The sequence below is a fragment of the Acomys russatus genome, chromosome 10 (genome assembly GCF_903995435.1).
Source record: "Acomys russatus chromosome 10, mAcoRus1.1, whole genome shotgun sequence".
NCBI classification, from domain to species: domain Eukaryota; kingdom Metazoa; phylum Chordata; class Mammalia; order Rodentia; family Muridae; genus Acomys; species Acomys russatus.
Window position 1 is genome coordinate 8216780 of NC_067146.1, and position 1054050 is coordinate 9270829.

The window sequence follows — 1054050 nt, forward strand, 5'->3', positions numbered from 1 at the left end:
GAATCATACTATTAACCAGGTACTTACAAAACCTATAATAGGGCTGGAGAGAAGGCTCAGTGGTTAAGAGCACTGACTGCTTTTCCAGAGGTCATGAGTTCAATTCCCAACAACCACATGGTGGCTCACAACCATCTATGATATGATCTGATACTCTTCTGGCCTGCAAGTGTATATGCAGGCAGAGCATTGTATACACAATAATAAATAAATAAATCTTTTTTAAAAAACCTATAATACATGTAAGTTGGTGTATAAATGTGCACATATAGTTTAAATGAAAAGTTCCCATCTGGGTTAACAATATTCCTTCTAAGAGCCATAGACCATCTAATAAAAACCTCAGCAGCACACATGAAAAGCTCTCTTTCAAGTTGTTACTCAGGGTTACCCAAGAGATCCCTAAACATTAGAGTCTGTTGCTGTGCTCTTGGTTACTCCCAGAGGAAGATGAAAGTCTTTATTGCGACAGACATAATGTACTTCTGACAGGGCCGAGAAGCTCCTGAGCTGAAACTTACCTGAAAGCCTTTTCCCCCAGGACAAGCTGTCATGGTACTAGGAGGTACTATGCAAGCTTCCAAAGAAGAGAAACAGACAACAGTCCCTCCCAGCTATGATTCCTATGAACTACAAAAACCACCAGCATGCTGCCATGATCTTATGGGTGTAGTACTTGTACACATATCTTGGCAGTAACCAACAGATATCTAATTGGACTTGAGACCCTCTCAACAAGAAGGGAATCATCTCTGGTACTGGAAACCTAGTACCAAGGGTCAGTGAAGTCATGGATCTTGGAAAAGAACCCACAACCGCCACTTTATTAAACCAGCACAATCCCTAACTGCACTCTAAATTTTTGTCCTTATACCTGCAGCCTTTACCCCTCATCAGATAGCGAGCACTACATAAAACCTCAATCAAACAAAATGCAGAGCTGCGGAGCCCAGTCCCAGGGCTACATCTACAAAACACTCCCATATCTACAGCTCGGGGAACATCAGGGGCGGGAAGAATGGGGTGGGAAGATTGTAAGAACCACAGAACCAGGGAGTTTGCCTGAGATTGTGTCTCCTAGGAATGTCAGATGCCACACCCCAAAAAGTCTCATCAACATGACTTCCTAAACAAGAGCTGAACAAGGATGACACCATGCTAACCCAAAATGGATTGTGGGAAGTTCACAAAGCCTGGGTCCTACACAAAGAGCTGCAGGCAGCCAAGAAATACTGAGAATAGGAGAACTCCTCAAAGAAGAGTACACCAATTGGCTATCAATACTGCAGTGTGAGCCTGAAAAGATGCATACAATTAACATTATGTGGGGAGCCAAGACCATAGCCGGCAAGCATCTTGGACCTTGGCATAACACATCGAGTGGGCCTGGGGCAGGCTGCCTTGTGACCTCTTCCCCTCCCTCAAGGTACTCTCCAGCTTTTCTCAGTGTTCCCGGAATTACAGAGGCCTTCAGAGGACGAGCAGAACAAAGTCTATAGATAACATCTTGTGGTTCCAGATGCCTAACAATTCCACCTAGCCCCAGAACCACAGGGGCCCTCGCCCTGCCAAACTTCCTGACTTCCTGATATCTTGTGAAAACCGCCCACCTGGATCACCCCACTTAGTCTCCTGCTTCAATGGTACATAATTGCCTGTGCGAAAATAAACTTTGGTCAGCTTGATCAGACTCCTTGACTTGCTGTCCGTTCTTCGCGTCTCTTGTCCCCCATTCTCTCCCTAGGGGTCCAATGGTCCCAGTTGATTGTCCGGCAGGTCCAGACAACATTTTATAGACTGAACAGGATATACTTATGTATTTAGGAATATACACACACATATATGTATGTTACAACAAGTAACAAAAAAAGAGGCTATGAATTTGAAAGAGAGTAAGGAGGAGCATATGAGAGGATTTGACAGGGAGGGAACTGAAGAAGGAAATGATGTCAGGATATTATAATCTCAAAATATAACTTGAAAGCACACACACACACACACACACACACACACCGAGGGTTGGAGCAACGGCACAGATGTTGAGAGTGGTGCTGCTTTTCCAGACGACTCAAGTTTGGTTACCAGCACCCATGTCAGCAGTTCACAAATCCCAATGCCAAGAGATTTTATGGCTCGGGCATCTGTTTCAAATTCACATTCTCTCCCTGTCCCTGCCCCTGCCCCTGTCCCTCACCTTCTCCCTCTGCCTCCCCCTCCCCTCCCCCTCCCCTCTCCCTCCCCTCCCCCTCTTCCCCTCTTCCTCTCTCTTTCCCTCTCCCTCCTCTCCTCACCCCTTCCTCTTTCTCCCTCTCTCCCTCTCACACACACAATTTAAAATGAAATAAAATTTAAAAACACACACGCAATGATATAGACGAACTAACAAACATAATATTGAAGGTACAAAGAAGCAAAAGAAAATGCATTTTATGATTCCATTATTATGTAAATGAACTAAAAGCAAGTAAATAAAAGTGCAAAACTAGTCTCCAGTGCAGGGAGGTCAGAATAATAGAGGATGTGAGTAAACTGAAAAGGGACATAAAAGTTTCTGAAATGTTTCCTGAAAGTGTTTCCTGACCCAAGTACTGGTTCTCTATCATTTTTCACATTCACTGACTGGTACATTGATTTTTAAAACTTGTAAAATACAGTGTGTGTGTGTGTGTGTGTGTGTGTGTGTGTGTGTGTGTGTGTGTGTGTGTGTGTATTCATGTACACATGCCACAGCATGCAAATTGATATGGAAAGACATCTTTTAGGGGTCAGTTCTTTCCTTCCTTCACAAGGGTCCTGAGGATGGAGCTTGGCAGTGAGTGACTTTATTCACTGAGCCACTTCTCTCCATCCCAGACAGTACCTTTATGATGTTTATATTTAAAATGTTTAAAGTCTGAAAAATCTATTTCAATCATTTATTCATTCATTCAATGTAACATTATATACCAGAATATGTAAAATGCTGATGAACTGGAGATAAATTTGTTACCCGTGGCTCCTGACCACAAAAGTCAAAGTGTAGATGAGGTAACTCTATGTAACTGAAGCCAGGCATAGTGGTACATGCCTTTAATCCCAGCATTTGGAGGCAGGGGTAGGTGGACCTCTGTGAGTTCAAGGCCAACCTCGTCTATATAGAGAGCTTCAGTACAGCCGGGACTACATAGAGAGACTCCGTTTCAAACAACAACAATAATAACAACAACAAAACCTTTTATGCAACTTTTACCAATATACTTGAGGAAACAGCTTAAAGGGGGGAGTTGTTCGTTTGAGCTCGCAGTTTCAGTGTTTTCAGTCTGTAGCTGACCTAAGATGAGGCTGAGCATCATCATGGTTACAGAGTATGTGGAAGAGAAGTTTGTATACTTCAGAATATATAGGAAGGAGAGAGAGAGAGAGAGAGAGAGAGAGAGAGAGAGAGAGAGAGAGAGAGAGAGAGAGAGAGGTTTCTTCTGAGACTAAAGCAAGCTCTTAAATGTGAGCCCCTGTGGAATCAGGGACAAGCTCCAGACTCAAATCAAACAGTTGTACCAAACAGGCATTCTCATTTAAGAAGTGTGGAATGGAACCTAGCAAGGATGGTCAAGTCAAAGCAAAATGTAAACCCAGCAAGGAAATACCAAACCTTGAAGCTCCATGTCTGGCATCTAGGACTCATGATGGAATCATCTGGGCTTCAATAGCCTTGGGTAGCCTTGCCTCTCTGTCCACATGTCTGGCATCTAGGGCTCATGATGGGATCATCTGGGCTTCCATAGCCTTGGGTAGCCTTGCCTCTCTGTTCACATGCCTGGCATCTAGGGCTCATGATGGGATCATCTGGGCTTCCATAGCCTTGGGTAGCCTTGCCTCTCTGTTCACATGTCTGGCATCTAGGGCTCATGATGGGATCATCTGGGCTTCCATAGCCTTGGGTAGCCTTGCCTCTCTGTTCACATGTCTGGCATCTAGGGCTCATGATGGGATCATCTGGGCTTCCATAGCCTTGGGTAGCCTTGCCTCTCTGTCCAAATGTCTGGCATCTAGGGCTCATGATGGGATCATCTGGGCTTCCATAGCCTTGGGTAGCCTTGCCTCTCTGTCCACATGTCTGGCATCTAGGGCTCATGATCGGATCATCTGGGCTTCCATAGCCTTGGGTAGCCTTGCCTCTCTGTTCACATGTCTGGCATCTAGGGCTCATGATGGAATCATCTGGGCTTCCATAGCCTTGGGTAGCCTTGCCTCTCTGTTCACATGTCTGGCATCTAGGGCTCATGATGGGATCATCTGGGCTTCCATAGCCTTGGGTAGCCTTGCCTCTCTGTCCACATGTCTGGCATCTAGGGCTCATGATGGGATCATCTGGGCTTCCATAGCCTTGGGTAGCCTTGCCTCTCTGTTCACATGTCTGGCATCTAGGGCTCATGATGGGATCATCTGGGCTTCCATAGCCTTGGGTAGCCTTGCCTCTCTGTTCACATGTCTGGCATCTAGGGCTCATGATGGGATCATCTGGGCTTCCATAGCCTTGGGTAGCCTTGCCTCTCTGTCCCCGATACTTGTAGTACAGATTGCTTCTCTCTTTTGTCGGCTCCAGCCATGCCTGTAGCCTTCCTTGGTGTGTGTCCTACTGTCCTAGCATCTCCAACATCCTGGGAGTGCCACTTTAATTTACTCTTCATTTCTGCAGCATCATGCAATGACCGTTCAGTGCCTCCTTGCAGGGAGCATGCCCCTGTCAACCACTGTCCTGCCTTAGTGACGTTCTGGTTGTAAGCCTACATGATCCTCTTCACTTTCCCAGCTGTCATACTTTCAAAAGTGTACCATACAGAGAGATGATAACGCCAAGCTCTGCTGTAGCTCAAGATGTAGTATGTTTGTCTTCCGTCAAAACTGCACAGAGCGCTGTGTACAGTGGTGGCTGAACCGGAGAAAACACTTCCCTAGGTAGTTGTTTTTGAGCAGAAAATTCCTTTTGGTAGCATTTTCAGTTTAGGCCCTCTTATTTCAAATAATTTGGTATTTTCATAAGTTGGAGACTTAAGTGAGTGAGGTCTTACCCTCAGAGCATATTGGTCTTGTCCCAAGGGAGAGTATTAGGTTTCTTATGTAGTTAATCCCTTTATCAAGTACAGCTGTTTCACCCACCTTGTCTCTGTATTAAACACTTACTCATGCTTTCTTTGAAAAAAAAAAAAAACTACATTTTTCATGTCATTCATTAAGATAGTAAGCAGTGAGCTCTTAGAAGACCAGAGGGAAGGAACTAAGATATACCCTAAATAGTATCCTGTCTTGAAATTACACACACACACACACACACACACTCACAAACACACACACACACGCATGGACACACGCACGCACACGCACACACTCAAAGTCTCAGGACACAGGCAGAATGCAACCAGAATCCTTGCCAGAATGGACTCTAGCCCAGTCCCTTATAGCATTCTAGAATCCTTATTTTTTTTTGAATCCCCATGACCTGGGCCTCTACTTTCATTTCTTTCTTCATTTTGGTCTTCTAAGCACCCATCAGCATGTTCTACTCATTTCTGTTTATAATGTTTTGGGTTCTTTATGCCATGCCTTCTAATTCTCCCACATTCCATTTGCAAAGCGGTTCCAAAGGTCTAAGACCACATGGGCATTCATCTCACTAATTTTATGGGTTAGTTGCTCTGTTGTTGCTATGACAAGATATCTGACAAAAAAAAAAAAAGCAACTTAAAGGAGGGTGTTTGTTTGTTTGTTTGTTTTGCTCACAGTTTTAAAAACATTTTATTTTATAGGTATTGATATTTTGCCTGCATGTTATATCTGCGCGTCACATACATACTCGGTGCCCTTGGCCAGAAAAAGTTATCAAATTCCCTGGGAAGGAGTCACAGATGATTTGTGAGTGCTAGGAATCAAATCTGGGTCCTTTGAAAGAGAAGCCAGCCAGTGCTCTTAACCATTCAGCCAGCCAGCCAGCCACCATGACTCACAGTTTAAGACAGGGTGTGGTTTCCTATAGCAGAAATGGCATGGTGAGAGGAGTATGAGGCAGCTGGCCACATGTCCACAATGAGGAAGAAGCGAGCAGGAAGGAAGCAAAGCCAGGCTTCCTCCAGCAGAACTCTAGACTTCTAAACTTATTTAAGGTATGGTGGGATAGGGAGGAAGAGTAAAAATCTTTCAGGGTTTTCCCAAAAGAGAGGATGTGATAGGTAGTGCCTTTTACAGAAAGGCCTGTAAGGCAGATAGATCATGTGTATGCTGGTGTTGAGGGACTCAGGAAAATGTTAGGAAAAAGCTCAACTTTAATTTGGAGCATGAAGGAGATTGCATCAATAATCCCTGACACCCATCTACCCCCTCGCAGTCATATATGAAATGATGGAAGTCACAGTCACCAATGGTCAATGTTAAGGACAATAAGAGGAAGTGATGGGTATGGAATTTTAAAGAACAAAATCAATAGTCACGGGACTTTTCCATTTTTACAAAGGAAACTGAAAAGGGAAATAGAAAGGGCAGAGTCTTGGACTTAGAAACAGGAGCGAGAGAACACCAGAAGGCACTGAGAGACTTGGGAGAAGGGTTGGTAAAATCATCGGGCTCTCGTGAGACTTTCATTAATCCAGCTTCGATCTGAGCAGTTTAGGAAGCTGATTGAAGGCTTTAAGAAGCAGAGTAAGCGACAGTGGCTAAAACACACTTTCATAACTGGTCAAACTACTGAGAGACTGTGGAGTGCTCAGCCAACCTACAAAAACTCACCCCCACCTAGGAAAGCTCAGGGAACATGGTGGAAGAAGGGGCAGAAAGACCGTAAAAACCAGGGTCTGGGGAGAACTGAGAAAAAACAGTGTCCTCTAAACATGACAGGATTGTTGCTCTCATGAACTCCTAGCAGCGATGGTTCCCTACAAAGGACTGGCCGCCACAAGAGCAAGGCAGCCAATTCCAGCACGGGTGGAGGAGGGGCACAAGAGCCCTCACCTCTAGCTGAAGAGCTACCAATAGCTGATGGCTGCTGGGGAGGGACAGCCATTTTTCTTTAGGTGTGTGTGGTCCCTGGTAGGTTGATGGTGCCCAGTGGAAGGCCCCATAACCACGTGTATCTCGATGGCATTAATGTGACTCAGTGGCTTACATTGTATGAAGTTGGAAGTGGAACAGGTGAATCATACAGGAAGAGTTGGAGGAGGGGGAAAGTATGATCGAAATACCTTGTACACATGTGTGAAATTCTAAACAAATTTAAAACATTTTAAGGTAGACTAAGTATATACATTATTATCTAATGAGATTTGGCATTAAAATGAAGAAGAAGAAAATTAGATTTTCTTTTTCATTTTTCTCTTTCTTTCTTTTCATGCCCCTCCTGCCATCCCCCTCACCTTCGAGTTTTTGTTGTTTGGTTTTTTGATTGGCTGTTTGGATCTTTAGCGTGATTGCAGCCAAGAGAAGGAAGAGTTTACAGATAGTTTTGTTGGCCTGAAGTCTCTGAACCAATAAGGTGAGGAGGAACAGAGCAGTCTCCAGCATGAGCTAATGAATAGGCTTCCATTCTTCAAAGTGTGGCCACAGACTTGGAGGCCTGGCATACCTAGAAGCTTATTGGAAACATATAACCTTGTGTTTCACCTTAGAACCAGAATCAGCATTTGAACAAGAGTCAAGGTCATCGATATGTAGAGTGAAACTTGGCTAGGTCAGGACAGAACTGTGGAGGAAGATCCAGAGCATATGCAGGCACTCAAGTTTCTCCTTTTTTTATTAGCTTAAGCCTCTTTTGATTTTTATCTGAGACTCAGTAAGAGATGATTAAAAAATCCTTCAAAGCTGGACATAGTGGCGCATGCCTGTAATCCCAGCACTTGGGGAGACAGGCAGGTGGTTCTCTGTGAGTTTGAGGCCAGCCTGGTCTACAAAATGAGTCCAGGATAGCCAGGGCTACACAGAGAAACCCTGACTCAAGAAAAACAAAAACAAAAACCAAACCAAACCCAAACAACAAGAACAAACAAACAAACAAACAAAAAGAATGAAAGAAAGGAAGAAAGAAAATCCTTTGAGTGCTCCCAAATTTGCGGGAGGGGTGTATGGAAAGTAAAGATTTGTTTGATGTGAAATCTAGTCAAATCAGAGAAAAGGCTCAAAGCCCAGCCTTCCTCTAGGCAGAATTCTCCAAGAGGTGATGAGAATATTGTCATTGCTCAGATATCAAACATAGATGTCTTCTTTATTTGGTTGGAAGGGGGTCTGATATTTCTGGTCTTGTTTTTGTTGTTCAGTGAATTGTTAAAGTCTCCCAGGTGACTCTTTCGTGTAGCCAGGCTCCAAAACTAAGAGATAAGCAAAGCGATGCTTTTTCACCCTTGGAATTTCAATGACAGCTGACAACGGTTCCACTCCCTAAAGATTTGGATTTAATCAGGCTGAGATGACACTTTAAAGATGACCTACCAATGTCACTAATCCCAGCTTTTAAAGTACCTCCTCCCTTCCTTCTTCAACAGGTTGTCAGCTTTAGAGTCAAATCACCCCGGGGAAACTTTGAGGCTGGCAATGTTCAAGCACGCCAGTCAGAAACACCCATACCATGACTGGAGAGATGGCTCAGTGGTTAAGAGCACTGGCTGCTCTACCAGAGGTCCCAGCTTCAATGCCTAGCACCCACATGGTGGCTCGCAACCTCTGAAAACCCAGTTCCAGATCTGATGCCCTTTTCTGCCTCCGAGGATACCAGGAACATGCATGTTGCACAGATATCCATGCAGGAAAAATAAACCTAATCAGGCCAGCACTGAAGTAGTGAAGGGAAGCCCTTCCCCCCTTTTCTTTCAGCTGAAGACTCCTGGTGCTTGTTACCCTGAGCCTCTTGGTGTTTGCTTTTATTCAGGAGCAATAGAAATACCATATGGTGATCGCTATGTACAGAGGCCAGGACTTCTGTATTCTGTACTTGTACAGTATGTGCGCACCTTGTCCACACAGCAAGGCTGGTCTTTGATGTGATGAACTAACAGCCCCATTCTCCACTTCTCCCTGTGCAATATCAGTACCACTGCTCAGAACTGTGCCACTTCATGTCCAACCGCGTCAGCAGTAATAGCACAGGCTGGGAGGCAAATTAGGAAATAAACAAACAGTCTGAAGTTTTCCTCAGGATTCACAACACACTTGCCAGCGCTTTTCCCAACTTCTGACTCAGAGACCTTATCGGAATCCTGCCGGGTGCTTTCTCTAGGTGCTGCTTTGAGGCAAGCTTCAGACTTTCTGAACTACAATTACAGTGTGTGGTCCTGAACTCGGCATTTTCAATAAGCACCCCGGGTAGCGCTAATGCATTCTGAAATCGGAAACCTCTGTCTTTAAGAGAAGAATAGAAATAAGAGCCGAGGTGAAAAGAATACCTTTTATCAGTTAGATCCCATATTTACTGAGCTCTTTCAGCTGGCAAAATGCCAACACAAGGACTGATGTGCTAGGCGTCTCTGTAAATGTTTTCTTTTTCTTTTTCTTTTTTTCTTTTTCTTTCTTTTTTTTTTTTTTTTTTTTTTTGGTTTTTCAAGACAGGGTCTCTCTGTGTATCCCTGGCTGTCCTGGACTCACTTTGTAGACCAAGCTGGCCTCGAACTCACAGCGATCCACCTGCCTCTGCCTCCCTAGTGCTGGCATTAAAGGCATATGCCACCATGGCCAGCTTGTAAATGTTGTTTTTATTTCTCCAGATGAGGGGATGAGATGAGAGTCTTTCCCAATTTTTTCTGAACTCTCCCTGGCTGGTTCAACTCAGCTGTCCCAAACTTCTCCAAGCTGACTGATTTAAACTGGCTTCTCTTGGTTTCTGGCTGCTCTGCTTGGCCTCAAACTAATTCTATCAATATACTTTAATTGTCTGGCTCCTTCTCATTCTCTGTCTTATTTTGTCTTCTCCTGTGCCTCACTTGTTCTCTCTGCAACCTGTCTCTGTAAAACTGTCTTAGTCAAAAACCAACCAACCAAAAACTCTGTTCAAAAAAACTCTCTCCTCTCTCTCTCTCTCTCTCTCTCTCTCTCTCTCTCTCTCTCTCTCTCACTCTCTCTCTCTCTCCCCTTGTGCTGCTCTTAAGTAGCCTCTTTTCTGTCTTGTTCTCATGTGAGTTGGGCATCTCCTACCTCTGACTCATTCTTTCAAATCTTTCTCTGGTTCATCACTTTGTCTGCTCCTCAATTAGGCATCACTTTAAAACACGGCTCCTTCTTTCTATAAACTAACCTTACCATCATTGTTTGGGATTAAAGGTTTACACCAGGGGCATGTCTATATTCCAGCCAGGTCAGACTATAATCCAGGACATCTTTATTCTAGCTAGACCACATAGACCTAGACATAGAAGGCTTCTGGATGTGATCCCTTACCAGAACAGCCGCGTTGTTAGATTAAAATTGCCCTACACGCCTCCACAAAAATCCTAACATAAACTAATGCACTCGCGATGGTAGTCGTTTCTATAACAACTACTAAGACAGGCCTACCTGTCCCTATGGTTAGCCAGTTCAAGCCAAGGTTCAAATGCAAAACTTGTGGGTTCAGTATTTCCTAGAAGTTGGTTTACACTTTACAGGAATTTCTGCATTCACTCAGTTTCAGGAGAGTTGTTTGAGATCCTAGAATACTCTAATGAAGCTGGGTGGTGGTGGTGCACGCCTTTAATCCTAGCACTCAGGAGGCAGGGTCAGGCGGATGGCTGTGAGTTCGAGGCCAGCCTGGTTTACAAAGAGAGTCCAGGACAGTCAAGACTACACTAGAGAAACCCTGTCTACGAATAAAAAAAGAAGAATACTTTAATGAATAGTCACAGGTTTGTAATTCCAGCACATACAGCTACTTCGTTGAATCCCACATTTCAACCTTTCCTACACTGATAATGGGCAGAATTGGGACTTCATTTCCCAGAAGGCCGCGCAGCATTAGATCACGCGAGGCTTCGTGGAAACTTGCTTGCTTTTTCACGCCTGCCGTAAAGGCGCGCGGTTTGCTGGGACATGTAGTCTGAACAGCCCTTGGACGCCCCCGCAGATGAATGGGGCTGGGGATGACTGAGAACTACAGCTCCTGGGCTGGCCGCGTAGGTTGCAGCTGCGGAGGAAGAGTGGACCAAGAGGGTTTCTCGGGGAGGGAACAACGGGCGGTGGTGATGTTCAGTGCGGGTTTTCTAGGATAGCGGTCTGGAAGGGCGCCTCTTCTGCGAGCTGGCTCCCCGTGCCCCACACCGGCCATGCGCCCGGCCTTCGCGGTGGGCCTGGTGTTCGCAGGCTGTTGTAGTAATGTGATCTTCCTAGAGCTGCTGGCCCGGTGAGTGACCCTCTGGGGCCCCGCCCGGTGCTCCAGGGGCTGGTCCGGGACTGCTCTCCCTGGCCGTCACCCTATCCCGCTGCACAGGATACCCGCACAGTCAGCTACTCCGCTGCCCGGGCACTGCTCCATCCCATACCATCCAGGTGACAGGGACACCCAGGGTGCTGCTGTCGTCACCTCAGTGTCCCATTTTGAGTTTGAAACCTGGAGACTTTTTCACATGACTGACCGTAGGTCTTAAGTAGCTGGTGGCAGAGGCAGTTGCTCGACCTAGCTACTCTCTCCCTACTCCTCTTCCAACTCCAGCACTTTTCTGAGTCCGGTTAAAGAATGACACGTGTCTATCTGGAGCAAAACTTTCTCACTTGCAAACCCGTCCTGTTTTGTACACGTCGTAAAGAAGGTTTCGTTTGTATGCGTTGACATGTTCTGGAAAGCATTTGTTTTTTGATTGGTTGTAAAGATGGTTGTGAAGACTTTACCCAAAATCCCATGTGAGTTATGAGGAGCAGGTAACTGCTGACCTGTCACCATGGTCCCTGAGCATTTAACACATTACAGCCTCTTACTGAGAAGCGTGCAGTTTGAAGTATAACGTGAGAAAGGCTAGGACAAAGGGGACAGGGTTTGTGGCGGTGCCTTACAAAATAGTGGGTAATAATGTGCAGTGTTCAGTGGGCAGAAGTTAGGAGACAGGGGGCAGAGTGGGAGGACTTACCAGCTCAAGTTAGTAATTTCAGGACTGGCTCCATTATCCTCTGGCAATATAGCCTTTTCCAAGTACTTGACTTCTCCGGGCCTCCGCCTTCAAGCAGTTCAGTAATATCTCAGTACAGTAATAACTAACTACACGTTTCTAAATCTATATACTGTATCCATTGACTATATGAACCCTTGATTAAGAGATACATAGTTTCACGAAAAGTGAACCAGATGCAGAGTTGCATGGGCTTTTCACTACCTGTAAGTGACAGCAGTAAATGGAGTCTAAGATGTCTGTCTAAGCTCCTAGCCCGAGTTCAAACAGTTCCCTTTCTGTTTTGAACTTGGGCAATCCGTAGTGAGATGTCTGGTAGAAATGTATTCCATTTGATGCTGTTGGCTTCAGTCCTTCTGACGTAAGCAGTTTACTTGTGGTCAGCTCCGTATGGTTTATTTTTGCTGTAAGGGCATGCAGAGTGTTGATGAAGAGCCGTTGTCTGGAGGGTAGTTAGAAACATGAAAATGAAAGTTTCTGGATGTAAGCTTGCTACACTTGAAAGGAAGGAGACTTTGCAATTCAATATGTTTTCTATTATTTCAAATAAAAAGGTGATATAGTCAGGCCAGCTATAGAAACAAAGTCAGATAATTGCACTGAATATGCCATTAAATTAAATGACACCTGTGTGCACTAGCTTATGAGCTCTTGGTTAAAGCACTTGGTTTCAGCCATCAATGAGGTGGGTAGTAACTCCTTCATCCCCGTGGATTTTGAAGGGGTGCGTGAGATACACGAGAAAGCCCACCGCACACTGGTGGCTCGCTGCCCGGTCTCCCTTACAATGTTGTTTCAATACAGGCATGCTTTGGTTTTTTGTGATGGTACAGAAAAGTTATGGATACACTTCTCTTTATAAAGTCTTTTCATTCCTTATAGGAACTTTTATTTAGAATTTTTATTAGGATCCATTTGTAAATGAACCCAAATTCCTTATTTAAACTTTTTTTGTAAATCTGGATTTTCTGAGGTGGTAAGGAAGTGGGCTTGTTACTGCAATGTACAGTACATTAGAGTGATGGCAATTTTGTCCTGATTTACTTAAGCAAACTACAGCTTCTATTGTAGAGCAATGAAATCTGACCTGTGTAGGCCAGATGGTCTTTAAAGTTCCTTCCAGATATGATCTTGGAATTTGTGGCTTCAATCTTGAGGAGCTGCCATAAAAAGCTCATTATAAAGCAGAAACTGTGCTTTTAAAATGGCCTCCTAGGTGTCACTCTAAATACAAAGGCTTAAATGACTTGTTGAAAGAAGAGAGTGTGAGAGACTTCCCCAGCTGGAAAACAAAATCGGTGTCTTCTTGCTGAGTTTTGTAGACCTATAATTGGGACCAGTGATAAAATACACAAGCCCTGAACAGTATTACGCAGTAATAAGTGAGATATCGACTCCCCTCTTTGTTTTTTTTTGTTTTTTTTTGTTTTTTAATTTTCGAGCAGGGACTTGCTTTGTAGACTAGGCTGGCCTTGAACTCAGAGATCTGCCTGCCTCTGCCTCTGCCTCTGCCTCTGCCTCTGCCTCTGCCTCCCAAGTGCTGGATTACAGGCGTGTGCCACCACTGAGCCTGGCTTTGAATCCCCTTTTAAGGTGCTTATGGTCAACCTCGAAAACATGTGACATATGTGTGCTTTATATTTGTGCTATAAATACATACACACACAGAGCTAAGGAAGCAGGCAAGACATTGTGTGTCTTTCAGATAACAATCTGAAGGACCTTTCCCTTTTATTTTTCCATCAAGAACATGATGTTGACTTGAAGAAATTTTTACGTTCAGGAAAGAAAGGAAGGAGATGTAAGTGTCTGCCCAGTTCATGCTCTTGAACATTGTGCTTTTTTTTTTTATTTGTTTGTTTGTTTTAAAGATTGAAATTTGGGTTTTTGCCAAAGAAAATCCCAAGTAAGAGAAGGTGTCTGCAGTAAATGGTTATCAGTCTTAAGGCATAAAATTTAAGAAAAGGAAAGATTCATGGAAAACATTTCGAGTTTTTATTTTGAAGCTTTAAACTGAATTGTTCCAGTTAAAAGAGCCTTTCCCACCGAGCTGGGCCAGCAGTGTGTCTCTAAAATGCTTTCTGCATTAGCTTACATGAGTGTTGATCGTAGGACCATAGGGATGCACAGGGAGCCTCACACATCCTGTGGAAGGACAAAAAGTAGGATAGAATTGTCAGAGGACCCGGTGGGAGGGGAGAACGGGAAAGTGGTTCCTGGTGGGACTCTTTTGGGGATACCCTAAAATTAGATGGTGGTGATGGCCGTTCATCTAAAGCCTGGTTTGATGGCCATGATACACAAACCCTGCTCATTCACCATGAAGTCTGCCTACCACAGTCCCACGGGGCCTCCGGGTCCTTAGCCATGAAATGTGGATAAATAAAGGGAAAATAGCAAAGATCATATGAAGGTTACGATTGTAAACTTTTAAAATCTTTTGCACACATGCTAATATTCTAGGGCATATCTGCTTCAAGCGAGGCTCTCCACCCTCACTGACTTGCTTGAGTGACAGCCAGAATCTGTCCCAAGAGTGGGAGTGCACAGGTGAAAGGGACAGGGTCCACAGTCCACGCTCTGAACATTTCACGGTGACGCTGTGGTTTTGCTGCCCGTAGCTCATGCTTGGCTCCTGAGTGCCATTTTCTTTGTCTCGAGGGCAGAGATCCAGGTCATGCCCTCTGGGAGCTCTTTCTCACTGAGCAAAGTAGCTTCCCTGTAGCCACTCTGTAAGAGCCTTGGCCCAAGCTTTTAGTAGGAAAACGGAAGGGGAAGTCAGAGAAGTGCTGGTACTCCAGCGTGCTGCTTGCCACTTGATGCGTGTTTTCTTATTGATGGCAACAACATACAGTTTTCGTTTTATAAAGGGAAAAGGCTGCCCAGTGTGGGTGTTTAGAAGGATAACCATTGGGCTGAGATGGCTCCTCACTGGTTAAAGTGCTGCACAAAGGTGAGGGCCAGAGTGCAGATCCCAGAACTCACATAAAATGCCTGTCATTCTGGCCTGGAAAGGCACAGACAGGTGATCCCAGAGCAAGCTGCCATCTCTGTGAGTTCTGGCCTTGACTGAGAGATCCTGCCTCAGTGAGGTAGAAGAACCATTAAGGATGATTCTGGACGTCAACCTGGGCACCTCAGGCGTAGACATGAGCATGTACACAAGTGCACCCCCCCCACACGCAAACATTTCTATGCACACATACACAGAAAATACATGTGCATGTGTGCATGTAGTTACACACACACACACACACACACACACACACACACTCACACTCACATGGGAAAAGACAGCTGTCATTAGGTTGAAGACCCTTCAGGGTGGAGGAACCCAGCTGGTCATCATCCTAGGTCTAGCTGCTTTTTTGGTATGTAGCCAATAGACCTGTGTCAAGAGCTTACACAGCAGTAACCCAGCAGGATAAGCACTCACTTGCCTCCCATTTTAAATAAATTGGATTAGAAGTTAATTAACTTCCACATGACACAGTAAGTGACAGAGGTGCTCTTTCTTGTCAGTAGGAAATGGTGTGGAGCACCATTGTTCTCAGCTCTGTGCCACAATAAAGACACAACACACGCACACTCTTGCTTGCAGAAGTGCAGGCATGCCCTTTCCTATTAGGATCCAGTGGGGGAAGCTGAGGTCCCACCCCAGGACAGTGAAATCAATTCTGGGAGGGTGAACATCTCCAGGAACATGGGCATCTTCGTTCGTTCGTTCGTTCATTCTTTCATTCATTCATTCATTCATTCATTCATTCATTCACAGCACTGGAGATTGCACTCAGTGCTCTGTGTAACACTAGGCAATCATTGTGCAGTGCCACTGAGCCGTGTCCCTAGCCCCTCTGCTGGCTTTAATGAGGTTCTTGAATGAGATGAATGCGTTACACAGTTGTCCGTGGATCCCTACAAAGTTCAGCCTTGTCCCTTGAACTAAGTAACCCTCAAAGACAAATTGCTGAACTGCATCTAAAGGAATGGGTTTCAAGGAACCTTCCTAGGCAGCTTTAAGTACAGCGCTGGTCTGTTTCAGTTGGCATGCCTCGCTCTGCTAGAATGGTGTGTTCCTTGCCTAATACTATGCATGAGGAGTGTGTTTAAAGGTTTGCACTGGGAATATAGCTCAGTGCTGGAGTGCTTTCCTTGTGTTCTGGCTGGTTTTATGTTAACTTGATACAAGCTAGAGTCATTCATTAGAAAGGAGGGAGCCTTAGTTGAGAAAATGCCTCTATAAAATTGGCCTGTAGGAGAGCCTGTAGGGCATTTTCTTTCTTTCTTTTTTATTGTAAATTTAATTTTCAATTTTCTTTTATTATTTATTATTCACTTTACATCTGGTCATAGCCTCTCCCTCCTCTCCTCCCAGTCTCACCCACCCTCCCTGTTTCCCCCTCACCCCTCCTCTACTCCTCAGAAAAGGGGAACCCCTCCCCTTATTCACATAGCCCAGCATATCAAGTTGCATCAGAACTGAGTGCATCCTCTTCCTCTGTGGCCTGGGGAGGTAGCCCTACCAGGGGAAAGTGATCAAAAGCAGGCAACAGCATCCATGTCCGAGTCAGCCCCCGCTCCCTTTAGTAGGGGACCTATATGAGGACCAAGCTGCGTCTCAGTTACATCTATGTAGAGGTCCTGGGACCAGGTAGGCGATTTCCTTAATTAATGATTGGTAGGGAGGGCCCAGCCCATTGTGGGTGGGACCACCCCTGGGCTGGTGGTCCTGGATTTTATAAAGAAACAGGCTGAGCAAGCTCTGGGGAACAAGCCAGTAAACAGCACCCCTCCATGGCTTCTGGATGGGCTCCTGCCTCCAGGTTCCTGCCCTGTCTTCCTTCAGTGACAAACAGTGATGTGGAAGTGTAAACCAAACAGACCCTTTCCTCCCAAGTTGTTTGGCTGTGGTGTTTCATCACAGCAATAGTGACCGCAACTAGGACACCCAGCATGTTCAAGGCCCCAGTGCTAGATTTATATAACTTGCCAGCAGTGTTTAGTATTCATAGCACCAGTAGAGAATGGAGTTGGCTTTAATAAATAGTACTGTATTAATGTATAACTGCTTTAAAAAGCCTCTGTTCAGGGGTGTCAGGTGGGTATCTTTGGTTAAGATGAAAAGACATGGGCTGGGTGTGGTGGCATATGCCTTTAATCCCAGCACTTGGGAGGCAGAGGCAGGTGTATCTCTGTGAGTTCGAGGCCAGCCTAGTGTACAAAGAGAGTCCAGGACAGCCAAGGCTACACAGAGAAACCCTGTCTTGAAAAACCAAAAAAGAAAAAAAGTTGAAAAGACAGTCTCTGAAGCTGGTTAATACTTGTCTTAGGGGGGAGTTTGGGATGCTCACTTGGTTGGAAGGTGGTTCAAGAAAACTGTCAACATCTCACATGATTGATTTTCAGAGCGCCTCAAGAGGAATGTCAGAAACACTTTCCACGTTGTGGCATATTTTCCTAATAGTGACTGTGAAGAACTCCCAGCTCTTCCATAGAGCACTGAAGGGGATCTGGGGAATTGCAGGCATATCTCTCGACTGTGCGATGTGCCGAGGCACCACGACACGGGCTGTGGAAAACTGCTACAGCATATTCCTCAGTCATTTTTATTGTCCCAGCCCCAGAACCCACTTTTGATAGTTTTTCTTAATCATCCCTGCATAGATACGCAGTTATGTTGATTTATGTGCAGATATGTATCTGTGCCCTATTAAAACAACAAACCTCTTTCCCGTCCCAAGAACTCCTTTCCACTCCCTGGGGACAGTCTAAAGCCACATCTGTATCATCACCTGATGAGTAACTCCTGGCCACGAGAGTCCCAGCCTGCTTCTGTCCTTGACTAGAGACTTTTGGGTAATGGGGCACATATGCAAGTTTACTAGGAAATTTCCTGCAGCTTACTAGGAAAGCCATCTCATGGTTTTTTTGTTTATATTTCATGTGCATTGGTGTTTTGCCTGCATGTATGTCTGTATGAGGGTTTTGGATCCCCTGAAACTGGAGTTACAGACAACTGTGAGCCGCCATGTGGGTGTTGGGAATTGAACTCAGGTCCTCTGGAAGAGCCACCAGTGCCCTTAAGCACTGAGTCATCTCTCCAGCCCTCAGCATCTCATGTTTTAGCAATGAACAAATCCCCATGCAGCCTGCTCCTCTAGGGAGGCATGGCAGTAGAGTTTGGCATTTCCTGTGATGCACAGTGTCAAAGTGTGAGAGCCAGGATGAGGAAAGACAGGGGGCTGCAGAAGTCTGCCCACTCTAGTATTCTGGTGCCAAAATGTAACAAACAGGTGGTAGTGCCTTTTGTCCGAGTTTGTGCCTCATTTTCTCTCTCTCTGTTACTCCCTGCACAGGCAACATCCAGGATGCGGGAACATCGTGACGTTTGCACAGTTCTTATTTATTGCTGTGGAAGGCTTCCTTTTTGAAGCTGACTTGGGAAGGAAGCCACCAGCTATCCCAATTAGGTATGGCCCATTGCAGTCTTGTTGAACCCTAAAAAGTGGCCCCTGCACAGAAGTGTGAGTGCATGCTTCTTGAGCTTAGGTTATGAGTAACAATGGAATCATTAGTTTTATGAATGACATTGTTACACTCTAGAAACCTATTTTTAGAGTAAAATTCCTGCCCGTGACATTTAAAATAACCGTGACGGAGCTAAGTGTGCGTGTGTATATTACAGGGTCAGAAGGACTACATGACCACGGATTTCTAACAGTCAAGGTGTCTGTCCTTTGTGTCGGGGAATTGTTGGTTATGCTAAGTGTGGGACTGTCAAGTATCTTGAAAATAATTGGCTTTTGGAAGTGAAGCAATGGGTATACAGCATGGCAGCTCACTAAATGGCACTGAATTGTTTGCTCAAAAATGGTTAATTTTACATTCTGCTAATTTCACTTCAATTAAAAGAGAATGATTGACAAGCTAAGAAAAAAACGTTAATGCCAGACCTCCACGCATCAGTCCAGGTTTGGCCTAAGTATCTTCACAGGGCCACATATGCTCGCTCTCCTATGCGAGAGCCACGGGTGTCCTCCCAGCAGCGGGCGGTCAGTAGAGTGGTGGCACTTAGCTTCTCTGGGAGGGACACTGCCATGTGACTCCCGCTCGTCCTTGTTCTCCTGTCCTCCTTTGCAGCTTGCTGAATTTTATTAATGTTGTACCTTAAGTGTTTACTAATGTAATCCTAAATATTTTAATTTCCTTTCCATTGGGTTTAGTATCTGCATAAACTTTCTGTTCCTGAAGGCCAGCATTTACATTATAGTGGAAATCCGACCATCATATATATGTATATATATAATTTATTTATTTTTGTTTTATGTACATTGCCTGCATGTATGTTTGTAGGTATCAGATCTTGGAATTACAGAGGAGTTACAGATGGTTGTGAGCGGCCATGTGGGTGTTGGTAATTGAACCCTGGTTCTCTGGAAGAGCAGTCAGCACTCTTAAACACTGAGCCATCTCTCAGCCCCATTTTTTTTTTTTTTTTTTTTAAAACTCCTTTGGGTCTTTCCATTCCCCCATCTGCTTTCATGGATCAGGGTATGTGGTGGTGGCATAAGGTATGTAATAGTAGCACCCTTGCTAGCTAACCCCACTTGTCTCCTTCCCCTGTCTGTTCAGCCTTTACATCTTTTTTTTTTTTTTAAGGCAGGGTCCTCTCGTTATGTAACTCTAGCTCTTCTGGAGCTCACACTGTAGACTATGCTGGCCTCAAAACTCATAGAGAGCCACCTACCCCTGCCTCCTGAGTGCTGGGATTAATGGTGTGCACCAACATGCCCAGCCTACCTCTACCAATTTATTATTGCTGCCTGTCCCTCTTATTGCCATTATGTCCCCTTAAAGTGATTATTTTATTTTTTGTATGTTACTCAACAATCAAATTTATGCTTAGGTCCTTAATCCCCACAATTTCTAGGTTGTTCTATGTAAGTAGCCACATGAAGAATTAAACTAACTATGCAGAAAGACCTTGATACATTCTGTTTCCCAATGGTGTCCCATCATGAGGGCATCTTGTCATGAGGACATTTGGCAAGAAGCCTTGTTAAGTGACTAACAGCTAGAAGTTGTGAGGCAGCCAACACTGGTGGTCTCGCATGCCTGCCGCACTCATCTCTATGTTAGCTGTCAGGGTCCTCAGGCGGTTAGTGCAGGCGTGGCTGTGTGTTTAGTGCAGGCGTGGCTGTGTGTTAGTTTAGTGCAGGCGTGGCTGTGTGTTAGTTTAGTGCAGGCGTGGCTGTGTGTTAGTTTAGTGCAGGCATGGCTGTGTGTTAGTTTAGTGCAGGCGTGGCTGTGTGTTAGTTTAGTGCAGGCATGGCTGTGTGTTAGTTTAGTGCAGGCGTGGCTGTGTGTTAGTTTAGTGCAGGCGTGGCTGTGTGTTAGTGCAGGCGTGGCTGTGTGTTAGTTTAGTGCAGGCGTGGCTGTGTGTTAGTTTAGTGCAGGCGTGGCTGTGTGTTAGTGCAGGCGTGGCTGTGTGTTAGTGCGTGTGTGGCTGTGTGTTAGTGCAGGCGTGGCTGTGTGTTAGTGCAGGCGTGGCTGTGTGTTAGTGCAGGCGTGGCTGTGTGTTAGTGCGTGTGTGGCTGTGTGTTAGTGCAGGCGTGGCTGTGTGTTAGTGCAGGCGTGGCTGTGTGTTAGTGCGTGTGTGGCTATGCAGACCTGGGATGCTCCATATCTAACCAGCAACAACAGAGAAGATAACATGGAGCCCAGTGTTGTTTCATCCTTCAGATGTGTTTATGCAGAGCTGTTCAGAAACCTGTGCCCACGGGTTAAGATGTTATGAATATAGAACCACTGATTACTTTTGCACTAGATTGTCTAGGCATTTGCTTAAAGTTTTAAAAATTACTTTTTAATGAATCATGAAATTGCTGATATTTAATCCTTTTAATCTGCAAAAACACAGCAAGTTAATACAACTATTGAAAAATATCTTGAGTATTTCCTAGATGAGCATGAGAACATACAAATATAAAAAACTTAATCAATTTACTTGAATTTACTTATCCATAGTATCCATTTACTTATTTGTATGTCCATTTACTTGTTTATATGTATATGTATCCCTTTATTTTCTAAGTCATGATTATGGACTTTTTAAGTAGACGGAGTCTCCTTTCTCTTCAGTTGGTCTTAGGCTTGGCCTGGATCCTTCTGTTTGCCCACTTTGTGTGGCGTTGGGACGCAACCAGGGCCTCATCCGTGCTAGGCAAGGAACTCTTGACAATTGAGCTCCATCTCTAACCTCTAGGATTAAAAATTATTTTTGTCATAATTTTAAGATCTATGAATTCTCAAGTGATGAAGACTCTGGCTGGGTGTGGCGGTGCACACCTGTAATTGCAGCACTTAGGAGGCAGAGGCAGGTGGATCTCTGAGAGTCAGAGTTCTAGACCATCCAGGCCTACACAGAGACCTTGTCTTAAAGAAAAGACTCCAAATTTAAGTATAAATCTATCCAAATCAAGGCTTGTCTTCACTATTTTAGAGTTAAGAGTGTAGAATAATATTCACAGTGGCTAGGCTGACTGTGAGGTTGACTTAGCAAATCTTTGGAATCTGTGTTTTTCAAACTTAAGAAAAAATTATATAGACATATATAGGACACATTTAAGGTAGTCCTTCCCTAGAGGCCTAGGAAAAGTACCTCCAAAGAACTAAAACAGTAAAAAGGATGATCTACCTATTCACTTAAACTCTGTTGCTATTGGCTAGGCAGCATTTGTAAAGCCTAGTTCTAAGTCCTTTGAAAAATATTCCACTGTCTCCTTAAGCATATCCAATAATTGAGACTTCCTCATGCTAGTCTGCCTTTGAAGTATTTGTATATGTACTTGACTCCATGTGATAATGGTTCTCTATCAGAGTTTCTTGAAAAGGTGGATTTGCGCGACGCTGTCCTCTCTCGCTGCAGGCACTACGCCATCATGGTGACCATGTTCTTCACTGTGAGCGTGGTAAACAACTACGCCCTGAACCTGAACATCGCCATGCCCCTGCACATGATATTCAGATCCGTAAGTGCTGCCTGCTCACGCGCGACCTCAGAACAGCACGGGCAAGTGTGCAGTCCAAGCATAGAGCAGAAGTGAAAGTCTTACTGAAATTCAAGTCGAGGGCATGAAAGATAGGTTTGCATTGAGTCTTTAAAGAAGGATGGCTTTCATCTGCGATATTAGATAGAGAGAGAGACTCGAGAAAGTAGAAAAAGAATGGTTTGCTCTTGCTTATCTCAGCTCTAATGTATGACTAATAAATATCAAATGAAGAATCCTCTGGGAAATAGACTTACTTTGTTTCCTTCATTGAGCTGATGCTGAGCTCATACTTGCTTCTGAAGTTTTTTGTTTTGTTAGTTAGTTGGTTTTCCCCTCACCCCTTGCCTTGAAGTGTTTTGCTTTGTAGTTCTGGCTGGCTTGGAACTCTCCATCCTGCCTCAGCCTCCTGAGTCCTGGGATTACACCACACCTGGCAGGACAGTGGTTGATGAAGGGGGTTTCTCTCAATGTAATAACACATTTTCCTCATTACTTTATGGATGATGAGCGCTCTATGTAGTTGGTGTATAAATAAGAGCAGAGTGTTCCCAGAGGAGCAGGAAAGCTATCAAGGGACATGTAGGCAGAGTTGCAGCAGACCGCAAAATGGATGATGATAGAATGGCATTATTTGTTGCCCGAGATTTTTGTGAGCTTAAGTGTCCTGTTCCTACAGGGATTTGCATGAGACAACTAGAATTATTGAGGTGACCTTCAAAGCACTGACACATAGCACTTCCCATAAACTCTTGTTGGTTGACTGACACCTCTCTAGAGAAGAGAGAGATCCCTGTGTGACTTCTTCCATTAAGAATGGAGGTGGGGAAAGCTCACTGGTCATTTTATACATTAGATAGATAGAAATTTGACAGAAGTAGGTCTAAAGTACCATCTAGCCCTATTAGCCCGGGCTTTGCTATGACTCATTAATGAGAATTGATCATTTTTATCCACATTGTATCTTGCAATGAATTTATTATGTTACACAACAGATTTTTGGCCTCTATTTTTGTCTTAGTGATTGTTTATTCTTCATCTCATGTTTCCCTTTTCTGTTTTCCTACCCGTTGAGAATCATGATGTTTTCTTCTGGCACAATAAAACCATCTACCCTTGTCTTCTTTTACAGGGCTCTCTGATTGCCAACATGATTCTAGGAATTATCATTTTGAAGAAAAGGTAACAGCACAACTTCACAGTCTGTCTGTGGAAGTGCTATCCCAGGCCACCTCTGTGGGCTGCTCGCCTTCCCTTTTCTCACAGTGGTGGTAGGGTTCTCTTGGCCTTCAGCCTTCTCCTGAGTTCTTTCACTAAGAATCATGGGTAATAATGACTTTCCAAAGGCAGCTGACCAGGTCAGAGGTTCTCCCCATGCCTTCCTGTGGGGCCAAACAACTCTTGTTATCACTGGATCTTCAGTGCTTTGCCAACTGATAAAATCAGCTGAGACAGAACTTCACTGTGCAGTATGGTCATTGTTGGCTACAGATGATGCTACGTGTGAACTTACATTTCCTGAGTGAAATAAGATAGAATATTTTCTCACCTTTACAAGTTACATTTTAAACACCGAGTAACCATGTGTGGCAAGTGGTGTCCATATTGGAGCATCTCCAGGGAGTGGCACGGCAGGTCTGGTTGTTTATTTTTATTCTTGGCATTCCTGGGGCTAGATCCCAAGGCCCCACACATGCTGCAAAGACTCTTATTAACCTGCATATTCACCACACATAAGGTGCTCGTCAGTGTAATGAACTGGGGAGTAATTTTATATGCTAAGAGAATTCACAGTAAAGGCTCAGCAGACATGAAGAAGCAGCAGAAGGCACGGACTTGTTCTTTGTGACCCTGCCAGTGGTGTGGTCTAGGACTGAGCAGGGAAATGGCCCAAACAGCCTGGGGTGCTTTTTCAAAGTACTCTCAGTCTGAGGTTCTGCCAAGGAGAAAGGACATTAGGGAGAGACAGTGGGTGTGCTGCAAGACTTCTCAGGGGAAGGTCACCTATGTTGTTAAAACTAAAATTGTGCAGGTGACACCATGTTTTCAGTTGTCCACTTCCTTCTCTTAGTATTAGGGCTCTCAGGGCTAGGGAAGACTCTGCCTATTCAGGGAGGAAACCTAGAGGGTTTGTTTTTGTTTTTGAGATTGTTTTCTGAGGCAGAGTTTCATTTTGTAGCCCTGGCTAGTCTGGAACTTAGGTATGTAGACCAGGCTAGCCTTGAACCCATAGATATCCACCTCTGCCTCCCAAGTGCTGGGATCAGAGGTGTCCACCACCACACCCACCTGCTTGGCTAGAGCCTGTAGTTCTTAAGTAATAAGGGCTGTATCAAAACAAGGGCAAGTGTGCCACTTGAAAGGCTGGTATGTCCTTTGTGTCCAGAGGCCATGGAGTCCCCAGGTAAGTACTGTTGTGTGTGAGTTCTTCTCAGTCCACTTTGCTTCATGCACACATAGTTCATGGCCAGGTTTTTTGTTTTTTGGTTTTTGGTTTTTTTTTAATATTAATATGAAGACTATACTTGTCGATAGCTAGAATTCACCTCGGAACAGCTTTGATTTGGGTATGTATGCATGCATGTATGTATGAAGAATCATAGTCTACTGGGACAGCCTCACGCTGTTGGGGGCTCTTCTCAGCATCTGTTTCTCTTAAGAGTTTATTTGGAATCTGTTATCCACAGAACAGGGATTCCTCTAACTTCTCTATATTTATTCATTCTTCCCTCCCTCCCTCTCTCCCTCCTTCCCTCTCTCCCACCTTCCCTCCCTCCCTCCCTCCTTCATTCCCTCCTTCTCTCACTTCCTGATCCTGAGGAATAAACCGAGAGCCTCTGTCCATGCTAGGAAGATGTCCTGCCACCACGCTCTGTTCCAAGCTTATCTTCTCATTTTCTTGAGCACAGCCCTTTGGAGAATTAAAAGACCACAGTTGTATTATTCTTAACCATTATTTTGGCTTAATTTTTAAACTGCTTCAATTTGATGCTTCTAGACTGAACTTTTGATATATTAATATAGTTTTGTTGGCATATGTTAACCATATACGTTATGCTAATTTCACTATATATATAGTATATTTTGATTATGTCCATCTCCATACCCTCTTGTCCGTCTCCCACTCCTGCTGAGCCTTCCTCTTCCCAGTTGGCCCCCCTCCTCCTTTCTTACCCCACTTCTCTAGTGGGCCTTCCCTGCCCCTCTCAGCGCCTTAGCCACTCAGGTCAGCCTTGATGTGGTATCATAACCAACAGATACAATGTTTTTGGGCAGAAAAGAGATGAGGATTCGTTCTGTAGCTTAATTCCTTTACGTCCTTCCTGGGGCTTTTTCCCTGATTACCAAGATTCCAAGGGGGTCATAATGATACAGTTTTAGTTACTGTGGAATGTCACTGTTATGCTGCCCTCTGCAAACTTTATATTCCTCCCTTTATCCAGCATTGCCAACAGTTTACAAAATCACTTAAGTTATTCCGGTTGTTTTTAAGAAGTACCTCCCCGGGAGAATGGCCACTGTTTCCCAAATTTTGACTCTTGTACCTGATGATCTCTCATTCCTCTTGAATAGTGTGTGTTAAGGCACAATTCTGGGCTCTTAGGACTGGAAAGGCCACAGACACTGGTGAAGACTGGCAGGCCACATTGCCTTCTAGAGAGCAGAATGCAGTGTCACTTCACATCTAGTGTATGTCTGTTTTCTGGTTTTGTTTTCTTTTTCACTTTCTGATAAAACAGTCTACTGGTCAGCAAACTGTTGAAGGCAACTACGGGAGAGCGGTCCCGCTGATACTGTAGAGCCTTGCACTTGAGTTGCATACTGATCAGCGGTAAATCCCGTTAAATGCCATCCCCTTCTCTAACATGATCTTGGCCTTATTTTTCAGATACAGCATGTTCAAGTATGCCTCCATTGCCCTGGTGTCTGCAGGAATATTTATTTGCACTTTCATGTCAGCAAAGCAGGTGGTAAGAATCGGCTTTAAATCATTTCTCTTCACTGCTTGTCATGGGGCTGCACTGTCAGGCAGCTGTTAATAACGGGAAGGAATTAGGGTGCCTGTGTAGTACAAAGACCCAACTCTGAGAGGAGACTGGGGGCAACATAAGCATGCCCCTTACACCTCAGCATGCCGTTTGCAGTTCTGGTCCCTGTACCGAGTATATTTTCTTCTTTCCTAGACTTTCCAGTCTGGCTTGAGTGAGAAGGATGGATTCCAGGCATTTGCATGGTGGTTACTAGGCAAGTACAGTATTTACGAAAAGCTAATTACATCTGCACTTATGTTTGCTGAGTTTTCTCCTGCGGGACATGTTTCTTGGCAAGAAGCTTAGGCTAAACTAATTATGCCAAGAAGGAGAGTGGCACCTGGGACCAATAGTGTCTCTGAACCTCAGTGTTCAAAAAGTTCAAAGAGGCCAGTGTTCACATTTTTGCCACCGCGTCCTTCATGGGTCGATGCTTCCCATGGTTGTCACTGGCAGAGAGAGAGAAGTCTGTCACTGTGTTCCGGAGCACTGTGTGGGCGGCACCTGCAGCTTCTTTGCTGCTCCACTGAGAAGGGGGGCGCCTTAGAGCTCATGACTCTACAGTTCCTGGGACACATTCCTAACTCTTGGGCTCATTTTCTTCTTAAGCTAAACTGCTCCATATGGCAGTGTTCCCAAATCCACTCTCGTGAGAATTTTTAAAAATACAAGTATCTCTGTGTGGAATTAATTACACAGCTCCTGCAGGGCCTTGTCCTCACAGGGATTTGGGGAGGATTCTCCAGTGTTTGCAATAGTAACAGGCGTAGACTAACACTGATGGGGAAGAAAGGAACAGGGAAGAGTGCGTCCTCCTCATCTGGGCTTTGGGCTTTAATCACCCTTCAGTGCTGTTCTTCACAGCAGAGATCTCCTCTGCATTATTAGGAAAATACTTACCCAATGGGAAAGTGCTGAAAGCATATGAACATACAGTTCACAGGGAAAGCTAATGTCCAGCAATTGTATACCTTCACAATGTAGTAATAAAAAACCCAAAGTGCAATAACTTTTAATTTCTGACTTACTGTATTGGCAAGATGGTAAATGACGCTGTCGCTGCTGTGAGCATACAGTAACATGGCCATTTCCATAAAAGCCACCAGCAGAGTAAATCGATTGCCTTTCTCAAAATATATTGTGTATTGAGTTTTTTAAAGGTCTTAAAGTTTTTTTTTTTAACGTTTGCCTCAGCAGTTCCATTTATATAGAATTATCCTAAGGAAGTAATTAACATTTTAAGTATTTGTGTATATTGATTTCAGCGAAATAACCAGAAATCTAACTGGTCTCATTGCAAGAAATTGAAGTGTCATACAACCACGATAGGGCGATGCGTACAACCTGAACCACACACTGAAAACACGTGAACACACAGGGGGCGTATAGGAGAAGCCCAGAAGAGCCTCTTGAGAAAAACAAGCTATAACAGTGTGTGGACAGTCATGTGGGGATGGGACACCAGAAAGCGTTAGATGAGAGCTTTGTGGTTTTAAAATCTGTATGTTGTATAGTTTATGATAGTTACAGAACTATAAACAATACTGTCACCTTAAGAAAATATGTGACAGACATCTTGTAACCCGACCGTTGTTTTTTAGGTATTGGGGCACTGACCTTTGCCCTGCTGATGTCGGCAAGGATGGGCATATTCCAAGAGACTCTATACAAACAGTTTGGGAAACACTCCAAGGAGGCACTATTTTATAATGTAAGCAACTTCTTGAACTCTGGGAAGGTGAAAATTTACAATTTATGATGTGTTATGCTGAATGAAATCCTAGTGTAAACAACAGAGTGTATTTTTATTAATAACTAGCTTTTAGATAGACGGCTGAACTACTTTAGGCAGGAGCGTAAGGTGCACTGTGAGTAACAGTTATCCATATGAGATGACATGTAAGGGACAGGGAGCCAAGGCCCACAAAGTTCCTATCAGTAAAATTATCAAAACCAATAGGAAAGTCCCAAAGCTGCTACAGGGCAGGACTGTGAGTGTCAGTGTGCAGCTTAGGGGTGGGGACTCAGGGCCTGAGGTCCTCAAAGGGGCTCTCCTCACGTGATGGTTTACTTCATCTGAGCTTATTCATTGTAAGGGATCACCTGACACTCCTATAGCTCTCCTCCTCCCCTCCTTAACTGCTGTTGAAATCTGCCCAGAGAACTGCCCCCCAAGGCCAGGGTGAGGTAGTTGCCCCCATGCTTAGTTAATCCGAACAGCTACTTGACACATTCACGTGGAGCTAGAGTTTGTGCTAGGAATTTTTAAAAGGTTAGCATTTTATTAGCTCTGTCACTGAGAGCAATGCCAGGCATAGTGACAGCTCAGCAAGGGTCACCATGACTTGACTCACCTCGTACTGCTGTTGTGAGGAAGGCACCTTCTGTGTCCTCTTCTTCTTTGGCCTCTTCTCATCATTTGTTTTTTCCCTTGTTCTCAGATTATATGCAAATTTCTTTTTATTCTAGTTTTCAAAGTCTCTGAGATCTGTGTGGTCCTTGTGATTTTCAAATCCAGTATGTAGCAAGTCCTTTTGGGCAAAATGACTATGAGCTGTGGTCCCCTGTCCCCTTGTTGAAGGGAGGACCTACTCCTTCGCCTGCCTTTCTCCTTGGTGACCATCAGACTCCATAAGATGCATTGCCAGTGATGCCAAGGGCTCAGAGGCGCTAGATACCTTACTCTAGAGGAGTTTCCCACTTACCAGACAGCTTGAGTCACGTAACGCTGCCTGACGGTCCTGCAGTGCGTTTGCATTTACGTTGTGTGACCCGTTTCTGCCCACAGCATGCCCTTCCCCTTCCTGGCTTCATCTTCTTGGCCTCGGATATTTATGACCATGTCGTTCTGTTCAATAAGTCTGGTAAGTCTGGGGTTACGTGGCGGCTTTACCTGCCAGTTTCTGAGGCAAAGCCTCTCTCTTGCCTTTGACTCAACTGCAGCGCTATCTCCTGTTCATCTCAAGTGACCCTTTGCACACCCGTGTGTCCGGATGGTGCTGTGAACCAGCAGTTGCAGCAGCAAGAGCTTTTACAAGCGCCTGTTCCCTATAAATAAGAATGTCCTCAGGCCGTCTCCTTTCCTTCGGAACCTGTGTTTGCATTTGAAGTCATCTAATGGTAACTGTGTTGGGAGCACAAGCAAGTAGTCCCAGCACTCAGCTGGGACCAGAGCCCTGTGAAGCTGAGCTGCATGCAGCCTGGCTGTCGCTGTGTTTCTCCTCTGCCATGAAAGGCAGAGCTGCTCAGATCCGAGCTGCCTAGGCGCCAAGTGAGACACAGCAAAATGATGCAGAGCTTGTTTCCTAGCTACAGATTAAATAAACAAGTTAATTACAAACAAAACTTAAAAGAAAAGAACGTGAACCATCTCTATGAAGGAGAGCTGTGGCTTTTTAGAGTAACTGCTTGGTACAGTGATGGTAGATGGCCAGTCGCCTGGGAAGACCTCACATGCACAAGCTAATCCTCTAACAAAGTTACACAGATAGGTGAACACATAAGAAAAGCCTTAAGAATCAAGGCTCTGTGTTGTACACAGTACAGGTAGTAAATGCATCCTGTGTTGTGTTGTGACTGTCATTTGGCCTAAAACTGTGTTATAAAAGTAGATAGTATGTAAGAGAGTCCACAAGGCTGTGGATTACAAAGTATTTCTCATTGTCAATACCGTAGTTTGTGAAGATCCCGAGAGCTCTCACAGTGCTCTGACCCTGTGGTTAGCGTGTACTGGAGTCAAGGCGAGTGAAGAGATGGTTTTAAGGGAAACAGTCCACTGTCCCTGAGCCTGTTTCGCCTGTATAACCTTGTTCAAAAGATGAAGGTGTACATGTTGATGCTGACATGATCGTGTCCTCTCCTCACCTCTGCAGAACTCTATCAAGTTCCAGTCATTGGTGTGGCCGTGCCCATCATGTGGCTCTACCTCCTCATGAGTGTTGTGACTCAGTATCCTTTAGAGTCCTCTTTTCCGTGTCCTTGTGTTGTTTTGGCAGAGGAATGTGAGGTTGGGTTCTGTCTTGATGTCTCCGATGGTAAGCTGGAGATGGGTAGACCGCTCACAAAGCCCTTTGTAGCAGGGAAAGAAGTAGTGATGGTGCCACAGATCAGGGAGGAAGAGGTAGTGATGGTACCACAGGTCAGGGAGGAAGAGGTAGTGATGGTGCCACAGGTCAGGGAGGAAGAGGAAGTTTGCAGAAGCAGCAGAACTCACAGGTTGGTTTAGAGCTGGCTGTGTCATCAGATAAAATGCTCAGAGATTTCTCCCAGGGTTCCTGGTGTCCTAGGAAATAGTTTATTATTCTTAGCTATTATAAGTTGCTGCAAAGTTCTGAAACAAACTTCGAATTAAGACTAATTTAAAAGTAATTATATTATAGAAGGACCTTACCATCATAAGAGTCACGAATGTCTTTAAAATATTGAAACAGACTGAGGCTGACTGCCTCTTCTGAAATCACTGTGTAGATTTGCCATACAGAACTCCATTTGAAGGGGAGAATGGATGTCCTGGGGACAAGAAAGGATGAGGTGAGTGTCACTCTGGCCTTCATTATAAACTGTAGTGACAATTCATAATGACGGGCTTTTAGAGGTGGCAGGCCAGAGCCCTTCGGGACGCTCTGCTAAGGAGGGTCCTCAGGATTGCCCTATTTTCTCCGCACATCAGGTTGAAGCCAGGAATCGCACCTAAAGTTTCTCTCTAGTTTACAGAGAACAGCCTTAACCTCTCCTCCAGATACGTGTGCATCCGGGGTGTGTTCATCCTGACGACAGAGTGCACGTCCCTCACGGTCACCCTGGTTGTGACTCTGCGCAAGTTTGTGAGCCTCATCTTCTCCATATTGTACTTCCAGAACCAGTTCACGCTGTGGCACTGGCTGGGCACCTCGCTGGTCTTCATTGGGACCTTACTGTACACAGAGGTGTGGAAAACCCTGGGGACCACGAAAAGTCAGCTGCCCAAGGACCACAAGAAAGACTGAGGTCTGCCGGGACAGACAGACAGACAGACCAGGGTTCTGTGAGAGAGGCCTCTGCTGCAGGTCTGGCAGTCATTTCACTTTGCCTGAGGCCAAATTACCACAGTATTGAACCAGACAGGTTCCAGAGCGCCCTCTGGAGGACAGGACGCATCTACTTTCATGACTACCAAGACAGCGTTTGTAGATTCCTTGTAGGCATCCCTGAGCTAGAATAAACAAAACAGCAAGTCTACCAGGAAGTCTATCAGATAACCTCTGCATTGCTTTTTGTTTGTTTGCCAGCACATCAGAACCACACTTGTTGAATTCCAAGTCCTCAGAGCTACTAGTTTTCTACCTGTGGTGTTAGGCAAGACCATGCCCTTTTTGCTGTGATAGCCATCGCCCTGCTGTGGCTATGTACCTTTTTCCTCCCATCACCTCCACACTTCAACACTTGGCAACATATCCAATGTTCCAGGTGCGATGAGGCACTGAACGACCCCATGGACATGTGAAAAATCAGAGCCCAGGAAAGATAAGGCTGGACTCCTTCCCGTGTGTTGAGAAAGAAGTAGCTGTCCCCATGAGCACAGTCCTGGTGATACGTGAGCGGGATGCTGTGATGCTGGAGTGGACAGGTGGATCCCACCTCCCACAGCTCACTTTATGTGTTTGAGCAATGCAAGGATCACATGCTTCTTTTACCTGCTGCTTTCTTTAGTTAGAGAGCAACCCTTAGTGCTCATGGCACATTACAGGGTTAGAAGTAGATTGAGAAGAGGGACACCTTTCCACCCATCTCCTAGGAGAGGCCCCTTAGCCTGTTACGGAGATGGAGATGGAAGTGTGGCCCAGTACAGCTCTCACTCTCAGCATCCTGAGAGATGGTAGCCCCTGTACCGTCGGCCACACACTCATGTGGGTTTCAGATGTGTGTCTGAGAGGCTTTAAGTTCTAGAAGATACCTCTTCGGGCCACTCTGAGAGTCATCAACTGTCAAGTCAGCGATGGGCATAAATCAGGTCAGACCCAGCTACCACAGGGTGGAGTTTTGTTTCCCACAGGTATCCATCCGACTGCTCTCTGTGTGTGCATGGGAGGTTGCATGCTTACTTACAGAAGAATGCCTGCCTTTTCTCTGCGGGTCACTCTGATGGTCCAAGTCTTCCTCTCATGGATAATCTAGAGAAAGAGTAACCCTGTCAGACAGCATGTGAGGATTGTGTGTGACCCCACTGGACTGTAGGTGATTGAAGAGCGACGTCCATGGCATTTTTTCCCCCTCTTTTCTTCACTTAGTGCCAGACCTTCATTACCCTCGCCTCGCTCTCTGCTCCTCTACAAATAGATAAACCCACCATTTCTCTCACCTATAGACAGCAGCCTAACATCCTGTCACTATGTGCAGACTGTGCTCTTAAACCGAGACGTGGCTCTCCGTGTCTCCTTGGCTCAGGTGTAGTTCTTTATTGCACTGTCTGAAGATACCCTTTGGGGGTTCTGAACAGCAGCAGCAAAGAGAAGTTTTCTAATCCTTTGGGTCCCGTGGGAAGGCAGTTAAAGCTGCCGTGCTTTTTGTTATATTAAATGCAGGTGCAGTTTTTTCACCCAAGTTCCATTGTTTGCAGACTAATTCGTTGTACTGGCCATTGACAACTCCCCTGTTCTGGTCATGGTCTGTTCTCAAAGATGCTAAATTCACAGGCCCAAAAGCTGCTTAGCTAATTTGAAATATGTGGGGTTGCTCGGACCAATGTTGCTATAAATACCAAGTGTTAAATGTCCCCTTAAAAAGACAGCAATAAAAAGTACTTTTCCTTCCTGTTTAACAGAAGAATCTGTCCCTAGGGGTTCAGGAGGCTTCGTTCTGATTACTCTTAACAGGCTATAACCGTCAGTTACCTAGTACTTCCTTTTTTATGTTGGGAGAAGTACTCCGCAGTTTGTAGTTATGTGAGACTGGCTGATACAGACAGCATCTGCTTGGCCCTGTTAGGGGTTCAGAGTATGTATGCCTTAGTGTGAGTGCTTTGCCAGCTTTAGTAAAGGATGTGCAGGATCAGGTACAGCACTCACACAGCAAAGTGTGCACCTGCAGGAACAGGCTCACGCACACGCGTGCCCCAGCCCACTTCTCCCATACCCTAGATGTAAAAAATGTATCTAACAGACACTAGTTACAATTTTGTAAATTTGCTAAAGTCCTTGTTTTAATTTTCATTGTATATCTCATTGCACGTGGTCCTGTGGTTGGACATTTCCACACAGTTGCGTGCACCCTTACCCCCTCCCCTTGCTGTCAGCCTGTTAGGCCCTGTCCTTCCTATGGACAGTTTTGCTTCTCCCTTCAGATCACATGTACATCTGTGATGCATGTCTACACAAATCCCAGAACTACCAACGAGAGAGCACAGAAGCTCTTTGTCTGCCCTATACTAGCTCAATTCGCTTAGTAGATTATCTCCAGGTACATCCATAAAATCATTCTTTAAAAGAGTCATTCCTCAAGCTGGGCGTGGTGGCGCACGCCTTTAATCCCGCACTTGGGAGGAAGAGGCAGGTGGATCGATGTGAGTTCTAGGCCAGCCTGGTCTACAAAGTGAGTCCAGGACAGCCAAGGCTACACAAAGAAACTCTGTCTCAGAAAAACAAACAAACAAAAAAACTACAACAAAAATGAGTTATTCCTCATTGTTCATTTTTTTCATGTGGATTGTAAAGGTTTTAAAAGGGCAGATAAGGCATTTTATCAGAAAACGCAGAGAAGTGTCTACTCAAATCATTCTTCTTTTAGCGTCAGTGCACGTCGCTTGTCTCAAAATACAGCTTCAGACACGTCAAACGCTGCTGTTGTAAGAACCAAAAAGCAAAGGACCAGGAAATGTAGTCTATCTGTGTGCCCAGTAACGCCAGGTGACAGGAGAGCGTGGCAGATGCTTGGGTTATATTTCATATCTGCATATCCTTTAACCAACATATTCTCTCTCTCTCTCTCTCTCTCTCTCTCTCTCTCTCTCTCTCTCTCTCTCTCTCTCTCTCTCTCTCCCTCTCTCTCTCCCTCCCTTCCTCCCTCCCACTCTCTCTGGTTTTTCAAGATAGGGTTTCTCTATGTTAGACCAGGCTGGCCTTGAACTCCCAGTGATCCCCCTACCTCTGCCTCCCAAGTGCTGGGATTAAAGGCGTACGCCACCACGCCCAGCCCAACATTCTCTTTTTATAAATGCGATCTTTATCACTTTTTTTAGAAATCTATTTTCAATTTTTGAACTTTTTTTTTTCCTTACAGTGGCGAGAATCAAACCTAAGGCCCTGTACATATTGTGGGTTCTTTAATTTTCTTTTCACTCTCCTGAAACAGCCAATAATACTCTAGATAGGGTGACAGTTCAGCAGCTGGTGGCTTGCTTTTGTGTGTCTCCTGCTCCCTTCCTCCTGGGTAGCTGACCGAAGCATAGCACTGCAGCTCTGCCAGGCTGTGATGTGCCGCCTGCAGCCCCTCTTCTGAGGGTTCGAAACCTGTGGTCATTTTCTGGGCACCTTTTCCTCCCTTCTGGGGTCGGCTTTTGTCCTTTGCACCTTCATTCTTAACTCTACCTCACTTCCTTACTGCGCCTGCATCCCCTTGCGCTGTATTTTACAAAGCAAACCTTTCGTCCCCACTCACACCTCTGTTCTTTGGGGTATCCTGGTATTTTTTAGGAGTTTTATTGGACATTTATATGTCTAGCATGTCTTGTTGAGTGATTCTGTAAGCATTGCTAGGGAGAGTGTGGAGCAGAAGGGAGCATGTGGCAGGGTGCTTACCGGGAGGGTGGGCGTGGAAGCTTTGTCTGAACTGTCTGCATAGTCTCTGTCCAGCTCAGCCCAGGAGCAGAGAGCCCCTGCTGTCTGTACCCTCTAGTTTGGTTCTTTTTAGCCTAGAGACAGGGAAGTGTGGAGTCAGGAATACTTGAAAACCAGTGAATGAGCTGTGGGTGGTGGACATGGTATCAGTGAGCCAGTTTGAGTGAACCTGAGCAAATAGTGTCCCGTGTTAAAGATCCAAAACCAAGATCCCCTCTTTGGCCAGTAGTAGATAGAATTAGGAGGAACTCCTGTTAGATAAATAAGGTGTTTTGGTCTCAGTGGCTTTTTGCTGAAAGCTGACCGACTCAGTGGCAGTTCATCGAGAGAACTGCCACTATAGATGAAACATCCTCATTATTACTATCGGTTGGTGTGGTATTTGGAAATGCGTATGAATAATATTTAAGTACAATATTTGAGTCTTGGAATATATTTGCTATTACCAGAGCTGGGATGAGAGACTGACCCCTCTCAACTTTATAGTATATTCCCCTTTTCTAGCAATTTCCTCACTGTAGACATTCCAGGAATGGAAGGGGCCAGGGAGCATGCATGATTCATTTCTGAACTGCCAGCTCCTGGCGTCATGTCTGACATGCATTATATGAGAGAACAAATGCTTGCCAAGGCCTCCTCCTCCCTCTTCATATTGCTTCTTCACAGTTATTCCCAATTCTCATTGGCTGGTTGGCAAGAGAGCCAAGGAAGGGCGACCCCAAACAAGAAAAGGGGCGGGGAGTGGTTATTGGGAGACGTCTGTAGAATGCTACCCAGCGTTTTGCTGTCTTGATGTCTGGTGGGAGGGAAGAGGGAAGAGACTTGTGTGCATATTACCAGGTGTAGTTGACGTTTGGGAAGAAACTCACCAGGTCATTAGAGCACCCCAAGGGCTTTTGAAGTGGCTGCCTGGTGGCCTGCTGCACTCCCATTTCACAGCACCCGCAGTCAGCGTTACCAGCTGCCGCCTGCAGAGCAGTGTCTGTTTGTCTACTCTGAGTAACCTCTGCCAGCTCTGCTACAGAAGTCACCACCAAGAGGCACACAGCAAAAGGCCTGGTCTGCACTCAAACAAAGAAGGCCTGTATTTGCAGGGGAAACTGAAATGATGCCTTCCACAGATTGAGTTGTTTTTCATCGTTTCTAGTGGAAGGTAGACTCCTCAAGCAAAGTGGGAGGCAGCGGTTATTCCCCCTCAACACGAGAAAGCCTTTGTGCCTCGCTCACAAGTGCAAGCATTTCTGTGCTCTCTGCTTTCTTTCCAGAGAATGGCTTCAGCTTCCCAAAAAGAATGATTTGAAAAGTTACAAAATTATGATTTTATTCATTCAGACTCTGAGCGCTTCTTTGAGTATTACATTTTAAGAACAAAGATCAGAGAAGGAGGGAGCCTGTAGCAGCCGTGTGTGTAGAACAGCCTGAAGACATTAGTGAGTATTCATACTTTGAGCTGTGTAAATATCAGACATCACTCCCAGCCTTATGAGATATTTGAGCAGTTAAGGAGGAAAGGGAGGTTCTTTGAATAAAGCGTTTTGCCAAACTGAATGTGGTTTTTTTTTTTTTTTTTTTTTAACCGTCACTTCTTCTAAAGAGCCATTTTTCACCTCTGAAAAAACTCATCAGACATCTGGATTTTATCTTTAATTTGCCATCATTGTTTCTTAATAAAAGTGATAAGACCCTGCAGGTGCGCCCAATCACCATTGCCTTCAGGGGCTTGTGTGTGGTTCCAAGAGCTTCTCTTGTTTTCACCTTGTATGAGGTGGTGGTGGGATGGCTTCCTGATGCCTTGCAGCTGGATCAGTGTGAGGCCCCTTCCCAGGCTACTGCCTGCTCCAGCTTCACAGATCTCAGGTAGCTTGGCCTCCCTTGGGAGTTGTAGAAGACTGCGGCAGTGCGTGCATGAGTCTCTAATATATTGGCTTCTGTAATACTCAGTGTGATCAGCCCCCTTTCTCTATAGACTACAGTACTTAACTACAGATCCTAACACACAAGTCACACGTGCTCCACGCAGGTTGTCTGTTGGTAGTCATGCTTTGCAGTAACACGCATGTACAAACAAAAACAGATGCAAGGTGGTACAGGGACTGAAGAGTTAAATCCCTCCTTTAAGGGCTGTGACAGTTGTGTGTTTTCAAGCAGAGCTGGGTGTTGTAAGGAGTCCCAAGCCTGCAGTTTTGAGCTGAAATGGCCTCTGAACTCTGCGCGCTGAAGCCACACAGACGTAAGGCACATTGAACTCTAGAATGTTCCCACCCGCCTGCCTGAGAAGAGACACCTCTCAAGATGGTAAATTGTGCTTTTGTCCCAGTCTTGAGCAGCCTGGGTGTTTTCATGAGCAGAATACTCCTCTGCACAATGCCCTGTGGCTCTGACACCAGCAACAAAACACAGATGAACACAGGACAGCAGCTCGCTGCCCCAGATGTCCAGCACCTAGGTAGACATCATGAAGATCCATTCCCTTCATCCCCCTTCCTACACGGAACATTCAATCACCTATCAAAAACCAGTGCATATCACAGAGTTTTCTGTTCATGTTGAAAAATACCTCTTTTCCCAGGAAAAACAAACATGTGGGTATGCACGGTTTGTCAACAGCCAAAGCTTTTAGTGATGTTCTTTATCTGCAAATTAATATAGTCATCTCATCAGTAACATGAAGTTATTTTAATGTCTGATTGTTTCTTAATCAGCACTTCAAAGATCCAGCATGTGGCTCTGTTACCACACATGACTGCAGTGCAGACTCGTCCTGAATCCAAATAAGCTGATGACGATCACTAGAATGAGAGCGAGTGATGTGGATTGCACAAACTCACAACCCTGGGGGTTTCCCAGAATCGCTAACATTTGATTCGTATTATTATAGAAAACAATTCTCATGGAAAACCAGTACCTGAGGTACGGAAGAACTGCCTAAGTTACCTCAGCGGCTCGTTGTTGGGTTCTGAGCTGTCAGCCCCCAGTGCTGTGCTCTAAGCACCATACTCTGCCACCTCTAAAGCCCAGCACTGAGTCCTGTCTAGCTCTGCTTGCTGGGTTAGCTCTCCGTATGCCAAACACTGCCAGTGAGCCTTGGCCTTGTGGTTTTAGCATTTTTGTTTGCCTGTGATTCATGTTCTGGTCTCTCAGAGCTGGTCCCCTGTTGTCCAGTACACACAGAAAATAAAAGCTCAGAAATCTGGTCACAATACAGGACTGGTTCCTTGGTGTTCACACCAGAAGTGTCCCTGTTTTCCCTAGTGCTCGAGCACATCACTTCAGCCAACGCTGTCAGATGTTTAGCAGAACATAATTAAATCGTGGCTTCACCAATGATGTGCTTAGGTCTCTGTGCTTTGCAGAATGTTTAATGTATGTGTTAACTGTTCTTTTCATTTCTCCCAGTTCTGTTCTAGAAGGCATTTTAATTAGGTTATCTCATCTACCTGGCTAAGTGCCATCCCCGAATTATACTTTGATAACAAATCTTCAGCCATTCTACAAGGATCATTACGAGAGTTTTCACTTTTCATGGCTCGGAATCCTTGCACTGACGAAGTGTAATGCATTATCTACTAGGTTGCTGCATACCTTCCATATAAATGAGAATTAGTGTTAGAGTGTTGCTCAGTCCTAGCTCTGGAAAATATTTGCCTCTGCGGATGCATTTGCATATGCAGTTCTGTCTGGAAATGAAAACTGTCCCTTTTGTAGAAACTGTATTGGGATTATGTTGAGCTGCATGGAACAGGAACCCAGTTCAGTCCCTTAACCTAATAGTACTTCACAAAGATGGCATACTTACTAGCTGGTTTTGTGTTAACTTGACACAAGCTAGTGTCATTGGAGAGGAAGGATCCTCAGTTGAGGAAATGCCTCCATGAGATCCAGCCATAAGGCATTTTTTTTTTTCAATTAATGGGAGGGCCCAGCCCGTTGTGAGTGGTACCTCATTTCTATAAGAAAGCAGGCTGAGCAAAGTTAGGGGGAGCGAGCCAGTAAGCAGCACCCCTCCATGGCCTCTGCATCAGCTCCTGCCTTCAGGTTCCTGCCTGAGTTCCTATCCTGACTTCCTTCAGTGATGAACAGGAATGTGGAAGTGTAAGCGGAATAAATCCTTTCCTCCCCAGCTTCTTTACGGTCATGGTGTTTCATCACAAGAGCAGGTATCCTAACTAAGAAGGGCAGGTTGTGGCTGGTACAACCACCCAGGAAGTTGTTGAAGAAAACACAGAAGTTCCTGTAAAATAGCACATCAGCAGAAGGTGTATTACAAACACCAGAGAGCCAGTGCATGGCTTCTGCTTTGTTCTGCTAACCAGCTCTTAGGAGTACCTATCTGTTTCCATTTCTTTCCCTGTTTCTGTGATAAAATACAACGCAGGGGAGAGAAGGTTTATGTTCGCTCGTAGTTGCAGGTCACAGTCCCTGTCATAGCAGAGAAGTCACAGCAGAAGGAGCTTGAGGAAGCTGATTACATCTTATCTACAGTCAGGAAGAGAGCAAGGAATGTGTGTTGCTTTCTCCACTTCAGCAATCCAGGACTCCCAGCCAGGGAATGGTGCCACCCACAGTGGGCAGGTCTACCCACCTCAGAACAACCAAGATAATCTCCCACAGGCTTATGGGTGATTCTAGATTCTGTTAAAAGTGATAACAATTGCCATTACATTTTCAGAGGAATTTATACAAGACTTCTGCTGGCAACGATGGGAAATGCAGATTCCAAGAATCCCAAGCTCTCTGATCTAGGAAGAGATTAGACAGAGAAAAAAGGTGGAATTCCCCCATGGTGATAAAACTGCACCCTTCATCACTGTAGATAACCCCCACTTGACCTTTGGACCAAACAATTAGTTAGCAACAGCATGCTTCTGATTAATATGCCACTGCTATGGCTTGGCTATATCCCCCAAAGGTTTACACATTGGGATTTTGTTCCTTGGTGTGGCAGCATTAAGGTAGTAGGCTATAGTTTGGATGAGAAGTGTTCCCTCCAAAGGCTTGCACTGAAGGCTTTGTCCCCCAACGTGATGTTCAAAGGTAGAGATTTGGGGGGTGGTTGTTTGGAAAATAAAGGACCCTGACCTAACCAATGGACCTAACACAATGATAGACTCATAATCTGATGGTTTTATTAGAAAATAATGGCCACTAGAAAGTGTGACCTAGTTTGGAAGAAGTCAGTCACTGAGAGATACCTTCAAAATCTCCCCCACTGCGTTCTAGCCACCATGAAGTCAGTGGCTCTGTTTCACTGTGCTTCCTGCACACTGGTGTTTACCTCCACTCAGTCACAGTGATGGGAGCCAGCAACCTGGCACCAAGACCTCTGAAAACAGGCACCAAGTAAGTGTTTCTTCCTCTAAACCAGTGGTTCTTAACTTGTGGGTCACACCCCTTTGGGGGGTAGAATGACCCTTTCATAAAGGTCACATATCAGATCTATCTTGAATATCAGATATTTACATTACTATTTATAACAGTAGCAAAATTACAGTTATGAAGTAGCAACGAAAATAATTTTATGGTTGAGGATCACCACAACATGAACTGTATTAAAGGGTTTCAGAGTAGGAAGGTTGAGAACCACTGTTCTAAAATAAAAAAAGTGTTTTATTGTAGTGACAGAGTCACTAATGTGCTGGACCTTAAAAACTAGGGCCAAATGACAAAATGTTAGCTCACAGCGAGAGTCACGCTCAGAAAGGAACAAGCTCAAGAGAAGCTTTTCATAAAAAGAGCAAGTGCGGATCCTGAATCAGGCAGTCTTTGCCTCCCGCCATGTGATTGCTTTTGCATGTGCCTGGTTGCTTTTCCATTTCCCCACAACACCGTGACAGAATCAGGGCACCCTGCCAGTCCATGTGTGCTGTACTCAAACCTTTAGAACTATGAGCCACAAAGGGGGTTTCTCCCCCTCGCGAATGCCTGCTGGCCCTCCTGCAAAGGAACATACTGTCATCTCCCCAAAGCTCCTGGCTCACCATATCCATGCTCAGTTTGATATCTTCTAACCTAAAGTCCCCCAAATTAAAAGTAAACTGCACTTCTATGAAGTAGGGGAAGAGGTTGTAGAAATAAAATCAATTTCCTAAGCTTATAAGCTAATAGTTTCTAAAGTGTGATGGGTCAACTATGGAGCTCTGAGTCCTCACTTTAAGCAGCTCGCCATGAGGCCACCATTCATGCTTATGATGCCCTTACTCCATTCATTTTATGTTTTCATTCCAGCTAACTCTTCACGGGTCTTGATCTTGTGGAATGACCCAACCCTTCACCCATGAAGATCCTGACCCTGGTCCTGTGGTGTAGCAGAGGAGGAGTCTTTGGTAGCGTTTGGCTCTCGAGGTGAGAGTACCATAAAGCACCCTGAGGAATACCTCTAGCTGCAAATATTCCTATCCTCCTGGGGCAACAGGAAACCAGCTTTGCCTTGAGTGCTGCCTCAGTTTCCCCAGCAGCTACCATCATCCCCCACGCTCTGTTGCTTCAGCGTTGTAAGAAAGCAAATGTAACTGAAGGGAATCTCAGTTCTCTCCTCAAAGGCCTCAACTGAACCTCTGTTCCATGCTATGGCTCACCCCACAACTGTTGTTCCTCTCGGAATGAAAACTTTGAGCTGAGAAGGATGCAGGCAACCAGGGCTTAGCAGTTTGCCCGGATCCTTTTTCTTTAGCCGACATATGGTGAGTTTCAGATGTCCATTACTGGCTTAATATGACTTGAATGGCATAAGGAGATTTAGCCTACCTCCATCTGCCTATGATGTCTTCCTTAGACATTAACACATGCAAATGCCACACACGTACATTTGCAGTGTTTTTGCTGCAAATTTCAAAAGCTAATTTTTTTTTCTTTCTCTTTTGAAGGCTCCCCAGACTCTCCCATTCACCACCACCCCCTTGGTAAATGTGTTAAATCTAGGAAAAGATGTTATCAAAAGGATAAAAACAGGTGGGAAAGAAAGCGATGAAAACACCCTGACAGTTCACATCTGTTTTGCAGCTGTGAGAGCTGTTGTTGGAATCGTTACCTCCCTTACCAAGATAATTAATTCTCTTTTTTAAAAAAATAGAAAGCACGTCTCCTTCCTTCAATCAGTGTCAACAGCCAATTACACCCCTTCATCACCCAAAGTGTAATAACACAAATGCTATCAAGGAAGAAAACAGTTGGACTGACAAGATTAGCAATTCACTTCTTCTTAATCTTGTAATCACATGGTATGCAGCAGTTTATAATATTATATACCCAAATTTGCTAGGAAAGCCTTCTATACAGGCGCCATGCAAGTCTCCCTCGGCTTCCTCTGTACTTGGTGCAGAAGAGCACGTCTTCTTGTAGATGAGGTAAGACCACCACCTCCTCGTAGTGTTTCCCCTCTTCCATTACCCTCTGCAGAAGGTTGTTCATTAGGTAAAGAGTCATACCCAGGAGAATATAGAACTGCAGGTGGCTTTTAGGGGTAACGGAAAAATTAAAGGCAGCTGATGTTGACAGAAGGTTTGTCACCATCGATAAGATTATCACATTGCTGTCATCTGCTGGAAAACAAAAGGCTTCTCGTCGTTATGAGGGTCAGACATTTGTTATGCCATTTGGAACTTGTCCCTAAAGTCTTTGGGAAGCCCAGCTATCTTCTTGGTACGCAAAAATCACACTCCTCACCCTAGGAGTGACTTTGGTGGGTATGAGTCTTAGGTTATGACAGAAATAATACTTGTAAGTGACAGGGAAAACCTAATTGAAAAAACAAAACTAGACCCCATTCTGCCAGGATGATGATACTGTCACACTTTGCCCTGGCTCCTCATCTCCTTTGGGTGGTGATGGGGAAGCTGAGTAATGTTATGTTCAAAAGACTCTAAATTTCTTCCCATTCTTGATTACTGGGGTACTTTGGAACCTGGTAACCCTGCAGCTCTAGTGACTCCTCCTGGACACATGTTTTCTCCCTGGATATGTTACTCATAGGCTTTCCCAGTGTCCAAAATTTTTTACCTTAAAAATTAAAAAGGGCTTGAAGTGGGAAAGTTAAAGCCAAACAAATTGATTTCATTGAAGAACAGGGTGGGAAGGCAGAGGTAGAGGCAGGTTCATTACAGTGTCCAGTGGAACAGTATAGGGTAGACATTGTTCCCCTGCTGTGGGGTGGAAGGAGGAATGGGGGCTTGGTTCAGAACTTTCCAATGGTCCACCTGATGTGAGAGTCACTTTCCAAGAGGCATCACCATTACCATCCCCAAGGAGGAGATGGTACAGCCATACCCTCTGTGACACATGGGCACATCAGGCACCCTGGCCTTTGACGCTGCATCCATGCCCATTTCTTGACTTGAAACCTGAAGAATTTCTGCTCTCTGGGTAGTCATGGGACCTCCAGCCAATATTAGAAGATCTCCAAGAATGCAACAATCATACTATCATTTTAAGCCTGCTGTTGAGAAACATGGAAAACATTTGCAGCTTGCCAAGACATTATCATTTTTCCTAGGGTATCTCTAGGAACCTGTCAAGGGAAATAATAATTGGATATTTCCTCAAGGCAGGAGGACTTGAGACCTTCTGGGTGCACATCTCAAGAAGGCATGATGATGGGGTTCCACAGTGTGGTGGTTTAAATAGAAATGGCCCCCACAGAATCATGTGTGTGAATGATTGGCCCACAGGAAGTGGCACTATTAGGAGGTATGGCCTTGTTAAAGGAAGTGTGACTGTTGGGGCGGGCTTTGAAGTCTCCTATGCTCAGTCTACACCCAGTGTAGACAGTTTCCTTCTTCTGGCTGTGGATCAAGATGTAGAACTTGCAGCTCCTTCTCCAGCACCATGTCTGCCTCATACCACCATGTTTCCCGCCATGATGATAATGGACCTCTGAAATTGTAAGCTAGACCCAATTAAATGCTTTTCTTTATATGAGTTGTAATGGTTATGGTGTCTCTTCACAGCAATAAAACCCTAACTAAGACACATAGTGACCACAACTGGAGTCACCAACAGAGAAAGATCACAATATTTCCTAATTAAAAAAATGTCCCCAAAGCATCCTCAAGGGTCCTAAATGTCGCCATGTCTGATAATTTATGGAAGACAGCAGCACTAAATGCAATGCTTGATAATCTCCCACCAAGAGTGAATGAAAATGTGTCTATTGTACAGTAAACAGAATGCCACATGCCCCTGTGGATGCTGCATGCTGAGGCCACGAATACACTTCACTGTGACAGCACACAGGAATTCAAAGTGCTGGGAGAAAATATGTTATGTGCCTCAGTCACTTCTGATGCCCAGAATGCCCTTGAGGCTGATGCCAACCTTCTGCTTCACAAACAGGAAGACGTGATGATAATAAAAATTCAGAGTACGTGATCAAGTTAACTGTTACTAAGAATGGGCTGTGAAGAGTGAGAATTGTTCCTAGTTTTAAAAGCTCTGCAAGACAGCAAGACTCCAGGACTAGGCAGAGAAGGGGCATGGCCAGGGTGGGCGGTGTCTAGCTCACATGCCAAATAGCAACATCCAGGTTCAGTGAAAGCCTGTTTCAAAAAATTAGGTGGAGAACGATTAAGGAGAATACCTGAAATCAACTTTTGTCCTCCACATGCACATGTACACACACACACATACACACACACACACACACACACACACACACACACACGGGTGTGGGTGTGCAGAATTGCTATTTTTAAGTATGCTATCCTAATTAATTGATTGATTTTTAGAGATTATTAAGCCAAAAAATAATATCAAGATGAAAACATCTAGTGCTGATTTTGTAGCACGTGCAGTCTGCTGTAGCAATTCTACTTACTGGTGATCCCACTACCTAGAGGAGGCTAGTTAAAAAATATTTGTGTATTTCTTTCTGGCTTATTTCGCCCACTATAAGGATTCTGTGAAATCTTCATTATAAATGTTTGTGTTGATCAGATTTCTTCCTTAGAAAATATTCCTAGAAGTGGATGCCTTGGTCCACTGGGTATGAAAATTTTTAGATATCTAAAGACATGAGGCCAACATTTTGTGAATCTATCCATCACATAATTAACTGTCAATGATTTACCGGGCAAAGCTACTATATGCAAAGTGTTGGGCAGGAGGAACGTCTTGGCCAATAAAATCAGCAGAGCCCCCCTGATCTCACAGAATATATCACTGAGACCCTCAATCTGAGAACAAGAATTTCTGCAAACTCAGAGCTAAATTTCATGCAGAACTGAGACTTTTGGGTGAGGAACGGGGAAGAACGCTGTGCCTCTCAGATTGCTTGTGCACACACTCCTCACAGACAAATGGTGAAATGCAGCAGCTGTCAGAGCGCTCATGAACTATGCATTAGGTTCAATTCGTTAAGGCCATAGAGGGATAGTAGAAACCGAATTGACTCCAAATGGTTCTCAAAGGGAGGAACAGCAAACAATTATTTCATTCCCCAATTTAAAAATGAAAAGGAATGATTCACATGCCAAAGGCTGTTTATTTTTCAAGCAAGTTATCTAGGGGAAAAACACATTAGACATGGGACAATTAGGAGAAGGAAGAGCCTCCTGAGGATTCCTGGTACAATGTGGTGGGTTGAGCTGACATGGGTGGGTCTCCTTCCTCTTGGAAAGTCTTGTGAGAAGTGCACCAAGGGAGCGAGGAGGAAGACAGGGCACAGAGTGAGGACTGCACAGTCTTATATGGTGCCCATGGAGCCTCATCATCCAATGTCTCTACAGAACTCTTAAAACCAACAAAGGAATAATCATTCATTTTTAAGAAGTATAAAAATGGCATGATGGCATGGGAGCAGGAGAGCTGTCCCTGCCCTGAGGACACGGGAGCAGGAGAGCTGGCCCTGCCATGATGACGTGGGAGTGAGAGAGCGGGCCCTGCCCTGAGAACAAGGGAGTGGCTCTGATCCAGGGCTCTGAGTGAATCTCACCCCAACATCTACCCCATGTATGACCTGCTAGAATACATGAAGGGGCCAGATCTGCAGATTCAAAGATAAAGAATCTCCTTGACACCCAGCAATGATGGGATATCCGACAGCAGTCCCAGGGGGGATCCGGTAATGATAGTGTAGGCCTCAAACCAGACCCATGCCGCATAGCAATGAACATCTGAAAGTAAACATATGTGGACAAAAGGCTGTACTGCGTGATACACTACAGCTTCTGTGACAAGATTTTTTGTCTGTTTCTTTTATTTTACTGAGGGGAGGAGAGGGATTTTGGTGCATGACGTGTGAATCACAGACATTTAATAAAAGTTACCCAAAAAAGGCATGAACAATATTTCACAAGAAGTATGTCACAGAATGAAAAACACCCAGTGGTCAAAAACCATAAAAGGATACTTGGTGTCATTAATAACAGGGGGTTGTGTCCAGAGTTTGGGTGATATACTGTATCTCACATGCATATTGTCTGAAACTGGAAAGCCAGACACACGAAGTATGGACAAGGATTGTGTCTATAAAAGCCGTTTGCAATCTGATAGTGCTGAGTTGGAAAATAATCTGACACTTCGAGACAGAAAACTAGTTTTGACCCTAAATTCCCACATGTAAGACTGTTAATAACAGCTGCTTATTTTGATTCTATTCTCTCTCTCTCTCTCTCTCTCTCTCTCTCTCTCTCTCTCTCTCTCTCTCTCTCTCTCTCTCTCTCTCTCTCTCATGTGTGTGTGTGTGTGTGTGTGTGTGTGTGTGTGTGTGTGTGTGTATACAGGTGCCTATGAAGACCAAAACATTGTCAGACTCCCTTGGAGCTGGCATTACCAGTGGTTATGAGCCACCTCACATAGGTGCTGGGAACTGAACCCCAGACCTCTGCAAGAATAGTTTGTGACCTTAACTGCTGAGCCATCTCTCCAGACCCAAGCTGATAGTTTGGAAGAAAACAAAGTTGGAAAGACCACAACATTAACAAGAGCATGAGAAAAACAAAACAAGACACCCAGGAAGGCAATGAGCTAACTATAATTTCTTTCAGCTATCAACAAAGATGAACACCAAAATCTTAATACTGAGTGTGAAAATGGAGTCTCAGAAACAAAACAAAACAAAATGATGGCGTTTTTCTGAAGCTTGAACCTTGATCACGTCAAGCAGTGCATCTCTGACGGCTCTGTGGAAACTCAGCTGTGGCTGCCTCCACCGCCATGGGCTTACAGGCTCAGGAGGAGAAATGCAATTTAAAGAGCAAGACTGAAAATAAGTGGGAGGTGATGAAAAGTGGTCTGGAGACAATGAGACAGGGGAAGCTATAAGGTGGGATGGAGGTTGGGTCTCTAGACAGGTTATAAATAAAATGACCAGAGAAGTTGAGAGGTCTGAGGTCTGAGCAAAGCCTGAGAAGGGAGCAAGCCCCATGGTTGTCTGGACAAGAGTGTCCTTAGAGAGCTACAAGTGTGTAGACTTGATTTCACATTCAATTGGTCAGCCCTGTAGAATGAAGTAAGCCACCTTAGCCACCCGAGGTTAGCTTTAGCTTTCCCGTCCTGGTTTCCTTTCCCGCTCATTTCCAAGCCCCGTTTTATACTGGCAGGGTCTTTAAGGATCTTTTCCTAGCTAAAGCAAGTATAGTTATTCTTGAGTGTTTTGTTGGTTTTCTTTTCCTTTTTCTCTCTTTCTCCTCATCTCTTTTTAGAAAACTAAGTGTGGGAGTACACATCCGTGATCCTAGCACTTGGATGTTTTTATGTGTATGAATGTTCTGCTTGCACGTGTGCACCACATTCGTGCCTGGTTCCCTGCAGAGGTCAGAAAAGTGCATTGGATTCCCCAGAACCAGAGTTAAGGATAGATATGTGCTACCATGTGGGCGCTCGGAGCTGGACCTGTGTTCTCTGCCAGAGGAACAAGTACTCTTACCACCGAGGCATTTCTCCAGCCTCGCTTTTTTTTTTTTAAAGGGTTTTGTAAAACAAAACAAAACAAAAAAAACCACATAGCTGGACATGGTGCTGCACATCTGTATTCCCAATATTCATGAGGCAGAGTCAGGTACATCTCTGAGTGGGCTACACAGAGAAACCCTGTCTCAAAAAACAAAAACGAGCAGAGATTTGAGGTTGGCGAGCCCTTGGAGATTGGCTTTTATTGTTTTTCCTGTGATGGACCTCTGCTGTTGACCAATCAGAGAAAGAGTAAGGTTGCAGCAGGCTAGGGAGCTGTGAGCGTGTCCTACTTTGTAGCTTACCCAGTGGATCCAGCTGTAGTTGCCTCCTGAGACTTGCTGAGGTCTACTCCTACCCTCATGCCCACCTCTCTGGTCCTCCTCCCGTTGTCCTACCGTGTGCTCTCCTGTTTTCTGTGAGGTTTGATTGCAGTCCTGCCCAGAGACTATCCCTGGGTCTAGTCTCCCTGGGGTACCTGGGCCTGCTGCCCGCAGGGGCTTTGCAGGCTCTTCAGGGGCGCATGACAGGACCCAGAATGGAGGCTTCCTAGGAGATGCCAAGGGCTGAAGCTACTGAGAGTCTGGAGGCTTGAGTCAGAGGTCCTTAGAGGAATATCAGGAGGGAGCAGAGGGACTCTCCCTGCTTGCACGGGGAGGCAAGGAGACAGGGGAGTGGCTCACTGACAGGCCAAAGCCAAGGAGGAGACAAGGCGGGACAGCTCTCCGATTAGCAAGCCCTTTCTTTTTTTTTTTTTTTTTTTTTTTTTTTTTTTTAAAAATTTTTTATTAATTTATTCTTGTTACATCTCAATGGTTATCCCATCCCTTGGATCCTCCCATTCTTCCCTCCCTCCCCATTTTCCCCTTATTCCCCTCCCCTATGACTGTTCCTGAGGGGAATTTCCTCCCCCTGTATATGCTCATAGGGTATCAAGTCTCTTCTTGGTATCCTAGCAAGCCCTTTCACAGGAAGCCCTGAGAAGGTGCGCATGCCTGGTGAGGAGATGCTGAACCTTGCGCTAAGTTATTCCATATTGTGTAAAACGGTGGCTTTCCACATTGACTACCCCCGAAAGACTCTGTTTATAAGCAGCTTTGTACACTATCGAGAATGGAAGGTGATTGGACAACATCTGTTGACCCCATCCACATGGCACAGACAGACAAAGGATTATCCTGTGAGTAGGAATGGTACTACTCTACAAGTTATCCTGGGGGGTTGGGGCTGGAGGGGCATGTGGGCATATTAAAGGGCGTCAGGAGAGTCAGGCCCAAGAACTTACTGGGCATCCCAGGCTAAGGAAAGTGTGTAACTCCGTCATCTGACCCCACAGAGAAGTAAACATGTAGCAATTGGATGGGGACAGTCCTCACTTATCTGTCTCCTCACCACCCAGCATGGATCAAGGACTGACTGACTGACTGACTGACTGACTGACTGACTGACTGGCTGGCGAAGGAACCCTGACTCTCCCTGAGGCTTCAGGCTGTCTGTCTCCACCGTTGACTCAGCCTACTCAAGCCGCCATCGCTCATCCTCCTGCTTTCCCATCTGGCACTGCCAGCCATCACTCAGCCTGTGCCTTTGTCTGGACCATCTTCCCCTTTGGCCTCTGTAGCTGGTCTCAGCTTTGCAGCTTCACTCTCTAACCTGTGACCCACACAGTGTCCTGACTCACAGCCACCTTTTCTCCAACTTCTCCTGTTCTGTTTCGTTCATTATCAGAGACGCGTGTCCCTGATGATTTCCCAGCTTTGGCCTCTCAGGCCTGTTGGAAACTCTAAAATGCTTGCATCTTCAACCCTTTACAGCCATCCCATAATCTACACGCATACATATGTTGAGGTACATTTACTGTGTGATATGTAATGTATCATCTGAAAGTGATGAAGACTGGAATAAGAGAGCCTGTGTTTATCTCAGACAGGACTGTCAAGGAAAACAATTATTTGGCAAATTGCTGCTGTTGAAAATTCTGTACCTGTATTTGTTAATAAAATGTGGCGTTGTGTGTGTGTGTGTGGGGGGAAGACAGGGTCTCCTGTATTCCACTGGCCTCTAACTTACTATCCACCTGCCTCTGCTCCCCAAGTCTGGGATCACAGGTGTGATCTATCAGCCCTGGTTTATATTATGCTGGGGGTCGAATTTAGGGCTGTATGCGTGCCAGCCAAGCATTCTATCAGCTGCATCCCCGTCCTATAGTTACTCTTTAGGGAACTGAGTAGCCCAAGAAAAATCTGTATTTTGTAAATCTCACAGATCAGGAGTTTTACTGATTTATAACTACTGCAATTTCAGAGAAAATAGATTAGATAGCTATACCTAAGTTCAATGACCCAGTAAATATAAAATTTAAATATTCTACTGTGGCAATTGAGAATTTTTTGGCTTGACAATCGGCAGGAAGCACTGTGTCTTCTAGGAGTTGAGGCATTAGAAGCATGCATTAGGATAATAGAGTTTTCAAGAGAACCTTATAAACTAGGGTGAAAATTAGATTTGGGGCTTTAGTGGCCGGGATTCTAATTTAACATGCTGTGGAATTCACCTCATCAAATGGCTAAACTAATCTCTCATGCCAACAACCGCCCGGGCTAATGAAAAGCAAAAACAACAACAACAACAAAAAAAAACGAAAGCTGTTTGCATGTTAATACTTAAGAGAAAATATACAAACTGCAGGCCTCGCTCCTTCCCACGTGTAAGATGCATGTGACCCTGATGGGACCACTCAGATTTGATGGGGGCATTCTAATTAGTGGGTCGCATTGCTGTCTTGTTTCGTAGCTCCATTTAACAAGGCAGCTGCGTGCACCGTGGAAGCAGCGGGCCCACAGACTCTGTGTGACGCTGAGCTGGTTACAGAGTGGGTGTCCTTCGGGTGCCGATTTCATCACCTCTCTATACAGCTCTCTGTGCTGGCAATATGGCTGGGGACTGGGCTATTTTCATTAGTCACAAACTTCAGGAAAGAGTTTTCACCTATGAACACTTAAAAAAGAAAAAGCATCAAAAAAGGCAGCATGCTGTGCACATTCACAAATTCACAGGCAGTGTCCCAGCCATCCTGTCACGAGACCTCTTTGTTAAGTGGTGTGGTGTCTAAGGGGTCTGGCACAGTTTAGGGGAGGAGGGCAATTCCCTGGGAGGCCTGTTACCTTGGTCCCTGCAGTGGGCTTTGCCTGGGCCCTGTGCTGTGAGACCATCAGACCAGAGCTTTCTATGAGTTGCTGCTGTTCTCTGTTTCAGCCAAGGCCTGGTCTTTCAAGTCTTCCTATTTTCCACGCAGGTTTTGGTCTGTTTCACTGGGGAAATAATATGTACTTGTAAACATGTAACAAATGTTTGTTAGGTACAGATCTGTGTGTCCTCAATGGTTTTCCTTGCTTTATTCTTATTCTTTTTCATGTAAACATAAATTTTTAATTTTAAGGGCGATTTTTTTCCTTTTAAGATTTAAATGTCCTAATGCAATTATTTAAAAATATGGATCTCTGTGAGTTCGAGGTCAGCCTGGTCTACAAAGCAAGTCCAGGAAAGCCAAGGCTACACAGAGAGACCCTGTCTCAAAAAACAACAACAAATTACTAATTTTGATTTTGGGGAGTTAATGCTTATCCATCATTTGGAAGTTTTTCTACACTGTGGTATTTTATTTTTTTTATTGAGTATTTCTACTTATTTCTTGGTTTGCATTTTTTTCAACTCTCAACTATCTTATTTATTCAAAGTTTTGTCCTTGTGAAAATTGTTTATTTTGTCACGTGTGAACATAATATGGCTTCATATGAGCCATGAGAAATGATATAAAGTCTTCTTTATATGTTTCAAGAGTGGGAGCTGGAGATATGGCTCAGAGGTTAAGAGCACTGACTGCTCTTCCAGAGTTCAATTCCCAGCAGCCACATGGTCTATAATGAGATCTGATGCCCTCTTCTGGCATGCAGGTTTACATGCAGACAGAGTACTGTATACACTAAAATAAATCTTTAAAAACATGTTTCAAGAGTGAAATGGAACCCTTGTTAGTAATTTTGCTGGGACAACTGGATTACCTGGGACAGCTCAAACAAAGCAGGATCACTCAACCCACAAGTGGGTATCTGGGTCTTTCCCATCCTTGGCATCCCCAGGCTCTGAGCGTGTAGAAGATTTCCACATCTTTCTTATAAGTTATTTCAAAGATTTCAGACATCACTTCCCAAGTACAATTATAATAATAGCCAATGACAATTTATTACCTGGCAGGTGTTTTTTGTGCACAATTCTGGGAGGAATGTGGTATAAGTTTCTCTGAAGGTAGACGTAGCTTCTTCCAAAACTGAGACAGATTGGCTATTCCCAGTCTGCCCTCCTGTATGTCTGAGTTTCTACATACACAAAACCCAGTGGTCTTGCAGCTAGAGACATGGTTCCATGAATAAGGACCTGGGTTCAGACACCACCATCATCCATGTAAAAGCCAGGGGTGGCATGACCCTATATCCCACCACCTGGGGGAGGTAGAGACAGGAGGATCTCTGCCCTGTGGACCTCATGTTCAGTGAGAGACACTGAAAACTAAGGTGGAAGAAGATCAAGAGAGGCCTCGATGTCAACATCTGGCCTCCAGATGCACTCATGCCGATGAATTTAAGGTTGCCCTCAACAGCATGGTGTCTCAGGAGGGTACACTCACAGAAGGGACACCTGGCCATGGTCTTTCGGCAGTCCTACATGATTGGTGGAATAAAACATGTCTGTTTATAAGAACAGGATTTGGGCAGGCTGTTAGGGGCTTTGACTCTGCTCCTGATAGAGGAATGGAGTCTCCTGCTATGTGGAGTTTCCTGGCCCCCTTTTCATCATTATGGAGACCTGAGAAAAAATGCTAATGAAAGAAGCAGCTCTGGTAAGGTTTTGTAGTTCTGAAACTATGCACCACATTTAGCTTAGGCGTTTCCTTAGCTCATCCATGCCTGGACCTTCACTGGGCAACTACAAGCCTCATGGGCTGCCAGGATCCGCTTGCCTGCTCGTACAGAGCTCAGCTGCCTCTGAGGGACAGCTGGTTCCTTAGGATATTTAGCCACCCCATATTTTATCAAGTCTAAGACCTTATAATATGTACCATCATTTTCTATTCCACCAAGAAAGAAAAACAGCGCCGTCAGTCCAACCATGGAATGCTATCAGTTTTAAAGTGTGCCCTGATTTTACAGATATTAAAATGTGACAAACGCGTCTCCCAGAATCAGCAGGGAAATACTTTATTGTTCCTTTCCACTTCATATCACTTGATTATTAATTCTCTTTCAAGACCCAGCCACAGAGTGTTGGGACTTGAAGCTGGAGGCCTGCCATTGTTTAAGCTGAATCATTATACATGCCTGGTTCTAGCAAAAGAAATACCCATCAATGGCCATGGCTCCGCCTAACAACTGAGGAAACAAAGAGCCAGGGGGACTATCCACATCGAACTTGGCTGGTGCGGGATTGGAACTCGGGAGTTCTGACAGCAGGTTCACACAGCAAGGCATCGCAATGCATCATTGCATACTCAGATACAGCCTTCCCAATAAGGGCTTTGGTGGGGGTAGGAGTACCATGATGTCTATATTATACCGTCTACACTTGAGAGGACACAGTAAGACATGGCTTTGTTTGAATCGTATGGAATGTGGTGCACACACTCATCTGGTGCCTCCTTTAGGATTGCTGGGGGAGGGGGAGGGTGGCTCAAGCCATTCTCAAGGATGGCACTGTTGCTTCTTCAGCCACCTTCTGACTTTTACTTAAGGTCATCTGAAGCTGTCAGTGGGACCTTACTTCCTTCTTTGCTTAAACTGAATTTGCCTATGTAGGTACCATTAGACCTTCCTGGAAGACGGCATGGAAGGACATTCATTCATCCACACATCTTTATAAACTTTGAAAACTCAATGCTTTCTAGAAATCAGAATGCTTTGAAAACTCAATGCTTTCTAGAGTCACAGGGCAGCACGGGAACTTTTGTCCAACCTGGTTTTCCACCGAATACAGAGGCATAGCAGAAAGAAATAGGAAGCAATGTGTTTAAACTTGTCACTTGTCTATCAGGCTAGAGCGGGGAATTTGAGTGGACTTCTTCAGCTATATAGACATAGTTTCTGAAATGCCTTTGTTCCCTCACTCTCTGCTCTGGTTGCAGACAATGGAGTCTGTGGAGCTAGCTCAGTATTCAAGTGCTTTCCAAAAAACAATGAGGACCCATGTCAGGATCCCAGGTACCATGTAAAATTCCAGGCACATGCCTGCGATCTCAGCACTGGGGAGGTGGGACAGGAGGGCATGCTGGCCGGCTGGTACAGCGGAATTGATGAGACTCTGATTCAGAAAGTATGGTGGAAGCCAGACATGATGGTGCACACTGTTAGTCCCAGTGTTAGGGAGGCAGAGGCAAGTGGATCTCTGTATTTGAAGCTAGCCTGATCTATAAAGCAAGTTCCAGGACAGCCAGAGTTATGTAGAGAAACCCTGTCACAGAAAAATAAAAATAAAATAAAAACGGTAATGGAGAGCCCCTGAAGAGGACACCTGACATCAACGTCTGCCCTCTGCATGCATTCACACAGACACACACACACAAACACACACACACACACACACACACACACACACACACACACAATAGTTTTCAGAGAATTGACAATGAAAAAGCAAAACAATCAGTATTGTAGTAAACACTGAAACTACTGAAAAATTCAGAAAGGAATAAAGTAGTTCAAATCTTTAATATAAAGCAATATTAATATAAAAACAGGTCTTAAAGGCTTATTTGGAAAAATAGTTTAAGTCTATAAGGTTTTTTCCTGGTCCCGTGTATCAAACCCAGTGCCTTGAGCATCATAAGCAAGCATCCTACCACTCCACTATGTCCCCAGCGCCTTGAGCATCATAAGCAAGCATCCTACCACTCCACTATGTCCCCAGCACCTTCAGCATCATCAGCAAGCATCCTACCACTCCACTATGTCCCCAGCGCCTTCAGCATCATCAGCAAGCATCCTACCACTCCACTATGTCCCCAGCGCCTTCAGCATCATCAGCAAGCATCCTACCACTCCACTATGTCCCCAGCACCTTCAGCATCATCAGCAAGCATCCTACCACTCCACTATGTCCCCAGTGCCTTCAGCATCATAAGCAAGCATCCTACCACTCCACTATGTCCCCAGCGCCTTGAGCATCATAAGCAAGCATCCTACCACTCCACTATGTCCCCAGTGCCTTGAGCATCATAAGCAAGCATCCTACCACTCCACTATGTCCCCAGCGCCTTCAGCATCATCAGCAAGCATCCTACCACTCCACTATGTCCCCAGCTCTTGCTTATTTTGAAACAGGATCTCTGTGTGATACAGACTGGCGCTGAAGTTGTTGTGTAGTCCAGGCTAGCCTCAATTCCACAATCATCCTTTAATCAGCTTCCCAAGTGATAAGATTACAGGCGTACGCCACCATGTCATACAGAGCCTGTAATTCCTAACTGAATGCATAGTGTCATATGACAGCTAGCAGGGTAGTGAGAATATACCCTCTAAATGACTGTAAGTGAAAGGAGCAATGTGTACAGCAAAAGACAAACTAATTATTGAAATGGAAAAAAAAAACTAACAAACAAACCATCAACAAAACAAAAATGCAGTCCCAGCAATCTCAAACCCATCTGAAAATATACAGCAATATGATAGAAATTGGACTAGATTTGTATTAAAATCAAATAAAAAGCAGTGTTGTTCCGCGATTGAAGTAAAAGGCAGACTTGGGTTTGGTTAAAAAAAAAAAAAAGAAAAAAAGAAAGAAAAAAGAAAACCAGGCAAATCAAAATTAAATTGCAATCAAAGACTTAGATTAAAAGGAGAGGTAAATCCAGCAAAGAAAAGAGTGCACAGGTGGTGCCGTTATCAAAGGGAGGTTCAAAGCTAAACCATCCCATAGAACAAGGAACAAAAGGGCCCTTTGATACTAAAACAAGATGAAATCTATGAACTCATAACAATAGCTCTGAGCATTTATGGGCTGATTAACAGAACATCAAAATTGATATAACAAAAAGTATTTTATACATGAGAAAAAAGAGACAGAAACATAATTATAATGTAGCACTAAATACTGTTATCATGTACACTAGAACAAATTGATAAAAAAGGAAGTATCTGGCCATTTAAATAGCACAATTAATAAAGCTTAATTGGAGAAGAAGCAATATTTTACATACTAGATTTTTTCCACTGATATTTTTTCAAATTTTTAAAGAAATAGCACATAAAATTGATAAATATTTTAAAGTGTAAGCTTTTTTTTTTGTTTTTTTTTTTTGTTTTGTTTTTGGTTTTTTGTTTTTGTTTTGGAGACAGGGTTTGTGTGTGTAGCCCTGGCTGTCCTGGACTCACTTTGTAGACCAGGCTGGCCTCGAACTCACAGTGATCCACCAGCTTCTGCCTCCCAGAGTGTTGGGAATAAAGTCGTGTGCCACCACACCCGGCTATGTGAGCTATTTTTAAAAGCATTTTCATTCACTCATAATATACCAAAAAAAAATTCTGAAAGTCACGGCAGGGACCCAAAGAGTGAAACTATAGTGACCTTTCTGGTGTTGGACATTTCAGTTAGTGGCCATTGATCTCATGCTGCTATTTACAGTTAGAGTAGTTACACATTAAGTTTCTCCATCAGACCTGTCACATTCGAGTGCTCAACAGCGCCTCTAAGCAAATGGCTGTATCATGAACAACATGGACATCTCCACACATTGTACCACAGAAAGCTTTCTTGGACACTAAGTATTGCTTTCAGGAATCAGAATTCATGAACATACCAGAGCAAACACCACATAAGAACACAGCTATAAAAACCCACTTAAAGAAGTAGATACAGAAAAATAACAATGGATTGGTATAATAATGGATGCATAGATAAAGCAAATGGGGACCACATAATTAGTATTTTATAGACTAGTTCATGAAAACTATAAGACAGATCTAAGTGGCAAAAACTAATAAAAAATAAGTATATAAAAATAGTAAGCCTAGGGGCTGGAGAGATGGTTCAGTGGTTTAAGAGCACTGGCTGCTCTCCCAGAGGACCTGGCTTCAATTCCTAGCACCCCATGGTGACCCACAACCATTTGTAACTCCAGTTCCAGGGGATCTGATGCCCCCTTCTGGCTTCTGCAGGTACTGCATGCACATGAGGCACAGCTATACATGCACATACTCACACACATTTAAAAAAAATAGTAAGACTATTTAGTAAGATAAACATATTTCCAAATAACAAAATAATTTTGTTAATAATATACTTGATGTTAATGAGGGTGTGGTGAGGCAACAGCTCACATAATACTGAAGGAAAAATATCTTAAAACTCTGACAAAATCATTTTAGAGAGCCCCTTCTAAACTCCAGAGAAGTGACTCCCAAACTTGACTGCATACTGAAACCACTCTGGAGACTTAGAAAATGAGTCTCTGTCCCCAGACACCTTGATCTAATTGGCTTGAGATGGAGTCTGGGCACTGGTGTTTTTCATGTTATGGAAAATCTGATACACAGGCCAGGTTGAGCACCACTGAGCCAGAGGCACTGCTTTAGGGACAGAGGCAACATGTTGGAGGGCACGGCATGGAGAATGGGGCCTTCACAGCCTAGATTCCCATCCTCAGCTCTACCAGACAGCAGGGTCACCAGTAGCCAATACCTCCACTTAGGGGGACCTCTCATCAGGGAAAGGTGACTACGTGAGTGTCAAGACAGAAGACAGCTGAGACGGACCCCAGGCCAGGGAGCAGTTGGCTTATTATGTAGTTTTATGAAGAGAACTAAAGTTCTCTTAAAAAGAGGTTGATACAATCGACCTGTAACGGCAGAAATGATGGGGCTATGGGAACAGTCTGGCAAACAGGATCTATTGAAGACTGAGTTCTTGCAGGAGCCAGATGACCTCCTAATGTTTTGATGAGCACAGCTTCCGGGAAGCTAGATTTGATTCAGGATGAAAAGCTAGGGAGGGAGAAACCTCAAATGGACCGCAACTGTTCTAAATGGGCTGGGAATGAGGCTAAGCTTCCTTCACTTTAGGCTTCAAGCGTGTGGTGTGAGGTCATCCTACTTAACCACAGGCTATGATCAGACATGCTGGAAATCCAATTCCCAAAGCACAAGTGTCAGGGGATGGAACCAACCGAGACGTGCTAAGATGGAGAAGGTTCCCGTCTTCATGAAGAGACTGATGCTGTCAGCACTCTCCCTTTGGCCTGGGCGAAAATGGCTGTAATACCATCTAAAGTCATTAAGTTTTGCAACAGCAAGAACTCCAGGGCTGGTCAGGGGTGCACCCTGAGGAACCAGAGTAAGCAGCTGTGATTACTGTGTAGTTTCCTCAAGGGATCTGGGAACAGTTGTTTTGGGCAAGGCAGGCAGGCAAGTAAGGGAAAAGACCAGCATTGGCCAATTTGCCAATTATATAATGGAACTGTCACTCCTTCAGTCAGCATCTGACTAATTACAGGAAGATGAATACCAGAAGGAGTGCTTACAATATGAACTTATGGATCTTACAGTTAGCACTGACAGTGCCTTAAAAAAAAATACAATGTCTAACATCTTCCCAGCACCCCAGGAAGAGGTAGGTCCCCTTATTATCTCATTATCATGATGGGTGAGATGAGGAGAGGCAGCTCATTACTGCTTCCCTCATGGCTGCTCCCAACATTGTGGAGAAAGTTCAGTAGTGAAAGGCTGGCTTTTCACAAGACCTCTCATGGTAATGAACTCATCCATGGGTCAGTAAATTTGATGGACTATCAGGAAGTGATAGACATTTAGTGGGTGGGAACCAGTAGAAAGGATTAGGTCCTTGGAGGAATATTCTTGAAGACTATATCCTGCCCCTGGGCCTTGCCTTTCTCTCTCTTTGCTTGCTGGTGACCTTGAGGCAAACAACTCCCTTTGTCCTAAGCTCCCGAAGCCACAGAATTCTGTCTTGCCTCAGTGTAGCCAGAGACCCCTGGTATGAAATGGGAACCAAAATAAGTCCTTCGTCCTCTAAGCTGTTTGTGTTGGGGGTTTTGTCACTGTGGTGGATAGCTGACTAACACAGACTTCAATCTGCTCTGGTTCAGAAGCAATGGAAGATGGAAGAAAGGAAGCAATATCAGATCACCTTAAAGCTGAAAGAAGACTATTGGCAGGGCTAATGTTTTAAGATGGGAATGTTATCCTACTTGGGATGGCAGAGGCAGGCAGATTGCTGAGTTGAAGGCCAGCCTGGTGTACAGCCAAGGTTACACAAAGAAACCAGGTCATGAAAAACTAAAAAAGAAGAAGAAAGAAAAACTAAAGAGGAAGAGAGAGAGAGAGAGAGAGAGAGAGAGAGAGAGAGAGAGAGAGAGAAGACAAAGAAGGAGGAGGAGGGGGAAGAGGAAGAGGAGGAGGAAGAGGGAGGAGGAGGGGGAGGAGGAGGAGGAGGAGGAGGAATAGGAGGAGGAAAAGCAGGAGGAGGAGGAGGAGAAGAAGAAATATTATGCAAGAGACTTGATCCCACTGACCATCAGTGCACAGAGAAGAGACCAGAAGTATATGTTTCAACATTTTCACAGTGAGGATACCCTTATGGATACATATTAACTGAAGGTCAGCTTTCCGCACTCAACAGTATTTTTCTGTAAATACCATGGAGTGAAATAACAAGGATAATGAAAGTTGTTTAAAGCTATTTCTAATAACAAGTACATAATTAGTCTGGAAAGAGTGAATAAGAATTATGATATTTTTTTTATTCCTTAGTGGTACTAAAAAGCTCCCCCAAATTCTTTTTGAATAATTCTTTTTGTGAGATGCAGTTGGTATCATGTTGGTCACAAGTTAAATAGTTCTCTATCATGTTTTCACAATTAGAATAAAAAACATTAATATTTTGAGTGCTTCACCATAGTCCTGGAAATCTGAACCATACAATTCCAGTTAGATAAACCCAAAGAACCCACTGTGCATAAAATGAAAAATGTAGGAGCTTTTGGTATCTTAGCTCTCAGAACAGGAAATAGCTGGGAAAATCAGTTATGGGAAAAAGAAAATTCAAATGACTTTTTTTTCAAAGTTAAGAATAATGTTGAAAACAAAACTAATAAAAGATGCTCTTCAGAGAATCATACCATACATTGATGGAAAAATGTAGAGTCTTTTCTTGGTCATGAGTTGGTTACACGAGAAACAGCTGAGATCCTTGGCTAGGTAAGACGGAAGGACTGGACTGTGTTAGAACAAGGTTTCCACTTTTAAGTTCACATCAGAGTCCATGGCACTGATCTAATTGCAAAGATCAGAGCTCTCGGTGCTGGTCTATCTGCGACCATGTGGGATCGGGGGAAGGGTGGGTTTGGTGTTGGAACCCGGGTAGTTTGTTGTAAATGCAGAATATTTTCCCTGCTGGGAAACTGTTTTTTCCTGCATCATAGCTGACAGTACAGGAAATGCTGTAAAACATCAAGAGAAAAGGTGGTATATGCAGTTAGTCTCTTGGCACACAAAGAAAATCACTTTAGAATTCCTTCACTTCAAACGAGTGGTGGTAAACACTATCCTAGAATGAGGTAGGAGGCTGGCCATGGAATGCACACAGTTGGACAAGATCAGCTCTGTAGACCTGCCCAGTGACCAGAAGTGTTTTAGGGAGGAGAAGGCAATACTGGGGGTTAATTTAGGGCATCATGTATGTGAGGCAAGGGAATCTACCACAGTTTTTTAAAAATTCTTTTAAGATTTATCCATTTATTTATTTTTATTTTTACTTTTTGTTTTTTCAAGACAGGGTTTCTCTGTGCAGCCCAGGCTGTCTTAGAACTCACTCTGTAGATTAGGCTGGCCTCGAACTCACAGAGCTCTGCCGAGGTCTGCCTGCCTCTGCCTCTAGAGTGCTGAGATTAAAGGTGTATGGCCACCACTGCCCTGCTCAAGATTTATTTTGAACTATTTCCTACTGACAAAACCAGGGAAAGGAGAGTGGCTGCCTTCAGTGGACCTGCTGGTGTCCTCACCACCAGAATCCAATAGAAGTTCCAATCCAATGATGACACAGATGGCTCTGGCTAAACTAATGTATCACAAGAGAAGACCAGCGTCATGGATGTGGGAAAGGGATAGGTAGGGGGAGAGAGGTGAGGAGAAAGCAGCCAGCCTGCCTGCTCTTTCCTTCTTGGGTGGACTCAGAGCTGAAGATGTCTACTTTTGTTTAGCAGTGCCTGCCTTAGCCTTTCCTTTCTTCAGGTAACATCACCTACTTACGCTCTCCTCATGGCCGAGGCAAACTGTGACCTCTATCTTCTTTTGAGAGCCTCTGGTCACTCTTATGAGCAGGAGTTCAGTAAGGGCATTCTCCATCTGTCCCCAGGCAGAACACCTCCTAGGGCTGTCTGTGGTTCCTTCCTTCCTATCCTCCAGGTTCTAGAAAATTCTGCCAGCCTAATCATCCTTGTATCAATGACTCAGAAAGCACCCCTTCCCACCTTGGTGTTGGGGCTTTCCCATTTTTACCTGCAGCCTTTCAGTTTCTCCTCAGTGCTCAAGGGTTTTACTCAGTGTTACTCATGAACACAGCCGCCCGGCCTGGAGTCGGGGAGTGCAATGGCGTGGACAAGACATCCACATGTGTGTTAAGGAGCAGGAAAGGGAGTGAAAAGGAGGCATTGGACCAGATCCTTCAACACTAAATCCATCAGAAACACCCCATCCTTTCCTACACAGGAGGCTGGACAGCAATTTGAAACCCTTGTGCTCCCCTTCTTTTTACAAGAGGGGGCTGCCCTAGGGTGCCTTCAGAGGGCATGCATCCTAGCCCAGACCCCAGGAACAAGCACTGTGGCCTCTATTCTGAGCTGCTAAGTGACCATGGATGAACTTCCAAGCATTCCAAACTTTGTTTCTCGTCTATAACAGTGGGACCCTTTGACTCAAAGCAGCCAATCACTGGGAAGGATCAGCGCAGTGGGCAACACAATTATGGCAGTGTGTATAGTACTTAGGTAGAACAGTACGTACCCTTTATGGTCCAGTCGCCTTCGCTGCCACCTGTTGTCGATCCTGGGCATGAAGAAACCCCACCCTCTGGAAGCTGAAAAGGAACTTCTCTGGACCATAGACAAGTTTGATATAATGTAGAAGAATTATAGGGATCCTTGCTATGGAAAAAATGAAAATGGTTTTGAGATTCCAAACTCCTAATGGCCATAAAATTTACTCCCATGACTTTATGGGTTACTTTTATTGAGTAAGGTTGATACATCCACTGACCTAGTTCTAAACAGTATCTGCAGCTGGTGGCCTAGCTTAATGTATACCTAAGCACTGTACATAACAGCAACAACTCCTCATCCATGTACAGCCATGATGCAGGACCTACAAAGAGTAGCACATGGCACAACTGCAAGCCTTAAACAAGATGAGTGAGCACATATCCTATGTCTAGTTTAGAAACAAGTACAATTTGTGTATTTGTGTGTGTGTGCACGCATATGCATGTGTGTGCACATGCATGTTCACATGAGTATGTGAGTGTGAGAAATAAAGTTTTGCTTTTATATAATATCTGATCCACAGTGTTTTGTTATAGCAGCCTCATTAGGCTAAGACATTATCAGTTCTGTGAATTATCTCAATACACAGTGAAATAATTGGCACTATAGGAAGTACAGTTTTTAGGATTTTGATATATGTATCTGTGATGGTTAATGAAATTGCCTGGAAAGATGGAACTTCAGTTGAGGAAGTGTCTCCATCAGATTGGCCTGTGGCATGTCTGTCTGTCGGGGCATTTTCTTGATTAATGATTAATGTAGGAAGGCCCTGTCCACTGAGGGTGGGGCCATCCCCAGGCCAATAGGCCTGAGTTGTAAAAGGAAGCAAGGGAGCAAGGCAGGGGAGCAAGTCTGTAAGCAGCATCCCTCCATGGCCTCTGCATCAGCAGCACCCCTCCAAGGTTGTGAAAATGTTTCTTAACAAAATCTAAACCCTCTTACAGTCCCCGGCCCCCCTTGTCCCCACTCTGCTTTAAAAATAATTAATTAAAAGAGATTTTGCTAACTCACCAAGCAGGAAGTACTCTGTTACTTGAAAGTGCTTTCCAATTACAAGCTAGATTGAACACCATTCCTCTTATGTATTTATTAGTCCCAAGTCCATTTCCTTTGTAAACACTGTATAACTTTTGCTCATTTATTCATTAAGGACTTTAGTGTTTTTCAAATCACTTTGTGTGAACTCTTTATTAATATTACATGTTCATAAGTAATCAAAACATTTCTGCCTCTTCACCTATATTTTTTCCTATCTCCAACAACATGTTAGTAACATTCAAATTCACTTTTATTGCATGTGAGAGCGAGCATGCATGAGCTACAGAGCATAAGTGGAAGTCAGAAGACAACTTCGTGGAGTTGGTTTCATGTCCCACCTTTCTGTGGGGTCCGGGGATTGAACTCATACCATCAGCCTTGTACAACAAGTGCTTTGCCTGCTAAGCCATCTTGCCAGCCCTTAGTGATATTTTTAAAAAAATTTTAAAACCTTCTGTGTGTTTGTGTGTGTGAGAGTATTCATGCATGCACGTGTGTGCATGCACATGTGGAGGCCAGAGGTTAACGTTGACACTGGATTTCTTTTCAAATTTATTTATTAATTATCATTTTTTAAATTTTATTTATTTTATTTATTTTTAGATAGGGTCTCACTACACTTATTCAGCAAGACTGCCTGGAGAGCGAGCCCCAGGGACTCTCCCGTGCGTGTGTTCTCAGTTGTGGGATTACAGGTGTGTGCTGCTGTGTCCAGTTTCAGGTGCTGGGGCCCCAAATTCATGTTCTCACACTTGCGTTGCAAGCATGTTACCCATCAAGTCACCTCACCAGCTCGCTCTAAATAAAAATGGAAGAAACCTGTTGTGTGCTGCTTCTTGACGTATTAGAACACTGGGACCCGGAAATGGCCTTTGAAATGCCAGCCATCAGTCAATAACGCACTAGTCAGAGACGTTGGTTGCAAAGTACAGGTGCTGATCTGGCTCACTTCGATATTAAAGAGAAGGATAGTGACCAGTTATCAGGTGACCTCATAATCAGGACAGGGACAAGGCAAGCCAGGGGTCAAGGTCACAGCTGAGTCATAGCAGCAGGAGCCTAGAAGACTGTCACTCTCTGCCCTACCAGTGAGGACGCTGGCAGCATTGCCAGGTTCTTGTTTCAGTTGCTGCTGGAGTAGGTGTCTCTACCTGCTCTGCTTTATTGTGTCCCTCCCTCCCTCCCTCCCTTCCCTCCCTCCCTCCCTTCCCTCCCTCCCTTCCCTTCCCTTCCCACCCTCCCTCCCACGGTGCCATGTGCTCTCTACAAGGTGTGTTCCTCACACGTCACAGTGACAGCTGCACAGTTTCAGAATTTTCCCACAGCTTACCAGATGAAAACCACGACTTTCACAAACCTGCAGAAAAATAGCTGTTCAGCCCAACTAACCTGGGGTCGGGGTATTGTTTGAAGTGAGCTGTAAAGTAATCTTCACACAACTCAAAATTTCCTGGCACGCCATCTATTGTTGTAAAGTACTGTTGGCCACTGACAGTAGGTATTGGTACTGGACCCCTAAAAACAGAAAGTGCTGTCACTATACAGACATGCAAAATCTAAAGGCTGACCATTGTAGCTACAGATCGACGAATGACAATAGAATCTATTGGGAATCACGCACTTCACAGAGGTTGCCTTGGATGGTGGCGTTATCACAGCCTAACAGGGATTGTTAGGAGCATTCCTTATGTATTACATCACTGATATTGACAAATTACCTCCCTTGAGAATTGTGGGTATTCCATTATAACCCTAGTCCATTTAGGTCGAACCACATAGCAATATTATCAATTGCTAGAAACATTTAAATGAGCATTTCCCTATTTTGTTTATAATCTAATTCTTTGACATGGGCCCCGAGTAAAGCATTTCTAAAAATTCTAGTATTATTCTCTGAACTAAATGCCAGTTATGAAATAGCACTTATCATCTATTCATATATGCAGGATATATATGCTGCTCCCTCGGATTTTCTTGAAAAAAGAAAAAGAAAAAAAAGAACAGTAACGATGAATAAACCCTCCTTGTTCACCTCAGCCTTGCTAGAGATGCTAAGCATATAACAACCAAATGCACAGAAACGCACACCCGCTCAGAGCATCCACCTGCCTGTGGCAGTCCACTTGGAGCTCATACTTAAAACTGCTTAGGCCCTCTGACCGTGGGTTTGAAGATGCGCGGTATCAGTGCTCACGTAGGCCTTAGCTCCAGATGTAGTGGGGTACACTATCTTCTAGCCACCACCCACCCTAGCCTCCACCAGAACTTTCCATAGATCTCACAACCTTGTATTTTGAATTGGACCAAAGACAACCTAATATGGAGAAAATAATACTCTCTTTGATGTTATACAAATAAACAAGGTTTTACTATCATAAATACTGACTGAGGATTCCCAACGTACATCACAGACAATAGAGGCAACACTGAAGGAGCTTCAAACGGCTTTTAGGATTCAGCTTCCTGGGTCTTCACATTTGTAACTTTTCTAAAAACATTTTGAATGCTCTATTTGAGGTTTGGTCATTGATCTTAGCAATTTTCTAAAACTTGGGACTTTCCCCATTTCATTATTCAAATATTCTACACTTGATTTCAGCCGAAAGGCCAAGACATGGTCATTACTCAGATATTCTAAAAGGTCACATAGAAAGGAGGATTCAGAACACTGAAGCCCATGACATTAATGAGAAAATAACAAGAAATATTATATAACCATCCCATGATCTGATTAGTTCTTTTGATTAAAATTGATTAAATAGGATAAGTATGTCTTTTCATATAGAGTAATTAATAGAACGATAACTGTTACAGCCAATAATGTCTATGATGCTATCACTATGTGACAGGCACTAAGTCAAATATTTTATACCTAAGACCAAAAATTCATGCAGTAATAAAGATAGCATGGTCCTCATGCTTCTGGGATTTATGGACTACTGTGGAAAGGAGACAGTGAACAAATGACCCCACAAATAATTACTATTGTTTGGACAATGGTGACAGACAAGTACTGGGAACGCAACAGGATGTAATTAACCTTCAGTCATGAGCAGGCTTGGCAAAGGCAGAAACTTGGATTCAAACACTACTAGAAATGTTATTTTGTTTACTGTAGAAATATATAGGGATGATAGGACAAAAAGTAGATTATTGACTCTATTTTATATATTGATGTAAAATATGTTTAATTTTGAAAATATATTGGTATAGAATTTAAATTTAAGATTACTCATAACACATATTATCTATATTTCTACTCAATATGAGGTATTTTACCCATATAACTTAATTATAATACAACGTTTACTTTCAATATTTTAAAGGTGCTATTGCAGGCTGTTTAGGATAATTAAGTAATACAGGTTAATTGTTAGTTGGTCAACTCATGGCCTTGTCAAACACTAGTCTATTTTTACATCCTGGGTTTAACAGATAGATATGATTCTATAGGTAGATATGGTAAAATAGTTAAGATCTTCAAAAACCTAACAGACCTACAGCATATGGCATTTAAAGATGCTTTTATTATTTTAAGGATTCTTTGACAATAGACAGGTTAACTCCTGACAATACCTAGTCTACTTCAAAAAAGATGATGAGCATCAAAGAACCTCCTTGTGGAGACGGCTTTGAGTGTGGCAAACAAGCCACTGGGCAAAAATGCCCTCATTTTTGCCACAGACAGAATACTTCTGGAATGGACAAGCTTTTGGATACAGGTGAAATTGATGGCCGAACTCTACCAAGGCAGGGTAAGCAAGTCCTCAATAGTTCCTGCTTCACAAATATGTCTGTCAGATATACTGGGCCAGAAGGCTGACGATGATGCTCCAATGTGATAGAGGGGGAGTTCTGGGTGACTGTTCAGGCAGCAAATTGTCTCTGTCATTTTTTCACTTTGGAAGCTGCTAACTTGTACTTCCTGTTCACTCAGGTATTAATTTTTTTCCTTCTCAAGTCTCTGATGGGGTTGAAGACCAGATAGTTTAGTTTTACAATTAAACTTAGTAGCTTAAGAGTTAAGAAGATACTTTTAGTTCTATATAGATGCTTTTAGGTTGATAGATATGAGCTTTAATAGCTATTGATCTAGGTTCAGAACTTTAGACTCACCAAAATAGAATAGATATGTTCTTCAAGGTTGCCAAATACCTTTTGACTAGATGTTATCTTTGTAAGTCTTACCTCTTGGTTTTTGTAATTTTCACAATTGTTCTTACTGTATATTATTTTTAAAATGGCCTTTTTATTTAGACAGAAAGGGGGAATTGTTGGAGGTTGGTCTGATATACTTTGACACTAATTACTGCTTGCTGTCTCTATACCCCAAAGTTGCTATGTAACCTTGCCTAAGGAACTTCCTGTTTGACTGATAAAGGGCCATCACACCTGGGCAGGGCAAATGGCATGGGCGTGGCTAAGGTTCTGGGGCTTCAGGAGACAGAGAATCTTGGGAAAGAGGAGGAGGAGAAGAGAGGAAAGAGGAGGCTGCATGGGTTAAGTGGAGGAGAAGCACATGGCCGGCATGGATGGAGGGTTTGGCCCAGGTGAAGAACATTAGCAAGTATTTGGGATTATGCATGGGAGATAGCTCCATAGAAATTATTAGAAGCAGATGGCATGGGATTGCGCAGGGTATAGGATAGGATAGATATGACCTGCCCTAATTTGGGAAGTAGTTTAGGGGATTAATGTCTGCCCTGCCCCAGGTTAATTAAGACTATTTGAAAATATAACAGGTGTTCATGTTTTGATTGATTGTTAGCAGGTTAGAAAATACTTCTGTAATAATAATTATAGGCCTGATGATAAACATTATTAGTCCATACTGATAAATTAACTGTAACAGTTTTCACTCAGTAAAAACCATCACTTTCTAGCAGCTATAGGCATAGTTTGCCCCTTAATACAATATATAAATGACGATCTACAACTTTCAGACAGCTTTTCCATTTCGGTGCAGAGATCTCTGCTTATATTGATGATTGAGGGTTCGTTTTGTATGTGTTGACAGTGGAACATCAATCTGAGATGGCTCAGGCATCAACCAAGGTGACAAATGACTACCTTTGAAACAGGACTGTGTGATCCCGGGGTGTCTTCCCCATGAGTGCCTGCCGGGCTGTCTCATGCTGTCTATTGAAAGACTCTTTTTCCTAGGCAAGATACATAATACAAAGATTAATGTGAAAAAGATATCAGATGATCAAAATAGCTATAATCATTTTCTCCTTATTAGAGGTTTCCAAATACATGCAGGGAAAGAATGGGGCAGGGAAGAAAGGTATAGATAAATCAATTGATATCTAATCATTTTTTCCTTATTACAGGTTTCCAAAGACATGAGGGGAAGGGGGGTTGTGCAGGGCAGCAAGGTATAAATTAAACAGTTAATATTTATTTAGTGTAAAGATAAACAAATTTTATAAATAAGCCAAATACTTTGCAGACATTAAAATTTAATATGGAAATTTTATTTGACAAATAATAATGTTAAGGTCTTTAACTTATAATTTAACTTATTGTTTATTTATTCAGAGACAGGGTCTCACGTATCTTAGCCTGATCTCGAACTCATTACACAAACAAAGAGGACCTTAAATTTCTGATCCTCCTTCCATCTTTCAATGCTGGGATTATAGACTTGTGCCTGGTTCCTACAAGTGCTAGGGATCAGAGGCAGAGCCTTCTGCATGCTAGGCCAGCACTCTGCCAACTAAGCTACATCCAAGCCCATAATATGACAGCTTTTTAATAATATTTCACAGTCACGCGTTTTATGCTTGTTTGAAACAAGGTCTTGCTGTCTGATCCTGGCTGGCCTGGAGCTCACTGTATGGACCAGGTCTCAATGACACCTCTGACCTGCCACCGCCTCTGCCTCCCTAAGTGCTATGGAAACAGACATGTGCTCTCACGCATGCCAGGCCCTGTATTCCTTTTTACCATCTCTCGTATGAGAATATAGACTTCTGAAGGGCACATGGCAGAGTTGACTTTTGTCTTTTCACATGAAGCAATTGATTGAACAAACATACTTCACTGCAATTAATTATGGTCTGGAAATAGTAAAAATTGAGAGTTCTTTTTTCTGCATTTCACCTTCATCATTATCACTATAAATACTTAGGGAACACTGGGTGGCAAACCAGGAATGTAAAAGGCGCCCCCTTTTTTTTTTTTCATTGAAAAGCTTCGTGATTTTGGCAAAAAGGAACCTGGAAAAACATAGGGCTAAGAGAGAGAAGAAAAAGCAAACACACTATTTTTCATTTCGTTGGTTTGGTTTTTTGAGACAGGGTTTCTCTGTGTAGCCTTGGCTGTCCTGGACTCACTTTGTAGACCAGGCTGGCCTCGAACTTACAGAGATCCACCTGCATCTGCCTCCCGAGTGCTGGGATTAAAGGCGTGCACCACCACATCTGGCCATACACACTGTTTTATAACCACTACAGATGTTGATATCAGATCCTCTGATGGAATGCTGACCTGTTTAGCAACTGTTCAGATGCTGAGTCACCCACGTTAAGCTCCAAGATATAGCATTCTTACTTTACTAAGCAAGACTTAGCAAGTGCTGATTTGTTCCGCATAGAAGACTACTATTTAGGCAGAGGTGTGTTCTAGCATGTACTTTAACAGCAAGTGCATTTGGAGCACATTAATTACTCTTGCAATGACTTGATCTGAAATAAGCCTAGGTGCTTTGATTTCCCACTTCATGACCAGACTGTAGGTTAGCTTCCACTTAAACTGCAGAGGTGATAGCTCCACACAAGCACACCAGGGTACGAGCCACAGTCAGTCAGGGTATGTTTGAATGTTTTGTGGGAAATTTTTTATTAAGATTTATTTTTTGAGAATGACACTGATGTGATTATTTTTGTTTGTTTGTTTGTTTGTTTTGAGACAGGGTCTTTCTGTGTAGCCTTGGCTGTCCTGGACTCGTGTTGTAGACCAGGCCGGCCTCGAACTCACAGCGATCCATCTGCCTCTGCCTCCCGAGTGCTGGGTTTAAAGGCGTGCGCCCCTAACATCCGGCCTATTTTTATTTATTTTTTATTATGAGCACATGATATAGGAATGGCTCTGCTCCATACTAATGTCAGAACTGTCATGTTTCAGCATCTCTGCAAGAGAAGGCACATCCCTGAGTCCAGATATCCCTTGGGTCACTACGTCACTGCTGTATGCCCTGCACACAGCACAAAGCCGAGGCTCAATGACTGTGCAGCAGAATGGATATTTCCCTTCTAAACACTGCCTGGAATGGAACTTGCTGTCAACTGCTCCTATCTTGAAAAAAATAAAAATGAGGCTAAGTGTTTGAGTTTGACATTATCTTTAGAGCCCATCTCATCAGAGTTTTTATGAGCTCACCGGACACAGGTTCTCAGATGGATGGACACTTCTTTACCAAGACCATTTTCTCCTTCCTCTTTCTCTGGCCGTGTGGTCTGTGTCTCTTGGAGACGGGAGGAGAAGAACATGTGTGTTTGAGAGGGCTAAAGAACCCGCAACAAGAGGGGAAAGGAAGAAGCCTCATTCACACGGCCACTGAGAAAAATCTCTAAGTAACTCCCAAAATGCATCTGATAGCTTCACACTGAAATAGAATAGCCACACACCAGCAAAATCTGTGACTGTTTTGCTCCTAGAATTGTTTATTAACTATTTATGTTTTAAATTATTACTGTCACATACGTGCACGCCATGGGAAGGGGTAGGGTATGCCACAGTGCATGCGTGGAAGTTGGTGGACTTTGTGTAATTGGTTCTCTTTCCACATTTTTATTTGTAAGGTTTTTTCTCATATATTTTGATCATATTCTTGGTTTGTTTGTTTGTTTGTTTGTTTTTCAGGACAGGGTTTCTCTGTGTAGCCCTGGCTGTCCTGGACTCACTTTTTAGACCAGGCTGGCCTCGAACTCACAGCGATCCACCTGCCTCTGCCTCCCAAGTGCTGGGATTAAAGGCTGCGCCACCACCGCCCAGCTTTTGATCATATTCTTTAGCCTCCTCCAACTTCTCCCATCTCCCTACCTATCCAACTTTATGGTTTTTATCTCTTTTTCTCTTAAAACACCACAAGAAATGAAAATCAAAACAAACAAAACAATAACAACACACAAAAATACAAGAACACAAAAGGGAGCACATAAAAAACATGAAGCCGGGTGTGGTGGCACATGCCTTTAGTCCCAGCACTAGGGTGGCAGAGGTAGACAGATCTGTGAGTTCTAGGCCAGCCTGGTCTACAAAGCTAGTCCAGGATAGCCAGGACTACACAGAGAAACCCTGACTCAAAAACCAAAACAAAACCAACCAAACAAAAATCATGGAGCTCATTTTCTGCTGGCCAGTTACTCATGGGCGTGGGGCTGCCCTAGGGTGTGGTCGATACACCTAGTGATGCTCTGCTGGAGAAAATGGATTTTCCCGTTCCCAGCAGGTGTCAATTACAAATAGCTTCTTGCTTAGTAGCGGGACTTTGGGTCCACCTCCCCTTCTCTGTTCTGGGGTTTTGTCTAATTTGAACCTGTGCAGGTCTTGTGTGTGCTGTCACAGTGTCTGTGAATTCATATATGTGCCCGGCCTGTTGTGTCTGGAAGACTGTTTCTTTGTTGTCACCCACCACCTCTGGTTCTTACAAATTTTCAGCCTTCTCTGCTACACAGATGCCGAGCCTTGAGGACATCTTTAGGACTGAATGACCTAAAGTCTCTCATTTTCTGCATGTTGTCCAGTTTGGGCCTCTGTGTTCCCATCTCCTGCAAGAGGAAGCGTCTCTGGCAAGAGCTCTCTCCTTCTGTATCTCTAAGAGTTCCAGAGACTCGACTTTGGTCACCAGGCTTGTGTAGCACATGCCCTTACTGCCCTTAGCCGCTGAGCCTTCTTGCTGGCTCCTTTTTTTGTTATTATTCAGTGTCATGTGACTTCCTTATTCTCTTGCTCTGAATCAGTCTATGCTCAAACATTTACTGCTATGATTTCTCTTATGCTCCTTCTGTCATTTTGATACTTTGATGCTTGATTTAAACTATGTCATAACTGGCAAGATAACTCTTCCCAGTGATATGTCAACAGGGTTTCACTTTTGTATTTCTGTCGAGGTGCTGGGGATAAAATCTCAGACACACATCCAGGCAGTGCTCAATTCCTGAGCTATCTGCTCCCCACTCCAAGTCCCAAATAAACTTTGGATCTCCCACAGCCTCCGTATAAAAATACACAGCAACCATAACTTCCTACCTAACTCATACAAGCAACTCTAATAATACTCAGTGGGACACACACACCAAGGACACGCGGAAGGAGGAGACGGACCTGTTAGGAAGAAAAAAGGCTTCATGGGAGGGGTGAGGGATTCGCAGAGGAAGCGGGAGGGTGGAAACTATTAAAAGTCATCATTTGCTTATATAAAACTGTCAAAGAATAAAAAAAAAAACTAGGGGCTGAATAGCAAGCCATATAAAAAAAACATATAAAAATTTACAAGAAAACAAGGAGCCAAAATATCCCCTCAAGCCCACAGCTGAAACACGGGAGGGGTGTCCCCACTCTAGCAGTGGGTGAGGATGGGCCCCCGCCATAAGCTAAAGGAACTGAATCAACTAAAAATTTGAAACTGACTCATTGGAGTTCTTTCCGAAGACAGCTCCCACGTTGTTTTAGTTATATTTTGTTGCTGACATAAAACACCATGACAAATGAAAGGATTTACTTGGGGCTATGGTTCCAGAGGCTTCGGGTCCATGTGATGAGGACAGCCTGACAGCAGGTGGCAGATACTTGGTAGGAGCTGGACCTGAGAGCTGGGGTGGGAGGGATCACATCTTAAACAACAGACAGGAAGGTTAGGGAGACAGACTCCTCCTACCCACAGAGTGATCCAGGGATCTAGCTGAGGACCAGACACTCAGATGCCTGCAGATGTATGGGGGACATCTCATATGTCAAGCCATCACACACACCAAGAGAAGCCGAGGAGACTGGAATGAAAATCTAATAGGACAGAGTCAACAGAGAAATAAGAAAAGGCCAGACTAAGATGGAGCTCACACAGTGGACACTGCCAGGAGAGCTCAGGAGGGGAAGTGCCATATAGTTTAGAGTTGTTTGAAGGAACCGCAGTCACTTCATAAACTCTGAGAAAATTAATCTCATGCAAATGGGCAACAGAAAGTATTCAGTCGAGTTTCATATGCAGTTATCCTGAGGAAAAATAAAGGTGAACACCACCTCTTAGACAGAGCTTCCATAAAAAACAGATAAAATCTGTAGTCTTCTGTTTCAAAGATATAAGTAAAAGACACAAGGCATTAAAAACCAAATAAATTATAACTAAAAGCCCACAAATGAGGTTACAGAACTCAGAAATTAACTAGAAATTCAAAAGAAAAGATTAATACAGAAACAACTAAATCAGAAGAAATACAAGAATGAAAAAAAAAAAGAGAGAGAAATAATGGCTTAAGAGAACTAGAAAATGGGGCGGGGGGACCCTGAAAATCCAAAAGAAAGAAAGAGGCCAAAGGGTTCAGGAGAAATGGACAAATATTTCAGATGTGGAGCATCAACATACAAACGCTAAGCACATGTGAAAGAAATAAGCAAGAAAAAGTCTAATTCCAATACAATGCCTAAGAGTGAGAACTCAGGAAGTTGCTTCCATAGCTCTTTCCGCTACAGAGTAAATTCAGACAACAACCGGATACTGAGCTGTGTCTAAGAAGAGTCAAGTTTATGCGTACTTCAGAGCTAATACAAGAGAATACAGGCTGACAGTGTGTTGCTGTCATGCCACCTTCAGTGACGTAGAGGGACACGGAAATACCCACCCTAGCTGAGTAGACTCTGGGACTTGACAGGGCCTGGAGAGTGAGCATCTTCGAGGGCGAGGCTCGCGGTGGGCTGACCACCCTCCAGTGAAAAACCACACATCTAAGAATTTATGGATGGCATAAACTGTACTTGAATGGGGTTTGAAGAATAAACAAAGGATTCAAAATTAGTTGGGTAGGGAAGGAGGGACGAATCAGGGAGGACTGGAGAGAAGGGTGAATATGAAAGTCTCAAAGAAATAATTAAAAATGAGAGAGAGGGAAAAAGAAAATGACATTTAAAAACCATGTTTCAGTTTTCCTAACAGGGACTGGTGGTATTAGCATTTTTATTCAGGGCCTGTTCTCGTGATGTGGGATAAAGCAGAAGAGTAATTTAACGGGCTATAATAATCCTATCATCGCCTAGGTCTTTGAGAAGCCTTTGGGATGGATTCTCAGTGTGGAAGAAAGATAAAGGTGTAATAGAAAAAGCAAAGCTCACGAGGCTCTGAATTTTAATTAGAAATATCAGGTTGAACTCACAGAATAGTTTATCTGGCCATAGAAAGGGACCCGAGGGCAGAGAATACAGCTCAGTGGTAGAAGCTTGCCTACCATGAGTGAACAAGGCCCTGGGCTTGGTTCCTAGTGTCTTTTCCCCTAAAAAGAGTCTCAGAAGCAATGATCACCCAATAGCGATGGCACTTCTAGTGAGCACAACGTTTGGTGATCTATGACCTCTCACTTAAGGAAACTAAGACTGCTTAGTGAAAAAACAGCTCTGAGTTATCTTCCTTACTTTTTTTTGTCACTGTAACAGGATTCCCTGACAAAGGCAACCTAAGGAAGAAAGGGTCTATCAGGGGTTATAGGTCCAGAGGGAAAGATACGGCCGAGGGCAGAGGCAGAGAAGGTGTGGTGGAGTGAGTAGAGGCTGGCTGGTCACAACGTATCCACACTCGGGAGGCAGGCCGTGAAAGGAAGTGAAGTCAGACTGTAAATATAAACCTTGATGCTTGCACCAGTGACCTACTCGGTTTTACCACAACTTTCCCAAACAGTGCCACCAGATGAGGACCAAATGTTCACACAGCCTACGGGGAAGGACCATTCCACATTCAAATCATATCAGGTCTGGGCCAGGTAAAATACAGACGCATGAACGAGCTCGCTACGCCAAATGGCAAGATAGCGTTCAAAGACTCCATCTCCAAGAGGCCAGCCAGAAGCGATCCTCAACGACCAAAGGTGAAATTATTTGAATTTGGCATTAAAAATGCAAGAAGTCAGTCTCTTTCAAATATGCTTAAGTCAAAATATGTTCACTTACATTACTGTACACAGTTCATTGCATATTTAACACTTTATATGTTTGGATTTCCAGTGTAGGGCCACTGTGACCGAGGCGATGTGCATGTCTCTTTTCTATTGAGTATATGTTCAGAAACGTCATCGCTGAGGCATAAGGCATGTGTATATTCAGCGTTAGTAAGCATCCCCAATTGCTGTCTAAATACATTGTTTAACCTCTCACCAGTTATTGTGTAAGATTTTTCACTGTCATGTGTCAAAAGTCTGCCTTATACTTTTGGCACTTTTATTCTTGTAAGCATCTCAATATGATTATAACCTGCATTGCCTCACGGTTATATGTAGCTGTCATATCACTGGTCACCTGTTTTGTTTTGTTTTTGCAAAGGTTTCCTGTGTGTTATATGTTCTGCCCTTAGTAACCTGTAAGAGTTCTTTATATAGTGTGGATACAAATATTCTGTCACTTATACCTTGTAAATGTCTCTGTGTGGTTTGTCTTTAAAATTTTTTAATGCCCAGCAACCAACCACATGGTGGCTCACAACCATCTCTAATGTGATCTGATGCCCTCTTCTGCAGATAAAGCACTCATATACAATAAATAAAGAAAGAAATCTTTAAAATTTTAATGACACTTACTAACAGAGGTTTCTTATTTTATTTTATTTTATTTACATTTATTTATTTAGCATGTATGCATGCATGCCTCAGGGGACATGTGGACCTCAGAGAACAACTTTCAGGAGTCAGTTCTCCCCTTCCACCATATGGGTCTCAGGTATTGAACTCAGGTCCTCAGGCTTAGTGGCGGGGCCATGTCCCCTGCCCAGAAGTTATTAATTTTAATGTAACTCAGTGTCTCCAAATTTCTTTGTAGTTAGCATTGTTTGTATTCATATTTTAAGAACTATTCACCATGTCATGATTTTAGAAATCTCTCTTAATGTTATTTTTTTTAAGTGTTGTTTTGCCTTTCACATTTATGTAGGTTACGCCTGTGGTGGTTTGAATAGCTGGACCCACGGGAGTGGCAGTATTAGGAGGTGTGGCCTTGTTGGAGGAAGTGTGTCACTGTGGGGGCGGTATTAGGAGGTGTGGCCTTGTTGGAGGAAGTGTGTCACTGTGGGGGCAGTATTAGGAGGTGTGGCCTTGTTGGAGGAAGTGTGTCACTGTGGGGGCGGTATTAGGAGGTGTGGCCTTGTTGGAGGAAGTGTGTCACTGTGGGGGCAGTATTAGGAGGTGTGGCCTTGTTGGAGGAAGTGTGTCACTGTGGGGGCGGTATTAGGAGGTGTGGCCTTGTTGGAGGAAGTGTGTCACTGTGGGGGCAGTATTAGGAGGTGTGGCCTTGTTGGAGGAAGTGTGTCACTGTGGGGGCAGTATTAGGAGGTGTGGCCCTGTTGGAGGAAGTGTGTCACTGTGGGGGCGGGCTTTGAGGTTTGCAATACTCTAGCTCTGCTCAGTGGGGAATCAGAGCCTCTTCCTGGCTGCCTGCTGAAGCAGTCTCCCCCTGGCTGCCTTCGTAGAACTCTTGGCTCCTCCAGCCCCATGTCTGCCTGCACACTGCCATGCTGCCTGCTATGATGATAACGGACTAAACTTCTAAACTGTAAACCAGCCCTAATTAAATGTTTGCCTTTTTAAAGAGTTGCCTTGGTCATGGTGTTTCTTCACAGCAATAGAACCCTAAGGCAACACCATATATATAAGGCATATATGCAAGACCATATATACAGGACCATATATAAAACAATACCATGTACAAAGTGTTGTATATGGTATAAGACTGGGTTAAATTTAATCCATTTGTAAGCAGTGAATTCTATCAAAGCCCTCATCTTCCTGCTCCTCAGCGCCACCTTCTTCATGCAGAAGATTTTCTCTGTCATGGTGCCAGCATTTCTATACAAATATTAAAATCAATTTATAAGGCTTCACAAAGAATTGTGGGAATTTTTGACTGGCCTGAATCATATCTCTAGATTTGAAGAGACCTGGCATGTGCACAGTGTCATTTCCTGGTACCTTAGTGGCCATGACTTGAGAAAAGCTACCTTAAAGGTATAAAAGGTTTCGAACAGATCATACTGTCAGACCCTATGGAAATAAACCATGAATACACAAACTGTGAATGCACACTTGCGGGCAAAGTCTGCAAGTCAGTGGTATGTATTCCAGATTATGTGAATCTTCGATGATGAACTGCGGTGTCTCGGAACGCAGCTCCTCAACAACCGCCCGCCCCACCCCTTCAACCTCAGTCCTGGTGAACTCTCCATCCGTTCCCATCCCTCCCCACTTGAGGTTCCCAGCGGGCCCTGCTGCCCTCACCTCTTCCTCACATGCTTCAACTGAGACTAAGAGGGGCCAAGCCTGGCAGGCACATGATGCCACACCTAAGCTCACAAACTCCTCCTAAGGGCCCCACTGACTATCCCTTCACATCCATCTGGGAACTGCAAAGGAGGCCACAGCCCATAAAGATCCTGCCCTGGCTGGGCCTAGACTGGAGGGCAGAGGTAAATGAACTACTTCCGGCATCTAGGCTTCCTCACCAGTCTCACCTGCGTGGTGAGCTTTTTTAAAGAGGATGTTAACTAGTTGTGGGGAGGGAAGAGAAGGAGGGACAGTAGAAGTCTGAGGACCTTCTACTCCCTTGGTCCCCTCCCTCCCCTCCCCTCCCTGAGGCTACCATCACCCCCAGCTCCCATGTCCCTTGTAACTAGAAAAAGCCCAGCCCACCTCCTCTTCCCTTCCCCAGCCTCCTGGGTGTAAATAGATTGTTATGATTTTTTTTCTTAACGCAAACGCCATTCAGACCATCCAACCTGCCCTCCCCTCTCAGCTGTACTCCCCTCTGCCCGCTGTCCCCAAGGCTTCCTCCTTCTCCCCATCCTGGAAGGAGGCAAACAGGGAGAGGCCCCGGTTCATGGCCACAGTAAGCTTTGCTTGTGGACAGACCTCTGTTCAATAAATTACTGTCTTGAAACCCTTAAAAAAAAATATATATATATATATATATATATATATACACATACATATATATATACATATATATATATATATATATATATATATACATATATATATATATATATGTATATATATATTGTCGTGCAGCATAAACTCACTGTGAAGTGGGGCAGACCCGGCTGTCAGGGCACAGGCTCAGCATGAACTAATAAGGGTGTCCGTGGTGTTGGGGCATGGTGCTTTAAAGCCCGGATGGTGGGCTGGAAAGATGGCTCAGAGGTTAAGGGCACTGACTGTTCTTCCAGAGGTCATGAGTTCAATTCCCAGCAACCACACGATGGCTCACAGTCATCTAAAATGTGATCTGGTGCCCTCTTCTGGCCTGCAGGTGTACGTGCAGGCAGAACACTGTGTACCTAATAATAAATAAATAAATCTTAAAAAAAAAAAAAAAAAAAAAAAAAAGCCTGGATGGTGATGCTACAGAGGGAGATTTAAGAACTTATGTTTGAGAGCCTCAGCTTTTAGAAGCAGCATGCCGTACCTTTCAAGAAAGCCAGGGTGTCAAGGGCAGATGAAGAAACTGTACACTGACCTTAAGGGTCTGAATGTCTCAGGGCCAGAATGGCAGAGGACAATGGGCACTTCATGTTACGCTGGCCTTACCTGTTCATTTCTACCTAGTATCTGAATGGCAAGGTCACGAGGCTACCCAAGACTTAGGTGGGAACAAAGAAGACCCACTTGCCAGCAGGAGAGAACGTGGGGCATACCAGAACTAGTGGCTTGCAAAGGAAGCCAGGAATTTACAAGAAGAACAGCTCCACAGGTACCATATGATCTGTAAACCTCTGGTCCCTTGGAAATCTCCCAGCATGCCAGATGCCTTTGGATTCTTAATCCAAAAATGGAGCACCGTCTCCATTTCTAATGGCTGGTGTTTGGTTTCTCATAAATCCTGGTGACTGGGGGGCGGGGTTTAATTCTAGATTTGATCTGCTTACATGACCTCCCTGCCCTCAAGCACCATGGCACCAGGTCATGTTACTTATAGATGCTTAGGGGCCCATGCACATGCCATCATCTGGAGCCCCTGCGATGAGGGCTGTGGCATTTAGTTAAGGCCTAAGAAGCATGGCCAAGGAGTCAGGCAGGCTCACGGTGTTCTTTCACCTTCAGCGGCGAGAATGGAAGAACTACAGGAACGTTTGTGGGAATGTGGGAGAGGACATTGAAGTGAGTGGGCGGGAGGCAGAGGGGGACCACGGAGTCCCCTCACCACTGACCTTGGTTCTGAGTTTGGAATGTGATGTGATAACTTGCTTTGAACAGGCTGGCCTTAAGTTGGCAGCTACAAGTTGGGTATTGTCTGAGTTCGGGTTTTATTGCTGTGGAGAGACAGGATGACCATAGCAACTCTTAAAGGAAACCATTTAGTTGGGGCTGGCTTACAGTTCGAAGGCTCGGTCCCTTATAGTCATACGGAAAAGCATAGCAGTGTGCGGGCCCCTGTGGTGCTGGAGAAGGAGCCGAGAGAGTTCTACATCCGGCTCAGCCAGCAAGAGGAGACTGTGTGCCACACTGGGTGTGGCTTGAGTATAGGAGGCCTCAAAGCCCACCCCAACAGTGACATAGTTCCTCCAACAAGGCCACACCTCCTGGTAGTACCACTTCCTACAGGCCAAGCATTCAAACACATGAGTCTATGGGGCCATTCCTATTCAGACCATCACAGGTATATTCTGCGACTGTATTCCCAGATCATCACATAAAAAGTATTACTTATGAAAATGAGCACAATCTACTCTGACCACAGGCCCTATTGTGATTTGACACTCCTACATGGTACCCAAAAACCTAACAGAAAGTTCAATTTCAGAGACAGTAACTATGCCTAGAGATGGGGTGGGGAGAGAAAAATATCTTGTCTTCAGCTCATAGATGTGAGAGAATAGATTAGAAAAACTTAATAATCTCCAAATTCTAAACCTTTTCCTCCTTTTTTTTTTTTTTCTCTTTTAAAGGACAGCGTTTCACTGTATAGTCCAGGCTGGCCTCAAAGTCACAGAGATCCACCTGTCCCTGATTCCTGAGTGCTGAGATTAAAAGCGTGCGCCATAGCACTTGGACCCAAAACCATTTTTCTCTGGGACAGAGTAAGGTTATACCATTACTTACCCCAGCCCCCTGCCCTTACCACTGGTGACTTTTTGGTTGAAAGTTTGGCCCATAATTTAGTAAAGTAGTTTCTGTCTGTTGAATCCAAGAATTTAATCATACTGGATTTGCTAGGAAAGTCTTCGGACTTCAGGTAAGATGTCTTAATATCTGGTGAAGAAAAGATATATTTGTAAATAAAATATACAACAGAGTAAGTTTCTTGATGCGACAGCAATGTTTTATATTTTATTTCCCCAAACACAAGAAACTGTGTACTTACACTTTGTGCAGTTCAACTTGAAAATAAATAAGATGCATCTTACAGTGATGATAAAATTAATACATATAAAAATTAATACAATGAAAACATTAATGCATCCAGGAGATACAAACCCTGTGGAAGGTATAATTAGTATCCAGTCAGCACAGATTTGGTATTAGCATTAATGTAAAACCTGTAAAAGTGGTGTTTAATATTTGAAGTTACCCTTATAATTACATTCCATTTGATAAGTCTTCCAAAAGGCTAGAAAAAAAATTAAAACATGCAAACTAAGAAGCTTCAAAGTTCAATGGAACAGGAATTGTTCGTGACAATATTGAGCCTTTCATTTAAGTCATTAGAAAATCCAAAGACAGAGGATAAACATTTCTTGTCCTGCTCATGCAGATGGGTCCTGAATTTGCAGGCCTTTAAGATATATATGGAACCAGCTGGGCCTGGCGGTGCACACCTGAAATCCCAGCACTCAAGGAGGCAGAGGCAGGCGATCGCTGTGAGTTCGAGGCCAGCCTGGTCTACAAAGCAAGTCCAGGGCAGCTAAGGCTGCACAGAGAAACCCTGTCTCGAAAGCAAACAACAAACAAACAAAAAATGTGTGGAAGCCATCAAGCATTTCAGGAACATTGCTTATAAAATGCTAAAATAAGTAACTCCTTTAGTTAATATGCTTGATTGAGCAGATGTGGGAAACTACCCCTCACCCAAAGATGAAAGGAAACATCAATGTACAACAGAAATATGTACACACACACACACACACACACACACACACACACACACACACACCTCTAGGTGAAAGTGAGAAGTCAGAAGTGGGAATAGATGCCATGAAGTCAGAGGTTCCAGGGCTAAGCTGAACCCCTGACCTAGATGGAAGGGAAGGTCTCTGAGCTTGGAAGAAGAGGCCTGGGCTCTGATATGGTGGTGAGAAGCTGCAAAGGAGCATCTAGACCTCAGCCCACAGACAGAAGACCCTTACAGGCAGAGCCTCCCCTGGCCTGAGGACAGAAACACCTGTAATGCCACGAGGCCTTGAGGCTGGTGTTTTGAGTGATGATTTGGCATGCACAAAGCCTTGGGTGTGATCTCCAGCTCTTGCCTGCTGGGCATGTGACGCTCATCCTCAGCTAAAAGAGAAGGTAAGGTCAGGCTGGGCTACTTGAGATGTCGTCTTGAGGAAAGAGATTAGAGGAGAAGAAGATGGGAGGAGGAGAGGAGAGGAGTGAGCACTCTCCTTCTGTGCTATGTGCTGGGACTAAACACGACAGCCTCAATCCAATAAAGAAAGCAAAGGCTGTGGCTAAGTGATCCCGGCGGAGCACCTGTCCTGAGAGCAGAGAGTGACTCGCGGGTGCTGTAGATGGTTGGGGCGGACCCCCCGGGAATTTCAGGTAAGGAAGAATCTCAAGAGGAACATTACAGTAACCACACTTATGCGGACCAAGAGGAGCTGTGTATGGTAATATTCTGTGCTCAGTCTTCTAGATATTGTTCATGGGATCCATATTTATGGAGTGCCTACCATATATAGTGGACATAGTTTTGCATGTTGTAGAGAAAGCAATGAATGGAAACTCCTTAACCTGTGGGGTTAAAGCTGGAGACAGGCACATAAGACATTTTATAATGTTAGATAGCAAATGCAATGTAGTCAGATAAAGGACAGAAAGAGATGGCCTGGAGGTCAAAAGAGATCCTCTGGGAGAGGGTGGGTCAGGGAATGAAAAGGACATTCTCTTTAAGGTGGAGAGATTGTCAGAAGTTTAAAGATATAAAGAAAGAAAACATTCAAATATCATGAGGGGTACGTGATGAACTCTAGACAGGGAAATCAGCTCTATACAAGAGCCAGAAACATGGTTAACCTGAATTAACTAGCAGTAAGATGTCATTGCTTGGGCAGATGGGAACAGACCCAGAGACCCACAGTGGGACATGTGCAGAGAGCAAAGGTGCTTGGAACCCTCAATTCTAAACGGGTTTCCATCAAACCCTTCCCTCGGGGCTCAGGGAACTCTGAGGAAGAGGGAGTGAAAAGATGGCATGGAGGACACTAAGAAAGCAAGGCCTTCTAGACACAGCAGGCCTGATGCACACATGGACTCACAGAGGCTGTGGCAGCCTGCCCAGAGCCTGCTCAGACCTGGGTCTCATGAGGTCCCAGTGCTGAGAGGGGAAGTGGTCCCGGTGCCCATGCCTAGCCCAGAAGCTATCTCAAATTGATAACCACTTTCAAAGGAAAACTTAGTTTTCTCCCAGTAGTCCTGCCCCATGCCCCATGACCAACACAAATAAACTCAGTGATCTGTTTTTTTTTTTAAACTTTTGCTTATACATTATATTATATAGTTTCCAATTGTGTGCTTTTGCAGGAGTTCTGTGTGTAGAAATGTGTGTTGGCACCTATATGTTTCTCTTGTGTTTTCTCTTTGGCTCTTCTTTCCGTTTTGTCTTATTTTGATTTGTTTTTATTTTGCCTTATTATTTTTTTAGTTGCCCATTTGTTCTCTAATGAGAGAAAGAAAGAAAGGGTGGAGATTTGGGTGGGTGGAGAGGCTGGGAGGATTTGGGAAAAGAAACCAGAATCAGACTATCTTTTATGAAAAAAAAATCTTTTTCAATTAAAAACTAACAACAACAGAATTTACTTCTAAGGCTGGAGAAATAGCTCAGTCAGTGTCTGCTACAGATGCATGAAAACCTGAGTTTGGTTCCTTAGTGCCCGGATAAAAGTCTGCTCTGGCAGTGATGCCGATGCTGGGTGTCGGGGTACATAGGCAGGGGGATTCCCGGTGCTTGCAGGACACCAGTCAACTTAGGCCTCTACATGCACACACATACACACACACACACACACGCATGCACACACACACACACACTCTTCAGCAGCACCCTCCTCCCAAAATTCACTGTAGCTAAGAATGAAGCGCAATGCAGGAGGTACACCCATGCTTCTTTTTTTTTTAACTTCATAAAACGCTTGTCCTGTTGATTGGAACATTATGGAAAAGACCAGACGATTCTAAACAAATTGAATAAAATAAAAATTGTGTAAATGCTCCATATTTTCATTATCTTGTCATCCACTGACTAATAAAAAGTTCCGTGCTGGGAATGAGTTACTTCTGGACTTTTATCAGTGAGATCTCATAGATCTCCAAACCTTGCAGGCTATTTCTCTTGCCTCCTAGAACTTAGCTGTAAGACCTATTGCTAAAGACTTCCATGAACGTAAGTCACAGGACAAGGAGAAATGGAGCTGGCACTGACCTAGAAGCTTCATTGCTACCGGCCAGCTTTCATAGTGTTGGAACATAGTACCAAAGGAGAGAAACAATCACCAATCAGCTGTGAACCCGAGAGCTGCAGTAATGAGTGGCCTAGCAAGAAATGCCTCCTGATACGACAGTGGCGCAAATGTCATGGGAGCAACCAGACACTTTCTGGCTGGATTTAAGGCCTGCTCCTTAAGATGGAACCCGTACTTGCCACTGTTACCGGGACCTGTGGCTAGGCAGATCACAAGTCAGGGCAGAGCCTATGGTTTTCCTAAGTGGATCTAGTAGTAAGAAGAATCCAGGTGGTTTATCACCATTAGATTAGCACATCCCTCAAACCTCAGCAAAGAAGCTTCTTTTTGCAGTTGATGGTGATTAACACAGAGACCCAAAACCAGTCAAGATGCAGAGAATAAGAGATTGTGTGATCCCTAGTCCTAAATGGGACATCTATATCACACTCACTCTCTCTCTCCCCAAGGCTCAGGGACCATTGTGGAAGAGGGAGGTGGAAAGATTTTAAGAGCAAAAAAAAAAAAAAAAAAAAAAAAAAAAAAAAAAAAAAAAAGATTTTAAGAGCCAGGGACAGGGGATGACTGAAAGAAACACAGTGTTTTTCCAAGAGAGCAGATGCACATATGAATTCACAGCACCTGTGACAGAGTGCACAGCTCAAGAAATCCAGGAAGGAAGTGAAGATGGCCATCAAGTCCCTCGCCCAAGCTGAGGAGCTATGGCAAATGGCAGATGCTAGGAGCGGGAAAGTTTGTTTTCTTTTTGACTGTGGCCCCTGGTTGGTTGGCTAGCAGATGGTCACATGCCCAAGAGTATACAGGCAGCGCAAACAAGAACACATGAGTTGTGTGGTTATGGATGAGAGCGTGGATTTGGAAGAGTTAGGGGAAGGAGGTGAATATGATCAAAGTACAAGGTATGAGATTTTCAAGGAACTAATAAAATATATTTTTTTAAAAACTGGAGACCATAGTCACTGAAATAACTGCTATATAGAAGATCATGTATCACAGGTATACATTTATATATTTTCCTATCTACTGGATCTTTTCTATAAAAACATGTTATATATATAAGCTAATTCAAATACAGTTTCAGCTAGGTGTGGTGGCGCACGCCTTTAATCCCAGCACTCGGGAGGCAAAGGCAGGTGGATCTTTGTGAGTTCCAGGTCAGCCTGGTCTACAAAGTGACTCCAGAACAGCCTACACAAGGCTACACAGAGAAACCCTGTTTTGAAAAACAAGCAACAACAACAACAAAAGTCAAATATGGGTTTCATACGGTTTCTTTTTTTCTATCTTTCTAAGACATAAGCCATCTGTACTATGGTATTAACACAGCCACGCTCAATCTGACACCATGGTGCAGCTGTAACTCCGACAGTTTAAGGCCTTGTTAGCTAGCAGCATAACATGTGAGGCACAAACAATGTGTTTATATTATTCAAACTACATTAGAATGCCGCCACTTTAGTGACTTGAACTCCTGTAATAAAGAGATTCATATCATTAAAAATATTTTCTTCTAATGTCTTAATACATCAGAAGACAAAGATCTTCCTGGGGGGGACCATGTTGCAGTGCACTGCCTTAAACTTCCTGAGTGTCATCGTAAGTCAAAGTATGTAAATTTAGGTGTACCTTGAGGCAGAGCTTAAGAAGCATGCAAACTACTTTAGAGTCCATGAAAGACACACGCTCTTCATTATATAGGCCAATTAAATTTATTTAAATGCCTACAGTGAAGCGTAAATGAGTTTAATAAAGCACGGCAGATTTTAAAGTTGCTTTGTGGATAGCATCATTACCAGACGCAGGAGGATGCAAGAGGGTATGGAACTGGGATACAGTTCCAACTTATCTGTAACGACTTACCCATTGTACTCAGACGCGTGCCTTTGAAGTCAAATGACTTAAATGTATTTTAATGGAATAAGCATAGAATCTAACCAGCAATGGAGACAACGTACCTGGGAACAAACCACGTATGCATATTTAATATTGTATCATGCGGGCTACACAGGATATTTTGCACAGGAAAGGAGAAAATAATCTATGTCAAGGATGTGGCAGCACAGACAAACGTCCAGGTCAGTAAGCACTAATTAAATTGCCATGTGGGGACCGGGCTGTGAATAATATGGAAAGCGAAGGCCACATTTTAATAACAAGGTTTCTATGGTAGTAAGATTACATGTGTAGCATATCCATATGGGCACTCCCATATGGCTGATCATTTTTTGATAGGAAACCCTGTGACTATTTAAATAAAAAATTGAAAAGGAATTGTATTCCAACTAGTTTTACTCTCTTTGAAGAAAACAGTCTCTGAGAAATGGATGACTTGGAGAATAGGCTCCAGTTTTCAGAAAAAAAAAAAAAATTCTTAGCACCCAATGACTTCAAAAGTATTCATTTTTCCTCCCACACAGAAAAAGGCTCTAAAAACATGCAGTTTCCTTTTAACTAAGAGTAGTTTATCTCTGCCATGATTATTAATGCATATACACAAGTAAATTCTTACAACTCCTTACAATATGCATAGAAATATACATCATGAAATATACAACCATGAAAATGACTTAAGACAAATTAAAACACAAAAAAACGTGCTATAGAATGTAAAATATTTATTTCTAATAGAATGGTTACACAATTTGTGATGGAAAAATGAAGAAAAACATTGGGTTCATTAGGGAGTAGTTTCACAAAACTAAAATAGCAAAAGAAGCTATTTTTCCAAGACAGAATTGCATCTCAAAAGTGTGTTTGTGTTCTAAGAAAGGAATAATAGCAAGCGGAAAAACCATTTCATATAATACCCATGATAATTTTCCATGGCAAAATAAGATACTATGTAGAAAGCTATCTCATAAATCCAAGGAAATAGAGTAATAATGTTCATGTTTCTATGGCAAAATGAATACATTTGCTAAACTATTCAAACAGCGAGATGCTCCGTTCTTCAGTGTCCAATCAAGGGAATAACCAGCTTCTTAAACAGAAACAGATTCCACACCAGGAAAAAGGAGATGTAGGTGAAAGCATATGCACACACAGAGGAAGTGAAGTTCAAAACCCCTTCTTTCTTCCAGACGTCTTTGCATTCTGTAATGTCTTCAGTGGAGCTCAACTAACAAACCGGCATTCAGACACCGAGTCCAGAATGTTCCAATTAAAAACGCCCGATAATGCCAGGACTTCTTACAAAATGAGTAACTATATCATAAAGTTGTTGATTGATGCTTTAAAGGAAATAAAATACAGAGAGGGAGCAAATGCCAAGAATGAAATTGGTTTATAAAGATCTGCTTTATATGGGAAAATTTAAGACTAGGAGCTAGCAGTGACAGGCAGGAGGCGGGACAGAAACCTACAGGGAGCTTTAGCACAGGCCTAAAGTGTCCTCTCCTTATACAAGTGTGTTTGAATAAATATTTCTGGTGCACCACACTGCCACGGCTGAAAGGGAGTCTCTTGTTGCTAACTTCCCTTGACTGAAGAGACCATCACTCCTCAGCCTCCTGAGGAGCGGAGACCTAAGTTCACGCTGTTGCACTGGCCACACTTAGCCTACGAACAACGTTGTTTTAGGCCCTTTGTCATTGGTCCCTTTCACCATCCAGCAAAGGCTTTTCTGCCTTCCTCCACTTAGGTTTGTTCTTGGAAGCTGAGGGTTGATAGATTGAGGAGGAAAAGCCACCACAAAGAGAAACGAAGCATTTCCTCACCAGACACGCAATGGTAATGAGACAGCATGCTCTCTACACAGTAAAATATATTTGATCTCTACCAACAATGAGGTTACAATAAAGAGAACAGCTAGCATTCATTGAGCATGTTTTATGTGCCAGCTGTTAGCCTAAGCGTTTGATGTGTGTGGCGCAAGGAAATTCTCCATTGGCTCAGATTTGACACCCCTCCTTGTCTTCTGCCTACTGAGGAAGCCCACTATTTTAGGAATATTATGCTGAGCTGCCATTTCTTTTTAATATTATTCTAACTTCATTTAAGCTCCTTAATTTAGTTAAGCCTGAGGTCACAAAGGGATTTTCAGAGAAGGCGATTTCATATAGCAAACACCTCCACCTAGATTAAATGGGACACACTGTCCTATTCTAAGTTCATGATCAAATGTAGTGCTTTTCATGCTAGTGCTAACAAATGCTCATCTTGGTACTTTCCGTGTGGCAGACACTGTCCTGGGTGCTTTATAGTATACCCCTGACTAGATTGGAGTGCGCCTCAAATTTCCAGGGATCATTTTGGCATTCAGGATTATTTGTAATTGAGACTTTCTAAGGTTACCATCATTGGCCGGCCTTCAGCTTTTGCTTCTCATGCCTTAAGACTGGATGTCTACTCGGCCGACAGTACGTTCCATCAACACACAGAAAGAGGGGCAGGCATTCGCTCTCTTCTCTGGATGTCTGGTCAGCACAAGAAACTTATTACCAGACTTGGTCTTTCAAACCCTACCACGCATGTAAACTTGTCTATGGACATACGGCGCTCAATCCATATCAACACCTCAGTGACCTCAAGTGGAGTTTGGAGGCTCCTTTATTGTCAGAGCATTGTTTGTTGGGTTGTCACAGAGCTGAGGGCAGGGAGTTGGCTAATTACTTAGTGGTAGAGCATCACTACTGGCCAAGATGTATTTTATAAGCTTTATATAAGCGCTTATAGCTGTGTATATTGACATATGGGTATATTCAGGCTGAGGCCAAACAATAACAAAAAACTTAACTGCCAATATGCCAGACTCTGCTCTTGGAGAAGAATTCAGTCTAAGCTGAGGCTAGCCTATCCAGCCAACATAAAGGCAAACAGGGAAAGCAGGAGACCTGGCAAGTAGGCCCTGGGAACAGGACAAGGCTGAGGTCCAGAAGGCACAGAGCACAGCTTTTCAAACTGTAGAGTGCAAACTACATTGTGAAATTGATTTAATAGGCTACAGTCTGAATTTAGAAAATTTAAACTCAGCACCATAGAAAATATGAGTGCATCCCCTATGAAGGATGTCTACCAATATTTTATTCCCTTTATGTGGCTGTGTTTACTGGGCTGTGATACTATGGAATACACTTCTTCTACCTATGGAGCTTGCTCAAAAATATATTTTAAGCCAGTGAGCTAATGAATAGTAAGACCATTCTATTTTCTACTTCAAAACCATTCTACTGAGTGAAAAAGGCAGCTGGATTCTTTACAACCAACAAGTAGGCCAGTTGTTGTAAGTGGATCATAAATCATAGAGAAGCTTAGATTCTCTTCACTCTATGAAGTCACCCAGCATATGGAGGCTTTTTTGTAAGGTGATGCATCTAATGTACGGGGAAGGCCATTCTGTTTTTCTGCAAGCCATCTCCAACTCTTAGAAAGTCCTTTAGTACGTCAAATTGAAATAGACTAAATAGATATGGCAGCTCTTCAAAGTATGTGTGTGTGTGTGCGCATGCGCGCGTGTGTGCACACACATGCACAGGCACACATGCATTAAATGTTTCTCTTTTCAGAATAAACATGAGCTCATTGCAGAAAATTTAGAAAATTCCAAAAACATAAATGAGAGAAAAAAATTGTCACAATCTAGCACTCTAGAGCTACCATGAGAGACGTATTCACTGTTCCTCCTTAATCCTTTCTCCCTCATGTGTAATGAACACTGTCTTCTCAGCAAACGTTCTACATGATTCTAAGGGCAACATGAGGCAGACAGCCCTAGCAGATGGTTGAACTGTAAGTGTATTTCAAAAATTCCATTGCATAGAGTATTTTTTACCTTCATTGTAAAATTTGATATGAACATTCTTGTGTACATTTCCTCATGATAATCCTTGGATCTAAACGATCAGATTACAGGTCTGTAATCCATAACTCTGACAGAGGGCGGGAAACTCTTCTCCAGAAAAGGACTGCCTGTTTACTTCCTCACTGACGGCATAGACACTTCACCTGAATAGATCGCAACCTGTTTTATATGGCCCAACTTGGCATCAAAAACATCTGTTCTGTTTTACCTTATAACAAGGTTAAATTGTCCCTGACGTATTTATTGGGCATTTTTACTTTCTCCTTTGTGAATTGCTTGGTCATACCATCTCTATCCTTTGGGGGCTTGGCTCTTTCTCAGAAAACTGGGAATAGGGCTTCCTCAAGACCCAGCTATGCCACTCCTGGGAATATACCCAGAAAATGCTCCACCACACAACAAGGACATATGCTCAACCATGTTCATAGCAGCCTTATTCATAATAGGCAGAACCTGGAAACAGCCTAAATGTCCCTCAGTTGAAGAATGGATAAAGAAACTGTGGTACATTTACACTATGGAATACTACTCAGCTATTAAAAACAAGGAAATCCCAAAATTTGTGAACACATGGATGAAACTAGAAATGATCCTACTGAGTGAGTTAACCCAGAAGCAGAAAGACTCACATGGTATATACTCACTTATAATTGGGCACTAGCCCAAAAGGCATGTCCCATGAAAGTGTTCACTTATCAGGAGATTGGTATAGATGTGAGGACATTCTACTAAGACTCTAGGTAAGAAAAATATAAGAGATGGGGAAATAGAAGGACCCAGAGGGTCCGAGAAACCTACAAGAAGAACATCTTGACAGGCGGATTGGGGCCCGGGGGGGGGGGTCTGCTCAAACTATTGCACTAACGAAGGACAATACAAGTAGTAAACATCGAATCCCTAGTCTGATCTACCCAATGAACAGGACATTCTCCACAGTTATGTGGAGAGTGGGGACTGACCCTGACATGCACTCTGGTGCCCCAATTTGACCATCTCCTCTTGGTGGGGAGGCCTGATGGCACTCAAAGAAAGAATAAGCAGGCTACCAAGATGAGACTTGATAGCCTATGACCACATAGTGGGAAAGGAGGTCCCCCTCGGTCTTAGACCTAGGGGAGGAGGGGAATAGGGTAAAAGCAGGAGGGAGGGAGGAATGGGAGGATACAAGAGATGGGATAACAATTGAGTTGTAATCTGAATAAATTAATAAAATCAAAATTTTAAAAATTAACTTAAAAAAAAAAAAAGAATGAAAATGACTGGTGTGCTGGGCATTGTGGTGCACACCTTTAATCCAACACTCAGGAGGCAGAGACAGGTACAGCTCTGTGAGTCCAAAGCCAACCTGGTCTACATAGTAAGTTCCAGTACAACCAGGACTTCATAGTGAGACCCTTTCAAAAATAAAAGAGGAGGGGCAACTCTTTGCTTGCTGTCTTTCATAACCCACTCTCTCCACAGCCAAGCTAAATACCACCTGGATTCGACCTTCCCTGATACCGGTTCTGTCTTCTGGGCTCTTACCTAGCCCTGTCCTGACTCCCTCCATGATGTACCAGGCATTCTGTTTCTAGTATTCTTTCTTAACTTTATCCCTCAAGTACTCATCTAAGCACCCCGCCCTCCCTCCCTGTTACAAGCCGAGGCTTCCCAGGCTCCTTCTCATGTCATGATAGGCCTATAGTTCACTTGGCATCTACGTCCTTTTAGGAGGTACTGGCTGCTCCTGCCTAGGTTTAAGCAACAGGAAGCATCCTGCCCCCCACCTCGCCCCCTCAGTCCATCACTGACCACCCCCCAATCCATTGCTGACCAATTCTGTAGCCTTGAAGGCTGAGCCCTGAGGGAGGAGCTTCTCTTTGAAGTGTTTCCTGGCCCAGCCCCCACAGGCTGAATTCTGCCATTCCTTAGCATTCAGTGAGTGCCCTTACTACAGTCTAGAAAGGTAAATGAACCAGGTCCCTTAACTGTGGGGTGCCAAACACAGCTCAGTGTACTTTGGGACCTCCAGGTACCCTAATTACATGGTGTAGTAATGGACCTTTTGCCGGAGAGTTCTTTGAAGTGTCAGCATCATCTCCCTATGTACCTGGTGACCTAAATTACTGTCTGGCACACAGAATATGCTCAATAAAGGCTTAGTTGATAATGCATTTATTTTAATAAACATGAATTACCTTTAAAAATCATCCCATACCTTTTTATCTTGGAGAATGCAGATAAATTAGAAGCTAGATAGTAATATTACATAGTTATGAGAGCAGTCTTACAAGCTGAGAGGCCCCCTTACATCCCTGATTCTAGAAATATCAATGTCTTCTATTGCACTTGAAATAACATTTGTATTTATACAGGCTTGTGGGCATACGTCTTTGTATAAATTAGGGCGCAGGCTCTAGTCCTTGGTTACATATTAGAATACGAGATATCAAATACAGTTTCCATACATTCCTGTACACAGTGAGTACTCAGCGATTATCAAGAGCGAAATCGTGGGCTGATTGTCCTGACTGAAATTGTCCTCCTTTCGGGAAACACAGTCTCCACATAGAGCAGTGGATTATGGGTAGTGGTAACCATGCCCAGGCCAGAGCTGTTCTTCTAAATCAATGTTTGATCTAAGAGAAACTTGGCCTTTCCTTGGATTTTCTTTTTAATCTCAGGATTAAGGATGATTTAGATTAATCTCTTTATAGCAAGGGTGACAGATGCCACCAGGTGCAACTTGAGAGTTGCTTGTGTCCATGTCCCTGCTCTGTAGAGAGAATGGCATATTACCGTGTGTAGTTAAGAAGAATGGGGCCAACACGGAGAATGGTGGTGAGACTCTTGCTTAGCCCAGAAGATGACAAGACCCCTGGTGATGTTCAACAGCTGGCATCTTGTCTCTCTGAGGTCCTGCTGCCCCCTTGTCCTTCCCGTGGTTTGGTTGTGTGAGGTGTACACACACTTCCATCTAGTAGATTTCCATAGGATGGCTCTGGCTGTGCCTTAGTCGCTGACAGAATAATAGGGATAAAGAAATGAAAAACCAGCTCCTCTTAATTCCCCCCCACCCCCCCCCACACACACACATTCTTTTAAATGATTCAACCAGATGCTTTGGCATAATGAAGGCACGGACCGTGAGATTCCTAAGAAGGAAGGTAACTCATTCTGAAATGCACAGATGAAAGGATGGTCCATGACACGTGCCAACTCCAGCCTCTCGTGCTTGGCTTGGCTTGTAGAGCTCCATCCTCACAAATGAACAGAAGGCTGGGAATCTTTAAAAGCGGCAAGAGTTTCTTTTGCTGCTGGCCCCTCCAATAGCACAGAAAGCGCGAAGAAATGTTCTATCAGCCATTAAGTCCTATTGAACACAAGGACCCCCTTGATGACACCAGCAGTCTGAGTTGTTGGCTGTCTCCCCTGCCACCCATGCTGCTGCCACAGGGGGTACCGAGGTACAACTACTTCTGGGAGCCCCCCTCCCCCCGCAAAGCCAGGTGCTGACTGGTGGCTGCACCTTTGGTCTCCTGTGACAGCATAGCTTCTCAGGAGCCAAGGCTCACACTTTGATGCTCTGGCTGCCCCTGGCTCGCAGTCTTCCTGTCCGGCTACCCTGCTCCTCCTCTGACACCTGATTTTGGGGAGCAGCAGGGCTTCTGTCCGGGGCTACACTCTCATTTTTTTTAGTTCGTTTTTCTTTGGATTGCTGCTTAGATACAAGTATGGTGTGCCTCTGGGCATAGCCTTGTCTGATCTCACTGGTGTCTTTATGGGCTTGTGTCTCTTTGGCCCGCAGCTGGCTAGGGGCCGCAATCTCCTGCGCTGAGGGCTTCCCCACAACCTCTTTCTTCTGAGACCTTCCCCTCTTTTGAGCCTGTTCCCTCCCCACAGGAGCGGAAACCTCGCGTTCTGACTTGTCAGGGTCCTGACCCTCTCGGGCTGGCTGATCCTTACTGAGGGCAGTTTCGTTTTCTTGAGCTAACCCTTCAGACGTTTCTCCATTTTGGGACTCACCGACGGACTGCGCCACATCCTTCGAGATGAGATTAGCCTGTGTCTTCTTTCTGGAATTGTGTGCTTTGCCCTTTTTCTCCTCCTGATTCTGGGGCTCTGCTGGCACTGGTTCAGTGTGGCTCACAGGGGACCCGGAGTCAAGCGGGTCTGACGCATTCCTAGGAGCTGGTTTGCTATGGGATTCTGTCTGGGGAGTTGTCTGAGACTTTCCAATTGGCATCTTTTTCGGGTATGGTGACCCTTTAGCTGTCTCTCTTTGTTTGAGGTTTTTTTTCCTAGCTTCCTTCTGCCTAGTGGGCTCCTGGCTGTGGGGCGAGGTCTGCAGATCTGAAGTCTTCTTCCTGGAGGCACCGCCTACTTTGGGAGTTTTCCTTTCCTTTGCAGGCTTTGAAGCAGGCCTTGCCCCTGTGTTCTGGGGAAGCTGAGGTTCCGTGGGCAGAGCAGTAATTTGTGGGAGCCGGACTATGGGTGCCTCCTGTTCCTGGGGTGGGTTAGGGGTTTGTTCTTGGATCGGGGGGCTAATAAGTGGAAGCTTCACCTCGCTCCCTTTCTCAGCCTGGGCTTGCTGTGGGCTGTGGGCCGAGTCGGGGCTCGGGTTTGAGGGTGGTTTGGCTTGAGGAGGGCTGATCAGGGGAAGTTTGCTGGGGTCTCCGTTCTCAGTTGGGAGAGACCTGGGAGAGGGAGTCGGGGTCTGATCTGAGCTTGTCCCCAAAGCCTCTTCCCGGCTAGGAGAGAGAAGCTTGGGTGTGGGTCTCCTGCTCTGGAGAGGAGCCAGGGTTTGAGGCTGAGGCAACCTGGTAGGAGCCAGCCGGCTTCTAGGAAGCAAGGCCACCGGCTGTTCCTTGACCTGAGCAAGTTTGGAGTTTGTGGATGGGTCTTGCGGGGGTGGAATTTCTGGGTAAGGAGTACTGGCTCGGACAACTGCTGCTTTGGGGGTTCCCTCCCTTGGAGGTGGTTGAGAGCCCCCAACAGACTTCTCTACCTCGGGGTGAGAAGAGTCTTCCGGAAGACTGGGGGCGGAACTATTGGGTGCAGTGTTGGCTGACTCAATTCCCTCATCTTGTACTCTCTGAGGACTGAGGGAAGCTGGGTTCGGTCCCTGTGAAGGTTCAGATAGCGGTGGGTTGCCAGAGGCTACTTTGGTCTCTCCGGATTCCTTGTCCTGGTCTAGCTGAGGGCGGAGCGGGGGAACAGGAGCAGGATGCTGGGGCGGCTCTGGAGGTGCAATAGTAGAAGACTGTTCTGCTTTGAGCGTAGGTGGCCCGGGCTTGTCTTCAGAGCCATCCATCTCAGTGGTTAGTTTTGGAGGAAGATGGGCTGGCTGACCATCCTCTTCCTCGGCCTTTGGTGGTATGTCTTGGGCCTGCTGAGGAATACCAAGTGTTGAAGAACTGACCTGCTGAGGTAGATCCAGGTGGCTACTAAAGGAAGGCTCTTTCTTAGGGTGTTCTCCATCCTCAGTCAACTCTTGGTTCTGTGGGAGAGCAGGGTTCTGATTGCCCGGGGCCTTTGCATGAGTCTGCACGTCCAGGAAAGCCTCTGGGTTTTGGCCATCTGCTTGTAGTCTTGCCAAGCGCCTGGGGGAGGGGACCAGGTGGGCTGGGACTCCAGAGATGGTTTTCTTGCTAGAAGGGGCTCCTGCTTTAATATAAAGAGAAGTTAGCTACAAATGCTCTTCCTTGCTGGAAACTAACAACAACAACAACAAAAAAAACACCCTCGGTTCCCTTTGATGGTGCACATGGACCTTTAAAAGAAGAAAAGCACACGGAGAACTTTCCTTCTCCTTAGGGAAACTAAGAAGATACATTTCTCTAATTTGATAGAAGTTAAGACCCTTTTTGGTGAACTAAAAAGATGAACTTTAAGTGGATAAGCATCTAGATGTTTACTCAAAATCAAGTTTGGCTCTGTGGATGGCGAGGGGAAGTTTCTAGATGAATGAGCTCGATTTCGCGGTTTAGTGGTTAAGAAATAACCTGTGGGTGGTGGAGGAGCCCTGTCTGTTTCCTGACACCCTCGAGGCTCACAGTCCAGCAGGAACCCAGTAGGGCAAGGAAGGAAGGCTGGCATGGGTTCAAAGACATCAGAAGGTACCAGGGTCTGCTCCCGAAGATGAGGGGTCCAGGCCATTGTCCTCGCTTACCATCACCCCAGATTTCCATGGCTATAGAAATGGCTCGCAGGGGCCACTGGCAATACTGACACTGCAGAGAGGGACAGCTTCCTCCATTCACACTTTCTCCGAGTGGCTCATTCTGCACTTGCTCACAAAGGACAGACACCTTGATGTAGTTCGGGTGGCCTAAATACCATCGTAACCCAGCCCAGGGCACATAGCTCTGAAGTGTGCAGTGGTCAGGGGCAACACATCAGTCTGAGCTCAGTGTGGGACAGACCTTGGTGACCCCAGAGTGGTCCATCTCCAGCAGCAAACCTATCCCTGACCACCGCCCCTCCCTCCACGGATGATGGACGGGTTTGTGCTACTTCAGGTTCACAGTGAGCCTTCTAGTCTGGTCCTCTTTTGTATCCAGTCAAACTAGATGGCTCCCGAGAGTGGGACGGGGCAAGTGGGCCCAGTAGAAAGCCTCCCTCAGGGTAGAGTTTCTGATGGTGCCCTCTGTTCATGATTACCTTTATCACAGATATAAACCAAAACACAATTTAGACAAGAAGCAGGGTGAAACAGTGAAGCCAAGCAGGCAGATTTGCAGAGAACAGAACGTAAATCAGTTACCGGGGCGTGGGACCTGGTGCTTACTGAGCAGTTTCTGCATTAGGGAACTGAAGGCTTTGAAAATAGGTGGCAGGAACGGAGGAACGGTCACACAACACTCAGAATGCAGCCAGTGGCGCTGAAGTTCACGCTTAACGTGATTAAAATGGGAAACTTGGGCTGGCAAGATGGCTTAGTAGTTAAAGCTCTTGCTGCCAAGATTGATGACCTGAGTTTGACCCCTGCAACCTACATACATGGTGGAAGAGACAATCAATTCCCACAAGTTGTCCATTGGTCTTCACACACACACACACACACACACACACACACACACACACACACACACACACACACACTGATCGCACACACACATGCACACACACATACACACACACTGATCTTCACACACACACACACGCACACACATACACACACGTAAACAAATTCTAAAACTTTCTAAAAAATAAAAATGGCAAGTTCTATATGCTTACATGGTACATGCAATACAATCTAAAAAGAAAAGTATAAGAACAGTGCAGCAGTGCTGAAGGTCCTCTCCTTTAGTTTTATTGTCAGACACACAGGGTTCCCTTTATCTACCCTGATGATTTAACAATTCATGAAATTTAGCTAAATGATACCATGCCCTTTACTAGAAGGTAAAAGTGCCGGTTTATGGGCTGGCAAATTGGTCCATTTTCCCTTTATCATTAATCAGAATTAGGAAAACTATCATTTCATTTCATAACCTTTATGGCAAGAACTCAGGCGGCTCACTAGTTCTACTTCCTGAGAGCTTCCCTGGAGGCAGTGGCAGACCAGGACATGGGCTCTACAGCAGTGGTTCTCAGCCTGTGGGGTGCGACCCTTCCACCAAATGACTTTCACAGGGGTCGCCCAGGACCGTCAAAACAACACAGGTATTTACATTATGACTCATAACAGTAGCAAGATTACAGTTATGAAGTAGCAATGGAAATAATTTTATGTTTGGGGGTCACCCCAGCACCAAGAACCATATTAAAGGATCACCACATTAAGAAGATCGAGAACCACTGATCTATGGAGATGGAGGGTGAACCACACCCTTACACCGAGGTGCTAATCAAGCGCGTTTCTTCTTACTTCACAGAGTCTAGATTGTTAACTTCATGTTTTAGAAACAAATCTTTCCTACATTACTATGGGGAAAACAGGACCGTGCCATACTTAATTGGTGTGCACAAAGTCAATGGCACATCCAAGCTTGCAGGAGCGGATCATCCCCACATACCTAAAGTTATTTCTGCATGCGTTCAGTGAACGTTCGGCTAACCCACCCCGGTGAAGGCTCGGACCTCTGGGTGTAGGTTGGTGGGCGCTGACCTCAGGAAAGGCAGCTCTTGGGCATCCTTCCATCATTCTGTCTCATCCTCACTGTCACATGGCCGTTGCCACCACGTCCCCAGTGACACATGAGCAGCACGTGATCACTGGGGATGAAGCTGTATATGTTGTTACCTCAAATATTTGGGAATTGTCTGCAGATCGCACTGAAACAGGATTATCTCTTTTGGAAAGATGATGCTCCTGAGGTAAGATTTTGTTTGAACTGAGGCTCAGCACACTGACACTCTTAATCCAGCCGTGAAAAGCCTCTGCTCTTCAAGCCAGACTTAATGCACCACAGTATCATGTGTGGTCTTTAAAATTTCTTTTAAAGAAAAAGATGATTTTCTAAATTCATCTCTCTATTTGAACTAACGATTACTAGTTAGATTTAGGACAGAAAAGTAAGACTTTAGCTACCCACCCAGTTATCTAACTGTTCAGAGTAACCTCTCATAGAGTCGTAAACATTCATTTCGCTTTCTTCCCTTTCACATCTTAATTGGTTTTTAAAATTATGATCTATCATACACATCACATATATATCATAGAAAATAAGATCAGAATAGCTCAGCTCAGAGCAGAGGCAGAGAGGCAGGTCCCAGCTGGGTCCTGTCCAGGATGACACATCTGCTGAGGCTGGCGCCTTCTTGGGGCGTCTTACATTTTCAAGGGGAGGCAATTATGTCTGTGCGCTATGATGATTACTACTTTTGTCAATTTGACACAAAACCTAGACTTTCCTGGGAAGAGAGTCTCCGTGAAGAACTGAGCTGAGGGCATGTCTGTGGGGGGACTGCATGTTAACTGTGTGAGAACCCACTGTGGGCGGTCACATTCCCTAGGCAGGGCATTCTGAACTGCATAAGAACAAAGAAATCAAGCTTAGCATTAGCATGCAAGTGGGCACGCATACATTTATCGTGCTTTGCTTTCGACTCTGGATGTGACCTGGCTTCCCCATAGTGATGAACTGTCACTTGAAACCCTTTTACCCTGATTTGCCTTTTTGTCAGGGCATTTTACTGTAGAAGCAGAAATGAAACTAGAACAGGCCCCATTCATCTGTACTGAACCCATAACCAGGTGATCCTCACCCTTGACAAAGACTTTACAGTCCTGGAGTTGACAGAAGCCACTGGCTTGACTCCTTGGGCCACTAGAGATGCTTTAAAAGCTTACTAATAAGGACTATAATCATTAGAATTTCAAATGTACTCACTTGAATGCTGTCTCATCTCTACAATGCCACTGAAGTGGAAGTTTATCTTTAATTATCAACTGAAAAAATAACTCCCTCTGCAAATTAACTGTAAACAGGAGATAAGGTTTTGCTTTAAGAAAACACATTCTTTTTCAGAATATTAAACCTCTCAGAAGAGTAAGGTTCTGTTGAGGAGCTAGATCTGCTGATTGATTGGAACACATCCTGTCTATTTTTGAAGCTAGAATTTCATTAGTCAATAACTAGGTGCCTCAGTTTTGATTAGCAAATGTTTCTGAAAGTTATAACATTTTTTATAAAGTCTATAATTTATACATTTCATTAAATCAGATAGGTCTAACCTAATTATTTCAAATAAGTAAGATTTTATTACACACTTTAAAGTAGGAGTCTATTTTTCTGTACACACATTATCTTGCCTATTGACTTGCCAACCAGTCACTGCACACTGTAGTTGGTATCCTGATCACTGGAGAGGTAAGAAGAGCTAAAGAAGGTAGTGATGGGGTCTACGGGCTGTGTGCCAAGCCTTGCTCATTGCCTCTCTGTTCAGAAGTACCACAGAGAAACACACGTTTCTCATTTACCCAGGGGACTAATCAGTGTTTGTCCAAATCCACAAGAGGCTGATATGAGAGCCAGCACACCAATTTATTAATTTACACTGGGGGATGGGGCAGGTTCAGGGACTACGACAGTGTGTTCTCACGTAAGATACAGGCCCCACAGGGACCAGGTCCACCTAGGGGACCAAATTAAAGATCACAAGGTTGCTTGAATAGCAAAGAATTAAAGCAAAGGGAGCCATATTTCCTCAAGAGAAAGCTCCATGGAGGTCCAAGCCTCACTAGGTATACTGTACTGCAGCCTATTTTGATAGACAAGCTTTCTTCAAGTATCTTCTAGGAGGCATGTCATAATCTTAGCTATTTTAACATTTAAGTCCCATGCGTGTGTGCAACAGGACAGTCAGCTGGCATCTGTGGCTTTACTGGTACTGCACTGACCTCAGCCCAAAATACAAGGAGTACCTGACCTTGTGGAAGAATGCGCAACATTTCCAACGGCACCGTGGGCTTGAGTGGTTGAGCTCTGTCAAAGTCATGGCCTGGCCTCCCTTGTCAGCCTATAGGAACATCAGCAGGCAAGCAGAATCTTATTTGGACCACCAAGAAGCCACAAGGCTTCCACAAAGCAGCAACAATCTTAATATTTTGTAAATGTGTGTGTGTATGTGTGTGTGTGTGTGTGTGTGTGTGTGTGTGTGTGTGTGTGTGTGACTGGAGTTCAGTCCACAGAGGGGCCTTTGGAAAAGATTTTCATTGTGGTAGTAAACATGAACGTTAGCATTTTCACCACTGTTAAGGTACTGCCCAGTGCATGAAGTCCGTTGACTCTGTTGTGCAATCATCGTCGCTGTCCATCTCCGGAACTCATTTCACCTTCTGAAAACTTAAACTCTACCCGTTAAACAGTAGCACTCCATTCCCTGCTTAGCCACGGATCAACAGGCTTCTGCTTCCCGACTCTCCTAATTTCACTGCCCCAAGTACCTCACAGAAGTGTAACTGTACAGCATCTGCTCTGACCAGCTTAGTTTACTCACCACCCTGTCTTCAAGGCTCATGTCAGACTGTGTGCCAGAGTGCCCTTCCTTTTTAAAATGAAGTAACATCAAAGACTGTACATGACACCTTCCTTATCCACCATCCATAACTGGACCCCATGGTTGTTCCAACTTTTGATTAATGTGAATGGAACGGCTATAAATAGGGTGTCTTTCACTATTTCCTACAGATGTTGCTTTTGATGGCTTAGGGTATTTATCCAGAAGTGAAACAACTGGATGTCATGAAGGTTGTCTTTTTTCTTTCTTTCTTTTCTTTTCTTTCTTTCCTTTCTTTCTTTCTTTTTTTTTCTTTTTTTCTTTTTTTTTTTTCTTTTTTAGTAATTTACATACCATTTTCTATAGCAGCTACACCATTTTATATGGGTCTTGGCACATAGTTCTAATTTTTCCAGACACTTTTTAGTTAGTAGCTTTACAAGTGGGTGTGAGGCAAATTTGAGGGGCGTGCTATTCAAATCCATCTCAAAATAGTCAAGTCCCAAAATTCTCGGCTTAGAATTCTTAGATTTCAAGTCAGCGCTCTCACACGACCCTCCACATTTGCTGCTCAGGGCCCATGACGCAGGAGGGGCATGCGGTATCTATTCTTGAGGACGAGAAACTGAAGGCCAGAAGAGCTAAGCAGCTTGGCCAAGTGAGCTGCAGGGCTAGCCCCACCCCCACCCCCACCCCAGCTGTGTGTTCCAGCCAGTGAGCTTCCCACTGTTCTCCGCAGTATATCACTTTCAGGATTGGCAGTTCAAGGAAAAAGAGTAAGAAAACTCTCACACTAAAATTCTTGGACTAAATATATACCTGATAGGCACGCTATTCTAGTCCCATAAGGGAATAGGCTTCTGGAAGGCTGAGTTCTAAACCATGAGGCCAACTCTTATCTATTGTCTACTTCCAAGGCACTGTCCAACGTGTGGCTGGGGTGAGGGGGTAGGGGAGTGACCTGCTACAGACATGGAGACAAGCATAGTTACAGATACAAAGGGCTGAGTCATATACCTACCTACCCCAGGAAAAAATGTAGGAATTAAATACTGTGAGCCAGTGTCAGCCCAGTTAGTGAATGCCCAAGTAACAATAGAGCTGCCTTATTTTTCCAAGGAAAATAAACGTGGTACTAAGGACACAGGACAGTACCTAGAGCTGGAGCCAAATCTTTAGCAGCGGCCTCAGTCAATCCCAGGTAATCTCTGATGAGTCCACTTAGCTTTTGGTAGGCAACATCCAGATCATCTACAATAAACAACAGAGCATTTAATGTGCTAGAATCATGTCAAAACAGTCACCATTCAATGGTGAGTGAACTGATTTGGTCACCACACTTCACTTTATTACTTTTGTGGTACGTACACTTCTAAGAGCATCCAAGCGAAATTTCCCTCTCCTCTAATCTCCAGCCCTCAAGTGTGGCCAGAGCCTATGGAGGCAGAGAGAGCTCATGCCTATGAATACTTTACATCATACACAGAAGGCACATGCAGTATGGCTGAGGTTACTAATGTAAGGGAGATTATCCAAGTGGCTCACTGGGATCATGTCCCCAGAATAGACTTGTCTAGTCGGTGACAGCACAGAAGTCAGAGATTCAAAGCACAGAGAGGATCTGACGTGCTCTTTGCTGTCTGGCAGATGGTCAGCACCATATAGATAAAACAGAGACCAGAGGGACTCCGCATAGCTTTCTAGGGGTAGCCAGCCAGGAGCGAGAGCTCGGGCCCACATCTCAGGAACTGCATTCTGCCAGCCACACAATTCCTTGGGAGCTAAGTTTCCCCCTAGAGCCTTCAGATGAGATCTCGATTCAGCTGCCACCTTAATCTCAGCACTGACTTCAAGCCCTGTTATGCTGACCTAACCTGCTGAGCAGGCTCCAGGTTAAACACTAGCTGTGAGCACATGTATGCAGCAGTTTAAAGCTAATATAGATACGTAATATGTTAACACAATTTAGAAGCTTGAGAAAATGACTAAATGAAGCATATAAAACAGTCATTTCCATAATAGTTAAATACCAGCAATATCATATGACTTAATGTCCCCATTTTTACCCAGTATCTCACCAAAAGGCTATCAAGAGCTTATTTCATCTATTCGTCTATGTATCTATGTGCCTATGTACCTATGTATGTATGTATGTATGTATCACTTATTTATTTATTTAAAATTTATGTATTTTGAGACAGAGTGTCACTTGTAACCCTGGCTGACTTGGAACTCTCTATGTAAACCAGGCAGGCCCCCAAATCATGGCAATCTGCCTGCCTGAACCTCCTGAGTGCTGGGACAATAAGACCATGCACCACCATGTCCCCCCCTCCCTTTCGCTTACTGCATTTATTTCTTTGTTGGAGGGGATGCACGTGGCAGTCAGAGAACAAGGTATAGAAGTCAGTTCTCACTGGGTGGTGGTGGTGGGGGGGGGGGGGTCACACCTTTAATCCCTTGGGAGGCAGAGGAGGTGAATCTCTGAGTATGAGGCTAGGCTGGTCTTCAGAGTGAGTTTCAGAACTGCCAGGGATACAGAGAGAAACCCTGTATCAGAAGATGATGATAAAGGAGAAAGAGGAGAAGGAGGAAAAAGAGGAGGAGGAGGAAGGAGGGGGGGGGGCAGGATTGCCAGGGATACAGAGAGAAACTTTGTATCAGAAGAAGAAGATGATGATGGAGGAGGAGGAGGAAAAAGAGGAGGAGGAGGAGGGGTCAGATGGGGAAGAGGGAGAAGGGGAATGGGAGAAAGAAGTCAGTTCTCTCCTTCCACCATATGAGTTCAGCAGATTGCACTCACATTGTCAGGCTTGGCTGCAGGCCCTTTACCTATTGAGCCATCTTACCACTCCAAGCTGTCTCTGCATCCACACAGAGTATTTATCATTCCTTCATGGATATATGAAGCAGCATAATCAAAACCATATACAAAGGTCCACATTTCAAAAATTTTCAAAAATCTTTCTCTTTCTGGCTTCTGCTTTAAATTAGTGGCCATTTTTATATTCTATTTGATACAATTTTCATTGGTACAATTGTTCCTATTTATGGAACATCATATGGTTTCAATACATAAATATATTATATTTATGCTCAAGTTTGGTAAACTATCACATCCTTCATCTCAAACATCCATTACTTCTTTGTGATGATAAAATATGAAAATATCTAGGTAAAAAAGTGACACGCTTTATTCTAAGGTGGTTTTTGGAAACATTTTACTCAGATAATTTCAAATTCCAATATTTTCAGTAGCTGTGATTCTTTGTAGAGGTGAGTTATGATAAAAATTACCTGAGCTTCATATGCCTTTAAAAGTTTAAATATATATAATTCAGAAGGGATGTTGTCATCTTTGTTCTCACAGTGTCCCCAGGGGAAGGAATCTGTGTGGGCACATTTTATACCAACTCGATTAGTCCCAACCTCATGGACTAATACAGCTAGATCATGCTATGGAAACAGGGGAAACTGGATCCCACAGGTGCTTACCATGTCCTGCTGCTCTTTCCAGCTTTTAATTACAACAAACATGTCTGTTTCCTAAGAGTTTTCTTTCCATGACATAAACTGGAAATGCAGTGATTGTATACGTCAAACATGAAACCATATTTAAAAAAAAAAAATAAAACTCGGCTGGGCATTACTGACCTGCATTGATTACTGCATCGAAATAGCCTGGAAATTTCTGATTAATTTTAACATAAAGGTCCACCCTAGAGACGGCAAACTCAATTTCTGCGCGACTAAACAGTCCCTTTCTCCGCAAGTATCCTTCATATTTTTCCTTGTCCATAGGCACCACCAAGATATATCGAGGCTCAAAATAGGAATACTTCAAGCTTCTTACACCCTAGGTATTGAAAAGGAACGTCAGAAACAACTACCCACTTCAGACATCACTGTAGTGCATAGTATCACACTCAAGAACATATTTTATCTGTAGAATCAGTTGCTGCTTTCCTATAAATATTTCAAGACTGGATTACTTTTATTTCTTCATCAAATATTAAATTATCATGGGAACCATTACAATTCATTCCACCTGGTTTTTCTTAAATTAGTCGTTCTAATGACTATGGCTGTTAGAAAGAGAAAATTGCTGGGTAGAAAATAGGGATATTCACAGAGTGCTGCCATTTTATTATCGAAATGTAATTCAATTCCATATTTCAATAGGCACCCTTGAAGCACTTAGAGATCTTCCCAGGGGGGAAAGGGCTCCCATGGTATCCCTCTGTCATCCATCACCTTGGCACCATAGGACAAAGAAAGATGTATAATATTTAGCACCATGATCAGACTACTACATTACAGACACGGTCCTCGAGCTTAGGGGATTTGGAGATGGTATTGCCAAACATAAGTGGGCGTTGTCCCAAACACGTAAAACACGCCTTCTTTGTAGCAGCTAGACCCTGCTACCACCGTGCTGGGCTGAGTTCACGCATCTATGTCACCTGTCACTTCTCTGGGTCTTGTGTCCTGCTAAGTTTTGTTTCCTGGCAGTAATTAGACCCTCCTGCCACCGCCACAGCTGACACTGCTGTTGGACCATCAAAGCCATCTTGCTTTTACGGTTTGGCAAAGTACCGGACTCTACCATCCAGGGTCCAGAGCTTCTGCCTCCAACATATCCTCCCTTCATAGATGCAAAATTTAAAGACTTGTAGTAATTGCCCCCAAGTCATTGTGGTTGCACATTTTGCACCCTCCATCGAAAAGGTGGCAGAACAAGGCCAGCATAAGATGCTAGCCAGGTGCCCACAGGGTGAAGAGATGTGGATGATAGCCTGGAAGGTTGTAATGTGAGTTCTGTGGTCCTAAGGGCTCTTCACACATCCTCAGCCTCCCTGGGCATACGCTTCCTCCTAGGGCAAGTGGAAGAGTTGTTTAAAGTGGGTTGTAAAGCCTCTCCATCTTCTCAGTTCTGGTACCTTCAGTTTAACTCAAGTTCAAGATCTTTGCTTTAACGATTCAGTGGCAAGAAATACAGGCTGCTTTTAAAGCAATTTCTGCAAGAGCCGGTGACAAGGGCATTCTGGGAAAAGACACCTCAGCTGGGGAAAAGCAGGGAAAATAAAATAGTTTATAGACTTAACCTCTTGGAAATTAGGAGAATAAGGTCCCAGGAAGAAGAAAAAAGGGGAGAAAGGGGGAAACAGGAGCCTGACAACGGTGGATGCAACGAGATGGAGCTTGGGGGCACTCAAACATGCATTAGGTTTTTGTTTGTTTGTTTGTTTTTGTTTTGGTTTTTTTTTATTCTCTCTGTCCAAGGCAGACATTTTTCTAACTGATCTTTAAAAAAAAAAAATTTGAAAAAGGACTAAAGAAGATACAGAACCAATCAACTGCAGAAAGATAAGAAAAGATAATGATGCAGAAAGTTAAAGAGCTGAAGGAAGAGTGCCAGTTCAAGCAAAGCTGGGGAACAAGCACCCCAAAGGGCTCTGTGGCCTTACAAAGAGAAATGAAGCAAGCATTCAATCAACAGGAAATGACGGCCTTGTCAAGTTTTGCTTTACATTTCTTTTGATTAAATTTGTTTTGTCTGACTATACGTTTTATTGCTTAGTAAAAATAATTTTAAAAAATTAACCGTCACTAAAGACCTGTTTTATTTAGTTAATGTTCTTTAAACAAGTGGGTAGGAAATTGATGGGTTTCTTCTGGCTCACAATTTTGGAAAAAAATGTCTGTACATTCTAATTTGAGAGAGTTGTTTGGGGGTAGTTTGGATATAAGGGAAAGCCAAAACTCTGAAATCTGCAAGTCTAACTTGCCAGAAGTATAAACACATTGCATCCAGTGAACACCCAGAGCCAGGTGACAGTGCCACCCACACAGCTCTGCGGAGAATGAAGGAACAGGGTTGACCATGCAGGTTGACACACTCCTGAGGGGACAGGGAGTCAGTTGTGCCTGTACCCACTTCACAGAAACAGAGACAAGCTGTGATAACAAAGGGGAACTTTAGGGAGGGAATAAGACACGATACCTCTTGAATGGAGCTGTCATCTAAATCTTAACTTTTACAGGTCTTACTTCCCCCACAGTGACAATAAACTTAACACTTCCGGCTTTTGTAGCATTTCTCTTGTGCTTAGCAATATTTTATCCAGATATTATAGCCCCAACTTCAGACATACACACACACACACACACACACACACACACACACACACACAGAGACACATGTACGCGCACACAGGCATGTACGCATATATGCATGCACATGCTCATGAGTAAAAAATACTTACTTCTATTTCCATATGAATGCAGCTCGCTAATCCGTCTCTTGCAATACCTTCTACAGTGTCCCTATTTAATCCATAATTGTGATTACCATAATTAAACGTTAGAATAAATTTCCCCTGGAATTAGAAAAATACAAAGATTTGCACATCCAGTTGTAATATAATGATAGAAACCACTTGATGTCTCACTTTCATCTAATTCCATAAAGCTAAAAAACTGTTACTAAGTACAGAAGTGACCCAGTGGTAACGGGATGATGGACCAATACTAACCTCTGATGGGGGGTCATTCAGAATTCTACCTGATGAAAATAAGGTTTATCAAAATAGTCTACTGACAAAATGTTTGAGGAGGGTTATGGATGAAGCTTCTGTTAGGCCAGGCCATGGTGCTTGCTTACCTATTTCCTGCCAAGTTCACATCACAAGCTTTTATTATGGAGGGAGTAAAGTTAGTGGCTTACCCTGTCCCTTGCAGCTATGCCTGCATCCCAGGCCCCCAGACAAGGGTCCCAATCCTAAATCCCTTGCATTTCAAGATAAGCCATGAGGAATGAATGGGTAATCCTGAGGGCTGTGGGCATCCTAAAAGCTTGAAAAAGATAGACCCAGCCTGGTTTTCCCTTTTAAAGATGACCTTTCATTGAAACTGCCTCAAATGTTACTCAACAGAGTTGTTGCCTGCCCTATAGTTATTTAAATACAAAGACCACCCTCCTTGTATATTTTGGAGGCTCATTTCCAGTGACAGTTGTATTCCCTTATAAGAAGAAAAGAAAAAAAGAAAAGAAAATGTAAGTTAAAAAAATACAATCCTCAAATTTGACTTTTTCTTTGACAATGTATTCATCAAACCATTAGGACTAACCTATGCTGGGAAGCTAATAACAGTAAAAGGAATAAAAGATGTGGTTGACCTTGGCAAATGTGCCTTCTGAAATGCATGACTTTAAAATAAACAATGTGGAGGAGTGCATTCAGCCCCAGCAAATGGCAGGAGCATCATTAGAAACAGCAAACAGTTAGGAGTCTAATACTGCATCATTAACAGCAGCAGCAGCAACTCCAGAGCCTCTTGCTACCCTCCTGGCTCAGATGGTCTGGAGACGTGTGTAGATGACAGACTGGCTATCTGCCAGAGGAGCGGTTTTACACAGGAGACACAGGGTGCCTTTTGAGGTTGCCTGGGTTTCTAGAGACTACAGGTGCTGGGGGGTGATAAGGAAATTTGTTACAATCCAAGTTAAAAACCCAACAACACATGCCTTTAATTTTTTATTCTTTCAATGTCACAATCTCTTTGTTCTTTTTTAAAAAGTTGATTATTTTCCATGTGTATGTATGTACTTAACTATGTTCACCCATGAATGTCCACAATGTGGCTATGGCTCACACCTTTCGCGCTTTAGCTTATTTACCATGTATGATGGTTGCGTTCATATGTTGACTTGGAGAGTGATTGGGGTGAGATTAACATTGAAACTGGTGAACTTGGAAGAGGCAGACTGCTCTGGAATGTGGGTGGGGCTGTGTCTGATCTCTTGAAGACTTGTATAGAACAGAAAGGTGAGCCTTTGGGCCGCGCCTTCACTGCTGGATGGATCTCCTAAGTCTCCGGCCCACTCACCTACATAGCAGGTTCCAGCTGGTTAATCCCCACACCCACGTGATACTTCTACTAAACCAATCTCTCTCTCTCTCTCTCTCTCTCTCTCTCTCTCTCTCTCTCTCTCTCTCTCCATATATGTATGTGTATGTACATGTGTATGTATGTATGTTTGTATATGCCTATATGTGTATGCATATATACACATATGTAATAAAAGAGAGAGATTATACAAACACACACACATCCTATTTCCTAGTTCTGTTTCTCTAGACAGCTCTAATACTGCGCCCTGTCTCCAAAATGTAAACATATCTGAATTATTTTTCAGATATATGTTTATTTGCTTCCTCCATGGACCTCATAAACATTTTCTGGAAGCATGCATGATTGGAAGAGACCTTGCATGGTGCATATAATATGAAAGAGACCCTATTCGTATGATTTGTTAAGCATCGAGATGATGCTGTTCCCCATCTCTGGCCAGTCGCACTCCTAGTGCATGTGGGTTTCCTCATAAATAGCAATGGTCACACAGCAGAAGCCCTGGTGGCTTCATTTCCACAGGAGAGGGAGTGCCTCTATAGGAAAATGACTAAGTGCAGTTCCTATATAAAAGGCTGGTGTCTGTCTGCAGATGTACCGGGGAGCAATCTGCTGGTCGGAGGAAGCGATGGCTGAAAAGACATGTGGACATGGGAGAGGGTGGAGGTCTATCAGCTTTATCTATCACAGTGGTTAGGTGGGACTGCTCACAGCAGGTGTGTGTGGGCAGATGGGCAACACTGTCTTTTGAGAGAGCCAGGCTGTCTATGCAGGTGGTGTGTTGAGGAGTGTTCTATGTGCAGAAGGCTGAGAGTGTGGGGCACGACCAGGAGACTGACAATGTGTCATGAATTTATGACTTTCTAGGCTTAGCTCTCTTTGTGAAGCAGTGCCACGCTCTAAAGAAAAGGAGATCAGAGGTGAAACTCAGGTTGATGAAAATTCCATCAGAGTAATACATGTTGGCAGAGACAGGAAAAATGAGCACTTCTCACATACATGGGATTTCTATGGAGCATTAAACTGTAAAGCCAAATACAGCCTAGAAGTGCAGTGATTTCTTAGACTGGGGACTGGAACAGACTAACTTGATTATAGACCTGATCAGCCATGAACATCAGGGAGCAGGTAGTGTGTGTGCAGAATAGATCAGCCAAACTCCCAGAGGAAACGCCCCGCTCTAACCACAGAAATTAACACCCACAATGGGATCCAGGCAGCTTCCAGCCTAGGGTTCGGAAAAAAACGTTCTTAGTACATTAAAGACACACTTCAAATCTCTTTTTAAAGGCTGTTAGAATATAAACTTCCATACAACTCTTAGTAAACCAAGAAGACCTGTCAAGATGCAGCCCTAAGAGAAAGGCTTATGATGACCAAGATGCTTGTTTGACAAGGTAATGAGGAGAGCTGCCTGGGAGTGTGGGACTTGCTCACTTGCTCACTTGCATTTCTCAAGATGAGCCCCGAGAACTCGCATCATAGTGGAGTTGACTGTCCAAAATGAAGCTAATGTAATTGCACAGCCAACGCTTAACTGGCCCATGGTTATGTACATGGGAGGGTTAAGCCACGTCCATTTTTTGGGGGGTGAAAACAGAGAAAGAAGAAGGGCAAAGAGAAAAGAGGGGTGAGGAGATGAGGTCCTCCTGGGCGCATGCGGACCAATCATGGCACAAAGAAAGACTGGTCCTTCCCCGGGTGCTCAGTGAGTCTTATAAGAGGACAAAGTGGGGTGTGCTACATCTGATGATAAGGAGGCCTATGATGCAGGCAGAGCTAAGACCCATCTGAAGAAAAGGGCACATGTTTTCTAGGAGCTGTGGTCATCAGAGATGCTCTTTCAGGGTAACGAAGTTGGGGCAGGTATGTGATGCATTTAGTGTGTACTTAGAACTGGAAAAGCACATTCAGGTTGTGAGGAATCCCTGCCAGATGAGGGAAAGAAGAAACCGTGTTTAAGAAAATGCATTTGAAGCTAAAGGATTGTATGCCACCACGGGTACCGAGCTCATCAGCGTTGGGGGAACACTTTCAAATCGAACAAACTTAGAAAGAGCACAACATTTAATATTTACCTTTTAAGAAATCACTGTTTCCTTACATTTCTGACAAAGAATGTGTACTTCTTATATATAAATTTAAAAAAAACATGGAACAGCCTTACCATGCTCAACATTTCATCAAAAATTTCTTGGGAGATAAAGTGATAATCAACTCGATCCCCTTCACCAAAGTAAGGCGGTCTTGTGGTGTGGCAGGCCCTAAAGTCATAGAAACAGAGAGCTCAGTCTATTTTCATGAACTTGAAAGTCACAACAGAAATGCTTTCGTTGTGAAAAAAATGTCTAAAAGCTGAAAGTGACCCACAGATCATAAATCACAAAGTAATGGAATTGTGAAAACAGTGTGCTTTTGAAGTGTTAGTTTATCACTATAACCTATGAGTATTATACAAATTCTGGTTCATCAATACCCAATTTTTACTTTCGTTATTTATCGCTTCCTGAATCACACCCTCTGCCACCCCATAATGACAGTTTAAGAAATACAACAACATCGATTGCTCACCCAGCTGCATTCACACCTTCTCTGACCTATGAGCATTTTCTGTCGGCCCCTCTCCCCTCTCTCCACATGGCCACTTGCTTGTAACCTTCCCAGTGCTTCTCCTAACCTCCTCTGCCTCAGCTTACACCACCTGCATTCCCAGGGCTCATCTCTTCCTCTACTTGAGGACAGAGTGCCTCATTCTCTCTGGACTATGGCTTTGTCCTAGAACTCTGCATGAGCCTCTGTGAACACGTGGTTCTAGTCTAAATAAAATCTTAACAACTGAGGCCTTATCTATCCACTAGGTTGAGATATCATCCCTAATGGTATGTGTGCACATATGTGTGCATGAGTGTATACACACACACACACACACACACACACACACACACACACTTCTTCCAGTCTTCCCAGCACAATATATAACTGGAAGACCTTTGTCCTCTACTTTGTCGTTGCGTTCCCAACACCTGGCACATAGCAAGCTTACACTAAAATTACTGTAACATTAAAAGAAAATAAAAAGGGTGAAGTGGCACAGCTGCAAAGCCCACCATTACACAGGTGACTATGAAAGTGACCTTCCAAGGCCACAAAGTTCTCCACTCCCCAAGATTCTAGATCTCATATCCTTCTGCCTTCCAAGTATGAAGTTCTGAGAACTGAATTTTAGATGATCTAATAGTTCTAAGATAGGAGAGGAAAACTGCTAGATGCTTGACATGCTAACTCATTTACACACACAAAATAAAGCCACAGAAAGGGCATTATTTCTTATTCTTTTGTTTTGTTTTGGTTTGGTTTGGTTTGGTTTTTTGAGACAGGGTTTCTCTGTGTAGACCAGGCTGGCCTTGAACTCACAGAGCTCCACCTGCCTCTGCCTTCCAACTGCTGAGATTACAGGCATGCACCACCACACCTGGCCATTATTTCTTATTTTACAGACGATGAACCGAGCACAGCAATTATACGTGGAACTAAGCAGCCATGCCAGGATGAGACCAGTCAGCTCTGTGTAACAACACATTAATTAGGAGGTGGAAAGCCAAGCCTCAAAAGCCTCCACATTACAAAGTCAAAAGCACGGATATTTAAAATTCATATGGCTGCTCCATTTCTATTATAATCAAGAATTAACTGTATCAGGAAATTTCCAGGTCTCAATGTTGCATTTACACAGTACACGCCAGAAAGAGATCATATTCAAAACATGGTGGCATCTGTCTTGTTGTTGGTACGCACTGGCATTTCTCCCTGTGCCTGGGCAGAGACCTAAGACCCTTTGCCTATTGGTGTCCCTGACAGTCAGGGAGATAAATCTGTGGCCTGGCATCCATGGCTGCACTCCCTCAGCAGCAGCTTTACACGCTACATTAAGTTTACATTTCCCAACAAAGGGACTGAGTGGCAGGGAGTTTTTGAAGAATTTCTAAAAAAAAAAGAGAGAGACTAAACAAAGAAGCAATTTGAAGCATGTGAGCAGGTAAACAAAGAGATGGCTCCAGTGATGTGGAGAACGGGGACGGCAGAGCTAAGATGACCTGTGGGCTTCTCAGTCTGTCACTCAATTTCTACATATAGAGCCTTCACTGTGTTTGTGCGGCCTGAATATGAACATCTGAAAAGAAAGCATGCGGCAGCAAAAGCGATGTGGCACCAAGCAGCACCAAATTTAACTTAAATGGGTTTCTTTGGGCCATCCCCTCCAGCATCTGCCACCTCCTGTGCATGCATGTTTCTATGAAATGACTTCATTGGTTGCTAATTAATTTACTAGTGAAATCAGGGTACATGGTTAAGTCATGGCTTGAAATGAGAGCCGTTCATTGTTAGTTTCACTTTACCACAAAAGGACTAGACTAGAGACTAACTAGCGACTGCACCTCTGGTTATAAAGGACTAAGGGGGCCTTGACATCTCAGAGAGGGCTGTCATCAAAGCTGCTAACAAGCCATGCCTGTGGAAAAGGACATCATTGGTAAGGAAAGGAATTTGGATGGCCACCCCCAATAATGGCATCCTAAAGTATCAAGGGCAAGGTGACAGGATAAAAAGATGTCTAAGAGGAAAGAGTAAGCAGGGAGTTGAGGAAGTAGGTTGTCTCGGGGTGACTCAGAAGCCGAGATTCAGGACCTCAGTTCTGGACTAGTGTGCCTCAGGAAACCAGGAGCAGGACAGCAAGTCCAGTGCTAATATTCAGGCAGAGGTTACCTGTGAGCACATGATTTAAGCATGTGGTAACATGCTATACCGTTATGATCTCTCACAGTGTGTAGCCATGAAAGCCCAGGTGTCCCAAAGCCTCTGGTAGGTTAATAGCATTGGTTTGTGTACCCAGTGCAAATATGTATCAAGAAACTGCTGGGCACCACTGAGTCTGGTTCACAATCCCTGTGAGCATGAAGGATTCCATGAAGCCAGCAGTATGCTCACGTTCTGATGAATACACACTGTCTAGCTCATGGCAGCATCGCCTGCCCCACTTTATCATAACTAGTCTTCTTATTGTCCTTCCCTAAGCCTTGATCCAAACTGCCTGCGTGGTACCTTTCTTACAGCCCAGCTGCAAACGTTTGGCTCCCCGCTTAGACACTCATGGTGATCAGACACCTGTCGGTCTTCCTAGCCTTGTCTTATGTCCGCCCACTCTCCTACTTCAAGCTTATCCTTCAGAGTTGTCAGTGTGCCTTCCCTCTTAACGACATGTGTCTGTGCCTCCCTAGGACAGTGTCTCCATCAAGCCCCACAGCCCACTCTGCTGTTATGGCCTCTTTGCTTTCCTGGTAACAGAACCCAGTGAGCTGTCCCATTACCCAGCATTTCCTACACAAGCCTCACTCAACATTCATTGCTTTACGAGGCCAGAAGGACGGGGCCCATATTTATTCATCTCAGCTTTATCATCAGCACATGGACCATGGTCATCTGGCCTCTGAAGATGTTCGTTGGTTTATCTTTAGTTTTAATCAGGAAGGGGCTTTGTATAATGGCAACTATCTTAGCTTTCTTAATGGATGAAAACTCTAGCAACCTTATGCCCTTCTTTGTAACCCAAGGACATGGTCTTCGATCCAGACCTTGGTGCAGTTCTTAGAATGACTTGCCACTAAACAAGCCTGGCTCTCTGCCTCCACAAAGATTCTGAGGAACAGTGGGTGGACCCACTTCCGAGCCCCTGACATGAGGGTGAGGGTGATAGGAGCAGTTGGTAGCATTTTGATACTTAGCAGCAGCTCCGGTCAGAAGAGAACTGCAGTGGCAGCACCAGCTGTACAGGCATGAAGCTCATCCTGACGTGCTTGTCACCTCACTTTGGCACACAGATGTGAGATAGCCCATGATTTAAGGCAGGGCTTCTTTACCAGATTAGGCACTGCACAAAGGAAAGGACCTCAGCAGTCTTTCCTTCCCTGTATCATCAGGGACTAGAACACAGGAGGAACTCAGTATTTGCCAAATGAATGAATTTGTCCATCTATTTCTCCACAAATCCATCAAGAAAGCCATTTATGCTTCCTGCCACTGTCTTTTCAACTCAATTTGCATACATGGCCATTAACTTACTGTCCATTTGTTCAGTCAGCCATTCATTTAATAAATATTTATTGCACATGTATTAAGCACCTGGTCATATGTTAGACACTGAGAGCTCATTGGTGAACAAGGCTGACATGGCCACTCCTCTCTCTGGGCTTAGACATGCCAGGAAAAAAAGACACTGGGTGAACCATCAAGTCAGGATGGGTAGGCATTTCAACAAGGGGCAGATGGAACTGGGTAGGAATGGGTGACTTAGCCACAACCGAGGAGCAGATTGGATTAGCAATCTTGATGTAGGTCAACAAACATTTCCAGAAGCGTATCAGACCAAGCACACGTTGGCAAGAGCCTATCACTCAAAAATAAAAAGGACCAGGGTGCCAACTATTGCCAGATGCCACCACAGACACGACAGGAATAAGAGAAAGCCCTGGTCTGCTAGGAGGCTTTGGTTTCCTAAAAGGTTCCAAATGTGGACCCTGGCACAATGGCAGTGTGTACCCCCATTCCTAGTCTGACCTTCCACTCCCTGTGCTCAGCTTATCTTTGGAAGCAGACTGGGTGTCCCCATGTGAACATAATGGCACACAGAGCTCTTTAATGCTAGCGTTAACTTTTAGCTTATTTTGTAATTTTGTGGTATTTATATTCTATAGTATTTGTGTCTAGAAATGTCCAAATGTGTGATGTAATTTTAAGTATCTAAATAAATGGGCCCTTTACATTGTTTGAACACATACAACTTCAGGAAGCGACATTTTCTAGAACAGCATTAGAAACTAATTTTTCTTACTGGCCTACACAGCTTTGTAGTTACATCTTCAACTCACTGGCAGACACCACTAATTTCAAAGTATTTCCTATGCCACATGTAAAGACAAAGAGGAAACAGGTCAGGTGATCATAGTTCAATTCTAAATGTGATTTCCAGAAACTTCTAAAACACTTGTAAGTCCAGTGGGCTGGTTTTTTCTGATGGCCTTGTGTGTGTCCATTTTTTGTTTGTTTGTTTGTTTTCTTTTTGTTTGATTTCCCCCTCTATTTTAATACAGGAAAACCTTGAGCCACCAGCCGGTGTTCCAGGCCCAGCTGGGGGAAGTCTGTCTCTGGAAGACAGGAAAGAGTAACAGCTGTGTGACCTGCACTGTCACATTGTTTGTGTTGGATGTCAATTCCCTGGGGGAAGCTCATTACAACTCCAGGCACAAGATTCACAAGCAGAACTCCCTTTACCAATCTACTCCCCCACCCACCCTACTCCCGATCTACCCCTGCTCTCCAAACCACCCCGCTCCCTCAGCCACCCCTGCTTCCTCACCCATGCCTGCTCACCCACCCACCCACCCCACTGCTCTCCCAGCCACCCTGCTCCCCAGCCACCCATGCCTGCTCCCCCACCTACCACACTCCCCTAGCCACTCTGCTTCCCACCCACTCCTGCTCTCTCACCCATGCCACCGCTCTCCCACTGGCCCTGCTCCCCCACCCATGCCTGCTCCCCCACCCACCCCACTACTCTCCCACTGACCCTGCTCCCCGACACTCCATTCCCCTGAGGTTATACATGCAGTAAGGACTGCTGAGGGCCCAGTGAGGGGGCTGGAAGTGGTGCAGTGAGCTAGAGGGTCCCAGTTTTTGTGAGTCATCCCCAGGCTGAGATGAATTTTGCTGATATAGCTGCCTCAGTCATCCATGTTCCTGTAAGTAACCCCAAGAAGCTCATTGGTTAAATAAGGGGGCCTCAGGTGGCATTATTATATTGGTCTGCACAGAGTCTATCTAGAATGAGTAGACATTTGGTCCCCTGTCCCCAGAAAAAAGGTGTCACGCAAGAGCAAGGTAGTAGAAGGAAACTACCTGCAAACACCATTGTGCTCAAAAGAATAAGCAGGCTACCAAGATGAGACTTGATAGCCTATGACCATATAGTGTGGAAGGAAGTCCTCCTTGGTCTTAGACCTAGGGGAGGGGAATAGGGTGAAAGCAGCCGGGAGGGAGAAACGGGGGGATACAAGTGATGGGATAACAATTTAGTTGTAATCTGAATAAATTAATTAAATAAAAAAAAATCAGTATTTTCAAATCTTGGAGAATTACTTGAGTTGGCACTACATTAGCTCTTAAACATCTGAAGAATTAAAAATAAAACCAGTGTAGATTAAAGTACAATAAATGGCAAAGATAAGTTAGGAAGACCAGGTAATCATATCACTCCAATTGTAGCAATAAATGGCCTTCAAGGACACACTGCAGTGGCCGGGACCTTCTGAGGACTTGTCATCTACCTAACAGTCTCTTTACTTACCACTCCAAGTTTTGAAATGTAACTTACTTAAATTGCTGCATCTGTGTAAGTATCTGCTTAAAGCAAACAAGATTCGCAATATCCGAGACCTTTATCAAAAGAAATCACTGATATCCCCAACAAGGACAGACATACATGCCAACAGGCAGACTTACCCATATCTGAAGTAAGTACTGAACTGTCTGCAGAGGCGGTGGGCGAGTTCTCGTTTCCCGCAAGCTGTAGGACCAGTTAGTATCAGCATGGGATAAGGGGCGTCCAGACTAGGCAGAGTGCTGCAATGAGATCCAGCAGAGGTGTCTTGCGTTAGCTACCTGCACACGGTACAGCTTCTGCATCACGGCCATAACTGATGAGCACGTGCTGAGTGTAGGCAAGTGGAAGGATGGGCTCCACTTTCCAGAAACAAATTATAATACACCAAAACCAGCACTTGGGGCTGGAGAATCAGACCAGCGGTTAATTTCACTTGCTGTTCTTGCAAGAAGACCCAGGTTCAGTTTCCAGCACCGCCACATCTAACAGCTCACAACTAACATTCAGGCACACATGCATATACAACATAAAATAAAATGTAACCTTCAAAAATATAACATTCAAAGGATAGATAATAAAATAAAAAATACACATTTACCTCAATTTACTTTACCAAGTTTTTGTAAAGGAAGAACATGCCAGGCACTGCTCTGCAAGTTCTACACACCCATCATGTAATTGCCACAGAGGCCAAGGAGGCTGTTTCTATCATCCCTCATTTAACACAGGCTGGAGAAAAGAAAGGCGTTCTTGCTCAGAGGAAAGGAAGGGCTGGGACACGACCCCAGACTGGAAGGCTAGAACAAAGGATAAAATCATTGCCTGGCACAGTGGCACACTCCTTTAATCAGCACATGGGAGACAGAGGAAGGAAGATGCCTGTGAACTGAAGGCCAGCTTGGTCTACACAGCAAGTCCCAGGCCAGCCATAGTTACATAAAGAGACTCTATTTCTAAAAAGTAAAAAAAGACACCAAAGAACCTCCTTATGGAGATGGATTCAAATGTGGCAAACACGCCACTGGGCAAAATGTCCTCATTTCTACCACAGACAGAATTCTGCCTAAAAAATGGGCAAGCTTGGATGCAGGCAGAGTCAATAGCCAAACTCTGCCAAGACAGGGTAAGCAAATCCTCAATAGTTCCTGCCTCACAAATATGTCTGTCAGAAATATTGGGCCAGAAGGCTGAAGAAGATGCTCCAATGTTATAGAGAGTTTTTGGGTGACTATTCAGGTAGAAAACTGTCTCGGTCACCTTTTCATTTGGAAAGCTACTAACATGCACTCCCAGTAGACGCAGATAATCAAGTTTACTCCTTCTCAAGTCTCTGATGGAGTTGAAGACCAGGTAGCTTAGTTTTACAATGAAGCTTAATTGTTTAGGGGTTAAGATGTTTTTAGGTCTAGATAGGTGTTCTAAGTTAATAATGACAATATGTGGTGGAGATTGATTTACATTCAGAAATTTAGAAGCACCAAGATAGGAAAGATGCTTTCTTCAAGGCTGTCAAATACAAATAGCCAAAACACTAAGAATGGAACATTTAAATAATCCCTGATTGTGTCATGGTTCTTGCCATAAGTAATCTATTGTGTGTGTGTATATGTGTGTGTGTGTGTGTGTGTGTGTGTGTGTAATAATTTAAAAGTATATGTACAAAAATAAAATAATTTTTTAAAAAGTAAAAAAGAATGAAATTATTAACACAGAGTCCTGCATCATATACTGAGCCTATATGTTCATGAAACATACTATAGAAACAGAATAAAATAAAATGTTTGATTCCATAGCTGAGGTATGGATTCAGTGAAAGTTCTACAAAAACTAGGAAACCAGTGGTTTTTAATCTCTGTGGCTATGCATAAAAATGGGGAAAGCTTGGGGACAATGCCCAAGGAAACACACAGAACAGAAGAGATGAAGTGTCTCTGGGAAAGCACAGACTGCCTGGTACTGGAGCCTGTGCAGGAAAAGGAAGCAGTGGGCGCCATCTAACTGATCTGAGGACAGGAGGCCTCCAGCAGCCCTAGGTACCTACGGAAGTAGACAGGCTGAAACTCATGGGTGCTCACAGCATCTTTATTAGTGATACCCCAAACTGGAATCAGCCTAGATACCCTTTCACATGTGAATGGTTAGACTATTGCTGATACACCTATACCCTGGAATGCTACTTAGCAATGAGAAAAGAATTCAACCACATGGATGAATTTCCAGGAAGGTATCCTGCGTGGGGTGGAAGGATGCTAGTTTTGGAAAGTTGCACTGGGCAATCCATGGACATCATATTCTTGAAGTTACAATATTATGACATGGGGCGGAATCCATGGATGACAGAGATGAGAGAAGATGAAGATGGGAGGGAAAGAGGAGTTACAGCTACCTAAAGGCACCACAGGGACACTTGCGATGAAGCTGTTAAGTCTTAAGTGTGATGCTCTGGTGACTGACCCCTATGGAAGCTGCACAGAACCAGATAGAACTGAACACACAGGAGCAGCTGAGGGGCTAGAGAAAGCTGGCAGCTCAGAAGGCCTCCAAGCCAGTCTCCTAGATTTGGTACCCAACTGACAGCTGCACAGGGCACCATCATTGTGGTGCACTGTGCCCATCCTCAGCATCGAGACATGATTGGCTTCTGTCCTTGCTTGTCTGGCGGCCAGGCGTGACCAAGAGATATGTGTTTATCAGGCACTGCTACTGACATCTCTGACATATGTTCTGACACAACATGCCCCAAAGCCTCAAAAAACTGGCAACATTACAAATCAGAGAAGAGACCTTCTTCCAAGTCAAATGTGCGTTTCCTGATGTACCCAAAGGAAGGATAACTCATCTCACCCGCAGGGCTCTCAGAAACATGCAAGCCCATCAGTGTCGACATGGTTACATTACATGTAATAGCATTTGCTCACAGTTAAGAAAAGGTTTGCAATGGACGGTGGTTTGGATTGAGAATGAAAAGCTATCATGTGGATGAGGCACATCTTTGGGTGCATCCTTGAGGGGTCTTCCAGAGAGGGCTAAGTGAAGGAAACATGGCCCTAGCTCGACGCCAGTGTGTGTGGTACTGCACTGGTTACGTCTGTCACTGTGGTGAAATAGCATGATCGGAAGCAGCTAATGGAAGAGTTTACTTTGGGCTCTTGGTTCTGGAAAAGGATTCCACAATGGCAAGGGAGGGACCGCAGCAAGCAGCCAGAGAAGGGAAGTCAGAGGTCACATCTGCAACTGAAAACCCAAAGCAGAGAGAACAGACTAGAAGCCGGGCAGAGCTAGGAGCCCACATAGCCCTCCCCCAGTGATGAGCTTCCTCCAACAAGGCTGCACCTCCTAAAGGTTCCATACCCTCCCCACAACAGCACCATCAGCTGAGGACCAGGTATTCAAATATGTGCACCTAGGGAGGATGTTTCTCATTCAAACCCCCACTGGGACCATCTGACAGGCTGGCATCCAGGACTGATTGGATGGGGAAAAGAGACAGCCAATTGAGAACCTGCATTCTCACCCCCACATCCCAATGTGCCCAGATATAAAAGAGCCTCCTCTGCCAGGTGAGAGTTGTTCCTACCTCCATTCTGTACTGCACTGATGGACCCCATTCTCTCAAACAATAAGAAAAACATCCATCCCTCCACTCCTAAATTGCTTTCTGTCAAGTACATCATCAAAGCAATGAGAAAAGTAACTAATGTGTTCATAAATGATCAAAAAATTTTGTTAATGAGCTAAAGGTTTGTGTTTCAATCCCAGGGCAGAAAAGTTAACAATTTTTATTTTAGAATTCAAATTCACTGTTATTTGGCTCAAGCTAAATAGAGTACAAGGGACACGATGAAAGAGTTAAAGTGAAACAAATCACCATAATGTCTGGGAAAGCCAACAAAGGGTGAACAAACAGCACATTCAAGTAGTTAATAAGAAGCCATGATTGAAGATGTGGCCCTTACTTCCAAGAAGGCAAGAAAGCAGCTTCAATTTTTTTCTTTACTATTTTATGTATACAAGTGTTTTGCCTGAATGTAGTCTGTATACTACATATGTGTCTGGTGATTTTGGGGAAAAGAAGAAAATGTCAGATCTCCTGACACTCCCCTGCAGTTGGAGGTGCAGACAGTTGTGAGCAGACATGTGGGTGCTGGGACTTGAACCCTGGCCCTGTAGAAGGACATCACATGCTCTAAAGCACTGACCCATCTCTTCAGCCCTGAGGAAGCAGCTTCTACAGGGAAAGAGTGAGTGGCAGAAGAGAGGTGCAGGGAACACAACCACACTGTCTTTACCTCGAGTCCTACCTGCAGGGTCCTAATAAATACCTGTCGAAGATCCTCTGTGGCTGCGACATGCTGTTGACAACATGGGTCATGTGATCTTGGACAGCGATCTCTTCAGAGGGGGGGTCATACTTATTCACGGCACAGACCTTTTCCAGAATTAGAAAAGAAAAAGAAAGACGTTGGTTTCTCAAAAGAGCACGAGGATTGGGCGGTCCTTAATGAAACCCCTAGATATGCTAGCAGGCTGGCAAGGGGAGCCACTTGTTCTCAGTCCTTGGTCAACTCTAACTTTCCTGAAGTCCCATTAAGGACAGCTACTGGAAAAAGCTCAGTGCAGTCTTTGGATCCTTTTTCTTTATATTCTCTGGTTTGGGAGGAGCTAGAGAAAAAAGTCAAAACAGTCTCTGAAGTACACGGTTAATTTTTAATACAATAAGCAATTCAACTGCTAGTATAAGAAGAAGGAATATAATGTGTGGTCAATAGTCCACGTAGCTGATACCACAGAACCATTCTCTGGGCCCCTCTTGCCTAGAACTGTTCCCACCCCCTCACATCCTCCCAGACTCACTCCACATTACCCTGGACTTCTATAACCAAGGATACAGGCCTTTTCCTTGGTATAGATGCTTCTCTCTTTACAGTCCTCCCAGATACATTATCCCTTAACTTACTAGTGACTTTCATTTTAACTCTACTTGCCAAATGTTAAAAAGAGGCTTCGTACAGCTGGGAGTGTGGAAACATCTGGAACTATTTTTAGTCTGGGCTGCAGAAAGGCATTTAAAGGATGGAGTATGTGCCCATATATATACCTTCCTTCATTCCTATCTCAAATTGGATCCGGTATAAGAAACCCCTCATTAGCAGCAATTCCTGCCACAGCTGTGGGAGGGAGCGAGGCAGGGGCTGGCTAGCACTCAAAGCTCATTGCTGTGGAAATATGTGGCCCTTACAGATCGTTGTAAAGAGCAAAATTAAAGAAACTACAATCTTAGAGTAGTGATTTAAGCACTGTTTGATTATATGGAATGCCATTGTTAATTTCCAAAACAACAGAAATTCAGACACGCTAACAGCCACAGCTGGGCTTGGGCAGCAGAGAGGCACCTGTGCTCCTCACTGCCAGACCTCCACTGTACCCACGGAACACCTGCATTGCATGTGCTCATGCCCAGCTTTACTTAGGGTTCGACTGACAAATCATAGGACAAGGAAATTGCTCCTAAATAAAGAATTAATTTGCATACTCCTATGCATCTCACTGATTGGTTACACTCGTCCTGCTGCTGAGATTTTTGAACATATTAACTGGAAAACACATGAAGCAACATGATTACATACCTTTTCTTCCACTTTAATCTTCTGCTGATCTAATTCTGTCAGTCGCAGCAGCATAAATATTACGAAGTGCCAGTATTCAGATTTGTCCTATTTAAAACCACAAGAGGACTAGTCAATGGCTTTCCTCTTTCCCAGGTCAGCAAACACCAACCCTTCATTCTCAAGGGCCTTTCTATTCTACCTGGGCCTTTCAAGACCTGCTGTCATGACCCTGTCTCCCTGTGCATGCGCACTTGCACACACCTCCCCCCCCCCCACACACACACACCACACGGGGCTCTGTGTTTCCATGTTCACTAGCCTCCTTAAATTAACAACCAAGATGCAGATTATGTCCGGTAGTTTGTAAAGCTCCTCAAATGTGCGGATGTCACTAATCTCTGTGAGATGAGCAGGATGGCAGAGTTATCCTCCCGTGTAAAGAGGCTGAGCCCCACAGAGGTGGGCAGCCCATCCAAGACTCCAAACCCTTCCCTTCTAATGCCAAGTGGTTTCATTACTGAAAATAATGACATTTGTCTATTTCTTATGACTTCATTATGGGTTTATTATTTATTGTGTTCTTTTGTATTAGTCGGGATCATTCATTATGACCTTCTCTCACACTAATAAAATGGCACTTGCTTATGAACAAATTCCTCTTTACTCCGTGACAACTGTTAGGATTGCCTGACTTTAAATTGGTAACTGAAGGTTTTGCTTTTGTTTTTGTTTAAATAAGATGCTTCACCTCTTTGAATAGGAAGACACATAGAGGAGGAGGATGCCTTTCATAGATGGGAATGCATGCGAAGCAAATACATAGTAAGAGCTTTACTTAGGGTCCCAACACAGGTACAGGAAATGGAATGCTAATTACCCTGATTGGACCATTCCTCGTGGTATACAGGAGTGAACAACCACACTGCACCCCAAAACCTGTACAGTTGTTATTCACAAACGGAAGCATTTTAAGGCTTCCCTTGCATACTTCAAATTGTAAGTGTTGTGAGAGTTGGTTTATAAGTGAATTCACCTGCATGCAAGGTTTTGGGATGGCTTTTTGTGCCCATGCAGAACACTCTGCAAGTGGTGGAGTCTGGGGGGTGTGGCCACTCCAGACCTTGCTCCTTACTTCCTCGGGGATGCCTTTGCATGCCATTGTCCCCTATCTGCTTTTATTTTTCAATATTTCCCTTTTATTTCTGATTTGATGTTTTCACTTGTCTAGACATACTCATCAAGTTATAAATAAGATGGACACAACAGAAGCTTACATAGCCAGGACTCTGTGGAGACAAAGGGGGAGAATCCGGGTAGGAAAGCTGAAGAAAGCCTAGATGGACGATAGTGAGAGAGGGGCAAGAGGGGCGTAGGCAATGGAGGAAGAGAGACCTGGACAACTGTCCCTGATCCTTAGCTGTCAACCCCTAGGCTTACAAACCCCTAGGGACCATGTCATTTTAGTCTGTAGTTATTTTATAGCCGTGCCAAGTCCATGGCTCTATCCAGAAAATTGCTTCAGGCGTCCACTCTAACACTGCCTTTCCTCTCTTACAAAATAGAAAGTACATTCTGCCTGGACCTCTGGGCTCTTTATTCTCTGATAGGAAAGAAACCTGCTTAACAATCTTACTTCTCTGTTGTAATGTTTAGCTCCACCCACCATCTGACTTAAAGGATCAAGAAGAGCAGATGAGCGACTTTCAATTGCAGGCTTTAGTGGGACTGGGGCAGTTGGCAGCTTATTATGACACTCTTCCCCAAAACAAGTTGTGTGAGGTGTTAGCTGTCATGACTGGCTTCAGAGAGGTGGGGGAGGGGCTGTATTCACATTCTTGATGCCCCCAAGTGGAGGCTGAAGCAGAATTCCAAGACTGGTCCTTGTTCCCGTCCTCTACCTTCCCCTGAGGGCAATAAACGCTCACCTGAATTGGATTCTTGAGTAGATTGAGAACTCGAAGGATAGGAAGATTTTCAATGTATTCTATTTCGCTCAGCTCCTCAATCTATTAGATCAAAAAATAAACCCATGATCAACAGACAGCGAGCAAAGACAATAGGGAGCACAATATAGGAGATTGGCGACTTTAAATGTAATTTGTTTTGAACAAGCCCTGTTGAATATCCAGCTTTTTGATGAGAATTGCTACAAAGCCATTACAGAGCACAGGGATTACCACAGAACTGGAGTAGATGTGAGCACGCAGGGCCTTGTTTTCTGGGCTGGAGAATGGTAATCTCCTCATCCATGCTGATTTTAAATAGAAATAAAAATAGCCTGTAAAGTAAGAGAAACAGAGTAGCCAGCCTGTTCTAGCCCCCCTGGCTCTGGCTTCCCTCCTCAAGCCAGTTTCTTCTTCCTTGCTGTATCTGTGACTGGCTAGGCCTTCTCCCTGTTAGGAGATATATAACTCTATGATTTTCCCATAAGAAATACTTGACAGTGGAAATTGTGTGGTTTGTTTATTTTCAGGTCCCTATGTACCCCTCGCTGGCCTCGAACTTACAGAGATTCTCCTGGTTCTGCCTCCCAAGTACTGGAACTAAAGGTGTGTGCCACCACTCTGGCTATATGGCATTATTTGTGATGAGTCTTCACTGCTCCACCTGCTGATTAAGAACTTCCATGTGTAGGTTCTAGTTTACAATTTGAAAAAATGGAAATGATTTCCCAGATGAATTTGTGCCTTGATTTGGCCTGGGTTACACTGGTCCTACATTCTTAAAGGCAAAAAGGCTTACTTAAATTTACTACAATAAACAGTTACACTCTTAATGTAGAGACAGATAGTAGACTTCATAATAAATTAGTGTTTCTCGCAGCATTCCGCATGCCTCATAAAAGCACTCTACCAACAGGTTCACAGGTAATTTCTGAGTTATGCTAACACAAGGGGCACCAACATGCAAATTATCCCAAAACTAAGTCAGGGGAGACACACATGACACTTTCAAGGAATGCCATTTCAATAACGTAATGAGAAAGGCAAACTCTAAAATTACAACACATGTCGCCCCCTTATCTTGCTCCAAAATTAATCCATTTGGACCGAGAGAATCAGACATTGCTAAAAGGCCAGTTCCCGCTGGAGTCACGTAGCCACAGATAGGGTTCCCCAAAAAGTCTTTAAAAGAGCCTGAGAGCTCCTCCTCGTGGTCACCGGCATTTTGTATGGCTGGTTGACCCCTGCATGCAGACTATTTCTGCAGAATAAATGCTCTTTGTTTTTACATACTATTTGAGTCTGGGGTCTTCCCTCAGTGATTCTCCAACTCTTACAGAGTAGTGACAAGCCATTTTATAAGTTTTTTCTGTATAGGATGATGAGATTATCCTTTAGACTTCCCTGTGGACTGTCTATCAGGAAAAAACAAATCGGTTGTTTTTCTATTGTTTTTCAGGAAGGTAGAGGGTAAACTTGGTGTGTATTCTTCAGTCAGAACTTTTGAGCAATAGACTTGATTTCTGCTTAGTGCACAGCTCTTGTTCTTGCACTTAATACAATGAATACATTAATACTTTTAAAAGGCCTGGCCATACGCACCAGCATATGAGACTGGAAATGGTACCTTCTTTCCAATGGGTAATCTGATGAGTCACATGTACCCAGCTTCCCTACTCCAGGAGACTTGTATTAAACAGATCATCAGAAAGGTGAAAATTATAATCAGGCTAACTCTTGGTAAAAACATTGCTAATTTTCTAAGAACTTTATCCATCATTGTGTGATTAAGTGAGTCATAACACTGTCCTTTGGTAGAAACACAATGCACTCATTTTAGAAAATAGCGACATGAATATAATCAACATTCATCAAAGATCTTGATATGTTCCAAATACCATGACTAGAATAATGATGCTCTGTACAAGATGTCCTCTGAGATCAACAAGCCTTTTGTGAATCACACACAGATAGCTTTCTCCTCACTCCTTCTAGTGTCTGGCAAGGACAAAAATAGGAGACCAGCATGGGGTGGGCTTCCTGGCAAGCTAGTAACATCAACACTGCTGGTTGCTGTGCACAGTGTGCCCCTCTCCTCACAGCCTCATGTCACAGCGGATGCTATCCCACAGCTCCCCACAGGACCACAGACCCAAAACTGTATGCAGCAGCCTTTTATAGCAGGTATAGTGATGACAGCACCCGGAAACAACTAAAAGTGAAATACTGACAAAAAAGTTACATTGTTTCCAGCACTTCAGCTCACTAATGCTGTCAGACCCTGGTAGCCACCTCTAACCCCAAGAAGTCCACTAATTTTTTTTTTCTGTTTTTGCCATTTACTTCTTGACCATATTCTCTAAGCAAGCATCACTACCTAGGCTTTTAAAAAATGATATGCATGGTTTGTGTGTATGTATGTGTGTGTGTGTGTGTGTGTATGTGTGTGTGTGTATGTGTGTGGGTGTGGGTGGGTGTGTGGGTGGGTGTGCCCACGCATGCTCTCATCCTTAGCAAACTATTTGGTACAATGATTTAAAATATTTCCCACTGCTATATACATAAGAATCTGTGCAGAAAAACAACATTTCAAATGGGGGGATAGATAAACTAGATGAGGATAATGACAAATGTATTACTGAAATAAAAATCACCAGATGAAGCAATGAGGCATATTTTTTAAAGTGAGCTGCAATTCAGCAAGAAAAGTATTATCGGTACTTTTTTAGCATAGGAAATATGAATTATATCTTTATTTCAACTATAACATAAGCTAAGTTATGGATTAAGAGGTGAAGTTAGCTGAGTGTGATGACACATGACCTGAATCCCACCCTCAATAGGTGGAGGCACACAGATCTCTGTGAGTTCAAGACCAGCTTGGTCTACCCCGTGAGTTTCAGGCCAGCTAGTGCTGTATAGTGAGACCCTATCTAAAAACAAAACAAAACAAAAAAGAACAAAAAGAAAAACAATAGTGGAAGAGCTGGAGAGACAGCACAGTGATTAAAAGCACGGGCTGCTCTTCTGGGAAACCAGGATTCAACTCCCAGCACCCACACGGCAGCTCGCAAGCATCTGTAGATAGAGTCCCAGGAGACAGGACTTCCTCTTCAGTCTCAACGACGTTGCATGCATATGGTGAACATATACGCAGAGGAGAAGTGTCCACATACATAAAAACAAATGAATAAATGATGAGAGTGCAATATGGAAGCTGCCCACTCTTAAAATTGTTTTTAAAAAACAGTGAATTTTTTTAAAAGTTGAAGGTAATAACAACACAGGAAAATAGTGTAGGTGAGCATCTATCAGATCCAGAATGGAAAAAGAATTTTTCGAAAAGATAAAAGTAATTAAGAAATATACTACAGAAAATGCGGACACATTCTATACATTATTTTAAATGTATAGCTAAACTACCTTACATATAATAAGAAGCAAACTGCAATTGCCATAAAGAGAATGGACTGGTAATTTTTAAAAATGAAATAAAATTTAACAAAAATGTTTAACCTCATTGACATTCAACAAAATTTATATAAAACACCAGTTTTCACTACCAGACTGACAATTTTTTTTTAATGATCCTATTGACAAATGAACAGTCAGATAGGCCTACAATAAGTTATCCTAACTTCATAGCTGTGGTGGGAGGAGAAAGCATGGATGTTCAAAAAAGAAATCAATAAGCTTTATGGCACCCATTCCCAGTAATGGCATTTCCAAAAATCCATCATAAGGAAATAATAAAAAATGCATGTAACGATAGATTTATGGGAGAGAATATATACTTCAACATTATTTTAACAGCAAGTTGTAAACACAACAAATTTCAATAAGTAAATAATTCAATAAATCCTGACATATCCATTAATAGATTACCTTATGCTATTAAATCAGATTTTTGAAATGCTGGGACAATTTGTTTTCTATATGGGAATTCAATATCTATGGCACACTACCTACCCCGCAAATCCTAGTTAGATTAAAGACTAAATAATGGAAAAAAATTTCAAAACTAGAAACTATAAAAAAAAAAGCATGAAAATATTTTAAAAATTAAGATAAGGAAGATTTATTAAAACACAAAAAAATCAGAAATGACAAGAGATCACAGTTAAAAATAACTCCCAGGCCCCTGTCCCCTCCCCAGACACACAGCACACACATACATGAGCCTTGCAGGCTCCATGACAACCCCAAACCTGGAGGCCCACCAGGAGCTAATTCTTTCTGCTCTGAAGATGAAGCAAAAATGAAGGGCTGACGAGCCTGGGATTCCTTTGAAGGATCTAGGGAACCTTCCTCGCCTTCTCAGCTTCTGGTAAAGCCAGACAGCCTTGATGCAAAGCAACAGATACCCAACCTCTATGTCTGCTTCCTGGCGGCCTAGAGAGATGAGTCAACAGTTACAAGCACTGGCTGCTCTTTCAGAGGACATGAGTTCCATTCCCAGCTTCTCACATGGAGGCTTGAAACCATCCTAACTCCAGTTCCAGAGGTTCTGATGTCCTTGTCCGGCCTCTGGGAGCACCAAGCATACACATGGTACATAGACATACTTGTACCCACAGACATAAAATAAACTAATAATTAAAAAAAAAAACCTCAAAAACAAAAAACCACTGGCTGTCAGGCCACTCTAATTCCATGATGGCCTCATCTTGAGATTATCAACTTCATTTGTAGATGGATATAACCTTTTATAAACAAGGTTACATCCATAGTTTCTGGAGACCGGTGGGGCTTGGGCATATCCTGGGTGGGGGATGTCACAGTTAACCCCTTCTACCTCACAGAATTGGCTTCCAAGAGAAGTTGCTCCACAGCCACACTCACTTCTACCTGAGACAAGAGACATAGTGCAGGTCCCTGCACACCAGCTACACCCAAGTGGGATCCTGGCACTGAAACATTTAAGGAAAGTGAACATCCTGCCTCAGCGTGGTGCTGGTTAGTACCACTATCATCTAGTCACCTGTGTCATCTGAGAGAGACCCACTCCTCATCCACTACCTCTATTTCTGCCCCAGAGGGTTCTCTGGAATCTTCCTGCTTTCTTTACTACCTCTGCCTTACTGAAGACCATGTAGGTCTTCAGTAAAGCACCTGTGCTGCCCCCCCCTTTTCCCTGTCTTTACTCAGGAAGGAAACAGCTGAGCATCTGCCTGATATGTGGTCTTCCCAGACTTGCACTGCACCTCGAACACCACACACTCTTCAGAGGGGAGGGGCTGAGAGCTCTAGAGAGTCATGTTCTCATCCAGCAATCTTCTGAAGTGCCAATCATAAACCAAGCATTGCACGATTGGAACAAACAAACTCCACAAGGTCAAGGAGCTAACATCCTAGAGCGGTGTCTCTCACCCTCCCTAATGCTACCACCTCTCCTATAGTCCCTCACGCTGTGCTGACCCCAACCATAAAAATTATTTTCACTGCTACTCAATAACTGTAATTTTGCTACTGTTATAAATAGTAATGTAAGTATCCTTGTTTTCTGATGGCCTTTGGTGACCCCCATGAAAGAGTCATTCAACCCCCAAATGGGTTGTGATACACAGGTGGAGAACCACTGTCCTAGAGGGAAGGAAAATAACTCTTTAAGGTAGAAAAGTATAAAGCATGACATGATATAATCTGCAGCAGTAAGCAGCGTGGAGGATAAAGACAGCAGGGAGAGCTGCTGGAGAGGCCAGATCTACAGAGCCCCTGCGGTAGACAGGAAGAAAATGATGACACTTCTGCCTTCCAAATCCCTAACCAGACAGCACGTGGCCCCATGCTCACCCCTAGGCATACTGGTCTCTGCCCTGAGTTATGTGGACTGACCGTAACAGATTTTCCATCCTACCCTGATGGCCTCGTGATCTCAGTCAAGACCTTGACGTCTATAGCAGGCTTATTTCAACTCTGTGGAGTGGTCCAACAAGAAATAGGGCAAGTTTGCTGCTACAGAGTGGGCTATGTATGGGCTATGACTAAATGGAAAGTTATATTGGTCTTGAAAGCTCAAGAAGTCCTGGAGAAACAACGAAGCAGCTTAAGAACCAAGGCTGGAAGTGAGGACCATTAGACTCTGCAGAGAACCAGGGGTCATTTCCGTATCTTTAGGACTGGATACGCTCAGGCCACCTAGCTGTGGCTGGCCCTTCTGGATGCAGAGACCATAAGCTTCCAAGGAGGCATCCTTCTTGTTCGTATCCAATGGCAGGAGTGGAATAGAGACTGACTGTACTAGTGATGTGATCGTGACAACATCGCCAATAGCTCCACCTGGGCTGCCTCTGCTTCTGTGTTGGCCCCTAAATAACCCAGGAGCACCCCAAGATCATATCCCAACCATTCCTCAAATCTAATGATTGGAAATCAAGAGACAGATCAAGTCCACTTAGCAGTCAATTCCCCACAAATTCTCTTGGTTCATTCAAGATGAGCAGAAGTACGAAACCAGGATCCAAGAAGGTTCAGGTAATGTCCTTTCACTGCTGGCCTGAGACGTTGAAAAGAGCGCATCGCTGAACAATAAGAAGCATGAAATCCTTCACATCGGAACACACAGAGGAAGGGCATTCAGGCTATCCTGATGAGAGCTAATAGGCTGTGGCCAGACAGTGGGGTAGGATGCCCCCGCCCCTTCAGAGGTCTAGGGGAGGGAAAAAGGGAGAAGATGGAGGGAGGGTGGGAACAGGAAGATAAGAGTGAGGGGATAACAATTGGGATGTAATGTGAATAAATTATAATAAAATATACATTAAAACAAAATCTGAGGTATAAACCAGGCACAGTGGTGTACACCTTTAATCCCAGAGGCATACAGACCTATGAGTTTGAGGCCAGTTTGGTCTACAAAGCAAATTCCAGAACAGCCAGGGCTACATAGACAAACCCTGTGTTGAAAGACAACAGCGCTGCACCCTAGTCTCTCCCCTACACACACACACACACACACACACACACACACACACACACATCTCTGGGTATTAGCACCAAGATTCAGAAATAGCCTGAGTCACCCCTGACGAATGTCCCGTTGCTGGGAGGGAACGGGAAGGTCATAGTAGAATTGAAAGTTTGGGTCAGTGTTTAAGTGTTAGCCATGGCTTGGAATGTCCCAGGGGGCGCAGAGTGGCTGCTGGCGGAGGCATCCCTAAGCAGCAGACAGGGAGTGCTGGAGAAGGGCAGACATTTCTATGTGTATACACAGGTGCGACACTGATGAAATTGCTACCAAGAAAACAGTATTTCTAACATCAAATGTAATTGTAGAGGAAGCAGCATACCTACGCTGTGCTCCCTTTACAAACACATTTTCCATCCCTGGATCAGAGAGATATCAGGTATCCTGGAGAAACGCTTTACGGGCCCTTCAGATGGGTTCAACTAACCCAACATGCCCAGCAGGCAGCCAGGGAATCACCTTACTGTCAAAGGCTGATTTGCCAAAGATGTCCTCTATAGGGCATGTGGCCACTTTTTTACAAAATGGAGTCTCTAACAGTTGACAATTACAACCTCCTTTCTTCATCTGAACACGCCTCCTTTTTCTTTCAGCTTTTTCCAACGCAGTTTAGAAAGTGACTTGAAAAGCCAGAGAGTTAGAAACTATGTGCGAGGTGGTTCTGGACTCTCCATCTGGCTAAGGAAGGAAGATACGCTCCAACTGCAACACAGCTTCCCAGCGTCAAAAGTCCAGGACAGAACAAGAGAGTAACAAGGACTTTTTGAAAAACACTGTTAACTCTGGGTAGTGGCATAAATCGATCTTCGGCTACATTGCTCTCCCTGGCTTCTAACTGAAGCTTTGTACTCTTTTTAACGGAGAGTCCCACAAGCCTCTTCCAACAACGGTCATTTTTCTCTGAGTGTAGACAAGAGGAGATATCAGCTAGGGATTTTCTCTTGCCTCTTCTTGCTCGGACACTTCAAAACTCCCGATGCTCTCTATCTAAAGATAGTGTTGCACGACCACGAGTTCAGAAATCCACACATGCCCGCGCACGCGCACACACACACACACACACACGTACACATGCCCGCGCACGCGCACACACACACACACACGCACACACGTACACATGCCCGCGCACGCGCACACACACACACACACACACGTACACATGCCCGCGCACGCGCACACACACACACACACACACACACACACACACACGTACACATGCCCGCGCACGCGCACACACGTACACATGCCCGCGCACGCGCGCACACACACACACACGTACACATGCCCGCGCACGCGCACACACACACACACGAAGATGGTCTGGATCTTTAAAACAATATATCAAGAATCATCAAATGTTTGAAGCTTGCTAGACCAGCATCCCTAAGAGGCCATTTCATGTACCATGCTTGAGAAAGCCAATACAGGGTCTCTGTGCCAAGCCTGCAGGGTGCCGGCTTCCTGAAGCCACTGCAGCCATGCCCTGTGGTGCCTACCTTGTTGTCTTCCAGGGTGATCACTTCCAGGAGGTCATGGTTCTCCAAGCCCTGGAGGCTACTGATCTGATTGTGAGACAGATCTAGGTTCTGCAAGGTGTTCAGCTCCTCCAGGCCTGTGATGCTCTTGATCTGGTTGTTGCTCTAAAATGGATAAAATACAGTTTGTGTTTTAAAACAATGTGTAAGAAAACTTGTAGTGGCAAATCCCCACATTTGGACACGGGCCCTAAATTCTTTAAACACAAATAAACAAATAAGCTGTTCTTGCCCTGCCCAGTTCCATCATTCACCTATCTGAATGTCTACACAGATAGCCAAGAAAATCCTAGTTTTTCTACCTGAAAGGTCAGAATATAGTGTTTTCATTTAGTATTTTAATATTTTCATCTTTAGAATAAACTTTTAAGTTAGTAGAAAAGCCAAACACTACTATAAGCTTTGATCAATGCACGCTATGATATTGGTTCTTTGATTTTTTTCAAATTACTTCATTTATTGTTTTGAGATTATAATTCATATTATTTCCCCTTCCTCTTTCTTCCCCCCTCCCAAAGCCCTCCCATAAGCCCCTCCTTTCTCTCTTTCAAGTTTATGCCTCTTTTTTTCCATTAATTTTTACCACAAACATACTGCCTGGGAAGGGAATCTCAGCAAAAGATTGATGAGACGGTTTGCCTGTGGGCGTGTACGAGATGGATTGTATTGATTATGCCGATTGAGGTAGCAAACGCCATCCACTGTGGGTACCAGCATCCCCTAGGCAAAAGATCTGTAGAGAGGGAGCTGCGCACTCCTATGCATGCACTATTTCAGAGCTGACTTCTGTGAGTCTCGTTAGACGTGCTTCCTCCATCCCTGCTGTGGGGGCCTGCGGCTCAGAACTGTGAGATGAAGAAACACCCCCTCCGTCGGGTTGCTTTGTCACAGTTGTTTACCAGTGGAGGTAGAAAAGACACTTACACACCTGAAACCTAAACATCTGTACAGCCTCATTTGGTTTCTAAAGACATGACCGGCATGCATTCTTTTAGCACCATTACAGTAAGCCGGGACTGTACACACACTGTTTCCAAAAACATTCTAACGTGACGTCGGTGGTGGTGGTGGACTTGGTAGAGCCCAGCTATCTCTGTGCTTATGCAGAACCTCCTCTTTAACCTGGGCTGGCCTATAATCACCTCCCTTACCCAAAGGCATCTGACAGAAGTGTGTCGGTTCTAATTCTAACACATGGGAAGACCAAGTCACTTCTGCCTTCAGGTCCCAGGAGCTCTAGATAGCATGTGAGGAGTCTAGCCATTCTGCTGTGGAGAAGCCATCTGGACAGCTGAAACCACATGGGGAAACACCCTGAGACTAAATCGGGAGACCACCTAGCCATCAAAGCACCTTCAGTAACTCGCACACGGGCACTTCTCAGACAGTGAGAACAGGAGGCGCATTCCCATGCTCAAGTGGTTGCCCACTTTCTCAGTCTCCATACCTCCACAGCAATAACAGTGATAACAGTAACTTTAATTTTTGAATATTGTCCAACACTCTTTATTCCTTGGCTCCTTCACCTTAAGGAACAGGAAAAGGTCACAATAAAATGTAACTTTTGGTTTGAGTCAAAAGTTTTCATAAATAATCATTTTAAATTTTAGTTAATATTATATTTTTCCTATCCTTAAAACATTCATGCCATGCCGGGTGTGGTGACGCAGAGGCACATGGATCTCTGTAAGCTCAAGGCCAGCCTGTCTACATAGCGAGTTCCAGAACCACCAGAACTACATAGAAAGACCCCATATCAAAAAAAAAAACCTTCAAAATTTTCAATATGAAAATAAGAACTGAAAATTTATATTACTGTATTCCCTTTAATCTGAATATTTTTACTAGTAAACGTTTATTGGCACTCTGAATAGCAAGAGCTCATTTTCATCCTATTTTTCATAAAATTTCATTTCAAGAATGAGCCAGATTTGTGCTCACTGGCATAATTCTCTAGCTCCTTAAAATATCATAATAGAATGTTAATAATCTATAAAGGTAGACCCATGAGGGTTTATTACACTATTCTTTTTACCTTTATATGTTTGAAAAATAGTAATAAAATCAAAAAAAGACTCATAACCTTATTCACCAACGTGAAATCAAATTTTCCTATTCAAAGTTCAGAAAAGTTATAAGAAGTGAAAAGTAATAGGAAAGAGACCATGCTGAGCTCACCACCACATCCATATCAATTTAATGTATTGAAATGAGGGCTCAATCTCCCATTCAAACACTGCCCACATATCACATTTATATACAGTACACTTTCCCCAAAGGACTGTGAAGCATTTTCTGTATCTAGACAGATGTAATATTCTTCATGTCTCTGATGGCTTTCAAAGTTGTAGGTGATCTGAGCAGAGCGAGGCATAGAAAAGTTTAATTAGGCAGCCTATGGTCATAAGAGAGAGAGACTGCGAGAAGTGGAGAATCACAGAATGTCTGATTAAAAGCCAGGCAGGCAGGGCCTTTGTCCAGCACTGAGAACCCATAGGCTCACTCCTGGGCATAGACATGAAGTTTCGGCATACAGTTCCCCCAGCCTCGCAGTGAACAGCAGAAAATCCACTTTTAGAGAATAGCTCTTTGAAGTAAATTAAATAGCGAAACATTCCTCATCTACCAGTGTGTCAGGAAGAGCCAATTGGCTTTTACTTTGCCAAAGCAAAGTTTAAAGTCTGCAATGCATTGCCACTGTGTTCTAATAAGGATGGGATGGCCACTGGCAAACTGGGAGGTTCCTGAGACAGCATTTACAGGTCCCACAGAAGTGGAAGGCCAACTATTAGCAGGTGGCTTATTCTTCTTAGTATGCTGTAAACTGAATTCTTGTCAATAGCTACATCAAATGATGAGTTTGATTCCACGACTTTAAAAATAAAGTCAAGAAAAACTAATGGAGCAAATGTGTGCCATTTTTGGTTGTACATTTTATTCAATTGTCAAAAGACAATTTTCCAATTCTCAAAATCTCAGTGAAAATGAGAAATAGTATTCTCTGTATTTTCTAGTCCACCTTGGGTGCAGGGACTGGAACAACCTATGCCATTTATTGGCAGAAAAAACAACAACAAACAGTAAACATGGCTACTGGCAGTGAGGGTTATGTAGTTAATGAAACAGAATGAAAGTGCAATGTGCTGATTTTAATAATAATTGTCATTCCTTAAACACACATGTCATTCCACTCACATTCTATTTAAAGCTGATAGGAATGTCAGTACAGACCCCACATGTGAAAGAGCCTGGGGTAGAGGCTCCCAGCTGCCATCAGGTGGCAGAGGCAAGAAGTTGAAGGCCAGCCTGGCCCACCTAGCAAGTTCCAACCAAAACCCCAAATGACAAAATACAGCGCACACACACACACACACATGCACGCACACACGCATGCACACGTGCGCACACAGGTATGAACAAGGAGGTAAAGAAGAAGGTAAATTTTTCAGAAACTTCAAAATGGTGAGCAAAATAACAATAGCTCTTTGGAGTGTTGTAATTTTCCAACGTGATTTATTTTTTGTGATTTATTTATTTTATAACTTAAAGTTTTTAAATCTAATTTATTAGATCCGCCTTCATTCATATTTTTGCTAACATGCCTAAGCTGGCAGAAAATATAAACCCTCGGGTGAATTATGAAACCTTCCTATGCTTGCCTGCCCTCTGCCCTCATGAACGCCATGGAAGGTTAGGAGAGTCTTTAGGTAGTATTTTGAGCTTTATGAGGAAGAAAACTCACACAGACCCAAACATTGGTGATCTATGGCTAAGTAAAGAATGTGTGTGTGTGTGTGTGTGTGTGTGTGTGTGTGTGTAAAGATGTGCACATGAGGCTGAATAAAGAAAGAGTGTGTGTGTGTGTAAGAATGTGTACATGAGGCTGAATAAAAAGTGTATGTGTGTGTAAAGATGTGCACATGAGGCTGAATAAAGAGAGAGAGTGTGTGTGTGCGTGTGTATGTAAGGATGTGCACATGAGGCCAAATAAAGAGTGTGTGGTGTGTAAAGGATGTGCACATGAGGCTGCAGAGATGGTCCAGCAGTTAAGAACACTGGCTACTATTCCAGGTTCGATTCCCAGCACCTACATGATGGCTCACAGCTGTCTAACTCCAGTTCCAGGGGATCCTACACACTCTTCTAGCCTCCTTGGGCACCAGGCATGGAAGTAGTACACAGACATTTGTGCAGGCAAAACATCCACATACGTAAAATAAAAAATAATTTTTAAATTAAAAAATGTAAACATAATCCAATATGTGATTTAATAGTTTAACAGTTTATGAGAGAGATATAAACATTAGTAAGATACAAGCCTCCATGAAATGCTCCCTGCCCACCCTCTGATGGGTGTAATAAGGGTCAACAGAGCCACTGAGGGCTGGTAGGGAAGAGAAAAGAAAGAAAGAAAAATCCTGTATATAAGCAACATTAGCACTCTCTCACACACACTAGTCACCCATACTGCTAATTTATAAACATTACATAAACCCTTGGGACTCTTGGAACTTGTTAGCAAACAGTCTCCATTTTCATTTGAGTTTTGATCTTGTGACATGTCACAGGGCTTAAAAAGCTGCTTTCTTTGGGATGCAGAATGACTCTTTCTGACTGGAACTATGTGTTTATTCTCAGCATGACTTACAACTCCTAGAGCAGGAGACTCGCGTGCATTTGTATAGATGGGCTGCCTGAGCTCAGTGCCTAGGAATCCTCTTGTGGTCCATCTGCATCCAATAAAGTGTGAGCAGCAACAAACATGCTTACTATGCCCAAACATTATTTTCACCAATAAAATATATATTAAGAACTACTTGCTAAAATATACCTTTTTTCCATGGACTTCAACTGGAAGCTGGACTTTAACAACAACAGAAATAACAAAAACCCTACATATGCACATGGAAACTAAACAACTCTCTACTTAATGACAATTGGGTCAGGGAAAAAAGGAAGAAATTAAAATTAAAGACTTCCTAAAATTCAATGAAAATGAAGGAACAACATACCCAAATTTATAGGACACATGGAAAACAGTGCTAAGAGGAAAATTCATAGTACTAAGTGCCTTCATAAAGAAACTGGAAACATCTCATATAGGCAACTTAACTGACACATCTGGAAGCTCTAGGAAAAAAAGAAGTAGAAACACTCAAAAGGAGTAGATGTTTGGAAATAACCAAACTCAGGGCTAAAATCAATAAATTAGAAACAAAGAGAACAATTCAAAGAATCACCAAAACCAAGATCTGGTTCTTTGAGAAAATCAACAAGATAGACAAACCATTAGCTGAACTAACTAAAAGGCAGAGAGACACTATCTGAATCAACAAAATCAGAAATGAAAAGAGAAACATAACAACAGACACTGAAGGAACACAAAGAATCATGAGGTCCTACTTCAAAGGCTTGTATGCCACAACATTTGAAAATCTAAGGAAATGGACAACTTTCTTGATCCAAACAAATTATATAGTCCTATTTCTCCTACAGAAACAGAAGCAGTCATTAATAGTCTCCCAACCAAAAAAGCCCAGGGCCAGGTGGTTTCAGTGCAGAATTCTATCAAACCTTCAAAGAAGAGCTAATACCAATACTCTTCAAGCTACTCCACAAGATAGAAAAGGATGGAACATTACCAAACTCCTTCTATGAGGCCACAGTCACTTTGATACCTAAACCTCACAAAGACCCAACCAAGAAAGAAAATTTCAGACCAATTTCTCTTATGAACATTAATGCAAAATTACTCAAATGAAATACTCACAACCTGAATCCAAGAACACATCAAACACATCATTCACCATGACCAAGTAGGCTTCATCCCAGGCATGCAGGAATGGGTCAATATACACAAATCCATCAATGCAATCCACCATATAAACAAACTGAAAGAAAGAAACCACATGATCATCTCCTTAGATACCAAAAAAGCATTCAACAAAATCCAACATTCATTCATGTTTAAAGTCTAGGAAAGATCAGGAATACAAGGCACATAATAAAAGCTATATACAGCAAGGTAATAGCCAACATCAAATTAAATGGAGAGAAACTCAAGGAAATTCCACTAAAATCAGGGACCAGACAAAGCTGTCCACTTTCTCCGTAAGACCTTAATATAGTTCTTGAAGTTCTAGTTAGAGCAAGAAGACAACAAAAGGAAATCAAGGGGATACAAATGGGAAAGAAGGAAGTCAAATTATTCCCTATTCACAGATGATATGATAGTGTACATAAGCAACCTCCAAAATTCCACCAGAGAACTCCTACAACTGATAAACACCTTCAGCAAAGTGGCTGGATACAAAATTAACTAAAAAAAAAAAAATCAGCAGCCTTGTGGTATACAAATGACAAACATGCTGAGAAAGAAATTACGGAAACTACACCCTTCACGATAGCCACACGCTATAAGGTATCTAGGAATAACTCTAACCAAGCAAATGAAAGACTTGTTTGAAAAAAACTTCAAATCTCTGAAGAAGGAGATTGAAGACATCAGAAGATGGAAAGATCTCCCTTGTTCTTGGATAGGAAGAGTTAACACAATAAAAATGGCCATCTGACCAAAGGCAATTTACAGATTCAATGCAATCCCTATTAAAATACCTATACACTTTTTAAAAGACATTGAAAAATCAATTCTCAATTTCATATGGAAAAACAAATAACCCAGAATAGTTAAAGCAATCTTATACAATAAGAGATCCTCTGGAGGAATCTCCATTCCAGATCTCAAACTGTACTATAGAGCAACAGTAATTAAAACAGCACGGTACTGGCACAGCAACAGGCTAGTTGACCAATGGAATCAAATTGAAGACCCAGAAATAAACCTACACACATTTGGACACTTGATTTTTGACAAAAAAAAAAAAAAACCCAAACCAAAATAAAACAAACAACAACAAACACCCACCAAATCTATTCAGTGGGAAAAGGATAGCATCTTCAACAAATGGTGCTGGTCTAATTGGATGTCTACATGTGGAAAGATGCAAGTAGACCCATATTTATCACCATGCACAAAACTCAAGTCCAAGTGGATTAAAGACCTCAATATAAAACAACACACACTAAATCTGTTAGAAGAAAAATTGGGGAAGAGCCTGGAACACATTGGCACAGGAGACAACTTCCTGAATAGAACTCCAACAGCGCAGACTCTAAGGTCAACAACTAATAAATGGGACCTCATGAAGCTGAGAAGCTTCTGTAAGGCAGGAGACACTGTCAACAGAACAAAGCGACAGCCTACAGACTGGGAAAAAATCTTCACCAACCCTACATCTGAAAAAGGGCTAATATCCAAAATATATAAAGAACTCAAGAAATGAAACACCACCAAACCAAATAACCCAATTAAGAAATGGGGCTCAGAATTAAAAAGAGAATTCTCAACAGAGGAACATTGAATGGCTGAGAAACACTTAAAGAAATGCTCAACATCCTTAGTCATCAGAGAAATGCAAATCAAAACAACTCTGAGATTCCATCTTACATCCATCAGAATGGCTAAGACCAAAAACTCAAATGGATAGTGCAGGCTGGTGAGGCTGTGGAGAAAGGGGAACACTCCTTCATTGCTGGTGGGAGTGCAAACTTGTACAACCACTTTGGAAATCTATCTGGCCCTTTCTCAGAAAACTGGGAATAGGGCTACCTCAAGATCCAGGTTTTCCGTTCCTTGGAATATACCCAGAAGATACTTCACCATGCAACAAGGACATATGCTCAACCATGTTCATAGCAACCTTATTCATAATAGCCAGAATCTGGAAACAGCCTAAGTGTCCCTCAGTCAAAGAATGGATAAAGAAACTGTAGTACATTTACACTATGGAATACTACTTAGCTATTAAAGACAAGGAAATCCTGAAATTTGTAGGCAAATGGACGGAATTAGAAATGATCATACTGAGTGAGTTAACCCAGACTCAGAAAGATTCACGTGGTATATACTCACTTATAATTGGACACTCGCTCAAAAGGGATGTCCCATGAACGTCTTCCCTTACCAGGAGATTGGGATAGAAGCGAGGACATCCTATTGGGACTCTAGGTGAGAGAAGTATGGGAGAATGGGGAAATAGAAGGACCCAGAAGGTCCTAGAAACCTACAAGAAGAACATCATGACAGATGGATCTGGACCAAGGGGCGTCTACTTAAACTACTGCACCAACCAAGGACAATACATGCAATAAACATTGAACCCCTACTCAGATCTAGCCAATGGACAGTTGTGTGGAGACCTGGGACTGACTCTGACATGAATTCTGGTGCCCCATATTTGACCACTTCCCCTTGGCGGGGAGGCCTGGTGGCACTCAGAGAAAGGTAAGTAGGTTACCAAGATGAGACCTGATAGTCTGTGACCATATGGTGGGGGAGGAGGTCTTCTTCTGTCACAGACCTAGGGGAGGGAAATAGGGTGAAAGATGGAGGGAGAGAGGAACGGGAGGATACAAGTGATGAGATAACAATTGAGATGTAATCTGAATAAATTAATAAAAATTAAATATATATATTTATATATCTTCTTTCACACTATAGGAACTTGTCTAATTTTTTTTATTTGGATACCAAATTTGAAACTGACTTTACTTGAACATGGACTATTGATCACACACACATACACACACACACACACACACACACACACACACACACACATGAGAGGGGGGGGCAGGCTTGCATATTGGATACCATAAGGAGCAAAGAAAGTTTCTAAGTAGTCACAATTCATACACTTCTTAAACAATATGCATTACTTCTACAAAGAATGACACCATGTTGGACTCACCAAACAAAGCACTTTGATGGGTAATGTGCCTAAGCCGTTAATTATCGTGATCTTGTTGCCAGCCAGACTAAGGTGGGTCAGGCTGATACAGTTCTCTAGCCCACTGATTTCTTCTATCTCGTTGTCTGTGTACAATGACTACGTTTAAGGAAAATTTTATTCAAAGTCTTTGGAAACGTTTCTTAATTATACATAACATATTATAAACAATTATATATAATATATACTATACATGGTTATTACATATATGATATAATATATAATCAGTATATTGGTGCTGAGCCAAGGAGCTAGCTGAGCAAGTAACCGGGGTTCATTTCCCTAGGACCCATATGGTGGATGGAGAGAACCAATTTCTAAAAATGCTCCTCTGACCTTTACAAAAGTACCTTGGCAAATATACACACATGTGTGCATGCGCACACACAAAATAAAATCAGTGTTATAAATTATCACTAGAAAAATCAGACAAGAGTTTAAATAAAGGAACATTATTTGCCCCATATGAGATGAGCTCTAAATCTTGATGTGTTTTTCACATAGGATAAAACATCAATTCTATAAAACGTTGAAGACATAGATAGCATTTGTTTACACATGTGACTCATTTAATACTATGGAAGGAAACAGCAGTTTGGAGCTGCTTCCTGGGCGGTCCCTCTCTTGATTAGTTAATGATCTCCTTGAGCAACTCATGTGGCTCCCCAAAGGCAGGAATTTGGAAGACAGAGTCATCCTACAGAAGCAATGTGACAGGGCTTTATCATCTTGTAGATGTCCTCAAGAGCAAATGGGAAGACCGACACTCTCTCATAGAGGGGAGCAGCCCTTTCTTCCCATTCGTATTGGCTTCATTCAAATGGGGAAAGCTGGAAGTCTGCTCTAATAAAACCACTTGTTTCTGTTCTCATCAATCACAGTTTAAGTTTTCCCTGTGTCCCAGGTTTGCAGTCAGCCCAAACTGCAATTCCAAAGCCAAGTGTTCTACTCAGCCTTTTCTGGCCTCAAACTGCCTGACTAGTTCCCAGGGATAAATACCACTGCTCCGTCGGAGACCAGCTTTCCCTCCCAGGTAGCCTGTAACACCACCATTTTCTCATGTTCTTCACAGCATCTAATTTAATCACCAAGACCTGGCATTATTGCTTTAAAACATGTCTTTAATTCTTCTTTGTATCCACTGCCAGCTTAGCTCACCTTTAGCATCATTGGGTTCCTTTAATATCCATTATGTTCTCTCTCAAGTCTCTTTCATGCTAAAGTCAGGTTAATTGTTTCAAAATGTTGATTGGATACCCTGCTTAATTTTTTTTAATTCTCATAGAGGGAACAGAAGTGGTGAGTTACTGGTTAAGAATGTGTACTGCTTTTGCAGATGACCTGAGTTTGGATGCCAGCACCCACTTTAGGCAGTTCACAATTATCTGAAACTTCAGCACCAGGAAATCTGATGCCCTTTTCAAGCCTCCAAGGGTATCTGTACTCCTGTGCACATACCCACACACATACATACATATACACAAATAATTTTTAATTGAAAGAATAAATTCTAAACTCTTAACCGCCTTACACAACCCTCCACCATGAGATTTTCGCATTTGTATTACATTTGTAACAAGTTGGTATGAGGCTAGGAGTTAAGTCATAGGGAAAAATGAATAAAAATTGAGGGTAAAACTGGAGCAATAATGGCACAACTATTATGGGGGCAACCAACTGTCTCTGCATTCAAGGCACAGGAGAGAACTCATACCTGATTAAAAACCGATGACTGGAGAGGGTCCCAAGGAAACTTAACTCTTGTTGCTTAGCTAAATTGGCACAGAATCAAACTTCTTTCAAATATTTACATTTATGTCTATAAAAAAATGAACTTTCAGTCTTAGTAAGAGAAGTTCTTTTGCAGTGAATTATTGTGAACACAGAGACTCATGGATGTTCAAGGTGATGAAAATAAGTGATGGTTGAGACCTCAGCCCTAAAAGGGACATTTAAGGCACCCCTCTATGACGTAGTAAGCACCATGGAAGAAGCAGTAGAAATAATGTGAGAGTTGAGAGATAGGGAGAAGGGCTACAAAAAGCTGCCTTCTGGTCATAACACAGCCATTACAATGACAATCTCATAGTAGCTGCTTTAGCCTGCACTGAGCTGCATAAGACTGCCCTTGTCATAAGGGAGACTAAACAACAGACACTGAATCAATAGGTCCTACTTCAAAAGCCTATATGCCACAAAATTTGAAAATCTAAAAGAAATGGACAATTTTCTTGATAGATTCCACTTGCCAAAGTTGAATCAAGATCAGGTAAACCAATTAAATAGTCCTAGTTCTCCTATAGAAATAGAAGCAGTCATCAAAAGTCTCCCAATCAAAATAGAAAACAAACAAACAAACAAACAAACAAACAAGCCCAGGACCAGATGGTTTCAGCAAGAATTCAGCAAAAATCTTAAAGGATGAGCTAATACCTATACTCTTCAAACTACTCCACAAAATAGAAATGGAAAGACATTACTGAATTCATTCTATGAGGCCACAGTCCTTGATATCTAAACCTCACAAAGACCCAACAAAGAAGAGAACTTCACACCAATTTCTCTTATGAACATGTTGCAAAAATACTCAATAAAATACTCACAAACCAAATCCAAGAACACATCAAAGACATCATTCACCATGACCAAGTAGGCTTCATCCCAGGCATGCAGGGATGGCTCAATATACGGAAATCCATCAACGTAATCCACCATATAAACAAACTGAAAGAATAAAAACACATGATCATCTCCTTAGATGCCGAAAAAGCATCTGACAAAATCCAAAACCCATTCATGTTTAAAGTCTTGGAGAGATCAGAAATACAAGGCACATACCTAAACATAATAAAGGCTATAGACAGCAAGCCAATAGCCAACATCAAATTAAATGGAGAGAAACTCAAGGAAATTCCACTAAAATCAGGGACCAGACAAAGCTGTCCACTTTCTTCATATCTCTTCAATATAGTAGTTGAAGTTCTAGTTAGAGCAATAAGACAACAAAAGGAATCAAGGGGATACAAATGGGAAAGAAGGAAGTCAAATATCCCCTATTCACAGATGATATGATAGTGTACATAAGCAACCCCCCCCCCCCAAATTCCACCAGAGAACTCCTACAACTGATAAACACCTTCAGCAAAGTGGCTGGATACAAAATTAACTCAAAAAAGTCAGTAGCCCTCCTGTATACAAATGACAAACATGCTGAGAAAGAAAATAGAGAAACCCCACCCTTCACAATAGCCACAAATAATATAAAGTATCAGTGTAATTCCAACCAAGTGAAAGACTTGTATGAAAAAAACTTCAAGTCTCTGAAGAGAGAAATTGAAGACGATATCAGAAGATGGAAAGATCTCCCTTGTTCTTGGATAGGAAGAGTTAACACTGTAAAAATGGCCATCTTACCAAAGGCAATTTACAGATTCAATGCAATCAAAATACCTATACAATTTTTAAAGACCTTGAAAGATCAGTTCTCAGCTTCATATGGAAAAACAAAAAAACACAAAATAGCTAAAACAATCCTGCACAATAAAAGATCCTCCAGAGGAATCTCCATCCCTGATCTCAAGCTGTATTATACAGCAAGAGTAATTAAAACAGCATGGTACTGGCATAGAAATAGGCTGGTTATGAATAGAATCAAACTGAAGATGCAGAAATAAATCCACATACCTATGGAGACTTGTTTTTTGACAAAGAAGCCAAATCCATACAAATGGTGGTGTTCTAACTGGATGGTTACACGTAAAAAAAAAAAATACAAGTAGATCCATATTTATCACCATGCACAAGACTCAAGTCCAAGTGTATTGAAGACCTCAACATAAAACCAGATACACTAAGTCTATTAGAAGAAGTGGGGAAGAGCCTTGAATTCATTGGCACAGGAGACAACTTCCTGAACAGAACACCAACAGCGCAGGCTGTAAGGTCAACAATTAATAAATGGGACCTCATGAAACTGAAACTCTTCTGTAAGGCAAAGGACACTGTCAACAGAACAAAATGACATCCTATTGAATGGGAAAATATCTCCACCAATCCTTCATCTGACAAAGGGCTAATATCCAAAATATATAAAGAACTCAAGAAGTTAAACACCACCAAACCAAATAACCTAATTAAGAAATGGGGTTCAGAGCTAAAAAGAGAATTCTCAACAGAGGAATATTGAATGGCTGAGAAACACTTAAAGAAATGCACCATGTCCTTAGTCATCAGAGAAATGCAAATCAAAATAACTCTGAGATTCCATCTTACACCCATCAGAATGGCTAAGATAAAAAACTCAAGTGATAGCACATGCTGGCTAGGATGTGGAGAAAGGGAAACACTCTTTCATTGTTGGTAGGAGTGCAAACTTTTACAACCACTTTGGAAATCAATCTACTGCTTTCTCAGAAAATTGAGAATAATGTTACCTCAAGACCCAGCTAATGTACATCTTGACATATACCCAAAAGATGCTCCACAACACAAGGACATTTGCTCAACTATGTCATAGTAGCCTTATTCATAATAGCCAGAATCTGAAAACAACCTAGAGGTCCCTCAATTGAAGAATGGATAAAGAAACTATGGAATACACAATGGAATACTACTCAGCTATTAAAAACAAGGAAATCTTGATATTTGCAGGCATATGGATAGAACTAGAAATGATCATCCCAAGAGAGATAACCTAGACCCAGAAAGATATACATGGTATATACTCACTTATAAGTGGATATTAGCCCAACATGGATGTCCTCTGAGAGTCTTCACTCAGCAGGGGATCAGGACAGATGCTGGGAGTCACTCTTGGACTCCAGGTGAGAATGGTATGGAAGCATAGGGAGACATAAGGACCCAGAGGGTCCAGAAGCCTCACAAGGAGACCATCAAGGCTGAGGGATCTGGACCCAGGGGGTGCTGCACAAACTGCTGTACCAACCAAGGACAATGCACGCAGTAAACCTAGCCTCCGTATCCAGATTTAGCCAATGGACAGGTCATTCTCCGTAGTTGTGAGAAAAGTGGGGACTTCCTGTGACATGAACTCTGGTGCCCCCGATTTGACCGCTTCCCCTTGGTGGGGAGGCCTGGTGGCACTCAGAGAATAGAGAAGCAGGCTCTCCTGATGAGACCTGACAGGATGTGATCATATGTGGGGGAGGGGGTCCCCTTCTGTCAGAGGTCTAGGGGAGGGGAATAGGGCAAAAGAGGAGGGAGATGGGAAGGTGGGAGTGAGGGGATAACAATCAGGATGTAATCTGAATAAGTTATTTTTAAAAGAAAAGAAAAAAAGACTGCCCTGTAACAGTCAAGATGAAGAAGGTGATCATGGGACCCTATTCCATCTCTTAAACTACTAGATACTGATATACTTTGGGGACTGGTCATTCTTTTCAGTGAGTTGTATAGCCACTGGTGAGCCATCAGGCTCTAAGGGATAATTTAAACCCATGGTCACACAGCCCTTGTTAAACTCCATAAATCACAAAACAAAACAAAAAGGCATAAATGTAGAGAGGGGGCCTGTGGGGAAGAGAGGGTATGACAGGGTAGGATGAAGATGAGACAAGAGGGGGCAAGGATAAGAACAGCCAAAATACATCATATGCATGCGGAAATTGTCAAAGATCAAGTTTAATTGTTTTTAAAAGGGTATGAATGAGCTATTCTTCAAATTATAAGGCACTAATATCATCACTAAATTACAATCTCAGGATGCCAAGGAATCACATCCTCTATACTCTTAGCATGGAAATGGATATGTCAAGGCTGGAAGGAATAAAAAATAGAGCTGGAAAATCAAAACAACTCTGAGATTCCATCTTACACCCATCAGAATGGCTAAGATCAAAAACTCAAGCGACACCACATGCTGGCGAGGATGCGGGGAGAGAGGAACACTCCTTCATTGCTGGTGGGAATGCAAACTAGTACAGCCACTTTGGAAATCTATCTGGTGCTATCTCAGAAAAAATGGGAATAGGGCTTCCTCAAGACCCAGCTATTCCACTCCTTGGAATATACCCAGAAGATGCTCCAGCACACAACAAGAGAATTTGCTCAACCATGTTCATAGCAGCCTTATTCATAATAGCCAGAACATGGAAACAGCCTAAGTGTTCCTCAGTAGAAGAGTGGATAAAGAAACTGTGGTACATATACACTATGGAATACTACTCAGCTATTAAAAACAAGGAGTTCCCGAAATTTGTGGATAAATGGATTGAGCTAGAAATGATCATAATGAGTGAGTTAACCCAGAAGCAGAAAGAATCAAATGGTATACACTCACTTATATCTGCATACTAGCCCAAGGGGCATGTCCCACGAAAGCCTTCACTTACCAGGAAACTGGGACAGAGGGGAAGGCATCCTATTGGGACTCTAAATGAGATACGCATGGGCGAATAGCAAAATAAAAGGATACAGAGGGTCCTAGAAATCTACAAGTAGAACAATATGATAGGCAGATTTGGGCCCAGGGGTCCTGCTCAAACTAAGGCACCAGCCAGGGACAATACAGGAGGTAAACTTTAAACCCCTTCCCAGATCTAGCCAATGGTCAGAATATTCTCCACAGTTGAGTGGAGAGTGTGATATGACTTTCTCACGTACTATGGTGCCTCACATTTGACCATGTCCCCTGGAGGGGGAGACCTGGTGGCACTCAGAGGAAGGACAGCAGGTAGCCAAGAAGAGACTTGATACCCTATGAGAATATATGGGGGAGGTAATCCCCCTCAGGAACAGTCATAGGGGAGGGGAATAATGGGAAAATAGGGGGGGGAGGAATGGGAGGATACAAGGGATGGGATAAACATTGAGATGTAACAAGAATAAATTAATAAAAAAAAGTAGAGCTGGACTAGGGAAAGAGATAAATAAAAAAATAACTGGATGAAGATATGTTACCAAATGTAGCAGAAGTTTCTAGGTTTCCCTTTTTTGGTTCCACATTCCACCCATAGGCAGAAACAATTTTGTTGTGGTCAATATGCCATTTCAACTCTCCTCTGAACAAGGTCTCTGCCAGAACAGCCATACAAACAGATATTTACTCACAAACTCTATCTTTCAGAACCTTTGGGCTGCCTAAACAATGATTTTGGAAATAGAACAAAGGCCAGCTCTTTGTAGATATGGACTATCATGAAAGATGAAGATGATATATAGGAAGTAAGAGATTAAATCAGCTCTTACAGCTGTGCATGAAATATCTATGCCGCAAGCAATCTTTGGCAACGAAAATTCAGCCATGAAAACTTCAAATAGACATCTGCTCAGTGTCAGAGAGAGCAAAGTATCTAAGCTCTGTGTCAGAACATCAGTGTCCTGGAAGCTCTATTCCCACCAAGAGGAAGATGCTTCAAATACCAGCAGAGTACACTGGACACACTGGGCAACTGCCAGAAGCAGCCTCCTGGAAGCAGGCAAGGCTGAGGAGCTGGGAGACAGGAATCCTAACAGTGATGGTGAAGTCAGGGACCAGAGTTTGTTTCCGAGACCTCAGAGGCTGCCTCAGCTCCTTGGTGTCTCCAGCTTCCTCTTTACTGGCTTTTGCTTTTTAAACGTGAACTGGGAGGAAAGAACAGAGGAGAAATGCAGGCACCTTACTGCAATCACAGCCCAGGCTCCAGCAGATCCCATTCTGGTTGCAAAGAGGAAGGAGTTTAACCAGCACCCCTGTTGAGAACAGTGCTCAATTCCTACCATTTCCTCCCTCCTCCAAATCCTCACACACACACACACACACACACACACACACACACACACACACACACACACACACCTTGACACTGAAGGACTTTTGGGTACCACCATAGGCTAGGCTCGCAGGTAAAGGATATTATACTGGCTTGCACTTGTGTAGATTCCACACCTTTGCCTTCAGTCAACCAAGCACATGATGAAAACACTTGATGCAAAAAGCATACAAGTGCACCAAAGTCATATAGACTCTCCCCTTGTCATTACTCCCTAACAATATGGCGGAACAACCTTTGAGTTAGCACCTGACTCGCTATGTACAACATCTAACTTGTTATATACATTGAGTATCCTTGGCTGGAGCATCTGAGGAGTCCTGCAACGCGTTCCCAGGAATGACCACATCCTCCACCTTGCCACCCTGCTTCCTCCCCCGGTTCACTCCAACAGTCACATTGTGTGTCACTGCCAGTGGTAATTCCAGTCAGAACCCATGCCTGGGTTGGGAGGAGCTCTGAGTTCCCAGTTAGCCATACCTTCCCAGCTAGAGCGCCTGCGGCTATCTCATCTCCCATTATCTTATTTTAAGACCCTTCGCAGAGTGTACTTTGCCCTTCCTCCTAACGGTATTAGTTAATGTTCTCTCTGTGGTCTCGAGAGTTGCTGATAAGAAGGAGTACAATCTGATAAGTCACTGAACTCTCCCGGTGAATTAGCCAACTGGAGTAATCCTCTTCGGTGTGTTACAGCATTAAAGAAGGGCTATCAGGAGAGAGGCTCCAAGAACTCAGAAGCATCACCATGTTGCTCTCCAGTTCTGAAGTTTTACCATTTTTGTGAGTAAATCATTTACAGTGGAATTTTTGATTGTTATGGAAGCCAAGTGAAGGAACCCTGTGGCAGTTAAGCACAACTTTAGAGCCGAGGTCTAGGGAACCCAACAATATATTTTTACACTTCGGCAGTGCTGTCAGAAGTTCATAAACGTTTGACATGAATTATTCACCAGTTCAGCATTCGCTCTTATTCATTTGTCTACAGTCATAAAATATGGTTTGGGGTGTACGGAAAACAGTTACTGAGAAATAATGCCAAAATCCATCACGGTTCTCTTAGTGGAGAGAACTGTGGTGATGACTTTAATCACAACCAGTCCTATTAGGATCTCTGTCACCTTACCAGTGAAAAATGGTCTTTGCCACCAGAGTGAGCCTCGAGGAGCAAGGAAATATGCATACAGCTTAAGTAGCAGCGCTGTAAAAGTAGTAATTGCTCAATGGATTGCAACGTGGGCAAACCAATAGGATCCAGGAGAGTGACCTCAGGCCAGCTGTTTACCAGGCAGCTCCAGCAAGGTGTTGACCTTCCCTGGGTCGCTGGCTCCTTTTCCATAAAATACATAGAACATTGATTAGTGCTGGATGGCCTCTAAAATCTTGCCTAGAGGTTAAGTTCTACAAATCGTGTTTTTAATTTATCAGCAACCAGTCAATGCTTGTAAGGTAAAGATTAAACTGCATCTTTACTTGATAATAAATACATTTACCTTACCTTGACTAAGTTTCTCACCCTGTAATTTAGGATGATTATCAATTAATCATCAATTATCTACACAGGGAGGGGCAAAACAATCTAATATGACAAAATGAAAAATTGACACCTTATAGTTATCAGTGTAGTGCAAGATAATATAACCTATAATCACTTTATATTACAAGCATAATTGGTTTAAACTATTTTCAATGACTCAATTAAGAATTTCCAGGGTTTGAGGCTTAAGAGATGGCTCAGCAGTTAAGAATATGTACTGCTCTCCGCAGAGGACCTGAGTTGGTTCCCAGCACCCACACTGGGCAACTCACAACTGCCTGTGACTCCAGTGCCAGGGGATCCAACGCTGTCTTCTAGTCTCCGTGGACATTGCACACATGTGATGCACAAATGGAAAAGCCAATGCACTCATTCCCACGCACACACAAATAAAAATAAATTAAAAGGAATCTAGTTTTTAATTCTTCAGTAGAATAGACTATTAAGCTTAGTTTTACTTTTAAAAATATAAGGGTGCTGGGATTTTGGCTTTGTTGTAAAAAAAAAAAGTAGCCTAATATATGTAAGAGAATGAGTCTGGTTCTAAAGCGAGTATGCGCGCGTGCACGCACACACACACACACACACACACACACACACACACACTCACACCTCCTGTTCCGAACTTTGTTATCTGCCTCTCAGAAATATCTGCCTCTCAGGAATACTACACTGAGTTTCCTTTTTCCCTTTTATACCTAGATTGTATTTATTTTATTAAGATTCATCTCGGGAGAATAGAGAGATGGCTCGTTGGTTAAGAGAACTTGTTGCTCTTGCAGAGGACCTAGGTTCAGTTCCTGGCACCCACATGGAGGCTCACAACCATCTGCTGTTCTAACTCCAGGGGCTCTGCCCCCCTCTTCTGACCTCAACAGGCACTATGTATGCACACCATGCACATACACACAGGCAGAATATTCACAAACATAAAGTAAGGTCTAAACAATTGAAAGTATTTATCTCTGTTGAAACCCATTGGTATATTTCATCCACTTTCACTACTGTCACATTTGCTATTACCTGACAGTAGCATAATTTATTTACATCTTCTCTCATTGATGAACAGTTGGTATGCTTTCATTTTTACTATTGCAGCCAACAGCACAATAAGCACGTTCTGCAAGCCTCTGGGCACACATGTGATAAACTCTGCCGAAGCCAGAGTTACCAGGTCATAGTGAGTGTGGACACTCACCCTTATAAGAGAACTTAAAGCTGTTGTCACAGAGTGGCTGAACCAATTTCATGAGCGCAAAGAAGTTACAAAGAGATCCCCTCGATCTGCGTGCTTCCCAGCAGCTGGCATTTTAGATTCGTGTGCTTGAAATCCTTTTGGCGAGAATGCACTCAGAGAAATCTCTTTATTTCTAGCATCCTGAGTTGTGTTGTGAAAGAGTACTGGGTTTGGGAGCTGGAAAGACGACTAAAGGCACCTGTCACCAAGTCTGATGACCTGAGTTGGATCCCTGAAATCCAATGGTGGAAAGAGAGAACTAATTACAAAAGGTTGTCCTCTGACCTCTGCATGGACATTGTACCACATGCACCACAACATGCATACATACAAAATAAGTTATAACATGTAATAAAAAAGTTTAAAGAGTGCTGGATTTCATTCAATTTTACATATCACTTGAGCTTCTTTAGGGAAAAAAAGGTTTGTTTCCCCAAATCTGTTAATGTTAATTGTATTCATACAATTTCTAATATTAAACTATTTGTAATTTTATTTCATTAATAGCTCAAGAAGGGCAGTTTGTCTTGCCTATTAGTAGCTGTAGGTTTTCAAACACAGGAAAGGACGCCATGGTATACTCATATGCCCGTTCCCGTTAGTCTTGATATAATAATTATTTCTCTTTATATGTCAGTGATAAGACTCAACAGCTGTGCCAGATGTCAACGTTAAAAAAAAGAAAACCTGATTTCTTCCTTTAGGATATCACTATATTATTTCATATTCACATAGTTCTAATGTTTTACTTTTGTACACGTAAAGCTACATTGATTTTTTTTTTTTTAAATGAAAACCCTCATGATAGAAATGTTTGAGTCTACAGAGTGTGAGAGTTGTTTTCTTTGGCAATCCTGTGCTGCACACTGAAGATAGCATTCCACATGGAAAGTTCTCTAACTCTACACTGTTCTATGGGTACCCCGAGGCAGAGGTAGGGCCTCTGGTGCCGAGTCTCTGCTGACAGGCAGGGTTCTAGGGTTCAGACAGCTTTTGAGTTGTAATGTGCACTCAAATTGTCTAGACACTTAGTTCCAATAGGCCTTGGGCACAGCCCAAGGATTTGGATTTCAAGAAAGTTCCAGGTTGTGCCATCCTGGTCCCTCTGGGCAGCACTCTGGCATAACCAAAGATGAGTAGATTTCTGAGCTAGGTGGCTTCCGAGTTCTTCCCGCGCCCCCCCCCCCCCCCCCCCCCCCCCCCCGCCTCTCTCCCTCTGAACATTCAGTACACATGACGGTCAAGCATGAAGCCAAGGTCCAATAGGAAGGTGTTGCTTAACATGTGTGCCTCTGGTTTGCTAAGGAAACATTTTGTTTAAATCATTATCTGATGTATGTATTGGAGTTATTGTGAGCACCATCTAGCTGTTTGCTCACTGCTTATTTTCATCTACAAGTTCAAAATGGAGTGGGGCTCTGTACTAGCCTTCCACATATGAGTCAATTCCTTCTCTACAAAGTACATTTCCAAGCTCACCACCCCTGCAGTCTCAGACTCATTACACACAAGCTGCTGCCTCCGCCCTGGAATGAGGCACTCAGGGGCAATCAACTCATGCTCCACCTCCACCCCACCCCCACCTAACTCTCAAGAGGGGAGGAAGATACTTTCTGAGCAACAGAAGGCATTGCTCTCTTATTACCCAGAGAACATCAGTCCCTGGTGTAAAGAAGACTCAAGCTCATTAGATTCACAGACCTTCAGTTAACTCTTTTAGGCTCCACAAGTTGAGGTTGGCATTGTTTGCATGGGAGCCTGACTCATGAAATATATATATATATATATATATATATATATATATATATATATAATTAAAACATATCTGAATATACTCCTAGGGCTGGAGATACAGGTCTACATTAGAACACTTAACCAAACATGTGTGAGGTCTCCAGTTTGATCCCAACACATAGATAGATGGACACATAGAACATACTAGAATGCCTTGTTTTATTTAAAAGCAAAAATATGAATTCTTCTGTAGAATAACTACTAATTTTCCTCATGAGAAAGTTAGCCTTTCAGATTCTGAATTTATATAAAATAAGCCAAAGGGTCAAGTAAATTTGAAGAAGCATGCTCATTAAACAGGCCTTCCTTAGCCCTAGAATCAAGAACAAGTTTACACTCATGTTGAGGACCACCTTTCTTGGCTTGCGGGAGTTAGAAGCCCATAGCAAGCTTTAGCCTGGAGCGTTGATCCTTGATAAACAAATATCATTCCTTGTTTTATGACTATCGGTTGTTAGTTACATGAGACACACACTTCAGGGAAATCACTTATCGTGCCTTTCTATGTACCCTCGAACACCCTCTTCGATGGGGCTAGTCACCATAGTAACCCCTTCACGCATTCAAAGGATACTGTCCAAAATCAGTTGAGTGAGACTGTTGTATGCTGACAGGTCCCCCATTTCAGAAATCAGGTTGGAGGAAAAATCCACTTTCTGGTGACAAAAAGAGACTACGTTACATGTTGTTTCCTTTCAAGCTCACTGCAGTGTTTAATAACAGATGAGTTTCTGGGTATGGACTTAAAATTGACAGCTAGAGGTGCACTATAGTCAGGCCAGGTTCCCTTTCTCTCTCTCTTTGTCTTTTCTAAACAGGACCCCATTGTCACCACCTGAAGAAAGAACTGAGGAGGAAAGTCTTCATGGCCCACGAGGATAGATCCACAACCCGAGGTTTCATTTCCTTGCTGTCCCTCCCTCCCCTCCCCCTCAGGGTCTCACTCACTACAGAGCCCTGGCTGGCCTGAAAATTCAGAGATCTGCCTGCCTCTGCCTCTCACATGCTGGGATTACAGGCTCTCGCAGCTCTGTTGGGTTAGCTAAGACGATGCATTGAACCCACCAGAAAGCTTTAGCATTCCCTCTCAGGATGCACAGGATCCCTAGGGTTCAAAGACCTCATCGAGGCAGCTCAGCACGTGGTGAGCACCTCTCTGAAAGACCGGCTATGAATTCTCCAAGAAGTTAGAGCCCTAAAGATGGAGTACATGGTTTGTTTTCTTGGTTTGTGAGGTCTTCTGGAGAGGGGATTGGGTGATGAGAAGAAACTCCTAGAATAACTTCTGAGGGCAGGGGCAGGCTGCTCCTGCGACTGACCTCCTTGCTCTGCAAAGCAGAGAGGGCAGAAGAGCACACTCTAAGCAAATGCAGCTCTTGATAGGCTTGAGACCACACAGGCCCCTGATGAGTATAGGCAGAGAGAGACAGAGACACAGACACAGAGACACTGAGAGATATAGAGACAGAGAGACAGACAGAGACAGAGAGACAGAAAGAGACAAGAGAGACAGAGAGCTGAGAGAGACAGAGACAGAGAGAGACAGAGAGACAGAGATAGACAGGAGACAGACAGAGAGCTAAGAGAGAGAGATGGAGACAGAGAGAGACAAGAGACAGAGGGGGGGAGGGAGGGAGAAGGAAAGGGAGAGAGACTTGATCAAGTAGAATGACTGGAAACTATAGAAGAGACCAAGGTGTTTCGATCTCAGTCTAGAGAATGCCAAGTTCTTGATTTCAAATAGATTTTCATTTTGGTTCAAGCCTAAGCAGAAAAAATTGGATCTAAGTCAACTAGGTTTATAAACAAAATAAATATATAATAAAAGGTAAAAGTTGTTGTTCATTCATTCCTTAAAATAATGTTTATGGTTGAATACTTGAGTCCAATAGAAGGAAGCTCATCCCATGTTCTAGGGCAATGGTTCTCAAATTGATTAGATTATTAGGGTCATCTGGGGACCATTTAACAAGTCCCAAGCCCAGGCCTTTCCTTGAGCCACTTAAATCAGAATCTCTGGCAATTGGATCCACACCTTAATAAGTCTCCAAGCTCCCCCACGTGATTCCAGGGGTGAAAGGTCTAGGAGCCAGCATTCTTGTGACCTCTCATAGCACAGCCTAGGCATCAGCCTCCCTAATAGCCAGCTGGACTAGGAAGCTCAGGCTTAGGCACTCCTCTTGCCTAACTTCCGGCTAGAATCTTACTTTGCCAAGAACCCCAGGTGGCCTAGGTGGCCTTGGGAGCAAGAGAAATGATACTCCACACTCAGCAAGCTGTTCCCCAAACCACAAATCATTCACACGCGTTTCATTCCTGCTTTCACAGAATGAGCTTAAAAACAAATGCGAAGAGCGGGGCAGAGGGCTCCGGCCTCTGTCAGGGGCACTGGTCGGGTGTTCAGCACTGTTAAACTCTGTTGAAAATCATATTCATGTCAATCATAAGCTCATAAAATTCTTACTGTAAGTATTCCTTCTGATGGTTGTTTTCTATAAGTAAGAAAAGATGTAGGGGACAGGACAATATGGCCCCCTAACTGGCAGCTCTTAGATTCTCTCTTGATGTCTTGGCCACCTTGAGCAAAAGAAATGTTAGCCAGCCAGCCAGCCAGCCAGCCAGCTTACCCCAGTGCCAGCACCAGCCATTTTGAACATCCCATAGAAGCCTTGCAAAAACTATCTAATAATCACAGCTGATGGCTCCAGTTCCTGAAGGCGCAGCCTCTGTCAGGGCAGGGCAGATTCACTTTTACACGAGACTTTTTTTTTTTTTTTTTTTTTCACGACTCTAGGAGGCCTTGCAATCATTTCCACCAAGGTCAGAAGGGGCTCACTTCCCTGAGAGACTGTTCTAACTGGTGGGAAAGCACTGGTGCAAATACAACCTTTCATTTCCATGCAAGGTGAACTGTGATTGGTCCAACACAACTCCTGTTGTTATATAAGCAAGCTGTTCTGTTTCCAGGAGTAAGTTGGCTGAGGGACCTTTTTTCCTATGCTGGCTCCCTTAGTTGTACAGCAGTAGGTCCGAAGAAGGCTTCTCTGGGGTGACTGGTGACATGAAGGAAGCAGCAACAGGGACAGCAGAGCAGCAGTGACAGTAGAAGCATCAAAGTGACAGCAGCAACAACAGTTGCACAGCTAACAAGCCAAGTTACAAAAGGTGGCCGGGCATCTGGCCCCTCGATGGCTGATGAAGAGGCAGCTGGGCAGTTTGAGAGATTGGCCAGAGCAGGAATAGGGCGACTAGCGAGACTAGAGGGGACAGTGTGCAGAGGCTGGAGGAGCATGGAAGGCTGTGCAAGCCAGAGACTGGAAACTGATGACTACTGTCACAGAAGAGTTCCAGAGTCAGCTGCTGCATGCCTTGGAACTCTAGCCATTATCAAAGGCTGAGAGAATTCCTGCTATCCAGGCCTCACCGGAAGCTGCGGTGATAGCTACTACCAAAGGCTATCTGTGGAGGAGGTCTGACTTACTCCCAGGCTACACAACAGCCTATACAGGCTTGCGGGAGCTCTAACACAGAGGTGCCGCCTGCTGCTGTGCCCATCAAACACTAAGGGGAACAAAGCTGCCAGACACCAGCACTGAGAGAGCATGCATCACTGACCCTGATTACTATCTGGGCAGAGCCAGCTGATAAGTAATAAAAAGCATTATTTTCTTTAAAAGCCACAGTTGGATAAGGAAGAGGACAAAAGTTTGCACAATAGAACTGTGCTCGTATAACAAAAGAAAGGCAAGAGCCATTACTCCTTAAATAAGGGCAAAGGATCAACATGTGGAGGCCTGAACCCCCAGCATTCAGGAGAGTGGGGCCAGAAGGGCAGGAGTTTGAGACCAGATTGAGCTGCACAACAAGACCTACCTCCCACAACCAAATAAATAATAATCAATGAAAATATTTTAGTCTAAGAAGATAAAATAGCTGGGCAGTGGTGGCTCGTGTCTTTAATCCCAGGACTTGGGAGGCAGAGGCAGGCAGATCTCTGTGAGTTCGAGGCCAGCCTAGTCTACAGAGAGAGTTCCTGGATAACCAGGACAGTTACACAGAGAAACCCTGTCCTGAAAAAAGAAAAAAAGAAAAAGAAGAGGAGGAAGAGGAAGAGGAGGAGGAAGAGGAAGAGGAGGGAAGAGGAAGAGGAGGAAGAGGAAGAAAAATGTGACCGAGAGAACAGAAGGAATAAGGTTTCACAAAGCTCTCTCAGGGACTGCGCGCTGACGGGGCATTTCTTAGCAAAGCCAGTGACACAGACAGTTGTCTGTATTCAGTTCAGGTACTCACACTGTCAGTCTGCATCTTCTCTCTGACTTCTCCCATTAGTTCTCTCTAGATTGTTTAAGCACTATGGCAGCCACTTACCCTATGTGATCAGCGTATTGCTAAGTATACCTTGAGATTTTTGGGTGGTATGAAATTGAAGAAGGTAGTCAGCTTGTTCTGAGAAGCGTTTAGTTCCAGAAGATATGGCATGCTGCTCACACAGGACAAATCTGGGGACAAAAAAAAGGTAACTCAATAAGATATCAGAAAAAGTCATTCAGTGCGCTAGATCAGAACATCTTTTTTTTTTTTTCTTTTCTTTCCTTTTTTTTTTTTTTTTTTTTTTTTTCCTGATAGGATCTCATTGTACAGGCCTGGCTGGCCTGGAACTCACTATGTAGACCAGGCTGGCCGAGAACTTAGAGAGATCTGCCTGCCTCTGCCTCCCGAGTGCATGCACTAGCACACTTGGCCTGTATCAGAATAATTTTTAATTATGCTGGTTGCAAGCCCATCCCAAATATTCCAGCTGAGTCGAATTCATAAAAATCAAGAATGTGACATAGTTTTTAAAGTGTAGAACAGACAAAATCAGGCACGTTCAGGGTATAGGAGAAGGGTGGGTAGATGAGGAGAAGCGGGGGCGGGTGGTAGAAGAACCACAAAAACATACTTTGTTCTAACACGTCATAACAGTATCCACACACTAAGATTTGACTTAAGGAATCATTTTTTTTTAAAGATGTGTAAGACCATCTATGAGCCAATCATCTCTCTCTCTTCCCTAGGCCCTATTCTTCTTCCAACTCCTCTATTTCTAGGATGTCCAAGCAACCAATGGCTGAGGGCCCTTGCATGTCCCCACTCAATTTCCCACAATCTGCTAACCCCTAAGGGCTTGAGATATTACCAGACTTTCAGGAAAGGATGAGAAACTATAAAGCCTTAGACAATCCTCCTGATAATTAGCTCCTAAATGACTGAATTAGGTCTTTTCAGAAGATTGGAAATGCCACGATTAGGGAACGCTCTGCTGCGAATTCAATTTTGTTTTAGTTGGATTTAATCCTCAATCTCATTAATTATTTGAGGTGATTTAGATTGTTGCTTGTTATTGGGCTTTGCTCTGGATTGGTTCAAAGTTACATCTGAGTTCTGCATTTCATGCCAAGTGATCTGCCCAGACTTGATGCTGAGTAGAACACTGTGCTAACAGAGGGCACATGTGGAATTATACATGGACTGTGGCTGGGACACAGCATTCGCCATTCCTTGTTGCAGCAGAGGCACTTTTGGCACTAGAATGAAAGAATCCACAGTTAGGGTTCCAGCCGTGTCAGTACACGAGACAGCTGTGCAGACCACAGGCAAGGCCACACCAAGCTGCAAAGACACCGCAGAGTAGAAGGGGGTGGCACGCCGGCTTTGTCTTGGGCAAGGTTGGCAGGCAGTGTGAGATGGCTTTGCCGTCGTGCATTTTGTGGCGGTCTGAGTGAGGAACATTCCCCATAGTCTCTGGCATTTGAATGATTGCTCTCCAGATGACAGCTGTCTGGGTAGAAGCTGTAGGAAGTGTGTCACCCTATGTGAGGTTCCAGGTGTGAGCTGCCCATTCTCCTCCTCCAGCTGCTGTCGCTATGCCTGCTGCCTGTTGCCATTATAGACGCTAACCATTTGGAACCGGAAGCCCACACAAACTCTTTCTTTTATAAGTTGCCTTGGTCATAGGACTTTATCACAGGAACAGAGAAGGAATTAATATGCCTGGTCAAGGGTCTCTGAAGCTGGAAAAGTCCCACCAACTTCAACTTCAGTTCTCTGAATTAAACCATACCCTAGCTGCAAACATCTTGGAGGTAATATGCTGGGCTATTAACATTTTAATAGGTATCAGTGGGCCAGTCACGTACGGCTGCCTGTGAGATGAAACTGATGGAGAAGTCACGTGGTCACCAGTTTGTACCCATTGCCCCATCTATAACCTGCCCATTCTGCGTATAGCTGCACATCGTGGACAGTGGTCTCAAATGTATTAGTGTTCACAGAGGCCCTGAGATCGTGCTGGGGTTCATCTTTAATGCCAGTCACATGGATATCTGTTTTAGAGTGGAAGAATCAGCTAATATTTAGACAGATACAACGAGATGGTAACTACATTTCATACTCTCTACATAGCTGTGACAGAAATGGTCCCTGGGTTGCTAACTTCTTTTGTAGTCCCTCCTTGGTGCAGTAACCTTTTTGTCCACCAGATGGCAAGAGTACCTTGTGTCTACACCAAGGGTTCTGGGCCAGCAGCATCAGCCTCACCCATGCTCACTGCAAATGTAAATTCTCAGCCTTTACCCCTGTTCTACTGAGTCAGAAACTCCGAGGGTGGACCTCAGCAATCTGTGTGCTAAGACAGTTGAAAGTTGAAATGTGGTCTACCTCAGGACACTCCCTGTAAGTCTGACATCCCCCAAAGAAAAACGTCCTGCCAGCCCGACACACGTGGCAGACTCTTAGACTCCTGATGGAGATCCAATGAGGAGTGGTCATCCTGCAGAGGGGAGTGCCTTGAGTGGCGGGATATGAAGCTACGTCTCTTGCTGTTGGCATTAAGCACATCAGAGCCTCCAGGAGGCTGTGGTTTCTTACTCAGTAAAGGAGGAGTCAGCCTTGGAGATCTGGGGTGAACACAGCAAGCATAATCAGCCTTTAGGTGTGGGGTGGGCAGACCGTTCCTGTCAGTAACAGGTAAAATGTCTTCCTAATGGTTGGGGTCATAGCACAATCTGGGATTTTCTTTAAAGTAACATGGGGGGAAAGAGACAGGGAGGGTCACATAGAAGAAGACTGGCTCTCAGCTATTACTGCTGAGCCTCAAGATTCATTCCAGAATTTTCTCTGCTCATGTACTTGTTTGCACTTTCCTAAAGTGGGATTATAAAAAATAGAAAAAACAATGTGACGGTCTCTCAAACAGTGGTATTTGAAATAGAATACCATGCTGTTCTGCACTTTAGGCTTGGACTTTAATTACTAGAGTCAAATGAGCAGAATAAAAAAAAAAAATGAAACCATTATCAGCAGCATTAAGGCTTTCTTTAAGGCAGGTGAAAGAAAAAAGCAGAAAGAGACTTAGTGGAGAAAACAGGTCAGAAATAAGTAGTTGCTTGTTTCTCTAGAAGTCTAAAGAAAAAAATGTATACCGTTAACATGAAATAAGATCAGAAAATTAGAAACAAGGGCCAGGCTTTGAGGAGAGTGCAACAGTTGTAGGGCTACATTCATCGTGAAGAAGGAAGTTATAGGGACAGACACCAACACTTGCAGACGGTGTGCTCAAAAGGACCAATGGACACACACAGAGATCCGATGGGAGGACTCTGCAAAGCCCTGGGACTCAAACAAAAGTGGGAGGAGCTAGCTAGGATGAAAATACAAATGGAGAAGCAAAACTAAAAGTCCACGGGAGGGTGGAGAAAGCTAATTCGTCTGAGCTAGTAACTGGTTGAAGAAATGAGTACCATCTGTCCTTGGAGAGAGGTGGACCAGGGAGAGAGGGGAGATGGGGATTGACTTTGGGGAAGGGGACTGGGGTCAGGATATGATGTGTGAGAGAAGAATTAAAAAATAAACAGAAGAGGGCTTCACCAAACATTCTGCAAGTGCTGAAGGGGTGACAAGCCAGGATGCACCTCAACTGGTCCAAACACTGACGACCTAACTTCTCTCTACTCCTGGACCACTGCGCTCTCTCTATCTATCTACCCTGGCCCCATTCTCACTTTCTCCATGGAAAACAATGAATCAATATGTAAATTGATCTACGAATCACTTATATCAAACTCGGTGTTATTAAACCACATTAAATTCTGTGTGTGGCCTGTACATCTTTGCAGTAGTTCAGTGATCAGTCTACTCAGCTGCCAGTCACGTACCTTCGATCTTGTTTGCCGAAAGATTCAGCTTCTGTAGGTGAACGTAGTTACGCAGAATGCTGATGTTGATTAAGTCACTGTGCTGAGAGGAAGAAAAGGGGGTAAGGCTTTAATGTGGCTTTCACTGTGTTTGTGGGAGCCTGCCAGCAACACCTAGAAACAACACTGATGGAAAGGATAGGAGTAAGAGAATAAAATCTAAGGCCAGGACTAATGGAATCTACAGATCACACACAAAAAAGGATTCCTTCCAAGGAAATACTAGTTGGCCAGGCACGGTGGGATATGCTTTTAGTCAAGGCAGAGGCAAGAGGATCTCTGTGAGTCTGAGGCCAGCCCAGGCTACCCAGGAAGACCCTCTCTCCAAAGGAAGAAGAAAAACAAAGAAAGCAGTTATTATTAGCCTAATAAATTAGTGTTATCAGCAAGAACAAGACACATGAGAAGATAGGTGACAGCGGGGTTCAAGGGAACCTCTAGAGCAGAGTTTGAAATAAAATTTACGGCAATAAAGACCACACCTTCATTTAACCAGAGAAAAGCAAATGCTGGGAGTCACATGAAGTTTTAAGGAGACATCATAGTCATGAGGAGCATTAACTACACACACTGCAAAGAGAATCATGGAGTGCTGTGTGGCCAAGCCTGCATGGCAGAGCATCCTAGGGGGCTGCAGTATCTGACTCTACTCAGTCTCTGTCCAAATTTCAGGCCAGAAAACGGTACTCAAAGAAGGTTCCAGTGGAGTCAGGAGGGAATTTGATCCCATGGGATGAAGACTTATACTAGTGGCATGTGTCATTTTGTCACAGGCAGCAAAAAGAGCCAAAGGTAACTAATACACAGTTGCTTGAAAGCAAGTTCTCGTGTAGGGGAGCAGTGGTTGTTTCAAGTGACAAATCAGCATTGAGTGCCTACTGTGTACATCATTGTGTGTGGTGAGAAAACAAGGAGGGCTCAATTGTGCCTTTAAGAAGGTAGGGCTTTGGCAGGAGAGACAGTATGTACACAAGTAATTAGAGAAAGTCGTATAATAATAATAATAATAATAATAATAATAATAATAATAATAATAATAATAATATTATTATTATTATTATTATTATTATTATTATTATTATTATTATACTATATTATGATATTATATATATATATCATATATATATACGAGCTAGTAAAGGGCCATGCTTGATTTCAGGTGTTGTCCTCACTTGCCTTTCGCCTTAGATATTGAAGCAGCATCTCTCACTGAGTCTGGAGCACATTTCATCTAGACGAGGCCGCTATAGCAGCATGGACTGGACCCAAACTCCAGCCTGCACACTTATACCGTAAGCTCTTTACCCACTGCCATCTCCCCAGCCCCTTGGTTTGTTGTTTGATGGGTTGGTTGGTTTTGTTTTATTGGGGTTTTTTTGGGGGGATGGTTTTTTGTTTTTTGTTTTTTGTTTTTTGTTTTTTTGTTTTTTGTAATGGAAGCTAAAAGAGTTAAATTATTTTTCTAGGACTCTGAGAAACAGCAGAGATGCTAAGCTGTGGGTGGTCAGCTCTTATATCCCCTCACGGTCAAAGCGGAGCCAAGACTCCACGCTACTCACGGACTAGGGTTGAAATCTTGAAAACTGATGGATAACAATAGATTTTGTTTTGCTTTAATGATAGGTATCTTTATGAAAATAAAAGATATCACAAAGCTACTTATGTCTTGACATACTTCAAAGGAAAATCAATAGCAGAATACTTGGCTCCCTGGGACTCAGATAGAGTTTAGCTGGGCTTTGGCCAATCAGAATGAAACTTCTTACAGAGTTTTTGATTGGTTTTACAGATCCAGATTCTATCTCCTGAAGAAAGCATTGATTACTATAATATAGACTATTTAGGATGAAAGAGAGTGTAAAGAGACTAAAAACAAAAGAACGTGGGGAGCTGATACTGGCATGGCCAAGGCTCTCTGAAATCTAACATTTACACACACATCTCCCATCACTAATTTCCACCAAACACGAGGCCCTGAGGTTTGCCACCACTACATGAGTAACAAAGAAAACAAATATGGTCTGGCCATGTTGCCAGCCTACAATCGTCGTGTCGTACTCACTGGTAAATTTAGGTTGAGGTAGACCTGCTCCGTCCCAGGGCCTGACCGCCCCAGCTCACTGAGTGCTCCAGCCACCATATCCTCTCTCAGGTTCCCATCAAACTCCTCCTGCAGAAAGCCAAGGGTAGACAAAGAACTTGCATTAGAAAGGTCGCTGTCCACCTTGCCCTATCCAGCTCCCAGAGAAAACGCTGTGGGGAGACCAGCACACACTATGTATGGTTAAGTAAATGCCACTGCCTTTCTAGGTGCCACTTACATGTGGTGTTCGATGCTGAGAGAACATAGGGGTCATAGGAACATCAGTTTTAGTGGCCCTGGGTAAGAGCTCTGTTATCAACCTGCTGATACTTCTGACAGCCCTGGGGTAGCATTCTTATCTCCAATTTACAGATGAAGTAACTAAAGCTTAGAGGTTATCTTGCTTGAGATGACATGACAGGATGTCTGTGCTTCTGCACTGGGCTGCTTGCCCACACCTCAAGAGATGGTTACATCACATGAAGGCAGTGACGTCTTGAAATCTGGTATTCTTGCTGATCAAATCAAGTCCTCAGCCCACTCTGTAGGAGCTGGTTTTGTCAGATTCATCTACTTTATGAGTTGATTTAATGGATGGCCGACACTTCCGGGAGAAGTCTTGCCCTTGGTCTACAGCCAATGGATGGGCATGGCATTTTCCCAGTGACGACGGACAGAAGAGACAAAATACCAGTCTACATTGCACATGCACTGCCCTGAACTGTACAATGGCCGGCACGGACACTGACATCAGCATGACGGCAGCAGACAGTCATCATGGCAGCTGCACTGACATAAAGTACTTAACCATGATGAACAAGCATGTTAACTTGGATGGGGAAATATCTGTTCTTTAGTTCTCTATTAACCTGGGAGCCAAGAATGATATTTGGGTTGTTAGTCCTGAGGACCTGCGTTTGTGGATTCACGTTGCTCTAAGAGTTTCTCCCCAGGGAATGCTGCAAGCATGGAGAGGGAGTATGTCTTTTGTAGTCAGGCAGGCTCAGTTTGAACCCCACCTCTGCCATGTGACTTTGGGGGGGGGGCAGGTGGTGGTAAAGCTTTCTCCTAGCCTCATTTCTCCACCTATAAATAGAAAGTGTGTTTTCCTTTAAAGGCGTTCCAGACATGCCATCCCTCCAAAGCAAGCTGCGCTTGGTGTATTGATTGTTTTGAGCTAAAGGTACTTGAAAACCCAGAAAATGCAATGAGAGACTTTCTCTGAACTGCTTTTATCTACAGAGAGGCAGCTCCTTCAAAAGCAACTCGATTGTTATAAATCCCTTCCCCAGGAGTTTCATCAACTGGAGGAGATTGACCCTTGTCACGGGAGCAAAGAGGCTGACACCACAGTGAGGTGGGCTTTGTCACAGCCTCTCATATCTCCCATCTGTCCTAAGAGCCTGTGTATCTCTCCATAAAAGCATTTGCCCCCCACCCCTTTAAGTGGCCTACATTCCCTCTCCCCTTCCCCTGTTAACATAGTGTGTAAGCTCTCAAAGCCCACACACAATTTTTTTTTTTTCCAGATCAGCAGGTGGAGGCACTTCCAGGCTTGAGAACAAGAACACACATGGTAGGAGGAGAAAGCAAATTCCTACAAGTTGCCCTCTGACCTCCACATGTGTGGCACACACATGAATAAATATTTATAATAGATTTTTTTAACCATTTATTTATTTTATGTGTATGAGTGTTTTGCCTGCACATATGTATATGCATCCAGTGCCAGAGGAGGACAGAGGTGGGTGCTGGGACCCCTGGAACTGGAGTTATGGATGGTTGCGAGCCACCAATTGAGTGCTGGGAATGAAAGCAGGATCCTCTGCAAGAGCCAATAAGTCCCCATCAGTGCTGAGTCATCTCTCCAGACCCTGTAATTGTTCATTTGTTTCATTTTATCTGTATGGGTGTTTATTCTGCATGTATGTCTGTGTGCCTCAGAAAAGGGCTGTTCTGGGCTTCCACAGATGGAATTGTGAGCCGTAATGCAGGTGCAAGGAATCAAACCTGGGTCCTCTAGAAGAGCAGCCAATCGTCTTAAGCACTGAGCCATCTCTCCAGCCCCCACCCTGTTTGGTACTGGAACTATGCAGTGCTAGTTAGAGTGTGGCTATTGGAGGAGACTCCACAACCAGTAATTTACTAAGCCAGATAAACCCTGACAACAATCTAGACACGTCTGTCTTTGTCCCCACAGATAAGGGTAGTCTTCGCCCCTCAACAAGGATACTTCTGTTTGCAACTGATGGAGACCACCAAAAGCAAAAACAAAACCCTGTTTAAAAAAAAAAAAAAAAAAAAAAAAAAAAAAAAAAAAAAAAAAGCTTTTCCTACGATAGTCCTGAGGCATGTGATATTAAAAACTAATACGCTCATATTGTTAGTTTGTGTTAATCTAACCATCGCCACTTATTTCATAGGCCCAGCTATGAAAGCTAGAAGACTAGGAAGATCGTCATTTTTCTCCTATCCCTTCTTTTTAATATTTTAAGGAGAATGAAAAATAATGTATAGGGAGCTCTTGGCACAGTGCCTGGAAGACAGAAAATGCTTCAATAAGTGTGCTGGAGTCCAATGTCCCATGCTTGCCACACTGCTCACACGTGGGGAAAGCATTCATGCCTGTACAGGAAGTGCCAGTGTCTTATGTAAAACCTTGGCGGTCAGGCATGGAGAAGATGCCGCCTTCCTCCCAAATTTCCCACCTAGAGCTCTACAGGTCCCCTCTCCATTTCCTCACTTCTTCAGCAAGGCCTGTTTGTCACCATGGCTGTGGACATTGGGATGGATACAGTTGCTTCATTCCTTCAGATCCCCAAGGCAAGGAAGGTTCCACCCAGCAAACCCCTACTTGCCTTTGAGGTTCCTGCAGGAGGCGTCATACCTTCCTCAGATAGACAAACAGAACGACAATTTCTCGAGCCTCTTCACATTTGTCCCATTAGCAGCATAAGCCACTTGGGGAGTTCCTTGCCCTGGCTGAGTGGGATCAGACAGCTATCACGTGGCTCTTTTACTCCCACATCTCTGGACTGGTTCTGGTTTCTGGTTTCTTTCTCAGACTCTTCTTCACCTGCATGTCAGTGAAGTATCTGTTTTCCTAAGCTGCTGTTCCTGGTCCCTCTCCCCTCCCCTCCTTGGGCCTCCCTTCCCTTCCTTTCTTCCTGGCCTATTTCATTAACCCAGTGCTATGAAATCCATAGCTCCCGCCTCTGTGATCCCTCTTCCCTGATTTCCAATCATATGATTCTTAAACCAATTCCTTCATATCTGTCCTCTCTTCCCATGGCAGTGAACTAATCATCCCACCAATGACAATGACGTGATCATTCTACCATCCCAGGTGTCTGACACTTGATTAGTGATGATCTCATATGCTTTATCGTTAACTCACTGTCTGTCCTGAGCACTACCTTAGTCCAGAGTCTTCCTGCTCTCCTGTAGATATTGCTAGAATATATACTTTCCTCTCATCTAAACTTACCTGATCATCAGAGAACTGTGCTTAAGCTACCAAGTGTCCATGCCCAGCACAGAGTCCTTTACAACAGAGCCCTACCTCCACCACTTTCTCTGTTCTTACTTGTAACTCCTGAGCGAAGCTGTTCCCACCTCTGTCTATGATGCTTCAGGTGCTAACTGCTGTGACTTACTCACATCTTTCTGAGAGCATGGACCATGCTGTCTTTAATCATATTTTTATCTTCCATCTTAGGTGCTGCTATCATCTAGTGCCTCTGTAACTTCTGAGAGCCCTACTCCATCAATGAGGTATAATGTTGAAAATCTTAAAGTAGTCTCTCACTAAATCTGAAACCTGTAACCATCCCAATGAATAGGCATTATGACTCACAGGTACTGGCAAAGGGAGGTTTTCATGCATCAAGTCTTGGGTCAAGACATGGTGAAAGAGTGCTTCCTATTAAAGCAATCACTCCATAAATATTTGTTTAATAAGGCTAAAACCACTTAACAAGCTACAGGTTAAAACAATCAAAGACATCCGAACTATTATTTTTGTGTCAGGACTATATTTAGTCCAAGTACTTAATTTTTTATTAATTTTTTTATTTCTATGTATGTTTATGTGCACGTGCACATACCATAGCACACGTGTGGAGGTCATAGGTCAACTCTGGGGCATCAAGTCTCTTCTTTCACGATGTGGGTCAAGGGGATTGAACTCAGGTCATCGAGCTTGGCAGCAAGTATCTCTACCTGGAACGCCATCTCACTGGCCCTATGCTAAGCATGGTACATACAGAATACCATTTAATGATCTTATGAGATGGGGGGTGGGGGGTGAGTTCTAGACAAGCTAAACAACTTATTCAAAATCTTGGTACTAACAAAAGGCTAACCCAGGTCTCAACCACAAGCCTCCCATCCCAAAAGCAGTGCTCCAGCTACTCCCAGCTGCTTCCCTTAAGCTCATTAGGGCTTCTGGAACTTGAAGTCAGCTGCACTGCTGGTGATGGCCACTGCATTATTACTCACAATCAGGGTAAGATGGGGAGGCAACCACTCAACACGAACACGTATTTCTTTATAACTTTTCCGTTTATTCCACATTTTAAAACTTACGCAATACCATGAGAAGCCAAAGTCAGCATCGAGCCGTTGAATGTAACTAGAAAGTCAGAAAGGAGTAGCCAGGTGAATGGAGCCCTTCTAAGGCTCGTTAATGGCAGGCTGAAGACAGATTAACGATGGCCCTAATGAACCCATAGCTAAGGAGCCTGTGCTAATTAGAATCATAATGTATGCTGGTGGCTCATTGGTGAATTCCTCTGGGGTGGAAGGTGGTAGAAACCACACAAACATTTCAAAGGAGCACAAACACCGCTACAGTTTGTGGTAGTCACTGCTGAAGGCAGCAGAATTAACCAACAAAGGAGAATAAAATAAATTATGGCTTTCTTTGTTTAAGTTTGTTTATTACTGTTGATGTTCTTGTTGTAGTTTTAAGGCAGGGTCTCACTGTGTGGTTCTATCAACAACGTTTCCAGCTAATCAGGAACTGGCAGTATAGACCAGGATGACCTCTAACTCATGACAATCTTCCCATTCCTGCCTTCCGGTGCTCAGAGTGTAGGTAAGAAACCCGTTGCCAGCACACTTCTATGGCCAACTTCAAGCAGAATTAGAATGTAACCAGCCCATGAAGAAATAAGTGGAAAAGAGAAGACAAAAAGAGGGATGGGGGGGGGATATTCAAAATGAACAAAAGGGCATTGCAGACAAGAGCCCAAGGAAAGAAAGAAAAGAACTGGAGTAACAGAAGGTTTGAGGGGAAAGAATAAGAAATAAGACAAGTCAGGAAAGGAGTGTGTGCAAGAAAACGGGAATAATGAGAGACACGTGTTTGAGATCAGGGAGAAAGTGGCCAGAAAGCGACTATAGCCGTGAGAAGTTAAAGCGATTTATATGCTGAAGGAAAAGAAAGCGGGTCCAATATAAAGGCAAGAATTGAAGTCAAGGACAATATTGATTCTGAGTAGCTAAAACAAAGAGAAAAGCCTAACTGTGTATGAGAGGGAAGCAAATCAATTTACGATTTTGAGGAAGAACAATTATTAGAAGCCAATAGAAAGAAGCAATGGAATGCAAAGCGAAAAGGAGGAAGAGGATAAGAAAGGACAGTGGAGTGTGTGGGAACTTGGGCAAGTGGTAAAGAGAAGTAGAATTAAGTGGCTTGAAAATGGTCTGGAGAAAAGTAGCCAAGAGGTGGGAGTGTTGGGAAGGCCCTCCTGATGGAGGGTGACCGCCCACGGCTTCCTTCTTGACCAGAAAGTGTGGGGGTGCTTAAATGCACATGTACCCCCTAACAGGCGGAAGATCTCATAGGAAACTTCCCTGTAAGGCTCTCAGTGTCATCACGGTGGCAATGGCAGTTACTACAGTTCTCATTCGCTTGTCTTTGGAGTGTGTCTACTTTGTGAGGCTTAAGGCTACAGGATTTGGTTTTCATAAAATCACGCTAGCTTAAAACCATGCTTTGCAATGCTGCAAGAAGAAAGTTTTATAAAACTGTAAAGAGAACTACTGAAATTTAAGTTATTTTGTCTTCAGCAGAGCATTTTGGATTATTTAAAAGAAAAAATTTTTTTCATCCTGGAACAAGGAGGACAATGAATGGCCCACAACTAAGAATAGTATAGAAGTACTTGAGTTTAGAGAGACATGCTAGGGATATCAAAGACAGACTCTTGTCTATTCATACCAAGGTAGTAATTCTGTCAAGGTGTAATCTTGAAAGCATTAAACCCATAACCTCCATACAAATACACAGATTATTTTTCATATAACAGTAACAGCGTGTAATCTGACATAAGAAAGCACAAAAAGGAAGTAGATATTTGAAGGGTTTGCCCTCCCCCGCCACCCTAGACAGGAGATAAAGAATGGCAGAAATAGGGGTGCAAAAGTAAGCAGGAAAAGAAATCCCTGGCCATCTGGGAAAGGGGGTGCGGATCCTAAAGGAGTGGGCTAAGCCCTAGGCGGCTGGAATGCAGAAGCGAGCTGCCACCGAGGCAGCCAAGCTGGGCAGCTGAGGGAGCCCGGGACTGGGGAGAGGGTTGTGGGGAGGCACACCTCCAAATTCAGCATTTCGGAATCCTCGGACTCTTCGGATTCCCCTTCGCCCTCCTCTTCTGCATTCGCTTCCACCTCTGCTTCCTGAGTGCGGTGGATGAGCTGGTGGAGGAGGTAGGAGGAGGCGCTTCTGAAAGTCCCTTTCGCTCTCCGCCCCATGGGAAAAGAAGGCCATCCTTCCTTACGGTCTTTTTCTGTGAGCGTCAGTATCGCCCGGGCTACTAAGCGAGAGGTGCCTAAGCGCCGCAAAGGGACCGCTGTCCATCTCGAGGGAGCGTTCTCCTGGTTCGCCATCTTGTTTATACGCGTTGCCTCGGAGACTGACGTCCTGGCCCGCGATGCTGCAAAGAACTCTGGGTGCTGTAGTCCCAACCTTCCGGCCCAGCTCAGTCTGTCAGGGTCTGTGGGTGGTGTTAGTTTTTGCAGTCCTTTCTCTGCTGCTTCCTTTACTTTCCTCTTTATGTTCAGTCGCTAGTTTTATTCGTTTTTGCTTGTATTATTTTAAATCTCTTTTCTCCACCTCTTTTCCTTTTCTTCCCCTGTGTGCCTTTCTTAGAACTTGTTCATCCCGTACTTGATAATATTGACACAAGCATCCCCAGTGTGGCTTCATCTGCACCACCGAACTTTGAAAGGGTTTGGCATGCCTAATTCTGTCGCTTGGAAATTTAACACTATGCAGAGCGCAGTGGGAGGAGATGAGAGTGTGACGTAGATGATTTAGAAACTACCAACGGGCTTTGGAGCGCTCATTGGCGTTTAATTTACATAACCTGTCCCACTCTAAGTCTGGTCCTTGGGGGAGAACCAACTAGCATATGAGACAGGAGGGCCTGATTGAGGACAGGAGTGGAAGAAAGGGAAAGAGATGGGGAGAGAAGGAAAGAGCGAATCAGACTGACAGTGTATCTGAAGGCCTCTGAAGAGCTGTTAGTATTCCGTAAATAACTGTATTAGTCAAGTGATCTATATTGGTAATTATTTTCATCCTGTTGGATAGTTCTCTTTTCAGTTGTATAAAGGGTCCTTGCGGGATTACAAAACATGGTTTTATGCTAGTGTGGTTTGATGACACCCAAATCCTACAGCCTTAAGCTCTACAAAGTAGACAGTCCATAGGAAAGCAGAATGAGTGATGCCGTAGTGACTGTCATTGCCATGGCGATGACAGCTGAGATCCTTACAGGGAAGTTGTCCCCATCCTCTGGCCTTACAGGGCCTTTTCTCCACGCTTCAGTGACAGCAGTTACAACTACAAAATGATCCTGTCAATGGCTGTCAGGGGAGAAGGAGAAAAACTCCTTATGGACACCATCCACTGACTATTATCTTTCTTAGTGCTTGAGGGACCATTAAAACTGACATAAAGCTTTCAGAATTACTTTCCTTCATTATCTTGCTGCTCATAGCTGGAGAAGGCGCAATGAAAGCAGCGCTGCTAAGCTCTCCTTGTATCTTATTTCTTTTCTTAGTAGGTACAGATTCTGACAAGGGATTTCCCTCCAACTCCATTGCCTTAGGGTCCGGTCTCAGCTAAGTAGGAAGACTAGACTGTTGCTTTCCCCTTGCAGAAATTAGAAAAATGTAAACCCTATCTATCTTTTCAATAACTTAATCAGCATTTGCAGCAGAGGGAACTTTGCCGATGGCAAGCTACTGAGAAAAGTGTTTTATGGTAGAGTTAGGATCTGTCAAAGAATACTTTCAAAACGTGAAAAGCATGTGTGTCACACAAACGCTAGAGTGAAACACACAGGAAAGAGACTATTCAAGTCAGTGAGAGGATGCTAAAGACGGCAGCCATATGCAGATTCCATACTCCAATGGAAATGTCTCAATAAGGAATAATTTTACCCTTGTTCAGGAGCGTGAACACAGAGACAGGAAGTCCACTTGACTTTCTAACTCAGGTGGTGACTATGCCTTTTGCCCATTGGCTGGCATCTGACTTCAGGGTCTCAAGACTGGATAGTTTTAAAAGAATCAGGGCAAGAGAAATGCAGGGGAAAGGAGATCAATGACTTTAATCTGAGAATGTAATCTTTGTGTAAACAAAGGTTTTACTGGGTGGGGGCAATCACAACATTTACATAAAAGTCTTACAGAGTGGGAAAGATTTTATATATATATATATATATATATATATATATATATATATATATATATATATATATATATATATATCTGAATTCCTTGTCCTAAAACCAAGTTTTATAGATGCATAGCTCTTGATAGAAAAGATTCATATTTTATATTTTTTCAAAGACAGCATAATAACCATGTGGCATGTAATATGCTATATGTTTGCTCTCCTCATTTTCACGGCTACCTTTATCTTCACTTGGTAGATGGGGCCACCGGGGCTCGAGAGAGTTCAACAACTGTCCTAAAACAAGATAAGCCTCACCAAAAGACTCATTATTTTAAGAAGTACTAGTCAGGGTTCTTCAGTGTGAGTGATGAGTCTGCTCAGAGAATCCCTCCTTCTCGTGACCTCAGAACATATCAGACTCAGAAAGAACCAACACGTTGATCTGAAAAGCAACTCTTTACAGAACTAAGTGATGGCCGTCCAGAAGCAGAGACTTCCCTCAGACTGAATTTGGATGGTTTGATGCTTGGATTGGGTCTTGCCAAGTTGAAATTATACTAACCGGTGCCTTGTTTTGGAATTCCACACATCAAAATAGAAAGTTTTGTTCTTATAAAGTAAGTTGTTTTGCCGGGTCTCCTGGTTGGTTTTTGTCAAATTGACATGAACCTAGACATTTCTGGGTAGAGAGACTCTTAATTAAGAAAATGCCTCTGTAAGATTGGCCCACAGGCAAGTCTGGGGGACATTGTCTTGATTGATAATTGATGTGGGAGAGCCCATTCCATTGTGGGGGGCAGGTGGGGGTGGGGTGTTGCCCTCCCTGGGCAAGCAGTCCTGAATTGCTTATGCAAGCTTAGCTAGCCAGTAAGCAACTTTCCTCTGCGGCCTCTGCTTCGGTTCCTGTCTCCTGGTTCCTTGCCTTGAGATCCTGCCCTGACTTCTCTCAGTGATGGAGTGTGACTTGAAAGGTATGAGCTGAAATAAAACCCTTTTCTCCCCAGCTTGCTTTTGGTTATTGTGTTTTATCACACCAATAGTAGCCCTAAGATACCAGGTAAGGAGAACAACATTAAGCAGTGGCTAGGACGGAAGAAAAGGGGGCGCTTTGTTGAAACTCTTCTGTTATTTTAAAATGCCAGCCATTGTGCCCATGTAGCCAGAGCTTCCTGTAAACCAGGACTGTAAGAGATTAGAGGTACGTGTGTGTGCCTGCCTGCGTGTATACAGATGCCATATCCTTCTTTATTGGAAAATGGTAAAACAGGTGTGAGGGGTTGGCACCACAATTGTTGTAACTCTCTCAAGGAGGCACCCGGGACAGGAAGCTTTGGTAGAGAACCCAGTTCCCCTGAGGTTGGAAAGAGCTTGCTGATCCTGGCCTTGGCTGCTTGCTGGCTTTCCCTCGGTGCTATTCTCCTATTCGAGCTGCCCCCTGGGTTTTCTAAGCACAGTTGGTGTCTCCCTCTGTCTGGAGCCAGCACTCTGAAGTAAAACTTTATCTTGTTAAAATTGAAGAGAAGGCAAGGTGGGGCCTCTGCTGCCTAAAACTGGAAAAGGAGTCAGCCCTGGAGTGTGAGCCTGGAGCAAAGCAAAAGGTATGTATCTCTGCACACCACTCCCCCCCACCCCCACACCCATTTTGTATTGGGAGAAATGGTACTTCCTGAGCTGTTGAGATTGGAACACTCAAGGTATTTGTGTGTGGTGTGGAGAGGTTGTTATGGTGGCTTTTAATTTTTGTCTAGCATTTATTTTATTTTATTTTGAAATTTTATACATGAATATTGTGTTTACATTCTATCTACCCTCTCTTTTCCTTCTCCAGTTCCTCCCATGTTCTCCCTACTTCTTTTCAAATTCATGACTTCCTCTCCTTTAATTATTTTCTTGTTTTACATACACACCTCTCCATATAAACACAACACATAATGTGGATGGGGACATTTCACAAGGCCCACTCCTAGATTAAGTGCTATAGGTAATCAGTGGCTGACGAAAGATGAGCTCCCTAGGGTGGTTTGAATGAAAATATTCCCCATAGACTCTGGCATTTGACTGCTTGGACCCCAGTCAGTGGTCCTGTTTGGTAGGGTTAAGAGGTGTGGCCTTGATGCAGAAAGTGAACGACTGGGTGTGGACTTTGAGCTTTTAAAAGACGGTTGTCATTTGCTCTCTGTCTCTTGATTGTGTTTCAAGATGGGAGCCCTCCACTGTTCCAGCACTATGCCTGGTGCTTGCTGCCGTGGTGGCACTGGGCTCAGAGCTTGGCCATGTCATTTACACTGGCCAACAGAACTGCAGTAAATGTGGCACCAGCAGAGACTTGCTTGGCCATAAGGCTGCCATTTCCTCCTGCTTCTGGAGACTATGCAGTTATCATGTGGAAAAAGCTTGAGATAGTTACTGGATAGCAAGAAATACTGGTCCCAATATTCCCTTGTAGTCATAGCCACTGGCCTTCCATCAACAGATACATCCGTGTGGCCAGTGTAGACCATCTGGTGCCAGAGGACTCGCCAGCTGATTCAGATTTGTGAATCAAAATGACCCAAAAGAACTTTCCAGACAATTCAAAGAATTGTGAAATACATGTGTTGTAAGCAACTGAGCTTTGGGGTTTTGAAAGGAAATAGAAAGTACCTTGTACAAAGAGAGCTACTATCCCTTCCAGCAGACCGAAGTTAAAACCATTATTTCCTGAGTCCCATTGAAGTGACTAATTCCATATTAGTCTTCCATGCAGTTAGCAACCAGGCGTCCCCACAGGTCTGCCCTCAGGGACCCAGCAGCAGCAGTTTACGTCATCATCCACTGCCAGGTATACCAGGTGTGGAGCATAAAAGGCCCCAGCCACCCCAGATCTCTCTACCCCTACCCTGTACTCTGTCTTGTTCATTCTTTCTCTCATAGTCCCTGTCTTGTTCTCCCCCTCTCTCTCCCTTCCTCTCTATCTCTGTCCCTCCCTCTGTCCTCCTTCTCTCTTCCTGTCTTGTTCATTCTCTCTGTCCCTCTCTCTGCCTCTCTGTCTCTCATGTCCCAACTCTAAGACTGCCTTTCGCTCCCCCCCACCACCACACACACCTCTGATAAGCCTCTTATACTAGATCTGTTGCATGGTGTAATTTAGTGACACACATTGGTAAGAGCCCATCAAAGGTACTCCCTCCCCCTGCTGCTTTACCCTAACAGATACTATAGGTGTTATCTTCCTTAATAAATTAGTCTCTGCTGATATAAACTCCGAAAAGAAGCTGTAGATATTCTCAAGTGAATGAATTGGTAGTTGTGGTTGTTCATAAAAAAACAGAACAGGTAATATTGTATCACACACACACACACACAAGATATAGATAGGAAATGCATTACTAGGTAAAATAAGAAATTAGCTCATGAAGTTATGAAGCACTTGGAGTGTCTGAAAGCCTGGAGACCAGGATTGCTGATGATGTAAGTTCAAGGACAGGGACAAATTGAGATCCCAGCTCAAGTAGGCAGGAAGAGAATTTCCCTCCTACTCAGGCCTTTTGCCCCATCCAGGTCTTCAGTTGTTGAACAAGCCCTTATGTTGAAGAAGACAGTCTGCATTGCACAGCCGACAACCTGTAACTTCATCTTATCCCTAAACAGCCTTACAGGAGAACACAGAAAAAAAAAAAATTGACAAATATTTGTTCACCCCATGGCCCAGCCAAACCATAAATACAACTATTCTAGCAAGTGAAACTCAGAATAATTTTCTGAATAAATGACAGAATCTACAAAAGGGAAAGAACCTGACATCATCACTCAGCATCACTAAGCAGCCTCCATACCCGCCTACCGGTTAGGCTCTCAGATGATTTGTTTGGACACTACCATTTCATGTGCCACACTTCAGATAATACACCTGCCTTCCTTTAGGTCTATGAAGATGCAAACCGCTATAAATATCAAAAACTCTAGGACTGAATCACTTACTGTTATGACCAAAGTACCTGGGAGAAAGAACTTAAAGGAGGAACTGTATATTTTGGTGCATGCTTTTGGAGGGTTCAATCCCTGGTTGTTGGCCCTGTGCACTTGGTGGCAGGAATGTTACGGCAGCGAGAGTGTGTGGTAGAGGAGGGCTTGTAACTTCGTGGCCAAAAGGAGAAAGAGAGTGAGGGACAGGAGGGGGCCAGGAACAAGAGAACCTAAAAACGCCTATCCTTAGTAATCTACCTTATCACCAGAGCATCCCCAAATCTTACCAGTATTTCAGGACCAAGCATTCCAAGCATGAGCAGGGAGAGGGTGGGGCATTTAATATTCATACCATAAGAAAGACACACATAGAACTAATAAACAATAAAAACCAAGCTTAGGCTGGGGAGGCCTTAAGACTACTTACTGTTCTACCTGAGGATGCAAGTTCAGTTCTCAGGACCCATGCTGGAGAGCTCATAGCTGCCTTTTAACTCCAGCTCCAGGGATTCAACGCCCTCTTCTGGCTTCCACAAGCAACTGAATGGCACACTCTCAGATACATACACATAAATAAATACGGGTCATAAAAAACCATACTTGCATGGAAAAGTACAACAGATTGCAGGCAGCCTAGAATTTCTTTCCGCTTCAAATTACACATTAGAACTTCAAAAAGAAAATGGATGGCATGGAGAGAAACATGACCCTGAGCTGTGCCGTAGGGTCCTTGGTGAGTCCTAGGACATCACACTGTCAGCATACATTTTTCTAGAGAACAAAAGTCCACAGGCATCAGAATAGGACAGAAGCCTGGCCTTGGCTCTTTGCTGCTCTTAGATACCCAAGTGGGAAAATTTGTGTTTGAATTATTTATCTGATTTACAAAGAGCTTTGCAGACATAAAAAGCTCTGTGTATGCAAAATATTTTCTGTTATAAATAACTAGAGGCTTAGGGAAGTTTTCAAAGTTCATTAATTATTGAGCTTGCCTCCAGCATCTCTCCTTGGCATGGCTTGATTTTTTTTGTTGTTGTTCCTGACCAAATAAAGGTGCTCAGGAGTGTCCATCGTGGCTGAACCTATTCAGGAAGTAATTTGTGACCTCTTCAAAAGTCTGAATAAAAATCATTTTGGAGAAATTGGATTTTACCTCTTTCTATACTAAGTAGCTCTTCACAACATGCTTTCCTAAAATGTGGGATTTATTATTTGAGCATCTTTAAGTGTGCACTTCAGTGGCATGCACGCATTTGCTCAGCTGGGCCACCACCAGTTCCCTCCACCTCCTGAACTCTCATCTTCCCAAGCGGAAGCTCAAGACAAACCAATTGCCTTCCCTCTGCTTTCCATCCCTAGAGACTGAGTTAATGTGGTGGACTCACTAAAAAGACACTCCTCTGTGTGCATCTGTGAGGGGTTATCCCCCCTGAGAGTAACTGAGCTGGGAAGACCCATCCTAAACACCAGTACTCCCATTCTATGTGTTGGCATCCTGGGCTGAATAAAAAGGAGAAAGAGCTAAGCACAGCCATTAATCTCTCTCTGCTTCCTGTGTGTGCATGCAATGTGACCAGATGCCTCATAGCAAGGAGCACTGAGCTCACATTCTCAACCATGAGCACCAAGCAGAGAGCATGAACTAGAAGCGGTGTGAGGCTTAAGTCTCAAAGCCCAGCCCTAGTGACATGCTTCTTCCAGTAAGGCAGGAGTGCTCAGTCTTCTCCAAAGAGTATTACCAAATGGGGACTGAGCCTTTAAGGAATATTTCTTACTACAACTACCACAAATTACTTCTACTTTTTTTTTTTTTTTTTTTTTTTTTTTTTGCAAACAGTGCTGTAACAGAAAACTGATGCTATGAACATGGGTTTGCCAAGACCTCTTCAAGGTCCTGCTTCTAATGCTTTAGAGCATAAACTCAGAAGCACAATTGGTAGACTACATGTAATTACATGTATGCATATATATGTATATACATGTTACATGCACATATAACTGGGGGAGAGGTGAGCACACCCCTTAGGAGACACATGGTGGCAAATACTTACTCCCATTCATTTCAACATCCTCTTTGATGTACGGAAGTGTTTAGTTTGATGTTTGGTTTGTCCTTCTTGCCTTTTGTTGTCTGGGTTTTGTATCAATTTGAAAAATCATTGCCAAGAACAATGGGTTTTTTGTTTGATTGTTTGTTTGTGTCACGTCTTATGTATAATTAAATCAATTATGGATTGATTTTTATATTTGGTGTGAGAGAGAGGCCCAGTTTTATTCTCCTGTGTGTGGACATTCCAAAGTTGCCAGCATCATTTATTGAAAAGATACGGAAGCTTTTAAAGCAATACTTGCCAGCAACCTCAGTCCTGACCTTTCCTCCTTAGTAGTCAAATTCTCTATAGAATTCCTAGTGAGCTTAATGTTTCCTGCTGGGCCCTGCTGATAGGAATGGAAGTGAAGATAAACACATTGTTTGGAAGGAGCCCGTGGAAGTAATTAGTCCAAAGAGATATTCACCTTGGTACTTGACATCCTGTTTTGAAGTTGCTGGTTTAGTGGCTAGGAGTCACTTCTTTTCCTTTTTTCTTCTTCTTCCTATTCCCCCTCTTCCTCTTATCCTTCTACATTTATTTGATTACTTATTTGTTACTTATTTGTGTGTGTGTGTGTGTGTGTGTGTGTGTGTACGTGATTGTGTATGTGTGCTCATGACTGTGTGTGTGTACATGCATGTGTGTCTCCTGTGGCACAAGTATGGAGGTCAGAGGAATTTGTGTGATTCTGCTCTCTGGTTCTACATATAGGTCCCAGGGACCAAATTCAGTGGTAGGTGTCTTCACCTACTGGGCCATCCCACCATTCCATTTTTTATTTCTTTATCCTTTCTTTTTTTCCTCTTCTATCCCTTTCTGTCTCTTGTTTTTACTTCTTTGCATGGGGGAGGAAATACCAATGGAGAACTGAGGGAATAGGGAATGCTAATGTTTTTCTTTTTTTTGTAGTACCGAGTCGCAGAGGACCATTTTCATGCAAGTATCTAATGTGTTTCCTTGTAAAGACTAAGATTTTTTTTTTTAATTTTTAATTATTTTTTTTATTAATTTATTCTTGTTACATCTCAATGTTTATCCCATCCCTTGTATCCTCCCATTCCTCCCCCCCCCCCATTTTCCCATTATTCCCCTCCCCTATGACTGTTCCTGAGGGGGATTACGTCCCCCTATATATTCTCATAGGGTATCAAGTCTCTTCTTGGCTACTTGCTGTCCTTCCTCTGAGTGCCACCAGGTCTCCCCCTCCAGGGGACATGGTCAAATGTGAGGCACCAGAGTATGTGAGAAAGTCGTATCACACTCTCCACTCAACTGTGGAGAATATTCTGACCATTGGCTAGATCTGGGAAGGGGTTTAAAGTTTACCTCCTGTATTGTCCTTGGCTGGTGCCTTAGTTTGAGCGGGACCCCTGGGCCCAAATCTGCCTATCATATTGTTCTACTTGTAAAGACTAAGATTTAAAAGGGAAAACAAAATGAAAGAGTGATGAGCCACTGGTGATCACTGATCAAGTACTTATTAAAAGTAAGATTTTATACTATCAGAGATCTAATGCAACTAAAAATGACACATGGGCTTCCTGAAAGTTAAGCATCAGGCTAGAGTGCAGCTTCCAAGTACAGCATTTACCCAGCCTGCCCTAGGCCTGGTTCAGGTTTTAATCACTGTTTATATAACACTTAGGCACAGAAATATGTTTACAATGTGGGCATAAGAGGCAAACCTATGGCTGGATTACATTATAAACATACCAGAACGTGGGAGTTTCTGTGGCCACCACGGCCAGCACCGTAAAAGTCTTAGAGTGGCAAGAAGGTAATTCCTTTCAACACAGCTAAGTAGCCAGTGCTGGTTCAAACCTTGGGAGTCTGACCCCAGGTTGTTTGTTTTAGGCATATTTTAAGCACAGCACAATTTGGTGAAAAATTTCTTGGTGATAATTAACTCAATCCTGTGTGTACAATAAAACCACATCAAAACTCTTTCTAAAGTGCATGTGACATCTTCCATACAGATGGGTTCCATAGATTGACAAGCTCACAATAAAGGTCTAGGGGAGGATCCAGTGTGGTCTCAGCCACACAGATAGAGCAAAGGTCCCCAGACCATTAACCACATCCTCTCCCAGCTTTCTGGTAGGGGTGGGTAGGCTCACAGGATATGCATCTCTCTGTTTGAGGGGACGGTCTGTGTGTTCAACATTCCTGGTTCCCCTAATAAGTAGAAGAACCTCTGTACATCCCACACCAGAAATCTCAGGGAAAGATTTCATCAATCTGGGACTGTCTAACCGTTTCCTTTACTCTTTTGCTCCTTTAGTCATCTTCTCAAAGAGCCCATGTCAGCACCTAGTTCATTTCTCTCCTGACTAATTGGTTAAACCCCATTCATGGTTCCTGCCTCAGTTATTGATTGATATGACTAAGTCAGGCTCACAAAATTTGAATTAAATTATGGTATAAGCCAATTACCCAATAATTGGTAAGTATTTTATAGTGAGAATTTTGGTTTCTTTAAGAACCCAGTTATGTTATATGAATATGCCTTTGTTTTAATCCCAGGTGTAAGATATGAGGCTGCTTCAGTTTGTCCACAGCCATTAACTATGATTGTATCGTGCTCTAGAAGGGGAGTGAGTTTTGCCAGCTGCAAAGAGTTTAATTCTGGAGACTTTGGAGAGGGTATAAATGGGAGAGCCCCAAGAGGGCCTATGATGGCTGCTGGTCCCTGCTGTTACATTAGCTGGATTGCTGGTTTGCTGTTGCTGGATTGCTGGATTATGATGACAAAGATTGGACTTTCTCCTAGGAACCTGATGCAGCTGATCAGCAGGAAGTAGTCTAAAGAGGTCTACTTCCCCATTTTCCCTTCTAACCTTCTTTCTCTCCAACTGGTGTTGGGCGGTTGAACAGGGTTAGAATAGAACGGGTGTAGGAAGGGTGGTAGATATAAGAGCCCAATAAAACAGCTTTAAAAATCATGCCTACCACATCCAGGACTTCACATCGTAGGGCGCCTCCTGATAAGAGTCCTAATAGATACCTGTAGGCAGAATTGCAACATCTGCCATGCCTAGCAGCTCCCTTCATTGTGGATTCAGTCCTACGATATAGGTGGCTTTGACCATCGTAGACAACACCAGCTATCAAAATCTGCATGACTGAGTTCAGACTTCAGATGGTATATTAGTCACTCTTGCTGAAGTCATCACATGCCTGACAAAAGCAGCTTAAGAGAGGAGGAGGAACTCATCCTGGCTCACCGTTTGAGGATTTCCAGGCAACAGAATGGCAGTAGAAGTGTCCATGGTGCAGGGATGTGCAGGGCAGCTCTAACCACCTCAGTAAATGTTCGCTGAAAACTCCCTCACAGGCACATTCAAAGCTGTAGCTCCTTTTTAAACAAACACACAAAAAGATTCATCTTTATACTTCTTAGTGTGCAGGTGTTTTTACCTGCATGTATGTCTGTGACCTACATGTGTACAGTTCTTGTGGAGGTGAGAAGAGGGATCAGCTCTCCTGGGACTGGAGTCACAGATGTTTGTGAGTCACCTTGTGGATGCTTGGCACTGAACCCAGGTCCCTTGTGAGAGTGGCCCAAGCTCTTAGCCACTCAGCCATCTCTCCAGCTCTAGGATGTAGCTCCCTAAGGCTCTTGGCATTTCTGATCCAATCAAGCTGACAACCAGAATTAACCATCGTAAGTGGAAATAATCTCTATCGTGGGGTATTTTGTAAGCCTAACCTCTTCCAAAGTTACGTGAGTAATTCTTAATCCTTTGACCTCTCAAAAATTATTCACTCTCTTAAAAAAACAATAGATATGAATCATAGTTTAAAATATAGAGATCATATCCCTGACCAATCAGCTCCTGCTTACTCAAATAATGACTTAAAGGAAAAGAGACGACTTCTGAATTTGATTCATACCCACCCATATGACCATTTTTCAGAGAAGCTGCCACATCGTCTTAGATAAATCCTAAACAATATTTTATATTTTCATTATGCTTGTTTTTTTTAAAAAATGAAAGTAGAAAAGACAAAGTATTTTTCACTGCGGCAATAAAGCTGCACAGGCAGAGAATTAGATGTCAAAGGCTCTAGGAGTAGCCACATTATTTAGCTGATGAATTAATGGAGGCTCATGGAGAGGAGGTAGGGTTTTAAGTTAAAGCTGCATAACAATTAGGTTTTAGTGTCATTAAAATTCCACTTTCAGCTGCTGCTAATTTTCTTTTGGCCACAAAAGACATTAGTTTTCCTGAGTAAAGAGGAAAGGAGACCTGTACTGTTTCACAACTGTACCCACCCAGACGGCTGCTGTTACAGTGAAGAGGTTGGCATCTGAGCTGCCTAGACAGGAAAAGACGTGCAGAAAGTGAAGATGGGGGAAAAGACAAGCGTGCACTGTGATGTGCAGGCTGTCATCCGGGCAGCGTGAGCTAACTCAGCAATGCCCTTCCCAGGGCTAAGACGAGATAAGAGGCAGCCAGAAGGAGAACCTGGGGGAGTTGGTGTGTGCCAACAAAGCTGTGGAGAGGTGGGTAGAGGCAAGAGGATAAAAAAATAAAAGGCCAGCCTGGGCTACATAGGGATACCATGGGCTACATAGTGATACCATGTTTCAAAAAGCAAGCGAACGACAAAACAAAACCAGAAGCACAACGGAGACCTCTGTTTCCACTGCCACAGGCATAGTGCCCTGGACCCAGCATGAGCACGGAATGGGTCAGACATCATTAAGAAAAGGAGCCTGAACTTTAAAAAGGAAGATTATTGGTGTCATGTGAAGCTAAAGCCAAGTCCACTTGGCTCCACATGACAGCATGGATATGGCCTTTAGGGCATTATTGACACATTAATTACATTGGGAACTTCCTTGGGGACTAACAGGCATTGTAGTTTACTGTTCTATTGCTGCATTGAACACCATGGCCAAAGCCAGGCATGGTGGTGCACACCTGTAATCCCAGCACTCCAGAGGCAGCACCAGGTAGATCTTCATGAGTTCGAGGCCAACTTGGTTTACAAAGCAAGTCCAGGACAGCCAAGGCTACACAGAGAAACTCTGTCTCAAAAAAACCAAAACAAAAAAACCCCTCAAAAACCAAAACCAAAAAGCACTATAACTAAGAGCTACTTGGGGAGGAAAGAGTTTGCTTTTATGTACAGGTTACAGTTCATTGAGGAAGCCACAGTTGGAACTCAAGGCAGAAATTTGACATAAAAACCAAAGGATGCTACTTACTGGCTGCTGTTAGGCTTACATTCAGCTACCTTTCTTATATTCCTTAAGCCCACTTGCCTAGGAATGGTACCACCCACAGTGGGCTGGGCCCTCCTACATCAGTTAGCAGTCAAGAAATTGGCTACAGGACAATATGATGGAGACATTTATCCAACTGAGAGTTCTTCCCCCCCAGGGTGGGTCATGTTGACAACCATAATAAGTTTCACAAATTAATACCTCTATATAGGCAATATACCTTGTTATATTGTGTGTTTTAAGCTGATGACATTTGAGCAGACCACAGAACCAGATGGTCATTATAAAAGCTGGACCCCTGAAGCAGGTCTGAGAGCTCAGCATGGATTTTCTGACCTTCTTCAAAGCAGGTCATAAGACCCTCATCAGAGAGCGTCAGGTTCTTTCTCCATACTGGGAGGAAAGGAGCATCAAGCAAGATGCCAAGAAGAATCTAAACGTGGCTTGCCACCTCTCCTTTAGTTTGTTAGGATTAGGCATTACTTTTCTCTAAGGCTTTGCACTCTCCATCAAACATAGGCTATATAATACTTGGTGCATTAGACAGTTTGCTGTCACTGTAACAAAATACCTGAGGAAAAACCTATTTGCATCAGTTTCACAGGGGTTTTATAGTTCATGGTTAGCTAGACCCACTACTTAAAGCCTGAGGCAGAACAGTCTTGTGTGCAGGCCAGAAGTTGACACTGGGTGTCTTCCACTGTTGCTCCAACCCATGCCCACCATTTATGTGGGCGTAAGGAATTCTAACTCAGGACCATTCCTTCCCCCAGATAAGGCTTCATTCAAAATGAAGGGTCTCACTATAATGCCCTGGCTTGCATGGAACTCACTATGTGGGCCAGGCTAGCCTCAAACTCATGTAGATCCATCCACTTGCCTTTGCCTCCCAGGTAACTGGGGTTAAAGGCCTGTACCACCATGCCCAGCTCAAAAAAAATACCACATTATGTCACAGTGCTGGTGTGGAGATGAGAGGGCAACCTGCAGGAAGGAGTAAGTTCTGTCCTCTCACTATGTGGGGTTTCCAGGGGTCGGACAAATCCATGTTGTCAGGCCCAGCAACAAGCAGGCTCAGCTGCTGAGTTATCTCACCAGCCCAGGCTTCCATTCTTCGTCACACAGAGCTTGAGAGCATAGAGAGGAGTGAAAGAAAAGATGTCTCTCTTCTCTTATGAGGCACAGAACTTGGGTTTTCAGCACAACCATGGTGGGATGTCCTACCACCACCTGCACCATCCTCACCCCCACCCCATCTCCCAAACAAATGCTGGTTGGTGTCACCAGGACTATCCACTCAGTTACTGCCTAATTACAGCTAATAAAGACAGCCACTGAATATAGTGTGTTGTTAAGCAGGCCCATTGATTTATTAATGGGAGGCAAAGCTCCTGAGCATTTTAAATGAGCAATGGACAAAGGAATCAGAACTGTGATTGTCTTGGCTGTGGTTCTGATATCAACCATCCAATACCCAAATCCCTGAAGGTAAAGAGATTTTTGCAGCACAAGGAAGGTGTGGGAATATGGACTCAGGACATGGCCACCACTTCTAAAACTCAAAAGTTGTTAGAAAACGAGACGAAGCTTGTCCTCCTGAAAAATAGAAAATGGAAGCAAGCTCAAAGCACAGGAGTTAAGGAGAGGGCTGTCAGCAGAGGCTGGGGTGAAGGGATGACTCCACCAGAGCATGGCAGCCCCTTGAAAATAAAACATGGGTCATACATAGCCTAGTCCTTTCTAGCCCCCTCATGGCTTCTCAAGGAAGCTCTGCTAATTTTGCACCCAACCCTTAAAGTCAAGAGTAAATGGACATCTGGTGACCCCATCACAGCAGTGAAAGAGGTCACATTTAGTTGGGAACTGTGTACCATCCTACTCTGTAATTTTTATACTGAATGGAATCTTCCTGACATTTCCCCTGGGAAGACAAAATCAACAAGGTGAGGTGCTATAGGCTAACCCATGGTCTAGCAAGAGGGGCCAAACTGAGTCTAGGTGGGCAAGTGTGGCCATGCCATGTGCTGGATGCTGAGAGAGAAGCCATGGAAAGCAGAGGAGGCCATGTCTAGGTAGATAGCAGTATTGAACCCAACAGTTCATATCTTAGCCTATTGGGTCAAATGGAATCCTGGGGTGAGAAAGAGTATGCCAGGGTTTTGTTTTTGGAGACTCTCATTTGCTCTCTGGGTTCCTTAAGCTTCCTTCCTGCAGAACTTGTGGAAAATGACTCATTCTATTAGTTTTCTTTGTGTACTCTGTTTTATGGTTTTCAATATGAAACATGGCCCCTAGAAGATTCGTCCATGGAAGGTTTGGTCCACAGATGGTGGCACTATTCTAGGAAACTGAAGAATCTTTAAAAGCCTAACTAGAGAAAGTAGGTCCCTGGCCACATATGCTTGGTGGCTGTATTTTGTCTATTACTTTTTTTTTTTTTTTTTTTTTTTTTTTTGGTGTACCATCTGTCTATTATCTATCATCTATTTGTACATTTATCTATCTATCTTCTCTCATCTATCTATCTGTCTGTCTATATATCTTCTATCAAAATATCCAGGGGCTAGAAAGATGGCTCAGTGGTGGTTAAGAGCTCTGGCTACTCTTTCAGAGGACCTGGCTTTAATTCCTAGCACCCATGTGGCAGCTCACATCCATATGTAACTCCAGTCTCAGAGGAGCCAATGCTCTTTCTGGCTTCTGCAGGCACCACACATGCACGAGGAACACAGACATACATGTAAGCAAAATACCCATTCATATATACATACATGCACACATATTGAGTGCTGTGGTGGCACATGCCTTTAATCTGAGCACTCAGGAGACAGAGGCAAGTGGATCCCTATGACTTCAAGGCCAGTCTGTTTGATATAGTAGTTTCCAGGTCAGCCAAAGCTACATAGTGTCGCCCTGTCTCAGGTCAGCCAAAGCTACATAGTGTCGCCCTGTCTCAGGTCAGCCAAAGCTACATAGTGTCGCCCTGTCTCAGGTCAGCCAAAGCTACATAGTGTCGTCCTGTCTCAGGTCAGCCAAAAGCTACATAGTGTCGCCCTGTCTCAGGTCAGCCAAAGCTACATAGTGTCGCCCTGTCTCAGGTCAGCCAAAGCTACATAGTGTCGCCCTGTCTCAGGTCAGCCAAAGCTACATAGTGTCGCCTGTCTCAGGTCAGCCAAAGCTACATAGTGTCGCCCTGTCTCAGGTCAGCCAAAGCTACATAGTGTCGCCCTGTCTCAGGTCAGCCAAAGCTACATAGTGTCGCCCTGTCTCAGGTCAGCCAAAGCTACATAGTGTCGCCCTGTCTCAGGTCAGCCAAAGCTACACAGTGTCGCCCTGTCTCAGGTCAGCCAAAGCTACATAGTGTCGCCCTGTCTCAAACCAAAACCATCTATATTATCTACTTATCTATCTAAGTCACCATCTTACCACATTACCTAAATAACCAATCTAACCCCCTTCCTGTCCACCACAGGAATGTGCCCTGCCATCGTGGTATTCTACCTCACCATGGGTCCAGGGACGATGAACTGAATTCTCTAAAACTGTTAGCCCCAACAGCAACCTTCCTCCTTTAAGATACGCCAGGTATTTGTCACTGCCGTGAAAAGTTTGCCCCTTTTCTGAACTGTAAGTTATTTAATGTGCTTCCCCGAAAACAACTGCTAGCCCACAGTGACACATACAGAGGGCCTGAGGGACCTCTCAGGAACGACGCCTGGGATTTGCTGAGTTCTTTACATACTTTTTGTCTCCTCATAGCCATAAGGCAGAAATTACTGTCCTCATTTTGCAGATGAGACAGAGTTGAGGAAGGTTCGGTGACTTCTACCCAGCACAAATACTACTTGGTGGTACAGGAAAAGATACAAACCCAAGTCTTTTGGTACCAAAGCCCATTGTCTTTCTCTTCATTCCGAGCCTACAAAAGCCACTGACATTTCTTAAGAGTTAAAAAAAAAAAAAAAAAAAAAAAAAGCAGAGAAATGATTAGCTTAACAAATAGAATTAAAATACTAGTCATGAGACGCCCATGTGGACACACACACCCCAGCATTTGATGACTTCATTTCTGTGCCCCCTTCCCTCCAACCCCTTTCTCCCAACAGAAGCTCAACTCCCTTTAGCGTCCAAGATTTTCAGTGGCCCCCACCAGTTTTTGTCCTTTGGCTGATGCCAGCCAATCCAAGGGTGCTACTCCTTGCTGGTGATTGGTTTAAGATGGTCATGGGGCAGCGGTTTGGCCACTCGATAGGTATGCTGGCAAGTATCTAGGAGCAACTTCCCTGTTCTTTTTAAAAGAAAGGTTCACAAGGAGAGCTGGACGATGGCGTCTTGCATGGCACCTCTACCTACTCCTCTTAGCACTGCTGTTGGTCTTTGAGCCTTCTGAGGGCCAAGACAGGTTGACACACGAAGATGGTATGGTGAACACTTGCAACTTATCTGGACCATGGACATGCTGTTGAGCTTTCCTATGTAAAGCCCTGGGGCTACACATCACTACACTTCCTGCCATATACCCTCTCTGCCTCTCTATAGTGTGTGAATGTATGAATTCATGAGCCTGTGTTTACATGTGGATGTCACAGAAAGACATCAGGTGTTTTGCTATGACCCTCCACCTTCTTTCTTTGGGTCAGGATTCTCTCAGTGAGCCTGGACCTAGGTTGGTGCCCAGCAAGTAGACCCACTTCATTGTCCTCTCTCCAACACTACAGCACTGGGGTTCCAGGCGTTCCTGTCATCAAACCCTCTTTTTTGTGTGTGTAGGTGCTGGGATTTGAACTCAGATCCTTGCGCTTGCACATCAAGGACATTTACCCAGTGAGCAGTCTCTCTAGCCCTCAATTGTTCTTAAAGCTCTTGGATACTAAACTCTCCCCACGTATTTGCTGTGCACTTCATCTTGTCTTCTCTGAAGCAGGGTGGTGATTATGTGATCTCCCGCCATCTGTGCTTCCTGGCTTAGAGAGTTTTGAATTTTGTCATGGAAACTCAGTAGAAATTATACTATAATTTCAGGCCTGGAGGGTTTCATTGGTGTGTGTGTGTGTGTGTGTGTGTGTGTGTGTGTGTGTGTGTGTGTGTGTGCGTGTGTGTGTGTTCTTTCCTCAAAGGCACATTTCCTCCCTCTGGTTTAGGAATGTAGCTTCTAAGCTCCTCAAAATCACCAGCCTTCTTGGTCACAGGATGGATTTAGGATCCACAGGAGGCAGCACAGGATTCTGAAAATGGCTGCCTTTATTCAGGCCAAGGGCTGGCTTGGGTCTTTCATCATTTGCCTTGGTGGTAACTGCCTTTGGATGTTTCCAGTGGCTAAATGGTTATTTAAGCTATTTTGCCTTTCTTTTTCCAACTCGGAGACAGTTAATCACTTCCTATTCGTCTCTCATTTGTAATCTAGAGAGCTTTCTCTGTGAAATGCAGAGTGATTTTGAAGGAGCCACAGGAAACTTCTCTCCCCCTGTTTCTTTCTGAGATCAAATGAGTATCTGTCAACAAAGCCCAGTCATCCTGTGCTCAGGCTCTCTAGTGTGAAAATGAGATAATGCTGGTCTCAGACTTCTCAGGGTCTCTTCATGGGTCTGTGGGATGCAACCTGCCTGCACTTCTTCTCCCCAATTTGGCCCCTTTCAGTGTCTTCCCCAATTCCCCTCTTTCAAGTACCAATAAATTTCTCCACGGTCTGTACTCTTTGTGGCATTTAATCCCTTTACAAGGTACCTCAGATTTGTGTCATTCAATTCGTCATAAGCTGTCCAGTGCCTGCTATAGTCAAGGGTGTGTGATGGTGATGATGATGGTGAGAAAGATGGCACAAGATGGAGATGTGAGCATAAGTCATGTGTGGGCCTACGTGTGTGCACTCTCATAAGGAGGCTAACTACTTTAGAGAAGAGGTAAGTGGGCTACATCTTCAACCAGCTGAGGTAAAAAAAAAGAGCCTGGATCAGAAGAAGACAAAGTAGCAGTTGCCACCCCCTTACCCAGGCTGTGGATCGTGACCAGCTCTCATTTTTATAATTAATAATAAGAGATAAGGCAATAAGATAAAAGATGCCAGGCAGCAGATATTATATTATATGAGGTTTAGTAAACGAGCATGGGGGAGAATGGAAGTGGGGAGGGGGACCCCAGAGAGAAAGAGAGAGAGAGAGAAGGACAGAGACAGAGAAAGAGAGTAAGGAGGTAAGAGGGTAAGAGGGGGAGAGGTGAGTCTGTCCTTTTATATCCTGGGCAGGGCCATGCCCCTATGGCAGGTAGGCAATGGCATCACAGGTAGGCAGACTAAAACAGAATTCTAACACTCATAACTCCAGTATCTTTCCTCTCCTCTCCTTTCCTTTAATTTCATGCTTTACTATACTGCAGATCAAACTGAGGACCTCACACATGACAGGTTCATGCTCCAGCCCAACTGCCTTAATTACTTTTCTATCAGCCTAGGCAATTTACAGAAAGGGGAGATTATTTGAGATTATGGTTCCAGAGAGAGAAGAGTCCGTGACCATCATGGTAGGGAGCATGGAAGCAGGCAGGCAGGCATGGTGCAGGAGCAGTAGCTGAGAGCTCATGTTTAAATCCACAAGCAGGAAGCAGAGAGCACACAGAGAACGGCATGAATTTCTTGAACCGTCAAAGCCCGCTCCAGTGACACACCTCCTCCAGCAAGGCCACACCTCCTAATCCTTCCCAAACTTTTCCACCACCTGGGCACTGAGCATCAACTATATGACCCTATGGAGGTCATTCTCGTTCAAACCACCGCCAGTAGCTGACTTCACTTCGCCTCTCTTGTGCTCTATTTTTGCTTCTTCCTTTTTTTTTTTCCCCCCTGAATCATTCTTTTCTGCAGTGACCTTGAACTCCATGAATAACAGGACTGATTAAAAACATCTCTATGACGAGAACCATAGAGAACTCATGGAACAGTGCACCTCACAGGACAGATCGCGATGATATCCCTCCCTAAAGGAGTCACTCATCATGGCAAGATGGCCCTGGAGAAGGGTCCATCTCATGGGTACCACATTGCCACTTTCGAGGGATGACAATGAAAACAACTCCTTTGAAGAAAATAAACAAAGGCAAAATGCCCCACTTTCTAACAACCCGACCCTGACTATTTAGAGCCTGACCCAGTGACTTGTGATGACTTGTGATAAACAATCAGACAATTAGAGTCTAATTTCTAAGGACCCATGGTGCCTCACCCCAAATGACCAGTTTCAGACAAGACAAATGATATTATAAAGTTTACTACCCAACAAGATACAATCCACCTCATATCTATTCAAATATGATCCCTCACAATTGGCCTAGGAGCAAATTAACTGACATAAAAAGGACCCCCATTCTCTCTCAGGAGAGTGATTATCTCCGTGAATTCGCTTACTACGTTCCTGCCCAGTGTCTATTCTTTATTAAACATTTTATATCAATTCTGGTCTAGTAACTGCTATTACCCCAATGCCTGGAGCTCCTCACTCTGAGCACGATGTTCATTGGAATCCTTCACAGAAGCAGGATGGGAGATGCCCGCCACTTCAACCCGACCCCGGTGGCCTGCGCCGTCAGCTACGCAGACCTCAGCTTCCGCCTTTGTTTCCCTTTTACAGAACAGCTCAAAGACCCCATCATCTTCTGGAAGCCGCATGATGGGTGCTGAGCCCTCTATCTGCGCGTCCAGATCCGGTCACATTCGCGCAACCTCCTTTCTCTGATTCATGAGTCATTCTTTGCTCAGACAAACTCCGTTAAGTTGATTTTGCTGAAAACTTTTATTAGAAGTAAAGCATCACCCTTTTTGAAAGTGAGGCTGAACATATAAATAACGTGGTGTCCTCGAAGTTTGCAGCACGCTGCCTGACTCCGCGGGTTACTATTACGGGAGATTAGGGTGCCCTCTTCAGGGACTTCGTATCCTTAATAAAATAATTTAAGGGTGGACTCAAAAGGAAGCCCCAGGAAACACTCTGTAGCAAACAAACAAACAAACAACAGACAACAACAACAAAACAAAACAGGGCAGGCAAGCGGTAATCTCAGCAGCTTCTTGGAGGAGGAGGATGGAGTCGGTAAAGGTAGAGAAAGCACACGGCCAGTTATCTGAGGTGAGGCAGCATGGCGGTCATTCATGTGATGGGCCATCAGGTACAGGGGGGAAGGGAGCTTCAGAAAAAGGGAAAGAAAGTACCGGGGTGAGGGGAGGGCAGGGGGAGAATCATACTTAGGCTCTGGCCAGCACCCAAAAGAAAAATACAAAAAAGAAGAAAAAGGAAAAAGTTAAGGAGACCCAACAGAACCTCATGGCAGTTCATAGGGACTAGCCTAGGAGCGGGGAATTCTGGGAAGGAAAAGCACATTATCTCATTAGAGGGCTGATTGCTCCCTGGCTTTCTTCAGCATGCCTTACGTTTGCAGGCCTTCCTGAGGAGGGGCCCCTTGGCCAGATGACTGACTGGCCCAACTGGATCAGCTCTTAGGGGAAGAGACGATGGCACCTAGAGGCAGATTCTAGACTTTTAGCGGGGAGACAACAGTGGTCCCTCAAGGGGCCTTCCATGCTGTTGTAACACAGGGCTAAAGTGGCCTGCTGTATAGTAGCTGGCTACCCAAAATGTGGTTAATATGACTGACATACGCTCTAAGGGTAAAATGCACTCTGGGCTTTAAAGACAATACCAAAGAGGAAGAGAGGGAAAAAAAAAAAAAAAAAAAAAAAAAAAAAAAAAAAAAGGAAAATGCTTCAATAATTTAAAGCTATTGAAACAATAAGTTTGTATATATTAAGCTAAATAAGGTTATAGTTGCAGATAATTTCCAGTTTCTTTTTTGAACCTTTTGAATGGGGCTATTAGACCATTTCAAGTTGCACATGGCTCCCATTTCATTTCATTGGATTGCACTGAGGAGGTGGGCAGTTGTGGTGACAGACCATTCTTGTGGTATTTATTCACAGCTGTTTGGCCTAACAAGTTTCAGTGACAAGGGGTCACAGAGGATTCACCCGTACCTGGCTTCATGAACACTTAACCAGTTGTGGTGGGGTCTGAGTTACCGATGGTCCAGGGCCCACCATTGCTTCATGTAGCCAAGGCTCCCCCTACGCTGCTTTGAAGAAGGCCTTCTGGAGCTAAAAGCCAGTAAGGTCCACAGGAGGCCGCAGCTTGGTCTGGTCTCCGGATGCATCAATTAAGAATGCTTTGATAGCCCAGCTTCCTCTCTGGCCCAGAGCTCACACTCACCAGCTAATTAACGCTCCAAAGAAAGAGAGCTGCAACTCAGAGCCAGCCTTCCCTCTCTGCTTCCGCTGGGGGAGAGCGGCTCAGAGGGTCACCTGCTGGAGATCCAGCTTTTATTTCTTGGTTCAGGCTTTTCAAGACAAACAGCACTTTTTGCATAATTTCATCCTTCCAAAGTGAGAGACAGACAGCTCGTTAAAAGCCAGAAGTCTTTTTTTTTTTTTTTTTTTTTTTTTGGCAAGTGACTAGGCCTTTTCTTTGCTAATAGTGATGGGAGGAAAACAGGGTGTCTTTGAGCTCAGTGGGGGATTTTCCTCTTGCCTTACATGCACTGTACCTTGGGGAAAGAGGCGGGTTAAGGCTCTGGGAAGTTACACAGACCTTCCACTGAGTCAGTGGCCTCTGTATATTATGATTTAAAAATGAGGTGCCCAGCAACAGATAGGAAATGAAAAGGTTTATTGTAGAAGCAAGGGAGAACAGGAAATAGAAAAGGGGCACCCCAGGGGGACAGGGAGAAAGACAGAGAGACAGACAAAGGGACAAACAGACACAGAGAGCAAGAGAGCAAGAAGGTAAGAGAGAGAAAGAAGAGATGGGATTGTCCTTTTATATACTTGGCAGGGGCACACTCCTGGTGGTGGGTGGGCTGTGATGATGTCATAGGTTGCTAGGCAGCCTGGATGCAGGCTTGTGAAGCCACTTATATGGTAACTCTTCTGGGTTCTATTTTAGTCTGGTTTTTTTTTTTTTTTTCTCATGTATTACATCCCAATCACTGTTTCTCTTCCCTCCCCCTCCCCACAGCCTCATCCTCACCTCCTCTTTCATCTAGATCCCCTCAACCTTTGCCTCCCCTCAGAAAGGAGCAGGCCACTCAGGGACATCAACCAAACATGTCATAACAAGCTACAGTAAGACCAGGCACATACTGTAAGGGCAAAATGAATGCCATATTGTATCTGTAATGTATATTCTACAATTAATGCTGTGGTCTGTGAGAACTTGTCCTCCAGGTAACTTCACTGCTTCCTGTGTTCTGGGAAAGACCAAGCACTGCCATAAACTAGACCTGCCAGCAGTCTCTAGAAACTCCACAGGAGCAATTAGATACAATTAACTCCCAATGTTCCTCTGAGATTAAAAAAAAAGCCCTCCAGATCCAGCCTCCACCCAACCTGCCTGAGGACCTACATTCCTGTGACCCCAACCCCTAACTACAATTTTTCCTTATAAACCCTTGAAGCTCCGGTATCATTCTCTTATCCTGCTGCGTCAGGAAGGATGGTGATTCAAAGCTCTGAGCCCGTAAAACAGGACCCTGTGTATATTGCATCGGTATCGAGTCCTGGTGGTCTTCTTGGGGGTCTTGCAATCTGGGTAATCTCGGCATAACCATACCATCATATCAAGGCCGGACAAAGCATCCCAGTGGGAGGAAAAGGGTCTCACAAGTAGGCAAAAGAGTCCGAGACAGCCCCTGCTCCCAGTGTTAGGATTCCCACAAGAACACCAAGCTACTCAGCCATAATGTATGTACAGATGACCTGGGTCAGACGCCTACAGCTCTCTGGTCTCTGCAAGTTCCCATGAGTCCCGCACAGCACAGCTGATTCTGTGAGGCATGTTCTCCTGATGTGTCCTGACCCCTCTGGTTCCTCTAATCCTGCCCCTCCCTCCTCCACGGGACTCCCTGAGCTCCACCTCCTGTTTGGCTGTGGGGCTCTGCATCTGCTCCCATCATTGCTGATGAAGTCTCTTTGATGATGATTCTGCTAGGCTTTGGTCCCAGCACACTCTGCAGGCAGGGCAATCTGTAGATCAAAGGTTTTGTGCCTGGGTTGGTGTCCCAGTCCCTCCACTTGAGGCTTCCTGGTTACAGGAGATGGCCAGTTCAGGCCCTGTGTGGCCCCTGGGTTCCTGTTTCATGAATTTGAAGAATGAAATTCACAGACAGTAAAAGATGGGTTCCGAGAGAAGAGCTGTTATAAACCTGTGACGGGAGATTAAAAGTAAGAAAACAGAGGGCTCCTGTGTAGTCCAAATGGAGCCCTAGAAGTGGAATTCTGTTGAACTGCTTGGCCTTCTATAGGGTACTATACAAAATGAGTGACACATATGCCGGGGGATGAGCTGGTCCATCCAGTTCCCCAACCAGCAGGTGTAGGTGCTCTCAATTTTGGTCACATCCTTGCATTCAGCTTCCAGGTGCGTGGTGGTGGTGGCAGGGTGGAGGTGTCCTCCTCTGGGGTGGTTGGTGTTGACAAGACCAGGAACCAGAGACCTCTGGCAAGCCTGGCCTTCTACTAAGTCATAGCCAGAGACATCTTATTTGGGCTTAAAGTTCTCTGTTATCTCTGGCTTTCAGTGAAGAGCTGCAGACAGCGTCAGGGACATTGCTAGCTTTTAGCCAAGGAAACACTGTAAACAGTGTTTTAAGGCCCACTATCCTAAAACTATCTGAGCAGTTTCTGCCTCCTATTCCCCTCAGCAGTATTTGAAATGATCAATGGAAAAACCACACATTTGAATAGCCTGAGTCATACAGGTCAGCAGAGCATCTCTTCCCCTTTGACACCTCAAAGTCAGCATATGCAAAGGACCTCCTTGGGATCCCTCATGTGCCCTCCTCATTAAAGCTAATCATGCACAGGCTCTCCCAGTCTCCAAAGCTCAGAATACTGCACTAAAGCTGGCTTCCCCATCTCTTACTCCTTGCTTGAAAACTTTTGCTGAGGCATGTCAACAGAAAAAGCACAGCTCTTACTGTAAAGGGAAGAAGAGGAGCCATGGGGGTGAGCATGGCCCAGGAACAGACTTGGGTTATCCCAGAGTCCATGGTCCATGGTGGAAGCAGTTTCATAGTTGACCCAGCCTGCTGGGGTTCAACTAACGCTCGGGAGGAGAATTCTCCTGTATAGGGACAGAACTCAAGACACGAAGAAGGGGAGCAAGTCTTTGATCAAGCTCTCAAGTTTTATTTTTCAGGTAGAAGGTTTTATAGACATGGGGGGCATAGGTATTTGCATAAGCAAGGGTTGCTATGGATACCTAACTCTGGGATGCTCCAGTAGGTGTCTACCTTTACAGCTGCTATAACCACAGAAGATGGAGAAATTCCAGAGAGAAAGGGAAGTTGTAAAAGATCTGGTTAGTCAGGAAAAAGTTCCCGAAAGTGCTGCTCGCAGGCAGCTGGCCTTTAATCTGATCTTACCAGTAGTCTTACTGGAAAAGCTAGTTTATAGCTAGAAAGGAGTAGCTCGGGGGTCTTAGAATGACCATCTCCCACAATAAACCATAACAGGTGTCTAACTGCTGAACCACGACAGAGTCAGCTGGTTTCTGGTAAACGACAGACTGCTGGAGAAATAGGAACCTAGGCTCTGACAAGATGGAAGAACATTGGCCATATAGCCCGTCCCCAACACATAGTTTTATAGAATAAAGAAAGTCATACATCAAGGGAAGTTTAAAGTATATTGGTGGGTACATCAGAGAGGTGGTTACAGCAAGGTCAGGGAGGGGCTGTTCTATAGGCCTAAGATGCTATCTGATGGCGCTTTTAGCTTTGGGTTGGTGGAAGCTAGTGGTCTGCTAAGTTAATAGGTCCCAAAAGGTTTTTATGTACTAGTCACAGGATATTAGTCCTGACACAGAGGTGGCCAAGGAACTCATTCCCAGCTGAAGCTAGCCTCAGTTAAGGCAGTTAGCCTCTGGGCGTGTGGCATTCCTCCTTCTCCATCTCACTGCAGCTTTAATCAGCCAATCAGTATTTGCAGGCACAGCTTCTTTCCAGAAACTTTCACTCAGCGTCAGTGTGTGTCTCCCCCTCTTGGCATCCCCCCCCCCTTCTCTAACCTGCTGTGGTTTTCCTAATTCAGACTTCCTTTGCTGGTTTGTTTTTTTTACCAGATTTAGGGGGTCACAGCCTCTGCCTCAACAAACTAGGTTTGGTTGCCTGTTCTCAATGACCCAATTAAAAGAGTCAAATTGACAGAGAAGAGAAAAACCAGAAGATTTAATCACTGTGGCCACACTGGGAAGAGAGACAAAGAGGCTCAGTGAAACATCCCAACCTTGCAAGACCTTCTTCTCTTTGGGGTCCCAACATGAGGGTAGGGTTTGAATAAAAAGCAAGAGCTATGCATAAGAAAACAGTTCAGCAAGGTGAGGTCTCCTGGCAACAGTTCGGTGGAGCTTTCATAATAACAGGACAAAAAGAGGTCGTAAATCCAGTCATCTTTCATGTGCATTACTCAGACTGTCAGGTGGATGTGCTGGGGGTTGGTCAGATACTTGCAGTCCAGATGAGTGCATTCTCACATGCACCAAATGATGCTGTCTAAACCTTGCTCCCCAGTGTTCTCTGATTGGCTAAATAAAGTTGCTGACAGCTAGTTACTGGGCAGAACAGAGGTAGGCAGAGTTTCAGTTCCCAGGCTGGGGGTCTCAGGGAGGGACTACACAAGCCAAATAAGAGAGGAGTGTGGGGGACATGGCCTGATGGAGCAGACCCAGTCCAGACTCTGAGGCTTAAACATATGTACAAAAGCCTAGGCCAATATAGCCAGGCATGTTCCCTGACCTGCTCATAAACAATATCTCGTTTATTCTATTCTTAGTTCTGCCATGTGGGTGGCCAGCTCTGTTCAGTTTTATAGTCCGTCTTCTTCAGAATCCCAGAACAAATCTCCACCTCTGACTATCTCCCAGAACCATCTCCTCCCTCTTTCTCTGCCCCCCCGTCCGTCTCTCTCTCTCTCTCTCTCTCTCTCTCTCTCTCTCTCTCTCTCTCTCTCTCTCTCTCTCTCTCTCTCTCTCTCTGTCTCTCTCTCTCTCTCTCTCTCTACACACACACACACACACACACACACACACACACACCTCCTTATGTCATGCCTTAGCTAACAGGACATTAGCTTCTTGTTGACAGGTGATGTTTCCATACAGACACAAGCGATTCCTTCTACATAGGTGGATGGCTCCTCCCTGCCTCAGATGCTGGCTGGAGACATTCATAGTCTTTGGACTAGTGGAACCTGGAAAGATTAAAAGACCAAGAGAATTATGGGGCGTGGGAAAGGAAAAGGTTACTCTTGCTAGGTGAGTAGTGAGAATTTCAGCATAATTAACATTTGCTTTGAGGATCGATGATATAGAGGTAATTTCTTTGCTATATAGATATTTAATGTTAAAAAAGCAATGACTCAGGCATAAGACCTGGGGTATATGACCTTGAGCAGGGCCTCATGCTTTGCTCAGGCATTTTCTGGGAATCTTAAGACTTATTATGTTTGTTTACGTGACCTCCCCTCTTGCAAGAGTGATCCAGAGCTTTCTACCTTGCTGATTGTAACCCTGTCAGATATCCTCAAAAACCAGCATGTGATGCCACTGAAGTTCCTTAGCAACACTTCAAAGATAATAGCTTCAAACCAAGCCTGATTTTACATATGGCTTTCTGAAGACAATGAGTGAGGCTCTGTCTTGAGCAACCCACAGCCTTGTTGCACTCAAAGGTCTCTTACTTTCTTCCCCAGGGCCTCTTTCCTCTTTTTAACCTTTGTGCTTAAAATGTATTAAAAACGGCTTTTGAGAAACCAATTCTACTCCACATGGGCTTAGTCTGATATTCTTTTCTGCATCTGGTTTTACGTGAGTTGGGGGTCCCTAAAAGATAAGGGGCTTCCTCCAGTTGCTGTGGAATATGCGAGTCTAGCTCCACCCTGCCTGTGGCTGACAGGGCTGGTGCTGCCTTCCATCCGTGTCCTTCCTGAGGGCATAGATTTCTGAAATCCTTCCCTAACAGTCAGACTGTAGCTTATAACAGACATGCATGACTTTTCAGGTCTGCACCAGGATGGTGCAGGGCCATGTTCCTTCTGAAGGGTCTAGACAGGGATGTGGCTTCTAAACAAAGACATGGCATGTTTCCTTGATGCTCTCTCTCTCTCTCTCTCTCTCTCTCTCTCTCTCTCTCTCTCTCTCTCTCGTGTGTGTGTGTCTATCTGTCTGTCTTCACAGTTTCTCTTATGGCAGAGGAAATGGTTAATGTAGAAACTCATGACTGGCAAAAGTGCAGAGAAAAAGTGTTTGTGAACTACTCAGCCATAAATGGTCCATCTATATCACATTGCCTTCCTCCAAGGCACAGGAAATACTGGTGATTCTATAGATGCAAGGAGAAAGACCACTGATCCAAATCATGGCCAGATTAATCAGAGTAAGCTCTGCATGTATGTGTGTGTGTGCGCGCGCGTGCGTGCGCGAGTGTGAGTGTGTGTGTGTGCGCAGGTGTGTGTGTATGTGTGTGTGTGTTTGTACACCTGCTGTCTCTCCCCAAAGGTGATGTTCAAGAAGCCAGCACTGGCCATGGGTAAGATAAGGGTTTTTGTAGTTCAGGACTAGGGGTTTCGAGGCAGAGGCAGGGCAAACAGGCAAAGAAGCAGCTCGTAAGTATAGCAAGTTGGTCATAACAACCTCTTGAAACAAAGACATGATTATAAGGTGGTCATAACAAGGTGATCATAAAACAAGGTGGCCATAATAATCATTTGAAACAAAACCATGGTTGTTATTTCCTGGAACAGGCAATACAGAACCATTTGTAGTTAAGGTTACAGGTGGGGCCTAGCCCAATCCGTGAGAAACAGATTTAATCATAAACACGAATGAACCCAGTTTGTCTTTACTATAAGATGGCTTTCAGTGCTAAGATAGAGGCAGACTGGTTTATCAATATCTCTGAAATAATGTAGACTGGAAAAATTGTGCTAAGTAGGTGCTACAGCACATAGCTATGGCCCCAGCCTCTCCCTGGGGGAATGCGGTGAATCGCAGGTAGATATCAGGGACAAGGTATCAGAGGGGACTGGAGTGAAACAGTATCTTCTGGACATGGCAGCATCAGTGAACTTATAGAAGGTTCTGGCAGCCTGTATACAACCTCTGCAAGATCAAGCCAGTCAGTGTTTCAGCATAGGAGATGGGGTAGGGGTGGGGCCCCTGGGAAACTATTAACAGTTTCTGTCTGCTAATGGAGGAATCAAGATTTTTTTCAGAGTTGTGGCCCCTGGTAGGTCCACCTATACAGTGGCCATGAGTATCTGAGCAGCACAAATTGGACTCAGTATGGTATTTAAAAAAAAAAAAAGAGAGAGACTTGAAATTGGGAGAAGAAGGTAAGTGAGCAGTGGGGATAAACTTGGGAGGAGTGAGGTCTAAATATGATTGAAATACATAGTAGGCATGTATGACATTGTCAAAGAATTAGAAAATATATATTTAAAAAATTAACAAATAGCTGGTGCAGGTATGCAACGTTCGAAAGATGAGGTCCTCAAGGCATTCTGAGGAGGATGATTGTGTTCCAGAGCTACACAGAAATGTTCACACAACACCCCTACACACACACACACACACACACACACACACACACACACACACAAGAGCGGCCTGATTGGGAGGAAATACTTAGCGCAATGTATTAGAAATACCCAAGCCGAGATCTTCCAAGATGGTATCAATAGCACAGTGTCTGATCCATGGAACAGCAGTGACTGCACAGCCACCAAAGGACCACACTGAAAGCTCCAAAACACAGTGCTGGTGTTTCCCAGAAAGAAGGAAATCCTGCCATATGGATCATCCATGCCCTCCCATTGCAGGACCATGGAACCATGCTCCAGTGAGCTCTCCGGGACCCCCTGCCGCCACTGTTGCCACTACCACTGCTTTTCAAGTTGTGGCCTTGCAGAGCAGTGCAAGCCAAGGATATGGTGTTTGAGGAGGTGGTGCTGGAGTCCAGCCTGAGTGAGGCCTGCACCGTCCACACCACAGGCCTCATGGACCTCCTCTCAAAGGCCGGGGCCATGCTCAGTGCTGAAAGCTGGATCGTGCAGAGGTGGAATACTAGGGGCAGCACTGGGGAGGGGGGCACATGATGGAGTCAGAGACTCGGGAGGCACGAATCAAGAGAGCCACAAGTTCCCCTGGACAAGAAGCTGAGCTGGGCCAACATCAATGGTTTAGGTAAGCAACTCAATGAAGACTTTGAGGGGCTTCCACTTGCCACCTGCTGGATGGCCCACAAGATCCAGTACCCACAGGAGTAGGAGGACATCCAGGCCTTGATGGCCAGCAACTGGCAAACTGAATGGGAGCAGGAGAGCTGGCCCTGAGGGCACGGGAGCAGGTGAGCCAGCCCTGGGGAGATGGGAGCCGGAGAGCTGACCTTGCCCTAAGGACACAGGAATGGGAGAGCTGACTCCACCCTGAGGACATGGGAACAGGAAAGCCAGCCCTGACCTGATGAAATGGGAGTGGGTGAGCTGGCTCTGGCCTGAGGACAAGGGAGCAGACCCTGATCCAGGCCTCTGAGTCGACCTCACCCCAACATCTACCCCACGTGTGACCTGCTATAATACAAGAAGGGGCTGGACCTGCAGATTTAAAGATTAAGAATCTCCTTGACACACAGCAACAAAGGGATATCCGACAGCAGTCCCAGTGAGGATCTGGTAATGATAGTGCAGGCCTCAAACCAGACCCATGCCTCGTAGCAATGAACATTTGAAAGTAAACATATGTGGACAAAAGGCTATACTGCATGATACACTACAGCTTCTGTGACAAGATTTTTGGTTGTTTGTTTGTTTTATTTTACTGGGGGGAGGTTGCAAGGGTAGAGGGTGGACATGAGGGCATGGGGAAAGGAGAGGGATTTTGGTGCATAACTTGTAAATCGTAGACATTCAATAAAAGCAAAAAAAAATTTAACAAATATATTAAGCTTATGTCATTATATTTATGTAGCAGGGGTGCCTTCATAAATGAATGGGGAAATGCATGGGTTATGTAAATGTTTGTAGACTACTGTGTAGCTATGACTTGGGACAAGAATGTGATCTGAGGGTAATAAACTGAGATTTCAGGTGGCTTTCGTGCTTCTGCTTCTTCCTCAGAGGATGCCATGGTTGGGAGAAGTATGCTCTCATCCACACTGCTACAATATCCAGTCTCCAAATCAAACCATGTTCCGATGAGTTAGTTACAAAGTGACGGACAAAGGCAAAGTAAAGAAGGAAGGGTTCATTCAGCTCTGTGTGAGGTTAGGATCCATTCACGGCTGGGAAGGCAGGCAGCAGGAGGCAGCTGGTCTTGGTGTATCTGCAGTCAGGTGCAGAGGGTGATGGATGCTACTTTTGATCAGCTCTCTTTCTTCTTTTCATCCTACCCTAGACTGCAGCTCATAGAAAACTGCAGCTCATGTTCAGGGTGGGTCTTCCCGTCACAATTAACCCAGTCTAGAAACTCCCCCACAGACTGCCCAGAGGTGTGTTTCCATGGTGATTGTCAGTCCCATCAGCTGACCTTCCTTAAAATGGTGTCCTGAGTACCAAGGGGTTATCTTTTCAGTATACAAATGTTAGGATATGCAGTTGAACCCATAGCACCATGCTTTTGGCCAAGCCCAAATGCTGTGCACTTCTGAAAATATCCCTGACCCTTCCTGCATATTCCACATTTATTGAACATAATGTCTGTTGCTCCCCATACACCTGTGACTTCATAAATGCCTCCACATTTCATAACAGAAAATGCAAACCAGCACCTAGAAGCAGCTGCTTTGCTAAACAGCATTGTCTAGGACCTGCAAGGTAGCTGAAGCAGAATCAAAGCCCAGCATAACAGCTCTGCTTGCATTTTATGTCTGCTTTGGCTAAAGGTACAAAGATAAATTGTAGTCCTTAATCTCTCCCCTTAAGTAACTTTGAATTCCAGGAAAACCTCCCAGAACATACTCCCTCCACTTTCAGATGAGGACAATTACCCAGGAAAGTGAGACTGCACCCTCGCAATTAGCAGTGCCAAGATTTATTGGGTTATGGTTGGGGCAGAGTGTATTGGATAGAGTGGAGTTGAGACAACATTGGATCAATTATATGCAGGACTCCACCTTGGCCTGGACTACTTGGTTATGCACACCTCTTCCCTGTGTTTTAACCCAAACCTCATCCCAGGACCCAGAAGACCTGGGATGTAGGGAGGATGTCATCAGATTGCTTTATTTGGTTCTTTCTCCAATGCATGCATATTGGTTTTTTGTTTTTTGTTTTTTGTTTTTGTTTTTGTTTTTGCCATCATTCATTTCTTCATCTGTCATATCGAGATGAATGGCTAAGTTTGGCTCATTTTAGTGGTGCCTTGGTTCAGATATTTGTGATGCTTACACTGCTGTCTGAGGGAATGCTGACCTTCCCCCCTGGAGGCCTCTGATGGTCACAGCCAGTGTCCCCTCTCTCTTGGAGGGCACAGGACAGGAAGCATCACTGCTTGCTTCATCATGAGTTCTCCTTGGCCCTAGAAGCTGCTGTGTGTACGTGGCCACTCTCTGCCATGACTCTCGTCCCAAGAGCTAGCACTCCATTCTAAAAGACAGCCCTGTGGACTCCTTGATGTCTGACTGCTGAACGAAGCGAAGCACCTCCCTTGCTCCCACAAAAGGGCTGGGTTTGTTCCAGCCGTCCCATGCCTGTCAACACCTTCTCCGCGGACAGCAGTTTAATCTGATATTTGAGATGCAGCTCCCGATTTCATCTCACAGCCTGCTCAGCTACTTTGTGGTTTTGATTAGGAGATAGTGGCCCGCGTGCAAGAACTAGGTCAGGTCACACCATTTAATAAAGCTATCACGGCCCGACGTGAGCGCGACACACAAAAAGGGAGCAGGGGCACACAGCTCTACTCTTTGTGGCAGGAAACCAGGCAGTGTGCAACTTGGGTAGAGACCTTTTTGATGTCACGGGGTGAGGGATTAAGTCATAATTATGTAGATCTAAATTGCCTTCCAGCGAGGCCACTGGCGGTTCTTCATTAGCATTACAGCAGGTCTAATTCCAGTGCAGACTGATCATCCTTCAGCGGCCTGACACCAGCCTGCAGAGTCCGCTCGGAATTAAGCAGGGACCTGGGCTGTAAGAACATCAGGTGCTGTCTTTCCAGGTTTGCCTCAGTCATGTGTTGGTGAATGTGTATGAAGCCTCTCTCTCTCCACAGTGACTGCTCCCATGCATCTGATAACAGTCCTGGAATCTGACACTCCGGCAGTTGTTGAAAAGTTAGAGAAAAGCTATCCATTGAGTATTGAAAAGATAGAAAAGTTGTTTTTCAACCCTGGCCACTCAGTACCTTCTGAGATGGCCTCAGGGCTGTTCCATACTTTCCGAGAAAAACCACACCCTCATACCTGTCCCGAACACCTGACAGCACATGATGTCCCGAGCTGAGCTCTTGCTCCTTCAGGGATAAAATAACTAGTAGCCAATCATTTTAAAGGTCAGCTAACTAATCATGTTTGTACTAAGTTCTGCCTCTATAAGAGGATAAAAGACCCAAGCTTTGCTTATTCGAGGTCTCCAGCTCAATAGAGCTTGGTAGACCCCATCGCGATGGATCAATAAAGCATCCCTTGCTGTTTGCATCGGACTGGACTCTCGTGTCTCACTGAGCTCTGGGAAGCAGGACCTAGCACCCCCAGGTCTTACAGTATTTTAAGGAATGCAGAGACAACTCAGATTTTCTTTCTTCGAAACATTTATGACTGAGCTAGCCAACTGATAATCACCACAAAGCTAGACTGCAAATAACCCTTCAAATGCCCATAACATTTCAGCAGATCTCTCCAGGAAGGGCTGAGGTAATGAACAGGTGGGTGGGTGGGTGGAGGCTTATGGATCAAGAATACTGGTCTGGTAGCTAGGCTGTTTCTGTCTCATATAGGTGTGAAGGATACCCAGTTGATGGGTAAGAAACCTGGGGGTTTTGTTGACTCTTGTTTTGGGTCACTCAAATGTTTGTGAGTTGGGAGAATCTATGAGCCAAAAGCAACCCCTGTGGAGACTGTTTTTCCCAAATAGCTTAACTTTAGGGCACTGCAAAGTGGCCTAAGGAACAAGGAAACTTGCAGTTGTCCAAGAGGGAGGGCCCTCGCACCCACCTTCTAGGGTTACTTGCATTTTTCTATCCACATCAAGGAGTCTTCAGTTGGTTTTATTATTAATTAATTAATTTATTAATTTAGGTTTTTTGAGACAGCATTTTCCTGTGTAGCCCTGGCTGTCTTGGGCTCACTTTGTAGACCAGGCTGATCTCGAACTCACAAAGATCCAACTGCCTCTGCCTCCCAAGTGTTGGGATTACAAGCTTGCACCACCACACCTGGCTTCACTTGGTTTTTAAACTGAACAGTGTTTAGCTCCCAACAGAAACCCTAAGATGGCGGAGATGGGGGCATAGTCTAAGCCAGCAGGACCCTAACCTAAGTGAGCTCTGAGGCTGAGAAAGAATGCACCCCAGGTCCTGCCAGCAGAGCCACAGACCCTCATTCCTGTGAGCCAGGCACTGAAGCTTCTTTCTCCTTGGGATTTCATGATGCTAAGCTGTAATTTGCTGCAACTCTCCTATTTTTATGTCATCACTGACTGCTGTTTACAGCTTCTTTCTTTAATTTTGAGACTGAGGTCCTCCTGGGTTGCTTGGGTGGGCCTGCAGCTATCTCTGGACTCAGCTGACGTCCTTGTCTCAGTCTGCTGAGTGATGGGATTATAGGCACGTACCACTGCACCTGGCTTACCTTTCATATTTTTTTTTAACCTTTATGTATCTATTTCACAATCCAGACTACTTTAGATTCTACTGGAAAACAGATGGTAGAGGCGGTCTCAAACTGTGAGTAACTTTCAAAGCGGAGGCATCTCTATCAAAAAGTTCCTCAAAGCACCAGAGAAGAAAACCACAGCCATTGTCTCCAGTCAACCCTGCCGCATCTATCTTCAGTGGAAACCTCCATGTGACAAGTATGGAAGTGCTTTAAAATGGTGCTTATTCCTTTGTGAGCCTCTCAGAGGGCGTGGAATTGTTCCTTGCATTAAAACACGGTTAGCAGAGTGGCAGTGTTTTCCTATTTTATTCTATCCTTTGATAGTCTAGAGGTCAGTCCCCCCCTCCCTCTTAGCATGTATTGTTTATGGTTTCTGAATAACCACTCACACTAAGCTCTGGCTGCTTCAGAACCAACAAACATGGCGTCCAGGAGCTAGCCAGCTTCGGAGGGGCAGGAGCTAATTGTAGACGGCGTGGGCTAGCTGAGCGGCTCTCCTGATGTTCTCTGGTGGGGCATGTCTGGAGCTGCGGGGCGGGGGTGGCAGTGGGGGGGGAACCACTTCTCTGGCTGTGGGAAGGAGTCTTCTGTCAGTTCCTTGCTGGTTCCTGGCAGGAGGCCAGTCCCTGTCCTTTCTCTGTTAGGTTTACTTGAGTGTCCTATGATTTGGTGCTGGCTTCCCCAAGGAGGGCGAACTGGGAGGCAGCAAGCAGTGACCATGACGACTGTGATGACCAGTTCTGGTCCTGCTCATCACCTCTGTCACATTCCAGGAGAATGGAGCTGTGGGCTGCCAGCAATGAAAGGCAAAGGCTGTTTAAACCCCATTGTAAGGTCTTATCTTTTAAACAAGTTCTGTCTTGTCACTGATATACACTTGATGAAGTGTCATTCTTGTGCTTAATTCTGTAGACATGGTTTTCTTTCTTCCTGGAACCTATTTACATCAGCTGATTACATTAAAAATCTTTCCTTCTATTCCTATTATTGTCTGTGATATGTGTGTAAGTGACTGAGTATGCATGTAACTTTGGGGGTGGTCCGTTCTCTTCTTCCACTGTGGTTCCTAGGGTCAAACTTAGATGATCAGGCCTGTACAGCAATGTGGCAGATTTTAGTGCATGCACATTGCACATTACCATGATCTGTCTCCAGAATAGTTTACAGCCCTAAAAAGAAATCCAAGCAAGCCCAGCCATTAAAACAACAACAACAACAACAACAACAACAAGCTGGATAATGAAAATGATGCACCCAGAAGGTCTAACTGATGTCATAGCTGTTTCTCAAGTAGCTTTTCCAGATACAGTCTGTAAGCCCAGCACTCCTTGCCCCAACAGAGATCTTTGCTCAGTTAACCAAGTGAAGAGTCATTTCCTGAAGTCTCTGAGCCAACCAATCTGGTGTCTGTTCCAGGCTTGTACATTGGTGTACACTTTGAGCCCCAGAGCTTTGTACCTTTCTGCCTGTGTTCCAGGTCATCCAGAGGAGTAGAGTCACCAGTTGGATCTGTGCGCAGCACGCCCAGTTCGGTACGTGAACACAGCCTTCCAGATCTTCAGCTGTGCGTTGGAGCTTTTCAAAGCTCCCTGTGAACATTTCTTCCCAAAAGCTTCCTTCTTAATGTTTGACCAAGCTGGTGTTGGTCCCACCGGCTTCCACGGTCTCTGACGGCTGCTGTGTTAAAACATTCTATTGGTTATTTTTGACCCCAAAAGTCGAATGAAGTTAAGTAACATTTTTGCGAGTGGGGCTTTTGCAGGGAGCTGTAAGACAGGTCACTGCAGTGACAATTCTAGAAATTGTACATTTTGAGGAGCTTTAAACACCCATTGCCTTTCCAGTGAGTATAAACCAACTTAATTTCTCAGTCAAAAAAGTCAAAATACACAATTTTCTTCTCTGTTTCTCTGTGTCTCTCTGTCTCCCTCTCTCTCTCCTTCTCTCTCTCTCTCTCTGTCTCTCTCTCTGTCTCTCTGTGTGGGTGTGTATGAGTGTGTGTGCCTGGTTCATCTGTGTTTGTACATCTAGAGACCAATGCTAAGTGTCTTCCTCTCTCATTCTCCACCTCTTTAAAATATTTTTATTGTTATGTGTGTATGTGTGTATGGACATGAACAAATGCACTGTCATCCTTCTATGGAGAGGTGAGATGTATCGCTATCCTACTCTTTTTCAGCCTTTAGAGTATAGCCAAAGTGATGCTGTGATAATTTAAAGGCTAGTCTTTGTAAGATATTATAAGGGCTTCCATTGTGATTGGGTTTCTTAAGAGCTGTCATGTAGAAATCCAATTCCTCCCTGGAATATGCTGGAGAGATCATTTGGAGATGGCATGGGACAACACACACACGCACGCACGCGCGCGCGCGCGCGCGCGCGCGCGAGAGAGAGAGAGAGAGAGAGAGAGAGAGAGAGAGAGAGAGAGAGAGAGAGAGAGAGAATTCAGCTAGTTACCTTGATACTAGTACCCACCAAAGTGCTACGTTTGTGAGAAAAAAACACCTTGGGTGCTCTAGACCATGTGCTAGCTCAGTATCATTATGTGACTCCAACAGGTGTCACATGGGGCAGAAGGATCACCCTGTTGTGTCTTGTTAAATTTCTGACCATCAGAATCAAGGGATATAATAACTGTTTTAAGACACAATGTCTTGAATTATCCAGAGATCCTGACTGAAACAGGGAGCCTTTTTATGAGAGTAAGCCCTAGTCATGAGCAAGGACTCAGAGGCAGACACTCTTCTCTGCAATTATATCTAGATGGGACCTCTTACAGCCATATAATATATGTACATTTATGGCTGTTGTAGAGTATTTATTAAACTCATGAGGGCTATTCTATGACCTGACTAGACCCCCAATAATAGAGACAGAACCCTATTGGTTTATTTAAACAGCTTTAACGCAGTAACTGGGCAGGTACAATTTAAACTAACTTTCTAGGCTAGTCTGTCTACCTCCCAGCGGCATTCCCCAAGTCACTTGCCAATACATTCCTGTCTGGGCGGGATCTGCTCCATCAGGCCACATCTTCTTTTTCCATTCCTTCCTTTTTCTCTCGCTCACGTCTTCCAGCCTCATGGTTCCTCCCTTAGACCCCAAGCCCAGGCAGGAAGTTCTGTCTGTTTCTTTTCTGCCCAATAACTGGCTGTCAGTAACTTTATTTAACCAATCAGAGAATATTGGAGAGCAAAGTTTACACAACAATCTTTGGTGTATCTGGACACCAACCAGGTCTTAGGGGCCAGAATTTAGCATTTGAATACACAGCACCACCAGACATAGCACCCCAACACATGGTCCTCTAAAGGACTAGCCTTGTGCTTACACCCAAACTGGAGCCTCTCTTGTCTTCTTTGTGGACAGCAAATCTTGTATGTAGGACCAGGTGAATTTCTGGGTCATAGATGGGCAATAGCCTAAGATTCATAAGTGCACACTACCAAATCATATTCTACAAGGATGCTTCTCAGTAGTGCAGGCTACCATCAGGTACAGCAGTACCCGACCTCACAGACTATATTACCTCTCTGCATGACCTCGGATTGCTCATCTTCATGTCCACTGTGCATGGCAGAGTGTCTGGACAAAAATAAGAATCATAATAAATGTTATTTGAAAGAATACATCCCATGGAGCCTGGCTAAATCTTTTCCTCCTGCTCAGAGGCTTCTCCAGGCTCTCTGCATCTTTTGTTAGCTGTTCATCAGGTGCCTCGGATCTGTTCTCTACCTGCCCTCTCACCCCCCATACTGCTTCTCTCCCTTCTGTGTAGCTTCCTAGCTCATGGATGACACCTCACACAGTCACTCTATCTAGATACATAGTGTGGTGGTTTGAGTGAGAATGCCCCCCATAGGCTCATGTGTTTGAACACTTGGTCTCCAGTTGGTGGCACTGTTTGTGGAGGTCATAGAACTTTTAGGACTGGGAGCTGTTGGAGGTTGGTCTGATGTATTTTGATGCTAATTGCTGCTTGCTGTCTCTGTGTCCCACCTTGTACCTTGCCTAAGAGCCTAACCTGTTTGACCAATAAATGGCCATCACACCTGGGCAGGTAAATGGAATAGGTGTGGCTAAGGTTCCCGAGTTTGGGGGGAAGAGAAAGAATCTGGAAAAAGAAGGGACTAGAGGAGAAAAGATGAAGAAGACCACTGTGGTTTAGGCAGGAAGAAGCACATGGCCAGCGTGGATAGCGATTTGGCCCAGAGGAGGAGTATTAGCAACTATTTGGGATTGTGGATGGGAGGTAGCTGGATAGAAATTATTAGAAGCAGATGGCATGGGATTGGGGCAGGTACCTACCCCAATATGTGAAATAGTTTGTGGGATTAATATCTGGCCTGCCCCAGGTTAACTAAGGCTATTTTTAAAACATAACAGGTGTCTGTGTCTTGATTGATTGCTAGCAGGTTAGAAAATATTGCCATAATAATAATTATAGGCCTAATAATAAACATTATTAGGCCATACTGATAAATTAACCACCACAGGGAGCCTTGCTGGAGGACATACATCACTGAAGGGGTGAGCTCTGAGAGTTTATAGCTGCACCCGACTTGCAGTTGGCTCTCTTTGCTTTCTGTGTGTGGCTTAGAGGTGATCTCTTAGCTTCCTGCTCCAGCCACCTGCTGTCATGCCCTGTCTGCCATTATAGACTCTGGAACCATAAGTCTCTTTTCATCATGGTAATTTATCACAGCAACAGAAAATCGAGCGAACACACTAGGACACTTTCCTTGCTCTTTGGCCACATTTGCCTACTCCCCTTCCCTTACCCAACTGGTGATTACATCCTGGCTATTTGGTCTCCCTCCCACCCACAAATCATTCTCAGCACAGTTATTGGCAATCTACCATGTGCCAGTGATTGATCTAAGAGTTCAGGATACAGAGAAGAAAGGAAAAGGCCCTGCCCCCACAGTTATGTTACAGAGTGTGTCAGATGGTGGCGACTGTGCAGATCTTGTCTGCTGGACTTGGGATCTGAGGATCTAAAAGAATGGGACAGACTACAATCTAATGCTGTAGACAGTCTTATTTCAGGTTCCATGTAACAAAGAAAGCAATGATCCAAGAAGGTTGTTTGAGTTCAGAAAAATATGTAAATAAACACCAGTAAGCACATACTAAATACTAACAGAGCAGCCCTTTTCCAGAACTTTCTCAGGACAGAACAATTTTAACACAATTTTCTGGCACATACTATAGATTATATCTGGGAAACCATGAAGGCAAGGCAGAAGGCCATATCCAGATTTGGGGTACACTGACTAGATTGAGTTCTATAGCTTTGATCTGACATCCAACAAGAATAAACATCTTATAAATTGAATGTAAATGTTTGTTGCAAGAGGCATGAAATCAAATCTAAGAACCATGAAAGGGACAAAATGCACCTGAGGTAAAAATGCCCTCTGCTTTTTTTCTTGGAGCCTCTCTCACAGTTCCTGTAAGGCACTGTTCACCGTGGCTCATTCTTTTGCCTGTGTTCCGACAGATGGTAATAAAGCTGTGGGGGAAAAATAAAAAGGTCTAAGATTTAAATAGGTTTTAATAGGTGGCCAAATAAGGACTCATTTAGAAAGGGTGAAACCCAAGTAGAGACCAAAGATGGTGAAAGAGTGATCGTGTTTTAAGATATGTCCTAAATGTGTCCACTTTTCTCCTCTTCTGTGCCATGGCCTCCGGTTAGCCCTATAATCTCTCTCTAGTCTTCTTGATACCCACTTTGCATTTCAATATGCATTCTCCTTCCCAGGTCATATTTCTAAGTTAAAAATTTCATACTTTGCTCTTGCAATCACTTAGTGGTTACCCCACATTCCCCAGACAAAATTCAAATTCATTAGGTATTATCACCTACAAGCCCCAGTGTCTGTCTGCAACCTTATATCTTCCAAGTATCCAAGGACCCCAGTTTAGAACTCAACAAGAGCAAAACCCCAAAACTTTATCAAGTCTGTTTTTTTTTCCTCATTTCACAAAGAAAATAGCGAGCCAACATTTTGTTATTTAAGTTTGAGATGTACTTTACAAAACCTGGTTCCCTTTAAAAGAGCCATCCACTCAGAAAGGGCAGGTCTTTGACAGGTGGGTTGCATTCAAATCAGGAAGCGGAGAGCTAATCATGCAGATGAGCAGCAGTTGTATCTTAACGAAGATGGAATGGCTATGAATTATTAATAAGCTGGTGTCCTGTCCTGGCTGTTAATAGAGCAAGTTAGGTGGACCCCAAGGCATGTCATGGAGAGTGCAAAGCTCAGCAGCACTCGTGCCAAGGGAACCTGTCTGCAGGAGAGGGACTCACATTCGCGTTATCTGAACTGGTTCTGAGAACTCTTGGTCAGCTTTGGTGGGGGTGGGGAGGGGTGGGGGTGTGGGAGCACAGTGGGCCGGAGGAGCATCAGGCCGCTGAGACAAAGCACAACATTGCTTCTGGAGGAACCTGTCCTTGTCCTCATGCCGTGAGACAGGCCGAGACCACATCCTACAGCCTACTTTGCAAATCTGGTTTCCAAGGGCACACAGAGGGGTCAGTGCAAAGGAGTGTCCGGAACCAGGAAGGTAACGATTAGTAGACTGCCCATTTTGGAGGACCTGCTGCTATAGAGGAACTATAGGGTGAAATACTAATGAGAGGAGGCCCACCAGACCAAGCTGGTAGCTCCCTGAGAGAAGACTTCAGAGTGCCTTCCAGAACTCTCACTGCTGGAGTGGGTTCTGGGAGTTTCTCCAGGATTGACAGCTAACAAATTAGAACAGAACCACAAGGTTGGTAAGATGGATTATGAGGGAGTGTGAAGTGTGTTTAAGATATGGAGTTGCCGGGTAAGATTTTACGGTCTTTCTTTCTTTTTTTTTTTTTTTTTTTTTTTTTTTTTTTCTTTTTCCCTTTTTGGAATGAATTCAATGTTTGAAATGATGGAGTTGCACTCCGACTAGAAGCTGGGTCTGATCCTGCTGCCAGAATACCTTTTTGTTTGTTTTGGAGTGAGTGTTCTAATAGCGTGACGGTCAGTGAGTGGGAACAGACTGGGGACGTCCCAAGCTTACAGAGCATGTTGAAAGGCGTCCTGTGTATTTGCTTGCTGATATGGATGGCTCACTTTCTAGCTTACTGGCTGCTGGTGAAGTTGCCGAGAGAAGACATCTCTCCTGCCTCTCCTCGTTACGGTGCTCAGCCAGCTGAAGATGCAGCAGTTCCATAGGGTGGTCCTTCCTAGAGGCTTGGGCTATGGAGCGAATAAGATGCTTACTTTTCTTCTGAACTCTGAGAGGGGCAGGGACAGTGCTCTTCCATCTTGAGCATCTGCTGGGCAGGGTCTGTGTGCATCTAGAAACAACAGAAGTGAAAAAATAAAAGAGTGTACTGACAGTTAATATAAGTGCAATCCCTAACAATGTCTACCGTGCCTGTGCAGACACTTACCTGCTGAATCACAAATGAGGCAGTGACAACCTTCTCGGGGCCAAAAAGCCTACCGTCTGGAACTGTCTTCCTACAGCTGGCTGAGTTAGCAGCCCTTTGGCATGTTCCTTCTTATTTAAAAGGGAGACAGTTAAGCTCTTGTTTAAAGTGCAGTAACATTTACTTCCCCTGGGACATCAGAGAAGTAAGGAAGTCGAGCCAGTTGGGGAGGAGAGTAGAAAACCGGAAGATGGAGCTTTCTACCAGCACTCCCATAGTTGATGAATGAGAACTGGGTTTCCAGAGGATAAAATCTCAGTTCTGAGGAGTAGTATTGCATGGTGAAAAATGGAGACATGCAATACAAAAGGAGGCTGGTTCTGCCAGATTAGAACGTAGGAGCTGAGATGTATGGCCTCTTGTTGGAGCCTTCTGGCTTCAGCGGCGATTACTTATTATATATAGCAAGTTTTAAAAATTACATATTGGATTTTTTTTTATAGATTTCTATGAATAATGCAAAATTCTGACCTCCAACTTATATATGCTTACAAACACTAACGGAGCTAAAAATAAACAAGGAGGCAGAGGAAGAAAAGATGTCTGAATCAAGGAGATCCAGCATGGGTGTTGGTGATGGTTAACTGAGTAGGCTAAGAGAGGCCTGCATCGCCGATAACCTTTGTTTCTGGTCCATCTGAGGATGAGCACTAACCAGTTCATCACACAGAGAAGATTTCCCTGGCCATTTCCGGAGGGCACCGCCCAATCGGTTGCAAGCTCTTATAGAATAAAAAAGGGCAGCAAAGGTAAATGGTCTAATCTGAGCCAGCCATCTTCTCCTGCCCTTAAGCAATGAGCTCCTAGTGTTTTTGTATCCAGGGCTTACATCAAAGCCTGCCACCCTTGCCTGGGAGACGCATCATTAACTCCTTTAGTTCTCAGGTGTTCACATTTGACCCAGTTCCTGTAAGAAAATATCAATCTTTCATTTTAAAAAAATGCATGTTTTTTTTTTTTCTTTAGTGTAAGCTGACCTGGAAGTCACTTTTGTGATGTCCCTCTGTTTTGGCCTCCTGATTGCTCTGATTACAAGCATTAGCCACAATGCTTGGTTTTTGTTCTTATTCGACTATTCGCCTTTCTGCTTCCCAATGGGGCAAGATGACCTTTTGCCCTTGGGATTGAACTTCTCAGCCACCAGAACTGTGAGAAACACATTTTTTAAAAACAACAACAACAACAGCTGATTCTATGTGAATTTCAGACTGTGCACCTCAATCCCATTCATCTCTCCTTACTTCTATAACCACCCTCCGAACTTGCAATCTCTCCCCCCAAAAGGAAAAAACAAACAAACAAACAAGACATTAAAATAGAACAAAACAAAAAATGTCTTGCTGTGGAAGATGCAGTGTGTCACACAGTATACTCTGTTGCCCAAACAGCTTGCAAATGTTCGTTGCGGTGAGTCACTGGTCTGGTTTGAGGCCTCTGGTTTCTACTACACTTTTAATACTGGATCTTCAATGGGGATAGCCTACTGTTGCCCTGGAGGAATACAGTCTTGCTCCTTATGCATTGTCTGGTTTCTAGGACTCTGTTATAGAAGCGTAGAACAAACCAAGATAGTGGCTTTCTCTCTGGATAAGTTTGCACAAGTTCCTTCTACTGAGCCCTTATACTTAGGAATGGTTCTTCTGCTGGTCCCTAGACACTTGTCCCAGCCATCTCCTGTGGTAACATGACACCATAGGCAGAGACTGTCTGGCCATCAGGCACAGAGGTACTGAAGATGAGAGGCTGTTTCCATGGAAGGAGAACACAGAAGAGACTGCCCTCACCTCATATTCAGCAGCATGAGACAATGACTCTCTGGGTGTCCAGTTTGTCCACAGTTAGGCTGATCCATGGAGCAGTTTTTCTCAGTGGTTAGAAACCATAATCCAGAGTTGGAGTCGTCTGCCATGCCAAATCTTCTCAGAGACCTTGGGGATCACTGCTAGGATGTAGGATTTTCTGTCTTAATTAGTTTAAATATATTTAATCCCATATTCAGCAGATCTCTGACAAGCTTGAGGGTCAGCATATCTGTGCTCAATCCTTGTTTGTCTTCAGCTATCTGCTCTAAATTACATCTTACAAATATAAAACAGAATGTTATAATCTATAATCTGCAGATAAGTGCTAGAGGACCACCTCTGTCTAATTTTAGTACACCTGAATGGCTTGTTTTTAGCTACATATTGGCTGATTATTTTAGAAAACACCTGTGATTAACTGAACTAGTACCTAGCAAAACCATAAGCTTTAATTATCCTAAACACTTTGCGATAGTAGCTTTTTAAAAGGAATAGAACTTCACATAGCATTTTAAAGGATTATATAGGCACAATACCTTAAAAGAGTTGGTACATAGAATGCTGTAATCAAAATATAACCTTAATTTTGTATCAATATACAAAGATTTGAACAACCAAAAACCATCTACCCCACCTAGGGAATGAGGCATCATTCTCATGGAATTGTTTCATTAACTATCAGGCAATTGATTCACTGATATAGCTGACCAAAAACTGCATCAGTTATTAGTACAACTTTAAATATATCTGAATATCAAAGCAAAACTTTTAATCATAGATACAGTCATTGATGAAATGGCATTCTTGCTGATTTTTCCACATTTCGTCATTAAGACTGGACAGCAAAAGCTAGCTCAAAGGACAGAGGTTGCCCTTGGTGCTGAGCAAGGCAACTGAATATGGTTGGCAGCCTTCAATAGAGAGGCTTGAGTCTCCCACAACCAAGCTGGCTGCCGGCCATGTGACTTCCCATAGCCAAGATGGCAGAGAGGTCACAGCCCCACCCTTTTTATCACTGAATCTACATGGCCGCCAGCCACATGGTGTTAGAGGCCATGATGGGCAATTTAAAAACATAGGCATATTCAGAAAATAAAGCCAAACACATTCCTAAAGGCAGCGATTTCTACCTTTTTGTGAATGAAGATAGAACATAATAACCATAAATTTAGAAGACAAAACCCAAATTTTAACAGTGAAAAAAACTGAATAGCTCTAAAATTAATATTTCTTAACTTAAAAGTATCTTTTAGAATTACCCATTTCCAAAGTCTGCAATACAGCAGTCTGTTAACTTGAACTAACCTTTATAACAAGCAGAGAGCTCATCAGGACCAAGAGGCTCTAAAATTGTTGGCATATACCATGTGGCTATCTCAAGACGGTGGAGTCACATGGCAGGCTACAGATCATGTGGTCCACATGGCTGCTATTTGAAAACATCCGTGTTACAAACACACATACACACATCTATGTTCTAAACAAACATTTGAACTTAAATTTTAAACATCATACCCAATAAGCAAATTATAAATCTTTAGATAAGAATTCACAGTATAATTTTAAGCTGTATTGCCAGGAGGTGCAGCTTTAATACCTCAGTCAAGAAATATTGTTTTAGGGGCTGGAGAGATGGCTCAGTGGTTAAGAGCACTGCCTGCTCTTCCAAAGGACCCGGGTTCAATTCCCAGCACCCACATGGCAGCTCACAACTGTCTGTAACTCCAAGATCTGACACTTTCACACCAATGCACATAGATTAAACCTAAATAAAATATTAAAAAAAAAAAGAAATATTGTTTTACATCTTAATTGTATAAGTCTAGTTTTAAATACTGGACAAAAATTACATTAAAAAACCTTAATTTAAAAGTACCTTTAGAGACCTGTTGGCTTATGCCACTTGCTGCTTAGAATGTCTCCAACTCTGACTTACAAGTTTAAGTTAACCTTTTTTTTTTTATTAATTTATTCTTGTTACATCTCAATGTTTATCCCATCCCTTGTATCCTCCCATTTCTCCCCCCCCACCCCCATTTTCCCATTATTCCCCTCCCCTATGACTGTTCCTGAGGGGGATTACGTCCCCCTGTATATTCTCATAGGGTATCAAGTCTCTTCTTGGCTACTTGCTGTCCTTCCTCTGAGTGCCACCAGATCTCCCCCTCCAGGGGACATGGTCAAATGTGAGGCACCAGAGTACGTGAGAAAGTCGTATCACACTCTCCACTCAACTGTGGAGAATATTCTGACCATTGGCTAGATCTGGGTAGGGGTTTAAAGTTTACCTCCTGTATTGTCCTTGGCTGGTGCCTTAGTTTGAGCGGGACCCCTGGGCCCAAACCTGCCTATCATATTGTTCTACTTGTAGATTTCTAGGACCCTCTGTATCCTTTTATTTTGCTATTCTCCCATGCGTCTCTCATTTAGAGTCCCAATAGGATGCCTTCCCCTCTGTCCCAGTTTCCTGGTAAGTGAAGGCGTTCGTGGAACATGCCCCTTGGGCTAGTATGCAGATATAAGTGAGTATATACCATTTGATTCTTTCTGCTTCTGGGTTAACTCACTCATTATGATCATTTCTAGCTCAATCCATTTATCCACAAATTTCGGGAATTCCTTGTTTTTAATAGCTGAGTAGTATCCCATAGTGTATATGTACCACAGTTTCTTTATCCACTCTTCTACTGAGGGACACTTAGGCTGTTTCCATGTTCTGGCTATTATGAATAAGGCTGCTATGAACATGGTTGAGCAAATTTTCTTGTTGTGTGCTGGAGCATCTTCTGGGTATATTCCAAGGAGTGGGATAGCTGGGTCTTGAGGAAGCCCTATTCCCATTTTTCTGAGATAGCACCAGATAGATTTCCAAAGTGGCTGTACTAGTTTGCATTCCCACCAGCAATGAAGGAGTGTTCCTCTCTCCCCACATCCTCGCCAGCATGTGGTGTCACTTGAGTTTTTGATCTTAGCCATTCTGATGGGTGTAAGATGGAAAGTTAACCTTTTTGTTATAGATGTTGAAGATTCTTTTTTGTTAACCCTCTTCAATAACCAGTAATTTATAAGCAAGGTGTACAGAACAAAATAAATTTATACATTTAAATCAAACATATAGTGGCCACATACATTAATACATTTTAAATAGACAAAACTTTCACTAGATATAACTTCAAGGGAAAAGTACTTTGTCACCTATTGAACCCAATTGATACAGCCAAGAGCTGGGGCTTTCCAGCGGTGTCCTGGATTAGGAGTCCACTCTACCATACTTGGGTGGGGGCAGGCTTTCAACCAAACTGCAATCTAGAAAAAGCTTTCATGGAGGCCAAACAGCAGCTGCCTCAAAAGCCCTCCAGTTCCTGTGTCATGCTGGTGCTTTGTTCAGCGCAAGTGGTGGGACATTTTAAAAGACAAGTAGGGAACAGGCAGACCTTAGCAATCCAGTTTCCTCCCCTCTCCTATCACTGTGCACTCAAGCAATAGAGAGCTCAAGCAGGTGGGGAGCAGAGCGGGCTGCTGCTTGCTTGAAGGCTCAGGCATTTCTAAACAGCAAGAAACCGATAGCCCCCATGTTCGTGGTGGGGGTCTCCCAGAGGGCCTTCCATGCTTGGGAAAGTCCTCTCTACCAAGGACTCAGCAGCAGCCAAGTATTCAAGCAGGAAGTGGGAGACATTAGGCTCAAGCTGCCATGTTTGAGACCTGGCCCATTTCTAGAACTGAGACGGTTACAAGCAAGACGGAAACACAAAATGATCACACACAGAAATGTATCAGTACGGCAAGAGAAAAGAACCAAAATTCAGAACGGTGACTCTCCTGAGAGTCAGTGAGCTCCATCATGTTCTGCCAGACACCAAGCTCAAAGCAGCCTATCCTGTAACCAGGCTCTGCCTGAATCAGAAAACCAAACCTGGTCTGGAATTCCTACAAAAGATTCTTAGTCACAAGAGTCACACAAAGACAAGAAAAGGGAAACAAAGCACAAACCAACAAAATCAGACTTCCTGATGCACATAGGTAGTGAGACATTGGCACCTGCCACACTGTGGGAGTGACCCGCTTTGTCTCCTAAACTTGAGGTTTGTCGGTCTTGTCCTCCGTCCGTCAGTCTCAATCAACACTACAAACACAAAATCTCAATCAACACTGTACACACACACAACAGGTGTCAGACACACTAACATGTTCAACTCGCTGATTTGAGAGGAAATGAAAGTACCTAATTGGTTCCTCCACCCAGGAGAGCATTCAGCAGCTGGATCCTGTAATAAACAGATGTGAGGCTCTAAGTCCTCCTGATGGGGACTGAAGTCCCTCTGATGAGGCTCTAAGGCCTCCCTGATGGGATCTGGAATGTCTTCGAGACTTTTGCAGGCATGACTATACAGCTCGTCCACTAAGTCACTTCTGGCGGCCGCAGATACTGAAGTCCCGGGATGCCTGAGAACACAGAGCCACGGCACAGGCACACATAGACAGACAGTGCACTTACACAGACACACACTTACCGGCCGGTGTAGAACCTTCGGTTTGGGGTCCTTGGGTGGGTGGGGTGTCTGGGGGATCCCAGACAAGCCCCCAAATGTAATACCGAGATTGCCCAGATCGCGAGATCCCCCTAAAAGACCACCAGGACTCGATACCGATGCAGTATACACAGGGTCCTGTATTAGGGGCTCGAGCCTTGGGTCGCAATCCTTTCTGATGTAGCAGGACAGGAGAGTAACACTGGAGCTTTAAGGGTAATGGGTTTATAAGGGGAAAAAACATCAGCAGGGGTTGTGGGTCACAGGAATGTTGGCGTTTAGGCAGGTTGGGTCCAGGAGGCTGAATCTCCAGGGAACTTGTTTTATCTCAATGGATCATTGGGAGTTAGTTGTATCTAATCGCTCCAGTGGAGCTTCTGCATACTGCTGGCAGGTCTAGTTTATGGCAGTACATGGTCATTCCCGGAACGCAGGAGGAAGTGAGGTCACCTGGAGGACAATTTCTCACAACATTCACAGACCATGGCATTAGTTGCAGAATATACATTACATATAGAAAATGGATTAATTTTGTCCTTACACTATCAATCAATAAAAATGCAGACACCTGTTATATTTTAAAATAGCCTTGGTTCACCTGGGGCAGGGCAGATATTAATCTCCTAAACTATCTCCCATATCTTCCTGCCCCAATCCCATGCCATCTGCTTCTAATAATTTCTATCAAGCCACCTCCCATCCCTTTGCTGAAAGTATCTAACAGGTTGAAAGCAAACTTAAACAAAACAAATATATACCATAAATATTGGGAGTAACATGTGGCTGTTGCTAGGTGACATCTGGATTGCATTTTTACTGCCATCTGGGTTAATAAAATCATTTTTTCCTTATAAAATGCGGTGTAAAATCTTTATAGAAAGGGATTTCTTATTTCTTCCCACTCCTGTGCTTTCTGTGCTGTTCAATAAAGACAGAGCAAAGCTCTTTGCTAGGGACAGACACCAGACACATAGCAGACAGGCCATAGACCATGACAGAGGACCCAAGGAGAAAAGTGGAGAATTTAACAATGGGCTGGATCTTTGTCTAATCTACTTCAAGAGGAAGACTCTTTGTTTCTTACTGTGATGCTGACCTGGAGTTTGAACCTAAGGCTTGTCCCCTTCTCCTGACACCATCTGAAGGTTGCTGGGGGATTGCTCTTGAAATCCAAGTGTTCCTTAACAAGCTTCTGTTCTCAGGACAGAAAAAGGGAGGGGCAAGCAGAGTTTCCCTTCATTCGGAGAACTTCTTTCGGAAGGCTATTTTTATGAAGAGTTTAGGCCAACAGGAAGGACCCTTGACTTCCCCTCAGGAGAAAGGAAAAGAGGTATCATCAGCAAAGGAGAAAAGAGCTGGCCAGTGAAGAGTGGTGGGTTTCCCACGCTGAGGAAGCAGACAGGAAGCTGTGGAAGCCATGTCCTTCCACCTGGGCCTGGCTCAAGGAAGCCATGTCCTTCCACCTGGGCCTGGCTCAAGGCTCATGGAGGGGCCTGTGGAGGCTGGACCCTGGGGCTCTGAGGTTGCAGATGACCCCGGGGGACGCTAGAGAGGACTTCCAGCTTCAGAGGACAGGAGTAGGAGGCACTGATGACATTGTCTTCACACACTTGGGTGTTGCTCTAACAGAAAGGACAGGAAGCCTCCCACCATGAGGAGGAAACCACAGCGACCCTGCTTGGCCTTCTGCTGACAATACGAAGAGGGAGCTCAGAGCTCAACACAGACCTGATTTGGGAGTAATTAAAAACACAAAGAAAGAGAGACCCTGTCTCAAAAAACCAAAACCAAAACCAAAAACAGAACCCACAAAAGAACGTGGAATTTTCCCATGCTGATTTCACAGAGCGATTTAAGAACTTGTCAGCAATAAGATCAGACTTTGCTCAGCAAAGATGGGACAAATTCCATGCCCAGGCAGAAGGCCTGGTCCCTCCAGGGAAGTGAAGCCATGAGAGCTAATGAGATGCATAGAAATACAATGGCTGGTAATGAGATACAAACTCTCATTAACAAATTAAAGGAAACAGGTAGCTACCTAAGGTAGCTGTCCTGACTGGAGGAAGGGTGGGGTGAAACAGTCACATAACAAAAATTAGGACATTCTGTGGGTCTGGCCTGGTCTATCTCTTCCAGGTCGCTGGCAGCTCCAGGCATGAAATCACATCAGGTGTCTAAGGCCTTCAGCCTTTCTAACAGGAAGTGGCTGTACTCTTGAGCCAAGGGTACAAAAGAGTAAGTTTTCTCAGTTGTGTCCATGGCTCTTCAAAGAAATAAACATGGTAGTAATAATACTGTTTGTTAGATACACACACACACACACACACACACACACACACACACACACACACACACTATATATTTATTCCATGTCCGGCTGTGAACATTTCAAATGCTTTGTACAGCATTGTTATTGTACCATCCCATGTCACAGATAAAGGAAACTGAGAACTAGGAGCAATACCAAGCCCCTTGTACAAGGTGGCCACGGACATACTACCCCAACTCTATCCCAGTAAGAGTGAACGTTCTAAGGTTACAGAGTCTGAGGATCCCTATTTAAAGAAGGTTTTCTGGCCTTTGCCATCTTGTTCTCCAGAGCAGGCATCTCTGGCCTCCTTCTGCGAGGTGCCTTCCATGTGCCTGGAGGTTTGCGGCTTCCATATTTCTGAAGATGCAGGAATACAGCAAGGAAGTAGAGCAAGAGAACTTCAGTTGAGCCATGCTCCCTTGTCCAACATGTCTTAGATAGGGTAACCAGCTACAACCCGGAGTATTATCTCCTCAAGTTCAAGTTGTGGAAATTGTTTATTGGGCTCACTTACAGAGCATGGCTGGGTAAGATTCCTAACAGGAGGTGTCTCCAAAGCAGCTGCAGCACTGGAAAGTCTTGGCCTGGCAGGAATGAATGAGGACTCCCCGACAACTGCATTGAGGGACACCTCCCCCTTCAGTTAATGCCCACACACTCTGTGCTCTACCTGGTAACGTTCTGCTTCAGTCCGCCTACTTGTGATTGCTTACCTGTCATGGGGGCGTGGCCCTGCCCAGGGCCATATAAAAGAATAGACCCTCCTTGTGGTCTCCCTCTACTCCTTCTTCCTCTTCATCTTCCTCTCTCTTCTTCTTCCTCTTCCTGTCTGTGTAGCTGTCTCTCTCTGGGGTACACCTCCCTCCTTCCTCTCCCTCCCATCCCCCACCCCCATGCTCATTTAATAAACCCCTCTACAACATAATATCTGCCACCTGGTACCTTATTATCTTATTACCTTATTATACCTTATCTTATTATCTATCTTACTGTCTTAATTATTAATCATACAACTGCCATCTCCAAAGACCACGAGGCCACGTGCAATTAGGGCAGAATTACACACAGTGCCCAGAGGCATAGGAAGGAGTGGCTGACTCTCCAGGGATGGTCTAATGACCTTCCACCCGCTTCCTTCTGAGGGACCCTCAACAATCAACAGACTCGGTCACAAGAGTCTCTTGCTGCTGTGATGAAGATGCACCCGCTCACCCCGAGGCTGGTACCCTACACCATCTCTGCAGAAACAGGACAGAACAAAACCCCAAACTGTTCTGCTCACTCTCTTTTTTAACAAGGAGTTTCATGCTTCATAAGACTTGAATACATGTGCATATTCCTGTGAGCCTTTTGGTACAGAGGCCACAGACAAGGAGCCCTTCATGAGTAGAAGGAGAAGGTTGTTGTTTGTTTGTGTTTTTTTTCTCCCCTGTACAGGCTAAAGTGACATTCTAAGCTATGATAGGCCAGATTCCAGAACCATGGTCACCACTGCCTTTGGATGGAATGTGGGTCATTTTCAACAGCCATTTCAGCCTCTGGTCCTTTCAAGGTTTGTGTTTCGTAGATAATTTATCTATCTATCTATCTATCTATTTATTTATTTATTTGTTTGTTTGTTTAGTAGATGTTATGCCCCATGTTATTCATAGACCATTAGGCCCCAAAACAGGCAGAGATGGGGAAAGGGCTTCTCAAATTAAGCTCAGTAGTGCCTCACTCTGGGGACCGTAGAGATGACAGAGGAGCTAAAAGAGATTTCCAGAGAATATCACAGGAGCTCACAGTGGTGAAGTACTCCTTTGCCCCACTAGAGGGAGTATTGGCTCAGAACGAGAAGGTGAGAGGGGCTCCCAGCTTGAACCTTGGTGCCAAGCAGAGCAAGGCCACACACTGGGTCTCAGGCACAGCCCTTGATCTAAGCCTCTGTGTTCTTGGTGAAGTGAGGATGACAGTGTCTCTCACAGGGTCATTGTAGAGATTTAATGATTTAACACACACCAGACACATTACGTGTTCCAGAAATGGTGTCTCCCATAATGCGCTAACAATCAGTCACAAAATAAAACAATAGCAGGAGCCAGCTTGAAATGGTTTCCTGCTTTCTCACAGTAAATAAATCCTTGTGAAAAAAGCTTGGTTTTCCTGCATGGAGTCCTGGAATATCCATGCAGTCAGCAGGAATCTGCGGCCACCTTCTACAAAGGATCATGGATAATGAGAGCTCCACTTACCTACATGTGCCCAGTTCCACCTTTTTTTTCCAGTTGTGTATGCACACACAAGCTATATATACATTTACAAACTCATTTGTGGTTTTTTACAGGTCATTGGATTTGTGAGATCCCAGGGACTCCTGCTCCAGCTGTGCAAATGCCCGGGCAGTATTTTCCGTCACAGATGTGTCTTTGTCCAGGTACGTCCCAACAACCCCTCAGGTCACATGCATTTCTTTCTCCTCACGCCTCATTCTGTTCACAGGAGTTCTTTCTGCTGTTTGCACCTTAGTTCACTTTCAGAGAGATTTCTCCTCGCTCAGCTCCGGTGACTCCCGCATCTCATCACACTCTTGGTAATTAGCTCCATCTCATTACCCCAGCCTGGCTGGAATAGGCTTGTTTGTTTCCAGGTGTAAACCTATGTGGTGCATCTCTCTACACCTCCTCAAAATTCCAGGCCAGCCTTCTGCCGCAGTGAAGGCAGGACAACTACTTCCAGCTGCCTACAGTTCATTACCACGTCTGTGTCAGGAAAAGAGCTCCATTGTATCCCACATCTGGCCGCATGCTTATTAATTATGTACTTCTTATAACAACTGTGTCTAATTAGGACAGAGTTGAGATCTCTGTGGAGCCTAACGATTCTTTACGTTTTCCTGTTCATGGTACCTCATTACCTTCCCTCCACATTATGCCCAATTTGTTTTACATCCATGCCACATTAAAACAATTGCTCTCAAGTGTGCATTACAATGCACTGCGCCTTTCAAGCCAGACTTCCTTGACCAGAACACTACTTGTCTCCGTACCCTGTGGGAGGCTAGCTGTTTTTCCACTTGCCCAGGATGGAGTGAATCAAACTTGGACTTGCTGATCCTGGGGCTGCACTCTGGTCTGCTTCATTCTTTGTCAGCCTGTTTCTGTGTCCTGGTCCTGGGGATGTAGTCACTGCCACGTCTCAGAGAAAGGGTCTGGTCCATTCATAGAGCCTGTGAGGCTGGGATTCATTTCTTCCATCAGGAGTTGGTGAGGCATGGGCTGCCAGGTTGTGCTGGCGAGTGAAGGTACAAGGAAAGGGATACTTCTGAGCTTCTGGAACTTCAAACAGCTTAGCTCTGGGTAGCAGAAGTCAGGAGTCAGCCTCCAGTTCTATGTAATGGCTTCCTGACCGAAAGGTTAGTGTTAGAGAATTGAGGGGGAAGAGTGGACTTAGCAAAACCAAGATCACAGAGAAAACACCAGACCACACCAGACCATACCGCAAGAGCTGTTTTGGTTGTCCATATAACCTGAGTTGTGACAGGCAATCATATGCAGAGACCACATGTCACCTGAGTTGTGACAGGCAGGCACAAGCAGAGAGCCCATGTCACCTGAGCTGTAACAGGGAGTCATATGCAGAGATCCTGTGTCACCTCAACTGTTACAGGCAATCATATGCACAGACGCCGTGTCACCTCAACTGTTACAGGCAGTCCTATCTTCCTGCCTGCCTGAATACCTCAGTATTAAGAAATACAGATACAACTTGAAAGTAAGCGAGATCGGGGTTTGGTTGCCAGGTTTCCTCCTCGGTGCTGAGGCCTTCCTTCCCACCTTATTTGAAACATACAGTAATGACAATTAGGCTCAGAAAACACTCAGGCAAGAGTGCAGTCCTGGAGAGGGTGTGGGACTTGTGTGAGTGAAGTCTCCCCAGGGAGGGTCCCACCAGAGTCTGGTGTGGAAAACTCATGAATAACATTGTCTTTGGGAGCTTGGAAAGCATTTGAGGGCAAGAAGCTGTGTAAATGATCCTTGTCTAATCTCCAGGATGTTATCAGCTGCCAGAGGAAGAAGGTTCTAGTTGGACAATGAGATAATAGACCCCATTGTAAAGCAGAAATAAAGACAAAATTCTGTGATGTGCTGGACGCCTTGGGAGAACTGAATACAACAGGTTATTTAAATTAGTGCTTAGCGGGTGAAGCAGGGTCTGGAGTCCTTTTTTTTTTTTTTTTTTTTTTTTTTTTTTTTTTTTTGGTTTTTTGAGACAGGGTTTCTCTGTGTAGCCTTGGCCATCCTGGACTCACTTTGTAGACCAGGCTGGCCTCAAACTCACAGCGATCCGCCTGCCTCTGCCTCTCGAGTGCTGGGATTAACGGCGTGCGCCACCACGCCCGGCTCCAGGGTCTGAAGTCTTGACGCGACTTGTCAGAACATATCAAAGACCAGCCTGTTAAATTGATTTTTTTGAAGGAATTTATTCCATGGGTGGCTATGTTGGAAGGGAGTCCTCTACTGGTTTCTTCACTGGGTACAGACAGGAAAGAGTATCTATGGTGTGGAGCTGTGCTGAGGACAAAACGGGACAAGTCAGGTACTGTAAACGACAGTGGTAAGAGACACTCCCTGGGAATGGCTCCAGCATGTTGAGTTACTCTCTAGCAGGCTGGGTGGCAACCTCAGCTCTCCTTCATGGTTATGCTGTCTCAGGACCCTTCCTGACCCAGGAGGTGCTAGCCTAGGGAGCTGTGACTGAGGAGATGCTAGCCTAGGGAGCTGTGACAGGGCTGGGCTGTAGACAGAGAAGTCCTCGTGCAGGGGGCTGGCTCCAGGATACGGTGCACATCCAAGTTTATGGATGCATTCTGGTTTTACTTTTTATTTTTTTAAGGATTTTGTTTTATGTATGTGTTTGTGTGCCTGTATGTGTGCATACAGATAGTGGTGAGCCCCCGGGCACTCCAAAGTAGCAGCAAGTTTTCTTAGCCATTGAACTCCACACTTCGCATTAAAAAGGAAATAGTTTCCTCTTTTGTTAAGGTGTATTATTCCTTCTGTCATTAGCAATTGCTTTGAAATATTTATTGTGTATATTAATTGTACATGGAACTGTTACATAAAGACTTTTATGCACACACACAAATACACACACACGCACACACACACGCACACACACGCACACACACGCACACACACGCACGCACACACACGCGCACACACACACACATGTATACATACCTATACCCTGAGCGCATTTTCCCCAGAACCCTTTACCCTTCCATTTTACCTCTGTACCCTCCAGTTAGTATCTTTTGTTCCTTGGGACAATTTTGTTTCTATTCCTATGTCATATATACATACATGATTTTATATAGCTATATAAGATCTAGAAACTACACACATAAAATCTGTATAATGACAACATTAGCTGACATGCCAACAAAAGGCTGAGACTGACCGACGCTGCTCACTACGATCACCTCCCTAGCTGCAGCCGTTTTTCTGCAGATGACAACTTTGTCCTTTGACGTGAGAAGACATGCCACCTGGCATCTGCTGCATAGCTCCTTTACCCGTTTCTCTGCTGTTGGGTACCAGGGCTGGCTGCATACTTAGCTGTTATGAACAATGCTGCAGTAAACACTGCTGTGCAAGAACGTGCGTGCGTGCGTGCATGCGTGCGTGTGTGTTAAACGCCTGGGTGTGCTGCAGCTGGGTCTATCTTCACTTCCTCAAACTTTTAATTTTCTGAGAATTTTATAAACGAGCATACTGTATTTGTATCATCTTCCCCCTCCCCCCTTCTGGAATCCATATCCTCCTCTTCTGTACCCACTATTGTTACATATGCACCCTAAGAGTCTATTTAGTTCTGTCTGTTCGCCTGTACGTGTCATTAGAGATGACTACTTGTGACCGATAACCTACAGGGAGCTCGTCCCTGGAGAAGACTGAGTCCCCTCTTAGCAGCCATTGACTGCTTGCAGTTCTTTATCAGGGGTAAGGCCTTGTGACATTTTCCTCACCCACACGGGCATGTCAGCTGCCGCTGCCATTATGTGTGTCTTGGCAGGTAGCCATATTTTGAGTTCATGGGGATGGCACCCCTCTTCTGCAGCAGCCACTCTGCTCCCTCTTCTGTGATGTTCCCCAAGCCTTAGACAGCTGGCTCAGCTGGGGTCAGGCAACTCACGGTCACATTACCTGCGTCTATGCCGCAGCCTCCGCCAGCTTCAAAGAGAAGGCTCTTCCATGGGGGGTGAGCTACATTTGCAAAAGCTACATTTGCAGCTCCTAGGTGTGGAGACGAGGTGCAGGGCCAGGGACCAGGGGCAGACACACCGATCCATTTTAACTATTTTGAAGAGCCTTCATACCGATCTCACAGTGGATGGGCAGCGTATAAAGGTTTTCTTCAGTCCACATCCTCACCAACATTTCTGTTATTTGTTTAGTAAATATTTCTGTTTCCTGTTTGGATGGGCCTGTAGAAGAGGAGCCAGGGCCTGGCTATGTGGACCAGCCACGGGTCTATCTCACTCGCCCCACCTTGAAGAGAAAACAGTGAGCTTTGCTTTCACGGATCTCCTGCTGGGGTTTATTAGTAATTTTTTGGTTTTACCCACAGCAGCACATGGTGGCTCTTGTGGCTGTGTGTTTGGCTGGGCTCTCCATAAATACTCTAGTACTTTCTAGTAATGATTGTGAATAACAAAGGATCCTTCTCACAAAACATCCCTGAAGTAGGGTCACACCCCGTAGAAAGCTTCAGTGTCCCCCCCCCCCCCAGTGGTGTCAGGTTCTGAGGTGGCTATGCTATCCATTGTATCCACTCAACCAGCTACTGCATGTGTCACTGGCTCTGACCTTTTGGAGAACAAATACCAATGAGTTACTTGTGTTTGTGCTGGAATGCCTTGGACAAAGGCTCCTAGGACCCTTTGCTGTGTAGAAGGGGCATTTCTGGTCTGCTACTGTTGTAGCAAAGCGGGGATCCATATTCTCACACACGCTCTCTGCAGCAGCTCCTGGGCCTGGATACTGCCGGCTCTCACTGATGCCGCTGTTCTGCTCAATCCAAGTTTCCTGTTCCTTTTGCACCCAGGAAACCATCCTGAACACTTAGAACAGGTAGGGAGGAAAGACGGCAAAGACCTAAGCTAGGAGGCCACAGTCACTATGAAGAAGCATCTAAACAAAATCATCTCAATGACTCCAGAAGCTTCCGGCCTCTCCTGCCACCCTTGCTTCTTTGGTAGCCTCCCAAGAACCTCGTTTGAGGTCGTGTTCTTCTCCACATTGTCCCGTGTGCATTCAATTTCTTCCCTGCTGGAATTCTAAACCACACAGTTGTGTAGCCCTCCTTCCTCTCAGAAGGCACTGGAAGGCCCTCCTGCAGCTGCCTGTTGGCTCCTTGCCCCACTGCCCACCTGGTTTCCAGCTCAGCTTTGGGTGTGAACTTGATGGGTTTCAAGTCCAGTTCCCAAGCGTTATACAAGACAGGTGTCCTCTGTCTCTCTCTGGCCCAAGGGTAGCAGCACTTGGGCTCTTGGGAAACACACGAGAAAAACAACATACAACATATAAGCTTCTCAAAACAGTTTTTAATTTCTGAGTATTCCCATCCAGACCAAAGAGGTGTGAAAATCCCCCACTCCCCAGCCCCACCGGGTCTAAGAGTGACTTTGAATGACCAACCCTTCTGGCTTTTCTTCCCATGTGTGTTCAAGAGGTGTTCTTGTTGGTATACAGTCCCCTCCTTTGACCTATGAACCTAGTAAGAAGATGTGGGGGCCTGAGGCAGTGGCAAAACCCATAAAGCCAGGAGCACTGTAGGCACCCATATCAGAAAAGGGCAATTCTAAAAGGCTTAGCAGCCAGCAGGGGTGGTGGTGCATCCCTTTAATCCCAAGGGGTTCTCTGAGTTCAAGGCCAGCCTGGTCTCCAGAGTGAGTTCAGGACAGCCAGAACCACACAGAGAAAACCTGTCTTAAAAAACAAAAGGATGAAAACAGACAAAGAGGCTTCACTGGTAGCAGCACAGGAAAAATGTCCCATCTTCCTTGCTTTCAGTTGAGCAGAACTGAACTGTATTGCTTTACATTAAATATCTGTATTGTTTTATTCCTCTCAGAATTTTTCAGTAGTTTCAATGTTTATTATAGTACTAATTGCGTTGCTTAATCATTGTCAAATTCTTTTTAAACTATTTTTACTTTTGTGTGTCTGTCTTTGTACCTGGTATGTGCATGTGTGTGTGTGTTGGTTTTGGTCAGTGTTTTATCACAGCAACAGCAACCGAGTAGGATGGGACTCGCCTGTGAGGAATTACTTAAGTTGTATTAATTGAGGTGGGAAGGTCCACTCTGAATGTGGGGGAACTACTCAATGGGCTGAGGTTCTGGACTGCATAGAAAAGAGAAAGCAAACTGAACACTGGATCCATCGCTCACTGCTTCCTGAACACAGTGCAGTGTGAGCAGCTGACTCAGGTTCCTGCCTCATGGCTGCCCTTCCTGAGCTGCCTTTGGAGGGTGTTTTGTCACTAAGTCACACATGTCACCAGTGTGCATGGTAACATGGGGCGGGGGGTGGGGGCGCCCCTCACAGTTTACCCTCAACGAAGTCTAAGTGATGGGGACGTTCTCCAACAGGCGGATCACCTTTCACCCTTCCGGTTGTAGCACTAGTTTGATGACTTGACTTTATGTGCATGAGCAGTTCTGCCTGCATGTACGTCTGTGCACCACATGCATGCGGTAACTCGTGAACCAGAAGAGGGCTTCAGGTCCGCGGGAACTGAAGCTGCAGAGGGTTGTGAGCCTCCATGTGCGGGTGCTGAGAACTGAACCCTGGTCCTCTGGAAGGACAGCCAGTGCTCCTAACTGCTGAGCCATGCCTCCAGCAAAACACAAAGGTGGTAAGACCACCCAGCAGCCTGTGTACATGCTACAGCGTAAAACCATCCCGGGGTCAGGATGAAGGGCTGCTTCCTCCCTGGCCTTGAGGAGACCTGGCTTTTGGTAGAGAAGCTGGCTGAGAAGCACTTATTTGATTTTGGCAATGGAGACAAGGGATGTGCAAACACTGACTTCACCAAACTATAAACTGACAAGGTTAAGAGAACAAAAACCCTGCTTATGCCATAGACAGTATTAAGTAGTTTCAGGATGGTCCTAAAACTTAGGTAGCAGTGAGCGATCTTACATTTCTTTCTCAGAGTCCAGCAATTTGCCATGCCCTCCTTCCTGTCCCACCCTCATCCTTTGGGAATAGGGTGCACTAAAATAGTTGTCAGGTAAAACACTCCGTACTGCAAACTTCCTTAGCGTTCATATAGAAAAGCAAAACTAACGAGAAAACAATTCTTCTAACCCACTGAGCATCAGTGCAGACGCGAGCCCCTCCCCACACCCACTGTGGCGCACCCCCTCACACGGTGGTTATTTTCTTGTCCTTGGTGGCTTGCTTGATGGCAGCCTGCTCACAGATGATCTCCTTGAGTCTCTGCAGCCTGGTGTTCTGGGTGGTCTGGTCCCCGACGCCGGTCTGGCTGCGGTGCAGCAGGGTCAGGGCGTGGATGTACTCCAGCTCCGTGTACTTCACGCCCTGGTCCACCACCAGGTTCAGGAGCTCATCGGCTGTGTTATACAGCATCTCGTAGTACTGCCTGGGGAAGCAAGACAGGACAGCGTTCAGTGTCTCCTCCATCAGCATGGCAGGCTGTTTGCACATTCTCTCATCTGTCTGTTAATATGTTTACTTATTTCACAAGCGGCTACCGATTACCTGGGAGGCAAGTTCTGTCTCACTCAAGCTCCTCCTCAGTCACTCACTGGAGACTCTGGGAAGCATAGGACTTTCTTCTCCTCGAATGGGCTAATAATGTTGCCTGCTTCTTAAGGTTGTTAGAAGAATTAATTGATTCATATAAAGCACTTAGAATGCCGTGCTTGGTAAAGATGAACTCTTACCGAGGTAACAGTACTGGCAACACAATAACAGCAGTAGTAGCTTTGTGTGCCCAGCCCATTAGTAAAGGCTAACAGAAGAGGCACCCTGGAGTGGGTCAACACCTTCCTTTCTTCCTGCAGTGAAAGCTGGGCTAGAAGCAAGCAGGTGGGCTAAAGAGACACAGGCAGCAAAGCAACCCTACATATTAGGACTGCTGGCTCAGGAACCCACATTCCTGAACTCAGGGTCTTGAGGTTATTTCTTTTTCATCAGAAATATCTTGGGGAAAGAAAAAAAAAACCTAAAAACTCCTCAAAACCTGTAGCTGGGCTGGTGGTGCATGCCTTTAATCCCAGGACTCAGGGAGGCAGGGGCAGGCGGATCTCTGTGAGTTCAAGGCCAGCCTGGTCTGCAAAGTCCAGGACAGGCAAGGTTACATAGGGAAACCCTGTTTCGAAACAACCAACCAACCAACCAAACCAAAACCAAACCAACCAACCAAACAACCCACCACACTTCATATTGTATGGGAGAAGGAGGCCATCTTTGGGTAAGGGTATGTATTTTAAGAGCTCTATAATTGCTGGTTCAGTGGGGATGGGGTCGGCAAGAGCCCTGGTGTCTCCACTGGCCTGCCTTTCTAACTGACAAGAACAGGAGAACTTGAGCAGCACCAAGAAGGCACATGAATGAACCTGCTGGGTTCAGATGGGCAACTGGCTGTCCCAGGAACACGCTGTTTGGCACTGTCGTGGACGGAGTTCTCTGAAGATTAGTTTTCTGTTGTGCTTTCAAATGAAGACTTACTTGAGCCTCATGAGACCTGCTATGGTATGGCTGCGAAGTGTTCCTACAGGTTCATGTATCTGAACATTTTTGTTGTCTTGAAAAAAGTAAATCCCAAATATTCCATTTTACCAGTAAAAACTCAGGAGCCAGATGCTGGGGGTGAAAACCTACTAGCTCAGAGAGGCAGAGAAAGTACCCAACTGACCTTCCTACTTAGGTCATGTCCCAGAGGGAAAACCAAAAAGCCCAAAGCCAACAAAAGCCCAAAACCCAAAGCTTGCTAGCTCAGCTGAAAGCCGAAAGCCTCAGAGCCAAAGAGGTCAAGAGCTCAGGGGCCCCTTTCTTCTCCACGCTGTCCCTCCTTTCTACTTAATCCTTGTCAGCTTCTTGCTCCACCTCTTGACCTAGGGTTAACTTTATTAAATCCTGTGTGCAGAAAGCTCTTGGATTTAAGGTGTCTACTAGAGCTGAGCCACACCTTAGTCACCTGTTTCCAACAAACAGAAAGTTCTTGGATTAAAGGTGTGTGTTAGGTCTGAACCGCACCAAACAAAAGACAGGGCTTTACAGTTCACCATCTCAGGGTTCACGATGGGATCAAATATCCTGCAGCACATTTTTACCCCAGTTGTTGGCACTGTTTTGGTAGGCCGTGGAGAGCCTGACTGCAGGACACTAGTGGTGGATCTCTGAGGGCCACAGGCTGCCTCTGCATTTCCCAACACCCTTTGCTTCCCAATCCATGAAGACGTGAGAGGCGGCAGCTGTAAGGTCTCCTAGCCCTCAGTGAACAGCCTTGCCTTCCCCACTATGACAGACTGCATCCCTTTCACCACGAAAAAAGTAATGAACACATCTTTAGACATTTAGAATGAACTGGGCAAGCATACCCTTGGATGTGGACAGAAGTACCTCTGATGGAAGAGGATAAAGACACTTGGAGGATTCTGGGAAAACAGTGTCATGAGTAATCAGAAAAACCCTTTTGAGGTTGTGTGGTTAGCATAAAGTCCATGAGCTTTATATTATATTGCTCAGTGTATACGCTGTCATTAAAAACATCTTAGTGGAAAGAAACCATGCTGTAGGAAGATACATCATAGTGTCCCACAGCATCATATACTCTGTGACACTCATCAGCTTCCTCCCTGTCACTTGACACCTATGCTATATAGCTCTGTTTACCTTAGATGCACAGGCGCGAGAGAAAGCTTGTCTGCTTAGGAAACTTCCTGGAACTACCCAATTGACATATTGCTGAAGAAGAGGACATGTGCACATTTAGACCTATCAGTTGGAGCAAGAACTTGGGGCTCTTTGAGACCTGGACCTTCTAGCCTGGACACTGCCCAAACCTCAGAGTGTTTCATGCAGAACCACTTGGGGGTCAGGAAGAGTATGGAGTAGGGGAGCCCCAAACCCCGGCACTGGAGCTGTCGGAGGTTCCACGCCAGGGTCTTTGGGAGCAGACTAGCTACTAAGCCACTCCCGTCTCCAGGACACCCAGGACCTAGAAGCAGCAGCTACTACAGAGGTGGTAAATGGTCTATGATACTTTTCACTGAGATTAAGCAAAAAGAATTGGATTTCTTTGCATTATGATATTGATATTTTCATCATTTATCTTAAAAAGCAACAGTGAGCCCATCAGCCCAGATGAAATTGGATTTCTTTTGAAAAGTCTGATGAATGGTTTCCAGGGAGACTGGCTGGTTTTCTACAGAGACTGCTGTTCCACGCTGGGAGTAAACAAGACAAAGATGCCTGGAACTCTAGTCCTGGCCCTTCTGATGTGATGAGTGACAAAGGGCACACCATTTAAGTGCTTAATGTTTCAATATCCTCTGTGCGTTGATGACCTTTATAAGTCCCAGCATGACACTCTGAAGGCAACAGAGAGACTAGAGGAGTTCTAAGAGCCTCAGATGAGCAGTGCACCAGAATTGCAAAGCTGAGTTATTAAACAAAATTGACAGGTAACTGATGGCATATTTTCTATAGTTAGGGGAAAATTCCCCTATAACCATGATGATATATTAGATCATAAAGAAACATAAATATTTAAAGACAGAATGAAATTCATTTATCTTTCAGAAGCTACCTTACCCAGTAGCGAAGACTAATAAATGGTCAGAACAGTTGACGTGGATGTGGAAAGGTGCTACAAGATGCCCTAAAGAGAAAGCAGGAAAATGCCCCAAACTATGCAATTAAAATGAGCCTCTGTGATAAATAAAACCATGTAACCCAACAGGGATAAATAATTGATGGGTATGTACTAAGACTCCAGGAAAACAAAAGCATGATTTTTATCATCAAGCATTAAAACAGCAGCCATAGCTTCCATGGTACCCCAGCTTACAGCAGACGGCACTGTACGTTGCTGCCTGTGTTGCATTAGTGAACATACATGTGCTTTACATGTTTTCCAGCTCGAGACATAGGGGGAGTCCCTTAACTAGGACTTCTTAACATTTAGAGGCCAGCTGCTAGCTGTGGACTGAAAAGCACCAAAGGAGTTTGACATCATCCTGGTGACTGGAACATTCTATGACCAAGTGTGTGCCTTCCCATGGTTCCTCTTGCCCTTTGCTGTGTGTCTTTTGGTAGCATTTCCCGAAGTCTCATGAGTAGACAAGGTGTATTAGTGACTTTTTTGATTTTGTAATAAAACATTATGATGCAAAGTGACTTGTGGAGGAAGACTTTATTTTGGCATGAGGTTCTGGAGTGAAGTCACACTACATTTCAGTGCAAGCAGTCAGGCACATGTGTAGATACAAATTGCTTGAACCTTCTGCTTTTAGCATTAGGACCTTCTGAAGAGCTCTAGTCTATACCTGTCCCCCTGTCACTCTGGCATGCTTAGTTCATGTCTCCATCATGACTGAGGCTACTGCAAATGGTTTGGGGTTTCATGCAGGGAAAGCAAGGGAAGAACGCCATCTCTTCCACCCACAGCAATTTTCCTGTGTCTATGGCCCTTGCCAGCAGGGCTATGTACAGGTGACAGACAGTAAGGCCCTGCTGGAGGCTGCCTAAATTCCTGGGTGTGCCTTTACCACCTGCTTGTTTTGCTTGGTGAGATTCAGAGTCCAAGATTCATTTCTAAATAACTTTTAAACAGTTACCCTGGATATCTGGAGACATTAGTGCCAGTATCCCCAGTCCAAATTCTCTCTATAAAATAACATAGTATTTGCATAAAACTTTTACAGTCCTCCTGTGCATTTTAATATTTTATTTTTAGACAGGCTGTCACTGTGTAGCCATGGCAGGCTTAGAACGCACTCTGTAGAGCAGGCTGGCCTTGAACTCACAGAGATCTGACTGCCTCTGCCTCCCGGGTGCTGGCATTAAAGGCGTGCGCCACCATGCCTGATTCTTCTATACATTTAAAAATCCTGTCTAAGGTTTGTATAATACACAGCACAATTTGAACACACTGCAAACAGTGCTGTGGGAATAATGATAACAACAAGGCCTGCGTGGATTTTTTTTCTGAATACTTTTGATCTTTAATACTAGAGAGCAGAATCTATGGATAAGAACCTGTGCATAAATATGGCTAACGTACACAGCTATGTGTTTGGAACTGTGTTTATGGTAGTAATATTAGCAATGTTTAACTTGTAGATACATCTGTGTATTCAACCTTCTGTGTGGAAGCAATTCAGCTGGGGAACATGATTGGCCTCAGGTCTCTAAAGGATTTTTGTTGTTGTTCTGTTTTGCTTTTTGTTTTTTCAAGACAGGGTTTCTCTATGTAACAGCCCTGGTGGTCCTGGAACTCACTCTGTAGACCAGTCTGGCCTCGAACTCACAGAGATCTGCCTGCCTCTGCCTTTCAGATTGCTGGGATTAAAGGTGTGCACCACCACCTCCAGGCTCTCTAAAGGATTTTAAGACCTATACTTCCTCCCAAGCTAAGGTAACAGAGAGTGAAAGTCTACAAAGCCAGAGGGCTAACTGCAGAGAGTGTCTGCAAAGCTAATTACATTTGGCCATGCTTTTACAGAACTGACTAACATTCTCAGACTCTCACTGCTCTGGCTGAGGTGGAGGGGGCCTGCACTGTGGGGCTTCACTCTTTGTTTAGACACACCTCACATTACAGCTGTGAATGGCTCTCTGTGGATCTGGAACTCGGGGCTCCAAATGTAAATGTTACCATTTACCTCAGGAGTTTTTCATTTTGTTACCTACTTTATTTTTCCCCTGTTTGTCTTTCCAAGGTGGTAATGGATGACTTAAGCATTATTTTTAAAAGTTGGTTGCCTGTCTGATTTATTACTTCCTTGAGGAGAGGAATACTCATGTATTTTCAGCATGGTGTTTTAGAAAGGGGAATTCTCATACATTGTTGGTGGGGACGGAAATTAGTACAGCCATTATGGAAGACAGTAGATACAGTTTTAAAAACACATTCTCATATGCCCCAGAAGTCCCACTGGGATTCTATATCCAAAGGAAATAAAGTCATTGCATCAAAGAGATACTTGCATGTCCTTCTTTATGGGAGCAGTTTTCTCAATAGCCAAGATACATAATTGATTACAGTGTGTACCACTGAATGCACGAATAAGGAAAATATGGCCTATGTACCTAACAGGCTATTACACAAGGAAGAATAAGGTCCAGGCATGAGAAGCTGGCTTGAGTCTAACAGTGTTGCCTGGAGCTCTCCAGATTATACTTAGGTGAGGATGGTAAGGTGGCTCAGTAGGTAAAAAGGTGCTTGCTGCCAACCCTGGTGACCTGAGTTGAACTCCTGGGACCCATGTGGTGGAAAGAAAGAACTGGCTTCTACCAGTTGTCCTTTGACGGCCACATGCACACACGGCTCAGTGTGTGTGTGTGTACAGGTTGGATGATGCTTTTCTAAAATGTTTAGACCCAGAAATGTTTTCCTCAGGTGATTTCAGTTTGGGTACATACTAGTGAGATATCCTTGTGGTGGGACTTAAATCTAAATTAACAAGCTCCCCATGCATTTGCTACGGTAGGAACATGCCTATCATAACGTTAATAAGCTGTGAGGCCTGAGGGTCTCTCCAAAGGCTCCTGTGAAGGAGGCTTTGTCCTCAAGATGGCAGCACTGGAAGTGGCGGGCTCTTTAAGAGCATGAATCTAGTGGCAGGTTCTTGGGTGCCTGGTGGTGCTGCCTTGGAAACAGAGTCATTACAAAAGCCAGGGCCTGGCCTCCAAGCTGTTCTTGTTTTCTACATGAAGGATTACCATTGCCATCTGCTGTGAGTGATGGAATCCGGCAGTCCTCACCAGCGATGAGAGAACATGGGCACAGTGTATCTGAACTTGTAAAAGGAAGCTCTTGTCCTCAATAGTAACTTGCCTCAAGTATTTCATTATAGTAACAAGAAGCTGGCTTTTACATGACCTTGTGTAGAACACAATTTTGTGCAATATTTTCGTGAGGGTGACAATTGACTGCAACTCCGTGTACAATGTCAGAGGTGGAATTTTCCACTTGTGGCACTGGTTTAGTACAACAAAGACTTTGGAGTTTAGACCAAAGGCTTCAGGTTTTGGATTTCAAATTGGGGATGTTTAAGCTGCCACTAGAGTATTTCAGGCCCTTTAATAAAAGATCCAGTATAAAGGGCGGCCAAATGATCATGTGAAACACTGAATTCTTGTTTTCTCTGCTTCCACAATGGTTCATATAATAATAAATATGGAGACAGGACTAAAGAAGAGAAAGGAATTGATCCGCAAACCACACAATCCTCCTATAAATAACCAAGAAGGGCCCCCTACAGCAGGGAGACTCACTCAACAGCTAAGGAGAGGTTCTGGCTGTCTTGCATGCCATCTTAGCTGGACAGATGCTGCCACCTCCCTGGACACTTGCCTCCTGTGTGAAAGCCTGAGAGGCTCTAGCAGGTAATCTTTAAGCACTGGCGGCAGTTTGGGGTTTTACACTGGCACAAAGTCCCCTGACTGGGTCCTTTCACAGCATGTAGCGTACATCAGGGTCACTGATGCTAAGTGTTGCCCAGCAATATCAGGCAAGCTCATGTGCAGCTGATCTGCAAACACTCCAAACAAGTGTAATCTTAGCCTAGATTCTTTCCAGACCAATAATAAAGCAGATGATAATCCTGTGTATCAGAAGGAGAAATTAGTGTATTAGAATATAATATAATTGTTCTTATTTATCTTCTCCCTCAAAGAGCTTAGAGTTTATTACAGACATGATTGAAAATTTTAATTTGAAATGCAGCAAAGATATTTCCATTTCAGGAATGAGAAAAGGTAAGGAGAAGCTAAATAACTCCAGGCACCTAATGGCAGGTTTACATGAGCATTTTATGCTGGGATGGTTTTTAATACTGGCAGCAGATTACTCTGTGTTTTGTGTTGGGCAGGTGCTGCAGAATGGGTTTTAGAAAAGACTTTCCTGTATTCTCTCAGCTCATGACAGTACATAATCATTCCATAGGTAGGTGCAGTTTGGAAATGTTTTAAGGCTTTGTGTTTTTTGGTAGCTCATTTACTCACATTTTCTTTCTTTCTTTCTTTCTTTCTTTCTTTCTTTCTTTCTTTTCTTTCTTTTCTTTCTTTCTTTCTTTCCTTTGTCTTTCTTTCTTTCTTTCTTTCTTTCTTTCTTTCTTTCCACCCAATTCATCAATATTTCAATGACTGGAGATTTAGCTCAGTGGTAGAGTACTTACTTCCTGAAGTGTGAGACCTTGCAGTCTAGAGCTGGGGGAGGGGACAAAGGGACAAGCAGCTATTTATCAGCATTATTCTGGGACCTACTATACTTTCACAATTCTGGGGAGTCTCTCCTGGAGACTTTGGGAGTTCTGGCCAGCTGTGCTCACTCCTCTCAGGAGTGCATCTCATGTCAGCACTTCTGATGGGCACTGCAGCCAGAGCCTGGCTTTCTCTTCAGAAAATGCAGGTGCCTAAAACAAAGGAATTCCACTGAAGAGTCCATCTATCCCGGGACTGCTGAGATGATGGCAGCAGAGATGGTGGCAGGCGTCCTTGTTATAGTCACTGAGATGGGACGGGAATGCCTCCCCATACTCTTAGCTGGCAACTTTGTCCTCGCTCCACTTTTGGAATATATTCTAAAATTATAAGTATCTAGGGTTGAAATTCCCACTCCAACAACTTAAGGAGTCATAGGACATTCTCCACTACGTCAGATAATTTTTTAAATTAAAGTTCCTTTCTACAACGGTGCTAGTGGACAATCTGTATTTTAAATTCAGTACAATTAAAACTGTGTCTCTTTGGTCTAGCACTGTCTTTGGCCAGAGGCTGTTTGTATGAATAATTATTTACTACATTAAGAAGTCAGCTCAAGTCCCTCGCCCATTCTGAAGGTTTTAATAAATATTGATCAGGACCATTTTTGTTTGCACTTGCCAAAGCAATTCTGATGGATTCATCGTCTGATGTTATCAAATAATGAAATATGAAAGAGTGAATAGAATTAGCCTCTTGTTCTGTGATTTTTTATTTAGGGCCTTCATTTTACTTTCATAATTGTGTTTGTCTCATACTTCTGTAAATGTTCTTTTGATTATCAAAAGGTGAGCCTGGGTTAAGGAGAGCTATGCTGTGCTGAAGAGCAGTTTAGAGTCTTTTCAATTAAAATAGTTTATCGGATAGCACTTTGGAAGAGTTTTCAATTAAAAAAAATTATCTACTATCACAGGTTGAAAAAAGGCACACAGCATTTTGCCCTCTGGCAGTCACAAAGCTACAGATTGCTTACTAATTAGTAAGAAAATCTTAAATTGCATATTATTTATATTTCATAGACTAGAAATCTGGAGGCAACTGCTTGTGTAAGCTGAAAAATAATTCCGAGGCCCTACGCTTTCATCTTTAAGAACAGCAACGGAAGCACCAACTTTTCAGAGTGCTGCTTCGAAGGGAGCACTGGCCTTGCTACCAATGCTGACAAGTCCAGCAATGCTACAAGTGACAACATCACATGGAAGGCATCCCCCTTGGCTTCAAGAAACTTCTTTTATTTGCTCCTTAAAAATAACTTCTGGTCTAGGCCTAGGTCAGAGGTATTTATGGCATAAGTCAAATATTTAAATCTGAAGCCAAAACAAGCTAACTAAGGCTTGGCAGTCTACTTGTTGGCCTGGGCCACTCCTCAAGTATTGATACTTGGAAAATGATGTAAGAGTGAGAGGAATATGTATTGCAAAATACAATGCGGTGAGGGGATAACATGGCAGGCCCATGCCAAGGTGTGTCCCTGAGTAATTACATCATGTAACAGACCTGGTATAAAGAGGTTTATTGGGGAGGAGAGAGAAGTGAGGGCCTGGGAAAGGGGTAGAGGCAGACAAGTGTGAGTGGAGAACAGCTATGGGGAATGCTGAGGGGGTGGGGGCAGGAAGGGGAGGCGGAGGGAAAGAAGAAAGGAAGGAGGGAAAAGCTGCTGGGTGCCTGGTGAGTCCTTTTATACCCAGCACACACCTGCAACACACACGTGCAGCACACACGTGCAGCACACACGTGCAGCACACACCTGCAGCACACACCTGCAGCACACACCTGTTGCCGCTGGCAGCAGTGGCAGGTCATGATGTAAGCAATTGCTAGGTCCCTGAGGGTTGGCCAGCAGAATTGTCCGTACACTAACAACATGGACGTGAGATAAAACCAGGATTGGTGCCAAGTAATGATTAATGTTAAGGATGGCATGGAAAAGTGAATGGGTTAATGAGCTTATGGTTTCTGCATCTGTCCACTCTTATATCCATCCGTCCATCTGTCCATCTACCTACCTATCTATTGTAGTGCTGGGTATTGAACACAGAGCCTCACATGCACTCTAGACAAGGACTCTACTGCTGAGTTATATATACCAACCTTGGATTCTGCATTTATAATGTGGAGATTCTGTCTACCTGGAAATGCCTTGGAAGAAAGATCTGCAGAATCGCATGGGGTCTTATGTCTTTGCTCAGAAACCACTGTTATTAGGACTGATGCTGAAGAGACCAAGGTAATGGCTTGATTACAGCAGATGACAGTTTTGCCATTCCATTCTACGTCATAACTGTCAAGACAGGCAGAGTAGGGTGACAGGATGGTTTGCTACACCCTGTTATCACTCACTGCTACTCAGCATTTGTTGGACTCTCACATGACACCCAGCCTTTCGTTTCTATTTAGAAATCTGAACACTTGTCAAAAAATGCTGGGGGATTTCTCCACTTTGTTGAAACAAAGACCACGTATTTCGTGATTAAAAGGTCTCTATTAAAAAAAAAAAGATTGGCAGCTGGGTGTGGTGGCATATACCTGTAATTGCCCACTTGGGAGGTAGAGGCAGGAGGACTGGTAGTTCTGACTTTCATGAGACTATCTAAAACACACACACACACACACACACACACACAAACACACACGAGTAGGGTGGGAGTTGCTAGAGGAAACCGAGCCCCCCCGCCAAAATCACGATTATTTGAGAAATGTAAGCATATGCAAATAAGCAGGTCCCAATAGCAAACACTTGAGGTGTATTAACTAAACGCTCAGGTTATTTATGAGGAGAGAAAACCTAAATAAGCCAAAGCTACAAAATGGGCCACCTGAGAGCCAAGGACACGTGACTCCGGATGGATGTCAATTAGGAAAGTAATGGCGTAGGGAGGAGGGAGTTAATGGAAGTATGTACAATATCCAGCAGGGCTTAATTAAAGACCCAACGACTCTGACAATGTGATGGATAGCTGTGGGAACTGTGGATTGGGTGGGTGAAAAGACCACTGCGGGTGATACATATTTGGCTGTCAGCAAACTGTTTGATACACTAAGACTAAAACTTGTAACTAGCAAACTGCATTTATTCTGAATGGCTACCCCTGACAGGCCACAGGCAGAAAGCCCAACAAAGGGTAATGATAAATGCAAGTGAACAGCTCCAGAGAAGGAAGCATCTAGCGAATACTAAGGACACGGGCTTTACAACTGATCTCACTTAATGCCTTAATTAGTGTGCAGGAAGATGAGCGAGCAGTGGAAAGGGCAAATGTTAGTGAAGTGGGCAGGGCTGCTAACAGCAACAAAGAAGAAGCAATAACATAATGGACTCTAGAGAATTTGGACTGAATGGTAACAGAAGGAGGCCCACCTTAGAAAGGCGCACAGCACCGTGGCAGGGGGAATGCTAGCCTCCTGCTTTGAACTGAAGTGAGTGCAGCCCTGGGCGCTGGAGGCTACGGCTGGTAGGGAAGCCAGGGCTATGGAAACAAGGACCAGGTTTAGGGTAGAGAAGCGATGGCAATCCTTTCTTTTATGCATTGCGTAGCTCTGTTTCATTCTGTACCATAAGCCAAGTGAGAGAAGCTCAGGAAGGAACATGAAATGGGAACAGAGGGCCAAAGGATTGGGGGAATCAATTAAAAGTGACGTAGTTCAGCTTTTGTTCCAACGCCAGCCTACAGGTAAGGGAGGTTCCTCTACCCTGCCTCATTAGCATCAATATATATTAATACATATCTTTACATCTTTTGGTGTATGTGCATATAGACCTAGAGACCTGGTGTAGTGTGTTGGGTAAAGGTTACCAGTAGCCTGGGCTTGTCTGACTTTGGACAATTTGTTAATCTTTCTGTATGTTTTCTTCTTCTCAGGAAGAGAAACAGTAACATGGGCTGAAATGACTAAGAGCGTGGGCTGGACAGTCAGGTTGCACAAGCATTTATGTAGAAATAAGAGTACAGTGCTCCCCATCAGTCCTCACTGGAGTACACAGGAGGTGTGCCGAGCAAAGGAGGGAAAAGAAGCTGGCCAGGAAGCCGGGGCCAGATGTGAGGGACCTGAGGGTCATACAAAGGACTTTTCTGGGAAGGGGAGACAGGATATGAGGAGGCAAACTTAAGGTCTGATAATCTTTTAGCTGGCCTACATTTAAAATAGTTATGACCTGTAACTATCAGAACTCAATAAAAGAATATATTTTAACACTTCTACACAGAAAGGAAAAAAAATCTCGCCACAAAAGGCTAAACATTTCACCTTATAAAGAACTCACAAACCTACAACTTATCATTAGTTTTCTGATTTATTTTCAAAATTAAGCTTTTTTTATTGAAACAAACTTGAAAATAATTTAAAATGTAAAGAAAATAAGCATTAATAATCCATACTCAAAAACTATTTTGGGGGGGGGTATTAATTATCTGAGTTTTCTGACTTTTCTATGGGTGAAACTGGCCAGCTTCAGGTTACATGGCCCAGGAAGTTGGGGGTCAAGCCTGTAGTAGAGAAGATGGGGGACTCAGAAGAAAGAAGAGGCCTCTTCAGCTGCAGCATGGGTGGGGCTCCTAAGAGGAGGAGCCTCAGATTGTTGATGACATAGTTTCTCTCTGTCAATCAGATCACCCCAACCCTCTGTATGCTTCCTCACAACTCTAAGCCCTCAAACTTAAGAGCTCAACAAAACCAGTCTCCAAAAAAGAGAAGGTGCTAGCACCTCCACAGAGAGTGATAGACAGGGCCACTGTCCTCAGTACCTTTCATTAGATAAGCACTGGCCTGTATCTAGTCAGGATGGATGGGTGAAGGACCAGCCCATTGCGTGTGGTGCCATCCCATGCCTGGTGGTCTTTGGTTCTGTAAGAAAGCAGCCTGAAAGATGCTCCACCATACAACAAGGACATTTGCTCAACTATGTTCATAGAAGCTTTATTCATAATAGCCAGAATCTGGAAACAATCTAGATGTCCATCAACTGAAGAATGGATAAAGAAATTGTGGTACATTTACACAATGGAATACTACTCAGCTATTTAAAAAAAAAAAAAAAAGGAAATCTTGAAATTCGCAGGCAAATGGATGGAGCTAGAAAAGATCATCCTGAGTGAGGTAACCCAGAAACACACATGGTATATACTCACTCATAAGCAGATATTAGCCACATAATACAGGATAACCAAACTACAATACAGAGACTGATGCACCAACCAAGGACCATGTATGATATGATGTGGACCTAGACTCTCTGCTCAGATATAGTAGCCCAGTCTCCTTGTGGGTTCCAACTTTGATCACTTTCCCGTGACAGGACAGCCTTGTCAGGCCACAGTAGAGGTTACAGGTAGTACAGATGAGACTTGATAGGCTGAGGACTAGGGGAGGGAGGGAGGAAAGGATCAGGAGAGGATGAAGGCGGGGGATACAATCGGGATGTGAAGAATTCGAACTGCAGAACAAGCATGTAACTTATATTGCTAATCCCACTACATGGGAATAGCTCTGAGACATGAATATCAATGCATAGACAATGCTTCTTGTTGGCTACAGAATCCCTGTGAATTACTATTAGATGCCATTCTTCATATGGCATGAATGAAGATTTATAGATGTCTTTTTTCTGCTCATACAAAGAGCAGAGAACCAGCCTTAATTGTTCAATGCATCACGCACACCTTATACATTCATAACTTTATGACTGTATAATGCTTGTGAGAAATTATATGTTTTCTGAACAAAAGAACCGCACACTGATGCTAGATCAGACCTGACAGGATTCATTCCTCTCAGCATGCTGGACACTGACATCCTGCATCCATTTTGTTCCAGCACCAAGTGCTTCAGTTGCTGTTCCTTATCAGAACAGGACAGTTCCCAGGGCAGCTTTGAAGAAAGCTTTCAATCCCAATTGGTCCAGCATTTCAGACTGTCCCACACAGGACTCTAATTAAGCCTGGAGTTTCTCAACATTTAGAAACTGGACCATAAATGCTATTCCTAGCTTGTTTAACCATCTCCCCAATTTTATTTGGACTCACCCCAAATCAGCCAGAAGAAACCTGAAGAGAATGATGCCCCATTTCCCTTAATAGGGGTTGGGTAGGTTTTTGGTTGCTTTCTTGGGTGATAGATGTTTATTTTCATTGGAAGTTGGTTATAAATCATTATTGGTCTTATTTAGAGAGAAAACAAGGTTGGACTCAGAGATGTCTCTCTTTTCCTTTATCTTTCATTCTTAGGTTTGGAGGTAGGGGTTGAAAACAAAGAAGGGGGGAATACAGGAATATATAGGGATGATAGGACAAAAAGCCGATTAGTTAACCTACTCCTCAACTTAATGTCTTAATTGTTACAAGGTTATTTTAAATTCACTGGTATAGATTTTTGTATATAGATGCAAAACAAGTTTAATTTTAGATACATTGGTATAGAATTCAAATTTAAGATTATTCTTCACACACACACACTCTCTCTCTCTCTCTCTATATATATATATATATTTCTACTCTAATATGCAGTATTGTATTCATACAACTCAATTGTAATATAAGATTTACTTCCAACACTTTGAAAGTGCTATTGCAGGCTGTTTAGGATAAATAAAATACACAAATTAATTGTTAGTTGATTAAATCATGGTCATAACAATTACTAGTCTATTTTTATCAAAAGAATATACATCCTAGGTGTAACAGATAGATATGATTCTATAGAAAGATAAGGTAAAATAGTTAGATAAACTTCAGAGACATACAGAATATGGCATTTAAAGATACTTTTATTAGTTTAAAGATTCACTGACAATGAGACAGGTTAGCTCCTGGTAACACCCACCCTACCTCAAAGATGATGATGAACATCAAAGAACCTCCTTATGGAGATAGCTTCAAAATCCAGCCACTGGGCAAAATTTCCTCATTTCTATCACAGACAGAATTCTGTCTAAAAATGGGCAAGCTTGGATGCAGAGGTGATAGTCAAACTCTGCCAAGACAGGGTAAGCAAGTCCTCAATAGTTCCTGCCTCACAAATATGTCTGTCAGATATACTGGGGCAGCAGGCTGAAGATGACGCTCCAACGTTATAATGTTGGAGATCTGGGTGACTGCTCAGGCAGCAAACTCTCCCTGTCATCTTCTCATTTGGGAAGCCGCTAACCTGCACTCTCTGTATACTCAGATAATTAATTTTATTCCTTCTCAAGTCTCTGATGGGGTTGAAGACCAGATAGTTTAGTGCAACAATTAAGCTTAGTAGTTTAGGGGATAAGATGTCTTTAGGTCTAGTTAGATGTTTTAAGTTAGTAGAGATGAGATATGACAGATATTGATTTATATTCAGAATTTTAGATGCACCAAGATAGGAAAGATGTTTTCTTCAAGGTTGCCAAATACAAATAGCCAAAACACTATGAATGTAACATTTATATAATTCTTGATTGTTTCATGGTTCTTCTTGCTGTAGGTAGTTTATTGCATATATGTATAATAATATAAATGGATATGTAAAAATAAAAAATATTTAATAATAATAATAATAATAATAATAATAATAATAATAATAATAATAATGTAAGGAGCCATCCTCCATGGCTTCTGCAACAGCTCCTGCCTCCAAGTCCCTGCGCTGTTTGAGTTCCTTTCCTGACTTTTTTCAAAGATGAACAATCATGTGGAAGCATAAGAAAACAAACCCTTTTCTCTCTAAGTTGCTCTGATTACGGTGTTTCAGCACAGCAATAGTAACTCTAACCGAGACACCTCCCAGCTCTCTACCAAATCTCAGGCAACTCGTGCAAGTCCTGGCAACTGAGGAATGTTTTCACAGCAAAAGTGCATACTGGAGGCTTGGGGTAGAATTTCAATCTGGATAGGGTATCTGGAGGGAAGCAAAATATAGCAGGGTAAGATTTTTTCACAGGAAAGTACATTTTAAGGGTCACAGGGGGATGGGGTAACTCTTTGAGGAACAGAATGACAATTTAAAGTAAAAGGCTCTTTCTACATGAAAAGATGAATACCAGGATCTTTCACAGACTCTCTTAAGTCTATAACTAAAGAAACGAGCCTTTGATACAGGAAACCTAATAGCATTTCAGTCCTCCTACAGAGGAGGCAACTGTGAGGAAGTCTGCACAAACTGTATGCCTCTACTTACTCGCTAATGCTAGCCTGTAGATCTAGGACTCACCCTATTTGTTTTCAAAGACTACAAGTAGTTTTAGAACAAACCCTTATTTTCTTTAAGAAATGACTTACTATTTGTGAAGAGCAAACTAGGCGTGGAACTTCATACAAGAAATAACATTTTGATTAGTGTGAAAAAATAATGTGGTAACAAGGCCGGTGAGGGGGCTGAGGAGAGGCCAGCACAGGGTTCCACGGCTGTCTGCCCAGATTCCCCTCTGATTCTGGCACACTCTGATCCAGGAGGGAAGCTGATGTGTGGCCTGCCCACCACAATGTGATGTCAAGAGATCACTGGTGTCTGGAAGGAAAGCGAGGGACAAAAGCAAGGAGGCAACACAAAGGCTGGGCAGCTGCTCAGAATAGCAGAAAGGACACAAGTGCATGTGGAGAGCTCTTGAGTGTTTAGCTCTGCTTTATTTCCCCTGGGAACCAATGCTAATGAAGGAAGGAAGCACAGGTGGGGAAATGGAGAAAGGCTTGCTCCATGCCTGAAGAGGGCCAGCAGCAGGGCTTGAGTGCTGTGCACTGTATGTGGATGCACACAGAACAAACAGAAGGGCACAGAGCAAAACAGAAAAGGCCTGGCTGGTTTGGGATGCCCAGGAGGGGACAAGAGGAAGCTTCCGGGGGTGATTTGGTGTTTAGTATTTTATCAGAGGGCATTCATATCCTCAGATATAATCAAGCTGAGTACCTCAGATTTGTGCATTCTACTCAAGCATGTTATATCTATAAAAACACATCCCCAGGGGCTGGGTTATAGCTTAGTAGTAGAACACCTGCTTAGTGTACAGGCAAAGGATTCAATCCTTAGTGCCAAAAAGCAACAACAACTGACCAACACCACAGACATAAAATCCTCCACGACAGCAAAACACAATGCCAAGCATGGTTACACAGGCCTCTAATCTCAGCACGTGGGAAGATGGCGGCAGAAGAAATAGGAATTCCAGGTCGTCCTTGGCTACACTGCAAGTTCAAGGCCAGCCTGAGTTATATCAGGAAGCCTTACCTCAAACAAAATAAAACAACACAACCCATCCCTATCCTCAGCCCCCCAAACCCCACAATCAAGCAAAACAAACACATAGGGCTGGGGTACGACTCAGGGTTAGAATGCTTGTCGATCACACATAAGACCTTCATCTGTCTATAACTCTGCAAAATCTATAGTAAGAATAAACCCCACATTAGCTTCTTACTCCCGGTGCTCTACCCACCCCCTCACATAAACAACAAAAACCAGAGAGGAGAGAGAAAGGCCAGGTGTTGGGGTGGGTGCCTGGACACATGTTTTGACTCAGTTTCATCCTGTAACTTTAAGAAATGCTAATATTTTGAACTTTGAAAGAGCGGTGCTAATTGTAAGAAGGTGGCTGTGAAAGACTACTTACGGCGTGATTCCATTGCCATGATATGTCCAGAGGAGACAGAATGTAATTAGTGGTTGCCAGGGGTAGGGCTTGCAGAGGAATGAGGAGTGATTGCTAATGGATTCAGGGTTTCTTTGTGGGGCAATGAAAATATTCTAAAATTAGCCAGTTATACAACTCTAGCCACACTAAAATCTAGTGAATTACATACTTTAAAAGGGTTAATATCTATGGCATGTAAATTATTACTCAATAAAGCTATTACAAAAATGCAAATTTTATGAACTACAACCCTTACTTAAGTACACAGAAGACATTAGTCCACAGCCAATACTGCTGCGGGCATTTACCCATTAATCAGGACACTGGCTGCAGTTCAGCGTTTTCCTTTGGTAATTGCAGCGAAGATCTCCCAAACTGACAGATGTGGAAACACTTTCCCTAAGTGCCCCTGAAATGCACGAAAGCCATTTCTCCGGACTCCACACTTTTGTAGGTTAAGTGACTGGTAGCCTTTTGCACTATTCTCAAGAAAACTTTATAGTAACAAATAATGGCTTACCCTTACTAGAAAAATGGGTGTGAACTGAGACAGTTCTGTGTGATAATTACAGAGTAATAGAAACATAATTGAGCCAAAGATTCACTAATGATTGCCTTAATGTTCATTATTATGAAGGACATTAATTAAGGGGAGCAATTAGCATCTGACAATTATTCCTGCTGTATTCTTTACAGGTGCACCTGACTTAGCAGAGGCTCATAAGGGCCAACTACCTGCCAAAGGGCACCTGGTAAAACCAGCACGGGGATTGAATTCTCTTTTTTTCTTTCTTTCTTTCTTTTCTTTCAGATTTATTTATTTATTGTGTATACAATGCTCTGCCTGCATGTACACCTACGTGCCAGAAGAGGGCACCAGATCTCATTATAGATGGTTGTGAGCCACCATGTGGTTCCTGGGAATTGAACTGAGGACCTCTGGAAAAGCAGTCAGTGCTCTTAACCTCTGAGACATCTCACCAGCCCCTGAATTCTCTTTTTCAAGACTGAATTTTGATTACTTCACAACATGCTAGCCTCACTACACAGAACATTCTACAGAAACTCCTGAGATGGCCCACGGGGAACAAGAATCAGCGTAAGAGGCCAACTGCTATCAGGAGGACCTCTGTGGGAGGCTCTAAGGTGCTGTGGGATGTGCACACCGATCAAGGATGTAATAAGGATGTTGGCTGGCCACTACCGTCTGAGTGTGGTGCTACTGTTTTTCCACAGAGACACATCTTGTAGTTACCTGCCCTTTTGCACAGATGACTGTGGATCCTTACAGCCAGGACAAACAGTCTTTATGGTGGAGTTGAGACTGTAGAAGAAGGTGGCGGGCAGGGCTGCCTGAGACTCAGAGGTTATAGATGCAAAAAGCTAAACATCCCATGTCTTTGTTTGCATGTATGTGTATGCATCATGTGCATGCCAGTGCCTGCAGAGGCCGGAAGAGGACACAGAACTCCCTGGAACTGAAATTAGAGGTGGTTGTGAGCTGTTTGGTGGTGCTGGGGACTGAACCCAGGCCTTCAGAAGAGGCTCTTAACTGCTGAGCCATCATCTCTCCAGTACTGATGATACAGATTTTTAATGAAAATGTTTGCTGATTCCTGAAAGGAAAGAAGTCATTCAAAAGGTAACAACTTTGGATGTCTGAGCTAGTTTTTCTCAAATACAACTGAAGGACAGAGCTGAACAGCTTGTCTCATTTCCTTTACACTTGCAGCCTTCACAGCTGGCCTCTCAGTTTCTAATGCTTTAAGAAAATATATAGGATTTTATCACGTACTACCTTGGTCAGTTGTGTGGTGTGCTATATGTCATGGTCCATGACTGGATGTATGTAGCCTCCTGGTTACCTCCATGTCATACACATGTTGCTCTCATGACCTTCATGTCAGGGGGAAACACTACAGAGGAAGAAGGTGGAGACAGGGCTCCTGGAGCAAACACTGACACACTCATTTTAGCCTCTTTTCCATTGTGCTCCACCCAGTGGCAGGATGAGTTAGTTAAGGTTATCCACGGGCCAGAACAGAGTTAGGGTTGCTGGTTACACGACAAGATCAGGCTCCGCTGTAATTAGAGCAGCATGGCACACCACCACGATGGAAGTAAGGTGAGACAGGAAGTGGGGCAGAGGCAAGAAGAAACCTCCGCTGTGCCCTTCAGTGGTATCACTCTAGCTGTGTCCTGCCTCCTCGCTTCCCACTTCTCAAACAAAACAAAACAAAACAAAAAAACCCCATAATTCTCACCTACTCAAAACCACAGCACCATTCACCAAAGCTTTTACAGTTTCAAGTCAAAGAACATGCACATTTAAGGTGATGCGGGGTGACAGCACATGTCTCTTACAGGTCAGCAGCAGACAGTTATGCCGTGACCATCCTAAAGTATGTGTCCGAACGTACCCTCATTTCAGACATTTCTGTTGGGAGTCTGGTTTACTGGTTTACATTTCTAATGGTTTCAGAGAGGAACATCTCAAATGTGATGTAACAAACATTAGTTTGTGACCCAAATGTTTCTGCAAAGCATTTCTCAAGCTGGGTATGTGAGTGTTTGTAAACCATTTGGGCAGGATGCCTGCGGGGGATGTGCTCGGGAACAGTCGCTTGAGGGGAGACTCTGAGCAAGTGCAGCCTGTATGTCCTGAAGATCATGCCTGTCCATTCTTTCACATTCCATGTGTCAACACAGTGGGACATTCCTGATGTGTTTCTGCCAGTCCTTGCCCCACTAATTGGTGACTGTGATCTTGCTGCTCAATGCCATTATGCCTCAGTTTCCATTTCTGGAAAGCTAAGTGGATTAGGTTACAGTCGATGACATCTAAAACGGCTGTACTCTACTGGAGGGCAGGAGAAGGAAGAAGGAGCAGTATTATTAATATTACTTTCGTGTTCCAGGAAATGCAATTTATGCAGGGAGCGATGAAGAGATGAGGCCCTGGGTCACACAGCTCATCAGTGCGAGGCTGGACTTTAGTCTGCCTCTCCTGAGGCTGAAGTCTGTACTCTCCCATTACAGCACACTGGCTCACAACCATTTATCTGCTTCCCGGGAGTCCTCGGGGCCTCTGTGCTAAACGACAGTGCCCGGGCTGCAGACAGCCCCCATTTGTTATTTGTTCTTTTACTCTGTTTTTCTAGTATGCATTGTGTTATTCGGTTGGTGCATGCACACGCGCACGTGTGCGCGCGCCCACACATACACACACACACACACATACACACACACACACACACACACACACACACACACACACGGCTTTGATAAGAGCATAGAGCACAGAGTGTGCTGGGAAATGTGGGTGATGCAGCTTTATTTCAGGGCCTATTCAATTGGATGTAATGGCAGCTTCATTGTAATAAAAAGCTTTATTGTGCTTTGTAATGAAGACACAAAGCACTTAGTGGAAATCACAGTCTTTTAAACTAATCTGCTTTCGACTCTATTGCAGAGATGCAGATACAGGGGAATTCAAAAGTGCTTTCTACAAAATGATTCACCCAGAATAGCAGCATCTGTGAGTGGGTACCCAAGGCTTGCCCAGGCGTTCTCATCTTCTTTCAGGGCTGGGCTGGGTGCTTATCTGTTCTCTTTTCCCACCATGTTTACGGCAGGTGCGCTCCGATCTGTCTGTTTTAGTCCACTTGTGAGGATGGACAGACTTCTCAGAAAACGCCACCATGCATCCCACTCTGATATACTATTCTGCCATCTAGTATGTAGATGCACACATGCACACACACACACTCATGCACATACACACATGCACACGCACTCGTGCATGCCCACAGACGCTGGCTCAAGGGAGAAAGGGGGATGAGGATTTTAAAGCCTTTAAGTAAAGACTGTAGCTGTTGTTGGACTACACACAGATACAGAGTAATTAAAAAGCTCTTCAAAGAATAGAATAAGTCCATTAAATCCAGTTAAATAATTTTTCAGAAATATCACAAGAGAGACTTCTTGCTGTTTCCTTCCCTCACAATGACTAGAGGAGGAATAGCTCATTTTCCAAATGGAACTTTATGGAGTTTTCAATAAGCCCCCTCAGCACTTATCTAAATCTTTAATTAGTTCTATAATATACTGATGATATCAAGCCTAATTAAATTTATATAGATAAGGCGCAATGAAATTCTAACCAAGTGAGCTGGAAAGCATATATTAAACAGTAAATTTAATGGTTCAAGCTGATAACTACAATTTTATATCAAAAAATTAAATTCAATTTACATGTTGTATTCAAATTGATTTTGAGTGTGCAAATTATTGGGAAAAATCTCTAAAATACATCAGTAAAATTGCTAATCTAGCCTATTTAAATATCAGTTATTAATGACTGCATTTTCAAATAAGCCACACACATTTGCATTTTTACTGTATATAATAAAAAATTATCTAAACCTTATGGTATTTCGTTAAAAACATTCAGTGATTTTTTTCTGACCATGAATAAATTAGAGTTGAAAAATGACCATTGGATCTAAGGAAGAGTCAACATCCAGCAAGTAAAGATGACATACATCTTTGCTGACTGAAGCAGCTTATGTTGTCCTCACAGACAGCAATTACAATGGTGAAATTCTCGCTTAGGGCCAACTGGGATGAAAGCATCCACAAACGCCTGATGACATAACCGTAGGAGACGTAGACACATGCAAGCTGGGTGGCATTTACTGTCAGGCTGGGGAGGGGAAAGAAAACAGGTGTTCTGCTTTCACAGACGGTAATGGCTCACAGCAGCTTATTCCATTGCCTTGAACAGGTCAGCAAAGGGTGAGCCTCCTGTAGTCTATGGTGAGTAACTACTCAATTAAAGGGCCAACCAGATGGACCACGTAATTTGATCAATAATGGTACTGTGCTGAGTCAGTTCCATATGGAATTGCCTGCATCTTAGAAGCATTAGCCCTAAACATGCTTACGTCTTTGCTTGGTTGACATATACAAATATTGACAATATTATAAGTGAGTTCCACTGGCCCCAGAATAGCTACCGTTTAGTAACAATGTGTGCTCTGATGACTGCCTTTATTGTAAAGCGCTTTCCCCAAGACACACATTTGTCACTCTTAGATTCCAACTTATCTTTGAAATGATGATTACTTTATTAAATAGGTCGTGTGCAAGGATTATGGGTGATGCAAGTGATATGCAAATGACTTCGGAGAACAGAAAAACAAAGTGGTTAATCATTTCAGAGGAGAGTAAGGATTTCCAGGTGTGTAAAGGGTGGCGGTTTAAGAATAAGCCATTGGACTGGGTAGAACAAAGGCATTGAGGTTGGACTGTAAGTCACAGGAACAGGACTATGGGATCAGTCGCAACAGGAGTTTCCAGGATAAATAATGAGAGGAAAAAACCGTCTGTGCAAAAAGTGCAGAAAGTATGGGGTGGGGACAGCATAAACATGTTACCCTAAGATTGAGCCAAAAAGTTAGTTGAAGAGACACGGGGATAATTATCCTAACTATCTCATTCACAAGACGGCCGAAGGGAAGAGAATGAAAGCATGCAGCTCAGCTGAGCACGGATGCTCTATTCTGGACACGATGGAGCAGTGAGGCAAACATATGCTTGTAGCACACTCCATCAGGCCAGCTTTCTTTTCTTTTTTTGGTTTTTTGAGACAAGGTTTCTCTGTGTCTTTCTCTGTGTCGCCTTGGCTGTCCTGGACTGACTTTGTAAACCAGGCTGGCCTCGAACTTACAGCGATCCGCCTGCCTCTGCCTCCCGGGTGCTGGGATTAAAGGCGTGTGCCACCGCCGCCTGGCCAGGCCAGCCTTCTTACATGCACTCTGGGATGGCATTCAGGTCCCTATGCTTGCAAGGTAAGCACTTTAATCCATTAGAGCATCTGCCTAGCCCCGTCTTCCTGTCTGTTATTTAGGCCTTCCGTTGTACACTCTTAACTTTTATTTCTCATTATCTGGATATTTGTCTAGACCAGAAGCAAGCAAAAAGGTGTAAAAATAGAAAGGTGGGTAGCTCTTACCACGCCCTTTACCAGCAGAATGAGGCCAGAGCACGGTAGGTTGGATTTATAGTATACTAGCACATGTCTTTATAACGCTCAATGCTTTTAGTCTATTGGCCGAGGAAGAGCTCCTAGTTACTGTGGAGGAGCAGCCACAGATGGGGACTGACCTGTCTGTGCTCCATCTGCAGGGCATGGAGCACAGCAGAGAAACACAAGGCAGGACATGCAAGAACACCATCAAGGGTAAGTGTGAGCTACACGACTTGGAAAGGGATGCCAAGTCAGGCGCTCAGAGGAAACAAAAGTGACGTTACTGACGGCTTCTCAAAGACATTAACCTAGCACGTAACTTAGTGTGGCACCTGAAGGAAATTTAAAGGATTTAAAACAAACTAGAGAGGCCAATAGCTTCCAATATCTGACTAAACACAGGGGTTCTCAAAGAGAAGGCAGGTAAATAGAGGTGCCCAGAGATCCATGCAGCATTTGGGGAGATAGTTCTATTCTGCAGTGCTTAGCACATCCTGGAACTAATAAAAGATTAAAGCTTTTAGTATGTTCACTAGCTCTTTCTACGGGAGAAGTCCCGGCTCCAGTTTATTAGATTGCATGTTAAAACCCTAAGTCTGTCCTGTGGAAGCTGAGCAGGGCCAGTCCGCCTAATCTCTGCCTATGCCCTCCTCGGCCAGGTGAGCTAATCCCACTCCAGTCAATACTGGAACTCCTTAGCTGGCACTGCTCTGCCTCAGGAGATGGATGTCTGCTCCATTGCGTGGCTACGGCAGGGAGGTAAGGGAGACCCAACGGCACTGAGTCCCCTTCCCACCTGCGCCTTTTGAAGGCCATTTCTTCTTCCTGTTCTGGGCATTCTGAGAGGAGTTCCCTTGCCTCCGAATCAGAGGAAACCTGAGCCTCCTTGTTCTGCTTCGGCACCGAAGCTTCTCATCTGAAGACATGTAGTAACGAAACCGGGAAGCCGAGTCACGGGACCAGGACTGCTCTGGAGGAGGGCTGGGAACAATCCACGGCAGTTGTGCCCAAATGTCAGTGGCAACACTCATAAAGCCGCAGTTGCCTGAGCCACGGGGCTGATGCTCAGCCTCATGGCCTCGGAGGGGTGACAAAGGCAGAAATCGACACCAGGCCCTCATCTCTACTGAATTTGTGAATAACTAAGACGTTCTGTGGGTCTCTGCCAGGAGAAAATGCTAAAGAATCAATGATTATTGAATTATCATCTTACAACATATTTTATCCGCCATCTCACATCTTTTGATCATCTGGTTTCTTTTTATAATTCAAAGTGCTTCAGTGAAGAAATAAAGTTGCCCTGATCTCCTTCTGGGAGGAAGCCATCCCACAGAAGAGCCTTCAGCGGGGCTCTGCAGGATCCCGCTCAGGGCACACAGCGAGAGCAGCCTGCTCTTTGATTGAGAAACATGCGCAGAAGCACGGGTATCTTCTCCTTTTGGTCTTTATCCTTGTTGCTTTTCATCTGTCTTCTTGTTGCTATATTCATGCTTCAATGAGAGTTAAATTCTTTTGCCTTGCCCCTAATTTGACTCACTTTCCAATGATATCAGCCTTCTATAAAAATACAAAAACTAGGAAACCAAGAGTTAGTTATCCCCCTGCACATTACAGTAGGAAGGAAACCGGGCAGGGAATCACCTCTTCTTTGTATATGCACTGCTTTCTTAAATTAAAAAAAAAAAAAATTTTTACGAGTGTTTTCCTGCATGTATTGTCTGTGCACTGTTTCTGCAGTGCTCACAGTGGCCAGAAGAGGGGGCCATATCCCCTGAAATTTGAGCTACAGACTGTTGTTTGCCACTATATGGGTGCTAAGAATTAGAACCTGAGTCCTCTGCAAGAGCACTCATGCTCTTAAACATGAAGCCTTCTCGGCAGCCCACTGCACTGCTTTCTATTGCAACTTTAAACCTCACAATTTGCCTAGAGAATAAATAAAGTCCCATCAAGCTACGGAAAAGGAAAATACAATATTAAAAGCTTAAGAAACTTCTGGTGGTTATGTAGCTACTATCACATGCAGGGTCCAACCACAAGCATTGTGTAAACAAAACAAGAATCCATGTTTATGACATCTATATAGTATGCAAAATTGATAGATTACAGAATGAGATGAAGGATCCTTTAGCATTCTTCTAATAACAGTAATATAGATGATTTCCCAAAGAAAAAAATTCACTTGGAAGCTCTGAGGATCCTGAGTTGACACATTAACCTGTATTTTAAGGGAGAATTTCTAAACACAGACTCTGGGCACTGGCTCTGTCCTTTTCATTCTGAGTTAGTTCTGTAACTGAATACAAGAATAAGACAGATCTGTTGGCATGGACACTAATAAGCTACTCAGCATGAGATCAGCAGATAACATGTGTAGACATGTAATATAGTCACACCGGGACAGACAGTGCTGTTCCCAGGGCCTTCACACCAGATCCAGTCCACTGTGACTGGCTTTGAGGAACCATTTTTAGCTTCCAGATAGGGTGGGGTGTGTAGTGAGAATTTTAATTTCTTTAAAAAAAAAAAAAATCCCAGTTATGTTATGTTAACATGTTTTTGTTTTAATCTCAGGTGTGGGACATGGGGCTACTTCAGACTGTCCACAGCTGCTGACTATGATTTGTCTCGTGCTCCAGGAGGGGTGTGATTTTGCCACCAGCTACAAATAGTTTCTGTGAGCATGTGATGTTTGGAATTCTGGGAACTTTTGAGAGGGGATAAATCCCAGAGCCCCAGGAAGGACCAGAGGTGCCCTGAGGAGAGGCTGCTGCTCCCCCTGATGATGTTGTGGCTGTTGCTGCTGTTGGCTGGTTGAAGTTTGGTGCGGTTGGTTGTGGTTTGTCAAGTAGTTGTGGGCAAAAAGACGAGAAGAAGGAATTGAATATCCTGAAGGCAAGGAACCCGACGCCCCTGATCAGCAGGAAGTAGTCTAAAGAGGTCCATGTCCCTTCTCCCCTCTAATCTTCTTTCTTGTCTACCTAGTGTTGGGAGGTTGGAAGGGACTGGGATGGAGAAGGGTGGTAAATATAGGAACACAATAAAGTAGCCAAAAAGAAGTACACCTACAGGGGTGTGCATGTGATAAAATGTTGACCAGTGAACGGTCACAAGAAATCTGCTGAGGGACTAGTAGAAAATAATTCTTTGTTGGCAAAACTAAAACACAGAAAAGAAATCCTCTTCTGTGAGTTGTTTGGTTTGGTCTTTGGTGATACTTGGGCATCCAGCAGCTAACTCAGACCACAGAGGCAGCTGCTGTGGCAGGGAGGCCAGTTACCCAGAAGGAGGAAGAGGAGAGAGATGGCATGAACCTGCTTCCTTAATGACATCAATGGGACAGTGCACTAGCAGACTTTCAAACCAGCCTATCTTGGGACTTCACATTATAGGAGAGGGAAATATATACTTTTGAAATGCACATTTTATTCAGGTGTGGTTGCACATAGCTGTAGGTGCAGGGCCCTCAAGACTGAAGTAGGCTAAAGCTTCACCTGCAATTCAGTGCCAGAGTGTACGGAGGCTGAGGACAGCCTGGACAGCACAGGGAGACCTCCCCAAGCCAAGGTTTCAAGTCAGGGCTTCTGTTACATGCACTCAAAGAACTCTACCAGGGGCTGGAGAGATGCAGAGGACTCGGATTTGATTCCTGGCACCCACATTACAATCACTTGTAATTCCAGTCCCAGAGGATCTGGTGCCTTCTCCTGGCCTCGAGAGCTCTCTACACACAGTGCACAGACACACATGCAGGCAAATCACATTCACATAAAAAAAAAAAAAGAAATCAATGTAAAGAGAGCATCCTAGTAGATGAGAAAGATCCGGCATGGCCACGACACTGAGCCCCTTTGGTATTTCATGCATTAAGTGTGAAGACGCTATTCTTTGAAATTTAAGTTAACTGCCCAAACCTTTTGGCAGGCTTACCTGTCCTAAGTTTAAGGTGAGGCTACCACTGAGCCCAACCCTTCTCCCTCACTCTCCTGCCCATCCTCTCAGCTTCCCAGGCTTTTCATTTCTCACGTTCTCTCTACATTTCCCTTTTGCTGCATGAAGGTGAGCATGGCATACTGTCCTACAAGCACAGCAGGGTCTGCCATGCTTTGTCTGCATAAGGATTCACGAGGAACGAGAGGCTGGATGGCACTGTGTACACGTTCACTGGTTAGTGCTGGCAAGGTACAGGGCAAACACCGCATTCCTTCAGCGCTAGGCACAGTCCTCAAACCACTCAAAGCCAGTCATTCCAAAAATTAATTTTGTATGAATCAAATAGTTTTTTTCCCTTTGAACATTTCCTATCTTTTTCTTACATTACTTATATTTATGACATCTTGTTTTTAGCCCCTTAGTAATCTTATCTATTTTCTTGAGTCTTTCCCTCCCACGGGAGCTGTACCTTTCTTTTCCAACTTGGGCTGGTTTATCTCTGAGCTGCTCCGTGGCCCTGCTTTCACTGTTGGTTGGAGTGGGATGGAGGGTTTTCTCACTGCTAGCTCCTCCACCCCAGTTTCGGTTTGCTTCCTTGCTTTGCTTGGATATAGCTTTGAATCTTAGACCCTTGGAGAAGAATATGAGATGTTCCTTGGCTTGCCACAGTTGGGGAAGAGCCTGTTCTGGCTCAGAATAGGCTGATGCGCTGGACAGGCGCAGGCTCACACGGTTCCTCTGAGCGGGAAGACTGCTGCCATCTCCTGGCACTTAGCACTTTTCAATCACAGCTCTGATGCTACCTGATCTTTTTTGGGGCCTTTGGTGGTTTCCTTTACTTCTGGCATTCTGAAAATTCATGAGGCCGGTTTTCTTTTCACAGCTCTAAGCAACAGGCTTAGGAAGGCATTTTTACCAGTTCTTCAGGAATTTCACCTTCCTCTCACTTTCTGTTTGCCTTTACTGGGTCTCCAAATTGTTGGCTCCTGGGCCTCGAAGCACAGGGAAGGTTCATGTGCCTAAAAAGTCTCAGAATCTGCTTGGGAGAGTGATGTGAACGGTCTAACAGGTAGAATTCTTTGGGAGAACAGATGGGATCTCAACTGTCTGGCCATTTTTCCTCCATCCTGGAGTGCTGGCCTCCCTGTCAGAAGTCTAGATGTGCTCTATGTATTTCCTAACATTGATCTTTCAAAGTAATATTTTCTAATATTTGGGAAGAAAAAAAGCAGTGTTAGTTTTCCACTGATCCTTCTATTCTTAGTTTTTTCCCACTTTCACTGTTTTTTGTGTGTGTGTGTGTGTGTGTGTGTGTGACTATTTATAATCAGTCTTGAACTTTCTTACAGTTCCTCCTTTGCTCCATCATTAATAGTGTCCCATGTTCTTCTGCTCTTCCAGAGTTCTGTGTATTTCTCTGGCTCAATGGTAAACCAGTTCCTATTTGTTTTCACTTGTGGATTCATAATTTTTTGGTTCTCTGTGGGGTCTACCATATCACACCCACCATTAATTTAGACCTCATAGGCATGGTTAAAAGTGTCATGTGAGACCCTGTCACATAACACATACCCTATCTCCTTCCTCTAATCCCTCTTTCTCTCCTAGACAGTGTCTCACTACATTGCCCTGGCTGTCCTAGAATTCACTGTGGACCACGCTGGTCTTGAACTTGCAGGGATCTACCTACCAGTGCCTCCCGAGTTTTAGGATTAAAGGTGTATGCTAACATGCCAGTTATCACATAGCTCCCAATTGGCACTAACTTTCCCAATTAGTGGTCAAGGAGGACATATCACTGCTTACCTGTACACACTGGGAGGAGGAGGCTATTGCAGCTATACAGAATAGCTTTTCATTCCAGAAACCAATAAAGGGACTGTTGAGGTCTGTTATGGTAACTCCTAAACGTGCAGGATTTTATAACTTTCTAGGTGCCATCTCACTGAGAGCTACCAGCCTGTAAAGGTAGGGAGGGGACTACCACAGTCCCTCCACCAGAATGCTGGTGAGCACAGGCTAGACTGGTCCCAGATGCATCATTTCTTGGAAAGTGACAATGAACAGAGCCAGGAGAGGGTGTCAGATGGCTCTGAGGCTGGCAGGGTGACAACATGTGCACCCTGATGTGGCATGGAGAGCTGCCAGTCAGTCCCATCAGCAGCAGAAAGATGGAGGCAGGGACAACAGCTCATATGTGATGGTGATGACAGCAGCAAACAGTGCGATCAGGCTGGAAGCCATAGATTCTGAGAAACAGCCACAGGACATTGACAGCAGCTGCAGCCACGGGAGAAAGTGCTGACAGACACAGGCAACACACACCTAATGCCTGGATGTAATAAAGCAAAACTGCTTTTCATACATAGGATATTGCTTTCTTGGTGATATGGTTATCAGGGAAGACTTCAGCAAGTTTAAAGATACTCTGTCAAGAAGCTGTTTTCTGATTTCAAAGCCAGAAGACCGTATAAAAAGCCTTTGTTCCCATCTCTGTATCGCCAATCCCCAATCTTATCTCTTAGAGAGTTAACCTGTTTCTAGGAAAGTCAGTGATTGTGATCGTACCAGGATACTTTGCTCTTTGTTGTCATCAGGGGACAACAAAGAGTCATAGTCCATATTTCCAGAGAACTGTGGTTACCGGGGGAATCACACACGGAGCAGTTTATGTCGTGCCTATAAACCTACTATCGACTTGTTAAAGCTGAGAGACACATGAAACACACAACACATGAAAACACACAGCACAAATCACTGCGAAAGCAAACAGTGGCATTTGGTCACACTTCTTTAGCTGTCTGAGCTTGATGGATCTATTGAGACAGGGGAGAATGCCTTCATTTGCAGACAGGCTTCCCTGGCCTATTGTGAGGTGGTCTTCCAGCTTCGAGGGGCTGCCCATCAGACCAGGGACAGCTGCCTCACTCCCCAAGCACAAACAAGGCACTCTTCCCTCAGCTGTAAGTTGCTCTGTCCTGATTAGCCCCACGACTAATATTTGATAATAGTACCAACCTTACCAGGGTTACCGGAAAGATCCCCTCATTTCCAGACTCTTCCTTGCCTCAACAACTTGCGTTCGTGCCCCTGCACTCCTGACGCACTGCAGGGTGGGAGTGGGACGGGCAGTTCTTTACCACTCTCCATGTCTATTTTGTTTATTCTCCCCAGGGAAATAGCTTTACTGAGATAAACTTCTCCTAACACACAACTCCCCATCTCAAGTGTCCAGTTCATCAGAGGTTTCCATATTTAAAGGATGTGGATTCATCACCACAGTCAACTTCACAGCATTTTTATTTTCTTAAGAAGACATCCGGTACCCTTAAGCTGTCACCATCCTGCCCCCATTTCCCAACCAACCCTATGAAAACACTAGTTTATTTTCTGTCCCTTACATTTTTTTTTTAACCTAATTCTGGTCTTTTTATAATTGGAGACACGCAGTCTTTAAAAATTCATTTACAATAATAGTTCAGAATTTCTTTGTGCACATACAGAATCCATTAGAGCTTCCGTCTTGGCACACCATTCTATTGTGATGTGTGGCTATATCATCTATGAACTTCTACTTCGCCATGGATGGACACATGGCTTGTTCTCACACTTTGGTGACTGTGAAGAATGCAGCCTAAGTGTTTGTACAGATGTTTATGTGTGGAAATACGCTTTCACTTCTCTTGCGTGCACACCTGGCAGTGAATCTTGTAAGCTGTATTTTATCCACTTTATTCCTAGGATTCTACACTGTTCACATTACTGCTGTCTGTGTGCTCACATTACTGTGGATAAACAGGGAACATACATTCTTCTTTCTAACTCCAAGAATGAAGTGAATTTTATATACCTTCAATAGACAGTTATATCAGCTGAATGACTGGTCCCTAGCTGACCTGTCCTACCTACTGCAAACAAGTGATTTATCCAAGAATTGCCTCAGAAGCTGAAATAATTGATATAACTTGGTTTTACTTTGTTCTTTTTATTAGGTAAATTTGTGTTAAGAGTCTCTTAATGGTAGACTGTTCCCAAGATCTAAAAGCCTGAGAACAGGCTAGTTCAACAGGCTCTACAAATGAGGGAGAAACCTAATGTACAGCCAGTGTGGGGTTAAAAAGAACACAGTTTATTTAATGAGGTTATATTATTTGTTCACAGAAAATGATTACCCAATAGATCTGGGCACAACTTTCCCTTAGTGTAGTTAAAAAACAAAACAAAACAAAACAAAAAAAACCACCGTGAGTATCCCATGGCCATGAGATCTGCTTCCCTCTAGTCCCACCTATATCATCCGAAAGACTATTGAAGGGGCCTCAGGACCCTCTTGCATCTATATATTAGATTGACCAACACAGACTAATCTTTTGTGGCAGTCAGAAGGTGTCCAGATTAGACCTGACAGATTTTGCAAATAAACCTTAGCTCTTCTTTGAACTGATCAGAGACATACAGACTGTTTGACTATCCTGGCATTTAGGGGACATTCCTACATTATGATCATGAACTCTGGGGCCCAGGATGAGAACCTGCTCACCACTCACTCAGGGAAGAAACGGTCATTGGAGACAGGGGACTAGTGCCAGGCTAGCACCTGACAAGTTAGTGACCACACCCATGTTCCCATGGGCAACAACTTCAGAAGGAGCCATTTTCTATCTCTTCTCAAGGTTTGACTTTATTCTCCTGAAAAGAGTTCTTTCCTATGATCTTTTACCCTCATATAATCCCAGTTTTTATATTTATTTTGACTTATAGTTTAGTAGAATTTAGACAGTAACAATTGTGCTACAGTTTTAGTGCTAATTTCCTTAAGAGAAACAAACAAACAGACTGGTACAGGCAGAGCAGGTATTTATAGCTGAGAAAGAACAGGGCCACACTGTCATCAACCATTAGCTAACAAAACTAACACTCTGTCTACATTTGCTTAGTAACTAGGACAGGGCTATGTGTAGAGAGCAAATAGAAGTCACAGTTATCACCATGCAGGAGTTTCCGGTTGTATGGAAGCAAACTAGTCTAGTACTAGGGAAGGCTCACGTGATGGTTGGTAGTTACCATGACATTCTTAGAAACTTGTGCTTGCCTAATCTCCATTTTCAGTCACTGAGGAGACACACCTCTGGGTGTGTCTTTGAAGGCATTCCTCCAAGGAGGGAAGAACCACCTGCTGAGGGCTGGACTGAATAACTGAGGCTTTCTCTGGGGACCTGATACATAGGGAAGGAACACAGCTCTTGTCTCTAAAACCAGGAATATGCATGGCAGAACTGGTGATCCTCCTCCTTTTCCTCCTCCTCCTTTTCTTCTTCTCTTAATAAGCTTGCTTGGCATAGGATGGCTTACACAAGACCTCCCAATCCCAAACTTATCTATCTCCTTACCTTTCTGATGTGGTTCTCTCTGTCAGAACTCTGTCATTAATCAATGACCTGATAGTCCAGGTCACCATTCTATGCACTGGGGTCTCAGCCTGAGTAAGAGGGGAAAAATGAGCTAGTGGCTGCACCAGTTTGCACCCCATCAACAGTGAATAAACACTCCTTTTTCCCACATCCATGCCAGTCTCTACTATCATCTAGTTCTTTGATCTTGGCCATTTTGAGAGGGATAAGATAAAATTTCCAAGTGCTTTTAATTTGTATTTTCTTGATGGCTAAAAATATTGAACATCATTTTAAATCTCTCTCAACTATTTGTCTTTCTTCTTTTGACAACTCTATGTTTAGGTCCATGCCTTATTTTAGAATTGGGATGTTCATTTTCTTGGTGTTCAGCTTTTTGAGTTCTTTGTATACTGTAGATACTAATCCTCTGTCAGATATATGGCTGGTAAAGATCTTTTTCTCTTTCTGTAGTTTGCCTCTTTACTTGAAGATTTTTAGTTGCATGTGGCTCCATTTATCAATTGTTGGTCCTAGTGCCTGTGCTACCAGGGTCCTATTCAGAAAGTCTTTGTCACGCCTGTATGCTGGCCCATATAGAGTTCACACTTCCTCTTCTATCAGATTCTTATGTCAAGGTCCTTGATTCATTTGGAGTTGAGTCTTTTGCAGGTGGAGAGATAAAGATCTAGCTTCATTCTTCTGTTTGTACCTATACAGTTTGACTTTCACCATTTGTTGAAGATGTTGTCTTTTCACCAGTGTGTATTTTTGAGTTCTTTGTCAAAAACCAGGTGGTTGTAGGTGGTGGACTTATAACTGAGTCCTCAATTCTAGCACATTGAACAAAAAGTTTATGTTGGCACCACTCTGTTTTTATTATTACAGCTCTGTAGTGTGACTTAAAATCAGGGATGATGGATGGTACTTCTAGAAGTTCTTTTATTTTTCAGAGTTGTTTGGCTATCTCGTGATTTTTATGTTTCTAAATGGAATTTAAGATTATTTTTCCAACTTCATGGTGGGAATAACTCACACTAGAGTTCCCCTGCCACAACAAGACAAACAATCCACAGTGACGAGGGATAAACTGGAGGGGTGGAGAGATGACTCAGCAGTTAGGAGCACTGGCAGCTCCCCACACTCACATGGCTGCTTGGAACCATCAATCACTTCAGTTCTAGGGTATCTGGTGCCCTCTTCTGGCCTTTTCAGGTACCAGGCATGCATGTGGTACACAAACCGTGTGCAGGTAAAACACCCCCTCACACACATCACTAAGTAAATAAGTATATATATATATATATATATATATTAAAAAAGACAAACTGTTCCTAAGTTTTAAAAGCAGGTTGCACATTAGAAAAAGGTGCCCTAGAAGAAAGAGAAATACCAACTTACTCTCCTGGAATAAACTGAGCACAAAATAAATGCAGAAATACTGGGGAAACAAGGTGTTTTGGTGGAGAAGGGGAAAGAAAAGGAGGAGGAAAGGAGACTGGGGAGGAGAAGGGGGAGGGGATCTACCACTGCACTTTCATAACTCAGGAAAAGTGTTAAATTAATTCACATTCATGGTAACCTTCATCTTCTCATGAGGGATACAACACAGGAAACTATTATTTCTGGTAATTTAAGTATATGTCATTAGTCAAAATGTCAGAGGACAAAAATAAATAACTGAATGAAAAAGGTTTTTCCTTTTCTTTCACAGAAATCATCATGAACACTTTATATGTGTATGGGCCCCTCAAACACTCACTTGTCATACTCAGGGTTAATTTTATGTTTCTTGGAATGGACTGAATCTGAAACAATACAATAGGGCATGCTACAATTGACCAGCTCTTGATTTTCTTTCTTTCTTTCTTTCTTTCTTTTTTTTTTTTCCTTTTTTTCCCCCCAACTCTTGATTTTCTTACAGGTCTAGTGTTAGGAAGGCAGATAAAAAATCCCCAAATTACACAGTAAATTCCACTTAACAGCATTAGGAGAAAGCTTTCCTCGCAATGCATAACATGCACAGATGGGCTTTGCTGTGTGTGTATGTAACAGTCAAAGTCTCAGCTGTAGAGAAGGGGTTACTGAAAGGGTCCTGGGAAACTCACATTTCCAACTTTGCCTCTGCCTATTTTATCCTCCTTTTTCAATCTTAACTTCCAAAGCACAGCTCAAGACATGCTTCTTTAACATGTCCCTGAATTATTTCAATCCACTCTGCATAATGTCTTCAGCAATCTCTCTCTAATACAAATGAGTCTCTATAATGATTGTTGTGAAGTGTCTGTCTTTGAGACTTCACAAACTCAGTCCATACATCGATGTCATTTCCTGATTAAGCTGTATCCAGGCAGTAAGTAAACTGCTACTGGGTGGAGCTTCGTTTCCCCCTACTGCGTATACTACTAGTATCGGTCCCTGACTTTATTTTTGGAGCATGTTCTATGAGATCCAGGTTAGACTAATTAGACCTCCACGTCAGATGTGGGCAGGAATTAGGACAGTCCCAACACAGCGCACATCCCTCCCGTCTCTAGCAACTTGCTCTGTGGTGGACACACAGAGGAAAAGTCTTTCTGTGAGATTTGCTCTATCTCTTTAAAAGACAGAAGGAAACTAGGTGAAGTTCCGGGTATGCATATTACATGCATTTCAGTTACTATTTTGCTACCACGGGCAGACAGGCCATGAGGTACAGCTAAGTAGATTCAAATAAATGCAAGAGCTGCAGGAAGAAAAGGACTCTAGCTGATACAGTTAGACTCCTGGGATAAAAGCGAGTCTAAAACTAACTATTTCTTGTAAGTCTCTGTTTCCTGATTCAGTACATACTTTTTTCCTTTTGGTTTAAGGGACTTTGACTGAAAGAGTCTTGATAAAGACATTGGGTAGGTCTAATGATATCGGGCTGAGCTAAGGGCATTTAACCTGGAGCTCATCCAAAGACAAACTCTAATGAGCCATGCATCCCACCGTCATGCCTTCATTTAATCCTGTCCCACGTCGAGCCTAGGGAGCTCTGCGACTTGCTCTGTAATGGTAGAAGTGAGTCTGTGCAAGAAGTGGGTCCAAGCCTGATAAAGGCCTTGTCGCTTCTATTTCATGCTTTCAATGTCCCACGTTGTCATGTGTGTGATACCCTCACAGAGAAGTGACAGGGAAAGCTACATGGAGAACGGGGCATTGGGAGACAGCGTAAAGGGAGTGAGGCCCCAGTGGTCCTGGACCGCTGCTGAGCCTGGCTTCAGCTAGCCCTAGCAAGTCAGCGAACATGTGACGCAAGCCGCTCCAGGGTTTTCTAGCCCCACTGCTATCAGACTACAGCCATCTGAGGGACTAAGGCTGTCCTCAGAAGAATCTTAGGGTTGAGCCTCAGTGGCTGCTATTTCAAAGGAATGAATATTGGTGGCTGTTTTAGGTACCGAGTAATGAGGTAGTTTAGTACACAGAAATAGATGGCAGGAATAAATGTGTGGATTGAGTAATTAACTTTTGGTTGGATAGTCAACATGTATGGGTGCAATTCAGTCAAATCTGCTCTTTAAAAAAAAAAAAAAAAGAATCTGTTTTGATCTGGTGCTGGGTGGAGGCAAGCATTGGGTGAAGCATAGGGAGTCTTGTGGGAAAGTGGAGGGAAAGATAGAAGGACCTGGAGGGCACAGGAGCTCCACAAGAAGACTAACAGAACCAACTAACCAGGGCCCAGAGGGGCTTGCGGAGACGGAGGCACCAACCAAGGACCATGCATGGACTGGACCTAGGCCTCCTACACAGATGGAGCTGACGGGCAGCTCAGGCTGCATGGGGTCCCCTAGCAAGGGGAGCGGGGACTGTCTCTGACATGGACTCTCTTGCCTGCTTTTTGATTCACCTCTCCCTGGCAGGGCTGTCTCAGCAGGCCACAGGGGAAGCTATGAGACTTGATGTGCTGGGGTGGGTTGGTAGGGGGAGCCCCTCTTTTCTGAGGAGTAGGGGATGGTTGATAGGAGGAAGGAGGAGGGAGGGCGGGGCTGGGAGCAGGATATGGTTGGGATGTAAAGTGACTACATAAGGAGAGAGAGAGAGAGAGAGAGAGAGAGAGAGAGAGAGAGAGAGAGAGAGAGAGAGAGAGAGAGAATTCTTGATAGTTATTTATAAGGGTTTTATCTAATTGACCAAGATAAAGGAGAGGGACAGGACCAGAGCTTTAGTGGCAATCCATGATATGGGACACTTGGCCTTTTCTGCACATGTACATATATGTGACACAGTCAAGGCCCTCAGTTAGAGGCCAGGAATTTTTCAAAGGGCACTGGGCAACTCATAGTTCTGGGAAGTGAGCAAGAATAAATCAAGCAAGTAGCAGCTAGAATCATGGTTCAAGATGCTTCTCCAGAGCTGGTTCCTAGAGACAGCACTGCTGCTGAAGACACAAGGTGCCATGACTTGCAGAGCTGGATGCTGACATCCCACAGACATGGCTGCTACCACCCACCAGGTAACCAAGAGTTGCTCTTGCTACTACACTGTCTCCAGTGGTTCTCCATTGCCGTGGGCCCTAAGGCCCCAGCTCCCTCACCAGGTGCAATCAATTAGTCTAGACTGGTCTCCATATAGGGGCCAGGCCGTGATTCCTGGGTCTTTATGAGGGAAGGCAAATGTTGCCTCCTTCAAAACTCAGGCACTAAGGAACTCTCTAAATAGATTTAGAAACTATGTAGCCAAAGCATGACAACTGTCAATCATATGTAGCATTTTTCTTTTTGAAAAGACCTGGTTTTTTTAATTGACATAACAAAGAACCCTAGCTCCTAAATGATTCTTCCGGGATTGCTCTGGGTGACAGCCTCACTCTCTTCAGCCTGCCTGGCCCACTTTCCTCCCTGACTTGGACACTGCCTAAGCCTGCAGCAGTCTCAGGTCTCACATCTTTTCACGTCCCATTTGATCCATCAAAGATGGTAGTCACTTCAAGATTTAGGTGTTGTGTTAAAATCCTTTCTCAACTTTTTGAATGTGTTTTGTTTACCCTTGCATTAGATATTTGTCTTCCCGCAGGGACAAATACATGACAAGGCAATTTAACGAGGGTTTTGTTTGGCTCACAGATTGCGGGTATGGTTCATCACAGTGGGGAAGCCATGGCGACAGAAGTGTGAGATGGCAGTGCCCATGGTTTCCCCTTCTGCCGCCTATATTCAGAGTGACTCTTGCCACCCCAGTTAAACCTCTTTTGAGATGATGTCTCAGACACTTCTGCAGGCTTCTATCCAAGGCAACTCTAAAACATGTCAAGTTCACGATCAATAGTCACCATCACACCCTGCCATCCCCCTAAACGATATCTCCTCCCAGTCTCTCTTGGGGAGGAGAAAAGGCCTCCCTTCTGCACCAGGAACACCCCATGGCTACGGTTTTAACAGAGTCAGTAAAAGCACCAGGGCCGTGGTCTATCTTCTTGAAATAATACTGTATGTCACTGTAAGCCATATAATATGACCGAGCTGTGGGGAGACCTACCAGTGAATCACGGTCCTGTCATCTACTGCTAGTGAAGAGCCTGTGCTACTCTTTCAGAGACGTGATTTTCCCACTAGTGAGCAGTAAGTACTAGCCCCTTAGCACACTAGGTCAGTGTGGGCTTCACTGAGATAAAAACACGTGTAGCTGCACAGGTAGGTCATCTCACACAACCAATGTGCTCAATCCATACCATCACCAATAGTGGCGCAGTAACAAACCCATACCAGATACTTACCTAAAGCAATCTTTTGTTACTATGGAGGCTTACAGGAAACTTGAAATGCTACAGTAGAGGTACAGGGTTATTCTACAAGGTAGTGTGAAGGGAAGAGGATAAGGTCAGATACTGCTTATCCCAGGGTAGCATGCTGATTGTCTACTGACAGGATACGGTGCACTCTCCTCAGTGATACAACTATCTCCATGTGGTTGTGTCCTTCCTTGATGACAGAGAGGGTCTTCAACATTAAATGGAAAATACCATACACTCCAGTTACCACAGCATGGAAAAGGCACCACAGTCCCAGTCAGCATGATTCTGTTTTCATGTTTGGTTCTGAACATAAATAACGATTCACTCTCTTCCCTCTCCCCCGCCACCCCCATCTCTCTCTCTCTGTCTCTCTCTCTCCCTTCTCCCGCTCTCTCTCTCCCTCCCTCTCTCCTTCTACCCCACTTTTCTCTCTCTCTCCTTTCCTCTTCTCTTCTCTTCTCTTTTCTCTCTTTCTCCCTCCTCTTCTCTCTCTCTGGGGTATCTCTTCCCCCTTTCCTTTTCTCCTCATGCTCATTTAATAAAACTCCTTGATAACATAATAAAAAAAACAATGATTCAAAGAAAGAGATTAGCATTAGAAAAGGAAGAATATCATTTCAAGTAAGGGGAGGCGTGGTCAAGGAGATAAGGCAAACCTCTGAAGTGAGGACTTAGCAATCATTGCTCAGGAACAGACAGGACAGATTAGACAGAACAGGAAAGCATAGCATTAAGCTTCATTGAGAAGATATGTGAATATGTATAGTTCGTATTTTTAGGGGGTGGCCAGCTTTAGTGCAAGCAGCGGGACGCCACCATGTGCTGATGCATCATATTGGTTATTGTGAACTCCCCATTACTCATCGGCCTGGGTGGGGCCCCTATTAACAGCTAGCAGAAGGAATCTCTCTCTTTGTCCAGGTGAGCAGAGGCTTGTATTTTCCAGGCTGATCTGTATGGGTCCTGCTGGAAGAAAGGTGCCTGAAGAAAGAAGCTATTTCTTGGGAAACTGTTCCTTTTCATTTTAAAAGGTGGAGGAGCGAGTCTTGGCTGTGGCTTAAGAGCCTGATATTTCAGCACCTGCCTCTGGTGAGGAGCCTTAAACTCCTGAGAACCAATTCACCCCTCTGCAAGGCCATAGAAAATATGGAGGCTCATTAGGGGAGCTGGCCAATAGCTGCTAGCCAATAGCTGCAGAGCTTTTAACTAAGGCAATCAGCTCCCTGGCAGACATATGCTTCTCTTGTTCAAATGCCATTTATGTGTCATTATCATTTCAATACTTATGTCCCTGGAGAACTAAGAAACCAAGAAATGAGGGGAAAAAAAGTCCAGATTTTTGAAAAATAAAAAAAATTTTCCTATACCCTATAATTAAAGTTAACAAAAGAAAACAGACAGACTGCCACATCCACAGAGCAGAGAGAAGCCAAGGCTTCAAATGACTGATTTACCACAGCAAGTAATTACTTTATGTTTTTCACAAACATTTGAAACCTATTATTACTTTCACAGCAGCACACATCAACAGAAGACTGTCACCTAAGGGAGAAATGAGGAACTGGGCTGTAATTAATTTCTGGTCGAATATATCATGAAGCCTTTAATGTTGTCAATAAAAGGCTCTAGCCACTAAAAATCCCTAGCCTCTCCCTCCTCCTCCATCCCCAATACCTCTAAAATATTTAATCAGCTTCTCTGGGAAGCGGATGGCCTAAAGGAGCCTGAGACATAGTGCTCAGCTCTGCTGAAAAGTTGGGGCCATTGATCCCTCCTTCCAACTCTGAGTGTCAAGAGAGAAGTCAATCAAGGGCTGGCTTCTCCTAGCCCCGCTTGGTTTTGTTTTGTTTTGTTTTGTTTTTCCGCATTTCACTCCATCTGCAACAGAGGAAAATAGAAGGCGCAGTTCTTTGGAGGAATCTGAACATGCAGATGCCAGGCAACAGAAATCATTACAGCAGCAACCAAAGCCTGTGTCTTTAAAGGTTAGACTACAAAGTTTAAGAGTGCCTCGGGGAAAAGTGCAATGGCTCATCTGAATAAAGCCTTTCCATCAACTGGAAAAGCACAGCGCAGCAGATGAAGAGCTCCGGCGCATGTGACATTTATGCTTTTTGAGTACCCACATGTTTATTTTGTCAATTACTGTTTGGAGCCTACTAAGGCCTTTATAGGTCATATGCAGGCAGTAGCTGGCTTCTGTCATATCTGTCTTGCTCATCTGCTGGTATGGTGAGCAAATGCTACAAGCATGATTTGGAGTATGGAGAGAAACAGGACTGCCTGACTTCTTTCCTCATTCGTTTGTTCATCGGTTCACACGTGCATTAGCTGGAGGGCCAGTGGGGAGGTGCACCCCTCTAGATCTCCAGCTTCTTTACGGAAACAGACTGGAGTGGGCCGCTTCCCTTTGATGACCTCTTTTTTTTTTTTGGTTTTTTGAGACAGGGTTTCTCTGTGTAGCCTTGGCCATCCTGGACTTGCTTTGTAGACCAGGCTGGCCTCGAACTCACAGCAATCCACCTGCCTCTGCCTCCCGAGTGCTAGGATTAAAGGTGTGAGCCACCATGAGAACTGGAGGTGGAAGCAGAGTGCCAGTGCCCTGGTCCCATCTCTGGCACGGTATCACATGACTTCTGACCTTCTAGTCAAAATCACTTTACGGGTGGGAAAACATCAGCCAAATGAGTGGAGACCACTCGCTACAATCCGTATAATGATTGAGGCTAAATTTGCTGTGGTGCCTTTGGGAACCACTTATTAAGATGCTTGTTGTCCTAGAAGTGCATGTAGAAAGCATTTGGGAGAAACCTAGCGTCTGTCAGGAAAATGGACGCCCAAGAGCTGGGTCTAATTTGTGCTATGGCCCTGGGGCATGGTCTAGGGCTGTAAGCAAGTGCTACTCCATGATAGGCGTTTGGGAAGACAATATAAAAAGGCTGAACAAAACTACCCCTGCCATACAGACCAAGGTTTTAAATAATTTTCTTTCTGCAGAACTCTCTTTAAACTCTTGAAGAAAGCTATTTAAAATTACCAGTGTAATTTCTATCTGCATTCTAAATTCTTTGCCTTATACCCACAGATAAATGTAGCTCTCTTCCCTCATCAAAAAGTTTCTTCTTGTAGCAGATGGAGACCAATATAGCAAGCCATAATTGGGCAAACTGCAAAGAACAAATGACTTGGGGGGGGGGTTGGTGCTCAGCCCTGGTTGACATATCTGCATCACAACTGCAACACTTAAGGCTCAAGGAACATCAAGGAAGAGGGGCAGAAAGATGTAAGGGCCAGAGGACCAGCATGTCTGCTAGGAGGCTGTCTTCTGTACAGGACAGGGAGGCTGTACCCTTAACACAGCAACAATGTGGAGCCTAAATAAGACCTGAGCACCAGATAATGTGTGATGTGGATGGGGGAAATATCATAAGGGCAATTAGTGACTATTAAGATAGGTAGAGTTAGTCTTCCCCAGAGACGAGCCCCATAATTGGGTACCTAACACCAATCTAACATGTAACAAATTAATGAAAAATATAGAGGCTGGAGAGATGGCTCAGAGGTTAAAAGCACTGTCTGCTCTTCCAGAGGTCCTGAGTTCAAGTCCCAGCAACCACATGGTGGCTCCCAACCATCTATACTGGGATCTGATGCACTCTTCTGGCGTGCAGGTGTACATGCAGACAGAGCCCTCATATGTACATAAAAAAAAAAAATCTTAAAAAAAGAAAAACATGTAGCTAGTAGAACTCCACAGAAATAAATAGGGAAAAACATAAGTAGGAAAAGTAAAGAATATATTCATGTGCTAAGAATATAATTGAAAAAAATGATGCTATGTAAAACAGAGATCTGATATTAATCAAAATAATAGCCTTAACTTCACATGGGTAAGAACATATAGAAATCCAGTGATCTAGGTGTGATCCTATATCCATTATCTATAGGCCAGGAATGTATTTAACTTCTTAAACATTCCCTTTTAAGCCTATAAGATGTTACAATAATAGCGATATGCGGAATTTCAAAGAGCCAGTGTGGAGAAAGCATTTACTACAGTGCATGTACCAAGCTCAGCTGTATAACAGCAACTAATGATAAGCACCCTCACTACCACAGTAGTGTACCTTCATTATCATACGTGAAAGTAACAAATTTTAGCCTCAAGGATTATTTACACCAAATCTACTTGTCCTTTAGGAGCTGCCCTTGTTTTAGAGAAAAAAGTTAATTCCCATAGGTCCATAAGGCTAGGTATAAAAATTATTTCTTGGCAATCTATTTGCATTAACCGATGGATGTTCTCTGAAACACATGTAAATTCATGCATACTAGACATATTTTCAAGCCCAGAGCATGTTTATAAATGCTTTCAATTTTTGAGCCTATTACAAAGAATAGAAAATAAACAATCTACACCATAAACTGTAGACACCCAGAAACTAAAACTAAATACAATCCTAGTGACTAGCCACAAGAACTCTATGATTATGTGGGGAGGGAAACTCAGAAAAGGCTGGATTACAGAGAGATAGAATGATTTGGACAAACATATTAGAGGAGATTTGAGTGCAAAGGTAATTTGTTTGCCATGGCCATGTGGCTTCTTTCTAGTATGTGGGTTTGGTCTTTCCAGATCAGGAAAAGGGGGAAAAGGAATGCATAGGGTATTTCCCACACATATAGAGTGCATGCGTGTGTGTGTGTGTGTGTGTGTGAGAGAGAGAGAAAGAGGGTGGGGTGGGGTGGGGAGGGAGAGAGGGAGGAAGAAAGAGGAAAGAGAGAAGAGAGAGAAACAGAGACAGACAGAGACAGAGAGAGGGAGACAAAGAGAAAGAGAGAGACAGAAACAGAGAGAGAGAACAACCTTGGGCCTTATTCCTCAGGTGTCATCCAACTTCTTTTTGAGACAAATGGCGCTTCCTAAGGAAGTGAGGCCGCATTTAGCCTCAGGAACCTGTCTTCATTTCCCAAGTGTGGACCACCACATGCAGCTATTTTTATATTGGTTCTGGGGACTGAACTCAGGTGCTCCAGCCTCAGTCACTTTACAGGTTGGGCTGTCTGTGTTTCTGAATTTCAAACTTGTTAATTTTAACACTATATTTTTATTTATAAACAAGGAAGGAGGCAGCTTCCAGCTTCCAGTTTTTTCAGTAAGACTGCTCCTGGGCTTTATTACTAGAACAGTGTAACCCAGTCCTTTCCAGGAAGAAAAACAGCCTCACTGGGAGAGCTAACTTAATTTCTTTTCTTTCCTTTCTTTCTTTTTTGGTTTTCCAAGACAGGGTTTCTCTGTGTAGCCTTGGCTGTCCTGGACTCACTTTGTAGACCAGGCTGGCCTCGAACTCACAGCGATCTGCCTGCCTCTGCCTCCTGAGCGCTGAGATTAAAGGCGTGCGCCACTACCGCCCGGCTAACTTAATTTCTTAAGCAGGAGACTACAGAGGCACTGAAGAAAATATAAATGGTACAATGTGATGAGAGATCTTGGACAAGTTATTTCTAGTTTCTGTTCATAGGGATCTTCACTGCATAATAGCACCTGCCATCTACACTAACCTCCGAACAATAGCATTTCCAGCAAATAAACCAGTGGAAAGACTGTCACTGTCTGCCAGGAATCTTGAGGAACCTCAGACTATAAACTGACTATTTATAATCATGACAAGAACTGATAATTTAATGAAATCTTATTTAATCAAGGCCGTCACACATGACGCATGTCTACAAGAACCCAAACATTAATTACAGACAGGCGGGTTTCTGGGAAGATTATGAGTGCTCATTGGTTTCAGGAGCTCTGTGGAGGATATGCGGGCTGGTAAGGCATGCTCACGTGCATTCAAAAAGCTCCAATTAAACCATTAATTAGAGACCAATTAGTTGATACAATGTATGAAATCTACTTTAAGTATAATAAACTTAGAGGCAGGACCAGAAGAAAATGACATAGGCAGAGATGGGTAGCAAAGTCAATAAGAAGGTTAAACTCAAAAAGAGTAACACTATTTAAAAATAATTTTTTTTTTCCGAGACAGGGTTTCTCTGTGTAGCCTTGGCAGTCCTGGACTTGCATTGTAGACCAGGCTGGCCTTGAACTCACGGGGATCCGCCTGCCTCTGCCTCCCAAGTGCTGGGATTAAAGGTGTGCGCCACCGCCTATTTAAATATTCTTATAGAAAGTCCTTAAGAAAACATGCTCAGAAATCAAATTATACACATTTTTGTTTTATTACTGAATTTTATTAATGGTACTTTTTTTCTTTATACTAGGCAGTAAATGCTATAAAACTCATCATTTACCAGTTTTTCCTGGCTGCTAGGTTAGCTTTTTCTTTTTTTTTTTTAAATCACTTCTCAACTTCTCAAAACTTTTAGAGGTCATCATTATTAAAAAAAAAAAAATTTTTTTTTTTTTTTTTGGCAGAAGACTAGCCTCTCTTATTTGACCACAAATCCAAATGACTGCTGGTCAAATGAAACACTAAAGGGAAACTTGCAAAAGAAGCTGGAATTGAAAAGGTGTGAATGATGCAGGATAAATCTGGTAACAGAAAATTCCTAGTGAAAAGCATGCAGAGAATATTTTGTTTCTTACTCAGAACTAAAGTCTCTCATCTGGCCAAGCAAAGAGAACAGTGTGCAAGATGAGGCAGTGAGTGTTTTCAGCCCAGTTACAGCCGGCTCCTTCAGAAGCACAGCTCTTGTGGTCTGGCCTGATGGCTGTGGGTGTTTCCAGTAGGTGGCAGCATGTCATCGCTAATTCTCTAGCAAGCTATGTATTCCCTGGTCACTCCACAGAAGAACACTTATAACCTTCCTGCAAAGAACCCCCACAACAATGTCCCTCTGCACTAAGCCTGTCCAAATAAGAGTACATAACAGTGCCTGTGGGAGGAATTCAACCTTCTCAGGCATGCCAGAGATCATTCCTGGGCTTAGCAAAGCACAAAGGTCAAGGATAAAGCTTAGCATGTTTAGTTTCTGAGCTGGGCTCCTTCTGTAACCTTGAGGAAGAATCTGGGTAGGTGAGCTCACAGGGGGATGTGGGTGACTTAAAAAGAGATGAGGCTTTCATTCACTGGGAAGAAGGACGTTCTGCCCACTGATGGGGAGAGGAACATTTCTATGCAGGTGGCAGCTCTGTTAGCTTTTATGCGTCATTCTCTTCCTGTCCTTGTCCTATGGACCCTTCCTCTCCTACCCTGTCCTGGGGGTCCCTCTTCCCATGCCCTTCACTGACAGGCCTTCGTCAGAGGACTATTCCCTTCTCTAAGAGCTCTGGATGGCTCCATGTTGACGCTTCCCCAGGTCTGTTGGTTTAATTCCACCCTTTCTGTTTAGATCCTAGCTGTGTCTTAGACATTTCTTCTCCAAAGTCCCACAGGCATCTTATGAACATCCTCACATGGATGCCCCTTCCCACCTCAAGGCCAGCCCTCCCACTGTGTCTTATCTTACTTGCTGAGGCTGTGGCTACATGTTCCAGGCTCACCCCTTAACTCCCTTTTCTCTGCCTTCACCATCCAACTCTTTCTTAACTCGAGCTACTTTTTAAACTCCGTCACACTTCCCGTATCTGTTTTCATTCCTGTCAGCGCAGAGCTGATTCATGATCTATACAGCACACCTTCAGCAATTGGAAAGTTCCAATTGAGGGCATTTATCTAGTGTAGCTCCTGGGATTACTGCCTGTTCTATTGGGGGTAGACAAGGCAGGAACAGGCAGATATAAAATAGGTATATGATAACAAGGAATAGATTAGGGGAGGGGAAATGATGAGGGTTATGAGAGTTATAGGCAAACAATGTCATCCCTAGCTTACGCAAAGGGTCTCACTCCCCTTAAGTCTCATCTTTCACTGTCCCTCAGTTTCTGCTTGAATGGCTCTTCCCTCCAACTCTGGATAATTCCACTTAGTATTAAAATTAAGCATCACTTCCCTATAAATTCTTCCTTGATTGTTCACATCTCAGAATGATTAGGGAAATGTGAAAACTCATATGATATTTCCTTGACAAAGTTCTCTATTAATGTGAGTATGAAACTTGAGCTACTCATTTTCCATGACAAATCATTTGGGACTTTTAAAGCTTTAAAGCTCAACATTAAAAAAAAAAAAAAACTCACTGCAATATAATTCAGCTACCATACAATTTCCATATTTGAAGTATAGAGTTCAAGATCATTTAATATATTCAGAGTTGTACAGCCATCTGCAAATCTATTTCAGAACGTGTTAGTCATTCCCAAAAGAAACCCTGAACCCACACCTTCATTTCCTCTCAACCTCCATACTGTAAGTAACTGCTGGCACTGTAGATTTGCCTATTTTGGATATTTCACCAAGAATCACATTCAATGTAGTCATTCATTACCAGATTCTTTAATTGAGCCACATGTTCAAAGGTTCATAATGTGTTATGTTTCATTTTATGGCCAAAACCATCTATTATATAGACTCACATCTCACTCATCCATTAGTTAATTATAAATAGAACTGCTATAAAGTTTGGGTAGAAATATTTGAGAATTTTTCATTTCTCTTGGGTAGAATTACTGCATCATACGATAAGTCTATTTTTAACTTTTGAAGGAAGGATAAACTGTTTTTTAAGGCTACTGTACATTTTATTTTCCATTAGCACAAATGAAGGTTCTAATCTCTCTATATTTTCTTGTCAACACTTAAATTATTTTTAGTTTATGTATATGGGTGTTTGCCTGCATGTGTCTGCACCTTGAGTGTGCATTGCCTATAGAGGCCAAAAGAGGGCACTGGGTCTCCTGGAACTAGAATTACAAATGGTTGTGCGCCATTATGTAGATTCTGGGAATTAAATATGGGTCTTCTGAAGAGCAGCCAAATAATGAGCTCCTTCACATTGTGGGGGAAGGGGGCTGTGCAATTCTATTGTGGTTTTGATTTTCATTCCTTAAATAAATCATTCATTTGTAGATCTTCATGGCATAAATCTTTGACAACATTTTTTTACTTATTAAAATTTTTATTATAATTTATTCACATTTCATCCCAATTGTAATCCCTTCACTCCCTCCCTCTTCTGCCCTGTTCTCCTCCCCTAGACCTCTGACTGGTGAGGTCCTCCTCCCCCACTGTTGGACCACAGGCTATCAGGTCTCATCTGGATAGCCTGCAGACTATTTTTAAAAATAGTTTTGCATCACAAGATGTTGAAAAGTTAGTACAAAGTTCTCAAGTAACTTACATTAATTATCCTCACTAATAACATCTTATATTAGTATGGCACATTTATCACAACTAATGAACCAGTATTAATTAATATACCATCATTACTACAACCCAACTTTATCCAGCCTTCATTCATTTTTACTGCATGCTCTTTCTATTTCACGACTCTATCCAGGATAGGAGAGACATTTAGTTGTCATATTTCTTGGGTTCCTAATGGCTGAGATAGCTTCACCAACTGTTTTTTGTTTGTTTGTTTGTTTTTGTTTTTTTTTTTTGAGACAGTGTTTCTCTTGTAGTCCTGGCTGTCCTAGCCTCACTTTGTAGACCAGGCTGGCCATGAACTCATGGAGATCCACCTGCCTCTGCCTCCTGAGTGCTGGGATTAACACGCCTGGCTTTATCGCCAACTTCTTTGTTTGTTTGTTTGTTTGTTTGTTTTGTTTGTTTGGAATGGCTTTGACACTATGGAGGAATGTTAGTCAGTTATCTTATAACTACCCTTGCAAAGAATCTTTTCTTTCTTGGGATTTGAATGTATTACAGGCTTAGGGAAAAACCACAGAAGTAAAGTGTCAATTTCATCACATGAGACTAACGCCATATATTGAGAGCATGATTCATGAATGTTGCTGTTGACCTGGATAAATAAGATGCTACCATTTTGACCTTTTCCACATCATAGTATAGACATTCTGGTTGCATTTTTGTTTGCTCTATTCATATCTAAGGCTGGTACAAAATAAGAGAAAGCTGTTTCACTTGAGGCTGGCTGCTATTTTAGACAAGTTCATAGGGAGGATGGGGAACTACAGATCAAGGTCAAGATGGTTCCCAAGCTCTCTCTAGGCCAGACTGTCCTACACTCTATATTTCTTACTCAAGTCCCTCCTTTCCCCAGTCCTATCTACAAGAGGCATACCCAACTGATTGTATCAGACTCAAACTCTCGTATCCCCTGCCCCCAAACTCAACTAGTTTTACCCATAGTCTGTTTCATTATGATGAAAACTCGTTGACTTGCTCAGAAGAAAACAGTTGGTCACTAGTTCCTCCTGTGAGCTTGATTGTTACAATCTAGCCCAAGCTGACTTCTTCTGGTTTCCCCAGGACTGACTGGTCTGGATCACCACTGTTCCCCAGAGAATGACTGCTGCTGTTTTTTTTTTAATTATTAATTTATTCATATTACATCTCAATTGTTATCCCATCCCTTGTATCCTCCCATTCCTCCCTCCCTCCCATTTTCCCCTTATTTCCCTCCCCTATGACTGTGACTGAGGGGGACCTCTTCCCCCTGTATATGCTCATAGGGTATCAAGTCTCTTCTTGGTAGCCTGCTGTCCTTCCTCTGAGTGCCACCAGGCCTCCCCATCAAGGGGACGTGGTCAAATATGGGGCACCAGAGTTCGTATGAAAGTCAGACCCCACCCCACTCCCCACTCAAATGTGAAGAATGGACTGCTGCTGTTTTGTAATGGAGCCTTTGACACCTCCTCCCCCCCAGTCCTCTGATGTCATCAGGGTAGACAGGAGGACTCAGACTGTGGTACACTTCTCCCTCCAATGTTAGTGGTGTTCTACTTCCTTCTGAATAAAAGTCAATGTCCTACAACGACCTAGAAGATCTCAGCTACTCTGAATACATTTATGATTTTACCTTTTCCTCTTGTTCTGTCCATACTCATCTTTCTACTGCTGTCATAGTCACATATGCTCCTCTTTCTGGATCTTCTTCCTTAGAATCCCCCTTTCTGGTCTGGTCTTTCCCTAGATATACTAATAGCTTGTTCCTACTTTTCCTATTGATGCCCCCTCCCACTTAAATATTATAATCTCATTAAAGATTCTCATGAAGACTGAAATTATACTCTGTCTCTCTTAGTTTTCATTTTTAAGCTTAGTTTTTCATTGTAGCATGTCTGAAAAACTGACATACTTTGCATTGTACCTACTAGTTTGTATTTTGCCTCACAACAAGGCGAGTTCATAAGAACTGACATACTTTACATTTTATTTATCTATTAGTGTGCACTCTGCCTCATAACAATGCAAGTTCCTACAGGGCAGGGCCCAGAGAGGACACACTTCCAAAAAGAATATCTGCTCATTGACCATAGGAATAGTAGTATAAGAAATGTTCTATTCTCCATTTTAGGATTGGTCTCCTTGACATTTCCTGAACTTCAGCTTTCATTTCCTTATCTTTGAGGTTTAAATGAACACATTTGTCTAAAGAAATGGAAAATGGGGGCTGGGGAGGGGGCGGCAAAGAGCCATAGCTGTTAATGAGGAGAGTGAGAAGCAGAGCAGTATGGGAAAGAAGAATTTGACAGGCTTAGCGGCTACACTAAAGTCAGCACTTGAGTTTCAATGAGTTCCAGAGCAGTCTGGTTTATATAGCAGGTTCCAGGCCAGCCATTGCTATATAGTGAGACCATGTCTCAAAAACAAAACAAAACAGAACAAAACAAAACAAAACAAAACAAAAAACCCAAGCACAAAAACCCAAACAACACTTCACCCCATCAAAAGAAAACAAAACAAAATCCCCCAACCCAATCAAATATTCTACCCGCAGCAAAAAGAAGACTTGAGAAAGAGAAGAAGAATTGGGAAAAAACACTCTGGGATATTCTTTTTGAATAATGCCTTTGCCTCAACTACAAAGACTGCTAGCTAATCCTATCATAGCCCCATTACACTTGTGCTGTCCTCTCCTCCTACTGCACGGAATCCATGCTGGCTTTGGTGACTTATTTCTGTAAATGAATATGGCAGCTCAAGTTTAGGTGAGCTATGATGGGCGGAACCACAGACACGCACACTTAGAGAGCACAAACTGTTCCAGTTAATGTGCTGAGCTTTTCTTGGGCAGAGGCTCTTCTTGCTTCTGAAAACAGTGGGCTTTAAGTGCTCACTAGCACAGGGACAGAGCTCTCAGTGATCCTGGTAATGCTCAGGCTCTCTTGGTTCTCTCTGCTCACCTAATCTACGCCTGCAGAGATAACAGTGCAGCGTGTATAAAGATAGATAGCCATGGGCTGCGGAGATGGCTCAGTGGTTAAGAGCACTGATTACTCTTCCAGAGGTCCTGAGTTCAATTCCCACAACCACATGGTGGCTCACAACCATCTATAATGTGGTCTAATGTCCTCTTCTGGCCTGCAGGTGTACATGCAGACAGAGCACTGTATACATAATAAATAAAAACATTAAAAAAAAAAAAAAAAGACAGACAGTCATGCCCTGGGCAGGAGAATCAACAGAAGCAGAAAGAATCCTTCCACATCCCTTAACTCTTTAGTACAGAAAGGTGCTGGCCAGGAACGCAGTGGCAGTAAAAAAAAAAAAAAAAAAAAAAAACTACAAGTGCTGTACAACTTCTTGTTAAGTCAGTTTTCTGACACATGGCGACTGGTGATTAATTACTTGTTAGAAGATAATATTTCTACAGAGCTTCACTGCAAACACCGATGCACTGTCCATGCCTGATTAGACGTTGCTTAGGAGCGCTACGGTACACTACAGCAGCCTGGTAGTTCTGGCTGTGGTGGCATTTCTTTTACACAGCTTCAAATTTGGTAGAATTGATAGAGACCATTTCAAAAACCTAACCCCCAACCTCAAAAGGGAGGGAGAAAAATAAGGTTATAAAATAAATCCACATGAAAGCAAGAGCAAATGAGAAAGAAAGAGACCAGGGACTATTGTTTCGTATCTGCTTCACAACATTGTTTCTTTCTTCTTTATTTTTTTCTTTTTCAAAAAAGGGTTTCTCTATGTAGCCTTGGCTGTCCTAGACTCGCTTTGTAGACCAGGCTGGCCTCGAACTCACAGCGATCGGCCTGCCTCTGCCTCCAGAGTGCTGGGATTAAAGGCGTGAGGCATCATGCCCAGCTACAACACTGTTTCTTATGAGCAGATAGAAAATAGACTATACTTTGCTGACTAAAACTTTCAGGGCAGAGAGCCTAACTGGTCATTTTGCAAACTCTTCACCAGCCTTGATTTGGCAGCTCCTCAGTTTCTCACCGTCTACTGATCCTTTACTCTGTTCTAAGCACTGAGGAAACAGCGTGAAGCTCCCCGTTTAGTAAGGAGAGATGGTGTCTGAACCCAGACCTGGAGCCCAGAATCCTCCAATGCTCTATGTTCACACCAGCGTGCACAACCCACTACAGAATAGGGGTACCATCACACACACTCTCCCCGGTGGTCAGAGTCACCTTTTACCTATTCCTTGGCTGTAATTCAGAAATCCAGCTGTGAAAGGCATGATTGAGTGGTCGTCCAATTATGTCCTGTAGAAACCACTCACTGGAACATGGCCCACTGATGCCAGTCTCAGTGTTCCCTGTCAGAGCTTCATGAAGCAGACACTGTTTTTTCAGCATGTACTTGGGCCCCATACTGTCTGCCAAGAACTGTGTTAATTTACTTATTTCAGCTAAATAAAAAAAATCATTTAAAAAAGGATGATTGAATTTAGGAATTATAGTCCTCAGAGAATTAGTAATGGCTCTTTGTGTCCCTCAGGCCTCCATGTTCTTAACTTCCCCCGTCAATGCTATTATGGATAGACTAATTCAATAATGAGATCATTTCCCCTAAGAGCGGCCAAATAAATGCGGCATTCAGTCACACCTGCTTTCCTAATCTGAACAAGGAAGCCCTCCTTGTTCCAAATTTATCCTAAAACATGGAATTTAATGAACAGCCGCCCACCCCCATGCACACACTTCCTGAGAACAGTAGAAAAATATAGGGGAAGAGAGAAGGGCAGAAAAGCAAAGGGGTAGCAAGACAACAGACCAGAGAAGAAAAGTTTAAAAGGAATATATGTGGGCCACTTTCAAACTGAAGACCCCAGCACAGATGTCTTAATCATAGCCAAAGTCACATGGTACTGTCTCTTAAATACTCAAAACCTGTTTCATTGATACCAGAACTTCTGAGGAATCTAAAAGTCAAATGTAAAGAAACAGAAGTAACAAATAGGAAGAAACATTTTGGCTACTACAAACAAGTGTTTTCCTGGCTAAAAAGGCATTTAGCGATGGAGTTTGTGGACTAATTCTCCTAAGTGTAAGTAACAGAGCATGGGGCGGGGGGCATGGGAGTTGCCAACCTACTGTGTCCACGTTCTACAAAACAGTTTGAACTGTCAGTAAAGCATCAAGGGTTTGATTATTTAATATACAACATGGAGACCAAATGGAGTAAAATAAAATTAACCTTGCCATTTAAAAAATTGTCTTAAAAAATTAAGACTAGAGATGAGGGCTGGAGACGATGGCTCAGTGGTTAAAAGTACTGACTGCTCTCTCAGAGTTCCTGAGTTCAATTCCCAGCTGCCATATGGTGGTTCACAACCATCTGTAATGTAATCTAATGCCCTCTTCTGGTGTGCAGGAGTACATGCAGGCAGAGCACTGTATACATTAAAAAAAAAAAATTGAGATGAGCAGCCAGGTGTCACTACTCATGCCTTTAATCCCAGCAGAGGCAGGTGGATCTCTGTGAGTTCAAGGCCTACAAAGTAAGTCTAGGACAGCCAAGGCTATTACACAGAGAAACTTTGACTCAAAAAAACTAAAAAGAACCTGGCATGCCTTTAATCCCAGCACTTCGGAGGCAGAGGCAGGCTGATCTCTGTGAATTCAAGGCCAGCCTCGTCTACAAAGTGAGTCCAGGACAGCCAGGGCTACGCAGAGAAAGCCTGTCTCGAAAAACATGAAAAAAAAAAATCAAGATGAGCAAACCTTGAGAAGGAAAAGGGCAAGGACTCCCCTCCCAGCAGGGAGAATTTGGACCGGTTTCAACTGGGTCAAAGCAGAAGCAGTGTCAGGCTGGGCACCTGTAAAGGTGAGCTCAGTACTTGTTTACCACAAGAGAAACAAAATGCAAAAATGCTGACATCCAAAGGGATTAGGAAATAAATTTCCATTAATTTATGCCATGGATTTGTTCACTTATTGAAAGTAAAACTTTCTACAAGTATTAGTATCTGAAAAATCATGTTTTCAAAGATTATTATTGATGTGGCAAATGCAATGAGTACATTTTGAATTACATTAACATAGTTTCAACTTTGTAAAAGGAGAAAATCATTCCCATATAGACGCAGGAAAAATCAAATAAATACAGCATACACTCCAGAAGGTAGACCATGTATCTAGACCACTGTCTCTAGGCTAAAGGTTCACCATCCTATATATTTTGTGAAATGTGCATATATTACTCTTTTATAAAAACAACAACAACAACAACAACAACAACAACAACAACAACAACAAGACACCAAGGCTTTACAGCATGAAGAACTGAATTTTGAGGCAAGTGACACAGCTCAGCTGGAAAAGATACTTGTCACCAAGACTGATGACCTGAGTTCAATCTCAGAACGTATGTGGTGGAAGGAGAGAACCGCAAGTTGTCCTCTGATCTATCTTCACACACACTCTACAGGAGGCACTTCCCTACCCTTGCTACAAAATAAATAAATGTAAAAAATCCTAAAAAACCCCAAACAAGTTAGACAATGGGCAAACACCTTCTTGAGGGATGTTCAACTTTGAGTAGAGATTTATGGGATTACTGTTTCTGTCACTTAGGAACACTGCCTTCCTTTCTTCTTGTCATGTATACGTGTGTGTAGGAATGCATATGAGTATGCTTGTTTGCATGTGTGTGTGCTCACATGTGGAAGCCTGAGGTTGATGTCAGACACCCTCCTCTGTCACTTCTCTACCTTACTCAGTGAGGCATGTCTCCTGATAAAACCCAGGCCTCCTCTGGGGAGTCTCTCTTCCTCCCAAGGCTGGCATCACAAGGGAGCCACCACACCCACTCACATGGCATCTACATGGAATCTGAGAGTTTGAGCTCTGATCCTTTTGCTTGCATCACATCAACGTTTACTGCTGAATTATATCTATCTATCTATCTATCTATCTATCTATCTATCTATCTATCTTTTTAAAATAGGTATTTTTAATTAAGAGTAGCTTATTGCAGGCAATGAGCTTCGGTATAAGCTAGGCCAACATCCCTTTATACCTTGCAAAGTCCAAGTCCGCCTCCCGTGACATGGTGATGTTGGTCAGGTTCTGCTGGAGTATGAAAATGTTCCTACACATCTTCTTGATGCCAGACTCACTGATGCGCCGGAAGTACTGGGCCCCATTGATGAGGATGCAGGAGATGAGGTGCCCCAGACCTGAGGGATCAGCACAGCAGAGTACGGAGAAAAGAAAAAATATGTTAATGGCTTCTGCCTTAAACTTATAGGTAGGATAACTCTTTTTCATCCTCCACAGGTTTGAATGACGCAAGAAAATATGTGTGCCATTTGTAAGCGCTAAGCTTACAGTAACTTTAGAATACTTCTACACTGTTTTCAAAGTTGCAAATGGCAAAATTTATTCAGAACCCAGCATTTCCATACTTACCTAAGGCCACCATCCTTAGGGCTTCAAGAACAAGCCAGGGTGCTATAAGCTATAAACATATAAAGGAAATCCTACTGTAAGTGCAGATATTTGGAGAAAGGAAAAGAACACATATATACACAGTGGTATCTTCTCCTACTTATGAAACAGGAGGATATACATTTTGCTCTGAACATGATTGAAAGCCTAAATATGTAAAAACAAGTCAGTCTTGAGTTGATCGTTATGAACAGTAATGCTAATATTTAGCTTTCTATGTATTAGCCATCTTCCAGTAGCTTGCTCAGATAACTAACACAAAGGGAAAGGGGAAGAAAACTTGTCATGTGTCCTCTAGGAAACATGGAGTTGTTCCTTCAAACGTAAGAACAAAGTTGTCCCGCATCCATGTGAATCTCTAAGAAAGGTGCTACTGCAGACATCGAGGGAGTGGGCCCTGTTCAGAAGGAATGCCCATAAGTGTTACCGTGGCAACATCACCCAGTGTGTTCACAGTGATGAACAAGGATGTTAAGAGCAAGATTCTTGCCATGAGAATTAATGTGTGGACTGAGCACATCCTAAGGTCAGAGACAGTTTCCTGAAGTGGGTGAATGAAACAATCAGAAGAAATAGGGAGCCAAAGAGACGGCCACCTGGGTTCATCTAAAGCACCAGCCTGTGGCGCCCAGAGAAGCAAACTTTGTGAAGGAGCCTAAGCTGCTGGAGTTCATTCCATATGAATTCATGGCCTAGTGTACAAAAAGAAATAAAGGACCCAGACTGTAAAGAAAACCAAAACATAGCAACAACAATAATGCTAAAATTTACACTTCAACATTGGTAACTAAAAAAAATTAATCAATAAAATATGGGCTCCTGGCAACAGCGATGATAAATCCCAGCACTGACAATAGGGTGCGTGTGTAACATAGTAACAGATAGAAACAGAAAATGGACTGTGAGTACACCATGGAACTCACAGGAGACAGCTACAGCTATTTCTGCAGTCCTGTAAATAGTTTGTTCTTATATTTTTGTGTTGCTCCTCACATATTCCAGGCTGGCCGCAAACTCTAACCCTCCTCCCTCCATCTGTCAAAAGCTGGGATTACAGACTTGTGCTACCATGCTGGGCAGGTTTATATAGGATGGGATTGACTCAGGGCTTTCGTGTGCACTAGGCCAAATGCTATACCAACCGAGCTAAACTTCCAGGCCTTAAGGACTACCTGATAGTCTATAGAATCTGGCAGTGTGTTAGCTGAGGACATCAACAAACTAGAAGAATTCCTTTTGTCTTGTTGGTTGTGACTCTAGCTTTTAACAGCCGAGCCATCTTTCTGGCCCCAGGACTCCTTCTGGATAGCCCTTCTTGGGCTAAGGAATGATCGCTCAATACAACATAAAGTAGTTATAGATAACTACCTTTTAAAGGTGCATTTAATTTTAAATGTTTCCTCAGATTGTCCCCTTTTTGCAAAGTTGGCCTCCAGCAGGATATTTTCCTCAGAACTCAAGAACCACCACAGGTCTGGGGTCTGAGTTCCTTCATGGCAGCTAGGCTCAGAGCAGCAAACAGTGCATGGCTCAGGTTCAATGGCTTTCTCTAGCTTCACAATGGCTTCTTCCTTCACTGAGATCAAAGTAGAGGAGGCCAAGGCCAAGGTATTCTCCCTCCACGCTCCCCCCACCCCCAAGACCACAGACTTGTAGCGAAAAAAGACATTTGGGCCCAAAGGAAAACAACAACAACAACAACACAACATAGACCAGATATGTAAGCTAGAAAAATCTTCCCAGGTTAAGGTCTGGTCTGTCATGGTACAATATGGTATGATAAAATGTAGAGATGAGGGTGTATGGGTCTTATTTTTAGGGATAAAAATATTAATAACTTAAAGTATCATTAAATAAATTCAGGCACATGAATAAGACCACTGTGGAGGTGCAGGGCTTGGAGGAGCCACAGTAGGAACAAAGAAAGCTCTGTGTTGTAAGAGAGCAGTGGCAGAGGCTCAGATGGCCACAGTGGCTTGAAGCTGAAGATGACTTAAGTCCAGTGTGACAAGGCTAGCCAGTGACTTATGTCATAATTACTTACGTTTTTTGGGTACAATCTCCTTACAGCATATTTCCACTCTCATAGCTCTATTTTAAGAATTTTACCATAACACAGGATTTCACCTATTCTGGGGCAAGGACTACAAAACTGCTGTACAACAGCATGCTCATAAAGCCAGCAATGGCCATGTACCGGCATCTTGTCATCTGCAGCTCATCACAGTCTTTAGACAATGCGCCTTCTCAACTGTCCTCCTCTGTGTGAAGACACTGATAACGCGTAATATGCAGGCCCAGGCTTTGAAAAACAAAGCAAAGCAGAAGGGATATAATTTGAAAGCCTACAGGGACAATTTGGAGGACTGTGTACCAGAGGATTTGTGTTAAGGGCCTGGTTCTTGTGGGTGTTCTCAGGAGGAGGTGGACATTGAGGACTGAGGCCTAGTGGGGGCACGGTGACATGTTGGTCTCTTGACTCAGCACTCTGCCACAAGACCACAGCTCTGCCATTAGCTCCTGCCCCTGCTCTATGGCCTCCTCACATCCCATAACCACCTAAAAGCAACGGAACCTCTTGATCACGAACAGGACAATAAACTTTTTCTCTTCATACCTTAGTTATTTTGGGCACTGGATTCTGTGGTAGAATTCAGAATTCTATTTGGCTGGCACCATATTTTTTAAAAGTTTGAAGGCAAATATCTCTAGGTAATACTGGCTCCCACAGCCCTCATAATGGAGGCAGCTGCCCTAAGTTAGTGCAGAGCAAGGAGTCTGCTTACTTCCGAGGGAAATGCATTCTGGGAGAGAGACTCCCTCTGCCAGGTACTAGGTGACCAGAGGAAGGTTTTTCAGGGTTCCTCCCTCACTGTCTGAATAGGTATGAACCTTTTCTTTTTCTTTCCTTCCTTTCTTCCTTTAAACAAGCTTCTTTCAAGTTATTTTGTGGCCCACTCTGCACATGTGCCCAAGTCTCAGTGGCAACCATGTCAAGGCAGGCAGAGGAGACAAAAATCTCCCTCTCAGCCAGGGGCAGGTGGCAGTCACTGTCCACACATACATGAAGCCAGGTGTAGCGGTTCTAATGCAGACGTACCAGTGAGCATCGCTTCCTTACAAGTTCTGAGCATTTATAATACCGGAAGTCACGGCCATCTGCACCCTTCTTCCCTCCCGGGCCCCTGCACATGAGAGGTAGGCTCTGACCTTCAAAGATGTGCTGGAGCTTGTGCTGCTGGAGGCTGGCGCCCATGGCCTCTTCCATGGCACTGATGTCTTTGTTGAGCTTGACCACCAGAGGGTCATAGTCCATGCTTTCCACATTGGCAACGATGGCATAGTTCCCCTCCTTTGCCAGAGGGATGAGATAGTGGAAACAATGAACTCTGGAAGAGAGAGGGAAGCGGGGGAGCAGTTAAAATGAGATTTCCTCTATGAAGGCATGGACCTGCTTAGGAGAGAGCACCCAAGTATCTGAAGCAGCCATGTGTAGCTTTGCACATCTTAACCTATACCCCCGGCCTCCGACAGTTTTTTCTTAACCAAAATACCATCGTAGTTATAGAGCTGAGGGATATGAAGCAAGCAGGTATCTATGAGATTTGCTCATTTAATACATACACTCTTGGTAAGAAACAGATGATTTCCGAACTTCTTCCCATGCCAAGATTGTGTGCACAGTTAAGAGAGAGGCTGGGTCCCCTTGGTGGGAAGGCCTGATGGCACTCAAAGAAAGAATAAGCAGGCCACCAAGATGAGACTTGATAGCCTATGACCATACAGAGGAGGAGTAGGTCCCCCTCGGTCATAGACCTAGGGGAGGGGAATATGGTGAAAGCGGGAGGGATGGAGGAACGGGAGGATACAAGTGATGGGATAACAATTGAGTTGTAATCTGAATAAATTAATTTAAAAAACGAGGGAGGCTGGGGCATCTTTCAAGGGATGCTGTTATGGAGACCATGAGAGGCTGAGTTTCCACCTTCTATGCTATGCTATCATGGGATAGCACTGGTTTTTGTTTCCCAGTTTTGACACTTACTAGCTCTGTGACTTTAGGCAAGATACTGGAATCTTTCTATGCCTCAGTTTCCATTGAAAAAGGCAAACGTGTGTCAAAGGGCCATGCGGAGCACAAAACAAGGAGCCTGATATGAAGGAAGTGCACAGTAAGAACCGACAACTGTCTCTAGTGTAGTAGCCACTGCTAGTTTATTACATGAATAAGTCACTTATTGAAGGTGTATAAAGCTGCTAGAAACTATGCTAGAACCTGGAAGGTTAAGGCACTTTGTAGCATTAAAGACTCCACAGATTAATGTGGCAGAATAATAGTAAGACTGTCCAAAAGAATGGTCAGGAGAGATTGTTCAGTGGCTAGGAGCACTGTTGGCTCCTACAGAGGACCTAGGCTCAGTTTCCAGCATCTACGTGCTGGCTCACAACCATCCATAACTACAGTTTCTCATTTTCAGCCTGACTGGATTTGGAATCACCTAGGAGACACACCTCTGGGTAGGGCTTTGTGGGTATTTCCAGGGAAGTTTAACGGAGAAGGTGTTACCATTCCATGTACTTGTATTCCAGGCTGAATAAAAGGCGGGGGAACGGGGCAGGAAGAGGGAAGCCACTGGGTACCACTATTCCTCTCTCTCACTACGTTTCCTGGCAGCAGATGCCATGTGGCCAGCAACCTCATGCTCTTGCCACCATGTCTTCCTGCCCTCATGGGCTGTATCCACTCAAACTGTGATTGGAAGTAATCCATTTCCCCCCTTAAGCTGCTCCTAGCTTTATTAAACATAAATCTTCATATATCGTGTGTAATTACTCAGAAGTAGGCTTTGCTGAGTCAGAGGCTGAGGGTACTTCCTATTTTGGAAGAAAATCGCTACCATGTTACTGTGCCAGTCAGTGTGCCAGTTAAAAAGAATTTGTTTTCCATCACGTAGATGCATTACAGTTTCTCATAGTGGTTTCAATTTTCTTTTTTCTAAGCAGTAACAATGTTGGACTTTTTCATGTAGTGAACTGGAAGCTATTTTGGCTTCATTGACCAGCCAGCAAGATCCAAGGACCAGCCTATCTTTACTGTCTGTCCCCGGTGCTGGGGTCACAGGCGCTCGTAGCCACAGCTGACATTTTATCTTGCATGCGTTCTGGGATTCAGAGTCAGGCTCTCCTGTGATGCTTATACAAGTGCTCCTACCACAGAGCAATATGCCCAGCCTCAAACATTATCTTTGGTATTTTTTCATATAAGAAAATACAAATATAAAATGTGTAGTTAAATTTCACTGATTTTTAGCTTATCTTCACAGCTATTAGTTAATTAGTAACACTACCAATAAAAAGCCCAATCTGACGTTCCTGAGTTAATTGGCAAAGAGAACAGTTTTGATCAAGATGCACCTAAAGGTTCTGATCCTAGTCTCTCTACAGTGTGATCTTCCTGGTGTGTGAAACATGACCCACCTGGGAGCAGGAATCTGGGCTAGGGCAACTGATCACTACTTTGCAGAAATGAAAGAGAATGAAGTAGAATTACTTGAAATACAAGCATCTATACTAAAGTATCTTTAAATTAGTTATGGCAGCATATAGTCACATGCAGAGGAAGACTACACTGAAAGGCATGAAGTTGTACATGGACAATGGCTCTGAGCAAAAATGAGAGGTTCCTTTTGCTCCATGCAGTTGACACGAGAGAGGCATGACATGAGCTTAGGGACATGGGCTGAAGAACGTCACCCTGAGTTTTAGAGGCTATCTAAGAATGTCACCCTGAGTTGTAGAGGTCATCTAAGTGGTGTGGGTTTTACGCAGGTGTAGGGATCCTTAAGAGAACTTTTCAGGTTAATTAAAAATTAAAAAGTAATAATTGTGTGTGTGTCCATATGCATATGAATGCAGATGCCTGAAGCAGCCAGATGTCAAGAACTTTTAGTTGCTTGATACGGGTGCTGGGAACTGAACCTGGGTCCTCTGTCCGCACTATTAATTAATAGACGTCTCTCCATCCACAAGGGAATTTTAAGCAGTAAAATGATGAAATGAAATATTAGCTTTGGCACAAAGAAAGAGTAGACTGATGACAAGAACCTGGAGAGAAGTCAAAGAGTTGGCTAAAGATTCTGACTACTGGCGCTGAATCTTCATGAGGTTCTACAGCCGAGGACGGAGGGGAGAGACACCCACTGCTTATGGTATTATCTTCCCTTTCCCAAATGATCAGAAAAAATTGTCACTAGGGAGTATCAAATTCAAATAAAGTTTTATTTTTCCCTGGGTTCTGGTGTGCTGTTGCTGACCTTCGCCTGACTTTGGCATTAAGGTTTTCTGCAAACACTGCTGATTGCACAGCAGGATGGTTGATTTTCGGAAAGTGCACACTTAGGATCCCAACGGTGACAGGCAGTTGCTGCTGAACCCACTTAGAGCCCTCCTGATGGTAAGGGAAATCAGCTGATAAAGGTGACATTCTTGGCACTGTGGGCTCAAATGGCAACTTAATTTTCTTTTTCTAAAGTTCAAATGTGAAAAAAAAATGCAACAATTTTTAATGGTCTCACCATGTCTTTTATCTCTTGGGGGGCGGGGGTGACATCTGCCTTCTGTCTCAAACAGGAAAGATACTGCTTGGTGGTTAAATGTGACCTACAATGACATGGGTACAATGGCAAATGTTCTTTGGATGGGTTCTTCAACACAGAGCCTGAAGGATTTGAGAACTTTTTTTCCCTTTTTGCTGTGAATTTTAATGGTGTTAAGGAAAAATATGGGCCATGGATATAACGATATTTTGGGGAATAAGATAAAGTCTGGCATTTGAAGTTGTTCTGGGCTTTTCCTGGTGGAACCCGTTAATATGTTTCACGTGGCTTTAGTTTTTTCTTTAGTTATTATTGCAGTGTTTTCATGACTAAAAGTGCTGGAGAGTATCTTTCCACCATGCCAATCCTGGACATTATAATTTTCTTTTATAACAGGGTGGGGTTAAAATGAGCATCTGTGACTTATCAGAATAAGGATGCGGCTGGCCACACGCCCTCTGTGGTGGTTAGAATGAGCAATGTCCCACACAGCCTTGCCTATTCGAATACTTGGTTCCCAGTTAGTGGTGGCATTAGGGAAGGCTTTGGGGGGTAGAGCCTTGCTGGAGGGAACCTGTTACTGGGGGCAGGACTTGAGTTTATAGCCTCCCCTCCTCTTTTCTCTTCCTGTTTCCTATGCGTTGATGAAATGTGATCTCCTTGTCTCCTGCTCCTGTGGCCATGCCTTGTCACCGTGATAGACTAGAACTGTAAGCTAAAATGAACTTTCTCCCTTAAGTTGTTTTGGTCATGGCACTTTATCGCAGCACCAGAGAAGTGATCAATACATCTTCGGTACTTGCAGATGCATGTGGTTGACTTACAAGTGGGCCAGAATGTGAAAATGCAGTTTATAGACCAACTCATTTGCCTTCAAGAACACAAGTTTTGTTTAGGAGAATAGATCTTATTTTTATCTGGGTTTGGATTAAAGCTAGATCATTCTTAGGGAGAAATCATACAGGCATCAGGACTGGTTTGATTACCGGGGCCATTTACAAGAACAACCAGCAGAGGAGCGAGCGGCCTCTTTTCTAGCCTTGCACCCTGGGTCCCCATAGCACCTGGCAACTGCTTCCCTCCTGGTACTAATACCCTGCAATGTGATGATTAGCACAACGTCAGTTTTGTTTATTTTGTATCCTCACCGATGCTCCCTCTGCCTCATTGGCAATGTTACGGGACAGAAGAGGGTGTCCATATTTACCATCTCAGCCATACATGGAGGAATGTACTAGTTTTGTAAACCATACATTAAGAATAAAGACAAAGTGGAAGCATATTAATATGAAAATAAACTGAATATTGGAACCAGGTTATATGAAGAAATAAAAAAAATTTGGAAAACTGTTTGGTGTTCCCAAAGCAAAGGAAAAATAATTCTGTATCCAGAGCAGTAAAACTCAGGCTGAAATTATTCTTTCCTGTTTTTCAATTAATACTGAAGGAGGCATGGAAGTGAATATTACAATTGTGTGATTTCTTATCAAGTTGACAAAACATGTTTGGCGTTGTAAGAACAGTATTGGTACAAAGTACAAACAATAAAGAGGACAGGACAAAGGTTAAGGATTTCAAAGATCTTACTTAAACGTGCTGGAAACATCCCACCTGGAATTAACTACACACAAGTCAGTGATTCTGAATGTAGAGCATGTCTTGAGATTGCACAATCAATAGCACAAATTCCAGGAGTTGTGAGAGTAATTAATTTTCTGTTCTCTTGTTTTGCTTTGCAACCCAGGGTAACAGCTGCCTCAGAATATTACTGGTTTTTTTTTCCCTTGCTTTCTTTCTTTCTTTCTTCTCTGTCCACTGCATTTATCTATTCATAGAAAATGCCTGCTTATTTCATTATCAGCTTGAAAATAAATAGAAAACAAATCTAAAAATTATCGTAAAACAAATCAGAAAACACATAGCGAGATGCTTTATTTTGGGACAAGTTAATGTAAGAGATAAGCTCACAGATAATGCTGAGAACAACAGATCCCAATCCTGCAGGCCACTTCCTTTGTTCCGCTCTCAGGGTGCAAACAAGCCACAGAGAAGCCGTGCACGGGGGAGATGAAGAACGCCAAAAGCAGGCGGCATCAAAAGCAAGTGACATTAACACGCCTCAAAGCCATCCAAGTTTTAACTGGAATCTAAATACATTCCCAAGTCTTAACTATGAACCAAACTCATGTTGATACTTTTAAAACATAGGTATTATAGAAACTTCAAGTGAACAGATTATGTAATCAATTTAATTTAATCAATTTCAATTTAAACAATTTAATATTGTTCTAAAAACCACAGAAGGAAATGTACTGCCACCACACAGGCTTGATAATCCTGGGTATAGGCTTCCTGAAACCTCTAACCCATATCCCTGACCTTTCTACTCCTTCAGCCTGTCCTGTTTCAGTTAGATGACAACAGGCACTTGGATGGCTCCTGTCACTCTGCCACATGTCCTGTCTAAACATCGCCTTTTCCTAGTTAGCTCATATGCCCTGTATTTTCCAGTGTCCATTTGCCACATGTAGCTACTGAGCACATGGAGTGTACTCACCGTGATGAACTCCAAAAATAAAGTATGAAGATGCCAAGGCTTACCACAGAAAATGAAGTCATTTGTTATTTCTGTGTTACCCTTGAGTCAACACAATAATATATTATTAACATGTATTATACAATATAATTATATAATACATTATATATATGTATATATATATGGTTAAAATATAATTCATTTTACCTACTTTCCTCTATATTTTCCAATATAACTACTGTTTATGAGTATCCTTGTAAAAATACTTGGGATCAAAGTTTTTGAATTTCAGAATACATGCACAGATTTACTGGCTGAGCATCTGAAATGTTCTCAATTCTGAAGAGTAACTTCAGGTTTAATCCAGAAAATCCAGTAATTTCTGGATTAAGGGTGCTAAACCTGTATGAGCAACTTTATATGATCTGCGTGGCTATCATTTGCAGTTCATGCTATCTAAACAATAACATGAGCATGTTGTTATTTATTTGTGTGAGCACACTAATGAGCTAACAAGTGTGGAGGTCAGAGAACAACGCTTGGGAATCAGTTCTCTCATTCCACCATGGGTTCTGAGGACTGGACTCAGGTCATCCGACTTGGTAGCAAGTGCCTCAACTCTCTGAGCCATCGCTGGCCTCTCATTATGTTATTTGATTGCTTTAGCTATGATTATCTGAAAGTCTCTTTTTTGCCTTATCCGTGACTGGCTGGCTGTGCCGTTAGAGGTGCAGGGACCCGCAATATTTTGCTCATTGCTGTATCCCAATGTGTAAAGCACTGCCTGGTACAAAGAAGACACCTGCTAATTGCTCAGCTAATGAGTAGACAAAAGAAGATGTTCTGGTTCTTCCTCTGTTTCCAACTATACTATAAGCATCTGCCTGGACCGTGTCTTCCTGCTGCCAGGGAAGGGACAAGGCATCCCTGAAATCCTTCTGTTGCATCATTCTTCCTAATCTCCTCATTTGGGCTTTTAGATTCTTGAGGGGGCTTTGTGCTTCTTGGATATAACTTCCTTTCTGACTTGCAAAAATGTCAATGATGATAGAGTCCACACATTTTGCCTAATTTTGTGACAGACATGGTACAAATTATTCAAGATTTCCTTCATAACATCTAAGGTAGGTACTTCTCTTTTCATTTTAAGAGGAAACAGGCCCTTTGTAAAAATAACCAGCTAGCTGACCTTCAGATCACCCACATAGTTGGTGTGCACCTACAAATCCAGGTTGTATCACAGGCCACACCTCCCTTGAGTCACCACACTCACAGTCCAGCTTATGCTAACATCCTTTGAGAACACTGAACACTGCTAAACATCACGGTCACCACAAGAAACAGACAGCAACAAACGTAAAAACTGAAAATGAAGGTGTCACTCTACGGCCCCCAGGGACAGCAGGTTTGTTACAGGGGCACTGACATCACAATTTCCTGTGCTTAGTTGGCTTGTACCTCACTTCCAGATGCAGGACGAGCAGGCAGCGGTCAGCCATGTCCTGGAAAGACTTGGCAAGTTCACTCAGTGTCTGCATGATCTGTTCAGACACGGGGGGAAGGTCCATGTTCACGTGGCTCTCTAGAGCAGGAGAAAGCACTGGAAGAAGAGAAGACAGGAGCAATCGTTTCATTAGATACCTGCAGGTTTCCCCGAATGTATATTATTTATTCATCTTGTGTTTTTCACTACTTTGGCAGCATTAGAAATCTAAGATCTGTTAGACTCTGTTTTTATTTTAAAATTTAGTTTACTTATTTTTATTGCTGTAGGTGTATGCTGTGAGTGAGTATGAATATACGTGTTTCTTTCATCATGGGTTTTGGGGATCAAACTGAGGTTGTCAGGGCTGCACAGAAAGCACCACTACCTATGAGGCAGCTCATGAGTCCTAATGTGTTCTTCCTTGGTCTCCCATGGTTTGTTTGTTTGTTTGTTTGAGACAGGGTTTCTCTGTGTAGCCTGGATTCTTTGTAGACCAGGCTGGGATGGAACTCAGAGAACCACCTGCCTCAGCCTTTGAGTGCTGGGACTAAAGGTGTGTGCCACCACTGCTTGGCCTTCCCATGCATTTTTCAAGTGGCTGTTCAGCTTGTGGCTGCACACTCACAGCAATGATTGAGAAGGGAAAATCAGCCCCTCTGAGCCAGCTGATTCCACATCTGAAATGCCTGAGCCGACCAAACCCCTGGATCTGTATCAAATGACTTCAAGAATTTCAGTGGCACCAATTCTCCTCAACTCTGAGTCACTCTCAGGCATGTCAGAAGTAAGCACTGAAGAGACGCCCCCACCCCCGCTTTGGCTTCTCTGAAGTCTTTTCTTTTCCAGGATAAAGTTCTCCCATTCTTTAATCACTTCAAATGACTGGACTGAGTTGCTTCATATTTCTCAAGCTCTACTGACAGAGATATTCCATCTGATCTAGATCACTCCTGAAATGCAAGTCTCAGAATAAATATTACAGACTAACTTGTCTACAGGGAGTGAGCACTTGGGTTGTTCAGAGTCTGTGGCACATGTACCGAAGCCTAACAGCTGGGGGGAGAGACAGAGGGCTGTAAGCTTCTTCACATGTAAGACAATCACGGGCCCTAACGGGCTTCTTAGGATACTGGCATAGCTATTTTCTCTAACTTTCCAAAGAACTTCATATCTTAATACAGAGATACCTGTGCATCTATATTCACTACTGTAGTTGCAAAATCCAGGAGATAAATCAATCTAATGTCTACCAATGGGTGAAGAGATAATGAAAATGTGCTTAACTACCCAATAGAATGTGAGTGACATGAAGAGAAGAAGAAGAAGGAGAAGAAGAAGAAGAAGAAGAAGAAGAAGAAGAAGAAGAAGAAGAAGAAGAAGAAGAAGAAGAAGAAGAAGGGGAGGAGAACAGGACGGCTAGGGTAGGAGTTGAGGGTAGATAAGGGGTTATGGGGAAGGACAACACTAAAGTCCTTTGAAAATACCTTATAGAAACCTACTAATAAAGAAGCTTACAAACACACACACACACACACACACACACACACACACACACACACACACGTTTAAATGGAGTTAGCTTAGAACAAGGAGAAATGCTTCCTTCAGATACTATAGGCTACAAAATAAAAAGCCCAGTGCCAGGTATTGTTTATATCTTTTTGATTTGTTGGTCAATAGGGTCTCATACACACTCCCAAGGCTACTGTCATTGCTCTCACTTACCCTCCAGGTGGTAAGACCCTATTGCTGAAAACACTGTATACTTGAGTTATGGCCATGGAAAAATCAAGATGACAATGATCTGGGTGTTTCATCCCCACTGGCTAGTGTTCATAGTGCTGGAAAGTTCTATGCATGCTATGAGACAAGAGAAGTCATCAACAGTCTCACCCAGTGAACCTTGTAAGCTATCATAATGACTGGTCTGGCAAGATACATGCAACAGTGTAATAATGGCTGGGATATTGGGGGAGAGGAAACAAATTACTTTCTGCTTGGACACACAACTGGCTGATATGCAGGAGTCTGTGGAGTGCTCAGTTCTAAATGTCAGCATGGTTTTGCTTCTCTGTCTGAAAATCCTTCTCTCTGACAGAGGAGTTTGGTCTTCCAGAAGATGGGTTCTTGGACTTGCAGCCTGCCACAGGACCTGATCTTCAGTCTCTTCAAATAGACACCACTAACTCTAGAAACAGGTATCAACAACCGTCCAAACAGTGTCTAAATAGGACACCCATATCATATCCTTATCTATAAAGGCTTAAAGATCACTGAGGAAGAGGGCATGGAAGACTTAAGGGGAAGCAGATGTCTGCAGTGGAACTGTGTTTGCTAGACATGGCAGCACAGCTGCACACGTATACACAAGACTTGTACAGCCTCAAGTCAGCCAAAAATTCTAGAATGGATGGGGGAGGTGCTCATGAAGGTCCACCTCTACGGAAGAGCTGTTGGCATCTCGTGGCTGTTGGGGGAGGGAAAAATCAGCTTCTTTGGGTATGTGGGCTCTGAACTCACCCTGGGAGGTAGCCCTGTGCCTAGCAGTACAGGCAGTACTAAATGGACTAAGGGTATTGAAAACCTTAAAAAGAAGGAAAGTACAAGTGAAGTTTGGAGGGAAAAGTGGTGCTGGGGATAAGAGAAGAGATGGAGAGAAGATTCCATCTGAACAAGTTATATACATATGTGAGTATTGAATAAAGTATTAAAACATTTAAATAGATACTGTAGGAAAATACTGAACAGCTGAAGTGGGAGTGTTTATTTAACCTGGCTTCTTGGAGATCATCAACAATAATTTGGTTACACTAGGTAAGACTTCTTTTAGCTCTCTGGACTCTCAACTGCTGTCTGTACTTGTGTCCTGTCTCTAGCATGTAACAAAGACCAAACCTCTTCAAATAACTCTGCCTTAGTCTATTGTGTAAAGTAGCGACAACTGTGTCATATAATGGTAGATGGGTTGACATAGGAAAAATACAATATTAGCACATGGCACTTTCTCCATAGTCATATAAATCAGAAACATTAACAGTTGTTACTCCTTAGTCTTTTATTTGTCCAAGTTAAATATTAATAACTGTAGCTAGAAACAATCCCATCTATCTCAAGGCTCGGTTTCTAGTCATCTATACAGTTTTGCTTCTTTGTCAGAGAAGTCTTTTCTCTGCTCGAGGGGAGGGCATGGATCATTTGCAAGAAGGAACCGGTGATATCACTAACTTACTTCGTAGGGTAGGAGTCAACACTGGCCAAGGAAGCTCTATTCTGATTATGGTTTTTCCTGTTCTAGCAAGTGAGGGCCAGACATATGATCCAGGTTAAAGATTCTTTTGGATCCATACTCTAAGAAATTAAAATACTAGGGCATGAGCATAAACAAGTGAATGTTATTTAAGGGGACTGACCTGTAAGGAGGAGTAGAATATAGTGGTGTAGATTTAAAATTCTAATAATCCATAAACTATCCTAGCTATTCACAAACTCAATCTTTTGGAGAGTGGACATAAAACACTGCGTTTCCTCACAAATGATAATATTATTCATGTTGTTTTTATGGCAAGGCAGCATTGCTGCCATCATAATGTTTTATGTGGCAGGCTAGATGAAAGCGACTTTAAGTAACATTATTATGATATTTCAAAGCACTTTAAGGCTTTTTAAGGCTTTGAATTCCTTTCCTATGTGACACAAACTCTGGTCCATAAAACTATCTATATTCATCAATGAGAAGAGGGAGAGAATACTCTGACATTGTATTCATGTCTCAAGCCCCCAAATATCATAACTGACCAAATATTATCAAAAGCATTTTGGATATAATCCATTAAAAAGCTAGAAATTTTCCTTTTTTATTATACAAACAAAAAATTTCACCATGTGAAAACTGACCACTTCCAAACTATGAAAAACAAGCAAACAAAATAAATTTTTTAAAAAGCCCCCAAAACAAAACCAAATAAGCAAATGGCAGGTTCAGCTACCAAGTAAAGCTCGCAGTGGCCGTGGTAGGCACAGTGTGGAATAACGGAGACATTTTGCCTGACTGTAAGGTATAGCAAAACTATGGCATGAAATTAAAGTAACATGATCACTTATGCCCAGAGCTTTCCTGAAATGCTTGCTTGTAAATTCCTGAGGGCTCCTTGAAGTTTACGAAGCTTTCTGAAATAAGAAGCAATATATTGAGCAAAGAAATGCTGAGCATGGTGAAACCAGCACACAACAATTAACTGGCTCTTAAATGTCAAGTGACAGTGTTGATAGATTCTGTTTATAGGTAGGAAATGAGCTTACTGGACACACACATACATACCTATAACACACACACGCATACCCAAATACTCCCATACCACGAAGACAAACACCCCCGCCCCCACATCCACTTACCCTACATCCCTACACCTACACCAACCATTCTCACCCATCTACACACACACACACACACACACACACACACACACACACACACGCCCTTCTAGAGACTGCTATTGTATCTGTTAGCGGCTGCCCCTCAGTCGGCCACGGCCCCATGTGTACTGAACTTTTAAACCGTTCGTAATCTCTCACCTCTTTAAGACATGCACTCTGAACAGCTGCTCTAACCCTGGGAAAGGTTGATTTCGGATCATTCATAATGTGACCGCTAGAGATAGCATGCATCCTTTAAGACTCCTAGCTCACCCTCATGCTGAGGTAACTGGAGCTTTCTCTGTCAACAAGAGGAAGATGAACCTGTGCTCTCACACAGAAACAGCATTTTTGCTGAGACAATGAATGGGGCAACTTCTCCCATCTTAACTCTAGCATATGAAATGCACACTATTTGCAGACCTAGGGTTGTAGAAAAAAGTGGCCTTGTGTCATAGTCTGGTAGACCTTCAAGCAGAGTTTTGTGAAGCCCCTCAGATACTAATGATTATTCTGGTAAAAGAAGAGGCTGAGGCTGGTATCACTCCTGTCTCCCCTACTCCCCCTTTTCCTGACTTGGGAAGGAAAAGACAAGGATGGAGTAAGGTCTTCCTGTTTATCCACTGGCCAGTGCTAACACTGCTGGCTTCAGACTTCCTGCTCTACCAGGGAAACTAACACCCCTTACAGGCCTGGAAATGACGAGCGTGAGACTTTGCTGTGAGCAAGGCCTGTGTCTAGTTCCTGAAATGGTACCACCCTAACATGGCAACAGCTCACAAGCTTTTCTTCTTTCAGCCTCCTCCTTCGCTTGCTCATTTGGGATAGACCTACTACTCAGCTTCAGCTCTGAAATGCCCCCTCTTTCCCTTTGAAGGCCCTCAGCATGGATGACAGAGCTGACACCTTGAGTCACCCTTTCACCAGAAAGTACAACTCCCTTGAGCACTCTTTTGTGCTAACTGCTTTAAGGCCCTCTTCAACCCTGGGTTAGTTTTACAACCCACTGACAGGAAAACAAAAGAAAAACTGAAGAGCAGATCATTGCCAGTGCAAAGTTCTCAATTCTCATCTCAAAAAAGTTTCTGTAAGGCCTTACTGAGAAGTGGAGCTGGTGTGCAACTAGAAGCTTTGCCCTTCTAGACTAGTCCATGGTGCTGGAAGGTACTCTGTGTGCTGCGGCAGAAGACAGGGAAGGCATCGCTAGCGCCCAGCCACAAAGCCTGAACCCACAGCAATGGCCTGCCTGCAGTACACTAGTACTGGCGCAGCAGCAACACGGGCATATGGCAGTAATCAACCACTTTTGTTGTTGTTGTTGTTGTTGTTGGGGTTGGGTTTTTTGTTTGTTTGTTTGTTTCCTGAGACAGGGTTTCTCTGTATAGCCCTGAGTGTCCTGGACTCGCATTGTAGACCAGGCTGGGCTCAAACTCACAGCGATCTGCCTGCCTCTGCCTCTCTGAGACAACCACCTTTTTATTGGATTGAGGCCCACTTCATGAGATGGAATCCATACCTCACACTGCTAACATGGCCAAGAACCTGAGACTAGATAGGTCATGAGTGTAGAAGAAAACCTAATGCTGTTATTCTGCAAAATGAAATGAAACAAAATGACCTCTAATGACATAATGCTATACTGAACAACCACTGCCTCACTCAGCCCTCACTAGGGAAGCGTCTCCTTGCTGTGAATGGAAACTAACACAGACACCTATAACTGGACAGTAGTTAGAAGAGTGAGTGACCTTGGAGCACTCAGAGAGAACATAGAGTTGGGCGGGTAGGGGGGTGGGAATGATAAGGGAGGAGATGGGGGAGAGGGAAAAGATTCTGTCTGTCTATCTATCTATCTATCTATCTATCTATCTATCTATCTATCTATCTATCTATCTCCCCACACCACTTTCAGTCCTTTAGTCAGTCAGCTAGCCCTTCTCAGTACCTTCCACACTCACGCCACTGTCCTCCAGCCCTTAGAAGCCTTTCATAAGATCTGTTTCCTGACGAGCATTTGAGAGAACCCTCAACAGTTGCTTTCTCTACAGTCCTGCCTCCCACTAACTCCATAGTGTGCCAGATCTCATTTCTACTTTCACTACTTTATTAAACATTTTTCTGATACTGATCTATAAAATTCAAATTTCCAAGTGTTTTTCCGGTAATAATGCTGTATGAACTTTCTGCCACATAGAGCGCCACTGGCTATCTGCTTCTAGAAATGACATCTGCGTTGGCTGATACTGCATCGTCTCCTGAACGCTTGTCAGCCTATCTCGTGTTCCCATTGTCACATCTTCTTCCTTCAGCCTACCTAGGACTGCTAGGGTTGCCTGGGATCTTTTTTGCTTGAGCAGTGCCTCTTACTTTCACAGAGTGTGAGTGAGCTCACGCATGTTTGACACTTACACTGTTTATGAGTTCATAAATTCATGGCTTTAAAACTTTACTTCATTAACTCTTTACAAAAACCTTTCTACCTGTGTACATCCCAAAGGCATCTCAAAACTGAATATGTTATTATTCCTTGTAAAATTTATTTAAATTACCTTCTTACCAGTCATATCTAAACTATATAACCTTTGACTTTTTCTTTTCCACTAAAGGCCAATTTTGCTTATTCTAGTTAGCAAACATTTTCCTTGATATTTACTTTCTCTTTTTTACATCAAGTGCTACTTCCTTGGTTTAGACTCCTTGCCCATGCATCTTCTAACTGATGTCTCTGGCTCTTGCTTGACCTTTCAAGTCTAACAAACATAAGGTGGATAGAGCTAATTACCCAAAGCTCAGGCATAGTTCAGTATACCATTTTCCAGAGCTTGTGTGACCAAGCCAGGTTCCCAGGGCTGCCTTCTTTTCAGTGCTGGAGATCAAGCCTGGGCACATGCTCCACCGCTAAGCTGCACCACTGGCTCTCTATGATTTATCTCTCCAAAACATGCCAGCTTTTCTCAAATGCACTCCATTTTCTCTTCTTCTTTGCTCATCCCTTCCCCAACGCTTACCTTTTCACCTCTACGCTTTAAAGCAAATCTCTTCATTCTATCCTGAGGTTTTATCATTTAATACTTGTGATGGTTTTTATAGCTTTTTCAAAAACAGCTATTCATTCTAGGGCAGGGTCAGTGACTTGTCTCTCTCTCTCTCTCTCTCTCTCTCTTTTTTTCTACATTCAATTCTAGGAGAGCAGCGATCATACCCCATTCATTGATGGTTTATTATCAGTTTGTTTCTCAACCAGATCACTAATTCCTTCTGGGCAAGAATCATAGTTTCCACAACAGAAGCCAGGAAAATAACTGGAGGCATTATATAATTCAATAATGCTCTTTTAGTTAAATTGAACTAGTGATTTTAATTGACTGGCATTACACAACAGAGAATGCACGATCAGAAGAAGAAAGACCAACTCACCATTTACTACTCTATCTCAGTTTTCTGGGTACAGGACAGGGTGAGAGGAGGGATGGGGAAGTTGTTTCTGGGCTGTTCAGGGACCTTACAGAAATAAAATTTACTACAATTCTAGTTAATTCCAACAGCTCATGTACTTTCCCTCTAGTCAGTGTTGCCTTGTGGAGCCTTTTTATTTTTTGCAACTAGTCAGTCCACCTTGTTACAACAGAGATTTGGGCCCCTTTTTTTTCTTACGGATATAAAATCCTTGGCATGTCAAATACCCTGCATCTCTCAAGGAAAACCAACACACTAACTGTCATGGAGAAGCAATCAGTTGAGGGCATTAGGATGTCTCAAATGGTTTCACAGCCCAATATTAACCAGACTGAAATCTGTTTAGGTCTTAAAATTAGTCAAAATTGGACTCATTCACACCCAGAAGAGCATCTGTTTTCAAGGATGCAGCTGCTACACTTTCAATGGCAACTTACTGTGACTTCTCTAATTGATTCATATGAGGATGTCCTTGTACATCTGCAATATTATCTAAAATTGTTACGATATTAGCTTAGGCTGCTATCAGCTGTCAGGGAGGTGATAAATTGAAAAAGGAGAGATAGTTATCATGGCAGGAAAAGAAAGGTTAACTCTGTAAATTCAAATCTTTCACAGGATAGAAAAAGACACTGAAGAGTGGTCTCAGGAGGCTTCGCATTGGGAGCATTTTAGGAGATCACATTTTGGTGGAGTAATTATTTCTGAATCCTATTCTTATGTGTATAGAGATGACAGCTACCACATAATGATCTCTGCACTCACCTGAGATCAAATTACTTAATTTCCAATCTTCAGTTTTCCTATTTAGAAAATTGTGGCAATTACATCTTCCTTGCTCTGAGAATAATATGTTATTAGGCCTTGTAAATAATTTTGAGGTACTTTGATGGTGTTACCAGGTTGATCACTTTAGAGAAAAATAAAAATAGGAATGATGACAAGGTGTGTGAAACTGAGAAGTCACGGAGCACAGAGTCAGTGACGATAGTGACAGCAGTCCCTCCATCTTTCTTTCCTGTCCTCAAATGCCTGTGTAACACACTACTATTGAGCCCAGCACTGACAGGGGATGTTAAAATGTCAGCTATTCACAGCTCCACATTAGACTTCATTGCAGCTAGCTCCATCCCCTGTCTTTATAATGTCTGTACCACTGTCCATATTTTTGATCCACGCCCTTGGAATACTTGCAAACACATTCAAGCTTATCTTCCTCCACTCCAATGCTTTGGACGCTGTAGGCATTTTATAACTACTAGACGATCTGGCTGTTTACAAAACTTCTTGGTCTTTGAAATATGCAGGTGGTCTTCACTGGATCAGGTGTCTCTTACCATGTTACCTTCAACTTTTATTAAGAAAAAGTTACTTTTTATTCTAAATCTAAATGGACATTTCTTGGCAATATATCTTTTATGCATGTGTGTACATGTTTGTGCTTGCACGGAGGTCAGAGAACCACCTTGGATGTCCTTGTCAGGAACACGGTCTACCTGTGGGTTTTCTCATTGGCTGGGAGCTTACTCATTACTGCTTGGCTAGTGAGCCCCAAAGCTCCTCCTAGCTCCTCCCCTGGAGAACTTAATGGCTTAACGTTTTTATGTGGGTTTTGGGGACCAAATTCTGTTTTTCATGCTTGTGAGGCGAGTGCTTTCCTGACAACTGTCACCCAGTCCTCTTAATAACTTCTGTATTACTCTTTCATGATACACATTTTTCTCCCACATCTCTGTATACTTTCCTAACAGACTTCAGCTTCTGCTGCTATTATCAACTCATTTATCTTTAATTGATTAATTATTTACTTTTTTCTTTCTTTACATTTTAAAGATAAGGTCTTGATAAGCAGCCCTAGGTGGTTGGCCTATGTAGACTGGCTGAACTCAACTTGCAGCAGTCTTCTTGCCTGTCTTTCGAGTGCTTGGATTACAGCTATGCAGCACTGATCCTGGCTCATTTTGTTCATTTATTTAGTTATTCCTTCCCTCACCCTCCAAATAACCTACTCTCTAGATTTTTGGTGTTTCTTTTTCTTCTTGAGACAGGATGAAGGTGTTTGACTTTGGCCTGACGATGGCCCTGAGCTGATCTCCCTGCTTCTGCACTGCAAGCTCTCGGCTAACAGACATGCACCGGCACACTAGGCTTGAGGAAGCTAGTTTTGAATTCTGCTGTTAGATTCTCAATAAGAGAACTAAGACATATGTCTGGTGAATTCTCTTCATTTTACCACCTATTCAAAATAAAACGTTCATTTTCTGCAAATAATAACTAGCAACTCAATTGATTAACCTAGTCAAATCAATTGATCCCAAAACCAATGTATGGACTGTTGTGTTCTTTAACCAACAGAATTCTGACTTTGAAAGATTATCCACCTGCGACATCCCTAGGACATGATTTTCTATGTGACACTAAGTGCACTAACCCTTTCTTCCTGGCATGATTCACAGTATACAGCGTCTGCTTACATCCAGCCAACGGCTAGTATTACTTGCTGAATCTTACCTTCAAGTTAAGGACAAACCACAGAGTTTCATATCCACTAAAAAAAAAAAAAAAAACAAAAAAAAAAACCAAACAGACAAAATCCAAAACCAACAGCCACAAAATCCTGCCACCAGCAAAACAACAACAACAACAACAACCCCCACAAAACCCCTAAATCAAAACTGTATCTTTACAATGCTTTTAATTTCACATCTTTCCCACTGGTCTGGCTCACCCTTCTGTTTCAGGGAGGGAAAATGAAGTTCCAGGAGTGGGGGCATCTGGATGAAGAATTACTCCACACAGAAAGAACAAAGGGGACTCACGAGAGGCCTTCTGAAGAGTGAAGCAAGAATAAGAGCCAAGTTAAAAATGAATCCTGTTCCCCTAGGCTACCATGGGGTAAGAGGCCAACTCTGAGTCCACCGTACACACCGTACACAGCAGAGTTCTGGAGGGAGGAGGCTGCATTCAGCACTCATAAAATACCACTTGATGGTTACAAGTCTGAGCAAGCTCTGGCCCTGGAGCGGTTAGCTTCAGGGTGCTATCTGCATACAGTGCAAACCAGTGTGGACACATGATGTTTATAGCATGTGATTGGCAGTGCAGACCTCAGCCTCTTTCAGCCCTGGGGAAAAACATTCAGATTGATTTTTCCCCTTTATTCTATAAAGGGGAATAATAATCTTCCTGAAGGCTTGGCTGGGAAAAAAAAAAAAAAAAGAAAGAAAGAAACCAAGAAAACCTCATAATCTACTAAAAAGGCATGTGGTATGGCCAATTTAGCTCCTTGCAGATATGAAAGAGAACTGGGGGCGGGGCAGTTATGTGTTGAATGCACAACTGTGGAGCAGAGTTAAACCTACGACTGCATAAAACTCTGAGTCACAGAGCATCTTAAAGTGTCAGGTGGAAAAGAGGTAGGCTTAAGTTTTAAGATAATTTTTGAGGCAAAAACATTAGACGGCAGAGAGAAATATTTGCTTCTGTTTAACAGGATGCTGTTAGTGGGGATTGGGAGAATGGAAGTGCCTTTTTCAGCTTACAGTGCGCAAGTGACATTCCATCACTGAGGGAAGGCAGGGCAGGAACCTGGAGGCAGGAACTGATGGAGAAGTGCTGCTTACTGGCTTGTTCCTCGGGGCCTGCTCAGCCTGCCTTCTTATACATCACAGGCCCACCTCCCAGGGTTGACACCATCTGCAATGGGCTGGGTCTTCACATAGTAATCATTAAGGAAGAAAATGCCCCACACCTTGCCTATAGGGCAAGGTAGTGAAGGCATCTTCTCAATTAAGATCCCCTCTTCCATGCCTAGGTTTGCGTCAACTTGGTAAAACCTAAACAGGACAAATGTCTGTCAAACATATGGATAAAATCTGAGATTGGAATGAAAGATGTTGCTTTCTGCCACTAACAGGAACACCATATGTAGGAGTCAAGACCGAGCATTTTTCTTCTTGAAACCAGTAACCATATATCAGTCAACGTTTACTCAGTCTACTGCTGGGGATATCTGATCAAGTAACTCCTGGCACTGACATACTGGGGAGTTGATCAGCTTACTATATTGTAAAATTTCCCTATGTTTTATTATATGGACATTTCCTCTCTATTGGAATTATTCTACTTTCCTCCTTTTATTGCATACAGAGTCTTTCTCACATAACACATCTTGATTATGGCTCCCTCTTCTTCTATTTCTTCCAGTTCCTGTCTGACTCCTCTCCCATCAGATCCACCCACTTTTTGTCTCTCATTAGAAAACAGGATTAATGGAGGGCCAATGGTACAATAGATAAAGCGTCTGACTACAGAACAGAAGAAAACAAGACATACAGCCTATCCTAAGAGTGCTTTGTTTACCTAGTGAGACTCCCTTGGGGGAAAACTGAATTTTCATTTGCAAGTGGTTATGAATTGGAGATAGTTTCTAGGTCAGGGATGGGGCGTGTGTCCACTTCTTTCAGCTCTAGGACCCCATGTGGTCCTAGGATGCATGCTGTCTCAGCCTCTGTGAGTTCATATGTGTGTCAGTCCTACTGTGTTTGGAAGGCCTTGTTTCTTGGTGTCCTCTATCCATCCAGCTTTCTGCCTCCTCTTCCACGGAGTTCCATGAGCTCTAAGGAGAGGGATTCGATCAAGACATCCCATTTGGGTCTGGTGTTCTAGGGTCCCTAATTATCTGAATAATCTCTGGCTGTGGGTCTCTGAATTAGTTCCTCTACTGTATAATCAGAGGAGGAAACTTCTCTGACTATAGCTGAGCAAAGACAGGTCTAAGAGTATAGTAGAATGTCATTTATTGCTACTTTGAGAAATGTATTTGTTTATTTTTAAGGACAGTTGTACTTAGTTTCACACTAGGTCATCAGCTCATCTAGTCTCAGGTTCTTGGTCAACCAAGGCAAGCAGTGTTGGGTATGTGGGTTCCATCCTGTGGAGTGTGGCCTGATGTCACATGAGAAACCGGCTGGTTCCTCCCACAAGTTTTGTGCCTCAGCTGCACTAGGATACGTGCAGGCAGGACGCCACTGTAGATCAAAGGGCTAAACTGAATTCTTAAAGCTTATCACATCTTCTTAAGAGCCTTAGGGCATGATTAATTCAGTGTGCAAATTAGAACATCAGGCTCATTTGCAAATGGTGAAGCAGAAAACAACAGTAAATATTATTACGTATACACAGACCAGCTGGCAAACACTACAAATGGGCACAGAATGAAGTAAGTCACCTGATAGCCCACCGTGAGTCCTCCTCAACCGCATGCTTTACCGTTGGCCTTTTCTATGAGTCTCTTTCCATGCCACTATATAACTCATAAATTGGGCATGAAATAAGAAGTAATCATTACTTTCTTGATTGGAGGTGGAAACAATTTCATTTTTATCTTTGTGCCTTCAGTAACTAGCATGGTTCCTGGAACAAGAATGTATCAAGTACACGGAATGAGAAGATGTCCTCATAAAGACCCGAGTTCAAATTTTCATACTTTTACACACTATTTGGATCACCTTCTCTATAACAGCTTAAGAAAATAATTTTCTTTATTGTTGAGAAGTTCAAGTATATGTATAATGCAATAGCAGGTTCTTCGCCTGCAAGAAAAGGATCATTATCCTCACAGGATTCTAATGATTAAATAAGAAAATTTATAAAAGATGGGAACACTGGTGCACAGCACTGGTCATGACCAGTAGTATTCCTGTCACTAACATTATTATTTACCTATCAAAGACACGGTGGGTGGATAGATGCCCTCTAGAGTTATATGTACATTGGAACATTTGGCCAGCTTTACATTTCATGCTAAAACCAGAGAATGAGTGTAACTGCAGGGAGCAGCTAGCAGAAGCCTAGAAACTTGGTCCTTAGATGCCCTTTTAACATCAGGACAATGTAGTTACCTGGTTTATGTAAGACAGCATTGTCCCTGCAATAAGACACATAGACGTCACTGTGACTAGCTATATACACGGCAGTCTCTCTACTGCATATAAGAAGCCAGGAATACAGAAAGAATTAACCCGCTGACACAGAGCAGAGCTTGCAGGCATTAATCTTGCTATTATTTTTCAGTGAGGACAAGTATGGCTACCACTCTCGCATGTGGTAAAGATTACAGCCGCACACTCCCTTCTCTCTCTCATGTGCCAGATATGCTGGCCATACACATATGGACTAATGCCTTCTGAAAGTCAATACTATATGACCATACTTCTGCCCATGTATGTTAGGAACACATGAATATTGTTCACCTATTCGTTGCCATATCATCCCTACAATAACTCACAGTTCATGTACGTGTTTCCATCAACTTTCTTAAAAACAAATATTATCAATCTGTCTATATCTTTCATGAAGGAGTTGTTCATCAGCTGATTTAAGTAATTACAAATAGTCCCCAGGGTCGGGAGAGAGGCCTCAATGGTTAAGTGACTGCTCTTCAAGAGGACAAAGATTCCCAGCATCTACATGGTGGTTCACAACCATTTTCAAGTCCACTTCTAGGGGATATGATGTCCTCTCCTGGCCTCCACAGGCACCAGGCATATAAGTGGTGCAGAGATATACATGCAGGCCAAACACTCGTAGACATATAATAATAATAATAAAAAAAAACCTCTGTGTTTTGAGATAGGGCTTCTCTATGTAAATCCTGGCTGTACTGAAACTCACTATGTAAATCAGTCTCGCCCCAAACTCAGAGATTTACCTGCCTCTGCTTCCCAAGTGCTGGGATCAAAGTTTTACCATCACTGGCAAAACAAAACAAAACAAAACAAAAAAAAAAACCCTCCAAAAAAACCCCAAATTAATATTAAAAAGATACTGTTTCAAAATTTAACTAATTTTATCACACAACATATGTATTTTTTCTTTGTTACTTCCTTCCTTCCTTTTTTTTTTTTTTTTTTTTAACACCAGGTCTTTAATCCACAAAGATCCTCCTGCTTCTGTCTCCCAAATTCTAAGGTTAAAGTTGTGCACTACCATCCTCTGCATATGTTCTTACATTTAGTTATGAACAAACAGTTTTTGGGCAGTATTTTCGGAATGACCCAGAAAGCAGTAGTTAAATTCTGATTTCAAGGACTTACTACAACCTTGGACAAAAGAGTTAAACTTATGAATGAGGATGATGATTTTTCCAGTCATTAAAAAGATTCAGTGAGATCTGAAAACACGGCAGCACTTACAACAATGAGGAGTGCATTAGTGACTGCTCAGTAAATGTAGTAGTTGCTGTTAAGCCTCCTGATAGGTACCCAGGAGCCTGAGGTTTCTAGATCCATCTCTAGTAAAACCTCCGAGGGCTGGGGGCTTAGCTGCTCACAAGGGTGGCGGCCAGGGAAAAGCTGATACAGAGAAGTTGTAAGATATTTGTACTGTATAAAACCATAACCATTTGAACTTAATCCCAAAACTCTAAGAACAGTGTGGAATTCCGGCGATGTTTAAATCAAACAGAGACATGTAGGGAGAAGGAACTAACAGTGGCAGAGCTGAATCCTCTTCCCATCTGTAGGAAGGAAGGGCAGCTTTCCTGCAGTTGACAAGTCAGTAGTGGAAAAAGATTTTCAGCAAGTATGAAGCACATGGCTTTAAGGTGAGCAAGGCGACACCTGATGGCATCCTAGTAGGACGTGGGTTACCTGTTTCGCATTTTGTTTTGAAGAACATTAACCCTGAGGAAAGCAGTTCCCCTCATAGAGACAAGAGTGTCTGCGTCTTTTAAACAAAACAGTATTTTAGACACTCAGCCTTACTCAAGCAGGACCCAGCAGGCCATGTGCCCATCCCTATTCTGAGCCAGCATTTATTTCATGACCACAGCTTCTTCTCTTCTGCCAAAGTCACACCGAGGAGATGGGGAAAGGTGTAGCATGGATGAGACCGTGTGGTACAGGTAAGGGTGCTGTAGCACACGAATCTAAATAGCCATTATGGATACCGGGGCAATTTTAACCCTGAAGTGACAGACAGAAATTGGGTTTTCTGTTATCTCACGTGCACGTAAAGACAGTGATAAGTCATGTATTCTATAGAGGTTTTAAAAAGCTGAATCGAGTTATCAGGGAGATGCTTTTTTTAATATACACTGTCACAGGAGTCTTGGTCTTGCTTTCTCTGTGCTTATGTGTGCACATGCATATGTACATGCACTTGGAGGCCAAAAGTCAATGTCAGGGATCTCTTTGGGTCACTTTTCCCCTTAGTTTTTGAGAGTCTCTCATCGAACCTGACACGTACCATTTGGCCAGCCTGGTTGGCCAGAGAGCTTCAGGGATCCACTTGCCTCTAACGTCCCTCTCTTCCAGTCATGTACATGCCAACTTCACTTATTTGTTTATTTCTATGTGGGTGCTGGGGAATCTAAAATCAGTCCCGATGCTTGTGTGACAGGTACTTTATGAACTGAGCCATATTCCTGGCTCCAGCTCTGCTGGAAGCATGTTTCCCACCATATCGCCCGAGACTGAATATACTGTGGAAAGGGAAGTGGGGAGACAGCCTTACACATTTGTTTGCTGACAACATGGCATCATCCCCAGCTACTCTCCTGGAAGCACAGGGATATGTTCTAACCTCTTGCCAGTAGGGTTCCGGATTTGGGTTCTGCCAATGAGACGGCTCCCTGAGCATGTGGAAGGCACAAGGAAAAGGAAAGCAGCGCTCTCTTCTTGCAGGCCTAAGAAGAGAAGCTTCGGCAGCTGGCAGGGAAGAGCCTGCAGCAGCTTCCACTGCACACAGCTGCTTCCTCACTCTAGGTAGGCGGAACCCTGGACTGCAGTTCCTGATTTCCTGAAAGATGACATCTATTTTCCTGGCTTTTCGCTTCCTTCCAACTGTTTTCTAAGCTCTCTCAGCAATTTTTAAAATGTCTAATTTTTTTCTTGCTTGAAATAGCTAAACTGCTTTCTGTGTTTTTCACCGTGTCTTGATGAATGAAGATAACCTTCTACTTGAAGATATTTGTGAACTATTGCAAAATTTGGAACAGGAAAGAGTGGGATGAAGGGTCCCCGAGACCTTCAGGGCTGCCAATGATAGTAAAGTGCCTGCTGAGCACACACAAAACCTGGGGTTTGCTCTGCAGTACCACATAAGGCAGGCATGGTGGCACTCGCCTGTAATCCAGCGCTTGGGACACTGGAGCAGGAAGATCAGAAGTTAAGGTTCTCTTTGGCTACATGGTAAGTTTAAGGTCAGCTTGGGATATATGAAATCTTGTCTCAAAGGAAAAATAAAAGATTCTTTGGCCTTCCCTTTTATACAGTGCTAGGCTGGGGTCTCCATTCCATATGCCTCATGGCTCCTCGCCTTTACCAGGAAGACACAAAACAACTGTTTAATCAAGGTAAGGTCTGGAAATAGAATTCTGATGACAACAAACAATACAAACAAATCAAGCATTTCCAAGCCACAGACCTTGAAAAGGAAGATTCTGGACACTAGCAAGTAGGTTTCTACTGTGCTTTTCTTGTTGTCAGCAGAAGTGTCACAGGCTGGTGGGGAGAGGCAGAACATAAAGAGTATTTATGGGATCTGTTTTCTTCTTTTCCATCATTGTTTTAGTTACATAATCTCCTTTTTCTACATATTTTATTTATACAATCTCTACCTTTTCTGTATCTACCTAATACAAATTATGAGTTATTCTTATTGTCAATAATACTTTGAAGCATTTCTTTGCAAAAGAGATTCAGCCTTCCCTTAAGAAAAGTATTCTACAGAGACACTTCTGCTTCCTAGTTTTTTTTTTTTTTAGAAGATTGTGCCCAAAGTTTCCATATTATTTCTAAATATACACTAAGCTGAAGATGCAGATGTGACAGGCAGCTAGCCTGATGCCACACCTCAACTGTGGGGTGAAGATGCAGATGTGACAGGCAGCTAGCCTGATGCCACACCTCAACTGTGGGGTGAAGATGCAGATGTGACAGGCAGCTAGCCTGATGCCACACCTCAACTGTGGGGTGAAGATGCAGATGTGACAGGCAGCTAGCCTGATGCCATACCTCAACTGTGGGGTAAAGATGCAGATGTGACAGGCAGCTAGCCTGATGCCACACCTCAACTGTGGGGTGAAGATGCAGATGTGATAGGTAGCTAGCCTGATGCCACACCTCAACTGTGGGGTGAAGATGCAGATGTGACAGGCAGCTAGCCTGATGCCACACCTCAACTGTGGGGTGAAGATGCAGATGTGACAGGCAGCTAGCCTGATGCCACACCTCAACTGTGGGGTAAAGATGCAGATGTGACAGGCAGCTAGCCTGATGCCACACCTCAACTGTGGGGTGAAGATGCAGATGTGACAGGCAGCTGGCCTGATGCCACACCTCAACTGTGGGGTGAAGATGCAGATGTGACAGGCAGCTAGCCTGATGCCACACCTCAACTGTGGGGTGAAGATGCAGATGTGACAGGCAGCTAGCCTGATGCCACACCTCAACTGTGGGGTGAAGATGCAGATGTGACAGGCAGCTAGCCTGATGCCACACCTCTACTGTGGGGTGAAGATGCAGATGTGACAGGCAGCTAGCCTGATGCCACACCTCAACTGTGGGGTGAAGATGCAGATGTGACAGGCAGCTAGCCTGATGCCACACCTCAACTGTGGGGTGAAGATGCAGATGTGACAGGCAGCTAGCCTGATGCCACACCTCAACTGTGGGGTGAAGATGCAGATGTGACAGGCAGCTAGCCTGATGCCACACCTCAACTGTGGGGTAAAGATGCAGATGTGACAGGCAGCTAGCCTGATGCCACACCTCAACTGTGGGGTGAAGATGCAGATGTGACAGGCAGCTAGCCTGATGCCACACCTCAACTGTGGGGTGAAGATGCAGATGTGACAGGCAGCTGGCCTGATGCCATACCTCTACTGTGGGGTGAAGATGCAGATGTGACAGGCAGCTAGCCTGATGCCACACCTCTACTGTGGGGTGAAGATGCAGATGTGACAGGCAGCTAGCCTGATGCCACACCTCAACTGTGGGGTGAAGATGCAGATGTGACAGGCAGCTAGCCTGATGCCACACCTCTACTGTGGACACTGCCATCAGCATGAGCAGGTGCGGGTGCAGCTTTAATACGATGGTTTCTTTGTCTTTAGATATGTGCCCAGAACTGAGGTGCTGGATCGAATACACGAAAGTTATATTTTAGATTTCTGGGGAAGCAACATACTGTCTGAATAGATTAAGACATATTTCTGTCTCTGTCACTCCCTCTCTTTGTCCATGCAGGGTTTGTTCAGTCATAAGGCAGGACATCATGTCTTCTGAGGCAACATGGGTGGAGCTGGAGGATGTCGTGCTAAGTGAAATAAGCCAGATACAGAAAAGCCACACGCTTTTTCTCATACACAGAAGCTAAAAATGTCAATGTGAAAGTCAAACAGCGGCTACCAGGAGGGCGAGAAGGGGCTGAGGCAGGCTGGACAGTAGCATCAAGTGCTCATGTCACAGGGAAGAGACTATAGTTCACAACGGCCTATTTTATATTTTATCAAGATCTAGAAGAGGCCAGAGAGAAGTGCCAAGAAGAAATAAAAGAGAAGGAAGGTGCTACTCTGACTGGAGGTATGCGCTTGCATAGGTGTGTTCAAGTGTCATATGGTACCCTACAGATATGTATGAGTGGTATATGTCAATCCCAAACTAATCCTCAACTAAGCATACTTAAGGTTACCCTCTCAGACTGCATATAATATCTCTGTAAAGGTTTCTACACAACATTGAATGCAGCTTTGGTGAAACTGCTTGTCCTTGAGGACACAAGGGATGCTGCAGCTGCCGGGGTCCATGGTTTACACACCAGCCTTACACAGCAACTGGGCTAAACACCTGGCATTAAGGATGAATCACTTACTGAGGCAGACAAACTTAGCCATGCTCATTCATCAGAAAACTCCCCTTTAAGGAGTGAATACTGGGTGAGCATCCCTTCCCAGACACTTGGGACCAGACGTACCTTTGCTTTTAGATCTTTAGGGATTCTGGAACATTTGCTTAGATTTGACTGGCTTGACAGCCTTCTGAAAAATCAGAAATGCTCCAAAGTCATGAACTGCTGGACTCTCAGGCTGCCCGTCATTTTGAATTTTTAGGAGTGCTAAGGAGCAGTGATGCTGACCCTGCATTCACAGTCTCACAGCATCCTCTGCTGGGGGACTAAGCAGAACTTAGTTTTCAGAGCAAGAATGAGGCGATGTTTGTAAAAGGCATATGAGCTGAACTGAAAAAACATGGCTGCACGCTGGCCCTGGCCCTTCCTTGTACGTCCTTATAAGCGCCTTGTAAATTTCCTGTAAGTCCCATCTGTGTCTTTCAGTGGCGTGGGCACCAGTGATGCTGTGTTCTGTGAACTAGGCTAGCTCTGGCTACCACCACCAGTTCTTCTGCATACAGCAATCATACTGGCTGCAGGGATTAAAGTCTAATTGTGCTCAGCAGTTTATATTCTCAGAATTCTTCAGTATTTGCCAAAAGACCAGGATACCTGCTATAAATTAGTACTGTGCTATCTTTTACATAATCTACAATTTTCAACTTTAGTGAATTTTCTTAACACTCTCAACTCCATTTAAAGTCACCTTTAAAAAAGCTAGGTGTCATCGAACAATACATCCCTCAGAAGTGTTTCTTGCCACAACCTGTCCTGATCTTTCATTCAATGAACACTCCCCTTTCTACAGAAGACAGAAGAGAAGGTTTTGCTGTGTATTCGTACCACATGCTGGTGGCCTCTCCATGCTCTGCTCTGTGTCTGGAGGTAGCTACACACTGCATCTTCCTGTCCTCATCAGACAAGATGGCTGTTAGCTACTCTGAGCTTCGCTCTCCTAACATTGTACCCATGTCTCACAGCACATTGTATGTGCATGCTCTGCCCTCAACTATGGGAACACATCTTTTCTCCCTCAGGTTTCAGTCAAATTGTCATATTTGTTCCCACCAGAGTTTTCTCTAGATGGTATCTAAGCAGTGTGCCATTTAACATAAGGACCGTGGAAGAAGAAGGAATAGGACTGAATTCTGCAAGTAGCTCTTAATATTTTAATGGCTGTGTGTCCCAACTTAGTTATTTCACCGCTCAGTACCACACTTCCTCTGTATTTGAAAACAATGATAACTGCAGAATCTATGTAATGAGTTCTTATGAAGATAATATGTACATGGTATGTTCATGTGCACAGATGTGTATCATAGCGTATCTGCGATTGCCATTTGATCACTTCTAATTCAAATATTTGAAATCTGAAATCCTGGACAATTCCACACCTTTCCTAATATGACTGCAGCAACAGCTCTGGTGCTCTAAAGGTATTATAAAACATTACCTTCAAGTTATGTGCATACCATGTATAGAAAACATACATAAAATCTGTGTGTAGATTTGGGCCCCATCTTCAACTTCTGTATATACAAATATTGTAAAATCTGAAAAAAACTGAAGAAAGCCCCAAATCCAAATTGATTCTATTTTCACACCTTTAGATAAGGGCTACCTAATTTCCACTGTGTCTTCTTAAAGTCACTTAGCACCTTCTCGTCCCTCTCTCCATGCCCTCCCCTTCCTTCTTTTCTTCCCTTTTATATGCTGGGGATTGAACCAGGGCCTCAAGCATGCTATGCAAGTATCCTGTCGTCGAACTGTACCTCCTGTCCTGACAGTAGTCAGTATTTTGTAGTATGCTTCAGGTTTGACATAGACCCTCCCACCTCACATCATGAATTAGAAGTATTCCTCAGTAGCTCTAGGGATTTGCTCCACAGATCTCTTCTACCAACACCAACATCTGTGGGCATTCCAGTCCAGCATATAAAATGGTGTTCTATTTGTGCTGGGCTCAGTCATATCTTCCCATACAGTTCACATCATTTCTAGGCTATTTACAACTCTCGATACAGCGTAAGTCCTCTGCAAATAGTTGTTATACCTTATTTTTAAGGAAATATTGGCAATGAAAATGTCTGTACATGTTCAGTGCAGTTGTGGTTTTTAAAAACTTTTTATTTATTTTTTGTGAATTTCATGTTATGCACTCCAATCCTACTCATTTTCCTGTTGCTCTGTTTTACTTATTTATTTTTATTGAATGCTTTTGATCTGGGATGGGTTGATATGCAAGGAAATGGAGGACTAATATTATTGTTTTAGTAGCACAAAGCAGAGATGGTCTTAACTATTTTCTTCATTAATGCATCAGTTTTAGCGTTTTGTTCAAAAATTATCCCTTTGCAATTTATTCTTTAGCAATCTTACTAGTAAAATCCTTCCAAATTACCATTGCATTACATCTCTCTTATGTCTTAAGTCTTTCAGTTCCTGACAGTGTCTTTTGCTCACCTCTTTACTGTCACTGCTTGTTAGTTCCCTATATGAATACATGAAGTACTCTGAATACATTTTTTTCATAGCCTTTTAAAATTTTTACTTGATTTCTGCTTTACAATATAATGTCATATTATCTCTTTACATTTACTATTTACTATAAAATTTATTATAAAATTTACTATTTAAATGTCAAGACCCAGATCAGAGGTCACCTTTTTCAGTAGGGCTTGCCTGATATGTACATTCCCGAAAGACCCATAGTTCATAAATCTCCATCATGTGGAGTGCTCTCTCCATATCTGCCAACATTCGAATGCAACTACATTCATGCTGTCTTTTCAGGACTTACTAGCCCTATAAGCAGAGACTGCGTCTTGCTGGCTCCTGTGTCTGTGTCCTAGTGCATAGATGGCACTGCTGTTATAATGAACACATACACAAATGTCTATGAAAAGAGTATCTTCACTGATGGCTCCAGAAGGCAATGCTCCACCAATGTAGACTAACTTCTCTGGGGTGAGTTCCAGAAAAAGTAATTTATGAGTCGTTGTCTATGCACGTGACTGCAGTGACCGTCAGCTGATCATGTCTATGGCATGGAAACAGCTGGCACAGCCAGAAGAGCACAACAGAGGAGTCAGGTGAAAGGTAAATGCCTCCCTCCAAGGAACACCAATTTTAGCCCTCCCCTCATTATCCGCGACTCAAAAAACGGACAACATAGCCTTTTAAAAACTCCTACACATATAGGGAACATCTATACGTGTTTGCATTTTCAGTACCTAAGAGGTGCTTATGGAAATAGAAACATGTAGAGAGCATCCCTTTGCAACTACCACACCGTTTCCAAATGCACTCATCTCCAGGAACAAGGATGACATCGCCACAAAACCAGAAATCGTAAGCACAGTGGATGGACCACATGTCTACAGTGAGGGGTGCAGAGACAGTGGAGAGCACAGAGCAGGAGGAGGAGGAAAGTCAAGCAAGGCAAGCTCCCATTGCCAGCGCCATGACTACCAGATCACAGGCACCTCTCGTGCTTTTCAGGGTTAACATCTGAAATATGGAAATAGAAATGCTAGCTTTCTAATTAATTAGTTCAGCAGCTTGTATATGACTACTCCACGGTGTGAATGTGCAGGGGTGGGTGGGTTTGGCTAGGCTGCACCAAGAAGTCGAGAAGAAAATTAGAAATGGACCCAGTCACTTCATGGCTTCCTGGGCACCCTTGGATTGGTGGATTTGAGGAAGAAAAAAGGAATGCCCAGTGAAGCTCGGAAAGTGATACAAACTCATTTGTGATGAGATGTGATAAGCAGGCCTGACCATGGTCCCATCAGCTCAGTAAACACTAAGGACAGAGCTGGTACAGACTGCCACCAGTGATAAAGGGCCGGCTAAACACTCGATTAGTTTTTCATTTTGTGAATTAATGTCCTTCATGGAGCATACACACCAACCTGTAATGAATTGTCTTCTTTAGCTGCCTGGGGATACCCCTCACTGACTCTGCTGCAGGATATAAATTTCACTTGGAAATTAGCACTTTTAGGAAGCCCATCATTCCTTTAAAAGAGGGTCATTTTCTGTTATTCTCTGCAAATATCTTGTTTTAAGAAAATCTACTGTTTTCTTATAAGTTATATGTCTAGTGTATTTTACAGAAGAGGAAAAAAAGAAGCAAAATAATCCTTCATTGAAATCCATCCATCCATCCACCCATCTATCCATCCATCCATCCATCCATCCATCCATCCACCCATCTATCCATCCATCCATCCATCCATCCATCCATCCATCCATCCATCCACCCATCCATCCACCCATCCATCCTAGATAAGGGCCCAAGTAAACTTGGAATAAAAATTATATTCCCACCTCCTCAGCTGACAGGTCAGCTGAGTATGGGGGTACACACTTGTAACCCCCTCGCTCAGAGAAGAGGTAGGAGAATCCTACAATTTGAAGGCCAGCTTGATGTACAAGGAGGATTCCAGGCTAACTAGGGTTGCACAGCCATACTCTATCTTAGAAAAGCAAAGCATCAGAACCAAACCAATTGAACACCACTGAAGACCCATTTGTTAGTCTCCCATAACACAGGAAAGGCAGTCTCCTCCTAGCTGAGCTTACATATTACCTGGCATGATTAGGCGCTTCCCCATCTGCTGAGATCCTCTATGCCTTCTCTACTCTGCAGAATTACAGTTAAGCTCAGGCCTGTACACATAACAATGTTTTAGTGTCTTCAGTCTAATACCCCTGCACCTTAGAAAGAATCGTGCAGTTATATTTGGATCCTCTTCTTAACCTTTAGCAAGGTTTTCTTGAGTCCTTTATCTGGAAGCAGTGCTTAATGATGCAGAAGTCATCTGTCAATCATTTCAAGGTCTGCAGAAACCCATCAGAAGAAAAAGAAGAAGAAGAAGAAGAAGAAGAAGAAGAAGAAGAGGAGGAGGAGGAGGAGGAGGAGGAGGAGGAGGAGGAGGAGGAGGAGGAGAAGAAATAGCAGCAGCAGCAGGTTCTGAGGAAGATGGGTAGGAAAGCTGACTCCTCTACTGGGGACAGTTCACTAAGCCATCAATGATCTTACACTGCAAAAGCCAGACTGGACAAGCTCGGCTGAAAAGCCAGGAAGACAAATGTGGTTGGTTCTTCAATTTTATCTGGCTCTTAAAAATGTAAAAGGTTCTAAGTCTGGTATGAAGACCTAGACAGGGAGGCAGTAGGGCTCCATTCCATGACCGGTTCCTTTGCTCACTTTTCTAAGAGGGTTTGGAATTCATTTTCTTCCCCAAAGATTTATGTACTGCCTATTTTCCTAAGAACTTGAAGTTCTTTCTCATATATCATATCTTATTAGCTGTGCAGATTTTAATTAAAAATATCTCACAGGGGCATACATACATAATAAAAACATTCTCATAAAACATAAGACAAGTTTCTGTTTCTATACTTAACATTCTTAATGTCTATTCCTTCGATGTGAACTACCCTGTTCTTCTCAATAGAATAGTCAGTATTTCCTAAGGTAACTACTAAAAAAAAAAAAAAAAAAAAAAAAAAAAAAAAAAAAAAAAAATCTCAGTATTGATTTAACTCACACCTATGCAGATAGTAGCTTGGAATGGCTGTAAAGCCTCAAGTGACAGGACTGTTTCTAGTGTTCCCATGAACCCCACATTGTAGTGTCCGCCATGAATCACCTGCTCTGTGATCAGTTTTGGGTACAGAGCAGGATGAATAACAAAACCAAGAATAAAGGAAGGGGTATTGTCTTCAATGTCCCTCCAGGGGAGTTCTCGCTGTCATTTTTGACATTGTAATGCCATGCATTTAAGAAGACACTCATTTCTCTCCGCTCTGCGTTACCCCACAGCCCTGGTCCTTACATCTACTGTGCTGTCACGTTACCTGCACTTTGCTGCACTTGCTTGTCAGAAACGTCCCTGGTGATGACATTTCTTTTGCCCTTGGACGATCTCCAGCTTATAGAGAAGTTCAGTTCCTGAGGGTTAAAGAATGTGCTGCTGCATTGTGATATACACACATATTTTTTTTTACTTCAATACATCACAACAGTTCCTAAGTGAAGCTGATGGTTTCGGTGTAGGTAGGTTAGCCTTTCTCAAACAGTCAGTATGTGCTCTGAAATATGCTAATAACACTCATACTTTTTTCTTAATTCCCAAATAAAGTTTCAAGTTCTGAATACTTTAAGTGTGGTTGCTTTCCTCTAACCCCTCACTAAAGTAGGAGCCCCTCAAGTACCACCCTGTAAAACCTGCCTCGGGAGTATGAGGAGCCACAGCTGCAGCGAGGGGTTGCCAAGGCCAGCTTGCCAAGCGGAAGAGCCTTGAAAGGCGGCATGGGCTGCAGTGCCAACTGTCCGTGGGATCTCCCTGTTGTCGCAGTGCCTGCCACCCCTGTGAGGCAGAGGCATCCCTGTACGTAGAGCATGGGAAAACATACTGAAACCGTCTTCATATCACAGCACATCTGTTCTAAGAGGCTGAATGGGAGATGCCAGGGGAACATTAACCCAGAATTTTCTAACTTGAGTGCAATCAAAATCTCAGCCATAGTACAGAATTAATGTAGCCCTTGGCATTTTAAATACATATTATAATTAAGTGACACCCATCTGTAGAATATGAGAGTGCATTTTTATTGAGGATTTCAAATGATATAATCTGTTTCTGAGAAGCATAAATGACGTGGTTCATGTTTCCAGAAGCCTCAAGGGCATTATATAGACGTGGCATAAGTGCTTGTAGTGATGCTCAGTCTTGCTCACATGTAAATGGCTGACTTGTCTGATACAAACTGTTTGTGTGAGATCAAGGGTGTCAGAAAATAAGAGCATGGTCCTTTACATGTGTGGGTTGGGTCTTCGAGGACACCACTGGAGGACTAAGGGAACAGAGGGTCACAGCAGCAATGTCTGCTATGACTATTGCCAGATAGGGACTGCGGTCCTCTCTGAATGAATTTAGCCCAGTCTCAGGTGAAGCAGTCAGGGGCAGGCTGCACAGCTTGTTTGGACAGGAAGGCTTCAGGCTCCTGTAGCATTTCTCAGGAAACAGGGCTGCACTACCAAGGAGAGGGTAAATATACGGCTTTGCATTTAGAGTGGCCACTTATTGGGTCCTTGCTGTGATAGTTCCACATACTCTCAAGGACACAAGGCCCTAGATAGGCAGGGGGCCTCAGGGTTGACTCCTGGCTGTAGCATCACCTAGAGGAAGAGTACAGGCCACCGGGCTTACCTGCTGTTTAGGCCCTGCCTGCCCCACTCTTGGCCTTCATTTCCTCCACTGAGGAAGGAATAAGGGCACCCATCCCTTACCATGCAGGCTGCTGGAAGGCTCACACAAGGTGACACAGCCTGTCTTGCCCTTGCTGCTGTTCAGGAAATGCCAGTTACAATGGCGGTCAAAACTCTAGGCTGGGAGAAGGCTGCCCTAGGTTCCAGCCCTGGCTCTGGGACGTACTATCTCATCTGTTAGAAAAGGTGTTTTTATCTTTGAAGGATATTTTTGCTTTTTGGAAAAATGGAGAAAGAATATTTACTGCCATGCTTCCTCCTCCTGCTGTGACAAGTGTTTATGTTCTTAGTGTCTTATCTCCGTACTGTGGCGGGGATCTGAAGTGTCACATGGCTCTTCCTACCCTAAGTAGGTGCCAGATGCCCTAGAGCAAATGCCCATCAATGCCTTGTCACATTACACAGCCTGTGGCCTCCTGCTTCATCTTCAAAGCCAGCAGCGTGGAGCCTCTCTCATGGTGCGCTCCACTGTCCTGCTCTCATCTTCTGCTTGTGAGGACACTGGACTCACTTGCATAATCTGGGATAATCTTCCTTTTTGAAGGTGAGCTCATGAGCAACTTTAATTCCTCTTTGCCTACCAGATTCCTAGGTTTTGGGGATTTGGGCACAGGCATCTTTGATGACTGATTTGTTCCTTGATGTTTTGTGTACCGAGGGGTCATCCAACCATACGCTCTTCCCAGATAGAAAAATTCTTCTTTCATGTACCCACACACATGGGGTCCTGGCAGTACCCTCCTGAGACCTGCTATGCTCTGTCTGTTAGCCTGGCCTCTCTTGCCTTCAGGCTGAGGAGTGCTCTCTGTGAGGGTTCTAGAATCTCTTTCCTATAGCTCAGCCTTGGGTTTACATGGCATACCAGTTCTCTGTGACTCTGCATGCCTGAAGATATCTGATCTTCTCACATGCAGAATTGGTATGACTGGACACATAATCCTATCTATTGACCCTGGTTGTCTGCCCATATTTAAGAGGGGCTAAGCAAAGTACCAAGTCTACAGAGGCAGGGTTGCTGGGCTATAGTCAGCCTTGTTGGTGACCTAGCAGGTATCTTTTTATTTTTAAAATTACCGTTTTAGTGTTGATGACATTTTTCCAGTGGGTAAGGCTACTTGCCACTAAACTTGGGTGACTTAGGTCAAGTCCCCAAACCCACAGGGTAGCAGGACCTCCACATATGTGACAGGATATATGAACAGATGTGCACCCGCAGACCCAGACAGGCAGACAGACAGATTAAACAGTTTTAAATTAGCACACACATAAGGGGTTCAGGTGGCCTTTTTATACATATTTTTGTTTTTGCAGGGCCTCCTCCGCATTCCCATTCATTGCCCTTCTGTCCACTCCTGCTGGCCCCCATCATCCCCCTGCCTCAGCTCCTCTCCATGTCACATGCATTCTGCTCCCTCTTTCCCTCCTCTTTCCAGGCAGCTTTCCCTGTTCTTTATTTTTGTTTTCTCTTTCCCTGTTCTTGTGGCAGGTATCTTTCCCTGGAGAACTACTTAACATTAGTGCCCTTGGCTGCGCTGTCTTCTTTGGGGGTGTTTAGATTCTCTTAGTCTCTTGCCTGAGGTCATATACTCAGATGCTAGGTTATAAGTGAATAAAAGGAGGTCTGCCCAGTCATCAGTGTAAACTTTGCCTAATTCCAGCTTCTTAGTCAATGGGATTTCTACTTTATCACTTTTAGAGACTAAATCTTGTGTGCGTGTGCATGTGTATGTTTGTGTACATATGGGCATGCTATAGGAAAGAGAATTCATTTAGATTGGCTTATACAGTATATGCACTGCTTAGTGTGACTGTGCCATAGGCAGAGACTATGATAGCTGCTCTGATCATGATGCTGGATGCCTCACATTCAGGTTCATGTTGGAAGGCTGAGAACACTGGGTTCCGATGTCAACAAAGAATGACGTCAGCAGCAGCCACAGGGTAGATGGACTCGCCTTCTCTTCTGGAAGGCAGACTTGCAAAAGCCTAACTTATGCCCTCGCTCACTGAGTAGATGCACTGGCTAGCCAGCAAGCCTGAGGAATTCCCTGCCTGCACAGCACTGCAATCACAGGCTTGTACTGCCATGCTTGGCTTTTTACCTGGATGCTGAGAATTGTACTCAGGCCCTCATGTTTGCACAAGTATCTGACTAACTCAATCACCCTGCTGTGTGTCTTCTGCTATGGCTTTTGTATAAATAATGGCACAGCTAGGTGAAATGGGGAGAAATCTGAGGTACGTATCTCCTAAAGACATCTTCTTTTAGCCTTCTCTTTATGTCTTCTTTCAGTATAATGAGTTATGCCACTACCCTGGGATTTGCTTTTTAGAGAACTTCTGGAATGTTACAGATGTAGTGCTCACTGAGTGTATATTTGTAACAAAGTTGATGCTGAAGAAAAAACTGTGTAAGGAAAGACAAACCAAAGTGGAAGGCAAGAGGGAACATCTTCAGGAAATACAATCCCCAAAGGAAAAGCAGAAATATAATCAAATATATTGTACCAAATAATGAAGCTGAATGACTAAAGTGGGAACTTAAAGCTAATCGTACTGTTCAGTCCTAGGAGGAACTTAACAGAGATAAAGGGGTAGCTAGAAAAGCGCCTTCCTATGCTGCAGTCGCTATTGTTACTCTTCCTATGTGACGAGAACAAAGTAATGGTGGATTCTGAGAGAAGCACAAAAAGGTCCATTGGGAGCCAAGTCTGCAAACGGAAGCAAGAGCACACAGTGGGCCAGTTCTGATGCGGTAACGTCATAAGCGGTTTATTGCAGACAGTGACATTCATAGTGACCTTGTTAACATCAAGATCCCCACCGATGCTAGTAGGTCCCATGGAATACACTCAGGTTGGCCCTCCGTGCTGCCTGAGGCCATTGGTTTACAATATAAGTGGATGTGAAGTGCTGGGGAGGAAGAGAAATATCTGGAACAATCTGGCAACAGTAGCTTGTTTGGCAGGTAGCTCCCATGTCTATTTCTATTCATAAAGCAGGAAAACGAATGGAATAAAATGCAGGTAATTGGTCCTTAAATAATCCTAGCTAAAAATCTACCTTGCACTACTCTTGTTTCCAGGCTTTCCAAACACATGCAATGGATATACTTCTCAACTCTTTAGGTGTTCTGAGCAGTCTGCTGAAGCCAGCAAATGCTCCTGAGAACACTTCTGCTGTTCCATGATGTATGTGAAGCCTTCGGAGAAGGTTAGCATATACAGGAAAATCATGCAAGTAGAGGTCACAGAAAATACCTTGTTAACATTTGGGATTCTTGACATCTTAATCTAAAATCCAGAATACCTTGAACTCTTGAGACCCATATAAGAAAATGCTAATTTAGTTTAAGTTATGTTTTACCACCAGGAATTAACTAAAGACTACAATTATTTAAAATTAAGGACTTGAAAGCTATGGTAGATGATTTAAGTTAATGCATATTTATTTGAAAATGTCTAGAATGTATAGTGTTACTGGCCTGTTAGTATTCAGCCTGTCCTCTTCAATCTGTTCAGGGTCACTCAGACTTTTAACAGTACATAAAATTGTTCTGCTATTTAAAATAAAAGTTAAAAAAAAAAGAGAGAGCTAATTAGAAAAGAGCCCTATGAACAGTCCTTCCAATAAGACATGCTACAAGTTAACATCTAGTGAAGAAAGCACGGAGACCTTTGGCTTCAGGGAAATACCACAATGCTGAAACCACTGAATTCTAGATCAAGTATATGGAGACCAGTTAGAGCACAGCACCAAGAAACCCTAAAAAGAAGTGTCATTTTAATCATCCATTTTACTCTCCTTAATCTTCACACTGGGAGAAAAAAAACAAGTGTACTGTACTATCAGTTCAAAAACGTATTTCTTTTTATAAAAATAAGGAAATGTCAGAGCTGTCACACAGAGAAACCCTGCCATGAAAAACAAAAAACAAAACAAAGGAAATGAAGAGAAAGCACATTTTTTATGTGGGTCTGACTGACTATATCTTAGTGGAGTAGAACATACACAGTCACAATTCTTTACAGCATCCTGCTAGGAAACAGTGTTTCCCTGTCTCTTGACTCTCCCGAGGCCTGGTGGCTGAAGTCAGGGTGGACAAATCCCAGAACTTGGGCTCAGGGATCCAAGCTTCTACCTTTGCCTTCATGGAATTTTCCTAAGTTTTTCCTCCTTTGCAGCAGCTGAGGAATGGATCTGTTTTCCTGGATGAGGGAACCCCCAGCTGGGGTACCAGCTGGACCTAGCTGTCTAAGGATCTTTGGAGATGAAGAGTGGCTGGCAGCTCACTGAACTCTGGTAAATATTTGCTTCACAGACAAACAACCAAAACCCTGGGTTTCTATACAGTCCAAGGACATTTCTTTGTTAGTGTTGGCCATGCCATGCCTCACTCTGCAATGGCTACATGCAGAAAGGATGCCTACTACTTCTGCTTTCCTGTGGATTCATCCTTTCCTCCCTGTCCTCTTCCACTCACTGAAGTTATTTTCTAATGATGTCGTATTTTCTGAGACAATTCCCAGAGCTCATGTAATCAAATCCCCAAACAATACAAGCATCAGAAGCAATGGCAGTGCTGGGCATGATAAAGCAGACCCTCAGGACCTCTATACCCAGTGCTCAGGAGGAAGAGGATCTCTGTGAGTTCAAGGCCAGTCTATAGAGTGAGCTCCAGGACAGCCAGGGCTATGTAGAGAGATCCTTCCTGGGGGGGGGGGGGGGGAAGAAAGAAAAGAATGGTAGTGCTGTCCTTAGCAGCTCTGAAGTCCTTTTACTACATAGTCTAACAAAAGTGATTTTGGAATTCAAATCACTAGTATGTATAGATTTAGTCATTTACAATTTATGCATATTTATTATGTCATGAATAAATTCCCTTAATATAATGTAAAAAGAAATCAGTCTCAGACAAACTAAAGATGGGACAAATGCAGTTCTTAAATATTTTTCCAATCATGGGAGCTTTAAATCACACTAGCCAATAGCTCAAGGCATGAAAAAAGTCAGGGTAAGCAAGGATCATATTAAGGATTTTAGATAAAAATCCATATTTCAGGTAATACTTTTGACTCATGTAAGTTCTTGGCCAATTTTCAGATAGTTGATTAGGCTGTTATTACAGGGCAGATACTTAACAGATTCACAGACAGCCCTGCTATGCTCTCCCCTTTAAGGCATTTTTGTGAAAGCGAATTTAGTAAAAACTAGAGATCCAACATTGCAAATACTCCTGTACCTAAGGTTCAGGGAACATTGTGAAAAAGGGCACAGAAAGGCTGTAAGAGCCGGAGATTAGGAGTTTGCAATGATAGTGTGTCTTCTAGAAGCCTCAGAAGCTACACACATAAACTTGACCACACAATGTTGAGAAGAACACAAATGACACTAGTGATCATCCCGAACTGGACAGAGAAAAGCCCGCAAGGCCTCAACCCTACACAAAGAACAGAAAGGAAAGCTGCGAGCAGTGACCTAGCTTTCTGCAGGGGCATCACATCAATTGGCTGTTCAGGACCCTGGAAACATATGTAGACTCAACAGGTTATATATAGGAATATATATTTATAAAATATGTATGCATACAATAATAATTAGTGGAAAAAGAAGTCATGAGCTTGAAGGAGAGAAAGGAGGGGTACATAGGAAGGTTTGGAGGGAGGAAGGTAAGAGAAAAATGAAATAACTGTATTATACTCTCAAAGCCAGCCAGTCAGTCAGCCAAAGAATCAACCAAAGAAACAAACAACTAAATATCCAATAGAAAATAGACAGTTTTCCAAAATGCTGAAAAAGAACACAACAACAACAACAACAACAGGTAAAGGATGTCATGGTTAGCCTACCATTGTGGAATCTTTATTTTTTTCTCTCTCAAGACACTTTATTAACAGCACTTGATATATGGCCCAAATGAAGATCCTATGCCATTTCTAATATTGAAATAAGCAATATAATTTTTGTTTTAGTTTTCAAAAGCATATATAAATAAATAATATCATGTTTTCTTCTTATGATCCAATGTGTTGTTTCACATATTCTTAGGGGCTGTACGGTCCATACTGATAATAGAACAGGAAGCTTAAATTTTAATTGTAAACGTTGAATTTCTTAGAATTGAAAAAAAAAAAAAGGAATTATTCAGGAGCTTTTATTTTAATTTTTACTACTAGAGGAAACAAGAAATAATTATTCGTTTGCAGAGGACAGATGTTAGGAGGAGGAGGAGGAGGAGGAGGAATACCCCCTGATGTTAGTTGAATGTGTGCCTATGCAAACTCCACTAATTATGAACCAAGTAACTGATGCTATAGGCTACAGGTCAGGAAAGCTGCATGGAACATATAGACATGGGGATATATAAACACTATTATTTAGTATATATGAAAAAAAAAAAAACCCTTGATGTTAAAGGCTCAGCGCTCTAGAGCAACCAGAGGCTCTGGAAATAGATGGCCTATTATTTTCTTGTTAAAGAATACAGCAGCTTGTTCAGTTCCATATGATTTCATAGACTGAAGGTAAAGGTTACAGAGGAGTTATGAGAACTAGGGGTTGACCATCAAGCTCCACTTATTATGCTTATGAATAAATACAACCTGCCCTTGCCCGACTGAGTTCCCAGGCCACATAGAATTTGGAAAGTTGTTAAAGTTAAGAGCTCAAAGGCTAATTTTAAATGCAATACATCAAAGTTCCCTTGACGGTGAAGTCAAATCAGCAAGCAGAATGGCTCAGCCGTCAGTGGGGAGGATAAGAGACACAGAGCAGGACACAGACTGGGGCGCTTCTCATCAACACACTGTGGGCACACACTGGCCGTGCTGTGGGAAAGTCAGAGCTAAAACGAGCTCTGGAGGAGAAAAGCTTAGGCAGGAACCAGAAGCCAGACATCACTGTCCACTGAGTTCACTGTTGGCTAGGTGCTGGAACAGGTGTCGTGCATACATTAGCTGGCTAGATCCTTCAAGCAATCCTACCAGGGCTTTAAAATGTAAATGACACTTTCAGCAATTTTAGGGACTTTGTCCAGGTCATCTGTTGGGCTATGCTGGTACCCGAATGCAAGTCCATGGCTGCGCTGGGTCAGCGAGAGAACATCAGAGCGTGGTGCTTAGGAAAATGTTGTGCAAGTGAGAGCAGTTGGGAGGAGGTGGTTCTGGCCAATTGTGACACTTGTGGTAGCCATCTGTCTGTGAGTGACCCATGCTCTGCTTTCCAGAGAGGCTGACACAGTGACATATGCAGAACTCTCAGGCGGGCGTTTCTCTAGCACATTTCCAAGACTTCCATGAGAATGTAAAAGGCTGTTGGCCTGAGCGAATGTGTTAATTGGGGTTGTGGTGCCTTTCACCAAATGCTATATAATGGTAGAATTTTAGCTGCACCTCCTTCCGGAAACACACTAGAAGGAAGCTCTAAGCACTTCCTGCCTCTGAATATAGTTTGAGCAAGTATTTTTCTTATAAAGACAAGTCCCAAAGTTCTTATTATTGTAGGAGGGGAGACTACAAAGTCTTTTTATTTTGTTTATAAAATATATAAAACTTGAAATTAAAATATGGATTTTCTTTTTCTCAGTTTTTTTTTTTTTTTTTTTTTTTTTTTGAGAGCATTTCACTGTACGGATATACCTGCCACCAAACAATTCTATTTTTTCTCTCTTATAAATGTGAGAGACTATCTTGCAGGCCCAGGAGACAGCTCCCAGGGGAGGAAGATATGGCCATTATATTCTGACTCACTGTACTGGGGCTCATACTAGACAAGAAGGGATTTAGCTTGAACTAGAAAGAGCCCAGGACAAAATTCTGACTAGAAGACAAACACCTAAAAGTATGTGTTCCAGGTCTGGCTCAGAGTTAGGTAACATATATGGCTGCTTTAAAAACAACCCTCCCAGAACCATCGGTGGTATAATTTCAGAGTGAAGCCAGCTGATGTTCTCAGTAATGAGGTAGGCATGGAGGAGATGGTGTCGGAACTGGCATCCCTTCCTGGTTGTCAGGCTAATGACTTTATCATCTTCCTTTCGGGAATTTTCTCATCTGGAGACAGTCTGTTTATAGTGAGATCCACTTACGTTGCTTATCGCTACCACGTGAGGCTCCATAATATAGTGATTCTGATAATACCTCCCTTGCCGTGTCTTCTATGCACACCAGACTGCAATGCCTTATTCCTTACCCCCCACACACCGCAGCAAGGGAGGGATGTGGGGGTCCAAAGAGGTGCAGACTATGCACTCACTGGAAAATAAAGAGGATAAAAAAGAAGAGGGGGAAAACCCCAACTGCAATTAAAATGCAGCAGTCCTTCACTGTATGTCCCAATGCGAGTTAATACAGACACTTCCAATAACTTTAATCTCTAAGTGGTGATTGTTGGGAAAAAAAAGAAATCAAGTTTGCGTTTTTTTTTTTTTTTTAAAGACAAGAGGAAAGAAAATGACTTGTCATATCTGGCTGGTTTAGAAATATAAAATCCAATTCTGAAGAAGCAGAGATAAGGAAAGTGCAGTGGAAGAGCCATCAGCTTAGCAAACACTAAATAATGAACAATGCAGAGGCTGTCCGGTGTGATAAAATGCTCTATTAGAGGGACTGTTTTTAAATGAGTGATAATTGTGGCACATCCACAGTGAAAGGTTATTGAATTTTTATCTGCAGAAGAAGCTTTGGACAGATTTGCTAGAAAAGTCACCTACAAATAGCACCTTCTTTAGATGAATTTGTCCAAAGGGGCCTTTCTGGCGTGTAGCATCTTTCTGACATTTGCAGGTTTTTGCTTTTCTCAAGGATCAGATCAGATAGTCTGGGTTTCTATGAGGCACTTGGGTTTTTCATCAGCTTTATAGAAAAGTCCCCATTATTCTTCTTTTCATAAAAATTGAATTAAGTTGTTAGGTAAAAACTCAGTCAAATCCGCTCAGAATTCAACAACCAGAGTTTAAAGACGTTAGTATCCAGCATTAATCGCTATTAACAAGCAACACAGTGCCTTGGAGATTCACACCTGACATCTTCCTTTTCTTCACTTGAACATGGAGGTCTTCTACATTTTCTGCATAATTTATAACATAAATTATACTGTTGGATTTAAGACAATAAAAGGAACTTTCCTTGAACACATGATAAAGTCTTTCAAATCAGGTCCTTTGGGGGCGGGGCCAACCATAGCAGGGGATACCAAGGCCGCTTTCTCCCATTCTTTTTTCTTTTTTCTTTTTTTAATTTACTTTTTAAAATTAATTCATTCATATTACATCTCAATAGTTATCCCATCCCTTGTATCCTCCCATTCCTCCCTCCCTCCCGCTTTCCCCCTACTCCCCTCCCCTATGACTGTGATTGAGGGGGACCTCCTCCCCCTGTATATGCTCATAGGGTATCAAGTCTCTTCTTAGTAGCCTGCTATCCTTCCTCTGAGTGCCACCGGGCCTCCCCATCCAGGAGACGTGGTCAAATATGGGCACCAGAGTTTGTGTGAAAGTCAGACCCCACTCTCCACTCAACTGTGGAGAATGTCCTGTCCATTGGCTAGATCTGGGTAGAGGTTCAAAGTTTACTGCACGTATTGTCCTTGGCTGGTGCCATAGTCTGAGCAGAACCCCTGGACCCAGATCCGCCCATCATAATGTTCTTCTTGTAGGTTTCTAGGACCCTCTGGATCCTTCCATTTCCCCACTCTCTCATACTGCTCTCACCTAGAGTCCCAATAGGATGTCCTCCCCTCTGTTCCACTTTCCTGATAAGTAAAGATTTTCTTCCTTTTAGAGTACATGACACCATCCAGGCAGGCCACAGACACAGCACAGTTTGGCCCTGTTTGTTTATGTGGGAAACCGAGGCAAGCTGGTCTGGGTTCTGAGTACCCTTATCACAGGACATCCTGTTACACTTTGAAAACAGATTTAGTCTAGATGTCATCATGTTTTTTTTTCCCTTTTGACCTTGAGCAAATGGCCAAATTTCTGTGCTCCCTGATCATACTTTGTTAAACTAAAAGAATAAAGGCTGGCCTGTCAAATACAGCTTGAGGCAGGGATGTGCAGCTAAGAATTAATGTCTATAAAGGTCCTTGAGACTATGAAGTGCACTCTAACTGCGGAGTGCCACCAACGTCATCGTGCTGTCCTTTGGGCTGTTACATACACACACATTCACACACACACACCTCTCTGGCAGTCTAGGAAAGCTTTCTGTGCGTCCTATCGATGAATATATAAGCTTTCTGAAACACATCCTGTTTAAATTTAGGATATTTTTCTAAATTCATTCCTATCTAGTGATAGAGCTTTCTTGAATGAAGCCACTAATCCTCCCTGACTCTATTTCTGGAATTCCCTGTAAAGATTCTTCTCTCTTCACCCACCACATTTTCTAGCACAGTTGAACTTTGTGTTAAAGGTGAAAAAGTTAAAAGGCATTCCTTTCTCTAGTGGAGTTCATTACATTACGAATTCAACTGGTTCTTGGGCTTATCTCAAGTTTCAAAGCACCTAAGTCATTGATAGGAGCCAAGATGTAAGAGTGCGACGAGTGCCTTTAAGTTGTCTTTTGCTGTTCCTCACTGTAACATTTGGCAGCCAAATTGGTCCCTTTACATTTATTGTTTAAACTGTCCTACCACAGTAGCCATCCCTCCTCCTTATTCTGCGGGGTGGTAGCTCAGCCCCAGAGAATTCACATCTTCTCCTTAGGCTGGCCCTGCAATTTCAGCTTGCCATCTTAGAATTCTTTTATTTTCCAACTTCTGCCTCCCATCTTTGTCAGAGATTTTCATTTATATTTATTCTTCCTGTTCCCATTTTATAGTTTTGTTTACAGACACAATCATTCAGCTGGAAGCTCCCAGCCACCACACTTAAGCATCCATGATATTATCATATTTTAATAAAGTATTTCCCTTATGGATACAAATGTTGGCAGTTTCAAAGAAATAGCCACATAATTCTTTATGGGCAGATACTTAGAACTTCGTAATTACATTGGAACGCCCACAGCACTAGGCTCCTCTAGCTCTGCAATTGATAACTGTCTCCTTACACAGTGGGAGGAGGTTCTGCTCCCCAATCAGTACTTGGCGTAAGACAAAGAGCATTACAAAACACCATCAGACGATGACAAGGAACTGGCTTAGGTATTCAGAACAAAGAGGAGGAGATGGACACATTCTAGACATTAATTACAAAGAAGATGTGTTGAGAGAGGGAAAAGTAAACATAATTTGGGAGCCACTCATAGTAGGAATGTCTCAGAAAGGGAGAAGCCCATATGCATCAGCATTTAGGATTGCTCAAAACAAAAAGAAACATGGGGATCCCCAGGCTCCCCCTGAGGCTTGATATTAATCCACAGTCATAGCACATATCAATGAGAAGTGGACAGGAGCCCAGGCAGTTGGCACTCTTTATGACATCCAGGGAAAGCATCATCTGCATTCCTGATATCATCAGTCAGTGTCCTCAGAACCAACACTGTGACCACAGCAGCATCCATACTGTGCCTTTCTTGTATGTTTCAATGAGTTTATAAGAACCTGCACAGTGCAATTAATGAGAAAAAAACCAAACATTTTCAGTTCATGTTTTTGTCTCAACAAACATGATTAGTTCTGAAGTTGGGTATAACACGGCAGTGCATTTGGATGCTATTTTAATGAAAGAAAAACTTATACAGAAGTGTAAGCAATGTTGATCAGAAAAGCCCCAAACAAGCTCAGTGGTGGTCAGTGGGTGGGAAACTTATGAAGGAAATATGCCACCAATGGTAACTTAATTTTCTTAGTAAACAGCATGACCATGAAATTAAACAATGACTCTGAAAAGTATCACCAATAAAATAAGAATGATAGGAATGGAGACATAAATGAATTCATTTGTGAAAATGACAGCTACTAGCACCAGAAAATGATGAAGGGACTAGAAAATCTACAAACAGAAAGACGATTAAAGAGATTAAACACACCGGGGCATGCTCAGGCAGACTGAGGCGGGATGTCCGATAACCGTGTACAAATATTTGAATCTTGTAAATACTGAAGCTGGAAGGGAATCACCACACAGACAGTTCTAATTAAAAAGAGTCAGATGCAATTAGAACAAGGAGAATGCTGGCTTAATGGTTTAACAAAAGCAGAGCTGAAATGGGACAATATCCCATGGGACACGTTTATTCTCATTTGTGCCACAGCAGAAGAATAGCTGGGAGATTTGCATCTCATTTTTGCTTACCACCAGGGCACAAAAAGACCAAGATGGTGAGTTCTTGCATGAAAGAATCCAAATTCCACTTTAGAGAGTGTTGAGGCATACAGTAGGCAACATCTGAACGTGTCCTTGTATGCCACACAGCCATGTGGACATACAGGTGTCGTTAGCCACCTGCACTATTTCTATCTACACTTTCAAAGACATAGTTGGCTGGTAACGGATTCTATATTCATTCAATAGGTTTGGCAACTACAGTCTTTCATGTTAAGAGAAGTCTTCCTGTTCTCATTTAGTACCTTCAGAAGTATAAAAAGAACAGTTTAATTTTTAACCATTTTAGGCAACAGTCAGGCTAATAACTGCTAAGTCAAAGTAATTCACTGTGCTGACTCTTGTTATACAGGCAAGTATCTTATCTCTGGCTGGTGCTCCTGTCTGCAACGTGAGATCATGTAAACACCATGCTTCTGAGAAGAGAACCCGCAAACTTCCTGCAAAATGTTTCTTATATACATGGACCTATAGAAATGGAGGAAGAAATGTTATGGAGCGCTAGGTCAGTGGTTCTCAACCTTGATTAGTGGCTATTAAAAAACAGATGCGAGATTCAAGATGGCGGCACTGACCATACACTGTCTGATTGGCAGGATGGTGGACACTGAACCCTGGGTCTTTCTGTGGACTGGTGGGGTGGTCTGAGGTCAGAGCCACCTCTTTTCCTGGATTCTCCCCTGGCCCAGCAGATCTAGATGTTGGCACTTTACCTCCCATGGTTCAGTCCCAGATACAGAGTTGAAGTAAGTTAACTCAGACCCAGAGAGATACACATGGTATATATACTCACTTATATTAGATACTAGACCAACACGGATGTCCTTTGAGAGTCTTTGTTCAGCAGGGGATTGGGACAGATGCTGGGACTCGCTATTGGGATTCCAGGTGAGAGGGGTATGGAAGAATGGGGAGATAGAAGGGCCCAGAGGTTCCAGGAACCCTACAAGAACACCATCAAGGTTGGTGGATGTGGACCCAGGGGTCCTGCACAAACTGCTGTACCAACCAAGGACAATGCATACAGTAAACCTAGATCCCCATCCAGATCTAGCCAATGGACAGCTCATTCTCCATGGCTGTGGGGAGAGCATGGACTGGCTCTGACATGAAGTCTGGTGCCCCTTATTTGACCACTTCTCCTTGGTGGGGATGCCTGGTAGCACTCAGAGGAAGGGGAAGCAGGCTATCCAGATGAGACCTGATAGGCTGTGATCATAAGGAGGGGGTTGGAGGTCCCTTTTCTTTTACAGGTCTTTGAAAATAGAAGTCTAAAAACATGAACTTTTCTTTTTAATTTCATAAAGGTTGACTTAGGAGCTCTATGACGGATCGCCTATGATGGACTCTTTGATGACTGTGAGATAAAAATGAAGAATAAAAAAGAGTCAGAAGGGTAACTTAGATCTTAAGAAAGCAGAGGAAATGTGAGCCATTTTATATTGGCTGACTCTAACATAACAAACAAACAACAACTGAATAGTGAAATAATTAGATTACACGAGAAGTCACCTGGAGTTGTACCAAATTTTCATGAATAATAATAAAAAAGTCCCTGTAACAGTGGGACATTGTTGCCTGATGTTGATGTGAAAGACAGAAGCCACTAAACAAATCACAGTACTATAGAACCGAACTGTGAGGCCGAGAAGCTGGTTCATGGAAAAATGTCCACGAGCATCTTCGCAATGAGAGGATTCCTATGAGAAATATGTCTGATAAACTCACGTGCTGTTGCAGCCTGGTCAGTACATTAAAACCCTATAGAGTTAGGGTATAGAGGCATCCTTAAGGTGCTCGACCATGACATTCCCTGAGATTATGTGATCACTCACCCCTTCCCTGTTAGCATCTATAAACATTAACAGAAAAGCAAGTTTAGAAAATGCAGGGACCAAAACATACGTACATCTCTGCTGGGGAGCATACGTGACTTGAGGGCTGAACAGTTCAAAGAGCAGTCCAGGCAGTTGGACATTTGAGTGAGCAGAGGGCATGCATAGCATTCTTTAGTGGGTGGCATGAGGAGCCCCCACAACGCTCAACAGAATGAACCCACGATGAAGTAGTAGAGAGAGGAAATTACATGTTAACTTAAATAGCCATACATGCTAGTAGCTAGTGTGGCACAGTACAGTATCTAGAATATATTACATAGCATATCAAGACAGAGTATCTCATTGGATAATGCTTGTAACACAAAAACAAAGGCGACACATTGCTATTGATGCAACTCAGATGAATTTCAAAAGAGACATATGCAGTAATCCAGTGTACCTAAGGCATAGAAATTTTATTAAGGCGTAAGAAGAAAATGATGATCAAAACTAATCAACTGACGATGACCTTGAACTTCTGACCCTCCTGCCTCTACCTTCTGAATTTGGGGATTACAGGTCAGTGTTACAATCCCTGTTTTATGGGGTGCTGGGGGTTGAATCTGTTTTTTTTTTTTTTTTTTTTTTTGTGCATGCTAGGCACATACTCTACTGAACGAACTGTATTTCTAGCCTTTTAGATGTATTTTAAAGAGAAAATATTGAGTACTGAATTTTTGAAAGGAACATACACAGGAATAAGGGACTAAGCATATAGCCTTAGGTAGCATAGTGCAGTATACAACTGAGGAGGTTCTAGAACCTTAGTCCTAGAGATCTGAATAAAATCAAGGATGGAATTCAGGGCCTCTGTGAGAAAGCAATCTGGGTAGAACATGCCCTGGAGTCTTCTTCACTTCTGTGTGTTCTACACTTTTAAACGAATACATGCATATGGAGAAAGAAACTCATGCATTCGCAGTCAGCTGACTTCCAACAACGATGGTGAGCCCACTGCAGAAAGGGGGCTTTTCAGCAAACGGTGTGGAGAAACGCACAGCGGCACACAGAAGACTGACACTAACCACTCATCTCCCATCAGCCCCAAGGCAAACTCTAATATGAAAGACGTAACTGAAAGAAAGATATGGAATTGTCAGAAGAAAACAGAAGAAATGCTTCAGAACATCAGGACAGACAGGGACCTCTGGAAAAGACCCCAGAGGACAGGAAAACAAGCCAAAAACTGGGATTGCATAGAACTTGACCTAAAAAGCATCTGCAAAGCCAATAACTAATAGAGTGGGCAGACAACATATGGAATGAGACAAACTACACATCCAATAAGGGGTGTATACAACATACCTAAATAGATAGTTTTTCCAAGAAAACATACCAGTGGCTAACAGGTACATGAAAAACGTAAAAAATCTCAAGTCATCAAGGCAACGCAAAGCAAACCACAGGGAGACAGATATCCCATCAGTCCAGAAAAGTGGCTGTCACCAAAAGCATGAAAGCTAGCAAATGCTGGCAACGAAATGGAAAAGGGAAGGAAGCTTTACAAACTACCAAGGACACTGGAAATTAGTAAAACTATTTTGAAAAACAGCAGAGAATATCTTCACAAAATTAAAACTAAAACTAGCAAATAACTTGGTGGGCAGAGGCCCAGACACAGTGAGGTTACTAAGTTAAAGAGACGTCTTCATGCCTGCGTTCACAGAATGTCCTAAATATCCACCAGCTGATGAGTGAACAAGAGAACCACACACACGCAAGCACTCACACCATACCTGTGAAACACTATTTAGACATTTAAAAGTTGCCATTGGCAACCCTGTGGCTGATGTTGGAGATCAGCACACAGAGTGAAACAAGCCAGGCACAGAAAGAGAACATCATGCTTCTCACACGTCTGGATCTAACGAGGCTGAGCTTACAGATGCTTAGAGCACAATGCTGATTACTAGAGACAGTGACCGATGGTGGGAAACACACACAAACGTCAGCCCCGAATACCCGGCTCAGCAGTCCTTGCTCAGTCTCCTGTGGTAGGTCACCCCAACTCACATGATGGAAGAAGAGAGATGACTGCTGTCGGGTGTCCTCAGACCTCTCACACATGTAGTGCCACACTCATGGGTGCAGACACACAACACACGCACACAAACACAGGGGACAGAAGAAGATGTAGGATGCCCTGGAGCTGGAGTTACAGGAAGATGGATGTGAGCTGCTTGATCTGGGTGCTGGGAACCAAAGTCAGGTCCTCTGCCTGAGAAGTGAGCTAGCTCTCTGAATTAATGAGCTATGTTTCTATTCCCCAGCTGCAGGAATCTTGAGGGGAACAGGAGGAGTGAAGGTTGGGGGAGAACGACCTCAGGAGACAGCAACTAAGGACTGCAGAAGCCCAGAAGCAAAAGCAATGTTCTCTGCAGTCAGCATCTAGAAAAGGGGAGGAGACCCCTTCGCATGGAAAGGAGACAGAGTGACAGGAAAATATTAAAGGAAATAGGAAAAAAATTACCCTTGGAAATGCCACTCACTCTTATCTCCTGAACAGTGTGTGACCAAGCACACTTTGCCACCAATAGGTGATACTTTGCTCAGGAGGCCATGCTGTGTTTCAGGTGGGTGAGGATCCTGCTGTCCTTGACTGAAGACACGTTTACTAGGAAAAGGGCTTTATGCCAGCTGTCTCTAGTCCACTATGGCTGTAATATAAGTTTGATGCATCATCACATACACCATAGCAAATAGTTACTAGTGTGTAGTACAAGAAATGAGCCTTATCTTTCCCCATCTTGCTAGGCATCATCTTCATGTTATCTAGTGACTTGGTCTGGAGGGACTCAAGATGTTGTAATCCTTTGCGCCACTGTTCAAAACAGTAATAAAGAGCTGTCCTTTACTACTGTTGCAGAGTCACATGGCATGGACCATTAACAGAATATTCTTTGCTCAAATGACAAACATCAGTGGGCAGGCATCCTCTTTGGGAAATCACAGAGCTGGCAAGTGGGGGGTGAACGGGGCTGGCTGTTAGCAAGATACACCAGGCTTGCTTGGAGCTTTGTTTGAGCAGAGACATCAGAAGTAGCGATTACAGTTCACTTGGGTTTTGGACTGATTTAAAAATGCTGACAGATAGTTAAATCACTCACTGAGTGGAATAATCACTCTGAGAGGAACCGAGAGTGTGCAACTTGTATTGTAAAATGGAACTGAGTACGCAAGACACAGCACTAATGGGCGTAGCAGAAGATATCTTTGTCAGAATACCAGAGATGATTAAAGACATGAATTAGACATCGTCTCCACTGGGTACTCTCAGTGACATGAACACAACAGCTAAATTGAGCAATTACAAAGTTAAGTGTAACTCAGAGAGCATCTTTTTCCTTTAGAAAACAGTTGGTGCCAAGTTAGCTTAGCCTGTCTGAATCACTCAGCAGCTAGCTTTAGAGGTTACAAACTGTTGAGTCGTGTGAAATCCTTTTGAGAATGGACAGACTACAAATGTGGCATGTTGTGCCACTTGAAATAAAAAATGTATTATAAAATGTTAGATAGAATCTATACATATATAATATACATAGATATACACTCCTCCGATATATGCCACCAAAACATCACTGAAGAATAAACCTGCATTCACAGGAGCTAAAAGAAAGCAGGAAAAGAGGCACCTGGTCCCTTTTCAGAGCTATGTGCAGTTATCAAAGAAAAAATTAGCACTAGCTTTTCAGAGAGAGAGGAAGAACAGAGTGGGTTTGGGAGAGAAAGGGGATGATTTCAGTGGCTGCTTGTGACAGAACTGTGATTGTGGAATTGTAAATCTCGAGTGGCCTTTCACAGACAGCTCTTTATGCAGACTGCTCAAAGTAATACCATGCCCAAACTACCCCTAACTGGCACAATTTCTATCTGTGCAGACTTCTGAGAAAGAACATGTGTAATTTTATAGTTAGACAAGAAATATTTTAAATAAAAGTATAAGTAAAAAGTAGTAAAAACTTTCAAGAAAAAGTTAAAGCACACACGACTCTTACCAGTGCACTGCCTCTATTGTCCCCGCCCCCTCGTGCTCTGCACCAGCTGAGGGGATGGGAAGTGATCAGTCCCAGAGAGCACAAGCGATGAGTCTTCAACGGATAGCACAGACTCTGGCTGGGGCCTGTGCTTCAAGGAACAATTTACCTCCGTGAATTTCATCCACTCCTTTCCATCTCTAGGCGGCAATTGTGCTTACTTGAAAAATAATAACTTCTCAAAGGACACTGATAATAAATAAGTGGTCCCAAAGTTTACAGTCATGATAAACACGGCCATTTCCTCCTAAGCATCATTGATTGCCAGCCCTAATACGACAAAGACGATCTCACTGCTCTTTTCCTGAGCTTGCTTTTCCTTATTCTGTCCTATCCCTCAACTCACACATCTAGACTTGCTTTCTTCTTTATCCACACTAATTTTCCTCAGTCTGTACTTTACATCATGCATACACTTTCATTGCTACTTTTAGAAAGGCATTTATTAGTGGCAGTAGTGAAGGCCCAGCACTTGCTGCTCTTCAGAGAGGCCGGGTTCTGTTTTTAGTACCTCCATAGGGGCTCATAGCCACCTATAAGCCAGTTCCAGGGGACTCCATACCTTCTTTGGCCTCTACAGGCACTGGTGTCTGTCTTTCTGTCTCTGTCTCTCTCTCTCTCTCTCTCTCACATATACACACACACATACACAGAGACACAGAGAAAGAGACAGAGAGACAGAGAGAGAGAATAAATATACACAAATACAGGAAAAACACATACACATAAATCTTTATAAAATGCATTTAATCTATAGTAATTAAAGTTTATATGCCTTACAGTTTTCTAATTGTTTTTATTTGAAGCATTGGCCCTTGATATAAAAAGCATTCTCATTTTCATTTTATGCCCTAATTCTTAATATCCTAAAGATCTCTAACTGTTATCTCTCAGCTTTCTCCTTTTTTCTGAATAATTGTCATCCTTATTATATCTATTTTCTATTTCAATCACTTCTATTATTCTCTTTTTAGGTATTTTTTTTTTTTTTAAGCTTTTATCTAGTTAGAGAAAGAATGTAGCCATGCACTCAGGCTCTAAGAGACATTTCTGGAAGGAAGACAAAAGGAACTGCTTTCTGTTCTTGAGACCAGGATTTCCATCTTACACAGTGTAATCCTCAGATTTGGTGTGAAGGCTGTGACACGAGCCTTTTCTGGTTGCCTGTACCCCACAGAGGGAAGCTGAGATGAGTTCTCCCTGAGAACCTCAAAGTAAGAGAGATGCAAGAGAACAAAATTCAAACATGGCTCTGACGATCAGCTCCATTAGGTGACAGACATACCTAACACACACGCATGTTCCAAAGGGAAACCCTCAGACTAGCTCTGCAACCACTCAGCAGTTGCCACCCTCCTAGGCACTTACTCTGGGATGCAGAGAGGTTGGAGAAGGCTGACTTCGTTCGTCCTGCCAGCCATTCAAGGCTTTCATGCATGTTGGCCAAGGCTTTGAGGTCACTGACATCACGGAGGATATCTTGTGGAGGAATGAGCTTGTCACCAAGGTTTCCGATCAGAACTTCAGACTCTTTGCCAAAGGCTGCCCTGAAAAACAAGCGGAACACACCCCGCTTACTTCCTGGTAAAGACGGGGACAGGCTTCACCCACCCATTTAAAAGAATCTGAAGAAAATAAAGCCCTAATTTAGGTTGTGAAGGAGAATCTAGGAGTAGGAACCAAGGTAGAGATCCTTTAACTCACTGGGTTTCCTAAAGCCCACTGTCTTCAAAATGCTCTGGGGGGTGTAGGACAGGCCAGGAAGCTAACTCTGGCGACCACATGGCCCAGACACAGCAGGGATGAACATTTCACAGAATTTTGCAGGGTGGGGACAGGGGGCTGGGGTAGGGGAGAAGGGAAGAGAATAAGGGAAAGAGGAAGAGAATGAGACAAGGAGGGGAGAGACTGCTAAAATGAGAAGAGATCACTAGGACCGATGTCATACATGATGGATTAGCAGAGCTGACACCAGAGGAGGCTGAAAGAGGTGCCTGGTGAACAGGTGTGAAGCCTTAGTCTGTTGCTTGCTAAAGATGAGTTACTGAAATTCCCTGTGTGAAGCATCTCATGGTAATGGCACTGACCTTTTCTGAAGTAAAGTGAGGACTGGGTAAGATAATTTTGAAAATTTTTTCATTGAGAGGGTACCAATAACCACAAAACAGAATATTAACAAGTGGCCATCCCCAGTTTCACCACCAGCAACTCACAGTGAATTGTGTTTCCTCTATCCCCTGCCACCCCTCCCCTGGAATATTTATGCACATAACACAATGCTTGGGATCTAACAGAAACTATCAATATTTAGTTATTACTTTTCTTATGGCCATTGGGAAGGCTAGTTATTTATAATTAACTCAAGGGATGTGCTGACAAATGTACTTACATCAGTAAGAGTGAGCAGTGGGGACTAAGTCTCAAGGGAGAGAATCACCAATGGAACCTTCTAGCACTATAGTTACTATAGAGGTAAATTACTATGACAGAAATCACTGTTCTACCTAATGCACCTACTCCAGTCCTACCTGGTAAGAGGCTTTTCTCATTGTTGTGGTTGAAAATGTGCCAGATGTCAGTTTGTGACACAAACAACGTCACTAAAATTCCCCGTCCCTCTTGCAAAAGTGGTACTGAATACAACGTAGTATGAAATCAGAACTGCATAGGGACAGCTCTCTGGGGGGATCATGGTGGACAAGGACCACTTTTGTCTACTCCCTTTCTGGCATGCAAGCATAGCAGCTGAGCTACAGTGGCTCTCCTCAAACACCAGGAAACCCTGAGAGAGGAAGTTACTGCTGAGAATGATGCAACCTAAAGATAACTTGGTGTGCACATACTTGTGACACCACAGGGGCCACACTGTTGCCCTGGACAACACGCTTCTGGCCTTCATGTCAGATAAGAAAATGAAGGCTGTATTGTTTAGGCTGCTGTTATTTCTACTTTGTTAGTATTTTTGACTGACACAATCATTTAATTGGCAGAAGTGAGGTCATCCTCAGAAAACTTCCTCTGAATTTGGCTGTCTGTAAAATCTAGTTACTGGGAAAAGCTAAACTAAGTTTCCTTCTTGATGTGAGACCAGAAAACATCAATAATATCTTCCCTTGGGCCAGGCTCCAAATATCTACTTTTTTTAATATGTCCTTATAAATCAACTTTTCCAGCCCCTTAATCACCTTTGATAGATATAAACCAAAAAATGTCTCTGAGCTGGTGGTTACAAAGCAACAGGGAAGCAAAGAGCTTTGAAAGCCAGGCTTGGAGGCATTTTTATGCATGCAGGTCTAACTCTGGGTGGAATGTGACAATCAAGACAAGTGTATTTATGCACAAGTCTAATCCATGTGTGCAGGTCTGTGGGCCCCAGGCATGTCTGAGTGTGCTCCTAGCTCTGCATGCTGGTCCTCTTCCCTCTGGATTACTGACATTTGCTTAACCTCCTCAGACAGGCGAGCAATAGACTTGGAAAAACACAAACTGCCTCATGTTGAATACATAGTAGACATCTCATTTGACAGGAATCCATAATCACCCCCTAACAACCTGGAAGACACAGAGAAACCATGACATGGAAAATGACTGATTGACAGCTATAACCATTTCACACATAAAACCATTCCTTTGAGGATTTGTGTATGTGTGAAAGAGCCTGGCAGAAGATTTTTTTTTTTTTTGAGACAAGGTTTCTCTGTGTAGCCTTGGCAGTCCTGGACTCACTTTGTAGACCAGGTTGGCCTCGAACTCACAGTGATCCGCCTGCCTCTGCCTCCCGAGTGCTGGGATTAAAGGCGTGTGCCACCACGCCCGGCTTCAGAAGATTTTTTTTTAATGTTATAATAAATAACCTCAGCAAGATAACTAAAGTTGCCCAAATGCAGATTTATGTTCTAAACTCTCTAATTTAGTAAATTACACTGTATCAACACTATGGAGTCATTAGAAATTATTCAGTAGAGAACTCTTAATATCACAGATAATGTTTGGTGTAGCTTTTTTTAGTGATGATATGCAGTTGGCTCAAATACACTATTACTACACTGTACACACCATATAACCCACTCTGTAAGATAGAAACAAAATAAACATATATATATATATTATATATATATATATATATATATATATATATATATATATATTTTATATATATATATGAGTCTAAAGGACACTGAGTATTAATTTGCCAAAAGGTCTGCTAGGGGACTTGAACAGTCTTTTGAGCTTCTCTGTATCTTCCATACTTTCTTCAGCAAACATGAGAAGACATTTAAGTTGGCGCGCTAGGAATTCCAGGAAGGGAACAGGAGGACACCGGAGCCACAGACACTAGAATGAAATTAGGAGGATGGTGGTTAGCTTGTGGCTGGCTTCAAATTGTGGCTCCAGCTTGCTAAAGATGCAGCTAATGTTCCTGAAAATATCTCACCACCACAATGATGGCTACCAACAACTGGATGAGAATTACTGCCTTGTTCTAGACCTGAACTGTTACAGTATTCATCTTCTTCTTATTTTAAAAGCACATCCATAGGCAACAGAATAATTATGTTGAACAGTGAGGTAACAGGTATTTGGTAGTAACAGGTCCTTCTTACTGCCCATAGATGACAGGATATAAAGCCAGAGACAGAAGGCAGAACTCACAGCTCCTGCGTTTAAAGAACTGGTCCTCTGGGAAGGGCCCCCTTCCTAGCCAGCTTGCCAACAAGCTCACACAGCCTATGAAACTGAAGAGCCGTGTTAAGCCTCTTGAGTTTAAATTTTACCATACCTTTTTTTTTTTTTTTTAATCTCCAAAGACCTTGATCTGACAAGGATTCATTTAAGAGAATTTTGCCAAGAGTGTTAAATCTGTTTAACTTAATTTTGCCACACAATTATAATCTTTAAAGAAGTCTATCTGACAAGAATTCATTTCAAAGAATTTTGCAAAGGATGCACAAAATTGTCTCCATTTAGAATTTGAATAATTCTGTTATCTACTGAAAGAAAGAGGGGAAAAAAATCTACATTTCAGCAGGCTGCATGGAATTATGAAAGAAACATCACAAGTGATTTCAAAAGTGATTGATTTGAGGATCTGGGTGGTATGAGGTGTGACACACACCCATTCTACCTCTTTCCCTGGGCCTATTCCCTCTCGTCTTTGACTGATGTTTCCCAGTGCTGAGTTCAGCTTGGAGGTAACAGCCTGCAGATCGCGGGGCATGCTGCCTGAAGGGCAAGCACCCCTGTGTCAAAAATAAAAACAGGGAAGGGCAAAGACCCATGCCAGTGGCTATACTGATAGACAGAGTCCTTCCTTCCTGGCCCTGGCAGTGCCAGGTTCACATGTAACGGGCACCTGGGCTATAGGGTTGACTTCCTTGCCTGAAAGTTTTCTACCGGTCCCTCTGTCAGGTCTACTCAGTTACAGTATCTTGGTTACCAATGCCGCTGACCAAGAATGAAACAGTGCACACTCTTGGCCATCCTTTCTCCAGCCACACACTCAGCCGCTCAGATGGAGCTGGCAAGATAGAACAGTGAAGATGGCCTGGGCAGAATACAGCCCTTACCAGTTGGGAAACTACTTACATGTTGGTGCTCTAGAATAATTGACCCAAAGACCAACCCAATTGTATTTCTTAATAACAAAGAAAGATGTGTGGGGATTCAGACTGAAAAGTAGAAAGAATCCCTTGCCCCATTAGTAGGTACTACTCATGGAATTTCTGTTCTTCCCTCCTCAGCTTCAGGCTAAGGCAGCCTGGTGGTACCCAGGAAGGAGGGCTTCTGATGGAAGATACAACAGTGGCTGCATTTAACTGGAAGGAGAGCTTGCACTGGGCTGCTTTGAACTCCTCGCATGACTGAACCAACAGGCAGAGAAAGGGGTTACCTAGATGCATAGAAGGAGTCACCTAATTTTCCAGGGAGAAAGTAAGTAGCTTCAAGGCAATCAGATGGGCAGGAACACGTTGGACCCATAGGGACTGCTCTCAGCAATTTCATGTAGACAGTAAACAGCATGCTAAAGTCATGGTACCCAAACAAAGGTAGGATCATTAGGAATTCATGTCTTTAAGGAACAAAGCTAGAAAAAGACCGGAGAGATCTCTGCCAGCTGAGGCACCAGCAATGGGCAACATGGAGCAGGTGGCTGCAGTATGCGATCCTCACCTCTGTGTCTTGTTATGAGGACACAAAGACAATTCGTGGCAACCTGTCACGCCAAGCCAGGAAGCAACTAATGTTCGTTTGTGCTTCTACTTCATCTGTTATTTTATTAATGTTGAATATATTACAAGGGTTGAATTTCCCCACATACTTGCAAAATTTGCTACTTCATGATTTTTGTTTGTTTGTTTGTTTGTTTGAATGCATGTAGCAGAGGACTGTGAAGAACTCATACTTGAATGATGACTCAAGAGAATTTGAGTCTCTCCTGTAGAGGGGAAAAGGAGAGACTGGCTTTAAATAATGATTGGTTATTTTGTATTGAGTAGAAGCATGACTTAAGATGTGAGTATAAGATAGGAAAACTTAAGAATGAGTATCAGAGGGTGGATCTTTCCAAGATCTGTCATTCGTATCTTCCCCCTTTTTGGGAAGGAATGAATCTTTGCTGTTCTACACTGGAGGAATGGAAGGCAACCCTTGCTTGAGTTCGCAAGACTCCCAGGTTCTGAAATCAGAGGCCTTGGTAGAAAACTGAAAGGCAAAGAAAAAGGAGAAGCCGTGCCTCTGGCTTGCAGTAGCCAATCCTTTGCCTTGTAGCCATGGTTGCCTCTCCTCCGTGGATCTCTCTGCCCTACTGTGCCTAGCTGCCTTGAGATCTACCAACACATGCCCTGCTCTGGCATTTCAGCTATCAGGTGGTGTGGAGGCAATGGATTCCTGTTATTACTGTGGCTAACAGTAACATCTCCTGTGTGTTCTCAGATCCTCATTAACCCGGGGAACAAATTCCTGTATTGTGGGATAAGTATGTGAAGTGGGTTTCCCAAGTGCACTTTGATTTACGTAAGAGTCCATTCTGATGCCTGCATTAATGCTACTGAGAATTAGATTCTTTGGCAAGGTGACTGGGTGGTTCTGTTGTGTAGGTGAAAAACTGAAACATGCTAATACAAACTATTAGAAATCACCAAAGAATTATCTGGAAAAGCTTAAAATGATGAAAGTTACAGGAGGCTGGTCACTTGTCTAGATTCCTAAAACTACTGACTGGTTCTTTTATTTTTTCCCCCAGGTATATAAACTATCTATTAACAGCAAAGGCCCAGAGACTCATTTCTTCTTGGATACACCCAGAGTATGGCCCTGGCTGTCAGTGGTTTTGGTGTGCTGATCTCGGACACGAAGGCCCCTAAAGTGGCGCAGACCTCAATGGGCTCTGATCTTCTTCAGCTGCTCCAGGTCCTCACACAGCTTGCTGTCTACAACTCTGGCCAGGACCTGGCTGTACTTTCCATCCCTCACATCCTTCTCCCTGTTCAAGAACCAGTCTGGGATTTTGTACTGTTGTGGATTCTGCATGATGGTGACCACATGCTTCACTTCATCCTCCGAGTTGTCCAACGCTCTTGGTGCGGTCAGCGTCTGCTTTCCTCAACAGCACATGAGCAAATCTCCACCCCATACCCTTGATGGCAGTGATGGCGAAGGCTATTTTATGCTGCCCATCGCCCGTCAATGTTGGTGTTGAGGACTCGCAAAATGTGCTGGAACTTCTTGGGTATCACTAGAGTCACGGAGGCAGCATGAGCACCGGTGTGTAGGCCTCCTGTGGAAGCTACTGACTGGTTCTTACAAGATGTGACAATGACACCTCCGTTTCAGCACTTCTGTTCTTTACAACTGCTCAGTCCTTAGCCTTTTCAAACTTCTAATTTGTCCTTGTCAGAAATGATGAAGATACAATATTACTAATGGTTCTTTAATCAAGTTTTCAAAAATTGTTTTTCTAAAATCATCTTGCCAAACCCTCATAAATAGAAAGGAATACAAAATTTTCCATTACCTTGATTACAATACTATTTTTTCCAGGTCTATCTTTTAACAATTTTTATGCATGTGTGTTTCCTGATATCTGATCATTTAAGGAGCTAGCTTTTATTTTTAGCAAGTAATTACTCTTCTCTAGATGTCTGTCTCTTCTTTCAATGGGCATGATCATTTTCTATTTGCTTTCTTCACTCATTGTTCTTCTTCCACTTAAAAAAAAAATCACAGTAAGGGCTGAGGATATGGCTAAGCTGGTAAAGGGCTTGCTGAGTGAGCCTGAGGACCTCCAGCATCCATAGAAAGATGGTGGGTAGAGCAATACATGTCTGCATACCCAGTGATGCGGAGGCTCATACAGGGGGATCCCAGAGACTTGCTGGCCAGACAGTGTAACGGGACTGGCAAGTTTTGTGAGGCCTTGCCTCCAAAAATAAGTTAGAGAGCAATTAGGGAAGACACTGGATATCAACTCATGGCTTCTGCATATACATATACCTGGTCTTTCTGTCTCTGCCACTGTTTCTCTCTGCATATCTGCTCCTGTCACCTTAAAATATCTCTCCTCTCTCTCTCTCTCTCTCTCTCTCTCTCTCTCTCTCTCTCTTCTCTCTCTCTCTCTCTCTCTCTCCACTCACTCAAAATACTTTTCACTGGCTAGATGAGGCTATGCAGTGTACAGAGACTGAACTGTGATGGGGTAAGCAAGGCCTTGGTGTGTTAAGATTAAGTCACTAGTGGGATAATGGCATCCACAGCTTCTTTCCCTTGCATTTTGCTAGAAACTGAGAAATGAATAATCATTTTACTACATTTTTTCCAGTTACAGAAATAACAGGGTTTCTGGGATTCTACTCACTCAGAGGAAATAGGCAGAAATTCACCATGGTTGCAGCAAAGGCCTGGAGGGTAGGGATGCCGACTTGTCCCTTTGTGCCATTAAGTCCACTTGTTTATTGGACACAAAGCACTAGACTTAGTGATTTATGATATCTGTTCATTTTAAATTCCACATTTAGCCCACCTTCTTTAAGTAGCTAAGAATTTACTTTTCATCTCTACGGATTTCCTCATTTTGGAGATTCATGTATAATGTCTACTCATATCCAGAGTTACTATTTTTTTCATTTTTGCATATTTACAGAATTCATCCATATTCAAGGATATGGCAGTACTTTAATATTTTCACATTAGTCAATAAGAATACATTATCTGATCTATCACTTCATCTATTCAGTGCGTGAATATGTGGGTAGTTTCAAACTTTAATTATGGTGCTGCTAAAAGGATTGTGCACACAATCTCATTAATTAATTAATATATTAGGTAGACTCTTGCCATGTAGCTGAGGCTGGCCTCGTCCCAAGAGTCAACTCAAGCTGTGATGCCCGAGAGAAGGAAAGCGAGGAAGTAGCCATTCCAGCCTAGCATGTAGTGATCTTATCTAGACGACAAGTATGCACATCTCTGTGTGTACAGATATGTGTGTACATTTATTTGCACTATATATGTATACGAGTATCTATGCATATATCTCTTAATCAATAATTATAGAGTATACCGCCACAATAGGGAGGAGTATATATTTATTACAATAATACCTTAAAGAACTATGCTGACACATAACATTCTGGGCCATTATAACAAGTATAATAGATGTAAAAGAACCGAATTCATTTCACAGGGCAGCATCTGACCATAACAGAATCATACTACAAATCAGTAACAAAATGTATCTGGGATATCGCTGCATATTTGAAATGTAAGGACCATGCTTCTAAGCAGTCTCAGCTCACAAAGGAAATCACCAGGCAAAGAGAAAATACTTTGAACTGAATGATAAGAAAAATGCAATATGTCAACATTTGTGGGACACAGCTAAAGCAGAACTTACAGAGGAACATAAAACTGCAAATGCTTACATCAGAAAGGAAAAATAAACCAGGACCAGCGGGGCCAGCTTTCTCCCATAGGTGCTATCTTACAGCACATACAAAGAGTAAGCTAACCCAGATTTAGCAGAAAGCAAAGTGGTTTTAGGTCTACATAGATGTTTTAAGTTGATAGAGATGAGATATGATATATTGATTTATATTCAGAATGTTAGACTCACCAAAATAGGAAAGATGCTTTCTTCAAGGTTGTCAAATACAAATAGCCAAAACACTATGAATGTAACATTTATACAATTCCTGATTGTTTCATGGTTCTTCTTGCTGCACATAGTTTATTGTATATATATGTAATAATATAAATGCATATATAAAAAGAAAAAATAATTAAAAAGTTACAGAAATGAAAAACCTAATCAGTAAAGTTAATAAAACAACATAAAAGATTCTTTGTAAAAACTGGTAAAATAAAAAACTTCAGAGCTCCATAAACTGATACAAATAGGGTTTGATATTAGTGTCCAGAGTTAAATCACACTCACTGTCTATATATCTAAGGAAAGTGTTACTGGAACACAGCTGCTCTCACTAGCTGTGTGTTGTGTGCTATGGCTGCATTCATACTACAACGGCAGAGTAAATCAGACAAAAATGAATCTATATGGCTCACCAAGCCAGAAATGTTAATATGCTTGCTTTTCCTGAAATAAATGGACAGCTTTTGCTCTAAATAAATTGATGAATAAGAAAATAAGGAGACATATACTACTAATATCAGAAATTAAGTGGGGATTATTACCACAGGTCCTATAGACACTAGAGGGACACATGGGAATCTTCGGGTCTGTCCAGGTCCTTGATTCAGTAATTTTGATCAAAGAAATGAATACATTCCTTGAAATGTTTAATTTACAAAAAGGATTCAGAAATAATAAGATCTATAAATATATACACATACACACATATTGAGGAGACCAAAATAGTAACTAAAGGTCTCAAAAGGAAAAAAGAACAGATGGCGCGTCATGACAGAATCTTATCAAGCATTTGAAGAAAAACACTAGTTTTATGTAAATTCTTACAGAAAAAAAAAAACCCATAAAATTCTGACAAGAAAGTAAAACAATGAGAGCTCCTGGTAATTTCATATACTGTTATATATGTACTGATCCTAAGATCCAATCACTTTTCTTTTATGTGATTATTCAAAAGAAAAAGGTATATGAAGCCAGAGATATTTTTTTATAAGAATTAATGAGCAAGACAGCGTCATTAATAGAAGTTTAATTATAAGAGACCGAGACTGGACACAACTCAAATGCCTGTTAATAGAAGAGTGTGGGAAAACGATCCTATAGCCATCCAACAGAATACAACTCAACCATAAACATAAAGTACTAATGAGAAAAGTTGTTACTACTCTAGAGGAGGAGAAACCTGGGCGAACGGAGCTGCGGTGGACTGGTGTCATGGAATGGCCAGCCTTATTCAGAGCCTCAGATCATTTAGACTCTGAGTTAGGAAGGTCACATGAGTGAGGTTCTCAGGAGGGAAAGCAGTATATAATAATCACAAGGACAAGCCACACAAGACTGTCTTGTTTTCTTGGAGTGTTCTCACAAGCATTCAGAATTCTCCGCACGTGATTCTGTAACTGGACCATGTTCTGACAATGACATGGAAGAAGCTCAAGCCAGTTGGATGAGAGAAACAAGTGACATGAAAAAAGTGTGCTCAGTATGCATCTATTAATATGAAAGAAAAGGCAAAAGTAATCTGTGGTGAAGGTATCGGAACTGTGGATACCTACAACGAGGAAAGGGACCAAGACTTGTTCTTGGAGTAATCAGTGAGTTTAACATACTCATTGGAGTATAGGGTGTGTGTGTGTGTGTGTGTGTGTGTGTGTGTGTGTGTGTGTGAGAAAACTCATCAAATTGAACACATAGGTCTGCTGCATTTAACTGTACATATTTCAGTAAAAACATAAAAGAAGACAGTCCTGGTAATAATATAATGGACTTTAACAGATGCTTGCCTACAACACAGAGAGTGTATGAGTGAGAGAGCGGGGAAGGCGAGAGAGGGAAGGGCGGCAGAGAACATGTTCTTTACAGAAGAATCTCAGTGACGCTTCAGACACAATTTATCGATGGCTGTAGAAACTATTGGTGAATGGTTGTTAGGAAAGACGAAAACTTCAAGGTCTTGAAGTTTCACCTAAGTAATAACCAAAGGAAGTAAGAACATCTTTTCAAAGTGTGACCTGCCAGTCATCACCTTGACCAAATGGCTGCCAGACACAGCCCAGCCGGCCTTCAGGTGAGGTGACTCAACAGGAAGCCTAAACTACCATCTGTGGTGGTCCTGACCGAATGGCTCATGTAGGAGACAGTCACAAAGCAACTGTTAGATAAATCCAGACCTCTATTTGACCTGTGCCCTGGATTCCCATCCCAGTAGTCTAAAGCGTGAATGAGAGGAGATGATGGGACTGTGGCAGGTTAGCGGAAAGGGAGTGTGTGAATCTTGACTGGGTCATGGATTTTAAATGACAGAGGTGACACTTTGGAGGATGAGTACTGAAGTATGACTATAGACCCGAGATTTTCAACCTGGGGATTCTGACCCTTTTAGGGGTTGAATGACCCTTTCGCAGGGGCTGCCTATGACCATTGGAAAACACAGATAATTACATTATGATTCATAACAGTAGAAAAATGCAGTTATGAAGTTATTTTTTTAACCAATTTTTTTTAAAATTTTTATTATTAATTTATTCTTGTTACATCTCAATGGTTATCCCATCCCTTGTGTCCTCCCATTCTTCCCTCCCTCCCCTTTTCCCCTTATTTCCCTCCCCTATGTCTGTGACTGAGGGGGATTTCCTCCCCCTGTATATGCTCATAGGGTATCAAGTCTCTTCTTGGTAACCTGCTGTCCTTCCTCTGAGTGCCACCAGGTCTCCCCCTCCAGGGGACATGGTCAAATGTGAGGCACCAGAGTACGTGAGAAAGTCATATCCCACTCTCCACTCCACTGTGGAGACTGTTCTGACCGTTGGCTAGATCTGGGTAGGGGTTTAAAGTTTACCGCCTGTATTGTCCTTGGCTGGTGCCTTAGTTTGAGCGGGATCCCTGGGCCCAAATCTGCCTATCGTAATGTTCTACTTGTAGGTTTCTAGGACCCTCTGGATCCTTCTACTTTGCCATTCTCCCATGCTTCTCTCATCTAGAGTCCTCCCCTCTGTCCCAGTTTCCTGGTAAGTGAAGGCTTTTGTGGGACACGCCCCTTGGGCTAGTATGCAGATATAAGTGAGTATATACCATTTGATTCTTTCTGCTTCTGGGCTAACTCACTCATTATGATCATTTTTAGCTCAATCCATTTATCCACAAATTTCGGGAATTCCTTGTTTTTAATAGCTGAGTAGTATTCCATAGTGTATATGTACCACAGTTTCTTTATCCATTCTTCTACTGAGGGACACTTAGGCTGTTTCCATGATCTGGCTATTATGAAGTTATATGAAAATAGTTTTAGGGTTTTGGGGTCAAAATCACAACATGAAAAACTGTAGCAAAGGGTCGCAGTATTAGAAAGGTTGAGCACCACTGATGTAGACTGTATGTTCGAATGAAAGATGCCCATGCAAAGATGCTCATGCCCTAACTCCAGGGACTAGGACTATGGTGCTTGAAATACAAACAATGTGCTGGTTATTTTCTGTCAACCTAACATAACCAAAGGTCACCTGGGCAGAGGGTCCTCCTATGGAGAAAATGCCTCTAAGAGACTACAAATCTCTGGGGGGTGCAGGGGTTACTGATTAATGGTTGATGTGAGGTGGCCAGGCCCTCTGTGGGTAGCGCACCTCTGGGCAAGTGGTATTGGGAGATACAAAGAAGTGGGCTGAACAAGCCTTAGGGAGCAAGCTGGCAAGCAGCGCTCCTCTGCTTTAGTTCCTGCCTCCAGGTTGCTTGAGTTCCTGCCCTGACTTTCCTCAGTGATGGACTTATCTTTGATGTTCTAAGAAAATAGACACTCTCATCCAAATCGCTTTGGTCATGGTGTTTATCTTAGCTTTGAAAAGCAAACTAGGACAAATAAATTTACAGATGAGATTAGGAAGGCTGAAGACCATGAGAGGAGAGACTATTGTGTATTATGTGACACACGAAGCCTAAGCACGCGGTCCTCAGAAGAGAGCCTTTCCTGGCTGTGCTCAGAGATGTGTTTCCATCAGGGGTTCCCATTGATCTTTGGTTTTGTTGTCAAAGAGCAACAACCAAAGAAAGTTGAAGATCAAAGGAAACCCTAAGAGGCACGACAGGACACAGAAGGCAATTGCTATGTTGTCAAATGTGTCTCCTCTACCCTACCCCAGAGAGCTGTGGGGTACAGCAGCCTCGTTTGTCTACGATTGTAAACAGAGTGCTGAACCTCTAGAAATGAAGCTTTTATACAAAGTACAATACGTATATACATGAGGAGAAGTTAATGTCCTGAGCTGAAAATCTCAACATTACTAAAGTAAACAGAATCCTCGCATGTAATTTATGCCCTTCTCTTTTCAGACCCAGAGATAAAACAAAACACCCGGAAGATACAATCAGGATGTAATCTGAATAAACATAAACAAAACAAACAAAAAAAACCCACCCGTAAATGGTGCCTAGGACCCTTGGGGGCGGAGTCAAGGACACAGACTCCAGGAGTCATGCAAGAGGCAAAAGCAGATTCCTTTATTGCAGAAATAGTGCACACCTTTATACCCTCCTCCTACTGCCCCATTGGCTCTGCTCTCAAACTGAGAGCTGCTGCTGTGGCTCCTCCTCCTTCGTTCCCCATCATGATGTCACCAGACCCTGGGCAGTCAATCTCTGGGCATGTCTGGGCATTTCTGGGTAGGTCTCAGGCGGACTCTACATGAAGGCCCCCTTCTGCGCATGCCTGTTGCCAGGCAGGCCTTATTCCTGCTCAAGGCAGGTCTATTTCCTCCTACTGGGGTGGTCGTGGTAAATGTGGGTAATGTTTTTACATTATCCATAATCCATCATGGCATGCATGCACAGTTTTTCCCTCAGTTTTCTTTCTGTCCTTGTATAGCATGTTGAAACGGTTTATGTGCTGTGTTCTCACTCAATAGTTCTCTGAACAGAGAAACTATTGTACACAACTGGGAAAGAAAAAAGGCCAGGGTCACTAGGCTCTGGGGTAAATGTTGAGACATCAAAGTGCAAGCAATGCTGTGCTAACGGCAGCCTCATCACCACGTGGGCTTGCTATCCAGGACACAAAAGCGTCATCTTTTATGGAGTGAGTTGGCAGCAAAACACTTAGTTCAAAGAGCTGGTTCCCAATTAGAGACTGAGATTTTAATTACAGGTCAAGGTAGGTAACTTTGTGATAAGTTCAAGTGAGTTATTATGGGAGATACACGATGTTAAAAATCCCTATTCCTATTTGACTCAGCCCTGCAGAATTTCTATGCAAGGAATTCTGTAAAAGTTCTCTGTAATTAGTTTTATTTTAAGCTGCTATTTTCTTCCCCAGCGGTGCGACTTTTGTTCTTTGGCCTATATTACTAACAATATATGCAATAGATTAAAGAGTTACTTTTAAAATTCCTGGTTAATTTCCAATTTTATTTTTGGAAGCAGGGTCTCATTATGTAACCCCGGATGGCCAGGAGCACCCCATGTGGATAATGCTGGTCTTAAACCTGTGGCACCCCTCTATATATAAGTGCTGGGACTACAAAAGTAGCCACCTGGCCACATTTCCCATTCTAAGTGTAAAGCTTCAGTGTAGACTGTTATGTCAGCAGGGGTTTGCACTGTATCATTGAAGACCCCTCCAGTTCCCACTCTCTGGATGTCATTGTTTATATAACAAGTAATGGATGAAGACAGAAATCTGAGTTTTCAATAAACCTTTAACAACTACTGGGTAGTCAGTTTAATGAGTGTCACTCAGCCAACAAGGCGGAAGCAGTGATCACACTAAGGATTCGGGTCAGAAACACACACCTTTGTCATCAGTGTAGAATCCGGATTTGTTCTTGGAACTGGATGGTTTCAGAACCTGTTGTAGGTTGTTTCTGCTTTTTGTGAAAGTGTTGAACTGGAGACTTCAATGGAATATGATAATTATCCAGGAATCAACCAAGGGTTTAGAAGATGAGGTGCCTGTATAGAGAATATCTTTCTGCTGCATAGAATAAGTGCTGCATCTTTATAAAGTATGTGCTGTAATGTAAACACACTAAAACTGGAGCCCTAGGTAGTAAAGAGTGTTCAAAATGGGACAAACACCAACACATACAGCTTCTTACTTCTGTGACGTGCGCTCTAGTAATAATATACTACACATGGAAAACACAGAAAATACTAAACCTTCTAGAGTTTTTGTTTGTCTGTTTGTTTTGTTTTCCAGAGACAGGGTTTCTCTGTGTAGCCTTGGCTGTTCTGGACTCGCTTTGTAGACCAGACTGGCCTCGAACTCATAGCGATCCCCCTGCCTCTGCCTCCCGAGTGCTGGGATTAAAGGGGCGCGCCACCACACCGGCTCTAGAGTTTTCTTTGTAAAGAAGTTTTCAAAAATTATATCACATATTTAAGAGATTAGACACAACTATTATCTCACAATTGTATAATACTAGAGAGCTCTATAATCTATGCTTGTATTAAAAGTCCCCAGCACAGTAGAGTATTATCAAGGATAGCACCATAGTGCACATCGGATTCGTCAGCTCCATCTGAGTATCTGATACCTCACATTGTTTAAGTGTGTATTTTTGTTTTTTCTTCTTCTTTTGAGTCAGAGGTCAAACTTACTATGTAGCCAACCCTCCTACCTCTACCTCCTGAGTGACAAAGTCATAAGCACGTACCACCATGCTCAGTTCTCCTGTGCATTTTATCAACAGAGCTATACTGCAGGCCCTGTATTAGTGTTTTTAATTCCCCTTTAACTGTCCTTTCTCATGTCCCTGCTCCTCTCTGATACACTAGATTAAATGAATAAATACATATATCTACAATCAGTGGATTGTGGGCACACATATTGTTTGACATATGGATGGAAGGATTTGAAGAGAGGGCAGGATCCCAGGCTCATCTCAGGGTTAACTTCAATTCTTCTATATCTCTTTTTTTGGTACTAGCAGTAAAGTACATAAATGGACGCATGGGGAAACTGAAAACTTTAATGAAAAAAGACTCTGGTTGCAATAAGCAAAAATCTATCACCAGTGTCTAAAAATCTATCTTTATTGTACTGGTTCAACTTGCAGTACAAGTGGATTCACGAGTTCTCTTATTTTGGGACAGGATGATTTTTAAACACTCTTTTCTAAGTCCAATCAAGCCTGGACTCCGTGTTTTCTTCATGGATGAGAAACAACACTAGGCATAAGCAGTGGACTCCATCTTGCCTCTTTAGTTACAGGAACCTTCATGTCACATGGGTTTGCTGTGTGTCACTCATTCATCCAGCATCAGTTTCCCACCAATAACATGCTGTAAGCTTCAGAGCTTTGTCAGTACAGAATTAAAGCAATCCATGATTGCTTACTGTGAACTGAGCATAATCTAGCCTGGCTTTCAACTACAGCAAATGCTGCTGCTGTAGCGCTGCACACCCTCCTCTGCGGATTCCACTGTATTGACAGATCTGATTGCCCCCCTCTGGTTCTCATACAGTTTCCTTTGGAAGAACTGAAGTCTTTCTGTAGCAGAGACACTTAAATATTGATTGGGAGCCAGGATAATGAAGGGCCCAGTATTCTGAGCAACAGTCAGAATAGAGGGAGAGATGGGATAAGGAAGGCAGGGAAAGACACAGAGGGACGGGAACATCTGTGGCTATGTGAGATTACAGAGAAATAGGATGCAGCCGTAAGACTGGGAGAAAATGAAAGTCAAGTAAGATGAAGAGTTTTTTCAGCAATAAAAGAATATTAGAGTGAGTGTATTTGTGGAGAATCAGTGAACTGGCAGTAAATAGTAATAGTAATTCAGAATGTACAGGAAAATATTTAAACAGGTAAAAAATATTACCATAAAGTAATAATAACCATGGCCAAATAACCTATCCTAATGCGCACTGGGCCTCTTGTCCCACTCTTCCCAGTTTCAGTTTTGTGTTCCAAACAAAACAAAACAAACAACAACAACAACAACAAAACAAAAAACACACAAAAAAAACCTCATACCCAATTGCTTAAACCATATTTCTCCAGATTCTTCCAGTGAATTTTTATCACTAAACAATCTGTTCAAACAGCTAATGCTGGTGTAATGACTTTAGACATTTGATTCTGACCTGGTTGGGTCCTCGTTACATTTGCTTCTTTCCCTAATGTCTTCGAGTTTTGTGCTTTGTGTGTTTACAGCATTTCTCCTTTGACAACAGCACACACCACACTGGAATCTATACACCACCCATGTCTGTGATGGCTCTTCACTTCTCACACCCGTGACCTTGACGCCCTGTGATGACTGCTCACTGCTCATGTCTGTGACTCCCGGTCTGCTCACACCTGTGGTGCCTGACTGTCTGCTCACTGCTCATGTCTGTGACTTCCTGTCTGCTCATACCTGTGGTGCCTGACTGTCTGCTCACTGCTCATGTCTGTGACTTCCTGTCTGCTCACACCTGTGGTGCCTGACTGTCTGCTCACTGCTCATGTCTGTGACTTCCTGTCTGCTCACACCTGTGGTGCCTGACTGTCTGCTCACTGCTCATGTCTGTGACTCCCGGTCTGCTCACTTATTAACATCTGTGATGCCCTGACTGAGCTTTTAGCCCAAGTAAAAAGTGGGAGGCTTATGAGAGAGGAGAGGACCCAAGGAGGAGATACTTGAAAAGGGGTGTTGAGGCCTGAATTGAATCTAGAAAGATGAGCTGGTCAGGCACAGGAGGGAAAAAAGGACAGTGGGGTGATTAGAGACCATGCCAAGATGGAAAGCTGGGGAGGACCAACAAGGAGGGTTGAAAGAATATGGCACACTAGGAACCTAAAAAAGTCTAGTAGGAAAAGAAAAGGGTATGCAGGCAAGTAGTCTTTTATCTCCTGTCAGTCTCATCGCTGGGCCCTTGCCTGACTCACTTGCTCAGGCTCCATCACAGCGTCCTACCCACCATTATGACCAACACAGACTATAGAAGAAAGTTATATTTTAAAATCTGTTACTAAGACTTCAAATGGGACAAAGAGAATTGTGTTAAATTAACATCTAAATGGAATTTATTAATTCCCCCTGAAATTAAATAAAAACACAGTAAATAAAACAATGAATTAGACTTTTAAAGTGATATTAGTGAAATTATAAATCTCAAATAATTGTCTAGAAAGACTAACATTTTACAACCTGTATGGGACATTGTATTTTATTTTTCATTTACCATCAGTTTTTTTTTTTTTTTTTTTTTTTTTTTTTTTTTTTTTTTTTTTTTGCTAATTGGCATTTTAAAATAAGAATAAAGCATTGAATTCAATCATCTTGAACACTGATATGTTTATAGCTGAGTTTCTGGTTAATGGCCTGTCTCTTTTGTTTAATTTTGAGACTTAAGTCCACTTTTCACCCTGACTTGTTTGACCATGTCTCACATCTATCCATGGACTTCATTGTATTTAATTGAGGGATGAAATTTTTTTAGCAAAGCATTTTCTACCCTTGCATTTACTTAATATATTCATGAATCTGATTCATCTTTCCTTTGCTAATTGCATTTTAAAAGTCATATTAAGCATCCAGAGATAGTGAGATAAGAGTCTGCATTCTGCAGAACAATTTGTTGCGATAGCTGAGTCCTCCCCACTGAACCATCTCTTTGCTCCTTCAGATTTATCCAGAGATTTCCCCAGCAGCTGCAGCTCACTGAGACCTTTCAACAGCCGTTGACTACACTATGTTGGGCCTTTTTAAATTTCAAGTGCAACTTCTCAGAAAATTGTTAATCCTCTGCTTTATTCTTATTGTTTCTCTATCTGAATAGATTTCTAGTCTTGCTAGGTTTCTACTTCTTTCAGAATTGTCTAGCCTGAGCCACGTGAGAAACTAATTAGGCATGAGAGAGAACCAAAGGAAAAACCAAACCAAACCAAAGCAGACCTGCTAATGGCAGGCAGGGCTGAGGGCCAGAACTCGCTCTGGCCTGTGAAGTGTTTCCCCAGTTGGTCGCCCTCCCCAGCTTTCTAACGTGTGCTTTTTATTTGAAGAAAGGCTGGCTTTCCCAGTTTTAAAAGTCAGTTTCATTCATGTAACATTTATTAAGGATATACTGTGAGCTTGGAGGATGCCACAGGAGGAAGACAAAGGTGCCAACCTGCTCTGTTTTTGTTGTGACTCTTTAAATTAAACAATAGTATAGAACTAAACTGAATAAAAACAGGAATCATTATAATCAACCACTGGGCACTGAAATAATATTTTCCTGCTACTTAATCATCTTGCCTCCAAAATGTCATACCACAATTTTAAAAAAAGAAAAGGAAAGGAAAGGAAAGCGCTGGCAGCGAATGTGCTAGTCACCTGATCCTGCAGATGAAGTGTGGAAGGTTAGCATCTAGACGATTCAGTTAATAAAAATACAAAAGGGATGTCTCTCCTTAAGTCTCATGCCTACTCAGAACTGTACCACCCTCTATCTCATATTCAAGCAATTAATTAAAATATTTTTGCATTTTATCTTCTTTGTATCTTCCTTCTCCTCCCAACAATGATTATTTCTATTTTCTTTTCTTTGAATAGACAGGTTACTAAGAGGAAAATAAGGGAAACACTTAAAAATAGTACTGGGTTTCATCACTGTTCTTTCCACACACATCTACATACTGTTTAACATATGCCATTGGAATGGAGAGAACCCACATAGATGGGTTATATTAAATAAGACTCAATATTGAAAATTAGGGTCAAAGTGGCATCATGACACATGTTTGTGATGACTGCAAAAAATCCATCAGTCAAGATTATGATAATAAATGAAAATGAGGGACTACACCAAAAGTCTCAAAATGTATATTCTTGATCCATTTTTATCCTGACTGACCACAGTGGGGTAGATCTGGGGCCAGACTACCTAGGTTTAGATTCCAGCTCTGTCACTTAATGGCTGTGTATATGAAGAAGTTTCCTTCTCAGTTTCCTCATTTGTTGAACGGGACTGAGAACAATTAGAGGCACACAATGCTGCCGTATACTTGTAGTCACTGACAATTCTTACTGTTTTCATTATATTAGTGGTCTGGAGAACTAGTTTTTATCATGTATTACCAGCCTGCTATAATTCAAGACTAATCTGTACGTTTTGCACTTATCGTTTGACTTCTAACATTTGACGACTCAGACCCTGGTCTGTCAATCACACTGAAGTTTTCAGAGCTGATCGAGAGACATGACTCTTACTCTGTAAGATTCAAGGGCAATACCCGAAAAGAGCAGCAGGTCTTGAGGGTCTGCTCATCTCCCTAACTCCTAGACAACCCAGACCTTTTACTTCCTTCAACATCTTCCTTCTTCTGTTAATTACAGCCCTAAAGCCGACTCTTTATCAGTGGATAGATAGCTATTATTTCAAAGGAGACACACACACACACACACACACACACACACACACACACACACACTATATATATATATATATAATGACAGGTACAAAGACAATGGGCCAGAGAGCCTGCTTTTAGCTTCTTTGACAACAAAAGGGTATTAACTTTTTTTTCCCTATTAAAGCCCTAGCTTGACCTAGTTCTTTTTCTCCTTCTATTCAGAGCTAAACTAGGAAATAATACATCTTATTTTTTTTTTAAGTTAAAAAAACAAGAATAGAAAAAGGCCTCATTTAGTAATGAAGAGAGCATAGCCTTTATTCAATGCAAAGGGCACTGGATTCTACATTCATCTGTTCGCCAAATAGTCTTCTGAGCTTTAAAGACTAATTATAGGTGGAGAGTGGCTTTCAAATCTTTTTGGCTCATGCAGTGCTATGTAATACTTTAATGTGCTAAACCAGCCCCTCTGTCAGCTGCTACCAGAGAAGGGTCTCCTACTTGGTTTCAATGTCTAATCTAGATAAAGAATGTGACAGGTTAAAAAGAAAAGAATCATATCCAAACAAAACAGACCTGAGAAAGGTTCCTCTCATAATGGAGTTAATGTAATTTGCTTTTGAACTATGTCCACATGCAACAACATGGACAAGTCTCTCAGGTATAAAGTTCAACAAAATAAAGCAGACGCTATGACAAGATTTATGAAAAACTAAGCTATGACGGCAGTGTTGGATTGGGGCTCATTTTGACGTAGATCTTTGGAGATTAACAGGAGAATTTGATATCAAAATATCATTGATATGTGAGCAAATCATATATATTTCACTGGAACAAAAAAATGAGAGAATATTTGTATGATTAGCCAGTCCTCTGAGTTTAATATGAAAAAGTCTGACTGAACGCTCACAGCAAAAGTAAAGAAAGCTGGATCCTTAAGCCTTTCTAAAGCCACGGCTGGCCAGAGAGAGAGGCTGCTTTCCTGGTTCAGCATTCTACTTTCTAGAATAGAACAGTTTCTCTTTCTCACTGTGCTATGGAAGATAACTAATATAGCTGATTAACAATCATTTGCAAGCATATATTACAATGACGTTCTTATATAAAAATAAATTGAGGAACAAGGAAAAGACATGTGATCATTTGAAGCAACCTAAAATATCGGCCAAAGGAAATTATCATCCAGAGACGGCTTGCAATTCAACCACTGAGGTTAATATGGTTACAGGAGGACGTGTAATGGGAAGGAATGTGCCGACTCAGACCACTGGAGAATGCAGAAAAGTGATGATCTGACAGTAATTCTGTGACAGAATGGCACCTTGGGGCTTGATTTCTGTATTAAGGGCAGTTGATCATATCTGCTTAAGCTCTAATCAATCCTTCGATCATTCATTATCTCTTGTGAGGGGAGATAAGAGGATATTTTATACTACTAACTTAAGTCATAACATAATCTCAGTTGAGGAAGTTTAGGTTACAGGAGAATAAAATTAAAAATTAAGATTTTTTTCTAGCTACTGAGGAGCCACTACATCGAAGTTTTCAAGGAAAACTTCTGTGACTTTTGTGTAGGCAAGCATTCTCACACAAAATCCCCTATCCATACAATAAACTGTACGTATAACTATAGGTAATTTCTTCAGTGAGAGACTGAACTGAGTGAGCAAAAAGGCAACCTGTCAAGTGGGAGAAGTAGTTTATCTGCAACAAAGGAGTAACAACCTGTTATACTCCTACAAATCACCAGGAAAACCCTCACAGAAAATATAATTAAAATTAAGAAACATGTTTAAAAAACACACCATTAAGGCCAATAAATATGTAAAAACACACGGGAAATTGCTCAGAATCATCTGAGAGAAATGCATACTAAATGATTCAAGTTACCTCAGCAAACATATAGCACGGCTGCTAGCAACAGATGGAAGATATCCAGCCCTGATAACACACACAGGCGAACAGGAACTCCGATAGACCATTGCGAGGATGGAAACTTCTAGGCCTACTTTCTTTTTTTTATTCTTTCTAAGACATTTGATTTTGAGTTCTGTGTATGGCTGTGTTCTGTGTGGGGGGAAATGTGAGTGTAGGTGCCTGAAGAAGCCAGAAGAAGGCGTCAGACTCTCTGGAACTGGAGTTGTGGGAGCTGGGAACAAAAACTTGGGTACTCCGCAGAATCAATCTGTGCTCTTAATGGTTGAGCCATGTCCCCAACTCCTTAAGAATACTTTAGAAAACTATAACCCTCAAAACTGAACTCTCAGAGTGCCCAGTAGACGTGTATAGACATCTCACCCCAACACTTTAGTGTCCTACTACTTTTCAATTTTATATATATATATATATATATATATATAAGCTAATATCAGGAAAATTTATCTACTTTAAGTGAAAATGAGTCCCGTATGGTATAAATACAGTTAACTTTATGAACAATAAACACTTACCATCTGTAGGAGTTACTTTCTGTTGCTGTGATAAAATATCATGACCAAAAGCGAACCATGGAAGGAATCACTTGTTCTGGCTATGGTTATAGAGGGAGAATTCACACTGGCAGGGGAGGGGAGCAGCAGGTGCTGAGAGAGCACATCTTCAACCACAAACATGAGGCAGAGAGCATGAACTGGTTGTGGGGAAAGGCTGTGAGCGCTTAAACCCTGCTCCCAGCGTGTACCTCCTAAACCTCCCCAAACGATGCCACCAACTGGGGACCAAGTATTCAAATATCTGAGTATATGGGGGATGTTCTCATTCAAGCCATCACATTATCTTCAGTTTCAGTCTACATTCTGGCAGACAGAGATGAGCCTATTGTTTGATTGTAAATTGAACGTGAAGACAATGGACATCGATGTTTAAAAATCATTGAGTCTTATTTTTGGTCTTTGCGTCTTCCTTGTTTTTCCTTTTTGACTCTGGGTCTCATAAGATCGGAGAAGCTTGGGATTCACTATGCACTGCATGGCAAATGAATTCTTGACCTTTTTGCCTCTATCTCCTGAGTGCTGGGTTTCAGCTGGGTCTCACAACCCAACTCTTAGTCTTTACTTTCTAAAAGTGCTTTTATTTTATTGTACCACCTATTTCTTCACTTGGATAAACAAAAGACAATATGAACCTAATTCTAATGTGATAAAATACTGTTGTCATCATTTACCTACGTACATACTTGTACAGTTATTTACGTAAAAACAGGGTTGCAAGCTAGACGTAGTAAAAAAAAAAATGCATCTTTATCAGATTCCATGGCTTAAGTAAACAAACTGTAAAATATAAATGTTGAGTGATAAAGTTAAAAGAGAGACCTTACTTTTGTCAAAACAAGCAGAAAACAGTAGAGATAATACAGTCTGTGTGAATGAACATGGAAGTTCTAGAACATGCTTGGAATGCTGTGGCACAGACATACTTTATCTTACTATCAGTTTTTCAAAGTACTGGGTCAGTAAAGTGTAGAAGGAACATTTACTTGCCTGTTTCAGTTATTGTCTTGGAGGCTTACTGCCTCTGTCTGCTAACCTAGTCCTAGTAGCTTCTAGCTTCCGTACAATCTAATCTAGGCCTAGAATGTTTTCAGCCTCTGAGACTTAACTGCTTGATAAGCTAACCCTTACTCGTTCTTACTGAGCTCTGGGTTCAGCTCAGCTGTTCCGGCTCAAACTCCTCTCCCAGCTGACTTATTCACTCTGGCCTCTCTCTTGGCCCCTGAATGGCTCTGCTTAGCCTCAAACTTATCTCCAGCAATCTGTTCTAATCTTCTGGCTCCTTCTCATTCTCTGGGTCATTCTGTCTTCACCTGTGTCTACCTTGTTCTCTCTTCAACCTCTCTCTGTAAAACTGCCTTCTCTCTCTCTCTGCATTGCCCCTTAAGTAGCTTCCCTTTCCTGTCTCATTGGGTATAACCTATTCTGTCACATCTTCTCTGATTTGTCACTTTCTTTTTCTGCCACTCAATTAGACATTACTTTCTAACATTGGTGCTTCCTTCTACCAAACCAACTTTACCTTCATTGTTTGGGATTATAGGCGTGTACCACCACACCTAGACCTGAGCTCTACTTTACCTGACACTGGCTCTATACCAGGCTGGCCTCTGTCTCCTGGATTAAAGGCATGTTTGTATTCCAGGAGGATCACACAGACCTGGAAGGTCTATGGATGTGATCTCTTGCTAGAGCAGCCATGTTCTGAATTAAAATTACTCTACAGTAAAGCTTTGCTGAACAAATGATTGTACCGTGCCTGTATAATCAGAGACCTCTTAGCCCAACTTGGCAATGCTTCTGATTGGATTCCCAAGTTTTTCTGGCTGATTTTGGGTCCCAAAGCATCTTTGCATGAGAAAGGAGGTAGTGGTGGAGGATAACAACAGATTTTTCAAGTTCAAGCAATTGCTGTTTGAATCACCGTTTCACTCGAGAAAGGCTCTGCTGAACATATGGGGTTTTCCTCCCTCTGTCTGACATAGCTTAGAAAGTAGGCGGTTACCTTATGAAGTCTTCCTCCTCCTCCCTCTTAGGCCTCAGCTGTTTGGGCTGAGCCATGTTAGTCCAATTTGGCAGTGATTTCAAGAGTCTGCTGATATCATCATCTTTTGCCCAAGAGGCGCTGATGACAAGTTTCTCTTCTGACTGGACAATGCCCCTGCAAACGGCCATGAAGAAATAGACATGTTAGCATTATTTACAGTGGATGGTTTCATCCTTTGCCGCATAAGAAGATGTTATACCTATCTCTCCTAGTGCAGGCCATCACCTGTGTGGGAGCAGCGCTATCCATTCATGGGTTACCTTGCTGGGGAATGCCACTCCCACATTTCATTCTCAGCCTCCAACTTGTTGAGCAATCAGCAGCTGTTAATACTGATTGTGCATCTTAGAATTGTCAATAACTTATGATGGATGCAGTGCATGGGGAAGTCTGAGTAGGACTTTTCAAGAAATGCTAAAAAAAATAGTAAGTAGGACAAAAATAGTTTGTAAATGCTATTTAACTGACAAAGCAGCCTGAAAGGTGACTTAAGTGTTACAATTGACTGTTCTCTGACTTTTTAGTTTATGCTACCAATTAGTTCTATTTGAAGGTAGTTTTTGTTGATGGACACCCCTCTACTAAAAGCAAGCCTGACATCATAAAGAAAGCCTGTGCTCCAAATGTCAGTCATGGAGAACCTTTGATTCTAGCTAACTCCACTGGGCTTCAGCTAGTGACCTAGATGACAAGCATCTAGTCCTTTAATAGGGCCCCATGGGTTCACTATTAACAACTGCCCTTACTAGAATGTACCTGAAAAGTCACCTTAAGTGTTCAATTTCAACTTAATTAAGAAAACCTCTTTCTACTCAACATTTCTGCCACCACTGCTGATTTTAAGGGTCTAAAAATTCTCATCAGCAGTATTTTCAGACAGAAGTGACATTTACTTATGGAATGTTAATGAACTGGACACTCTTCTGATGATGACCAAGTCTCCAGGCTCTGAAGGCGTCTCATACCATGGGTAAGAATATCTTTTGGTGTGAGGATTCACAGTGAGATACATCAGACATTTTCAAGTAAATATAAATGGTGCATATGTATATATGAAAAGTGCCTTGACCCAATAGACAAGACAAGATAATGCCTACAAAGCTTGACTCATTGAAGTCTGACCAAACGTAGCATGGTTTCATATTGCAACAACATTGCCCTGGTTCTTTTTAAATAAGCTGGAATAGGAAAACTATGGGTGATTGCTGGAAGTTTTCTAGCTCACTTCAAGCAAATGTTTTCTGATAGAAACTGGTCAGAGATATGAACATACGACACCGGAGTTCTTCCCCTCATTCTCTCTTGTTACTCCTACAGGTGCCCCTTATCTTTGTCTCTCTGTTTAGTTCCTTGCATTTATAATCTTATACTTGAAATTCTAATAGCATGATACCACCTCAGGTTCATAGCATCCCATTGTAGGCAAGCCCTTAGTGTTCTTTGGCAATCTGAAATATGTGTCTCTGATCAGTGTCCTCTCCCCATTTAACTTAAAACATTTGTCTTGTAGATCATCCTTGTTTGCCTCCACATCCTTTCTATCTGACAGAGAACAGAGGGCACATATTACACTTTTAAAAAGATTCTCTCTTCAACAGATATGTTCAAATACATTTCATATTTATTTGTTTCCAATTATCCTTCTACCTTAGTCTCTGAGAATCCCACATTATCCTTGCTCTTTCACGTATTTCTCTTCACAATACATTTGCCTGGTTTCTGTTAGTTTTCTAAATAATGATTAAATGATTTTATTCCCTGCCGCTGAATTCCTCTCTTCCAAAGCTCTTCTCTCTTCTTTAAAAACATCCCACAAAATGATCATCCTGAGAATTCAAGTTTCCTGGCTGCAGTCATGGATGGAACCATTCCTTGTATAACTTCTGTATAGATGGAGCCTCCAAATCTGTTCTTGCAGGTGTTGAAGTGTCATCTCTTTCTTTTATGCCTCTACCTGTGTTCTGATGCCTCTATGGTCCTCTCAGTGTCAGCCTTTACTTGTTCCCATGGCTTTTAATTCTTTCTCATTCAGGGAACATGGAGAATTATCTTCCTTTTGAGTTTGACTACCAATCAGAAATACTTTTAAAGCTAAAGACTTTCCTGCATTTTGTATATCTGAGGAGAAGGAAAAGGGCTTCCCAAACCGACCCACTGTCTTTTTGACAGGTAGTTAAAATTTAGTCTTAAGCCAACTGCATCAATGGTTCTGCAACCAGAGTGCCAATGATGCTGACCAACCCTATAGACACATCTTAAGCTTAAGGCTCTTGGACTGTTCTGAAGCTTGTAATGTTTTAATTTCCCCTCTCGTTTCTACATCTGTTTTTTCTTTTCACATAATTTCCTCATGGGTTTATTCTTGTCTCCAGAACCCATTTGGGAGCCAATATGATAGCTCCTTTCCTGTGCCCACACCTTACATGTTGAGTTCCACAGGCCTACACATTTCTCACTTGGGCTATTTTGTTTTCTGTCTAGACTGATGCCTCCTCTATTCACACCTCCAGGGAAGCATCACTTCTCACTCTTATTCCTGTAGTTGAAAGGTTAACTAGAGAACTCTTAAAGCACAGTTTTACCCATATCCCCAAATCCAACATCCAATATCAAAAGGAATTCAGTCATTTCCATTTCTCTCTTTCCCATTAGACATCTATTATCCTCTAGTCTAGGCGTCCTAAAATTCAGCCAGGAATATAGTCTTCTTAATCACCAGCAGTGCCCACATCCTGTCCATTCTACCTCTTTAATATCTTATGAATAGTCATTTCCTGTCCAGATTCATTGCCATTAATCGACATTTAAGCCCCAATCATTTTTTCATGTGGACTTGGCAGTGACTTGGTAACTGGGCTTCTTGCCTGGAGTTACAAGACCATCAGTTGTGCTTATCATGCCAGAGGACTCATCTCTATAAACTAAAATACAAGCTAGGCCCTTCCTCAGAATGCTGTAAGAACAGGACCAGACTGCAATGTGTGAGCATCTGCCTCCTCAGTGACACCTCTTTTTATCCCTGATCATGCCTCTGGGCCATTCCCGATGCAGGATGGCTCTAAAGTGGGTGTTAGGGTTCAAATCTGGGACAAATGGCTGAGACACCTAGTAACATATCAAAGCAGACACTGGTTGCCAGGTTCTTCCTGCATCTCTCAGTGCCTACCTGTTCCAGCCCTCCTGGCTAGCATACCCTGCCCCCAGCCTAAACTTCTCTAGCCCAGGGGCTGGGCTGTTCTTCCCTGTATCATCCAACCATTTTGGTTACCAGCTTTCTTTGTACCTTTGGGCTTCCTGGCTGCTGAGCAGGGTTTCCTGGCTCTTCCCTCCCCTTCTCTCCCACACGGCACAGCTCAGCCTGGTCATATCCATTCCAGACTCTCCCTGTCCCTGCCTCTGGCTATGTCCTCCCACATATCTAAATCAAACTTTCCCTTTCACCCTTCCTAGGAGCACTCATGCTCCTTTCCTTTCTTTTTGCTGTTCATTCAGTGGAATGTATTGTTTCCCTTTCTCTAAGCAGTCACATATTCTTTGTATGTCTTTTACCCATCAGAGCTTACTTTGGGTTCTCTCTTGCTATTGATGTGTGTTTCTTCTTGTATCTTCTCTCCCTATGCTAGAAACTTCCGGCCTTGACTGCACACTAGACTCACTTAGGGGAGCTCTTAAAAACAAACAAACAAACAAACAAACAAACAAACCTACCTCAACTACATGCCCAGGCCATACCTAACACTAAACAAATCAGAATGTGGGTCAGGGAGTAGCCTGGAGGGTGTAATCTGAAAATTTCTCAGGTGATCCAAACTGTATGCCTCTCTTCTCACTACTGCCTTTTTTCCTTCTCTATTTTTTAAAAAGCAAAGTAGGATCACAAATTGGCTAAACACTCTGAGGACAGTGCTTTTGAGTTTTGATCTTAGTACTGAGCATGACACCTGATATTTGGAAGGTAATTAAAAACTGAACATGAACTAAAAATAAGCCTTTTTGCAGTAGTCTAGATAGCATATTAATCTGAGGCCATTTTAACTGGTTCCCTGCCCCTGGGCTGAACAACTCAGACTAGTTACTAAGTCAGCTTGTATTCTGCCAAACCACAGAATTATTCTATGCCTCTCTAAGTTCACACAGAACTTGCAGATAACAAATACAGGTGTCTCCCTCTAAAAACTCAACTGAAGAAAAGTCCTCACTCAGAAAACAAATGAGCCACAGAACAACTGTTGGCAAGCCTTGCCCTGCACTCCGCTTCCTTCTAGGTGGTCTATTGTGTGGAAAGCCTCCTCAAAACCTTGCTTTCTTTTTGAGGAGCTCGTTGACTGTGACAGCATATAATACTTTATCTTCTTGGAAAGACACAAAGCAAAAAAGCCTTTGCTTTTATACGGATCGCCTAGCACTCAGTTGGCATTTCATTTTATATGAGGTTGGCAGTGTATGGCCTGTGGCTCCCACCTGCTCACCAGTTTGGTTTTTTATATCCTAGAAACCATTTAAGGGCTGCCACTTTTAAATGGTTTCTTTAAAAAAAAAAAAAAACCCTAAAGAATAATATTTTGTAATGTGGGCAAATTATATATAACATACTTTCACTGTCACACCCAGAAGAAATCTTGGCAGAGGGCTTAGTTTCCTTTAAGCCACATTGCAGGTCAAATGCTTTGTGGAGTTGGAAGCCAGTGCTAAAGTCACTTTTCCAATTCATAAATCCTAAGGCAAAGATAGTGTGTGCAAGGTTTCAGGAAAGTGACTACAGCTGTACCTGTGAGATATGGAAGGGTGTGGCTACAATCTTCTATTTTGGTATTTCATGGAGAAAAAACCAAAACAAAACAAAAACAAAATGTTATCTAAGATGTTCATTGGGTTAATGGTGCCCAGACTGTTTACTTAGGCCTCTTAAAAACACTACTATGCTTAAAAAGTTCAATATTATGTTACTATCTGGTATCATTGTATTATGGAATGGTAACCATAATTAATCAAAATGTTAACATATACTGCTCTCAATAAGCAGTATATTAATTCATATTGGAATAAAGATAAAGCCAAAAAGCAATTTTAAATACCCTAACCCGAAATACTGACATCCTGTAGGAAATAGTCATTCTAAAGGAATTTTCTTTCAAATGGCAACTATCTTTATTAGTTTTTTATTTTGTAATGAAAAAGATCAAGTGGGTGATAAAATTCCAGAAGATGTCAAAACAGCCTCAAAAAAGAACCCCAGAATCCCCAACAATTATTCTGGAAGAAGAATGGGGTTAATCATTCCAACCAGAACCATAATCTACCAATTAATTCACAGCCCGATGGGCAACAAACAGAGCCATCTGTTTAACTATTTGTACCCTTTCCCAGAGGGAAAAGGGAAATAGGTGTGCCTCTTGAAACAGGTGATGGGTTGCCAGGAGAAGAGGCTGCCCTCGAGACATGGCTGAGTGGGTTTCATTCAGAGAACATCTGCTGATGTCAACTGGCGTCCTTACTGGAGCATTTGGGACAAGCAAGTGTGTACGGTCCCTAGACACAGCTGGGGTGCTGAGGCTTCTATTAGGTAAACAACCAGGGGCAGGTGGGCTAATTGGACTCAACTGTTTTGTGACAGCTAGGATATGATGCTGACTCTCCCACACAGAATCTTTCAGATACTTCAAAAACTGGAATCCAAGTTAGACAAATGAACCAAGGACAAGGCTGGATCAAATGAAGCTGGTGTTCGGCCAGTTTACAGACTAGGAATGATTGAGTGTGCATCAAACCAAACTAGAGTGCAACACCCAGCAACTGAGTGATAATGGTACTTAGGGATGCAGAAGAAAACCAAACAAAACCAACACTTCTACAATTTGGCTATTGATAGATTATGGTAGAGTGGGAGTCATTGTTATCACTTGTGCATCCACTGCTGAGTCTGCTATGCTCCAGTGGACAGCACTAAATCCATGGTAACACAGGCTCAGTGGGTCACCAAACAAATAAACATGAACGTGAGTGAGGGGTTTTCAGGGTTTATGTTGGGGAGTGGATAGGGGTGGGGGAGGGAGGGGTAAAGTGATCACTGTACACTACAAATGTGTGAAAATGTCAAAGAATAAATACAATTAACTGAAAGAGAAGGAAGAAAGTGTAGAGGAATTTTAATTCAGAACATGGCTGCTCTGGCAAGAGATCATATCCAAAGGCCTTCTATGTCTGTGTGTCCTGTTGGACCCTGGCCCACAATGTTGGACCCTGGGGGTCCAATTTGGGAAGGGGGTTGCCGCAAGAGACCACTCAAGTCACACCAGCTGAGAGGTACAGGTATAGGTAAAACTTATTACTGACACGTCAAAGGCCCCAATTGTTGATGTGTCAGGGTCCCTCAGCACTCGGGAGGCGAAGGACCCCGAGTAGCTGTTACAGGCTAGTTTTAAAGGCAAAAACCACAAAGCAGGTGGGGTTGCTTATCACTGGAAACCATATGGACATTAGGACATCTGGCCTGAGGGAACCTCTTGTGAGGACATCTGATATCTGCAAATTTGCATGTAACTATTCTGGGAATTAGGGTGGAACTCTTGAGGTTAGCAGTTCTCAGAACTGGGAGAAGCCTCTGGGGTCAGAAGTTTAGGTTCTCAGGCCACTGGGCAAGCAAGGCTGGACAAGCAAACAAGCATCTTACATTTTATAATTTTACAGTTTCTCAGTCACAGCTGGAATATGTCAGACATTCCTTTAATCCCATGCAGATCTCTCAGTTCAAGGCCAGCCTGGTACAAGAGCAAGTTTCAGGTAAAGAAAAGCTTAGGTCCAGGTGTGGTGGTACATGCCTTTAACCCCAGCACTCAGGAGACAGAGGCATGCAGATCTCTGAGTTCTAGCCAGTGGTTCTGTTGAGAGTGAGTTGAGAGGCAGTGCAGTGGAGTTGAGTTCGTGGCATTTCAGTTCACGGAATTCAGAGGCAGTTTTTATGGGGACTTTCACAGAGAGAGGTTGAAGAAAAAACAAGCCAGACACAGGAGAAGACAGAATGAGTCAGAGAATGAGGAGGAGCCAGAAGATTAGAACAGATTGCTAGAGTTAGTATGAGGCCATGCAGAGCAATTCAGTGAGAAACTATGAGAAACTAAGAGAAGCCAGTGTGAATCAGTCAGCTTGAAGAGGAGTTTGAGCTAGCCAGAGTTCAGAAAGAACTAAAAAGAGTGAGCTCATTTAGCAGTAAGTCTCAGAGGCTGAAAGCATTCTAGGCCTAGGTTAGATTGTATGGATACCAGAAGCTTCCAGGACTAGGCCTAAGTTACCAGACAGAGTCAGTAAGCCTCCAAGACAACAACTTCTGGCGAGTAAAAGTTACTTTTAAAGGAAACTGAGGAAAAGGGAGAAGGGGGAGGAGGGAGATGAAAAGGAGGAAGATAGTAATTATAATAGTAATCATAATAAAGTTTGACCACAATTCTTAGGAAAAGAAATAGAAATACTACTAAGTCTCTAGGTTGGCCATAGAAGTGTAGGTGGGCGTGTCTTAGTTAAAGTTACTATTGCTATTATGGACATCATGACTAGAAACAACTTGGCGAGGGAAGGGTTTATTTCACTTACAGTTCCATATAACAGTCCACCATCAAAAGCTGTGAGAGCAGGAACCTGGAGGCAGGGGTGATGCAGAGGCCACAGAGGGGTGCTGCTTACTGGCACGCTCCACATGGCTTGCTCAGTCTACTTTCTTATAGTCCCCAGGACAATCAGCCTGGTGGTGGTACCACCTACAATGGACTGGGCCCTCCCATATTGGTCACTAATTAAGAAAACACCCTACAGGTTAGCTTAGAGCTGGCTATTACAAGAGCATTTTCTCAAGTGAGGCTCCCTCCTCTCTGATAACTCCAGCTTGTGCCAAGTCAACATAAAACGAGCCAACACAGGGTGGATATTTCTTCCCAGGAGACACAACCTAAGAAGCATGTGGTGTCATTGGATACAGTCAATGGAAACAGTCAAGAGGACCGTAGAGAAGGAGGACTTGAATCTGAGGGTTTGCAAAGGTAGTAACTCTTGGAGATAATTTAATAATAATCTTCAAATAGGTAAGTTTGCATAATACTGTTCATAACTGACTGACTTTTTAAGAAAGAGAATTATATTGTAGCATAGGGAATGGAGCAAAAATTAATGTGAAATGTGCTTCAACTGTCAGTATTCAGGTTTTTCCTTTGGTAAGCAAATTTAAATACATTCTATGTTTGAATATTCTTATATGTTTATGGAAAAACAGGTCAGGTAGCTCTCTTTTAAACTTTCCATGTCTTCTTATTGCACTTAGGACAAAATCCAAATCTCTGGTTTTAAAATTCTTTACCAAGAGCTTTTAATCCTGGTATACCTGAAAATACCTGAAAACCACTGAAGCGTATTTCTCAGGCTCACAGGCAGAGAAGCCCGGGACCTAGCTGCTGTCTGACCTCTTTCCCTTAGTGTGTCTACACAGCAGCTGTGTCTGTGCCTATGTGGGGAGCCATGCCAAATTCTGCCATGTCAGAAATCCTGTGCTTAGGCTGTATGTTGTGACCTTCGAGTTGCTGACCTTTTTGCCTCACGAGGTCTTGTGTTCTAGGCTATCCTTGGGCTATTTACCTTTGAAAGAAGTAGGGAAGTCCCAACTTGGAACCATCCAGAGGATCAAAGAAGTTCTTACAGGGAACTACTCAGAGAACTAGGAAGTTCTACAGGGAGCGATTTAGGCTGTTGTATTCTTGCCCGGGGGCTAGGGTGAGTGCAATTAGAATAAATCCCATTGACCTTGCCCTATATATGTTCCTGCTAGTCAGCAATAAAGTGAATCTTGATCAGAAATTTCCTGACTTGATTTGTTATTTCTCGCGTCTCTGTATCCTACTTTCAAATCCCACTCCGTCTTTCAGGTGAACCCTGATTTGATTTTTCCAGCGGGCTGGGACCCGACATGCCTAGAATGCTCCTCCCCACTCTGCAGCACTCCCTCCTAATCTTCACAGCCTCTGTGATGGCTTCCTGCTCCTCTGCTAGGAAAACCTGCTTTTACAACTTAGACCCTTCTGTTAGAGGAGCCTACTTTTCTTCTTTGTCACTTGATCATTATCTGTCTCCTTGCATTAGAACAGAGCAACCATGACTGCAAGAGCTTGCCTAATAGATTCATTTCTCTCAGCAAACCCCTGGATATCTAATTTTTATATTATAAACTGACAAATTATAATTGTACACATTCACAGAGCGCAAAGTGATACTATGACTTAGGAATATAACAGGAAGCAAACTAACATACCCATCATCAAGGACACATCATTTTTCTGTGGAGAACATTTGAAACTTCGTTTTAGTGACTCTGAGCTATAATTACTTACTAGACTCCCCACACTGTGCAGTGCATTCCAATGAGGGTGGGAAGCCTTACCCTTCATCTAACTGAGGCTTTGTACCACTTACCATCATTACTCCAACTTCTCCAACCACCTGGTAAGAACCATTCCACCCTCTTCTCACAGGCGTGAGGAAATGTCTCTGTATCTGGCTTATTGTACTTAGCAAAGTATTTGTCTATTCCATCTGTGTTGTTGTAAGTGACAACATGTCTTTTTAAAAAGCTCAATAGAAACCCCTTGTGGATCTGCGGCACACTTTTTCCCCCATTCATCTGTTGATGGACACTTGGGCTGAGTCCATGACTTGGCTATGTAAACAGTGTTTTAGTGAATAAGAGACTGCAAACATCTTGGAAACACACTGACTTTAATTTGGGGAGTAAACATTCAGAAGTAGGATTGTCAGGTGCCACATTATTTGTAGCTTTTTGAGGAGCCCTGGTTTTTTGTTGTTGTTGTTGTTTGTTTTGGTTTTTGAGACAGGGTCTCTACATAGCCTTAGCTGTCCTGGACTCACTTTGTAGACCAGGCTGGTCTCAAACTTACAGTGATCCACCTACTTCTGCCTCCCAAGTGCTGGGATTAAAGGCGCGCACCACTACGCCCGATTTGAGGAGCCCTGTTTTATGGCACCATAAGTTACACTCCCAGCAACAGTGTATGGGTGATCTCTTTTCTCTACATCCCCATTAGCAGCTACTTTTGGTCATTTTGGCAACAGCCTTAGTGAGAGCTGTGCGGAAGTATTTCGTTATTTTAAAATTTGCATTTATTAAATAATTAGTGATGTGGAGGTTTTCTAAAAATATCTGTTGGCCATTTATACATCTTTTGAGAAATTTATACATTTTGAGAAATTCCTATTCAGGCCTTTAGTTTTTAGTTTCTGTTTTTGTTTTGTTGTTAGTGATATAGAATTCAACTCTAGAGCCTTAAACAAGCTAAGTATGTACTCAAGTATACCCTCACATTCTCCATCCATTGCTAATAAGATTTGTTTCCTACTAACTACTAATCAAATGTATGGTTTGGAAGTATTTTCTCCCAAGTGTAGGCTGTCTCTTCAGTCCTTTATTCCTTTGTAAATGTCTTCTCATTTGTCTGTTTTTGCTCTCATTTTCCCTACTTTGGAGGTCAAATCTGAACACCCTTTGCTACAGCAATGCCATGGAACTGTGCTGTGCACTCTCTCTGAAGTCTCGTGTCTCACATGAAGGCTTAGCCACCTGCACTTCATTTCTGTATATGGTGTGAGATGCTGTGTACCGCCTCTGATATGTAGACTTGTTAAATCCTTATGAATTCTTGGCACTTCTGTCAGAACTCAATTAACTGTACACACATGAGTACATTTCTGGTCTCTCAATTCTATTCGTCTGGTCAGTGAGTCTGTTTTTATGTCAGCATTGTGGTGTTTTAATTACTATCACTTTGTAGCATAGATTGAGATCAGGTAGTGTGCAATGCTTCCAGTTTTGTTCTTTTAGCTCATGACTGTCTTGGCTATTTCGGGTTTTACTTTTATAGTTCCACATGAATTTGTGGCTTAAAAATATTTCTATAAAAACATATAGTAGGGACTGGGACTATATATACAAAAATATATAGTAGCACTCACATATGGCTGTGCATATTTGTGAACCCAAGACAGGGGAACTGAGAAAGGTGGACTCCAGGTGCTTGCTGGCTAATCAGGTTAGCCAAAATGGTGAGCTTCAGGTGCAGAGAGACCCTGTCTGCAGGCAATAGGTAGAGAATAACAGATGAAGATATGGACATCGTAGTCTACATGCATGTGCATGAGTGCACGAATCCACACGCTCATCTGCTGTACCAAATACTGTGCACGCACGCACGCACACACACACACACCTGCAGATGAAGATATGGACATCGTATTCCACATGCATGAGCATGAGTGCACAAATCCACACACTCATCTGCTGTACCAAATATTGTGCACGTACACACACACACACGCATGCATGCACACACACACATGCACTGGGATTTTGAAAGGCATTGCATTGAATCTGTACATTACTTTGGGTAGCATGGCCATTTTTCCAGTTGCACAATATGAATTGTTCCACAAACAGAGGTTATTACTCCAGCTATTTGTGCCTTCTTCCATTTCTTTTATTCACATTATCACATTTATCATGTTCAGCTCATAGGTTTTTCATTTCCTTGGTTACATTTATTCCTAAGTATTCTTTGTAGTCTTTGTAAATGGACTGCCTCCTGATTTACTTTCATTATGCTCATTCTGAGTGTATTAAGTGTGACTGACTCCTGTCCTCTGCGACCTCACTGCGCCCTCTGCGACCTCACTGCGCCCTCTGCGACCTCACTGCATCCTCTGCGACCTCACTGCGTCCTCTGCGACCTCACTGCGTCCTCTGCGACCTCACTGCATCCTCTGCGACCTCACTGCGTCCTCTGCGACCTCACTGTGTCCTCTGCGACCTCATTGTGTCCTCTGCGATCTCACTGCGTCCTCTGTGATCTCACTGCGTCCTCTGCGACCTCACTGCGTCCTCTGTGACCTCACTGTGTCCTCTGCGACCTCACTGTGTCCTCTGTGACCTCACTGCATCCTCTGCGACCTCACTGCGTCCTCACTGTGTCCTCTGCGACCTCACTGTGTCCTCTGCGACCTCACTGTGTCCTCTGCGACCTCACTGTGTCCTCTGCGACCTCACTGTGTCCTCTGCGACCTCACTGTGTCCTCTGCGATCTCACTGTGTCCTCTGCGACCTCACTGTGTTCTCTGCGACCTCACTGTGTCCTCTGAAATCTCACTGTATTCTTTTATTAGTCCTGGCAGTTGGTATTAGTAGAATCTTTAGGTTCTAACATCTATCAGTGTCACTGATCATGTCATTAGCAAAGAACAAAAATCTTATTCCTTTCTTTTCTTTCTTTCTTTTGCTTATTTGCCTAGCATCCTGTCCTGCCCAGATCCTTGAGGAAAGGGTTTTAATTTTCACCATTGTATACCATATTAACTGTGAATTTACTATATGTGGCTTTAACTGTGTTAAAGTGTATTCCTCCACTGCACAGCTGCTTTGTTTTCTAAAAGAAAGGACACTGACTTTTGTCAATCATTTTCTTTGAGTCTAATGAGATGGCCATACAGCTTTTGTCCTCCACTCTGTTAATGTGATGCATCACATTTATTGATCTGTGGATGCTGATGTGTCTCTGCATCCCAGGGATAAATCCCACTCCATCATGGGGGATGCTCCTTTTAATGTGCTGTTGAATTGGATTTGCTAGTACTCTGTTGAGAAATCTTGTATCTGTTTGTTAAGAAGGTTGTCCTGCAGTTTTCTTTTCATATAATGCCCTTGCCTGGCTTTGGTACTAGGGTCTCAATAACTGCTGAATAAATAAGGTAACAGATTGAATATGGAATGATGCATTTGCAATATAAATACCACAGGCACAACAGAAGGCATAAAAATATTTTTCCTGTGACATCAGTGAGTATCAACGATGACATTAATGAATATAACAATAAACAAATATGTGAACACAGTCATCACAGTCTAGGCACTTTTCTATTCTTGTGTATGTGCAAGTACGTATGCATGTGAGTGTGGTATGGAATGTGTATGTGTGTTTGAGTGCAGTGTGTATGTATGTGTGAGTGTGAATGTATGTAAGTGTGAGCTTGGTATGTATGTGAGTGTAATGTGTGTCTGTGATATGTATGTGCAAGTGTGGTATGTGTTTGTATGCATGAGTATATATATGCACATATGTATATGTACAAATGCATGTCTGTGTGTGTGTGTGGTATGTGCTATGGTATACATGTGTGAGTGTGGAACGGTTGTATGTATGTGATACATATATGCGGGTGTTGTGTATGTATGTATGTCTCTCTGTGTATGTGGTACGTATGTATGCATGTATGCACGTCTTTGTGAATGTGGTATGTGCATGTGAGAGCGTGGTGTTTGTGTGTGGATGTGTATGTATGGAGTGTTTACCGTGGTATGTGCACAGTTTTGCTCGTGAGGGTGCATGCCTGGGTGTGCACTGATGGAGGCCTGCTCTGTCACTCTCCACTATATTTCTTAGAGACAAGGTTTTTACTGAGCCTGGACAAAGGCCACCTGCAAGACCCAGAGCGCTTCCTATCTCTGCTCCTGTCTTCCCCAGGCCTGGGTTTACAGATATATTTGTGGTCATGCCTGAGGTTTTACTTGGATGTTGGGTCCTCATGGAAGCCTTTATCCCAGAATATCAAGCACTTTTGCTCACTGAGTCATCTCTCCAGCCATGCTCCTTGATGATACAACACTCCTGTGTGGCAGATGGGTTCATCACTTTCATCTGGTAGATGAAACCCCTGGGCATGGAGGTTAGAGAACCTGACCTTCCGCTGCTGGTTTTCTGGAGCCTGGCCTGCTTAGGGCTGTGTCGCTCCTCTAAGCCTCCTCAAAGGTTTCTACGTTTTCCATTACTTCTTTAATTCCATTGCTTCTTATTTGGGCTTTCAAGTCACACAGAGTTCGCTTCTAATGCATGCACTACGACTTCTCCACTCTGTGCCCTTCGCCACATTATTAATCTTTCCAAACCTGTTTTTTCATGGGTAAGGTAAGGAGAATCCAATTTAATAGAATCGTTGTGAGTGACTAGATAAGCTAATGACTTATACAGTCCTTTGCACTGTGACTATGCACTTTACTGAGTATTTGTTTCCACTGAATCTACGTCTTATTACTGTGAATCAAGGTTACTGCAATAGGCTCCTACCTGATCACAGGAGGCCAAGCTAGGCAGAAGAAATGAAGTTTGCTGCTTCCTACTGAATTTACAAGACATATGGTTAGGGGGAAACACCTGTAACATCTGCTTGGGTCAAGAGAGCAGCTGGCATGGACAGTGAAGTGAAGGCATCCATCTAACCAATAACCATGGGTACTCAGGCTATGAAGATATGTTATGCTAGTTCCTAAAGATAATTATGTGCAAAAAGTCACGGTAACTTCCTTCTAGAAGCTGAGAGTTCAGACAGGGATTTCTAACCAGGAACACACATGACAACCACTTTTAAAAGTACAGTTGCCAAGGCCTAATGCTCAGTGGACCTAGTATGGGAAATCTAATGTATTACAATTTCCCCTAATAATGCTGGTGTGAATCTACAGTTGAAGAATAATGTCATGAAAAGAAAAACATACATATATCAATACATGGTCAAATCACACACAGAAATGTCAGTTGCCAAGGGGATGACTTGAGAAGCACCTTAAAAATGCTCACCTGATTCATGCTTTATGTGAAGCAGATAGAACATTTTTTATACCATTCAGTTGATATTTATAGTTAATAAAACTGTGTGTTATGGTTTAAATGATAAAAGCCCCCCATAGGTTCATGTATTCTAATACTTGGTCCCCTGTTGGTGGAACTGTTTATGAAGGATTAGGAGGCGTGCCCTTGTTGAAAGAGGTATGTCACTGAGGTGGCTTTAAAACATTCGTGTCATTCTCAATGTGCCTTCTCTGCCTCCTGCTTGGTGATTGAGATGGGAGACACCAGTTGCTCCTGCCACCGTGCCATTGTTCCAATACCACGGACTCTAATAATCTGGAATTGTAAGCATAATTATTAAATGAGCTCTTTTATAAGTTACTTTGTCATGGTATTTTATCATAGAAACAGCAAAGTAACTTAACACTGAGTGTCAGTGCTGAGTGAGCCAGGAAGGTGGAGAGAAACCGCCTTCATTGTCACATGAGAGTTGGAGCTCAGTAGGCTTTTGCAGAAGGTTCCTCTTGCTCATGACTTCACTTGCCCAATGTTCAAGGCCAGCTCAAGTCTATTCTCAATCCGACATATTATGCAGGGATACGGAAGCACTTCCAGTGTCTGAAGGCATTCATAAATGTCCAGTTTCTGCTATTTCACACAATGGGGCTGGAGAGACCTTCCATAGCTCCACGTGGCTCATGTTGTCCACCTCACCCCATACCAGTCATATGGTACTCTGACACACAATGGGGGAATTGCACAACTTTCTTTCCCGTCCCTGCACACATCCTGTCCTTGTTATGATTTCCCCATGCATCCATGCATCCGTTCTTCCCATGCAGTTTCACAGATGCTTCATCATTCCTCCCACAAACATGCCAAGGGGCCAACAAGCTGTCATCCCTGAACTGGACCTGCTTTTTTGTCTTCACACTTTAACCACGGGTGCCCCCTTAGCACTCTGGCATGCTGGGGATCCAGTCCAGGCTCTTGGTACATGAGCCAAAGCCTACAGAAGTTCCACTGAGCCTCCTCCTTAGCTTGCACGTGTGTTACGCTGCGGGCATCTTCACACTGAAGCATGAGTTCTAGCTCCTTTAGCAAGGCATAGGGAACCCGGGAAAGTGAGCCCCAGAGTATGCTGTGCTTACTGTCAACGGAGCCTCTAAGTGTATAGCAGAGGTTTTATTTCTCTTTTCTACTAGGTCCAACATTATGACTGTGTGTGTGTGCGCGCGCGCGTGCGTATTATACCAGCCACTGGAGAAACTAATGAACGGATGCTAAATTAGAATGAAGTGAAACTGGAAAAAACTGTGACTTCCAAGCATTAACCGATTCTTTCGGGACAGATGGAACTGCTGGTTGACTCTCGGGGCAAAGAGGACAAGCCTGGGAAGAGAAGCATTGGGCTTGGAGGTAGCAGAGTAATAGACAGACTGCCAGATTGGGAACACGGTATGTTTCAGAACTCAAAACTGAGTTTCCTTGAAGCTCCGAAGGGTGTGACTAATTAAGGAAACTGCTCTTAGTCCTCATTTCCCTTTCAGGGGAACATCTGTATCCCGAGCATGTGCCATGACATCACTCCGCGGCAGTCTTTCTCTCCTGAGCCCTGTGCTCACACAGGCAAGATGCCCCTGACCTTTCCCCAGATCTTTAAGCCCACAGCTCTGCTCAGGTTCTCCTGGCAGACTCAGGAGGCAAACTGACTCTCAGCAGAGGGCGTAGTGAGCTTAGGGGTTTGACAGCTTCCCTGAGAGATCTGCTGAGAACCACGTGGGAGAAAGGCAGGCTGCAACGCTTCCCGTTTCCTCCTCCTGCCCTCCCTAGTGTTATATCATTTTGGATCATTTGAATTGTACATGGCTTTCTATTTAAGTCAGTCATTTGCTGGCAGCAAAACTAGAACATTTCCTGTTTTTCCTCTCACTGTAATCAGGATTTGGTTGTCCAAATTAGGACTGCCCTAATTACTCCTCAGCAGGTGCCAATCCGGAGGGGGAGCCGGGGGGAGGGTAGCAGACTGGAAGAGAGGAAGTAAGGACGCTTTGCATCTTCAGAGTCATGCAAGAAGAAAACACATTTTCCTCAAACCTGAAAAACCTCATTAAGTCACAGAAACACTCTCCATGGGGTTGTGTGTGGAGAATGTACACACATGACCGTGTATTGCTACAAACAAGCATAAAGATGGGTTTCTACTTATTTGTCTTCAAAAGTTTACAGATTTGCTTTTTACAGCCAGAGATGAATTCAAGTTAGACCTATAATTCAGCAGCCAGGAACATCACTCCCAGATAATCTGGCACTGGGAAACAAGGAGTAGACACCATTTTGGAGACTTTGCTGTTTTCTCTCTCTCTCTCTCTCTCTCTCCTCCTTTGCCCTCTTCTTCTTCTTCTCTCCTCTTCCCCCCTTTCTCTCTCTCTCTCTCTCTCTCTCTCTCTCTCTCTCTCTCTCTCTCTCTCTCTCTCTCTCTCTCTCTCTCTCTCACACACACACACACCAACCAGCACATTGGCTTACTAGGTACAATACTTTTTGCCAAGTCTGATCACCTGATGCATTAGTGATGGTTCCCATTGCTGTGATGAAACACCATGATCAAAAATAAGTTGGGGAGAAAAGGGTTCATTCAGCTTACACGGCCACATCATAACTGAAGGGAGTCAGGACAGGAACTCCAACAGGGCAGGAGCCTGGAGGCAGGAGTGCTGCAGAGGCCATGGAGGGATGAGGCTTACTGCCCTGTTTTCCATGGCTTGCTCAGCCTGCTTTCTTATAGAACTCAGAACCACCAGCCCAGGAATGCCCCACCCACAATTGGCTGGGCCCTCCTCTACCAATCACTAATTAAGAAAATGCCCTACAGGCTTGCCCACAGCCCCATCTTATGAAGACATTTTCTTAATTGAGGTTCCCCACTCTCAGATGACTTTAGCTTGTGTCAAGTTGACATAAAACTAGCCAGCACACTGGAGTTCCAGCCTGGGAACCCACACAGTGGAAGAAAAGGCCTGCCTCTCACAAGTTGTCCTGTGACCTTGGTATGAGTACCATGATATGTACACATGTGCATACTTCATCCCACATATTTAATAAATATAATATATAGTAGACAGTAAATACAGGTATCCTGGGAAATGTAAATGCAGAGAAAGGATTTGATTCCTATCCATAAAAGAGTTCACAGTAAATAAAACTATTCTCATTTCTGCCTAAAACCAACCACTATGCCTATGTACGAGATCACACCCTTACCTATCTGCCCACAACATGACTTCAGAGTGTTCCTCTGTTTCATATACCAACAATCCTCTCTCTCTCCCAAATGGTTTTCAAATATAGATAGACATGTATTCCTCTTTGGAAGTGACACACCAAGTGTAACAAACCTCCATGTGACCTCAGCTCTCTACCTACTCCCATATTCCTGTTCCCCTCTGTAATGGCACTAACTGTAAACAAATCCTTAGCTTATATTTATAAATTCTCCACCTATGTTTTCCTTTGTCATCAAGCCATTCTGGTTTGCAACCTAATGTCCTTGGGATGGTCACTACTGACCCGCCAAGTCAAAGACCCCACTCGGTCCATGCTCTGATCAGATCCAGCAGCAGCAGCTCACCCTGTTTACCTCTGTGCATCCCTTTGCTTGGTTTCTACAGTACATTGAAAAAGTTTCCTGTTTTACTGATTGTTGCTTCTCAGTCCCCTTTGACAGTTACTCCCATGTTGCAGACTTCTTAGGTCCACATGTTAGTCATCTGTGACATGGCTATCTGTACTTATCCCAAGGAGGTTTCATCAAGGACCACAGCTTCGCATACCACGCGCTGATGGCTGAGAAGCAGCTCCCTCTAGGCCGGAGCCCTCCTCTGCTGATGAGCACATCCAACTGCTGCCTCTAGGCACCCACGGGAATGTCTACCAGATGCTTCGAATTTGGGTCCCTGTCTACTTGCCCCTGGATCTGCAATATTCTTTTCCTTGGTGGGAATTTATTCAGAATTTAAAAGATGGGAGGACTGTGGTAACAAGCAAAATACTATCCACACTGGGTCTGCACACACTATCTTGGGAAGATGTCCAAGGGGGATCTGCATCGAAAGGGTTAGCCTTAGTGGTGCACAGTGGCACAAGGCTATAATTCCAATACTTTGGAGGCTGAAGCCAGAGGAGCTTGAGTTTGTGGCTTCTGCCATCCAGAAGGTCAGGATGAGAAGCACCCACAAGAAAAATGTTTCTGAAAGAGCGGATGCTGGTGAACATGGGCCATCATGGGCAGAGCTAAAGGCATCCGCCACTGCTACTTCCAAAGCCACAGCCAAGTGATCTCAATGCGTGTCACTTGGCTAAAAACAGGTGTAAAACTTTAGCTTTTTTGGAATACCTCTTTTTTAAGAAAGGCAAGTTGGGGCAGGGAGGCTGTGTGGTGTCTGAGGTCATATAATGTGTAGATACAAAGCTGGCATTCATACTGGCTTATAGTGTCTGCTCCTGAGCCAAAGCAAGGCTCTCAGCTAGAAACACTGTGTAACACATACACATTCACCTAGCAAGGTTGGCCCAACAGGCACCCGTAACATTTCAACTTAAGCTGTTCAACTCAATGTTTTCCTATGAAGAAACTAAACGGAAGAGAGGCGTGGTACTTAAAGGAATAGCTCAGAATTTCTGATGACAGAATGAGGATTCAAAAATATCTCAATAGACCCAGATGAGGAGTTAAAAATAACATTACATTCAATGGGTGAGTGTGAGATCTTGAATCTATGTTTAAAAAGTTATCACAGTTGAAAAGAGAAAGATGCTCTCACTCTTGTTTCTCCTAAGCCCTTCCCTGCCCTCTCCAGCCATCAGTGGCCTGGCATTACAAAGTTTACCTCCTCAGTATGTCCTCAACTGTCCCATCCCCTCCATTTTCCCCAGCTCATCCCTGACAAGCACTCTCCCACCCCACTTCCTTCTTTCTCTCCAGTCCATCCACACAAGAGGCAGAAGAGCCTCCACAGAACAGCCCTGTGCACCTGGAGCTCCCCTTCACTGGCTCCTTACTGGCTAACTGTAAGCCGGGCATTCCAGAGCCTGTGTTGGCAGCCCTAGTCTCCCCCACACTCATCCACTTGCTCTTCCCTTTCTACATCTCCCAACTTTGCACGTTGCCACAGTTCCATCTTACCCTTCTTAAGCTTCTCTGTCTCAATGTCCTCATTGCTCACAACCCAGTTCACGTGCTTCCTCATTAGTAATGGAGTCCTATGGCATGGCCTTCCCTGTTTTACCGTATTCCCTCGCACAACTTGATGCTGTGGGTTGATGCATTCTGTTTCTTAGTCACATGCTACTTTCTCTTCTTTTCCTAGACTGTAAGGTTCCTTAAAGGTAGAGTCTGTGACTGGTTAACTCTTTCTAAACACACACTGGGACTGGGATGATTGAGACACAAAGGATGCCAGAAACTGGAAATGTCCAGTCCAGGGGAGGGCACAACATTAAAACAAACAAACAAACAAACAAAGAAACAAACTCCACAATGATCCATCATAACTATCTATCTTCACAAATATGCAAGATGTTCATATGCAAGAAATAAAACTGATTTTACCCTAATAAAAAGGAGTGGACTCTGACTTTGTGTTCTCAAAAGGAATTGTGGGAGCCTGGTCTCATGATGTTTCTCTGCTTCTTGGTTCATGATACAAGTTTCTGGCTTCACTGGGCACTCCTGCTTTGATAAAAGATCCTACAAGTGGACTTTTTCACTGTGTAGGTTAACTGTCCAAATTATTTTATTATAGTAACCCAAACCTGACTAATACATAATGACTTCCAATCACTTCACACAATGAGAGGAAATGATGAATAGTGTTAAGCTCTAGGGACTTAAAACTTTCTGTCAAAAAAAAAAAAAATATATATATATATATATATATATATATATTGGCTTTTTGAGACAGGGTCTCTCTGTGTAGCCTTGGCTATCCTAGACTCACTTTGTAGGCCACGCTGGCCTTGAACTCACAGAGATCCACCTGCCTTTGTCTCTGGAGTGCTGGGATTAAAGGTGTGTGCCACCATGCCCAGCCTGTCAAAATAATTTAAGCAACCATAGTATAATAATACCTATCAGCAGAATTTAGACTCTAGAACCAATTACCTTATTATAAGTTATTTATTATAGTTCAGTTATAAATAGTATTCATTAACATTATTATTGGTGAGAAATTTTTTTGTGCCGATAATCAGATTTATGCGTATTTAAAAAAAATCTTTAAATTTAATAGTGGTTCCATATAAATATAAGCTACATCACACTGCTATTAAAATCTTATTTTAAAGTATTTTCATTGTTTAAAATTGAAGTTTTAATGTTTAAAATGTTTTTAAATTCTCATTTGTAGATGACACATTGGTATAACCACTTTAGAAGTTATTTTGTAAAATCTGAAAATTTTTGGCCCTTGGGATGGACCAGAAACTCCAACTTCAAACAAATATGTTAGGTCGGTGGCTTCAGCAATTTGTGTACTCACTAAAATAATTTGTAAAACTATAGTCTCATCTCTACATATTAAAGCTGATATATAGTTGTTTTTGGTATGAGTGTAAATACTTGTAAAAGTCAGGCCTTTTGACATATAAATAAGTTTGTAAAAAAAAAAAAATCACTATTTAAAATGTTTCCAAAGGCTAGGAACAGAAATATCACATGTTCTCTTTTAGATGCAGAATCTTTATACTTCAAATCCTGAAGTAGAGTGTGAGAAAGTGGTTACATGAGTTGGGGGGTTAGGGGGTGGGAAAGGGGGTGTTGGATCTAGGACATAATCTCTATTAAATGCATGTAGTTAAGCACTGGCTGCTGCTGGTGGTGCATGTCTTTAATCCCAGCATTCGGGAGGCAGAGGCAGGTGGATCTCTGAGTTTGACACCAGCCTGGTCTACAGAATGAGTTACAAGACAGCCAAGGCTACACAGAGAAACCCTGTCTTGAAAAACCAAACCAAACCAAACCAACACCAACTCCCAAAAATTGCTTAGTAGATTTTAAATGTTCACATCACACACATTAAAAATGTATATGAGGTGACAAATATATCAATTAGATTGATTTAACCATTACATTTTTAAACATTGAAACACCTCATTGTTTCCTAAGTAGATTCAATGACTACTTTTCAAGTAAAAATAAAAAATGTTCTTAATGGAATCTGAATCTCACAGAGATTTGAAATCTTCCACTGGATATTTATAAATATAATAAAAGCTCTTCTTATGGACTTTTTCTTTTTTCCTTTGAATACCATTTATATTTTATTTATTCACTAAGTTTTATTGTAATGGAGTATATTTTTATGCTTGAAACATTTCCTTATTAGATTGTAATTTTTGGAAAAGCAAAAATTTTAATATTTTTGAATTACCATGATAATTATTTGGTCTGTAACTGAACAAAAATATTACTAGTATGATTTTAATCTAATATATTGACTTTTTTGTGAATACAAAAAGTGAGTATTGTTGGGAGTACAACTCAATGGGATTAGGGCTTTGAAAAATTCAATTGAGCTATGAGACAATGGCTAAATAATACTTCCTGTTGGAATGAAGTAGGTTTGCATTCATGTGACTGGCATCACTTTTTCAGATTACTGCTTTACAACTTTGCATCTTGACTCACGTAGAGCTACTCTCAGAATAGCTAAACGTCCAAATCTTGTTTTCTCAGCTCCCTTGTTCATCAGTGTCCTCACTCTTCCTAGACAACACTGTCTCCTACTGCTTCCTACGAGGCAATCTTCATTGTCCCCTGCAGATAGCAGGCCACTATGGTAGTGTGCCCTGTCCTTCATCTCGATGCCTTTAGGATTCTCTCTGCTTCCAGGAATTTCATCTGTCTAGCATATGTGTCACCATCTGTAAACTCTTTCCTGTCTGTCATCACCTTTCTCTGTGTTTTCACACAGGTTCTGACTATGCACTGTCCCTTCCTATCCTTAATTATATATCACATATACTTTAGTATTTTACTGAACATTCTTTTTCTTGCCCAAGAAGCCATAATTTGTTCCTATTATTAGTTTTCTATTTGAAGTGCTATGTTCTTGCCATGAGCTTGAGATGATTTGTTGAACCCAGAAAAAAGAAATCCGAGGTCTAACTAACAGGTTTCAAGCTTGTAACACTGTTTTCCCCTCTTCAACTCATACTAAAAACAGGAGTGATTTTCCTTTTCTGACAGTAGATATGCTTCAGATCAATGTCAGTAGGAAATTGTTTGTAAGGATGAGAAATGCTTTATATAATAGAATATTAGGAGTTTCAAATCACTCTATTATGAAGATCTTTTCACCAAGTGGACTAATCAAGACCTGAGGTTTCTGAGGAGGAGGTGTCTGAGGAAGGCATATCTTCCAATTCACACGCAAAGCTGACAGCTGAGCTGAGCCATTATGGCCATCTTAGGGGTCTCTGCCCCTTTGTTCCTTTCATTCCCTTTGTCAGGGTGACTGTGTAAGGACCTATGGGAGGAAGGCAGTGTGGCCTGGCCACGCCCAGGCACTGCCCTGGGCCAGCATCTCCATCAGCGCTCTACCTGTAGGCTGTGGAGCAGGTGTCCCTGTACTCCTGCAGCTTCACGCACACCATGCTGAGGAACTGGTCCGAGTACGCACTGAGGTCATGCATCAGGTTCATGAGGTCCTGCACTGTCTTCTCCACAATGATTGTGCTCTGGAAAGAAAGAAAAGAGCACACGGAAACCCATGAGATTCTGTTTAAAAATAATGTACAGGAGAAGGACACCTGAAAGGATATGAAGCTTAAGGCACTGGACCTTCCTGTATGATGTGTCACCCAAAAATAGACTAAAATCAACAGCCAAATAAATTTCTCACAGTGAGCAAGCTGGTCTTTCAAAGACCTGAAAGACATTTCCCCAGGAATGGCACGGGATAGGGATTTTCAAAACTTCATGGCATGTACAGCTGTCTCTATATGTGTTTTATTTACTTATTTTGAATGGTGCTGGGGATGGAAACCAGGACTTTGTACTCCATCCCTGAGCTACATCCCCATTTCTTGCTTTTTTTGAGACTGGGTTTTGCTATGTATCTATGTGGGCCTTGTGCTCATGATACAGGCCACAATGGCTTAAATTCACCATCCCCCTGCCTTCATTTCCCACATGCTGGGACTACAGCCTTCCATCACCACTGCCGGAACCTCCATGGGTTTTAAGAAATAGCATTCATAGTGAATGGAAGCCTTTTTTTTTTTTTATCACCTTCAGGGTTCTATTTAGAGAGTAAAGACCTACTACAGGCAGTGGAAAAAAAAAAAAGGCTTCCATGCTTTATTTTAGATTTCAAAACTATCACTGTATTAAGAACAACAGGTAACATTTGGCTCTTATCTTTCGGCCTGCAGGGTGTTTGCAGCATTTGTCGTAGAACTTGAAAGTCACATGACACTCATGATTATCATGAATGTTTATAGCGTTCTTTAACTACAGAGTATAGCACTAAACACTGCACTTGCTTTAATTTAGTTAACCCTTTCAGGACCCCTATAATTACTGTGAGAGAGAAGAGGAATTAACAGGCTGAGAAAGTAACAAAACTGCAAGGGCTCCAGGCTCTGCTTCAACACTGGCCCCGAGCGCTGTCTACAGCCCACTGTGTTTCTCGTTTATTTCTGTCACTATAACAAATCCAAAGAGATGACCAACTTTCAGAGATAAAGGTTACTTTGGCTCACAGTTTGGAGGTTTTGATCCATAACTGATTGGCTGGGCTGTTTTTGGCTCGTACTGAGGCCATGATGGTGGAATCACATGGTAAAACTAAACTGCTCAAAGCATGGCTGAGTCTAAGAAAAGAGAATATTGCTGGGCTCTCCAGTGCCCAGTCTCCACGACTGGAGAGTGTCCTGAAGCCTGCTCACTCTAACCTGCTCTTAGAGCTTCTGCAGCCTGCCAATAGCTCTTCTCAGAGACGGTGCCTTCAACACATGGGTTCTTTAGGGCAACTACTGAGCCAGATGGTGACACTGTCATCAGCATTGGTGAAGAAGGGCTCATGTAGGTGATGACTTTAAAACTGAACTAAAGAACTCCCAAAGAGAAAAATAATAAAACCATCTTAAAACTAGCGTACTTTGCAACTAGTTAGTGCTACTTATGAAAAGAGGAGCATTCAACAGACTCTAACTCTTTGACTAAGACAAGAATGAGTTGTTTAAACCTTTATTTCATGACTCTGAAAAAAAGAGGAGAATTACACTGAAGTAAATATCAATTGCATGGCTAGCCGCCTGGAATCCTTTGGTCAATAAGAGTTTGTCATATATTTATTTAAATAAAATTATACAGGTTACAGCAGACTTAACCATAAGAGTAAAAATTAAAAAAAAAATTTTTTACAGTCTCACGGTGATCAAGAAAAAAAAAATCAAAGGCATTTTATTATGCTTAAAGATGCACTGTAGAGACATAGCTTTAGATAAATTCTTCCCAGAAAATAAAAAGATCAGATAAAAGTACATACAATGGAGGATTAGGCTGAATTATGAGTTACAGTTGCATGCTTATTTGAGATGTGCCTACTACGCCTTCCCCTCCCCTTCTCACTCCTACTGAAATAATTAGAAGGTGAGAAGAAAGGAACATTGTATTATGTAAGGCAAACCTCACAGGAAACCAAATTACAGTCTCTATAGAATCCTCACAAGTTCAACTTCCTTTTCTGTATTGATTTTGAGATTAAAGCGTGGCAACTTCACCCTGATCTATAATCCCATTCCTCTGTATTTGTGTGTGACTGACAGAAATTGATTCCTCCCGGCTACATGTCCCCACGTTAAGCATCTAAAATCCTCATCCCAATTCAGAACACAGGATGTGCTACAAAATGTGGACAGCAATTAATAAAGCGGAGTGGAGCTCAGCAATCCTCACAAAGCCGGCTTCAATTCTAAAGCCCTGCAAGATGAGCACGAGGAGATTACTCTGATCATTAGGAGAAAGGGCCTGGTTCTGTCCTCAATTACACGACTGATAATCAGCTCTCGGGTAGCTTGGGTAGCCCCTTCCTTTATTATGACTCAATTTAGTCCACTAATAACAAGGATAATTTGATTGCTCCTTTCTTGGTCCACATGAGTCATGTATTCAATCTGTGCACTGGTACTTTGACACTGGCTGAATTCGTAGTGAGTAACTGTTCTCGAGCATTTTCAGGTATGGCTGGCCTTCCCAACTGGGTTCCGAGCTTCTCAGAAGCGACTGACATGCCCCTTTTCTTTTTGTTCATCTTGCGTCCTTCCTTCTTTCCACTTCCTCATCAGATGTCAGGATCTTCACACACAGGAAATGTAAAAAACTTCTCACTGAAGGTCACACTGGCAAAGGATGTGAGAAACAGGCACCTGTGTTTTGCAATCTTTTTGGGGGGAGGAAGGTTTGTTCTGCATCTACTGTAGCGCTTTTGGGTAATAAGAATGGAATTGACAGCGTTTGGAGGAGAAAGGATGACTGAATAGTCTCTGGAGGTCGAGGCTTTGGAGGTGAGCAGGAAGTACCAGCAGGGACTGACGAGAAAGGCACAATTTAATTCCAGGGGCTGTGCTCAACACGGCACCTACGGGATACTATATGATTACATACAATCTCCCAGCTATTTGGTTGGTTTACCTTGTCGCCACAGCACCATAGATAATCAATCACTACATTCTCTTCAAGGAAAATGAGACTGCACTTTGCAAAATGATGGGGATTTTTATGGGAAACAGGTCTTCCTTTTTCAAGAAGTTACAACCATTTCCAAATCAGTGGCTCTGACAGATAAATGCTGGAAATATTAAATTTCAACAAGGTCAATCCTAGTTTTATTTATTTGATTTCTTTACCATCGCCACTGATTCACTGGTGCATTGTTAATTTAGAAATTTGCAAATGCAAGTATAAGGACTTCATAATAAGTAAAGGTGATTTTATTCATTATAGTTTCCATTAAACAAATATGAAATGATTTATATTTGTTTAGGAACAGCTAAGTTCACAGTTCTTACAACTTATTAGCAGGTAATAAAGTCTGAGCATGACAAAAAAAATAAGGGGAAAAAATCCCAAGACAGCTAATGCAAAGAAAAACTGCTATGAAAAATAAATAACTAAAGTTTATTACAGGGAAACAAGAGCACTCCAAAGTGCAAGTGGGTACATGTGAACCAACAATTTGGTTCTGCATTGAAAATTCATTTATGTCGAGCTAAGGTATAACTTAATAGTAGTTACTATTGCCCAGTGTAAGGGTGGTCTTAGAGTTGATCCTCATCACTGTATACAGATAAACAAATAAACTTTATGTGAAGTGGATGTAAAAGTGTTTTTGTATTGACCCCAAGTGTGAAGGTGTGTGCTGTCTGTCCACTGGAAACAGAGAGGGAGTGTGACGTTTGTCTGCTAGAAAGGGAATTGTCTCTTGCAGGGGTATAGTGCTGCCAGTTGATAAACATCCTGGTATGGACTCTGAGAGGAGATAAATATGAACCCCCAAACAGAGGCTTGGCTTTTTGGCGTTTGTATCACTTCATCTTGCCTAGCTGTTCATTGTTTCATTTTAAGATGCTCTTAAGAGAGAAACATTCCAGAGAATGCTTTGAGGTTCCAGGTTCTGGCTGCTGCAGTTACAGTCACTTTTGCTGAATTTCTGGTTTGCTATATAATGGCTTTTCTGGAATCCTGACAAAGAAGAGTGGAATTACTCCAAGGAACTGAGTCTTAAAAAGGGCTACCTCATTGGAAGGGAGGTAGGACCATTAAAGAACTCCCAGATAAAGGGAAGGAAAGGGTCTTCTGGGTGCTGGGTAAGCAAATGCACACACGTTCTTTGTGATTAAGGTGACTGCCCTTTACAGTGTGAACGCTAAGAGAATAGGAAAGAGTTTTAAGTTACATTGGATCATGTCTTTCATCACCTTCAAACTCTTTAGTGGGCCAGGCATATGTTCTTCAGGTAAACTCATGAGGCCATTCACAGCACGGCTTCCATTTTTCATCTCCAGCCTCCTATCCTTTCCGCCTTAGATCTCTAAGGCTCAGCTGTGTCAGACGCCTTTCAATCCTCCATGACAAGTTCAGGGACTCATTTTTACCTATAATGCCCTGTCTCCTGTCCTATTTACCTGCAAAACATTTTCTTATCTTTTTAATCTCAGCGGGAACAACTCATCTGCCTACACTAGGGTGATCTTCTTGTTAAAAACACCCAGAACATTTTATATTTGTTTTTTTTTAATAACATTTCCAAGCTTTTAATTGCTTTCCCAATGGTCCATAATATTTCTGCAAAGAGAGAAAATATATAAGCTCTCTGACACATGGAAGGCACTCAGTAAGTACTCCTTAATCACAGTCTATATTATGATCCCTTCAGCACCTCACTCAGAAAGACAAGTAGGTCACTGAAGATGTACTCTGGAGTTTGTTTCTCAGTAAGAACACCTTCTATCCACAGCAAAACCAGAAAATGACCAAAAACTTCCTTCAAAGAGAATAAAAAGTAAAACTACAAAACATATAATGAGATGCTGTAGAGCAAGGCGAGGTGAAGAGCTAAAAAGTAACGGATTAGCAGTACACTTGAACAGTCCTGGGGATGCACATCACAGAGAAAATGCTGGATGTGACTGGGCAGTTCCAGAGGAATGTTTGCCATCTGATTCCATAGGTGAGAAGTCAGTAGCCATACTGTTAGGATGGAAGCTATTTGTGCTAGAGGTGTGTGTGTGTGTGTGTGTGTGTGTGGTAATTGAAAAAGGAATCTGCTTGGTGGCACATGAGCAGATGTTAAACTTCAGTTTTAAATTACTATATCCACTCACTGCATAAACAAACAGGTAATCCTTTAGAAAGTTCTAAGATTGGTTCCCCCCTTTCTCTGGGTCCTGTTTTAATGGTTTTATATTTTTAAATGTGAAGATACAGCAGAATTACTGAAACTATTACTGCTGACCACCAGAAAAGAGCTGTTTGGAGATGCTCAGAAGGAAATCTAACTAATTCATTATGTAGACAAGTATCTTTTCTATGTGTAATACTCGGCTAACTGTAGAAGGGACAAGGCTCCCCAAAACACAGGATTCCTGCCCACTAACAATTCTGAATGACAAATAAGCTCATTGAAAAACAGCAGAGGTATAGAAAAAGAAAGACTTAATGGTACTGGGGCAGATGGCTGGAGAGTGGTAAGAAAGAGGGATTTGCAAGTGAACCGAGTCCCAAACTACCAATAGTGTCTATAGGCTGAACAACAGTACAAGCAAAGACTTTCAGGTTAGAGAAACAGAGTGAATATGAGCTAAAGTGAGACTCAAGGGGCCTGAGTGGTCCTTTGTGGTGGGGAGGAGGGAAAGAGGTAGAGTGGAGGTGTCACGGGAATAGGCTGAGAGGCAGTCAGATGCCAAATCTTTGATGAAAAAGCATACATGTATATAGGACTGACCATTTTGAAAATCTCTTTTCCAGCAAGAAGATGCAGCAAATGAATCCAGTTTGCCATCACTAACCAGTGATGACCTGCTTCAAACTTAGGAAGTGGGCTTCAAAAGCCTCACTTTTCAGAAACTTGAGGGTATTTGTAGTGTAGTCAAAGAGAAACATTCCCAAGTGCCTTCATCAGGTCAAAGAATTAAGCAGGATTTACAATTGCCTTACACAAGAAAAAAAAAAAAATCAAAATTTGGAGAAGCAGACAAATACGAGATTCCTTTAGAAGTGATATAAAGTAGTTGCACAGCTTATTTGCTCATTAAGACCTTGGAAAATGAGACAGTGACTCAGGTCCAATGACCTGAGTTTGATTCTCAGAATGTGCAGGGTGGAAGGAAAGAATAGACTCCATAGGTTATCCTCTGAGCTCCACACGCATTTCACGCATCTGTGTGGCACTCCCCCATACACTCAAAAAAATAAACATAAGATTTGTATTTGGAAATATATGACATAAATTATCAATCATTATGTGCAAGCCTTTTGGCTAAGGGATCACTTATGTCGAACAAAGTCTACCTCAAGTGTCTTGTAAGCCCAGATGGCTGTTTATTGTGTGGTCTTTTTATAATTCGAAGCAAAAGAAAGTAGTAGGGAGGGAAAAGAAAAGTCTACAACAGCCGTGCCATGTTGGCCTGTGAGATCCTATGGAGACTTTCCTTGCTAAGTAAGTATGAAGTAATCAGGAGCTATTTGTTACATCTTCCATATCAGTGAAATGGTATAGGCAGGTTATCAATCCCCCTTGATATGTAAAGACACCAGGAAGCAGAAAGAAATCAATCAAGAGCTGAGTATTAGTCCCTGTAAGAATACCCTATCTCTCTCTCTTCCCCATTTAGATCAGGATGGCCCCCAGTGATAGCACAGCCCAAGGACATCAACATGGCTTCGGGTGGCAACACAGACACTGGATATTTGCATGGCCTTCAATGGTAAAACCCGTAATGAAATCACAGACTCTGGTTGCAGTAGGACCACTGGCCCAGAAAGGCCTGGACATCATCATGGCCTCAGATGACAGTGCAGGACACTTGCATCAGCCTGGTCCTCACTGCAGTTGCATCCTCTTGCATCTCCAGTTCTGTCTCTCTCCACAGTGCACATACCACTCCTTTATTCTATCTTTCCCATCCCTCCATCACACTTCTGAGATGATCAAAACATCAGAAAGAGTAAGTTATCAACCTGAAAAACCAATGAAGAAGTTGAGAATACTGTGAGGTTCACAGTACTTGGAGAGATTCAGTCTAACACCACACCGCAGAAACTAGTTCAAGAGCCTGAGCAACATCAGCACATTTTGTGCTGATTACTAAGCAGAGTTTCCGTTTCTCCAAACAACTTAATCAACAACCAGTGGGATCCTGGAAGCATGGACCTTCAACACCAGGAGCCAAGAGTCTATTCGTGGATAGCTGAAGTCTTCCTTTTCTTACTTTCTCCAAACCCTGGCCTTTTAATTCAGCAGGAACGTATACCTAGGATGAAAAGACAGACTAGAAGGGCACAGGACTAAAACATCTTCCTCAAATTGGGCCTTAGCATAACTCCCATGCCCTGCTACCAACATTACCATAACATTTTCTAACACTACCCTTCCCGTTCCTGAGAACACTGAACACTGCAAATATCTCAGTCAAGATCCTAACAGATTGTGAGAAAGTAGAACAGTCATTAGCTTTCCTATTTTATAGCAAATCTAACACACAGAGCCGTTTACAGGAGGATGCATAACACTTGGAGAGTTTGCAGAGGGTGCTGGAACACCAAGCTGTCACCAGAGGTACTGGGACATGGTTTTGTTTTACATTTCTTAATTCTCAAGCCACACCGACTAGACTCTGTCACGTGGCAAAGCACCTGTAATCACAGGAGCCTGTTTCCTGGGGTAGCAATATTACTCAAACATTTTATGTGATTATTTTGTCCTTTTAAAGATTGCACATCCTCAACACTCAGACTCAAGAATTTAGAGTAGACCTTTCACTCTTCTTGTGTTAGCAGAGGTGCAGTACTCAGTGGGAGGTTGCAGTGACTTACAACGGGACACGATTCATTAGGGAAGAGTTGCAAATATATAAATCAACATGTCAGAGGAAGAAGACGGGATGGACCCAATGGGAGATGCATACTACCTACATATTTGTTCCACTCTGTGCAGGCTCACCTGCCTTTGGTGGCTCACACCATATAACAATCAATTATGCTGACAAGTTTCATGACAAATCCTTTCAGCCTGGGTTACTTAGGCACCTCTCTGAGGTGAGATCCCAAGCCCTCTGAGGAGGAGAAGGAGCGGGAAGCTTGGCTTCCTGTAAAAATGGAACATATGGACCTGTTCAGGGGAGGGAGCATGGGAGCGAGCGTGCAATCATCCGCACACACAAAAGGAAATTTGTTCAAGGGTAGACTACAACCCAGATTCACTTCATAATAGGAGTGAAAACATCTGAGAGCTAATGACTTCGAAAATTGCTTCTCGTTAAAAAAAAAAAAAAAAAAAAAAATCTGGCAGTTGCAACCCCAGCATTCTAGGTCATTCTAGGAACAAACTTACCTATTCTACATGACCTTTCCATGTTGGACAAGTCAGAATGTGTTGCAGGCCCCCTTCCCATAAACCCCCAAACTGAAAGACTAGCCAACATGGCTCCCAACATGTTTTTCCTGTTGCCTGATTTTGTTCCTTTCTTCGTTTACAAGGCAAGATGACATCTCTAGCCCGCCCACCATAACATAAGCTTAGGTTCCAGGTCACCTTCTAAGTTTCAGGCCCATGTCATTTATGCTTTACTTTCTTAGGTTTTAGCCACTGAAGTGCATTATTTGTGAGGAAATGGACCAAAAGTGAGCTCAGAAATCCCCACGATGCATTCCAATGAACTAAACTCCAGGGCATCCTGCCAAAGCTAGTGTGAAAAGAACAGTAATAGAACCGCCTACACACTGCCCAGGGAGGCATATTTCCTACCATGAATAAGAATAGCAAGTAGCTAAAATCCAGAATATTGAAGCTTTGAAGTACTTCCTTCTAAGACAGTCTTCACACAGGAGCCACCTACACCCCTGGGAAAGACATAGCCAATACTTAGAATGCACAATTCTTTCTAGGCAGTGAGAAAAAGGTAGATGAGCAGAGATTTCACTTTCTATTTTATTAGGTAAAGACAGTGTCTAAGGTCTTGAAACAACATAAAACATAACAAATCTATATCACTGTTTCTAAAGGTGTGAATGTTTTAATGCCTCAAATAGGAAGAGTAATTGTGCCTTAGGAAGTAAACTTTAAATCAATCTCTCCCTCTCTCTCCTCTCATCCCCTCTTTTCCCCTCCCCCAGTTCACTTACTCTCTGTGGCTCAGCCATTGGATTGAAAGGCCTAGATCGGTGACCTGGCCTTTGGAGACATCACTCTTAGGCATGAGGTATTAGGCATTAGTAATATAGAAAACTCGGCAGGTACAAGGTCTGAAGACATGCCCAAGGACGAAGTTCAAATATTGTTTGTGTTTTCAGCTATGGGTAGGACTTTAAGTTCTTGCTATTAGCCCACCATGATGCTGAACTAGGGTTCTATAATTCTGTTGCTTCTCACTAGACTGTAGTGAGATTCATACAATTTCAAAAGTAGGAGAAGTAAAATGCACAAAGACTCAGCTGTCGTTATTTTGTCTTTGGTTTGCTAAGTACAAATATTTTAAAAATACAAAATTAGCACAAAACTCAAATGAAATTGTTCAGCAGCCTTTTACTGTGGGGGACTTTGGAGGAGGCACTCCGAGAACATGCACATATAATTTGGAAAGAAAATTCTAATGATTCATAAAATTACCATGGTTCCCATGTAGCTGAAAACAATAGAACCCACAGCAAAATATAGACTGAGCATTCAAATCATTATAATGGTTTTTCATTTTTTCTTTTAAACTCTCTGCTCCTGTTATCACTTGAATTATTTTTTAAATGAAAAGTAGAATGCCCTTGCTGCCCATTTTCTTCTTTTATTGTTTCTATTTTATTCTAAGAATGAGGGTAAAATTAAGAGCCTAGATCACTGGAGATTTCCAGATGGTCAGACAAATGAGCACTCTGGCTCCTGGGCTGCTTTCTCACAGACACAGCCACCCATCTTGCACTCTGTCTCCATGGCATTTGTTCAAAGCACATTTGATTTAGCATAAGTACCTTAAATTTGTGACAACTGAATTTCTTCCTTTAGTAAAAATGAAAATTGATTTAATTGCTGAAATCAGACTGGGAATTTTCTAAGTAGTTTGAAAAAAAAAAAAACGTTCCTTTTGGGCTTAGAGTGTAGCTCAGAGGTTGCCTGGTGAACAGAAGGTTCTGAGTTCAACTCATAGACAGAGAAAGCAGGGGGAGGAGGCTCTGGGGATAAAATCTGGTTTATTTCACATACACACACACACACATTTGAAAGAAAAGACTAATGTTCATATTATAGATTTTAATTTTTATGAGGTATTCTGAAATGTCACTGTTTTTATTCTCATCTGCCTCCCTTGCTAAGGATTACATCCTATTTATTTCACTTTCCTTTCCACTAGCTCCCAGTAGCTAGTATTCTGTACACACATTTCATAATATTGTCCTTGACTCTTACTGCACAGTAAGCTGGTGGACAGGAGAACAACTGCCAAGTATTTATTTATTCATGTTATTTGAGACAAAGTCTCACTATGTAGTCCAGGCTGGCCTTGAACTCAAGATCTTATATCCTAGGTTTCCTAGTGCTGAGACACTACGTGTGAGCTATCACACTCAGCTTACAACTACTTATTTCATTAAATAAATATGCACTTATTGCTTTCTGCACTGTTGGAATTTTTCTAGGTGTTTCAAAAAGTAACTTACGCCTTGTAATAACGGTATGAGGTCAAGACAACGATCTCTATATGGATAATGAACTGAGACGCAAAAGATTCAGCAAGCAGCCCAAGGTGAGAACTAGTAAGTGTGGGCCAGAGTCAAAGTCAGTTAGTTACTCACTCTGCCTCCAATGCCCTTGCTCTTTACTACTGCAAGGAAAAGAATATGAATCATTTGGTAGAAGTGATGGGAGGCAGATGCAGAGAAATGGATGACCGGTTCATTGGGGATGAAGAGGAAGGAGAGGCCAATGAGGACATGGACATTCAGAGCCAAAATCTGGGCCTAATGCTTACCAGGGTTGAGGGCCAAGGAAGCATAAGGTAGCTAGGGCTACCTTGCGATGAGAATTTTGGCATCTTGAACTGGGGTGGCTGAAGCTCACGAGCAACTGCTAGGAGCAGAGAGAAGCATGGCTGGCTGTGTGCTGACAGCCATCTGATAGTGGGCTCTCCTGGAGTCGGGAGAGTCCTAACTCGAATTTGGTGCATTTTAAGCAGCCAATGTGACATCGCTGACCTTAGCGCTGGTGAAAAATGCACAGCAACACGTGGTGTAGCGACTGGTTGGAAGCCCTGAGAGACGCAGCTTAACTCATGAGCAGGAGTATTAGTGCACTCTAGCAGAATAACTGAAACCCGATTAATTATTATTATTGCTCTTGATGCTAGTGATTTCTTTTTCATTAATTGCTTTATTTATTAATCATCTCACAAAATTTCTGAGAATTTTAGGCTCAGCACATAGAAGCCCAAGAGTCTGACTCAAGTACCTATATTACTTACTTTCCTCCTTGCTATAGCCAAACAACAGATAAGAAGCAGCCTGAAGGAGGAGAGGCTTATCTCCGCTCAGGGATTGAAGGGGCAAAGTTGACAGGGTGAGGAGAGCATACTGCTTGCTACCGTCTCAGTGGATCAGGAATTCCACAGAGATGAGAGAGTCCTATGCTCACTGTTTCTTTCACTTCTTTCCTTTTTATCCAACCAAGGACCACAGTCCAGGGCATGGTGCTGTAGACATTCTTCAGCCCTTTGTTAATTCCCTGGGGTAACATCTTCACACATGGCCCAAAGCTACACCTTACTAACAATCTAGGTTTTCTTTTTCATTTAAAAAAGTTTTAAGTAGAGCATGAGTACGCCATCTCCTCCCTTCTCTTTCCTCCTTTAATCTTGTCCATGTCTCTCCCTTAGCATTTCTTAGTCCAAAAAGTAAACACTGAAAATTACTCCTCACCATCACAGAGAGCAGACTTAGAGATAGTTCATAAAACATCATATTTAAACTGAGTCCAAATGAAAAACTACGTAAACGAAAAAGTATGACTGGGAAATTTAATGAAGGCAATTTATGCAAAAATATGGACATAGTGCTTAGAAAACTTTCATGGAAAGCTCCGAGATAGACTAAAGTAAAACATGAAAGGTACCTAGTGACATTAAGGGTGGACAGTCTGCCAAACTTATTCAGGTTCCTCAAGTTCCCCAAGTCAAGCCTGTAGGGATGTTATGCAAGACCAGCCTGCTTCTAGGTTGCCTTAGCAACCTCTGAAGTCATTACCTGCCACTGGCCATGAGGGGAGCAGGATAAAAGCCCTGCCAGCCATCCCACATGCCCTGTATTCCTCGTTCTCTCTATTGCTCTCATACAGCTTTCTGCCTCTGTTTTTCTCCTCTTCTCTCTCTTCTCTCTCTCTCTCTCTCTCCTCTCTTTCTCTTTCCTACTATGCTCTCCCACTGTTTATTTCTCTCTCTGTATTTTTCTCTCCACCCTCTTGGCTCACTCAAGCCCTAACGCTTCTCCCCTTCCCTTCCCCCAGATAAGCCTCTTTGCACCATATCTGTTGCATGGCATCTCTCTGCATTTATATATTACAACAAAGCCCAGGGTCTAGCACCAGGATGACCAGGACAGATTGTAGTACTTGGTGGATTTTCTTGACACCTGTTTCATGAGGTCTGAGTATCACCTGAGTACAAAGAGACATGGAGAGGTATGTGTCAGGAGGGAAATCTTAATGGAGAAGATTTTGCCCATTTTGCTTTTTTGTTGCTTAAGATTTCATTTGAAAATTAGTCCACCAAGAAAGACACATTAAAATTTTTTTGACGTCCAGTTCTTTCTGTAGTTTTTTACTGAGTACAGTGCAATGTAGAATTACGTAATAAGTACTTATCAAATAAATGTTGGACCAAAAGAATAGGGAAAGGTCCATTTCATTACTCTAAACTGCCAAATAAATGGGCTGTTTTGTTAATTGACACCTGAACATATAATTATAACTGGCAACTCTACAAGCAGAGAGCCTTAGGTGGAAAGCCAGCCAGCTTCCAGACCTCCAAAGTTGGTTAGTACAGTCCTCACTTTGGTATCTGCACAGTGGGTGCACAGCAGAGCCTCAGCTTGAGGGAATGCTAGGAGAGACTGGGGACCTTTGGGTTTCACTAAGCACAGAGCCTCTGTTTCTCAGATGCCTCACACTCAAGCATAGGCATTCTCTGCGATAGCATGGATGCAAAGAAACAGAATAGTCATGTCTAAAGAAAAACCTCTGCTAAACACTTTTTCTAGAAGAAATTCCTAGTATCTTAGTGTTTCTTAAGCATCCACCCCCCCCCCACCCAGGGAAACCCTGTGCTGAGGAGACGTAAGAATAGAGGAACGAGACAGTTGTGTGTGCTTTCAACATCCTTATTTTTGTGGTCCTGGACCTAAGGTCTCAGTCACGCTAGCCAGGTGGTCTATGAGCTGTGCTCCTGCCTGCTCATTTACTTGTTCTTTTTCACTTTTCAGCCAGGCTCCCTCAATGGAACCCAGGCTGGCCTGTAACTTGTGATCCTTCTGCCATAGCCTTCCAAAATACATGAATTATTTTCCTATGCTACTATACCCACTAGGAGGCTAACTTTTTTTTTTTTTTTTTTTTAAGTCAGAATTCTTTGGCTGTCCTGGACTCATTTTGTAGATCAGGCTGGCCTCGACCTCACGGTGGCAATCCACCTGCCTCTGCCTCCATGAGTGCTGGGATTAAAGGCATGTGCCACCATGCCCAGCTGCAACTAACTTCTATTAAGTGCCTCTTCTGCACCAGGAGATGGAGTATGTGCTTAGCTGAGTCAGGGCCATATACTTCTGGTCATTTGATCCTTACATACGTCAACTTAATGATGAAGCCAGGGAGCTCCTGAATGGCTAAATTCAGTGTCCAAAGGAATGTATCTGGCCAGCAGAGGAGCCTGTAGCAGCCCTCAGGTTTTGGCAAACTTTGCTCTTTTTGCTGTCAGATTGTATCTGAAATTACCAAATATCAGGCAAAACCCAGATCTGAATAGACAAGACAATGTAATTTTAGTCAACTAGAAGATGAAAGATGTAATTATATCCAAGATTCACTGTGGCTTGGTGTGCTTTAGACAGTACTGCAGGCACTAGGCGAGTTGTTAGGGAACACCATTACAAAGGCTGCATTTCTCAAGTATGAGCAGGAAGGAAAATGGAGGAAAGTCTCACATGCTCCTCTTCAGCATCTGTTGAGGTAGGGATGGTAGGGCCTTCTGAGTAAGGGCACAGGTAGCAGGAAATAGATATGCACAGAGGGGATTAATTTGCTGCCAGGTAAAAAGGACTCTGAATATGTGTGTGTGTGTGTGTGTGTGTGTAAATAAAATTTCTCCCCAAAGCCCACTCAAGTAACATTAAGAAAGTTATTGTTTTTCCAAGACACAAGCAGATATGAATAGGAATAAGGAAACAAAGGACATTGGATTTGGGAAGCTGAAAAGCAGATTAGTGGGCATGTCACTAACAGACTTAAGAAAATGGAATCCTGGAAGAATAGCAGGGGAAGATTAGAAGCAAGCTGATTTCTCCATGAAGTTCCTGACAGCTCCAGGCACACGTGGCTATAGTGGAGCAAGGACCACATGAAGGTCGGTTTATGCAGGAATCACATCCCAGATCCTCTTATGCAAGGGAATGTCTCTCCTCTGTGCCAGCAAAACTGTGAAGCTTTCTTCTCTGGAGACAATATATACCTCTGTGCTGGGACACAGCATGAGGGACGACAGGACACGGGAGAAAAGTGCACAGAAGATGCTAAAATCCCAGCCTCCCTCAACCTCTTCCCATTGTTTTCCTGGATGCTGGCTCCCAGACCTCCGATGTCCAGAAAACCGAGCAGAGCACCACTGTGGAGTCAGCTATGAAGGAGAGACCAAAGACATGAACACTGGAGGCATCCGGAACAAAGAGCCCAGCCAGATCTTCATGGGTCTATGACCTCAGCCCCAACCTACAAAGTGCAATCAGGAGGGTGAAGAGAAGCCAGAGCAATTCTGTTCTTATTCTGAAGCACAGAAAGCACCTTCTGGAATCAAGCACTGCATAGAAGCATTACTTCTCCAATCCCTTGGCAATTTGGGTACTAAACTTATAAAAAAACAAAACAAAACACTCTCGAATACTTACAAATTTAAAGGAAAGCCATAGCCAGGTTTGGTGGTGCACACCTTTAATCCCAGCACTTGGGAGTTAGAGGCAGGTGGATCTCTTTGAGTCTGAGGCCAGCCTGTTCTATAAAGCAAGTCCAGGACAACAAAGGCTACACAGAGAAACCCTGTCTTGAAAAACAAAACACTGAGATTCCATCTTACACCCATCAGAATGGCTAAGATCAAAAACTCAAGCGACACCACATGCTGGCGAGGATGTGGGGAGAGAGGAACACTCCTTCATTGCTGGTGGGAATGCAAACTAGTACAGCCACTTTGGAAATCTATCTGGTGCTATCTCAGAAAAATGGGAATAGGGCTTCCTCAAGACCCAGCTATTCCACTCCTTGGAATATACCCAGAAGATGCTCCAGCACACAACAAGAAAATTTGCTCAACCATGTTCATAGCAGCCTTATTCATAATAGCCAGAACATGGAAACAGCCTAAGTGTCCATCAGTAGAAGAATGGATAAAGAAACTGTGGTACATATACACTATGGAATACTACTCAGCTATTAAAAACAAGTAATTCCCGAAATTTGTGGATAAATGGATTGAGCTAGAAATGATCATAATGAGTGAGTTAACCCAGAAGCAGAAAGAATCAAATGGTATATACTCACTTATATCTGCATACTAGCCCAAGGGGCATGTCACACGAAAGAAAGCCTTCACTTACCAGGAAACTGGGACAGAGAGGAGGACATCCTATTGGGACTCTTGATGAGAGAAGCAAGGGAGGATAGCAAAGTAGAAGGATCCAGAGGGTCCTAGAAACCTACAAGTAGAACATTATGATAGGCAGATTTGGGCCCAGGGGTCCCGCTCAAACTAAGGCACCAGCCAAGGACAATACAGGCGGTAAACTTTAAACCCCTACCCAGATCTAGCCAATGGTCAGAACAGTCTCCATAGTTGAGTGGAGAGTGGGATATGACTTTCTCCCGTACTCTGGTGCCTCACATTTGACCATGTCCCCTGGAGGAGGAGACCTGATGGCACTCAGAGGAAGGACTGCAGGTTACCAAGAAGAGACTTGATACCCTATGAGCATATATAGGGGGAGGTAATCCCCCTCAGGAACAGTCATAGGGGAGGGGAATAAAGGGAAAATGGGAGGGAGGGAAGAATGGGAGGATACAAGGGATGGGATAACCATTGAGATGTAACAAGAATAAATTAATTAAAAAAAAAAAAGTTAAGACCTAGAAATAACAGTACCTGGCTAGCTGTTACTTGTAGAAACGTTTCCTTAGAATCTGCATTGAGAGTAACAGAAGGTCGGCTTGGAACATCATGCTTTACAGATATTTTACAATAGAGGACTCCTTGGCAGTTAGCCTAGTCTCGGATAGCACACCTGTTGGTCTGGGACTATAAGTAGATTAAGTTCTTTCTTTAGAGAACATTTACTCAAGCTATGTTGCTATGACCATCTTGTAAACACATTGGCTTTAGCCGGTGGAAATTTGTGATTGAACTTTCGCTGGTATTGTTTAAAAAAAATAACGATCAGGTTATGCTGATCATTGCTTGAAAACTGATTGATTTTTGTTGTATGCTTTGTTGTAGGTTACAGAACTTTTTGTATTTCCTTGTTACTCTGTTGATTTTTGATTGCCCTAGTAATTGTAAAAGATGGGGGAAAATTCATGATGTAATCTGTAATGAAAAAAATTGAATTTCATTTCAATAAAAGACTGGGGTTGGCCCAAGGAGAAGGAGAAAACAAGTAACAGACATGAGAGAGAGCTAGAGTGTGATGGGGAACAGAGAGAGAGAGAGAGAGGGAGAGAGAGGGAGAGAGAGATAGAGAGATGGGGAACAGAAAGAAGAAAAAGATGAGCAGCAGCAAGCAAGGAGATATTAGATAGAAAGACAGCAAGCAAGTAAGTGAACAAGGAGCAAGGAGTCAGACAGACAGCAAGCGAGACAGAGACCGAGACAGAGAGCTAGAAGAAAAGTTCTCCAGGGCTTTAACACCTTCAGCTTGTACCACAAAAAACAAAAACAAAAAAACAAAAACAAACAACAACAAAACAACAACAAAAAAAAAAAAAAAGAAAAACTATAAAATGATATAAACATCCCTTAGAATCATATAGTAGATCACAGACAGACAGACAGACAGACAGACAGACACACACACACACACACACACACACACACACACACGCACACATACACACGTACAGTAGGACACAAGGAAGAATTTCCCTTCAGTGAAATCAATCACGCATCTGCTCAGCACTGCACCGATCCACTCATCTTGATTTCATATGCCCATTCACATGTGTGAGGCTCCACATATAACATAAGAAAGTGAGGAGCTTTCCCACTGCTATCACACAGGTCACACTATCTATGCATTTATGTCAATATGGCAATATAGTCCCCTGACAAATAACTGTCCTAACTGCTCCAAAAGGCTTGTATATGTGTGTGAGAGACACTGCATCTCCTTCCTCACTCCAGTGAAAACCAATGAAGCTCCTGGTGCTCCAGGAAAGGAAGGACACCTTCCTTCCTTTGGTGTAGAACAATCTTCCAGCCAGGTCTCTGGGAGCGGAAGTGGATCTGGGTCGACCCTCAGCACAGAGGGAGTCATGGGCGGTAAGCTATGAAGGAACTGAAAGGATGGGAATGGCACCATTACTGAACATTTACTGGGGGACGACTGTCATTTTAGGAATGACAGTTTAAAAAATATGGCAATTGAATTTACTGAATTAATCGTGAAGAAGGTCTTGCCATTGTAAATGTATAAGCAGAAAGCTGAGGTAAAGAAAGGTTAGGTAATGTGCTCGTGGTTACACAGCTAGTAAGTGGCAGGGTCAGGACTTGGACCCAGTGGTCTGGATCCTATGCTCACTGGCACAGTCAGTCATAATGGAGCCCTGGAGCCTGGCCATGCACAGCCTAAGGAGAGTGATCTTCCATAGCCTGCACAGTGCTGCGCATCAGATATGGAGGTGTGTGATTGCAACTGCACATTATATGGTACGTGTACACATACCATATGGCAACTGTGCACTATACGGTATGTGTACCTCAAAATGTCACACTGGATTGAAGACAAAGGCTGTGGTTGAGTTTGGCTGGCCCACTGGAGAAACTGCAGTGCAACTAACACCAGATGTTTCAAATCAACCAAACAGACTTGCAAATGACCCTCTTAGCAAAAACTATGATGGGCAGAATGTGCTTTGTAGAGAGCCTTACATTTCTTTCTTTATTAGACACTGCAGAGTCCTGTAAAGCTGAGCTTCATTGTAAGGACCGAGGCACTGCTTGGGAGTACCAATTAGCTTGACTGTGGTAATCATTGCACAAAGTGTACGAATCACAAAGCTGTATACTTTATCCATATACAATCTGTGTGTAGTTTTTTATTTGTAAATTACTCTTCAATAAAGATTAACAGAGGGGAGAGCCTTCAAATCTTCAGAGAATAGAAGCTCTCAGATCTAGAGATGAATAAAAATGAGTTATACTTTGGAATGGGAAAATCAGATAAAAAATTAATAGGAGGGTACCGTCAGAGCTGAGAGGCAGTGGACAAAGTGCGGTGTCTCCATTAAACCAGCACTGTGCAGCTTGCATTTCTGAGCACCCCTCACTAGTGACAAGACATCTGTCTCACCAGCATGGCCTCCCTGCCAGCATCATCTCGGCCATCTTTTTTCACATGCAACAGCTGTACAGAAGAGCATACTCCTGTTCATATTCTTTACTCATCTGCCCCTCATCATCTTATCCCATCTGCACTTTCAGGTTTTCTTTATCCGGAACAGCCAGTCCGAAGGCACAAGTTATGTTATACATAGAACAATCTGGCACCATTCAGTGACAAAGTGAGGCTGCGTTGGCAGAGGCGAGCATCTGCATCCATTTCAATGGTTGCAAATTGTTATGCAAGTACTTTCATGAGTTTATACAGCTATTAATTCTTAATTCTTTGAGTACTAGATACCAATAGATTCTTATTGCGTTCAGTTTCTAAATTACCAATGTACACTTCTTAAAATATTGTGCATGACATGGAAGTCTATCTTGATCCAGAATGACCCTGAAAATATTTGTCCCATATCTGGTACACATGCTTTGCTTAGGAGCTCTATCTCTTATTTCACAATTACAGATAGTTATGACAGATTGCTCTGTTTCCTAACTTGAGAGCATGGCATCTTAAAGAGAGAAGGGCATGGTTTGGCAATGTACTGCTTACCAAAATACAACAAACGGACAGCTAGGAAATTCTTAAAAACTAATAGTTACTGGAAAAGTTTGGAGGCTGCTAATGATGTAATGATTCCTGTCAAGTTTTATAAATTAATGAGAACCTGTGAAGCCTTCTGGCCCAGGAGAGGGAGGATAGAAGAGTAAGAACAACACAGGCTCAGAGAAGAGATGGACACTAGGTTCTGATGGACTACTTGTGATGACATTCATATAAATGTATAGTTTCCTTCTACTGAAAATGGATGAGACAGGCTAGCCCTGGGGGTGATGCACAAAGTACACAAAGGCAAGAGATAAAAAGGCCATCCTAATAAACAGTCACTGAAATCATCACCTTGCACATTACAAGCGAAGTCGCCGACTCTAATCAGCCTTCAGAACCGCTGAACAGATAACTACCTGGTCATGCTACTTTGTACTATTTCATCACAGCCACAAAGCTGCTAGAAATGATATCAGAGAGGCAGCCAGCAATCATCCAAGTATTCCCCCATGATGCCAATGGGGTAAGTCCTCGGCATGGAGAGAACACAGCCAGAGTCAAAATGAGAAAATGACACACATTATTACTACTGGTGTCACTCTCACCAGACCTAAGGAGAAAACAATAGCTTAAGGGCACCCAACTACCCTTTCTTTCTTTCTTTCTTTTTTGAAATTTGCATGCTCATATAACTGTTTGGTCAATATATAACAGTAAACTGTGGATTGCTTCAACTGTCTGCCACTATCATAGTGCAGAAAAGCTGGGAGTTTATCCAGATAGCAAAGCTATTTCAGACTAGATGGGCTCCTCTAACACAGCCTTTATTTTCTTGGCAAAAAATGTTTAAATGAAATGAATATACAAACTGCAAAACAATTATCTGTGTTGCCAAATTGTTCAGACTCATGGATCATTGAAACTCCTGGGAGACTCTCAGCATGACAACTGTCGCTTTAGATGTCACATTTCAAATGCTTTCACTCATGTATCTTTGCCCTGCTAGAATGTTGGCATTACCACACATTAATAAGATGTAAGAGAATTGGTAAAAGCTTTCTCCAATGCCTATATCAGTTTTAAAAAAGAAAAGTGCATAAGACTGAGGCTGTTTCCCAGAAGTAGAGCACTTGCCTGGCATGTGTGAGACACTAGGTTTATTCTCCACTGTCACAGGAGCGCGCGCGTGCGCGCGCTCACACACACACACACACACACACACACACACACACTTCACATGCTTACATACATAAATTTAAAGGGCAACCTTGACTTCTTGTACATATCCTTAAAAACCTTAGAAACAAGCCATGCATGATTTTCACAGCTGGAAGCAAGGAGTGAACTTAACTAAAGGGCATCCTTTTTGCTGCAATTAGTACCTCTGCTAGTCAATCAATCAACGCAAGAACTAAAGCGCCCTGGGAATAAAGCCCTTCTTAATGAACTTTTTTTTTTTAAAACATTGACGTAAAAGCCTGAAGCACACACCCAGTTTGGTATATGCTGTGTGTGTGCAGGAACATTTACAAAGCTATATGCGTAACCAACTGTGACCATACACCTTGTCTTATGGACTGTGATCACCAGAAAATGAACTTGACCTAGTACAGAACTGAAGAAGAATCCGTGGCATCCCCAACTGTGCCCCTTTGCCTTCTTTCCCTTGACTTGCATGGCACCTGCCCTTGATGTTGTTAAGGCTGTGGACTTTGGATCACAAGGCAGCTTTTGTGCACCCATGCTTGAGAACTGCTATACTGGGTGGGGGCAGCTGATGGAGAATTACTGTGATTCACCATGGGTGGAAGAGGAGTCTCAGTAGTGAGAGGTGAGGGACATAAAGCCAGGGATGCTCACAATCTAAGTGAACAGAGAATAGTAGAATTTGTCTGAGTTACTACGGGCCCCCTCTTCATATTAATAACATGCAAACCAATGCATAGAGCTAGATCATGAAACCCTGTATCCCAACTTTGAAAGTTTCAAATATTGTCTGGGTGCAGTGGTGTAATACCTATAACGTCAGCAGGTGAGGACATAAGACTGCAAGTCTGAGGCTAGGCTGGACTATGTAGCTAGTTCACAGCAGGTCCAAGCTGTAGCATGAGACTCAACAACAAATAACAAATAAATAAAATATCTTGCATAGGGTATTACAATGTCATGGTCCTAATCTAAACAATGAATTCTTTTTGTGAGAAAACTGCAAGTCAAGAGAAAAACAGCCACAGCTACTTAGTACTTCCAGGCCTTGGCTCTCCATACTGAATTCTTACCTATTTAATCTCCACCAGTTCACTGACACTGATGTGATGTTCCTTGGTATAAAACCCAAAACAGTAGTCATTAAGGCAGATCCTGACATATTTGCCCAAATACAGCAGTTTGCATGCCTCCTTTTCCCCTCTCACAAACTGTAAAATGAACTCATCCCAGAATCACAGGTCAGAGTTTTCCATTGTGAAATGGCTCTTTGTAGGATCAGGGAATCCTGGCTCCCTTTCTTGGAACTTGTGGTTTGGTGATCTCTCATGCTTTGTTGGGGTGACTGTATAGAATGGAGAAATGCTGTGGAAAATGAAGCTTAGAATGAGAAAGCAAGCTGTCCGACATTAGCCAGTCTGTGCAGCCAGATGTTCCCCCCAGCACAGCAACTCTGAGCCATATTTCTGAAACGCAGTCAACAGCTTAGAGTTGGGATCCTCTCAAGGACACATGGGCTTTTGCCTATAAGCTTTAAATGTTTCACAAAACAAAACATGCTGACAGTGCTCTGCTACTTCATAATTTTACCCTCCAAAATCAGCACTGTAGAGTTGAAGATGGGAGAGATTGCCAGGTTTTGACCTTTTCAAACAACAAATGGCAATACCATAATTTAATAGAGAAATTCCAGATTGATCATAAGGAGTTTTCTGGATTGCATTATGGCTCTCGGCTAGAACACTGAACAACTATTAACTGTACAGCTCTTCTTCATTTTATAGCTACTGGATATTGATGACTAATTGTATTTAAAACTTCCAGAGTAATTTTCATCCAGCATCTTATTTTACTTCACCACTGTCTTGTACACTGAAAACATAAGAAGAAGTCATTACTTTCCAACTCCTGAAAGAGATGAGCCCCTCCCGTTAGGTCATTTGCTCTAGACGGATTTTGTGATTTTACTCTCTTAAAAAACAAACCGACCGCTCCAACTTTCTTAACTGATCAAGGATGCTGAGAAAGCTGCTCACCATCCTTTGCCTCCATTCCCTTCCTGTGCTAATGACTCCAAGCCACCACCCCGTGAATAAGTCCATTTAGGTCTCCTAGCACCAGCTGCAAGGAGGAAATTGAAATCAATGGAAAGCCAGGCACTGCAGCAGTTCCAGTGTGGGTACCAGCATCTAAGAGATGCTCATCCATTAACCAAACAGCAGCACTTCCAAGCCCAGTGGGACCAGTGGCTCCCTGCTGAAAAGCAGAAATTAACTCTGCAAGGAGATAATTCATCTTCAGATGGCTGCCATATTGAGAAAAGCTCCGAGTGAGATGGTAGGAAGAGAGGGAGCAAAGCTCCCAACAACACAGCCACACATAAAATAGGAGCTTCTCAGAAGTCAGGTGACTGCAGACTGATGCTCTTCCGCAGCACCTCTGGGGCAGTAGGAGCTGTGGTGCCGTTTGCTTCTCACAGTTGCATGGGAAAATGACTCAGTGGCTGCAGGTTTAACTCAGTTAAGAAAGGAGGAGCGAGGGGTGAAAGGCGAGAGAGGAATCAAGTAAGTACCCAGAGGCTGCCAGGGATGCAACAAAGATCTGCAGGAGTAGAAGGGGTTCACAGGTGAAATGCATCACGGGGTTGAAGAACAAGCTAGAAGATGTCAGTTCGTGTCACACAAAGGGTCTTAATCACACAAGTTTGGATTCAGATGGTGGCAGTATAAAGAAGCTTTCTGACACTAGTGATGGCGTACTAGTCAACACTTCCCAGCACCTCACAGGACCCTCCAGGAGCTCCAAATGAGGAATTCTAAAAGGCTTTCAGGTGCCCTCCTCAGAGCCATTGTCTGCTTAGTGCCAGTAGAGTAACACAACCACGCAGGTTGTGTCACTTAATTCCTGCACAGTGTTTCTGGTTTTAAGTGAGAATCTAAAAGGTTGCTTGAATTAAAAGCCAGCAAGAAGCCCAAAGATGCAGAATGGGAGCAGCTTTGAGAATTTCCTGAATTGACCATTGTCTTCCATATTTTTAGTCATTTTTATAGGCGTCAATGATATCTAAGAAGTACCACTGGGGAAAAGACAACGGCACATGAAGAAGGCGCCTGTTCATTCAGACTTCCTGAGGGCCTACTACATGTAGTCTGTCACTAGAAGCTACACAGGAAGTGAAAAAAGTCTCACTACAGTCACGGGATTCAGAGTAACTGAGAAGCAAATGAACAATTACAAAAGAGGTGATATTACACTCTCAGTAAAAGCCAACACCAGAAATGAGGCCCAGGCCGCGTGCCTATGTGCTGCACAGTGTAATAATGTGCTCTTACAACTTGCTAAAACAGCATGCAGACACTTATTTTGTAACCACACCAATTACTTAAATATATATATGTGTGTATAAAATATAAGGTAAATATATAAATTTACACACACATATATGAAAAACATGTGTATACAAACACACACACACACACACACACACACACACACACACACACTCTTCCATATGTATTCATTAATCCCCATACTGGTGCTCTAAGGGTCAATGTGGTATTTTTCCATCTCCTAGATATGGAAATTATAGTTCAAGGGAGTTGAGTTTCCTGTGAAAGGTCACGTATACAGGGGCAATTCTAGAAACTGGTTCTATATCTAATTTAAAGGCCTATGTCTCCTTGGCAGCCTGGGTTATTTTTGTTTGTTTGTTTGTTTGTTTGTATTTTTTGTTTTTGGTTTTTGGAGACAGGGTTTCTCTGTGTAGCTTTGGCTGTCCTGTCTTGGACTCCCTTTGTAGACCAGGCTGGTCTTGAACTCACAATGATCCGCCTGCCTCTACCTCCAGAGTGCCGGGATTAAAGGCGTGTGCCACCATGCCCGGCCCTGGGTTAGTTTCTTAAAGTTAATATTCAGGTAGGATTTTACCTTACAAAATGCTTTTACACATTTCAAGCATTTAATCTTTCTCACAGTTCTTTTTTTTTTTTTTATTAATTTATTCTTGTTACATCTCAATGGTAATCCCATCCCTTGTATCCTCCCATTCTTTCCTCCCTCCCATTTTTTTCTCACCGTTCTTGAGATAAAGATCACAGATTACAGGTAAGAAAACCCAGGCTCAGAGCTAAAGGAGAGACCTTCTTATATGGTTAAAAGTGATAGTGCCAACAGCTTGCTGCCAGGTACCACATTTAAATCAACACTTCTCTCCACTTCAGTCACACAGACTAATACCTGTGAATAATTATTACAGTTTGATCATAATTTTTCCCTTTTTTGAGTTGAAAGGAGAGCTAACTACTTTGGGCAGTAGATGGAATGTGGGGATGGACCACTTTCTCACCAATAACTGTTTCTACCCCAGTCCCAAAGGAGAGGGTTCAGGGCACGCTTTCTTTAAGGGTTGGTTTGTCATCCTCTCCTATGGTAACAGTGTGATTACACCATAGCTTGGGCACGTGGGGGCAGAAGATGAATGAATGCAGTCTGATCCCTCAAATGAAAGCCACACATTGCCAGGTGAAGTGCTGCTGCTGCTTTGAGAACTGAGGTGAAGCATGGTGATTCTGTAAGTGCAGCACATATGGCGAGCACGCTGCAGGCTTGACTTCCAAATCTTATTAGAAGAATCTCCTAGGGTGCCTGCTGTAGTGCAGAACAGCTGAAAATTGCAGGTGGAGCTAAGTTGGTTTTCTGGTTGAACCTACTAGATTGTTCCAGGAAGGCTGTATCAAATGCCTAGGGCAGGCCATGCACAAGAAACTGCCCAATCTTTTCTGCTGCTAGGAACTCTCTGGCAGTGCTTTTGGGAGAGAAAAAGCCTGATCTGATACTTAGGGCAGTCCTGTGCTACTATTTCCTCGAGCAAGAAAGACATGGCATGGGTAAGAGAATCCTAAGCAGTGTGGGTAATGTACTACTCAAATCTCTAGCTGGAAGTCTAGATCAGAAAGGCATCTTCTTTCTTTAATTAATGCCAAAAGGCAAATTCTCCTTCTTCTTTTAATTGGTTTCTAGGGAATAAAGGAAGGGAACAGCGAGGGGGGGGGCATACACCTAAGTAGAAGAAATGGCTGTGAGGGGCTATTTGAAGGTAGAGATGGGGTGGGAGTTTAGGGAGCTCCACAGTTTAAAGTGCCTCGGGGTCCCATACAGCCTTTCAATTTTGCTGATGGCTGCACTTGTGTTTTAAAAATAAAATATCTGCTGAATGGATTAAAGGAGTAAATTCAATTCCCGAGGCTCCGATTACCTTTCTTTCTGCCAGTTTTTATCAGCCATGATCAGGAAGAACGTCAGATGTGATGCAAACTTCTTTCCTCTTAAACGCCTTTCGGCTTCACAGCGTGTGAAACACAGAATTAGCACACCCACCCCGCACACCCCTTTGTGTAGATGCCTTGTAACAGTTGAGCCCAGTTGAAGAGAACACTAAATCCAAACACCTAGGTGTCTGAGGGCCAAGTGGAAGGGGCAGGAATATGAGCAGTGGACACAATGCTCTCCTTTGGACAGCACTGGCCTCCATGAGTACCCAGAGTCGGCCTCCGCAGCCTTAGCATTGCCTCTTCCTGAGAAACAGAAAGCTGGGCATTTAAGTAGACAGTTCACAGGGGGACATTTCTTGGAGCCATTAGTTTGTAAGCTGTGGTACTGGTTCTCTGATGAGGTAGTCCCCCTGCCCCCCACTCCTGGTTAAGGCTAGATTCTCCATGTACCTCAGTTTCTTAAAAGTAAAATGACCTACTTCTGGGAAAACAAAAGGAAGCATAGCCAAGTAGCTTGAGCTCACCAGAGCCTGTGACTAGTTAGAACCCTGCTCATGCGACATTCCCGCAGAAGATGTGCCCGGAACACGCTGCTCAGCTAACACTGACTTGCTGTGCTTCTTGTGTTTAACTTGGCCACAAGAAGTGGCGATTGCCTGTAAAACAAGACCATTGTGCCATGGGAATAGAAAAGTACCAACTAAGGGTGATGCGCTGCATCAGCATGCCTGGAGACTGGCACGGGGTGGGGTTAGGCATACCTAAACCCAGAGCTGAGCAACTCAGATAATAGGGCCAGGTGAAAATTTTTTTTTCTTTGTAAAATAATAGTGTTTATAGGCAAAACGAGGGATGAAATCTTGAAAGCGAGATGATGGGGGAGACAGCGGCAGATGACAGCAGAGCCCAGCTAGTTAAAAGAAACAGGTGTTCCAGCTGGTGACTAAGCACCTAGTTACCTCTGTGTCAAACTAACAAATGGTGGTTTACAGAAGCCTGAAGTGGCCTTGATGTCTATGCCATGGCCAACTGTACCTTAACTCTTACTTTCCCACCATAGGCTAGAACCATGCACTAGATTTTGAACATTAGGGCAAAATGATATCTAATTGGCTATATGTAGCTTCCAGTAACTAAACCCAGCTCATTTCCACCAAGCCTTCAAGGAATACTTAAGAGAAGAGACATTCAATTGTCTGTAGTTTATTGTGTTGTTGTTGTTTTTTTTTTTAAATACATTATTTGTTAAGAGCCACTGGCAGAATGCTCAGTAAGCTCTCTATGAACAAACTGCAGCAAGCCTGTACCCAAAGAGGTAGAAGATGCTGCCTTTTTCTTTGTACCTCAGTTTCTGTCACAAAGCCATTATATGATATCATAGATGACATATTAATTTTCTTTTAGGGTTAATAGACTGAGTAGTCTATATGTCTTAATTATTTTGAAGTAAAATGTATGACGGGTGACAATCCATGATGTCAAGGGGTTAAAAGCTTGTTCAACGGATTCTTGTAAACTTAAAGGAATATTCCTAAGGGCTAAAGTCCTCAGAAAGACAGGTACTGAAACTGCATTGATAATACTGAATAAAGACATATATTACTCACTAAACTTAATCAAATCAGAAAGCTGATTCAACCACAGCAAGTGACGAGATCAGGATTAAACATTATTCCAAGAAGCGTAAGAACAAACGGGTGAAACCTATGAGAAACAGGTGTTCTTCACTTGGATCCAAAACTACTGAATTTTTCAAATCATTACCATAAAAATGAGAAAAATCAATAGGAATTAGAAATTTGGCCAGGTTCTTATAAAAAAAAAAATTATAACAACCAAAAAATTTGAACTAGATTCCTTATAGTACGGGTGTTAACATCATGACCTATGGGAAAATCAAAGGAACCAGAATTATGTTTTGAAAATTATGTCTCCCTATGATTATATACGGGGGGAGGAGGTCCCCTCAGTCACAGTCATAGGGGAGGGGAATAGGGTGAAAATAGGAGGGAGGGAGGAATGGGAGGATAGAAGGGATGGGATAACCATTGAGATGTAATGTGAATGAATTAATAAATAATTTTAAAAAGTGAAAAAAAGAATTGCACATTGCAAAAAAAAAAAAAAAAAAAAAAAAAAAAAAAAAAAAGGAAAAGAAAAGAAAATTATGTCTTGTGCTTAAAAAAAAAAAAATCTTTCAACAGAGTCTGCAATGTTTAAATCACACTTAGCTGAGTCATGGTGACCATATATAAGCCCATACTTGATTGACTTCCTTTCTGACATCTCAAGTTGCTTTTCCCTTCTCCTCCTTTACCTCCTATGCCGGCTCCTTTTCTCCTGAGAAGGCTTCCACCAATGAGCCTACCCTTGGCCTCTTCCTCCTCTTCACTCACACCTTGGTTCAGAAAACCTTAGAATGGCACGTCCTGAGAGGTATCCTCTCAGCACCAGCCCCAAGTAAGTCACCTATCCCCAAGCACTGCCCTCAGCACCTGTCTTCCTGTTTGCTGTATTCTCTGCACCTAGAACTATGGACCAAATAGAAGCAATGGCTCCAGACTGTTTGCTGAGAAAGGCTAAACATCCATGCATGGCAAGACTGTCGCTGTGCGCTGAAGTCTAGGTGCCTCACTGGAGAGAGACACTGACACCATCCAGGAAAGAATAACCAGGATCAGGAGAATTCTAGGACTTTCCTCATTGGAGGGAGGGTTGAATTAGTTACATCTAGCCCAAAAGAAGAAGAAAGTTACAGGGACTCGTAGTAATCTGGCAGAAAAGAAGGCCGGCTTGCTTCGTAGACATTCCAGATGGCAAAACAGGAAGGGACAGGATTGCAGACTCTGCTTCACCTGTAAGGGTTTATTTGTTGTTATGGTTTTTTTTTTTTTCCTTGCTTACCGTTTGAAGGAGAAGGCAGGTTTCCTCCAGAGGATGTCCAGCAGAGCTGCTGGGAGCCATGTGAGATGGTCTGACATGAGCACAGGGCAGGGAGAGTAACAGGAGAAGCTCTGAGCTCAGTCCCAAGCACAATATAATTTTATAAGTCAGCAAATAATGTATGCACTACTTTCTAAAGACATCCTTGGAACATTTGGTCTGCAATCTCTTATGGAAGAATATTTCGTTTGAGAAATAGTATTTACTGTATCTCCTTTTGTTATGTGCTGCTGCAAAGAGCCCATTGCATGTGGAAATAATGCTTTCCCAAACTTAGTTTGACCTTGGAACCAGTTTTCACATAGTGCCTATTAACAACCTCCAGGACTGGAGCTCACGAAATACATTCCGTGAAAGGTTAGCCTATACTGTGAGAAAAACATTCTTTTTTTTCCTTAGAATGCCCTAAAGTGCAAAATTGCTAAGAATTCTATTTCTGCATTCTGGTCAGTCACAAAGCTTGAGGCTGAAGGCATGGAAGAACACAGTATCCATAAATGAGTTTACATTTTCTGCAATTTCATCAAAACAAATAATCTATATATCACAGGGACTGGCAATGTTTTGTTGGGTTAAAAGAACACAGGCAGCTCAAAGAATTGACATTATGCTGAAAAAATAGTTCCTGAATATATTTATATTAAGAGTTTTTTCTCTGAACACTATGCCCATGAATAACTCACATATACTTAGTTGCAAGATATTGAAAACATTAATATTTAATGCACCGAAGTGCTTCAGGATGAACAGTCATAGTATATAGTTAAAGGCAACAAAAAGGAAGAGAAGGGTGGGATTTTTTGAAAAAGAAACAATTTTCCTTTGTTTAGGTTGTATTAATTTGGTAAGAATGGAAAAATTGGTCTGATTTATTCAGTCAATAAATACTTAAGTATCTGTGTTTGGCATCAGAGATGCAATGCGGGCTGAACAAAGACAGCTCTCTGCCTTCAGGAAGCACATAACTTGTGGGAGAAGGCAGAGGAAAAACCCACTATAATAAACCTAACAATAAACAGTGGTGTGTGTGGATGTGTCCTATTACTTCATAAGGGTGCAATCTTGGACTTTTAAGGCTTTAATGAGTCATTTAGCAAATGCATGCATCATTAAAAATTATATAATGTAATTATACAATTATATACTTTAATAAAAGTTACAGTGATAGTCGAAGGTACTACTTCCCAGTTATTTTATATTTTCTATATGCTCTGAGGCTCACTTATGCCTATTGTAGCTATATGGGGGAATTTCCACATAATGCTCTGCTACTGTGAGGTCCTAAGATAGCACATCACGTTAGCAACATAAAACTGGCCATGTAGGAAGGATATAGCATGGGAGTATCGGCAAACACTCAAAGTCAGGGCTGATATCAGTCCCCTCTCCCACTAGTTCTCTCCTAGAAAATTGGTTGCTATTGGTTGCCAGGACACAAATGAATATGAACTACATTCAAATCTCAAGATTATGGTATAGGAAGAAACCTCCAAATATAAGGTGGAAGCACCAAACACAGCTCACTGGCTTCAGAGAGGCTTTCGGATACCAAAAGCACCTTTGCTTTTGTTTAAAACACACCTTTGCTCACCAACATGTACTGAGTGGCCTATCATTAGCAAGGCTCTGAGACAGAGGCAGATTTGGATTAGAAACCACCTCAGATTTCAGAACATTTACAGTCTCACTGGGAAGCTAAGAGTGTCAAGATAAGAAGGAAATAAAATGAGCAAACTGTCACTTTTAAAAGCTGGTATTATTAAAATAAGAGCAAGCATCTTGCTGAGATGTGCTTGTGGCTAGAGCCTGACAGTTGAACGACAGAATGAAGGGTATTTCAGGTTGGTGGGAAGAGTTGTGGAAGAGCAAGGGGTCAACAAGTAGACATGTACGCCTTCAGGACGATGGCAGACCAATCAGAAGGCCTCCACTAGGTGAGATGCCCAGCCACTTTTCAGGTGCCGCCATTACCCACAGTTCTTCCTCATGGACAGGTTAGCACATAGGCTCCATGGTGTTACAGTTAGTACAAAACTGAGTGTACCATATTCCTGGTAAGTTCAAACACTTGGGAAGGCTTAGATGGAAGAGAGCAATAAACACTCACCATTACACCAACTATAAGGGCTGAAGTTAGGGCTATTTTAGTTGTAGGGTCTCCCCTGGGTTCTTCCTGAAACTATGCTCTCCAGCAGTGACCCAGAGTACTCCCCTTTGTTGGCAACACAGTGCTAAGGTTTCCAACTAGAAGCACATTCATATGGCTATTTCCAGGTGTAGCCTAACTTCCAGTGTAGGGTTCTCTCTGAGCTTGTGGCGGCCCTGTTCCCAATCCATAAGTTCCAAGATACTCTGGCACAATTTTGAGGAGTCTTAAGTGAAGCCTAACTCTGTCCTCTTCAGAGAATACTACTAACAGTCCTGGGCAAAAGGCTGTGTTCATGAAGTTCCTCAGGGTGGATGAAGACTTACCTATTGCACTGCAATACAGGAGACAAAAGCAGCACTATAGCAACAGGGTTTGTTACAGCAAACCTTGCAGATGAATGTAAAACCGATGATGCTTATTTAAGATCATGTTACAATATTTAAGCCATAGCTTGATACCCAGATTCTTGCCATTGTGTTTGTTAATAAGCTGCCATCCTCAGGCCAATATGGCTTGCTGCCTATTTTTGTAAACCTGTTTTAATTTGCTAGGACACAGATGGACAACTGAATTTAATTACGTACGGTCTATGCTATTTTCCTGCTACAAGAGCAAACCTGAGCAAACAGATGATCATCAGCTGCTGGTGGGTTGTATCCTGATAAACTCAGTGTGAGTAAAGAAATGCATTTATCACTTCACCTGATGCCCAGCTGAGCTTAGCAGCACAGCACTATGGACTTTAGGTACTCACACTCACCAATGCACGGTAGCCTAAGATCCTAGATGCACACGTGCCTGCCTTACCGAGATGTGTGGGGTGTATGTGCTGGACCAGGAAAGAACAAGATTCTCCTTACTAAATGAGTATCACTTTTGTACCATCATAAATTCAAGAACTGGCCAATCAAACCACTTCAGTTGAAAACTGTCTAAAGAGACAAGGCAGGTTGTTATGGTTCACAAAGTCAGAGCAGTTTGTTGATGTGTGCAATATACCACTTTGTCTTTGTTTAATGGATCTATAGTTTTAGGAATAAAAGTATGGAGTCTTTCTGCCTAGGTAGGGTAACTGTTTATTGGCCAGGAGACAGAGAGAGAGAAAGAGAGGGGGGAGGAGGGAGCTGGCGAGGGAGGGAGGGAAGGAGGGAGGGAGGGAGGGAGAGAGAGTGTGTGTGCCTTAAAGGCATGGTGTCAAGTATGGGATGCATGTTATAAACATGGGGCTAACTAAGGGTGATCAGGTACTTCAATACCTTCAGATTAGCCTATGATTTCTACTGTTAGCATTTTCTGGGTTTCCAAGAAACTGAAGAAAAGTAACTTAGTTTAAAGACAGAACTAAATATTTAAAAGACTGAATGAAAGTCCAAGGTAATGAAGCAAGCAACTGACACAGATAGAAATGGATTTTATGAAATTCCAGTCTCAGCTTGCTTCTTGGATTGCCTAGTCTCAAATTTCTTTTCACTTCATCTCCTATTTCTTTGCTAGATTAAAGACCAAATTTATAGATATTAATGTGATTTCACCTTTTTGGAGGTATAAATGAAAGACTTCCTCTATGGGTATGTGCAGTGGTATGGTGCGCATGGGTGTAGAACCAGGAGGAGATGGTAGTTATCACAGAGTCACTGACAAGCTTGTTGGTTTATTATAGAGAACCAATGCTGGCCTTTTCACCAGTCAACCAGAAACACTTCATTCCCCAACCTTCCAAAATAAAAAATAAAAATGAATTAAAGAATATGCTACCAGTTCCCTGACAGTACCACATCAGAGTCAAGTGACTGTCTTGTGCTAATGACATGATGGTAAGAGGAACCTATGGTTTGTTAATACAATAGGTTTCCTTTAGCCCACTGTATGCAATATGAAGTGTGGGGCTCAATGGATGAAGTTATCAAATGACAGCAAGAAAGATGCAGCCAGCTCAGTGAGGGGGGTCTCTATGGCTAGGTGTTGAGTGGTTCTATAATTCCAAGGGGGAAGTCTGGAGTGGGAGGAGCTATAAGCTGCAGAGTGACACATATGAAGTATTTTTGTCATGGAACCACACGTCAATATTTTTTATTTCCAAGAGAATTAGAAAGCAGGCAGTTTTGCTGGGTTCAGTCTAACGCGTATACCTCTTCAGTCAGGATGAGGGTAAAGGCTGTATTTTGAACCTGGCTTTCTCTTTTCAAGCTGGCCCACACAGGATTCTCATGCAGTTCAACTCTACAGAATGTTCCCAGTAGTCCATTTGTTATAAGACAGACTAGGAACAGGATGTTCATGGACCACACCAACTGTAGCTACTATGCTAAAAAGTCATAAAGCATATGTCTACCTAGTTAGAGTTTGCCGTCATATCATCTCTCTAAATAGGTACCAAGATTTATTCATTTCAAAGACAGAGAAATCCACAACAGCAGAACTGAAATTCATATGATATAGAGACTACTTACACATCTCAATTGCTAATATCAAGATATACATTTGGGGGAATGGTTAATCTAAATGAAAGTGGTCTGAAAAAGCCACATGGAAGCTGACTACTTTGTAAGCCCATTTAACAAATGTTAAAGAGTTCAAAAGAATATATTCAGGGTGGCATGGGATTATTAAACAGAAGTCCCACTGCCATGTATGGGACCCTTCTGTGTGCATTGTTAGTCAGGGAGGCCTCTTGGTTATCCAACAGTACTAGCTGATAAGAATACTTTTGTTGGAAGATACAGAGAAATCAAGCTAGGGCTGATCCTTGCCAGGGTCTTATCCTTGCCAGATTTCATAATGCTGAAGGTGCTATGCACTCTGCTAAGGGAGAAAAGGAACCAGAACACTGTGGAAGAGGAGGCAAGAAAGAAACCTAAGAGCCAGGAGACAGGAAGAAGGCCTATGGCATTATCTGGCCACTGTGGCCATGATCTCACAGTTAATGCAGTTGTCTGCACTAGGCATGCAGAAGCCTGGGCCAGTGGATCTGGAAGGGACTCACAGGACCATTACCCACCCCACTGACTACTGGCTACTGGTAGATTCTGGAGGACAGGCTATCATTATCTTTACTTGTGTGCCTACAAGTGACCCCATCAGGCTCCAGTGGACAGTTCCAAAGCCATGGTAATACAGATGATCCTCATTAAACTCAGTGGGTCACAAGACAAATCAAAAAGACATGAATGTGAAAGGGGGATTTGTAAGGAAGAATTGGAGGCTGATGGGGATGAGAGAGAGATATGAGAGGGTGAAACTGAGAATAACTAGAATGTATTATACATAAAGAATTTTCAAAGACGATAATTTTTAAAAGTTATATAAACCAGGCAGTGGTGGCACATGTCTTTAATCCCAGCACTTGGGAGGCAGAGGCAGATAGATCTCTTTGAGTCTGAAGCCAGCCTGGTTTACAGAGTGAGTTCCAGGGCAGCCATGGCTACATAGAGAAACCCTGTCTTGAAGAAGCAATAATGATAATAAATTTATATAAAAGATATGTTTGGATTTTCAGGTATGAGTTAGGTCTTATCAACAAATGAATCTATTTTATAGGAACAAAATCTACTCCAAAGTAGAAAAGAACTGTGGATTTCATGGAGGCAAGTAAGTATTTTTGAGACGACTTTAGGAAACTTAAAATTACATAATAAAAAAAAATAAAAAAAAAAAAAAAGGAATTGGCTCTGAAGTCTATTTTGTTTGGTTATGAGAACTGAGTTGTATCTGAGGAAAAAATGTGACATGGGTGAGGGTGTGAGGCAGAAGCTGAGCAGTAAGGACCATGCATTCAAGCTAGTCAGAGTGGAAGAGGCAGCCAGGTAAAGCTGAACGTACAGAAGGGCATGCTTTGAGGTTGTTCCTGGATTCAAGGAGGATATGAAGGTGGCAAAGTGAGCAGTTTTCTTGGTCCCATGGTAGGTCCTGGTGTTCTCTCTACAGCCAGGTGGTGACTATGAGGCTCCACTACAGAGTATTCTTCACATCTACAATGGACAGAATGCTTCTATTTTCTATTCTAGTTACCTTTCCTGTTGCTGTGATAAGCTACACTGGCAAACAAGCAATTTAAAATACCTAGGAGTAACGCTAACCAAGCAAGTGAAAGACTTGTTTGAAAAAAACTTTAAGTCCCTAAAGAAAGAGATTGAAGGTGACTTGAGAAGATGGAGGGATCTCCCTTGTTCGTGGATTGGGAGAATCAACATAGTAAAAATGGCCATTTTACCAAAAGCAATTTACAGATTCAATGCAATCCCTATCAAAATACCTACACAATTTTTTAAAGACATTGAAAGGTCAATTCTCAACTTTATATGGAAAAACAAAAAACCCAGAATAGCTAAAACAATCTTATGCAATAAAAGATCCTCAGGAGGAATCTCCATACCTGATCTCAAGCTGTACTATAGAGCAACAGTAATTAAAACAGCATGGTACTGGCACAGCAATAGGCTGGTTGATCAATGGAATTGAATTGAAGACCCACATATGAATCCACACACATATAGTCACCTGATTTTTGACAAAGAAGCCAAATCTATTCAATGGAAAAAGGATAGCATCTTCAACAAATGGTGCGGTCTAACTGGATTTCTACATGTAGAAAAATGCAATTGGACCCATACTTGTCACCATGCACAAAGCTCAAGTCCAAATGGATTAAAGACCTCAATATAAAACCAGAGACACTAAATCAGTTAGAAGAAAAAGTGGGGAAGAGCCTGGAACACATTGGCACAGGAGACAACTTCCTGAACAGAACGCCAACAGCCTAGGCCTTAAGGACAACAGTTAATAAATGGGATCTCATGAGGATGAGAAGCTTCTGTAAGGCAGAAGACACTGTCAAAAGAACAAAGTGACAGCCTACAGACTGGGAAATAATCTTCACCAACCCTGCATCTGACAAAGGTCTAATATCCAAACTTTATAAAGAACTCAAGGAATTAAACGCCACCAAACCAAATAACCCAATTGAGAAATGGGGCTCAGAATTAAACAGAGAATTCTCAACAGAGGAATATCAAATGGCTGAGAAACACTTAAAGAAATGCTCAACATCTCTAGTCATCAGAGAAATGCAAATCAAAACAACTTTGAGATTCCATCTTACACCCATCAGAATGGCTAAAATCAAACATTCACGTGACAACACATACTGGCAAGGATGTGGAGAGAGAGGAACACTCCTTCATTGCTGGTGGGAATGCAAACTAGTACAGCCACTTTGGAAATCTATCTGGTGCTATCTCAGAAAAATGGGAATAGGGCTTCCTCAAGACCCAGCTATTCCACTCCTTGGAATATACCCAGAAGATGCTCCAGCACACAAGAAAATTTGCTCAACCATGTTCATAGCAGCCTTATTCATAATAGCCAGAACATGGAAACAGCCTAAGTGTCCCGCAGTAGAAGAATGGATAAAGAAACTGTGGTACATATACACTATGGAATACTACTCAGCTATTAAAAACAAGGAATTCCCAAAATTTGTGGACAAATGGATTGAACTAGAAATGATCATAATGAGTGAGCTAACCCAGAAGCAGAGAGACTCAAATGGTATATACTCACTTATAACTGGACACTAGCCCAAGGGGCAGCTCTCATGAAAATCTGCACCTACCAGGAAAGTGGGATAGAGGTGAGAACATCCTATTGAGACTCTAGGTGAGAAAAATATAGGGGATAGGGAAGTAGGTGGATCCAGAGGGTCCTAGAAACCTACAAGAGGAACATTATGATGGGTGGATCTGAGCCCAGGGGTTCTGCTTGATCAAAGGCACCAACCAAGGACAAAATGTGCAGCCATCATCAAACCCCTACCCAGATCTAACCAAGGGACAGAACATTCTCCACAGTTAAGTGGAGACTGGGGACTGACTTCCACAGGATCTCTGGTGTCCCATATTTGGCCATGTCCCTTTGTTGGGGAGGCCCAATGGCACTCGGAGGAAGGATAGCAGACTACCAAGAAGAGACTTGATACCCTAGCACCATATTCAGGGGGAGGAGGTCCCCCTTGTTCACAGTCATAGGGAAGGGGGATTGGGGTGAAAGTGGGAGGGAGGGAGGAATGGGAGGATGTATGGGATGGGATAGAAAATGAAATGTAATATGAATTATTTTATATTTCAATAAAAATGTGTTAAAAAACAAAAAGATACACTGGCAAAAGCAACCCAACAGAAAGGAGTCTATTCTGGCTTATATTTTCTAGGGATCATTTCACTATGGTGAGAGAGTCATGGCTTCAGGCAGGGAAGGCATAGCAGCAAAGCAGTAAGCCCCAGGTCACATTGCTTCCACAGTCAGAAAACAGAGTGACCAAGGAGTGAGGCTGGACTAGAAAGTCTCAAGGCTCGATGCCAGTGGCCAACTTCTCTCAGGGAGACTGCTGGAGATATTCAACACCGAAGCCATCAACTTTCCCACCCACATGCTGACAGTCCAGTCTCCTAAGTGAAATTCTAGTCCTCTGTGGATGGTTATGTCATGGCAATAGATGATCTAAGATTTTGCAACCCAAATTGTGTATAATTGTTTTGTTTTTCAGAGCCATTAGGCATTGGATTTTGATGTAACAATTTAAATGGATTATGATAAAGCCCACTCTTTCTACTTCTTATTTCAACATTTTCTCTGCTTTGAAAAAATTCTATTTTATCAAACCAACACATGGGCCCACACAGAGCTGCTATGGTTTGGAAACATATTGAATGTATCTTCCAAAAAGTTATGAACTATAAGCTTGAACTCAATACAGCTACAGTAAAAGAGAGTGGCATCTTTTAGGAGGTAGGAGCCAGTGTTAAGTACTTAGGTTATAGGAGGTATCTCTCCTATAATAGACGAATGGAGTTCTGCTGGGATCTAGTTAATTCCAATATGAACAGACTGATATAAAATGTGGCAAGCAAGCCTGACTTCCCGAGTCTCTCTTTTTCTGCCTTATTCTGTGACCACATCAACACATGCTTTTGCTATTCTGATGCCATCTACCACGAGGCCTTCATCAGAGGCCAAGTAGATGGGGCTGCCCAATCTTGGACTTACAGACCCTAAAACTGTGAGTCAAGTAAACCTCTCTATAAACTATTTTGTTACAACAACAGAAAACAGACTAATGTACATGCATGCCAACATTTTTCTAGTATGAATGCATATCTTAATAAGTGATCATAAAGGAAACATTGGATAGAAACCAAAATCTGAAAAAAGAAATAAAATTTTCTACTGTCCTAAGTACTTCCCTGCTGTACCTGTCTGTCTTCCCTCCCACTAAGGTAACCCCTGAAATAACCTTCTTCTATCTTTTATCACATAAAATATGCATCTTTAAACGCCATACTGTAAGTTGGCATATTATAAATGAGACCATGAATTCCACATACGTTGTGTCTTGCTTTGGTGAACAGTATGCATGGCCGTGGAGTCTGATGGTATTACGCCTACAACCTCAGCATTCATTACACCTGAGGAAAAAGGATCATGAATTCTAGGCCAGCCTACATTAGCTCAGCAGGAGCCCATCTAATGAATTAACAACAAAAATACTTATTAAGTCAGTCCACATCTGTATAACATGTCACTTGTTTATTCATTTTCCTCACTGCACAGGAGTCCCCTCTGGGTATATATGACAGTATATCTGTTGTCCTTGATGAGCTAGGCTGCTACGTCTTTCTCAAGGCCTCTGCCTCGACTAGTACATGCTCCTACCTTTCTAGATTCATTAAATCGTCTCTCTCATAAAATCATTTTTGAATTACCTTCAAAGCATAACATACTCCCAGGGTGTCTGTGTGACAGTACATCATGATGGATATAATACTGATTTGTTAATATGCCTTCTCCACTCTGAAAAACAATAATGTTGAAGTCAGGATTCACTCTTCATCTCTGTTGCTGTAGTGCCTTACACTGCACTGTTTTATGTATGCATACACGATACATGTTGGCTTAAGTGCAGAGGATTATAACTTACAAATAAGGGACAGGGAAGGGACAGAGGAGAGGACATAGCATGTGGATTTGATTAAAACATACTATATACATGTATGGAATTCTCAAATAATAAGTAAAAATATGTTTTAAAAATCCAAATATTTCTGAGGTTAATAAAAAAAAAAAAAACGCTTAAGCTCTCAAAGAAACAAAGTTCATGTGATGTACAGAAACAGGCATATTGAAAAGGTAGATCTAGTATATTGGTCTGAGGTTCAGAAAGCCCACATTCCCACAAAGCACTTAACACTATCGGATTTGGTTATTGGCACAAGTGTCCATGACTGACACCCCAAAGCTTAGAGACACCCCCAAATGAGTGCCAGCTTCGTCTTCTCCACTGACCACCAGCTCAATGACCATTTTCTATTAGCGGCAGACAGACAGACAAATGCTGAATAAGCCTGCCAAGGAAAATGCAGGGACAAATTTATTAAGAGCTTGCGTTTTCACCAGAGCACAATCTTCAAAGCAGCATGCTGCACTGTCATTATCTCATTACAGTAATTTCAACACTTGCTCCTGTTAACTTATTAAAAAACATTTTAAATCATTCTCTTTATTGCAGGCACAACAAACTATCTCATTACCCAAATACGGATCGTTGCCAAATGATATGGCGAGGGACGTGATGGAAGAATGGCACAGGAGGAGGAGGAGGAGGAGGAGGAGGAGGAGGAGGAGGAGGAGGAGGAGGAGGAGGAGGAGGAGGAGGAGGAGGAGGAGGAGGAAGTCAGAGTTCAGAGGGCGGCGAGCCCAGGACTACACAGAACGATGGGCCAACACTTGCCAAAAAACAAGCGGTTTCCAAAACGCTGGCACAGGTACTTCTGAAGAGGGTTAAGACATTATTCTTATCCACATCCTCCAAGTCCTCCAGAAGACAGGGATGATTTATTATCGATTCATCACGACCTACTCGTTCTATACATGTGCCAAGCATTATAAAAAGTCCTAGGTGAATACTTTGGATGGAAACTCTTAAATTAAAACACAAATAAATCATTTTCAACACACTGTCTAAAGCCGGGGTTGGCAAAACCCAACCTGTCACCGCATCCACCTGTTTTGCATTAAAAAAAAAAATTTTTTTTTTGTAAATAAAGTTTTACTAGCTCATAGTTAAATGTATTCATTTGCACATTCTGTGCTTGCTTTTATTCTATAATGGGTCAGCCGTCCCCAAACAGACGGCAAAATCACATATTTACTGTCCGTCACGTTGTAGAAGAAGTGCTCTTAGCTCTGATCTAGTCTTGCTACTGGATTCGTGGACCAGACACGGCAACACTGTCAGAGCACTTGTCTCAAAAGGAAGAGCAGAATGACTCACCTAGACTGAAGGGATCAAAATAAACACATTAAGAAGACACTGCCCTCTATGATGCACAAGATAATTAAAAATTTAACAGCACTGATCCAAAGGGTACAGTCCTAAAGATAAAGCTAATTTTCCACCCACCAAAAAGTGTGGGCTTATTACCAGATCATAGTTTACTGTTAGACAATAGAGGACAGGGTTCTTTGAACAGGAAACAAAGAGGTAGTGGCGAAGCGAGAAATTGCCTATTGCTAGGTAGAGGAGAGGAGAGAGTCCTTACATCAGACAGTCTTCACCTCAGAGAAGATAGGTGCAATCTCATCAACTCAGGTATATTATCTTTCCATAAAGAACTATTACTATTGGAAGCTGATTTAGGCCTTGTATCACTTCCCCTAGTATAAAAACAAGTAACTAAGAAACGGATTTGCTAATTTCAGTTAAGTCCATTTGCTTGCCATATTCATTTAAATACTCCATTTTCTTTATAACAGGAAAGTGCTTCTCCAATAAGGCAATGGGTTATGACTTGCTCCTTGAAAACAAACATGCTACAAATTCCACTTTAAATCTCAATGCTATCATGTGCTATGTGTGTTTCATTTGTAACAGGCAATCTGCTATCATTTGGGGCTTCCTTTAGCCAATGCTATAAAAACCTAACAGAGATGATCATCGTTTCTTCTTAAGAGTTGCACAGCCTGCTCTGCCACTGTGTTTACGTTTGACATCTTTACAATTTCTGTTTTTGAGTTGGTTAAGTCTGACCACATCTGAGTTGAATACCCCCAAAGAGACAAGAACAACAAATATAGGAAGGATAAAAATCAGTTTTAGATCTTCCATTCCAACCAATGGACAGAAGGTTAGACTTGTGAAAGCACACACCAGAACTGGAAAAACAGCTTTGTGAGCTAGTGAAAATGATGCCACGCAATAATTCGACACACAAAGTTATTTCTACTCTGATAACAGCTATCACTTGCTCAGACAATGCCATTTTCCAACCCCAAACTCACCCTGCTATGGGCTACAGGACTCAGCCTGTAAGAAGTATATTTAGAAAAAAGTGCTTTCAGACTGGACAGTTTTTGATTTCAGACACGTGAATCAAGCTCTGTCTTAGCAAATTTATACCTTTTATAGTCTTATTCTTCTGATTAAATCTGACAAAGAAGAAAGATGGCTGCTATTTATGATCTTCTCCTGGGATGTCACAGGCAGGAGTGCACCTGGAACAGCACTGTTGTGTGGAGACAAAATGCTGAGGCTCAGAGAATTGAAGCACACTGCTCCATGCCATGCCACATAGGAGCAGCTGGTCCCTAAACACATTCCCAGAGGGCAGATGCTCTTCCATCCTTTCAGCGGTCTGCATTTCCCAAGTCTCCTCTGCACACAGTAGGCATTCGGAAATTGTTTACTTGATGTTCTGCAAAGCTCTGAATTTTGGTCTCAGAGTTTTTTATTTTTTCCTATTGTAGCATGCCTGTTCATGTTTAACAATGAATTAATCTCTCTTTTATCTTTCAAAAGAATCAGAAGTCACATTTCAAATTATGCTTTTACACAGGTATAATTAAATCTTTAAAAGGTGGGATGGCAAAGAAATTAGAGGCTAGAGTGTAACAGACATTTTATAACCTGCAGATGCCAACAGCAGGCAGCTCCCACCCTCTTCCACCCCCGTCCCCCACAGTATAACGACAATTATATTTCAGGGTGAATAATATAATTATCTAAATGAAACCAGAAGAAAAATGCATACAACATAAAAGGATTAGCCGCTCGAGGACTTGTGGTTGGGGGAGGCAAGAGGATGGATCCAGGCTGACAATTTCATAAAGTAGCCATCAATTATTTAAATCATTGTGACTTTTCAGACAGCATTCTGGACAGCAAGGAATATAAAAAAAACAAAACACTGTAGAAATTTGAAAACCATAAATTAGGAAAGAGATGCTTGTTATTTGGTTTTGGAGTGAAACGTGCTCTGCCTAGAGAAAGGATCAAAAGGCAAAGTCATTCAACAAGGGGGGGTAGCTAAAGATGCTTCTTCTCTGGAAGTTTAACAGAACCAAATCCCATTCTTACAGTAAAAGTCCCAGTGCTATTAAAATCCATGCTAAGTAAAACACTCAACCAACTAACATTTTAAAATAACACCCCAAGTAGAATGCACAGAGAACTGAGTCAGAAGGCTTTGTCTCATGTATATGCTTGAGGTCACAATTCTGCCTGTCTGATCTATTATATTTCTACCATAGAAGTAAATCTGCCTAGGACTCTAAGTCCAGCTCTTAAAAAAAAAAAAAGAAGAAACAATTAAAATATTCCTCCCCCCTCTTTTTTTTTTTTTTTCCTATTGCTTGACACATCTGCATTTGCTAAGCTGGCTGTAGAAAAATTGATTGTTTCTTCACAGGCACAACGTCTGCTTTGGCTAATACTCATGAGGTAAATCCAATCAATAGTTTCACCAGCCAATTAGCTTAGTTTCCACCTAGATTTAACTAGTTGAGCAAGAATAAAAATAGCTCTCAAGCCAGTCACTTATCATGATTTTTGAGAAACAATTAGATTTTCCACTGAAAAGCAGGTATTATAAATACATAACTAATCATATAAATATTTAAAAATGCATTTAAGCAAGTATACGAGCTTTATATTCACACATACATGACTAAAAATAATAATGCAGGGACTCATTAAAAAAATCTCAACAACTAAATAATGATTTTATAAATTACAACTCATCTTTCAAAATTTGTTCAAGAAAAATAAAATCTTTACTTAATTACATTCTATATACCAAATCTTCTGATAGCTTCTGCTAATGAATTTCCTGTCTCATTGGTAAAAATAAGCTTTCTGTGCTTACTTTGCCTCCTGCCATTACTGCCACTCTAACTGGCTAGTTCCTTTCAAAATGGTACATACACGATATTATGCATTTGCCATACATACCAAAATTTACAAAACAAAGATTAACACCAGTGCATGTAAGGTTTGTACATGGGGATGAAAACCTGACAGAGATTTGAGTGCAGTATATATTCCAGGAAATCAATTTGTTGAGTTTGTTTGGCCAATTACAGTAACCAATCAAAGGGATGACCTCAAACACTGAGCCTGGGCTCACCTAGCTCAGGCGGATGTGAGGTCACTGCTTAGTGCCTCAGTCTAGAGCAAAACAAAACATTCACAGGAGAGTCTCTTGCTCAGGGCAGTAATGACTAGGTTCCCACATCGCTGCCTCTGCAACACCACATCTCTGCTTTTCACAGTATCTGTGGATGGCAAGCTGGGTTATTCTTTAAAAGGCTACCTTTAAAGAACCTTCTTGAGTGCGTGTATTCCCCCAAGCCTTTCATGCTTCCCTGTCAGTCATCAACAGGAAGCCGGTTTGCTTAAAGTCCAAGATGGCCTCTGGTGTGCTGTGTCTGTTTAACCTTGTTTCCCATTGTCCCTCCACTGCTGAACTCCATTCAGTGTGTCCTTTCACATCACTGAAGCTCTGCATCTGTGTTTGGGGCACTTTCTCCTCCATGCTCTCTATATTTGTGTATCCAGCCACACTGCAGGCTCCTTCTTAGCCAAGATTTCTCTTGATTCCTAAAGCTCCCGTGCCTCTCTTACCCTGTACAGCACCTGGCTTCTGGACACTGCAGTTGGTGTCCATTACAAATCGTCTTCTACTCTTCCTGGATTTGTGAGTGTGACAGATTCAGATCCCATAACTAATAGACTCCCTCCTAAAGTCCTCAGAAGAGGAAGTCTAGCTCTGCACTTATATCCTCTACTCATTTTGTTACACGACATGCAGGGACGAGACCCTAAGTTTGGCACAGAGCAAGGGTTTAATAAACAGCAGCATTTAATTTCAATAGCACTGTAACACAAAAGAATTATTCAATCGAGCCCTGTCACTCTTGTCACAGGCAGTGTACCATTTCCCCCCAGCCCCGTGTAGATGCTCACACCAAGATTAACTGCAGAGAAGTTGAGCATTGCAGGAGCCTTGAAAAGCATGAAGAAAAACAGCTGCTTTCTGTGAATGGTTAATCTTTAAAGGCTACTTAACTTCCGGGCTGAGAGAGCCTTGTTTCTTTCGCTTCACTTTCTCCCTAGAACATCTCTTAAGCCAGAGTGGCAACACACAGACAGGGCAAAAATTACTTAGGATAAGAACCTCGAAAATTCTCTAAGTACAGCAGTTCTCTGCCTATACTCATCTGGCTTCTACCAGTAATCTGGCTGGATCAGCAATTCCCGCCTAAGAATGATAACTATCATTTGCTTGGGCTGTCGAGCCAGCCTTTCTCTCTTCTTGGTGTCTTTCCGTGAGATACTCTTTCCCTTCTCTAACATTTAAGGAAAAGAAATAAATCTGAAGATGCCTTTGTTAGCACATAAAGCCAAATATATTTCAGGCAAAGGCAGCCCTCTAAAGATCTGAGTGACAGAGCGTTAATGTAGCTCCGTCCCTGTCAGCACATCTGTCATAAGTCATTACCTTCTCTCCTGCTCATCCACCAAGGAGTGGGCCGAGGGAAGATCAGAATGGACAGCAGCCACTCAATGTTTCAAAATATTTATCTCAAATGTGGCCTGATGCGTGGAACAGTCTAGGTGACAAACTAAGCTGGCCATCAGCACACTACCATTACTCATGATAGAAAGTTAATTCAGAGTCCCAAGTTAAAGCCCAGGGCTTAGCCCTATATTGATGTCATTTTAAGCAGCCCTGTGCTCAGCAAGAAAAGGAGGTAAACAAGTTCGCTAGCTGCAATTACTTCCTGTTCAGACTCCCTCATGACAAAACCTTCTAGCTTTCTGTTGTTAACTTTTATTTTTAAATGACCCTATAACTTATGAAATTGGTCTCAAAAAATGAGATAATTAAGGATCCCTATGAAACGCATATAGGGATAACTATACTTTTTTTGCAGTAAATAAAAGCAAAAAATAACACTGATGTTTATTTCTAGCCCCCTTGTATTACTATCTATACTCTATAGAAGACCTATTAATCAAAAACTTCACTAAGAAGTCCAGACAAAAATCTATTCTTTTATCCTTCAGAGATGAGACCAAACCTTCAAGACTTTCATAAATATTGAAGTTGCTAATATAGTGTGATTGGTTTGCCTGTATATAAAAACTATTTCTCACTCATGTCACAGACCTTCCTCATTAATGCTGATCAAAACAAGTTCCTTTATCACATAATATCGATAAAGGCTCTACTTGCAAATTAATCTGAGCTGCTCAATTTCATGTTCCATGTTAACACTTAAAAGGAAATTTTTGATTAGTCCTTCTAACAACTGAATGCTCCAAAGAAAGCAATGATGCTCTCACTCACTGTGTTGCCTACGCATTCCCGCTTAAAAACGCTGTGAGTGGCACCATGTCAACAGTGAATGGCTCACGATGTATTTCTAGAATAGGTGAAGAGAAATTTGAATGTGAAGGCTCACGATGTATTTCTAGAATAGGTGAAGAGAAATTTGAATGTGAAGGCTCACCTATGCTACGAAACCAATATGGCAGAGCGATAATGGCAGAATTTTGGCTCGGGAGAACGTGGGTGTCCAGGAGACATGTTTCTAGCTTTTTGGTGTTTAAAACATTTTCATGAATTATTCAAAAAGTAGTTTCTTAATTATCAAGTTCTCATGTTGATAGTTTAATTATGTATGAGAAAACAAAACAAAACAAAACAACCCACTGGGAAGGGCTAGTGATCTGTTTGCATGGAAACGCCCCCAGCTGGAGGTGGGGTTCTAGGAGGCTGTGGGACCTTTCTGACTTGGAGCCCTGCTGATAGACATAGGGCTGCAGGGGCAAACTTTGAGGGTGAGAGGTGGGCCGGGTGTCTAGTCCTGCTGTTTTCGGATTGCCAACACTATATGACCAGCTGCTCACTGTGCCTTCGTCACCATGATGGACTCTCAAGTCACAAGTCAAATTACATCCTTCTACCTCAAGGTGCTTCCTTCCGGCATTTAGTATTTAGAACTAAGCCAGCAATAGGACCATCAGTTTAGAGAAAGCACAAGTGAATTAAACAATGCAACCAGAACACAAGTCTCCATTAGTAACAAAAGGTTTGAGTACACTGGCAGAGAACAGGTGAGTGTTTGAAGCTTTGCTGACAATCCAAAGACAAGAAGATAAAAAAGTACTTCCTGGTACTCTGACTCTCTGGATAAAGTCTAAAATACCTACAAATAGCTGCTTAACTGTGGGTCCTACTTGTGGAAAGGCCAATCAGCACTGCTAGTGAATAAATAAAATATTAGGAACAAAATTAAAAGAAAACAAAAACTGTAAGTGGTGAGTGTTTAAGTACACTAAAGATTAAGATTGGATTCCAAAATGCTTTTTTTTTCTTTACAGTGTGGGCATTTGAACTTTCTCTAAGAGCTTGGGGGTGGGGGACCAATTGATCAGGTCTCTTTTCAACTTAATGATTTTCATGATGACTTCCAGCAGCCCTTAAATGGCACTAATCTATTTACACTAATAAAGCTGAATCTATTCTGTACCAGAGAGTGGAACAGTAGAACAGCAACAACTGGCTGGGATGCAAATGCCACTCAAAGGCAACATTCTTCATTTTACTTAATTTGATCTGATGAAAACAATATGCTGCTACTCACAGATCCTTGGGAAAACATAAAAAAGTTACTGGAAGCACTTTGGCCTACCAGGGAAGATAATAAGTTTGGGCATCAGTGTAATTATCTCCAGCAAATAATTACACTGTGGGCAGCTGTGTCCAGTATGGCTTGACTGGGATTCCTGCAGTCACTCACCTATCAATAACTTTCATTTGCAACCCTGTTGACTCCTACAGTTCAGACCATCCCAGACCGTTGCTTTACCAGCAATACTTGCACGCTGATTCCCACGGCGAGGTAGAGGAGTGAGCTATGTGCCTCCCAGCCCACATCTTCTCCATGGAACTTCAGAATGCGACCTAACTTAGAAGAAGGTTCCTGACAGATGAAATTAAAGCTTGGGATAAAAACATACAAGATTAGTGTGGGCTGTAAACCTACTAAAAGTGTCCTTATGAGAGCCAGACAAATGACAAACAGAGGCATGGAAAAGCCTATGTTAAGGAGGCAGAGACTAGAGTTTTGCTTCTAGAGCAAGAACAGCAGTAACCTCCAGAAAGAGTCACCTCTAGAGCACTGGAAGAGTTGCAGCTTCTGGCCTCTAGAACAGTGACAGAGTAAATTAAAGTTTTACAATATCTACAGTGACCAGAGGCCTGGGGATAGCTTGCAGGAGTCACTTTGCTCATTAGGTTTCTAGAGATTGAACTCTGGCTTTCACGCCTGGGAGCAGTGTTCTATGCTGAGACCCAGTCACATGTGGTATGAGGAAGGAGGTGGGGTATGCTCTACAGTCATTATTGACCTTAGCCATTATCAAGTTCCTAGGCCAAAATAGAATTTCTATATTGCTTGAAAAGAAATAGGTATAGAGAGGCTAAATAATTTGGTCATTGAAAAAAAGCTATTAAATGATATGGCTGAAATTCATTTGCATGTGATTCCAAAGCTTATGTATAAAGCTTGGTCCTCAATATAAGGGTGAACACCCTGTTAAAGACTAGATTAATGCCTCTGCAATGACTTTAGGTTCTCCCTCTCAGGGAAATAACTGATTCTAAGCAGCAGCAGTCTTCAGAGAAGTGGTTCCAGTTCTGGCTAAATGCTGAGATCATGCAGGCATCTTTCAGGGAGTCCCTCGCTCCTGGCCAACTGATGGAGTGTGGGCAGTGGTGCTTTTAGGAAGCTTCCTGGGTGACATTAATGGGTCACATTCCTGAGAATCACTTCTCGAGGCTGGCAGGTGGGCGTGGGAAGTGTGGCTGGCTGAGGAGGAGGTGAGAGTTTGCTGTTTGCAGGCAGACTGTAGCTATTTCACTTCTCAGAAGTGACTCTGGCAAATGCTGGGGCACTGAGGAAACATGTAATATGCTTTAAACGTTTCAAGACAGTGTATGCTGTTACTCACACAGCTTATGTTTGCTCAGTCAGTGACAGAGAATCTGAGCCTGAGGCTGAGCAGGAGTAGCTGCCTCTGTCTCATATTGTCCTTCCTGAGCGAGAAAACGTGGGCTCCTATCTTGGGAAAGCACTCTGCAAAATTCTGAAATGTGCTAGACTAGGAAATAGCTCCCGCCACTGTGGCAAACATTGTTTTGTTTTTGTTTTTTTTTTTTTTCAATGTCTGGATCAGCAAGAAACAATGTAGACTACTTCTTTGCTGAGACTACAGTTGCTCACCACAAAGCTAAGCACACATAGCTTTAGGTCCTGGAACTCCTTACCCTGCTGGCCTGATGGCACTACAAGAGTGCTTCTTCCACTTTAGATTACATTGAAATCATGTGCAGGGCTATTTCAACAAAGGCATGAAGCTCAGGAATCTAATTCTCACAAGTTCCCTGGTGATGGCAACACTCCAGGCTATGGGTCATATTTTGAGCTGCACTAGTCTAGGGCATTGCTTTAAACACAGATACACAGTCATGGCAGATGGCGACGCCATACTAGTACAGGCTTAGTCAGAGGTCTGATGCTCTGGTCTAGAGATAGCTCTCCAGCTAGCAATAATGAAGAAACTTTATATGGACCACTGACCAGATGGCTGCCCATTCAGCAGTTTCATAGGCAAGGAATAAAAAACACAAAATACTGATACTATCAGTTAAAACAGACAAGCATAGAAACATCAAAGAATATGTCGATTACCAAACAACAGTATATAAGAGAATCAAAATTAAGCCAGAGTTTAATCTCTTTCCTCATGTCTACATACTGAACATCTCTGGACCACTTCAACGTTCACCTCAAATGAATGAGCTCCTAAGCCCATGTCCAGAATGCCAACCATGAAGCTTCAAAACCATAATTCATAACAGGGATTAGGGCATCCTCAGATACGTCCTTAGTTTAACTTGATTCAACAAGCTTAGAGATGCAAGAGTTGAGGCCAGTTTTGCAGAAAAAAATAGTGGCAACTTCTTAGAAGGCTGGAGAGTCAAACTGAGCCTGCCCTTACCTCGGAATATCAGAGGCAAAAGAACTGTAACATCCTAGTTTAGCAATGTGTAGGTTTTGAAATCTAAGATCAGGAATTCTGTACCATGAAGGGAAAAAGTAGCCACATAAGTCCTTGTAGTGAGGAAAGCATCATTTGCACACACTCATTCATTGATCCACGTATTAAATGTTGAATACCGGGCCAGCAGATGACTTGGGTTTGTTTGGGCTTGAGGACTCACATGGTGGGAGGGGAGAACCAACTTTGGCACGCTGTCCTCTGACCTCCACACATGCACCATGGCCCACATGTGTACAGACATTCCCACAAACGACTAAAAATGTAAGAATACTTGTAAATATTATTAAATATTCTAGCTATTCTAGGTCTATTCTGGACCTAGAGATTCAGGAGAGAACCAATGGTAACAAGCATCCAGGCTCTCTGTCTGTTGCAAATGCTTTATGGCTGAGGCAGATGTTCTTTTCCTTCGCTCTCTGGGAGGCAGTACCAGACAGTAACAACCTGGAGCAATGCTTCTCTAACGACGACGACAGCCCAGCACCCCACAATCTGTTGTGAATGTATACTTTCATGAATACAATAAAAGTGAGTTACTAGAGAAAGAAATTCAAAATCCAGAAATACAGAGGATGTAAGTCCCAATTTAGTAGATTTACAGACTGTCAAAGTGTTAAGCTGTCTAGATGTCTATTCTCAGATCTGTGTCTGGGGGCACAGAGGTAGCTGGGGAGCTTGCAGACAACCATAATCCTCAGACTGTGGTCTGCAAACTGTTGTGAAACACAGGGCTCAGGACTAGACTTCCTGGCTGTGAACTCGTCTTCCCTTTGCTAGCCAGAAGACTCGGGGCAGGTACTTTAGTACCACTGTTTTCAGTTTCTTTGGCATGAGACCATCAAAGAAGATCCTGTCGTACAATCAAAGCAACATAAGCCAGTACACATGAAGCACCTGCTAGAGCACCTGGCTCCTAGGCACTGCTCACATGCTGTTATCATTACTGATACTACCTCGGTCATTACTTCTCCTTCTGCTGTGTACCCATAAAGTGGAGCTTGTTCTTTTCCTTCCTACTAACTCCTTTTCTTCACTCCATGGAATCTACCACAGAAAGTAGAGTCACCAATGCAAGTACATGCCAACACCCCAGACCTGTCTCCTCATGACACGATGCTTGGGCTGCTCAGATGCCACAGTGGAAGGGCAAAGACACACCTGTGGGTCTCCTCACAGAGCACCATGCATTTCACCTGCCCATCAGCAACTGGATGAAAGCAGCACCGAGACAGCTGTCCCTCCTTGTCCCTGAAAAACCCAACTGTGTGGATGACAAAGGACCCAGGTGCTGCCTCAGGGGAGCACATGCTCTGTTCTTATCTATGATCCGAGAGCAGCACAGCAGAGGGACCACGCCATGCTTCCTGTAACTGAGCACTATCCCCACCTGCGTCTCTCACCTATTGCTCCCTTGCTAATATGTCTTATATTCTCAGTTAATATGTCTAAGACCTACTTACTGTGTTTTCTCAGATTAGCCACCTACAATAAGCTGGAAATAAAAATATCAAGTAGACATGGTGCTATCTTCAAAAAACAGAAAGTTTAGCATGAGAAATCATATTAAAAGATAATTTATAATTGTTATAAAGAAAGAGAAATTTTCAGGATAGAAAACTCTTATCTTGGAGAACAGCAGACAGGCTTAATAACCATACCCTTTAGCACTTCGCATCTTTGAAACCACACAATTCTGATGTACGCAGAAGATACGGCTATGGCCATAGAACAAAGCAGGTATTTTAGCGGTGAGCAGACTTGGAAGCTAATAGCTGGAACGCCTTTGGTCTTAAGATTTACTCACTTATGTGTAATTACGTCTTGACGAGGTGGACAAGAGAACAGGTGAAGTGGAGTTCATACCTGTATCAGGCTGCAGTAACTGATTTAAAGGACAAAGGACACAGCTACTAATAAAAAATGGTGAGTGGCATATTTGAGAGTGATCTGACAGGTGCATCATGGACTTCCTAGAAGTGACATTATGCTGGCAGTGTGCCTCGCCCAATAGGGGCCAGATATGGCCATGGAGTTACGGGTTTCAACGTGTGCTTGTGACTTAAGCTCAGTGATCATGTTTAATAAAGTGAGTCTTTAGTTCGCAGATTGACTTGTAGCATAGTGTGCTCTCTCTCATCCTGTCCATAAAGCCTACATGATAAAGCTGCTCTCTTTATTACATAGCGTGGCATTTCAGGATAACAGACACTGGACGAGTTCCTGATAGAAAAGAGACTCATGGTCAGACAAAATCATAAAGCTTAACGAGCTTCTGTCACTGTTTCTCATTTTTCCCCATTTTGGGTTTAGTGACTATGTTCATCTAGCGACCCATCTACTCATATGTGCAGTTGGTAACATATGTGTGTACTTCCGCTGCCAATATGTGCTAGGCTCTTGGAAACTTCCCTCCTAGTAGAAAATGGTAGGAGACAAGTTAGCAAAAGTGGGATCTGTGATAACTTCCAAGTTATCTGTGGTAACCTTTAAGATATCCGGGATAAATGTTAAGAAAGAACTCCTAGCCCCTGTGCCTGCAGCACTCTAGAAAGCAGGCCCAAGGGCATGAGAATGGGTGAGCTGGCCCTGCCCCTCATCTGGGCAGTGGGAAAGCTGGCCCTGAGAGTGTAAAAGTGGGAAAGTTGGCCCGGCCCCTCTCCTGGCCAGTAGGAGAGATGGCCTTAAGGGAATGAGAGTGGGTGAGGTGGCGCTGTGCCTTGTTTGGGCAGCACGGTACAGCTGGCCTGGGTGGCATAGGTGTGACCACTGGAGAGCTGGCCCAGCCCCGAGCTGGGGCAGTGTTAGAGATATGGCCCTGGTGGCATGGGTGTGACCATTGGAGAGCCGGCCCAGCACCGAGCTGGGGCAGTGTTAGAGATATGGCCCTGGTGGCATAGGTGCAGGAGCACTGACCCCCATGCTATGATTTCTAGAGAACCTGTTCAGGCTCTTGCTGGTTGCCACAAGCAGGAGAGCTGGTCCCACCCCTCTCCTGGTCAAAGAGGGAGAAATTGGCCCTAGTGGCATGGAAGAACGAGAGTTGGTGGGACAAACAATACAGCCATTGTCCAGGCCCAGATCTAGGGCTCTGAGTTGGCCCACCCCAACATTTACTCCACCTATGAACTGCTGGAGCACATGAAGGGGCTGGTCCTACAGACCCAACGTTGGAGCATCTCCTTGACACCGGACAACAACAGGGTATCTGAGAGGAGCTATGGCGAGGATCCAGTATTGCTAGCGTAGCAAAAGCCAGAGGCCTTGAACCACACAATAACTCATCACAATGAGCATTTACAAGTAAAGCTGTTGGCTAAAAGGGTATACTGTGTGACACACCCCAGCTTCCACAGTGAGATTTTTCTCTTTTTTTGTTGTTTTTCTTTTTCTTTTTCTTTTGGGAGGGGGGGTCTGCAAAGGCAGAAGGCAGATGTGGAGGAACAGGGAGATGAGTGGAATTGGAATGCATTATGTGAAATTCACAAAGAAAAAACCAGAAGTTTAAAAAAAGGGAAGGAAAAAATCCAGTGTTGGGCTTGGGAGTGCAGCTCAGTGGTGGACTGTTGGCCTTGCATATGCAAAGTCTGGAGTTCAATTTGAGGTAGAAACAAACAAGCAAGCAAGCAAACAGCAAATACTGAAGTAATGGTCAAAGGAAAAGTTTTTGGTATTGTTGTTATTATTATTACTTTCTTGATCCTGATATAAAGTGCTCCATTCAGGTAATTCAAATAAAGGCAGATTAATGAAGAGATAACTTATAGAAGCATGGTCAGTGTTGACAGAAGGAATTAGGGATGTTGAGGAAACAAAGACTAGGAAAAGCAGAAAGCTGAAGACAAGGAATGAGGAGAAGAAACTGTTGTCAGGGCCCAGAGAGCTAGAGCTACAGCTACTGAGGAAGCTTCATCATCCAAAAGAGGGGAAGGAAAAATCTAGCCTTTCTTCTCTAACCTCCTGGCTCCTGCTGGTAGTCGCTCCCAGTACAGCCCACTTGGCAAGATGGCCTTCGTGGCCCTCCTTAGTTCATAGAGGTTGGCCTCAGCATTGAAAATACATGGGGAAGGAGAAGGGAAGAATGAGAAAAATCAGGACAAGGGACTTGGATAGGTAGCACTTTGAAATAACGTCCAGTTGACAGGAGACTTTCATTAAAATTCAGGTCTCATCAGAGGAACAGCAATCCAGAAGGGAGAGTGAATGCTGAACACACAGCTGCGGCGCCCCGTCACTGCACTCCTCACTGCATGTCTAACACAGCATGAACACACAGCTGCGGCGCCCCGTCACTGCACTCCTCACTGCATGTCTAACACAGCATGAACACACAGCTGCGGCATCCCGTCACTGCGCTCCTCACTGCATGTCTAACACAGCATGAACACACAGCTGCGGCGCCCCGTCACTGCACGTCTAACACAGCATGAACACACAGCTGCGGCGCCCCGTCACTGCACTCCTCACTGCATGTCTAACACAGCATGAACACACAGCTGCGGCACCCCGTCACTGCACTCCACACAAACAACTTCTCATGATGCTTCCAGTTCATCTTTCTGATATCACAGAGTTTGCTCACAGACACCCCCCTGAGAAAGTTCTAGCATGTCTCTTAATTCTAATGCATACTTTCCTTAGTCAGGTAGCACAGCCAACGAGACTAGGGAAGCAAGTATTACCTCTTCACGTGGAAGAATTCAAGCCTTCTACACCCTGAGTCCCTCATACTGTGTGACTTATGGAACAATGTGTTGTGTTCACTGTTCTTTTCCTGAGACAACAACACAACAGGCTGGTCTCAAAGTCACACAGATTCACCTGACTCTGGTGTGAATCTACCACAACTCAAGGTGTGAGCTGCCACACCCACTTACTGTTCTTTTTTTAATCAAAACTAACGTAACTGTCAAAGTATATACCCGTAACTCGAACTCATGATTTTTTCCTTTCCTATTTATTATCTCATCATAAGCAAAGATGTATAGCACAGGCCTATGAAATGAAAGTATCTACTGTCATATAATTTCCATTGCCCAGAAACCATATATTCAAGTAAAACATTTAATATTAACAAGATCGTTACTTGAATTAAATAATCTGACTTTTAACACCAGTTTACTAGTTTAAATTCTCTGAGCTAGTCTAGTTATTTATACAAACTACCTAAGAAATGGCTCAGAGAACTGACTTCCCGCTGGTAATTGACGTTACATAAGATACCTAATTTCCTTCCTGCTAATCCTTCCTACTCTGGGATGCATTCACCAGTGGAAAAACAATTCTTTCAAGGACAAACTCTAGACAAACAGTAAAGAGTTGCCTGAATGACAATGAGACTAACCATCTCCCACAGTCAAACTTTTTTTAATTCCCTTCATGATCTTCGGAATTTCCATTATCCAAAGTATATCAGACCTAAATTTCCCTAGTGTCTATTTAATTTATTTCTTTTTGTTTTGTCCCTGTTGAATATGAAACCAGATGGTAATTCTTCTTCTTTCTAAAGTTATGACTCTTGCCAAGTCATAAATGATGATTAAAAACAGTACTTTAGGGGCTTGGAGAGACAGTTCACTGGTTAAGTTCACTAGCTGGTCTTCAGGAGGACCTCTGTTTGATGCACAACACCCATATCATATAGCTTGCATTTGTTTTAAGAGATCCAACACCCTCTCCTGGCTTCTGCAGGCACCAGGCACACAAGTGACACACAGATGTGCACATATGAAAAATACACTTTAAAAAGTTAGGAAAGGATTTTGGTACTCCTTATTACCTGTAGAAGAGGCCTCTGCACCCCCAGAACCTTCATGGTGTCGGCATTAGCAAGGATCTTCAAAGGGTCAGATGTTTTGGTGACTCCTTCAATCTCCTTGTTGATCTCAGCCAAGACCTGATTAAGGAAGATGTTTTTGATATAAATGGTGAGGAACTCTCGAAGAGAGCACTGTTTGGCAGGGCCAAGTCCAAGGGCATGTTCAATCTCCTGAATAAATCTGGAAGACAAACAGGGTAAAAAAGGTGGTTAAATAGATTAGAAAAACATAAATATGTCACCACACACATCAGTATCTGTGGGTTCAGGCTGTTTCCATGGAGACAGCAAGGTCATCATTTCATCTCAATACAAGCCTTAATTTTTTAAAGGATGAGTTATTTCACTAATTAAATGAAATAGAATGGAATAGAAAAGCATGGCTTCTTCTGTGTGGGGCATGACAAAATACTTTGGTTAATTCTCAAAAGAAACTAGACTATAGGAGTCAAAGGAAAAGTATGATAAACAGAAAACAAAATTATAGGACAAATTAAAGAATGTACCCACAAGTTCTACACACTGCTCATTGGAGTTGCTTATATCTAGTGTGGGGGCGTGAGAGTATCTTTCATTTACAATGACTCTGAGTGTGCTGGCTAAGAAAAGGGAAGAACAGGGATGGAAGACAAAGGAGATTTTCACCTTTATTTTTAATGTTTTATTTCCCTTATTCAAGCATTTAAAGTATATATGCCAGAATGTTAACAGCTGTCCTAACTCACAGATGAATATATATTATTGTTTGCACTTTTCTATAGCGGCAGCCTTGCTTTCAATGGTTTAATACATACAAATTTAATTTACTATAGTTCAGTTAAATAACATCAGCCCCGACCACACAGCTTACATCTTAGAGAATCACAGTACAGTTAGCACCATGCAGTCGGTGTAACCACATAAAGCCAAACTAAGATGCTGCCCCTTCAGAAGCAGAGCACGAACAGCTGCTGTGCGCTGTGGTCACGGAACAATCACTTCTTTCCAGTCTATTGCAAATGGTTATTGTTCGCCATCTATTCAGGTCTTGTACAGATGATGTGGTTGTTTTCTCCTTGTCACCAAGTGAAAAGGCCATGTGGCATTTTATAAAAAGCAGATAGTCCAAATAGTTGGCTAATACAGATAGAATATAGGAACAAAACCACATGAGATGATACCGGAAGTGGAATAGAAAAGAATATAAAACATGTTATAGAAGAAACACATGACCATGACAATTTTGACACTGCCATTTCAGAAACACATGCAACCAAAATAAAACTTCTCAGTATAAACTCAAAAATTGGTTGTGATAGGAGGGAGGGCAAGGATAAAGAGTGATGGGTCATCATAACAAGTCATGCTGGGAACTCCTGGAGGTGTTTTATAGCTGTGGGAAAAATAAAGATAAACTGCTCACAATTGACTAAAGTGGAGAAGCACAAAAGTTTGCCAAGCACGGAAAAGATACACATGCGGATCCACAAAGTACTCGGTATGACGCCAGAAGCACCATTCAAGTACAGTTTGATATTTTTAAATCACTTTATTCGTATTTCCAAGGTTCCAGTTACTAAATACATTTTAGACTGTAGTTTCCTTGCTTTTCATTTCTACATATGTTTAAAACTGGCAGTAAGAGCTTTTAATGTTTTGACAGAACTCTCTAGAAGACACAAACTAATTAAGAATAGCTTGCATTGTTTTCCTACATGGTCATTTTTACAGTTCCACAATGTTATGCAAAGCAAGGGCTGCTTGTAATGTTTGCTAAGAAGAGAGGGGAAAAAGAGTCAAGAAAAGAAGAAGAAATAGCTAGAAAAGCACATTCTAACTTGTATCACAAATGCTGTCTAGAAACAATATGAAAAACCCAAAGTCCTTAGTTGAAAAGTGGTCAAAGCCAGGAGTAATTTAGAATTAAAAAAAAAAAAAAAAAATGCAATGTTCAGTAAACATAGGGAAAAAAAATCTCAAGTTCATCATAAGACAAAGGCAAAATAAAGTACGTTGGCATTCCAATCTCTGAACCTATGTAACTGGCCAAATTCCCAAGGTTTGAGAGCATAGTGTGTTAGTGTGAGTGTGGGGAAGGAGACAGACTAACATAAGGAAAGGCAGCACAGTATGCAGAGAGCAGGTTGTGGTATTATCGAAAACTACACATGGATTTCTTTTTCACTCAGAAACACCACTTTTGGGAAATATTCCCAAAAGCTAAGGACAGGAAATAACCTTAAAGTTGATCAATTAGGTAAAATGAAGGAACTGTGGCACACCACACACTGGAATATTGTGTACCACTCTCTGCCCTCCAAATGAGCAAGTTTTGGATTCACAGATATGAAAAGTTCCCCGCTCACAAGGGTAAGTTAAAAGAAGTGATAATGTATACTTGGTAGCGTGTAAGAACTATATATTCTCATTGTATACTTTAGCACGGAGTCTCACAAAATCCCAACACATAGCTGGAGGAGATGGGATGGAGCTGAAGTTTGAGACTAGGAATGAGAATTTTCAATGGTTACTTTAAAAAACCTTTTTTTGATTCTTGCCCCTGGCGGGTTGCCTTACCAGGCTACAGAGGAAGAGGTAGTCCTGATGAGACTTGGTAGGCTGGGGCCAGTTCGTAGGGGAGAAGAGTCCTGTCCCCACCCTCGTACCTCCTCCCCCTTCCCTCCCCACCCCCCCTCCCTGCCCCCCCCATCTCTCTCTGAAGACTAAGGGAGGGGAATAGGAGGGAGGAGGGAGGGAAGGTGGGATCTGGAGGAGAGGAGGGATGGGGATGAGGGTGGGGCTACAATTGAGGTGTAAAGTGAATAAATTTTAAAAAATAAATTTCAAATTTAAAAATATTTATTACAAACTGAAGAATTAGCTACCTAGATTAAAATTAAATTAGAAAATTTAAAAATTGCCTACATATATCACAGACTAAACTTTGAAAATTAGTTTCTAATTAGACCACATTTAAATTTTAATTGTTTAAATTTTTCGCTTAACCTATAATTTACTCAATAAATGATCATACTAAAGATAATCCTAAATATTATGCTACTCCATTGATTGTGCTCAACCCTCCCAGCTCTCTTTCTCTACCCACCTATGTGTATATGTGTGTGCACGTTATAATGCTAGGAAGTAAATAATGGAAACAGTGACCCAAAGAATTCAGGGGAAAAATGAGAAATTGAAAAAAGTAACAATAAGACTTCTTACCTGATTTCAACAGAGAAAAGAAAGAGAAGATCTTGTGAATTTTAAAAGAGATGGTGAGTGGAAAAAGCAGGTAAAGTGAGAGATAAAAACAGTTAGCTATAGCTATAATTTTAAGACCTCACAATTCCGTATTGTCCCTCTGACCCCTTCTGACTCTGTGGGACTTGTAGAGGAACCCCACCAGGGCATTCTGGTCCTCTCAGGCAGCCTCCAAAGGAAACTGTTGCTGCTCATCTGCAAAGGAGCAGATGAGAAAAGCTCCTTTTATCAGAATCCCATTCATTTTCTCTGGAGGGACTAGAAAAATGTTTCTTGCATTTTCTTTTCAAAATCTTATTAACTGTACAAACAATCTTTTTACTAGTCGGCCTGTTCTCAGAAATCTTAAATTATCCATGTTTTCTTTCTCTCGTAATGTAATTGTCCTTGGTGTCCCTAAACCATGAGATGGCTTCAAGCAGCTCTGGCAGGGGCCCCCATCACTTTCAGGGATCCATCAGTCTTGAGTACAACCACTCCTTCCCTACAGCACACACATCCGTCTCCAATGCCACATCCAGGTGGATGCGGCCATTCTTAACTCGGGGGAACCCACTCAACATGTTTCCAATCTGCTCTCAGAGCTTTAGGGCAGAAAGCATGAAACATGGGAGAAGGAAAGAAAAATTAAGACTACTCCAGACCCTTCTGTAGTCAGAAAATGAGAGGAACGGTAGCTACCAGGGTTGGGGGTGGCAGTGGGGACATTTTCATCAGAGAATACCACGTTCAGTCAGACATGAGAAATAAACTCAGGAGCTCTACCATACAAGCTGGAGAACAAAGTTAATACTTGGTATACAATGAAGCACGCAATAAGATTTTAAGTATTTTTAACACAAAATAAACATGTGAAAGGTAATAGCATGTGTTTAGTTTGGGTTGGCCATTCTATATCATGTTATATACCTTAACATTCATACATTTAAAAAATTAAAAATATGCAAAGACATGGGCAAGCTGTGCTTGTTTTGGCAAGACTGACATGGAGAGGCACTGCTTCTACATGCGGTGAGTGCTGGCTAAGTGTGGCAGCTGCTCTAACAGTAATGTTCCTGCTGTGCGAGTGTGAGTGAGCACGGAGATTCTCTAGCAGGACACACTACTAATTACATCAAGATTCTGAATGTGTCAGAAACAAACAAACCAACCAACCAACCAACCAACAAACAAACCCAGGGATGCCCGAAAGCCTCCATGAAGCCGGCAGTGTGAAATGCCCCCTATGTGCCTACATATACAGAGTAGACTCTTGGGAGAAGTATACTGAACAAGATACAGAAAAAGGAACATATCTTTTGATCTCAACCCATGGTTTTTGAAAGTAGGATTCAATTTGCTTGACAGACAGTGTTCTCCCACCAAAAGTTTGGATTAGAGGTCCCAATGAACCATTAAAAATCAGAAGAAAGTTCATCTCTCATCCCCACCACTCCAGTGTCAACTGGTTCCTCTTTGAGAAAGGGCATTCATTAAGTCAGTTCTCGCTCTGCCTTCCTTTTGGGCAATATGGCCGTTCACACAAGCTTCCTCTCCCCTCTCACAGAGAATCATAAACTCATACTGTCATGTTAATGAACACATTATTAAATCAAACATTAATCCAGGTTTTATTATAGATACCCCAGAGTGAACATCTTCTTTCTACTGCTGGTGAACTACTCCAACAAGTACAAATATTTTAAAATTTTTAAAAGATTTATCCATTTATTTATTTATTATGTATACAGTACTCTGTCTGCACATACACCTGCAGGCCAGAAGAGGGCATCAGATCACATTATGGATGGTTGTGAGCCACCATGTGGTTTTTGGGAATTGAACTCAGGACCTCTGGAGGAGCAGTCAGCACTCTTAACCTCTAAGCCATCTCTCTAGCCCCAAGTACAAATATTTTAAGTAGCTTCTGATATTTTTTGTGGGCAAGTTTATATTTTATTTCCTGTTCCCTTTGCCCCCAAATTCCCATAACACATTGCCTGTTTTGCTTGTTTGTTTTTCCTACCCATAATCATTTTTAAAATGGTCTGTTGAATGTGAGGCAAGAGGGAGAGAGAGGTACAGAGGAGAATCATCAAAAAGTCCAGTCTTTGCGACAAGGCTCCTCCTCAGCTCTAGGGGAGTAACGAAACACTGAGTATTGGATATTGTCAAGAAATTACCAGGAGGAATGAAACCACTTCACTTCAGAGTTAAGCCACAACAGATGGGACCCTGCGGAAGGGCTGTTAGCTAATCTCTGGATGTGCTGTCACACTGGGGGTTGCCCAGACCTTCCAACGATAAGCAGGCAAACACAAGCAACAGGTGCATCTGTGCATGGGAAAGGAGACAGCGAGAAGCAAAGGAAAGTATCTACATAATGCTGTGTGTGGAGTATCTAATTACAGGGTTTTGAAGACTGTTCTCCAAATAAGCCTCCTCAGCAGAGGGTGTAAAGCAGGGTAAACCGTAAAGCAAAGGATGAGCCACATGACTAATTTTCACTGCAAGTTTAAAACATGAGTCTTATCCCCTAAGTCTAGTGTTGATAGTTGTGCATTTGTAAATATTAAACTGGATATTTTCATTTCATATTATTATTGAGGAGGACTTGAAAAGTCTCTGCATTCATACTTTTTAACATATTTTTTAAATGAGGGTTTCTTGTAGCAAGTTATTTGTTCTCTGGAATATACAAATGAGCATTCACTACCTACATTTCAACCATCATTTTTGAATTTTTTTTATCTTGATGTGGTTCCTATCCAGGGACTTTGTAAACTAACTAAAATTTTAATCAATCATCCCAAGCCCCTTGCTAAGCCTAGACTCCTTGTCACAAATTGTATTTTATTGAAAAGCATCATTGTTTTCATCTCAACCAAAGAACTGTGGCAGGTACCAGCTAGACATAGCATCAAACGCACAGCATCTATACCTACTACAGGCATGCAACGAGAACAGCAAACTTTATTTATCTCAATGAAAAATAGCTGCTTGAAGTAGACTTTTATTAGGATAAGGTGTATTCAAAATCCCAACTGTGCTTCATTTGTATGGGAAAAAGAAATCAACCTAGAACCCAAATAGAGTCAAGGACTCTATTCCCAGACACGAGCTCGTCCTTGCACAAAGAGCTGAGAGCAGTTAGTTATACAACACAGCCACATGGGACTGTGGAATCTAATCCAACTAAGGCTGTGAGAAGTGCTGGAAACAATTTGGTCTGCACAAAAAGGGCACACAGCACACACGGCCTCCTTATGACATGTCTGTATGCACTTGATAGCTCTCACATTGACATTTAAGGCAAAGCAAAGTGCAAGACAATTTGGGCAAAGGAGTGATGAAGGCTCAGACGTGATGAAGGCTCAGGCGTGATGAAGGCTCAGCAGAACTGGTACTTGTATTATCTGAGTCAAAGAAGATTTACAAGGGACTCATTCAGAAACAGCAGCAACAGGCATATTTAAGGCCATAAATCAGTGAAACATGAAAACTGAAGAAAAATCCATAAAGGTTAATGCACACTGGAGCACATTTGCCTCTTAATTCATGGGAGTGAGCCACTGGCACACTGGGGAGAGGCTCTCCCTCAATAGTCTGTAATTGCTCATGCTGAGGCTAACTATGAGCTGTGCCTTTTGTATATAAAGATTTTCTGGGGGAAAAGTACAAAATAAGCTCATCATTGCAGAGACCAATCGTGTCCTCGGCTTGTGCCCCTAGGAGACAATTTGCTGAACTAATGAAATCAGAAGGGGTTTGGGTGCTCTTATTTGTGATGAGTGAGAGTCAAGCCAGAGACTTGAGGAGAAACGAGGCAACAATCATCAAGTAACGAGAGAAAAGAGTGTTACCTATGAAATTTGGACTCTGCAGGCTTACAAACAAATTTAACTTTCAAAAGTCTTGCCATGAGTGTATTGCAAATGATTTGAGACTGTTTAAGTGCTCCCTCCAGACTGAAAAGCACTTTAGGAAAAATGAAGTAAGCCTCTTTAAAATGACAGCTGTTAAAACTTTTAAGCATATAATTTAGAAATTGAAGAGAGACTTAAACTCTAGCCCTTAAAATAAAACAATCTTTCTTTAACCCCTCAAGATACAAATAAATAAGCCAATAATATGGGCTATTGAACCAAGCTCAAAGGCAAGATGGTAATCTCTCTATTCTGATAGGGTTGAATTTTGTTTTATTGCTTCAACATACTTTACTTAAGTTAAATACCTTCTTATGTTATTATATAAAAGATAAAGCTGTCAAAAATTTCCACGAAGAATCTAGCAGAAGCAGCCGACCACGTGGCCTGGAAACGTGAGTGCATCAGAGCTAATGCACTCTCTTTTGGTGCTGGAACTCAGTGGCCTTCAGACACAGTAACACAAAACACAGGGAAACATGGCCAACTTTGTACCTGTTGCTACATCAGTAGGAGCAGTATTAGTAACTGTTCGTAGGGCAGAGCTCTTACCATATCTGGCTCAAAGAGCTTTATAAGGACTTTTCAATATAAATGTCAAAGGCATCCTAGGAAGACTGAACTATTATTATTTTTTAAAGATTTATTTATTTATTATTATGTATACAGTGTTCTGCCTGTGTGTACACCTGTAGGCCAGAAGAGGGGCATCAGATCACATTACAGATGGTTGTGAACCACCATGTGGTTGCTGGGAATTGAACTCAGGACCTTTGGAAGAGCAGGCAGCACTCTTAACCACTGAGCCATCTCTCCAGCCGACTGAACTATTATTGTCTCCATTTTCACAGGATGGCATTGAGGTACCACACACGGGTAGTGATGTGTGTAGTCACTGTGCTTTGGGTCACAACGTCCTTAGGAAGATGTCCTGCAGAGAAGAACAGCAGGATGGCATCACACACTTAGGTAGTTTCTCAAGATCAAGCCGGGGGTAAGTGATAGGGCTAGAACTGGCCCTAGACAGTGTGGTTCCAGAGACCACTCTGGACTTAAGTCTCTTCTGACACACTCCTGTAATTCTCAGACACTCAGCCCTAGGGTCAGGATACCTGAGGTGGGTTATCTGTAGACACAGGTACACACTGAAGTCTAAAGTGTGTGATAAGGAGTGGAGAGAAAAGATTATATGATTATATATAGTGTCCCTGTAAGAATATTTTAATAAACCGAGAATAAATATTTATGTTAAAATATAGTAAATCTTATCTTCAGCTTAAACTGTTGGTCCCTGACCACCTGTTAGGTCCTTTCAGCTGGATCTCCTCCTGATAACTCAAACTATGCCTCACCTAGAAGAACTCTTTGCAGCTGAGTTCCCATTGCTTTTGCAGTTCTCTCCTACGATCTCCATATTGATACCTTTATTAACACAATCACCCTGGGTCGAGCTTAAAAATCATCTATCACTTTCTCCTAGCCTTCCTATTTATGCAAGAAACTTTCTGTTCAGTGTTCACATGTGTTTGTTTGCTCACCACTTTATTTGGGCAGTATATATGGAATGTGTATATTATGCTACCCCTGGCTCTAGGGGCTAAAGCAAGCCCAGTGCTAAAGCAGGCTCCCTCTGCCTCACTCACACAGTATTTGGCATGGATGGTACTAGCTCAACTAGTTCAAGGGTGGAGCTCAGGCAGACATTCCTGTTCCTCCATTACTAAGACTCATAACTTAATTCCGGTCCTTGTTAAATGAGATGATGCAGAGAGATGGTAAGAAGTTGGTATAATCTCACTTATTTCCCTGGCTTACCTGATACAATCTCCTATGTGATTTTTCTATTTTTCTGAACCTTGCTTCCTTCAGTTTGTCATCCTAATTTCACGAAAGGACAGAATATAAAGGCACTTACAAGTTTGTAATGTGTCCTGCTTTCCCTTGTCCCCAGGTCACTGCACAGGCATGCCTGTTTACCTGAGCACTGTCCCTCGGCCATTTCATGAGCTGCATGCCCACAGCTAAAAGCTTCGGTGTCACGCCTCCATTGTGCCTGTGCTGACTGTCCTGTTCCTATGCCAGCACACACTGCACTCCATCTACACAGCACTCTGGGTGAGGAGACCTCACCCTACTGGTCAGGTGACATTCTGTATTTGCTGTAGGTAGTTTGGTACTTATAGGTAAGTATACCCACGCAAGAGTAAGCCTAGTGCTTTTTCTCATGGACTGTCCCCTGGCCTCTAAGTTACTTGACCTCAGTGGTACAACACCTAATTAATTACTTTATAGTACTCCACATTTTTCTACCTGTTATCTTCTCTCTGGTAACATAATAAGCTCCTTCTGTGCAGTAACTGTATTTTATGTATCTCTGAATCATGCCGGAAACATAAATTAATTAAGCAGTGCATGGTTAATAAATATTCTAATAGATAATACTACTGAATTATTATTACAGCTTATTTAGTCTTAGTTATTAAGGGCTGTGACTTTTACAAGTGGTCACTATGCTTGGGTTATTTTACTGTTTTCTTTTACAGATTACAATGGTTAGATAAACACGATGCTAAGAGAACTGAGGTGGTGTGAGAGAGTAAAATAGAAGACGCATGCATTATGTTAAATGTATCAAGCTGAGGCACTTAGAGACAAATTATCAGTATATGAAAATCGAGTCTTGCTCGCTCATGTGAAGCTCAGTGAATTTGGCCTGACCTAAGCACCACTCAGGTATCAGTAATAGAAATCAATATTGGAAATAATAGTGGAAATTTATCATGTATTAAAAAAAAGATGCGTGCACCTGCTGCAACAAAGCTGTTGCACATATGAACTCATAGCTGTAACTGAATGCGCAAGACGTGCATAAGATCAAACCATCCAAAATTCTATCATGGATGGGGCACGAGTAAATGAAGTACTACCCTGAGTTCCTCATGGAGCTGCCAGTAATTGATGGGTGACGGTGGGGGAGAGGCAGCTTTCATCACGGATGTGTCCCCTGAGAGACTGCCCATCCCAGTGGCCGGCTCTACACTCATGTGCACACTGGCAGCACTAAGTGTCTATAGCCGGTGGTAAAGAAAGACGCACATGAGGTTGGGAAGGAGAAGTGGTGGGCAGCAATGGGAACAGCTGAAGGGAGGGACTAGGGGCTGGATCTGGCCAAAGGACATTACCTGTATGCTTGAAATTCTCAAACAATTTAAAACTAAAAAAGAAAACCTTTTTCTGGATGAGACTGACAGTCTACTTGGTTCTCTTTCAGTGTTTCTAAACAGGATGGATTTTATTGTGCATCGTAAATGAATGCCTTGGAAGGCTCAACTTGAATTATCTCTAACGAGCCTATTTGGCAGCTAACCTTGTTCCATGATCTTAGCTTAGATTATGTTTTACCCATTCTACGTTTACTATTACTTGATTAACTACCAACCTTAATGCGCAGCAATCTAAGAAAAAAGTACCTGCAAAATGATGTGTTATCCTCAGCAAACAATTATGAGATGAGCCCCAGACACACAGCATTGATTGAATCCTGAGTCTTAAGCTCTTCTACCTTTCTTTGTCTTGTTTTATTTGAATATTTGGTTATTTCAGCTCAGCCACGATCATCCTCTCATTCCACTGTACCACGTTCACTTTTCCAGGGCGATATGCTTTTAATGAGGCATCAGGCAAAAATTCTCACAAACCCGTCATTCTACAGTGTATAAAGTCCTTCTCATACTTACTCCAGGTACTCCCGTTCTACTTGGAAAAAAAGCATTTTCCAGAATCACTTTTAACCATGCACTATTCTCTCAGGGTTTCAACACAACACAAGGAGCCTGTACAGCACTTATCTAGGATTAAAAGTGAAGTAACCTGAGTGTTTCTAAGGTGTCTTATTCAGTGTTCCATCCTTTCCCCTTCCAGAGGCATTAGCAAGCCCTTGCTTTTTTTAAAATTTAATTTATTCAAATTACAATTAAATTGTTATCCCATCACTTGTGTCCACCCGTTCTTCCGTCCATCCCACCCCCACTCTATTCCCCTCCCCTAGGTCTATGTCAGAGGGGATCTCCTGTGCCACTATATGGTCATAGGCTATCAAGTCTCATCCTTGCAAGCCCTTGTTTTACAGTTTCATGAATGTGTCTATTACTAGCCAGGAACCAAGAACTTTTACTACTCCTTTAGGACCATTTCCTTCAAGTTCTCCTTAGTAAGTCAGATTTTAAAATTCTGCTCACAAAACCAAGGTGTAGAAAAGAGCAAATTATCCCCGCCTTTATATAGTCAGAAAGAAGAGGGCCCCCTGCCTGCCTGAGGATCTGCAGGTAGATATGTACCTATAAACAGCATTTCCAAAAAAAAAAAAAAAAAAAAACCAAACAAAAAATAAAAACAAAACACCCACAAGATCTTATAAAAGAATATTGATGGCCATATTATCGATTCCCACAGAATCAACAATGTCCCATATTATATGGCGATATCTACTAAAGCACAGAACAGATGACACAGCTGTGCAACAGTTATTGTCTATAACAAAATGATTCTGCTCAGTGTCTTACACTTTTGGGCGGAGTGTTGCTGCTAACTGGAACTGAATTTATATGAGACAGCAAAGTCTATAGAGATTGCTTTGACAAAAAAAAAAAAAAAAAAAATTAAAGTCACTTGATTTCATCTGTTTTCAAAGGAATGAGGAAAATTTAAGCACTATCAACATTTATCTTGATTTAAAAAGTTACTTGGTCTCATGTGAAATTTGTGAAATAATTTCTAGTAATTATATGGACAACGAGTCTGCCTTTGATACAGTTTACTTATAAACATAATAATAAACATAGAAGTTCACTTTTTCAGGTGAACAATGAAAAATTATGGCCACGGGCATGATAGACATAAGCTTGAAACAGTTCTGCATTTACTATCCATGCAGTCAGCTTGCCGATATCCCACTCATGCTTGTTAACACCACGAAGTGTTTCTATGCCAGTGCTCACAAACATGCTTTTTTTTTGAAAACTGATACAATAAACTGGTTTGTGCAAGAAGTAGCTGATATATCTTCTTTATTTTTAAAATATATTCAGTGGTATCCATTTTACTAATTTAGAACAATTCTTGGCAATAACCACTCACAGTAGATTCTGGTAGTATAAATAACTGCAATCTTGATGGCAAATTTCCCTAAGACATAACTAAGTAACTGAACTATTACTTGCTGATTATGACTACACTGTATTCCAGGAGATAGAGATGCCAGGTCCTGCAAGGCATGCAGAAATGATTATCTTCCATACACACAGTGTATACCAGTGCTTATTGTAGACTTTTACATAATTCAATTCATTCTGCTTTGGGGCTATTTTGACATTGACAATTATTTCCATTTTACACAATACAACCTGCAGTTCATATAAGCAACTTGTTGGACTTCACATGGCTATCCATCTTTAAGATTCTTGTCTTGAACCCAGCTCAGCTTCTTTTTTCCTTACCACACCCTAAAAACGCAGAAATACAGAGAAATATAATGCTTGGTCTCTGATACAGACATTCTGGAAAAATCCTCCAACAGTAGGAAACATGAAATATTATTTTTTTTATAACCAAGTTATAGATATTTGATCATATTAGATATTTTTGTTTGCACTACTAAATCTTTGGTGATCAATGCATACATTTTGTTGGGACAGGGGGCAAGATATGTACATAAAAGGCACAGTGTGTCAAGATTGGGCAGTCCTGGAATCAAGTTTTACACCAAAGATTCAAGAACATGAACATCATGACATGAGCGACACACACAGGCCCAGAAGGTGTGAGAGCTGTGGCCAACACTGAGAATAGACATTCCAGCTTCTTTAGGCCAAGCCCGGAAGTCCAGTGTTACGTTTTCCAATGGCAAAAGTGAAAGAGTAATTAGTATGTGGATATCTCTTTATCCTGGTCAAGCATTTCCCCTAATAGCACAATTACCCTGCTAATGAGATTAAATTTGGTTTAACTAGAGGATTAGTTTACTGCAGAGCCCCCATGGATTCTGGTTCCCACAGGATCCATAGCTCTGTTGATGCACCCACCTTGCATGCATTTAGTATTGAAAGCCAGACGTAAGAACTGGGCCTGCACAGTAGTGGAGAAACACAAGGGCTTTTGTTTATATTGAAAAAGAGCCTATTTAGTCAATCTGAATCTTCCTAATACCCAGTGAAATATTTATTAATGAGCATCAGCACAGCAAGCCAGGGAGTCTTATTTGCATTAATTTCAACCATAAATAATTGAAGGTAGATTTCATTCCTTAAGTTGGAGTTTCAGGAAAATCCTCAGCATGCTGAATGAAAGAGGCCATTAGTGAGATGAAATGTATTAGAAGCTGGGGGTGGCAGATGATTTCGCTCAGTCTTAGACTATGTGCAGCATTTCTCAATTATACATAATTCATTACCCTGCTCTGTTCACCTCAGTAGAGGCGGCAGAACGAGACACTGGCGGTTTTTCCTCATTTCTCCAGGTCAGGGTTGTAAGGAGCCTGTGGCAGGCAATGCCATTCATCAGGTGGGGCCAAAAATTGGTTGTGAGATTTGAGTGCACTGTTACCCATGTGTTTACTGTGCTTACTGTGAGGCATGACCAGATGCCACAATGCAGACAGGAAACCTGCTCCTTGAGAGCTCAGGCTAAAAGTGTGCTGAACTAAAACAGTTAAAATCAAATCAAATCGAAGGGTTATAGACAATTTGGGGGTGAGAGAGAACAGGGGAGTCAGAGCAAGGAGACTTGGATGGGAAAGGAAATAGTAGAGGGTATTACAGCTATCAAGGACAAATTGCCATGTGCTAATTATGCATGATATAATTTTAATAATCATATACTTTTATTTCACACACATATGGCAGTGTGCTGGAGTCTGAAACTTTTTTTACTATAGGATGTAATGAAGGGAAAATGTCCCCACCTCACTGACCACAGAGAAAAGAACTAAGAATCACACAGGGGAGGTGCAGTGGTGAGGCCTGCTCTGTAATTCATGTGCGCAGGTCATGGCTGTTCTGAACACCAGGTTCTTTGAGGGAAAGATGTGGGTGTGATCCACTACTCTGTTTCCCACTGGGCCTAGCACCGTGCATCAGCAGATGCTCACTGTAAGTCTTCTGCATAAAGGGAAAAGTTATGCCAGCTCTGAAAATGGTCATGGTGAAAGCAAATAAATAGAGTTAGGCTTAGATAGACATATGAGGAGAAAAAATGTTTTTATTTGTTGCTGGGTGGTGCTTTTGATCATGATAATGAGATCTAACTTCATTTGTGCAGGCTCTAATTAATTCAGATTTCTAACTTTATATGTTCTGAATGCATCCAGAAATTTAAAACAATAGTGCTGCTGAAACAGATTTGTGCCTCTTATTAGCTGGTTTGCAGTAATGTAGAAGTGGTATAGGCTTATTGATTATTCATAAAGAGGAACTACAATGTGCCCACCCAACAAGAGAGCAGTAAGGGGGAGGGAGTGAATAACAGCTTAGTCACAGCCAATAAGAAGAGAATCATTTCCCCAACGTTCTCATGCTTCTTAGGAGCTCCTCACTCCCCTTGGGCATCTCAGGAATAAACAGCATTGTTAAGAAGGCGGTGAGGAGTGGGAGGAGGCCTGGCTGCCTCCATGCCCTCAAACCACCTTAGCCACCACGCCATGTGCCCTTCATTTGCCCTCGCCACGCGAAAGTGTCTGCTATGTGTCATGTAGGCTGTGATTCCTGGCCAGTTGCCATGCAACAATCCTTTCACTCAGCTAGAAAAAGATAGGCTTAATCAACTTCAATAGTATGCCTGAGCCATTTTCTTCCCATGATAATTTATAGAGATTAAAATGCTGGAAGGGAACAAAAGCAGAAGATGATCTTAACATTTTTATATGTTGCTCTTAGATGTGTGAAGCTACGCACGGCTGATGCTTTGTGCTATTGTTATTAGTGAACAGAAGACTCTTGCCTGCAATGTCCTAATGCTGGGAGAAGCTATAATTAGGTGTTACACTCCTAGTTACTTGAGTCGGCTAAACTTTGAAAGCAATGAACACGGGACTTTTACAAAATGTTTCCATGAATGAACTTCCTTTTGGCTACTAAAAGATTGTTACCTAAGACTGTTTGGATTTTGGAAACAACAGAAAGAAAACTTTATTATCAGAGGCCTGAAAAGTCAGTGCAAGGTAGCTGGGAGTGGTGGCGCACACCTGTAATCCCCGCACTCAGGAGGCAGAGGTAGGCAGATTACTGTGAGTTCTGGTCAGCCTGGTCTACACACTGAGACCAGGACAGCCAAGGGCCACACAAAGAAAACCTGTCTCGAAAAACAAAAATCAAAGTAAAGCAAAACAAAAAAGGTTCGTACAGGAACGCAGTGCTAATGTGATGGCAACAGAAGGGCCATCACTAAAATAAAACAGGAACAGGAACACCTGTACTCCTGTGACTGCAAATCTTCCATTGGGAGCATCATAACAAACAAACAAATAATCAAAAACTATCAGTGACTATTCTAGGTCTTGGTATAGAGAAGAGGCTCTTTCCTTTTGGCCAATTAATTTTCTGGAAGCTACAGTCATAAATATGCAAAAGGAAACAAGATCGCATGGAGGGCTGTTTGTTACACAGCACTTGCTCTCAAATAAACTGACCACATGCAAATGTAACTAATTTAAGTATGATTTGAGAGAATCCAAAAGGGATGACACCTAGGTCATACAAATAATATTAATATTTCAATTTTTAAAAAATCTTTGAATCCTTTTCACTACTTAAATTAATGCTGCCAACAGCCTACACTGTTACTGCAGGATTTTCATTTGGCAGGAAGGGTTCAATAGTAAGTGTAAACTTAAAGAGGCAGCAAGGAAAACTGGATGGGTGGGTAAAAAAGTACAGTGTAAAACACTACCACTAGTTGATTTGGGAAGTTACTGGTAAAGTAATTTGTATTTTGATCTGTTATTTTGAACTCAAGTTTCATTTCAGTGGTCTCTTTATCATCAGGCCAGTGAGGAGACAACAGAGTCACCTCCACACAAATGCTGCCTCCTGAACTATCTGCAGTTCCTTTATGTATGGTTTTTTTGCTGTTGTTTTTTGTTTTGTTTTTTTTACCAGATCTCCACCAATGTCACTGCACAGAGGCTTCTATTTCTAGTACACATTGCTCTCAAAATCTCTCCTGCCCCACTCTACCTCTGGTTTTAATGGCTTCCACCTATGATCTGGACCCAATATTTCCCCACATTTCAGTAGTTGTCCCTTTGCTTGTTTTTTCATGAGTATCTGCAACTTTTTTTCTTCACCCTGGACCTTTTCTTAATGGTTCTGCTGATTCCGAGCATATTTCATTTCAGTGACGTTTGAGAACACCTATATGTTATCTATATGAAACCAGTGATGTAGGAACCGACCAGGGTCAATATAAATACAGTGAGACATTCAGCCTGTGATTTACCCATGAGAATATGTCCCAGGAAACACAAACACAGCTTCCCCCGTCAGAATCGGTGCCTGGCTGCCTTTTGTGATGCCACTGTTTAGCTATTCTGTGTGTACCTATATGACCCAGTCTTTTAAAATATGTATTTATTTTACATAGCATAATGCTACTTTCACAAGGCAAACACTTTGCCTGGGGCTTCAACAAAAGAGAGGACAGCTCGAGGAGTTCTAGCTGCACCGTGCTTACCATTTCTAGCAATTGTCATGGGTTCGGACACCAGCATCTGATGTTCACCCTATGTACAAGAGTGGATCTTAACATCCACAGATGACTATACCTGTCTCTCAAATGCTCACAGCTTCAAGCTTATTGTCTGCAGTCTGCATTAATCTCTGTCTTTCCCTAGCTTTCACAGACCAAGGAATGCAATTATGTGTTTATACCTCATCTTTCACTGTCCTCTGCTATTTCTCATGTAGCCATCTCTTTCCAGTGTATTTTTCATTTCTTTGGATACAGGAATTACATTTTTATTTTATTTTTTTATTTCCCATGGCTCTCAACACAATTTACCCCTCATATTAAGAAGTACAAGGCAAGATCTTTTGGGTGATGTAGTGTACAAAAGACAGCATAGGGCTTAGGGTCAGACAGGCCCAGGGCCTTCAGACCTACAGATAGTTAACTATGGAACTTTCCTGACCAGGCACCAGATCTACAAATGGGGAAATAATACGTGCCTTAAGGGATTATTATAAGGTTGTCAATGATGTATGTGTGGTGACACTGCCTTGTATTCATGAAATGCATATGTGTGTCTCACCGCGGTAATTGTTACATTATGTAATACTTGTGAAAAATTAATTTCGTTCATTTGTAAATCTGCCAATTCAGTTAATAGTAGTCTATCTATAATGGAAAAGTAACGGCTAGAAGTAGTTTGTCTCCTCAGGAAAGAATTCCTTCAAGAACAAGCAGTGGCTTAGTTTACAATGGTGGGTCTCTGGAGTGCTCTGTTTATGGGTTATTTGTGGCTTACAATAGTTTTTGTGCTTACTATCACTTGTAATCACAGAGCACTGGGGAGTATTACCAGGCAGAGGAAGCTGCTGGAACATGGACAAGGCAGGGTACTCAAGTCTGCTGGTTGTTTTACCCAGACAATCTCAAGACTCACTATCAGCAGTTTCTTAAGACCCTTAGAGAAGGGCTGGCATGAAAAATACCTCCTGAATTATCTGTCTCTTCAAGCTGCTTTCTTGTTCTCCACTGCAGCTGTCACAATCTGACACCATTTATAAGAGCTGGCTAGGTTACTTTCTATTTGCCTCAGTGGAAAGTAAACCCCGAGAGGGCAGCTGTTCAGCCAATTTCCAGCTATATATCTAGAACGTAGGAAATTGCCTGGCACACTGCAGGGGCACTGTAGAGTCTCTCTAGTTCTCTCCATGAGCTCCGAGGGCAAGAAACTCCAGGACATGACAAGGAGCGATAGAATGGTCCCTGAGCCCATTACTGAATCCATAGGCACTATGTGTCTACTAGTTAGCTGTCAGATAGATCCAGCCACAGCTGTTTGAAGGAGAAAGAAAGCTCATAACAAGCTACACTTCCAAAACCTTATATTTGGTCACCCATGTGACCCCAGATCTTTAGTGATATCTGGAAATAAAGCAGAATATGTGAAAGGAAAGAAGAGGTAGCTATGCAGCATGACCTTGTCACCGTTCCTTAATTCCTTAACTGTCTCACAGTTATGCTAGAGAAGAGATACTTCTTGCACAAAATAGCTTTAGTGTCCCCCCTGAGTTATCAGCAGTAGCACATTCTAGCATGTTCAAATCCTTCAGCTCTCAATCTGTCCCTCTGCAAAAAGTAACATATGCTCACAATAAATCTTTAGAATGGCTCTATTAATAGAGTGGCTGGGGTGACAGCTTTATAAATGGGTCCCATCTTTATGCAAACTGTGCTTTATTAGATTGCATTATAATGATTTGTAATAAGAATACAGAAATGAATTCTGAGAGCAGGAACTCCAAACGTTCTTAAGCTGGTCTGAGGATTCAAAGCCCATGTTTTCTCTGTGAAGGGCGATGAATTCCAGGAAGAGCAGGCAACATCATACTGGTTTGTTATACTGCATGCTTCTTTGCCTGTTTCCCCCCAGTAAGATGATAACATTCTAATAACTGGCTTTGTGTCTGTCAATCCAATTATATCCTATTTGGGATATGGTGACACGCTATTAAACCAGCAGACAGATGGCAGGGTCTCATTACCCTTTGACTGAATAATTAGTTTCCTAGGCACATAACTAGGGAAAGAGTCTGTGTATAAAGTCAGGTTACTTCCACAAGAAACCAAAGTCCAAGATCACTAAACATAATCTTGTTAACCCAGTGTTGGGGCAGCGCCATGCCTCCACAGAGGTATGCAGTTCATCCTTCACTCTACAGAGAATATGGCCCTGTCCACTGTCCCCCCAGCAGCCTTGGGTGGTAGGTAGTTTTCTGGCCATGGTTCACCACTGTCCTTTTCTCCACTGGTCTGATTGCTATGCATTCCAGGAAAAACACAAAATTAACTAGAGATTCAAGTGATGTTACTTTGTGAAACTAAAACAATTCCCTCTTTAGATATAATATCATTAAGAAATGAAACTAATAAAATATTCACTAAAATAAGCTACCTATAGAGAAAGTTGAAATGGAATTTAACTAAAATCTCTTAAACCTAGATACTTGGATATTAAAACATAATCATTATAAGTTTTAGTAATAAAGTTATCATGTAAGACTTACAATTTGGAAAAGAAGCAACAGATGTCATCCATAGTTGCCGATCTGTCTACTGTAACCATCAGCACAAAGCAGGTGTTTTTAAAAAGTTGTTGATGATGGTAAGAGTTGAAAATGGAATATATGATGTAGTTGGGAAGATTACTTGTAAAAGCCAAGACGGTTAACAGAGCCACATTTCTACTCCTACATTCTCCTTCTTTAGCTGTCATTGAGAGTTCATTACCGTGGGCATATTCTAGCTAAATACTTGGCATTTCATACAGGCTATAACTTCTACAACGAGGCAAACAATGTATAATGCCATAGAGTGTGGCTTGGCAACTGGAAGACATATATGCCAATGTGAGCGCACTACTTATAATGGCAGCCTGGGCCTCAGTTTACTTGTAAGATACTTTTGAACATAGCTTCACATACCATGGTTCAATATGGGATGCTGGCGTAATTTGAACTTTTTCCCATCAGCTTTCCTAGTTGGTAAGAATAATTCCCTTGAGGCTGTAAAGGGGAGCTGAATCACCACTGTTATCTTATTATGAATATTCATTCCCAAAGGCCAGAATGACTAATAAATTCCCAGCTGCAGGGAACAGGGGGTCAACATACTAAAAGAGCACTAAAAGCAGAGAGCCATTAGTGTGCTGAACCACTAAAGCAGACAACTTTATAGCCCTTTAATGACGATTACATTTTCATGGCTGTGGTTAGAGGGAAAAGCACACCCATTAACCATTGTTCTCTGTCTAAGTATCTTTATTCCATATTCATTGAAGATAATAGTTTATTCAACAATGGTTATATATGGACTTGTGTGTGAAATACCTAATTTTTTAAAAATGGAGTTCTTTGAAACTGGTCTTTTTGGTCTGACATTTAAGAAAGCATATGCAGTGAATAGCTGAGCCATTGAAACACAGTGATTAGGTAGGGAGGTGTCCACTCTGGGATCAAAGAGTGCAGCTATGAAGAGAAAGTGAGTGGGAGCCCTAGGCTGAGACGCTGGGGCTCATATCAGCAGCCTGGATAGTTTCCAAGAAACTGACAGAAAGGAGGAAAGGGTGCCAGGGCTGAAAGAATTGTGGTCTAAAATAACTGAGCTGAAGAAACCACCTTTCAGGTACTGACTGTAAAATGGCCTGGCTTAGTAAGTTCAAAATCAAGAAAAGGTGATTTTGGGATTTCAGAATGGAAATTCAGCTAATGTGTCAGAGCGGCAGGCTTTGCTCCAGGCTCAGAGGGAGCAGTTTCCCTGCTACTGTGAGTACCGTGAACATGGAGCTGGACCACCACAGGCACGCTGAAATATTCAGCATTTACACTGGGAAAGAGACGCCGAAGATGTGACTGGATTTAGACAGCAAAGATGGAAAGACCACCTTAATTACTTAAGTCTCCTCAATGCATATGTTATGATTTCTTTAAAGACATATTTTTTTTCCATCTAGGGGTCAAAATGTTAAAAAACTCATGGAGAATTAAAAGTTGACCGTTGAAGTAAAAAGAAAAAGATTAGATACATGGGGAGGCTTGGTTCTACTTCATGTTTCTTTTTTCTTTTTTTTTTTAGTTGAAAAAAAATCTACATAATTTTACTGAACTTTCATGAGATCTCTTATATTTAAGTTTTACTTTTTTTTCTTTTTTCTTTTTTTTAATTAATTTATTCTTGCTATTTCTTACGGTCTCTGCATCAACTCCTTACCACAAAGGGAGAGCACATGGTGGGAATCTTTCTGAATGCATGTGGACCTGTCATTGTTATAAGGCTGAAAATTCTTGTGGAGTCACATCTGTGAGACCCATAGTTTAAAAGTTACATGAAATACCAGATAAATATAGTCAAGAATAACAGAGTACCCGATTGCCTCTCTTCTCCTTACATCACTAGGATTAAAGGCATCATGAAGAGAAAAAAACGAGGTGAAAAAACTCCAAGGGCATCCTACACAGGCCGTTCTTTGAAGATTTTTATGGGCCGTCTTCACTAAGTGTTTTCTTTGCTAACGACCTTTCCTTGTAACTGCGGTGAAGAACCAGCCCACTGATGGCCTGAAGGCAAGAAGGGCGCCTTGGGATGATACCACAGCATCTGGTCCTCTACACTAGAGCGCCTCCAAACCCTCTCCAACAACCTACAGTTGACTGACTGACTGCTCTTTGCTACTATTTGATATCTCCTTTTGAAAAACTCTAAATGCACACTACTTTTATAGACTTTTTCCAGAACATTAAAATCATCTCGGTTGTTACAGTTCCATTTTCATTTGGGGATAAAAATGCATATTTTACAATAGCTCCACTTAGAGCTTCATCATAGCATGGTAATTTCGATTTTTGCTCTTTGTGAACAATTTTCTTCCACAGCAGCATTTTTATTTTCCGTATTTTTGAAAAAATAAAATGTCTCAGTTGTAAATAAGAATCAGCTTCTACGGACAATGTGGAAAGCCCCTTCTGGGACACTGTAAGGGATGAAACACCGTGGGCTGTTTAACTCGGATGGCAAAGAAAGCAGATGTAAAAGCCCTTCAGTTCTGGCAGCTAAAACCACGAAAGAAGCAAAGACGAGGGTGACAGGGCCCTTCGACCGGGCCTTTATCTACTGGCCTGCAGTCTGCCTGGTGCTGCGGGTAAAACTGCACGGGCTGGAGCCCACAAGTGTTTTCCAGGGTCCACAGCTGTTATCTGACCTCAGGGGTATTTGCAGCTCTCACTTATGATTTTCTCTAAAGCATAAAACTCCCTTAGAGTCTTATCCTCACATGAAAAACAACACTGAATTATGCTTTATACCGACAGACATAAAAGTAAGATGAACTATACAAGGAAGTTTAATTTAGAGCTATGAATGCTTCATTTTTCAATCTTAGGTTAACTTTTTATGTTATAAATATTACATATCTTAGAAGCTGGGAAGATGGGTACATTGCAAGCGTGAAGACCAGAGATGAGACTCCCAGTTCCATGTTAAAAAAAAAAAAAAAAAAAAGGCATCATTTTCAAAGGAGAAATGACCCCACCAAACCCCTCCCATCCTACCCCAGCTGTAGACCATGCCCTGTACAGTGATGACCTGCCTGTGCTGCCTCATCCATTCTTTGGTTGAAGGACATCTAGGTTGTTTCCGGATTATGGCTATTACAAATAAAGCTGACATGGACATAGTTGAGCAAATGTCCTTGTGGTATGGTGGAGCACCTTTCGGGTATATGATCAGGAGTGGTGTCGCTGTGTCTTAAGGAAGCCCTATTCCCAATTTTCTGAGAAAGTACCAGATTGATTTCCAAAGTGGTTGCACAAGTTTGCACTCCCACCAGTAATGGAAATGGAGGAGTGTTCCCCTTTCTCCACATCCTTGCCAGCATGTGCTATCATTTGAGTTTTTGATTTTAGCCATCCTGATAGGTGTAAGATGGAATCTCAGAGTAATTTTGATTTGTGTTTCCTTGATAACTAGGGATGTTGAGTATCTAAGTATTTCTCAGCCATTTGATATTCCTCTGATGAGAATTCTCTGTTTAGTTCTGTACTCCATTTTTAATTGGATTATTTGGTTTGTTGGTGTTTAATTTCTTGAGTTCTTTATATATTTTGGATATTAGCCATCAGTCAAATGTAGGGTTGCTGAAATCTTTTCCCAGTCTGTAGATTGTCATTTTTGTTCTATTGACAATGTCCTTTGCCTTTCAGAAGCTTTTCAGTTCCATGAAGTCACATTTATTCATTGTTGACCTTAGAGCCTGAGCTGTTGGTGTTCTGTTCAGGAAGCTGTCTCCTGTGCCACTAAATTCAAGGCTTTTCCCCATTTTTTATTCTAACAGATCATGTGTGTCTGGTTTTATGTTGAGATCTTTAATCTACTTGAACTTTAGTTTTGTGCAGAATTATAAGAGTCTATTTGTATATTTTTCTACAAGTAGACATCCCATTAGACCAGCACCATTTGTTGAAGATGCTTTTTTTCCCCCATTGTATAGTTTTGGCTTCTTTGTAAAAAATCAAGTGTCCTCTGGCCTTTATGTACTTACAAAGCTGACTGTATCTGCACACACATGGATCTCTCGCTCTCTGTTTGTCTCTGTCTTACACACACACACACACACTTAGTGGAGAGCAACTGAAGAAGACATCCAGCATTTACCTCTGACCTCTTCATGCATACTTACAATGCACATGCCTCCCTTCTCTCTCTCCCCCTCCCCCCCCCCCCCTCTCTCTCTCTCTCTCTCACACACACACACACACACTTAAAGGTTTAAAAAACTAGATGCACTTTAAAGACTATAGTTTTGGTGAGAAGACTATGGACCCAGTAGCACTGGAGTCAATGTTGGTTTGGTATTATCCCACCACCTTCTTGAAGCAAGGCAAGTAATTATCTGGCATAGTTTGCAAGCTCCCAAAGTAGTTGTCAAACTAATCATTTATTTAACAGAGATTTAGTTTCAAAATATTTTATGTCTACTAATAAGTAACTACTAGAGAAAATTAATTCATTTATATAACAGCCAATAGAAATTCTAACTGATTTATCCAGTACCCACTTATACAACCAACCAACCAACAAATATTAAATATCCAATCACATGTGACAGTGTACTCACGAGACGTTATGTACATTGATGTAAACTGGACCAATATAGTGTATATTAGGGACCATAGAGTAAATGCTAGATTATGAACAAATATAAATTCAGTTCTTGATACTTTACAACAACATGCTCAGAGCATTTATTTTTTAACAATATATTGAAAATAATCTGTAAAATTTATCATAAACGTGGCAGACTTGTAGGAATTGGGCATTCTTGGTGGGCAGCTGCTGAATGAGGTCAGCTGTTGGATTCCCACTAGTCCTACAGTGTTACACAGCACAGGTCCACTGGAGAAAAGAAGATCCATAGGTCAACACAGTTTCTAGCTCTCAGCTCTAGTAAAAATGATACTTCAATGATTAAAACAGCGCACATTCGTCAATCTACATACATGTCTTCTTTCACTAAAACTTAATTATGTCTACAACCAATCAGATATTTAAACTGATAGTTCAACTGATGTCATGCACATCTCCCTCTATGCTTCAGAGAGTTGAGTTTAAACACCTTTTTGATTACTAATTATTTTCTAAGTGAGTTTAATGCTTGTGAAAGCTATTGAGACTACATGCCTGAGAGAGAATGTTTTCTGTTTATTTGACAAGCAAGTTCCCCAGTGTCCCTGGCAGCCTGCAGCTGAAAACTGTACTTGCAAACCATAACAGGCATTTTTTTTTTTTTTTTTAGAACTGAAGAACAATTCTGACATGACGTACTCCCTTTAGTTATTAGCTTGCTGTAAACCTCAGAGAGGAAGATGACCTTGCTTTGAAAATGGTGGGTGAATTACAGCAAGAAATTGCTTACTGACGTAGTTCCAACTTAATTCATGTGGCCATTCACAAAGCACAAAGTGCACAGGACTAACACTGAACTACGGTAGAGGCATACAGGTCTGTTTCTACCAGCTGTCTAAGTTCTGTCATTTTAGAGCAATTTAGGATGTTACAGGAATCACCCCTACAATGCAAGGAAATTGAATCCTGTTTTTTTTGTTTTTTAATCATTTGCTCCATCCTCAGTGCTTAGCAGCATGCAAGCGTCCCCAAAGGGATGGACAGAGACTCTCATTAGCAGCTTAAAGCTTTCGGACTTTTAGGCAACCTCAGGTGAAAGCATCTCAGACTTCTCCAGTGAAAATCAATTCATCAAATTTACTTCTTGTCTACAATCTAATGCATGCTCTACCACTGCGAAAAGCCTGCCTCTCCTGTAGCCATTGGAAGAGCAGAGTGCTCGCTCAGCACCCTCTGGCTCACTGCGCACTTCAAAGTGAGCCAAGTCTTATTCTGCTGCGAATATGAGGACGTGTTGGTCATAAGTTGATTATTTACAGGGCTGGAGGCAGATTCTGATTCCCTCTGGAGCTGCCCAACACTAATGATGTCAGGCTTGTTGCATAGGAACATATGCTTCAGCTAATGATATGGCCCACTGGATGGAGACTGCACCACCCAAAGTAGCGAGCCCCTGAACACGTCAACAAGATGATCAGTATGTCAGCCACATCAGGGTCTCTGTAGAGTTAGAAGTGAAATTTCAGCATAAAATATCTGTGATGGTTAAAACTCCCAACTTGCCTTATCACTATTTTTAGCAAGACATACCTTGAATCAACACCACTGATACCAAAATAACACATTTTTGGAGTGGACATTTAGACTGCCTAGCAGACCTGCAATTATCACAGTTATTGTGATGATCTCACTTCTAAACAAATACAGAGATTGGGGTAGAGCCTGCTAGCTTGATCCACTACACCTAAGTGACCAATGGACCTAGAACTTTTAAATCTGCTGGTTTGACTGTCTAATATAGTATTATCATGCCTGGATAACTCTTATCTTGACAGTATTAGGTCCATAAAGATGGGATAAGTATCTTAAAAAGAAGAGACCCCAGGAGGATGGCACTGCTGTCTCCCATAGTCCCCATAGGAAGATACACCAAAGATATGCCAGGAGGAACATTCAGCATGACCATGTGACACTCTCATCTCAAACTTCAAACCTCAGAAATGCAGTGCAAGCCATGCAATACGTGGTATTTTGCTTTAATAGTCCAGGATGACTAAGACAATAGTCTTAAGCCTTTATCTAAAAATCCGCACCATCTATATGGTGAGTGCTTAAATGACATAACCCCTTAAAAGTACCATATATATTATAGTACCTGACCCAAAATGATTAGTAAGTGTTATTTATAATTATTGCTGTTATTCATACTTCCTCTTTTATACATAAAGCTCTTTGTATTTATATTAGGAACATCTTGAATTTAACTATATAATAACTCATCTAGTACTTGTCTATACTGTAAACTGAAGTACAGAAATGCTGGGACTGGTTCAACATCTTTAGTTTTCACAATTTTCTCTCAATACTCTAAGGCAGAGTGGATTCTGAATATATATTAGTAAGTAGTAGTTTCTGATGGGACAAAAAAAAGAAAAAACAGCATCAGTCTCTCTTCTTTTTGATTTTCTTCCTTGACTGTATGCAAATGTAGGGGATACTTTCCCTTTTTATTGTAATTAAAATATAATTACATCATCTATCTTCTTCCTTTTCCTTTCTTCAACCCTTGTCCTGACCCTGCTCCACTGTGAAATTTATAGCCTGTTTCTTTAACTGTTCACACACACACACACACACACACACACACACACACACACACACACACACGGGGTGGGGGAGAATATATTATATAAGAATATATATTCTTTAACATATACACACAAAATTTAATGAGATATTAAGCCACACATTCCATGGGCTGATAACATCATCACTGTTGGATGCTGTGTGGCCTCTTCTTGACTATGGAAGAAGTGACAAATAGTGAATGAAAGTTACCAGAATGCAACCTGGTCGAGTTCAGACCTTGTGGGCGGTCATTGGCTTTTTTGTCCCAGTATTCCACACTGATCAGGTTCAAAAGATGCTATGAGAACTGTTGTGACATTTCTAGGACTTCTGCTGTGCTAACTGAGCCCAGTCCATATTGTACTAAATTCTTGATGGGTCCTTATCCAAGTCTAGCTCCAAAAACACACATGCTTTTGAGGTGACATCCTTAGTCCTATTCTCAAAGAAGGACCCATAACCCCAGAAGAGTAGACTCTTTAAAGCCATTCATTGCGATGTGTGGCTTTACTGTTGCTCTGTTGATTTGTATAGTGTCATAGAGAGCTGGCCAAGGGGAGGCCTGGAACTTAGCAGCTGATGATAACTAAGACTCTTAAAGTCACAGACTTTTCTTATGAGGTACCTAGAGCTGTTGTGGGTTTTGTTTTTCTAAACAGTTAGCTTCTGTGAGATATTAGAGTATCCTTCCCAGACTACTCTTCTCCCTGGTAAGGTTTCTTTTCTTTTCTATTTTCTTCTTCCATCCTTTCCTTCCCTCTGTTCTGAGGACTGACCCTAGGCCTCATATGTACCAGGCACAAGTCTACCTCTTGGCTGCACACCAGCTCACCATTTCCTTCATCTGCAATGAAAACAACCCTTAAAGATATATCTGGTACACAACAGAAGAAGCTGGGGTATAAAGGAAGACTCAGAAGTTCTCCTGAAGGATGCTGGAAGACTGACACAGGTTCCTATTTCCTCTTCCCACCTCTTCTTTTAAACCTACCTTTTCAATTAGAAATAATGGCATTTCAAGTGCTACAGATGCAAGAATCCAGGTAGTTTAAAGAGCATGACCAAGGGCTTTGGGAGGAAAGGGAATATGGAGCCATCTATATACAAGTAAACATGGCCTTTCCATACTCCATCCCTCTAAAAGTCACGGCAGATTAACTATGAGAAAGTATAATAAGCAGACACACATAGAAAGAAATTAAAAATATTTCTCAATTCTATGGAAGTATAAGGAAATTAGTTACCAAGGCAGCTAAGACTTGATCTAACAGTTAATTGCATTATTATTACTATTTTTATATTTTAAGGAAGTTTTTACAAATGACAACTAAAAAATGTATAAGCAATGACATTAATTCTAAATATTACTCATGTAGCCTCTTACGTATTGGAGACACAATCTGAAGCCATCATTCTGAGAGAGGTGCCAGTTTGGGAATAGTCAATGAAGATCTTTGCTTCCAGATCACCATTTGCCATGAATCATGAATCCAAGAGATGCAGATGGATGTGCTATGAGGACCTGTGACTAAGTGAAGTTAGTCAGCTGATGGAGACTGACTGCGTGGTCTTGTTCTCACGCGAGCAGTGCTGCACTTAACAGCGACATATTATTGTGAGGTCATAAGCTGCAGATATTTTCTGGAATGCCTAGAATAGCACAGCTGAGAGCCTAAAAACTAGCAGTCAAGCAGTTACTTTCATTTGAAAAAAAGCAGAAGATTAAAAAAAAAAATAATAAATAAATAAATAAAAAACAAAAAACCCAAAAACAGCTCCTTAAAAAGAAAAAAGTTAGCCCAATTGCAGCTGTGGCTCTTGAACAGCTTGTTCTGAACTGCATGGCCTTCCAGCCTCCCAGTCTTCCCACTATGCTCACATTCAAGTGCCTTGTAGCAGCTTTCCTGAGGCAAAACTGCAGCATGTTAAACTTGGGATCTTTTAACACCCAGTGACACTCTTCTCTCTTTAATGGGATAATTTAGCCTTCCGACTTTCAGAGCAGATGCATTGAAGACTCAGTGATGTCATTTAATTACAGACTCAGAACAAATCTGAAAGCATCATTATAAGCAGACTCTGCTGTCGGCTCCCTGGGGGAGCCCACCAGCAACGCCACACACAAGAACGGACTGCACGGACAAAGGAGGAGGAAAGAGACCCCGGTCAAAGCCACTGCTCTAGTGCCTGAATACTGATGTTTGGAGTTCTCTATATGTCACCTCATTAAGTAGAGATAAAACTCAGAAAGGCAAAGACTAAGGATCCAAATTAGAAAGCAAATAAATGATCAGGCCAGTATACACACTAAGTAATTATTAAGGTGTATTTTCCCAATTAGAGTGATCAAATTAAGATATCAAAGGTGCATTTTTCTGTCCCTTTAAGTGTCCCTCGAAGTCTTAGCCACTCGAGTTCAATACTTGCTATGCATTATTGCCAGTACTTACACTGGCCTTCACTTGATGATGAAGGGAAAAAGGGAGCAAGTGGAGGCTATGTGGTAATCAAATAAGAAGGTACGTTAAGAAAAAACCTAAGTGGCATAATTAAACATTTTATTGGTTGAAATTATTAATATGAAATTACTAATAATATTATAGAAAATGGAATAGAATGATTTTAAATGACTGGCCTCTAATATGTAGATATGAATTTGGAGGTATGAAGAATTTATCACTTCATAGGTTGTTCAAAGGAAGCAAACCAAGTAATATGACAAATAAACTGGTATTTCATGTACTACGTGACATTTTCTTTTCATGTCACCAACTTGAGAACTTAAACTACATAAAATAATCTATGAAAACCTGAAAGCATCTTAGCCCCAAATCTACTAACTGACTTTGAACACATGCACTTCTAGTGTATAGTAACAAGGGAAGAAATAACAAAGCCAGAGTTTTAAGTTTTTAAAGCCTGAATCTTCCTTCTTTCCAAATCATTTATAGTTTTTAAAACAACCTACAATCAATCACCCCTTCACTGAACTCTTCACAATTCACTAGATGTATATTTTATTATGCTCCCTCAATGTATCAAGAGGTCAAGAACATCAAGATTAATGAACAATTTGACATGATGAGTGAGATGAACATTTTGGCCCTCTGCCACTAAGAATCATGTAAATTCACTACCCCCTACAGGAATCAAAAATAGTTTGATGGCCAGGACCATGTCTTGCGATGATGATGCCACACACAGCAGTGTTTTCAAATAAAAGTGTGATGCTCTATGTGGGTTCATGACATAATGTTCTTCCAGAAATCAGTTATAGACGTGTCCAGTCATAGTAGGTCCTGGTAGTTAATCAGCAATTAGACTAAAAGAAACAATGAAGGTATATACATCCTGAAATTTCCAACAATTTGGAAAGCAGCTAAAAATTAAAGTTGTGTGTGTGTATATATATATATATATATATATATATATATATATATATATATGTATATGTATATGTATGTATATATTCATGTTCATGGTAAAAGATATGTCACAGGAGGTCTCTTTGTAAAAATATCAGGGCAGAGTTATGAAGAATTTATCACATTCATAGCATGTCCAAAGAAAGCAAATCAAATAATATATAAAAACCAAACAAACAGATATTTCCTGATTCCTAGGACTTACATGATGCTCACGACTGTCTATAGTTCCAGTCCTAAAGGATCAAACCCTCTTCTGGCCTCCACAGGCACTGTACATATGTGTGCAGAGACACGCAAGCAGGCAAAACACCCACACATGTAAAACAAATAAATGAATAGGTAGACAGACAGACAGACAGACAGACAGGTAGGTAAAAATCATTTACTGAATGCTATGTTATAAAGTACCTTAAGAATGTTTATTTGTATTTCATTTCTAATCTTAATAGAAGCCTGATGACACAGATAGTATCAGTGTTCTACGTATGTGTATCTGCGTGTTTGTTTGTGTATAGTTCAGGGTTCTCTTAAACTTATATTCCTCCTGTTCTAGCCTCTTGAGTGTTGGGATTATAGGAATCTATCACAAGGCCCAGCCACGTTATTATCATTTTAAAGATGAAGTACAGTAATTTATTGAAAGCCACGAGGGAACTGAAGGCTACAACTTGAATTTAAACTCTGGTCTGTCTTGATATTTGAGTCTTTCCACTCTGGTATGATTCTTTCTCATGCCTCAGGCTGGTGACCAGGGTAGAATCCATTAGTGCTATGCCCTTTAAGCCAGGAAATGGCTCTCCAGAATCTTACCTTGTCCTGTATATTCCACACAATACAATCAGCCTTTGATATCACCCTCATCTCCCTCCATGTTCAATTATAGTTATTTACTCTAGTTCTAGGAAAGTTTAGTCTAAGGTAGCAGTCATCCTTGGTATTCATTTAAAATATTTTAGGTCTATTATAATGTGACTTGCCCTAGGCTCCACTTCTGCTAAAGGTAATGCTGTGAAGAGGGCTCCCATGTTGGGATCATTTTTTTTTCTGCCTTTATTTGAAACTTCTCTGACAGCTTTCTCCCTGCCTGAGCTGAGTCTCATCTGTTCAGGCAGATTACTGCAGAAGAGGCTCCTTGCATAGCAGAATCAACATGCAGGGAGCATCAGATAATTTCTAATTGAATTTTGCATCACTTTGATTAATGTTAATGCCCTCAAGGCCCCAAGGATGGGTGCATATGTGTGATCTGAAATAATCCAACAGTTTTATAAAACCAAGGGAGGATATTTGCTTATTTGTAAGCCCAGGGGCCCAAGCATCTAACTAGTATAAATTCTGGAATGCTTGCATGCCCTCAGAGGTTACATTTATTTTAGGAAACCTTAGATATGCAGAAACATTTTATTTCCTAATGTAGCATTTTGACAAATAACTAGCAGCCAGGATTGATGAATTCCTCTGAGCTATGGAAGTTAACATGGCTTTAACAAAAGCATACGAGACAGTGGTTGCAGTAAACACTACAACTCAGTGGTGACACTTGGCAGCCTTCTGTTACTAAGATAACTTGGCTGTCTTCATCCCTAAAACACATAGGTAGAAAAACACCTCCAAAGCTAAGAACACAAAAGCACAGGCTTAATAGGAAAACAGAAACCACAGGTCATAATTAAAATCAGAATCGGTTGCTGCTGACACAACAAGACTTTCTGTGCTGTCATTCATCACACAGCTTGTCTGGAAGGGAGCATTCTTTGTGTTTTGCAGCTGGTGGAACTAAAGATAAGTCAGACAACACGCCCAAAGGCGTAAGGGCCCGTGAGCAAGCCAAGAACACAGTTAGGAATTTCAGCTCAGAGGTTCCCACCTTTCCAATCCAGTGACCATGATGAATCAGGGATGAGCCTTAGGGAAATTCAGAAGTAGAGAAGGTAAATTCTCTGCAGATATAGTAAGTTCTCCAAAAAATATGAATATGTGCATTTTGAAAGCTGCTACCAAGAAGATTTAGCTGGATATTGAATGAATCAGTGAAGTTTTGACAGGAAAAGATTCTCCAGACTCCCTGTCATATTTCATTTCTTGCATCCTGCAGACAAAGAAACTAACCTGGAGAGATGAAGTGCCACCCTCAAGGAAAATAGAGGTTGTATGTGACAAAAACAGACCCTAAGCTCAAGTGTACTGTCCTTAAGTGTATTCATATTATGATGGCTATCTTTACAGTACGGAATCTCAAGAAGGTCAGTGTGAACTTATGGGGAATCTAGAAACTTCATTAGATCTGGTCTGATCTTGAGTTTAATGGATTACCAGGACACCACCACAATAAGACAACCTAGAAGATATCATAAGAGTTTCCAGAACCTTCCCCTTGGATTTTCAATTTACCTTCAGTCAAATCTCCTCCTCATCTTCTCCTGATAAAAACTTTTTTTGGTTCATATGTGTATCGCATGCATGTGCATGGTCTCTGTGTGGAAGTCACACAGAAGGCTGGCTTGGACATCTGCTCTAGCCTTCTACCTAGATTTCAGACAAGGTCTGTTGGTCTGACGGATTGCTTGTCTTTCTCTCTCCACAACCCTACCCCCATATGCCAGGCAAGTTGGATGTCCTAGTTAGAGCTAGTATGGCTGTGATGAAACACCATGACCAAAAGCAACTTGGGGAGAAAGGGTTTTATTTGGCTTACATTTCTACATCAAAGTTCATCACTGAAGGAAGTCAGGGCAAGAACTCAACAGGGCAGAAACCTGGAGGCAGAAGCTTCTTACTAGCTTGTACCCCCATAGCTTTCTCAGAGAACCCAGGACACCCAGCTCAGGGATGATCCTACCTTGTAAATGGCTGTGCTTTATAGACTTGCCTACAGGCCAGTCTTATGGAGGCATTTTCTCAAATAGGGTTCCCTCCTCTCAGATGACTGAGTCTGTGTGAAGTTGACAGAAAACTAGCATCACAATGACCCACCAACTTCCAGGGACTCTCATGCCTCCATGCCTTACCACTCAGAGGACTGCTGAGATTAGAGACATGCATATTCATGTCCGCCTTTTTTGTGGGTTCTGCAGATCTGAATTTGGTCCCTATGCCTTTGTGACAAAGCACTTTATCCACTAAAGCATAAATATCCTCAGCCCCCTGTGCTTCTTGATGATACATGTTTCTACTACAGAAAAGGTCATCCTATTAAAAAAAATCGACATTTTTAGAATCAAAGCATGGTGGGAACATAGGAAGTGTCATCTACTGTTGTCAGAGTGGCTCACTCACTGGCTATGACCTCATGCATCCAGAGTAATAAAAGGTTACCTGCCCAGATTTGTGAGCGGTCAGCATGAACCTCAGCATAGAACAAGAGCTCTCTTTAGTACCCTCAATACCCACTCTGCATTTCAGCTAACCAACATTAACTCTCAATTAAAAAATGTATCCCATGCTAATGTTAGTTGTCATTGTACATGCTCCCCATAGATCTCCCAATAAGAGAATCTGCTGTGGGGTGCAGGAATTACTGCCTCTGGCTACAGATCATTAGAGGCATGTGACAGACCATGATTTCCTTAGATGCTTCTCACCAAGACTGCGCATTGCACATATTCAGAAACTGAGCCATTACCACCCAATCTGGGATTTCTTATGATAGTAGTATGTTGGGGTAATAGGCAATTTGTATAAAAATTATTTTTCATAGACTTCCACTGAGTCGGTGAGTGCTCTGAAGCCTTAGCAAAGAGGCTGTCTCTATTAATATTAAAAGTCAGCCTGTTTAGTGACAAGTTCTCACTGTAACACATAGACAGGGCTGCTCATATGGTTGGTGTTTCCCTTTCTAGATTTAGAAAAACAAAACAAAGTCTTATTGATGTGATAATATTGTCAAATTATATGATCCAAGTGCAATTAAAAAGATTCTTAGAAAGCAATTAAAGAAAGACTGATTTCAGATATGAAGAGCATGGGATTTTAAAATGCATATTAGCCATAAATACTAAGGTATTAGGATATCCCTTGATCAGTGGAAATGAGCATACAGCCGGATGTTAAGCAGTCAGTGACTATTAGTCCTAATGTTATACTATAATTAAAGTAACTGCTTTTCCTATTCCCCCTAAACACACCAAGGTTTCTCCAGCAAATTATGGGGTACAGTTCTCTGACCGAAACACTTACAAGTCAGAACTTAGACTTTCCTAAAAGATCCAAGGGCAGAACTGGGTTCTGGGAAGTTTCTAGGAGCCATGCTTCCCATGTATATAACTGCTCCTTCAGTCTCTTGTTTTCCTACTCTTCGCATTTTATAGTACTATAAATCTGTATTTTTTTTTTTTTTTACATAGCACTGAAGAATAAATAAGAGTTAGTATTGAGAAAGTCATTAAAAAGAAAACATTGGGCTCATTTTTATGAAGAGCCTAAAATACCTATTATATATTTAATTTAGCCTTCCTTCCTTCCTTCCTTTCTTCCTTCCTTCCTTCCTTCCTTCCTTCCTTCCTTCCTTCCTTCCTCCCTTTCTTTCTCTTCCAGATTCTACTACATTTTATTTAATTTAAACTCACACAATCAAGAGGGCAAGTAGGCATAACTTTTGGTGTTAAAAAGCTAGCGCTGTGGCCTACCTAAAGAAGATTACCTTTCGATGTGCTCCACAGGAAAAAAAGAGTAAAGTCTAATGGTCATTTTGCATCCAAGGTACTCAGGGGTGGGTGAATTGGACTCAGACAAATCAATAGACTGCTTGATGCTTCAGCATCCCTCCAGTGCATCAGATCTTCTCAGTAGTAGAGATCATAGGATGTTTGAAGGTTGCTTACTCAAAGATACAGAGGAAGCCAAATCCTATCATACCTACTAAAGGATAGAGCCACACCACGAAACCTTAATTAACACTGTAACAACTTATTTAAGGATCTCTGATGCAGCCTGTATGAGGCCAAATCAGAAGGGAAAGAAACCCTGTTAGCTGTTTAGTAATGTAGAATTACATTAAAGGAGAGAAGGATCCCAACCTAGCAGAGGACATATTGCAGACTAATCAGGAATTAGACAACCCAGTTCTTGTTTGAGTATTGTTTCTGCTTTGTGACACGACAAAGGGGAAAACAGCCTGAAACGCTGGTTATGCTCTGATAACCTGAATGAACAAGAGTGAGAAATGCTAAGTGGTTACAGCATGCTGACTCTGGTTGTCTAAAACAATGTGAGGCCCATAATAAGCCTATATTTCTGGCCAAATCCCACTTAACATTAATAGGGAATTCATGAGTGACTTGGTTTTCTGTTGGGTTTCTTCATTAGTTAGGCCCCAAGATCGAAGCCGAATTAAAGTGACATAGATAGAAACTTGGGTCGAAATTCTCATTTTCAATATTTGGATCTTTCTTTTGTTTTAATCAAATTACAATCCTGGCTAAAATATAAATATTGGAGAGGCAGTTTGTCAACCTTTCATAGTGACTTTTAATTATTAAGATAGAGATAGAGGGTAAAAGGTAGAGCTATAGAAGACAGAGGGTAAAAACTATTAGAGACCCAGCCGGCAAACAGCACTGAGTGATAGGGATGGTGTAATTGAGAAGGAACACAGAACTACTTGTGCTGGGTATAAAGCCAAGACAAACAACACATCACATAGCCATTATGTATGATGCATTTGTATTATATACATACCAGACACTATTCGAACAATGTCGTATGTATGAACAAGCTTAATCTTTACAAAAGGCAGCCCTACTGTTGTCAAGGCATATACTATATAAAGAAACCAAAGCCACAGCATGATGAGACAAATAGATGACGAGCCACGATCTGAACTCACAGACCGGTTTGATGTCTGCATTCTCAACCCTTCCTATCACACCTTATCCACACTGATCACTGGCTTCTGACCTCAATCCCATGTAAAGCATCTCTCATTCTACCAGCATTTTTGTTTTTGTTTTTGTTTTTTTGAGACAGGATCTCACTGTGTAGTCCTGGCTGCCCAGGAACACACTACATAGACCAGGCGTACCTCAAACTCACAAATCTGCCTGCCTCTATGTCCCTAGTAATGGGATTAAATGTGTGCACTACCATGCCTGGCCTCAGCTAGCAATCTTAATATGCCTTGCCTCTTCATTTATAAGAAAAACACTCGGAGGGTAACATCACTTCTCAGCCTTTGAGAAAGGACTTCTCACAAGACCGTCAGCAGAAAGTATCTTACTGGGCACAACAGCTCGCCATCAGATCCAAATAGAGCAAGCAGCAATGAGGTTTCTTGGAAATATCCTCTTTATATTTATTTAATAAAATAAAATTCAAATGGCCCTGTTATTCTCATACACCACAGCAGAAAGAACGACACATATATGGACTTTTAGTTTTGATAGGGAAAGAATCTTCCTTGATACGGACAAGAATTATTGAAGATTCTAGTAAAACTCACCATGTAGAACGATCTAATCTTTCTAAATACTAAACTACAGCAAAAGACACTTACAAAATGCCACCTGTAAATATAAATTAAATTATTTTCTTGCTCATAGAGGCAGTCTTGTATTTAGAGAGATTTAAGCTCTTTTTCTTGTTGTTGTTTCTATTGTAGTCACTGTCTAGGAAGCTGCAGGAGTCTCTGTTCTAGGACAGTTTTGTTCCATGTTCTTTACTATGATGGAGAATCATAGGGAAGCATTCTTAGATACAAAACAGCCAGCAGGGCGTGAGTGAAGTCGGGGACAAGATCATGGCACCCAGCCTGTAGTCAAGAAACACAGAAAGCTGGAGTTTTTTTTAAAGGACTTCATTGAACACCCAAATCAATAGTTTTCTGAACTTGATCCAAATTATTTGGCATATGAATAGGCTTGCTCCAAGCCAAATGGTAGCTCTTGAACATTTGATGACTCTTAAAAAATAATGTTGATGATTTAAAAGGACACAAATTAAGCATGAGTTGACTTTTTCATACATTAAAAACTAGTGAGAGGAATAAATGAATCATGTCCACATTCATAAGAGACCTGGATTCATTAGTCACATTTTGAAGTCCTTAATTCACAAAAAGGTCAATTAGCCTTCTTTGATGGACCCTTTTCCCACATAAAGGAATTGGGCTTGGGGCAACATGTGTCAGATCTCTGAAGAGACAAGATGTTCAATTACCTCCTAGAAGAAAACTGAATAGTGAATGAATACAGAACTGAAACTCATATACAAATCATGTCACTAAAGCCAGCAGTGTGAGAAAAGGATCTCTCTTTGAAGCACAAACTGCCCTGCTGTTTAATTGAGCAACAACATAGAGACATCACCACATGTACTCTTCTTGCCAAAGGCCAGGTGTAGAGAACGGACTTCTGTCTATAGCTATAGAGACGGTAGAAAAAAGAAACTGAAAAACCCAATTTCCTCAAATGGCTAACCCATTCTTAAAGTAAATACTGTAACTTGAATTATTTTCTTCCTTTGCCTGTTAAGTTCACTAGGGATATACAGGTACTTTGTTTTGCCTGTTTCTATGATGTGAGAAAGTTCTCTCTAAAGAATAAATACCCAAGGATGTTCAAAGATACTAAGTCCACTGAGAGAGTAAGAACCAAAATAATATAGATATAAGTCAGAACTGATGACTGTTTTTTTTTCCCTTAACACTAAGCCTATGTCCTAGAAATACTTGTCTGAAATTTCAAAAATATAAAACATTAATTGTTTTGTAGATGCCAGAATTCTGAAAATGGTCAAAAACAATGCTTAGAGGCACTATGGTATTATATCCATTGTGCCATGTAAGCACACAAGGAGGATCCAGAAAGGACAATAGGAAGAAGTCTGTGGGATTAAGGATACCTTGAAGGAGACATGAAAAGGAAAGCAAGATTTCATATATATGTGTAGTCATGTTGATGCTTTAGCCATGTGTTATGGTCTGGGCGACAATCTCCTGGGTGGGTATTAATGGCACAGACTCCAGAATGGTGCTAATAGGAGATTTAGGAGGTAGGGCCAGCCTGGAAGGTGGTCCCCTGGGTCATGAGCTCAAGGTGCATTCTAGAATTCAGTTTTTTCCTTATTTCTTTGTTCCCTGGCTTATAATATAAGCAGCTTGCTCCATTGAGTACCCCCACCATGCTAGAAGCCCAAAGAAAATGAGGCAGCAAGAACTTTGAATGACACCTCTGAAATAGAAAGCCCAAACAACTTCATTCTCTTTATCTGCCTTGGATATTTTGTGATAGTAGGACATGGCTAACATACCATATTAATCTGCTTGACTATTATGATAAAGATGATGATCAAAGGAAACTTGAGTAGAAAAGGGTTTGTTTTATGAAGGCAGGAACTAAAGCAGAGGCCATATTGGAATGTTGCTTACTGGCTTGTTCTCCATGGTTCCCATGGGTCATAGAGCTTACATTTTTAAAATTATAACTATGTTCCACATGTACAAGGGAAGTAATACCCAGGGTCTGGGATCTCCTACATTAATCATTGATCAAGAAAATACCTACAGATTTGCTTACAGGACAATCTGATACGGGCATCTTCTTAATTGAGGTTCCATCTTCCTAGATGACTCTAGCTCATGTCAAGTCACCAACAATTAGAGCTGTCAAGCACACATACTATGCTATACGCCCCGACTGTACAAAGCCTACAGACATGCTATAAGGAACATGAGATTCAGATAACATCAGTGTAATTTATATATTCTGTTGGATGCACCTACTGCATGTCTGGCACATAAAATTAATTTAACCTCCTGTCTAACTTTATTAAAGATAATTAGCTACAAGATAAGAATGTCAGGATGAGAGTACATTGTGTATCTAAATTAAAAACACAAATTATGTTTGTTTGCATATCACCCTATGGGGATTATCAAATTGACAGCTATACTGAATGGCCTTACATGTGGCTTAAAATCTTTCTTCATGCTAGAACCTACAAATGATCAACTCTTATAATTGGTTTGAAAAACTAACACATGTATTTTATCTATGTTAGTTTCTATTCCTCTAACATGAAAGACAAGGACAAGCATACTGCAGAGCAAAGACAGAACCCATGGCATACGGCACTGTATAGTAAAGTATTTTAGAGAGATACAATTCCTCACTTCTGACAAGACAACCAAGAAAATCATGAAAAATATTACTTATCTTAGAGACTTCAAGGAGTGCCTACGTCCATTGGGTTTAGATATTTTTAGGTAAATAACTGAGCTGTAAGAAGCTCATCCTAGGACCAGTTTCAGAGACCACTGGAATTATGGAAAATTCACAATATCAATTCAGTCTGTGATGATTTTTTCCCTAAGGACTCTCACCTTCCACTCAGCTTTCCCCTTATTAGTTCAGTAAATAAAGATAACAATATTGGTTCACTTGAATGAAGTCTATTGCCTCTACCAGTGATTTAGATCACAGCAGTTGAATGGAGCAGTGCCTTTATCCTTCAGCTCCAGATCCATGGGTTTTATAGCTAGGAAGGACTATCTATTGGTCTCCCTAGGCAGCTTGCATAATAATACCATGGGGAACTACTAGATCTGGTCCTCAGTGGCTTCTAGGTCAGTTCAGATATCTTTGTTAAATATAGTTCTCTTTCTACTGGTGTATCTTTAAGCCTTTACAAATATGTTACATCCACAACTGGTATGGAGACTCCAAATGAGCCACTGTAGCGACACAGGGTCTTACCCATGTGTATTCTCTGCCATGCTTGAGAATTACTCAAGATACCAGCCTGAATTTTCAAGGATGCTAATATCCTTCCCAGGTAAGCCCTGCTTGGTTAGTTCACTGGGCAATGAACTCATATTCATTGTACACATTGCACAATGCGACTGGGGCCGTGACTTAATTTGCTTTGTAATGGCAGTCTACTTGTGATTACTTACTTGATTCCATATACTGTATCTTTAACCCTCACTACATGTTTGAAAGTATGTACTTTTGATCACCAGGCATAAGGGAAGTTCCTCAATATAATGGCTTAATTATTAGGTAGGTGGTAAGTATGAGAAGATGAAGATTATGTCTTAGTGACTTCCACGGCTGTGATAAAGCACCATGACCAAGGCCTCTTATAGAAGAAAGTATTTAATGGGGCTTATAGTTTCAGAAGGAGAGTCCATAACCTAGCAGCAGGCTAGGCAAGCACTGGAGTAGTTCCACAAGCATCAGACAGAAAGTTAAATGGGAATGGTATGGGCTTTTGAAACTTAAAGCAGACCCCCAATGACACATCTCTTCAAGCAGGGCCACTCCTAATCCTTCCCAAACAGTTTCAACAACTGAGAACAAATTATTCAAGCATTCAATGAGCATGGGAGTCATGCTCATTCAAGACACCACAGAGTGACATCACAAAATAATAATAATAATAATAATAATAATAATAATAATAATAATAATAATAATAATAATAATTAAAAAATTCAAATTGTTTAAAAGGAAGCCAAGCAAACACAGGTTAACAGATCCTGAAATAGTTCTGCTATATTAGGTCTTTTTACTTTTAAAAAAACTATTATTTTAATTTTTGGTACAGAGTCACAGGCAGAAGTGAGTGGGGAATAGGAGTCTAGAAAAATATTCTCTGAGCAATTCTTTGCTATATTTGGAAGTCACTGCTCCAGAGACAGTATTTATGGCATCTAATGTTGAAAAAGTTTGCAATTCTGCATATGCCTTGAGTGGGCATGTCTCTAAATGAAGAAATTGAGGGCTACAAGGAATCCTGTAAAGAGTGAGGTTTCCAGCCAGAAAGGGAATAGGAGCCTCTGTATGTGCTGTAGGGGTGCACTCAGCAATGCAGATGGAGTGGTAAAGGCAATGAGGACAGCATGGCTTTCCTTGAAATCCTGGAGAAGTCTATGGGTAAACTCTCCTTATATTCACTGCAGCTCCATTTTACGTACCGACACAAGCTCAGAAACTCCTTATGATTGGTTCATAGTCATCAGAATAATAAATCAGGAGCCAATGCTTCTCAGGGGAAAGAGTAGCAGCCTACAACTTGAGACAATAGATTAAGCTCACCTTAGGACCTTAGCCAGTTATTTTTTTGGGTCTCAAATGTCTTTGTAAAAGAAAGAACTGAACTAGATAATCTCTATGAAGCCTTAACATTGTGACTACCTAAGATTTTAAACTGCCACAAGCAAAGGTTTCAATCTCATGGTTTAGTTTCCTTAAAATTATACTTTAATGTCTTGTTGTAATGATGTTTGGAACAGAGGGCATAAACAGCCTAGGATAACAGCTACTACAGGGGCTACCCCAGTTTAAGACTGCTCTAAATACAAAAAGAAATAACTGCAATTAATGCACTGAAAATTCTATTTTAGTATCGAGAGGGACCTGGTGGCTTGATTTAATACTGAAGTCTATGCTCTACTGCCTAAGGAGGCACAGTGGCACTTTACAGAAGACCAGGTGTTAGAGATTCCTGTGAGAGATGTTCATAAACATTTCCAAGGCTGCAGTTACATCTTGGACTGCAAAATGCATGGCTGGCATAGCCTGGGATGCAGGGCACATACTAAATAGAAGACATAAATGTGCACAACGGCTGTATAATTGTTGAACTTGTGCCTCATATATTCATAGATAATTTTGGCAACCATTTTTAGTTGCAGGAAGTGGGAAGAAGGGGAGGTTGGGTGACTTCTTCTGTCCTTCAACTTACCAGAAATGTATTAGAAATGACAGCCTATGATTGCTGCAGACAGTATCTAATTAACTGTCATTATAAAACACATGTCAGAGCCTGGGGCCTATGAGGGATCTGATGTCTAATTTCTTTCCAGAATAATAAGAGTCTCCTTTGAAACAAGCTGGTGAATGAATTTGTTGTCTTATTAATCAAGTGATTTCCATCTGACCCTCTCTTTTCCTCCTATTCCTCATTCTTTCCCAGTGTATCCCCTCCTCTAACTATTTGGGAACTCATTTTTTTAGACAAGTGATGGATTTAAAACAGCTTCTTGTCATCATCTGCCTTGGCAATCTCAATAAAGAGTGACTGCAGAAATATGATATGGAAATGGAAGCTGTTTGTAAAAACTATTAACTCAATAATGAAACAATTATTCCTAAACAACCATGAAAATTACTTACAAGCCTTATTTTCTCTCATTTTGCCATACCACAAGATTGCAATTCTATTTTCATTCCTATTAATTAGAACAAAGAACTTAATCCTTTTCTCCTTCTATTATGCAAAAACAAGCACGGTTATTAGGAAGCTATCTAGTTTCCAATTAATTTTATTTAGGAATGAGCTGCAGAGACAGAATCATTACTGATGCACTCTAACTAGGGGGTTAAGATGAAATGGGGCCTGAATCAACATAGAAAATAAGCAATTTCCCCAGTTCATTCTTTCCATTCACAAGATTACTCATCGACTTCTCACATGCATCCACAGAATTCTGCAGCCACGCAAGCAACATTAGCAAATGAGGCTGAATGAAGCAAGACCAAAGAGTGTCAGTTGACAGAAGTTATATGAGATGCAACAAACAGCACACTTCTGGGAACTCTTAAGCACACCACTCTAGGTTGGGCACAACATACATCTATAACCATTTGTGTATTCTAGGATTAGGAATCAAATTATCGATCTAATTAGTGTTACTGCTAAAAAGACCAAAGTGATGCTTTTAGATTGTGGGCTATAATCAACATGGAAGGATGGAATCAAACAGAACAGAAAAGTCATGGTGCTTTTACATAGTTAGATATATATCCACTGTTGGTTATGAGTCTCTTTTTCTAACAGAATAAAGTAATTAATCAGTAAATATTCATTAACTAAGCAGAAGGCCCTAGTGTAAATAGCAAGTATAAAACTGTCAGGCACTTAATTTTAGACTCTCTTCAAAAGACATATCTGTTCTCATCTTCTCTCCACAGGAAAAGTAAGATAGGTATGGAACCATCCCAGCACCAAGGGTCTAAAGATCAACCTTCATCTTGTGGAAAAGTCGGTTTTGATGGCTACTGAAGATTTAGCTTCAGTAGGCATACTGGGAGATGTTAAAAGGTAGACCCACTGTGTTGCTATCAGAAAGCAAATCAAGCTGTTAAACTTTATACAGATGATGAGAAAAGATAATTATACTATTTAAAGGTCATGATCTTCAGCTCATAGTCAAAAGCACCCACTGCTTCCACAGCCAATACAACCAGTGAGCATATCTGTTTTTCAGAGTACTACTAAGTGACTTCCATACTGAAAATCAAAATCTGGGTTGTATATTAGATCTACCATAATATTTATCTAGTGCTTTAAATGGTACAGAGAGGTGACCTGAAGTTTAACAAAACTAGCAGATTTATGAATGGAACTATTAAATGAAGAATAGCAGTGTAAACTTGTTCCTTTGCCCTCATATTTATACACCTCTAAGCAGCATTTAGTCAGCAGTAATTATACATCAAGGCATAGTCTAAATAGGCTGATGAGGATGTTGATTACTCAGTAAGAGGAAAAAAAGTATCAAAAGAGGACTATACTAAAATATTGAAGTTGTAACTAACACTAGAAAACCTGAAGCTGACTTTGTAGACTTTTAAAAAATTTTATTTTGACTTTGTGTGTGTGTGTGTGTGTGTGTGTGTGTGTGTGCGTGTGTGCACACGCACACATTTACAAGTGCTAATATGGTGCTAGGAGTTGAAGGGTAGTTCCCTGGAAGAGCAGCAGGTACTCTTAAGCACCGAGCAACCTCTCTACTCCTTGTATACTTTTCTTTATTGTGAAACTTTTCCTCCTCTCTCCTTCCTTATTGTAACTGCCCTGGTCTGGGTCATCATTTCTAACCATGCTTATACAATTATGGCTCCATACTGTAGGATGAAATGGATCTTTAAAGCACAAATGGGATGGGGTGAGTACTCTGCTGAAGGCCTTCCCAGTCCTCCTCAGAACCAGGCTATAGAAAAACCTGATCAGATGCATGTGAAGGCCTCTAATGGCTTGCCAACTGACGTTGTAGAGAGGCCATGGTTCCTTTGTGGCCATAGAAGTCAGTTTTTCAAAGTCATCTGTCCTGACCCTTGACCTTACTTCAGCCTAGATACTCAGTGCCACTGAGGGAAGATGTATCATTTTCATTTCTTTCTCCAGGTTACTGCATCTGCTCATTCTGCAATTTCTTTTATAAAACTCTAAGGATCATACATAGTTCAGAATTCAAAGTTCAAGCTTCAAAAGATCATGCAAGGCATCTGCTGTATATTCTGTAACATCTTGAGATGAATTTGGAGTAGTCCCTTATAATCAAATTCATGCATGAATATTTAAAGAGGTGAAATAGATGCCTTGTGCAGCTTCTTATCAGCTGGGTCAGAGATTAGTTCTGGTCTTGCAAATGCTAAAAATGCAGCTTTTTAGAGTTGGAAATTGTGGGCAAGAGATCACATATAATGGTTTTATCCCCCTTCCCCGCCCAGCTCTGGGTTCAAACCCAGAGCATTGCATCGGCTGTGCATATGTTCTACCCTTCAGTTATACCTCAGGGCCTTTGATTAATTTTCTGAGGTTTAGCAACTAGATGTAAGGTTTAAAAACAAACAAACAAACAAACCATATCTCAGTGCCTGGAATAATGTATAGCTCCTATGAACAAAAACATATTTTCTGGCTAAATGTATATTAACTCTGCATTGTGTATAGCTTACTTCCAATCTTTACCACAACATTTAGCAGTAAGTCAACGACTATTGTCCCTAGTCGTCAGGTATGGTTTACTGAGAACTACCTTCCAGAAAGTCAACTGTCCAAGACCAGAAGGAGATCAAAGAGATGTGCTTTAGCCTGGTGGTAAAGAGCATGTGCTCTGGAATCAGCCAGACTTGGGTGGGAATCTCTGCCCTGTCAGTTCAAGGCAGGAAGCACTGTATGATTTCTCAACCCTGCATTTCCTCATAGATAAAACTGAGTTAGCCTATGGCATTAGCATGAGCTAACTGAGAAAAATAATAGTGAACAAATATGATGACTATAAAATGATTACAGAAACATTTATGACCCGACAGAAACAGCTAAAGGAGCAACAAAGATGGTATCCCCCACACAGAATGAGACACTTTGATTTCACTCGCTGTCAAAGCAATGACTTATTCTTCCCTGATATATAATTTGGTTGTTTTCTTAATGTTTCATCTTGGCAAAGGTGATCATGTTTAAAATGCAGAAGATGAGTCCAGCAAAAACAAAGGCCCTTATAGCCAGCACAAGAAGAACGATGAGGTGCTGGGGAAAAAAAGTGGAAAGTAAAATGGAAGTGTGAGGCTCCCTGTAGTGACTGCTAACAGGTCTTCAAATATGGAATCAAATACCATATCCTGTGTAATTTCTCCTAGAGTGGTCATCAGATTCACCAGAGACTGGGTTGGTCATCCTCAAGGCTGTGTGAACGCACACGAGCTAGTTGGACTTGGGGACATCACCTTCCATTTCTACATTTAGTGATTACCACAGCAGATGGTGAGACTTCAATGTGAAAATGCACAAACGAAGGCTTGATTTATTGGTGGTTTATAGTATGTTGGTTCCTATCCTCTGAGAGGCCCCACCCAGCAGCTGACTGAATCCAATACTCAGACTCACCCATGTGTTAGGCAGAGCTCAGGAAGTCCTGTGGAAGAGTAGGGTGGAGGGGAAGATAGAAGGACCTGAGGGGACAAGAATGATGCAACAAGGGCAACAGAGTCAACTAACCTAGACCCATGGGGGCTTACAGAGATAGAGCACAAACCAAAGAACATGTATGGACTGGGGCTAGGCCCCCTACACATGTGTAACTGATGCACAGTTATCCCCTAGTGAGCTGAGCGGGTGCTGTCTATGACACGGACTCTGTGGCCTGCTTCCCATCACTTCCCCTAACGGGGTTGTCCTGCCTGGCCTCAGTGGATGAGGAGGAGCTCAGTCCCTTATGCAACATTATGTACTGGGGTGAGTTAGTGGGGGCAGCTCACTTTTTCTGAGGACAAGGGGAGGGGGGAGGGGGTAAGAGGGTGGGAGGGAGGTACCAGCAGAAGAGGAGGGAGAGTGCTATGATTGGGATGTAAAATGAATATACGTATTAAAAACAAATTTTTAAAAAGAACAAAAATATGTATTGGTTTCTTTTGAATGTTGACAAGGATCAAAAATTGATTCATTTGGATAGAAAACCTCCATGATAAAAAGAATTTTAAAAAATTAAAAACCAATTCAATCCTGTTATCACTGGTCTTTGTTTAGGAAATAAACACGACTACATGGATTGTGTTTAGAGATTTTCTTCCTCATTAGGAAATAATCAAAAGTTTCTCTCCAGTAAGATTTTTATTCCTTAAATGATACTTCTTCACAGTTGCTAATAAAGGGGATTATCAGAATAAATCATGTATCCCTCCATGAACTACATAGCTCAAGGCATAAATTTTGTGCAGACAGACCTAAAAATTGGAATAAAATCCAGACACAACCTGAGGACAAAGAAATTTGATTGATCAAATGCATGTCCTCCATAATGTTGTGGAGAAAATGGTGTATTAATAGGGAATGAAACCTTTCCTTTTATATGGCTGACAAGCTCAGTGGCTAACAAACACCAAAATATGACCATTTTCATAAGGCTAGTTGAGCAGGTGTCAACATTCCAAAGAAACCAACGTATTATAAACTGCCAATAAATCAAGCCTTTGCATGTGCATTTTCACATCGAGGTCTCACCATCTGCTGTGGTAATCACTAAATGTAGAAATGGGAGGTGATGTTCAGAAATCCAACTAGCTCGTGTGTGTTCACACAGCCTTGAGGATGACCATCCCAGTCTCTGGTGAATCTGATGACCACTCTAGGAGAAAATACACTGGATTTGCCCAATTCCCAGGTTACCCTTATAGGTGCAGACTCAGTGTCATGATATTTATTATGACATCCTCTTTTCTGGTTCTATAATCTCTTTATATATTTTCTGTTGCTTCACTTGCAGCAATACTGTCAGACTTTCTCCTTACCAACTCTTTCACTAGACCATGGGTCTCTGAGAAGGGCCATGCTCTTTTTTTCTTGCATCTGGGACAGCTAGTTGTCAATCAAGAAGCATCTATTACATTGAATTGGACATTTGTTCCAACTCAGCCTTAAATTTTAGAAATTTAATAAATATGTGATTATTTAACTATAGAGAATACTTTCCTATGAAGTAGGTATAATTTTTGGTTACTAAGAGGAAATTTCTTCGAGGAAACACTGTAGAACTTCATTTTGCTAAATAAGGTTTGCTATTTGCATTTGGGGAAAGCAAGAACAGAACTGTTTTTAGGTACCACGAAGTAGCTGCTGTTGTAGATTAATAGAGTCAGCAGTGTGTTATAAACCTGGGGACTCGTCCTTGAAGCATGTAGTTTGGCTTTACAGTTCACATGGGTATGCACTTCACATGTACATAGTGTTTCCTTATAGCATTTTTTTCTTGATTAAAAGCTATAGTACTTCATCTTACCACTAAATTTTCACACTGTCTGATAACTGACTCATTTTCATCCTATCTCATTTTCAACTCCTTAGTTCTGTCTGTCCCATTTAACAGGATCAATATATTGAGCAACGCTTCTTGTTTCCTACCCTGTCTCTAGGTCTTCTTCCTTCATCCTTGATGGGCCCACCAGGAGTTCAATTACATGGAGAATCCTTCCTATTCTCAGCAACCAACACTCACATGGTTGAACTCATCATTAAAGAAATTCTTCCCAGATTGGTCTATGGATCAACAATTGTATGTCCTTATGCAGTTATATCTCCTACCTAGCCAAACATATCCTTTTACAACTATTGATGCCTTGATTTTAATCCACAGTTCTCAAGTCTCAGATCTGGAAGAGCTTGTTTATTTGACTAAGAACTGTTTGAGATTCAGGGCTACTCCAGAATTTATTATTATCTTAAGCACTAGCACAATACCTGACATATCATAGCCACTCACTGTGAATAAACTCAAAACTATTTCAGTAGCTTTTAAATTATGGATCTCAGACTACATGCTTTTTTTAGCTATGATGTGGAAGGGCACAAATGGCTCTTATGTTTCAAGGACAAAAATTATATCTCTCTGTTTCATATAAATCTCGTATGGATTTATGCAACATTTCAATAGAAAATATCTTCTACTACCCTAGAAGCTTGAAAGGCACAGATTTCGGCATCTCCTGTCTTGTCTGTTAACATATTTGTCTCTTGAAACAGTCGGGATGATATGACAACAGAAATTCAGCTGTGTGTGCACACAGTAAGTTTAGCACATGACAAATGTCCTGACATCATAAATACAATGAATGACTATTGTGAGCTAGAAGCTTTGTATGTGTTGTCCCATTGGCCATTTCTCTGGACTTATGACAGATGTACCTCATAAACAAGGATTCAGAAGCTTAATCAATTAGCAATTTACCTCAAGAGGCATATCTGAAACTCAGTTCCCTCTGACCAAAGATCAAGATCTTCAGATAGCAAAAAAATTTTCTTGTATGAATTTCTGACAGTAAGTAGGAAGAATCACTTACAAAAAAAAAAAAAAAATCAGCTCTTTTTAGAAAGACAAAATTACTTTTAATTAAACAGAAAACAAACAAACCCAGATGACAATCAGGACTTCTCACAAAATGGTAAGTTAGGTGTGGTAGTACTGTCTGACACTCCAGGGGACAAGCCAGGACGATCTTAAGTTGGAGCCAACTTGGGCTACATACAGAGATTGTATCTCAAAAACAAGATGGAAGGCAGCTATGCGGGTCAGTGCTCCCAACTTCCCAGGATGTGTGGGAGGATTTGTTGATGTGGATGATGATGTTCTTCTTCCATACTTACTGTCTGACAAAGGATGGACGAAGGAGGATTCTACAGAGGTATAAGAACTTCCAATCAGATAAAGGAAAGAGACCATGTAAATGGAAAAGACTCAACCCCACTGGGAATTTACTTTTAAATTTAATGAAGTATTTACAACCATGAGATCATCTACACTCACTAAGGATATGGGTGATGATAACCGCTATGGGGGCATCTGAGTGTATTGGGATGGATGAACGATACTTGCTACTCTAGAGAATCATTCACAAGTGCTAACACTCTTCCTTTTCTACAGCAGGCAAGAAGAACACTTATTTGAAAGGTTGAGTAGGTTCTCCTTGAAGGTGCAAATGTATTTTTTAGTAGATGAACCATGTGCAGCAAAAGCTGAGGAGGTTATAACACTAACCACTTTACTCTAACTGTTAAGAATCCCCACTACTACCTGATGTTAAAACAACTCTGCTGAGTTTTAACCAGTCCAAACTTCATTGAGGTAGATAAATACTTTTCAACTACTGTTCTAATGAAATGTCACTATTATTTTAGGAAGCATATTAAATTAGAATTTAATTTAAATAGAAAGTGAGTTGCTTTCTTTTGAAGAATTATGCTATTGCCTGTGTTAAGCAAATAATAATTAACACAAGTGCATACAGTTATAATTAGAAGGGAATTTAATTAAACAAATATGCCAGCATAACCAGATGCATGACAAAGTAATTGTAATATGCCTTGCCAATGTTTCTTTCCCACTTTATACTTCTAACACAGTAATTGTAAAGCTATCTCTCCTATTGGGGACGGTGCCAATCTTTTGAAATTTCAAAGCCCACTCCTGTGACACACCACACTTCCTCATCCTTCCCAAACACTTCCACAAGCCTAGGCCACCCTTATTCAAAGCACAAGTGTGAATGCTTCCTAAGCAACAAGATGTGTTTATCTTGCAGAAAAGAAAACTCATTATTGCAAAGAGTGTAACCAATATAGGAACAAAGTTCAACTTCTAGTTTTCCCTCACATTTCTACTTCAGCTGATGGCTAGACCTGTACCTGCTGCGGGATGCGCATCTACATCCAGCTATGGGGAAACTGAGAATTGGGAAGGTTTAATGACCTGCTTATTTTGGGTGACTCAGCTAATGAGGGGCCAGACCACAGTTTAGAAACTAGCCTTTGATTTTGAAGTTTCTGACTCCTTGCTGCTTTCCCAGTGTCACACAAAGGACAAATGAGCGTATAGATGAGTAAGCGGCAGCATTATGTTCTAGGTTACCATCAGCGTCATCAGCACTGAAACCTCCAGCTACATTAGGTACTGTTAGAAAACGTTAACTGAAAAATCACTTTGTGACTGAAACTACACATCTCACCTGAGTTGAAAATTAAATGGTCATAGTGAATACAAGAGGTTTAAAGTGTATTTCCTGACTATTTCAAAGGAAATCAGTAATGGCATGAAAAGGAAAAGGAAGTTTTAAAATGAGCTTTAAATCTAACAATTTTAAATGGCACATTTGCCACAGAAAGTCCCTGTTATCTTACAGCAACTAGGACCTTTATCAAGGGTCAAAATGGACTTTCCCTGGCTTAGAGATGCTTCAGTGAAACATCCTTTAGACTTCCTGTAATGTAAGAGTGGGGCTTCACATTCTGACCAGACAGATAGGCATATTAGGTATCAGAAATACTTTATATTGTGAAATTTTATGGTACTTAATGGAGTACTTTACTAACCCCAGTCAATAGCCTATTCTCACTTCTGTCCAATATTAGCAAATTACATAAAGATGTAAGAAGAGGAAAAGAAAATGAGTATTAAGCTAAGTTGGCTCCTTTAACACCTCATTTGGTTGTCCCTGTAATTCCTCAGTAAATCTATATGAGTCAAGACTTCCACACACTCATATTGAATACTGAATGAAAAGTCATAGGAGAAGAAACTCTACAGAGACAGAGAATCTCTTCTATGCTCTCAAGCATTAGCACTACTCGGGAACATAAATATACACACGTCCCTGTTTCTATGTGAACATGCTAAAGTTTACCAAGGGGGAATAATGACTTTGTAGTTCAATAAACAATGATTTAAGATATCCTATCACATGATAAGGAACGTATTTTAAGAAGTCTTAATATATAAAGACTATAAAGTAATATATGTTTAAATATACTAATTAAATAACAAATGAGAAATACAAATTTTTTTGTCAAAAATCAAGACAATGTCAATGTTTTTGGTATATTTTCTTATATTTTTCTATGATTATAGATAGCTTTATATTACAATTATGGTCATAATGTAATTATTCTGCAACTGTTCAGGTTTTTCATTATAGATATTTTACAGCATTATGAAAAATGTAGGTAAGTATAATTATTACATATTGTCACATAATATATATCATAGTTAACTGATAATCTCCCTTCTGTTACATATTTAGTTTGTTTCCAATTTTTCTGCTGTTATAGACAAGCTGTGATGAACATATTTTTGTATAAAATATTTATGCAAGTATCACTGCATTACCTTGGTATAAATATCTATATATGAAAACCACTAAGTTTAAATATTTTCATATTCAATGGTTGTATTAACAAATGTTGCTACCAACAGAGTACAAAGACTAGCTATGGGCTTAGAATCTGATAAAGGTAAGAACATGATTTCTTATTTAAATTTCAGTTCTTCGCAATTCCTTTAGTTCCTGAACTTCTTATATATTTATTAGTCCTGATGACACAAACATATCTAGTCTCATGTTAATTTTACTCTAATTTATATGCTTTACAGGTAAAATATACTTGTAAACTAGTAATTTTGTATTATTTAAACCTAAAAGCATAAATTGAGTTTGAGAATTCAGAAAGTATGTCAATTATGTGATCAATGTCTGAAGGAATGTTACACAATAGAATTCAATTTATTTGAGACATTTTATATACATGTATGGAAAAAGAGCAAAACACACTTGAATATTCTCTGTAGCACCTCTGGCCACAACCAGAGCTCAACCTCTTCTACAACTAAGTAACCCTGGGTTTATAACAATAAGTATGTGTGTAATAGGAAAGATTAAAGAGCTAAGCTGAGCGAAGCAGCACGGAACATCCACAAATCTCATTTTCTGTTCTTATTCATTTTTGGAATACCAGTTCAGTGTCGTCTCTTGTGAGGAAAGAAAAGAAATACTTTAAATGCAAAACCCTGTCCAAATTGACTATTTTGTCAACATGAGGGCAGTGGTGGTGGTGATTATGGGAGGGCAGGTAAATGGTATGCTTGCTGATAATTAGTTTTGTTAGTAAGTTTCCTGGGGACATAGTTAAATGAACAAAACCATCAAGTGAAGTCACTTTCATTAGCTATTAGGACAACCAACAAAGCCCACTACACATTAAAAACAAAATAAAAACAAACAACCAAACAACACTGGCCACACAGCAAGTAGGGATGGAAAGATAATAGAAACAGTGCATCTCTCCCCGTTTCAGGCAACCTCAGTCTAGCATGATTACTTTCACGTACACTAGCCCAAAAACTGGCCCATGAATCCGTATCCTCTTTCCTAACAAGGGATGCTCTATGGTCTCTTCCCCGTTCTAAATTCTACAGAGAAAATGACAATGAGAGAACAGTATTGACATTCTCCTTTCACTGCAACTCTAGCAATAGTGTAATGTTGCCAAGGGAGAGTCAGCAAATCTTCCAAAGTAGGCTCTTAAGCACCCTTAAACTCCCACATATCAAGAAAACACAGAGCTTTTTATGGGTTTCATGAGTCTGCTTCATATGCTTTAGAAGAATAGTGTTATCCCAGCTAATTAAATCATTTCATCTGTGTGGCTGCATGCAATTGTTGGGATTTCTCCAAAAATGTTCCTTGGGGTATCTTCTGCTTACATGGTTTTGTTCTAAATTTCAGAAGTAAACATCAATAGAGGATGATAATCTCCCTTTAAGACTTCTTAATTAGAGAGGTTTGGAGCCCCAATAGGTTTACTGTTAATACTAAATTCTTAGTGTATTTACTTGCTCACTTATCATCAATAGACTGAATCTACACTTGGTCTGGTGCAGGGTAGTGAATCCGTCAGTCTATTTTTTGTACATATAGTTGTAAGGCTGGGTATTATAGGCCAGATAATGGAGGTAAAATAACCCAATCAATGGTGTGCATTTGCTTATTTGGTTGGAAGTTTGTTGAATCAGATATTTCTTGAAGACCGTTTTCCTTGAGGATGTTTTTGTTATACAGAATTTCCTGCTATCTTAATATAAAAAGCCTCCCTTAAATCAGCCTGAGGATATTTAATATGTTGATATTTACCCTCTTAGCTTTTAGGCAAAAATATTTTGTAAGTTGGGGAAAAGTATTGTGAAGATCTTGGTCCTGGTTTTGTTTAACAATGCACTTCCTAAGTGCAGCTCAGAACAAAGCAAGGCTGAGCCAGGTAGAAGTGAAGTAGGGCCCTGTAACCAGACATGAATAATGGCATCAGCCCAAGGATGCTCCAACTCTGAGACATACACCCTACAGCCCTCCACTGACTGGACTAGTGAAAACAGACTCTTTGTTAGATAGGCATGTTTGATATCCAGATGTGACGTGCCCACCTCATGATTTACCATGCGATTCATGGGCATGATTTTTCCCCAGAACTATGTGTGCTGAAAGCAGGCTTTATCTCCCTTTAGCTTTACATGTAAAACACTTTAACTGGCCCTGATAGTCATTCTGTGCTGACTTGGAGAAATAAGATTCTAACCTGCATGGCAGTCCCTCTTTCACTTTTCTGTATCTGTATGCCTTTTGTTCTTGTGCTAAAGATTGATCAACCAAACACATCAGTCTACACTCCCCTCATTTATTCCTCCTCTATATTCTTTCTTTCTTCTTTCTTTTCTCTTTCTTTCTTTCTTTCTTTTTTTCTTTCTTTCTTTCGGTTTTTTGAGACAAGGTTTCTCTGTGCATCCTTGGCTGTTCTGGACTCACTTTGTAGACCAGGCTGGCCTTTAACTCACAGTGATCTACCTGCCTCTGCCTCCCGAGTGCTGGGATTAAAGGTGTGCACCACCACACCTGGCTTTATTCTTTCTTAAAACACACACACACACACACACACACACACACACACACACACACACACACACGTTCCTGGCATCCAAGGACAGACCAGCCAGTCTCCTTTTTCCTTTCCTGCAGTTCCATCTGAGCATCAGCCGACTAGGACTCCTCCTGTAGTTGCAGTAAGAGAGATAAAGAAGGGTTTTCACTGTATGTATGTGATGACAGCTTCATATTCAGTGGCAGCACACACAGGAGTGACCGGCTATCGAGTCATATTACTGAGGTTTGAATTCTGCCTCTGACACTTACTAAATATGTAACTTAAAAAGTTAGGAATTCGGGGCTGGAGAGATGGCTCAGAGGTTAAGAGAACTGGCTGCTCTTCCAAAGGTCCTGAGTCCAATTCCCAGCAACCACATGGTGACTCATAACAATTATAATGAGATCTGGTGTGCTCTTCTGGAGGGCAGGCACACACAGAGGCAGAACATTGTATATATAGTAAATAAATAAATCTTTTTTTAAAAAGTTAGGAATTCGTCTGCAGCCCAGATCAGTTTATTTGTAAAACAAGAGTTCCTAAGTGTCTGGTACTTAAATTACAGCATGATGCCAAACACCGTCGGGTATGTCCCTGAGACATAGGAGACACTAGTACAGATGCTGATGTCGTTATCACATGCCATCACAGTCTCCTCTCTTATTAGCTTCCCTGATACGTTTGAGTTTAAATGATTTTTCAGAGAAAAGTATCTTAGTCTGTTAGGTTTGTTTGTTTGTTTGTTTGTTTGTTTTAAGATGTGTTTAGAGAAACCTGGGATTACTGCCTTTAAAGAAACAAATCAAATCAAAACAAAACCAAAACTAGTTACAATGGGATCTTTTATAATCTTATCCTAAGAAGCCATGAGCTGCAAGAAAGCGATTAGTTACACTACTAACCACAGTTAATGTATTAATTTGTTTTTTGAACTGTTTTCTTTTTGGGACATCTGTAATATCTCACACAAAACAATACAATTCTACAAAACAAAATTTGACTTTAGGACTAGGGGAGTAGGTGGGTGAATATCCCACTCAGTGCCATACCCTTGGTCATCTAATTTCTCTCCACTAATCCTCATCTCAGTAAAGGTTTCTTAATCTCCCAACAGCAGCAGCCCCTGGGCACTCTACCCTTGTTCATGTGCACAGCTGCACATACTTCTTTAAGTGGAGCTTTTGTTTCTATGGCCATTTCTACCAAGCAGATTTCTTTTTAGGGGCTGAAGGCTTGCTGGAGAGTCGTTTTTGTACCCTTCATGCCTAGTCTATCACAGGCATTAAAAAAACACATTAGGTCAATGAATAGACTATATATTGATTTAATTATTCTAATATTATGACTTTCTGATGGGGTCACAGTCACTAAGAATTTGATATAAAAATATCGAAAAAGATGTCTGTTTTATAACTTACAGTTTATCAATGCAGAGTTCTCTTGATGGAGCAAAAAATAAAAGTAGCTACGAATGTATTCCCTCTTTCATCTCTGGATGAGTAAGCTGGTCCTGGAGCCCAGTTTAAGTCCCACCAAGCCATTTACTTCCAGTGACAATTTAGGCAAGATAAATACCAACTTTATGATGCATTCTCCCCTTTTATTTTCAAAATGAAAGGGGATAATAACAGTAGCTACCTGATGGGGCTATTGGAAGGACTGAATGAGTTAATCAACTTAAAGACACATAGAACCGTATTAGTAACCACATTGTACTCAGGACTTAGGGCAGTCAGTCAAAATCAAACTCAGATTTGTCACAGAATAAACAAATAATTGACGAGACCCAGATCCACGACTGTACTATCTTAATCGAAGTCCAAGTATTACAAGATTGTAAAATGAAGTTTCCATAAACAAACAAACAAAATGGCATTTGTCATTTTATGCTATTACTACTGATTTTTAATCATAATATAATCAAAGTTAAGCCTTTATGACATTTATATAGTTCTCTGAGACACCTCCACCAAGGAGGTCTCTCTTAATAATGCCCCAGAGAAAAGATCTGTCTGATTGCCTTCTCCTATATATTCCCGCACTTTTCCAAAGCCAAAGTCTCCCACAAAACTTTAAACATCATAATCCCCTGGACAAACACAGCCTACATCTCTAAAAATGAAATTACTTTTTATCTTTTCCAAAGCTAACCCAATCCCACCTCTTTCTACCTCAGTAGAAAAATCCTAAGCAAGTTAACTAGAACCATAAATTTAATTCATATATAACCATCTATCATTGCCCTCACTACCTTTACCTGTAAATACAGGGCTCTTGACAGGTAGCGATAGCATAAGAACTAAGCAGCACATTAGCACCTGTCTATCTATTTTATCTATGTATTACATATAGATAGTGCAATATAAAAATGTAAATTTCACCTGGGCAAGGTGACACACTCCTGTAATCCCAGCACTCAGGAGGCAGAGGCAAGAGGATCTATATGAGTTCAAGGCCAGCCTGGTCTACAAAGCGAGTCCAGGACAGCCAAGGCTACACAGAGAAACCCTGTCTGGGAAAAAAAGTTTCACAGACAAATATTTATAAAAGATACAGTGACGCAATGGGCATGTTTGTCTTTTAACACATGTTTTATGAGTGATCCAGCACCAGTATGATCTTGTACATTTTCTCCTCATTCTAGAAGCCCTAGGTTAGCATTTCTGTTTGGCTGCAAGAAACATTATCTTTGGTGACACAGATCTAAGGAAAATGAGCAAATGAGACTCAAATATTTTAAAATTTAAATTTAAGTCAGTATATAATAAAGTATATTCCTAGTGCGTTTTACATATACTTTTCAAAATATCTCCCCATTCCCTACTTTCTTTGTGTTACAATACCAGAGCAAAGCCCACATCACCCCTCACCTAAGACATGCCTGTATCTTGATTTCCATGTCATTACCATAATTTTTCTTTCCTATGCTTAGGGCAGGACTTGTGGCCCCAAGTTGGTTGTGAATTTGCTATTTTGTGTGCTAATGAACAAGGGTATTTTTAAATGGAGAGGCTCTAAAGCTCTTCCCACATTCTTAATGGCATGTATGAAACCAAAAGGTGAGGAGCTATCAATACTTTAGAAACACATTACATGCAGAAGGTCATGGTCACATTCTTGTTAGAGCTTAAAAGGCATTGAGAGATGATCATAATCAGCCTCGATGCCCTCTCTCCACAGGTCAGGAAATGGAAGTTCAGAATGGCTAAATGAATCCGAAAGAAGTTTTGTGAAATGTGTAACCTTTATCTTAATAAAAAGTAGCAGTCTAGGTCTCCCTAAGCCATTTAAACACTCCCACCTCGGCCTTAAACTATTCACAGGTGAAAATACTTGAGAGTCATCAAGATAATAATTAGAGTCTGTTGCCTATAATTAGCAATATTTTAAATGAAAAATATAATCACAAAATTATATAAGAATATGAAAACAATGATAATAGGGGAAATAAGGTTTAAAATAGTATAGAAGCATTATTAGAATTTGAGGAAAAGATCAGGATGAAAATAATAAAAGATGTTTTTCAATGTTAGGATAAAATGTTTTGTTTTGTTTTAGCCAAATTTCACTGGTGTTGCACTATTTTACCAATGACTTAACAGGGAAAGAAGCACCATGTGGACTCCAGTACAATACGTTAAATGCTAAAGATTGAAGAGGAGAAAATATTCCTGCTGAAGTCAAGAAATGAAAAGAGATAGCCAAGACCATCTGAGGCTGAGGATGGTGATTCATGCTTGAAATCCCAGCACTGGAAGGGCAGAGACAATCAGACTGCTGTGAATCCAAAGCCAGCCAGGGCTACACAGTAAGACTTTTGGGAAAAGCTGAAAACATGAACATTTGAGCAACAGCATAAGAAATCCACAGGGACTGAAGAGACAATTATGGCACCAGAAAGAAGACAGGTACTGTTGCTGTTTGTAGATCCCAGAGAACTGTTAGTTTTCTATAACACCTCTAACATGCTGTATAGATGTCTTACTGACCACTTGAAACAGATCCATTCTCCCTCAAGTCCTTACAGGCTCTGTAGCAGGCCTAGCACACTAGTCATCAGATGGTTCTAGAGGCTGCGCCCTTGAATGTGGGTGAGCTTGTCCATAAGTTCTAGCCTGGTAACTTTGTGTGGGTAAAGAGGAGCATGACCCACAGCCTGGAGCCAACAGTGCAAGTCTCATACCCTGTGGTCCTCACCACCCCCAAAACAGTCAATGCAGTTGGAGACATCCATGGATCTACCACACCCAGCTAAAGGAGGCTACAGAAGGCAGTGATAGATGGGTCATCACAAGATCCACTGACCCCTGAAAGATAAGGCTGACACAGGCCCTATGATTATGGTTGTCCAATTTTTGTCTTCTTTGTCACCCCAGGGGAAAGGCCCCATAGGACCTTGGGTATAGAAAATTTTAAAGACCGGGGTTAGGGCACTCATAGGCAGTTATCCATTGAGACCCAACCTACCTTCCAGGTAAATTTCTGTAAAATATTACATGCAGAGAGCCCTGCAGTATGGTTCACTTGCTCCTCTGGGATAGTGCCACTGGGACTGTGGGTCCATGGTAATTAAAGAGAGCTCCAATCTATTCCTGTTGGGCTGATGGCTCCCCAAGCTGCCAGGAGCAAGGCAAGTACCATTGTGGTTGGTGAGGTAGCAAAACCAAGTTCTTCACGATTCCCTTCATTGTCATAGAAAGGAAAGCATCACAACCTACTTGTGGCTATGGGCAACAGAATCCTATATCCATAAAGGTTAGGGCGTGGAAGAAAGCCAATAGTCATTATTGAGAAAGTCAGATTATACCTAAATAGTCCAGACTCAGACAACAAACTTCCTATTGAAAAAAAAACCTGCAACCAGGCTCATCTGGCCCATCAGTCCTAACTGACCCATCTTAATTCCCCTAGAATAAGAGACCCCTATGGTTATGGTAAGCCCTAAACTTCCATCTCTCCCAGGAATTCCCTCAGGACCCTTGAGGATACAGGCCTAGGAGGGAGCAGAAGCCAGCCCCCAGTGTTCAGGATGCTATAAAGATTCTATCAGCCCCTTAATCATTCTCAATCAGATTTAGGTCAGACTTAGGTCTTGGCAATGCCTGGACCCCAAGTCCTCATATTATATTGGGGTTGAAACTAATCAAATAACAATCTCCACTTCCAACCCCAACCCTGCGGTAGGTCTCCAGCATGTCCCAGAGAAGCCCTGCCCATAGTTTGTCTTCTCTCCCAGGCCCTCTGTCCTCCCATCCATACTCTCCTGAGGTCTGACATTAACCCTCATTTCTCTCCGTGCTCCCTCTTGCCCTTTTCCCTCTCTTTACCCACTTCCACTGCCTACTGTATCTTCACTTCTGAGTGAGACTTAAGCACTTCCCATGGGTCCTCCTCGTTATTTATCTTCGCTGTGTCTATGAACTGTAGTATGTTTAGCCTGTACTAAATGGCTAAAATCTGCTTATAAGTGAGTGTATACCAATGTGTGTCTTTCTGCGTCTGGGTTACCTCATTCAGGATGGTCTTTTCTAGTTCCATCCATTTGCCTGCAAATTTTATGATTTCCTTGTTTTTAATAGCTAAGTAGTATCCCATTGTATAAATGTAGCACAGTTTTTATATCTATTCCTTACTTGAAGGATATCTGGGTTGTTTCCAATTTCTGGCTATTATGAATAAAGTTGCTATGAGCAATGTTGAATTGTAGAACATATAGTGGGGCCCTGAGATACTCAGGAAATTCCCAATTTCCTGAGAAACACTGGATTGATTTCCAGAGTGGTTGTACAACTTTGTAGTCCCAGCAACAATGGAAGAGTGTTCCCCTTTCTCCACCTCCTCACCAGCATGTGCTATCACTGGTGTTTTTGATCTTAGCCATTCTGACTGGTGTTTTAAGAGGGAATCTCAGAGTAATTTTGTTTTGCAGTTCCCTGATAACTAAGGACATGGAGCATTTCCTTAAGTGCTTCTCAACCACTCGACAGTCCTTCTGTTGAGAATTCTCAGTTTAGTTCCGTATCCCATTTTTTACTTGAGTTATTTGGTTTGTTGGTGTTTCATTTCTTGAGTTTTTTCCCTTTTATGTATATATATTAGACCTTTGTCAGATGTAAGGTTGATGAAGATCTCTTTCCTATCTGTAGGCTACCATTTTGTTCTGTTGACAGTATCCTTTGCCCACTTATTAACTGGTGATCTTATAGCCTGAGCTGTTGCTATTCTGTTTTGGAAATTGTTTTCTGTGTCAATGAATTCAAGGATCTTCCCACTTTTTCTTCTAATAGATTTAGTGTATCTGATTTTATGTTGAGGTTTTGATCCACTTGAATTTGAGTTTTGAGGATGATAGATATGTATCTATTTGCATTTTCTACATGTAGACATCACGTTAAACCGGCACCATTTGCTAAAGATGCTCTGTTTTCCACTGTATGGCTTTAGCTACTTGGTCAAAAATCAAATGTCTGTAGGTGTGTGGGTTTATTTCTGGGTCTTTAGTTTGATTCCAGTGATCCATCAGTCTGTTTCTATGCCAGTACCATGCAGTTCTTATTACTATTGCCCTTAGTACAACTTGAAATCAGGGATAGAGATACCTCCAGAAGTTCTTTTATTCCATAGGATTGTTTCTGAGGTTGTTTTTTAAAATCACAGGACATTGGACTTCCTCTTCATGAGATGAGGAGGTCTCTGCATGACAGTTGAAGCATTGCTTCTTTTCCAACCAGTCAGGGATAATAAAAGTTTAGCTATGTTCAGAGATACTTTCATTGATAAAGAAGACATGTCAAGAATCTATCAGCTGGTACAAATTTTTGCTCTCCTGGTCCCCCTGGTTAACTACTCCACTTACTGTCAAAGCTGGGTCAATCTTTTTCTTGCTTCTAAGTCTCAATAGGACCCTGATTACTCAATTGCCTATTTAGCTTGTTTTGTTTGTTTTTCAAGACAGGGTTTCTCTGAATAGCCCTGGTTGTCCAGGACTCACTCTGTAGAGCAGGCTGGCCTCGAACTCATGAAGATCTGTCTGCCTCTGCTTCCCCAGTGCTGGGATTAAAGGTGTGTACCACTGTGTCTGGCTACTTAGCTGTTTTATTAAGATAAAACAGCAAACAAGTTCTGTTAAACTACTAGTGCTGAGAGGATGACAACTCCATGCCCCAGATGAGCCCAGGATTTGACTCATGCCCATAGAAACAGTGGGGAATGTAAGATGCCCCAGATCTTAGCACAAATGACACCAGGATGGAAGTACCATGCAGACCGTGAAACTCAGCTCACAGACAACAGTGCTCACCAACATAGGAACAAAGACCCAGTCTACCTGCTGAAACAGGAACAAACATCAAATTGAGGGTCCCAGGATGCCTGAAAAGCCCTGAAATGCACTAACTTTGCTCTTTTGGCTTCTGTAGTTCTGCTTGTTGTTTTTGTTAACTAAAATGTGTCAACTCGGGATGTTGTTTTTGTGCTTTAAAAGCCCAAAATGGTAAGACCCGGGCTGCATGATCTGGTGAATTTCTCCTGTAGCCACTGGCTGGCTACAGACTCTCGATCCTGCTTTAAGAGTCCATGTGCTTTCTAAGGAGGTACCTCACACGCTGTCAGAGTTTCAGCTGGCACCCAGATACCTGTACCTCTCCCTGCCACTTCTCTAAGCTCCTGAGAGCTATTCCTAATCAGCTCATGCACTCCTTCTAGAACTTTCTTCAGCATTTCAAGGGCCAGAAGCTCCAACCTAAGCTTAATGCCTTCTTTGGAAACTAACCTCTGCTCTCATTGTGTTTATTCCAAAGAGAGACTCTGCTCAGGGCAAAACTGGGCCTTTTCTATCTCCTTCATCTCCGAAAGCTAGCACAAGACCTGTGAATTGTGCTGACAAGAACTCTAACCTCTGACTTATTGAAAGGCTCTTGCTTCAAGACCTCATCATTCCTCAGACTATTATAGTAAACTGTTCTCTGCGTCACTGGTTGTTGTTGTTGTTTTTTTTAAATCTTATCTAAAATAAGCCTCTGCACCACTAACGCGTTACTGTAGGAAGACAGGACATGAAGCTGAAATGGGTACTCTGTGTAAGTGCCATAGGTATGGCTCTATTGCTGTGAAGAGACACCATGACCAAGGCAACTCTTAAAACAGAGAACATTTAATTGGGGGCTTATTTAGACTTTCAGAGGGTTATGGTGGGGAGCATGGCGGCAGTCGGATGTGGTGGTGGAGCAGTAGCTGAGAGCTACATCCTGATCCCAAGTCAGAGAGGGGGAGAGACACTAGGCCTGATGTGGGCTACCTCCAATGACACACTTCCTTTAACACCTTCTAATTCTTCTAATAATGTGTCATCTGGGGAGTGAACATGCAAATCTATGAGCCTGTGTGAGCCATTCTTATTCCAGTCACCACAGGAAGCACCATGAGCTTCTGTCTGGCACACTGTAACAGTCAGAGTCTCTGCTTCCCTCTACCCATGTCATATTCAAATCAGATCAAATTCTTGTGAGTTAAACCATGCAGTGCTCCCCAATTTACAAAGCCCAAGGAGGCTCCTATAGAAAATAGACCTACAGGCTTAAACTTTGACCTCCTGCCCCAGCACGATGTTCATGCCTCCCAATATGCTAAAATTCAGTAGGTGCCCTAAGCAACTTGTAATTCTGCAAACATGTGTTAGAAGTGGTGGTGCATGCCAGTAATCCCAGCACTCAGGAGGCAGAGGCAGGCGATTGCTGTGAGTTCCAGGCCAGCCTGGTCTAAAAAGTGAGCCCAGGACAGCCAAGGCTACACAGAGAAGCCTTGTCTCAAAAACAAAACAAAACAAAAAACAAAACAAAAAAACAAAAATCAAACCAAAACCAAAAAACCACCACAAAGAAACAAACAGACAACCTCCCAAAACCCAACAACAGAAACCAAAACATGTGATAGACTATCCCATCAGTTTGCTTTCTGCATTCTGAATCCTCAGGCTAGCATGTACTTCCTTCCTATTTATCTGGATAAATTCTTGCCATTCTTTCAGACTTAACATCTGTGGGATACTATTCATGGAGTCTTTCTTGGCTATGCCTAGCTGGAGGTCAGTCCATGCCTGAACTATATTTCTGTAGCACAAACCCTAACAGGCTGTATGGATTAGGTAGCTACATGGCTCACTTGCAGAGGTTTTGCTTGTTGCTTAGATATAGCATACGCTTAATCCTGAAGCACTTTATGTGCATTTCTTCCCTTAAATAGCATCATATCAAGTATTGATCATGAATCGTTTTTATATGCTAGTGATACAGAAGCCACCTCATTTCATTCTCTACCTCAGGCACCACAGTAGGCTGGCAGAATCAAAGAGCACACAACTACAATGAGAACTGTAGCGTTGGTCCTAAAGAAGCATGATTATTTCAGCTTCTTGGTGCTCATATTCCCAACAGATGAAAGTGCTCTATATTTATACAGAGACTGCATCCATTCACTTGATAAATAAAGCTCATTCTATAGAGATTAAGTTTTATTTGATTTTTGAAAGAAGTGGATAAAACGGTAGAAAAAAATCAGCCAGACTATTCTACAGCCTACGGACGAGAAGAACAGTGTTGGACAATTGGCTCGACCAAATCTCAGAGAAATTATGACAAACTGTCTGACTCCACCACAGTAGGTGGAACAAACAAAACTTGGCATGGGATATGGGCACCTATACTGGGTAAAGGGTGATGAAGCCAACTTGTTTTTAAAGGTTGAAAAGAACTGAGACTCTAGTAAAAGTATCTGTAAGATTTGCTAAAGGGAGCCAAACAAGTCCTGTCTGTCCACATCCTCTGTGAAGGCATCCAGTGTGCCAGCGTTTATTTATCTGCTAGGCCAAGCTGCTGATGGCCACCTGAGTACTCACTTAGGAGGAGGAGCTGTGTGGTGGTCTTTCCTTGTTTCCTGCTTGTGTTGCTCCTATGGTATGCTCTTCTAATTTTATACAGAGGTCATTTTGTAATTACTTAACTTTGCTGTCTCCTTAACGGATTGTGGGCTTTACGATGGCACAGGCTATGCTTCTCATCATATCCTGGTGGTGGCACCAGGCTTAACACTGAGTAACACACGAAGAGAAGATAAGAAAATGAAGAAAACAAAGTAAAAAATTAGTTCCATCATCTCACTTTATGTTGAGAACACCAGATCTCTGCAGTTAGCAGCAAAAACAGTAGTGAGTGAAACTGTTAGTACTTCACCACATGTATTCTTCCCTTTAGACCACACAGCTTCTCTTATGAAGCAACTAAAAATTAAATGCGTAAGTCTTGAAGAAACACAAATGTTCCTCTAAGAAAAGGGAGACTTATTGGTCAAAGATTTTAGATGTTGGTCTTCAAATAAACTGGAAACTTCCCAGAGTGTAAAAGGAGCACCGTGTAAGAGGACTACAAGGGCTCTTGAAACACATGGCGAGGAACAAGTAAGTACATTACAGATTTGCGTTAAAAGACACGTCAACGCACATATGGTAAGATCTGTGTGTGAAGCTGTGGTTTGGGGGAAGTAGAGGAAAAGTCACAGACACCCAGGTCACAACACTGTGCTACACGGATGGCTGCCCACTTACATCCTCCATTCAACTTCTACACCTCTGCTTAAATTCAGGCAGAGAAACTCAGTTAAGCTTGGGTGAAAAGGGAACTAAACAGTATGTAGGAGATGTAATACCTCATACATACTGATGAGCCAAGTCTGGGTGGGGGCAATGCAGCAAGGAGATCGCAAACTATTTTGGGGTATGTGTTTTCTCAGGTCCTTCTTGCTAACCCACTCCACCCGATATTTTACTAATTGGAACTTTACATTTCAAGCAGAAGTCTTAAGCTGTAATTTGGTACATCTGCTTAGAAATGTGATTGGAATCTCAAATGATTTCATTGTAACATTGGAAATGGTGAGCATTAGTGTAATTACAAGTAACTACAAGAGAAATGCTAATAAATGTCACTTTGTCAGGAAAGAAGACAGACAAGCCATGGTTGCGTGGGAGAAATTAAAGGTGCCTTTGTGACCATGAAATATACTGGACTTCAAAATATTTTGAGGGTCTTTTATAAAATAAGATAATTCAAAATATTCCATAAACCAATTCAGGAAATAAGTACTTTCTGCTGAAACAGACCTGGAGCCGAGCTGCTACATCTGTCCAAAGATTCTGATTATTTATTTTAGCAACGCCTGTGTTGCTTCACAGTGGGTCCTCGCAAATGTGGTCATTGGTAGCGTTCACACAGCATCAGCACTTGCCCTTCGGGTACTATCCCGACCATGATTTTAAGGCTGGATCCCTTACAACACTAAAGGCCCTGACTATTTGGCTTTATAAACACACATTAAATATCTTTAATTCAAAAGTCCCCAATACTAAACAGTCTCAACCATTTTGAGTTCCAATGTGATGCTCCAAGTGAAAAACTCAGAAGGAAGCACTAGGTTTAAATGGTCAGTGACAGCCAGGCCTGGTGACACAGGCCTGTAATCTCAGCACTCGGGGAGGCAGAAGAAGGCAGATCTCTGTGAGTTCCAGGCCAGCCTGGTCTACAAAGCGAGTTCAGGACAGCTAAGGCTACACAGAGAAACCCTGTCTCAAAAAAGACAAAAGCTAGCAAACAAACAAACAAACAAACCAATAAATGTGCAGTGGCCTCTTCCCCAAGCTCATGTGGTGCTCCTCAGGGTGGCAGAGACATCATGGTGTGATCTTTTAACAGGTAGTAATAAGTAGCCCATAGGCAAGCAGCTGGGGGTCAGAGGGTCCTCCAGAGGGATCATAATGGATCTTACATGGTGCCATGGTAGTCCTCTCAAGAGACTGGTTATAAAACAAAACAAGACTAACCCTCTCACCTCTCTGGCTTCTTGTTTGAGATGAGACCCTCTATTCCTACAAGAGTCCCTGCTTTTGGAATCCACCATGATTTCAAAGAGCCAAGACTCTTGCCATATTAGGATACAAGCATCACATCCTAATATTTCCCGAATTGTGAACTAAATGAATCTCTTTATAAAAGTAGCAACCTCAGGTGTTTTGTTATAGTGATAAATGCTGAATTACATAAAGTTTCTTGCATAAAATTACCTAAAACCTTGCATAAAATTAACCCTAAAGGTACATATGAAATGCTCATTAATTCTGTACTTAGACTTGTATTCCATCTCTACGATATGCCAGTATATCTAAAAGCTCTGAATCAAAAGAATTCTGGTCTCAAGCATTTTGGATAAAAGATACCACAGCTACATATTCATTACAGAAGGCAACAAGGAAGATTTGCTAAGTCCTTATCCAGGAAAAACTTAATAAATCCAAAAGTGGTCTACTACCTCTAAAGACTGTGGGTTCCAAGGACACCTTCGTAAAGTTTCTTAGGCCATCAACTCTTAAATATACTAGGGTCTGAATATGTTGAAATATAAAATTTCAACAATAATGCCTTACAATTAGTACAAATAAATTCATAATCTTGGTCACTAGGGAAGAAGACACAGGAAGCAGGTATCATAGAAAATAAGAAGGTGTGGGACCAAGATCCTCAAGTAATTCTAATAGGCAATGTTCCTCTACTGATCAGTAGGCAATCAAGTTAGTTCTGTAGTTCCCCATCAATTCACATGTATTCTTGTCACTTAGTCAGCAGTGCTTGTCTGTTTATTACTCATGGCATCACGTCCACTGATGAAGAAAAAACAACCATCTTTAGGAAGACAAAAGGATTGTAGCTTTGAAAAGTTATCAAACATGATTTCATGTCAAAATAGTAGCTTGTATTTAATCGTGCTTAGTATTTGACCAGGGCAAAGTTACTTAAACCACAGAATGAGACAATTAAATCACAGTTCCGGAGCCTGCCTGATTATTTACAAAATTTTTAATGATAGGTCACCATCCATCAGGGTCTGCAAATCCTATTACAACTACAAAGCAGCCCACCAGGGAGAACTGCTCCTTGCTATCATCCCTCTGGTCTCCACTGGAACAGGGACTCTCAACAAAAAACAAAGCACACCAGGGTCTCTTCAGTGTGCTTTCCAGCTAGTGATGGTAAGTCGCTGCCTCAGGAAACCATGCACACTGATGCAAAGATTGGAGTGCTTATTTGAGGAGACCAGATACCGGAGTCCAAGCCTTCAGCCTGGCTCCAGAGCTGTCCTATCACGCTGCTTTTGAGATGTCAGACACATGACTGAGCCAAGAAGTCTCATGTGGAAAAGAGATCGCAGGCTGGAGGAGGGATCTAAGAAGAGCCTCTTTAGGGATTTGGCATCTTGGGCTTTAGAAGTGATTTACTCATTTCCTATGTTCCGGTGTGTAAGCTGGTTGTGCAGGGTGGTTTAAGCGAACACTTGCTTATCTTCTGGGAGACTGAAGTTCAGTAAATGCTAGTCAGAGGGTGTTTATGACTGAGTAACAAGATGTTGACGTTGGGCCCTGAATCTCTCATACATATCATTGAATGTTTGTCCCTGGAGGAAATGTATGGTCTGATGGCCCTATCCAGGGAAAGAAGGTTCCCAAGGAAGACTGCACACGGGCTTCTCTAGATGCAACCCATTCCCATGTCATTCAGCTGTGCAACCTTATTACTGTCCCTTACAATATTTATTACTGTAATAAATCTTAGCCACTGACCCAACACCATGTTGGGTTCCACACGTGCTTCCACTGAAAACCCAATGCAACTCTCAGGTGCCTCCAAGATGCCTATTCTTAGCTGTCAGCCTCATTACATCTGAAATTAATTAAAATGCAACTGGCTGGGCACACCTGTGAAAGATTTTTTCATAATTAAATAATTGGATATGTGAAGACCCACTTCTAGTGTAGATGTTCAAGGTGAAAAGATTCACTTCTAGTCCCAGTATTTTGTGGTGGGAAGATCTACCTTTAATCTGGACCGTGACTTCTGCTGACATCTGTATAAAGGACATGGAGACTTGCTCTCTTTGCCTGCTTGCTCTTGCTGGCAAGTCTATTCCTGCAGTGGCATTCGAGCCTACTTTGAGATTCCAGCGTATACTAAAGATTAGATGAGACATCCACCCCCAAGGGCTGAACAATTAACTGATTCTTGTACATTCCATTGCTAGTCAACCACTGTTGGACTCACTGGACCACAGTCTGTAAGCCATACTCTGTGTGTGTGTGTGTGTGTGGGTGTGTGTGGGTGTGTTCAAGTTATAAGTTTTGTTCCTCTAGAGAATACTAGTATACCTCTTGATCTGCAACTTTATGTAGTCCCTCTCATGACTGGAGCTCATCACTGGAAGGATTCACTTCCCCCTCCTGAAATTTGTCTTATCTTTTCATATCTTCCTAGACTATTCATAAGTGTTAATAAAAAGCAGTTATAATTTCTATGATAGGGAATCTTCCTTTAAACCTATATAATTTTCATTAATAGAGTTTTTGTAAAAATACCATTGGTTTCATATATGACCCAAAGTGTTTACTCTTTTAGTGGAAACTCAAAGCCAGGACAACACTGAGAGTTCAGTTCCTGATCAGAGTAAGAAGCTTTGGGAGTAATATAGGATTGCAGTGCTTCCAACAACACACACAGCAGCGCTACTCAGATCTGTAAAGAGAGGTGGACTACACGAGGGAAGAACTAAGGCACATAGCCACAGGAAGGGACAATCTACTGGCCTCCTTGTCTCAGACACTAGAGTCTCTTCGGTAGGTGAAAGAAAGACTAAACAGTCAATGAGGCATTCTAAGTCAGAGAGAGGCAATTTTCAATCAGAGTGTAGACGATGCAATTATGTGGTAGTAGCTGGTAGGCAAGAAAATAATTAATATTTTCCCTTACTGTTGATTTTTCTTGCTGAATCATACAAATGTAAAACACTGCCTTAGAGTAGGAACAGTTATATTAAGGATGAGGGTAAAGAGCAGGGAGCTGTAGGGGAGTCAGGTTTACGCTCTGTTGACCCTAAACAGATCAAATCACCCTTACTTTCGACCACAGTAACCCGTACATAAGAATATTACCAACATATAATACAATGTATGTGAATTTAAGAGCCAATTCAAAAATTATTCCATTTGACCTTCACAAATGACAATCCCTAAGCACACCTCTGGTGTTTTTGAAATGAAATGATGAAGCCACTAATCCTGCTGGACTTTTTTTTTTTTAATTTTTTTTTATTAATTTATTCTTGTTACATCTCAATGGTTATCCCATCCTTGTATCCTCCCATTCTTCCCCCCCCCCCATTTTCCCCTTATCCCCCTCCCCTATGACTCTTCCTGAGGGGAATTACTTCCCCCTGTATATGCTCATAGGGTATCAAGTCTCTTCGTGGTAACCTGCTGTCCTTCCTCTGAGTGCTACCAGGTCTCCCCCTCCAGGAGACATGGTCAAATGTGAGGCACCAGAGTACATGAGAAAGTCATATCCCACTCTCCACTCAACTGTGGAGAATATTCTGACCATTGGCTAGATCTGGGTAGGGGTTTAAAGTTTACCGCCTGTATTGTCCTTGGCTGGTGCCTTAGTTTGAGCAGGACCCCTGGGCCCAAATCTGCCTATCATAATGTTCTACTTGTAGGTTCCTAGGACCCTCTGGATCCTTCTACTTTGCTATTCTCCCATGCTTCTCTCATTTAGAGTCCCAATAGGATGTCCTCCCCTCTGTCCCAGTTTCCTGGTAAGTGAAGGCTTTCGTGGAACATGACCCTTGGGCTAGTATGCAGATATAAGTGAGTATATACCATTTGATTCTTTCTGCTTCTGGGTTAACTCACTCATTATGATCATTTCTAGCTCAATCCATTTATCCACAAATTTCGGGAATTCCTTGTTTTTAATAGCTGAGTAGTATTTCATAGTGTATATGTACCACAGTTTCTTTATCCATTCTTCTACTGATGGATACTTACGCTGTTTCCATGTTCTGGCTATTATGAATAAGGCTGCTATGAACATGGTTGAGCAAATTTTCTTGTTGTGTGCTGGAGCATCTTCTGGGTATATTCCAAGAAGGGGAATAGCTGGGTCTTGAGGAAGCCCTATTCCCATTTTTCTGAGATAGCACCAGATAGATTTCCAAAGTGGCTGTACTAGTTTGCATTCCCACCAGCAATGAAGGAGTGTTCATCTCTCCCCACATCCTCGCCAGCATGTGGTGTCGCTTGAATTTTTAATCTTAGCCATTCTGATGGGTGTAAGATGGAATCTCAGAGTTGTTTTGATTTGCATTTCCCTGATGACTAAGGAGGTTGAACATTTCTTTAAGTGTTTCTCAGCCATTTGATATTCCTCTGTTGAGAAGTCTCTGTTTAGTTCCAAGCCCCATTGTTTAATTTCTTGAGTTCTTTATATATTTTGGATATTAGACCTTTGTCAGATGTAGGGTTGGTGAAGATCTTTTCCCAGTCTGTAGGCTATCGCTTTGTTCTCTTGACAGTGTCTCCTGCCTTACAGAAGCTTCTCAGCCTCATAAGGTCCCATTTATTAATTGTTGACATTAAGGCCTGTGCTGTTGGTGTTCTGTTCAGGAAGTTGTCTCCTGTGCCAATATGTTCCAGGCTCTTCTCCACTTTTTCTTCTAAGTGACTTAGTGTCTCTGGTTTTATGTTGAGGTCTTTAATCCACTTGGTTTTGAGTTTTGTGCAAGGTGACAAATATGGGTCCAGTTTCATTTTTTTACACATAGACCTCCAGTTAGACCAGCACCATTTGTTGAAGATGCTATCCTTTTTCCATTGAATGGATTTGGCTTCTTTGTCAAAAATCAAGTGCCCATATGTGTGTGGATTCATATCTGGGTCTTCGATTTGATTCCACTGATCAACCAGCCTGTTACTGTGCCAGTACCATGCTGTTTTAATTACTGTTGCTTTATAGTACAGTTGAGATCAGGTATGGAGATTCCTCTGGAGCACCTTTTATTGTACAAGATTCTTTTAGCTATTCTGGGTTTTTTGTTTTTCCATATGAAGTTCAGAATTGAACTTTCAATGTCTTTAAAAAATTGTGTAGGTATGTTGATAGGGATTGCATTGAATCTGTAGATTGCTTTTGGTAGGATGGCCATTTTTACTATGTTAATTCTCCTGATCCATGAGCAAGGAAGATCATTCCATCTTCTCATGTCATCTTCAATCTCTTTCTTCAGAGTTTTGAAAATTTTTTTCAAACAAGTCCTTCACTTGCTTAGTTATAGTAACTCCTAAATATTTTATATTGCTTGTGGCTAATGTGAAGGGTGTGGTTTTCCTAACTTCTTCCTCTGCAAGCCTGTCATTTGTGTATAGGAAGGCTACAGACTTTTTTGAGTTAATTTTGTATCCAGCTAATTTGCTGAAGGTGTTTATCAGCTATAGGTGTTCTCTGGTGGAATTTTGAGGGTCACTTATATACACTATCATATCATCTGCAAATAGGGATAATTTGATTTCCTTGTTTCTCATTTGGATACCCTTGATCTCCTTTTGTTGTCTTATTGCTCTGGCTAGAACTTCAAGTACTATATTGAAGAGATATGGAGAGAGTGGACAGCCTTGCCTTGTTCCCGATTTTAGAGGAATTTCCTTGAGTATCTCACCATTTACTTTGATTTTGGCTATTGGCTTGCTATATATAGCCTTTATTATGTTGAGGAAAGTGCCTTGTATCCCCGATCTCTCTAAAACTTTAAACATGAATGGGTATTGGATTTTATCAAATGCTTTCTCTGCATCTAAAGAGATGATCATGTGGTTTTTAATTTTCAGTTTGTTTATATGGTGGATTACATTGATGGATTTCTGTATATTAAACCATCCCTGCATGCCTGGAATGAAGCCTACTTGGTCATGATGAATGATATCTTTGATGTGTTCTTGTATTCGTTTTGCAAGTATTTTATTTAGTATTTTTGCATCGATGTTCATAAGAGAAATTGGTCTGAAATTCTCTTTCTTTGTTGAGTCTTTGTGAGGTTTAGGTATCAATGAGACTATGGCCTCATAAATTAATTTGGTAATGTTCCATCCATGTCTATCTTTTGGAGTACCTTGAAGAGTATCGGTATTAGCTCACCCTTGAAGGTCTGGTAGAATTCTGCACTGAAACCATCTGGCCCTGGGCTTTTTTTGGTTGGGAGACTATCAATGATTGCTTCTATTTCTGTAGGGGAAATGGGACTATTTAGCTTGTTTATCTGTTCTTCACTCAACTTTGGCAAGTGAACTTGATCAAGAAAATCGTCCATTTCCCTTAGATTTTCAAATTTTGTGGCGTATATGCCTTCAAAGTAGGATCTTATGATTCTTTTTAGTTCTTGAGTGTCTTTTGTTATGTCTCCTTTTTCACATCTGGTTTTGTTGATTTCAATACTGTCTCTCTGCCTTTTAGTTAGTTTGCCTAATAGTCTGTCTATCTTGTTCATTTTCTCAAAGAACCAACCCTTGGTTTTGTTGATTCTTTGGACTGTTTTCTTAGTTTCTAACTTGTTAATTTCGGCCCTGAGTTTGATTATTTCCAGACGTCTACTCCTCTTGGGTATTTCTGCTTCTTTCTTCTCTAGGGCTTCCAGTTGTGTCGTTAAGATACTTATGTGCGAGGTTTCCAATTTCTTTTTAAAGGCACTTAGTGCTATGAATTTTCCTCTTAGCACTGCTTTCAATGTATCCCACAATTTGGGTACATTGTTCCTTCATTTTCATTGAATTTCAGAAACTCCTTGATTTCTTCCCTGACCCAGGTGTCATTTAGCAGAGAGTTGTTTAGTTTCCACATACGTGTAGGCTTTTTGTTATTTCTGTTGTTGTTGAATTGCAGCCTAGGAGCATGGTGATCTGATAGGATACAAGGTATTATTTCAATCCTCTTGTATCTATTGAGGCTTGCTTTGTGACCTACGATGTGATCAATTTTGAAGAAGGTTCCATGGGGTGCAGAGAAGAAGGTATATTCTTTCCTGTTTGGGTGAAAGGTTCTATAGATATCTGTTAGATCCATTTGATCCATGGCATTGGTTAATGATGTTATTTCTCGGCTTAGTTTCTGTTTCAATGACTTATCCTTCAGTGAGAGTGGGGTGTTGAAGTCTCCCACTATTATTGTGTGGGGAATTTATGTGTGGTTTAAGCTTTTTTAGCAGATCTTTTACAAATGTGGGTGCCCTAGTATTAGGAGCATAGATGTTCAAAATTGTGATGTCATCTTGGTTGACTTTACCTTTGATGAGTATGAAGTGTCCTTCCTCATCCCTTTTGATTAATTTTGGTTGAAAGTCTAGTTTGTTCGATATTAAAATGGCTACACCTGCTTGCTTCTTGTGACCATTTGCTTGGAATATTTTTTTCCAGCCTTCTACCCTGAGGTAATGCCTATCGTTATTGGTGAGACGTGTTTCTTGAATGCAGAAGAATGTTGGATCTTGTTTATGTACCCACTCAGTTAGTCTGTGTTTTTTTATTGAAGAATTGACACCATTGATGTTGAGAGATATTAATGACCAGTGACTGTTAAGAGTCTTAATTTTGATGTTGTTTCGAGTTGAGTGTTTGTGTAGTTGTATTTTTGCTATGGGATAGTTATCTATTTCCTGAGTAGTTTTGGTTGTAGCTTGACCCTTTGGGACGGAGTTTTCCTTCTAGTACCTTCTGTAAAGCTGGATTTGTGGATAGGTACTGTTTGAATTTGTTGTTGTCATGGAATATTTTGTTTTCTCCATCAATGGTTATTGATAGTTTTGCTGGGTAAAGTAGTCTGGCCTGGCATCTGTGGTCTCTTAGGGTTTGCAGGATCTCTGTCCAGGCCCTTCTGGCTTTTATGGTCTCTGCTGAGAAGTCGGGTGTAATTCTGATAGGTTTGCCATTAAATGTTATTTGGCCCTTTTCCCTTGCAGCTTTTAATATTTTTTTCTTTGTTCTGTACGTTTTGTGTTTTGATTATTATGTGTCGGGCAGTTTTTCTTTTCTGGTCAATTCTATTTGGTGTTCTGTAGGCCTCTTGTATGTTTATAGGCATCTCTTTCTTTAGATTGGGGAAATTTTCTTCTATGATTTTGTTGAGAATAGTTTCTGGGCCCTGGAGTCTGATATCTTCTCTTTGTTCAATGCCTATTATCCTCAGATTTCTTCTTTTCATGGTGTCCTTAATCTCTTGGATGTTTTGTATCAGGAGTTTTCCAGATTTGGCATTTTCTTTAATGGTTGCTTCAAGATCTGTGATTGTATCTTCTAGACCTGAGATTCGTTCTTCCATCTCTTGGATTCTGTTAGAAAAGCTCACCTCTGTGTTGCTCGCCTTCTTCTCTGAGGTCTCACGTTCTCGTTTTTCTTCTGTCTGTGTGTTTATCATTGAATCCATTTTCATTTTCAGATCTTGAACTGATTTTTTGATTTCTTTCATCTGATTGTTTGTATATTGCTGAGTTTCTTCCATTGCCTCTTTATAGGTCTTCAGAGCTTGAACCGTTTTATTTATTTCTTTCATCTGGTTGTTTGCATTTTCCTGCAATTTTTCCAGTCCCACTCTATGTGCTTCTTTTATGTCTCTCACCTGTTTGGCTCTGTCTTCCTGCATTTGATTACAAATTTTATTTGTTTCCTCCATTACCGTCCTCATTACTAAGGATTTGAGGTCATTTTCTTGTATTTCCGTTGTATTTGAGGTCTCTGGGTTGTTTTCTTTGGGATAGCTGGAAACTGGAGACGCCATGTTGTTTTGGGGTTTTTTGCGTATGCTCTCTCGCTGTCCTTTAGACATCTTGCCGTCTTTGTTTTTGTTGGGTAGGTTCCAGAGTTGGATGGAGGGAGTCTGATGATAGATTCACTTGTTTTCTCACGATTTCCCTAGGCTGGAAGCTCTAATGCTTCACTGTTGTGGATGGTAGGAGGTTAGCCCTGTCGTTTTGGACTCTCACAGCCAGTGATCCTCAGTTCCCCTGTGCTGTGGGTCCTGCAATTGTTCTGGGTCTCTGAATGAGCGTTGGGTCAGGCCAAGGTATCCACAGCCTTCTGTGTCCCCTGCCAAGTCCAGCCAGGAACACTGGGCCCGAACCACGGGCCGAACTCAGCTAGATTCTCAGGGCCTGAACTGTCTGCCGAGCTCAGCTAGGGATTCTGGGCCCAAAATGCACACAGGGTCCAGCCAGAATTTTTGGCCTGGGACTGCGCACCAAGCTCAGGTAGGGGCTTTTGGCCCAAAGTACGTGCTGTGGTCAGTTATTGACTCAGGGCCCGAACTGTCCGCCAAGCTCAGCCAGGAATTCTGGATTCAAACTGCACACTGTGTCCAACCAGAGTCTTAGAGCCGGGACTGTGCCTAAAGCTCAGCTAGAGTCACTGGGCCCAATCTGTCTGCCAAGTACAGTTAGGGACTCTATCCCCAAACTGCACGCCGCGCTCCACCCGAGTCTCCGGGGCAGAATTGTGCACCGAGCTCAGCCAGTGACTCTGGACTCACACTGTGCGCTGAGTTCATCCCAGGACTCCGGGCCTAAACTGCTTGGACTGCTGGACTTCTTATACATTAAATGTGCTAGATGTGATTCCTGTATGAAAAATAAAGCAGTTCTTTTCCCCCCCACCATGCCCACCGTGCACTGTTTCCTCCAATAGGGATGCAGTCTTCCTTCAGGACACTACTTACAGAAGCGACCGTGTTCAGGGGTGTTAACTGCAGGACATTCTCATCATAGATAAACATAAATCCACAGGCCTTAATATAAAGTAACAACAGTTTTTCACATAACGGAACCACCAGTAACTTGGAACAAACTGACATAAAGGCTCAAAGAGAAGTTTCAGGCCTTTCAAGCAACAAGCTGGCACTTGGAGACCCTGGTGCATGCTTGTCACTGGCACATTCTTTCTGAGTGCTGCACAAGGCACTCTGTTATGGTGCTCCTCAATCATGATGTCCCCAGGGTAAGCCTGCCCTTCCTCTGAATCTTTATCTTGTCCTAATTTACCTTCTTTTTCTCATCCTCCTTGCTTTCGTTTTCTTCAAAGGGCTTCAGGAAGACTCTCTCCGGAAAAGAGAAACCTCTGTACTGACGTGTAAGCATATGATAAAATTTCCTGCTGCCAGTGTGGCAACTAAATGAAGGGCCGCGTGGAAAGAAGGGTTCATCGCGGTGACTTTGAAACTTCCTGGCAGCGGATGAAAAGGCTTCTGCATTCTGTTTGAGTATTCCCCGTGAGGGCTCGTGTGGGTCCTTATGACGCTGTTGCACTGAGGCTCCTTCTTAAGAATGAGCACTGAGTGGCAGAGCTACTGGAGAACTGTGTGGACCTCAACAGAGTGCCCAGGCCAAGGGTGTCCCTTCATTGCTGCAGAGCAGATAACTGAGACTCTGATGAGATACTTTGTTGCTTAGTAAGCTGAAAACATCCTAGTGTGGAACCCGAAATTGGGGAAACTGACGCTGGATTTCAATCACTAACCTCACTTTTAGGTTTATTAGCCAAGCTGCATGTTTTGGAATTAAATGCCAGAATAATACATTGTTACGTACAATGATGCCTGAAGGTAAATTTTAACTAAATAATATCTAAAACTTTCTATGTCCCTTGGAACTTGGAATTCCCATAACTAAAAGGGAAGGCCTTTCATATGTTAAATTGTGAGAAATTAATCTACCTATTTTACTAAATAAATTATACACACACACACACACACACACACACACACACACACACACACACTTTGTGTTGGAAGGGTCACATTAAGCAAAAATACAATGCGAAGAGCCCTTCATTTTTGATGCCTGACCTTGGACTAAATAGCAGTAATGCTAACACAGTGCTTACAAGACAGCACTCTTCATTCCAATGTGACTGGAAAACATAAAAAGGAAAGAAGTAAACATATTCACTCAACAAATATTTACTAAAAGGATAACTAATGCTACTAGCCTTTGGCATTAGACACAAGATATACAATATAGAAAAGGCCAACATGAGGCCTTCCTATAAAAATGTGTTATCTACAACAGATCTCCATAAAGAAAGTAAAAAGACCAATAATGTACATTTATGTACATTTAAGTAAATACCTCATGTTAAGAAATGACAGTGAGAGGAGGGGATGATCCACAATATTACAGTCACCTTATTCTGGGCCTTTAATGGCATTTTCACTCTTTGTATACCACAATTATATGCCATGTATACATCTTTTTTTCATATAAAGCCCTGGTCATGTATATTTCTGTATCATTAAGCATGCCTCATGGACATACAGAATGAGGCACATCTGCAAGCCAAAGCAGGCAGTTAAACCTGAGTCAAAGTTACTACTATAGAAAACGTCACTAATGGGCGGCATACGATTCCACTCTGTATTGCGTGCCCAGAGGTTTATAGGAACGTTAAAGACAAAGAATATGGAGCTATGACGGAAGCAAGAGACACAAGAGGAAAAGGGTGGTGGTGGTATGGAGCCTTCCTATGGAATAGGTAAATGAAATGAGTCAACGGGGACTGGAAAAATAGCTTTCAAGAGTTTTCCATAGAGGTCAGGGAGACAGCTCACATGTAAAGCACTTCTTATGCATGCCCGAGTTCCATTCCATGTAAGAAGCCAGATGTTGTGGCTCACATGTGTAATCCTAATCCTGAAACTGGAGATGAATAGTAGAGGCAGAGTTGGCCAGACACCCACAGGCCAGGAATCCACAGCAGACAGACCCTGGAATATCAAGCTACAAGGCGAGAACCAACTCCCCAAATTTTTTGTCTGACTTCCATATGTACACTCGAACCCCCAATAAATACATTACAGCAATGAATTGTCCCCCTGGAGCTTGGCATGGTGGCACCCAGCTGTGATAAGGAGGCTGACGCAGGAGGATTGTAAATTAACAGACACAGCATAGGTGAGAGAGGAATTTCTGTTTAAAAACAGCAGTAGTAACTACAAAAGAAGAGATCATATGGAACCAGAAAGTGAGGGTAACAGAATGTGAGCACTGTGACTGGGGACTCCCTGGAGCGATGAGAAGGACCAACAGGTGAGGCCAGGGGGCCTAAGGAGGATTCATAAGTTGTATGATTTGTAATGCCCTGGCCTTAACCAAAGGTTGTGTAAGAAGCAGTTTTGTAGAAGCCCTGGCATGACGCTATACAAATGTCCAACTCATGTCACCCACCATGGCAGGTGTCCTTTGCCAAAAGTTCTAAATGCAACAGACTTAGAGACACAAGCTCAAATAGCGCTGGAGTGACAGAGGGTGAATTGGTACATCAGCTCTCACAAGCCTGGTTCTAGCTGTGCCTCTTACCTTTCGACCCACACCTTAGCATCTCTGTCAGCAATTACATTTGAATTCACTGCCCGAAGAGCAGTTTTATACATTACAGCAAGCCCTAGAGTCCTTAAAGTTTAAGTTAAAAAAAGAAATGATGTAATAAAAGGCTTAGGAGCTTTAAAACCAGACTGTCCTGGACCCAAAGCAGACATCACTCACTTCTGATCCACAAACTTTGGAGGAGGGAGGGGAGGGGAAGCTGAGAAAGGTGATAAGATTTCATTATTCTCTCTGCCAGTGGACTCCTCTATAATGCTTTAGACATAGCAGGTGCTCAGTAAATACATCTATGTCATATTCTTTTCATCTCAATTTTTACTGTGTATTTACTAAGATCTAGTTCCCTTTTACATTTTTTCTCCAAGAAATATGTATCTGGCAGATGTTTAACAGCTATATATCAACAGTGAATGAAACGCTATAAGTACATAATTTGGTTGTAAAGTTTATAAAGTGCTCTAAGCTGACGGAAATAGTGCATATGCATACTGCAAATGGACATAAAACATGAAACATCTCTCTAACCAAAATATGCCCCATTTCATTAGATTTATCACTCTCAAAGGAGGGGCTCCTTTGGTACTTCCTTCCCCTACAAGGTAGATGCCAACCTAACACTCAACAGTAAGACATAGGGTGCCTCCGTTTAGAAGATGTATTTCAAGACCGAAGCCACACAGATGCCAGTGCAGGTCAAAATCAAGACTTGGCTCTCTGTCCTAGCAAATAGGTCCCTTTATAACATGTTCACAAGGGGGCTGGCTTCCATGTCAGTTGTGCCCAGAGAACAGTGCTCAACTATGGCACACGATGGCTAGCAACCAGGAGATTTTTACTTAGTTCAGAGTTTTGTAAAAGGTAGAGAGATCCAGATGCTTCTGTGAGAAATTCATCTCCTATCTCACTCTGGAGCTTGACTACATGACATGTCAGGGTGCTTTAGAGTGGGCTTCTGCCAGCGGTGCAGAAACTGATGACATGAAACAGGTACTGACAATGGCACAGCTGCTAATGGGAACATTTAAATCAACGCCTATTCTTCCCCTGCCATCATGCAAAGCCCCCTTTACTGCTCTAAAACAAATACAGCTTAATTTTATTTCCTGCCTGCTTTTGTATAATTTTGACATGTCCTCAGTCAAACATGACCCAGTCCTTCAATCAGGCCCTATTTTTCTAGAGATGGGGAAACAAGAGGAAGCTAAAGCAATTATTGAAAACTCATAAGCAGCAGCTTTAGCCTAATTACCTTGACTTTCCTTTTTAATTTTTTTATCGATTGTCTCCTGCTAATATGTGAGTATTGACTGAGCCAGTACAGCCTGAAGCTGCTATGATAAGAACAGATGCCACAGGGAAGCAGAACGTAATTAGGAGGCCCAATACTCTGTGTCTCCTTTTTGGACTCTCTCACACACACAGCCAAGGCTCCAGTAGGCCTCTCTTAAGCAGCAAGCAGCTTCCTTCAGTATGGCTGCTGTCTGCTGCCACCAGAGGGCAGCTGGGAAAAGGAAAAACTACTCCATGTTCTTTGTTCCTTCTTTTGATTTTAAAATAATGTGTTTCCCAGCATATTATGTATCAGAACTCTCAGGTCTACAACTCCGGGAGGATGCAGTGCCATTGTTTTGAGTGGAAAAGTCCTTTTCAAATGCTACTGGATTTAAAGCCTCAACTTAAACAACCGAGTAATACTGGAAGGTTTATCTGCTTATTCATGCACCCCTGACAACTGCTGCTCTAACAGTTCTTCTCTCTTGCCTTTTCTTTTCTTTTTCTTTTTCCTTTTGTGTCAGAGAAAAATAAAAGTGTCTTTAGGGTTTAAAACCTGAAATTTGTTTTAAAAATCGTATCTCTAAGGTATTGTAAACTCTTATTTTTAAAAAATAAATCTTAGTTTTCTCTAACAGTAGTGTTAACTTGTTTGTCAGCCATCTTAAATTGCTAGCACAGTGTATGTGCCTCACTATGAGCAGACACAATTTAGCGAAGTCATATGCTAATTGGTTTTTTAGGAGTCACGATGACCCCAGTAAACCAAGGTGTCTTGTTGTGTTCTGTTTTACTTTATCTTCCCAGAAGCCCTGGGAAGAAATCAAGTAGGAACAATTAGCAGTGCTTAATGAGCTTCGAATACAGCTGCAACAACTGTTAACTAAGCAAAATGTAACATGGAGGATGCTCTAAAAGAAGGGATAGAAAAAATATGAATGAAAAAAATTATTAGGCAAAAACATAAAGAAAATTGGAAGGCTAAAGACAGACACAGCAGAGATGGAGCTGGACAGCAAGCACCTTAAAATAGCAACAAATCTACATTAATAACAAAGGTACATGTATTATGAAGTGACAGCTCTACAGACAGTGGAAATATTTAATGAATAATAAACTGATTTATATTAAAATAACTTCGTCAACTCCTATGGGAATCAGTGTAATCTCCTAGTCACAGGTGTAAGGACAGCACCCATCAGATCAGCAATCTCAATTCACCAGAAGGTGCTGAGAAACAGACTTATCCTACAGCACGAACAATTGAGGAGAACAGGTTCAAATAATGCCATAGGTGTTCATGACGTGGGTTTCAAATAGGATCTAGTGAAATAACGTTTGAAGTACCTGGTATATTACTTGGTTCAGAAATGAAGGCTGAAAAACATTCGAGGACTTTACATGACCAGATCTGGAAGTGTAATATTGTGTTCTGCACATGGTTTGTTTTGCGCAAATAATATTCCTTCCAGGCAGTTCAGAAAAGTATCCAGAATGCCACAATGTCCCAGACGGTGGGTACAAAGGCAGGTATAATCTGGGAGGTTTTTCTTTCTTTCCTTCCTTCCTTTCTTTCTTTTTCTCCTTCCTTCCTTCCTTCCTTTCTTTTTCTTTCGAGACAGGGTTTCTTTGTGTAGCCTTGGCTGTCCTAGACTTGCTTTGTAGACCGGGCTGGCCTTGTACCCACAAAGATCCACCTGCCTCTGTCTTCCTGAGTACTAGGATTATAGGCATGTGCCACCATGCTTTTATGTTTAATATGTAAGGCAGTAAGATAAGGTAATAAGGTAATAATCTATAATAAGGTAATAAAGGTACCAGATGCTAACACATGTCCAGTTCCTGGGTAGTTTTTCTACAAAGGTCTAATGTAGAAAAACAAGTAACCATGATATGATCCATAATTATATAAGAACAAGATGTTAAGTCAGCTAAAGAAAGAAAAAGAAATTTCACTTTTCAGTCATGTTGGAGCTATGTCTTACTGAATAATTGAAAAGGCTGTCAGGAGAGCAGGGAAGTTGTAGCAGTGGATTAAGACGGGCCCTGGGAAGTTTAGGTCAACTAAGACCTCAGGAAGGGAAAGAGAGAGACAAGCCTGATAAGAGTAGACATGTCATGGTTCCCAGGCAGGTGGACTATTGATTGCTTTCTTGCCTTGGTGGCTTATATCCTCAGGATGGGGGACTGCAGGTCAGTTCCAGCTCAATCCTTCCAGTCCCGTATCAACAGTGTGTGGTGTCTACAGCAATAGGATCTTACTTTCAAGTCCTTGGAAGCAAGCAAGGGCAATAGCAACAGTCTATATTACTTGAGGATTCTCTTGAACTTTGTTGACCGGCAGCTGGCACTCATGCTTTTGTTAGAGAGTCTATGGCTCTTGAGGGAGAAGTATCACACTGTATGGTATGACTTCATTAAGAAATATGTATGTGAGCTGGGCATGGTGATGCATGCCTTTAATCCCAGCACTAAGGGAGGCAGAGGCAGGCGGATCACTGTCAGTTTGAGGCCAGCCTGGTATACAAAGCAAGTCCAGGACAGCCAAGGCTACAAAGAGTAACCCTGTATTGAAAAAACAAAACAAAAGAAAATATATGTGTGTGTGTGTGTGTGTGTGTGTGTGTGTGTGTGTATACATATATATATATATATATATATATACACACACATATATATGTATACACACACACACACATACTGTTACCCTATGGATTTTTCCAAATACTTAATAATATTTATCCCTCCTTACTTCCTCTATATTACCTTCCCTCTGCCTACCCCAGTTTAGAGCACTACCCTCCTCATTTTTCCCATTGCCTCCCCTATAGCATTCGCAAGATACCAATGGTACTTTGTCTTGGAGGTAACCAAAAGCTGTCTGAATGGACTTAGAATCCACTCAAGAGGAGTAAATTTATTCCTTGGGCTAGAAACCTAGTCAGTTACTCGTGGCTGAAGAGGTCAAAGACCATAGAGGTGACTCTAACTACAGTCCTTTTCCTAAATCAATAGACTTTGTATTTGTATTCTGAATATTTAAAACAATGGGTGAGTGCTGTTTTCATCAAAGAAGCTTCTTGTTGCAGGATATGGAAGCTATACTTGGTCAAAAAACAGACACTGAGTGGATATGGAGAAAGGGTACTCAGCCCCAATAAATAACATTTTCATTGCAACACCCCCACATAAGACTCAGGGCATATTACAGAATACAAGGTGGAAAGACTGTAAGAACCACAGGCCCATGGCACTTGCTGCTAGATAGTGTCTTCTAGACATGACAGAAACGCTACATTCATGAAATCTCAACAATATGGCTACCTAAACAGGACTTGAATAATGCCACTTCTGGTTGACAACATGTCAGCAAAGCTTTCACAGGGCCATACCTCTAAATGAACAGTAACAGGCAATCGATGGCTGGCTGCTAAGAGAGTGTGAAGCAGTCGTCTCTAGGGACAAGACCCAAGTGGTCATCACTAAACACATGTACATACAAGCAACACTGAACTTGAGTGGGAGTTGAAGGTCATGTGAGGCTTTGAAGGGGTCAAATGAGGGGTACAGTACTCACGCATGAATTTCTTATGAAATATAGACATTAAAAAAAATAGATTTGTGTTCAGAAAGACAAGGGAAGCCGGGCACAGTTGTGCATGTCTGTAATCGCAGCATTCGGGAGGCAGAGGTGGATCTCTGAGTTTTGGAGGCCAGCCTGGTCTACAAAGCGAGCAGGACAGCCAAGGCTACACAGAGAAACATAAATAAATAAAATTAAGACAAGGGACTGATTGGGTTGGGGTCAGAGATACCAGAATAATTTAGGTAAAGAAATGAAATAAAGGGTTGGAGAGATAGCTCAGAGGTTAAGAGCACTGTGTTTTTCCAAAGGTCCTGAGTTCAATTCCCAGCAACCACATGGTGGCACACAACCATCTATAATGAGATCTGGTGCCCTCTTCTGGAGTGTAGGCACACATGTAAGCAAAATACTGTATAAATAATAAATAAATCTTAAAAAAGAAAAGAAAAGAAATAAAAAGTAGAAAGCCACTTTTCAGAAATAAAAATACAATAGTTCTTATTGACTTTCTAGTCATAATGTCATAGAAGAGGTTTGAATTTTTGTCAGATGCTTTCAAGTAGTAGCTATTCTTTAGTATGTACGTGACTGCCTTAACTAGGATTATTTCTGCCACTAGTATCATAAAATTCACTGGGAGTGGTAAGCAGGTAACAGAAAAACTTTGGCTGTTTTATTTAGGGGTGATTTAATACAGGAAATATGCTACTCATAATAATATGGGAAGCACTGGTAGAACAGGGAGGAGGCTGGGGGCTTCTAAGAAGTAATTCCTAAATAGCATGTGAAGTGCCCCATCACTGGTACAAATATTACCCTGTCACAGTTATCAAAGTGAGGCGTTAGGAGGTTGCCACGACTGTAATGGTTTCTTTTTAAGGGTTAACGAGCGGCTTGCAGTACTATGGGAAACACTGCACCCTGACACTTACCAGTGAATCAACTGAAGCACAAAGACGGTCCGCACCCCATTCCCTTCTTCGAACATCTCAAGAGCGTATCTGCTAGGAGCAACCTGACTTCTTCTTAAACACTGTAGGAAGAAGATCTGGGGACATGTCTACAAAGACACCCAAAAGGGATGTAGAAAGCTGCCTTAGTACCAAGTCAAGGTATGGACCACAGGCTGAACATGGATGACACCAAAGGTAGGGCCACTTCAGCATTACTTGCCTCATGGCTGAATATACTAGTCTTCCCACGTTGCTGTTATAACCAGAGGTATGTCCCCTTTGGACTGCAAAATGAATGTGACAGACAGATCTACTCAGCCAGCCCATGTAGAAATGACACCATTGATGTGAACAAACTGGACTAGTTCTTCGTGCTATCTTATGATTAGACTAAAACACTTCCTTCTAAGGTCCTTAGCATACTTTTTTCACACTTACTGACCAGACCTGTACATTTTCACATGTTCTTCACCATGATTGGCATTAGCTTAAGTATTAACACAACTGTAAGAAAAATCATGAAAACCCTGAGGGGTAAAAGAAAACGAAGACCCTTCCCCCAGCATGTTACCATGCAGGGCGTGTAACCTTAACCATATTACAATCTGAAAGCTAGGAGGAGGGATGAGGATGGATGCAGGTAGGAAGTCGGTAGATTCAGACAAGTTGTGCACGTTCACGTCAGTGTCTTCATTCCGTCCATTCTAATACAATGGTGATATGTGCTTTATTCAGCTAACAAGGTCATGAGTGCTGTTGAAGGGCCAAGGCTTGCTATTAACCACAGACTATCCTTTATGTGTGGAAAACTGAAGATTTCATGGTCTTAGAGTTTTCAAAGGGTCATATGCCTAGTTACCGCCTGCAGTGTACAAGAAAATGCATATTAATCCCCCACGTCAGGGTCTAAAGTTCTATCCTCAGAAGCACTCATTTCATACAATTATGAGGGTAGCGAGGCTTACTACCTAATAATACACTGATAGTGTTTCTCTGCTTCCCAGAGATAATTCAGTGGATCAGACTACATCATAATATAAATTATTACTACAGAACCAATGTCATACATCGATTATGAAACTTTTCAAGGAATTTCCCGTAGCATCTTCATGTATTTATTATCACTATGCTTATTAGAATTCTTTATCCTTAAATACAATGAGCCATGATGAAGGACCCTCAGCTGCACTGTGGCAGTATTGATACTGTATATATCACACATAGCTGCAACTTTGCTGTTTCTATATTGTGAGAATGCTGAGAAAGCCTGGCCTATAGAATATTAGATTTTGAACAGAAAAGGATCTAGAAGGCTTTGTTGCTATAGTAGCTTGTGATGCTCAACTGGGTCAGGCTGAGGTGCTTTTCCTCCCTCCCTGTGTGTTAAAAGTTAGAATGGGAGAGGAGGAATACTCTCTGGCATGACAAGGGTGGCAGAGGGGCAGCTTGATTTTGTCACTAACTGCTGTCTTAGCATCTTGGTGGCAGATGTCACTCTTGTACCTGCTCTGACTTTCCCAGAATGACTCCTCAGCCATATGTATGCCTAGCTCTCTGATGGGGTTATCAGTTTCTGCTGCACTCATATCATCAAAGGGGGAAACAGTGAGACCAGACACAAATTCTTGCTCAGCATCCCAGATCATCTTGTTCTCCCTAACCTTCTATCATGTCCTCCTTCCTGGTGGGCTCACCTGCAGAGTCCAGGCTTGGCATGCTTTGTGGTGAACAAGCTACAGAAACGGTTGGACCTAATTCTATAGCTGACTACAGTGAAGCTACCATAATAAACCTTATATTGTGTACACACATGTGTAATGCATAATTTTAGCTTTCACACATTAGGTAACATTATCTAGGATCCACTAACAGGCTCAAATACATCAACACCACTGTTTAGAACTGCTGAGAAATACAATTTCTTTTAAGAGAGCAGTAGAATACTTTACATTTAATATTCAAGGAACACAGAAAGAAAGCAAAGTTGAAGAATTGAGAAAGCACAATCCTGGCCTCTTAGCAGAAATCTTTGTTGCCCTGTATGAAAAAGTACAGTCTTTTCCTATAGTAGGTATGAAGGGATGGCAGTAGAGGTGGGAGTGTCACGTCTTAGACCATGGAAGGAATTTGCATTTATATTACACTTCACAGCTCATTTTACACTTTTGGATCTCAGTTCTCCTTCAATCTCCCTTAGACCAGTTAGTTTCTTTTTCTACCATTGCTACAAACTATCAAAACAAGCCAATTATTCTATTAAATGCATTCTGCATAGAAAACATAATGCATTTATTGCATATTCATTTCAGTTACCCCAAAACAGAACAATTCCAATGGATGGAGATGACACTGGGATTTTGGTACTTTCCAGGTACACTGACTCACATGGCACACAGGCTCCTAAACCCAGAAACCCTGTAGCTGTTAGTAACATCATCTTCAAATGTAAGGCAGCGAATAGCTCTGAGAATTCCTAGTAATGATTACTTTAACGAGCATTTTAAATCACGTTCTCTAAAAATGAGGTTTATATAACTGAAAACAAAAACAAAATCTATAATTATATCTGCAAAAGACATCACAGTGAGAGGTACAACAGAGTCTCTGTCAAACTGGAGTGACAGTGAACTAACTCCAAAGAATGCACTGTGGAAGGCAGCACAGACAGTAAAAGGTTATCTATTATCCAGACTCTCATACAGAGCTCATTCTCCTAAAGGGATTTTCCTCATCTCTGAAAATATTGTATTAAGTACGATGCCATTTCCAGCAATGCCTACCAGAGAGGTAATGATGCTGTACATTTAATTTCTCCAGTCTTCTTGTGTCTGCTGGCATTATAAGTGAATCATTAGCAGTCTCAAATAGACTGGCACTGTTGTTTGCTACTGATGAGGAATTTCATTTCTTTCAGTATAGAAAGAAAACACTTTGGAATTGATAAGTGAGGCAAAGTGAAAGCAACCAGAACTTAACAAAAACAAACAAAACAAACCAAACAAAAAAACAAATGGATTAAACTTTCTAGGACATTTATTTTGTCATTAAATTCAAAGATGAGATGGCATTTTTCACAGAAGGTCCAAGCTAGAAAGATAAACTTGGGCCTACAAGAACATGGAAGCTGTCCCAGACCAGACAAGAATAGAGCAGAACAACAGAGCAGCAGCAACAGCAACACACACACACATACACACACACTCACACACACACTCACAACAAGAAAACACTACCCAGACTTTCAGTATTTTCAAGAAAAGCTTGTGACACAAAGTGTCAGAATAACAATCTTCTAATACGCGCACACACGAGAGTTAAGTGAGACACAGCCTCAAGCTCGCAGTTCCATGCTGAAGTTAGAGGTGAGTAACACAAGAGGTGTCTATGTAACTAGGACATGAATGGTAAAGCCTCCCTGTCTATGTCCATGAGAAGATGGGCCCGCAGCTCTGTTTAGGTGAAACATGGAGTGTCTGGGAAGGAAGGATGGGTTTAAAGTGGAAATGCTGGCAGGAATCTTGAATTCATTGCTTAGAGTCTATATTTGGTTATGGTCAATAAGGAGCCTTGGAAGGTTTTAAAGGATAGTGAAAAGAGTGGAGCTGTGTCTGAAAACCACTACTACAGCACTGTGTAGGATCCAGTAAGGACCAGCATACATGGCCAGTAAAAGGTTAATGGCACCAACCAAGGACAATACGTGCAGCCATCATCAAACCCCTACCCAGATCTAACCAAGGGACAGAACATTCTCCACAGTTAAGTGGAGACTGGGGACTGACTTCCACAGGATCTCTGGTGCCCCATATTTGGCCATGTCCCTTTGTTGGGGAGGCCCAATGGCACTCGGAGGAAGGATAGTGGACTACCAAGAAGAGACTTGATACCCTAGCACCATATTCAGGGGGAGGAGGTCCCCCTCATTCACAGTCATTAGGAAGGGGGATTGGGATGAAAGTGGGAGGGAGGGAGGAATGGGAGGATGTATGGGATGGGATAGAAAATGAGATGTAATATGAATTATTTTATTTTTCAATAAAAATGTGTTTAAAATAAATAAATAAATAAAATGTTATATCACACACACAAAAAAAGGTTGATGACTGTGGAAATAGGAAAAGAACAGCAAACTAAGAAATGATTTCTAAGATGGGATATACAGGACTTAGGTAATAACTGGTAGTGAGAAAAAGGAAGAGGAAGTTGAACATAAGTAGGATGAATACAGTGTAGACTGCTGGGAAAGCAGACGCTATCAGGGACAATTCTGACAAGACAGAATGCTCTTCTTGATATGAGTGCCAGCGGCACGTGAAGGAAGAGTGGCCACAGGGCAGGCTGCAGTGGTGATACTGATGTGGGACAGAAAGGAGGCTGATAGACTCTAAACAAAAAGCTAAGATCAGCAGTCTACATTATACAAATGTGATGGTCTACTGTTGTTTGGGCAGACAGTAACTCAGGAATAGGAAAGAGGCTAAGAGAGGACAGAGAAAACGGGATTGAGAATGGAGGGGAAAACTAAAAGGGGTTTCAGCTGTTAACACTTATGAGGGCAGGTAAGGAGTAGGCTTCTACATCTCATAAGAACCAATAAGGACAGAAGGACACACTAGCGGTTGGAATTAACAACGAGGAGGTTGCTGTAGTGATGTTACAATGGTTCTCTGACTAAGCTGCACATCATAATTCTCTGAAAGAGTTTGAAAATGATCAACAAAGATGCTCTAGTTGACCAATTAAATAAAAACCTACCACGATGGTTTTCTGGCATAGGTAGATTTCACAGCAATTTCTATTCAAATGTAGCCAGGGATAAAATTTATACAGAATGGCAAAGCAGACATGTTCCAAAAGAGATTGGAGTCAGTGAGCAATCAAAAGTCAGGAAGAAGCCCAGTCTACTTTTCAGATAAACTTGGTATAGAAAAGAAGGCAATGTTCTGACAGATTGCAGGTGAAGAAAAAGTTTCTTTAGGGGATGCAGAGACAGAGCAAGTGGATGGATAGGAAAAAGTATGATAGGTATAGAAAATATATAGAAAATATGATAATATAGAAAGCCTTCTATACTGAAAAAAGAAAATAATAGACCAGGGTGCTGAAGGTTTTGGGGGGAGCATACAATCAAAAAGAAAAATGAGAGCTTAGCTTCACATGGAAAAATAACTAATTCCTTCAACAAAAGGAGAGAAGAGGGGTTGACGGACAGAACTCCAAGCACAGAGCAACAATATATTCATCTCAAATAGTAGATTAATTGGTAAAAACAAAAGGAAACGCCTGCTCGATCTGTGGGAGAGTATGGTGATATTACCTTTCCCTGTTGGGGATAAAAAGATAGAAAAGCATTACCTCCATATAATGGCAAAGCAAGCTCATTAATCTAGAGCCCATAGATTAGATTCTGGAATACAGTAGGATATATGGGTGAATGCAGCAGGGGCTGTGAATGCAACACAGAAGAGAACACTTGTCTTCTAATGACAGAACTCTACAGAAGACCAGAAGAGATGAAAAGAGATGCAGTATCTCAGAACTAGGGCCCAGGCTCCTTCTCTTCTTCATTTTTTTTTTTTTTTTTTTTTAAGTTCAACATGTGAGCTCTTGGCTTCTCATGCAGCCATGATGCCTGCTGCTTGCTTCCATGTAGTCTCTGACATTATGGACTCTAACCCCACATAGGTAAGCAAAATCATCATCATCATCATCATCATCATCATCATCATCATCATCATCATCATCATCCCAAACCAGAAACCAAACCAATGCAATCCAGGCCCTCAGGCTCCCATCTCACTTAAGCAGGTTAATCAGTCTAATTACCCAGGCAGATTTCTTTATGAGAAGAGACCAGAAGGATGATACATCTGCATGGAAAGGACTTGGATAAGCTTTTAAGTCTCCCGGAGGAGGGTTATAAAACATGTCTCAGAGTCAGACGCCAACTGTTGAACACGAAAGGATATGGACTGCTTGAAACAAAGTTTGTAGCAACTACACTGATTGAAAAACACACACACACACACAAAATCGATCAAAAGTTTGAGGTGGGAATGGTGTTGAAGGAAGCTAGACCCTTTAAGAAATGCTGACAATGAAGCATGAATCAAGGTTTTTTAACTCTCTAAAATTTCAAAGAGTTGCATGAACACATTACAGGAGAATGAGCATGTCAAAGAATCCCTGGGTTTCTAGGAGACATAGCAAAATGAAGAGAAACTGGGGAACATCCTCTAAAAGTAATTTTCCAATAAATAGTCTAACAAAAATAACCAGAGATCATCAACGATTTCAACCTCATAATCATATTGAAAAAAATGAAGAATTATCATGAGATAAGTGAACTTCAAAGATTCCATTTATATTCTGCCAGATCCTGTTTAAATAAAATGGAAAACCAATTTATGACCTATCACCATCTCCTGCTTAATGTGATAATGACTGCATGGGCTTAAAAGGCTTAACTTTAAAGTCTTTTTAGTACTTGGGATGTTCTCATCAATAGTTTGAGGTTTTTAAGAGTCACCAACTCTCATGCTAGGCGGTTAATGAAAGCTGTCCTGGTGATACAATAAAACTGTCCAGTGGACAACAAGCAACTTACCTGTCTAAGTTTGATCTGCCAATGGCACTATTGTCTAGTGCTTGGTAAATGGGTGGTATAAAAATCCATATATTGAGTTGAGCAGAAATGAAATAAAGTCTGAGCAGTGACAGGATGTCAATTATGGAGCTGGTAAAATAGTCCATGTTAAAAGTTGTTAACTTGGTCATTTTTTTTATTCTAAGAATTATATTAAATATCATAACAAGTAAAATCATTAAATGGAAAATATTCCGGTAGATTACATTAATAAATGTATATATAGTATATATACATATATATGTAAAACTCATCTTCATCTACAGAATACATTGACATATTTAATTCCTGGATTTCTTAAAACATGTCTTGAGGTAAAACAAAACAAAACCTTTTGACACACCTATCCTCCAGCAAATAGAACAATAGCTTACAGAAACTTACCTAAGTAACTGGGGTCAGTGATTGAGGAAGGAACTGAACCAAGGGTCTGTGCTAAATTCCATGTCAACTATCTGAACCAGGATACTTTACATGTGGTGAGACCATTCTATGTATCTTTTTATTATTTTTTTCTGTTATACTTCAAGTTTTATGACTGTAGAAGTCAGCCTGACAGTTTCTCATCATATCCCAATAATATACGGGGAATATTCAATTAATAAAGATTACAAGAAGCCAAGAGCACTGGCACCTTTTAATCTATGTCCTCCATAAAAGACATAGAAGCTTTCAAGTGGGAGATGGAGAATTACTGTTTAGTGGTTGAAGTGTTTCAAACTCCTGGATATGCATAATGGTGATGATGGCAAGCGATGTGACTATACGTCCTGTCATTGAATCGTAACCACAGCTAGATGGATAAGTTAATAAGTTTGGTATTGTTCAATTTTATCACAATAAAAATCATTAAATGTTTTAAACCTTAGCAAGCTCTAATTAACACATTGTTGAGCAAATGGTAAATTCCTATAGAAGGTACTTAATGGACTTGAGGAACTATGTTAAATATGCTGCTTTTCTGTTAATATAACTCATAATCTGAAAACCATGAATTGTTTTTTCCCATTCACACAACTAGATGCTGTTTCTAAGGAGCATGTGTCCTTTGAAGTGATCTTATGAAGTCAAATGAAGTCTAACAGATGGCAGTAGAGTATCTGAATATCTCCCATATTAGTTCATCAAATGAGCAAAGCTCTCCATACTAGCATCTGTGAGTGAATCCACACAAAACTGAGGAGAATATGACTCTACAAGACGCCCATCTGTAAGGAGCACAGTGTGCAACTGCTGGGTCTTTTATACTGGCAGGTAGAGTTGGAAGGGGAGGGGAGTTAGCCCGCCATTTCCTCTCCCTGGGGGCTGAGCGGGATGGTGAGTGTTGACGACCCAGCCTCCTCCCATGACGTTTGGAGGAAAGATACATGGAGTTCAGGAGTCTCGTTGGAGCAAGGTCTCAATTTTATTATGGCAGGTTTTTCTTATGTAGAATATAGTGAGTGGGCAGAGTACAAGGTGTCAGAAGATATGACGTCTCCCAGGACATAAAGTGGCCTGATACTGTGGGACCAACTGGTTAGTGTTATGTGGCTGTTGGTAAGCAGGGCTCACACTAGGATGTGCCCATATGGACCATGCTAAGTCATTTTTATGTTGCAGTATCCACCAGAGACTGTTGCTGAAAACCAGGCCAGGCTCAGGGTTGTCCTCAAGGCTTCAGAGGGCTGACAGATTTGGCCATGAGGTCCAACATGTAACAGTGGCACTTGTAGATACTGCTTCCAAAACATGACACACCACCATGCGTCCATGAGAACAGGGCTTGTATTCTTCTTTGCTATGCAATAAAACTTTAGCAAATATCAGATGAAGGGAAACAGATGGAAGGCAAATGCCTTTATAAACATATCCAAACAAGAACCCAAGGACAAAGATTGGGATTTGCTCAATCTGAAGTAACAGCTGTGCACCAAGTTGACTGATTATACCAAAATACTATCTTTTTCTGCTCCCTTGTTCAGTCACTAAAGTCATCCTACCAGTCCATCATCATCTGAAATGAAAGCAGGAACACAAGACCTGTCACTAAGGGATAATCATAGACATTTCATTCCAGTCCTCCTTACTTGAGGATCCTCCAAGATGCTTCTATGACTTTCCAGAAAATGCCCTATTCAAGTACAAAATATAATTTCACTTCACCCAATGAGATTCTGATGCTGTCACTATCGATTATTACCCATGTGACCTATGTCACTAAGGAAGCAGTCTTCAAGAGGCTGCCATAGCTACAAGGTGTTTTTGTTTGACTGTGTTTTAAAACTTTGCTCTATGGTTGTTAAAATTGTGCAAATATTAGAATAAAAGAAGATTAGGCCCATGCTATCATTTGCTCCAAAGCCTACAGCTTTCCTTCCTTCACCTACACCTAAAAGAGGCAATCACAGCAGCCAAGGCTTCTCTCTTCATACTGCAATGTTTCATTTGTAAAGGTCAATTACTTTATATATTGCATTGGGAAGTGTCCAAATTAACATTTAATTAATCCTCCTTGGGCCAAGAGACCTAGAAATTTGGGTTTAGCAAAGGAGGCTTTCTTAGTATACTACGGTGAGCAAGGAAGCTGCGCACATTCAGAAAAGGCGCACAGCCTTGACTATCACTGGTATTCTTTTTTTATAGTGGCATCTAAAACATGAGTGTGGAGATTATAAAAAGTCTCGTTGAAATAGAATGCCAAGAAAAAAATCTGTATCTAACTAAAAATAAAAAATCATAAAACGTTTCAGAAGGTCTTATGATCTTTCCTAGGATCTAAGAAGGCATCTGATTCCAAGGAAACAGTCCCTTCCAGCTGTGGCAGTCTCCAGCCACAGGTACACACTCTGCACTGCTCCTTAGCAGTGTGAGCCCACAGTCCTGTCTGCTTCATGCTACAGAAGCATTTGCCTGGCAAGTATCTTCCAAGCAATTCTTTTTTCTCAGTCTTACTACACACCGTGCCTTGAAGGATTTGAATATTAGGCCAGCATGATAAAACCAGGCCCACTGATCAGACCCAAACAGGAACGGAGTCCTCCTTTAACCACTATGCAATGCACTAGTACGTTCCTGTCTTCTCAAAACTAGCATTGTTTCATAAAATGGTATAATTTTAATATCTACTCAACAGAAAATAAGGGATAATCATAGGCAATTCATTTCAAGACACTGGTCACTCATTCTCACATTTCTTCTTATAGCCTTCCCCACGTTTTTAGTTCATTATTAACTTTTTATTTGTTCATCTTCTAATATTTGTACATTTTTTGCTTTTCTTAGAACTAATTCTAAGGAAAAAAGGAGGGAGAAAAATCATCAATATCAAATTATCTGAGAACCAAAACATAAAGCCATTCTCTTATCATTCAGATGCCTTAGGCTGTTTTGGCAGAGATGGTTCAGATTACCCGCACGTGGACTGGAACTGGAGAGGTATGAGAGAGAGACCAACAGGAGACAAACCACTTTGCAACTAACCAGTGTTCTGATGGGAGTTCAGCTGGAAGGTGCACAACAGGACAGTTATGTGGAATTACAGGCCAAACGAAGGCAAAGGGAGGCTAGGGAGTCACTGTGTCCTGGATGACTAGCCGACTTCTGTATAGGCATTAAGTACAATGCCTGTATGGAAAAGCAACCTTTTCAGCTCACTGATAAAGAAATGGGGTAAGAGCCCCAAAGTAGTTTATACATGAGAACAACTGTACACCATATCCCTGGGGGACATAATGTAAATTACAAATAGTGAAAAGGCAATAAAATAAGGAAAGTTTGTCTAAATATCAAGATAAAGTACCAATGAAGACAATAATTTCCCAAGTGAAGCATAGAAGATCCAGCATAAACCTAACAAAGAAAGGTATTCTTTGATTGATTCTGTATGTTCTAGAAGGTCTGAGACAGTCTATAGCTCATAGTTCTGTCTCCAGTTCTGAAATAAAAGGCTGTCCTCAGTAAACACCATGTGACAACATCAATGAAGGACTCAATAAAACTCCTCCCAGTACATATCGTCACAGAAATATTCTTCTCAAGGCAACTTCCCAGCAGTTACTTTCAGCAAGAACAACTGCGTCTTCCTGCCTGAGCGTCACAAAGCCATTATCAGAAGTTTAGCACCCCATGTACCTTTCCCAGTCCAAGCCTCACAAAGCCAGTAACAGGAGACTCAGCACCCTATGTAACTTTCCCACCTGATGCACTGCTATAAATTTTTCACATGATGTTTTAAGAGCTAATGAAAAAGTTATAAATATTGACTTTAGCTACAGCCCTTCCTCATTCTGTGATTTTCAGTTGATCCAGAATAATGCAGCATTTGGGGATAAAGGAAGAATCAGATGATAATGTGCTGTTAGCACATGGCAATGATTTGAGGGACTTCAGCAGGAAATGTTGAGTGCAAAAGGACAAATTCAATTGTAGGTAAGGCATCAGGCTAAGAACTGAAATGTTTCACTGCACATAATTTAATAAAAAGTGCATGAATAGGCAAGTAAGCACCATTATCATACATTAAAAACATGAGGAAAAGCAATAATCTTTCTGAGTCTATATTATCCATATTTGCTTGTTAAATTATTTACATTGAAAAAATTTGCTTTAACATGACCCACAGTACTCTCAATAAATGAATAAACTTATTACAACTCTCTTATCAATTTTTCACAAAAATGTCTTTATCTGAAGTTGAAGAAGTGAGGCCTTCAAAAAATTTTAGTTACTTAGCAAAATCACAAGCAATTAACAGTATATTGAAGAATAGGTATTAAAATCAAGCTTGTTTTGTATCATCCTCAGTGTTCAGAATCACTATTCTAATAATATGACACATAAATGTTCTTAGGGGTCTCAAATAATATGTGTCCATTAAATTAGCTACTGAGATCAAAAGCTAAATGGCATTCAGGACCCTGGAGCCATGCTAATGCTACAAGGGGGGTTTAAAAGAGACTTTCAGAAAGATGACAATGTACCAAAATGAGAAGATATTTTAATAGGCCCTGGCCGTGATCTTAAGAGAGAGTATTAAACACAGAACAAGAACAGAGAAATTCAGTTGCATGACTATTGAATTCCTATATGACTGTTGAACTGTAAATGCAATAGCCCTATTCAATTATACATGTCTGGTCAAAAACTTGGCCATGGGAAGAAGTCAGTACCTACTTCTGAACAAAGCTGAGGGTATGTCTAACAACGTAACAGAGATCAGAAGAAACTAGTGTATGCTCAGTGAGACAGTGACACTCACTGCGTTCTATGTAGCATGTGCTAAGTACCAATGAATCCCTGCTCGGTGCTCTCTTTCAATCCCCGCTCGGTGTGCTCTCTCAATCCCTGCTCGGTGCGCTCTCAATCCCTGCTCGGTGTGCTCTCTCAATCCCTGCTCGGTGTGCTCTCTCAATCCCTGCTCGGTGTGCTCTCTCAATCCCTGCTCGGTGTGCTCTCTCAATCCCTGCTCGGTGTGCTCTCCATCCCTGCTTGGTGTGCTCTCCGTCCCTGCTCGGTGTGCTCTCTCAGTCCCTGCTCGGTGTGGTTCCCTGAAGAGCACCTTCTGCTGCTGTTCACCATTCTGTACAGTCTTGCTCGCTGCCTTTCCCTTATTTCAGACAGAGACCTGCCATAGATCAGTCCTCAGAACCTTTCTTTTCAAACTGTCACTCTATGAAGCCTTATTATCATTCACAAATACTATTATTATTGCCAACTGCCAAATATGTACTATAGCCCAGATGCTTTTCAACCTCAAACTTCGTTTGGCTGTCCGGGAGATGTCTTAAACAGAACCAGGCCAAATTAAACTCTGTTGCTTCTCCAAAATCTGCTCCTGAGTCTTTTCTCTCTTTGTAAGTGGCAATATCACTTTACCAAATGTACAGGCCAGAGGCTTCAAGTTGCGTGAGCCCACCTTTTCCCTTACACCATACTTGTAATCCGCCAATGAGTCCTGTCAACTCTACTCGCAAGGATAGCCTATTCATTACCATCTCTACTATACCAGGAGTCTGCAAACTACAGCCTACAGACCCATAAATACTGTTGTATTGGACAGCAAGTACTCTAGCTCATTTACATACTGTCAGCACGCACATGAGTAGCTTTAACTGACGCTACATGACAAGCAGAACCTAAACTAACTTAATTCCTAACCCTTTGCTAAAATGGTGTTTGCTAAGTTTTAGTGTGAGTGACTACACAATAATTATCATTACCCCTGACTTTGTCTCTGCCTCCTTCCTTGCATGCGTTCCTCACAAAGCAGCCACCGATAATGTGGCTATTGCTCAATATACTAGGCATTTCCTAAAATATGTTATTTAAATTGCACTGAGTTAAGGTCTTAAGTTATTTAGGTTCATTAATTACATCTCGAGTGCTCTATAAAGGGGCCAGTGGCTGCCTCATTGGGCATGCTGATTTTAGAATATATCTGTCATTACACAAAATTCTGTCATCTAGCACTGACTTAAAACCTGGAAGTCTGGGGCTGAGGAGCCAGCTCAGTGGTGAAGAGCACTGGCAGCTCTTGGGTTCAATTCCCAGTACCAACACAGCAACTAACAGCTGTCTGTAACTCCAATTCTGGTGGTCTGTCACCCTCACACAAATATGCATGCACATGAAATAAAAATAAATAAGTAATTAAAAAAAATCTCAGCATGTCATATCCCTCTACTTCTCTAAACCCTCTAAAGGCTTTTTGTTTGTTTGTTTTTATTCAATGGCAAATTCTTTATTGTGGCCTACTATATGGCCATTTTCCACGCTGACTTTCAACTACTGCTCTGACTTCCGTCCTTCCTTCCTCTCCACTTAGAGGTCTGTTTTCAGGAGTTCCTCAAGGTTCTCAAAATACAAAGCATATGGTTCCTTAGGGCACATCACACTTGCTGCCTTTCTAGCTATCAGTCGCTAATACTTTCTTCAACCTTCTTCTTTTTTTTTTTTTTTTTTTTTATCCTTTGAATTCTGTTTATTTCCACCTCCAGAGACCCTTTTATTAATAATTCATTGGGGCACTTCATCTATATAAATGACTCTATAATATCTGTATTTTGTGATGTATTAGTTAAATGACAGATAATGGTATTGTTATTATGTATGTTTTCCATAGACTATAAGTTTTAAAACTGCAGGGGTTTCGTGTGTGTTGTTCAGTGGCAAAAGCTCCAAGCCCAGAGAACTATCATGTACTCTAGAGGCGCTTCATGAACAAACGAGAAAATTAATGAATGGATGGATAACAAGTGTCCACAAAGAAAAATCTCCAGAAGAACTGAGATGTAAGTTTCCCCTTGAAGTGTACCTCACTGGCCCAGCTGCCACACATGGGTTGTAAACTTGATCATCTCCTCCCACCAAGCTTGGATTGATCGAGATCTCTTTTCATTAACTTCGGAGGTGAGAAGGTAAGGGGCAGCCTTTCATAGTCTACCTGTGTCATCTCTGCCCTGAGCTATCTGAAAGAAACGGGAGTGGGGGTGTTTTGAAATACCTGCATGAGAAAATGAAACCTGATTAGCAACTCAACACTTAAACCTAACGGCAGAAGAGGAAACTCAAAACTCAATCCATTAGATCAGTTATTACTCTATCATCATTGAAATTTTTAACGCTTATTTGTGACACATAATTTATATGGCCATGGCTCTCGATCTTACCTAAGATTATTTCTCATTATATAGCTCAGGGGTGCACTCAGTTTGAAGATGATCACCACGGGACGTTATTGAGAACGTGAAGGGGATAGCTCTGTGGAGAATGGGGTGCAGTTCTACTCTCTCGTCTCTTCTAGAGGAGGATGCACTAGCACTGCTGTTTGCACAGACGTTACCTGGCTTCTCTAATCAGTCTCCCTTAGAATGAATAAAGCAAAGACAGAAAGAGGAGTGTGTTCAGCTTACAGGGTTCAACAGTTCAAGGGCTGGAGTTACAGGCCTAGTGCTGGCCTGTTGCAGAACCCACTTCAGTGTGGACCACAGGAGTGCTTCTTCCTTCTTTTCTATCCTCCCACGAGCCTCAAAACAGGTAATTTAGTAAGCAATCACTTTAAAGTTTTCATCTAGCAAATCTGTGACATATGTCTTGGGAAGCAGATAAATAATTTATGGCTAGTAATATAATAGACATGACATTTAACCTAAAAACAGAACTCAAATAAAATAATTGTAATTTTCTAAAACACATGAATAAAAGCAAATCTGTGAGATGCCTACTAACCTAGAAAAGATTAAGAACACTTGAAATAAAAAAAAAATGCAGATTTCTGACACACAAATCTTCTTTTGCTTGGCCCTGGTACTATCTATAACCACATGACAACAAACCAGTCTGAAGTTAAATTTATGTATTTTAAGGGCATAACTCAAAGGCCTGTTCATTTAAATCCACACCATTTTTGGGCAGTTTGGAGTGATGGCACTATGCACCACTTTGCATTTTGAATGGTGGTAAAATTTTACATTGATTTCCACAGGAGACACTTAAATATTTGAGTAAAAATGAATGGTGCCTATTAAAATGCCTGGAGTCTAAGCTGAAGTGCTGAGCAGTTCTCTCCTCCAGTGCTCCATTAGGTGCAGAAGAGCAGAGACCTGTGGGTTCCACAGTTTCCAGGCTGGTTACAGAGAAGCAGCACGGCCATCAGCACAGCCTGGCAGCATCACGGAAGGAGCCATTGCTCTGCCCACGGTTTGCAGAATCTTCATTTTTCCTAATGAAGAAACCAAACTGCTCTCTCCTTTTAAAGAGTCCCCAGCATTGCCCCAGGAATCCAAGTGAAGGCAAAGATGACAAGAGTGCACGCTTGGACAAAGAGTGAAATGCACACGAGGGGCTGGCTCACTCCACCTGTACACCACAAACTCTCCTCATCAATGGATTTCCAGTATTTCCCTGCAGTGAAAGGACAGTTCTGACATATTCTAGCCTCAAATTGGATAAGTCTTAATAAGAAACACATTTTGTCTCTTCAGTTTTAACCTCCTCTTCTATGTCTCAGAACTTACATGCAACTGTAAATTGTATTCCATACATAAATTGCTGTGTCATAATTTAAAGTCACAGTGTGTTAAAACTCCACTGACTTGGGAGATGGGAGAGTCTGGAGTTTAACTCCATCTGCAAGCGATTAGTAAAAGCTCACACACCACAGATTCACATACAGTGGAAGGACTAAAGCATCAAACAAAGGAACCAAAAAGAAACTCCTGGTTGGAGACTAGGGACATTTTACCACCCTTGGCAGTAGTTGTATCCAGCATTACTGTTCCTGCTGAAGTCCCTCATAGCTGCTAGATGAGCTTCTGGTTGTGTACACCCTGCCTGCTATTGAAAAAGAGGAACACACTCAGAACAGGAAATCAAATAGACATCTGAAGTAGATGGAGGGAGGAAGTGCACAGAAGAGGGGGTGGGAAGGGTGACATGGGTGCGCATCAGGTGTGCAGAAAGCCTTGGGCGGGGATGCAGGATGAGGACCAGGAGAGAGAATGGTGATCAATGTTAGGGGCATCTCTGGGATAGGGGAAGCTCCACGGAGTCCATGGGGGTGACCCTAGCTGAGACTCCTAGCAGTGGGAGTTAAGGAGCCTGAAAAGTTGTCTCCTCCTGTAGGCAGGCATGACCTCCAGTGGATGGAGAGGAACACCAACCCACCCATAAAACCCTAAACCCAAAATGTGTCTTGCCTACAAGAAGTGTAGGGCTAAAGATGGAGCAGAGATTGGCGGAATGGCAAACCAATGAATGACTGGCCCAACTTGACCCTACCATAACTGTTTTCTGATGGAAAGAGATGCGGAGACCCACAGCTAAACAATAGGCTGAACTAGTGGAGTCCTAAGAATAGGAGGAAGGATTGAGGGAACCGGAGGGGTCAGGGACACCACAAGAAGACCTATAGTTGGGGCTCATAGAGACCGAACCACTAGCCAAAAAGCATGCCGGGGGCTGATATTGGCCCCTAAAATACTGGTTGCTAGGATTCTGGCCCAGTCTTCCTAGCAACCTGTGATGTCATTGCCCACTTGCCAGTAGGTTTGGCCCTACCCAGGATTATAAAAGGACAACTCCCCCCCTCTCTCTTTTTTCTCTTGCTCTCCCTTTCCTCTCTTGCTGTCTCTCTCTCCCTATCTCTGTTTCTCTTTGGGGTATCCCTCTCACTTCTGTGGTCTCCCATGTTCATATAATATCTGTTGTGTGGCACATATTTCATACCTCATATCTCAAATTTCATTGGTATTTAAAACTGGTCATCATATGTGTCCCCTAAGAGTGGGAGTAGAGGTTGTCTCTGACTCTGTTACGAGCCTTTGGATCCCTTTCCGCTAGCTGGGCTGCCTTGTCTGGCCTCAGTGGGAAAGGTTGTGCTTAGTACTTGCAGTGCCAGGGTGAGGAGAAGGACTGGGGGAAGGAGGACATGAGGGTAGGACTGGGAGGAGGGGGTCCTAGGATTAGGCTATAAAGAGACCAATAAGCAAATAAATGAAAAAAAGGAAAAAAGAAAACGAGGGGACAGATTTGGAAAGGGCCATTCTTATCTTAGATTATGGATTTCAAAAGCAAACCAGCTCTATCTCTGCACTAGTGGAAAAAGAATTTTTTAAAAAATGGTGAACAGTATGTGATTTTTAAAAACAGAATTCTCCTTGTAAAAAATAGTCAATAAGAGCATACTAATGAGTCAAGAAAAAAATCAGGAGAAACACAGAGACTTTTCTCTGAACTTCCAATCCTGTAAACCCACGAGTTTACTTACTAGGAGGTCATGGAAATTCCTAATGCCCTTGATTGACTGCCAAAGTTTATACTTTATGTTTTACATTTAAAAACCTCACAATTTGAGCACATGTGATCAAATCTGTCTTCTGGCATGCTTAGCAACACTATTATGAAGAGAAATGTGACCCCTTGGCTCCCCAACTTCCTTTTCTCTGTCATATCACAGAACAGAGGTTCAAAGAGAGAGGTTCTCTATCATATTAATAGTTCCAATTATCAGTTTTGATTCTTGGTTCTTCCCCTAAGGATCCTATGTAAGCTCAAAATAGATAATACTGCAAAAGCGTGTTTGATGATGTTTCAAGGTATTTTTCTTCATAATAAGCTCCTATGAGTATGGAAAGAGTATATTGCCAGGAGATACTATTGCTGATAAATGTGCCAATCACAGATTTTTTTTAGTCTTAATGAAAAAATGGAAATGAAGCTCTATGCTTTCCCATATTTACTGAAAAGCCACTAATTTAGCGACAGAGAGAATGAGTTTTCTGAATTTCAAGTTATCTCCCCCCCTTAATTAGGCAGAGATAGTAAATGCAAGAGCAGGTCCACCAGAAGCAGAGAACCTACTATTAGCCATCATCCTACACAACTTTAGGAAAATGCTAAGAAGCCCAGCATGACAGTACATTCCTTTCATGGGGGCTGGCTAAGACCTACAGACAAGCCAGTCTAAAGTCCCGTATTATCCCTCTGCCAGGATGTTCTTTTTCTGCACTAACAAGTTGTCTTGTGTTTTGTTTACCAACAATGAGAATATTAGTATTTGCAAAACACAACAATGAACTGCTATATGTGTCATCAACAACGTAAGCGAAGTATCATCCTGGTTCTGACAGTGCTTTTACTCAGACGTTTACACAAAGAGCAGGTAGAAGAGGAGCAGGAAACCTAGTATATTCTTATCAATACTGGTGAATTATCGTCATAAAACCCAGCATTTAATTTTATTGTGGGAGTAGATTCCCTCAAGTCTCTTAAGGAAAAACTTTTCTAGGTAGTGAATGAGGGACTGAAGACACAAAAAGTCAAACAAAACAACAAAAAATCAGGCCTCGCTCCAAGAGGCCCTCTGTCCACTGTGATAATGGTGAGAGACACACTAGACAATCATACCTAATTAGTCACAATACAGAGGCTAAAAGGAACCCAATTCTCAGCTCCTTTGCATGCTGTCAATCCACCCACCTGCCCATTCATCCATGTACCCATCCAGCCACCATCCACTGACCCTCCCTGCCATCTATGCTCCTACCCATCCCCCATCCATCCAGTCACCCATGCATCCATTTCTGGGCAGTAATTGGTTTCTAGGGTTGGAAAACGGAATCCTAAACTAAACATTTCTAATGTGTATGGAATGTTGGCCCCCCACATTTATAACAATCATTACATCTTAAAAAGGGGATGTGCTGTTCTAATTCAATTAAATCAGAATTCATCACCATCCACTTCAGAGAAATCTTGTTACACCTGTTGCTTGTACTTGTCAATATGTCTTATTAAAAATAATTCATATTGATTTCTTTGTTCTTGTAGTGCTAAGCCTCAAACCATTCCTACAATGGCAGAAAGATGAAGAAGTTCTGATGAATATTGCAGCTGAGCCTGTAAATGAAGAGCTAAAGGCTGAAGACAGATTGAAGGACATCCAAGGTCAGACAATTCAAATCTACGCTTCCTGGAAGGTAAACTACTTTTAGCCTAGAAGGCCTTGCTTTTAGTTTCCTTACTGTTAAATCTATATTGATTGCCTCCCAACACATTGTTCTTAAAATGTCCAATAGTTATCATAGTTTGCCATGAAAAATCTTACACAGTGCTATAGCAAGGGTCTCATATAGTGATATACGCAGTGCTACAGTTAGGGTTTCATACAGTAAATTAAACCTGATTCTCCCCGGAATGCACATCCTCTGAAGGAGCTAGTCTACTCACTGATACAGATACACATGTACCCACACAAGTTTTCTCATCATCAGCTTTCTTGGAGGATCTTTTCCTTTTAGCTAATATTCACTAAAAATTAGTAATATGTTAAATGCCTATATAACATTACAATCCCCAAGAGAAAAATCAATGTTAATTCAATTTTACATTTCAGAAAAGTTAGGGGCCTGAGGTGACGTAACTAATGATGAGAAAACCAGTAACTGAATTGGGATATACACTTCTAGGCTCCAAGCTCTTACCCATGTTAGCACAAGAGAAAAGGCTATCTGGTAGTGACGTCAGAGCTCACTCAGTACTTCCTAGACATATTGGCTAGGCCAAGAGAGCAAGTTCCTTCTCAATCAACTATCACCAGAAGTGATGACTTCTTAGTAAAGGGGGAAACAACTTTCCACTGTCAGGAGGTGTCTAGATCCTTGACAGTTGACATTCTCAGACACTTTCTGTAGGCAGCTGGGACCCTTCTGTGTTCCTTCTCATTCTTGCCCCATGGCAGGTTACAACAGCAAAGGCATTTGTGTCTACATGGTAGGTTCAGCAGAATCCAAGCCAAGGGCACCTCTACATGTGATGACATGAGACTTAGGGAGACAACTTAGGCCATGTTTTTCCTCTCGCTAGAATAACCTTTGTCTAAATTCCTCCTAGGTAAGATGGTCCAATTGGTTTTATTGCTAGTATTTGGTGAATGGAAACTTTGATGAATCCCACTAAATACAGTCACTATCACTATCTATCTACTCAGTGGCCACTGGCACTAGTCTCACCTTCTAATACAAAATCAAGATAAAGTTCCATTCTTTTGGTGAAGAAAGATTCTCTTCAGTGAAAGGGTCCCTGGTCTGTGAACAAAATAAACAACTCAGATATATTCTATGCTTTTATTAAAATATTGCTTTCACATTCATATACTCCAATTCCATTGAAATTGTAATTTCCTTAACCATGTAGTAAGTACAAGTCACCATATACAAAATAGGCACTTAATAGTCTCCACACCCATGTGCTTATAAATCTACTCATAATAAATTTATAAATATTTCATATGGCAAGAACTTTCTTGGGCACAAAATTCACAAAATGCTCCCAAACTCGCAAAGGATGACTATATAAACAATGTATTCTAATAAAATTATGCAGAAACACAATGAAATGGGGTAAAGATGATAGGAGACCTCATAAGTAGGTGAGACACACTCAGGCACACATATATACACATAGAGACAGACAGAAGGATGCACAGAGATAGACACAGAGAGACATGAGGAGAAGGAAGAGGACAAAGGGGAAGGAAGGGAGACTGAGAGAGAGAGAGGAGAGACAGAGAGACAGAGAGACAGAGACAGAGAGAGAGAGGAAGAGAAGGAGAGAGACAGAGACAGAGAGACAGAGAGAGAGAGAGAGAAGGAGAGACAGAGAGACAGAGACAGAGAACATAAATTAAGCAACATTTATTGTGACATCAGCAGACTACAACAAGGGCCTCTCTACAACCAAGGGAAGAGAATCACAGACATTCTCAGTTATTAGTAATTTACAGGGATGATTCTGGTCATTTGTAAGACTTCAAGCTTCACCAAGACCAACCTTGAAATACACAGAAAATTTCATAACTTCATTCTGGCCTAGCTTTAGAAGCCACCGAAAGGCATAAGAAACAACAGTGACATTAAAAAAAATTCTAACCATTCATCTTTGTCTGGATTCATTCTATTTCTCTTTGCTTTGTTTTTCTGGTTTCAAGTGCCAATTCTAAATCTATGGGTAACATAGAAGGCAGTGAAGTAGTTTTTAGCTTAACAAATGAACTCAGGAATAAAGTTCATGTTTCAAATAGCATGGCACTGGTGTGAACTGTGGTCAACTGAAAAAAAAAAATAGCCTTCTAATAACAAGTGAACCTTATAAACAAGAATCTTTAGTGGAAAGCCCTCCCATTTTGGATATTTTATTTATATGTTTTCTTTCAGGAGACCAAACTTGTACTAAAATTTGTTTTAAGTCTTTCAGTCTAATAGATGGTGTCGAATGTAAAAAGCATGTACTTTGTGGACGGGGATTTTTCTAGATCATTCAAAAGTAGTGTTCTTTGCTTTCAAGTTTTTGTAAATCTGTATGTGTAAACAAATTGCTTTTGCCCAAGATACTCTCTCATGAGCTTTCTGACAAGCTCTTGCATTAGCTTTTTCAGATTGTTTCTGTTACAATATTGAAAGCTCCATGAATAAAGAATTTCCTGTCAACTTTCCCAATCAACAGTGTACTGCACACAGCAGAATTTACCATAAATGTGCTAACTGAACCACCACATCATTGACTATATCCTCCAGAAGACTATTCAACATGTAGTAGGCTACAGCACATGTCCTGAAGGTAGCATTGCAACAGCTAGTCAATGAGAACTGCACACACTCATTAAATTTCACTCACAGGCGAGGTCTCTCTGTGCAGCCCAGGTGGGTTCCAGCCTGCAGCTCTTCTCCCAGTTTCCTGAGTGCTGAGTTTACTGACTAATCTTTTTAAGAAGCAGGAAAAAAAATCTTGGTTGTAGCAAAATGTCCCAGCTACATTCTTGAGGCAGAGCTAATTGTTTTGATGACTCAGCTCTGCCTATAAACAATTTTCCCATTGGAACAAGAATAATACATCTATCTGACAGAAATTTTCTGATGAAAAAAAATTTTTTCTGGAGTCAGAATGCAACTAAGCATGAGAAGCCAACTTCCTGGTCACATGCTGGGAGAAAAAGGCAAGAGTTCAAGGCCAGCCTCAGGTGGTAAATACTACGTCAGTCTCGGATACACAGCAAGACTCTGTCTCTAAAAAATGAAAAGACAACCACAACAACAAGAGGGGTGGAGGTCGTAGCTGAGGGTAGACAGGGGCCAAGAGACAGAGCAAGGCAAAGAGAGTAGCTGGAACAGAATACAGAAAATACGGTAACCAAGAATAAGCGCAGCAAGTGACAACTCCAAGAAGACAGGAACAGAAATTAGCCAACCAGTCATCTGAAGAGCCTAGGAATCAAAAGCAGGGAAGAACTGGAATCAGACCACAAATGCTGGTATCAGCCCAGCACAGAGTAGTATAAAAAGGTAGTGTTTAAAAGAACACAAAAGACTCTCGTGCCAATAACCAAACAAAGTGGCTAACCAGAAGACAGCACAATCGGTGAGGGAAGCAACCTGTTGATATGGAGAATTTAAAGGCTGGGAGTTAGGAGGTATAGCTCAATTAACAGAATGCTTGGCGCTGCTTAAAGATAGCTGTGCTGGTCCATTCCTGTAATCCCAGTATTTTACCAAGTCGAGGCAAGAGAGTCAGGAGATCAGTATCATCTCCGGCCATATATGAGTTCAAAACCATCCTGGCTTTATGAAATCCTAGCTACAAACAAACAGAAAACAAAAATGAACGAATAAATACTTAAGTGTGTTGAGCAGACATTTGTTGAATATATGCAACAAGAACAAAATGTAGGTAACCAGGAAACTTCAAACATTAAGGTAGTGGTTCTCAACCTGTGGGTCACGATCCCTTTGACAAAATCCATCTCCCAAAATATTTAATTATGACTTATAACAGTAGCAAAATTACAGTTATGAAGTAGCAACAAAAATAATTTTATGGTTGGGGGTTATCACAACATGTGAACTGTATTAAAATGTCATGCATTAGAAAAATTGAGAATGTCTACATTAAGGGAATGATGATTTTATTTTATTTTATTTTATTTTTGGTTTTCGAGACAGGGTCTCTCTGTGTTAGCCTTGCACTTTTAAGACAAAAGAAAACATGTAACTTCTAGAAAGAGTTTAGCTAGTTTGACACTTAGTATCAGAGGTGATATGAATAGAGCCTGGAGGTGTTCAACCTCCATGTCCAAGGTTCTATGTATTCTATCTAGTGGGATAAAAGCAAGCCTTCCTATGTTTTCAGGTTTCATCTCTCTGTTAATTTCTACCATGGTTTTTACTGAGTTCTTTGATACTTCTGTGTTGCCTATTTATGTTTGGTTTCTTTGGGGGGTTTTAGTGTTTTGTTTTGAATCTTTCTCTTTTATTAGAAACTAAATTCCATGCAGAGGATATTATACATACCTTGTCACATTTATATTATCTAAGATTAGCACAATGTCTATAGCTCAAGAAGCTCTTGTTGAATAAATACTTCAGAGTGATGAAAACCATGATGATAAGGGCCCATGGGGGACCAATATATCAAAGGTAATCCCCACTGTGAAGACCATGCCTGTTTTTGAGGAATGAATGTAGCACATACTGCCTCTGCTATAAATTACTTTTTAATTCAGGCAACGCTGCAGACAGACAGATCAGTTAGTACCATGCAGTCTCAAGTCTCCCCTCAGATGCCTAGCACCACAACAGACTAGGCAAGATGTAACACTATCTAGGAGTACTTGTCCTTTGCCATGGTTCACTTATGTTTTTTAGAAACATGATTTATTAAGGGAGAATTTACCTCGCTTAGAGAATTAGCCACGTCAAAATGAAAACTCAAGGGCATTTAGCACATTCCCAAGCTGTGCTATCGCTAACTACCTGACACTCCAAAACATTTCCTTCACTCCAAAACAAAAACGCTAACCCAATAGGCAATTACTTTCAACTCTCCCTTTCCCCTAACCTGTAGTGAACAAAAAGATCTGTATTCTACAAAAATATTTCATATACATTGCATTATATATTAGCTATTGAGTCTGGCCTCTCTAACTTAAGTATAATGCTTTGGTAACTTTGAAATACATCTGTTTTGTAACATATACCAACAGTTCGTTCACTTTCATGGTGGGATGATATTCCATTATATGGGCATACCATTATTTATCCATGTATCTGCTGATGAATATTTGAGCTACTTTTGCCTTTTAGTTACTATGGAAATTGCAATTAGAAAACCTGTGTTTCTAATGTACTTGTCTGGATCTCCCACTCTGGTTCTTTTTGGTATATATGCCTAAGAATAGAACCGTAAAGTTATATGGCAAATCTATGCTTAACTTGTCACCACCAAACCATACTACATTTCCATGCTTTCAACATCTGCCAATTTTCAACCTTGATCTTGGTCATTGTAGTGGATGCAATGGTTAGTTCACTGTGATGCTTTAATCTGTTTTAAGGGTTTAACTTTCAATGCTTCTGTTTTCTGCAGTGTACTTCTTAATAGTCTTGAAATTGTTCATACTCACTCTCATTATAAACCTCAAAGGCTCAGTAAAGAGTCTTTTGGCATACCTAGACATTAAGCAGAGAGTAACACAGCCCAAAGAGCACACATTACCAAGTAGGGATGAGGGTTAAGATATGAGATCTGTGGTTAGATACAGATTCATAGGCAGTAGTCAGGAAATGACAACAAGAGGCTTCCATAGGAAATGACTCCTCTCCCCAGCTAGGAGAGCCCCCAAATGACTGCTGCTATGAAAAGACTAAATGCTAAGGTATAGCAAAAAAATAATTTTAACTTTCTCCCATTCTTTGCTAGCTCAGCTCACTGCAGAACACCCAAGTAAGCATAGTTTCACAAGTACACAAGGTCATTATCATGGCACTAACTACAGGTAGGTATGCCATGGCAGACAGAGTCTGAGTTCCTGGAAATGCAGGGGGTCTTATCAGTATCCAGCAGCGTCTATTTTCCCTACAAATATACCTGAATTGCTTAATGCCATGTACTTTCATGAGACACTCAAACGTGATCGTGTGTATCTTATCAGTGGGTTTCAGTTTGTGCATCCTTGTATAAAAATCCATGAAACTCTCTCTTTTGAGTTCCACTCAATCCGTTTCTCTCTTATTTCAGTCTTAGCATTGCAATCCAGCTCTACAGGTAGCAAATTGAAATGTTTAGTGGCCCATTGCAGACAGATTGAATCTGCAAAGAATACGGCAATAAGAAAGAAGCAAGGCATCAATATCACCCAGCAAAGCTCTCGCCAATGACAGCGCTGATACAGGCTGAGTGATTGAGCATTTGTTAAACTTCTACCATTGTGAAAGTAACCTATTATTTTCCCGGTTGTATGCTGAAATGCCTCAATCACTGACAGAACAAGTCAGTAAAAAATGATAGAGTTCGTTTTCTATTGCTCTTCTTCCATGCAGAAGGTGCAGTGGCATATGGTCCCCCTCACTCCCTGCACTCAGCTCTTCCAGTAGTATGTTTAATTTATCCCTCCTCTTGTAAAAATGCTGATAATACCTGTAACTGGCACCAATGGCTTTTTCTTTTTCTTCTTTCTCTGTTTTCCCTGGCTGCTAAGGAAAGCCTGATAACATGACACGGTTTTCTGCTTCAGGATTACTCCATAAAAAAAAGATAATAAGGACACGGTGACATGTGAAAGCAAACAAAAGGAAAAGGAACCGGGCAGCAGCTGCTCCAGAAGAGCTTCCTTGTCTCTGACTGTATGATGAAAACAGCTGGGGGCTGTAGCTAAGGGCGTAGCCACTAGCACTGCATGTCTGCCATCCCTGGCCCAACTATTTTCCATGTCTAAGTCATGTCACTATGGAGTGAACTCCCAGAGAAACTCTCACATGCAACATGAGCTACAAATGCTGCACTGGCCCTGGGCTCCGAGTTAAAGGCAAGATATTAGGAAAAGACTTGAAGGTCAGATGCAGAGGCATATAAAGATGTGATGACCCCTCTCCAAGGGCTACCCCATCCTGAGGTGAAACCCAGGCCCCCACCATTCTTCCCAAATGTTCTCTTTTAAGAGCCCAACCACTACCATGCTATATGAAATCCCTAAGTCTTTTTATGTCTGATAAAAATTATATAACATTCATAGGCATCATATGAAGAATCTAAAAATAAACCCTCAGATAGATATGTGATGCTGGGAGGATAATAGTGACCAGTTTACTATGAAGGGGCCAAAACTTATAGAATGCCATAAGCAATGACAACGGTGATGATTATAACAGCAGTCCACTTAGTACATGGACACCTACCATGTTTTTTAGTCATAAAAATCATATCAAGGCTGGGGGCTGGGAGATACCTTCTTGATACTGCATATATTTGTTCTTGTGTTTGAGCCCCAGTATCTCGTTCACATACTCTCTCCCCCCCCCCCCCCTTTCTCTCCCTCCCCCCCACCCCAAACACACACACACACACACACACACACACACACACACACACACACACACACACACACTCCTATCAATTGAGTTCTTTTTCTATTCTTAGTTTACAGAGGAAACCGAGGCAATGAGAGATAAGCTATTTTACTAAGACTTCAAAGACAGTAGGAAATTTGCCTACTAAGCCATAGGCTTCAAATATGGAAGTACATAGCACTCTAAGTGGAAATGGAAAATAGATTATAAGAGTGATGTATCTGTCATAGAAATCTTAAAACAATGCTAAGCTCACAAAAGGCAGTAAAGAGACATTATATGAAATCTGATTAAGGCACCGTCTGTAAACCAGATCAACACAAACATTAATTTGGTAAGAAATAAGGTCTCTAAAAGCCTAACCTGCTGAGCCAAAGTCTGCTGACAGGCTACTGCTCCTAATCAGCTTACAGAATGGTTCCCACAGCTGATCGGTGATGCTTGCAACTGTCTTGATTCTGTCCTGATTCCCACACAAAAGAATCTTTTATTCCTTCTTGATGTCATCTCCGGTGTTCTACTTTTCCAGGAAATCTATGCATTTCTTTAGCACCTCTGCCAATGCTAGCCTCTGCAGATACTGCAGGATGATAACCAGCCACCCTCTGCTACTCCACAGATGCTACAGTTAAAGAGGCAACTGCTCATCACAGTCACCCTACTGAAGAAACACCCATGAAGACCCTGCGACTGAAGGAAAGAAGTTTTATACTCAGACCACACTAAGCATATCCGATCCAATTCCCTTTGAAGGCAGCACCATGAATAATGCTATAAAGTGACTCCTCTAGAAAACAAAAATTAAAACAAAGATGAGCAAGCATTTTCCAATCTCATTAACCACCACCCTTGGTAAAGTATTTTATGAAGCTTATGACCACGGGTGGTAGTGTAGCCACAGACCTGTGGAATCAAGGAGAAATCTGGATGAGAGGTTTTTCTTTGACGTTTGTTTGTTTGGTTTTGGTTTGTATTTCTTAAAATTATGGAGGTGGCATGGGCAAATGAAAACTGGTCCACATTTAATGCACATTCTTAATGAGTCTGGGGCTGAGACAATGCACTACTTGGCCTTCCCTGCTTCATAGGTGGCTGTGTAACATTAAGCAACTTACCAAGACCCAATGTCTTCCCAGTTTGTTACTGTTTCTGTGTTTGTCATAGCGCTGTAGATGAACTTAGGATATGCCTCAGTGTGTGCACTGAATCTCCACTCTACCTTCAGTGTAATTTCACAGGGGGCATTGGAAACATAACAGTTTCCACCTGTCAGCTGGAATGTTTGATCTTCCTAACCTAACAGCACAAATGCAACAAAGACTTATCAGCCTCTAGTTCTTCATTTACTTTAGTTTCCTAAGAGTATCTCTCATGCAGAACTCCCCCTTTTCCTACTGGCCACATGTTCTTTCTTTCCGCTGTCCTCTCATTATATACTATGCCAATTTATAAAAATATCAGTGTGTCTATGTCTAGCAGGAAGCATGACTCCAGAGACATCATTCAACTTCAGATCCACCCTGTGTCTGAGGGCTCTCATTGTTCACACACTGGGGATTTTAAAACAGTATCTTATAAATCATATAAACCACTGAGCATCAAAAAATTGGGGTACTTGTGTTATTCCATATCTAAGTTATAGCCTACTGTCACTACAAATAGGAATTCATCAGAAGCAAACATGGTATCACTATCAAATGTACTGCAGAAATGACCACTTGTAGGAATGGAGGTGCAGCTCTGTGATTGATTGTTGTCTAGCATGTAGAGACCCTGTGTTGGGTACACAGCACCACAAAATTAATATATATGTATATGTATATATATATAAAATATCCAAAATTCTATTTTAAAATAGGAAATACTGATTTCTTTGCTTTTATTTAATATATTTTGTACTTGTGCCAGCAGCACGTATACTAAAGTTTAAACAAAATAGATAAGACTAGTAAATCCCCTTCACAAAGACAAGACAAAAACTGGTTAAGTATTCTGTACTTTAAAAAGAGTCTCAGAGCATGGCTCAGTCACAGAGTGCTCCCCCACTCTGGGTGAGCAAAGGGCCCTTGGTTCTACATCAACCTGGTAAACTAAGTAGATGACAGAAGAAACTGACCCTAGAAGGCATCACTTTGGGGCCAGTGAGATGGCTGTGCAGGGAAGGGTGTTTATAGCCAAGCCTGAAGACCAGAGTTTGGTTCCCAGAATCTACAAGGTGGAATGGGAGAATCTATTTACTATAATCCATCTTCTGGCCCGCATCATGGGTGCCATGGTGTCCTCCCCTGACCCATAATAAAACAAGGAAAAATAAAATAAAATTTACATTATTTTCTCATTCCCCATAGCTACATATTCATCCTTTTTTTTTTTAAAGAGTAAAAAGCTTCCATATAAATCCTTCAATGCCCCAATGTTCCTGGAAATTCACAATTCACTATGTACTTAATGAGTATTCTGGCTTCAACTGTACCACCAGCAGTGCCTTTGTTTTGTTTTGCTTTTTAAGAAAATAGACAAAAAAGTTTTTAATGTAAACATATAAACATGGCATGAACACCGATTTACTGGGCTTTAACCCAGTATTGAAGCTTGAGATATGAAAACAGCCCAGCAATGCTAGTCTGAAAGTTTGCATCTCCCTCATCAGTGCATAGGTGGAAGGCAGGATCCCAAATGTTATGGTAGCATCAGGTGGGGCTTTGGATGCCTATAGGTAGGCATGAGGGTGGCATTTCCATAGAAGACAGCCAGATAAGCACTTTCTTCTAGTCTTTGACATTTTTTCTTTCTTTTCCTATTCCTCCTCTTGCTCCAGGGACTCAAAAGAAGAAATAAATGTGCAAGCCAGAAAAGGGGACCTCACAACAACCTGAGTATGCTGGTACCAGGAGCTAAGCCTTTGGGCCTTTAGAGCTTTAGGAAATAATACTGTTTCTGGAGTCACTCAGTCTGAGGCAGTCTCCAATGGCAGTATGTATTACAAAGACACATTCATTATCTTATATCACATTCATACTAACTTGGAAAATTAACCAATACTGAATCAATCCTCAGGAGAGTGTTAATCACAGGAATCCATCCTAAGCTTTGCTTATTAGTAGGAAAGACTGTGGCTTCCAGTAACCCGGACAGGCAGACCATTCTTTCCCAAACTAAGAAGGAATCAGCAAATCAGGAGCTGTTTCTTGCTCTTCTATCTATTTTCAATTTGAAAGCTATAGTTTCTGTCAACAAACTAAAATGTTCACTGGGTATATATCCTTGTGCTGTTTGTGTTTGTGTAGCTAGCTGTTTTCTTTTTCTACTTCATGTTTCAATTTTACTTTTTATAATGAAGAAACAGTAATTCTTGGAGAGACTGTCAAATGACCTATAATTTAATCATCATTTTATTATTCTGACAATTCTCATACCTGTTCACAATTGGACTAACAATCATCTACCTTGCCCCATCCAATAACAGTAGATATGCATATGGGCATGTGTGTATTTCCCTTGCAGTGTGCAATGTCACTGGCAAATCCAGTTCATAAACCCCTCCAAGGTTAAGGCAAGCATATGCTACAACTGCTTAAGTGCTTGATTCTACATAAGTAATTACTTATATTGAAGAGAAGAAAATAAGACAAACACATTGATTTTCACAAAGAGCCAGACTTGTATATGTAGACATACACAGTGGCCGTAAAAGTGATATTAATTTGAACTAAATCAAACTCTGATTTCCTAGACTGGAGGCAGTGGAGCTTCAGGTATGAAAGTTTGAAGGAGAAGTCCAAGAAAGAACGTACAAAAGGCCAATTACACGGCTCAGATCTCATTTAGATTATCATGTCCCAGATGCTGAACTATGTAATCTATGGTTTGAACTACATCTGTTTGAAATTTCTCAAGTCTAGGAGTACAGTTTACTCTAAATTACTCAAGAGAAAATACAAATTGGCAAGAAGGACACTCTATTTTAACCTTTTGGTTGAATACTGAAAAAATTCACGATAATACTTGTGGCTCATTAATGTACATCTCTGTATTCTGATATTAAAATTTATTGTTTCTGTTTCTTTCACCAGACAAGAATAAGTTAAAAGATGATTTCTTAAAAAAAAAAAAAAAAAAAAAACTTTCTTCTTAAAATATGTATGTATATGCATATCCCTGTGTCTCTCTCTGACCACTGCATGTACCCATGGAGGCCAGAAATGGACATACCGTCCCCTGGAACTAGAGTTATGGGGGGCTCTGAATCCGATATGGGTGTCTGGATCTGAACCCGTGCCCAGTGCAAGAGAGCAGCAAGTATTCTTAACTATTTTCTGAGATCTTATCTCAAATAAAACATAATTACTCCAAATGGCCCTTCATAATTTAACTTTAATTCAGCAGAATCTTAAAATTTGATCACACTCAATTTTTCAAATATGAATACTAAGTTATATTTAATAGCAGGGAAGGGCTCCTTTTCTCTTTAGTTGACAAAACAGAAATGCCAAAGGAATCCCTGCAATCGTTCCTTGAACAGATTCGATATTCAAGTCTCCCCATGAAAAATAATTGCCACATCAACTTATTTCATGCAACAAAAACATAACCAGCAAAATAAGTGAATATAGATTGTCTGTTGTTATTCAAATGATCTGGCACATTCATTTTGAAGAAGGGCTGTTAGCCAAAATAGATTTTAATGCAAACCCATAAGTCCAAAGGCTAAACAACTGACCATGTGTTCTCCTAGATAGTCCTTTTACTAATGAGTGAGTGGGCACAAATACATGAGTTTTGAGAATTTGTCAAAACCTACGATGCAAAGGAAATGTAGGAAACAAGGTAACAATCAGTATTATTTAAATTTCTTTTGTTTTCATGCAAGGTAAAGATGACTCTGCCCTAAAGAACATCCTACAAAACAGACAATGAGCCTTCTCTATATTTTGTGTTTATTAAAAGGTGGCCCTCAGAGAAAAATCAGAGTAAGTTTAAAGTACAGTTTTGTTTATGAACAATGCTGTAAATTATGCTAGTCACCCTGGCAATGCACATGTTACCAAACTCTAGTTAAGAATTATGATGGGGAATCTGAGTCCAGGGGTTCTGCTTGATCAAAGGCACCAACCAAGGACAAAACGTGCAGCCATCATCAAACCCTACCCAGATCTAGCCAAGGGACAGAACATTCTCCATAGTTAAGTGGAGACTGGGGACTGACTTTCACAGGATCTCTGGTGCCCCATATTTGGCCATGTCCCTTTGTTGGGGAGGCCCAGTGGCACTCAGAGGAAGGATAGCGGACTACCAAGAAGAGACTTGATACCCTAGCACCATATTCAGGGGGAGGAGGTCCCCCTCGGTCACAGTCATAGGGAAGGGGGACTGGGGTGAAAATGGGAGGGAGGGAGGAATGGGAGGATGTATGGGATGGGATAGAAAATGAGATGTAATATGAATTATTTTATTTTTCAATAAAAATGTGTTTAAAAAAAAAAGAAAAAGAAAAATCCCAGTGCGAAGCAATACAAACAAACCAGAAAAAACCCAACCATGTTAAGTTTTATTAGCTAATGTTTTCCCCAAATCCATCTTCCCTCTCTAGGCTATGAGTCCAGTTGCATTTTGTGAGAATAATGACCTCCTGTGGAAGACAGTTTGGCAATGGAAGTGTATTGAAAAGTATACGGGATTGAAACAAATGACCACAGTGTCAGACGAAATATAAGAAGCAATCTGTATGGCTTTAGCAAACTGTTTCCTTGCTCATACTTCAGTTTTCTAAGGGTCACAATAAATCTATCACTCAACAATGTAATGTGAAATCATTTGCTCTCTACCACAGGAAGAAATAGTATGTTTTATTCATTAAATCAAAACAAATATTTAGTGAATATGTCCCAAATCTTACCGTATAGTATCATAATCACCAGGAGGAAGTCCATGTCTGTGTTTGCAATGCTCCCTTAGAGGTTCTGATACACTTAATTCGAGGTCTGGGCTTAACAGAGGTTTTGTTAAACAGATAACAGCTAGGACATTGCTGTTCCGCAGTTTAGTAAGGGAAGGTATCACATGAACAAAACAAAATCAAATTGTGACAAGTATAACAATGGAAACTGTAAGAAGTAGTATGGAATTACTGTGATATTCTAAAACAGCTAAAGAAATCAGTGTAGTGAAATATTCTGATGTCAACAGCAACAAACTTGAAAAAATACAGAAAATGAAATTTAAATAAAATATCAATGTTCAGAATTTATCATTTATAATGTCATACCTTAAATGCTGCTGATCAGTAAACGTATGTGTCTCTCTCTCTCTCTCTCTGTGTGTGTGTGTGTGTGTGTGTGTGTGTGTGTAATATATTCCAATAGCTTAAGAATCATTGAAAATAGCCTCTGAGCCCTAAGTGGGGCATCTGTATTAAACCCATCACACCAAGAGTCATTGAACATTTCAGAAAAAGAGGTGGAAAGAATACAAGAGAGACAGAGGGAGGAGCCGTGCTATAAAACAGACATGACATGCTTTTGCATGCATCAATTCACAGTAGCCTTGGTTACCAGCACACAACCTAGAAGAGATCAAGCCAGACAAAGTCCTTGCACAAATAGGCAGATAATCTCCAGGCCACACTCTTTACTGAGTAGCTATTGAGAATGGATAGTTATTGGGTGAGAATCATTATTAGGAGAATCATTCTTTGTTGATAATGTGGCCACTGGTAGGTTTCCTATACTCCAGTAAGTGGCCCCCTATGCATGCACATTCCTGTGAGCATGCGTGCACGCACACACACACACACACACACCCAGAGTTTCATGCATCAACACACACAGTTGCATGCATCATGAAATTGGGAGAGAGTATATTAGCAGGGAGATGGTCTCTGAAATCCAGATAAACAGAACAGTATTATTTTACACAGTGACTGAGAAGAGCCATATCACATACAATAAATGAACGTAGATTTTTTTTGCTATTACAGGATTTGATTCGTGCAATATCACTGTTAAGAGGAGCATAACATAGAAGTCTCTAGAATTCCATTTCCAACTTTTAATGTCGAGAGTACAACAGACATCATTTAATAATGCTTACTAGCAAAGTTGCTACCACTGCCACAATTATCGACAGAGACTGATTCAAGCTATTAACGGCTTAGTTTCACCAACTTGTTGGCAAACAGCTCATGATTTTATTATGACAACTTATCATTGAGAGATACCAAGCTTCTCCAAACTGAGAGGCTAATTGGAAGAAATTCAACTCCTAAGAGCTAAACAGAGAGGGAAAATGATGAGTCAGTGCCCTGGAAATCTACTCTCTTCCTAACAATAACAGGCTAGGAACAATGCACAGTGGTAAAGCACTTGGCTAGTGTGCGTAAGACCCTTAAATCCATTGCAGCGTTGCCAAAATGAGTGTCAAAAGCACATAGACTTTAAATGCTCCCTTTGCAAAAATGGCTAGGTCATAGGTAGACAGCCTAGATATGATAAGTAAGCATGTTCCTGTGGGAGGAAGGGAAAAAATTGACCTAATATGATAATATTCTGATTCTTGAAATAAATCTGTTGCTCCCCACCCTTGGAGCATTTATAATGGCTGTCTGACTTGAATACATCTAGGATCAATGAGAATGACACTCTGGAAGCTCCACCTCCAGTTTTGTGCTCCCACAGGTCCCGGTGAGGTGTTTACTTATATTTCTGTGAGTTCCCAGGAGGCTGGCCCAGGGTCATACCACACACTCCCTGGCAAACATCATCTTTTCAGCCTTGAAAAGTCTGCACACACTTGGTATTTTCATTGATCCTAGCTCAAAGACAACCTTCTCTCTGAGTCTTCCCTGAGGCCCTACCAGTTTCTTTCTAAACACATTCCTTTTCTGTTTACAGAAAAACCCCTTCTTTGTACTCCTCTATAAAGGAAAAAGATGGATTTGAGACCTACAATGAATGGCTTCTTTTCTATCCTCAGTACATAGGACAAACAGCATCTTATCCACACATTTTCATGATTGAAATTCATATGGCAATTAGGGGAGTGAGTGAATTCTGGAATCAGACTGCCCTACTTCCTTTAAACCTGGCCATGAGAGTTTCTGTGTATTAAGAGCTGCTAACCAAGTCCCTCGAATTATCATTTTCCTACTTACAACAACCAGGGCATCAGCAAGGCTGGATCACAGAAGCGTGGTGCAAACTGAATACAGTAATGTGTTTAAAGCACTTAGCCCAGCACTATCATGGGGCACAGGCCTGCCTGATTGTCATTCACAGCAGTGATGAGTGATCTTACTGATCCTAGCAAGGAGAGGGAGGGCATGATGCTGTTGGTGAAGACAACACAAGAACACACACTGCTTGCTACACTGGGACTGACTCAGTGTTCCCAACACAGATTGACAAACTCAGGACGCATTTTAAAGGCATCTGAACAGAATATTAACGAAGGTGCTTACTGAGTATCTGGTGTATATAGAATATCCTAGGTGTGTGGGACATAGAATAGTGAACTACGCAGACATGACCAATGACTAAAGGTCCTGATTAGAAATAAGGAAGATTAGCAGGTAATGAACATATAAAGAAAGAATTAGAGAATTAGAAAACACAATAAAGGACCTGACATCACCAGGGACTCAAGATGAATAGGATAAAAGGTGAGGGCATTCAGGAGGGTGGTCAGACAGGGTCTCTACAACATAGATGAGATAACGTTAAATTAGGGAAATGATACCTTTAAAATGGTTATGAATAAGTTTACCTTATTTGCCTTAAGTTTAGCAGTCTGTGTTCAGAGCACTGAGTCCACCACAACATGACAATAACTATGTGCTCTTGCGTTGTCTTTATCAACAACATCTAACCCTCCCTCTCCTTGCTAGGATCAGTAGTGTGTCTCTTCATAGTTGAATAAAGTTCTCCTATACTTTAATAAATGTCAAGGCTAGTCTTCGCTTTAAAATTACTTCAATTTTCTCATTGTTGTACTGGTAGATGAGGGTAGACCACAAGATGGCTGGAGTTCTGTATCTATATGCATAGAGAGGAAAGGTGGAGGAGAAACTGGATGAATACTAAAGCAGGAGGCTGAAAGTAGTCCAGCAAAATGCTTCACCATGGTCAAGAACAATCACCTTGACAAATGTGATCCAAGAAATGCTGACTGTCTTGGCTGTTTGCTTAGAGACTGAAACATAAGACTGTCTTCCCCTAAATTACTTGACTTGTAGTAGTAATTTTTTGGAAAGAATAACAGAAAACAAGGAAAGCTGGGTTGCAGATGGAAGGGGGTGACATAAAATAGAAATATAATAAAACATCACTAAGGAAATATAAGATTAGCATAATTTCAGGGCATCCATGGAAGTATGTGACTGCTTCCCCGGTAAATAAGATTTACTGACTAAATCCAAACAGAATCCTCTGGTCTCTTCTCCAGTAGTTAGAGTGAATATAAATATGAAAACTTTCACAGAGGAGGTGAGGAAGTAAATACCTCTTGTCAAAGAAAATAGGGCTTAGGCCATAGACCACAAGCTGTGTCTGAATCATTGCACACGGCACATGAAAGCCATCTTTCTTGAGCCCATCTTGGTTTGTAGCCCTGACTAGGCTTCAGTTTTCAATTTCTTCTGTCTTTGCCTCCCAAGTGCTGGGGTTACAGTGAGTGCCAAAATATCTGGTGACAGTTTTATTTTCCAAGAAAGACAAATTTACATCTTTGAAAATATTTAGGCCACGTTCTAGAGTCCAAGGCATCCACATTACTGACAGCAGAGACAACTAATACTGAGATAACAGGGTGCCCAGACTCTTCTGATCAGTCTCAAGTGAAGAATATCGTCACCATGCTATCATTTCTTTTTTTAACTTTTATTTAAGTAATTTATTCAGATTACATCTCATTTGTTATCCCCTCACTTGTATCTTCCATTCCCCTGTCCCTCTCCCTTTCATTCTAGTGCCCTCCCCTAGGTCTGTGACAGAAGGGGACTTTGTACCCCCCTATAAGATCACAGTATATCAGGTCTCTTCCTGGTAGCCTGATTACTCTTCCTCTTAGTGTCACTAGGTCTCCCCACCAAGGGGAAGCGGTTAAATAAGGGCACCAGAGTTCATGTCCAAGTCAGTCCCTTTTCTCCACACAATTGTGGAGAATGTGCTGTCCATTGGCTAGATCTGGATAGGGGTTCTAAGTTTACTGCATGCATTGCCCTTGGTAGGTACAGTCGTTGGAGCTGACCTGCCTGGGTCCAGATCTTCCAGCCTTAATGGTCTTCTTGTAGGTTTCTACGACCCTCTGTATCCTTCTATTTCCCCATTCTTCCTTACCTCTCTCACCTACAGATCCAATAGGAAGTCCCAGCATCTATCCCAATCTCCGGCTAAGTGAAGACTTTCAGGGGACATCTCTGTTGGGCTACTGTCCAATTATAAGTGACTATATACCATGTGTATCTTTTTGGGTCTGGGTTAACTCACTCAGGATGATCATTTCAGTTCCATCCATTTGCCTGCAAATTTCAGGATTTCTAATGTAAAGCCAAATCACAAACCTACTGAGACCTTAGGTAAAAAAAAATCTCTGAAGTACTGTATTCCTGCTGCCACCTTTGCTCAATGTGTATGTTCACTTTTATAGATTTTTTATTGTTTAATTAGACATATGACTGACAAAAGGAAAATGCAGGTAGGCATGCACAATGTATAAATTGCCATGAACATTGCATGCCGACACAGCGAGTTCCATTTCAACACATTCACATAAAGGGTAGCCATTCCAGGGTTAGTCATGTTTTCAAACTTACTGTCTCTTGCCTGGCTCAGGTGATGCTCCCTTTAAAATTACACAGTGATGACCTCAGGACATTTCTATTTGCAGCCTCAATCAAGACTGAGTTCAATGTCATAAAAATAGTCACTTTGTAGACCAACCATTTTAAGAGATCTCGATGTCAAAAACATAGTCCTCTAATCTTATGTTTAAAAACAAAGTTGTGCACGTTCCTGCATACACTTCTGCAATGGCATTTTAGGATTCAATGCAAATATTAAAGTTAAATAAACAGTTAATGAAGGAGTGCTCCCCTTCTCCACATCCTCGCCAGCATGTGCTGTCACTTGAGTTTTTGATCTTAGCCATTCTGATGGGTGTACGATGGAATCTCAGAGTTGTTTTGATTTGCATTTCTCTGATGACTAAGGATGTTGAGTATTTCTTTAAGTGTTTCTCGGCCATTTGATATTCCTCTGTTGAGAATTCTCTGTCTAATTCTGAGGCCCATTTCTTAATTGGGTTATTTGGTTTGGTCGTGTTTAATTTCTTGAGCTCTTTATATATTTTGGATATTAGACCTCTGTCAGATGTAGGGTTGGTGAAGATCTTTTCCCAGTCTGTAGGCTGTCGCTTTTTCTGCTGACAATGTCTTCTGCCTTACAGAAGCTTCTCACCCTCATGAAGTCCCACTTATTAATTGTTGACTTTAAGGCCTGGACTGTTGGAGTTCTATTCAGGAAGTTGTCTCCTGTGCCAATGAGTTCCAGGTTCTTCCCCATTTTTTCTTCTAACAGATTTAGTGTCTCTGGCTTTATGTTAAGGTCTTTAATCCACTTGGACTTGAGTATAATGCAAGATGATAAATATGAATCTACTTGCATTTTCTACATGTAGACACCCAGTTAGACCAGCACCATTTGTTGAAGATGCTATCCTTTTTTTCATTGAATAGATTTGGATTCTTTGTCAAAATTCAAGTGTCCATATGTGTGGTGGATTTATTTCTGGGTCTTCGATTTGATTCCATTGATCAACCATCCTATTGCTATGCCAGTATATGCTGTTGAAGTTATGGCTGCTCTATAGTACAGCTTGAGATCAGGTATGGAGATTCCTCCAGAGGATCTTTTATTGTACAGGATTGTTTTTAGCTATTCTGGGTGTTTTGTTTTTCCACATGAATTCAGATCTAGCCAATGGACAGGACATTCTCCACAGCTATGTGGAGAGTGGGGACTGACTCTTGACATCAACTCTGGCCCCCCATATTTGACTACTTCCCCTTGGTGGGGAGGCCTGGTGGCACTCAGAGCAAGGATAAGCAGGGTACCAGGATGAGACTTGATAGGCTGTGACCATATGGTGGGGGAGGAGGTCCCCTTCTGTTACAGACCTAGGGGAGGGAAATAGGGTGAAAGAGGGAGGGAGGGAGGAACGGGAGGATACAAGTGAGGGGATAACAATTGAGATGTAATCTGAATACGTCAGTTAAATAAAAAGCAATTAATGAACAGGATTATTTCCTAACACTACCAAGCAACAAACAGCTCTAATCAAGCTAAAATAATGATCAACTGCTCAAATTATGCTTTAATAAAGAATATTTTGAGAGACAGATTCAGTTATGAAGGGATAACTATTTCCTGAAGTTGCCTAACAATGATGTTAAAAGGCAACAGAAGGACAGGCAGTAACATAAAAATTTAGAACTTAGGTAAATAAGCACATGAGTGCAAGTCAATCCTCATACCTAGTACTACTCCAGAGAATTCTAAGGGCCCAGTCATGTGTCAGTAGGTCATAGTAGAAGAAAGGGAAGTGACACTTTGCTAACTAGACATTCTAGGCCCAGGAGATCCAATGGCTACATCATAAGAATACTTATGCAACTGTCCAATTGTAAGACTGTGTTCCAACAGCACAGCTCCATCCCAGCCAGCTGCTGCCAGCTGAGTAAGAGGAGGCGCCAATGTCAGTCAAACCAAATGGCCACCAAGGTCTTATTTATACTCTTAGAAAGCTGGAAATGAAATGAAGTGTTTTGCTTTTTAAAGGCAACAAACAAAAGATCATGGCATAAGGAAAAGCTAGAAATATCATGATAAGTATGTTGAATTTTAAAAGGAAACAATTACTTGAGAGAGGGATGAACGACATGTCACCAGGAGGAAGAGGACAGCACAGATGAAAGCTACAGAGGTTGTTGTGGATGGAGCATGAGCACGCTGCCTCTTGCTCTGTTGTCTCTTTTGGCTGGTGTTGACACTCACCACTATTGTTTTGTTTCTCTGCATTTTTATTATGTCACAGACAGACCACAGTACTTTATAGAATCTGAATACAATTTTACTCTTTGAAAAGACCTAAGAAAAGATTGAATGAAAGCCTCAACAAAAAGATTTCAAAACCCAGGTAAGTCTCCAAAACCCATTCTACATACAGACAAATCTCCACTGGAGATCGGAATACGTAGCAATTCACAACCACTCTGCTTCGTATTTACAAACAGCAGCTCCCTCATTCCTTACCTTCCTTTACCAAATCTCCACTCACTCGCCGTGGCTCCCTTTCTGTTTCCCTTGGTAAACAGTAAGGTTAACTTGGTAGCTTGTCTCCTAGGTTAAAATCACCTAGGAGACAAGCATCTATGCATATCTATGAGGGAGTTTCTAGATTACTCAACTGAGAAAGGAAGACCCGCCCTAAATGTGGGGGTACCAACTGAACTGAATAAAAAGGACAAATCAAGGTGAGCACCAGCACTCATGTCTCTCTGCTTCCTGACTGGGGACATAAGTGATCATCTGACTGATGCTAACGCCCCTGGTTCTGTGACTTCTCTGTCATAATGCAGTGTACCCTTAAGCTATGTACCAAAATAAATGGCTCTTTCCTTTCATCGCTTTTGTCAAAGCAAAAATAAAAATCAACTAGTATAACTTACAAGGACTTCATTTCTTTTTGACAAATCCAAATTATTTCCCTGTATTTGACAAATAAAAAATAACCCTTTGCCAGAATGTAGCAGAATATTTATTGCTATATTCCAGCAATGAAAAGATTTTAAGACTATAAATATTTTTAATAGTATCACACATGATATAAAGGCTGAGATCCATTTTCTTTATTATTGAGCAACATATCACATTCATAACAACTCTTACACTTCAATTTTTAGGTTCAATATAAAGCTATGGGATGTAGCGCAGTGGCAGAATGCTGGCCTAGAGTTCAGCAGGCTCTAGGTTGGGTACCCTCCATGACAAGTACAGCCCCTGCCTATCGCAACAACAAAAGCAAGGTTTGCATCTTACTCCATATCCTTCCGTCTCAGCTTCTGTGCACTCCCATCTGCCCTCATTTAACATTTTCCACCCAGAAAGGTTTGCTTTCACAACTGACTCTTTCTGTTTCCTGTGTATGAAACTACTTACCTATTCCGAGTGAGTAGGACCAATTGAATCTCTCCATTTCAAATCCTTTAGAGTTAATGGGCAGCCTACCCAGGAAGTACGGCTTCATGCAACCTGCCTATCCTGCTATTTCTCTGCCGGCTACTTTGGGCTACTTTGGTATGCAAAGGTAACTGGTCCCAGGATCCTCTACACATTCCAAAGTCTGTGGAAGGCTCAAGTTCCACCTTAAAAATGTTATGATGTACGCATATAAACTGTGTACATCCTTTTCATATTTTAAACAATCATTAGATTACTTGTAATAGTTAAACTAATGTAAATGGAGGCTACAGGAATAATTTAAGTAATAATGGCACAAAAAAAAGCCCTGCACATAACTAGCACAGCTGCACGTTTGTGAATATTTGCACACTGAAGTTGGCTGAACCCATGGATCCAGAACCTACAGGTGGAAAGTGTCAACTGTATTTACCCATATAAATCCAGTTTACCCATGTCAACTATGATGTGAGATGTGTGCATCATTGAAGCATACATATAGAAACACACCTCATACCTCAAAACTTCAAACTCTGTACAAATGCCATCATGTTATACTTATTACAAATATTATATTTAGAAGACTGATCCACACTGATAACCATAGCTTCTAGTCAATCACTTTTATTGCTGGATATTAAGCATAGCCTCTTATCATTACAGCAAGCCACAGTATATTGATAAAACCTTCTGTTGATAACAGTTAAGGATGTTTCCACTGTTTAGCTATACTAGCTCAGGAAGCGTGGTGCTTTACCAGTGCTTTTCTTTCTGCTTTCAATATATGTATTATCTTTGACCTGGCCATTGTATAGCTGTATATGGGTGCTTTAAAGCACATTTTTACTCTCCATTCCCTAGTTGGAATCCATTATGCTTCCAGGATCTAAAACTTTATGTCATTCAGTTCTTGACATTTCTTAACTTCTATTTCTTTAAGTGCTGTTTTCCCTCCATTAGTTCCTCATCTTTCTTCTTAAGTCCTTTTGTACGTGTGCCAGAACTTGTCATCCAATATGCTCCATTTACTTCTTGCTGCATAAAACATCACCCAAAAATTGCTTGATACAAAATAACAATCATTCTGTGCTAAGAATTCAGGCATAATGGCTGGAGAGACGGCTTAGCAGTTAAGAACACTTCTGTTCTTGCAGAGGACCATAGTTCTTAGCACCCTTACTAGGCAGCTCACAAATGCAAGAGATACTACATCTTCTATTGGTCATGGTGGGCACACCCATACAAACACACATACATACATAAACACACAAACTTATATAATAATAATTATTATTTATATTATATATCAATATTTATATATTAATATTTATATAACATTATATATTATTATTATCGTTATCCAGGGGTAGACATTCTGCTCCATTGTGAATGTAATGTCAGCTATGAATATTCAAATTACCATCAAACATATTCAAATAATCAAGACAACCAAATAACCAAAGCTGGACTGTGCGTGTGCTTGGGGATTTCTCAAAGTACTGTGGCCTCAGAAGAGCCAAATTTCTTTCCTAATAAATGTAGGAATCCAAAAGCTAATATTCCAGCAAAACAAACTGAAGCTATCTAGCCTTTAATAACAACAGCTTGGAAGTCACGTATATACAGTACAAGGCTGTTGAAATTTTAAAGCATGAACTTTAAAACACTTTAAAAGGACTTGGGGTGTTTTCTGCTGGATGTTTGTTTTATATTTTCTGTTTTTTTCATGGTGGAGATTCAACCTTCCTCATAATAAACATAGGCCCTACTACTGAAATTTTACCCTGCAGCAAAGAAATTCTACATTTTAAATTTCTTTTACATTTTCTAAATTTTTTATATTCACAAACTGCATCTGAAGTATTTCCTTCAAAAATTTGCAGTATTTGATCTTGTGTGTTCAATTTGTTATTTAATCTATGTTATTTCTAAATAAAAAATAAACCTCATTTTTCCTTCTGGAAGCCTGTTCAATTTCTTTTCACTCTTGTCTGGTCTTTCGTGACAACAATCTTTCCTTTTTCATGGCTTCACTGAAAATTTGTTTTGTAATTGTTAAAATATATTCATTTTATACGCTTCAATGAGTAATTTTTCTCCTAAAGTTGCCAAAAATAAATAAAAATGCTTCTGTTTTCTTCTGTCTCCAGCAATGTTATTTATTACTTGTGTACTTTTCTAGTTTATAAATTAATGTTTTAGAATATTTAATCCATAGGAAAAGCCAAATGCATAAACTGAAGGGGTGCACCACAATATTAATTGGTTTTCTCAGAACAAATTTCACTGTCATGTAGCCCCTTCCCGTCCCCTCCACCCCTTCATTTCTTAAAGAAGTGGAAAGAGAATCTTTTTTTTTTTTTTTCTGTTGTAGCCTCTCACGGAAAGTAATTTTTCTGCTGTATGTATGCTGTATGTAAGCCTAAACCCTGCTGCCGCTAAAGCTCAAACCACAGGTGACTGAGACTGAATAAGGCCCCAAGGCAACTGCTGGGTCAGTGTCTGCTGACTGCACTGGTTTGTAGTGTTTTCTGTTTTCATCCTTGGGAGACTTCTCACCCTCTAACAAGGTCAGCAATACATTTAAAAGGAAGTTTATTGCGTTTAATCCAATGTCCCACCTGCTTTGTATCACAAACCTTTCTAGACATTTTATCTCTCAACTTCATGGGAAAACAGAGTTTTTTTGTTTTGTTTTGTTTTGTTTTTAAGTTTTATGCGACTCTTCCATTTTTTCTTCATGTCCTTGGTCCCAGAAGCCACAAATTTGACAGATTATTATTATAGGAAAAATTTTACATTAGCAAACTAAGTAACAAAAACTGAAGGTGCCGTGACCAGACAGGCTGCCTGTGGCCCTTCCCCACTTTGTTACACGGACCCAGTACACAGGAGTGTCTTTAGTACAGCAATGCAACATAACCCCAGCTGCAGCGTCCCCTCCCCACTGCCTCCTGTGGATCCCATATACCCCAACCCTTGCCCTTCCCGTTCTGCCTCCTTGCTGTGTCCCCGACCCCAACTCAAGTGGACAACCACAGGCCAAGGATCAACCACATGCATGGTTGCCAGAAGATCAGGTAGGGTGCCCATGGACCCCAGAAGCACAGGGCCAGCGCCCATCCCATGCCTCCTGCATACCACTCAGCTCACCTCCTCTTGGCCTGCCCTTCCCCTAGCCTCCAACAGCAGTAAGCATTCCTCGTAAACACACCAGCCTAGAAGGCCAGTAAAACAGGTGACAGACACTCAGTGAACACACTCTGAAAATCCAGAGGGGAAATAGAAACCAAGGAACAAAACTCCCACTCAACCAAGACAAACCAGAATTGAGCACTTAGATCTATAATCACCCCAAAACCCAGATGCCTAGATGCCAGCATAAGAACACCATCAATAGCACCCAGGATAATCCGTCTCCACGAGCAGTCAGTTATCCTACAGCAGCAGGTCCTGATGTTCTAACACAGCTGAAGCACAAGAAAAAGACCTTTAAACCAACCATATGAAAATGACAGAGGTCCATAAAGAGAAAATAAATAAATCCCTTATGGAAAGCAAAGAAAATATAATCAACATGACAGATGAAAGTGTATTTGCACCTGCAATTGTTTAAATATACATCTTGCGTTTTTTTTTTTGTTTTGTTTTTTGGTTTTTTTTTTGGTGTGTGTGTGTGTGTGTGCGTGTGTTATCATTTGTTTGTTTGCTTGTTTGTTTATTGGGTGGGGAGGTGCATGGCTGTGGCAAATATATAGAAGTCAGAGGAAAAAAAAAAGAAAGAAAAGAAAAAGAAAAAAGAAAGGAAAGCAAAACAAAACAACAACTATAAAAAACAGCTGAAGAAAACAAAACTGTTCAAGACTTGAAAATAAAATAGAAACAATAAATTACAAAATGAGGAAATCCTCATTTTGAAGAAAGTTAGGAATGCAAACAGGGTAAACATAAACTACAGAGCAAATGTTGCCAACAGAACCCTAGAGATAAAAGAGAGTATCTCAGGCATTGAATATACAAGGGAAGTAATGGATACATTAGTCATAGAAAATGTTAAGTCTAAAAGACATGAAACATCCAGAAAATCTGGGATACCACAAAAAGACAAAACCAAAGAATAGTAGGAATAAAGGAAGAATAATAATACCACCTCAAAGGCCTAGACAATATTTTCAACAAAATCATAGAAGAATAATTTTCTAGCCTACAGAAGGACACGCCTATAAAGGTATAAAAAGCTGACCGAACACCAAATACACAGGACCAATAACAATCATCAAAACACTAAACATACAGAACAAAGAATATTAAAAGCTGCTGTGGAAAAGATTAAGCTTTGTTACAGGTGGAAGCAGTCTTGGCGGGCTTTACCCTTGGGGCACCCCATGAATACATTGTGACAGAATGAGTAGAGCCATCCTGGGCCTGGAATTCAGGAAGCAGACCTGGGAACTCCAACTGGGCTATTGTCTTTCTAATTGACCCTCAACGGGAGAAGGAGACCGCCCTTCCCATGTGACTGAGGCAGGTGGGGAGGAGAGAACAACAAGTTCAGCCCAGGCTTGAGCGCGTGTGGAACAGCGAACAGGCCGGACCAGCACGCGGGCCAGAGAGAAACCTAAGGACTCGTCCCGTGGAAAGGATACCGGAAGGTTCACTCTTTTGTCCCTTTAACCTTTTTTCCTTCTTGTATAAGCTAGTTGGGTTGCATAATAAAGTTTAATTGTTAAAGAACAGAGCCAACATCTGGCGCCCAACGTGGGGCCCGAACCCACAACCCTGGGATTAAGCTAGTTGGGTTGTATAATAAAGTTTAATTGTTAAAGAACAGAGCCAACAAGCTGCAACAGAAAAAGGCCAAGTAACATATAAAATCAGATCTATTAGAATTATAATCCACTTTTCTTTTTTTTTAATTTATTTATTATTATGTATACAGTGCTCTGTCTGCATGTACATCTGCAGGCCAGAAGAGGGCATCAGATCACAATTTAGATGGCAGTGAGCCACCATGTGGTTGCTGGGATTTGAACTCAGGACCTTTGAAAGAGCAATCAGTGAGCTTAAGGTCTAAGCCATCTTTGCAGCCCCATAATCCACTTTTCAATGAAGACTCTAAAAGCCAGAAGGGCTTGGATAGATGTGCACAAATTCTAAGAAACCACAGATGCCAGCCCAGTTTACTGTAAAAGCCAGAAAAACTTTCAATCACCATAAATGGAGAAAATAAGATATTCCATAATATAATCAAATTGCTTCAAATCATAGCAATTTATAAAAACTTGATGAATAAGGTTTTTTAGTACTCTAAATACTATTTCAACCATGAAGGATAGATATTGTATATTTCATTTGTAAGATAGGCATGGTATAGCAGTCAGAGACACAGGGAGTATGACCAGTAACCTCAGAGGTGTCCTCAGCAAACTTGTTAGCGTGTTACAACTAACTGGATAACACCACACATTATTCTGGCAGCACAATGCATCTTTAGGTAGTAAATGGCATTCTGCGGCTTTCTAAACTATGCAGGATAAACTGCTAACCATATATAACTAATGTGTGAACACTGTGCCATTTACACAATCTGCTAGCCCTTTTCAAATGAAATTTTCTATTTTCTAGAAATTTTGTTTCTATATAATCTTGTGTATTTAAAAGTAATGAGAAACATTTCCCAACTTTTCATATTTTATATATTATCATATATATAACATAATTTATGGCAATGACAATTTCAATAGAATCGTCAACACTTCTTTTCTTGCACTTTTTGAGTGTTTCAATATTAGAAAGAAGAGATCATATGTTACTTGGAGACCATCAGGTATACCAGAGTAGGGCTTTTAAATGTAAATTTTGCTGAAATTATTTTCATAAATATTAAACTTAAAAATGACACATGATCACAACATATTTTCATCATTCAAAAGCTACAGATATTAGTTATAATAGCTAAGATAATTATATTGTAAGCCATTCATTCTATAACCAGACTCTTGAAGTTATGTTATATAGATATACATACACACACGCACATACACATATCACATTATATTGCACTGGGGCCTCAAGATATGACCAAACCCTGCATATGAAATCAGTAAACAGTGAGTGAAATTAACAAGTCCAATGTAGAATAAACCACAAATGTGATATTGATCAATTCTGCCTCAAGCACAGCAATCAAGGATTTCTGTCTTTGAAAGCAAGCTTGCTGACCTGGAAGAATGAGAAACAACAGTAATAGTGATTTTACTCCCTCTAATCTGTCTGATAACACTAACAGAATGTGTCAGCTGGAATGAGCCATGTAATGTAAGCACGCAGGGAAGGATGGAGAAGCCAGGGCCCACAAAGAAAGGCAGGAGCAATGACAAGCAAGGAGAGATGACACTCAAAAGACTCAGTGCTCACAACACTCGGATGGGAAATGAGGTCTTTTAATGAAGGTCCAGAATACACACCAACTGCTTAAAGAAAACCATTGCATGATGTTCTGCACAAGACAGGAAGTTCATGTATCCTTCTGCCAGGTTGGTATGAGTTCCCTTCCCTCCACAGCCTGAAAAATAACAGTGTACTCTGGGACGCTAGTGGGAACCTGAAACCCTACGTGGTTGTAACAAGGTCTTAATAACTGCTGACAACTGACATGTACCTCTCCAGAAGTGACGTCACTGTATATGCAGGAGGCATATGCTTTAGAGAAGTGATCAGCATATGCCCTTCTCATGTCACACACCACAAACCATCTGAGTGTACTATGGTTAGGAACTTGGCAAAGACAGTATTCGCAATCAAGGTAAAACGGTTGGCTTCTATACTGTAAGAATTAATGCTTTCTACCCCAACTCAGAGCCTGAGAGGCTGCAAAGATCCAATAAATTAATATATATAATATTCTTAAGAAGTACTCAAAACATATCAGTCCCCAACCGTTACACGGCTCCATATTATGGACAATTCCATATATGCTACTAGCATTTGTCTTTATCACTTTAAACATATTTAATTGATTTTCTTACTTCAATATTACTATTTGTCAAATTTACACATTTATTTATTTTAATAATTTCCTGTTTCAACCATTTTGATATAATATCCTCAGGGTGAATGGAAACATGTTTTGAAAGGGCATCAAATTAAAGGTAATATATAATACATCTGTCAGAAGAAAAAAATCCCTAAAATAGTGACAAAGTAAACGGAAAGCATGCGGATTATTCAGACTCTGTGTGTGCTTGTGCACATGATGGTGAGACTCAAACTCAGGGCCTTCAGCATCACAGTGTGCATTCCCTACCGCTGAGCTGCAGCCCCATTTAGATTAGTGGTGAGACAGATAACATAATGCTCGCAATTATATAAAATTGAATATAACACACAGCATACTATTTCTTTTGAAGGTTACTGTAATATACCTGTATGACAGAGAGCATTCTTTTTTAAAAAGTTCACTTGGCATAATGGCAAACTTAGTAATATTGTGCAGAAATCCTTGTAGATGCTGCCCTCACGCAATCATAATACGATTACCAGGGCTCAAGTTAACACAGGCATATCATTGTTAACTGCGTTTCTACTGCACTTCCACTGCTGTTTTCTTTCTGTTGCAGGACACTGTTCCTGGTGCCACAATGAACTCAGATGTCACATCTCCTCAGTCTCCTCCAGTAGAGTTCTACTCCTATGTCCTTCACCTTCCATGGTTAAGAAGCTTTTGAAGAGGATGACTGAACTACTTGGTTTATCTTATGTTTCTCCAGGCCAAGTTGTTATGAAATCTTGGAAAGATTCTCACACGTGTGAACTGCCCTCATCTTCCTCACACGAGAGTATTGATGGATAGCATAGACAGACATTACTCCTGGGGGCATGAGCCCTGAGCACTTGCAAAGTGGTGTCTCTTGTGCTTCTTTGTAATAAATCCTATGGAGACCGCTCAATTATATTTTCTATGTGCGGCTGCTTTGCCTGCAGGTATGACTGTGGACCACCTGCATGCAGTACCTGCAGACACCAGAAGAGGGTGGTAGATACCCTGGACCCGAGTCACAGGTGGTTGTGACCCACCAGGAACTGAAACTCCTATGTGCTACTTACACTCCTGGTGGGAATAATCCTTTTTGGAGCTAAGAGGAGTGGCGCACGCCTTTAATCCCAGCACTAAGAGTGACAGAGGAAGGTGGATCGCTGTGAGTTGGAGGACAGCTTGGTCTACAAATTGAGTCTAGAATAGCCAAGGCTACACAGAGAAACCCTGTCTCAATAAGCAAGCAAACAAGCAATTCTTTCCTTCCCAGTATATGTGTGAGAAGTGAGTCACTAGACTAAGGAGGAGAAGATCATTCTCATCTGTCATGAGGCTGGAGGCTGAGGCCTTGATAACAAAAGATTTTTAACAAATGACACATAAACAAAGTAGGTTTTAGGTGGCATGGGAACCATCAGAAGGGAGAAGACAGGAATAGCACAACCTGTCTGTTTCTGCTCTTTGATGGAGAAAAGGCTGGGTGCAGCGAGCACCTACTGCACAAAGCCGGTGTGACCTCAGAGTCGACCTGGGTGGGGAGACAGGGCAAGGCCTGTTTGCTCCGATGATTCTGTGGCTGCATCTTGGGGGAATAAAGGCACTGATGGTGCAAGTCTTTAATCCCAGCACTCAGGAGGCAGAGGCAGGTGGATTTTCATTAGTTGGAGGCCAGTCTTTACTATAAGGAAAGTTCCAGGACAGGCAAGGCCACATAGAAAAATTGTGTCTTGAAAAACAAAAACAAAGAACAAAGCAAAGAAAAAGTCCCTTTCTTTTAAGTGCTGACAGGGAACACCTCACATCATAGTTTGATGTGCTATTTCATGAGAAGGTCAGAAAATTTGAGGGTGTATAAGCTGCTTCAGTGGAGGAGAGTTACAGAAAAACCTTCCTGATTCCGCAAGCCTAAGGTACCATACTGGCCTGAGGATCTGGAATGCCATCAGTGTCCAGCCCTACTCTAGAGCAGGGGATTAAGTTTTGTTTCCTAGAGGAAGAAGTCATAGCAAAAACACTTGTGCTAAAAACCATCTTAGTAATAGGTACTTTTACAGAGACACTTCAAGCCTTACCAAGTGTCCTGGCAAATCTTATGTCATTGTGACAAAGGGTAGAGTTATCTGAAAGGAGGGAACCTCAGTTGAGAAAGTGCCTCCATAAGAACTTCCTGTAAGGCATTATGGGTGGTGGGCTCTCTGGGCTGGTGGTCCTGGATTCTATAAAACAGGCTGAGTAAGTAATGGAGAACAAGCCAGTAAGCAGCACTCCTCCAATGTCTCTGCATCAGCTCCCGCCTCCAGTGCCAGCCCTGCTTGACTTCCTGCCTTCCATGCTTTTGTTACGGAACTTTGAGGGAAACAAAGCTGTTTCTCCCCAGCCTTCTTTGAACATGTTTTGTCCCTGCAACAGGAACTCTAACTATGACAAGTTTTATTTTGCTTCTCCAACTTAGGTTTAATTTAAAACTATTGATTATATAACATTTCATTTGACCATCACAATACTTCAGTTGTTTTTGTTTGTTTGTTTGCTTTTTCTTGTTTTGGGAGATTTCACTGACGGCACAGCTACAGACCGAATGCAGACCCCAGAGGCTACAAGACAGTGAAGTGTTTGCTGAAGGCATTCGCTTTCCAAATCAAAGGTGCTGCTGATGTGTCTTAGACTAGGCCTTGGCTCTCCTCCTAGGATATCTATAGATGCTGGGTGCTCTAATCAGGACTGCAAAGATGCTGAACATTGCAAGACCAATGAGCCTCAAGCTTGCCGTCTCAACGAATCGAGCCATACTTCAACCAATGGTAGACTTTTACTACTGTACTTCTCAGACCATAAGACATACTTTACCTTTAAAAGGTGTGTGAGGGGTGTGTGTGTGTGTGTGTGTGTGTGTGTGTGTGTGTGTGAATTAGAGTGTGCCTTATGGTCAGGTGCATGTTATAGTCTGAAAAATATGGTACCTATCTTCAGTCCTTCATATTTAAAATTTCAGAACATTTGGGATTTCAGGCACATGAGAAAACAGCATTCATTTAAAAATATTTGGGATATATATATATATATATATATATATTTGGATTTTTTTAAAAACTACATGAATGTTCCTGTGTTGTGGACTAAATGTTTGTGAGTACAAGTGGTTTACTTAAGAACACCATCTAATTCTACATAGACTAGGAATGCCATAATTTATTTAGCTTCCTCACTTTTTTCCAAAGGCTATTCTGGCATTTCTGGGGTCTAGAGAATTTCCTATTCAATCGGCTATCAAGTAGCTAGAACTACAGGTATACAACACTGAGTGTGGCTCTATTATTTCTTGCCTTGTAAGGTTGTTTGTAACTTAGAAAAATGGTAATGTGTAAAGCCAATGTTAAATTCTGATTCTGCATGTATTATTAACACAAATGCATGCTGATTTGACTGAACTGTTGATCAAGTAGAAAAGGGAGAGACAGCCTATTAGACACTGCTGAATAAGTGGTAGCAAAACAAAAGGTAATAAAAAGCAAGGCTTCCTTTATACAACCAACTAACTTGGATTCTTATAAGAAATATAAGTCTATGTGCATGGTCAGGAACTCAGTTATTAACTTTTTTTTTTCTCCATGGTTGTATCATTTGGCAATACTTATGTAAGGAAAATGGTGACTCAGAAAAGCAAGATTACTCAAGTTTGATCAGTCAGTTAATAAATACTGCTACAATTCAGAAAGTCAACTGAGGTAACTACATCTAGCAGATCACATTGCTTTCCATTTTAAAACTGTATCAATCCTTCATGATCCTCTACAGACACAGAAGACTCATCTCACAATAGGAATGTAACACAAGGCCCAGGAAATGCGTATACTTGATGGTTTTTTTTTTTTTTACTGCAAATTTGGAATTATTAGGCAAGTAAATATCTGTTTTTTCATAAATACAAACCTCTCTCACCATAGACACAGAAAGAACATTTACTTTTAGATTAAAACAAATTCATTCCCCCTGAAGCAAGTTTCCATCACTGAAAAAGGAATCTTGGTCCTTCATTGGCTTTATTTGCATGAGAAACACGACAGAAGAGACTCAAGGCTCTCCACCACCTAATTTCTCTAAGCTACAACCATTGATTCTTTGTAAGTTTATTTATTCAAAACAACAGCACAAACAATTCTTTTTTCTTGGGTCAGCAACTTACTGAATTAACATCAATCATCAAAGGAGACAGGGCTGAAAGGAAGATGGAAGCCCATTTTCTCAGATATTGATTTTTTTTTTTTTAAAGCCAAAACACACAGGCATAAGCAAGAGGCTATTTACCATCAAAAAGGTTCAACTTGAAAGTCACAGCCAAACGTGATCACACACAGTACTGCCTGGGCTCCCTGAAATCTAAAATAAAGACTACGGTTTTTGGTTTTGTTTTGTTTTGTTCTTTAATTTTTAAAAATGGTATGGAGGAATTTGATTTCCATAAAAACCCACCTAAATATCTAAAGACAAGGAAAGCAGTGGTTCAGAGGGAAACTGAAGGGGATCAATGTTGGTGTTTATTACAACGATTTCCTAATGGCTCTCTCCACTCTCTTTACTTCCTTTGATGTATTTAAAGTGGGGAAAGTTCATCAAAGGCATCTGTGATCAGGGGCTTAAGTGTATTTAAATAGCTACCTTTGGCATGTCTGAACTGTGATTTGCTCCTTCGGCCCTAGCAAAATCATTCTTTGAGAACTCTGATTTGCTTCTTACTAGGAATTCAGCAAGAATCATTTTTCTTACAAGGTGGAGGGTGAGTTCTTGCAGGAAAGTGAAGTCCGCAGAGTAAGTATTCCTGGGACTGCTCTGAGAGCTCAAAAAGCAATGGGCTCATGTCCATTTGTAATCTTCGTGCTGGGGAACCATTTCCTTCCTAGAGATTGATGTCAGGTGAGGAAGGTACAGACCAAACACACAAAGGGCTGCTGTCACAGCCTTTATTTTAGGTGTTAAAAAAATTAACCATGTTGTAAATTCACACCAGGGAAAATGAGCAGGGAGAGAAGAAAGACCAACACAATACAATACCATACAATACAATACAATACATGCGTGAACTGGCTGGCAGAGAAGACCTGCATTGCCCCTATTTTCTCTCATTTTAGACAAAATTTATTTCAGTTCAGAATTTGATATCAAAAGCATCAATCACTGTCTTGTGTAGAATGACACAGGCACATCTATATCTTCTCCAGATGTAAAACAAAGACTTTTAGCCTCAGATTAAAATTTATGGAGATTTTGTTATAGAATAAAATTTATGCCTTGGAAGGGAGAAAGTTTACAAATTAATCAAATAAAATTAATAAAAAGCTTAGAGCACTTACAATCGATCTAAATAAGAAAAAACGTGCTGTGTAGCACAAAGTTTACATGGTTTACATCCAGTACACAGTCCATTTATACTCACTCTTCATGCTTTGGTCAGTCAAAACTAAAAGCTACCTTTGTTCTTCTGCAGCGTCACCTACTTCTAGCTTTGAGGGTTTCTGCTGTCACTTTTGTCTTACTACTTGGCACAGGCTGTGTGACCGAGGCTGGCCTCACATGCACAGCAGTCCCCTTGACTCATCCACCAATGTGCTGGGACTGCAAGCATGCACCTCGATGCCCAGTTTTGTTCAAGGATCTTTCCACTTCCTAATGCTACACAGTGAACAGAAGAAAAATCTAGGTACAAAAGCTCTGCCTCATACAATGCCTGCCAGGGCCACTTGATTATAAAGAGTTATAGTTAATATAACATCTCTTCCACCCTATGTGAAAAACGTGAGGTTTAAGTGAAGCTAAAAATACTCTTCAGGCCAGGATAGGAAGCAGATGTCACATACAGGCTCTGCTCTGCAGCTCTGCGGCTCTGCAGTGGAGCCACACTGAGCAAACCTTCTCAAGGTCCCCGGAGCACTAAAAGCAAACAGAGGGAGAAAGAAGCTGGCCAGACCCAGTTTGGAAAGGAAAACTTAAACACTGTGGTATCTAGAAAAATTCTTTGGGGAAAACTTAAAATGCATGATGGTAATAAAGATGGGAAAAAGGAATCAAAATGCTCTATAAAATTCTGAAATTCAAATTGTTCAACAATTTTCAAGAGGGCTTATTTACTTTCAGCACGGCAATGCCTTCTCTTAGAGCAACTTCTAGTTGAGAAGGGTGAAGGGAAGAGGCAGAGCAGAGACTGTCGGAAAAGGCAAGGCCTCCAATTACCCTGGTGTTTTGGTAAAACTGAAGTTCTCGTTGTGTGAAGACAAAGAATCTTCCCCTAGAACATTTTCAGTGATGTTAAGATCCCCTTCTCCCACCTGATCATGGTGGACTTACTCCTCCCTTCATGTTGTTAGTGCTCCCATGACCTCAAAACTAGCAGTAAATCAACCAGGCAAGAACAGAGGTAGGAGCTATCAGGGCCTCGATTGCTGATGTAAGGTGGACATTTCATAATGAAACAACACACACACACACACACACACACACACACACACACACAGAGAGAGAGAGAGAGAGACAGAGACAGAGAGACAAAGAGAGACAGAGAGAATAAAACCAGGTGTGAATAAATTTATGATCTCTAATGAAATTAAATAATTTCAAAATAAATGTAACCTTGAGAATTTGGTTACTCTAATAACAGGGTCAGCATGAGAAAAACAGTTGGGAGTAAATTGCATTAAATTATTTCCTTGTGAGTGAACACACAAGGTAATAAGCTGTGAAGAGGGTAATTCCATACTTACATGGTGTTTTGCAAGCAAAGTAGGAAATTGAGAATTACTGAACCCTGCTTAAGTTCTTCTCCAAATGAGTGTTTCAATTAGTTAACTAAGATTTCTCCATGTTTTAGAACTGGAATTAGTATATGGAATATGGAAGTCAGTCCATGGAGCAGCAACAAATCCAACAAATGCCTTATACATGAGACTGACTGGAACTAAAGAAGGCTACTTGTGTTTCCAGTGTATAACTCTTTCATATATACACCTAACAGCTTTACTAAGATATACTTTATATATCATAAGTTCTAAGTGTTTTTATAGCTTGCTATTGACTTCAACAAATACAGGAGAGAAACTGAGATACAATAAAAAAACAAGAAAAGTTAAACATAAAAATTTAAATTAGTGTATATTGCTGATCATATTATAAATAAAGCAATAAATATGAAATAATTATAAATATGTTATATAAATATCCCAGTTAGTTAGGTGATACTAAGCCAATATGTGATCTCAATATACCTACATCCCAAAGAAAGAAACTTAAAATACACCAAAAGAGTCCATCATATTACAGATACTAGAAAACAGGATTTAAGAGCACTTGCTGGTTTGGATAGAGTTGAAAACAACAGAAATGACCTTTTCCTACATTGTAACTTTGAAAATGCTTAGCAAAATTTGTGCCATGAGTGGGAACTTAAGCAATATCTGTACAGGCAGGCATGGTGTTGCACACCTTTAATCCCAGCACTCGGGAGGGAAATGGGTGGATCTCTGTCATTTCAAAGCCAGCCTGGTCTACAAAGTGAGTCTAGGACAGTCAGGCTACATAGAGAAACCCTGTCTCAAGGGTGGGTGGGTAAGGAGGGTCCCCTTTTCTGTGGAATAGGGGACGGGGAGGGAGGATGGGATTGAGAGGAGAAAAGGGAGGGGCTACAACCATGATAAAAAGTGAAAATTAATTAATTAATTCAAAATGTTCAACTACAAAAAAAGGGAGAAATATCTGTACAATGAAACTGTACAATGAAAGAATGCATTGGAAGCTGAAATATATGATGAGGAAAAATCCACACGGGCTGTGAGGCTATGGGCTTTTATTTGGGAGTGGATAACTTGGATAACAATCTTGTTCTCTTTTTGGTGTATGCATAAAATGCCATACGAGAATTTCTATTACAGGTTCTTTGTGGAGACGTCAGTTTGGCCTAGACAAAGATTAAAGTGTCTAAGTATGAAATCATGGGGGAAAATCAAGTACAGAAAATCTGCTGGACACAGCACTTTGACCCAAGGGGTCTAGTGGACGTACTCCTGAATGGCAAAGACCTGACATGTGTCCCTTGTTCTTAAGAACTGCAATTCATTCTTAACCATAACGAAGATATTACAAAAATATTCTAGCTTTTCAAACTTAAAAATATGAGGCAAAAATTATGAATAGGTTTTATTTCATTCATAATAAACCAGGAGTCCCAATAATATAGAATAATAGACTGAGGCTAAGACAGACATCAGTCTAAATGACAATTCTGAATACATGAAGAATTGCTCAGCTTTTGAGATGCTTCAACCTTCTGCAGACATACATGCACGCATGCACACACACACACACACATACACACACACACACACATACAGATACACGCATACACCACAGACACAGAGGCACACAGAGTGCCACTTAGTACCTATGATATTTGCTGTACACAATGACTAGTCAATAAATACATTTTTGAACAGGCAACTGAAACTCTTGTGGATGCAGTGGTTCTTAATCCTGTACCCTAAGCACCTGAAAGAGATGTGTGTATACGGGCAGTCTAGGCTGCACAGTGAGACCCCGGCATAAAAACCACCACCGCCAATACTCCACCGCCCCTGCAATTCTCATTCTATTAATTTGACTGAATTATATCAGTGGCTGTGTTTGTCAAGTTTAGCTTCAAAACTGCATGCTCATGAACTAGGCACATTATCAAATAGACTGTGTGTGTGTGTGTGTGTGTGTGTGTGTGTGTGTGTGTGTGTTGCACTAATGGTACAGGCCTAAATGAATAATACACATGCTAGCAATGACAAACTGCCTGGTAAGAGAGCCTGAATGTGTTATTAGAAATCCAGAGGCTTAAGCCATAACAAGTAAAGCCTAGTTCACAAGAAGACAGATTTTGTTTCCATCTATTTTGTCCAAAATAAGACTAAACATTGAGGTTCTAGATCCCCAAGCTAACCTTTGCTTTCTGAAGCTTCTCCTCAGTGACCCTCCATTATGCCATGCTCCTTGCTGACACTCAAGATACAGCACACCCTAACTGTCCTTGTCAAGGTCATCATAAAGATTATCTGCTCTAAGTTAAAAAAAAAAAAATCTACAAAGTAGAATGTTTACCCACACAAGGGGTAGACGGCTAATAGATCAGGCCTCAGGCTCATCAAGAATAAAGCCAACTCTGTGCTCATCAAACATACGTCTCATCCCTGTTCCTATAACACACATCCGCTTCGTAGAGCTTCTAGCTTGATTTGGCAATCCTTAAATACAACCATGAAGACAAAAGGTCTTTCCTAGATGGACACACTATGAAATACATGCACACACTATTCTGGTTAGTAGTGAGTAAAGCATATGTATAGTGACAACACAGAGGTGTAGAGAAGGACCAATATCATTCTCCTACAAGCCACACACTTAAACATCTTATTTCCAACAAATATCTTCAAATAAAGTGATATAATCATCCAGTTGTGCAACTCAGATCTGGTGGTACTCTGCTTATTTCCTGCGGGCCACAGAATGCAAGGCTCTCCCTGTCTGAGTCAAGAAGCAAACCTGAGCATTGTCTGTACAATCCGTACCTTTCCATGTGCATTAAAGTAAGATGTAAAGACATTACTTTCTGGCATTAAAAATATAAAACTGTTACATATAAAAGAAGCATTGAAATTTATGTATATACATATGTGTGTATAATTTATAAAGAAGCTTATATACTTATGCCTCTGCTTTTAATAGCTAATTTCACTCAACAGTTATTTCAAAGACATTAAAAGGAACACAGTAATGTACTACTATTTTAGTTCAAGAACTCATAGTCCAAGAGAAGCCTTGCTTTTATTTGTATAAATACTTTCGTGACCTAGCTAGATGCAGTAGCGTATACCTGTAACCCAGCACTCTAGAGATAGAGACAAGCAGATACAGAGTTCTAGGCCAGTCTAAGTACAGGCTACATAGTGAGACAGAGGCCAGTCTCATCAACATGAGATTCTGTTTTTAAAACATTTTTATGATGTGATAAAGCACAATTTTCAAAATGATAATCTGTAAATTTTCAGTGTTCTTAAAATTAAATGTGAAAATTTCTATATGAGAAGTAAAAATTTCTGACTTACTCTGTATATTAAGATGACTTGAGATCACACTTTATCTGGACCTGAACAAAGGCCCAGGCTTCTAGGTAGAAAAAAACATCATGGTGTAAAGTACTGGTTGGTTTCTATCACCATTTACACTTATTACTACTAATAAAGAAGACAAGACAATAAAATATAAAATAAAAAAATATAAAATAACCACAACAAATCTAGGATATAACTAGACACAGGTTATTATATAAATGTATGAAATATATATTACCTGTATGTATATATGTGTACTATGTGCTTGCCTGGTACTCACAGAGGCCATATGTGGGCATTGTGTCCTCTGGAACAGGAGTTATAGGCACTTTTGAGCTGTCATATGGGTATTTGGAACCAAACCTGGGTCCTTTGCAAGCGTAGCAGGTGTTCTTAACTGACGAGCCACCTTCTCGGCCCCATTATACTGAGAATTATAAACACTCAGTGTTGATTCTGTGTTTCCACCAAGAGAGTAGAGCCCCTCTTGGTGCCACTGTTAGAATCTAGTTTGTAGATACTTTATGTATGGATGGCTGACAGTCATCTTGAAAACTCTAAGTGAAATTTATAATGAGGGGATTTAAAAGTGATTTTGTCCCTGAAACAAAATACAAAAGGCTGATGGCATTCCTGTGGTAAAAAGCACTGACCTAACCCTCATTGCAGACAACTCGGGGCTACACACTACTGAGAACATTTTCTTATTTGTCTTGCCGATGTGAAGGTGATGTAACCCAAGATCCTGCTTCTGTGACCGAGTCTTTCCCAGCTCTTAGTCTCATCACATTCAGACGCCAGTGCTAAGCATGACATTAACCACTGTAATTCTGCCTTTATTAGATTCAGGTATATAAATGGCATCCCAGTGTGTGTGGTGAATTTTGATCATTATTTCCCTACTCAAATTGTGCTCATCTTCCTGCTGAGAAGATGATCACTAAGTTTCACCATAAGCCCAAGGGACCCATTAATTATTACACTACATTTTATGGTGCAGAGTAAATAAATAACATTAAAGTGTTAAATTCATTCATAGGGATGAGCGGTATTCATTCACTGTGTAAGTTCTGTAAATCAAGCCTAGGCTGCTGATAGATTCTTCATAAAAATGCAAAAAGCACCCCTAGTAATATGGCAGCAATAACGGAAGGCAGCTGGGTTAACACAGAGAAACGTCAGAAGACACACATTCTCTGTGAGGCACATAAATGGCATGTAAGTCAATTACAAGGTTAAATACACAAAATTCATTTAATACGCAGTCACTTCCATACAGCTCAGTTGTAAAAATTCATATCTTACAATAATATAATTATCCTTACAGGAAAAATTCAAAATAAGCTAAATGTAGGAAGTGCAAGAAGAATCCAGCAGCCCTGACCCTTTCTAAGACTCGCCTTAATTACCGTACACATTGCCTTAATCGGCTTGTCTTATATTAAAAGCCAACTGGGCAGGGAACGTCTGTGCATTTATCTTTTGTATTACATATAATCCCTGCTCGTTTCCATTTGTAGTTTCCAGAGTTATAAGCAACTGCTTTTGTTATGGCTTTTGACTGTCAGAGATTTTCTAGGCACCAGCCCCGTGGGATTTTCTTTCCCTGTGCCCATGTGACTTTTAATCATTCAAGGCAAGCTACAGCTCTGCATTTTTTCCTTGGCAGATTTAAACTCTGGAGAGCTTAAGAGTGACACCAATTCTTTGCCTTCCTTGTACTTCTCACAGAAAGTCACTGTGGGTCTTCAGGGTCGGGCTCCATCCTGCCCCACCATCTGCTCCTCCACACGCTTCCCTGTCCCAACACCCTGCACACTTGACAGTCTGTTCAGCCACAGGAAGGAGAATGCACTCCATATGTCAGCTGTAGGCCCCACTATTCTGAACAGGCACAAAGCAGGTATACAGGAAAAGGAAAATGGTAATAAGTATGTCCTAGTGTTAACTCAAAATCAAACCAAGATAAATTACCATAGGAACTATAACCAGTGCATTAAAAACAGCAAGGAAAAAGCATGCTTGCCCCTTGGCTTTGAGACGTCTCCCCAAGCAAATGTAGTAACTCTGGGATCACGAGGAATAACCGACCAAATATAGAAAGGACGGTAATGCATGAATGCAAAGAATGAAGACCGAGATTGCGATGAGAGAGAGAGAGAGAGAGAGAGAGAGAGAGAGAGAGAGAGAGAGAGAGAGACAGAGAGAGAGAGAGAGAGAGAGAGAGAGAGAGAGAGAGAGAGAGAGACAGAGACAGAGACAGAGACAGAGACAGAGACAGAGACAGAGACAGAGACAGAGAGAATATCAAAGCTCATTAGGCCCGGCCCAACAGAACAAGGATGCAGGCATTGCTGAAGAGGCTGAGTCAAGGTACATAAAGAACCATGGATGGGGTTTTCAAAAGGAGCAATAAAAGGAGAAATGAATATATATATGTATATGTATACACACATGCACACACACACATATATTGTATATAATATATATACGTATATATGGGGAAAGACACAAATTGAGTGTTAAAATTCATAAGAAAACAATGTCATAAACAAAAAAAACAAAACAAAGCAAACACACAACAAAAATCTATAGGAGAAAGGGAAAGTCTGGGCTGGGCAGCTGTTTGGTTCTTTTTGGCTTTATTTCAACAGACTCTGGTCACACGGGAGAGCTGCGGATGTGACGGGCATGCTGCTGAAGGCCGACCAGCAAGTATCACACACAGTGAGGACTCATCTGTGCCCAGCCTTAAGTCAGTCACTCATTTCCTGAACAAAAGCTTCTGCAGACTCTCATTTGCTACACATCCTTTACATTTGAAACAATTTAAAATAAAACCAACCAAATAAAAATGCTTCCTAGAATCTGGGTAAGCAGGCGTTATGAGAAGGTAAACCCCTCAGGAGGTCACCTTATGGGGAAGGTGCATCTGTATAGACAGGTCACTATGAAGTCACCTGCTCCCAGTGTCTTATTACCAGTTAGTTCTATTGAGGAGCCCTTCCTACCTTATAGTGCTTTATCTTCCTAACTTCTGCACTGGAGGAATCCATTCTCGGATGTCTTTTCTTCTTTACCTAGGCTCCTTCCCAAATGGATTTATCTAATTTGGAGGCTTTATAAAGCACTGATGACATTCAAATTAAAGTATGCAGTCAGTCATACGGACCACTAGCCACATGTAACTTCTGAAAATTAATTTACATTAATTATATTTAAATAAAAGCAGTTCCTCAGCTGTAACAGCCAAACTTGTCATGCTCAGAAGTGACACATGGAAAGTGGTTGTCCTATGAGATAGCAAAGATATGAAACCATTCAAATGACTGTTAGGTATTCAAGTCATGTGCTCTCAGCATATTCATTACCATTTGGTTCTAGTGACTAGTCTTCAGTAAGGACACTAGAGAGGCCCCAGTCTGATCTCAGGGCATGACTCCAGGTCTTCATTTAGTGTTCCTTATCTCTTCAGATTGCATCTAGGTTCTTTCTGCTGCTCACAAGGAAAAGCCTGCACTAACCTCTGGTTTTCTACCAGTCCTGTCAGATCTAGGCAAAGATTTATAATTAACCCAGAATATAGGAACCTAGTGTGGCCACCATCACTTAGCATGATTGCAATGGCTTTCTCCTCTTTATTAGTACTTTTACTTTCTTTTGGCATATTTTTCATAAAACAGCCAAAGCAATCTTTAAAAAGAATGAGAAAGAAAGAAAGTAAAAAAGAAAGAAAGAAGAAAAGAAAGAAAGAAATCGGAATGAGACATTGCTTTGAAATATTCAAGCCCCTCAAAAAGATTTCTAATTCAGGATAAAAGACAAAGTCTACCACCATCTAAGGGATGTTACATGGTCCTGCCCCTAACATCTCTTTGATGTCTTCTTCCACACACGCTTCCTTCTCATTGATCTCAATCTGGTCCCACAGCTTTAGGACTTCCCACCTCCCCCTCCTGGAAGCTTCTGCCTGCAACATCTTTCCTACTTTCATTCACATGTTTTCTTGAACAGAGGCCTGCTCTCTGCAACCTGCCAAAGCCAGCACTGGCTCTGCCCCTCCCTACCCTGTCTTCTTTATAGTAGGAAGAACCCAAGGTACGTGGCGTCTGTTCACTATCACCTTTTCTATTAGGAAAAGATTCTGTTCAGGAAAACCAGACTTTATGCTTTTCATTGTTTATTCATGATAATACCTATGTAAGTATCTATTAAATGAAACAAAAAATAATATCACTGTGGTAAATGCCTGGCCAGAGAACTATATGGGAGTGCTCTCCAGACCTACAAACTCAGAACACCTTCTGGAATTACCTTATCAGGCATATCTTGAGAATAAACAGAGAGATAAAAGTAGACTCAAACCTTCAGAATTTCCCATCATGCAATGTTGTACAGTGAGGAAGGAAGGTAAAATAGGAGAATTTAAACAACTGAATATAGAGGAAAGTAGGTTTTCAGGGTGTCCTTCATAGCTATGCGGCACTACAATACATCCAGGCAGATTCCTGCTATGATGCAGTTGCCTGCTTGTTAGCCACAGGCAAAGAAAGCAATGTCACAAATGGAATCAAACTGAAAGTAAGCAAACACTGATTGGGCAGCTACCAAATGCTAGGACCTTATACCTGTGCCACATGACTAGATGCTGAGAGCACTGCAGTTAGTCAGCCCGCAATACAGATGAGGAAAGAAACTGGCATGATTAAAGCACTTACCCAGAGTCAGAAAGCTGTGAAGGCTAAAGTTTAGCTAAAGTGGGAGTCCAAAGACTTTATAATATAGACCACATAGATGACAGGGGTAGCCTTCACAGCTACCAGACGCTGAACCAAGTCCTTTAAGTGCACAAGGAAAGCAAGCACCACACACGTTACTTACAAGTACACTAACTGTGAATTTTTACTACCAAAGGGTAAAAAACTAATCCCTAGAAATCAAGAAAATTATAACCAGAAACTTGAGTCTTAAAGCAAAACAAAACAAAACAGAACAGAAAAACTTCCCATACAACCACATAGTGCAAAGCTAAATTAGGAGCCTGTGATCAGGAATACACACACACACACACACACACACACACACTGAAAAGTTTAAAGTACAAATAAAATATGTAGATACTAAAAACATAAAAGAAAAAGAAAGAAAATTCTTAGTGTCCTTTGCAAGTTCCCCTGAGAAATGAGTATATTCTCGCGATGCCGTTCAGGAAGCAATTGGTGAACAGGGGCCTCCAGGCCTTCTTCCTAGACTCTGAAGGCTCTTGCTTTAAGCTCTCTACCTTCCTCATTGGAACCACCCTCTCCTGCTCCAAATAAACATGAGTGCATTCCACTGACAATAGCGCATAAAGACTCAGTATATGTGGAGATCTCTTCTTGTGCATGGACACAGCCCCTCTCAAACACATCATTCAGTGTGGTGTTGGCATGTTGTTTGACTGGTGTCTCGAGTCCAATTTCCACAAAACTTTCCCAATTTGTCAAAGTTACAAATTCTGATTCATTAGAAAAGTGGTTTCTCCTCTACCTTTGACTCAAATGCAGGCAGGCACCCAACCAAACCCTGTCATTAGCATTGTTCGCTGCACACCCCGCCCCCCCAGACACACCATGCTTTACCAGGCACTGTCATGCACCACCCCCGTGTGCACCCTGCACTCAGACAGCCTCATTACCTGCATACACTCCCCAGACAGACCCCTCAGAGGCTCTTCTTCACGCACTGACAGCAGCAACCCATCACCCCTGCTTACAGCAATACACTCCGCTGCCATACAGTTGGAAGGAGATGGGTGATGGTGGAAAGTGTGAACAGGAGAAACAGTGTTGATGTTTTATCCAGAAGAATGTCCTTGAACATTCCCTCTCATCCTCAGACTGCTACCACTATCTACTCTTGCCAAGTTCACTCTAGAAGCATCCATCAAACTCAGGCCACAGCTCTAGTTCTATCTCCAGTGACCCTGGAGATTCTGTAGCACATCCTCTTGCTCTGTTAGGAAGAATCGTATGCAATCATGTTGATAACATTCCTGGGCAGGTGGAAGGCTGGACTAGATGATTTCTGTCTGCCATATTCTGACACCGCATGGTCTTCTGACCGCATGTTTCACGAAGGAGAAAAGTGTTGGTAGAATCTTAAGTCAAATTGTTCATCCACTCCTGGAACATAGGCTTTCATTAGAACTGATCAGAAAGTTACAGTGAGAAACACTATAGATACCCTAAGGAGGTTTGCACCAAATTTGATAAAATCACTTCCATGAGAAAATGCACCGGAGTTCCAAACACAGGACTTACAGATGATCCAGGTGCATGAACTATCATCTATCCACATTAAAAAGCCACATTGCAAGTTTGAAACAGAGTATTACTGGTACAAAAAAGCTTCCCAAAATAGGTTGTCCATTTGACAAATGACAATGAACATGGCATAAAGGTGTCCCCAAATAATCTACAATATAAGTACATATTTTTATTTGACTTGCATGTGTTTTTGGAGAAACAATTAGAAAACAAGGCCTTCTTATACTTAAAAAATAGATTTATTTAGTTTACCTCTATGAGAGCTCTGTCTTCATATATACCTGCAGGCCAGAAGAGAGCATCAGATCTCTATAGAGATAGCTGTGAGCCACATGTGGTTGTTGGGAAATGAACTCAGGACCTCTGAAGGAGCAGACAGGGCTCTTAACCCATGAGTCATCGCTCCAGCCCCTCTTATGACTTCTTTTAAACAGTATTTACTATACTTCCTTGGACATTAAAAAAAAAAAAAAAAACTACTGAGAAAACTCTACACAGGGCTCCTACAATGTAATAGATCTCAACCTAGGGTCACCTTGTATATGTCAGGGAGCTTGAGAAGGGAGGCCCACTAGGGCCTCAAACACAAAATGGCTATTGTGAAAGCATCCTATACCTTTTGAGGATAAGAGACCAGATGAACAATTACAAAGAAAGAAAAGGAAAGCTAGCTGACTCCGATATTATTGGGAGTGATCTCAAAGGGCATTAGAGCATATGGGCTACTTCTGTCCTATTTGATTGTAAAGACCATTTATATCAGACTTGTTGCAGCCATACTGCTCGTAGGGTTGTCTGAAGTAACAAACTTCTAAGCAGGTATCAACTGAGGAAGACTATGGTATAAAAGAGGAATCAAGAGACTTGGGGTTTTGTCAGGCCCTCAGAACTGGTTCTAGCATCCTAAGTCAATCACAATATTTTTCTCTTGGCCTCATGCATAGAAATACATTCCAGACACTGGCACTGAAAGGGAACAGTGGGGACCTAGTCTGCCTCTTCACTGCTGCTGCTCAAAGCATCTTCAAAGAGTGACTTGATGGAATTTTCAATAGCTGTTCTGGGAAACTTGTATTGTCCATCCTCCCTCTTCTCCAGGGCTGTGTGGCAAGTGAATGGCAAAAGCTCTGTGTCTTCAGTTCTCTAAGTGTACGCTGAAAAGAAACAGCCCAGAGGCTGTTATATATAAGCTCAGGAAACCTGGAACACCCCGCTTCACTACAGACATTACAACACACCTGGTGTATTAAAGGTCCCAAAAAGTTCTGCAACACTATAAGTGCTTGTTTCCTGTTCTCACTGAAAAGAACCGATAAAGAGAGTTTCCTAGATATGAAAACCACGTCTTAATTCATCCTTTTTGGTAATGACACAACAATTGATACATGACAATATTAATGATTTGTCAGTGCTGTTTAAATGGAGTAGCTGAACCTGGAAATGTGACCAATGTTTATACCATTAAGTTTTGCATAGTAAATTCAAAAGGTGTAATATGTGAAGAAAATATAAAAGTATAAGAAATGTACAAAAACAGAACAATAGTTTCCCATGAGAATAAAGAGTAAATTCATGGCATTAAGTAAGTTCCATGGACTACTTTCTGTAAGCATAAAGAGGAAAACCAGAAACAAAATTTATTGCACAGGACTCATGAAAATATGCTCCCCTGGGGTTCAATAAACATGAGTTAATATTTCCCAGCAGTGCCTGTAAGTTATTTATCTAGCCACTTAAAATCTCAGTGCCTCAATTTCCCTGTCTATAAAATTAACAAATATTTACTGTAAAATAAAACAGCAATCTACACTCACTGAGGAATTGCTTAATTTAAGTTTCAGAAGCATCTGGAAAAAGGCAAATGATGGATGGGAGTGTCAATCACCATCAATGCTCGCAACACTTATTGTGAGAACAAGGTCAGAAAGGCAGCCAAGTCCTGGCTCTAGTGTGTTGCCAGGGGAAAGGTGCCCTTGTAGAAAACTACAGACTTCTCCATTTCCTGAGTAGGACAGAAAGATGAAAACTGCTAAGACAACAAAACCGTATCCGGTTAAGTTCAACTGATTTGCATTGATAAAGATTTTTTAATTATCTCTGACAAATAGTTTCTATTTTCAAGGTTATATAAATCATTCTGCTCTAAGTGCCAAAACAGATCATGGTTCAAAAATAAAATATGGAAGAAAAGGGAGAGTCAAGAAGAGAGGGAGGGAAACAGAGGGAAGGGAAGATTCTAGGCTTCAAACCTAGAGCTGGGACAGGGCTGCTTTGCTTAGGGTCTTAACTGTCTATCACAGGTTCCTGACCCATCCTTTAACAACTTACATGCAGCTAGGATGGGGGCAGTCACTTTTACAGTCCTTGTGACTGCCATGGCTCCTGGAAAGCATTAGGCAGAGAAAGAAGAAACAAAGGAGGAATGCTCTGTCCCAGTGTTTCCCAAGCAGCAGGTGACCTAGCCTAACAAAGGCTGACTCTAATGCCTCCAGCTGTTTCAAAACTGATGTAAGAAAAAAGAGGAAGTGTTTGCCTCCCTATTACCACAGGCCTTAAAAACAGGAGGGCAGGAAAGAGAAGAAGCCAGCATATACACAGGCTACAAAGTGTCCACCACCTTAATCTATGACAGTGTTATCAATCTGTACACGAGGCACCCCAATCCATCCTGGAAAAAAATCATTGCTTCCAACATAATACATTAAAACAAATTTATAAATGTTAATAAAATTTTCAAAAGGTCAGGCCACTGCTTCCTGTAGCAGATGTCAGGGGAACCTAATACATCTCAGGATCAGGTCACTGGCAGGACAGCTCTGACATTAAAAGATGGAGAAAATGGAATTTTTCTTTTTAAAAATTAGTTAACCAGCACATCTGTCTGTTTCCCTTTTGGCTGCCTGGTACAGAGCAAGTACTGTAACAGGGGGAATTTATTGAAACATACCATTAAATCAATATGGCAGAGCATTCTACTTTATACTAGGCTATAAAAGTCATGCATGTGGGAAACTGAAGGAAATGCACTAGTACTGGAAATAGGAATAAAAATGTTTTGCAAAAGTAAATGAATTCCTAGAATATAAAATTTAAAGAGATTATTAAGCAAGGCTTGGGACTTAAGCTTGACCATGTAACCCTTTGTTCTTGGGTGCATATTAGAGAAAGACTTCTTACTCAAGGGTAGAGCTGGGACATGACAAACAAAAGTGAGAGTTCTGGCAGGATTATCAGAAATTACTTTGGAAAAGGGTAATAAAATCAGATTTATAGAATCATATCACTGTAGGGCTTTATAGTCTCATAGAAGGAGAGGCCATATTTCTGTATGTAATCCAGGAGAGTCAGAGAGCAGGAAGGAAATGTGTTCCCAAATAATGTTGCTGAGGAATACAGTATGTTGTGACTACCTGAGGAACAGACAGTGTGTACAGGTCACCACAGAGCTCATAAATGAGTTTTTAAAGTCCTTGCCACTTCAGATCATTTACTATTTGTACAGTCAGCTCTTGAGAAGCACATGGTTCAGACATGCATACACAAATGCACACACAGTGTATCAATGTATAGAATCTAGCACAAAGTATTTCTCAAGACCTTAAAAATAATTTAGGTTATAGGTGAAAGACATTTTAGAAATCAGCTAGTCTGGTAGTAATGTTGGCATTGGCACCGATAATTTAATTGTTACGGCAGTTTATGAAGTGCATCTGTGTGAATTTGAGCTTCACAAAGACGATTTGCAATTTTAAAAAGTTAACAAAGATCATCCAGCTAACAAAGTAAAGTGAAGTAGGAATGTGAAAGACTCCCCACTGAAGAATACGGAAGACTGGGTTGGGAAGATGGCGAGGTGGGTCAAGTGTGGCCTGCCCGAGTACAAGGGCTGGAGTATAGGTCGCCAACAATCATGTAAAAGTTAGCGGTGAGAAAGGAGGTCTGAAAGGGTGTGGAGAGTCTCTGGAACTTGATGGACAGTCAATATAGTCAATTAGTATGCTAAATAAATAACAGATAAGCAAATAAATAAATGGTACATACATATATACATACATACACACAGAGACATAAAGTGGGGAGCAACAGAAAAAGACACTAAAACACTGGATGTCAACCTCTTGCTTGTACATAGGCAACCCTGGCCAAAATGAAGAAAATATAGAAGAAAAAGAAATCTGGACCACTGAGATAATGGGGCTAGTAAGAAAATCCATGGGGAAAGAAGTGCCATCAAGTGAAGTGTGTTGAACTGAGTTAGATCCCGGACATCACATGACAGACAAACAGAGCCAACTCTTTTAAGCTGTCTTCTGATCTTCCACGTGTGCCATGGCAGCCACTCGCCCAAACACATATAAATAAATATTAAAAACTGAGAATGCTGACTATCACTAGTATGAAAGTTAAGACAGCAAGCAAATGGAAATACCATTTAATAATTTGAATAACAGTAGGTTACTACTAAGAATAAAGCCACATTCCACTTGGAATTAGTATAGCAGAAGGCTACACACCACTGATGTATACTCGTATCCATGCAGTACTTTCAACAAAGAACTTTGTATTTGTACAAAGAGATACCATAAAATCCACCCTGACCCAAGAAACACCTGGCGGCTGTTTCTTCATACTTTTTGAAATAGTTTTACTTTTACCTTTTTTTTTTCTTTATCTTTTTCAAAAATAGGAAAATCTCTACCTTGCATGGTGGCCCAGCCTATAAATATCCATCTGTCACAGGACATTAGTCTTATCATGACAAGGTTCAACATAGTTGTCTGTTCCTTTTCGTGAGTGAGGCACAGATCTCTCTTTGGGTAATGCAGCAGGGGCTGAGGGAAACTGTAAGGCCTTCAGGTTTCTTTGACTTTGTGGGATGACACCATCAAGCCATTCTGGGCCAAAGCGATGGTAATATACACTTCCTTCTCTTGTCCAGCTCTGACTGGCAAGGCTTGCTCACGGACAAGAAGAGCTGGGTACCAGAGGTATCTGTGTTTTGAGGTAGAAAAACTTCCCTTAGGATCGCAGCAGACACACCAGCAGAAAAACTCCATTCACAGACTAAAGGGGCAATGCCTGTGTAGTGCGACTCAACAACTTGGGTGTGAAAGTTCATTCCTTAAACAAAAATAAACGGCGTATGGCATGTCAGTCATGATGCTGAGCTTTATAGAACAACAGTGAACAAAGTCCTTAAAAATTCCTACTTTTATGGGGAGAAATTACAGGCCACAGAAAAGATACAGAGTGTAGATAGTAAGAACCACAGTGGTGGACGGGCAGAGCATTTGAAGCGATATCAATGGCAAAGCCAGGATAACTAGCAAAGCGACATTAGAGAAAATATCGGAAGACAAAAGAATAGCAAGTTAGGCGAAGGCCTGGTAGGGCATATGCAGGGGACTTACAAGCAGCAGCTAGAACGTCACTGGCTGGGGAGAGTGATCTACAGAGAAAGTTATAGAAAACACACTGGCCGAACAGGAAGCCACTTCAAATTTTTACCATGGATGATCGCTAGAGAAGACTGTTTAGCACAAACTACATGTATAACATGAGCTGAGCTGCTCTGCTATGTCATCCCCGCCACTATGGTCTGAGACTGTGAAATGAAACAAGGCTTTATTTTCACAATGACACAAACGTAACCAACACAATGGGAAAGCTTTAAGAAGAGTAACCTCAAGTCATTGCACATGAAGAAACATGCTCTTTGTCCTTGTTGTTTTATTGTTCTTGTTTGGTTTTTTTGAGACAGGGTTTCCTTGTGTAGCCTTGGCTGTCCTGGACTTTGTAGACCAGGCTGACCTTGAACTCATAAGGCGCTACCTGCCTCTGCCTCCCAAGTGCTAGGATTAGAGATGTGCGCCACCATGCCTGGCTAGGAGTATGTTCTTAAAGAAACAGTGGAACCCTGGGCTCTCTCCTCCTTCATTTTGCTTCCTGGCTGTCATGAGGTGAGCCATGGGCACAGAGTGACCAGGCTTTCATGAACCAAAAACCTACAAAACTATGAGCCAAAGTATTTGTTCTTTCTTTTTAAGTTGACTAAAAGGAACTAAGAATATGATAAAAACTAAAAGTAGGGAGTGTGTGTGTGTGTGTGGTTTTAATTTCCCCCCAAGAGTAGCTTCTCAGTAGTCTTTTATAGAGCCTTGTTCTGCAGATGCATGCCTGTTCTGCCGGCCAGAAGCAAGGGAGTCATGGTACCATGCAAGCTCACTTCCCTCCTCCTCCTTGGGCCAATGCTACACTGCCTAGCTACTTCCAAGAGGCCAACTATCCTTGATGATGCCCTGAGTGAACTGACTGGTATTCTGAAAAACAAACAAAACCTAAGATGAGGTAAAATGAATTCAAATCCCAATTCCACTACAAAGTCCTGGCATGTCCAAGTTTGAGTAAGTTGTATTAGTTCTGTCTTAAGTGATTTTTTGGAAACTGAAATACAACAGTTCATGATGAGGAGTCAGCACACAGTGGGGATCGTCTGCTGTACCTATCCTTTCATCCTACTTTACATTCACGTTGGGTAAAGCCTTGTCTATAGTCTTACAATCCAAGGGATTATCTGCAATCAGCGGATATCAGCAAAGTGAATGGCAGACAAGTATGAAATGGCCATAATATAACATTATTTTGTAGGATAACTATATGCTAATTAACAATTTTTAAAAGTTTTTTTAAAAGCTGAGAAAAAAACCAAAGCACAAACACACAAGTTTAGTATTTTTACAATTAGATGCATGTTTACACTTGTAAGGTTCCACTCATAAGCATGTCCAACCTTATGATGCTACAACAAGACACTGCTATTTATGAAGTCCAAGCTTAAGAAGCATGCAACTGAGTGACAAAAATATATATAATAAAAAATTCCTAATATCTTAACTGTCTTTACAAACTCATATTGGGCCACATTTATAGCAACCTTTGACCACAAGACATGTATGTGGCCCAGGTGGAAGAAATTTTATCATTTTCAATGCCTTATATATGTCACAAAACAAAAACAAGATCTGTCAAGGATTAGTTCCCATAATGGGCATCAGCCCCCGCATCCTCATCTCCTGCTCTGCACTTTTGCTCACGTACTGCAGCACACAGGCAGGCAGTTGCCTAACTGCACCTTGACATTCCAGTCAGCCAGCATCAGAGATGGCTGGTTCTCCCTATTCAAATTTGCTTGGAAAATACTCAGTAAAGAAATGAGTGGAAACAAATTAGTCACTCTGTAGTCTATTGATTAAGCCACTCCAAGTCAGGGTCATACTGGTATGCTTTGGGAGAAGGGAAGTAATCAATTCCACGCTGTACAATATTAGTGAAAACATTAGGGACTTTTCAGTCCTTTTTTTTTTTACCTTGTTATTAACATTTAAGCAAGGAACCCTGAATATACTGCTTAAGGGCAGTAACAAACCCCAAGAAGGGGAAAGGAACTTGAATTGGTAACCACACCATAGTTAAGTCAGTGGCGGACAGGTGACAGCTCCTGTTTTTTGAGTTTCAGAGAAATAAATGCTAGTGAGGAAGAATTATGTAAAGAGGGAAAATTTTCATGTACATGAGGGACCCTAAACTCACTTTCTTAGTAAACAAAAGTTTTTCTGGATTCATAATGGTAGAACAGTAACTGGAGAGGAGGAAGTAACACTTTCCTTGTGGCGGACCAACATGGATGTGGTGAAAAGACCAATATTAAGAGGCTGCTGACATCAAGTACACAGGAATCCCCTAAGAGTCTGTTCAAATGCTAATTTCCCCACCACTGCCCACAAATTCTCCTGTCATAAAAGACCAGTGCACAAACAAAAGGGCCAATAATTCACTTTATAAATAGTATCTTATATTGATTTTGATATAGAGATTCTTGGGAAACCCTTTGATAAGTGCTATAGAGTTAAACTAAATCACTTGCTTTTGCCAAAAATAAATTAAAAATTCAAATAACAGCACAAAGTTAGTTATTCCCAACCAGGAGCAAAAGTAGATGGCCAGAGCCTTTGAGCAACTATCAAATGTGTCTCCTTAGTGAATAAAAGTGTGCCTTCTTCCTTAGTGAACAAAGGAAGGCAGCTGTTAGCAGAGGTACCATTTCCTACTATTGCAATCAACAACTCCATGAAAATTGCCTCTTCTACTGCCACTACTATTACTACAGTTAGAATAGAACTATGATTCTCATTAGAAAGATGAAGAAACTAAGGTCAGACAACAGGACATGTCAGGAACGCAGCCAGGAACATGTGCAGTTCAGCTGTACATCACAGTGCATCACAGGCCATGGCCGTAGGAACTTGGGCTAGTTGGAGCGTTTTCACTATGACAGGACACCACAGAGCTGTCCTAGAGACAGCAGCCTGTCAATGTTCCCTTCTTTTCATTTATACTAACCCTAAAAATGGCTGATTTGCATTCTCACTGAATCAAAGATGGTTACCCATTTTGTTCTATTTCATTTTAGGTGAAAGTAGGCTAAACTATCATTCTTTTCTAAGTTTTTTTGGTATTAATTTCACCAAATTTTCATTGCTCTAGTCTCTACACATATCCTACATTTGAGGATCATTACATAACCTCTATCTTCATACCTTCCCCATCTTGACTAGAGAGGTGCCTTTTGGACAGACCAGTCTGTATTCTACTTCTAGTTTGAGTCCGGCCTCTTTCAGGAAAACTTCTCTGATAACCATGCATGCAGCTCTCATTGTTATACTTCTGTGATGTCTAATAGTTCTAAAATGCTTGTAGGATATCTTACTGACATAATAAATTTGTAAAAATGTGCAAAATTAGCTCAAAGTAATAATCTCAAGATTTTCATACAACCAGGATATAGGTGAATAGCACCCCACAGGCTAAGGGCATTCCCACTTTCCAGGGTTGAGGAATATAAGCCAGAAAGCACGACATAAGACAGAGGAAGCTCAGTAGGAGCAGTTACAGACAGTGGATCTGAACTCCTTATCTGGGTACCGCACACTAAAGTTTTTAATCTGGTGGGATTCGCAAGGCCCTACAAACTCATTGGCCAAAAAGCCATTTATATGATTCATAATCACTTGCTCCCACCTCCCAAGGATAGGGGAGAAAACAAGAAAACAAAAACAAAAAAGAAACACAAACAAGCAAGCAAGCAAGCAAACAAACAAACAAACAAACAACAATAACAACAAAAACCTAATGGCAAGTGTGCCCACACCAGCAAAGCTAGCTGGTGCACCTCAGATTCTCAGGGCCTCCAGATAAACATGGATTTGTCTCTCTTCCTCTGGCTCTTTTTTCTAATGATTCTTCATTTAGCCTAGGCAATTTCAGCTGTAGAAGGCTTCTCTAAAGGGTTGGGTTAGGTCACCATCTTCTCCCATTCGTTGTGTATTACTGCCGTCTCCACAATGGCTTTGCCCCCACCACTCTGCAAGCACTGTGAGAGCTTGATGTGCAACTCGTGTCTGTTTAATTCCCTTTGGATAACATAGAGTCTAGTATTTGGCGGGTGCTCAGTAAATATTTGCTGTGTAAGCCAACAAGAAAATAAGCAAGCAAACTAAGACTTTCCAAAGCATGAGGTCCCATAGCAGGTCACAGGAGAGCCATGCTGCATGGTTCTTATTCTGTATCAGTTTTACAGCAGCTGTGAAATTTCCTAAGAGCAAACCCTATTATTGAATTTATGCTAAAAGCCAAAATTAATGTAGAGTATTAAAATATAGAAAAGGAGACAGGTGTGGAAGCATATGTCTACAATCCCAGCAATCTGGAAGATAAGGCGGGAGCCACATAAATTCCAGGTTAGCCTCAAATTAAAGCAAAACTAATATATGGAGACAGAGAATCCATATCTTTAGGTTCTAAATTTTTTCACATATCCTCAATAACACAGGTGATTATCTCCCAGTAATGAGAACACATGTAGTTAAAGCCAAATACACAATAACATCTAACATATTACTGTAACTCTTACTAGATGAAACTTCAAGCAAACTTCCAAAAATGAAGGAAATCCTGTCTGCTCATTACTACATTTATTCTGAGAGCTAAATGATCCCCTTCAGTAAAATATGTGTATCATGGAGACTCAATTACATGTGTCAAGGGAACTGGGTTAGATTTACTAATACTGAACCTCTGACCGTTTTTAACTCCCATGTCTAAAACAATGTTCTCTCTTAAGATGTTGTTCTGTTTTTCAATTTTCTATGCCAGCAGCAGACTCTAGGGTTTTATTGAGATTTTAAGATTTTTATTATTCTCAATAGTAGAGAATGCCAGTTTCTGCTTGGGCTATGCATTAATTACAACCAGGAGAAATGGTACACACAAATTTCCTTCATAATTCATTATCATTAAACTAATAAAAAACCAGAAGGGATCAATAAATACCTCTCGGCACTTAAAATAACTTTCTCACTCAGTAGAAAAAAAAAAATCCCATTTTACCATAGGAGAGTGAGAACAAAAAGGCAGGAAATCCCATTTGCCACTTCACCTGCTCTCCCTGGTTGCCTGCACATCTTCTCAGCATGTGTCAAATTACATGAATGAGCTCCGCCCCAAGTGCCTTTTGTTATCAGAAAGACTTCTAATCCTTATTTCAAGTCAAGACTTATTTCTTAAACCTGACCACCAAGAATAAAATTCATACATCCATATAAAACTTTAAAGAAATTACTGGGAACTATAGTATATTATTTAACGAATTTGTGTTGTACTAACGTGTACACATTAGTGTGTGTGCAGATGCATGCAAAGACCAACGGTCAGGACTGGGTGTGTTCTATCATTTTCCAAGCAAATTTTGTGCCAGAATTTTCCCAGAACATAGAGCTCACTAATTCGGCTACACTGACTGGCCAGTGAGGGGCAGGACAGTACCTGCCTCAGCTCCCCAGCATTAGGATTAGGAGCATCCCACCATGACAGGCTTTTGTGTGTTCAGGAACAAGCACTTACCTGATCAAGCTACATGCTAACCCTCTTTTTTACTTTTTAAAAACACTGGTGATCATTTGCTGGCACAAATCACATAGATCAAGTCGGGCCTCACTCAATAAGCTCAGTTGTCTTATTTTGGAGAGCATGAACAAGTGGCTGTTTTGTTGTTTTGTTTCCTATTTTAATGTCCTAGGGCTTGGCTGTAGTTCTCACTTACAAGTAACTTGTTTAATAATACAAATGAGTCTATAGTGGTACTGTCATCAGGAACCTGTTGCCATTTCATAACACTAGTACTTAACTAAGGAAGGTCATTTATCATTCTACTACAATTTTTTCTTTATTTGAGAGGGTTACTATATGTTGTTAGCATTTTAGAACGCAAAATAATAATTCACTCCAATTAAATATTAGAGATAATCTAAAGGTGTGATTCATTATGTTTCCCCCAGTATCTGATCTTCCTAATTCCTTCCCATAAAAGAAAAGAAAGTAGTATGCTCTGTGCTTATTATGGTAAGTCCCCAGGTATTTCCTAGTAACACACATCTGAACTTCCCTTCCCTTCCCTTCCCTTCCCTTCCCCTCCCTTCCCTTCCCTTCCCCTTCCTTCCCTTCCCCTTCCTTCCCTTCCCTTCCCCACCCTTCTCTTCCCTTCCCTTCCCTTCCTTTCCCTTCCCCTCCCTTCTCTTCCCTTCCCATTCCCTTCCCTTCCTTTCCCTCCCCTTTATGCAAAAGAAAAGCCTAAATACTAAGGCCCTACAAATCTCTCAATCCCCCCCCCCACACACACAATTTTTAACTGTATACTTTCACTTTCCAGAACCTCTGATGTCAAGACAACTATAATTAGTGTAGGTATGTTGGCTCAGATTTGGACATTATTCCTATTGTGTGGATGAAGAAACCTAGGCTTGGAGAAGCCCAGTAAACAAAACTGGAATAAAAGCTAAGATTGGCGATACTCCTAAATCTGAAAGCTCATAGAATGCTAGACATTTAGGACAATTTAGAGGATTTGAAGCTCCCCTTTAAAAGTTCTAACACATCTCTCTTGTATAATATTTTCATAAATTTTATTCACTTATTTATTCATAAATGTCAAGAACCAGTGCTTTAATGGCAGTGGCCATGCAGTGTGCCTCTACATTTAACCTTCCTAAGGGAAACTGCTCATTAGAAACTATTCTTTATTAAAGCCAAAGAACAGAAAACATATGCTATCTGGGGGAAACACATTTCTCTGCATAATTATCTCTATTTCCCCCAACTTTTTGCTGTAATTTTAATGCTTGTTGTCTGAGACAGGGTCGCATGCATCCTAGGCTGACCTTGGCATCACCACGTAAGAGGACTTGGCATCCTCATCCTTCTGCCTCCACCCCTGAGTGCAGGATTACACTGAACACTGCCATTCCAGGCTTCCCATCTGCACTTAATTCTTAAGACTTTCTTGGGTCTAATCAGCCTGGACTAAAAAAAAACTTGATTCCTCCAGCCCTGACTTCTACTGTCCAGGGCTTGACAAATAGCTGTGGACAAATATTTCTCTTGTTCACATCGCTTTCACTGAGCAGCTCAAAAGCAAGCATTGTTTGAAAAGTGTCAACACAGGAAAGGGTTTTAAAACCTGCCTTACCTTCTCTCATCTGTCAAAAAGGAAAGAAATTCAGCAATATAGTGGAGACAATTCAGCTATAAAGGCAAAGGTATTTACTGAGCTTTGGAGAATTTACAAGAAGTGAGGTGATGTTTGCAGCGCTGAAGATTCAGAGAGAAAAGATTAGAGAAGGTGTTTACAATGTTAACCTGCCTGAGAGCATCAGAAGTTCTAGACGTAAATACTTTGTGATACTGCTATAGAAATGTATCGTGGTGCAAATAATGCACAGAACTCTATTATCCTTTTAAAAAAAGCACCTCAGAAACATACGTTCACAAATAAAGAGCTATCTGGATAAGAGGCATTTTCATCAAAGACAAGAAAACATACAGAGAACCATTTTTATTATGGTAATTGATATTTGGAGAAAAAAGTCCCTGATTGATAAACCAGTAGATTTAACAGGGAATGTAAAAATATAGTATCTACTTTTAAAAATGTAAATATCAAAGCTCCGCCCAGACCTCACTGCTGCCAAGGGCAGGCAGAAGACCTTATGATAAACAATTATGTGATGGAGAGGTGGAAAATGGAGTAGTGTGTGTGTTATGGAGAGAGGCAGAACTGAAGATAAAATAGTGTAATGGTGGTGACAAATAGAGAAAGGGCTGAGGTCAACAAGCTGTCATAGGCCAGTAGGGCTGGCGGGTTGGTATACAGCAGCCTGGAGCTCAGGCAGACACAGACTCAGCCCCTGAACCTGCTGCCAGGCCTCAACATCCCCCTTGCTCTGGGCAAAAATAGAGGTCCAAAAATGAAGAAAGGTTCACTTTCTGGATCAGAACTCTGTAAAGGATCACCATGGTCCGCAATGCCACTAGAGGCCACTTTGGTGTCTGTGGTTCATGCTGCTGCCCCAGGTTGAGACAAAGCCTGAGCTCTATGTGGACTATGCAGCCCGTGCCTCTACCCGGTGCCTTAGTGATGCCCTCAGGCTTTGCTGCCCTGGAGGACATCTTGATATGAGTGGCATGTGTAGCCACTTGAGAACATGTTGTGGCCTGCTAAGGGGCATTCATGGGCCATGGTATTGATATGGCCAAGGGCCATTTGATGTCTCTGGCCTGTGCTACCACCAAAGCCCTGTGGAAGTCCATGATCTGTCAGCTGCCTAAAGCCATATTAATGTCCATGACCATGGGAGAGCTGGCCCTGGCCCTCGTCTCTGGCCACAGTTGATGGCATTTGGCCTGGATGCAGGAAGAAAAACTCATCCTCCATTGGTGGGATAGGCACTATGAAGTGACAACGCTCCAGTGAGTATACAGATACAAAATTTGGACTTTTTTCTTATCTTTTATTTCTTTTTTTTCTCCTTTTTTTTCTTTGGAGAGGTCATGGGGGACTTGGGGATAGACATAGGAAGACTGGAAGGTGAGCACAATTAGGGTGCATAAGGTGAGATTCCCAAATAATCAATAAAAAATTTAAAAGTGTAAACATCATTACAGGCACTAAGAACAGTGTTCTTCCTCCCTCAAGTTGCATTAGAAGTTGCCTTCAGGTCTACCATGTAGTACATTGTAGAACTTATGTTCACCTTTATCTCTACCAGGGAACAGGAAAGGAGTCAAAACTTCATCAAAAATGGAAAATAACTGATTACTGTATAGCTGAGAGACTGAAGAGGCTGGTGAAGGGCCTTTTGTTCAAGGCTGCTCCTTCCTCCTTGGTCACCAGGGTGACTAAATCTGTCTCATCACAGATGCTTGCTCCCTCTCTTCCCTTTGGACTTTGCCTTCCCCTTTCATGCAGGTTACCTTTCTACACTCCTCTATTTCTTCCAGACTACAGTGTGGTAAGATGGCACCAACACTGTCGGGACAGAAGTCACGATGGTCTTCTTTCCCTGTACTATGTTAGCACGATGACTATTCAGACAGTGAGAAGTGCATGTGCTTAAATCCAATCTCTAATAAATATTTGGGAATAATATCATACTTGCTATGTTGTAAGAAAAGAAGAAAAGCTCACAAAACCAGAAGTCCATTCACAAAATAAAATAATGCCATAACACATAGGATCTTATGTTCACTTGAGAACAAGGCTGAAGTCGGAAACAGGTCAGTTGTCAACATAGCAGATTCATTTCACTTTATCCTAAGAAACAAAGTGAAGGAGAATATCATTATGCTGTACCTTTCCTAACTTTAAAAAAATATTTTATTTTATTATATTTAACTATGTTTATCATTTTTCAGTGTGTGTGTGTGTGTGTGTGAGTGTGTGTGTGTAGGTATGTCCACATGATCGCATGTGCCGCAGAGGCCAGGTGTGAGCCACATGACCTGTGTGCCGGAATCAAAGCAGAGTCATGGTGTTAATCACTGAGTGTTCTCTCCAACCCAATGCAACACTCTAAACTATTCAGAAGTCCCTTTTCTAAGATAGAGATTTCTGTATTTGGAATAGAGAAATTTCTTTTAAGTAAATTTTATTTTTAATTGGCTAGAAATTTTATCACGGGTAAGTTTATATAGTAAACATCCTCAAGGTATAGAAACTATTATACTCAAATTAGCCAGTTAAGACTACAATGCTTCCTTCTAAAATGGCTGAAAACTTTGTAGAGTTCCTTTTCTTTTGGAGAACAACTGAAGAGGCAGGCACAAGGAGCACACTGGGGTGCCATGAGCACAGCTCCTACAGACAGGGCCTTCACCTGCTCTCTGAGATGGATTATATACATTCTTATCTTAGCTGTTTAATACACATGTCATTTATTATAACCCAACGGAAGAACTGTATCTATGAACCACTTCATGATATGCTGATATTCTAGAGTAGAGACCAGTCTGCGCTACCATCAGTGGGTACAGGTGTTGAGACTCCTCTTCATTTGGGGTGTGGAATGGAAGCACACACTTGCACTGCAACAAAGGTAGCAGGACTCAGGGCACTGGCTCCTTCAACCCAGGGCTGCATCTCAGCTGCTATATTTACAAAAAGCATAACTATGGCCAATTCATGTCATCTCTTGGACTCAGGCTCTTCAAATACAGGGTGGGAGTGATAACTGCACAGAACATAGAGAGCCCCTAGAAAGAGGAGGTGAGGTGATGATTCTAACGTATTTATTACATCGCTGGGCACATCGCTAGGGTTCAAGGATTTTAGCTATCCTTTTTCATCGAGGGGACTTAAATGTGAAGAATACAAAAGCAAATTATAAAAGTGAGACCCAAGACATGCGCATTTAGGTAAGGAAGCTCATGCTATATTACTGTAATATCCTAGGCCCACAGTGTTTAAGGACCCCCAGTTATTTCATGTTCAGCACAAAATACAAAGTATTATTTATTTTCTTCTATACAATATAACAAGGAATCAAAAATGTATACTCATTACTATCTACAGCTGCAAGTGGGAAACAACATTAACGCTGAAGAGAGTTAATGTTTGCTTGGTTTCAAACATGGGGTTATAAATTGCGCGTGAGCAATGCAAGCAGAATGACCAGGATTGCATCACTAGCCTGACTCCTTGTGGTTTCATTGATGGTTTTTCTGGAATTTGCTGTGATAATGAGTATGTGCACTGTTGATCCATTAAGGACTATGCCTGCTGTCTTAATGTACTCCCTCAAGTAATTCCATCGTGTTTGTTTGTGAGAGGCTTCGTGCTATCTCAAAGACATTCAAATATCTGGGTCTCTTAGGATGTGCTCATATACATAAATTACAGAGGGGTGCACTGATTGCATTATAAATGCACTTATTTTTCCTTTCTTCTCTCTGCAGAGGACACACCACTGGCTATGTTCTAACCAAATGCAACCTTCTTCAGAGCTGTGATTATTAATTGCATATTAAAGTACAACTGATGTTACTCTTCGTGGGTATTCATCATCCATCACATGAAAGGGTATGTGAAATATGAATGGCATGCAAAACTATATCTCACCCAGCTTCCACTGAGCACAAAGTGGGCATGACTTGGTAAAAAGAATCTAGAAGACTGGCAGGACACAGGAGAAAAAGACAACTTGGAAAATAAAGAGAAATGAAAAAAGGCTACTTGGAAAAGATTATACTTTACTTTTTCAAAGACAGCAAGAAACACAAACAAACAAAAGAATGCAGATAACTAATATTGCAAAGATTGTTGTACTGCAGCAGACTACAAAATCCACACAAGTTACTTGGAAAATTTCAAAGTGGTCAGGCAAGCATTCTTCCAAATTTAAATTATACCAAACACCCTGCAGAGGCTCTAAAGGCTGTGACAAAATCCCATTGTCATTAACGTCTATAAGAGTTTCACCTCTAGTACAAGAACATATAGAGAAATGAAATTTTTGACAGCCTTTGCAATGTTCAGTAAGGTGGAAGTATGTTTGCAAACGTGAATCCTGACTGACTTGCTGTAGCACTTTTTCTGACAGACAATGTTAAACATGTCGCACACAGGAGTTCTTCTGATATGTGTGTGGTGAGAGAAGGGGAGGGGAAGCTTCATAAGCTGTCATGGGAAATTAACAATCTACTTTAAAAAGTTTACACACTATCATCTTAAATCAAAGGCAGTAGCCTGTCAGCAAACATAAGGCAGGAAGACGGCAGAAGCGGTGACTCGCTGCCTCAGTCTCGCCCTCATGGTTACTTCCAAGACCTGAGTAAGAATTGGTCTTCCTCCAATAACTCCCCTAGAAAGTACAATCGGAACTGTATTCCTGCAGTTTCTCTACGGAGTATTAAAAGCTACCATAAGAAGAGATCTAGAAGAATGTGTGTTTCAGAAGGCAATGACCAGAGTTACAGAGTATGACCCATGACCCATGGACCATGACCTGTATGACATCATCTAAACAGATGTCTGCAGCCATCTTACTATGGTTCTCGAAGGAAAAAATTCATGTACTTAACTTCACAAAATTCGTTCTCCACATATTTATTGAGAAACTAGTATTGTTTTGCAATATCAAAGCTATGGCAGAAACTATTAACAACTGGCTCCAAGAACTGTTTCATGAGTGAGGAACACGAGAATGCTGCACAAACTGTTGGGTTAGGCCTTTCTAGAGCATGGAGGGCAGGGAAAAGGAAGCAATGAGAGAGGAAAAGAAGGTTCAGAAAGCTCTACTGAGAAGACGCTGCTATAGGGTATATACAACTTTAGCAGGTAGAAGAGGAGGAAATGAACGATATGGAGAGAAAACACGCACAGTGCAACAGAGGGTGGCACAGCCGGCTGCTTAGGAGCTCCAGTGACAAAGAGTGCTTCCATGAACTATACGAAGTACAATCGAAAACAACTTTAAAAACAATCAATGTCAGAGGTTAACCTTGAAAGTCAACATGTCAGGTGTGGTGGTGTATAGCCTCTAAGTGCAGCACTTAGGATTGAGAACATGGTAGGCTACACAGAGCACCTTGTCTCCAGAAGGACGTTGAAGGAGTGATGGTGGAGGGAATGAGACAGGGAGAAATTTACATAGCAATCAAATCAAGTGTAACAGAAAATACAATAAACTAACACTAGGGAGTGGCAGCTTAGAGGAAAACGTAGGTTCCTTTTTATTTAGAGAAATAATGCTCTCAATTTTCCTAAAAGGGTTGAAATGAGAATGAAATGGACTCGCTCAGATGCATTTCTGGGCTTTGAGGAACCTCTGTCTAACCTGTCCAGCAGGCTCAGGTTCCTAATTGCATTTTGAAGAACGGGTCCAGGTCTGCTTCTCTTACAATTTTCTTCATAATTCTTACTTCTATCCTTACCATTTAACATTCTCCCATCACACTTCATGCTGACACACAAGGCAAAAACAAAATTTAAAAGGCATCAATGGCTTCCTAGGTGCAAACACCCTGAGCATTTGTGGCACAGCCAGAGAGCTTAGGATGGCTGGCAAGGCACTGAAGGTCACAGCAATCCAAGGAACACCAAGAGGGGCCAAAGGGTACTAAATCTCAGTAGGTACACTGGCTCTGACATATGACAAGTGAACAAGGAGAAATAGCTATAAAAAGCATAGGAAATTAGTCTAGTACACTATGAAGAGGATATAGTTTTTTAATATGCAGAATTAAAAGGCAAGATTACAAAGCCATTCTGAGAAAAGCTTTCAATATAACAGTTCCCCCACCTTGAAGCTGTCCTAGTTCCCCCCACCTTTGAAGCTGTCCCAGTCCCTCCGCTCTTTGAAGTTGTCCTAGTTCCCCCCACCTTCGAAGCTGTCCTAGTTCCCCCCCCACCTTCGAAGCTGTCCCAGTCCCTCCACCTTTGAAGCTGTCCCAGTCCCCCCAACCTTTGAAGCTGTCCTAGTTCCTTGTAACTCATGTCATTGGTCAGTTCACACTAGTCTTTCAGCTCCCCACTGTGGCGCAGAGCATGTGCTGGATGGCGCCAGCACCATGTTCCTGTCCCAGCCTGCTCCCTCTATTGTGATTCTGTGGGAACTTGGCTCATCACACTTACCAAGCTCTTCCCCTCCCCGTTGAACTGAATTTCTTGTTTCCCCCCAAACTAGTTTACCAACTTTTGCTTAAGAAGGTTAATCCAATATTAGCAGTTATTTTTTGAAGGTTAATTCTCAGTTCTGAATGATAAGTATATTCATAATGGCCAAATATTCAAACAATAATTCATGAAAATTTAAAGTTATGGAAGTGCTTTAGTATTAGACAGATGCCCTAATATCAAAGCTAGCAAAGTAGAAATAACTAATGAGAAAGAGAGAAGGAGGAAGAGGAAGGGGAAAGGAGAGGGGGAGAGAGGAAGAGAGGGAGAGAAGAGATCTGAAGGGAACAGAGAATAGTAAAATCTTCCAAATTGAATAGAAAGACAATGCATAACCTACACCTAAAGAAATATGTTATTAAAGGTAGAGATTGTATTTCTCTCTAGGTATACTTATATTATTTTGATTCTAAATTACATTATCAATTTATATTTCTAAATCAGATGTAAATGGGCCCATGGCCAGACATAAACATACTTCATTGATGCTGAGTAGGCATATTTTGGCTATTACAGTCCAAAAGAGAAATGCATGTTCAGAATACATAAACAGCAGTACAAAAACTATGTAAATTCTTGCACTGAAAAGGTCTACTGCTGGCCTTTATATGGGAGCTATCAGTAATATTAGTGGACAGTGACAGGATTGCTGAGTAGAGTATCTCAGCGGCACAGTGGCGTTTTTAGTGCAGTGGGGTGAGAGTCTACATCTCAGGAGTCACAGCAAGAGGAAAGTCGTATGAGTACACTGCCATGAGAAAACGAAATAGCAAACAGAAAGAGAAGAAAAGAGTGAGGGAAAGAAGGGCCCAAACCAGCCATGTTACAGGAAGGACAGGAGTGACTCCCAGATCTGACCATGACCTGAGTGTCCCTCTTACTCAAATGTGGAGAAGACAATTAATGCTAAAAGGATGGAGAAGGCAGTCAGAACTTCTTGTCTTGCCAGCAGCAATCAGCAGTGCTGACAAGTTTGATTTAAAACAACAACAACAACAAAAGCCAAAAGAACTTACTGATAGAAATACATCGGTCCAGACCTCAAATGCAGCACTTTGTGTCAGAAGTACAGCCATAGAGGCAAAAAGCGTGCATCCACCACTTAAGCACCCTGCTAACTCCGTCTGACCCAGGCTGCTGATTTCTCATCATTGCCTTCCAAAGGACACTTCCTCGTTTTTAACCCATCTCATTACTTAGAGCCACATTCTAGCATTTATTCAAATCTTTACTTTTTCACTAATCTTTCCAGTTTTTTTAATTTCCATTTTTACAAAATGTAATTATAAGGACTTTTTGTGCAAATGACTGCCGAATGGCTTCTCCCAACACCGTGGAAACTGCATGCATGCATACGTATGGATGAGTGGTTTAGCTCCTGACTGACTTCCATTCCACTCAGGTTCTGTAGCCATGCGCAACATGTACCACATAACAAACGTTAAAAAGCTTAGAATAAAAGAAAACGTTATCTCCAAATCTCTGACACAAGATTAAAAGCAGTTAACATTTATAATGTAAAGTTGAAAACATGTATTCTTCTGTGGGTTTTAGAATCTACATAAGCCAATGCCCACTGCACCTCAGGCATCGTAGGTCATATAGTCTGAAATAACTTTTCATAATTGAGAAAAACTGTTGTGTTTCTTAAAAATGTAACACCATAGCCAAAGTGCCTCTCATGTTTGAATGTCATCTTCTGGATTGTGTAATTGTCAGCACCTTTCAAAATGTGCACATTGTCTTTAGCTCATTAAGAACAAGCATGTAGGCTGGACATTGTGGCACATGCCTTTAATCTCAGCACTTGGGAGGCAGAGGCGGGCAGATCACTGTGAGTTCAAGGCCAGCCTGGTCTACAAAGCAAGTCTAGGATACCCAAGGCTATACAGAGAAGCCCTGTTTTCAAAAAAAAAAAAAAAAAAAAAAAGAATAAAAAAGAACAAGCATGTATCTGTAGAAAGCTAGCACATGCCCACGGGGGCTCAGAGAAACACCCTTCCTCACATCAGCGCACACATCAATTTACCTTAGTGGAAATTTCTCAAATATAAACACATTGGCAAAAATATATAGAATAATTATTTAAACTCTTGACATTCATATTTACTCTAAATATTAAAAGTGTAACTTCCTTTTAAAACAAACTACATGAACACACAAAGCTCCACATATCCAATACTAAGAAATTCACTTCCTGAATGAGGGCAAAATGCCACAGAAACACAGAAAGATTTTAATGCAAGGTTTCTATTAGTTAGATTTCATAATCTTTGAAGTGTTTTCAAAACAGATCCTTTGTATTAGACTAGGTTTAGACTAACATGTAGTTTGCCAATAAAGTCATTCTTCTGTGGTTATTCTATAAATTTGGAAAGATTAGCACTCAAATACTACTACAAAAGCCAAAATCAAACCATGACTTTTGTAATGAAGCTTGCCAGACCACTCATTGCTTCAATAGAAAATAATAATTTATAAGTAATTTTTGAAAGTACACTGTATGAGAAATCACATGAAGGATGAACACTTCAGGGCAGCTGATTTTCACCACAGAGCATTTGCCAAATATAACTTGAGAAAATACCACCAAAATGAGCTACATCAAATTACTCATTCGACTTCTAGCTAAATCACTGTTAGGAGGGGCATACCATTTTTGCTACAGTGACCTATACTAACTACACTAAGCCACACTGACCTATCCTTAGCACGAGTTCTTCTGTACCTCAAATTCAGTAAGAGCCCTAATATAATAACTTCTCCTGAATACTGATATAATCAAGCTTTCTCTGTACTTCCCAAGCCTTTAGGAATTACAAATGTAGTTAGTTAGTTCAAATATACGTAAAACAGGGTTTTTCTGCCTAGTTCTGGCTGTGCTGGTCTCAAACTCACAGAGATTGCCTGCTTCTGCCTCCCAAGTGTGGAAATTAAAGGCATGCAACACCATGTCCAGTCCTATGTTTTTTAATGTCTAAATATAATGCCCTCTTAATTTAAGCAAAAGGAAACCATTTCTATTCTAGCCACACTGAGTACAAGTTCCAGGTCACATGCTCCAAGAGGGAGCTCCCTTGTGATTCTTGGACCACACTCTCCTCCTGCCTTTCACTTGTGTTTCTTCCAGCCATTTCTCATCTTCTCCTTCTCTGAAACATTCAGGGTCACTTCTCTTACCACAGCATCAGATTTGAAAAAAAGTAATGCTCTTACAAAGACCTTCCCAACTCAGACTCTCAAAAGCACCCATAAAAGAAATACCATACTCTAAAATCCACATTTCATTTGATTTTTTTTAATACGTGATGATAAGAATTGTCAAACTGGTTCAAGAGAGTCCCTGCATCTTTCCATTCACTGACAGGTAAGAAAGATTCCACGGACTCACCTCCTTCCCAGTACCTGCTGTGTCCAGACCTGTTAACTTCTGCCTCCTACACAGATGGTGCTACCCAGCAAGCACCTCAGAGACAAGATGTCATCTCACCTGTGTCCTTAAGCCTCCAGGAAGAAGAGTCCAGTAATAGCTAGTAACAAAACTAAGGGAAAAGAGCCTGGGTATGAGCTAACATACCCTGCTAAAGTTTTCATTTTAAATGTCAAGTTTCCTGTTCCCCTGACATCTTTACATTCTTCTATCTGTCTCATTTTGGCATACTGTCTTTTAAATAAGGACATGGGCTTGGACAGTCTATTATGATAACTACTAGTGAAAAGTTAACTCATGATAAAAATTAATGTGTTAAAATATACCATATATTATATATACACCATATAAATGTGTGTATATATGTATGTATATATTGAGTCTCCTAATTACAAAATTTAATTTATAAACTTAGAAGGAAGAATGGACACTTAGAAAATGTAGGAAAATAATAAATAAAAATTTAAAATGCTAAAGGACTTAGCCAGTTGAAGCTTTATAAGCCTGTTATTAGATTTTAGCTGAAAGTCAATAGTGCTTTTAAGGAGCAATGCTTGAGATTATGCCAAATGCTAATGTAAAGCCTGCAGCTGTCACCAGCTTAGAACAGAATTCTTCTTGCAAGCCACATAATATTTTTGTTAGTCATATTAAGAGATGCACAAAGAAAAGAACCAATGACAAGTTATGTTGTGTGACAAGCCTTCTTCAGTTCCTGTACACAGTAACTTACAGCTCTGCATTAAAACACAAATGGAATGAGTAAGCCATGTGGGCATCCGAGACGCTGTATAACAACTCTGTAGTAGAGGAGTGCTGCACTAAAAAAGCCTCGTCATATGATTCGTCTAAGTTCTGCCCTCCATTGGCCTCCTTCCATAATTGAAATAATCATATATATTAGGACTTAAATGCATGGCAAAACTGGGCAGCAATGTACAGTTTTAAACTGAGTTTAGAAGAGGCCTATATAGATTCAGGCACATTCTGTTTTCTTAGCAATTAACAACACTAAGTAACCATCAATTGAAATTGCAGAACGCATGCTAAACTAATTAGCATATGTGAACAATATTATTAGATACATAAAGTTTACATTACAGTTTACCTATTATAGGAAACATATATCAACAAACTTAATACTCTTATTCTTCTTAATCCCATGATTCTAAAGTGATTTACTTGCAGCAAGTGTTTAGAAAGTTAATGTGTTATTCTGAAATACATCTTGTAAAGAATTCAAAAGTTTCTGTTCCATTACATAAAATACAGTGACTATAAAATAATTCTTTACAGAGAAAAGTAATATTATATTATGTAGCTAAATCCAAAGTTCCTTTCATAAACTGTGGTAAAACATATAAACATATAATATGAAATTTTCTTTAGTAGCCATTTAAAGTTTACTGTAAAATAATGTAAAGTATGCACACTGCCTGTAAGATCAATTAATACAGCCATTATGGAAAACAGTGTGAAGGTCTCCCCCCCACACACACACACACCAACTTACAATTAGAAAAATAATTACATGTGATCTAGCAAATTCAAAATTAGGTACACACCCAAAGGAACAGTAGAAAATACCAGAATATCCTGCAGCTGATGACTGGATAAAAGAAGTTTGATATTTACACACAATAGAACACTATTCAGCCACAAAAAATACAATGCTCTCATTTGTGACAACAAGGATCAAACTGCATGATCTCATTCTTGTGCTGTTTTAGAAGTTCATCTCTACAACCTAAGAGAGCAGCTTTGGTTAGCAGAAGATAGGATGGATAGTGAGTGGGATGGGCAGAGGCTGAGCTATGAGTAGCCACTTGAAGAGAGGCAGGACTGGTATGTAGTTGTGCACTAGGAAGGCTACAGACAATAATGCATACTTCAAAATGCAGGATTCTGAGATTTTGCTTAAAAAAAAAAAAAAAAAAAAATAGTACATGTCTAAGGTATTTAACCTGGAGGTACAAGATTCTTATATGTATGAAAACATCATGGTACCCTGTTATATCTACAATGTTTGTTCTTTACGTATTTTTATAAATCAATTGAATAAAGCATGGTATTAAACACAGCATCAGAGCCTCCCTTAAGTTTACAGACAGGTTTAACTCTGTCGTGCACACAGACCTCCAGAAATTACTCACTATAAGGCAAAGTTTGCAGCCATTGAGCAATTGTCCTTTAACAGACGCAGAAATGTACCTGTTTAAAAGTACTTAGGATGTAGAATATTTTTTTTGTAAAAACAATGTAAATTATTCTTTCCTACAAGCTAGTATAATTGTGATTACCTGCCAAAACACAAAGCATATTTAGTTCTTACCATCATTAAGATCTGCAAATCACAACTGTTTAAGGATGTGCTAATTCCCCAGGGACAGTGGAGGAGTCATCCGTGTGAACGAGGAAGAGAGACCATGGGGTCGGTAACATGTTTTTCGTGTGAAAAACTACAGCAAAACACGCTACAGGCTTGTGTGCTGCATTTCTGTGACAGCAGCGCAGAGGTGCAGTAAGGCCACACATGGACACACAAGCAAGAGCAAGACTGTGGGTAGCAAATGTGTGTTTATGAAAACAGATGGCAGGCTAGATGACCCCAGTGGGCCATGGCTTGCTAACCACTGAGACAGATCCAAGAAAGGGGGAGGAGGAGAGGAGAGGATGGGTACCACTAGAGAAGAAAAGCAAAGAAAATCAAATCTAAGTGTCTGAGGGCTAGCACTCCGGAGAACAAGGAGCTGCTGGGCTCACATTATCTGGCCTATTGACTAACTTTCATTGTGAAGCCTTACAAAATGAAACAAGTTTCTTTTTCCTAATGACTTGATTCAATGCTAGCTGAACTATTGGCACCCAGCACATCAGCATAAATAATGAGAATATTGATCATGGGTAAGTACATCATAGGGAGGCTGACTTACCTCAGTAATGGATGGAATATGACGGTAATATTCCTGGCTCCAGGTTTGCAAACAAATTTTGTTCCTCCACCTTCGATTAAGTTGTCATCAGGACCTCCTTCCGGGAAAGATGAAACTGAGAGTTAGCTCAGTAGAAATTTTACAAATTAGCAAACCAAGCCTATCTGCATGAGTGTCGCACTGTCACAAGAACCACCTCCTAGGTCACCCACAGTATTTACAGTCATTGCAAACAATATGAATCAGGCTTTCTCTTCAACCATCTATGGCATAATTACCCAGAAAAGAAAGAAAATGAAAGCCCAAGAATAACAATTGACATATGGTAAAGCAATGGGGCAAGGTAATAGCAGAGTTGAGGATATAACGTTTCTCTCCAGTCAGTAGTGTCTTCCTTGGACAGTAGGGCACACAGACAAAGAAGAAGTTACATTGAAGGCATTCCCGGTGGTAAGATGTATATAAATCCTATTCTCCACACTACCATATCAAAACTCCTCTGAATGAAAGACACACTAAGATTTTTATAATACTGGGTGAGAGATAGAATCCTGGTCATTAAAATATATCATTTATTAAGATCTTTACTTTATCACACTAGAAAGAATAGTTATTTAAATAAACATTTATGTAAATCGCTCAAGTACATTCAGTGAGTAAATGTAAGAAAAATAAATTTTGGGGGGTGGGGAATCCCAGTGGTTAAAGCACCAAGTGCTCCTTCTAGAGGACCTGGATTCAATTTGCAACACATGGGAGGTCAAAGCCATTTCCGACTCCAGTTCCAGGGGACACAACGCTCTCTTCTGAACTCCTACAGCACTAGACACACATGTAACCCACAGACATCCATGATGGTGATAAACATGTGAGCGCACACAAGCATGCACATATTTGCACATGCGGTCACACACACACACAAATTAAAAATGAATGTAAAAGAAACTCATCAAGTCATTCTTAAAACCATAAAATGTATCCACTCCAGCTCTCAGCTGGCAACATTCATGATTTCCAGTAAGTGCCATCCAGTATCACGGAAAATGTAATTGTCTTAAAGGAGGGTACCACACTGCAAGCTGGATTTTATTTCAAGCTACTGACATGTATTTTGCAAAATATAAAATGGCTGTTCTCTTGATCCTATCACAAGTCTTTAAGCAGGGTTTGCAATTCCAACCAGGACTTACATTCCTCCCTCAAATGATGCTTAACTGGTAATTAACTGAGACACCACAGGGTCACAGTACAGGAAGTAACTGCCAAGTCACACACTCTGAGGCAATAACAATTTCCATCACTATTTTCACAGATTTAGTTGCAGAGAGTTTAGACTACAGAGCTGCATATAACTTCAGAAGGTAGGAGAAATGCTTCTGTCACGCCTCATGGATTTTTGAGGGCTTTGTTTTTGTTTTAAGTGAAATTCAACTGCTACAATCTCTAGTTTGTCTCCACTTTTATCTACTCCAAGAAGAGTGGATTCTTTAGATTGGCAAAAATTGAGAAGAAAAGGCAGGGCATGCACAGCCTGGGAAGCTCCTGTATTCCATCTGAAAAACCGTGATGTCTACAAATGCTAAGTGAAGTTATGGAGTTTCGTTGCAAGGGTAGAATACTTACAGAACATGTGCAAAACCCTTTGTTTCGATTGTCGATACAAGGAGGGAGGAGGCAAGTTTACCTAGAAAGGACTTTAGGAAGGAGGGAGGGAGGGAGGGAGGGAAGGAAGGAAGGAAGGAAGGAAGGAAGGAAGGAAGGAAGGAAGGATAAAAGCAGTAAAGAATGAAGTTGTCTAACCACCTCTAGTAAATTGGTAAATAAATGTGTCTCCCATGTTTAGCTAGTAAGCCATGTGCTTCCTAACCAGGTTACATGATTTTTAGTGTATAATTGGTGCTTAATTCTTTATTTACCTCGTGTTCTTTCTTGGCAGTTTCAGAATTCAAAACCATGTTATTTGGTGGGTTTCTTCAAATATATACCTGACCTACGCTTATTTTTTTCTCTACTTTAAAACGTTTCTTGATTAGAATTAATTGCATGATATCAAACACAAGCAAACCTGGCTTTGTTTATTACCTATCTTGGTGGTCACTGAGGCATCGAGGAGATTGGCAAACCCACGTGAAGCTTCAGTGGTCTGTACCAGGGGCATCAGCATTTAGACAGATACTACTTGGATCAGTTGTTAACCTTCAGAGCACAGTTCTGAGTTTTAATAAAAATACAGGCATGTGCAGCTCTTTCTTCAAATTAGTGACCTGCCTCTTCACGTTATCTGCGTCACAACACAACAACTGGAACCAGGCCTAGTGATGTCTCACTAATGTTTGCAACTTAAATGAAAGCATGAGGATCAACACAAGGACTCCGGGTACAGCTGTAGAGAACGCTCTCTGCGTGAGCAAGGCCTGGGCTCACTGAATATACAGGACCAGAGAGAGAGAGAGAGAGAGAGAGAGAGAGAGAGAGAGAGAGAGAGAGAGAGAGAGAGAGAGAGAGAGAGAGAGAGAGAGAGAGAGAGAGAGAGAGACAGAGAGAGAGAGAGAGAGAGAGAGAGAGAGAGAGAGAGAGAGAGAGAGAGAGAGAGATCTTGGAAAAGGCTAACAAAAATACTACTCCTTTAGAAAACCCCTTCCTCAAAAGAGCATTGAACAGTTACATATACAGAAAAGAAACTTAGGATAGATTCTTCTGCTTCAATGATTTTTCCTTCCAAGACCAGAACATGTAATCAGTATGGAATCACAAGAAAAGGACAGGGGAAATAAGGTTATATTCTGCACTCCAGGAACAGCATGGACAAAAAAACCCAAAAACTTTATATGAGATGGATGCAAAAACACACAATTCTATTCAGGATGAGTATTATCTCAAAGTGATATGAATTAAAATAAGTGAATTTTGATGATTTCTAAAACTATCAAATGCTATGATTTTAAGGACTCGATACTTTTAAAACAACCAAGCCACAGTTCTCCAAATGCGCAGCATACATGGTGTGCATGCTCAGCTTGTGTACCTTGGCCACAGTGGGCTCACTTTTGGAGCAGCATTTCTTCTACCAATACCTTTAAGACCAATATCTAGTTTAAAACAGACAACTCTGTCTCCCGAAGCCCACAACTCCACTAAAAGTAACTTTATATAAAACAACCCAAATAAACCTAACATATGTCACTATATGATTTCATTAATGCTTGCATAATTTATCCTTACCTAAAGAGGTTAAACAGGCATGCATCTGTTGCTTGGGTGGAAAAAGAAATGGAGACCCAGGTGAAAAAAATATTCAAATTAGATGAGAAAGCATATATGAAAATCTACTGTTGACTGTCAAAGCCCAGCAAATGTGAAACCAAAAACAATAACAACAATAAAACAAAAAAAAAAACCAAAAAACAAAAGAAAGCCAATACCAAATATGAAGAAGGGAGCCACTATAAATGTCAGTGGGAGAGATGAGGCTGTGGCAATGCAGGGAGAAAGACAGGGTATAAAGTTCCAAACTTAGTCACAGCCCACTGTTCAAAACTCCTGGCCACTGAAGGAAATGTTGAGAGATTCATGCAGTGTGCTGGTACATAATAAGAGTGAAAAAGACTCTGCTCTGTCTACTTTAACCCTAAAGCAAAATTCTACGTACAGGAACCTTGCGTGTTCTCTTAGCTCCATGCCTATGTACACCCTCACTACATTTGATATGATTTCCTCTCTATAAAGCAGCTATCTAAATCTAGGTTATTAAATGCTATGAAATATATGTGTTTCTCCTGCCCCCAATACCTGTATGGGGTGCCTAACCTCTAATTCACAAGTATGGATCAGGAGGGTGATCCTGCATGGACTCAAGCAAGCCTAGGACACAGATGGCTGTGTCGCTCTTCTCTTTCGCGCTGCCTCTGTCTTCTATTAAGGTACGGTAAGCAGAAACATCACTTGTTGCCTCTTAATTTCACCTGCTGGTCCTCCAGATCTATATGGCACTGAATTTCTGGTCATTAGAGACAACTCAGTCTGTGATATCCTCTTATGGTAACACAAAATTGACAAAGTTACTCAATTATTAATTTAAAAAGAAAACAGCATCCCAAAGACCTGGTTTTTGAAAAGAAAGCTATCAGAACCAAAAGAAAGGCCCTGACAAAAGTTCACAACACCTGAGTGTCTCTACCATCAAAAGGGACTCTGCGTGGACTCTTGGCACTTCAGTGTTCTGGAGGAGAAACAGAACTCACCTCTCCTCACATGCCCTCCCATCCAGCCAAGTAGCCTGGGAACTGCTGTCAAGACCGTTAAGGAGCGAGCTGCTCAAATTCCGAGACTTGCACTGACCGCATAGGGACAGCTCTCGCCCTCATTCATTATGCTTGCACTCTAATCTCAGCTGGGAAGGCCAGGTGATGGGCACCAGAGAAAATGCTGAATGATGATGGATGGTTAGAATGGAAAAGAAATTGACAGTGGGATTACAGGGAGGCTGTACAGCACAAGATGATGGAAGAACACCCCAGTTATATTTCTTGCTTTTTGCAGTGAGGGGAATGGTTTGACAAGCTCTCCCTGAGGACTGGCAACAAACCCCAAGGCCAACTAACAACTGTGGTATGACAGCATTTTAGCACTCACAGACCAGCCCATTCCTTTAGAACTCATTTGGAGAAATTGGCTGCTAAACTTACCTACTCCTTGATTCTTTCCAGCTAAGATTTGCTGTCATTGATAATGAATATAGTCATCTTAATAAAGCAGAGAAAACAGCCAATACCACAGAAAAAAACAGAAACCAATGTTCTCCTTGAAATGATCATTGTGAGAAGAGAATGATCAGTAAATCTGTAATCAGATCTCAGATCTGTTATTTATTATTAGTATAATTATAATAAATTCATTAAAATAATCTTAGCCTAAGCTAATCTATTTATTTATAAAATAGAAATTATGGTCAATTCCTTCAAACATAATGTGTTAATGTCTAAAAATTATATAAAAGGACATTAGGCACAGTTCTTGATACACAAGCACATACACCCTAATGAAGCAAGTCCACTTTTCCTTTTGGGGATATCAGATAGACAATGAGGTGTGTGTGTGTGTGTGTGTGTGTGTGTGTGTGTGTGTGTGTGTAGGAGAGAGAGAGAGAGAGAGAGAGAGAGAGAGAGAGAGAGAGAGAGAGAGAGAGAGAGAGAGAGAGAGAATCTATCAACATATTACTTTAGCAACAGTTATGGTCAGTATCTTAATGAGTCCAACATTGAAGTTGTAACAAATAAATTTGAAACAAATGAATAAAACATTCCTGTGAGTTCATTTGCGGGGAACAGTATCACTGCAGCCGCAGACTGAGAAACAAGCTGCTCTCAACTCTTAACTTTTCAGGTAAAGTAATCAATCTCTAATGTATACACGCTAGCACTGTGAACAAACGCCTGTGCCGAGTACTTAAAATAGAACAGAATGTGGTAGTGACTTCCATTAAGTTACAGAAAGCAGCACGTCCCAAATGACATTCTGAATGTGTCCTGTGTTTAAAATTGGCTCTCAACATAGTGAAGAACTGCAGTGAAGATGAAATATTTTACAATGAATGTCTGACATTAGAAAAGGCATGCAGAATAACAAATATGGAATTCCTAATTGCATCAATAAAAACCCTGTTTAATTGGATCTAGGCGCCAGCTGAGCAGTCTGAGTTTCAAGAACTGGGGTGCCACCTTGGCAGAGGAGGCAGCCTTGCGACTAAGCGCTTCAGCATGTGTGTATCCTTAAAGCATGGTGTGCCCTCACAACCTATTCAGGTGCTACCACCACCTCCAGCCTCTGACGGAGACTGTGCACAGCCCCGGGGTATGGCCCTGAATCAAAGAGAAAATAATAACAAAATGTGCTTACCGTCAAATGCTTTAACTATTTCAGTAAAGCAGTCAGGACCAGTGGTTTAGTTTGCTAAGGGTGACTTTGAAATAAAATCAGGCAAAACGAAACACCAAAACCACAAACCCACCAAAAAACAACAAAAAATAAACAAACAAAACCCCAAAGATAAACAAACAACAACAACAACGGAAAAAACCATCCACTTCAAAGACAGTAGAATATTGGGACTCAACTTGTAGGTAGGGATATAAGATTCAATGAAAACATTATTTTAATCATTGATGTATCGCTAGTACATGGGACAGTTTCTAGAACATAATAAGCATTTATTGAACGAATACATGTACAAACAAATTGAAGAGAACATCTTCTCTAGAACAAGTGAATCATGACTAGAAGCTGCCTATGAATAAACAGCAGATGTAGTTTTAGAAGAAATATGATCAGCCAAAACTCCAGGTTTTAAGAAAAAAACTGAAAAGTTAAGCTATTTATTACAACATAAGTTGAACAAACACCTTGAGAAATTTTTCACAATAGCTCACATGCATTTATTTATTCTTGATTTCCTCCACTGTTATGATCAAGGCAGGCACTGTTACCCAGGATATAAATAAAGAGGTCACTGGGGCAGGAAAAGAGACACGGAGTCGTAACAGAGCTACCATGGAAGGAATACTGATAGACTCCTTATAAAAATCTCTGCTCCTGGCTGTATTAATATTCCTGAAATATTATCACCAAATACAAATGTAAGAACTATAGGCTTCTCGTGGGGAAGCGGAAGTCCATTTTTCTCAGGGACACATATGGTAGGCTCAGCAGTCAAACTTCAGGCTGGTGACTTAGAAGCATTTTAAAGACATATAAGCATCATCAACCTGTTTAAGATTATTTTCTCTTCACAGAGAGTGAGATGTTGGATAAGATAATGGTGATACAGAAAAATTCCAAAATATACAGCATTGAGCCCAATTTAGTTATGAGATGATACATTTAAGATTTTTTTCATAGACTCAAGACCAAACATATGTTGGTTATTCAGGTTTATATCGAAGAAGTCTCACTGATTAAAGATACAAGTCAACGCAAGAGAAATCATATTTCTTTCTATAAAATGACCACACAAGCAGTGTATTTGGTAGAAGCACATTTAATTATCCAACTGAGATCAGGAATTTCTTTTCCTCTCTAACACAGTCCCCATATCAAGAACTAGATGGTGCTTTCCCATCTCTCCAGGCAGTTGGCAGGGCCTCTGACGAGCACTTCAGCCTCCCTCAGGCTGACAAGGGCTCTCTGGGTTACAATGAGCATGAAGGTAGAGACAAGAAGTGGCTGCACCTTTCAAAGACATGAGGATTTTTTCTATTTCTTTTTTTAAAAGTAAAGAAACCCATGCCTTCCGGTGCTTTGACGCAGGGCTACCACACTGCACTTCTACTTCCCTACACAATGCCCAAAGAACACCTCTCTAGCATCCCCTTGGCAGGCAAATAGTAAGGGTGTCCCAATCCCACAATCCACTGCCTTATGGATCCATCACCACTGTTCAACATCTGAGTCCCTGAGAGGAGAACATGATGTCGATTAAACAGGTAGTGGGGTTTATATATGTTTAAAATGCTTAGGAAGGTCATGTCAGATTCATTTTGAAGTCGGAGTATCAAGAGACCACCTACAACATGATAGGGCAAAAGGAAGGAAAAGGGTCTGGGTTAAGAACCTTTCTGATAGGAGGACAATGGGAGAAAAGGGGGACATATAATGGAATGTTCTTGTAAGAGGAAAAATAGGCAATTAGAGATGAGGAAAGCCTTGACGAGGGTGGACAGGACTTGCCTCAAGGAAACGGTAGAAGCTACTGCTAGGGAGTCTGTAAGGTTGGAGTACATGGCTGTAGTCAGGTGAGAAGCTCTAAAATGGCAAATAGTAGCTAGGTGCTCGGAGAACACTCTTTTCCACTGTGAGGTCAGAACCACAGGGGCACCTCCTCTGAGGTAGAAACAGAAAGGAGAAGACACATCTTTGATCAAATGCCTAAGGAATTTTACTGCTGGGCACTTGGGAATGAGAGTAAGCCAACAAGGAAGGAAATTCCAAGGACTGCACCAAGATGAAACAAAACAAAAAAAACGGAAAATCATTTGGTCCTTCCAGAACCCAAAACACCAAGAAGAGGAAGATAACCTCAATTAGGAACTACATGACTACATAGTTACTGTACATCGGTCATATGTCCCTTGTCGTGAATAAGAGTAACTGTATAGAATGTTCATGAAGTATTACATTTGTTGGAAGTGTCTGTGAATGATTGGACAACTCATTTAAGAACTTCCACTGAGGTAGAACACATAAAATAATTCCTATAAAGAGTACACCATTTTATAATCCTATAACTGAACACATTTGTTGGGTACAGTGGTGGATGCCTTTAACTCCAGCACTTGGGAGGCAGAGGCAGGAGGATCTCTATGAGGTCAAGGCCACCCTGATCTACAAAATGAGTCCAGGAAGGCCATTAAGAAACTAGAACTGAATACATCTAAATAGAAAATTTCATAATAATCTAGTTAATTAAGAAAGTTAAGAGGGAAAGATATTGATGCAGCTTCATTAGCAAGCTTTAAAATAAAGTGAATTAGAAGGTAATGTCACTAAGATAGACGTGTCCCTCAAAGGCAGTCAATAAATGGTACGTATTTTTAAGGACTGTTTTGGCTTAGAAATCAAAAGAAGAAACTCATGTTTCAATAAAGAGGAGAGAAGTAGAGAAAGAGGCAGAAGGGGAGGGGGAGCAGAAGAGGAAAGGGGCACCCCTTAACTGTCTTCAAACAACCAACTAAGAATTTGGGAACTATGAGATGTCATGGATAGAAAAATGAATCCACATATTTTAAGGTTCATAATGTGATATCCTGATACACCAGAACACGTGGTTGTTAAGAGGCTGGAGAAATGGCTCAGACATAAGCAGAGTGTACTGTTCTTGAAGAGGACATGATTTTAGTTTCCAGCAATCCACAGCAATCAGCTAACAACTGCCTGTAACTACAGCTAAGGAGGCCCAATGCCCCCTTATGGCTGCACATGTACCTGCACTCATAAGTTTAGAGACAGTCAACATACAGGGGCCCTATCACACATATTATGTATGTGTGTGTGTGTGTGTGTGTGTATGAATGTATTTATGTATGTGTTTTTGTAAAACAAGTTTCTTTGTGTAGCCCTGGCTTTCCTAGAACCAGCTTTGTAGACCAGCTGACCTTGAGCTAAAAGATTCGCCTGCCTCTGCCTCCCAAATGCTGGGAATAAAGGTGGGCACCACAGTGCCTGAATTAAAACTCACATGATTAAAAAATGTAAATAAGTCACTTTTAAAAACTGTGGTCATCCAGAGCTTTTCCAGAGACAAAGTCAGAAGGATCCAGAGGTGACAGCACATTTAGAAATGTGGTAAAAATTAGCAATAGAAAGTAGCACACTCTACAAAAGGGTGAGCCACTTACCAAATGATCTCCAGTCACCATGTGTGTATTTTTAAATGTCTAATCAATAAGACACAAGGGAACTTCAATTGACCATCTTTGAGGAATACTTCTGTCTTAGTGTCATTATCTTCCAACTCACTTTATTTTAAAGCTACATAGGGAGATTGCATCGATCCATTTTCTTCTCATTATTTTAACTAGTTTTAATGATCTTGAATCTATTAAATACATTTGAGTGCCCATTTGGGCACAATCCGGTCAGAGGTCTCATGCCTAAAGCTAAATAACTCTGTTACTGATCAAATGTTGAACTTCATTTACATAGTGTATTTTTAATGCTGTAGCATATATTAGCACTCCATAGTTATTTATGACTGAATAGTAGTCCACTGCATGTTCACGGCACATTTAATTTATGGCATTATGTACCAACTGATCAGCAAGGCTTTCCACTTTGCACCTATCATAAACAATGAAGATATGAACATCCATACACATGTGTCTGTGAGAAAGAATAGTGCCAATTCTCTTAACCAAAGGTTATGCTTAGCCTTTAAAGAACAGTCAAGAATGTTTCCACAAATCTGGTATTCAATACTATATTTTAGTATTTGTTTTTTGTTTTTCTGCTTCCAAATAACTAATTCTAAGCAGAAAGGTCTAGGTCTAGGTGGATAAGGAAAAAGAAATGAGAATAGTTGGTTAGAAATCAAAAGAAATATCAGTAATTTATTCCCTTGTAGAGTCCCTTCCCACTAGCGCCAGCTCCTTACCACTTTACCCCTCTCTATATGGCTTGTTGTCACTATTAGAATTTTATATAGAAATAGAAAGGTGTATGTGTTGGGGCATGTCACAATTACTCCACTGTGGCTAAAAGTAAAAAAAGAAGAGTTTAACTGACTTTATTTTATCTTATTATTTTAGTGTGTGTGTGTGTGTGAGAGAGAGAGAGAGAGAGAGAGAGAGAGAGAGAGAGAGAGAGAGAGAGAGAGAGAGGGTGGAGAGGTCATGTTTACCTGTGTATGGTTGTCTTATGTGGCCCTATTTGTTTCAGAAAATATTACAAGGTACATTTGGTGATGCTGAGCAACAGCAGCATTTAAGAACTGCCGAGAGAGAGAGAGAGAGAGAGAGAGAGAGAGAGAGAGAGAGAGAGAGAGAGAGAGAAAGAAACTATATGTGCTATCTGCAGTGTTTTAACTAAGTATAAACATTGTTTTGTCACATGATTAAAATAGGGTTCTCCTATCAGTTGAACTTTGGATAGTGGGGTATTTATTTTACTGTTTGCTAAGGAAGTCTTACTAAAATCAGACCAGATGTGAGGGGAGCAGAGTACAATGTGGTGCCCTGATTTGCTAAGCCAAGCTCAGTGCCAATCTCCCACTCCCACGTGTGTCTGGGCAACTAGAAACTGCTAATGATGGCTGCAAACTAGACTGGATTTTTGTGACACTGAGACACAAGAAATTGAAAACAGGGTGTGCCCAACAATATTACTTGGCCTTTGAAGTAGTCTACAACATAGTTCTTTGGGAAGGAGAACTGCACAAATTCCAGCTCAGATGTAAGATTTGGTTCTAGAAAATGCCTTTTTTGGCTTAATATTCAGAGACATGCTTAAATCTGTTTACTCCCTAAGTAGGAAGGGAATTAATTCTAAGAAGTCAACATGACAGTTACAAAAAATAATGACCCAAAATGACTAAGAGAAAAAGAATGGATGGTGGGCTCTTAGAACAAAAATTTAGAGTCAAAATACAGTAGCATAACAGGATTGTTAAGCCTCCTGACAAAGATAATCAGAGCTGGCATGCAAACAGAAAGAGCATTATTTCACAGCTCACTGGAAACATCTGCACCACAAAGGGACAGGTGGCTTTAAATAACTTTACCAGCAAACCCAGTTACTAAATTTAATTAGCAAGTCAACTTTCCAGTCATGGTAGACAGCAAATCTTGCAATTTTCCTGGAACTAAAATCAGTCTTGAATCTAGGGAGATGACACAGTAGGTAAAAGGTTTGTTGGACCCTGGATGCACAGTGAAAAACAAAAAGCCAAGATCATCTTCTGTTATTCACATGGACACACCTGTGCACACACATGCATGTATACCCACATACTCACCCATACACTAATGGGCATGAGAAAACACACACACACACACACACACACACACACACACACACGTTGAGGGGAGGACTTAAAAGTTATAAACATTCTAGGTAATCTCTTCCTCTTCATCTCCTCGGTGATAATTTTCTCATAATCTCAGGAGAGGTATAGAGACTGTGGGAGGGGATAGAACCCTCAAATATTTACAAGATTCCCAAGATGAGTCCATCCTGGCCATTTCCGTTGGTCTCCTGAGCTTTGAAACTCAACAGAATTGACAAATGCCTTAAGGCCATGTCTGCATCTTCCTTCCAGTCCTCCCTCCCTTTCTCTACCAGCTTCTCTCTCCCTGTCTCCCATACTGTCCTCCAAGAGATGGTTCCTAGTGCTGAGCGTACAAGCAGTAGCACCATGCCCAGCATAACTTTCTCAAGCTTCTCTCTGAGTTGCTCTGTTTTGTTTCCAATAATCCTTTCTTGTAAGCTCATCAAATACATTTAATGTAGTTTTAAAGCTTTATCCTTTTTTGTGTGCCCTCCTACAAAGTTAACTGTGTGGTCTGAATAAGAATGGCCCCCAAAGGCGGATGCATTTGAATGTTTAGCCATGGAGGATGGCAAGACTGAAAGAGTAGGAGGTGTGGCCTTGCTGCAGGAAATGTGACAGTCGGGTGGATTTGGGGTTTAAAGGGCACAGTGGCTCTCTCTCTCTCTCTCTCTTCCTGCTGCCTGCAGGTCTGGATATAAAACTCTTAACTGCTTCACCATGCTGGCCATGATGATGATAATGAACTAAGCCTCTGGAACTCTAAGCAAGCCCCAAATAAATGTTTCCCTTTATAGGAGTTGCTGTGATCATGGTGTCTCTTCACAGCAATGGAATGTTGACTGTAACATTAATAAAGGCACAAGTCATACTGATGCAAAGAGAGGCTGGCGCAGAATCTGTCTTCACCCAACAGTCTACACATATCTATACTCCAGAATGAAATCACCCCAGAGCAAGTGTCTGAAAAGGCTGCTCAGATGTTCCTATTGCTGTAATTGGTCTGACCAATTCTCAAAGTAAACCTATGATAACCATTCTAGCCAATTCAATTAAAATAATAAATCAATAGATCACTATACAGTATTTGCCTTAAGCATTATTACTTATTATGATAGGCTGAAATATAGTAACACATAATAAAATATAAGCTAACACATTATAAAATAAGCCCTTAAGAAAATATAGTTCTCTATTTAACTTTTATAACAAATAGTTCTGTGATAGTTAGCAATCTGTTTACTGAGTCTGAATCTTCAATCTCTCACAACAAATGAGAGGTGCAAACCATGGTGTGTTCTTTAAAACAGATCTAGCTGAACTTTGATTTTCTAGATCATAGAATTTCTACTATAATCACGTCTATTAACTGCCTTCTTTCTCAAACTGTATAAAATAGTGAAGTATAATTGTTGTCCGAAGAAATTATGTTCAGTTATAACCACTGAAGCATCCATCAGATGTAGTAATTTTCTTTATAATTTAAATGAGAATGATATATACATTTTTGCTTCAGGATTATTGTGGTGCCATAGAAAAAAATGGTCACCACTATTTAGAGCTGACACTTTTATGAGTTCCATTTCTAATTATTAACTATGAACATACTCCATTTGTTTTAGGGGTTCCTCCCACAGTTATCATAAGAATTCCCCAATGCAGGAAAACAAAATGGGCAAAAATTTTGACAGATCTATGTATATTTATTAAAAAATATTTCTCAGTTACTCACTCTAAAATAAGCTCTAGATATAAAAAAAAATCACTACAATCAATGGTTTCAGAAGAAATATGTTAACAAAAAAATACAATCTCATTGCATTTATAATCAGGAACTCAGCATCTTTGTGCATAGGCCTGTGCTGGTGGGAAATTCAATATCAGATACAGACAGTTAAAGACTTCATCAAATTAATGTTATGATTAAGATATAAACAAAACACATTAGAAATTATAAAGCTATTATAAAACATGACAAACAAATAAACAGGCTTACAGAAAGGACCAGCTTACAGAATAAAAGCCAAAAGAGGAACGCAAAATTGCAGTTATTTCATAGAGAAAAAAAATGACATTGCTCTTCCATAATATAGTCGATATTAACAGCATAAGAGAACAGATTGGCCAAATAGTATATGCTATGGGATTTCAAATATTGGTATTGAGGAAATACTCCATTTGTCTGATCAAACCTAGCGACACAATCACAGAACAAAGGAGCTACTTATCAGCATCTTCTAAATACATCACGTAAAATTACAAGCTCTTCCTGGAAAAGGATTTGCCTTTGTATTTCTTTAAAGATTTTATTTCTGCTTTTTAAATGCTGTTTTTCAAAAGTCTAAAATACAGAAATGGCTTTTATTAAAACAGAACGCACAAAAGAACTACTTGTCAATTTAGCTTGGAGGAAGCACCGGCAGGCAGAGGTTACAAAGGCTCTAAAGAACCATACAAAGAAACTTCAGCCCAGAAGTTAATGGTCCATGGAATACAGCTTTCATACATTTCCATCTCAACAATCATACACATGCCCAGAAAGAGCGCCACAGAAAGGCTGAAACTAAACATTAGAATGAGATTACATCCAAAACACTCACTGTGAAGCAGCACACAACCATGTCCCTACCTCAGGCTCCTGGGGACGGTGAGAATGTCCACATTCGGTTGCTTGTGATGGACGCCTTGACAATACTTTCTGTTCTGCTCCATACATCCACTCACCCACCAGGTCCCTCCCGGCTGCCCTCCAGAACAGAGAACCCTGGCACTTCTCACCACCCGCCAGCAAGGCCACACCACATCAGGTGGTCACACCAGTGCTAGACTTGTCCTGTTACAATGCAGATCTCTCCTGGTCATGCTCTTCTCCATGGTGCTCCAAAGCTTTCTTCTCTCATTAAAAGCTAAATCCCATCCAAGGATCTATAAAATATTCCACTCCTCCTGGCCCTGTGAGTTTCTGAATTCATCTCCCATTTCTTCCCTGCCTCAGTCTGCACCCATATCAAAGCCTGTGTTGTTTTATACATAGCATGGGCCTATCTGTCTCAGAACCACTGCTAAGTCTGTTCCCAGCCTAGTGGTGCTGTTCCCTGGGATTGACAAGCGCACTATCTTCATGTCTTTATTCAGGTATAAATTTATATATATATTAATAAATAAATTTCCTAGAACTAAGTTCTAGAAACACAGCCATCATGACATAAGTCAGTGAAAGTGATGGGATGGGGAATAACTCCCAAAACAAAGCATTTGTAGCACCTTACAACTCAAGGACGAACAAAACCTCTGCAAGTACACAATTATAGATGTCAGTGACCGTTTACCACCAATCATACTTTCTGTTGTACCATGAAATATTTTTAAGAAAATGAATAATAAATTTGACCAATACTATAGGGAAAAGGCAAACATTCACTATTTTTTTTTTTTTTAGTATTAGAAAGCCGACTATATGCCAGGCACTATGATAGGCACTAGAAAAAAGATCATAAAACTGTAACCCTTATTTGTAGTATTCTAGAGACTAATTTATTTCTGGAGCAGAAGAGCTTTCCCTATATACCCCAGAAGTGATATCTGGAGTACTGAAGATTGCTGGAAGAGTGGGGAAAAGTGTTCTATGTAGGGAGGAACACATATAAGGCCTGGGCACATAGCATGAAAAACATTTAATAAAGTAAATGAAGATGGAAACAGTTATAAGAAAGGATTGTACATCAAGAGAAGAAAAAAGCAGAGCCAGAACACCTAAGGCCTGTAGGTCATTCAAAGAAATGACCTTTACATCCAAAACACCAGGAGCTGATATGGCTGCCTGCAACCATTCCGCCAAGTCTGCAAAACTCAAAGTAACCACTGTACAAGGCTCCCCCCCTTAGCTTACCCACACATGGGGACTGGCTACAAAATGCCTCTCTATCTGCTCTGAAGCAAGGTCCCTCCACAACTAGCAAGTCAGGTCTGCAGCTCTGGAGCAACCACCAAGTCAGCAAGGGAGGAAACCTTCTCACCTCACGGCCTTGGTCCACAGCTGCATTTCACTGGCTAATCTCCATCACTACAAAGGTGCAGCAACACACCAGGCCCTCGCAACATCCTCAGTACTCTTGCTCATGATACAGACCAACTTTTCTCCAGTCTTCAAAACCTCTTTCAGTGATACCCTGGTTTCTCACCTATGAGTACTATTTTTTCACCAGAGTCTCAATCTGGATATTTCCTCCCTCCCAGCAAGGAGAACTGCCAGTCTGGCAGCACTACCATTTGAATGGTATTTTAAAAATAATGACCTTGCTAAGGCAGCCCCCATTCCTTCATGGTGTAGCACCCTCTCACCCATCTACTAACCTTGGTTCCTGCCTAGTAATATTCCCCTCAAAATTACAACATCTAGACTTTGATGTGACCTAAATTAGTGTTTATGAACTTAAATGGTCTTCTGAAAGTTTGGAAAGTCTCTTGTCCACTTCAACCACCGAGGGAGCATCAGCTGCAGCAGAGGGCCAGAGTCTCCAGGCAGTAGGTCAGGCTGGCAACACCATCTCATGCAGATCAACAAACAGGAGCAAAGCAGGAGACACTCGCGCCCTAAGCCGCACACCTGTGTTCTCATGTGTGCTTTTTGCTTTAGAAAAGTGGGCATTTTTAAAGAAAATGGGCATCAGTAAACTATACACTCTCCACATCCCCGTTTCTAGACCAACAGGCTTTATCGCAGGCACTTGACTTCAGCACGTCAGAAGGGCTTCCCAATCAGAGCTAACGCTGAGGCTTCTTACAACATGTGAAAAGATATTATGGAAAGAAAACTTCTGCCTCAAGATAACCAAGGAGAATTGAGTTGATAGTACACATTAAAGTGACAGAAATGAAAGTTCACTTAATGATGCCTGCCTATAAAGAACAAGACAGATTCCATAAATCAGATTTTCTTTTTCAGAAATCACTGCTAACTCCTCATACAGCTAAAAAATAAATTATAAGGAAAGTTTAAATTTGGAAAAGAATGGAAAAACAATAAAATATACAACAAAACATAAAATATATTCTCCACATAAACAAACAAAAGTGTGTTGTTGGGGTGTGTGTGTATGTGCACGTGCATGCGCAGATAATTATATCTCTAGCTACGTGTATATGTATCATCTGGTTGGATTTTAACATGTTATTCTGTGTTGTCTATTATATTTTGAATTCATATAATACAGCAAGATAGTTCAGCCAAAAGGAAGAAATCTTTGTCCAGTGATATGAATTCAATAATAAATATATCTCTACAAGTAAGGAAATATTAAAGTCAAATATTTCATTTATTAATGAAGAGTTTACATATAAGAGATTAGCTAATAGATAATGCTTCAAAAAAGTGAGCAATACAGATATAGAATTTTTCCGTTGTTTTAGAGATATTTTTTGTTTGTTTGTTTGTTTGCTTGCTTGCTTGCTTATTTACTCTTTGAAATGGGGTCTCACCCTATAAATGAGATTAACCTTAAACTCTCACTCCTCCTCCTCAGCCTCCCTGGGCTAGGATTTCAGGAGTAGGTCACCACATCTATCTGGTCTTGTTTTTTTTCCCCCATGTTTGTAAGATCACAAAAATGTTTCAGGATTTTATATAAACCACAATGCACTATTTAGGAAAACTGCACAGGCACATGCAGATAAAATCACACAGATAATGCCAGTGCTGTGGGCAGTGTGAGCAGTACAAGCCCTGAGTATGGCAGTCAGAAGTCACAGAGTGAAGACAGACCACCACGCCAAGGACACTGAGAGGCTCTCCTGCGGCCACACAGCACAGTGATGTGGACAGAGGGGTGCACTGTGGGTCACACTGTGACACACTAGCACTTCCACAACATGTTCTCTATGCCTTGTTTTATTTGCTTATTTTTGTTTTGTTTTCATTTTATCTTCTTTTGGGGAAGAGGTTGCAAGGGCAAAGAGCAGATACAAGGGGACAGGGGGATGAGTGGACCTGGGGTGCATGATGTGAAACTCAAAACGAAAATTTAAAAAGGTGTGTGGGAAGTCAATGGTTCTGCTTCCTTGGAGCATATTGTAAACTCTTCCAATCTTTATAAACTTATCTAGAGACAGCAAAAACATAACTTAGAGCTTCAAGGAGCATTTACATACATATAAACCTTTTATGTTTGTAAAGAACACTGTCAATGCTAGTACAGCAAAATGGAAATAATGTTTGTGTATTTTGATAATCCTTACTATAGAGAAGCTATGAAATGAATCCTCAAAGTAAAAAGCAGGCTTAATTAATACAGTTTTATTCTACAATTGAGAGAATTAGTATGGAAACTGAGAATTGTTTAAGAAAGATAAGGAAATGTCAGAAATAGCATCATTATTGTGTTCAGCTCTAAGAAATACTACCCTATAAAAAAGTAATTAGGACTCTTGAAAATAAAATTAAGACAAATAAGTTTATCCCTTTAGTTAGACCAAACAGCAGGGGTAATTATAGTCTACAGCAAAGTATACTTCAGAATATCTAGAAAACACCAAGGTTAATAACAACGATAGAAATGTGATTTGAGTAGATACAAATGGCAACTAAGCTGATTTGATCACAACTCATTACATATTTGATACACGTATTAAATTATAAAAACAAAAATATGAAGCCTTTAAAAATAAAAACTTTAAGGGCAGAGTTGGTCTTACAAAAAGAAAAATCTTGCTATAGCTTAAAAATATATAAAAGAACAACTATTGACTTGGAATACAGTTCCTTTATCATCTAAGTCCTTTTTTTTTTTTTTTTTTTTTTTTCCTATGAGAAGCTGGGAGCCCACTTGTCTTGATCTCAAAGCATTGATCAGAGAGTTAGATCAATTCCAACAGTGAGGTTCTGGAATTTTATAAAGACACCTTTGCACCCACATATAATTATTGCCAGAGGTTTTGTAGTCGTTGATCCTTGAAAGATATCACCATTACATTTTGTCACAGTCAAGAAGAATACTAAAAGGGAAATAAACTCATAAAATATCCAATTGTATCTAGTTATGTCAAGAAAAAAAAGGAACATTTCACACATTGAAGTGGAGATTATTATAATGAGACATAAATAACGTTTTAAAAGGCCCAATAGTATAGGAAAGGAAAGTAGAGTGCAGAGTCACAGCAGGCTAAGCACAGCCTCTCTCACTGAGGCCTGACAGGGCAGCCCAGCTGGGGAAAGGGATCCAAAGGCAGGCAACAGAGTCAGAGACAGCCCCTACTCCAGTTGTTAGGGGACCCACAAGATGCCCAGGCTGCAAATCTATATATTGTAGGGGGCCTAGGTCCAGCTCACGTGTGCTCTTTGGATGGTGGTTCAGTCTCTGTTGAGTAACCATTAATTAGCCCAGGTTAGTTGACCTTGTAGGTCTTTTCGTGGTGTCCTTGACCCCTTTGGCTCCCTCAGTCCTTCCCATCACACAAGACTGCCTGAGCTCTGCCTATCATTTGGCTGTGAGTCTCTGCCTCTGTTTCTATCAGCTGCTGGGTGAAGCCTCTCCAAAGTAAGTAAAGACTTTCTTAGACTCTACCCACTACTGTGTTGTTTAATAGTCAACTTTCATAGAAAGGTGAGCACCAGAGACACAGTATTTGCTGGTGTCTGTGATATAAATACTAATCACCGTGATCAATTAGAATTTAACAACATGATAGCATGGGCTCAAATGGGACAGTATGAAAGTGCTCGTCACACCAGTGGATCTGGATTCTAATAATGCTATACAGTATCACTGCCACCACCACCCCAAAAATCCTCCAGTGATGATTTTCCTCAGCAGTGGTGGGTGGATGACTCCAGAGATATTATGAATCAATAATATCAAAATATTGTTACGTTTTCTTTCTTTTTATAGTAAGAAGTACATGTAAGTGGACTGTGATACAGTTACAAAATCTAAATTATGAAGATCCAAGAATAAGGATGCATGTGGCAGTGGCTCATGCCTTTAATCCAAGCACTCAGGCGACAGAGGCAGGCAGACCTCTGTGTTCCAGGCTAGCCAGTTCTACATAATGAGTTTCAGGACAGCCAGGGCTATACAGAGAAACATTGTCTTGAAAACAAGAACAAAAAACAAACAAAAAGATCCAAGAACAACTAATTAAGTTTAAATATATAAACATTCCACAATGAAAATGCTAACCAATGTTTATTTTATATTCAATTTCAACTAATAAAATTCATTATTTTTGACAACACATTTTAAATCATATATCCTAAATACAGTAAAAATATGCTATTTCCTAACACTTCCATGAGATGCAGGATAATACTAAATGAAAATTAAAACTGTAGTTATTTATAAGAGTGGCATTATTTTTAAAGATAAATATTTAGATATACAATAAAATGCTATCATCTGAGAATTTATACAATAGGAAATAAAATAATAACATTTTGGTAAACAAATGTGGATAAGTATATAAAAGTTTTACAAACTTGCATCCACACACACACACACACACACACACACACACACGCGCATGTCCACAAGCACACACACACACACGCTTGCACACCCACACGCATGGTGCAAGCACACATACACAAGCACATACTCACACTACTACCTAACTTCTGTGCTTACTTTGAAGTTCTTCCCAATACATACAAATAAATCTGATAGATAATTATGTTACACAGATATAACTATTAATTTTTCCTAAAACCTAAAGTCTTTAATAAAACCACGTTCAGGTTGTAAAATAACATTTAAATACTAATTTTAAAAAATCAATATTCAACAACTGAAGGAAGGTTAAAAAAAAAAAAAAAAAAATAATAATAACTACATGGGACCAAAGTAAAATGTTCTCCTAATCAAAACTCTTTATGTACAGCCACTGAGCCCTTTTTGGGGTGTTTTATGACCCCACAAAGATACAGATGACCATAATGTGCAATATCAATTGTGTTCCTATTAAAGCAACAACCTTCATGGAAATGCCTGACTTTAAAGCTGGCAAACAGCACATACCCCGGGAGCCATGACTCATGCAAAGCAGAAAGCCATTCCAGAATGACACTGTTTGTGCTCTGCAGCATTAGGTGAAACAGGAGTAGCTTAGGGGGCAGGTGATAGTCTCAGAGGGACCTAAGTAATGGGTTCACCTGATTTAACATATGCATATGGCACTGTCGCAAATAAGGAGCATACTGAAGACAGAGCTTTGTAATAGGTGCCAGCTAGTTACAATTTATTATAAATGGAAAAAGATTTAAGTTCTGGCCCCAGAAAAAAATCCTTGCTTGGCTTAGCTAGGGTCACACATCTTTTATCTTCAGAGTTTTGGGGAACAGCTGAATGTGTTATCCTCTCCTTCCCCAGGGACTGTGAAAATCTTTTAAAGGACTATTTACCTCCAGCTTCAATAAAAAGCCTAAATTTCTAAGTGTTCAGAACACATACTTTGAATACTTGAAGAACTGGGACAAGGCATATTAGATTCATCCCCTTGTTGTTCAGTCTGAAACTTAGGTAAATGTGTATAGATAAAAACAAAACCAAGGATCACAGGACAACCAACTCCCAGGAAATTCCAGCATGAGACTCTGAACATCTTCAAGCAGAAGCATACTGTATTTTTAAAATTTTGTTTTACTGTTTAATTTCCTTATTTTCCCTTAGAAAAATCAGAATGTGAAGAGAAGGCTCTACATTTAAGATCATCTATCTATTCTTGCAGAGGATGGTAAGTCTGTTCCCAGCACCTCTGCTGGGCATCTCACAATCCCTTAATTCCAGCTCCAGGAACCCTGCAAAACACACACACACACACACACACACACACACACACACGCACACACAGGCGGGGGCAGGGAGTATGCATACTCAATAAACACATCCATAAATAAAAATAATAAAAGTATATTTTTAGAAAATTTTTATAGAAAAGCCTTTTATAATTTCAGAAATCTGGTAAACAGTGGCATAAAATGACTAAATAAAATCAATATTTACTTCCCCATTCTGCATTTGAAAAACAGTAAATACAACCATCAGAACCATGCTTTTGTTTCTAAGAAATCGGCTTCAAACTCTAGTTGTACAGGATGGTTGGTTTTCTGTTAGCCTGTTAACCTAAGAGAGAAGTAGCATGGAGCACTGACTACTGTGCTGAATGCAGTAAGCTGGATTTGCACTGTTGATGCTTCTTTTCTTTTGTTTTTAAAAAATAGCATATATTTATTAAGCATAGCAATGAGTTTCATAAGAGAATTTCATAGAACGATGTCATACTTCGATCATATTCATCTTTGTCCTACCTCTCCTGTTTATTTTTCAATGTTGAAAATTAAGCATATATACAGGTTTTCCTTTCGTTTCATTTTGTTACCTATGGATGGCACCTGATCTTCTGAAAGCACAGCAAAGGAGAAGCACTAGGATGCACAAAATGCTGGTGCTAGCACAGGGTGTCTGACCACTCCGGCATAATCGCATGGAGATCGTGAAGCTCCACAGAGCACACTATAATTATTAACTTACTAAATTTCTAAGTTCAATACTAAGAGATATTTTAAATACTGCTATGCTGGCATTGCTCAGATACTCTTATGATGCCTAGGCAATTTTGACTGCCAATACTACCTTGTCTAAAATTCAGTACTACATGCATTGAAATAAGTTGTTTCAATGTTTCAATACCTGATTTATTAGTAGTTCCTATTCAGCTCACCTCAGAAAGCTGCAGTGTGCCTTTCCCTTTCAGGCTGCCCCTAAGTCTGAAGTGCAATTTTCTTTAATTTTATCATGTTATCAGCTTTGTCATAGACACATGCTAAGTTCTCTTTTCAACTACCTAAAGCACTTAAATTCATACCTTTTCCCCAAGACCAGGCCTACGCAGCAGAGGCCTAATCAACACATTTAAAGCAGGAGCAAGGGAAGCAGGGTCTCCTGGGTGAAACGACTTCAGTTCCATTTGCTTATGGAATTTACAGGACTCTTCAGTGATAGTGTTTAGAATAAAAGGACCTACAGTGATGAGGCAAGATGTTCAGGCATGGGATGGAGGATGGATGCAGAGTAACATTGAGGATGGAAGAGAGACTAGAAAGCGTGCGATGAGTGGTACTGTAGCTCAGAGGATTGGATATTTGCTTGTTTATTATATAGTTCAAGGGGTTGAATCCATGGCTTCCCACAGAGTAGGATGCACACCAACACTGAGCTGTATTTTCAGCCTTAAGCCATGGATGATGGCAATCCTCCAGAGTCCCACTGTTAAAAGCTTGGATCACAGCGTGGTACAAGCACAAGAAAAAAAGAACCTTGGAGAGGTGGGAGCTAGGGAGAGGTCCACAGATAACTAGACACATGTTCTCAGAGGGGACTTGAGATTTTGGTGCCCCCCTCTCCCCCGCCCCCCCGCTTTCTCTCTTTCCGAACACAGGGTCTCTCTGTGTAGCCTTGGCTGTCCTAGACTCACTTTGTAGACCAGGCTGGCCTCAAACTCACAGCCATCCGCCTGCCTCTGCCTCCCACTCCCGGAATTAAAGGCGTGTGCTGCCATGCCCAGCTTCTCTTTTTCTCCTTGGACATGAAGAGATCAGTTTGTTGTACAATATGCTTCCAGACATTAACATATGGTACCCCAGCTCAAGGAATAAAAGCATTGGGATCACATATGAACCTAAGCAAATAATCATGTATTTGAACCCTTAAAAGAACGAGGGAAAAAAAAGATCATTCTTCTCTGGAAGTTAATAATCTCGGGTATTAAGTTATAGTGGCCGAAATCAAAACTACAAATAGGCAGTCCCAGGTTCTTTGTGGTAACTGGCATGAAAAGAGAAAAGGCAGATGAGATGAAATGGACTACAGAATTAATGTAACCAATTAAAAACCATGGGATTGCAAGACACACAGCGAGCTCTGGGGCTTTCACCTTCTTGACAGTGGTAGAGCAATGTGCAATTATCACTCCTCATCTCCCTCAGTAAACTGAGTAGCAGTGATTGACAAAGGTAACTACTCCCTCCCTGAAACACTTTCCTCAACTTAGCTCCCAGGACCTCACAGTCTTTCAGTTCCCCTAAGACTCAAACCCTCTCCAGGGTTCTTACTTCCCCCTCACCTTTCTGACCTTTCATCTTGTAAGTGCTCCTGGTTCAACCTTTTAACCCTTTTCCTCCTCCATCTATGCTATACAGAAGACTGCATTTAACCTTGGTGGCTTTAAATATCATCTATATGCTAATGACTTGGCAAGCTCCAGGCGAGACCTCCTTCCTAAACTCCAGATTAGCATGCCCAAGTGCCTACTAAAAACTTTCAGTGGAATTTAATATCTACTAATATAATTTCCTACGTCAAAAAACAAACTCAAACATATTCCACTTTGTCTATTTCATAACAGTCACATTTAGCTCAGGGGGGAAAAATACAGTTTTTATTTACACTGAATCTTTAAAGCATTATGGTAAGTGGGGGGAAAAAAACCAGAACAAAACCCAGACAGAGGCCACATAGTGTATGATCCCATTTATTCTTAATGTCAACATTAGGCAAATCCACAGGGACAGAAAATAGATTGGTTGCTCCTGTGGCTAAGGGAAGGAGGGACAGAAAGTCACTACTAATGGATTGGGGTATATCTTTTATAAGGAGCAACATAATCTACAATTAAACAGAAGTGATGTCTGCACAGCTCTTCAAGATGGTGAAGATCATCATTTGTGAGTTTTGCCTCAATACAAATTCAAAATAAATAAAATAAAAATAATAAGATAGCAGGAACTATTTTTGTTGTTTGCTTCTGTATCTGACAACTGTGAACACTCAGAAAATGCCTGCTTAAGAGCTGACAAAGCAATCCCTAAAATCCATACATATGCATTCGCCTACTAGTTTTCGGCTCTTTCTTTCATAGAGCAAATGTAATGATGTGTGGCCAAAATGCAGAGGTAAGCCCAGAAGCCCGTTGTTCATCTTAACAACAGTCCCAGATGTTAATGTAAACACGGGACTGGAGCTGACTGCGAGCATTAAACAATTCAATTTTTTAATTCAGAGCTCTCGCAAGGTAAAATAATTTCAATTACTTCAGGACTTGTGTAGCATTGCAATTTGCTTTTAAAAATATCTTTGCAAAGCACACAAGGTTTACTCTACACCATTGCTGATAGGTTTTCCAAGCCTACTTTGTCCATGGAATGGGGAAAATAACAAACGACAAGACATGGTGCCACACCAAGGAGGGCTTCATGACCCACAAGGATGGAAAAGAAACAGCCATAATACACAAAAATGCCCAAAGATAAAGGATTAGCAAGTTAAATATTAAAATTATGTTGTTTTAATTTGGTAGCAACTGAGAAAAATTACATAGTCAAAAGATTATTTAGAAACTGTTATTAAAGGGAGTCGCTGTGGATATTCATTCATTTTTAAAGGCAGTCATAACACGATAACAGTTCTCAAGAGCTAAAAATTAACCCCGCTAATACACACACACAAGCACACACACACCACACCACCTTTCTTACACACAGAAAGAACAGGCATAGGGACCATTCTAACACCAGATTTCCCCTAGATAGTCACTGCCAAGGCACAAACCACGGCTTTCAGGAAGAAAAACTCTACTGAAACCAAAATGGACGAGTCTCTACACTTTGCCCTGATATATCGAATTCCTCAGCCTGTTCATCCATAATCTCTCTGAGATGAATTTCTCTCCCTTCTCATCACGACAGCTTTGTTTGGTCTGAAATTCAATCACAGATGAATTAGGCTTTAGGAACCAGTCCCATTCTAGCTCTGTAGTCACATCAGAAACCCTGGACCCTGTGTTAATTTTGTTACAGCTTTTAGTTCTCACATTTCAATGCAAAATCACTTCCCCCTGGAGAATGCCACTGATATTGGCAAGAAAGCGCAAGGGGCTGCCACACAACTCAATCCCAATAACAACCAGGAAACTCAAGCCTCAGCAGACATCAGTAATCACGGGAAACCAGCCAGAACTTTAATCACAATTCTTTCACAAACAGCCAGGGATTTTAAAATGCTGTTATTCCAGGATATGACCCTAATACAGTGCTTAATCAAAGCCACTGCCAGTACAAGAACAACCTGCAGACTTTAATGAAATCTAATTTTATAAGAGTCAGTGTGTCAGCATCATGCCGCATCCAATTTAGAAAAGCTCCAAGAACTGTACATATCATTTATATGTACACACATACACACAATCAATAGATACAAATTTGTTTATGATTCCAAATATTACCTCTGAATAGGAGAACGTGAATGCATTCAATTACCCAGGCACACTGATAGATATCCATGTACGGACACATCACTCCCCACGCTTAGGCATGCAGTCACACAAACAAGCCTATTTTGTCAACAAACATACTGGAAAATATGAACCCCTAACACTGGTAGCCAGCTGTGTAGGCAGGTGCAAGATCTGGATAGAATTGCCCTGGGCCTCAGATGATGGTGTGGAGACTTTCTTCTAAACAAAAATTTGGGACCGGCCATTTTCACTGCCAAGTCTTGGCTGGCAACACACACAAATCCCAGATGTTCAGGAGGCTAGGCAGCTTGACTTAACTCTGCCACTAGTTCTATTTTTAGGTCCTGTCCTGGTGAAACATAGGACATGATGCCACCTTGGGACTGAGCAGCTGCCTCCTTTGCTTCTGTAAAGAGGGCACAGTGGGGCCACTCTGCATCCTGGAGGAGAGGGAAGAATAGGAAAGGCACTGATAGATGCCTTCGCAGGCTCTCCACTTAGACACACAGCTTTCTAGTGCCCCAACTAGAAAGACTGCAAAAAAGGAGGCAGAAGCCACGAGAGGACAGAAAGGCAGGCGGTAGCACAATGTGTGCTCGTTTTTATATTTTTCTCTATGGAATAAGAAGGAAGGGCTCCATGTATAACAGCTCGGAGAGATTTACAAACTATTATACTGGAAAGAAATTAATTTCTCATGATTTTTAAAGAATATACATATCATGGAGTGGGGTCCTTCAAAAATGAACACAGATGACAGATTCAGTAGATATTTCACTTAATCTTTTCACTAAAAAATGGAGGAGTTGCTGTCTAATAGAAATACCACCACTCTAAGTAAGTATTAGAGGCCAATCACACTAGCAATCACCAAGCTCAGCACTTTCATGAGTCTAAACCCAGATCTAGAATCAGTTTACCCCTGACAGAACCACTTCAATCAAAAGGGAGTTGAGGAAAAAAAGAACATGCCAAATAAACAACTTTTTCAACTTTAATTTATTACTGTAATTATTTATCATTATTATTTATTTTTATTTTTTGATTTGTTTGTTTGTTTGATTTTTGAAACAGGGTTTCTCTGTGTAAGTCAGTGTCCTGGAACTGGCTCCGGAGACCAGGCTGGCCTCGAACTGACAGCGATCTGCCTGCCTCTGCCTCCCTAGTGCTGGGATTAAAGGTGTGCGCCACCACTAATTTGGTTCATTTTTCAACTTTAAAAAGATAACATATAAACAGAGCAAAGTAGAGCAATGAATTATATATTTTTATATTTGTATGAACTCACCCAAAACAGTCTTTAGGTGATTATTTCCAGGATAACTGATTCATAGCAAACCTGGTCTCTATTATATATTAAGTTTAACTATGTATTTCCCATCGTAATGTATGCATAGTTGGGTGTTTCTACCTGACCAGCAAAGCTTTGGAATGTTAGGAAGCTAAGTCAACAGTGCTTAAAACAAGAAACCAACACTGGAAGAAGAAACACATGCTTTCCCGCCCATTAAACTGCAAGGGGACTCGTTACAATATTCTAAAGCTTCTTCTCTCCTCTACCACACACACACTCACGCGCGTGCGCACACACACACACACACACACACACACACACACACACACACACATTGTGCTTTTGTTTCTTAAATTACAGATCTTAGAACATGAATGATGCTTATGTGAAGGCAAATGCTGAGACATTTCTGAAATGGTTTTAATATTTATTTGCCTGTACTTTAACTCTGGAAATAGGTGCTACTCTCCGCAGTGAGAGCGAAACCATGTTTTCCCCCTTGGCATTTAGGAAAGGGGTGAACACTACCATTCTCATTTCACCAAGTCTACAAAACAGCCCTTTACAGTAATGCTGGGACTCGGTGTCCAAACTGCCCGTACAATTATGCTCTCAAAGAGCATGACAAACGTCGAGGTAAAGGCATTCCAATTGGTGCCTTGAAAAAGAAAACAAGATGCTCAAGGGGTAGAGGGACGTGTACACAAAATCCAATGTGTGGCTACTGAGAAAAATGGTAGAGACTCCACTGACTATTTGAAGATGACAAAAGTCACAGACTTCCAACTGGTCTATCATGACTTGAGCGTTGTTCAGGTAAATGATGTCAACTTGCCTATAAAAACCGTACTTCTTTCCATAGACACCAAAATAATAAAAGTTAAGTATTTTGCGTGTTTTGAACACAGCACACTCCATAGAGCTTCATGGGAAGGATTTGGTTTCTGTTAATCTTAGCACAAACCAGTATCCAGAAAGTATACACAGTAGGTGTGGGAGTATCATCAAAGACACTGAGATGATAACCATATGATCATCTTTCAAACAGAAGTTAGCTACAACTCTACTGGAGGCAAGCGAAGGTTGAGGAGAAGTAGAAGAGAGTATAATGGAAGGGGAGAGAAAGGCATAAGGGGAACACAAGGGAACAGTAATGCACAAGACAATATCACAAGAACATAAAAGGCAGCTTTATTCGTGTTTAAAACTGCTGCTACCTCAGAAACCGAAGATGCTAAGAAGCCAAGTTCTCGGCTAAAAAGTGAAGCTTTCCAAAGTCCTGACTATTGGGCATATAAGTTCCACTACCGTTTTTTAATCTTTGGTAGCTGAATAAAAGCAGAAAATGAATTTTATTAATGAGCATTGTCTTTAACCTATAATGAACAAATCATGTAGAGTAGCTGCAGATTAAAATTTGAGAGTTTGTACTTTTAAAGTGACCTTTTAAAACCAATTCTCACTTTATACTTAAAGTATAACTAGATTCAGATGTTAACTGTTCATCAAAAGTACTCACTTGTTTTTTGGGAGGTTTGTTTTGTTTTCTTTTTGTGTGTGTGTGTGTGTTTTCTATACAAGGTTTCTCTGTGTAGCCTTCACTGTCCTGGCCTGGCTCTGTAGACCAGGCTGGCCTCAAATTCACAGTGATCCGCCTGCCTCTGCCTCCCAAGTGCTGGGATTAAAGGCGTCTGTCACATTGCCTGCCTCTCACTTGTTTTTAAACTCCATAAAATTTGGTTTAAAAGTTATTCACATGCTAAAGTTGTTCCAGAAATAATAAATTTCTGATTTATCAATGACTGATTCAAATGTTTTAACTTAAATTAAACCAAATTTAAAATTCTGTTAATCAGTTACATTTAGCCATATTTCAAGGAGTCAATAACATCCTGTAACAGCTGGTCACACTGCTAGGCAGACAGCCATGGACATTCAGTTCCACAGCTTCTACATGCTGGACATTCTTCTGCTGCTAATGTCACAGCTTTTAACAGGACAAGTGGAGGTAAATAGATTTCAAATATAAAGCGACTGCTCATCTGTCTTCCCACATAATGTGCAGGTGTTTAACCTGGAAGGTGGAGCAGAGACTGTTCTTGTTACCCATAATTATTCTCCCTTGCCTGTTGTTGGAGCATCTTTGAATTACAACTGTGTATGTGTCTCTGGCATATGTCATTCCTGTTTTATCCTTTCTGTCATTTCGTAGATACGGTGACAACAATGGTCATTACTTTAGATCATGGACAGCCACAGATTGTATGTGTGTGTATACATTTCTCTTGGTGACAAGAACTGGAAGGTGCTGGACTCAAGAAGTGTGGTGTGACAAGGCCATCACATAAGTTTTGAATCACATTCAGTCTTTCAAATAAGGGGGAAAATCACTGCAGGAGAGGTCACTATTATTCATCTTCCGGCAGAGCCTAACCTGAGTGGTGAATGAGTACTCTGGTGAGCTCAACTGACACAGCACTATTCATCAACCTGGATGCAAATGACTTGTTTAGCTCAGCAAATAATATTTCATGTGGAATAGCTGGGTCTTGAGGAAGCCTTATTCCCATTATTCTGAGATAGCACCAGATAGATTACCAAAGTGGAAACAGCCTAAGTGTCCCTCAGTAGAAGAATGGATAAAGAAACTGTGGTACATTTACACTATGGAATACTACTCAGCTACTAAAAACAAGGAATTCCTGAAATTTGTGGACAAATGGATTGAACTGGAAATGATCATAATGAGTGAGTTAACCCAGAAGCAGGAAGAGTTAAATGGTATATACTCACTTATATCTGGACACGAGCTCAAGGGGCAAGTCCCATGAAAGTCTTCATTTATCAGGAAAGTGGGACAGAGGGGAAGACTTCCTATTGGGATTCTAGGTGAGAGATGCATGGGAGAATGGGGAAATAGGAGGATCCTAGAAACCTACAAGTAGAACATTATGATGGGTAGATCTGGGCCCAGGGGTCCTGCTCAAACTATGGCACCAGCCAAGGACAATACCTGCAGTAAACTTCAAACCCCTACCCAGATCTATCCAATGGACAGGACATTCTCCACAACTGAATGGAGAGTGGGGTCTGACTTTCACACGAACTCTGGTGCCCCATATTTGACCACATCCCCTGGATGGGGAGGCCTGGCAGCACTCAGAGGAAGGATAGCAGGCTACCAAGAAGAGACTTGATACCCTATGAGCATATACAGGGGGAAGAGGTCCCCCTCAGTCACAGTCATAGGGGAGGGGAGTAAGGAGAAAATGGGAGGGAGGGAGGAATGGGAGGATACAAGGGATGGGATAACAATTGAGATGTAATATGAATAAATTAATAAAATATATTTTAAAAAAGAATATTTCATATACACTAAAGGACACAAACATAAGTGGAAAACTGCCCACCTACCTAAATTCATATTATTTCCCATGCCTTTTCTCTAAAGAACCATTGCTTTGTTCTGGACAGCAGCATGAGCCTTGAAGGCGAGTCTATCCTTCTCCCCTTGCAAAAGCTAAACTTAGACCAGCTGAAGCTAATGAGATGTGGGAAAAGATCAAAGGACATGGACCGTTGATGTCTTAGAGCTCTTCACATGATATGACAGTAGCTTTACTTGTTGATAGCCACCTGGGGGCCAAGGTGAAAGGTCATCATTGCACCTAGAAAACAGAGAACACTGACAGAGCAGGGAATTACAAACTTCCCACGCAACAGCCACCAACAGCACTTCTTCCCATGGGCTCCATATCCAGGCTGCCCCACAACTCCAGCAGGAGACTTCTACTTTACCAAAGGTCATTTGAGTACTAGGAACCCTACATGGCTGCATCAGCACACAGCCAACAAGAGCCATGGTGATAAGGCTCCACCAGAGCACAGCTATTCTACCGCAGAAATCCCTGGACAGTCCAGCACAAGCAAATAACCTTAAATCTGATCTTATGAAGATGATAAAGACCCTTAAAGTAGAAATGAATTAATTCTTAAAAGAAATTCAGGAAAAAAACAAACAGGTAAAGTATATAAATAATTCTGATACTTAAGAATAAAAAGAATAGTAGGAGAAGATTCCCAGGTTAAAATCCCAGAAAATATTTTCAACAAAATCATAGAAAAAAATTTCTAGCCTAAAGAAGGAGATACCTAAAAAGATACAAGAAGCTAACATAGCAAAATATAAGTTTGACAAGAAAAGAAAGCACACCTACCACACAGGCATCAAAACACTAAATGTACAGAACAAAGAAAGACTATTAAAAGCTGCAAGAGAAAATGGATAGATGATATATAAAGGAAGACCAACTAGAATTACACCTGACTTCTCACCAGAAACTGTAAAAACCAAAAGGACCTGCACAGATGTCTTAAAGACTCTAAGAGACCTCAGATACCAGTCCAGACTACTACACCCAGTAAGACTTTCAATTACGATAGATGGAGAAAACAAGATAGTCCATAACAAAAATCAAATTTAAATAATAGCTACCATAAATTCAGCCATACAAAAGATATTAGAAGAAAAACTGCAACCCAATGAGGTTATCTACATATTGGAAGTAAATAATTTCACACCAGAAAAAACAAAAAAGGGAAACACACATATACAAACACACACACACACACACACACACACACCCCTCCCTACCACTTCCATCATCAAAATAACAGGAATTAACAATCATTTGTCATAATATCTCTCAATATCAATGGACTCAACCCCCCAATAAAAAGACACAGGCTAGAGTGGATTCTGAAACAGGATCCATGTTTCTGCTGCATACAAGGAGCACACCTTAACTTCAAAGAAGTACATTAGCTCAGAGTAAAGGGCTTGGAAAGATTTTTACAAGCAAATGGACCCTACAAACAAGCTGATGTAGCCATTCTAATATGTATGAAAGTAGAGTTCCAACCAAAATTAATCAAAAGAGGTGAGGGAAGACACTTTATACTCATCAAAATAAAATCCACCAAGATGGCTTCTCAATTCTAAACATCTATGCCGCAAACACAAGGGCACCAACATTTGTAAAAAATAAACATTATTAAAGCTTAAATCACACATCAAACTCCACATATTAACAGTAGGAATCTTCAACAATCCCTCTCACCAAAGGACAAGTCATCCAGACAGAAACTAAACAGAGAATGACTCAGAGGATGTAACAGATTTCTATAAAACATTTCACTCAAACACAAAAGAATATAACTTCTTCACAGCAAACCTTCTCCAAAATTGGCAACATACTCAGTCACAAAGCAAGCCTCAATAGATACAAGAAAATTGAAATAACCTGTTTCTTATCAGACCATGGTTTAAAGCTAGATTTCAACAACAAGAGAAAGAAGAGAAAGTCTACAATAGCTGAGTAGTCTTCCATAGTGTAAATGTACCACAGTTTCTTAGTCCATTCTTCTACTGAGGGACACTTAGGCTGTTTCCATGTTCTGGCTATTATGTATAAAGCAGCTATGAACATGGTTGAGCATATGTCCCTGTTGTGTGGTAGGGCATTTTCTGGGTATATTCCAAGGAGTGGGATAGCTGGGTCTTGAGGAAGCCCTATTCCCATTTTTCTGAGAAAGCGCCAGATAGCTTTACAAAGTGGTTGTACTAGTTTGCATTCCCACCAGCAATGAAGGAGTATTCCTCTCTCTCCACATCCTCGCCAACATGTGGTGTCATTTGAGTTTTTGATCTTAGCCATTCTGGTGGGCGTAAGATGGAATCTCAGTGTCATTTTGATTTGCATTTCTCTGATGACTAGCGAGGACGAGCATTTCTTTAAGTGTTTCTCGGCCATTTGATATTCCTCTGTTGAGAATTCTCTCTTAAGTTCCAAGCCCCATTTCGCAATTGGGTTGTTTGGTTTGGTGGTGTTTAATTTCTTGAGTTCTTTATATATTTTGGATATTAAACCTTTGTCAGATGAAGGGTTGGTGAATGTGGACAAATAGATTGATCTAGAAATTATCATAATGAGTGAGTTCACACAGAAGCAAAAAGAGACAAACGGTATATACTCACTTATATCAAAACACTAGCCCAAGGGATACGTACCATGAAAAACTTTACTTACCAAGAAAGTGGGTCAGAAGAGAGGATATCCAATTGAGACTTTAGGCAAGAGTAGCATGGAAGAAAGAGGAAGTAGTAGGACCCACAGGGTCCTGGAAACCTACAAGAAGAACTTTATGACAGGCAGATCTGGGTCCTGGGGTCCTCCTCAAACTAAGGCACCAGCCAAGGAGAATATAGGCATTAAGCTTCGAACCCCTACCAAGACCTAGCTGACGAACATGATATTCTCCACCGTTGAGTAGAGAGTGAGATCTGACTCTCACATCAACTCTGGTGCCCCTTTTCTGACCACGTCCCCTGGATGGGGAGGCCTGGCGGCACTCAGAGGAAGGATAGCAAGTTACCAAGAAGAGACTCGATATTCTAAGAGCATATATAGGGGGAGGGGGTCTCCCTCAATCACAGACATAGGGGAGGGAGAAGCGGGGAAGTGGGAGGGAGGGAAAATGGGAGGAAACAGGGGAAGGGCTAACAATTGAGATGTAATATGAATAAATTAACAAAATTTAAAAAAAAAGAGAAAGTCTACAAACTCAAGGAAACTGAACAGCTCTCTATTGAATGACCACTGAGACAAGGAAGTAGTAGAGAAATTAAAGACTTCCTAGAATTCAATGAAAATGAAGGCACAACATCCCGAAAGTTGTGGGACACAATGAAAAGGGCTCTAAGACTTCATAGCACTGAGTGCTTTCCTAAAGAGATTAAAGAGACCTCATACTAGCACCTAACAGGGCAATGAAAGCTGTAGAACAACAAACAAATGAACAAACAAAACACACCCAAGAGGAGATGATGACAGGAAATAATCAAACTCAAGGCTGAAATCAATAAAACAGAAACAAAGAGAACAATACAAAGCATCAATGAAACCAGTAGTTGATTCGTTGAGAAAACCAACCGGATATATGACCACTGCCCAAACTAACTAAAAGTGAGAGAGAAAATATCCAAATTAACTAAATCAGAAGCTAAAAGGAAGACATAACAACAGACACCAAGGAATTCAAAGAATTATTAGATCTTACGTAAAAAGACTGTACTCCACAAAATTGGGGAAAAAAAAAAAACAAAGAAAAATGGGTAAATTTCTTTATATCATTTACCAAAATTAAATCAACGCAGACGAACAGTGCAAAGACAACTAGAAACCCCTAATAAAAAACAATAGAAGCAGTCATCAAAAGTCTCCCAACCAAAAAAAAAAAAAAAAAGCCCCCAGGGATAGGAAATTTTTATTCCAGAATTTTTCTAGACTTTCAAAAGAGAGCTAATACCAATATTCTTCAAATTGTTCCGCAAAATAGAAAAAAAAATTAACATTGACAATTTCATTTTATGAGGCTACAGTCACCCTGATATGAAAACCATACAAAGACCCAACAAAGAAAGAATTACAGACCAATTTCCGCTGTGCTGGTTGCTTTGTGCAGCCGCAGTACGAGGCAAAGTGCCTACTCTTACTGCAACTAGATATGGCAAGGGGTGATACCCATGGGAAGCCTGCCCTTTTCTGAAGAGAAAGGGAGGAGTGGTTGCAGGGGTGGTGGTCAGAGGGGAGGAGTGAATGGCAGTACAGAAGACAGGTGCTGGGGAGAGACGTGGAGGAGAAGAGGGAAGGGAAACTGTAGTTGTGCTGTAAAAAAGAGGAGGGAAGGAAGGAAGGAAGGAAGGAAGGAAGGAAGGAAGGAAGGAAGGAAGGAAAATTTTATATAATTTAAAAACACATTGCCAATTATAAATACAAAAAATATATAATGGATATAACAGCAAACTAAAATCTGACTTGAATACTAATAATTCTACTTTAAACATTTTCAAGGCACACTTTACACTTTTTAAAGATATAGTCAGCAATTTATTGCTTTTTCACAAAATGAAAGACATGTTTCTGTCTTACATCAGAAAACAGCCGTATCTCTCACAGTACTTCTCATAAAATTATGACACATTTTATTTTTACATTAGAAAATGAAATAACCAATTACCATTTTCTATTGCAATTAAAGGAAAAGAAATCAAAGTAGTCCAAGGACTAGGCTATCCAACAAATGAATTATCTAAAGTGTATGGGATGAGGAAGAACTGAGACAGACAGAAGACTTAGGAAAGACTAGTGGTGATGGGAGGCACATGAAGAAAAGTGTACAGGGAGAGCACAGCAGGAAGGGAGCAGCAGGCAACACGGGTGAGGCTGCATCTAGTGGGCAGGGCAGAGACAAGCAGAGCATCACCAGAAGACACCATCACCAGAGACAAATAGGTCCCTGTCACTTCTGAAGTCATGGGTCAAGCACAGCTATCTTTCTTAAAGCTGCTTCCTTCATCCATTCTGGCACCCTCAGAAAGGCCAAGAAGCACACCCTTGAACGGCCTCGTGTTTCCCGGTTGTTCTTCCTACACCCTAATCTGCTTCCCGGCTCTGTGTCTATCAGACTCTATAAAAACAAGTGTCGGCTCCATAAAAACAGAAACCCATTTGCTCACTACTATGCTTATCGCTCATGTCTGAAAGGCTGTCTAGCATGTGGTAAAAATGCAGGAATAACTGCTGAAAGGAAGAAAGGGAATGAATGCCCTTCAAATGCAAGACCCTTTCCTTCCTGTGCTTCATTTCTCATAAATCTCTCTCTTCTCTTCCACTTTACACTATACACATTTTTGCCTGCATTATATGCAATTTTTCCTAAAAAAAAAAAAAAAAAAAAAAAAAAAAAAAAAAAAAATGAAGACTCTCGACTGTTCTGATTCAAGGGAAGAAGCACGCATCCTGCACTGAGGTGGCTCTCCTTTCCTAGTTCTCTCTGTTCAGGCTGGGATAGCTTTGTCTCAGTGACACCCACAATAGTTACTAATATATCAGCACTGGCTTATGGACAATCACTAAGTTAATATACAGAATCTCTACTTCTTGAAAGAATATTATTTTTATCTAATGTACAGCTAGGTGTCACCAAATACATTTTAAAACCTATTAAGTTTTACTATGTACTTATGTAACCACATAAAATACAGAGTTTGATTAGAAATTAGAATATATTATCATTTAATATTTAATTAAAATAAAAAACAAACCTTATCTGTTTATCTTCATTTGCTTAATAAAATACTCTGTTCATTGTTTTTAAGAACATTCTGTATTTCATATATTTGCTCAAATTAGGATCTTCACCTAATTTTGAAACCCACTCAAAGGGGGTTGTAGCAAAGCAGCATGCAAGTGTGTGCCACCTGCTCTCGGTGTGGAGGCGTGGGCTGAAGGGAGCCTAGAAGCACAAGAGATTCCACAGGTTGAGAGCTTTCACCATGAAGACGCAGCGAGGTCATGGAATGCACAGAGCTGACACACTTCCTCAGCAGTTCTAGATGCCATCTCCCCAGACACGCCCACTCCCATTCATAACTACATGCATATTAGACAGGCAGGGTGTAAGATGGCCTATGGCTTATAGATGTGCAGCTGAAGGAGCTCAGGCCCTGAAGGCTATGCCTGCTGGGGAAGGATTACAAGAATTCATGTCAGAGAGAAAACACCAGCTACTGACGGGAATGAAGAAAGGGCGGGGTGCACACCAGAACAGTACAACACTGCTGCCACTCTTCCCTTAACAAATCTCTTGTTGCCTATATGTGATCCATTCTCCTGTGTCATTTGTAAAACTGAGACAGGCATCAGGGCCACAGCTGACTGCAGCTCTAAGTAATGACTGCTCACAGCATTTTTTTCCTCTCCTGGATTTTTACAACAAATGAGAATTGAGAGAATCATTAAGATGAAAATAAACATTTTTCCATTTTTAATATACATTTGAGTCTTAATAACATCTTCTCATTTAGTGGTTAGGCCATTCAATGTATCTCCAGATGTTCCCAGGGGTAATGCATTTGTGACGGCACCACAGGGCTCAAAGACGGACTCAAGTCTACATCTTATGATGATTTCTTTGGTCCAAAAGTAATCACAGGAGGAGAACATGAGTGTTTTGAATGGGAAAAATTCAAGTACTGGTTATCTGTAACAGGCTCACATTGCACATGCAGGATTGCAAAATCCACCACTGCTACATGCCTATTTGTCTCTGCCTTGTGGCCAGAGTAAAAGGACCTTTGACACTGAATGACCAATTCTCAGACCTACATTCATTCAATCCCTGAAACTAAACCATCACATTTCATAATCCTGTGAAATCTCCATTATATTTAGGTCCATAGTGTGAGACCTCAAAGAATTCACTTCTCCAAAGAGAAGGTTAAATTGGATCATTAAGAATTTCTTATCAGAACTTAGTAATAAAACAAAATTTTTACACAAATTCTCAGAGGTAAAGATGCAGAGTTGCTGATGACTACCGATGCATGTATTTTAAATTAAGTGATATCAAAATAGCTAAAAATGGTGTAATAAAGTACTATGTCTTCATTTTTTTCATTCAGTCATCCAATTTCTTATAAATAAATGGAGCATATAAAGAAAACAACACTATGTTAATATTGTACTAATAGTAAAGTATTATTCCCCAAACATAAAACCTTAAGCAAGGCAAAAATACTGAAACAAACCCTTTATCTGTTTTTATGATGCCACTTAAGATTTTTAAAGGCTATAGCAATGAAGGCCACAGAAGGAAGAAGAAAAAAGGGTAATCGCTCATTTTGTGTATATGATATTTAACTTTTTGTTCTAGAAATGAACTTAAGATCTGGGTATCATGAATCTAAGTGCTGCCACATGACCCAGTTCCCAATGACTGGGCCATTACACTATAGTTGGATTTATGTATTTGAACAAATAAATGGTTTGTCCATGACAGAAGGCATTCCTGCTTTCCAGTAGATAAAATACGCAATTTCCCCTAGGGGATGAATATGGAGCAAGAATACAAAGTGAGTCTAACAATGGCAAAAATGTCAAGAAACAGAAAATGTCAAATCCGCAAGTGGGGGGGGGGCGCTCAAACTTTAGTTAGAGCACAAGCACGTGTGTGTGTGTGAGAGAGAGAGAGAGATAAAATTATAGCTTACACCCCCACACACAAAGGAGGAAACAAAAACAAAATCTGCTAGAACTAATCATGGTATAGTATTTGGTGCAAGATTTTTTCCTTCAGAGTTCAAAATAAAACAAATAGTAAGAATGCAGATTTTAAAATCATCACTGCAAAAAATTTAACTCTTCTAAGGATAAATTTACTTTGAGAAAACGAAGCCCAAATAACTGAAGAATAAATGAGAACTTCACATCCTAAGCTCCTGTTTCTGATCTCAATTTCCTGTAGGGTATGCTGGCATCTCAAAAGATCTAGGCAACAAATGTAACTGCTGGCTATGTGTTCTACCCATCTGATTTTGTTGATGAACATAAACAATTATGCTAAAACTTGGACATTTTACTACATGATATTTGTTCAGTGTGGCATGCAGACACCATGTAAGAAGGGCAAATGATGTGGCTGATGGCACTATCCTACCAAGGTCACGCTATCTCAGGCCAGCATTCCGGCACAGGAATGCTAACTATGCTAGCACGGAGGGCAGCATCTCTGACTTGAAACTAAAAGACAGTATCACAATCAGTCAAAACTTCCAAATGACAAATAATAACACCTGATACTGGCAACTACCTCCAGCCCTTTGGGTTTTCATTTTCAAATCATGAAAGTCTGAGCAAATAAAAACTTAATGAAACAAGAGCTAACTATTTAGCTTCCGAAGAATTCTACAAACTTCCTATTAAATATGAAGGCCTTGACCTTTCCATCATTTCCAGCTCAATATTTTGATACAGTACCAATTCCTTGTCATTATGATATATCTTTACTTCAACAAAAATTGAACGAGGACTAGAGAGCTAATAAAAACTGTCCCTCAGATCAAGGAGCCCACAAAGGAACTAAAGAGAAAGCTAGTGAGGCCTGCACAACGAGGAATACAACAGTATGTCAGAAGGAGAAATAAGAGCATGCACTGTGCTTCTGGGTTTCTTTAGAGAAAACATATCAAAGGCACCATCCCCTTCAGATCTACCTAGAACTTCCACCTCTTGCTTTTATGAACTTATGTCTGCCTTCTCTCCTTTCACTTTTAAACCTAGCACATCATCGAATCATCTTTCTAGATGATAAACAAGCATACACACTTGCACATGGGCTTTATGATAGCCACGATCTTTGATAGCTGCTATAAATGTTCAGAGTAGTGCCAAAGTAAATACTGGTTGAATGAACAAAATAAGTGAATGAGAAAAACATAGTTACATTGGCTAGAAAAAAATATAACGCTGTGCCACACATCGTACTTTATTATTATTGATAATAATAACTTAACTCATAGGTGGCCTGTTTCAGAAATATTAAGAAAAAAATGCCAGGTGTTCAGTAGGTTGAGGCAGGGGCATTGACTGAGTCCTAGTATGTCTTGGTTACAGTCTTCTGTGAGGACAGGATGCCTGCATTGCCTATGGCATGAATATGTTTCTGGACAGGAGTGGAGAACCACCAAGTTGCCTAATGAGTATATTTGCCAGGATCATAAAATCAAAAATGGATACTCATAAAATTACCGCAGTGTCACAGAAAAGTAGCTGTGCAGGATTTGCCAGTAGCTCTGCACACGATTATCACTGATATTTAGAAAGGTGCCTTTGTATGCATGAGTGAGAAATGTGAAGAAAATGGAAACTAGAAATATAAATAGAAAATGGAAATATAAATTAAAGGCAGACATGAAAATTAGAAAGAAGTACAAGAAGATGGATCTGTGGGTCCTTTACAAGCATACCTCCAAACCTGACTGCCTGAGATCAATCTTCTTCTATGTGGTGGAAAGAGAGAGCTGACACCCGTGAAACTGTCTTCCCAATCTCCACATGTGCACTGTGGCATGTGTGCCTATGTACTTACACAAACACATACATAACACACAGCACATGAATGAATGAGCCAGTTAATCAGGTAATAATTTTTTAAACAAAGGATGAAGTGTTGCACAACAGAAGGAATCTATAATTTATGGTGAAACTAACATTCAAAAATATACATTGAAGCCTTGTATGCTGCATTTTTTAAAATGGATAGTTTCAAATGTTTGGCTTTTTGGACAGAACTTTTGTCATATGAGAAGTTATTTGGAACCTTGATATATTTAATAAATAAAAGTATAAGAAAAATTTAAAGGCAATATAAAATTTAAAATTCCATCACTAACAATCCTCAAAATACAGTGAGACACATTGTTAAAACAAAAGGAGACTATTTGGCAGCTATTATAAGAAAAAATGGGTGTGTTGACTAACATGTCAGATACTGCCAAGGAGAACCTTCAAAATCAGATGCTATGTTGACAGAACAAGGAGGATGCAGAAGTTTGGAGATGATATGGAATGATTGCAGATGGCATGGGCTCTTCCTCATCAAACATGGCCAACATGCTCAGGACCCCAGTATTTTGTTTTTATTTATTTGCTCTCTTCACTATTCCTGAGAATGGCCGCACCATCCCATTGTCAAGTACCACCTGAATATTAATAATAGCTTACAATCCATGTGTGGTTCAGTTTGCTCCTCTAGCTCTAGGCTTTACTCTTTTATCCCACAGACCTCAAATACAGAAGGTTCTACTATGAGCTCTTCTTTGAATCATGCCCTTCATGCTCCAAAGCGAAACTGCACTAGCCACGCAGGAACCCTGCTAGGCTCTCCTCCCTGGCCCGCATCAGCACCCTGCTAGGCATAGCCACCGCACAGTTCAGACACAATGCACCATCTCTAACAGGAACAATAAGAACAATGTCAGCTTTAGGAGCTGAGCCCTCTTGCCCTTGCCAAATTTATCAATAAGTCTCTTGTAAAACTGACCATGTCACTGCTCTGTTTAAAGCCTTTCATCAATTGCATCACTTCTTTTTTCTCAACTAGCACCCTTCAAAGGCTACCAAGGCCTTTAGGAAAATAGTGCTATCCTTTCTACAACTTCTTGGGGTTTTCAAAATCATATCTTTCCCCTGTATTTTCTTCCAAATTCCTGTCTTTCTTTTCTCGTCCAAGACATAGCACTGCTGGAACTGCTTCTCTTCCTCTCGATGCAGCAGGTCCTTACACTTCTTTACTCTGTGTGCTGTGAGACCTTTTCTTGGGAATCTCTGTGCAGTATCCCAAGCCAAAAGCTACCCACTGTCTGAGACCCGGCTTAAATCGTTTCTGCACCACCTTCTACAGCACTCAAGTGTCTCTGCTCTAGTTTCCCATGTGGCATAGTTAGTCTGTTGCTGTGAAAAGTCACCATGACATAAGTCAGCTCAAGGAGGAAAGCATTTATTTCAGCTGATAGCTCCACAGCACACCATCACAGAGAGTCAGAGAAGGAATTCAAACAGGGCAGGAACCTGGAACAGAAACTGAGGCAGAGACCATTGAGCTGTGTTGCTTACTTGCTCCCTCTTAGCATAGTCAGTCTCCTTTGAGAGGTGAGCATTAATCATTATTTTATCCTCCTGGATCCTCCCCACCTGCCTACCCCTCTGTCTTTGAAAACATGAAAGAAAACCAAAACAAGCAAAAGACCTGTAAGACAAAAAATGCTAAAACACAGCAAAAAGAAACAAACAAACAAAGGCAACAAAAATACCAATGGGTCTATTTTCTGTTGGCCAACTACTCCTGGGCATGGGGCATGCCCTGAAATGCGATTGATACAATACCCAGTAAAAGTCTACGTAGAAAACTAACTTTCCCCTTGCCAGCAGGTAACAATTTTAGACACCTTCTTAGTTAGGGGTGGGGCCCTGTGTTCACTTCCTCCTCTCCGTGCTGGGATGTTCTGGCTTGAACACATCTTGACTAGGTCTTGCATGTGCTGCCACACACAGTCTCTGTGAGCTCTGGAAGCGCTGCTGTGCCTGAAGACACAGTTTGCTCAGAGTCATCTATCACCTGTGGCTACTACAATCTTTTCACCTGCACATTGGAGCTTCAACAGAGAGCGATCAACCTGCTCTTTTACAGTACTCTGAACTTTCTCTGAACGGCCTTTTCTTTGAGTATATGCTTATTATTGATATTTTCCTGATTCTTGAAATATCAATTCTCATCCCCATGCTGTATTTTCAATGCTATTTAAGATGCATGGTCCTCCCTAGGATTCTGAATATTATCCATATTCACACTGAAATGGCATCTGGTCATCCTTGTACCTGTTAACAACAGTCATTAAACTTCCACTTCCCGCCTTTCTTCTAAAACTGAAAAAGTGCAATGATTACAACTGCATAAGGACAACTGGTATAAAACAATCTTATTTGACTAAATATGTTGCAAAACCTGTAGTAAATAAAATTGGAAAGCAATCTTTTATTTTGCTTTGATATATAGACTTCTATACCATCCACAGCCCTATAATGTAAGATCACTAACAACCAGACTGTGAAAATCACAGTACACTAGATGTGTGTGTTAGAAGCGCTGTTCTTGACAAACACTGGTAAACATATTTGACAAATCAGCCTTCTTGTCTGTAAAATTAAGCTTCTTGCAGGATCATCTCTTATCATACATTGCAACCCACTTGAAATTTCCAGGCAGCACTAACAAGTCAGCATTGCTGGTGGGCACAGACACTTTCTGGTCTAACATCAAAAGCAACATTAAAAAGTGAAATAGTCTTCACAGGCTCAGCATCTGCCTTAAAGCAGATATTTACAAATATATAACCAGAGCATGGCTTGGAGGGGATTTCTGCCAGGGAATCCAGGAGGAGAGAGGCCTTAAATACCTGCTTAAAAGGTCCTAGCTGGCTGTACAGGTGTATTCAGTTCAATGTCTGTTTGAACACTTACAACTCATGGGGTAAAATGTTGTAGTGTCTACTGGTACCACAAAAATAAGGGCATGTGACTTATACAGTATGCGACAGAAATCAACATTCTGCACCATGCACTCACTCGAAGGAATCCTGTTAAGAGTGGCTGTAAAGAGGACCCACAGGTGTCCTAAAAGGGTATCCTGGAAAGGAGGATGGTACACCTCATCTAAGACCTGAGTCAATGTTAATCAATATTTGAGGAAACAAGGAGGATTAAGAAGAATTTTCCATTTTGTTTTATACTTTCAAAATTGTTCAAAACTCTACAATACGTATACGTTATTTCTACAACTTAAAAATCTGTGTATTAAAGAGATTATAACTAGCATTGATGAGATTTTGGAACAGATGGAAGCCAATGGACCACTAGTTGGAAAGTGGAAGAAAAAGTGCCAGTCTATGGAAAGTGCTAACAATGTGTGCCCCCAGAGCCCAATAATACAACTTGAAGTTATCATATGATTCAGCAAGTCTACTTCGGATGTACTCAAGGAAGAGGAAAGCAGGGTCTCAAACAGGTATTTATGAACCATATTTCTATCTCAGTATTACTCGCAATAGTCAAAATGTGTAAGAAACCCATCAAAATATTTTTTTAAAGCTGTGGTATATGTGATGAGAGAATACAATGCAGTCTCCCAGGAGGCAATCTCACATATATTACAGCATGGACGATCCTTGAGAACTTGATGCTAAGTGAAACTGAGGTGAGAGACAAAGGGAAAATCTCAGGGCTATGAGAATCCCCTCACCCAGGAATCAGTTAAAGCCTATTGACAGGAGAGAACCGAGAATTTTAGCGCAAGTAAAACCTTACACAATGGCTTACAGTCTGTCTCCCTTCCCAGCTGTAAATCTACAGCCTTCTAGTACCCCCACTGGAAATATTATTTACAGGGAATGAAAATATGCTAAACCATGTGTGGCCCCAGTGACTCTGGGCTTTTACCTTATCAGATTTGATGAAGGCCGTGTCCAGGGCCATCCTATAATCTCACTTCAAGAGAGGTAAATGGAGAATGTTTTCTTAGAAACCTTTTGAGCTGTAACTTGAAAATTACAAGAGGTCTGCATGGCTAATGCTGCCAGTTAACTGTGATTCTCCTTCGAGGAGCCCATACCTACACTCTCTATCCTTTCCAGAGGTGGAATATAGATTGTATGAGTAAACTGCCATGTGTTGTTTGGGCTTGTTGAGAGAGGACTCAGAACAAAAAACAGTGTTAGCTCAGGTATCCTCCAGGACTCCTGGGGGCTGGCTAGACCTCTAACACTAATGGGGTGCAGGAGAGTATCAACAATTAACGGCATTACAAACTTTGCACAGTTAAGAGCAGCTTATGAGAAAAACAAATTCCAACCAACATTCCCACTGTTTACCCAACGGTATATAAAGATCTGCAGGAGGGTCTGAACCTCATGCATGGAAACTTTTGTGGCGGGGCAGCTCTACTCTGCAGGGAAGTCTGTCAGGAGCTTGAGCATGTCCATGTTTTATATCTACTTGTTACTATTATCTGTTTTATTCTTGCATTTGTCTGTCTGCTTTACATAGAGCCCTCCTAAAGGGAGCTCTGCTCCACACACAATTCTGACTCAGGAACTCTAGCTGCTTCTCTATGGGGCTTCCTTCCTTCTCGTGCAGACTGTAAGCACCAGACTTAAAGTGGCTTTTCTATCTATCTACTACTTGGTATCTGTTCTACTACATTTGCATGCTGCATAATTAATAAACTCACTTATTCAAAACTGAAAGTATAGCTACGGTAACTTAAACCTTCGGACAGAACAGGAAGTATCTTCATACTGGATATGTCTTTCTTTCTGAATGCCTTCCTTTCTCCTGAACCCTCATGTTTAAGCCTGCATTAAACTATTCATAATAAAACATTTCATCCTCTTTCATTAGCCCTAGCCCTGACACGCCTTTCTACCTTGAAGCTACAAACCTTTGTTTGGCCTGAGTCTAGGTCCCTAAAATTCTAGGTGAACTCCTCAGGACATAGAGGGTAGCGGAATGAGCCAGGTCTTCTCCCCTCAGTTGTAACCAAATATGGTAGGCCTAGAAACACAAATGTTGTGTTGTTCGTATGAAACCTAAAAAGAACAAATTCATAGAGGCAGAAAGAATGGTGGTTTGAGGGCTACAAGGAGGAGTGAATGGGGCTAGGACTGAGTGAGGACAGCTGGACTTTGACAAGCCATAAAGAATTCCAGAGGCAGATGACACTGACAGCTGGACAATAAAGGTAATGTAGTTCAAATTACTCCAGAATACAACTTAAAATGAGAAAGAAGAAACAATTTGTATTATACATGATTTACTACAACTTACAACATAAAGTTAAAGCTGAGGATGTCACTAAAGGGGTCACTCAAGGCTCAGGGGTTTCCTTCCCAGGGAAGGAAGGAAGGAAGGAAGGAAGGAAGGAAGGAAGGAAGGAAGGAAGGAAGGAAGGAAGGAGTGAGAGGGGAGGGAGGGAGGGAGGGAGGAAGGAAGGAAGGAAGGAAGGAGTGAGTGAGTGAGAGGGGAGGAAGGAAGGAAGGGAGGGAGGAAGGGAGGGAGGAAAGTAATGAAAATAAACTATATAAAATATAATGTGGGTGAAGACTGCAGTTTAAGAAAAGCATTTTAGAACTCAAAGACATTCTGTTCACATGACTTACTCTATATACAAAATAATCTTTTTATCTCAGAAGACACAATGCATTATGTAAATAAACAAATTATTTGCGTATGTCAGGTACTACATTTTCATTTCAGAGACAAAAAAAAAAAAACAATATATTACACTGTGTGCTTAAGTATCCCGTCACTGTTAATCAAGTTTAAATGAAACCCTTTATGGATGACTAGAGACCTAAAACTGAAGTATCAGTACACTATTAATATTTTAATTGACCATGAATATTCATAGTCATTTATTTCTTTAAAGAACAAGATAACTTAATTATTCTAATATGCAAATTCCAGTCCTGACATGACTTCTTACCTTCATCTACATTACAAAAACTGATGCATTTTGGGCCTATTCATTATTAATGGACTCCTAGAGTTTTTCAGGTTAGCAAGAGCTACTGAACACAAGCAGCATCTTCTCAGATGGGAGCAAAGTAATTGTGGTGTTACAAAGTCATCTTGCCCTGAATATCTCAAAGAGTTGCATTCTATTTTTTCCAGGGGCCCAGAGTAATTTCAATACCATCCCAACAGCTGTTCTTCACTAGGAGCCTAAGAGAACAGACAGAGTGAAGGCCTATTAAACATTTGGGTTTTGCTGCTTTCAGGGCCAGGGGAAATTCCAGCTCTAATTCAGGTATGTTGAGAACTTTGACAGTCAGACCTAGAGTTTTATGGGAACAATAATGCATTGCTTCAGTTTTCAGTAGCAAGAACATTTATACAAGCAAGTTGCAAGTTCCCTGAGGTAAAAACAACTCTTTTTTATGCACTAGGACAAATAATCCATTAATGTAAAGAGCAATCAAAAGTGCATAACCATGTCAGTGTTCTCCATAGCTGATAATGGGTCAAAAGGACTATGATTTCACGTTAGCAATGGCAATGAGAAATGCCATGGTAAAAAGTCAGTGAAAAATAATTTTATTGATTTGAGATATAAAAATAAATGTCCTCAGATCCAAGTCCTATATGCCAACGGAGAACACGGAACTGGATCTACAGTTGTTCAATAATTAGCAAACCTGAAAACTACACTCATGGCTTTGCAGCCAACACACAAAGACAATTCTGCATGTGGCTACTAAGGTAAATCTACAGGGAAAGAATGAAAATTGCTCTAGTATTTAAGAGACGAAACCTATAGAAAAGGGGGAAGATGAGGCCAAAGAACAATGAAAAAACAGAAGCCTCCTTTTCTTCAATTTCTGGGTAACAATCTCATTATATACAAGATAAATATAATTTGAAAATTGATAACAATTTCATGTGTGTATGTATGAATACATACACACAATATATATATATATATATATATATATATATATATATATATATATATACACACGCGCTGGCAAAAATCTGTATTTACAAATTGGGGGATATAAAATGAATGCGTATTATATTCTGAAAAATCTCTAATCTCTGTCATTTGATCTGCATCTGATTATGAACACTGACTTGTGCACAATGTACAACTGTGTTGGTGTTTCATTATGCAACAAGGGGCTTCCAAAAAGACAGATGGCTCCATCTTGGTTTCTTCTCTGATTCTAAATTCTTGTTAATCATAAATATTGCATATGCAAAACCAAACTACCAGGTTAATTTGCTCATTTGATAAATATGTATGTAACTTGTAAAAATTTATGACTTATAGAAAATAAGAGTCCTATAATTCTATTATTAAAACATGACTGAAAATGTTGATAGTAACTATGGAATTGGACTGACAGTGAGTATTTGTGACTTTTCCCAGGCAAACCAGGCAGACATGGGTGTGACAGGAGGCAGCTTGACAATAAAGACTGTAAAGAAACAAGGAGAGCTAGATTCCTCTAAAGCTCCTCAAATGACGTGTAAAATCTGGCACAAATCTCTGAATAATCTTGGGCCTCAGTTTTTCTTGCCTGAAATGAAATAAAAGTTAGTTCAAGAGATCGTTTAATGTTATAATAACCACTGGGATAATTAACAGAAATATTTGTCATAGTATTGGTAGAAGGAGGAAACGACTGTGATGATCTTGGGAACATACAAAGTGATGTATTTAGACTTTTCATAAAGAAGAATGTTACTCAAGCAAAGAGGAAAAGGAGCAGAAACAAACTTAAAACTTCATCATTTCTTTGCTACCATTAAAAAATCTAGTGATTGTGTGAAAAGGAAGAAATGCTTAAGGACAAGCAGAGATAACACATTCTCTTTTCCTAACCTATAATATTATAGGTGAGAAACAGAAGGCCTTAGTAGAAGGCTATCCCACTCCATCATATTTTTAACATACTCCTTTTGAACTATAACTACCATACACTAACCTCTACAAGGGATGACCAAATCTACACTTTCATGCCCACCATACAGAAGCCTCTTCTTCCTTGCATTCAGTCAGGAAAACACACGTCCAATCCTGGCCATATTCTTTCACACACTCACACAGTGAATAACAGACTTGAAAGCAAAAGGAAACAAGTAAATTACTTAATCTTAGCATCCTTTTGTAAGCATAATTAAATGCCCACAGTCATCATCATAAGAATTGGGTGTTACAAAAAAGAATGTTTTGAAAGTGCTGATATTGAAGGGTTTGGAAGGGCATGACCCAATCCCAGCACTGGGGAGGCAGAAGCAGGGGACCTCTGTGAGGCCAGCTAGTCTAATAGTGAGTTCAGGACAGCCAGGGATATGTCCCGAGACCTCATCTCAAAAAAAAAAGTTGGTGTTTAGACTTATGTTGAATAATATTTGTAAACGGTATTTCATATGCTATCTTCTCATCACTTGGTCATCAGTAAAGTGAAGAAGATGAGCACCTTTGCCCTAAACCTCCAGCAGTTCTGTTCAGATTTGCTGTATGGAGAAAAGCATCTGACTGTAAAGACCTCAGTCACTCTACAACCACAGAGAGGTCCATGCCTTCTGTCACCATGTAGACGGTGACTCTTCACTGAGATGGGGTCCAGATCTCATTTGACCTTACGTTCCCTTAGCTTTTCCTGGATGGCACATAGCCTTGGAAAACCAGCCTTGGAGACCTGCAATTGTCTGGGATTTCCTATCTTTGTTCATTTTGATTTTGCTGGTTGCTACTAAATCAACCGGCAAAAGCATTAATATAAGAAAATCCTTTATACAATTCAAACTTAACTAACAGATGCCCCTTAACAAATGGGTTAAGTGACAGTTTTTAATGTGTAATAATGTACTACATAATGAGAATGGGACTGTGATGGAAACAGATTAAGATGAAATAGACATGCCAGCCAATCACTTTCTTAAGGTGTGATCTGCCAATTATCTCAACCAACACAGACCCTAATATTATCATTCCAGGCCATATGTGTAGTTCTTGGGCAAAAAATAAATCTTTTAACAAGTCTGTAAGAACTGTTGGCACCCATTCATGACAGCATGCATTAACATCTTGAGAATTTTCATTATTCCAAAAAGGATACAAGGGGGGCAGTACAAGAGGTAGGAGAGAACCCAACCACAAACGTGAGATAGTTGTGGGTCCAAAAATGATGAGAGAATCCAAGGGATTCTTTTTAAGTCTGCTCGTAGACAATAAGGAAAATGCTGGCAGTGCTCCCCGCCCACAAGCTGAAGGATGCGGAGGTCCAGAACACGTTCAGTATTCACTGTGCCCATCTGTTCAGCAGCACAGTCGCCGAACAGAACGAGCAATTACCAAAGCCCCTCTCAGATATGATCTGTCAACCACATCCAGTCCTCCTGCCAAAAGAAATCAGAACTGAGGAATGCAAAAACAGACTGCCCTTATGGGACCAAGAGAAGTTCATTTGAGATAAACTTAAAAGTAAAGAAAGGAAAGCAAAGGGGGAAAAAATCAGAGGACTGTTTTAAATATATACTAAAATATTTTTAATTGGAAGCCATCGTATCAAAGCAACATGAGAGGAGAAATGCTCTATTATGACTTACACCAGCTTTGCTATATTACATTTATTAAAAGATTTATTTCAAGGAATAGTTGTTTACTCTCAGAATTGGTATATTTAGGAAAAAAACATATTGAATTTAGCCCTCAATAAAGGCCTTCTATTATCATATCCTACCATCAAAGCAGAAGTTTTTAATTAGGAAACTGTTCCAATTGAGAAAATAACCATTAAGTGTTTTCAACATCTGAATCAGTATAGGATACGTGATGGGTCATATTTAAATTGAAGAGGGCTCTTATGAAGTAATGGCTTACATATCATAAACCAGTGTCTCTCTCTCTCTGGTTCCCTTTATGGTTGACTATTACTTTCAATCTACAGCTAAGAGCTCATAAGTACTGTTGCTACCACACTATGCAAATGTTCACTGAGGTACACACAAAGGACCAAAATTAGAAAACAGAAATATTAGGTATATAATACACTGAGATAAGGTGATATGCCTTGGACTGTGTTTTAGTAGTGAGCCAAGGAACTCATAAAAAAATAAATCAAAATAAAAGAAAGAGCAAAATACATATATATTGACTTCACTAGGTGAAAAGAAATTATTATAATATTCTTGGCTAAGAAGTACATATACTTCTTTCCTTATTAATTGTTACATACATAATTGTTTTATTTTGTGAAGCCTTCCTTCAATACAGGCCATTCTAGACATATTCAATATAGATAAAATGAAACAAGCAAGCCATCTATTTCAAAACTGCTATCATTTTTATTCTAATATCATCTTCCAACAACTATTTTCTAACAGATCTGTCATCAACACTATGAAATAAAAGATGATTTTAATTCTCATGAGGCTTTAGCTTTTCACTAAAGAGCATCATCATAGAGAACAACAGAGAACAAGGACTCAGTTTATATAGGTGCAAAGGGCAAAGGAAAATTAATAATGAGAGAAAAGATAATGACAAGAGAAGAGAGCAGCCAGCATGAGACAGAAGTACCACGAGGGCAGCAGTGACGTCACTGAAAAGCAGGAGTGTGCTGCCCATGAGCTCCATCTTTCAAGAATTCACTTCATTCATGAGATGAATAAGATTCCAAGACCAAGGCAGTTTGCACAGGCAGGTGAATGGCTATCTAGACAGACTCTCTGCACATGTGCAAAGCATCATTATTTTACTTTTGTTGGGGAAAAATATCCATATTAGAAACAAAATTTGTCTATTCAAGAGCAAAGGTTTCCTCAAAATGTCGGCTCACAAGAAGCAAATGATCTAACAAAGAACATATATTTAAATATTTGTACGTGCAGTAGAGTATGTTGATTACATACAACTGAACGATTATGTGTGCATTATTAACAAATGCACACGTATAATATATATATGACACACACATAGGTCCATTCAAGAATCAGAGCTACATTTATACAAACATGCGTTTTCTATTTATTCATACCAGATTATACTTTTGAGTAGTAATGTAGAATATATATAGTAGTAAATATATATTTATATATATTCATAGATACATATATAGTAGTAATATTGAAATACATTTTATATATAGCAGAAATAAAATATCCAACACTATTCATTTGTACTTCCTACATCACATATAACACTGACCAATTATGTTTCTCAGGAATGTATAGTTCAGGAAACATTAGATTCACATTTACTGGAGCTGGCTTCTACCTGCAAGTGTATCTATCAGCAGAGGTCAAAGGCCATGCTTCCGGAGAGTGTGAAGGCTACTTATCCTCTCCCATGTGTACTAGTGGGTACTGAGCTGGACATTCCACCCTCTTCTGAGTATGTCTATCGTATATGGACTTGTGCCAAAACAACGTAGGATCCCAATTATCTCCATCAATAATTAGTTCACATCCCCAAGTTTGATTGATACTGTATTCATTGCTACATTATTACTACAAAATACCATTCAAAAGCGATTAAAACAGGAAAAGAAATTGCTGATGGGATCAGCAAGATCCAATGAAGAGCTCCATACCCATGTTAACTGAAACAGCTCCGGTTAAAGTCAGTAAGTCACAAAGCAAACCAAAGAGACACGAACATGGAAAGGCGACCCGTAAAGAGAAGGGGGCATTATGATTAACAGAAGAAAGTGAACAGTAAGAATGTAAGGATAATCAAAATGTTCTACGCTAATGTATGAAATTGTCAATGGATAGATTTAATTAACGTAAAAGAAATAGACAAAATCTAGCTTGCAGTCTGAAGAGTACACTTCCTTACCCGGGGAAGGCAAGGTGAGAGGAGCATGAAGTAGTTGGCTACTCTGCATCTACAGTGAGGAAGCAAGGATGCTGGTGCTTACTTGGCCCTTCCATGTCTTACTCATTTTTTATATTTGGAGCCCAGCCCATGCGATGCTGCTGTCCACACTCAGGGTGGTGCTTACACCTCCCTGGAAATGCCCTCAAAGATGTACTCAGATATGTCTCCTAGGTGATTCCAAATCCACTCATGCTGACAATGAAAACTAATCACTCTGTAGTGCTGAAGTCCCCTCGTGCTCTAAGCGTATACATCTTTGGGTATTATAGACACCCAAGTCATTTTTAAGTTTTTATTTACCTTATTATTCTGATAACTTCAAAATCACATTATGAAGTAGAATCAAGACCTGACTGCTCATGTGTTACCCATTTCCTAGTGATTGCATTTCCTAAAAACAATAAAATAACATCATTTTAAAAAATTCACTACTACCACCAGGCGGTGGTGGCTCACGCCTTTAACCCAGCACTCGGGAGGCAGGCGGATTGATATGAGTTCGAGGCCAGCCTGGTCTACAAAGCAAGTCCAGGGTAGTCAAGGCTTCACAGAGAAACCCTGTCTCGAAAAACCAAAAGAAAAAAATCACTACTACCTCAGCAACAACAACAACTGTATATTTCAATGGGATGGCCCCAAAATATATCTTGAAAGTTCCTCAAGTCAGCAGGTATCTACTCTCAAGGTTACTCTCTTATTTTACTAAAGTGATACTTTTATATTAGAGGAATTACTTTTACATATTTTCTTCTAATTCTTTGTTTTTCCTAGACACATTCAAATGCAATAAATCCTTCACATTGTTCAGAGAAATTATCAAACTTTTTATTCCTATGTCCAATGTAAAATGATTATCCAAGCAAGTTGGACTTTACTATTACTGATTTATTGCTATTTTTCCATTGAATGAGTTTGTAGCAGCTTTTCTCCTAAACTATTGATTCTTCATGTTTCGTTTTCTATTCTGGCAAAGTCCATACTGTAACCTAATTAGCTATTCATAGCTATGAGTCACATTTATTGTTTGAGATGTTAAAAATTTGGACAAGTAAATTTGAAAGCACTACAGATGAGAATTGAATTACTTAAATAAGTTAAAAAGATGGAAAAACAAACAAGCAAAAAAAAAAAAAAACTGGCTAGAGTGTTAAACCTCTAAGTACCTGTAAGCACAATTATGGGCGTTCACATCACTGTCTGCTTTCTCTGATAGGTACTGTCCCTTGTGTCCATCAGAAATCCTAGTGTCTTTTACATTAGATTCACTCCATCATTATTTATTGTCATCCAGTGACTCACTAACAAAGAAAATATCTGTCTAAATGCATACATCACCTAACGGCATCTATCGCACATTTTATAATGAAACAACTAAATTAACTCTTCTAGACCTTGCACGATCCAATGTGGCCAAACATTGCAGACGTGTCATCTACAAACATCTACATACAATTCAACCAGCACTTCCATCATGGTACAGAAGCAACGAGGCAACTGCTTGATATTTTATAGCATCTTGCTATTCTTTTATGAAAATCCCTTATGAACGGGAGGAAAACTTTACATAAAGGCAAGGAGGATTTCTCACACACAGACCGCGGCTGAGACAGAGACACAGACCATTAGATGTGCAACAGAACAGACTCAAAGGCAGCTGCAGAACTAGAAACTTGGGAAATGGTAATGAAAAAGGAGATTAAATGCTTGCTGGTACACTGGAACGTTATGCACTGTTTTGAATGTATCAAACCTAAAAATCTCAACTTGCTTTCAAACTCAAAAGTCATTTTCTCATCAGTTATTTGCTCTGGGCATACTGTCTGTTGTGTACTGATCTGTATACTCACTTACCGTTCAACCTCCTTGGACCTGCTGTACCAAGTGTCAGCTATTCCCCACACAACTAAGCTTCCTTACCACTGGCACGTGAAAGTTTGCTCTGCCAACTTTCTCGTCATCCAAGCCTTGTGGGTTTTGTTTGTGCATTTGACTTTATTTATACTCATCTGATGGCAGTGTCTCAAAAATAGATAGGTTTTTGTTCCTTCCTATTTTTTCTATACAGGAAAAACTAGTTATTCATTTATTTTCCTTAGTTCATTCTATGAATTCATTTATTTAAACAAATAAAAACAGCAATCCTTATACATGTGGCTCACATTATCAGTTAACCAACTGAGGCCATAAACTTACACTCTAAAATCAAAGACCACACATGCTTTTACAGAATACTGGTTGAACACATTATCCACTTACATTATTTTAAGACAGATGGTCAATATACAAATGGAAAAATAGAGACATAGATATCAGCATGCTTAGTTCTTAACTAATCACAAAGAGAAAAGGCAATTAAATTTATTCAAAATAAAAATTACAGAGAGGTGACAAAAAGGGTACAAATATACACACATATGTATGTATCTATATGTATATATATTTCAGTATCATAACAAAGGAAAATGTAGACTCAATCCTAAATAAAATATTTCTTTTTCAAAACAGAATTAGTGTGAGTTAAGTCTGATAGCAGTGTTTTAAAGAAGGCAAACAATGAAGAAATTGCCTGGCTACTTTTAAGTTGGAGAGCTGGACAAGGGGAAGAAGGTGTGCTGCTCTAGCAGAGAGCTACAGCCCAGCTTCAGCACCTACACTGGAAGGCATCTGGCCTTTGAGGCAGGAGCGCTCAGGTGTGTATACCCACACAGAGATGAACACACTTAGCCATGATGTTAAACTAATGAAACGTATCCTAACATAGCCAACACCATGATGTTGAGTGAACCCACCAAAGCTGCATGCAAAAGCAGAGCAGGCAATCCCCACACCCACCTCCAGAAATCTATCTCACCATGAACCTTACATATGTGTGAAAGGACGCCTTTAGCACCTATTCTGATAATAGGAGATAGAAACAATATGATTGGAGGCTAATCATTAAAATAATAATACAGCAATATAAGAAATACTTCCTAGCCATAAAAAAGTAAAGAAAGCCTTATGGTATATTAAATGAAAATAATCAGTATTCAGAAAGGTGTTCCTAATGTTCAGTGTACGCTATGATTTGAATGTGAACTTTTCCCCCATAGAATACTGTATTTCAATACTTGGTATCCAACTGGTGGCACTGTTTGAGAAAGTTTCAAAAAATTATTAGGCAGAGCCTTGCTAACAGAAGGGAACGGGACACTGAATGAGTCCTGGAGGTTTAAAATCCGCCCCCTTCTTGTTCACACTAGGCTTCCTGACTATGGATGCACCCATCGCGTGTCCTTCCCTGGCATGATGGAGCATGACTAACCCAGCTGTAAACCAGAATAAACCTTTCCTCCTTTAAATTGCTTCTTGCTGTAGATTTTTATCACAGCAGTGACAAATGCAGCCAATACAATGTCTAAAAGGAAAATGTATATATTTGCTTAAATGTGCACAGAATCTTACAAACTACTAGAAACCAAGGCTACCAGTTGCCTAAGAGAAAGATGGCCTGCTGTCCTGGAGAGAGATGTTTACCATATAAACTTTCACACTTCTGAATTCTGAAGCACGAACATACAGCATATTTAAATTGGCTTTTAAAATAGTAAAGTGGCTTTAAGGCAGACTATCATACCTAAAGGTTAAAAGACAGAAAGTGGAGGATGGGGGTTAAATCACTTTATTCCTGCATAAGTACAATAATCAATGCACAATGTAAAAAAATCTTTACACTTTTCTTTATGTTTTCTATGATTCTACATCCTCAGGTCTGTGATGTTTGAAATTCTATGCTTTTACTCTAATGCCATACCAGTAGGAAAACAACCTTACAGTGTCAGTTTGTCCTTTAAACTTAGTTCACCGGAGTATTTGCCATTAACAGTCATCCTGCATTTAGTCTGCAAACTACAAGAAAGGCATATTTCATTCAGCAAGGATAAAACACCAAAACAAAAACAGCCCCTGTATTATGGAGCTAACATTGTATTGGACATCAGATCAAATAAATAGGCACACATGAGAATCTTCCAGCCTACCATGGTATTGCTTTCTGTCAACAAAACCCATCAGGTTTGGTGACAATGCATTAAGACCCACTAAAAGGAGGTGTTTCATTAAGCCCTCAGCCTATTTTATCTGACATTTAACTGTTTAATATATTCTAAGCTGCATGCTATGTGTACTCATGCTCCCAACAACCATGAGACTGGCACCATTTTATGTTTTGTGAGCAGTTAGTCAAATATACTAATATATCGATAGGTATAATATATATATAATTTAATTTCCTATTAAAATCAAGTAAAGAAACAAAGCAAGAAGTTGAGTTTTGACTTTGACCTGCAGCTGGGTAGACCACACCAAAGCACTCTGTGAAGCAACTGCTCTTTCCAATTAAAGTCAATCTTAAGGAGTCTCATATATCACAAGAGTAAAGCATTCTCATCACCTGTATTTCCCTCTAGAGTGACTCTCTTAGGTACATACGTATGTATACACACACACATACACACACACACACACACACAGCAAAAATAACTCAGCAGAAAATTGTGGCCAGACATTGTGGTGATGTCAAAAGATAGTGTCTTCATATGGAATTTAATTCCTAACAATTTCATAAAAACAAATTTCTATTTTTGCTCAATTTCAAATTCATGTCAGAAGTATTTTACCATCTTGTTTTAAGGACTTTATCTATTCTAGGATCCAGTTAAATTTTTCCAACTATTTAATGACACCTAATTTTATGAAACATTTGAATAAAAACAAAGCAGAACAAATACCAGCTAACATTTCAGCTATGTCTAACCAGAGCTACTTGTAACTCTGCCACAGCTGAGGCATATTAGCTTCTACTGTTAACAAGTGCTTGAAGATTTTAACAGATAAGCATACTTTAGGTTCTTAGAAACAACTAGAATTTCTTAATTTGTCGACACAAGCAATTGCATCTGACCTAGACAACAGTTGGAAAGAGGAAATTAAGTGACATGTGAAGATGGAAAAGAAATAGAGGAATAAAACTAGAGATCTCTGTCACTAACAGCTGCAGGCCAATTAAACTCAATGCTTTACAGATGTTCATGAGCGAAACTAATTTGCCTAATTTTGATTCAGATTTTTAAGCATACACTTCTTGAGAGTTAATTGTTTCCATTAAGGACACATCAATAACTAAAATACACTACCTTCCTTCCTTCCTTCTAACCTTCAGTCTCTTTTAATTTAATATGCCATTAAATTTGGTCATTAAAAATGACTGCTAATGCCAGATTAGGACAATGTATAAGTCCAAACTAAACAAATGAAACATATTATAAACATTAGCACACATCCTCCCAAATGCTGACCACAGCATTCTTACTTAGCCTGAAATAAGCATGTAAAATTTAAAATGGCCCTGAAATGCTCGACATCATTTCATTCAGTTTTCACAATTTCAAGTGTCACCACATTCTACTCCAGCAGCCCAGTGCATTACTAATGAGTCTTCCTATTATTAAAATTAATTAGGAAAGTATTTGGTATGGTCTCAGGAGGGATAGCAATAAAAAATGCAGTGATTTCAGAATGGAAATTAAAAGTTCTTATTAAGAGGCAGAAAGATTACTAAGGAGACATTAAGGGTATTTAACTTTGGGTTCCATAAGAAACAAGGTCCACGGTGATCTGTGAACTCCACAATGCACAGATTATATCATCAGAAACCATAAGGACACATGGCCTCAATCCTTCTTTTAATTTGTTGACATAGTACAAAAACATTTTTTTCAGCTATACTTATCTGAGACTAATTGTAGTTTTCCAGTTTTTTGCACAGTTGTGAAAACATCAGTGTTAAGATAACAGTGAATATTTTTTTTCTGGGTAAAGTTTTTTCTCATGAAAGAACTCTATTTGTCAAGCGGTATCTAATAAGTGCTGAAGCAATGACACCTACCAAAGATGACAGGCTTGGAAGTGCCAGAGCAAAGAAATTTAGTGAAACCCAAAACAGCAATGCAGAGCCTAGGAATCAGTGCAGCCACCAGACTCTAATCTGGGGTAGGCCATGGCCAGAGAGCCCAGACTTCAGAGCTGAAACCCAGTGTTGCCATGAGTGGCTGAACACGGGACAGGATTGACTAAAATTGCAAATGAACCTTCAGAGAAGTTCCATTACTTCCTCACAGTAGACTTGAAGAGCCAGCAGGTTGGTGGCAAACGCAACCAAATTTTAAACACTCTAGGGGTGACACAAAAACATGATCGTATCATCATGGAAGCTAATTCCAGTTTTTCGGACCCTTTTCTGAACTGAAGCAAGTGGCAGGTAGAAATGGACAGAAGATTCTCAGAAATCTTTCCATAGGAAAAAAATGCATGAATAATTAACGCACAGAGAAGCACCAATTAAAATTCTGCTTGAACATTTCATTTGCAAAGGTTAATGGTACTGACTGAAAACTCATAGGCCACCCCAACTCCACTACCCATGATGAAGACTAAACAGCCAGATGCTTGACAGTCCACCTCAGCTACATGGAAAAGCGTCCATGTAAACAGATGTGAAAAGAGCTGCCATGAGAAAGCTTTCCTTTTCCCGACAGAGGCACAGTGGCGTAGTCATGCCTACCCTTCCTCTCAGACGTGAGTGTGACCAGCATAGCAGCGCCCACTGCACTCATCTTTTCATCACCAGAGAAAGAAAAAAAAATTTTTTTTACTGGATCCATTCTCATTCTTTCAGTCACTGAGTCAGTGAGTGTAGTTAGGCTTCATCAGTTATGAGTAACTTAATCCAAAGTCCTATCAGGCTCTGCTACCTACAAGTGCACATAGAGCCTGAATGCCACGTTTCTGTAGCCTCAATGTCTCAAGCCCATGAAGGACCACCACACAACCATGTGTTATCTGTGAGTAGCAGGCAGCAGTAGAGGAAGCCTTTATTGTCTTCTTCTGTTCACTGTGTTTGTCCATATTTCCCATTAAGTTTTATTTAATTAAGCAAAGACTAGTAGTGGGTATACAACTGACAATAACGTGGCCAGCTTAGTGTATGTTAACACGGTTTTTAAAATGAAAAACATACTGAGATTCTGCAAAATGACTCTCAAAAAAAGAAAACCAATTTTCCACTTATAGAGCTATGAATTCAATCTATTCCCATAAAAAAACATGGGATGTATAATGGAACTTGACATGTTCATTCTAAATTTCATCTGGAAGAATAAATCCCAGGAAATAAGGTTATAATGGAATAATAACAATTATAATAAAAGTTAAGAAAGTCCTTGACATACAATTTTGCCAAGTCACTGATACATCACACACACACACACACACACACACACACACACACACACACACACACACACAAAAGACAAAGGAGGAATTTAAAATAAAAAAACAAAATGAACTCTTTATGTTAATTGGCCCAGCACTGAACTAAAAGAGACACAGATAAACATAATCATCCATGCATTTAAGGCACAGGAAAGGTTAGTCTTTTATCCAAGATGCTCTTCTGGTCAAGTCTGCCTATGCTTTTCTGTAACTGCATTTCCAGGATACAATGAAGGGCAACTGGCCCAAAGGTGAAAACCCAGCCTGGTGGCCAAGGCTGGCCATCCTCTTGCAGAGCAGCTGAAAGGTTCAGGAAAGTCCAGAAAAGGACAATGTACACAGAAGAGGCCCACAGCATCAAAGCTCCTGTCTATGTCTGTAGCTGAGGCCCCACACTCCTTTTCAGTGATTCTGAGGAAAAGCTATTCCCCATATTTTTACTTGGCTCAGTAGGCTGGTTCAATTTCACCTGAAATCAACAAACTCTGGATGCACACTTGATATTTCAAATCACAGAAATATGGTATTAATTTTCCATGAATAGAACTTGGACAATGAATACTATTTTTTAATTTTAACTTCAAGTTCTAGCTCACATATTGTACAAAAACAAATTCAATGTGGATTAGATACGTAAATGGAATAGTAACAAAAGAGTTAAACTATGAATCCTAGAGCAAAATATTTACTTTAAATAATAGATGAGAAAAGGCTTGACTGAATATAATTGTAAAAATCAAAATTATAAAAAAAAGAATAGCAATGACACAAAAGAACACACACTTCCACAATAGCATATTCTAAAGTTTAAAAAAGCCACAACCAGAAAATTCTTTGCTACCTTAAAGAAGGCATATCCACACTATACATAGTTACATGCAAATCAAGACTGCATGAAAATGGTGAACAAATACAGAAAATTTTAAAAAAACAGAAAAACAGAAATTGAAATATGAGCCAAAAGCAATAAAAGTGCAACTCCAGAGCCTGGAGTGGTTTAACTCCTCAAAATCTTAACTCAAAAAGTAGTGTGTATAAGTACTTGATATTGTCACATATTTCCCTCATCTGTCCCCAAGCTTTAAGGAAGACACAAATATGGTTGTCAGATAAATCTCTAGCAATGAGCAAGGTACAAAATGCCCTGCTATTGACCTGGTATTCTGCTCCAAGGCAGATACCTGCTCCCCTTTAAACAACCCAAAATTTGCTAGACATTGTGAAGTGTTAACTCTCAGATATTTTGAATATCAGGATTCTATTAAATACTATGTGCACTCCTTCAATGATCATCATCAGAGCTTATGAGGTGAGAAGAAAAAAAATTTGTGTGTGTGTGTGTGTATGTGTGTGTGTGTGTGTGTGTGTGTATCACTGAAAGGAGGGATGAGGAAGAGAAACACAGAATATACAGATATATTTATAATTTTCAAATTTATTTTTCTGCACAAAGAGAAGGCAATTTAAATATAATTTCTCACTATATGAGTCAATTTTTGACACACATATCTCCCTAGTACCTGAAGGATTTTATGTACTTAGAGTATTATTTGTGCATTTAATTAAAGAAATTGATTATGGCGACACATCTTGACAATAAATTTTAAAATGTTAGTAAGTATGAAAATATTCTGGCTTCAAAGTACAGTGGGGTTCCAGGATGAGAATATTAATATTTTTTTTTAGATTTTTTCACTTTCTGTATTTCCTAGAATTTACATTTGTAACAGGTTAAGAAGCAAAACTGCTCTTACTGAAAATAAAAAAAAACACCATGAGTTAACTCTTCCTTGTAGGAAGCTTTTCACAGGACTGTTTCATCAAGCTCATTTTAGCTTTGATCAAGGAAAGGGAGCAAGTAAATTAACAAACAAACAACACAGGTCAAAACTTATGCATGAGGTGGAAACACTGCTTTAAGCACAATGGACAGTGAACTACTGGAATCAGGCAGATGTCAGCAGGGAGATGTTCCTTAACTATTCAGAACTCCCCAAAATCCTGCATCCATACCTCAACATCCTAACATGTCCTTAGAGTGTCAGTCTAATACATCTATAAACTGAAAATAATTGTTCTACTGTTTATGCTCTTGAAAAAATAGAAGTCTTTGATTTTGAAACTGAATCACTAACGTTAGACCCATGAAATCCCTAGACCATTATGAGGATGTGTATTGTACAAACCTTCATTACAGTATGTAGATATGCAACCCCAGAAGCCTGTGTGCCAGTGGAGGGGGATTTAGAAAAGTAGACTAGACGGTATTTAAGGCTGCAAGGAGTAGTCATTCTGAACATAGTTGACTGAATAAAGCTGACAAAGCTCTAGTCGTCCATGGAGGAGCTGAGAGCTTGCTCTGTTGCCAGCATCCCAAGGAGTACCTCATTCTCAAGAGTGCCACCTCACCACAGATGCAATGAAGAGGGGTTTTCCCCAGTTACCTTAAGAGCCTCAACATCTCACTCACTCTCCTCCCCAACCCCCTACTTAACCCTTTTTTCTCTCCTTGCCTTTCCACCTAGCCAGCTCTGTCCCCTTTTCTCGTTCAGTGACTCCTTAAACAAAAACAAGAACAGGTTTAAGAAATCTCAAGGCAGAGAGACAGTCCGACTCTTGGGTGCCAGGAGTCTCTCCTTCCTAGCTTGCCTCACTTGGCCCTCTCTGAACTGATCCTTCTCCTACAATCAAATTCTTACTCCTGTGCTCTTGAGCCGCCCACCCCCATGTCCATTAGCCCAGCATTGCTAATAGCAAAGCAAAGTATTCCCTTGGTGTCTTAACTCCCTTGTGCCTAGCCCCATCAATCTTCCCATGGGGGTTCAAACCTGTCATACCTAAACTTGTAGGTTTCTCTAAGTTATGGATACTAGATCCTGTCCTTAAAGTGGCACACTACTTTTGCTTATTTGCTTGTCTTTTAAGTCTGATATCCCTAGTCTATTTAATGGAATACAGAGGTGTAACTGATGTTTTGCTCTCAACAGTGTGGAAGCTATGAATTTAGTGTCTCAGAGATTAAAGATGGAGGCAAGCTACAAAGATATGAACATGAGAATCAACATAAATAGGGTGGCAAAAGCAGGGCAAGAAATCTCACCTCATAACAAAAATGAACTTTATATATGAGTAGAAATTCTATTTAGGATAAGAATCAGTATCTCGAAGCAGCCAAAAGGGACTATTTGTCCTGAACTACAAGCCATTAACTTGAGCCAAGCTAACAACAAATGACTGCAGTGGCAACTGCTAGCTGAAGATAATTAGTTTAGAACCTATTTTAACATGAATATTTTATCATGCAGCACAAAACTCGTTATGAAGAAGAATTAGAGGGCCAGGACGTCTGGAGGCTCTGGAGAGGTGATCTGTCAGGTCCCAGTAAAGAGCTTGCAAGCAGAAAGCAGGGTTAGTGATTCAGCAGGACTGGGTTTCATTAAAGGTTCAACAATCCATTAAGAACGTACCTGGTGACAAGTTAAAGAGGACAGGTACCAGGCTGCAATGCAACAGCTTAACTACTGAGCAAGAACTGACAGAAAAATGAAGCCAGTGAAAAGTCACCTAAAGTAATTACAGTTATCTAAGTAATGCACAGCCCTATATTAAAAAATCAATACACAGGGACATTTCTCTCACAAAAAGGTGAATGCTTACTTATAAGGGGAAACTTCAAATTTTAGCAAATTACAAAATTTAATTCTTCGTGTTATTAGGTATAGGTCAATCTGGAATTTGTGTTGTAAATACAGTTCTAGTGTGTGTGTGTGTGTGTGTGTGTGAGCGCGTGTGCACATGTGTATTTACCTTTATAAAATCATGGGTAAGGTTCTTATCATCTCATATACTCATAATTACCCTAAGGGAGGAGTCATCAAATAGCAAAGAGATGCTTAAAAAAGCATGTTTAAAGTCATATTTCTAGAGGGGCAACTCCAAAATGTAAACACATACAGTCTGATACTAAGTCTGTGTTATTACAGTATCTGTATATTTAAAATAACCAAGGGCTAAACAGAAGCTTAAGTTCATAGAGAAAGAAGGCGAAGGCCTTTTCATTGTATTTAATGAATAAAATGAAAGCAAAGGACTATAGGCATTACACTATAAAAGAAAAAAACAGCTCAAATTAGAATATAGGCCTCAATTTTTTTTTTTTTTTAAGATGAGCTATGAAGTATCTTTTCTGGTAGAAGAGTTAACATAGGCTAGTACTAACATTTCCTTAATTTCCATATATGCAATGACCGGCAATTTAATTATCACTAGTTTAACCATCCATGGAAGTCTTTCAGTCTCTGTAAAGAATAGTCAAGTCTAGTGCAGTCCCTTAGGCTGGTGGGAACTCAATAAACACTTGTTCATTATTACGTAGATAAATTACTTACTCAGGCTATTCTCTAGTATAGGAATTAATCCATACCCCAAGGGGAATTGCAGGCAAGATTCAATTTTCCCAATAATTTCTAGTGTACACATACTTTCTCTCCAGAGCAATCTTTGAAGCTTTTCTAGATCTTATGATACACCACTGTACTAAGAGACACTAGTAATGAAAAATCTTATGATCACTAACACGTATTTTAAATCTACAAACATTTACTACGTGTAATTTGCAAAACATGGGGCTATACAAAATCAGTATGACACAATTTCCTTTTTCTCAGAATTGGTGAGGACAGATATAGTAAATAGAAGATTATAATACCAAGTGATAGCACAAGGAGCTATAGGAACAGGAAAGAAGAGACATTAAAACTGTTGGTCAAGTGTAGCAGTACTGGTGAAAAATGGCATAAAGGAAGCTTCTTTTTAAAATTTAAATTTATTAATTTATTCATATTACAATTCAATTGTTATCCCATCACTTGTATCCTCCCATTCCTCCCTCCCTCCTGCTTTCACCCTATTAGCCTCCCCTAGTCTAAGACCGAGGGGGACCTCCTCCCCCACTATATATGGTCATAGGCTATCAAGTCTCATCTTGGTAGCCTGCTTATTCTTTGTTTGAGTGCCACCAGGCCTCCCCACCAAGGGGAGGTGGTCAAATATGGGGCACCAGAGTCCATGTCAGAGTCAGTCCCCACTCTTCACATAACTGTAGAGAATGTCCTGTCCATTGGGTAGATCAGAGTAGGGGTTCGATGTTTACTATTGTATTGTCCTTGGTTAGTGCAATAGTTTGAGCAGACCCCCCTGGACCCCAATCCATCCATCACTATGTTCTTCTTGTAGGTTTCTAGGACACTCTGGGTCCTTCTATTTCCCCATCTCCTATATTTCTCTCATCTAGAGTCCCAGTAGGATGCCCTCACATCTATCCCAATCTCCTGGTTAAGTGAAGACTTTCGTGGGACATGCCTTTTGGGCTAGTGCCCAATTATAAGAGTACACACCATGTGAGTCTTTCTGCTTCTGGGTTAACTCACTCAGTATGATCATTTCTAGTCTCATCCATTTGTCCACAAATTTCGAGATTTCAAGATAGTTTATACCTATATTCCTCTAAATAGACTACTTCCTAGGAAATTTACATAAGATTTGTCTGAAATTTTTAGTTTCTATATTATAAAAAATAAGGTGTTGATAAACCTACATTAAAAAGCACCACAGAATACATATGAAAAGTGGAAGCAGAAGCAGAAGTGTGGTATGAATGGCAACAGGATACATGGCAGGAAACCATCTACCAGGACTTTAACTCTTCAGCAGCAAAATAGAACCTGTACCATCTCATACAACAGGAAACAAAATTGGGTAACTTTCTCTCTCTTGGCCAATACCTTCCATTCCTACATCCTATTATCTATTTCTACAAAAGAAAATTTGACACAGGGAAGAAAAGTAAAGGACAAAGTCATGCTTGAGATTAGTCTTGAAAAATAGGGGCATCAAGATTTATTGACTAGACACAAAGAGAGGATGCATGGGTGTAAGGACAGCAAGCACAGAGCAAAGCACACCACTGGAAAGATCACAGGGGACAAATAGGTGGTTGCTGAGGGAACAGCATGGAAAGAAACCGTATGCAGAGAATGAGAGCTGGAATTGTAGACAGGGGGTACCATACAAGTCAGGAGAGGAAAAAGCTGAGCCACTGCAGGAATAGTCAACATATTCAGTAAACGACATAGTATTCATTCAGGGTAATTAGGCATAATCCAAGCTCAGGGAGCAAGGTCTGAACTACATAGGGAAGTGAGAAAAAAAATAATATACACGTATTCTGTGACATGCTACCTTAACACATCTAATAAATGTTATGAAGTACTCTATGTCTATTGTCTTAAGTCTTGACCATCATCTAAAAAAGACATATAATAGGATAGAGTCAATGTCTGAGATATTACAGCTTGCCCACTGTTGTAGATTAACTTGCAAAAGACAAAAGTCAACCCAGATCTCAGTGCATGTTGACACAATGAGTCTCCAACTACACAAAAAGTGGGAGAATTACACATGGAAATATACTTTTTGCTTCTTTGTTTATTGCTTCAAAGACATCTTAAGTAAAGATTTTATAAAATTTTACGCAATAAATACAATAATATATATGAATTTGTAGTAGGATACACTTTAGTTGTGGATACCTTTAAGTAGGACAGAAATTCTTGTTGTCAAGATATTACAGTGTTCCATGAAGGGGCCAGACCTGCAGATTCAAAGATTAAGAATCTCCTTGACACACAGCACCAATGGGATATCTGACAGCAGTCCCAGTGAGGATCTGGTAATGATAGTGCAGGCCTCAAACCAGAGCCATGACTCGTAGCAATGAACATTTGAAAGTAAACATATGTGGACAAAAGGCTATACTGCGTGACAAGCTTCTGTGACAAGATTTTGTTTGTTTGTTTGTTTGTTTTATTTTACTGAGGGGAGGAGAGGGATTTTGATGCATGATGTATAAATCATAGACATTCAATAAAAATTTTAAAAAAAGATATTTCAGTGTTCAGTAGTGTGAAATGGACATTTTATCAGGTGCTAAGAACACAGCTGAAGATATATCCTTGCAGGGTGGCTATACAAATTATATATGCATGATCACTTCTGTAGCCACTGAGAAAACATCCCTCCCTGCTACCCTTCTTTATTACATGTTTATACATATATATAACATAAATATGGGGTAACATTCAAATAAGAGTAAACATATCTATTTCTCAATATTAATCATTCCTTTATAATATTAAAATGTTTTCTTCTAGCTTCTCAAAAATGTACACATTAACATTGTTTATAATAACTATACTAATGCAATATAGCAGGAGAACTTGTTTCTCCTCTGTAATTGTGACTTAGTTTACATTAATTAACCTTTCTCCATTCCTCTGTTATCTTTATTCTAATCCCCAGAATCCCAGTACAAGAAGAACCTATAGGAATGCTCCATTCTGCCATTTACTCGTTGGGGTGGGTACCACTGAATACGTGGCCTTCAAAATCATTTCAAACATCAACAATCCAATAATTATGTTTCTACTTCCCCAGCATGTTGAGTGTCGATTATACATCTGAGGAAAAGTCACGGATGGGACTGTGAGATGGTGCAAAAGGTAAAGGTGCTCCCACTCAAGCCTGACTACATGAGTCTCATCACCAGGAGCCGCACGGTAGGAGGGGAGAGAGAACGAACTCCTGCATGACATCCTCTGTCTTCAACATATCACTGGGAATAGTGTACACACACACACACACACACACACGTACACATGTACACACACACACACACGGCACTGAGAGAAAGTGAGAGAAGAGAAAAGATACAGAGACAGAGGTGGAAAGAGAGAATAAATAGATATAAAAGCAATGTTTAATGTAAGCAGGAAGTAGCCTTTTGTTTTTACACGACAGCAGTAACACAAAGACACTGTCAATGATTTCTGCCTGGTCTATTAAAACAACTGCTTCGGAAGGAAACTAAAACATATAAGATGCAATGAAAAACTATGCCAGCTGACACATAAACCAGCAAACCTGAGTAGAGCTTAGAAACATGTTTTTATGAGGCCTGAATCCATGGTTCAATAGAACTTTGCTTTTTCTCTCCTGTTTCTAAAATCAAAATTTCTTAATGATATAAAACACCTTCAATATCATGCAGTCACAATACAACCATTTTATAACTTTTTATATTCAATCAAAATGCCAAATGCCATTCACAATGCCATTACTCCTGAACCATGAAAACATATTTAAATTCATTACTATTATTACTTTTTAAAATGTCCAAAATGATCTAACTCCATCATCACATGAAGGAACAATAAAACAAAACGATTTTCCTCTCCACCCTGCAGGTGAGAAATGAATGCACCACACCCCGCTGTTAATGGGGTGATAGAACCAATACTGCTATATGACTAACGCACTTGCTTAATGAATTAATTTTTTCTTAGTAATTACTGTAATAACAGTAACTCATCTCAAATTTTAGCACTTTGAACACAGACACATTATTTTCACATCCAGGTTTAGTTTGTTTACGTCCTGGACAAATTTAAATGAATGAAATTCAGCACAATTACAGGTGGCATAAACCCCAAAGAAATACCATATGGAGAGCCATATGCTTGGCAGTACATCAGCATGTGACAGAATTCTGGAAGACAACTTCAGAGCAAAGCTGTGTGCTCTAGAACACATTTCAACCCTCATGCTAACATATCATATACCTACTAACAGACAGTGAGTCCAAATGCATGGCAGCTGCTTTTTTCCTTTAAAAAAATGAAAAAAAAAAAAAAAAAAAAGCAGATAAACAATAGCTTTTGAGACAACTAAATTTACCTAACATGATTTCTCTAGAATCTAGGCCAAAAAAACAACTTGAAAGTTTTCATAGGAAAAAAAAAAAAATGGTAATTACAACAAAATCAAACAACTACTGAGTGATATACAGTAGTGCAATTGATGGCACCCACACAACTGCAGAACAGGTAACAATTACCACACAGTGAGAATCTTATATAAGACAGCAGAGCAGGAGGTAAGAATCCTGCCACATGTAGAGTCGTCAGGGAGCAGCATGCTGTTAACACACTGTGGAGTCAGGGATTCACCACCACAAGGATTTGGCTAAGTGTAGAGGGAACTATCAATGCCACAAAAGAATATATAGGGTTTACTTCCAATACACTGAAAGTGGTATTGCAGGCTGTATAGGATAATTAAGTAATACAAGTCTATTTTTATCAGAAGAATATATATCCTAGGTTTAACTGCTAGATAGGATTCTATAGCTATATAAGGTAAAATAGTTACATAGGATCTTCAGAAACCTCAGAGACATACAGGATATGGCATTTAAAGATGTTTTTATTGCTGTAAAGATTCTTTGACAAGACAAGTTAACTCCTGGCAATACCTAGCCTACATCAAAGAAGATGATAAGCATTTATGGAAAAGGCTTCAAATGTGGCAAACAAGCCACTAGGCAAAATGTCCTTGTTTCTGCTACAGACATAATTCTGACTAAAAATGGGCAAGCTTGGATGCAGGCAGAGTCTATGGTCAAACTCTGCCAAGACAAGGTAAAGAAGACCTCATAGTTCCTGCCTCACAAATATGTCTGTCAGATATATTGGGCCAGAAGGCTGAAGATGATGAACCAACATTATAGAGAGTATTTGGTAGTTCAGGCAGTAAATTTTCTCTATCATTTTTTCATTCTGGAAGCTGCTAACCTGCACTTCCGGTTCACTCAGGTAATTATGTTTTATGCCTTCTTAAGTCTGTGATGGGGTTGAAGACCAGATAGTTTAGTCTTACAATTAAGCTTAGTTGTTTAGGGGTTAAGATGTTTTTAGGTCTAGATAGATGTTTTAAGTTGACAGAGATAAGAAATGATAGATACTGATTTACATTCAGAATTTTAGACTCATCAAGACAGGAAAGATGTTTTTTTCAAGACTGCCAAATACAAATAGTCCATATGAATGTAACATTTATATAATTCCTGATTGCTTTGTGGTTCTTCTTGCTGTATGTAGTTTATTTTATTTTTGTGTAATAATATAAAGGTATATATAAAAAAGACACATAATAAAAAAAGAACTCATAGGGAAGGCAGTTGGGGAGAGAGGCTCTGCCACTGCAAGAGTAAAGCTGCCATCCACAGATGATTGAATTTCAACTTCAGCTCCTTGTTGAAGGCCTTTTCCTGAGTGAAAAGGACCCACCCAAATGATACAGAATCCTTTCCACGCTTGAAGTCAACAGGTGATGGATGTTAACTATATATATAAATACCTTTGCAGCAATGGCAAATCAGTGTTTCATTTAAAGCAGGTTTTGTTTTGTTTTTATTTTGTTTTTTGTTTTTGACTGCAACCTGACAAGGTTAACACACCAGAAGGCAGTAAAAGGAATGCTGGGAAATTGGTCCCCATGCCTCATTTCCAAGGTTAGAGGATTGCAGGGGGACTGCAGCTGCACCTTGATGAAGGCAGAGTATTTATGCTTGCCTTGTGGGTTAATTCTAGTTTGTCTTGAGTTTTATTTTTGAGAAACAAATAAGAATAGGTGATAAAAAGAAACCATAAAGAGCCTATACTAGGGCTGGAAAGATGGCTCAGAGGATAAGAGCACTGACTGTTCTTCCAGAGGTCCTGAGTTCAATTCCCAGCAACCACATGGTGGCTCACAACCATCTATAATGTGATATGATACCCTCTTCTGGCATGCAGGCAGAGCAATGTATACATAATAATAAATAAACCTTTTTTAAAAAAGAGCCTATACTAGTCATCCTAGTTTGGCAGTAATAAATAAAACAAAAGCTGATTTCACTGGAGGAAAAGCAAGATGCCATTATATGCTAGATATTTTATATGCTATATACAATCTCAGAGAAAGAGTATATAATCTCATATTAGAGGTAAAATTAAAAGCTATTAGATTCCTATAGGAAAAATGATTTGTTACTGTGAATAACTGCCATAGATATATAAAAGACAATCAAAATGGGGTCTTCTGTTTGGTAGTGATTCTTATTCAGGGAGTACCTGCTGGAATTCTGTTTGGCCATGATGTCCCACCAGGACACATGGTGTCTATCTTCCCAGCACTTATCTATTAAATATGGATTACTTAATACATACAAACGACTCTTACCCGACAATGTAGGCTATTTGATATCTAATGAAAGAGGTCCATAACAAAGAGTATAACGTTAGTTCAAAAGCAAAATGACCTAACACATAATTTACAGAAGTTTTGATTCATAAAATATAGCGAATTGAAAAACTTTTTGTTGACTTCATGTGCTTTGCGAGGAAAGAAAAAAGGAAAGCAAATAAATCTCAAAATTTAAAATATCAAAGAACAGAAACGGTGCAGAGAAATGTACATTTTAAGAGGGGGTCATATGAAAGTATAAAAGCCATGTTATATCACAGAAAAGGTTACTCTGCTCTCCTATAATACAAATCCATGCCTAATCTAAGTGTCCCAGACTTCTATGAGGCCTCTGTCGAGACATCTTGAGCTGTTCTTTCCTAAAGTACATGTGAATAAAAACACAGAGATAAAAGCACAATAGAAAAAGTGATTGGTTACAGAACAGATGCCCCAGGAAGAAATGTCCTCTAATAGTTTAAAAAAAAAAAAAATGCACTGTCCTCTGCACTTGTCTACAGCCAACATTACTACACAAAGATGGAAGATGCAGCCATACTATGTCCAGATTTCTGCATACCATGAGATAAGATGGGGAAAATAATATAAATAGAATCAGGAGGAAGAAAAAATGGGGGCCCAAAGGTCTGTGCCCAAACTAAGATTTAAAATTTTAAATAAATACATACATAAATAAATAAACTTCTGTGACAAGCAGAAGAGCCAGTCCTGTAAGATCAGAAAGATAACAACAAAATGCAAAGTTATGAACAAAAAGCCAAACGTTAAAGGGACAATCTAGAAAGCCAGGTGAATTGGAGAGATGAAGAAAATGCTGTGTCTCAATAGTTACAAGAGCTATGTGGCAATAGAAACCATCGACAGCAAAGAACTTTAACCGCACATAAATAATTTTCACAAAAATTATCAAAAAAAGAAACAGAGGATCTTGGAAATTATGAAGATGCAACAAAGTAAATGCTATAAACACATCTAGAGTAACATTAGGGACTATTAATAAGAGAACAAGAAGTCAAGTGTCCAACTCTTCTCTAGACACATTAAATCACATTTGAAATACAGAATGCACTCAAAAAACAGAGACAATCAAGAGAAACAAATAGAATGGGAAGACATCAGGAAGCACAAACCATGGGTGACCCTGCGGACTACATAAAGAACGGAACTGACCCACTGGGCCCCTCCAGGCCACTCACTGTAATCAGCAGTGAAGCATGGGAAGCCGAGGTTACACATTGCCTGCGGTTTTCACACAGGACCACAATAGAAGACAGACAGGGAAGCAATAATATAGACAGGAAAACACAAATGAGGTACACAGAATTCAAACACTTGAAAAGAAAAGGTAAAATTAAACAGTCGTTAAGTTTCTTTAATACTGAAAACAGTTCATGACTGGTTAAGAAAAGGCAACCTACGGTGAATGCAGAAAGAAGGATTTGAGAGCTGTTACTAGAAAGCCATTACAAGAAGCCCTTAGCCTTTACTAGACATTTTGAAATGCCAAATCTTGAACATGAAGTGGGGAAGGGAAAGAATCTCTTCTATATGTAAGTATCTGGAAAGAGAAAAAGAAAGAAAGAAAGAAAGAAAGAAAGAAAGAAAGAAAGAAAGAAAGAAAGAAAAAGAAAGGAAGGAAGGAAGGAAGGTAACTTTTTCATCACTGAGAAAATTTCAATTCAAATACGTATTTCCCTTTATTTTTACAAATTCAAAATAAAACAAAATTTTGGACATGATGGTGCAAGCCTGCAATCCCAGCACTTAGGAGCTGGGTGCAGGATGGTCAGGCATTCAGAGCCAGCCTCAGCTATGTAGCAAGTTCAAGCCCAGCTTGTGTTACAAAGACTGTCTCAAGAACAACAAATAGAAGGCTATCTATCCTCTTACCCACTAAAGCCTTCCCTTCATAGTATTTTATGGGCACGACAGAGGGCTCAAGCATGCTGACTAGGAACTAGAAGGAAAGCAGTGGAAGATAAAATAAGTCTTGCCACAACCAATCAGCCAGAACATCAAGAACCTGTTCCCTTAGAAACACAACCTTGAAGTTAGTGCTTTAATGTCCTTGATTTAGTTAATCGTCACTTTTAACAAAATAGCATTTAACAAAGTTATTAATGAGGCCATTGATATAAACATAAAGGACAGAAAAAAATGGCCAAGTTTGGGTTCTGATATATCTGTTAAAGTGCAGAAGAAAAAGACATCAGACAGTGTGGAGTGACCTGATCTAATTTGTCATAACAGTTGCTAAAGTGGGTTCTAATGTCCTTGATCCTAACTGACAGAGAAAAGACAATTTCAAAACAAAGACATGAAAATCACAGGGACAGGAAGGTAAATCAGTTTCCCACTGGGAAAATAAATGAATGATGGAAGCTGCTATAAAAGTCACTTCCTGGCAGGAATTGCACTGGATTTCAATTTAACTTGATCTTCAAACAATTAGGCAACTAGAAGGAAGGCAGATAAAACAATGAAAACATCTTAAACATGCTGTGATTTCAAGATTTTAAATTGTGTTTTAGATCTGAAACAGACAAATCAAAGCACAAATACCTGGTAAAATGTACTTTGAACACATGTTATGCATTCTACCTTGGTATGATTTTTAAGTTAGGAGCAAGCACAAAGGATGAGGGGTCATTTGTTCTGTTCAGGAAATATATACTAAGTTCTTAACACGTTGATTTTCTCAAAGCACCATTATTTGGTTTGATAAAAGCTAGGCCAAAAAAAAAAAAAAAAAAAGACATATAATAATCATCAAAATGTAGCCCCTAGCCTTTGCTATTTAACTTTGTTCAGAAAGGTATAATTCGAAATTTTCTAAGTAATGTTATTTCTCTGAGAAATCAGATGAACTTAATTTCATTTACAGGCTAACTAAAGTCATAGGGCCCATTTATCATTTTTAAAATGCTATCCAGCAGATAAGATTAGTTTCTGCCACTCACAGCACTGTCAGGAGGACTCAAGATGATTGCAAAGTCGATTTTTATGGCCATATTTGAACAAATAATAAATGTTCCCATGGAGGCTTCAGTTTGAGGGTCTCAGAATTTGACTGATACAGAGGGTAAATGACAGCACATTTCTAACAGTGGGCTCAATTCATGAGCTCACACTGTACTTTTCTAAATCTAGAAGAAGCCACTAAAAGCATTAAGCCTAGACAAAGCAGTATAAAAGTAAAGCCTAAAGGAACTGGGATTATTGTGGGTGGAGAAAAGACAGCATAAGGATAACAAAGGAATGGTTAGTAAATACATAAATGAGCTTAGTGACTGAAACACAGGAGCTGTTTAAGGGAGCAACTCCAGCAGCAATGGTATTAAGGCACTAGGGAGAAGGAGGAAAGGAACTGCCTATGGCATAACCACAAGACACTGAGGCATGAAAGTATCCCGCCAGGTCTCAACACTGGGGAACAACCGACTGCAAACACACTGGCTGGGATGCACAGAACTAGTTTAACTGACCTAGGTATTTTAGGTCATCTAAGACTCAAAGAAAATTTTACATTATATAAAATTATTTTTAGATTGAGGAAAACCCTAAACCAAAAATTTTATGTCAAGATACTCAATTGACATACAAAGTAGTTTTTGAAATATAATGAAAACAATTTCTAATCACCTTTCAAAATCAATACCAAAAAATTCTTTTCTTTTTTTTTTTATTAATTTATTCTTGTTACATCTCAATGTTTATCCCATCCCTTGTATCCTCCCATCCCCCCCCTTTTTCCCCTTATTCCCCTCCCCTATGACTGTTCCTGAGGGGGATTACCTCCCCCTATATATTCTCATAGGGTATCAAGTCTCTTCTTGGCTACCTGCTGTCCTTCCTCTGAGTGCCACCAGGTCTCCCCCTCCAGGGGACATGGTCAAATGTGAGGCACCATAGTACGTAAGAAAGTCATATCCCACTCTCCACTCAACTGTGGAGAATATTCTGACCATTGGCTAGATCTGGGAAGGGGTTTAAAGTTTACCTCCTGTATTGTCCTTGAGTGGTGCCTTAGTTTGAGCGGGACCCCTGGGCCCAAATCTGCCTATCATATTGTTCTACTTGTAGATTTCTAGGACCCTCTGTATCCTTTTATTTTGCTATTCTCCCATGCGTCTCTCATTTAGAGTCCCAATAGGATGCCTTCCCCTCTGTCCCAGTTTCCTGGTAAGTGAAGGCTTTCGTGGGACATGCCCCTTGGGCTAGTATGCAGATATAAGTGAGTATATACCATTTGATTCTTTCTGCTTCTGGGTTAACTCACTCATTATGATCATTTCTAGCTCAATCCATTTATCCACAAATTTCGGGAATTCCTTGTTTTTAATAGCTGAGTAGTATTTCATAGTGTATATGTACCACACTTTCTTCATCCACTCTTCTACTGAGGGACACTTAGGCTGTTTCCATGTTCTGGCTATTATGAATAAGGCTGCTATGAACATGGTTGAGCAAATTTTCTTGTTGTGTGCTGGAGCATCTTCTGGGTATATTCCAAGGAGTGGAATAGCTGGGTCTTGAGGAAGCCCTATTCTCATTTTTCTGAGATAGCACCAGATAGATTTCCAAAGTGGCTCTACTAGTTTGCATTCCCACCAGCAATGAAGGAGTGTTCCTCTCTCCCCACATCCTCGCCAGCATGTGGTGTCGCTTGAGTTTTTGATCTTAGCCATTCTGATGGGTGTAAGATGGAATCTCAGAGTTGTTTTGATTTGCATTTCCCTGATGACTAAGGAGGTTGAGCATTTCTTTAAGTGTTTCTCAGCCATTTGATATTCCTCTGTTGAGAATTCTCTGTTTAGTTCCAAGCCCCATTTCTCAATTGGGTTATTCGGTTTGGTGGTGTTTAATTTCTTGAGTTCTTTATATATTTTGGATATTAGACCTTTGTCAGATGTAGGGTTGGTGAAGATTTTTTCCCAGTCTGTAGGCTGTCGCTTTGTTCTCTTGACAGTGTCTCCTGCCTTACAGAAGCTTCTCAGCCTCATGAGGTCCCATTTATTAATGGTTGACATTAAGGCCTGTGCTGTTGGTGTTCTGTTCAGGAAGTTGTCTCCTGTGCCAATATGTTCCAGGCTCTTCCCCACTTTTTCCTCTAAGTGGCTTAGTGTCTCTGGTTTTATGTTGAGGTCTTTAATCCACTTGGATTTGAGTTTTGTGCAAGGTGACAAATATGGGTCCAGTTGCATTTTTTTACACATAGACCTCCTGTTAGACCAGCACCATTTGTTGAAGATGCTATTCTTTACAATTCCATTCAGAAAACAAATTGCAAAGCCAACCATGAGTTCAAAGGCAAACCTAAAAGCGTATATTTCCCAACCTCCCCCTTCTGTTTTATTTACAGTCACCCTGTGATCATAATTAGTACGCTTCTAGTATAATCACTAGACAGCACTAATACAATGTCCAAGTTTTAATTTTGAATCCATGAGGGCTTATTTTCTAAAATCATGAAGGAAATAAAACTGGTCCTGATTAAGAAATACAGAATCGAATGTCACCCATTAAAACTGCTTCAAATAATTTCAAAGCATTTGTTAGCACACTTAAATAAGCCTCCTTCTGTCTCTTTCTTTCCCTCCCTTCCTTTCTCATTTGTTTTGGCTTTAGTTTTTGTTAGTTTTTGAAACAAAATCATATTATATTGCCTATACTGGTCTCAAATTCACAATCCTAATGCCTTAGCCTCCTGAATTCTAGTAGTACAGCAGTGAGTCACCAAGCCCAGTCAGTACTGAGTCAAAATAAATGTTTAAGATGCTTTTAAAACGCATTTGGAAAAACAAATGACCAATTAGTATTTTTTTAAGTGCAGCACATAAATAGTGCAGCACATAACTACTCAAACTACTATAAGATACTATCTCACCCCAGTGAGAATGGCTATCGTCAAGGAATCTGACAGCATATGCTGGTGACACTATGGAAAAAGAGGGACCCTATGTGCTGCTTGTAGGAGTGGAAGCTAGTACACATGGAAATTAGTTTAGAGGCTTCTAAAAAAAAATTATAACTGCCATACCACTTCCGGGCTACTCCATACCCTACTATAGAGATACCTGCACAGTTATGTAAATCACCGTAAATCAGATGAATGAAAATGAATGTGAAATTTAAACAAAATGGAATTTTGTTTCCTGGTAAAGAACAAAAAAATTATAAAAATTTCAAGACAATTGATGTAACTAAACGGAAAAAAAATAAATGATGAGGAAGGACAGGGAGTGAGCAAAAGGACATAGTCAAGAATGAGGAGGAGAGACTTGGGGTTGATTAAAGAGAATTCAGGGGAAGGAAGGAAATGAGGGGAGAGGAAAGAGAGCATGCTAAACCATTATTTGAAAGTGTCATAATCATATCCAGTGCCTTATACCTTTAAAAAGTTTCGGGAACTTTGAGTCTATTAGGGAGCAACTGCATGATCTCCAAAAAAAAGAACCTTGAGCCTTCCTCACTGAAGACCTCTCTATTTACAACACAAAAACATTCCTCTTTCAAAATTAAGCTTGTGACAGTTAATCTTGGTTATCAGCGTGACTATATCTGAAATCAAATGTGAGGCAAACGGCAGGGCATACCAGTAAGGGGTGTTCCTGACTGGGTTATCTGAACTGAGAAGACCCACCCTAGCTGTAGGCAGCACCATTCTACAGCAGCAGAATTAAAAGGAAGTCCAAGAAAGAAGCTTCACTTTTCTCTGCTGGTTTTCCCTCTCACGGGCAAGTGCATTCCTTTTGTCCTGTTATTGCTGCCACTGTCGCTGTGTCCCTTCACTAACAGACTACCACTTCTTCAGGCAACCAACATGAACGAAGACTAGTGGCTCTACAGGAATCTTCCAGGCTTTTAATGACAGGTCAGAACTACTAAGACAACCAAACTCATACAATGCACAGGTAAGGGGATCTCAGCCTCTACAGGGTTAGTCAGCCATTGCTGGACTAGCCAGATCATATCATTAAAGCCCATCTAATAAAACCTCCTTCAAAATGTATTCACTCTGTTCGATCTGTTCCACTAGAGAGTTCTAGTACAGGGCTCTGTAGACACAAATTCTCAGGCACTGATGGCTTATCTATGTACTGCAAGAACTCTCAAATGAATTGCAAAACCTGGAAGAAAAATTTTCAATAGCAAAAAAGAAACTAATGATCATAATTAACTCAATTAAAACTAATAATGTTTAATAATGAATAAGAATGAATAAAAACCATATTCAGGCTCAAAAATTACTCCACGTAGACATAAGTACTCAGCAGATGGACACCAATGTTGCTTACTACTATCTGCTCTAATGTGAAACCTTTCATGTTCCTAGAATTAAAAAATAAAATTGGTAGCAACATCAAGAAAAGGAGAATTAGCTAGCAAGAAGTGCTTTCATTTTTTTTTCTGTAAAAATATCACATCAAAAGATTCTTAATTTCAAAACAATATATTTTACAGGATTTTTAAAAAATCAGAAATAAATACCAAAATAACAACAATGTCTCAGTAAAACTGCTGTTACTGTATTATGGGAAGTGATTAGCTCTGCAGGTGAAACAGGTAAAATTTCAGAGGTCAAGTCACTGTTGCACAACATGCAAATTGATAACTACTGGTAAGAGCGAGAAAAATAAACTCAGAACTCTGAAAGATATGTATGCATATATTCAGTAAATGAAAGCACAAATTATGTTTGTAAATTTGAAAAAGAATTTTGAAAACTACACAGCAACTTAGAAACTGGGTATAAAAAGAAAGTCATGCATAGAAAACATATTAATAATCTCTTAAGAGTGCTCTTACATAAAATAACTATGAGGGGAAATCAGTTGGAGTGATAAAGTTTTTAATGTTTTCTTTTCTTGGATATTTACTATGTTATTAAGAAACTTCCCTCATCTAGAGTCCCAGTAGGATGCCCTCCCCTCTGTCCCAGTTTCCTGGTAAGTGAAGGCTTTCGTGGGACATGCTCTTTGGGCTAGTATGCAGATATAAGTGAGTATATACCATTTGAGTCTTTCTGCTTCTGGGTTAACTCACTCATTATGATAATTTCTAGCTCAATCCATTTATCCACAAATTTTGGGAATTCCTTGTTTTTAATAGCTGAGTGGTATTCCATAGTGTATATGTACCACAGTTTCTTTATCCATTCTTCTACTGAGGGACACTTAGGCTGTTTCCATGTTCTGGCTATTATGAATAAGGCTGCTATGAACATGGTTGAGCAAATTTTCTTGTTGTGTGCTGGAGCATCTTCTGGGTATATTCCAAGGAGTGGAATAGCTGGGTCTTGAGGAAGCTCTATTCCCATTTTTCTGAGATAGCACCAGATACATTTCCAAAGTGGCTGTACTAGTTTGCATTCCCACCAGCAATGAAGGAGTGTTCCTCTCTCCCCACATCCTCGCCAGCATGTGGTGTCGCTTGAATTTTTGATCTTAGCCATTCTGATGGGTGTAAGATGGAATCTCAGAGGTTTTTTTTGATTTGCATTTCTCTGATGACTAAGGAGGTTGAGCATTTCTTTAAGTGTTTCTCAGAAATCTACAAGTAGAACAATATGATAGGCAGATTTGGGCCCAGGGGTCCCGCTCAAACTAAGGCACCAGCCAAGGACAATACAGGTGGTAAACTTTAAACCCCTACCCAGATCTAGCCAATGGGCAGAACATTGAGTGGAGAGTGGGATATGACTTTCTCACGTACTCTGGTGCCTCACATTTGACCATGTCCCCTGGAGGGGGAGACCTGGTGGCACTCAGAGGAAGGACAGCAGGTTACCAAGAAGAGACTTGATACCCTATGAGCATATACAGGGGGAGGAAATCCCCCTCAGGAACAGTCATAGGGGAGGGGAATAAGGGGGAAATGGGAGGGAGGGAAGAATGGGAGGATATAAGGGATGGGCTAACCATTGAGATGTAACAAAAATAAATTAATAAAAAAAAAAGAAAGAAACCTCCATTACAGAGTTCAGAGGAAACTGGAGAAGAAACACTATCTGAAGACTAGAATTTCAAGAAAAAATCCACTGGCAATGTTTACATAGTATGTGGTTTACCACAGATTATATAATGACAAAAAAGTAGCCATTTGGAGCAAAATTGCACCACCTGTAAGCAACTACATTAGTGAGGCAGGTGCTCCATAAATGATAACAAGTAATGGCAACAGTAATGGCAAAAAATACCGAGTGCTTTCCTTCCAGAGTGCTCAAAACTACCAACAGGAAATAGCTAAACACACGTGCACGCGCACACACACACACACGAGTGCTGCACACCCCTTAGTTACAGAACAAAGAATCACAAAGCAAAAAGAGATCCCATGAGATATACTTGCTCCTGGCTAGTATGTCTGCCACTAACACATGCCTTCATTGAATCTTCTAGGACACACTGTACCCATTCCATTAGTAACAAAATTAAAGTTAACATTGTGACTCTGGGAATCCATGAATTTCACAGAGCAATAGACTCCTTGCTAAAGACTAACATGCCAGCTAAGCTAAGTCCATGAGATAAGCTCTGGGTTCAGTAACAAACTCTGTGTCAGAAAATAAGGTGGACAGAGATACAGGAAGATGCTCAGCATCAGTCTCTAGCCTCCACCAACACACACATACACACACACACACACACACACACACACACACACACACACGACAGACAGACACACACACACACACGACAGACAGACACACAGAGTGTGTTTATCTTCAAATTATTAAATCACCCAATAATATTCATCTTGGGAGCTTTCACAAAAACCACACATCTGTTTTTGTGTGGTTTCTCTCTTGCCTGTTCTTTTTTTTTTTTTTTTTTTTTTTTTTTTTTTTTTTTTTAATAGGCAACAATTTCTTCTCATGCTCAAGACTAAAAGGAACTAAGAGTGCTTTCACTAACAACACAGCACTGAGTTCTGGAATTCTGTTAAGTCAGTCTTAAGTCATTCCTCAATGCATTACTTTAGGTCACTTTTAAAATACAAAGTTGATTATGGAAAGTGGACAAATATAGTCTAAGGAGCAAGTTTCGTGGCAGGATGAAATACATTAGAGATAGATGTGTCAGCAGAAGACGGAGGAACGAGCAAATGAGCAGCAAACCTCTTTCCTTATCAAAGTATCAGAGTGTGGAAAAGGGCAAGATGAAGACTGACACTACGCCCATTCCCGGACCAACACGGGGCACTGCTGTGGTCAAGCATTTCATTCTTTATAACCAAGAGATGATAAAACAGGGGACAGGTGGGTGCATAAACGCAAAATTGTTCCTTCAACAGAAGTAATGGGGTAGAACAGCCTTACATATAACAAAAGTATAGAGCATTTAATCAACGTATTAAAAATCATAATGATAAATGTCTCCATAATAGAGCATGACAGATAAGCATCACTTTAAAGTAAAAAAGACTAAAGAATGAAAATATAAGCAATTAATTAAAGGAAACGAGTATGACCTTTCCTTCATGCAGGTAGTATATACCTCTAAACTAATGAATGGCATGTAAGCTAATGGTACACATTTATGTAGCTTTGTGTTATAAATTCAATCACAAAAGTAAAGAAAAATGGACTAAATGTAAAGGATTGTAGAGCTAGAGAAGACATTTGTTCTGATATTGAAAAGGAAAAACCCTGAATAGCAAACAGAAAACACGGGAACACAAAACAAAGAGCATCACACTAGTTCACCATTATGGTAAAATAGGAGGCTCTTACATGGAAAATGGTATGTCCATTCTGAAAACGAGAGAGAATTTCAAAAAGTCATTATCTAAGGCAGATGAAAGATTCCTGTTATTTTCCAGCCCATGTACAAGAGCAGAAAAGGACGTGAGTTTAAAACCAGCCCGCAGCTTATTAATTAATTACCCTTGGAGCAGCCTCCCAACATGTGGGTCCAGTTATCTGCCAAAGTGAAAAGTCTTCAGTCCTCACACATCTGTCCATTGTTATAAAGTATAGAAAGGAAGCTGGGAAGGCTCTTGTAGCACTAACTAAAAGATAAAGCATTTATCATCCATTAAAAAAAAAACTAGAGCACGGGTTGTTGCGGTTCATGCATAGAACTGCCTACAGCTGACTCTTCAGGAAAGGGTTGGTTAGATGAGAGTTCACGCTATCATCTGGGCACTGATACAAAACACGAAGCACATCTCCACAGCTGCCGGGTTATATGCAGAGGAACACTCATGAGAAACATCATACAGGCATCCTCCTAACTCTGCATGCTGAGCTCAGTCACTGACCAGCAGACCCCAGTCAGGAAGGGACAGATGACTGAGCAAAAGACACACGTCTCTTGGCAAGAAAATGAACAAAACAGAGTACAAGTGGAATTCCCTCCATTTCCAGAAATAACGTAGGCTTATAAAGTATGGAACAAGAAAAGGGAAGCCCAAAAGATGTGGCAAAGGAAAAGTATTTAATTTCCTGATATTTTATTCAAGGACACATAATGTCTTACATAAGCTCATGGGCACATGCTGCTAGCTGTCCTCTTATACCATCCTGTTTTCAGAGACATGAATGCATAAAGCAGACCAAATGAGCATTCTCTATGCACCTATTCTCTGAGGGACAGGCCTGGCTGTGCTCCTGCTAATTCCCATTAGCATTACTGTATGTATGTATGTATGTATGTATGTATGTATATTTATATGTATGTATGTATATTTATATGTATGTATATGTATGATGGGAGATCCAAGCCCCCACCACCTCATACAAGGTGAACTTATACATAATGAAACGTTAGGACAGAAATTGTCTTTGTTTTTGGTCCAAAATCCCCCATACTGGCACTTGACTGGCACACCTGTCCATGGGAAATAAAATTAAACCTTATTTGTACATGTGGTAGTCATAGCAAACCAAATCAATTCCTGCAACAAGGATAAGATTCTGGCAGGCTATTATAAAATGGACTCACAGGTAAAGCAGGCACTGTAGTAGACAACACTTATGACAGGGAAGAGAGGCTGTGAGAACGATCATCAGTAACATGCGGTGGAAAAGCAATATAGACAACCTGTTTCTCTAGCACAAATGACCAGGGCATTCAAACCAAACTTCAAAGGAGAGAGCAGATCTCTTAAGGATCACTAGCCATTAAGCTATGACCACAGAGAACATGAAACAGAAATAAATACATAATTTTTTAAATTCCTTGGAAACACCAATCCACAAAAACAGAGAATTGTAATTCAGCAAAAAGATGTCAAAAGACATGCTAGTGTAGATGGGAGAAAGCTCAATGGCACCCACACACAAAGAACTACAGGCAACTATGGATAGACTGAGCTGGTGGCATTTAAATATTCAGGAATACACACAACAACAACTAATGAAAAAAAGAGGTCATTAAATTGACAGACAACAAAGAGGAATATGTAGGATAGTTTGGAGAAAAAAAGAGGGGAGAAAGCGATGTAATTATATTATAATCTCAAACAATACAAATTTGGTTGGAGAGATGGCTCAGAGGTTAAGAGCACTGGCTGCTCTTCCACAGGTCCTAAGTTCAATTCCCAGCAACCACATGGTGGCTTGCAACCATCTATAATGAGATCTAGTGCCCTCTTCTGGGGTGCAAGCATACATGCAAGCAGAACACTGTGTACATGATAAATAAATAAACCTATTTTAAAAATAAAAGTAAAAATTTACCATAAAGAGAGACTAAAGTGCATGGCTCTCTAGAGCTGCTTTATGTGGAACCCCTCCCCCTAATGCCCTAGATAAAACAGGGCATCAACAACGCTTAGGGGTAGAGGAGAATTCCAATTCAGGACTTTGTACCCAAAGCCCACATTCCTCTCAAAATTCTAGTTCCCAGACTCAGAATAGAAGGAAAAGGAGGTAGGTACATATTAGCACATAATGAAAAACAATCAAAAAGTGTTGGTGGTATATTAATCTGAGCATACAAGAATAAACTGATGTGATAGCAACCAAAAATCTTGGAAGAAAAATGTTTATTCAGAGCTTACACTGGCAATAGGAAAGTGTGGTGGGAATATACTTGAATATGCACTAGATTTGAGGAAAGAAAATGAGAACATATATGGAAAACAAATAAATATGATTCTAAGCTCAAGTATTTAAAATAAAAACGTAGGCATTTGTAAGAGTGGGGCTAGAGAGATATGACTTAGCATTTAAGAGAACTGGCTGTTCTTCCTCAGAATCCACTTAGGGGCTCCAGCCACCAGCAACAGGGTCCCAAGCCATCTGGGATCAGATGCTGTCTTCTGGCCACTGGGGGCACTGCATGCACATGCTGCTAAGACACACATACAAATGAGCACACATCCTGTCCACTCCAAAAAATGTCTGTTAACAAAAAGATATCTCTGGGCCACCCTGATAGCTCATCAGGTAAGGGCACTTGCCAAGCCTGACATTCTGAGTTTTATCCTGAGAATCTACATAGCAGCAGGAGAGATCTGATCCCACAATTGTCCTGTGATAGTCACATCTGTACATGCAAACACATAAGTAGAAACATGTACAAGTAAGGTAAATAATAAGTGAGAGTAAAATAATTTTTTAAATATGCTCCTATTGGGGGCTGCAGAGATAGCTCAGAGGTTAAGGGCACTACCTGCTCCTCCAGAGCTCCTGAGTTCAATTCCCAGCAACCACATGGTGGCTCACAACCATCTATACTGTGATCTGATGCCCTCTTCTGGCTTACAGGTGTACATACAGGCAGAGTACTGTGTACATATTAATCAATAAATAATAAATATTTTGAAATACTCCTATCAAATAATGAATACTTAAATCTTTCAGCTCCAGTAAGTTGGGTTCCATCAAACAATGGCAGAATCCTGATTTCAAACGATGCCCTTGTTCTGAGTGTAAATCTGAGTGACAACCTGGGTGCCCAACCGCACATCCAAGTTTTCTTATCCTGAGTAAAGCTAGCAACCACACAGGCTGCTGTGGTCCTTCTGGTATGACTGTAAACATCCATGCTAAGGAATCACTGTACAGATGAAATTATCATGAGTATCTAAACCAACCACAACAAGGTTCTAAGAAATTATTTATCAAAGATCAAGGGCCACAAAGACATTTTGATTTAAAGTGAAAAATCATTATATAACAGCTAAGTGAAACACACAAAAAGAATGTTTCAAAAATAGTATGTAGTTATTTATGTGCTCCAGGCCAGCTACTACATAGTAGGTAGAGAAAATACCTTTTAAAATGATGGCTCTTATGCACTTGGGCACATATATCCATGAACATGCCACTGAGAAACAACTGTTAACATCTGGATACTATCAGCGATAAACATAAAATCTAAACAAAAAACCCACACCTTTTCAGAACATGTGTACAGATACATGTACTGTTAATCAAGTAGTTCTTCAGCCACAAGGGTGGCTCAATGAGACCAAAGACAAATATGCTATTTGAATCCTTAGAATTAAAATAAAAGAAAAGCCATAGTCAAAGGCTATTTATTTTCTTCCTTTGTTTGATTGGTTCTGATTGACTTTGAACTTTGCTGTAATGCTGTTTCTGTGTGACTGGGTGGGGGGGAATGTACATGTTAATATAATTCAATACTAGGCTAAACTGCAGGGAAAACATTTCTCAGCCCTTGATTAGGGTCTGCATTAAACCATCAGACCCCATCACAAGCCATGCTGATGAGGAGTTATTTGGACACACACAGAGCTGTGATTTCCATCCACTTTGCTAATCAGCAAGTTCAGATTTGCTGCTAATGTGACAGTGATGAGCAGGGATGATGCTAATGTGACAGTGATGAGCAGGAATGACAGCTCAGGCCTGATTAAAATTAGCTGAGGTTCTCTGACCTAGGATAAAATGGAAGGGCTTTGTCAATAACTGCAGCCAACACGTATCTCTGAAACAGAGTACAGACTCCAAAATCACACGTTTACTGATTAGACATAAATTTAACCAAATATACATTTTGTTGTAACATCATTTAAACATATGTAGTCATTAATCAAATCTTGTACAAAATCAAGCATGGTAATAAAAGCATGAATACACAGAACCAAAGCCAATCCATTCACGTCCCATAGTGAGCACATATATTTCTTCTGTGTGTGTGTGTGTGTGTGTGTGTGTGTGTGTGTGTGTGTGTGCATGCACAGAAACACACACAAATAAATAAATGCAACACTATTTTTAATTTAAAGCATTTTAGAATGATTTTTATCTTAATTCTGCATATGTGGGTGGGAGTGTCTGTGCACGTGACTGTAGTTGGCTATGTAGTCCAGAAGGCCATGTCACATCCCCTGAAGCTGGAGTGGCAAGCACTGTGAGCCACCTGACGTGGGCACTACAAGCCAAGCCGTACAAAAGCAGTTGTACTGTTAGTGACGCACTGACCCATTGTCATCAGTGACTCTCGGAACCATTGCTCCAGATTCCCAAGCACCCTCAAAGTAGCTAAAGCAAGCAGGATGGCTCAGTAAGGGCACTTGCTTTACTGTCAAACTTGAGAAGCTGAGTTTGATCACCCACATAAAGGAAAGCGAGAACTATCTCGTACAAGTTGCCTTCTGACTTCCACAGGTATACTATGGTATACGTGCACCTACACACGTATGCACATACGTGCTAAATTAACTAATAAATGCAGACAATTAAAAACAGCTTCCAGAACACCTTCCTTTGCTTTCCTTTGCTCACATCCTACTCCAATGCCACCAAGGCCAACTCAACAGCTTAGCAACAGCTGGAAACAGAAGACTCCCTGAAAGGCTAGTATAAAAATAAAAATGTAAGTTTACGAGATAGTAGCACATTTCTATTTTCTAACATAGTTCTGATAATGCACCCACCAATGTTTGTGACAGCAGAGAATACCTTTAAAATAAGAAAATATTGTTTTTATGAAACACAAACATAAAGTCCATGTTAGATGGGATAGACAAAACTGGGCACTACTGCAGCTTTAAAACACACACACACACACACACACACACACACACACACACACACACACACACGAAAACCTATAGCAAAAAGCTGACCCTGACCTAGAGCTCTGTAGAGTTCCATTCTTAAAACATAAAACTCCACTCATATACATATTCATAGGCTCTCTCTGTTGACAGCATTGAATAAATTCTTAAAGATGGGTTCTGTGGGGAACGGGGCCGAAGAGGGAGGGAAGGTGGGAATGGGAAGATATGAACAAAGGGATAACAATCATGATGTAATGTGAATAAATGATAATTAAAAATGGGTGTCATGAAACAATCATGTGAGCCAAAAAGGCATTTTTAAAAGAGGACACTCATAGCTACAATAGGTTAGTGCCAAGATCATAAGGGATTTCAAACATAAATGTGGGCAAAGTTCTAAAAAATAAGGAAGTACATGTATAAAAAATTGGTTTCAGAATTATATTAACATTGAATTCAGATGCTGTATGTTAGTGATGAAACTGACTGAAATACTCTCCTGGCACACACTCAAGAGAAATAGATAAGGCCTTCTGAGGATCTAAGAATCTATAGATAAGCTAGACAAATTTTACAAGCAGTGCTGAGAAAAGGTAACAAAGGAGATAAAAGGACAAGATGCACTGCTCAGAGTGTCTGTAATCAGATACTGAAAGTCAATCAACACAGGCAAATCTTCAATTACTCCCATTGGCAATCACTGACAGGCCTGTTTCTGGGTCATGTTCCATCCATGTAATTTTCACCCTGAAATCTCAGAGAAGAAACTACATTCAGAGAGGATCTCTAGCTTTAAACTCTAACCACCATTAGTCACCTTACTCACTTTTAGCAAACAGTCATTTCTCATGCATAAAATAATTGTCTAAATTATCCTTTATTAGAATTCCTTCTTGAAGGTAAATTTTCTGAAATTATCTGAATTACTTTATTGCTGCTAAATAAGTCAATTACTGAAGTCTATAAACAAATTCATATTGAAATAAATAATTTTAGGTCACCCCCCCAGACACACACACACACACACACACACACACACACACACACACACACACACAATGCCTTCCAAATACAAGGTCAGATATGGCCATTTCTTGATATGGTCACTCACTACCAAACCCTACTTTCTAGATACAAACAGTATCATTGGCTGGCTTTTTCTTAGGATAAGGTTTTCATTTTGCTTCTGCAATTTGTTTTATGCCATTTAGTCACAATCACAACAGCATGTGTGCAAAGCACTCACACTGAGGGCAGTAAGTCACCTACAAACTATGCAGCTCCTCTGCCAACACAGCCTACACAAGCTGAGCATACCGGCATGCTATTCCTAAGAGTCTCTGGTGCAGTAAGAGAGCTAAGCCACGCCATTCTCAGTTCATGCCTTTATTATTTTTCCAAACTACTGAACTATGGTGAGTTGCAGAATGGTGAGGAAAGGAGAAGTTAGTAATACTTTTCTAAAGAAACTGGGTACCCCCAAACTAAAAATAACAAAGCACTCAGTACTTATATGTACTCACAGTCTCTATACCCCAGAACTAATTTCTAAAAGTAATTCAATGGCAACTTGCTTCTTTAAAATGATGTCATATTACTAAAACTTAGGCAGACTGCGAAGAGACAAAAATGAATTCTCAACCACAACCCAAAAGGACTGCTGTCTCTAAGTGCTCCAACACAGCACACAATATGCTTTTGGGTTGGGTTTTTGTTTGTTTTTTCTATTCTTTAAGATTTATATATTTACTATGTATACAGTGCTCTGCCTACAGGCCAGAAGAGGGCATCAGATCACACCACAGATGGTTGTGAACCACCATGTGGTTGCTGGGAATTGAACTCAGGACCTTTGGAAGAGCAGTCAGTGCTCTTAACCTCTGAATCATCTCTCCAGCCAAAAATGTGTTTTTAAAAATTCCTTCTTTCATATAAACTTTGAATCCTATGTTTGATATACTTGTTCTCAACCCTGATATTTCTCTAAAAGAAATGGAAATACTACATCTCCAGACTTTAGTTAAATTTTCTAAATTTCATTATAGTATTCCATTGTCTCCTTGCTGTTAAACCTACTAGTTAATATTAAAAGATAAACAACAAATTCAGTTAACAGAAATATACTTAGATACCTAGTGCACTATTTTATCTATTTATTTAATTTAAAGCATAAACATGAAATGTTCATTATAACAAAACTAAACACAAATAGATGATAATACTCAATTTGAACATTCAGATTTTATAAAATATTGGTATAAGTATATGGTCCCAGACTGACTAAAAGAATACCTTAAGAACATTTGTAACCAATAAGATAAAATTATCATCTCATAAAAACTAACATCAACAATGCACAACCCATAAAAGGGCATCAGAATCACCCCTCCAAAGGCTCAAAGATCATACTGAGACGAGTACCAAAATTTAAAAACCAAAGGCAGAGTGGAATGATGTGGAACACTAAATCCTGGGCCATTGCCTCTTGGATTTGATAGCAGCTGTAATTATCTGTACTAGAGCATATTATGGCAAGGGTCGGAGCTTACAAGGCCACACTCTTCCCTGAGTATATAAATATAATTCATGGTTGCTAGGGGAGGAAGAGACAGTCTCCTCATTGATATAGTCACTAGTAGGGTGCCATGTTCCGGTGAACAACCCCTCAGTCATAATCCTCTAAGCATCCCTAATGAAATTCACTGGACAAGCCAAAAAAAAAAAAAAAAAAAAAAAAAGGAAAGGAAATAATGGGAGGGAGGAAAAACAGTATTTCTAAAAGGACTAGTTGGGAAGGAAGGAGGAGCAGTGGGAGTAGGACAAACGAAGGGAACCGGGGCTGGGAATAAATATCAAAGTAGCCGGGCCTGGTGGCTCACGCCTTTAATCCCAGAATTTGGGAGGCAGAGGCAGGTGGATCGCTGTGAGTTCGAGGCCAGCCTGGTCTACAAAAGTGAGTCCAGGACAGCCAGGACTGTTACACAGAGAAACCCTGTCTTGAAAAACCAAATAAATAAATAAATAAATAAATAAATAAATAAATATCAAAATGTATTACAGTTATCTAGGAAATGCCATATGAAACCCATTAAATATAACTAAGATGTAACTAACTTATGGCAATAAAATTTTTAAAGATGTCATCACAAATATTTTTCAAGATAATACTAATGCTGGGCATTATATTGTTATTTCAATTAAAAAATGTTTCTTCTCTTGAAACCTAATATTGTCCAATATTAGTCTTTGCTAAAGAAACACACACACACACACACACACATACACACACACGGAAATATCTGTATGTACATATACTACAAGAGGCATTTATCACTCCACTCCTATGTTCAATGACTCTGGTGTCTACTACACCTGGCATTCTGAGTCTTGCTATGATGTCAGAAATGTCAAATGCCTTAGAAATCATACAGTTAACATTCTACAACAGGTGAAGTTCCCCCCGCCTTCTGTGCTATCATCTTCAATGCAAAGCAAATCAGAATTCCCCAGTTCCCTTTACCCTCAACAGAAATGAAGGAATTTTCAACCTTTCTGGACATCAGCTTTCCATTTTCTCTCTTGGAACTAACTGGTTCTTTCATTTCTACCTAATGAATGAATGTTTCAAAATCACAGAGCTGTCTTGGATCAATAAATACTACTCAAATTCTTAGGGGGGGGGGCATTTCTGACAGTAAAAAAAAAAAATACAGCTATTGAAATAACTTCATTCTCTTCTTCTAGACTGTTAGGGCACACCACGTCAGCGCTTGGACCCCATTCACTGCAAGCATGAAGCAGGGCCAGAGCCTGCGCAAGGGAATCAGGCATTGTCTCTAGCACAGCTGAATACTTGCGAGCTGCGTGCCACTGAGGAAATTCTCCTGAAGCCAGTTGTCCTCAACTACTCCATAAATGACACAATGCGCATATTAGTCTAGTACATATTGCACTCTCGAGATACAAGCGAGCAGAGACGGACCTTCCTGTGGCCATGTGGGTCTCCCTGGACATACCTGCCTACTTCCTGTGCAAATACTGAGCAGCCTTCAAGCACAAACATGAGGACCTAAATAGGAGTCTGGATCTCCAGAGATGTGCTACTGTCAGCACAACCTGTCCTTTTTCTATTATTATAAATAAACAAACAAACAGGTGCCATATAAAAATGAGCATAGCCATCTGAACTTCTGTAATCCACAAAGAGGTTGTGTAGAGGAAATTTTATTCAGAACATGGCTGTTCTGGCAAGAGATGACATCCAAAGACCTTCTAGCTCTGTGTGATCCAACTGGAATACAAACATGCCCTTAATCCAGGAGACAGAGGCAACAGATATGAGTTCAAGGCCAGCGTGGTATAGAGCACGTATCAGGTAAAGAAAACCTTATGTCCAGGTGTGCCTTTAATCCCAAACAGTGAAGGTAAAGTTAGTTTGTAGAAGGAAGCACCCATGGTTGGTGATAATTGATGTATAATTGAGTGGCAGAAAAAGTAACAAATCAGAAAAGATTTGACAGAGTAGGATACACCTAATTCTCACAAGAAGAGAGCAGAAAGGGAAGCTACTTAAGGGGCAATGCAGAACCAGAGTGGGGGCAGTTTTACTGAGAACTTTACAGAGAGGGGTGAATGAGAGAACAAGGTGACACAGGTGAAGACAGAAGGAGCCAGATAATGAGGAGCCTGAAGAGTGGGAAAGATGGCTGGAGTTAGTGTGAGGCCTGGCAGAGCAATTCAGGGGCCAAGAGAGAAGCCAGAGTGAATAAGTCAGCTAGGAGAGGAGTTTAAGGCAGAACAGCTGAGGTGAACCAGCCAGCCCAGAGCTCAGAAAGAACTAGAAAGGGTGCGCTTATTAGGCAGTAAGTCTCAGAGACCGAAAACATTCTAGGCCTAGGTGAGACTGTACGGAGGCTAGAGGCTTCCGGGACTAGGTTAGCAGACAGAAGCAGAAACAACAATAAAAATAGGTGAATATAAGTTCCTGTTACAAGATTGCATATATAGTGGGAAAAAGACAATAGGGCTGAAAAGACAAATATTTTGATAAAAAAATATTTTGTATCAAAACAAATGTTGAATCACTGACCCACAACCTACTAACAGCATTTAGGAATCTTACGATGCTTCATGATCTGGCTGTGAGATGGTAATTTACCACTGCAATCAAATGAAAAGGTGTGAGGAATCACCTGACATGAAAACTTAAGTGCAAGCACGAGGAACCACCTTCAACAACAGCCCTCTCCAGAGCAGGGAAACTGGACATCTCAGTAGTGTGGATATACTGTGAAAATCTGGTATTCATACACTTGTAGTTACATAAACAAACTGTAAGCTCTAATTATGCTGTTTTTCTTTAAGTAAAAGGCACAGCTAAGCCATAAACATAACATAAAGCCAAAGAAGAGGGCGAGGGGGATAGAAAGAGAACAGCTGGTAAAAAACTCTGAACATCACTCAAAGAGACAATGGGGCCCACAGAGCTTCTCAGGAAGTGAGAGAGAACACTAGGTGGTAAGGAAATGGACACTTTAGATCTGGGGGAACGAAACATACTCTTCAGGATGCCAGCGGAGGCTTGAATAAAGCCTCCAGGCTAAATGAGCTACACTCCAGTCCCAGCTGTTCCTAATGACGGAACTCACCGCAACAAAAACTATACACACTACACCTCTGCAGCCCTCAGAGTGCAGGTGCAGGGCAAATGCTAAATCATACATCTGCTGAGGCGCTGACGTATGAAAGAACAGAAATTTAAATGCACACTTGTGCACACAGGATCTGTTCCTTCCAGCCTACCTCGTGCACATGTTTGTCTCTCTTTTGTTCAGATAAACACACTGACTGAATGTTCTTTTAGTTAACTGAAACTATTTTGTATCAAGTTTGAGAAACTAGCCTGACTGGACAGTGGGTACCCACGGGCCTGACTTTCAGTATTACTCTGAGGCCTGTCTGATTAAAAATATTAAATAGTCGCCTGGTGTTTGAGTAAGTCTGAACACTTTGTTAACCTCTGATGATACGGCTCATCTCAAACAAGTAATCATACGTCATAATTAAACCCCAAACCTGACATCAACTTGGAAGAAATTGTTCAACATATAAAACTTACCTAAATAAACTGGAAAAAAAGACTAAAGATTTCTGATGACCTTATTTATGCTATGATCCATTCAATCTCACAGAAATAAGAACTTCTTCCTGGGCAATGGTGGTACACACCTTTAATTCCACACTTGGGAGGCACAGGCAGGCAGATCTCTTGTGAGTTTGAGGCCAGCCTGGTCTACATAGTGAGCTCCAGGACAACCAGGGCTATAAAAAGAAACATAACAAAATGAATAACAACAACAACAACAACAACAAAAAACTGCAACCACAACAACCAAAAAAAAAAAAAAAAAAAAACCCCACGCCAATGTCTTGTTCTCATGAGTGAAGAATGAGTCAATTATAGTGGGGGAAGGGAAAACAATACACCAACTATGTGTTACTTCTGGCAGAAATCATGCAAGATACTGCCACACTATAGACCCTTCTGCCAATGACAGCCCTTCAGGCACAAGACACAGGTAACTGTTTCACCCTACAAGGGCAGCTCTAAAGGAAGTATGTGTGGATCAGACACAGGTTTATTTTTAAAGAAATGGGGCTGAAGTGTATGATCTTGGATAGAAACTATTTTACTATGATTACAATCATAATTATATTGATACATTGTATAACTTTATCATGAATAGAAATCACAAAAAAATTTTATAATGCAATGTTGAAAATATTCTTAAGGTTACATTTGTAATGATTTACAATTATGTGATTATTAGTCCTTCTCTTATATTTAATTATTTAACTATATTTCAATAAAGGTGACTCTTTCGGTATGGTGCGCTCCTTAATATATTTAACATTATTTTGTGTAGTGCATAGGGCTCCATGACTCAGAATCTTGCCTTAGAAGAAAATATGATAGGAAGAGTACAAAGGAGTATCAGAAAATTGGGCACAATCCCCATTATCCAAAAGTATTTCTCAGGTATGCATTATGCTGAAACTACAGACAAGTTAGGAAGAAACAAATGATTACTTGTTTTACCAGCAAATCTCAGCAAGACTTAAAGGCAACTATTTGGTCTCACTGATAATAACCTTAGAAATACTGAGCAGCCAGCACAACTGTTCAGAAGTAGAAGGCAGCTCAACGGCAAGGTCAGAAGTTCCATCCTTCTTGGTCACCTCCTAAGACACCACAGAAGGAATACCAGGATATACTTGAGGAACTAAAGCCTTCGCTGTGACTGGCTGGAATTAGGAGAGAACCCATGAAAGACAAGCCAAAATAGAAGAAGTCACATCCACAAGATACCACAACTCAAAGAATCTTCTTTTTTAAATACAGAAAGGATTCTGAGGGACAGCAAAGTAACTTTGTGAAATACCAAAGGACATTGAGCCAATCACAAACCAGTATGTTATTACTTTTCATAATATCTGGGCAATTGCGTCTTTATCTAAAAGATACTCTCAAAATAGTGGTTTGTAAACTTCATTTACAAAAGGCTAAGAAACAACTCACTACTGAGAGATACCACACACAACGATTTTAAAGGTATATGCTTTAGGTTTCAGTTTAAACCTCACCCCCAGCACCACTTAAGACGTTTGCAACCACTGTCTGGAAAAGCAAGACAGTAAATTAATGCTACGTGGCTCTCCCCAAACTTATGTACACAAAGCTGTCACTTAACATATTCAAATGCTTATTGAACTTAAAAGTTTAGGGACTATCTTAACAGGCCATAGTCCTTATTTTATGAAGCTCTGAATGTTAAAGAGCAGGAATGTAAACACACACTTGTGCAAACAAGATCTGTGTCTTCCAGTCTACCTCGTGCACATGTTTCTGGCCTGAATTTTTTTTTTCCTTTTAAAATACCCTGTACTAGACACTCTCAGGTAATCAGTACACTGGGACTTTGGGACACCTTACATACACCTGCTAGAATTATAACTGAAGATAAGTTACGAGTACTATCATGAAATATTGTGTATTTAAAATGTTTGTAGCTATGAAAAACAACAGCAACAACAAAGAAAAGAAAAAGAAGAGGAGGGGAGAACTGGAGGGAAGAAGAAGGGAAAGGGAAGGGAAGAAGGAAGAAAGGAAGAAAAGGAAGGAAGGAAGAAACATGATAGATAGCAAATAGATGATAGATAGATAGATAGATAGATAGATAGATAGACAGATAGATAGATAGATCAAAAAGAAAAACACTCTTTCCCTGTTGGAACACATTTCTCTGTGCTACATACCATTCTATTTTTGAAAACTCTGCACATGGAATTATGATTCGGTTGAAAACAGATAGTACTACCATAATGGTGCCCAATGAGCCCAAAATATTAAACTTTTATTTTAAACTATGGCTTTCATCATTCGCTCCTACAATGTGGTATATATGATAATATGTATTTGTTATTCAGAAGAGGAAGAATCCCATACAAAATAAATGACTTCAATTGCCTTATAAATAAAACATGGATAAATGTCTTGGTAAAATAAATTAAAGGAGCATTTGTATTTGATCATTCCATCATATTACTGTCTTTGTCTACAAGCTGAAGAAGCTATTGTTGTGTGTTTTCTGAAATTCATTATGCATAATGTCTATAATGGAAAAAACTTACTACAAAGTTGTGGCTGGAACTCAAACATATAACACATATAAGGTACCTCCATGAGACTCAATGCAGACTAAAGGCACAAGTCCACTAATGATGACCTACACCTGAAATGTAGAGCTCTGTTGCTGTTTTAGAAGAACTTATACTAGTTTCATAAATTAAAAATTAAGCCATTAGACTGATTGCTAGTTCATAGTAAACGTCATTTTTATCTCTTAAGATTTAGTAATGGCAGAAAGGGAATATTGGCCTTGAGAAAACACATTTACTGACTTAGATTTAAATCAATAAGGGTCAGGAGATAAGCTAATTACATCCAGTTTTAATTAAACTGAACCTGCTGCATTATTTATTACTATGTAGTTACAGAAGTAGATATAGATGACACGAAAGGGGGACACATCACAAATCATGAGTACATTGGGATACATCCTACAGGTGCCATTCTATTGTCATATTTCTTTATTCCCATTATAACTGAAATGCATTGGGGTACCCAAGGAACTTCAAATCTATAGAAATAAGTATAAAAAATACTCTCAGACTTTGTAACAGGGAATCTTTTTTATTTAAAGCAAAAATTTTAACACATGTAACAATAACTATTTGTAATGAAAAACTCATGAAAGAGAACTTTCTTCTTTGTGATGGGGAGACAGATTTACAAATATAAAAATGTAATTCTCTCTCTCTCTCTCTCTCTCTCTCTCTCACACACACACACACACACACACACACACACACACACACACACCAAGCAAATCAAGTAAATTCTCAAGATTTCAAGTCTTTCAAATACTGTTACCAAATAGCAGGAAACAACTTAGGAAGGTACTATTCAAATAAACAGAAAAGTATTATTTTTATTTATGGGTACTGCTTAGCCCAATAAAACTCAAAACTGGTTTATTTAACTGTCATTTTGAAAATGTGCAAACACTATCATTTCCACTGGCCAATTTCACACTGACTCAGTTTACCATGAAGACTATGTAACATGCACTCAAAGCCCTGAGGGGTCAATATTCCACACAACACCCCTCTTTTACACATCATCATAACAGCAAATAGCCTGCATCCAGAGCAGATTCCCACCGCACTGCCATAGTCTCAAACCCACAACTGAATGCCTTTTATGGCTAAAAGGGAACTGAATAAATGAAACTCAAAAACATCACACTGGCTGAGCCTTGTGCCAGGAAAGAGACAGCATGTGAAAGAGAGAGCCGTAAAACTAGAGCAGAAGGAAAAAAAGAAAGGGAGGGAGCGAGGTAAAGAACGTAGAGGCGAGGAATGCAAACCAAAGTGGAGAAACTTACAACTGAGAGCAAAAAGTACATTCACTTTAGTTTACATGGAAATTATTCATGACATGCATTGTATATTGTGACTTCAATGGCCACTTAATTTTTACTGGAGTATACAGTTCAGAATTTAAAACATTTTTACAACAAAACATTTAACATATGCTGCATTTGCACTATTATTTAGCAAGCACCTTTCCCCACCGTTCCCAAATCTGTTTCTTCATCAACAAACTCATTGATTGCATTTCAGAATATGAAAAATAGAGTCCCAGAATCTATTCATTCATATTTGGATATTTACCAAGTTCCTTGTATGGGCTAGACTGTTCATGTAAAGACCCAAATTTAAAAGTTAAGGCCACAAAGTATGGGCATATATATGCACATGCACACATACACACACACACACACACACACACACACACACACACACACACACCTACATGCATGCCTGCAAACACACTATCCCAAGTGAAGTTAATTTTTTTTTTTTTTTGAGATATAACTTGGACATTTTATTTCTTCTTTTGAGAACTTTTTGTTCAGGAGGTTAAAATTTTTTAATGAAAAAAGTTATGAAATAATATGGTAATCATGCAGATATAACACATGTAAACTGTGAATGCATTATATCTAATCCAGTTGTGGGCCAAAGTGACCCCATAGGAACCCGCAAACAACCCAGGCTATTGATTACTTCACCTAAAAGAATGGTAAGGTTGAAGGTTGCTGGAAACAACACCTATACAATTTGTTGAAGACATGAGAGGTTAGGGTGGTACCTACCTGGAGCCTTCACCCATAGCTATGGACTAGCATTCATGGTACTAGAAGGTACCCTTCTATCTACAATGATGACCTACCTAAAATAATCACTAGTACAACAGTGACACAAAGCTTATAGGAATAGCCAAATATAGCTGATTAGGTTTAAAGCCCATTCCGTGAGCTATCATCTATCCTCCACACTGCTCAGGTGGCCAAGAATGTGTGACTAGATAGGCCAGGGACTTAGGGGAGAAACAAATATTTTGCTTCTGCTAAAGTGTAGCAATAAAATGACTCCTAACAACATTCCGCTACACTCATAGTTCAGTGCCTTGCCTAAGAAGCTTCCTCCTGCAGTGAACAAATACAAAGGCCCACAGCCAGACAATGCATAGAGAAGGAGAGATCTTGGAACACTTAATCCTCAGTGGGATGTCTCAACCAAATCCCTTCCCTCAGGGCTCAAGTAAATCTCAAGAAAACAAAACAGAAAGATGGTAAGAGCTAGAAAGGATGGACACCATCAAAGAACCAAGGGTCACTTAAGCAAAGCAAGACCAACGCACACAAGCACTCACAGATACTGCGGCAGCATGCACAGGGCCTGCAGTGGTCTGTGCCAGAAGGGGTCTTGGGTATAAGAGGAGAAGTGGACACAAGCCCCATCCCAAACTCAGAGCCTATCTCCAATTGATAACCACTCACAATTGAAAAGCTAACTTTCTCCAATAGATTCTCTCACTAGGGATGCAAACCCATCTTACAGGCATTCCCATACGTGGTAGTAAATAGCTAAAGCAAAACAAACTCAGTGGCTTCCTTGGAGTTTCCTTGTCTCACAATGTTTTGACAGGGTTTTTGTTGTTGTTGTTGTTGTTGCTTTTGTCTTTTTTTAAGTAATACCTTCCATGTCCTTTGCAGTTTATGTCTCCTAGTTTTGTGTTTTGATGGGATACTTGTATGTGCAAATATGTATGTTTCTTCATCTATATATTTCTTGTTGGCTCTTTTTCTTCTATTTGGTTTATATTGTTGTGATTTGTGTGGTTTTGTTTTACCTTATTTTATTTTATTTGTTATTACTATCATTATTATTGAGATGTCTATTAGTTTTCTAAGGAGAGACAGGAAGGGTGTGGACCCTACTGGAAAGGGAGGTGGAGAGAATCTCAGGAGTCAGGAGAGGGGAACCATAATCAGAATACATTGTATTTTAAAAATCTTACTTTAAATAATAGAAGAAGAAAGAAAGAAAGGGTTTTATGGAAGCTTGTATTTAATAACTTTCAGGAGTCAAATTCATTACAAATGTATTCAGTTTAATTTCTGACCATTAATTTTAAATGGTTGACTTATTAAAAGTTTGAAGTTCTGTGCAACCATGCTGAGTTTGTCTTTCCTGAGTTGCTGACGTGGGAGGCGGGTGTTGAAGCCCTGCTGCCCAGCCATACTAGCCCCGCTGCCCAGCTGCACTGCCCAGCCGTGCTGCCCAGCCGCCCGACCCTGTGATTATGGCCAGGCAGTGCCTTGTGTCAGACCTTTACTCAGAGATTTTTCATCACTCTCAAGTACAAAGCATTTGTACAGCAAATATTTCAGACAAATTTATTCTTCGCTTCTAATTTTGAAGTTTATTCTTTCTTAATATTTTAACCATCTGTAATTATTTTTGTCACATAAAAGGGGATAAATTTGATAGATTTATTTGCTAATATTGTTGCACTAATTCTAAGAGAGGCAACTGGGTTCTGAAGCCTGGGGTATCTGTTCCCACTGACACTGTACTTTTCTTTGCCTAGGGAATTCAGACCTGCTTTCTGCCCATAGTGGCTGCAATGGTGTCCTACAAATGCCCAATTTCCTAAACTATGATCCTCATGTTTCTTCTGAAAAAAAAAAAAAAAATCCTTCTGTTTCTATGACAACATCTCATGAGTTCCCTTTCCTCTTGGTTATTTTCCTACTTTATGATTACTTTTTTCAATAAATTTTCTCCAAGTTTACAGATAATACATATCCGTGTTGGATTTATATCTTTGAGGTTGTGCTACTTAAATTCATGCCCTGGTTCTTATTTATGACAAGTACTTATCTTGTTATCTTCATAAAACATTTAAATTACTACCTAACACTCTATAAAGCCTCAATGAATATTTATTTATCAGTATTTTTTCTTTTAACATTTAAGTAGTTACCAACTTTTCAATGCACTGTGAACAATGCTGCTAACTAAGAATGTGGAAACATGTTAGAGTCCCTATCTGCAATTCTTTGGGGTTCCAATGAGTAAAAATTTGAGGGGCTTTGTTGTTTTGTTGGTGTTTTGAGACAGGGTTTGTCTTGTGTAGTCTTGGTTATCTTGGACTCACTTTGCAGACCAGGCTATTGTTTTATTTTTATATATTTAGTGTTAATTTCCATAACATGGAAATATAAATGTCTTCTGGAAAAACAAAGGGGAAAAAGGAAGGGATGAATAATTTAAGTCTTTTGATCTATCACTATAAGAAAATTAAGGCAAGCTTGCTACTGCCCCGTGAGCACTCTTCTCTCCATGATTCTGTAGTGCCTCCATCAAAAAGGAGACTGTTTCCCTGCCCTTCAGTGTTTCAAATGTGAGATATTACCAACCAGGACACAAACAGGACTGGTGGGTACAAAAGCATAGTAAGGACAGGGGACTTGATCGTGTGTGAACAGGCCCTAGCTATCCTTTTGAGTAATGGCAGGCACTGTAAATAAAGGCCTCAATCACACCAGGTGACTCCACCCTACCACGGCCAAGCCCAGATGAGCTATTCAAATCTGGAGAATGAGACCATTATTAATAGGAAATGAACAATAATAAATATTTGATGCTTGTTGTTCTTTGGAGTAACAGCTATACAGTAAAACCAATGCAATATATGAAAATGCACAGTTAAGTTTTAAGTACTTATTTATGTTTTAATTTCAAAATGATCTAAAGGAAAATTCAATGTTCTAACTCAGAGATTAGGGTAAAGTGATGAAAATTATGAACTGATTTAATATTTTTAAACCATTAATTTGATGTACGGTTTTGGGTTTTGTTTTATTTTTCTATCTTTGCAGATAAGTTGTAGCGGCAGACATTAACCCTTGGCTTGATATTTTTGAGAAGAATTGTTCTCTTCAAATTTAAACCCCATCTGAGATTTTCTGGACATCCAACAGTGACTTGTGCTTCCATATTCTACTAAGCTTCCTGTGATGGTGACTCTTGGTTGTCACTTTGACTACATCTGGAATATACTATCATCCAGAAAGGAAAGGCACAGCTATGAGAGTTGATTGTTTTGCTTTATTTGAAGTGGTGACTCTTCTAGTCCAGACCTTTGAGGCAGAAAGAAACATGTCTTTGTGGGAAGACACTCATCTGGCCACACCTTGCACAGGAAGCCTATATGAGGACATAAAAGAAGGAAGTGTTTGCTCTCTGGCTGCTTGCCCTCTTCTTGCTAGGTCGTCCATCCCTTCGCTAGCATTAGAGCTCACTTCGTTGGGGTGCCAGCATATACTCAAGTCCAGCCAAGACAGTCATCCTCGTGGGCTGAGCAACTACTTGACACTTGGGCTTTTCATTCACAGTCAGCCATTATTGGAGTAGCTAGACTGTAGCCTGTAAGTCATTCCAATAAAATCCTGTGTGTGTGTGTGTGTGTGTGTGTGTGTGTGTGTGTGTGTGTGTGTGTGTGTTACTTTAGAGAACCCTAACTAATATATCTCCCCTAAGCAGTAGTTATAAACATAGTCAAACACTCTTAATCCATTCTTATAATTACGGTAATCAACATTTAACTGGGCAGAATTATATTCCTCCATGAAGATCACATATATACTGTATTGCTGAAAGCAGCATCAATCTCTTTAGGGTTATAGTACATCTCATATCCCTTAGTTCATGAGGGTAGATTTCTATATCAGGGGTACAAACAACAGAGTAAGGTTGGTGAATGTGCAAAGGTCCCTCTGCATATTTACTCCTTATAATGTTACCTTCACCACAGGGGCAAATTCACACATTAGAAGAAGAGGTAAACAATTCACCTTGAAAGATAAGGACTAAAAAACAAATATCTTAAGTGAATTACTTCTAAAGTAAATACTCAAATTATATACACACACACACATATACACACAATTATATAAAAGAGCATTTGTTATGTCAGGTTCCACACACCCTCAAATTAAATACGGAATTACCATGTCACTCAGCAGTTCCACTCATGGACTTATATACAAACATAATGAAAAGTGTATGTCCACAAAAAATATAAAAGTTGACAGTAGCATTACATCTATCATAACCCAAAATAAAAGCTGCACAATGCCCATCAATTGATGAATGAAAAACAATGTGTCCATACAATACAAAGAAGAAAATATCACTAAGCTCTATAATATGCAAAAGCCTTGGAAAGTTAGTTTCAACGTTAGACACAAGTTATCAAGATCAATATTATAGAATTCCATCATGTGAAATGTCCCGACAAGGAAAATCTACGAAAAAAAAAAAAACAGATTATAGTCACTTGGGATTTCAGGACTTGTAAGGAAATAGGGAATCACTGTTAAATCTCTACAGTTTGTTTAGAGATTACTAATGTAATATCAACGTGGTGATTGTGGTGATACAACTCTGTGACTATCTTTAAAAATATTAACTAATATAAGGTGTGTGAGTTGTATCTTGATACATTTGCTTTTTGATAGGGATAAAATAAAGCAAAGTAAGAAAACAACACCAAAAGCTCCTCCAAATTTTGTGCTTTTTAGACAGCTGCTGAGACTGATTGTGATTAAAATAGCAAATAGTAAAGGGATGCAGGGACAGCTCAGTCCTAGAGGTGATAAAATCATCCTCAATGCAAACAGTGATAGCATAAATTCTTCCAGTACTATGAAGTGCTGTCACTGGGGAACCCAAAGATGTATAAATGATGTGCAGATTAACATGGAGAAACTGGAAACCAACAAATTTTCTACCCAAGTGATGAAACTAAAGTTACTGACAATAATTCTGTACAAATGAGTAAAATAATTGATCTGACAATGATTACAAATTATAATAAGAGGTCTTTGTTCCAAGTCTCTAGAAATTCATGGTGGCAGAAGATCCTTTTTTTTTTTTTTTTTACAATATTAAAACCTACTGTCAAAGTGGTTACTGGTGAAGTAACTTACAGGACTGGAAAACATAAAGGTCCAATGCTGTCTGAACAAAGCATGGCCTGAACCGCTTCAGAAGTACATTATAATGAAGAATAACTGAAAGAAGAATTAGTCATCTAGTTTTATTCCATCTTCAATACGAAACTTAAAACCAGTAAAACAAAATTGTACAAAATACTGAAAAGGTTCTGAAGAAGTAATTCTTTGAAAATAAGCATATTCAGAGTTATAGGTTAATACTGGGATGAACAATTTCTCATCATAATAAAAGCTGAACTTATGCCAAAAGCAAAAACAATCAGAACGTCCTTTGTTCACTGAAGAAAACTATCTTCCTATGTCCACAGAGGACACACATTATAAGAGAGATGAAAAGCTTGGCTCAAACATAATCTTCTCCTACAGGAGAGACCCCTTTGCTGTGCCCAGTCCATAGCACTCTCAACGCTAAGGCCTCAGAGCTAGTAAGTTTAACAGTTGCTATGTCATTTTCTTTTAAATCTTAATTTATTAGGCTGCTTAAACTTCATAATGAATACCTTGCCTGGTCAATAAAAAGTTTTGTTTGAGGCATACTGTTGAAGAGGACTAAAATATATAGCCATTTAGAAAATGTTTCCAGGAAATACATAAAAATTTGATGGTATAATAATACTGACAAGATGCGCTAAGCATCTCATAGCTTTTATCACAATTATCAAATTTAATGTACTACAGGCTTAGAAAGAGTCACTTTCCAGGTCATGTGACTGGTAAGACAATGTCAAAGGACCTCAGTCCAACCTAACTCACTTTCTTCCCTCCCTTATCCACCTCAGCCTCTTTCCTGACTCCGCCCTTGCAACTCTCTTCTGGGTATTTAGAAGGCACTTCCCTGCCTCTGCTACTTCCACTTCCTAGCATCCTTCAGAGATCTTTATTCAGAGACTTTCTACAGCGCTTCTGAACCTAATAGAACTATTTGTATGAGGCTAGGGTGATACTTACCAAAAATGACCGTGAGGGTCACAGAAAGGTTGCTAACATTGGTTAGACCAAAACAAAGGCTGGAATTAAAACAAATTACAGCAAAATAGCCATTGAAAAAGGTAATATATCCTGAACAGATTTTATTGTGCTTAAAAATGAGGTATGCATTGTAAGCATCTACACTGACTCCTCACTCTTGATTCAAAATTAGGCTGAAATTTCTGTTGAATAAAGTTTACAAACTAGCCCTTCATTCCTTATACTGTACACTCTTCACCTCCAGTTTTGTGATTCATGAATGGGACATAAATGAAGGAGATTGGCACAAACATCCAATTATAAAGCTTGGGGACTGTTACCTTGTTACTATAGCTACAGGTTGTATGTCATTTGATGGCATGTATCTTTTCAAATTGCTGTGGGCCCAGGGGAAAGGGTATAATGCTGATGATCTGCTAATCCACATGCATAATTCTATTAGAGTCAATATTCTCCAAGGAAGCTGGGTACTTTCAAAGTGCTAGAGTCCTAAGGAGGAAGCAGAAGTAGTTAGTCAGAGGCAGCATGCTTCAACAGGCTCTCACCACCTTCCCTGACTTTACTCGAAGACTTATTAAACGGAGCCTAACATGTGTTCGCAGGGTCAGGGGAGTAGCTTCACAAAAGAGTTGGAAATGTGAAACCTACAAAGTAAAAGGATATGGGGTCTACAGATCTGTGTTTTAGGGATTTTTACAGGTATCTGAAGTCACACTCTGAATTTCATCTCCTTTCCTAGATAGTAATCAAAGAAGACTCAGAAGTTCAAAGCTAGCAGAGGCTAAGTCACTACTACCTAGTGAGTTCAGGGCCAGTCTGGGCTACATGAGATTCTATCTCCTCCTCCTCCAACAACAACAACAACAACAACAGCAACAACAACAACAGCTGTCTAAAGCACTTGCAGCCAAATGTGTAAGTATTGCAGAAATGGAGGCATATATGTCTCAGAGGCAAATGCTAATGAGGAGTCCCAGTCTCACGAAAGCTGTATACAATGTGGATAAAGTTTTCATTTGTGTATGTTTGGACTTTCATGTGCTTCAACTTGTGCTACTTTTAAAATGTTATACTGAACTTGTGGGTATTTCTTAAAAGTATATATCTAGAAGAGACTAATAGAATAGTACTACTTAAAATTTGGTAGACTATGTTTTGAAAACATTCCAAAAAAATTCATTCACCTAAATTATTTACAGAAGTCTAGGGATATATCTATTTCCTTTCATCCTTAACATTGCTTTAATACCCTACCAAGTTTACAATTTTAAACATTTTTTAAATTTCATAATTTCCCTTTTGATAGGAAAGGGAAATTTCCATAGTGCCAGTATCACAGGTGTGCACTATCATATCCAGTGGAAGAATAAAATTTTTAAACCACTGGAATAGGTTATCTCACAAAATGCTTCCTACTCTCACAGAAGGATACAGAATACAATGTTTTCAAAGGACTCTGTGGCACTGAGATTTAGTCAAACTTCAAGAATGTATGAGTACATTCCATTAACTACATTGATACCATAGGCTTTTGCCTAAAACATAAATCTATCAGGCCTATACCAAGAAATATATTTTCATAATGTATTTAGATATCCTAAAGTATAATCTGTCACCAACTACATATATAACACAACATCAGTAAGCCAGTCACTCTAGAAAAAGTAATTTTGAAAATATTTCTTGAGCTGCCACAGGGATGTGTGCGTTCAATCCCGGTACTCAAGAACAGAGGCAAGTGGATCTCTCAGTTGAAACCAGCCTGGTCTACATAGTGAGTTCCAGGACAATGAGAGCTACACAGAGAGAGCCTGTCTCAAATAAATAAACACAAACACCAACAAAAATAAATAAATGAATGAAAGGTACTTGAGCATGTGTTCCATTGCAACACTGTAAAGACATGCAGGTAAAGCAGTTCATGAGTACTGACTCTGCGAAGAAGAGACAGTTCCTGTGCCATGTGTGGAGCGCTACTGATGGGCGCCAACTGCACAATGAGTAAGAGGCCGCAGCAATGGTTTGCACAATTAAACTGAACACAGTCACAGCGTCCTAGCAATAAGGCCCCACAGGGGCATACACTAGGTCAGAGAGTTGACTAATCCCTTTTTTACTTGTGTATTGTAGATATTATTCTATTATTGGATGGACAGCTGGAGATTTTCTTCAACTCTGTGGGCTTCCTCTTCACTTGAATGGCTGTTTGCTTTGCTGTACAGAAACTTTTTACTTTTATGGGGTCCCATTTTTCAGTTGTTGCCTGCTAATTCCTGAGGAAATGGAACCTTGCTCAGTACTAATCACTTTTAACCTCTATCCCTTTTTTTACTATATTTAAGGGAATCCACTACAGCGTTTCTTACTATCCCATCAAGCAATTAGAGGGAAACCTGAAAACACGACTGTAGCCACCCTCTTAGCAAGCCCTTAGAGTCTGAAGGAGAATGGGCTCTCTCACTGTTTACCTCGGTGCTGCCATTAGCAGGCCTGAGCTTAGAGACGCTCACAGGAGATGCAGATACAAATTCTTGGTATTGCTTTAGAAAACTGTTCATAGCTCTGGCTCATTTCCTATCAACAAAACAAAACATTTCCACTGATCTTTTTTAATAATGGCAGCAAAAGGCTGTAATTCTAATTCGGGAGCTGGCAGCCAACAACAGACTAGGAAACCATTAAAATTAACTGGAATTTTGCACAGAAGAGCTCATAGAGAAAGGCATGGCTATCAAAACTGGAAGATGAGCACTGAAAGAAAATGAAAAATGTAGTTGTGAGCTCTGAAAACAGTAAGAATACACTCAGTTAAATTATTTAAATACTGGGTGTGCATGGTTCTGACACACATGCCCACCTGCCTGACATCACTTCTCCTTGAGCAATGCTAGATATTGCCAAGACTTGTATCTCTTCCAGGAAAGCAGTGGCCATCTCTTAGATTACTCCATTAGTTAGTCTTAAGTTTTTCTTTTCACTTATTCCTACTTTAAAAGCTCAACAACCCCACATAACCACAATAGACTGTTTTTGTGAATCTCTTCCGACCAACTGTCTGAATTCTCGAGTCTTAATCTCAGTGGCTATAAACTCATGTTGTGTTCACAAATATCTCATACCATTAATTAAACTCATCACATGCCTAAGAAAATGTGCTTCTTTATCTTTGCACTGTCTTCACTAGAGGAGGATGCTCTACCAATTCACGGATTTCAATGGCAAGTCAAGACTAAAGACACTTTGTGGAGTCCAAGACAGCAAATCTCACCAAATATCTATATGATAAATAGCAGAATAGCTGGATCAATAGATGTATATAATCACAAGTATGCACAAGTCTATTATTATTAAATGTTAATTATATGGACTTGAAGGGTTTGAGAGCGTTCCTTTCTAGTACTCACTAGCAAGTTCTGAACAAGCCTTCATCCACATCAGTCATCCACCACTTTACCCATTACACAGACAGCTCATCAGACAAAAGACCAGTGCTGCCAGGACAGCAGCCAACAACATCGCATGACCACTGGGAACTCCACATGATAGTGTGCTCACTGCTAACTAGAAGCTCCTTAAATCAAATCAAATTCCTTAAATAATTAATCTACTAAGCTATGACAAACTGTAGTTTCACAACACTTTATATTAAGGAAAAAAAGCTTAAACTAGCCTGACTATCCTATTTCATTAATAGTAAATTATTCTTTCTTTAAAATTGATATGTTTTAATTATTACATCACTTTGTTTCCTGAACTTTAATAAATCCCACTGTTTCTGCTTACCTTAAAGTTAATATTATTAAATGTTAATAAAATTTGAAATGATCTTATTTTACATTTTATTTACTTGTTTTTTGTTTCTTCTGTAAGCAATAACACTATATAGAAAATGACCATTTTATGAATATTTTTATCTTTGTGTGTTCCCACTTGCACAAATAATGAAAGCATTTTCAATCCTAATGAAAGCAACACTTTCTTCTCATTCACAAACATGCTAATACTGTCAGGAGTCACAAGTCAGTTTTTACCCTGGCACATATATACAAAAGTTAAGAATCTCTAATTTGCTGTTTCTTCTTCCTCAGGGAAAACACCAAAAGGCAGATGATGCCGGTGCAGCAGGAGGGCCAGGAGGACCCACGGACCCAGGGACACAGGGGCCCAGGAGCCCAGGAGCCCAGGATTAGAAGGCTGCTGGGGCTTAGGGTTAGGGTTAGGGTTAGGGAGGATTCCACGGTGGTCTTAGGGGCTCTGGCTGTGGCTGAAGCCATAGGGGCTTGTGGAGATAAAGCTGAAAACAAGGAGTGGATCTCATCACCAAGCTGGGCCTCCTGCTTAAGGACATGAAGATCAAGTCCTTGGAGGAGATCTGCCTGTTCTCCCTGCCCATTAAGGAATCCGAGATTATTGACTTTTTCCTGGGCGCATCCCTAAAGGATGAGGTTCTCAAGACCATGCCAGTGCAGAAGCAGACACGGGCTGGCCAGCGGACCAGGTTCAAGGCTTTGTTGCTATTGGGGACTACAACGGTCACGTTGGTCTTGGTGTTAAGTGCTCCAAGGAGGTAGCCACTGCTATCCGAGGGGCCACCATCTTGGCCATGCTTTCCTTCTCCCTGTGCGGAGACGCTACTGGAGGAACAAGATTGGCAAGCCACACACTGTTCCATGCAAGGTGACAGGCCGCCGTGCCTCTCTCTTGATGCGTCCCCTCCCTGCCCAGAGGTGCCAGTATCATCTCAGCTCCTGTGCCCAAGAAGCTACTGATGATGGCCGGTATTGATGACTGCAACACATCAGCTAGGACCTGTACTGTGCTACTTTTGATGCAGCTACCTGACACGCAGCCTCTGGAAAGAGACTGTGTTCACCAAGTCACCTTATCAGGAATTCACTCATCATCTTGTGAAACCTGACACCAGAATCTCTGTTTAGAGGACCCAGGCTCCAGCTGTGGCTACCACATAGGGGTTTTATACAAGAAAAATAAAGTGAATTAAGAAAAAAGAATTAATAAAAGAAAAAAGAAAAAAAGAATTTCTACTTCATCTGCTTAAGTACCCCATGCCCCATAGAATTGGAAATATACAGTCACTGCTCAACAAAGAAAATAGCTATAAACATAAAACTATACACACTCTAAACAAATACTTTATTGAATACTAAAAGGAACACATTCATAAACATCTGCAAACATGAGCCTGAGAGCTATGAACCCAATGATGTTTGCTCTGTGGCCTCTGACCAGAGTTCTTCCCCAAGATTATACAGCAGCTAATTTTCACCCAGCCAGTGACAGATACTCTTTATCAACAAAAGGCAATAACTGAGGAAGAATAACACAATTCTGGGTATCAACAGTGAAATTATAAATATAATACATCAAAAAATCTTGTTCCTAAGTCAGAGATGTTTCTGGGAGAGAATCTCAACAGGAAAGATATGACTGCATAAAAGCTGCACGTCTGTCTCTTCTACTTATTGTCAGTGTGATCTAGAATGTGCTAACCAAGCTGGTTCTTAAAATTACTGCAGATCTGTCAACAGTTCCTTTTGTTTAAAAGAGAATATAAGACTAGGCTAACAACAGGTAAGCCATATCCGCTAATGGTCAGCCCTGTCCCCAGGAAGACCAAGGACGGCTTCTTTACCAGTGGTTCCCCTTACACTAGAATGTCAATGGTGCCCTGAGAGGACCTAGCAAGCAATACGTAAGAGCACACACAATGAGTGAGCCAAATGTCCCGTAGTATTTATACTATTTAGACAGGGTGAACATCATGGTAAGTATGAAGACAGAACAGTAAAGGAATGCTTGAGTACCAAAACTACAGACCATGGTGTATGTGTTTCTTTATGGAGCTCAGAACCTAATGATTAAAGAGATGTGAGTTTTAACTACAGGCTAGGCTAAGACAAAAGAGACATTGTTCTTCTATTTTCCAACTAAATTTAGAAGTCTAAATTAAGACAAAGGGTGACAAATATTTTGTAGAAAAAAAATGAATTTTCATTATGCTGCACCTCCTTAGGAAGCCAATTATACTGATGACATATGTACCTTAGTTAACAGCAGATCTGAAGCCACCTTTACTCTTTATCTCAGGCACCTGACTTGACAAGGGTCACTTATCAGTAAGGGTTGTCTATGGCCAAACACATCTCATTACTTCAACTATGTCTCACTTGAGAAGTGATTTGAAAGAATTAAAAACACCAACAAAAAATAAATAGAACCTTAAATTGGCAAGGCATCGTTATAAAACAAGTGTCCTTTTCTAATAGGAAAAAACTGGCCTCCCTCCAACGCATATAGCATATAAACATTTTAGGTTTTTGTGCAGAAAATGGATACCAAAAGAAACTTATGAAAGGATAATTAAATAATAAATAATGATGAGGAGATTAAAAAACCATTGGTTGGCAAACCTGGCAAAACGATTCTCTACGCAAACATTTACAACAGATACTCTGCAGAGTAACTAGGCCTCTGAAGAAGCACACCTTTAGCCCGTACACTTTCAGATTTTGTCTTTTTCCTCTTCTGAATCTTCTATTGCCTAAATAGCAATCTCAGAATCAAAATCAAAGATCTTTTTTAAAGATATAACTTCACACTCCCCCCCACTCCCACTTTGCTGTCAAGTGTCTGACCCTGGTTTGATAATCTCATTTCCTGAGAATCAAAAAGCTGGAAATTTAAGCTTCCTAGAGTGCTAATTGCGGCCCCGCTCCATTGCTAATCAAAAAATTGGATGTTTTGCATGAAAATGCTTCTCTAATTAATTCTCAGTCATAAATCGCCATGGTTTTAATAACCCCTCCTTGATTGGATAGCCTTTGAAGAGACGGTGCAGCTAATCCGCTAAACTAAAGAAACACATGCAGAGGAAATAATACATGAGCTTACGAGGTATGAGCTATAAGATTGCATTAATACTGTCAAGCCAAAAACACTGAGTCTCCTCTCGAGCTTGCATGCCTAACCTGTACCCAGTAAAACAAACCATGAAACTGGAAATCATGAACAAAGGCCACTGTCAAAGAGGCCATGCACCAAAGCCAAAGCTTCTCACCCTCCTTCCACAGGAGAGTTATTCCTACCATTTTAAGAAGAGGTTTCCCCTGGCACTTTCCCCTTTGAAAGCCGAGACCAGCAGTGTCCACATGTCACACTATTTTAATAAGACAAGGTTTGTGCTTCCCTTCGGCTTGCTTCTGACTGACAATATATTATCATACATATCTCTAGGAGGTGCTGAACTGAATTTTCATTACCCAAAATGTCAAGACTCGTTTTGTCATCAGAAAACACAGCTGGTCTACACCAGCAGCCCTTTCATTAATTCAAATGAAACAAGTCACCTATACATAACTTCATTTTCCCTGGACTGGGGCTTGCATTCTGCAAGTATTAATTTACAGCTTTTCGGTGTAAGGCACCATGTACCTCCACAGTGGCACTCAAACATGGAGAATCTTAATTAGCAGCGCTTTTACATGAGCCCGGTAGTTACTGTAGAGCATCTGATGGAAGCTCAGTTTCATAGCAGGACTTCAGAGCAAACCCACAGACTTCCAGAAGATTCTGGAGCAAGGTATATACATAAGAATAAGTGTTTTAATAAGCACTATTTTTAACATATAAATGAAGTCATATGTGGCTTTTCTAAGGGCTAATATAGATACATGCTTATCTTATATTGTAAAAACACTGAAGGAAGATATGATGTATTCCAAAAGAAATTATATAAAAGAGAGTTCTGAGCTAATTATACAAGATAAAAAGATCAGTGTTCAATTTTAAATTGAAAATACAAGACTCAAATGGACATTTGTATGCCTCATACACCTGTAAGATGCTACATTAAAAATAGACATGCTGCCACAAAGACACCACTATATACTCACTTGAATTTCTCAAATTAAAAATGCAAACAATATCACGTTTTACCATACACTACACATGGTTATATAAAATACACTCCCTTTGGAAAGCAGGAAGTTTCTTAAAAAGTTAAACAAAAGTAATGACATGCCTGACTCACTTCTACATTCCTAATGAATTTAAAAATGCTTGTTGACACAAAAACTTGAACACAAATGTTTGTGACACACCATTCACAGGGTCAGAAACCTAAGAATGAATCAATGTACACCAACAACTGACGGGATAAACGGTATGTGGCATAGCCACACAACAGAGTGAAAGGAACAAAACCAAGTCACCTAAGTATGCAGGGGAAAATCAGAATCATTAGACAGAAGAAGACAGCCTCAAAACTGCAGACTAGATGATTTCTCTTCATCTAGAAATTTCATGGTAACCTACTGTGACATAAAGCATTTCAGCCCTCACGAAAGGCTTGAGAAGAGAGATGCAGACCCTCTAAGGGCACATGGAAACTTCTGTCAATGAAAATGTTCTGCCACTTGATGGGGAGATGGTTTGCACAGGTGTATATCTGTACTCAAACTCAGTAACTGCATTTAATTAGCACCAGAGGGTAAAAAATGCACAGGCATTTCAAATGCAAGTTATTTTCTAGCCTTTGCACAAGAAATCCACAAAAGAAGAATACTGCCACTTACTGGTTTTGTGACTTTGGTGAAATTATTTAACCTTTATAAACTCTGGTTTTTCTTAGCTATGAGATTATAAAGCTTACTTGACAAAACAGTTATGAGAATAAAATAATTGTATATGTACTAAAATAATTCTTTTCTATAATTTTATTCTCTTCTCTCAAATAACATTAGTTTTCCTTCTTTTGCTTCTTCATATAATTTAATCTGATATATTCACATATCTCCCACTTTATGAGTAAGTGCAACCCTCACTCTTCAGCAAAGCAGCTCTTCTTACAGCCCATAGAGACTACAAAAGAGATCGACACCTGGACACAATGGAGAGACTAAGTGAGCATGCAATGGCCAACACCAACTGGGCATAATACAACCCCTACATCTGAAGCTCAAGGAACAGAATAGAAGAGGGTCACAAAGATGATAAGAATCGGAGGACCAGGATGATAGCTGCATGAGAGCGTCTGCTAGGCATAATATGAATGCTATACCCATGGACTCTCACCAACATACCTGTCTACACAAGACCCACCCAGTTAACATGCCAAAGTGGATGGAGGAAAATTTCACAAAGCTTGATGACTAGTTACAAGCAGTCAATACCTGCTGAGGGAGGGAGAATCCGTTTTCTCTAGGGGCAAGCCCCCTGATAGGTCTCCCAATCCTAACTGCTCAGTCCTAAAGACATACACATATACACAAAGGCAACACTAACTGGTCTCCATAAGTAAGGTGTGTGTGTGTGTGTGTGTATGTGTGTGTGTGTGAGAGAGAGAGACAGAGACAGAGACACAGAGAGAGAGAGAGAGAGAGAGAGAGACAGATACAGAGAGACAGAAAGAGAGACAGAGACAGATAGAGACAGAGACACAGAGAGACAAAAAGACAGAGACAGAGAGATTGATTAACGGTAACAATTATAGACGAGATCATGGATTTTTCATGGCCTGTTAGGGATGAGACAGAAGTAGTTGGGGTGTGGGATGAGGAAGGTATAGAAACAATGCAAATACAATGTACTCACGTATGAAAGTCTAAGATGCACACATCCCATTGAAAATCCTAAAAGCTGATGTTCACAAGCATCAGTCTAGCTTCTAAGAGGCAGCAACATCCTCTTATGGCCAAAGTACTGGGATAACGGCATTTCACTCTCTGGGATGTATAGCTGAATTCCCATACTTAACAAGAAGAGAGACACTACTTTTTTTTTAAATCCAACAAGTGAGAGCAGCCCTCATATGGCACTCCTAGATGCATTTCCAAGTGTTCACCTTCACAGGACGGTGAGCATTTCTGTTCTGTTGCCTTTTGGAGTCATATTTTCCGCTCTCCTATCTATCACCACAAAGATAATAATTGGAAATAGACATGACATTGGGACTTGGCCAATGAAATATAAATGCACTGGATCAGTTGTGTCTGAACTTTCAATGAAAACAGCTGGTGAGGCATTCATAAAACCAGATAGCACAGTAAGTTAGATAAAGGAACTCAAACAAGTCTGACTCAGCTATGATTATACTAGCAGAATCCTGGATAGAGTCATGTGCCTGAGGATGAAGGATATTTACTTAAAGCACTTATTTTCAGTGATCTCAAGCTGGGATGGAATGTATGTTACAAGAGCATGCACTGACAAAGAAAGCATGGGAAACCCTCCCAGCTAGACAGAGGTCTGCAGCATCACTGCAAAGTCCAGTCTAAAACCACAAAGTCTCAAAATCTGACTTCATGACACATTAAGAGGCATCACCAGGAGGATCTAGGAGGAAGAGTCAAGATGCTTCTCCAGGTTGGCTTCCAGGGTCAACCGCCAGTAGAGACTGCTAGTTAAAAGAAGTTGACACACTAAGAGAAAAGTAGGTTTGGGGCTAGTGGCAAGAAAGACAGGCCAAGAAGAATTAGAATTAGGCAACTTTGTTGTTAGGTATTGTGGTGGTGTGAACAGAAATGGGCTATTGGGAGCAGGAGCATGATGTACGGCCTTGTGGTAATGGGTATGGACTTGTTGGAGGAAATGTGTCATTGTGGAAGTGGCTTTTGAAGTCATCTATTCTAAAGCTTTGTCCAGTGTGACGCACAGTCTCTCCTTGCTGCCTGTGGTTCAAGATGCATCTCCAGCACCATGTCTGCCTCACACAGTAACGATTCCCACCATGATGCTAACGGACTAAACCTCTGAAGCAGTAAGCCAGCCCCAATGAAATGTCTTCCTTTATAAGAGATGTGGGAATGATGTCTCTTCATAGCAATAAAATCTGAACTACAACAGGTACCAAAGACACAGAAACACGATCTGTTTAGCTTTCACCTTGTACATTTCAAAATTCTAAAAGTATTTTCAGATTTTATTATCTCAAGGAAAATCTCTAAGCCCCGCATCTTTTCCCTATTTGTTCCCAAAGAAACAGGAGTCATAGAGAATAGGAAATACAGGGAACAACTCTTAAGACGGAATCAATTTGGAAAAGGAAAAAAAAAAAAAAAAACATAGGTTCATTATTTTCCTTTTTTTAAAGTAAGAGCAATTGTTTGTAAACATCCATTGGCCACAGAAACTGTTTGGGGGTCCCAAAGGAAGGATTGAATCAAGATTGGATGGTGTGATGGCTTCCTACTGATGTAACACAGCACTGTGTATTCAGAGCTTAAAACAAGACAATTCAGTGATCTCACAGTCTCTGCAGACCCATGCACAGGCGCAGGCAAGCTGCTGCTAGTTCCGAGACTCACACCTGAATGGAGGTGCAGGCGAGCTCACACTGTCATGGAAGCTCCAGAGGCCTCTCCCTAATTTGTTCCAGTTACGGAAGACTTCTGTTCCTTGTGGTTCTGGACTAAGGCCCATGTTTTCCTAGCCATTAACATGTGACCCACTCTTCTCATAAACATGTTTTCCTTCTAATTTTTACTAAAAATGAGCTGGAGCTTTGTCCAGAGTCCTTTTAAAAATTCTTTTATTAAGGAGATTAAGAACCAAAACATAGAACCTCAGCTGTCCCTGATAACAACCAGTTACATGATAATGCCCCTTTTAGTTAATTCTAAATAATAGTGCAGCTTCCCTCACTATTGCTATATAATGTATGATAATCATGGGACTGACTATTTGTCACAGTTACAGATTCTCACCAACAAAGGGTAAGAATTACACAAGGGTATAGGTTTGTCGACCAACAGTAGATACCTATGGCCATATATGCATTAGAGAAATAATTCAAAATCGTATGTTACTGAGGAAGCAATGACAAAGAAAGATGAAATGAAGTTCATTGACTTCAATCTCAAAGGTATTGAGAAATTACTAGGCAGTATCTAACAAGAAAACTAATTCAACCCTCCACTACTAGGACATGCAGGGCTATACAGCATGACACTGGCTCAAATACACACGCAAACAGACAAGCAAGCAACAACATCCAACAGGGCGACCTAAGAATGCTGGCTAAAAACTACATAAACACAATCAGGACTTCTTTGAAGAGCACACAATTATGTATTATAAAAGATATACTGGAAATCAGTAAATTGATATGTAGTCTAAAAATAATAGTTCTATCCAGGAAGTTCTGTCAGAGCGGGGTGGAAAGGAATAATACAAGGGAGTGCTTCAATGCTTTAAGAATGGGTCCTATCTGTAAGTGAGACAGCACACCTACCACACCTGAAATCACCTGGCACTGAGAATGTAGGCTTAGGATTTGCATGTAATATCTGATAAATGTCTACAGTTGTGAACGTGAGTTACTATTTTTTAAACTTTAACAATGCTCATCTCATGAGTCAGCAGTGCTATCACTGAAGGTACCCAACACAAATGAAGAGAGTGCACAATGCTCTCGTTAGCAGAATAACCTAAATCTCCGAGTAGGAGTAACAGAAGGCTATTAAAATGAGAATGAGTTTTCTGTGGTCATAAAATGGAATACTATATAATGATAAAAAATTAAGTATATACCAACAAATAAATTCTACAGACCATTTGCTAAGTAAACACAGACAGACATTGTGTCAAAGGGGGAAAAGTGACAGGGTTAGGAAAAAAGCCAAGCATGTGCTGACAGTCGGAACTGACCAGAAGTGTCAAGAGAAATCCCCCTCTCTGGATGATAGTTTCATGGCTCTAACTGAACACCTTACACAATGTTCTGTGAGTACGTTGTACTCAATAAAAAGTGAAATATAATAAAATGATAACAATAGCAACAAAGAAAAACTTTAAAGGAGGGTGGTAAGAAAAGAAAGCATTTATCTCATAAATCGTATGCTTGCTAGAGATAAAAATTTCCTGTTTCAATGATTACTTCTAAAATATTTACAGCTATTATTTAGCTCAAAGTATAAAATGCTGCAAATATAATATGAGCCTACTCAAAAGCCATTTAAAATATAGAAAACATAAGGTACTTCCCCTTGGACAATATATCTGCTTTTAACAAATGTTCTTTTTCATGCTGACTTACATGTGAACAAGACGGGATTTCAATTCCATATGATAAGTTATATCCAATTCATTTCCATTACAGACTATATCTACTAAGTTGATCATATTCAATAGTTTTAAACATGATTGAATGTCATCCACTAATTCAGGTGCTAAAAAACTGTTAAGGCAAAGCATCTACTATTACAACTGTTTAGTGACTAGTGAGAGGTTCAAGAAGGGATGGAATTACTGGTCCTCAATTAGAGTCCCAGGGCTACAGAGCATATATAGCCTGAGTGAATGGCTTGTCCCACTAACAATTTTGCTTCTATCAGTCTCCTTCAGGAGCCATGTTGTAAGGAATGATGTCACTTTTGCTTGCCTCCCAAGCCAACTCCAAATTTCCATCTCAAGTTAGCTATAAATACAACTGCCTGATTCAGTGATGATTTAACTCCAATGTACAGCAATACTCAGGTACATAGATAGCTGCTAAAGTCTTATTTCTGGGAGTTCCCCTGAGAGTGGTTTTTTAAGAAACTACAATGTGAATCCCTGAACAGGTTTTAAAAAAAAAAAAACAAAACAAAAAAAACTTTCTAACCATGGTACCATCGAATCCATGGAGGGTCATAGCAGAACCGTGAGAAAAGAGGTCAGGGCAGCATTTCCGCTTGAGGTGGGATGCCCATGCCTTCTGCCCATAGGCTCCGGCATTCCCAGTTCTCTTCCTATAACCAGAATCTAAGCACACTCCTGCGTCACTCCAGGTCTGCGGCGTACACACATCTTAAGACAGGCATTACACCACTCTCCCAGTCAGGCCTTTGGCTTAGAATAAAATTTCACCACTGGCTTTCTCTCCTGGGTCTCCAGTCTCCTAATCTATCTCATATATATATGCCCATCCGCCTACGCATGCATCTATGCATCCAGCTATGAGGTTTTATGAGAAACGTTGATAACTATACATATATCCTTTTTGGTAATTTTATATTGTGTTGAAACAATTTCAAATTTTTTCTTTAATGGCCCTGATTTGATTTTATAGAAAATCAAGAAGCAACATAAAGAAGAGAAAATTTGGGTATCACCCAGGCAAGAGGAAACCACACTCTGGACCTCTGACCAGTCTTAAGATGCTATTTTGGGGAGCAGACAAACAACAACTGATTTAGAGTCCAAAAACTAGAACTTTCCAAACAAATAAGCTTTGCAGGAAAGGTTTTACTTCTTTTTTAAGTGAGAATATTGGTTAAGTAATGTGCACAAGATTTCAGAGAAAGTTATCAGAAAAGATACTGGTAGCTGGATTTTAATACTAATAATACAGAATCCATCTAGGAACAAAAATAAAGAAGTTATCTATTTCAGAGATTAAAATTGATCCTATGATTAATAGATCAACCAGTTTTTTTTTTTTTTTTTTAAAGGAGGAGACTGTAATTTAAAAACGAAAGGAGGAAAAGGGAGAGGTGATGGCTGTAACTCTCACGCTATGGCCTTGGGAGTGGAAATGGTGTGGGTAATCACGAGCTGCTAAAGGCCGTTCGAACATTTAAACATTAAAAGTTGGAACAAAGACTAGTGAATAGATTAGGCAGCTCTAGACAAGCTGGGAAACATTAGCCATCTTCACACTAATCTAACACCACATTAATAACCACTTCCTTCAGGCCAACAAGGTGGCAAAACAGCTAAAGGCACTTGTTGCCAAATCTGACAACCTGAGCTCAATTCACACACACACAGCCCCCATCTCCCCACCCCACCACACGGTGGAAGGAAGGAGGGAACCAACTCCTTAAAGCTGTCCACTATTTGCATATATGCTGCAGCATGGACACACACATGGAGACACTTACAAACATACATACAGGAGAGAGACAGACAGACAGACAGACAGACAGACAGACAGACAGACATAGATAAAATTTTAAGGAGAACTTCTTCCTTATTTGCATTCCCTGTTTAACAAATAACATATCTACCCAAGTCACCAGACTGGAAAACTGTTAATGAGCTAAAATGTGATTGTCATGTTCAAACACAACAAAGAATACCATGTCCAACTGATTCCATTTTCAAATTAGCTTCTGAACATGTATCTAGAAGAAGCACACCTTGTTAGTGTCACCATTTCTGCTGCACTCACTTTAGTCTCCACACAGACATCAAAGCACTTTTTCTAAAATGCAAAGTTGACTATATTTATATTGCTCTCCTACATTGAGTCCTCAGAAACTCACCATCCATAAGAGAAAATCCAAACCTTTATACTCTTCCAGATCTTTTTAGGTCTACTCATCTTTTTCCTCACCTAGGTCCAGACTTCTTCACACACCTCCTTCAACAAAACAAAACGCCCACAGCTACAGGGCAGTCTCCCACATCTCTGTACTCAGGCATATCCTCCCCATAGTGCAGCTGGTTAACTACACTTGGTCACTTAAAACTCCCTTGATCAGTTAGTTAACTTCCCAGCTCAAGAATAGCGTTCTTCCTCTGTAATGTCTTCTATGACTTTCCCAGAAAATATTGTCTTCTCTCCTTTGTGCTGAGAAGGAAGTTACGACACTCACTAGAACTGGGACTGTTTGCACGTGTGCCTTCCACAGTACCTCCTACCCCCTTTATGCAGGAGATGTGGGAAGACCCCTCCAGGAGTAGAGCCAAGAATACAGTTGATCAAGAAATGTTGACGCTACTTTGTTACTGTCAATGGCAACTGATACAAATCCTAGAAATGGGCAGGTTAGTGTTGGTAGGATTATATTACTAGTAAGTAAGCAATCTAGAGCTTAAGAATGTAAGACAACTGGTCCATGCAGGGAAAGTATAATGAGAAATAGGTGCCCCTCCATTAAGCCCTAGCATTCGCCAAGCCACTTAAGGCACAGAGCTACACCAATGTTCCAAACATGAACATCACTAACCAACTGAACAGGGATATGTAAATTAGTTAACTGATGCAGAAACCAGACATTAATGTGCAAACAAACAGGGACTTATTTGAGCTAAATGGGCATGAATATGCAAATGAACTGGCTGCCATTCAGTAAATGTCATCCCAATTCTAGGAATGAACATCCCATATTATGACTATTACAATATTCATGTGGCACTCATACATACTATCATATATTACTGTAATACGGCTTGTTGAGTTTAAATTTGTGGGGAAGCCAAAAGTAACTTGATGCAAATTTTCATTCGCACCACAGTCACAAGCTGGAAATCAGATGTGAGCAAGAAGAATTCTGAAATCTGTATACAGATCCAAGATGCCGCCACCACTTGCAACCTGACTGAATATTCTTTTTTAAGTCAAGGTGCTTTACAAACAGGCTAGGGGGATCCTTCACGATATGGCCCCATCCCATATGTCCAGGCCAGCCTCATCCAGCATGCTATAACAGTTGCATATAAAAGTGTTACTTTTCCTATCTGGGTGCTTATAAAGCTGTACAGCTAATAAACTTCAACAATATTCAGAGAATTCCGTGTGTGGTTACACTTAGCATTTGTTCATATGCTAGTGACCTTTTTCTTCCCATCATCACCACTAGAGAATTTTTTTAATCTCATGGATGTTAGGATGAGCACTGGCTAATACTTTGGTGTCCTTTGTATCATCAGTTTCCCAAAAGTAACAAATTAGAATGAGTATAAATCACTATATATCAATAGAGCTCCCTAATTAATAGAAAATGCAGAGTCACATTTGAAAACTCAGATCAGGGAAGAACAGTTTCAGCCCTGGAACCTTTCCTGTATTTGCTCATGCTGTGCCCACAGGTTGAAATGCCTGTCCCTTTTCAGCTGAAAAGCCAAGCCATCCATATTGGTGGGAGGCTCTCTGCTTTCTCTAGCATTTGCATATGCATACATGCAACTCCATCCAGTGGGTCACATGCTCCCATTACTTTTTGGCATGGGAACCTGATTAGAGACTAAGTAGAACTGGAAGTAACAATAAAGAGTGGAAAGAAAGAAAGACAGAAAGAAAAAAACTGGAGATTTAACAGGAGAACTTGTCCTCTCTGGGCTAGGATCGTAGCTCTGGCCCAGTAAGTCCTCAGTGGGTGGCACTGCAGGGAGTAAGAGCTATTTTTTTAGCTCTATGATCCTTATAGTGCTGTCTCCTCTGCATTATCTAAGAAGCTACTCACCACATCCCAATATAAGCCAGTTTTCACACACATTCTGGGCTGAAGAGGAGAGGCTGTTCCCTCTCTTACATGTGTGGCCTGAAGTAACACAATTCTTTTTCTCACACCCTACTGGCAAGTTGTGGCTGGCGGCAGGCACTGTTTGGAATTCTTATATTCTCAGTAGCCCCAGGAGAAGGGAAACTCTGTGGCTGCAGGAGAAGAGAACCAAGGGAAAACAGTGCTGGCTATTAAGTGTCAGTTGCTTAGTCTCTTTCATTGCTTTGCGCTTCAAACATAAAGCTGGTTGACCTTATCATGACATCCTGAAGTCGAGTGAAGTACCCAGCACAAGTAAACACAGCACAAAGCCGTACATGATCAACTCAGGCTTGATAACCATCACAACGAGGGAGCAGTGAGGGAGAGGAGCACAGGTGAGTCAAGAGGAAAAATACCTACCACAAACATGAATCTCTGGTGAGCTGGTTAAGTAAGCTCAGGAGGAAATCACAGATGTGTGGGAGGAATGAGGTTTCAATGGGATGGTAGAGGCTAAAAAAAAAACTGTCCTACTTCCATGGAAGTGCAGATGTGGTCTGGATTTTCACATTGATAAACGGTGGTGTCTTAGAGCCTTAAAAACAGCTGTTAATTACCTGCTTATCCCTGTACTTCACATGAGATATACAGCACGCAGTGTATATGATAGTTGCCCCATTAAAGGAAGAATTAAAAAGACAGCAAGGCTATTATTGAGGGTCCATGAGCTCCAGTGAAGAGGTTTCCTGAGTCTCTTGCGTGTGACTTCCCAGGTTTGCTTCTGCACATTTTATTACTACTTAAATACATACTCTTCATTTCTGCCTACTTCTGACAGAAGTACTTTATTTGCTTTTCAACATCTATAAAAGCTGATAAATGGTCCTCCAGGCACCCACACTGAGAAAAGGAGAAAGGTAGGTGAGGTGAGGGCCTAGGCAGGTGGGCAGGGGACCCTAGTCCTTATTATTAAACTATGTCCCTTTAATTTATCTCTCTTTTAAACTGTGGGAATCACAAACATAAGGGTTTTACACCTAAGAGCAGTCCTAAAAGTACTAGCCAGTGAGCTCTGAAAGCCTGGTAAGACTAAAACGCTACGATTTTATTTCTAGACACCATACTACCTGTTACTATCAATTAGCATGTTAGTAGCAATTTTTTAAAATTAGTTACTAGGTTACTTCACAAGGTAATTTCTCCCTTACAAAAATTTCATTTTGAAAATTTACAGTGGTCCTATAGACAACCACAAGCCTGCCATTGACCGTTCTCATGAGTTTCTAATAAATACTGTGCTCACTACCTGCCATAATGATTATAAACGTTTCTGTTTTCTAAAAATGCTCAACTCAGTATGAGTTTACAATGAAGTCCAGCATGAGATGATGCACGCCTACTATTCCAACCTGAAGGAAGCACTGACACAACAATCCAAACCTCAAAGCCAGTGTAGACTATATAGACCCCATGTAAAACATAAAATGATACCTACCAAAATTAGATTAAAGCAGTTGTTTTTATCGTCTTTTATAAAGCCATCCAGCAAGACCACATTAGAATTCTTTTTTTTTTTTTTTTTTTAACTTTTTTAAAGGGTAACTTATTATCATTTGTTCAGATTATATCCTGATTGTATTTTACCATTCCCACCCTCCCTCCATTTTTCGCCCTATTCCCCTCCCCTAGACATCTGATAGAAAGGGACCTCTTCCCCCACCATGTGACCACAGCCTATCAGGTCTCATCCTGACAGCCTGCTTCCCCCTTCTCGGTGTGCCATCAGGCCTCATAATTGCTTTTTTCAAAAGGAAACACTGAAGTACGGTATAAATGCACTTGTATGGCTTTTAAACTTAGATACATAACAACATCTCCACTTCTCTCGTACTTTCATGAATGAAGACAACGGAGTGATCTTAAATCAAGGCTGTTCGTAATGGGCAGAGCTCTTCTAATGCGTGAGGTTCTCAGCATCACTTCGTGATGACTTCGTGATGACTGACTTTTCCCTTCAAGATTCATATCCACATCAAGTCCAGTGCCTCTCACTGACACTGATCCCTACCCTCACCCAACACTATGTAAATAGAAAACCATAGAAAGCCAAGAGTCTTTCAAAAAATATCAACTTTGTAGACTAAATTCAAAACTGTTAAGCATTTTTAAAATAAAATAATTTTTTCTATCACATATAGAGACTAACATATTAGGTAAACCTAATAAAATTTTGAAGTAAATTATTATTTCCTAAATGATTTCACATACTACCTTAAGTCTATCCATAACATGAGAAAAGTATATTTATTAATACTTCTTCAAAACAGATGAAGAAATTAACATTTATATAAACTCTATTATAAGATCATTATTTGACAAATCTCACCATAAGTAAGTTAAGATCATTCTTTTTACAAGCAAGAATATATAGATGCAAAAGGAAATCCATTTCTACAGTATATTACAGGCTAAAACAGAAGACTATATATATTGTTTTTATCATCTTTTATATATATATATGTTACTTTGAAATTATTATATGTAATTTTCAAAAGAAAAAACTTCTTTTCATGGGTTCTGCATATTGTTAGTTATTACCAAAGTCATTAAGTAAAATTTAAAAGACTGCAAAGAATTTCCTAATCAAATTTCAGGATATGAAGTTTCACGAGTGCTTCTTGTTCTTAAGAATGCAGAACAAATGTGTAGTAAGAGTGTACAGTCACTGTACTAAATGCCATACCTCAGTCCACCCAGAAGGTCCCTGAAAATTTTGTTAAATGCTCTGCTATAGAGCAGCTTACAACTCCAGAGGTTGCCATTATAAATACCTTTCTAAAAAGGATAATCACCCCATGATTAATGCATGTCAAATGTTGTCTTACCTGAAGGCAAGGCACCTGCAAGCACATTAAATTATATACAGTGTCATTAAGTATTCACAGCCCCAGTCATCAGCAACCTCTCAGGAGGAAGAAGTCAGAGAGTCCAGGTCAATCAATGAGCCCAGTGTCCCTGATGCCACCAGTACTTCCATATTTACTACAAGGAGCAAAGCCTTTTAGCAAAGCCAATTCTCCAGTAGTTGGAGCTTTACGGAGACTTCTAATGTCATGGCTATAGAAATGCTACTCATTAAACTGATAGGAATAAAGCGGGCAGTCCAAAGGTAAGCTCTCTGCATACAAACAGGAAACTAAGCAGCCAAGGGAGAAAAGAAACTAATCAAAACAGAGCATACATTTCTACCTGAGTCAATGGCCCCTGAACTCTACCCATTGGTTGGTCTTACTATCTTGAAAACTGAGGGAAGCCTGGCAGTGGTGGTGCACGCCTGTAATCCCAGCACTAGGGAGGTAGAGGCAGGGCTGATCTCTGTGAGTTAGAGGCCAGCCTGGTCTACAGAGTGAGTTCCAGGACAGCCAGGACTACACACAGACACCTTGTCTCCAAAAGAAAACAAACAACAATATCAAAGCAAACAAAAAAGAAGAAGAAGAAGAAAACTGAGGGAAGATAAATCACAGGACTTCAATTACTGTTTATTGATCCTTCTGTAAGAATTTCTCAAATAGGTTTATTTTATGCCTACAAACAAAAAACAAGACAAAGACTACCTTTATAATAATTTGTATGTATCTGCAGGCAGAATATTAAAAGAGCACACACACACACACAATTGTATATGCCTGGGAATGTCAAATACATGCTCCATGTGTCAAGTACTCATGCTATATTTTAAAGAGCATAATTTAATCGAAGCTTTATTCTGGCCATCCAGCACAACAATAAACAGTAAGATTTGCACTCTCAGTGGAAGGAGCTATAGGTTAGTAAGTTAGCATGTAAACAAGACATGCCAAAGAAGAGTATCATGACAGAAGCGGTTTCAATGTTGTGCTAAATAACTATACGATGGACAGGAGGCTGGAGATCAGGAAACAGTAACACAACCCAGGTAGGTGACACACACACACACACACACACACACAGCTACTGTTCGAATGCACTAACAAAGCCTTGTCTCTTGTCTGGACCGACAGCAACTGGGGAGAGTTATACAGTGAGCAGAGTAGAAATCCCCAGACCAAACACTGAGAAAACAAGTTCTCTAGACTCCTCACAGAAGGGCAAGGAGCAGCTGAAAGAACAAGAAAGACAAATACCTAAGAGCGAGCACAGGAGTCCGCCACAACGGATCACTGGGACCTGAGGAGCCATCAGCTCAGTGGATCAGAGTTGAGAACATAAAAGTCATGAAGCAGGAAGGAGCAACTCTTCTTCAGAGCTAACATCCAAAGCACTGCTTTAATTTAAATAGAGTTATTCTAATTTCCCACAGTATAAACTTCTAACTTAATAGTTCTAACACCTGCTTAAGTAGCCAAAATTCAAAATCTTTACTTGTTATGTCAGAAAACTAAGACACAGTCGAAGTGATTAAACTAAGAGCTGTTTGCTAATGAGTAGCAGGATTTTGCTTTTCTCAACCTTCACAAGGCAATGTGTTCATCAATTATATTATTCTGCACGTTCATACATTAAAATAAAGAAGCGATATGTAAGCTAAATGTTCATTAAAACTAAGATCCATCTTTACCTATAATGCTATCTCAGCAGTACAATGAGGAGGAGAGAGGCTCAGAACAACAGGAAGCCAGTGATTAACGTAGACACACACAAGCTAGAAAAGAATTCCACCTGTTACCACACACACTTTGGAGCAGGCCCCACCTTCTCAGTCCTGACTGCCAACGGCAGGCTATGTAATGAACCATCTGTACCATAACAGGAAGAGCCAACTGAGATGGGCTGATAGTACCAAAGAAATCTCATTTTTAAATTCATTTTCCCCCTAGTGCACTGTTAGTCTGAACAACATTTTTAATTGCATGATAAATCACACGTTGGCGAGAACTTAACTTTGTAAAACTTGAGCTTTCTAATGTGACTTTGATGGTCATTATGGTGAGATTCTTTGCTGTTCCCCCGCAAGAGAAGGAAAGCTGCCCCTATGAACCAAGCCGCTGGGAAGAGAAGCCTGCAGCTATGTAGCCTTGAAAGAAGAGACAGAATTCTTAGTGTCTTATGATTTGGCTAAATTGCTCAATTAGGCTTTTTAAAAAGTGAGGTGTGGTCCTCACAACAGCCAAATTAATGACTAACTGAGAAGAAGCAGCCTCTTATAAATAGAGAGTAGGTATGGTTCCTTCTTTTTGTTCCTCCTGAAATGTTAGAAGTACTCACCAGAGAAACTTTTGCTCCCAAACCAAACACCCTCAAACCCTTACAACAGCGACTCAACTGATCCATCTCCCCACTGAGCACATGGGGTGTCAGCACTACAGCACTTTTTAATGGCTATCATGACTGTGATGCTCTTGCTAACAGTCTTTTCTCAACTGTAACCAAAGACATTCCTAGGATCATGCTGAACATCCTCAGGACGATACACTTGTAGTAGAAAATCCAGCATTTCAGTTAACGTTTTAAAGGATGGGAAAGTTAGGTTAGAGTGATGTTACCACTTTCTATCTTAGTTTTGGTTGGGGGGGGTGTTTTGTTTTGGTTTTTGATTTTTGTTTGTTTGGGTTTTTTTTGTTTTTGTTTTTGTTTTTGTTTTTTGTAATTCAGTTATTTCTTTCTTTTTCTTTTCTTTTTCTTTTTCTTTTTCTTTTTCTTTTTTTGACCATACTTACTTAACAGCACTTTCTTCCTAGGGCTGGTATCTTAAGAACAACTTTTTTACTTAATAAAGTTTATGTGTAAGGTAACTACAGAGAACCAATACTAATGAATGGTCCCTCCTCCTTCAACTTGCAAAGACACGCAAACCTACTTGAAAGTTAACAGCTGTTAATGGCACACCTCCTGTTAGGGCTCTCCCACTCACCAAGCTGATCTCTATCCTATCTCATACCTTAACTCTCCACATTCATTCTGTCACAATGAGACAGTGTTTAGGGTGCATCAGCCCTAACAAGCACTGTGAGAGCACCAGAAATATGGCAGGTCACGCATGGAGCTTACAGTTCTATCATCAACTATGGCAAGTAAACACTGGCCCATGGTGCACTAGGGGACACACTCACAAAAAAAAAAAAAAAAAAAAAAAAAGTGAAAGAAAATGTGGCATTGTAAAGCACCAAATAGCAAGGCCAAAGCCCAAGAGTGCATATGTGTTTAAAACAGACTAGGAAGTAGAGAGGAAAGCAAGGGAGCTCACTAGAATGAATAGGTAGCAATTAAGCTTACCTTGGAAGTCAAGTCAAACTAGGCCTAGAAGAGACCATGGACCACAGAGGGGAACTGAAAAACCACTCCTTAGAGATACAGCACAGACTTCTTACTATTCTCACTGTCTAGGAAATAACACATGGCACTAGTCACTGCTCATACTAAAAACACTTGATGCTGAGTGACAGGTCCTCTGCTGCCCACTGATTATCTAAAAGTTGATTTACCTAGAAGCGCTAGGCAAGCAGTTCTGTGCTCCTGACGTTACAGGAGACTGTGCTCAGGACAGAGGTCCTACACACGCTCTGTGGTTCTTAGTCAATTTTGGGGAGGGGCTTATAACTGCTAAAACAATTTCTTATAAAATGAATGTAGAAAAATTGTAGGGGCAAATCAAACTATTAAGTACACACACACACACACACACACACACACACACACACACACACACACACACCAAAAACAAACAAACAAACAAAAAACTAAAACAAAAAGCAAAAACACACCAGGACAGTTGGAAGAATGCTACATTAGCCCTTGGTAACCTGGCATATCCTTGAAGGGGCATTTTACATGAAATCCCAGCTCCTGAAAACCCATGTAATTATTACCAACACTCTATCCCACACTTGGCAGTGCAGCCTCCCTTTCTCCTAGGGAAGAGCAACCTTCTAGAGCTGGAGTCAGCCTTGTCTTCTACTCCCTGCTTGACGGAAGGGGTCGTTTCTGCTTGTGGTCACGGCCTTAGCTACTCTATACTCCTCCAGGAAGCACATCAGAATGTGTAACACCTTAATGATAAATAAATGCTGCTGCTCTAATCTCATTCTAATGCTCATGAAACATGTTTCCAGACTTTTACTTCCGGTTAGTATACTCAGTGTACAATTACCATGATAAGAATGGAGAAAGCACAGCAAATATTTTTGAGAAAAATTACTAGTTAACAGGTAGCAATAAAGGTGGAGATAGGATGAGTAGAAAATAGTATCAAAACCCAGAAAATTGACTGGTTACTGCAAAGTGTTGTAAGGAAGAACTCTGATGAGTCTGACCAACCACCTGTGTGGACCAGTAACAGCAGAATCATCAAAGTAGCCAATGTGTCAAAGACTGTAGAATTGTTCATATCCATCTCTCTTCAAGTCCGAGGCTCTAAAAAGAATCACTCTGTTATCTGAACTCCTCTAGCAATTCTCTGCATGTAGCCTACCCAGTTGTTAGTATATATGTCTCCAACCTGAGGTTACCTGTTGAGGGTATGCGTATGGTCATCCCCCATGAATAATAAATACACATGTACGCCCAAATCTCTTACATAAAATGATATAGGATCTGAACATACCTTACAGAAATCCATTCTTGCTACTTTATTTTTACTTTATAAATAACTAATATAATATAAATGCTTTAGCAATAGTAGCCCTATTGTAGGTTTTAGGCTATACATGTTCAATATAGATGCAACTTCATAAGAATATACGCCTATGGTGGGCTGACTACACATATAGGCATGTCCACATATGTCTCACTTTCCTACCTGGATCTTAAATCTGCATCTTAAATTTCTTTGTATTTGACTTCCATTTCTTCTAACAGCTACAATGCTTAGGAAACCCTCACAAATGTTTCCTCATAGATTACATTTACCAGGGTTGGTGTGGTAATTTGAATAAAAATGGCTCCATGGGCTCATGTATTTCATACTTGAATGCTTGGTCATTAGGGAGTGGTACTACTTGACAGGGATTAAGATGTGTAACCTTGTGGAGTGTGTGAAGCCTTGTTGCAGGAAGTGTGTCACGGGGAGTAGGCTTTGGGGTTTCAGATGCTCAAGCTGTGCCCACCCCGTCTCAGTATAAACCCCCCCCCTTTCTGCTGCCTGCCACTCCATTTGTAGAACTCTCAGCTCCTTCTTCAGCACAATATGTATGTCTGTGCACCTCCATACATCCTGCTATGGTCATGGACTAAACCTCTGAATGTGCAAGCTATCCCCATTTAATAGATGCTGTGGACAAGCTGTTTCTTTACAGCAACAGAAACCCTAACCAAAATACTTAGTATCTATATTTTGTCAAAAAGGTAAATGTCACTGCCTCGATTCTTATTTTATTTAAATTATAATTTATTTTCAAAGTATTTTCTTCTGAAAATTAAAACTCATAAAAAACCAAAAATGGGTTCCAAGCATTCTATGTATAATGCTCAAACCGCACTATCCAGAAGGTTCTGTGGATACATCTCATGACAGAAGCTAAGCTTCCCCTTTTCCACCTGCCATACGCCAGGAGGCTTCAAAAATTATAAACAAAAGGACAATCACAGTGGCCACCATAAAAGACCAGCATCCTATTTAATTGTGACTGGACTCAGGCTGGCCTCATCTTATCTACTTAGAATTCTCACCACAACAGTATGCATGCTTTAGTTTTAGAAGCTTGACAGCAGATGTTGGGATATGATATTGGAATAAGATTACCAATTCATTAAAATTTGTTATTTTACTCTGTGAGTGTAAAACACAAACTTGCATGCGATACACACAGGAGGCTGTCTCCCATAAAATTGACGTTCTAAGAAGCCCACTCAATTACCTTGAAGTTCCCCACTCCGACTGTAGAGCTCCCTTCTCTGCTCTCGCAGATAGGCACTCATGCTGATAGCATGGGAGGATGATTCGAACCTAAAATGCAACACACAATACTACATGGTTAAGCCACTTAGGTACCCATCCATGTGCTCCCAAAAAACATCCCATCCTATTCTGGTCTGTAAAACATCCTTGAGTGTAGAAGAATAATGACACTTTAGCTATACCAGGAAGAGGCCAGAGGTAGCTGTCCAAACCTCACTTTTTCACCAATATCCCTGCTAGTGTTCCTCTACAGCAGCATTTGGATCTTGTCCTCATTGTCTATTTCACCTTGAATAATAATGACCTACCTCCTCTTCCAAATACCTTTAGATCATTATCATCATCGTCATCGTCATCATCTGCCAGCATGCCTACATATACAGCAACAAGTGTATCCTGCAAAGGCATTCTAACTATGCTATTACCCAAACCAAAAGCCATCACTGACTAGCTGCTGCAACAGCACACACACTGGCTACTCAGAGCCGTTTGCTTCCTGAATTGCTGAGTTAAAAGACTAGTGCACATAATTCTAGAAATGAACAATGATATCAGCAAATCAAGGGATCACTGGTCTCTCTAAATGCACTAAAAAGTCTGTTTCCAAATGGCTCCTAGATGTTGGCCATACAGTATCATTTAAATATTCTTGAGGAACTGTTTATAAAGGTCAGAAACACAGAAAATAGACTTGTGATAAGAATGGGTCTTGAAAAGCTAAAACAAAGAAAACAAAGTAGTCATAAAGAATGGCTGACAGCATGAATAAAACCAAGTAAATTATGACTATATCAAATAGAAAATCCTTTGATGAATAACAGATTCCATTTCACATCTGAGATTTTCAAAGCCAGGATAAGAAGCCAACAAAAAAAGGAATCCTTCTAAGAAATTTGCCTCTAAAGGGTCAAAAGCATAGGGAGAGAGCTGTAGAGTCCACAGGATCAGCAACTGGCAAAAAGAAAGGAGCATCATTTTCTTAATCACGTCGCTTTTATCCAGTCCTTGACAAGAAAGATGAGTACCAAGATGAGAATCAGCCTCTGAGGGAAATACTTCAGTTACTTGATCCACTCTCTGCACCCCACCAAGAACTAAGAGGCACAAAGAGCCGGAAGGAAGGCAAAGTGTGCAGTACTTCAAAAGTGCCACCTGCCAGTCAAGTGCAGAAAAGAAGCCACTGACCTCCAAAAAGCATGCTGGCAGCTATTGATCAGAGACGGCAAAGGAAAAAACAAACTCTCATGCAAAGAATAAAAAATACACTCTGTACAATGAGAGAGAACTTAAACACAATTAACCTTGGCTAAGGGCAATTAAGGAGGGTAATAAAGCTCTTCACAGATTCTACAGGAACAGATTACAGCTCTCCACAATCTAAGTCCTTTATGACTTGATAGACTTGCTATTCATGAATTCTCTTCATGTTTGCACCAAGTCATAGATTGTGATAATTTTATACTAAAAGGGGCATAAGAGACACTTCAGTCTCAACTCCTTATTTTATAGCCAAAGGCACTGAGGCATGCTCAGACATGAGACACACTCAGGCCTGCATGGCTCATTAACAGCCGAACCAAGTTAAAAGTGAGCAGATCTGTATAACTATCCAATTCTGGGACAATGATGAATTTTATTACTGCCCAATGATAATAAATGTATAACAATTATTTAAATTAATGCTTTTCACTTCTAATAATTAGTAGCTTTGTTTCCCCCATCCTTATGCCACAATGCAGCCAACACTAAATGAAGGAAAGTGTTTGCATGGTCTGGGACTAAAGACTGTGATGGCTGAGAGCTGTGAAAAATCTCAAAGCCTGCTTTCTGCAATTAGCTTAGACAGGTGTGCTGCTAGTTTTTATTGTCAACATGACACAAACCTGGAAAAAAAGAAAGTCAATGAAGAACAGTCATGGTCAGATGAACATTTGGGGCAATTTTTACTGCTAATTGCTGTAGGAGGGTCCAACAGTAGGTCTACATTGTATTAAAAAGTTGGCTGACAAACTCAGAGGTGTAGAGTGATTTTACTCCAGCAACAGTGATACTCCAATCACACCAAAAGACCTTGTAGGTCTATGTGATCAGCAGGAATGCAGACGTGCCCTTACTGATCACATTTAATCCCAAACAATGAAGGTAAATTTAGTTGGTAGAAAAAAGCACCCATGTCTAAAAGTGACATCTAATTGAGAGGCAGACAAAGTGACAAATCAGGAAAAGATTTGACAGAATAGGATATACCCAACTCTCAGAAGAGAGAGAAAAGAGAAGCTACTTGAGAGAGCACTGCAGACAGAGAGAGAGAGAGAGAGAGAGAGAGAGAGAGACAGAGAGAGACAAAGAGAGACAGAGACAGAGAGAGAGAGAGGGAGGGAGAGAGAGAGAGAGAGAGAGAGAGAGAGAGAGAGAGAAGACAGTTATAACAGAACATTTTTAGAGAGACAGGTTGTAGAGAGAACAAGCTAAAAACAGATGAAGACAGGGTCAGAGGATGACGAGAACTGAGAAGATTAGAATAGACTGCTAGAGTTAGTTTGAGGCCAAACACAGTGATTCAGTCAGAAGATGATAGAAGACAGTTTGAATCAGTCAGCATGGACATGAGTTTGAGCCCAAATAGCTGAGTTGAACCAGCCAGCCATAGTTCAGGAAGAGGTAGGAAGGCTAAGCTTATTCAACAGTAAGTTTCAGAGGCTGAAAACATTCTAGGCCTAGATGGGATTGTATAGAGGCTAGAAGCTTCCTGGACTATGCCTAGGTTAGCAGACAGATACAGTAAACCTTGGAAATGACAATTACATCAGGTGAATAAAATACATATTTATATCTGGCACTCAACATGGTTGGAAGGAAAACCCAACGTGATTAAAGAACAAAAGCCAACCAGTGTTACAGAAAGCAGAGGACACCTGACAGAAGTCACAGAGGACAGGAGTCATCTGAGAGAAAGCTGCAGAGGAGAAATTCACCTCAGACCATCTCCAGAGGAAACTTGAGCTCTTCAAGTTCAACCAGATGCCTAAAGAGACTTAGGAGGCTCCATAGCAACAGTAGGCTCTGAGACACTGAATCGCAGTATGGCACCCCAAAAGATAATTTTAATTATATAAACAGACTTTTCCTTCATTTAAAGAAGTTAGAAACTCCACTTCAGATCCACTTCAGTAGTAAGCTCTTCCCTACTTTCAGTTGCATCCTTTATATAGTTCCTATCAAAAAAAGTTGAAAAAATAACTATACAACAAGAAAAATGCACCAAAGGTAGAAAAATAGCTGTACAACAAGAAAAAATAGCTAAGAACACACAATGGCTTGAGAGGAAAAAAAGACAGAGGAAGTAAGAGAACAGGAAATGTTTAATTGGGAATCTAATGAAATTGAAAATCAAGACACTGCATTGAACTTAGAGTGCCACCTCTTACTGAAGCTGGGGAAAGGCAACCACCCCTACTGGCTTTCCCAGTTACCCAGGAACAAAGTGTCAGAAAATGATAAAAATTCAAAAGTGAACCACTACTCTGTAATCCTGTTAAAATACTAGATCGTAAACATTTTAAAGAATCACTAGTAATTTATGGAATATACTCACCCTATGTAATACAAATGTTAAATACTTGGGCTACCTAAGTATTCCAGTCAACCAAGACTGGAAAGACTTAAAAGGAGCTATACTGGAATCTGGTTCTCAATATTTTGAAAGATCAATTATTAGGTGAAGGTCAATTTGCTGATTTAAGACAGTAGATAAAATTCTATTATTATATAATGTACTTTAGTAGCTTTAAGAGGAATAAGAAAAAAAAGATCTGTCATTCACAAAGATTATCCAAGGCCCCAAAGAGACTTTACTTACTTACTTGGGTTGGCATCTGCTATAAACAGGGCACTAGCAAATCCAGATGTAAACAGGTACTAATTGATACTTTAGCTTTTGAAAATGTAAACTTGGAGTGTAAAGGAGCTCTTAGATCTTTAAAAGCCTGGTCAGCACCCACGGATGAATGGATTAGAACTACTGCTGGTATTGACCCTAATGACCATGTAACTGTACAAGCAATGGCCAATAATTCTAGATATTGAAATGTCTGTTGCTCTGGCTTGGGAGACAAAGTCACTCTAAAAGGGATTGTAAACAAGGAGTTTCTACAGTTTCTCCAGATGACCTTAGCTTTCTGGGATTTGTAGAAGGTGTAGTTAGGATAAGATTGGACTAATGAATGCAGATCAGCAAGTGATATATGAGGTAACCCTTTACCGATGGGAAACTTCCTAAATGGGTTAGCTTCTACACTGGCAACAAATAATTAGAGCTAGGCATTTCCTGTCAGCAATCTATAGAGAAAATAAAGAAATTTAATTAGATATTGGACATAGTGTATATTAATATCTTGTGTAATATGATTTGATAGTTTCTGTGTTTAAATGGGTGAGAAGGCTGTCTCACTGTGTGCCGCTGGGCAGGGAAAGCAAGTGCCTAAGTGTCAAGTTTCTGTGTAGATTCATAAAGTTCTACTTGTAAACTGATAAACACAAAGAGGGAATGAGATTAGCTGAAAAATACTGGATTTTAGATAACCTGCTGAATTAGATCAACCTGTATACTTTAAAGATGTTTTAACATCAGACTGGACGTCAGAGAAAGTGTTGCACTGGGGAAGAGGTTTTGCCTATATTCCCACAGGTGATGAGAGACTATGGGTTCACAATTGATAAATCCAAATAAGAGAAGCTTCCACATGAAAAGCAGGACTCAAGGAAGACATGCAGAGAGACAACAACGCAGACAAAACAGAAATCAGATTCCCCTGCATGAAGACAGTTCAACAAACCAGCTGAAAAAGGACAGTTCATTCATCACACTGGCAGACCGGAAAACCTTGATGCTGAAATGGACTGTTACTGAAGACAGATGAGCAAGACTGCAGTTATGAAGGATCATTACAACCATGGATCTTCAAAAGCACATTCGGGCTGTTAAGTTTTGGGGACTGATAAATGTTTCTCACATAATAGCTAACTATACATAATTTTTAGCTTAGAGAGAAAAAGGGAAGATATGGGGAATAAAATCCAGCAATATGGCTACTCTGATGACATTCAAAGATCTTCTAGTCCTGTGCGATCTGGCTGGAATGCAGACATACCTTAGCACACAGCTTTGATGCCAAACAATGAAGGTAAAGTCAGCTGGTAGAAGAAAGCACCCATGTTTGAAAGCAATGTCTAATTGATTGGCAGGCAAAGTGTCAAATCAGAGAAAGATCTGACAGAATACCATGTGGCCAATTCTCAAGAGAGAAAAAAAGAGAAGCTGCTTGAGAGAAGACAGTACAGTAGAGTTCAGTACAGCACAGTATAGGCAGTTCAGTTGAGTTCATGCAGTTTGGTTCAGTTTAGTTCATGGAATTCAGAAACAGAATGATTCAGGAGAAGCTGAGCGAAGCCAGTTTGAATCAGTCAGCTTAAAGAGGAGTTTTGAGCCAGAACAGTTGAGCTGAAACAACCAGCCATAGTTCAGAGACAACTACTACATGAAGTGAATAAAAGTTACTTTTACACAGAGGGAGAGAGAGCAAATCAATAAGCAGTGTTACCCTGTCTTTCCACACACAGTTCTTCCTTCATTTTCCACCCTGAGTTCCTCAAGAATGGTCTAAACTGAAAACATAAGCCAAAGTAGGCGTTTCCTTCCCAGTTTGCTTTTGACCTTAGTGTTTCTTACAGAAAGAAGAAGTACATAGGGCAAAGGGTAAAAGTAGCCCTCAAAGGAAGGAAGTCTAGGGAGGGAAGGAGAGAGAGAGGAAAGACCAAGTGACATAAGAAAACAACAGTAATATGCACCCAAAACAGGAGTACAAGACTAAAGAGAGAAAATGGCACTGAAATGGTGTGCTTGCATGCATGGCACACAGGGGGTGGGAGGGAAGGTGATGTTGAAGTGTCGAAGTCTTATTGTTCAAAAAATATAATTTATAATCAAATTCAAAGATTAAGAAAATTTCAAAAGTTAGTTCAAAACTAATTAAAATATATAATAAAATATATAATATGCATATCTCTTAATTTTTCTTCCTTTTTGAAAATAAAATTTTGTGATGGTTTACAAAGATCATCATTCAAATTCAAGAATGAAAACAGACTATGTATATGGTTAAGCTAAAAGGGCATGAGCCCACAGGCCCTTAGCAAGTGTAGTTTATGTGTTATTTTTAATGGTGCCATCTGAGTATCTCAGGGAAAAAGAAACACTGTCTCTGCAAGCCACTGTGATTTGTCAGTTGTACTAAGGCTTCCTATTCTCAACCAGCTGGAGACAAGATCTAGAGTCCAGAGCGAGAGGTCTCTCTCTCCTTTCTTTGTGTCCTCACTACCACTTGCTGGCTATGTTACTTTACATGATTTACTTAATTTCTCTCACGTATCACTTTTTATTTATGAAGGTTTTCACATTTATAGCTCTTGGTAAGAAAAAAAAAAGGCTAGGTACTGCTGGTACAGTTGCTAAAACTTTGCTAATACCAAATTAAATTGCTTACTTGGAATCATTTTGATAAGCTCACATTGTGTCGAAGCCTGTACATAGAAAGCCTTCAGTTAGCACCAGGTGTCAGTTAACTTATCAACTACTAACTGCCACAACAAAATACATACTCTGAGCACATGGCATACTAGAGCTTACTAAAATGGTGATTAAGAAAACATTTAAAACTTTTGGATTGCTCCTTTATTAAACACCTAACCACATAAAGCCCAATGGTGCTTAGCTAGGGAGAGTTGCTTAACTGTATTAACAAAGGTTATTTCTTGACACAGAGATTTTTCAAGGATGGTGTATTTCATTTCTTTTAATTTCACCTAAAATTCTCCAAACATACCTGGGAAGTTTGGCTTTCCTAGATTTTCGATAAATCTCTAAAACAAGCTTTAAACAATGTACTCAGTGTCGTAGACAGTCTAATAGCCATTCCAAAACTTCACATGACAGAAGGCAACAGGAAACCCTCTCCTACAGCTGCTCATGTCAGCTTCACCTAGTAAGGTAGCTATGGATGGTGCCCAAGTCCTCTGGCGCCCAGATGCCTCCCCACACCTTGGTACCTCTCAACACTGGGACACGTACTTGAAAAGAGAATTCTTTGGCCTTTGTGGTTTCTTCTTGGCAAAGAAGGCTGCAAACTCCCGTCCAGTACTGGCATAGCTTAACTGAGCTGATGGTTCTGATGCGGTGCGTGTGTTCTTCATATCCAAGTACTCTCTCAACAGCATCTGCACAATCAGGTAAGCAGGTGCATTTACACATGTGTTATCTTACAAATATATTCTAAAGCCTAATCCAAGACTTTGAGGGTATATTAACCTGGATGTTCATTCTTCTAGGCAAGAGATATGAGAAAAGCTTTATTACAACCATACAATCATTTGCTTGTTAGCAATTCACGAGGGACAGGAAGCTGTAAGCACTGAAACATGCCAGGTAGTGTGCTGAGTGAATTAGTCAAAATTCTTCCTTACTCACCATTTAATCCTCATTATTCCAAAGGTCATCAGCATTAGCAACAACGGCCTAATATTTACTGAACACTTACTGTGCTCTAGGCAAGCTCCTAATCTCTTTAGATGTATTCAGTTGTGGGTTCTGAGAGGTTCAGGAGCTACAAAGTAGTCCCTGGTGGACTAACGTCAGAGTCTATGTGGCCCTTCATTTTGCCAGCACTGTAGCTAAGCACGCCAGCAAACCTAGTTCAGGAAAGGCCTAGGAAGAAGGGTAAGAAGTACAGTGCTGGCAACCTGCAGAAACTTACTAGAACTGCCATTTATCTTAAAAAGAGGAAAAGGAAATTATTTTTGGGATTACTTCGAACAGGTACTCCTTGTAAGATCATGAAAGAGACAAGGATTGGAGCCTGTGCTAGGATCAAATATGGTTACCAGAATTGGAAACACATTCATAAAAATATACAAATCTGGAACAGAAAGCACAATAGACTTAAGAATACCTACCAATGCTAATGCAGTTAAACTCATGTCTATCATGAAAAAACTACCCAGGGGACAAGGAAATGCTTATCAAAGAGAGACTCAAGGTCTAAACTGACAAGTAACTCACTGAACATTAAACTCCATTTTAAATATCACAATTAAAAAGCAATTCTGAAGCCTAAGTCTCTGCCATAAGCAAATACCCACACTATTCTGTGCTGAAATATAAGAAAATAGTTGTGAACATTAGCATTTTTTGAATTTTAAATCTATGAACTCTGAACTTCTATCTGCATTTTATAGTTGAAGAAGTAGAATTAGCATTGGGTCTTAAAATTGCAAATGGCCTACTTTCAACCTGGTTCCAAATCCTGTGCTCATGACCAGAACTCTCTACAGTATTGTACATTCAAACTCATGTCAAGAGCAGTGCTACAAGCAGCAATAGCTTCTGTATAGTAAGAATTGAGCAGAAAACACTAAAATACTGTAGCAGAATGGGAAAATGCTGTATTTATTTATGAGACCACTGGAGTATTATCCATCAAGTTCATAAGGCAGTATAGCAACAAATACCATCTCTGTTAAAGATCACTCAACTATCTGGTATCAGGGAGACACTGGGTTGAGTCTCTTCTAACAGCTCAACTGAGGAATTTGATCAAATTGTAAATTGTGATAGTTGCTAGCAAGATGGTAAACTATCTGCAATCAAAAGAAAGCTACAAACTTAGAAATAATTTTTCTTTTTACATTTTTTTGATTGTTTTGATTTTGTTTTTGTTTTCCAAGACAGGGAGTCTCTGTATAGCCTTGGCTACCCTGGACTCATTTTGTAGACCAGGCTGGCCTCGAACTCACAGAAAACTACCTGCCTCTGCCTCCTTGAGTGCTGGGATTACACGCAAGTGTCACAGGACCCAGCTTCAAAATACTTTCAAAGTGATATGGCACTGTGTCCAGTGTTGGCCTTAACACCAACACAACCAAGAGAGGCTCCTGCTAAAACAGTTACACTAAGTCAGGCAATTCTTGTACGGCATTGCTTAATGTCTCAGGACTCAATAACTGGCCTTGCACAATAAATCACTGACCAAGCAGGACATAACTAACAAGTCCCCATAGCCCAGGTATCTTTAAGATCAGTGTTCTCTTTCTCCACATCAGTAACGTCCCTGAGTTGTGGCCTTGCAGCACTGTCTGTTGGCTATTTCTCTCCAGCAGTTTATCTCGATCTACAAACAGATCCCACTTCCATCTTTTCAACAAGATTTACCTCTCTTCATTATGTGCTATCTGTAATCTTTAATTCCTTTTTGTCTTTAGGTTCCAACGTTCTAAAAGTAGCCTTCATATCTATTGCCTTCTTTGCCATGATACAGTTTACTGCTGGTGTTTCTCACAAACTATATTCTCACATGTGTAAGTGTATGCTTGACATAACTTAGTCACATTTCAATGACAAAATCAACTTTGCTAAAACTTGAATTATTTTCAGATACAAGCAGCTATTCCTTCAGTTGCCTTTTCATTTTACAGACTTTTTTATCCTCACTTGCCTTGAACTTAAATACAAGATTGCTTTAACAATTTTTAATTATAATAATTAAATTATTTTCATCCTTCCCTTTTCTCTCCCTAACAGTTCCTATGTACCCCCTTGCTCTCTATATGAATTTGAATATGACATAATACCTACACCTGAATCCATAAATATAACCTGTGCAACCCATACATATATATGTATGTGTGCATATATACATATATATGTATGTGTGTATGTATATCATATGTGTGTGTGTGTGTGTGTGTGTGTGTGTGTGTGTGTGTGTACATATGATGTCAGGGCTAGTAATGGAACCTAAACAACTACCCAGGACTACTGAGTCATGGATCTTGGAGGAGTACCTACAAACACTAACTTACTGAACCAGCATAATACCTAACTACATTCTAAATATTGTCCTCTTTCCCACAGTAGATCTAATTCTAATCACTGATCACAGAAAATTTCTCTTTTCAACAGATAGGGATCATTACAGAAAGCCATAACTAATCCAGACATAGAGAACAAGAAATTGTGTGGTGCCCAATCCCAACTGATGCATCTTCAAACACAATTCCTGCACCAAAAAACTGTCTTTTGATACATTCTCATGTGTCCTCATTGATTAATGACTGTCTTACCTCTTCACTGCTGCCCCCTTTGACAGCTTGGTTCATCCATATAAAATTGCTCATCCAATGCTCTGCTTCTCTTACTATTCCAGTACTTCCAAACATCACTGACAAATCACCCCACGAGCTGTGCTTGAATTAAGTCTACCTCTTCAATTCTTCCCTGGATATGGATGTGCCTCATCATTTCTTGGATTCTAGAGTAGATCACGCCAGCCCTAATAGACAAATCCTTCCTAGAGTAGTGCCAGTGTCTTCTCTCCAGCAGCTGCTTTGCAGGACATTCTCAGCCAGCTGTTCCCTTTTCTGAACCATAAAAGTACCATTTTCTATATTATTAAATAAGTAGTCACCAAAACCTCCCTAAAAATGCTAGCACTTAACTTCTATGTTTCTTATAGCATTTTATTTCTTTATTTCTACCATAAAACCATCCAATAAACAGCACTATTTATATGAAAGCTTCTGATTAGAACCTTAATACACACGGTGTTATATGCAAATTAAAGGTAGTCTCCAAAGTAGAAAGACCCCAATGTACACAAATCTGTAAGACAAGTAAAATCCAAAAGGGCCAGGCATGACCTGAACCACAGGCTAAATGGATGTGGCATTAGTTTGCTCCACTGTGCTTGAGTCTCTTTCCAATCCCATTTATGACTAGCTAAATATAATTGTTTTTAAATCACATAACATTTTTATTACAAAATTTGGAAAGGTACAGTTTTAAATATCTCGAAAAGGAACAACTAAAAAAGTTCTAATCTTATACTGCTGGAAACATGACTGAACTGGGTAAGCCAAGTCCTCTAATTTAAAATCTTGATAAACATCAGAGGTTTAGGGTGAAATATAACCAGCAGCATGAAGCACAGCTCACTGGTAAACAGCGTTCAATCCCAAGCACCAAAATAAAACAATAAAACTATATAATTTCATTGTTATTCTACCTCTTGGTAGGCAATGCATCATATCTTCCAAATTGCACATACATATTTTAAACACATGCCCATTAGTCCAGATTTCCATCTTATCAAGGTCATATAAAGTCAGAACACTGGGGACTATCATTATACTTAACATAAAATATATCCATCCAAGAAAACCTACATGAGGTAATCCCACGTTCCTGAGGCTCAGTATTCCCTTCCTATCTCAGGTACTAATTTCCTTCAGACTTATAAATAGCAATAATTGAAAAATGTATTGATTGAGAGTACAAAAATAAATGCCAAAGTCTTTGGGTATTTTACATTTAACTTTTAAGGCTTTAATTTGTCAAACCGAAGATAAGAAACACAAAGGCACAGTTGGAAAAATCTTTGAAATCTATATATCTCCTGAAGAAACCATGCTTCACCATGTTTTTGAGGACCTAGAAATCTGAGTGGCTCTCTCAACAAAGCAAGGGTATATACAGCTTTAAAAATGACAGAAAGGATCCAAGATGGCGGCGAGCAGTGTGGACCGCGTTTGGAGGCTCCAGTGAACAATTCAGGGAATTGCACAGATTTCTGAGCCAGGAACACCGAGGTCCAAACATCACGGCAGCAGGAGTGCTCCACGGTTCGGAGGGACCAGGGTGCGGAGGAACTGCGTGCCCCTGCACACGGGAGGAGTGTGGTTTTTCTCTGATCGGAGCGGCAGCGGCAGAGGCAGCAGCACCAGCGGCACCAGCAGCGGCGGCTGAGGTTTGCAGCTCATAGCCTTCCGGTGGAGGCGATTGGTGTGGTGGCTGGTGGGAATTGCTGCGGGAGAGGGGACTCGGGGCAGGATTTGGGTCGCGTGGAGCCTTTGGACCCAGACTGGACTCGGCGGACAGTTCAGCCCCAGAGTCCCGGGTACTGGCCCGGCCCAGCAAACAATTCTGCCTGAGGCACTAACTCAGCGTGGCCATAGCTCCCCTGCTGTGGCGCAGGCTTAGTTGAGCACGCTGCTCCATCCTAGGCACCACCTCAGCTTAGCAGCAGCTCCCCTGCGGTGACACAGTCCGGGCGGAGCACTTGTTCCACCACTGGCGCTAACTCAGAGCAGCCGCAGTTCTCCTGCTGTGGCGCAGGCTTGGTGACATGCTCGGTTCCATCCTAGGCACCACCTCAGCTCAGCGGCAGCTCCCCTGCGGTGACACAGTCCGGGCGGAGCACTTGTTCCACCACTGGCGCTAACTCAGAGCAGCTGCAGTTCTCCTGCTGTGGCGCAGGCTTGGTGACGTGCTCGGTTCCATCCTAGGCAGCACCTCAGCTCAGCGGCAGCTCCCCTGCGGTGACACAGTCCGGGCGGAGCACTTGTTCCACCACTGGCGCTAACTCAGAGCAGCCGCAGTTCTCCTGCTGTGGCATAGGCTGGACAGAGCTCTCGGTTCCACCAGCTCTAAGACTCTGGTTGGACACAGTGTGCAGTTTGAATCCAGAATTCCTGGCTGAGATTGGTGGTCAGTTCGGGCCCTGAGTCAATAACTGACCACAGCACACACTTTGGGCCAAAAGGCCCTAGTGGAGCTTGGTGCGTAGTCCCAGCCCAAAAATTCTGGCTGGACCCTGTGTGCATTTTGGGCCCAAAATCCCTAGCTGAGCTTGGCAGACGGTTCAGGCCATGAGAATCTAGCTGAGTTCTGCCCATGGTTCGGTCCCAGTGCTCCTGGCTGGACTTGGCAGGGAACACAGAAGGCTGTGGATACCTTGGCCTGACCCAACGCTCATTCAGAGACCCAGAACAATTGCAGGATCCACAGCAGAGGGGGACTGAGGATCACTGGCTGTGAGAGACCAGAACAACAGGGCTAACCTCCTAACATCCACACCAGTGAAGCTGTGAGCTCGCAGCCTAGGGAAATCATAAGAAAACAAGTGAATCTATCGTCAGACACCCTCCATTCAACTCTGGAAGCTACCCAACAAAAACAAAGACGGCAAGATGTCCAAAGGACAACGAAAAAGCATACGCAAAAAACCCCAAAACAACATGGCGTCTCCAGTTTCCAGCTATCCCAAAGAAAACCACCCAGAGAACTCAAATACAACGGAAATACAAGAAATGACCTCAAATCCTTAGTAATGAGGATGATAATGGAGGAAACAAATAAAATTCGTAATCAAATGCAGGAAGACGCAGACAAACAGGTGAGAGACATAAAAGAAGCACATAGAGTGGAACTGGAAAATTGCAGGAAAATGCAAACAACCAGATGAAAGAAATAACTAAAACGGTTCAAGCTCTGAAGACCTATAAAGAGGCAATGGAAGAAACTCAGGAATATACAAAAAATCAGATGAAAGAAATCAAAAAATCAGTTCAAGATCTGAAAATGAAAATGGATTCAATGATAAACACACAGACAGAAGAAAAACGAGAACGTGAGACCTCAGAGAAGAAGGCGAGCAACACAGAGGTGAGCTTTTCTAACAGAATCCAAGAGATGGAAGAACGAATCTCAGGTCTAGAAGATACAATCACAGATATTGAATCAACCATTAAAGAAAATGCCAAATCTGGAAAACTCCTGTCACAAAACATCCAAGAAATTAAGGACACCATGAAAAGAAGAAATCTGAGGATAATAGGCATTGAAGAAAGAGAAGACATCAGACTCCAGGGCCCAGAAACTATTCTCAACAAAATCATAGAAGAAAATTTCCCCAATCTAAAGAAAGAGATGCCTATAAACATACAAGAGGCCTACAGAACACCAAATAGAATTGACCAGAAAAGAAAAACTGCCCGCCACATAATAATCAAAACACAAAACATGCAGAACAAAGAAAAAATATTAAAAGCTGCAAGGGAAAAGGGCCAAATAACATTTAATGGTAAACCTATCAGAATTACACCTGACTTCTCAGCAGAGACCATAAAAGCCAGAAGGGCCTGGACAGAGATCCTGCAAACCCTAAGAGAACACAGATGCCAGGCCAGACTACTTTACCCAGCAAAATTATCAATAACCATTGATGGAGAAAACAAAATATTCCATGACAAAAACAAATTCAAACAGTACCTATCCACAAACCCAGCTTTACAGAAGGTACTAGAAGGAAAACTCCATCCCAAAGGGTCAAGCTACAACCAAAACTACCCAGGAAATAGATAACTATCCCATGGCAAAAACACAACTACACAAACGCTCGACTGGAAACAACATCAAAATTAAGACTCTTAACAGTCACTGGTCATTAATATCTCTCAACATCAATGGCCTCATTCTCCAATAAAAAGACACAGACTAACTGAATGGGTACATAAACAAGACCCAACATTCTTCTGCATCCAAGAAACACATCTCACCCATAATGAAAGGCATTACCTCAGGGTAAAAGGTTGGGAAAAAATATTCCAAGCAAATGGTCACAAGAAGCAAGCAGGTGTAGCCATTTTAGTATCGAACAAAATAGACTTTCAACCAAAATTAATCAAAAGGGATGAGGAAGGACACTTCATACTCATCAAAGGTAAAGTCAACCTAGATGACATCACAATTCTGAACATCTATGCTCCCAATACAAGGGCACCCACATATGTAAAAGATCTCCTAAAAAAGCTTAAACCACACATCGATCCCCACACAATAATAGTGGGAGACTTCAACACCCCACTCTCACTGAAGGATAAGTCATTGAAACAGAAACTAAGCCGAGAAATAACATCATTAACCAATGCCATGGGTCAAATGGATCTAACAGATATCTATAGAACCTTTCACCCAAACAAGAAAGAATACACCTTCTTCTCTGCACCCCATGGAACCTTCTCCAAAATTGATCACATCGTAGGTCACAAAGCAAGCCTCAACAGATACAAGAGGATTGAAATAATACCTTGTATCCTATCAGATCACCATGCTCTCAGGCTGCAATTCAACAACAACAGAAATAACAAAAAGCCTACACGTTTGTGGAAACTAAACAACTCTCTGCTAAATGACACCTGGGTCAGGGAAGAAATAAAGAAAGAAATCAAGGAGTTTCTGAAATTCAATGAAAATGAAGAAACAACATACCCAAATTTGTGGGATACATTGAAAGCAGTGCTAAGAGGAAAATTCATAGCACTAAGTGCCTTTAAAAAGAAATTGGAAACATCGCACATAAGCATCTTAACAACACAACTGGAAGCCCTAGAAAAAAAAGAAGCAGAAACACCCAAGAGGAGTAGACGCCTGGAAATAATCAAACTCAGGGCTGAAATTAACAAATTAGAAACTAAGAAAACAGTCCAAAGAATCAACAAAACCAAAAGCTGGTTCTTTGAGAAAATCAACAAGATAGACAGACCATTAGCCAAACTAACTAAAAGGCAGAGAGACAGTATTGAAATCAACAAAATCAGAAATGAAAAGGGAGACATAACAACAGACACTGAAGAAATTCAAAGAATCATAAGATCCTACTTTGAAGGCATATACGCCACAAAATTTGAAAATCTAAGGGAAATGGATGATTTTCTTGATCAAGTTCACTTGCCAAAGTTGAATGAAGAACAGATAAACAAGTTAAATAGTCCCATTTCCCCTACAGAAATAGAAGCAATCATCGATGGTCTCCCAACCAAAAAAAGCCCAGGGCCAGATGGTTTCAGTGCAGAATTCTACCAGACCTTTAAGGGCGAGCTAATACCGATACTCTTCAAGCTACTCCAAAAGATAGAAATGGATGGAAAATTACCAAATTCATTCTATGAGGCCATAGTCTCATTGATACCTAAACCTCACAAAGACTCAACAAAGAAAGAGAATTTCAGACCAATTTCTCTTATGAACATAGATGCAAAAATACTAAATAAAATACTTGCAAAACGAATACAGGAGCACATCAAAGATATCATTCATCATGACCAAGTAGACTTCATTCCAGGCATGCAGGGATGGTTTAATATACGGAAATCCATCAATGTAATCCACCATATAAACAAACTGAAATAAAAAACCACATGATCATCTCCTTGGATGCAGAGAAAGCATTTGATAAAATTCAACACCCATTCATGTTTAAAGTTTTAGAGAGATCGGGGATACAAGGCACTTTCCTCAACATAATAAAGGCTATATACAGCAAGCCAATAGCCAAAATCAAAGTAAATGGTGAGATACTCAAGGAAATTCCTCTAAAATCGGGAACAAGGCAAGGCTGCCCACTCTCTCCATATCTCTTCAATATAGTACTCGAAGTTCTAGCCAGAGCAATAAGACAACAAAAGGAGATCAAGGGTATCCAAATGGGAAAGGAGGAAGTCAAATTATCCCTCTTTGCAGATGATATGATAGTGTACATAAGTGACCCTCAAAACTCCACCAGAGAACTCCTACAGCTGATAAACACCTTCAGCAAATTGGCTGGATACAAAATTAACTCAAAAAAGTCTGTAGCCTTCCTATACACAAATGACAAGCTTGCAGAGGAAGAAATTAGGAAAACCACACCCTTCACATTAGCCACAAGCAATATAAAATATCTAGGAGTTACCCTAACTAAGCAAGTGAAGGACTTGTATGAAAAAAATTTCAAAACTCTGAAGAAAGAGATTGAAGATGACCTGAGAAGATGGCGTGATCTTCCTTGCTCATGGATCGGGAGAATTAACATAGTAAAATGGCCATCCTACCAAAAGCAATCTACAGATTCAATGCAATCCCTATCAAAATAACTACACAATTTTTGAAGACATTGAAAGTTCAATTCCCAACTTCATATGGAAAAACAAAAAACCCAGAACAGCTAAAATAATCTTGTAAAATAAATTATCCTCCGGAGCAATCTCCACACCTGATCTCAAACTGTACTATAAAGCAATAGTACTTAAAACAGCATGGTACTGGCACAGCAACAGGCTGGTTGATCAGTGGAATCGAATCGAAGACCCAGATATGAATCCACACACATATGGTCACTTGATTTTTGACAAAGAAGCCAAATCCATTCAATGGAAAAAGGATAGCATCTTCAACAAATGGTGCTGGTCTAACTGGAGGTCTATGTGTAAAAAAATGAAACTGGACCCATATTTGTCACCTTGCACAAAACTCAAATCCAAGTGGATTAAAGACCTCAACATAAATCCAGAGACAATAAGCCACTTAGAAGAAAAAGTGGGAAAGAGCCTGGAACATATTGGCACAGGAGACAACTTCCTGAACAGAACACCAACGGCCCAGGCCTTAATGTCAACCATTAATAAATGGGACCTCATGAGGCTGAGAAGCTTCTGTAAGGCAGGAGACACTGTCAAGAGAACAAAGCGACAGCCTACAGACTGGGAAAAAATTTTCACCAACCCTACATCTGACAAAGGTCTAATATCCAAAATATATAAAGAACTCAAGAAATTAAACACCACCAAACCGAATAACCCAATTGAGAAATGGGGCTTGGAACTAAACAGAGAATTCTCAACAGAGGAGTATCAAATGGCTGAGAAACACTTAAAGAAATGCTCAACCTCCTTAGTCATCAGGGAAATGCAAATCAAAACAACTCTGAGATTCCATCTTACACCCATCAGAATGGCTAAGATCAAAAATTCAAGCGACACCACATGCTGGCGAGGATGTGGGGAGAGAGGAACACTCCTTCATTGCTGGTGGGAATGCAAACTAGTACAGCCACTTTGGAAATCTATCTGGTGCTATCTCAGAAAAATGGGAATAGGACTTCCTCAAGACCCAGCTATTCCACTCCTTGGAATATACCCAGAAGATGCTCCAGCACACAACAAGAAAATTTGCTCAACCATGTTCATAGCAGCCTTATTCATAATAGCCAGAACATGGAAACAGCCTAAGTGTCCCTCAGTAGAAGAGTGGATAAAGAAACTGTGGTACATATACACTATGGAATACTACTCAGCTATTAAAAACAAGGAATTCCCGAAATTTGTGGATAAATGGATTGAGCTAGAAATGATCATAATGAGTGAGTTAACCCAGAAGCAGAAAGAATCAAATGGTATATACTCACTTATATCTGCATACTAGCCCAAGGGGCTTGTCCCACGAAAGCCTTCACTTACCAGGAAACTGGGACAGAGGGGAAGGCATCCTATTGGGACTCTAAATGAGAGACGCATGGGAGAACAGCAAAATAAAAGGATCCAGAGGGTCCTAGAAATCTACAAGTAGAACAATATGATAGGCAGATTTGGGCCCAGGGGTCCCGCTCAAACTAAGGCACCAGCCAAGGACAATACAGGAGGTAAACTTTAAACCACTTCCCAGATCTAGCCAATGGTCAGAATATTCTCCACAGTTGAGTGGAGAGTGTGATACGACTTTCTCACGTACTCTGGTGCCTCACATTTGACCATGTCCCCTGGAGGGGGAGACCTGGTGGCACTCAGAGGAAGGACAGCAAGTAGCCAAGAAGAGACTTGATACCCTATGAGAATATATAGGGGGACGTAATCCCCCTCAGGAACAGTCATAGGGGAGGGGAATAATGGGAAAATGGGGAGGGGGGAGGAATGGGAGGATACAAGGGATGGGATAAACATTGAGATGTAACAAGAATAAATTAATAAAAAAAAACTGTTAATTAAAAAAAAAAAATAAAAAAATAAAAATGACAGAAATTGAAATGAAGGCAGGCAGTTCTGCTACTGTACTCTTACAGTAGCAGTTGCTATGGTGTTGGCTTGAAATCCCATGGTGCCAATGCAGCAGTAAAATTCTGAGGGCCATAAGTTTCTGAGACACTAGTAACATCATACTGAATGAACTTCTCACTAACCATTTAATCTTACTTATTTAGCATATTATCTATGGGAAGTTTGTAGTTAGGCATACAAAATTTTCTAAAACTAAGTATAGAATTTGAAGGCTTAAAATTAACATGAATTCATACACCAAGGAGAAGATGCCTTTGTATATGTGAGGAAAAAGAGCTTTGAGACTCTGGCTTCCTACAGTGGTATTATCTCTATCTTCGGAACTTTTGAATAATGATCGTTTAGTACACCTTCTCTTTAGTCTTATAGTGACAACAAGCTGTATGCATCTTGCTACGAGATATAAACATATTGTCCTTTGGGGGGTAGAACAGATTAGTATTACTCATCAATAGTCTCACAGCCAAACGGAAGAGATTCCAAAAGAGGCTGGCTGGCCTTTTCCCTAATGTTAGGTTAGTAGTAGAAATAAGTATTCCATAGTCACATGGTGAGAAAATAAAATATTCCAAGAAAATGGAATTTTTAAAAAGCTTTTTGTTTATCTAGCCATAGTTCCCACATATATGTACACACTTATTCACATATATATACCTACATTGTACATATTATATACTGAGGTAATTAAGGGAATAAAAGTACTGAAAAGACATTATGATCCCCGCCTTCCAGGAGATTACTGTACACCTTCACTATGGATCCAATTATTTCATTCCAGTTAACCCTATCCAGCTACTGCAGCTTCTCCAAGGCTTTCTACCTGCAGGGGTTTGTTTTCTTTCCTTTGTGTTTTGTTTTGTTTGTTTCTTTTTTATGGGCCCTTTTTGCCTTCCCTCTGAATTCAAGCCAAAGCTTTTCTTTGTAACTGATACCTAGCCTGGCTCCATAAGCAGTATAGTGGCTCGCTAGTAGGTCACCTGAATTGAAAGTAATATACGCTAAAGGGCAGCTCCTCACTGATGTTCCACATGCACAGATGAGCTCCCCAGGGTAGAGCTACAGCACCCATGGTAAAACTTCACGCGTTCTCAGGTACATTGCTCTGCTCACATCATGGGAGTAGCATTTATTAAATTTCTGCTTCAGTGCAGTAAGTGCTACCCTAATGACCCCAAAGAGTTAATGCATCTTGGAAAAGAGCCAAATTGCTCTCTGAAGGGAGTTTATTCAATTAAGTGCCTAAGACTCAGTATTTTCAATTAGCAGTTTAGTTACTAAAGACTCTTTCATATTGGTTATCTGTAACATGTGAGTATTGACACACATTAAAAATCGCTTATAATTCATTCAAAATGAAATCTCAGAAATAGGAAGCACAGACCCAGACTCAATAACATTTGTCTGTATCTCCAGAGTGCTAGGAACCATGCTAAGCACTGTGCTACTGCAGTTTGAGAGGAACGCTGTTAAGACTGGGAGGTAACGAAGCTGAAAGCACCAAGGACATAGCACCTAGATACAGAGATAAATAAAGGAGTCCACAAAGACAAACTCAACTGGCCATTCTAGAATTAGGTTCCTATGTAATGTGCTCTGAATACATGCCTATTGTCCCTAAGTAGGAAGTTCCTTCTGGGTGCCAAAGATCCGCCACTGTAAGAACCAGTCAGCTCCCACGCTGTGCACAAAACCTTTTCTGTACCTTTAAGTTCTTCCAGGATGGCCAGCAATCATCATAGCTGTTTTCCCAAGACCTGGCAACTAAACATACAGAGCTGGATATTTAACTTTTACTTATCACTTAACCTCCTTATATAACTTGATGAGAAAGCACATTGCATAAAACCCTATTATTACCACAGTTTCATATAGAGCTTAAATATCCTTTAAAACTTTTTTGTAATTAAAACTCAATTAAAATCATTCACTCTGGACTTCTTGTAGGCTCAAATTTTCAAAAAGAGATTGCATCTCCAATATAAAATTTCACCTCTATACTAGGTTTATGATTATTGCACACTGTTTCTAATAAGAAGTTACATATTAATTCAGAATAAAAAACTAAATTACTTCATTTATCTTTTTGTTACAAATGAGGTTGATAATAAATTTAAAGGCTAATCAAATGAGCTATATTAATGATTTAAATTAGTTTATAGTATACAGAAACTCTAGGGTCCAAAAATGGAGAAGCTGATAACGCTGGTGTAAAATTTAATTATTTTAGATGTATTTTCTCATCTAACTGTATTTTGTTTGAATACTTCCGTTTTTATTCTGAGCTTTTCCTGAAAAAAATTTCTGACCATAACTGTTTTACACTACAGAAATATATCAAGGTTTAAGTATTCTTTTAACTATAGTTATATGCAATATATATTGCTAATTTGCCTCTCTTCATATCTGGCCTCACTGTTTTACTTATCATCTCTAAATATTACAAAGCAGTCCACAATACACATAAAGTACCTTTATTAATTACTTGCATTCATCAAAGGGAGCACGTATGTTACTAATTGGAGTGAAGCAAACTGTGCTTCATAGGCAGCAATGATCCAATAGAAACTTTCCCCTTTGAATTGTGTGCCACCCAACCAGTACGTGTCACCATATAGCTCATCTATAAATCAAGTGACATGTACCTGTACCATCTTTCCTCCTCTTTGCATCTATAACTCAAGGACAATAGCTGAAATACATGAGTTCTGAAAATAGTTGCATACCTGAGTTATTTTGCTCATAATGTATCCAGAGCTGAAATGGTATAAATTCAATAGAGGAGGATGGTGAATATGATCGCACACAATCTGAGACTGTACGCCTGGGAACAGGACTGAAAAATTGTATCTGGAGGAGGGGCTGTGCCTAACACTTGCAATTCCGCAGAGCACCACACCTCCACCTAGTTAGCCTGGGCACCAGCTCCCATTCTATAATGAGCTCATGCTAGAAAGCAAGTCAGAGAGAAGCAAAAGGTAGCAAACTATTTAAATAGCAACGATGTTAACGCAGAAGCAATACAGTACAATTCGTGTACCTCATGTTCTCTGCTAATTGCTTAGGACATCCTGCTATAGAGAAGACAGCAACAGTAGCCAGATCCTAGTCTTCCTTAAATGCCAGCTCTTAATAACAAACCCCAAAACGGTCTTAATTGCATTTACCAGGAGCTCATGAACTTTAAAAGTTGTTAATCAGATTTCCATGTAAATGGAATAACGATTAAAGGTTAAGTACAGGTTTCTGAAATTTCAGAAGTTGAGAATATATTGCCCTTCACAGGGGGAGGGGAGAATATCAGTCTTGACAAGAACTAAACATCTTAATTAAACATGCAAAACTACCATGCTTATTTTTATATGAAGTTCTATTTCCAAATGTCAAAGTTAATCATGCACTTGACTAAAATGTGGAATATTCTCTCTGCCAGAGAAGACATGCTGCAGGCTTCTCTTCTGAGAAGATGACATCTGCAGGTCTCCAAAATCCCTCTGTGGTTCTTCTGCACCTGACCTCCAGCTATGCCACAGGAAACCCGAGAATTACAGGGAGATGCCATCTCCAGAAAGATCTTAATTGCTCTCCATCTGAGGAGTAATCCAAAACCACGTTTTTCAATCAATTCTGTTTCATATTTATGTGTCTTGGGAGAAACATAAGGCACTTTCCCATAAATTCAATGCACCTGTGTCCTTGGAGTGACATGTTGACAAATGAATATGACATCTCCTCAAACTCCAATAAGAACTTATGATTCCTATAAAGAATATATTTGATCAATTATAGTGTCATCACAATTGAAAGCAAAACTGTGTCTTTGGACTGCACTTGACACCATTTCTGAGGGCCTATGTTCTGTGGTAGGATGAGCTGAATCCTAAACCCAGGCCAGATGTTCACACCAGTGCTAATAATTGCTCTCTCCAACTCTCAAGCTGAAGAAGAAGCAGATACAACAACAGCAGACGCAATAATAAGGCTCTTCTCCTATTCAGTGCAAAGTGACTATCCACACCATTTAAAGGAGCTAGTGGAACTCCATTCATACAGTCGCCTAGGTTTCCTGACACATCTACACAAAATCCAAAATACAGGTTCCAGTTTAGTTACTATCCCATCTACCAGAGTAGCTCATGTGAGCTCATGTGAAAGTTGCTCTAGACAAAATAAGTACAGGACTCAAATAATCAAAAAACATTTGCAAAGAGAGCTCACCCGTGTTGAGTGAGTCAACAGCCACCAAAAAAAAAAAAAAAGCATTATACTATCTAGCCAAAGAAAGTAAATATCCTTAATCCAGGTAAACATTAATGGAAAAAATGCCTCAGAAACTCTATGGTTTCTAAGGATACTTCAAATTCCCCCTGCATTCCTAAAAGTTCGAGAAAAATTCCTTGTTTGCCCAACCCAAACTACCCACAACACTTGTTTGTTTGTTTGTTTGTTTTATGAAATTTGTATTCTCAGCATTACTGCTGGAGCTACAGCTACTGCTATTATAAGAAAGTTTTCTGGTATCTGTATTTTGGGTATCTGGTGTTATGATTAAATTTGCCACAGAAGAACACAAGACACTTGAGGTTCAGAGAGATCCCTCAGTGACAAAGCACTGCATGGTTATGTAAGGGCAAGGTTACATGGTTAGAAAGGGATCTAAGAACAAGGGCTACTATGAAAGAGCATAATTCATGGATAACTACTGTTTTGGAAAATGCCTGTCCTAGACTAGAGGTGTTTTTAACTGAGTCCTTCATTATAGCTCAAGAACTCAAGATCTTTAAAGGAGAGGTTCCCTCTTCCAGAGAACAGCCTTGGGGAGACTCATGTTTGATGATTCAATTCACCAAATGTCTTTTTTTTTTAAGTAGTGAGATGCAATTCGCTGACAGAGGGGTCCCACTCAGCATGAGCTCTATGCAGAACTTCAAGGTTGCTCTGGGCTGCCACACTAGCCCTTACTGGATAGAGCCTTTCTAAAACAACTAGAATGGCCTGGATCAGAGTGGGAGACTAGCCTGCAGATGGAATTTCTCAATAGAGAAGCACTATATTATTATTATAGGATCCTAAAGGATAAAAGGTTTCATATCCATTCTCTTCTTTTCCCTTCTCCTCCTCTTTCCTCCCTCTTTAAGGCCACCGACTAAGTGCTCGGGAATCAGGGTTCCCCAACAAAATGAGATAATCAGGATAGGATTTCTATTAAGGAAAGGAGGGAGAAAAGAAAGAAGCAGGGGACATAAATTTCCAGGAATTGGTCTTTTTACAAAAAACAACCTCTTAGCAGAGCGCAGTAGGCACGCCTTTGAAACCCAGCATTCGGGAAGGCAGAGGCAGGTGGATCTCTGTGAGTTCAAGATCAGCCTGGTCTACAGAGTGAGTACAGGACAGCCAAGGCTACACAAAGAAACTCTGTCTCAAAAAACAAAAACAACCTCTAATTAATCAATCATCACTACAATATGTACAAGAGGCCTCTACTCAGGCTGGCAAGTTGTTTCACCAAGTCAAGCTAGTGCGCGGCACAGAACCTTACTAATTAAAAACAAAACAACAAAAAAACATGTCATTCCCCTCTAAGTCAACTTCAGTCTCTTTTCATGGCCTAACACAAATATTAACCTTTCACTAGTATTCCTGCCCATTCTGTAACATACATGCAACATATGCACACAATGTACCAGGTAATGAGCACACACAAATGAACTTCTCACAGCTCTGCAGGGCTCTTCTATTCCAAGCAACTATGCTATTTTGTCTCTCTGTACACTTACACAATCACTGAACAACATACCTTAAGTATCACCCCACCAGGAGATTCCAGCCAATGGCTGGTGCTTATCTCTTATCTCAGCTCTATCTTTTTTATGGCATATTCCTATAATCCCATTTATTCACAGAAGCAGTTCTCATGTAGGCACCTTCAATCGCCAGGCTACATGCTAAGGTGGAGTGGACTCAGATCCACAAACCACCTATTGTAAACTTCATCTTGGGCTCTAAGATATCTAAGCTATATGAACTTGGAAAGGCTCTTCTCCTATTCAGTACAAAGTGACTATCCACACCGTTTAAAGGAGCTAGTGGAGCTTCATACAGTCAGTCACCTAGGTTTCCTGACACATCTACACAGAATCCAAAATATAGGTTGTAGTTTCGTTACCATCCGATCTACCAGAGTAGCGCATGTGAGCTCATGTGAAATTCCCCCTCCTCAATGATGTGATCATGTGAATGTAAACTGTGAGTCTGCACTCCAGAAGGCAACAGTTTGTCAGACGTGAGAGTGACATCTTTCACACTATGAATATTCAGTTATTGGCTCAATTGTTGGCTTTGATACAACGCCTGTTTCTTCTATACCTATTAAACAATACTGCAAAAACTTTTCTGGCTACATGATGGCTCCAATAGAATCTGGTGGTCCTTTTAAATATGATGACTCTGCCATCCAGTTCTGGTAACACAGACGCAGATGTTAGACAATACAGAGCTGCAGGACGTTTCCACTTCTTCACATTTACGTTTTACTAGTAAAAATCTCTTTGAATAAGGGCCCATGGATGAAGACAGAATGTTCCTCAGTTGGTTTACAGAAGTATGACCCAAGGACATTCTGGCTTAGATCAAGACAGAAAGGAAGCAGACTAGCCTCATAAATTATTTCTTAATATGTATATTTTCAGAGGCTAAATCTAATAAAAATCAATAATTCTCAAATTAACAAATAATTATCAGCTTATGATTTGGGGGATACGAGGGCCAAGCTAAGTGCTAAACTGTTTCATTTTATATGAAATTCTGTTCCTTTCAATGTTTAACATCACTGTCAGTATGAGCAGACCATCCCGTTTTTTAAGTCTAAATAGCAGTGATTTCCATCTGTGAGCTTCCAGTTGTGCGTATCTCATGTGCAGGGATACAGCCGACGTCAGCACTTACCTGGTCAGACCACCACCAGCTCAGGAGCAGCCAAAAGGAGCAGCTTCCTGCGACACCTACCACTTTAACCTCCCAGTTCCTCCGCACTACAGCACCCTCAGAGCAGCCCACAACTCACTGCAATAAAAGAGGCTCTACAGACACAAACTTAGGAGATATTAAAAATACGTTTCTTATATGTCACCTATTGCTACCTTAGAAATATGTTCTGTTCTAAGTGGGGGCGGGGGGCTTGTCTTTCATAACCTTCAGCTTCACACAAAAGCAGAGGGAACTACTAAGAAGAAGTTAATTTAAAATGCAATAAAATAAATAAATGGGGTGGGCTAGGGTCCGCAGGGTTCAAAAGATGAGGTCCTCAATGCATTCTGAGGAGGGTGATTTTGTTCCAGAGCTACATAAAAATGTTCACCCCCCAAGAGTGGCCTATTGGGAGGAAATACTTAGCGCAATGTATTAGAAATACCCAAAGCCAGGCGGTAGTGGCACACACCTTTAATCCCAGCCCTCGGGAGGCAGAGGCAGGCAGATCGCTGTGAGTTCGAGGCCAGCCTGGTCTACAAAGTGAGTCCAGGACAGCCAAGGCTACATAGAGAAACCCTGTCACAAAAAAAAAAAAAAAAAAAAAAAAACCCAAGCCAAGATCATTCAAGATGGTGTCAATCACACACTGTGTCTGATCTGTGGAACAGCAGTGACTGCACAGCCACCAAAGGACCATACCGAGAGCTCCAAACACACTGCTGGTGTTTCCCAGAAAGAAGGAAATCCTGCCATGTGGATCATCCATGCCCTCCTGCCGCAGGACCATGAGACCACACTCCAGTGAGCTCCCATTGACCCCAGGCAGCCTCCACTGCCACCGCCATTTTTCGGGTTGCAGCCCAGCACAGTGCTGGCCAAGGCGATGGCCTTTGAGGACTGGGTGCTGTTTGGGTCCAGCCTGAGCAAAGACTGCACTGCCCACGCCATAGGCCTCACGGATCTCCTCTCACGGGCCTGGGCCATGCTCAGGTCCGAGAGCTGGATGGTGCAAAAATGGATACTAGAGGAAGCAACTAGACGGGGGCCCATGGCGCATGGAGCACTCCATGGAACCAGAGATTCCGGAGGCATGAATAAAAGAGCCACAAGTTCTCTGGGACAAGAAGCTGAGCTGGGCCAACATCAATGGTTTCTGCAAGCAACTCAACAACGACTTTGAGGGGCCTCCACTTGCCACTTGCTTGATGGCTGAAAAGATCCAGTACCCACAGGAGTAGGAGGCCATCCAGGCCTTGACGGCCAGCAGCAATCTGGCGAATTGAATGGGAGCAGGAGACCTAGCCCTGAGGACATGGAAGCAGGAGAGCTGACCCTGAGGACACAAGAACAGGAGAGCTGGCCCTGAGGATGTGGGAGCAAGTGAGCCAGCCCTGGGGACATGGGAGCCTGAGAGCTGGCTGTGCCTTGAGGACACTGAAGTAGAAGAACCAGCCCCACCCCCCAGGACATGGAAGCAGCAGAGTGGGCCCCACCCTGAGAACAGGAGAGCAGGTGAGCCAGGCCTACCCTGATGCCAATGGGAGCAGGTGAGCTGGACCTGCCATGATGACATGGTAGCAGGAGAGTGAGCCATGCCCTGATGACAAGGGAGCGGGTGAGCTGGCATGCTCTGATGACAAGGGAACAGGTGAGCTGGCCCTGTCCTGAGGACCTAGGAATGAGAGAGTGGGCCCTGCTCTGAGGACAAGGGACCAGGGGAGCCAACCCTGCCATGGTAACAGCTGGCCCTGCCCTGAGGACATGGGAATGGGAGAGTGGGCCCTGCCCTGAGGAATGGGAACAGGAGAACCAACCCTGCCATGATAACAGCTGGCCCTGCCATGATGACATAGGAGCAGGAGAGCGGGCCCTGCCCTGAGTACATGGGAATAGGACCTTATCCAGGGCTCTGAGTCGACCTCACCCCAACATCTACCCCATGTATGACTTGCTGGAACACATGAAGGGGCCAGATCTGCAGACTAGAAGATTAAGAATCTCCTTGACACATGACAACAATGGGATATCCGACAGCAGTCCCAGTGAGGATCTGGTAATGATAGTGTAGGCCTCAAACCAGACCCATGACTCATAGCAATGAACATTTGAAAATAAACATATGTGGACAAAGGGCTGTACTGCGTGATACACTACAGCTTCTGTAACAAGATTTTTTGTTTGTCTGTTTTATTTTACTGGGGAGGGGGAGGAGAGGAATTTTGGTGCATGACATGTAAATCACAGACATTCAATGAAAGTAAAAAAATAAATAAATAAAGTAAAATGGCTGTTAAGTGTGGAGAAAATTTCCGGTTTGAAACAATATTTTCTAATCTCTTAGAAATGGAATATTTCGAGACTGTGAGTGATTACAAGTGAGTAACAGTAGAGGTATGATGTTGGCCTACTTTGGTTTCCTTTAAGATTGACATTTAAAAACAGTCTGCATCACAGAACTATGAATTTAATCATATATTGTTTTGAAATGCCAATGCTGTTAAAAATGGAATTAGTTTATCTCAGCTGGGAAGCGATCTAAGAAAAAAGACTGTGCCCTACACCTGTACTTTATCACCTATATTAACTGAAGTTGTTCACCCTGAATGTCATGAATAAAGCAGTTTAATGGGGAAGACCATCCATTTCAAAATAAACTAGTAAACTTAACACACAATTTTTTAACTGCATTAAGTACACAATCAAAACTTTTCTCAGCACGGATGTCATGATTGCTAGCCATGAGATAATACAATAGCTTTAATAACGACTACTCTCTTTACAACATACTTAAAAGCTCATAAACACCCATTTACAACTAACTTCCCAAGAAAATATTACTCAAGAAGATATAATAGAAAAAAAATGCTTAAGAAAACTCTTTGGGTTCTTTATATGTAAATGCTATAAAAGTCACCACTAGTTTCAGGGGAAAATGACTTCAACTAAGTCAAAGATAAAGGTTTGAAGCTTTTAATGCAGATTTTGATTTTCAAAGACTTAAAAACCTGAACACTACTTATCAAGAGCAACTAGAAAAGAGGGCGCTAAGTATGGTTGTACATGCCTTCCAGGACCTTGAGTCTGTGGTAGAAAGATCACACATTTGAGGCCAGCCTGGCTACATATAGCAATTTGAAGGCAGCCTGAACTATACAAAATAGGCCTTTCCAGAAAAAAAAAATATATATGTCTAACATTATAATTAACAAGTGACAGAGATTTACTTTAATGCCTTCACAGCAATGCAGAGTAAATGCAATCTCCACTAGTTAGTGAGCATCAGTGCTCCATATTATCAATTATCTGCAAGAACTTTTACTATGCAAATTTCTACTAGATGATATTCCACATACAATCTGGTTGACCAATAATATTAAAATCACTGAGCCTTAGTGTAGCAAGAGGAAATATACTTTCACTTTTACATAAAATTATTTCTGTAGCCTTGTTGCATTATTTATCATTCACAGTGATTTTTATAGTCCCATGGTTGACTACAGATTTTTCTTAGTGATTTATGTTAGTCTCTTTTAAAGCCTCGTTCATATTTATAGCTTATTCTCCTTCCAGAAAAGGTAACAATCCTACCCATGTATATATGTCATGATAAGCTTACAGACGGATAGAGGATGGACACAGGGAGACTTTACATAACAGAAAGATTGATGTACAGCTGCTGATGCTGTTATAGGGCAATTTAACAGGAGGAAAATAGAAAAACGGATCCTAGAATTGAACAACTAACTTCACGTGGCAGAATTTTAAGAGACGTATATTTCAAATGTCCAAAAATTGCTCATTTTCTTACAGTAAACACAAAGGCTAGTAGTTCACATATGTAACACTGTGTTGGCTACTCTGTCACTATTACTGAGAACATGTTTCTACAGGGTACATTCCTTACTGCCAGCTGCTTCAGAAATACCACAATAGGGGAGAATCAGAACAGCCTAGTAAAAAACAACTTTTAATAGAGAAGCCTATTCTGATGGGTGAGCACTAGTAATTCTCTGGCAGAGAACTGAAGGTTGAGTGAGATTTCAAGATGGCAGAGGGTGCTGAAGATAGAAGATTCTTGTCTTTTCTGGAAGCCTGGGCTGTACCACTGTTCCAGTCTAGTCATCAGATTTCACCTCAGATATATTTGCTGCTTTGTATCACCAAAACAGAACAAACCCCCTATTTCTATAGCCTAAGGTACAAATTCTCTAAACTACATATAAAATCAGTCATTTTTTAAAATGGCCACATGAGATATGTGTTGATATTATTGCTGTGTCTTTTCCAATGTTTTCATTCTTTTTTGTTCTGTCTTTGGCTTGTTCTGCATTTCTTTCATTAGAAAAGCTAATCAGCACATCAGGATGACAACCAGACCTTCTACTCCTCTCAGTGAGGAAGACAGAAGGCAACAAATGGTGTTAATAACATCGAAACCACTAAGCAGTAATTTAGATTATAAATTGGTTGCATGGTGTTTAGCCCAATCAATACTTTTCATTTAGAAAGATAATGGTCAAAGAGTTCACCTCGCATCTGTCACAGCATATTGTCATTTCATTCAAAATATCTAACTTCTTTCCATACAGCAATGAGTTATAAACTGAGCAAGTTTAGACTAACAACAAACTGGAAACAAGGACCATGCCAGAAACCCTACTAAACAGATACCAGCATCACAGCACTATTTCCTCTATTACTAGGACAGCAGTCCAGATGATGAGTCTAATTCCCACCCCCCCCCCCACTTTTTTTTTAAAGTGAAGCTGACACTCAAATCAGAGCCAGGTCATCTCCAACCTTCCTTAAAACTTTGTATCTGCCCTCACAATATTTAAATAAGTCATGCCTAGCAGAAGGAGACAGAACTCAGAAGCTGAGAGAACTGGCTGTCCCTTTAGATGATCCAGGTGTTATTCCCAGCACCCACTTGGTAGCTTCCAAGCATCTGTAACTCTGGCTCAAGGAAATCCAATGGCCTCTTCTGGCCTTGTGGACAAAAGGAACACACATGGTGCAGACATACGTGCTTACAAAAATACCCATATACATACAATATTTTAATTTTAAATAATTCATGCCTAGGAATGAAAGTATAGGAAATATATAATTAGAAAAATGAAAATATTAAATATCAGGAGCCTATGAAATGTAGAAAATCATTCAGTTATATAAATAATTTTTCTTTCTAATATAAAATAGATTGACTAGCAAATTTTTTGATTTCCTAAATATGTTGGCCCATGTTTATAATATACATTTAAATATACATTTAATAAACATTAAAATCCCATGTGTAGATAAGGAAAATGAAATAAAAGAAGATATTACTCTAACTTGCAACTTAATAGGCAATCTGCAAGCAGAAATTTTAAAAAGTTTAAATGTTAAGATATAAGCTGATGAGTAGTATCCCACAATCTCACCAACATAGCCATTAAGAGTTATAAATAAAAAGGACATTAAAACAGCTCATAATGCCAAAACCTAGATCCAAATACAGCCAGTGCCAGAATGTTTAATGAGTCCCCACCGAGGCTGATGAAACAGAGCTAAAGCATCACATGATGATCTAATGATGCTGCTCCAAGGGAAAGCCACCTGCTTATGCAGAAAAGGTACAGAAAGCCTCTCCTCCTCTTCTGCTATATTCCAAAGAAGCAATGTTGAGCAACATTCTAGACCACAGCGATGCGGGTTTGAGAGGCTGCCGGCCCTCCCAGCTCACTTTCCTCCTCATGCAAACACCAGCTGTCCACGTTCATTGGAACAGCCATTCAAACTGAAGAAGTTACCTGAAATCAGGAGCGTACATAAGACAGAACTCTGACAATACCATTGTAAAATACCATAGGCAAGGAAAAAGCAATCACAAAAACAGATTTTTACTTGACTACTCATGTTTTTCTCTGTATTCTCATACAACTAATTTCTAGCAGTGAAACATTTCCTTAATTGTCACCTGGGCATTTAGGCAAGAGGCTAAGAAGAAGTACGTCCTCACTTTCCAACAGAGGGCAACAATGGGTCTGTATAGAGCTGCTCCCTTATGAGGGGGGTAAACAGGAAAAAGAAAGTGGCAGGAGAGCAACTGCAACGTGGGAAGCAAGAGGCTCTCAGTAAGTCCTGACAACCATAGCAGCACATAAAGCAAACGGCCTCTTGCAACAGTAAAAGAAACCTTTCAAGCGAAAACTGGCTGAGAGACAGCCATTGGTATAAGATTAAAGGGAACCAGGGAAAATAAAAAATAAAAAAGACTGCCAGGAAAACAAACAAAAAATGTTGTAACAGAAAAGAAAAATCACAATAAAGACCCAGGGTTAGTAATAATAGATAACACATAAAATAAAATCAGAGGCGCGTGCACACACACATACACGCACACACGCACGCACACACAAACCACAAAATCTTTCAGACATGCTCTCCAATGAAGATGGGGAATAGCAAAACTGAGGAGACAGAGAAAAAATGATCAGAAGGCAGATTATGAGAACAGGATTTTAGCCACAAATTATAGAAAGAGACAGAAAGGGGGGAGGCTAAAGTGAGAGAGAATATAAATGAAAATGATGTTATTTTTATTTTTTTCAAGACAAAGTTTCTCTGTGTAGCCTTGGCTGTTCAGGAACTCACTTTATAGACCAGTCTGGTCTTGAACTCACAGAGATCCACCTACCTCTGCCCCCCCGAGAGCTGGAACTAGAGGCATGCACCACTGCGCCCGGTGCACTGCTATTTTCTTTATTTAATGAGAAATATTAAGAATAAAAAAGAAGACTATGCCCTATTTGATAGTTAGAGTAGTCAGGTCAGTGAATAGCCCTTAGCTAGGCACATACTGTTTGTATGGACAGGAGAGCAGAACAAAGACCTTATAAAAAGAACAAAAGTCTGAAGACTTGCATAGTTCCTATAGCATTAAATGGCAGCAAACTCTGTAACGATTGTCTACAGAGGCTTTAAAAGAAAAGAGATTTAGAAGCAAAATACACCCTCAGACTTTAGAGAACTTCAGAAAACACGGACTCTGTTTGGATGGTCTCTTAGGCTCTTCCACTTGTCATTAAAAAGTCCACTAGTGGCTTAAGATTTAAATCTACCCTCTCAGCTCTAGAAGCCAGATATCTGAAAATAACTTTATCAGTAGGTCTATGTGGACAAAAGCTCACTGACTCTCTTGGAGAGGCCTGGTCTTTGAGTCCCCCTGTTGCTGGGGGTTGCCAGGATTGCCTGGCATCTCGTAGCCTATGGAAATAGTACCGCACAGCCTGCCTCTGCTGTCAAATAGCCTCATGTATTGCCCGTCACTATAATCAACTCCCTATCTCCTTAAAGGAGCAGGCATCATTAAACTAGGTTCCTCCTAAATCCAGAGCTGCTCATCTTAACCTGTATAATCCCACTTTACTCTAACTAAATATGCAAAAGACTTACAGGCACTAGTTTCAGGGGTTAGCAATATAATTTCATTCATTATAGGGAAGAAACATATTTTAGGGGCCCAAGGAGGGGCAGAAATTCTAACATTAAGGATAAGAAAGTTATAAAGCACAGGATTCACTGATGACTTTCCCGGGCCCAGTGTCAGGAAACAAACTAGTTAAGAATGTGGAAAGGCAAGCTGTGCAGACCTAGGGCAGAGCAGACCTCAGTAACACCCCTTTAGAGGCACCTGGACCTGGTCCATCCCCTACCTTGAAGCTCATATGCTGAGTCACAGCCAAAGTACTTCAATTAGACACTAAAGAAAACCAACACCAGTGCCATTCTTTCAATCACACATTGACAGTGGTTCAACTACTTAAATACATAAAGCAAAGTAGTTCAGATTTAATAATGAAAGCTACATTTGTTTTTTTTTTCTCTAAAAAATAAGTATCACATAAAATCTGAGTTGTAAATTAATTATTTGTGGATTTTCTTTGGGAATTTGAGAAATAATTTTTGGCATTGTTAAGTCTCATACTAAATTATCTGAATCATTATATTTTAGTTAATTCTGGTCTAGGTTCTGTGACTGTACCTGTATTAAGAATGTTTAGAAGTAATTAGGAGAGGAATTCAATATTTTAAAGTAAATAAACATTTAAATAAAAGAAAAAAATCCCAGGACTGTGGGGTTCTGGATGCTTTTCAAATTTGCATTTTTCTAAACAACACTATAATAAGCATATAACTACATTTACGAAGAGAAAAGAATGAATTATTAAAATAAGTACATGGAATTTTGCCTTCACAAAACAGGCAATTATATGAGGTTTTAATGAAGTAAAAACTTAACTCTCATTCTCAATCTTTTCTGAAATCCTCAAATTTCCATTGGGACAGGCCTGCCCAGCACACTGTACAGGAAGCAGCCTCCCGTCTCCTCTATAAGATCTGCTTATCCTAGTTGAGAAGAATACACAGAAGTCTCTGGTTGCATAAGAAACTCTGGCTTCTAATGGAAAAGGGTCAACACTGGTATTTTCATGAGTCAATATTACTTTTCCAATTATGTATTTTTAGAACATTACTACAGTGGGAAAATGCACACGGACATACATGATGAAATGTGTAATTGAATTGGGCTAAATCACTCAAAAGATGGAAGTATAAGCTACAGAAGGCAAAGTAACCTTTTCCACTTAAGGATCTCAATGGAAATCTACAGGAACATATGCAAATGGACAAGGGGGTGTGGCAAATACACAAGTGTCAGAAGGGTGTTAAAAAGTTTATAGTCTAGGATCAAGTGTACTAGTTAGGTCTTTGTCAACTTGACACAAGTTAGAGTTATCTAAGAATGGACATCTTAGACGTCTCAGATTGCCCTGGGAGCAAGCCTGTGGAACATTTTCTTAATTAATGACTGATGTGGACAGGCCCAGCCCACTGTGGGCAGTGCCTTCTTGTCCTGGAGTGCATAGAAAAGTAAACTGAGCAAGTCAGAAAGAACCAGCCGGTAAGCAGTACTCCTCCACTGCTGTTTCAACTGCTGCCTTGCATTTCCTACCTTGAGCTCAAGCCAGGACTTACTTTCCTCGATAATGGACTGGGACCTTAAGCCGAAATAACCCTTTCCTCCTCAGATTAATTTGATCACCATGTTTACCATAGCAATAGAAACTTAACCAAGGTGAATTCCCACTGCCACTACTTGACTTCTATAGCTTTGAAATAAGTTTCCACTCAAGAATATTATTACTCACACATGGTGATTCATGCCTGTGATCCCAGCACCCAGGAGGCTAAGGCCACAGGATCAAGAATTGAAGATGAGTCTAAACTTCATACTCAATACACACACACACACACACACACACACACACACACACACACACACACACACCCCTCTAACCACTACTTGGGTAAAAAGGTAGAGGTGGTCCACAGCATGTCAGTTTACAACTTGCAGAAGTATCTATGAGTCATCCATCCCAGCCAGAACCTAGAACACATTCACTAGCCAATAGCATGCAGGCCAGAGATAATGAACAGTTCAAATAATCATCAATCACTAGAAAACATTTTACAGAATAAAATGTTGCAAGGGGGAAAGGAAAGCATTCCCTTCATGCTAAACAGACCAACTCCCTTATGATGTCTTATTCACCATTTTTGATCACATGAATACTGAGCTGTGAAAAGGGACTGCTTTACCTTTCCTGGCCTCAGAGATAGGTAGTCAAAATGCTGGCGCCAGGTAAGAAACACGATAACTTCAAACACAAAGCCAGAATAGGAAACTATTACATGTGTGAGTAAAGCACTTCTGTGTCCCTTTTTCCAAAATATATGATACTCCAGGGACATGTACTCTGCTCATAATCATCTGCCCAGACCGGGTGGTGGTGGCACACGCCTTTAATCCCAGTACATGGGAGGCAGAGGCAAGTGGATCTCTGAGTTTGAGTCCAGCCTGGTCTACAGAGTGAGTTCCAGGACAGCCAGGGCTACGTAGAGAAACCATCTCGGAAAACACAAAAATAAACACACAAAAAAACTGATCAATAATCACCTGTCCATTAAAAACCTCTGTCCCTCCCCCACCTTTCAGTGGTACCCTTCCCCTAAATCATTCCCCTTTTGCTTTCATATCATATGTATATATGTACATGTATATACACACACACACACACACACACACACATACACATATATATATATATATATATATATATATATATATATATATATATATATATATATATATTCCATATAGTATTTGGGTTTACCCATGGCTTACCTTACACTTAGCTTTAGAGCCTTTCTTCCCCCCATGGAGTCCATTTTCTGGCTTTCTATCTTATATATGTGTACATGTATTGGCTGGATCTTGATTTCACATGAGGACACATGCATGATGTTTGTCTTTCTCTCTTATCTCACTAACATGATGGTTTCCAGGTCCATTCATTTTCATGAAGATGGTCAAATGTCTTCCTTTTGAATAAATGCTCCTTTTTAGACTTTGCCAGAAAGGGGGGAGAGAAGGATGCTCCTTACCAAGGTATACTACAGTATACTGGTAGGCTCAATAATTCCTTAGAATTGAGAAAAGCCCAGAAAAGGTAGCATGGTAAAAGGCAGAATCTCACAATAATCTCACATATTAAGCTTATCTGGAAAAGACTTTTCTTTTGTTTGTAGGTATTACTTTCCAGGCTTCTAGAGTGAGGCAAGGGCATGATTTTGTTGGTTTTGGTTTGTTTCCTGTGTTTGTAAACTTTCTAAGATGATTCTAACACATAACCAAGGCTAAAACCCACTGAGGTAACAGAAGAGCTCTAGGAGATTAAAACAACGCCATGGGTTTTAATGGGGCTGCGAGTTTTCATTTGTACAGTCTATACCATCACTCTGTATTCCCAAGCCTTCTCTTACACACCAGCAAAGGAAAAGGTACAGCATCCACACAGGGCTTTGGAACCTCAAATATGTGTTAACTGTAAAGCACTTGACAGATGTTTAAGCAGTCCTTTTCAAACACAGAATTTAGAGAGATTTTAGGGACTGTTAATAAATCCTGAAGATCAGAAACCTATGACTGCATGTACACACTTGAGTAAATTCTATAATGAGTTTACAAAATTTCAACTTGCCAGGATATAAGATGAAAACTTTTAAAATGCTGTCTTTCAGTTATCAAGTATATGACAGAAGGAAATTATTAATCTGTACATATAAGGTCCAGGAATTTGGACCCCTTAATAGAAATGAGCAATTTTGAATGTTTTTACTGTATTAGTTCTTTGACAATTTTGTACATATAGATAACATAGTCTCATTATTCTTACCCACTTTCCATCTCACATTCCCCACACCTTTATCAACCACTCTTACATTCCTACAGATACATTTCTCACATTTATGTATTTTGTCTTATTTTGTGACCCACTGAGCTTAGCCAGGACCACCCATGAGACCATGGGCTGGGAGCTAGCCACTGAAGCAGGGCAGGTTCAGCATAAGGTCCACAAGTAAAGACGATAGCTGCTAACCCTCCAGGATCCACTGGTAGCCAGTGGTTCAACAGGAGACAGTAAACACCCTGTGTCCTGTCTGATACATGACCAGCAGATAACAGGCCCCCTTTTTTTTTTAAAGATTTATTTATTATGTATACAGTATGCATTAGATCACATTATAGATAGCTATGAGCCACCATATGGTTGCTGGGAATTGAACTTAGGACCTTGGGAAGAGCAGTCAGTGCTCTTAACCACTGAGCCATCTCTCTAGCCCAACAGGTCCAATCTTGTACAGACTCAGTATAGGCAATCACAGATGCTATGACTATGGTTGCATGCTATGACATCATGGTTGCAATGGTGGGCAACCAAGAAGAATGACAAAAGCGAGATCATTTGGGGAAGCATCTGAGGCCTCCCTGATGAACAACTCCTATGGAGGTACCCCACAACTGGCACTGCGATCCACGGCTTTTAGGAGCACCATTCTCTAGTCATGCAGCACATCACCCTTCTGACTCTTCATTTTTATCTTATAGTATTTAAAGTGGCTTAGATAGTAAGTAGTAGGTCACACTTTTATTCCGGTAAGCGTTTAGAGCTGGGTGATAAAGCACGCATCATGGATTACAGAGTTTGAACTCTAGCACTTAATAAAAACCCATATGCAGTTGATCTCTTAGCAAGTAGACATCATTAAGAAGAGCACTCGGAGAAACCCTGACTCGAAAAACAAAAACAAAAAGGAAGAGCACTCCAAAAGTGTGGGCATAAGACCACATCTACTCCTGAGACTTAAAAAAACAGTCTGTCTGACAACATCTCTCATTCTATCAACCCAGACCTCTCTCCCAAGCACCAAGATCTGTATCTTATCATCTGCCAAGCACAAGCACACCACACAATACCAGCCCCAACTCTAGTCTTTCTCCTTTCGCTCTCAATGTAGCTTACTCCTCCACATTCAGGACTCAACTTAGATGGCATATCTTCAAAGACAGCCGGATGATCATCCCAATCTGAAGAAGATACCTCCTAAATGGGTCAGACAGTAATCTGATCTTCTACAATATTCCTGTGTGGGGAAGGGAATTCACTCTGACCTCTGTAGGAGCTCACAGTCTCCACCACTTGACTAGACTGTAAACGTCATAGAAAATGTCAGTATGCGGTTCAAATGCAGATAAAGCTAAAAAACAAGAAGGCCTAGAGATCTTCAGGCTCCTCTCTCTAGTCAGGGTCTCCCAACTTAAACTGAAAACTTCTTTGGTCAAACAGGCTGCCTTGTCCTTGCCTTCTCCTAAGGAACCCTTCAGGTGGAACCACTAGTCATCCTGTACCTGAGAATAAGCTACACCCTACTCTTAGGAAGACATAGCTCTCAGCTCAGCTTTTTGACTCAGGTCTCAAGACCCGAAAGAATAAAAATTCTCGTAATTTCCTAAGCCACACGGTCTGTCACTAAGGCTTGGTCCTGGTGCAGCATCCACAATAAGGGCTTTCTCTATTGGCACCATCCTCTCTGACCATAGGATCATTTTGCACAGTTTGTACTTTTCATGCATAGAAGGCCCTTCCTCCCTTGACCCACACATTCCCCTCTGAGGAGGCAGTGTGCAGCTGACCTTCCTGGAAAGATGTGTAAATTTTGCTAAAAGTCATTCATACCACCCAGTGATAACACCATGGGCAGAATGAGTAGGCAGTGAGATCTACAGAGCAGAAACAAACAGTTGGTCAGAGACTAGCCATTGGAGTCTATATCCTTCTAAATGGCGATAGATAGGAAGTGTCAAATAGGGCTTGTGAGATTTGAATTTCCAGTACAGAATGAATGATGGCAAACATAGAAAACTACTATGCATTTCACAGATCAAACCTTGTCTTTTAGGTCTGGTTTCTGGTTTCATCAAAGACTACTTAATTACTGTCTGATGAGCAGAGATATAAAATTCTTACACTATGTGCTACATATAAGAGCTTTATTAACAGACTTTTGTCTATTGTTCATTTAGCCTATGGCTCGGGGCCTCTCTAGGTTCTCCTCAGTCCTCAACTGCAAAACATAGTATTGCTTCTAAAATTACACATAGCTCATGTACAAGGAAGAGGCTTCACAGCTAAATCTATGCCTGAGAGCCAGGAAACCACAAAACCATAGAAGAAAACTAGAGTCCAGAGCACTGGTGAAGTGAAACCCATAGCACATAAAAGGGCTAAACCCTCATTCCTTGCTTCTCAGTGCATCCCTTCACAGACCCTGGAGCCGCACAGATATATTTCCACTATAGGCCTTACTGGTCTGTGTTTGTTGTTGTTGTTTGGTTGTTATTTTGTTTGCTTTGTTAACTTGGCACAAACTACAGTCACTTGGGAAGAAGGCTCCTCAAGGAACTGCCTGCATTAAGTTGGTATGTGGGCATGTCTGTGGAGCATTTCTTGATTAATGACTGACATGGGAGAGCCCAGACCACCACTGGTGATGCAATCGCTGGGAAAGTGGTCCTGGGTTAGATAAGGAAACCAGGCAGTATTCGGCATCCCTCTGTAATTTCCGCTCCGCTGCCTGCTTCCAGACTCCTGCCTGAAGCTCTTGATCTAGCTTCCCTGCATGGCAACTGTAATTTATAAACTGAAATAAAACCCCTTCTCCCCTAATTGTTTTTCCTCAGTGTCTTATCACAGTAACAGAAAAAGAAACGATAAATTCTTTTTGTGTGAAGGCCTTGTTTTGGGTTAACATTATCAACCCTCACTAGAGTCCCACTACTTCAAACTCCAAGACATTTAAATAAATTCCTCTCTTTGTTGTTGTTGTTGTGGTGGTGGTGGTTGTGGTGGTGGTGGTGGTGGTGGTGGTGGTGGTTAGAAGTTGTGACAAAACCGCTTTAGTCACACAACCTGATTACTTATCAGGTTTGATTTTTTTTTCCCCTTTGTCTAAAATCCAGCAAATCTTCACATTCACCAAATACCTTGTCCTAACTTCTCAAAATCCATCTACTTCCTCCTCTCTTACTCCTTCTTAATTCTTAATTATACTTTTCCTGGATTGCAAGTAAATCTCTTTCTTGTCTAGACTCTTTTCTTCAGTTTACAAATAGGTACAAATAACAACCCTTGAAGTACCTCTTGATGGCTTCACCACACTCACAACACTGAGGAATCCTTCCACTATGTTTCCCCAGCTCTTTGACCCAACATCATCAACAAGCAAAACATGCCATCACTATTTGCATGTGATACTGTCTACTAGTGAAAGCTCTTTAAAACACAACACCAAAGCTTTGTAATTTTAAATCTCCAATAGTATAATAAATTCCCAGAAAAGTTTATGCACTGAATAAATTGTCCTGACATGGTCTCTCTAATAACTGTTTCTTTCATTGTCCTTAAACTATCCTTCATCTGATACTACTCTTACGAAGAAAAGCTTTTTAATTGGCTTTCAGTTTTATTACATTCCACGTCATTATAAAACTGTGTCCAGGGCATTCTCCACAGTTGAATGGAGAGTGGGGTCTGACTTTCACACATACTCTGGTGCCCATATTTGACCACGTCCCCTGGATGGGGAGACCTGGTGGCACTCAGAGGAAGGATAGCAGGCTACCAAGAAAAGACTTGATACCCTATGAGCATATACAGGGGGAGGAATTCCCCCTCAGTCACAGTCATAGGGGAGGGGAGTAAGGGGAAAATGGGAGGGAGAGAGGAATGGGAGGATACAAGGGATGGGATAACCATTGAGATGTAATATGAATAAATTAATAAAATAAAATTTAAAAAAATAAATAATAAAAATAAAGCTGTGTCCAGTATATCCCTTCTACGACACAAATCTCCTGTCAATATAAAAGGAGGCTTAAAGACACCAGACATTTAAAATAAATTCAAAAGGCACACACACACACACACACACACACAAAGGCTTCAATGTTTCTCCAATGCTATGAATCTTAAAGAAGGTTTAAAAACAACAGAAACTGAAATAAGCTCAAAACACAGAAACACATACAAATAAATAAAAAATAATCCATCTTTGTTGTTTCCCCAGTGCTATGAATCTTTAAGGAGGCTTAGAAACAGCAGAGAAATAAATGCAAAACACACATCCACGTGTAGGGACAAAAAATCTTCCATTTTCCTCTACTGCTATGAATCTTTAAAATGGTTTTAAAAGACCAGATATTTAGATAAATGTAAAACACGCATAAGTACACACACATATACAACTAACAATCTCCAATGTTTTGACAAGCTTTGTCTGTGGTCAATCCTTAATAATTAATAGAGCCATGTGTCCAAATTCCTTTCCTTTCACGCAGCTTTCCATGAATACCCAGTGGAAGAGAACTTTGGCAATAATGCATCCTTTTCTTCCACTCAGCACAAGGATTCGATCTCAGAAATAAGAGTCAGAGGACATACTGAATTGGCACGTGCACACACAGAAACACGCAGACAACATGTGCAAGGACTTAGCAACATTACTCAAGGATAGCCTCACTGTTCTTCAAGATGCTGAAAAACCTTGTTCTTTAATATAAAACTGGATCCTCCATGTCTCAAGTAGATTTCCTTGCTCACAGGTTGCCTTCTCTTCTGGCCCATCCCCAGTGTACTCTTTCCTACCGCATCTACTCAGAGACTCCTTCCCCAGACTTGACTTGCTTCACTGGACACAAAAGCCACTCCTTTCTTGAAGCACTTCCTAAAAAGTTTAATCCCTCTGATGTTTAGAGCTCACGTCATTTATTTGGCATTTACCACCAGTTGCTAATGTTTCAGCTTTTTAAATAGAATATTTCAGCCAAAATCTCCCAGGAGCAGCTCCACAAGCATCATGAGCCCTAATGAGCAAATGTAGCAGGAGAAGTTAAAACCAAGGCTGAAAGTGCTTAAAGAAAAAGGCAGTGGAGCCAGTGGTAAGAATAACCTTGTGAGCGCTTCCCAAGTGCACAGCTGATTGGGCTGCTTTCATCGATCTGCCAACCTCTCTCCCATAAAACCCCATGGATATATAAAGAGAAACAAGAGGACTTAAGTTTACAGAAGCTATAATTCATGGAAAGTTAAAAACGTAGCTGAAGTAGGTCACTCTAGGCCTTGGTTTGGAAATAATCAGTCAACATGCATGTAGTGATAGTAAAAAAAGTGTCAGCAACTGACTATGCTGTCTGATCACTAAACGTGTTTTCTAGAAGGCTTTTAAGTGAAAACAATTAAAAAGGAAACAGACACAATGATGCTATAATTCACAAGAACTGTACTAACCCACATTTGGTTTCTTGGAGACATTAGAGCCCAGTGGGAGATGACGAGTTCCACTGAATTATGGTCCCAATGGTGTCATTACCATTGGGAATCTACACACTCCATGATTCACTAGTTGGGGGTGGGGGGTTCCAGAGAAAGTATAAAAAGGGTTATCTGGGCAAAGAAACTTATATTCTGTATACCCAAAACCTAGGGTATTTTCAACCATTTAATAAATCCTGGCGGAGCTTGGGAGACAGCCAGTGCGTAAAGTGCTTTCTGTACAAGCACAGAAATCTGAGGTTTGGATCCTTACGACCAACAGAAAAACTGGGCATCAGAGCACATAGCTATAAACCAAGAATTCAGGGACCAGAGAGAGGTGGATAATGGGAATCTCACTGGCTAAGATGGGTTTCACATTTCAGTGAGAGACTCTGTCTAAAAACTCAATGTGGAGAACAATTGGGGAAGTTAATCCACAGAAATCATGAGCCAAGAAGCATACCCCACACACTGACTCATGAGTACAAGAACACTGAGATGAATTTTTTGGTCCCGGGTCCCATGTGTCAGTAATCAGAAGGCAGTGCTGGTTTGAACTATATCCTCATGAATATAACACTCAGTTTCATAAATCATATAATGCATATTGTTTTACATTTTAACTTTCCTGAAGTTGTGTGGAATCTGATATATTAGAATTCATTAATTACGTTGATTTCCTCTAAATTTAGCATTAAGGCCTTGGAGACAGAGGTGACAACTGAAAGCACCATGTGTGATACAGCCAAATTGCACTCATCTGACAAATGGAGCAGAGAGACAAAGAAGAGAGGTTAAAACCAAACCTCACAGTCAAGGCCCCTAAAGCCAGCTGTTATGGGTCATCAGCACCACAAAAACAAACACACAAACAACAAAAACAAAACTAAACAACTGACTCAATGACTTAATGTCACCAGTACTTGCCAAGGAACCAAAGAAGTTTTTGAGTTGAAAACATGAAGAAACAACTCAATGTGTTATGATGTTTTCCAAGAACACCTGGAACCTGAACACTCGGCACAACATGATATTCTGTGTATCTAACATGTTATCTTACAGAACACACTGTTTTGTCTTTTGTCACAAAAGAATTTATGAAAGAATATACAAAAAAAACTCAGGCTGTTGTGCTGAAGGCAAAGGAGGCCAGGCAGAAAACCAATAACCAGGTAGTTGAGATACACAATGGAGTAGTTGGTGTCATAATCAACGAAACATCTTGGGATATGAGTTAACATAAAGCCTATCACGGTTCCCTGACACACCAGATGAAGAATAATCTCTGAAGCTAAGACCCAAGAATCTGGACACTGAACAGTATAGATGATTTTCATGACTGTTATTAAAATTAGAAAACCAAAGGACAGTAGCAAAAAGCACTGCACTATACACAATGGAAAAGTGTGTATAGTTCACAACTTATAAGAATAAACAACACAAAAATGGAGAAAGAATATACAAAACCTAGGCGGAAGAAAAGGAAACACAGAAAGTTATTTATAAACTAACATATAAGCCATTTAAATATAAATGCACAAACACTAAAAAATCAAGAACTGTGATTCTTTATCAGATCGAGAAACAAAGGCCCTGGGATGAAGGATTAATTCCATCGTTGTGCAAGAGGCCAAGAGTACCATATGAGACATCATTAGGATAATTAAATAATTAACACACGTAGAATTAAATTCCTCTTGGGGCAAATGATAATGAACAAGAAACACCTAATGTAGTTTCACAAATGACTCTTCAAATATCACAAAGACAGATTTGAACTAAATATGGAGAAAAGTAAAAAAGTATCTTCTCTCTCAGCTCAAACTTAAAGACTCAGAGGTACCAAATTAATTCATGCTACTCAAGTAAGTCAGACATGAGGAGACAAGCTTTTAAAATTATCAAGGAGTAAGGGAAAGACTAGGAAAAGAAAAACGTTGCTAAAAACAGAATAGGGCACAGAATTAATGAAGACTAAACTAGCTCAGAAACTAATTCTTTTTAATTTGTCTTTGACAAGAAAAATGAAGAAGACATATTTGTATAATTAGAGAGAATGAAGACTTTGCAAAAATAGCGACTGACAAAAAGCAGATGTGGAACACTTGACAGAACTAAACTCAAACCAATCAGTTGGCCTGGCTGATGGGAAGCTGAGGCTCTCAAGAGAATTCAACTCACACACTGTGGACTCATTTAAACTCATTATGGAAATATCATAGGAAAACGGGCAAACAGAAAATCTGAGTGGAGGCGTGGGCAGAGGGGAAAATAGCTTATCAGTCTTCACATGGTTAGAAGGGGAAATTTTAGATTTTGATAGTGGAATCAGTGTCACTCTCACCCAGACGGAGAGTTCCATGAGACTACAGGACTGCTTCTTACCCTCTTCAGCGAGTTCAGATGGAGCAATACATGACCCCAAAATGAACACGGGTAAACAGTAAGCTACAATGGAAATGCTACCAAATACCTCCATGTCTTCTCACAGAAAAATGTTCCACAGAGGAATTTATAGCTCATTTATTCTTTCATAAATAACATAATGGCAAAGGGCAAAAAACTTAAATATCTGGTAGATAATTTAAAAAATAAATCATAATTAGAATAAAAACAATACCAAAAGACAAATAAATTTGTGTTATAATAACTGTAATATAAATGTATTTCTATTTATTGTATATAGAAGTATAGAAATATAAATCTATAATAAATATAAAAATAGAGATACTGTTTAAAAGACCAAAAATGTACAACGTGCAACATTACTATACACAACTATTTTTAGCATTTTGTTTAAAAATAAATTATTATTTAGAGAACATGAAAAGTTAAACATGTAGACAGCAATTCTAAAAAACACTTTTATCATGATGATTGTTTGGCCTAAAAAAGCAATAAAATATCTCACAATCTAACACAATCCATTCACAGTCAAAACATTCTAATGTATTTGTCAATAATTCACCATCAGTTTATAAGTAGCATAAATAGACAAATTTATATTGAGGCATATGCTGCCAGGAGGTTGGTAAGCAGATCTGAAGCAATTAAAAACATAAGCTGAAACAACTACGTGTTGCATTGTCCACATGACAAATTAGTAAGTTTAAGTGAGAGGAACTATTTCTTTTAAACAGTGCATAGTATGCATTAATAGCTATACAACATTCAAACCAAACTAAAAGCCACTAACTCATACACAGGAAAGGAATATGATACATGTAACATCATTTGTATCAAAATAAGAGCTCAGGCTGAAAAAAACACATCTTAAATCATATTCCAGGATCTTCTCACTTAGAAGCCAAGCTTAGGTAGATAGATGACTGAGTACAGAAACAAGAGTTAACAATAAGTGCATATAATGTAGGTCTCAGGCACCATGAGCTTAACCCAGGACATCTCCAGTCAATTTGTATAAATGCTGAGAAGGAGGCACAAACATCTTTTAAAACAACCAAGACACCTGCTGTAGTGGTATATACCTATAATTTCAGTGCCTGTGAGGCTGAAGTGGGAAGATTACAAGCATAGCCAGCCTACGCTCTGTAGTGACACCCTGTCTCAAAAACTAAAAATAAATACAAGTGAATCAAGAGCAACAATCTTTTGAATCACTTGCCTGGAGTAATTCTACATGCTAAATAATAGCATTAATTAATAATAATTATCACTACTAAGATAATTCTAATAGTCTATGATACCTAACATGGGAAGTAAAAGATCAACAAGAAATATTTAAATGTAAAAATACTCTAATCAGATATCTGACTAAAGAAGAGGAAGTACATTCTTCACTGTCAAAAGTATCCCTGTTCACTGTGATAGTTAATCCTGACAACTTGACAGAATCTAGAATCATCTAGGAGAAAAGCTCTGAACTGCTTGTGAAAGGCTATCTAGGTGAGGTTAATTGAATTGGGAAGACTCACCCTAACTATGGATGATAGCTCTCTATGAGTTAATGTCCTACAATGAATAGAAAAAAGAAAGCAAGCTGAGTACCAGTATTCACCTCCCTTATCCTCCTGACAATGGATACACTTATGACCAGTTGTCTCAAGTTCCTGCTGCCATGGTGGACTGTGTATTTTAAAACTGTGAGCCAAAATAAACACTTTTCCTTAATTTGGTTTTGTTATGGTGATTAACCACAGCAACCGGGAAAAAAAAATACTAACATGATCATTTACATTCAACAAAATTGGGATAGGATTACAAACAGATAACACTATATACATAATCTGGATAGTCGTGGACATTAATAAAATAATGGAGTATTGTTCCCAAAACTGGCTATCCATGGAGCTAACTAACTCAAGTACAGGCAGAAAGGAGTAGATAATAGAAATTTGCAATAAAAGTTGTTAAATGAGTTCTCTTGCTGGCAGCCTGAGCATTCAGAATAATAGAAACCTAAGAACATCCATGGCAAACTTATATATGCTGTGCAGTCTATAGATAGCAACCCATGCATTTGATACTCTAGAATGTTTTCTGTTCACATGTTCATTCAGTGCTAACCACCTTGCTTCTCTACCTTTGCAACTTATATCCCAATAGTTGAGCAACTTAAAAACATAAAAAGCTCCTCTGAGAAAATATAAGTAGCTAAGTAGGATGATCTACAACCAAACAGCATAGGGAAATAAAAAGAAAAAAAAAAGGCAGATGGTATGAGAAACAGATAAAGTGACATAAAAAGAAACAAAAGGCTGGGGGCGTTGGTTCTGAGTCGGCAAAACAAGGCACACCTCGATCAACGAGCAGGAGCCTTCGGCCAAACGATGTGTGGGAAGAGCTCAACAGAAGCAGCACTACCAAGTTCGAGATGATGCCCATCAATCATTAAGGGCTCTGAATTTTTGTTTTTATGTGTTTTGTGTGTGTTGTGCGTGTGTGTGTTTGTGTGTGTGTGTGCGCACGTGTGCGTGTGTATACGCACACACATGTGTTTCTCTTGTTTTTTCTTTGTTTTGCATTTCTGTTTGTTTTTTAATTCTAGCTTGATTCTTTGCCTCTTTGTTTTCGAAACAGAGAGAAACAAGGTATAGAGTTGGATGCGTAGAGACTGGGGAAGACCTGAGAGGAAAGAGGGAAAATCAGACTACATTGTATGGTTTGGAAGTGGTGGCACACATCTTTAATCTCAGCACTCGGGAGGCAGAGGCAGAAGGAAATCTGTGAGTTAGAGGCCAGCCTGGTCTACAGAGCTAGGACCAGCACAGCCAGGGCTACAAAAGGAAACCTTGTCTCAAAATAATCAAAAAAAGGAAGAAAGGGGGGCTGGAGAGATGGCTCAGAGGTTAAGAGCACTGACTGCTCTTCCAGAGGTCCTGAGTTCAATTCCCAGCAACCGCATGGTGGCTCACAACCTGTAATGTGATCTAATGCCCTCTTCTGACCTGAAGGTGTACATGCAGACAGAGCACGGTATACATAATAATAAATAAGTAAATATTTAATAAAAAAGAAAAAGGAAGGAAGAAAGGAAGGAGAAAAATATAGGAAAAGTTAATTTTCAATAAAATAATAGATATCTGATAGACAAAGAGATGATAAAAAAAATCTGAAGGTTCTCAGTATATTGTGTAAAAAAGGATCAACTAGAAAATGCATATTACACAATTTTCCATTAGAAGTGTGTTAGAATATTTATGCTTAAAAGATAAGATTCTTTTGTCTGAAAATTTAAGATAAGCTGAAAATCAAAATCTAAAACAGAACTTTACATTAAAACAATAACTGGGCATTACCAATCACCATCATTTTAAAGAAAATATGATGCAGCACGAATTTACTTAAAGCAAGTCTCACACAAACACAGACAGACAGACAGACAGACAGAGAGACAAAGACAGTCAGACAGACAGACAGACAGCAGGGGAGGGCAGGGGGGTAGAGAGAGAACGAAATGAGAACATTATGTAGCAGGAGAATGCTAAGATTTAATTACAAAAGCCAAGAGCCAGATGGATCTGTCCAGGATCTCACAAGAGACCCGGAACATAAGAATAGGAAAATGGTTAATAAGCCCAAAGTATCTCTGAAGCAACATCAATGGTGCACTGAATTTTTTTTACTGTGATCTGCACTGATTCAAATTTAGTAAATGTTGCAGCTTGTTCTTCTACCTCCCTAATCTATCCTACCATACTCTCGAGAAAACAAAAGGACCCCTACCATCACTGTACAGTCTAGAGCATTTACAAAATGACTTGGTAGAGAAGCTTTGAATTTTGCAATTACAGAAAAGGAAATATACCATGAATGCCAGAGGGGGGAGCTCAGAGCAAAGGGAAAGATCATGAAGAACCAGGCAAGAAGGAGAAAGCTTGAGAACATTCTGGGGCTTTCAGGAAATATCTTTTTCTTTTTTTCTTTTTTTACTTTTATCCAGTATTATCTTCTGAAGGAGGTATTACAACACCCACTGAAATGTTGGGTTTTTTTTCTCCTCAGCTAGAGGAAAGATAAATAAAAGTACTGCTGAGGGTAAGCAGTTTAAACAATGGCCAGGTTTCTCAGTCCTTTGCCATAGGAGGTCTCTGGCACCCTGGCCTTTCCTTTCCAATCAGTTTTGATTGCAAATGAGACCACACAGTAGGATCGGAATCTAATGACGCTGAAGGCAGAGTGAAGGAATTAACCCAACAAAATCATTATTTTTAAAAGGTGCTTGGCCTCCTCCAGCTTCCTTTATATGTTTACTTCTATGAACAAAATGGAATTTTAATAGGCTCTTTGCAAAATTAAAGAGACTGCGTGGATTTACTTCCCTTTTACCACTAAGAAAATATAACTATTTTATCCAACAAAAAGGAGCTACTACCATAATCTCCTATAAACAATTTCTACAGAACAGGATCCTCTTCCAGGTCTGTGCTCTTCACATCCTTTGCAACAGATTTCCACTCTGAGTAGCACCTACTTTGATGCTAGTTTTGTAATGCCAATGCTCCAAAACCAGTGCCCATGGAAAAATCCTTACATCAGCATTCTTCTGTACCCCTTAGCTACAGCCACAACAAGAATAAAAACTATCCTACAGCTTGGCAGCATACAATATGCTGGTTATCTATGATTCAGCTGTAGTGTGAGCTCGGCTAGACTTGATACAAAGCTACAGATCAGACCCAGCACTGGTCACTCATCTCCATCGCCCCTACTTAAGAGGGTACTATTTAATGACAACTGATAGAAATACAAAAGCCAAAGTATGTGGTAAAGCATAAGTCTACCTTTTGTAGTTGCAAATCAGGTCAGTGATCATGGAAAAGCACATATCCAAACCCAGTGTCAGGAGCAAGGATTCATAATGGTCCCAGGAAGGCGGAAGAGGGATACTGAATATCTTGGGCTGGAGAGATGGCTCAGAGGTTAAGAGCACTGACTGCTCTTCCAGAGGGCCTGAGTTCAATTCCCAGCAACCACATGGTGGCCCACAACTATCTGTAACGTGATCTGACGTCCTCTTCTGTCATGCAGGCAGAGCACTGCATATATAATAAATAAGTAAATAAATAAATAAGTAAATCTTTTTTTAAAAAGGAGTATCTGATGATCATACCACAGTCTTAGACACAGGACTAGGGTGTGTCTAGTGACCCACACCTCATAGCCTGATACTAATGGTATTCTAAGGAAATCAATCACCACACAAAGTGGAAGAAAACAATCTGTCTATATAAATATGGCCTTTATGGGACCATTAGAAAATAGACATTAAATAGGAAAAATGATTGTAAAATTGTGATTATGTTGAAGTCAGAAACATGCTGACAAACAAAGCACAATTAACTACAGAAACAGTGATCAGAGTGATTATATATGGTCCTGGCTGCTTCCAAGTACTTCCTACACAGACTGCCATATAACAGCATCAATAATATTTTGTGCAATATTAGCTTTGCATAGAAAGAACGACCAGGCAGGAGAATTACAAATAGATGAGAAGAAAAAATGTGCTTGGGACCTCATGAGGCTGAGAAGTTTCTGTAAGGCAGGAGACACTGTCAAGAGAACAAAGCAACAGCCTACAGACTGGGAAAAAATCTTCACCAACCCTACATCTGACAAAGGTCTAATATCCAAAATATATAAAGAACTCAAGAAATTAAACACCACCAAACCGAATAACCCAATTGAGAAATGGGGCTTGGAACTAAACAGAGAATTCTCAACAGAGGAGTATCAAATGGCTGAGAAACACTTAAAGAAATGCTCAACCTCCTTAGTCATCAGGGAAATGCAAATCAAAACAACTCTGAGATTCCATCTTACACCCATCAGAATGGCTAAGATCAAAAATTCAAGCGACACCACATGCTGGCGAGGATGTGGGGAGAGAGGAACACTCCTTCATTGCTGGTGGGAATGCAAACTAGTACAGCCACTTTGGAAATCTATCTGGTGCTATCTCAGAAAAATGGGAATAGGGCTTCCTCAAGACCCAGCTATTCCACTCCTTGGAATATACCCAGAAGATGCTCCAGCACAAAACAAGAAAATTTGCTCAACCATGTTCATAGCAGCCTTATTCATAATAGCCAGAACATGGAAACAGCCTAAGTGTCCCTCAGTAGAAGAGTGGATAAAGAAACTGTGGTACATATACACTATGGAATACTACTCAGCTATTAAAAACAAGGAATTCCTGAAATTTGTGGATAAATGGATTGAGCTAGAAATGATCATAATGAGTGAGTTAACCCAGAAGCAGAAAGAATCAAATGGTATATACTCACTTATATCTGCATACTAGCCCAAGGGGCATGTCCCACGAAAGCCTTCACTTACCAGGAAACTGGGACAGAGGAGAAGGCATCCTATTAGGACTCTAAATGAGAGACGCATGGGAGAACAGCAAAATAAAAGGATCCAGAGGGTCCTAGAAATCTACAAGTAGAACAATATGATAGGCAGATTTGGGCCCAGGGGTCCCGCTCAAACTAAGGCACCAGCCAAGGACAATACAGGAGGTAAACTTTAAACCCCTTCCCAGATCTAGCCAATGGTCAGAATATTCTCCACAGTTGAGTGGAGAGTGTGATACGACTTTCTCACGTACTCTGGTGCCTCACATTTGACCATGTCCCCTGGAGGGGGAGACCTGGTGGCACTCAGAGGATGGACAGCAAGTAGCCAAGAAGAGACTTGATACCCTATGAGAATATATAGGGGGAGGTAATCCCCCTCAGGAACAGTCATAGGGGAGGGGAATAATGGGAAAATGGGGGGGGGGAGGAATGGGAGGATACAAGGGATGGGATAAAACATTGAGATGTAACAAGAATAAATTAATAAAAAAAAATCATCAAAAAACAAAAAAAAAAAAAAAGAAAAAATGTGCTAAGGTTTCCAACTTGGATAATATAAGCAATAGTGGTGGCATTAGCAGAAGCAGAAAGCACTTAACAAGCATATTTAGAGCAGGTACAAATAAACATTTATTTTAAAAAAAATGTTGAAGTGCTCTAACTACCCACAAACATTGGCACACGCCTATAATGCCAGCAATCTGGGAGGCAGAGGTAGGCAGATCTCTCTCTGAGTTCAAGACCAGCAAGGTCTACAAAAGAGTCCAGGACAGCCAAGGCTACACAAGGAAGCCCTTTCTCAAAAACCTAAAAAAAAAGAACAAAAACAACTTGTCAACCACAGCAAAATCCATGGGTCCCTGCAGACGTGTGCACAGTCCCCAAATTCTACCCACTTACCTGCACTCTGTGTCTCGGACTGAACTGTGGACCAAAACCCATCAATGTCTGGGTTTTCTAGCCCAGAGGAGAACCCACAGACTGGGACATAAGTGTAACTGAACTTATGTCATCCGGCCAATCTACATAAAGTTCCCAAATCCACCCTTGTACAGGTGCAGGTGAGGGCCTAAAGTCTAAACACAGGCCTGCCAACTGCTTGCAGCACCTGCACTCTCTGTTTCAGACTAAACTGTGGGCTACAAGACACCAACCAGTGTCTGAGTCTCCCTACCAACACAGTATAGAATTCAGGTAGATCTGACCTCAGGTCATCCACCTGATCCACCTGAACCCCACAAGCTTAGGGTTTTAACCTATAGCCACTCACCTACAAGCTATTATCAATGGACAGTGAAGGATACCATAAACTACCATCCAATGCCAGAAAGTGCAAGATGGCTAAAGACCAGCATAAAAACATGAACAACAAAGGCCAAAATACTATGGCAGCTCCAGAACCCACTTATCCCAATGTAATCAGCCCTGAACACTCTAACACAAGTGAAACAGAAGAAAACAACCTCAAATCTTCCCTTATGAAGACAATAATGGAAGAAACAAATAAAAGCAGTAAAGAAATATACGATACAGCCAAACAGACTGAGGCCCTTAGAGAAGCCATGATAGTAGACTATAGAGAGGAAATGAATAAATCACTGGATGAAATTCAAGAAAATACAATCAGGTGAAGGAAATCAATGAAACGGTCCAAGATCTGAAGATGAAAATGGAAAAAATAATGAAAGTACAAACAGATAAAAGCCTGGAAAGAGAGAACTTAAAGAAGAAAACAAGAACTGCAGAGGTAAGCTTCACCAACAGACTACAAGAGATGGAGAAAAGAATCTCAGGTGTCGAAGATACAATTAAAGAATTTGATGCAGCCATCAAAGAAAATGTTAAATCTAAAAAATTCTTGACAAAAACATCCAAGAAATCAAAGACAACATGAAAAGACAAAGCCTAAGAATAATAGGAATTGAGAAAAGAGAAGATGGACAGTTCCAAGGCCCAGAAAATGTTTTAAACAAAAATCATAGAACAAAATTTCCCCAATTTAAAGAAAGCAATGCCTAGAAACATAAACAGGCCTACAGAACACCAAATAGAGTAGACCAGAAAAGAAAATCCTCCCACCAGATAATAATCAAAACACTAAATGTATACAACAAAGAAAAAAATCTTAAAAGCAAGAAGGGGGAAAGGCCAAGTTACATACAATGGCAAAACAGAATCACACCTGACTTACCAACAGAGACCAAAAAAGCAGAAAGGGCCTGGGCAGATGTCTTGCAAGCCCTGAGATACCATAGATGCCAGTCCAGAATACTATAGCCAGCAAAACATTCAATAACCATAGATGGAATAAACAAGATATTCCATGAAAAAAAAAAAACTAATTTAAACAGTACCTATCCACAAATCCAGCCCTACAAAAGATATTAAAATGAAAACTCCAACCCAAGGAGGCTAACTAACTACACCCAAGAAAACACAAGAAATAGATGATTTCACTTTAGCAAAATCTGAGACACACACACACACTCTGCCATGACCAGCATCAAAATAAAAGGGTGCAACAGTCACTAGTCATTAATCTCTCTCAGCATCAGTGGTCTCAGCTCTCCAGGAAAGAGACACAGCCTAACAGAACAGATGCAGAACAGGACCCAACAGTCTCCTACTCACGAGAAGCACACATTAGTCACAAAGATAGACATTTACTGAGAGTAAAGGATTGGAAGAAGGTCTTCCAAGCAAAGGACACAAGAAACAAGCTGGAGTAGCCATCCTAATATCTAATAAAATAAACTTATAACGAAATTAAACAAAAGAGAACACTTCATACTCATCAAAAGAAAATTCAACCAAGATGAAACACAATTCTGAACTCTGTCCCAAATACAAGAATACCCACATTTATAAAAGAAACATTAATAAAGTTCAAAGCACACATCAATCCCCACATATTAAAAGTAGGAGACTTCAAAACTCCCCTCTCACTAAACGATAGGTCAACAAAACAGACGCTAAGCCGAGAAATATTAACAAAGTTATGAATCAAATAGACCTAGGAGATATCTACAGAATTTTACACACAAACACAAAAGATTATATGTTCTTCTCAGCACATCATAGAATCTTTTCCAAAACTGAGGATATAGTAGGTCACAAAGCAAGCCTCAACAGATACAAGAAAATTGAAATAATACTTTGTATCCTATCAGACCACCATGGACTGAAGCTGGACCCTAACAACAACCGAAATGACTAAAAGCCTACACACACATGGAAACTGAACAACTCTCTACTCAATGACAACTGAGTCAGGGAAGAAATAAAGAAATTAAGTACTTCCTAAAATTCAATGAAAATTAAAACTTATGGGACACAATGAAAGCTATGAGGAAAAGTTCATAGCACTAAGTGCCTTCATAAAGAGACTGGAAACATCTCATACAAGCAACTTAACAGCACATCTGGAAGCCCTAGGAAAAAGAAGCAGAAACACTCAAAAGGAGTAGATGGCTAGAAATAATCAAATTCAGGGTTGAAATCAATAATTTAGAAACAAAGAGAACAATTCAAAGAAAAAAAAGCAAGGAAGAAAAAAAAAAAGAGAAAAAAAAAAAAAACAAGAGCTGGTTCTTTGAGTAAACAAGCAAGATAGACAAACCGTTAGCCATATGCACTATCCAAATCATCAAAATTAGAAATGAAAAAGGACACATTGCAACAGACACTGAAAAAATCCAGAGAATCATTAGATCTTACTTCAAATGCCTATATACCACAAAATTTGAAAATCTAAATGAAAGGGGCAATTTTCTTGATAGATTCCACTTACCAAAGTTGAATCAAAATCAGGTAAACAAATTAAATAATCCTATATGTCATGTGGAAATAGAAAGCATTCATCAAAACTCTCACAACCAAACAAAAACAACTCAGGGCAAGATGGTTTCAGTGAAGAATTCTACCAGATCTTCAAAGAAGAACTAATAACAATATTCTTCAAACTATTCCACAAAATATAAATGGAAGGAACATTACCAAACTAATTTTTGAGGCCACAGTTCTTGATACCTAAACCACACAAAGACCCAACAAAGAAAAGAATTTCAAACCAATTTCTCTTATGAACATTGATGCAAAAATAATAAAATACTCACAAACCGAATCCAAGAACACATCCAAAATATCATTCACTATGACGAAGTATGCTTCATCCCAGGCATGCAGGGATGGTTAAATACAGAAAAAATGCATCAGTGTAATGCACCATATAAACAAACTGAAAAAAAAAAAAAACCACATAATCATCTCCTGAGATGTTGAAAAAGCATTTGACAAAATCCAACACCTGTTCAATTTTAAAATCTTGGAGACATCAGGCAGGAATACAGGGCACCTACCTCAACATAATAAGACTATATACAGCAAGCCGATATCCAATATCAAATTAAATAGAGAGATATTCAAAGAAATTCCATTAAAATCAGTGACAAGACAAGGCTGCTCACTCTCTCCATATCCCTTCAATAGAGTACTTGAAGGTCTATCTAGAACAATAAGACAACAAAAGGAGATCACAGGAATACACATTGGAAAGGAGGAAGTCAAAGTATCACTATTTGCAGATGATACCATAGTGTGCATAAGTGGCCCCCAAATAGCCACCCGAGAACACTTACAGCTAATAAGTACCATCAACAAAGTGGCCAGATACAGGAATAATTTAAAACTATCAGTAGCCCCCCCCATATGCAAATGACAAATGGGCTGAGAAAACAATTAAAGAAACTACAGCCTTCACAATAGCCACACATGATATAAAGTATCTTGGTGTAACTCTAACCAAGGAAAACTGAAGAAGATATGAGAAGATGGAAAGATCGCCCACGATCATGGATCAGTAGGATTAACATAGTAAAAATGGATATCTTACCAAAAGCAATCTACACATTCAATGCAATCCCTATCAAAATACCTACACAATTCTTTACAGACCTTCAAAGATCAATTCTCAACTTCATATGGAAAAACAAATAACCCAGAATAACTGAAACAAACCTGTACCATAAAAGACCTTCCAGAGGCATCTCCATACTTGATCTCAAGCTGTACTACAGAGCAACAGTAATAAAAATGGCATGGTACTGGCATAGAAATAGGCTACTTGATCAATGCAATCAAATTGAAGATCCAGAAATAAACCCACATACCTACAGACACTTGGATTTTGACAAAGAAATCAAAGCGACAGCCCACAAACTGGGAAAGGGCTAATATCCAAAATATATAAAGGACTTAAGAAATTAAACGTAATCAAACCAAATTATCCAATATAAAAAATGGGGTACAGAGCTAAACAAAGAATGTTCAACATAGGAACATCAAATGTCTGAGAAACACTTAAAGAAATGTTCAATGTCCTTATCTACTAAAGAAATGCAAATCAAAATGAATATGAGATTCCATCTAACACCTACCAAAATGGTTAAGATAAAAAATTCAAGTAACAGCACATGCTGGCGAAGATGTGGAGAAAAAGGAACACTTTTCCATTGCTGGTGGGAGTGTAAACTTGTACAACCACTTTGGAAATCAATCTGGCACTTTCTCAGAAAATTAGAAATAGTGCTACCTCAGTAAGACCCAACTATACCATTCCTAGACATACACCTGAAAGATGCTCCACCATACAACAAGGACATTTGTTCAACTATGTTCTTATCAGCTTTATTTGTAATAGCCAGAATCTGAAAACAACCTAGATGTCCCTCAACCAAAGAATGGATAAAGAAACTTTGGGACATTTATATAATAGAATAATACTCAGATATTAAAAACAAGGTAATATTGAAATCTGCAGGTAAATGGATGGAACGAGAAACAATCAGCCTGAGTGAGGTAACCCAGACCCAGAAAGACACTCATGTCTATATACTCACAAGTGGATATTAGGCCACCACAGATGCCCTCTGAGAGACACCACTAAGCAGGGGATCAGGAAAGACTTGGTGCTGAACTCCATCCAGGTGGAGTCCTGAAAATGGTATGGAAGAATGGAGGGATGGGAGGAAAGCGGGGGAGGGGTGGGTGGCTGCATGGACTGTTGCACCAATCAAGGACAATCCATGCAAAGCACCGAGACTCCGTGCTCAGATCTAGCCAATGAACAGATCATTCTCCAGGGTTGTGGGGGGAGCAGGTTCTGCCTCTGACATGTACTCATGTGCACCTGGTTTGATCACCTCCCAGAGAAACGATGGAGGCACACAGAGGAAAGGGGTGCAGGCTATCCAGATGAGACCTGATAGGCTATAGCCTGACAGTGGGGGAGGAACCCCCCTCCCCTCCCCAGTCAGAGGCCTATGGGAGGGGATATGGCAGAAAGGGAAGGAGGGTGGGAACAGGAAGATACAAGCGAGGGGATAACAATTGGGATGTAGTATGAATAAATTATAATAATTTTTTTAAAAAGAAAGGAATGAGCCTCAGGGCTCACAGATCACTACCAATTACTAAATATCCACCATGGGTCCCATAGAGCATCTCACCAAATCGGCCATGAAGTAGAAATAGTTGTTACCCACACGTCACACATCAGGAAGTATGCCTTTATAAAGGTCTGTGATTTAGACAAGGAGTCATAGGGCAGAATGTGAATGCAAATCTAAACAAAGGCCTGGGAGAATTTTCCAATGATAATTTATTTCATACACGAAGAGAAAAAATAATTCTTTTATATTTCCCCACAGTCAGCCCACATATGTATCCCACAAATTTGGAAAACTATAACCAGAACTTAGAGAACTTTAAAGCCTGTTACTTTGACATCAGGTATTACTGACTAGTCAACAGTTACCAAAGAAAATGGCAATTCTATATACCTTCAAAATAAGTTGGTTGGTTTTTTTGTTTTGGTTTGGTTTTGGGGGGTTTTGGGGTTTGTTGTTGTTGTTGTTATTTGTTTTTTGTTTTTGGGGTTTTTTTGTTTTTGTTTTTGTTTTTGTTTTTCCGAGACAGAGTTTCTCTCTGTAGCCTTGGCTGTCCTGGACCCACTTTGTAGACTAGGATGGCCTCGAACTCACAGCGATATGCCTGCTTCTGCCTCCCAAATGCTGGGATTAAAGGCGTGTGCCACCAAGTTTGAATTAAAGTAATTGGAATGCCTCTTTCCTTCCATATCTCATAAAAAAAATCTTCATCAAAAGTAACTGAAATATGTGTTCATTGTCCTTCAAGGCTTCAGATTTCCACCACAGTCATTTCACAGTGAAATCTCAACTTCCCTGTACATTCAGTGTATAAAACTATCCTTCAAACACAAATCCACACTTAACATGCAAATGTGCTTCCAAGAACACTGCTTCCACACTGTTTCCACAGGATAAGTGATGTTTACTTACACTGTGTTGCAGCTAATTTACACATATGTTACTCTGGAACAACAGTATTGGGGAGAAAGGCTGATAAGATGGATTCCTCCATCCACCTGGTGATTAGAAACAAATACTAGTAAAGAAAAAACTTGGATTAACCTGTCTTTCATTCAGATAATTAGCTGAGAATTGTTTAAGGCAAGTGACTCACAAGGGAAGGCACAAATTTATTATGTTCTGCAATCTAATAATCTTGGCAGCTCTGAAAATTATCTATTTATTGATGGGCAACAGTAATTTATCTTTCTTAGATACAATGCAGTTATTTAAATGTTTCTCTCCTTTTATGCTTCTGGACTCAGCAGTAAACATGTAAATGACTTCACAAGAACAAAAACACTCATTAAATGTCAATAAGCCCTCAAAGCACTTCTAGAAAATAACCAGAAAGGTTTGCACCAGGTCAACAAAGACTGATAGGCTCAGGAAGAACAGGGAGAGGACACCGACCAGAAAAGGTAAGGAAACCAGAACACAATGCTAGACTTTGCTTTGCCCTGTAGTCTCTGTGTGACTTTCAGGAAGTCACCTCATTTCTCTAGGCATTATTTCCCCCTTATAAAGGAGGTAGGGCAGGGCAATTAGATTCATTCATTGAGAAACATGGAATAAGCACCTACTATTTATAGTACTGCTCTAACCCAAACACAACGAAGACAACCTACAGACTATTTATTACAGTAGCAACATGGAGGCATCAAAGCTCATTAGCTCTTTCTATGGCTTTCCAAGCTTCACATAATAATTCATTCTATCATGCATGATGTCCAAAGAGGCTGGTTAGAAAAATCATTTTTCTGTAATATGTCAGTCCAACTTCAAATAATATGATCAAAATGGAGAGGATGTAAAGTAGTAGGGCTAATTTCAGAAACAGGCCGTTTCTTCAAAAAGTTAAATGCACAGGTCTATGACATGGCTCAGCAGATACGACACTCATCAACGAGACTGACAACCTGAGTTTGACTCCGACACCCAAAGATGAAGTAAAGAACCAATTCCTTCAGGCTGTCCTTTGACATCATGGGCCATGACACACACAATGCGTGCATGTGCACACATCCTTGCACACTAAATAAATGATTAAATACTTATAAAGGTGTTTATAGATAGACAGATAGATGGATAGATAGATAGATAGATAGATAGATAGATAGATAGATAGATAGGTGATTAAATACTTATAAAAGAACACATATGTAAAAACAGTTTAAATGGAGGTCTCCTTTATCAGAACAGCAAAGCACCTATTAGACAAGACAGAATAGTAAATAAAAATACGGTGCAAAGAAGGGTTACTTCCTTTGGAGTTGTTGGCAAGTGAAATTCCATCAACACACCCACCTCCGAAAACAGTGCAGGCCACAGCCAATGCTTTTGGTTATTCTCCACAATGTAGCAGTAAGCCCACATTGCTGAAAACACCATTTATTGGGAAAACTCAAGATGGTACTGACCCAGAAGGTTCACTCCTACTTTCTTAATGTCACCATACTGGAAGGGGCTATGCACAATACAGGAGGATAAAGAGAACCAACAGTCTTACCCACTTGGGAGCCCTGGGAGCTACAGTGACTGGGCTGGCAGGATATGCCCACTGGTGCAATAGTCACAAGAATTTCCTTGCAGTAATCTCCATTCTCCAATTGGATTTGAGGCCTACTCCACAAAGTGAATCCCATACCTGGCACTGTTACCAGGGCTGAGAGCCTGTGCCTCAGCCTGTCACAGTCCCTAGGGGAGAACCTACTATTACATGCTAAATGAACAGAGTGTTAGTCCAGTTCCTAATGACTTATTGCTATATCCGTAAATTGATGAATCGGTCAACTCTCCTCAGAGAAGCTTCCTTTTGCAGCAGATGGCAATCAACACAGAGACCCATGGTGATCAAAGTGCAGAGAAGGAACTGTAGGAAGCTAACGCCTAAAGGAACAGCTAATGTCACATCTGCTTTTCTCAAAGCTCAGAGATTGGGGCAGAAGGAGGGATGGAAAGATTGTTAGACTCATACGTAATAGATGATTACAAGGAAAAGTGGTTTTCAAACACCACGGAACAGTTGCACAAATGAATTCAGTGATTGAACTAGTACGCACAAGACCTGGGCAGGCTCGAGCCAGACATAATGCCAGCATGGACAAGAGGGTAAACATAAAGTCTCACCCCAGATAAGGAGATATTAGCAGTTAATAGCTACTGGAAGAAAAAGTAAGTTTTATTTGTGGGTGGAGGTCCCAACAGGTAGACTACCCTCTGGTGAAGGGTACGCAAACACAAGTATATGTGCAGCAACTTTTTTTTTTTTTAAATTTAAAGAAAGTATCAGTTTGGGTGGATAAACAATTGTGGGAGGTAAAGAAAGAGGTGAATATGATCAAAATGCATTATATAAAATCTTCGAAGAACTTATAATGAAATAAGAATATAAGAAAAAATAAGAATTTTGGTACTGAGATAGGCTATAATAGAAATGACCCAGTCAGGCATAGTGGTACACGCCTTTAATCCCAGTACTCAGGGAGGCAGAGGCAGGCAAATCCCTGTGAGTTTGAGGCCAGTTTGGTCTACAAAGCAAGTCCAGGACAGCCAAGGCTACAGAGAGAAAACCCGTCTCAAAAAAAAACCAAACAGACAGACAGAAAAAAAAAAAAGACAGATGACCCCTAAAGACATTACCCTTACACTATGCTAAAGACGAATACAATATACAATAGCTATATAATGAACAATCTCATTTACAGGAAGTGTCTAGAAAAAATGGATCCATGAACTCAAAAAAAAAAAAAAGAAAGAAAGAAAGAAATTGGTGGCTGCCAAAGGCTGAAAAAAGGGTAATAGGAGATGCTAGTGATAGTGAGCAACGGCAAATAGCCAACTTCCTTCCTGAATGATGAAGACAATCCAGTTTCAGAAAGTGTTGATGGCCGTACAATTTTCTGAGCATATTAAAAGATACTATCTTTTAATGTAATTTTTATTTTAGTTTCTTTTAATTTCAAAGTATGTAAAAATTATAAGAATTATAGGTTATAATATATATTAAATGAAGAATGTCATAAGCAAATGGAAGACAGATGAATTCCTAGAGAAATATTGTAAATAATGTTCAGATCATTATTGCAAAGAAGTTTTATACTTGGTTCATTATTTTAGGTCCAAGGCAAACATCATTAAAATTGATTATCACACAACATGAAAAGCCATGTTTCTGTCAATTCTTCCCTACTAGCCTAAGACTCCATTGTTTCGACACTATTGTCCTTATTCAGTCGTTACCCTCCCCACTTCTCCTTTCTCAGTGTCTTTCCAAACCAAACTGTAAATGCCTTACTACTCATTCTGCAGTCTTCTCCCCCTTGGTTAGTACTCTCCCTGCTCCTTCAGCTTTCCTCAGCATCAATACACCTTCAGTCAAGAGTCTGACTCATTACAAATAAAGTATTTACAGTATGGTTATCTCAAAATGTTTATAATGTAACTTTAAAGCAAGAGAAGAAGAGAAATGATGAAACACAAAAAATGTAAGACTCTATAATAATCACTGCAAGTAATCTCATCAAAATAACATCAAGTCCAAGCATACTCTAGGACACAACAAATATATACAACAGTTAACAGTCAGTACTTGCAGAACAAACAACAAGTGCCATAATCATAAAATATACTTTGTAGTTTGAATAAGAATGGCCCCCACAGGCTCGTATATTTGAATGCTTAGTCACCAGGGAGTGGAACTGTTGGAAACTACTCAAAGAATTAGGAGATGTGCCTTGTTGGAGGAAATGTGTCACTGGGGATGGACTCTGGGGTTTCAAAAGTTATAAACCCTCTTCCCCTACCTCTTTCTCTCCCCCCTCCTCTTCCCCACCCCCCCCCCCGTCTCTGTCTTTGTCTGTCTGTCTCTCTCTCTCTCCTAACCCCCTCTGTGTGTGTGTGTGTGTGTATGTGTGTGTGTGTGTGTGTGTGTGTGCGCGCGCGTGTGTGCTGCCTATGGATCAGGATGTAGATCTCAACCCACACCATGCCTGCCTTCATGCTCCCATGCTCGCCGCAATGATGATAACAGACTAACCATGTAAAACTGTAAGCAAGCACACAATTAAATGCTTTCTTTTATAAGAGTTGCCATGGTCCATGGAGTCTCTTCACATCACAACAATAGAACACTGACTAACACAGAGATAAATTCTGATACAAGAAGTAACTAGAGAAACTTGAAATTTATGTTAAACAAGTCTTCAAGCCCCAACTAGAATCAAAATGTCCTGATTTCTAAATTCTATAAATATCTAACCACCAAGTTTATCCATACCAATCAAAGCTGAAGGAATCACAATATTTTTTCAAGAAGTTATAAGGGCTCACCTCATAAATATAAAAAAGTAGTGCACATAGTGATCCCTGATCCCTGAGGCTAGCCATACAGAGGGACACATGCCAACTAGTGACGCCTGCTTATGTCTGCTGAAACAACAAAGAGCCTTAGCCGTCAACAGAGAACAAGGTCATGGGCAAAGGATATGTTAGCAATTCTGTTTGAAGAGTCCACAGGAGGAACAATTCCTTGGAGCTCAGTTTCGCTGGCCTTGACTGGAACGTAATCTACCACATAAGACCACAGAAAGCATGACTGCTCCTCACATCAGATCAAGTGAATAAAACAGGAAATTTTTAAATCAGGACATTCTCGATGCTGAGGTTTAATAATCCATAGGCATACACATCACTGCCAGGTGCAATCCGGCAATTCTGAGGGCTGCATTTTAGGCTTGCATTAGACTAGAGCACTTTTACTATGATCCTATCAGTCATAAGTTGAGAAGTTAAGTACCCTATTTCTCAAACTCATGAAAGCATCACAGACTGAAAGCAAATAATGAAAACACTAGGTAGTTATGTCTCTCATCTTCTTCTATAATAAGAAAATAGATTCTAGCCTCAAAATCTGCCAAGTGACTTTTCTCCTCCTCTTAAGCAGAATTATTATAGGGAGCATAGTTTCTCTGTTTGGGAACTTCAATATAAAAGGTAGAACAATGAACAGAAGCTACACTTTCCCTTTGAAAATACATTAAGAAAATATTTGACCACCAGCATCCAGAATACTAATTGCCCACATAATCAATGGAGAAGACTGGCAAAAAGATTTACAGAGGCAAGATATTAAGGTCTATGATTGGATGGTTCAACTTTAAGGAAATCCCTATGTTAGAGAACAAGTGAAATAAACCAAATACATATATATATATATATATATATATATATATATATATATATATATATATATATATATATATATATATATTCTGGCTGTATCAACAAATCAATGCAAAACTCCACTTCCAGTCTACTTCTGGTGTTCTCAACAAATGATAAACCATAGTGCCTGTCATTCCAAAATGTTTTCCAAATTATTGTATAAATGTCAGTGTTACTGATGAAATGCATAGAGGTGAGCTAAATGCCTGAGACTTAAGAATATACTGAAGAAATGGATCCAATATTGTATCACCCAATGGAGGAAGACTGGCGGTGAGTAAACCCAGCTTACCACGTTAGGATAAAAACAACTGCTTCCTATCACAGCCACAATGGTCCCTAGCCTTTGAAGTACATGACGTACAATGTAAGTTAGTGACTTAGAAGAACTGAATGTTTCAAAAAACAAAGAAAAGAACTCATTGTCTCTAACATACTTCCAAGCAACATAGACACACAACAAACTAGGACTGGCAGAGTGGAGTGCAGAGGCACCTGCTCCCTACTGGCGAGGCACTCAGCAAATGTCAGGCACCCCTGAAACTGCTCCCAGTCGCTCATCATTCCACATAGCGGCTATACAAGCATCACAGCTGTCGTTATCTTTTTTTTTCCCCCTTGGTTTTTTGAGGCAGGGTTTCTCTGTGTAGCTCTGGCTGTGCCTGGCCTCTCTTTGTAGAACAGGCTGGCCTCGAACCCACAGAGCTCTACCTGCCTCTGATTCCCAAGTGCTGGGATTAAAGGCGTGCACCATCAGGCCTGGTGCTGTCTTTATTTTAAGAGAGGGAGCTGTCTGAGGCTCACCAAGAAGGTAACATCAAAAGATGCTCGTTAAAGAGTAAATAGAAAGTGCATCCGACTGAACCACTGAGTGAGAATCATCAACAAACAGAAGCCATGTGCAATGCAGCAGTAAAGATGGCAATCCCGTGCTTCGTGCTGAAACCCTACAGCAGGCGTCTTTTCTCCACCATTCACACACAATCTTCATAATTGCTCTTGGCATGCCAAAGACAGAGAAGCAGAAGGAGTTTTAGTACATTAGGAGTAAAAAACAAAAAGGAACCAATAGTTATTATTTTCCACAGTAAAATTATCACAAAACTGTGCCATGTAAATAAACTTGCCATAAACATTTAAATAGATACTATTATTATCCCACACTTCACAAGCAACAGTTATTTGCATGTAATTAATTTGCTTATTTCTCAGGTCTCAGACAATATAATATGCTTATCAGCTTGGTTTCTAAACAACTGTTTAACTCTTTCTTTCATATTTATAAGAAAATATTTATCTTGTTATTTCCTTGACAGACTCAGAGCCATGTGCAAGCACAGTACAGGCGCTGTCTGTGGTAGTTAGTGACATAACCCCAACAGGGGAGTAATGTCAACATAGCAGTTGTAGTTTAGCATGCAGCTGGAAGAGCTGAATTCTCTGAACACTTCTCCTATCAAGGCAGGCATGTCGTGCCAGTGGCACACTCAGTGCCAAGGGTGTCAAGAACAAGAGAGAGAAAGCTGTGGGTCAGAGATTGCCGATAGCCCACTCCAACTCCACATTTCTGTCTTTTTTCCTGTAACTCTCCACCTTCTTCCTCCATCCCCCGAAGCTTCCATGGCAACTTAGCTCACTGTCTTCAGCGTCCCTTCTACATATACAGTCCCATAACTGATGTGCTTTGCCCACATTACACCGGGACAGTGTCTCCCCTCTCCTGTGCTCAGGCTTTAAGATAATACCTGTTGACTGTTGGCCACCACTGACTTAGATGGAAGCCTTGAGAACTCCTTTAATGTTTTCATGTACTTACAACATAGACACTACATGTTGTGCTTATGGGTACACCTCCGTCCCCAAAGAATCATGGCAATCATTTTGTGTCATGGTTGAAGCTTAGAAATGAAAGTTTCCTCTACCATTTCAGTCAAATTGAAATGGTACTGTTATTATTATTAGTTATCATTAATTTGACCTTATTCATATATATGGTCAAAAACAAAGAAAAGAACTCATTGTCTCTAAATGCATGTATAATCTAAAGGATTCTGAGGCCCAGGGTGATGTCACTGTAGGTATTTACAGGACAGTTGGTAGGAAAGAAGAGTATGCAAATAAATTATTTATTCTTTCACTCAACAATTACTGAGGACCTGTTATGGCCAAGGACAGCACTAGAACAGGGCACATAGCAGTATTGCAATCTCATAGGTATGTCAATGAGTTTATAACCTGAAAGTGGTTGCCTTAAAAATGCTCATGTGTGTATGTTCATAACTTATATCCAGCAAACACTAAATATGCAGAAATCTGCAAGGGGAGTGCTAGTACCTTCAGGTGGGTGGATGATGGATGCAATAGCAGAGCCAGTATTAGTTTCACCACACTATGAGGTTTTTAAGTTAATGCCTAGAAGAATTCTAGGAAACAAAACTATTTAGCCTAACTTTGGGGTTACTCCTTAATTCTAGTACTTTCTTTCATGATACTGTATACGCAAGACTATTTCCTTTTATTCTTTAATAAAATATAAGTATGTTCTATATTTTCCTTATTAGTAATAAAAATCTTTACATATCTTTCCAAAATTCTAACACTGTTTTTTCTATTATTAAAAAGAATGAGATTCCCAGGGGGAAAAAAATTAATTGCTCCAGAAATCCTCAAGGGATTTTCTACTAGTGCCCATTTCAATCAGCTCTCTGAGAATTGAATGTCACTCTGAACTGGGTCATTTTGAAGACTTGCAGGAGCCAGTAAAACATGTAACCTACATAACCCCTAGTTTAAGAAAACGTGGTTCTTTAGTCCTCTCCAGTTACCCGTATGTGACTGGTTTCCATCTAAGCACCATTTTATTATGTCACACAAGGTATAGGGACACAGCACACTTGTGGGAAGACACGATTTCTATTATAGGATACAAGGACTATAAATATGTTCTCTATGCATGACACAATACACAGAGAAACAATTAAAAAAAACTTCCTTTAAGGTCAAAATTAAATGTGGAAATAGGCATTTAATCATGCATAGGTAAGTATATCCTAGTCATCTGCAGATGAGTCAACGGCCAAGTTTGTTTAAGAAACATAATTCAAGTCTCTGGCGTTTTCTTTTGTTTTGGCTTTATGTTGCTGCTGTTTTGTTTTGGTTTGGTTTGGTTTTCAAGACAGGGTTTCTCTGTTTAACAGCCCTGGCTGTCCTGGAAATTGCCTTGTATACCAGGCTTGCCTTAAGTTTACAGCTATCCACCCGCCTCAGCCTCGGGAGTACTGGGATTGAAGATGTGCACCAGCCCCTCCCGGCTAGTTTGCAGATGTGCACCAGCCCCTCCCGGCTAGTTTGAAGATGTGCGCCACCCCTCCCAGCTAGTTTGAAGATGTGCGCCAGCCCCTCCCGGCTAGTTTGAAGATGTGCGCCAGCCCCTCCCGGCTAGTTTGAAGATGTGCGCCAGCCCCTCCCTCCCGGCTAGTTTTCTTCTTTCAAACTTGCTTCTCTTATTGCAATTCCCTGCAACCACTTCAAGAAAGAACGGTTCACATGGTCCAGCTCCCTGGCCTGCTTGCAATGCTCAGAAGCACAGGCAAAAGTGCTAAGCCAAAAAACAAGTGAGGACCTAAACAATGGTCAAGGACAAAAGGAAAAAAATGTAAAGGTCTTAAATAGGTGAAAGAACTAATCATTTGCAGATTTGGTTCCTTCTTTACCTAACATCAAAGGGAGTCACTTGCATGCACTTTTCCATGAGTATATACAAAAGGATTTGGGTACAAAGATCTATATTTTCATCTCAGCACCTCCAAAGCACCCTAAAAAATGCTCACTGACTGTTCAATAAATTAAAGATATAATCGACCTTTAAAAACAAATTAGTAGACATTAGAGGGAAATTAATGAGTATTTATGGGATTTAAGAAGATGCTAAGTGCCATATCCATTGATTTTCATCTCAGCTCACTAGTTGAAAGTAACAGAAACAACTTAAAATAGCTTAAACAACAAAAAAAGAAAACCAATTGTTACACAGATTTGCAGTTGCATACTTCACTAATCAAAGTCAAAAAATGTAGCCAGAACTAGAAAAGGCAAGCAGGAAATGGAAAGCAGACAGGCCTCTAGGAGCAAGTGCCCTCCTCCTGTGCCTGCCTCTCTCCCTCCCCCTCTCTGCTGCCCCCTCACCATGTGTGTGCGTGTGTGTGTGTGTGTGTGTGTGTGTGCGCGCGCGTGTGTTTCCTTTCTTCTGCAGATGCAAGCCTCCCTCTGCAATGTTTTCTCATTCCATAGAACAGTTATACGCCTTGTGAGTTTTCCTACATTAGCTCATCAAGCACTGATTTAATATACCAAATCCAAAATTCTAAGATGGACAATCTGTGTTGCCTAATTTGGGAAGAGCATGTATCTTTTCTTTAATAAACTATAGTCAGACAGACACTAGCAAAAGCTGGATGTGGCTGGACAAGCCTACAACCCCACTGCTTGGAAGTGAAGCCAGGAGGATTAGGAATTCAAAGTCACCCTCAGGTACACAGTATGCTAGGGCCCTGCCTGGGCTACTGAGACAGTGTTTTAACAGAGAATGAGAAAGAGGGGCCCATGCCAACCCACTTTTAAGGTAGCAAAGACCTATACTGTGAATTACGACAAAAAAGGATCTACTACAATATTAATGTCTTACACTCTACCATGAACTTTCACATCCTAATTCATTCAAGTCACACAACACCCCAATAAGAAAGAAAAAACAGACAGTTGGGCAGTGGTGGCGCACACTTTAATCCCAGTACTCCTGAGGCAGGAGCAAGCAGATCTCTGAGTTTGAGGCCACCCTGGTCTACAGAGTGAGTTACAGGACAACCAAGGCTATACAGGAAAACCTTTTCTCGAAAAACCAAGAGAAAAAAGAAAAGAAAAAGAAAAAGAATGGACAGATTTTATACAAGATAACGGATGGTAAAATATAGTTTCACCGACTTTCCCAATGAAGCTCTGCTATTAGAGCAGGGAGGGGAGGAATGGGCAATGGAGGCTACCACTTACTATCTGCTCCCAACAACAAAATGGAATATAAAATATTTTTAAAGGGGGGAACAAACATTTTTAAAGTCAAAAGTTGAGAAGTAATAGAGTTTCTCAAAAAATTATCTTATAGCAACATAAAAGTCAAAATATATTTATTGAGGAGGTGGGCACTACAGAATCTATGATGAGAATAAGCTCTTACACCAGATGTTAATATACTGTTCATAACAATATACCTAGCCAATCCAATCTTCTCCTTCTAGATCTCATTCCTTTGGCACCCACCATCTACAGCACCAGTTAAAACGGAATATGGTTAAAATATAGATTGCCTCCTGTTTTTCTATTTTTGTTTTATTCCCTTGAAATTTGCTTCACAAGAAAACAAAAACAGTCAGGTAGTAAATATTTTCAATGTTGGTTCTCCAAACCTAGCTGTGAATTTCTTTCTCAATAATAAATAAGTACTTGGAGAACAATAACATTTCAAGCTTGCTCTTTTACTGTACCCATAAATAAACTCTTAATCTGTTCCACCACATAATGAGCCTTCGTTTCCAGCCCTGACATTCTTCCAATCTAACTAACCAGACATCAGCTCAGATGCAGCAGGCATCACCATTCTATAACCACCATTCTTACTAGCTGTCTCAGTGGATATTCCAATCCTTGATTCTGTCTTGCTGTCTTCTTGAAATACCCACTTCTGCCTGTATTCACTCTGCCAACATAGCAGAGTGGTCCTTGAAAGACCACAGTTGCTCATATGTACCTATCATTTCTACTGCTATACAATATTGCAGAAATTTATTTACAGGAAATTATATTGAGCCATTTTTCTCACTTCTAAATATAGTCAAAGATGACCTTTTCTTCAAGTTACATGTCATCTTACTAGTATATTTCCATAATTCTTCATTTATATTTTTCACTTTGAAATTCTAAAAGCTTACCATATATAAGGTCTTTATCTAATCCTATATGATACATAAGTTTTTTACAGCCCGGCTACTAACCAATGATACTGGCAATACGACAATACAGAGGCCATCCTATGGTATGAGATGTTGTCACAATATAAGCAAAAAAGTTTATTACAAAATAGCATATCAATTATAATAAGCTCTTATTCCTAAAGAATTAAGTAAGAATATGATTCTTACTCAATGTTATATACTACAATAATCCTAAAATAGTCACAGGTATTGACACAAAGTAGAAAGAAAGGAAAATAGAGAATCCTTAGAAGGAGAGGCTTATAACCCCATGAAATGAGTCCTATACATTGGCAAATGCTTAAACCTGAGATTCTGCCATAGCCTCTTGAAGACCATGACCCCTCCCCAAATCCAAGATAGCCAATGTAATCACCCTTTTTTGTTCCTTATCCAGCCTTCATCAACCTGGACACAGTTTAGACAGTCTACTAGATCCTTGATCCTGATTATTTTTTTATGAAGGTTATACTTTTAATTCAACAATCTCTTAGAAGTGTATAATGAAGGTGATTCTGAGAGTAATTATTCAGTAGTCTCTAAAACCAGAAGACAATAACTAGACAGTAGTGGTTTGAATGATGGATGCCATAGGCTCATGTACGTGAATGCTTGGTTCACAGTTGGGGGAATTGTTTGGGGAGATTTTTGGAGGTGTAGTCTTGTTGGAGAAGTGTGTCACGTGTGGGGACAGGTCTTTGAGGCTCCAAAAGCCCACAACATCACAGGTAGTGCAAGAGAGAGAGAGAAAAAGAGAGAGGGAGCGAGGGAGGGAGGGAGGGAGAGAGAGAGAGAGAAAGCAGGCAGGCAGGGCAGGAGGGAGGGAGAAAGAGGGAAGAAGGAGGGAAGGAAGGGAGAAAAAAAGGAAGGGAGGGAAGAAGGAAGGAAGGAAGGAAGAAAGGAGGGCAGGCAGACACTCACTGGCTTATTTTGTGTCAACCTGACACAAGCTAGAGTCATCAGGGAGGAAGGAGCTTCAATTGAGGAAATATCTCCATGGGATCCAGCTTTAAGGCATTTTCTCAATTAGAGATTATGGAGGAGGGCCCATCCCATTGTGGGTGGTGCCACCCCTGGACTGGTGGTCCTGGGTTCAATAAGAAATTACATAGTACTTTTTTTTTTACTCAATTTTTCTTATGCCTCTACCTTCCTTCCAATACCCCAACATTAGGTAGGAGAGAAAGAAGGTTAGAAGGGACAAGAGTTGTAGACTTCTTTATACCTAGCTCCTGCTGATTAGGGCTGGCAGGTTCTTTGGAGCAATAGCAATTTCAATCATCAGGATATCCAGTAGTTCAGCCAACCAGGAAACCAGGAAACCAGCAAACAGCAAACTCAACAGCAAGATGAACCAGCAGCAGCCTTCTTCCTCCTCTGAGCATCTCCTTTCTTGAAGCATCCTCCCCCCCCCCTCCGTCCGCCCCCTTGTGCTCTGGTATTTATACCCTCTCAGAGTCCTCAGAGTTCAACTATCTCAGCTGGCAAAGACCACACCCATCTCGGAGCACACACGAGATACTTATCAACTGTGGACAAACTAAAAGCAGACCCATATGCCACCCTTGGGTTTAAAACAAAAACACAACATAAATGGGTTTTAAAGAAACCAAAACTTCCACTACAAAAGCAGGCTGAGCAAGCCAGGGGAATCAGGCCAGTAAGCAGCATCCTTCCATGGTCTCTCTGCATCAGCTCCCTCCTCCAGGCTCCTGCCCTGTCTGACTTTCTGTCCCGACTTCCTTCAATGATGGACTATGATCTGGAAATGTAAGGTAAATAAACCCTTTCCTTCCCAACTTGCTTTTTGGTCCTGGTCTTTCATCACAGCAATAGAGTTCCTAATGAACACAATAGGTATATAGATGATGGATAGATAGATAGATAGATAGATAGATAGATAGATAGATAGATAGATAGATAGATCGATCTGCCCCATTCTTATGAATCAGACATAGCTCTTAGCTACCACTCCATCACTATGCCTGCCTGCCTGCTGTCATGCTCTCTGCCATGATGCTCATAGACTTGCACTCTGAAACTGTAAGCAAGGCCCAATTAAATGTTTTCTTTAATAAGTTGCCTTGGTCATGGTAACTCTTCATAGCAATTGAAAAGTAAGTAAGACACTAATATTATGAACAAGCTATAGCTGTACTCCCTTCTCATATAGATGAGAAAAGAGAAGTTATAGTAATCAATGCTACATTCCTGGAAATTAACAAAAAAAAAAAAATTGTAAAGATTACATTCTTTAAAACTGTGTATTTTGTGCACAGAGCCAAGAAGGAATACAACATACAATGCTAACTGTTGTCTAAAACACCTTGATGTGTCTGCTAACATACTCTGCAAAGAATGAGGAAAGCACAAAACTGTTCTTTCTGGGATGATAAAGAAGCAATGTGAGGGGACTAGATGAAAGTTACATAAAAATTATCATTTGGTAAAAAATAATTTTTTTTAACTTTTTCAGAGTAGAGCCAGTACTTACCATACAAAATTCTTCTAGTGATTGAAGACAGAGGGAACAAAACATAAAAAGTTAAAAAAAAAAAAAAAAAAGAGGAGGAGGAGGAGGAAATTAATAAAAATTCTGTTTCATATGTTTCTTTGCAAATAAATTTAAAACTCTTTATTTCAAAATGTCAATTATGTGATTCATTCTAAGTAAAATTTTACATGAGTAAAACACATGAAATCTAATGATACTGTTGAAGTAGACTAGTTGAAAATCACACCAATTCATGAGAGATATTATTGACAAGACCTGTTTGTCAATCTATGAACACAAAGATAGAAACAGAACTAATAGACTTTGGTGCAAACATTCCCTAATTCTCTAAATTGTTTGGCTCTCTTCTGGTTACAAGCGATGTCTAATCTACCTGGGCTCATCTAGTCACTACATTTATTCCACTCTCATTACAAACTAGATAACCTTCCTCCATCAACGCTCTAATTATAAGGCTTTGCAACACCTTGAGCTTTAAAATGGCTTTAGACAGCACAAAGTTGGGGCGTCACATTCTGGCCTCTTCTCTGAATCCTTCCAGTGACAAGCAACCCTATTCATCGCTCAAAACCGTATACTCTTAACATTAGGCTAGTCTAGGTATTAACAAGTTCTTTATACTGGGTAGGAATCTATCTATATTACTTCAAGTTTTTAGACAGGGTTCTTTCCTCTATGAAAATTAAAATTAAAGCAATTAAAAGAACTATTTATCCACTTGAGAACTGTTCAAATCGATTAAAGGAACCAGTCATGACTCCATCAAATCTTCCCTTTGTTGCTTTGTATGTTTCTTCCTTTATAGAGTATAAATTCCATACACTCATCTGCAATCACAGGTTCCAAAGCATAAAATTCACAAAAGACATCAATACACTAGCCATCTAAATTAAGCAAACCCTGATTGCTTCTGGACTGCCAGCCTTTTATTTCTGCATTCATTCACAGAATTTCCAAACTTCTTTAGTCCCTTCCCTTTAATGCCAGAACTGCTACTTGCTTGACCCCTAGGTCCTCATCCCTAGGTCCTCATCCCTAGGTCTCATCCCTAGGTCCTCATCCCTAGGTCCTGATCTCTGGGTCCTTCCTCTACTTCCTCCTTCCCTTCTTTATCTTCTTCCTCGTTGCAATATGAGGACTCTCCATATGCATCTCTTCAGTTCCCCTCTACTCCAACACCATCTTATAACCCCTCCCTCTAAGTAAAGAGTCATTCTTCCTTCCTTCCTTCCTTCCTTCCTTCCTGCTTTCCTTCCTTCCTAACTGTAGAGTTATCTCTGTTCTGCAAACCTTGAGTGAACTAGAATGCCTTTTAACTATCACTTCTCAAATACTGGCACAAAGGGAACTATGAGAAAACACCCACATTTATTGATGCATTAGGTACTGTTGGCGACTCTGCACACTAATGTATTTACTTTTTCCATGTTCTTCATAGTTTTCATCCTTACAAAGTGTCTGCCTGCTGAATAAAGTTTTTGTAATTAAGTATGTTATTGATCCATATACTGTATGCAAAGTGTTCACTTGGCAATGGAATAAATAAGCTATTTCCTCCATTCATAGGATCATAAGACCTAGAAAAAGCAGCAGCCATGGATGGGAAATATATGTTCCTTTAAACAAAGGACATTCAGAAAAGATATAAGAAAGTCACCGAGTGCTCTAAGTTTTAAATCACAGCAGGGTCTCTGTGGCACTCCACTTGAGAGGCAAATTGTTCTTATGGATGATGGCCAAGTACTGCACTGCACTGGATGTACAAGGCACATTCCTGAGTCCCGATCTCCTGTCAACCTACTGCACTATTTCTATTAGTTCAATGACAACACACTAATGTGTCTTATATACAATGTCAACTTCTCTCACAGGCCATCTATTAATGCAACTGTTTTACAATGTGAATTTGAACCTAACTTCTAAAATCCAATTTAGAAGGCTAGCAATGCCTTCATTATCAAATACAGTTTCACTCTTAAGATTCAATAGGAAAGTATCTTCTCCTCTGCAGCATCTAGTGTTGTTGGAACTCGAATTTGGTGTCTGCATTAGTAATGATTCTTTAACTAAGAATTTTTAACTTAATTTTACTTCCTATATGTCATCTCTCACAAAAATGAAAGCCAGTACCAACACATTTCTATTATGTTTTCACTCTTATCAAAAAAAAAAAAAAAAAAAAAAAAAAAAGCTTCCTGTACTCACAATATAAACTCTAAATATTTAGGTAGCTGATGACCTGTGTATAACTGCGTTAACAGACTTAAATAGCAGACAGTATACCAGGTATGCATCTAACATTACAATTATAATAAATTTTAATGTATTATATTATCTGCTTCATTTCATACCTTTCTGAGAAATGAAGAAACAAGTATTCTATCTCCTCTCATTTTGTACACTAATTATATAAAAAGAAAAAATCCACACCAATGTTTTTATACTTTAAAAATCTATAGTCGGTAAGCCCATGAAAAAGATAATCAACTTCAGGGCCATAGTGGAATTCCTATGAAAGCCACAGGGAAACAGAATTGTACAACCACTAGAATATTCATAACAAAAAAGGCCATAGCTTGTATAAGAGAGGACATGGAGAAATAGGAAGCCTCAAGTACTGCTGCTAGGGAAGTAAAAGCATGTAGCCACTCTAGCAAACAACTTGCCTATTCCTACACACAGTACCAGTAATGTAATTATATGAGTACATATACATACACACACACACACACATATGCCAAAGAGAAACAGCAATTTATGTCCACATAAAACTCGTACAAAAACATTCATAGAAGCATTATTCATCATAGTTAGCCAAAGAAAACAACTCAAAATTTACCACAGATTTATGGCTAAATACAAAGTGGCAGATATGTCTAGAAGCTACTATCTACCAATAAGGAAAACTTAGGCCTAGTGTACATAATGTAACACTAATGTGCCTTGAAAACATTATATGACTAAAAGAAGCCCATCACAGAGGACCACAGGGTACTTAACTTTGTTTAAAGGAAATGTCTACTTTGGTCGATTTTGATAGATCAATTGTGGGAATGGAGCACACTGGTACAGCATAAGACCCTGAGTTCAATCCCCACCACAGCAAAAAAAAAATGACAGAGATATGATTTTGTGAAACATATTAAAAGCCATTGGATTTTTACACTTTGAATTTATAAACTGTATAAAAATGACACATCACCAGGCAGTGGTGGCGCACGCCTTTAATCCCAGCACTTGGGAGGCAGAGGCAGGCAGATCGCTGTGAGTTCAAGGCCAGCCTGGTCTACAAAGCGAGTCCAGGACAGTCAAGACTACACAGAGAAACCTTGTCTTGGGGGGAAAAAGACACATCAATAAAACCTTATATGCAACATGCTAGATTAGATCACATACACTATACATGCTTTTACAGACACTATTATTTGCTTGGCATGATGATTCTGAGACTTATTCATGTTAATAGTTTATTTTTTATTGTTTCATTATTTGGTTGAAAATTACATTCCACTTATCAATTCCTCTAATTTTTTTCCTATGAAGAATTGTTGCAATAAACACCCTTGCTTGTTTTCTCCTTGTTACTATCAATGCAACCGTTTTCTAGGCTAACACATAAAAGCTAAACAGCTGAGTTTATGAATCTGTTCTTTCAACTTTACCAGATACTTCCAGAATGCTTGATACTAAGATTGTAGTCATTTATTCCCAACAGCAATATACAAAAGTTCCTGTTTCTTCTTACCCTTGCCAACACTTGGTGTTATCAAGCTTATTAGGTTATGCCAATCAATAGGTGTAAAATGGAATCTCACCAGGGTTTAGATTTTCATTTCCCTGTTAGTGAGGGTGAACAACTTTCATAATTGGCCACTCGATCTTCCTATGTGAATTGCCTAGTCATATCCTCTACCTGTTTTGTACAGAGTACTTTGTCTTTCTGTCATTGATTTATATGACATCTTTAAAGATTTGGTTATTTATCTTCAGTTACTTACAACAGTTGCAAATATATCCACCTAATCGGTCTGTCTTTTCTCCTTGTTTTTTATTTTTTATTTTTGTTACACTGGAAAGTTTGTATAATAATGTATTAAAGTGTAAGCCTTCTCTTTTGGGGGGCCATGACCTTTGTGTCTTGCTTATGTGGCGCTGCCCTATCATCTCATGTAGCTGTGGCCTTTCAGGGTTGGACAGTGTCAAACAACACCGTGCTTTGAGCATGGCATGTCCAATGCTCTTTTGAACTCTTATCACCAGTGACCATCCACACAAGCCTGGCACAAACTGGGCCCATTAACGGCTGATGGAGGAAGAGAGGGACTCACAGGGCCCTCACTAAAAACACACAGCCAGCTAAAGGTTGTTTCCAAAGACAGAGGCGTTGCTGCTTTACTTGCCCATGCTCCTCTAAGTAACGCCTCACCCATGCTACTGCAACCCCAATTACGCTCATTGGTTAGCCAAAACAGGCTTGAGTGGGACTGCTTTTTGGTCTTTCATTGGGGCCGAATCTGGCATGAATAGATATTTGCTGGTCTCTTCAAGAAAAGTTCACTCAACAGAATTTGTCAAAGGTGCCCTTCTTATCTACTCCCTTGTCAGTCAGTTAATAAAAAAAACAAAACAGAACAATGTGCTACTCTCTGAAGGAACTGACAGCTGATGTCCTGGGCACTAGAAGAAGTGATGGCCCATTTAAAACTCTTCAAATATTCTTCTATCCTTCAAACCATGTCCAAAAAATAGTAAGCAAAGCCATTATATCCCCAAGGAAAACATAAGTTTATAAAATTGGCTCCCTTGCATAATATTCTACAGCCAGTCAAGGTGGGAAAACTGAAAATCAAGCCTAAATCTGACCAAACTCAATATCATTATGGCATATCAATAAAATGTAAATGTGAGCATATATCAGAAAGCGAAGATAAAGATGAGCATGGACACAACAGCTACAATTCCCTACAAGTCTCTTCATTCACACAGAGCACAACAAAACATCACTATTTAATGAGCTGAATTAAGAATACCCCCTGGTAACTCTTTGGAATTTAAGCACTAAGCAAAATGACAAGGAGTTGGTGTTTGAAGTGATCAAATTAATAGCTTCAACATAATCTTCATTGGAGCTTATAAATCAGAAGAAAATTCAATGAGCTGTGAAAAAGGGAAATCACTTGCATCAACGGAAGGGAGCACTCTGAAAGGAGTCTTCAATATATGAAGCTCTCCCCTGTGAACTGGTACTGAATCCTGGAGCAGGAAAAATGTGAAAAGCTGGAAATAGGCACTCCCACAAAGGTTCTGCACACTAGCCCTGATTTTAATGCCAGCCACCCTTCTCATAAGAGCATACATGTTAGCCCTCTTGTAGCAGCCCCAGTTCACCCCTGAATGCTGTCATTATTAAAGGTGTATAAGGTACCAGCAATGTCTTCAGGACCCCTAACAAATAGACAGAGTCCTTGTCTAGCAATTCTCTATCAAGCCACCTCTTTGCCAAAAGCAACAGTATAACCACCATGTCACACCAGGACATCATGTGTCTTCCCCTGTGGCCTGGGAAGGCAGCCCCTGCTCCCCTTACTAGGAACCCACATGTAGCCTGAGCTGCCCTTTGGCTACATCTGTATAGGAGGCCTAGGTCCAGTCTATGCATGGTCCTTGGTTGGTGCTTCAGTCTCCACACGCCCCTCTGGGCCCTGGGGACTTGGCTCTGTTGGTCTTCTTGTGGCGCTCCTACCATTTCCATTGCCCCACATTGTCCACAAGACTCTCTATGCTTCACCCAGTGTTTGAATATGAGTCTCCACATCTGTTATTCAATATACTCTTACCAGCCAAAGCTAGCCAACAAAAAAAATTGGCCAGTGTTTTAAGGTATCTTGTATTCAGCATTTGGTAAATGTACACCAGAAATTTTGAACAATCTACATTCTTCCCAGGCTCAGAGTTGCTCACTGCCAAACAACACCAACACGGTCAGGGGTCAGCAACAACCTCTCAAAAGTCACCCCCTCCAAACAAACTCATCAACATGAGATTATTACCAAATGCCTTGCTGCATTTTTAGACTTATTTTTATCATTTTAAGTATGTGTAAGTAACTATGTGGAATGGACACATGACTGCAGGTGCCTTCAGAGGCCAGAAGTGCCAGACAGTTCTGGAGCTGGAGTTACAAGCAGCTATGGCCCTCCCAACATGGATAGCAGGAGTAGACTCCAGGCCTCTACAGGAGCAGAAAGCCAGAAAGCACTCCTAGCTGCTTCTCTCTCCTCCCTCCCTGCCCCCCCCCTCTCGCCCGCCCCCCCAACACCTGATGACTCATTTTGAGGCTCAGGCTCCCATTGCTTCCTTTCAAGGGCCAAGCTTAGAATTAAATTACATCATTATAGAGGAACAAAACCCTATAACCCAAAAATCAAGAAAAAAAAATCACTTTGATAAACCTTCATGATTTTTAAAGGCAAAATAAAAGACAAGGGGGTACACATCCGTTCCAAAATTTCAGCATAAACAACACTGCATAGGATCCACATAAACTGGCTTGCTCTGCTTGACCTTGTGACACAGCTTTCCTAAAGCCAGCACACTCTTCTGACCTTGAGGATAATCCTCATAATCTGATCATAACTTGCTCCCAGTGCTGCCTTCCCTGGGGTACTGAGTCCTGAGATTTTTGTTCAGAAGACTTTCTTGAGAGTGTTTAGATGAAATGTAAAGACCAAGAAATTGTTCTACTTTTGCTGATAATGAACCCTAAAGGCATTAAATCCACAGATACAATTTGTGATAAGATCTGGAAAGAATTCTGCAGGTGTAAATATGGGCTAAACATACAGGCAAAGGTCAAGAAATGTACACAGAACTGGAAATGCCTACTGAATGCACAGATGACCAACAGCTATTCTACGTAATGATAACAATCCTCAACTCTGCTCCTGAGGACAATAAAATACTAGCAGAACACATTACACAGAGAGTGGTTTCCATGAGGATATGTGGTCAAAAGCTGAATAATCCTTATATTTGACAACAACTTGTCATAAGCTACATAAAGGATCTCCTTTGTAGTGAAAAATAAATACTGTTAAAAAAAAAAAAAAAAGTAAACAGCCAAAGGTATTGATTGGTCCCAGTAACTTTAGCCTCTTAAGACTATAGTTCTATCTAATGCAGTACATGTCTAAAACCAGAATACAGTAAAATCATAGAGGTGGACCTAACACAATTTAAGTCCTCTATATTTACTGATTCTTAGTAAACATTTTGAATAATAAATTTTGCTACCATTTATAGGGACTCTGTAGACAGATTGCTCTTCTCATTTCTGTGACAAGAGCAACTTGAGGAAGAAAGGGTTCATGGGGTTCACAGTTTGAGACTACATTCCATAATGGAGGGGACCCAGGGCAGCAAGATTGGTTCTGTGGAATCAGAAACATGAGTCAGCTGATCACACTACACTGAATCAGGAAACAGAAGCAAGTGCTGCTGCTGGGCTGGGGTCTAGGACCCAGGTTCATGATATGGTATCACCACATTCAGGGTGGACTTTCTTTCCTCAGTTTAAATCTCTCTCTGAAAATACCTTGATAAGACATGCCCTGTGGTCTATCCCCTAAAGAATTCTGAATCCAGTCAAGTTGACAATGAAAATTGATCACCAGAGAGCTAATATAAAATTAAGCAGGATATGGTTCTCTGTGTGTGCCTTACACTCATAGACTGAGAAAAAATACATACACATAAGGCAGGTCAAATTAAACCAGGATCACATTCCTTAGGCTCCCCTCCCATAAGAAAACTCCCTGGGAATCTTCATGGTGAGCCTCTTTCTTCATTGGTCTTATCAGGCTGAAGTGTCTGACACTGCCTTAAGAGCATCGCACGGGCAAGTTACTGACAATAAGGAATCAGGAAAATGGATGAATCTTTTAAGTTCACCAACACTAGGCATCTCTCTAAGTAAGCCCTTGTAATTTCCTCTCCTTTACTTCACACACACACTCTTCAGGGCCCTGCAAGGGTGACTGCCTCAGAACTCTGAGAAAGAAAGTATGTTCAACACTTCTCAAGCTATCCAATAAGAACATTTTTCTGAATACCAGCTCCCTGGGGCAATTAAAACACATAGAAAAAAAAAGGACTTAATTGAACAACCACAGCCTGCCAAATTTCTGAACAAGGCCAACTGTTAATATGCTCACAGCATGAAAAGCTGGGCAGGGGTCAGGACTGGGAGAACAGAAAGCCACTCCCCGGCCCTGAGTCAGTAACCTCCAAAGGCACTGATGAAAATCCTCAGGAAAACAAAAGAACGCCAACTCCTGAAACATCTTTAGCATAACAATGAAACTAAGCCTTTAGCACTAGTCTCTCCACACCACTCATACGCCATATGACTGCCTTAAGATGAGGGTAAAAGTCACTGTACTCAGCTACACCCTACAGCACAGGTGTGGCTCTCTCTCCCACTAGGGTGGTGGAAACCTCCTGTAAAGTGAATGAAGCCTAGCATGGCTATACCTCCTCTCCTTTCAGTAGGCCAGCAAAATAGTATTTTTTCTGGTAGAAAATCAAAACCTCAATAATGTAGTAATAAAACTGGATCATTATGTTACTGTATTTTAGCTAAACACTTATAAATTAGCAACTTTATGGTACAATTCCTTATGAGCACTGCAGAGGCACAGCCTAGTGTAAGCATGAGGATTTATCTATACAATAGACAACTAGGAGCTTATGTGATTTTGATTACACGTCTCTTTATTTACAACTGCAGATTTCTCCAACAAGAGAACCGTTGCCATGAGACAGGCCCATCACAGAACACTTGCAGAGGTTGCAAAACTCTTTTCCTTACGGAACCGGGTGAATACTGAAATACGCAAAGGCAAATGCAAAGAATTGCTGGAAGGAGGAGTGTAGCTATTTATGACTAGGCCTACAGGCCATAATCCACAGCCAGCCTCACTATACTGTGAGAACAGACTCAATTTACACATGGTAGATAGGAAAGAATGTAGGAAGTAATATACTTCAGTGAGGTACATGAATTTTCTTGTAAGACTAATTTGAGTTCAAACCCAAGCTCTGCCATTTAATATGAACAAAACCTGATTGCTATTCTTTCGTAGCTTAATTGAACTTGACATATTTTCACATGGCTGATACCCCTTAAGACACACTGCCTTTAACTTTTGTGTCTACAGAGTCTTAATTATTTGAATTCATTTTCTTTAGGTGAATATGTTTAAAGAAAAAAGATTATTCTGACAATTCTTACATTGGCAAACAAACAAACCAAAAGAGCAAAACAAAAAACAAAAAAAAAGCCCTCCTAACTTAACATTACTTCTATATAGAGGAGAGACTGGGCCTAATTACACATCTAGCAAAGACAGCAGGAGATTTAATTTATAGGTAATAAACAGCAATAAAAACATACACAAGAGGAAAAGCATTCTTATTAAACCAACTTAGCATGATTCTTTTTTTTTTCTTTTTTTTTTTAAATTGTAATTTTTTTTTTTATTTTATTAATTTATTCTTGTTACATCTCAATGGTTATCCCATCCCTTGTACCATCCCAATCTTCCCTCCCTCCCATTTTCCCATTATTCCCCTCCCCTATGACTGTTCCTGAGGGGGATTACCTCCCCCTCTATATGCTCATAGGGTATCAAGTCTCTTCTTGGCAACCTGCTGTTCTTCCTCTGAGTGCCACCAGGTCTCCCCCTCCAGGGGACATGGTCAAATGTGAGGCACCAGAGTACGTGAGAAAGTCATATCCCACTCTCCACTCAACTGTGGAGAATATTCTGACCATTGGCTAGGTCTGAGTAGGGGTTTAAAGTTTACCGCCTGTATTGTCCTTGGCTGGTGCCTTAGTTTGAGCGGGACCCCGGGCCCAAATCTGCCTATCATAATGTTCTACTTGTAGGTTTCTAGGACCCTCTGGATCCTTCTACTTTGCTATTCTCCCATGCTTCTCTCATTTTGAGTCCCAATAGGATGTCCTCCCCTCTGTCCCAGTTTCCTGGTAAGTGAAGGCTTTCGTGGGACATGCCCCTTGGGCTAGTATGCAGATATAAGTGAGTATATACCATTTGAGTCTTTCTGCTTCTGGGTTAACTCAATCATTATGATCATTTCTAACTCAATCCATTTATCCACAAATTTCAGGAATTCCTTGTTTTTAATAGCTGAGTAGTATTCCATAGTGTATATGTACCACAGTTTCTTTATCCATTCTTCTACTGATGGACACTTAGGCTGTTTCCAAGTTCTGGCTATTATGAATAAGGCTGCTATGAACATGGTTGAGCAAATGTTCTTGTTGTGTGTTGGAGCATCTTCTGGGTATATTCCAAGGAGTGGAATAGCTGGGTCTTGAGGAAGCCTTATTCCCATTTTTCTGAGATAGCACCAGATAGATTTCCAAAGTGGCTGTACTAGTTTGCATTCCCACCAGCAATGAAGGAGTGTTCCTCTCTCTCCACATCCTCGCCAGCATGTGGTGTCGCTTGATTTTTTGATCTTAGCCATTCTGATGGGTGTAAGATGGAATCTCAGAGTTGTTTTGATTTGCATTTCCCTGATGACTAAGGAGGTTGAGCATTTCTTTAAGTGTTTCTCAGGCATTTGATATTCCTCTGTTGAGAATTCTGTTTAGTTCCAAGCCCCATTTCTCAATTGGGTTATTTGGTTTGGTGGTGTTTAATTTCTTGAGTTCTTTATATATTTTGGATATTAGACCTTTGTCAGATGTAGGGTTGGTGAAGATCTTTTCCCAGTCTGTAGGCTGTCATTTTGTTCTCTTGACAGTGTCTCCTGCCTTACAGAAGCTTCTTAGCCTCATGAGGTCCCATTTATTAATGGTTGACATTAAGGCCTGGGCCGTTGGTGTTCTGTTCAGGAAGTTGTCTCCTGTGCCAGTATGTTCCAGGCTCTTCCCCACTTTTTCTTCTAAGTGACTTAGTGTCTCTGGTTTTATGTTGAGGTCATTAATCCACTTGGATTTGAGTTTTGTGCAAGGTGACAAATATGGGTCCAGTTGCATTTTTTTACACATAGACCTCCAGTTAGACCAGCACTATTTGTTGAAGACTTAGCATGATTCTTGCTAAGAGCAGGTCAAAGACTTAGACATTAAAGGTGAGACATTTGATCACATGTCAAGTGTGAAGCCATTCTCCATAAATGGGCATAGCAAGATTTTTGCTAAACTAGACTCACTAGAAACGGACATGGAGCATCAAAGCCACCTAACATCAATGCCAAGCTAGGAAGAGGGCTGAGAAAAGCACTAAAGTTCAGACAAGGAGATATTCCTTGTCAAGGTGAGGAGTAAGCAAGCCTTCTGTGGAAGCCAGAGGAGCCTCTCTTACTGAATACAAGGGTCCTGCCACATACTGCACACAGTGGTTCTGGCAGCAATGAGTGGTGGTCTCTCAGTCTCAATCCAAGCTATGCACAGGGACGTTCTAAACATACCAGCTTTGCTTAACTAACATTTCACATTTGCCAACACAGTTTGTTTTTTATCCATTGATATTATCAATACAAGTGATTATCAGCCTAAATGAATAATTTCTACATAAGCACACACAAACTGGTAAAGGATGAGAATTGTGCTGTATCAGCTGATATATTCCCCCAACATAATGTCCTTCCCTAGTTGTTCTCATCATAAACACTTCACACTTTACACTATAAAGCTACAATGAAATAATAGGAGGTGATGACAAAGACCTTTTCTCTATAGCTCAGTCAAAAATCACAATCCTAAGAAACCCGAAGGTTAAAGCCATGCCTCTAGTATTTCAGGACTTGAGAAAGAAGGCTGGAGAGATGGCCCAGGGGTTAAGAGCACTGATTGCGCTTCCAAAGGTCCTGAGTACAATTACAAGCAACCACATCGTGGCTTACAACCATCTACAATGAGATCTGGTGCCCTCTTCTGACGTGCAGGTGTATGTGCACTGTATACATATTAATAAATAAATAAATCTTTAAAAAAAAAAAAAGGCTAGACAAACAGTAGGTATCTTAACAGAAATAGGTACTATGAGTTCTCATAACCAATCACTATTAGCCCTTTGGACTTAAGCCATTAAATAGTTTAGAGTAGTTTTTAAACTGTGCTCTCGGTATTTTGTAGTCTAAGAAAATAACAGATTTGGAATCAGAGTCTATTTGGGGTTCAATTCAGTTTTCCTGGCTTTTTCCTGTGATCTAGATAATACCTAAGATAGTGAATTTACTATAAAATGCAAACAAAATAACATTTTATAAAATTATAATATGAATATTTGTGAGTGGTATTTATGTAATTTCATTTTAATTTGAAAACAGAAACCACAAAAGAGAAATTATTTTGTATTTCAGAATTTCCAAAGCTCTCTATCTCCATTCAAATATTTATTATTAATCTTATGATTACTATTCCACATCTTTTCCCTCCTCCTTCATATTTAATATGGCTCATTGCCTACACACTGAAACAAAATTACAAATTGTATTTTATTGACACTTGCTGTTTGTACATCATTAAAACTTGATTGCTAAATGTTGTATAAACCTAATATAAAGTTTTTACAGCCTCAGAAACATTCATGATACTTCTTTAAACAAAGTTAAATACCTGCGTTTTAACCCCCTCTACCACATTCAATCTCATGTACAGACAATACATCTCCATGCAGGCTCTACAGAAACAGGTATGCATAGGACTTAGTCCTGCCCCAAAAGGATTCCTTTCAATCCAAGAACAGACAACAAAAACTATGTAAGGTTAAAAAAAAAAAAAGCTGGACAAAAGAATTAAGGATATCCACAGCAAAGATACCAACCACTTGCCAGGTGTTCAGAAAATGCCATACAGAAAGCTTAATATCAAAGCTGAGAAGTGCCCAACTGAGAACTGTCCAAGATGTGATGATAAACATTGTCCACATGACAGGTTCGAGAATCGTCGATGACTATAGGCCTCTGACCATGTCTGAGGGATTTTCTAGAGGAGGTTAATAGAGAAAGGCCTACCCTAACTCTGGGCAGCCCCATTTTATGGGTTGGCATCCTCAAATGAATAAAAAGAAAGAGCTGGCTGAGTATCAGCATTTATCGGTCTCTGGTCCTGAACAGGTGAAATTACCCTTGCTGCAATGCCTTCCCTAATATGAAGGGATACATGTCCTCCGATTGTGAGCCAAAATAAACCCATACATTGCTTCTTGCCAGGTACTGGGTCACAGCAACAGTACAAGTGACTAATACAATGCAGCGTAGCAGAATGTACAAATTCTTGGGAGAATAAGAGGACAGGACACCTCATGAGAGGAAATGAGTGAGATGAGGAAAGTCTTTATGCCATGCCAAAAACTTCAAACTCAACCTGAACTTTGAATGATAAGGAAAGATTTGTCATTTTAAAAGATGGTCCTGGATGCAACATGAAGAGTAAATCAGAGCAGGACTACAACTCTGAATGGGATGATACCATGAGATATAGAGAAAGAAGTTCCTGTGAATTAAAGTTATGGAAAGAGAGAAAGAGAGAGAAAGAAAGAGAGAAAGAGAGAAAGAAAGAAAGAAAGAAAGAAAGAAAGAAAGAAAGAGATAAGGAGACAGACACAGACAGAGAGAAAGAAAGAAAAAAAACAGAAAGAAAAGAGAAAGAAAGAAACAAACAAACAAACAAAGAAACAAACAATGAAGTGGGCCTTTAGAGGTGTAAAGCCAAAAAATTAGACTTTTGTTATTGGTGAGCTGCATTTGTGACTTGGAATGGCTGGAATCGACACACTCATGGGTTGCTCAACTTGAGGCTGCAGCTAGTTTAGTACTCAGCACTAAGTGAAGCAAGCAGACACCACTCCAGTGACTTATCCCAATACACCACCTGCCCTAATTCATCTCTACCAGCACACACACTGAGAAAAGCTCAGAGTTTACACACTTGGTCAAATATGATGTCCAACAAACAATTCTTCCTTAAATACAATGGAAACACTAAAGAAGTAGGAATTTGAATGATAAATGGGTCCCAGAACCTCGTATACTACAGAATAGGAAATAGCAATGTCTGTATGTTTCCCATAAATAACAGGATTGTTCCTATTGGTCCAGAAGCAGGCACGAAAGTCTTGCTGCTCATATTCAAACTGTGACCAAGGTCACTGAATGCAATGACAGCTTTGGGGGACTTAGGGTCTTGTCACCAGAACAGCCAGGCCTACATGCAAGCAATCACGTCTAAGGGACCTACAGTTAGCATTGACCTTGCCACCATCTACTAATGTGTGTTGGTGTCTTCCCACATGGAAAGTTGGAAAGAATTGCCAATGACAGGTTAACCTAACCACACCAAGCTATGTTGCTCTTACTGACACCAATTATTCACTTGTGATTCTTTGAAGATTCAAGTCGCTACGAACCCCACCAAGACAGTTTTTGTTGCCGAAGAACTAATCAGCGGTGGGTCTGATGGTTACTACTGTTCAGTCTTGATATATGAACCAGTGGACCTTCATGGTGGTGAATGATGCAAGCAATCTCACGGTCAAAGCAGAATAAAAGTGGATGACCAAGTTTCTACCAAGAGATGGTATCTTCTATGGTACTAAGAAAGACAAGGAAGTTGCACAATCCTATCTTAGGAAGACTATTGGCATTGCTGTGGTCACAGTGCCAGTGTACTTCAGGCAACCAAAGATCCTGGAAACATTTGTTTTCAATGTACTAAGAATCAGTGGAGGGGGCGGGGGCAGGGGAAACTGGTGCTACTATTGTTTATAGACTAGGTAAGATGATTAAAGCTTAAGGAAATATGCTGATTTATTTGGGAAGTAGTACTTTTGATGTCAGTCCTCACTATTAGAGGTAAATCTAGAGCAGAAGACACCCAGCTGGATGGAAAAGACTGACATCTGGATAGCTAGCCATTTTATTGCTGAGCTTAAATGTCAGCACAAAATGAACATTAATAAGATCAAGAGAGGTGTTCATCATCTGTGTGACTGAGCTAAGTATGCCCTCTCCTCCAGTACCCAGGCCAGTGCTGAAACTGATTCTCTCTATACGGGAAACAATTGCTGTATCTATATTACCCACACTTCACTTGAAGAACTAAATGAAGACCTATTCTGTGACACTATGGATATTCTAAAAAGGCTCTTCAGGTGTCAAACTAGGCAAGTCACAGATCCACAATATTATCTTGTGTGACTTCAAAAGCTTCTACAAGACATCTTCATTGGAAAAGAACTGAATATGAGCGTTAGCCCCAATGAGGCCATCACTTGTAGTGCAGCTGTCCATGAAGCCATTATCTGAAGACAAGTCTGAAAAAGTTCACAAGTTTTTGCTCTTGGACAGAAACCAATGGTGGAATCAAATTACCATTCAGAACCTAGCACACACTGACCTTTACTATTTAATCTAACAACCAGCCAAGTGTGCTCATTCAGGTATATGAACATGAAAGATGCATGACTAAAGATAGCAACCTGCTGGCAAACGTAGAACACACAGTCATACCTCCAGCATCCTGTGGTGTGCCTCAGATTGAAGCTACTTTTGACATTGATGCCAATGGCATCCTCAGTGGTGCTGCTGTAAATAAGAGTACAGGGAAGGAAAACAAGATCACTATCTCCAGGTATCATCCAAGAATGCACTGGAGCCCTCTGCATTCAACATTCAAGTAACATTTTAATCCTAGCACTGGGGAGGCAGAGGCAGGCGGAGCTCTGTGAGTTCTAGACCAGCCTGGTCTAAAAAGCAAGTTGCAGGACAGGCAGGGCTACCCCTCCCCCCCAAAAAAAAGCTGTCCCAAAAATTTTTTTAAAAATTAAAAATTAAAAATGGAAAAGAAAGAAAATAAGATATTCCAAGGCAAGATCAATGACAAGGGCAAAACGAAGACTCTGGAAACATGGACTCACCAGCTGGCTAGATAAGAAACAGACTGCACATAAGGAAGTATTTGAACACCAGCAGAAAGAACTGAAGAATGTCTGCAATCCCGTCATAACCAAGCTGTACCAGAGTGCTAGGCACGCATACCAAAAGTATGTTTCTCTGATCGTGGACCTCCTACCCCAGCTGGCCTTTTTAAAGGGGCCACCATTGAAGACATTAATTAAGTCAGTCCATGGAGAAGTGTACCATTGTTCCACAGGAAAACATTTCAAGGACTCAAATTTAGCAAGTTCCATAGCAGAATTAAGGCTGAGCTACTTCAACAAATTACTGGGCATTCTAAACATGTGCACAGGGAGAGGAAATAACACTGCATATTATAAACACCTTATACTAAGAGGAAACATAATGCCTTAAGAAGCTATTTAAAATTGTGGGGAAATTGTTGCCAAAAGCATCTTAGAAATGCAGTTCTCTAGCCCTATCTGAGAAATACTGAATAAGAATCTACATTTGTAGACCCCAGAGGTTTATAGGCATGGGATAGTTTGAGAATCTCCAATTTAGAGAACTTGTCAGTAACTCATTCTCTATGGATGAAAGAAAAATGTATACATAGCTGGCCTTATACCTGACTAAAAGAGTAACTCAACAATACCTCTTATTACATCACATACAAAGCAACACACGTAGGTATTAAGTGGCAACTAATGTTCATCAAAAAGTAATGCGGAGTCAAGCATGGTGGCACACACATTGAATCCCAGACTAGGGAGGCAGAAGCAGATGGAACTCTGTGTGTTCAGTGTCAGCCTGTTCTACTAAATGAGTGCTAGAACAGGCAGGGCTGTGCAGAGAGGCTCTCTCTCAAAAAAAATAAATAAATAAATAAAACAAAACAAAACAACAACAACAACAAAAAGTAAAAATTAATGGAGGATTTATTTGCTAGAGAAAAATAAATACCTAAAACTATGGTTTGTTCTTGCTTTAAATATTTTATAAGGAAAAATTATTACCATTATATATTTACTGAGTAGCACAATTGATAGCTTACATATTTTAAGTCATCTCTAGCTCCCTCATTTCCTGGGGGAGCTGTACAAAGCTCTTAATTATGTACTAGTCTGGAACAACTATTTCATTAGCTAATTTTCTGCCCACTCCTTTTGTCAGGTGAAAATGTGTCACCATGGTTCTTAAGAGAAAACACAGTTAATGTGTTTTGGATAGTAAATTGCTTTAAAAGGATAATTAATATTCCAACTGTAAACTAGCACATCTATTAAAATAACACATTCAAAAATAGATTTAAGAAGATGAAGAGACTAAATTCAAAACTTAGATGAAGTCAACAAGAGTCATTGTACATACTACCTGGTATCTTTATGTTAAATCTTCAATGAAAAAGATTCATAATGTTGTTTTATCCTCTAATTATTAGAAAAGCCTAAAAACACTATTAATAATTTTAAAAGACTAAAATCACAGAGAAATTAAACACTTGCCTAAATGGTAGGGAAAAAACAAAAAACAAAAATCACAAAACAAAAACGTGACACCTAAACTGGAATCACTACTGGGACAAAAGCCTCTGTCCAGAAGGTCTCTCCACACTGACAACAATGAGAACACATGGACTGTGACGTCAAGAAACAATGTTGTGTGCAGTGACGGTGAGGAATTCCTAGCAACAGAATTTTCAAGCTGTAGGTCATGACCCCTTTGGGGGAGTCAAATGACTCTTTCACAGGGGTCACATCTCAGATATCTTGCATACCAGATATTTACATTTTGATCCATAACAGTAGAAATTTTACAGTTATAAAATAGTAACAAAATTAATTTTGTTGTTGGAGTCACCACACATAAAGAAGTGTATTAAAGGGTCACAGCATTAGGATGGCTGAGAACCACTGCTGTAGGGCAAGGTATACAAGTATTAAGATGAAGCCTACGCTCGTCATACAGCCGATGGACCAACTGTAAAATAACACATTCAAAAATAGATTTAAAAAGATGAAGAAGCTAAACACACTAAACATGCATATACTCATGCTTGCCCTCCCTCTCCATTTTCCATGCTGAACGTGTCTTCAAGGTCATCAATCTCTGCCCCATAGACCCACTTGTCTTAAGAATGAACTCAACATACCTATTAAAGTAATGAGCACTGTTTCCAACAATAAAATTCCAAAAATAAATGGTATTGTCTGAGTCTTTTAACTGGCAATCAAGATCCTTAAAACTATGACTTCACCTTACCTTTCACACATTTGAATAGTAACGGGGGCCTCAAGTCACCCCTCTACTCTGGTTCTGTCAAAACACCTCCAGGCTTCGAGGAGGGTGAAGGGGGGAGGTAAATACATTAAGGAGGAGGAGAATGAAGGGAACAGCAGGGTACAAGTGATCTGATCAAGGAACTAGGAAAGATGAAGTCCTTAGGGAAGGGGGAGGGAAATTCAGAAGAGGGAGAAGCGAGTGTAAAATAACAATAAGGATGTCTGAAAAAGCCATTAAAAATCATACTATTAACTATGCAAAACAACCCATAAGATCTATAATTCTGATATAAATATGCGCACACACACACACACACACACACACACACACACACACACACTTTAAATGAGCTTTTCTTATCTGGATTGATGTTCCCTCCAAGAGTCAAAGATCACCTAAAAATAAAACCCAAACATGAGAATCCCTCTTTTGAGATGTTGGTCAGGCTGTCCAAGAGATTTCTGAAACATATAGCTTATCGCTACTTCCCTTCCTTGTCCCCAGAGCTGGATAAAGGCACCATGTTCTTCAGCATATGCAGGGTCCAGAGGACCCTGAGTGTGGAGTGACCTGACTCTATCCTCCCTGAGGACTAGCTTTCATGATAACAGAAGGTACCAAGAAAGCATCCAAAGGAGAAAAGCAATCAACAGTGCTACCAGTGATTACATGGCACAAAAACTCTAAGGGTGCTGCAGTGGCACACATACCTTGGCAGCAACCAACAGCTTGTGTAAGATCCACACAACACCTGGGGACCATGACTAATAGTGGGAACTAAGCCAATTACTCAGCACTATGGAAGTTGTGGATCTTGAAGGAACACCAACAATCACCACTTTCCCAAACCACCACAATCTCTGACAACAATCTAAACATTTATTCTCATACCCACACATAAGTGTAGTCTTCCCTTCCTATAAAGCAAACCTCTCTTTGCCACAGACAGGGAATATTACAGAAAAAACACAATCAATGAAAATGCAAAGTTGTGGAGCCTAGTCCCAATGGATATACCTACAAGCGACTCGTGAACCCAAGGCTCTGGGAACATTGTGGAAGAGAGAGCAGAGGATTGCAAGAGCAAGATGACCAGGCAGTTTGCTGTAAGACTGTGACTTTTAGTAATGTCAGACGCTACACCCATAAAGGCTCACCAGCACAACTGCCGAAACAAGAACGGAACACAAAAGCAATAGATATGCAAAAGAGACAGAAAACAGCCCACAGGACCTCAACCCTAGAAAAAAAAAAAAAAACTACAGGTAAATAAGGAATGCTGAGAGAGGAAAAAATAGCCCACCCCAAGGAAGAGCACATGGATTGGTTATCCAGTAACAAATGCTCAGCCCTGAAAACATACATTATAAGTAAAGAGCAATTATATTTAGGAATATATATGTACACACATATACATATACATATGTAATAATGAAAAAAGAGATCATGAAATTGAAAGAGAGCAAGGGGTGTATATGGGGAAGGTTTGGAGACAAAAAAGGAAAGGGAGAAATAATGCCATAATTTCACTATCTCAAAAAAAAAAAAAAATCCCATCTTCCCTGCTCCATCCGCCCTACTCCATGTCTTTCTTCTCTCTGTTCAATCCTACTCTCCTGTTTAAGCTCTCCATCAGCAACAGAGTCTAACTGTATCCCACATCCGGGTAAAGCACGTCCCAAAGCACCAACTTCTCTCCCATGATATCCATCTTATGTTTCATCTAATTACCACTAATAAGAAATAAGGTGTGCATCTCTGACGGTGAACAATCACTGCTGGTTTTAAAAATACTGATAACATTCCTGAAATGGATAGAAATGACTTTCACAAGGGATGCAATGTCTGATTATGAAAGCTTGTCGTGACCATAATCCCTGCTGTGTTCATTTCTGTATCTCTAAGGTTCAAAACAGAAACTTGGATCCACACAGTCATTCCTGAGGAAAGAGTTTCAAGGGGCTGGTATTATATTAGCTCCTAGCATATGTGTTCATTTATTGGTAGGCTTAGTTCATTAAAATAAATACTTAGAATATGCACACTTTTTTGTAAGACTAAAAAACAAATAGTGGCCTCTCAACCACTTAGGTAATTCTAGCACTCTACTGTACCTTCAGGAGCACAGAGGAATGTTTGTTTTCCCTACGTGCTTCTAAAGCTGGTAACTTCGCCCATTTAACAGGGTAAACTTGACTTGAAAGAAAAATAATAGCTACATGTTGAAAATGGCTATATTTTGTGGCTAATACTGTCTTAATTTAAAGGACTGTTACGAGGACTGGTTAATTTCCATGAATAAAGTACTTTGGAAATGTAGATAGTATACAAATTCTAAATGATGAAAATAGTGGTGAGCTATCTATATTTTAACCTTTATAACATATAATTAAAATATAATGAGCATTTAAGTATCACTTTACACTTTCAGTTTCCAGAAGCTAATTAACTCACAAGGATCCACCCAAACATATGTAAATATTTCCATGTGGAAATCAAGTCACCAAGTTAAGGCTTCATGAAAGAAACTAAAGGTAATCCAGTTGTTTTATCTTTCAAAATTCAGTCAACAAGTGGAATTTATTAAAATATACCAAATCAGTCAACACAAATTTAACTTTCTATTTCTGATTCCTCTCTCCTCCCCCACCCCCGTGTGTGTGTGTGTGTGTGTGTGTGTGTGTGTGTGTGTGTGTGTGTGTGTGTGTGTGTGTACGCGCGCGTGCGCATACGCGTGCGGGAGAATTTAAAAAGGAAATGTTAATAAGCCAAAGATGTGCCCCTCACCATGTATACTACACTAAGAGTCTGCACTAAAAGTCTAGCCTCAAATGAATTTAAAAACAACAACAACAAAAACTGAACATGATGAAAGAAGAGCAGAGATACAACTCAGGGGGACATGACCCGCCTGACTTTGACATGTATGTGGCCTTTGGTCCAGTCTTTAGCACTGCAAAGAAGGCATGAGAGAAGGAATGACGTCTATATAGCCATCCCACCATCAACATGCCCAGTCTCCTCTGTTTTTACATGCTAAGTAGTGTTGGGCTTCATTAGCACAGGAATGACTAATGACAGACCAAAATAAATTACTACACCAAGAAAAGGCTGATGTAATGGAATCTGACTACAGGTCTATATGTCTACTTTAACATACACTGTAATGAGTCAAAATGGCCCCCAAGCTTTACATGTTAAGTCTGAACATATACATAAACAATGTCAGTTCTTGAGAAGAGATGACTTGAGCCATTAGAGATAAGTCTTTTTAATTAACTAATTGAGACAAAGTCTCATGATTTGCCCATACTCCCAAGTTCAAGGGATTCTCTTACCTCAGCCTGCTGAGCACTATGAATATAGGTATATACCTCACATCCATCGTGATGCATATGAAATGGGACGTAGCCTGAAGGCCGTAGCTAACCATGGCTGCTGCCACCATCTAGTATTCCTAGCAGAAGAACCAGGATTCTAGGTGTGTGACCTCGAGCCTAGAGACCTGCACACTAGTCTCTAAATACTGGTTTTCCAGATTATGACAAGCTGGTTAAGCTTAATACCTAAGTAAGATACCATAAGGAAGCAAAGTAGGCAACCTAAAGGATTATATATGTTTAAAAATCAGAAAGTTGTGGTGACATATGGCTACAATTCCAGCTCTTATAAGGCTCAAGAAAGGTTTTTTTGAGTCCAAGACCTGACCCACATAGTGAGACTCTGTCTCAAAAAACAAAACAAAACCCTTAGTAATGGGGACACAGGGCCTGAACTGGGGCCATCTTCTGTAACCAGGCAAGACCTCAAGTGAAGGGCTTAGGACACCAGCCTAGCCTCAAAACCTTCAACCTACAGATTGCCCTGCCTGCAGAGTGTGCTGGGACCAGAGCCTAAACAGAATCATCATCAAAGAAATCAGAGGGACTTCATCAGCAATTGATGGGAGCAGATGCAGAGTCCCACAGCCAAACATTAGGTGGAGCTCAGGGAGTCCTGCGGAGGAGGGAGGAAGGACTGGAAGAACCAGAGGTGTCAGGACACATCAGGAGAGCATGCCTCGCAGAATGAATTGCCCAGGACTCAGGGGAACTTGCAGAGATCATGAAGCCTATAAGGGTCTGACTTATATCATGTGCGCGTGGGGCTAAGTAGCTTGGTGTTCTTATGGAAATCCTAACAGTGGGAGCAGGGGCTGTCCTTGACTCTTTCACCTACTTGTGGAACCCTTTTCCTCCTACTGGACTGCCTTGTCTAGCCTTGATGTGATGATATGTGTCTGGTTGTATTGTTGCTTGCTAAGCGTGATGTCCCTGGAAGGCCTGCTCTTTTCTGGGGGTAAGGGTGGGGTGGCACTGGGAGCAGGAGGAAAGAGAGGGAAAATGTAGTCAGGATGTAATACATGAGAGAAAAATTTTAAAAATTAAAAATCAAGGACCCAAAATGGTGGTACACACCTTTTATCACAAGAGGCAGAGGCAGGTGGATTTCTGCTAATTTGAGACCAGTGTGAAATACACAGCAAGTTCCAGATGAGGTGGGGATGTACAGTGAGATAATGTCTAAAACTGAATATTAATTTTTAAAACATGTGTGTGCATGTTTATGTATAAAATAAAAACACAGAAAAAGAAAACGATATAGACAATACAGTGTTAAGTATCTAAACTTCAAAGAAGTGATATTTTAATCTCAGCCTCACCACTAAATGGCTAGGCAAGTAATTTTAAACTCCTTAAAGAACTTATGTCAACTATAACTAATTAAAATGGCATTAATGATGTGGGAGAGCATGTACAATAAATATGTAAAGTATTAGCCATAGTGGTATGTTGTTTATTAAAAATCAGCTAAAATTTTTTAAATTATTTTATTAGTGAAGACCAATTTAGAGAGCAGCAAATAACACCAACACCAAGGAAATGACAAGTACAAATAGTCAGGGAAAATGAGAAGACCATCAATACTACAAAATAGGTAAAGAACACAAAGAACAAGCTTGAAAGACTACAGGAGGGAAGGCCTAAATATTTCTATGAAATTGCTAAGTAGCTACTGTGAAATGACACAATGGGCAAAGTGCTCACAATGTAAGTATGAAGACCCACATAAAAGACACTCACAGCACCAGGTGTCTTTAACCCCAGCGTGGGGTACACAAACAACTGGATCCCAGGGACTCCCTACCAGGTAGTCTAGCAGAAATGATAAGCTTTGGGTTCAGTAAGAAACTCTGTGTCAACCAATAAGGTGGACAGAGATAGAGGAAGATGCTCAGCATCAGTCTCTAGCCTCCACCAACACACACACACACACACACACACACACACACACACACACCACACAAGAGTAAAGAAGTACTCATTCTGTAAGGGACAATAATTCAACTAGGAGACTAAAATTTTATGTGAAAGAAAACAAAATTATTTATACAAAAGAAGAGGAGACAAGGATGAAGAAGAGAAAGGAGGAGGAAAAGGAAGGAGGAAGGAAAGGTAGAGGGAAAGAAGAAGAGGAGGAGGAAGATGGTAACTCCAGGCCTGGTTAAACAAAGCTAGTTGAGCTCTAAGATAGCTCCAGATGAGTTAAAAGGCTAACTGAGTCAAGTCTTGAGACAGATAGAACCAGGACTGTGAGAGGAAAGGTGAAAACCAAAACAGTGTTTCATGTTTCAGGCTTGCAGTGGACTGATAAACAAAACAAGCAGGAAGCAATCCCAGTTAGCTCACAGTGACAGGGGATGGCAAACAAAATGTGGTGCTGAGTGCCTGTAATCCAAGCACCTGAGAGAATGAAGTGAGGGGACTGTATCCTGGCCTATATAATGATTCTCAAACCATCTTAAGCTGCATGGTGAAACCCTGACTTAAAAACAAACGAATATATATTAAAGGATGGTGGCAACACCAATATAATAGAACCACATTACAGCTCTTGCGCTGAAAGAGGACAATGACCTTGAAGCACAGGCAGCCTGGCTGCAGAACAGGTGGTGTACTACAGAGCACTTAAAGTCATCTAAGGAGTCAAGAGCCACAGAAGATAGGCAGCCCCTTGAGGAAGGAGGAACTAGCTTGGTTAGACAAATAGAAGAATCGGGGGCAAGTGAGTTGCGCTTTATATTCTAAGTTGCTCTTGGCAACATCTTCTGGCTTGACCTCTTCAGAAGCCTTCCTAGTGGGTTGGACACCAAGTTCCCAGAAGGCTTGGGGGAAAAAATACTTGTAAAGCTTGAAACAGGTCACACTCACTACCATGAGCCTAGATGAATTTTTCTGAAATAACACTAGCATTTCCTTACTCCAGTCTAGTGTTCAATTTTGTGTCCTTCAGCCAGATTGTTAAACACAGATTACAGATTGCAGAGCCCCAACTTCCATACGTTTCTCTGCCAGTATCTGGGATAGAATGCGAACATTAGCATTTCTAACCAGTTTCCAAGTGGTGCAGATGCTGCTGGTCTCAGAAATAACACTCTGAAAACCACCTGTCTGTCTGTCAAAAGTCACTCCTGATGCTACCTTGAGAATTTTTCATACTAAGACATAAGAATGAACTCCCATAGTCAAAAAAGGCTAATAAAAAATTATGGGAAAATCACCATATTGTCATGTGCAAGTATGATAGAAAGAAAGGAAGGTAGAGACTAGGGGAAGAGAGAAAGGAAGGGAGAGAGGAAACAGAGAGCCAAACAATCCCTAAATGGAAAGTTTTAGTTGACCCCACTCTTTCCCATACAGTACAGTATTTGTACAAGTTTCTTAAGAATCCCAAAGAAAGAAATATAATTAGAAAATTGCTATTAAAAAAAAGAATCCCAAACAATTGACTGTCAGATTAAGTTCCCACAGAAATACAGACAGAATGAGCAATGGTGGGGGGGGGGGGAGATGGGGAGAAAGAGAGCGTGTGTGTGTGTGTGTTATACAGGTTTCCTGTGTTTTTGGTTTTGGTGTTTTGTTTTGTGTGTGTGTGTGTGTGAGAGAGAGAGAGAGAGAGAGAGAGAGAGAGAGAGAGAGAGAGAGAGAGAGAGAGAGAGAGAGAGAGCACTAAACTGTCTCTGGAGTTCCAAGGACCTAAACCTAGCCTCAGTATTTCACAGCTCCTGTCCTGGGGTTCCAGTCCCATGTCCCTTTCAATACAGTGTCATATTCATATGCTATCTGTTTCCCAGCAGCCATGGATGAAGAGAGATACTTATGGCTACCCATAAGTGTTTACTTCAAAGGAAAGAACCGTGCCTGCCACTGCATTCCTACCTCACTCTTACCCTAATAATGCCCTCAGATGAGCTGTTGTACATACGTAGTGAGATGGTGTTCACATATGGGTGCTAGAAAATTGTAAGACTCTTTTATATTTAAAATACAAACTTTTCCTAATGTGGGGACTGAAAATGGTCCTATTCAGGATGTTTGCCCTTGCTCATCTAAAAGGAAAGAGTTCTTGTCATCTTTATCCAGTGCCAAGTAAGGAAAAAGGTGAATATACCTCTGCTTAATCACCAACAATGTAAGTATAGAGACTGTTATGATTCCAATTTCCACAGCCACACAGGCTCCTATATTTGAATACCTACGTCCAGCTGTTGCCACTGTCTAGGAAGGTTATGAATTGCGGCGGGGCAGGGGAAAGGTGGCATGGTTGAGGATGTAGGTCACATCAGGCAGGATTCTCTCTGCTTCCTGATCAACCAAGACATGAAAATGCCATATTCCAACCTCCTATGGTCTCAAACCCAGGCCGTTATCAGCGGCCATGTCTTGTCATCACAGCAGACTGTACCATCTGAAACTGTGAGCCAAGACAATCCTCCATTCCCTCAAGTTACTTCTGGTAGGTCTTTCATCACATCAACAAGAAAAGTTAAACAACTCAACAATCATGTCAAAATTGCTACTTAACAAAGGCTAGCCGGGCAGCTTTAAATTCAAGCCTCAGAAATAAGTTAGAAGGATAAAGTGATCCAATTCTAGCAGTTTTCATTTCATATACTAACAATTTGTTTTTCCAGTTCTCCCTGCCTCCACAGTGTTAGTTTTTAGGAAGAACACTTTTAGTACATGGTTTTTGTGCTACATCATTTGTAACATACACTTGAAGCTTGAAATTAAAATTTCCATCTCTTACCAATTTAGTCCCTTCCTATTTGGCAAACATCCTTTTGATTCCTGCATCTCTAATGGAGCTGAAAATTAATGTGACTTTTTGTTTAATTCTTTGACTATGCAAAAGAACCATCAATGATGTTAGCATGACTCTGTCCAGTCGGCAGGAGTTATAATCAAAGCCTTCCATTGTTATAGCACCTGAACTCTCAGAGAACCACAAAAGCCCTTGCAAAGCACACTGAGAAGACCTCCACACCGCTCACCAGCAGCTGTGCCTCCTGTGAAATACATGTTCTGATTAATTAACACTTACTCCACAGAACTGCAGAACAGAGTCTCCAAAGGTTCTAAAGAAAGATTTAGCACCAAAGACTGCAACTACATTGCTGAAATAAATGGATTTAATTCAACACTCATAAATTTCACTTATGGCAAGATTTAAAGAAAAAATTTTATAGTAAATGTTAAAAAAAATCAAAATTTTAAATGTTTTTTTCTAAACAATAAAGGAAAATCTTGGATACTTATTTTAGCTTAACTTACTACCAAATGTTCCAGCATCTTTCCAAGTATGTTGTCCTAATAATAATGAAAATGATGCTTACCCATGGTTGAACATCAGTTATACAAGGCAACAGTGCTGTGACAGCCTCAAGCCAGGCTGCCTGGCCAGTGGCTCCTTCTTAGAAGACCTTAGCTGCAGTCTAGTGTGAGAGAGAGTGGGAGGAGGGACTGGCCTCCTAAAGCACAGCACACAGCAGTTTTATGATTCTTGTGCTATGTATTTTTAAGTATACAAAGATCATCACATTTAAAAGGCATTTCCAACTCAATTTCATCGTTGTTTGGAATACTATAACAAAATACCATATATGGGTAAGCTCATAAACACTAGAAATCTAGTCCATCCACGGTCGAAGCAACTGCAAATCTGGTGTTTTGGGAAGGCCTATGAAACACATTCAGTTCTGTCAAAATCAAAAGTCCAATAAAATTCAACTGCATTTCCCCAGAAGGCTATCCTATGGTCCAATAGTTTTGCTGTAGAAATACACTTGGACATTCCATTTATATTCTGCATTACTTAATTTCATTTTGCTATACAGGCTTACCCTATTGTGGGAAGTAAATAATTTCTCCATTTCGTATCTGAATTTCTAAAGATTACTACAAAGAATTACTCAGTCTCTATTGTCCACAAGGTTAATAGCTGTATATAAATGTCCCATCAAAACTCTCAGACCTGTATCACCTGTTGTTTCGTGTCCCTCTTTTCATCTTGTCCATGATGACCGAAGATCTCCTGACCAGAACGGAGCTGATCAAAAACAAGTCCCTTTTTTATAGTTTGCCATATGTCAAAGTATGTGTGTGATCTTGGAAAGTGCACTTTATTAAATATATTTCTACTAGCAAGGAGTCAAAACTCTCTTTAGTGAAAAACTCTACAATGACAATATCCCACCACCATCTCCCTATCTCTGAAAGGGTTAATACATTTTAATAGCACACTCACTCACTCCCAAATGTGCCACTTCCTCTAAAAGGCAGCAAAATATGTCCTATTTCAAGTCCTCAATTACTGCCAATGCTTTGTCCGGGACACTGACACATTTGCCTATCTTCCAGGGGCACACATGCCCAGTAAATAAAGCAGCTGCCTAGATGGCGCTTCCTGAGAACTGGAAGAAAGGATGATGAGCCTGCCTCAGTGATGACATGTTGTTTGGTGCATCACATCCAGAAATAGTGCTGGCCTTTTTCTTTGCCATATCACGCTGCTAACACATATCTAAGTGCTGTCGTTCATCACCTCCATGAGGCTGGCTACTTGGTGCCACGCCTTCATCATCTGCTGTGCGTCATTCTGCTGCAGCCCCCATCGCCCACTGAAATCATATCCAAATCATGGATTTTGTTGCTATTCAATTTATATTTTCAAATCCATACAAAACCTTCAAGTAGCTAATCTAAAAATGTGTATTTTCACTTTCTTATATAAGCTATTCTTTGAAATTACCAACAAATAATTATGAGAAGACTAGAATGAAATAAGAAAAAAAGAAAGTTGTTCTTTAAATGTCATATTTTCTATATAATCTTACTGAGGATACAATGGAAAAAAGAAAGCATCTCCAACAAATGGTGCTGGTCTACATGTAATACAAACAGAATCATATTTATCCCCCTGCACAAAATTCAAATACAAGTGGATCAAAGACGGCAACATAAGACCAGAAATACTAAATCTATTAAGAAAGTGGGGAACAGCCTTGAACTCACTGGCACAGGAGAAAACTTCCGCAACAGAAAACCAACAACTCAGTCTCTAAGATCAACATTAATAAATGGGACCTCATGAAACTGAAAAGCTTCAGTAAGACAAAGGACACTGCCAACAGGACAAAACTGCAGCCTGCAGATTGGAAAAAGATCTTCACCAACCCTACATCTGACAAAGAGCTAATATCAAAAATATATCAAGAAATTGAACACCAACAAACCAAATAATCCAATTTTAAAATTGGGTATGGAGCTAAACAGAGAATTCTCAACAGAGGGATCTTGAATGCCAGAGAAGCACTTAAAGAAAGGCTCAAAGTCATTAGTCATCAGGGAAATGCAAATCAAAATGTCCCTGAGAGTCCATCTTATACCTGTCAAGATGGCTAAGATCAAAAACTCAAGTGGTACATGCTGGCAAGGATACAGAGAAAGGGGAACACTCCTCCACTGATGGTGGGAGTACAAACTTGTACACCACTTTCTAAATCAATCTGGTGCTTTCTCAGAAAATTGGAAATAGTGCTACCTCAAGACCCAGCTATACCACTTCTGGGCATATACCCAAAAGACGCTCCACCATACAAGGACATTTGCTCAACTATGTTCACAGTAGCCTTATTCATAATAGCCAGAATCTAGAAACAGCCTAGATATCCCTCAATCCAAGAATAGATAAAGAAAATATGGTATATTCATACAATGGAATACTACTCAGTTATTAAAAACAGTGAAATCATGAAATTTGCAGGCAAATGGATGGAACTAGAAAGGGTGTGGGGAGGAAAGCAAGGGGAGGGGATCAGATGTGGGGAGTGTGGGGAGTATGGAGAGTGTGGGGAGTGTGGGGAGTGTGGGGAGTGTGGAGAGGGGAGGTTAGAGGGATTGGAGAAAAGAGGAAAACTGAGGGCATCTCTGAGACAAGCAGGAGACCTGGGACAGGGTAGGCTACAGGGAGAATATGGGGATGTCTCTAGCTGAGCCTCCTAGCATTGAGTCACAAGGAGACTGAGGAGGCCACCTTCTAGCCAGGAAGTACTTATAGTGGCAGGAAGAGAACACCAATTCACCTATAAAACCTTTGACCCAAAATTTACCCTGCCTACAAGATGTACAGAAATAGAATAGAGACTGAGGTAATGTCCATCCAATGTCTGGCCCAACCTGAAATGCACCCCATGGGAGATAGCCAACCCAGGACTCTGCTATGTGTACAGACAGGAGCCTAATTTACCGATTCTCTGAGAGGTTCCACCCAGCAGCTGATGGAATCAGATGCTAAGACTCACAGGTAAGCATTAGGTGGAGCTCAGGGAGTCCTGTGGAACAGTGGGGGGCAGGGGATTAAGTATAGAAGGGCATGAAAAGGACAAGAATTCTGCAATAAGACCAACAGAGTCAACTAGCCTAGACCCATGGGGGCTTACAGAGATGGAAGCACCAACCAAAGAACATGCATGGACTGGACCTAGGCCCCCTACATATATGTAGCCAAGGGGCAGTTTGAACTTCATATGTGTCCCCCAGTAAGTTGAGCAGGTACTATCTACAACATGGACTCTGTTGCCTACTTTCCATCACTTCTCCTAACAGGGCGGCCTTCTCTGGCCTCAATGGATGAGGATGAGCTCAGTCCTGATGCTCAGTCCTGATGAGCTCAGACTTGATGTGCTGGAGTGGGTTGGGGGGGGCTCCCCTTTTCAGAGGACAAGGGGAGGGTGGATGGGGGAAGAGGGTGGAAGGGAAGGGCCAGGAGGAGAGGAGGAAGGGGGCTATGATAGAGATGTGAAGTGAATATATAAATTAAAAATAATTTTTTTAAAAAATGAAGATGATTGATTTGAACACAACAATAAAGAAGGATCACCCTTCTTTGAACTTTGAATTATATGTATAGATTTGGTAGCAAAAATGTATTGTGTCATCTTTCTACAACAGTCAAAGGCATCTAAAGACACGAGTAAGCAGATACTGTTAAGCAGCTTAAGAGGTATTTTGGTTGAATATTTTTTCTTAGGTTCCTTTTAGTTAGTGGCGACATGTTTAATGAATCCCAATTTCTAAATTCTATAAGAGAGTACATCAAGAAACCTGTGGTCTCGCAAACAGGTCCTCAGATGTAGGGAAACCAGGCAGGTGAGCACAGGAATTACAGGGCAAATACAAAACACTAGGGAAGTGTGTCCATTCCCCCAGCCACAGCATCTCAAATGCACTGTCTTCTCAGCACTTCCAGGCTCACTTACGGATCTAGCCGAGACCTCCTCCAAAAGGGGCCAGAGAAAACACCAGCCCCTGGAAGACAGCGCTTAACTGGCTGGCGTTTCCATGCGTGTTCCAAATCAGTGCGTATGATACAAGCATGTAGCAGAAAAACGAGGGAACTGTGGCAACATCACAGGATGCTCCAGCCTCAGAGACCGTGCCTGGTGACAACTCCACAGAGCTGAGGCTACAGACTACGTGAGGCGATGAGTCCTCAGTCAGTCCTTCCATTCTTGTATAATTTCAGCTATGCTCAGCATGTAGACAGACCTCAAATTTTGTCTCTTACCCCGGCCTCCCATGTCCAATCAAGCTCCTTGTAACAGTTCTACAGGTGTATCTGTCAACGCCTCAACTTTATGAAAACACAAGCCACCATCCTTCTGCCCTAATTCTCAATCACCTGGTTTAAAATTTTCACCCTGACTTGGGGAGCTTCATGTGCTAGAATTCTTGCAAACAGATTTTGGAAAGCCATTTGTTTTTCACAACTTTCTCTAGTCTCTACCTCCTTTTTTTTTTTTTTTTTTTTTTTCATGCCTAGACTTTTCCAGCGACACTAAATGAACTTGTCTTCTGACTGGTTTCTCTCCATCTATTTCCTTCTCCACAGATTCATTCTGAACATTATTGCGAGATTAATCATCCAAAAAATATTACTTTAACCATGTTAGTCCTTTAACAAAAAATCAAGAGCATCTATTGCCATCTATGAAGTAAATGTGACACCTCAAATCCACTTAAATCTGATCAAGCCTTACCTTCAAGTTATAAGGCAAAAGGAAACAGGAAATAACACTAATCAATCAGCAAAAGCGGGCTATAGGAAGTTCTGCAGACTGAATGATCAAGTTTCACTAATAACCACCAAGGGATGAAAAATAAAATATAATAAAGGAGAGTGTATAGACCGGAAGTCTTAAGAAACTCAGCAAACCATATTCCAGCTTCATTTGGAATCACACAATTGTGAATCACACAAATGGAAAGGCATATAATAATTGCATGCGAACAACTGAAACTAAGTATTACTGAATGCTTGATAAGGAAATTTTGGCGTTAGCTATGGTTATGTTTTTATAAAAATGGTTCTTATCTTTTAGAGACACTTATTGAAATAGAAACAAAAGAATATTATCTTTAAGATTGTTTCAAAATAGAGGAAAGAATATAGCTGGGAAAAAATAAACAATATTGGCCATAATCCGGTAACTGTGAAGTTGGATAATGGATGCATGAAAATCTATTGCACTATGTCTGAACACATTTAAAATTTTTCATAATGTAGAAAATTAGAGAAATAATAATAGCAGCTAGTGCTTAAAGAGCCAAATACACAAACTATCCAAAAATCTCCATAATATAGACATTGTTCAACCCTGGGTTTTATGTGTTTGTTGTTGGTTTGTTGTTGCTTAGTAGTAATGGTGGGAATATTTTCTTAGAGAACAAACTAAAACAACCTGCCATGTCCCCAGGTCCCACAGTGTGTGTGTGTGTGTGTGTGTGTATGTGTGTGTGTGTGTGTGTATGTATGTATGTATGTATGTATGTACATATGTATGTATATATATATGTATACTGCCTTACAGATCAAAATTATTTCTGAAATGATTTTATAAAAAATATTAGAAGAAATATATTTTTACCCTAATAACATGAAATGAGTGTGGGAAAATACACACTGATCCATTAATATAAACAGAAAAAAGCTCACATAAAATAAATATGAATAAAGAGAAAGAAGCAACCTAGAAAGCTTCCATTTCAAAAACAGACACAAGACAATAACTATTACATCATGGTACTGTTTTCCAGTCAAAAGCTGTCCTGGATAAATGAATGTATTTATGAGCATTATCACCTACTCAGATCATAAGCATGAAGTACCTATGTTTGCTATCTTTAGGCTGCTACTATGAAATTCACCAAAATATTCAAATGAAGATCAATTATAACATAGCAGCCTAATTTTTCTGAGCCCTGTTAAGTGCATATATTGATGCTCTGTTCCACCTCCAAGGACTTTCTTCATCCTATCACCATTTGCTATACGAGCATAAAGTACAGAAACTTTTACAAATGTACAGGACTGATAAGTCTTTAAAAAGTAATCCAAATTCAATTTTGTATATCTTTTTCATTGTCAAGACTGCTGTTCACAAGTATAATGTAGCTATTTCCTCTGGATAGGACTTGACCGTAAAAGAGCTGTGACAATCCACACGGGACAGCCGCATGAGATCAGGTCTATCCATGTTCCCTTCTAGAAGGTGGGTGTCATGTGGCTCATGAGATCAGGTCTATCCATGTTCCCTTCTAGAAGGTGGGTGTCATGTGGCTCATGAAGAACAACATCAGGAGGCCTTTGGAGATCTGGTTTCTCCCTGGGCTGCCAATCAGTACCATATAAGAGTTAAACAACTGATTGAGATGGAAGTGGGAGCTTTGGGTGGTATAGCTGCCCATGAGTTGTCCATACTACTGTAAACTACAATAAACTGATAGGTTCACCAAGCCAAACTTGGATGGAACCCTTCCTTTGGGCTATATAAATGGCCTGCATACAGGGCAAAGGCACCCAGGAAAGTCATATATCAATAGTCTTGATTTTAATATAACTGAAACTATAGCATTTGCTAATCCTGCCTCTGAAACAGAAGAATAGATATTAGAATTCGTTAAAATTCCAAAAATCAGGGCGGGGCAGGGGGGCCCACACACTTCAAACAAAGTCCACCGATAATTGTAGCTATGTACCCCTGCAGAATCACTGTTTTAAAAATGTAGATGAAGCACATAAAATATGCATGACTAAAACAGAATTAAGAATTCAGCAACATATACACTTAAAACACACCAAATAATGGGACTCAGTAGAATATGGGATCCTCTCCAGCTACCGTATGGGTTCCTTGCCACCTTTTAACCACAGCAACAGGGAGAAGCGTGCCTGCTTTGAATATCTTACTCACTTGCCCTAAGAGATTTTGCCCACATGAAATTTTGCAACAGCAGGTTCTATATCACCTTTCACCTCATCTTTAAGGCTAAGGACTCTAACTTCCACTCTCCTTTAAGTTAAACATTACATCTATTCACAATATAGCAAACACACCAATAATATCCCTCCACTGTATACTCCACTATGGCTCCAGAACAAGAGCAGAAGTAGGGGAACCAACATGGCTGCCCAGGGGCTGGTTCTCACTCCACCACAAGAAAAATACTGAACAAAACAAAAGTTGTGCATCGATGAAAGAAAGGTGACCATAAAAAGATGTTATGCTATCTGCCAATGACAAATGAATCAAAGTATATAATGAAAACAATTCCCTCTAAAACGAGGGAAAACAGAAAAGAAAGGGAGAGGTCATAGCTATCCTGGTGACTAGTCAGTCTGGAAAGGACAAAAAGATGGAAGAAAGCCTAAAGAGCATGGAATTAGCAAAACACTCAGAATATTCAGGTGACCTCATCAAAGTTATTGGCCAAACCATCAATGACTCCCCAGTAATGTGAAAGCTTAAACCAATCTATATTGGTAAATACTGTGCTACTGTTCTCCATTTTCTTGAACTGCACCCAAATATTCTGTTAGTGTTCTCCTTCCTCTTGAACCCAAACCACACCATCAACTTGAAGAAAGTAGTTAATGTCATATCCAACAGCGAGCCTGAAAAGACCTCCAAGCTTACCCTGCAGAACAGTCCCACTGAAGCCAACAAGCATGTTTATGAGTCCAACAGCCTGTAGAGTCAGACTGAAAGGGGCCGTGTAGAAACACAAAGGTGCCAGTCACATGCTGAAGTGTCCTGCACGTTCTACAGTCACCATTCCATGGTGAACAGCCAGGCACCATGGAATGCAGAATCACCATACAGTTGCATGTTTGTGACATCCTAACTCACCAAATTATGGGAAATAAAATGTGAATGATTAAGGCCATAAAGTTTGCAAATAATTCTGTCTTCACCAACAGAGAATCAGGTTTTAAAGAAATATCACAACTGTCAAGAAATCAGATACACATGTTTCTTCAACAATTCAATAGATTTAAGGAAAAAACACATTTTAAAACAAAACTGTTAAAGGTTAACCAATTCTCTAAATCTCTGATAGACATGATCATTGTCAGTGAAGATACAAATCACATGAGAACTTCTATAGCACAGTGCTCTGGCTATAACTATCAGTTAGTGATGGGCACACACTGGTGATCAGGTTCAGACAAGCCAAAGCTTGGTGAGCACATATCAAGAAGCAGTGACAACAGGATGGTGACACAACTTGCCTTCAATTGGTTCATCCTCTAAAAATCTCAGAGAAAACTAGGCAAGTGTAGTTTGGGCACACAAGGTTGAAAGACCTGTTATTTCTGCCTGTGGTTCTATAGGCCAAGATACAATCAGACCAAAATAGGTCTTTGTGGGTATCTAGAAATTCAAGAACAAACTTACAAGCACATCCGCCAACTCGAGGTGTCCCCTACCAAGCTTCTGTCTTCTGAAGTTTGGCTCAGTCTATCAACTCCCCCCATACACCAGGCTTCACTAACCTAACACTTTGCCTTGGCATCTACCACATCTGTGCAAGGCCCTGAGCCAGCTTCGTGGCTGCCCATCCTTTCCGCTATAAGAATTAGTAATAACCACGAAACAGAACAGGGGCAGTCTTAGTGCTATTCAAACTGACTGCAGTTTAGAGGAAGGTTTGTGAAGTGTCTTTGAAATGTTAACTGAGTTCTACATGTTGTGTGCCATTCTACCCACTGCAAAACAGAACAAAACTTTTAAAAAAGAGCGCCCCCACTCTGAGGTCAGAGGCTGACAGCTTCACCACACTATTCAAACAAACAGCTAAAGCTTTTGAGTATGAGAAATGAGGAAACACTACTTCTGAATAATCTGCTCTGAAGTTTTGTGGCTGAGATACTTTGAAAGGCTAGTTTCACTTTAAGGAGGGGAATCCTCAGTTAGCAAAGATATTGAATGCAACAAAACCTAAGAATAACACAGTTCCAGGCCTAGATTCAAAATAGAAACAGTGTGTCTCCTTGAAAGTCTCCTCTAGGTCATGAGCTGTACCAATCATCTCCCTGGATTTTCTTCCCTGACAGCAAACTCCAAGCTCTCTCTCCGTGAGATATATTTTATCACTATTTAAACATTAATGCAGCAGGTACCAAAGTAAAATAATTTTACATTCTCTAGAAAAGGACATCAAGACACTAGAAACCGAATGGGCTGTTCAAGATTCGCCATTGAAAGCAAAGCATTTGGGATCCACTGCCTAAGTCTGTGGACACTATTAAGCACACCAAAGAATTACATATTTCAGCCAACAATGGCCAAATGGAAAGTTTTGTTTGGAAACCAGATATAAAAAAATTACATCTTTTCAGAATCATACAGCTGGGAGGATGAGGTTGTTCAAAGTGGCCCTCTTAGTTCCTCTGTTACACAAGGCTTAGTAAGAAATGAATACTTTTGTGGTTTTAGTGTACCCCAGTCTTCCACACTTGAAAATGTGCAGCCATGGGTATGACAGGCATGTCACCAAGTAGGTGATAATTTGGAAGGAGCAGTTCTGCTGCTCAGAAGGGTAAAAGCATGTATTTCTATTATTACAGTTTCATAAAAGTGCAAAGCCAAAAAAGGGGTGCAACACTGTGTGGTCACAGGGCTGACACCTTGTTACAGTGAGAGCAATGGCCCTGTCTCCTCGCTGTCTGTCTCCAGTCACGAACATGCTGAGGCAAATGAGCTTCCAACTAAAAGATAGGTTCTACCTGCAAGGGAAGCCCAGGTTCCAGCGGAAAGCTACGGCCTACATATTTAAAAGCTAAGAATTTTCTTTTTCTTCAAATTTTAATGGTTAAAAATTCTTTAAATTTTTTAGAAAAAAAAATTTTCCATGGAAGCAAACACTGAAAATTGAACTCTAAACACTTATAACTCCATTCATCATGTCATCTTACTTTCATTCATGCTTAAATGCAGATGCCTGCTATTTTCAATTATTTCATGCTTCAACAGCAAATTTTAACCTAAAGATCATTCTTCCAAGAAGCATATGAAAACTAAATTGGCCCTATGCATAAAACTCTACATGAAAATTCTTCCCTGTCCTAAACCTGCCATAGAGCCAGACATTTCCCAGCCAGGGTCTCCTGTGGCATTGCTTGTACAAGACCATTCAGACTGTACAATGTATACTGTTGGACGCTCTCCTTGGCTTTGCCAGAGTCCATGGACTACCATGTGTTCATCTTTACATGCTCAAAAAGCTGACACACTCTTTCTTTCATCTGCGCATTCTTTCGGCATTGTTCACCATCAGAGACTACATTTTTTTCACATTAGACAATATCTACAGTAATATAAGCCAAAGACTTCCCACTGTCCTCCAAAACAGTTTTCCTGCCTTATTCTATGGTCTTCCTCTCGTCTTTTCAGCAATTTCACTGCTACCTGGTTAACCTTCCTTCCTTATCCTAACCTGATCAAACTTCCCAAAGATTCAATAGTGCCTAAGCAAAGAGCCCACCCTGCTCTCACAGTCTTAGTAAATCAAAAGCAGGGGTAAATATGCTCAGTAATATGTTTCTGAGTTTCTGAGTACCAGTTCAAAAGCATTTTGATAGTCAATATCCTGAACTAGTGACCACACAAATAGATTGTTAATGAATATATATGAATAAACCAGGGGGTTAAAAGGCATAGAATCCACTTACTGTCCACAGTGACTCTCATTCAAAGGTACAGGTAGGGTTAAGTCAATCCCTAAGTGAATCTGATGGGCAGTCAGCTTCAGAAGCCATTAAACTTAAAGACAGCTCACAAACCAGCCAGTGATGCTAAGGGTCTTCCAAAGCTTATAACCAAATCAAAGCTTTTCTTCTACACCACAAAATAAACCTTCTATTACACTTAAAAATTCCTGTTCATATGCCTGAATAACCTTGTCCATTCATTCCTTTTGTGCTATTTACTAACAGATAGTATCTCATAAGCGTTGGACCAATGCTGCAGTTGGTGCTGTGTGGTGTGGCTCCCCAAATTCTCTACCCCAAGGGATCTACATGGATCCAGTCAATCATCATGCTAAGAATACTCTAAGCAGAAATGGCATACAAATAGCACCTTTCTAGAGTCATATCTTAAAAAGATCTGTGCATTTTCCATTAAATTAAAATGTCTACAGATCTATACTAAAGAAGATCAGAGGGCTCTGGGTCCATGATACAGATATCAGTGTTAGAATGGAGGATGAGAAGTAACATCTAATAGAGTCAAGATGCCCTTTTGGCGCAAAGACAACGTTTCTAAACTAGGCTGTGACTATGGCTGCACAATTCCATAAACACACTGTAAAAACTGTTCTTTATAGTTGACCTTAGCCAATAGGCTGAGAAACAATAAAACCTGTACTTTAAATGAATGAACTTTACAGCATATAAATTGCATTCCATTAAATCTGCTAAAATATCTCAGTCTATGATGTGAAAATACAATCCCCAAATCATCCATGTTAAGCTATGGAAGGAATCACTAGCTTAATAAGTCAGAAATACATATTGTTATAACATACATTCAATATATTAATACCAAATGAAATATAAGTTTCTTCATTTATTATCACCAATTTTAATATGAGTTTTGTTTTCAAAGGTATAAGAACTACTTGCGTTTGTTAAAGCCACTGTAAATAAAAGAAGACAGGATACCTAATTTGCACTGCTCATAACTGTAATCATCTTCTCATGGCAAAATTAGGATCATTTCACTATTGTTCAATAACTTAGCAATTTTAATTTAAATTATACAAAGACAGAACTCACCTACTGCAGGAGCAGAATTGCTGCATCTGCATGCATGGCGATGTCATATTTAAATGTCCTATTCTGTTCATTTGATATCAATAAAAATAGACAGCTACATTATCTACATTATTGGATCTTATAATAAATGAGAATATGTGAAGTAGGTAACATAAATTGCTGTGTTTTTCAAAGAACAGAGAGAGAGACAGAGAGGGAGAGAGAGGGAGAGAGAGAGAGAGAGACAGAGACAGAGAGAGAGAGAGAGAGAGGGGGGGGGGAGGGAGAGAGAGAGGAAGAGAGAGAGGGAGAGAGAGAGACAGAGAGAGAGAGGGAGAGAGAGGGAGAGGGAGAGAGAGAGGGAGAGAAAGGGAGGGAGAGAGAGAGGGAGAGAGAGAGACAGAGAGAGAGACAGAGAGAGAGAGGGAGAGAGAGGGAGAGAGAGGGAGAGAGAGAGAGAGAGAGAGAGAGAGAGAGGGAACATGCGTGTGTTGTATGTGAGGACAATTTGCAAAGTAATAAAATGTTAGCGAAAGGCAAATTTCAACAAAGAGTCATATGGGTAGTCTTTTACTATTCTTAAAATTTTCCTAAAACTTTAAAATTATTTAAAAGTTCAAAAGGTAATAAAAATAAAATACAGTACATTTATTGAGATTACATGACTGTGTCTTGGTTTTTTTCATCTTTAATCCAATATTATCTCTGCCATTTAATAGGATGTTTAGTCATTTATATTTAATATAATTGTATATTATATCATATATAAACCTTTTTATTTGTGTCCTACCCATATCATCTTGGTTTTGTTCTTTATCTTTCTCCTTTGTTCTTTTTCTTCCTTTTGTGATTTCACTTAAATTAATTAATTATTCGGGGATCATTTTATCTCCTTTGGCAAGTTTTTTAGCTATATATATACATGTTATTGTTTTAGTGCCCTATGGATTAAATTACATACTCTGAATTTATCATAGTTTATTCTAAACATTATACATCTTCACATTTGCTGTAAGAAATATGCCATGACATTTTTGTCAGAAATATGTTTCTGAAATTATTGGTACATAATTAACTTCAGATGTTATAAAATTATCAAATATGGCTATTAGTTTTCCTTTAAATATAAATAAGGAAACCTCATCAAAAGATAGAGAAATCAATAAGTAAGGAAAATGATATTTCACTGTTAACCATATATTTTTCCCCTGTAATTACCATCTGGTGCCACTTTCCTTCAGCTCAAAAAACTTTCTACATTTCTTAAATGAAGGTCTAAATACTTTCAGCTTTAATTCATCTGGAAATGTCTGCTTTACCTTGACTTCAAAGGATACTTTCAACTGATAACAATATACTAGATTGACATTTTTTTTTCCTGGCACTTTCAAGATGAAATTCATTGGTTTCTGGCTTATGCTGATTATGAGGCAAAGTCAGTGATGTCACCTAAGGGTGGCAATGTCCTTTTTTCTCAGGCTGTTTTTAAGATTTCTGTCCTTTTAGTTTTCAGCAAACTGATAGCATACCCAGTACTGATTTCCTTTTTGTTAGTCTTGCTTGGGATTGGTTCGACTTCTTGATTTATAGGTCTGTATGTTTACCAATTTTGACCATTATTTCTTCTGATAATTTTCTGCCCTAATCTTCTCCTTCTACCACTGCAACCACATAGTTGTTAAACTGAAAGAAACTGTATCAGGGAGACTAATGGCTTTATTCCTTTTGGTCTGGCCTGTTGTCACTATGGGCTTTGGTTTGACTGGGCTGCACCGATCTATGAGTAAGGTCACTGATCCTCTCTAGAGTACACAGTTTAACACTTACTCCATCTGCTGGTGTTTTCATCTCAGATACTAATTTTGGTCCATTTTTATCCTGCTTATGAGTTACTCACTTTCATACTTTTGCACAAGTATTCTTACTGCATGCTAGATATTGGGAGTGTGCATCATTATTGGGAATCCGGATTCTTTTATCTTACTCTGGAGAGAGTTAGATCTGCCAGTCAGCTACTTTAAAAGTGGATTGGCTCAATTCAGGAGAGACTTTGGGAGTTTGCTGTTCCTAAGGCATACATCACATCTGAAACCACAGCATACTTTGGCATGTTCCCTCCCCATTCCCAAACATTTGCATATCCTTTCAGAATCTCCAGGCAGCCATGGGCACCACAGTGTTTGTTATATGCTAAGGCGTGTGGTATGTTTTCACTAAGTGCTCAGGTAACTCATCTTCAAGTTTTCTAGGGCTCCTTTTGCATGCAAATTCCTCCTCCTCAGTACCTAACTCACAAGTTTCAGAAGCCTCTACATCCCTAAACTCTGATCCCTGATTCCTCTGCTAAGAGAGTCTTTTGGCCTTCACTTCTCTATGGTAACAGATTGAAAAGTACCATTCAGGGGAAGCAAGAAACACGTGGAACAAACCTCACTTCCTGCTAATCAATTCATTTGAAACCATTCAGTTATTACTACAAGAGGTAATTTCAACATGGCCAGAAGTATGAGTCTAGAATTCCAACAATATTTGAAATTGTTTTAACATGTTATTTTATAACATGAAAACCATGTTTTATTTCTATGTGGCAAATGTTTCTATAAACAAATCAGGATGGAAAGTGTTAAATAACCAGTATTGGATCCAATATACAAACATTTCTCAAGAACCTATTACAGGTACATAGTAATTGATATATTAGGAAAAATAATCCAGAAAAAAAAAAGATTCAATTCATCTAAACAGAGCAAATGCACTTCACCTCACTCCCAAAAATAAGCCTATAAAATGAGTTACTAAGAATCAATCTTATTCAATCTACCAGGAGCGTACATATAGTATCAAAAATGACTACAATTTGCATTCATGATTTATTTATCACTGCAAATATTCCTATTTTCTATGCAAATGATTTCATTCCAACAGTTACATTTTTCAACTCCCTACATGTACTTACCTTTTTTAATATTAAGTAGATATTACCATTTCTACTTAGCTATGTCTAACTTGTTTTGGCTAACGCTTAATTGCATCATAATTTTCATCTGGCCAAATCAAATATATTTTGCTGGCAAAGAGAAAAATATACTGCACTTTCTAAATGCCATGTCAGCAGTATCACAGCAAACAGTAATGTAATTCCTTTGATCTCCAACAAATGAGAGTGATACACTTCTAACCATAGATTTATTCTCATCACTCAGAATAAGCTCCTGACCTGTCATTTAACCCAATGCCTGGAAAAGGTGATTGTAAGAAAACAGCCAGCAAAATTCAGCTCAATCATATTCATAAAATAGCTTTAAAACATTTTAATACTTATTGTCTCTCCCACGCACACAGGCACACCCTTATTCTCTTTCTTTTACAATAGGGTCTCATTTCATAGCAACGGCCATCAGTTAACTCTCTATAAGTCCCAGAATGACTTCAAACTCATGATCTTCCTCCAAGTGATTTATTAGCTAAATATATGACTAATTTCAATGAAGTAAAGAAGAACAAATGAGTAGAAATCCTGATAGGCTATATCTTGATTGTTACATATTGAGAATCAGCTCTTCTTCTTAAATTCTGACCCCAAAAATAATTAATAATAATAATAGTAGTAGTAGTAGTAGTAATAATAAAAATTCATTAGACATCCTTTGAAAGATGGCAGAAAGTAACGTCATGCCCTTTCATTAAAAGCAGTACTTCTTCATGAAGTTTGTGCTTCCTAATTTAATAATCCAGGTGACTGTTTTCTATTGCTCTACACTGTTGCCCCCAATCAGGGTGATAGCCTTTGTACAAAGCCCTTACCTGCAGCACATCTTGGATCTTTACCCACACATCTGCCATATCGTATAATTTGATCTCTTCTTCCTGCTGTGTTGGTTGGGTCCCAACAGAGTCCTGCAGGTACCCCAGAACCACAGAGTGTGCAGTGGCTACAGCATTAAACTTGTCAAACAATAGTTCCAGCAGTTCTAGAAGTAACCTGTGGAAAACAAACCAACAAATAAATAACATTTACAGATGTGCACACAACCACACACAAATGGTTTACACTCGCCTGCAAGACAAAAATATTGCCTCCAGTGAGAATCACATCACATTGTAAACAGTAAAATTTCACATTCTAACAGATTTGACTTTTGAACAGCTGTACAACCTAAGTAATCTTCTAAATCTATCTAGACTCAGATTACTGTCACTAAGTGGAGATGATTAAGAATTTATAAATCCATTGTAATGTCCCTAAACCAGCAGCCTAATAAACACAGCTCCTTTTTTAGCATATTTGAGGTTATGGATCACAACTACTCTGTATTCATATAGATTGTCTCCAGTGAATTCTGACAAATTTTTCCGACAGCAGTTCAAAGGCCACACAGAAGATGCTATTCCCTAGCAATAAATAGAGTGCTTTGGTAAGGGCACTAATCCTGTTAGTCATGGGAAGCTGTGCTTACTATCATTCAAATGCATGGCCTAAGGTGTCTGGGAAAAAAAAAAAATAGACACCTGCTAAGCAATCTGACTTTCACTACAGGGAGCAGCTCAGGCATCCACATTATCTCATTTATCGTAGTGAGATATGCTGGACACACACTATTACATCGACTCTATACACTCAAGGACACAAAATGAGGTTGCAAAGCAGCCGGTCTGAGAACAAAGGTTGATTTCCAAGCCAGTGCGTTTAGCCACCTACCTCTCACTACCTTTCTAGAATACAGATGTGTACTTAGAGAAAGCACAGAGCTTTCTGTCATGGATACAAAGTAATTCCTCTACCGTTGAGCTTTAGAGCTGTACTGGTCCCTTAGGCCTAGAATTACTTCCTCCTCTCAGCTTGGAGAACAGCTCAACCTGGCTTCAGGGAGCTTGGCACATGTGGCTTATATATGCAGCTGAACAAGTACAGGTCACATTTACCTTTATGCAGGTTTTCCGCCTCCCTCCTCCACTGTCTCCTTTTCAGCGTAGACTCAACACTATATTTTTCTATGCTCAAGAGCACTTAGAAGATGGTCAGTAAATATTTGCTGAATAAATTTAATGGCTATATCATGAATGAAGATTAAAAACCTGAGAACGTGAACTTCATTGCACGTTTCTCCGCTCCCAGATCCTGAACAAACTGATAAGTCAGCCTGCAGAGTACAACAGTAAAGCAGAGGCACTTTATGGCGGTGTCAATTAACAAGACTTTATTGCTATAAGTGGAGTATACAACTATAATCTCTCAAAAACGCACAGCACATTATCTATTCCTATGGCTTCTTCATTGCCCAATTGTTGTAATTAATGTGCCGATGTGACAGCTCATAACTATTCTATGAAAAACTCTAATATCTATTTGACATTGCAATTTCAATGAGAGAGAATCAATCGAATTTATGTCATGCTCCCAGCCTGTATAATCTAGAAATTACACATTGAGTAGGTAAACAGGAGCCATCTTACCTTTGAAAAGATAACTTTATCTTCTCAATGTCAGCTGAGACTTGTACCTATATGTGTCACTTTTTTTTAATTTTGGAGAGCCATACAAATACCAGCCGAGACAAGAATTAGCTAACTAAGCATAATAGCTTAAACAGTTAATTCAGTGTTAAGAAATAATACTTATAAAGCTTGTAACTAAGATCATACACCGTAAGTAGTAGAAAACCGAACTTCCTATTTAAAATTGCTGTTGTTTCAGAGCAGAAAAAAAAAAAAAAAGAAACATTAAAGCAATGTATTGACTTTCATTGACTGGTTTGTCGTTGTTGTTTTTAACTCTATTAATAATGAACTTTCCGGGTTGCTATATGTTGGCTTTGTTTTGTTTTATTGTTGCTGTTCTATTTTTGAGGTGGTTGTTGCTGGTTGGTTGGTTGGTTTTCGGTTTTTTTTTTTCAAGACAAGGTTTCTCTGTATAGCCTTGGCTGTCCTGGACTCACTTTGTAGACCAGGCTGGCCTTAAATTCACAGAAATCTGTCTCCCTCTGTCTCCCCGAGTGCTGGGATTACAAGCATGAGCCACTGCACCTGGCTTATTGCTTTATTTTCATTATTGTTTCTGTCATGATGGTAGTCATATCACCCAAGGTCTTTTCTGACAAAATAAAACTTTAATGGCCATGTTTCACTTAGAGTGATTGAAAACACATTAGTGGATCACATTCAGAAGTCTAGAGTACACTGTGGTCCAGCATTCCAGTAGGTTGAAATTCTGGGTTCAGAGCTATGAACTAGCAAGTGAACGGAAACATGGGAAGTGAGGCAGCTCCTCTAAATAGAATGCCGTCTCCAAGACTGTTGTCATCCATGGCTGTGCATCTTATCTGCCAGGGCAGTTTACTGAGCAGGAGCAAGGCTCTCTCAGAAGAGACCTGCTTGGAATCATGAATCCATTCAAAGAAAGAAAACTCAGTCCTGTTTTACAGAAGCACACTTGTAAATAGGAAGAAACCAACAGCTACAAAAGGAAACCTTACTTTTTGTTTGCTTGGTTTTGTATTTCAAATGATTTAATTAAGAATGAGAAAGCTTAATCCTACAAAATGAAAAAAAAAAAAAAAAACTATAAACCACAGCATCACAGAGGAAAAAAAGAAAAATAAAAAACCTCCAGTGTGCCAGTGTAGCTTATAATCTATAGATATGAAATTTATATAGTATATATTTTTAAAGAGAAAAACTTTAAATACATATGGTTGTTAAAAAAAACATATTAAGCAACACAAAGATATGCAACATTGTTAGTTATCAGTGAAATAAAATCAAAATCAAAATGAGAAAACATTTTTGTCTACCAAAATAAAACAATAAAAAAGACAAACAGAAAGTGTTAGAACTGTTATACAATGTTAGTCAGATTGAAAGTGGCATTTCCTTCACAGAACAAGTTTTCAAAGCTTCTCAAAATATTAAATATAGAGTTGCCATATGGACCAGAGACTCCATTCTTAGAATACACAGATAATTGTACAGAAAAGAGAGGCGCACGAAAGCTTGACTACAAATGTTCACAGTAGCATTAGTGACTACAAGCAAAGGATCAAAACAATCCAATATCTGTTAACTGATAAACAGACCAAATGTACTATATTGGATAATAGATAAGAAATGAAACAATCAGACCCGGCGTGGTTGGCGCACACCTTTAATTCCAGCACTCAGAAGGCAGAAGCACGTGGATCACTGTGAGTTCAAGGCCAGCCTGGTCTACAGAGTAAGTCTAGGACAGCCAAAGCTACACAGAAAAACCCTGTCTCAAAAAAAAGAAAAAGAAAACAAAACAAAAAAGAAAGAAAAAAAGAAAGAAAGAAAGAAAAAGAAAAAAGAAATGAAACAATCTATGGGACAGCAAGACAAACTTTGAAAATATTCTGGCAAAGAAAAAAGTCTAAGGTAACTGCCAAGTTACATGAGCCATCTCCAGGACACAGACGGGAACAGGTGCAGCAGTGGGCTTTAGAGCAGGAGAAACTACCTCATAAAGAAGTGTAGATGTGCAGCTGGCACCAAGCAGTAATGACAGCGACCAAAGCCCAGCATTATGCTACGTCTTACTAATCACTGACAGAATGCCTGATATTAAGACGTAAATGTTCATTCATTTTGACTCAGTTTCAGAAGGTTCATCCATTAGATTGGGCAGAACTTGGTAGGGAAAAGCACCCATGGACAAAATACAATCCTAAAGCCATACATCTAGTGACTTACAGCCTTCAGGAGATGGGGACATAGAAGGATCCAGAGGGTCCTAGAAATCTACAAGAAGAACATTATGACAGGTGGATCAGTGTCCAGGGGTTCTGCTCAAACTATTGCACTAACCAAGGACAATACAATAGTAAACATCGAACCACTACTCTGATCTAGCCAATGGACAGCACATTCCCCACAGTTATGTGGAGAGTGGGGACTGACTCTGACATGAACTCTGGTGCCCCAATTTGACCACTTCCTCTTGGTGGGGAGGCTTGATGGCACTCAAAGAAAGAATAAGCAGGCTACCAAGATGAAACTTAATAGCCTATGACCATATAGTGGGAGAGGAGGTCCCCCTCGGTCATAGACCTAGGGGAGGGGAATAGGGTGAAAGCAGGAGGGAGGGAAGAATGGGAGGATACAAGTGATGGGATAACAATTTAGTTGTAATCTGAATAAATTAATAAAATTAAAATTTTTAAAATAAATAAATAAGGAAAGAAGTGCCATAAGGCAGAGACACCTTGCAGAGTTAGACAGGCAAGGGGGGGGTCAGAGCCAGCACCCTGGGAAAAACAGCATTGAAGGAGATGATCAGGAAGATGCTAGAGAGCAAGGAGTCCAGAGACATTTTTAGAAGACAATGGAAGAGAGAACTATCAACAAAGTCAGGGGTTTCAGAGAGGTAAGGTAAAGGAATGAGGAGTTTACAGCCTACACTTCCCCCAGGCTCTCAGGGAGACAGGGGAAGTGAACTCAGGAGTGAAATGGCTCATAATGAAGGCACAGTCCCTACTAGGGTGCACTCCCCTTAAAACGGAAGATCATTAAAAATAAGAGGGTGTTCCCACTGAAGAGGGTGTTCCCACTGAAGAGGGTGTTCCCACTGAAGAGGGTGTTCCCACTGAAGAGGGTGTTCCCACTGAAGAGGGTGTTCCCACTGAGCACCAACGAACAAAAGGAGACGAGGAACTGCCCCCAGGAACAGTGCATGGGTTGGGGCTAGTCTGCCCGATTTAAAGTTACCAGAAATAAGAATGCTGTTAATATCCACACACTCTCTCCACTACTCACACAAGATTAGGAAAAGACACTGGGCATGAAGGTAACCCCCAACAAAGCCCCAATAAAATCAGTCTCCATCCCACTCTGACTGCACAGTGTTCAGAGGAGGAAATAAAACATATTGTAGGTAGCTTAGATGCACAGTGTTGTCTGGCTTTCTAGACGTCTACCTCAGGTACAATAGGCAATCTGGCAAACAAGATGGTTGAAGTACCTGATTCCTCTTACGAAACTAAACTCTTCCAGGAGAGACCACAGAAACTTAAAGGTTTACATTTCAATTAACTACAATTTCTAATATTCAGAAATAACAGCTTCATCGTTTTATTTTCCTAGGGCACAGCGTCATGCTTCAAGAACATCGTGAAAGTAAATATGAACAGAGGGGCACCAGGGTGGAGCACTCACATGAGAGTGCTGGGTTTAAATGCCAGCTATCTACAGAATAGCCTTGAGACTTTCACTCAGGTTCCTCAACCAAAGTTCCCTACCTGCCAAGAGACTAGGCTAGTACACTTTGGTCTCTGGCACTTGGCCAAAAGAATTCTCTCATTCCTCTATATTCCTGAAGTCTTTCCAAACCAAATGCTTATAAATGATGCCTGGATTCATCATTCCTCCTCCTCCTCCTCCTCCTCCTCCTCCTCCTCCTCCTCCTCCTCTTCCTCCTCCTCCTCCTTCTTCTCTCTCCTCTCTCTCCTCTCTCCCCTCTCTCTCCTCTCTCTCTCTCTCTCCCTCCCTCTCTCTCTCTCTCTCTCTCTCTCTCTCTCTCTCTCTCTCACACACACACACGTACAATAATGAATGAATACATGTACATACATCAAAATGAACCAACCAACAAACAAAAATAATGGCATGTGCAGCCTCCTGGGTAGACAACACCGCACTAGAAATGCAGGTAAAAGACAGAGCACTACTTTGTGCTTCTTTGTACCCACATCTTCCTGTCAACACGCGGCCCAAATGTCCAGGATGGAGAAAATGGACAAATTTTGTGTTATCTGAAATCATGAGGGAAAAGAATGAAAATGTAGGACTGGAATATTATTAAAGTCTAGGATTCAAGATGCCAACCTGAGATCTTTCCTCAATCTGTGGCAAACAGCAAAGCTGTCCAGCTATATGAGAACCTTGAGAAAGTAAGAATGATATTGGTGCTGACATAGAGATGACAAATATGGTGACAATGATAACGTTGATGAGAAGGACAATAGTGAGTGCTACCCTAGCAGCATCTCTCTACTCTGCTCACAATGTGCTAGGACCTGCATTAAAGGTTCTGCTTGCAGTGTCTCATTGCATCCCTCTGAGCCCACTTTATAAATCAGTGCTCTAAAGCTCACAGAAAAGTACAGAGCAAAGGAAAATATTTATCCTGATGCTTCTTTCTAGGGGAAAAAAAAAGGAAATAATTTATCAGTACTGGTGAGAGAGATATTTGGACTACAATTCCAGAGACCCACGGCTGGCAAGTGCCAGGAGAACTATCTGCACTGCACCTGCCTCCTTGCTACACACAGGATTTCATTGCAAGTCAGCTACTAAACACCCCTTGCTTTGGCAGCAGTAATCAGTTTGCTCCATACAGGTGACACTCTTTGCTCAAGGAGCTGCAGCAATTGCTTCCACTGACCAAGGAGAAGTTCTGTCCTCAAAAAAAATCACCCACTCACTGACCCACACTCCAAGGCTGCTACTTTACTCTCCTGTTGCTCCATCTCAAAAGCCTCGTCCATAGTGTGCCATGAATTCTTCTCCATCCTCATGTCTCTTGTAGTAAATGCACACACTGCAGTGACTTCAGCTTCATCCGCAAGGACTTGCCTGCATGTTTCCTGGATTACTCTCATGAGTGAGCAACATACCTAAGAGTTAACATGACCTTAACGTAACTCATCCTATATTCCTTCAAGCCTAGTTCTCCATGTTCCATCAGTGCTCACGTTTGCTCTGAGAAACAGCCTTCTCCTGCTCTTCTCCCTCAGGTCTAAGTATCCATCAAATCCCTGAGCTTTTTCTAGAGACTAGAAGCAAAGGACGATGTACAACAAGAAACACAGCTACCCAACTTCATGTTTACAAAGTACCTGAGCATACATACTGATGTTACTAAGTCACCTCATCTGTTATAGGGCTGTTATGTATTCAAGTCTTCCTACGAGTACAGAGATTTAGGATCATCCATGGTAATGAAGTACCTACCTAAGCTAACGATAAGCCCCACGCTAAAAACAACTCTTTCATTTGTTTTAAAAAGAAATAGAGTCATAAATGATACATGCTAGCTAAAGAATAGTAGAGTTTCCTCACTCTGTCCCTGGTTCGCTCTTCATACCCTTCAATATTTAATAGCGGGTGTATTTAAAGCATGTCCTCACTGATACGTGTAATCAAAAGTAGAGATTCAATCAAAAGGAATCATAATCACTGAAGTTAAATTTACTTGCTTCCCGCTTGCTTTGATTTGAATTAACTCTTCATCTAAACCCATCGAGGCCCTGGCTGATTCCAAGCATGTCCAGACGCTACATGCAGTGCCTGGGAATGGCTACAAGAAGCCACAAGGGCAAAGACCTGACCTTGCTTCAAAGCTGCTCTTAAATGACTTTTTTGTAAAATAGAGTAACCAATTTCTGCCAAGTCCTGCACATTAGACACTCAAGAGGAGAGTAACTAACACAGAAAGAAGACAGGAAAGAAAATGCTATTATTTGAGAAGGAAGCGCTTGCCTGATTCCAGCTACAAACACTGTACGTGTACTATGAAGTTACCCTTGGTGTATGAGAATTCTGGCTTCCACATAGACAGAGCCACTTTATAAAAATATATTTTTACATCAGTAGGTCCTCCTACTGAGTTCCAGACTCCAGATTTTAAAAATATTATAAAGGTATATGTTTTAAACTTTATAGGAATAATCCAATGCAGTTTTGAAACCCCTACAGCCTTCACAAATGAGCGATGGGAGGTAGGGGAGGTAGCAGGAAATAAAGATGACTATTAACCTTGATAAGAACCGGAACTATAAAGTGGGTAATGATCAGTGTTAGAATTATTCAACAAGCACAAAGATGTGCTGTCAACCAATTACAGGACACCCACATAGCAGGCAGAAACAAAAGGAATGAACAACACACTACAGTCCAGTACAATAACTATCCAATGTATGCAGCCCTCCTTCAGAACCATGTATGCATTAAGTGGTCCTCACATATATGGTGTTCCATCTGTGATATGAGTCATATATTGTCAGCTACAATCCTAAAGTATTAAACATAATATCTGAGAAATGATTCAAGACTTTCAAAATTGTATGTCATTTCTGACTAGCAAGATCCTTGGTCTAGAATATCTACTCTGTTAGTCATTTAGTGGCTGTGTGTAATCTGTGTGGCCTCTGTATATGTACAGAGAAAAATACACATCAAAACCTGAAATAACAAGATAAATAAGTCACCCTTAACCCAGCACCTTGATTCAGTAAGTATCCTCTGTCTGACTTTGGCTTTGGCACCTATTGCCAACCCAGCTTATTTTGAAGCCATTACATTCAGACATCACCCAGGACATCACAACAACTCACTGTTACAGAAATGAAAACTATAGCCTCACTCATAACAAGAAAAACAAACCAAAGCCACACTAGAAACATCAGTTTTTACCTCTCAGATTGGCAAATATAAAAGTATCTGACAATATAATGTATTGGCAAGGGAATATGGCAACTCCAAAACATTATCTGTGAAATATGCGCATCTCTAAGAAAAGCATACTTGGCAGTACTCATCAAAATTTAATAAGCCTCCAGGGTCAGTGTAAACTGTGAAAATGACGAGGCAAGAGTCTGGAACTTTTCCTTCTCACATTTGAGATGTTGATGTCATGCCAACTGCACAAGTAGAAAAGCCATTTGGTGCTATCAAATGAATGGGCTGGACAACTACAACTAGCATAAACAATAAACATGCCTCACTTTGCTTTCAAAATCACCACGATACAAGCCATTTCCTGATACGTACCTAAACATGTCCTTGTTGGTACCTTCTCCTACACCCTTTAGTATAGTTTATAACAATATACGATGTGAGGATGCCTTTATTCTCTTTAAACTCTGTGAGGACCGTGCCATGTCTCACTTATTTGGCATATTAGTTTAGTTCTAATCCACAGCAGATAGTTACTCTGTGTGGGATTCATTCTTTCATTCAAGACTTATTATAATCTAGTGGCACTCTACTAGAGTACAAAATTATGAGACTAAATGAGGCAAATTCATTCTCTTTACTTTTTCTAGATACAATAAAAAATAAATAAATAACCAAATATACATGGACATATATTAAAATACTTTTTAAAAGCCTTGTGGGTCTATGACATTGTTCTATACTAAAATTTATGTCCATGGATGAGCCATACCCCCATAGAAGCATTTCAATATCAGTAATTTCTTCTGAATAAAATAATTCATCATTTATATGAGATGATCAATTTATTTTGTAACATGAAGAGGATCAAGTAATGGAACTTAGAACCTTACTATTTTAACATTGAAGTGTATTTTCTTCTTATAGCTTCCGCACATTTTCCTCTTAAAAACACTTTATACAAAACATGTAATTTTCTTTGCTCTCACACTTGACATCTAATTTTCTTTCTCTACATTAAAGGTCTACGAAGACTGCAAGATGGTTCCCCTAGAAAGGGAGAGCGTTCCCCTTGGAAGTCAGGGCTTCGGCTCATTCAGTTCTTCCTGTCTTCTCGCTGGCCCACAGCTTACCAGTTCAGCAGGGCGTTTGCCTACAGATATACACCTAAGAGTTGCTGTCATACCCACTCCAATTACCAACCCCCCTCCTCGGGCCCATTTCCTTAATCCTGACAATATTTAGTACTTACGAGAACACTCTTTTCCTTCAGTGTTTTCTCTCACTTTTGGTATTTATGAACTATTATGGAACTTCTTCTGCCTTCTTGACACAAAAATGATATGTAAACCTCATTGACTAGATTTTGGAGAATAATCAGCAATAAGACAGGAAAAACTGAAGAAACTGGTTTTACCCTACAGAGGCTGCAGGCCACACTGGCCATCTTAAAGACAAGGCTTTGCCTTTGCTGGTCAACAATGGTTGTGCTAGGTTAGCAAGGCACATATCATCCTGAGTTAAAGTTACCAGGTTAGTAACAGCAGCCTAACAGCTGCTGAGCATTGCCCTTTAACAATGTGCAGACGCTTATAAACACTAAAGGTAATGAAAGAACTGAAAAGATACAATATTCCTATAAATAGAAAATAGATAGTTTGATAAATAAAAATATAAAATAAAAAGTAGGTCGCCAAAATGGTTTTTTTTTTTTTAAGCCAATGAAGGAAATATTCTGGCTTTGTATAAATTAAAGCAAGATGGAATTCAGCAGCCTCATTCAATCTCCATTTCCAGCAAAATACCACACAACATTAACTCTCTTTGCATAAGACAAATGGAGAGAGGCCTGCAATGCATCACAACCACAATATATTTAAGAAGATGGAGATGAACAATGAAACTTCTAGGGAAACTTAAAGTACTGAAGCCTTGCCTCAGAGTTACATTTGCATACGAATATTTTTGAGTAAGTTATTTTGTTAGGGTTAGGCCAGAAAATGTGCATGTTGGAAATGGTTGGAGATTGTGCTTATATTCTGGTTTTGCTTAAGGGAAGCAGATTCTGCTGTCTCCAGCCACGGCAGTCCTGAGGTGTTATAACAGTGATGATGGTGCTAAGAAAGCCACTGTGGTCCTTCTTCCCTCAGAGACAGATGGCACAAATAGCCCTCTAAACTTTCAGACGCATCAGCAATGCCTCAGGGAATAATTCAGTAATATCCTTTTTAAAGTTCCAAGCCTCTAGAAACAACAACGCTAATTATTTTTGAATGACTGAGTAACTCAAGAAAATTAATTCTTGAGAAGTTTTAAGACACCTTATAAGTATCAGAAACCAGCTACCAGAAGTCAGCTCAGAATTATCAGTCATTTGAAATCCCACCCCAAGAATTGAGTCTTGGATCTAGTAATATGGTTTACATCAAGTGACTATTTTCAGTGAAATATTTTATTTCATAAAAAGGGGTTGCAGTCAAAAATATATACATTTTAGGCTATGTTATAGGGTTATGTTATTTGGGGGTGGGGGACAAAAAGCAGAACATGAACCATTTGTTTGCTTAATATCCAAGATATCCTGCCTACCAAAGAAAGAGAAAAAGAAAGACCTTTAAAATTAAAAAAAAAAAAAAAAAAAGAAAAAGAAAGAAAGAAAGAAAAAGGACAAAGGAGGAGGAGGAAGAGGGAGGCAGAGGAAAGAGAAACATAGAAGGGAAGGGAGAGAAAGAAAGAACAGCTCCTGCTACTGGCTCCTTCAACACAGGACTATTTGGAGTTTCCCAGGGCAAGGAGCTAACTTTCTACTTCTCCTGATACAATGTGCACTCTTGAATCCTGGAAACAGCTGAGGCAATAGAAGAGGAAGAGGTCAAAATCCTATGAAAGACACAATGTTTTTAGGGCAACTATAATGAGAGCTGCAGGAAAGTTATTGATCTGTGCCCTTTGCTTTATTTCCAGTATATATTATAGTAATGGTATTTCCCTATGAAAGTTCAGTCTATTCATCTGGGCAGTTGCAACAACAGAGCAAATAGCAAAGCAGAATTGTCGAGTATTCATTAGCAAAGAGTCAAAAGGTCTCTGCAGAAATCCAGGCACCAAGCAAAGAAAGAAAAAAGTAAAGTTCAATTCTGAATCGTTCCTTTGTTTCTCTGAATTACATAACTGATGAAAAACATGAAGACTGACAAAGACATCAATAATAGACAAATGTGCTGGTATACAGATGCATGTGTGTAATATTCTTACTAAGCACCATAACTACAATCCTCCTCTAAAGCAGGCAACCCTGTAAGGTGCCAGGAGCCCCAACACAACCAGATCTCCACAAACCCATGCTCTTCAACCATCAGTTTCGATGAATTCCACAATGGTAGACAAGGAGATAGTAGTTTGAGGCTTTTTGGGTTTTCCTTTATCAATTACAGTACTTTTAAATAAATTTCATGAAGATTAATTTTGAGGGGTTTTTAAGTCAGTATCAGTGTTAGTTAGACATGCAAAATGAATTCAAAAATATAAAATAGAATATATAAGCTTTTCCAAAATATTAAAACTGAGCAAGTCTAGACTGAATTAGTATTCTTTCTCCTTAATCCTACTTAATGTCTGTTTTTCAAGTGTGTGCATGTTGAGTTAAAACAGAAGACTCTCCATAGTAACATAGTAAGAAAAGCATCGCCCTTTATGCATTACCATCTCCTTTATGCATTACCATCATCTCCCATGCACATCTATGAACAAATGAGAAAGTTACTTTTTTCCTATGTGACCCTTTCTTTCCTTGAGACATTGTCTCCATATGTAGCCTAGGCTGGCCATGAACTCCAGAGAATCCTGCCTCAGACTTCTGAGCACTGAGATTCTAATTACACACCACCACATCTGTCTGTATTCTAGTCTACAATGAATTTGAGGCTTTCCCTGATGTTTTTCTCCCATGCCATTCCAGCCTTATATGTCTGGAGTACGTGTGTGGGGGGAGAAATGAAGAAGGGAAGAGTGAAAGAAAAATCACTTTATAATTAATCTGATTTTTTTTTTTTACTAAGTCCTAATTTCAAATACTGTCAAACAATACTAAACTACTATTCCCTAAAATCTGATCTGACCTACATGTTTTCCAAGTATATAATAGCCAGAGCTTAGGGTCAGAAAACAATTGCCATATTCTCCTATAAAACAAAAATTTTGAAATCCACTCCCTACTTATTGTTTTAAGAAAATGCAGATATTTCTGGTATTTTCCTATTCACAAAAATTACCACAAAAGAGGGAAACAAAAGAAAGAAGAAAGACCATAGACTTTAGATTCAAAGTCACCTTGTATTCAAGTTCAAGACCAGTCAGCCACTCAACATAAGCATGGGCTATTACATCTGTGAGTCTCAGTTCTTCTAATTATAACATGGGAACACTAATAAGTAGCTCACAGAGTAGCATGAAAAATTAAATAAAATAATATACATAAATTATCTGAAAAATAGCTTGGTAACTAACACATGTTTAACAATTGCTCCACTCCTCCTTACTGTTGATTTATTAACATATGTGATCATTACAAACAGGTTTGTGTCCCTCATTCATTGTCCGTCAATATGAACAATACGCTACTACATTTTCTTAATGAATCAAAAACAAGACAGATAATGCCTGCCCTGAGTATGTATGGAATATAGTACCCGCAGCTCAAGAAAATAATCCCAACTGAAGATAATTATTTACTCTTCGTCCTACAAAGTATACCATAAAAAGACAGCAGCAGACTACACCCTATCTACCTGGGCTGGTTGTCCACGGCGAGGCTCTCTCCCCTCTGATCGCTGCTGTCAGCCACCTGCGTGGTGGACCTCTTCACGATCTGCTTCAGCTCCTGCTCCAAGCGCTCTTTAATGGCTTCAACTGTCTCAGGGACCTTCTTCAGTCTGGCCAGCCCCTGAATGAGAATCCCCATGAAGAGAGTGCTGTTCTCCTCGGGGTCACACTCCAAGTCCTCCTTGATGTCTTGCAGGTTCATCTCCCTCCCTGCAAAAGAGCAGAACAGCAGAATATCAGATCCAGTCTCCACAGCAAGCCAGCAGCACAGCAGACTAATGACAATCACTGCTTTGGTTGTCCTCTTAAAGAAATCAGAGAAATTTTCTATTAAATCAAGTTATATAGTAATACACCACAGACCCGAATTCAAACCCATTGGTTAGTAATGAAATGTACAAGCAATTATATAAGAAGATGTAAATCTCCAGGTTTACGCGGACTCTTTGACCCAAGCCTGTTGATAAATTAAGTGCATGCTCTCTCTAAAATACAATACATGGTGTTTCAGGAGAACTTTAAAGACTCAAGCCAAAGCCTCAATTTTCTACTCATTAGTTAGAAGCGATAAACAGTGGGAATAAACGATGCTATAAATATATTTAGGGGTGGAAGTACATAACTACAACAAATATGAAAGAAACGAAGAGAAATGTATGTAAGACAACATACACACATGAGAAGAGTTTGAGGAAGAAATAACAGTGAAGAGGTATTAATAACCACAAAAGGCCTCAGATTTTTTTGTTAAACATGTGTGTGACTTGGCATGGTGACCCACACCATGTAATCCCAGCTACTGAAAAGCTGAGACACAGGGACTGCACTTCAAAGTAAGCCTGGCTACACAGCAAATTCCAGCCAGCCTAGTATACATAATGAGTCCTTGCTTATAAAAGTGAATGAGAGAGAAGAGATCGCGTGCATATGCGCACGCGAGTGTGTGTGTGTGTGTGTGTGTGTGTGTGTGTGTGTGTGTGTCCGTATGTCTTAGCTATTATTTTTCATAAACCTTTGTAATAATCAACTAAAACCTTCCAACAAGCTATATGGTAAAAACCCCTATAGATCTTTGTACTACAGCCTTTGCCCAAACCATCCGGGTCTAAAGGGGGGAACAGCCTAAAACAGTTTTTAAGGCCTTTGAGTAGTGGGGGAAAGGATTAGCTGGGGATCTGAGATGGTTGGCCCTACCAGCCCCTCCAATATAAAAGCCGTATTAGGGCAGGAGAGATGGCTCAGCAAACAGGAGGACTGGAGGCTGTCTTCTAGCATCCATGTAACAACCTAGATTTCCTGCAAATGCCTGTAACCCATAGATACCAAAGCTAGACAAAGACAACGCAAAAAGGCTACAAACAAAACCAGTATCTATGATGGATGTACTTTTCAACTACATACCATAATCCCATAAAGGCTCTTTATTCATAGCATTCATTATTATAATGATGGCATTATCCAAAATCACCATACTTAGAAGCAGCCGAGGTGCTCACCAACACATGAACAGATTAGTGGTGTGTATAAACAGTGACATGCCACTCCACTTTAAAACCAGGGGCGCCTAACACACTGCAATATGGATAAATCTTGACTACATCATGCTAAGTGAAATAAGACTGCCATAAAAGACAAATACTTTATGATTCCACATATAATGGGATACTTAGAATGGCCAATTTCCTAGAAACAGATCAGAGGGTAGGTTGCCAGGGACAAGGAGAAGGAAGAAAAGAGTGGTTACTTTTTAATAGATAATGAGCTTGAGTTTTATAAGATGAAAAGAGTTATGCAGATGGATGAGCGTACTGCCTGCCCACACTATAAATATATGTAATATTACTGATCTATACATTTTAAATGACTAAAATGTTAGCTTAATGATGTGTATATTTTAACACAAAATATGCACTTAAATATGAACCAAAGGTATTTTAGTAATATGTAAGATATAATAACATATACAAAATCATTCATGATAAATCCTCTATATATTTATCCAACATGTCTTATTAGACTCACTAGGCTCCCAGAAAACAGAGAAGCTATATTCGTAGGGCTTCTGTGCAACAGGGCTTGATGATACAGTACTCAATAAACACACTGTTTAATACTAATGAAACCAGAAGCAGAACCCAAAACCTTAGCCTTGAAAGATGAAAATCTGAAGGCAAATTTTTAAAACATCATCAATATTTCCAAATGTAATGTTATAAAAACATGCATTTCAGCTCTTGGTTTTGTTTTATACATGAAGTAGGACACCTCAGGCCATAGAAATATTCTATCTAGCAAATCCAACCCCACAGCAAAGCAACAAAAGTACTCAGCAGCAGGGAGCCACCTCAATTCAGCATGGAATAGGAGGAAAAGAAGCTGAACTACAACAAGAGCTTCAGGCAGGAAGAAAAGTAATGGAAATTCACCTGCTCAAAATGTTCTTTGTAAAAAGTGCACCTATGAGTCACAAACAGGACACATACAGAGTGCCACCCAGCCATCACAGCTACCTGACAAAGGTGGCTGACGATGAGGTGAATATAGTTTAAGTCGCTATGGCCTACAATGGCATGGCATATAGCTACTTACATGCATATTAATATGTGAGCTATCTCCTTACAAAGCTACACATAAGCAAGATTTGAATAATGAAATGCCATGGCCACAAACAGCTCATCTGTTTAAAATCTTACCTTTCTGGTGTCTCCTGAAATATCCTAGAGCATAAACACTTAACAGATCCAATATTAAATGGTTTATATTATCTATTTCACTTATATCAGCTGAACATTAAAAGGCAATGTAAAAGCATAATATAATCAAACATGACTAGTCTAATATTCACAAATATGTACAAAGTCAGATAGCACTACCAGGAAAAACTGTATAGAAATAATTTAACTAAAACCCAATAAGGCTTTACACAACAATCAAAACAGACCTGTGCATCTTTCCAAACTCCTGAAGTCCACATCACTCCCAGGCACCTGATTCGCTATAGTGGATATCCAATTTATAGGCATTGGACATTTTAAAGGTAGAAATATTTTATCCTCATCTCCAATTCTCTTACCCATGAATCTTATTTTGTCTAAAGATCCTAACAGCTGAAGATGAGTCCAATGTAGTCTTAAGACTCTTACTGCCCACTAGGGTAATGCTGATACTAGAGACTGGGGACGACTTTCAGCACACTGTTGGTCTTATAATCCTGTTGGCTACATGTATTATTACTATCACACACAACACTTTGTTTACACAGCCCTAGGTGGATATAGATAACCATAGCTGAGGGCAAACATGGGATCAGGAAGGAGGCTTTCTCTCAACTAGACTGATGGAAGGATTCAGGAGAAGATATCTAAGACTTTTCAGGCTCTAGATCCACATTTACATAACTATGCATCTCTGGTTACATGGTTTAGAGCCACATATCTGCATAGCTGTATTACAGATAGCACATTAAAAATAAATAGATAAATAAGAGATAAGGCCCAGGCATGACAGCACACACCTGAAATAACTACAAATGAAAGACCAGGAGTATACAGAAAGACACTATCCCACAGAAATTGAACAAAAAATACCAAGTAAACAAGGTGAATAGATTATTCATGATGTTGAAGACTTTCCTGTTTAATGACTCTGCAAATGAGTACCGAAAACAATCTAGACCATGTTCTATATTTGTAAGATAAAATCAGCAATTTGTATCATGGCTTTCCACACACATCACAAAACTGCAGAAGACAAGGCCCTTTAATCCAGTGTTGGAATATGCCATATCGTATCACTTAGCAGTGCTGTTTGTTTATGTGAACTAGAGCACGGCACAATGGCAGCGTTTACTATAGGAACTCTTAACAGATGCCACCCATTATATTACGCACAATGTACAAATTGTGCAAAGTCAACATCGAGTGAAATATCTCAATCTATGTAATTTGAATTACATGTTATATTTAAACAATATAAGCTCTATATCAGAATTGTCTGCCAGTATTGAGCAAAATTCAATATAAAAAGGAGCCTTTGTAACAACAATTAATAAAAAGGGGGACATGAATTTGCAACAGAGAAAGGAGGGTACACAGGAGGGTTGGGAGGGGATGAGGAAAGGAAGAAATGACATAATTATATTATGATCTCAAAAAAAAAAAAAGGAAGAAATATGGAGCTTTTGAAAAGGTTGCCAAGCCTAATTAGACCACTAAACTACCAAACAAATTACCTGTCTACAATGCTGCACCACAGATGGGAACCTGGCAATACTGACAATATTTTTGGAGAAAAAAAAAATGCCACTAAAAAATAATGTGTGCTTCAAAATCACACTATAATTCATATTCCTAAGATATCCAATTTGTTTATTATGCAATTACACATAAAATATGATTTCCAAAATTGAAAGGAAATAGTCTGGCTCAAAATAGAGTAACACTGCTGAAGACAAGAAATGCAAACAATGAATGAAACCAGGGTGTGGGGCCACTGATCTCCTGATGGAAAGACAGAAGGATGCTGGATTTGGCCCATCTGTGTTAACAGATACTGTGCTCCCTGGCCTGAGACATCCACTCACTATGGCACTGAAAGCCCAGGGCCAAATCAAGCTCCTACCTTCAGCTAGAAGGCTACTGGACCTCCCCAAGGTCTCATCCTCCATTCTTATCTCTGAGGAAATTTTTGGTCAAATATATATCTTAGACACCACTCCATTCACCAGTGAAAACTTCCTCCTTACATGTGTCGTTCTAATTAATGTACCCACTGGTGCAGAGGAGAACAGTAACCGACACACTGGTTGCCTCTGGAGCACAGAATCTTGATTAGGGTCTTTCAAATGTTAACTAACTACCCCTGGAGTGTAGATTCTTGATTAAGGTACTTCAAAAATGTTAGCTAAGAGCCCCTAAGGTGCAGATTAAATTACCTTAAAGAAACCTACAGACAATAAAACACCCTACTCCAGAAAAGACTGCCTAAAAAGAGACTATGCAGAGGTAGACAGAACACAGGTATCAATTCACAGAAGAGGACCTCACCCAGCTGGCCTGAAAGCATTGAGTGTGCATTTCTTTCCTAAGGACCGGTGTGGTGGGTAATGAAAGATGGTAAGTTTGTTTAAAGCGACACTAGGAAGTATTTTAAAAACAAAACAGAACAACAACAACAACAAAAGATCTACTGAATCCTTTTCTCGTGGGACAGAGTTTGATTCTGATTAACTTGTTTAGAGCAAGGACCTTTGAAGGCCCAGGAGTAACATCAGGGAGGCTGAAAATTAAAAGTCAACGTAAAGGTGTAATATAATCAAACATGACCAGTCTAATATTCACAAATATGTACAAAGTCAGATAGCACTACCAGGAAAAACTGTATAGAAATAATTTAACTGAAATCAAATAAGGCTTTACCCAACAATCAAAGCAGACCTGTGCATCTTTCCAAACTCCTGAAGTCCACATCACTCCCAGGCACCTGATTTGCTGTAGTGGATATCCAATTTATAGGTACTGGGCATTCGTCCAGGTTGCCAGGCCTGCAGCACGGGTCCTTTACCACAGCTATGTCACAAACCTTACCCAGCATTGTAGCTAGGAAAACCAGAGGGCAAATAACAATAGCAGAAAGAATTTATAACTTCATGGATGATACAAAATCATCACAAAGCCATCATCATAAAAGACATCTACATGTAGCTGTAAAGTACTGAAAACTTACCCAAGCCAACTGAAACAATGACCCGGGGAAAGGGATCTGGAGACAAGCACAATCCAAAACAACAGGTTTTAAAACTAGCTTCTAGGGGAGGGAAATAAGACAAAGAGGAAAAGAGAAAAGCTCTCGACTCCTGGACAGTTAAGAAATAATTTTAAATGTTAAATAGGCTCTTAGACCATAGAGCCAAAATTCAAACAAAATATGACCCTTCTGAACCACCAACACATTTTTTAAATCCATAAATACATCTTGACTTTGTTATACTAACAGAAGAGGGAGCCAATGAACTGAAAAGTCTTTAAAGTAGTCCTAAACCACAAAAGAGAGAGAGAGAGAAATCATGAACAAATTTATACTGATGTACCATGAAATGGTCAGAAAACCCAAAAAACATCAGTACACATAAATAAAAGAAAAAATAAAAGACATGATACACAAGAAAACAAGAAGGCAACATCTTAGATGCAAATGATATATTTGAATAAAATTTTGAAGATCTGAAAGCTACCTTTTCCCAGAAATTAAAAATCTAAATATAGACATAAATATACACATATATGAAGATGTAAAAAGTGACAAAAATCAGAGAAAATGTAGGTAAAAATAAAAAATAAGAGATTAAAAAGATCAAAAAGAGAGAGTAGATTAACAGGTAACAAGGCATAGAAAAAAACTGTGAGAAAGACAAAACAAACACTAAGACAGATTCATTATATAAAATGACAAACCAAGATTTTACCAGAAACGTTTAACTTTTAAATTTTTTTAACTTAGAAATTTTAGGTTTTGTTTTGTTTTGTTTTGTTTTTAACTTACAAAAGACTCTATCAGGAATCTGGGACAATCTTACCAAAATAATCAACTATAAAACGTATCTAGATGAAAATAATAAATGTCTCAAATTAAAAAGAAAATCAAGCAGATTATATGAGCATAGTCCTGTGGTCCCAGGTACGCAGAAGGCTGAGGCAGGAGGTGACTTGAGCCCTACTGCTCAAAGCACTATTTTTCACCTATTAGATTAAAAGAGTAAAAGCATGGCAGATGTTATGTTAGAAAGGCTGCTAGGAAACAAACCCCCACACTGGTGATGGGAAGGCAACGTGGCAGTATTCTGCTAAAGGACGATTCCACACACGCCCTAGACTACAGACACGTGCCCTGGTACCACATACAAACAGCTCCTCTAAACAGATCAGAGCCTTAAGCACAAGATCTAAAATGATACAACTCATAGATGAAAACGGGACAAAAGTCCATCAACAAGGACTCCCTGCACAGGCAAAAAGGGAAAGACAAATGGGACTTCATCACAATTTCAACCAAAGTACACCATGGACACAACCAACATAACACAAAGGCACCCTCTGTTTCAAACACGAGAAAGTACTTGAAATTCAAATATCGGAAGAAGAGTTAATATCTAAAATAAGAAACAGAATTTGATAATAAAAGAACAAATAACCCAATTACAAAGTAGGCAAAGGACTTGACTAAACATTTTTCAAAGATGCCAAACAAATAGGCAATAAGCACATAAAAAGATGTTCAACATCACTAATCGTTAGGGAAATGCAAATTAAAACTACAATCAGATATAACCTCAGACCAATTAAGATGTCTACTATCAAAAAAGAAAAATGAAAATGACAAGTGTGAAGAAACAGAGCCCATATGCACTGTTGATAAGAACATAAAAAAAGTGTAACTGCAGTGAAAACAGTGTGACTATTCCTTGAAAATTTTAAAAATAGAATCACCATATGATCCAGCTAGTCTACTTCTGGATACATGATCTAAAAGGAGGATGGCAAAGAAAATATTTATAGTACAACACTGCTACCATAACAACAAGGTAGACGCCCAGGTGTCCATGAACCGATGAGTGGACAAACACACCTCGCCTCTGAGCAACCCAAGTGTCCAGCCTTGGGGAGGAAGGACATTCTGACATACGTTATAACTTGGCTTTACCTTAACAGAGTACGCTGAACAAAACTAGCTAGTCACAAAGGACAAGCACTATAATTCCGCTGATAGTGTACAAGTAGTTAAATTCCCAGAAGCAGTGAGGGCTCACTGCTAGGTGCCAGGGTTAAGGAGAGAGGAAAGAGGAGCTAATTGCTCAATAGGTACAGACTTGCAGTTTTGAGAGATGAACGAGTTCTGGAGAAAAGCTACATGCCGGTGCAAATACACATGACACAGCTTAACTTACAAAGGGTGATGACAGTAAATCCGTATGGCTTTTAGCAAAGTATAAGATATGTAAAGCTTTAAAACAAAAACACCCTACACACAGATTGAACTCATGATTGGACTTCCCTTTTAAATTTACTGGATCAAAGAAAGCACTGCCAACATATGAAAACAGATATGCAGATTTCCCTTGCATCCCTGCTACAGTAATTTCCAAAATATATGCTGAAGAGAAAACACCAAACTATAGAGAGGATTCTACCTTTTGTGAAAGAATGGCCATCAGAAAAGATAAATTCATCTGCTGGCTTGTAAAAGAAACTACAGAAAAGACAAAGGAAAAACGAACAGACTAGCAGCAGCATAAGAGATAGTGATGGGGAAGAGGTACCTGCCTGAATATTTTTTCTATAGTTGTGATATTTAGGATGAAGTTCCTGTGACCCTAAAATAAACAAATGTCCATGAGAGTAACCATGATCTAAAGGAATTGTAGTGAAATAGAAAGTAACTCTTAGGAATTCTGCAAACCACTCATGTGAGAATTTGAATGAGAATACTCCTTCATGGACTCAGAGTTTGAACAGTTAGCCCAGGTTTTCTTTTCTTTGTTTGTTTTTGTATGTATGTATTTATTTATGTATATGAGCACTCTGTTCTCATACACACCAAAAGAGAGATTCAGATTCCATGTGGTTACTGGGAATTGAACTCAGGACCTCTGGAAAAGCAACCAGTGCTCTTAACCACTGAGGCATCTCTCTAGCCCTGTACCACAGCTTCTTTATCCATTTTCCAGTTGAGGAACATCTAGGTTGTTTCCAGATTCTGGTTATTACAAATAACACTGCTATGAACATAGCTGAGCAAATGTCCTTGTTGTATGGTGACACATCTTTTGAGTGTACACCCAGGAGAGATAAAGATGAGTCTTTAGGTAAAGCTATTATTCCCAGTTTTCTGAGAAAGCGCCAGATTGATTTCAAAAGTAGTTGTACAAGTTTGCACTCCCACAAGCAATGGGGGCAAGATCCCCTTTCTCCACATCCTGGCCAGCATGTGCTGTCACTTGAGATTTTGTTCTTAGCCATTCTGACAGGTATAAGATGGAATGTCAGAGTCGTTTTCATTTGCATTTCCCTGATGACTAAGGACATTAAACATTTTTTAAATGCTTCTTGCCATCTGATATTCCTTTGTTGAGATTTCTCTGTTTAGCTGTGTGCCCCATATTCAAATTGTGTTATTTTGTTTGTTGTTATTTAAATTGTTGAGTTCTTTATATATTTTGGATATTAGCCCTTTGCTGGATGTGGGGCTGGTGAAGATCTTTTCCCAATCTCTGGACTATCTTTTTGCTCTATTGATAATGTCATTTGCTTAATAGAAGTTTAGTACAGGACAAACATACTATTAGAATTCAAGACCCAAAGAAGATAAGTAACAAGGAGGACCCATGGAAGGATGCCTAAACCTCCCTCAGAAGGGGAAAAGGATAGACAGAGGTTGTGGTTGAAGAGAAGGAACAAAGTAGGAGAGGGAGCACTGAGAGAAATAAGGGTGAAGATCAGAAAAGAGAACCTGTGGGTGGAGGCATCTCTGTGACAAGCTGGAGACCTAAGTCAGAATAGGCCTCTGGGAGGATGTAAGGGGGACTCTAGCTGAAACTACTGGTAGCAGTGGCCAATGAGACTGAAAAGGACACCCTCTAACCAGACAAGACCCTAGTGGAGGGAGGAGAACACCAACCCAACCACAAAAACTTTGATCCAAACCTTACCGTGCCTACAAGACATGCAGGAATAGAGAGAGGGCAGACAGAGCTGAGATGGAGACAATGTCCACCCAATGGCTGGCCCAACCCAAGTCCCACCCCATGAGAGACAGAGCCAAGCCCTGACACTATTAATTACTCTGCTGTGCTTGCAGACAGGAGCTTGGCAGAGTTGTCCTCTGAGAGGCTCCACGCAGCAGCAGTTCAAAACAGATGCTCGGACTCACAGGCAAACTTTGGCAGAAGCATAGTGGAAAAGAAGGGGGAAGGATAAAAGGACCTGAAGGTGACAAGAGCTCCACAAAAAGACCAACAAGTCAACTAGCCAACCAGGGCCCACAGGGCTCTGTGGAGTCTGAAGAACCAACCCAGGACCATGGATGAACTGGACCTAGGTTCTCTCCATAGATGTAGCCAACGTTCGGGTCAGAATTCGTGTGGGTCCATTAATAAAGATAGTAGGGGAGTGTCTCTGACATGGACTCTGTTGCCTGTTTTGTTATCACTTCCCTCTGATGGGACTGACTTGCCAGGCCACAGGGAAAGAGGACAAACTCATCCTGATGTGATTTGATGAGCTGGGGTGGGTGGGTAGGGAGCTCTGCTTTTCTGAGGAATAGGGAGGGGGTAAGGAGAAGGGAGGGTGGGACTAGGAGACGAGGGGGAAGGAGGCTATGACAGGATGTTAAGTGAGTTAATTAATTAATTTTTTAAAATGAGAAAGTAAAATTCCCTTCAAAAATGTAAAAGAAAGAAAGAGAAGAAGAAGAAGACTACTGCTATCTCAAGTTTGCTGTCTCTGTTTCCTGTTTGTAGCTCTCAAGTGTTCCAGCCACCATGCCTATCCGATACCACACTTCTCCACTGTGATGGTGATAGACTCTTGTACCTCTGGAACTGTAAGTGCAAAAACCCTTCCTTCTCCAAAGTCCCTTTGTTATAGTGTTATTATAGAAAAGAGCCAGGCATGGCAGCGCACGCCGTTAATCCAAGCACTTGGGAAGCAGAGGCAGGCAGAATTCTGTGAGTTCAAAGCCAGTTTGGTCTACAGAGTGAGTCCAGGACAGCCAGGGGAACACAGTGAAACCCTGTCTCAGAAAAAAAAAAAAAAAGAAAAGTAAGTAATACATACTCTGAGCCATAAGGCACACGATATAAGAGACTCCTAATGACATCCTGCTATGCCCATAGATCAGTGCCTTGCTCAACCAACATTAGAGAAGGGTCAAACAGTCATGGATATTAACACAGAGGCCCATAACTGGACAATGTGCAGAAAATAAGAGACTCTGAAGCACTCAATCCTAAATAAAATATCTTCATCAGCCCCTCCATCCCCGCCAAGGCCCTATGCAGAAGAAGAGGCAAAAAGATTATAAGAGCTTGAGGCGATGGATGACTCCAAATAAACAGTGTACTCCAGGCACAACAAACCTGAGGCACATATGAACTCACACAGACTGTGGCAGTAGGCACAGACCTGCACAGGTTCAAGCCAGACAGAGTCCCAGCACTGAGGGGGCAAGTGGACACAAGCTCCCACCCCTAATGAAAACGCTAGTTGTAACTGATTCTATAGCAAAAGAAAGATGGGGTTTTCTCCAATGGAGCATCACTGGGTAGATCAACCACACTCCAGGGGAGACCCCAGAAAATGAACTCCATGATTTGTTTGTGAACTTCTTGTTTTGTTTTGCTTGGGCATTTTTGCTGTTGTCGGTGGTGGTGGTGATCCTATTGGTCTTATGACTGTTTGGGGTTATATTTGGTTTGGGGCTTTGTTTGGAGAGAGAGAGAAAAGGAGTGGATAGGCAAGTGAGAGGATCTGGTATTAGCTGGCAGTGGGATGAACAGGATCCAAATACAGTACATGAAAAAAAAAAAAAGTTCAAATAAATAAAACAGTAAAAATTGAAAAGAAAAGTAATACAGACTCTAAGCTATTGCATAGATATCTGATTCCATTGTGAACCCTGAAACTGTGGACTTGAAAAAGCTGTCTTACTTGGGGTATGGCTCAGTCTTTGATCCTAGAGCTACAGTAGACAAGTACTCGTGCGGCTCAGTCCTGACACACACCTTTAATCCAAGAGCTTTCTATAAACAGGGTTAAATATAGTTAACCAGCTGACAGGGATTTAAGAGGAAGGAGGGACACGGAGTTGAAGGGTATTTAAGACAGTGTGGAGAAGGCCTGAGCTGAGGAGAAAGGGCTTTTACTTCTGGGACAGAGGCTGAGTGGGAAAATCAGTGGGTGCTTTCTCTACCTCTCTGATCTAGTAGGCTTTCACCCCAGCAACTGGCTCCTGAGTCTTCAATGGTAAAATAGAACAACTGGGATTTTCATTTTTTATAAAAGCGCTAAGCCATACTTTTTACTTTGCAATAAAAAGATCCTCACACTACAGTTAATAAATTTGTTTTTCACTGTGTCATGAGTTGTTATTCTGAACTTAATTTATAAATATTATTACTTAAACAATTAAAATGTAACCTAGGTACCTCACTATTATAGCTATAAGGATGACCTAGAATTGCAGTGGTTTTACTTCAAATGGAATTGAACTCAGGTTTTAAGATAAATGTATATACCCATATACAGAAACAAATGAATACAGATCTGTACATGTGTGTACCTGTATTTGTGCTTATATACATGTAAATATAAACACACACATATATACACATTATAGATAGATACGGTTCCTAGCTTTATCAACTAAGAGGGACTACAGCAATGACACAGATCTCAATTTCAAAATATTATTTTTCAAACAAAGGAATCAGAGTTCCTTAGAGAGAACACTAATTGTCAGGATGAGGACATGATAAAGAGGAGGAAAAGTCCAGGTGACCTGCACTTCTGGAATGAAAGGAAGTATTAAAACCATGATGGGGCACTTACTTTAGGGCTGAGTGAATGAATGAATAAATAAATAAATAAATAAATTCAGAAGGGTTAATCCTTGTCACTAAAGAATTCTAATCACTTCATGAACTATGAATAGAGAAAAAGAAAACATATATTTGCAAATTACCTTTTAAAGCTGCAGACAAGAATTAGCTTGGAATTAATGCTGCATTTGAAACAAGGAAAGCAGATAGTAATAAAGTTAAAATGGCTCTGTAGCATCTATGAGAGGCACAGTAAGACTTTTTAAAAATACAATCTACAGTTTCACATCCAATATAAGTAGATAATGAGTCACTAAAAGAGAGGTATGGAGAGATAGCTTGGGGTGGGCGTAGGTACAGCTGAACCGTTATGAAAATCTGGATCCCCATCATCCACACACGAAAACTGGAAGTACCTACCCAGGTGCTTTAATCCCAGCACTGGGATGGGGCAGAGTGGAGTAGCCAGGATACTGTCTGTCTGGAGCATCCTGGACTGTGACTAGTTTAGCTGAAGTAAACAAAGGTGACTCCACATTTCATGAGAAGCCTAGTCTCAAGGGAATAAGGTGCAGACCAATAAAGGAGGACACTCAACACCGTGGTCTCTGCCCACAGGTACACGTGTGCACACACTTGCACATACACATGTATAAAGCCACATACACGTAGGCACACACACATGCACGTATGCACACACAATGAAAAAGAGAGAGAAATCCTATTAATAATTACATATTAGAAGCATGTCCACTGCAAGCAAGAATTTTTCTGTCACTCAAAATGATACTGCATATTCCCATCCAAGTAAAATTAATAAGCAAGAGATAAAGAGGAAGGTGGAGCAAATGAGATTTCAATTTTTAATAGAGACAAACTTTTCTTAGCTATAAAAACTATGATTGTCTACATTCAAAATTAAGGAAAAATCTGCAAATTTATTTTTCAAATATCCTATTAGGATATTTTAAATTATTCAGCAAAATTATGAGGTTCAAGCTAAACATGAATTTTTTTTTACTTTTTATTGGTTCTTTGTGAGTTTTACTTCATGCACGCCAACCTCACTTATCTCCGTGTCCCTTCACAGCTGTCCTCTGCCCTTGCAGCTTTCCCCCCAAAAGAAAATGAAAAATAAAATAAAATAATTTTTAAATTAAAAAAGAAAAACAAAACACCTTACCCTGGCTAACTCCCTCAACATTGCAGCCAGCAAGGGCAGGGTCAGCACTTACATTCTCATGCCCTCAAGACTGGCTCCCCCCAGGCCTTCACCATCAGCCCAGCTCCGCTGTGTTGCCCAGGGATGTACAGAGTCCACTCTCCCAAGCACTGCAGCCAGCAAGGGGTGGGGCCAGCTCTTTCACTCTCAGGACCTCAAGGCCAGCTCTCCTAACAGCCTCATGTGGAAAATGAAAATTTTTAAGCCTCCCAGGAGGCTTAATAGAGAATGTAACAGAAAAAAAAAAACACTCAAAACAATCAATAAAAACAAATGTAGAACTCGAGCAGCACCTAATAAAAGATGAGCAAGACACTTAAGTTCTATAAAATTAAATGAAGACGTTAGCTCAGATTTATGGATGAGAACACTCAATAAAAGGTGCACATTCTCCCTAATTCTATAAATGAAACAAATTACTGAGTAAAATCCTAACAGGGCTCTTAAAAGAAACATATAACCTGGTTGTAAAGTGTAGGAAAAAAACCAGGGCCACGAAAAGCCCTGCTAATATTGAAGATGAGCAAATAATCAATAACTCCATTGCCAGCTATTAAAATAAAGAATAAAACTACAGTCATAGAAACGGTATGGTATTCGTCCTGAGAGAGGTAATGGTATAGCAGAACAGAAGAGTGGCTGATTATACATCCTTGGGATGCCAGCGTGGTGGCACACTCATATAATCCCAGCACTCTGGGAGGCAGATTCAGAAGTATCTTAGTGAGGTTGAGGCCAGGCTGGTCTACAAAGTGAGTCCAGGACATCCAAGGCTACACAGAGCAACCCTGTGTGGAAAACACACAAAACAAAAAATAAAACACAAAACCTTGGGGTTCTTTACATTGTTTGCAATTTTTATATCACCTGAAACTGTAACAAAAATAATAATATAAAAACATAAAATGTTTTTGAGTCAGAGGATGGAGAGGTGGCTCAGAGATTAAGAGCACTGTCTGTTCTTCCAAGATCCTGAGTTCAATTCCCAGCAACCACATGGTGGCTCATAACCATCTATAACTGTGATCTGATGCCCTCTTCTGGCCTGCAGGTGTACATGCGGGCAGAATACTTAGTATAAGAACAATAAAGAAATCTTTTTCAGGCATTAGGGAAAGGATGTATTATCAATAAATGCTAGAACAAATGGATATTAGTAAGAAAACAACAAAACTTAGTTCCCAATGAAATAAAATTTTAAAACATTCCAAATATCTTATTAGAGTCAAGTTCAAAAGACCAATCTATAAAATATTAAATCCTTCAAATCCTCACATTCATAGTAGGAACAAATTCCTTAAGAGGACAAATTCCAAAAAGAAGTGAGTAAATAAATAAATAAATAAATAAATAGCTAAGTTAACAGCTTTAAAATAGTTATTAAATGCTATAATAAAACATAAGGAGAAGCTACAGCTACAGGATGTGTGCAAGGAATTCACAATCAGAAAAAGATGAGTATCCACTCCTCTTCATGTACACTAGTGGGGGAAAGAAGTAAGCCAAGAAAACACAGACAGTGGGCAGAAGAGCCTGGGGTGGCTCCCACACAGAAAGATGCGCAATACCATTACAAACACTAAACTAACACAGCGCCTACCAGGCATTTTTTAAAAATCATGTAAAACTTACAATCTAACAAAAACAAGGGATAGTGGAGAAATAAAAGCTTGCCACTATTTAGAGTCATCTATAAATCTTAGTAAAACCACTTTAAAAAGCAACTTGGGTGTGACACAGTGACACATGCCTATGCTCCTATGTAGACACAAAATGATTAACACAAGGTCAAAGCCAGCTTGATCAAGAAACAAACATCCAAGTGAGCCAGGACTTCACAGGGAGAGCCTATGTCAAGACAGAAGAGAGGAGAGAGGACAGAGGGGAGAGGAGAGGAGAGAAGTGAGAGGAGAGGAGAGAGAGGAGTCAAAAGAGGAGAGAGAGGAGAGAAGAGAGCAGAGAGAGGAGAGCGGAGAGAGGAGAGTGGAGAAAAGAGAGCAGAGAGAGGAGAGCAGAGAGAAGAGAGAGAAGTACTTAACAGCTTTTTCCCACATTTTGAGACCTGATGTGTTGTTAAAACATTGTTTTTACTATTATCTGATCACTTCAAAGTGAAAAATGACCACCAGGACACTTTCTAAACCAAATGAGAAAAAGGAAAAAACTGAAAAACATTCATTCTAAGACAGAAGCACGCACGTGCATGTGCACACGTGCACTCACACACTAATCCAATATGAGCCACACAAATTTTCATAAAGATACAGACTGAAAGTAAATATCAAAAATCAATATACCTAGCATGTGGAAGGCAAAATCAAGTGGGTAAAACTATTTTTGCATCACACAAAGTAGTTAAATCAGTCATAAAATACAAAGGTCACTATATATTAATAAAGATAAGAATCAATCAAAAAATGAGACCATTAGCACTCACTAGATTACTCAGCAAGTAAAGCTACTTGCCACAAAGCCAACTGACCCAAGTTCCCTCTTAGAACCCACATGGTGACAGCAGAGAACCAATTCTAACTTCCACATGTGTGCCATGGCATTCACATACATGCACATACATTTAAAAGAAGACAACTGTAAATATATATTCACCAAATGTTGGTGTACTTAATTTTACAAAACAAACATCACTGACATAAGGAACCAGATACAGCTGAATATCAAATGCACTTAACAGATATCTAGTGTACTCCATCCAACAGGTACAGAAAGATGGAAAAATCAGATTCTAATCAGAAGTCTATAGAAGTTTCTTCAAAACAGAATATAATATACACCACAAACACATTATTAACAAATACAGAATAAATTCTTGTATTTACTCGGATCACAATGGAAAAAGTTAGAGGCAGTAGCAGGGAAACTACCTGAACACATGACACATTCTTTGATAACATGAATAATTGAAGAAATCAGGGAGAAAATTCCTAGAATCTAGTGAAAATAAAACTACAACTTACCAACTCCTTAAGGTTACTTTAAAAGCAGTTCTAAGAGGATGGCTTATAGCTATGTGTTCTCACATAAAAATAGATAAATCTTTAAAAAAGAGAGAGAAAGAGATAACAAAACAAAAACCAAAAAAACACACCTCTGGGTTTTAGCAACAGGACAATGAACCACGCCTGAAATAGGTAGACAGAAAAAATAAAGAGCAGGGCAAAATTAATCTAGTGCAGAGTAAAGGAGAAGCCCTGAGAAGCAATGAAACACAGGCAGGTGAGAGAGAGACAGAAGGAACATCTCACAGAAATAGAATTAGAAGTAAAATGAGAGACATTACCAGGTGCCAATAAAATTTAGAAAAATTATTATAGAATTCTTTGAAATCCTAACTTTTAAAAAAGGAAAATCTAGAAGAAATGAATAAGTTTCTCGACCTACAAAAATTAAGAAAAGAGCCAGGCAGTGGGGACGCATGCCTTTAATCCAGCACTTGGTCCTCTTACCGCTCTTTGCTCTTCTCTTCCCCTCTCCCCTCATGGCCCAGCTCAGTCTCCCGGTCATGTTACTCCCAAATATCTACAATAAAGACCTGCTCTTCAACCAAACCTAGGAGCGGCCATTTCCTCATTTCATTCACTAAGGACAGAAGTAATCTGAAAAGGACCCTGCAATTTTGGTAAGCCAGAACTTCACTGTTTCATACATGTGAGTTCTATGAGGAGATTATTTCATGTCCTCTTATATTGGAACATACATTTCCCACTTCATGGTGAGAGAATTCCTTAAATGCCATAGCTCCAATTCTTAAAATAAATATTAAGTCTCAGATAAGATTATGTGAAATAAAATGCACATCAAGAAAACAGCAGCAATGAGGAAAAAAAAACATTTAATTTGTGTTCTCTTTTAGGTTTTATTGAGTGACCTATGCTATACCAGGAATGAAAGAATTAAGAAGTCCAGTTTTGCTACAGTCATGATCACAGCAGCCTAGCAGGACATGAATCAAATGAGTCCAGAAGCCACAAATGTCGCTGGAGGGCTTGCTCAGTCACAGGGCTTCAAAGGCACTTTGCCAAATGGAAGGTTATCCTGGAAGTCCAAAAGCTTAAACCAATATTTTTACTATAATTGCTGGCTTTTCTCCCAATCTATCTACCTAATTCTTCAGATAAACTACTGCATCTAAACAAGACATTAGTTGTCCCATATGTTAACAAAATACTGTAATGACAAGACAGGCTTACAAAATGCACCCTACACAAGAGCAGAGCCAGCAGAAAGGTGAGTTCCAAGCATGGCTATGTCGGGTGAACATGAACCCAACACTCGTTCTCTCTAGAATCACTTTCTATATTTATAAAATTATTTCTGAAATAACAGCTGATTAATATCTTTCTGTATATTACTAGCATAAGATTTCCCTTTTAAAAAGGGAGCATGTTCCCTTTACTCTGCCTGCTTGTTTTGAATACCAATCTTACGAACAAACTCTTCTTTCTGTCAGTTCTCCATGATCTACTCTGTTCTTTAGCATGCCACTTACACGCTGATTGATGTGTAGTAGGAAAACCATCCAAATTCCAATTATGTCTTTTAATGTTATTTGCTTCTACCCTCAGTTTTGCAATTTCTGAGTACTTTATTTAGCTAGATAGCACAAAGAACCTTTCTTACATATATGACCTTACACTTAAGCATAATGAATATAAAGATGGCAGTCCTAACGGCAGCAACAGTAGCAACTACCCTAAAGTGACCTCATAGCACTAGTGCATCCACTGAACAACAAAATGCAGCTTGCAAAGCATCACGTGCAAACTATGATAAGAAAACTTCTCCACGAAAAGTCACAATTGCACCTCTAAATAGGGCATCTGCAAAATGACTCATTCACAAGCAATCAGAATTCTTATTTAATTAATAATAACCTGAACATTCTCAGGAATCACCTCCAACCTTAATTTATGGCACCCCAATGGGAAATCCGTTCTGCCTGGGGATTCCCTACTGGAACTTCCTCTATAAAAGTGTCAGTTCTAATGGATTACACCCTCAATCCTACTGTTTCACAAGATGAGAGGGGAGCTTTAAGAGCCTATGTTAAATTCCCTGCTGAAATGTCTATTACCTTCTCAGTTGACTTGCAGAGTACTTCACAAATAGAGGCTAAAGACTTGCTGTTCAGTACCAAGAATTAGACAAAATTTCTGCCCTTTATTATGGTATATTTCATCAGCCCCCAAGCTTTTATATGTACTTAGTAACATTTTATGTAGTCTCTCAATAATGTCTCTCTTCTTCACTTGGACAATCTCTTTTAATAATGTGATTCAGATTAATAGAGTCCTAAGGACTAGAATGGCAAGGACTTAAAAAGATTTCACCACATAACTTCAAAACGTCAATTTTTTACGCGTCGGTTTCTAAGGCCGAAATCGGCACTTAGGGTGAGCAGAATAGGGTGAGCAGAAGGACGGATCCCTAAATATCCAGGCATGAGCCCCAAGGCTGAGAGGAGGCCACCTGATGGCAAAGGGGACCCTACAGATGGATAACATTAAAGACTTTGAGGAGGTAAGCCTGAACACCCAGGTGGGTGCAATGCTACCACAGGTGTCCTTAAGCGGGGAGGAAGAAGGCAGAAACGTGGCCAGAGAACTGCAGTGGGAGAGGAATGTCACTGGGCAGCATTGCTGGTTTCGAACAAGAAGGGCCATGTAAAGTGACAGCCTCTAGAGCCTGATGAAGGCAGAGAAAGAGTCCCCACAACCTTCAATAACAGAGCCCTGTAATGCTCTAATTTGTGCCCAGTGAAACTTGTGTTATGTACTGTTTTGTTTTTCCTAACAGTCTCATGTAGTCTGGGCTAGCTTCAAACTCTCTTCGCAGCTGGCTGACCAGGATCAGCTCAAACTCCTGATCCTCCTCCTTCTACATGCTGAGTGCTAAGATTTATTGCACAGGCTTGTGCACCCATGCTTTGTATGTGAAGGGCAAAGGTCAACATCAGATGTTATCTTCTATAGCTTGCCACCATTTTTTGGTTTTTTGGTTTTGGTTTTGGTTTTGTTTTTGTTTTTGTTCGTTTGGTTGGTTGGTTTTTTTTTTTTTTTTTTTTTTTTTTTTTTTTTTTTTTTGTTTTTTTTGAAACAGGGTTTCTCTGTGTAGTCTTGGTTGTTCTGGACTCACTTTGTAGACCAGGCTGGCCTCGAATTCACAGCGATCCGCCTGCCTCTGCTTCCCAAGTGCTGGGATTAAAGGCGTGTGCCACCACGCCCGGCACCACCATATTTTTAAGGCAGGCTCTCTCACTGAAGCTTGCTATGCAGGGCTAGACTTGCTAGCCAGTGGGCCCGTGGCACCTACCGCTCCATGCCCTTCTTCCAACTCTGGACATACAGGCACATGCCACTACACCCAGCCTTTACATGGGTGTTCAGGAACCAGACTCAGATCCTTTTGTTTTGTTTTTGTTTGGTTTTGATTTTGGTTTTGGAGACAGGGTTTCTCTGTGTAGCCTTCGCTGTCCTGGAACTCACTGTGCAAACAAGGCTGGCCCCAAACTCAAATAAATCCACCTGCCTCTGCCTCCTGGGTTCTGGGATTACGGATGTGTGTCGCCACCACCCGGCCAAATTCAACTCTTCATGCTTTACCTGCTAAGCCATATCCTTAGCTCCTCATGTTAAACTTCTAACCTACAAGACCGTAAGATAATTAATAAATTTATTTCAAGTGAGCCATGTTTGTGAACAGAAAATGAACACAATACACAGCTTGCTTCTTTGCAACAACAACAAACTGATTTAAAAAAATACATTCTAGAACTCAGCTCCAGCACTGAAATCAAATGCTCTTAGACAACTGGGTAAATAAAGCCAATTACTAACCTGGCTGGGCCTCAGTCCCTCTGTATGTAAATGAAGCTATAATAATACACCTCTCAGTTAATTCAAGTAAAGCACTTAAAACAGTGCTTTCCACATAGCAGGCAATAAACACTTCTGACATGAATCAATATTAGACCGTTACCTTCTTTTCCTTCATGCACAGGAAAGTCATGAGATACAGAAAGTCAGTATCAAAGAGACCAGGAAACAAAACCCTTCAAAGAAAGATTTGTCCAGATTTCTACATGTGGTTTCCACAACGGCCCTGGCTCCACTTAAGCTAATCATGAGGTTCTTCCAGAGTTTCCAAATAACACCAGGGTCACTGTGGGAATATGACTTCCACTACATGACACTGTTAGTCCCAGGACCTGACAGAATAAAGTGTCCATCTGAAAGTAAAAGCTGCTTTATTAAAATAAATAGATGTATCAACCTATATTTGGCATTTTGGCTTATTTGCCTTATTTGAATGACCTATAATTTCTTTATAAGCCACTAAAATTTTTATTTCACTTGGACAATGACTCAGCAACATTGACCTAAATTAATATAAGCAGGCTATTTCCATTAAAGGTAAGTAAAATATGAATCAAAGCTAAATGTACATATTTTTTTCTGTAAAAGTAAATTTTTTACTTTATATTTTAAATCAATTAGTTCAGATTATATTTCAATTATTATCCCCTCACTTGTATCTTCCCATTACTCCCTCCCTCCCTCTTTCACTCTATTCCCCTCCCCTAGGTCTGTGGCAGAAGGGGACCTCCTCCCCTGCCATATGGTCACAGCCTATCAAGTCTCATCCTGGAGCCTGCTTATCCTTTCTCCTACTGCACAGATTTTATTTTATATTTCTGTGCTCTACAATACCTTATAGAAGTATCAAAAACTCAGAGAAAAGCAACACTAGGCTAGAAAGACAGAGAAAGGCCTTTTGAACTCTATGAAGAGGACTGAATACAAACCTCTGTAAGGTCTAATAATAACAACTAGTATAAATGATTTAGGAGAAATTGGAAACCAAATAAACCAACAAAAGAAAGAAAAAATAGAAAATAATGTGTATACGTCCATGTAGCTCATGTGGCACATTTGATGGTGTCGTCCCAGAGACTACGCTACACAGCCCCTTGCCCTCTTAGCCCTTGCTGGTGTGCATTTAACCCTGGCTTTGTGCTATGTCGGCAGTTCATGCACTTAACATCCCTCGGCCTTACCATAAAGCCTGATGTTTTTGCAAGATAGCACTATCACCGGGCACAGTTGCTCAAACCTAAATAAAGAGCTGCACTTGGGAAGCTAAAACAGAAAGATTCTAAGTTTCAGTCTAGCTTGGACTACCCAGAAATACCTTGCCTCAAAAAAGACAAAAGAAAAACAAAAAGAAAATGTCAGCAATAGGAGGAGGGCTGAGCAGTGAATTAAATACTGCCTGTCAGCCTGCACACCTCAAGGCCAGAATGCTTGTGTACAAGAACAGAAACATCTCTGAAACTGTGCTCACGACCAGTGGACAATCACCAAACTCTAGTCTATCTCTGTAAGACCAACAAAAGCCTGATGCTTGCTTCTTCAAGCAAGCAGCCTGGTCTCTGAGCAATGTAACTTCTTCTTGGCTCACATTGGTCAGTTCCAATAAAGGAAGCTTGTCTATCATGTTCATAATAGATGGCTTGGACTCATTTCTATCTTTCTGTCATCTGATAACAAAAGAAGCAATAGAGATTATAACCAAAGAGAAAAGCATACATTCTACCAAGGAGCATTCAAATGCAAGTTTAGGAAACTGAACAGTTACCACTGAAATAAAATGCATTCACAGCTGGAATCTGCAGGCCGGCCAGTTAGCTGCCAGTTTTCACCCCCATAAGGCAACGGGTCCAGCCAATGGTTTTATATCTATTTCCTGCAAGGATTCCAAAGGACACATCACAAGATCCTATGGGTCTTTTCCTGGCTTTCTAATATACTATTTTTAAAAAGGGGAGAAAAAAGAAAAAGAAGAAACTTACCACTTGAGCTTCCAGCAGTAGAATACTGAGCGGCATCAAGGAATTTGCGTGGAGTCGGAATGTTTGTAACTTCAATGAGAGGACCGGGAGAGACATCTTTGCCGTGAGAACTGTGGGGAAAGCAAGTTGCAGTTACCACTTTCTCCCAAACCAACTGAAGTCCTATTCAGTGTCCAGACCCCAAACACCTCACAATGCAGCAGCTGCCACAGCTGGAGACTTAAAATATCTCTAAGAGTCCCAATTGTTTAACACAGCTACTATAAGGATGTTCATCTCGTAATAAAATTGCATCGAGCAACCATCTGACCGCCTTTGTGCCTGCACTGAAGACTACTTATAAGTAAATAAAGTTCAAGTGACACCATGACATGATAAATAAATGAAGGTTTAATAGTATTAAACCCTCACTTAAACTTATGTTCTTCAAGTCATTTTTTATTTTTATTTTTCAGGAGTTTACTCCTTTTCATTTTCTTTAAATGACTCATAAGTCTTGATAAATTGAGAATCACTATGAATCACTTAATTTCTCACACAGACTTACTCAGCATTACTGTTTCAATAAAGCCTAGCCCTCATCATCTAATTTGAAGATACTAAAATAAATAAGTTGGTTATAGATGGCATAAAGATTATAAACAGCAATTATATTTTCAAGGTAACTCCTTAATTTACATCTGCAGCTTGGGTTCTGGCCACAGGAAACAGAATCCTCTAGCTACACTGCCTGGATGGCACAAGTTTCGCGAAGTCCAGCCCAACATTACAAGCTACAGTTCTCACTTTGCTCCAGCCCAAAACACAGCAGCAGCAGCAGCAGCAGCAAATCATTCACAACCTAATTCCTTAGTAGGAGAGCAGGCACAAGGGAAGGGAACAGCCAAGCCCACTAGAAAGACTTCAGACAAGATGGAGAGGCCGATGGCCCAATGGGAACAACATCTGGAGCAGTGGTTCTCACCCTTCCTAACGCTGCGACCCTTTAATACGGCGCCTCACGTTGTGCTGACCCAGACCAGAAAGCTATTTTCATTGCTACTTCATAATTATAACTTCATACTGTTATGAACCGCAATGGAAATATCTGGCATGCAGGAAGTCTGACCTGTGACCCCTGTGAAAGGGTCATCTGACATCAAAGGGGGCATTGATCTGGACCCTTCTCCACCGTAACATTTCCCCACCCTCCTCCCATGATCTTTCTGGAACCAAAGCAGTAAGTTTAATTCTCTCACTCTCACTCTCCTTTTCCTCCCTTTTTACAGTGTTGGGGATCAAAGCCCCTGCTAGATGAGACGGTTACTTCTGAACTACACCCCTGCATTTTTAACAACAAAGGGCTATTATTTGAAAACATTCTATTAAAGAGAAAAATAATCACTCATACAGCACTACTTTTACTCCAAGATAATGCCAAATGGTCCCTTATCCTGGGACATGGGGAAAGCATGGCAGCCACTAACTTCTCCATCTTCACTGACTAAGGTGAGTGGGGACCATTATCCAGATAATTTCTGTAATATGTTAGGCTGACACTGTGCTCAGTGTTGACTATGAAAGTGGGGCTAAGTTAAAGCATGCATCACACATTCTAATCGACACCATCACTCCCGGCTAATGTGAAACTCAATTCAGGTACATAAGGAATAGGAAATGAACTGGGATAGTTATTTCCAATTAAACCTTCTCTGTGGGGATATATATATATATATATCGTTTTAATTACCTAAACCATCCTAAGTAAATACAGCACTCTGTATGTCCAATGAAGTGTTGTTCATTGTTGTTTTCATTTTTTGGAAACAAGGACCAGGGCTCCTCCTGAGCATCTAAAGCACTGAGCTGCAGACATGTACCACCATGACTCTTCCTATTCCCACATTTTTTTTATCTTAACTCTTCTTCTACCTGTATTTTATTTCTAATTACAAAATAAAGTCTGCACTCCTCCCTCACCCCCAAATACAAGGGCCACAAAAACAGGATAATCGCTGAGGAATGTAGTTCTGCTACTGAGCAATTTTGAAAAAGTTAATTTCAACTTTAAATGACGGGCAAATTATATACATACTTTATAAATATTTAAAGAACTGGAAGTTATTTGTATATCAGGATAAACAAAAATATCAATGAGCAGAAAAATAAAGACTTATATATCGCTGCAATACTTCCTGTCGTTTCTAAAAATAAACCAGTACAGGTTATGCCTGCGTGTGGATGCTGCTATGTTTGCACTGAGAGGGCAATGGTAGTGCCTGTGTACAATCACTGGTACATACTGGGACACACTGCGAGTATAATAGTGCATACGTCTATCAACGCAGATGACATGGGATTCACTTTAGATCATAATCTATAATTATTTTTGCAGCATAAACCAAAAATATATTTTTGATAAATACAGCATAATAAATAACTTGTTACTTTAAAAATGTAGCTACCAAACTTTATAATGAAAGCCAGAAGTGCCCTCAAAACTCTATTTACACCTAGTATTCTCATCCTCCCCCCTTCCTCTCCCTCCCTCTTCTTCCTTGCCTCCACCCCCCTCCCCCCCCCCCCCATCCCCCATCCCCTGGCTTGCTTGAGGGCTCGCGCGCGCGCTCTCTCTCTCTCTCTCTCTCTCTCTCTCTCTCTCTCTCTCTCTCTCTCTCTCTCTCTCTCTCTCTCTCACACACACACACACACACACACACACACATACACACACAAACACACACACACACATTTCCCCTTAGGCCTCCGTTTTCTCCTCTGTAAACTCTAAATTCAAGCGCAAGCAACTCTGGAAATGATTTCTAGGGTTTCTCTTAGACTTCTTTTTTATTTTGGAGGGGGTTTGTTTGTTTGTTCTGAGATAGATAGCTCTGACTGTCCTGGAACTCATTATTTAGACCAGGCTACCTTCAAACAGAGATCCACCTGCCTGCCTCTGCCTCCCAGGTGCTGGGATTAAAGGCATGCACCCCCACATCTTGGATTTCTCTGGAAGGACTTGGTTTCAGAAATTTCAGAGAAAAGACTCTGCACCTATTCATTTACTGACTACAGATAGGACGGTCAGCAGAGATGCTGGGGCTCCTACTGAAGGTCACAGCAAATGGACCAAGTTCTCATTTCAAAACAGAGAAAGGCCTCCCCTCACCATGTATCAGAGACAAAATTGAAAAGGTATTAATTAATTTCCTCAATGGTCTTTGAATCTCTGAGAGTTATTTTAGAAAACAAAATAAGTAAAAGACTACTCTCTTGAAGATTCTAATGAGTAAGAATGCTCTGAATTGTTTTATTTTTTTAAAAAATGTGAATAGAAGATACTTTTTTAAAATACACAATAACTTTTACTTTCATTCCACTCAGAATCCTCCATAGCTGAGGTGGAAACACATCAATTATTGGTGTGCATCAATATGTATTGAGTACATAATAAACAACACAGTACAGGATGACAAAACTAGGCAGCATCCTAGGCTATACCTCGACAACCAAAACAAACTGTCACCAAAATTTACCCAGATCCCACTGCCACTATAATTTATCCAAGGACTTTCTGGCCACAAAATAACCATCCAACTTGCTAGGATCTTCTTTAATATGTGTTTGATTTTCAAATCTATGAAAACCGATCTTCCACTTTTTTAAAAGAACAGTTAGAAGTCCTCTAGCTTGTAAAGCATTGGGTGTTAATTATACCATAGTTCTGCTCCTTGGCTTTGTAATTGCTAATCTGTAACTCTTGGGTTATCACATACGGGTTCACCTATTTACAAAGTTCCCAGGTCCAGATTTGATTGTTGAAGGCCGATGGGAGTGCGATAAGCTTTGCACTATCTAACAACTAATATAGTTACCTCTATAACTGTGGCTGGTACAGTGGCTGTCAGAGGAAATGTTCATAAAAGTTGGCTAAATCAGACTGAGCTGTCTAATATCCATCAAAGATTAATATAATGAAAAATATAATATAATGAAATCACGGATGTAGTTAATTCTAGAATTCAGAGATCTGGCTAAAAATACTGAAAGAACAGCGAATGATTTAGAAATCAGAAAACACTGAGGGAAAAGAAAAGAGTCATGTATTCAAGAGACAGATCAAGGGTAAAGATATAATAATATAAAATAGAATGGAGCAGGGGGTGTGGTAGTGCACGCCTTTAATCCCAGCACTTGGGAGGCTGAGGCAGGCAGATTTTTGTGGTCTACAAATCGAGTTCCAGGCCAGCCAGAGTTACACACAGAGAAACCATGTCTTGAAACAAACAAACAAAAATGAGTTGTTTATATCTAAGAAAAGAGAAAATAAACAAAAATAAAACTGAAAGACAAAAACGGATATAAACAGGTAAAATACAAAGGACAAATAGAAAATGAATACAAAATAGCCCACTAAAATGCTTCTGCAGTAACTATCAAAAGACTTGACTCAAGTCTGTCCATGTGCTCCGTATACAGACCTGTACACACATACCAGAAAAGACACACTCGCATACATGCTACTATTCATACCTATGACCCCAGATTTTCCTTTAAACTGTAAGACCTCATTTCATTTCAAAGGGAAAAAAAACTAAAAATCATCAAGAATAATTATTTTTATTATTAAAATAAAGTATGCTCGTGGGTCCACAGGTAAATCCTCTCCTGTTCTTCACTCCCCACTTGTACTTTTTACAAGAATCAATGTTTCCCACATCCCTTCTAGGAGCTTTCTAGGTAACTACAAACATGCTCATATAATACATGTTGCTTTCAATTTGATTTAGGGGTCCAATAACACATCTCAGAAATCTTACGAGAGGTCTTCTCATTCATTTCACGCTGCTGTGGTACACAAAACAGATATATAACCCAAACAACCACGCTCTTCATAATGAGCATTAAAGTTGCATGGAGTTTTTGGAGGGAGTAAAAGAGCTGGTTTGGAGGATTCTCCCTTTTTCTGGGGAAGAGGATATGTCATTTCATTCTTGAGAGGGGGTCGCCAAAGCTAGGATTTCAGGCATGCCTCACCACACCAGTCTTAGTTATGTGGGATTTCATGTTGTTTATAACCATAATGTCCATCAAACATCCTACAACGTATATTTTCATAAACGTAATATTTTAAATAGGATGTGAACCTAGAAACGGAATCCTATGGCTAAAGAATATGTAAATTTTTATTTTCCAAAAAAGCATATTGGTTATTCAACTAAGGAGAGGCAATTATTCATTTCCCCCACTCTTATCAAAACAGCATGCTATAAATGTCTTTAGCTATCTGATGACCAAAAGGCCATACCATACTTGGTTTCTCAAATCTGTATTTCTCTAATCATAGTAGTCTGAATCTCTTTAGGTTTGTTTAAATCTATGAATTAGATCATTTCCCTTTCATTATTCTGAGAAGTATTTTCACATGTTAGACACTAAACCTTAATACATATTTTTTAGTCTATATATAACTTTTACTCTGCTTTACTGTAAATATATTTTAAGTTTTGAAATAGATAATTTAACATTATTTATTAATTGTCTCATTGCTTAGAAAAGCCTCTGCACATATTTTTATATGTTAAAGCCTATCAAGTTTTATCATATGATTTTTATATCAGGCTAGATCATTTAGTATATAAAAAATAGGCATGTAAATTTATTTTCTTCAAATCAACAATTACATCAAACAAAGTATTCTAAATACTTTTCCTATCCCCTCCTGTGCTGACCTGCATTAATGCCAAATAAATAAGTACTAAAGCTCCGTGAATCAGAGGGTTGGTTTCAGAACTCTACTCTGTCTAGCAATGTTTCTACTTGCATTCTGTACTGTGTTCTTTGAGTAGCATTATAATACACTTTAATGTCACGTGAGGAACACTGCCCTCAGAACTTCCTTTCATTTTTTTATAACTGTTATAACTCACACTTCTAAGTAGAATGTGGAGAGCTATGCCAAATTCTGCCATGTCAGAAATCCCATGCTTAGGCTGTATGCTGTGACCTTCGAGTTTAGACCTTTGCCTCATGAGGTCTTGGGTTCTAGGCTACCCTTGGACTATTTACCTTGCAAAGAAGTAGGGAAGTCCCAACTGGGAACCACCCAGAGGATCAAGGAAGTTCTTACAGGGAACTCCTCAGAGAACTAGGAAGTTCTACAGAGAGCGATTCAGGCTATTGTATTCTTGCCTGGGGGTTAGGGTGAGTGGGATTAGAATAGATCCTATTGACCTTGCTCTATATATATTCTTACTAGTCAGCAAATTTCCAGACCTGACGCTTGCGTCTCTGTACCCCACTTCCCATCCCCACCCCCTCTTTCAGGTGAACCCTGGTTCGATTCGTCCTGCGGGCCGGGAGTTTCAAAGACATCAATTGGGCTTAAATGGAACCAACATCAATGTGTTGAGAGCATGGCAATCTTCCCATTTGTTCATTTCTTCCAAACACTTATGACTATTTTATACCTTTACTAAGTCTCTCTCCTCTCCCTCCCTCCTTTTTCCCTCTCTTTCCCTCCTTTTCTTCTGCCCCCCTCCAGAGATCTTTGTTTTATTTATTTCTGTGTAATGTATAATGTATACACCCATGTATGTGAGGGTGTGTGCTCAGGCATGTGGAGGCCAAACGTTAATGTCAAATGTCTCCATCTTCTGCTTTTTGAAATAGGATCTCTCATTGATCAGAAATATCACTTCTTTGGCTAGGCTGACTGCCCAGCAAGTTCCTATATGTTTGTCTCTGTCATAGATGCTGGGGTTCACATGTGCGAACAAAAGCATACACATCCACACACACACATACATACATACATACACACATATATACACATACACACACACATACATGCACGCATGCACACACACAATCTGGGTTTTATATGGATGCTGGGGATTTGAACTTGAGTCCTCTTATTCTCATAGCAAATGTTCTCAGATACTAAGCCATCTTCCTAGCTACAGTGCTGTTGTTGCTTGTGGGTTTTTTGTTTTGGTTTGATTTGGTTTTTTGGTTTGGTTTTGGGTTTTTTTGTTTGTTTGGTTGGTTGGTTGGTTGGTTTTTTTAGACAGTATTTTCACTCTCTAGCTGGCCTAAAATTCATTATGTGGCCAACAAGTTTGTAGCCCATTCAAAATTTTCAGTTCTTCATATGTGATATCAAAGTAGAAATGGCGACACTAAAATGAAAAAGTTTTAAGTGGAAACAGAAGTGAGGGATGGAGGAAATGAGGAGTTGGAGGCACACTTAACCAGAGTGAAGGATGTATGAAAAGGTCAGGGAACTTCATAAGCTAATTTTAAAATATAAGAAAAAATAGGAATGTCTTTATGTGCATTCTAATTGCAATTTCTGAACCTCTGATAATTAACTGGTTCAGACTACCAAAACAAAGTGGCACAAACTGTGTGGTAAACAATGAATTTGGGCTAACAAGATGGCTCAACAGGTAAAGGCACATGAAGCCTGAAGCACTGAGCTAGATGCCCAGGGCCCACATGTGGAAACAGAGAACCCGCTTCCTTAAGTTGTCTCTGACCTCATGGCATATACTCACGCCCACTCAATTCTTCTCAGTAACGTTTTAAATCAAAACTTAAATTGCTTTTTGCTTTTCTGACACTTCATTCATGTTTCTGTACTGTTTAGAGTCTCTACTGTGTTCAGAAAGCACACTGTTTCACAGAAGTTATCACATGCTTTCTGTATACAACCATAAAGCTCAGAAATGCTCATCTATAAGCAAATGTTTTGGTGACTCTCTGAGCCAGGTTAGGTATATCTTGGGTTGGTCCCTTGAATCTGTCCTCCTTATACTCCAGGGATTAAGTACAGCAAAGCAATGGCCGAGGCAAGAGAACATAGGCAGCACAGATATGTTTCAAGTCTCTGACTGTATCATTTATCCTAATGACTCACAAAAGCAAAGGCCCCAACCCAAGAGTAGTAAATACATTTATCCCACTTAAAGAAGGGGAAGGGATAGTTTTGAATATTCATTACTGATCCAAAAACATGACCAAAAAATAAAAAAACAAAAAAATAAAACCTGACAACGACTTAAAAGAGAAGTGTGTACAGCTTGTGGCACAAGCGATACAGCCCTGCAAAGTGGGGAGATACACAGACAAGGTAGGGAGCATGGTAGCAAACGGCTCCACAGTGGGAAAGCCTGTGGCTCGGACTCCTCACTTCATATCTCAGTTAAACGTCTGCTCAGCTGTCTTTCTCCAGTTCCATTTTTATTCGCCTCAAATCTCAATCTGAGCTGATAGGATGGTCTGACCAGAATAAATTGTCCTACTATATTCATCCTCGAGGGACACGCTCTAACAGACATACTCAAAGGCTTATCCCTCTAACGATCTACTCATTTGTTAATCTAATCAAGTTGACAATCAAAATTAACCAACATGGCATCTAAACGATTGTGTTCGTGTATCTATTGAGAAATCTCAACCTGAAACCTCTCTCATATTTTTATTTATTTATTTATTTATTTATTTAAATGCCCTTCCTGAGATAGCAAAGCAATGCTCATTTTCCACAAGATTCATAATGATTCTGTTTTATTATTTATACAGCACTAGACACTGGAAAGAAGCCCTCTTGCTCACACTGTCCCCAGCAGAATTCACTACTAAAAGGGTAATTGACAGCTGCTCATTCACACCTAGTCTTGAAGTAATTCTGGAATACAAGTTCCCCCATTTGTCTACTGCCCCTGTGCTGAAGAGAAGTAGAAATGCCTGAGTCTCTGGCCATCCCGAAGCATCACACATAAAGATGCCTTTGTTGTTGTTCAAAGAGCACAAGACTTGCCAGACTTCCTCCCCAGCCTGTCCTAGTTGCAATGCTCTCCTGGCGTACAACTGGATGAAAAGGCATAAATGTGTGTATTTCAGCAGATAGTGCTTGAAAGACTTTCTGAAAAAAAAAAAAAAAATCTTACACTTCTGTGTAGGAATGCGAGAAGGACAACCATTAAGTGCAGCTACTGTAAACTGCGATGATCTACTATCTTAAGAGCTAGCCTTACTCCACTCCTGGTCTACACTGACTTAATGGCTTTCCTGAGCCCAGCTAGACTGCTAAACATAGGGCTGTGCTATAATCCTCCAGGAATCAAAGCAGAGTTTTTTTCCTTGAAACGCTCCTGAGATATTCCAGAACACATTTGCTAAAGCTGAGGAGACCATACTAAATCTTGTAACTCCAGTTCATATAGCTCGGTATTTTTATCATTGCTGACCTCACTGGTCAATTGAAGAAGTTCATTCCCACTTCCTTCTAAGAGTACAAAGGGACCCTGAGCCATATGTAACAGGCCCACAGGAGATATTTCTTCATATCCTTACAGAGGAGAGCCAGGGCAAATATACAATGACTGAGAAAACTTTGATGTTAGCCTCTCTAAATATGCCATATTTGCTATTATAAAACCACCTAAGAGTTCAGAGACAGGACATGACACAATAAGGAAAGTAAATCATGATATTCTGGAACACAAAGAATGTTTCTTCAAATACCGTTACTGCCACAAGACCCTGGAGCAGAGGAGCTCCTTAACCAACCTCATCTTCCCTTTCTCCTTGTTACGCTGCACCACCCGGCTGGTGGATTTGATATACAGATGCCGGTGCAGTTCCTCTATGAGAACCAAGTGCAGGTTCATCTTCTTGCTGTGAAGTTCCAGCCTGAGGTCACTGAGTCCTTCCACTTGAAGCAGCGGTCCCTCCAGAGACTCCACTGCTGACACCTGAAAGGGCAAAGAAAGCCAAGTTAAGCACAACTAAAGAGTCCTGCAGAACCATAGAAAAGAAAGAGTGGTTTTCAAGGTACTACCTAAAGAGAGTTCATGGGAACTGTGTGTGCAGTATCAAACTGCAGTGTAACTTGTGGATTAACCTAGTCTGGCCCTTTAGGATTTGCTAAGATAAAGAGTACTATTTCCAGACACGTTGAGGTCTAAAGACACATGTATCAATTCATATTTTCACTATAATCTCAAATCAACTTCTTTTGGTGGGGAGGCTGTTGTTTGGTTTGGGTTGTTTATTTTGAGACAGGCTCTCACTATGTGGCCCTCGGTAGCTTCAAAATCACACTCCTCTTGCCTCAGACTTCCTAGCACTGAACCACCACCACACTGGCTTAAATCAACTTTTAATCAAAGTTACTCTCTGAAACTAAGACTCAACCAAGGTACATGCATGAACATTTAGACAGCCTTATTTTCAGGGTGCTCATGAGCCACACAGCGCTCTGTTGGGTAAGGTCATAAAGAACCAAGTTGTCTTCCTTGTTTTCACGTTCACATGCATATGGAGGCAAAGGCACTTGTGCATGCATACTACAGGTGGGAAGTAATAGCCATGACCTCTTGATAGCCATTCTGATTAAACAGAGGGGACTGAAATGGAGAACTGCAGACACAGTCCAAAGAACATGCTCCTAAGATGGCTTAAGAGATTTTAAAGACAAGAAGGACTGAATGAATCAAATAGTACAGAAATACCTACAATAGACAAAGAAGCTAAGGGTTCCAGAAAGTCAACAGTGATGAATTTTGAAAATCCAAGTGATAGCTGCAAGGGGGTAAGGAGCACATGTGGTGGGATCTCATTTCTTTGTATAAGTACAATTACTTCTCTATGAGGTAATAATCTTTTATATTTTAAAAGGGGAAAGGTAAAGGGAATATTCTAAGTATTATTACTTAGCAGTGGGGGAAAGGGTGAAGAGAGGAACTTGAAGGCTACAAGGGGAAAAGGAAAGATAAGAAAGAAAAACTAGGCAACTGCAAGCAATCCTGAAGGGAAAAAAAGCACAGCAGATCCCCGAGGAACCAAGGTCTATGGCTACTCCCAGCTTAGGCTGTCCTTCTAAATATTTCAGATCGATGTAGCCGAAGGCAACAGTGACACCATTTACAACACAGTGACATCATTAACCCTGATCGTGTATACAAACGTGATCCTAAAAATTAAATCATTCATAGAAAGCCAATATTTAATCAAAATCATGAAATGAGGCCAGTGGTGGTGGCAGCTCACACCTGTAATCCCAGCACTCAGGAAGCAGAGGCAAACAGATCTCTGTGAGTTCAAGTCAAGCCTGGTCTACAAAGCAAGTCCAGGGCAGCCAAAGCTACACAGAGAAATCCTATCTCAAAAAGAAGTCATGAAATGCATTGGTAATCAAAAACATGAATCATAGATGTACAGTCATCTGAGGAGTCATCGGGGAGTTAGGAGACAATGAACACAGAAAGCTCTGTGGCTGTCAAACACAAACCAGCACAAAATGACTTAAGAAGAACAAAAAGAAAGTGTGATAGCTCACCCATAAACACGTCACTTGTTTCGTGATGTGCTATAATCAAACGTCAGTAGCAAATAAGCTTCCTTAAGTTTAAAGCAAGAAAGAATCAAGGAGTGGAAGATTGACAAGCCGGGGGCCAGTTCCGCCCTCTGAAGCTTGCCCATCCGTTTTCACACTGAGTTGCGGCAGGCCCTGCTATGACAGCCCCTGGGCCCTGTGCAAGCTGCCAGTAATTCCAAATGGAAAGGCAGACTCGTAAAATGACCAAAGTGTCCCCAAGGAGGAAAAAGAACAACAAATTCATTTATACTCGTGCCCTAAAATGGATTTTAACTCAAGTCTCTAGTGAAGAAAAGAGGTGGCATTAACCTTCAGTGACATCTAGATCCAGAAAACAAAAAATAATTTGGCAAACCACTGGCCTTATCCCTTAAGGTAATTAAATCCAGCCAAAATACTTAAGCTTAAAACTTACCCACTGTATAGCCACACTTGACTTGCTTGTAGGAATTCGCATGAAGAGATTTAATTCATATCCTAAACCCAAAATTACATAACAATAACAGCTTCCAGAGCCACTCAATCAAAAGAATTTTTCAACTTCAGGTAAAACAACACTATGCCTGGCAAATAGTGTTCACAGAAGTTATTTTTAACAGTACCTACTTATTCTAAGGATAAAGAAAACTCAGAACAGATTTACATGGAGTTTCAATACAGCACTTGAGCAAGTGTTCTTCAGCATGTCACTGTCGTTATTTAAACAACAAGCTTTCTAACTATGTTTCCTGAAGGCAAATATAATTTTTATACAGATGCATATGCATGTGTACATAGACACCCACGAGATCAAGGGTAGTTACAGAACATGAAACTTTAAAACTCTCAACATAAAAGAGAATAAACGATATTCTCTGTGGTTATTTGAAATGGCATGGTCCCAGAGGTTCATATATTTCAATGTTTGGTCTCCAGTTAGTGGAACTGCTTAGGAAGGATTGGGTAAGTGTGGCCCTGTTGGAGGAGATGTGTCACTGGATTGAGAGGTTTCAAAAGCCTATGACAGGCTCAATCTCGATCTCTCTCTACCTGCAACTTGTGGATCAGATGCATGATATCAGCTACTTCTGCAATGCCATGCCTGCCTGCCTGCTGCCATGCTCCCTGGTATTCTGGGGTAATGTTGTGACAAGTCTGACTATGCTACTGTTTGCTGGAATATGGAAGATTTAGGGACTTTGGATTAGGTAAACAGCTAAATGCTCAATGTAGACTATGGAGGCCCAGCTCAAGAGGTTTCAGAGGAAAAGAATATTAAGAGACCATTCTTGTGATATTTTGGCAAAGAATCTGGCATCTTTTTGCCCTTGTCCTAAAAATCTGTTGGAGGCTAAATTTAAGAGTTTTAGATAATGGCTTTGGTAGAGGAAATTTCAAGATAGCCTAGTATTGACTGCGTCACATGACTATTAGTGATCAATCTTATACAAATACACAATGAAAAGAAGCAAGCAGGACAAAGACAAATACAAAATGTACAGTTTGAGGAGAAAAGAAGCACCAGAAAATGTATTTGTGAAGCAAATTATTATGCTCAAAAAGACAAGAAGTTTAAAGAAAAGCCTGATGCTAAATGAAATAAAGGGAGTGGTAAATCTCAGGGCAAGACCAACCTCGCTAGTCCTGAACCCTATGAAAGGAAGGAGTCTGAGGATTTCCTAGGCCTAAGCAACAAGGAAATCTTATGCAAATGATATTCAAGGAGAGTCCCAGGTTCCATCCCCAGCAAGCAGAAGCACTTAGCAGGTTTGGCCACAGTGGTTCTGGATTTAGAGACATGAAGGATATAGGAAATGGGTTGTGTAATTTTCCTCCCCAGTCAAGGAAAGCCACTGAGACCAGACCTGTGACAAGGGAGTCTCTGCCTGGAGCCCCAGAGAGACTATTTCTTGAGGCTGTGAAGACGAAAACCAGACTGCATTGGAGATTCCAAAATGTTGGAAGTGCCAGAGCTATAAGATAGCTGCCAAGGAGAACTGCACACAGGAAGTGGAACCAGCCCAAGAGAGAAAAATAATGTGTTGTAATCAACTAATCTAGAAGGCATAGGAGACTGGAAGAATGCTCAAAGAATTTGGAGTTTATCCTGCTGGATTTTAGTCTTGCTTTGGTGCAGTATTCCCTCTCTATGCTCCCTTTCCTCCTTTTCAGAATGCTAATGTGTAGTATGTGCCACTGTGTGTTAGAAGTATGTAAGTTGCTCTTTTTGTTTTGTTTTTTGTTCGTTTGGTTTTTCATGACAGGGTTTCTCTGTGTAGCTTTGACTGTCCTGGACTCACTTTGTAGGCCAGGCTGACCTCAAACTCACAGAGATCCACCTGCCTCTGCCTGCCAAGTGCTGGGATTAAAGGTGTGCGCCACCACCACCCGGCTGTAAATTGCTCTACTATTTTTATAGGGGGTTACAGTAACCCCCTATGAGATTGGCTTGAGTCTCAGAGTAGACTTTAGACTTTGAACTCCTGAAATAGTATTGAGACTGAAAGACTATGGAAACTTTTGGAGTTTAACTGAATGTAGTTTGCACTACGATATGACTACAAGCCTATGGCGGGGGGGGAGGGGGAGTACGAGTTTGAATGAGAAAGGCTCCATAAGCTTACATACTTGAATGCTTGCTTCCCAGTTAGTGGGACTATTGGGAAGTTGAACCATAGGCTGGAAATCTTCAGGAAATGGGTCTCTGAGAAAGTGAGCTGATTCAGATCACTTATCAAATAATACACCAATAAAGCAGTAACAGAAATTTAAGATACTGTTGGATTAGAAATACAATAACAAATTGGCTTTGGAAGGCTAGAATTATCAAAATCAGGTTTGTAAGTATGGCAGTCAACACTGAATAATGTTACAAATACATATTAAAAGTATAAAACTAGATAGACAATATTCAGAATGCAGATAATTAGCAAATATCTAAGCACCTCGTCACAGAACCGATCTTGTATAGTCATCAAGTAGTCCTGGGATTCCCTAACACACATCATTCCTTGAAGTTAGATTATTACATAATGAAAAAAATCAACTAAAAAGACTTTAATTTTTCCTACATTCCTATTTTTAAATAAACTTTGTAGTAAATAAAAAACGTTACTAACAGGAAGCTTTTTAAATAATTCTTTGGAGAATTTTGTATAATTTTTTTTATCATGTTCATCCTTCCATCTCTGAACTCATCTGATCTACCCCCATTTCCCTCCCACCCAACACTGTATCCTGTCCATCCTCTCCCCATCACCAAAGGCAATTCACAGGGCTCAAATATTCTTGAATGTATGGCCTACATCAGGGCTACACTCTTAGAGAAAACTGATGCTTCCTCTCCTAGCAGCTAAGAGTTGTTAGTAGCTCTTCCATTAGAGGTGGAACTTCATACCCAGCTCAGCTTTCATGCTGAGAATCTGTCTGGATTCGGCTTGCGAAGAGCTTGTATATAATGTCATAACCACTATGAGCTGATATGTGCAGCCTACTGGGGGCTTTTACCCCTACCTAACACAACGTCACTATTCTAGTCAACATGGTTAGAAACTGGTCATAACTATAGCAAACTGGTTAACAGTAATAAAAAAAATGTTTCCTTTAAGATGATAAGGATAAGCAGCATTTTTTAAATGTTTTAATAAATGATAATGAACAAAATAGCATGTCATTCTACATAGAATATTGTCAGGGAAAAAATATTTTAAAAAACATTTCTGTACCATATACAAACACAGGCAAAATGTATAATTATGAAACCAAAAATTCAAAAGCTTTTGCCTGATGGTGACATGTATGTCTTTGTAAGGAGAATGTAACTATAGCTATACCATCTCATGAAAATATTCTTAAGAACACTTTACTTAAGTACTTAAGTATCATAAAATATAAAAGTATATAAAATACTTAAATGCTAACTATCTTGGAAACAACTTGTCTCTAGGCCAACCCTGAATTTCTATACAATGTGACCCTGAGGTGACTGCTTGACTGCTATCTCTCTGCTTCTATAAACTAAGCTTGCTTGATGCACATGTTCAGAGCTGCTTTTCTGTACATGTCATACCTGTGGATTTTGCCCTCAAAAACTTGAACCAACTTGGTCATGGTGAATGATATCATTGATGTGTTCTTGGATTCGGTGTGATAATATTTTACTGAGTATTTTTGTATCAATGTTCATAAGAGAAATTAGTCTGAAATTCTCTTTCTTTGTTGGGTCTTTGTGTGGTTTAGCTATCCAGGTGACTGTGGCCTCATATAATGAGCTTGGTAACGTTCCTTCCATTCCTATTTTGTGAAACAGTTTGAAGAGTATTGGTATTAGCTCTTCTTTGAAGGTCTGGTAGAATTCTGCATGAAACCATCTGGCCCTGGCTATTTTTGGTTGGGAGACTTCTGATGACTGCTTCTATGTTCATAGCAGCTTTGCTCCTAATATCCAGAATCTGGAAACAACCTAGATGTCCTTCAACTGAAGAATGAATAAAGAAACTCTGGTTCATTTACACAATGGAATCCTACTCAGCTATTAAAAACAAGGAAAATTTTGAAATTTGCAGGCAAATGGACAGAACTAGAAATGATCCTCCTGAGTGAGGTGATCCAAACCCAGAAAGGCACGCATGATGTACACTCACTTATAAATGGATATTAGCCCAACACAGATGTCCTCTGAGAGACTCCACCCAGTGGGGGAATAATACAGATGCTGAGACTCATAGCCAGACTCTGGGCAGAGTGCTGAGAGTGGTAGGGAAGAGTGGGGAGATGGAAGGACCCAGAGGGTTCTGGAGCCTCACAAGGAGACAATCAAGGTTAGTAGATCTGGACTCAGTGGGGCCTGCACAAACTATTGAACCAACCAAGGGCAATGAATACAGTGAACCCGGACCCCCTTTTCAGATATAGCCAATGGACAACTCGTTCTCCATGGTTGTGGAGGGATTGGAGACTGCCTCTAACATGAACTCTGGTGTCCCCAATTGGTTCATTTCCCCTTGGCAGAGCGGCCTTGAGCGAACACAGAGGAGGGTGATGCAGGCTATCTGGATGAGACCTGACAGGCTCTGGTCATATGGTGGGAGTGGAGGTCCCCTTCAGTCACAGATGTAGGGGAGGCAACCAGGACAGAAGAGGGAGGAAGGGTGGTAATGGGAAGATACAAGCCATGTGAGGAGATAACAACTGGGATATAATCTGAATAAACTGTAAGAATTTTTTTTAATAAAAAAAAAACTTGAAACAACTGTAAGTCAAGGCTGCTTCCTGCTAATCTGCTTGGGACAGTCTAGAAAGAAGGTAATAAAAACTCCACTCAATTTATTCAAGTCTCTCTCAGTTTTTCTCCTCAAGCACCCATAACAAGGATCTGCCATGACCATTTGTTTCTTCCTACATTTTATTTCTCAATTTGATGTTAGTAACTATTTCCAAAAGAAATTAGGATATAAGCCAAAAAAGCAAACAAAAAGCAGGAGGCTTCAATTTCACTCCCCTGGATGGCCCCTACTCCCAAATATGGACCTGAAGGGCTTGGAAGCTGATGGCCGCCACAGACAAGGACTCCAGACCCCCTGTGGAGATGCCCTGATTCAGACCAAGACTCCTATTTCTGTCTGTTTCCAAATACGTCTACTTTGCTACAGTTAATTTGCAAAATTTTAAATATTTATCAGACAGAAACTAAGAAAAGCAAGTAAATGAAGCTTTAAAGATAACAGTTTCAGGTATTACTGCTTTCATGGGTCATAATGATTAAATGTTGACTAATTAGCATGTTTCAACCCATGAAAATTGTCAGACTCACAGTTGGTAGAAACAAAGAACAATCTTGCTGTTCTAAAACCAAACATGCAAACAAAGTAAAAGAACATAGCAAAGCAATTGTTATCCAAAAAAGGATAATCAGAACTCAAACCAGTCTAGCAGGCTCACCAAGGGCTACCATTATCCCTGAGTGGTGGCTGGGTGTCCCCAAGTGCTCACTGGTGTGACTGGGACTCACAATCTGTGGTGACTGCTCATCCACAACGGGGGGGCAGAAGTTTGAGGCAATATGAGTCCTTGCCAGGACTAATTTTGATAAAATAATTTTTTTTTAATTCCAACAATTAAGTTATTTACACCAGACTCTAACAGAGTTTAGAGCCAAAATGGAGGGGTCCTCACTCATGTGGGACTAAGACTGAAAAAAAGATTACAAAGACTCTCTTAAAACCACAATCTTGCACATGAGTCACATCAACTTTATACAAAAAAGACACTTTTGCTTAGCCACCTGTCCAGCTACAGCCTGTTTACAGACTTGAGCTGATACTTGCCTGGTTAGTGACCCTTGGGGCCAAAGATAATAATTTTGAAACAATTTTGATAAGCTTCTGAGTTTAACTTTGAAAAGGTCTAGTATTTGTCTCCATGAATGTGCCTGTGATTTGTCATAGCATGTGCAGCCAGGAATAAATAAGCCCATCATTCCTGAATAAATTATTATTTTAGTCTGATAAGTCTAACATTCTAGGGGCAAGTCTGAAAGCTTTGCTGTATCTGAGACATCACAGTATTGTTGTAAAACACTGTGTCCTCTACAGAACTCTGAAGAGTATCCTTGTCCTAAAATCTGTACTAAGACCTCTCTTTAATGAATTCCCACTCTGCTAAACACATACACACACACACATACACACAACTTCCCACAATTCTATGTATTTAACTGCATCAGATGAATTAGGCACATTTTACTGTAATACCATAAGTAAGAGATGAAATGCAAAAAGTAAATTCATGTTCATAAGAATCTCCATTGCTGATGTAAACTCAATGATGTCAGCCACTTAACTTTTGTCTACACTACGACAGCTCAATGGTTACAACATCTAGACTACTCCACGAAGAAAATGTTAGGTAGGAGTAAAAAACAGTAAGGAGTGTATAGAAGAGAACAGAGGGAGTCTATTCAAGGCTCAGAGCAATAATGAGGCTTGGAAAAGGTTTAGCGATCTATAGGAAAAGCAATCTCTGAGGCTGGACTCCCTGGAGAAAGCAGACTTTTTGGTTCTATGTGGTTCTACACTGTCAGTGTCTGAAGGTCTCTGGCTATTGACAGTCGACTACTTAAGAGACTTCCCAAGATAGCTGCACCACAGAGCAAGGCCAAGTGCCTTGAGCAAGAACATCTTTTCCCCCATACTCCCCAGCCTCTATGCTAATCAACAATAATCGGGTCAGACAATCAAAACTGCCCATTCTTAGACCAGGCTGATAACATACCATCGATCTGGCCTATTCAGGGCCCACCTCCTTCAGGAAGCCCAATACCTACAATGCAGACTCAGCATGCTCTCATCATTACAAACAGGATGCTGTCTAGCTCCACTCTCCTTTCATTATTGCCAGGGTTATTGCATGTTTTTATTTAATAAACCTTCATCAGCTCAAATGAAGGGTTGTTATTAGCTGAGCTAACATCCAAATGATAATACTCCAGAGAGATATCAGTGCTCATTGGTGCATTAACAAAGAGAGAAGAAGAGCTGAGGTCAAGCACACCTCAAGTAAATGAGGTGATATTGGGTACTCAGGGCTTAATGCAATAGACTGCCGGAGAGATAATGGAATTTACAGAATAAAGCAAATAACATGAAGTCATTGATAAGTGAATGAAGGAAGGAGGGCCTGTAAGATAAAGTTATTGGCAAATAAAAAGCCACCTGTGACTTTCTTCTTTCGACTGTCTTCAAATCTATCTTAGAAAACAAAATTTCAAAGAGACCAAATGAGAATTTCAGTTTCATCAACGATCTCACTATATTACCATCATACAAAACAGACTCTTTTTAAAGCTATTCTTAAACATTCTTTGGACAATCCACTCCTTCTAAGCTTTTGTTTCTCTTTTGTCCTTCTGTCATCATGTATTCTGCCCCAAAGAACTCTCATATTTTATTAAAACTAAAGTGTTAGGTTTTTTTCTGTCTTGAAGCAGGGGCAACTGACAGTGTCTCAGCCCAGACGTCACAAAGTGACATTAGCGGAGAGATGAAATGTATGAGCCTTCTCTTACATGAGATCTTTGAAAGTTAACTAGGTGTCTGTCTTGATTTTACAGATGGAGAGGGAAAGTTATATTGTTTTCTTAAGCTTTATTTTCTTCCACATTCCAAAAGTAATGCATGTTTAATCGAGGAAACTTGAAAGACACAACAATTCACAAAGGAGAAATTCATTCATCAGAAATTATCTTAAGCATATGTTTTTTTTTCATTTTTAATAATTTAGGAACATTAATTAGTACATGATAAAATCTAAGAATGTGTTATGAATACCAGTTCATACTGTGAGTACATCATGAATGGCTTAAATAAATTCCCTTTCTGTAATTCACTGTAAGTGCCTTATTATCACAAATCTTACTGTGATAAATAGCTATATCCATAAAAAACATAGAAGCAGATACTCCTGAACATAGAATAGTTGAGAAATCTTCTGTAACATAAAATTCTACAAGTAGAATTCCAATCCCGAAGTTGTGAAGCATAAATAAATAAATCCTTACTTTCATCTAACATCTACGACAAAGAGCTATAAACTGCACACTGGAACGGGGGCGCTCTTCCTTGTTTGGACCCTGTGTTCCCTTCAATTCTCAACTCTCACCAGCACTCTTTGAAGACTACTCAAGTGTAAGTTTCTCTCCAAGCAGGACACTAAGAAAGGTATTCTCTTTTAACAAGTGTCCGCTTATTTATCCAGGTTTTTTTTTTTTTTTTTTTTTTTTTTTGGTTTTTTGTTTTGTTTTGTTTTGTTTTTTTGAGACAGGGTTTCTTTGTAACAGTCCTAGCTGTCCTGGCCTCACTTTTGTAGAGACCAGGCTGGCCTCGAACTCACAGCAATCCGCCTGCCTCCCAAGTGCTGGGATTAAAGGCGTGTGCCACCATACCCGGGCTTATCCAGGTTCTTATTTGTTTTTCTGGGACAAGAAAAAGTTTTAGAACAACTTGCCTATGAGTTGGCAAACCCAGTCAACTTCAGGAGTTTTCTGCATGTGGCCCTAAAGCCATTGGAAACGCTGAGCAGTCTGGCCAGCCCTTTACTAACATGCACTCTGAATATAGCATAAAAAGAAAAGGGCAGTTCCTATTAATAGCTAGGGAAACACAACTAATTTGAATCAGGATGAACCTCAGAGAAAACAGACTTTGGAGCAAGTTAATTCTAACCTGTGAAGCTACGTAAAAATTACTAAGCACTCTCAAACCATAATCAAGTTGAGACACAGACATTATCAACACAGGTTGCCATCATTTAAAGTGGCACAAAGATCTGGCTCACATCTGGCTAAAAGCCAACCAGTCAAATATCTATTCAATGAAACCCATAGGTGAAACTAAGACCAAAGTGTACCAGACGGCAACAAATAACTAGGTCATTGTTCTGGACCATTCCTCTTCTAAATCCAGGTGTGTAAACACTCATGTAGTCCCCTAGTGATACAGACTTCAGGAGAGAAATGCTGCTTGTTCAATGGAAACAAGTCCAGGCTACTGTCTGTTCTTTTTACTTTGCACTTGGTAATGATGATGACAATGACAGGGCCTATAGCATTTTAAATCTTTAAGTTGCTTTATGTTTGATAAAACACGCCTCACATGAAATATTTCACTTTTATTCTCATAACCATTCAATAATATTTATCATATTTATAGGTAATGACACTGAGAATCAGAAGCAGGAAGTGAGTCTCCACTCCAGGCTGGACACCCTGGGCACTTGCTGAGACCCTTTTTGCTTCCACTTTGTCACACTGAACAACAGCCACCATTTGACAACTGATAAAGTTGTACCCCGATTTCAATCCGTTAAAGCCTCGCAGAAAATCAGAGCAACAGCAAAGACGCGAGAGGTGCATGAGCAAGATTAAAATCTTGAGAATTTACAGTGAGCACAAACCTGTTGCGTCACTTAGCTAACTATTACACTGAACTAGTTTAAACCAAATGATTTACCTGTGACATCAAAAGAGAAGCCAGCCGGTGAGCAGCTACACCACAGCCACCATAGAATGGCAGCAAAGACCCGTAAACACTTCTACATGAATGCAAATTGCACCACTTTAGTCTTAAACAGCTGTTCACCCTTTGAGTTAGGGTTAAATAAAGGCAGGGACAATGACTCTTGCTCCATTCTATAGCCCAAGCTAAATCCCACACAAGAATTCCAAATTTGGCTATAAACTGGTATTATTTGGAAACTGTCAAAAATGACCAAAGCCAGCAGCAGCCCACCTCCAGAGATTTCAATTTTATCAGTCTGGGTTGAAGCCTAGATTTTACAATTTGAAAATTTCTCCTATGCACAGTTTAGGAATCACTGCTTCAGACAAGCTAAATGAAAAATCACTAAGCCTCATGAGGGTTAACACAATGAAACAGAATTTCTATTGACTTTAAAATAAAACAGGTAAATGAATAGCAGATTTAAAAGAAGCACAAATGAAGGTACCTATCAAACCATCTGATTTTTTAGAAACCTTAGCCACCAAAGCCAAATATAAATAAAAAACAGATTTGAAACACAGAAAAAACAGAAAATACAAAACTTTGAATTTTTATTTCATTCTAGAAGAAAAAAACTGCAACTACCACAAGCCTATTAATTAATTTGGGATGCAACTCAGTTGGTAAATTTGTTTTTAGCTTTCCCTAACTTATCTGATAGATATTTGAGGGACAGCTTTCAGATAAGGCATAGAAGATTACCCCAAAATAGCAAGTCATATTAACTCTGCCCCCACTCTCCCCAGTACCCTTTCTTTTGGCATGTGGCCCACTATACTTATCACAGTATGAACACTGTTCCCCATTTCTCACCCTGCTGGCACATGACCTCTGGCAAGCTTAAGACAACTTTCACAGATCATGCCAAAACAGAAATGATCAGCAATTGTATCACCACTTATTTAGGAAGGGAGGAAGGAAAGAAGGAAGAAAGATAGAAAGAAATTAATGACGACTCTGAGATTCCATCTTACACCATAAGAATGGCTAAGATCAAAAACTCAAGTGACAGCACATGCTAGCAAGGAAGTGGAGAAAGGGGAACACTCCTCCATTGCTGGTGGGAGTCCAAACTTGCACAACCACTTTGGAAATCAATCTGGTGCTCTCTCAGAAAACTGGGAATAGGGCTACCTCAAGACCCAGTTATACCACTCCTGGGCATATACCCGAAAGATGCTCCAGTATACAACAAGGACATTTGCTCAACTATGTTCATAGCAGCCTTATTTGTAATAGCCAGAATCTGGAAACAACTTAGATGTTCCTCAACTGAGAAACGGATAAAGAAACTCCGGTACATTATACAATGGATTACTACGCAGCCATTAAAAACCAGGAAATCTTGATATTTGCAGGCAAATGGATGGAACTAGAAATGATCATCCTGAGTGAGGTAACCCAGACCCAGAAAGACACGCATGGTATATACTCACTTATAAGTGGATATTAGCCCAACATAGATGTCCTCTGAGAGACTCCACCCAGTGGGAATTGGGACAGCTGGGGAGGGGAGGTGTCAGGAGCTCCACAAGGAGACTATCATAGCTGGTGGATCTGGACCCAGGGGGGACTGCACAAACTGATGCACCAACCAAGGACAGTGCATGCAGAGCACCTAGATCCCTGTTCAGGTGTAGTTAATGGACAGCTCCTTCTCCACAGGACTGCCTCTGACATGAACTCTGTTGCCCACGATTTGATCACTGCCCCTTGAAAGAGAGACCCATGGGACCACAGAGGAAGGGAAGAATGCAGGCTACCTGGATGAGACCTGATAGGCTGTGGTCAGAAGGTGGGGGAGGAGGACCTCACCATTCAGAGCTCTAGGGCAGGGGAACAGAGCAGAAAAGGGAGGAAGGGTGGGAACAGGGAGATAAGAGCAAGGGCATTATAATCAGGATGTAATGTGAATAACTTTTTTTAAAGAAGAAAGAAAGAAAGAGTCTAGGAGCTGGAGAGATGGCTCATTAGTTAAGAGCACTAGCTACTGCTCCAGAGGACACAGGTTTGATTCCGAGCACCTCCAGAGCAGCTAATAGCCATCTGCAACTTCAGTTCCAGGAGCCCTTTACTAGACTTGCTACAGGCGCCAGACATATACAAGGAACAAAAACATTCACGCTGGCAAAACACCAATACATAGAAAATAAAAATGTTAATTTAAAAAGTCTAATCATTTGTTAAATTACTAAATATATGCCATATTCTTTCTTCCCTGACAAATTAATACTATAAAATGTTAATTTCACAAGTTGACATTGAAACTAGGAAGACATGCATGGGCTTTAGCAATAGTACTCATCCCAGTACTCATCACTAACATGTACTCACTGTGCTGCAGGCAAGCCCATACATAATGCTGCAGTGCCTGTGCAGTCACTGAGCCACTGTCAGGTTGACTCCCAATAAGCCCCAACATGCCCCAACTCTTGATATCCATGATGTTTTCACATCACCAGCACTCCCAGAATGACAATAAAAACAAGCTAGGGAAAATGGATTTACATTTGCGTGGTTTAGTTGCTTGTCCATTAATCATTTGAGAATCAACTCATGATCACCTCCTCCCAGGCAAAAGGAAGAGAATAAGTTCAATATATCTGCTGGTGACAGTTTCACTGGCACAAATAAGAACGTCTGTGGTTCAACATTCCTGAGACTTAAACATTGCCAGAAAGACTCAGATCAACACAATTAAGCCATTTCCAATCCTAAAACTAGTTTATATCTAATTATAATGTCTAACAGGTTAGCATATTTAGTTACCTATTATTTACAATTAGCTAACTAATAAATTTCCCATGAATATACATATATATACATATATACACATATGTATATATACATATGTGTGTATGTGTGTGTATGTGTGTGTGTGTGTGTGTGTGTGTGTGTGTGTGTGTGTATATATATATATATTTGATACAGGCTGGATGAGGAATTAATGACAAAGAATCTGAAGTTTATCATGCCAAATCCCAGAAATATGGCACAGAACTTTGGCTCTTGATCATCCATCTGTGCATGTGTTAAGGCATACTAGAGCTGATTTCTCAAGAATCCCTTTGACTAGAAAATAGAAGTTAGTCATGCCACCGCTGACAGCAAATGTGCCAGTCCCTAGCAGCAACTCCCTGGCCCCAGCACTGTTATTGACAGAGAGTACGTCATGCTCCCATCACTCCCACCTAGAGCCATCTGCTCTTGGATCTGGACTGGTTCTGAGGGCAAAGTGCTGTGGGGTCCAAAACCTACCAGGCCAACTGGTGTTAGGGGCTTTGACAAGAACAGAGGCCTTGACAAGAGCAGAGCTGCCTCAGCAGTGCCTAAAGAAACATCCAGCACACTCCCAAAACACAATCCCACTGTTGGAGTGGCCACAACGAGGCACCCAACCCCAGCTACTGTATGTACCACCCTACATGGTCCCTCCAGATAGTGGGTCTGTCTAACCGATTATAACACACACTGTATTTAAAGCCATTAGTTACAGCCAGTAAAGCTTTACAGTGAATATATTATGGTGCCCAACTGGCATCAAAGCCAACCAAATACCTCAAGAAATAAAATTTGAAGAAAGCTATTGACAATAGAAGCTAGCTTATGCACAAACAACAGAGAGAAATGATCCACCAAATGTGAAAATATTAGTATAAGATAATAGGAAACATGAAAAAATAAAATAACACATGCCATCAAAAGAAACAAAAACCATTAACAAATTCCAAAGAAAATGATATTGAGGGAAAGTCTCCATTCTTTTTTAATTAGTATAAGAAAAATCAATGAGAAACAAGAAGATACAAAAAGTTGAAAAATTAGAAAAACAATCCATGGCTTGTGTGACAGATTCAGCAGAAAAAAATCTTGTGAAAGAGTCAAATAGAAATCTTAGAAATGATGACCATAATAAGTAAAATAAGAAAAATTCAGCATAAGGATATCTGCCTTAAAAAAGCAGCTGTGAAGAATCCTGGTCAGACTAGAAGGGAAAAAATCAACAAGAACAAAAAGAGGAGAAGAATAAAGACCCTTGGAACATGATGAGGAGGAAGTTTCTGGAATACTTAAAGGCAAAGAAATGGGGAAAAGCAAGAAAAACTACTCAACTGCTTGCTGTGGACACCCAGGTTTGGGAGACCAAATGACATGCCTCGAAGATGCACACTCTGACATATTACAGAAAAACTACCAAAAGTCCAACACACTGAGATGGCTGCACACTCATGTTTATTGTTGTGCTAGTCATGCTTGCTGAGATCTGGGGTTGATCTAGCAGATGAAATAATATTGGAACTAGTGTCCTTTCATTTACAGAAAGAAGGATGGAATAGGGGGGACATGTAACATTAAGTGAAATAAGTCAAATACATAAAGAGAAATACTGCATGTTCCCTCTCATCTATAGATGCCAAAAAGCTAGTCTGAACATAAAACCATGAGTACTAGACTCTGGGAAGTAAGGAAGAAAACAGAAATTGGACATTATCAAACCACAGAAGTAATTAGTGGTTCCATAGCACAAAGAGATGACTGGAGTTCAAATTAACCTAGTATATATTTTATGAATAACTAGCAGTACCCAAAGGTTATAAAGACAATGTCATGACAAGAAGATTAAAATAACGCCAGGCGGTGGTGGCACATACCTTCAGTGGCAGCCCTTGGGAAGCAGAGACGGGCAGGTATCTGAGTTCAAAGCCAGCTTGGTCTACAAAGTGGGTTCCAGGACAGCCAGGGCTACATACAGAGAAATACTATCTAGGAAGGAAGGAAGGAAGGAAGAAAGGGAGGGACGGAGGGAGGGAGGGAGGGAAAATTAAAATAAGTTATCTGCACATTTAGTACATCTGTATCTTGTAGAAAAACACTAAATTGCAAATAATGATCACTACTATATTTGTGTCTTGTGCTTTAATAGCATGTAGGACAAGCACATTTACAGAGGGTTTTCTCTTTTAGAGCTCATAGCAGCCCTAAGAGATGGATGCTACAATTGTTACAACTGGAAGAGGAATCTGAGGCTAAGAGAGATTAAATAACATGCCCAAAGTGCAACATCTTGATGGGACTTTAACTCAGTCAAATGCTTAAGCACTTGCTGACATGAGAGCTTGGTCAATTAAAGTTTCATCCTAAGTGAGGTAGGGGGTGAACCAGAGAAACTCTTATTTGGTACGTACATACTATAAACATGTATTGAAATGCCATTACACCTCACAGATATGTGCAACCATTAGGCTATTAATACAACATCCCAAACAAAAAAAAATGTCCAAGGAGGTAGAGATGCTAATTATCCACACTGTATAAATATTTCAAATTATCAAAGCCAATAAAAATATATAATTAAAATAATGAGCTAATCTTGCATTTAGGTAGCATTCAAGTGACTTTTTTAAAAAGGAGGAAAATGTTTAACATAGCCCTACTTCAACTTTTTAACAACTCAAAATAAAGTCCACCTCTAAACTAAATTTTGAAGTAAGACACCCTTTCCTATAGTACTGATTTTAGAACTAGAGTAACTATAAGCAGTTAAAGAAGTTACAATGTGCACTGTGACTACTTTAAATCTTTCTAAACCTAAGAGCTATATAGTATCCTTGACTCAAGCTTTAGCAAGGATAACTGGCTACAAGTTATACTGTGGTTAAGAGTCAAAGCTAGGCTTCACATCTAGGACTTCCAGCAACTAAGATTCATACTGGGCCACACAGTTCTCAGTATCATGGAATACATTCAAAGGATCATACGAACTGAAAATACTACAATATTTTTATTCTAGGATTCTAGAAAACTACTCAATTAAATAGCTGCCTTACGCTTTTTATTCCAGATAGGGCCATATTTTCAAAGTATAAGTAAAATAACCTCATTACACAATGCTCAAAGAAAGGCATTCTGGGAGCCTCTGGGGAAAAGACAACTACATAAATATGTTATTATAATTATCATAATAACCCTCATCTGACTATATAGCTATGGATTCTTTTAGTAAAGGCGTATAAATAAAGAGAAAATGATTAAAAAGACATTCAAAATCTCTACAATCTCAGGCAGGCTTAGAAATGAAAATTTATTTTAGTCACAAGTCTTGTGTGACTGTCAGCTAAAGTGCCTCTAAACGACTCACACTGGCTTGGTTTCTACTGAGTGAATGCAATTATGAATTGACTTGTATGGCTGATAAATCAGAACTTGTGTAAGTGGTTTTCAAAGCGCTCCCTGCAATTTTCTTATGGTTCAGACTTCTACACACAAATTCTCCCTGGGGAAAAAAAAAGTTTACAAAAATATTAACTCTCATGAAATACCTTCCTGGTTACTCATGCCAGTGGGAAGAAGCTGCTATTCTTATATTAATAATTGTTTCCCGAATTAATCAGTCATTGTACATTAAAACCAGCAGCTGGAGTGTTTTGAGTGATAATGAAACCTGTAACAAGGCATCTTCAGCCGTCTTTTCAAGACAATAAGGGAATTAAAATTTCAATTTAAATGCAGAGGTTTGAAACACGCTTCACTGGCAAAATTACTTCAATTAATGTGAGTGGAATACAAAGCCAGACTGCAGAAATGTGATGCAGCAACCAGAAATTATGTCATTAACGCGCTTGCATCAACCCAGCACAATACTGCAAAGGTCTAATTTAAACCATACATATCACAAAGCTACAGGCTACAGTATTAATCAAGCGGCTGATTTCTGTGGTGGCTTCTTGTTGGATCATTTTTAGCTTTTCATAAGCCAACAGCAGCTGTTTACCCTTAAAGACGGAAACAAAAGGCTGGGCCTATTTGCAGACATTACCTGTCATGACAATTTAATTATTTTATGCAATATTCTGGTTATCATATCAAAAGAAGAAATAAAATTCCACCTCGAAGCCAAGCCTGCAGCTACAAGACAGGTCAAATTTTAAAACAGAAATAGCAGGAGGTGGCAAGAGCCATGGGTCACCACTGATTTATTTACTCTGGGTTTATTAACCTACACTGTGAAGGGATCAAATTACTACATATCTATATCTGCACCTGCCTCACAATGAAAATGCAAAGTCTTCTGTCAAACAAATGCAAAGAAATCAGTGGGGCTTGAAAGACTGGATTGTTTCGTCTTTACTTTCCTGTGATGCATTTTAGTGGAGATTTCCATTTGGACCCTGGAGATTCCTTAAGTAGATTTTACTTGTAGCAGCACATAGCCATGGAGAAAGGAAATGTGACTGTTTTTCATATGAAGTCAAGTAAAAGAGTAGTTGAAGACTTTATACTACACTCATATACACAATACTGTTGAAGACTGTTTCCAACTTTTGGGGGACAAGATGGACAAACTGTTGTACATTCAGATCCCCCATTTCCTGAATCAAGCACAATTATGTCTTCTATAAAATGGTAATGCCAGAAACCCATCTGTCCCAGCTGTGAGAGTGAAAGGTGCTGATACATTCCTCATATATAAAATACCAGCACACAGTAGGTGTACACTCATATTAGCTCTGCTGAAATGGTTTTTGCTACTTTAAATATTTTAAAAGGTAAGAAATCAAGAGTATCTTGTAAAAAATAAAAATAAATTTACCAGGCAGAGGATATAAAGCAGAGCTGGTAAAAGAGAAGTACCTTTAAGGAATATTACTTCTTCTATGTGCTAAAGTCTTTCACATAGTTATTCACTTAGCTACTGATCTGTGAACTCTAACTCTATGATCGTCACTGCGGCAGGAACGGGTAAAATGCCAACCCCACAATCAATGGTCTACCAATCAACAAAAGCAGTTATATGAAAATGAAATTCATGTAGCTCATGAAAGCATAAAGAAAAACATGTAGTATCGGAGATACTCAAAAAGCTGAATACAGTTAAACCAAGTTCAAGCAGAGAGTATCGGGAATCACTCTGAGAAAATAGTCAATTTAGAAGAAAAAAAAAAAAAATCAAGCCAACAAAATGGGTCAACAGATGAAAGCATTTGTACATTCTACTCCTGGACTCCCATGGTGAAAGCACAGAAATGACTCTCACAGGCTATCTTCTGACCCACAAAAATAGGCTGAGACCTTTGTGGAGAACCTCAACCCATCAAGGTGCAGAGAGGAAGTGACTCTGTGGAACCCAGTCCCAACTGACATCTACAACACAACCTCTGCATCTAAGGCTCAGGGAGCCTGGTGTAGGGGGCAGGAAGATTACACAGGCCAAAGGAACAGGAAGTCAGAGAAGCTACACCCATGAATTCTCACTTACATGGTTGCTTAAACAAGATCTGAACAAGGACGACACCAACAAACACGGTAACAGAAGTGGGAAATCTCATGGAGCCCTCAACCCTAGACAAGCCTAGACCAAGAGCCACAGGCACCTAAGGAGTGTGGGCAGCAGGAGAAGAGCCCCCAATGTGGTCATCCGACACCAAGTGGTCAGCCCTGAAATCATATACATACAAGAAACAATATAAAGACTGAGCAGGTTGTACTGTCATGCTTATATACATACGGAAAGGGGTGGAGGGAGGAAAGGGAAGGGAGCAGCATGATATGATTATATTTTAATTTCAAAAAAAAAATATTTTAAAGGATAAATGTTAAATAACTAGACATTATAATTAATAAAAAAAAGCCATTATTTTTAAAACTTCAGAACACAGGTGATACACTAAACCTAATGGAATATTCAAAGGACTTGTAAGAAATATATTACTAAGCATTATCAAAAGACGTAAGTAAGTAGGCAGGAATCCTGCTCACTGATATAAAGACAAGATCACTAACACACAAATTCCCTTACAGTCAATGAAATTCTTTTCATCTCTGTGGAATCTGACAAACTGATCATGCTACACCTACCACGGAAGAACAGAAGGCCAAGCAGAGTATAAGCAACAGTGATTAAAAGGCCATGGGTTTAGACAGGTACAGAAAAGGTAAACTGAACAAAACAAGAACCTGGAGATACAAACATATATCAAAACTTGGAATGTGACAATAGCATTCTAAATTAGTAGAAGGATTCAACAAACACCCAGCCAACTGGCTACAAAAAGCAAAAATAAAGTTAGATACCTAGCTCACAGCAATAAATAAAAAGGGACTGTTGATAGAGTAAAGAAAAAATAGAAAATTTTCTTAAATAGAATGAAAAAAATTCCTTAAAATCATATACCTTAAATAAATAAGGTTGAGATACTTTTTGCATTAAAAATTTTATAATAGAAAATTCCACAAACAAGGTAAAAAGATAAACACCCACTCAGAAACAGTAGTAATAACCCATGTAGCAGACAAAGGATGAGTATCCAGAACACAGAACAACTATGAATAGGGAGGAAAGGAATAATGTGTCCACATGCTGACCTTGTACGAGAGGGGACTGATTAGTCAACCCCTCCCATCACCCCTAACACAAAGATTTTAGCTACAACTGGTGGTCACTATACCCACCTGGTTCTGCATAGGTCTTGGACTTTTATTAATTAGTGAAAAAGATAATAAATAAATAGGTTATTCCCTTCTGTAAACCTGGACAGATGAAGTCTACGCTTATATTCCTTGCCCTCTCCCACCAAAACACAAACATCCAACTCTATTGCCACACACAGTTAGGACCAGTTGTCCTGGTTTGCTCTCTGTTGTTACGATAAACACCACAACTAAAAGCAACTTGTACGCAAAGGCTACAGTGCATCATCAAGGAAGGCCAAGGCAGGAACTACAGGCAGGAACTTGAAGCAGAAACCAGAGATGGAAGGCTGCTCACTGGCTTGTTTCCCTTGCCTTGGTCAGCTACCTTTCATATGCACCCAGGTTCCTCTTCCTAGGGAAGATGCGCCCCACAGTGGCCCACCTACATCAAATAGTAATTAGAAATATGCCAGGTGCAGCGGCACACACACTTTTACTCCCAGCACTAGGGGAGGCAGAAGCAGGCAGATCTCTATGAGTCTGAGGCCAGCCTGGTCTACAAAGCAAGTACAGGACAGCCAGGGCTGTTACACAGATAAATCCTGTCTCGAAAAAAAACAACAACAACAAAAAATCACACATGCGCGCACACACATACACACACACACACGTATGTATGTATATTTTTATCTGCCTTACAAACACAAATGCAGGCTAACCTGATGTAGGCCATTCTTCAATTGAGGTTCTCTCTTACAGGGTAACTCCATGTTTGTGTCAAGTTGACAGCTGATGCTAACTACACCACCAATAAAGACATGCAGAGGTGGTTTTCCAAACATGCCTCTGTCCTGGTTCTTTGTTTTGTTTTTTAAAGACCTATTTTTATTATGTATACAGTGTTCTGTACATGTACACCTGCAGGCCAGAAGAGGGCATCAGATCACATTATAGATGGTTGTGAGTCACCCTGTGGTTGCTGGGAGTTGAACTCAGGACCTCTGGAAGAGCAGCAGCTAGTGCTCTTAACCACTGATCCATCTCTCCAAACCCACCTCTGTCCTGTTACATGAGCCCAATTCTTTTTACCCCATGAAATGCTACAGTTTGCAACTTGAATGTTGCCCAAAGAGCCATGTGTTGAGGGTGTGGCCCCCAGTCTGTGGCAATACTCAGAGGTAGTTGACCTTGAACATGTAGTGTCCTATGGAAGTGAGGCCACTGGATGATGACTTTAAAGGATCCCAGCTCCTCCCCGTCTCTTTTTGTTTCCTGGTGACCAGGATGTGAGTAAACTCCTCCCACACACACTCCCAATATAGTTTAAGGCCTTGTCCAAGCAACCATGAACTGAAACCTCTTAAAACTATAAGTCAAAATAAACCTGGTCCTTGACATGAGCTGATTTATCTCAGGTATTTGTTAAACCAAAGGGGGGGGGGGACGATAGTTTAATTTCTATGACTTACAACAAAGAATTTGATGAAGTTATTTAATTAACTCCAGAGCAAAAATTAGTCAAGGAAAGGGCAGTACTCATTTTTGATAAGCCTTTAGATAAATAAATTAGCACATAAGTAATAGGGCTATAAAATTATAATATTAAAATCCTAAAATGAACATAATTAACTTAAATAAATTCTAACAACCCATTTTAGTACATGCCACTTAATTAAAAGCAGATACACATCAAAACAGTGATCTAATGATTCAAGCAGCTGTATAGGTGTCTCACAAACACATAAGCTTGTCTATTCTGATCCCTAAACTTTGAAAATTTAGCAAAAACATGCATAAATCAACACCAACACTGAAAAGTAATTTTTCGCCATTATGAGCTAAGCTGTCACTCTGGTAGGATGCTGGAAACAAGCTGGACCTGGCAATGCAGGGCTCTGACCCTGGCTGATCACAAGGCTGAGGCAGGAGGACCACAAACCCAAGGCACATCAGGCTACAGGCTGGATCTGAGACCAGCCTTGACAAGTGGGTAAGATCCTGTCTCAAAAACCAGGAATAGAAAAAGGGCAGAAGATACCGCTTCGTGGTAGAGGGCAGAGTACTCATGTACAGGCCCTGTGTTTAATGACCAGCACGAACAACCACACACCCACACTAACTCACACACACACACACACACACACACACACACACACACACACACACACACTCACACATATACACTCCACACATACACACACAAAAAAAGAAAAAACACACTAGTTCTTTTACTGCCCCCAGACCACTCCCTCCACTGTGAAAAGTGATGATTCAGTTGACTTATAACTAATAGTGATAAAATACCAGGGCCCTTCTCACCGTTTGGTTACTAAATTCCTTAAAATTCCTAATAGCAAACTTCCAGCATTATTTCATCAATGTCTCCACCAAGTACCTTAGTGTTTTCACCAACATAATTTACAAAACAAAGATTTTTAAAAACCTGCCCCCATTATGGATAAAGGAACAATCCAGATCAGGACAGCTGCTGCCAAGGAGACTTCTAGAGAGATGAAAGTGAGTATGGATGTGTATAAATTGGCAAGAAGATAGGATAGTCCTCCAGAAAAGCCACCAGCCTTGGGAATGTCAGGACGAGGAGGGAGCAGAGTCTGGCTTGACATTCACCACAAATTTCACTCTCTGGGAACTTCCATAATTCAAAAGGTATCACAACTCCGTGAGTGAGGCAATAAAGCCGGGGTCCCAGAGCGCCCCTGCTCTACAGAGCTACTTCTAAGACTAGCACCAATGAACTCATTTTCTTTCTTACCAGGTGAAAGAAAAAAACCAAAGCTATGATCCAAAAATCTCTTCAAAACTTTTGTGGAACAGCTAACTTTACAAATCTTCAGTTCTGTGTCACATGGATGTCATCCTCTAAAATGAGACTGTGCTCTTCCTCTGACTCTAAGAAGCAATCTTTCATTTCCATTTCAACATGATTTCAGTGCTGGTTTCCTTCCACTGCACTCTTGCCTTGGGTCAAAGGGCATAAGATATATAAATAATAACCATCTAACACTTCAAACAGGGCTCCCCTGCGAGGCTGGGATCCCATGCTATGTACAGAAAGAGGAGCGTCTCCCATCTTTGCAGCACTCTTACCAGCATGTCAGTGGCACTGAGGTAGTGCTTGCTGGCCATGCACTGTTCCAGCTTTTGAGGCACTTGCTTGATGTTCTCAATTTCATCCAGCAGGTTCAGGACATGCTTGTGCTCAATTCCTTCAATCCATAGTTTACGAAGTTCATCCCGTTTGCAATGCAATAGCATCTTGCAGGAAAGTAGATTCTCTTTTACCTACAATAAAACATATTTGATCTTGAGTCAGCTCAAAGTTTTGCCTAACCTGGTTAGCAGTCCTCACTGGCCCCACTGTGTGCAACAGTTCCTAACTCCCTCCCACTCATTCTCCTTGGTTGGTCCCCCTGCAAAATTCCAACTCTGATTTTGGTACTGAGTCCCTTTCATGCATCACTGTCTCTCTGTGTTTCTACTTCTTCCATGAAATGAGGAAACTGCCGCTAGCCTACCTTTGAGTGAATCTAGAACTAACTACAGTGAATAGTAGGCATTCTGAAAAAATGAAGCACCATAAAATGTGCGTCCCCCTCAACAGGGGAACGATAAGTGTGAGAGTCCAGTACTAGTTTTCCATCCCCAGCTTCCCTTGCAGCTGACGGTCACTTGGCCCACGCTTACAGTTCTAAAACTCCAGCCAAAGTTTATGACCAAAGATCTCAGTGCTTTTCCCAAATGACCACAATAAAATTAAGCCCAAAATTGAAAAAGGAGTAAACATATGTACAGATAATCCCAAAGAGACATGACAGACATATTTTGCTTGCCATTTTAAGCATCAGTTAGTAAAATTAATATTAAATAGACAATCTCCAGCATCTTCTGCTGGACAGGCAAAATGTGACCAAATAAAGGTAGAGAAGTTTGCGGATAAAGGAGATTAGCGGTGGACAGTGATCACAGTCACAAATAATAAAGTCTCATGGAGCTCAGGCTGGCTCAAACTCACTGGCCTTCACCTCGTAATAAATAGTACTGCCTCCTTCTCGCAAGCACGAGGATCAAACATGTGCAGCCACATTTGGGTTGCGGTTGGGGTGGGAGACTTTTAAATTCATCATCATCTACAATTCGCATAGCTGCTTTCGAACACTATTGACAGTCCCAGCATATGCTTCTATTTGGCGCTCAACATTTATTTAGTTTTGTTTCTATTTCCCCTGAGGTGACTGCAACTCTGGTGTAGTACTTGGTGCGTTCTGACAACCGTGTACACCTATGTAATCCAAATTGTCAACAGTGTGAGGCATGCCCGTCACCCTAGAGAATCTGTGTGCCTGTTTCTCCTGAGAGCCTGTATTGCTCTTTAGCAAGAATATAGTGCTTCTGATAACTGTAAAATGAAATTGCAGTATTTATCTAACAAGCATTGAAAATGTGAAGATAGATGCTAAAACTGCAAGGTTTCTTGAGGAAACAGCCAATATGATTTTATAATTTCATAATACCTAAATCAGTTTTCTATAGAACTCTCATATAAAGAAAGTAGTCCTGGATAGGAGGAACTTGTGATATCCTTTGAGAAGCATGGTAGCATGACTCCATGGAACAGGTAGAGAAAATCTGACAAAGATGGTTCTAGTTTTTCACTATTGCTTCTTGCAATTCCACCACAGTAAAATCAAAGAAAGCCTATAGACACTGACATCAAGAAAGAAGAAAAATAAAAAAAATTAAAAAAAAAAAAAAAGGAAAAAAGAGCAAACAAAATTACAGTTCAATTCAGGAAGTCTGGGTGTTTCCGCCTAGAATGGGTTTGGCCACACCGAAGGCAGCAAAACACAGAGAGCCTAAGTGGAGAATTCAGACTCCCCACAGGGATAGCTTAAAGACCAACAGCTCAGCAAGCAACATGGGCTGGTGAGTCCTTCTGCCAGCACTAACCAAAGCTGGCCATTAGAAAGGCCATGGCTGGAGGCAGGGTAACAAGTACCAAAGAAAACAAGAGGATATAGTGAAAGGGGAGCCTGCGAGCCAGATGATCCTTAGGGCCTCTGGTCCCTTCACATTGTCAGTGAGTGGCTCAGCCCCAGGAACTCTGGCAGCTTCCCTCTCAGCACCAAGCTGAGAAAGTTAGAGTGCTCCTCAAGAAAAGTAACCTGGTTCAGCTTTAAAGGCATCTGAGTTTTCACTGAAGATACTGACAGTCCCACCCCTCACAGAAAACAGCCCCCCAATTTGCTCTACGCTCAACTCCCTTGCATACAAATGGTAGCCAAGGATCGTTAGACAAAGAAAGTCCACAGAAAGAACTGACACATCAAGTCCTCTGGGCACACACATAAAGCAACACTGAAAAGATTCAGCAGGTTGTACTGATGTGTTGGTTTATTTATACATATATATCTAACAACAGAGGCTAAAGAAGAGGATGCCAGCTGTGATTCTGGAAGGGAAATGTGAGACATGGGAGGGGTGAGAGGGAGAAGATGGGAGAACTAATGTAATTATATTTTAATAAAATTCTAAAAAAAGAAAAGAACTGACAATCATCAGAACAAAAGAAACGGACTGGTAAAGGAGAAACTATACAGGAAACAGGATTCCTTAAAACTACAAATAATATACTCAGGGAAAAATAAGAAAAGCTAGTACATCTAAGAAATAAAACAGAACATGACAATTTTAGAAAATGAAAAGCCTTTAATTTTTTAAGTGACATAAAATTGAGATAATAAAAAAGTTATGACACACTCCAAGTTTGTGTGTATGTGTATTTGTGTGTGCACGCATGTAAACAACGTTTTTTTAATTAGAAGACTGAATTAGAGTTCAATAATTACCAAACAGGAATTCTGGAGGAAGGGAAATTTATTTTTAAAATATAGCAGAGAAAACTATTAATGAAATTTTAACAAATAAAATTTCCCAGAGTATTATTTCTCAAACAGGAAAAACACATGAACTGATGAAGACAACAGAATGAGAAGAGACTAAGTCAAGTGGGACCAATAATCCAACAGCAGTCTGGTTGTCTTTGAGAATCTTCAAGGAAGAAGTAGAAAGGAAGGGAACAACACAGGAAAGGGAAGGGGAGGGAAAAAGAGAGCTGGAAAATGCGAGGGAGACAATAACAGAGAGTCAGACAGACAGCAAAGTGGGGTGGTAATGAACGAAATCCAAAAGCTTTCTAAAGGAAAAGCAATCTATACAAAAGTTGGTAAAGTAGACCCCAACTAAAGCTTCTAATTCTGAGAGAGAATTACAGGAAAAGCTATCAATTAAGTGTGAAGAAAGAATGAAGGCATTTTCAGCCATGCAACTCTCACAAAGTAAACACTGCATGAAGAGAATGAGCCCACTTCTGAGAAATGCTGCTCCATCAATAAAAGAACACAGCTGAAACAGTCAAGGTTGGGATTCCAACACAGAAGAAGTCTACAGAGCTGTCCCCACCCCAGGGAGAACAGTGGCAGCAGCAAACTGCACAGAAGACAAAACCATGCAGCAGATGTAAAATTTACATAGTTACAATAAGATAACACAGAGAGTTTAAGTGAAACAAGCATAGCTATCCTGTTTAGAAAAGAGGAAGGTGGGCGGTGTGGTGGTCAGGAGAGGAGAGGACTAAATCACCCTCCCTATGCAGCCGAATCTAAAGGCAACTTCTAACACAGGAAACAGGATGAGCACACATCAGACATGGGCGTGTCCAGCAGGGATTAGCAGGGACTCCAGAAGCACAAGTTAGAGCCTTTGCGTGGCTGGATTTGGGACCTGGTTTTCTTTGACTTAAATATCTCTGAAGGTCATTCATCCCTTGTAGTTGTTGATCTAAGTAGTTGTTATTAAGCTCATTCCATTTAAAAAAAAAAGTCTGTCAGAATTTGATTTCTAATATTCTCTAATACTGTTTGTTTGTGGAGACAGAGCTTCTCTGTGTAGCCTTGGCTGTCCTGGACTCCCTTTGTAGACCATGCTGGCCTCGAACTCACAGCAATTCACCTACTTATGCCTCCTTGAGTGCTGGGATAATAGGCAAATGCTGCCATGCGCAGCTAGCTCTAATATTCTTAATTTTACAATTCTAGTCTTTCCCTCCACGCATAATGGCTTCCATGGAAGTAGGTAAAAATTAACTTTGACAGAACACTCAACTAGGCTCTAGGGGGTTATAAACTTATAAAGTGTCAGTAAATCTTGGCAAATTCTTATGTAATAGGGAAAGACCATTGTGGAATTTTATACTAGCATATACACATACAATCAGGTCACTTGCTACTTTTGCTCATTACATAGAAACCAAAATGAAAATAAGGCAGAATGGCAGGAAGACACATTGGAACTGGGTTGTGCATAAAATGAAGATCACCAAGATTACTCCCTAAACTGAACTAACAAAGTAAAGATATAAGAAACTTTCCTACCAAACTATCCTGAATCTTTGACTTTTTGATTAGAAAAATCACTAAAAATAGAATATGGGGTCAGTCACCAAGAAAAAAGAAAAATATGAAGAATATCAAAATTAGACGGTGAGAAAAGGAGCCAGCTGCAACATGGACATGTATATGAGAGCCACAGCAGGCAAATCTAATCTAGTGACAGATTTTATGTCAGTAGTTGTGCTCAGCAGGATGTGGATGAGAACTGACTATAGGAAGCAGAAGGCCACAGCTGGCAGTGCACATTGTATAACCTAAGCATTAAGAAAGCCGAGGCAGGAGGAGCCTCTGTTTCAGGCCAGCGTCAAGTCCAAAGTTAACCTGGGCTACAAAGCAGGAGTGAATTCTCTGACACAGTAGTAACAAATTCAAGAATATAAATGCCCCATTCATTGACTTGTGCAATCAAAAATATATGCATATTACTACATGAAAATTATATCTCAATAAAGATGAAGAATAAACCATTGTAGGAAATAATATAAAGCCAGGATAGGGGGTATGACTTTAATCTCAGCATTCAAGAGGCAGAGGTAGGCAGTTTTCTGTTAAGTTCAAGGCCAGCCTGATCTACATAGTAAGTTCTAGGACAGTAAAGGCTACATAGACAGAGCCTGTCTTAAACAAATAATAATAATAATAATAATAATAATAATAATAATAATAATAATAATAATAATAATAGATCTTAAACTAACAACAACAACAATAATAGGTCTTAAACTAACTACAAAAACAACAGCAACAATAATAATAATAAATGAAAAAGAAAAAAAGAAAAGAATGCAGAGATCCCTGGTTAAAATAAGTCAATAAAATAGTTCTGTATGAACCAAGAATTCCACTACTAGGCATTCAGATAGTTTCCAACTCACGCTGTCACGTTCACAGTGACATAGAAGTGGGACACACTCAGTAGGAGCATTCCCTCAGATTCTCCCCACTTTCCAGGTGAGCACTCTGCTGTATGACATTCTGTAACAATACTGGGCAGCTCATGCTACAGCTCCCAAGAGCCACACGGTCAGGAGGGTAAAGAAAGGACCATCCACAGCCCTGGGCAGCTCATGCTACAGCTCCCAAGAGCCACACGGTCAGGAGGGTAAAGAAAGGACCATCCACAGCACTGGGCAGCCCATGCTGCAGCTCCCAAGAGCCACACTGGCAGGAGGGTAAAGAAAGGACTGTCCACCGCACTATAGTCATTTTGGGATGGTCAAAAGACAAGATACAGTAAATGTATTTTTCAGTTTGCCACATTTTCAAATTATGATGGGAGTACTTAGATATAATTCAACTATAAATCAAGGAACATCTGAATATCTAAAGAAAATGAAATTGGTAAGTAAAAGAAATCTGCATTGCCAAGTTCATACAGTGTTACAAAATCCAAGACATAAAATCAACATAAGTACCCAACAGAAAAAACAGAAAAAAACAAAAAGTGTGGTAGTCAGGCATGGTGAATTCCAGCACTCAGGAGGCAAAGGCAGGGGGATCTCTGGTCTACAAAGAGAGTTCCAGGACAGCCAGGGATAAACAGAGAAACACTGTCTCAACAAAAACAAAAACAAAAACAAAAAAAGTGTGATTTATCTTCTACAATGAAGGAAATCCTGACATTTACAACACCATGGATGAAACTGGAAGACATGCTGAGGGAAAGAAACCAGGCATACAAGCACCACACATTCATTGACATGAGAATGAGCCAAACTCAGAAGAGACAACGATGACAGTTACCAGAAGATGAGACTGAGGAGATGCTATCCAAGGATAGAAAGTATTAATCAGATAAGAGGAGTAAATGCAAAAGACCTGTTGTACAACATGTTAACTAAAGTTAACAGCAATGGTTTTTACTTGAAAATTGCTAAGAGATATTATAAGTGGTTATACTACCAAAAAAAGTATCTATGTAAGGTCATGTACATATTAACTTGATTTCACCATTCCATAATGTGTTCATATTCCCAAAATACCATGTTGTATCCATAAATGTACATATATTTCGATTTGTCAATTAATGAATTTAAATTAAGTATTTTTAAGTGGGGATAGGAAACAGGGGCTCTACTTGTTAAGAAGGAATCAAACTCATATAAACATTTATTTCTTAAATTCATGTTCTATTTTTATAAATGTGATGACAACATTTTTGTTGTTATATTTAAATGATAAGGATAATTACTATTGAAAAGTTATATTGCCCTGCCTCATTCATAAATAAACCATGGAAAGGCAAGTTGGTAAAATCATGACATCATGCTTTGTCCCCTTGGAATTATAGTAACTTGACATTTGCTTCAAATCATGTGTCCAGAAAGGCCAAGAACCTCAGGCTCAATATATGAAACTGTAAGTCACTCTAATTAGAGACCAAAAGAAAAGAAGAAAATACAAGCAGGGCTCAAGACGGCTACTGAAAAAGGCAATGTGAGGCGATACAGGTGGCTGAGAAGTAGCAATTTTTGTAACCCAACCATGGGACAAAGAAACAAATGATGAAAACTACCCGAGGCTTTAAAAAATAATAATAAAAATAAAAACCAGCCTCAGCTTTTGTAAGAGGGCTAGCAAAGACACACTTAAGAGAAGGTGGCAGTTGCCTGCCTGCCCAAGGGAAATAGGTAAAGACCATAACCTTTGAACCACAAAAGCAGAAGAGTGGTAAATTCAAATCAGGAGAAATAAAGAAGGAACAGCCTGTGTGTGTGCTACCACCATAACAAAGCCAGACACCTGCGGCCAGAAAGACCCTGAGAAGTTCCCTCTGAGAGAAACAGTCACTACATCAACACATCAAGGTCACTTAGTTTATACATGCAAAATACTGTTCTATCCCTTTGTGGCAGCTGAAGGTGACACGTAAGTGCCTTCATACACATCTGCCTCTGAGAAGGGCCCAACTGTGTTTGTTCTACAGAGTTTATAGAAAGGTCATAGAAATAATAAATTTGAGAAACAACACTTTGTTCTGCCTAAAAACCCTTTGGAACCACAGATCATGTTTAAATACATCTCACATTTTTACTTCCTATGGTTCCCCTTTAGTTTTTTTTAACCTCCATTGTTAGGTTTTAAATTCTCTGAAAATCTCCTCTCAACTCATTCCCTTTCCTTGCAGGTACTGGATAGAGACAGAGATCAAGAAACCCTTGAGCTTTATGGGAAAGTACTCTGTGGTTCCTACAACTCCAATAGTGCACTTAGGACTACTGCCCAGCATTTAAGTCACAGCTCTTGTCACTGGCCATTGTTTAGCACGTCCGTTTCTGGGAAACCTGACTCTTTCTTCCCTTTCTCATACAGATAGGTAAAAAATTTTCACTAACATTTAAGCTGTAAATAACATCTTTTTTAAAAAATCATGCTGTCCTCCTATGACATTCTTTATATTAATTAAGGCTATTCTTCATCCTAATTCTACCTTTCATGGTATACTCTCACATAAAAGCCAAAAGTCACTTTAGGTAAATGTTAAGTAATGAATGCTGCATCCCTGATTAATGAGGCCCCTAGCAACATCACTTGAATAATTATTCATAGTTATTTCTAGTTATAGGCAAGGAAAGCAGGTTTTTAGCATGGGATCTAATACCAAGAAAACAGCCAATAACATAAAATGTTAAGTGTCTGTGTATATACAAGGGAGCCAAGTGTATGCTCTGCTCTACCCACCCTTCTTCTAGGGCAGACTGACTACTTAATACATTTGAAGAAATCTGCACTGAGCTCATCTCATCTCCCCCTCATACTGTGGAGAAATATCCCAAGCACGGCAGTCTTCAGTCTGTATCAATTAACTCCCATCAATGTCAACCATGAGACTGGCAGAATATGAATTCTGAGGCATCTTGTTTTGGCCAATTTTACAGTGTATTCAACAATAATAGGATCACTCAAGAATTTTATTATCAACAGTACCTGACCTGATTGGTCATACATGGTTTTACTTACAATAATTATGTTTTTATCTAGAAAAAATTTCCAAATGGGCTTAGCCAATGTAAAATGTTCAAACCATTTGGGAAGAAAGTCAGACTCATCCATCAGCATGCATTTATCCCAAAGGACATAAATTCTAGCAATGTAACCTAAATGGATATTGGAAATAATGTCCGAATGGGAGGTGACACATGAATATGAACGCATCTTCATACGACTAGCTCCACATTAAAATATGTTCCTACACCATCAGGTAGAGTTTGCCTTTAAATGTTATATATTGCTCTTATGTTCACAACCTTACCACTTCTAAAGGCTAAGCATTATAAATAGCATATGCTGCAAAATCGCCATATACATGGGCCAAGTGCAGATCAGCCTATTCACTGCATTCAAGTTCTTCCGGTGCCACACCTAATGGACCGCTAGGCCCTGCGGCGCCAGGTTCCGGTGCCACACCTAATGGACCGCTAGGCCCTGCGGCGCCAGGCCCCCGTGCCACACCTCACATGGCAGCTCTCTCACGTCTCACGTCACTCTCCTGACTCTGCACGTTGCTCTCCTTCACCTGTCTTCATCCTACCTCAGGATTTTTGCCTGCCCTTGCTATCCCTTCTTCCTCAAAGCCTTTACGGGCTTTCTTCCTCATCCTTTTAAGATATTGGCCTTTTCTGACCAAATTACTTAAAAGGTGAAATCAAACCTTTGATCATTAAAAAAAAGAAAGAGAAAAACCTCTTACACTTATGGTACAAAATTATCAAAACATGGAATACAAAGAAATTTACTTTGGCTTTCCAGCATGTTGTTGTTATTTGCAAGGTTTTCATCCTGCACTTCTCATCTAAATACTGGCAATAATTATTAACAATGGACCAAAAACAATGATGAATTGGGTGACATTTACTTTCTTAGCAAATTAGTATAATAAAGGCTTCTTTTGGTTTGAGGGGGGCAGGGATTGTTTGGTTGGTGTGGTTTTTGTTGTTGTTGTTTTCCTTTCCCTCAGACTTTAGAATACTGAAAGTAAGACAGTAAATAGAGTGTGACTTCTGTAACAAACACAAGATCCTCAAGATGAAGCCCTTGTTTTCAGTACCAAGCCCAAGCAGACACATTGTTGGCAGCGATGACGCTATTGCAGGGACGCTGAGTGGTAGGAGCAGAGCAGTAGTTACTGCTGAAGCCTCCCTGGAGATCAGGACAAAGTCCTCCCAGTCAGCCGAACTGATCAGAAACACAAATACCAAGAAGTCCCTCACCCTTACCATGAAAGAAAGTCAGCAGGGCAGGCATTCATTTCCTGATCTCTTCTGAGCTTAGTACCCTGGGTCAAAACAAACTCGAGTTTGTTTTAAATAAGAGCAATTCATCTATAGTTGCAGCCAGGTTCACAGACAAATACACAGGCGGAACCTACCACATCTAAAGGCTAAGAATTATAGCATTCCCTTCAAACGTGGCAATTAGTTTTAAGTACAAAGATAGCTTCAGAAAAGGCTAAGAGCTTACTGGTTCCAGAGCTGGACTCTAAGAAGCTGAAACTCACATCTCTGCTATCGAGTATTCTTTATGCACTGCTTACAAAATCACAGGAAAAGGTCTGGAGGACAAGAAAGAATGTAACACCACCATAAGCACAGCTGTTCCTGTGCAGGAACAGGCTAGGGAGTCCTGCACATCTCACAGCCAAGCCACAGTCTGCACAGGGAACCATCTCCCAGGTACCTGAGGGGCAGTTGCCAAAGAGGGGGACAAGCATGTTCCTCTGCACTCCTCACCCCAACATAAACAGCATAGATCTTGCGCTCTTATGTGCTTGGCATGTTGGGGTTCTGCAATGTCTCATACTTGTTGTTTAAAGGTGAAAGACACTGCTTGAAAAATTACTGGAAAAAGTGTCAACAAAGACTTTAGAATCAGGGAGTCCTTAGCTCACATTCTAAATCTGTTGAGATAACAGATAAATTCAGTCTTCAATACAGGCAGAAATTACTGTTACCTATCAAAGTACAGTACAAAAGAGTATTAAAGGAGTGCTCTTCCAAACACATAGCCTGGGGGCTCAGGAAGTGGCTCCTTGAGCAGTATTCACAGCACATGAGAAGCTGAGTTCAAACCCTAGCAGCCAATTGAAGCTGGGCATGGTAGCCCATGACAGTAAACAGGTGCTAGGAAACAGAGACAAATACAGTCCTGCAGTTTGCTGGACAACAGTCTAGCTGAATCAGGAAGCTACAAATACAGTGAGATCCTGTCTCAAAAAATTAAAGTGGAAAGTAATACAGGAAGATAGCCAATGCTTGCCCCATAGACACAGACATACATGCATCTATGCACGCATGAACGCATGCATACCCGTGCATGCACACCTGCACACACGCACACCTGCACACATGCACACACGCACACCTGCACACATGCACACCTGCACACACGCACACCTGCACACATGCACACATAAGAAATACATAGCCTTATTCAGAGAGAAATCACGGTTGGACTTAGGGATGTCTCTATTTTCCCTTATCTTTCTTTCCTAGGTTTGGAGATAGGGGGTTGAAAAGAAAGAAGGGGGGAATATAGAAATATATTGGATGATAGGACAAAAAGTACTCCTCGAATTAATTACTTAATTGTTACTAACAAGGTTATTTTTTAATTAACTGGTACAGAACTTTGTATATTGATGCAAAGTAAGTTTAATTTTGATACATTGTCATAGAATTCAAATTTAAGATTATTCTTCATACACAGTATATATATATATATATATTTCTACTCTAATCTGAAGTATTGTACCCATACAACTGAAGTATAATACAAGACTTACTCCTTATACTTTGAAAGTGCTATTGTAGACTGCTTTGGATAATTAAGTAATAAAAGCTAATTGTTAGTTGACCAAGTCATGGTTATGTCAATTACTAGTCTTTTTCTAGGAACCTATATATATCCTAGGTTTAACATAAATAGGACTCCTGGCAACACCCAGACTACCTCAAAGAAGATGAGCATCAAAGAACCTCCTGATGGAGATGGCTTCAAATGTGGCAAACATGCCACTGTGCAAAATTCTGCCTCATTTCTGCCACAGACATAATTCTCTCTAAAAATGGGCAAGCTTGGATACAGGCAGAGTCGACGAGCAAATTCTGCCAAGACAGGGTAAGCAAGTCCTCAATAGTTCCTGCCTCACAAATATGTCTGTCACGTATATTGGGCCAGAAGGCTGAAGATGATGCTACAATATTATAGAGAGATTTGGGTGACTGTTCTGATATCAAACTGTCCCTGTCATTTTCTCACTGTGGAAGCTGCTTACCTGCACTTCCTATCTACTCAGATAATTAATTTTATTTTTTCTCAAGTCTCTGATGGGGTTGAAGACCAGATTGTTTAGTTTTACAATTTAGCTTAGTTGTTTTAGGGTTAAGATGTATTTAGGTCTAGATAGATGTTTTAAGTTGATAAAGATGAGATGTGATAGATATAGATTTACATTCAGAATTTTAGACACACCAAGATAGGGAAGATGTTCTCTTCAAGGTTGCCAAATACAAATAGCCAAAACACTATGAATGCAACACTTATATAATTCCTGATTGTTATATGGTTCTTCTTCCTATAGGTAGTTTAATGTATATATGTGTATTAATAGAAATGTATCTGTAAAAAAGAAAAATAAATAAAAATAAAAATTTAAAAATATGCATAGTCAAGAACTACAAAAATATGATGTGATGGTATACAGTTTTGGGATTCTTTTTTTTTTTTTTTTTTTTTTGGTTGGTTTTTTTTGGGGGGGTTGTTTGTTTGGTTGGTTGGGGTTTTTTTTTTTTTCCTTAATTTTTTGTTTTGTTTTGTTTTGAGTAGTTCATCCCTTTGCCCAAATATAAAAGCACCTATTAGAACTCACTTTGTCCTTTGGGCCTAACGGCAGGGTACCCAGGAAACAATAGCTTTTCAAAACTCCAAAAACTATCTTCAGGAATCACACTAGTCAAGGACCATTAGGTGTTGGGGTCCATGCAAGAGGAACAGCAAAACAGCTCTAGAACTCATAGAACGCGGCCCACTGGTTAGCAAACCCACGATGGGTGTGTCTCGGCGAGGCATAGGCCTCAGGTGTCCTGAGGACTTCATGCTGTTAAGGAGCATAGCTCTGCTTGTTACCTTCACGGTCCTTATAATCCCCTTAATATGTGAATTGTGTGAGTACTATAGAGGGGGCTTCCAGCCCCTCACTGGGCAGTGTCATTGGCTGATATGATTTAATAAAACATATTGATGAGTGGATAAGCACCTTTAGGGCTTAAAATAGAAATGGGTGATTATTTTTATATAGGAGTTTAGATTTGTGATTCTTTCAAGATCTTTATAAGATTATTTCTTAAGATAATTAATTCCTTCTTTGTAACCACAAATTGCAGCCTGCCAGTAAAGAAAAGCTGGCTGAGAAATTCCCTTGCTTGCTTATAATCTGTTAATATGTTAACAAGTTGCTTATGTACAAATGTATATGAATTCTCAGAAATAACTTGTTATTCATGTTTGTTCCTCACCCATAATACGTAATACAATTGATCATGTGAAGGTATTGGGGAACATGATTTTCTTACATATATATATATTGTAATCATTTATTTATAGAGAGATAGAATATAAACACATTGTAATTTTTGTACTGCTTTAAAGATTTCGTTGGGGTATATAAACTGGAGAAGAAGGAAAAAGGATGATGATAAGGAAAGGCTAAGAACACGGCTAAGAATAAGGGTAAGAATGAAAATAAGAAGCTAATAATAAAAAGAAGAACAAGCAGCTTGTTAAAACCTACCTGCTAGAGTCTGTCTTACTCGTCATCTAGTGTAAGTGTGTGTGTGTGTGTGTGTGTGTGTGTGTGTGTGTGTGTGCGCGCGCATTTGTGGTTCTTTTCCCTCTTTCTTTCCTTTTCTTTTTTCGACACTTGCCACCATCAGCAGAAGCCCCCTAGGAGCCATCAGCCCCAGCCCCAGCTTGCCACATCAGTGGAAGCTATTGTCGGGAACTGTCGGTTCCAGCCTGGAAGGCTGCCCTCAGAGAAAGTCTTCAGGGTCACCAGCCAGCCAGCCACAGGATTCACGCCCCACCTCAGTTTTCCCCAGCTGATATGGAAGTGGACTTCTATAATTAGGCACCACTGTGGCACAGCTCCGAACCACACCTGTAAGGGAAGGCGACTGTTGCTGGACAGGAAGAAAGGAGGCTCACCTGCTTGATCTTACTCCGAGAGCTGGTGATGCGCTCTGTGATGCTCTGGTACGTGCGGATGGCTGTGGTCAGTTCTGTGTAGTGCTGGACGATCAGCTCGTCCAGGTCGCGGTCACACTTCTCATAGGCTTCTTCAAGGCGGCCCTTCTCATTCTCTCTGTCTTCAACATCATCACTTGTAGACAGAGTCCTGGCGAAGACAGAATTTGTCAAGCTGAGTCAAATGTCAGAGCAACGGTGGGGAGACCTGCATCCAGTCAGTACACTAGCACAGCCATCCCACAAACAGGAAATGAAGTGAGTCAACAGAATATACAAAATAACCTCCAAAGGTGATTCCAGCACCGCCTAAGTACATGCCCAAATACAAAAGCGCCTGTTAGTACCTCGCTTCGTATGACTCACAACAATTCTAACAGTTCCATTCTACTTGTAACACTGGCTAACAAGACCTACAGAACATCCAAAGAAAGGTCCCTTCCTGAGCCTAGGACACTGCCACATAGAACTGAGATGCTCAGACACTTCTGTCATCCTGTGGAAGAAATAGACATGGTAGCTGTTTCTATAGCCATGTCCATAGGCCACGAAAAGGAGCCATCCCTGAAGCTGCCCTCCCCTCAGGACTTCTTGTTAGGGGAGATGATACATACACATCATTGTTTAAGTCACTTCTGGGTGGCCTTCTTTCGTATGTGGCTGAAGTATAATAAGGGATAAAACTTCTCACACCAAGGGATCACCTTCTAAAGATCTCATGTGAACAGCCTGAAATTGAACACAGCCCCCCAGCAACCTTGAAACAGAAAATTTTAGTTCTAAAATCTGTTACAACAGCAGTAACCTAAGCTGCAGTACAAGACACTGCCTGCATTCACTATTCTTCAAACAGCACCAACAAGATTGATAGGAATCAACAATAACCCGACAATGAGAGAGGCACACTTATTAAAAATCTTTCAATAACTCAGTTTGATACATGGGCCACAGATCTTTGTTTCCTCCATTATCTCTCTTGGATAATTTTTTTTAATTTAGTATTATAATAAAGAAACCTTTCCCTCTTATCTGCTCACTGCGGTAATTTAGAGTTTCATTAAATTCCCTCAGATTTGTCAGCTTATACATTCAGCCTAGTTTATTTCATTTATCTTTTTTAATTTAGGGAGGGGGATATTTTAGGCTTTCAATGATGGATGCAATCAATTATAAGTCCATCATTAGAACTGCTTTCAGAGATGGTCTGTCAGCAAATCAATCACATACCCACCTCCAGATACTTTCGAGCAAAATACTGTACAACAGTCTTCTCTGAACTGCCACTCAGAGCAAGGGGTCTTAATTCATGAGCCACACAATATATAAAACTTCTTTTTCAATTTAGAGGGGAATTCAGAAGGCCTGTCTGTGGCGAAAATGTACCTTCCAAAATGAATTCTGTAAATGTGTTAGGGATGCCAAGAGATCAAGTGTTGCATGAAATGAAACGGTGCTGGGAGCTATGAAGGGCAGTACCAGGCCAGACCCTATTTCCTCATCTGTAATCCTAAGCCCAGTGATTTTCAAGGTTGCTTCTGGGTAGCAAACACACAAGTATTTAACTACTAGAGTAAATCAACTTGATCTCAAAGACAGAGCCACCGAAATCACCTTTGATATTTGGTTCAGAGTATCTTAGCATGTCTCTATTGTTTTTATGATATATAACTTTGCTCTTTAAACCTGAAGCCTTCTAGGATGTTACTCTAAAGAGCAATCAAGAAGTGCCTTCAATTTATCAACTGTCCCCTAGGTAAGAGTTTCTGGATATTTAACTCCATCACTTCTGCAGAGTTAAACAGCATGAGCCTGTCATTTTCACAGTGCCTTCCACGCCCGCCCCCTTCCTCATCACACACACACTGTCATTTGTGGAAGGAAACATGCCAAACACCTCTCTACTGTTTACCTTAACTAGTCAGAATTACCATTAAGGAAAATGTCAGGCCCAGGGAGGACAACTTCTCTGGCATGAGCTGTCACCGCAATGCATTACTGGATCATTAGGAGTTACTTAGGAGAAAGAAAGGGTTACTAAAATGAAGATTAGGAGTAAATTGAGTCCACAGGGAATCTCTTCTCCTATTTTCACTTCCAGAGAAAATATTTATATAAGAAATACCCTGTGCCAAGTCTGACTCACACTGAAAGTCCACCCTCTTCCTTTTGATGTGACCTGGGATGAATGACAAACACATTTGTCTTTAGTCAAACACATATTATAAAACTCTAAAAATATAAATTGTTACAGTATTTTTTTTTTTTAATTAGTGAAGGGAAAGGTAGTAAGGATAATGAAAATAATAAAGACCTCTAAAAAGTAGAGGCTTACAGATGCCAGAAACCAGGTTTATTCTGCACTTTATCAAATGCCCACTCCGGTTAGAGTGGGCCTATCACTATCTTCCACACAAGCAGCAGCTGAGCTTTGACAAGGTTAACTTGCCCACCTCACACCACGAGAATAAGAGATCCTAGGAGGACGGAAAACCCAAGTCTGTTTATAGATTAGGTTTTGAACAACTGCACAGTATTTAAAACTTGTCTCTGAACTCTGCCTATATTGAGCTCCTTACTCCACCATATCTACTACCCAGAGGACCTCAGTAACTGAATCGTATTTTGTTCTTCTATGGAAATAACAAGCTATTCCATACAGAATGCTGGTGTTAAGCACTGTCAAGCAAAGCCTCATATATCAGTAGCAGTCAACAAATGCTGGCCATAATTACTATCATTGCTACAATAATGAGACTAGCAACAAAGAGTCAGTGCCCTTTACCTAAAATTTTGGGAACCATAAGTATTTTGGATTTTGAATTCTTTCACAACCTGCACTAAAAATATGAGATGCTAGGTACAGGGCTAAGTACAAAATTTATGTTTCATACACAACATGTGGGAGACTGACAGTAATTTTATACAATATTTTTAATAATTTTGCATATGAACAAAGTTACAGGGATGGTGTAAACATTTCCATGTGCTGCTCCCATGTCAGTGCTCAAAAGGTGTGGAAGTTTTAAAACCTACTTCCAAACAGAAAGCGTTATTGTATATCACAACATAGGCATAACATTCTAAACTACCATTTTTGGTTGGTGATTGGTTTGGGAGGGTTGTTATGGCTTGTTTTGGGAGGAGTGTTTTGGTTCTTTGGGTTTTTGGGGGGTTTTTGTTTTGTTGTTGTTTGGTTGGTTGGTTGGTTGGTTTCTTGGTTCTTGGTTTTTCAAGACAGAATTTCTCTGCGTAGCCCTGGCTGTTCTATAACTCACTCTGTGGGACAGTCTAGCCTTGAACTCACAGAGATACACCTGTCTCTGCCTCCCAAGTGCTGGGACTAAAGGTGTGTGCCACCACCACCCAGCCTCAACTACATTTTTGTTGTTGTTGCTCGGTTTTATTTTGAAGGAGAGTGTGTGTGTGTGTGTGTGTGTGTGTGTGTGTGTGTGTGTGTGTGTGTCTTTATTTTGAGGAATGTTTTGTTTTGGTTTTGGTTTTGTTTATTTTTGTTTTTCATCTTCTAAGATAGTGGTTCTAAGATATACAGCTCAAGTTAACCTACCAATCTCTGCAACCCAGGCTGACATCTACCGTCTTCCTGCCTCTGCTTCCCAAGTGTTGGCTTTACAGACAAGTCCATCACACTGGACACTACAGTGGTACAGTTTTAGTGAAGAAAAAAAAAGAAGATTTATGATCTATAATCTACTGATGAGCCAGGCTTCACGCCCAGAAATGTCCAGGTCCGCACTGTGCTATGTCCAGCATGCGGGAAAGGGGGTAAGCAAAGATGAGGCCCAGAGAGCAAACAGAAGTGGTGCACTGCTCACATAGTAGTCGCTTCTGTGGTGACCCTACCATAGTCCGGTGAGCTGGACAGAATCATGACTCTTCTCTAATACACAAGCCAATGTGCACACTCACACACTGAGAGTTGGGCTGGAATTAAAGAGAGCAAGCACACTTGACGCCAAAGCCCTGCCCCTTTCTACACCAATTCTACTCAATTGCTCTCTCTCTTGCCTCAACTCCCGAGCTGAGGCCTGCACCCTAACTGTATGACAGCTCACCTGTAAGGAAGCAGTGGTCAGCTAAAGATGAAAAGATGAGCATGAACCCTACAGGCTTTCTCTTTCGTTTTTGTTGCTGATGTTGTAAGAAATGCAGTTGGACCTGACAAAAAGGCTAAAAAGAAGAACCACAGTAACAGCAAAGAGAAGCAGAGCGCTGATGTAAAGCTGGCACTCCAAGACGCACTCAACTTACACAATCGCCTTTAGACTTTGTTCCGCCCCGTTTCATGTAAACGGAGATCTGATTTGCAAACTGCTGCTGAGTTCACACCGGACCACAGAAGGGGAAACTAGCTTGTGGTGAAGCTGGACACAGAGACAGTTCTGGATCACTAAGGATTGTTCACTATGACAGCGCTGGTATTTCACATGATGAATTACATCTCTAACCATGACTAATTAATCCCCAGGAAAGAACGTGTTCGCCTAACAGCCTAAAGGGTCCACCAAACGCTTCTAGCAAAAACAGGGATGCCGGATGGTTTCCCTTGGATTCACAAGCCACCAGCTCCCAGTGCATCCCACAGGCAAGCAGGAAAACTGCATGAAGATCTGCAGACTGAAAATGAAACTTGTCAGGTTTTTTTCCCTTTTTTTTTTTTTTCTTTTTTTCTTTTTTTTTTCTTTTTTCAAATACCAGCTTCAGTCTTTCAGTTGGCCAGTCAAATGTTATGAAAGGAAAATAAACACTCACCATCAGTAATTCCTCCCAGGGAGCAATTTTGCTCTCACTTTGGACTTTAGTAGAGTAAAGGAGTCCAGACAGAAGCAAACAGGTAAAAGTCAATGCTGTTGTTTTAAAGATCAAAGGAAGCACAAACAGAAGGGAAAGCGCACCTGTGAAACCAGGTGACCCACTGATGGGGGCACTTTCAGCAAATATGGCCATTTGGACCCCCTGTGTTCTGCTTGAAAAAACCTCTCCTGCTCCCTCCCTTTAGGTGACCTCTCAGAGAACTCTCCAGGAGACCTCCTGTCTTTAGCTTTCTCAATAACCAGATAGAGATCTGTTTCACCTAGGTTAGCTCCAGTCCTGCTGTCCCACGCTTCTTGGAAACAGCCAGCGCAGGGCTACCTGACCATGAAGGGAACATTGTGCGGTATGCAGCAGTAGGGGGCTGCCCTCGCTCTCACCCTAGCTCCCCCTCTACCCCCACCCCACATTCTGCCTTGTGCTTATAAGCAGCCTGAGAAAAATAAAATTTTGTCAGCTTGATCAGATTCTTTGACTTGATGTCCATTCCTTGCATCTCTTGTCCCCCCCCCCCCCATTCTCTCTCTAGGGGTCCGTGGGTCTCAGTGGACTGTCCGGCGGGTCTGGACAACTGGCGCCTCCCACCGTGGGGCCCGACGCGACACCTTTGGAGAGAACACCACCCCACCATCAGTGGAACGGCTGGCATTCAAGACTTGGAGTCTCCTGAGCAGTTCTCAGGCAATTGGTAAGTTGCAGGCGGTGCATGTCATAAGTTTCTAGTGCATATCATAAATTTCTCTTTCATTATGGGACAAGCAATTTCTCGACATGATCTCTTTGTTTCTGGGCTTAAAGATTCACTCAAGATGCGAGGAACTAAAGTTAAAAAGAAGGATCTTATTAGGTTTTTTGCATTCTTAGCTGATCTCTGCCCATGGTCTCTGCAAGAAGGGACTATTAGTGAGAAAAAGTAGCGAAGGGTTGGGGATTGTCTCCAGGATTATTATTGTACTTTCGGTCCTGAAAAGGTGCCTGGGACGGCTTTCAGTTACTGGAATCTCATTAATGAAGTCCTTAAGACTCATCATGATTGGCCTGATGTCAAAAATGTAATTGAGGAAGTAATTGAGGAAGGAGAGCAGCTCCTCCATCGGTGCTCCCGGTCCCGGCCTCAGACTCCTGAAGGGAGCCAGACCCACAAGCTGAGTCCTGACTCAGAGACGGCTGTTGGCTGTCCCAGTTCCTCTGGTCCACTCTCCCCGCCTGCCCTGTCTCGCCCTTTGCTTCTGCTTACTGGCACGGCAACAGTATATCCTTCCCTCATTGATTTTGGAGATGATGAACCTCTTGACCCTGGCGATGCTGCCTCCCTGGAAGAAGAAGCCGCACGATACCATAACTCTGACTGGCCACCTGTGAAACTGTGTCCAAGGAGGCAACACCTGATGACACTCCCTCCTCAACTTTAGCTAACCCTAAAACAAGAAGTTTGGGGGATCCTAAGCCTCTCTCTGTTTCTTTTCTCCCTCCTTTTTCACTCTCTGCCTCCCTATGGTCCCAAGCCACTTAATCAGATTTTCACGAACGGTCACCATTGCTGACCTCTCGACCCTCTCTGAGCTAGTCCATAACCGACAGGAACAAATTGTTCTCCTTAAAACACTTAGGGATCTGGACCAACAGCTCGCTGGTCTCTCTTTTTCGGACGGTGAGGCATCCTCTGAGCAGCCACCCCACACTACGCATGCTTTTCTACTTTCACTTCGTAGCAGTATGACTGTTCCTAGTGGGGGTGCAACACCTGCTCGCCAGACATCAGGACATTCTCCCGGGGGCCGGAAGGATAGTGAAGGAGAGGAAATGGACGAGGGAGAGGCCAAGGAGGGCACTGCGGGCGATCCAGAAGCTCCTGTGGAGGAGCATCCTTTGATCTATACTCCTCTATCCTTGTCTGTTAGAGAGAAAATGAAAGCAGCTGTGACAAAATATGGTGCAACAGTGCCCTTTACTCTGGCCTTGTTGGAGGCTTCTACAGAGGCCTGGCTCACTCCTAATGAATTTAAACAACTTGCCCATGCCTTCCTTGAAGGAGGAGACTTTGTACTATGGAAGGCTGAATTCCAGGAGGCGGCACAGACTTATCAACGAGAAACGCCTGTAATGAAGGCACTCGAGATTGGACCACAAATAAAATATTGGGTTACTCCCCCTTTGATACCCTCAATGAACAAACTGTTTATACTCCTGGCCTCCTGGCACAGGTAAGACAAGCCGCCCTTGGTGCCTGGAAAAAGCTCCCTTCACGGGGCTCTGCCTCAGTCACTCTTACAAAAATCAGGCAGGGCCCTGAGGAGCCTTATAGTGATTTTATCAGTCGCCTTAATGAGACTGCGAGCCGCTTGTTTAGACCTCAGGATCCAGAAAATCCTTTTATCAAGCAGTTGGCTTTTGAGAATGCTAACCCGACATGACAGGACGTTCTTAAGCACCACTGGAAAGGAACTCTTTCTGATTACGTCCAACTTTGTGCCGGTATAGGGCCCAGTCATGCAATAGGCCTGGCCATTGGAGCTGCCCTTCAAAGGGCTGGTCTTGGTTCTCGTTCTTTGCAAAGAGCCTGCTTTAATTGTGGCCAGCCTGGGCACTTTGCCAGGGAATGCCCCTGGCCCCGTAAGACCCTGGAAAGTGGCCAAACTCTCCTCTCAGGTAGACTAACTAACACACCCTTGACTGCCCAGCTCCAACCAGCCACAGTCTGCCCACATTGCAAACAGGGACATCACTGGGCTAATGAGTGCCGCTCCAAGACTGATTTACAGGGCAAAATTCTTCCTCCTCGTCGGTCGAGAAACTTCCCTCGGGGGCAACCTCCGGGCCCCATCAACTGAGCGAACCACGGAGGAATTGGGTTCGTTCCAGCCAACATGCCACCCCAGAACCCAGCATTGACATTCACCCCAGCCTCTGGGCACCGCTCCCAATGTCCCCCTCTGTCAGCCCTCAATCCATTTCAGATCTCTGGCGAGCAAGTGAAAACAGCCCAGGATTGGACCTCTGTACCACCACCAGCACAATATTAACACCTGAGGAAGGAACCAGATTACTTCCTAGTGGAATAGTTGGTCCCCTGCCCACTAATACCTTTGGTCTAATCATTGGGCATGCCTCTTCTGCCGTAAAGGGCATTCAAGTTCATCCCGGTGCCATTGATTCCGATTATTCAGGAGAGTACCAACTCTTGGTCTCTGCCCTACAGGGACCCGTATATATCCCTGCTGGTCAAAGCCTGGCACAGGCCATGCTCCTCCCTCTGGAGCCTGGGCCCTCTAGGGCACTAACTAAAACCCGCAATCTTGACCCTCCATCCACAGAGGCATTCTGGGTGCAAAAGATCTCTCCCTCCAAACCTATGCTCACTTTGTTTCTTAATGGGCGGTCATTTAAGGGGCTCCTCGATTCCGGAGCTGATGCCACAGTAATAGCAAATGAGCATTGGCCAAAACATTGGCCCTCGACAGAATCAATGAACCATTTGCAAGGCATTGGACATTCTCAAAATCCCCTCATTAGTGCTTCTGCAATCAGATGGTCGGATCAGGAAGGCAACTCAGGATTGGTCACTCCTTTTGTTATCCCAGACCTTCCTGTCAATCTCTGGGGCAGAGACATTTTGTCTCAAATCAATGTGTTGATGCTTAACCCCAATGAAACAGTAACGAAACTCATGATGAACCAAGGGTATCTACCGGGTCAGGGACTGGGCACTCATGCCCAGGGCAGGACAGCACCCATAGAGACCTCTCCAAAAAGAGGAAGAGAAGGAAGGACTTGGTTACCCTTTTTTCTAGGGGGCCTTGCCATAACTGCACCCCTACATGCAGACAAGATTACTTGGAAGTCTTCGCCCCCGGTTTGGGTTGACCAATGGCCCCTTTCCAAAGACAAACTCGATGCAGCTACGCTGTTAGTGCAGGAACAGCTTGCTACTGGACATATTGAGCCCTCCAACTCACCCTGGAACACTCCTATATTTGTTATTAAAAAGAAATCAGGCAAATGGAGACTTCTACAAGATTTACAAGCAGTAAATAAGGCCATGGTAGTAATGGGAGCATTGCAACCTGGTCTTCCCTCCCCCTCTGCCATCCCTCGTGATTTCCATAAGATAGTTATCGACCTTAAGGACTGTTTTTTCACTGTACCCCTCCACCAGGAGGATTGTTTTTTCACTATCAGGAGGATTGTTTTTTCACTGTACCCCTCCACCAGGAGGATTGTTTTCTCACTGTACCCCTCCACCAGGAGGATTGTTTTCTCACTGTACCCCTCCACCAGGAGGACTGTAGTCACTTTGCCTTTAGTCTCCCTCAGATAACTTCCAACAACCCATGCCACGATATCAATGGAAGGTGCTGCCCCAGGGGATGGCTAACAGCCCTACCCTGGCTCGAAAGTTTGTAGGACATTTTATACAACCCGTGCGGGACGCTTGGCCTTCTATTTACATCCTTCACTATATGGATGACATTCTTTTGGCCGGCCCTTGTCCACGAGGGCTTCTCGCCTGTTTTCAACAACTTCAGTGTGCTCTCTCTGCTGCCAGGCTTAAGGTGGCTCCTGAGAAGATTCAAATGTCTGAACCTTTTATGTATCTGGGGTATGAACTCAAGTCAGAACAGGTCTATGTCCCCAAGCTTGAGGTATGAACCTCATCTCTTCAAACGCTCCATGATTACCAAAAATTTCTAGGAAACCTACAATTTCGTAGGCCTCATTTAAAGATACCTCCTGAAGTTTTGGTGCCCCTCTACCAGTTACTAAAGGGGAGACTCTCCCCCTTCCTCCCCCAGAGAACTTACACCTGAGGCTACAGAATCCCTTACCTTAATCAAGCAAGCTACACAGTCACAAGCCACCTTCAGTTTGCCCCCCGTGTACCTCTCGTGTACATACTCCGCGCTACTCCTCACTCTCCCATCCGAGTTTCCTGGCAGGGTTCATCGCATTCTCCCACCAGGGGAACTCCCCTCCTTTGGGTGCCTCTGTCCTCCTCCCCCTCAAAGGTCCTTGCTACCTGTGCTTCATTGCTTGCCCAACTCATCATAAAAGGAAGAAGGATGTCCAGACAGCTCTTTGGTAAGGAACCTGATTTAATAGCTTTGCCGTATACGGCAGATCAAGTAAACTGGTTTCTCCAAACTTCCCTCGATTGGGGCACCGCCCTTGATTCATTCCCGGGACAGATTGATAATCATTATCCTGAGGATCCTCTCATTCAGTTTGCCCGATTCCATCCCTTTGTTTTACCACAAAAAAATGGTTCACAGGCCGCTCATAAATGCCCTCCTGGTGTTTACCGATGGTTCCTCAAATGGCCGTGCAGCCTATGTGATTAATGGAGAGACACACTCCTTCGTTACCGACCTCTCCTCAGCCCAATTGGTTGAGCTCTTTGCTGTGCTCCAGGTTTTCAAAGCCTTTCCTCATGCTCCTCTTAATATATCTACAGATAAAGCATATGTGGCACATTCTGTTCCCTTGTTGGAAACTGTGCCTTACAGTAAAGCCTCTTCACGGGCCTACTCCTTATTTGCTGAGATACAAAAGTACACTCAAATTCGTACCCCTCCTTTCCTTCTTACCCATCTCCGAGCTCACACTGGCCTTCCTGGCCCCTTGTCAGAAGGCAAGCCACCAGTACTGACGCATTTGCTTTAACCCTTCTCGATCCATTAACTCAGGCAAAGCACGCCCACTCCCTTCATCATCTCAGTGCCACCACCCTGCGTCTTATGTATAAAATCACTAGGGAACAGGCAAGGGAGATAGTAAAGGGTTGTCATACTTGTGTTTCCCATCTCCCCCGTTCCCCACTTGGGTGTTAACCCACGTGGATTGTTCCCCAATGCCCTATGGCAAATGGACGTTACTCATCTTCCTCCTTTTGGCAAACTCAGAGACCTTCATGTCACTGTTGATCGATCTAGTGGCTTCATTTTTGCCTCTCCTTTGTCGGGTGAGGCCTCTAAGGATGTTGTTACCCACACTTCGTTGTCTCTCCGTGATGGGCCTCCCTAAAACTATTAAAACTGGCAACGGCCCAGGATACCATGGTAATAAATTCCAGGCCTTTTATGCCTCCCTTGGCATCAAGCATATTACAGGCATTCCTTATAACCCTCAGGGCCAAGGCATTGTCGAGCGGGCGCATCAAACACTTAAAAACACCCTCCATAAATTAAAATCCATTCTCCAACACTCTACCCTACCCCCCCCCCCATAATTGGCTCTCACATGCGCTCTTCGTGCTTAATTTCCTTACCCTTGACCAAAATAACAAGGCAGCTGCTGGCCACTTATGGCATGCTGGCTCTCAACATGGCCATGCTCTGGCCCGCTGGAAGATTCCCCTGACGGGTCAATGGAAGGGCCCCGACCCAATCCTCATTTGGGGCCGAGGTTCGGCTTACATTTTTGATACTGAGGAAAATGGTCCTCGATGGCTCCCTGAAAGACTTCTTCGACAAGTTAACCCATCGCCCAGCATGGAGGACAATACTCCTGCTAAGGCTCCATCCTTTTCGGTCTCCACAGAATATAACACCAATCCAGCCGGCCCTGACGATGATGTGCCTGTTATTCCTGGTCCTCCTGATGGGCCCTCCGCTTCACATGCTCGGATTGGAACGACCTCAGACCAACATCCATTACCCCTGGAATTGGACGTGGGTAGTCCTCTTCGAGAGGGGCGATCCTGTCTGGTCTTCCTCTCGGATTTCTCCTGTAATTTGGTATCCTGACTCATTGACCCCTGACTTATGTAAAATGGCACCCAAACAGGCTCTGTGCAGCTTTAAAAGAAGAATGCTGCTTTTTTGCAGATAAATCCGGGGTGAGGGACAGCACGCGCAGAGTACAAGAAGGACTGGGAAAACGACAGAGAGAGAGGGAGAAAAGCGAAAGCTGGTATAAACACTGGTTCTCTACTTCTCCATGGCTGTCCACGCTTCTTCCCTCTGTTCTCGGACCACTTCTTGGTCTATTACTCCTGAAATCTTTCTGTCTCTGGGCCTTTGCTCGATTGACCTCTCTAATAAAGAGGCAGTGTGATGACCCCACAGCAAAACCTTTGCAGGTTCACTATCTGCGCCTGGCTGAGGCTGAGTCTGAGGATGAAGCCTCACAGAGACCATCACTCCCCCAAAGACCATCGAGAGGGTGCGAGGGTAAGCACTGCAGGGAGTTCTGCCCGCACTCATTCCTTGGCAAACTCCTGAGAAGCATGCCTGATAGCATAAAGGTTTGGCGCGAAACCAGGGCACCAGATGCCCCCCTTTTCTCCCGCAAAAGCGCCCAGGAGGTTGAGGACATGGTCAGTCCAGACAGACTGAACATTGACCTTTTAACATAACACCAATCTCTTGAGGGGGATCAGACCTCTACTTCCCCCTCTGTTTTCATTACATACAGTAAAGGGGGAGCTGATGGGGGTGTTTTCAGCAAATACGGCCATTTGGACCCCCTGTGTTCTGCTTGACAAAACCTCTCCTGCTCCCTCCCTTTAGGTGACCTCTCAGAGAACTCTCCAGGAGACCTCCTGTCTTTAGCTTTCTCAATAACCAGTTAAAGATCTGTTTCACCTAGGTTAGCTCCAGTCCTGCTGTCCCACGCTTCTTGGAAACTGCCAGCGCAGGGCTACCTGACCACGAAGGGAACATTGTGCAGTATGCAGCAGCAGGGGGCTGACCTCGTTCTCACCCTAGCTCCCCCTCTGCCCCCACCCTACATCCTGCCTTGTGCTTATAAGCAGCCTGAGAAAAATAAAATTTTGTCAGCTTGATCAGATTCTTTGACTTGATGTCCATTCCTTGCGTCTCCTGTCCCCCCATTCTCTCCCTAGGGGTCCGAGGGTCTCAGGGGACTGTCCGGCGGGTCTGGACAACCCACCAAGACGGCCCATCACTCCCCGAAGCAAGAATTTTCAGTCAAAGACAGAGGAAAAAAATGAAAGAAGAAAACTACCAAATCCAGACTGCTGCCAGGAATACCCAGAGCCCTTCTCAGGACGCTCAGCTAGCAGGTCACACAAACGCGTTCTCGGTTTACAGAAGGAGTGCAGCAGTACAGCACTTGCCTAGCACATGCAGTGTCCTGGGTTCAGTCCACAACACTGCATTTAAAAAGCCACTTGTTTCCCCCATAACCACTTACTGTGTACAAAGTTGAATACATTAGGCGGGGTATAGTGTGTATAACCTTAATCCCAACAGAGGGATTAAAGGAAAAGACACATGCATCTTTGTGTGTGATTTCAAGGCCAGCCTGGGCTACATAGAGAGACTTTGTAAAAAAAAAAAAAAAAAAAAAGCAGGAAAACATGCACATTGATAAACTGAGCCAAGGATGGTAATGTCTCCACTTAGGAAGGTAGATGCAGGAGTTGAAGCCAGCCTCAGCTACAAAGTCAATTTGGGGCCAAGCTGGGTTATATGAGACCATCTCACAAACAAAACTGTAAAAAGCAGTTGTTTTCAAAAGCTGGGGTGGGGGAGTCATGGCTGTGAGGTCAGCCTGGGCTATACAGCAGGCCCTGGCGTGGAAACACAGACTCTTAATAAACAAAAAAATAGATACCGCTCTGCAACCCCAGGGGGCTCCTCAACCTCTCTGGTATGTTTTTTCTTGTGAAACAGGCGTGAGACTAAGAACACCTGCCTCTCTGGGACGTTTGAAGGACTAAAGAAGTGAGGGAAGCAGGATGGAAGTGCTGACTCACATCATTAGAATCAAAATAAACAACCTGTGAATCCCAACATTGTCAGCCGCTCAAGCCTGCTCACCCCAAAGTTCCTAGGGATCTGTTAGGAGCTCAAATCAGACCTTTTCTCTAGATTCTCAGTGTCACGCACAGTACATAATTAATAAAAGCTGTATCATGACAGCAGCAAGATGCAGGATGTGGCAGGTCCCTGCCTGAGACAACTGCAGTGGAGTGGCCTCACTGGGGGCTGTGCATGCTCATAAACCCCTGTAAGGAAAGCAACAGTTACTGCATCCCTGTCCAATGCACGGACTCATGCAACAGTGTTTTCTAAGTACATTATGTACCAGGCAGACACACTACCAGCCCTCCCTCATGAAGCTAACACAACAGCGTGGAGACGCAGGCCATAAAGTAGCAGGCAGGGAAACAAGTGCAGCAGGCAAGAGCTGTGGTACAAAAGAAACAAAAATGGCCACCCCTAGCAAAGGCACAAAAAGACAACCTGTGACTAGAGCCTTTGGAAAGACTCCTGTAGGGAGCTGTTCTAGATGACACAAGATGCCTGCACCTTGAAGGACAATTAATTCAAACTGCTGCAGGAAGGGACTGGCAAGGAGAGCAGGGTGGGTACCAGCTGCTAGTGTGGAAGGGACAGGAGGTGAGGTCAGGAGTTACAACAGTCATAGCTTTCTGGGCTTTCACGCAGGTAGTCATTGAAGCCACTACTGGCCACTTATCAGTCAGTGTTTAGTGGTGAGGGACAGTAACCACATTTTATTTTCATTGTAACTCACCTCTTTCAAAAAAGAAAAGTTGGAGATGTTTTCTCTAAGACTATTGTAAAATATACTGAGCATCATTTTATAAATTTAAAATATAAGCAGCTCAGATGGCTACACAGAGTTTATAGTAAATGAGTTCCTAATCTAAATTTGAGCTTCCAAGCAGCCAAGGCAAAAAGTTCTAATTTTCTAAAAGACAGACTCCTTTAGGCAAACCAATTTTTCATTTAAAACAACCTGGGAGGCAATTTACAACATAGTGAAAGATGTTCTCAAAATCTTTTGAACACAAGGTAACAAATTTTTACACCAACATCTCTTGCGCATAATTTTTAAAACATGAAAAAAAAAAAAAGAAAAACTAAATTCAGGCCTCCATTTTTTGAAAGGCGATAGACATAATACAAGTACATAGCTTTCGATGACTTATTTTTCATTCTCACCTAAGGATAGAATTTAGAAAAGTTATAGAACTAGGTGAGTCAGCCCATCTTTTGGTCTCAGCAAAGCTTTTGACAGCTCAAGCCACCGGCTAGTTCTCTGCAGAGTGTAGAGCACGCATGTTGGTATTAAGTGTTGATGAAAGGCTGTTAGCTATACAAGCCAGCGTGACTGTCAGTGCCAAATGCAACGGCAATCACTTGCGCCTGAGCTTCCACGTTACCTGTTTGCAGGTGACAAACCCCTCTTCTGGAAGCTTACAGCATTTTAACAAGGTGATAAAGGGACCTAGCCTAGTTATAAATAGAACTATATACCTCATCAAAAGGGTTTTTTTTTCTTTTTATGATAACATCTCAATTCGTTACTCCGACTGTGTTTAGAGACAGCAGAGGAGGTGATGAAGTTCTGCAAGTCACTGGAGCCTCACAGCTGGGAGTGCTGTTCTCATGAAAAGGCAGGAGACAGGAGCAAATCCTGTCCACACCCAGAAGAAAGGCTCTAGCGCAGACAGAGCAAGGAAGTTGGCCGTCCATATGCCAAGAAGAGGGGCCTCACCAACAACCTATCCTGGTGGTGCTTTGACCTTGGACTTGGAGCATCCAAAGGGGTGAGAAAACACATGTCTGTTGTGTAAGCATCCAATCATAGGTGTTTTGTGATAGCTGCTGAAGCAGAAAGCTACACTGCCTCAGAAAGCACAGGCAATGTTATTTCAGTTGGTTAAATTTTCATTCGCTCTCTCTGTTTGCTGTTAGCTTTTCTGGGGTCTAGGAGTGAGGTTTGGTTTGGGGTTGGGTTGGGTTAGGTTACACAGAGAAATCCACAGATTGAGGATGTGTACCACCAGGTTCACTTGGTTGGTTTAATTCTGAAGGCAATGTTATCAATCAGCCTAAACAACACACATTCTTAACAAATCTGCATGAGGTATTTGCTGCTTAATACAGCCACAGATGGCTAACACACTTGTTACAAGAAATAAAGTTACACACCTAAATCTTGGCGTCCCCTGCAGAAAGAGCAGAACTGAGCCACATTTTCTGAAAGCTGATAATGGGCTTCCCTGTCCACTAAGGCCCCACTGACCTCTCTTCTAGAAGCAATACAGACTAGGAAAACAATTAATGAAAATCCCCTAAGCAATTAAAGGAAACTAAATACAAGTATGGCTTCACAAATGCAGAAATCACTGATGAGCAAACAACAGCACCTTCTACAACAAGGAGCAGGTGTCCTCAGCTACCTCCTTTCTGAGAAGTACTCCATGTGGACCTAGGAGAGCAGCCGGATGCTGCAAAGTCCCTGGGCTTCTTTTCGGGAGCCTCAACCTGACCACAAGGGATACCTTCTCCCCAATGAAAGAGTACAAGACAAGAACTGAACTTGAGGCTAGTTTTCAAGCCTGACTCCAGAAAGAGAAAACTGAGTGCTCCATAACTGGTTTTTTTTTTTTTTCAAAAGAAAATGTCTCTTTCTGTTAATGATCCCAACACAAGGGGAAGAAATGTCCACAGCTGATGTGATTCCTCCGGCATCAGTCATGTGTTTTTCCCACACTGCTCTGTCACATGATCAGTTCTACCCAGCACTTGCTTCAAAGTACTAGAGCCATGTTTTCTTTCCAAAAAAGAATCTAACCCATCTCATACATGGCTGACAAAAAAATATACCTAGAGCCAGCAGGGGAAGTGAAGACCACAGCATGAGTAGAGAAACCCAAACACATGAGAATGAAGAGACTGAAGGACACAAACACTACACAGTTCAGTCAGAGTTCCAAGATGATTATGCAAAGCAGGACACACTGCTACACTACACTTCCTAGATGGAGAGCCATCTGTAACTGCTTCCAGGGAGTTATATTAATAAGTGGCCCTCATCATAAATCTGAGGTTGAATAAAGGATCACACATTAAAGAAATGCTAGAGATGTGTATCACTACATAATCGCATGAGATATACTGCTCAAAGCAGAAGCAAATCCACACCTCGCTTTCAAATCGGATTTTATTCTATTCAATTATACATTCTGATGCCTTGTTTCTTAATTATGGCTTATTAGAGCCTATGAAATACAAGATAATCCCATCGTAACTGATAGGAATTCACAATGACAAGTCCCTCTGAAAAAGTTTTCTCATACATATGAACATCCCTTAACTGTACAGAGACTTCTGTAGCCTCAAGTGACAGACAGTAAACAATGTCTGCTTAAAAGTCATTTGAAAACTCACTAGTGTCTGGCTTCAGACAGCACTTAGAGCCAATTACTGCACCCAACACATGTGCGTATAGCTCCTCGATAGTGCAATTAGCTCAGTTACACAGAACAGTACTGGAGACCAAAAGCTATAAATTGCTTAGGCAACAAAGAAGGCCATTATCTAAAATTAAGTAAAATCACTCCACTCAGGCATAAAACTGAGTTTAGAGCTGACAAAGTCAACTTACAACTCCTTCTCCTTCCCTCTTCCTTATACAGTGCAGCTTGCTTGGAAAGCATTGTCCACAGAGATCCTCACTTCCTGGTGAGTTCCTCACAAGCGATGTTTTATACTTGTGACAGGTATTATGTAGTCAAATACATATAGGAAATTGGGGGGATAGGCTTCTTAAAATGCAAAGATCCATGAGGCTTTAGAATACAGGTGACCTACTGAGACCACATTAAACACTAGGCCAGCACTGCTATTGGCAGCAAAACAAAAGAGCCATATCTTTAAATTAAAGAACTATAAGATAGAGTCCTAATGGAAGAGCTCTTATCAAACTATTATAGAAGGAAAGGTTTAAAGGGATGCAAAATAGGAGTTGTGAATTTAGCTCAGTGGTAGGGACTTGCCTAGCAAGCACAAGGTCCCAGGTTTGGCCTCCAGCTCTGAATGTATTTGTCTGTTGTGTAACAAATTGGACCCATGACCTAAGGCATGCCAGGTAAGTACTCTCAGAGTTAGTAAAATCAAGTTTCTAACAAAGACACTACAGACACTAGAAATCAAGCATCTGAGTGCCTCTGTTCCAAACTGTGCAAGGCACTTTCATATGCCTTGTCTCTTTTCATGTTTCCCCAAACACACAAGATCTTCATCACCCCACTTCATACATGAAAAAGTAAGACTGGGAGCAGTGCAGAGCTACGTAATTCAAGGTTGCACACTAGTAAATTTTTCTTAGCTACCCTAAACCACACCCTCTCACCAAGGGGTGTGACCAGACATATCTACAAAGGTATGGGTTGAAAACCTGATGGTATCACCCAATAATAAAACTACATGCCCCAAAGCTTTCAAAAAATTCCAACATCAACAATGACTCCTAAGGCTAGAAACCAAGACTTGGTTCCCCAAGATATTAACTCTGCAATGAACAACCGAAAAATGGAGTGTTTTCTTCTTGTTTCCATAAATGCAACTATCAGCTGTCCCAGGACCTCCTGAAAGTTTAGAGTGAGTACTCTGTTTCCAAATGGAAAACATGTATCCCGTATCCCAAGTGCAAGGATTACAGGGACGTGTCACCACACCCAGTTATGCTAGGGATCAAAGGCAGGGTACTAGGCAAGTACTCTACCGGCTGAGTCCATCTCCAGTCCTGACACTGTTTACTCTGACAGCAGTTTGCAAACAGCACTACATCTTGGAGGGAGCAAGGCTGAGGGAAACAGTAAGAATCTAAGGCTATGCTGACCTGGGCTCGGATGGAGAGAGGAGACAGTGTCTACGCCTGACACAGCACTTGGGGCCAAGCTCTTCCTGCCACAAACTGTCACAAACCTCAAAGGCCTCTGTTCAAAGCCCACATCAAAGTCTGGACCCCTCAACAAACTTTACTTTGAATTAACTATAGCATGACCAAAATATCCTCTACAGAGGAAGGAAGGGATTTAACAGGAGCCCACAATAAAGGATTTCCTATGTTTTTGAAATTCCAACTTTTGTGAAGACATAAAAGTTGATGAAAATGTGAGCCTCCAACTGCCTTCAACCCTCCTTGATGTCTGCAACCAGCCTGCCTACAAAAGCTCAGCTCCAAGGTTTCAATAAGGTCTCCATAAGTCACAACTGGAGTTTGTCTCCCCAATTAATCTGGCTATTTGCACACTGACATACAAAGAAGGGAGAGTAATGTTTAATTGGAAAGCAGATCACCTAACAGTAAGTGGTAGACACATTCTCCAATTAAAAATCTGACAAGCACTCACAAAAATAAAATAACATCTCTGAAATGCCATCTTGACTATTTCACAGCTCCAACTTCACACCAAACAGAAGGTTGAGGTAGGGTAGTCAACAGGAAAGAAGGAAGATACGGGTGTGTGTGTGTGTGTGTGTGTGTGTGTGTGTGTGTGTGTGTGTGTGTGTATCTAACTGTCCAAATTGGACTCTGTCCACCCAATTATTTCTGCTGTAAATGGCCAGTGGTGACTTGAATCTACAGTTAGTGGCAGTGTCCAAAAGACCAGATCACAAGCACTATCTCTCCTCCCCAAACCCTTCCTCACAGACCTGAGACTCTAAATAGACAAAATAGTGAAGCATTACACACCTGACTGGCTTGAAATGGGCTTACTCAGAAGTTTTAAATTTTAAAAAATTTTAATTTACATATTTTAAAGTCCCTTTCCATCAAATATAAAATTGCAATTGCACTATAGTTCCATTTGCTTATTTTAAATTCTCAGTGATGGGCTGAAGAGTTGGCTCAGTAGTTAAGAGCACCGTCTGCTCTTCCAAAGGACCCAGTTTCAGTTCCCAGCACCCACATGGCAGCTCACAACTGTCTGTAATTCCAAGATCTGACATCCTCACACCAATACACATAAAGTTTAAAAATTAAATAAAAATATTTAAATTCTCAGTGACAGACTCTGATACTAACAAACACTGAGTCAATATTTAACTAGTTACTACTGCCCTGACAATGAGAACTAGGCCTGGCTGTGATGAGACAAGCCTGTACTCCCAGCATCAGGAGGTAGAGGCAGAAGCATCAGAAGTTCTAGATTATAGTGCCTACAGGGCAAGTTCAAGGCCAGCATAGGCTACATGCAAACCTGTCTCAAAAATCCACATACAAGCAAAAAGAGCAAATGGCAATGAGACTTGGGCGTTTCCTTTGCATGTATTAGTTCAGTCCTTACATTAGACCTTCTCTGGAGTTTTATCCAGTACCAAAAAGTATCTACAACTTTCTCTTCAAACTATTAACAACATTTTAGCCAAGTGTGGTGGCTCACATTTTCAATCTCAGCACTTGGGAGGCAGAAGCAAATAGACGTCTGTGAGTTCAAGGCCAGCATGGTCTACATAGCAAGACCAAGTCAGTCAAAGCTATAGAGTGAGTCCTTATTTCAAAAAAGGAAAAAAAAAAAAAAGCAATATAAAGTGTTACAATATATGACCTAGTATAGAAATGGTATTTTTATACATTTGAGAAAGAAATGAAGGAAATTTTTAAACATTCCAAAACAAGAAAAACTGCTGCTGCTGCTGCTGCTGCTGCTGCTGCTGCTGCTGCTCAGTGATATATAAAGATAAAGGTGAACCAATCAAACTGTTTGAAATACAGTGGCTTCTGTCATTAACTTATTTTGTGAGAAAATGGCAGGTCTACAGAAACATGAAAGAGCTAACATGTACCAAATATCCTTTCAGGAATACTTTTACTTTAGGGCCTAAAATGGGTTTTCCTTTGTGAAGCTCGTTGCCAAAGCAACCAGAAAAGGTCTAGGGTTTTGAGAGAATTTGAAAGAAAGTTCTGGCTAGGAGGTAACTGAAGTACACAGGAAGATCTACCGATAAGGAACACGGCTTGCAGGAAAGGCAACATGAAGAGCACAAAGTGAACAGAGCTGAAGAGCAGAAACTTCAGAATGACACACAGTTACTAATAAACACACAGGCCTAGTCGACTCCCCCAGTCAAGGCTCCTCCCACCCCAAATCCAACCGCCAAAGTCACACTACCACTCTCCTCCCTCCCGCGCACTGTTCGTGGAATTGTAAACCACTGGGTCAAGCACTAAAGAAAATCAGGAGGAAAACACCAACAGAGATTGGCAACATCCTCCCTCATCCCAAAGCCAAAATTTTCTGTGTCCGAAGGAATGCTGAAATACAAGCAGCAACACTCCAGCAGCAAAAACATCTAGTCTTGCGTTCCTATGTTAGCATGAGCCCTGATAATTATTAAACTTGCCTGGATTGATAGGTCCGGGCATACCTTACGAGCATAATTGTAAAACAACACAATCAAAGGAACGCATCTCTCATGTGTCCTGACATGATCTGGACTAGGAATCAAAATTAAAGCAGTACTTCACAACAGAAGCCAGAGTAAAAGCTGCCTGGGCCAAAGCCACAGTTTTAAAGGGAAGATGATACAGACTGGCGTAAGAGATGGATAGCCAAATAAAGGCAGGTGTGGTGCCGGCTGCCTGGGATACCAGCACGTGCTCTTATCCACGTGAGCGTGAAGCCGGGCCCGGCTACAGAAGATTCAGTGGTTCTCAAGCTGGGGGTCGCATATCAGATACTATTCATAACGGTATGAGGTACCAACAAAATAATTTTATGGTTGGGGGTCACCACGACATGAGGAACCGTATTAAAAGTGGAAGCATGAGGAAGGTTGGAAACCATTGAATTAAGTCAGCACCGACAACAGCAAGCTACACTGCCCGGCAGTGGGCAACGCCCTCTGGAGACCGCAAAGAACTGGCCTTTATGGCGAATGTGCGTCTCCATCCCGGAAGCGGCCAAAAAGCTTTTAGGGTTTTTTTTTTTCTCAGTTTTTAATGATCACATATTTGAGGGTGAATCTACGCACGAGGCAGAGGATGGGACATTTGTTACTTGCCCTCACTCACTCCACTTCCAAGGATGTGACGGCTCCTTCCACAAATTCTGACTCTCTGTAACATTCCATCTCTCTCCAAGTCCATACTCTCCTCAAGGATAGGATTACATCTGACTTGTCTTTGCATAATTCGGGAAATTCACACACTCATTCAACAAATATGCCCTAAGTACTAAATAAATGCCAGGCGCCAAACTACAGTGAATACCCATTGTTTAAGCAAGTGTTAACCATCAGGCAGGAAAAAAACAAGTTCACAAAAAGATTCTAAATGTTCATATTAGAATTTCAGAGAAAAGTAAGATGGGCTACTACAGATGCTCTGGCTGAGGTTTTAATATCATGGGATAAATCTGCACTGTGCACTGTTAAAGTAAGAATGTGTGCCTGCGGTTACACAAGTGTTGTCTCTTCAGGGCCTACAAAGTGTATCATTCCCACAGAAAGGTCTATGCTCTCATCTGTAAAATAAAATTGATAATAACAGGCCATTGCCTTAAACTATTGGCTCTGACATTAAACCCATAAATGGGTCTTTTTCAGTCCATTAAATGGTAAACGTTTAAAGCATTTTAAGTCTGATGTGTCTACTTTTTCAAGGCCGTACTAGCTACTAGATTCTAGTGGTCAGTTTTAAAAGATCATCAAGATTAGTACAGGAGCCCTCTTAGAATTCATCAAAGTGAAGGAGCAGCGGGGGAAAGTGGGAGAAAGGGATGTCTGTTTTATGAAAATATGCGTGGTGAAAGTCAAACGACAACAACGTATAAGTGTGTCCTAATGTATTTTATTCAAGGTGGTCTAAACTTGTTTAACATTGTAAACGAAAACAAAAAACAAAACAAAACCGGACCTGTAAACAGGCCACCACTTCCACACTCGCCCTAATATTTTAGGAGGAGAGTAATGCGGAGGGCAATCTGAAGTTGTTTTGATACGGTTTTGAGTAAGAAACTGGAACAAGGAAGTAAACAAAAATGAGACACATGTGTCACTTCAATAGATCCAGTCCTAGCCAGCTCGTCGCAGAACCTACGATCTGAAGCTGTGGCTATTGACAGGCGGTGGACACTGCGCAGCTCCTGACAGGGGACTTGGGCCCCCAGGAAGCCCCGGCCACAGCTGGCCTTCCCGAAAGGATGCTGCGCCCAGGTCAAGCAGGAACGAACGGGCACACCTGCGCCCGCCGGGCTACTTCCCGAACCCACGCGGGCCAGCTGTTAGGACCCAAGGAAGGGCCGTGCCCCCCGGGAGAGTGCAGGGATTGAGGGGGTCCTCACCCTAAGTCCGGCCCCAGGGAAACTGGGAGTCCGGGGGGGGGGGGCCGCCCCGCCGGGCAGCTGACCCTGGGGAGGGGCTGGGGAGGCCAGAAGGAAGAGAAGGGCCGGCGGGCGGGGCCGGGCCGCTTCCTCTCCCTTCCGCAGCGGAGGGCGAGCCGCTGCCCAGTCCTCACCCAGCCTCCGGCCTCCTGCCTCCCTCACCTGATCACCGAGATGAGCAGCCCCGAGGGGTCTTTGCTTTTGCTGACTGTGCTCCTGTATTTGCCACCAGCTGCTTCTGCCGCCATCTTGGTACGGGAGCAAGAGCCAGGTGCTTGACAGGACCGGGAGAGAGTAAACTCCGAGGCTTGACCCGGAACATCAACCAATGGCAGAAGAGAAGCGTAGAGGCGCGGAAGTGAAGAACCCAATCACTGGAGTTAGGAGGCGGGACTAAGGGTCAGCTGGAGTTTGAGGCGCCTATTCGCTCTAAGCACTCTGGGAAACGTAGTTCTTCAGCGGGTCCTGGGCATGCCTGGACGAAAAACCAATGGAAACTTCAAGTCTCCTTGTTGGTATCTTCTTTGGATCTCTTCAGACCTTAAGTTGTTTTTCAGTTAACTCCCTTTTATAATTTTAATGTTTTTAATTTACTGTATTTGATGATATCAAAATGAATATGCAGATGATTGTATTTAAGCGAAGACCCCAAAAGTATGCTTGTGCTTGTGTGTACAAAAATATTAACTTCAAATATTGTATTTAAATCAACAAAAAGCAAACACTTATAGGCACAGAGACTTTCCTTTGGTATTTTCTGAGACTGAATGATTCTGTAGTCATTTTATATTCATTTTTGCATTTGTGCCAAACAGTTAAAAATGCAGGCTGTAGCCCGGTGTGGTGGCACACGCCTTTAGTCCCAGCACTCGGGAGGCAGAGGCAGGTGGATCACTTTGAGTACAAGGCCAGCCTGGTCTACGAAGTGAGTCTAGGACAGCCAACCTACACAGAGAAACCTTGTCTCGAAAAACGAAACAAAACAAAACAAAACAAAAAAATTTTTGCTAATTCTGCAAACCTTTAATACAGTTCCTCATGTTGTGGTGACCCCCAACTATAAAATTATTTCATTGCTTCTTCATAACTGTAATTTTGCTACTGTTGTGACTTATAATGTAAATAATTTCATATGCAGGATGTCTGATATGTAACCCCACAGGTTGAGAACTGCTGAACCATTTCAAATAATACAGAAAAATCTTTCATAGAAAATCAACCATACTTTTAAAATATTAAAACACTCAAAAAAACCTCCAAATAGAAGGAAATTGTGTAAACATAATAGAATATTTTTAAAAAATTAACAGTATGTATAATAATGAAATACGTTTCTCATTAAGATTAGGAACAAGATACAGGTGTCCATTTTCACTGTAGCTATTCAACAAAACTCTGGAAACTGGAGCCAGAGCAAGAAAAAAGTGAAAAGTATCCAATTTCCAAAGATAGAAACAAAACAATCTGCATTTATAGACAGTATAAGCTCACAGAATGTATTATAAAGAATATACCCAAAACCTACTAGAGCTAATAAAAAAAAATTCATCAATCCCATAGGATACAAAGTAACCAACAAAAATCCAGTGAGATTCCTATACAATAAGAAATAAGAAAGAGCAATCTTAAAAAGAAGTTAACCTAGTCAAGCATGGTAGTACACACCTTTAATCCCAGCACTTAGGAGATAGCTGCAGGGGATGTCTGTGTGTTTAAGACCAGCCTGCTCTCCATAGAGAGTTCCAGAACATCCAGAACTATGTAGAAGACCCTGTCTCAAAGAAAGAAAGAAAGAAAGAAAGAAAGAAAGAAAAAATTAATCAAATAATCCCCCCCAAAAAAAACAGAAACAGAAGGAATAAAACACAGGAATAAATTTAAACAGGAAAATCAAATATGCAAATGCTGATAATGCAAAATATTGCTAAAAAAAAAAAAGAAAGAAAGAAAAGAAAAGAAGAATCCCTAAGTGTATAAAAAGACATCATAGATGATAAAATGATGGAGCTAAGAAGACAAGAGTTTCCACAATGGAATATTGATTCTGAAATTCATTTGGAAACATAGAAATCCTTGAACAGTCTTGAAAAATAAAAAAAAAAAAAAAAAAAATTTTTTTAAATGTAGGGGCCTAGGGAAATGGCTCAGTCAGCAAAGTGCTTACCACTAAAGGATAAGGGCCTGGTATTTTATACCAAGAGCACAGCAAAACACCAGGCATATTGAAATAAACTCATGACCTCAGCACTAAGGAACTAGAGACAGGAGGATGCCTGGTGCTCGCTGACCAGCCAGCCGGGCCAAATTGACATGCTACAGGGTCAGTGAGATACCTCATCTCAAAACCAAACAGGTGGCTATCAACTGAGGAAAACACCTGTGGTTGACCTCTGGACTTCGTAGACACAAACACACATACAAAGAATAAATATAGAGGATTTGCATTTTCTGCTGTAAAACTGTACCGAGAAGCTAACGTAATCAACCAGAGAAGTGCTAGCAGGAGGCCAAAGGCATAAAGGAATGCAGCTGAGAAGCCAGATGACTGCACATGTCTGTGAGCTCTTGGCTTTTCCATGTTTTTAAGATTTATCCATTTTAATTTTATCTGTAAAAGTGTTTGTCTGCATGCACGTACATGTGTACATGTGTGTGCCATGGCTCTTGCAGAGGCAGAAGATCTCCTCAGATGACCTGGAAGTAGAGGGACAGAGGGTCATAAACAGCCATGATGTCAATGTCATTCAAAATGATATTTTGAGTATTATTTTTGAAATATGAATACTTTACATATAAAGGTAGAGTAGTCTTTTCAACAAATGACAAAGAGAGCACTAGATATAAACATGAAAAAAGTGAAGTGGACACCTACCTCACACCACACACAAAACTAACTCAAAATGTATCAAAGTCCTAAAGGTATGATTTAAAACTTGGAAGGCGGCTAGGTGTGGTGGTGCACACCTCCTAGCACTCGGGAAGCAGAGGCAGGTGGATCTCTGTGAGTTCAAGTCTAGCCTGGTCTACAAATGCATCTAGGAAAGCCAGGGCTGTTACACAAAGAAACCCTGTCTCAAAACCAAACGAACAAACAAACAAAACTTTTGAAGAAAATATAGAGATAAATCTTTATGATCTTAGATTTAACAATGGATTTTTAGATATAATAACAAAAGTGAGAGCAACAAAATAAAAATATATATTAAAATAGGAGTTTATTTTATATAGTATATATCTGATATTTTTAAAAGCTCCAAAAATAAGCTGTCGCTTCACGTTCACTGGGATGACTATATATTTTTCTTGATTAATTTTTTATATTAAGTTATATATGTAATGAGGTGAGCATATGTGTAGGTCAGAGAACAACTTGCAGAAATCAGTTCTATCCTTTCACTCTGGCTGGCCTCAGACACACAGAGATCCACAGGCCTGTGCCTCCCGAGTGCTGAGATTAAGGGCATGGGGTGTGCCACTACACTCAGATCAAAGTGAAAAATAAATGCTTGCAAATACACAAAGAGATCAGAACAATGTTACTGAGAATATGGAATCTCTAAGTCAATATGGAAATAGTATTTTCTTTCACACACACACAACCAAAGAGAATTAAATGTTCAGAAATAACATGTACATAAGCATGTACATAGTATCACTGCACAATAGTGATAAAGTTGGTAAAATATGAGGCATGCAATTGTGATAGAAACAAATAATATACAAATAAACACACGATAGAATCTTTCAAAGCCATAAAAAGGAGTGAAATGTTGGTGCGTGCTCCAATATTAATTCTTCTCAAAACATTGAGGCAAGAGAAAGAAGCCAGACACAAAGACTGACAAGTCCATCTTTATATAAAATATCCAAAATGGACAAATTTGTGGAGACAAAAAACAAATCCATGACTGTTCAAAGCTAGAGGAAGGGTGACTTTATGATACAATGTTTCTTTGGGGGATCATAAAATATTCCTAGACAGTTTCCGTGTTCATACTTTGACAACTTTTGAAACTATTAAGCCCACTGTTGACACATTTAATATTGTTAAAAAGTAATTCATGTTGTATGTATTTTAAAAGGATGCATTTGTGCTATAGGGCTGCCCAGATTCCAACCAAGGCCACAATTCCCTTTGAAAAGAAACTTAAGCCATTCTGTGCCTCAGTTTCCATATCTGTTAGGTGGGTAGTAATGTTAACTTCACTTTGAGGCATGCTTTCAAAGTATTTAAAGTATGCCTCTGACAGTAATGTGAGGTTACTTTAACATACAATAATATGGATAAGTTTTCTTCTATCTTTATACTTTCCCATGGTTCCTATAAATTTTAAATGGAAATAAACAAATGCATTTTATTTAAAAGCAAGAATTGAATGCGTGTCAAAACTATGAACTGCTTTCAGCACATACTAGAACTGTAATTAGGTGAGAATTGAATTATCACACACCAAGTTAAATCCTTAAGAAAATGTTTTAATTTTCTTGTGTCATATCTCACTTCAGGAAAACTTTACCCAGTATACCTTTCATCTTCTGGTGATAAATATAGTCTTTAACAGTGTTTCTATTCTTAGCTGCCTTGCAGAAACACTACAGGCTTGTTCTAGAATGCGGAGGAGACACTTTGTATTATTATTATTATTATTATTATTATTATTATTATACAGGAGATTCAGTAGATCTACACACTTATAGCTATCAGCTGTTAACATAGACTCCCAAACTCAACAACAGGCTACTAAGAACTAAACTACATCTCTCAACATATCAGAGATTAGTTATAGACAGTTCTGTGTAGGAATGATGGCAGGTTTATGGGGGAGGGGGATTGAGAAATGAACACAGTTCAAAAATTTATTGAACACACACACACATGGATGCACACACACATACACACACACACACACACACACACACACACAGGCGCACACACACAGACGCACACGGAGTCCTGCAGATGTTTCATCCACAAAGGATCAATGAAGGCTGATATGACTAGCAAAATCATCATGAATAGATAGGTTATAATTATGCTTTTAAGATAGAATGGAAGAGCTGGAGAAACTGCTCAGTGCTTAGGAGCGCATGCTGCTCTTACAGGGAATCTTACTCTGTTCTCCAGCACCCGTGTAGGGCAGCTCACATCCACCTGTAATCCCAGCTTCAGGGCACCAGACACTCTCTTCCTTGGTTCAATGCTGCCTCAGTTAGGTTTTCTATTGCTGTGATGAAACACCAAAACCAAAAGCTGCTCAGAGAGGAGAGCATTTGTTTGGCTTCTACACCACTGTTCATTACCAAAGAAAAGACAGGAAACCAAACATGGCAGGAACCTGGAGGCAGGAAGTGATGCAGAAACAATGGAGGGGTGCTGCTTCCCAGCTCGCTTCCATAAGTTGACTCGGCCTACTTTTTCATAAATCCCAAGGCCATCACTCCAAGAATGGACTCACTCACACTAGACTGGACCCTCCCACATCAATCACTAATTAAGAAAATGCCCTACGGGCTTGCCTACGGCCCAATTTTCTGGAGGCATTTTTCTCAATTAAGGTTCCCTCTCCTCAGATGACTATAGCTTGTGTCAAATTGACATAAAACTAGCAGCACACAGGGTGCACCTGCACTTACATACACATTCTTACACACACACACACACACACACACACACACACACACACACACACACAATTAAAAATATATTTAAAATTAGAATAGAGGCTTAAATTCCAGAAGAAGGAGAAAGAGAAGGAAGACAAGCTAAGGCAAATAATAATAATAATAATAATAATAATAATAATAATAATAAGAAGAAGAAGAAGAAGAAGAAGAAGAAGAAGAAGAAGAAGAAGAAGAAAGAGAAGGAAGACAAGCTAAGGCAAATAATAATAATAATAATAATAATAATAATAATAATAATAATAAGAAGAAGAAGAAGAAGAAGAAGAAGAAGAAGAAGAAAGAAACTGCGAATTATGTTTTAGAGAACACAGTTGGCCCTGAATAATAGGTTCGTGGTTATGAAGTGATGTCACAGGATGAAAAGACACACAAAGATGATCTCAGGAAAGACCTTGGAGCCCACAACTAGACCCTGCATAAGTTAACACAGTGAGGTACAGAAACAGTCCATGTGCACGTCTTGCTTTATGTTGCCTATTATTTTGCAAACCAGGGCAGACTGTTTTATGATTACATTTGTAATATACCCAGAGGCTCTTAAAACCACGGGAACATCCAATTAAATTAAAATGCTTTGACCTCTTTGGATGAGCAGCTCCATATAAATCCAGGGTATTGATATTCTTATTATTGCGGATAAATGAAATGTGTGAGTGTGGTCAGCTCAGCAACTGAATGGCTTCCCTGAGATTCATAAAACTTGCCCAGACCTTGGTGTCTACAGAGCAGCATGCACAGACACGGGAGACTGGAAAACAAGAGTCTCATGATACCAGCTACAGGGACAGAACTCTACCAAAAGAGCTATTTTATGCCCCCATCAGCACTGTCTGTGTGCAAGAGCCAAGTCAGCGAAGATATAAAAAATGCATGTTAGGCATGGCTGAGTATATCAAGGCATGGGATCTAAATTACATTAAAAAGAAAAAGCCAATGATACTTTCCTCATGAAACACGCAACTGTCTTATTTTATTTAGGATTTAAATTTTATACCAGCTTTTTCAATTACTGTGGCACAAATAAATCTTACATACGTGTAAGCTTAGCTGAACATATATACATATTGTTCTCTAGTTGGAGGAAAATTTTATAAGTAGCTCACAATAGGCTATAATTCTTGCCAGTAAATGGTATTGCTCATACTCAGTACCTGGTTCATTTTGGCCTCTGATAGAATCTGTGTTGAAGCCAGGCATAGTGGCGCACACCTTTAATCCCAGCACTGGGGAGGCAGAGGCAGGCGGATGACTGTGAGTTCAAAGCCAGCCTGGTCTACAAAGCGAGTCCAGGACAGCCAAGGCTACACAGAGAGACCCTGTCTCAAAAAACAAAACAAAACAAAAAGAATCTGTGTTGGGTTGCGTTTCTGAGTATGGTTTGGTTTCTGGAAATTGGCCAAGATAGTGTGTTCAGCTTGATTTTGTTGAAGGAGTTGAGGGTAACCAGTGTCTCTCACGACCCTATCTTCACGCTCTCTGGGGCAGCAACACTCTCCCAGTTCCTCCCCTAGACTCATGATTCCAGGAGTGCTGATGGGCAGAAGAAACGGCTCTGCCGTATGAGAATGAGAACCCGAATTCAGATCTCCAGAAGCCTTGTAGAGCCAAACTTAGTAGCACATGTCTGTAGCCACAGTGCTCTGGCAAGGTGAGAGACAAAGGCAGGGGAGTCTTGGAAGCTCCCAGGCCAGTCAGTCTGGCATACACAGTATTTAACAACGAGGTATAGGAGATGACTGACCTGGGACCTTGCCCTCTGACCTTTATGCATGCATTATGACATCAGGCATACATACATACATACATACATACATACATACATACATACATACATACACACACGCACTTTTTAAAAAGAAGTAAAAAGTTAAAAAACAATTTCCTTAGACATGCATATGGGAAAATGGACCTTCAGCACATCACTGGTGAATATACAAACTAGTACAGATACTACAGAAAACTATTTGGCAACTTTTCAAAAAGACACATAAATTACCTTATAACTCAGCCTAGTATCATTCCCTGAAAATGTGAAACTGATGCGCAAACAAAAATTTGCATGTGAATCCTCATAATAGCACTTATGACAAAAGCCAGAAGGTATAAAAACTCTACTATCAATGAATATATAGATAAATAAAACGTGGTGTGTCTGTACAATGGGGTATTAGTCTGTTATGTAAAGAAACATAAATAGGTACTACAACATGTGTGAACCTCAACACCGTCAAGGAGCGTGAAGGAAGCTAAGTATAAAAGGCCACCTCTCACACGATCCTTTTTTATGTGAAACACCATGAAGGGGTAAATTCATAGGGATTGAGAGTAGATTTGTGGTTGTCAGGGATGAGAATGAAAGTGAGGGCATGACTGCTCCTAGGGATTGTTGAAGAGAAGGTTTTTCATGTAGATATGAGGGAGAGCACAGCCAGAGGCATCTGGAAGAGTCCAGACTGAACACAGCCGGCAGAATAGACCAGGCCGTGAGAGGGAGAAAGAGAAGGGAGAGCGAGATAGGAAGAGAAGAGAGAGGAGCAAGAGCCAATAGTGGGGGATCAAGAGGTCAAGGAGAATGCATGGCCACAATGTCTGGGTTGTATAGAAATCAGGAAAAAGCTGGGGGAAGGGCCCCCAGACCTTAGCACAACTGACTCCATGATTCATTCAGGCTGTAAAACGCAACAGATAGACGGCACCACCTGCCAAAAGGAAAACAAAGGTCTACTCCATCAAAGTCCGTAAAGTTCTGGGAAAACTTCAAAATGTACTAACTTTACCTTTTTGCCTTCTGTAGTTCGGCCTCTGGCTAACTGTTCTTGCTAACTGAAATATGTCAACCCAGAACATGGGTTTTGTGATTAGAAGCTCACCATGAGAAAGGCTCAGTGCTTCAGTCGGATCCCAAACACCTAGTGTAGACGCCACTGGCTAATAAAGACTTTCTATTGGCTTAAACTTGTGTTCAAGCAGATTTCTCTGGTGAATACCCCACACAAAGGGAAGGGAAGCTCAGGGCCTAGAGGGGTTTAGGGTAGGGGGTGAGGATGACAAGTGCTGAGAGGAGCCAGGACTCTATTTTCAAATGTCTTAAATTTTACCTCCAAAGCAAATCTTGTGCTCTCCCATGAAGAGTCATTACCTCATAATTCAATTAGTCACTGTGCTTCTTCGAGGAGTGCAAAGGAGGTTTTGAGAGAAGACTCTCACCATGTAGCTCAGGCTGGCCTTGAACTCTTGAACCTCTGCCTCAGTCTCCCAAGTACTGGGATTGTAGCTCTGAGCCACCACACCCTGTACACATGGTGCTTTTTATGCCCACCTTCTCCGCATCCTCACCATGGCTTTCACATGGCCTGGACCAGGTCCTCAGCATCTTTTCTAGATTCTTTTAATTGCTTCCTCCTTTATCTCTTACTGGCTTCATTGCAATGGACTCACCGCACTTCCTGAATTACTCTGATGTGTGAATCAAAGCATCTGCCCCTACCTTAAGAACGCTGAGGACAGCTTTGCCTACAGCTCCGTTTTCCAAACTGTTCATGAGAGAAACAGCTCCCAATTATTTTTCCAGCTTCCTTATTGATTACTGTGTTATACCCAACTCTCTAAAGAAGTTTGGAAAACTTCAGATTTGCTTCTTCTTCTTCTTCTTCTTCTTCTTCTTCTTCTTCTTCTTCTTCTTCTTCTTCTTCTTCTTCTTCTTCTTCCTTTCTCCTCCTCACGTGCTGTTCCTCCTAACATCTCTCTGTGCGTGGAGTCTGTAGCTGCTAAGATGTGCCTGCTTACTCTGCAGGGTTCTCGTGAGACTTTTCATTGCACTTCTTAAAATTCTGTTTACTCTTCACAGCCAAAGCTCACTCAAGCCCGACTGCTCACAGACACCATGCGGCACATACCATTGCTGTCTTGATTTTCAGTGAGTGCAGGTTAGAACAAAACGATGCGATTCATCGGATTGCTCGACAGGACGTATTCATCCCCTTTCATCTTGTTCTTCTCCAAGCGTAAGCACGAAAACGCCGTTGTTTTCATTTTCCTATCCGATGCCTTGCACAGAGCTGGTTTTTAGTAAGTAAACACAGGACGTGTTGAATTGAAGGATCTTCTGCTTTAATATACTACAAGGCTAAGACTGAGAACTTTCGAAAACACTTAATTTTAAAGAAAATTACACCAGAGAGGCTGGTAAACGTCACTACAGTACTCAAACAAAAGATAAATGATTTAAACATAGTGTTTCCTTTAACCATTTTAAAAAACGACTACATCATTTCGACGAATTAATTCAAACTTATGTTGCTTTTGGGAGCTATAACAAAATATATAAATTATTTTTTATTGATTTGCTGATTATAACTCATTTCAGTACGTAACATTAGGAGGAAAAATGAAACAGAGTCAAAAATGATCTTTCATCTATGAAGTTTCTCATTCTGTGTATAAAGCCTGTGTTGTATTAAAAAAACAAAACAACAACAACAACAACAAAAACCTCACGTTTATGAATGTTTTAGTTTAGTTTCTATTACTGTGACAAACACCATGACCAAGCTCAACTCGGGGAGGAAAGGGTTCATTTAGCCCCTAGTCTACCATGAAGAGAAGTCAAGGCAGGAACTAAAGCAAAGGCTGTGGAGGAATGCTCCTTGTTGGCTTGCTCCTCAGGCTCAGCTACTTTTCTTCTACCTCCCAGGTGCACCTGCCCAAGGATGGCTCTGCCCACAGTATAAGGGGCCCTTCTACATCAACCATTAATCAAGAAACGTCCCCACTGACTTGCCTATAGGCCAGTCTGATGGAAGTCTTTCTTTCTTTCTTTCTTTTGGGGGGGGGCGGTCTTTCAAGACAGAGTTTCTCTAGGTAGCCTTGGCTGTCCTAGATTTGCTTTGTAGACCAGGCTGGTCTCGAACTCACAGAGATCTGCCTGCCTCTGCCTCCCGAGTGCTTGGGATTACAAGCACTCGCCACCATCCCTGCAGGAGCATTTTCTTCATTGATGGTCCTAAATGCCCTTAATTTGTGTCCTGCCGACAAAAGAAAACAAAACAACAACAACAAAACTAACCAGCACAATGTGTCAAACTGTAGATAACACAAAAAGTCATGTGCTTGGCCTATAAAAATTCTCCTTAGAGGTTTGTACTGTACAGCAAAATCAGTATTCGGATAACAAAAGCTTTTGAATTGTTTTTTACTTATTTGATGCTTCTATTTGCCCTTAAACTGGCTCTTCAGTGATGATGGGGTGGTGTGTGGAAAGAGGATCAGCTGGTACAAAACAGTGAAATGATGTAGCTGGTGATTCCAAGATCTCAAGCATTGATGCTTCAGGAAGTCCCGTCACCCTAAAATCAGGCTTCTTGTTGCAATGGCTACAACCAGAGGAGTACATGCAGTCTTAGCTCTCCTGAAAAGATCTTTACCCCCCACCGAGATACTTTTCTTAGTTCTGACACTGCTCTGTGGATATGCAGAGAGCGCAGGGGGCCACCAAGGAGGATTAGTCTCACAGGCAGATGTGTGTTCTGTGAGGATTGGCGAGCTTTTCTACATTCACCTAGTCTATGATAGCCTCTCCAGCAGTGAGCACTCACGAAGTCTTTACATGTCCTTAGTGCCTGCTTAGCTTAATTTATTAGTCCTAGAGCTGACTTTGCCTTTATTGGTCCTATTTCACTGTAGTTGCTGCTCTCACAGAGGACTTGAGTTGGGTACCCAGCACTCCAGTCGAGCAGCTCAGAGCAACCTTTAACTCCCAATCTAGAGGGTTCAGTGCCATCTTTCAGACCTCTGAGGACACCCACACTCACCTGTACACACCCACACATAGACCTACATAGACCACATAATGGAAAACGTAAACGTGAATAAGATGTCTCCCAGCATTTCCCTGACATTTCTGACAAAGCTCCTCGGAATTCATACATACGGGTCTATCACTTTAAAACCTACAGCCTTTCAGACATGATGAAATTATTCCTGAGTATCTCATTAAATTCTTTGGTGATCATTTCTAGGAGGCAACCCTTCTTACCGATACGCACTGAATAATACAAATAAGCTGACACATTTCTGTTTTTAGGCTTGTGAAATTTATGTGCTTAATTTCAAAACTATTAAGTAAAAATAGTCAGTACCACCTGTTATCTCTTCAGTGCCAATATTTATAAGCTAATAAATATGATATGACTTTCCCGAGCAACGACAGGTTCTCTGTGTGGTGAATATGCTCCTCTTGTGACTAGGACACACGTGTATATGTACACTTATCTTGTATCAAGATATGTACATGACTCATATTATGACAAATTAATACACTTTACAGTTTATTACATTTTGTTTATGTATGTATTAACTAATTGTGTGTTTGTGTGTGCACATACCACAAGGCACCTGTGGATGTCAGGAGCTACTCTCTCATGCACTATGGGTCCTGGAGTCATCAATCTTGGCAGCATATGCTCTTACTCGCTGGGTCATCTCAGGAGCCCCAGGTTAACATGAATATGACTCCTACATATGAGTCTTAAATGTGATAGATTGGTTTGAATACAATGAAATGCAGAATGCAGAGATTTTTTAAAAGTATAACCAGTCCTAATACCTCAGATTCCCAAGAGCTGTATTATAGGTACACACCATCTTGCCTAGCGTAGCCAGAGAATTTTAAATGTACGTGTTATATTGTTATTTTTCTACACGTCACATAGTATTGTGGTGATAGAGAGAAAACATGTTCGTTGTCACGAAGTGTGCAAAGTATTTATAGACGAAATGTCATGATTTCTAAAGCACATTTTTAAAATAGCATAAAAACTAATGTTTATAGAAATATATCTAAAGCAAATATGGCTAAATATTGACAATCACTAAGTATTGGAGAAAATACACCGATTTTCATTGCTCTATTCTTTCAACTTCTGCATGTCTGAACATTTTCAAAATAAGATGTCAAGAAAGTTAAGAATTTATGGTTTATGCACAATGTCTTTTTTTTTTTTGGTAGGTGTACATTTAACAATGAGACAGACATTGAAAAAGTAAGAAGGGGCTGGAGAGACGGCTTAGAGGGTAAGAGCACTGGCTGCTCTTCCAGAGGTCCTGAGATCAATTCCCAGCAACCACATGGTGGCTCACAACCATCTGTAATGTGACCTGACACCCCCTGCTGGCCTGTAGGTATAAACATGCAGGCAGAGCACTGTATACAAAATAAATAAGGCAAAAAAAAAAAAAAAAAAATGAAGGTAGTGCCCACCATGAAGAAACACATTAGCAAGTTGGGAATTATCACAAATATAGCGCATGACTAAAATTTGATGCTACTACTCAGTGCAGATGGGAAATTTTTAAATAATGTTAACTGAAGTCACTGACATGAGGGAAGGGAAATGTTTGATGCTTTTAACTAGTGAGAACCACCATGCAGCTCTAACTAGAATCTTTGTGCATGGCGGCTGTTTAATCCTACAGGGGTCGTAGTTCTGGGATGGCCACCAAATAGGCAATGTGGATTATGCTAAAGCTAAACATAGGGCAAAAAAGAGCAAAGGTGGCCATGTGTTTTGAGGAGCCCCAGGGGAGTGCTCCCATCCTAAGCACATGCCTACGGCAGGCAGGAGAGAGGGCAGTAAGCAGTGAGGCTATAGAATTCCTGGGAGGTAAACAGAACTTTGTGTGCGCTTGCGTGTGTGTGCGCGCGAGTGCGCGTGCGTGCGTGCGTGCGTGCTGAGGCTCTGGTGGTTAATAGAGTCAAATGGGTAGAATCTACATCCATCCAGGAGACAAACCTCTGAGCATGTCCATGAGGAAGTTTCTACACTGAGTTAATTGAGGTGATAAGACCCACCCAGAATGGAAGTGGCACTGCTCTACTGACAGAAATCAATACGTTTTATTCAAAGGCTGAATAAAAAATAATGGCTTAGCCTTTAATAGTACTGGTTGACCTCTTAAAAGACCTGGGTTCTTGTACCAGCAACTATAAGTCAGCTATCAACCGTCTACTTAACTCCAGTCCCAGGGGATCTGACTCCTTTTTCTGGACTCCTTGGGTACCACACATGCAAGTGGTGCACAGACATACTTTCAGGCAAAACTGCCCATACAATTAAAATAAGATAACCAGGTGTGATGGTGCACACATTTCATCCCAGCACTCAGGAGCCACAGGCCAGTCTCATCTACATAGTAAGTACCTGGTCAGCCAGAGTCACATAGTGAGATCCTGTCACAGTGGCACTTATCACGGTCTGCTTCCTGGCTGTAGATGCAATGTGACCACCTGGTCCACACTCCCTCCTGGTGTTCTGCTTTCCCCGCCATGATGAGATGGACCCTAACACTGTGAGCCACAATAAATCAATCTGAAGCAATAAAGCAACCTTAAGTTGCTTTTGTCAGAGTGAGAAAATAGCAAACATTGTAGAAAGTGAGTTTTTACATCCGTGGGGTCCAGGGGTGGCTGAGGTGGAACAGCACTGTCAGTGATGGGGCCTCAAAGAAGCTAGTTGTTCTTTGGTGCCTCTCTCTATACTTAACTCTAACAAGTTTCCAGGCTCTCTGGGGCCATTGGTCGCAGCAAGAAACTCTGAACTTTCTTAACTCTTAACAGTCAGGCTGATGGCTCTGGCTACTGTACTTCAACTCTTAATCTTTCCAGCTGGCAACCCTGCTATTTGGTGCTGCTGGTTACAACAAGAAACTCTCTATATAAAGTCTTAAACTTTCAGGCTGGTAGCATTGCTATTTGGAGCCACTGGTTGTGATAAGAAGAAAGAATAAAAGAGAAAACCATGTATCCACACAAACATAGGGAGCTCCCACAGATCACTCACAAAAACATATATAGACAATCAGACAGACATATTTTTGGCTGAAGCAGGGAATGTCGACAAACAAATTCTGAGTTACAGTAGGACTGTTGATTCTTTTTTTCTCTTCCAGAGAAATGTTTATTTTATTCATTATTCAAATGTATGTGTGTGTGCGCGCATGCATGTATGACACGCCCACGTGGAAGCAAGAGGACAACCCTGTAGAGTCAGTTCCTCCACCTTTACATGGTTTCCAGGGGTCAAACTCACATCATCCTAGCTGGGCCATCTCACTGGCCCTACCCAGAGAAATCTATATTTCCTAGGAGGGAACCATGCCCAACATAGAGGTCCAGCCAGAACATCCATTTTTCCAGAGTGTGTGGAGGTCCACTAACAGCAAGGTGAAGGAACCGATCTAAGCACATGCTTGCCTCATGACCCTCCAGCACAGGCCACCTCCCTGGAACCTCGCCTTCTCCTCACTAGTTTCCAGAAGCAGCTGTAGACAGTGGCAACCCTGACTTCATCCTCTTCCCAAGTCCTGCTAGCCAGAATTTACCTTAGGACTATTGATTCTATGTTCTTTCATTAGAACTATAACTAAATGTGTTTGTTCATTATAATTTTAAAGCAATGGCTTTATCTATATGTTCATTAGGAGCGCAAAGCAGACGTTTTATCTATTTTTAAATTTCAAATGTATGTTATGTGTTCAAAGCAAGAGTTTTGGTGATGATTTTTTTTTTTTTTTCCCTTCTGGTTTTTTGAGACAGGGTTTCCCTGCGTAGCCTTGCTCCCTTTGTAGACCAGCCTGGCCTCGAACTCACAGTGATCCACCTGCCTCTGCCTCCCAAGTGCTGGAATTAAAGGCATGTGCTACTACACCTGGTTTAGCAAGAGGTTTTTTTTTTATGTCAAGGCTTTTCTAAGAAAAGGTGTCTGTCTTGTCTTGTATGACTAACCATTTATCCTTTGTTTCTATATTCGTATGGTCTTTCTTATCATGGTGCACACCTGGGCCGTTTCCTTGGACTAAACCTAGAATGAACATATTTCCTTGATTATCAATTTGTTTTGATCTTGTTTTCTTTCTTGGTGTAAATCAAGTGCTTCACGGAGCTTTTAGCTAATTTGCAGGAGGGTAGAAGTTACTTGAATCAATTCAGAGTCATCCTCAGGAATTATAAAATCATCTTCATAAGATTCTGCAGGAAATCTGCCCTATAGAGTGAAGCAATGGGCAGCGAGGTCTCTGCCATGGCAGATACATGAGCTGAGCACGGAAAGGCAGTATAGCCACAGTAAGCAGTCTTGAGGCAAAACCCTTGGGGCTTTGCCTAAAGCAGGGACACACCCACTCATCATCCTTGAAACAAAACAAGCAAACAAACAAACAAATGAATGGGCTCCCCAGGAAGCTCACTGGCTTGCTTTTGCCAATCCATCATGCTATTGCTCCCAGCAAAATATAATGGTTTCCCCCAGGGCTTTGGGGAAGCACTATCCAATGCCTAATTTAACTACCTGGAGAAAAAGAATGCTTTTCTCTATAAGTAAATCTGTGTTTGCTTAAGTTCTGAAACAAGACTGTTTCCTTTGTAATATTTTATGCTGAGATACCCGGACCCCAAGAACCCCATATCACTGTTAAGTCCAAATTCTCCCATCCTGAGTCTGAACCAAAAGTGTGCCCTTTGCAGAACTGGATCTCGATATGATATTTCTGTCCAGTGTGACAGAGGCTGAGGGCAGAGGCTTACAAAGAGTCATGAAGGAAGAGTGTAAGTTGAGAGCCACCTGGGAAAGCAAACAAAGCTGATGAAAAAAACAGGGGAGGGGGGTGGGGGTGGGGAGAAAGAATGCCTTGACTCTAAGTATGACCATCAGTCACACTGGAGCAGGTGACTGGGGGTGGGGCGTGCTTTCTATCTCTCTGTCTCGCTTTTGCACATGCACAGGTGAACAGTTTTCACAAGGATCTTTGGGCCATGCAAATTCTGACTTTCCCTGGAATATTGGGATTGTTCTGCTCTCTCCTTGATGGGCAGCAGCCCCACCTCCTTTGCCCTGTGCCCCCCCACCCCCACCCCCACCCCATCACTAAAATAAGCACACAGAAGAGATGGCCCGCAGCACATTCTGAAAGGCCTTAGGCAGATCACACCGGTTTTGCATGAAATTTATTGCTGACTTTGCCTGGTTCCTCCTGATCTGCTTTATTGCTGATTTTAATCTTGTTTGTTTTAGGCTTCTGAGCGTTGGCTGCAAAATACCTAATATACTCTTTGTAGCAAGAGGCTGTCTAAATAAGATGCATCACACTCCCATTATAACCACACTGTTTCATAGCCATATTATGCGGCACCCATAGGTGGCCTATGTTTGCAATCATTCTCCCCCAACTCTAAATTAATACAATGAATTTTAAATCCCCTCCACCTCTCATCACAGTAAATAATTGAGTACTCAATTATAATAATAAAGCATTTTTCCTTGTAAGTACTCCTTCCCAAAAGGCAGTCTATAGGCAATAGTGCTAAAGGGTGTTATGAGTGCAACATAATAATATTTGTTATTTTGCCTTACATCTTAAACCACTGTTATTCTACCAAGCCCTCCCAGGATTCCGTAGCAAAATGTTCCATTTTTTTCTGGGTAGGAAAGCAGGCACAAGCAGGCAGCAGCTCTCCATGGTATCACAGTGGTCACGGGCGAGAGGGCAGCGTAATGCAAGTAACGCACGTAGCAAACGCACATCTGGAGTCGGGGTTTCTGCTTTTCCCGTGCTCCTGTCCTGCTCCACCTTCCTTTCCTGCAAGTGCACCTGAATCCAGGTGAGGTCCAAGAAGAGCTGGGCTTCGTGTATCTTGAATCCTTCCACTGCTTTGCACTCCACGGATGTGGAGTCACCAGACAAGAAACAGCCAGCAGGCTTCTTACCTGGTTCAGTTGAAGCACAGGCAAAGAGCCAAAAAAAGACAGAGCTGTCTCTTAAAATCGCTCAGGACCAAATGATAGGGGTATGCATACACACACCACCACCACCACCACCACCTCTCAGAGTTGTCGAAGCAACATGGAAATCTGCAGCTATGCACGAACAGGCAACCTTGGGGGTTTGGGACGTGGTTCCGTGGTAGAGCGCTTATCTGACATGCATCTAGCCTTGTGTTTTTATTTTCAGTCCTACAGACAAACAAACATTAACTCCCAGTGTCTCAACTTTAAGAGCTAGTTAATACAAAGGTACTAAATTAAAAATATGAGCCCTGAGAATGGGGGGTACAGTTCTGTGCTAGACATCCTGCCTAACATCTGATGGGCTGTAGGTTCAAGTACCAGCAGCACCAAGGGAAAAAAAATCCCACAAAAATAAGAACATGAACATCTTCAGGGGAATCTTGTGTCCACCACATTTTGGCTGGTGGTGACACGAGATGGGCAGCTTGATCTCCACCTGCCTCCGTTTCTCCATTTTTCAAATGAGACTAAGGGTAGAGTTACTTTGTGTCTGAGGGTGTATGAGATAGGTGTGAATATGTGTGAGTGTGTGTGTATAAATGTGAGTAGGTATGGCTGTAAAAGTGTGTGAATGTGTGAATATGTAATTGTGTGTGTGCACGTGCATGCGTGTGTGTGTGTGTGTGTGTGTGTGTGTGTGTGTGTGTTGTGTTTGTAGTGTAGGCACATGGTCAGAGGTTAAAGGAAAACACATGGCATCCTGTACTATTACTCTCTGGCTTACTTTCCTGGAGCAGGGTGTCTCACTGAACCTGGAGCTAGGCTGGCAGCCAGTAAAGCCCAGTGACAATTCTCTTTTCCCCTCCCCTTCACATGTAGGGTTAAAGGTGCATGAACGGCCTGACCCAGCTTTTTATGTTGGTGTTAGAGATTTGAGTCCAATGCCTTCTGGTGGTGCAGCAAGCACCCTGAGTGGCTGAGCCGTCTGACTGTGGCAGGACAGTGGCATCTTGACTACAAATGGCTAGCTACAGAGGTCCTTATAGGTCCCAAGCAGATTACTGCCATTGAGGGCTCAGGAACAGAAGCCTGGGTAGGCAAGCCACTCTGTAGGGAGGTGGCTGACAATGAGCCCCACTGAGCCGTACAGGAGTGAGAAATCAGCAGGTCCTGTGCAGCATGTCACAAGTGGGCTGGTTGGGTTTTTTTTTTTTTTTTTTTTTTTTTTTTTTTTTTTTTTTTTGTCAACTTGACACAAGCTATAGGCATCTGCAAAGAAGGAACCTCAACTCGATCAAGTTGGCCTGTGGGCAGCTCTATAGAGGCATTTTCTTAGTAATTGATGTGGAGGGAGGTGTGGGGGGCCTTACTATGGGCAGTGCCACTTCTGAGCAGGTGGCCTTGGGTTGTATAAGAAAGCAGGCTGAGTGAGCCAAGAGGAGCAAGCCAGTAAGCAGTGTTTCCTTGTGGTCTTTGCTTCCGCTCCTCCCTTTAGTTTCTCCTGCCCTGGCTTCCTTCCCTTGGTGGTGGACTGCACAATGAGACAAAGCCTTCCCTCTCCGAGTTGCTTTGGGTTCTGGTATTCATCACAGCAATAGAAAGCAGAGTATGGCAGAAAGTCCTCTCGGAAAATAAAAGTGCTGGTGAAGGGGAAGAGGGTGAACCTGGGTAGTTTGCCTCCTAAAGCCGGTGATTTCAGATGGACACCAGCACTCCCCGCTCCTTTCTTTGGGAGCTTTGCACTGTATAACCTCGTGCTGTTTTTTTCTCACCTGCAGTCCTAACTTCGTCCCCACACTGATCTCGGCTCCTGGTCTTCTATTCATCTAACGGTTACAGTTAAAGTCTAGATCAGTAGAAGTTGTCCTTCTCAAGGCATACTTGCTAAGGGGAGCTAGTTCCATGGTCTGCCCTGGGAACCCTTGACAGCAAAGCTCTTGGGAGCCACACAGGACTGTTCACTTGTAGAGATCCAGGCAACTGGGAGCTAGGGAGATGTGTCTTCTTAGGAGTTATACTTCCTTTAAGGTGCTCATGGAAGAGATTTAGCCTACCTACTACATGACATTTTAAAGGAATTTTAAAGAGTTATAAGCCTAGGCTAAGTAGAGAAGTCATTTCATTTGGAAGTTATTCGGGATGACCAGGGATTGTAGCTCATTTGGGAGAGTGCTTTTCTGGAATGCATGAAGCCCTGCATTCCTCAGCCACCACACACAGCCACACACTTGTAGTCCCAGCACTGGGGATGTAGAGGCATAAGTATTAGAAATTCAAGGTCATCCTTGGCTACACAGTGAGTTCAAATCCAGACTAGGATATATGATACTGTCTCGAAAATAAATAAACTAAGTGAGAAAATACAAAAAGATATTACTTTGTTGCTTGTCCGGCAGATAAAATGAGACTTATAAATGGAATCTTAAAATGTAAGGAAAATTGGAAAGGTATTTTAATCCAGCAACATGGCTGCTCTGGTAAGAGATCACATGTAAAGGTCCTATGGAATCCGGCTGGAATGCAGACACGCCCTGGATTACAGCATGATCTGGCTGGCCTACAGACACACCCTTATTATACAGCTTTAATCCCAAACAATGACGGTGAGGTTAGTTTGTAAAAGGAAGCACCCATGTTTGAAAGTAATGTCTAATTGAGGGACAAAGAAAGTAATAAATCAGAAAAGGTTTGACAGAATAGGATGTGGCCAATTCTCATGAGAACAGAGAGGAAAGAGAGGTTATTTAAGGGAGAGTATCACAGAGGGAGAGGAAGAGGAGGCAGTTTTACTGGGAGAGTTGTACAGAGACAGGTTGAATTGAGAACAAGCTAGACAGATGAAGACAGAACGCACCAGAAAATGAGAAGGAGCCAGACGATTAGAACAGAATGCCAGAGCAGGTTTGAGGCCAAGCACAGCAATTCAGTCAGAAGCAGAGAGAAACTAGTTTGAATCCGTCAGCTTGGAGAGGAATTTGAGCCAGAACAGCTGAGTTGAACCAGCCAGCCAGAGTTCAGAAAGAACTAGAAAGGAAAGGGTGAGCTTATTCAACAGTAAGTCTCAGAGGCTGAAAACACTCTAGGCCTAGATTAGATTTACAGAGGCTAGAAGCTTCCAGGACTAGGCCTATGCTAGCACATGGAGGCAGTAAGCCTCCAAGACAACAATTAAATCAGGCAAATGAAAGTTGCTTTTACAGAAACTATCATTCAAATATTATTCAGATATAAAAAACAATGAAGGGCCTATTTGTGCTACAAAACAGATGCCCTTCACACACATCGGGCTGCATAAAGTGAGACACAAAAGATAGTAGATGTTTCCTTTCGTAGCAGACATCAGGCGCAGGCAGGCTCACAGAGGCAGAGATCAGACTGGTGACTGGCCGAGCAAGAAAGAGTGGGGAACAGATCAATGGGTAGAAGAGGAACCAGGAAACATGGGAGGAGACACAGAGGACACCCAGCATCAGAATCACACCCAGCACCCCTGCACTATCCACTTGCAAATGCTGTGTTTTATGTCAGTTTCACTTTAATTACAAACTGAAGGAAGGGTAGATTTAGAAAGCCAGAGTTTAATACATTCCACAGCATTTTAAAAAGTCTCTAGGCGTGTGTATGCATAGTCGCGCATGTGTGAGCCCAAACTATATCCGACAGCATACAAAGCCATCATGCTTTCTCTTAGCTTTTAATGTGGGCCATGGGGGCTATTCCTAGGGTCATGCTCCTGGTTGGGTGTGAGACTGGGAGTTTTCTTCCACACACCATATGAGGTGATTTACTGCCTTAGCAGGTCTAATTTCATAGCTCTCCTGAGGAGAAAGAGCACTGAAGACAGCACACGGAAACGTAACTGACGGAGTTTAGGGCACTGCTTGTTCTTTTCTCCTGCCATTTGTTAAACCTGAGTTTGATCCATTTGACATGGTCGCTGTGAGATAATCTCTCAGGAAAGAGGCTACAAACATCTTCTGATCAATCTTCAAATTCAAAGAGTAGGACTTAGAGTGAGACCTTGACAATAGTGACAATGACTTCCAAGGCAGGCTGGTGCTCTCCTGTTCTTCAGGAGATGGACACTGAGTTCACTTTAGGGTCTAAGTAGATATGTTTGGTACCCGAGCACAGGAAGTTATCTTGGTGACGTCAGGAGCGCTTGAGCACTTACGGAATTTGGGGAAGAAGAGAACAAATTCCAAAATACATCTGTTTGAAGACTCTTTCCAGCATCCACAGAGTGGAACTGCCACTTGAAGAGTGAACGTGGGGTCACTATGGCTAGACACTAATGATCACTTGACGCTGACATGCAGGTCTGAACGCAAGAAGGTGACCATTCCGATAAAGGCCAGCACAACAGCAGAGAACACTCTCAGCTGTTGAATTACTTGGCTACATCCACTGTTGGAGCTTGATCTGAAGTCTAATTAGCTTAGAGTTGGTAGAGATAATAAATAAAATGCAAGTCACTCAAAGCAGTGAAGAGATTTCTAGTATAGATATGTTCTGTGTGTCGCTAGCAAGATGCTCAGATTTTAAAAACTGTATCCCAACTTTTATTGGCCATCCCATATTTTATTGGACAAACCTACGTACTGGACAATCCTGTGTGTGTGTGTGTGTGTGTGTGTGTGTGTGTGTGTGTGTGTGTGTGTGTTGGGGAGAGAAACTCTCTAACGCTCAGAGAAAGCATGGCTCCCCCCAGTTCATATGGTCTACCATGCTAAGACAGCATAGTGGCTCATCTATCCTAAAACAAATAAACAGGTGAAATAATAGTCTGAAATTTGGGGTTTCCTTTATCATGACTTTCTTCCCAGTCATTCTATATTGCCTCCATCTTTTCTGCTTTATAGGTCAGGGATTTCTAGTTAACCTCATCCGCCCCACTTTGGCGTTCTTCTTCATGGTGTATGTCCTCCGGTGAACCTCTATCTCTCTGTGTTTTCTTATGGAACCCCTGAGGTTTCCTTTTGTCGAAGGGTTTTCTCAGTACAAGCAGAAAGTAAATAAGAACTGGTAACCCAGCACAGCCTGGACCAGGTGGAGGGAGAAAGGCAGCAAAAACATGAAGCGAAAGAAAAGGGGGAAAAATCCGTTTCACTTGCTGCTGTTTGCCATATATCAGACAATATGGGACCTGCTGTGTCTGTGATATTTGCTGTAGAAACGAGCTTTGCGTAAACTGGGTGAGCCACTTGACCTCAATTTTTTTTTCCCAGAGTAAATAAAAATAATCTCAACCTGAAGCTGCCGGTAAGTTCTAATGAAAAAAAAGGATGTGAAAATGCTTTATAAAATGATGATCCATGATTACAGGAATTATTCTTCCTCTTGCAAAACCACAACTGATACAGGCCTTGAGCTCTTTCAAAGAAACACTATCAATATATATTCTCTTTACCACTGCCTTAACCTCAGTCACTTGTCCAAAACTGCAGAACAGTGATAAGGAAACTTAATCAAGAGGCATCACATGGCACCTCCAGCATAAATCACCAGGACCTTTCAGTTGCCCAGGGCCACTGTCCTTTAGGAATCAGGTGATGGTCTAACAAAAAGTGGTGGGGTGGTTATTTATTTATTTATTTATTTATTTATTTTAAGCTACCTTGAATCTCTAGAAAATTACAACATTTCAGATGTACGAAAAGAAGTACTCAGGAGTTAAACACCAGGAAACATCTATCAAAACACAAAAGAGGTGACAAATTACTTTATAATATGCAGAAACATATGCATTTGAATGATCATCATGAAAGGGGGGGGGGAGGAGGTTAACACTTCCAGGTGTCAGACAGGAGATGAGTGACTTCCTTATTCTTTTACTAAATCTTCCCAGACAAGGAACTTCCAGGGACTTAAGAATGATTGTGACGTTCCCTTTTGTCTCTTCCTTGCTTTTTGGCTTTTGGCTTTTAACAAAGCACAGGCAACCCTGATGGCTAGACCCATCATCACGGAGGACTTCCTGCTGTATTTTTGCACAGAAAGTAAGCTGTGTCTCCTATTCATTTCTTAAAAAAAAAAAAAGAATACTTTTTTGTTATTTGAAGGCTTCATGCATCTATGCGATGCATATGGAGCAGGCCCAGCCATCATCAGTCTCCCTCCAGCGCTCTGTAGTGCCCTCACTCTGCCTTCCCCCTGTTTTATGTCTATTTGTATCCTTACAGCTCTCGCATTTCACCCAGTTTGGCAAATCCAAGATACACAACTCTCTTGTCTCTGATAAAAGAGAATTACGCCTCTCAGGAACCCTTGTTGGAGGCCCCCCATGGCTTCTTGACACCAGTGTGTAGGTGAGTGTGATGATTTGAATGAGAAATGTCCCCCTCGGCTCTTGTACTTGAATGTTTGGTTTGGTCCACAGCTGATGGAGCTGTTTGGGGGAAATTATGGACATGGAGACCTGATAGAGGAAGTCCATCACTGGGAGTGGACTTTGAGAGTTTATAGCCTTGCAACACTTCTAATTTGCACTCTGCTTCCTGTTTCTCCTGCTGCCACGCATTGCCCCCACTCCCCACGCCCCGTAGCCATCAAGGGCATGTAAACCCTCTGGAACCTAAGCCAAAATAAACTCCTTCTTAAGGTGCCTTTGGTCGTGCCATTTTATTCCAGAAATAAAACAGTAACTTTCCAGACAGTATTGGTTGCCAGTGAGGATTGGATCATAGGTTGAACAGATGCACAGAAAAGCCCAGAGACAGTGTAAAATCTTCCATCCATGTGTGAGTACCAGGTAGAAGATAGACAATAGTGGGGAACTGGAGAAGGAGGTCCTGTAAACAGCCCAAGGCTTGTTCTTGTTTGTGTAGCCTTCCAGTCTAATGAAACTCCTGGCTCCACTTTTCACTGTAAAACCTCAACTAAAATAATAATAATAATAACAACAACAACAACAACAACAACAAGGGGTGGAAAGATAGCTCAGTGGTTAAGAGCACTAGCCGTTCTTGCAAAGGACCTGGGTTCATTTTCCAGCACCTACATTCTAGCTTTGATGGACACAAGACACACATGTGGTGCACATACATACACATAAAATAAAAATAAAGAAGATCTTTAAAATAAACAACAAAATGTGAGGGGCTAGAGAAATGGCTGTGTGCTTAAGGCTACTTGTGGCTTTTTCAGGAGATCTGGTTTTGATAGCTAGCCCCTGTTAGGATTCTGCTTCAGTTTGCCTACCCGTGATGTCATTGCTTACCTGCCACAGGGGTGTGGCCTTGCCCAGGATCATAGAAAAGAACAGACCCTTCATGAGGCCTCTCTCTTACCCCTCCTACTCTTTATTTCTCCTCTCTCTCTCTCTCTCTCTCTCTCTCTCTCTCTCTCTCTCTCTCTCTCTCTCTCTCTCTCTCTCTCTCTTTCTGGGGTACTCCACCACTCTTTTTCCTTCTCCCACCATGCTCATGCTCATTTAATAAACTCATCTACAACATAATATCTGCTGCCTGGATATATATATATATATATATGTCACAAACATTTGTAACTCCAGTTCCAGGGATCTGATGCCCTGTCAGTAGTCAGAGACTTCCTCAAGCGCTGCACACACGTGGTACACATCCACACATGCAGGCAAAATACTTGTACATATAAAAATAATATTAAAAAATCTAAAGCTAAAAATGTCTTAGCTGACAGAAATTCATTAGATTGATCAAGGAACGCTCAGCCATCTCAAGAAGAAGTTAACAGGAAGCAATCAAGAAAGCTAAACAACCTCGAGGTGAAAAGCAAGTTGCCAGGGCATGTGTCTCCACTACGTGTGGGCTTCTCCAGAGGAGCATGAGAAGAAACAACCTAAAAGAGACATCTGGTCTACCATGATTTGGAAGGGGAAAAGTGTGACCTTTACTTCATCAATATTCCACCTGCCTCATAAATATTCATTAAAAAATAACCAGAATCCCTTTAGGCAGGCAGCTCACTCCAGTCTCTCTTTGGAGGAGTGCTTTTTTTTTTTTCCTTTGTTAACTAAACTTCTGCTTAAACTGATTGTGCATCTCAACATTCCCCTCACAACATGAGCAAAAGAAGTAATAAAAACATCTAGTTCTATTAGAAATGAAAGAGCTAAGCTTTAATATTTAGCATATGATTGACATCGACAGCTTGCCTCGGTTCGTGACATTTGTTGGCAGTGGCATCCTAGGGAGAGAAGGATTCTGCTCAAAGCCAGTGAGCTGGCATTGACACTGACCTCCATTCTCACTCACTCTGTTGCATCAAGTTCTGATATGTTGCAATTTGCATGTAAACAGTTACATGGATTTACTGATTCCCTTATTTAATTTTAATCCACACACACAAAAAAAAAAAAAAAAAAATGAAGAAAAGGCTTTAAAATATTCCTGCAGAGAGATCATGAATTAATTTGAATTTTAATAATAATGCACAAGGAAGCAAGGAGTTGGTAGGCCTGTTCCTTTTCCTCTAGAGTAAGCCCGGTGTCAAATTATAGGCCCAGGCAGTGGTGACCCTAGTAGAGTAAATGGGTTTCTCTTGCTTAAAGATAATTTTGTTTCCAATGGCAAGACAAATTACATGCCTACATTTAGTAGTATATGCATATTGTAAAACTAACTACAAATGTTTTGCATTCATAAGCTGAAGGACTGTTTCTCATGAGAATACACAACTAGGTGGGTATGGTGGGGCCCTAACTTTTATCCTAATGCTCTTTTAATCCAAGCACTCAGAAAAATAGATGGAGAACAGATGAAACTCAACAAGAATGTGGAGTTGACAAAGCATGCTGTGGTCCTGCAAACTACTTTCCCCCTCGCCACAGCTGGGGACGAGCCGAAACACCTGTAAGTTTGCCTTGGCACATGGGCCAGGTCAACTAGACTGTGTAGCAAAGCACTCACTCACCCCTCCTGAAACCCTTCAAACTCCAGAAACACTCTTTGTCATCTGGAATTGCCTTCTCTCTCTCTCTCTCTCTCTCTCTCTCTCTCTCTCTCTCTCTCTCTCTCTCTTTCTCTCTCTCTCAATCTCTCAATCTCTGTCCCTATCATTATGTCCCTGGATTGCTACCCATAACTCCAGGAACTGACAGTCTGCCACTTTCCTTTCGGGACCTCCGTCATGTAACATGTGGCAGCTATTTCTTGTAATACTCCCGTATTTCAGAGCCTCATGATGGCTGGCTATGTTATGTCCATGAGTCTACAACACACACTCCTAATAATGTTCTTCTGAAAGATAATTTTCTGTTAGCCCATTCCTACAAACCTGCCTTCTTTAGTAATTTCTAACAAGTACCAGAGGTGGCCTCATAGAGTCTGGCAAGCACACGCACACATCTTTTCCCAAATCCACACTCAGGGATGTCACACTGATTGCCTGAATTTAGCTATGATGGAAGGATTTAGACCACGGAAATCAGAAAACATATGTAGAGAGAGGTGGCGGGGGGGGGGGGGGGGGGGGCAGAGAGAGAGAGAGAGAGAGAGAGAGAGAGAGGTGTATTTGAGTGGGTACATATATACTCGTGGAAGCCAGAGGGCAGTCCTGGTTGTCAGTCCTCAGACAACATCTACGTGTTTCCTTTTTTGAGACAGACTCTCTCACTGGCCTCAAGTCCACTGAGTGGGTTGGGCTGCCTCTCTGTGCCTTCCCGTGCTGGGGTTACAAGTGTGCGCCACCCCGAGTGGCTGCTAGATCACGGCATTTCTAGCTCACCGTAGTTTAGCTAGTTGCACAGTTAGAATCGCCTTTTTCCATTGTCTCACCACTTGCTCGTCTACTGTTTGCTTCAAGCACCACAGCCAGAAACAAAACAAAACAAAACAAAAACAAAAAACCCAAAACATCAAACATAAAAGTGGGAGCCTGGTGAGATGGCCATGGTAAGATACCTTCATTTCCACTGTTTTGGGGGAATGAAGAATGAACCCCTGAAATTACAAGGCGAATGCTCTAACTAGCCACTGTGCTCTCACGTCCCTGCAAGCTCTGCTTGTCCCTCTCTGATTTTGTTTTGTTTTTCAAGACAGGGTTTCTCTGTGTAGCCTTGGCTGTCCTGGACTCACTTTGTAGACCAGGCTGGCCTCGAACTCACCTCAATCGGCCTGCCTCTGCCTCCTGGGTGCTGGGATTAAAGGCGTGCACCACCACGCCTGGGCCCCTCCCTGACATTTATCATAAGAATTCAAATGTGGCCCTACGGATTTTCTGTTTAAGCAATCCCTGAATCCAGTTCTTGAACAACGGGGCTGCACTTGGCTGTGGTGATGCAGAAGTGTATTCTGCCCACTTCCCTGAGCTTCCGAACGGGATGCCCTACAGTCACTCAAGTAGGAGTTAGCATCCTCAGGGACCCTTAGCTGTACTGCAGCTCCCTGGTCTCACTTCCTCACTCCCTTTTTAAAGACTTCCACCCTTCTAAATTGTTGTTTGTACTTAAAAACTTGTCTCAGGGACTGCTTCCAAATAACTCAAAATACCAAAAGAATGTGCGGAATCATGGTCTGTAACTGTGTCGCCTTCCGGTCAGCACACCTGCCCTCGTGCATAACAGTGAATCCTAGTTTGGTGCAGTTGTCAAGTTGTCTCGATTGTAGGGAGAGTCTTGGACTCCAGAGTTTTTGTTTCTGTATTTCTCTCCCTCAATCTTTCTCCCTCTCCTTTCCCCTTTCCTTACACGAATGCACACAAAAACGACAATAAGAAATAATAGAATGATCTAAAATATATTTTGAGGCTTTTGTAGGTGAGGAGTGAGAGAAAAAGAAAAATCAATTGTGATGTTTAACTTTTAACTTGAACAATGGGAAGCCAGCGTGATTTCGTTAATTCTGGAAAGGCTGAGGAGGCACACATTGGGGGGGGGGGGCATCAAGAATTATGTCTTGCACGCTTTTATGTTAGAAATGTCAGTCAGTCAAGTAAAGTGATTAAGTAGGCAGTTTAAGCTACAACTCCATACAAATCTGGCTTGAGGCATAAATTCAGGACTTAATAACATTGATTTAGGTGTCAAATGAGAGATAACATTTAAAGTCAGTGGTCTAAACTTTTAGTTTTAGTATTGTTGTGGAAGAGACTTCTACCCTGGTACCAGATACGTTCTGTTTCACAATCCAGAACTACTCTTTCTGCCCTGTTTGCTGCCTCCTGGAGAATGTGTCTCAGTCTGTTTTCTGTTTGTTGTAACAGTGGCCAATACTTGGTAGCTTATCAAGTAAAGAGGTATGTTTGGTTCATAATTCTGGTGGCTGGAGGTCCAAGTGCATCCTTCCAAAAGTCATCTGAATACATTCTAACATGGTAGAGACTTAAAAAAAAAAAAAAAAAAAAAGAATGGACCATACCTGGAAAGGGCCAGCTCTTGTGTAGCCTTGCTTCATGAGAACCTGCTCCTAAGAAGCCCAGTCCAGTCATGTAAATCCTCAACTCATTCTTAAAAAACCCTAAGTAACCTCTTTAGTAGGTATTGATCCATTTCCCAATATTCCTACTACTCTATGTTGGGATTCAAGCTTCCAGAAAATGAAATTCTGCAGCACAAACCACATCTAAATAATAGAAAAATGTACGTGCAGAGCCATCGGTGGGCTCCCTGGCCCGATGCTTTGGTTGAGTCCCATTTGTAGGAGCACTGGCCTCACTCCCAGGATACAAGAGAGAAACAGAAGGAAGAGATCCGTTAGTGGTCTCCATAGCAGCAGAGATTGCGCCACCTCAAGTATATGTTTCTGGTTCCCTCTCAAGATGGCTTCCTTTGCTCACCTTTCCTAGGTCCCAGCACCTCCCCCTTTCCCTTTCTGCCTCAGAAAGACCTCTGCTGGAGGCTGGGCATTGCAGAAACTTCCGTTGTCCCCTTTATCCAGCTCAGACCTTTGTAAGTAGCCCGACTACTCAATGAATGTTCCCCAAATCATCCTAAGCTAAAACTCTATCCTGAGTTTCCTCTTAGGGCCCTGGATAGCACACTTACCTTTCTCCTCCTCCCGGGAACCACACCAAAACAGTGAGAGCAATGAACAAACACACATACCACCTTGTCACTGATAATCACAAATCACACTTTTAGAAAAGTGGGTGAAGAGCATCAAATGACTTGGTAAGGCTTAAAAAGGCCAACCATTGGAAGCACCATATTCTCTGGAGGGCAGAGAAAGAGGCAACAGATGGAAACAGGACGATTACTTAGAAGGATATAGCAACACCTGTTCCCACCCCTGCTTCAAATCCAGGTGCTCATGAAATACATAAGGTCTATTTTCTAACAAAATCAACGCAGAGAGAGCCCTGGTTGTGCAAAAGGGAGGCTCCAAGAGAAGCAGTTCTGGGAAATTCCAATGGCTCAATTTCTTGACAAGTTTTGCTGTATAGCAAAGTCTTTTCAGTGACATTTTCCAGTTCTCTGGGTTTTTACAGGACAGCTGAAGCATAAGCTGAAAGGCTACTAGCAAAGGAAACTCAAGTACATTTTAAACTACAGGCAGAAGAAAAGCAGCAATGACATATCTACTGAATCAGGAATGAACGGTGTTTGTGTTTTCCTAGTACAGAAAAAGGGTTTAGCATAGTGCTACCATGAAATGAAAACAGAACGAACTTACCCTACAGCTTGGGTGGTTCTGTGACTAGCAGGTGTAGAAGGAATATCTTGTGTATTGTATGGATGCAATACCTGCTAATTAAAAAAAAAAATTGGGCTGGAGAGTTGGCTCAGTGATTAAGAGCACTGTTTGCTCTTCCAAAGGACCAGGTTTAATTCCCAACACCCACATGGCAGCTTACACCTGTCTGAAACTTCAGTTCCAAGGCATCTGACACCCTTGTACCAGTGCATATAAAATAAACTTAAATAAATTATTTTTTAAATTGGTCTATGGTTGAGGCAGGAAATAGGTGGGACATCTGGCAGGTGGAAGGAATTCTGAGATAGAGCCAGGCACTCTAGATTCACCAGTGAAAATGTAAGGAGGACAGATGCATAGTACCTGAGCACAGGTAAAAAGACACGTGGCAGAATGTAGATTAGAACAAATGGGCTATTTTGTGTTATGAGGTAGTCAGAGAAGAGGCTAGCTCTATGGCCTAGGTATTTGTTTATATGTTTTGAGTCTCATGAGTCATTATTCTGGGAGCCTGGGTGTAGGCTTTGAATTTTTTTAAAAATCTACTTTATTTGGGCTTCCTTAATGCCTCTACCTCTCTTATAATTCATCGGCTGTAGGTAGGAGAGAAGGAAGGTTAGGAGGGTCAGGGGATGTAAACCTTTTTAGATGCAGTTCCTTGGAGCGATTCCATTCGTCATGGTCATTAGGATTACAGCAGTCAAGACAAACAGCAAACAGCAACGGAAAACGCAGGAGCAGGAACCAGTAGCAGTGAGAGCAACAGCAGTGACTGGAAAAAGCGAAGTGAAGCAAAGCCAAGAGATACGAAGCAATGCGAAGCAATCTCTGTCTGTCCCTGGGCTCTTATTTATACCCTCTCAGAGTCCACAACAGGGTATTTTCCAACTAGCAAAGACCATGCCCCAGCAAAAGGCAGTTCTCAGACAACAAAGGTCATGCACCCTCTCACAAGGCAGTTTCACATCCCACACTTGGGATCAGAACAAAAAACATTTTTACATCCACTACACTTGGGTGTGGAAGGAAAAACCAGCCCAACAAGTGGGCAACCGTTGATGTATTTGTTAAAGCTACCTCCCTTCCAACCCTTATTGTACCCTAATTCGTTCCAACGCCCCAACATTAGGTAGGAGAACAAAGAGGTTAGAAGGGAACGGGGGCATGGAGTTCTTTTCAGACCACTTCCTGCTTTTTAGGGACGTCATGTTTCTTGGGCCCAGTGCAATATTCATCATCAAGATGCCTCTAACTTCATCTCATCAGAGTTCAACAAGAGCAAGCAGGAGCAGCAGGGGGAAGCAGGGGCAGCAGGGGGAAGCAGGAGCAGCAGGGGGAAGCAGGAGCAGCAGGGAGAAGGAGGGGAAGCAGGGCGAAGGAGGGGAAGCAGGGACAGCAGGGGGAAACAGGAGCAGCAGGGGGAAGCAGGGGCAGCAGGGGCAGCAGGGGGAAACAGGAGCAGCAGGGGGAAGCAGGGGCAGCAGGGGGAAGCAGGGGCAGCAGGGGGAAGCAGGGGCAGCAGGGGAAGCAGGGCAGCAGGGGAAGCAGGGGCAGCAGGGGAAGCAGGGGCAGCAGGGGAAGCAGGGGAAGCAGGGGCAGCAGGGGGAAGCAGGGGCAGCAGGGGAAGCAGGGGCAGCAGGGGAAGCAGGGGCAGCAGGGGGAAGCAGGGGCAGCAGGGGAAGCAGGGGAAGCAGGGGCAGCAGGGGGAAGCAGGGGCAGCAGGGGAAGCAGGGGCAGCAGGGGAAGCAGGGGCAGCAGGGGAAGCAGGAGCAGCAGGGGGAAGCAGGGGCAGCAGGGGGAAGCAGGGGCAGCAGGGGAAGCAGGAGCAGCAGGGGGAAGCAGGAGCAGCAGGGGGAAGCAGGGGCAGCAGGGGGAAGCAGGAGCAGCAGCCTTCTTTTTCAGAGTGCTCCTTCTAATACTCTCTGGATTCTGGCATTTATACCATCTCAAGAGTTCCCAGCTTTCTAAACATAAACTATCTGCAGCTGGAAAAAAAATCACACCTCTGCTAGTGCATGAGGCAAATCATTATTAGCAACTGTGGACAATCTGAAGCAGCCCATATCCCACACCTGGGATTAAAACAAAAACGTATTCACATAACATAACTGGGTTTTTTGTTTTTTTAAAGAAACCAAAACTCAGGGCTGGAGAGATGGCTCAGTGGTTAAGAGTACTGTCTGCTCTTCCAGAGGTCTTGAGTTCAATTCCCAGCAACCACATGGTGGCTCACAACCATCTATAATGAGATCTGGTGCCCTCTTCTGGCCTGCAGATGTATATGCAGCCAGAGCACTGTATACATAAATAAATCTAAAAACAAAACAAAACAAAAACAAACAAACAAACAAACAAACCAAAACTCTCACAAGGGAACCTACATTCATTGTTTTGCTAAATGGACATGTTGATAAACTACCTTCTAAATGTTTTACACAACAGTGATGCTGCTCTCAGTCTTGGCCAGAGAAACTTCTTTCTGTAGTAGATGACACATTGTAGTGAGACTTTTGGTTCCGTTAAAAACCCAGTTGTGTTATGTGAATATGGTTTTGTTTTAATCCCAGGTGTGGGATATGGGGCTGCTTCAGATTGCCCACAGTTGCAGACTGTGTGCCTCATGAATGTTCTGGCAGGGGCATGATTCTGCCAGCTGAACACAGTTTAATTCTGGGGACTCTAGAAAAAAAGTATCAAAAGACCAGAGTCCCAAGAGAGGAGACACAGCTGTTCCTCCTGCTGCTTCCAGCTCCTGCTGCCGCTGTTGCTGGTTTGTCATGTGTTCCTGAGCAAAGAGACAAGAACTTGAAGATATCTGACAAGATGAAGATTGCACTTGCCCCAAGAACTCAATGTCCCTAGTTCACAGGAAGTGGTCTAAAAAGAACCCAATACCCCCTTCCTCTTCTAACTTTCTTTCCATCCTACCTGGTGTTGGGAGGCTGGAAGGGATTAGGGTGGAATAAGGATGGAAAGGGAGGTAGATATAAGAAACCCAATAATATAATTAAATAAATTAAGCCAACAACTCAGGGTCGGACAGCATGATGAGAATAAGTGTTGAGTGCTCAGGCCTAAATGAGACAATTATTTCAACAATGCTCTTCATGCAAGGCTCAGAGAACACCGTGGAAGAAGAGGCGGAAAGAATGCAAAAGCTAGAGGATTGAGAAGCAGGCCTTGGGATGGTGTCTTCTGGACCATGACATGGCCATTGTACTCATGAGCTCACTGCAGCCATGGTTACCTGCCCAGGACACGCACAAGACCAAGCCAACCGTATTCTTCAACATTCTGGCAGGCTGCACTAGTTGAACTCAATTGACTATCAAAAATAAATAAATAAATAAATAAACAAACAAACAAACAATGAAAGGGACACGCCGGGCATGGTGGCACACACGTTTAATCCCATGTTTAATCGGGAGACAGAGGCAGGTGAATCCCTGTGAGTTTGAGGCCGTCCTGGTCTATAAAGCGAGTCCAGGACAGCCAGGGATACACACAGAGAAACCCTGTCTCAAAACACCAAAAATAAAACAAAATAAAATAAAAAAATAAAGGGGACATGAGGGTTGGGAGGGGACTTCCTGGGTGTTTAGTGAGAGGAGGAAGTTAAAGTGAGTGCAATCAAAATGCATTGTATTATATAACATGTTTGAATTTGTCAAATAACAAATAAAATAAAAATTTAAAAATGAACATACCCTATGACTCACCAATTCCATGTAAATACATCCTCTTTTGGCTTCAAGTTCACGCAGAATGTCGAGTGAGTTAGCCGATGCTTGTCCTGACGCTGTGGGATGTTTGTGGTGTTCCCCAAACCTCCATTATCCATGCTAAATTTATGGCAGTCACACTTTGCCACATTAAGGGCATATTTTCCTTTTCTATTTTAGTATGAGGGGTTTTATATGTTAATCAGAAACAAGGGTTGAATTTGAGCAGACTTTTAAAGGCATAAATCAATGTCAACTTCAATTTCCTCATTTGTTAATGTAGAGAATTACAAGAAAAGGTCTCCAAAATTGCTTCATCCTACATTCGTGGGACTAAATCACGTGGGGTAGAAGTGGACATTTACCTGGTAATATATTATTTAGGATAGTCATTTGCACTCTTGGCCATGAAATTTTTCTTGTTCTATCCGTGTCTGTGTAACAAGTTGGGAGGGTTTCTATCTTTTCTCTGTTTCTGAAATAATTTATGTGAAGTCAGAATTATCTATTTTCTTTGAATGTTTCACAGAACTTGCCTATAAATTGTCTGTGACTGTAACTTTTAAACAATAGATATTTGATTGCCTGTTAAATTATTTTATAGGTATTGAATTACTCAGTTTTTCACCTTTTCTCTCTACTCAAGTCAATGGGAAAGATTTATAGTTCCCTATAAAATAATCAATTTAATCAATATTTTAAAATATAGTGCTATAAAATTTATACAATCTATTTTAGTTTTGAAAACCATTGCTAAAAATTTAGTTTGTTTACAGTTTTTCCTTAAGGTTTACCTCTCTCTCCTCCTACCCTCTCCCCTGCAGTTGATCTTGTGTACCTCAGGGTAACCGTGATCTCACTGTGTTGCCAAGGCTAATATTGCCTGCTTATCCCTCTGCCTCTGTCTTCTGAGTGTATAAATCACAGGTGGGCACCAAGACACTTGATTTTTGGGTTTTGGGAGTTGAACCCAGGGCTTCAGGCCTTCTAGGCAAGCATTATACCAACTGAGTTACATCTGTAGCCCCTAATTTTTTCTCTTTTATGTTTATAAGAATTTCCAAGATTTTGTTTATTTAATGGTACTTGTATGCATTTTATTCTTTCAAAATACTTTGTTTTTATTTCTATTGATCAAGCCATAATTTATGTTTCACCAATTTCTACTTTTATTTTTTCATTTTCCCTCTACTTTTCTGTTCTATCCAAGTTTTCTGTGGTGAATGACTAGGTCATTTTTTTAAGGTACGTTGTAATTCTTTTTTTAATTTATTATTTTTACTTTGTGTGTATGGGTTTTTTGCATGCATGTCTGTGCACCACATGTGTCCCTGGTACCTTTGGAGGCCAGAAGAGATTGTCTGATCTCTTGAAACTGAAGTTATAGACAGTTGTGAGCTACCATGTGAGTGGTGGGAATTGAACATGGGTCCTCTGGAAGAACATTCATAGCTCTTCAGCCACTGAGCCATCTCTCCATCCCTTATCACATTCATTTTTAATCTTTCTCATTTTCTAATAGATGTATTTTTAAGGCTATACATTTTCCTTTGCTGTGAATGCCTAACAGGTTTTGACTACCAAAACTATTTGTGGTCACTTTTCTTACCAATTTATAATTTTAGTGTTGATGTATTTTTAAAGCCAAGACTCATTAAAGATTGTTTAATATTTAGGAACTAATTATTATATATTATTAACCACTAATTGATTAGTATGTTAATTAATATAAATAAATTGTAATAATTTAATATTTTAAGAGACTAATTTTCTTCATGTGTGTGTGTGTGTGTGTGCACACGTGTGTGTGCACATGTGTGTGTGTGAAGCTGTACACACCCATGGTGTATATGTAGAAGTCAGAAGACAACCTTCTGTCAGTCCCCAGCAGTTGCCTGCTGCGTGTACCAGGCTAGCTGGCCCTCAACCTCCAGTGGTTCTCCTGCCTCTGCCTCCTGAGTCCTGCAATTATACATGTGAGCTCAAGTAACAGATTAATTTAAAGACTTATTTTTATTATTTTAAATTATGTCTATGTGTGTTTGTGTGGTTGAGGATGTGCCCAAGGAGGCCAGAGGCATCACATCCCCTTGGAAATGTAGTTACCGGAAATGGTGAGCCACTGTGTGGGTGCTGAGAACTGAATTCTAATCCTCTGCAAGAGCACCATGTGCTTGTAACTGCTGAGCCGTTGCTCCAGGCTATCAAGTAACAGAGTTTTTAAGGTAGCTGTTGTTGTGCTAAATACAACAAACTGTTATGCTCATTGTACGTTATAATTACTTCTTCTTTTTTTTTTTTTTTTTGTTTATTATCTGCTATATTTCTATAGGCTGGGAGAATACAGACTATATTTTTGCAGGCATATAGATACTTTTTTTTTTTTACTTTTTTTATTATTCATATTGCATCTCAATTGTTAGCCCTTCCCCTGTTTCCTCCCATTCCTCCCTCCCTCCCACTTCCCCCCTTCTCCCCTCCCCTATGTCTGTGATTGAGAGAGACCTCCTCCCCCTATATATGTTCTTAGAATATCGAGTCTCTTCTTGGTAACTTGCTATCCTTCCTCTGGTTGCCGCCAGGCCTCCCCATGCAGGGGACATGGTCAGAAAAGGGGCACCAGAGTTCGTGTGAAAGTCAGATCTCACTCTCCACTCAACGGTGGAGAATATCATGTTCGTCGGCTAGGTCTTGGTAGGGGTTTGAAGCTTACTGCCTATATTCTCCTTGTCTGGTGCCTTAGTTTGAGGAGGACCCCAGGATCCAGATCTGCCTGTCATAAAGTTCTTCTTGTAGGTTTCCAGGACCCTGTGGATCCTACTATTTCCCCATTCTTCCATGCTACTCTCGCCTAAAGTCTCAATAGGGTGTCCTCTCCTCTGACCCACTTTCTTGGTAAGTAAAGTTTATAATTACTTCTTATGTTGCTAAGAGACACAGCATTTGTATTAGCTTCTTCCCATTTCCAATGCAAAAGTCATCTAAGTTTAGTGAGATTATATATTATATTCTTACTATGAGATATTAAAAGGCTCATGTTACCTCGTCTTCCATTTGTATAGCCACAATGCAAACAGTGCTGTTCATGTTTATTTATTTATTTATTTATTTATTTGTGACAAAATAGGGTTCCCTAAGGGCCTCTTTTCTCTTCAGTGGATCTGTAGTGGAACCTGTAAGGGGGAGATTGTCAATATATTTGGGCACTGAGTTGGTGCAGGGACTCCTAGCGTAGGAAGCCATGCTCTTCCTCTTATGAGTTTGCTAGGGTGGGTAGGTAATCCAAGTGCTCTTGCTCTTTGGAGGTCATATGGCCACGTGGGCCACTTTGTCAACTATATCAGATCAACTGTAATGCCAGGAAATGGTATGACAGTTGGCTTGATAAAGAAGGGACATCTAGCTTGATAGAGTGATTATTGAGGGCAATATGAGTAACTGCACTCAAAGTGGAAGAATGGGTGTCACTGTTAAAGTCTCAAGAGATAACCTTGTCCTCCACGTACTCCAGGGTGGACTTTAGGTAGCTCTTTAATGCCCACTTTACTGTCTTCTTGATGCCATTATAATTGACACGTCCCTATGGTAGGCAAGTCAAAATTGAGACGTACCACCATATGGTGCGGACATAGAAGACCATGTCGGTGCACCTTCCATGCAATCCACAGCTTTAGTGATATACATGGATCCAGGGGTGATGCTTTCGTTAGCACCACAACCATCATGCCACAGTTACCTAGAGGGGAAACTCAAGAGTGATGTCATCCATGGGCTGCAGTCATGAGTCCCTTCATGATGCCCACATTGTCATGTATGACGTTGGCCAAGGGGACTAAGTTAATGGTGCTGGAGTCATTGCTGATGGTTTTTAGGGAGATGCCATGCATCTCATAAGTCATACCTGTCATAGAAACATCAGCAAAGGGACAGCCTCCACCCTTCAGATGAGTTCCAGGCTTATCCACGGTGATGAGGGCACCAATGGAGCCCTACTCAGCCCAATCATTTCCCCACTTGATGTCGACGTGGTCAGCCTGAAGAAAGAAGGAGACAGCCTCAGCCTTGTCTGTGGTGTGAAACACGCCGTAGTGGAATTGTACTGAAATATGCAAACCATGCAACTGAGACCAATGAAGGGGTCATTGGTGGTTGCTAAAACTGAAGCCAGCCCTGATAGCCAGGGGCATATAGAGCCACATTTGTTCATTTCAACCTTCACCATCATGTCTGAGATGCAGCTAGAACTCAATAAAAGGATGCTACTGTCTGTCAAATGGAAAGGAGCAGACTATGGTCTTCAGCGAGAACGTATAGCTAGAAGGAAGTTAAGCTTCTGGAGCTCAGAGGGTGTGGTACCAGGGGCATAGGACTGCCCAGATCATAGTCATTTCATGTAGAACTCACAAAACTACCCATAGAATCCACTCCACACAGCCAGGATGGGAACACAAAATCTCAAACACCCAGTCTCAGTGTGGTCCAAAGTGTCATAGCCAGGAGAAGGTTATTAAACTGGTATGTTATCTGCTGATGACTACAACAGCAGCCAGAAAGCCATTAAAACTGCAAGAGAGTGGCAGGCAATGCTCCTCAGGCTAGCACCCTCTCGGGGGCTTAAGGGAATTTCAGTCCGGGAACTGTGTACAGAACCCTTGTCACTGTGTCTCAGATGCCCTGCGCCTGCTTATCCTTTGAACTTTAGATTGCATTAGAAGAGCTAACATTTGCGTGTTTGGCAGGAGGCTGAGCCTCTTCTCGACCCTTTTCCCTGGCCATTTGAGAAAGGTCTGGAAGCGAGACAGATCCTTTTAATAAGTAGACGCCAAACTTCTCGCCAACAACACACTTGCTCATCCCTCCCTCATCTTCTTAAAAATGAGAATTCAGAGACATTTTCCAGATTGGGTACAATTCCTTCAACCTACACTTCTCCAAATTCATAGCTTGTTGCAGAATTTTTCAGCCCAAACAGTGGGAAAAGAGAGTGGGGGTGTGATGGAGTGAAAGCTACTCAAATTGTTAGAAGGGGAATTTGGAAACAAGATGGCATAATGAGTTCACTGGGGGCTTAGACAGAAGGATTCAAATGGCTTTTTTTTCTTCTTCCTTCACCTCAATGTTCCTTCAAGCAACTTAGAACGATCATCTTCCAGGCTTCATCCACAGTGCTTTTCCCAATGGGGAAAATGAAGGTGAAGATAGATTTTGGATGGTCAAAGCTGAAGCAGAAATTCCTGGACCAGTTTCCACTTCAAAATCATTTACACTAGAAATGTCTTCAAAGTCCTTGAGTCAAGGGGGAAAAAGGGAGGTCTTAAAATCCTTTAACTCTCTTTTAAATAGTCTTTTTTTTTTTTTTTTTTTGAGGTGTTAAAATGTTATTCCAAATGTGAATTCTGCAGGTAATTTGCACATAATAGTTTTATTAGCACTCTTTTACAACTTAAAATGTTCTCAAACTACTTTCTCATGCAATCTTCCTCAGAAAGCAGTTTGCTTAAGAAAGCAGTGGATAAAAGTTGTAAGTTGCTGAGATGTTACTGAGGAAAATCATTTGCCTGCAAAATAAAATATTGATCAAATGGTTGTGACTTGGAGTGAGCTCTCACATAAAAGAAAAAACAAAATGCAAAGATGTAAAGGCACCCAAGTGAAGAGAGGTCTAGAAATAGAATTAATCACCAAGAGGCTACCCCCCCCCCCCCCCCCCCCCCCGCCGAGAGCTGAAGTGCTTTACCTGGTCTCACTCTCCATTTTTTTGCTGTGTGAAAAGAATCAATGATAAGACCTGAAACTTAGAAAAACTTAACCCAGCAGAAGCTTGGGAAAATGAAACACTCTAAGATGTTGCCTTAAGTTAAAGGGAAAACAACTTTTTTCCTAAGATTGCCCACATAGCCACGATAGGTCCCATTTGGCATGCCTGCCTTTCTCTTCTTTTCTCTTTTCTATTCTTTTTTTTAGCTGTAGTGTCAAACGTCCCAGGTCTGGACTTGCTATGTAAAGGAGGGTGACACTGAACTTCTGATCTTTCAGCAATATCCCCCGGAAAGCTGGGGTTCAGGAACATGCCATCGCCTCTTATTTTGTGATGCTGGAGAGGAAAATCCACTTGAGGCAAGCAAAGCGAACACTCTGGAAATGGAGCTGCATCCCCAGCCCTATCTAACTGACTTTAAAATAAGGGCCAAGGGGAGAAAATACCCAAATACCTTCAAAATAAATTTAATGATAATACTTAGAACTCATATCAAATTAACTGAGTTTTATCACACACTAAGGGTTTTCTTTAACCCCTACCCCTAGGTTAGTGTGCATCTGAAGCACCAGGTGACAGAAACAGAAAATGTCAGTGCTCACCAAGAGACATGCCTCTTCTGCTTTACCTGAGCATGCTATGAGACGCCAAGCTATTGTTAGAAAGGCAGCCCGGGACACACTATGGTCACTGCCGTCATTACCTACCTGTAAAAGCCACTCGGATGTCTCATATACTAGATACGGTACACTCTCAACCATCTTAGCTAAAGACAGGATATTTTTCATGAAAGGCTCCAAGTTCCCAAAAGATGACAGAACTGAGAAATGTAGACAGTGTGAATTCCTGCGTCTCTACAAAGAAAGATGCCAATCTACTTGGATAAGGATACAGCAAAGAAGTGAGCCTAACATTGTGTCAGCAATCTCAGCTTTGGAGGTTATTTATTATGGTTGCCTTGATAAATGCAGTGCTTATAAAAGTGGTAGCTGTCCTGTCCTGGTCTCAGACATACCGAATGAACAAATCTTGACACAGGGTCCTAGTTTGTAATTCCAAATCTCCAAGTGACTCTGGACTCACTGAAACTTAGCATGTGAGTTCATTAAAAGTATCTCCATAGGAAAAGAAAAAATTTTCAAACCCGTTAGGTTGAATTGTTTGAAAAGGGTTTTTTTCAAATTCATATATTCTTTTTTATTTAATTATTTTTATTTTGGGGGATTATAATCACACCATTTCTGCCTTCCCTTTAACCTCTACAAACCCTCCCATGTCTCTTTCTTGCTCTCTTTCAAATTAATGGTCCCTTCTAAAGAGTTCTAAATACGACTATATAACAATGAGTTTGAAACAATGTTGTTTTCAAAGTCAGAGTCATAGTTTAAATCACCTTGGTTAAAGTGCATCCTGGCCATGTGCCGCTAGACAGTGATTGACAAGCTGGTCCTATCCCGGCTTCCTCGGGTCTTTCTGTGGGTGTACCTAATTAGAGCATGCAACAGCAAATGAAAACATCTGGTTTTCTGAGAAAAATAAAATAAAAATGTTTAACCAAGGCATTGTAGCTTTAGGGAAAACATCTCAAAAGAAGCACAAAATATGACTAAAAAAAATTGAAGTGTTAGAAGGGACAAGAACCATGGGGGCAAAACATTGGTTCAAGTTGGTATATGGTATGGATGAGATAGAAATGCTACAAGAGAGGCTGGGCCATAGTACTGACGTGGACGTGAAGACACAGTGGAGGAGGAGGTGGGAGTCCAAGTGAGAAGTCTGGTGGGGAGGGGCTGTTGAAGAGGTTTACAAAGGATGCGCACCCCCAGATTTCCTTGGAAAAATTACTCCAGCTGCACTGCTGAAAGTGTACTGGATGTGTCACAGGTGGGGAAACCAGCCAACAGGCTAGCTTTGCAGAAGTCTTATGTTAAATCAACCTGTTCATTAATGTGTCCTCTAAGAAATTACTTAGCCCCATACAGAGGATAGGGTAAAGTAATGGCAAGAGAAAGCCAGGATTCCAGGATGGTGCTCTGTTTTCTGGCATGCATGATGGATGATTTGCTTTTGTTTTTGTTTTGTTTGTTTGTTTGTTTGTTGTTTTGTTGTTGTTGTTTTTTGAGACAGGGTTTCTCTGTGTTGCCTTGGCTGTCCTAGACTTGCTTTGTAGACCAGGCTGGCCTCGAACTCACAGAGATCTTCCTGCCTCTGCCTCTGCCTCTGGAGTATTGGGATTAAAATCCTGTGCCACCATGCTCGGCCTGGATGATTTTTTTTTTTCTTGTGGAATCTTGTTAAAATAAGGCCTCAAAAAATTGGTCAAAGACTCGAAGTTGTTCCTTTTTTTTTTTTAAAGTACAGAAATAAAAGCTGACAAAATATTTCAGTGGTTAAGAGCACTGGATACTTTTGCAGAGGACGCAGGTTCCATTCCCAGCACTCACATGGTGGCTCACAACTGTCTGTAACTTCAGTTTCAAAGGATCTGACACTTTTTTCCTGGCCTCCTTGGGCACAAGGGGCATGCACATGGCACATAGATATGTATATAAGGCAAAACTCCTATGCACAGTAAGATAAATAACAACTTAAAAAAACAAAAACAAGGTGAAAGAGAAAAAAGACTCAATGTTGGTCTTATGCTATCCAATTTCAGGACTTACTATAAAGATGCCATAATTAAAACAGCATAGTATTAGCATAAAGGTACAAACTAAACCAATGAAACAGAATAGAAAGTCTAAAAATATCTGCATACATATATGGTTGACTGAGTTTCCACAAAGGTATAAAGCAATGCAAGTGAATAAATATACTTTTTTTCAACAAATGATTCAGGACTAATTGGATAACTATATATAAAACAGTTGGTGTATTACACTAAAATGAACTCAAAATGGATTTTAGATCTGATTTTAAAAAACTCAAAAATGTGACAGCAAATGAAGCAAGCACAGAAGAAAATGTCAGTGACCTTAGAGAATTCTTAGATCCCAAACAAAACAAACAAAAACACCCTGCACTCAGAAAATGACAATGGGCCATGGCTATAGCTCAGTGGTAGGATGTTCGACAAGCATGGGAGACCGTGAGTTGAATTATCAGCGTTATAAACAAATAATCTTTTTAAAAAATCAGTAAATGGAAATAAAATGGATAGATCCATTGGGTTTCACAAAAACTAAGAACTTTGAGGAGGTGGGGAAGGCTTAGTGGGTGAAGGTGCTTGCTCCCGAGCCTGAAAGCAAGAATTTGGTTTCCAGAACCTTCATAATGCCAGTGAGAGCTGACTCCCCCAAGTTGTCCTCTGACCTCTACATGCATGCCTTATCCTGTGCACACACCTGTACACACATAGACACACTTGTGCGTACACTCACACACACACATATGTGAGTAGTTTTAAAGTAATTTAAAAAAGATTTCTTAAAACTCACTAGTAAGAAAACATTAACGATTTGAGCAATCATGTCACCAGAGAAGATACATAGATAAGCTATCAGGTGAGATGAGATGTGTAGTGTCAGTGATCATCAGGAGCTTACACACCTAGCTGGGTGTGGGCGATTCCAACTTGTACCGTACCAGTTGTGGACGAGCATTGAAGAGTAACTGAAACCTCTCTGTGCTACTTACACGTCTGGTGGGAATGTAAATTGGTAACAGTGACTTTGGAAAATGACTGAGCTATTTTTTAAAAAGCTTAACACACACTCACAATATGTCCATCTGTCAGCTGTTAGGTATTTACTAAGGAAAATGAAATATATATTTTTATATACTATTTTTAGATATTTATATATTATATTTAAAACAGTGTAGTATTAGCATAAAGGTGCAAAGTAAATCAATGGAATAGAATAGAATTTAAAAATATCTGTATACTTATATGGTGTACTGAGTCCCCAACACATGTACTAAGCAAACATAAATAAATATATATATATATACACACACACTCACACACATATGTGTATATGTATTTATATTTATGAAACATACCTGTTTGTAATAGTCCTAACCTGAATACTAATGCTCATTCATCAATGACTGATAAACTGACTAATTGATAAATCATTTATCAATGAATGATTAACTAAAATTTTAGAGGAAGAAAGGCGGTGAAGCCTGTGTGGAGCAGGGGAGCAGCGCTGCCTGTGGAGATCTGCTGAGGCCATCAAAATTCACTGACTACTGTCCCTGATGCAGGCACTGGGGAATGGGGAGGGGGGCGTAGCAATTTACTGTAATGGTTAAAGGCTGTGCATACTGGTTCTTGAAAACTCAAACTAAGGGAGAGACTATGCCTGCAAGTGGGACCCCCAGCTCAGCACCACAGGGCTTGGTAGACCATGTCTGAGATGACCCCTGCCCGGTGCCACATGCCATGGGTGGGGCATAGCACTCCTGAAATGACCCCAGACACCCAAAAGCCCAGGGTACCACTAAGATGAGCAGGTAAGTGCTGGAGAGATGGAAGAGAAAGAGAAGCAGAAGGGGGTGTGTGCACAATGAAGAGAGTGGTGAAGACCAGCCTGATGTGTATAGCTGGTGATGCCACCTAAGGCCACGGTGAGATCCTGGCCTGTGCTGCTGCTGACGGCCATGTCTGGGTCTATAGCCCTACAGCAGAGGCGGTATGTTACCTCCAAAGGATAGGTAGATATCCCATGTCTGGGTGGCTGCCTAGGGCCATGTTGTTGTTTGAGGGCTGTGGAGAGCTGGTCCCATTCTCGCCTGAGCATCCTGGGAGAGCTGGTTCAGCCCCTCGCCCACTGCAGCACTTGGGAAAGCAGGCTCACACTTCTCCTAGGAAGCACAGTAGAGCTGCCCCTGGTTCTGGGGTTGTGTGAGAGCTGGCCCATCACTTGTCTGCCATGGGGTGGCATGCGCAAAGGTGGGGGTGAGGGGGGGGGGGAAGAGACAGAGACAGAGACAGAAACAGAGACACAGAGAATGAATCCCTCCCTGTCTTCTCCCTGGCCACCTGAAGCTGCTGGGAGAGCTGGCCCAGAGATCATGAGAATGGGAGAGATGGCTCTGCCCCTCACCTGCTGTAGCACTCTGGAGAGCGGGGCCCTGTAGCTCGCCTGGGCAGCACAACAGAGCTGGCCCTGCTGGCATGGGTGCTACAGAGCTGGCCCTGAGGGCATGAAAACAAGAGAATTCAGTTTGCCCCTTGCCTGCTGTCGCTTTGGGCTAGCTATTCCAGGCACTGCTGAAGAACTCACCCCGGCGGTGTGAGTGACAAAGGGCCCAGCAGCCGGCCAAGTTCAGGTCCTGGGTTTGGGGTTGACCCACCCCAACATCTACCTCAATGAACTGCAGGGGAGTGTGAAGGAACAGGCCCTACAGATCCAAAGCTGCATGATCTCCACGACACAGGGAAACAACAGGCTATCTGAGTGGAGTCCCAGTGAGGATCCCGAACTGATAGCGCAGCAGAAGCCAGAGGCCCTGAACCAGACTAATGACTCATTACAATGAACATTTGCAAGTGATAAGTGTGGGCAAAAGGGTGTACTGTGGGACACAATGTGACATGCTACTTCCTTTTTTTTAATTTAAAATTTAAGTTTATTAACTTACTCAGATTACAACTCAATTGTTATACCATTGCTTATATCTCTCCATTCCTCCCTCCCTCCTGCTTTCACCCTATTCCCCTCCCCTAGGTCTATGACCGAGGGGGACCTCCTCCCTCACTATATGGTCATAAGCTATCAAGTCTCATCTTGGTATCCTGCTTATTCTTTCTTTGAGTGCTACCCGGCCTCCCCACCAAGGGGAGGTGGTCAAATACAGAACACCAGAGTTCATGTCAGAGTCAGCCCCCACTCTCCACATAACGGTGGAGAATGGGCTGTCCATTGGCTAGATCAGAGTAGGAGTTCGATGTTTACTATTGTATTGTCCTTGGTTAGTGCAATAGTTTGAGCAGACCCACCTGGGCCCTGATCCACTCATCACGATGTTCTTCTTGTAGGTTTCTAGGACCCTCTGGATATTTCTATTTCCCCATCTCCTATATTTCTCTTACCTAGAGTCTCAGTAGGATGTCCTCACAACTATCCCAATCTCCTGGTAAATGGTGACTTCCATGGGACGTGCCTTTTGGGCTAGTGGCCAATTATAAGAGTATATACCATGTGAGTCTTTCTGCTTCTGGGTTAACTCACTCAGTATGACCATTTCTAGTGCCATCCATTTGTCCACAAATTTTGGGATTTCCTTGTTTTTAATAGCTGAGTAGTATTCCATAGTGTAAATGTACCACAGTTTCTTTATCCAGTCTTCAACTGAGGGACATTTAGGCTGTTTTCAGGTTCTGGCTATTATGAATAAAGCTGCTATGAACATGGTTGAGCATATGTCCTGGTTGTGTGGTGGAGCATTGTTGTGTGGTGGTATGTTCCAAGGAGTGGAATAGCTGGGTCTTGAGGAAGCCCTATTCCCAGTTTTCTGAGATAGCGCCAGATAGATTTCCAAAGTGATTGTACAAGTTTGCATTCCCACCAGCAATGAAGGAGTGTTCCTCTTTCTCCACATCCTTGCCAGCATGTGGTGTCACTTAAATTTTTGATCTTAGCCATTCTGATAGATGTAAGATGGAATCTCAGAGTCATTTTGATTTGCATTTCTCTGATGACTAAAGACACTGAGCATTTCTTTAAGTGTTTCTCAGCCATTTGATATTCCTCTGTTGAGAATTCTCTGTTTAGTTCTGAGCCCCATTTCTCAATTGGGTTATTTGGTTTGGCAGTGTTTAATTTCTTGAGTTCTTTATATAGTTTGAATATTAGACCTTTGTCAGATGTAGGGTTGATGAAGTTCTTTTCCCAGTCTGTAGGCTGTCGCTTTGTTCTGTTGACAGTGTCTCCTGTATTCTAGAAACTTCTCAGCCTCATGAGGTCCCATTTATTAATTGTTGACCTTAAGGCCTGGGATGTTGGTGTTCTGTTCAGGAAGTTGTCTCCTATGCCAATGTGTTCCAGGCTCTTCCCCACTTTTTCTTCTAACCGATTTAGTGTCTCTGGTTTTAGGTTGAGGTCTTTAATCCACTTGGACTTGAGTTTTGTGCATGGTGACAAATATTGGTCCAATTACATTTTTTAATGTTTAAAAAGTTTTTAAAAATCTATTTATTTATTATATATACAGTGTTCTGCTTGCATGTATACCTGTACATTAGAAGAGGGAACCAGATCTCATGATAGATGGGTGTGAGCCACCATGCAGTTGCTAGGAATTGAACTCAGTACCTCTGGAAGACCAGACAGTGCTCTTAACCACTGAGCCATCTCTCCAGCCCCGTGACACACTACTTTTTCGATGAGTTTTTTTCTTCTTTTTTTCTTTTAGGGGGGAGGTTACAAGGGCAGAGGGTGGATATGGAAAGATGGGGAGATGAGTGAGATTTGGGTGCGTGATGTGAAGTTTACAAAGAATCAATAAAACGTTAGATAGATAGATGATAGATATATAGATAGATAGATAGATAGGTAGATAGATAGATAAATGGTGATTCTAGCATATCCATGCAAAGAATTCTACACGACAACAAAGAGAAGAAGCTGTTGACAATGTAAACATGGATATCAAAATTACTGTGTGAAGTGAAAAAGTCACTAACATGATAAATCTGCTGAATTTATAACTTACATTCTTATGGACTGGAAAGGTGGCTCGTGGTTAAGAGGCCTCACTGCTCTTGCAGGTGACCAGAGTTTGGCTCCCAGCACCCACATTTTTTCACTCACAACTACGTTCAAGTCCAACTCCAGGGGATTCGGCAGCCTCCTCAAGGCTCCACCAATACCCACACACACATGTATGTGGACACATGGGCACATATATGTACATAAATAAATAAATTATAGAAAGCAGATAGGTTGTTGCCTGGAAACTTGTGGCTTTAGTCAAAGTGCATAGGGTAGGGGCTAGAAAGGGGTACAGGAAACCTTTGACCTGGATGGGTATGTTCATTGTCTGGATTATGGGAAGATTTTCATGGATGTTGACATCTGTAAACTTTTATCAGGGCATGCATTTTAAATATGTAATTTTGCGTGTATCAATGACTTCCATGAATCTATAATGATACCTTAAAAAGTAAAACTGTAATGCTCGTGTCCATAAAAAGATGCCTCAGAGAACAGCAAACAAGAAAAAGCAACGGTCCGAACAAAACTTCTAGAAACATGAACAGTTTGGATTGAAATATTAGATGCATTGGATACATTTAGCATTAAATTGGACCCAGCTGAAGAGTGATTTCATGACCTAGTAGACAGTTCAAAGGGCCTGGTTCCTATAAACTGGGCTTCCCAACAAGGTTCTTATGGTTGACCTCAGTGAGAGCAATTCCAGTGGCACAGGAAGATGCTAGAGTACATTGTAAGCAAAAGTGAATGAGAAATGAGAAAGTAAAGATAATGCATTTAGACAATCTATCAAATGTTTGCCTGGGGAATGGAGGTTTAAAAATAGAGTATGCGTAGAAGAAGCAGAGAGCGTTCCTTCTGTTTTCTGAAAAGTCCCACATCCACAGAAAAGTTAGAGTGATGATTCCCTAACACAACTCTCACCCCGCCCATACCCACTTCCCTCAGAACCTGGAGAGACACTTTCCCCATAGCATCCAAAGCAGGCCGTTCACACCTCAGTCCATGACACCCTACCCAGGAATTGAACTCAGCTCCTCATGCTTGCATGGCAAGCCCTTTCCCGACTATTTCCTCAGTGACAAGAGCAAGCTGCTTCTGATGGAAGGCAATCAATATGGATTCAATTGCTTCATCCAACATGAATGCTCACATTTCTCCAGTCAGCATAAAAGTGTTATATAACTACTTTTTTTTTGAGACATGATCCAATAAAGGTTGACACGTTATATTTGACTGTTAAGAGTCCTTAGTGTTCACCAATGTTCCTTCTCTTTTTTTTTTTTTGTGCATTAAACGCTTCGAAGAGTCTTAGATAGCTGTCCAGCAGACCATCCTAGAGTCTGAGGTTACAGGAGCATTTTCCTGGCCTTAGTTTCAGATCATTCATGTCATTCAAGACACCACAAATGAGTTTCTTCAAGGCTTTGATTCTGCGTTAAGAGGCACTGAATATCGGCTATCCACGTGGGAGGAGCTGAGCCTGACTATTTGGTCACCGCCATGTCTGAGGGAGAGTGGAGAAATGTATTAAAAAGAAGAAAGATGAGGCTGGATGAGAAAGCACAGTAAATAGGAGCCTCACCAGCCAGGTGCAGAGAATAGACAGACCCTGAACAAAGGAAGGATTGGCCGGAAAGAAAGATTAACTTTTGCACTGTGTCAGAAGGAAATGGGGACTGAGAAGAGAGGGCAGAGGGACCGACCGCCAGCACAAGTGGAAAACTGTTGGTAGCCAAGGCTGAGAAGCCGAGACTGTGCATAATGGATTCGCCAAGGTGCCGCTGGGGCAGGTGATTGGATCGGTGAGACGAGAAGACAAGACAGTTGAGGAGAGAGGCAGCAATAGAGCCGAGAGCCAAGCCGCTGGATGTGGGGGAAGAAGAGCTGTGAGTGGGAGCGGAACATTTCTTGTGAACTGGGTGTGTGTGGAGAATTTGGTGTGATGATGGTGAACTCAGGGGTACAGCGGAGAGCAGGGCGAGAAACAGCAAAATAGAGGGCAAGGACTTTGATTGAAGGAAAGCGTTCGGAAATGGAGGGGCCGCGTGGTGGCTTGATCTGGGGGTGTGACTGCGGAACGAGATGGCTGCGAAGGAGGAGAGGCACCAGCTGGTGTTAGGAGAACTTTGAAGCCGATTCTAGCTGGGGTCGAGAATTCAGAAGAGCTCAGGTGTCGGCTACCTGCTGATAGAACATCTCCCACCCACAAATTCCTTAGCGTAAATGATACAACATTAATGATATAACAGCTCTGGAGAAATCCACTCCTCAACACACAACTGACCACCAAAGAGACGTGGCCTGAAACACTTAACTCCAAAGCCTGTGTAGAGCTCCAGGGGCTGTGGACCTTCTCTGTCATTTAAGCTTTTGTTTTTGTTTGTTTGTTTGTTTTTGATTTTCAGGGAAAATCTCATCAGAAAAAAAATCTTTTCCTATGGATGGTCCTTTCTAATCTCTCACCTGGCATCTGTGTATTGTTGTGGGAACTTGAAGAAATTGGATTAGAACAGTGAGGGGTTCTGGACCTCACTGTTTTTTTTTTTTTTTTTTTATTGTTTGCCTCTTGGGAAATTTGATGAAAATATGACTCCTTTTTTCTGGGAGAAGGAACATTTTCACAGCCCTACACAGTACCACATTCAATTTCAAGGCGCCTCACAGACTGTCACTTAATATCTCCTGAATTTGATTACTGTGGGTACCATTTCAGCACAATAATATTATGACTATATCACAAACTCGCTTGGCTTGTTATCCAAACATTTCTTTAAAACTTTACTGTAATCTCTTCCCCCAAAACTCGTCCTTGAGATCTCTTTTATGTAATTAGTGACGTTTGAATTTCCCCTCTGACTAGGATGTGATTTTTCTCTCCTGGTCTTTCCTGGCCCCATCATAGCCCCTGAGAGCCTTGTACTGCTTACTCGACAGATTGTATTTAAAAAGGATCATCCATACAGCGAAGCAGCTGAGCCTGACATCCACTTTGTCAACTGGCAACAGCCCAGCTCTGCAGCTGAAGTGGGATAAGGGACATCAGAGACACTTGCCATCCAGCCAGCTCACTGTGGCCTGGGAATCGCAAGTCAGAGAGAGGCACTTGGGCACAGAAGGCAGCACAGAGAGTGATGGGCTGAAGAAAGAGTGTCTGCTGAGCACACCTGTGCTCATGGTCCCTAGAGCGTTAGAGATGACAAGACCAGAAAGAAACCAGGGAGAGAAATGCCACACTTCCCCAAGCAAGCAAGTAAGCAAGCAGCATACATACACAGTTTTAAAATTGTATGCGGAGATAGCAGTCTCCACATTTTTTTTTCTTGGTCTTAAATTATATTCAGTATCTGTTAAAACATTAGTAGTGGCTGGAGAGATGGCTCAGTAGTTAAAAGCGCTGGCTGCTCTTGTAGAGGACCTGAATTCAGTTCCCGGCACCCACATGGTGGCTCACAGTTATCTGTAACCCCAACTCCAGGAGGTTCAGGGAATCCATTGCCTTCTTCTGATCTCTTTGGGCATCAGGCATGCATGTGGTGCACATATGTACCTTCTGGAAAAATGTTCCTATGCATAAAACAAAACAAATAAATATTTAAAAAAAACAAAACAAAAACCTACAAGCCGGGTCAGTACAATTACAAAGCGCTTGCCTTGTAGACATGAGGATTTGGTTAATTCCCAGGAGACAACGTGTTGAAGGGCGGCAGGAATGGTGGCATGCTCTTGTAATTGTAGGAAAGGGGTGTGGAGATTAGCCAATCTCTGGGGCTCACTGACCACCTAGCCTAGCCTGCTTAGCAAGCTTCAGGTCAGCGAGACACTGACTGAGAAAATAAGGTAGACAGATCCTGAGCATCAACACTCAAGGATGGTCTCTGTCCTCTACACATACCCATGCACACAAGAGCACATGTGCATGCATGCGCGCGTGCGCACACACACACACACACACACACACACACACACACACACACAGTCTGTGCTTGTAAGATGGCTCAGTGTGTAAAGGTGTTGCCCGCCAAGCCTAATGTCCCGAGTTTGCCCCCCAGAACACACATGGTGGAAGGAAAGAAACTCCTGAAAATTGTCATGTGACCTCCACAGTGCTCTGTGGCGCATGAGAGAAATCCTAATACATGTCAGAAAACAAATGGTTTCCACAGATCAGATCGTCTCCTCCTGTTTCTCCTGCTAGTAGAAACGCAGCCTTTGCTCTGTTTCTATTCACACCCTCTCTTTGTCTGCGGCAATTTATCAGCTCCCCACGAACTATACTCCATCAAATCCCTCAAATGGTAATATAAAAATTATATGTGCTTTACTTAGTATTTTGGTTTTCATCTACTGCCCCAGAGGATTTTAAATGCTTTACAACAAAGACTGAAATATGGACTAGTAAGAAGATAGCAACAGAAGAAGAGCCAGCCACTAGGTGGATTATAGCTTTGTCATGAGAACTTATGCTTAATAAAATTACTGCAATTGATTCCAGAACATAACTCTAAGCACCCTTGAAGCTGAGATAAAAACCAGAGATAGGATGACTATAATGGTTATCGTCTTTATTACCTGAGGAATTAATTATATTAACTTAAGGGATTCTTGTTGTTGCTGCTGCTGTTATTGGGGTTTAAAATGAGTTTATCTGTCAAGGAGATATCCACCTAATACGGAATATTTATATTGTTGGTTTATTTGAAATGTATGGGGGATGTTTTATATGCAGCTTTCTCAAATATAAATACCAAAGCAGATTGGCTTGTTATGATTTCTTTGAGGTGGCATGCAGTGTGTTGTGTATTTGCTTTTTCAACTTATTATGGGACTAGAATGTAGGATAGAGACGTCCATCTTTAGCCATGCTTCTCTGAAAATTCTCCTCATTATCAGTTGCCTCAGGTGAATAAGAACCAGACGAGGATGAGCGGGCAAGCTGAGAAGCAAAGCTTAGATGCTCCGCATGGTTGGTGGGTGATAAACGGGCTCCAGGAGCCTTACCCTGTTGGCCCAGATGCGGCTTTACCATAAACTGAAGGACTCAGCTTATGTTCAAGCTTCAAACAGGATTTTTATCCATTTGAACCCTAGACTAGCTTTGGGTCCAACCTTTCTCAGGAAGCAGTTCCAGATAAATACAACATTGTAATCTTCAAAAGAATTTAAAAAGTCGGGGGCTTTCTCACAGTTGAGAGAGTCACAGAAGGCTTCTGTGACAATACCTACTTCCACGCCTAGAACATCCCACACACACACACACACACACACACACACACAAAAAAAAAAAAAAAAAAAAAAAAAAAGTAACCACCCAGACAGGAAGCCATCAAAGAGAAGTCTTTAAAATTGTGATAAGGAGTGAAGTGTAGCTGTCCACAGTAGATGGCTTCTGGTGGGGGGTGAGGGCAAGAAAGGATGCACTTTCCTTTAAGGAGACGGTCATGCTCTTGTAAGTATATGGGCAACACAAATTGGAGTTGTGTTTTTGTTCTTGTTGTTTTGATTTTGTTTCTTCCTTCTCTTTGGGAAGGGTGGTCACAAGGGTCGGGGACAAACCTGAGAGGACAAGAAAGTGAGTGTTGAAAAAAGTTGTGGGATGGCAAGATGGCTCAATGGGTAAAGGCACTTCTTGGGCATGCGTGCGTACACACACACACACACACACACACACACACACACACCCCTTTTAAGTTCTTAAAATGAAAGTTGTTTAGTATAAAAGCTGGAGCTGAAGCAGATGCCCCTGCTGACTGTTTTGAATTTGGCACAATTGATCTAGGGTTTTCCTTTTGATGATAATCAATGGGATTATTTGCTTTGTAGGATGCGACTACAAAGAACAAGACTTCAGCCATCAAAGACAATGATGTTTATCTTTCTGTTGGCTGTGGGAACAGAGATCCAGCCAGCTCGTCTTAAAGTGTATTTGTACCAATATCTTTGCCATGAGTTCTGAGGAAGGAGAAAGAATTATAAAGTTGCCATGAAAAAGGTAGAACACCTCTCATTTCTATCCTGTGCACTCATTTTATGGTGCTAATGAAGTTAGGGGGACATCAGAGTTAATTCAGCAAAGACAAATGACAGCATGGTACACAATGCGAGAAGCAAAGGATGGAGGGCACCAGCGCAATTGTCACACGAGGAAACGTGAACCACAGCTCTGTATATTGTTATAACGAGCCATTTTCTTTTAGATTCAAAGTCCACCCAAGTAACTTGTTACATGAATTGTCTTTAAGCACAAGAAATCCATTTGGTTTGTGTCCAGTTATTTCTTCTCTGGGGATTTGCTTATCTTGTAACTCAATAAATAGACAGAAAAGAGGTCCCGAGAAGAACACAGTCACGCTGTCATTCATTTTAGTTTCAGGATTTAAAAATCAAAACCAATCAATGGTGATAGCATCCTGCAATTACAGGAGTATCGTAAAACAGCCCCAGGACTGGAAGCCCATGCAGACTACAGGAAGAACTGTAAAGACATTTTGACCTGGGAAAAGAGAGAGTCGGTGGGTGGGGAGAGGGAGGGAGGGAGGGAAGGAGGGAGGGAGAGAAGGAGGGAGAAATTCCATTTAAATGCATCAATATTCCTTGAAGTGTGTTCTCCCAGCTTATGTGAGTTCCATAGCAGTTCCAGGTTCAACTAGAAGAAAAAACTTTGGGAATGTGCACACTACACCCTGGATTCTCCTGAGTCATAATGTAGATTAACCAAGGCAGAGGAACTTTTTGATCACCTGGAGTTCTCCAAATCTATTTCACTGGGCCATTCTGGTATTTGCTATGAAAAACAGTTTGCCAGGCAGCAGTGAGTGAAGTGCTGCCCATTTTCTATGTAGACCATTACACCATGGTTCCCTGTCACAGGCCAAAGACTTGGTCATGTGGTACTTCACTCAACACCAGCTTCTGACGGGTTAAGACAAACACACCCAGCCACCGGGGCTTTTCTTATTAGTACAGTTGGCTCCAGAGGAGTCTGGATTCCTTCTTGGTGTCTACAGTCCCTATTCCTCCCATATTCATGGTGGAGACTGACCAATTGTTCTAAACAACCACTACCAAGAGGCACTTGCCTTTACTTAAAACTGTGACTGTGAAGCTGGGTCATAAATGTTGGTTTTCTTGTTCTAATGTAGACGGGAAACATTTTCAATAACTATAATATTTTTTGTAATTGGTAACATTTGAAAATTATTATTCATCTATTTATATGTGGTGATTCTTTTATAGGAAAAAAAAAACAGTAGGTAAGAAAAGAATTTGTAGCTGGGCACAGTGGTACACACCTGTAATCCCAGTACTCAGGGAGGGAGAAGCAGGAGGATCTCTGTATGTTCGAGACCAGCCTGGTCTACAAAGTGAGTCCAGGACAGCCAAGGCTACATAGAGAAACCCTATTTTGAAAAAAAAAAAAAAAAAAAAAAAAAACCAACAAAAACAAAAACAACAACACAAAAAAAAAAAAAAAAAAAAAAAAAAGAAAAAGAAAAAAAAGAAAAAGAAAAAGAAAAAAGAAAGAAAAGAAAGAAATAGAAGCAAAGAAAAGGACAGTAATGGCACACACCTTTTTTCCCACACTCAGGAAGCAGAGGCAAGCAGATCTCTGTGATTTCCAGGCCAGCTAGCTTGGACTACAGATCCAGTTCCAGGACAGCCAGGGCTACACTGTCTTGAAAACCCAGAGAGGCAGGGCAGAAAAGACAATTCCCATTCTCACGCTGTCTCTATGTAGGTTATCCCTCATACTCCAAGTCACATCATAGCCCAAGTTCTGTCATCTTCTTTCATGATCTGACAACTGGGACCTTTGCAAACATGGCTTACGTGTGGGAGAGTCAGATTCTGAAGCCATGTCTCGTAGCCTTCAAACTCCTTAATTTTTCTACTATTCCATGAACTGTAGAACACAGGACCTTGGGAGAGGAGTAGCATGCAGGTTTGCCATTTACTGATATGTAACGCAGCACAGCAGACATACAACTGACTTAACGTCTGACCCACAGACAACAAGTCCCAAGTTTTTTTAGGTCTTGTCTTAGCTTTTATTGTTGTTGTTGTTATTATTATTATTATTATTATTATTATTATTATTATTATTATTATTATTATTATTATTATTGTGTGTATGTATTTGTGTGTGTGTGTGTGTGTGTGTGTGTGTATGTGTGTGTGTGTAGGTCAAAGGATAACATTTATGAGTCAGTTCTCTCCTTCCACAGTGGGTCCTAAGGATCAAATTCAGGTCAGCACACTTGGCAGCAAGCACACTACCCACTGAGCCATCTCACCAGTCCTTGGTTCCTAGTTTTTGGTGTTTTCTAAGTTATTGAATTTGTGAGAAACTTGTTACAGCCACAACACAAGAATGAATACAAAGTGCAACAAAAAATGAAATGTGTCAAAGTCACGTTAAAGTGTGTTACTATCATTTTTGAGCATGTTAACAGCCATTTTAGTCTTAACTTAGCAAGATTTGGAGTTTAATTGTTGCTAGGTATGGGGAACAGATGTGGGCTATGCCTATTGCCAGGTAGGAAGGTGACATTTTACTTCCTTCATCAGAAATAAACAAGAGCCATTTTGGGGAAACTATGTTACAACCTATCCTCTTCCGTTCTGATGTAGATGGGTGCCAGGCTTCTAGGGAGACCTCTAGACCAAGGACAGATGCGGAGTGGACACCAGGGTCCCTGAGGAACACCATCACAACAGTCCACACAACCTGGGTTGGTGGCCCGAACACAGCATGAACAGCTTGAATGTGACAAGAGTGCTGTTTGGAGCAGCGTCTGAGGGTTCAAACTTCTCCCTTGGCCTTCTGTCTCAGCCACGATTGTGTTGTTGTCACGAAACATCATGACCAAGGCAACTTATAAAAGAGAGCAGTTCATTTGGGCTCAGGGTTTTGAAGGGTTAGAGTCCATAAACGTGGCAGTAAGCTGGCATGGCATTGGAGCAATAGCTGAAAGCTCACATCTCATGCATAAGCATGAGCCAGAAAGAGCTGATTAGGAATGGCGTGTGCCCACCCTCAACCCTTCTCAAACAGCTCCACTGGGGACCACACATCCAGACACAAGAGCCTATGGGGGCTGCCCTCATTCAGACTACCACACCCTTCCATCACAGAGAGCATCACATGATGATATAGCTGTGAACTCAAAGAACTGAGCCGATCAGAGGGTATATGGGCAGTATGGCTGCCTGACATTCCATTGGACTTCTTGTTGGCCATGGGGACAAATGGGTTAGGTCAATGAGCAAACTCAGGGCCAGCAGGGGACCCAGCAATAGCACCACCACTGTTTGGCTGGCTTCAGGCCATCTCCTCAAGTGACTTTTTGATAAGAGCAGTTTCTCCAAAGATGCTAAGCACACACGGCAGCCACCTAGTGTCTACTCCAGTACATCACTTACACAACCTCGTGTCTTCATTCTTGAAGTAAGTGTGAGAGTGAAAAACTCCCTAAAGTATCGCCGATGTGCTAAGCCCGCAATGTCGGGGTCAAAAATAAGAAAAGGCTTGCTTACACGTTCTTTAATACAGATCACCCTTAGATGTCCTGCAGGTCACCTGCAAATGTAAAGGACAGGCCTGTGGCTGTGAGGCACCATCTTGGAACAAGGTTGGTCTCTGAGGAAAGCATGGACAACTGACACAGATACAAGACAGCCCTGAGAAGGAAATGCTGGAAAAGGAACAAGTGAGGAACCCCGAGAGCGCTGGCTCTCTTTTAAATGCTCTCTTTTGGCCTCTCCAGGCACTCATTGGTTCTTGAGGAGAATACTGTTTAATTTTCATGTTTGTCAGTCTTACAAAATTCCTGATTTTGATGTCTAGTTTTTATACCTTTACAAGCATTAGTTCAATCTCTCCTTTTAATCTTAACTCAAGATTTTATTTTTAGAATTTTAGATTATTTATTTATTGCAATTTATTCAGATTACATCTTGATTGTTATCCCTTCACTTGTACCTTATTGTTCCCACCCTCTTTCCCTCTTTCTCCCCATTCCCCTCCCCTAGACCTCTGACAGAAAGGGACATCCTTCCCCACCATGTGACCACAGTCTATCAGGTCTTATCTGGATAGTCTGTTTCCCTTTCTTCTGTGTGCCACCAGGCCTCCCCACCAAGGGGAGGTGATCAAACTGGGGGGCACTGTGAAGAATGAGCTGTCCATTGGCTAGATCTGAACATGGGGCCTAGGTTTACTGCTTGTGTTGTCCTTGGTTTATACAACAGTTTGTGCAGGCCACGTTGGTCCAGATCTGCCAGCCTTGATGGTCTCCTTGTGGGTTTTATTTTTGTTTTTGATAATGCATATGTGCATGTGTCTGTGTTATGTGCATGTGAGTGTAGTACCTTCAGTGACCAGAAGAGGGCATTTGAGTCATTGGAGCTTGGGTTACAGGTGACATGGGTACTCTGCAAGAGCTTCGTGGGTTCCTAACCACTGAGCTATCTCTCTACCTCCCGTTTCAGTCTTTTTTTTTTTTTTTTTTTTTTTTTTTAATTTGTAAAGATTTGTTTTGTGCTTGACACATGGTCTATTTTGGAAGATGTTTCCTCTGTATTCATTGGATTAAATATTTTGTATATGTGAAAAGAGGAAAGAAAATGGAGTAACACCTTCAGTCTGGCTCCTAGGCACTGGCATGCTGCAAAGTGATTCTGTGGAAAAGACTGTTATCACCATTGTCAACACTCTCCCAGGGAACTAAGCCTTAAGCAAACATTAACTGCCTAAGGTACTAGGATTGACCTCTGCCAATAGATACATGGGGACCTTTTGCTGTGGGGCAAATAAAGACAGGACACATTTTCAACAAAACAAAACCCACCATAAATGTATTTGCATTCCAAGTTTGTGGAGCAGTTTATAGTGTTGATGTTATGGTCTTAGTTTCTGAAGCACTCGAGACAGAATTTAGTCTTCTGATGTCACTACAGACCAGACATTGGCGGCCTTGTTCTTTTAAAAATTTAAATAAGATTGTCTTAGGACAGAAGATGAGGAGAGGCACACTCCCTCTGGCCGCCGTCCTTTGCAGACAGGAGTCCAGACAAGCACCACTGGGTTTGTCTGACATTTGCCAAATTCCTACATAAATAACCATTACCTGGGAAACTTGAGCAGCTGGGAAATAAATAAGATTTAATAGGTTCAGACGGATAAGGTGGTCCGATCCGGCTGACTTTGTTTTGAGATGAGATGAGGTTCCCGTGTAGGAACTGTGAGAGTGTAAATATGTGCTAAACGTGGCACTGAAAGCCTGTTAGACACAGCTCTGGGCTTCACAGAGGTGCGAGGGGAAAGAAATGTGCTTGGTGTACAGGCGTAGAACATTTTAACACTCTGTCTTCACAGATGAAATAGCGTCATCTGGCTTGGTCTAAAGCCTCCGTGTTCTTTACTATTCAGTTCTGCTCACAGAAAATGATGTGCAGTAATTTTAAGACAGGCCCGTTGCTGGAAGAGGTCAGCCTGGAAAAATTAGCTGCTCAGGGGTGCCGGAGCTCTTATTAAGGAGACAAACTGCTACCCAGACAGAGTCAAAGCCATGCTTCAAGTTGGAGGGGAACGCTTGGAGCAGGTTGGTAAAGAGACCCTGAAAGTGGTTTTCTGATTGGAAAATGACCATTAAGAGCTTCCATTCTGCCAGATTGCAGGCATTAGGGATGGGAAATATCTGTGTGAGTGTTGGGTGGGGGAGGGGGCAGCCCCGAGTTCAGCCCAAGACTTCTCTCTCTCTCTTTTTTAATTAATTTATTCTTGTTACATCTCAATGGTTATCTCATCCCTTGTATCCTCCCATTCTTCCCTCCCTCCCATTTTCCCCTTACTCCCCTCCCTTATGACTATGCCTGAGGGGGACTTCCTTCCCCTTTATATGCTCATAGGTATCAAGTCTCTTCTTGGTAGCCTGCTGTCCTTCCTCTGAGTGCCACCAGGTCTCCCCCTCTAGGGGACATGGTCAAATATGAGGCACCAGAATATGTGAGAAAGTCATACACCAAGACTTCTCTTAAAGGAACGCGTATGTGTGCTCATTTGCATGGACTAGAGGGAAGGAAGTAACAGGCAGAAGTGGGGCAGGGGATGGTAGTGGTAGGTCTTGCCTTCAGCTTCCCTGTGCCTACAGGGGAGCAGTAACTTGCTGAAGGAAAGATTTGATTGCGCTCACCGTTTCCTGGTGGTTTTAGTTCATCCTGGTAGGGAAGGCAGGGTGCAGTGGGTCTGCCCACGGAGGTGGGAGTGGGAGGCCATGTGTATTCACTTGCTATTGACCAGAAAAGATGCACAGAATGAAGGGCCAGGCCAAATCTCCAAGAAGCAGCTGGCCCTAGAGATCCACTTCTGCCAGCCAAGTTCCACCTCCCAACGGCACCACAGCCCTCAGAACAGTGCTCCATGCAGGGAACCAAGGGTTCCAAACAGGAGCCTGCGAGGGACACTTCAGATTTGAGCCTTAAGAAGAGGATTGGTGGTTAGAAGGCCTGTTGGGGAGTGGGGCTGTCCATCTCCTGGGATGTTTCCAGGGCTTGCTGGCAATTCACAGCACATCCCCTTCACTCACCCCTGCCCCCCAGCCCCGCATCTCAGTGAGGCTTAAGTTTTGAACATGTTTCCAAATTCCTGCCTACGTGGGTGCGTTCCAGCCACCTGGAAGTGATTTTCCTCACAACAGACACAGCAGTGGCCCCTGTGGTTGGGCTCTTCTTGTGGCCTGATACAGAGGCAGGGGCTGGGTATCCCACTCCTTTAAATATTTTAAAAATATTTTTTATTAATTTATTCAGATTACATCTCACTTGTATCCTCCCATTCCTCCCTCCTTCCCTCTTTCACCCTATTACCCTCCCCTAGGTCTGTGACAGAAGGGGACATCTTCCCCCACCATATATATGGTCATAGCCTATCAGGTCTCATCTTGGTACCCTGCTTATCCTTGCTCTGAGTGCCACCAGGCCTCCCCACCAAGGGAAGGTGGTCAAATATGGGGCACCAGAGTTCATGTCAGAGTCAGTCCCTGCTCTCTCCACAACTGTGGTGTGTTGATGCCTGATGATTCAGAGCTCAAGTTGTCAACAACGGGACACTCCTGACAAGGTGCTGTATATCAAGACTGAGTCTTGGGCATGGGAAGGTTTGTTCTGGTGAGGGCTGTGGGAAGCAGAAGAGGGAATCCTGGAAACAATCCTCCGTGCAAGTGAAACTTGGTGGGGCCAGACAAACGCCCGCGGGCTCCAGCATGTTTGAACACTGGTCCCTGTGTCTCCCCAAGAGATGGATGCTGCCTGCATTTGGTTGGTTGGTGGGCTGAGACCCATCAATTTCAATATCCCTAGATCATGGTAAAATCATTTAGAAGCGCCTCTGACTGATGGGCTGTTCTTTTTCTCTTCCATCATCATAGCATGTGGACTCTGCACTTGCCATAATTAACTAACTTAGCATTAATAGCAAACTTCAATGATGTATATCGGCCTCAGACACACCAAGATAAAAGAGGGAAAGAGGAATAACATTTTTTTCTTCCTTAACAAACAATCCTCTCAGGAAATCAGAGGCTAAGGAAACTTCCAGCAATGAAATTAAAAGCTATTCCCTTAGTGCATTAAGTCAAATAAGGAACAAGAGGTGCTGTGACTCCACTGTAAGGGACGTTGGATGTTGTTTCAGAATTAGCACAGAATTTTAGAGAGAGGGAAAGAGGGCAGAGAGAAAAAGTGACATGAAAAAGAAGAAATGGCTGACACAAGTTATGCCCAGCTTTTGAGAATGCCAGTACCATTGAAAACACATATGTACACACACGTACACATGCACACACACACGCACACACGTGCACACATGCATAATATGTACTTTAGACATATTGAAGCATGTCACCATTTCCAGACACTTTTTATAAGTTACTACTTATACATGCATGTAGCTAACTATTCAGGGGAGTCCATAAACATTTTACCACAGCAGGAAGAGTCCACCATATTGCCTTTATTCTACAGAGAGCTGGCTCTCTCCTCCCATCCTGTGAGATCTGGGCATTGGACTTAGGTTATTATGCTTGCGGGAAGTGTTCTACCCACTGAACCACCTCACCAGCCTGAAATAAAGAATAAAAAAGAAGGAAGAAGAAAGGAAGAGAAATCTTATTAGGAAAAGTTTTTTCCCATTTTCTATAAGTATTGATGGGAAAGTGGGGGCCCACGTAATTTATATGTAAACGTGTGTTACTTTTAATTCAAAGATTCAGTTGTTATTTATATTGGGCTCCAGGGGGAAAAAAGCTGTTATTATCTTTAAAATAAAAAGATTCAATTGAACAAAATTAAGAATTCTAGACAATATACACAGTTAATGATAACCAAATGAAGAAATAACCAAAATGTCCATCAAAGGAAAAGCTGATACCAAATGTTCCTTACACAAACAATGGCATATTTTTCAGCCATAAAAATACAAGTTAGTGCTGCCTCATGTAATAACATGGGTGAAAATTAAAGCTATTATAAATGGAATAAGCCATACACCCACACCCACCCACATCCACCCACACACACACATGCAAACACACACACATGAAGGACAAAATCTATCTGATTCCAATTGTATGTGAAATCTAAACTAGTTAAATGCAGAAGCAGAATGAAGAACCGTGGTTGCCAGGGGCCGGGGGAGGAGGAGGGACCGAAGCATCAGCTACTCAGGATACTAAGCTTTAAGAGATTTGCTGGACAATACTGTGGCCGTGGTAAACAAAAGTGTTCTGCACACTTTCCGTTTGTTGAGGGGCAAATCTCACAGTAATCTTACACCATAATTAAACAAAACAAAACCAAGAGTAAGTTGTGGAAAGCAGTCTGTGACTAAAGATCTGTTCGGTGATGTCACGAAGAGCACATTGAATGCTTCCGGAAACCGTGACCTGCAAAAGGCACTGGGGACGTGGCTTGGTGAGTAAAGCGCTTGCCTCATGAGTGTGAGGACCTGAATTCAACCCCCAGCACCTACATAAAAGTCAACTGTGATCACGCAAGCCTGTAACCCAGCACTGGGGATAGAGAGAGTAAAGGACAGAGATAGGAGAATCATTGGTGGTTGGTGGCCATCAGTATAGCAGAAGTTCAGTAAGGTTCAGATTCAATGAGATCCTGCCTCAAAGGAAGTAGGTAGAGGGTGACAGAGGATGCCCAACATCCTCCTTTGGCCTCTGCCTCCGGAGTTTTGCTCACTTCCATCTCCATACATTTTCCTATGAATGATATAACCATATTCTTCTTTATGACTCAATAAAACTTCACTGTGGGTATGCACCACATTTTCTTTATCCATTCATCTGTTATGGACACCCAGGCTGATCCCATAACAGGATTGCTTTGAATGATGCTGAGATAACCATGGGTGTGCAAGAACAGCTATTGTGTGTGCATGTAGGTGCCACTGGGCACACTACAGAAACGGGACAGCCAGCTTAAGTGGTAGTTCAATTATTAGTGTTTAAAAATCTTCTATACTGATTTCCATGGTAGCCTCACTAGTTTACATTCCTGAAAATTACATACAAAAGGCTCAAAGGCTCTTTCCCCCCACATCCTCTACAGTATTTGCTGTGACTTGTTTTTTGAATGCTAGCCATTCTGACAAAGTATATGACATAATTAAACAAAAACTTCATTGTGAAATCCATCACTATGTAAAGGAATATGAATTAACATTTTAAAAACCTTTAGAAGTTATTAGACATAAGCAATTTGGTAGTGTCATAGTCTAGAAGATCATGAGAAACATACTAAATTTGTATTTTGTACTCAAAATATGTGGAATTTGAAAGTTCACACTCAGATATGTAGAGAAACATAGTAGGCTGTCATCAGTGAGGAAAGAATTAGACATGAGACAGTAGGACCTAGGGAAACCGAGGTGACGTGGAGCTGGCATGGCCCTGCTGGTGACGAGCCGACTACAGGAATATGGACTCTACAACTAGAGAGACACTTGGATTCTGGCTCCTTTGCCTCTTACCTGCATGACCATAAACTGTTTGATCTTCCTGCACCTAGGCTTCTTTGCTATGGAATGGACAAGATACTAATATTTTCCTTTGAGAATCATTGTAAATGATTGGCTTGTTCATTTGATACAAGGTCTCATTATGCAACCCTGGCTGCCCTGGAAGCCACTATGGAGACCTGGCCAGGCTTGAGTTAACAGATTTGCCTGCCTCTATCTCCCAAGTGCTGGAATTAAAGGCATATCCACTGTAAGTATCAAATAAGTCAATATGCATGAAGCATTTAGAATGATTTCAGGTGTCAAACAAATTGCACAGTGTCCACTGTAAATCCATCCAAGAAATTATATTATCTTGTGAGATTATCTAATATTCCAAGACTAATTTTATCTTAACTCTCCTGTTTATATATTTAAACTAATTGTTTAAATTGTTTGTAAAAATATTTCCAAACACCATCAGTTTATAGTGGTGCACACCTTTAATCCAAGCACTCAGAAAGTAGAGTCAGGTGGATCTCTGTGAGTTTGAAGTCAGCCTGGTCTATAGAGCAAGTTCCAGGACAGTCAGAGCTACATAGTGAGACTCTGTCTCTCTGTCTTGTCTCTGTCTCTCTCTCTGTCTCTCTCTCTCTCTGTCTCTGTCTCTGTCTCTGTCTCTGTCTCTCTCTCTGTCTCTCTCTCTCTCTCTCTCTGTGTGTGTATAAACATACTGGATTTGTATATGTATACACACATACATATGTATACATATGTGTGTATACATATATGTATATCTATGTTTGAATATATATTCAAACACTAAGAAGGCTCTGTTGACTAGAGATGCATCTAGCAACAAGCTTATAGAGTAGTTTAAACAAATGCTTTCTTTTCCAACAAAAGGCTTTCTGATGTAACTGTTTGGAAAAATCGGCTTGACAACCCAGCAATTGGTTGTACTCTGCCCCAGAAATTGCACTCTAGGTGTAAACCCATGAAAATGTGTGTGTGTGTGTGTGTGTGTGTGTGTGTGTGTGTTCACGTGTGTGTGTTTAGACCCAATGAGAATGTTCATTGATAATACCCCAAAACTCAATAGATAGTGAACGCTCATTAGTGGTAGAACAAATAGATTATGCTATGTATACACATGAGATTTGTGTGAGATGTAGAAAACCAGTGAACACCTAGCCACAGCAACACAGAAGAACCTTACAACTAAGCAAATGAAAACGCAAAACAATATGTACCATACAACTCCATTTATGTGAGTACAAAATCGGGTCAACCGCCCAATGGTATTAAGAACAAGAAGAGCTCCTCTAGAGGTAAGGACTCATGAAAGCAGGGACTTTGAGGTGCCGGTCATGTGGCCTTCCTTGATCTGGGCTCTGCTCCCCTGAGCTGTACATTTATGACATGACTCATCTTTTCATTTGTGATACCCCAATACAAATGACTATATGGAGGAGGACTAAATGGACTCAGCACAGGCCCTGTCTCCCCATGCATGCAAACTCTACACCTCATTCCATATGACAGTTGTTCCATGTTGTGTCTATGTTCATGGCATGAAAAAGAGCCTTCTCACTTTTAACCAGGAATTTTTTTTTCTCAAAAGCCTCCGCCTTTCCTAGTGCAGCCATCACAAATATTTTGATAGCCCCAACTGGTGCTGCTCATAATTGCTCATAATCTCCCACACCACATGGTGGGAGAGCCAAGGAAGATGACCTTCTGTAACTCTGCAGCAGTGTCTGCCAACCAGGCCAAAGGACACAGATTTGGAAGTCAGGTCCAACTGTTGTTTCCTCTCCCTGGGTCCAAATGCAAAGGCAGAGTATAGGAGACTACGTTCATGACGTAGCTTTGAAATTAACATTGTTGAATGGTTGAATGGTTCAAGTTGATAAACCAGGTTCACCCAAAGTGACAGCTGTAAGTCTAGTCTGAGCCTGAGGGTACCCCATATTGTTAGGGTTCTTTCGCCAGTTGTGGTAACTTCTCTTTGCTGAATAAAGGATGAGATTCTGGGTGATGCATCTTGCCAGGATCTGTGTTAGTGTGGGGCTTAATGAAAGGCAGTTTGTTTTGTTTTTAGATTTGGATACTGTGTGGACACTACTCGTAACTAGTTCAAACACTTCACACAAAACCTAGTGGACTAAGGAGTGGAGGTAGAACAAGCAGAAATGTTACAGTAGGTGGTGGGAGTAGGGGGTTGAAATTAGAGAAAAGAGTTCAGTCTTTGTAGTAGATTTGGGGACAGTAATTAAAGTTGTTGAGCTGAAAAGCCAAGTAGAAATAATCTTCTCAACCAGACCCAGACTGTCCAGGAAGACGAACTTTTATTGCTTAAGCCAATCTATAGCAGACGGATTGTTTCCTTTTTATTCACTTCCCTTTCCCTCAGAGGCTTTGGTTTGCAAAGCCGGCTCCCCTGTCTACATTTCAACATGCCCTGTATGGGAATGTGTCGGTTACTTTTTCTGTGGCTGTGACAAAATGCCCCGACAGAAGCCAACTTAGAGGAGGAAGGACTTCTTTACTGTTAGAAGGTACAGTCAGTAATGACAGGGAGCGGGGTCATGGTGACAGGAACCTGAGGCAGCTGGTCACACTGCATCTGAAGTCAGCGCAGAATCACGGTCCATAGAGTGGTGCCACCTACAGGTAAGGTTGGCCTTCTCATCTCAGTAAACCTAACCTCGTGTCTGAGCATGCCCAGAAGCTTGTGTCTGAGCATGCCCAGAAGCTTGTGTCTGAGTATGCCCAGAAGCTTGTCTCTTAGGTGACGCTAGCTTTTGTCAAGTTGGCTATCAGTGTTAACCATCAAAGTACTTGTCCCGGCTGGGTGCAGTGGCACACACGGGCAATCCCAGCATTCAGGGATGCGGAGGCACGCGGATCTCTGTGAATTTTGAGGTCAGCTTGATATATAAAGTGAGTCCAGGACAGCCAGGGCTACACAGATAAATCCGCTCTCAAAAACAGAGAGAGAGAAGGAGAGCAGGGAGAGGAGGAGCGAGAGAGAGAGGAGATGGGAGGGAGAGAGTGGAGGGAGGAGAGAGGAGGAGGGGGGAGAGATGAGGAGCGCGAGTGAGCGAGAGAGAGAGAGAGGGAGAGAGAGGCATTTTGAGGGGGGAGACGCGAGAGAGAGCGGAGGAGAAGGGGGGGGGGGAGAGAGAGGAGAGAGAAGGAGAGAGAGAGAGAGAGAGAGAGAGAGAGAGAGAGAGAGAGAGAGAGAGAGAGAGAGAGAGAGAGAGACTGACCTGACGGGCTCCACAGAGCACTTGTCTTTAGTAGACTGATCAGGGAGGGCTCTCTCTTTTTCTTTGTTTCTTCACTTCCTTCCCTTCTTTCATCATTCCATACAGTGTTACACATCCAGTAACTGCTAAAAAACAAAAAACAGAAAAACAACGCTGCTGTCTGCTCATCTAGCCTGGTTGGATCAATGAATTCCTTTTTATGATATTAGATATCATAAAAGATTTAGAGGGGACATTTACATGCCCCATACTTTGTCTCTTCTTGTCCACAGGGACACTATGATTAAAGTCATGGGCTGTGGTTTCCATATTGACGTTGGGGTACCCTAAAGCTGTGGGAGGCCAGGCAAATTTGCTGTGCAACCTGAACCTTCATATACTAGTTTAACTTTGATGAATCTAACTAATTAAACGACAACAGAAAGTTTATTGTCATGATATTGAGTCATTTCAGCTGAGCAAGCTAGTAAAAAGTTTAAGGAGCCTAGGAGAGAGGAGCCAGCAGAAGCGTGTGTGCGCACATGGATGCATGCAAGTGCTTATTTGCACTTATTATTTGTTTATGTGTTTGCAATGATAATTTATTGTGCATTTATATTTTATTGTGGTAAGTAAATATATATTTAATAATTTAATAATAACATTAAGCATCAACTGTGGCACGAGCTGCGTTCCCAATGCTATCCCCATCACCACTGTCTTCTTATAGAGCCTTTTATTATCTTGTCCAGAGATTCTGACAGAAGTTTGCAGTAACTCTCCATGACACTTTCTTTCCAGCTTCTGGTCATTTCTAATTTCCTTTCTGTCCCAATGAATATGTCTATTGTAAGAATTTTATGTAGTTAGAATTACATTATTTCTGCCTTTTGTGTCTGGCTTATTTCTCTTAGTATAAAGTCTTCAAGACCCATGCATGGTATAGTGCATATCTGAAACTGATCATTTTTTTTATAGTTGAATAATATTGCATGTACAATTTGTTTATGCATCCATCTCTTGATGGACACTTGAGTCATTTTTAAAATTTTTCCTTATTTTTTATATGTGTGCACCATGGCATGCCTGCATCCAAAGAGCCCAGAAAAGGGTATCAGCATCCCTGAACTGGAATTACAGATAGTCGTGAGCTACCATGTATGTGGGTGCTGGGAATTCAACCCAGATCCTCTGAAAAAAAAAAGCAGCAAGTGCTTTTTTTTTTTTAAACACATTTTTATTGAAAGATAAAATAATTCATATTACATCTCATTTTCTATCCCATTCCATACATCCTCCCATTCCTCCCTCCCTCCCACTTTCACTCCAATCCCCCTTCCTATGACTGTGACCAAGGGGGACCTCCTCCCTCTGAATATGGTGCTAGGGTATCAAGTCCCTTCTTGGTAGTCCGCTATCCTTCCTCCGAGTGCCATTGGGCCTCCCCACCAAAGGGACATGGCCAAATATGGGGCACCAGAGATCCTGTGACAGTCAGTCCCCAGTCTCCACTTAACTGTGGAGAATGTTCTGTCCCTTGGTTAGATCTGGGTAGGGGTTTGATGATGGTTGCACGTTTTGTCCTTGGTTGGTGCCTTTGATCAAGCAGAACCCCTGGGCTCAGATCCACCCATCATAATGTTCCTCTTGTAGGTTTCTAGGACCCTCTGGATCCACCTACTTCCCTATCCCCTATATTTTTCTCACCTAGAGTCTCAATAGGATGTTCTCACCTCTATCCCACTTTCCTGGGACCTCATGAGGCTGAGAAGCTTCTGTAAGGCAGGAGACACTGTCAAAAGAACAAAGCGACCGCCTACAGACTGGGAAATAATCTTCACCAACCCTGCATCTGACAAAGGTCTAATATCCAAACTTTATAAAGAACTCAAGAAATTAAACGCCACCAAACCAAATAACCCAATTGAGAAATGGGGCTCAGAAGTGCTTTTAAGCAATGAGCCATCTCTCCAGGCTGCATTTGAGCCGTTGTTACCTTGGGGCCACTGTAATATTATCACCATGAATGTTAGTGCACCTGAGTGTTTGAGGCTGATTCCAGGTATATGGGATACGTCTAACTGTAGCATTGTTGGGACAGAGGGTAATGTTTTCAGGGACCACTGAACCCGTTTCCCACACTGCCTCACCACATCTCCTCTAGCAACGCGTCAGGCCTCCAGTTTCTCCGAACACGTGATCTTTCAAGGGTCTCTGCACCCATACATCTTTATGTTTATGATTCTGAGAGGATGCAGCTGACGTTCCTCGGGTGGGCATGGTATCCACTTCTTTTCTTGGTGCTCTGATAAAATAACTGACGGTGGTGGATTAAGGAAGGGTTTATTTTGACTCAGGCTGCGTCAACAGCCTGGCTTGGATGGAGACTCACGGCAACAAGAGGGAGATGAGGCAGCTGGTCATCTGGTATGTGCGATCGGAAAACAAGAGGATGAATGTTAGTATTCAGCTTGTGTTTACCTTTTATTCAGTCTGGGATCCCACCCATCCCATGGGAAGGTGCTGCCCATGTTTGGGAGAGTCTTCTCTCTTTAGCTATACCTCTTCGGTGTCTCTTAGACACACCTAGAAGTGTTTCCATGGTGACTCTAAATCCAGTCAAATCAACAAACTTAACCATTACAAACAGGCTGTTCCAGGGGTTGGGGGCTGGCGATGTGTGGGGATGGGTATCATGTGACACAGAGGATGGGATGCCCTCATATGGAAGAAAGTGTGTTAACTGAGCAGCCAGTGTTGCTTATTGGTAAATACTGTTCCCTGTTTCCTAAAATGGGAGCAATTGCATATAATGTGGCATGCTTGTTAAGGCTGATTATGATAATGCACAGAAAATTCTTTGAAAATGCATTCCAAAAGCCAACAATTGCATGTAGCAACAGTTCTGAGAGGGGCAAACAGGAGGCTTTGCACGCAGGCACAGTTATTCTGTGACACATAGCAAGGGTGCCCAGCTTTCCTATTACAAAGCGAACCTGTGTTGTAGATTTCTAAGTCTTGAATTTATCCAAAGCAATTTTTGAACCTATTTCTATTTTCAGTTTGTGTCGCCTTCAGGGGTGACACGTTTCATTTCTTTACTGCCTGCTTTATGGAGTAGCAATTTGTTGTATTTGTCCTAAAACCACCCTTTTCCAGCCTGCGACAGCTTCTCAGTTCTACCTCAGCAGCCTCAGTTCTGTTCACGTGCCTGAATCCGAGTGAATGGAACATTTGTACAGGCTGCAGGCTTTCTTCTGGGGTGCGCTCTGAATCACGCGTTTCCAAGTCCTTTATGCTTTATTAAAGCGTCACCGTCAAATCACGACTTCACAGCTTTCCTGTGAGCTGCTGCCTGTGATGACAGTGCTGATGTGCTGTGTGGCTGGGTGTTCAGGGGCGGGAGAGGGGGGTACGGGGGGGGGGACTGACATGGGTCCTTCACCAGCTACAGACCTTAGTCCCACAACTTTTTACCTATCCCAGCTGATGCAAATGCCTGGCGTCTCAGTAAAACAACAAGTTGCTTTATTCCCTGTCTGGAACTGTTTTCATCACAAGCAGAAATCAGGGCGATGTGTGTCTACTGGTCCATAATTTAGCTAACACACACTTCCTGTGTGTTTGTGTACCCATGCTTGTGCAAGTTGAGGCCAGAAGTTCATGTTTGGTTAACATACCTTTCTTACCTCCTTTATTCCTTTTGATAAAAAAAAGTGTAATTAGGGACATCTGAAAAGAAAATTTCCTCTATATAAAACTGACTTAGGCCCTTCCTCAGGTTCTGCCAAATGAGATAATCATATTAGCCCAAACTCTGATGCTAGTGTGATGTGATCCACACGCGTGATAACTGTGTATCTTCTTCCTCTAGAGTCACCTCCCAATTATCTGCACACATGCAGGGGTGCGGTGGTGCAGATAATTCAAAACCGCAAATAATACAAATGCCCTTTCTGCTTGGCTTGAGAATACATTATGTAAATGTGGGGGAGCAAATTTACCTTCTTTATTACATTTTGCTTGGATTCATATTAAAAATTTGTTTGTGTTCTCCATGACAGTAGATGTATTTACAGAGGGAAAGGGACAAAGAATGGCATCCCCAGAGTTCAAGAGAATCATAGGAACTTAGCGTTCAGAAGAGCGCTTTTCTTTTTTTTAATTTTAATTTTTATTTAATTAATTTATTCAGATTACAACTCAATTGTTATGCCATCACTTGTATCCTCCCACTCCTCCCTCCCTCCCACTTTCACTCTATTCCCCTCCCCTAGGTCTGTGACTGAGGGGGACTTCATCCCCCACTATATGGTCATAGACTATCAGGTCTCATCTTGGTAGCCTGTTTATTCTTTCTTTGAGTGCCACCAGGCCTCCCCACCAAGGGGAGGTGGTCAAATTGGGGCACCAGAGTTCATGTCAAAGTCGGTCCCCACTCTCTAGACAACTGTGGAGAATGTCCTGTCCATTGGCTAGATCAGAGTAGGGGTTCAATGTTTACTATTGTATTGTCTTTGGTTAGTGTAACAGTTTGAGCAGACCTGCCTGGGCCCTGATTCACTCGTCATGATGTTCTTCTTGTGGGTTTCTAGGACACTCCTTCTATTTCCCCATCTTCTATATTTCTCCTACCTAGAGTCTCAATAGGATGTCCTCACATCTATCCCAATCTCCTGGTAAGTGAAGACTTTCGTGGGACATGCTTTTTGGGCTAGTGCCCAATTATAAGTGAGTATACACCATGTGAGTCTTTCTGTTTCTGGGTTAACTCACTCATTATGATCATTTCTAGTCCCATCCATTTCCATCAGAGAGACGCTAATCAAAACAACTCTGAGATTCCATCTTACACCCATCAGAATAACTAAGATTAAAAATTCAAGTGACATCACATGCTGGCAAGGATGTGGAGAGAGAGGAACACTCCTTCACTGCTGGTGGGAATGCAAACTAGTACAGCCACTTTGGAAATCTATCTGGTGCTATCTCAGAAAAATGGGAATAGGGCTTCCTCAAGACCCAGCTATTCCACTCCTTGGAATATACCCAGAAGATGCTCCAGCACACAACAAGGACACATGCTCAACCATGTTCATAGCAGCCTTATTCATAATAGCCAGAACATGGAAACAGCCTAAGTGTCCATCAGTAGAAGACTGGATAAAGAAACTGTGGTATATTTACCCTACGGAATACTACCCAGCTATTAAAAACAAGGAAATCCCAAAATTTGTGGACAAATGGATGGGCCTCCTTCATTTTCTAAGAGGGGGGAACCAAGGTCCAGAGAGGTTGTGTGACTTTTAGGAGATCCCAGAATGAATATGGCCGAGCTGGAACCAGATCCAGCCTCAGACTCCCTTTTTCCAAAGGACAGAAAAACACTGCTAATTAGGTGACCAACTGGGCCTATTGGCCTTATCAGGACACTCGTGTTATTGTCTCCAAAGGGTGAAGCCACGGCCACTGTAATTGTGGGAGGCAAGGAGCTTCCCAATCAGCCTGCTTCTACAGACTCCATGTGGCCATGGGCTGACACACCTGTTTCTCCAAAGTGGTCCTGCGACTGGATTTGAATTACTTGCCGTCTCCAAGAGCTCTCAAAGATGCCCACCTGAGTTCTGTGCGTGGGGCCCAGGGAAATTCTGGAAGTCTATAAACACTGGGATTGGTGAGTCTGAGCCCAGAGGAGTGGAGCACATGTAGGCACCGTGCATTGAGTCAGGTACACCTGCGCCTGTCAAATTGTTGAGTAACCTGGGCAAGTTTGGTTGACCTTGAAGTAACAACTAAAAAGAACAAGTGAACTTGCAAGCAATGCTCACACCCCCTAGGCAGTATGGCAGTGAGGTTGCAGGGACGACAGGTAGAAGATCAGCCAGCAGCCACCAGTACAAGGACTGCTGGGGAACGGGCTGGCTGCAGGGGACAGTATACTCAGTTGCTGCATACTCTATCGGCTTCTAGACCAGACCTGGTGAACCTGCTCATTAGCAGGCAATGGCTTTTCATAGCATGGACCCGACTAATAGTTCCTTGAGGTGTCCTGTGTGGGTAGAGGTCCCCAGTGTCCTGTAGCAACCTGGACAGTGCAATGAAGGTGCTAGAACAACAGAGGAACAGAGAGGCTAACGAGGCATTGGAAGCTGGGACCATAACTCAAAAACTGGAAAGCAGGTCTGGGAAGGGTTTGCTCCAAGCATCTAGATCTATCAACATTGCTCGCCTTCCCTTCACACACTCTCTCTCTTTTTTTTTTTTTCCTCCAGAGCTGAGGACCAAACCCAGGGCCTTACTGAGTTAAATCCCCAACGCCCCCCTGCACACTCTTATGTCTGTCAAAATGAAGGCAAATATTTATCTTTAATGTAGCTACTTAGTGGGAAAAGATGTTCTTTTTAATCAGAGGCTGATTTTATTAATGCTTGTTAATTGTTTGTGGGCAAAGTCTTTTTCTCTACTGATAGCAGTATCTACTCTACACTTCAGGAATTATCAATACTTTATAAGACATTATTATAACAATTTAGTTGGTTACTAACAGTCACTTAACATTATAACTCTACCTTATGAAATGATAGCATTGATAGACTAACTTGCCTAAAATAAGAGCACTCTATTGTTTCCGGGGCTCAGAGAAATAAAGTGACTTACCACACAGTGTGATAGAAACTTTTTTTTTTAAATTTTTTTTAAATTAATTTATTCTTGTTACATCTCAATGTTTATCCCATCCCTTGTATCCTCCCATTCCTCCCCCACCCCATTTTCCCATTATTCCCCTCCCCTATGACTGTTCCTGAGGGGGATTACATCCCCCTATATATTCTCATAGGGTATCAAGTCTCTTCTTGGCTACTTGCTGTCCTTCCTCTGAGTGCCACCAGGTCTCCCCCTCCAGGGGACATGGTCAAATGTGAGGCACCAGAGTATGTGAGAAAGTCGTATCACACTCTCCACTCAACTGTGAAACTTAAAGCCAGTTTTCATCATCCTTTTCCAAGTTTTGTGACTCTCCCTCCAAAATCCTGGGAGGAATGAGCAGAAGGCTTATGATAAGGAAAAGAATTAAAAAGACAAAGGAAAAGTTAAGTTTGGCCTTGGAGTTCAGCAACATGCTTGGAGCATAGAGATCACAGCAAGGCCACAGTGCACATATGACCCAGGGCTGGGGAGACAGCTTAACTGGTAGAATGCTTGCCTGGTGTACATGAAAATCTGGGTTGGATCCTTAGCACTGAATAAACAGAGCACAGTAACACACACACCCATAATCCCTGTCATATTAACATATTAGTTTTGTTTTTGTTGTTGAATGTTGTTTACATTTCGTCTTTTATTTTTGAGATTATAATATAATTATACCATTTCCTCTTCCATTCTCTCCCTTAAAACCTTACAATGTACCACTCTTTGCTTTCTTTCAAATTCATGGCCGCTGTGAACATGGTTGAGCATATGTCCTGGTTGCATGGTGGAGCATTGTTGTGTGGTGGTATATTCCAAGGAATGGAATAGCTGGGTCTTGAGGAAGCCCTATTCCCAGTTTTCTGAGATAGCGCCAGATAGGTTTCCAAAGTGGTTGTACAAGTTTGCATTCCCACCAACAATGAAGGAGTGTTCCTCTTTCTCCACATCCTCGCCAGCATGTGGTGTCACTTGAAGTTTTGATTTTAGCCATTCTGATGGGTGATCTCAGAGTCATTTTGATTTGCATTTCCCTGATGACTAAAGACGTTGAGCATTTCTTTAAGTGTTTCTCAGCCACTTGATATTCCCCTGTTGACAATTCTCTGTTTAGTTCTGAGTCCCATTTCTAATTGGGTTATTTGGTTTGGCAGTGTTTAATTTCTTGAGTTCTTTATATATTTTGGATATTAGACCTTTGTCAGATGTAAGATTGGTGAAGATCTTTTCCCAGTCTGTAGGCTGTCGCTTTGTTCTGTTGACAGTGTCTCCTGCCTTCCAGAAGCTTCTCAGCCTCATGAGGTCCCATTTATTAATTGTTGACCTTAAGGCCTGCCAGAACCTGGAAACAGCCTAAGTGTACCTCCGTAGAAGAATGGATAAAGAAACTGTGCTACATTTATACTATGGAATAATACTCAGTTATTAAAAACCTGGAATTCCTGAAATTTGTGGACAAATGGATGGAACTAGAAAGGATCATAATGAGTGAGTTAACCCAGAAGCAGAAAGAGTCAAATGGTATATACTCACTTATATCCGGACACTAGCCCAAGGGCCATGTCGCATGGAAATTTTCACTTACCAAGAAATTGAGATAGATGTGAAGCCATCCCATTGGGACTCTAGGTGAGAGAAGTATGGGAGAATGGGGAAATAGAAGGATCCAGAGGGTCCTAGAAACCTAAAAGAAGAACATTATGATGGGTGGATCTAGGCACAAGGGTTCTACTCAAACTATGGCACCAACCAAGGACAATATGTGCAGTAAACTTTGAACCCCTACCCAGATCTAGACATTCTCCACAGTTGACTGGAGAGCAGGAACTGCCTTCCCACAAACTCTGGTGCCCCATATTTGACCATGTCCTCTTGATGGGGAGGCCCAGTGGCACTCAGAGGAAGGATAGCAGGCTACCAGGAAGAGATTTGATACCCTATGATCATATAGAGCGGGAGGAGGTGCCCCTCAGTCACAGACCTAGGGGAGGGGAATAGGGCGAAAGTGCGAGGGAGGAGGAATGGGAGGATACAAGGGATGGGATAACAATTGAGATGTAATATTAATAAATTAATTAAAAAACAAACTTATGGCCTCTTTTGTCATTAGCTACTGTTACATGTATATATGTATACAACATATACCTTGTATTAGCTTTTAATCTTAATGGAAAAAAATGGAAATGGCACAATTTTAACTCTAGCTTTTACAAATAGCATTGAGATCTTATTGAAAATAAATTTAGTCGTTCACTTGATGTATATCCTTGTATACAACCATCTACAGACAAATTATTATACCCTGCATTTTGGAAACTACCTTGAGTTTCGGACTCACCTTTCTGACGCCATTAGTAGTACTGTATTTACAGTGAAAGACTGCAGTATGTAAGCTTGTTCATGTACAATAAAGGCCCAGGGAAGTAGAATTACAAGAGCTCTGGGCCCTGTGGCATTCTTTCCCAGTTTACTTTTTAAGAATTTCCTTCCAGGAAATCAGCAGAGGTGACAGAAAGGGGGTCGGACATTTATCCTGCATTATGCTTTCTCCTCAGGTCTCTGACTTCTCAGCTCTCAGCTTTTCACAGCATGTGTCCTCCAAGGTGCTATATAATCTCTTTGACAGTGAAGATCTCATAAACATCATAACATCCTAGCTGTCAGACACCATGCAAAAAAAAAAAAAACAACAACAACCAAAACAACCTGAGACCCAGAAGTTAATCCAAGTCCCTGAGGGCTGTGGAAAGAGGGAGTTCTGATTGAAAAGTTATCTGACCTTATTTTGAGGAATGGGAAGGGATTGGACTTCTGCTTAATGACCATCTCTCCTCCACTGAGGATTCTTGTCTGTTCTAGAAGCACAGAAACGAGCCGCATACCCTGAGTGACGGAAGCACTTTGCCAGGTGTGTCAGCGTCCTGCTTCTCTCCCCGTCCTAACCTCACATGGTGGCTTTTAAACCTAGGTCACTACCTGCTTGTGCTACTGTCTAGACTGAGCAGTAATCTCAACCCAGAGAAGATGAACAGAGTAAATAAAAAAGAATCTTTTTTTAAGCCCTAATAACTATGGTGGCCTTCTAAAGGCTACCCACCTCAAAGCTTTACATAGGCCACTAATGTTATAAGATGGTTAGAAGGCAAACACTGAGGGTGGTTTCCTTCAAAGCTGGATTTATAGTTCTGAATCTACCTCCTTCCTCCTTGATATCAGATGAAATGATAAGACCACACTCTGCCAGACTTTCTAGACGGATGACTGAGAGGCTTATCCACACACAGTTTGCATTTCTACACATGATTTTTAGGTACCTCAGCAAATGCCCAGCACTGTGAGGCTCAATGTATTTCTGCCCATTAGGAGGCATCCAGCGATTTCATCAATAAGCCAATGTGCTTGACAAAGACTTAGGGCTATCTTTATGTTGTAGCTGAAGTAACAGAACAAGAGGGAATAATTCTTGGATCTGGATTAGAAAGGAGGCGTGGAACTGCAAGGAGTGGGGGGGGGGGCGGGAACTGGTAATCAGAATCTATTAAGTGAGAAGAAAAATCAATTTTCAATAAAAGGGAAAAATGAAAGAAGTGGGAGTTTTTAATAAATTAAATTTGAGAATTCATTTACAAGCTCTATTACAGGTCTGGGTGGAGGCAGCTTCAGATTCATTGGGAAATTCACAGGGCACAGCTGCTGGCAAAGTAGCCAGGAACATGGTTGTTTCACCAGAGGAGAAAGGATTGACCACTCAAGGATGTGCCAGTATCTCCCTGCTGGTCCATTTCTACCCAGGGCAGGGTCTCCGCATTTGATCTCCAACAAATGAAAATGTTTGCCCTCTTTGGACTTTGGACTCTTCCCGTTTTTCTTTTAGACTTAAGTTGCCTGAAGTTTTAGAGGTAATTATTTCAAATCTGGTAGCTCTCTGTTTCATAATTAAATCAATCAATTTGGCAGACATTCAGCTAGCAATCTGTGGTCAGGAGAGACCCCTGGTCCACGAGACTAGTCCTCGGGTGGATGTGATTCACCAGCTGGTTACAGAGTGCCTATGTACCTTGCCAGGACTATGAAACGCTCAGTGCTTCCTGAAAGTTATTTGAAGAAGAGACTGCATCTCTTCGTCTCAGTGCTCTCTGTGGCCTCCTATATGATGTAAGAGAGCTTAACAGGGAGAAGTCCAGTGGGGGTACTGCTAATGTTTTTGCTGTTGAGCTGGTTGTGTCTGGAGCAAACCATCTCTCTGGCTTGGGTCCTTCTTCTCATCTTACCAGACAAACTATACTGTAGAATAAAATTTGTATCAGGCTATTAAGGATGGATTCCTATTGTGTCAGGACTCCCAGCTGGGAAAATTGCTTTCAGTTCAACCAGCATTTAGCTACTTTTTTCTCCATCTGACATGAATATGCAAAGGACTAAAAAAAAAAAAGGCCACCAACAGGTCCTAGCATGGCCTCATGATTAGGTGTTAACAGACAGTGTGGACAGACTGACATCTTCAGCTATCACCCTGACATAGCTGTGAGACAAGGCTAAGACATGTAGTCCTTGGTGGCCCTCCTCTACACTCATCAGGAAGAAGCACAGCAGATCATAAGGAATGACTTCCTTATGTGCCAACGGGCTTAACAAAGACTTAGGGCTATCTCTACTTTGTAGCTGAAGTAATAGAACAAAAGGGAATAATTCTTTCTATATTAAACATATATATTCCTGAGTATTGTCTGCCAAAGTGACTCTGCTAAGCCATGGCACGAAACACACTCCATTTTCACATGGGTGCACTAAACAAAGCTGAAGGCTCTTCTGCTACTGCTTTGAGGGGAACGGAAAACATCAGGATGAAAAAGTGCTCTCGACGTATGGTTATATCAGCCCTAAATTGTATCACAGCTGCTTGTGGCACCATTAGACAGAGCTCTGGATAATTTATAGGAGTCATTTTTAACAATTTGATTGTTGGTATGTATCTGCTGAATTGATTGGTTGCAGAGACAGATCCTTATTTTTTAACAGCACTAACCTCCTTTGCACATTACTGCTCGATTTATTCCTAATGCTACCATTACCAACCAGTAGTTATCAATTTATATTGGAAAATATGTTCTTATTTCTTAATTATCTGTTTAATTGTAGGGAGACTACTGTTCTATTGAGCTCTGATTTGCCAGCAGTAGAAAGCCTGCCAGACTCAATGTGAGTCTGGTAGTTTGGCTTCTAGTGGTCTGGTGGATTGAATAAGAATGGCCCCCATATGCTCATAGATTTGAATGCTTAGTCACCAGGGAGCAGAATTATTTGAAAGGATTAGAAGGATTATGGGATATGGCCTTGTTGGAGGAAGTATGTAACTAGGAGTCGGCTTTGAGGTTTCAAATGCCCACGCCAATCCCAGCGTCTCTCTCTTGGCCTGTAGACCAGGGTGTAGTTCTCAGCTGCTGCTCCAGTGCCTGTCTCCTGCATGCCACCACGCTCCCTTCCGTGGTAATAAAAAATTGTAAGCAAGCCCCCAATTAAATGCTTTTGTTTCTAAACTTGCCTTGGTCACAGGGTCCCTTCAAAACAGTAGAGCAGCGTTGAAGACAAGCGGCCTCTGTGGCACGAGACTGTCCACTTTGACTCCGTGCACATGAGACAGCACCCATGTCCTGCTGCAGCAGCACAGCTAGATCCTCCATATAGCAACTGACACCTCTGCCAGCCTAGCGAAGTCTTCTCCAAGAACCCATGTCCCTCCTGAAGTTGCCATCTGTCATCACCAGGAACACTGGGGATGACACCCTCTATTGTCTCTACTGGAGTCTATGGGCCCTTCTGGAAAGTGACTGGTTACATGTTATTGTCTGATATCCAGGTCCAGTGGGCATCTACCATAATCACTGGGCTCTTGGGCCCTGTAGCAGGAATTGGAATGGGACACGTGGATAGTGTTAGAAACAGTATATTAGGACAAAATAACCTGGGGGCTGGGGCTGGAGAGATGGCTCAGTGGTTAGGAGCACCTGTTGCTCTTGCTGAGGATGTGGGTTCTATTTCAAACACCTACAAGGTGCTTCACTGTTGAGCATGACTGGGTTCGATTTTCTACGTTTAGTCCCTTTTCTTTCCACACCAGACAGGTATACAGACAGTTATGTGCATGTAATGAGCAATGCTCATGAATAGAATTGATGCCGCTAAACATAAATCCATGTTTGGCCACTCTCCTTATTGTCAGATTTTATTTATCGTTGTAAAACACACATAACAAAGCTTCCTGTTTTAGTCACTTTTAAATATATGTGTCAGGAATAATAAATACAAGTGGGAAGACGAATAGGAACGGTCCCCATAGGCTCATATATTTAAATGCATGGTCATTAGCTAGTGCTGCAACTTGAGAGGGACTGAGAGGTGTGGTCTTGTTGGAGGAAGTGTGGTCTTATTGGAGGAAGTGTATCGCTGAGGGTGGGCTTTGGGGTTTCAAAAGCTCAAGCCAGGCCCAGTGTCTTTCTATCCCTGCTGCCTATGGATCAAGATGTAGAACTCTCAGCTCCCTCTCCAGCACCATGTCTGCCTGCGTGCTGCCATGCTTCCTGCCATGATGATAACAGACTAAACCTCTAAGACTGTAAGCCAGCCCCAGCTAAATGTTTTTCCTTTATAAGGATTGCCATGTCATGGTGTCTGCTCACAGCAATAGAACGCTAAGACAACACAGCTCACCACTACCCACTTCTACCCAGAACACTTCTCTCTTCACAAACTTTTAAGCTCTCTATCTAGCAAATAATATCCCCCACCATCCTTTACTCCAGCCCTTTGCAGCTAACACCCCTCTCTCCGAATCTCTGCTTTTGACAGCTTTAGAGCTCACATAAACAGAATTATATAACATTTGCTCTTTTGCGTCTGGCTTATTTCAATTATCGCAGTCTCAACAAGGTTCGAACATAGTGTGCAGTGTAAAATCAGAATTTCATTTCTTCAGGCTGAGTAAAATCCCCCTGTATATATGTTTCACGTTTTGCTTGCCTGTTCATCTGTTGATGGACAGCTGACGCCCTTCCGCATTTTTGGCTGTTGTAAAGAATACTACTACTACTAAGATTGTCAATTGGAGTTTTGATATTTCAGCTCTCTTGCTCTTTACCCGTGCCTTAGAAGTGTTTATCATCCCCCTTGACCATGGCTTCCTATCTTAGTCACTTTCATTTCTGCATAACCAAATATCTGACAGGAAACTGCTTAAAATAATTCATTTAGTCTCATAGTCTGACTGTATGGTTCAACACAGAGAGAAAGTTAGGAACGGCTGGAAGTTATGGAAACAGAAACATGAAGTTGCTTGCTCAAATCTGCACAGGTTGGAAAGCAGGAAGCAGGAAGCAGGAAGCAGGAAGCAGGAAGCAGGAAGCAGGGCTGGGCTATTCTCCTCAAGGCCTGTTCCCCAGTGACCCACTTCCCCTAGCCAGGCTCCACCTCCTAAAAGTTCCACAACTTCCCCAAAAAAGTACCCCTGGGCCAGTAAGGTGGCTCAGTGAGTGTGGGTACTTGCCATCAGGCCTGTGACCTGAGCTCAAGTCTCCGAATCCTTACAGTGAAAGGAGAGAAATGACTCCGAAGAGAGTGCCATCAGGTTGGGAATAAAAGTTCAAGTACATTAACCTTTGGGGGAACATTTCCCACTCAAACCATAACCCAGTTTACCCAAAGCGTCATATCTTTGAAGCTCATAGTCCCTGCCAAGGACTTACTGATGCTTAGGTACCATCTCTTTTGTTTACCTTACCCCTTCACTTCTGCAACTTTCTTCAGCTCATAAATTCTGTTTTACTTCTCCATCCTTTCCCCTCCCCATCTCTTTCTTCCTTTATTGCACTTCTTAGAGTTGAACCCAGGGCTACACCCATGTCCTGCCCCCTGAGCTACATCTCCACACTGAACTCTCTTCTGGGTATTTGCCCATGCTAGGACAAAGCCAGAACCCTTTACCAGAGTCTTAGAGGTGAGACGTTGCCGCCATTTCTCAATGGTGTCTGTAAACTTAAGTGGGCCCCAGGCCCAAGCCTTTCTCAGTTTCTATGCAGCAGCCATCGAGAGCACATGATTGTCATCGTCGCAGTTACTGTCCTCCTTGCTTCTACCAAACACCAACCAAAGCGATGGAAGGAAGGAAGGCTTGGCTGCAGCTTACAGTTGGAGA

At 41.3% G+C, this 1054050-nt stretch overlaps 3 protein-coding genes across 3 annotated transcripts; 1 reads left to right on the top strand and 2 right to left on the bottom strand.

Moving 5' to 3' along the window:
• The first annotated feature begins 11023 nt into the window (after positions 1 to 11023).
• Positions 11024 to 31513, top strand: Slc35b4 (solute carrier family 35 member B4). The gene is made up of 10 exons (XM_051151760.1): positions 11024 to 11323; positions 18440 to 18553; positions 22012 to 22114; positions 23265 to 23314; positions 26022 to 26103; positions 26317 to 26377; positions 27765 to 27874; positions 28952 to 29027; positions 30036 to 30111; positions 30902 to 31513. Exons 1-10 carry the CDS (start codon positions 11247 to 11249, stop codon positions 31146 to 31148), a joined length of 996 nt encoding a protein of 331 aa, XP_051007717.1. The 5' UTR covers positions 11024 to 11246; the 3' UTR covers positions 31149 to 31513.
• A 61622-nt stretch (positions 31514 to 93135) lies between these two features.
• Positions 93136 to 171373, bottom strand: Lrguk (leucine rich repeats and guanylate kinase domain containing). The gene is made up of 16 exons (XM_051152470.1): positions 171080 to 171373; positions 164462 to 164569; positions 162361 to 162442; positions 158564 to 158664; positions 154740 to 154821; positions 141793 to 141917; positions 132944 to 133087; positions 124466 to 124546; positions 122559 to 122645; positions 121254 to 121360; positions 117051 to 117170; positions 110665 to 110761; positions 106850 to 106963; positions 104238 to 104439; positions 101739 to 101834; positions 93136 to 95303 (listed from the first exon to the last, which is right to left on the bottom strand). The coding sequence occupies exons 1-16, from the start codon at positions 171371 to 171373 to the stop codon at positions 93208 to 93210; spliced, it is 3936 nt and encodes a 1311-aa protein (XP_051008427.1). The 3' UTR covers positions 93136 to 93207.
• Positions 171374 to 231851: 60478 nt separating this feature from the next.
• On the bottom strand, positions 231852 to 973000 carry Exoc4 (exocyst complex component 4). Its single transcript, XM_051151762.1, has 18 exons — positions 972855 to 973000; positions 949715 to 949904; positions 936153 to 936347; positions 911787 to 911971; positions 902232 to 902341; positions 879515 to 879758; positions 866127 to 866304; positions 758254 to 758399; positions 751087 to 751175; positions 621689 to 621785; positions 447845 to 448064; positions 392472 to 392608; positions 369165 to 369320; positions 344589 to 344767; positions 297968 to 298109; positions 290588 to 290766; positions 286947 to 287106; positions 231852 to 232118 (listed from the first exon to the last, which is right to left on the bottom strand). Exons 1-18 carry the CDS (start codon positions 972938 to 972940, stop codon positions 231881 to 231883), a joined length of 2931 nt encoding a protein of 976 aa, XP_051007719.1. The 5' UTR covers positions 972941 to 973000; the 3' UTR covers positions 231852 to 231880.
• Positions 973001 to 1054050: the final 81050 nt, after the last annotated feature.

Bases quoted from the DNA above. Each gene is read 5' to 3' on its own strand.
- Slc35b4 (XM_051151760.1), top strand. From the start codon at position 11,247: ATGCGCCCGGCCTTCGCGGTGGGCCTGGTGTTCGCAGGCTGTTGTAGT. The intron at 18,554-22,011 runs GTATGGCCCATT...CTCTCGCTGCAG, and splicing joins CCACCAGCTATCCCAATTAG to GCACTACGCCATCATGGTGA. The intron at 22,115-23,264 runs GTAAGTGCTGCC...CTTCTTTTACAG, and splicing joins TGCACATGATATTCAGATCC to GGCTCTCTGATTGCCAACAT.
- Exoc4 (XM_051151762.1), bottom strand. From the start codon at position 972,940: ATGGCGGCAGAAGCAGCTGGTGGCAAATACAGGAGCACAGTCAGCAAA. The intron at 866,305-879,514 runs GTAGATAGGGTG...TGTTTTCCACAG, and splicing joins GCCGTGGACAACCAGCCCAG to GTTACTTCTAGAACTGCTGG. The intron at 392,609-447,844 runs GTAATAAGGAGT...CTTTCTTTCCAG, and splicing joins TGCAGAGGCCTCTTCTACAG to AGCACAATCATTGTGGAGAA.
- Lrguk (XM_051152470.1), bottom strand. From the start codon at position 171,373: ATGGCGAACCAGGAGAACGCTCCCTCGAGATGGACAGCGGTCCCTTTG. The intron at 124,547-132,943 runs GTAGGCACCACA...TTGATCTAATAG, and splicing joins TCACCCTGGAAGACAACAAG to ATTGAGGAGCTGAGCGAAAT. The intron at 104,440-106,849 runs GTAAGTATTTTT...TTCAATACCTAG, and splicing joins GCATTCATATGGAAATAGAA to GGTGTAAGAAGCTTGAAGTA.